The sequence below is a fragment of the Bombus pascuorum genome, chromosome 11 (genome assembly GCF_905332965.1).
Source record: "Bombus pascuorum chromosome 11, iyBomPasc1.1, whole genome shotgun sequence".
Taxonomy (NCBI): Eukaryota; Metazoa; Arthropoda; class Insecta; order Hymenoptera; family Apidae; genus Bombus; species Bombus pascuorum.
In genome coordinates, this window is record NC_083498.1 from 5374707 (window position 1) to 6308490 (window position 933784).

General features: G+C 37.9%; 59 protein-coding genes, 8 long non-coding RNA genes and 2 other non-coding genes across 117 annotated transcripts; 42 read left to right on the forward strand and 27 right to left on the reverse strand.

Annotated features, from left to right (window-relative positions):
* The first annotated feature begins 12567 nt into the window (after positions 1-12567).
* LOC132911583 (uncharacterized) lies at positions 12568-16579 on the forward strand. The gene is made up of 5 exons (XM_060968284.1): positions 12568-14091; positions 14618-14792; positions 14859-14954; positions 15226-15431; positions 15713-16579. The coding sequence occupies exons 1-5, from the start codon at positions 13968-13970 to the stop codon at positions 15859-15861; spliced, it is 750 nt and encodes a 249-aa protein (XP_060824267.1). The 5' UTR covers positions 12568-13967; the 3' UTR covers positions 15862-16579.
* LOC132911582 (RCC1 domain-containing protein 1) lies at positions 15885-18427 on the reverse strand. 2 transcript variants are annotated; one of them, XM_060968282.1, is made up of 7 exons: positions 18321-18427; positions 17521-17775; positions 17263-17453; positions 16844-16973; positions 16644-16770; positions 16196-16370; positions 15885-16115 (listed from the first exon to the last, which is right to left on the reverse strand). In XM_060968282.1, the coding sequence occupies exons 1-7, from the start codon at positions 18410-18412 to the stop codon at positions 15946-15948; spliced, it is 1140 nt and encodes a 379-aa protein (XP_060824265.1). In that variant the 5' UTR covers positions 18413-18427; the 3' UTR covers positions 15885-15945. The 2 variants fall into 2 exon arrangements, with proteins under 2 accessions (XP_060824265.1, XP_060824266.1); XM_060968283.1 differs by lacking the exon at positions 18321-18427 and adding an exon at positions 17919-18052.
* Positions 17965-19985, forward strand: LOC132911584 (ADP-ribosylation factor-like protein 3). The gene is made up of 6 exons (XM_060968285.1): positions 17965-18079; positions 18514-18642; positions 18713-18844; positions 19125-19361; positions 19446-19492; positions 19582-19985. Exons 1-5 carry the CDS (start codon positions 18077-18079, stop codon positions 19485-19487), a joined length of 543 nt encoding a protein of 180 aa, XP_060824268.1. The 5' UTR covers positions 17965-18076; the 3' UTR covers positions 19488-19492; positions 19582-19985.
* On the reverse strand, positions 19521-28381 carry LOC132911576 (uncharacterized). The gene is made up of 6 exons (XM_060968276.1): positions 28095-28381; positions 22548-22770; positions 21477-22207; positions 20921-21122; positions 20625-20843; positions 19521-20279 (listed from the first exon to the last, which is right to left on the reverse strand). The coding sequence occupies exons 2-6, from the start codon at positions 22731-22733 to the stop codon at positions 20199-20201; spliced, it is 1419 nt and encodes a 472-aa protein (XP_060824259.1). The 5' UTR covers positions 22734-22770; positions 28095-28381; the 3' UTR covers positions 19521-20198.
* A 2982-nt stretch (positions 28382-31363) lies between these two features.
* On the reverse strand, positions 31364-33159 carry LOC132911593 (uncharacterized). The gene is made up of 2 exons (XR_009659048.1): positions 32571-33159; positions 31364-32255 (listed from the first exon to the last, which is right to left on the reverse strand). It is a non-coding gene; the product is annotated as an uncharacterized LOC132911593 (long non-coding RNA).
* A 524-nt stretch (positions 33160-33683) lies between these two features.
* LOC132911587 (odorant receptor 13a-like) lies at positions 33684-36530 on the forward strand. The gene is made up of 4 exons (XM_060968288.1): positions 33684-34347; positions 34898-35372; positions 35831-36061; positions 36160-36530. Exons 1-4 carry the CDS (start codon positions 34210-34212, stop codon positions 36498-36500), a joined length of 1185 nt encoding a protein of 394 aa, XP_060824271.1. The 5' UTR covers positions 33684-34209; the 3' UTR covers positions 36501-36530.
* A 4713-nt stretch (positions 36531-41243) lies between these two features.
* Positions 41244-43736, forward strand: LOC132911590 (odorant receptor 13a-like). The gene is made up of 4 exons (XM_060968292.1): positions 41244-41381; positions 41910-42384; positions 42834-43064; positions 43159-43736. Exons 1-4 carry the CDS (start codon positions 41244-41246, stop codon positions 43497-43499), a joined length of 1185 nt encoding a protein of 394 aa, XP_060824275.1. The 3' UTR covers positions 43500-43736.
* Positions 43737-45703: 1967 nt separating this feature from the next.
* Positions 45704-54170, forward strand: LOC132912060 (uncharacterized). The gene is made up of 8 exons (XM_060969169.1): positions 45704-45891; positions 47154-47628; positions 48061-48291; positions 48394-48731; positions 51236-51424; positions 52258-52732; positions 53357-53587; positions 53689-54170. Exons 1-8 carry the CDS (start codon positions 45754-45756, stop codon positions 54027-54029), a joined length of 2418 nt encoding a protein of 805 aa, XP_060825152.1. The 5' UTR covers positions 45704-45753; the 3' UTR covers positions 54030-54170.
* A 3254-nt stretch (positions 54171-57424) lies between these two features.
* On the forward strand, positions 57425-59096 carry LOC132912061 (odorant receptor 47a-like). The gene is made up of 3 exons (XM_060969170.1): positions 57425-57869; positions 58479-58486; positions 58520-59096. The coding sequence occupies exons 1-3, from the start codon at positions 57472-57474 to the stop codon at positions 58858-58860; spliced, it is 747 nt and encodes a 248-aa protein (XP_060825153.1). The 5' UTR covers positions 57425-57471; the 3' UTR covers positions 58861-59096.
* Positions 59097-59655: 559 nt separating this feature from the next.
* On the forward strand, positions 59656-62217 carry LOC132911589 (odorant receptor 47a-like). The gene is made up of 4 exons (XM_060968291.1): positions 59656-59808; positions 60350-60824; positions 61506-61736; positions 61838-62217. The coding sequence occupies exons 1-4, from the start codon at positions 59671-59673 to the stop codon at positions 62176-62178; spliced, it is 1185 nt and encodes a 394-aa protein (XP_060824274.1). The 5' UTR covers positions 59656-59670; the 3' UTR covers positions 62179-62217.
* A 1362-nt stretch (positions 62218-63579) lies between these two features.
* LOC132911586 (odorant receptor 7a-like) lies at positions 63580-66423 on the forward strand. The gene is made up of 4 exons (XM_060968287.1): positions 63580-63780; positions 64663-65137; positions 65678-65908; positions 66011-66423. The coding sequence occupies exons 1-4, from the start codon at positions 63580-63582 to the stop codon at positions 66349-66351; spliced, it is 1248 nt and encodes a 415-aa protein (XP_060824270.1). The 3' UTR covers positions 66352-66423.
* Positions 66424-67579: 1156 nt separating this feature from the next.
* Positions 67580-70448, forward strand: LOC132911577 (odorant receptor 94a-like). Its single transcript, XM_060968277.1, has 4 exons — positions 67580-67973; positions 68885-69359; positions 69659-69889; positions 69991-70448. The coding sequence occupies exons 1-4, from the start codon at positions 67791-67793 to the stop codon at positions 70329-70331; spliced, it is 1230 nt and encodes a 409-aa protein (XP_060824260.1). The 5' UTR covers positions 67580-67790; the 3' UTR covers positions 70332-70448.
* A 986-nt stretch (positions 70449-71434) lies between these two features.
* Positions 71435-74649, forward strand: LOC132911588 (odorant receptor Or2-like). The gene is made up of 4 exons (XM_060968290.1): positions 71435-72281; positions 72459-72933; positions 73248-73478; positions 73575-74649. Exons 1-4 carry the CDS (start codon positions 72144-72146, stop codon positions 73913-73915), a joined length of 1185 nt encoding a protein of 394 aa, XP_060824273.1. The 5' UTR covers positions 71435-72143; the 3' UTR covers positions 73916-74649.
* A 256-nt stretch (positions 74650-74905) lies between these two features.
* Positions 74906-77961, forward strand: LOC132911579 (odorant receptor 65a-like). Its single transcript, XM_060968278.1, has 4 exons — positions 74906-75650; positions 75980-76454; positions 77196-77426; positions 77528-77961. The coding sequence occupies exons 1-4, from the start codon at positions 75513-75515 to the stop codon at positions 77866-77868; spliced, it is 1185 nt and encodes a 394-aa protein (XP_060824261.1). The 5' UTR covers positions 74906-75512; the 3' UTR covers positions 77869-77961.
* A 2757-nt stretch (positions 77962-80718) lies between these two features.
* LOC132911580 (putative odorant receptor 85d) lies at positions 80719-84060 on the forward strand. The gene is made up of 4 exons (XM_060968279.1): positions 80719-81878; positions 82361-82835; positions 83312-83542; positions 83644-84060. Exons 1-4 carry the CDS (start codon positions 81741-81743, stop codon positions 83982-83984), a joined length of 1185 nt encoding a protein of 394 aa, XP_060824262.1. The 5' UTR covers positions 80719-81740; the 3' UTR covers positions 83985-84060.
* Positions 84061-84204: 144 nt separating this feature from the next.
* Positions 84205-85858, forward strand: LOC132911581 (dihydroorotate dehydrogenase (quinone)). Its single transcript, XM_060968280.1, has 2 exons — positions 84205-84793; positions 84863-85858. The coding sequence occupies exons 1-2, from the start codon at positions 84442-84444 to the stop codon at positions 85684-85686; spliced, it is 1176 nt and encodes a 391-aa protein (XP_060824263.1). The 5' UTR covers positions 84205-84441; the 3' UTR covers positions 85687-85858.
* A 26-nt stretch (positions 85859-85884) lies between these two features.
* On the reverse strand, positions 85885-89668 carry LOC132911585 (uncharacterized). The gene is made up of 3 exons (XM_060968286.1): positions 89460-89668; positions 87307-87491; positions 85885-86586 (listed from the first exon to the last, which is right to left on the reverse strand). Exons 1-3 carry the CDS (start codon positions 89587-89589, stop codon positions 86515-86517), a joined length of 387 nt encoding a protein of 128 aa, XP_060824269.1. The 5' UTR covers positions 89590-89668; the 3' UTR covers positions 85885-86514.
* On the forward strand, positions 87443-89287 carry LOC132911591 (uncharacterized). Of its 2 annotated transcripts, XR_009659041.1 has the most exons (4): positions 87443-87545; positions 88353-88646; positions 88847-89085; positions 89165-89287. It is a non-coding gene; the product is annotated as an uncharacterized LOC132911591 (long non-coding RNA). The 2 variants fall into 2 exon arrangements; XR_009659040.1 differs by having other exon boundaries at positions 88847-89281.
* Positions 89669-90126: 458 nt separating the features above from the next.
* On the reverse strand, positions 90127-101435 carry LOC132912062 (cilia- and flagella-associated protein 61-like). Its single transcript, XM_060969172.1, is given in 21 exon segments — positions 90127-91564; positions 91854-91919; positions 91989-92105; positions 92188-92265; positions 92335-92715; positions 92847-92868; positions 92900-93212; positions 93301-93529; positions 93682-93947; positions 94012-94124; positions 94191-94313; positions 94594-94779; positions 94847-95091; positions 95825-96041; positions 96124-96377; positions 96623-97259; positions 97559-97978; positions 98497-98600; positions 98603-98852; positions 98987-99121; positions 99189-101435. Coding segments are annotated over 21 exon segments (4515 nt in total). The 5' UTR covers positions 99359-101435; the 3' UTR covers positions 90127-91375.
* A 998-nt stretch (positions 101436-102433) lies between these two features.
* On the reverse strand, positions 102434-108058 carry LOC132911575 (protein TRC8 homolog). 3 transcript variants are annotated; one of them, XM_060968275.1, is made up of 5 exons: positions 107031-108058; positions 106682-106742; positions 106198-106591; positions 105314-105681; positions 102434-105034 (listed from the first exon to the last, which is right to left on the reverse strand). In XM_060968275.1, the coding sequence occupies exons 3-5, from the start codon at positions 106475-106477 to the stop codon at positions 103700-103702; spliced, it is 1983 nt and encodes a 660-aa protein (XP_060824258.1). In that variant the 5' UTR covers positions 106478-106591; positions 106682-106742; positions 107031-108058; the 3' UTR covers positions 102434-103699. The 3 variants fall into 3 exon arrangements, with proteins under 3 accessions (XP_060824258.1, XP_060824257.1, XP_060824255.1); XM_060968274.1 differs by having other exon boundaries at positions 106682-106908; XM_060968272.1 differs by having other exon boundaries at positions 106682-108058.
* Positions 107415-108139, forward strand: LOC132911595 (uncharacterized). The gene is made up of 2 exons (XR_009659049.1): positions 107415-107511; positions 108051-108139. It is a non-coding gene; the product is annotated as an uncharacterized LOC132911595 (long non-coding RNA).
* A 1272-nt stretch (positions 108140-109411) lies between these two features.
* LOC132911614 (protein phosphatase PP2A 55 kDa regulatory subunit) lies at positions 109412-152914 on the reverse strand. 9 transcript variants are annotated; one of them, XM_060968325.1, is made up of 12 exons: positions 152460-152902; positions 152261-152329; positions 139532-139665; positions 120761-121073; positions 115784-115849; positions 115438-115535; positions 114775-115053; positions 114358-114535; positions 113895-114229; positions 113608-113823; positions 113334-113501; positions 109412-113239 (listed from the first exon to the last, which is right to left on the reverse strand). In XM_060968325.1, exons 4-11 carry the CDS (start codon positions 120843-120845, stop codon positions 113349-113351), a joined length of 1410 nt encoding a protein of 469 aa, XP_060824308.1. In that variant the 5' UTR covers positions 120846-121073; positions 139532-139665; positions 152261-152329; positions 152460-152902; the 3' UTR covers positions 109412-113239; positions 113334-113348. The 9 variants fall into 9 exon arrangements, with proteins under 9 accessions (XP_060824308.1, XP_060824311.1, XP_060824309.1 ...); XM_060968328.1 differs by lacking the exons at positions 139532-139665; positions 152261-152329 and having other exon boundaries at positions 152460-152631; positions 152790-152902; XM_060968326.1 differs by lacking the exon at positions 139532-139665.
* Positions 152915-153724: 810 nt separating this feature from the next.
* On the reverse strand, positions 153725-159071 carry LOC132911600 (TATA box-binding protein-associated factor RNA polymerase I subunit B). Of its 2 annotated transcripts, none has more exons than XM_060968304.1 (10): positions 158843-159071; positions 158671-158761; positions 158377-158581; positions 158141-158306; positions 157929-158071; positions 157647-157862; positions 157386-157525; positions 156963-157155; positions 155102-155542; positions 153725-155022 (listed from the first exon to the last, which is right to left on the reverse strand). In XM_060968304.1, exons 1-10 carry the CDS (start codon positions 158927-158929, stop codon positions 153822-153824), a joined length of 2883 nt encoding a protein of 960 aa, XP_060824287.1. In that variant the 5' UTR covers positions 158930-159071; the 3' UTR covers positions 153725-153821. The 2 variants fall into 2 exon arrangements, with proteins under 2 accessions (XP_060824287.1, XP_060824286.1); XM_060968303.1 differs by having other exon boundaries at positions 157296-157525; positions 158843-159070.
* Positions 159072-159162: 91 nt separating this feature from the next.
* LOC132911597 (uncharacterized) lies at positions 159163-165639 on the forward strand. Its single transcript, XM_060968294.1, has 3 exons — positions 159163-163931; positions 164045-164207; positions 164274-165639. Exons 1-3 carry the CDS (start codon positions 159591-159593, stop codon positions 164507-164509), a joined length of 4740 nt encoding a protein of 1579 aa, XP_060824277.1. The 5' UTR covers positions 159163-159590; the 3' UTR covers positions 164510-165639.
* Positions 165640-166361: 722 nt separating this feature from the next.
* Positions 166362-167915, forward strand: LOC132911621 (luciferin sulfotransferase-like). The gene is made up of 5 exons (XM_060968345.1): positions 166362-166684; positions 166761-166857; positions 166935-167236; positions 167450-167544; positions 167608-167915. The coding sequence occupies exons 1-5, from the start codon at positions 166498-166500 to the stop codon at positions 167899-167901; spliced, it is 975 nt and encodes a 324-aa protein (XP_060824328.1). The 5' UTR covers positions 166362-166497; the 3' UTR covers positions 167902-167915.
* A 51-nt stretch (positions 167916-167966) lies between these two features.
* Positions 167967-169936, reverse strand: LOC132911623 (putative ankyrin repeat protein RF_0381). Its single transcript, XM_060968350.1, has 5 exons — positions 169187-169936; positions 169052-169127; positions 168740-168979; positions 168551-168678; positions 167967-168281 (listed from the first exon to the last, which is right to left on the reverse strand). The coding sequence occupies exons 1-5, from the start codon at positions 169218-169220 to the stop codon at positions 168019-168021; spliced, it is 741 nt and encodes a 246-aa protein (XP_060824333.1). The 5' UTR covers positions 169221-169936; the 3' UTR covers positions 167967-168018.
* A 293-nt stretch (positions 169937-170229) lies between these two features.
* On the forward strand, positions 170230-174888 carry LOC132911605 (protein Skeletor, isoforms B/C). The gene is made up of 13 exons (XM_060968310.1): positions 170230-170363; positions 170877-171096; positions 171177-171285; positions 171365-171603; positions 171713-171881; positions 171959-172070; positions 172237-172373; positions 172673-172808; positions 172876-173065; positions 173131-173231; positions 173517-173771; positions 174254-174361; positions 174441-174888. Exons 1-13 carry the CDS (start codon positions 170288-170290, stop codon positions 174626-174628), a joined length of 2040 nt encoding a protein of 679 aa, XP_060824293.1. The 5' UTR covers positions 170230-170287; the 3' UTR covers positions 174629-174888.
* A 1714-nt stretch (positions 174889-176602) lies between these two features.
* LOC132911620 (luciferin sulfotransferase) lies at positions 176603-179330 on the forward strand. Its single transcript, XM_060968344.1, has 7 exons — positions 176603-176801; positions 176878-177081; positions 177706-177802; positions 177879-178035; positions 178159-178279; positions 178425-178519; positions 178779-179330. Coding segments are annotated over exons 1-7 (987 nt in total). The 5' UTR covers positions 176603-176800; the 3' UTR covers positions 179091-179330.
* A 221-nt stretch (positions 179331-179551) lies between these two features.
* LOC132911606 (DDB1- and CUL4-associated factor 10) lies at positions 179552-185111 on the forward strand. 2 transcript variants are annotated; one of them, XR_009659051.1, is made up of 6 exons: positions 179552-180281; positions 180359-180472; positions 180559-180928; positions 181004-181219; positions 181299-184373; positions 184449-185111. XR_009659051.1 is itself a non-coding variant. In XM_060968311.1 (5 exons), the coding sequence occupies exons 1-5, from the start codon at positions 180082-180084 to the stop codon at positions 182418-182420; spliced, it is 2022 nt and encodes a 673-aa protein (XP_060824294.1). In that variant the 5' UTR covers positions 179552-180081; the 3' UTR covers positions 182421-185111. The 2 variants fall into 2 exon arrangements, 1 of the variants encoding a protein (XP_060824294.1); XM_060968311.1 differs by having other exon boundaries at positions 181299-185111.
* Positions 185112-185275: 164 nt separating this feature from the next.
* On the reverse strand, positions 185276-210321 carry LOC132911598 (protein Skeletor, isoforms B/C). 5 transcript variants are annotated; one of them, XM_060968300.1, is made up of 14 exons: positions 209688-210321; positions 201705-201842; positions 200185-200257; positions 199346-199454; positions 197304-197466; positions 196466-196725; positions 191163-191262; positions 190134-190318; positions 189705-190013; positions 189121-189289; positions 188501-188694; positions 188190-188414; positions 187414-187833; positions 185276-187368 (listed from the first exon to the last, which is right to left on the reverse strand). In XM_060968300.1, exons 1-14 carry the CDS (start codon positions 209953-209955, stop codon positions 185896-185898), a joined length of 4086 nt encoding a protein of 1361 aa, XP_060824283.1. In that variant the 5' UTR covers positions 209956-210321; the 3' UTR covers positions 185276-185895. The 5 variants fall into 5 exon arrangements, with proteins under 5 accessions (XP_060824283.1, XP_060824279.1, XP_060824280.1 ...); XM_060968296.1 differs by having other exon boundaries at positions 185276-186972; positions 187672-187833; positions 209688-210317; XM_060968298.1 differs by having other exon boundaries at positions 187052-187193; positions 187672-187833; positions 209688-210314.
* Positions 210322-236025: 25704 nt separating this feature from the next.
* LOC132911628 (complexin) lies at positions 236026-566781 on the forward strand. Of its 3 annotated transcripts, XM_060968358.1 has the most exons (5): positions 236026-236382; positions 362616-362708; positions 532706-532869; positions 554771-554900; positions 556262-566781. In XM_060968358.1, exons 2-5 carry the CDS (start codon positions 362654-362656, stop codon positions 556336-556338), a joined length of 426 nt encoding a protein of 141 aa, XP_060824341.1. In that variant the 5' UTR covers positions 236026-236382; positions 362616-362653; the 3' UTR covers positions 556339-566781. The 3 variants fall into 3 exon arrangements, with proteins under 3 accessions (XP_060824341.1, XP_060824342.1, XP_060824343.1); XM_060968359.1 differs by lacking the exons at positions 236026-236382; positions 362616-362708 and adding an exon at positions 502841-502943; XM_060968360.1 differs by lacking the exons at positions 236026-236382; positions 362616-362708 and adding an exon at positions 503124-503329.
* LOC132911815 (uncharacterized) lies at positions 291062-292900 on the reverse strand. Its single transcript, XR_009659088.1, has 3 exons — positions 292652-292900; positions 292332-292586; positions 291062-291865 (listed from the first exon to the last, which is right to left on the reverse strand). It is a non-coding gene; the product is annotated as an uncharacterized LOC132911815 (long non-coding RNA).
* LOC132911631 (uncharacterized) lies at positions 295174-566781 on the forward strand. Its single transcript, XR_009659054.1, has 2 exons — positions 295174-296314; positions 557337-566781. It is a non-coding gene; the product is annotated as an uncharacterized LOC132911631 (long non-coding RNA).
* Positions 419855-421415, reverse strand: LOC132911671 (uncharacterized). The gene is made up of 2 exons (XR_009659060.1): positions 421185-421415; positions 419855-421120 (listed from the first exon to the last, which is right to left on the reverse strand). It is a non-coding gene; the product is annotated as an uncharacterized LOC132911671 (long non-coding RNA).
* A 4254-nt stretch (positions 566782-571035) lies between the features above and the next one.
* Positions 571036-583594, forward strand: LOC132911596 (uncharacterized). The gene is made up of 11 exons (XM_060968293.1): positions 571036-571337; positions 572659-572798; positions 574478-574648; positions 574859-575066; positions 575162-575286; positions 575659-575792; positions 575863-576128; positions 576201-576345; positions 576668-580129; positions 580220-582622; positions 583053-583594. The coding sequence occupies exons 1-11, from the start codon at positions 571159-571161 to the stop codon at positions 583506-583508; spliced, it is 7689 nt and encodes a 2562-aa protein (XP_060824276.1). The 5' UTR covers positions 571036-571158; the 3' UTR covers positions 583509-583594.
* A 342-nt stretch (positions 583595-583936) lies between these two features.
* LOC132912063 (uncharacterized) lies at positions 583937-591241 on the forward strand. Its single transcript, XM_060969173.1, has 2 exons — positions 583937-584152; positions 586943-591241. The coding sequence occupies exons 1-2, from the start codon at positions 584043-584045 to the stop codon at positions 591168-591170; spliced, it is 4338 nt and encodes a 1445-aa protein (XP_060825156.1). The 5' UTR covers positions 583937-584042; the 3' UTR covers positions 591171-591241.
* Positions 591242-591493: 252 nt separating this feature from the next.
* Positions 591494-592866, forward strand: LOC132911625 (charged multivesicular body protein 3). The gene is made up of 4 exons (XM_060968355.1): positions 591494-591649; positions 591710-591770; positions 591833-592227; positions 592296-592866. Exons 1-4 carry the CDS (start codon positions 591605-591607, stop codon positions 592458-592460), a joined length of 666 nt encoding a protein of 221 aa, XP_060824338.1. The 5' UTR covers positions 591494-591604; the 3' UTR covers positions 592461-592866.
* A 143-nt stretch (positions 592867-593009) lies between these two features.
* Positions 593010-593491, forward strand: LOC132911629 (uncharacterized). The gene is made up of 2 exons (XM_060968361.1): positions 593010-593227; positions 593301-593491. The coding sequence occupies exons 1-2, from the start codon at positions 593089-593091 to the stop codon at positions 593483-593485; spliced, it is 324 nt and encodes a 107-aa protein (XP_060824344.1). The 5' UTR covers positions 593010-593088; the 3' UTR covers positions 593486-593491.
* Positions 593492-593546: 55 nt separating this feature from the next.
* Positions 593547-596369, reverse strand: LOC132911609 (uncharacterized). The gene has a single exon (XM_060968319.1). The coding sequence runs from the start codon at positions 596057-596059 to the stop codon at positions 594131-594133; it is 1929 nt and encodes a 642-aa protein (XP_060824302.1). The 5' UTR covers positions 596060-596369; the 3' UTR covers positions 593547-594130.
* Positions 596370-596563: 194 nt separating this feature from the next.
* On the forward strand, positions 596564-599830 carry LOC132911603 (vacuolar protein sorting-associated protein 51 homolog). Its single transcript, XM_060968306.1, has 10 exons — positions 596564-596689; positions 596764-596898; positions 596971-597192; positions 597290-597885; positions 597960-598173; positions 598238-598462; positions 598540-598874; positions 598938-599115; positions 599338-599450; positions 599510-599830. The coding sequence occupies exons 1-10, from the start codon at positions 596609-596611 to the stop codon at positions 599616-599618; spliced, it is 2208 nt and encodes a 735-aa protein (XP_060824289.1). The 5' UTR covers positions 596564-596608; the 3' UTR covers positions 599619-599830.
* Positions 599831-601175: 1345 nt separating this feature from the next.
* Positions 601176-603495, forward strand: LOC132911633 (uncharacterized). Of its 2 annotated transcripts, XR_009659057.1 has the most exons (3): positions 601176-601305; positions 601464-601628; positions 601707-603495. It is a non-coding gene; the product is annotated as an uncharacterized LOC132911633 (long non-coding RNA). The 2 variants fall into 2 exon arrangements; XR_009659056.1 differs by having other exon boundaries at positions 601464-603495.
* A 573-nt stretch (positions 603496-604068) lies between these two features.
* On the forward strand, positions 604069-609010 carry LOC132911632 (uncharacterized). The gene is made up of 2 exons (XR_009659055.1): positions 604069-605223; positions 605330-609010. It is a non-coding gene; the product is annotated as an uncharacterized LOC132911632 (long non-coding RNA).
* Positions 609011-609031: 21 nt separating this feature from the next.
* Trnaa-cgc (transfer RNA alanine (anticodon CGC)) lies at positions 609032-609103 on the reverse strand. The gene has a single exon. It is a non-coding gene; the product is annotated as a tRNA-Ala (tRNA).
* A 640-nt stretch (positions 609104-609743) lies between these two features.
* LOC132911608 (mothers against decapentaplegic homolog 4) lies at positions 609744-617362 on the forward strand. 7 transcript variants are annotated; one of them, XM_060968314.1, is made up of 12 exons: positions 609744-609974; positions 610045-610250; positions 610345-610493; positions 610575-610854; positions 611037-611294; positions 611717-611857; positions 612068-612253; positions 612315-612488; positions 612553-612807; positions 612879-613160; positions 613252-613382; positions 613472-617362. In XM_060968314.1, the coding sequence occupies exons 2-12, from the start codon at positions 610184-610186 to the stop codon at positions 613550-613552; spliced, it is 2004 nt and encodes a 667-aa protein (XP_060824297.1). In that variant the 5' UTR covers positions 609744-609974; positions 610045-610183; the 3' UTR covers positions 613553-617362. The 7 variants fall into 7 exon arrangements, with proteins under 7 accessions (XP_060824297.1, XP_060824299.1, XP_060824300.1 ...); XM_060968316.1 differs by having other exon boundaries at positions 612095-612253; XM_060968312.1 differs by having other exon boundaries at positions 609745-609974; positions 612065-612253.
* On the reverse strand, positions 617352-618520 carry LOC132911624 (small ribosomal subunit protein mS26). 2 transcript variants are annotated; one of them, XM_060968354.1, is made up of 3 exons: positions 618362-618520; positions 617981-618259; positions 617352-617850 (listed from the first exon to the last, which is right to left on the reverse strand). In XM_060968354.1, the coding sequence occupies exons 2-3, from the start codon at positions 618223-618225 to the stop codon at positions 617427-617429; spliced, it is 669 nt and encodes a 222-aa protein (XP_060824337.1). In that variant the 5' UTR covers positions 618226-618259; positions 618362-618520; the 3' UTR covers positions 617352-617426. The 2 variants fall into 2 exon arrangements, with proteins under 2 accessions (XP_060824337.1, XP_060824334.1); XM_060968351.1 differs by having other exon boundaries at positions 617981-618262; positions 618362-618519.
* A 492-nt stretch (positions 618521-619012) lies between these two features.
* Positions 619013-632316, forward strand: LOC132911622 (Kv channel-interacting protein 2-like). 4 transcript variants are annotated; one of them, XM_060968349.1, is made up of 6 exons: positions 625452-625815; positions 625883-626026; positions 628926-629153; positions 629554-629624; positions 629708-629926; positions 630064-632316. In XM_060968349.1, the coding sequence occupies exons 2-6, from the start codon at positions 626014-626016 to the stop codon at positions 630172-630174; spliced, it is 642 nt and encodes a 213-aa protein (XP_060824332.1). In that variant the 5' UTR covers positions 625452-625815; positions 625883-626013; the 3' UTR covers positions 630175-632316. The 4 variants fall into 4 exon arrangements, with proteins under 4 accessions (XP_060824329.1, XP_060824330.1, XP_060824332.1 ...); XM_060968346.1 differs by lacking the exons at positions 625452-625815; positions 625883-626026 and adding an exon at positions 619013-619434; XM_060968347.1 differs by lacking the exons at positions 625452-625815; positions 625883-626026 and adding an exon at positions 619013-619434 and having other exon boundaries at positions 628959-629153.
* On the reverse strand, positions 620143-623575 carry LOC132911604 (uncharacterized). Of its 3 annotated transcripts, none has more exons than XM_060968308.1 (4): positions 622773-623575; positions 622434-622646; positions 620866-622132; positions 620143-620577 (listed from the first exon to the last, which is right to left on the reverse strand). In XM_060968308.1, exons 1-4 carry the CDS (start codon positions 622854-622856, stop codon positions 620234-620236), a joined length of 1908 nt encoding a protein of 635 aa, XP_060824291.1. In that variant the 5' UTR covers positions 622857-623575; the 3' UTR covers positions 620143-620233. The 3 variants fall into 3 exon arrangements, with proteins under 3 accessions (XP_060824291.1, XP_060824290.1, XP_060824292.1); XM_060968307.1 differs by having other exon boundaries at positions 620143-620787; XM_060968309.1 differs by lacking the exon at positions 622434-622646 and having other exon boundaries at positions 620143-620787.
* A 338-nt stretch (positions 632317-632654) lies between the features above and the next one.
* On the forward strand, positions 632655-634896 carry LOC132911618 (palmitoyltransferase ZDHHC16A). 2 transcript variants are annotated; one of them, XM_060968338.1, is made up of 6 exons: positions 632655-633076; positions 633152-633299; positions 633426-633735; positions 633809-633999; positions 634079-634389; positions 634463-634896. In XM_060968338.1, the coding sequence occupies exons 1-6, from the start codon at positions 633030-633032 to the stop codon at positions 634551-634553; spliced, it is 1098 nt and encodes a 365-aa protein (XP_060824321.1). In that variant the 5' UTR covers positions 632655-633029; the 3' UTR covers positions 634554-634896. The 2 variants fall into 2 exon arrangements, with proteins under 2 accessions (XP_060824321.1, XP_060824322.1); XM_060968339.1 differs by lacking the exon at positions 632655-633076 and having other exon boundaries at positions 633165-633299; positions 633419-633735.
* Positions 634396-636942, reverse strand: LOC132911616 (trypsin-1-like). 3 transcript variants are annotated; one of them, XM_060968333.1, is made up of 6 exons: positions 636563-636936; positions 636240-636412; positions 636020-636137; positions 635673-635943; positions 635348-635595; positions 634396-635269 (listed from the first exon to the last, which is right to left on the reverse strand). In XM_060968333.1, exons 1-6 carry the CDS (start codon positions 636636-636638, stop codon positions 634929-634931), a joined length of 1227 nt encoding a protein of 408 aa, XP_060824316.1. In that variant the 5' UTR covers positions 636639-636936; the 3' UTR covers positions 634396-634928. The 3 variants fall into 3 exon arrangements, with proteins under 3 accessions (XP_060824316.1, XP_060824318.1, XP_060824315.1); XM_060968335.1 differs by having other exon boundaries at positions 636261-636412; positions 636563-636935; XM_060968332.1 differs by having other exon boundaries at positions 636020-636412; positions 636563-636942.
* Positions 636943-637491: 549 nt separating this feature from the next.
* On the forward strand, positions 637492-640077 carry LOC132911613 (spermine oxidase-like). Its single transcript, XM_060968322.1, has 8 exons — positions 637492-637793; positions 637873-638128; positions 638604-638817; positions 638892-639128; positions 639193-639324; positions 639411-639613; positions 639677-639797; positions 639871-640077. The coding sequence occupies exons 1-8, from the start codon at positions 637592-637594 to the stop codon at positions 639982-639984; spliced, it is 1479 nt and encodes a 492-aa protein (XP_060824305.1). The 5' UTR covers positions 637492-637591; the 3' UTR covers positions 639985-640077.
* A 164-nt stretch (positions 640078-640241) lies between these two features.
* LOC132911602 (spermine oxidase-like) lies at positions 640242-647325 on the reverse strand. The gene is given in 13 exon segments (XM_060968305.1): positions 640242-640370; positions 640451-641191; positions 641263-641723; positions 641789-641955; positions 642943-643049; positions 643122-643245; positions 643310-643509; positions 643597-643728; positions 643824-644057; positions 644134-644347; positions 646193-646454; positions 646580-646827; positions 647278-647325. Coding segments are annotated over 12 exon segments (2919 nt in total). The 5' UTR covers positions 646728-646827; positions 647278-647325.
* On the forward strand, positions 644443-646144 carry LOC132911619 (uncharacterized). Of its 3 annotated transcripts, none has more exons than XM_060968340.1 (7): positions 644443-644651; positions 644716-644959; positions 645009-645219; positions 645299-645423; positions 645498-645680; positions 645753-645922; positions 645984-646144. In XM_060968340.1, exons 1-7 carry the CDS (start codon positions 644638-644640, stop codon positions 646114-646116), a joined length of 1080 nt encoding a protein of 359 aa, XP_060824323.1. In that variant the 5' UTR covers positions 644443-644637; the 3' UTR covers positions 646117-646144. The 3 variants fall into 3 exon arrangements, with proteins under 3 accessions (XP_060824323.1, XP_060824324.1, XP_060824325.1); XM_060968341.1 differs by having other exon boundaries at positions 644449-644651; positions 645024-645219; positions 645984-646143; XM_060968342.1 differs by lacking the exon at positions 644443-644651 and having other exon boundaries at positions 644725-644959; positions 645046-645219; positions 645984-646143.
* A 269-nt stretch (positions 647326-647594) lies between the features above and the next one.
* LOC132911610 (ATP-dependent RNA helicase abstrakt) lies at positions 647595-650779 on the forward strand. The gene is made up of 10 exons (XM_060968320.1): positions 647595-648073; positions 648165-648438; positions 648515-648860; positions 648937-649070; positions 649166-649322; positions 649401-649563; positions 649637-649937; positions 650014-650163; positions 650235-650417; positions 650497-650779. The coding sequence occupies exons 1-10, from the start codon at positions 648041-648043 to the stop codon at positions 650631-650633; spliced, it is 1878 nt and encodes a 625-aa protein (XP_060824303.1). The 5' UTR covers positions 647595-648040; the 3' UTR covers positions 650634-650779.
* A 102-nt stretch (positions 650780-650881) lies between these two features.
* On the forward strand, positions 650882-652907 carry LOC132911626 (uncharacterized). The gene is made up of 3 exons (XM_060968356.1): positions 650882-651966; positions 652030-652227; positions 652349-652907. Exons 1-3 carry the CDS (start codon positions 651748-651750, stop codon positions 652493-652495), a joined length of 564 nt encoding a protein of 187 aa, XP_060824339.1. The 5' UTR covers positions 650882-651747; the 3' UTR covers positions 652496-652907.
* Positions 652908-653153: 246 nt separating this feature from the next.
* On the reverse strand, positions 653154-710436 carry LOC132911599 (disintegrin and metalloproteinase domain-containing protein 10-like). Of its 2 annotated transcripts, XM_060968302.1 has the most exons (18): positions 710074-710436; positions 701515-702079; positions 698239-698386; positions 688103-688221; positions 665278-665521; positions 662863-663000; positions 662441-662628; positions 661629-661769; positions 661379-661503; positions 660720-660848; positions 660323-660491; positions 659273-659442; positions 658926-659093; positions 658721-658848; positions 658516-658630; positions 657990-658124; positions 657809-657848; positions 657182-657521 (listed from the first exon to the last, which is right to left on the reverse strand). In XM_060968302.1, exons 2-18 carry the CDS (start codon positions 701744-701746, stop codon positions 657325-657327), a joined length of 2586 nt encoding a protein of 861 aa, XP_060824285.1. In that variant the 5' UTR covers positions 701747-702079; positions 710074-710436; the 3' UTR covers positions 657182-657324. The 2 variants fall into 2 exon arrangements, with proteins under 2 accessions (XP_060824284.1, XP_060824285.1); XM_060968301.1 differs by lacking the exon at positions 657809-657848 and having other exon boundaries at positions 653154-657521; positions 710074-710435.
* A 1167-nt stretch (positions 710437-711603) lies between these two features.
* On the forward strand, positions 711604-712510 carry LOC132911627 (calmodulin-like protein 4). Its single transcript, XM_060968357.1, has 5 exons — positions 711604-711758; positions 711835-711865; positions 711935-712066; positions 712134-712316; positions 712392-712510. The coding sequence occupies exons 1-5, from the start codon at positions 711756-711758 to the stop codon at positions 712490-712492; spliced, it is 450 nt and encodes a 149-aa protein (XP_060824340.1). The 5' UTR covers positions 711604-711755; the 3' UTR covers positions 712493-712510.
* Positions 712511-712647: 137 nt separating this feature from the next.
* On the reverse strand, positions 712648-729630 carry LOC132911612 (neuronal acetylcholine receptor subunit alpha-10-like). Its single transcript, XM_060968321.1, is given in 10 exon segments — positions 712648-713085; positions 713164-713293; positions 714159-714337; positions 715168-715302; positions 716184-716400; positions 719232-719415; positions 720317-720471; positions 721872-722008; positions 729093-729257; positions 729260-729630. Coding segments are annotated over 10 exon segments (1644 nt in total). The 5' UTR covers positions 729354-729630; the 3' UTR covers positions 712648-712837.
* Positions 729631-730274: 644 nt separating this feature from the next.
* On the forward strand, positions 730275-731699 carry LOC132912064 (uncharacterized). The gene is made up of 3 exons (XM_060969174.1): positions 730275-730515; positions 730780-731016; positions 731487-731699. Exons 1-3 carry the CDS (start codon positions 730291-730293, stop codon positions 731697-731699), a joined length of 675 nt encoding a protein of 224 aa, XP_060825157.1. The 5' UTR covers positions 730275-730290.
* Positions 731700-731827: 128 nt separating this feature from the next.
* LOC132911617 (large ribosomal subunit protein uL4) lies at positions 731828-734603 on the reverse strand. 2 transcript variants are annotated; one of them, XM_060968337.1, is made up of 8 exons: positions 734506-734603; positions 733861-734038; positions 733530-733775; positions 733209-733333; positions 732886-732984; positions 732532-732803; positions 732183-732342; positions 731828-732108 (listed from the first exon to the last, which is right to left on the reverse strand). In XM_060968337.1, exons 1-8 carry the CDS (start codon positions 734506-734508, stop codon positions 731890-731892), a joined length of 1302 nt encoding a protein of 433 aa, XP_060824320.1. In that variant the 5' UTR covers positions 734509-734603; the 3' UTR covers positions 731828-731889. The 2 variants fall into 2 exon arrangements, with proteins under 2 accessions (XP_060824320.1, XP_060824319.1); XM_060968336.1 differs by having other exon boundaries at positions 732183-732338; positions 732528-732803.
* A 307-nt stretch (positions 734604-734910) lies between these two features.
* LOC132912033 (pre-mRNA-splicing factor SPF27) lies at positions 734911-736598 on the forward strand. 3 transcript variants are annotated; one of them, XM_060969130.1, is made up of 4 exons: positions 734911-735060; positions 735185-735450; positions 735575-735980; positions 736379-736598. In XM_060969130.1, exons 1-3 carry the CDS (start codon positions 734986-734988, stop codon positions 735975-735977), a joined length of 744 nt encoding a protein of 247 aa, XP_060825113.1. In that variant the 5' UTR covers positions 734911-734985; the 3' UTR covers positions 735978-735980; positions 736379-736598. The 3 variants fall into 3 exon arrangements, with proteins under 3 accessions (XP_060825113.1, XP_060825111.1, XP_060825112.1); XM_060969128.1 differs by lacking the exon at positions 736379-736598 and adding an exon at positions 736065-736176; XM_060969129.1 differs by lacking the exon at positions 736379-736598 and having other exon boundaries at positions 735575-736056.
* Positions 736599-736749: 151 nt separating this feature from the next.
* Positions 736750-796095, reverse strand: LOC132912030 (colorectal mutant cancer protein). 3 transcript variants are annotated; one of them, XM_060969123.1, is made up of 15 exons: positions 795550-796095; positions 795246-795444; positions 776728-776957; positions 775733-775869; positions 741817-742078; positions 741138-741286; positions 740672-740893; positions 740144-740332; positions 739683-739873; positions 738999-739265; positions 738742-738937; positions 738479-738670; positions 738215-738402; positions 738042-738144; positions 736750-737293 (listed from the first exon to the last, which is right to left on the reverse strand). In XM_060969123.1, exons 2-15 carry the CDS (start codon positions 795353-795355, stop codon positions 737183-737185), a joined length of 2547 nt encoding a protein of 848 aa, XP_060825106.1. In that variant the 5' UTR covers positions 795356-795444; positions 795550-796095; the 3' UTR covers positions 736750-737182. The 3 variants fall into 3 exon arrangements, with proteins under 3 accessions (XP_060825106.1, XP_060825105.1, XP_060825107.1); XM_060969122.1 differs by having other exon boundaries at positions 795246-796095; XM_060969124.1 differs by lacking the exons at positions 795246-795444; positions 795550-796095 and adding an exon at positions 781971-782129.
* LOC132912034 (small integral membrane protein 4) lies at positions 737379-737981 on the forward strand. Its single transcript, XM_060969131.1, has 2 exons — positions 737379-737784; positions 737884-737981. Exon 1 carries the CDS (start codon positions 737394-737396, stop codon positions 737730-737732), a length of 339 nt encoding a protein of 112 aa, XP_060825114.1. The 5' UTR covers positions 737379-737393; the 3' UTR covers positions 737733-737784; positions 737884-737981.
* A 178-nt stretch (positions 796096-796273) lies between the features above and the next one.
* Positions 796274-799520, reverse strand: LOC132912032 (uncharacterized). Its single transcript, XM_060969127.1, has 4 exons — positions 799200-799520; positions 798344-798689; positions 796999-797739; positions 796274-796673 (listed from the first exon to the last, which is right to left on the reverse strand). Exons 2-4 carry the CDS (start codon positions 798685-798687, stop codon positions 796403-796405), a joined length of 1356 nt encoding a protein of 451 aa, XP_060825110.1. The 5' UTR covers positions 798688-798689; positions 799200-799520; the 3' UTR covers positions 796274-796402.
* A 1150-nt stretch (positions 799521-800670) lies between these two features.
* LOC132912031 (uncharacterized) lies at positions 800671-821662 on the reverse strand. Its single transcript, XM_060969126.1, has 9 exons — positions 821458-821662; positions 816980-817091; positions 812962-813015; positions 811713-811772; positions 808013-808157; positions 806890-807026; positions 802345-802847; positions 801694-802027; positions 800671-801205 (listed from the first exon to the last, which is right to left on the reverse strand). The coding sequence occupies exons 1-9, from the start codon at positions 821506-821508 to the stop codon at positions 800793-800795; spliced, it is 1809 nt and encodes a 602-aa protein (XP_060825109.1). The 5' UTR covers positions 821509-821662; the 3' UTR covers positions 800671-800792.
* Positions 812785-812857, reverse strand: Trnak-uuu (transfer RNA lysine (anticodon UUU)). Its single transcript has one exon. It is a non-coding gene; the product is annotated as a tRNA-Lys (tRNA).
* Positions 821663-830633: 8971 nt separating the features above from the next.
* Positions 830634-832904, forward strand: LOC132912048 (solute carrier family 25 member 44). 2 transcript variants are annotated; one of them, XM_060969158.1, is made up of 6 exons: positions 830634-830898; positions 831119-831227; positions 831313-831626; positions 831687-831991; positions 832060-832246; positions 832320-832904. In XM_060969158.1, the coding sequence occupies exons 3-6, from the start codon at positions 831452-831454 to the stop codon at positions 832637-832639; spliced, it is 987 nt and encodes a 328-aa protein (XP_060825141.1). In that variant the 5' UTR covers positions 830634-830898; positions 831119-831227; positions 831313-831451; the 3' UTR covers positions 832640-832904. The 2 variants fall into 2 exon arrangements, with proteins under 2 accessions (XP_060825141.1, XP_060825140.1); XM_060969157.1 differs by lacking the exon at positions 831119-831227.
* A 1869-nt stretch (positions 832905-834773) lies between these two features.
* On the reverse strand, positions 834774-913876 carry LOC132912047 (dopamine receptor 2). 3 transcript variants are annotated; one of them, XM_060969156.1, is made up of 5 exons: positions 913565-913876; positions 890570-890705; positions 882378-883917; positions 846500-846584; positions 834774-836188 (listed from the first exon to the last, which is right to left on the reverse strand). In XM_060969156.1, the coding sequence occupies exons 3-5, from the start codon at positions 883574-883576 to the stop codon at positions 836078-836080; spliced, it is 1395 nt and encodes a 464-aa protein (XP_060825139.1). In that variant the 5' UTR covers positions 883577-883917; positions 890570-890705; positions 913565-913876; the 3' UTR covers positions 834774-836077. The 3 variants fall into 3 exon arrangements, 2 of the variants coding, with proteins under 2 accessions (XP_060825139.1, XP_060825138.1); XR_009659140.1 differs by lacking the exon at positions 890570-890705 and adding an exon at positions 843508-843803 and having other exon boundaries at positions 836047-836188; XM_060969155.1 differs by lacking the exon at positions 890570-890705.
* Positions 846831-850706, forward strand: LOC132912046 (uncharacterized). The gene has a single exon (XM_060969153.1). It carries the CDS (start codon positions 847498-847500, stop codon positions 849355-849357), a length of 1860 nt encoding a protein of 619 aa, XP_060825136.1. The 5' UTR covers positions 846831-847497; the 3' UTR covers positions 849358-850706.
* Positions 913877-921941: 8065 nt separating the features above from the next.
* Positions 921942-924243, reverse strand: LOC132911912 (uncharacterized). 2 transcript variants are annotated; one of them, XM_060968947.1, is made up of 4 exons: positions 924047-924217; positions 923826-923879; positions 923682-923741; positions 921942-922141 (listed from the first exon to the last, which is right to left on the reverse strand). In XM_060968947.1, the coding sequence occupies exons 1-4, from the start codon at positions 924061-924063 to the stop codon at positions 922036-922038; spliced, it is 237 nt and encodes a 78-aa protein (XP_060824930.1). In that variant the 5' UTR covers positions 924064-924217; the 3' UTR covers positions 921942-922035. The 2 variants fall into 2 exon arrangements, with proteins under 2 accessions (XP_060824930.1, XP_060824929.1); XM_060968946.1 differs by lacking the exon at positions 921942-922141 and adding an exon at positions 922245-922671 and having other exon boundaries at positions 924047-924243.
* Positions 924244-933784: the final 9541 nt, after the last annotated feature.

Consider the following 933784-nt stretch of genomic DNA (forward strand, 5'->3'; position numbering starts at 1 on the left):
GCGGAGCCTCCTCGTATTGCGACTGACAGCGATTTCTTTGCAAAGCTCTCTCGCGACAGCTGGGAATGAACGAGCTACGCGAAATCATCCGTTCTCGCTGCCGCAGTAAACGTCTTTTTTCATTCTCGGGCACACATACATACACACATACACAGACACGCACGTTTCTAGCGATAGTTTATCTCGCGCCGCAGTTTGGGAAAACCTCTTAGCGCGGGTTAAGATTTACGCGTGACGCCACGGCCGATGGGTGCTCGTCGATTCGACACCCGCGGAGAGACAGCTGCGATCGGTCGGTGCTCGATAGAGGCAAATGTTTTAGAGGCTATCGGGATTTTTATTCAACCTTTGTCGAATATTTTATAATAAATGGTTGCGCGATTCGCCGACATCGACTGGCTGCTCGGGTAACTAACGTTAATCGGTTTAAATTTCGAGTTTCGCATCGTTAGACTTTGAGAAGTAAGAAGAGAAAATATTTAGAAATGGAAGGAAATTAAAAAAAGAAAAGAAAAAAGGAAAGCGCGCGATCGCTGCTGCGTCCGTAAGAGCGTCAACGGGTGAAAACGAAGTTCGTGAAACAAAGGTATTATTCGTCCATCAAAAGGTGATGTATTCTTTAAAGTACAATTACTTCTTGTTCCATATACGAATCGAAATTACTTTCATGTTCCTATTTCGAGGTTTAAGGAGCGAACTGAGTCGGTCTTGTTTGCGGTTAGAGCGATGCGTCCTCGTCGGTCGCGGATCTCATTTCCGCGAAGGTGGCGGGCCAGATCGGAGGCGGTCGGTCTCGACACTGACTATGCCTAGACTTTTCGACTAGTAGGCGTTAGGAAAAAATGGCGCTGGTACTACGTAGTTAGCACCGGTAGTACTCGTAGTTTGGCGCTTTAGTTGTTTGTATATCGTGTTGTTTCGTTTCTTTCCGTTTTTCTATATTGTCACTGTGTATGCCCGGCCTCGCCGCGCAAAACGTCAAGGTTGGAAACGTCCGACTGGAACTACGAAGGAACGAGTCGATCGATAGAAAAACTCATCAAATCGATGAAAAGAAGTTGCGACGACGAAAGATGTCGCGAGCACGTATGACTATGAAACGACTAACTGAATCGGCTCGCCAACGAATCTCGGAACGTTGGAACAACGGTGGTGACTCGGTGTTTCAATCAAACCTGTTTGTACCAAAATCACTCTGAAATCATACGCACCGGAACTTCAAAGTACGACCAACTAGTTACGGACCAAGTACGCTGAACTGCCGGTGAATTAATCAAAAGACACGTCCGAGCGGCGCGTTACGTATACGAGAGACCTCTTCGAGGAGCCAACCGTTTTCGCGTTTTTTCTTCGTCTTCGAGCTGCAGTTCGTTGTTCTGGCCTTGACGATTACTGCGTCCCGCCGAAACTCTCGGCGAGACCGGGCGCGTTCCGATGCGCTACAAAGTTTTTAAAGTTTAAAGTAACCGATCGAAAGCGAAAGAGGTAATTAAGGACAAGAAGATTAAAAAAAGAAAACTAAAGAATCCAAACCGGATGTAAAATCCCCACGCTCCGATCCCCTCCGCACCGAAATCCCATTGGACAGATCGTCATCCATCCACATGAACAACCCCTCCGGACAACCTTTAGCAATTTGAAAAATTCACCCGCATTTCCGACCACACACGCACACTCAGTGACACGCTAAACGAACACCAGAAGTATAACAATACACGCAGTCTGCTTTCTACATACAGCTACAACAATATTGCAGCCTCCCGATACCAGTCGTCTCCTTACAGTTTAAAGCGGGGTGCGTTCGTGACGGGCGCCATTCGGATTCAACGTGTCGTGCGTCTTTCTTTACCGGAATCACGACGAAAATTCGTTGCGATCGTATCGCTGTCTATACGAGTAGTTTCGTCTACGGGCACGAAATACGACGAATTTTCTCGCGAGTCCTGTGGAACGTATCCATAAAGAGAAAGCAACAGCTCGACCGATCGAAGAGCAGGTTCCGTTCGAACCGATGGCGCCGCGACCGTCCGATCGTTTCCCTGCGCCGTGCCACGGGTTGCATACTCACCCGGGCACCGAGAACAATGCAACCAGCAACACACAAGCAGCAACAATAGACATCTCTCTCTGTCTGAGCAGAGCACGTCGCGATCGCGAGTTCGTCGCTACGTGCGACCACTCGCTACGATCGCCGTGCATCCGAGTTACAAGTACAGCTACTAAAAATCTATACATCTCATATTATCCAACAGTGATCAACGCAAACGCAGATGCCACGAAGAGCAATGCAAAAAATAAAAAAAAAAAAAAATAATAAGCAAGGATCACTTGGCAGCCCGTATCGTCTCGGCGCGATGATTATTCAAATAACGCGGTCGAATCGTTCCGATTCGGTTCGTTTCGTTTTTACGATCGCCGGCTCGGGGAACGATCGACGAGTTATAAATATGGCGTCGGACGATCGGGGCCGGGTGAAAGTCCCCTCAAATCAAAACCCGCAGTCAGCACAGAATATAAACGATAAGTGCAGAGGAAACAAACTACTATAGTAAACAAAAAAGGTACATATTATATATATTATATATATAAATATATATTATTATATTATTATTATTATTAATTAATTAATTATTAAACATACATAAAAGAATATTATTAACAACACAAAGAAGTACTATATTACTACTATTATTAATTATTATGATTCTTATTATAAATTTAATGAAACAATGATAACATTCCAACCGTCAATGTGCCACACGACTTTTTATATGCTCTTAAAACAAAACAAAAAAAAAAAAAGGAAGTATAGAGGGAACGCGAGATTTTGCGATAATCGTCGTTTGGTGATCGTCGGAAAGCAGCGCGGGGGGAGGAAAGAACGTTCTTCGAAATCGTTGACTGAGAACCGCGTTAGCGTGGCTGTGAGAAAGACGCGGGACCCTTCGAGCGAACCTCTCGATACGAAGAGAACACCGGATCAAAGAGAAAATAAGGAAAGGTGCGCACGAGCCGAGCTTCGTCTAGCGATTTTTTTTTCCCTACGATTAATTAAAAAAAACCGAGTGCTCTCTATACGATGAAGCTCCGAAGGCGGCGCGATATGCGCCTTCGTCTCGTTGCTTCGAATTTTCAAAAAATGTCGCGAGGAAAGAAACGTCGATGCGAGAGCGAGCCGTCTTACGCCGTTTTATCTTGTATCACTGGTCGACCATGATCGATCGTAAATAGGGCATACTTAATCGTTCCGGCGAATTTTATTTTCTGATTACGACGACAATCGTCGTAATAACGAAGCGCTTGTTCCGCTTTAGCTCTATACGTGTAACGCTAACGACGAGACTCATTGATTTAATTACGCGTATTAATTGCTGTTACGTTTGTCATTACTACTATTATTATTATTATTATTATTCAGATGATTAGGATTGATATTTTTATTAACATTGATAGTTACATTATTATTTTTATTATCCGCTATTATTAGTAGAATTATTGCCGCTATTTTTATTATTATTATTATTATTAATACTAGTACTACTACTACTACTACTATTGCTACTACTACTACTACTAATACTATTACTATTGTTATTCGAAAAGAGAAAGTCTGTGAATTCGACGGGCATGCGTTCGCGATGAAATACAGACACGCACGCACACAAACGCGTTTAACGTGTGTAATCACCATTATTAGAAACATTATCTCTATTACTAGTGCCGTCTATATATGTTACAAGAATATTAGTTAGTCCGTGAACCATTAAAAAAATTTACATCACTCGTAAATATAGGTATCGGGTAAAGTATATCACGTTGTTAAATACGTATGGTATGTGGGCGTGTCTGCGTTAACGCGAACACAATCGTGCGTTTGTTAATAGGTTAATGTACGTAGTACTTATCATTATCATCCTCATCTTTGGCATTGTCGTTGTCATTGTCATCGCGAGTCGTTAAATCATCGATATCGTTATCATTATCGTCCTCACGCGTCCTCGTCATTCGGGTCATCCTCATTTTTATTATTACTCCATCATCATCATCATCATCATCATCACCGCCACCATCATCATCATCATCATCACCATCGTCATCGTCATCATCATTATCATTACCATCATCGTTACGTATTCGTTAAGATTATCGATTAATTTCAAGTAAAAACGCACGAACTACAAATCAATTTCTTAAATATACGTACGTTTTCTTCTTCTTTTTTTTAATGTAGCTTGTTTTTTATACTTTTTAATTAAAGCGCGGCTCGCGAGCCCGAGACCAACCCAAGTGCAATTCGTAATCTTTTGTTTCTTGTTACTTTTGTCGTAGATTACTTCCCGTTTCTTATCGCGCCTCCGGGCCGTGAACGCCTCCCATTCGTCGTTAGTTTCTTCTACCAATCTACCGCTTTTCTCCTAGCTCTATCGAGCTTCTTCTTTTCCCGTTCTTTTCCTCCAAAGTACTTACAACACTCGGGAACAGAGTGAAACGGTCGAATAATACGCGTGCATAGCTGCAAAGAGGGAAAGCTTCAAACAGCACCGACTATTCCAGGCTTCGTTACCGATCGTTCTTTATTTTCTACGCCTTGGCCGCTTGAATTCTTTCTTTTTTTCTATCGACTTTTCACCTATAAATGCACTGTCGAACATTATTTCCCCTTTAGTGGTAGGTTACTCTTCCACGAATTCTTCGTCGATCGAAATTCAAGGACCGAGAAAAATAAGAAAGCAAACGACGTTCGAACGATCGTTCTTGCCGGTACGTCGATCATTCCAAGATCATTCCGCCGTATTTTCTAAAAAAAAAAAAAAGTTCACTTTGTACGTTGCCTGTCTTTTCGAACGGGCACAAACGATAGCCAGAAGAACGATAGATGTTCGAACGGTCGCTTGATTCGTAAGGGAAGGATATCAGCCGTCGAAGACGGTGGAAACGAGCCTTAAATATCACGCATGCCCGTTTCATCGATGAAACGCGAAATGATTGATTCGCGCGTCGCTTTTTCCCGTGGATCTCGATATATACTTTCCCTTATTTTCTCTTTCGTTACACCGGGAAGAAGTATAAAATTGGCGTTTACCATCGGCGAACAGGGCATTCACACCGTATCGACTTGCCAGTGACGAGGAGTTTAACGAGTGAATCGCTTCTTCACACATTCCGCGAGGATCTTCGTAGCTTTTCACTCTTTTTCTAATAAGATGCGTGGACTTTGCGCGTGAAACAGGCGGCTCGCGATCGTCTCTTCGCGCTGCTTTGCCACGGCGAAGGCGCGAGAATAACGCGTTTAATCAACTGTATATCTAATTTGGGCATAAATCGTGCAAACACCGACGCGGTGTTTGCCGAGCGTCGGATAGAAAATCAACCTTGTACATACCGCGTAGACATTATGCATCACTTTCTGTAAACCGTGACACACACGTACACACATCAGATCACCCACGAATGCTGCGATTACGACACACGATTAACTAACCTTTACCGGAACACACTGTTTTTCCTTCATCGAGTTTTCAACGACGGTATACTCCCACTAAGGAATTCGCGAGGAAGCGCAATTTTTCGCTGATCGCCTTTCGCAACTCAGCGAAAATCTCCCGAAATTAGTCGAATGGCAAAAAGCTCGGAATGGCACCGGTGTCCCCGCTGTATCAATACGAATTTGGAAATCCGCGCGCGAAAATATGAAACGTGGAAAGGTGAAACAAGGGCAAAGATTAAAGACAAGAAAGAAATCGTAGCTAAATAATAGCCTGATCCCAAAACACTCGTTGAACACTCGTCTAATCGCAACAGAGCCAGTCTTAATGTCTTGTAAAGTAAACGGAGCAAAACGTTAGAAAACCGTGGACGCTTTCGCGCAGGCGTGTTTCGAACGGCGCGGCGTATCGTTTAAATCTCGCCTGCCGGAAGCTTATTTCTTAGGTAGCCCTGTGTATAGAGACGCTAAGTTTCCAGTGTATCGATATGTACGGTGTATTTCCGACGCGCAGATCGATCGATTCACGGTCGACCGTCGACACCTCCGCTAAACGTAGCCGATGTTAAGTTTCATTTCCTCTCTCCCATTTTCTCTCTTTCTCTATTTCTATTTCTATTTCTCTTCTATCTCTCATCTCGTCCCTTTCTTGTATTCGCTCGTCAAGTACAATGCAAGTGTAACACTTTTGCACGCGGTAAGAGTTAATGACCTTCGTACCTTTTCAGGGTCAGACGCGATGAGTCTGGCCGCGACTCTCTATATACATTCTACCCTTGTGTCCCTGCCCTTGTCCGCTATCCCTACCTCTCCTTGTTTCAAGCCCTATTTCGTTGAGCGGCATATCTCGTAGAATTAAGAGACGTTTGTACGGGCTGAGACGCGGCCGAAGGTCCATTCCCACGCGCGACTCCTCAAAACGAGCAGACAGCTCATAAGAGATTCTTTCTCTGTTTCTGTCGCGTTAAGGAAGAACGATAGATCTCGAAACGGGCGATCGATGCATTCCCGTGTAGCGAACACGCTACCGGTCAGGTATACGTCGAGATCTGGACCCCAGGTTGTCCTCGCTTCTTAGACGTAACACTTTCGCGTAAGCTCGAGCAGAAAGATCGTACGTAAAGCTGACGGAACACATATACGAATACGTTACAATACAGTATACTATACATGAACATACTCTGTAGATGAACACAGATACACACGCATATACACAAAGACACACACACAGAGACACACGCATTCAGACACACAGCTACGAACGTGAAACACATGGACACGTATACAACGTTACAGTACATACACAGACGCAAACAGGTACACGCGTACACACAGCGCGCGCGCGCATATACGTTTCGTAACGAAGTATACAGTCTTAGCGCAGTGTTTCATATAGTTAGGTAGGAAACGTCAAGAGAATATTTTTTATATTCCACATGGATTTTACAGTTATATATTATCGTTTCGTATCGAAAGGGAGGAGTTTAAAGGCGCGTCCAAAGCGTTACATAGATATATATTATAAATATGAGACCTCTCGATATACGTGTCGCCATTTATTGTTTACACCGCGATGATTATATATCGATTATCGGTCATTCTTATGGCGGTAGGCGCTGTCGTTTATATATATATATACATATAAATATATCTATATATATATAGATAATTATGAGGCGGCGCAGGGGGCACGCGCGCGCTCACGCGCCGTGTGCACGCGTCGCTAATTATCTCGTTGACGATTATTAATAATCGCGAAGCCGCTACGAGCAAATCGAGCAAAACGGCGTGTCGCGTTCGATCGTAACTCGCGGGGAGGGGGAGGCCCTTTGAGTTCGTCCACGGTAAGCCCTACGTCCACGTGCGAGCGAGAATCACCGGCCCTTTTCTCCAACCAGGCAGCCATTCTCTATTTTACTCTCTTTACAACGGCCGGTTGCTTGCATCTTCTTCTTATTTCGTTTCAAAAGCTTTTCCTTTTTCAACCCGTTTCGCGAAATAACGATGCGGGAGAGCTCGTTGGAGGAATACAAGCGGGATCGATCATCAAAACGAAACACCTATATACAAAATCTGTACCTTTTTACATTAAACACATACATACATACATACACACACACAGATATATATATATATATGTATTCAACAAATACGCCTACGGCTTATTCATAAACGACATGAAAAAAGATAGACACACACATACACACGCGGATACACATATTACAATCGTACATCGATAGACCAATTTTTCGTCGAAAGACACAATTACGAATACGCTAGACCAATGTATCGCATACGAGATATATCGATACGCTTCAATGGGGCAGTTGAACAGTTGTAACGCGTGTATCATAGAAATTGGACGCGCGAGAGACGCGGGATACGCGAATTTTGTATAGAGTTGATGTACGTAATCGTAGCGCGACTAGAAATAGGTATCGCTGGAGTTTTAAATCGTGTTTTTAAATCGAGTTTTTAAATCGTGCAATTAGTAACGTTACTTCTGTTGATCACTTGGTTTACGGAATTAACGGGCAAGAAGGATTCTCCACGTCGATGATCTACGATCCTTCCGAGCTAAACGGATTCTCGTAGCTTGCAAAGGTCGTATCTCATGGACGTGAGATCGGTGTTCGCCCGATGGATCGGGAATACGTGACTTGGGAAGGCCGCGTGCACCAACCAAACATCTGCTCGATGATTGTTACTTATAATTGTAGACCGACTACAGATGGATATTTATCGGCGATCGCTCGCCGTTCATTTCGACCGCGATCGATCTTCCGGATTTACGGTAGGATTTCCTCCACTGTCTTTTTTTAATCCTATCTAACGTTTTTCGTATTTTAATCGAACGAAGAATAACGGAGATGATATAAAAGAACGTCTTTTCGAATGTTTCAAAATGATAGATTTCTACCCTTTCGAGATTTATGAACTGATACATGCAAAAGTAACTTTTAGGAAGGTTCTTATATAAATTGAAGATTGCCGTGAATTTGAATATTCATTAATTCCGTGTTACCAGAGCTATAACTAAGTGTGTATTTTACCAAAAGTAATTTTTAAATGCTCTTTTTCTCACATTTTACGATTTCTATCATTAGATTATTGCGGTGACTTTAAAAAAAAAAGATACATCTCTAAATGGTTAACTAAGAAGGGCAATTTCATTTTATATATCAATTTACTCCTAAACAACCTTCGACTGTCATATTCGCATTAACGGATCATCCAAAGAACGAAATGCGCTGTAACGATTCTCATAAAACTGTGTATATGATATCATTTGATTGTTCTAATGTATTCATCAGAATGACAGTTCTTCGGAACTGCCATCCGCTACAACTATAATTTTAGACGTACGAGTCTAACGCTGGATAGGAAATTCCATCTTAAATTTAGATTATCGAGATTTCGATTTTATTAAACGACAACAGTCGTGCACTGCGACCGATCGTCGATAAAACTCGAGATTTTTATAGCATTCGAGTAAACATGGTTGGTACACGCGCTCTTGGCGTAAGCGGAAACGGCTGTAAACGCAGTGAACGGTCGAGATCGAAGCTTGAGCGAGAAAAAAGACATACTTTGGGCATTCTTTTGAGTCGCGTTCGAGCGAATTGCGAGTGAATGAGAGTGGCGAGTGCGGAACAAATCGCAAGTACGTGGTTCGCAGCTTTGAAACATGTGATACGTCAGCCGGCAGGATTGACTTCCGGTTATCGGGAACGTTCGAGAGATGTAGAGCGAAGAACACGGTTACGAAAGAACAAAGCGAGTGACGCGTATCGCTGGTAGTAGATTCGCGGGCTGACGCATTTTTTAAAGATTCTTTGAAGTAGGACGCTCTTTTGTTGAAGGTTGATTGTTATCAAAATGGTTGTGAGGTTATAATGTTTGAAATGTGTTAACGATGCGACGTGAAAGTTCGATCGACCGATTGACACGACTTCCGGAAACGAGCCGATCGTGACTAAACAACGATTCCAAAAATGTAATTCACTCGCGTTCCGTGAAGTTGTGTCAATCGTCTCGCCGAATAGCGGACGAGGAGGCGAATTGGAAGAACGTGCGCTTCCGCGTGAAACCTTCTTTTCCTTAATTTTCTACTTTGTTCTTCCTTTTTCTTTTTTTAACTCGTCAACATTCCTTCTGATCAAAGTTGCACTTTCTCTACATTAGCGATAACTTGTTCCGTTAAGCATAGCGCGAACGAATGGTCAGTCGACTGTATATATAGCATTTATTTTCGTAGCATTTAAACCGAATTCGATTGGTGGAAGCGCACGTGTCCTTCGACGTTGTAAAATTCGTCTCTGAGAAAGCGTGCAACTGGCATTACCCCGCATACAGTCTGGTTCGTGTTGTGAGTCCAGTTTACGTCAAGTCGGCGCGGTCTTCTCGCGTAATCTTTCCAAATTAATCCTCGAAATAGCGATTTAAGATAAGAAAAGGAAGAGAGGAAGCGAGAAAGAAAATCGTAGAACGTGCAAAGAGCGCGAAACGAGCAACAGTTTTCACGGTAAGACTTCGTCGAATTGTTGTAACGGATGGCCAGACTAATAAAAAAAATGTGCGACTGATATAAACCAGTATTCGTGCGAGAAAATGTAAAATAAAATTCGCGTAATCTAGCCTTAATGAGAAAGATTAAATTAGGTATAATAGAGGCGGTACCGCGAAGGATGGTCCCGCGTCGAAATTATCTCGATTGGCTGTAAAATATTGTCGTGGAAAGTGGGCCGTGAAGACGACGTCGAAACAAATGCATCCTTGAGTTCCAAGAAAATAAAAAAAAAAAAAAAAGGCAGGAAATTTCTCTGGAGGACGTCGTCCAACACGTTCCTCTTTACGCGGCGATGTATCTAGTGAGAATAATGTTACTAGGTAACTTAAGCGTATTTTAAAAGAAAAAAGAAAAGAAGCATAACGAAATGCCAGTTGTAAAGAGTTTTTCTTTTCGAAAAGGAAGAAAAAAGGAAAATATATCAGTGGTAGAAGTGCGGGAAGACATGTTCGATAAAATGGGAACATGTCTCGAGCGACGCGTCCATTCATTGCCGGGAAACGAAACTAAATGCGAATTGGCAATACGAGGAAGAAATTGAAAATTGATAGAACAGAAAGATACAAAATTTTCGTTCGGAACGAAACGCAGCTACGATGTCGGGGTAGTAGAAAGTTTCCGAAACGGCAGATCACATTTGGTCGCGACATTGGTACGATCGGTTTTTCGTTTTTCTTTCTTTTGCTTATTTCGGACCGCCCGAAGGGAACGATCACGAGTTCCGCGAAACATGAAAATAGAAAGAACTAAGGTGATAGAGAGTGATAAGGATAACAAAAAAGAAAAAACAGAGAAATATTAAAGTACCGCGAAAGGAAGGATAAAAAGGCAGAAGGCGATTTAAAAAATGGGCAAATGGAACATTGTCATGTGTATACGCGATTATAAATTTTTTGAGAAACGACAGCTTTACCGGTAGTTAACAATAGTTTTTCGCAACTTGGGCACACGTAACGAACACCTTACATGACACACAGAGACACTTACTTACATACACGCATTACATGTAAAGCGATCCATGCGAAACAAAAAAAAAAAAATTGTACGAATATAATGTTTGCAGTTAGGTGGGACCAAAAACGACTTTATATCTGTATGTGCATATCCAAGCAACGTGTAATTTAATTATGAATTAATTAATTATCCATTATTAATGGCTAGGTAAAGAAAAAAAGATCCATTGATAGCGATCAAGGACGATGACGAATCATTAACCAATAATTAGATTATTAAGTTTGTTTATTGATGCATTATTATACGATATAATTATTATTATTATTATTATTATTATTAACTTTATTGTCTTTATGATTATTATTATTTTATCATTATTATTATTATTATTTTATTTTATTTTATTTTATTTTATTACGATAATTATATAATGACGACGATAATATTATTATTATTATTTAAATGACGTTTTAAGACATGATTATTTAGATACCGAATAGAGCAGTACGTATCATTAATTATTATTAATTATTTTTAATTATTATTATTATTATGAGATATTTTGTTGTATTATTTTCAATAAAATCGATTGAAAATATTTAATTTCCACGGTTTTATTTTTCGTTTGCACTTCACCAGACGTTTTTACGTTTCTGCCAGTGATTTCCTCTTTCTTTCAAGTATTGCACACTTTCGAAACTGTATTTACACGCGTGTACACGAAGCTCGATATATGTAAGTACACGTTTTCATTATTTTCCGCGAAGATGAAAGAACAAATTTATTTAAGAGAATATCTAAATTGAAGGAAAAATAAGGAAAGAAAGACTCGAAATCACAGCTCCTCGCTTATTCCTACCGGTTTCTTCTTTCGTACTTCTGTCTGGTCGGTCGTTTCTTTATTTTCTTGTATATTTTTCATTTTTTATTTTCATTCGATAGAAATTTAATTGGCTGCGTCTGTATACGATTTTCACTTCACAAAACCCCTCCGAGAGCACCTCCCTCTTAAGCTCCTTTCTCTTCTCTCTGTATCATCTCTCCTCTCTCCCTCTTACTCTCACGTATCTTCGGATGATTATCGAGACTCGGGAAGAACGGGGGAAGACGGAACGAACGATTGAAGCAGCACTATATCTAGCGTAGAGTTAAACAAAGAGAAACAATTTTGAACGATAACAAGGAGGACGAAAAAAGAAGGGAAACGCTAGAGACGAAGAGGTGAAAGGGATAATTATAATCGATCGATATGAAGTTATATAAGATGCGATCGAAAACGGCGAAAATTCGTGACAAAAAGAAAGATACGCAAGGAAAGAAAATGGAAGCTTTGTTAGGTTAGGAAGTTGCAGGAGGAACGCGTGGAAGCAAACATACAAACGAAAAAAAAAAAAAAAAAGAAAGGAACAAATACGAACGAACATGAATAAAATACGGAAAACGACAACAAGAGTAACAGAAGAACCACAACCAATGTGAACAAAAATAAATGAAGAAGAAGAAAACAGAGAGAGAAACAAAAAGGAAAATAGTTGTAAAAGCCACACACATACGCGTACACACATACACACACAAATGTACTAAGTAAGTTCATACTGCGTATTGCCTTTCTGACTTCGGTGTGAAAATATATAAATAAAAAAAAAAAATGTCAGTCGCGCCGGGACCCGGGGATTTTCGAGCGACCGAAATATAATATAATAAGTATTTAATCGTGTCCCGATGAGGCGCGTTATTGGTCGCGTTTTCCGTTTCCCTGGCTTCTCCGTTTTAGCTTTCCGTTTTCTTTCTCGGGAAAATTGGAGAGGGAGAAGGAACGAACGGGGGAAGAAACGTTCTTCTTTCTTTTTTTTTTCTCTCGCCCATTTCACCTCGGTCTTCCCACCTTTCGATCTCTTTCTCGAGTGTTGGTCGTCGATCAAACCGAGGCTATCCAATCCGAGAACTATCGAGCGAAACGGAAGCCGCGACAGGGCGCGCTCGAAAGAACAAAAGAAATCTTTTTTCACGGATCCGCTGAAAGATGTCCCAGGACGCCCAAGTCCCCGTGTCTCCGCCGGCTGTGTCTGTTTCATGTTTTTCAATATTTGTAATTTATCGATAAAATTATAAAAGGTATCGATAACAGTCTAAAGTGTGCGCTATACTCTACATAATATTATTATATATAAAGTATAAAAGTATACATTATATATATATATTATATATATATACATATATATTATATATGAGAAGTATAATATATATATATTATACACACATTGGGATTGGTGAGAATATACGGTTTTTTCGCTTTGGAGTGTTATTTTCTGAAAATATTGAACAAAATGTGGAAAAAAAAATTAAAAAATAAAATCAATGAATAAAAAACGAACGAACCGTTCTACTCTGACTATTCTTTTATTGCAATCTATCCCAAAATCTTGCCGACAACCGCCTTCTAGATTCGATTCGATCTCAACGAGCATCGATTGCCCTGTGTCATCGAAGATGTTCCGTGTCATCGTTTAAGAAGATTCGTCGGTAAACGAGAATAGAAATGTCGAATTTAAGAACAAATGTAATCAAGGAAAATGCAGGTGCCCGATCAATTAAGGTTTCTAATCGGAACATTTATTTATATCTATACGTCACATTTCGTTCACTGGTTAACGGAAACTTGATTTCAACGACGAATTCATGAAATTCAAATTGCTTGTTAATTACAGCGAACCGAAACGGAGTCGATCGACGAATTCAATGTTTGCGGTGGTTTTGTCAAAAAGTTTCTGCCAACGCTTCCACGTACGTTCAAGAGCTTGTTTGACACGTCGATCGGTATCGAAAACGACAAACCTCAAGAACTCATTAAGTTAGAATTCTATAAATCGAAAGATATCGAGTTGAAGTATACGACATCTTTTCTTTTCCTACAGATTATTAGGAGATCTTCTTGGAATTGACGATTATGCCACGAACATGGCATCCTTTTGGTTCTTGGATACATTGGTTCTTTACATGATACGATACAGAGAGAATCTCGATGAGTATTACATGAGTGTTTTGATCAGTTGGTTGGCTGGGGAAATTAGATTACTCCGAGGTAACAAATTCATCGAATAATTACATTCCCGTTCATAAGCATTGGGACATTTCCTAATTCTCTGCAAAACATGATAATTCACTCAGATATTAGAAGTCCGATTAATCGGTCAGAATTATGTATTAGTGAAAAGCGACAGAATCGAAATGCTTGGTAGGATCATTTATAAAATTCATGAAACCAAAAGATAACAAACGTAATGAAACATTTAACAGTATAAATTATAAAGAGCGAAATTGATCAGTGATGCAGAGAGAAAAACGTAAACGAGAAGCTTAATCGTATTGTTTGTACTTAAAATATAGGAAAAACATTACGAGCTATTATTCCGAACAACCTAATAATGTGCAACATACAGATTCTTTGTGTCTCAAAGTTTAGAACAAAATAACAATATTGTAGATTCTTGAATTTCTTTTTTTTTCCAGAAGGATCCTAATACTTATGAAGAGGCATGTTCATAATGTACGTGTATGATATTTTCTACTATATGCTATTCTACTTACGAATCATTCTACTTACAAAGATAGGAAACATACTCGGGAAGGATTTTTTAGAGAATTGAAAAACATTTTCATCGCAGCAGCTAACAAAATATCTGAACAGAAACAAATGCCATATTGGGACGAAATCGTGGACGAACGCGAAGCAGGTGAAGAAATAGAAGAAAGACTGTCAACAGGAAATCAATCGATAAGAAGGTAGTTTAAACAATCTTGTCAATTTTTATTATATACTTTAATAACAGATCGTACATTCGTGACAAGTTTACGAGAACCTTCTTCTGAAGCTGACATCAAACTTTCGGGTACTATCGATCCAGTTTCCGTATTAGATATCGTGATTGAAGCTACTTACGATATGTAAGTTGTCTGTTTCATCATTTCACTACGGATATTTGTGCAAATTCATATTTTTATAAACATAATTAAGGAAATAGGAAGTGAAATTTATTTCGCTCACTGAACTATATAACAACTATATTTTGAATATTTTATATAATTTTATGCATTATGTGCATTCTATACATTCTTGGAAACACATTCTCATAAATGCACAAATTATCCGCTGTTTATTTACCACCAAACAAAACGATGGTAATACGAGAAAATAAAAACAATTTTTGTTAAATAGGTACGCGAACGAGCTACGATACGCCCTCATTTACGCGGTTTTCGTGGAACCAATTGAAATAGAGACTTACAATTTACCATTTACTTTCCGAACACCACGCCCAGTGAAACCGGCAGATCCTAAGATGATCCCTTTTAATATACAATTGCAAAGAAATTTGAAAAGAATCGAGACAATGAACAAATCTAAAAAGGACAATAAAGCAGGTGAAGCTAATATGAAAGCAATAGAACTCCATTTATTTAAACTCATCGTAGAATAAATAATTCATATAATAGAAATTCATCAATCTTTACGTATTATTATTTTTATTATCTTGTCTATTACGTTTATTTTTATTATCTTGTCTATTACGTTTATTTTTATTATCCTACCTATTATTATATGCAGTTTAGTTAATTAAAACGAATTTTGTTTCAGTAAATGAAGTTGTATTGTAGTTTAGAAAATACGCAGATAGAAATAATTGATCATCTCTGTGTTACAGGCAAAAAACTTAAAACAAATTACGAAATATCCCCAACACCTCCGCCTTCTTTGGACGATGAAGTAATGTTGATGACCAATCGGTTATTTATTCTACCATTAATAGAAGCGAACGAATCATCGGACATATTCGACACGCCTGATGCATAACATTAAATAACCGAACACGAAAATATTTGGAGAACATCCTCTTTATTTTTCTTTTGTAAAACTAGCCATTGGACGGTTACAATATCACTCTGTTACGAGGACTGTACCCCATTCATAACACTTGAAATCTTTAATACTTTCCGAACGTAAAGGGACGTCGAGTTTAACAAATTTCGAAGAACTCGAAAGTTTTTCCGGGGATTGCCCTAATTGTCCGTATTTGTTGCATCCACATCCCCAAAGCGTTCCATCATCTGTTGGAAAAGTAAATTTCTGCAATACATTTTTTTCTAAAATAACAATATCTTTTTCTTTTTTTTTTCTTTAAATATACCCGTTATACAAATGGTGAAAGTATTTCCACATTGAACTTTTTTCACAGAAACTTCTATATTCTCGTCTTGATCGTTTGTGAAATCTACTAACGTGGGTGTAGCAACTACTTTGCTCTCTTGCTTTGTCAGCCCTAATTCTCCATTTGTGTTCCATCCCCACGTATATAAGTCACCCTATGGTTTAAAAATAACTATTGCCAACTATGTCCATCGATTTGGTTTGCTCTAGTAGTACGAAAAATATTTATAAACTGCGAATGTTTATACAACCCTATATTTCTATGAACATAACTAAAGAAATGGAACTTACATAGAAATTTATTTCGTCTATTAAATATTATAATAAGTAATCTTACTTTAAATATATTATGTATTTTTACACATTATATGGATCCTGTTTAATGTTTCAAGATTACATAAATATTCACAGTTTAAATATTTATTTACTTGATCAGTTACTACGGCAGTATGCCAACCCGCGGCCGATATTTGCGTTACTTTAATGCCAGCTAAAGCGTCAACGATTCTTGGATTATCGCAGTCCTCTAAATCATTGTGTCCTAATTGGCCACGCCTATTTCGTACGAATCAGTCCATTTTACTTTGACTGTATTGATTTATGAAATAATACATGATCGAGTACATACGTTCCCATTCCCATTGAATAAATGTCACCATTCTCTGCTAACAAGATGGTGTGGTCAAATCCACCAGCAATGTCTATGAATCGAACCCTCTTTGGTATATCAATCAAAATAGGGACATTAAAAGCTCGACCTAAACCACGTTTTAGATGTATGCATAAACTATACTATTTGAAATATTTAGAATCTAAAATATGGCAAAAATGGGCTAACACCAATACTAAATAAACTGAATAATTTACTTTCTAGCTAATTTCGTTATATTCTTCATTTGGAAAAAATTAATTCTTCCACTTCTGTATAATTAATATATGCTGCATGATAAATAGAATAGCTTATTAGAATAAATTACTGATATAAATTTATATTAAGAAAAAGAATTGGTTTAGTCTACTTTTGCACTCGATGCTGTAAATGTTTACCTAAATTAGTAAGGACTATAGTGCATCCCCCTTGTATTATTTTAATAGGATACTCTTTCTCTGAATTGTCGCTATCACTAATAAAATTGATTATCTTCTTCCAAGTATTCTCATAAATCTTATATAGCCATATTTCATTATCATTAGATAAAATTACTATATTATCTCTACCAGTTGCAGCTTGCTTGCAACTATAAAAATATGAATGTTGAACTAAAACATCTATATGTTTTTAATTATCTAAATCCAAGAATATACCTATCCAGTGACTTTTCTGGTAGTTGTATTAGTTGAATATTTGTATCTGTGTCTGTATCTTTGTTATTTTCCTCAACTTTTTTAGAAATGTATAGCTCATTCCCTTTCCAAATGAGGAAGTAACTCCAACCTATTTGAAAGTCGGTAATTCCAGGAAACGATACTTTAGTAAATGAATCTGTTATAAAGCTAATATCTCCATCGTTAGAGAACAATGTACTGGTATTAAAACCAGCATAATAAAATGGCATGTTTCTACAAAGCAAAATAAAGATTTCATATATAAATATATGAAAATTCTATTTATTAAATCCTTATTCAAGTATAAGATAGGTTGACATGAAAATAGAGTTAAATATTATGTATCTGTTGATTTATGCCTTCACATATGTAAATACCGTGAAAGACTATTGGTCAAGTGACGCAGATACCACCAGTTTCCTTAGATACGATAGAAACAACACAATAAATTCGAGGGACGATAACCAAACGCTTGACGTGTCGTGATCGACTATTGCCACGTTTTTTGTTCCAGTTTAATAAACTACAGTAAAATATGGTAATAAACCAAAGACAATTGATTTTTAACGCACTTAACCTTACTATGCACCTTTACGTACTATTTAAACGATATTTGTTTTCCACACAAGATAGACAAGATATACGAAACATAACCTAAAAATTGTAATCTTGAATTTAAACGTCACAGCTTTTATCACAATACGTTTCACTGAATGAAAATTCGCTATTTAACTCTATTTATTGCTTATTTTATACTCCGCTCATATAAACAAACATACATTTGTAGAAATTTCTGAAATTTTTGACGACAGATTGACACAATTCCTTCGACTACACCAATGCCATCGCGAAGTGATTTCGTCTGCTGCATTAATAGGCGCGCGTTATAAATTCAAAAATTTAAATACCATATAGATTTTTGCTTGAATAAGGTTAAAAAATGTTCTCATATTTTTGTGTATTTAATAACAGGGACTTTTATCAATCTTGAGAAAATTGCGTTCCAATCCAGACAAAGAATTACGATTGCTTCTTCTGGGATTGGATAATGCTGGAAAAACAACGATTTTAAAATCCTTGGCCAGTGAAGATATTACGCAGGTATTTCTTCTTGCAATTAATTTATATCATAGTTTGATTGTTTGCAATAGTAAGTTTCTGTTTCTTAAAGGTAACACCGACACAAGGCTTCAATATAAAGAGCGTCCAAAGCGAAGGATTCAAATTGAACGTTTGGGATATTGGAGGTGCTCGAAAAATTCGTCCCTATTGGCGAAATTACTTTGAAAACACGGATGTTTTAGTAAGTTATTTCAATTATCCAAACGCTGTCACAAAATATTTTAAAAACGATACGTATGTTACCCCATTTAGCTAGATATTATATCGAAATTATTGTGCGGTAATTTATTCGAATATGTAACTGATTTTTCTTCGTTTTATTTCATTATTTAGCCATCAAAGGAAATGATTTTTTATTTTATTCGATGTTTTACGTTTGAACGAATGTTTTGTGAAATAGTATCTCGAATAATTTCTGATTGAACATAAAGTTTTTTGCATTCTCTTTTTCTTCCGCAAAGATATATGTCGTGGACAGTGCGGACGTTAAGAGACTAGAAGAAACAGGTCAAGAGTTGTCAGAACTTTTATTAGAAGAGAAATTAAAAGCTGTTCCTTTATTGGTTTATGCAAATAAACAAGATCTTGGACAAGCTGTCACAGCAGCCGAAATCGCCGAAGGTCTTGGATTGCACAATATCAAGGATCGCGACTGGCAGATACAATCATGCATCGCGACCGAAGGAAAAGGAGTCAAGGTGCAAAAACTTTTTAACGTAGCAGGCTTAAATATTGTAGACCGCGTTTTATTAAAGTCGTAACGTGATTTCGTCATTTTCTAGGAGGGTCTTGAATGGGCATGCAAGAACATCAAAAGGAAGTAATGCTGGTAAAAGAATAGCAACAAACCACAACGATTTACGATATACCTCGTACATCCAACATACGTTTTATTTGGCTTTTACCTAATATTTACAGAAGCTGTTGCAAACAACGCAAACGCATGAACACGATCGAATAGATCTAGTCATTCAACTTCCGGCCTTCATGGAAGGAGCTTTCGTAAGCTCAGAATTACGACATCCCAAAGAATATATCTATATTATAATACGTACCTTCTCACACGTGCTCTTCTTATGAAATAGAATTCTTAGAGATTCCATTAAAAAAAGAAAGAAATATAATAACGAATCAAAAAGAAGATGCATACAAATAATTATAAACTGGTGCTCTTATAATTGACCACTGTTGATTTCACGACACTTGACCGACAAATATTTAGCACCATGGAAATAAAAGGATCACACAATGTACATTAAAAAAGTGAATATTCTTCACGTAAGATTCGAGATAAATAAAAGATTCGTAACATTAAAAATCTACTTATTCGACGACTCCGTTCTCAGTTGTGTTTCTATGTACACTAAAACGTTTTTGAACTTTTCCAGTGATTTAGCTTCCTCTTCCTTTATTCCCTAACGCTTAATAATCTTATATACTACGCATGGAATAACAGCCATACTGTGTGGCTGTATATTCGTGAAATTGACTTTAAAAATCGCGAATGTCTCTCACAAGGTACACTTAATTAGATATTAAAGTTCACTGTGAATGTTCTCGGTTTTAATTCGTATCTCCTCTTCATGGAAATCTGTGCAGTCAGCTGGGTATTTTTGCTGAAAATTGAAGAAAATATATTAACACAATTCTTAAGATGCAGAGAGAGAGAGAGAGAGAAATTGAGATATCAATTTTATTTTTTAACCTATGAAGTTCTAGAGTAGCTGCGAATCAAAATATCTGACAATAATAATTTCAACAAATGACAGTGACTTGTCCTATAATAATAATAAATGATTAAATATTTGTTAGTTATCGATCATCATTATCTTGGATTGAAAATAATCAAACAAATTTTTCACAGTCACTAATTTTTGATAATAGCACTGATAGTAGATATTCTACCCTATCTCATATCTCTATTCTCTTCTGTATTGACTTTGTCAAGACATTTCACTTACAGTACACTTATCATGTTCCATGATGGCTCCATACAGGACCCAGAAATTAGTCCCTAATTTATAACTGACAGCCCAAGCAGCAGGAAAACTCGTCGCTTTCAATAAGGTACTTCTTAAACGAGGCTGCTCCGTATCTTGTTCGTTCCTTTCATTGATAGTGCACAGAATTTGACTGGAGCATTGCGGCATTTTAATTGCCCACTTGTACGCTCGATAAGACTGCAAGTTAATTCTTAATTTAACACACGATTCTATAATAGAACAGATTCAATTATATATTCTGTTTCATTTGTTACCTGTAACATTGGATTAATAATGTCATTGTTGATCATATCACTGAGCTTGTTGCTGATTCCTCTGGCGTTTACTCGAGACATGATGAATCCTTTTTCGGAAGCCAGGGCGACCAACTCCTTAATGTACGACACAGCTGGTTTGATATACTGCGAACTGTCGATTTTCATCCCTAAGTACCTCTTTCCCACTGCGTTCACTAATCTGTCGAAACATAATTACGCTATGAAATAGAAATCGCAAAATAAGCACCATTTTATTCATTTCTAACTGATTAACCATTCAGAAAACTGCCAATTACAATGTTTTATATACTGTTCGTTCGTAACTGTTGCGACGATACATGGTCAAATATGTATTTCTTGTTTTAAAATCTACTACACGAGAAGCATATGTACATGTATTCTACTATCAATGGATAAATATCGATACATTAAGTTCACATAAGGAAACTATATCCAGAATTTGATTGCATTGCTATCGCAATACATCGTCATTTTAGAAACAGCGAAGAGATTAAATTTTAACTATAGCATGGTAGAACAGTGGTGGTAGTACCTAGAAAGACTTTCCGCCGGTCTCATCGAATCGAACATGGCCGATTTTGGAAATCCCTGAGACTTCAAGAAACTATTTCCCACGAACTGAACAGTATTCAAGTAGCGCTGTTGAATTTGCGGATCAGAGATATGGGAAATCCACTCTCCGATATAATTCGTCAGCGATCGTATCCATCTGCGACGCAGACCTGGGTTCTCGAAACTTTCCAGCAATTTTTCGTACTGAATACGTCCCTTGGAGTCTGACATTTGGCCGACAAATTGCGCCAGGCCACTTTTCTTCCACAATGTTTGACCCAATTCCGAGTTGCTGAAGTGGTCCCACATTACGTGCAAATTTTCAAGGATCGGTGGCATGTACCAAGAATGTCCAGAGTGATCGTGTATCTTATTAGGTTCACTGTCAACTTCGTTGCTTCCGCCACCAAGATTCGACAGCAGCATCGGTATCAATCCCATCAATAAGTCGGAATTGCCACGTTGACCCATCAACATGCTTCCCACGTTCACGATGTTTTCCAGATCGATTCCATGCTCTTGATTTGTTTCCACGCTCCTAGCTGTTCTTTTGGTACTTTTATCAGAGTTCATTACACCATCGAGAACCGAGCCAATCATGGAGAAATCGATTCCCTGGCTGTTTCCATTGCCGGAGAATAAACTTCCTATGCCAGATACGATTTGACCGATACCGTCTAGGTTGGACTTTCCGTCAAACGTGTTGCTGACCTGTTCGATAGAATTGTGTACAATTACTACAATTTTTAACATATAAACATTTGCAAAAGTAAAGATCTTTATAATTAATTGTTCGTATTTTAGAAATTGTGCTATATGCAACCAATAAGCTAATTTTTTTACACATTCTACGTATCTCATAGATTTTTAAATTAATTTCTTACAATTTCGTGGCACATAAATTAGCAAATGTCAAAGTGTTTGTAGTATATTGAAACGTATTTCTATGCATACTATATTATTTGTGGTATCTTTATCGGATACGAACGATAGAAACGAATGTTAAAATACTCCTCGAGTGCAAATAACTATACTCCAAGTGCCATCTTACCTCTTTTCTGCCATCCGGTTGCAAGAACGCTCTTGCCAATCCTTGTAGACCGTTAATATTGTCCTTATTCGAGAAAAAGGATTTGGCAGCCTCGAGAAACACTGTTGAAGCATCTTCCTCTTCGTGTTTTTCGCATTTCGCCGAAGCCAGTAGAACCAACAGGATGCACGTCCTCGGCAACCACATGTTTCCTTATTGTTTCTCTTCTGTCAGTCTTTTGTTTCTGCAAGAACATAGATTTGTTAACGAAGCGACAGATTAACATAACATGTCCCTCTTTCACATTTCTGGAATCTGATTCTCGGTCCTACAGCACGACGAAGATGGAAAAGTCGTTCACCTTCAACCGGATCTTGATCGTGGTCGAGTTATTTTAGGATGCCGCGCCTGTATCCAGGTCGTCGGCAGGATTTTAAGCGTGAGTAATACACCGGAAACGTTTCGGCTCGTGGACACTTGAATACCGTTGAACGTGGAATGCTATCCGACCAACGATCAGTTGAACGTTGTCCCTTATTCGATTGCCATGTTATAAGTCTTCCTAGAATCTCCCAAAGTAGCGTTTCTCCTACTTCTACGTATGTATGTATATGTCATGTTTTTAAGTATATCAGGAAATTTACGAAAACTTAAGTTACTCTAAAAAGTCAGTAGAAAATTATCAGGTTCTTCAATAATAATCATGTGATTTGAAATAGTAATATAATGTTGTAATAACAATCTTAACAATCTTTGTGATGTAAGAAAATTAATCTTTTCCTAGTCTACATCGGTTGCGTTTCTCGATTGCTTGCGAATAGGAGAGTCGCTATATGAGGCGCACAAATATAATCCAACGATAGAAGTTGTTCTCTCAGAAGTTGAACAGTAATCATGGATCAGTATCGAATAACGATATGCACTTGGTTAATGAAATTGAGTGTTTAGAAAACGGAGTTGATCAATCTACTGACAGAATCATATCTCGTTCGTCATCGAGTTTCGTAAGATACTTAGTCCTTTAAGGCACGACTTAACTCTATTGCTCCCTTCACTTCATCGCGTTTGTATCTCTCCAGATATATTCCTTTCTCGAGTACTTTATTTATAAAATGCACGAAATACGCAGAAGGTAGAAAAATTATATTAAATATTTGGATCAAATATTTAAAAATTATCTACAGTCTGATAATATCTATTGAATTAAATCATCTATCTCGGATCATACAGACCCGAAGAGAACAGTAGATCAATATCTGTCAGAAGTAAATATCCGAAGGACGATCGTGATTGAAAAGGAACTGGCCAACAATCGAAGCGTTGTATTCTAACGCGCAATTTGAGTACCGTAAACCGCATGAAATTGACATTCTCCAGTTGGAGAAACGATTCGGGCTAACGGTACAGACTGTTACTCATCGTTCCTCCAACGCGCCGAACTCAACGCGTCAATCGAACGACCGTCAACTGATCCACATTTCTCACATTCGGCACCGAAATTGAAAACAGACTTCTTTGCTTCTTTAAACAAGTTTCTTCTCTGATTCACCGTGAAAAATCAGGCTTCGAACCTTAAAGAGAAAGACAATGGAGCATCAAGATGATCGAAAAACATTCTGAATCAGAGTGTAACGTGGTGAGATCGTGCAGGAAAGTGTTTCTTACAATTAGCCAGCGTGTTTCGCGTGAGGCAAGCTTATTTATCGATTTCGATCGTGAACACAGAAAGTGCAGAATGCAGATCGTTCTCGCGCGGACGAGAGGGAAAGCGAGGAGAACTCTCGGTTCGTGGTTAGTTGCCAAGGTCATCCGGACATCGACACCATTTCCAGGTTCGGGGAACCACGATCTCGCGATGTTCCAGCACATCGTGTTACGTGTCCTTTCTATTCCCTTCTTGTATTTTTCTTCTTCTCTGTTCAATCTTCTCTGCTCGAATAAGCGTACCGAACAAAGAGTCAACCGGATAACGGTACAATTCGTGTATTATTAATGATTTTGTTCAACAACGCGTACCGTTCTCGGATAGGTGATGCAGCTCTGTCAAGATGCAAACCAGCAGAAGGCAAGAGGATAAGAATAAGCACTTACTAGGCATTCAAGCATCCATACATATAGATACGTATAGACGTAACCGGCATTTTACTGCGTAATTAAAAGAGCTTGTTAGACACGGTCAGAGTATTTTTCTGTACCCGTTCAGTACAATTTGCCATCCCGTGCGATCCATTTAAACCACGTATCGTTTTCCGTGCCTCTGGCTTTCCAGGCGTGCAAATTTTCCGGCCCCGTTGTTATAAGCGTGACGCAGGTTTCATTTAAAGAAAAACATTTACGAGTTCAATCCTTTTGAAAATAAAGAATAATACGTTAAAACGTAATTTGAAAAAAGTTACTGAAATTATACCATTATATCCATTATCCCAAGGCCATTCCATAGTTCACATTTCTATTCCATATTCTATCCTTTATATTCTTTATCTCACATACCTCATAACTAGTATTCCTAACCGATATCTTTCATCTTACTTCCAAAACTTCATCTCTCCATTCCATATCAAATATTTCATATTCCCTATTCCCCTTCTATCCTACTTTCCACAGCACATAACTCTATTCCCTACCTTATACCGAATATTCCCACGTCTTTCATTTCATCGTACATTTTCCACATGTTGTCTTTCACATACTATATCCAATGTTTTTTAAACTATATCCCATATCTCATATCTCCTCCTCTATGTTGCATAGCTTAAACTTTATTTCCTTCGCCCTACATTTCAAATCATACTACCAATTATCTCAAACTCATTTCCTATTTCTTATTCCCTATAACATCGAAAATCCTCCCCTCCAAAAATTGAAAAATGCAATTTAAGTGAAAAATATATATTTCCCACAAAGCGTGAATTATAACCAACTGGACCTATAGAACATTTCAATTCCAACAAATCAAAACTGTTATCCCACAAAACAAAATTTGTTGCCCACAAATTTCCCACAAAACAAAATTTGTTGCCCACAAATTTCCCACAAAACAAAATTTGTTGCCCACAAATTTCCCACAAAACAAAATTCGTTGCCCACAAATTTCCCACAAAACGAAAGTGACTTCCCACAAATTTCCCACAGAACGGAGTCGATTCCCCACAAAACCTACAGGAAATTGATTCCATAAACGCAAACCAATATCTCACAAAATGAAATTGCTTTCCCACAAATTTCCCACGAGACCCACAAGAAATTGAAACTTCCGTAAACGAAAATCGCTATCCCACGAAATGAAATTCGCCACCCACAAACTGTCCATCAGAAATCGAATAAATTTAATTTGTGAAGAATGAATTCCTTTTTGTGAGTAATTTGTAGACAACAAATTTTGTTTTGTAAGATAGCAATATTGAGAAGTGTCGACTTTTGTGGAATTTATGGGATTTTTGTGGACGACGAATTTCATTTTGTGGGATAGTGTATTTCGTTTGTGGGAAGAATCGATTTCTTGTGCTGTTTTGTGTGTTTTGTGGACAGTTTATGATATATCTCGTGCGTGTAGTTTGAAAGGATGTTTAATGAACTAACGTATGAGGGGTAACGTGATGAGAGACATAGAACAAAGAATATCGGCTGTAAGGAATGGTGTAGCGGTGTAGGATGGGAAACATTGGATGTAGCATATTGGTATTGGATGGTGTGTATGTGGGATTTAATGAACTGTAATTTTGGATAGGGTAATTTGTGTCTTCTGTATGGAATGGAGTAATGGTATGAAATAGGGATTATTGGATTGTATATATTAAATATGCGACGGAGAATTTAATAATTAGGAAATGAAATAAAGAGTAAGAAATTTAGATATAGATATGGGACATGTGCTTGGGAATGTGCAAGATATATGGGACATGTGCTCGGGAAAATTAGTAGTTTGTCTTGAAATGTAGGGAAAGAAAATAGAATGTCTACATAGAATGTAGAACAGGGCATGCAGGAAATGTGTTATAAAATGATGATGGAAATATGAATTATGAAATGTAGAATGGTGATACGTGCTGTGTATATTAAGGTGAAAAATATTGGCTGCAAGTACTGGATATGGAACAAGAGAGAAAATGGAAAACATGAAATGTTAGATATAGGATGAATATATGTGCTAAATGTAATATGAATATATGTGAAACTAAGAATAGCAGACATTTTTTTGGTATATTGTACATGAGATATAGAATCTGAGAATGGGATTATGAGACATGGGATATAGAATGGAAAGACGTAGATTAGTAATACTAATAGGATATAGGATGTGATATAAGGTATATGAAAAATGGAATGTGGGATGGTATTATGAACTGTACAAGAGGCTTGGGATAATGGATATGGTATAGTGGATATTAGATGTTGGATGTAGGATATAGAATATGTAAATAGCGGTGGAAGTGGAATAGAAATCCTTGAGTCTAATATACAATTTTTTAATGTACTTACCTTATTAGGTATGGAAAATGGAGTATCGGTTGTAGGATACATGATAAGGATACATAATGTAAGACTTGAGGTACAGGATATAGAAGATGGAATAAGATTGGATTAGGCAAATTTTTGCTTTACGAATTAAAAAAGCGCGACCTGATCATGTAATGTATTAATTCGCTATTATACTTTTATTATCTAAAAATAAACTTTATCTTAAGAGGCTTCACAAACACTGAAACGAAAAAATAATTGGTTTATGCGCAATGTATTTCTATTTGCCATTTATGTAAATTCTAGTTGCTCAAAATTATGTCACTGTTATGAATAGCTTATCGTAGATAACGATAATTTGCTTGTTTTAGAATATTTACAATAGCGTTACGAAATTCTGTAAAATTTATGTCGAACGATTATTCGTTTCCTCGTACATGTTTCCTTGAAATAAATTTTTATTTTAAAAATAAATCGGTCACAATGTATATTTGCCATCAATATTGTTTCGTCAAAGTGCAACATGTTTCTGTTTTAATTAATCGACGAATTATGCAACTTTTCATTGTGTTTACGAGTCAACCGATAAACTATCGTTTCGTATAATCAAAAACCTTGAATTTTCGGTGGAAATAACGTACACAAGAAACTCAAAGCGATAAGAATCGCGCAACAAGTTTCACGAGGAAACGAAGCAAAGAAAACAGTATTACAATCGAGTTACTTAATAGGTTATGAAAATTCGGAAAAGCGCAACAACGGTAGTTACGATCAACTAGAGCGTGTTCAATTATGTTTTCGATGGTTATGATCATTGAAGCTTGACACACCGCCATTCGTTACGCGTCGTAAATCTAAGCACGTCGGATTAAAATGAAAACGCTTCGAATTCCATCAAAATTAATCTATGCATCTTCTCCTACGAATCTTCCAACTTCAGACTCACTTGAAATTCAGGCTTTGTTTCCTCATTTTTTGCTCTTGCATTCCAACGAAGAAACAAGTTTTGCACATTTAGATACATTTTAAACTCTTTCCACGAACAAAAATTGCTGAAAAACACACGAAAGTCGATGAACTTTCGAGTCGATTCCAAATATGTGGATTTACCTGGACACCAGCGATGCAGAGAAGAATTGCGTTGACGCCGGCAATGAGAGACTTCGCGAATAACCGAAGATAGTCCCGTTGATCTCCGTGCGCACCTGACACGACGAAGGTTGTGGCGTGACTGCCGTCGAAGGTAGCTCGACGAACGGTACTTACCTACCCGAGCAGGTAGGTACATTCAGCAGCGAGCGAGAAGTCGATAACACCGTGCATCGTTTGTAGTTCCTTGCCACCTTCTGTATCCTTTATGTATTCTCAAATATTCTCCGAAGATTCTGTATATGCAGCTGTAAATACGAATTTGCATGAAAGAACCTTGAATTATTGTTTGTTGGAACGTTCGAGTATTGCACTTTTTTTAAAATTCTTTATTTGAATAAGCGAGAACTACTTATAAACGGAGAAAGGTAGGAAATCAATTTTTATTGGTTTTTTTTATTTTGATCTCGTGTTTTACCGCTATAATCTGCATATGTATTGTTGATTCTTAAAATTGCTTACTGCGGTTCTTGCACATATTTTCAATCACAAACCAGCAAGTTTGAATATCAAAATATCAAACTACATGTATTAAAACAGAAACAGAAAAGATACGAACCTTTTGTGGAATTTCGAAGAATTACCAGAATTATAAAAATGTTTCCTGTATATAGGTTGATGGTCGATAAAACCGGCTTGCACCGCGCGTAGGATCGCCACTTTCGGTGGCCCTTGCTGGCAACCAGTCATTGACCCCGAAACGATTTTAGAGAACACGCGTCAACAAGGCGCAATCCGTTGAATTCGAGGTGCCAAGGTCGAGTCTCATCTACTCACGACAAAGATTCACCTAACCGGTTCGAAATTCTATGGCAAGTAGCCAAGATTTCGATAACCACTGTTTCTTGGCATTCGACCACATTAAACCTTAACATCCGTGACACATAGTGATTCATGAAACTATGAATATATTGTATGTGTTATACTTTCACATTTTGGAATTTCATTAATACTGTAATGAAATCCGATCATCATGATTGTATTGGTAAAGTTTGAAACAAATCTCGGAATGTAAAATAGATGAACAAATTATGTTACCATATGCTCAACACAAAATTACGAAATATATTTATTATATGCTTAAGACGATTATTCGTGCTGCACATTATTTTTTTAGTAAATATATATTTTTAATAAATATATCGTAATTTACATAGTAATGCGTTGTGTAATATTTTCTCTGATAAGTGTTCGGATACTTTGTTTCGAAATACACCAATGTGATCATGGTACTGAACAACTTAATGTAAATTGTTTTGCTAGCACTATTGTTTCTTGTATATTCCCCGTGAACTCGAAAAAAAACCTGGACATCAAATGGTTAAGTAACCCATAAATCGCTCGAACAGCTGTCGAAGTAACTTCTTTCCGGCACTGATTGCGTTAAAAAAATACCGTGGCGTTTAGTTACGCACGCGTGCTGCTAGGCTCGAGAAACACCGTTACGAGATCAGAATTCTTGTTTTCATCTACGTTTTGCTCGATGAACTCCGATGCTCGATGCGGAACACAGGAATTTCGCTATGATGCAATTTGATGCTATGATGCACTAAACTCTACGCTCTATAATGTGAAAATACCTTTACTGTTACTCTTTTGTCTTGTTTGTTCTCTCATAAGCGATGCACCATGTTTATTATGCAACCTGAACATTCAGCACTACGATGTCAGAAAATGCTTTGCCATATCATCTTTATTCTTCAATTCTGTTTTATTTCTAAAAGACAACGTGTCGTGTCTATAATTTTATTCGCAGCTTCGTCCATTTTGAATAGTATTCAAGTTTGAAAAGGCCTTATAGTTACAATCATCATCAGCAAGGCTCCACTCTCTCTTTTACAAATTTCGTATTATGTCTGTATAATTTTATTCGCACGAAAATATTGATTTATAACGGACTTTCTTCAATATTGTATGCGTGAATAATAGATGAAAGAAGAGAACATATGCAAGCAAGCGAGCGTGACTGCCTTCATGTGCGCGCCACGATAAATCGTACGTTGCATCGAAGCCAACGAAAGTAGAGGAGTGCCATTCAGTAGCAAACTTTATAGTAGAGTCTGATTTCGGAAAGATGTAGGAAACGGTGCTAAAGTTAGTTGATATTTGGTCTACGAGAGATGGATCTTCCTTTGTTCGATGGATTTTCGTAATGACGACGCGAGTAGGTTCGAAAGCGTGGTAAAATGCTGACTTGGGTATTACTTAAATATAGTGAAACTTTATTTATATAAACTTGTCGGGTAAAAATAGTTTATAGATTAGGAGTTCACTGATTCTCTCCACTACCTACGTTGTTCCGTTCATATAATAAGAATTCAAATTAATGGATTCAATTAGCAAAAGTATTTTTAATCAACCATTGATTAACATTTAGTTCAAATAAATAAAAATTAAATAAACGGAGTTTTACTGTACAGCAGAAACTCGTTTGTCCGAACACGTCGGGGCCAATGCCATATGGCAAAAAAGTAACTGAAATTAAATTAATTCTGAGAACAAATGCCGTTACTTTGTATAGTAAATCGTCCGCCTTGCCTACGACTCGAATACAGTCAAAACATAATATTTCAAATCCACATTCGCATTAAAGACCATGTCATGTTGTTTAAGAAAATTAACCAAGATAGAAAATTATTTGAGAACGATGTCTTTGAACTTAGTGTAGAACGAAATAATAATTCACTATTTCAAACTGTTTTTTTTTATCTTTATTTCAAATAAAATTTGTACAAACCTGAGAAAAGAATCGTCGAGTATTAAAGGTCTGCGAAAACTTCCTACATCAGAATATTTTTCAATTCGGAATCTTTGGACCAGTGGTATTTGTAGCTTGTCTCTGGAAATTTGTCATTGCTGTCTCAATATAGACGGCAGGATAGATGCGTTCCTCATGTAACTTTCCTGCATTGTCAGTTTCGCTGACTGTTTATCACCGGTTACACGCCAGAATTCGAAATACCATCATGTTAACATAAATTCAATTCTAAACAGCTGGTCAGTTCTTAATAATTCTTATCATAACGATGTTATGATCGAATATTTTTAAAAAGAACGAATAGTTACATTAATGATGCCGTATCTCGGCTATGCCTCCGAATTGTCTTTCATGGTCCAAGTCTGATCCTAGCCGTTCCAAAGTACTTCAAGATTCGACTAATGCAAATTCACATATAGACTTCAAATCGGAATTTGTTTTATTCCCTAAACGTTATGAGAAATACATTCGATGTTTTTATATTTTTATTTGTTCATATTATGTGCAGTCTATATAAATACAATAATATTAGGACACCAAATCGTTACATCTATTAACAAATAACCAATAAACAACAGTATATAACAAATTAATATATAACAAATTTTCATCAACTTCGTGTCTCACACCCTGTACTGTTTTATGTAAGATATTTATAATAGAATTGAGTTGACTGACAAAGTATTTAGAAAACAAATGCAATGAAAAGGATACAATTTATATTAAATATCAGCTAGCGCATTCATATTTACGGCAGTATATATAATTTTGATATACATATTTCGAACGTAAAAGTACATTGTATAAAATAAATATGACAATTCAAGATAAAGATTACTTTTACACGTAAAACAATCGGTTTCCAACATTTTTACTATGACGTGCCTTACCTATCTTCGCATGTTCCAAAACTCGGTGAACTCATCAATAAATCTAAATAGTCCCGAGAAATTGAAGTATTTCCTAGCAACGTACTGCGAGTTTGCGTCCACTGTCTTTGCTCCATCACCTCTGCGTATTGGCATTGCAAGCGATATACATTCTCGACAATGCAATCGTTCATTGCATCAACGACGGATTACTCTTTGGCTTAATGATGCATCTCTGTGATCAATTCGAGATTATCAAGACGAATTTTATTAAGTCCATCAAGTTCGAGAAGTTTGGCTGTTAGAAAGAACTCCGACTTTTCGTGGAACGACACTATCAGCCTTCATACTGGCCAACAATCTCGAACAAATCCTCAGTATAATCATATTGGTACAACTATTGATGACCGCCTTGCTGATTTGCGTCGCAGGTAAAAATATCCCATTTCTACATCCTTTCCTCTGTTTTCGTTTTCATTAGCTGATGTAAAATACCTGCGATAACGATAGGAAATTTAGAGTACTATACATGATCATTCCATTTATTATTAACATTTGAAATACGAACGATTAAAATATAAATCGAAGATGTACGAAATAATACCTAATTAAAAAAATATGTTTTTATCCATATACTTTACAAACGATACATTCAAAATCCCAAAATCTACAAAATTATGAAAAATCGTAAATTGATCACAATGAACAACATTTAGTTTCTACTGTAAAATGTTTAAATGATTTCTTCCTTCTAAATTGTGTCAACTCAAAATCATGTAAAAACAAAGACAGGTCTAATTAGTATATTACCTTGAATGTTTCGCCCTGATGTTGACGTTGCTCATAGTATGGTGCCTTTACGTCTATGCAGCCGATGCTGTCGAGTCTCATCCTCTGGATCTCGAACCAAGCATAGCGTAAGCCATCTACACTTCTAGTATCACGTCCTAGTATCAACCTCGAGCACGTGGCAAGCGATCTGACACTAACAATTAACCGTGGAGACTTGACGATCCACGTGACAGCTGGGAAGTTCCTCCTGATGAACACATTCACTTTCAAAGAAATATCGAAGACGTGAGCTTCTTATTTGTCCATTTTGAAAGTAATGATGGATACGTAGAAACCATCGGTCGCAAGTGCTGCGTATATATGCAGTGAATTCCCGTACGACACCAAGCACACGACAAGACTCCCAGACTCCCTCGTTCTGCACTCGGTTGTCATCCCCACCACGGCACTGGAGGGAGTTTTCCGCTTGGGGATCAAATGTTCCCTTTAAACACATCGTGAAGTTCGACGGCTGAATACTGTTACCTGATCCATAAAACATTATTAGTTTAAAAATGAAACTTTTGTATTTGTGTTCTTTTTTGAAACTGAACTTTAACTAATGTATTTGCGAATACGATATAGTTTAAGTCACGTTCACACACATGTGACAAATGAAAGAACATAAGTTAACTTCACTAAATAAACAAGTATGGAGCAAGTTATACCGTGTTTGTTTTTATTTCAACCAGAAAAAAACCCGTAATTACTTTGGCAACAATTTTATTCAACAAAAATTATTTTCATTCAACGTTAGTATTTCTTCATGGGTTTTCTGATTTAGCCGATTTTCAGGCCTTTTTTTCTTCCACTCGCACTGTTCTTTTCTACGTCCAATAAAATGATAAGCAATATCTATTCCACGGAGCGTTCCTCTTTTAAATGTTTGCTTGGCTTGAATCCCGATTTCCGAGTGCTATACGAAATTTTTCTGTTTTCCTTTTGGAAGTTACCCTTTGTAATCCCTAGCGTAACAAAGATGATATTACAGCAGCGAAATATTCCCTTACGCAAGACTTTCACGAACATATCTACGTATGAAGCATACTATAATCTCTTAAACATGAGTACACAATGTCTTCGATCAATGTATGCGAATAAATAAGTCAGTTTGGAGCAATTTCGAGATCACGCAATTGCGATCACAGTCTTTCCTTGCGTTGAAAATAATCTATTACATTGATCATAAGTTAGACATTTACTTAGAAAAAAGGGTATTTGCTTGCTATAAGAAAATAGATATTCCTTTCTTGCGTTCACTTACATACCGTTGCAACCCTAGTCTGATAATTTGCAATAAAAGTTGAATATTCTTTGAAAACACAGACCAATTTTCGAAATGGATGATGTCGAAAAAAAGAAAACACGGTATTACTCGCACAAAAGCGTAGCAATAAAGTATTTATCTGTAAAGTAACCGTCACCACTTGAATTTTCTTGGAAATGTACAGTTGAAGTAGAAATGGTAATCGATTGGACAGCAGACATAATTGAGCGATTATAATAGAATAAAAGATAAACCAGAGAATAGAGATACAATTCGTTAGTATGTGGGAAGAAGGAAAGAGAACGTATTCAAGATTGCGTGGAGTTATTTGTCGATCTTCATTTTGTAAGGATGAAAGTTTCGTCGGATAAAGATTTCACTTATGCGATGACTCCGTTGAAAATGCTGTCGTGGCCTGTGGGTACCTGGCCTCTTCAAGAGTACGATATCTTCTCCGCTATACGTGCCACAATCGCGATTTTATTTCTGGTACGAAATTTTTACGATTCTGTTCCGAAGTTAACACGTTAGCTACGAACTACATAGAATCGAGGACAAAACTAAGTGGGCAAACAAGTGGAACTAGTTTTAATGTTGTGCGCTAATTGTTTTTATTACGTATCTTTATACTACATAGATTATTCAGAAAATAACTGGAATGGATATTTACATTTTTGCACAAACAAATCGTATTTCACGAAGCCACAGTGACAACTATTTCCTCTACTTATCCATTTACTTTTGTGTAAACGTGTTAAATGAACGTTTTAGAAGACAAATTGATCCGCTCCACGTTCTGTTACTTCAATAATTTTGTGATTACTACACATTATTTGTATTCTCCTTGTAAGACACCTGACGTATTTCTATAAATTTTCTGGTAGCATACAAATCGTGTAAATAATAGTAAATTCAAGCATAAATTAAAAAAGTAAATATCAATAATTTCATCGCTCCTTTTACTTTTCAATTTGTGAACCTAATCAATGTGGTTTCTGAGTAGCTGAATTTGACGTGTTTGAAAATTGTTGTTTTATAGCTACTCATGCTGATGGTCATGCAAATGGAGTTGTATTTAGACATTAGCGACGCCAAGAAGAACCTAGACGCACTAATATTAATTAACTGCGGCATTTTGTCCTTATCAAAAATCATACGTTTTCGTACTCAGCCTGATAGCCTTGTTTCGAATTTTGTCTCGGCGGTTAAAGATTACAAGGAATTGGAGGATCACGAGAAACGAGTGATAATGCGAAGACACGCTTATATGGGAAGATTGGTGTCTGCTAGTATGATATTTTCTTCGTACATCGGCTCGACTCTTTACATGACTATTCCTATGCTGGCTGGAGATGAAGAAAAAGATATAGTTAACGTAACGAAAGAAAGTACAACGGATTACCCTATACCTTCCGAATGTGTAATAGCCCTTATGCAATTGCCGGATAATTTGTACTTTATGGTTTTTATCATAGAGTATTTGATGCTGTTATTCACCAGCACTGGTAATCTAGGTAATGAATCACCGTGTCCAATGAATCATACATTGTCAGAAGCCATGCTAATTAATCCATAGATTTTAATGAAGAAGAAAGATTAACATCATTTTCTTAAATGCAATCAACTGCTCTTTTTATTTGCGTTGGCTTCTTACAATCAGTCCTTAAGACTTGACGTACGATTTTCTTCGCAATTTTACTTACATAAATATGGCACTCTCTATTGAAAATAAACCCTAGGCTCGGTATAACACAAAGTATAATGAAGAATTTGAAGAGTTGGACGTGTATCTTGTGTGTATACAACGTGCTTATATCTCCAGATATTGAAATTAATTATTCGTTTTGGTCAATTAAATTAAGAACGCGATAAAGAATGGAATTGATCAGTTTGGCTTCTGAAAGGTACATATACAGATACTTACCCAGAGTAGCGCAAGAATCTTGCTCATTCGGTGTGAAATATGAATCAGGAAGCGATACGTTGTTCCTCGGAATTATTTTTCACCTGTGCGGTCAGGTAGAAATTTTGAAGCTAGAATTCAATAAACTGGGCAACGAGAATGAAAGAACCATGGAACGTTTCATCGTATTAATCAAGAGGCATGTTTACTTACTAAACCTAGCCAAGATGCTGAACGATACGATCAGCTCTATCTTGGCTGTGCAACTATTCTCTAGTTGCATACTTATTTGTATAACCGGTGAGCGCTCTTACCTCGCTTAATAAAATAACACGAAGCGTGGCATGAGAATATTTGAATACGATTGACATATAGGTACAATATGCCTCTGTTTTTAGGATTTCAACTTATTCTCGATCTGAGCATTGGAAATATCGTCATGACGATAAAAGAATTTATAATTCTGAACGCTATGTTGGTGCAACTGTTTGCATACAGCTACGTGGGCGAATATTTAAACCGTCAAATGGAAGACATCGGTGACTCGGTGTATTTCTGCCGTTGGTACAATATACCGACAAGTATGACGAAATATATTATTTATGTAATTATGAGAGCTCAAGATCCAGTTTCCTTGAAGGCTGGCAAATTCTTCACCGTCAACATGGAAACGTACATGAGTATTCTGAAAACTTCTATGTCGTATCTTTCAGTCCTTCGAGTGATGATAAATGCTTGAAATGATATGAATCTGATCATTACGTCCCTTGACACTCTACATAAACCAGACTCTATCTCTCGGGCAAGATGGCCACCGGATATCTAAACACCCTTATTGCGGACCCATCATACATTTTAATATTTTTTATAGTTATGGTCCTTATAATCTAAGCTAAATACACAAGTATCTTTTAAGTTGATGCAGTCCTTAGATTTATTGTCCATTTCCAGAAAACACGGGAAGGCGGGTTTTCCCATGTACAATGCAACCCACAGGTGACATTTGATTGGGGACGGCCAGCAGCCATTCTTTCCCACCAGCCTTTTTTTTATGCAATTAGCAGCAATGACCGTTGCCTTTACTTCCTAACCAAAATTGCTATCAACGAATCCGCTTGTTCCGTGCTTTAGATACACCCATCACTATTCTCCTTCGCGATAGCACCATTGGTGAACATCATTGGCTTCATGTCCTTTGATCAATCAACATCTTGACTGGTTTTTCGTCCTTTGATCAGTCGACATCCTAACTAGTTTTTTAATCTTCTGTCAGTTAATATCTTAACTTGCTATTTACACTTCGCTGAGAACACATCTACACGCACTACGCGTAAATAATTAAATCTCCAAAGTTGTTGGAATAAAGTATATATCTTAACCTGTTTACTCAGTGTTATCAACATTTCAACTACCTTTATTATCTTAACCGAAATTGGGGTTCGACTGATTTGTAACGTCGATTATCGTATCGTAACGAGAATTTACGACTCTTGTTGACGCGCTCTACCGCGACCGCATCTCCCCGCAGCATAAAGTACAATAAAATATAAAATATTTTCTTTCTGGTGATGTAATATTCATTTCAAATACTCGAAATTAAATTGTTTTGGAATCGAATGTGCGCAGTAGATCGTCTCAGTAGACTGTTATGGTCAATGATCCACGCAATTTTCGATAGATGTTATTACAGCATCGTTTGTTTATAGCCACTGACCAAGAACAGGATAGACGTTACATTACATGGTTGTTTGCGTCCCTAATAACTCCAAAAAAAAAAAAAAAACTAAAGTGCATTTGTATTACACTGTGGTCAAGGAATAGGAATATAAAAGAGGCGACTCTCCACATGGCAATCCACATGGAAAGCAAGAAGAGCCTCTTCTTCGCAAGCACGGCACACGTATATGGATATATATAAACAATATGAATGCCTCAGCAGAGGCATTCAAAAATAAAATTTCATTTTGTGCCCCTATATTTTTATTCGTATGAAAACAGATCAAAGAAGGGTATATATGCACGTAAGTGGGCGTAAATGTTTTCGTGTGCGTGCTAGGATGAATCGTACGTCAAATCGAAGTAAGTAAACGAAAGCAGAGGTGTGTCACGGAAAGGCTAATCGTATAAATAGTATCTGGTTTCGAAAATACTTCTTTAAGTTTATTCAAACATTATCACAAATCTTACTCCATTCAGTAACTTACATCATAAGACATGTATAATACGAATGAAATGACAGATATATAATAAAATACTTAGCAGATCAGAGCAACGAAAAACATACTATTTGTACTGAATATAAGATGGTATCCAAATGCTTATAACCGTATACATATTTTTATATAATATTTCAAATGTAGACATACATTGCACAAAAGAAATATAATAATATAGTGCAATCGATCGCTCTTCTGCTGCTAAGATAGAGAAACACCGTTACGAGATCAGAATTCTTGTTTTCATCTACATTTTGATCGATGAACTCCGATGCTCGATGCGGAACACAAGAATTTCGCTATGATGAAATTTAATGCTATGATGTACTAAAGTCTACGCTCTATAATGTGAAAATACCTTTACTGTTACTCTTTTGTCTCGTTTGTCCTCTCATAAGCGATGCACCATGTTTATTATGCAACCTCAACATTTAGCAAAACGAAGTCAGAAAACGCTTTGCCGTATCATCTTTATCCTTTAATTCTGTTTTATTTCTAGAAGACAACGTGTCGTGTCTATAATTCTATTCGCTTCGTCCATTGTTAATAGTATTCAAGTTTGAAAAGGCCTTAAAGTTATAATCATCATCAGCAACACTTCACTCTCTCCTACAAAATTTCGTATTATGTCTGTATAATTTTATTCGCACGAAAATATTGATTTATAACGGACTTTCTTCAATATTGTATGCGTGAATAATAGATGAAAGAAGAGAACATATGCAAGCAAGCGAGCGTGACTGCCTTCATGTGCGCGCCACGATAAATCGTACGTTGCATCGAAGCCAACGAAAGTAGAGGAGTGCCATTCAGTAGCAAACTTTATAGTAGAGTCTGATTTCGGAAAGATGTAGGAAACGGTGCTGAAGGTAGTTGATATTTGGTCTACGAGAGATGGATCTTCCTTTGTTCGATGGATTTTCGTAATGACGACGCGAGTACGTTTGAAAGCGTGGTAAAATGCTGACTTGGGTATTACTTAAATATAGTGAAACTTTATTTATATAAACTTGTCGGGTAAAAATAGTTTATAGATTAGAAGTTCACTGATTCTTCCCACTACCTACGTTGTTTCGTTCATATAATAAGAATTCAAATTAATAGATTCAATTAGCGAAAGTTTTTCAAATAACCATTGACTAACATTTAGTTCAAATAAATAAAAATTATATAAACGCAGTTCTACTGTATAGCAGAAACCCGTTACATCTATTAACAAATAACCAATAAACAACAGTACATAACAAATTAATATATAACAAATTTTCATCAACTTAGTGTCTCACACCATGTACGTATTTTATGTAAGATATTTATAATAGAATTGAGTTGACTGACAAAGTATTTAGAAAACAAATGCAATGAAAAGGATACAATTTATACTAAATATCAGCTACTCCCTTCATATTTACGGCAGTATATATAATTTTGATAAACATATTTCGAATGTAAAAGTACATTGTATAAAATAAATATGACAATTCAAGATATGTTTTTATCCATATACTTTATAAACGATACATTCAAAATCCCAAAATCTACAAAATTATGAAAAATCGTAAATTGATCACATTGAACAACATTCAGTTTCTACTGTAAAATGTTTAAACGATTTCTTCCTTCTAAATTGTGTCAACTCAAAATCATGTAAAAACAAAGACAGGTCTAATCAGTATATTACCTTGAAAGTTTCGCCCTGATGCTGACGTTGCTCATAGTATGGTGCCTTTACGTCTATGCAGCCGATGCTGTCGAGTCTCATCCTCTTAATCTCGAACCAAGCATAGCGTAAGCCATCTATACTTCTAGTATCACGTCCTAGTATCAACCTCGAGCACGTGGCAAGCGATCTGACACTAACAATTAACCGTGGAGACTTGACGATCCACGTGACAGCTGGGAAGTTCCTCCTGATGAATACATTCACTTTCAAAGAAATACCGAAGACGTGAGCTTCTTATTTGTCCATTTTGAAAGTAATGATGGATACGTAGAAACCATCGGTCGCAAGTGCTACGTATATATGCAGTGAATTCCCGTACGACACCAAGCACACGACAAGACTCCCAGACTCCCTTGTTCTGCAGTCGGTTGTCATCCCCACCACGGTACTGGAGGGTGTTTTCCGCTTGGGGATCTAATGTTCCCTTTAAACACATCGTGAAGTTCGACGGCTGAGTACTGTTACCTGATCCATGAAACATTATTAGTTTAAAGATGAAACTTTTTTATTTGTGTTCTTTTTTCAAATTGAACTTTTCTAATGTATTTGCGCCATTACCCTATTTAAAATAAGATCGAATACGATATAGTTTATCATTAATCGCGTTCACACACATGTAACAGATGAAAGAACATATGTTATGTTCACTAAATAAGCACATATGCCGCAAATTATATCGTGTTTGATTTTATTTCAGCCAGAAGAACACCGTTATTTCTTTGGTAACAGTTTTATTCAACAAAAATTATTTTCATTCAACGTTAGTTTTGTTTCACCGATTTTCTGATCTAGCCGACTTTCAGGCCATTTTTTCTACCATTCGCACTGTTCTTTCCTACGTCTAGTGGGAGCTATTCTTGGTAAACCCTTGCGTAACAAAGACGATATTACAGCTGCTCTGCAGAAACAGCAGCAACATATTCTCTTACGCAAGACTTTCACAAACCTATCTACGTATGAAACATATCTACGTATTATAATCTGTTAAACACTAGTTATGTATGCGAATAAATAAGTCAATTTAGAGCAATTTCGAGATCACGAAATTACGATCACAGTCTTTGCTTACGTTGAATATAATCTATTGTATCGATCATAAGTTAAACGTTTCAAGTTTCCCACATTACTTAAAAGAAAGGGTATTTGCTTGCTATAAGAAAATAGATCCTCCTTCTTTGCGTTTACTTACATACCGTTGCAACCTTACACTGATAATTTGTAATAAAAATTGAATATCCCTTGAGGACGCAGACCAATTTTCGAAACGGATGACACCGAACAGAAGAAAACGCGGTATTACTCGCGCAGAAGTATGGCAATAAAGTATTTATCTATGAAGTAACCATCGCCACTTGAATTTTCTTGGAAATGTGCGGTTGAAGTAGAAATGGTAATTGACTGGGTAGCAGATATAATTGAATGATTACAGCAGAATAAAAGATAAACCGAAAAATAGAGATACAATTTGTTAGTATGTTGGAAGAAAGAAAGGAAAGATATTCACGATTACATGGAATTACTTGTCAATCCTCATTCTGTAAGGATGAAAGAGTCGTCGGATGAAGATTTCGCTTACGCGATGACTCCGTTGAAGATCATGTCGTGGCCTGTAGGAACCTGGCCTCTTCAAGTGTACGATATCTTCTCTGCTATACGTGCCATAATCGCGATTTTACTTCTGGTATGAAATTTTTGTGATTCTGTTTCGAAGTTGTCACGTTGGCTACCAGCTATATAGAATCGGGGACAAATTAAGTGGGCAAGCAAGTGGAACCAGTTAATGTTGTGCACTTACATCCTTTTTGTTGCTTATTATTACAGTACATAGATTATTCAGGAAATAACAGGAAATAACAAGTCGTATTTAACGTAACTACAGTGACAGTTACTCCTCCTACTTATCCACTTACTTTTGTGCAAACATGTTAAAATTGATTGATCCGCTCCACGTACTGTTACTTCAATAATTTTGCGATTACTACACATTATTTGTATTCTCCTGGGAAGACACCTGACGTATTTTTATAAATTTTCTTACAGCATAGAATAATTTTCTCATTGCATGTAAATAATAGTGAATTCGGCATAAATTAAAAAAGCAAATATCAATAATTTCATCGCACTTTTTATTTTTCAATTTGTGAACCTAATCAATGTGAACTCTGAGTGACTGAATTCGACGTGTTTGAAAATTGTCGTTGTTTTATAGCTACTCATGCTGATCATCGTGCAAATGGAGTTGTATTTAGACAGTAGCGACGCCAAGAAGAATCTAGACGCTCTACTATTAAGTACCTGCGGCATTTTGGCGTTATCAAAGATCATACGTTTTCGTATTCAGCCTGATGGCCTTGTTTCGAATTTTATCTCGGCGATTAAAGATTATAACGAACTGAAAGATCAAGAGAAACGAGTGATAATGCGAAGGCACGCTTATATGGGTAGACTGGTGTCTGCTAGTGTGATATTTTCTTCGTGCATCGGCTCGACTCTTTACTTGACTATCCCTATGCTGTCTGGAGATGAAGAAATACATATAGTTAACGTAACGAAAAAAAGTATGACGGATTACCCTATCCCTTCCGAATGTGTAATAGCCGTTATACAATTGCCGGATAATTTGTTCTTTATGATTTTTATCATACAGTACTTGATGATGTTATTCACGAGCACTGGAAATCTAGGTAATGAATCACGTGTCCAATGAATCACCCATTGTCAGAAACCATGCTAATTAATCCATAGATTTTAATGAAGAAGAAAGATTAACGTCATTTTTTAAATGCAATCAACTGTTTTTTTTTTTTATTTGCGTTGGCTTCTTACAATCAGTCCTTAAGACTTGACGTACGATTTTCTTCACAATTTAATTTAAATAAATATGGTACTCTATATTGAAAATAAACCCTAGGCTCAGTATAACGCAAAATATAATGAGAAATTTGAAGAGTTGGACGTGTATCTTTTGTGCTTATACCTCCAGATGTGGAAATTAATTATTCGTTTTGGACAATGAAATTAAGAACGCGATAAAAAATGGAATTGATCAGTTTGGCTTCTGAAAGGTATATATACAGATACTTACCCACAGTAGCGCAAGAATCTTGCTTATTCGGTGTGAAATATGAATTAGGTAGCGATACGTTGTTCTTCGGTATTATTTTTCACCTGTGCGGACAGGTAGAAATTCTGAAATTGGAGTTCAATAGACTAGGTAACAAGAACGAAAGAACAATGGAACGTTTCATCGTGTTAATCAAGAGGCACATTTACTTATTGAATCTAACCCAGATGTTGAACGATACAATTAGCTCTATCTTGGTTATGCAACTACTTTCCAGTTGTGTACTTATTTGTACAACCGGTAGGCGTTCTTATCTCGCTTAATAAAATAACACGAAGCCTGGTATAAGAATAATTGAATACAATTAATATATATTCTGTTCATTTATTTTTAGGATTTCAACTTATTCTCGATCTGAGCACCGGAAACATAGTGATGACGGTGAAAGGATTTATAGTTCTGAACGCTATGTTAGTGCAACTATTTGCATACAGTTATGTGGGCGATTATTTAACGCGCCAAATGAAAGATATCAGTGACTCTATGTATTTCTGCAACTGGTATGATGTATCGAAAAGTATGGCAAAAGATATTATTTATGTTATTATGAGAGCTCAATATCCAGTGTTCTTGAAGGCTGGCAATTTCTTTATCGTCAATATGGAAACGTATATGAGTATTCTGAAAACTTCTATGTCGTATCTTTCAGTTCTTCGAGTAATGGTAAATGCTTGAAGTGGTATGAACCTAATAAAGTACAATGAAATATAAAATATTTTCCTTCTGGTGTTTTAATAGTCATTTCGTATACTCGAAATCAAATCATTTTGGAATCGAATGTGCGCAGTAGATCGTCTCAGTAGACTGTTAGGGTCAATGATCCACGCAATTTTCGATAGATGTTATTGCAGCATCGTTTGTTTATAGCCACTGACCAGGAACAGGATAGACGTTACATTACATGGTTGTTTGCGTCCCTAATAACTCCGAAAAAAAAAAAAAAAACTAAAGTTCATTTGTATTACACTGTGATCAAGGAATAGGAATACAACAAAAGCCGACTCTCCACATGAAAATCCACATGGGAAACAAAAAGGGTCTCTTTTGTACAAGCACGGCACACGTATATGGTTACATATAAACATACCTCAGACAGAGGCATTCAAGAAGAAAATTTCATTTTGTGAAACAGATCAAAGAAGGGGATGTATGCACGTAAGTGGGCGTAAATGTTTTCGTGTGCGCACTAGGATAAATCGTACGTCAAATCGAAGTAAGTAAACGAAAGTAGAGGTGTGTCACTGAAAGGCTAATCCTATAATAGTGTCTGGTTTCGTAAATACTCGTTAAGTTGATTGTAACATTATCACGAATCTTACTCCATTCAGTATCTTACATCATAAGACAAATTTATATAATGTTTCAAATGTAGAAATACATTGCATAAAAGAATTATAATAATTTGGTGCAATCGATTGGTTTCTAATCATCTAACTGATGTGCCTTACTTCTTTTCAGATCTTTTAACACTCGGTGGACCCATAGATAGTTCTTAACAATCCCTTGAAATTGAACTACTTGATGACAATATACTGCCTATTTTGCTAACTTTGCCTCATCATATTTGCGTATTGGCATTGCAGACAATGTGTAATGTCGCCAATGTAATCGCTGATTGGGCCAATGGCGGATTATTCTTCAGCTTAAGGATGAATTCTCCCAAGTACTCATTGCCAGGAGTCAGTATTAAGTCAGTATTAAGACTCGCTTAAAATCTCAAAATCTATATAATTATTACTGATAAATTATAAATTTGTCACTTTCATCACCCTGCTACTTCTACTGTAAGAGAGTTAAATGTCTAGTATTTTCTAAACTCTATCAAATCAAATTCGTGTAAAAACAAGTATAATTAGTATATTACCTTCATCACCGCACCCTGTGTATTGTATTCCAAACCAGATTTCGTGTTCCTGGTTTGCTTGAGCACGAGAGAGCACAAGCGTCGGTGTATAAAAAAGTTTCACCTTGATGATGAGGTTACTCCAACAGCTGTGTAAAATATGACTTTTTGATAAATCCGATTTTCAGACCACTTTCTTACTCGTCCTCTCTTTTTAAATCCGACAAAATGCTACACCATATTCATCCCTTGCACCGATTCTTTCCTCGATGGATAATTTGGTTTGAATCCAATTTTGGAGTGCTGTGTTGAAATTTACTGCATTCCTCCCAGGAATTGCCCTTTGTAATCCCTGAAGCAACAAAGGCGATATTACTCTCATTCAGCGAAGAAGAGCAACGATATTTTCTCTCACGTAAGACGCAAACTTTCACGCAAATAAATATGCACGGAGCACACTTCATCTGTTGAACACTGAGTATACAACTGTTTGGATCGATGCATGTGAGTAAATAAGTAATTTTGATGCAATTTTGAGAAATTCCGAACACGATCTTACCCTTCGCTTGCGTTCAAACATAATCGATTGCAATTTAGACGTTTCACTTCTACTACTTTCCCTGTAGCATAGGGTATCTTCTTACTATAAGAAAATAGATTTTCGTTTTTTACATTTACTTACATACCGTTGCAACTCGCATCTAATAGTTTGCATGAAAGTTAAATATTCTTTGCAAACACAGACCAATTTTCGAAACGAATGATCTATTTAACAATTTACCATAGAAGTTGAATAGTCTTCAGAGACCAATTTTCGAAACGGAAGGTGCTGAACGACGGAAAATGTAGTATTAATCGTACTGCAGATCGGCAATAACGTATTTACCTGCGAAGTAACTACCACTGGAATTTCCTTGCAAATGTGCACGTGACATAGAATTGGTAACTTATTGGACGACAGATAATTGAGCGATTACAGTAAAATAAAAGATAAGAAAATACACACAATTTGTTAATATATGGGAAGAAAGAAAGGGACGGCACTCGCGTCGACGTAGAATTATTTCTCGAACTTCCTTTTTGAGGATGAAGGAGTCGTCGAGGAAAGACTTCGCTTACGCGATGACACCGATGAAGATCGTATCGTGGCCTGTTGGTACCTGGCCTCTTCAAAATTACGGTATCTTCTCCGCTATGCGTGGCATCATTGTGATCTCTCTTGTGGTATGAAATTTTTGTGAAACTGTTTCGATGTGAATATGTTTACATTTCGTTATACAGAATCAAGAACAAAAATAAGTGGACAAACGAATGGAACTAATTGTAGTGTTATATATGTAGCATTTTATTGTATACCATATAGTACATAGATTATTTAGCAAATAATTAAAAGCGATATTTATATTTCTGTATAAACAAGCCATATCTGACGAAACAAAATTGATGTTTGCTTTTTCTTTCATAAGGTTTGCTGAATATTTAACTAAACTTTAAATGTCAATTAAATACTCGGTGGAAGATTGTCTTTTTCAGAAAACACATTGACATTTCGGGAGAATATTTCGAGTTACCACAATACTTGTTTCTACTACTTGTCCATTTGCTTTTGTTCGAATGTGTTAAATAAACTTTCTGGAAGTCAAGTTAATGTGCTACATTTTTGTTAATCCCACAATTTTGCTATTACTCTACACCATTTACGTTCTTCTTGAAAGACAAATGACTTGTTCCTATAAATCTATTTGTATGAAGGAAATTATGTGAATAATAGTAAATTAAAAAGTAAATTTTAAAAAATTCATTTTTATGTCTTCATTGCACTCTTTACTTTCCAATATGTAGATTTAACCAGCCCAAATGCAGACGAGCAACTTTTCTTCCGCGCAACATCGCTACTATCGTATGCCTCTCTTCATTTTCCCAGTTAAGAAATATGAAGGTAGAGATCTGATCTTAGCGAAATCACGCGAACGAAAGTCGTTTCTCTGCATGCAGCGTCAATATGACTTTTGACTAGCTGAAATTAACATATTTGCTAGCAACCATATAGAATTCGGGATAAAAATAAATGGACAAACAAGTGGAACCAGTTCTAGTGTTACATTCTTAAATTTTATTCAAAAATTATTTAGTAAACAATCGAAATTTACATTTTCGTATAAACAAGACATATTTGACGAATCTTCATTGATTTATATTTCCACTTATCTTAACGCGAACGTGTTAAATGAACTTTCTACAATCCGAATTCATCCACGTTTTGTTAATTCCACAATTTCATTATTACTGTATATTATTTGCGTTCTTCATAAAAATTTATTTCTATCGATTTATTTGTAACAAGCGGATTGTGTAAATAATAGTGAATTCAAAGGTAAATTAAAGAAGCAAATTTCATTAATTTCATCGCTCTTTTTACTTTATTAATTTGCGAGCCTAATGGATAGCTGAAATTGGCGCTTTTAAGAATTTTCGTTCTTTTACAGTTGCTAATGCTAGCCATCTTGCAAATGGAAATATACTTAGACAGCGGCGACGCTGGAAAAACCGTGGACGCTTTGATATTAATTACAAGCGGCGTTGTAGCTTTGTCAAAAATTATATGGTTTCGTATTCGACCTGGTGGCCTTATTTCGAATTTTACCTCTGCGGTTAAGGATTATGAAGAATTGGAGGGTCAGGACAAACGATTGATAGTACGAAGACACGCTTATATAGGCAGAGTAGCATCTGCTAGTGTGATATTTTCTTCGTACATCGGCTCCACTCTTTACATGACCATTCCTATGCTGGCTGGAGATGAAGAAAAGGATATAGTTAACGTAACAGAAGAAAGTACAACGGATTACCCTATACCTTCCGAATGTGTAATGGCCGTTATACAATTGCCGGATAATTTGTACTTTATGGTTTTTATCATAGAGTACTTGATGCTGATATTCACCAGCACTGGAAATTTAGGTAATGAATCGCTGTGTCCAATGCATCACCCATTGTCAGAAGCCATGCTAATTAATCCATAGATTTCAATGAAGAAGAAAGATTAACATTATTTTTCAAATGCAATCAACTGTTTTTTTTTATTTGCGTTGGCTTCTTACAATCAGTCCTTAAGACTTGACGTACGATTTTCTTCGCAATTTTACTTACATAAATATGGTACTCTATATTGAAAATAAACCCTAGGCTCGGTATAACACAAAGTATAATGAAGAATTTGAAGAGTTGGAGTTATATCTCCAGATATTGAAATTAATTATTCGTTTTGGTCAATTAAATTAAGAACGCGATAAAGAATGGAATTGATCAGTTTAGCTTCTGAAAGATACATATACACATATTTGCTCAGAGTAGCGCAAGAATCTTGTTCATTCAATTTGAAATATGGATTAGGAAGCGATTCGTTGCTCTTCGGTATCATTTTTCACCTGTGCGGCCAGGTAGAAATTTTGAAGCTGGAATTCAATAAACTGAGCAACGAGAATGAAAGAACGATGGAACATTTCATCGTATTAATCAAGAGGCATATTTACTTACTGAACTTAGCCAAGATGCTGAACGAGACGATCAGCTTTGTCTTGGTTGTGCAACTATTCACGAGTTGTATACTTATTTGTACAACGGGTGAACACTTCTACCTCATTTAATGAAATCATATGAAAACTCAATGGTATAAATTTATTTAAAAACGATTAATGTGTTTGAACGATTTGTATCTGTTTTTAGGATTTCAATTTATTCTCGAACTGAGCATTGGAAACATAGTCATGGCGATGAAAACATTTATAGTAATGAGCTGTCTGTTGGTTCAATTGTTTGCATACAGTTACGTGGGTGAATATTTAAAGCGTCAAATGGAAAGCGTCGGTGACTCTGTGTACTTCTGCAGCTGGTATCATGTACCGAAAAATATAGCAAAAGGTATTGTTTTTGTCATTATGAGAAGCCAAGATCCAGTTTCCTTGAAAGCTGGGAAATTCTTTATCGTCAATATGGAAACGTATATGAATATTCTGAAAACATCGATGTCGTATCTTTCAGTCCTTCGAGTAATGGTAAATCCTTGAAATGTTATTAATATAATAAAGCAGAATAAAATATTAAATATTATACTTTCTGTGATTCAATAATCGTTTCAAATTCATTTAGAGTTGAATGTACGTAGTAGATAGTCTCAGTAAGCTGTTACGATCAAGTGTCTTTTGTGTGTAGCCATTGACTAAAGACAGGATTGACGTGACGACTTGACATTGAATGGAACTTTATGGCTCAGGCTGTGAAATTACTAGAAAAGATCTGAGTGTTTCTTGTAGCCTCTCCGAATTGTTATTGCGAACGTAGGAAAATTATATTCGTCCCGATCGTCGACAATGATGAAGTCAATAGCTACGAAAGAATCTTCCTTTGTTGAACTCTCGAAAGAAAATTTGTCCCATCGCATAACTGACAGCAATGAAATGCTACGTGCATAAGTCGAATTGTCAGCATGCGGTAATTGGGATAACATGCACCTTTATACAGTATATTCGGTTTTAACGTGTACACTACTATGTACTTCGGTTTTACTAATCTTTGCATCCTTTCATCGTAAAAACGCTTTAGCAGATGGAGGATTTTCGACGATTAAGATATAAAATTTATACCAAAGACACCAGAATGGAAGATATACGAAAAAATACATAATTCAAAACACTTTTACCCATATATTTTATAAAGAATCATTCAAGGTCCTAAAATCTATAAAATGATTATGAAAAGTACATATTTACCATTTTGACCACTTTGTTACTTCTTTTGTTGAAGGGTCAAATACTAGCTTCCTCTAAACTGTCAAATTAAGTTCACGTATAATTGGCATATTACTTTGATCACCGTATCCTGTGTATTCTATGAAAAATCTGCTTTACTGATCGTGGTGTATCTGAGCACAAGGGAAAACATCGGTGAATTGCAAAGGTTTGTTCTGATGGTAACGTTGCTTATACAATTCTACCTTTACGCCCACACAGGCGATACCCGCGAGCCTCGATTCAAAGAGTTTGTAATTTATCCTGTTATCAACCTTGAGAACATAGCAACGGATTTAACACTAATAGTATCAACCGTGTGAACTTGTCCATCCACGTAACAGCTGAGAAATTCTTCTCGATGAACACATCCACTTTCAAAGAAATACACGTGAAAATCATTGATCGCAAGTGCTACATATATATAGTAGACTTCCATACAGCAAGCCAAACACCCGCTAAGGCTCCCTCGTTGAGCACTCCATCGTCATCTCCCCCATTGCACTGGGGTGAGTTTCCCGCTTGGGGTTCTAGTGTTCCCCCGACACATCGCGAAGTACGAGGGATTAATAATGTAACCTGTTCCATCGGATATTACTAATTCAATAATGGAATTTTTATATTCTTGACATCTTTCATATTATATATTTGCTAACGTAGTTGTGAGATTTTTCTGACTGAAATAACACCGAACACAATATAATTTAAATTACGTTTACAAGTATGTAATAGACGAAAGAAATAAAGTTAAATTTACTAAATGAGCAAATGTGCTCCGATATACGACGTGACTTATTTTGCTCTAATTAAGAAATCCTCACAATTACATGGATAAAAGTTTTATTCGAGAAAAAAGAATTTAATAAAACTTTGTCTCACCGATTTCTTGATAATGTCGAATTTTTGGATCACTCGCTCTGTCTTTTTCTACGTCCGGCGAAATGGCAGGCCGTATCTATCCGTAGCACTGATTGCTCCCTCGATGAACATTTGGTTTGCCCAATATTGTCGATTTTAGGATGTTATGCAAAAGTTTACTACATTCCTTTTGAGAATTACGCTTGGTAACCTGTCGCACAAATAAAAGCAATGTTACTGTTACTCGACGAAGAAGAGTAACGAAATTTTCTCTTACGTAAAATTCAAACATTCACAAAAATAACTACGCGCGAAGCATGATTTAGTCTGTTGACACTGAGTATACAATCGTTTGCATCGATGTATGCGAATAAATAAGTAATTTTAGTGCAATTTTGAGAAACACCGATCACGATCGTACCCTTTGCCTGCGTTGAGAATAATCGATTGCAATTTAGACGTTTTCAGTTCTAGCACTTTCCTTAGAAGAAAGGCTATCTTCTTACTATAAGAAAATAGATCATCGTTCTATGCGTTTACTTACATATCGCTACAACCCTATTCTAATAGTTTACTATGAAAGTTGAATATTCTGTGAAAATACAGACCAATTTTCGAAACACAACAAGTAATTCAACAACTTGCTATGAAAATTTAGCATTCTTTGAAAAGTCGAACTAATTTACAAACCGAATGGCCCTGTACGACAGGAAACGCGGTATTACTCGTACGGAAACTTGGCAATAAAATATTTACGTACGAAGTAATCGCCCACCCCTCCCCCACTGAATTTTCCATGAAATATGCAAGTAACGTAGAAATGGTAACTTACTGAACAATGGATAATCGAGCAATTACAATAGAATAAAAGATAAACCGACAAATAGGGATATAATTTGCTAGTATGCGGGAAGAAAGAATAGGATGGTATTCACGATAGCGTGGAACTGTTCGTTGATCTTCATCTTGCGAGGATGAAGGCCTCATCGCGTAAAGACTTCGCTTACGCGATGACTCCGTTGAAGATTGTGTCGTGGCCTGTAGGTACCTGGCCTCTTCAAGACTACGACATCTTCTCAGCTATGCGTGGCACCATAGTGATCTTTCTTATGGTATGTAACTTTTTTGATACTGTTTCAATGTGAATATGTTTACATTTCGTTATACAGAATCAAGAACAAAAATAAGTGGACAAACGAATGGAACTAATTGTAGTGTTATATATGTAGCATTTTATTGTATACCATATAGTACATAGATTATTTGGCAAATAGTTAAAAGCGATATTTATATTTTTGTATAAACAAGCCATATCTGACGAAACAAAATTGATGTTTGCTTTTTCTTTCATAAGGTTTACTGAATATTTAACTAAACTTTAAATGTCAATTAAATACTCGGTGGAAGATTGTCTTTTTCAGAAAACACATTGACATTTCGGGAGAATATTTCGAGTTACCACAATACTTGTTTCTATTACTTGTCCATTTGCTTTTGTTCGAATGTGTTAAATAAACTTTTTGGAAGTCAAGTTAATCCGTTACATCTTTTGTTAATTCCACAATTTTACTATTGCTCTACACCATTTACGTTCTTCTTGAAAGACAAATGACTTGTTCCTATAAATCTATTTGTATGAAGGAAATTATGTGAATAATAGTAAATTAAAAAGTAAATTTTAAAAAATTAATTTTTATGTCTTCATTGCACTCTTTACTTTCCAATATGTAGATTTAACCAGCCCAAATGCAGACGAGCAACTTTTCTTCCGCGCAACATCGCTACTATCGTATGCCTCTCTTCGTTTTCCCAGTTAAGAAATATGAAGGTAGAGATCTGATCTTAGCGAAATCACGCGAACGAAAGTCGTTTCTCTGCATGCGGCGTCAATATGACTTTTGAGTAGCAAAAATTGACACGTTTTAAATTTGTTGTTCTTTTGTAGCTACTAATGCTAATGATCGTGCAAACGGAGATGTACTTCGACAGAAGCGATGCCGAAAAAAACCTTGACGCCCTACTATTAATTGCCTGCGGTATTTTGGCGGTGTCAAAGATTATGTGGTTTCGTATTCGACCAGCTGGTCTTATTTCGAATTTTACCTCGGCCGTCAAGGATTATAACGATTTGGAAGACCAAGAGAAACGGGCGATAATGAGGATGCACGCTTATATGGGCAGAGTGGTGTCTGGCAGTGTGATCATTTTCGCGTATGTTGCCACGGTTCTTTTCATGATTGTGCCTGTGCTAGCTGATGTGGAAGAGGAAGATATATTTAACGTAACGGAGGAAAGTGTACCGGATTATCCTATGCCTTCCGAATATGTAATGGAACTTATAAAAATGCCGGATAATTTATACTTTATAGTTTTTATCATAGAGTGTCTGATGCGGCTATTAGTAAGCACTGGAAATCTAGGTAATGAATTTTCATATGAAATGAATCCAGCACTGTCAGAAGCCACACTAACCGTTTCCATGAATTGAAATGTCAACGAGAGTGATAAGAATGAGCATGGTTTGCCAAAACTTGCATCGCAATTAACGATTATAACTCATTTGCTCTTAGAGATTAGAAAAGAGGTATTAGACGAATTTGCTTGATTTCATGTATTATAGTAGAATACATAATTCCGTATTAATCCATTTGTATGTGAATGTGTGGAGAAAATATAAAGGTCAATGTTTTTAAGTCGAATGAAATGTTTCTTTTGTTCACATTGCCCCTTTATGGCAAATCATTGAAACTCCACACGCCAAGATCTTTCGCCACTTTATTTACATAGACATTGCATTTGGTGTCAAATATGGACCGCCAATATTAGAATAACTGAATGCACATTATCAGGGAATTACACAGTGGACTTGTACTTCTTGCGTATGCAGTGTGTTTACAACCTCAGATGTTGAATACTAATCGTTCAGTTTGAAAAATAAAATGAAGAACTTGGTTCAAAAGGTTTGGCTTCTGATAGGCTCAAGTACCCATATTCGCACTGAATAGCTCAAGAACCATGCTTATTTACTTTAAATCATGTACTAGGTAGCGATTCGTTGTTCTTCGGCATCACTTTTCATCTGTGCGGTCAAGTGGAAATTCTAAAGCTAGATTTCAATAGACTAGGCAACGAGAACGAAAGAACCATGGAACATTTCATCGTATTAATCAAGAGGCATATTTACTTACTAAATCTAGCCAAGATGCTGAACGAGACGATCAGTTCTATCTTAGTCGTGCAACTATTCGCGAGTTGTATACTTATTTGTACAACCGGTGAACATTCTTACCTCTTTTAGTGAAATGACACGAAGCCCGATGGCATACGTTTATTTAAGTACGACCAATGTGTTGGATTAATTTACATCTGTTTTTAGGATTTCAATTTATTCTCGATCTGAGCGTTGGAAACATCGTCATGGCGATAAAAACATTTATAGTATTGAGCACTCTGTTGGTGCAATTGTTTGCATACAGCTACGTGGGCGAATATTTAAAGCTTCAAATGGAAGGCGTTGGTGACTCGGTGTATTTCTGCAGTTGGTACGATATACCGACAAGCATGGCAAAAGATATTATTTATATCATTATGAAAAGTCAAGATCCAGTTTCCTTGAAGGCTGGCAAATTTTTCATCGTCAACATGGAAACATACATGAGTATTCTGAAAACTTCGATGTCGTACCTTTCAGTGCTTCGAGTAATGGTAAATGCTTGAAGTGGTATTAGTCCAATAAAGCACAATACAATAATAAATATTATACTTTTGATGATTCAATATTCATTTCAAATATTCGAAATCAAATTGATTTGGAGCCGAATGTGCGCAGTAGATCGTCTCAGTAGACTGTTATAATCGATAATTCGTCCAATGGCCAATAGATGGTATTGCAGCGTCGTTTGTATGTAGCGTTTTGGATTAGCTACTATTGCATACCTACTTTATCGACATAGGAGAAAGATTTGAGTAGTCTTCGCACTTCGATTTTTAGTAACAAATATCTATAGACTGTTCAACGAAACGAGAGAGTAGACATGAATAAAATATGATCGATATGGCTGCAACTATTGGCTATATAACACAATGTATTATTTACATTTATATTACTTACTTACAGACTGACGATATCATCGAATAATGACAATTTCAATTAACGATTATCTCCACTGCATGCCGCACTGTGTAACCAGTTCGAAATTGTATGGTCAGGTGCAAAGATTTCAATAATTTTAATTTTATTATCAACGCCTTAACACTCGTACCCGTGACACATAGAGTGTCATGAAACTGTATTTTAACGCTTATACAAACATTTTATGAATACTATGTGCTATACTTCCACAAATTTCATTAATGCTGAAACGAGATTTGATTTTCATGATTATATTGGCAAAGTTTGAAACAGATCTTGGTATATATAGATGCACAAAATATATTTATTTTATGCTTAAGATGGCTATCTAAGCTGTATCTTAGTAAATACATGTTTTCAATAAATGTAATTTCTACAATCATGCGTTATACCTGCTACGGTGCTAACGAAATTCCAAAATATTTTATACAATGTTTTCCAAAATGTTTATAACAATTATAAAACACACAAATGTTTTCTATGATAAGCATTCATAAGCATTCACTTTTACTTTGTTTCGAACTTTACCAATGTCATCATGATAACGAATGACCTAATGCAAATTGTCTAGCTAGCACAATACTTTCTTGTATATTCCCCGCAATTTCGATAAAACCCTGACAGTTAAGAGGATTAATAACTCACCCCTTAAATCACTCGTACAGCTGTTGAAGTAACTTCTCTCCAATTTCGATTGCGTTAAAAAATACGGTAACATTTAGTTACACAAGCGTGCTGTTAAACTTGAAAAACTACTAACTATTTTGCATCATGAACTCCGATACTCGATGCGGAATACAGGAGTTTCGCTACGATGCACTAAGCTCTACAATGTCAAAATGTTCTTCTCTATTATCTTCACTGTTGTTCTTTTATCTCGCTTGATTTCTCATAAACAATGCACGATGTCTATTACGCAATTTGAATACTCGGCTCTACAATGTCACATAATGTTATTTCTATATTAACTACATTCTTTTATCTCTTTTGATTTCTTCGAAACAACATGTCATGTCTTCATTCGTCGCTTCGTTAATAATTAATAGTACTCATGTTTGAGAAAACCATAAAGCTTCTGGAAACAGTTGCAACCACAGTCTTCTACCATCTGTTCCACCATATTATTTCGGTTTGTTTCTCTACATTTTTTATTATATGAAAATACAGGTTTATTCAAACTCTCCTGAGTGCTGTATGCATGAATAATAGATCAAAGAAGAGAACGTATGCACGTAAGTGGGCGTGACTGTCTTCGTGTATGCGCCACGATAAATCATACGTCGAATCGAAATAAACGAAAGTAGTAGAAAGGAGTGTCATTGAGAGGCATACCTCACAGTAAAGTCTGTTTTCAAAAAATGCGCGAGAAGGTAACAATCGAGGAGTACGTACGGAATTTTCTAGTACAGAAGACGGTGTTGAAAGTAATTGGTATTTGGCCCACGAGAAACGGATCCCCCTTTGGTCGATGGATTTTCGCGATGATGATACAAGTAAGTTTGAAAACGTTGTAAAGAGCAGGCTTGGGCATTATTTAAATACAGTGGAGCTTCATTTATATGAACTTGTCGGGTATAAATAGTTTATATAATAGGAGTTCGCTGATTCTTTCTACTATCTGTGATTTTTTGTTCACACAGTCGGAGTTCATATTCAAATTAGTAGATTCAAATAGCGAAAGTTAGTCTAATCAGTTAGTGATTAAAATTCAGTTGGAATAAGTGGGGTTTATCTAAACGAAACTATACCGAACAATAGAACGTCGTTTATCGGAACAGGTCGGAGGACAATGTCATATGACTCAAATGTAATTGAAATTAAAACAATTGCACGAGCAAATGCCATTCCATTATAAAACGAATCGTCTGTATTATTTATAACTTGAATACATTTGAAACACAAAGTTTGAAATTTAAATTAACATTAAAACAAAGCTCGCGTTACTTAAAAGAGCCCAATTAGGATAGAAAATTATTTGAAGATGATTACCTTAACCTTCATATGTGAAATGAAACTACTTTCCTTATGTTATTTCTACAATAAAAATAATTCATTATTTTTGTATCTTTGCCCAAGCCTGGTAAATAATCGTCGAATATCAGAGATCGGCTAGATCTTCCTAGGAATCCTTTCCGTAATTAGATCAGTACTATCTACAGCCTGTCTCTGGAAGTTTATCGTCACTGTCTCGACATCGACGACACGATCGATGCATTCATCATGGATCTTTCCTCCATCGTCGGCTTCGCGAAACTGTTGATCATGCACCGGAATTCGAAGCACGCTTATGTTCTTATAAATTCAGTTCTGAAGGACTGGTCAGCTGTTAATGATTCTCGTCATGAAGATATTATGACAGAATACTATAAAAAAGGACGGATCGCTTCATTGACAATACTGTATCTCGGTTATGCTTCTGGATTGTGTTTCATCATCAAATCATTACCCTTTGGAGAGATTCTGCCGTTCAAGGTTCGATTAAATTCCACGTTAGACTGCAGATGTTTATGCTAACTCAGATAGTGAATTTAAATAGGGTTTTGTATTATTCACTATTTATTATAATAAACACTTTGGATGTTTTTATGTTTTTAGACATCATGTACACTCTGTATAAAAACACAGCCATAAATATTAGGACACCTTCTCGTTACACGTATTAAGAAACTACAATAAAATTTATTCTATTTCGTATTTTACACTATAAGATATATTATATATAAAACATAAATAAACGACATAACGAATCTATAATAAAATACCTGAAAAATAAAAACCACCAAATACATGAAATTTGTACTAAATATTACCTGATGTCCTGATACTAATGGCCGCATGTGTGTATATTTGGATATATTTGTAATATAGAAGTACATCGTATAAGAGAAATATAAAACTTCAAAGTGAAGATTACTTTTTCGCGTAAAACGATCGATTCCTAATTTTTTAACTGTGACGTGCTTTACCTCTCTTTAGATGTTCCAAAACTCGGCGAATTCATCGGCAAATCTAAAAGGTTCCTTGGAAATGAATTATTTCATAGCAACCTATTGTGTGTTTGGCTCACTACCATTGCTCCAGCAGATCTGCGTATTGATATTGCAGGCAACACACATTTTCGTCAACGCGGTTGCTCATTGCGCCAACGATGGATTATTCTTCAGCTTAACGATGCATCTCTGTGGTCAGTTCGAGATTCTCAAGATGAATTTTACCAAGTTCGAGCTGCAGGAATTTGGCTACCACAAAAAGCTTCAATTTCTCGTGAAACGACACTGTCAGCTCCTGATGCTGGCCAATGATCTCGAGCAAACCTTCAATATGATCATTCTTGTGCAGCTATTGATGAGCGCTTTATTAATTTGCATCGAAGGTAAAAATATGAAATTGTTACTTCCTCTTTACCTATTTTCTTCATTTTCTCTGTAATATGAAATTGATAGTATCATATATGACAATCCAATGCACTGTCCACAACAGCAATACCGACGATTAGAATATAAGACCTGTACCAACAAAATCGAATCAGAAGATATACGAAACGATACAAAATTTAAAACGCAAACTCTAATCCACGTATTTTATAAGAAATTAAAAATCCCAACAATGCACCGGCGCAGATCTATAAAATTAATATGAAAAATCGCGTCATTTTGACCACGCCGCCACTTTTTCTGTTAAAAGATTAAATTTTTTTTTTTTATATTTTATTTTGGTTTTTTACAATTTGTCCTTATGGACATTTGGTAAAGTGTTATATCTTATTGGTGAAAAAAAAAAATAAAATAAAAATAAATATAGCATGTGGGTGGCTACCCCCAGCGGGGTGCCAGCTTCGTTTTTTCTAAGTTATATCTTTTATGAGGTCTATTGGGTGTTTCCTTTTTAGTCTTCTTGCGATGTTTGTTGTGTTGCACGTTTCAGCTGCCAGCTGGTTCGGGTGTGTTTCTATTCTTACTCTGTATCTTGTCGCGAAAAAAGATTAAATGACTGAATTTTCCTAAACCGTGTTAAATCAAATTCATGTAAAGCAGAACTAAGAGTAATTAATACATTACTTTTATTATCATATTAGGTTTTGTGTTCCTGGTCAGTCTGGCCACGAAAGACAACATCGGTGCAATGAAAAGCGTCATTCTGATGGTGACGTTACTCATACAGCTGTACCTTTACGCCTATGCAGGCGACGTTCTCGAGTCTCGATCCAACGAGATCGCACATGGTGTCTACGATTCGCCTTGGTATCAATCTCGAGGACACGTAGCAAGGGATTTGATGATGATAATCAACTGCGGCCAAAGATCGTACCACGTGACAGCTGGGAAATTCCTCTCGATGAACATATTCACATTCAAAGAAATTCTGAGGACATCAGCTTCCTATTTGTCCGTTCTGAAAGTAATGATGAACACGTGAAAACCGTTTGATCGCGAGTGCTATGTATTTCTTTCGCGACCCTCGATACATCTCTCGCGTAACAAAAGCAATATTACTGTTATACGACGAGGAAGAGCAACGAAATATTCTTTTACGTAAGACTCAAACCTTCACAAACATACCTATGCACGAAGCATGCTATAATCTATTAATCATGAGTATACAATGGTTTGGATTAGTGTATGTGAATAAATAAGAATTTTTCCAGAGTGCAATTTTAAGACAAACTGATTACGAGCGTCCCATCGTTTGAGTTGAAAATAATCGATTGCAATTTACTCGTTTCAGTTTTTCTACTTTCCTTAGAAGAAAGGGTATCTTCTTACTATAAGAAAATAGATCTTCGTTCTTTCCGTTCCTTTACATATCGCTGGAACCCTATTCTGATATTTAGCTGTGGAAGTTGAATAGTCTTTGACAATACAGTCCAATTTTCGAAACGCATGATCTTCTTAAGAATTTATCATATAAGTCGGATATTATCTATAAATACAGATCAATTTTTAAAACGGGTGGTGCTGCTCGACGGAAACCGCAGTGTTACCTGTACAGAAGCATAACAATAAAGTATTCACCTATGAAGTAACTCCCCTCTTGCATTACAATTTTCTTGGAAATGTACAGTTGACGTAGAAGTGGTAACTTACTGAACGGTGGATAATAAAGCAATTACAGTAGAATAAAAGATGAACCGAGAAATAGAAACATAATTCGTAGACATGTGGGAAGAAGGAAAGGGAAAGTGTTCACGATTACGTGGAGTTATTTGTCGAACTTCGTCCTGTCAGGATGAAAGCGTCGACGAGTAAGGATTTCGCTTACGCGATGACTCCGTTGAAGATTTTGTCGTGGCCTGTAGGTACCTGGCCTCTTCAAGATTACGATGTCTTCTCCGCTATACGTGCCATAATTGCGACTGTTTTTTTGGTATGAACCTTATACTATTACTCTGTTGCGAAGTTAACATGTCTGTTATCTACGCGAGAACAAGAATGAGTGGTGAAATAGGTGGAATTAGTTTTAGGGTTATATGTACTTAAATTTTATATATCATCATAGTATACACATGGATTATTTAAAAAATAGTTGAAATGACATTTTCATTTTTACATAATCGAACTGTGTTTTATGAAAATACACACATACATATTTCTACCATCTGTCAACTGACTTTTCTCTGAACATGTTAAATGCACTTTCTAGAAGATCCGCATTGTTTCGCACCACTATTTGTGCTCATTATTGTTCTTTTTCCTGAGACATAAATATTTCCATAAATCAAGATTAGAACATTTTAGAAAAATTTAGGGCACGGAAATTGTGTAAACAACAGGGAATTTAAAGATAGAAAGAAATAGCCAATGTTTCCAACTTCATAGGCCTTTTTACTTTCCAATTTGTACACTTAATTAATATGGTTTCCGAACAGCTGAAATTGGCGCGTTTAAATATTGCCGTTCTTTTGTAGCTGCTAATGGTAACTATTGTGCAATTGGAGATGTACTTAGATAACAGTGATGCCGAGAAAAATCTGGATGGTCTAGTATTCATTACCTGCGGCAGTTTGGCAGCGTCAAAGGTTATGCAGTTTCGTATTCGGCCTGCTGCCCTTATCTCAAATTTTACGTCCGCGGTTAAGGATTATAACGAATTGAGGGACGAAGAGAAACGAGTGATAGTGCGAAAACACGCTTATATGGCCAGGGTGGCCAGTGCCAGTATGATATTTTTCGCGTATTTCAGCTCGATTCTTTTCATAACTGTGCCAATGCTGGCTGAAGAGGAAGAGAAAGATATAGTTAACGTAACGGAGGAAAGTACATCGGAGTATCCTATACCTTCCGAAAATGTCATGGCACTTGTAAAAATACCGAAAAATTTATACTTCATTGTTTTTATCATGGAATACTTGATGCTGATATTCACGAGCACTGGAAATCTAGGTAATGCATCGTCGTGTCTTACGAATTACTCATTGTCAGAAGCCATGCTAGTTAACTACATAAATTGAAATGTAGCGATGAATGATAAGCAGAACATCATTTGTTAAAATATACTTTACCATTACAATTGTTTTGCTTTTGGCGATATAAAGAGAAAGCATTAGACGAAACTCGAATGATTTATAGGGGAACGTAATCTGGAATTAATACTATCTTTCTAGGCAAATGTTATAGCAAAAAATACGTAATGTGTGGTCAACTTCATTTCCTTAAATGGAATGAAATGCCTTGTTTTATTTACATTACACTAAACTGTTAAAACGTGACGCTCGATTTTTATTCGTCATTTCACTTATCATACTTTGTACAAAAAATGAGCTGTCGACATTAGAATAACTGAAGGTATAATCTGGTGTATGTAACATACGCGTAATATATCCTGCGTTGAATGAGTGTTTCGTCTCATGCATGTCAAATACGTGATTAATCAGCATTGAATGTATTCAGTATTCCAAGAATTTGCGCTTTTGAAATGTTGAATAGAAATTATTCATTTTGGACCATTAAATTACGAACTATATACCAAATGCGATTGATTGGCTTGGCTTCTGAAAGGATGAAATACCGATACTTGCTTGGTAGTTTAAGATTTTTACTCATTTATTTTGAAATATAAATTAGGAAGCGATTCGTTATTTTTCGGTATCACTTTTCACCTGTGCGGTCAGGTAGAAGTTCTGAAACTAGATTTCCAGAGACTGAAAAACAAGAGCGAAAGAACGAGGGAACATTTCAACGTATTAACCAAAAGGCATATTTCTTTAATTAACCTGGCCAATCTGCTCAACGAGACGATCAGCTCTATCTTGGTTGTGCAACTATTCACGAGTTGCATACTTATTTGTACAAGCGGTGAACATTCTTACCTCACTCCATAAAATGATACGAAGCCCGATGGCATAAATTTATTTAAATACGATCAATGTATCAGAATGATATGCATCTATTTTTAGGACTACAATTCATTCTCGCTCTGAACATTGGAAACATCGTCATGGTTGTAAAAACATTCATAGTACTCAGCACTCTCATGGTACAATTGTTTGCATACAGTTACGTGGGCGAATATTTAAGGCGTCAAATGGAAGGCATCGCTGACTCGATGTATTTCTGCAACTGGTACGATATACCGAAAAGTGTGGCAAAAGATATTATTTATGTCATTATGAGAGCTCAAGAGCCAGTTTTCCTGAAGGCAGGACAATTCCTTGTCGTTAATATGGAAACGTATACGAGTATCATAAAAACTTCGATGTCATATCTTTCAGTGCTTCGAGTTATGGTAAACGCTTGAGGCTGTATATAATATAAAAACCCAGAGAGTTATATTTATCTAATAAAGCTAAATAAAATATTTAATGTATTACTTTTGATGATTCAATATTCATTTCAAGTATTCAAAGTTAAGTTAGTCGAATGTGCGCAATAGAGTCTCACTAGGCTGTTATAGTCAATATTTCGTGCAATGGCAAATAATGAATTATGTATATGTACATGTACGTACATATTGAAATACATAATACGGTTAATTTATGGTAGGAGACGTAGACGATTTGATAGCGTATCGAAAACAATAATGGTGCTGCTTGTCAAAGATGAAATATATAACTTATACTCCTTTCTATTAAATTGAGTAGTCTAGAAATAATTAGCCATAAAGACAAATATAATTAGTATATTACCTTAATCGTCACATCGAGCTTCTTATTACTGGTCTGCCCGAACACGGATGACATCATCGGTCGTGCACTGATAGCTGTCAACTTGATGCTGAAGTTGACTATAGAGCTGCAGCTTTACGTTTACGCAGGTGACACAGTCGAGTTTCGATTTGAAAAATCATGCAAGCCGTTTACAATTCGCACTAGTATGAACTTTGACAACAGTTGGCAAAGAACCACGTACTGACAACGAATCACGAAAACACCTGCCAGCCGGAAAATTCCATCAGATGAATACATTCGCGTTCAAAGTAGTACCGAGGATATCAGCTTTCTATATGAGTGTTCTCAAAGTAATGATGAACTCGTGAAAAACATTTGACCATGAAAGGTACGTATTCCCTTCACCACCCACGGCACATCCCGCGTACAGGAAAAGTGATGCGGCGAAGAAGAGCAACGAAATATTCTCTTACGTAAGACTCAAAATTTCATAAACGTACCTGCACACGAAGCATGCTGTAACATAATACACATAAGTATACAATAAATTGGATCAGTGTATACACATAAATAAGAAATTTTCCAGAGTGTAATTTCTGGTCACGATCGCACCATTTGCTTGCGTTGAAAGTAATCGATTGCAATTTAGACGATTCAGTTCTTCCACTTTTCTTATAAGAAACGGTACTCACTTACTATAAGAAAATAGATCTTTGTTCTTTACATTTGCTTACACGTCGTTGAAACCCTAGCCTGACAGTTTCCGATGAAAGATGAATATCTAACGAAAACACAGATCAATTTTCGAAGCAAATGTATAGAATGTATATTACCAACCTGCTATGAAAGGCTCTGGAAGACAGAAGCAACGTATTAGTTATTAATCGTACAGGAACGTGGCAATAAAGTATTTACCTACAAAGTAATCCCACTAGAATTTTCTTGCGGATGTGCCTACTGAACGATAGATAATTGGGCGATTACAGTAGAATAAAAGATAAACCGAAACATAAAAATACAATTTGTGAGGAATGAAGGAAAGGGTGCATATGCACGATTACGCGAAATTACTTGTCGATCTTCGTGTTGTGAGCATGAAGGCGACGTTGAATAAAGATTTCGCTTACGCGATGACTCCGATGAAGATCCTGTCGTGGCCTGTTGGAACCTGGCCTCTTCAAGACTACAATATTTTTTCCGCCATGCGTGTCATAATCTCGAGTTCTTTTTTGGTATGAAATTATTGCAATTCTGTTTCGATGTTAACATGTGTGTATACTCGAAGACAAGAATTAAGTGAACAAATACGTGGAACTTGTCTTAGTGATATATATTTAAATTTTATTTATTATACACCGATATGCAAAATTAAAGGAATACTCAATTTTCAGCAAAAAATTTCTGATATTGAAAGTATTATAAAATCGTAACAAGAAAGCATACAGCAATCATTGTATGCTCATTTTTAATCAATAAACCACAATTTTCAGTAGCTTTCGGAATTTTTCCCACAGAGATTCCTGCATCATGTGGTAGAGTGAGAAAGCGAAGCTGCTTTCTCGTTCCGAACGTATTTCCAATTCAACAGATTCTACTGACGTTAAAAAATTTTGTTTAGAGCTAAAGTGTCGCGTGATAATTTGTGCGATTATTTATTGAACTTTGAGTATGCAGCAGGCATTACAATAATAACGCAAGCTACTCTTCCTGGGGATTACACAGTCAGAAATTAAGTGTTACTTTAATTTTGCATGTCAGTGGATATCATTATAGTACAAAAATTGTTTAATGGATAATTGAAATAATTGAACATTTTTGTATAAACAAGACGTACGTATAGAAACTATATTGATACCAATTTCAACTACCTGCCTATATACTTTAGTCCGAACGTGATAAGTAATCTTCCTAGAAAATTCGCAATCATCCGCAACACTCTTTGTAAATTTTATTATTACTGCACATTACCTGTGTTTTTCTTCAGAAACAAATGACTTATTTCAATAAATTTGATTATGGCAAGGAAAATGTGAAAACAATAGTGAATTAAAAAGGAAATTAAAATGTGGTGGTAGGTGAAATTGGCGCGGCTAAAATTTGTCATTCTTTTATAGCTACTAATGCTAACGATCGTGCAGTCGGAGATGTATTTAGACAGCAACGACGCCGAGAAAAATCTCGACGCATTAGTAATACTAACCTGCGGCATTCTGGCGGTGTCAAAGATCATTCGTTTTCGTATTCGGCCTGCTGCCCTTATCTCGAATTTTACGTCCGCGGTTGAGGATTATAACGAATTGAGGGACGAAGAGAAACGAGTGATAGTGCGAAAACACGCATATATGGGCAGAGCGGCTAGTGTCAGTATGATATTTTTCGCGTATTTCAGCTCGATTGTTTTCATAACTGTGCCAATGCTGGCTGAAGAGGAAGAGAAAGATATATTTAACGTAACGGAAGAAAGTACATCGGAGTATCCCATACCTTCCGAAAATGTAATGGCACTAGTAAAAATACCGGATAATTTATACTTCATTGTTTTTATCATGGAATACTTGATGCTGCTATTTACGAGCACTGGAAATCTAGGTAATGTATCGTCTTGTCTTACGAATTACTCATTGTCAGAAGCCATGCTAGTTAACTACATAAATTGAAATGTAGCGATGAATGATAAGTACGAACATCATTTGTTAAAATATACTTTGCCATTACAATTGCTTTGCTTTTGGCGATATAAAGAGAAAGCATTAGATGAAACTCGAATGATTTATAGGGGAACGTAATCTGGAATTAATACTATCTTTCTAGGCAAATGTTATAGCAAAAAATACGTAATGTGTGGTCAACTTCATTTCCTTAAATGGAATGAAACGCCTTGTTTTATTTACATTACACTAAACCGTTAAAACGTGACGCTCGATTTTTATTCGTCATTTCACTTATCATACTTTGTACGAAGTATTTTCGCCTATGAAATATTGAATAGAAATTATTCAGTTTGGACAATTAAATTAAGAACTGTATACCAAATGCAGTTAATTGGCTTGGCTTCTGAGAAGCTGCAATATCGATACTTGTACAAGGTAGTTTAAGAATCTTACTCATTTATTTTGAAATATAAATTAGGAAGCGATTCGTTGTTTTTCGGTATCACTTTTCACCTGTGTGGTCAGGTAGAAATTCTGAAACTAGACTTCCAGAGACTGAAGAACGAGAACGAAAAAACGAGGGAGCATTTCAATGTATTAACCAAGAGGCATATTTACTTAATTAACCTGGCCAATATGCTGACCGAGACCATCAGCACTATCTTGGTTATGCAACTATTCACGAGTTGTATACTTATTTGTACAAGCGGTGAACATTCTTACCTCATTCAAAAAAATGACACGAAGCCCGATGGCACAAGTTTATTTAAATGCGATCAATGTGTTGAGATAATTTGCATTCTGTTTTTAGGACTTCAACTCATTCTCGCTCTGAGTATTGGAAACATCGTCATGATTGTAAAAACATTTATGGTACTCATCGCTCTCATGGTACAATTGTTTGCATACAGTTACGTGGGCGAATATTTAAGGCGTCAAATGGAAGGCATCGCTGACTCGATGTATTTCTGCAACTGGTACGATATACCGAAAAGTGTGGCAAAAGATATTATTTATGTCATTATGAGAGCTCAAGAGCCAGTTTTCCTGAAGGCAGGACAATTCCTTGTTGTTAATATGGAAACGTACACGAGTATCATGAAAACTTCGATGTCATATCTTTCAGTGCTTCGAGTTATGGTAAACGCTTGAGGCTGTGTATAATATAGAAACCGAGAGAGTTATATTTATTTAATAAAGCTAAATAAAATATTTAATGTATTACTTTTGATGATTCAATATTCATTTCAAGTATTCAAAGTTAAGTTAGTCGAATGTGCGCAATAGAGTCTCACTAGGCTGTTATAGTCAATATTTCGTGCAATGACAAATAATGAATTATGTATATGTATATGTACATACATATTTAAATACATAATACGGTTAAATTATATGGTATGTGACGTAGGATGATTTGGTTACGTCCTGACAACAATAGTGGTGCTCCTTGTAAAAGATGAAATATATCTTATACAACTTTCTATTACATTCAGTAGTCCGGAAATAATTAGCCATAAAGCCGAATATAATTAGTGTATTATCTTGATCACCACATCAAGCTTCTTATTATTGGTCTCCCTGAACACGGATGACACCATCGGTCGTGCACTGAAAGCTATCAACTTGATGTTGCCTGTAAAGGTGCAGCTTTACGTTTACGCAGGTGAAACAGTTGAGTTTCGATTTGAAAAATCGTGCAAGCCGCTTACAATTCGCACTAGTATGAACTTTGACAACAGTTGGCAAAGAACCACGTACTGACAACGAATCACGAAAACACCTGCCAGCCGGAAAATTCCACCACATGAACACATTCGCGTTCAAAGAAATACTGAGGATATCAGCTTTCTATATGAGTGTTCTCAAAGTAATGATGATCACGTGAAGACCATTTGAGCGTGAGAGGTACGTATTCCTTTCACCACCCTCGGCACATCCCTCGTATAGAAAAAGTCACATTACTGTTATTCGACGACGAAGAGCAACGAAATATTCTCTTACGTAAGACTCAAACTTTCATAAACGTACCTGCACACGAAGCATGCTGTAACATATTACACATAAGTATACAATAAATTGGAGCAGTGTATTCATATAAGTAAGAAATTTTCCAAAGTGCAATTTCTGGTCACAGTCGCACCATTTGCTTGTGTTGAAAATAATCGATTGCAATTTAGTCGATTCAGTTCTTCCACTTTTCTTATAAGAAACGCTACCCTCTTACTATAAGAAAATAGATCTTTGTTCTTTACATTTGCTTACGCATCGTTGAAGCCCTTGCCTAGTGGTTTCCGATAAAAGATGAATATCCTACGAAAACACAGATCAATTTTCGAAGCGAATGTACAGAACGTATAGTAACAACCTGCTATGAAAGTTGAATGGCACTGGACAACAGAAGCAACGTATTAGATATTAATCATTCAGAAACATGACAATAAAGTATTTACCTAAAAAGTAATCCCCACTAGAATTTTCTTGGGAATGCGCCTACTGAACGATAGATAATTGGGCGATTATAATAGAATAAAAGATAAACCAAAACATGGAAACATATTTCGTAAGCATGAGGGAAGAAAGAAAGGGTGCATATGTACGATTACGCGAAATTACTTGTCGATCTTCGTGTTGTGAGCATGAAGGCGACGTTGAATAAAGATTTCGCTTACGCGATGAATCCGATGAAGATCCTGTCGTGGCCTGTTGGAACCTGGCCTCTTCAAGACTACAATATTTTTTCCGCCATGCGTGTCATAATCACGAGTTTTCTTTTGGTATGAAATTTTTGCCATTCTGTTTCGATGTTAACATGTATGTATACTCGGAGACAAGAATTAAGTGAACAAATAAGTGGAACTTGTCTTAGTGATATGTATTTAAATTTTATTTGTTATACACTGGTGTAAAAAATTAAAGCAAATACTCAATTTTCACCGCTACGTTGCTGACATTAAAAGTGTTATAAAGTCGTAACAAGGAAGTATACAGCAATCATTCTATGCTTGTTTTAAATAAAAAGACCACTATTTTCAGAATCTTCCGGAAGTTTTCCCACAGAGTTTCCTGTATCATTTGGTAGAGTGAACAGCGCAGCTGCTATCTTGTTTCGAATGTATTTCAAATTCAACAGATTCTACTGACGTTCAAAAATTTTGTTTAGAGCTAAAGTGTCGCGTGATAATTTGTGCGATTATTTATTGAACTTTGAGTATTACAATATTAACGCAAGGCATTACAATATTAACGCAAGCTACTCCCCCTGGGGATTGCACAGTCAGAAATTAAGTGTTACTTTAATTTTGCATACCAGTAGATATCATTATAGTACAAAAATTATTGAATGGATAATTGAAATAATTGAACATTTTTGTATAAACAATACCTATTTAAAGAAACTTTATTGATACCAATTTCAATCATCTGTTCATATACTTTTGTCCGAACGTGATAAGTAAACTTCTTCGAAAATTCGCAATCATCCGCACCACTCTTTGTAATTTCCACTTTGTAAATTTTATTATTACTTCACGTTACTTGTGTTCTTCTTCAGAAACAAATGTCTTATTTCAATAAATTTGATTATGGAAAGGAAATTGTGTAAACAATTGTGAATTAAAAAGGAAATTAAAATGTGGTTTCTGAGTATGTGAAATTGGCGCGGTTAAAATTTGTCATTCTTTTATAGCTACTAATGCTAACGATCGTGCAGTCGGAGATGTATTTAGACAGCAACGACGCCGAGAAAAATCTCGACGCATTAGTAATACTATCCTGCGGCATTCTGGCGGTGTCAAAGGTCATTCGTTTTCGTATTCGGCCGGCTGGTCTTATCTCGAACTTCACCTCGGCGGTTGAGGATTATAACAAATCGTATGACCAAGAGAAAAGCGTGATCCTGCGAAGACACGCTTACATGGGCAGAGTGGCAGGTATTGGTGTGGTACTTTTCGCATATTTCAGCGCAACTCTCTTCATGTCTGTGCCAATGCTCGCTGCGGAGGACGTGAAAGATGTAGTTAACTTAACGGAAGATAATACTCCGGAATATCCTATACCTTCCGAAAAAGTAATGGCACTTATAAAAATGCCGGATAATTTATACTTCATTGTTTTTATCGTGGAGTACTTGATGTTGTTATTAACGAGCAATGGAAATCTAGGTATTGTATCATCGTGATTTACGAATTACTCATTGTCAGTAGCCGTGCGAATCAATTCCACAATTTGACAAGTGAAAGAGAACGATAAGTAGGAGCAACATGTGTTGCATATACTTTGAAATTACAATCCTCAGCTTTGTATTACCTGCTGTTAATTTTCAATTATTCATTTTGAACAAAGAAAGTAAATACTTGAAAGAAAGTGGAATTGATGAGTTTCGGTTCAAAGAGACACGAATACTAATACATGTCGAAAATAGCAATATTATCTTGCCTATTTATTTTTCAATATGAATTAGGTAGCGATTCGTTATTCTTTGGTATTATTTTTCACCTGTGTGGTCAAGTGGAAATTCTGAGGCTAGAGTTCAGGAGACTGAGCAACGACAACGAAAGAACAATGGAACATTTCATCGTACTATCCAAGAGGCATGTTTACTTATTGAATCTAGCCAAGATGCTGAACGAGACGATCAGCTCTATCTTGGCTGTGCAACTATTCACGAGTTGTATAGTTATTTGTACAAGCGGTGAACATTCTTACATCACTTAATAAAATGACGCGAAGCACAATGGCATAAGTTTATTTAAATTTAATTAATTTATCATGATGATTTGCATCTGTTTTTAGGACTTCAATTTATTATCGCTCTGAGCATTGGAAACATCGTCATGACGATAAAAACGTTTATAGTACTAAGCACTCTGTTAGTGCAATTATTTGCATACAGCTACGTGGGCGAATATTTAAAGCGTCAAATGGAAGGCATCGGTGATTCGGTGTATTTCAGCAGCTGGTACGACATACCGAAAAGTGTGGCAAAAGATATTATTTATGTTATTATGAGAACTCAGGATCCAGTCTTCCTGAAGGCTGGAAAATTTTTTATTGTTAATATGGAAACTTACATGAGTATTGTAAAAACTTCTATGTCGTATCTCTCAGTTCTACGGGTAATGATAACTGCTTAAGAACTTGTATAGTGTAGAAATCTAGGATGTTATGTTAATCTAATGAAGCACAATAAAATATTTAGTATTATTAAAATATTTGGTGATTCAATATTCATTTCAAATGCTCAAAATCAAATTGATCGGGTGTGCGCATCAGATCAATAAGTTCAATAAGCTGTAGTTAATAATTCGTGCGACGGCCAACAGATTATGCACTCAGGAAACATTTAAATATACAGGTGTTCGGCTACGCGTGTCAGCAATTTTAAGGGTAATTCCTGAAGCCCAAATGAAACGAAATTCAAGAATAAAAATTTTCGTTTTCAGCTTAGTCTTTTACTTATTGACATTTAAAAAATGGTCAAAAATCCCTGCACGCGAGCAAACCTCCTTACAAAAGCAAAAGTAGGTTGCCTAAACAACGGGGTACACAGGGATCCTTCAAAATCGAACGATATATGGGCAGCAGTTTACCTCGTACAAGTCATGGAGAGTAAGATTATGACATTTGAAGACGTAAACCATTCTGCACGACGTTTTGTAAGAGAAATCGTAGATTAAACATTACTGTCTACTCATTAACATTCACAACAGCATATCGAAAACAGCCTCATGAAATTTTCGAATAAAGAGGATTAATGTTTCCTCTAAACTTTTGCCTCCATAAATAATCAATAAATAATAGCACATATAATTGACATTTACACAAACTTCACGCACGCACCACGATCATCACCGTCGAGTGTCCACAGAAAAATCAATCGTACATTGAATGGCGTCGTCCTGATGATAACGTTGCTCATACAACTGTACCTTTACATCTTTACCTTTACGACTCTGTTGAACCTCGATCCGGAGAAATCGTGTAAGCTGTCTGAATCTACTCTGGTATTAGCCTTGAGGACACTTAGCAAGATACTCACAATGAATCGTGGCAACTTGTCATACCACGTGACAGAAGGGAAATCCTTCTCGATGAATATGTTCACTTTCAAAGAAATACGATATACACTGGACCTCTTATTTGTCCGTTTTGAAAGTAACACGAGGCACATAGAGACCATTTGTTCGCGAGTGCTATGTACTCCTTTCGCTATCCGCAGCGCATTGCTAATGTAGCAAAGGCAATATTACTGTAATTTGATGAGGAAGAGCGAAATTTCCTCTAATGTACAACTTAAACTTCCATAAACATACCTACGTACGAAGCATGCTATAATCTATTAAACATAAGTGCGCAATGGTTTGGACCATTGTATGCGAATAAATAAGAAATTTTCCAAAGTGCAGTTTCGAGAACGCCCATCACGACCGCACCATTTGCTGCGAAAATAATCGATTGCAATTTAGACGATTCGGTTCTTCCACTTTTCTTATAAGAAAGGGTAGCTTGTTACTATAAGAAAATGATCTTTGTTCTTTACATTTGCTTACATAACGTTGAAACTCTAGTTTCCGATGAAAGATGAATATCCTACGGAAACACAGATCAATTTTCGAAGCGAATGTATAGTGTAACAACTTACTATGGAAGTTGAATATTCTTTGAAAACACGGACTAATTTGCAACACGAATGGCGCTGGACTGCAGAAACCGCGTATTAGTTATTAATCGTGTAGAAGCATGATAATAATGTATTTATCGACGATGTAAGCTCCCACAGGAATTTTCTTGAAAATGTGCTTACTGTACGGTAGATAATTGAGCGATTATGGTGGAATAAAAGAAAAGCCGAAAAATAGAAATACAATTCGTAAGCATAAAGAAGAAAGGAAAGGGTATGTATTCACGATTGCGTGGAATTATTTGTCGATCTTCATCTTGTGAGGATGAAGGCGACGTCGAGTAAAGATTTCGCTTACGCGATGACTCCGTTCAAGATCCTATCGTGGCCTGTTGGTACCTGGCCTCTTCAACACTATGATATCTTTTCCGCCATACGTGCCATAATCACGATTTTTCTTTTGGTATGAAACTCATATCATTTTGTTTGGAAGTTAACGTGTATGTATACTGAGAAATAAAAATTGAGTGGACAAATAAGTGAAACTAGTACTAGTGATATATATTTAAATTTTATTTATTATACACCGGCATGCAAAATGCTGAAATTGACGTGTTTAAAAATTCTTATTCTTTTATAGCTAGTAATGATAATGATCGTGCAATCAGAGATGTATTTAGACAGTAGCGACCCTGAGAAGAATCTAGACGCTGTGGTAATACTAACTTGCGGCTATTTGGCAGTGTCAAAGGTCCTGCAGTTTCGTATTCACCCTGCTGGACTTATAGCAAATTTTACCTCGGCGGTTAAGGATTATAACAAATTGAATGACCAAGAAAAACGAGTGATAGTACGAAGACACGCTTACATGGGCAGAGTGGCAGGTATCAGTGGGGTACTTTTCGCATATTTCAGCGCAACTCTCTTCACGACTCTGCCGATGCTGGCTGCAGAAGAAATGAATGATATAGTTAACGTAACGGAAGAAAATATTCCGGAATATCCTATACCTTCCGACAAAGTAGTGGCACTTGTAAAAATACCGGAAAATTTATACTTCATTGTTTTTATCGTAGAGTACTTGATGTTGCTATTAACGAGCAATGGAAATCTAGGTAATGAATCATCGTGTCATACAAATTACTCGTTGTCAAAAGCCATGCTAATCAATTTCACAATTTAAAAAGTGAAATTGAATGATAAATAGGAACATCATTTGTTGCATATATTTTGAAATTACAATGCACAGCCTTATTCTCTGTTAGTAAAATATTGAATAATATATTGAATTATATTGAATAATTATTCATTTTGAACTATGAAGGCATGCAACTTCATACCCTCTGGAATTCATCAGTTTGGCTTCTGAGACGCTAAAATACTATTAATGCTCAAAAATCTAATTTATTTATTTTTAAATATGAATTAGGAAACGATTCCTTGTTTTTCGGTATCACTTTTCACCTGTGCGGTCAAGTAGAAATTTTGAAACTTGATTTCAAAAGACTAAGAAACGAAAACGAAAGAACAAAGGAACATTTCAGTGTATTAACCAAGCGGCATGTTTACTTACTGAACCTAGCCAAAATGCTGGACGAGACGATCAGCTCTATCTTGGCTGTGCAATTATTCACGAGTTGTGTACTTATTTGTACAAGCGGTGAACATTCTCATATCACTTAATAAAATGACATTAAATGACATAAATTTATCTAAATACAATGAACGTGTTGGAATGATTTATACCTGTTTTCAGGACTACAGTTCATTATCGCTCTGAGTGTTGGAAACATTGTCATGACGATAAAAACGTTTTTAGTACTGAGCACTCTATTAGTGCAATTATTTGCATACAGCTACGTGGGCGATTATTTAAAGCGTCAAATGGAAGGCATCGGCGACTCGATATATACCTGTAGTTGGTACGATATACCAAATAGTGTGGCAAAAGATATTATTTATGTTATTATGAGAACTCAAGAACCAGTTTACCTGAAGGCTGGAAAATTTTTTATTGTTAATATGGAAACGTACATGAGTATTATGAAAACTTCTATGTCGTACCTATCAGTTCTACGGGTAATGATAAGTACTTGAGGCCTTGTATAATATAGAAATGGAGGAGGTATATTTATCTAATAAAGCTCAACAAGATATGTAATATTGTACTTTTGATGACTAAATATTTATTACAAATACTCAGAATCAAATTGATCGAATGTGCCTAATCGATGGTCTCAGTAGTCTGTTGTAGTCAATAATTCGTGAAATGACCGAAAACATTTGAAATACATGTATATGTATATCATTATTACATTGGCACTTGTAGCTTCAAAACTCAATCGCTTTGGCAAATGAAGGGCTTCGTAACCGATAAGTGTAAGTCAGCCTTTCGTTTCTACTTACGCGTTATTGAATCTTTCAGTCGACGGAAGACTTTAATTCATTTAAGACTTTAAAAAATGAAAACTCTCAAAAACACACTGGTATAGATCAATAAAATTAATATGAAAAATCGAAAATTTGTTGCTTGTTCTATTAAAGGATAAAATGAAAACTTTCTCTGAATTGTATGAAATAAAATTCATATAAAAGCGGGCTCAGATGCAATTGATCTATTAGCTTGATCACCAAACCAAGTTTCGTGTTCCTGAGCTGCCTGGGTACCAGAGACAACATCGGTGCAGTGAAAAACGCAGTTCTGATGGTGAAGTGACTCACAGAGCTGTACCTCTGGGTCTACTCAGATAAATCGCACTGCTATCAATCTCGATGACATGTAGCAGACGACCTGAAACTAATAACGAACAGCAAAAGTTGATCGTACCACGCAACAGCATTTGAAAAACATATTCGCTTCCAAAGAAACACTGACGATACCAACCTTTTACTTGTCCGGTTTGAAAGTAACGCGGGACACGTGAAAACCATTTGATCGCGAGTGCTATATATTCCTTTCGCGACCCTCGATATATCCCGCGTGTAACAAAAGCGGCATTACTGTTACTCGACGAGGTACAACGAAACTCTCTTACGTACGACTCACACTCATAAACATACGTATGCACAAAGTATGCTATAATTTATTACACATGAGCATATAGTAGTTTGCATTAATGTGTACGAATATACATGGCATTTTGTAGAATACAATTTCGAAAGACACCGATCACGATCGCAACATTTGCTTGCGTTGGAAATAATCGATAGCAATTTAGACGTTTCAGTTCTTCCACTTTCAGTATAGGATAGAGTATTTTCCTGCTATAAGAAAATAGATCTTAGGTCTTTGCGCTTACTTAGATATCGTTGCAACTGATAGTTTCGATGAATATCTTCCGTATCAGATCAATTTTCAAAGCGAGCGTACAGTTTAATAACTGATTATGAAAATCGAATATTCTTTGAAAACACAATCTAATTTTTAGAGTAAATGGCGCGCGATGACAGAAACCATCATATAGAAGTATGGTAATAAAATATTTATCTAAAAAGTAACCGCTCCACTGGAATTTTCTTGGAAATGTGTAGTAGATGTAGAAACGATAACCTAGTGGACGATAGATAATTGAGCGATTACAGTTGAATAAGACATAAAACGAGAAATAAAAATACACAATTTGTTACTATGTAGGAAGAAAGAAGCGGAACGTATTCATGATTACGTGAAATTGTTTGTCTACATTTTGTGAGGATGAAGGCATCGCGCAGTGAAGATTTTGCTTACGCGATGACTCCGTTGAAGATCCTGTCGTGGCCTGTTGGTACCTGGCCTCTTCAAGATTACAATATCTTCTCTGCTACGCGAGCGATAATCGCAATTTCACTTTTGGTATAAAACTTTTCTCGTTCTGTTTCAAAGTTAACATGTATGATATATACTCGGGAACAAAAATAAGTTGTCAAATAAGTGAAACTAGCTCTATTGTTATATATTTAAATTTTACGTGTTATATATCATTATTTAATAAAATATTGAAATTGTGATTTACATTTTTGCATAAACGAGCCATAATTGGCAAAAATACGTTGATACTTATATCCACCATTTATCTACATACTTTTATCCAAACGTCTAAAAACGATGCTCTTAGAAGTCACTTTTAGTTAATTTCACAATTTTGTTATTGCAGCACATAAAAAAATCTCGTCCTTTTTTAGCTATTAATGTTAACTATCCTGCATATTGAAATGTATTTGGATAGCAGCGATGCCGAGAAAAATCTAGACGGTCTAGCATTAATTACTTGCGGTATTTTGACGCTATCAAAGGTCATCAGTTTTCATATTTGGCCGGGTGGCCTTATCTCGAATTTTACTTCGGCGGTTAAGGATTATGACGAACTGAAAGATCAAGATAAACGAGTGATAGTGCGAAGACACGCTTACATGGCCAGAGTGGCGTGTGCCAGTGTGATATCTTTCGCGTATTTCACCTCGACCATTATGATGACTCTGCCTATGCTGGTTAGGGAAGAAGAGGAAGATATTGTTAACGTGACAGAAGAAAGTACACCAGGCTACCCTATACCTTCCGAGTATGTAATGGCAATTATACAATTGCCCGACAGTTTGTATTTCATTGTTTTTATCATCGAGTACTTGATGCTGATATTCCTGAGTACTGGAAATCTAGGTAATGAACCATCTTGTCATACGAATCAGTCGCTATCAGAAGCCATGCTAATCAACTCCATAAATTGAGATGTAGAAATGAATGATAAGTACGAGCATAATTTGTCGAAAGGTAATTTACAATTACAATTCCTTTGCATATGGCCATAGAAAAAGAAAGTATTGGACGATAATTTCGACGGACACATGATCTGAAATAAGTAATTTTTCCATAAGTGATTGTGTGATAAAAATAGAATGATCAACCTCATTTTCTGATGAAAATGTTGATGGTATACGATGTCTTTTTTTATTTATATCGATCCGTTATAATAACCTCTTAAAACTTGATGTATGAACTTTATGCCACTTCACTCATACATATAGACATGGCACATTAGAGCAAATCAAGGTATACTGTGAACAAATTTTACTATTGGACTTGTACCTCGTGTGCACGTAGTTTGTGTTTGGCATGTGATTAATATTCATTTAATGTACGTTCAAAATAGTGTTTAAAACGATCAACTACGAAAGTAGTAATATTAAAACGATAAATGAGTAACTTTAAAAATGATTGTTACACTATCCGCCCTGTAATTTTTGTAATTAAAATGTAGAACACCAACTATTCGTTTTGAGCGATGATGAAAAATGTGGAGCGGAATGGAATTGATTAGTCTGGGATCTGAATGGCCCAAATACCAATACGTGCTCATAGTAAGTCAAAACATTCATTTATTTATATTGAAATATGAATTAGGGAGCGATTCGTTGTTCTTTGGTATCGTTTTTCACCTGTGCGGTCAGGTAGAAATTCTGAAGCTTGAGTTCAATAGATTGAACAACGAGAACGAAAAAGCAATGGAACATTTCACCTCATTAACCAAGAGGCATATTTATTTGCTGAAGTTAGCCAAAATGTTGAGCGAAACGATAAGTTCTATCTTGGCTATGCAACTATTTTCGAGTTGTATACTTATTTGTACAAGCGGTGAATATTGTTACATCACTTAAGCAAATAACGCGAAGCATAATGGCATAAGTTTATTTAAATACGATTAATGTATTATGATGATTTACATCTATTTTTAGGACTTCAATTTATTATCGCTCTGAAAGTTGGAAACATCGTCATGACAATAAAGACATTTATAGTATCGAGCACGCTACTACTGCAATTATTTGCATACAGCTACGTGGGCGAATATTTAAGGCGTCAAATGGAAGCCGTCGGTAACTCGGTGTATTTCTGTAGCTGGTACAACATACCGAAATGTGTGGCAAAAGATATTATTTATATCATTATGAGAGGTCAAGATCCAGTTTTCCTAAGGGCTGGAAAATTCTTTGTTGTTAATATGGAAACATACATGAGTGTTATAAAAACTTCTATGTCGTATCTCTCAGTTCTACGGGTAATGGTAAATGCTTGAGACCTTGTATAATACAGAAATCTAGGAAGTTATGTTAATCTAATAAAGCACAATAAAATATTTAGTATTATTAAAATATTTGGTGATTCAGTATTCAATTCAAATACTCAAAATCAAATTTATGGAATGTGAGCAGTAAATCGGCCCAATAAGCTGTAGTTAATAATTCGTACAATGACCGACAGATGATACAACAGTGTCGTTTATGTATTGTATCGCCATGCGTCGAAAATGTATGAAATATATGTATACGTAAATGGACATTTAAATAGATGGTATATAAATACAGATTTAATTATGGTAATTAATGTAAGTTTGTTTGGTGACGTATTGAAATTAAATTCTGTTTGCCTGTAAAAACTGGTATGTATTATTTGTTCGCGTTCTATCTCCATATTTTTCATATGAATATAGAATTGGTTATTGAACATATTCTCAATCACAAAACACTATGTTTGGAATCTCTTGGAGTGTTAATAGATTAGAAAGGTATCACTGGTCTTGGAACGAATAATTTAGAAAAAAATTGAAATTGCTTAACTAGCCAGGATTAAGCAGAACGAGAATTTAAAAATCTTATCGCGTCTAATGATGGGACATGTTACTTATTCCATGAATTGATAGTATCTGTACAAACGGTCCGTGTTTCCAGGCGCTGCACAGCGGAAACCGTTTAATCAGCGGGTGCAGAAAGTTGAGAGACGAAATTTATATAAAGAAAAAAATGCACAGTATATTCTAATTTCGTTATGGTACAATGGCATACGGAGAGAACAACGTCCTCTGTGCGTTAAAGGCAGATATTGCAATAAATATACGTGTACATACCTACAAGCTTGAAAATACGCCGACATTTCGAATACTGCTACGCCTTGATATCTGTCGGGTCAAGTAAGCATCGATGCCACACTAACGAGAAACAATCAGATGCAGACACGCACAACACCTTTGTCCACAACAACACCCAGCAGCTTCTTCTGTTCAACTGAACGTAAACTCAAAATTTGCTGCAGCGTAGCGTCGGGAATTTGACCTCAACAGTAAACATTCCATGATGTGTTCATACCATTTGCTACAAATTTTAAATTGCAAGTTCTGAACACAGAACACCGGCGTTCCATTCACACTGGCTGATACGTGGAAAGGAAGTCCGAAAGGCCAACTGCTCGTGTCTGTCTCACGAAATCGTTACAGCTGTACACGGCGGTTATTTGTACGGTGGTTTGCTGTGCGGTTTATATTCGTAATTCTTTGGTTTGAGGCGCGTATGTAGCATGGATACGAAAGGCGGTTTGATTTCCGTACCAAGTCGGTTACAAATTCCCTTCTATGCACCGTGTTTCGCTTGACAGATGCTTGATTTACGTATAACTACGTATACACAGTGCTGCTATCGGGATCGCTTCCAGACATACAATGACGGCATCGTGGATCGCATTCAATTCTCTCGATTAGTATCCAGTGGGGATCGATGAGCACGCATCCTTACGTAGTGGGGCCCCGCTCATCACCCACTCCGTCGCCGATTCTTCAGGAGGATCACGCGAATCGGAAAGCTAACATGGTAAAAAAGCTGTTACGATTACACCATACTACCACTATTCGATGAATCTGCATATATAACTGATATTATTTTAAGCTGATGTTCCAATGCTTATGACTAGACTACGGATTTTTATCCAATTTCATGTTTCTGAGAATGTAATGAAAAGAGTAACATCTCGATTGAAAATAATTTTCCTACCAAATATTGTGAAAAACGCTACGCTATGAGCATATTGTGCATTTTTTGAAATTGCAAGTATCCTGTGCAATTTTTCACTTTCAAAAAAATCCGCAGTCTGCTTATGACTCTATACATACATAAATACATATGTATTTCAGGATAGAAATTTCGAATGTATGTATATTTTGGTATATTTGTTATGTAGAAGTACATCGTATAAGAGAAATATAAAAATTTGAAGGAAAGATTATTTTTTCGCGTAAAACGATTCCTAATTTTTTAACTGTGGTGTGCCTTACTCTGTTTAGATGTTCAAAAACTCGACAAATTCATCGGTGAACTTAAACGGTCCTTAGAATGTGAACGATTATTTTCTGACAAACTACTGCGTATTGGTAATGCAGACGATGCACACATTCGTTTACACGATAGCTCGTTGTGCTAACGATGAATTATTCTTCAGCTCAACGATGGAACTCTGTCGCAAAGTCGAGGTTCTTAATATAAATTTTACCAAGTTGGAGTTCATGGAATTCGGTCGTAAAGAAAAGCTTCGATTTGTCGAGAAATGACATTACCAGCCCGCGGTACTGGCCAATGATCTTATGCAGACCTTCAATAAGACGGCCCTGAAACAGTTGTTACTAATGAGTGCCTTGCCGATTTGCATCAAAGGTAAAAATACGTTTTTAAGTAATTTATATGCTCTTCTTACTTATATTTCTCATTTTTATTGCAATGTGAAATTTATAGGGTTATGTATGATAATTCAGTTCACTATTAACACTAGAACTGTTGACGATTAAGATACAACACTTGTACCAAGCAAATAAAATGTTAGATACACGAAAACGAACATAATTCAAAAGGCAAACTTTTATTCATATATCGTATAGGAAATTGCGAAGTTGCAAAGAGTTAAGTGAGTGTGTATTTATAGTGAGTATGAAGTGAAATTCATATAAAAATATGTTCACGTATAAACGATGTGTTACCTTGATTACCAAAGCAGATTTTGTGCTGCTTGTCTGTCTGAGCACGAGAGACAACGTCAGCAGTACATTGAAAGGCCTCATCCTGATGGTGACGTTGCTCATACGGCTGTATCTTCACCCTTACACAGGCGACACAGCCGAGACTCGATCAGGAGAGATCGCACAAACGGTCTGCAATTCGCCGTGGTATGAACCTCGAGAGGACATTTAACAAGATACTCACAACGAATCGTGGGAACTTGCCATACCACGTGACAGAAGGGAAATTCTTTTCGATGAATATGTTCTCTTACAAAGAAATACGACAGACACCAGACTTCTTATTTATCCATTTTGAAAGTAGCGCGAGACACATGAAGACCATTTGATCGGAAGTACTATGCATTCCTTTCGACATTCTCGGTGCTAGTATAGCACAGGCACTATTACTGTAATTCGATGAGGAAGAACGAAGTTTTCTTTAACCTATGACTTAAACTTTCATAAACATACTTGTGCACGAAGCTTGCTATAATTTACTACACATGAGTGTACAACGGCTCGGATCAGTATGTGTGAATAAATAAGAAATTTTCCAGAGCGCACTTTTAAGACAAACTGATTACAATCGTCCCATCGTTTGAGTTGAAAATAATCGATTGCAATTTACTCGTTTCAGTTTTTCTACTTTCCTTAGAAGAAAGGGTATCTTCTTACTATAAGAAAATAGATCTTTGTTCTTTCCGTTCCTTTACATATCGCTGGAACCCTATTCTGATATTTAGCTGTGAAAGTTGAATATTCTTTGATAATACAGTCCAATTTTCGAAACACATGATCTTCTTAAGAATTTATCATATAAGCTGGATATTATCTATAAATACAGATCAATTTTTAAAACGAATGGTGCTGTTCGACGGAAACCGTGGTGTTACCCGTACAGAAGAACAACAATAAAGTATTCATCTACGAAGTAACTCCACTTTCTGACTACAATTTTCATGGAAATGTAACAGAAGTGGTAACTTACTGGACGGTGGATAATAGAGCAATTACAATAGAATAAAAGATAAACCGAGAAATAAAAACACAATTCGTAAACATATGGAAAGAAGGAAAGGGAAGGTACTCACGATTACGTGGAGTTACTTGTCGATCTTCGTCCAGTCAGGATGAAAACGTCGACGAGTAAAGACTTCGCTTACGCGATGACTCCGTTGAAGATTGTGTCGTGGCCTGTAGGTACCTGGCCTCTTCAAGACTACAATATTTTTTCCGCTATACGTGCCACAATAGCGACTTTTTTTTTGGTATGAAACTCATACTATTATTCACAGTTAACATGTGTGTTATCCACACGAGAACAAGCATGAGTGGACAAATAGGTGAAACCAGTTCTAGGGTTATATGAACTTAAATTTTATATATCATAGTATACACATAGATTATTTAAAAAATAATTGAAATATTTTTATTTTTCCGTCTGTCGACTGACATTTCTCCAAACGTGTTAAATGAACTTTCTAAAAGATCCGCATTGATTCGCACCACTCTTTGTGCTCATTATTGTTCTTTTTCCTGATAAATAAATATTTCTATAAATTAGGATTAGATCATTTTAGAGAAATTTAGGGCAACGAAATTGTGTAAACGATAGAGAATTCAAGGATAGATTGAAATAGCCAATGCTTTCAACTTCATTGACCTTTTTATCTTACAATTTGTGCACTTAATCAATATGGTTTCCGAACAGCTGGATTTGGCGCGTTTAAAGATTGTTGTTCTTTTGTAGCTGCTAATGGTAACGGTCGTGCAATCGGAGATGTACTTAGACAACAGCGATGCCGAAAAAAATCTGGACGGTCTAGTACTTATTACCTGCGGCAGTTTGGCAGCGTCAAAGATTATACAGTTTCGTATTCGGCCTGCTGCCCTTATCTCAAATTTTACGTCCGCGGTTGAGGATTATAACGAATTGCGAGACGAAGAAAAACGAGTGATAATGCGAAAGCACGCTTATATGGCGAGAGTGGCCAGTGCCAGTGTGATATCTTTCGCGTATTTCAGCTCGATTCTTTTCATAACTGTGCCTATGCTGGCTGAAGAGGAAGAGAAAGATATAGTTAACATAACGGAAGACAGTACAACGGAGTATCCTCTACCTTCCGAAAATGTAATAGCAGTTATAAAAATGCCGGATAATTTGTATTTCATTGTTTTTATCGTCGAGTACTTGATGCTGATATTCCTGAGTACTGGAAATCTAGGTAATGAATCATCCTATTATACGAATCAGTCACTATCAGAAGCCACGCTAGTTAAATCCATAAATTGAAATGTAGCGATGAATGATAAGTAGAACATCATTTGTTAAAATGTATTTTGCCATTACAATTGTTTTGCTTTTGGCGATCAAAATCAAAAGAGAAAGCATTAGACGAAACTCGAATGATTTATAGGGGCACGTAATCTGAAATTAATACTTTCTTTCTAGGCTACTACTACGAAAGTAGTGTTTAAAACGATTAAAATGATAAACTAATAACTCTAAAAACATCTGTTACTTTCCGCCCTGTAATTTTTGTAGTTAAAATGTAGAACATCGACTATTCGTTTTGAGCGATGATATTAAAAATTTGAAGCAGAATGGAATTGATTAGTGTGGGATCTGAATGGCCCAAATACCAATAGATGCTCATAGTAGACAAAAAAATTCATTTATTTATATTGAAATATAAATTAGGGAGCGATTCGTTGTTCTTTGGTATCATTTTTCACCTGTGCGGTCAGGTAGAAATTCTGAGGCTTGAGTTCAATAGGTTGAACAACGAGAACGAAAAAGCAATGGAACATTTCATCTCATTAACCAAGAGGCACATTTACTTGCTGAAGTTAGCTAAAATGCTGAGCGAGACCATCAGCTCTATCTTGGTTGTGCAACTATTCACGAGTTGTATACTTATTTGTACAAGCGGTGAATATTGTTACATCACTTAAGCAAATAACGCGAAGCACAATGGCATAAGTTTATTTAAATTTAATTAATTTATCATGATGATTTGCATCTGTTTTTAGGACTTCAATTTATTATCGCTCTTAGCGTTGGAAACATCGTCATGACGATAAAGTCATTTATAGTGTCGAGCACGCTACTGCTGCAATTATTTGCATACAGCTACGTGGGCGAATATTTAAGGCGTCAAATGGAAGCCGTCGGTAACTCGGTGTATTTCTGTAGCTGGTACGATATACCGAAAGGTGTGGCAAAAGATATTATTTATGTCATTATGAGAGCTCAAGATCCTGTTTTCTTGAAGGCTGGAAAATTCTTCGTAGTCAATATGGAAACATATATGAGTATTATAAAAACTTCTATGTCGTATCTTTCAGTTCTTCGAGTGATGGTAACTACTTGAGATCTTGTGTAATATATATGTAATTCTACGAAGCTATATTATTATAACAAAGCACAATAAAGTGTTTAATATTATATTTTTGGTGATCCAATATTCATTTTAAATTCTTGAAATCAAATTGATCGAGTATGCGCAGTAAATCGTTTCAGTGACTTTTTATAATCAATAATTCGTGCAGTCGCCGACAGATGGTTCTGCATAGTTTATATGTCATTCTGTGATCATGTGTTGAAAACATTTGAAATATGCTTATATTTAAATATAGAATGTGGTTTAATTATTAGATGGTTTTAAATGATTATATGATTCAACGTGAGATAGCGTTACGATATCGTTTTATAATGGATTAACCGTATGTTGATTAAATGGTCAGATAGTATTAACCTCAAAAGAAGGGTTAAATGTTTTTATACAACAGGAAGGTGTATTTATGTAAAAGAATTACTTCTATTGTAAAATGTCACACCGCCTAAGTAACAAACAAAAATTAAAATCACTTTTACAAGTGACTGCTACTGCCACTATGTTTTATGGTGGCTTTTGCATTTACCAGGGCGATGAGAAGTTTTATAACAGATTTATCATGCCGCTTGCAAGGTTTGTGAATCCTGAAGTAGCACACAATACAGCAGTGAAGATCTTGAAATGGGGTCTTTTATCTGCAAAAAATACAAATGATCCAGCTTCCTTAACTGTTGATGTTTGGGGCATGAAATTTAAGAATCCGTTAGGAATGGCAGCTGGTTTTGACAAACAAGGAGAAGCAATAGAGGGTTTGCACAAAATAGGATTTAGCTTTGTAGAAATAGGTAAATACTATTCATATGTCATTAACGAATCATAATTAATCTATATTATACTGAAATTTTTATTATAAGGATCAGTTACACCAAAACCTCAGGCTGGCAACTTAAGACCAAGAGTATTCAGGTTGTCAGAAGACAATGCAGTTGTTAACCGATATGGTTTTAATAGCGAAGGTCATGAAGTGGTTTGGGAACGCTTGGAAAGACTGAAGAAGAATCAGAACTTTAATGGTATTGTTGGAGTTAATTTAGGTAAAAATAAAACATCAGACAACGCTGCACAAGATTATATAGATGGAATAAAGAAATTCGCAGACGTGGCAGATTACTTTGTAATTAACATATCTAGTCCTAATACTCCTGGATTAAGAACATTGCAGAATAAAAAAGATTTGGAAGACTTGTTAATAAAAATAAACAATGTCAGACAATCCATACAATGCAAACAACCATTGCTATTGAAGCTGGCTCCAGATTTATCTGATTCTGAGAAACAGGATATCGCGGATGTAATACTTCAACAAACATCGAGTGTGGATGGCCTAATATTGTGCAATACTACAGTTACACGAAATAATTTAGTGAGTCCTCTTAAAGAGGAAACTGGAGGGCTTAGTGGAGCTCCTTTGGCTGACATGTCCACAGCAATGATTTCGGATATGTACAAACGAACAAAAGGTACCATTCCTATTATTGGAGTTGGTGGAATATTTACTGGAGAGGATGCTTATAACAAAATCAAAGCTGGCGCTTCTTTGGTACAAGTCTATACGTCGTTTACATACCGAGGGCCACCAATTATTGGAAAAATTAAACGAGAATTGTATGACATGCTCAAAAAAGACGGCCTACAGTCTATTAAAGATGCAATTGGAAAAGATACGAATGTTAGATGAATAATTTAACTTTGTAACTTGTTACTTTTGTAATGTTAAATTAGTATATTAAAAATATGTATATTTTATGCAAACAATATTATTTTTTTAATGTTTAATTGTTACAGTTCCTATTTTGAAAATCATGTATATCCTGATACATGATATTGACAATAAAACAATGTCTATGATACACGGCATGCAATCTTTTCTCATCAATTCTTTGTGTAACATTTATTTAAGTAACTGAGTTATACAAACATTTTCATTTTAATTTATGTTTTTTGTACAATTATTTAGTACATCTATTTAAAAGCATTAAAATACGTCTGTTGTACCTGATACGTTACAACTAATATATTTTGTTTTGCGACCTGTGTTCAGGTCTTACGTATGCTATGATTAATACTCACTGGTAATGTCTTCTTTGCATGACATATTTATGATTAAAAAATGTCGAGCCACTTGGAAATAGTTTTTCATTCGAACATTTTAATATTCGTGTACTTTAAAATCGGAATAAATAATGATAAAATGATTAAATTATTATAGTAACTACGAATATTGTTCTAATATACATCTTTTTACTCACAGTTACTCCTTAAAATCAATATTTAGTACCATTGTTTCTAACGATTCGATCTAGCTTTGCCACACGATCACAATTAATATAAACATAAGTCGTGTAGCTCTAAATTAATGAAATCTATGCGAGCATAACCACTAAGCTAGAAGCAACAGAAGATCGATAAAGAATAGATCGTTGTCATGTTGATCGGTAATCCTTATACGTATTACATTTTCAGGTACACAGTTAAGATAACATACGAGATATCTCGATATTAAACGTTAATGTAGACCAAGATTTCCTCCCAGGCCCTGTTCTTTCCTCCACTGGGCTAATCGGATAGCATACCAAGCCTAGAAGAAATATTAAATCGTTAGCTATGATTTTTCTTGTCTAACAACATTATCAGAACACTATAGAGCTTCTTATATCTGAATTAATAGAGAGAAAGATGTCCAAATGATAGAACATTTTTATATTGAATTTTATTTATTAATTAATTAGAGACAAAGAAAATTATTTATCCACTTCAATATTTAAGAATTATCGTAAAAAAGCCCTGTTAGTAACAAATATTTTACATAGTTAGTTTCAAAAATAGAAAGTTTCAATATGTATCAAAATACTCGTATAAGGAGTTCTACTCTATTTTCTCTTTTCTTTTCTTTTTCTGTTTGATTTTAATGTTGCTTCAATATCAAAGATTATTAAACCTATTACTAGGAGATCACGGATTTTTATATAAATATATGCATGTATGAACACAATTAAATAAATAAAAATTAAATAGAAATTCTTTTTACTTATTAAAGATTATAGTAAGTTTCCTCCTATAGGTATATCTTATATTTTTGCATATTATATGCATTTTGCACATTTTGGCATCTTCAAATTTTCCATAAATACGTAAAAATCCGCAGTCTAGTCATTAGCAACGTCGTATAATTGTTCGTTTATATATCACAATTTTTGGTACAGTTTGCATATGAATAGAAATTATGTGAGATTTATCAAGTTTTCCTCTGAATATCTATTGTATTTCTTTTTTAGAAAGAATAAAGAACTATAAGAACCTCAACGTCGGATTCTGAGAGTCCAGTTTCGGCTGCCAAAAGGACGATATCCGCCGCATGAGGTGCCCTGGGCCATCTATTGAATTGTTCTTGGAGGACAGCTTCTTGATCCGCTGTCAGACGGATCACTCGAGCATCGGATGCTCTGCTGGGATATTGTGGCGAAGCTGATCTTAACATCTTGCCTGTAAAGAAAAAATGTCGTCCATTCGCAAACGTTTAAACACAAGGCTGTCGAGGTAAGGCTGCTAAGAGAAAAATTGTAACAATTATCACGATAAAAGACGCGTGAATCAGCGCGACGCATCGTGAATATATTGTAGGTCTTGAATATTCCCTTTTATGGTGAAGAGAACACACGCACTGATACGCCTTAAACTGTTAATCAAATAAAATAATTTCATCCGTGTTTTAATGAATCTGTATAAATATTCTCAGTTCTTTCGTTAACTGACCTTTCAATTAATAATATGCTACATAAATTTGTTCCTTAGTTTAAAAGAGAACCGACCATTGGGTAAATCGATTTTCGTTACATAACTGCGTCTCGCATTATCACTAATTCGCAAGTTATATTACGAAGGCGTGGTAATCGTAACAGTTGTATAATAACACTGGTATTACATAAACGTGCGTCTGTTGTTTTGTATCTGTCACGCTATTATGGTGCAAGAACACGCGAATCGCTTAACGCGCATTAATTCCATATTAGACTGTTTCAACAAGGCGACCTTTAAGCAGAAACTACTATAATAAACGCTAGAACCAGAGTGGTGAAAATGACCAATTTCTGGCATTTCCTATATTATTTCTAATTATTACATCTACGAAATTTGGTAATACATTTTTATATCTCTAAGATTTGAAATTGATTCGCCAGAAATTTAAACGCTTCTGCTTAAAGAATAGCACGATTTACGGGTTAAAAAAAAGTAACGACGCTTAAAAAGATAGAAAATTCACAAATAAAAGAACTACATACATATGTATTATGTCCAAGAACTTGACCAACTGGTGTGACAAGTTAATTCTTTTTTGGTTAACAGACTAAAAGGCTTAAAAAGTCGATGGAACAACATAGTCTCTGGCTAAATTCAGAGAAATCTTGTTACCACGAGATTTAACAGCTGCGAAGTCCACGTGTTGGGGAGCAAAACGAGCAACGAGAATAGCGTGACATTGACCCAACGTCAGGGACTCCCTGCTTTTGGATACATTTCAAAACCAGATTACATAGGAACGAGAATAACTACTGTTTCTTCTTTAACGATGTTTTAATCGCTTTTGTTATATCTTTCCTGGTAATATTCCTTCTGGGAGACCTCGCAAATTCTTTGATGGTAATGTTCAATGCAAGCGAGCTATTTTTTACGCGCGTATCGTAGTATTAGCGAATAGAGGGTAACGCAAATGTAGCGAACAAAATAACGCTCGTCGGTAAATATGTGACAATCGTGTAGATATACGTAAATAAATATATCTATATGTAATATACAAAAACATTATTCAACCGCAATTTTAATCATCTGCTGTTTAATAGGTCGCACAAACTTTACCCACGTCCATCTAAGTACGAAAGACGCTTCGAAGAAATGTGATATTTGACTGCACAAGAATCGCTGTGAAACTAATCAATATTAATTGATTGTCGAAAATCCCAAACAATTTTACGTCGACGATAAATAAGAAGGAAGTAATAAAGGAAACATCTCTTAAGATTCTTAAATGACATAAATTATCTTCAACCAATCCATACGCAGCGAGGCAACAGTCTACGCGGTAATTGACATCTGTTACATATAATATACCCATTATAGCAATGTAAATATTATACGTATCTATGATTACCCAATTGCAGGCTACTCTAATATAGTATTTGACAAGCGTATGTAATACAACTGTATACTGTGACAGTCGCTGATAAGTATGTAATTCATCTATTTTGGAAATATACTTAAAAAAGGCAGAACCTCGGTATTACAGAAATTACAATGTGCATTCTTTGTAATTTTGCACTTTCCAGTTTCCTACGATTGCATAAAAATTCGCAATCTACTAGTAACTCTCAGAAGTGGCTGCGATTATAAATAAATAAGATAAAATGAAAAAAAGAAGAACTCGTTTACATTGGACCAAAATGTTTGACCACTTACTGGGCTCACTGAATCTCACTCTGTGCGTCGATTTCTTAGCATCGTCGTGGTCCGGATAAACCGTGTGTTTTTCGCACAAATAGCACTTCCTTTCGTAAAAGTAAGATTGAAGCGACTTAGGTACGCTCATTTCCGCGAATGGATGTCGTCCTAACCGATAGAAGATCAAACGTTCCTGCGCACGGTTCACGCGCGACTGATTTCTACCTCCTTTTGTCGCAACTGATTTTGCTCGCCTAGCAATATAAAAATGTTAATCAATGCGTACACGTAGGAAAGGAATAGCCTTGATAGGATGCACGAACCTAACGGAAGCCTCAACAAAGTTCCTTGCCAAAATATTTAATTATACGATTATACGATGCTTCCGGTTTTGGTTCTGAATCACTGGTCCATTAAGCTGTAAAGCATTTGGCCGCTTGTCCGCGCCATGTAATTGATAAAACATCTCGTTATTCTATATTTAAATCGCCACTTTGCTACGGTAGCACAACAACAGCTCAAAATAGATAGAGAATCATTTTCCATGTCACACTTTGATTTTTATATGCGTTTCTTGAATGTGTATATTTTTCTAATGACTATTTCAGGTTTCTATTTTCCAACTATGAAGAACATAAACCCGCCAAGGAAAGAAATTCCTCGTAAATCGACAAAAGCTTTTGCAGCTTCGGTATAAAGACAGTAAATATACTACTAATTTATCAACTTCTTCTACAACATTTACTGTACAAAAGTTAAAATTTAATTTTTATATTAGCAATGCAAAAAATCTGAAGAATAAAGATATAATTATTTTCTAAATCATTTGTTCGTAACTTATTCAGTGAAGTTTCGTGCTCGTTCAATTTAAAATGCGAGTCATTATTTCGTAATACTCTACATAATACAATTTTATTTGACGGATTCCAAATATTTCAACGTACCTATCTTGAAAAATGAAGAACTTCTTGGCAGAACATCTTAATTAAAGATGACAGTATTGGATTCCTGAGTAATTCTGTTTGTTCGATTGACGCAATAAAACTGTTCATACTAGCAACTCACTAATTGTTTCGAACAGTGTACCTAGATACACAGAATGTCTCATTATCGTTTTTCACGTGTAAGTGTTACAGGTCGAACGCTGCTAAAGTCAGGCCTCAAACGTACTTTCTCTTTTAGATTAGGCGATCCTGTTCTCCAAAGAGAGTAAGTGGAGGATCCGCGATTCGCACAGGCTGATAAGCAACCGGAGAGACAATTTCGCGTTTAAAAGGCGTGCCGTGATATTTCTCTAACGCGTATTTGTCGTTTCATGGTGCGTAGGTGGCGAGTAAATGCCTTGAGCTGTATGTTTATGGAGCAGCTCTTTGGAATGTTAAACTTGACCCACAGATTGGATAGCATGCCAAGTAAACAGGCACGGACGAAGCAATCGAGGACAGTTTCCGATTAAAAAGGCGATCTTAAAATCAGAAGCGTCTATTCATCGATCTGTAACGTGTTTGTGGTTTTGGCGGGCGTCACGCGTGATTCGAAAACGCGTTTTACATGTCGAAGAAAAAGGCTGCGAATTATTTTGTCATCGTTTATCTCGTGCCTGTTCGTTCGAGAAAGCGTGAAATGGAAATTAGCTGTGACAGGATCACCCATTTACGGTAATACATAAAAGTATCTGAATGTTTGCCGTAGAATATTTTTATAAACGTGGTAAAACTTTGTTTATAATGAATTTTTTTCTGTCGAACGAAATTTTAATCAACGAATCGAATCCACTTATAGCTGTCCATCTTATTTCAAACTTTACAAATACGATCACGACAGTCGTGTCATTACATAGTATTAATAAAATGTTTGAATGTTTTCTGCAATGCAGATAATATATTTATAGAAAGTTTCTATATCTGTTTAAATATCTTTACGAGTCTCTTTAGTTACAAATCAGTGTACAGTGGACTGTTTTCAATGTCCGCGTATAATTCACGGAACTTTCCAGGAGTGCAGTAAACAGGCAAGTCTTCTTCGGAGAACTGTAGCAGATCTAGCAAATTTTCCTCTATTTCCTGTTGATACACCGAGCCAGCGAATCTCGATTGGATGGTCTGACGATCGTCGTCTTGTATCTAAGAAGGTTACCCGATATTTGATACGATCCGAAACGAAAAATCAAACTTTTTATCTCATAAATAGACTGCGAATACTCCTATCATTATGCGAAAAAAAAGTATTGAAGGGGCGTGGTGAAAAAAAATGATTAGTCTAAATGATACTTTCACTTTAACTTTCAATTTGCTAGAACTTATATAGTATGAAAGATAAGGAAAGACGTGACCTTCTACGTCGTTATACAAATTATACAAAAATACTGATTTGCATAAAAATCTGCAGGCTGCTTATAAATTCTTGACTCACCGCATTCCAGTTGGATTGTACTAGTGCACGCACGCAATCGTCAACTAATGATTGTCCAGGAATTGCCTATCGCGAGAAAAATTTATTCGTCGTTCGTTTCTCGAGTGGATTATTTTCAATGTTCGTTTCTCTTACCGTTTTCGACAAGAGCGTAGCACGGTTTTCCACTCGAAGACACTCGAATCTATCGTAGAAGATCGCCATGGCCCATGGTTCCCGGAAATACGCGTAAAAGTCCGAGATCAACGACTTCTATATCACGGTGAAAGATATAATTATTTTCTAGATCTTTCATTCTCGGTTCTACGTCATAGAAAAGCGAAAAACGATTTACTTCGAAACGTATTTTAAGCTCGTTCAGTAAGCTCTCGTGCTTTCCGTATAACGCGACCATATGACGCACTTCAAAATCCTAAAATATTGGCAGATTATTATGCATACTCTGAAATCATTGAAAAAGTAAAATGATATGTCTCTCTACCTTCTTGTTGAAACACGTTATTGCTTCTATCATGTCAAACCGATTCAGTTGTATGCGGAAGTAGCCAATTTCTGATGTACACGAGCCTGTTATCAGCACTTGGCCCTAAATACGATCGCTTAAACGAATTTCCTCGCGAAACGTAGCGAAACTACAATGAAAACTCACGTAAACATTGTAATGAATCGTAGGTTTGCGTAACATGGATTTTCCAGACTTGCCGATGTGAAGATAGCGATAACCACCGGGTAAAGTACAGGCCACGATTTTCGGTGATCGAAACACGACTATCGGTTGATCTTCCTTGCTTTTCAATTGTGCGACCGATGTCTCGCTGCCTTGATGTTCATTTTCGATAACCGATCGAAGAATCTTCGCCAGCTATCAGATATTAATGAGCTTCGTGAAATTAAAAGACTCGCAGATTTGAAAATTTCAGTCATCTTGTGGAACTGAATTAATATTGTGAGCAAAATTGTACAAATCACAAGTTACCAGTGTTAAACGTTTACACCCGAAAATATTTTAACGTTTCTATCCATCAATTTAATTACTAAGAAATTACGAAGAAAAAGTTACAGTTACCTGTATATTTGTCTGTTTTGAAATATTAATTTTCATTAAAACTCGTAAGATCATAAAAGAAAAGTTTATAGCCAATAAACCGCAATATTTATGAATCGTGCAAGGACGCTTTGGTCTACTAACTTTCTCGCCGATCTCTATACTATTAAAGTATATATGTTGCCAGGCTTCGAAGTAGAATCTTCTACAATACTTAGTTATGCTACCAGCAGCAAAGATCGATGGATCGTTTGTCCTTAATTCCGTGTCTATGACCAGCTGGCCGTCGAACATAAGTCCAGACCTACAGATCGCTGAAAAGGATCGAACGCGTTGGTGAATCATAGTCGGCGGTCGTGTACAGAATTATGAACTTCGTTGACGTCGAAATTTGGCAATCACCCAAAAATATCTTCATGTTAATGGTCTTCTCGTGAAAATTTAGAAAGGCGTCGCAGTCCAACGTTCTGGTTTTATCTCTCAGGCGAATTACGATCGCTTCTATCATTTTTCCTCGTGGCAAGCTTTTTACGTGCCAATCGATCAATTCCCAACCCACGAACACCTCGATATTATTCTTCGAAATCGACTTCATCACTTCTGCGTACACCTTCGACAGCCACATATTTCTTTATATATTAAGCAATATGTTTTTCAAATTTCTATATAAAAGAACTAAGGTACAACGAGATTCTAAAAATGCTCGGTTTAAAAGATATTCCAATATTAATTGAAGATGAACATTCTTTTCGTAATAGAATAAGGCTGTTGGTATCAGTAAACGTATAAATATTGTATATCAATAATAGAATAGTTGCTCAGTGTTGTACAGTGCAGTCGAAGAGTGTCGTTGGAACGATTAAAGATAAACAAATCTAATTCGCGTGCTTTTTGTACTTCGCAATCGTTGAAGAAGATATTTTCGTAGGATGTACACTTTTGCAATGGCGGTTGGATCAGTGTGATCCAAGAACCCTTAACTCCAAATTCGAGCAATCCTTGAAGGGCGCAATAACAATCGATGTTATGTCCATAAAAAATAATCTTCCCTAGAAAAATGTCGTGTATTAATGTTTGAGTTCTTCTTTCGTAAAATCTGATCGGACGACTAACTTTCGCGTTTCAATTTATTCGTCAACTCTTCGATCTTCTCTAAACAGATAGCTGCTTCTGTATCGTCATTAAGCGTCAAGCAGTTCCAAGGTGCTTCGTGCTGCAAAAATTCTCTGGGCGAGGGAAAAATAATTGTTGATATTCGTTCTAATTTCTAGAACTTTATCTTCTTGATTTACCCTTTTTTCTGTTTGTCCAATTCATCCTGAAATTGAGGACGCTGATACTGCATTCCACAGGTTAAGATGAGATAATCGTATGTAATGTTTCCTTGATGCATCACAGTTACGTATTTCTCTTTCCTGTTTGTGTCATTGTAGAAAACATTTGAAGAAATTTCATTAACACTGTAATGTGGATCGCGAATGTTTATGAAAATTCATATTTTCATGAAGATAATTAGAAAAATGAAATCTAGGTAGAAAACGTTTTTTACTTATTACATACTATAACGAGTGTTATACTCGACATTTTATATATGTTTGCGTATTATAATACGTGCTTTCTGTACATATTTGCACCTTCCAATTTCCCATAAACGCATCTCTGCGATGTTTTTATTTCTTCTCTGTTTTTCCATACCTTTGAATCGACGTCACTGTTCCATATACAATACTAATTCGAAAACGTGCCCCAATCAGCCGGCGATACCTCGGACAATATCGGCCTTTGAAGGGTAGCAAACGCGCGCACATTTCGTCTTCGTCCTCGAAAGGTAAGCCGTGTGGTGATATCAGAGTGATATTCGCGAATCGTATAAAGCTTCGTCTAAATTTAAGAAAACAGAGTTTGTCGTTCACCTTTAGAGTTCCTTCAGTTTTTAATTCAATTTTACCCAAAAATAAGATGTTCTAAGAATGCAACAGCACAATCCGAGGCGCCCACCACAACCACCCTCGATTCGATGATCGGTTTTGGTATCAATGCGATCCTTGGTGACGTCATGAAAAGCGAAAAATGTTCAGTTCGTTGCATAGACTCGTCAGTTTCCACGAAACCATGATACTTGTATTCGATTCTTCGACGAGGCCTCACAGGAACCATAGTGTTCAAGCATATTGTCAGAGGATGCGTACGAGTCTAAAATAGCAGTACGTCTCAGGATGAACTACAGGGTAAGTCAGAAAGGTGGTTACACGTTTTATCTCATGGTGTGCTAACACTTTTTGATTTACAGGGTACATGTGAATTAGAAGGAGGTGAAACAGAATGGCCTGCAAGATCTCCAGATTGTGTATCAATCTGTGGTCTTTTTAAGTATTTAAAGAACAAGGTCTAAGGAACAGGAAAGCCAGAAATTGCTAAGAAATATAATTCAGCAAGAATTTTATACTATTTGTATAACTATGTTCCATAGTACAATGATGAATTTTTCAGGCTGATGTCAGTTATGTAAAGACCAACACCGAGAGCAGTTTCAACCAATAAAATAAATGTGGCAAATACCTTCGTATATTTGCAATACTTAGGAAAGCAAATGATACTATTCTATTCCTGGTAAGCCAAATAATATCAACAAGCCACGAAACTAAACGCGTATCCTCTTTCTGACTCTGTATTTGTTGCCCACCCGAAAGTCTTAGAAAAGTTACTATATTTGTTCTAAAATTGGACGAGATCATGGCTGAATAATGTTGTAATAATTTATTTAACTTAACACTCTGTCGATGCTGTTAAAATATGAAATTAATATTAATAAATATATGCAATTTAAAATTCATGATCTATAATAAAAGTTTGACCAAAGTTTTATTAAAAGTAGGATGTGCCCTAAGACTTTCGAGCGGAATGTAATTTTATCGTCGAATTTTACCAATGCACTCAACGCTGTTTCTGTAAGTCGATAATAAAGAACGATCATGCCACTAAAACGAGCGATCTCGCAGAAGAAGAAGGGCAGATGAATGGAGAAAACTGGCATCAGTATGAAATGTAGAATACGTCCATAAGCATCGCCAGGTATATTTTTCTCTGCGATGTAATCTTCTATGTGATAACGTCGTCTAATATACGTGACTTCTTTCTCGACACTAATGGAATTTATATCATCGTTGATGTTCATCGAGATGTACAAAATTTTCTAAAAAGCAGTCAACATCCTTCTAAGCTCACCAAAGAATTGCTATACCGATTATCCTGTCCTTCCATTGACAGACATAACACTGCATCTCTGATGGTTTTTTGTCCATTGCGATGTCAAAGTCTATTAAAACTTGCTCTGCTTTTGGAATATTCTGTAAAAGTTCTTGTATGTCGTTTCTATCGGAAGGCTTAGCTTCTCGAAGCTTTATGTGACCCAAAAGAGCAGTACGATGCATTACGTATAGCGTCATCGGATAATCCTTGTTGCACTTGAGTGGCACACGCTGGATCGTTTAAAAAAGCGTCAAAATATTGCTAATTTTTGTTAAGTTAATTCATTCGAGAACTGGCGTTGAGTCGCGAGATAAAATTATTCTATATGTTCTATTACATTTATTCATTGCTCCTATTAAATATAAATCCCATGACTTCTTTATATTTCTTTTGCCCTGATAACGTTAGGATAACTTCAAGAATAATATCTTGAAATATGTTAGTCTCGAATGTGTCAATAAGAAGTGTAATATACCACGAAATGTTGGAGGAGAGGAAAGTAAGGATGAGAGAAAGGCAGAAGGATCACGCAATAATCCAAGTCGGGAAAACACTCGAACGCAGCCTCCATGAAGTTCCTACTCCAGCGACGTTTTATTTGATCTTTCATCGCGAAGATTTCCAAAACGAATGCGTTAACATCGCCGTGATAAACAGGCTGTGAAGGGACATCGATCTTGTCAAATACTGGGTCTCCGAAAGAGTCACTGAAGATAACGATAGATCTTCCTTTGTTGCAAAAAAATGTCGCAATTGGTTTTGTTCCTCTTAAATAAAAATCGAACAGTAAGTCGAAATTCGTTGGGAACTCACGTGGTATAGTAAATAATGAGTCTGTGAACGCGTTGGTCATCAATTTTGATTGATAGTACGTGTCGAAGTAACCGGCTATCGATTGCAGATCACTGTCGGAGGACATTATCGATGGACCGATCAGTTTTCTCGTAGGTGGTATCAGTTTCGTCGATTCATCGTTGGAAGCTGCAGAAACTCTAGAGTCTGTGTCCTCGAAGCTTTCCATGCTCTCTTCCGGTGAAAGTTTCTCGGAGGATCTAATGCAGTGTGAATATGTCTGACATAAATGCATCTGGCAGATAAATCTACTCAAGACGAATAGATTTCAAGTTCTCATTTGGAGATGTTGGAAAGTTGTATTTCTTTTCTGTTGTGTTTCTAAATTTCAAAATAACGATTGCTATATGTACACGCTATTACGTTTACAAGCATACACGAGTCAAGTGAAAGTAATTGCACTGAACTAAAGTACAAATTGATAAATTAATCGTTAGAATTAAAATCAGTATTTACTGTCTTGGTATGCAATTAAACTATAAATTTTAATTAAGTGGCAATAACATATTTCCTAATTCAGACGAAGCAATATCAGTGAGAAGAAATTCTCAAAAATTATTATTCTCCAGAATTAGTCTTCAAAAAGAATAAGTCACAAATTCGATGTGTCTCAAAACGAAGTACAATAAAAAATACTAACTGTTCCGTTGATTCCTTAAGAGACTTTCTCCAAAATATAGAGAAGAACGTCTTGCTGGCAGGCTGCATGCTTTGTCGGAGAAATTTGTCCTTTTCATGGATCTTCCTAAGACCATTGTACGGTCGCAGTTCGAAATTCTGATTGAGCGTATCTACATCTACGTTGCTATTGAGAAACATTACGCCAGTAGCAAAACCATCGTCATCCTCGGAAACGATCAATCGTCGATAGTTGTCAGGATTGCGAATCATCTCGCTGACGTAAAATTCTCCATAAAATTCTTTTACGAGGCTCGACTCCGCGTCGATGATCGCTACTATGTCGTCGTTATCCTCTTCTCTATTACGTGGGAAACAAAATGTTTCTATTTAGTATTTTATTACGATGAGTCAGAGGTTACAGTGCTCCTTGAACTCGTTCGTTTCTAATTGTTTGTCTACATGCCGTCGCGGAAATTTTATGTAAACAAACTGACCAATATACAGGATGATCCTAAACTTGTGGTCCATTCAAGAAAGGAAGCGATTTGTTAGGCGAAAGTAAGTCAAAAATATAAAATAAAATTTGTTCACGTGGTACTCCAATCTAAAAATTTGTTAATATTTCGTTGATGGAATTAATATTTCGTTTACTTAAAACAATGTTTTTGTTCTGAATATTAGATTACGCGAATTCATTTATATTTTTCATTTTAATTATATTATTCCAGCTCCAATTGCAACATAAATTTAAGACCGTGTATTTTCGACCTACTTTTTTTACGAGAGATCAGCTCCTTCCTAATTATAGTACAATATCGGAATCACCATGTATAAATAGAAGAAACGATTCAGAAAGTCGCTTGAAACGCAACTCACACAGCACGTCGAATCTTGAGCCTGGGATTTTTTAGATGACGTTCGGTTATGTAGATTGACTGCACGGACGGCTTGTCGGCACAGTATTGCGGGATCCTGATCATCTGCTGTTCGAACACGTCAGCGGCAGCTGGAAAATTAAAACCACCGGTGGTTTTGAGCCGCGTCTACCGAAAGATCCATCTTTGGTCTCACGTATAATAATCTGAGGAGGAATCACGAGAATCACGTGCTGCAAATACGACGTGATATCGAAGAGTCCTGTCAGTAGGTCTGCGAAGAAGTTGCCAGTATATCGTATGTCCCAGACGAGGATATGTATAAACATCGCGTTTCCTTCTGTCACATCTTCGATCCTTTATCAAACGAATTGTAGATAAGAGGAGCATTTCACCTTTCTCTTTTTAATATTCGCGTTAAACGAACAATAATCAGTGCTGCACTTAACGGGTTAATGAAATTTGTGTTCGACAGAAATAGTTTCCATTACTTGTACAATCTGTACAACCAAGTCAGCCAATCATCTGGAGTCACCGACGGCACATTCGGATAATTGCAAAGGCATATGCCTGAAACGATTTCACACTTTTCGTTACACTGCACCATTGATAGACAACTCGCTTCGCTGCAAACAAACGTTTCCTGTTATCATGTTGCAAAATTGTCAAACGATTGTCTAGTTAATTGAATACAAGATGCGTTCGAGGTCCACGTCTCCAAAAATTTCATACGTCTCCGGACGTATGAGTTGCTCGAGATTAAGCAGATCGGCGTGCTCCATTAGTCTAACACCGAAAATCTTTGTCGCTGCATCCAGACTTTTCCTTCCGCGGAAATATACCTCTGGATCGCCCAGCCACATACTCAACATTTTTCTTCTTTCATAACCGTGCTAGTCTCAGCGAAACGAAATTTATCGCTGAACATTCGATTCCCGATCGAACTACAGAATACTATAGTAAATGTTGCGTGACTGATTTCAGGGTTGAAACGATCACTTGCACTTATATGAGTATGTACTAATCGCCGCTGGTGCAATTGCCAATAATTGAGAAAAAACCCGATCGATTGAAATCATTGGATGACAGATAATCGTGGGAAAAGTGAAACTCTCTCTCTATATGCGCCCATCGAGGCGACCGACTTTAATGTTCGCAAAAAAGGTAATAACGAAACTCCTCGAACGATTTAAACGGTGGGGCAAAGTAATTGCTTCGCGTTCTCTTCGCTGTTCCCTTCTTACTCCGCTTTCTTCTCGAGTATTAAGCTCCGTCCACAACAGCGTCAGTCTGTTTCAAAGCGGAAATAACAAAGCGGAAGCGTTGCAAACTGCACCTTCAAAAGTATCGAAGAAACTTAGGAAAAAGTATCGAAAGATTTGCGCACTGTTAGTTGACAATTTCAATGACAGAATTTCTTTCTTCTTGCGGTCTGCCGCAAGACACATCGCGGAAGCTATTTACGTTGCACTTGGTGCTGGCACGTGCGCGCTCCACGATGCAATCGACAATAACAGACACGATCGTTACGGTAAGTTGCATCGGTGCACTTTTTTTCGTTGGCCTTCGCCGCCGTTCCGCCATATCAAAGTCTCTTTGCGTCTCTCGCTTTTTAGGCTTCAAAGTAATCGTATCGAATCGATTTATTTTGCTACCGGCTATTTTTTTTTCTTATCGCTTCGACGGAAAACAATTGATTCAAGACTTTGCCAAGGACTTGCTGCATTTACGAATACCTGGCTAACGACGTAGCGTCATGCAACTTCGTGTCACGATACGCAGCGCGAAAACGCGCACCTGGCTCTAATGTTTTGGCAGTAAAGCTGTTCCTCTTTTAAAGAACCTACTTTCGGTTCCGATGTCTATAACTCGTTCAGAAATACTATGTATTCGAATTACGAGAATTCATCAAATATATCCTATATTCGACTGTTCTACCTCTACTGACTGCGAACGCTCGTTCGAAGCAGTTAAGAGTAATTGCACCTAACTCGAACGGATGAAATTGTAGACGAAAAGCACGAGCGTATGTGCGCATAACGATCTGTTATCGTTACCAGAGGAAAAGGCTTCTTCCGCTGGCTTGAGGAACGTTGCTGACAGAAACCTCTTCTCCATAAGTTTCTAATTAGCTCTTGGGAGATCCGCCGACTGATTACAGGCCGTGAGATCGTCCCGTTGCCGAAGAAGAGGCGGCTCGCAGTCGCCCCATCGTGTACAGAGAACGAGCTTTTATTAATAACTGCAAGAAACGCGGAAGCACTAGCTAAGGATCGTGACTTTTTGTTCAACCACGCTGATATTATGTCTTTCACGTTCCTATCAGTCTTCACGTCCTCTGATATCTAACGAAGAAACTCTTAGAAAGATATTTCGATGCATAGCTAAATCATCGGAGACGATGTTTATTCTGTTTGAGAAGTAACGCGCAATATGGACCATTGAACGCGCAACGGTTCGTAACGGGTTACGTCAGACCAACCACCGTACGAATTTCCGACTTGCGAAACGCGACTCGTAGCTGCTTTACTTTTACTTCGCCAATGTTCCCACAATTCTTCGCGGTTAGCCAGCAAACTCTCGAAGCGAAGCAAATGTTGCGTTTCTGCTGAGATAAAAATGGGAGCGAAGTTGTTTCGCTGGTGTGACAGGTACGAGGATGCTTCGTGTCATTGTCGTTAGAATATCTCGCAAAATTTCATTCGGAAGATTTTGGGAATGACGTGACTAGTCGTTCTCTAACGATACCTTGTACAAACGCAGCACATGTTGCGTCATTAGTCGGCTTATCTATACTCAGGTATCATAAGTTAATTAACGCGTTCGATAGAGTATACTAGAAGGTATTGGGTCGATGCGAATTTCATTTGCGAAGTACGTTGAAAACTACGCTGTACTCTGATTCTCTTTTTAACAAGTTTTATAACGATGTGGAATAAACTTTTCACTTTACAAGCTAGAAACGATACCTAAAATAATTTTAGCTAATATTAGATGTGAAAGCAAAATAGGACAGCAGATAGACAGTTATTTAAACACTGCTATACGATTATATATTAGTTAAAACCCTTCAACATATCTTACTAAAGATTCCTTAAATAAATTTTCGAATAACGGATGGTTTAGTGACAATTAGTAACACAATGTTTCTCGCCACAACATGTTGCAAAAAAGATATCACCAACGCTAAAGAAACGAATAAAGTAGAACACGCTACATGATTTCGACATAAAGTTTGAACAATTATATACATGCACCGGTATGAATTTGTAAGCTTAAAGAGAAATTATTTTAACTTACCTGTTGCTCGTCTACTGTTGATTCGTTGTATCACTTCAGAACGTGCCAGGGAATGATCAACACCCTCACTCAGCGACGGTGCGCACCAGACTGAGATCAAGTAGCGGACTTTCGGAGATCAAGCAACGGTCTGCAACTGCAACGTGAAAAAGTTGAGGAGAAGAGTGGGGAACATAGGTTGGGAAAGTAAGTAAATACTTGCCACTAACTCCAGTCGTAATCGAAAACAGGAAGTAAAGGAAAATTCTCTTCGATTTAACATCTTGCTTTTCTCTCCTGCCTTTATCTTACTTGTTTCATTTTTATCGTTCGTTTCTTCAAAATGTTTTCACATCAGATCGTCGATGTCATCGATATCATCGCCATAAATTACAAAAATTAGATATTCTGTATGCGAAATCTTTTGATGCTTGTTCCATCTGCGATCAAGTTAGGAGATCCAGCACAATCATAGGAAATCTGAAATTGGCAGGATCGGTAGCTACATATGATAACGCGACCTTCGCCTAGTTACATCACTCGCATTAGAATCGCTCTAATTTTACGAACGCACGGAGAATAATTTACAAGGTGAACCGTCGCAAAGCGACGATATAAACGATATACACATCAACGGGGCATTGAAGGGACGATGGCGCTTTAAAAATATAACATTTATTAGACATATTCTGATCTTACAAACAAAACTTCATATGATCATTGTTAAATCGTATAATAAGTAAATAATGCTTTGTTGTAATAAATTAAAAAATTTATAATTTTTTTAGCCGTTATCTAACTATCACAGAGCTTTATAAATTTCAATCGAAACGACAGAGAAAATAATCGAAACGGAAAGAAAAAAAGATTCCCTGCTTCCTTCACCAAAGTTATTGTTCTTTTTCGGAAGAAGTAAAATGCGCGCGTTTGAAATAGAAAATCACATATTATATATAACTGTTACATGTAAATTTCATACCGAAACTAATTTCTGTGACTAATACGGTTCTACAAAGAATAGAGTTGTATTGTTTTCCTCTATCGACTTCGAAAAATGTTAAGAATCGTTAATCTAGTAATCCCATCATCGTGAAACCATAAGAAATGGGCTGAGTAGCGATTCTTGTACGCTTAACTTATATCTGGAATCTCGCGTACTTATATAAGTATACATATATATATACATATATATACACACACACACACACATTGTAGATATATATATATATATATTTATTCCATGCACATATGTACATACGTGCGTGTGTATATATATATATATATATATATATATATATATATATATGTATGTATATTTACAAGGATTTTCAATGATCGTGTTATCATCTCTCATTCGACAACAGAGCCTTGAAGTAAAGTATTTTGCATACTGAATAAAATACATGGTAATTCGGTTGGATCGTATCTAGGAACGTTTATTCTAATGGACAAGCGATACGAGCTTTTTAATTTGAATCAACGGAATCTGTCGATGGTCGTGTAAAGTAGTAGAATCTTATAAAATGGAAGAGTAAATAGAAGAAGTGTACGGAAGCTTGAACATAGCTTATGCTAAAAAAGTATAAAAGCAAGTTGCCTACGCGCGAATATTCGTCATTCTAAATCAGCAGGGTTTGGTATTTTAAGAAGTATCTTTATAAGCTAAACGTAAATGTCAACGAATCAGAGCTCGCAAAATAATATAGTTTGGAGCTTTTTTCGCGGTAAAATTTTTTATTATCTCCAGCAAATTGTATCTTTGTCGAGAAACGTTTAAAATATCTCGTATAAGAGTTTTGTAATTTGAGCGACTTTCAGGAAATGAAATTTTTTTAGGCAAGATTTTTCAGAGATCGATATCTTACGATTTTAAATTTGAGGTTCATAACAATTTATCAGCATACGTTAGAGCTATGCGCGTCTTTTCACCTGTCTTCGTTTACTTCGAGGACGTCTTCAGCGTTCGCTTGCGCCCCTTGATCACCAATGACTACCTCGTTATCTTTATCGTTCTGCGAGTTCTCGGTTTTGTACAATACATCGTGGCAAAGTGGACAGCGGTCCTGGACGTACAGCCACTTCCGTAAACAAACACTGTGGAAGTAGTGATTGCAGCGCGTGATCTTGGCACTCTGCATTTCCTGATAGCAAATAGCACACACATCATTTAACACTCGAAGCTGTTCCGCCTTCGCTTCCGGAAGGGAATTAATCTTATTAACAGCTGATCGACGCTTCATGAACACGCTCCATCCGGCTTTCGCCTCACACCATATATTAAAGTAGGCATGAATGCATATCATGACGGCACGAATTGCTCCCCCAGATTCAAACACTAAAATCCAAAAGCCGTTGAAGAATAGGATAATACCGAATGCGAATTCAATGGTGTTGCCGAAAGATCGTATTATATATACGCAGTCGTCGAGTTGCTCCCAGAACACGCTACGGTAAGCATCGATCAGGAAGAGGGAATAGATCGCAAGTGAAACCAACACTTTTACTATTACTTCGACACCAAACACCGATACTGCCAGTAACCAAGTGCTTACGGTATAGTGCGACCAAAGGTATACCAGCAACGATACTGGGAACAGTATTAAAAATGCACAAACTGCCAGAGCGCGGATGTGTCGATGAAGCGCTGGGTTATGCGAGGCGCTGAGCGACATCAACAACGGATTGACGATGTTGTGCACGAAATGTAGAACCGCCGTAAACAATAAACAAAAATTACGGCACAGTCTGACCAAACGTTTCTCTCTGTCCAAAGCCGTCAGTCCAGTTTGCAGGGCCAGCACGTAAAATAAAATCGCGGATACGGTACCGATACTCTTCTCCTCTTCGTCTTCCGTAAGTAGCACCCATTGAAAGAAACAACCGATGTAATTACAAATAAGCGAAATTATGCTAGTCATTCCTAAGAGTGCCGTCACAGTCTCGCAGCCATTGACTAATAAACTTTTAAGCATTATGTAGTAGGTGAACGTCTCTTCGCCATAATGATTTTCAAGGATTTGAAACACGTGTGCTCCCACGCGTAACATCCAAAACGTGCGTAGCACATACGGAATGTTCAATCGAATCCATTCGGTTTCAGCAAGCGCGGACAGACCATAGTTGCTTATGAAATTACGCGTATATTGATAACTCATATAAATTAAGTTTATCATGGTGACGCCGTTATACCAAATGGCAAATTTACATACAGCTAACGGAAGAAGTGTTGCGAACACTGGTAGATTATGGAGCACTTGCTTCTGAAAAAACATGTACGTATATTCGATAACGAGCGAATGAATGTAAAAATGGAATATTTATGTTTTATGATATCTGAATATAAACTATGAAAAATATAATGTAACATCATATCATTACATAAATTGTAAGAAATTTATTGTTAATCAAAGTACTCTGTACATACGCATATGCAAAAAATCTATTTTCAAAATGTTAAAACATGCGATTGTTTTAAATCCAAGTACATTAAAATACATTAACGATTTAAATTAAATCGAAATACATTAAATTCAACTTACCGGAAGTGGACAAATGCCCAAAATCGACGGTGCCATAAAACTCAGTACAAGAAGTTTTTGCACAACCGGGCGTCTTGGTGCAAGATGAATATAACAAAAAATACTAGCTAATAAGCATTGTATTACATAATTCTGGATTATCAGGAAGCCTGGTCCGTCATTTAAAACGTATTTCAAGTTAAGATACAAAATATCATCAAGTATGCTAGTTGTTGATTCATGTGTGCTCACATATGTAATGATAGCTTTCATTGTATTAAAATTTGACCAATAGGATATAAATATTGCTCCTACTGACATTGAGTATACATATACAACGATAAGATGTTTTGTCCATAACATAAATATACATATTGCAATAATATATCCTGAAAAGTAAATATTTGACAGTCAACCATTGATTTTTATTTTATTTTGATTCTAGTAAAGATGTAAATAATCATTAATTCTGTTTGTATTGATTCATGAATACTTTATCAATTGCATAATGTTTGCTCTTTTTTACAAATGCAATGACCCACAAGAATTAACCATGTTACTTTGAATATCGATATGTCATTTTAACACTTCTAATAATCTACATCGCTTTAAGTTTATCTATCAAAAACACTACTTTTCAACTATATTCTGACTAATAGACAATTGCAATCAATTTCTGACTAATAAGCAACTATAAAATCAGGAAATGTTACACAAATGAAACGCATAACATCAAAGACAATCTATAATCTATATAACATAGTAAGTCTGGTTTAACTAATTTTACAAATACTTTGCTTTTATTTTAAATACTTTACTTTGTTTTAACAAATACACATACAGAAAAATATATTAAAATTACTAATAATTAAATATAGAAATCATATGTGATATAAATATCTTACCTAAACAGCAGCATAGAAATTTTAATACAATCATGAAATACATTTTGAAAGTAAAGTATTCAACACCAAATAAATCTAGAAACGAAGCAGATATTATCAAATTCACAATGCTGTCTGGTAATTTTGATATTTTAAAATCACGTTCACTACTATGTAGCACAACATTGTCGTTAGATAATCCAAGTCCAATTCTAAGTAATTCATCTATGATAAATAAAGGTGGAACTCTAATTATAACATTCATAAAGGTGTGCAACTTCTCTCGCATAGATGTATCCATTGTTTCTCAGGTTTTTGCTTTTGTAATACAGATTTCAAAGATGATATTTTGTTCTTAGGAAGTGCAAGAACAATTTCCCCAATGCAATTTTATTTAATTTAGTTGGTTCAATACCTAAATTCAAAATGTCAAAATGTTAAAAATAAATTAATATGTTTTGGTGTGTTCAATAAGCAATTAACGCTAAATTACACATAAGCTTACCTCCGGAATTATAAAGTTTGTGGTTATCATATTCTCGAAACACACTTGTCTTAGCGAATAACTGGAATAATTTTTGTCATCAAAAATCGACGAAGCCGAGATGGTTCAAGTATTGTGAATTATAATTTGCCAGTAATCAACGAAGGAAAATAACGAAGGAATGATTTAGATACCGAAGATGTAGCAGAAATTCAAACTTTTATAGAATCAATGTATCGAACTCGATCCTGTTTTAATATCATATAACGGAGGTTAAATAATAAAAAACTTGTCAGCTATTCTTTTTCCAAAATTGTTGGTTATAAAATGAAACTAAATCGTTTTGCAGATATTACAAATAGGATTTTACCATCATGCGAGAATATCGTAACAGCAGGCAAACATACGCAAATTTTCGGTTTTCGAATTTCTGTCAAAGATGTTTTTCTTCCTACTCACTTCTACCCGTAATTCTTAATTTATGTTGTTCACCCGCGACGACAACAACCAAAACACGTAAATTTAACAGCGACGGTATTTAGGCTAAACTACGTTTTTAAAATACGCGTAATTTTCCTCAACATAAAACGCTGTCGCATATACTTTAAAGGTTACAGAGAAACATGCACAAAGAATTTGAACGATTTGATCAGATGGCGCTATATTGCTTTTTCTATATACGTATGTACATACTGTGTGTATGTTTACGTTTAATGTGGTCTGAAAATACGTTATAAATTTATTATTATCATGTGTTATTAAATATACGTATCGCGAATATTTGGCTTCAGTAATTGAAGACTCATCATACAGATATACGTTATACTGTCAACACCTTAAAATAATAAAAAGTATGATCATTTAAGGATTTACAAAATGAAGTCATAACATTTCTTAGAAAATTATAATCATTTCAAGTTCATTATTACGCGTAATATTATATTATTCCCGAGATAGGCTATGAAGTAAAGTAAACGATACGTGCAAGACTATAACATTCATTTAAAAGTTAATCTACCAAATCACGTGCTATATCTCATCTCATAAATTGCGTCACTCTTTGGCACTTAAATGTCTATGCACAGCGCTATGTTATTGCTACTGCTTAGTCTTTCTGCTATTTCTTCAACTGTTAAACAAAATTTTGTTCCAAGTAGAGCTTTTAATCCTTCGATATCAAACGTTAGTACTCAATCGAATCTTGATTTATCGGAAAGATCAAAAACTTCATTTTAAAATTTGGAAACTTAGATTAAAACATGTTCTCCATATACGACAAAAATATTGTTAACGGCATCTTTAACTGTATTGCCTTTTTTAAATTCATACAGCATGCAATGCAAAAATAAATTTCGTTAAAATTCATTATCTTTGATTTCTTTAAAAATAGAAACAAGATACGGACGTTATAAAGTTCAATAAAAAACGACATGATTTAGGGAACTTGATGGAAACAATAGCGACTTAATATACAACGTACATGCATTAGAGAAAAAAGTATGTATATATATATATATATATATATATATATATATATATATATATATATATATATACTTTTTTATGATCTTTATATATGTATATACTTTTTTATGGGGTTAGGTTGGTTATATATATATATATATATATTTATATATTTTACATTATATATATATATATATAAATATATATATATTTATAATTGTAGATTCAATATTGATAATTTTATTATGCAAATTCATAATTTTATTGTTAATAGTATCATGTACTCTTTATCATTCGCACGCAAGAATAGAAGATACTAACTTTAATGATGCTTCACTGATAATGAAAGAAGGGGAGGAGCAGGAATGGAGAGATTAAAATCAAATTTCAATTGATTCTGGAAGCATACTGATCTCAGATGAAAATAATGGCAATACATTTCTAGCAACATCGAATATATTTCTCTCAGGTTTCACGTGTAAAACTCATCTTCCTGAAAAAGAAAAAAGAAGAAAGAATGCAATAAAAACATGGCGAGAAAATACTAGACTTTGAAGAAAGTCTAAAAATTTGTACCATAACATTTTTAGCTTTGTATTTTTTCATGTACACACCTGATATATTCGATGTTTAAATGCATATATCATTTCTTCCCGAAATAAGATAAATAAATGATTATATCTTTGATCTCCCTCTGTCTCTATACAGGCATGCAACGACACATACGTGCAGAGTACAGAATATTCATACTGTCATCCGTTCAAAACTAGCTACCATGTAACTTATCTATATCTCGGCGCACTGTTCATTCGTTTCTTTGAATTAGTCGAATCTTAATGCGCTTGCATATACTACCGTAATGCTACATTCTAAAACAAAATGTCTTTTTTTCATTTGTGATCTCTTCTTATAAATCCGCGTCTTCTTCGTCTCTTCTTTACTACGACGCCGTTCTAATCACTTACGATAAATCTCATTGACAATGTTTGCGCTCGCAGCATTTAATTCAATTCTACTTCTTTTTACTGTTCCTTTCTCTTTCTTTTTCTGCAAACAAATCAATCGCTATCTCGAATTTGAACTGCCACTCGCTTTTAGTAACGTTGGGCATTTTTTGAGGCACATTATACAGTATAAAATAAACTCGACGATCTCAAAGATATTTGAATATTGGTGATGGGTAATCAAACATTTTTGAGATTTGTCCGAGTATTTTTTTCAGAAGCAATTACGATCAGGTTGAATGGTATAGAGTCAAAATCAGGAGTGAAAATTATTGTTACTCGATTTCGACGTAGTTTTGCTCATTATTCTCATTTATGCTTTACATCATTCTTCTCAAGACTACCTAATATATATGCCTTACGCTTTCTTTCAATTACATCTTCATTCCATGATCTTTTACATTTTTTTCATAGCGTAAATTTCTCGTAAAAATCTGTACCGTGCAAACAGACGTTAAGTAATTTGGAATCCCGAAAAGAATTCGACTGTATTATCCGCAATTTCGTCCGCTGAAAAGATGATGAAGTGTACAATGTAAGATAAACAGTAAAAATGACAGTATTCTTTACGCATAACATTCTATGGCACGATTCTTCTTAACTCGACAATGGATACCATAATCGTTCTTTTTACCTAATTGCGTGCATTAGCGAGAAGAAATAAATTATGGAATTAATAACCGTGGAAAGTATATTTTACGCGACAAGTTACATATAGTTGATCGATATTACGAAAAATTGTATAGAAACCAACATTGAAACATTGCGAGTCCCGCTATTGTAGTTTCGCTTCATCGTATCTCACGCAAGACAGGTAAAAAGACTTTTACGTATTCGCTATAAAAACGCTAAGTATGGACTAATAATACATGGTACTTTAATAAAAATAGAGCTTCAACATTCGGCTAGTAATACAATGACGTTTATTATATCACAACGAGACAGGTCCTGCGTGCCAAAATTCTACTCTGCTCGGCGTACTTCTTTTTAACTTCCTTTACGTCAATTCAGATTGTCCGATGCACGGATGCAGCGATGATACGACCAGTTGTAAGGCATGTTTTTAAATATTCAAAATGTCTTTCTCGAAGGGATCCATTATACGAGACCTCAATCTCATCTCCTCGCATCAAGCAAGCGGATACAAATTGCATTTCCTTTTAAATTAATTTTATACCTAAGTTAGTTTCAATCAATGGGATCCATTGTTGTTTCTTCATAGTTTATTGTATTTCGTTAGTCTCATATTCATTGATCCCGTTAGCAATTGGATTTTACGAAGATTAAAAGATCTAACGGGAGCCCCGGGCTCTTCGTTGCATACTTCGAGTGTTTCGGAATATAACGGTTCTTCCGTAAAATTGTTTACTGCGTGAACAAGTATGGTTCTATTCCGGTACCTCAACACGATCATTTAATTCGCAATCAATTACATCATCATGCTATCTAGCTAACCGAACAGATCAAGTCGTCATCACCGTGACTAAACCTGCATAACAGTTAACAAAACAAACAAGTTACGCAGAGTCCCTATAATAATATCAATAATAATAATAATAATAATAATAATAATAATAATAATAATAATAATAACTATAATTATAATAATAATAGCAGTAATAATATTAATATTACTTAATTGTAAAAATACGTCTACGTTTTGTTCGAGTATAGAACGAATTTCACGGTTCCATCGCGTATTACTTTTGAAAACAAATTATGATTACAACTTATCGATTATGATTTTGCATTTTTTTTATTCGTGCGTCTTTTCACCTCCTATCTCTGTGAGTACACAATTGCCTAAATATCGCGTTACAAAGATACTGAGTAATAATCCTGGATTGGTGCACAGTTATTACGTTTCATGCATTGTATCTGCACGTGATTATTTGAAGATGGTTTTTCTTTTTTTTTTTCTTGTTAACATGGGAGTAACGCAACTAAATTTCTTAAGCTATACCATATCAAATGCATTTTTTACCATCTTTTTATTTTTTAATAAGATAAGTTGTATGAAAGCTATATTGCAAGAAACGTAATAATATGTAATATTTCCTTTTTTAATTAAGTTGAACTTTGAAGTCTAACTCAGAGAATAGCTAATCAAGAATTTCCAGTACCTAAAACTTAATGCTTAAATATTACATCATTTGAATAAGAATGTGATTAGTTGAAACCATTCAAAGCGCTTAATTTAAAATAGTTTTTTTTATATCACGCGTGTCTATTTTTGGCCATATAGCAGATCTTTCGGAGAATTAAATAAAAATTAAGGATGATTCACGTGTCAAAGCGAATCTCCTGTAATCATTTCCGCACAGCGATCATATATTTGTTTTTTTTATAAAACTATATGATTGCTTATATGGTTAGGAAACCTCGAAAGTCGTTTACTTGCTTATGACTCAAGAATTGTTATTTATACACGTGAAAATTATTAGTTCTAATTCTCAATCATGTACAATTTAAGTCACCAATGTAAGGTATGTATCATTAAAGACAATTTTCGCTATTGAATTTTTCCATTGATAAAAAAGTTTCAATTTTATTCACCTTGATCGCAATCGATAATCCGCGCGTATGTTTCAATCACGCGTGGTTTCGTTCGAATTTCGTCTCTATAAATTCCACAATGTTGACGTTATATTCCGCTAATATATTTTACTCAGCACATATTTAATTTATACATATAAACTCTGCAAGCGCAGCTTACCATCGTCAAATGCACTTTTTAGTTTTATTTTAATTCGTGTACGAAATCGCTGCTTATATGTGTAAGAGTATAAGTGTTAATAAGTTGTCAATAAGAAATATTAGAAAATCTGTATTCCCACTTACAGTTATCGTAAGTTCCTTATATTTCTTGACTGAGTACTTCTTTTTCTTATTATTAGAAAGCGGCAACTGACGAATGGTGCTTTACACTCATACTCTTTATTGTTTAAAGTATGCAATGCATTGATTTTCATTTTTCTTCGAAGTTTCACTGAAAGGTGAATTTGTCTTGTCTTCTCATATTTTGACTCGTATCGGCGAATATTTGTTTTTTAACATGCCATGATAAGGGTATTTGATAATATATTTTATTTAGGAAATAAAGACACGAGGATATAGGCCTATTATTTAATATTATTTTTTACTAAATTATGTATGACAACAAACGACTAATTGAAATAATTGAAAGCTTGGCTTTGTTCTTAATGGTAACTGCTGGTATATTTTAAATGCAATTGTTAATAGTTATGAAAATATTTTTACTGTAAAATCAGCAACGAATTTGGTACATAAAGGATATAATTTTCGACACAAAAAAATTTAATTTTGAAAATGAACTATCTACTGAAAACAAAATTGTACTATGCGAGAAGTTATGAAAAAGAATACTGGATTGAGAATAAAATAGTAACGAGCTACATATTAATCTCACATCTCTTGGCACATATAATCATCTCTACTTTTAATTTTGCATGTCTAGGCATTTTAGTTGACAAATAATTTATTAAGCAAAGGTATTATATGCTACACACATGTACCGGGGACACAATTATCGCATCTAGTGACCTTTAATTCTATGCAGTTGATCCTACTAATGCAGTTTCTTTTACAGATACCATTCCATACGTAGAAAAATCACCTATATTAAAAAGCACTTTAAATTGTACGGTATCAAAATTTCTATGATACAAGCGAACTGAATATATTAATCGTCTATTAAAATATTTAAATAATAACCGCCAACACGAGTCTCTTGATTGATTGAACTGTACACTTTTCTTTGTCAATGGGCAATGATTCCACGTGCATTTTATTTGAACTAGCGGAATTCAATAAATTGGAGAACTATGCATATGTCTTTGCTTGCATGCATTTATATACATATATACGCGCGACAAGGTGTTACGTGCAATTCTGTATGTCTTTGTGTGTATACATAGTGTGTATGAATATGTGAGCTGTGTGGACGGCGCTACGTACACCACTTTTCGGTCAGTCAACCATTGACATATTAATAGTTGACTTTCGTCAGTATAATTCAGACATCCCTTGTTCCACTGCGATTTTTCAGTTGAACGTGCCTTGCTCACGTCAATATGTACCGTTGAATGATCTGAAAAAATGGAAAGCAATTTTTCTTATTATTGTAAATAAAATGTATATTCTTGTTTGTATTTATAATTTGGTACAACATTGAATAGACATACCTGCATACAGATGTGCTAGAGTTTGTCTTGAAATAGGAAGAGATTATTCGTAGCAGCGACAGCTACTACATTTTCAGATGGATGCCAAGCAGTATGTAGTATCTTTTTATTGAAATCAAGGCAGTCCACGCTAATTTCATCCTTTTTACGTTTACCACCAGTACAGACCTTTAAGTAAATAATATATATTATGGACAATACAATAGTATACAATACAATACAATAGTAATAGTTTATTAAATATTTTATATAGTTTTCGAAAATTTATACTTACTTTACGTGGTTTTAAAAGTGTTTTTGGTTTGGCAATGTCACGAGCTGCTTCCAATGTGAGATCACGTTTAGTTGTACGATCGAATACTCTGAAGAAATTATTGTATGAACCCGTCATAATAGCAGAATCATTACCACTCCAACAACACTCGAATTTGTCAAAGATACAATCATTCTCATATAATGAACATAACTTTGATCTTAGGTATTCATGTACCTATAATAATATAATCGATTAATATTTTGACCCAGATGTATGAAAATTGTATTATGACTTTTGTTACATACAGGGTAACATTCAATGGGTTTTGTTTCCATTTGCAAATCCCACACTTTCACACTGAGGTAGTCTCTACTGATCATATATCTTCCCGAATTACTAAGTTTCACATCACTTATACTCGAAATTATTTCGGAGAAGAAACTTCTGTTTGTTGGATCTTCTGGTTCTTCAAAGAGTTTACTATGTTGGTCACAAAGCGCAGCAGATCTCATGTCACAGAGTCTAATTGTTCCTTTGCTACTACTATATACCAAGACGTTACATTCTGCCGGGTGAAATTCCGCGGCAGTTATTACTTCTGTTAATTCCTCCATATTAGTTGGCTTAATGTCTACTATATCTGTATATCATTGTTAAGAAAACGATATACTTCGTTATAATAAATTTATATCCAAGATGTATAAATATAATTCAGAATTTATAAACCAAAAATAAAATAAATATTAAATGACATAGAAAAAAGGATACTAAAACTCTGGTCTGTGATTTCAAGGTGCCAAAGGTTAATTCTAAGATCATCAGCACTGAGGTATGTTTCCTGATCACTGTTAACACTTATACTGTTTATATGATAGGTGTGCGCATTGGCAAATATTCTTCTTGGGGATGCTTCTACCATTAACTCCATTGGTTTTATAGTTGGTACCTAAGTCAAAATACATAAGTATTCAATATATGATAATCAAAATGCACTAGCTTCATAATGTTATGTGCATATTTGAACTCTTTGACCTTCTTGAAAATATTTTTGTTAGGAACACAATAGTATAGGGAAAATTATATTTATATAGTTAGAAGTTAGAAAGAAAAACTAAAGAGTTTTAGAATTTACCACATTATATGTATAATATCACAATAATCTTAATAAAACTCATCAATACTTACCCTCAAGGAAGTGATACAAGCAGGGTCACGAATTGTACCATTTTCTTCTTTTGTATTATAGCCTTCTACTCTTTTATCTCGTTCACTGACTTTCCACAATTTAATTGTTTTATCATTTGTGGAAAGTAGAAAATGTGCTGGATTTTTTCTTTTTAACCACCTAATTTTATTAATTTTTTCTTCTATCTCTAATGATTTCAGGTAATCGAATTCAGGTTCATGACTTTGAAAGGTGCTGTATACATTATATTCACCTCTTCGGGGTATACTGTTTTTACTCTAAATAAAGATACAATGTTCTAATTATCTTATGGCCTTAAAAAATATCCTAAATATTTTTTATTTTTTTCTATCAATTTTTTAAATCTTTTGCCCTTTCTACAGAAAATGAAACTATTTAAAAAATGTCATAAAACATAAATAAAGTATTTGAGATATTTATTCCTCTTAGTATGTTCAATGATTATCTTTAGAAATTTTCTAAAGATAGAAAAATGTAACATATTGTACAGAACAATCTGGCAATAATCCAATACTAACACATAAATATAATTTTTATTTAAAGGACAAATCTTTCTTTATTGAAAGCTTAAAGATTTTATAGCACATAAGAATTCTATAAATATAAAAAATTCATATTATTACAAATATACTTCAACTTACAACGGGATCCCTCTGAAAAATAACCACCCGACCACCTTTATCTCCTGTTGCAAGAAGATCGCCATCATGGTTAAATTCAACACATGAGATTATATCAGCTAGAACAGAACACAATACAAATAACTACAATAAAGTGTTCTGGAATAGGAAATTAAAATAATTATTATTATTAGAAAATAGTTATTTAGAAGTAATTTTAAAAAGAAAAGAAGAGATGGATGAAAGAAGAAAAAGAATAAATCATAATACTTTATTACTAAATTAACATACTTGTGCAATCACTGAATGAAAATTGATGAGATAATATACACACATAATATATGTGCAACTTCTATTTAGAACTTACCTTCAGTAACATCGTCTTCTAATGTTCCTTTCACCTGTGAAAAACACCACTGTATGTCACCATTACCTAAAACAACATTAAAGAAGCTAAGTCATTACACAAAAATTTACTTGACAACAGAAGTATAACAATAAAATTATCAAATATACAATACAAAATTCCGATTTTCAATACACCATAACGTATTCATTGTTGAACACGTAATACACATATAAAAAAATGTATTACAAAATAGATAAAAATCCCATAATGCTTATCGTTTGAATTACATCATGCGTTTCGAGCGTAGAACAGGTAGATGCACAGTGGTAAAAAGACGCGTAGAGATATATATTCTACAAACGTCCGCGGCTTTTTCTTTCACTTACGATACGCACGAGATTTGATCGAATTATCGGGTAAAAGCAAGAAAAGTGGAGCAAATCGATAAGGATACCGGGGATAAGGAAAGAGAAAGGAATCTAAGGCAAAATAACATCGAGAAAGTTGTGACTGTGAAACGTGATAAAATAAACGTGGAGGGACATGACTGAAGCGATAGCGTGTGTATGTAAGGTGAAAAAGATAAGTAATAATGAAAAGAGACGACAAACGAGAAAATATGCGTAAGTAAAGTGAATAAAGGAGAAGCAAGAAAAAAATGAAAGAAGAGTCGAGGGGAAAAAGGTAAAAGTAATCCTACTTGAAGTTTCGGCGCAATCCATCGTGCTTCTAGGCAGTCGCCACCGCCGCCGCCGCTGCCGTCGCCGGCGACGGGCGCATTTGGCCCCGCGCACAGCAAGTATCCAGAGAGTGGGTACGGGTGATTATATTTGAGGATGCGGAATTGACGAAGAAGAACGTTGCGTGCACTGCGAGCGCTGCGGATATACCCGTGAACCCGTGATAGTATCTGGGTCAAGGTTCAGGTTGCCGCGGCGCGGCGAGGCGGCCAGCAGGAGCGACGCACTGTTCGGTTCACGACGTGTCGTAGAAATACAGAGCGACCACGCATAGTAAACCGGTGCTCACGACGCCTTACTTACCGGCCATCTCGCAATTAGAGACACTACGCGACCAGAGAGAGGTTCGCACGCGAGCTCACTCCCGGTGCGAGGTCCAATACCGCCTACTCGACCAGAGATACGCGCGCGCGGCGCGCCACGCCGGCGATCAGGAAACAGGAAACCTTCACAATTGTTTACCACACTCTGCCCAACCTTTTTACCCTGTCACATATTCGTCCTTACTAGTCCGTCACTAATATGAATCCGATCACTAGCTTTCAATGGCGGAATTCACGAACGCATAACCGCACAACACTACTATGGCGTGACGTCACACCACAGTCAGGTTTCGCTATTCCGACAATAATCGCCATCTTGATTGCGAAAACCGACTGTATACGAACCACTACGAAAACCACCGAACGCCGCCGATCTAACAGCGCCATCTGCGTCGCGCAAAATTTAAATTAAGTTTTGTAAATTCCCTTAAAGATTCACTTTTCCAATAATAATCGAAGTTCACTTGGGAGTTACATGATAAGTTACAGTTTGTTGATCTTAATACCAATTTGTAGCTAAAATATTAAATAATACTTTAATATTACATATTTGAAAAGGGAACAAATCATAAATTTCTTAAAAATAAAAGATAAAACCTTAGGAAGCCTAACTAGCTTAACTAACTTTATGATAATCGATATTCTTTAAATAATCCAGGAGATGGTAAAAATTTGTGTTTAATCCCAAGATTAAAATGGGATTAATTGACAATGTATTTTAAATTTGAAAATTGCTGTCCTACAAAAGACAAAAGATATAACTTATCATGTTTTTCCTCTATGTTCTTTAATTTTAAGGGGCTCATAACAAAAATGGTCCTTATCCATGTTTGTCTTTCTCTAGAAAATAAAGGAATGTTCTAATATCTTTGGATCAATATATTCAATTCTTGTTAACAAAATATTCATCGTATTATATAATTACTGTAGGTTTATCTGTAATTATATCGTAGAACTGCATTTAATTAAGGCATAAAATTGTGAAATTTTGATACAGATTGTTTTTATAAAATCTTAAAATTTTTATTCGATCATGTCAGGACATAGATCATTTCACATAATGCAATAGAAAATAGAGTAACTTTGATAAAAAGATTATACATAAAAGTATATTCGTAGATAATTAATTAAGATTGTCTAATTTAAGAGAAACTACTAATCGATGTCGACGATGACGTTAAGAAAAAATTACCTAGAAGTTTTGATAGTTTCTCATGCACTTTTTCCAAAGAGAAAAACATAGATACAGCCCTGGATAAATGTGCAAAATTCCTGGCTGAGCGAATATCTGACATCGACCAGTCCATTTTTAGCAAAGCCAGAATAAGCTTCTACATAGAAAGATTTCCTTGCTACTTCTCGATTTCACTAATAAAAACTCGAAGAACTTGAAACACTCGGATCATATGCTTTCAAAGTCGAGGTGCGTCATACATTTTCAATGCGTTCCAAAGCACAGAATCGATTACAATTTACTTTAGTAGATCTCTTCGATACATTCTCGATATGGGTCTAACATCCGTCCTGGTTTGAATATTAATACTCTTCTTCTCAGCAGTAGATTGTTTGTCAACCATTTCAAGTTTAATATTTCATATTGGAAGCACGATAACTGTTTTCTTTCCTCTTGCTCGTTAATTTCAAATTAATCATTTCACTAAAAAAATATAAATAGTGTTTGGTAAATATTAATCGCAGGGACAATGACGTTAGTTTTCCCGCCATATTCTAAATTTACAAACTAAACTCGTATAAAGTACTATGTTTTTCACTTTACTCGCAGAAATTTGTAATTCAAAGTGAAGATTGTGGCAGCGCAGACGAGCAAGAGGAAACTTTGGGCGTAGTTTCGAACCGGTACTTCAAAGTAAAGAATTGAAATTCAAATCACAACGTATTTGCCACAAGAGGAGCTGTACGATGAATTTTTATTTAAAAAATTCAACTATACGATCAATAATCGAACATGTAAAAACTAAGAGCATACGAATTATTTTCTCATTCACTGTGTCAATAAACAACCGGATTTTTATATTATCCGTTGGTTCGAACAATTAACCGAGGCTCGAATAGATTAAACAAATATGCGTTTCGTACGGCGCAAACGTTTGCAAGTGAAACGACTGTCTCGAACTGGTACGAAAGTGCATAAGCTCGTACGACACACGAAACTCTCGTTGTCGAACGTGTTAGGGGGAGGATGTTAATGAATCTGTAATGAACTCTAACAAGCATGTAGAGCCGGTGCAACGTTTACCTGGACGCGATATTTGCTATGAATCAAGCGTAAGTGTGTTTTCGAAAAAGTAGACATCACGTGTTCTCGTGAAACGAAACTTTTTTAATATCTCATAAAAGTATCGCTTTAATTAACGACTGAAACCGATTTGTAATAATAACAGTTGTATAATAATTCGACTCCAAACTATTCCATTTGAAAAAATTAACTGAAATTATCCAAAAATGATTAAATTTTAACACAAAATAATATTTTTTCTAAGGTAAAACAATATAGCGGTCGAAGTGACTCATTATTTCTAATCGTTATTTGTTATCCTTGTTTGAAATAAAATTTGTTCAAGCCTGGCAGACACTCATTGTTCTTACGAAATTTATAAGCTTCGATTGTGCGATAAGTTTACGCTCGAATGCTTTGAAGATCCGCACGTATTCAGTATAGATCGTCGGACCTTTTATAGGGCGTATTATATATACGAATTTTTTCCACATTTATGGAAAATCGATCGAATCGTGTGTGTGGCCAACATCGTTCAAAATTCATCTACACTTCTAATTTTCCCCAAAACAGAGTGTTGCGCCAACAACCAGTTCAACGTGCTGTTTTCAAAAACCGTAACTGTAGATATTAGTTACAAATATTTGTTCTACTTACTATTACAATTGGAATCGTCACACCTTAAGACGTTCTCGAATTTTCGCGTCGCTTCTTCGATCAAGTTTTTTTCGAAATCGATACTTTTCTGTCCAGCGGTGATGCGATTTCGCAAATTCATTCTCGATGTAAACGTGATATTCATCACGATCAAGACAACATACTGTTATTATCACGTGACATCGAGTTTACTAACTGACCGCTAAATGTAAACTGTGCTCGAATCAGTTCACATCGATACACTTGTATACGGAAAACAATTATCGACGATTGAACACCCATAACAATCGTATTACCAAAGGCATTCGACGAGCTTTCTTGAAGAAGTTCGTAAGACAAACTTGCTGAATTTAATAAACTGCGTGTTGGAAGATCCTTAGTTCTAATTTTTTCGATGTTAATTACCTGCTTGAATTTATAATTGAGACATTGAGAGTAACTGTGGACTCAGCAAAGTAACTGATTTAACTGAATAACTGATTATCAAAAATAGGCATGAGCACAAGATATTCAGCGCAGCAACTGATTTCCACATGCTATCTGAATTTGATCTGGAAAATATGAATTTCACCATTTTCGTTTGATTAATAGAGCTTGTTGGAATACATTAATCCAATAAGCCCATGCGTAGAAAAAATGTAGCTTACTCCACTTTTACTCTCAATGTTTCGATTATAACGAACCATATAGAATTTTGTTCTTATCCATTCTACTTATCTCTATGAAAATTAACGAGCTCTAAATACTAAGCAATTCAATTATGATCGCAACTTATATGTAGCGCGTTTAGGAAACGCATTTATTTATTTCTAAATATTTCAATAAATTTTAAAATCCTATTTAAACGTCGTGACGGGAAAATTTGTTTCTTCACTCTGCTCTATTCCTATCTCTGCTCGAACAGAAATTACTATTCCCAGCCATCACACAAACATTTTAAGGCTCGGAGAGTTAATAATGCGTGGTATTGAAGAGAAGAAAAGGAAGAAGGGCGGATGAAGCAGGAGGAAAATAAAGAACGAAAAAAGATAAAACTCACCGACTCTCTTGTTCACAGCGGTATTGATCATGGAGCCAAGCTTGGTGAGGCTAGACTGCCTCATGATGTTGGAGGGGCTCTTCATCCGTTTTGACGGTGGTACCGGAAGCGGAGCGGTCTTGGACCTTGCCAGGATAGCACCGTTCCGGCAGTTTCCGTTTGGACTGGAGCCGGGGGGCCGCTGGGGCGGTGCCCCCCATAGACCCACCACCCCTGCGTGACGCGTGGTGGTATTTCGCGAACGTCAACTCTTTTCCACCTGTTAACCACGCTATTATTTCTAATCTCAACCTCCACTTTGCCTCAGACGTCACTGGAACAATACAATGATCACGCAAACGATTACTTTTTCATGTAAATTTATGTAACGTTATTTATTAGATTAATTAGATTAGCGAATTTCAATCGCCAAGTTTCTATTCACGCTATTGGAGATTGTAGGATTTATTTTTATTGAATCTTCGTTATTTATAAATTAGCAACACAATAGGAAAGGAATGAGCTCTGGTGGATGGGAAATAATGTGACGTATAATCCTAAAATGTGATGTGCGCAGGCATTAAAAATTACTTCGTTTGCTTTACTTAGGGCAAATTGTTTTGCTTCATCCTTAACATTACAAATCGCAGTTTGTTATTACAAATCAGAAAAAAATATAGAAAATGTATACAAATAGTAGATACAATACAGAAGCTCATTATACAAATAGAAAGTACAAAAATGATCTCTATGATCCGAGAATAGTAATGTAAAATAGTTAACTTTCTTCGGATTTCATAAAATTGTACAACTTGGATGGAAGAAGAAATAGTAAAGAAAAAGTATATCGATCCAATTCTCAACATTCGTTTACGCAAGTGCAATGTAGAACCAATAAATTTCAATAAAGTAAATCCATTAAGAAAAAAGTAGTGAAATGTAGCGTTAACTTCGTTCTCTAATGGGATTAATGAACTAACGAGCTGCACTTCGATTCTCTCGATGTATCTATTAGCGTGTTTCAACAATATTTACTATTACTGATGAAAATTTTCATTACAGTGTCGTGTAATACCAAGCACCCGTAGTATCTGCAGAACCCGGAAGAAATTTATGTGAGCGTTCACATGGAGGCCGGTCTTTGTACGCGTCGGCTTTTAATCTCGATTTAAGTGGGATATCACGTTAACGCGAGGGGCGCAAAACGAGAATGGCAGCGGGGCCAATTGAAAGACGCGTGCGTGAATGCGTCCTTCTTCCGTGTAGGTATACCCTTGAGAGAGTGCCGTCTGACGCGCAAATGCGTAAATATTATCAGAGGACCGGTGAAAAGAAAGAAAAGAAGGCAACAGGTAGCCGAACGTGGGTAAACTCATTTGAGCAGTGGCACGAGGGAGGCGCGAACACGACTGCGCAAGGGTTGAAACGGTTCTTTGGTATATCTCGTGGTTCGTGTCTCCGATTAGATTGAATTCTCCTTCTTCTTCTTCTTACATATCACGTTTAAGCACTTGCAATTTCATTTAATAATGATGTCATTTGCGACATTGACATCGACGCCAGATGTAGGCGCCAATAGAAGATGCAAAGAATGCGAATAAACAGGCACGTAATTTATGCGAAGATCTGAAACGCAAATGTGACCTTAACCGAAAGAACACGAGCGTAGGTACACCCTTGTTCGTAAGTATTAAAACACATATAAAAACTTGTGCAAATTTAAATTATTAAGAAATTCCTGACACGTGCTAAAATGATCTCATTTGAAACGTTGGACTATGAAGAATCTATGGTTTGAAATAGCAGAATAAAAAATAATTTTAAACAGTTGAACATCCAAACACGTATTAGCACGTTTATGAAAATTTACGTAGACAGATTTGCCAAATCATTAAGAAGTAAGTTATGATCATCGGACTATGAAACACCGATATTTTGAGATAGTAGAGTCAGAAATAATTTCAAATATAAAATATCAAATGATTTTACTCGGAGACGAATAATTTGCTTATATAAATAAACCAATGCATAGATATTTCGTAGTAACATCCTCTAACCTTCGTGTTGCGCCGGTTGAATTACTGCTACACCGGTATCCTCCTCTATCAGCTTTCTACGTCACGCAGCCTATTAATTCGACGAAATCGACGAACGAGCCCCTCGCGCCGACCTGATGGTGGATAGAAATTGAAATTTGATTAACACCAGTGTCGCTTAACCTCACGTCAAACTTGTACCGACCTCCGGACACTTTGATGACCGAGGATGCTACTGATCACTCGCTAATGTCAATAAGAAAGATGTAAGACAAAGCCGAATGTGACGAACAATACAAGTGTCTTTCATATAAACTACATCATAATCCGATTATGTTCTACGAAGTTGCTATACTTAACTATTGGTATCTGTTATACTTGCGTACATATTTACCGTGTCTTAAGTTTGTACCACGAGTTTATTCATGTGGTTGTAGTATTTGCCGTACGATAAAACTTTTAATTTGGAACGATGACGCGCGCGCACGCGTTTGTGTGTGTGTTTAAGCATATTCGAAGGTAATACCTTTGTTTTTCACGAACGAATTCTTCGGTAATGAGGCAACCAATTGCACGATACAACTAAACACTCGAAATACCATTCCACCTTGAGCTATTGAATTTTTTAGTTCTGACACAGAACTAAATTTTACACACGACGAGGATGACGTGTAAAAGTAGAGTGAAGACACCTTTAATCCAGAAGTACTGTCTGTGTACTGGAACGAACGCGACAGAATTAATGTACCTACCTTCAGGAATGGAGCAAGGTTAAATCTTTACCGCTAATCGCTACTGCCGGTTAATCTTGCAATTTAAACGCGTTTAAGGTCATCGAGCTAATCTACCAGTGGATCAGATTTTCAAACTAAATGATCTGCCCCTCAGTTTTCTACAATACTCCCCGTGATAACGTTCGTTTGAATGAGAAACACAGAAAACTACCCCTAGCTTCATTGGGAACAGGCTGTCTAGCAGAGTACCGAATGAAAATTTAATAACTCGAAAGCGAAAAGAGATAAATTTAACCCTCCAATTTTCCAAGCCCAGGCTATAAATACCGTGCAGAAAATTTAGTTAATTTCTACCTTTATTGAGACGAAACAGGAGGGTTGGAAACACATGTGAAAGTTAAGGATTCAGCAAGGAGGTTGTCTTAAAGCATATATACGATATCTTCTTTAGAATTTTTACTAAACATTTTTCACCATATTTCAATGCTTTACCAAGAGAGTTCAAAACAATTGAATAATAAATAACCAAAGATCGTATCGGCACTATGATGATTTGACACGCTGAATAAAATGATCTATGCCATATGTATATTTAAAGTTGGTTTGTACCTTTCAATTAAAAAGAAAAAAGAAAGCAAACGACGTTGAAAGCTACAAATGGTCCCAATTCGATGGCCAAGGACTATATTTGATCTCGGTCCGACATTTTAAACAATTAAAACCAATTAGTGCTCGTCACTCCGTACACATTTAAAATGCAGAGAACAAAGAATAGAAGTCGTTGAATCCGCTTAACCCGACGCGATTTTTTTTCGAACGCGCGACAACTTTTTAACATGGCTGAAAAAATCGTTTTACGACTATGGATTGGGAAGAGGATGAGCAAGAGGGGTGATCGCAGACGGGTGGTAGTTTGTTAAACCGGCGAAGTGTGCATGCCAGTGACAGAAGATCCCTGGCGTCTAGCCAGAGAATTTTCCGACTGCTTCTTAAGCTTAAAATTCATTCTTTTTGCGTAGGAAGTTCGTACTATGAGCACGCAATATTTCCCGAGTTCGAAATACTCGTTTATTGCGGTGATTTCTTGTAGACCCAACCCTGACATCGTTATAACAACTTCTCAACAATATCCCGACGTTCAAATTTTTAATTGAGTTTTCTCAAAGACGTTGAACTTATCCTTTATGGGCGAACTTTATCCCAAGGGGATATTATGTTTATACGCTGACAATTCGAGGAAGAAATATTGTTGGAATTTTGTAAGTAGCTTCACCGGAAGAGCAACGTGATTTTATTGCGACGTGAAACACGAAATGAACGAATTTCTTGATAAATTTATTTAACGTTAAAGTAACAATGCTTATTCGTAATTCATTCAGGATCGAATTTTTGTTATCCACAAGAAATATTTTTTGTTGGACATTAATAAGAGAAACACATTTCTGGGTAGTTTTAGGTATACTTTTTATCTGACAATTTACGTGCATTTTCTGAATCATTCTTTGATGTTGATGAAAATCCTAGCTAAACATTTTTCTGATTTTCAGTCACGCATCGTTCATCACGCAACTTTATCGCTCGGGTCACTCATTCCAGATAATGCAAACATTTCATAAAATTGCAATGGCGATTTAGGTAGATATAAAATTAAAACTCACGATTGCTTTCGTGGCAACGCTGTAGAAAAGAGAAAATAGCTTTGTCTATACCACGCTTATGATATAAGAGCTGTTCTCTGATTTCATATTTTCCTGTTTTATTCAGCACTTTGTATTTACAAGTTAAGCACAAGCTCGAAGGAAAGTTAAAAAGGATAGGTCAAGTTCTTTAAATAAGAGCACTAGATCAGCGACGATCTATTTTAGTATCCGAATTAAATGAATTGTTCAAAGAACACGCGAGGAAAGTCACTTTAATTAGACTCATTTACTCGCGCTGTGAAAATTGAAGGAACGATTGCCTCTTTATATTTGCTGTATTTGATGGGACTTAGTGTTCTCATACTATTCTATCGGAATATAAAAAGTCAGTCTGTGTAAAATTTTATCCCGAATGATACGACGATATTGCACGTGTGTTTAAAAAATGTTACGACTCAAAATAATCTAGTCCTTTGTTTAAAAAGGAAACACGAAAGGGAGATTTCGAGTGTTAAGTGTGGAAAATTACGAAAAGAATATTTGCCCAGTTTCCTGATGCAATGCAAATTAAACGTATACATAACATTTTTGTAAGTTTCTAAATCTTTTAATATTTCTGCAAGCTAACTTTTCGTCCTTCTTGAAAAACTTGTCTGAGCCGTGGCACTTTTGAAATACTCGTGCGATAGGATATCGCTGAAATAATGAAACTCTAAGGATATCGCATTTAACCTGTAAGTATTATACCATCTTTAGTTTCTTGTCCCTTGAACTCTTGATTAAAAACCCTCGGCAAAGAGAACGATGACAATAATGACGGCGGTGCGACGGATGAAAAGGTGGAGACGGCCGACTATAAAGGTTTCCCTACTTTACTTCTCGATTCATGTCGGTTTGAGACGGGCAGAGATCATTTTCGGGGCTTTTTCCCCTTTCAATTTTCCATTTTCTGATTGTCATTCCTATCGACTTGCTGATACCAGCTAATATTCCATAGATATTTATTAATGTCTCTGTTAATGGAACGACAAATCCAATTACCATTCGTCATTTTTCGAAATCAAAGCAACGAGCACAAAAGATATTCGAAGAGCCTGCGCGGATCACTCGAGCATGACAAAACGAATTCCTCTTTTTCACTGCTGGAAAGCAGACACGATCGATAATCGTGCATGTGGAGAGTTTAACCTTTCACTTGGCACCTTTAATTATTACACTGCGACGAGAGGTAATCCAGCTATCGTTAAACGTCTACTCGAGCTGATCGACACGTTGCATCGTGCTACTCAACTTCACAAACATCATCATACGAGCATTGTTATTGCGTGTAATGGACACAGGAAGTGGATTACTACACCTGCTCCTCATAGCTATAAAAAATTCCAAAAAAAGCTGCAAGTTTTATACATTGTAGTTAATATGACAATGAACATGTTTGATGATGATAATTTGATATTATTCATCACGAGATTTCAGAGATAATGCGGTCTCTTTCAGACGCCACGTTAACGTTGGTTTATATCCTGGTTACTATGTAACAATATAAAAAAAAATAATTTGATATCAAAATTGATCGACGATTAATAATGGACGAGTATCGAAAAACAACTTACTCCTGTCTGTAGCAAAAAGGAACTAGGCTTGGGTTAGGTTTAAAAAATATCAACTTTTCGAGCAACAGGACCTTCCTGTACAATGCTTGGGTAATAATACAGTTCGTGAATCGACGAATAAAATGGTAAGTTGTAAGTTGTCGATTTTTGCTACGTAAGTTTACTATTTCACTTTCACTGACAATATTAGTCCAGGTGTTCAAATGCTTACTATATATGTATGGTAATGTACGAGACAATGGTAATACCTTTACTATCGTATAGTCTTTGTTTCCGAGAAAATCGCCATGCCTGTATCGACGAGGTTACCACATCGACATTATTATTCTTATCAGGCTGTTCATATACGTTCTCGCAACCTTCAAAAGGGGCAAACTGAGAAAGCAAAGGTTACTAGTGGTATAATCTTTTCTCACGACCTACTGACTATCACGATAACTCATACTTATGTACCCGTGGCTCGCCTACAATTTTCACTTAGAAACCACATAGGAAGACCGCGACGAGTCACATTCCTTATTTTTTACAGACAAGTAATTGCAAATTTCAACGCGTCGTCAATTTTTATCAAAATTTTCAAAATATTACTCGTCAGAATTTTAGTATGTCGAAGGTACAAAAGTATTGCTTGCCTTGATAACTATAACGTTAATTTATTGAAACCAAAAAGAAATACGCTGGTCAACTAAACGTAACAGTTTTGGAATAAATAACGGATAGAAATTATGCCGATGGTCCAGGTACGTTACAGTATATTAGGCTCATGTTTCACAGACGAATGAATATCCACGATATTTACCAAGATAATCGATATTCGGATAATCGATGTTCTACTGTACTTAGTAGTCCTCCGAGTTAATTTTCGTTCTTCTTCTTAAGTAGAACGATCCAACGGATGAATCGTTCATGTTTCGTTTCATTTTCTATGACATTTAATACCAGGATCCATTCTATGGAGAATGCATTGGTTACGTTGCATCGGGGTGGAACATGCACATATTAAAAAATAACGAGAATAAAGTAGGAACCCCGAGGCCAACAGACACGAACGTTCTTCTGGAATAGTGGGTCAACGCTCAATGTTAAAGGGATCATAAAAGTGTACCAGTAGGCCATCCTAGTGAATCCTTACTACGGATCGTGTGAGTTTTTGTAGGTTTTCAACAGGCACATACGATTTTATGCGTATCGCGGAAGTCGGTTGTTGCAGCTTCGATCGAATTGCAAATTCGAATAACGACGAAACAACTAAAGAATACGTTTCCTTTTTCAAAGTGTAACTTGAAGAACATTGGAGCTACCAACGACTGAAGTATAGAAGTTGAAATCAAAGTGCAAAGTATATAGAAAAATATATTACACAAGAAGAAAAATAAAGTGTTATGCATATATTGTATAAAAAATTGCATATATTGTTTAAACCGAAAAATACTATCAGTGTATAAAATAATATACAATTAATATACTATACGTTATTGTATTACTATACTCGTTATTATTAAAATATCATAGTGAGGTGCGATGTATATCAAATTTAATCTTTTATAGCAAAACAGAATTATTTTCTAAAGTTTAATAGAACTTTGATATTTATAAAGTTATACCATAGGATTTGCCAGAAGCAACATTTTAACAAAGTTAAAGTTTATAAAGACATTGGACGTGCGAGAAAGTATTATCACGGATCGTGAAAGCGTGATATACAACGGAGTGTATAATCGCAGTTTCTTCGAGTATCGGAACGGTATCAAACGTGTTTTCGCGCCGTTTCGGCTTGAAGTTTCACTGTTTCTCACTCGTTAGTTCGCCGGTTGTCGTAACAGTTCGTAACAACCTCTTGTTACGCGACCAAGTTAAATTGAGAACGGATAAGAGTATGCGAACGACTGGGATGGAGCGGGTTATTCAATTGATGGAAATCCACAGCAGGATGCGAGTATACGCTTTGCGATCGAGATCATTTAAAATGTGCGAGGGAAAGTCGTGCGGTACCTTCGAAGCTACTTTCATAAATAAATGCCACGATTGTATTAAATTGTATTGGATCGTTCAATAAATTTTAATAATTCAAAGTGCTCTGTTAAATCAATACTTGAAAAAGATTTATCTTCGTATACTCCAAATCACTTTCATAAAATTCCACATAATTCCATCCGCTCCAGTCTAAATTACAAGAACATTACAACAGAAAAATTCAGGATGGTTCGGCACAATTTTCCGCTATGACAATGTTCCAAATACGCATTCATGTTTACCCATTAATAATCGCTTAAGCTAAGAAACAACCAAAAATCTGCCCATCATCTTTGTACGGTTACGTTGCGATAAGCAAATTACCGTTTCTGCCGTCATCTATTGGTGTCAATTTACGACGGTTTGTAAATTCGACGAACGAGTTTACCGATTAATAAGCACCCATCGAAAACCCAGCCCATCTTTGTGTAACCCGATTTCAGCTGCGTCGAAGGAAAGGAAAAATGCCAGCAAAGAAAACTCGCGAGTTCGAGTTAGTCGCGAAATGACCGAGACGTTTGTGTGGGTGGCTTTTATTTTTCGGCTGACGCTTGTAAATGGTTATAGCAAGCTTTTATACGTATAATGTATACACACGGGGATGAGCTTCAGCGCTGTCAGCGAAGTAAGAGGCTCGACTCTGCTGCCAGTTGCTCTACAAGCAGGTGGCCTAGATAATTCGAGTGGTAGGTCTTGTACTACTGTACTTGAGTACTGTCTGCTACCGTTTCTGTAACCGTGGTATAAATATTCTGTAACCGGCTCCAAAACTTGCATTGCAACGCCTTATTAATTCACGACTCTTCTCTGTTTAAATTCGCTAAATTCACTATCTGCCAATTCATCGTTCGCTAAGAGAACGCAAGCTGTCAGGCACGACGAATCTCTACCCCTATGGTTTCATGAAGTTCAAAGAAACGTTTACAGGACTATGACAAGATTGTACTCTTTTGAATTGTGCAAAGTTTTGTAAAATATTGCGTTTGATTTGTATAGCGCACTACCGAAAAATTCAAATATTATTTCAGTATACCTTTTGTACCTTCACAAACAGTTACTTTATCTGTTATTAGCTTCTTATTGTTGAAGTTAATTTACTTGTGTTATTCAATAGTGTCGCGTTTACGTAACTTCGATGCATTTACTTCGCTGTCTCATCCATAACTAGTTTAGATACAAATTCTTCCTCAAATACCGATGTAAATGATTCAATTTATGTATAATAGAAACAACTAATACTGAAAATGGGTAAATGAATGCATGATACATTCTTGATAACGATAATAGGAAAGCACTCTACACGCATATGTGCACTCTACACGTGCGTCAAGCAATTAAAAGAGTTAAATACAAGTATTTCAATACAAGATTGGAATTCCTTCTTGTGCAAACCACTGTGAAAATGCTGTGTATTTTGGAAACAGTAATAAAATAGTTACTACTATTCATATTCGCGATATTAAATATGCATAGGAATCACAAGTGAACTAGATGCTATTTCAGTTGATTAAAAACTTGTCCGATTTATGTCTAAGAACAAGTTGATATTTTAAGCACCGATGGAGAGTACAGAACTGTGTACAGATTCGACAAAGCTCCAGAAGATTATATAGTGGAAAATTATGCGTAACAGAGCTAGTATTTAACTGAATACGCAATAATTATTTAACCAAATTCAATTCTATTGTACTTTAGGTACTAAAATAGGATATAGAATAGAATACGTTTCTCGCGTAGCTTTGTAGATACTGTGCTGGATAATCCGCACGGTTTATACAGCGTGATATTTTATGTATAGAATGTGTGTGGTAATGGTCTTAAGTTGCTTGTAATTTGATACAATGGAAGTGGAAAAGTTGACGAAACTTTTAACGTAACAACGAAGTTGAACATACAGGTATCATTGTATGCCAGGCACTCTTTCACGCCGTCAACGAACTAATTGTAAGGAAATTAGTCTGCTGCCAATTACCGTACACGCTGCTGACCCAGTTACTTCAAGTGGTGTACGCAGGTACACAACTCACGTCGCACGACATGCATTAAATTAGCAAACAAAAAAAGACGACAAAAGAGGATAAAGAGAGAAAGCTTTTATCTTTCCACTAAAGTAAGACTACTTGGTAATTTTGAAAAATTACGAGACTTCTTATTTGGAACCATAAAACTCAGTTATATCTTCCATTTTTCTTTCTTCTTTCCTCCTTTCCCTTACCCTGCTATTCTTTTCCTTTTGCTTCTTTTTCTCTTTGTCTATTCATACTATGAAATAAAACAACGAAGTAAATAATTATCAATTAAATAAAACAATCTTCACGAGGCGATAGAATAATCTATATGAGAATCATCAGCTCCCTTTTCTTCCTTTCATTTTTACTCCTTCGTTTCCTCGTACGCTCTCCTATCTCTTCTCCTTTTTCCTCTTCTTTCACAGAAAGATATTCCGATAGATATAAAAGATATAAGAAGATACAAAAATGAATGATAATATAATAAAACAATTGCTTGAACAATGGTCGGAGAAAATAAGATAATGAAATAATCTATCACAGATAATAATATGTAACATATCATTGTTCCACGACATAATAAAAAAGATATTCCCAGGCGCAACATTTCCCGCGTTAATCATGCGCATCGTATCGGGGATAATATTACAGAAAAGCGGAGAGTAGAAGAGCTAGGTTTGTGGTTGCCTCGGTGAATGCAGATCACCCAGGCATTTTCGTACATACGGTGATCATCGGCCCGTTAATGGACTCGGAAAGGACAGAAATTTGTTACGGTTAGACGATTTCGGCGATAACTGTGCTCATACGAGTTTCCCGACAATCGTGATAAATCGTAAATAGCACATTAACAGTGATAAATATCGATAATGTTCAACCGATACCTCCAACTACTGAATCGCCACGATCAAACATATATAATATATATACTTGTTCTATAGAATAGACATTTTTTCAAAATAAAGTTTCTAGACCAACGATGTACAAATTTTTCTCTCCCTAATGTTCTTACGCAATGACTACATTATGTGCGCCGCGTTATGCATAAGGCGTGTTTGTCTTTCATTGATGACCATAAGTGAAGGAAATTTTTGCTTACAAATGACCGAAACACCCAAGTATGCATCGATCTAAAACTTTAATCTGCGCTTGCCCTTTAAACTTTCCCACAGTGTCTTCGACGCTGTACAAATTAGTCCGCCAGAAGTCAGTGTATCTTTCAAATAGTTTAATCGTTGCTGAATTAGAAGAGCAGGATCCCTTCTAAAGGGAAATCTCTTCGAACCGAGAAACTCGAGGAAACGTTTCGCGTCTCACGGACACCTTCGCAAACCTGTTCACGATTTTCCTTAAGTCTCGGCAATTTCCGGTTCTCCGACCCGAAGGCTAGAGATTTCCGTTTTAAATCCAAAGCCAACGTTACGGCTGTTGTGCTATCATTCATACTCGGTATCCTCCTGAGAGATCAGTTAATGACATCGTTTCTTCGGAGGAACAATAACAGGTAATACAGTATGTACACGTGAGACGAGAAAAGTTGGAGAAAATCCTAACGACGCGAAAGCAGGAAGATATATGTAAGAATAATTACTGTATTACAAGCGATTTCATTATAGGCGATTAGCGGCTGGAATTTTTGCCCGTTCAAAGAATTTTGTATAATTTTGATAAAGTAGAGTTTAAGATTGATACATTATGAATTTCAGTAACTTTTGTATTAATAACTTTATAACATATTGATAATAGTTAACTATTCTGTGGTATATATTACATTTATTCGTTGCTCTTATCAGATAAAAATTCATCTTGTAAAATTATGATGTTTTTATACTGTTCACTTTGTAAAGTTTCTTTTCTCCATCACCGTACACCACTGTAACCTTCCCATTTTAGAAAAAATTGTATTATGTAGTATTTTATCTACGCTTGCTGACTGTTGTTTTTGAACTCCTCAATTCTGCAAGATAAAATAAACACAGCTACGACACAGAGCTGTGGAATTATTTGGAATTTCCGAGAAGCTTACAACTTACGACCAGCGTCGGTGATTATTTATGATTCAACCCTAATAAATATTAATAAGTGTATTACGTAGCATGACATTTAAGATATCATAGTTATGATTCTCCGTACATTATTTGAAATGTAAAAAAAGAACCACAAGTATTTGTTATGATGACTGAATGTTATGATAACTAAAAGATACATATATATATTTGTATGAAATGGTAAGTTTCCTTACAAAAGGCAAAGGTAACCTTGTCAACGTTAAAAAAAGAACTGACAAAAAAGGACTGACAAAAAGTGTATGATCATCTAGAAATTCTCTTTAGAGTGCGTTGTATACTCGTAGACGCAAAAAATGTATGATCGACCCACTAATGACAGAATAATCTAAGCTGATCACGTTGCGTGCCTAAGTCCAAACGAAAGCTAAGTGTTTTATGAACACAACAACATTTCGCTAAAATCATTTTATCGTAAACAGTTACGTGTGAACCATTTGAAACAGTTTATCTAAAAAAGCGACTATTATTTTACCATCAACTCAAAAGTTAATAAATTACTACTTACAACATAGGTATATGTATTCTCAATGTGTATCTATAATACTTTTTGCAGCTACTATACGCACATCACTAATTTGCATATTGCATTCAAATTCAAGTTCTATCGTTATTAGATCGCTGATGTTTATACGAATTCACATTTTTCACAACTAAATTCACAACTAGAGAGATAGAGGCTAAATAGAGATCCGTATCGTTCACTGAGCATTACAAGGACTGCTGTGCTTCTAGCTAATATCGTATAATGTACATATCTTTATGTACGACGTACGTTCCGTGCAGTTTTAAATTTCCCACAAATGCATAGATATTCGCGATCTGGTTACTAGAAATTAGCTGAAACGTCCAAACACTTATCAACCTCTTAGATACGGCTGAATTTTGTGCGAAGCTGTTTCTTTGTACGACAGAGTTCGACGCGAATTACGTGTAAACGATGTAGCTCTGCAATGTGTGACGGATAATGCTGTCTGTCCCCTACGCAAGCACATTGGAACGAAGTTTCTGATAGCTAAATTATAATTTTTCTTTACTTTAGCTTTAATAATTTACTTTAATAATTAATAATACAATTGAGTGTGATATATTTTAAAGCACAGTACGACACAATTTTCACACTCATAGGGCGATATCGAATTTCAAATTGCTCTTCGTTTTCTATTTTGAAGCGACATTTTGAGGTTGAAGATTCTATCAATATGTTAAAAAGAACATTTAATAATGGTTTATTTATATTAGCGAAAAGCAACAATTGATACCTGACACTGGCGTATCAAAAACAGAGACTATATATTGTCTGTATGTTGTTAACACTGTTATAAAACGTTGTGAGGGCAAAAGAAGTGTGAAGCAAGACAAATGAAGAAGATTTAGTTCAAACGATGAGCGAGTGAGTCAAAAGAGTGAGCCACTACAGTGGCGCATCGTAATATAACATCGGCGAAAGCCACTATAGTGGCGCGTCGTAATATAAGATGACATTCGCGAAAGCCACTATAGTGGCGCATCGTAATATAAGATGACATTCGCGAAAGCCACTATAGTGGCGCGTCGTACCTAAGAGGTTAAACAGTAAACACAACGTAACAAAGGATCAACGATTCGAATTTCGTTTCGTTGAGGAACCATCGCGCCGTTGAAGGACCCTTCGCAATCGTAACGCGAGAGTTGGAGAAGAAAGAGAGATGAGACGGACGAAATAACAGGTGGGTCGTAAGTAGAATTAAGGTGGTTAAAACATCTGGCCAGTGGGTAACGAAGTGATTAGCGTGCAGCACGACGACCGCGGCAAAAGGACCGTTATCAGCAGCTGACGTTACAGCGCAGGCAAGCAAGAGCGAGGAGTATCGAGATCGAGGGTTGATAGAACTGCGAGCTTTCCATGGATTTCTAGTGGCCACCCGTCTGAAGGTGTGTCTATCTTCGGCCTACCGTACTACGCGCCAACTCGGCTTCGACATCGAGATAGAACCAGCTTAGACAGAGAAGGAGAGAAAGAGAGAGAGAGAGAGAGAGAGAGAGGACCTTTCGGATCAATAGGTCGTGGCTTTATTGACTCGCGAAACCGCGTGCCAAAGAAACGCAACGTCGCGCCGCTTGCACCGTTAATGCACGCTGCCTGCAATTATCTTGCACTTCGCACGAGCACCCTTGTCGCCGTTTATTTCCTTTTATTAACTCGTAACGAAGTTGCGAGACCAAACATCAGAACATCTCTTTGCATTCTTTTTCTGGCGCTTGTGATGAAATTATTTGAACAATTACCGTCGATTGATATATTATGCGTGTCATATGGAACTTTTTGAAATATCGTTAGTACCGTAATGAGTCTGTCAGGATTATGATCATTATGTGTAATTTGAAAGCAAATTAGAGATGTATGTAAGAATTACAAAATTTTTATGAAAGTTTATTGCAAACATGCGCTTGATAAAAAATTAGTATATGGTAGATCGCCTTAAGCGCACGATCAGTGCGAAAGACGATCTCATTAAAAATATTGAAATTTTGTTAACATTGAAACAACCGTAGATGGAATACGGAAAGATAAATCTGTGTCAAAATGGAAAATGTATTAGAAAAATAATGCGAAAGGAGAGCAACCTTTCGTCCAAATATATTGTCAAAAATCATTCGAGTTCTCGATGCTTTCTATATAAAATAAGATTTCTGGATTGAAAACTGACGAGTTGCTTATTTTAACCACTCTGATGGTCTTAGTACTAATACAGCGAATAATTGAATATTTTGTCAATTTTCTGATACGTGTGTTTGTCAAAAATGAATCTTATCACTTCTATACACATTTTTATATTTCCTGCAAACTACGAATATGACCGTAATATGTAGTCGTATCATGTTGTATGTCATAGGAAATCTTTTACGTATACAGAAATGTTTCTATGAGTGTTCAAATATTTTCATGGACCACTCTATATGCTCTTGTCACGCTATAAAACAAGTATGACAGAAGCGTGCAAAATTTTCCACTTCGAATTTTTCATACGTAACCGAAATACGTAAGTCACGGGTTGGGCAGCGTGCGTTCATCAAGCGCGTTCATCAAGCTGAACCCATAACTGGACTGTTAAGGGGTTAAGGTTAAGCCGATTGCTAGGCAATTTATGCAAGAGTATACAACAGGCGACAATAGAGAATTTTACGCAGATAATTTTCATATTTTAAAGCTCACATTACGCATTAGCGAGGGTCTGTTTGATAAATCCTGTTTTGTTAAAAATCTATGGTTTAATTAAAATTTCGTATAAGTTTTTTTCTTTTCGTTTCGTCGACCGTTCCATCCGCTTGCCAATAGAAGAAAACAATGGTTGGCTATTCGCGAAAAGAAGTACGACGGCAACAATGGCAATGTGTTAAATGGAAGAAAGATATTCCAATTTTTTCTCGCATATTGAACTTGCCCAGCTGCAATAAACTCGCAGACTGCCGTTTCGTCCGTTTGTTTTTATTTCCACGAACCGTGACGTGCTCTCGCTATCCACCGTCACGCGAGATTTTTAACAGAAAGCACTTTCACGCTTCGAGATCGGTATAAATATGTATAAATATGTATACTCGTATTAGCCAATTTACGGCAACAGTAGATATGGATATCGGTAAAATACAGGAGAATCGAAAAGGTTGCTAGCTAAAAACAATAACAGAATAACGGACTTTGTTTATTTGTTTAAAAATTTAAAAACAGATAGACTCACGGATGTACTTAACTAACGATCATTGATATTTGCTCAAATGTATTATACATAATTGATTATAATAGGAGCAATACGACAAAAATGAATTGGCATAGGTAACCGCATTTTTTAACATTACCAACAACACTTATATGTTTTTGATAATTGCAAACACTCGATTGCTTTTCAATTTTACCAGTGTAATGGTGCCAATCGTGTCACGTTATAATGCTAACGAAATTTCAAAAAGTTTCGTATATATTTATAAAAAAATCTCCTGATAAGTACTCGAATACTTCCGTAAACGATGATATATACATGTTATATATATAATACTTATGACTGGCTGTTGACGAAGTGGTTAAAGATGTTACAACTACTCATCCAACATGCTTGTTACTCTGTAAAGTGATTTAGTTGGAAATAAACGTAGAAGCATCGCGCTCACAAAGAACGTTCGCCGTCTTCCGTTGATTTATCCCAGTCCTGTTCATCTTTGATAAGCGGTTGGAACTGGCTTTCAATGATTCCACTAAAAGGCTGCGTAAATTGTGCAATTGCTCTATTACGAGGCACTCGAACGCTATGTGGAACCTAACGCGTACATGCTAAATATTAACAGACATTAACCGAACGGACACTGACAAATGTGCCACCGACTATATGGACGAAATAATGAAGTTTACCGGCAGGGAACGTTTTTACGATTGTGAATTCGTAGGCGAAAGCAGACTGAAGTGGTCATATAGCCACAGTGATCATATTATAGCTGAATCCGCGTGTTGCTAAATTTTGTAGAGTGGTTAAAGTAAGATAAAGAAGATTTCGTGGACCAACGAATTTTCGATGATATGAACAACTTAGATAACGTTGTCGAGAAAAAGGGTGCAAGTAGGTGCGATAAAATATTTTACAAAAATGAAATGTTATGTCGTAGCATATTTCAATGCATTGCAACTCTAGGGGACAAACGATACGAATTCTTAACAAATTCGTATTAATTGAACCTTCTTTTAGAGATGTACTTTGACCGGAGCATCCCTTTATCTTTCACAGGAGCGCGAATTATCAAAAGATAATGAATCTAACCTATTTAGAGAGGAAGAAACTTCAGAAGTTCCAGAGACTAATGCCTAGATGCAAGAAGCTCTACGAATTGTTCGTCGTAGCGTGCGATATAGAGCAACGAAGTTCGAGAAGCATTATAACTGTGAGAATTATATTCAGCAGCTAATAAACGCAAACAAACAACAGCGAGCGCTTGATAAGTTTTTTAAATAAGTTTTATATTGTTTTCGAGAAGAAAGAACGCTAAGAAATGTAGCATAAATGTGTATTAATTGTACAGTTCGTGATAAATATAAGTCGTAAGAACGTTATAATCGTTTGTAATAAGTTGAGTTCAATAACAAAAATTTGTTATCCTCTGTTTAATGTTGACAGCCGGTTATTCTTATCAAAAATTGCAAGTTCCAAAGTGATCATAATGGGCGGGTTATAACTACATCTTGTACATAACGCGCGGTGGTCAACGTGTAATCACCCAGAGGAGGTTCACGCTATCGATTTATGCTTTTGTGCGAGCAATTAGACGCAGCAGCGTAAAAGCGAACGACAGATTTTCAATATTCTTTTTTCGTCATATAACGAATTATATTATGTAAATGGGGTGAAACAGGCATAGTATCACGAACGCTATCGTATTCATCGACATCATGTCGTTTCCATAGTAATATCACCGGGATCGTTGGCTCCTCCGTGTCGCAGCTTTTGCAACCAGGTCGCCTTTGAGGCAAAGTATCACCTTCCCCATGGAAAGTCCGTTCGATGAGGGTAAACTATCTGAAAGCCTGCACTTATATCGAAATCAACCGTTGACTTGATCAGTGGGTCAAGGAGAGGATCATGGGTAAGTACATTTGGAATTCGATTTGGATTTACGAGCTAGCTGTCCATTGACGAGTAGAAACGCGTGAGTATCATGAAGAAAATAATTTTTACCGTCTCGTAACAGAAACGAGCCTTATCAAATTATTTAGGTAACTGAAACAATTCAGTTAGCCTTTAAAAAACAAATTAAATGAAATTTGACTGCTAAAGATGTTATATATAATCATAGTCTCATGGTCAACCGATTCTAAGTTATAAGTACATTCTCCATCGAGATATATTTTCATAATCTTAAAGAGATAGGCATATTGAACTCTTTATAATAACAAACACGAAATGTTATTTTACGAAGAATACCAATAAACCGACTTACACTATTATAATCCTCAACTCGTCAACGTAATTTTCATTAATAGAACAGCACGATACTGTTAGTGCTTTATAGGCTTCCTACGTTTTCTAATTACAGTCAACTTTTGATTTGCCACGAGGAGCTTCCGAAATCGATGAGAGTTTTTACGTTTCGTTGGACAAGCGCGTGTTCGTAACCCAATTTGTAGTGGGAAAATGAGCCGAAGAAATAACGGCACTGATAATATTTTCATTCGAAAAGAGTAGCTCGTAGAATACCGCGCGCGTGCTGCTGCATAAATTTTACGCCGATGATCACGTTCCTGCGTAGCGACGACCATTTCGACAATTCACTTTTCCATTGTCGAGAAATTGTTTTTCAGCGCGAGTAAAAAGACTCGCCATTAGTGATAGGCACAAGTGATAGGTCGCAATAAGTTTATATCGTTTATCTTCCTGTTATTTCGACGAATCTTTCTGTTATTTAGATTATTTAGAAGCTGTTAGCTTCGGTTCCATTTCCATCTTCTTTTTTTTTTTTTTTTTTTTTTTGTTGAACATTAATAGAAAACTGATTTTGGAATATTCAAGGTTTTAGATACCTGTTGGAACAATAAACATTCTGTTTCATCTAACTGATCACGAACGTTGTCCATGAGAGTTCGATTGAGTTTGATTGGCTCGAAATTGTTCTACGGAACGTAGCTGATCTTGAGGATTAAGACTTTTTCTCGAAACTTACCAATTTCGTACGATGATGGAACCTGGCTCTCGCGATCCGATTAGTAAAGGGCTCGATTAGTTCAAATATCGGACTCGATATAAGTAGATCTTCAGAACAAGTTCATCATTCTGGCTTCTTGTTTCGAAAAGCAGCTTATGAAAATCGAGTATTTCGCAAGTACAATAAATAAACTACTATATGTTATGAAACGAAGCATGGATATCGGATTTGATTCAGGATTACGAGAACTTACTCAACTCGATTCCATCGCTACTCGACGTATTTATCGAAACGAAAGGACACGGGCTAAAAATTACACAAATAGCCTGTGTGTATCGTACGTAGAGCTTATTACGAAACACTGTGTACAGTTTATCGGATAACAAGGACTCTGCGCCCGTATTTATCACGAATAGAACGGTTCATTTGCACCCTCGTTGCACAATCAACGGCAGGCATGTGCATGCAATGAAAACGGTAGATCGTGTTTGGATTATCAAAGCTCGAAATTAAAAACACGTGGCCTTAAACGTAAGGTAAACGCGTACGATGTTTAGCGAGGACAAGAGACTATAAGACTTTGTCCTACCGATTCCTGCGATCGCAATTGCCAATAGCCAGCACGTGCTATGATTCTAGGGTTACGATTAACGAAGACATCGAAGAATGATCGCAAGGCCGCCTACTATACGTAGATTTAGAAGTGACACAATCGGAATTCGTACGAAGCAATTGGAACCAAGGCCCTCTGCTTGCCCACCGAGACAGACTCAAATTATTTAGAAGCGTTCGTCGGTCACCGGATAGAATTGAAAAGTTTGTATTCCGTGGCACGAGCCACGATAATGTTCCGCGAATGCACGATATTTGCATGTAGCTCGCAAAACGCATGCGAAATACGATCGAAAGGAGCAACATGCAGGAATAACAAGCAGATATACGGCACATCGCGGAGCTTTAAAAACTGACTTCTCTTCTCGCAGTTTCTCCACTATGGAAATATTAAATTGTCCCTATTTACTCGCAGGACTTAGTCTTTCATTCTACACGCAATATCGCACGGAAATACGTGACAGTACTGAAACGTTTGCGTTCATTTTTCACCGACCCGACGTTTCCAAGCTATGTAATATGTGCTTCGCTGACCGCTTGTTTGCGCTATTCGTCATTGCTTGGAATACATCAATTTAACGCAGTGCCTTTTCAAAATATTCAGACTTTACTCTTTACCAAGATAAACCTTCCGATTATTCGGAATTTCGGCAACGGTTGATATCTTTATTAGGCGTTTCTGTAGGTACATCGAATATCGAGAAATCAAAGGGCTATTTGACTATGACTTACGATTTATTATTTGTGCCCTATCGAAGAACATTCTATGCCCCTTTCAAATTGTTTAATGGTTACTTGTAAAAATAAATTTTCTAAATAATACAACAATTAATATTCCAATATTAATACTAGTACTTGTATGGATTAATTCAAACGTAATGTACATACAGTACATACTCTTATTTTCTACCTTTCATCATCATAGTACCGAATTTTTGTAATCTTACGAAAGTATTATTGAACGATAATCTATTTAATTAGTATGTAATTACTATAACGAATACAATAGCGTGTCAACATCTTTTTATAGTCACTGTATGTCTATGCTATTCCCCTTGCGATATACCTTTTCCTGGCTCAGATTAGCTTAGAGAAGCTCATGCACGAAATATGAATATCTTTTTATTCATCGGTTCTCTTCTCTCGCGGCTTAAGGATCATCGATCTATTTCGAAGCGAACGAACGAAACACGAGAGAGAGAGAGAGAGAGAGAGAGAGAGAGAGAGAGAAATCGTGCAAATGCAAGATGTATTGTCACGATTTCTGGGAGAAAAGGAACGGAAAGTAGAATGCAGAAAGGAAACAGAGTGTGAGAGAAAAGAAGAAAGAGAAACGAGGTATCAGGCGTAAAAGCCTTCATTTGTAGACTGCAACGAGAATGTGGGCAACGACGTTCTTTTCCCCTTTTTCGCGATACCTTAGTACAACAGCTGCACCTAAACGCAACGCGCATCTGTATCGGTGCAAGCTCGGGTTTTCATCGGGTTCCTACGGAACATTGCTTTGTCTTTGGCTTTTGTATGATTTCGATGTTCAACATGTCTTGTTTATGATCCCAGCATTTCGTTGGACGAAGAAGCATCACGAATAGCACCGTCGTGTATTCTGCATCGAATATATTATGCACGAATCTCTCGGTTTCTCCTCCAATTTTCTAAGTAACTTCGTTTGTCTTTCGTAAAATGCAGCCTGCGCCATTATGTTGTCTTTTGTGCTCGTCCCAAACCGACTGAATGTTAATCTTCTTGAGAAGGGAAAAGGAAAATATTTTCTGGTCGAACGTTCTTTTCTGATGGACAGTTATAATATGTTTCTTCCGCAAAATATTTTTAAATGTTACTTGTATTACTCACCAAGGTATTTGAGTAGTTTCATGAATATATTATGTGCGTTATATGAAACTTAAAAATTTCATTAACATCGTAATGAGATACTATTAACATGATTGGATTGGTAAAATTTGAAAACAATGGGAACATTTACGGGCTGCAGACATATTTAGTAGAATATTAATATTATCAATTGTTATTTTAAATATATGGTCAGTGAAAATGATCTCATCTAGATATTATGCGCGCTTTATGCATTTTTGCATCGTTAAATTTTCCATAAATACATAAAAGTTCGCAGCGGGAAACTGCAGGCGTCAGGCAATATGGATAAATACACCTTAGGTATAATTCATTTAATGACACTAATAGAGGGAAAACGAACGTTATGAGCGTTCAGTAAAATAATTATCTGTTAGTATTACACATTAGATTAAAAATTTCTTTTATAACACAGCAGAAATTATGTTTTGTTTCGCTTAGATTTTATATAGTTATATAGTTACATGTATACTACTCAGGCTTTACTTGGCTGTCAAATAAATTCCATTTATTTCTCTGTTATTTAGAAACTTGTAGTTTTGTAACGAACTGTTTCGTAAGATAAAATTCCAATTATCTGCACTTTCTTACGTATACATTTTGGCTAAAGCTAATAATTTAGCCTCAACTCACCTTATATTTTCGTGTTGGCAATAAAACAACGTTAAAAGAACTACAATGTGGCAATGGAAAGAAATACAAAATTTAAAGGAAAAACAAAGCTCATTGCTATTCATGACCACGTGTCTCGTAAATTCGACTGCTCTTGTAAATTTCGGTAAACCGACGAAACGACTTTGACCGTACCAGAAGCTAACCACGTTCATTGTCCTAATCAATCCTTTTTCCTTCGTTAAATTTATTCTCTTGATGCTATTTTCCGAGTGGACACTGAGACTTGGTCATTGCAGAGGAAAGAAGCTCGCTGATGATTCTTGCGTGGCACGAATCGTAACAAGATTCGAGGTTCAGTTACGTTCTCCGATAGAGAGATTCTGTCCTGAAACCTGTTTTCGGTCATTTTCGAGCCAATTCTATTTTTCTAACTTTAAAAACATCTCAAATTTGAACAAAATATGAAAATACTCTCACCGGCATGCGCATGACTTCTCGTTCTGGTTTTATGTTAAACGTCTTCTGAAAACAGCATAGATTTTTTTTGTTTGCTAAAATGAGAGCAACGTTGGAATATAAAAGTTCGAGGATCGCAACAGGATCGAAGGATGACCAGAAAAATAGAAAAAAGACGCATCAGCGTATCCCTTACAGGGACTTCTACCTTGGTATATAGTATCCGATGAAACCACGACAAATTCTATTATCGAAAGATTTTCGCATTAGCGATAGTATCTCCGATATTCCTTTTGCGAAAGACAACCCAGAATTTATTTCCTCTTTCTCGTTCCGTCTCTGGTGGAAATGGATCGAAGGGTTCCTGGCGCCGTCGACCGGTGCCTCGTCACAGAGAAAAATATCGTGAAAATTTCGCGCGCCTCCGCGTTCCAACGATCCGTAAATTCGTTTCATTGTAATGGTCGTTATCGTGGAAATTATGCCGGTGGCGCACGCATTGTTCAGCCTCTCGGTCTCTGCTTTATATTCTTCGTTTTCGCCGTGATAATTACTATCCTGCTATGGCGATCTAGAAACTTTGCGACGCGATGAAATTTCAGTTGTCCATTTTCTTCATTGTATCGAAAATAATTATTCGGACTCGAGAAACGAACAATACTTCACGTATTGAATTCGAATAGCTTGACCAATCCGAACGAAGCCTTACGGAGTGAGATAACCACGCGAAAGAGTAAAGACGTACAAAACAACCAAGATAGAGTACACTCTATAACAAACACTAAAAACGATTTCCTATCTAGATTCTATATCTTCAATTGCATTACTGAGAATCACCGAACATGCGATACACGTTTTCGTAAAGGAACGATAGCTGAGCTGAATAAAAAGCGTGGCTGACAATAACTCGATGAATCCTTAGAACGAACAACAGAGAATCGCCGTTCCAAAGCCCAATTCCTAAAGTCGTATCTATCGCATTTTGCAAATGACGTCCTCGAGCTTTTCCTTCGAATCTTAGTAAAACGACGAATTTGCATAAATATCCGCACTCTAATCGCAATATTTATTCTTTGTAGTATCTCTCGTGTCAGCATAGCTCTCTTGTATCATGGAAAGAAAGTTCAGCTTGTACGTATCAAGAAGGCGAGTTTACATAAATGAAAAGAAGTTTTCCTGAAGTACACTCTCCCTCCATATTAGGTAGTACGTCAGGTTTCTCTAGCTTCTGGCGATGAAACGAGGGACGCGAAATTTTTCATACAAACGTTCGTGAAAAATTCGTTCGAACGTGTAAATGTCACAAATGATAACATCGGCTGCGAGAGCAGATAAGCCGGGTAGCAGACTCGCGAACGTGTCCCGTACCGTTTTGCATCGGAACGTGAGTAAGGACAGAACGATTTGCGTGGCGCTTATCGGTAAACGGGGGTTATTTATCGCGACTTGGTATCTATGCGTATACGCAGACGTCACGTAACTATGTGCATGTCAGCTAAGAGATGTTTTAGAGTGAAGCGTACTCGAGGGCCAGCCGAGATGCCCGAAAATAGAGAACGCCCGGTTATTTCGGGCTGTGTTGTTTCAAGGTGAAAGGCTTCGTGAGTATTTCTTGTGCTCTCTTTCCTGGAGCACATACACTCCAGTTCGCCTTGCCCTCGCCCTCAACTCTCTCAGTCATTTGTCAACGAAAGAATAAACGAGAAGAGATACGTGTCTGGAGGAAGGGCGCTTATAGAAAATTCGATTAAATGTCACGATGGTTTCTGTATCGACAAACGCTCTACTTTCGCTCGAAACTTGCCTCGCGTCTTTCGAGATATTTTCCAGACTTTCAATCGCGTTACTAAATCCTCCGATATCATTAAAATCAGATAAATTTCATCGATTATCAACGTAAGAATGATTTACTTAATGGCTGCCAAGAGCATTTCTACATAATCTTATTGTCCAACGAGGCGTATTTTTAATCAGATTCTACATCTCATTTCCATGGTTGTATTAGGATGTCCGAAAAGTTTCTTTCGTTTTATAAGGAAATAATGGACGCATAATGTTTTTTGTTTTATATTAGTTTATTGAATTATGTACGAATATAATAATAGAAATAGAACAAAATGGATCATAGCTAATTCAATAAAATAATATAAAACAGAAATTGTTGCTCATCTGTTATCACCTTATGAAACGGAAGAAACATTTCGGACAACCTAATATATCTCATTTTCAACTATCTGAATCTACATATATTTGTATATACTTGAACTTAATTAATCAAATGCTACGATAAATGCAACAAGTATTTTTCGTAGCCAATGTAGATAATATTGTCAGACGAAGGTGCGCAAATGTGACCATAATATTTTGTACAAATTAAATGTTGCTATGCAATATATTTGAATCTACCGCGGCAGCCAAAGCAAGATATATCAAATTCGCGTGGCAGATAACGCGTTAAGGATCAACGTTGCATCGATGCAACGTTTCATTTAGCATTTCTCCTCGATTACTTTACATTACCCATACGAGCAGATTGCAAAGCCAATTAGCGTAATTGCAATTTTTACCATCGCGTTACTGTTTGAACCGATGCGTTCATTGTTTCGTTCAACTTTTTTCCCCCGTGTTTGCGATCGCGACTCCACTGTATTGTCCTGTAACGAGAGCTAATTTCGTTGAGAGAGATCGATAGGCCGATTAGAACGATCGCTGATTGGAATAAACCGGTATTTCCCATCCCACAGGGAGGCGAAAGTCAACGTCGTGTAGATACGATAAATTGCCACTACATGTAAATTAACGTCGTTGTTGATAATAGAGAAACGACGTGGAATAAGAAAGAACGACGGAGAATAAAAAAAGGATTACGAACAAAGGTTCTCGGCGACGAAGGACGCGATACTTTACCCGAGGGAAGGGACGCCGTCGTCCGTAATCCGTTAACGTGGCGTCGTCGCGTCGTCGCGTCGTCCAGTAACATTCTATGAATTTATGAAAGTTCGAATGCGCAGAGTTCACAGAAATTCGATTATATCCGCGTAAACTCTACAGCGGTGAACTTTCATCGAGTATATCGACATTATCTCGAGTAGCTTGATCATCACGTTACCTGAGACCTTTTGCACAGCTGAATTAATCTTATTAACGAAACTTTACGAATCCGTGCCTGTCCACCAGATTACACCTTCAGACTGAAGAAAATAGAAATTTTCATTGGCATCTTTTTTTCGTCCCACCTTTGTTTCCCTTCGTTCGATTTAAAATATGTATCGAGTCATTATAACAGCTTGTAGAAGATAACTTAGAAGGTACAAAATATAGGAAACTTCAAATAGATCAATACACGTATCTATATGTATCGCAATGCACAGAATGCATGTAACCTGCAAAAATATGTATAACATCCAAAGTAGAATCCTCGTTACGTCTACTATTTAACAAATGAAACAGACTTCAGTGTAAGTATCATTTCTTTAATACTAGAACTACCGATAGTTAACACAAAGCTATTTCTACCAAAACCAGTCAAAATGATTGGTCTTTAAAAAATACCTAATAACAGAATATTTTTATATTTATTGATTTATTACTTTCCTACAGAAGGAATTCCATGTTATGTAATATATTTTTGGTATTATTAATCCATCTGGGATCATGATCGATCTAACCAAGAGTTGACACGTTTATAAAATTGTAGAAACAGTCACTTTGATTGGTGTGATATTTTTAGTGTTAGCATATAGCGATCTAGCGATCGATCCGGAATTTCCTGATAACTGATATGGTCATATTAAATGATACGCAGTAAACATTTTAAAAACGTGTTACAAATTGTAGAAAACGAGGAAACTGGTTAATTGGGGTTCGATAAACAGATTGCAGGACCCTTTTACACTGACAAGTATCAGTCATTTTGACTGGTATTGGTATTGGTAAAAAGTTATTTTCAGTTTGAATATATAAAAAAAAACAAAATAAAATTCGTTATATTATTCTTTTACTTATCGTTGCGAAAGTCATCAAAAATATAACATGAAGTAGGAATTTTAAAGTAAAATTGTAAAACCGTTCAATTTAACTGGTGCGGTAGTTCTAGTGTTAATTGTATACAAGGGAGCGTCAGAAATGTATGGCTCTAACAGTCAATCAGTTTCCTGCCAGCAATAAGTCTTAAGAACAAAGGAATAAGTAACTTAACGGGATTAAAAGACACAATGGGAGTAAAGTACACGTGGAAGCACACTTCCGTGCGGAACATTTGTACGAGAAACTGGCGCCTGTGTCGCGAGCGGACGTTGAAGAGGCTCGTGTTAACGTTTACAGAAAGCGTCTTCCGTTTCCCAACTCTCCACGTATCGATCCGTTTATCGTCGACCGAATGGAGAATCGTTGGAAGGAATTCTGAATCGCAGGAAGGTGGACAACGAGCCGTGAAACCGCGGTACAATTAGCGAACTATTCGATTACCGAGAACTGTAGGCGTTCTATCGAGAAACGATACGCGTTCCAAGGGACTTTCGTCGGTTCAACCAAAATCCCGACGTCGATATTTTCTCACTGTGTCACAGGGACAACGAACCGCAGGATGAGACGATTGTTCTCTCTGGTAGCCCGCGAAACAATCGGTGCAATTCCTCTAAAGAAAGGTTCCTCCGGATAAAATCTTTCGAGTTGGACAACGTTCCGTCGCGACTGTTCCATAGTGCCAGACGGAGCTCGTTGGGTTTATGCATAAAATTTGGAGCACATCGTGGTATATTGGAAGAAGCACAGCTCGAAGAAAAAGTTTCTGCCGGTAAGTTGGCCGACAGCCATTCCCATTTTGCTATAACGAGGCAATGTGTTAAGAAAGTGCAGAAGCGTAAATTGGTGATGTAAAATTCAAATGGATATCGTGTTGAAGTAGCGACGTGTTAATGAAAGACGTGTTTAGGGGGGCAGGGCCGTATCTCTGAGCTCGTGAAAGAATGGAATTTTTTCAGCAATTTATTACGAAGCAACTATCGGATGATTACGGATTGATCTCATTCCTTTTTTATCGCAACAGGAATATGTCGTATATTATCTAAAAAAAAGTGGAGAACTTATACGTAAGCGGATGAAAGAAGGGACTTTTTCGAGGAATTTATTCCGGAGGAATTACTCCGTGAATTGATATCGTTCTTTTTTTATCGTAAAAGGGATACATCCTATGTCATTTTTCAAAGTTTGCAAGCTGGTACGTAAACGGATATTGCTAGGAAATTCTGAAATTAAAAGGATGATAGGTGCTTTTAAACGTTGAAATACGTGACTAAATCCAAATTCTCAAAATCTTGATTTACACCATTACGATCTACTCCATCATGGAATCCTTTTATACTTTTCTCGAACTTAAAACATCTGTCAACAGACCGCGGATTTTTATGAATTTATGGCAATGCGCGTAATATGCAAATTATATAAAATATTCGAAATGAATATTCAAAATCTTTCACGATATTTAATAGGTAAAACAATTTTCCTCTGAAGTTCCATTTTCGTAAAATATATTTGAAAAAATACGAATTTGCATAGATACCCATAGTCTATTTATTGAATGTAACAAGCGCGATCGAGTCTGAAATGATTAAAAAGGAACGCAGCAGAGTTAAACACTGAAGACCATCTTTGAGATTCTCACGGTTGAGGATCGATCGAAACGCGATTCTCGATATCGTTTTATCGAACACCGGAGAAATTGAAAAGCCCCCGAGCACCTGTCCTTGCCACAGCGAAAGCTTGGTTTTCGCGCAATTTCTAAATATTTCCGAGACACCTGTTTCCATCAGCCGTGCTTGCAAAGAGAGACGAGTTCGATCGACCGGTTGGAAACGCAGAGGCAAAGAACCGGCTATCTCTACGGAGAAGAACCTTACGGAGTAGGTCAACTACGAGGAAATACACCGGATGGATAACGCGGGAAGATTTAACTAGACATCAGATCGGAATATTTTGTCTCGCTTTTCGCGAATTTTTCGTCTCAAGGAAACACACAGATAGCGAAAAGTAAAACATGACCTCGTAGTTTCATATCTCGATAACGATCGCAACGACGGTGCGTCTACTTTCGTAACGTTCGATTGGAACGTTGAGCGATCGGCAATCATCGTCGCAGCTGGAGCCCTGACAAAATAACGAACGACGTGGTTTCACTTATGAGCTCGATCCAGGATCGTGTACACCTTAATTGTAAGAATTGGCACATTGGTCGATTTGTAGCGATCAAAGTGTTACAAATTAATGTTGATTCACAACGGCGTAAAAAAGTTATCAGATAGATACTTTATAAATTATATTCTAAAAGCTATAAATGAAATTGAACTGTTATTGGGTGGAAGACCATGGCGACTAAAAGAAAACAATGTAACAAACAATCGCTACTATGTCGTCGTACGATATTGTTTAAAATTGTTTAAAGTATCGCTTTCAAGATAAGAAATCTATCTGGACGACATTCGCATACCACTGTATATGGCTATCACGTTATGCGTCTTTTATAAAAATTCTTGAATGTATCATTTGAAAGAAGGAACTTATAATTACTCAAACTTATTTAGATCAATGATATCGGTGCTAATAGTTGAACGTTGTGATGTATTCGCAATGCCTTGAACAGTTAAGCGGTTGACCGGCATGTGCCACCGATAACTTGTTCCGATTAACCTCCACCCCTGCTGCAACAGGATGTGTGCAACAGGATGCAAAAGGTGTTGAAACGGCCGAAAGAGATACCGTAGAGAAGCCTGGTTGTTGCAATTTATAGCGACCTACCGCCGGATTGTTTGTTTCCCAAACGTTGCAGAAAGTTTCAAAGTGGCTAGGGAGGGGACTAAATATAAAACGCGTGCACGCAACAGTGCAAGTGCAACCTCGATGGCCTGCGAGCGGCATCATAATGTAGATCGCCTTAACAATGTGTAATCGATGATACGCGTTCGCCGGGACGCGAGATCGCTCGGCGAACACTCGGAGAAAGGAACGGTTCAATGAACCATTCGATGCTTTGTTACACGAAGAATTTTTTTTCTCTCCCTTGGCAAAATCGATACAAATTATAGGTTGCGTAATGTCATTGAAATTAAAAATAACGTTTCCTTTGTGCGTAGCTCTGCGAATCGACCGTATGTCACGCCCAGGAAATGATGAAAAAGAAAAGATGGAAGGAAGAACAAAACCGTAGAGGAAATAATTGTGTACGACATTCGCACGCCCTCAATCTGTCGTATTCGTATTCAACGATAAATTGCACGACATAAATTGATACGTAAAAACATGACGAAAATCGTCAAATATTAGTAGCGGATTCAGGTATATCGCAAATAAAGTTACATCGCAGTTTATTTTTAAAAATTAACGTGCAACGAACAGATTGGCGCCTGTAAGTATTATTCAGTATCGTAACAGCTTTCTGTTTTCTTAATTAAATATAAACAAGATAAGGAAGGTTCCTCCAGACCGGATAGACCATCGTGATCAATTCCAGAAATAATATTAAAAAACCAATTAATACCGACCAATCGTGTATTTAATCTTAATATACCATTGATAAGGTTTTAATTAGAATTTCATATGAAAAATCTAAAAGAAAACAAGCATAACACTATGAAACACTAGTTTACATTAGTTCAATAATTTACATACTTTGATAACATTCATACGTGATTAATATTAATACATAAAGCGTTCGATGATTCGTTATCATTACTTCGATAAGCGTTCGTTCAAAACAGTTGCGAATAATTAATCAAACCCTATGAAGAGAACTTTAGATACTGAATTTGATCTGTATCTATGAAAGCTTATTCGATTTGATTCTATTACCGACAAATACTATCCATGGGGACTTTGAATTAACGAGTCAGCAGGTTTGATATTCAATGAAAATACTACCTCAACGACTTAAATTCCGTTTAGTCGATTAAAGAAATTGTATCGTTCTATGTGACCGTATATTTGCACGTATGCACGAGGTATTACGATCGCGTGTTTCGGTTCGTTCTTATATCTATGTATCATAACCATGCGATATTCTCGAACAAAGATATATCTTTTCTGCACTAGTCAGCGGAAGAAATGCATGGCTGCACTCTTAGAAAACATCGATGTATGGCATCAAATACAGTTTTCGCAATCTCGACCGATGTAGTAATCCTTCGTAGAAGAACATCCTCTTTAAGCCAAAATGTAATATCATGAAACGTAGGAAAGAGGGTAGAACACTTCAAGCGGCAGGATTAAAATTATTACCACCATGGACCAAGGAACACTCTCGAACACTCTCTTTGGTTTTAGACGAAAGCACCACCCTTTTACACGATTTATCGTTTACGACCGTGGAGATGCGTTCACGTTCGCCAAATGTGAATGTCTCCTTATCTCGATAAATCCCGCTGACTAAGAAGCAAATCACATGTTGATCTTATTTTAATAGAATGGAATAATTGGACAGCTCATTTGCCAAATCGATGAACTCCACGAAGCGAACAATAGGGAAAATTGATGAAACTATATACGATAAACTGATGAAATCATATACGCTAAGCAGCAATCAAGCGCTTTGCTATTACAATTTGAAAAATTTCAAAAAGTAGGGTTAACCAATTTGGTCTGTGAGCACCTCGTTTGGTGGTTATAATAATTGAAATCGAAGATGATTTCTGGCCATGGATTAGGTCTATCCGCGTGTCAGATAACTAAGATATAAGATGCGCAAGCGCATCTTCAACATTCGTGAATTTTTGTGCGTTAGCCTCGAAGTAATATTAAGAAATTACGTGAAATCTATACAGTGAAATGAACTCTTGATATCGATAGACTCGAAGAAAGGAAGTTTGCCAATCGATCGAGCAAGAACATATAGCGATGCCGAAATTAGTGTAAGTGCGACTGAAATCGAAAGAACTATATTGGCACGATTCATCGATTTCATCATCGGAAAAAAAGGGACAATAATTATGCAACGAAAATAACGATGCACTGTAAGCGGCGAACGCAATTAGAAATTCGTTTCAAGCGATCGATGATCCGAGAAATTGAGATCGATTCATAGATGTCTTCTACCGATTGTTCATTAAAACCCAACTGCATGCAGCAGGTGTAGGAAGGATACTTTCAATCGCAAATAATTCTCTTTCGATGCAATGCCAATTCGAATCCTTATTTGGCACTTACCAAAACAGTTGTATGCCATCGGGAAGATCGATGTATTTCAGACGTACAAGTAGATTTGATTAAAAAGCTCTGAACCAACATCCCACATGCGTATGATAATATCATAAAACAAAATTGACAGTCCAAAATATAAATCACGAAATTTTGTTCAGTCGTTTGGATTTTCAATTGGTTACTAGGAAATTGAATGCTCACTTACGATAGACAGGAAGTGAGGACGGTGGGGCGACCAGACGCCTCGGTGAACGACACCAGGACCAAAGAAAACAGGTGCAACGTCGAGTTGAATGTGCAAACGTAACAACGGTGTGCACTTTCGATGAACGTAGTGGGCAATGCCACGATTGTAACAACGCGTTGTCACGACCACTCTAAAACACGAGGGCGAATAGGTTTCTGTACGTACGCACGCACGCAAGCACGTTCGAATGCACGAACACTCGTGCGAATTGTTCCTTAAGGAACGAGCGTAGATACACACGCGGACAGCGTACACACATCACCGCCTGATCGTACACACACTACGTACCGTGGTAGCGACCGCTGACCGATGACAGCCATCCGACACTGTCTTACGCCAACTGATGTTTACTACTGAAACGCTCCGTCGTCCCTCGAGCCGTCGCGACGGCTCGGGACGAGGAACACACCGGGAACCAACGAGCCTCTCGACGAGTGCAACAGTTGCTTGACCGGGGCGCCCCGCAATGTCGACTCCGATTATTAACGCGGCTCTACGTTCCTCGACACGGTCGATAAACAGAAAATCCAGATATTTTTAGTAACTGGAAAAAAGGTTCATAGTTAGTGATGGAATTTGGCGATGACTCACAGAAATATTCGAACACTTACAACAAAATTTTTCTTTGAATATACATGTTATAAAATTTTTTAATTTCGTTAACACTGTAATAATAATAAACACAAAAGCAAAATTATAAAAGCAAAATTTGAAACCAATCCGAAAATGTATATAGAAGCCACATGACATTCATTGCAAACGCAAATTTGGTGAAAGATTAGTAAAGAGCATAAATAGTAGTCTTAGACTATACAGTAAGTGCTAACAATGGGTCCATTAAACATCCTGGCTAACTAATATAGTAAAAAATTGACTATTCAAATATTTGGATGATAAGTGTATGTTTCCACTGAATATCTTGTAACTCTTATATACATTCTCAGATTCGTTTTAAAAGTTAACAATATAACAGCGATAGTCGTATCTCTTTACGATGCTAAAAAGATTTCAAAATATTTTGTATCATACATATATATAAAGTTTCTAAGAGTGTTCAAATACTTCCGTGAGCTATTGTAAACAATTCGAACCACCTCGAACATAATTTGAAGCTTATAGTTCTCTCATCACTATTCATAGTGCCATAAAGATAAATAGGAAACAGCACAAAAATATTTTGCCGCGTAGATTTATTATAAAAAAATTTCATGGAGCTTAATCCGTAGATCGAAGTATTAATGTATTGTTTCGACATGAATAAATTACATTGTTAGTACAAAATTATAATTAATATATTACAATATAGTACACGACAGTTCTTTACCATTTATTTAAAATAAAGTTCAATTGACTTTTAGATATTGGATCTATGTTAGTACGTTCATTACTGTCAAGGGTACTAGAATTCAAAATGTGTGAATGATAATTTTCTATTAAACAGACTTCTTCGTATAAATCTTCTGTAGACATTTCCACAATCAGTGCACATTCGTTTAGTAGCCAACGAAAAGTTCGTGGTAATGATTTTTCAAATATAGCGAAGTTTTTTGATTTCACGCGGCTAAAAATACAGTCATACATCCAATACTCTGTAAAGGGTCTAAAAAATATATCTTTCTCCTTGATTACAGTTTTTTCCTTACTTGATACAGGTGAAAGAATGTCCTTTTGACTAAAAAATGAAATGTCGCTGAAATTAAGATAATCATTTATATCAAAATGATCAATATTTATGTCGTCAATATTAATGTCACTGATATTGATATCTTCAGGGAATAATAAATGATTTTGTTCGGTACTTTCAACCTCTATATGTCTATCATTTATGACACTTGTGTCGATATTATCGTAAATATTTTCATTCTCTGTTGCAGCAAAAGACTCGGCGTCACTTTTTTCAATTTTTATAGGCGCAGCAAAAGACTCGGCGTCACTCTTTTCAATTTTTATAGGCGCAGCACTTCCCTTAATAAACTGGCCCTTAGCATTTCGCTTAAGTTGAATTTTAGATTTTTTGGAATGTATTTTTTCCATTCCATTCGACTTATGAATGGCTTCTTTTTCTGCTAGTGATAAATGTATGTTGTATTTATCACGTAGTTTATTTTCTAAAAGCGTCCGTTGATCCAAACCATTGATCCCTAAATCTTCTTTGTTCTCACTATCGCCATTAACAGGTATTGCCAATTTCCCGTTTGGCAGAGTTTCGGTAAATGTAAAATCATTTCTTGCAAAGACATTTACAGAATCTTTCATTATACTTGCAGTAGTATCGTAATATTGATTTTTAGTAGTGTCAAATTTAATGCTACATGGTGTTTTAGCGTGTAAATAGTCATTCACACTTTCGCTTCTAGCTTCTTCGTCCTGTAAGTCATCTTGCACGTCAATAAGCTGTTTTAGTTCATTTATACTTGGCATTCTAGGTTGTTCAAATGGAGGTACATTTTTTTCGAGAAAATGTACGTTCGAATCGACTACCTCTAACTCTATGCCACATTTCGCTGCTAATTCTACTAAACTAAAAAACAGACCAATATATTTCAATTAAATGTGGTTAAAAGGAGCATATTTCGAATTAATAATCTCAAATTACTTACGCATCAGATTTTGTCATGTACCCAATTTTTGTAAGAAAGAAATCACTTCGTGCTATATTAGGAATATCGTAGAACGGATGATCTAATAAATGTTGCAAGTACGAATGAAGAGGTGTTAGAGATGGTGGAAATATATCAATTGCCTTTGGCGATGAATCATTGATATTTAAGTTACTTGTGTGTTTTCCCATAGCACTAATAATCTCTTCTGGCAAATAATGTTTAGAATTTTTTATTTCTCGTTCATTCTTATTCGATTTAGAAGATATAAATTCTAAGAATTTTAAATATAAATCGTCGATTCCATCTGCATCGGGACAATATTTCATTTTGGTTGGATAATGTGCGTGCATTAAAATCGTCTTTCTGCATTCAATATATCTTTGCCATTCTTGAAAACTAAAAAGTTTATTATTGAGTAAGCCGCGTTCAATAGCTGTGCTGAAATACAAAAGAGAAAAGAATATATTAACAATAAAAAAATTTAATGTATTTAATGTATTAATTCTCATTAAAAGTACGATTATAAAAGGACATTTGCATTCGCAATTTTTTTCATCTTTGTCATACATTTCTCTTCTTTCTTCATATAATCTAGCCCCGTATGTAATTAAATCATTTTCGATTACAGCATATGGCATTTTTTCAGAAGTAAAATATGTTGCCCAACGACCATCTGACTGAAGTACAATTCCACCACCGACTTGTTCAAATTTTTTTAACATATAAGAAAAGTGCTTATGCAGAGCTTCCTTGCCCGAAATATGACATTTAACGTCTTCTACAATTGCACGCGCTAGTCCCAGTTTCATTATAGATTCTCCATGTCCTGTTAAGGAGCATCCTACGTTTCTAATAGCATATGTACCACAACCCAATATTGGAGTATCTCCTACTCTCCCTACCAATTTTTTATTTAAACCTCCTGTTGTAGTTCCAGCAGCTACACTATATCCGTCATATGCTACACAACCAACAGTACCGAGACTATCTATGAATAATAATTTCACGAATAAATAAAAATCTACTTCTTAACCGTGATCTTATATGTAATCAATTTACTCGTTAATATATCGATATCCAATAAACTTTGATCATGAACATCAGCATTAAATTCTCCTGTTTTCCCTGAATGTAAAGCTATACGTGCTGCTGGTGAGACCATGTTTCCTTCTGATATCCAATTTAAATCTGCATGTTTTGCTAGATTTTTAGCTCCTTCACCCACGAAAATAGAATTTGGAAAATTGTTCATAACGTATTTTGCGAGTGTTATAGGATGTTCTATGTCTGAAACTGCCGCTACTGATCCACATTTAAATGTGAAACCATCCATTATGCTAGCATCCATTTGAACTTTTCCTAATAAGGAATACGAGTAATTTTCACTTACGTAATCAAACTTTGCAAATATTTAAAAAACATATATATATTTGAAATGCACCTATTTCATTCAACACAGATCCGTAACTACAGTTAAAAAATTCATCACATTCAAGCCACCATAATGCAGCTTCTACAGCATCTACTGCAGTTTCACCATTTATTAATTTTTTATAACCATTGATAGCGGCTTTTTTACAAGCTGTCATTTTTTCTATAACTATAGAATCACTGAAATTCCCCGCACCGCCATGTACAATTATGCATGGAGTATTACTTTCGTCACATTTACATTCTCTGCCCCCAATTTGTTTTTGTGATTTATTTAATGCACTATCAGATAATGTAATATTTCCGTGTTGTATTTTTGTTCCAAATACACTGACCATTTTTACTATTTATATTACAGATTTACAGACTTTGAGGTTCAAAACATAAAATAATATATATAATAGACATTCATTTTTTTCAAACATACCTGTTGATCTTCTCTGCAATTCTACTGATGCGATATTCAGTTACACCATCTAGAGCAAGTAAAGTTTTCAGCACTACTATAATAAATGCCATTGCACGACCTTCATAGTTAGGAATGCATGACTTTTTTGCATCAAATATCATTTTAGGAGGTGATAAAGCTATTAATCTTTCTGTATATAATTGAATGCCCCCTAAAATCATATATATTACATATATAAGATTCAGTCAATAGTAGCAATGTAAGCAAACATATAAATAAATAAGCTGAAAATATAAATAAATAAGCTGAAAATATAAATAAATAAACTGAAAATGTAAAATATAATCATACTTGGTAATCCTAGTTCTTGACAATATCTGTTAACTAAAGATAGAAAATCAGGACAAACTATATTCCATACACCAAGTAATTTTGCCATACTTGCAATAATTTGTCTCATGCCCTTATGTGTAATTTCAACATTCTGTGTTAAGAAGTTTCTTTCATTTGCTGTTAAATCCAGTTCTGGTGGTAATAAATGATCCAATTTGTAGTAAGACAAGTGTCCTTCTCTTCCATATCTAAGAAAAGATTCTTTAATAAATAAAATTTCAGTTTATATATTAATTATATATATTATATATATCATTATATATTAATAATTATATATCATGATAATAAGAAACAACATCTCTCACATGCCTTAACATATCTCCTAATTGTATAGGTTGATTATGGATCCTTAAAGCTAAATACACAATTGCCCATAATCGCATAGGTGTAATTATATTAGGTCCCATTTTGTACTGAGTACTTATGTGTTTCGCCTTGTATTTAGCTCTTTTAAATCTGGGTATATTTTTTGATAATCTTTTAATTTTTCTTGCTTCTTCTTTGGCGTGGGAACTAAATTGTACTCTAAATAAATCAAAAAGTATAAGAAATATTTCAATACACGTATATCAAATTTTTTAAAGAACTTACTTTCCCTCATTTTCTGATGATTTCACAGAACTAGATTGACCACTATATATACTTTGACTTTGACTAAACATACTAAGACCATCACCTTCAGAACTATTTTGAGACTGAAGATATCTATCATAATCTGCCGCTATTAGAAGCCTCTGAAAAAATGTGGTTTGTGTGAAATATGAAATAAATTTGTTTTTATTAATAGATATTATAAAAATTACTTTGTTTTTGTTCAATTCTCTCATAGAACTACCCTCACTAAGTCCAGTTCCACTAATGTCCATGCTAGTTTCACTAATAACAGAAGTATTTGTATTACTTCTAGATCTTTTGCGCTTCCTGGATGTTTTCTCCGACTGCACCTTGCCATAAATAATATCTGCATCCCTATTATAATAAACATTAATTTGTCTGAATATAAACATAAACGTAATTCAAATTGTTTACTCAAACATACCTCTTCTTATATCTTCTAGCTAATTTGGGCAAAGATTTCTTTCTAGTTGAGATAAATGCTACTTCAAGTTTGCCTAAATATGTTGCCCATAATTGTAATACTGTCAATTTTATATCAGATGGAACTCCAAGTTCTATTAGCTCATTTGTTAAACCAATTAAAACAAAATTGTATAATTCCCACGAAGTCCATCCAACCTCATTACCTAATAAATGTAAGCAAAGATTGCATACATAACATTTAAGGATATTAAGAAATTCTTAGAATAATATTTAAAATAATATTGATACAAACCTGATATATTAGATTTTAATTGCCTAATTCTTGTTTTTCGCAATCTAGTCGTACTATCTATACGTAATTCAAGAACTTCATCTCTGATATCCTACAGAAATAATGAAATTAATTACTTTTAATTATGAATTATATTTAAAAAGATAAGAATAAAATTACAATATATTATTACCTCATTTTGAGTTTGACACGTTTGACAAAAGAAATATCCAGCTTCTTTGTAAAAATCTTTACTGCCACAAATTCTGCACTTTTGCATTTTCTTCGTGAACTCCTAACAGGAGTTCTGCATTCTTCTGTTTATTGCATTTAGGTGTACTATGAGGTTATACGGCACGAACACATTTTACATCTCACCTCGTGGTTTTTCATTAATAGAGGAATTTAACTTTACAGCGAGTACTCACGTGATCGGTCATAATCTTTCGTTCTGAATTGCGATTGGTGTAGTTTGAACGAATGATACATTGATGATACATGTGAATTGTACCCTGTAGCGGGAATACAACGCAGAATATTACCGCTAATTTACGGTTAAGTTTTCAGAGAAATGTAAACAATAATCGAAGTGTTTGTTATAAAACTTTGTTATCATTGAAACATTACACACGGTAAATATAGCGTGACGATTATTAAAATAATCTTTTCTGACATGTCATAATTCTTGAATTGTGCTAGAAAGTTTTTCTACAATCAAGAGAACTAGATTTTGTCTCACAATTGAATTCGTTTACAATAGCGTCCTAACCTCTATCTTGCATCGTACTCCTGAAGGAGGTTGTGCTGCCGTCATTGAAGAAGGATGGCTAATTTTCCGAATGTTTATAGACAACTTTCTTTAAGGGATCAGTTTATTATTAAAATGTGACACTGTGTTAAACTCTGAATAAAAGATGACAAGGCACGTATAGTTCGTGATTATGGAGTATGACTCTGCATCGAACTGTGAAGGTCATCTGCAAGATTTCGAAGCTTCAGAAGATCTCCCGCGTTTAAGAGAAATACAAAAACTTGAATGTTCAACCTATACTACAAGTTCTAGACCATGGCATTCTCTGCAGGTTGTGGCACCGCAGTCAAAGATCAAACTGGGTCCAACAAGCAAAAGTCTTTCATCTCAGGTAATGGAATATTACCACAAGTATTCTCAAAATACAAATTTGGATCAATATTTTTCATTGCCTACGTCTAGTACATCACCAGAAGCAATTAAATGTTACTATAATATATATGAAGTAAATCCTAAAGTAGAGGCTAACAGACAAGATTGTATAGGAGAGGAGTATAATTTAAAAACTTCTGTGCCCAGAGAGAGAAGAAGATGGGTGAGACCACCCCTTATTGGCCAATCCTCGAACGCAGAGTCATCATCTAGATATGCTCAACCATTGTCAAACCCAGAATCTCCATCCCCTGATTTAAAACATGTTACATCAGAGACAATTCTAGAAGAGAAAAATGAAAATCAGGAGATTTTAACCGAAAGCATAGAAAGGAAAATATCTTCTCCAACTTCTAGTATTGCTTCTCATAAGCCACTCGAGTGGGATAGTGGAGCAGATGTTGGTTATTTTAATCTAGTACCCAGTAAACAAAATGATAAGAAATTAAGTACAATAGAACGCATGGCTTTAGCTAGAGGTTGTTCTGCCGCTTTAAGATTGGATCCAGAAGGTACTACGGAGTCGGGAATTTCTGGGAAGCTCGTGGGAGTTCAAAAAAATTCAACCACTTCTATGGTTCCTAATGCTAATTCCACACCATTAAATCTGGGAAATGCTTCGGGATCAGAAAGTGAGATTGAAATTACTCCGATTGTTAAGAATCACTTGCCAGGTATAATAACGGGAAACGATATAAAGTCCAATGAAAAATCTCTTCCTAAGGATCTCAAGCAGCAAGATGCTTTTGTGCATTATTCAAAAAAGGAGCACAACTATGATACTCCAAAATCAACGTTTATATCCAAGGTCCCTCTTGTAAAACCCACAGGCGAGATAAAAAAACTAACAAACAAACAAAATACGAACAAAGAAAATATATGCCCTCTCACGTCGCCTTTAAAAAAGAGCACATCCATGAATACGTTAATTATACCAGCCTCTAAATTACCGTTGAAACGAAGTCAAAGCGAGCTAAATTTGTACGCTAGGGATAAGAGCAGAGCCGCGTTGCCACTAATTTTTAACTCTTCATCCTCTATCGCCACTATTGTAAATAAACCTTCCACTTGTGATAAACTTATACAGACGAGTCTATGCACTTATACTCAAGAATCCGTTGGCGTGCAAGTCTCGGTTCTCGATGAAGAGAAGCCGCCGTTACCAAAGAGAGGAACTAGTTTGCAGAAGGGTTCGACATTAATGTTAAAGACTCCAAAGGGAACGTACAAAGTTCAGAATTCGAAGAGAAATGAAGCCAATGAAACACGAGGTGTTGAAGTAAACGAGCGTAATAAGAAAGCAAAACCGCGACACAGTAATTCGGAACCATCTCAGAATGGTTCTACGAGGCATACGCCTCAGCCTGACGATGTAGGGAATATAACTGGCAGAGCAAATAGTTTCGAGTATTTCCCTGGTCATGTATACGAGAACGTTCCTAATGGAAGCGGTAGCCATATCTCATCTTCGGAGACCGGAAGGTCTCATTCTACTCTACCTAATACCAGCTCCAGTATTAACGAGAAGCTATGGGGAGAGTCGGATAGCTTGGTGAAGGATCTACAACGGAGCGTAAATATATTAAAAAGTCTCGTCGATGCAAATAAATGCGACAAGGAAGTTAAGAAAAGACTGATACATCATGTAGTCAAGAGATTGATCACCGCCAAATATACAGACGACAAAATCGAACATAATCTAGAAGACAATGTTCCATGGAATCCTGACGATGCTAGGAGCAGAGTGTACGGTAGGGAAATACTCCAAGCTTTAACGAAAAAGCATAATACCAGCGATTCTTCAGGTAACTGGAATTTGCAGAAGGAAATAACGCAAGGAAAATCCATGAGGAATGGAAGAGGCATTACGAAAGATATTACGTTAGAAAGTAGCAGTGATAAAATAGATAAGAATACGGACAAAACAGAAACTGATGGACGAAAAGCGAGGATGGGTCTTAGATCTGACGATTGTCATCAAAGCAACAATACTATTACCGACCCAGACAAGAGCGAAAGCTCTGAATGCTTTTTCCCTCAAAGAAATCGCAAAGGCAACAAAATGCAAGATATATTTTGTACAAAAGAAAGATGTAAAATTTCTCAGAGAAATTCGACGATGACGACAACGGCGACGACGACGACTACGGCTACTCCTCCTGATCATAACCGAATGTTGTTGGACGCTGTTGTGAACAACAGACGACCCATCGTTCGTTCAAGCAATGCAGGGGAACGTGACGATTGGAGATTGCTCACTACATTTTCAGAAAGACAATTCGAACTTAAAAAGTGCGGCAGTTCTGACTCTGGAGACTCGAAATTGGTTAGTTACGCCGAGATGGAGAAAAGAAATCAATTGATTTGGATCACGAATGAAATCAGTCATTTATGTAATTTGAAGAAATTGTTAGAAGAGTCGCGAAGGCCAGAAAGATCACGAACGTCTCCAAAGAAATCGAGGTCAGGAAACTGCAAAAGGAAACCGATGGAGTCGCTGGCACATGTACATGATTTATCTAATGGTAAGGTCGATTATTTGCAAAGGAACGGATCAGATACACGAGCCAATTCAGTGGAAGAGCCATGGTCATCTCATTGCAATTTAGTAACGTGTCAACTTTCCAGTAGATCAAATAGTATTATCCAACGTATTAAAAAGCGAAACAGTTGCGCACAAACTGCAACTAACATTACCAGTGCCCTCTCAAAGACTGGCGGTGAGATCGTGTCTGCTTCTAACTTACACAATTCCAGAATTAAGTTAGTCAGTACTGGGATGCAAACTGTCCCTCAAGAAATATCTACAGCTTCTGCTATGGTGCAGTCAGAAATTGTACATTATGTCCAGTGTTCGGCGCATAGTGCGCTGCACTTCCAAAACAATCACAAATGCAGCGAACAAGCGAATCAATGCTTAAAGTATCACGCCATTCAAAATGTAGTTACCACTTGCATGCAATGTTTACAGGAGCAGAAGGATCGATCGAGCAGCGTCCAAAAAGTACATACGAATGTAGAAAACTTTCGAGAGGAGAGTCCAGTTGGTTCACAGGCATTGTCTGATCAGATGAATAGTAACTCCTCGTCTGAGGTAATGCATCATTGTGCGAACAAGGAAGTCCAGACGAGTTCACTTAAGCAAAAAGAAACGAAGAATCAAATAAACGCCTCGAGGTCAAAGTCGTGTGATTGCAAATGTGACACTAAAAAGGTAGTGTCCAAAGGATGTCAGTCGTGTGCATCGCCAATAATTGCGTTGGAAAGTAACAATGCTCCTAAGTGCGACGAATGTCAGAAGAAGATATTCCATGCACGTGACAGAGACGAGGGGAATTTGAAAGAATGTAGCTGCACAACGGTGTGCGAATGCGATAACGACCATTCGAAGAAAGGTCGGGCACCAATGAGATATAGTTCAAAGTATTATCAGAATAATAATGGATACGTATCGAGTTTGAATCAAAATAACCGCATCAAGTTATGCGGATGTTCGAGCGACTGTGTCTGCGAGAACAGTCGCGAACCGGAAATGCAAAACGCGAAAGGATTCTGCAGTTGCCATTCAAATGGGAGAACTCAATACAATGGGTTTCGCTATTCCCGCGCGGAAGTGGAAGACTGTTCGACTCAACCGTGGCCTTATTGCGTTACTAATGGACAAGTTAACGAAACTGCACAGTACAAAGTACAAAGTAATGTAAAATGCAACTGCGAGAAAGATTGTTTTTGTAATAATCGAGCAAAAAATAGCGAAGAGTTGTTGCGTGGCAGAGCCTGCAACAACGGAAAACCAAATTACGTGGACGAGGCGAATCAAACTAGTGATTCCGATATAAATTGTAAATATTGTCGTTGCTGTGGCACGGCATATCAAAGCGTCAAAAACTGTAGTTGTTATCAAACGTATCCAAAAGCCATTGCGTACGAATTGTCGTTCGTAAAAGAAAATGGCCAGAAAAATGATAATCTGGGTGCGTTCTTAAAAGTGCCATTATCGAATTATACTGTTAACGAAGTGAAAACGGATGGCTGTGTTTGCAACATGATTAAAAAAGTTAGCACGAAGAAAAATTCTCAGCAAAATTGTACTTTACAAGTAAGTGAGCGTTATATACAGGGTGTCCTGCAACATGTGGACAATATTTCAGTCAATGTAATGCAAATAATAAAATCGCATAATTGTATATAACAATATTTTATCGATTTTAGGATTATTTGTGTAAGAATAAAGCGGATTTTGTAAATAATGCAGAAACGCGTCGGCAATACATGTCGGAAATATCTCATCTGCGACAATTAAGAAAGGAAAAACGAATACAGTTGTTGGCAATGGCGACTACGTCGAATGTTTTAAAATCACCGAGAGCTTCTTCTAAACCAGGTAAGGATTTTCATTTTTTCATTTCTTTGTCGTTTACATTTTTATTGCCTTTATAACCTTTATATTCAGTTTACGCACAGAAAAAGATGAGCAACGAGGAAATGAGGGAGAGGTTGCGCAAACGGTATCTTCGTTTGAACGAGGTGCGACAGAAGCGACGGCAACAGGAGAAGCAAGAAGAAGCGCGACGTAACAAACTTATGGCCAAAATCTTTTGTAAGAAATTACAGCAAAAAGTACTGAGGGGCCAAGTAGATCTGTCTCAAAGCGTTAGCGTTATATCCAACATGTAATGTTAAAGAAATGTTTACGCGTGCGTAGTTTAAATGTCAATTAGCAGTCTGACGATCAAACAGACGATAGAAAAACGTACAAACTATCTTTCATTTCAGGCTGAGAGGATCATTAAAGATATTTGTTTCTAGAATTCTCCATGGATCTTACTTTTATTTGCAATAATTTATACTATTTGCATAATATATATTAGCATTGTGTTAATGTTTACTTTATAGGATACACATGAACGTCTAAGTTTATGGCATAAAGTTTATTTAGGCATTTGTGTGTAACGAGGATTAGAGCGATAACTTAGTGACTTAGATAATCCAGGAGTTCTTGATATAGATCTAAGAATTAAGATATCATAATGCATTGTTCTGCAAATTTGTGCCTACAATTTATATTTAACATTGAATTTAAGAAACTTTGTCTTGCCAATATATTTTCATATCAAAAATACGTAGTACTGCTTGTGTCAATGCAGTCGTTCCATGAATATTCAGCTTTCTGTTACTCAATATTTTGAGCTCAACGTTATCTAAATCTGTTGATAAATTGATACAGTGATCGCAAACAAGTGGTACTTTGTCATTCTTGACTGCTTTTGCTAAATTTATTATTGTTACCTTGTCAAAGTATTTGGAATATTTTTGAATTGAAATAGCTACCTGATTATCGAGAATTATAATGGAAATTTCCAAATTTACTGCGCCTTAAGCGAGCGTCACTATATATCTATATATATCTATATATATATATAGATAGATAGATAGGAAACGTTGCACGTATGTTAAATCTCGTATGTTAAATATAATATAATAACGATAATTTTCATTTTCGTGGAATAATAGTAAATTCACAGCGTTAGAATCTCACAGTTTACTGATAAGATGTTTTGAAAATGAAAACTTGCTGCGTCGAGAAAGCGCACGATTGAAAATGGATCGCTTGATCGTGGCAAACTGAAATGCTTTAAGATGATGAAAGTAGTTATTAGTACCTGAATTACAGTACACAACTTTTTACCATTCGTAAGACTTAGATAATATAGTCTCTTAAATTTTTATCTTCAATATTTTACCTTTTTGTATGATGATTATACTCATTTGGTTAATAAAAATAAAGAATCCATATAGGGACAGTTCTCCCGTTATTTTATCCTCGTATCTCACACATACTATGCTAAATTTAAGAAAAAAGATCAGCAACTTCTTATGCGAAACCTACGTGTGCAACGCGGCTGATTTCTCTTTCAACATTCTATTTTGTATCATTCATTCAATGTCCTTGGTCGCTAACTCGAAAGCGTGTAAAAGAACAAAACGTCGCTGGAAAATTGTCTTGTTTCCCTCTATTCACAACGGTTTATATTCATATAATTTGTCTAATGAAACACGTTTTTTTTGTGATCTGCAAAATTATCGACATTCCACGTCGGAGAACAAATGAACGCTCGAGAAGAGCTATCCTTGCAGAGCAAGGTAGAAAGAAAAAAGCTGTGCAAGATCGACAATAACCTTGTTCTAGTAAAGTAATGCCGAAAGAAAAACCTCTCAACGATATTAACTCGTTTGTCCCAATTGCTACTTAGTCGCTCTATATAAGAATATGCACGGATTTCGAAGTAGTCGATTTCCTCTTCAAACTGGGAACGTATCTTGTTCGATATTATTCGCGATAAGATAAGATATTTTGGAATATTTATGTAATGCAATATTTTTCGAGTTGATTCAAATTTTGGCTCGAATGCCAGGGCATTCGATAATCGTTGCAAAATCGGTCCTTGCGTCTTTGATCAACGATCATTACAAATAAAACATTCGAGTGAATTTTTATGTTCAATCTTTGCAAAATCGGTCCTTGCGCCTTTGATCAACGATCGTTACAAATAAAACATTCAAGTGAATTTTTATATTCAATCCTTTTTAAAGAAAGCGCGTAAAACGGAAAGCAGCCGTGTTTATCGAATAAAATACAACTTTATAGGATATAGTGTTTTAAAATGACAACTCTTCAAACCGATGACTTGGACCAAATTTTACAAGACCAATTTACGAGTGAATTTCGTAATGGGTACATCAAAGTGCGCGGTTTTTGTTTACCAGCGAGATACGAAGTTTTCGCAGACGTGATTGAAAACTTCGAAGTCAAGGATGACGATATTTGGGTTTGCAGTTTTCCAAAGACTGGTACATCTTAGTCAATCTTATTAAGTCATAAGAGGGAATCAAAGGTTACATTTTAATTTGAACGACATAACTATAGGGACAACATGGACTCAGGAAATGATCTGGAACATTGCAAATAATTTAGACTTTGAAGGAGCCAAAGTTCATTTATCCGAAAGGTTCCCCTTTTTCGAGTAAGTTAAGCGAAGAAGCGAAGTGATCGATGTCTTTTATAAATATTAAAAATAATACAAATTATGTGTTCTATCAGGTACTCCATACTTTTTGATTATTTACCTTACGCAAAACTTCATCCGGAAGTGCAGTTACCTCTATCAACTTTGGATAGCGTGGAGTATACGAAAAATAAAGCTTCTCCAAGATTCATCAAAACTCATTTACCTTTTGATTTGCTCCCACGCCAGATTCGGACAGGGGAGAAAAAGCCGAAGATTATTTACGTGGCGAGAAATCCAAAAGATACCTGCATCTCTTATTTCCATCATTGTCAAATAATAGAAGGTTATCGTGGCAATTTTTCCGACTTCTGTCGCCTTTTCCTAGCAGATAAACGTACGTGCATGTTATTACAATTGAAGATAAAAGCTGACACGTAGATAAAAGAGATACGATTAGCGATTTTAAAATTCGATATCCATCAATTCCATACTGATCGATTCTGTGCTACCAAAATTGACATTTTATTCTATCGTGAAATTAGATATGTATTTTTGCTTCTTGTATGAATTATATAATAACTTCATCATAGAATTATTATTTTTGTAGTGAGTTATACTTCATATTGGAACCACGTTCTCGATTTCTGGAAGAAGCAAACCACTCTCAATATGTTATTATTGAAATACGAATATATGATAGCTGTAAGTAAACTTAAACAGTTGCAGTTGCTTCGAAGGTACGAATATCCTTTTTGTAAAATTTAGGATTTGCCTGGTGCGATAAGGAAGTCAGCTGCGTTCCTTAATAGGACTCTGACTGACGCTCAAGTAAGAGTATTAGAGGAACATTTGAAGTTTGCCAGTATGAAGAAAAATCCAGCTGTGAATCACGAGGATGTGGTCCAAAGGAACAAGGAGCGGAAAAAAATCACCGTTGAAGGTTCGTTTATCCGAAATGGTAAAGTCGGCGAGTGGAAGGAGAGATTGCCCGACAACGTGATACAAGAATTTGACAGATTAACAAAAGAAAGATTTTCTCCGTACCATCTCAATTTCTGAACGACGCTGTACATATATTTTTGTGTATAAATTTAAAAAAATTGAAAAACAAAATGTGTTATATCAAGAATTGAAAAAGCTTTGTAATACGGGGAAAACTATGTTATAATAAAAATATCAATCAATGCTATAATATCGTTTTGGTTCGAGGCATCGAAGAATATTCGGCATACTGGTTCTACAAAGTTGTCCAATTGTGGCCTTGGTTGAAGGTGTAACAACGCTCATATCGCTTCCTCTCTCGATTAATATAATCGCTGCGTCCCTTTTTCTCCATAAAATTGCTATTTGAAGAGCGATGAAACCCATATTGTCCCGTATATTGACGTCAGCCCCGTGATCCAATAAAATCGAGAGAATGTCCACGTTCGAACTGTATACTGGACAAATGATTCTTAATAAATATTTAGTAGACTGCGATTTTTGTACTTGTGTGAAATTTAAGGGTACGGAAAATCACAAAATGCATAACATGCAAATATATATAAAATATCGAAAGTAAGATAATTTTTGCAATTTCACTATAATTTTTAATAGAATAAAACGTTTATTTATTTGAATCCTATTTGAATCCTATTTCGTTAGTTGTGTTCATAAAAATTGACAGTCTAAATTAATCTTAATCAATCTTCACTTTGATTTCTTTCACCTGAGATCATAAGCGGTGTTCTTCCCTGTACGTCTTTTTGATTTATTGAAACGCCGTAATCTAAAAGAAATGTTACATTCTTCGATCGTTCTGCTACAATCGCATACTGAAGACAAGTCCAACCTCTTCTAAAAGTGTACATTTATTAGAAATAAAAGCACAGATATTTATATTAATTGTACGACCTACATATCCACTTTTCCAGGATCTGCCCCCTTCTTCAAAAGAATCTGTAATATTTCTGGGTTTCTGGAAACGTAAGAGGCGTACATAAGAGCAGTCCTAGCCCAAGGTTGAGTAGTAGTATTGTCCAGATCAGTTGAATTTTTCTCTAACAAAAAGGATAAGATCTGCAGATCACCGCGATCGATAGCTGACGTAATAGGCGTCTTTAAATTTGGTGTAGGATAATGTAGATCTATCGATAGACTACAATTATACCAACAGTCATTAACGACAGATATAATGGATTAAGAGATATACATACATTCATTTACTCACATTTTTGTTAAAAAATCTTTGATCTTTCTTACTGTAGCGAATCTGAGAAGCCATATGAATTGCTCCTCGACCGAATCTATGAATCATAAGATGTTATTTCGAGGAATTAAGAATTATATTAATATAATATCTTACCATTTATCTGGCGATTCAATTCTGTGTTCAACATTATCGAGATAATGAAATGCTTGAGTTTTGTAAACGTACTGCTAAGAGTTATTTACTTTGTATTGCACCGGCTCTAAATCGATCAAACATCATGTATGTATATATGTATGTACATGCTAACGTTGAATTTAAACGCGAAGTACACGCCTTACAAATATTTGTCTCTCGAATCCATTAATAAGATAACGTTAATGAGCTGATATTTCATTCGCAATTCTTTTTTACAAAATTTACATTAACAAATTCCGAGTGAGAAGGAATTTTAAGGATTTGTATAATATCTTTTCTTAAATTATTTAATTTTATTATAGAATCTTATGAACGAATTTTGTAGAATCTGAAGTACAATACATACTTCTCAATAAACGTAACATTGTAATAGCATTGCAATAATCTTTCTTTAATTATACAGAAATGTTGTATGACTTGGAATACGTAAATGGCATCACCGTCTCAGTAAAAATCAACATTAATTGTGTTAAACAAATCTGAACTTTGATAGTTGCGATGTTAATAACAATAATAAAGAAAGAAAGAATAATATTATAATTCAGAGCTCGCAAAAGTGCATTTAGAAATAAATAAGTAACCTCGGCATAGCGCGCTACAGCGGATGCTGTTTAGCCATTCAACTGGCAACTTTATTTTTCCTCTCCGACTTGCATTCCATTTTAAAGTACCGGAAAGACAGGAGTCCAATGACACTGTCCCTCCAATTCGACAGGTTAAGAGAACCCGTGAGTCGTAGACATCGGAACGCGTTCCAGGCACTTCCAGTACACGCACACTTTCTCTTCGAGACAGGAACACGTGCCAAGGTGGCTGGAGAGCGGTATAGTAAGCCGTTCGAACACTCAAAGTCTACTTTCTAAAGACGGCGGCCAGAACAAGTTGGAACCGCGTCCATTGCAGTGACTGCGTGCCCTGTCGTTCTCTTCTCACGGCTTCGTCGCCTGGCTTGCGATCAAGCTTTCGTTTTTCCATGAATCTTAGTGGCGACAGAACTAAAATCGAATCGTTCAGGAACAAGACCTGAGGCATTTCCAGCAACCCAAGGAAGATGAAGTGATGGCAGATGTTACGAGGAGGTGGATAGCGCCTGTTCTTGCCATAGTTTTAACATGTGTACTGTTTCCTGTCTGTGGTATGTTTCTCAAAATGTTCGATTATACGAGGGAACCGTACGTTCCGACAGTGAATCGATGGATAATAATTCGAGTAGTAAACGCCGCGTCGAATGACATTCCTTGACCGGGCGTTGAAATCTCCGCCTGTCAAACATAGTTTGTGATGGTTTAAGAAATTTTCGAGATATTCCAGTCAAATATGACAAGTATATCGGCTTCGATCAGTTGTTAATACTAATCGTTCAATCAGTCAAATAGCAATACGTCAAATGTAACAGCAGTATTTTTATGTTTTCTAGATATTTAATATACAGCTAAATATTTAATGTATCGGTGTAAGGAATATTTAACAAGTTAATGCCATCAAGCGTCCGTATTGCGTAAACATGATCATAATGAAAACAGTGATCTATATTGTAAAGTTTAATTTTCCTTACTTTCTCTCGTGACCGTGATTCGGAACAAAGAACTCCTAAGTGAGTAATCATTTTCTAACCATAGTGTGATTCACGATGAAATGAAATCAATAGGTCTCGACGAGTCAGATCACGAAGAATACAGAGGGAAATACCTTGGGAAGTTGAACGCGTATCATCATCAAGTAGCTGGTGACGTTTACGTCGTCGACGAGTACACGTTGTTGCTAACTTCCTTTAGCTACGATGGCAATGGAGCTGACACCTTTTTCTGGGCTGGTGCGTCGAATCGACCTGGTCCACAAGGTTTCATCGTACCGGATGAATGGGGCAAGTCAGTTTGTTTCGGTGTAACAGAAAGAAGAAGAGACTTGAGAAGAAAGTACGTGATTTAAAGATATCTTCTTGTTCCAGAACGAATGTCCTCGATCGGTACTTGAATAAGGATTTCACTCTTACTTTACCCGATAATAAAAGAATAACGGATATAAAATGGTTCGCTGTGTACGATTTAGGCAGCCAGGTATATCGTATAAAAATAATAAAAATTATTTCAACGTTAGTATATCATTGAAATAACCGTAAAAAAATATTTTTCTCAGAATACGTTTGGCGACGTGTACATTCCCGACGAATTCGATCCACCAGTACCGCAAAAGATTTCTCAATTAACAAAACGATCACACGGAGTATCTTCAGGGTCCATCGTAATTCTGGATTCGAAAACCATAAAAATACCAGAATTTACATACGATGGCCAGGGAACAGACACATATTTTTGGGTTGGACTTGGTCCACAGCCTAACAGCAAAGGGACGAAAGTACCCGACGAGTATGGCTAGTAAGTAATCACTAGAAATTTTTAAACGAACAGATTTTTCAATTTTGGCTAATTCTATTCTCAACAAGTAGATTTTCTCAGCTAATCTTGTTTTCTTGCGTTTCATCAGCCTGGAATCAATTCGCGCCTACAAGGAAGAAGATATAACGATCCAATTACCTGGAGACATGACAGTTTTCAATATCGATTGGTTAAGTATCTTCGACGTGAAAACTAAAACCAGCTACGGCTCTGTCATAGTTCCGGATGGATTAAACGTACCTCCTTCGTTAGTAAAAGTAATCAATTTTTTCAGTCTTCGATAGTTTATTGAAATGAAACTTTGCGTACTAGTAATCGATCTATCAAAGTATAGGTGATCAAGCACACGCAGACTCTACCGAATTGCATTCAACTCCACAAACGATTTCAAATCGGTTGGGAAATTTTTGGTCCACAGATCACTATCCAATTAGCAGGACAAGTTAGTAAGTACAGTTAAAAACATGTTCAGTTATCTGGTAGCAAACTTAATATTCAAACAAAAGCATTTGAAAAATAATTATTCGAATGACGTATCATCTTGTTTGACCAGATGTTGCATTAATTATGTTTTACCAGATGTTGGTATAATACGACGTTAATTAACCTTAGGTGAAGATGAATACATGGCGTTCGGTCTCTCTGGTTCCGAAACTTCTAGCCAAATGGAAGGCGCGGATGCTGTGATTGCTTATGTGGACGGTACTCGAGGCTACGCTGTGGATTATAACATCACAGCGAAAGCACCAGTACGTAAAAACCAAAAACATTATCTACACTTATGATACATTACGAGACACTTGTTAATTTTAAATGCAAACTTTAACAAAGTTGGTCTGTAATAAAATCTTCAAAACATAGTATAACCTACAGTTAGTTTTCCTTATACTATACACAGTTAATAGAAAATTATGTAAGTTCAGTTTGTAATTATTACACCTACTTATGTCTAATTCCTATATTCTATACTATTCATGAGCAAGTGTCTCGAGTGACTTGTAGAATGTAGTATAAATAAAGAATAATCGTTTTCCTATTTCACCAACAGTGTGGAAAAGTTCTCGGCCAATACAGGGGAGTTTGCAGAGATGAACTATTCGGAGGTTTAGATAATAACCAGATGTATACTGCTGTTAGAGAAGATGGAATTAGTATCGTTACATATAGACGTACTCTCAACTCATGTAAGTTAGTACATAAAATGGAAGAGAAGTGCCGAAGTGGAATTATATGGGACACTTTATATCGCAGCTGATCCAGGAGATAAAGAGTATCCAACGAATAGACCAGTTTACGTGATATGGGCTTTGGGAAGATTGGATGAAAATAAAGAGCCGACTTTCCACGATGTATATCCTAAGAGCGATCTGAAGTTAGAACTAGTTCCTGAAGAACCGGAGAACACATGCATGGATTTTACGGAAACCAATGAGAAACTAATGTAAGTAACACACTGATAATTTATATTTATACAGATTCTACTAATTGGAAATTTTATTTTGCCAGAGAACCTTGGGAGAAGACAGAAATATTTGATAGGAGTATTCGGTCCTTTAGAGCTACTATTGGCCCGTCTGGGGGTAAAAAAGGCTATCAAGGAATTACAGGTTTGATTTAGAGTTCGGATATTTCAAATATTTTGATTACATTTATTAATGGAGAATATAAATGTTTCTTCATTTATGGGATACTTAAAGATGTACTAAATTTATAGATTTATATTTAGGTAGCATAATACTTGTTATGATATTTAACAAATGAAACAGATATTTACATAGGTTCTTCATTTTTAACTGTGTTCATATAGAAAAAGAAAAGAATTTACATAAATATCCATAGTTCGTTTATTAATGTTTAATATCAAGCAATATATTAGTTTGTTCAATTTGTAGGACAAACGTCTACAGGTTTAGCATGGTACATCGAGGGTCAGTTGGTACCCAAACTATATCTGCGTCGGGGATTGACGTACAATTTCCGTGTTCACGGCGGAAATAATCCTCACAGTCCCAATTTGTACCACCCATTGATTATAACTAATGAACCACACGGTGGATATGATAAACTGAGTGATGCAGCGCAAAGTAAAATCAGAGTTTTGGCGGGTGTTGAGTTCACCAGAAGAGGACAACCGAGACCAACCGCAGGTTCGTAATAAGACATTTGTACACCTGGTCCTGTTTTTACACGATTAATTGACTCTCGAAAAAAAAAAAAGAAACACGCGATAAAAAGGATAGAAGAGATTGCAAGAGTGAGAACTTGGAACAAATTTTTATTTAATTTTATTCTTAATTAATTTTATTTAATACATTATTTTCGAGCAAATCCTGTAAAAATCTTCGATTGAATTTTTATTTAATTCTTAGTCATATTTGAACGTATTTCTTATTTTATAAACTTACAAAGACAATAATTTACGAAAGGAAGCTTCGAGTGTAAAGTGCCAAATGAATATTTTCTAAGGACGCGCCGTTCGAATCGCGTCAAATGAAATTATATCCTGTAAAAAGAGGATCGTATGTTTTCAATTCGTGTTAAATCAAAATCCGTGTAAACACAGAACCGGCTGTAATCGAAATTATTTCGAAAAGAGATACGTAATGCCGGAACAACTTATTTCTCTTAGTTGGACCACTTTGCTTAAGTAAACACGGTGCCCGAGACAGAAGACTAGATGATGATTTTATGACGTTTAAACAATTTAATAGAACATTAGTGAGTACGTGTGAACCAGGTAAGAAAATATAAAGTTTCTAGTTCTTTTTTTTTCTTTTATAAATAAATGTTTCTTCATTCACTGTCATTTCTTGTAGGTGAAGGTGGAGTGCTAGAAATTACACCGAACTCTACCTGGCCAGATATCGTTTATTACAATTCATTTACCCATGCAAATATGGGTTGGAAGATATACATACTGGATGCTTATTCGAAAAGCATCGCTGTTACTCAACGATTATCGTTACTTGCAGGAATAACGGCTGTGTTTTTTCGTTTGTTATAAATATAGATATAGGTTACTAAGATTAGTCGTACCTTTTTATTATACAAGCGTAAATTGACTGATTTTAGTAAATAGAACGAAGAATTTCATCTTTCATTACATGTGCAGACAGAATGTTTCGTTCCTAAGCTAGAAATGAATCAAAATCGCAGAGAGGTCAATGCATTCCAATGTGCGAATTTATTATAATTTTGTTATTAATAAATACCATCTTAGTCATACGATGAATTTCCAATTGTAATATTTAATGATAATAAATATATTATATATGAATTAATTTCTACTTATTAAGAAACAAATTCTTAAAAAACATAATCTATTTTTAATATTTTTAGAATATATATACAGAGTAAAATACATATTTAAAATATAATCTTCACCTTCAGTTGCCTTTTAATTTTGCGGTGACCTCCAGTTCACATTGTACAAACATGCACATGAACAACAGTAGTAATCCAACATTAAGAACTATGCTTAAAATCGAACAAGGAAACTATGGTGACTAAGTAACTACATACCTAAATCTACCCTTGAAATCTAAATATGTACTTTGCATTGCCTTTTGTTTTCTTTGATTGTACGTTTTTCCCTTACTTAGACGTAACAGCTCTTGTTATTAGCTCATTTCTATTTCTTTTGTCTGCTTCTTCTTTCTTTTCTTTAATTGTTTTGCCTATTCCTCATCTTCCAGCGACTCCTCCATACTTTCTGTCCAACTTGCCATCCCTTCAGAGTCTCCGGCTCTTTTCCACATAGCTCGCGTCACTTCTCATTTTTTTCTTTGCAATATCTATTCTTTTTCTCCTTGTTTTCGGATCTCAATCTATTTTCCTCTTTTCCTCATTCCTCTTCATGTAACTTGGTCAATCTGGCACTATTATTTTTCCATGTCTCTGAACGTATTTAAATTCTCAGATCTTATTCGCTCTCTCTTGTTCTTTCACTTGCATCTATCTGTTACTTCCCAAATTTTCCACATCTCTTTCCCTTCACTTTCAAACCTCTCTATCTCTTTCTCCGAGTACCCACACCTTCTAAAATATTCTTCCTTTCCTTTTCGCCATCTCGTCCATCGGCATCTATCTTTCTCTTCTTTTCCTTCCTGCCAACATTCCTTTACTAACATACTGTATTCTCCCTCATTTCCTTCCTCGTATTCTGCAGGCCTTTTTCCTAAACCTATCTTCGTCCTGTCTCTTTATTTTCTCTCTTATTGTACATATTGATGTATTTTTATTCACCCCCATAATCAGTCTCAAGTATTCGTTGTAGATAATGGAATAAATAAAATCAGAAAAGTTTTATGAAGGTTCGTTAGCCAGTAGAAAAAGCCATAGAATAACAACAGCAGTTCGCACCTGAACATTGGCGAGTGATAATCGATTAAAGCCAAAAGCTGCAGTCGCAGCAATCGATCACGTGCATGTTTTCCTTATATCTACATAAATCCTATATAGGAGTTCAGGAAACAGAATTCGTAAGATCGTTTATTGTTTGTCCACAATTGCGTCGAATATAGGGAGACATAGCGAATAAGGAAGATAGAGGGATTGAGAGTCATAATAGTTGCAAAAGATCAAAAGCGATGAGACAACACTAATGCGACAAGAAAGAATTCCTATATTCTTTGAGTACATGTTAAGTACATCACTTAAGATATACGAGTATTGGTACGATTAGTTGGAAAGCGTAAACTTTCTCCAGAGAGAAATCTGTTACGAGAAAGTTAATAAATCTAAATAATCTTCGAATTACATCTTTTTAGCGTTCTATACTTTTATGAAAATAAAATGGTTTTAAATAAAACAAAATTTGTATCAGTTTGTAATATACAAACTTAACACAGCAAGAGACGCAGTTTCTTTCTAAGATTATTGTACAATATTGTCCAACGACTGAACAATCAACCGAGCAACATAAATAATTATTATAAATAAATCAATAAAAATTAAGTATTATTGCACTATATTATAGTCATCATTACCATATTATTCAGAGGAAATGCCTAAGAATCGAAAGTTGTTTACGTTGAAAAAAGAGGAAACCGGTCTGTCAGTGGGCCGAGAAGGTACCAATAAGTCCGTGAACCTCATTTCATTTCAGACTGCAGGACGATTAACATCCTTGTTCGTGTGCCAGTGTTCGAATTCTTTCTAACAAAATTGTATACCAAGTAAGTTGTTCAATTTACATAGATTTGGGCGAAGGATTGCATGATTCTGTCGTTACATCGAGTATAATCTTTGCAGTGGACAAAAAATTTCTTAATTTCACCACGATCGAAGGAGATGTAGGACGAAGATTGGATAAGATGTTTGGCGTGAAACCTAGTTTCCTAAGAGTAGAACCAGGTCATTGTTTATTACCACCCCAATTCGTTTTTCATGGGGTGAATATCAGAGATATGGAGATCTATGACGATGATGTGTGGATGATTTCATATCCGAGAACTGGTAAAATTCGTTCAAATCTATATCTTATGTTTTATATTTATACAGTGTGTCCTAGGTTTTAACGATGAAACTTTGTCAGTATATTATAACTAGGGGGAATAAATGTTACATAAACATAGGTCGTTTAAAACTTTATTAAAAACTTATGGCAGAAGTACGAATTACAAAGGGAACAGTAACAAACTTGCGAATAGATGAGCAATATTCATCTTTGGCCTATTTATACGAGCTGTGTTTACTATCTCAGATTGTTAAAAGGAACGCAATATTCTTATAGCGCTCCCAGAATTAACAAACACTCCATCTCAAAATATCCATCATTCTTGATAACACGAGATTGACAGCGGTCGAAAGTGGAATTTCTTACTCTGTGAAGTTCATCTTTATTTTGCCTCAATTCTGTAAACGCATCATTAATTTTTTTTTATCGATTGATCATGTAAACTCGTATTTAATATCTTTGTCATAATTTTTTAATAAAGCTCTAAACGACATATGCTTATATATAATATCTTTTTCTGTTTTTAATCAATAAAATATGTATAATGGTAAAACTAAGTCGCTAAAATCGGTAGCATCCTGTATAATGATATGAATTTCTATCAATTTTTGAATTCATTGCAGGTAGTCATTGGGCACAGGAAATGGTATGGTGTATCGCAAATAACTTCGATTACAAAAGTGCTGAAACTCTGTTTCTTTTACGTAACCCATTGCTCGAGTACGTTTTATTAAAAAAAAGGAAACAATTTTCATGAAAGATTTTCGTGGATCATGCAAATGAATTTTATCTGTAGAGCTTCGTCATTGATGGTCACAGGGGACTCTGTGGAATGGTTTTCGAAGATGGGTGATTCGGTAAAATACGTTATGACGATGCAACGACCCAGATACGTTAAATCTCACCTCCCTTTCGATTTATTGCCACAGCAAATCCATCAAAAGAAACCGAAAGTATTCAAACATTTTACAATATATTATACTATAATCAACGATCGTGATATATTATATATAGGAGCGAAAATATATGATAAATATATAAGAAATAAATTACGTTGATATTGTGAATTGTTTCAGGTCATCTACGTTGCTAGAAATCCAAAAGATACCTGCGTAAGCTTTTATCATTATTGTAAGAAATTTCATAATATAGTGGGGAGCTTTGAAGAATTTGCTGACTTGTTTTTAGATGACAATAGTATGTACCGAATATGCATATGTATATATATATATTTTTATATATTTATTACTATAAAAATCTGTCTGTAATTATTACTTATTATTATTAGTATTATAATATCTATATGGCATATATGTTCATTAACAACTACTTTCAATTTAAGTACCATTGACTCCGTTTTGGAATCACGTTTTGAAATTCTGGGCTATAAGAGATCAAGAGAATGTATTATTTTTAACGTATGAAGGAATGAAGAAGGTAATATAGTAATATATTTAAAATCAGACGACTGGTATTCATTCGAATTCATACTTTTGTAAATACAAGTAAAAAAGTAAAATCTAGACATAAATTTGTTTCATCTATTAAATGTAATATCAAGTTTGGATATTTTTCATATATATGGACATTATGTATATCCCATGTATTTGTGTGCCTTTAGATTTTTTATAAGCGCATAAAAATTCGCGATCTATTTATAAAGTTAAAAGTAATGTCTCAAACAATGATGTTTCAGGATCAAAAGGAAACGATTAGGAGGACAGCAGAATTTCTGGGGAAAACTGCGACAGAGGAACAAATCGCTGTTCTTTGTGAGCACTTAAAGTTCACAAAGATGGCAGTTAACCCGGCCATAAATATGGAACTAATTGTTCCACAGAAGGACGTGCCAGAGAATGACAAATTTATAAGAAAGGGCAGAGTCGGTGATTGGAGAAACTATATGTCCGAAGGACTGTCACAAAGATTCGATGAATGGACCGAAAAGCACTTGGGCGGAAGTGGCCTTGACTTCGACAAACAAATGGTTCTTTATGATGAGGACTGAAAACTATGTACTGAATTGTGTATTTTCTAAGTTTAGGTTGTACAAGAACCGATATTTGTGTAAAATAATTACATTCGTTTTAACTGTTATACTGTTATTTTTTATGTTAATGTACATATGCTTATATAGTTGCATAAATTTGTACGTATCGTTGTCGATAAAATATATTAGAAAAGTAGCAAAATGTATGTGTGTGTGTAAACTGAAGTTCAGTATAAATTAATGTTATTTACTCATTAATTACGCGAAGTTCGATATCATATATACACTTGTTACACGACCGGTTTTCTAATAATGGACAGCAACTACAGTTTTTCATACTAAAATGGCTTTCTAATTTCGTGAGAAGAACGGATTTTCAAGGAATTCAAGTACTTGTATGTTTAATTTACCTGAACCTGGAATGTAACGCACTATGGGAATCCTGTTCGAGACTCGCGCTCGAGTTGTCGTTTCGTCGATTCTCAGCGCACGACATTGTATGTCAAAGCAAAGATGGCGTTGATTCATGTTGTGTCAGGTGTTTAAAATTTCTTAAAATTATATCGAAGTATGACATTGGATTGTGGTCGTGACACTTCAGTTAGTTATTTAAATCGTTTTTAGTTTTGTGAAAGATCGTCAATTGAAGAAAAAGTAAAGGCATCTGTCAAGAGTCACGTGTAATACTGTCCGATAGTGGTATTTTGCACTTAACCTTAGCCTTTACTTGGTATTGTACGATCGTCTTCAAATTTCGTAAAAATTATTTGGAAAAAACGTCGATGGTGTATTTTTTCTTAGAGAAGAAATCAAAATTTTTTATCAATCGTTTTCCTGGCAATACTAATGGTATTCTTTTATATCGTATGATAAAAGAAAGGTTTAAAACGAATCCGTAAAGTTAAAGTTCGAATTATGCGCTTTTAAAGTGTGTTTACGAAATATTAGATCTTTTCTGAGTTGCCAAAAATATTTATTTGGATGCTGGTAAAATTTACACCTGGCTGAAATGCCCAGGATAAAAACCAAACAAGCAAGTAGCCTTTGGTTAAGGCAACGCGAATTGGGTGTACAGTTCTCTTTGGGACATGCTGATCACTTTCATAAAACTCTTTATTCCTCTATACAACCGGTAACTTCTTGGGATCATGCGTTGTCTGCAGCCGCTGCCCATGGTGGAGTTTTTAATCTTGAATATTCCCCAGATGGGTAAGTACATACATGCTTTTAGTTCTATGAAAAATATTATATATAATAATAACATAATACTTTTTCTTGTATGACAGCTCTCTTTTGTTGGCGGCATGCGAGAAGAAAAGTATTTTAATGTTTGATCCTCTGAGGAGAAGCTTGATCCATGCGATTGATAATGCTCATAACGATTGTGTTAATTGTGTTAGGTATGTGTAGATCTTGTTTTCTTAATTAATGTAAGTTAATTATTGTAACACTAAATATCTGATAAGAATAACTTTTTTTACAATAGGTTTTTGGATCAACGTATGTTTGCAACATGTTCAGATGATAGTACGGTAGCTCTTTGGGATGCTAGAAACTTAAAGAATAGAATAAGAACTCTTCAAGGTCATTCGAATTGGGTGAAGAATATAGAGTATAGTCCCAAAGATAATTTATTACTAACCAGTGGTTTTGATGGTAGTATATATACTTGGGATATTAATAGTTTCACAGAAAATAGTATTCTTTATACGCGTGTGTTCCATACAAATGGACTGATGCGAACTAGACTTAGTCCAGATGCCAATAAAATGTTAATAAGTACTACTTCTGGATACCTCATCATTATACACAACCTTAAGTTAAGCACTTTAACTCAGGACTTGGCAGGATTTAGAGTGTGTTTCATTTCTGGTATTACATCTTCATATCTTGCTTAACACATTTTGTATACAAATTAATTTTTATTTTAGCCAAATATGTATCGGTTAATGCAATCATCTCAAACTACGATACCAAATGTGGCAAGTTTCACGCATCTCTTTTCCCATTCTCGTACACATAACCGAGTAGAATTTTTAACCGATTTCCCTGTTGGCGATGATGCTGAGATAATATCAAGTTTGCAAGTGCACCCTCATGGATGGTGTGCTTTGTCTAGGAATGTCAGTAACGGAGAAAAATCTGAGGTTCATATTAACAAGCTTACACAATCGACTTCGGTTACATATATTTTTCTTATATTTCATTGATGATTGTATATTCCAGTGGACTTGTATTCATGATATACAAGAGCGTGATGTATCCAGCACAGCGGATCAGGCGAAAGAAGGAGAGGAGACAGCACCGCAGTTTAACGAAGTGCCCGTAGAAGAGTTCGAGGATTTTCAACAACCTCAACCTTCTCGCTCGGGTATAACATCTTCCTTTTTAATAGAAAGTCCAAACAACCGCGTTAGAGTAGTTCATACTACGTCCGATACGAGATCAAACGCGGCTGGATTTTCAGATAACGCGCAATCAGCTAGATCCCCGAGAAATAATTGGCAGTCAGTGTCTCGTAGAGCGTCACGGTCGCAATCGAGGAATTCGCGTTTGGACAGAAATGCGACAAGAGCGAATTTCGGCTCGATTGAAGTTAGTTCTAGTTCAAGCTCGTCTGATTCTCGTGTAAACACGGATAGAGACAATAGACAGGGGGATAGGTACATATACGCCGCTGACATTTATGCGGCTGATGAGAGCATACTGGAAGAAGGTTCTGGTGATCAAGAAAGAGAGTCAGGACAGGAATACAGGCCGAGACCAAATGTTCACCTTAACTACTTAAGACCACGCAATATAATCGAAAATTTTCCTAGCGGTAATATAGAGTTACATGTAAGTACGACTGACGTATGGGAAGCACACGTAGCAATTAGGGAAGCTCGGCTTAGAAGGGAGAGGGATTGGCTTTCTAGATCGAGTAACAATACTGTCGTTATTATCGGTGATAGAATTAGGGTTCAGAATCGAAATAGGCAAGGCCAGCAAACAATGTACGCTATTCCGCGAAATCGCATGATCCATCAAAATACACCTAGATTAACGCATTACATAGAGGAACCTAACGTTGGTTCCGGTTATATAAAAGAATTATGTTTCTCTGCCGATGGCCGACTAATATGTTCACCGTTTGGTTACGGAGTTCGTTTGCTAGGATTTTCTGAAAATTGTTCGGAATTATCTAACTGTGTTCCTCCCTACAACGAGTCTATACAGTTGAACGAAATAGCGATAAACTCTAGTCACTCTGGCATCGTAGTCTGTACAAAATTTTCTCCAAGGCATTGTTTGCTCGTGTCAGGCTGTCTTAGTGGAAGAATCGTTTGGCATCAACCAGTAGTTTAGTAAAATTAATGTCAACTCTTCACTATAGTCTGCCTAGAGAACGTCTTGATGAGATATATTACTTGCCTATATTTTCTTCTTTTTATTTTTCACTTTTTGTTTTCTTTCTTTTTAATGAGGTGAATATCGGGAAATACGAAGATTTTTTTAAATATACAGTTTTTGATACATTTTATTTTTTAGCGTGTTTTGTTATAGATATGAGGTTAGGAGGTTAGGAAACCCTTTGTGGCCGAGGAGTATTGGCGCGCGCAGTTGAGAAAATATACACGTTGAACATTTGCGTTGTTCATTGTTGAGGCTTGTATTTTCTTTAATATTTAGTTCATCATCACTGTTACTATCGCTAGAAATATTGAAACGTTTGAGTCGTTGAACGAAGTTCGTTTCCGTTGTCTAAAGCTCTGTCGTCGTCTTCTATCTTATCAGATTTAAAATAATATTCATCATTACTACTATTACTATCGAACATGTCCTTTCCTATACATGCCTTTTAGGCATCGTATATAAGATACTATAAACAATATATAAAATATAAAAAAAGCTAGCTGATTCGCCTGGTAATGCCATTGAAATCTGAAATTCGTTGTAACTCGACCATCATCCTACATCGTGAGTTTACGTTAAACGGAAAATAGGATTTCTAAAGATCTATAATTTTCTTTCATTAAAAACATAGTACTGTTTTTGTACTGCAATACGCATGCGTAAATACGCATAAGATTATGCGTATAAAAAAAAATAGACGTACGCCAGAAATCTCAAAATAAGTGTCTGGAACTGTGAACAAATTCGGGTAACTATATGCCGATATGCGCCCACAACGGTAAAAAGACTTGGGTAGCTATTTGCCGACACTCGTCCGCAAAGGGTTTCAAGCTAATTATTTGCACGTAGCGCTTTTTACTCAAAACGCGATAAACGTGGTCAAATATGAGTTATTTTATATTGGAATTATCTCTCGCTAGTGATTTAAAAAGAAAACAGTCATGACGTTATTTTAAGTACCGTTCAATAAAATCAATTAATTCATCTTGTATATTTAGAAAACTGATTACTGAAACATAGTATTTTTACTAACAGACGTATATTTCTATTGAAAAATTTTAATATCTTAATAAGTCTACGGCAGAGTACTTTTCGTATTATATCGCCAGAGAAAACGTAGGAGCAAGAATGCAGAAAACATTCCATCAACTGATCTGTATATTACACACTTTCGTAGAATATTGGCGATTGCATTGCCATTTGCAACTGAATATACATTTTGCATTTGTACGTCTTGTTTGGCAATAATCGAAGGAATGATTGCGGTTTGCGATCAATTTCTGAATCATTGGCAATAGTGATCTAGGATCTAAGGACAGGAAAAGAGGTAATATGTACCATAGAATGAAATTATTGTGCAAGAAAATCAACCTCGCTAAAATACGTAAATACAACGCTGAATATGTAACGTTGGCGTTACCGTTAGTATTAAATTATTTAGCTGCGTATTGCGTGACTATTAATAAGTACCCGAAATTTCAACTAATCATGAGATAATTATTAAAATTGGTGTTGCTGTTTACCGAGAGAAACGATGCCTTCTCTCGACTGTCGTCGAAACGAAAACCACGCTGTTAATCAACACGACTTCAATTCTGAATAAACAACTCGATCAATTTTCAAGTTGAATAATGTAGAAAAACAAAGAAAAGAAATGGCGTTGCTCGTAACTTCAAAGCGAACGCGAATATACGGATTGTACTAATGAACAAATATTTGTAATTTATTTGAGCCATGTCTTTGACTATATATTCATATACGAAGTTTAAGCGTATTTAGATCGATTGTAGAATCGAAATGGATATCGCTTTTATCGTAAACTCTGTGTTCCATGGAACATCTTATGCTCGTACTGTTAAGTAGAAAACAAATCGTGTACCATATGTAAATACATTGTCAATTTAGGTAAATAATAACAATATAAATGTAATAACCAAATACGATATGGTTTATGTTCGTAAGCGTCGTATTACTTTTAAGGTTAGAGTGAATGAAACTAATGTTTGGAAGAAGCAGTCTGTAAATGCTCGAAATCGTGAAGTTCGTCAATTTTGGTAAGTTAGATATATCTGTAGTCATATTCATGTTTCTACGAGAAAATTTCAATTCGTTGAACAAAAAGTGGAACATATAATATAAATTATAATATAAGTATAAATTGAAATATAATTCGACATAGAATCAAATGGATATGTACATGAAATTAAGGGTTATATTAATTTCAACAAAACAATGTTAGAAATTATTCACTCGTTAGTTTCTTTCGAATTTTATGGAAATTATTCACTAGTTTCTTTCGAGTTTTGCCCGCGAATTGTACGATAAACGGGGCAAATTATTTCGCGTGCCATTGATGGTTACTTAAATTGGATGTGGATTTTTGATGATATGCAGACTGTGAGTGCAAATGCAGGTTTCTCAACAATCTTCCCTTTCATCGGAAAAACGTGCAAATTGTATTTTTGCTTATCGCGTATCCACTTGACGATTATTTTCGAATAATCCGACTGATCGTGGCCTGCACGCTCTTTATACATATTATAACTATACGATCGTGTATAATTGTTAATGTGCTCATTGTTTTTGTAAGATTTGTTTGTTTTCTTTTTCTATATAATAAAATGTTGCTTAATGTCTTTCGTCGGTCCAGGTCGAGTCTCCCATCGTTAACGAAAAATCCCTGTGAACGATAATGGTATTTCGTTCAGAATGTGTTTGCTAGTTAGCAAAGGTCTTTTATGTCAATTCCTCATTGTCCTTGAATCGAAAGGACTTCGATGATTAAAATCGAGACAGAGGAAGGAAAATTTAATCCATTACACAATCTCTTTATTAACAATTAATTTAACTTATGTACAAATATATAATATACCTTAAGATACAACAAACCGCTGTCATAGCACGCAGAATAATAAAATCTATTTATTATTCCTTCTTGCACCTTAACAGTTGAAAGTGTTAACTTCTGTCCCTTCAAATAATCAAGGTATTAAGTTCTTGCTATGAAATTGGAGATCTGGCGAACAGTATTAACTAATAGCTAATTTATTTGATAACTGGTACAGATGGTTTGGTACTGTAATAATGGTTAGACATTCTATCTCGTACGATAAGGGACAATAATTCGTTAATAAATAACTGAATAAATAAAAAATCATTATCTCGTGGTTAGTTATATTCCTCTCCCGTGTTATCATGTCGATTACATCGTCAATATCAGCGAAGTCATGTACATTACGCGCATTCAGTATATTAGTCTTCCTGAATCATAAGAATGCGACAAAAGTAATGATGTGTCAGCCATGATTCAGTCAACTAACCATTTCAAGTAATTTACAAACATAATTAGCGCCTTCTATTCTATTTCCAATGTATTTCAAACGATTGAGTACCTGCAGAAGTATTATTCATTTGGAAAGCAACTTTATCAAATAACGTGATAAGCTATCACGCCCAAAAATATGTATCCTAAATTAGCAATGATCATTTGACCGGCGTTGACAAATTTAGACATCGAATTTCCATGACTATGATCGTGATGTTCACGGTGACTCGTTTCAGAGTTATTCGTTTGAAAATCTGTAACGTGTACATGTCCTTCGTGCGGAGATCTTTTTGATCTTCCGACGAGTGTTAGTTTCGTGTTCTTCGTTGTTCTCACCTCGGGCAAATCTGCTGGAAGACGACGCTTTTCGAGTTGAGATTGATCCGATCGAACTTCTCCGGGAATTGGCGGTGGCAATTCCCCTTTAAATCTTCCAAATTGTGGCGTTCTGCTCAGAACGTCCGAGGATAGCTTACTTTTAGAGTGTTCCCCGATTCCAGAAATGGATCTGACCAAACTGGAATCCTTCAACATTTTACCATCAAACGTAATTAGCACTTCGGACGAAGGCGAGGGCGAAGGTGGCGGATTGTTCGGAAACTGTCCGGGAAGTGGCGGCAGATAATAAGCGTTCATTCTGTCAGCAGCCATTTCCATGTCATTCGCGTCACTAGGACGCGGTTTCGCGTTCGTAGACTTTTTCTTCGATTTTTTAACAGTTGCAACTGTTGGAACTGGTGGCGAAGGTATAAAAACTGGCTCGAAGTTATCGACTGCTTTATGGTTCGAAGTTTCCCGAAGACGGACGTCTTCTTGCTCCACTTTTTCGGAGACTCTCTTTTGAGCCACGTCTGTAGCTTTTTCGGTATTTCTTATGATCGGTTTGAAGCCACTTTCGATTACTATCGAGTCTGGATTGAACCCCGTGTTTCTCGCAGGCTTTATCGGAGTGACGAATATATTGGGTATGTCCAAGCTGGATACTTTGGTCTCTAGTTTCGTTCGATGTTGCTTCGAATCGATTTTCTTGAGCTTCGCGATCTGTGTATTATCGTTTCCTTGAGAGTGTCTTTCCGCTGTTCGTTTTCCGTAAGTGGACGAGGACGGTCTGTAAACGGCCTTCTTTCGTTCCATAAAGACCGATCTCGAGGGTAGAGGAAGGGTGGGCTGGGGCATCGTCTGCAACATCGGTCGACGTGTCAACATCGGTCTCTTGACGTACATCAGTTGAGTCCTCTGGTCCGGTTGGTGATGATGATAATGATCGGGGAGGGGCGGGTGATAAAGATGGTGGTAATTGGACGCGTAATGGTGAGACACCGGCCTGGAATATGGGATCTGTGGGCTGGCGGTAGCCGGATATGTGTATTTCATCCCATGGCTCAGTGGTCGTGGATTATCTGCAACGAGGTTAGACAATTGCTGGTTAGAGGGTTGCCGAAGGAGTTCCGGTTGGATCTCCATGATTTGCTGTCGGCCAGGGTAGGAGGAGGTCAGTCTGGTGACTCCCATCGATTGTTCGCGATAGATCGGTGCGAGCTGGTGGTGATGATTATAATGATGATTGTGATGCTGCTGCATGAGATCCCCGTCGAGGTGCACGTGATGCGTTTCCTTCACGCGTACCTCGTGACGATGCGGCACAGCATCGTGGCCCGGTGTGTTGTACGAAGGTCTCAAGGTGTATGGCTCCTCGTACGACGGCGATGATTTCAAGCGCACGTAATTGTTGTTGTTAGCGGTCGTTAGTAACTGCGTGTATGATGTGCTTAGCTTGTCAGGGTTAGTCGCTGGATGATAAGAATAACGAAGCCCGTGTTCGCTATGAGGGTGATGAGAATGTTGAGGCTGCCGGAGGAACTCCGCCGTTGGTGTTACCTTGCTCAACACGCGGATGCTGGGGCTGTTCTCGAGATCCCCGCTCGGTCGCTGATTCTTCGGGTCCACGTAGACCTCGTGGTTCTCGCTACCAGCGGCTTCTCCGGCGTCACAACTGTCATGAACGTTTATCTTCCATCCCAGATAGCGATGTGTGAAACACTGAATATTTGTTGATAATCGAGTGAGTGCATGATCTAATTTGTCCTTCGAATAAACTTACTTGGGCTCTCTTGCGCAATTGAATTAATATTATCAATGAAATTTTACGAATTAATAGTTACAAATTATTGGTACCAATAGATTGTTCTGCATAATCATACCAAGCATGATAATAGAACAAAGGAAAGAAGTAAATTTTAGAAATTGTCCTATTCGTTGTAAAATTGTAAAACTATAAAGGAGAAATCTATAACCTGCTGTATTTATCACTTGTCGATTTCCTGATACCATTACAATATTATTGTGCAAGAGGTGAATTCGTCTAACTGTCTATGCGACAGTTTGCGTTCACTTACCTGATAGTATACAGTATCAGGCGTGTTCTCATCCGGCACCCATTCTACAAAACCTGGTTCACCATGATCGCATTCCAAAGTCAGCGTACGCTGATAAGCGCCGAACGACGAGAATTCGTCCGCTAGGGGTTGATTCTGATCTGGCACCCAGTTGCATAGACGTCCGACACCCGTTGGTCGATATACTCCACGTTGACGTTGAGCACCGGCAAATATTTTCACTTTCTGTTTGCCAAGAAACAGCACTTTCATATTCAATTCGTCAATCGAGTTATCAATTTCATGAAAGAGAAAATAGAAAGTTAGCTTACGGCTTTCTCCTCGGGTGTTTTGTGTTGGTATCCACCAACGGGGTCATCGGTAATGTAAAAGGGATGATAACGAGCCGGAGTATCGGCATTTTCCCCACCTTCCACTACGAAAGTGTATTTTTTTCCACGAACCACGTTGATCTCCGGAATTAAGAGGCCATTTATATACCATGAAATTCCCCAACCAACGTGACCTGAGACAAATGAGTAACATATACAAGTCTGTCAATTTGCGATTTCTATCATTAACCTACTAACTCCGCAATGTTTTCTTCAGTCAATTTACATTATCGAATTCTGTTTTCTTAACGTTATGAAGAAAAGTTTCAAGGATTTGTTTAATACTTCCTTCGTCACGCTATCAAATTCTTATAAAATTTGAAGGAATTAAAATATTATTTATAATACTAAGATGGAGTATTTCCTTTTAAATTTGTTATATTGGGCTTATGTATTTATGGGAAATTTGAGGATGCAAAGTGCACAGAGTACAGATAGTACAGTTACGTTATATCGATTTCATCGGATCTGCTTATTACAAAATAATCTTTATCTTTTTGCCTTGATAAAACTTTTACTAATGTTTTCGTTTTTCAATAACAATAAGTTCTGTTTCATACCAGTAATAGCAGGATAGCCGTGTTTTCCTCCAGTAGGTCCCATCTGGGCATACAATACTCCGTCTTCGGGTTCGTAACATTGAATGGCTGGAATTTCCCAAGCATCGTCTTTAGCCGCCGGTGCAGGGGTTGCTACACGTTGAGGTCTTCTCGTAGTTACAACTAGTTGCTATTTCGCAAAATCACATTCATCAGCCATTCGAATATTAGTAATCTTACGATATCTCATCTTCAATCAGACAAGTTTGAGTTATTAGAGTCTCGTTAATTATTTCATGCGAAGTTTAACGTTGAATTTCAACTCTGTTATATAATTTTCGTCTTTTTTACGTTGCAATATTTTACTTTTTTATAATAATCACAAATATATTTAACGTGTCAAGAAACGCTTTATCGTATACTTAAGATCACAAATTATGCATATCAGCAACGTTTCTCTTACATTTTTCCTCACACTTAAGAACTGCTGACGGATAGAAAAAAAACACAAGTGGATTTAAAATGATTCAGAGAACGTAACAGGGCCGATATGTCGAAGTTTGGCTGACTCAAATAATCTTGGCTTGCCATAAATGAAAAAATACCTGATTGTCACTGTCCCTGGCATCGTTGCTGTCCGCGAATACCTGAGAATGCTCGTGATCTGGAACGGGACAATTCCAAACCGGTGGTCTACCGAAATCGATGAAACGATCGGTTTTCAGATAGTCGGAGTGAAAGCTGACCTCTTGCCTCTCGTTTAGTGGGCCGATGGCCCAGATGATCGCCTGCGATCCGTTTGTCAGGATTTGATGGTCCAGTTCATCGTTCGTCTTCAGTGGTCTCTGATACGTGACAATGCTATATCCGTCCACCAGTGCCGCGTTCAACAATCGAATAGAATTCGTGTTCTCCTGCAAAGCGCCGATTCGGCCGGGTAAATTCAATGTAAACCACACGACATTCGACCGTTTTAACTGCACGATGGCAACAGGATAGATGACTAGATGGGCGTAAAGTTAGAAGTAGTTAACCTGTATGCGTGTGTCTGGACAGCTGCCTCGTCCTCCGGAACATTGAGATTTTGCATCCAAAAAGTAATCGACAGCGTAGCCTTGAAGGGTTTGCTTATCGACCCAGGCGACCACGACATCTCCGCCGACCATTAAGCTTCTTTCCGGATTCGCTGATAATCCGAACGCCATGTATTGTCCATCGTCTGAGAATAACATACACCTTTACAATTGCAATAGAATCAAGTACGTTTATTTGCTCGTACGAGCAAGTGAATGCCGAGCAGCTATTATCCAAACTGCGATAATTTCAGTTATTACGAATTCCTATAACGAGTATATCTATTGGAATTGGACTGTTAATTTTTATGCGTTTATCGGGAGAAATGTTCAGAAATGCGCAGGACGTATACGTACAGTAGAATTCCGTTTCTTTGAATTTGTTGGCAGATAAATAATTCATGTAATTGAAGTTGCGATAATAAGGACGCCCAAGACCGTGGAACCGAACAGGAAAATTTCATCGTTCGTAATATCGTAAAATCTATTTCTCGTAAAAATTAGGAGATCTAGTTCGGTAGGGTGGTTCCTAATTTACCGAACGGCCCGTTTAAACCGCGACCAGGCGTTAATTAGAGTGTGAAACGCAATTTTTCGTGGTCTCTTTTTCCGCAAGAGCGGTTAGATTTGATGAAGGGCGCAAATAGGGCGCACAGTCGGTGTCACAGACAAAGAGGAAAATTATATTTTAACGACCTCGTTCGTTCGACATATGTACATACATATATCCGCTGACTGTGAATACATATGTACTGTGTTTTATCAACGACACGAACGCGTCGCAAAATTGAAATAGTATATTATCTGTTGAACGGAACCAGTGACGAGCTATGGCCGAGTGAGACGAGATAGGTGTGTGAAGTATTGTTAATTAAAAGTTGGGCCGGATCTTCGGCTGGTATGTAAATTCACGCTGCTTTCAATAAATGCGATAGAAGTTTTGTTCTTTTGTGAGACCTACGCGCGGACAGCTCGGGAATATATACTCACCAAGTTTTCCAACGAGTTGGGCGACTATGCTGTCTCCGGCCACGGCCCATCGCACCTCAAAAGCCAGCCTGTCCTCCAGCACTTCGCAGTTCAGTTTCGACTGAAATCAAACGACAAACCGTTTACCATCGTTTTACAACATCGATTCCCTTGCATCTCTCGCGATTCACCGTAACCGGTCGATCGTGAATCTCGTTGTCGCAAACCCTTGAAGCTCGAAGCCACTTTTTCCCTCGGCAAGACGTTAGAACTCGACAGACGACGTCGTCCAGTGATAAATGCGAAAGCGAAAGAAGAAATTTATCGATGTCAGACGAAGAGAGAAATTAAAAGTTCAAGTTAAAGACAACTCTTGAGGAGTAAGGCAAGGAACTGATTCGATTGTCAAGAAAGTAATACGTTTATTCGCATTAATCTCAAGTAAAAACGTACAAAAAAAGGTTGATAGAAAAGTAATATCATTCGGTGCGTGTAAATATAATCTATATCTGGTAAATAGGCATATGCGCGATATAAGCTTCTGTACTTATAAAGAAGAACTGGCCTAGGTAGGAAGGGGATTTCCTCAGCTTTATTTCCGAGCGATATGTCCTCCGTCTCTTGGAATAACGCGCGCCTCCTCTCGGACCGCGAAGATAAAAATAATTAACCCTTGTATCACAGTCGAATAACCATCGTTCTCTGTCCTTACACGCTCGGCTTTTACAAAAATAATATCTCTTCTTCTTAATACTTATACTCTAAATCGATGGTCTTTAACCACGACGAACAAACTTATTGTACAATCCAAACATGCCATTCATTCGCAAACTTATATCTTATCGCTAATATTTTTTATTAGAGATGGGCCGAAACCTGATTTCTAGATCCGCGTGATTCGGATCTGAAACTCTGCGAGGTCTCGAAACTCTCGAAACGCGAAACTCTTGTAACCCGGAATATTTATCTTTTTTCATTTTTTCCTAAGAAATATCTATCTTGCCTATCTTACTTGCAGGAAATAAAAGTCTTGAAAAGTCTTCCCGAGAAATGCAAATTATCTTTTCCCGATATGAGTCCATGTATTTAAACACAAACTCAATCGAATTCAAATAATGCTTTCACAAGTTATTTAGGCGAATTATCGTTTACCTGGGTTTTGAGAGTTTCGAATCACGGAAAATGGCACATGGTTTCGAATTTCGAGGGGTTTTCAGGTTTCTAGCGACCCATCTCTGTTTCTTATTCTTTCATCGTTCTTACGGTGTTACACAAAACGCACGAAAGGGTTAAGGCTGTCGATAAGAATTCGTAGCCTTGAAGGTTTATTCCAAGTCTCGAATATAGTGAATCTTCTTCCGATGGTTTCCACGCTTCTACGCGATGTGTTCGTGTAGCGCACGCAGATGAGCCGAGAGACAAACCGATATCCAAATGTCACTAATATCGACACATGTTTCATACGGACTCGGAAGGGAGACAGCAAAGCGTGAATTATGGCGACTCGTATTGTTCGAGGAGAACGCGACGCATCCACTTCTACGGGAGCGAGATCGTACGTCTCTTAGAATAGAATTCTAAAGCGGATTCGAGAGATTAAAGCCGTGTCTCGTAGGTATGTGTCCGTGGGACATGGTCTGCGCCTACATAGATGCTTCATCACGTTACTCCCACACAAGGTAAATTTATTTTTCATCAACGAGCGAGAAATTTAGAAAAGTTTTCTCTTTGTTCGTCTTATGAAACGATGTGTAACTTTGCAAAATCTTATATTTTTCTCTTGGAACGTAGTCTTTATGTAAAAATAATACTAAATTAATCCCTTAACAGTTTAGCCTGTGACAATCGAGCCGTTGATTAATTTAGCCGCTTTGTACAAGATGAGCATCGATCAAGTGCCTTGACACGGATATTTAACAAATTTTAGAAAATGGTTCAATTATGGATAAGTCTGATGGATGCTAGCCATTCAGACCATAGGTGTTACGAACTTATGTCTTTGTATACAGGTATATGACATGGAAAAGTTTGCACGCTTTTGTCATATTTGATTACGAGATACGAACACGTGTCAGACTATCAGCTATTTTTCGGAAAGTACATCTCTGCATCTAACAAACCTTTTTTGTTAAATACTTTTTCTTAATTATATAGTGACGTTAAAATTTAAAAAATCAACGAGAGATGTATTTATCAGGTATTTTCTTTGTGATCTTTGATCATAGATTTCCACCTGACTTTTATTGTTTTATCTTAAAATGACACGTCCAAGCAGCTGATGAAACCAAAAACAAATAGGTACTTTGGGCAGATTTCGTTGAATTTGCCGAACTGTTAAGGTATTATAAGGTATTATAAGCAAAAGTACGCTAATAAAAATATGTCTAATTGCGCTTCGATACGATTCACTCTGTTTAAGCGTTTCGCTCGTATGCAAGATGTTTCTGTCGGTGCAAGTGTCTGCAAATGTGTACGATTTACAAGCGCGTGTATACGTTACTACAAGCGGCTGTACAAAGTGTAAACCGATGTTCAGAGATTCCTCGTCTAATACATTGCCGGCGCGTGTTGTTAAATAAATAAAGAAGCTAGAGTCATCGTCCCGTGCCCCTCTTCTCCTGCTCTCTCGTGTGAAACTTCGCCAAAGTGGTTGTACGCGACTGTGAAACTTTACGAATGAGCCTCCGGCTAATATTATCCCAGCTGTGCCACCTGAGGTTTCCACGGTGAAACGAAACGAATGATCGTCGGTAAACGCTTGGTGGCCAGCTTACAGAACTTTCGCTAATTTGTCGAAACGCGAGTTTGACCGAGTTCTGTTAGGCAGTCTGATTTACGATTGGTTTACCGTTACCGCGATAAATCATTCGCTATGCTCTTGTCTTAGCTCTTAGGAAGGTACGAGTTTACGATGCAAGCTGGACCAAGTGTATCTTGGATCGAATGCTGTTGATCGGAGCTTTTTCGAGTTGAACGACTAATCTACTAAGGAATCGAAGACAATTCGAGGATTTCTATTGCGAAGAAACTGATCTCCCTTCGATGGGAAACAAACATCCCCGCACAAGGAATCTTCGAGCTGTCCGAGAGCAGCGGACGTCGCCAAACGAGCTAAACTGCGTCCTCGTTGAAGCAACAACAATCGTTGCCCCCTGTTGTTGTTTGTTCCAAACAGTACTCAACACGTATCAACATTTTGTCTACATTGAAGCAACATAATCAGCGGAATATCTGCATTTTGTCTCGATTGTGAAGCGATATTTGTTCCATACTACAAGTTATTCACGAGCGTTTCTCTTATTTTTTTCCATCCTTAAACCTCGTTTACACGAAGCAACTTTTGGTCGAACGATTGAATCGATGTAAACGCAATGTCGATCGAGTCGAAACGACCTGGTCATTTCAATGGTCGTCTGATGTAAACGCGGCTTTAGTGTACGGACACAGATAAGACACAAACAGCAGCAGTATTCGTTAATGGCAACGAAAATGTGAAGAGTCACCGAGAGACAATAAACTTCAACTTCTTCAAGAAACATGGATCATCAATAACAAGTTCCTCGTTGTATCTTCAAGGAGAACGCAGTTTTATAATATCTTTAAATATCCATCAATAACGAACGAAAGAGTCTACCCTTCTGTCACCTTGGAACCGTAAAAATCTCGCGTGAGAATTTGGTTGGGGCTCGCTAGGTGGTTGGCTATGCGATCTCGAACGTATTACAGGCTGAGTTGCGACCGTTTCGACAGAAGGCTGACCGGATCTATACTGTTCCTGATACGTGGCATCGTCTAGATTCGTGACGTCGTCGCCGTACTGAACAATCGCGGTCGATCTTCCGACCGGTGTCGGATAAGAGGCGGATTGATGCCGGTGAAGCTGCTGCGCGAGTGGTTCTTGGGTCTGCAAGCTCTTTGGTATTCGATAGTCGATCGCCTGGACCACTTGGACCTGATCTTCTCGGCGGAGGATCGGCCGGTAGGTTGTCGGTTGTTGGTATTGCTGCTGAGTAAGCAACGCGTTCGCGAGGGAAGGAGAAAGAGACGGAGAAGCCGGTGACGACGACGACGCCGAAGTAGACAGCTCGTACAGATTTGTCAGACCGAGCGTCTGTCCCTGCCCTCCGCGATGCACGTTCTGCAACACAAGGACAGAGACAGGATGTTATGCATAGGTCTTGCGAGAGAACATATTTTCTTTCTAGGTCTATCGGCGTCTCAATGATTCTTTTCATATCGTTTCGTTTTGGATAAGATGCGGCGGTGCTGAAACGTTTAACGCGTCTTTCGTACGATAAAAATTCTACGCCAGTGAAAACCGAAATCATTGAAACACCAACTAAACGCTAGAAATTCTCTACGTTGGCGAAGACCACGGTTCCTTCTCTGCTTCTTCCGGAATAAAACAGCGTGGAAGCAGAGAACGAAGCGTAAGTCGTTGACGCAGGACTCGGATGTTTGGTCGGAAAATCCGTAAATCGGTGAACGCATTGTCGTCCGGGCGACGTCCGCTGACAGCCAGATATCCAGTCAAATATTGACAGAGACAAATTCACCATGGAACAATACCGAGTCTGTATTGATTGCTACCGTGAAAGGCACATTTGTTTCTGTACGTTCGACTGCGTTTACGCGACCGGCTATACGGAAACGCGGAACATTTGTTGTTTCCACGACGGACTACATCCATTGCTGAGCGAAAGAAAATATACAGAGGGAGAAAGACGTGGGCAATTTTTACATTCGACTGCCGATCAATTTTTCTTAAGCTATAGTCCGTTGAAAATTCAATTACAAACACAATCGGATCGCCCTTGAGGAAAGGCGGGCGCGAGATGACAGCAAAATGTTTTCGGTTACGAAACATTTGGACGTAATCTGGTTGCGAAATGTCTACGGAATATGAAAGTACCTGGAAGTTTGGTTCAACCGAGGGAAACTTACAGGACGTGACGTAAAAGCATCGAATCGGCTAAAGACGATGTAGATCGATCGAGGACCGGTAAACGTCAGCTCGAATCCCTTTCCTCCTGCCAGTTCGAACGTGATTGGCATTTGCAGCTTGTACAATGAAGCCTCGTTCAAGAATTACCCTCCGGAATGACAGGTCGCGCGATGAAGGCCGAGTTACGAGCCAATGAAAAAGTCGACCTCGCCGCCTTTAAAGTTCCTGTACGTACGTTTTAATTAGCTCGTAACTCGATCCCGAAAAATTGGTCGCAAGATTGGTCGGATTAGCAAAGGGGCGTCGCGTTTAAAAGATCCAAGCCGGCGTCTCTTCTTGCAGCGAGCCCCGCTGACTACAAGAAGCCTTTCCAGCTTACCTGCGGCGAAACTCCGAGCATCTTTAGGGACGGTGGCACGTTAAGACCTTGCGGAATTTGTACATGGCCGAAGTCCACGGTAAACGCCTCACACCAGACGCCGAAGTGGCCGATCTGGTGGATCGTTAGATCCCCGGGCAACGTCAGCACGATGGCTTTGCGATCGTATCGACGTAGTGGCTGCTCCTTTCCGTTCTCGTCTGGTACGCGAATACCTTGCGGCGACGGCGATGGTCCAGCTCCCACCCAAAATTTCGCATCTGCGAAAAGATTTCATCGTATGGCAAGTTGATTATCACGAACATAAGCTGAAGAAATCTGTGCAAGATCGTATATTATGATTATTTTTGTTGGTAATTCAAGAAAACCGATGCTCATTTGGCAATTACTTTTCACCAGATTAAAGGGTCTGTCGATAGAAATTTTTCGAAAATACGTATACTGCAGTGAATTATAATTCTCTTGTGTTTGCAAGCGTTCCGAACAGTTGAAAGATAAAACTTGACGAGCAAAACGGTCAAAGCAAACGAATGTAAGAAAAATAACGATGACAGTGTCTTTTTTGCGTGTATCGTCACTTGAACGAAGAATTTACACGGTGTGTAAATATGGTGACTAGACATATGTTTCATGATAATATCAATATCATCATGGTTACTTTAGATCAGGTATGCGAATCGTTTATATTCAAATATAATTTTAGTTACGTGATTTATTTCGCGAGTTGAAAAGTTAGAAACCTAGAACATTAAGTATGGGTTTCCTGTATCGTGTTTCTTCGTAAGCTTTGGTTACAGTATAGCCATAACCTTAGTCATTCGAATAGCGTGAAACTTACCAGGCGCCTCGCCATCATAGCTGAAGCTTGGTATCAAGAGGGTTTGCGCATCGACGACGACGATTGGTTCGGAGCTTACTCCGTGTACTCCGTTCAGAGCTGCCAATTTTTGAGGTTTTGGGTAATCGAATCCTCGTGGTATTCTGACGTCACCAAAGTTAACCTGTCAATTATACGTTTTAAAGAAATTTTAATCAACTGTCACGTTCAATCGAATAGAAAGATAATTTAACCGATGGTAGATAGTTTAATGAAGCGAAGAATTCTATCTGACTAGACACTTTTGTACACCATTGTATGATGGCATTACGTTTTCAATAAGTTTCAATTGCATTGAAAACATTTTTATGATCTAACAATTTTTCCAAATATTCAGACAATATTTCTACATGTTGGCCAAGGACATACATGTATATTCATTACGTCAAAGTGTTAGTCTCGAAAGGATTATAACACGTTTAATATATACTACAACTGCAATGACTACTCCATGCAATAGGTGATTTGTGGGGAATGTAGAATTCATAAGCTTCAGAAATAATGCCGCAAACAGATTCCATTTTATCGTTTTCCAAGCCCGTCCGCGTAATGGAAATTCGACCATTTCGCTGCCGTTCCGTCGTGATCGAGCTTTATCATTCTGGGGTTACATACACGGTATCTGCTGCCGCGTGTCGGACGCTGCGGCTCGGAATAAATTTTCGTTGCGCTGGCAATATCAAGGACGTAAATCGACGATCTGTGCGGACTGTCGGGGATAACCGGCCACATGGAACGAGCGCTTTTGGTTAAACTTCTCGTTCGACTTGAAATTCTGCTGGGAAAAAGTAAATCGAAACTTCGATGACGTCTCGCAGACTTGTTCGATAAAGTCTGCGCGATAATTTAGTCAAGTTAGTAAGTCGATCTTCGTTACGAGTCAGGAATTACGTTCTCGTCTACATGTAACAGTACACTTCCTAGAATTAATTGTCGAAAGCTATTATCGAAGGAACTGCTTGCGAAATATAATTTGATAATATCGAATCATATTGAAAGATCTATACAATTTTGTTAAACCATTGAGGATCAGGCAGTGAAATAATTGGTAAAAATTGCATAAACGCGGCACTATAAAAAGAATCGACTGTTAAAGCTAACTATTGATTATTAAACCACTATTAAAGACTTAAATAAAGTACTTTATTGTTTTATCAAGATGATAAAAATATATTAAACCGACAGATAGTTCATTCCATAAATCAGAATCATAAAGAAAAGATTGCATAATTTAGGGAAAATTGCTATAAACATTTCAATTTCTCCAAACTTTATTAAATTGTAGGAAATAGATGCAAATATATATATATATATATAATATATATATATATATATATATATATATATATTTAATATATATATATATATATATATATTTAATATATATATATCGACGATCTGTGCGGACTGTCGGGGATAACCGGCCACATGGAACGAGGCTTTTGGTTAAACTTCTCGTTCGACTTGAAATTCTGCTGGGAATTATATATTTAATAAATATATATAATATATATAATATATATATATATAAATTGAAAGAGATATTAGGTATATCCTTGGTACTAGCTTTTATAACCACAACGTTAAAATACCAAATTCGATAATGTAGATTAACTGAGAAGAATTGCAAATGAAATATTGCGTTAATGCAACATTGATTTATAACGGGTCAAATAATATTCCTCGTGTCTCGTGATTTATAGACGATAATGTATAGCTTTTAATGCGTGATTCTTAAGATCGTAATCGGATTTCCAATTGCTCGTTTGCATTCGAAAACATTCTCGTGGAACGATCGAGTGTAATTTGCTGAGAAGTTCGATGTTGTTCGTATGGCTCGGAGCCAACCGTAGGCAATTGCTTTCTATCCTATAGAGGTACGCGTGCCAACAAACTACGAGCGTGAAAGTTGCACGGCAAAGAAACGATACCGGTTTCTTGTGCTGTGCAAGTGGAATCGAAGCGACACCGAAGGTCACGAGCATGATACGTTTCTTACTCACGGAGAATTCGTCGCACCACACGGCGAACCACTTCACGTTGCTCAGCGTCTTGCCATCGGGTAATGTGAGCGTGATGTCCTTCCTACGATACCGCTTCAGCGTGTTCGATCTATGGCAAACGAATGGATTACGGTTCTACAGAGATCAACCTTCATAATCTTTATTCGATTGCTCCACCAAGGCAACCGCGTTGGATGCATTGCGCATAGATTGTGATAAAACTTTCTGGATAAAGAATAGCGAGATGGAACGTAAACAACTCGACTATAGACAATAATTAAGAGCAAACAATTGGAAAACGAACAAACAAACCTAAATATCAAAGATGCATCTTATGTGTATGTTGATCCTGCTACAATTATATTTTTCCAGGATTATGTTCTATTATAACGTAGTGTGATAATCATCTAGTATCTAGCTAGTTAAAAGTTACAAGTTATAGTTTTCTCTTTTACGATAATATTTCGTTAAACACTCGGACGTCAACTTGGATAACTTGGAATTTTAGATTACTTTTGATACGATTAGATTTTCTACCTAGATTAAAAGATTTCTTAAGTTTAAGAACAGTTCTTTTCTTTGTTAAAATGAAAGTGAGATTGAGATATTAAAATCCAAGGGTTGCAGTAAGATTAGAATATTCCGATTAGATTGTAAAATATAAGCTACACAGATATAAGAACAAGTTTTTAAAACATCGTGCGTCGTCCGAAAGCAAATTAAAAATATAAATCAAGGGATCTAAAACAAGAAGAAACTGACTATATTCGTCAGAAAGAGGATTTTCCAGCTGCAATTTGACAGAATTGGTACAATTAAAAATTATAAAGAGCACTCACGATCCACGCTCGTCCCGGAGCCTGATTCCGTTTCCATTAGGACTCTTCGATGTACCGACGTAAAAGTAAGCGGCTGAAAAGAAGATAATTATAATTGCAGCTTTCGCTGATTGCAACAAGTTATTGCTAATTACTTAATTTCAGGCACTTGGCCGATCATCCGGCAGCAGTGAATTTGCTGCAACGAAACGGTCACGAATTGCAACTCCGATAACGACCATGTTATTTCCTTCATTTTCTGGATCGTTGGCAACTTTACTTACTAGCGAATACACGTCGCATAGCGGAGTGACCTTCGCCAGCGAACGCTTTCGATTTTATTGAGCCGTAGCATGTAGAAAAGTGAGAGTAGCGTACGAGTCGAAAGGGAGAAGTAGAAGTACCTTTTACAGCGGCGATTAACTTAACTTTAAGGCTTGTCTTACGTCGTTTCGCGTTTACCGATGCACTTTGCCACACGCGATTCAGAAAATTCATCGAATCACTATAAATCTTTTTATCAATTTCCATTGTGACTCACGCTATCGACTGCACGTATTGTGTCACTTATTCGTTACATTTATAGGAAAATTATGGCAGGTTTGAAATTGATTAATAGTTTGAAAGATCGAAGAAGAAAATAACGTATATATAATTCGTCATTCTTCGATGCATTTCAATTTACAAAGTTGATCAGCATAGCTTCTGAGCGATACGTTTGTCCGTCCAGCAAGGTCCTTATCTACTTTGAATTGTTTAACTCGACCAAGCGTGCATTGTCTCTCTGATAGATATGATCGTACAAGAAAAGATGCTATGGCGCGATACTACCTGTTTATAGAAGCAGCAACTATAAATGCAAATTAATTAAAAGACGTAACAATGATATATTTTATTATTCGCTGTATTCATGTTGTGCTTGTTGGAAAAGAATTCCAAATATTAGCGCAATATCTTTTTCCTTTTCTCTTCCATCCTAGATCCTGCAAGCTTGTGAAATTTTCAGAAATCAAAGTAATTCGTTCATAATTTTGCGATTAAAGTACATGTAAAAAACAATCGAGAGTCCTAATAGCGATGGTAGCTGTCGAATCGATGGAGATTCGATGGGAATTCAATGGAACACGAACAGAGACAAAGTCGTAGAGCGATTGAAAGTAACAGAAACGTTCGTAAAAAGAACGAATGAATTGATAGAGCGATCACGTTTCGTCGCGTGGAAAGAAAACGAAGAACGATGGAATAGAACATAAAAGGGATCCGCGGAACATCGACTGTTCTTCTCGGCTGTCGAATCGTCGATGTAAAACCAGCGTCCTGTTCGAAACGTATCCACCGTCGACGGTCAGAAACGGAGATGTTTCTCTTTCTCGATAACAGTATGTGGCTTTACGTAGGAATCGTGAAATGTCAGGAGTCGTTTCCTCCGACGCGTACGCTCACTCTTTTTCCCGTGGAAACCCCGGCGAGCCGGCATGATCGACGGTTGCACTGAAATGAGAAAGTTTTGCGCGAGCCATAGCCTCTCCTCGGTTACGAACTTGGTGCTTCGCCGTCGTACGTGAAGTCCTTGATGAACAGAGTTCGCCCGTCCACCGCGTAAACTTCACCGCTGACGCCGTGATGAAGTTCCGACAGCTTGCCAATAAGCTTTCCGTAATAAGCTGCGCTGCATATCTCTGTAAACAAAATCGAATTTAATTAATTAGCGCGGATTAATGGCCACGATAGCCCACTGAAGCGGCCAGCGCAGGTAGCCGCTTAATAGCAACGCGAATATTTAAAACGGAAGCGCAGACATTTAAAAAATTCAAGACACTGGCTCACGGGGAATAGCATGGATTTATCTCACGAATAACGAATAGACTACCGATTTTTATGCACTTGTAAGAAACAATAAACTTAGAAATATAATAGAGAAGTTGATACATAGGAAAGTTAACAAATATCCACCACGGTTCAAGAATTATTAGCAGAAACGAAGAACAATTAGAAACTGACAAAATTGATCCAGTGGAATTTTACTCGTTAAATAATGCTCGTACAGAATGAAATATCATAAAGTGATATCCGAATGGTCGGAACAGTTCTCCACCGAGTGTATATTTCTTTAATCATATTCTCAAAAATGTGAATTTGTGTAAAAATCAGCAGACTAATGACGACGCAACCTGTTTATCGAAAAAAAGATTCAGTACCAGTCGCATGCATAAATAATCGTAGCTCGAACTGCTTAGTCCGATCTAAGAAATTCCGTTTATTCCTGGATCACTGATTCTTGGGATCGATGGACGTTTAACGGTAGTCGATGCTTCGCTCGAAGATCGATTCTACTGTATATATTGTGGGTTTAGCAGGGTAGATCGTTACGAATCGCGAGGGTATGCAAAAGCGAGTTCCTCGGATGCTTGTTGAGCCTTGGCAGCAGCGCGGCATGTGGAGCAACATCGTGTCGCACGAGATCACGGAATGTTAGTCATCTGTTCGGATCTCGTGGTTCTAACTTGCTCCCGACAATTTGCTGGTTCAGGAGATTCTCTAAAATACCTCAACGCCGAAAGATCGATCATTTTCACGGCGAACGTGTTCTTGGTAAAAGGTCTTATATCTACGAGGACTTGTAATCATTCAATTATTCTCACATCACTTCTGTCAGCATCCAATCAGTCCTGCAATCATCCAATCATTCTTCATCATTCGTTGTTGCATTGTTTCAAGATCATTCCTCGTTACATACGGAACATCAACGCACTATTTGCCGATATTTCAACTGTGTAAATCGAATGGCTGTTCACATTGATCCTGTCCAAAAATCTGGTTATTTTTTAGCATCTTTAAGGTAGAGCTGTGTACTTTAGTCATTTGTTCTTAGCTTACGTTTAAACTCCTATGTATGTCTTAAGTTTTAAACGATCAAACTTCGTCAGTGGTCTATGAGCGGAAATAGGAAACAAATGTTATATGAACATAGGTCTGCTTTATGAAAAAGTTACACAAGAAATATGAAAAGTAATCAATTCGGGTTAGGTCTTTAAGTTTCCATCTGAAAATGCCATGCCCGATTTGAATTCTGAATATTTTTGGAAGGTTGAGTTCGTCACTCTGTGAGTTTGATGTTTATTTTTAGATCATTGAATCCATCACGAATCCTGTGTATCAATTCTTGTCCTGAATCAATCCGATACACTATCGCTTCTATCGTTCCCCATAAATAAAAATCTAACTGTGTAAAATCCGCGATCGGTCCATTCTTCACGATAATATTCGTCTATTGCCTCTAGCTTTCATATTTTTGTTGTGACTTTTCTATAAAACGTTTACAAACCTACGTTTCTATAACGTTCTTTTCTTGTTCCTAGCATTTTCTGTTGAATTGTTCTTATTCACAGAACAAATTGGCGGAGTTTGACCATTTAAAACCGAGACTGCATATTGCATTTTCTTTTTTTGTATCGTATTCTACGTTATATCTTTTCTGTACTAAAGGGTTTATCCCTTTTTCTGTTTAAATAAACGGAATAAATAAATGGAAGACGTTGATGGATAGGAACCTCGCAACTCTATTTCGAATTCTATCGCTTCTAATTCGTTTGCCTATCTCGATTAACTGCGAATAGAGGAGCAAGACTGGTAAACTAGCGCGAAAACTTGGTCCGGCAGTTCTCCAGGAGAATGGTCCGAGAGAAAATCAGGGTTAACATTCGCATAAATATGCTATCGCGGCGTATCGAACGTCAAGGCCAATCCCAGTGGCGTGGACCGTTCGTTAGATGCTAACGAATCATGGAACCGGTCGACGATCGATCTCGCATCTAACCCTTTGATCGAGCGCGTACCGTTACCGCTCTCTCGGTCGAACAGGATATCGTCCATCCGATGAGATTGACGCATGCCTGGGTATAAATCCTGGATCGTTCACGGTCGCGTTCTAAACCGTGCGTACCACCGTTCCGACGTTCCACGACGAGTCGAAAACATTGGAAAAAATCGACGCGATCCCAGGAAAATTAGATACGTCTCGGGGAATGATCCGTGTACGACGTTCCGTTGTGCCGTTAACTGTCGCTGGTAATCGGTGATGTAACGTATGGCATGGAGAAACGATCGTACCATTTTGTTCCACCACCTGATGGTATTTAATAATTGAACAAAAATGCGTTGTTAACGCTAAGCCTTCACCGAAGCAACAGGAAGGAACTTCTTGTTGCCTGCTGTTGCAGAAGCAACAGTACTCAACCTCCAATGCTCTAATAGCACTCGAGTAGTACTCGGATAGTACTCTAAATAATATTCAACAAATATCAACTCGCGGAAACACTTTGCAGCCTCAGTGAAGCAACTCGATCAGACGAATATTTGAATTTCGTGTCGATTTCAAAGCGACACTTCTTCTTAGCAATAATTAAGCTGCTCTTTACCGAAACAATAACGAGGAACTTGCTGCTTTTCCTCTGCTCTTGCTGTACGTTCTAAATCGATTTTAAATATATACAGAATATAAACATTTGTTTCTGCTGCCACGTGTTGTTTCATTTTCTACTTTCATCGTTACCGCTTTCAACGAGAACAGGCAACAAGCAGCACCCTTTGCTACTGATAGAAATACGAGAGAACATGCAGTGAGATGCTGTACAACAAGCAGCAACATGTTTGAGCACCATGGAGCACCAGTAGAAAGTTCCTCATTGTTGCTTCAATGAAGACGCTTGTTTACGCTCATCGATCGCAATGATTGGTTTACGCATCCAGTTAAGGCATCGGCCACTGGTCTCTAAAGAATTTCCTATCGCCACTAAACAGCTATCCAATGAATCAGAACGTAGCCAATGGATGGAACGTAACGACGATGATTTTGTTAGTACGTGAATGTCACATGAAGTAGCGGACGATGAAAATTCGCTTTCCATCGACGGACGAATGTAGTCGACCATTAAGCTGCGTAACGTGTAATCTTGAAGCGAAGTCTTGTCATTGATCGAGCTGCTCGATCTGACATAAACTCGCGTAACGAGAGATGCACGCAGACCCTGCTGATTCTCTCTGGAGAACGCGGCTATTGCCGCTCCTCTAATCAAGCTGCCGGTCGATCAAGAGCACTGCGCTTTGCCCTTATTATTTGCATTCACGCACTCCAATGGATCAATCGATGCGCGTTTCCTCTGAAACTTAGAATTAATTCAATGCGTTCGTTCCGCCAGTTGGGATTTTAAACTGTTACACCGAAAGATTCCTAACGGGACGTCATACCATTTCAAAGTTTTGCACGTTCGCTTTACTTTACTCTCCAGAGTGCTATCAAATTGCGTATCCATTTGAGAGTAGCTACGAGAATTTTTGGTTTTTTTGTCGAGTAGACAATAGAAAATTTGCCTGCTATCAGATAGAAACCTCAGAACTGCGTTCACTTGAAATTCGTCTATGTAAACTCTCGATAAATTTGCGTTTGGAACTCGCGTTGTTTATTATTCACGATGGCCATGTACGACGTTTTAATATTTTTATTATAAATCCCCCGAACCTGTTGGTTGATACGTGACATGTTGTAAATTTCTTTCTCTTTAATGCGTAACTGATGATTAATCGCAGGACAAAGTTTAATGTATAATATTAGCTCCTCAATGTTGAAACTTTAGAGGAACGAAATTTAATATAAAAGGATCTAATATTGTACATGGAGATGCTAATTACGAAGAAAATCATCCTAAAATTATAACGTCAAAATGAGACGATCTCTCGCTCACTTTTCGTCCCACGATTTTGAAACTGAATTCTCTGGCGAACGGTACTTCATGGTCAGATATCGATCACAAAGCTTTCAGCAAGATCAGGCTTGAGCGAACTTTATCTTGCAATAAAAACAACATTCTCGAAAATGTAACGTGTCCTTGGCAGTCCGCCTTTCTACCAGACTATATAAATATTTCACGTACTTTTATGCGCATATTTCGTGGTCTGAATCGCGAGTGTATTTCTACCGTCGCAATTTGTCCATTACGCACAGGCATCTTCTACCTGGCAACTTTGCTTTTCCCATCGTAAGATCGTTTTAGAAAAGATCAGATCGTATCGGATTCGAGGGTATCACGTGGAAACTAGTCGATGAATATAGGGCGTAGTCGCAGAGACTTTGGTATCAATCGCTAATGAGAAGCCGAAGCGTCAAAGCAGTGTCGCTTTCGAGCTTTGAGAGGATGCATTACGTCGTTGCAGCCGCGAGCCATTAGTGCGTAATTATTGTCGCGGTAACGACAGGGTGGAGCGTGATTAAATTATTATGAACGTGGTCCGTAATTCGCTGGAGCTCACGGGGAGCGATAAAAAGCGGGCTACGCGGCCAGATGAAACGGGACAGAAAAGAACACTGAAAGAGAAAGATTACTTTAGACCGATCAAAGCGGGAAACACACATGACGTGTGTCTAATAGACGCGAGGACTGGAAATTTGGGTCAACGAGGTTGGTTTAAGATGAGAGAAAAAAGGGAAAAAGAGAGGGAACAGAACGGCAGATACATATCGGACCTTTGACATTTTCATACGAAAGAGAAAGCAGCAGGCGGACAAGCGTAATTGCCTGCCTCTGCATAATACGACTCTCGAGTTAATGTCGCAACACCAGTAGATGCCGGTAGATTCGCGGCAATAGAGAGAAAACAAGGTGTTTCGGAAACGCAGCGAAACCCTCCTACCAGCTAAATTTCATCCGGATCGACTCGCGATTCACGCGGTATTTCCCTTCTTTCACTCGGCGTCGCGCCTTTCAATTGCAATATTGAATTTTCCATTTTCTTCCCATGTAATCTTATTTTAAGCCGGTACATCGGGATACGCCTGTTTCCGATAAATCCCATTTATCCGACTCCGTCGGCCTTCCATTCGCTCTCTATAGATGAAATTATGCAGCCAATTTCCCTTCGTGTGTTCCTCGAGCACGGTAAACTCCGTGGATTTCTTCTACTTTCGTCGAATTTCAAGTATCAACCACACTGGTACAATGTGAAACGTCACGAGTCACGTCGTCACGATCAGTTCGCCGATTCGAATCAAAGTTGGAAACCGTTTCCGTCTGACTCTACGAACAAGTCTGACTGTTCGAGTGATTCCGCCATCTGGAACTTGCAATCGAGAATCGTAAACGTCGAACGCTCTATACCGGTGGATTCATAGACGTAGCCGCGATGACAGAAAGAAATTTCATTTGACACGTGTTCGAGAGGATCCGTTGAACAGCTTTCCTTTTACGGGAAGTTAGGTCGGTTATCGAAGCGTTCTTCGTAAACAGCGTGTTCCCTATTTACATAGCATCTCAATTAAGGTTCGCGAGTTGTACAATTCCGCGGCGTCTCGCACGCGTAGCCACTGGACCGAAACGCGAACCAAAGGAGAAAGATTATTCCAGTGGCGGATTAACGCCACGTCCAGGCAGTGGCCGATTAAACACGTATAAAGGATATTTGCGGAGAATCTGGAAAGGTATGCAACCGTGAAACATAGGTATGTTAGGTATCGTTTCGGTGTTTGCGCTCTATGAACGAAAATAAGGTCCCTGGGCATCGAATTAGGAGCTTTTAAGAGTTTCAATATTTGACATCTCTTTTGGTACAATCGACAGATATGAGCGAGTTATATAATAGGAAAGATTATATTATTTACTAAGTCGATGTATAGGTATAGTGGCTCGTAAAAGTATTTGAACTTTTTATGAACGTATTACGTGTGTAATAAAAAGAACATTGGGGAATGTCATTAGCACTGTAACGAGGCACCGTGATTTATATTGGCGCAATCTGTAAATGTATATAGGAGTTACAAGATATTCATCGCAAATATATACCTTGCAAAGATCAGCAAAGTATTTGAACGGACAATGAGTCATTGTAAATGTTAATAAGCATCGATGTTCAATAGGATCATTTTTAAGATTTGTTTTATGTTTAAAGTGGTTACTCACGTTGTATAATAATTTTATATTAAATATTCGTTTGCTTCATACTCTTGTAATCCCGAAGTTTCTTGAGAATTGAATATTAATCATATCTCTCTAACGAAATAAAGAGATCAATGATCCGTTAATCAATTTATCCGATGTGCTATCTACGTGTGTGTAAGACACGTTGTAGTTACAAATAGTAATCCAATGACCAGAGACTGTAGAATCATTGATAGATCCGACAAATCGATCGAGTTTGTCGAATCGAGCGTGCCTCGCCTGACAAGCAGAGAAATAAGATGGAAACAGGCTGAACTAAATTACCATATCCACAGACTAGCGTCTTTCCGCGTGTTCGTAGCACTTTCGTAAGCCGAGTGTCGCGAGATCTCGAGCGGAAAACGGCCGGCAGTTTCTTCGCGAAATCGTAACGACCGCGATACCGTACGAGTGTTTCTCTTCCTCTTTTTCCGAATCGCGAATCTCTTTCTCTCTTTCGGCCGGAGGAAAAGCGTGGAACGCGAAAGTCACGCAGACGCCGCGAAACAGACCGGCAAATCGAGACGCTAACTTCGAAACAAGCTCTGAACAGAGTAACGCCGTCGTTAATTAGCTTCGATCATTGCCACGCCAGGTATCGTTCGATAGTTTCTTCGACTTCAAATCTTTTCACGCATCGACGTTGTTTCTTTCCTTTCGAACGATCTCTATCTACATTCCTGTTCAGGAGTCTCCCAATTCTTAATAAAACTGCTCACATTAGCATCAATTAGGTTTCTTCGTTATACGAAATATCAATCTAAACGATACTCTATCATATCGGTCTACTATCATCTACATCTGTCCAATTTTGAAATGAATATAATAACTGTCGCAAGACTTTTGAGCGGTAGTGTATATGTCCTGATTCGATTTGAATTTGGTTTACGATTATTCGGTCGGACATTTGATTTGGACTTCAACCGAAACCAAATGTCATCGGTTTTGTCGCGTGACCTGTAACTGTGTATTGTCGAGACTCGATTCGCTGTTAAATATCGCGAGAAGCGAAACTCTGTCGCGATACCATTGACGCGCGTGAACGGTGCAGGTTCGCTTGTCGCGCGCACACAATCACCGGCGACACTTGGCGAGTGATGTTTCGGTCGAATGGGTCTCGCCAACACCTTTACACCTTTACCCGGTTCATGTCGACGTAGAAACAGGGTAGCACTAATGATTTCGTGACGCGTTGTGGATTTTGATGACGCGATTTTCAGTAGGTTTGAACTAGGCGTTCGCTACTACGTTGTAAGCCACCACCCCCTTCGTAAATAAGCCTCCTGTCGAACAATTCGAGCAGCGAACTTTGCTAATAATGGTATCATGCTGCAAGCGTGTTCGGAATACCGTGCAAAGTAGCGAAGCGAAAGGCTCCGCGCTCGTTGAGTTTCCGACTATGCTACCGGTGTATTTAGGGGCAACAATTCTCTGTTAAAATATAGAATTCTGTTGGCACTCGATGAGAATCACTTTGAGTGAAATAGGAGGAGCTTGAGAAAGCGTTGGATACCGTAGCTTGGAAATTTTGTGTCGATTATAACCGAATAAACTCACGTGTCGCCAGAAGAAGATAAATCGCTGCGACTAGACCAATAGAGGAGATCCGAGTCGTGGACGATGTGGGTGATTGTGTCGTCATGGCGTCTTCGTGGTTACTGCCGTCGAAAGTGGCCGTCGTGGAACCAGGTAGCTTTGTCGATCCCACTACGATCACCGGCTCGCCTTGCCTCACCTCGCTCTCTCTCTTTCTCTTTCTCCATCTTGTTCTTGCTCTCTTCACCTCCTCTCCCTTCTGCTCTGCTTGCTCCTTTGAATCCGTCATTTCACCTCGCTTTTCCCTCTTTCGTCCATCCCTCGGTGTTTTCGTTCCCTCCTTTCTTAGATTACTCGTCGCTCCTCTGATCCTCTCTGGACCGCACGTGGAAGGGGGCACACGAAGAGACGACGAAGTTTGTTATTCCTAGACTCTGCTCCTCTTTGTCTTCCTTGTCGTATATTTTTCATTCTATCAACGATATCTGTGGCCACTCTAATATCGTAGTTGTCTTGTAATTGATAGTTGGTCTTCTCAAGGCGAAGTTCTGTTTTGTTATTGTTCTTAATTATTCGTAGTAGAAGCACGCTTCTACAGATGACTGTGTAGATGTGACGTAATTTATTAACGAATTTGATAGATTACTCTCAGTTAATTATTATAACAATTGATCAAATTTCAGATCAACTTTACTAAGAAAAGAATACATGGTAGCTTTATGGATGAGGGTTCACCTTACCGATTTCATACAACATCCGATTTCAACATCCTGAGCTCGGTTTTAGTTTTCACGGTGTGTACATATATTCACAAAAATACTTCTTTCGCTATGGATAAACGCGCATGGCTGTAGCTCGTAACGAATTAATTGATACAAGTTAATTACTAAATGTATATTTAAAAACCACTGATTATTAAAGTAAAAATATCGTGTATGAACAACATCGAGCTTCGAGTGTATTTAAAGCAGGCGCTGAAGAAAAATGAGAAACATAATTTCTCGTTAACGAAATAGCAGTACAACGTTTTTATCTATGTTCTGTTCCCTTGGCTCTGGCTGTCCTCGGTCGAGATTGTGTTTTTCGGTGCTTTCGTGGCGCACCTCACGACGAATAGGAATAAGGCAGGTCAGGGTGGTAGTGGAGAAACACAGTTGAGCTGTACACCGCAAGATCTCGACAGGCCTGAATGCTGGTTGGATAAACCGGGAACAGAATAATAGTTGACACTCAGGTGGTCTGTCTTTTTATGACAACCAGCCGAGGACTATTTAATCCTTTCGATACCAAAGGAACTATAGTTAGTCATCTATGGTCGTACGACTGCTGTGCGCTCTTACGGATGTGAATATCAGCAAAAGAATAGAACAGATACTTTAAAAAATATTGTCCGCATCGTTTTTCATTTCATCTTCTTCTTCCGCTTTCTTCGTATTCTTCACGCTTCAGTTATAAAGAAAAGAGAAAAAGACAAGCATTGCAGTGAACACGGAAATTCAAGGATGAACAGCAATTCATCGTCGTCGGAAGATAGTATTAATTTGATAGATGAGAATAATTTGTATTAGGAGGAAGGCAATGCGCAAAAGAACGGCAAAGGTGTTCAGTATCTCCGAATTTGAAAGCAGAATCGATTATTCGACAAACCTTAATCATGGAAATTTTCATTGGCCTTGAAAGAATGTTCAATCGTAGATACTTCAAACTTCGGAATTAAAACACAAAACATAAATTCATCACTGGAAATGTTAGATCATTTCCACCTATTTTTTCCAATAGAATTTGTTAACTTTATTATGGAAAGGACTAATAATTATTGGATACAGGAAGTAAATAATAATACCTTTCGTAGTAAAATTAGAACAAGAATCACGCTCGCGTCTCAATCGCCCGTACGGTGGCAGAGTGTCCAAGCGAGTGTCACGGATCGAATTTCTGTTTGGCACGTGTTGCCAGATGCGATGGTCCTTGCGAGGTTCCTCATGGTCTAGGCGCCAAGACCTACACATTGTTACACTGACCCGTCACAAGTCTAGGAGATACCATAAACTGAATCTGTTCAGTTTCATTTCTCTTCACATAAACATTTTCGGTTTACGGAGAAAGCGGGTGTCTGGCGAGATAACAGGCTTTTCTCATGAACAAGGATGCCCACGAACCACATCGGCTCTTCTTTGTCTTCATAGTTTCATTTATTAACCAATGGGCATCACGGATCATTACCCTCACTTTTCTACCGAAAAGTGTGGACGACGAATCCGCGTTCTAAGTTCAAAAGGGCACACCCACACCGAGCTTTCATCCTTGATGGTACGAGACGGGTCCGGATAGTTCTTCTCGTGATCTCTTGTAATAAAAAATATAACTGTGACCAATAAACCCAATTTTTTACTGAATCTTTGATTATCACTTAAAATTACGTGACACGAGCGAGGTTGCCATATCGAAAGGGTTAAACAATGATACCATCGTGTTCTGCTTGATTTTCCTTCGTCCCTATTGGTCATTGGAAACACGCGGTTATTCGCTTCCTAAGTTCTTCCCTCTATCGTTTTAGCTCGGATGCTAAAAATATGTGGAGTTATCGAAACGAGCGACAGGGTCGACGGGTTTCCTAAAATAAGCGTGACAAATCCAAAAGTATCGAACTTCGTCCCAACGCGTATGTCATTCTTCTCGCCATTCTTTTACATATTTTAGATCGCTATACTCGCCATGCAAGACCTACATTCTGGTTTACGAGTGTTACGACACCTGCTGGTTTAGTATGAAACGTGATAACCTGATTATTAGATCGTGAATGCTATGCAAATTTTTATTTTTACGAACATAGGATCGAAGGAACGGTGTCCGTATAAAAATTACATTACGAAGTAATCTTACCAATATAATACATTGACACGTTCTTTGTAATAAGAATCGACTTCAAGACAATCGTGTAAAAAAATTCGTATAAAAATGAAAATGATGGCGAGGAAGATCCTTCAATCGTTACGAACACCGTAGATGAAAAAGAAATTTAATTTAATTTTACTTAATTAACAAGATTATCGTAACGTTGAATATACCAACTGTTTGTAGCGTGACACTTCGAATCGCATGATTTTTTTCTTCAACGATTTCCAAATGATTATTCCGGTTAACCCAATTTCTCGTATGAATGTCCTAATACTTCTGGACGTAAGTGTACACGTCAAAGAGTAATTGGATATTCCCGACATCGCGTTTTAGCTTAAGTTAACAGGACAGGATGGGGACTAGGAGTGGGAAATAAAGTTGGCCGAGTAAAATGCTCGTCGCAGCATGCAGGATTCATGTCGGCGAGTGGATGTTTAAGACGGAGTGGTTGTTTAAGATGAGTGGCAAAATCATCATTACGGTAAGATACAAGCTATCGAGGTGAGTCGTGTACATGCATCGAGGTGAGCTTGCCAGGTAAAACGAAGTGGCCTTTCTTCCCTGTTTACTGTCTCGTGTAAACAAGGAAAAGCGTTCAAAGAAGCGCGTCAGGAACTCCGATCTCCGCATGATCCACGAATAATTTTGTTTCCCTCTCGTAACATAAGTTTGCGTGAAAACTTTCACGGGTCGCGTCTCCAAGTCCAAGTCGCGCTTTCACGCGCCAGGAATTTTAATTTCCGTTGATACTGTTCACGCGTCCATTCGAATTAAAATTCTTTCAAAATGCACAAAACGCAATTGAAATGTTTTTTTCTCAAGCCGCCGTACACGACAGTATCCATGGAACTACAGAGACGCAAGCTTCCGTGAATGTCCCGAGAGCCAGGAAATGGCTCGTACGCGTGTCTTTCGTCGCGTGCTCTTGGCAAAGTAGAGATATCCTGTAAGCGTCAGACACGAGTCTCTGGTCATACATGTACAGTCGATCGAGAAAGTTGTTCGAATAGATAGAAAACTTTCATAGGCGTTATATAAAACATTTTGAAAGCGTGATTATGATAGAAATTGGTCGGTATAGCATCCTGATCAACTTTAACAGGCTACGTTTCTATAGGAATATTCTTTCTCTATAGGAATAAGTTTCCTAAGGAGTATGAAACGTATAATTATTTATCTGGATTATTTAATGGGACAGTAGAAAAATCATGTGTAGATTTTGAAATACTATCATCCATAATACTTGTCCAATTAATTAATTGATCGTCGAAGATTATTTCTACATTTGACTCCTTAGACGCGGTAATCTATGAGCAAACTAATCATTTCAAATAGCAATAGGCATGATAAAACAGGTTTCTTTATAGACGGTGTTAAGTTCATTAGAAAAATTGTAAAATTCTTGTTATGAATTTAGTATTATTAACGTTTATACTTCAACGTTTGCGAGGAAAGGAAAATTGGTTGCTGTTTGAACTTGTAGATATAGTGGAATGGCGATGGACGTAGACGTCGGAATGCCACGTTAACGCGAGGTAGGAGGCGCGAACAAAAACGCGCAGGCCGATTGTCGACCCTTGCCGCGATTCGAAGATATGCAGAAACGATTACACGCGTCACTTGGTCATTGTCTTTTGTAACAATGGCTGGTTACATTGGTTTAGAGTGTCTTGAGAGAGTGCGACGCGGCGAGATAATAGGTTGCACGTGCCGTCCGCTGGAAGGATCTTTCTTCCTCGTCATAAGCACTCTCTCGTAGCCTGTGATTAAATTTAATCTCGTCTACATTGCGAGTAATAATTACAGAATAATTACGAGAAGGATCCACGGAACCGCGGTGTCGGCGTCTTTCCAGTTTAGAAAAGAACGTTATTACGGAACCAAAGCCAATTACGATGGCAACGCGTTTAATGTTATATCAGCATATTTGTATTCGCAAGGTAACGTCGATTCGGCGAACAAAGACACGGTACGAGTGACTCGAAACTACGAGTCAAGTTCATTTCGCCTTCACCGGTTTATGCTGACCAATTAATGGAACTTAGTATAGTAAGATCGATAGTTGTAAATCAAAATTTAGAATTTCGACAGATAACGGTTCGTTATTTCGCAAGTTTCTTACAAATATTCTCCAAGGAATTTTGATAATTTATAAAATTTACCATTTAAAATTGGACGTTCCAAAGTTTAGTTCTATTTTTAGCGCCTAATATTTCTAGAATATTATTGCTTTTCTCATCAGGTATTAAAATTTATTCTAGGAAATTTCGATTAAAATTATCTTCCACTTATCAAGGTTCATTAATAGAAAGTCGTCAATTATTGTAGCTGTTATTAAAATATTATATAAATGCACAAATTACTAAATTTAGATTCTGGCCCAATTTTCTATGCAACTCCAATTGCACGCTTATTTTAAACGTTTTCCTTTTTGCATCGGGACTCCAACGAGAAATCGACTCCAACGACTCCAGTCCACAATATCGAATGTTTGAAACGTAGCGCAGACCTAATCCCTTGTTCCGTATAACCGAAGAAACTCGTCTATAACAGAACGTTTGTTGAATCGCAGGATTTCGTGGCATCGACTGCTCTCCATTCTTTCATGGCTGGACTGGCATGCGGGCCGGTTGTATTCCTACAGAAACTAAGAGGTTTCTGCTCAACCTAGAAACCGCCTTTTGCGACCCCTGGACGAGCAGAGAAAAGACTGGCTAGTAATTAAAAATGATTATTACTCACGCGAAGATCTTCATCATCGTCTTCTTTCTAGTTTGTTTGCATTTATCTTCAACGATCAAGATTTATCGATATGACCGTATAATGGCTTGATTCTAGCAACTAAATATTTTCTGAATATCTTACGCGTTTAACCTGTCTAAAATTCATTTTCTTTTTTTTCTTTTTTTTTCAAAACTTCTTTTCACACACGCACACACACGCGATTTTACGACTTTCCTGAAATACACGGCAGAAACAGAACTGTTGTCTGCGAGTCGATTGTATTCCCGTTGAACGAGCAACGAAACAGGAGAATCAGCGGCGTGTACGTCGAAAGTGAAATCAGCATTGCGGAATGTTGCGCATAACGCGTAATTGAAGACGCCAAGTGAGGATATGCTACTCTTTTCACGGTTGCACGGCAGACACGGTAAAACAGGTCTCTCGAACGTTCTAATACCATTTTCTCGCAATGATTCGAGCCGCGTACCTTACCAGATTGGTCGATGTTTTCTGAGTTTCGTTTCTGTGCGCTTTCCGTCGAATCGACGCAACAGCGATTACCACGCGCGTCTGTGTTTCACTTGCACTTGGCCATGCTTATTAGCGAGAGTTAACGAGTCTAGCCGATGAGTTAACGAGAGAAAATTGTTTTGACGAGTACTCCGCGCTTCCCACAGCCTCCTCGCCTCTCTTTTTCTCAGATGAAATTGATTTTCTAATTTAGTCACTGCATTGCGACCGAGAAAACGGAAAGAAAACAAGAACTGGTTGCGCGGCACACTTCTTCGTTGAATCGGAGCGCGGTGTTCAACGACGACCGAAACACCGATCGAATATCACTCGGTTGTGGTTCGCTTTCTTTCAACCAAATCCTCGATCAATTGGCCCGGATTAATCGTAAAATGACGAAAGTTTTCGCAACGTTGGCTTGCGTAATCATTTTTGGATAAGCGGAATCTCTGTTCGAAGAGAAAAGACGAGATTGAGAGAATTCGGGGCTGTAACGGTGTTACGAAACGAAGAAGAAACTACTCGCCGTTCCATTCATTCTCCTCTAAAAAGGGACTTGCCGGGCCTCTTCTGATTGCATAACGTCCGTCGCGCTTCAGTCCTGTGGTTAATCGCGGCCCGCTAACGTTATTACGCATTCCGCGTTCACAAGCTCCGAGACACATAATGGGAAAGTGGTCGGAGATAATGGGACGAGCCCGTAAATGGAAGACTTTCTCTGACGGAAGCACCGCGGCCGCGGCAGGGTCAAAGTCTACTTTGAATATACTATCTGCATAAGAGCTTTGACGCTCTAGAACATCTTTATTTCTTCGCCAAGTATCGTAGAACGTTATCCAGGTCGAGGGATCGATGCAAAGTAAATTTTGATTAGCTGAATGTCTGTAGAAGTGCGTCGTCGTTGAAGCAACAACGAGCAACTTTCTTGTTGTGTGTCGTTACTGCGTACTTCAAACAATATCCAACAAATACCAATTTGTAGAGACGTTGCATCCAACGTAATGAGAGGAGTGTTTGGGTCTTGTTTCGATTTCAAAACAACGTATGTTCCTGACAATTATACAGCAACATTTATTTTTGCCGCTGCGTGTATTCTATTTTTGGTCTTTACGGCAGAAATATTGGACGACAACCAGCGACATTTACAGCGGAACAATTAACAGAAAGTTCGTCGTTGTTGTTGAGCGAGGACGCAGCTATATGGATTCACCGATGCATCAGCTGGTATCGTGCAGCCGATCGATAGCGCGTTAAAGTTGCTGAAATCAATGCTTTAATAACGTCGTTGTTCAGGGACATTGTCTCGTATTCCTTTTGTAATACTATCAGTGGATAAGAGAACGGCTGCCATTCACTTCGATGCGTAGTCTATTAGCGAAGACTTTCAAACAGCTCCGTAGGGATTCGAGTGTATCGATCGAACGCGGCTAAGTTTCTTTTGCTTCGCGAGATTGACAAAAGTTAAACGTATACGCGTGCCATAAATGGTCGTTCAACCAATGGATTATCTCGCTTTACGCGAGCCAGGCGTGCCTGTCCTGTTGCATAAAACACTCTTAAGTATGCATAGAATCAGCCATACGGAACGATAAGACGACGAAGCCGTGAAGTAATGGGAAAGATTATTTATGGATTACGATATCTCTATATCTCCAGCTGAATTACGACGATCTTGGAAAGTTCCCGTGGACGTGCCTTCCTGACACAGATTTCGCCTGGAAAATTCATGAATTTTAATTGTTCATAAATTGCGAAAAACGCCGAGTCCCCTAAAACGGTGACGATCGCTTTCCAGTATTTCACCCGGCGGAATCTTCTCAGCTGCAATCTGCTCGTAGTGTGGCGCTACGCGTTTTTTCGTGCTAGGCGTGCCGTCGCGGTACCGTTTTATCTGCATGACAAATAGCTACGATAGATTAACCTGCTCATAAAGAACCGCAATTAAAAAGCTGCCAGCGATTTTGAATAGAATTTAAACGCAAATCTGCCTTGTCTCTCTTTTATTGTTATACCGAGCGTCCTGTTAATCATAATACGACGATTGGCAAAGCAAGTGATATGGTTGTACGTGAAAAAGAAAGTTCATCGAGAATGCATGTGACTCTTGACTAGACACGATCGATTTCCAATTTCTCATTTTCTTTTTTAATACGAACGAACTTTCGTTTACATTCTCGATATTATTTCGACACGTGAAATAAAACGGGCCATAGATTGATTCGTTAGTATCCAGTTAGGAATTAGCCAGGTTCATGTATTTCTAACAAATTTTCAAACTCGAGAATGAACTCTCGACGTGGACAAACTTGATTCTACATTTTTTACTTGTTTTTCATGGCTTTATTTATTACATTGATTGCACCATGACTATTAGACCTTATAGATACACCTAGTATAGACCTACACCTTGTATATACAGAAACTTGGAAATGAGAAGGTTCGTGGCGAAGCTGCACGACGAATGTTGATTGTAATCGTAATGAATGGTAATCGAGTATCGATCGTGGGATTGTTATTTAAACAGGAAGGAGATTTAAGACCACCCACGAAGGCAAACAAAGGATGTGAGTATGGTTTTAAAGATGCTCCACGTCGCGCCGAGTTTCATTTAGACGAAACAGAGTGGAAAATGTTGAGCAGGTTGTGTAGCCGCCTTTGTGTAACCGTTGCAAAAACAGCTCGTTCTTACGTAACAGATCCTCTTCCCTTGCCGAGATGAGAATGGACGGACGTGAGAACAAGGTACTGCAGGAAACACGATAGCCGAAATTTGTAAAATTTTCAGAGGAAATGACCGAACCATCGACTAATTGAATGGTTCATAACGCAAAAGTTCCTCGCGCATGTTCGTTATCCTCCGAGAAGCTAAAAGAATAATCAAGCATCTTTATGTGTTGTTCGATACATTTCTACCCTTTCCGACAAAATATTCATCACGTTATGTAATTTCTATGAACGCTTGTTGCAATTGTGTCTCAGAGGAATTATATCTAGTTAAATCATCAAGTTGATCGAAATAAAAGTTCTTACAGAACCGGTTGATTTTCATTGGACGATAAATCAAGACGTATAATACGCTTTCAAGGTATTGGAACATTTACTCGTCTTCGACAGGATGTAATTTTATCATATGAAAAATATCGCTTGTCATGATATTAAAATATTAAGGATAATATTTATTCTATCTTAGTTTCTACAAAACTTCGCCAGCTGTATCTTCCCGCCTGACAATTTATTTTCACTTCTCGCTGATTTCACATTGAAATATCGTTTCTTACATTCGTCAAGCGAATAAAAAGATCGATAAAATGTACCTGCGCTATGCTTTCCCTGTGTGGTCTTTGGTTATGGAAATAAACGAGCAAATAGGAAAAGAGAAATAATTAAAGGAAACAGATTGACCAGGCAACATGTTATCGAAAAACGGAGAAATCAAAACACTAATAATATGCTAACGAGATTCGACACGCGTTACCGTGGAACGACGTAACGCGACGCAGTACGCGCGAGAAAGAAACGCCCGCCGTGTGGAACATCTACTCGGTGGCCGCCGCTGATATTTAATACTTTCACTCGAACTCCTTGACCTGTGTACAATTGCACGTGGACTCGCGTGCAACGAAGCAACCGACGTACGCACCGTCACGACTGCATGCACGAGTTGGGTACAGGAAACACGACTACCAATTAATACCAGCCACTTTCAGGTGTGCCGGCGCTTTAAGGCTGATCCAGATCGATGTTAGCTTCTTCTTATACGGGGCTTTCTCGTCTCCGGCGAAATTTCACTCGATTTACGTGGAATGGATTTGATCACGCGTCGAATAAATCATTCCTGGAAGTAGAACGATCACGCTTGTCATTAGGATAATTAAACACTTGTTTGCTCGGCAAACGAGGAACGATTACTCTCGAGCGCAAGCCAGGGAAGAATGCACGGGCACACGCGTGCATGTCGCAAGTTGATGCACTCGGAGATGATTGATACGGCGTTCGCTCACATTAGTTTACGCAACGAACTGTGAAATGAAGAAACGGATCTGGAGAAACGCGATGATCATCGTCGATATCGTAGCCACCATCGATCAATATATTCCAGCAACGAATAAGCGAAGAATAGCATCTACACACTACCGTTCGTAGATGGTAGATTTTCACGCATTTATGAAATGGAAATTTAACGCTGTGAAGATACACATAAAATGCAAGGATATATAAAATATTCAAAGTAGGGTATACTCCGTGTAATATTTAATAGACGAAACAAATTTCTGCTTGGCTATCGTTTCTTTAATACCGTTTATGGAAATATTAATTTAATTGGTTCGAGAAATATGGTAAGGGAACTGTTTAAATATTATAGAGGTTACAGAATCTTAAGATAAATAAAAAGAATTCATACATTCGACGTAATGAAAATCTCATCTTTATGTTTCGTTGGTTTAACCAATTTTTCTACCGTGTTTGTTCTTAATCAACTTCAAATCGATTCAGGTTTTACGTAAAGTTCTCTGAGATTTGCATCTGTTTTGTTTAAGGCTTGTTGAATGAAATTTAGGTTAGTGGATTGTGGGAATCGATACGATGCTTGCAACTGGTAGAAACATTTCTTAGAAATCTTTATCGTGTCAACAGGACCAATCATTTTCCTCGTAATTTAAATCAATTGTCATATTTTATGCGAAGCAAGATGTTCTAATATCTACGAGCAGCAGCGTAAAAGTATTCGATGCATCGTAAAGTATTTGAAGTGGCGCACGGAATGTTTTCTGTTTCGCGTTTTATTGTCCGATCTATTGTACGATACTGGGCGACCGTGCCCCAAAAACGTTGCTTGCAATATAATGCACAGCTAATGCACGGTTGGACTGTTCCGAGCATTACGTTATTAAAACGTTTTATTGCGCTCCGGAGTAATTCATTTTACGATTTGCCGCGCTTCTGCCGGCCTTCTTAATTACGCGCAAACGCGATTCTTCGCGAACGGAACGCTCGTAACCGAAGGCAACCATAGTCCAGATACTTTGAATCAAGGTTATTCTTACGGCCGAGCCACCGTACCGTGCAATTTCGCGGCTATAATAGTAAAATTACGACTGTCTGATAGAATTTGCCGTTCCTCCTTCTCTTTTTTACCAATCGTCCGTCCCTCTTGTTTCATTCGTTTCGTGGAAGAAAAGAAACGACCACTACGTGGGAAAAACACAATAAGTTTCCTATCTTTTATAGCAAGACAATTTTTAAATTCCAAAATTCTCTTCTTATCCGCTTTCGAGATGAAATACGCGTATCTTTTCTCGCTCTCTTTATAATTTTACAGTATTCAACATCGAAGATACTAGCAATTGCTTCTTCATAATTATATATACCTTTGTTATTTTTCGTTTTATAAAACTTCGTCAAGTAATTTCTAAATTTAAATTATCGAACCATACAGATTCTTTCAATTTTCAACTACATTAAAATACTCCTTTTTATTAGAAGTAGAATAAAGGCATTAATACAAATTGTACGTATCGTTCCAAAACATAATTGGATTCTAATTCAAAGATATATTCAAATTCTTCTACCCATTCGTGAAACGATGTTCGAATCATAAAATCGCCAACGTGATACCAGATTTCTTTCTCGTCCTTTTGCTTGTTTTTTTTTTTTTTTTTTTTTCATTATACGATATCGTTGTTTCGCATCTTCGCATCTTGGTCTTTCTCCGCGATAAGAATCTCAAAGTTTCGACTCCTCTAGCGTTCGAATGTAAAAGAAGAAAGTATTTTTTTGCCTTTCTTCCGACAACGCGACACGGACATGGCCGAACGTTCCTTTAATTAACTGCTATTCGGATCAACGAGACACGGAAATTTCACCGGTTATATCAAATTACCGGTGGCTCAAAGAGATTGAAATAACAGGAAATCACGGTAAATGGGGGCCACGTTACAGTTTTGTTTACGAATGCTTTACCAGGCAGGAAACGAGCGGCAATTCCGTGGAAAATATTAGTAATACTGTACGCGCGCCGCTTCCGTGAATAGCTAAAGTCCTTTCCTTTTGATTGCCTGGTCGCGACCAAGCGTTCCCAACTTTTCAATACGAGGTTACCGACTTTTCGCCGAACGGAGCATTATTGTCCGTTGAAAGTGGAGCGTTGGTTAGTTTACAGGACCGTCGGATCGCCTCGTCTATTCAAAACAACTGGTCAACGCGTTACGTTTAATTCATAAATAAATGTACACGTTGCTTCGATGTGTGGACTGAAACCTCTCGTACTTACGCATCGAAACGAGCAACAAGGTCTTAACCCTCCGTCTGCAACCTTGTTTTTTTATTGATATTGTTTACTGTATACTGGGTCGCTTAAGTCCACGCAGTTCTCCTTTCAGGTTTCTGCGTCTTAAAGTATCTCAAGAAATTCTTGAATACTCCTCCAAGTTTCTGGAATATCATTTTTATTGCTACGCGTTACTCTAATCGTTTTAAGCAAAGCAAAATTTAAACAAAAGTACGGAGAAACAAAAAAATTGTTTAAAGTTACTGGTGGTAGATGACGCAGTATGCGGCTGGAGGGTTAATAAACACGAGTCCAAATATCATTCGTTTCGGAGTCGCAAGTTGATGGTAGCAATGTGAATTTTATCGAAACGTACAAATTAATGGCAAATTAATAATTACGGGTAGCATTTACTGCATTTCTTATGGAGTCACAAATCCATACATCCAAAGTATTACATCGTACTGTTTATTGTACGAACAGTTCAGAAGCTACGTCGTTCAATTTAACATATTAAAAAGTATAAAAAAGAATGAGGACGTTAGAAACATTGTGTCTTTTTCGCTTAAGTTAATTCTCTTCAGAATTTATTACTACTTACGTCATCTTCTTGCGAAACTGATGGATTAATAATCTTATGGAAGCGAGTCAATTGTTTCTTGAAAGTATAATAATCCTGTACTATGGAAATTCATATTTTCGTGAGTATGATTGAACAACAGGAACTTGGAAATAACAAATTCTTACGTGTATCTTACACAAATTATCACGCAAATTACGTGCATAAAAATCCACAATCTACCTATTATAAAATTTATTATTCAAATATTGCTGTACCTTTACCAACAGAGTTTTTACTTGTTTCGAGTGCTACATGTTTCCGAAGTTCTTCCTAAACATTTTAAACACACCGTATATAGAGAAGAAGCTGAGTATGGTCGTGTGTGGTTAGCTCGAATCGAGAAACGTATCCTTGAATCGTCCCAGCAGTGGTTCTATCCTGAGGCGATCGAGAGACCAGCTCGCCTTCGGTTTGACTTCATCGCGAGCCCGTTCGTATACGTTGTGGGAATTGAAAAAGGCCGACCAAGATGAATCTACACGGTTCGTTTTGTCCGTGCTCTACTAAGTACACGGAATCCTCGCTACAACCAGCGGAATCGCACGCTACGAGGGACCACACAGTCACGGCAACACAAAGAAAGTTGACACGAAAGCACCCTCGTTAAAGTTTCCGATTAACCGAAGAAACTACGCGCGCCACGATGAAACTGTCTCGAGTAGAATTATCAGCCCTTAGACGCCGCAAAGCTCATGATTCTAGGATTTTCGTTGATCGACGTAAAAGCATTGGTAGAACGACGATAGTCGATGTCGAGGTACGCAGTTGCTTCCTAGTTGGAGGAATGCTCGAGCTAAAAAGCCTGTGACAGTCGCATTTAGAGGAGAGTATCATCCGCGATTGTGTTTCGCAGACGGGAGAATAGGGTTTGACGGCAATTTGAGTAATTACGTCGACCCAGTTAACAGCGAATTCTCCTAACCCAGTTCCTGTAAAACGCGGATTACAAAAGTGGCGAACCGTGGGCGCATATTCTCCGACCAACCCAATCTCTCAAGGGTTCGTGGCGTGAGAGAATAGCTACATTAGCGTGATAAATTGTAGGGATGAAAGTGACCTTTGTATAATTCAAAAAACTCGATCAAGTTCGTCGTTTTTCTTATCTAATTTCATTTATTTATTTCGTATACGGGGAAAGATTCCCATTAGAGTACAAATAGCGTAGGATACGTAAAGGACACGAGCAAAGTAATATGATAAAGGAAACGAAAAATGAGAAAAATAAATATAAAGCTCCCAAGAAGTGAGATGATAGAAGAGGGAAAAAGAAGAAAAAGGAAAAACACGTTCTTATAGGTTTTACAAGATCTCGTAAGTTTGCGATCTGAATGTACGAGTAGTTCGTGGATATTTTTGTAAATTCGTATTTCTCTATAAAACCATATGAAAGAATAGAATCTCGGCAGAAATTCGTTTCACCCGCTACACATTATAATAGATGCTAAATTTTGCAGTTTATGCACTTTTGCATATTGCTCGCGCTCTTTTTATTTTGCACTTTAAAATTTTCCATAAATACACAAATATCAGTTTAACGAAGTGTTCGTTAATTAGCCTTATATACATATATTCGAGTTTTAGACGTGATTAGCAGAGGCGAAAAAATATGAGCGTCATGTGATACGCGAGTAGCCCTATAAAAGTATCGAAAAATGGGAAACGCGGTATCGCGGATCGCGTTTGATCGGGAAAGAGACATCGCGACGACGATCATGATGTCGAGCTCGCTTATACATTGATTAAGCACCGCCGTAGCGATATTACGGCGCAATATTGCACGATGCAATCTACTGAACGATGCGCTGATAAGCCTGTGACGTCGAACGCACCAATTTATGAAAGGTTATAGCGATGGAGTTATTCGACCAGCCCCACAACTGGAAATTTTTCGACCACGCAAAAGCCATGAATCGTTGTGAATCGAGATTCGAACAAAGGAGAAAGTCACGGTTGACCTTCTATTTTCTGGCCACGCGGTGTGTGAATTATTGCGTTTTAAGATCTAAAATAATTCATAAATTGGATAATTATGCAGGAAAGGCGACCTCGACTTCAATATCGTCGAATTTCGTATATATCGTAGAGAGCTGGGTCCTGAGTAGCATGTGCTTTGTTCGAAGTGTGGGACAATGGTGGTTCAAAAGTTAGGTTAGGTTAGATTTTTGGGAATTCGAACCTAACCTAACCTAACCATACCCTACTACTATTATGAGGTCGCTATTCTGTGCAAATGCATATGCTATTTCATTTTCAACCATTTGTATCGGAGTAAATGTAACGTGCCAAGTATCATTTTCTTTCTGTCGTAACATTCGAACCACGATCGTCCTACGCCTCGGACAAAATGCATGTTACTCAGCACCTTCCCCTCTACAGTCTATTCGCAATTCAATAAAATTGGAGTTGAGGCCCTCCTTTTTTGCATAATTATCATAAATTATGCGTGTTAAAGGAAACCGTTCCGTCTGACGTCTCGTGGGACGTGTAACACACATGAATTAAGATTGGAAGTCGTGATCTTTGGAGAACCGAAGGTCTTCCGTATTCTTCTAAAGGGAATGATGGAATATTTTTTTCTGTTCACCCGGTTGACATACATAGCATAGACAGATGCACGGCGACGTGCGTTCAATAACGATTCTAATGAGTGTCTCTGGCAGAATTGTAATTTAGCGTAGGGAGGCAGGGCGGTGTGCAATGTTCTGCGTAATCTGCAACATCCTTCGGAAGAACTGTTTTCTAGATACTTTTCAGAAAGCAAGTGGGTTAAATGAAACTCGACAGAGACGAGTACACTGATTAACAAAGTTTTTGTCACAGTGGCTGTACGTGGTTTTCATGCGATTGCATCTTTCATTACGTAACCATTAAATTTGCGATATTTAATCAAACGATTTGAAATCGTCAATTTATGTACAGAACATATAAGCAAATTAAATATTGTAGAGATACGTAACAGTACGGTAAAACACAATGTTTAAGATATTTTAGTCATATGTATTTGGTAAATATGAAAGGAGAATAATTACGAATACTCTTCAAATATTTCAGTTGTAAAGTAACAATAGGTACTAGTTTAATTTGTAATCTGTGTACATTACGTCAATACTTTGCACAGAGTGTTTAATAAAATAATGAGACCACATAATATATGACACGGTAATGCATAAGGAGCAAATTGGAAAGGATGTTAGCAGCGAAGAAGGCAACGAGAAGAAACAAATTATTAACATGTATGGTGGTATACGAATGTAAACACCTTCTATGAATATATTTGAAAGTTTGAACTTTCATTAGCACTAAAATGAGATTTAACTAGCACATATCTATTAGTGGAGTTCTGAAACAAATCTGAAAATATACCTCTATACGAATTATAAAATATTCAATACAAGTATAAAATGTACCAAACGATATGTTGAAAAAATACTAAACGAAATTTTGCTGACCAGTATTTACGGTTCCGGTTCTCTTCGAGAAAAAAAAAAAAAAAAAAAAAAAAAAAAGAAACGGAGGCTAAAGAAATTTCGTGCGGTGGCGAAAGTTTCGTATTCGGTCATCAGATCAAAATCAAAATCAGTGGTAGGGAAAGCGACAGGGGTCGACTTTCTCTCGAAGCGTGCTGGTCGGTTTCTCACTCGCAGACTCTCGATTTTCGATTGATAATGACATCTGCCGATTCGAATTAATTAATACGCGCGATGACATGGCGAGATGTCGCGATTGACAATAATGACATTCGCATCGTGAGATCAGCAATTTACCTCGTCGTCGCCGTGGAGATTCCATTCTCAGACGTTCTGGCATCGTCCCGAGAGAAGAGAGTACCGCGATGAAATAGCATGTCGTAATGCTCGAAGCGTTCGCGCTAGTCTCCCTGGCGAATCGCGATAATGCCGTGGTTACGGTATTACCTATGTAACACGATGCATGATGATGATTATTTAACATATTTGGTATATTCGATAACACTCGCCACTCGTGCAGCACGATATACTCTACACTACCGATCCTGACCATGGCTCATTGCTTTTGACTTTACATAAATCTACTTATCGAATATGCTTGTTGAATTTTATATATCTGACTTATCAAAGAAGCTAAAAATGCACTTTGTGACAATATTATCCTACTTGTATTGAAATAGTACTTTTAATTCTATTACTAGTATTTTTACTTAGTAATTAGTATTTTTAATTACGCAGAAAATGTTAGACAGATAAAATGACATGAGAAACGACTGGAACTATTTTATTTTCTGTGATCTTTCATATAATAGAATATTGTGACTTGGTTAATTTTTAAAAGATACCTTCTCATCTGAAAGTATAAAAAATATTTAAAAAATTTAATTAATTACAAATTTATTTTAAAAAATATATAAAATGTATTTAGTATAATTAGATTTGGCAAAGGTATTTTAACCCAAAAATTGTAGATAACTACAATGATTTTATTTCTTATAATTATCAATACTAAGAATGAACGAAACTTTAGATTTTATCAAGTATGTTGATAGTTAATGCAAATTGAATGTTTTTAACGGTCTTTGTTTTCTAGTCATATTATTATAGATTTTTATATGTGTATATCTTAAAACATAGAATATTAAAGAGAATAAGATTTTTTTAGTAAATGTAACAAGTAGATATCTTAATACTTATGTCTAGTATATATATGTACTTTGGCAGTTCGTATGTAATGAAAATCTTATCTTAGTTTGGAAATTGCTCGTTGAAACCGCTATTTCCAGTTGTCGAAACTTCGCTTCATAATTAGAATTAAGTCGAAGAAACGAACCCCGCTGTTTGCGGATCATTGAACAGTGAACGCGAATTTCTCATTCATTCGCGCCATTTCACAATCGATTCGTCAATTGCGCGGCCGTTTGCCGTGGCTTTTCCGTCCTCGTCGTCGTAAAAATCGGGCACAAGGAATGAGGTGATTTACTACAAAGATGCGAAGATGATCGACCTTGGTGGATTCGAGAGTTTCCTCTCACTCGACGCAAATCGACGAGTCGAGGAAGTAACCAGTCAGCGATTATACTTGTGTCTCCTTAAAGCTGCGTCTTCGCTGAATCAACAACGAAGCACTTCTCCTTGCCTGTCGTTGCGGCATGTTCCAAATAGTATCCAACAAATATCAACTCGCGGAAACATTTTGTCCACCTCGAAGTGACCAAAGCAAAGAAATATTTTAGTTTTGTTCCGACTTCAAAACGACATTTGTTCCTAGCAACAAGCATATATCGAAAACACGTTCGTTTCTCTCAGTATGTGTTGCTGCCATCTGTTCATATTTGTTTTTTGATCCAATGAAAACTAGCAATAAGCAGCAAGTTACCAGCAACAGGAACCCGAAGGAACATGGAGGAACATTGGAAAACACAACCAGCAACATTTTAAAGAAAAATGTGGAACACCAACAGAAAGTTGCTTGTTGTTGCTTCGATGAGGTAGCAGCTTTACATTTGCGTGTATACAGCAACAGCAACAATGTATGTATTTCTTCAAGTTGGCGGAAATGGTCGGGATTGTAAAAAATAACACTGACCTTCCTGTCAACGTTGCGGATCGGTCGTTCTAACGTGATTCCGATAGGCATCGCAACTTTGTAATTTTTCCACTTTTTAATTCGACCTGTATGTTAATAGCTGTACGCATAACAGATCGCTCGAAGCGATACCGATCAACGCACAGGCTACGTCGCACGTTGAAACGTGAATTTTTTCGGCTACTTTCTCTAATTTATTTTGATGTCGATTCAAATCGTCGATTTTCGCTTGGGAGCATTAACCTTTTCTGCCAGTCACCGTTTCGTTTCGTCACGATCTTACGTCACCTTGTACATACGCGAGATATCGTATCTATCCACGATTTTGCGCTCCTAGTTTTATTTTGCGTTTACATTCTACCTGACAACCTTGTAAAGTAAATGTCCACTTTATAACACGTCTCTTTTCGTTCGCTTCGTAGCCAATTTATTCGCTTTTCGGTAGGAGAAGTTCTACGGAGAAGTGTAAATCAGGAGAAAATGACATACTGACGAACGAGCATCGTCTCGCAAGTGAGCATCGTATCCTTTGGAACAAATGATATCAGATGCTTGCTCGTATAATAGATAGGTTCGCCTGCACTTTTATTGCAATACGAAAAGCAATTACCACCATACTTTATCTCTCATCTATTCTCCGCTTCGCATCCTTGATGCGACCATCGAGACAGCAATATCGTTTCTGTCGCGTTTGTTAATGGAAATTGAAACGGCGGGTATTTTGTAAAAGCGCAAATGAGTGCTGTAAATGAGCAACATTCTGCTCTTTCGCTTTTTATCTTCCATTTATGGCAATAATAACCTTGTGCCTCGAGACTGGAGTAAAGCGCATGTAACAAGTGAAATGAAGATCGTGAAGCATGAGAACAAGATATTCTTGAATTCAAAGAGAATGTGTGATATTTACCACGGAATTATTATTCGCATAAATAAACGGTATTTTTAATGGCATAGAAGCTTGCAAAGGCGAGTAACGCGTGTAATAAAAATCCTAAAATGCAAGACTAAGATATTTGTGAAATGAAGGCAAAGAGAATATGATATTTGCCATAAGATTAATTAAAAATATTAAATTATTTGAAACGATGCGCAAGCTTCAATGATCGAATTGTGGTGGAAAAACGAAAACCTACGGCAGACTTACAGATTTCTCACTTATCAACTCCATTCTCTTCAGTTATCCATTCATCTGACGGAGGTCGCCGTGACCACACTCGCCGTGCTCTCGAATTATTATATTATAGCAATTAGACCTCGCAAATGGTTTGAATTGAAACTTTGAGCATTGGGAATTTTTCAAATTACCTTTGCAAAGCTTTTTCGTCGACGATGCGCTTATGAAAATACTAATTAAAAAGGCGCGAAGTTGAACGATAAAAAGAAGCGGGGGACGAGCGCGAGACTGAAACGTATTCCAAACACGTTTTGTGCTCTGTTTAAAATGAATATTTTCATAAGCTAAATAGGATTGGCCCGGGGGAATTTCTGATACTTTGCAACGAGGCTTACCCTCGTCGCAATTAAACTGCCGTCCGTCGCTCTAACCGGAGCACTTTATGACGAACGACGGCGGTCCGAATTGTTTGGAAAGTCGTTGCGATCAACAAGTTTATTTCATAGCGATACGTCACAGTTCGCAGTTGAGAAATGCGATCGCAGATGCATTGAAGCAATTAAAGTTTAATTAAGCCACTCGCGCACACACTCGACCGCCACGACTGCCATTAATGTCCTTACCGTACCTGCGTAAATGCGAACACTGAAATCTAATATTCGCGGTCGATGCCTTTCGGTATAGTCTAACGTGCCTTTTATTAAACCACCACGCGGCAAGGAATGTGGTTATTGCTTTCATTCGAAGCAATTTTTCATCGAGGAAGTGTATTAGATCGGACCACGTACCCGTCCGCATTTTTGACGAAACTTTGAAATTTCATCCTTCCGTCCTCATTGCTCGTCTATCTTTTAATTCCCACCAGTGCTATTTAAGTAATATACTGTCAGATATTAACGCGATTAACGTTGCAACTATACGTCGAATTTTGTTGCTTTGGTAACTACCGAAAGCGAGCCGACGCTTCTGATAAAGTTAACGATGATATCATTTCACATCTTTATTTAGATATTCAATTTTTCTATTAGATATATAAATTTATTTCCGATCATATATGTATAACACGAAGAAAATAAGAGGATATTTTTGTTGGTCTTCTGATTTTGATATTACTCGGTAACAAGTAACTTTCTATTTTAATCCATTCAGCTCTTATTCCCCTCAATAGGAAAGGAGAATATTTTTACATTGATTCTTTTAACGTTTAATAAAAAGACACAAAAGAGATTATACTACTAAATCACGCAACGAAAGGAATTCATAGAGACAATGTCTCGTCGTGCTAAATATTCTATTGCCAATTAAATTGCAAGAGAAACAGGATATTATTATACCAGTATAATGCTCGTACGTATGCTTAGGTACACATTATTTACGTGTCGGTAGTTGCAGTGTTAAGTTAAAAGCTGTCCTCCATTCAAAGAACTGCTTCTTTCTTTTTTCTAACTTGATCTTCGTTTGCTCGGCAATATTTAAAGGACAAACACACTTGGACGCGGCACTTGTAGCACTTGCAGAGTGGAAGAAAATTCGGTGTGCTCGTTAGTTGAATGTGAAACAACGTAGCGGGCAAATCGTTAATGAATTAAATGCGAGCGAAAGCCATGTAATTTTCCAGGTTGACGGGCATGCTTGCCCGACGCGTTGCGCTCACCTTACAAGCTCTTGCACAGTTAGATTCGACGAGGAGTTGAATTTCGTTCCTTACACTTGATAGTCAAAGGGTGTTTACAATTTACTTACGTCCGTTTGCACACCGTCGTCGATGCTCGTAAGAACGTCGAAACTGCTTGACGTGTGTGCTCGCAAGCGTTGTAGCTCGACAGCTACCCTGTCACCAGGTGCGAAATTCCTAGCGCGCCGATTGTGTGTCCCTCTTGGCTGTCGATTTCTCAACCTTTCGCAACCTTCCAGCTAAAGAATAACAATGTTCCTGAATACGGGAAACGTCGGCTACGGGATAACTGGAAAATAGGAAATTCAACATAAAGAGAACGCCGTTAACCTCTTTGTTACATGAACCTTTGCTTAATCTCTGAAAGCGGATTGAACACGACGCGTGGATCAATAAATTACCGCTCACTTTGAACTATGTTTAAAGGGGATATCTTTAGCACACACATGTACATCGAATTGCGTTCTGAAAATGTATAATTTCGCTTGATCGCGGTTTTATTGCCGTCAATCTTCGAGTACTAATCAATTTGCTACGTTTAGACCTGCTCTTCAGTTTTATTTCCGTATGAAATTCTAGCGAGACAGTTTAAACGCTAGATGTATATAATTCGATGGAGTAATAAAAGTATTATTTATTGAATCTATTTCGTCGATTTGCGTCATAAATATTAGGAAACGCGATAATTAACCCAGATTTCCCGGGAAGTGATTAATCGATTAGAAATACGTATCCATGCAAGGTAACGATTCAAACTTGAAAGCTATTTGCAGGAGTTGCGGAAAGTAATAGATTAACAATTATATATTGACGCCAATAATCCTGCTATTTAAACGTTATCGCGGAAACTTTAGACAGGAAATTTCGAAATTTGCTTTATGGAATCATTAACGAAACGAGTACACAAATAGAATAAATACGATGTATGATCTAATGATACGAATATCAAAATACGCCGGAAATGGAGGGAAAATATAGATGAAAGAAAAATTTCATTTTATCTTGTGACCCGCGATATATGGATTGTTTAAATCATTCTTGATATCCGTAACATCAATTGCAAATAAAAACTAAAACTACCAAACAGAACGTCGGGTTCCAAATATTTTGTTTTCACAATTTATTAGAAACTGGCAGAGGTTTTTGACAAAATCAGTGTTGATTTTTATTCAAATTGAAATACGTTTATACGTTATAATCTACGATTAAATATGGTTATCATTAATTTATCGTTACCACGTCTATTCAATTCTAATCATCTATGGGCAATATATAAGACACGTAGTTACAATGTTAATAACAAATTAGAAGAGTATTTACTGCGCAGGGATTCTAAATTTTTTACCTAGCTTGTGTTTGTCACGCTTTATACCAAGTGCCAGTTGACAATACCGACTCTTATCTCCCGTTCTCTTATCTCCAGTGACAGTTCAATTCGGGTTTATTAGCAATAGTCGACATGAAAAGTATAAACACAATGACATAATCCAACGTTGAATGCCCGAAAGATAATCGTGTTTTCCCGCTTTTCGGCATGCTTATCACGGTTCACATAATTCCGAGACTTATAGTGGAGCATTATACCACTAACATGGATTTGCACTTCGCCAGTCTCAGGACGTGATTCCACAGTAGCATCTCCTGGAACCAAAGTCTGGCGGGCATCCGAGGAACACCGAGAATCCATACGCACATACCAACGTGATATTCACTTTGCTCCTTTTTCATTCTCCTAGCTAGACGATGGACGATTCGTAGATCACATTTTTTAATTCACTTTGATATTACAAGGAAATACAAAGGAAGAATGTGTAACACGGTTGCAAGTGATTAAAGGGAAAAATTCAAAGGAAACGTTGTTGCTTCAAAAGATAAGACTAAGAACGTCCGTTATATAAAAATATCGTATATAGTCAGCTTGTCGCGATATCATTCCATTTCTCATAGCTAACGGTTTCCTTTTTCCTTACAAAGGACAAAGCTTCGAAATGGAAAAGAGAGGAAAACGTTGTACGACGACGGCGTTCAGGGAAGAAGCGTTTTCAGTGCTTTCCTCTACGCGATATTTCGTAATTATTGATTCGATTAGAAATTCGATATTCCAAAGCGTCGACGGCGCGTCTCGTATAAAGCGTTCAACTCCTGGCAGAATGTAAGGAAATTACGTAATTTCCGGCTTCCCTGTCACGAAGCGGTCCTCGTTTCATGGTCTCGCGTAAGGATTTCTGTCGCTTCCAAGATGCATCCGACGTTTGCCTATCCAGTTGTTTATGCTGTTACTGACACGTTCAATTTTACTGCGGTCACTTCAGCTTCGAGCGACTATTTGCCTCGGTGGACTAGCTCGCAGACCAATTTGTCCTGTCGCGATTATAATTAATACGGTGGAACGTATCACGCGAAGTACCTAGCCCGTAATAATTTCAACCTGTCTGATACTTTTGACTTGTTGCACTCGCCATCTCGCGCGAATATCTTTTCCGTGCTTGTACTCGCTGATGAATTTCCGTTTCCAAGTACCGTGTTTGGCTCACCTTTGAAAGCCATCGATTTATCGTCGGATCACCCGTCGGATTCGTCCGACAACGAAGCGAGATAAAGCTGCACTATGTATGTCACGCCATTACCTCGATATATCCAATGCTTTCCATACTAAGCAGCTATTCTGCAATGTCGTAAAATTTTAACGATAATGTCGCGACGGTTTCCACTCGTCGATATATACGTACACAATACGCATCTGTTCGTTTTTATTAAGTCGGCGACTCATGTTATTCGTATTAAAAATTATTCGATGATAATTATTCGCATGGTTTTTAAAGGGAGGTGAAAGGCGTTTGATGTTTTACGTATTTCATTTCGTACATCGATATTGTATATGCGTTTTCGTACGATAAAAACAATAACCAGACGCGAAAGTTAGTCTCGGAAAGATACCGTGTTCTATAAAGTTGACGGGCCAGGGTATTCGTATTAAAAATTGTGCAACGATAATTATTCGCATACTTTTTAAAAGAAGACGGTGAAAGGTGCGGATGTGTGCGTATTTCATTTTGTACGTCGATATGATTCGCGTGTTTCTGTACGATGCAAACAACGAGCAAACTCGAAAGCTTACCTTAAAAAGATATTGCGCTAACTTCTATATATGTTTTCGTTTCTCTGTCAGTCTCCTATTCAGAATAACGTTGACCTGGATTTACATTTTTCCACAGAGCGCACTCAGCTAAAAATGTTTGCATGTATACGACAGCTCATAGAGAAGTTGCGTTTACTTAATGGATCCCAAGGCGATATATGTGAATATCTTTTATTGTCGCTGCGTACCAGAAACTTCGATCGTGCGAACTGCAAACGAAGCATGTCTCCGCATTAGGTATCGAGCCAGATGAACGAAATAACCAGAGCCGGCTTGCTTCTTTTATCGATTTATAAGATACATGCGTATATAACTGCGATATTCGGATGAACTTATAGCGGAAATGGCCATCGCTATATTTTCGTCGAACGATTTATGTGCCGCTTTAAGAATGACACGTATACGATAACAGTGACAGAACAATTTCTCATGTTGACCATGGCAAGGCAAGATGCAAAGAGCTGTCTAAATTCTCATCATTCCTCGACCTATATTTCTCCATTTTTGCAGTTTCGTACGAGTAAAGTTCTCTCTAGCGATAGTTTCGACGCTGTGGTGCACTTGTTTGCGAAGAAATCGAAGAAGCTCCAAATAACGATGAAGCGATCGTATCAAGATACGACGATCGAAAAGAGAGAAAAACGAATCTAACGGAAAATGGAGCAGAAACTAAGTGACAGAGGGTAAGACGCGATAACTTAAGAATAATTAAAGAATTCGACGACTAGAAAGGGAAATCTTACCATTTTGACATATCGCAAAAGCGTAGAAAAGAGTAAGAGATTAATCGATCAAGATCGATTAGAATCGATAAGAAAAAGATCCAAAATATAGAAAATTAATCGTCCCATTCCCATGCATAGCGCTGCTAGGTATTTTTTAATTGCCATTATTTTTTAATAAATCCATAGTACAATCATAAATTTTCATAAATAGTACAATCTTAAACGAGAACTGCAGACTTAAAGAACTTATCTCAATTTTGAATCATCTGAATCAAAGTTTCAATGAAATTCTACTATCAGACACACAGTGAAAGATAGAAGAAAGTTCAAAACTGATACACTACATATAAATTGAACTTTTGTATTAGCAATATTTTACCACACTGGTAATAGTCGTCTATTCTGTGAAATTGTACGTATATTACATGTATTCATTGCCCTCATTAAATATGAATCCATTTCGTAAAATTGCCATGTTTTTCTAATTCATAAACTTTCTTTCATTCGCCACTGTATATACACAGTGTATATAACGAAATCAGTATGCCAATGGGTTAGAGAATTCGATGAGAAGCAAAAAAAGGCATCTCACCGTAAGAAAGAGTAGGAAATTAATCGAACAGGCACGCGAGAGATCCAAGGAGTACAGGAAGCAGATATTAAGGTGAAGGAGAATGTAGAAGTGCAGGAATACCGGGTGACACTCGCGTATAAAGCAAAAGAAGGGGTGGTAAATAAGGGATAAGGAAAGAGTGAGGCGCGCAAGGGGTGAAAGGAGAAAGAAGGAAAACAAGGAGGAGGAAAGAAGGGAAAGGCAATAGGTATAGAACATAGGAGATAGAAACGTGTGGAACGCGTACGCCCCGCCCTCTTCTCGACAAGACTCGTCGCCCTCCTTCTCCCTTTTCCTCTCGAACCCCTGGCGATAGGGTTCCGTTGGTCGTGCACCCTCTTCGACCCTCTGTCGGTGTAGCTTTCTCTGTCTCTCGAATTTTCTCTCCTCTTCGCGCTCGTTCGCTAGCTTACCTCATACCATTTTCGATGGATCGATGGTAATTCGGGTAACCCTCCGCGGCGTGGCGCCACCGTCGCCGCCACAGCAACTCAGCCGCTCAGTCGGAACTCGGGTTCACTCAGTCTACGACCGTTTGCCACGAGACTTCGATCACATCGGTCTTTCCTCGTCTCTCTCTTCCTCTCCTCCCTTCTTTTTCCCGCTTGGAGGACAGAAAGCAACTACCACCACCACCGCCACTCGACGCCGTCGACGCCGACGCCGCCGCCGCCACTATCGCCACCACCACCGCCACTGTCACCGCCACCGACGACCAGAGAGACGCACGTAGTCTAAACGTGAGACTCGTACGGACGTTGTCGTCGTCCTCGCCGGTTGCCTCTTCGTACACTCTGTTTTTCGAGCCAGCCCTCCGGTTGAACATCGACTTCCTCCACCGTCAATCATCGTCTCCGATCAACAACAAAAAGGTCAGTCACATTAATATTCCATTTTATTCGATGTAATTCACGCATCGTTGTATACACCGGTGATCGCCGTAACTCTCACTTTTCCGTTATTTAATACGCGGTATCTATATGCTACGTATTCTCTCGCTCCTCCCTCGTAGTCGTCGTTTTTCTACGCGTTCCGTAGAAAGACGTGTTATTTATTCGGTCTCCTTGTCCTTGTTGATACAACAGTACACGCGACGTTGTTTGGCCTTATCGGAAATATGGCCATGTTTGTTCTTTATCGTGTTAGACGATCGAGCTGCGATATCTGTAAGAATTTCGACGAACGAAACCTCGTGGAAAGAAATCCGCGGGAGGTATCGAAATATTTTGAACACGAAGCCGCGTCGAATCGAGTTGCAGCTAAGTTCACGATGAATCGCGCGTACCCAAGTACGTTGTCTCTCTGTTTTTGTCTATCTACCTCTCTTTTTCGTGGCCGCGAGAGGCACCAGTTCCGGTGCCACAGCTCGATAAAACGCAAGGGTTAGGCCGCTGCAGGTCTCCTCCATCGATCTTGAACGCTAAGTCGCCGACGTTCGTGGCTTTCCACCTTCTCTGGTGGCCGTGTGCACGGTGCACCCGTCGTCAAAGTCTCCGCGCGATTTCCCCGCGGAAACCTCCGCCACGTCGTTATCGCTCCCTTTGTCGCACGTACCCCGCACCGTACTGCCTTTAACCTGCTGCCGTGTATTTCGCTTCGTCGAATTTCGCGTTGCTAACGAACCATGGGAAATTCCGCACGCGCATCTCCGATCCGTAAACAAACTCCTAAATGAAATTGAACGTAAACAATTCGAGCAGTAACATTTTTTTCTCCTCTGCTCTCTCCGGCCGATATGCGGAAAGATACGCTCCGTTGGAATATTTGCGTACGAATTTTACCGTGATGTTTTCGCAAGCGAAACGGTGGAAATTGCATTCCGGGCAACCGGAATGTTATGTTAACGTAGCGTTATCATTCTCCGTATTGGGTAAACCGGGGTTCCATTAGGGAAATGTAGCTTCGGAGGGTCTTAAATTGAGTGGCAGTTAAAAGGGAACCATTTCTATGATGTATGCGGCTTGATGGTACGTTGAAGGTGTATCGAGAGCGCATCGTTCGTTGCTCCGAAACGAGCGTATTCTCGAGGATAATCCATTTGGATCGATGTCTAATTCAGCAACCATCTGCCTTCGATATTTACGTCCCTTTCAGTAGCGCGAATGAACTTTCGCTATTCTTGCTAGCTTTGAGAAATAGAAACGCAAATGAATGGGCGAAAAGATGCCAAGAGTTCGTTTTGGAACGTTAGAGGGATCCAACGGTAAAGGAATGAAAGTTGCAAGGATAAGCGGTACAGAAAAGTACTTGAACCTTTGAAAACAAATTTATTTAACAAGAACGATTAAATTCTTCGGAATTAACGTAGTAAAAAGCGTTCAGTATGAAGTTACTATTAATGTAATGTATTTGTACTCGTGCACAAGTATGAATTTTAAACTTTCATGCTGCCCGACACCGCAAGGAAACGACGAAGGAAGATCGGAGATCTTTTGTTTCTTTTTCTACACTTATGCAAATGGGAGCATAAATGGACGCATAAGTGGAATGGTACAAGCAAAAGGTCTTCAAAACTAATTATTCGAGTTCCTTCGTTTATTCGTTTCGTCGTAGGATCTTAAGCGGCATTGCGATTATCTGGTACCGCGTGAAATTCCTAAGAAAATATAATCTTCCGAAGGTACAGCAATCGAGAGAGGTTTCCAGCGTCTCCACCAAAGTTTTCAATATGTAGATTCGAATTTACCAAGTTCAAGTGATATTTAAGGCTCGAAACTTGCCGTGCGAATTATTCGCAAATCCATTTGTTGGTTGGCGATCGTCGAACCCCCTCCTTCGTAACGTAACGTGAATTCGAAATTTCTTTAGCAGACATTTCTCAACTTCAAGAAGTTAGCTTACCTCGAAAATTAATTTCCTTTTGTCAAGCGGTGTTATTACCAACTTTACTTTATACTTGTTAGTCGGTCGGAAGGTTCGATTCGTCGTTGTCACAACCATTTGCCAACTCTGTGTCTGCCTACCCAATCTCTGCAGGTTCTCCAACCATTTAACTTGATAAATGTACGTTGCACGGCCTCGTAATTAATGACAGAGGTGATACGCTGCTGTCTGATTATGCGAATAGGCTTAACTCCGGTGCAATGAATCACAGACGTCTGTCGGTGGTGTGTCTGTTACCCCTGACGATCGTCGAACATATTCCAAAGCGTCAATGGTTGACTTGTTCTTAGCCGGCTGACCGTGGATTCATGAATCACGAGACGTCAGCTCCCGGACGAAGTGGTATATACTATCCCCGTGGTAGAAAATTCTCTAAAAAATCTCTCGCCAGTTGCTCAAAGATTCCGGATTTATACAGATTCACGCGAGAAAATAATTTCTTATCTCCGGACGTTATTTATCCCGACTCACGCGAAAAAATAATTTCTCACAATTTAAAGAGTAAGAATAATTCGATATTGGAAAAAGGTCGAACGTATAATGAAACGTTCGCCTCTCGTCAATTTCTCAGTTTCATTACACAAGTACACGATTAATATTCAATTCTCAGAGAACAAACGACGTATTTCTATGAAAATTCATTCTTTCTGAGAGGATGAAACAAATAATGATAACTCGCGAGATAAAAAGGAACAGTTTTTGTAATGTCATCATGTTCTTATGTCCTTTTCTTTTTTATTCTTATTTATTTATAGACGCGAGAAACTCTAAACGAATAAAAAGAAAGAGGACATACAGAGTAACCTATAAATAGGACAGTGAGATAGGTCGGATAAAAATCTAAAACAAGGTAGGAGCTTGTATGTGTCGAAATAAATGAGGCAATTGATGAAAAAAGATCAGTGGCTGCAGTGAGCATCGATCAGTGTGGCTTCTGAACCACTCGTCCTTCAGATAAATTGCAAATTATTCTCCGATTATTACCAGATGCTTAAAGCGCGTAATTATTTTATTTATTTCATTTATTACGACAGGATAGCTTGTTTAGATCGCGTAAATATAGTTTGTCGAGGAAGAAAATACCCGAGAACGAGGAGTTAGATTTTCCCTCTATCAGGCGGGATTTTCCCGTTCTTTTGACTGTGAAATTTAAGTTCACACGCGTCGGAGCTCTTTCTCACGGCCCTAAGAAAATTCTGTCTGTTCGCATAGAGTGGCCTCTTTCCGCATTCCTACGGCACGTAGCATCGAAATTGAGACGTCCTTCCTGGGGAGTAACGTCTCCTCGGCGTTCTGCCCGACCGCATTACCATTTTTCGGCAATCGAACCAAATCGATAGCTCGCTACTCTGGCGCCGTTGCTCCGCCGTCGAGGCGTCGTTAAATCGACCCCGATTCGACCCTATAAATCGCGTGTAAACTGACTTTCTTTCTATTTCACCGTTTCGTTCGAATGCTATCTTACCGGTCGTAATTTACATTTTGCGTCAAGGAGATGCTGATTTCAGATAGTCCAGTCTGAGACTTATTACGTTCTCCGGAGTGCTTTGGGATTTCAACGAATATCCGACTGGAATCTTGGCGTTGATCAGAAATAATGTCACGATTAGCTCTCTCGATAGTGACTTGAACGTTTACGATTTATGTGTATCTTATCTGTATCGTCGAGAATATTGCTCGAGTTCTTTCAATATCCGAGGATTTTACTCTTTTAGCGTGGATTAAAATCTCGGGGTGCTGCAATAAGTATATTTGAAAAGTAAAAAAGGAAGTCGATTCATGTGGATTTTGCATATAATTATTTATCTATTGGTTAATACGTACTCTTCATGTGGTAGATATTAAAATAGGAAATAATGATTTATTTATGTATCCTCGATAAAATTATCAATTTTAACAATTCATAAATTTGCGAATAGTTTCAGCGAAAGAGTTAAAGAACGTTGGAAATTTTTCCCATTTACTTTTGAAATACTTGCATCCAGTTTTATACGCACGTATGTATAGAAGCTCTTGTTCTTTTCGTCTTTATCGATCCAATTGTATCTTTCTAACGTTAACGAATATTTCAAGCTTAAGGGAAATATGAAAAAATGGTTATTGGTATGCTGGACATTTTCTTCAAATATTTCAAACCTGTTTCGTTTGTTAAAATAGGAGCAAGATTGAATTCCAGAAACTCGAGAATCGCAGTAGGGTTTGCGTGAAATACGGTGACCCAATAATAGACACGGACAGTCGATCGCTTTAGTATTCGGAAGATCGTTCGAAATAGGAAGGCACTGTCATATTTTCTACAACGAATGATTATTCGATAGTCAAATTGCTTTGTCGATGGGATGATTCTTTAAACGACGCGATGTCCTCTTAACCCGGTCACAGGGCAGCGTAATGGACGACCCACCCACTTTCTTGGCTGACCAAACACCGACCGATACTACTAATCCCTGCGCCGAAAAATCCAACCTGATCGACCGATAATCGAATATCGGATTGTATTGAATCATGTTCGACGAAATGCTGAAATGTGGAAAATGTACGAAGGGAATAACGTAAAATAAATCAACGAACGTTCGAACAATGAAGTACGGGAAGCTCGTTAAGCGGAACAATTCGTTTCTATTCGAGGCATAAAAACGATTATAATAACGTAGCGAGGGTTGAAGAGGCGATAGCGCATACAAAGATAAATTACAGGCCATTGGCTCGAATTATACTGTTTATCCACTCGCTAAAAGTGAACCCTTGAAACGGTGTCTTTCTGCTGAAAGAAGTACTAACCTCGTTACCATTAAGCAAATTTAGCAGTGATATTTTTTTCTAAGTGAGGGCGATTTAGAGGGTGCAGAGGGATGGAGACAGACCGATGAATGAGAGAAAGTGGCGGTCTGAAGGACGAGTTGTCGAGTAAGGCTAAAGAGGGGCGACAGTTCCCTCTTAACGAATTGGAAAGCGTACATACCTAATGGCAGAGAGCTTTCGTGGAAACTAATTTCGAGCAGTCTGGACTTACGGGCCCATGAGTTCGTAAGTAATTTTGGAAAGGCTTTGAGAGGTCGCGATGATAATTCGACCGGCGTCGGACTTAGGCGAACTAAGGGTAGGTCATGGAGCGCCGGCCTGGAGTGTTAGATGAAAGAAAAAGGGCGGAACCGAGCTGGAAACAAACGGAAGCTCCAAACGTATATTACAAGATTCGTAACTTACCTCGACATCGATCGAATCCGATTGCAGTGGCGAATGTTTTGAACTTGAACGAATTGAAATCCTTTAATGATCAAACGAAAAGAACGAGACGTATAAGTAAGCTCATTTAACACAACATGCAGAATGATACAAGCACATTGTGCTTTTCTCTGTGTTAATACATTTTTATTATTAACTCACTATTTATTAGAATTACGACGATTATTGCAGTAACTGTCTAGAAAAAATTGGAAGAAAATCGTTTGATTAATTATTTAATCCTTTAGTGGATTTTATTTATAGTTATTTCATATTTGTTTGTCGATGTATAAAAATCTTGGTGTAGTAGATTTTAGAATAGATTTTCGAAAAAAAAAAAATACAAAGTATAGAGGTATGTAAAATTGCTAAAACAAACTACTCGTTATGATATTTGGAGCGTGTAACAAATATCTGTATTTACACATATCTTTAGACGTGTTCATAAAAATTTGAATTCGCAGAAAAATCAATTGTTTTAACAATTTCTATTTTCTGACGTGCTCATGCGCTATATCGCTTTATTTGTTCATCAAATACTATTGCGTAAATCTCTGCTCATACCATTCTTTTGGCCTTTTGATCTCAAAATACAATAAACAAATAGCTTAATCTATTTAATCAAACCACTTCGATTATGTTGTAACGTGTTTGCGTATTTTAAGTCGATCTTTATCCTCCGAGCTTCAATTCCTATTTTAAGCCACCTTTTGTTCGTTACTCTGTGTACATGGTGTTATAATCACCTTGTTTTTCAACGGTTCAGTATCAATTACGTCACTTTGCTGTTAAACGCTTGATTGTATTGTTTACTCTGTAGCTTTTCGAAGACCTTTAAAGTGTAGGATCTTGTTAGGAAACTATTACCTTTTACCTTATACATAGAACTTTGTAGTTAGAATTAGGATCTCGATAGGTACATCTATTTAATCGAATGAACAGGATAAGAAAGAAGACCGAGAACGTTTAACCGAATTCTCGTTAGCTCGTCCATTGTGGGAAACTCTAGAGCTGCTGTCAGATGTTGAGATATGGGCGTGAGGTCCTACAATCAGGGCAGTCTTTCAGACGATTCGAAATAAGTCTCGAGAAATAGGCAGGTATAAAGAAAAAGACAAGAATTTTATTGCTATCGAATTGTTGAATAAATATTAGCTGTTGTAGTTTCAAGTTGTTCGTTTTGGAAGAATACAGAATTTCATGGTCGAGCTGATAGATTGATCGAAAGATTCCAGCCAAATAGATTGCTCGCTTTCTATTCCAAAAATAATCAAAAATATCCGAAAGGATTTTAACTAAACAATATTACAAAATAAACAGTTGTTACCTAATTATATAACATTACTTCAATTTTTTTTCAATATTATAATATAAAGCGAAAAACCTATCACATGTATTTTATGTGAATCGCAATCTACTAATTTTCACGAAAAGTAAGAAGAAAACCGCGGTGTCGCAGAAACCCGTAACCAGCGTATCCCTTCTGCACGAAATGTATTTTGGCAAGGAATAGAATTAAATTTTTACTCGGCGTTCGTACACTTGGGATTGCCTGGAGCACAATAGTTCCGGCGGAACGCAAACAGAGGAACCAGTGCATCCGGTCGTCGATTTTAAGGTACAGACTCTACACACTGTTTTTCTCATGCAGTTTCAGCATTCGTTGCCGGCTGTTATCCTTGGCATCGTGCTCCTTTTGTTCCTCGCGTATGTCTCTTTCGGCCTTTCCTCGCGTTTGTTCTATATCTCGCCTCCCTTTTGAAATGACAACGCACCGAGAGAGGGCATCCGTCGTCCTAATTCCTGCTTTTTCTTCTTTTTTTCTTTTTTCTTTCGCGAAATTGTGTGCTTCTGCATCACGGAGACGACACGTTACGCGCGTTCCGTCATTCTATAGATAATTTCGCAGACGATGCATAACGCGTGTCCCGTCATTCTAGATAATTTCGCGATTGCACAGACACGATGAATCGTTTTCGAGCCAAGCCCCTTGATTATCGATCGGCCACGGCATATCGTCAACGATTATCAGTTTCGAATATAGCCTGTGCTATCCGTTGCCTCGTATATCGGCTATCGCCTCGTGTATACCGCCGTCAGCTCGATTATGCTTATATCTCGATAACGCGATTGGTCCCACGCGAAAGATTAAACCCCTTGTCGCCGTGCAATTCACGGAAAGTTTCGCGTACAATTTCACCGAATTCGGCTGTGTATCACCACCTCGTAATCGTCCCCGATCGGAACGATAAAATTTCTCTTCCCCAAAATGATAAGGTACGCTCCAATAAATATGAGAACACTCGTTGGCCTCGTATTGAGCGCGATAATCGATGCAGATTATTAGAGAAATTATTGTAATTTTGTGCTGGCGCAAGATTACGACTTGAGACGTAGAACGGGGAATTGCGAAAATTATTTGCAAGAATTTTGGAGAAAATTGACAAACTATATGTCGCAACAGTACTGTGGTGTAAAGTGTAAATTTCACTGGTAGAATTTGAAATGAATTACGTAGGTCAGAGTTGAAATCTGTGTTAAAAGTGTAGCTAAATCTGTTTTTCATATGACGTGGTGCAATCGGAAAATTTCGAATAGAATAATAGGATAGCAATAGAATTATCGTTTAAAGGGACAAGCTCTTTATCTGTAAATATTTTCACTGCTAAATTGCGGATAGGAGATTAATAGAAAGGTTCTCGAAATTAATAGAATTTGTTAATGCAAGCACTGATATTTAAGTATTTAAAGTTGGTGTGAAAATGATGGTTTCGTGGATGTAGAAATGAATTAATGGAATATTCAGATTATTGACAAGCCTCTTTAAGAACGACACAGTACACGTTTGATATCGTACCTATCGTAAAATATCTAGTTTATCCTTTGATTTACTTTCTCGATCTCTTTTTCTTTTTATATCAATCTAGATGATATGGCCAGAGTATGTTTTATGAAGGGCTTCGAGCTTAAAAATAAAAGGCAGATTCGGGATGGCTGGAAGAGGCAGCCGGCGATCGATCTGTCCATATTTGTCTATTTGCTTTTAATCTCGTAAAGGAGCAAAGGTCGAACTCCGTCCGTAAGCCTATTAATCTTTAGAAATTAGGTCATCGTTGTTGTCCGATATTAACCGGCCAATCTTTTTGCTTCGTAGATGGAATATCTTGATGTTATTCCAATGGAAGGTATATCGATTTTGTGTCATATTCTCATATTTTAGTTACCAGTAGGTAAGTTTTATCGTGAAAAAAAGCGATATTCCACGTGAGTTCTTAAGCACGTATTGTATTTGCCTTTAAACAATTCCCTCTGGGACATACGTGTGAAGGTGCAGGACGTTGTTTAATAATAAACACGTGACAAGCGACACGCTAATCGTCAGTCGTGTAATTTCTTGTAGACACAAGCATTGCGAAAATCTTCAGGAATGTGAAAACGTTTCGTTTCCGTTGTAAGTATTAAACTGGTTGAAGAACTTCTGAAAAATATTTTCCTCCCTTTTTCTCTGTGTCTACGTATCGTCCATTTAATTCTACGATTTTTCCCTGTCTATTTCTCAATTGATTAATATCTCTTACAAAAGATTATTGGCTGCGTAGAGTGTACGAAGTCAAAATTAAATTTGCAAAATAGTTTTTCGTTTTTCTTTAAACTGTACTACCTTTGAAATATATGTGCGATTTATCAAAGAAAAAGATAATATCACATTGACAGATAGTGTACGGAATATTTTCACCAACATACTATCTCGTGCAGCAAGGAAAGGTTTTCTTCTCTGGAAAGTCGCTCAATTATTTATCCTCTTTTGCCGATATGGTTTGTCGGTCAGATATCCAGGAGAAAATACAATTCTAAAATTCGAACGAGCGTATCCGATAAGGCGTGCGAAATCTCGGGAGGAAACAACGGAGAAGTTCGGGCAGGATTCCAAGATGCATTTCGACTGGTCGAAACTCGGGTATATTCACGTGTCTACGCGGCAAACCCCGTGGTCGATACAATTCTCGGGAGCAACGCCAGTGGAAAGCTACAAATGCCTTCATAATGTACTTTGGTTGTCCTACAGACCACCGAGATACCACTTCGAGTCCATCGGTGACGGTGCAAGGACGCCATTTGTCAAGAAAAGCCGTGACCTTTCGCGATATCGCTCGCCGATTGACCGTGTTCTTTCGCCCTTTTCTTCTTTCCCCAGTTCTACGAACCGTGTCTCCCTTTGTCATCCATTTTTAACAATCCCGCCTCGTTTAATCGTCGCCCGAAAGTATTCAGAAACCTGCTCACTTCTAACGCGATGTAATTTAAGTAGAAAAATACGATCGAATCACACTGGGACGATTTTATTCTTCGTAATTAATACAGCTATTTATAATACATTTATGGCAATTAATTATGTGGTATGGTGGTGGTAGACTGATGCGTATTAAACGTCTATAATATCATTCATTAAATTCTGTCCTATGTTAATTATCAGTCGCATCAAAGAAGAAGAAATTTGCTATAAATTACGTATATTCAAAGTTAGGAAGATTTATGATACAAAATATTAAAACATTATAGTGTCATCATAAATAATCGGAATATTCTTATGTGATGTATTTGTATGAGCTTAGATTGGGGTTAGGTCGCAAATGGAAGTTATGTCTCTCTTGTAATTCGTAAAAATAGTTTCTAGAATTTCTTGTATCGTTATTTTCCACGAACGCAAAATCACGGCCGTGTAATTGTTCCTTTCATTACTTAAACCATTCGTCGTATTTTATATTACACCAGAAGATACTCTAATCCTCATGGACAGGAATGTAACAGCAGAATAATACACGAACAGTAAATAATAAAACATTTCACTGTTACGTCTGTTAACAATTAATTTAAATTTGAAGTCTGCTGATTCCATAAACATAAATTAGTAATTAATAGCTAATTTGTAGCCGTTCGTAGAATTCGCGTAATGTTACCACAATTTCAAAGTATCCAGACGCTTATGAGCGATATAATCGCCGGAAGGTTTGCGCATGGTACGGTAAAATAAAATAAAAATTCGTAATGGTAACAGTTTCGAAGATTAGTTCCATTCCTTGACCCGGTTAAATTTAGTCCGGTGTCTGTTTTTAACGGCTGTAAAAGGGATGCTGCCAGCACGACTGGAAAGATAGACTTTCGACAGAAATAACTGCTTAAACGAACGGATATAATTCACTCGACCTATATCGCTAATTCGGTAAATGTAATCTAGGTCGATCGAAAACGGCAACAAGATACCCGCAGAGGAGACGAAAACGTTAAGGCAATAGCTCCGCTGGAAATATCGCTGAATAGCGATATTCAGTCGTTGGGAAGTGGTTTCGCGTCTCTACATTGGCGAAACAATGTAACCGTATGAATTATGATTTAACATTCGCTGTTTCAATAACGGAAACAGCTAGCAAAATATTTCGGTTGACCTAGATCGAGACGTGATGTCCGTTATATGCGATGAACGTTATTAACGTGCGTCTGTTATAATTGATAACGTTCGAAATCGTGTTAATTTATTTTTCGCGAGAACCTCTTGCTAAGCTAAAAAATACGCCGTGTCTCGTTTAACGTTGGCGCATAAATGTTGGGGAAAGAGATGAAATTCAGAATGTTCCAATTACGAGAAGCAACGAATCGAACGGTTTAATAAATACACCTCCCCCACCCTAAAAAAATAGGAGGGATCAACGAGCATAATAATAATAATTTATCGCACGATACACATTGGAGGATACTGTCAGCTAGTTATCATCAATGTCATGCTAAATCTTCGGCTGCCGACCTACATTATAAATCAAGGATTAACATCGACCGCGATTCAAAATCCTATTACACGAGTAATTTATGTCTCATTCAGAGGGCGCGCGGGAATGAGAAAAAGAAAAACTTTTGTGCCGCATGGCGGTGAGCCATTTGACTTCGTGATTTCTGCGGCCGGAAGCTACAGCCCTGCTAGATGGAACATTTTGGTAATAAGTCGACGAGGGGAGGTTTTATCCTTTTTGCAATAGTCCGGCGTGCGTTGAATTTCCCGTGAAACCGTGAACTAAAATTTTACAATGGTGCGTGGCCGTCATGCTAAAGTAATTAAATTACCCGTACTTTCTATATCCATTATGGCGGCGTAATGAGAGTAACAAAATTATATTACATTACCAACTTTAATATAATATATTGCACCGGGCATTTACATGCATTAACCGTATTGATACGTTACGTATCATTAAATTACCGTGGTTATTGTTTCCGAATATTCAACAGCCCTTGTCCTCTTCAAAATGCAAATGTTCTTAGAATGGAAGATCCGCGGTGTTAACCACGAGAATCGTTCCTTCTTAAGTTTTATCCTCCCGTGTAGTTCCTGACCGATATATTACGCGAATGTTGAGCCACTTTAAAACTTTCCTTACCGCGACTCGAATAAATCATGATGCCGTACCTCGTATGGGTAACGGTGCGTGATGTACGGCTAGAAGATCCGTCCGAGACATCTTTGAGGTTGCAAATGGTGTTATTTTTCACCAGACCTTCTGCTTTTCCTTTTTTTTTTTTTTTTTGTCGTTGCAGGCATTGTAGCTAGATCTGACCATACATATTCTAGTTGGCGGCTATTTTTCTTGGAACCCGAGCCCACCAGTATGTTTAAGTTCAGACGTTTATTTTACGATAAATTATTATACCGCGTCGTTGTAAAGCCTGCGCGTACCAGGCAACTGATACGGTTAATATCGCAAGCTCTCCAGTTTAATGTTGTTATTCTGTACTATCCAACTATAGTCACTGTACAAACGAAAAAATTCTATCCGAAGAAACTTATTTTCGCACGTAGAATAACCCGCTACCTATCGTCCATTGTTGTCAAGTCGAGAATTAATTAAATACACGTATATTCGATGAATTTACAAGCTGGATTTTCCTCGAAAATGAAGTCTCTAACGCGTTCCCGTTATTCTCGATTTTCGACTTATTTCGAGTCATGGAATCTGCCTGACTTCACATGTACCAGAATTTAGAATGAACGGTGCATGTTGTACAGCGAAATGCTCGTCTTGCAACGCCCGTCCTGTTCTCTGTTGAATCGTAAATAGGGAGACGAACTTGTGTCTCGAAGTAGGAAATATACGCAGGTGTCTGTGCAGATGTAGCGTGTGCATCCGCGTGAGTTTCGGAGTCGAAGCTCATTCGCAGAACGACAAATTACCAGTTGGATTAATCCGCCGGATGCCTAGTTGCACATACTTAAGATGCATACTACCGGTGCATATAGATAGCTGCATATGTAGGAGGATGGATTGTCTTCGTTGCACAATGAATCTGCGCGCTGTCTGATGAAATCCTTATCTGTTTTCCTTCCTACGACGCACAAACGTCTCCGTTTCCTTCCAATTAGAAAAATAGACGATACATATTTAGTAGTTTGTTTGTTTCTACTGTACTCTCATTGTTGGTTCTATTCTCGTACTACAGTCATTTCGCGCGTGTTAAATTTTTGCAGTGTATATTTCGATATTAATCATCGTCGAGCGAAGACTGGATTATTGTTGTTACGAAAGTTGAATATTTTATATTGCGTAACGATAAAGCGAAGAGTCGAATAAGGTTGACATTTATCTGAATGCGATAAATTTGCATTTTGCGGAAAATAAAATCCTTTATACGTTAGCTTGTTGAATAATGAAACGAATAATTCTACGTATATGTAAAATTATTCAGGATTTATTAACGGCTAGAGGTGCTGTTGAATAGCGTTTATTAAACATACAGCTAGCTAAACAGGTTCGATGTTTTGCCAATTGATTCGTCACAAAAGGATAGATTATGCGTCGAAGCCAACTACGAACCAACATCGAAATCAAGTATATCTCACGTACGACCTGTAGGATCGTAGCTGTATTTTTTACACTTTGCAGGAAATTCACGTTGAAAAATCACGTGTGCGGTTAAAAGACACGGGAAAGTGGTTGCAAGAAATATGGCCACGTCCGTGCAAGGATTAAATTGTAGCTTTAGCGGGATACAGAGTCATTACAGCATCTCACGAGCATAGGAAACTAAATCTAGACGTCACGAGTCGTTGGTAGCAAAGCAGAAAGCAGCTGACTGTGTTACACCTTGTCCCGCTGTGCCTGACCCAGAACAAAATACATCTTTCCACCGACTTGGACTAGGTTGTCGTTGCATAATATGCTCGAACTCGCGGTCACCCTTTGAGAACCTCTTGGACGTGAAGCTGGCTACTTCCGAAGCGCTCATGCTCACATCCTTTACCATTACATTTTTCTTCATCCTTTCTCACATTCATCCTCTCTTTCAATTTTCCTTATCTTCTTTTCTAGTTTAGTTTCCTCGATCCTCCTCTATCTCTGTCATCTCTGCGCGCTTCGTTTCTAGTCTCTCGTAACACCATCTCTATTCAACCATCCAAAATATTTCCTCTGCTCTCTCGTCCTTTTCGACGGCAGCTCACGCTCGCGTTTTCTGACTGTCTGTATCTTCGTCCCACACCCGCTCCAGCTTTGTCTTGATAGTTTGAGTGGCGGTAACGTGCCGCCTCCTCGTATCAAAATATGGCATCGAACGATGCGGTATCTTCCTCGATGAATCACTAGCGTCGCGCGACCATATACCGCATAGCGATTTACTACGCTCCCCGGAATTATTCTGTTCGTGTAGGATGGTATGTAAATATAGCGATCCATGAAATTGATCAAACGTCTTCCCAATATTGTCGTTGCGCATAAATCGAATGGTAAATCGTAGTCGAAAATAATCGTATCTTCGGTTGTGTTTTATTTTTTCATAGAGTTCTCTTAAATTGCGGTGCTATATTCACAGAACATTGTACCTTTATCGCAATGTCGCGAAGAAGATTTCAGTAATCTCTTTCTACTTCCACGTGCTTACTTTTTAACGCGTCGATCTCGTAATTACAAATAATTGCGCGTCTTTAGTCTTCCCTCGGAACGTTCCAAATTTATTTCAATATGCTTCGAATACGAGCTAACAAATACGAGAATATATGATGTAACGAGACGAAAAAGTTATTAATTTGAATATTGGAAATATTTGACCAATTGCACCAACTGCGCTGTGTGCAGGGTAAAACGTACAGTTTAGAAAATTAAGCGCAGAGATTGAATTTTACGGTCTGATTACACGTTGGCCTCCCTTCGTGCGACGATTATTCACGACTGTTCAACTTGTTTGTTACTTCCTCGTGTTTGTTACCACCGCAATATTTCTCTTTCAGCCCGATTTGATATATTATATAGCATCGGACATTTCTGAAATTACTAACCAGACCTTGCTCGGCGATCCTCGAAGAAGCACGAACGTTTTATTCTTTCTCCTCTTTTACGTGTTGAAAAATTTGGTTAATTAAATTTAGAATATAAATAAAGCAATGGTTTTTACAGCGGTTCTTTTAGACAAAATAGCTCCGGGGCTATACAACTGCGGTGAGATATTTTTAATTACACGCGGAACCTACAGAATCGAGTAGAGTAAGAATTCGTTGCGGATCTCCCTCGGGTTGGGAGGATGAAATCCGATCTTTTCTCTTAAAAGGCAAATTATTCTTGGTGAAAATATTATTCGCTTTCCGTTGGGAATTTCCACATTTTCGATTGAAAGCTGCTATCATTGCCTATTATTTCAGAAGAATAAAAAAGTATGAGAAAGTGGGCCAATTATTTCGCGTCAAGTAGCCGGTAGCGAGCGAGCTGGTTTCTTTCTCTTAGACTTCGATTAAGAGTCTTCCTCAGGGAGTTTGAACGAAAACGGCCATGGACTCTATCTATATTGTTCTTATTCCCAACTAATAAACTTTGCTTCTGATGAGCTCATCAACCGTCGAATATTGTTACTACACGGAGCCTATTTTTTGCCAATATCTTGCGCGATAGTCGCTTCGATCGTTGTAGATTGCCGCGGAATTGCTCTTCCTGTATTAGAGTCTTTATCGATCGCAACATCTCCTCTTTAGCGGAGAACTCTCGTTTTTCCTTTCAGATTTTTCTTTCTACAAGTTTCGAGAAACAAATTTTTCATCTTTCATTTCTGTACTTTTCATATGAATGGTATTTTTTTTTTTTTTTTTTTTTTTTTAGAAATTTACAATATTTGATTTAAAAGCACAGACAACTTACACAGATTTACAACTTTGGACAATTGCTTCGTAAATAATTACAGAATAAAAAGTACAGATTTTTTCGAATGGTATTTATGCGACAGTTAGCTTTACTTTCCAATTTTTTCTTTTAAGAAAAGATCTTGCAAAGTAGAAGAGCTATTCATTGTATATGAAACTTCTATTCTTGGAACATCAGTTGGTGGCTGTCAGTCTCGGCAGAGGCTGGCATGTTTAAAATAAAATATTCTTTTGAAGCTTCAGTTTATTATCTGAAACGTAGCGCAGGATTTCTGGAAATCTTTAATGATCGTACAGATGTCAGCAATGTGAAAAAGAGAAAGATTTTTTAAAAGAAATGTCTTTAGAAACCTCTAACAAGCTTCTAAAAAGTGATAAAATTACGATACAAAGGGTATTCTTTAAAAATATGAAGAAGATTGAATGTGTAGTCCTGAAAATTTCATGACAGCCAAGTTAGAAAACAGTTCCAAGAAATACGCAAGGGAATTTTTAAGATAACATTTTCTCTCTGCGAGCTTCATCACTGTAACTTCGTCAACAGTTTGAATTTTGATAAGCCGCGTTAACATCATTCTACGCATCTAACATTTTAAGAAAATTAAAAAAGAAAACTCGATTTTTCAACCCAATTTTTGCAAGAGAAGGAAAGAAGTTTCTCATTGAGATTTAATTGAAGAGATATTCCAAAGGTATCATGGGACCTTCGACTTTTGATTTTGTCCGACCCAATACTTGCAATTATCCGTGTACCATTCGCCTAGCATTCCAAAGAGGCAGAGAGAAAAAGAGAGAGAGATAGAGAGAATTCAAAGCGGATCACGTGTCGTTATGATCGGTCGATACGAAGCGAATTCCTGAATTTCGAAGCACGATTTATGGAACAAATGGGAAATCTTTCACAGCGACAGGATCGAATCAAAGAAAATGTAAATTTCTTCGATCACGCGTGTCGGATCCGTTGCTCGATATTTACCTACCAATTTTCTACTCTTTGAAACGGTTACAATCCACAGAGGAAGCTTTACACATTCAAAGTATTTCCTCTGCGTCGTATTTGTCGTATCCTTTCAAGCGTAGAGAGCGTCGATCATAGGAAAAGATTGCCTTAAAAAATACGTATTTAGTACAGTAATCTGGCGAAAAGCTAGGGAAAATCCGACATACTCGTATGTTTATTATTCTCGACCTGTGCTGTTCTACCATTGTTTTTATGCTAAGCACGGTTTTTTATTGGATTGCCGGGGGTTACGTGTTTCCTAAATATATCCAAATTGAAACGAGCGGCACGCCAACGTTCAAGGCACACCGGCTCGCCATTTCCAGAATTGTATTCTCCACGGGATTTCATCACGTTTCCCTTTTATACGCACCGATTTACCGACGAAATTGGCCCGACAACGATTCCTAACTCTCTTTTATTACGTTAAAATTGTGAAACTGTTAAATCTCTCGAAATCTTGCCCTAAACCAAAATATCTGTCGTGGTCGGGACAATTCAAATGACAGGGGTTACTTTCACGAACATTGTCGAATCTCTAAAGCGATTAATAATAATCAGATCGTGGACGTTTATGTATTTATCGGGAATTTAAAGACACAGAAACATAACGAACACACCACAAATGCAAAGAAATATAAAATATGTAAAGTATGATACTCGTTGTAACATTTGATGGATGAACCAATCTTCTGTTTGCTTTCTTTCTATTTCTTTAATTGTATTCGTACAAGTATGAGTTCGTATAACATTTATGACGATAAATGTTTCTGAAATGTTCACGAAAGTGTTGAAAATATCTATACATATACGCTACTAAATTCAAATAGAAAAGAGATTGGCAATATAAAATTGATTGACAGCACATTGAACTTAAATTTTGTAAAACTGTTCCACCATGAAACACGAAAAATGAAACTTGCGAGGGTTTACGATCTCCATGTGAGGTTGCCTGATATAAAATCAAAAAAAGGCTTTACTTTAATCGTACGTTGCATACCTGCAATAATAGAAAATGTCTGAACACTTATGGTGTGTAGTTCAGAGGGCATTTTCACGAATATTGACGAGTCCTCAATCACGTTGAAAATTCGAGACGATGAATAATAGGTTCGTCGAGTAACGTTAAAGATGGGATGAATATCTATCCGGCAGGTTAACGATTGATCGCTTCCCTCTCGGATGAGACGATAAATTTTTGATTAAAACGCGAAACGCGCGGCCAAATAGCGTCCGCATGTACCATCTCGCAAGTTATTAGCCTCGCAACGATAAATGAGTACCCTTTAGATGATGCTCTCCTATTTTAATGGAATCTCGCAGCATTGATGAAGACTCTCTTCCGGCTAGAATCTGCCCGGGCGAAGGATCACGTAACTATTAGTTAAATGCATTTAGTGTCTATTAGTGGCGCGTTTCCGCGTCGTGCTATGGATGACTAACAATCTTTGACGGTGTTCACGCAAAAAGGGGCGATAGCCTGCGTCAAAAGGCGTGAAGCATCTCGTAAAAGCATGGAAAATTGCGTTATGAATGCACAGAGGGTTTTAATGGACATTTTGATGTCCAATTACCACGACCATTTCGCTTATAAATTAATTTCTCACGAAACGCGCCAGCCTCTCGCGACTTCCTCTTCGCAGATGAATAGACACCTTTCGACTTCCATTTGGTCCGGCCAGTTGGACTGGATTGAATTATTTAAGAACGGCTCTTGTAAGGAGATACTTCGCTACCAGATGCTCTTAAATGGACTGCCAGTGAGCCGGCGTTTTTATCGTGAAATTGAAATTGCACCGCGATCCGAAGATAACTGAATATTCGGAAAACGCCACTTTGCTTCATTTTCTTGCATTATTCCGACCACTTTCCACTCAATCGTTCTTCTCTCGCGTTTAACAGTTTTTTAAGTTTGAATATAATACGCTAGAATATCGTTGCAAGAATCGGCAGAATAAATAGCAAGCGGACTAAGTTGCTGTGTAAATTCTGTCTGCCTCTTCGTTCACATAAACCGGCTATTAATCTTATAATAAATTGTGCTTTTAAAGCGTAGCGGGAAGAGAGGAATAACATGTTTTCGTTAGTTGCTACAGTAAAATAAAATATTGTAGGCGGATTTTCAGCTATGCGACTGTCTCGAACTGGCACATTATTTAAGGATTCACTGTACTTTCTTCTGCACATTCTAAGATATTCATTTCTATAAAACCTTTTGCTCCATTCTGCAACGTCGTTTCGACTTTTTCCATGAAGAAAGTTGTGGTCAGATCGTACATAAGCAGAAGAGATGAGAACACTTTGAGAATAGATCTTCCCACGTGACAACTTCGATACGACAAATAGAAGGTCGGAAAATCGTGTAAGGCAGAATTCTAGTAAGTGAAAAATTGGCCGGAGATTCGGCAGTCTCGGTACTCTTCCCGCGAGACCATCCACCCTTTCTTCGTTTTTTTATGTTTGCTATTCCACTTCGTTCTTTCTTGTTAGCGTACACCCTCGAGCTTTCTAGAAGCTGAAAGAGGCGAAAAACGTAAAAAAGGATTAGAAGAATCAGCTGTTCTCTCTCCGTCTGACCAGTCTCCGAGTCGTACTACTTGTTCTGCCGAGCTAGTTATGCTACTTGTGCTCGTGACAAGTATATAAATATTTGCGGTAACAGTATCATGAAATTTATTCGAATTTTCAAATTGATGGCAAATTAATATTAATTAATTAAGTTACAATACGTTATTAATTTACAATTAAAATAATAAATAATAATAATAATAATAAATAATAATAATAAAAATGTATCAACGGACCCGTACGTTTGTACCTGTTTCGAATAACATGGAGGAATCTTCTTTATCTGACTGATAGTCTAAAATATTAAAAAATTGTACAGCTTTTAAAATAACAAAATAATTTTGCAACTTGTGGTAATTACTACTGTCAATTTTGACTCGTAATATTCTATTTTATATAATTGTAACGATAATGATGAATTGCAAAACTTTCTCTTCTAAGCTTGTTCTTTAATTTGCTTGAATGATCGTGTCAAAGAAAAACAAGTGTTCGGATATTTTCTAGCAACATTATATTTTTCCTTAGTCCATTGGAGATTATCATAAAAAACGCAAAGCTATTATTTCTTTTTCTGTATTGTAGTACATATGTTAGGTCCATAGAGGATTTATATTTCTGTTTGTTCGCCTTTTGGATAACTTGGTAAATGAATATGCAAGACAAGAATATAGTAAAATTGCACGAGCTAAAAGGTACGTTTAATTAAATTGTTTTGCTTGACCCTGCGCGATAACCCTTTGTACGTATGAAATTTAACATCTCCTCTCATCATACGATATCATGGCTCGCGATAATTTAGTTTTTATCCAGCAAGTTTTACTCTGGTAAAAATTTCTACGCGTTCAGCGAATAATCGTGTTCAGCGATTTGCATCGCATTGAGCTTATGCCAATTTATTAAATGTACGATGGATTTAGCGATTTCATCCTTCTTACTCCTTAACACGTTCTCAGCCACGCGAGATGATGTAATTTTATATGTTTCGTTTTGGGTGCCACAATATGTTGAAATATGCTGCACCGTAACGTCTAATTTTTGCAAAATATTGTATTATATTTTGGTATTTTTCTGAAAATATCGTATAAATCGTATTTATTTAAATCACTTGGAAATCACAATTTAATCACAATTTAAATCAAAATTTGGAAATCTGTTATGAGGAATGAAATTTATCTTATTTTAATTGCTCTGAAAAATTTGGTGACATGGGTCACTGACGATCGCCGTAATACTCGACGTGTTAACGATTTTCTCGTTGTTTCGCGAGCTTTTATCTCGTTTTCTGGTAATTTCACGGCTGCTTCTTCATATTCCACGCTACCTGTCTTATATTTCGGGGTTATACGCACGCTGCTCGCCCCCGGAGAAACTTTTAATTAACAAAAATGGGAACGCTTAACGTCACTGGCTCGCTGATATTTGCTAAATATTTTATGTGGCGGAAGAACACACGGAAACTTGTGAAATGGATGAAATTGCACGTCATTGGAACTCGTTGCCACCGAATTCTGGTCGTGTCATTTTTACGGCGAAGAGTGCGACTGCCTATTCGATTTTCGCGTTTCTGACTCGCAACACCGACGTCGGTATGAGTGATTCGAAGCTTGGTCTCTACGTTTCATCGAATTTCTACGACTTTGTCGTACATATGCATTTTATCGCGTTCCTTTTGTACATCGGAGCCCGATGGTTAAACGGCAACGACATATTTTCGATGGAAATAAAATGGTCCGAACATCCAGCCACACCTTTCCTATGGAAACTGATATGCCAGGAATGCAGCTTCTGTTCTGTCTTTATTCGCGATATTGTTGACGTTTGACAATCGAATAAAGAGAAAATTGCATTAAATATTTTAGTTCATGCTTTGTTTCACGTTAACCACGTTTGAATTGATTAAATTGAAGTGATAATGAATTATGTTCTTTTTATATATTTGCAAAATAAATAAACATTTTCTAGAGAGAAAATACACTTGGCGCCTATGTATCTAACATATATTTGTATAATAATATTGTATAATTTATTATTATAATAGGACTTTTTGTCAAGAGATTTCTCGATTTATAATTTTTCCTAGAAATATTATAAATTTATAACAGTGCATTTTTAAGCATCTCAATAATTTTCTGTGAAATACGTTGATAAAAGTTCACTTGGTATATATGTACCACTCGTAACATATGTATTTTCATATGTCTCTCATTTTGCTTTTATTCGGTATAATTTTTATACTTTGGTTATTGATAGTTTTAGAATAAACTTCCATTTCTTCAGTGATATTCATAAATAATTAAGTTTAAGTATGAATATTCACATTAGTCTTCGTTTGAATTACGCGGAAGCGTTAGATGCTGCTACGCATGCGCGCGGCGATGACGCGGGCCGCGTGTTTTGATTTGAGAAATGTTGTGTCAGACGTCGAGTGATTCGCAATTCGCAAACGACAGTAATAAATACAATTATTACTTAATAACAACTAGATTCGTATCTTTTGATCTGTAACAAGTGTATAGATGAGTATAGTAATATGGTGTAATGTATTCGAAAGGTACTATTCAATTTCTTTCGTGATATTTCGTGTTTAGATTTCTATAACTTTTATATTTCTATAACAGTGAACTTTCTGGAGTACGATTGATAATATCGAGAGAGGATCTCGAAAACGAAAAGAAATGCGATGGTAACAAAATCTTGGTTTAAAAGTTACTATTATTCATTAGTGTAACGAGCTGCTTTATGTTTCTCCAAATCGTTGAGAATATTTGATATTACGGTATGATATATTCAAAACCTTGATATTAGAGTCTTTTATGCATTTGGCGGTACTCAAGTGGTCATAAATTCGTAACCTATTTTGACCACTCTAAAGGTTTGCAAGCACACGTATACTTACGGTAATATACCGCAATTCACGAGTGTTCACGTATAAAATTATGCTGAAAATAATTAAAATCGTTGAATTTCCTCGTGTATCGTCGGATTTAATTATTTAGTAGCGAACAATAGTGTTTCGAAAGAACAAAAGCATGTTAGTAAGAACAAAAGGTACATAATAGTAAAACGCGGATTGCGAAAGACGGGGAATTAAGACATGCACTTGAATTCATTCGGAAATGGATATGCGCTATTAGCAAAAATTAATGAATCGTTCTCCGTATCATTTTAACTTTTATATCCGTTCCTTATGCGTATACATTCGTTCCGTATTTTTCCTTATTAACATAATCTTTATTACAGTAGCGTACAAATACCATGTCAATTTCCATTCAAACTGTAGGATTTCACTTTGCCGCGTTTGATCGATACACTATAACCGTTGATAATTGCGATCTCCGAATAGTTTTGAACAACGTGGTACAAATAATTAACCGTAACGCAAAGCGCGATTAAATACGATGTGATTAGATTGATTGACTAATTGTTCTGTATTAATCAGTTTCTGTATATAGACCATTCGTTGTTTGAAAATTGTACATTAATCGCGTATAGGGAAATTGCGAAATTGAAGAAAAGTGGAATTCTGATAGCTCACAACAACGGTAGTCGGGAAGATTTTACTTATCAACGCAAGGTTGATTAAAAAGGTCTTCTTGATGTCAACGATGTCATCAGGACATTCATGACGTCTTCAAGATTAAAAGGGTATTCAGAATGTTCTTCGTAAGCCACATTCCAACACCTTTTCTCAATGATATATGTTCACATATTCCAACTATGTTTCTGGATCGTTATTCCTTCGAAGAGATCGAAAAATCGTGCACTCTGTTCCTCGCTTTTTATCGCAACGCTCTTTTGTCTGGTGCACCCATTATCCTTCTTTCGTGTTCTGCTGCCCCCTCCGTTGACATCACCCCGTCGTCGTCCTCTCACCCCGATGTCACTCGAACGTAGCAACTTCGTTATCTCTGGCTACGTCCGTCAACCCCGTCAAACGTTTCCGACGCTTTGTGCCGCGAGTTTCGCTCGCGTCAAGTTCGGCGTGATCGGCGACGCCGGCGTGGCGAGTCGACGTCGACGTCGACGATGTCGTCCTCGTAGTCTCGACGGCTTATCCGTTTAATTAACGAGACAATGCCGAGGTTGGTGGAGATTGCACGCGGCAGGTCCGCAGGGATTCAAAGCGGACAATATCGTTATTGTTTACCCCGCTGGTATCCACGTCAGTCCTTCGCTCGACGCAGCCATCGCGAGTCGAGCTGAGCACACCTGAAAAGTGCGGTAATCGAACTGCGAAATGCTTCGAATTTTTCGCAGCGCTCGGCGTAGTTGATCGTCGCGCGTTGCGCTACAAAATTTGAAATATTAAAAAATTTCCAGCACGTTACTGAATAGGGAACGGTGCGCATGTAGCGGCAAAATAATCCTCGGGATTGCCGAATATGCGATAATAATTAGACTGCCGATTTTTACTTGTTTCTGGTAAATTTAAAGACGCGAAAATAATATGTAAAAATAATAATATTCAAGGTGGAATGTGCTCGTAATCATTTTTAATAGGATAAACAAATTACTATGTAGGTTTTACTCGTTTTGTTCTCTTCGTAGAAATGAAATTACGTGAAAAACGTAGAGTCCAACGATAGTCATGTAGGTAATAGTCGTAGCTCTTTTCTCAGTAAAATTGGTTGAAAGTAGTTACAAGAGTACTAAATGTACTTGTGGGACTAAATGATAGAAGACTTTGGACGATTCTGTAAATTCATGTACATTCCACGGAACGAAATTGCACTTTGTCATGTTCTATGGACTCTTGAAATACGCGTAGAATATTTTCAAATGACGAAGCTGATACGTCTTCTTCGCACGAATCCACTTCGATTTATTGGCGTAACTGCAAATTCCCGATCAGACTATTTTCTGACGTCGATTTGATGAGAAAGAATTAAAGGATTCCCTATACGCGTCGAGAAATAAATATTTCGGTAGCATGGCCCGTTACATGTTCGAGAACCACGAATATCCTATTCTTCAAAACGTGAGAATAATACGAAACACGAAATCAGGAGGTTTGATCCTCCATCTGAAATACGTATCCAGCGATCTCTGAACTTATGTAACGGATAGCAGATGGCTGAAGACATTTCGCGAAACCCTGGCCCTCTTCGCCTTGAATAAACGAGACCCTTATTTCGTTGAATGCTTGTACGCGCATGTATTACAAATTTTGGGACTGTTCCGGATGCTGTTTCGGAAAATCTATTTCAGAATTCGAGAAACGATTGGTAGAGACGTAACTCAATTTATCTGATGCTATCTGATGGAACAGATGTAGCGATGTAGAACAGTGTTTCTCAATATTCTTCAGTCGCAACTCTTTCTTATGACAGCCAAATAACCAGTGAACGCCTTTTCACGTCACATGTATGATATATTGTTCCGTAATATATTCTATTTAATATTCTTGTTGTTGCGATTAAAAATCAGTTTCATTAATCATCCTCTTGGAAAGATAGTGGACATACCTAGTTTCAGATGAAAAAATCTTGGACTAAAAGTGACTGCCTGTAAAACACATCGCAATCTCTTCAGCATGTTAACTAGCATCGTGATCATCGGAGACTCACGATACTAAATTTTGTAGGACGACTGAGATAAGATAGATTCATGGATCAGAAAATCTTGAACAATTGAATGATTTAGGTAGGTAACATTGTTAGAGAAATGTATGCAAACACAATCCAGTACAATACTTAATAAAATACAATAATAATAATTTGCAAAATATTCTGGTAGCATAATGTTTCGTACAAATTGAACGCTACAGTGCAGTATATTTACAGTAAAGTGTCGCATATTATCTTATTGTATAGTGGGAGTCAATGTTCAAGGATCAGAATTCATAAATTGGGTATCCAAGCTGCAAAGTCCAGACGAATCGCAATCGATGATGACTGAATTTTTAACGATACTACACCATCGATTTAACGATTTTATCGTATAATAGCGTGGCAAGCTCGTGGTCGCTTTTTTGCGCTTAAGCGGGAGTATGTAGCTTCGAGACCGCATCCACTCCGTAATTTGCATTTTCACCGGCAAAAAGGGCTGGCTGGGGAGGGAAACACGGTTACGGTTTTGCGTAGATGCTTTTACGATGGCCGCACGCGCGCACCACGTTAATGTATGCCTCTGCATAGCGGGCATCTTTTTCACAAGCGCATTCACTATCATCGTTAATGTCGTGTAACAACATCGAGGCAGACGCGGACGCGGCGTCAACGCTTGTAAATATGTGGCGGGGCAGGCTAACAGTCGGAACGGCATCTCGTGGCCAGGAAATTGGGATTAATTACCGGGAGAACCTGACCGTAAATACGCACGGCTCGTTGAGCTTTTGTACTAACGCCAACATGGCCAACTTCTTAACAGAATTACGCGTGGTATCAACTGAAACTTCTGAAAGGTGAAATGAATCGGATTAGCCTGAATGGCGAAGCAGCTGCGAGCAACTTGATGAAATTCTCGTACCGTTTTTCACCCCCGCGGGCTTGTTTCGTCTGTTGTGTCGGAATGTAGCTTCACTTCTTTCTCAATCGCATCACGCGCGTTTCGTTCCTAGTGTTTACCCTTAATCTTCTGTCACAAGCGAATTTTATTTACACGTCCGAGCTTTATTTAGACGTGGACGAGAAATCTGTTTTTAACATTCTCTTAATAATTGAGACGCGTCTTTCTTGATATTCCTGAAAGGGAGACTGACCGCATTAAAGTTGGAAGCCAAATACGTTCATCGTTAAATGAATAGATGAGATAGTTTGACAAGATCGACGAAGGTAACGAAAATTTTAACGTAATCAAGTAACTTGCTGTTCGTTCATAGATGCAAAACATGTTCGTTTGGAGTGTGGTCTAAGAACTTTACACGGTCACTGAAGACCAACCACGAGCTGTAACACGTAGTTCAATGCCAAATGTATTATAATTATCGCTGTGTTAAATAAAGTGAACGCTTTGCAAGTGAATAATGGTTAAATATATTAAATTGTAACGTAGGTTCATAGATATTTATATACATATATTCTAACAAATATAACAACAGGCCATATCATATGTACGATATATATTACATATTTTTGCATTATATTACATTATGTTATGTAATATAGGAAAATTAATATAATACATTATATTGTATACGAAATATAGAATTGGAACCAAGATTAAGTTACAATATCCGACGTTCGAAAATACTATTCCATTTGCATTAATCAATTACTATCATACCTGATAGCTGGTAACGCAAATTTCCCAAATCATTTGCCTCATTATCGTATACGATCGCGAATATAGTCCTTTCCATCCACGAGAGCGATTCACAATTCGCAAAATCGGTAAGATCCTCTTGTGGAACGTAATCGGGAGCCAGAAAGAATTTCAATTAACGGTAGTCCGATTACATTCTGTAGCGAAATCTACGTTATTACGTAATTGGCGTTCGATGAAGCAACATTCTGAACCAATTTATACGCGAATCCTGCTCGTTAAAAAATGTTCATACCGTTGTACCTATCTTGCAGAAATGCGGGATACCCTTCTCATTGAAATTTCTTTCGACGAATCGGTGAACAGAATAGTTTTTACGGATGTTGAAACAGTCCGTCCAATCTCCTATGGGCGAATTCGCTCGTTTGCATGGCAAACCTTGGAGATGGTATGATTTTTTAAAAATTTCCGCCCGAGCGAGATCTGGGATGTAATCTGTGAGATGGGTAACCGCAACTCCGTTTCCCGGATGGTCCACCGGTGGAAACTGTTTTTGTGGATTTTCCCAATATATCCGGTTGGTCTTCTCTGGTTGCTATCCTCGGAAGAATCAACGATCTGTTCGCCTATGTTCGTGCAGTGCATAGGGATAGATAGAACTGTAGGAATAAAAAATCCTGAAATTTACAAAGTTATTATCATCGCGTTCGATCGATACAGGCAACGTGCTTTAAATCCATTTCCACTCGATACGCAGTCGTTTAATATCAAATATAATTTCCCTTTTAACGAACAGCTTCTCCTTTTTCAGGATATAGTCAGAGATTGAAATTTTTCTTCTTTGAACCCAGCATGCTGCTGATACATTTTTGCGGAAAATACTCCGTCAAAGGACTGTCGCTACACTATCTCTGATTTCAATTTAATTAACGATTCGTGGATTGATACACGGCGAATGGTTTTTCAGTTACTTTTATCCCGATGCTGGAAGATGCATTTTCAAATTATCGTGAAAACTACGTATTGCGTATCTGTGAACATCGATAAACCACAACATCTAGAAATCGTACCATGTCATCGGGAAGACGTGTTTGTAGAGGTGTCTGAACTATTTCGTTCACGTCAGCTGACGTTACGTATTTTATCTCACACAGCGAGTCTTTAGAACAGACCTGGATTGTTTGTTTTCTTTTTTTCTTTTCTTTTTCTCCATTCGCAACCGAAGCTTGCGATGCAAGGATCAATATGCCAATAATTCAACGAATCCTCGGACATTTTTCTATTTGTTTCTAAAGGACATTCTTACAGGGCCACTCACGAGATGCTTGCTCATCCTCTTCAGACGCTTGTCGGCATTGTCGGTACTGTTCCGAGTCGAGGAGCCTTGTTACGAGTCGTCTCAACGCGCGTCCTCTCGCTTCGTCTCCTCGCCTCTTCGGTTTCTCTTGGATGACAAGCTTTTCGGTTTACAAGCCAACGGGTTTTAATTAATTTTTACGGCGCTCAAAGAATCCCTTTGCCGCGGTGTCACCTGCCAGCATATTTTCATCCTTCTCACGGACATATCGTTTAATATCACAGAGTATTTTTATGCCGCAGCGTGATTCTCTTGTTCGTTTTTCCAACAATCGATGCATGACTTTGGTATAGTTTCATCGTAGCCTCTGAATAATATTTAATATAGTTCGATGTAATTTTTCATGTAAAACGTGAACAGTAATTTACAGTTAGAACACGAAGGTATTACTCAACGTCTTCGCATTTATCGTATTCGTTTGTGATCTCAATTTTTGAATACATCATGCATGTCACGCAGAAAATTCTGTGTGACGTACGACGTGATACGGCTGTCACGGTCGTAATGCTAAAGTCTGAAACGAATACATTTACAGATATACATTTCATAAAAGTTACAAAATTATTTAAATAGTTAATCATACATCTTATCAATATCTATATTATATGCTAATTTTTTAACAGGTATATATTGATGGTAAATGTCTCCTTATTTTTTTATAGGTTTTCAGTGTAGTTTCAAATTCTATAAGTATAATCACGATAGTTGTCTCTCATTCTATTCGATTTTATCAATACTAACGAAATTCTAGGAAATGTCGCATAATCCATGTAACATATCTATAAAAATCTTCTGCAACAAGTGATCAAATACTTCTTCGAGTTACTGTACGCGTAAATTCTTGCAGATTCGACAGATCATCGATTAGTCTTCTTTAATTCTCCGTCTGTTCGCTCTCTTGTCTTTCGTTTAGTGAATAACTACGATTTGATAGCGAGTTACCCGTGAGTCGACCAGCTTCCGTAGCTTCGCTGGTTTCAGCAACTTTCGTAACTTACAGTATCCTCTCTGCTGCTTCTGATTCGCTTATAATGCCAAAAGCAAGTTTCCAAGCGAGTTTTTATCGATAGCACTTTAGCCCAACTTGGTGCTTTGTCATCGTTCAGTCTTCCCTACGAATTTGTTAATACTCTTACGTTTCTCCCGCCAGCGGAAAATAAATCCTAACTTTTCCTGAATCGATGGAAATTTAAACAGTTCGCTAAGCACAGTGATATTTTCCATGCTTCCAAATACGCAACTTGGTTCACTAGATCCACAGCGCTTTAATACTGTACACGATCGCTCGTAAGTATTTAGAACATACCGTAGGTAATAATAATACATAATAATATGTCTGTGTATATAGGTGCATGCAAAAGTTTTAATCTTCTTTTTTTCCAAGCGATATAATTTTCGTGCAATTGTTTGGCATTGGTCTATCTGGAACGCCAACTTCTTCATGATCGATTGATGGATGATAATTTTGCAAAATTTACGAGCACGATTCTCAACAGATTATGTTCCCTCTGTAATTCGTACAAACAATTCTACAAAATTCTTGCATCGTTATCTTGCACGAATGCAAGATAATGCTGGATTAATCCTTTGCTGGGCAATTGAAACCGATTATTGTCTGTTGCTTTATACGAACCAAGGAGTGGAACGCGTTTATATGAACTGAATTCTTACGAACGAGGTACATTTCCGTACCAATAATCAAGAAAAATCGACTTACGACGATCATACACGCGAGGAATTTACTGAAATTCGCGAATGGCAATACCCGAGTAAGGTATGACGATACATAGTCATAACGTGGATCGAGCGGCGCGCGTCCACTGGAAACGAATTTGCGCTTTTATCGCCGGCGCCTTTGTTCAGATTTCGCGCGAACGGAGACGAAATCGAAAACAGTATGCGCGCACTTTACTCGACTGCACATAACGAAAACCGGTCTCATCCCTGCCAGCCCACGAATTTCTCTCGCTGGTTTCCTGGCGCGGCTTTAATTACGTCGATTCGTGAATCGTATCGTGTGTCATTGGCAAAACGGCCAGCATGCAAAGCACAGCCATTATCGGGTGGGCCAACGTTGTAGCGCATTGAGCCTTGCTATATCTCGTGTGTATACCTCGCACAATGCGATAGGCCGCGTAGGGTGAAACGTGGCGGTTTGCAACTAACGGGGAATCGCCGCTTTGTGAGAGGCCAAGCATCCAACATCGCGTCATTGCGAGCACGGAATTCCGTCGAAAACAAGGCGCTGGAATTCGTTTGTTGCCGTCGAAGAATGTAGGCGCGGCACTGAAGCCTGGATTTCCAGCCAACTAAAGTTGCTATGCGAAGTTTAATTTGTTCCTTCATTGGTGTATCGTACTGTGCCGTTTTCACGGATCTCCGGAACGTTTGAAAGATCGGGGCAGTGTCTTGCGTTTCTTTCGCCAGCCCATCCATTTCGTTCGTTGATGTCTCGTTACGCGGCTTTCCAACTGCGCTGCTTAAATTCTGTTTCCTCCTCTTCAAGGCATATTCTATTACTTACACGGGTAAACACTTTACGTTATCTTGCCGGGGAAATGAATTTTTTACGACGTAAATTTGCTTCTCGCTCGTTGCCGTTTTCGTTCTTACGTTCCAGCGGATGTTCAGCTTGGATATATATCGGAGATACTCATGATCATGAGCGTTAGGATGGATGCTAGTTTCGTGTAGGATGTGATAATCGGTGATTTTGTATTTATATAGCACGACGTTCGTGAAAGTTATCTGTGAAAGTTACAAGAGAAATTGTACGTGTCGGCTGCCATGGTAATTTAAAATTCATTTTGCAAAGTGCTTTATGAATCAGACGTGAAATTTAAAGAAGCTCAGTTAATACGATAAAAACATAATAACGTAATAACTTCAGGGTTTAAATAAACTCCAAGGTTGAATTAAAGTTTCAGATGAAATAATATAACAAGTCCTAAAGGTTTTCACGATTTTCTAATGATTATTCGGGCTCCTAATTTTCGGGTGAGGAACATCAATGTCCGTTTAGAATTCAAATTAACACGGGGCTAGCAGGACGTGGCTTTACGCATTGGATTGAATACGAAGCGGAAACTGAACAATCTACCCTTCCCTGCAGCCCTATTTTATCGCGAATTTTCATTGAAATTTGCGCACAGTGGAACCAATTTTTAAAGAAATCCGATTTCACCGAATTAATCTTTCAGGCTTGGCCGCAAAAGCTTTACATGAAAAATCATTCGACTCTTGGCGATATTTTATATTTTTATTATACTCCCGACGGTCACCCATGTTTGTACTTTCTCGTGGGAATAAATACGCTTGGTCTGGAATCTGTGCTCGCCGCCGGCACGTTTTCATTGCGCTTCTTTCTGATTTTCTTTGAGTCGCGTATTTATTCTCGCATTTTAAATCGACTCATCCTCCCACTCGCCTTCTTTTTATTTATCTTTTCCTTTCTCCGTGTTCAAGTAGATGAGGAAAACGCCGTAGGGCAATGATAAATAATTTCCACGGTTTCCCAGAGCAATTTCCTTTTTCTCCGTCTCGTAAACTACACGCCGCGAAAAAAACTTTGTAGAAAGGATATCTCTCCTCGCGTCCACTGACCCTTCCTTTAACCGGCCATTTATTACAGAATCAGCTTTTTTCCCCTCTTCATTTTTAATTATTTCTTTATGCATCTGTTTATGGGATAAAGTTTCTCAGATTACCCGCAAGGTAGTATTCAGGTGAAAGAAACACATTGTTATGTTTGGTTGCGTTGTAAGTTCAAAGCGGATTTTAAGAAATGTTTTAAAAACAATGTTGAATATTCACCATTTCACTTGATTATTTTTATGACGCATAATAACATAACGGCATAAGATACTTCCACAAGATCTCTTTCGCGAGACTTTTCGTTTTTTCCAGTAATTTATTTCTTGATCTTATATCTCTTCAGGATATTCAATTTTCTACCGCTGAAAGAGTTTCATAAAAATAAAAATAAATGATAAAGAGTCAATGTTATACGCGGCTTACTAAAAATTCACTGCGCAAACAGCCTGTGAAATATATACCTGCACGAATGTCTCGTAGCTTCTACGTAGATCTTTGAATTTTCAAAATTTTCACGATATAATCACGATCATCGAGTTTCATTCCAATGCCAATGGAATTTCAAGATATCTCGCATAACATATAACATTTCTGCAATTATTACTTGTACCTTAGTGAGCTATTCTGCGTAGAAATTTTTGTTCAACGCTTTGAATATCATTACTGCAAGATTCATAATACCGACACTATCTATCTACTGTATTATTTCTTTTTTCCTGTCGCGTTTATGCATCCGATATCGTTGCAGTGTTTTACAGGTGCTTTTATTTTTCGCAGTTTCTTCGACGATATCGCAGCACGTATCGTGACTACCGTTGCAGCAAAACGTCGACAAACAGTCTTAGTTGATCCCGCGCGTTAGCGAAGAACGATCGAATGCAGCTGCTCCCTTTTCTACCTTATCTTCTTTTCTTCCCTATCTTCCGCGAGGTAGAGAGGCGCGACACGAAGTTGTAAACCGGTCACGTCCTGACTGGAAATTATGTTCGAAAGCGAACGGATTGGTAACCAGGATGTCGGGTGAAATAAAAGCTGAACCTTCTTCGCGCCAACCAGCGTCGAGCTCATTTTGACCCGTGTTTCTTCCAGTCGTTTCTTCCCTCGTTTAACGAACACAGTCACAAGCTTACTCGATTTTGTGAACTCACGATTCGACAATTCGTTCTGTCGAAATTATTTTGTTGACAGCCTAGAATTTATAGAACAGAATACGCATTCAAAGAATCGAAGAGGAGAAATTATGAGAGTTGCAAACTGAAAGTTCGTAAGAGAAGGCTCTTCACTTCAAGGTTCCCGGACCTGTCATACGCTTCTTTTCGTAAATATCACGAAGCTCGTGTTAACACAAGTAAAGTTAGCGCAAAAATTAGTTAAAATTATGCAGACGTTAAACTAGAAAGGAGTCATGTATTCGATATCACAGTCAATTAATCAGTTCACAATAATCTCATCAATCTGATATAACGCAATTAATTGCCTTCTTCTCTTCGTACTACAATATATATGTATCGTGTCTTTCTATCACTATTTTCATCAATTTCGACATTCATATTATTACCGTGTATCTTGTTATCTGGTTCCATGCATGCCATAGGTGATTTAATAATACACACTCAGATTTTGAGTAGATTCACCTTCGATCTTTTCAATAGGATTTAAATTAAAAACCTGTCAAGGCTCAACACGCAACCATTATAATTTACGTACATTGGATCGTAATCTTGCGTGAACATAGAACTCTGATTAATTAATTAATCGTTTTCTTGATACTTAAAATTGATTGGTCGTGTCTCGTATGAAACCAGCAGATGTCCTGCCATGAACGGAAGTGTAGATAACGACATGTGGTCGCCATCCTCGTTCCGATTCTGTTGAAAGCGAGAATAAAGGATCATAGACACGTTCACTGCGAACGATGAAATAGAAGCTGAAGTCTTGGCGGGACACCTTTTGTGAGGAGTTGAACTAACAAGCTCGTGTTAGTGGAAAATTCTAGAGGCTTTGCCTCGTAACGTTTGATGAAAAGCTTGTTTGTATCCCTGGAGCACCACCCGTGACGGTCGAAACATATTTCATAATGGCTGAGGGAAATTCCGTTGCTCTTCGCGGCTGTCCAACTTCAATAACTAAGGCTGGCCCTCCGTCAGGCTATTTATTTATTTATTTATTCATTTATTCATTCTTTGACGAACAGAGTCAACTCGACTATCCCGCTAATACTAAAATATCGACTGCTTTTTGCCACTTTGGATACTTCACGTGTTCCATTATACATCTTTTTATTTTTTCTTTTTTTTTTTTTTATTTGAAACGAGCTTTCGATTCTTCCATCGGCGCTTCAATTTATCAACTTTATCAACTTTTTATCTGCAAAAAACAAACTGGCTGCCGACGTTAGTTAGATCGGCGGTTCACAACGGCTGCTACGGATGTTCAAGTTGTTTAATTTGTTTCGCTAATAATTGGCATGCATATGAACGAGTTTATCTGTTCCGACGTTACACCCGTGACTTTCTCGTTGATATTTTACCGCGGCGTAAAATGCAGCGCGTTAATAAACTGCATGTTACCGATTTAAACGGAGAATTTGTTTAACAGAGGAAAATAAATACGGTAAACACGACGCTATCGTGAACAACGTGTGCCACATACGTGAAAGTCGTTATCCATTTGCCTGATTTTTGAGAATAAGAGAGGATTGTCTACTAACTATTTTATCATAGTACGGCATTCGCGTATGTTTGTTTTCTACGATTACAATATTACCGTGGAGCTCTGTAAATTTGTTCCGGAGGTAGACGCTGATGGAAATTACACCTGGTAGTATTTCGTCGAGCGACAGTACACAGCAAACACTATCAATGTGTTTAGGGTAGAATACCGAACCCGTACTCTATTATCGATGACAATCGAACAAAGTAGGTTACAACAATCCATGACGCTTATTGACTTCTCTAAACGTGATCTGCTTTCGAGATAGTCTGTTCGAATCGAATCCTTCCCTCTCGGCACGATCTTTGTTCTGTTTTGCTTTATTTCTGTAATTTTCTATGCTGTACAAAAGATTTCCATTATTATACTACCGAATAGAAACTAGGACATAAATTAAAGCATACAACCGCTGATATATCTTTATCCTGGATCATATGCACTTAGTAAAATGAATTAAAATATTCCTTTCAATAAACCTAAGTGCTTCTCATATTAAATTCCTGATAATGTTTCTTAGATGGTTATCGAGGAACGCACGAGAAAAACATGAGAAATTAGTTTTTGTTTCTTCTTTTATGTTGACGTCACTTGATGGCATATGATAAATAGCAAATAAATGGAACAATTTGTTAGATTTAAGGATATTACACATAGCTTCTAGTCTTACTTTTATAGCAGAATGAGATATCCAACTAATTTATCAACAGAAACAGGTAGGAATTTTTTGAACGACTTTTGTCAAATTTGCTGAGCTGTTAAGGGATTAATGCTCAAGTCCTGTAAACTCCGGGTTTCTTGTGAGTTTCTACCCGTAGTAATCTTTCTCCTTTCTCCAACACAAAACTTGCTCCTACTTCGCCAAAATGTATAACGCAAAAGTTGGTAACGGGTTCTCGAGGACGGCACTTTTAAATTAACTCGCATTTGGGTCACTGAATGGCGCAATACACAGCAACAAAGAAAGTGGACGAAGTATCGTGTATGCAGATATCAGATATGCAGCCTAGACAGGTTAGAAGCACGAAATCTGCCTTCGCTAATTAGAGAACGATCGGCCCAGTTCCATAGCGAATTTCAAGGGAAAAGGAGAACGCTTCGGCTGCTGCTCTGTCCGACGAATCGACTTTGATACAGCCAACAAACGAAGGCCATCATGCATTAAACATCCGATCTGATCGAAGGGATTTAATAATGCAGAATCGCCGAGAAAATCGATTATATGAATCTTTGCGATCGTAACCAGTGACCGAATCGACGTTTTGAATGTTTAATGGACACGATGCCTGAGCATGTGATAATATATTTATATTTAATGCTTGATCTGTTCTTTGGGATATTCTCCACAGAATCGTATTCCTCTATTGTTCGACAATCCCTGAAATTTCCTAGAAATTGTAGGAAAATACGGAGAATTCTTGTATATATCCTTCTCTTCTCGTTTAAATTGTACGCTAAAGATTGCCTTGAACCATTAATGCTGCTATGTTCGTTCCTTAAGTTTTAGCTTATACTGTACTTTCTTTAATATTGAAAAGTACCTCAAGTTGAAAGAGTAAGAGAAAGTATCTCAAATTGCGTAAAATATGAAAGAATCGCTATTGATACGCGTAATTCATTTTACATTGGATCTTCCGCTGATACGTTAAAATTCTTCTCGCCTGCATAAATAAGAGCAAGATCGCAATATAAAAGTTGAAGGGTCGCAGCGGGGTGGAAAACCTTTTTCCCGGCTGAGTCTAAAACAAGATTGAAACATAAAGAATTAAAAAAACACCGCGGTAGGGTAAACCCGTTAACCAGTGAAGGTGAATCAACTCGTCGGTCAGTTCGTAATTTTTTAAACGGAATTGTCTCCCTGTGTAATACGCGCGCATTTCCTCGTAGTTCCCAGTAGTCTGCGGACAATATGGAGACACGAGACACGAGGTAGGGAGAACGAGAAGCGATAAAGGCGAAAAAAAATAGGGTCAGAAGAAAAGAAAAGAGTGGATGGACTTAAGCCTTCGTGTTACTGTTTCTCGTGTGACAAGGGGCGAAATAAGAGGATACGGCTAGCCGTTACCAGGGGCGAACAGAGAAAGATAGAGCCTAAATCTGCGCGTCTGACACTGGAAGTCTTTCAGAAAAGGCCGTCAATATTTCAGAAAGTTTTTCAGCCGGCAGTCTGTGTTCCGGGTTCGCGCGTCGACAAACGCTTAGACTCGCTTATACTTGCCCAACGTTTTATCGACGACCATGAAGACACAGGCTGTCCCTTTCGTGTTTTTCTCCTGCTTGAGAAATGGCGCCATTAGAATGTCCACGACACTTGCGTCCCCACGGTATTATCCCGTTATTATGCGATTCCCGCGTTGTTGCGCAATAACTCAGATGTAGGGTGCAGAATGTAGGGTGTTTCTCGAGTTTCTAGGGTGGCGAGAATGGGTCAACGATCGATACGTTGATTATGATACGTTGATTTAGCAAAAAGTTTGCAGATATAGTTACAGTTAATAGCAAAGCACCATTTATTGGAACGAAATTGTAGTTAGCGCTCTATTAAATGAAATTCTGTAAATCCAATCTATCTGAATGTGAAATCCTGTTTATTTCCCAATAGGTTCAGATAAATGGAGTTGCGCTGTATTTAGTTCACAATCCTTTGGCTTTTACGAAATGCTTTAATTCATTTTGGCATACTTTGTGCCCGATTTTGGTAATAATTAAATCAATACAAAAGTCAATATTGGCTGGGCTTTATACGAATTTTGTACATTCCGTTTTAAAACGCTCCGTTCCGTTTTGTACTTCGAAACAAATTGGAAACTCGATGGAATTAAAATCGGCAATAAAATCTCCAGTAAAGAAACATTCAGTAGTTTGAAAAATTGTGCACATTTGCTTCAACTCTACAGAATGTGTCTATTGTTACGTATTTCCTACTTCTAAACGTTGCGAATATTGGTCAGTTACGCTCTTCACTGCGATTGAAGAAATTTATAATTCACAATGTATACACTATTTTATCCGTAGAAGAAGGGGTAGAAAAATCGTTTCCAAATCAATTTCCAATTCATTTGGAAAAAATGTTTCAGATTTGTTAAAGAGGGGAAGCTAGAAGAATAAGTTTGTAAATCATAAGTTCGTCGACAAAACTGACGCGTTTAAGCGTTAAATCGATTCCCTTCATCCTAAATATCGGTTAGGTTCGACACCTATTTCTATAATACGATATCTCGGTAATACTATAATAACTTGTACTTACTAAAATGAAGTGAATATCGCTACTCGTCTGATTTATTGGTACTCTACGCGATATTTCACGAAATCACGTACCCTCGAAACAATAATACCAAAATTATCATATATTTTCATTGACACGTATTCCCAGCAGACTAACTGGTTCTATTCGTAGTTAATATAATTTCAAGGCAGACCCTAAAAAGTTTAATTAAAGCGACCGGGTTGAACAGGTTGGATCTGCATCCCGTTCGTAAAATATACTGGCTATCACTTCTATCTGCACATGTTCACCACGAAGGCGGCGCGTTCTTTATTCGTCTGAGTTCCACTTGGGATTCCTTGGGTGAAACGTTGGAACTTTCCTCTGGAATCTTATCCTCTGTTTGCTGGTAGGCCGAACGAAGATGTTCATGTCCCCTGTGCACAGAGAATTCTCATTACGAGGCGACTTTGCATTTAAATGAAAAAGTAGTTTTCGAGTGGGTGCATCCCCTTCTGCCGATAGAACGTATCTTGATCTCCGGTGCTCGAAGCACTTTAATTAAAATTAGGAATTCTGTCGGTGAGTTTTCACGCTGTTTCTTCTAGATATTCTGCGCGTTCGACTCGGTTTATCGTTTCATTGAGTTCTTCCCGTCTAGAGCCCATTTTTCTCGGGCAAATTGAAAGAGAAGAAACTCCGCCGCGAGACTTCTTGTTCTAGAGAGGAATATCGTAAGGTAGCTTTACTGCAAATTGCACTGTAGACTTGTATAGGAAAACCTATAATTCTTTCTAGGTCGGAATGTACATGCCCGTTCATAAGTACGAGGATACTTGGACAAATGTAGGTAAACCTGACAAATCATTATGAAGTTATTGAAACGTCGAAGAATTATTATCGCTTTGGAAATGTATATTGCGAAGGACATGGAAAGCTATCGTGAACTTATAGCAAAGCTGACAAATCATTGGAAACTTATTAAAACGTTTAATGTTATATATATATTATAGTAACCTCATTAATTTGATATAATGAAATTCTTTTTTTTTTTTGTCTATATCTATCAAGTTTCTCGATTACTATTTTAATCAATTTTGACATTTGTATTACTGTTGCATTTGCTGTTATTCGGTTCAGCGTATACGATTTTGAACAGACTTCTTGAAGTTTCCTATCTGATTCACCTGACATTTTCTTACCAGACTTTAGCTTAGAAAACTGTGCCAGCCAACGCGTAATTATTGTTGTTACCTCTGCAAATATTATGTATGTTATACGAAATGTATCGAATACTTTTGTCAGCTTACGCATATTAAGCGATAGTCTTGTACGAATACGAAATTTAGATCAGTTAGTCTTAACATTTTTCAGTTAGTCTAACAGTTTTCTTAACATTTTAAATTGAATGTCACGTTTGATATGAAACGAGCAGGTGTTTTAGTACTTATCACCCGAGGTATATACTTGATGCGTGCAGCACAGTAAAACCGTAACAACGGCAACGTAAAATATTTTAGAGATCCTTAGAGAGGCGAATCTCGTTGACCAAAAACGTCGTTAAAGGGAACGGCCATGATTCTTATCCGGTAGCCGACATATAGGTCACGGTACTTAATTTACATAGTTTGGTATTCTGGCGAGTTCCGTGCGAACTTTGTTCGGATTTATGACGGTAATGAGATTTACATATTAAATTATCTGCGCGAGATAGTCATACCCAGCAGTTCTCATACGTACAATAAGTTTCCACGCACCTAATTAAAAGCCAGTTCCATCTCTCTTCATATTTGTTAAGCATACGTGTCACGTTGTTAAGCATCGAAGCGGGACGATAACCTACTGTCTATATATTATCACTATACATAATATGTTTATAAGTATATATATACAGCTATATGCATATGTATGCAATGGCTAATGAAAGTATTTGGATATTTCTAGAAATGTTCTATTTATATATCGTAGAAAACATTTTGAAATTTCATTAACATTAACGAGACTCGACTATCGTAATTATATTGATAAAATTTGGAACGTATCTGAAGATGTACGTAAAAGTTGCAAGATATTTATTGTGAGCGGAAACTTCGCAGAGATCACCAAAGTATTTGAACAGTCTACTCCTTACTATATTAATTAGCCAGGATATTTAATGAGACCATTGTTAGCACTAATGAGCATATCTATGACTACTACGTTGTATATCTGCTTTTTATTAATTGCATGTCTGTGATAAATGTTATGTAATTTCTATATACATTTCCGGATTGGTTCCAAATTTTACCATTGTGCTCACACGATACTCGTAGCTCGTTAACATTGACAAAATTTCAACTCCAAGCTTCGTATAATGTACATAATATAATCATAAAAAAATTTCGTGGTAAGTGTCCGAATAATTAGCATTGTGAATTTGTAGCAACAGCATGTTGCTTTTGCCAAAGTATAGAAATTAACGATGAACTAGTAATTAGAAGCAACGCTCGCCAGATGATTATACAGAATAAAAATCATTGCATAAACTCATTCACCTGTAACTTTATAATTAAGATAGATTTTACCAGAAATAAACAAACATCCGGATACTTTCCGAGCACCAGCGAAAACCTCACTAATATGCTTCACGATGATGAAAAAAATGCCTACAATTAATCGAATTTCCATCGCTACGTTTATTAATTCAGGGAAGATTCTGACACGCGATCAACTAATGGCCATACCTTTGACAGTGTTCGAGTTTAAAGCCTCGCAAACTTCGCTACACAGATCGCCCCTATTCTCTTCAGCCTCGGGTTCACTGAGCCTGACATTCTATCAGTTTCTATAGAAATCGAAGTAGCAGTTCGGGCACCGCTAAGTCCTTGCGTACATTCTCAATAAGACTGACAGGACTTACGTCTATCCTGTCCGTCTTTTGTGGAGATCAGCTTTTGATTTATATGTCCTGATATTTTGCCAAGTTCCATCTACGTCGAAAGAAGTTGCCAGATCTGTGAGAGTATAGCATTCGCTACATCCAAATTCTTGAGATACATAGTCATGCAGAAAAAGTGGTTATGTGTGGTATGTAAATTTGGTTTATTGAATATTACATATAACTGACAAATAGCAGCAAATATAGCGATTATACAATTTTTCGATCGCTGCTTTAGAAACTCGAACAACTTATATTGACAATTTGCACTGACCATTTGATTCTCGCTATTCGACGATTCAATCAAAATCTGCTGCGTTTCTCTGATCGTATTTCTTTAACGTTAAAAAATATCTCAAGTGCGAACTTTGGTATATTTACATGATTTCTCGTTGCAATTTCACGTTTGACATTTTCCTAAAACAATACTACCAAGTCCTTTTTCTTTGCTGAAATGAGAGCAAGATTGGAACATAAAAATTGGAGAACTGCAGTAAACTTGGCGTGCACAATATATTCTTGTCACGCGCAGCCAAGTTTCCACGTACATTCTCCGTGTCGATAAATTACTCAGTTCGCTGTATCACCTCACACGAATCTTTACGCAAATTCAGGGTCATTCGTGCGACGAAGTATGCTAATTTACGCGATTATCAATACAAGACCTTCGGTTTTCTCCATCTCGAGACATTATGCAAATTGCCGTATCATCAAAGAGTACGGAGTTCAAAACGTGTTTGCGAGTTGCATCGTAGATGACTCAAAGGGCTCGAGCCTAATCTCTGTGTTCGTTACGTGGCTTCGATTATTGTTGAATCCTTCGTCGCTGGCGATTTTCACATCGGTCATGCGTATCAATAGATGGTAATTCGTCGAGTAAAAATAAATAGAATTCTACTTCGACGTGTTCTTGAAGTCTAATTTCGTTCGCTCGATAAATTATATCGAAACACGTGATAAAACTGCTGAATAATATATTAAGTAAATATTAAATTTTAATCTAAGATAAGATAAGTCCACTATAGAACGTACTTTAAGGCTTGTTTTATTGCTTAGATAAGAGGGTGCATGTGAAGTTGTCGGATATTTTCCCAAGATCCTTTTTGCTCACAGTTCTATATTCCAACAAATTTGCTGAAAAGATCTTTCTCTCTCGTTTATACCGCTATGAAACTGTGGGCTTTTATGCAGTTTCGTATCTTCATTGGCAAAACTAAAAAAACTAAAAAAATCAACCTACGTAAAGATTTGTTTCACCCATTAGAGAAAATAACAGCTATAACCAGGGCATGCACTCTTATTTTCTCATGAAACTTATTTCTTATCAGGTCTACATTTCATTTTTATAGTATCAGGTTTTTGTAGTCACGTGGAAGCACTACTAAACGATAGGAGAAACGTACTTGGGTCTAATTAATTCGTATGCAAATGCTATAATAAATACAACAGTGTTACACTTTTTGTAGTCACTGTACTTCACTTTCAATATTTTTCCTCTTTTCACGCATTCTACATATTTTGTATACTTCTGCACGTTTAAATTTCCCATTAATGCATAAAAAAAATACATAAGTCTAGTACATTGTACACTTCGACAATTCAGTTGTAGTTTGGGGGATGCTTAGTACGTAGACATTGGATACCGTAGGCAGAGGTATTCTTGGAGAATCCAGGATGCCATAAAGAGGCACGACCTACATGTTACAGCACATTTCCAACGACATCAAGGCGTGGTGAAGGCGCGTTTGTCGACACTGGATATCTTCTCCTGTAACCGGCAATTAAGTCTAATTTCCGTGAGACCGACCCAGAGGGCCCTTCTACGGCTAGCTCACGACACCGTGACTGGATTGCACCGTTTCGGACTCCTTCTCCTCGTCCTTTCTTCCTGCTCGCCTCTTATCTCTCTGTCTTTCGCCTTTCTCTCTCTCTCTCTCTAGTCTCCTGGGGCGTGGAACTGGAGAGTGTAACTTCTCACAATTACCATGATACACCCAGAGCTCGGTAATTCGATCAGAACTACGGGACAAGTTGCGCGCCACCATGGACCAGAAACTAGAGACTGCACCTGTGCAGTCGGCCCGGTCGAACTACTGATCTTTCCTTCTTGGCAAGACGTAAAGAGATTTCTTGCTGTTTGCCAGTCGTCTCAGTGAAATTGTAGAGGGTAGCAGTTGCTGATGGTCCTGGAGTCTCGAGATTGCTTGTAGAATCGTAGCGTAACGAACAGGAAACAGGCGCTGGCGAGAAGTCGTGGATAGAAAACAACGACATAAAGTACATAGATCGAGTTACTGCTCCCAACTTTTAATGCAATTTCGTATTGTCAATTTTTGTATACCGTGTACCGAGATACAGCGAGATTGTGAAATTGGTTAGAAGTTAAAGTAATTGTATCGTGAGTGTCAGAACGTTGGGACTACCAGTAGAATCGTAGCGTAATGAGCACGGAACAGGCCCTGATGAAGTGTCGTGAATAGAGAACAACGACGATTACTTAGACCTAATTGCTATTTTTCGATTTTTACTGTAATTTCCACGCTACCAAAATTTTCTGACAGTGATCGTACGAGCATAAACCCGTGAAACATAATAATCGAACATTACAAGGGAACAGAAGGAAGAAAACACGACTAGATGACGACGAATATCAAAGTGACGATTTCGAAGAGAGTAATTGAGTTTCTTCGAATTGGAAAAGTTAATAACATTAGTCGCGGCTAGAATTTGATCTTTAAATAAATATTGGACTAACGCAACGTTAGAAACTAAAGAGTTAACCATCATTGACGCACAATTGGCGTGGAATCGTCATGAAGATGGCACGCTTACTACTCCTCTCGTCGTGATTTATAAATGAACGCCCACTGTGCTTATAACGTATTAAAAGATACGTCGGGAGTTTCATCCCTGTCGATCAATTTCTGTGGTCCATACTCCCTGTGGTTAACGGAACCACCGCACCAGGGTAGATTATGAGCTGTCGCGTGCCATTAGACCAACCCTAGTGGGGATATGACACGAACATTTTCGAACACCCTCCATTGGTGACATTTGTCAGTTACAGCGCTCTCGGGGCACCGATCGTTCAGGCTTCTTATCGACTTTAGTAACACGTACTTGGTTTCTCTCGTTGCAGACAGCTTGATCCGATTTGCCTATCGATTTTCCAATTACGCCAGCTCTTCCCCATCAACACAGTCTGTGCTCTCTTCCTTCGTCTTTTCAACAGTCTTCGTGTGCAATATTGTAAATTGGAAAACTCATGGACCAAACACCACCCTCGTGTTTGGCTTCGTGCAACACGCTTTTGTGTTTGTGCCGGTTATGAGATTGGCCCGAATTGCCTTCGATTTTCTATTTCTTCATCTTCGACGGTACGATCGCTCGGAGCGACCAATTTTCGAGATTCGATTCGTCGAGAGAGGGTGGAACCAAGCGGCTCAAGGTAAGGAATGAACAACAAAGGTTAAGACCTCGGTGGCTGGACCACGGGTCAGAAAGACAACAGGATGGATCCGTTATCTGCTTTTCTTTTGGAAACTCGCTTTACCAGAGAAATGCATTGACGAAAAGAAGTGGTGGAGAAGGATCAATCTCGGGTCGTAAATAAGCTGGGGAAGGGTCGACGCGGATGAAAATGAAATTTTCCAAAACTCTAGGATCTGTGAATCTCGTTACTTAAGCTGATCTTAACGAAAGCCTGATATCCTTGGCTAGTCGTGTAAATATAACGACTTGATATACTGTCTAACATGGAATACTAGCTGAATATTACTGGAGAATATACGGGGTGGTCCACGAACTGCTCGTCAAAAGACTTTAAGTTCGTTTTCATAGATCAACTTGTTAACCAGGCAAGTCGTGTTAAGATGTTGTTTGCATTCCTAACTTTATGGCTACGACAATCTTTTTGGTTATAGGTCTTCTACCTTTTGGATCGGAATTCATCTTTAGTTCTACGATTATTAGAAAATTAGAAATTGTTAGGAAATGACCCAGCCAAGTTAAAAAGCAACGTTTCAGACAGGAGTTCGTTGATCTCGAATAAGTGGACTACAAATGTTTATACGTAGGAATTTCAAACACGCAAACATCTCCAAAATATTTGAAATATCACGATGACCAATTTGTAGTCTACCCGGTATACGAGCCGTAAATATCGCGGGTGGAAAGTAGATATTAAAGTAGGGTTGCTTCTAGGGCCGCAACGTTTCAGGCTAATGGTTTTAGTTTGGCGTGATTTGTGGATCATTTCCGGCAAATCGAGAACTTTCGCTTCTGGCTAGTCATCGATGAAACTGCCAGTTGATAGACGATCGCGTCAATGTTTTCTCCCCTCGTATGTTTAAACATTTCCTTTAAAGAAAGTTTTAGGTTATTAAATCGATCTCGGGCTGCTCGGTTCGAGGATAAGGAAGTTGCCCGAAACTCCTTGCAGGCGGCAGACGGTGCTCGTTCGATGAAAGGTATAAGAAGCTTTAGCCGAAGAGAAATTTCCGGCTTCGAACAACCGGAAACTTGGACGGACTTGATAAATTTGAAGGGGTCGCGGGCACGCAGCCCTCGTTACCGAAATTCCTCTTCGTCCAGGGTTAATGAGGAAGGTCAAAGATGGCTTTCATTTCCTCCGTGAAGCGAGATGTCGCTCGTTAATGCGCCAAGGCGAAACTTGTAAGCATATCTTCTCAGCACGACGTTATTGTCTCCTAAAAGGAACGATCAGTCAGCCTCCGGGCTATTCCTCGTTCGGAACTTTCTTTTCTCTTCTTTTTCTTTATTCACGGCCGCTCTCTCGCATTTGCTTACATTTTTCGTCCCCGAGATACGGCTGGCTTCTCAGCGTTGAACAAAAGTTTCGTCGACACCCTCGAGACGACTGCACGACTTTTCGGCTCTCGGGCAAAGAATGGGACTCGGAGTTGGAGTCAACTTCGATTCCATTACTGTGACAAGTTTTGTGTCGCGTGTACAGAGCCCTTTGTACCGAGAATGTAAATATACGGAGCAAAAGTGTAAACAAATAGGCGGGGGGTGTAAACAAGCGAATAACAAACAAATGAGGAATGCAAACAATGACGGCGAACTTGTACAGTATCGTAGATAAATAATAGCACGTATGTTAAGTTCATACGAAATATAGTGATAATTAATTTGGATGATTGGTCGAGCAGAATTTTGTATTCCTGTAAAAATATAATAAATATATTTATAAAGAAGATTTTTATAGTTTCTTGAGCAAAATGCCACTCGAAAATTAACTTGTATGAAGCGAAAGATTCTGAAAACTTGAATCATAAAATCGCTGGAACAAAGACAAATGTAAACAAGCAAAGGAAGAATGTGAACAGAAATGTTGCACATGTATTTGCAATGAGGATAATCAGGCGCGTTATCGTTCGTCTTAAGATAACCAGCACAAGGCAGCCCGTTTCGCAAATGAAAACGTTCCAGTCTACGACTCGAATTGCAAGCTCTAGGACGGTGATTATTCCCGCTTCATCTGATAAATGTTACTGCCATACTTGTTCCCCCAATGTGTTGTGTATAATCCAGTTTAATCTGGGATTAGACGCATAAGCTATGGCTTAATCCAATGCACCGAGAACGTGTTGGTCATTTGCATACGCAGCCTCGTATTTGGCTTAACAATTCGCGAAGATGTTCGCCGGACTCTCAATTAACCATCCAATTCTCCTACGTGCCTCTTTAAGTGACGTCGTCAAGTTAATTATCAACTCGAAATATGAAAAACGTACGATCTAAATGATCGATGTAGCTGCTAAATACGTAGCAGCACGAACAGGACACGAGGATCACTTTATGGTCGATGTAAGATCCATTTAACTTGCCTGAAAGCGTTATCATAGTAACTCTGCAGGAACATTGTAACGATTAACGAGGGAGACCAAAGCTTATGAACTGCATGATATAATTCGTAGTAGATTTACTCGTAAAACAGGAATATACATATTTGTTCGTTTTTCATAGATTTGTCAGATTATATTATAATTTAGGAAATTTCGTTACTTCGATAAATATTTTTGCGTCTGCAAATGCGTTGTTGCGTATCGCGTTAAATCTGAGAATTTACTCTTTTACGTATAGTTTCAGTTCTTTTAATTTTCTTCAGTCGGAATTCTAGTTTGATACTGGTACAATTTTTAGGGTATAAATCGTCCTTTAAACGTATTTATTATGCAAAATTATTAAGCTCGAATTTTATGCTCAAAAAAATATCTTCTTTATATATATTACACTTATAGAGGAACCAGGAAATTCATTGATTATACTACGGAGAAATAATAACCGTTTCAGGCAATTGTTTCAGAAGATAGCACAATTTAAAAGGTTATAAAATTAGTAAATTGTTAAATACACTTTGATGATTCCATGTATGGTTAATAAAGGAAAATGTTTCTTAATTCTAACGAGTAAATGATCGTACATTTTTTCACTGCAGTTAGGTTTTCAATTTTTGCAGAAGGTAGTGTTATAATATTCTCTTTACAGTACGAAAATAAACAAATGAATTTTTTCATATTCAATAAAGTATGAACACTTGAAAATTGAACCTTCCATATGTTACAACATGATACTTTTATAAATTAATTTTGTACAACTCCGAAACACGCGTGCCGTAAAAATTGAAGTTCCATCGAACGATCTTGGCGAGAAACGCGTTAATTTAACGTGGAATGTGAAACATTCAGAGCATTTCAGGCGGTAGATGATGAAAAAATACAAAATAGATGAAGAGTAATGGTTGCGCGTTACAGACGGAAGCGTAACGAAGATAAAATCCTTATAAAGCATTGCTCCTTCGTACATTCCGAGCAAATATAAAATGATAGCAATAGCCACCGCGCGTCCTTGATAATTCCTCCAGTAACGTGCTTTGCTCCAGGGACAATTTTATATTTCGATAGCTATTAAAACGTGACGCAAGATAATGAGCACGTGGGTGATAAAGTCGGCGGTGACTACGAACGATGAATCGTCTCCAGAGACTCGGAAGAAGGATATCAAGAATTAAGGGACAGAAGCTTTCCAAAGACCAAGAATAACAACTAGATTGCTTGGGGACCAACTATGACAGTTAACGCTTCAAACGAAACACTGAAATTATCTTTAATGTGCGGAGGAAGCTAAAAGTGTCTGTCCGGTCGAAAAATGTCTTATTCTCCTTAACACATCCGTTGCGTAGGATTCAGATCCACATCCTTGTTCACAAGTAACAGGGATGTTTCTAACGAAGTAAGATAAACTTGATAAAGCGTTACGAAATTATAAGATTAAATTTTTAAGAATTTCATTAGGACTGGTTTGGTATCTTGGATTGTAAAGTAGAATGTTGTAATAAAAATTATACAATACAAATTATACAGGAGACAATTAATTAATTAATGCGCTTAATATGAAAATTTAGATGGTAGTTATTTGTGTTATTCTATGTTCACTATGAAGGCATCCAATGAATACAATTTTGATGATACAATTTGTTTCATAAATGAAAATGTTATAGATGCAGAACCTTAAGTACTCGCTTTTGTACGGGTTTCCCATAATTGTTTCATTAACAATGAAATATTACGTATTTAATAATTACGTATGTAACAATCAGATATTTCATAGTAGACTTGTAACTGTTTTAATATTTATGAACACTGGTGTACTTTTGGATTATGCTTGCGGTACCGATTTGAATCTAGGACATGGACCAGAAAGCTCGAAATTGCGATAAAATATTTCACAGTAATTCGTATGAATTACATTTTAAGTTTTACGATGTAAAAGCATCTAGCGTATGAGAATTATTCGTTAACGTTCAACTAATGAAAATTAGAATCACGGTGAACGTGTTAAGAAACAAGACGAATCGTTCAGAAACTCAACTCAACGCGTTTTCTTCCAGCATAGCGGATTTTCAATCGAACGTCGATATTTGTGACGTCCATTCAACGTTCGCCAAAAGTTCTTTCATGAATCTCGAATTTTATTCTGTGTACTTTGTAACGATAGAGTGTTCCAAGATATCCATTCGATGGGAATCGCAATTTGCCATTAAACTGGATATATTCCATGAAGATATCGTTCCTACGTCAGCTGTTGAGTGTCTGAATGTTTCAATACTCTCAGTTGAGAGATAGAAGGAGCGTGATGTCTTTCTGGGTCAGCTGGATGGGATGGTTTAAAAATCAGCGGAACTATTTCACGGCTGGCGGGGCCATTAGGTTGATAAACGTTTAATGAAGTTTTAGAGGTGATAGCCCAAGATTCGCGATGGAATTTTTAGTGGAAGCACTCGGTCCGTGGGAAGAACGTGACTTTCGCCCGTAGCGATTTATCTCGACGGTGAATTGTTATGAATACGCGCATGGAAACACCAGTCGTTCCCATCTTTTAAATTTACATCGTATTTCATTGCCACATCTCTATGCATAATTTAACTGTTTCAACCGTGATTCGAGTTTCGCAGACCGATTGTGTAAATTGTTGTACGCAATTGTGCTGAATATCGACTTTATTCTTCCTTCTTTTATCAATGTTCGTATTTGCGAATGCTTCAACACACGCATTTGGATCTGTCTGACAGAAATGGAAAAATGAGGAACTTTTTGTACAATGACACTAAGATGAGATAAGAGATATCGAACTGAGTCTTGGTTTCGATTTCTTAATATTAGTAATAACAATTTTTAAACAATCTTTTCTCTTATTATTCATTAACGAAGTAAGTGAACATTTGGTTCACTGGAAATCTCGCTGCACCATATGTGTTTTACATCCGTGTAATCACACATAATTGATAACGATCTTTAAAGAATCCTTCTTCTCTTATACATCGACGAAATGGATAAAAATTGAATTCTTTGGGAAACCCACTTTATACGTGTTTTATATCCACCTGATCACGCGTACAATTACCAATGATTCTCTATATATTCTCGCCATTCGTCAGGATTCTGGAATACCCTGGGGAAACATCTTCGTATTCATTCTCGTATTTAAGCTTGCCTCACATATTATTACGAGAGAAAATCCACAAAACCAGGTTTAGCCTTACCCAGAAGAATACGAAACTCGTCGTTACATTTCCAATAGCAACAAATTTTTCGTATTACGCTTGCCAGTTTATATAGTCCTTTACGATATCTATTCGCCTGAACCTTCTTTACGTTTGGTCACACATTTTCAGAGAAGTCTCGTTGAACGTGTGAAAGTGCGGCACTTTCGGGATCGGTCTTCAGACGATGTTTCCCGATAAAGTTGCTTCGCAAATTTTACCGCTTCCCAAGTTTCCGCGAAGATAGCCCCGCTTATATAGAGACAATATAGAGGCGGTAAAATTGAAGACCTCTCTATACGTGGTAGCATCCACGTCGATAAGCTGAAGTAGCCGCGGGCTGAGTTCCGTAAGCCGATCAAACTGGAGTGAGTTTATATCGACGGCGAAGTGTTCGGGTTACTCGGGCTATCTTCCTTCAATCTCACTCTGATAACTTGTTAGCGGTGTTAACTGCTTCGTAAAATTGCTATGGGAAAGTACTTGCAGGCTACCGAAGCCCCGAAGATGTTAATGTCTACCGGTGTGTTGTCTCTTCTAACACGATCTAATCGATACTGGCCATCGATCTGTTTGCCTTCGAAATCTAGTTGTTATTCGCGATTCGTTTGGTCTTGCTAAACGTGCATCCCCTTTGCATATATGTAGTTTTTCTTTAGATAAGAATATAAAATCTGTATAGGACCGTATATACATATGTACTTAACGCGTTCGTGAAATATACTTTGTGCTCATATGTTTGGAAGAGCGATACCTTATCAAGTGAAACTATTCGAAGCTCGTGGGAAAAGCGAAAAGGAAAGGAGACAATTTTCATGTTGTTCGTGTAAATACGAATAAAAATTAAAATCAAGATAGCGGAAATAATTTCGTAATTATTTGATGGGTTTAAGTAACTTTTACAATTAATTAAAAGTACTTGTTATAAAAGTGATAAATAATTATACAGTATATGTGTGTTTGTGTGTGTGGGAGAGGGAGTACGCATGAAAATTGGCAGAAACTCATCGAGTGACTCAATAGAATTCAAAAGTTGCCGCTATTATCGATGATTAGTCTGGATTTATTAAACGTGGCTCTTTGTACATAACTTTTTTCATTATATTGTAGTAAAATATAAATTTCTGTCTGTTACAGGTACAGTACAGTTATCACGATATTTTACAACGGTGAGTCACCAAATAATACAAAGTATGTTGTATAACTTTCCAAGCAACTAATTTCTAATTTCAAAGGCTTGCAAGGAAAATCACTAAATATAAAAGTCAATCCGATGATTTAACCGCTATATGTTGGACGTATTTTTACGAAATCAAATGAAAAAAGAAAGCAACGTTTACAAAGTATTACTCGATCTCTTGCAACAGTAAAATGTGTTTCGCCAGTTCTGGAGCTTTTTAGAGAAATTTTATTATTTCAGTAGAAAGGACGGTACTATTTTTTTTATTTTCGTTCGAAGAGTTTTGTTGGAACAATGCACGACCATTGTCCGGGCGTTATCGTTAATTTACGAGCTCTGGAATCGAATTCTGTCGTTCGCATGGTTTTCGATGTTGTTACATGCCCGATCCTATGGAATATTTACGATACTCGTAGATGTTGTGCGAAACGAGTTTTGAAATTTTTGTGGCCTGCACCAGACAAAATCGAAACCTTCCACGGCTTGGAAAATCCGGAAAATTCTCACTAAAACACGGTCAATTTGGCGCGAGGCAAGCTGTGTGGCCAAAAACTCAGCTGCTACTTGAAAAAGTAATGAGTTCGTTCCCTAACGAGCTCGTATGATACACGTTGGAATGGAATATCAGTTGGCCACATCGCATCGTCGCGACAGCACACGGTAGTTTTCCTTCGTTAACTCTTTCTAAAAACAACTTTCACTGTGTAGCAGGACCTTGAACAAATTTTCTTAAAAGTATTGTTTTACGTGTTCTCATTTATCTATGTTTACAGTGTCGATTTCATAGTAGATCGTATAATCGATCTTAAAACAGCCAATACATAATTGTTCGACATAGCAATTATAAGTTTCAATAGTTTATGTTTGTCGATCGTACGATGTACGGATTTAACATTGAAAGGGTTAATGCATTCATCGTCACTGAGCTTTCTGTTTACGCCACGCCTTTCACTGGTCACCAACACGCGATAAATGTTCTAAAATATACCACGTAATTATTTACACATTGCCGAGATCGTTATTATTTTTAAATGATACTGAGAAAGCGTAATAAACAAGTTGCATCGATAGACAATGTAACATTTTCATTTGAGAAAATTAAGAAAATATTATCAACATAGACGTATCGCGATAAACCGTATTAAATTATGGTAAGTAATGGTAAAGTACGCAATATCCACGGAACGTTATCTCTTTTGCAGGAGTTTTGCAAATTCTCAACCAAATTCTTGCACATACTTTTCGTAACGTCTTTTGCATAATCGTCTGGTTTATCGTACGTTCCTATTTTTTGCTTCGTATTTCGTGACGCTTGTAAAAAGTGGTGACATAAGAGGCGCGAGTGCAAGCTCTATGAAAATACGCTCACCGATGAATGTGTTAACGCGCGCGCGATTTTATACGACCGTGATACGCGACTGATAATGAATGAAAAAATTATGTAACGCGCTCGCGAGGCAATATGGTGTTGTGGGAGGGAAGAAACGATGTGTAGATTACCGAAGAATGTCTTTTTGCCTAGCTAAGATAAATGAACTGTCTCCTTTCTACGGGGCGAAGTCACGAATCTATGAAAAATGATGCCTCTTGCCTGCTGCCTTAAATGAATTAGGTTCGTACGTGGAGAATCCACGCGTGTACGCGGACGATGAATTGCGAAAATCGCGATCAAACATCCTCACGTAATTTGTAACGTTACGAACTCTACGATGCGACGTCCAATGGTAATTAATTGATCGAATTTGTGTCGTCAATAATCAGCCGGTTGAACCTATCGGGATTAAAAAAATGTTAATTCGACATAACAAACTCGTTAATCATTGCCCGGTTGAAGGCTATCGTATAAAGTGGGTCGAATTAAGATTTACTTCGTTTTGCTTGTTTTCCGCGGTATGATTCTCTTTAATCTACATTAATTGATGTTTATAGAAGTTTGATGAGAAAATCGATGGTTTGGTCCTTCTTGCATTATTGGATTAATGGCGTAACAATTTTATAAGCCAATCATTAAACGGACAAAGTTTTATAAACAAGTTTCAGAAAATACTTGTCGTCTGATTATTGTGTTTGACTTTAGAGTATATAAGAAGCTTATAAAAGTCTATAATCTATAATACGTAACTTAAAAATTCATTAATATCATTACTTGGTAAACTAGTATGCAAAAAAGATTTAATCGCGTTTAATCAGCTGTGTTCCTTCATAAGTTTGAATAAAATTTTATTGACGCGATTGTATTCTATATTCAATATTATTCAAATATATTCTAAGCACTTTTTTGTTGATAAAATAAAATAGCCAGATTGGAAAAGAAAAATTCGACGATCACGATAGGGTTAATTGTTTTCAAGGAGAAGCTAATTTCTTTCACACGCGATCGTACTATAATTGTCGCTCTTCTTCCACATATTTTGTGACCATTAGCTTATATTTAGAGAGCACGTTGACAGCCACGAGACGTCAAAATTACGCGCGAATGAAAATCACGAAATTCCCTTCTGCGGAAAATGTATATTGTCATACTACCATCGGTTGTCGAATGTATTTGATTAAGTTTGAGGATCGTTGTCACTCAGATTAACCTACAGTGAGTGTTAAAGAGGAGTCTTCGATGGTTTTCTATTTATTAAAAATACATACTTAAAATTCTGTAACAACAAAATCCTAAAAGAAATCTGAATACTATCAAATTATTGTTACGTTCTACAAGAGTTTCCATTTTAGTAAGATGAATATTTAATAGGATATCCTTTCTATCAGATAACTCCGATATCCTGCATCGTTTAGAAAGGTAAAATCGTATAAATAATTGGGTCTATCGTGATTGTTTTATCAAAATTAAATCGACCAACGCCAGACGAGAAACAACACTTATAAATAGCAATTTGGGGCAATCTCAGTTACTGAATTCTTAACCTGTACTGTTTATAATTAATTCGAAGAGACTTGGAGAAAACTGGGGAAGCTGGGATGTCGATATTCATTAATCGGTGCTCAGGTCCAATCGATATCGATGGCTCCTTGCACCCATCGAGTCACGGTTTAACTTTTTAACTTCTCCGAAGAAACGTGGACGTGCGCGAGACGTCACCGACACAACCAGAAACTTTCTTCCCGGTTAAAGTCATCTCCCATTCTCTTCTTTCTTTTCTCTTCATCTTTCCTCTCCCCCTTCCCTTTTTTTATTAATTCGGGGCTCGAGCCCGAAACGATTAAAAAGTAATCCCGTATTCTACGAGTTCATCTTAGTTTTTCTTATCGTCGAACTTTCTCGGACGACGTTTGTCAAAGCAAAGGAGCGCCGCGATTCGGTCGATAAGAGGCTCGCAAACTCAACTAGATAGGGAAGGGGAGGAGGGAAAAATTTTGAGCTCATTACAGAAACTTTAAGTTTCTTCGTTTTCTGGGGCCGAACTTCTTAAGATACTGCTCTCCTCTCTTCCTCTTTGTGAACGGCAGCCACTTAAGCATTTATGTAAATTCTTTCCCCTATAGTTGGCTCTTTGATCCATTTCGTTCTCTCTCATCTGTCTGAAAAGGTGACCCAGATATTCTTCAAATCCCGCGACACTTTTGCCGATTAATTTTTTCCATGGTGCAAGTGGTCTCTCCTCCTCTACGGAGCAAAATGGAGCTGAAAGGAATTTTTCGAGTAACCGATGCGTGCAATCGTATCCTCATCGGCAAAGTGCATTCGTCGGAAACGTTCAACGAAATTCGAAAGGCAGAGGCCAACTGGCTTTTCGTTCTTCGTCGAGTTTTTAAGGTGGAACCATGTCCGGCTAGTTATTTCGTCTTCCATTTTCTCTAATGGCCCGAAACTCGTTACTCATTGTCAGCGCCTGAAGTGGGTAAAGGGACCGCGGAAACTTTTCAAGAGCTGACCATCGGCGTTCCTTTAATTACACCGAGTTTCGAGCACGCTCCTCGTGCTCCATCGTTCCCAACGATCCGAAATTTTGATCACCTTTCAAACGTACGCCACACCTATCCACCACTAATTTTCCGATCTGCCCATCGACGATTCTTCTCCGTGAATTCCATCATCTCCGCCAACTTGCAGCCTCGGTTAAAGATCAACCAAGTTTCGCAACCATCGAGCCTGGCAATTATTTCCCGGAAAATTCCTGGCGTGTTTGCCCAGCAATCGCGTTCTCCTCAACATCGCCGTGGAGCATTTCGCGTACATTGGCTGGCTTATTAAGTTTTTGCCGGATACATCGGATTCAGCATGTTCGACCAAACTTCTTTTCACAACAAAATCTACACATCTTTTTTACGTATCAGTTGAGTGATAGCTGTGGCTACTAGCCTTAGCCGCTTAACGATCTGTCATGGAATAGTAGCGCAATTAACAGTTGTTTGTAGTAATAATAATAGCAGAATAAAGCATAATAGTAATAATGTAATAAACTAGTATTAGCACAGTAAAAGGGAAGAGAGAGATTGCAAAATCCTCCTGGTTTATGATGAAATCTACAGATTTAATCCAATGGTACGACCAAGCGAATACTCGTTTTTCCCTGACGTTGGTAAAATTTAGCAAATCGAAACTGCAGACGTGCATTCTATCGCCGAATTTTTGCTAAGGCGAAGCAAGACTTGGTCTGAACGCACCGTAAAGATTTATCGAAACGTTTTTGAAGTACATATTACGGAGAATCCAAGAACTTGGCTTATCAATATGGATGCGTTCAACTTCTTGCATAATGGAGAAACCATCCAACGTCTCTCTCAATGTGAACGATCATTAGAGTAGCAGACGTCCGAGAAGAGAGTCGATTAACTGGAATCTCAAGAGTCGACAAACTAATTGAAAGAATCCTTTCCGTTAGCCCTCTTCTGTCCTCTTCTTACAATTTTCCTTTTTCCTCTCTGTCGCTCGAAGTCATTCTTCTTTATCGTTTTCGTTTTCTACTGGAAAGTATTATTGATTTTTCCTCGTTTCTCGATCGAAACCAAATAATCCCTGTGAATTATCTTCACTGTTTCGAATGTTAAAGATGGGAAGAGTTCCTCTGCCAATGTTGCTTTCAAGTAATTGTTTTACAAGATTTTCGACAGCCACTCTGATAGATCAATGATCTCCCTTGCGAAGTGCTGCTCTTTCGCGCCGAATGCACTGCAGAACTAAGCTGATTGTTCTCGTCGTTGTGTCAGACACGTGTCAAGCGGCTGAAACTGAACGATTTGTACGGTTTTTCATTCGGGGCGTTTAACGGGGTGTGGAGGTCGCGTTTCGTTTAACAGACACACCCACGACCATAAGTATTAAAAGACTGAAAACAAAGTGTGAAATATTATTAGGAAATTATTACAAGTTTTAAGAATCGTTATTTCGTTTCGATTAGATGCAACGTTGATTAATACACACCAAGTACATGCTAGACAATTTTTTACATCTTTTTGCTGTACAATTATTCAAAAACAGCGTTATTTTAACGAGCAGTAACGAAAGAACCGAGATATTTCCGATCGTAATTAGCTGAGTCAACTGCATCTAAGTTCGTAGTTAGCACAAACAGCATGATGCAGAAAATTCAGGCGAAGAAACTAAATCCCGTTATAACCTCCGCAACAGCACAAGCTCATGAAAGACCGAGTGGAATTAACCTAATCATTATTGGCCGGCAAATATTTGGCAAACAGTCCATCTCGCTTCTATCCAGCATCTCTAATTTGCCTTCTACTCGAGTTTCTGTAATTGGGGTATAGTCTGACTAATTAGTAGCCAAGAGATGCTACCTGTGATCGCTATTCTGGTGATCTTTCTCTCTCTCTCTCTCTCTCTCTCCCTTTCTCTCTCTCTCTCTCTCTCTCTCTCTCTCTTCGAACGAATCGCAAATATTATTTTAGAAACATCTTTTTCCATTGTTTGTCTGCCTTGAAGATGGATGTTGCCGTTTCTCAGGAATCGTTTTCGTGTACGAAGCCACGAATCGTAGTTACATTGTGTGCAAACGTGTGCGTTTCGAGAAAACACAAAGCCACTTCTGAAAACTGTTCAAACATCGCACTTTACTCGGTCTGGGAAAACTCGGTTTTATTCTGATTTCTTTACATACGTGTAGCTGGATCCCGATCACAGTCGCAACTTTATATTCTGCATAAATTCTTCGTCATCGTTTTCTCTTCCTTTTTTCCAAACTGTTTTGCTTTGTAACCTGTTTTCGTATCGGTGGGTAGAAAACAAACGCTCGGAGCAGGCGCGAACTTCTGTGCGATTTCAAAGAGCGGATTTCCAAATTGTGCGAGACCAAAGAACGTTGTTATATGTTTCTGAATTTCATAATAGTAGATTACTTACTTATAAGTATAAAACGCAAATATATATCGTTTAACAATTTGAACTAGAGATGGAAATATACAAAGCTAAACAGATAGAATGAAAAATAGAGGCAGACTACATATGTTTTTTCAGCGAGCACTCAAAGATTTAACTTTGCTGTCTTCTCCATATCATTTTCACTGAATCGTATTTTTTAATATTCAAAAATATCTCAAGTTTGAGGAAAATACGAAGGAATTGCTATCAATATGTGTGACTCTCCGTTTCAATTTTATATATTATAATACTATTACTATATTAGCATATTATTTGAAACGTTAAAAGCCCTTTTATGAGTTGAGCAAAATAGCAGTAATATCTCCTTTCATGAATATAAATATTCAGAAAGTGCAGCGTGGTACTACTTGTCTATATATTCGTGAAACATCAAAAGTCTTTTCGCTAGTCGCTCGAAATAGTAATATCTCTTCTTAAGAATATAAAAATTCAAAAACTATAAAAAGGTTAATGATTCCAGGGAGCTCGATGAACCCCCTCTGCGTTGTTTTAAATAAATATTTATTCCTATCTCTATACTGTCAATAACAACCAAAAAGAATAATCCTATACATTTTCTTTGCCTCTATGTTCATTTCGGTCTCCATTAAAGAACCAGAGGGATACTTTGGAACGAGTCGTTGAGAACGTCAGGTGTTCCCACCATAAAGCGGCTTATCAGCCTGTTATTTATGCACAACCGTCCTTCTCGTTGAAATCATTCATTTATTGTAACTGTGTATACGCGCGCAGGAATATCGCTTCGTTACTCATCCTGTTCGAAACGTCGCATTCTGCTTACATCCCATGCAACAAAAGAAACGAGGAGGATCGCTTCCCGCGTCGTCAGCCTGCTAAAACCGACGTAAACATCCATCGACGTTTTTCCTCGTTTCCGCGTCGCATCCGTTTCCCGTTGCTTTTCTATCTTTGCTGCCGTACCCTGGTCACCCATTCCCTTTCTCTGGTATTTTTGTTGCCGTAAATTGCGAGTGTCTGGCGCGATGCTTGCTCCAGCATAAAGTGATATTTATGTATATATCCGTTCTATCCGTCGTCGCTTCCGGTTTCTGTTGTAGACGCGATTATGGCGAGGTGTTAAGACGACCAATGGTCGGCTAAAGAAATTAAAAGCAGCTGGACGCTGCAGCATTTAGACTGTATTGTTCTGGGTCGTAAACGAGCATGTGAGTGTATTGCGCTCTGGCGGACCCTTCGCATTGTCGTATTCAGCTTTGTTCGAGAACGTCGTGCTCACGGACAGTGTCGTTTCTGCACATGGTTAAAACTTGCGTTAACGTGCTGGTGGAAACTCAAGGCCCAGGACAAACCTGTCGTGATGAACGACGTGGAGGTTCGTGAAACTTATTGAGATATGTGTAATTTTGTGTGCTACACTGGATTAGCCGCGTAGTAGCGACACACATATATGAGTACGTGCGTGCGCAACGTCTCGTAAAACATAAGAATGCAACTGTTCCGTACGCATAGTAGAAAAGAAGATGGTGAGACAAAAAGAGAACTGAGAGCGTGCAATCTACGTATCTACGAATATCTTGTTAATCACATGTTAGATAAATATGAAACTATTTTAATATGATTTCTACATGTAATATGAGTGTTTCCATACATTTATTTCGGCGAGTAAAATCCAGAATTCTCAATAAAACTAAAAGTTTCTTTCGTTTTATTAGGATATAATAGACGCACAACGTTTCTGCTTTATATTATTTTGTCGAATTACGTATCATCCATTTTGTTCTGTTGAGACAGACACCGTGACATTTCACAGACTTGGTTTCACGTTTGTATGAAGGTGAATTGATGTAAAAAACGTTTGCGAAAGAAAGACACTTTCCGGACAACCTGATACTACTCGTTCTGTTTATGAGTAGGAGGTACCTGATGATGTGTATGGGGAACGCGATAATTGGTTTAGATTGGCAGTGAAAGAGAAATTTGGATTAGAAAGAAATGAAAGGATTGGACAGTGAAAATTACTGATTCAGGATAGTAAAAATTTCCAGGAGGGATGAATAAACAATTATTCGTTGGCTGTGATGATATCTTGACAAATTCATTGATGAAATTTGTATACATATCAAGGTATATTAGGGTAAAATAGTAGGTATAATAGGGTATATTGAGTAGAAAACTGGGTGGAGAAACTAGCAATACGAATGCCAAGATTGATTAAAGGATAAACGATAAGTGTCTTTATTTTTGGTGTCAAATTTTAATGTACATATAGTGTCTTCTTTATAAAATCAGCCGAACAAATATCTACTGTTAACTGCTATTCTTAACAAATTAATAAAAGGACGGTTCTTCTTGTAAAATAAAAAGAAATTTGATCTTAAAGGGACTAAACTTTTTAGTAATTTTTCAGGTTTATTTCAATTCCTGTACGTTCGTAATGCTTAAAAGGATAACTGCCCTAACCAATCGTCGTTTTCCGGACTCGAAATTTTAGAACTCGGTCTGTTTGCTTTTCGAATAATTTATCAGTTGCTCCGAGGCAAAGGGATAGTGTCAATGTAATAAATTTTATACAACTACGGTGCACTTTGTTGCAAGCGAAAGAGTTCCTGCGTTCGATTGGAATGAAACATTTTTCGACCTGACTTCTCTTGTGACGACCCGGCCCGAAATAAATTCGAAAGAGGAAATCGATGGTCGAAACGGAGAGCGCGCTGTGGCCGCAGTAAATGTTGACCCTATGCCTCAACTTTTCTAATAATACTGCGTTTCATCAAGTTTTCCCACCTATTTTCTCTCTCTCTCTCTCTCTCTCTCTTTACCTCTTTTCAGAGCCAAATAACTTTCAATATTATTTTCGTTGAACTAATTTCGATGAGCTTCGTGATAGTTTGAAATGAGTCAGAATTCTCATTACACAGTGAGCTAATGCACAGAGTAATGGTAGCGATTAACAACTAACTACGGTTTTAAATCCTTATTTTATTAGATTACTAACTTTCCTTGGGCATAGGAACACATAAATTTTGATATTTAACCATTTTATTAAACTGTTAGGTGCGTCATCTTATTAATATATAATTTTAATGTGTCTGTTATATTTCTAAGGAAAGGAAAATTTTATTCTGTTTTGTGAGTTTTTCAACATTGTCCAATATTTGTTTAAATGGATGGTCAGTTTTTGAAAACCAGTTAATAGAAAAATTGAATTCTCCTTTTAATTCAAACTGCCCAGATGAGGGAAAAATTAAATTATTTCGGAAAACATCACAGGAAAATGTTAGCGTATCTGGGTTATCATTTAACTGCAAAATTAAAATTTAATAAATGCTCCACAATTCCAACTATGCTGATTTTAATCATTGCAAACATAGATATCATATAATTAATTTTTAACAGAAATAAAATGGAACGTAAAACGATCGTTAAATTCTAAATAAAAGAATTGTTATATTGAAGAAATTCCAGCGCCAAGTATACTTATTTTTCCCAGTTAATACATTAATTATTTGTGACCCAGTAATAAAGAAGCGTAGCGTCAGGAATCTCGACAAGCGATCTCAGCATCTAAGTAAATTAATGCGAGCTTAACAAAAATATGGAACAAGTCAAAAAGAGCACTCTAATGATAAACAAAGAGCAAAATTTTATTATAACACCGGAAGAGCTACCAGCAATGGAAACAAGAGACAGTATCATAAAAAGTATACGAAATCTGTGAAAACGTAACTTTAGACGAGATGGAGTTGAACTACAAAGTTGACAATGTGAAACGCGATACATACGAACTGTGCGCGACTAACTGGATGCTTTTTAGGAGGTCACTATGTCATGGAAGCAACCATACTCGCAAGTTTCCTCGTCATTGTCAATTTTTATCTTTCGTTGAAATAACTTTTGATCTTTATGACGCTTGCTCGTCGCCGCAACGCTCTATCATCGCCGCAACGTTTGCCTCGGTTGATTTGTCTCTATCAACCGCGCAAATAATTGCGATGCTACGCGTTAATTCTGCACGAGTGTTATTCGAGTGTTCGACTGAAAATAAAGGATGCATTACGATCCGTATCGTATACCCGATAAACTTTAGCGTGTCGAGATACTGGCAACAGTAGCTGGACGTTTATCAGAGTGACGGGGTCTGGAACAATAGTCTTGTGTACATATAAATTAGCTCCATGTAAATTCGCCCGAGCGGCTTTTCATCGAGGGCGACAGTTATTTATCGGAGGCACCTATGCTACACTCTCTGACTACCGAATTAGAACTACACGTAAAAATATCTTGTCTAATGTAAGAAGAAGAACGAGTATGCGCATCGATTACGTTAGACGAATAGCAAACTGTTCTTGGTTGTTCGCGTTATTACTAAGTACCTTGACGATTATGTGTCTGTAGCAATTATTTATTCAATTTATTACTAATACATCGTATCAAAGAGAATCCAAGTTAATTCGCCTGTTAACTCACCATCGACTATACTATTCGATTCGGATACAAAAACCCGGAATGTTTAGTAAAATGATGAGAACACAGAATACATGACGCGGTAGTACGTATGAAGCAAATTGGAAAGAATGCGAGCTGTAATAAGAGAAAATAGAAGGTAAAGTATTTAAACGCTTATCCTGTGAAATTTTTATGAATATGTTGCATGTTGTTTTATTATTACTTAATTTGTACTTTACAATTTGTCCAGCTGGACATTTGGTAAATTTTTCTAGCTTAATTGCTAAATAACATATGGATGGCTACCCCAGAGGAATACCGTCTTCGAGTTTGACTATTTTATTTCCTTAGTGAGGTCAGTGGCGTGTGCTGCATGTGTAACACGAAACTTTTTAAAATTCCATTACTACTGTAACTGTAAAGGATCACCGTCGTTATCATATTGCTGACATTCGCAACCAACTTGAAATCCTAATTCAATGATCAGGGCGGCCGAAGCATCCAACACACGTACTGCCATTCGTGCGTTTCAATTTCATAGATGCATCGGTGTCCTTTATGCCAGGCGAATTACAGGCCTTGCAAGTACGTATCCGCTTTTACGATACGCTGCGACTGCGTGGAAATGCAATTTTCCTGAAACTTCCTCCACCTCGATTGGTGTAGACGCGTGAAACCCAGAGTTGTTTGTTTTCGGTCAGAATATGGCAGAGGAGAGCATGAGCTGGCGGTTTCTATGTGTTTATACGCTTGGAACACGAGCGGTGGAGCGGGTTATCCTCGAAGAAGGTCCTCGGGTTGCAGTCTCTTGTCTCTCCCGACGCTTCTCGGTTTTAGATTACAGTCTTGAGCAAGCGTCTCGTCTCTCGCTCGCAGCAGGAACAACTGGCGTATCTCGTGTTGCCTCCCCGAACGGAACCGCCATTTGCCGAATTATAAACAATACGTTGCAGGCTGCGTTTGACGGCCGACAGACAAATAGCTGTGCCGCAGCATGTGGGCCCTGGAATTAGAAATGAAAGGCAGAATGAGCGAAACGTGCAGGCGCCTGCACCGCGTTCACGACGGACTCGACCATGGAGATGAAGTTTCTAATTACGGAATTACAGACTATATGACCACAGACCTTCCGAGGAGACTTATTACCTTGGAAAATTATCATGAAACGAATATATTTCGAGTTGCACCTATAAAAGGGACGGCGTAGATCAAAAGGTATGCTGTGTTGAAAATTATTCGAAACGCAAATAGGAATCGGTGGTTCATTTAATGTGCTTGTGCCAACTGTTTGCTGGAAATTTGGCAATGCTCGTTGCTAGAATTTGACTGTGGCTATCCTTCCGACGAGCTAAATATTTCAAATTGCTGTTCTACACTGACACAATCCTTAAAATCCTTCAAATTTAATGGTCAATTACGAAAATCATATGACTTCGTATAAAATCATCTTTCTTTCTATTTCGTTCCACGCGTGTTATAGACGATTTTATAAATCGTCTAATTCAATTTTTTCAACAGGATTTACTTCAAAAATTTATCCAAGCGTTAATATACGATTATTATAATTTACTATATTACTGTCATTCTTTTAAATAGATCTAACAATATTTCTTTTTACACGTATCGAATTGCTGATTGATCGATCGTTTTTTCGATACCTCGGATTACTTTTCGCGTTCATATGAAACCAGCCGGTGTCCTAATATTTACAAACGGAGATGTATATCGAGTTGTTGCAGTTTCGTTATTTTATGTAGGTTAACAGGGAGTTTGGAGAAGGAATGGCCGGAAATGGCCAGTTTTTCAGCGAGTCAGGCCAGCACTGTTTACGTCGGGAAACTCGAAAAGCTCTGGCGAGCGGGGAGGGTCGATAGGGGAAGAGGATTTAAAGGATCGCGGCTGGGAGGGTCGTGCAAAGGATTCGCGCGCTCGATTGAACTCACAGTAGTCTGTTCATCTTTTCGTACGCCTGTCTATTTATCTACTTCTTGGCCTCCTTCTTTGCATTCGAAGACCTTGTTATTTCTTTGAAATGGCTTGATATATGGGACGACTTAATATCGCGCGTCAGTTCATTCAGAAACGAATGCCTCTTGTCTGACTAATGCTCGAGCTTTTCCCTTCGCACGATGCGCGCACTTGCCATTGTTCAAAATATTTCCGTGTTGCCGTAACTTCATACCTTTCGAGCTCGAGAGATACGCTGCAGAGAAATTCGGGTATTCGTATTAACGTTTGCGCTGTTCTATCTCTTTCGTTTATCTCTTACGTCGCTTTTTCCTCGGGAAATTGTGTTCTCGTTGCCTCCGTAAGTTTCAAAGTTTCGTGAGGTTTGTTTATATTTCCCTTTCAGTATTTTAACAGAATATTGTAATTAATACGAAGTGTTAGCTCAGTGCTATATCTAACGAGTGAATATTTGTTCTTGTTTCGCAGCTTTGTTAAAATTTTTCATTCGCTACCATGAAGTGCCTGTTCCTTTCTTTTCCTCTTTTTTTTTTTTTTTTTTAACAAAGAAGTTGATTTTAACGCAACGCTACTATATGTCCAATAAATAAGCGCTCTTGTCTCGTGCTTTCATAGAATTTTCAATTTGCTACCTCGAAATGTCTGTCCTCTTTTTTAACTAATAAAATTGCAGTGTCTTCGTGAGGGATACATATGCTACTTGTTAGACGTTTATTATTTTACGACCGAGAAAACGTCAAACACTTGATCATTGATATGCAAACACGATAGGCATATCTTCATTTTAATTCCTGGAACTAAGAATCAGACAAGACTAGCGTTATGATGTATCTATAACAGTTCCGATAATAGTAGATGTCAAAAGATACGAAAAAGTGGAGCGAATAAAATTTGTACATTTTCTAAAGAGCTAAACGAGAAAATTTTGTTAATTATTTATTTGATTTACAAAGCGTATCAGTCTCTGAAGTTTCCCTATAAGGTCTACGTGCAAGTAGACATACATTAAACTTCCAATTTCTTATACACCATGAGATTATCGTCATTAATAAAGATCGTTAATGTATCTCTTTCCTCTTTATAATTAACTTTTCAAACTTTCTACAAGAGATAACCAGCAACCGTGATTTTTTCTTTGCGTTTTCCCTATCTCCTCGACTTCTTCGTTGATTTCTTCTTGTAATACGGGGCAATGGAGTTCCGGCAAGCGACAGAACGTGTCCGCTGGAAAAGTAAGTTCGCCAGCATCCGTTTGCCACTGTTCAGATAGCGGGAAATTGAATTTTCGTCCTTGACGCGCTAGCGCACGCGACAGAAGGTGACTGTGCAGGTCCTCGAACGTTTCCGACCCTTATCGCAGAGATGGCTCTCGGTGTTCGTTTCGAATCCGACCGCGATCTCCATCGATGATCGAGATGAACGGATCCTTGATCTAAGATTTCCGTTTCCCGTTTGATTTCCGGCCGAGGACGCTCTGGATATTTGATTAGCGAATGCCGCGTATTTTACACTTGAACGTCAAGCCACCGAGATCGATTCTCATTTTCCAAGCGTGTCGAAGCCGAGGCTTTCTACGTTTTCGATATTCAAATGAGACCGCAATGGAGTTTTCTTAATGCAGTGGAGGAAGATTGTCGACATCTTTCACGAGTTTAAAATACGAACATCCCGCGTATAATACGATACTTTCGCAACACGATTTCAACACAGCTACAGGATTGTGAAAAGAGCTTCTTTTATAAATATATAAACATCTTTTAATATGTAAATATGTTTACATATTATGTTTACAAAATAAAATAGTTTTAACAAATGTTACGCTGTTTGGAAAATTCGTAGCGAAAGTTAAGAAAGACTTAACTAGAAGTAAACCGCTTGTCATTTACAACTGCACAAGTCATCTTTTGGAAAAACTTTCATCCTTTTCGGTGGTGAACTTTTAGGTAGCTTTTTCAGTCTTCTAGAGTGTTTCATTTCTTGGCTATGTCTTTCAAGTGAGTTCCGTAAAGTCCATAATGTATAAAAACGAAGCTAAATTAGATAGAGATGAACAGCATTTCTTGGATGTATAAGGCTGTCTAACCATAAAAAAGAAACTTCTCTTATTAACAAATTTTTCACGCTTCTCCTTAATGTGTCTTATTATATGCATTTAAAAACAGTATTAGTTGAAACATTTCATAATAAGGACACTGCGATCTTTCCGAACAAATTAGCAAATAAAATTGAATTGAAGGTTCAATGTTAGGATACTAACCCTTTCACTGTGAATTAAAACGATACGCTGTAGTGAGTGACTATGTTTGAAAATATAAAAAAAAAAAAAGAATTTCATATGGATTTTGGATGTAGTTATTCATCTATTGGTTAATACTCCCTACATGATGGATCGCAAAATAGGAAATGCATTATGATTCATCCATCGTCGTGACAGTTACAAATCTTAACAATATGTGGTTTTCGACGTGGTCATGTGACGTACGAGCTTCGTAAAAGAGTTAATGATAGAAGAGGTTTTCTCTCAAGTTCCAATCTTTCAATCTTCTCTTACGTTCTATCACGAAGAGTCATAGGTTTTTTTTTATTATTTAATTTATACTTTACAATTTATTCAGCTGGACATTTGGTAGATTTTTCTAGCTTAATTGCTAAATAACATGCTACCCCCAGCGGGATACCACTTTCCAGTTTGACTATTTTATTTCTTTAGTGAGGTCAGTGGGGTGTTTTCTTTTTGGTCTTCTTTCTATGAGAGTCTTGCTCGTTTCAGCAGCCAGCTGGTTTGGATGTGTTGCCATTCTTCGCTTATATTTTTCCGCGTACCTGACGATTTCTTCTTTGACCGTTGATATTTTTAAGCCTTTGCGTATATCCTCGTTTCTGATATACCATGAGGCGTTGACTATTGTTCTCAGTATCTTCGATTGTAGCGACTCTAGTTTATTTATGTGTCTCATTATTATTGTTCCCCATAGTGGTATTCCTTACATCCAAATTGGTTCTATTATCCTTTTGTAGATTTTTAGTTTATTTTCTATGCTGAGTTTAGAGTTTCGACTAGTTAGCCAGTACATCAGTCTTCTTTTTATCCGTATTTTATCTATAATTGATTTAGTGAAGAGTCAAAGGTGAGCGCGCAATCGCGAAGCGAAGACGATCGCTTTTGCTGAGATAAAATATTTAGACGGCCTGGATTCATTTACGACAATTACATTTCTTCGGAGCGACGCGTAACATGGCCATGCTACCGCAAATATGTCGATCTTCAGTAGCGGCAAAACTCGTGGCACGTCCCGTTAAATTCTCGGTCAAATTTCCGCGAACCTTCTATCCGTGTCGGTTAGCCGAGGTACGCGTCCCTCGACGTGGCAACCGCACTTTACTTAATGCAATTAATGACTCACTTAAACGTCTTGCTACGTCGCAAGTCCGCCGTTTCCCTTTAAATTGTACATTCCGCCCTTCTCCGCCCTCGACCTCCGAATTTCCGTCTGAATCGATAAGTCCCGGCGGTCCTTTAGTTTCGTTGTTAACGAGAGCCTGCGGAGTAATTAGTGATTCATGAATTGCAAAACCGAGTGCTTGCCGCCTCGCACCTCTTCTTTCGTCCGTTCTGTTCCCCGCAGACGATTCGGCAATCGTGGAAATTGCGCAACGATGAAAAATAATGCGAACGATTATTCGATTCGATTAAAGCAAGCGCAGTTAAACCATGTAGCGTTCCCTTGCATTTTCAAGGGAACTAGCATTTTCGAATCGAATCTGGTTAGGATGCAACGGTGGATTTGTATTAGGAATTCCGTTTTGGCGTGAAATTAATAGACACATACATTGAACGTACATACAGACGAGAATCACAAGTATATGTATACTGTACGTGAAATGAGGTTTTCATAGTATTGGCTTATATACGGACTTACCTATACATTTATTATTAATTTGTATTCATACGTACTTTGTATCTTAATCAATCTTCGATTTATGCAACACACGCGTAAGAGTTTCTGAATAAATTTCGTTTAGGTGAGATGCGAATAAAACGCTTTTGATTGTCAGTGTAGATAGCGCGAGGTAGAGATACGTAAAATTTATGTCTTCATTAAAAGACTTAGAGAAAATTGGATAAACTTGAAGAACCATTAGTAGAGAGGCAGATGTTCATGGAAACTCAAATTCTTATGAATATATTCAGAGGAATAAAATCTGGGCAGTGGTTCGTTTCGTCCATTAAATATTATAATAATTACTATAGTTTGAACATTTTATATATTTTTCCATGTTATATGCAGTGTGTATTTTCTTACACCTTTAAATTTTCCATAAATGTATAGTCTAGTGATAACGCAGGCTAAAATTCGCGGTCAGAGTGCAACGTAACACAGACTTGCTTTAATACAGTCGCTTCAGGACAAATTCTCTTAGTCTGTAGGTTGTCGGAGTCAGTTTCGTGAATCACGAACGCTGCTTGTTCGCTCGCGATGAATTTTCTTGCATCACTCCAAGAAAGGCGTCTTCGCGATATTGTCGTGACAAGAAGCTGCTTGTCAAGAACTTTGGCGAACTTCAAACAGTGGCAGAACTCCCTGGTGCTTACGCGTAATCCCTAATCCCGTTTTCTCGATGCTCCTCAATGTCATAAGCGCGATACTCTGTCGGTGAATCGTTTGACTCCTTAACTTGATTCCTGCAACACTTACGTTGAACGTCTAATGATGAAGCTTGCGTATGTTTCAGCATTCTGTATAACAGTTACATTGTCCCTTATGTCAATGATCAGAACGAAAACCTGTTCAAAGATATTTGGTCCTTTGATGTGGAATTTTCGTTATCTAAAATTACGCAAAAATATACGTAGTACGTACAAATGGTATTTGTCGAAGATGAAACTTTGATGGAGTATGGTTAAACAGTTTATTAAGATAGATGCGTCACTGGAATTGTTAATTTTTCTCGTGGAATAATCCTCTAACCTTTTTCACGTCCACTCATTTCTGTCACAGTTATATTTGCAATTCGACGAAAGATAAGTATAGTATGTAGGTAATTTGATGATTCGATAACAGTGCAAGGAAACATACATGATCCAAAAAGATCTTGTCGAACATCACGATTCGTCTGTTTTGTTATTTCTCGTCCACGAGTACTTTACGATTCGTAATGATAGGATATACGACCTTAATGGCTAGCAATCGAACAATTGTTCAAGGTGCTGGCATCCAATCGGTCGGAATATGGATTCGTCGACGCTATTAATCAAGTAGCCGTTCACTATCAATCATTCAACAAAATCAATCTGAATCACGCAAACGCAAAATTATTGCCGCGCTTGCAGCAATGTCTTCATCTATATTGCTTGATTAAGACTCATCGATTAGTTCAGTATAGTCTGACACTTGGGTCCTCGATGTACATGACGTAGTGCGTTCTGGCTGATCGTCACAGTTATATTAAATATAATAGAATATTCGACTATTAAGTTCGAATATATTCTGAAATATCCATTTCTAATGTGTCTTCTTTCATTCATTAACACGTTCGTCGCAGAGACAATTTCGGCTAACTTTCTATTCACGCGGATCGTATTATTAGGTCGTCAGAAAAGTTTCTTTCCTTTTATAAGGAAATAATAGATGCACAACATTTTCCCTTTTACCAGGTATGTAAATATGAAACCGGAATTTTTATAGAAAATATACGTTTATTGTATAAAAATGATTAAAAATATTTTATTCGAAGTATTGCCTATCGCTAGCTATACATTTTTCCCACCTGTCTGGCAATTGGTGGATGCCACGCTAAAAAAACTGTCTCTCTTTTGAGGCAAACCAGTCATCGAGCCATTTTCGCCATTTTCCATTTTGTTCTATCAAGATAAAGATCACAACGTTCGACAGATTAGGTTTCATGTTTTTATAAAGATGCGTTGTTGTAAAAGACGTGTCTGTAAAAGAAAGACACTTTCCGGATAAACTAATATTGTACATTAAAATGAACAAGAAAATATATAATTGATTTTCTACTATTGCATTCCGCAAAATACGATATCGCAGCCTTGCGTGAAAAGTGACACAAGTCGAAGAATTACCAATTAAGTTTACCTATGAAACATTAAAATCTAGTTTATGAAGAAAAAGTTGACAAAACAGGTTCGAGCGATCTTTTTCTTCCATTTTTCTTAAAGCCTGGAAAATCACCCTTCTCGTCAAAGCGCGACTAATAACAAGGCGCAGTTCTAATACACTGCACAGTGGTAGAGAAGCCAGTAAAAGCGACATAACTGCCATGTAATAGCCAAATTACGAAGATGGACGAGTGAGATTTTCATAATTAATCGAGGGATGTCTCTGCAACATCTTTATAGTGATCATTGGAAAACTTCGTTTCTCGAGTTGTGACACCCTTCACGTTAACCGCAAGGGTGCGATATGTATTAGGTCGTCCGAAAAGTGTCTTTCTTTCGTAAATGTGTTTTTTTGCAACAGTGCACCTTCATGTAAACGTGAAATGTCGCGGTGTTTATCTCAAGAGAACAAAATGGATCGTACGTAAATGGATCGTAAATAATATAAAACAAAAAACGTTGAACGTCTATTATTTCCTCATAAAACGAAAGAAACTGAACAACCTAATATTATGCGTTGTGCATATTTTTACAAATTTGCCATACAAATGGTTTAAAAATATTTTCCCTGTGTATAAAGGTGACGATAGTGAAAGGCCATTTGGTTGTTATGAAAAGGGTCTGCGATGTAAAAAAGATTCGGAGACGCTAGTTTATCAGGACAGAGAATGAAGATTGTTCTTAAAGGACAGAGATGGGACGGTTATAATGGCTGCCACAAGGTTACCACATCAGACAGCAGTTGGACCCACCTTTCTTCCCATTTCCATAGCTATTCCATTACCGAGCAGTTCTGAGCCGACCTTGTAATCTAATAACTAATCTTGCCAGGGCGCGCAGCCTCGGCTGTGCCACGTATTTCGGGACAAGTTGTGCAACGCCAGCTGAGCAAAAATGAGAGGATGAGGCTTGGGCACACGAGACCGACGGTGTCAAATAAGCAGACAGGATATAATTGACTGCATCTGCATAAACGAAATTCTCACCGTTCGTTTTCGTTTCCCGGCCGTCGCGTTTCTCTCGACCCACAGAGCCGCACCCTTTCCCCTTCCTAAGAACAACGATATGTTCAGAAGCGTATAAAAAGACAAGAAGGAACATTTCTCTCGCGGTTCTTTCGTAACCTCGCTAAGCAATTTTCATAACTCACTGTCAGCGGCATTCTTGAAAACGTGTACGCAGTAGCATTCGTCTCACGTGCTACGTCACAACGTGTGTGTCCGGTATTTCTCGTGGTCCTGTAGAAATTCTTTTCATTGCGTGAGATTAACTCGATGCAAATTAGTTGCAGAGATTACCTGTATAATTTTTGAAATACGCGTCAGACGTTGTGGTTATTTGCTAGTTAATTTTCGTTCTACACATTGCACGTGTAAGTACGAGCTCTTTTTCTACTTCTGCTTCGTTCGCGTTCATCGGGCCATTCTAGACCCCACTGTATCCATCTAACGTTAAAAGATTCCTTCAGTTTGGACGAAATATAAAGAAAGGCCTATTGGTGTGCATGATATCAGGTTGCCCGAAAAGGATCTTTCTTTACAGACACGTCTTTTACAACGATGCATCTTTATACAAACATGAAACCTAATCTGTCAAACGTTGTGATATTTATCTTGATAGAACAAAATGGATCATACTTATTTCGATAAAATAATATAAAAGAAAAAAGGTTGTGCACCCATTATTTCCTTATAAAGCGAAAGAAACTTTTCGGAACCTAATATTTCGTTCCAATTTTGTGTATCGATTTAAATGCGTTACATAATTATTTGATGGTAATACGATCGTATTATATTACAATATTCAATTTGCCTTTTTCAAAAACAAGCGGTAGATAATATTTTTACGATAAATTGGGAATTTTGCTGCGGATGAATCGCGTCGTTATGAACTTATGGCTTATGACATAAAATATTTGGAAGATATTTTCTACAGAAAATATACATTGCCTCAACTTTTTAACCAACTGTACACGTACCACAACTTTTTAAAATATTGCTCCATCTCCTGCAACTTATCGTACACAGGCTACGTAATAATTTGATTTTACCCAGTTTGGAATGAAAAGTGGAAAGAAGAACTAAGTTGAAAGATGCATACTGTAGCAAAGGTGCATATTCATGGTCCTCATAGGCGAACAAGGTCTGGTCATAGAAAGTCGTAAGAAATGCGAGGATGTACAAGTTGTCGAAGTGGAACGCGGATGTTTGAGGTAACGACGAGAAGATTCGCGGAAGTAGGACCGCTACGCGTGGCGGTGACGGAACCGCAGGCAAAATAGTTAAAATTTATAGCGAGGCCGGAGCCGCAACCTCGACAATCCGAGCAATAAATTGTCGAAACAACGATTTATAACAATAGAAAGCAGGTAACCGAGTTTCTCGTTACAAAGCGAGCGTAAGAAATGGATATCGCTTTCGAAGATTTATCTCATTTTATCGTTCGATATAAATTACCATATCGCCGATTTTTCGCGTATCAGAAACCAATTTATGATATAAGAAAGTCATCGATATTGTTTCTAGTGTCCATCCAGGAAGAGGAAATGGAAAACAGGAAACACGTTTCGAAATATATTGGACGTGAAACAAACGCGGAAGATCGTGCAAAAGTTTAACTAACTTTTTAGATTCCCATGATAGTGCAATGCTTTCGTCGTACTCCCAGAAGCTTTTATAAAACTGCTCGTCATTTCCTGCGACCGTCAACGGAGAGAGCTTTCGCTAGCTCGATCGCTCCATTCGCGGAAATTTATATAACTACGATCGAAACACGAATACGCTAGCAAATTGCGCGTATCTCTGAGATAGTAAATTGTGTAATATTTCGTCCTGCTGTTTCTTTGATTCTCGAAGTAGCACGTTCGCGAAAAAGAACAAACACCATGGAATATCGCTACAGCAAGTGAGAGATAACGCAAATTCAAGTAGTACGACTGGAGGATAAGTCAGCCGACCGTTCCATATTAACGTAATTCGTAAATAAAATAAGAAATCGACAAGAAACGCGGTCGGATACATTGAAATTAATCCATCAGAGGATCTAAACAGCGATGCAACGCCCGCGCACTCCAGTTGAGAGAGCTGAACTTTCACATTTGCTGGATATCGTGGACTGGATACGTCTTCCCTAAATAATTGCGAGCAGTTTCGTGGTCTGAATATCACGGTCGTTCTCCACGTTCCATATTCGTTCTGTTATTTCACCGGGTTTGTTTCGTACTCATAGAGGACAGAAAGGTAAAAAATAAAGGGAGAGACTTTGGTGGAGCGTCGAGAACGACGGAGGAGCAGGAAGAAGGAAGCGGGTTGTCATAGACCTGGATACCGTCTATGTATTTTCCTGTGGCACGGATACTCAAAAAACTGGGTCGAATATCCGCGGCGTAGGTTTTCTAAAGCCGGTGTTCCGAGGCGTTTCGACCCAGGCCACTCGGCAGAAAAGAGCTTCGAGCACTAATTAAAGGGGCTGTCTTGCTACGAGGGTGAACATATCTCGCGTAATCTTTCGCTGTGACACGTCGTACGCCTTTGACCATCGTTTCGTCTCTTCGATACTATCGCGTTGATTGTAATTCCCCCAGTACATATGTATACGAACGATATACAAATGTATACAAGGTGTGTTAAAGAATCGCGGTCAAATCTTGAGAACATGTAATTGTTATCGAAACAAACGAAAAGCTCTTAATAAATATCGATCTAAATAACATTAGTAAACTGTGAACTTTTATGCATTTATGGGGAACTTTAATATGCAAAAATTCACAGAATATATATATATGTATGTATAGTGTTTAATGTCTGTAACATTAAACGACTGTTTAAGTTTCATTACTTTTATTAGTTTCAGTTGCGTTTATATAAATATGAATTTACATAAGATCTTGCTATCGATAAAGTATCGATAAAGATCTATCCACAGGTTGCAGTGTCTCGTCTACTAGGTTTCTCATTAAAGTATATATACGTTGAAGGATATCCTACCTCTCTTTTATCGACAATAGTCTTCGATTCGCTGTTTTAATTTACTCGATGAAGTAATAGGTTCGCTATATGCTATATACTCTTTAAGTGTCCTCACAGACAAAAGCTTGTTAGATTTGTTTTTGACGAACGAGCTGATCGTGCCATCCGCAATCCATTTTTCATTTTACCGCAGGCATTCAAATATACCACATTTCTGCAAAAGTGAGAACGCTCTACAACTTGGAAACCAACGATATTTGGATCCACGTTTTCTTCAGATCTCTCATCTTTATTTCGTCACTGCTACATGCTCTTTAAGTTTGATACCAAGCTTTCGAGACACTGCGTATACACGAACCATTTGCTTCGTTTCCAGCGAAACTGATCTCATTTAGCCATTAAACGCGTTCGTGGGATTCGATTGTATGAAAAATGAAGAACAGCTAGAGACAGCCAAAGCAGCTGTTCTTACACCTCCGCGTGCTTTCGTTCCGCCTCGTCTATTTCTTCTCTTCGAACCGATCGTCGATTCCCTGCTGCGTTACTCGACTCTCTGATGGCCTTGGCTCGAATCGTGGGTCAAGTTCTCACGAAATGCGTCACGTACGATGAGGAAAAAGTAGCATGGCGTCAAACGTGCTTGTTCTTTTGAAACCTTTTCTCGTATATTCGCCCTATTCTATATCTCATTGGCGACCAACGACATCTTAGTCTTTGGAAAATGTGTTTTCTCTCGCTACAACTCGCGTTTACTTAGACGTAATGGCATTGCATCGAGACGCGCAAAAATCCTGTTTCTTGGAGACGCGAGAGGGATGTCGACGCAAACGGGATTCTCCCTTTTACCCTGTGCGCTCGTTCAGCCCTATTAAACCGACTTGCAGCCATCTGAAAGCCACCCTTGGAGACAAGGGTGAAATGTCGGTAATTGTAAAGGAAGGGCCACACCTCGCCGATTTCATTGCTCTTGATGTGTATTATCAAGGCCGACGTTCTGAATAATTTCGATTGTAACGTTGAAACGACTCACGAAGGTATTTGAACACTTACTATAGAAAATTCTCGCCAATGTATATTTCATTTTTATTACGATATTTAAATTCTTATCCTCATACAACGAGAGTCAAAAGCTAGTGTACACCTTAAAGGAACGAGGATCGTATAATATTAACCTATAAGCTAAGGGTAAGCCTATACAGCTTACCTATGTTTGATAGTGATAATTTGTATTCCTACAGTAATGTGTGCAAAAGCTTCTGAATAAATTTCGTGCCCTCAGGGCGTATGCACACTTTTGACTCTCGCTATATTATATAGTGGCTATAAAAAGTATTTACGCATGCCTTTATTTTGTAAAGCATTTTGCTTTCATGAGATCGTACGTGAGTTTTATTTTTGTAACATCAAATTTTTACCGTCGCATGAAAATACTACTAAATGGTATAAAAAGTACACTTGGTCCTAATTAAGTAATATAGAAATAAATGGAGTACCGTAAAAATGCTTTTTATGGCCACTCTATATTGCACGAAACTTTTCGAAATTTAATTGGAATGTATAGAATCTACATATACATCTGTAGAAGTCACAAATTACCTACTGTCGGCATATATTTAATAAACAAATTAATACACATCGAACGATGATCTTAGCCGAATATGATGGTGAATATTGAGTTCACGAATATCACTGAAATATCAAAATATTTTACATAACACAGCTAATATATCCGCAAAAAGTTTCTACATATATAAGTGAAATTACTCGGAGCTTTGGTCCTGACAATACATATCAGGAACAATTAAATCACTAAAATATTCTTTTCTCTATACAATCATCTGGAATATCTTTTTCTACTCAAGAGTATAGTCTTTCTACCAGAATTTGTCCACGGCTATTAATTACTCTGTTGGACGAGTCTGGCCGTATCATCCGCGGATCAGCGTGTTTGTTTCTGGAGACACAAAAGCGCGCTGCAAAGGCTGGTACAAAGAAGGGGGAATCAGGTGGAACAGAGAGTGGCAAAGATAAATAGGCAGATACAGTGGCAAACGGTCGAGCGAACAGATAAATATATAGGCAGTGTGTAAAGGGGCGAAGGAAGTCGAGGGTAGGAAGGAGGCGAAGGAGAAAATGGGCTGGGAAATAGGTCCGGTCGATTCCAGCTGTAATTGGAAGAATCGATTTGTTGCGATGTCGAGTGTTGTTCTAGATTCTCGCGTGTCTTCTAATGAATTTTCAACTGAAACACTGGCCTGGCCCAGATCGCGGCGTTCGTATTTCATATAGCAGAAACCTCGATGGCTATTCCTGGTCTTTGATCGGAAATAGAAAAATTCCTGCGATTTTTCCACGTGGATTCAACGACACAGCTATTCGATCTTCAATCGTTTCTCTCAATCAGGCACTTCTCATTATCATTGCCACGGCAATTATTCTTCTCGATCTAATTAACTCCGTTACGTTCTTTGAGTCATTTTCGAATCGTATTTCTCTATTGTTAGACAATCTCTGAAATTTTAGCCAACTATGAAAGAGTGGTTATTGGCACGCGACATTTTTCGTTTGAATTTTATATGGAAGATCCTTCTTTTATATTTGAAATCTTTTTTTTTTGGTGGGCTGAAACTAAAACGAGATAAAAAGATGAAAGATTCGATCATTTTATGCGAGTTTAACAGTTTTTAAAACTCGACCCCTCTTTTTCTATGGACACTCGATAAAAAGACTCGTTCGCGAACAGAGAATAGTGGCGCAATTTTCGTTTCAGCACGATATCGCATGAAATTGGGGAAATAAAAGTTGGAAACGTTGAAAGAGGCAAATATGTGGCAGTTGCGGCGTTCATTCGCCGAGGGTAATCGCGTTTTCTGTTTTGCTCGTACGTTCCATCCTCGCAGACCATTCGAGGTCGTCGTTCGAGGAGACGAAATCGGAATGCGACTGGGACAATGAACCCATCCCTTGGAAAAGTCGAATAAAACGACGGTTCGTAATCTTCCTGCCGCCGAGGATAAATCCAACCCCATCGTAAACGAGACTGTCCACTTACCCTATCAATGAACCGACGCGTGCACAGGTAATTCGTAATAAAACCTCTTCCTCGTGTCGCGTTTAATTAAACCCTGTCCCTGCTCGTACCCAAGTCGTGCGACTCTATCTAAACCTCCCACAGCGTTTCTTTTCGAAAATTTTCTTTTTGATCTATACCAGGAAATGGATATTTCACAATTTCTACGATGAGGCCGAAAAGACCTTTTCCAAGTTCAAATCGGTTTTTGGCAGGAATGGTCTGTCCTTTTGAGAAAATAAATTTGAAAAATATGCTAGTCTATTATTCATTCGTTGCTTCTTCTTCTTCTTTGTTCATGTTTAAGTCTTCGAATCGTGAAATTCCTGTCGTTCCATGTTACTGAACTTTGCTCCGTAACCGCTTGGTCTGTTTCGCGACATGTCCAACTTTTATGGCGAGCCTGTGAAGACTTTTACTATGTCCGAACATGTTCCTGGTGGGAACAGTGTCTTTTCCACAAAATAAATTTGGAACTTGTTGGTGGAAAACCCAGTTTACGCAACTGTAGTTCGTGTAATTGCAGTTTTTCTGTCTTAGTATTTTTTAAACTAGCGGAATCGTTCAGCAGGATTCAGTTAATCAGGCATTAACTAAAATTTCGTTCCAATAAGGATGAATTCTACTGTAGCGTACCATTCGTTGGTTTTCGTCCACGTTAAAGTCTTCCAGCTAGACTGAATACGATATTTTTGACTTATACGTGCTCGTATTTTATCATAAAATTGCTGCTATATCACGTTGACTGAATTCTGCTCTGTAACAGTGTTTCGTGACAAGACGAAACGATAGGCCGACTATCGACGTGTCAGCGTTCGTGCCATTTGCGACAAAGTGATACCAGCTAAAGAGCTAAGGCAGCACAACGGGCTGTCAGCCACAGTGGTTTCCGATCGGCTCGATAACCGGTGAATAGATCGTCGCTACGTTTAAGTGCGTCGAATCGAGTCGCGTAGTTGGGAACTCGATTAGCGACGCCAGGCCACGGCCCCGGAATAATTGCTAATTAACTGCGTGCCGCGACGAGCCGCGACGAACCTCGAACTTGAACATGGTCAATCTCACTCTCTCTCTCTCTCTCTCTTTGCGTTAGAACGGCTAGCCAGTTAGAGAATAGCCATTTGCAAGAGGAAACTTGGAGCACTTTGATCTCTCGAACAAATTCGAAGCGAATGAAACTTCTGTTGTCCACGAGAATAATTCGAAAATAAACGGAACTCTGGTCTTCGAGTCTGATCATTGCGAGTCACAGTTAGTTACAGTTAGATCCGAGTATATGCTTTCGCCTCTCTCATTCGCAACTCCCATAGCTCTTAAATTCGCCGGCAAACATCGAAACTTTGGACAGATTTCAATGAAAAATTTGATGTCTAGTCATACAGTCAGGCGCACAATGAAACAAGGAAGAATCTTCAAGCAACAACCATAAAAGAAAAAGAAATTATTGGTTGCACTGGTCAGTACATCATAGATTAGCTCATCATCCTCAGGAAAAATATTCCTTGAGGAACTCCCCCAACATTTACCTACGAGCTTATTGAATGGATTCTAATACGCTAAAACGAATGAAACGTGTTATGGGCCTAAGGACGAAATAAAATACACGCTTATTGTTAGTTCTAATATATGACAACGAACGAAGATAATTTAAGAAGAAGATCTTACATTTCGCAATTTAAAATTCATCGATCGTTCGCTATAAAACCTACCTCTGTCTGTCTGTCTGTGATCCTTCGGTAGAATGTTGGCAAGTTTTAGAATCTGGCGCAGTTAAGCAAACAGTTGGGTACCGAATCGAGTACAAGCGGCAGCAGGATTATTAAGCCGCTTTCCAAATATACGATTTAAAGGGAAGATGCCCTGGCTAACTTGGAACAACTACGGTCCAACTGGAACCGGTGCAATAAATACAGGATATAATCCTAACTATCTGAAATGGAGCGGGCAGCTCGGGAACCAGAGCGTGGCCGATGTTGTCCACAAGCTCTTTAACGGGACCTGGTCTCTGGCTGCGAAACAACGCAGCACCTGCCATGTACCGAATATTTGTTCTGGCAACCGTAGTACACTTGTACCCGAAACTTCGTTACATGCGCTGGATGTTGGCCGTGCAACTTTCCAACAATAAGGATGGCAGATGGGCAACCATACGCGAAGCCTGATACTTCAAAATTTGTCTTTCACAAGTTGTCGAGACCAGAAGCTTGGTCGTTTCAAATGATTTCAGCTGATTGCTTCGAACAAATCGCATAATCGATTCTACGACGAAATTAGGGCCGTGAATAATTACTCCGCTGCAGATATTTATGCGAATTTATACTTTTATCGAAGTGATTAGAAACACAGGATTTAAATAGAGCAGCTAATCTGTCGAATTGGACTTCATAGATTTTATAGATCCATATTGGTTTCAGGATGCATTTGTATAATTTCAATTTATTTTTCTAAGATTGTTTTAACTCGCTGTAAGTTATTCAAACTTCAAACAGACAAGTTTTGTTCTACGTCCTTCAATTATTTTCGAGTACAGAACAAGCTTCCGCTGATTATTCATTTCAGCCTAATCGAGAATCAACCAAGTTCTCGTGTACTTGACAAATATTTAATATCATTCTCCCTCAGTTTCGTAGAAACATAGAATGAATCTTTGGTGAATCTCTGGATCATAAAACGTACCTGACGTCACTTGTCGCTTATTATTCACGAAGATTCCCCATTCGAATGCTGGCAATCGATACACTTAACATGATTGAGTTCCAAGCTGTTTTCCATCTGCCAAATGTGATTTCATCTGCGAGTGTCCGAAATGTTTGACCGTGTCTACTTGCGGTACAACGAAATTGTTTAGTATTATCGGAGGACGTGTGCTTTCCCTTTAGCGCGACGTGAAACTTTCCGATTGGAATACGAAACTCTTCCCGAAGGGACGAATCTTTTCTTGGAAACTCTCGTGTTATTGCACGCCTTCGAATGTAAAGACCATAAAAAAAAAGAAAAAAAAGCAGATGGTTGGATGTTGTGGGCGGTTATTGCAGATTTCCCTGTGGGAGAGGAGGAAAATCGTTTCGAGGGATGATCGAGTGACCCGTTACGATTCAGCGGTGTTTCCTGTTTGTTTGATGTAGTTTGGCGCGCGCTAGGTCCAATACGATTTCCGTATAGGTCGGACCTCGGGAGAGAGGAAGCGGACGGTCCTTATCTTTTGACGCAGCCACCACCGGCCTTAAATCCAATTAGAGTAAACGAATCGCCGCGTGCAGTCTGCAGAGACAAGGAATTTTCGTCCCTCCCACTGCGAAAGGAATTCAAAGCGCGCCTAATTTTACCCAGTGCCCCCGTATCGCTTGAAGGACCGATTTTTCATTCTTATTATACAAAATGTTCCTAGGTAATCGAACGAAAAATGTCATACAAACGTAGAACGTCATTTAGAGTCTCGTTAAAAAGTTAGAATGAACGCACGAAATATTTTAGTAACATTAGCTGTTAATATGGAAATTCAATAAAAATGTTGATAAAGTATTGAATTTGAATACTGTAGGAAACTTATTTTGATTTTGCTTCGTCTCATTATTACTAATATTAGGTTGTCCGAAAAGTGTCTTTCTTTCGCAAACGTGTTTCTTACAACAATACACCTTCATACAAACGTGAAACCAAGTCTATGAAATGTCGCGATGTTTATCTCAACAGAACAAAATGGATCGTACGTAATTCGACAAAATAATATAAAACAAAAAACGTTGTGCGTCTATTATCTCCTCATAAAACGAAAGAAACTTTTCGGACAACCTAATACTCGTTATTTTGTAATATTTGACTTTCTTTTTTAAAGCTATTCGCATATTCACAGTCACTGATAAATTGCGAAAGATATCGAAGATAAAAAGACATTGGTCTTTATAGCTATTTTTATCTTATATCTACATCCTTTCGAAACGTGCTTTTTCACGCACCTAGGTACTTAACTAATCGCTACACCCACTACTCTGGTGTATCCCGTTATTTACGCCAAGTCACGGAATCATTGAAACAATTATCCTCGTCCTTGATCGCTAACGGCGATATGAAACGCTGGTGAAAACGACCAAACTATAGAAACGCGTTATCAAGAGGAGGAACGGACGTATCACGTGGGCGTAAAAGGTTAATGGGCAATCTAGATTGATGTTTCGGCACACGTGTGTTAGCGTCATTGAAAAACAGCTAACCTTTGAACTCGAAACACGCAAAAGTGAAAAATTCCGTCCGTAAACGTCTATCATAAAAGCGATTTTTATTCGACTGATTAATCCTTCTGTCTAGCAGGAGGATCGCTATATATGTGATAATTCAGTTGTAATATTTACGAAAGTGAGTGTACATTGTACATCTGCAAATTGGTTTCAACTTTTATTAACGCGATTATGGTATTCATGTCTATTTATCTTGTTAATGAAAGTCCGAAATGTTTTGTGTAATAGATATATCATATCAATTATTAATTATTATATATCATTATGTATGTATATTATCTATATGTATAATTACACGCGTGTTTCTTTCTTTGTGCTGTTAATGAAAATTCAAAATGTTTTATGTAATATTCATATGTAGAAGTTGCATCTGCTATATAATGTTATTGAAATGTTAGTGGGAAATGTTAATGAAACTTCAAAACGTTTTACATAATATACGTATACGTTGTATCTGTTATATAAAACATTTTGAACTTCCACTAGCAACGTAATGAGATACGAATATCAGCATTATATTAATAAAATTCGAAACCGATCGGAAATGTAGATACATCTTAGTATATTTTCAATAGCAAGTGTTCAAATACTTTTGCGAGCTACTGTATATCTGGCTTCTTTGAGCAGAACTGAATCGTCTGGACGATTTTAAACACGCTTTTGGCATGTAATTTCCTCAAGGACCATCGACCAACTTGATGGATGATTTTATCGTGTTTTTTTTTTTCGTCAACGCCCCTCGAGTCGTTTGGCAAATCAACGCGGTGCTTCCCTTTCCGTTTCGACTTCAACTCCCTTACCCTTGTCGTTTACTCGAAACACCAACGTAACACCCGTACTTCGAGTAATGGGGTGGAAAAGAATAATTTTAGGCAAATACAAACCCGCCGCGTATTTCCAAGGAAACACATGCCGTCGGCTTTAATGGCGATCCGAAGCAGGTTCGCCGTTTTGCAAGGGTTGCGAGAACGTTCTACCTTTACACGAAAATTCCGGGGAAGAAACGCGAGGAAATTGAATTTATTATCATAGAGAACGCGTTCAGAATCTTCTTTCCTCACCTTACGCGTGCGATCTTTTCCGTGTTACGTACTTTCGAGACACGGAACGTATGGTTGTAATAATTCACGGTTGAAAGAGAATATCGTAGGGATGTCGAGCTATATATACTCATTAGATATAAATAAATGCTGTAAGTTGTATTCGATAAAGGATGGAAATAATATAACAACATGCTCGGTTTTTTTTTTTCAATTTCTGCCTCTCTGCGTTTAACTCTTCCATGATTCTTACAGAATTATCTCGATTTTGAATGCTACCGTATCTCTCTTAGCTCTCTCAGTAGTATTAGCCATACGTGGTCGGACATGTCAGGGTAAATACAGAACGAATACACGCAAATGGCTATTTTCATTTTACATTTTCTCGCGTATCGGTCTGGGGAAGAAAACGCTATTTAGCAGAAATATTTCTTTCGAAACGTATCCATATAGCATTACGTTCAAACTAGGAAGATCAAAAAGCCACGTGCATCATTTCCGCATGACGAAATCGACTCGTTATTACAAACATTGGCCTATTTCCCTATTACTTGTCCACACGAATTCTTCTCGAGTCTTGCGAAATACAGACAGAAAAAAAATACGCGAGATGAAACTTGCCCAATTTCAAGGCAGACGTCATTTGACGTTAATAGCTTTCTCCACAGGTGGAAGCGTGGGAGAGATAATTTCGGGCTCAATTTAATTTTTAAAATAGAACGATACCTTCCTTCTTCGTCTTTGCCTTCCGATAAGGTTTCCTAAGACGAACACAGCCACCTATGGTTGCAGATCATTCGAGATCATTGAAGATCAATTAGGATGGAAAATACGAAGACAGATGGTCCCTCACCAGGTTAGTAGCGTGTTTGAGGAATTAACTCGGCAGAGACAAACGCCGCCGCACAAGTCGATCCTGTTCCTCCTGTCCGACCGACTAGCTTATCGTCGCTGTTCCTTGACCTCCATAATGGCATACATCAGCTGGTTGGGAATCCGCAATCTCGGCCGCGTAGCCCGGGACACACGAGCTTTGAGTGTGAATTCCCACCGCAGAGGCAGACCCTGGTAGATTAGAAATCGATAAGCCGCACGAGGACGCGTCGAGTCCGGCTGCGAGTCGGTAACTTCGCCTCGTAAAAACCGTGGATTTTACTGGTGCTCCTTTATCGTTTCCTTTCTCTTCCTCACGACGCGACGGGAATATCAACGGAATTGTCGACGAAACAACGTTCCACGTTACTCTCGGGTCTGAGGCTCCCTTTTATGCGCTGTAAACAGTTACTAGCACGGTTTTAAATCGTTTTTCCTATCAGACCCTACGAGCAATCGAGGCTGCAGGTCGTAGCAGTCCGGCGAAAGGCCACGAATCGACGCTCGTATTTGCCTTGTAACGTTTATTGCAAGTCCTAACCAATCCATATTATCCATCCTTTTTCATTGACGATAATTCGTTCACGATCGTTCCACTCTTTCGTCTGTAAGTTGATACGACGATTTATACGACGAGAAGAAAATAATTCAATGATAGAGAAAACGGTAAAATCGCTCAACGCTTTTAATGGTATTAAAAGATATATCGCGTCAGTGGATTTATTTAAGCGCCGTTAAGCTTACATTTCTATCTTCCGCGCGTTTTATTATAACGGTTTCGATAGTTAAGAAGGAATGGACAGTATGTTTGGGATAATCTTTACTACGTAAAATAGAAATATTTTCGAAGGAGATTTATGGTTCTTTTTAATACACTCGCTGCTATTGACGCATACGATGTCTCGATCAAGCCATTTAATTATTTTGCTTGTATAAGTATTTATTATAAGATACTTAATAATGTATATGAAATTTAGAAGAAATCGGTTGATTCAATATCGAGAAATCATAAGAGAACACAGTCCAGAAAAATGCGTTCAACCTTTCACGTACGGTTTCAACCTCCTATGTAGCAATCTCTACGATCTTTAATCATTTTGCGGAATTCAGGTGCACAGATTTTAAGAAAATGTAACAGGAGCAATGGACTTTTCGATCGTTCTAAAGAGAAATTCCCATTTACTCGTTGATACTCGAGTTCCGATCGAAACGCAGCGCGTTTGACGTAGGGTAGGTTGGTTTTTTTTATGAAACGTACTTTTATCTTCGATCTTTAGGCGAGCAAAGCTCTATCGCTGAAAGGGGCCACGAATCAAAGAGTCTCCTCTCGTATCGATCGCTGAGAAAGAATACACCGTGACCGTCTTTCGACGATCCAGTCTGCATTTGACTTGGATGCTTCGCCCAATTCTACTGTCAATTCCCGGCAACTATCTGTTTTTCGGATGGACCGAAGTTAGCCAACTTTCAGAACCCACAGCGGCTAACGAAAGTATTCCAAGTCTCGTAAAAACTTTTTACGTATACACAAAAATCTTGAAATCTCACTTCTACTTGCAACGAGACACTATTATCGTGATTTGATTTTTGTAAATTTTGTATGACTTTTGTAAAATTGTAAATTTGAAACGGATGTAGAAATGTACGTAAAAGTTACAAGATATCTATTGGAATCGTACAGTTGGCAAAGATAATCAAAGTATTATCTGAACAATGAGTTATTCACTATATTAATTAATCAGGATATGTAATGAAACCATCTTTAGCACTAATTGTACGTCTAAGATTACTATTAATGCTGCATACTAATTTTCTACTAAATATATGTTCGCAATGAGTGTCTCGTTACTTCTATATACATTTTCAGATTGGCTACTCTATTTATTTTCAGACTCGCTTTTATGCGAATTCATACTTTTATGAATACCATTGAAAGACTAGAGCCTGAAGAAAGACTTGTTTCATATATTAAATGTTATAACGAGTACTGTACCTTGGAAATTTTGCCTGTGTTTGCATATCACATTTCTTATTTATGTCCCATGCATCTTTGCATAATTTAAATTCCCCACAACCGCATGGAAATCCGTAGTCTACTCGATTATATATACGCGATAGTCGTCTCGTTACAATGCTACGGAAATTTCAAAAAGTTTCGTGTACACGATGCACGCGATACGTTCGTAAAGAGATAGTAAACGTGCGAATATTTTCATAAGCCACCATAATCCAAACTCGAAACTCTACGTCTCAATCCGATCGAAGATCGATCCAATCTCTATCAATAACGCTAGAAAATTTCCATTCAAACGAGAACCGTGATTGAATTCGTTCTTTATGGTTTCGACTTTGGCTAGAACGAAGAGCGAATTCTTCAGAGTTTGAAAACGAACTTCGCTTTGCACTGCCTCACAGACGAAACTACCTGTAAAAGGTGAATATAGGTGGAAGATTCTGGGTTCTGTGGGAATTTAGCGCAGAAGTCATCGGTTTTTATCGGTCATCGAGAATATCCAGCAAACTGTGCGCAGAGGATATTAAAGGAAAACAAAGGGGTTTGCGGAGCTTTTCGCTCCGTTTCCACGTCGTTGAGGGCTGGCCCCCAGGGTGGAACTATTCCAATTATTAAGAGCTATCCAGGCGCGCAAATGTCCCGGCAACTGTGATTGCCAATCTTGGCTCTCTCGGTTACCAAGCACGTGAAAAGTGCCACTCGAAACGTAGACGAAAATAGAAGGTTTGGTTTGGTCTGACAATGAGAGAAACTTTCGACCACGTCCATTCGCGGCTGGACCTGGTAGTTTTGAATCTGCACAGATATGGTGCAGTCATGTGATTCACGAAAATATTCGAATATTTGCAGAAAGCTTTCGTGAATATATTATGTGCGTTGTACGAAACATTTTGCAATTTCATTGACGCTATAATCAAATACCACTATCATAATGATATTGATAAATTTTGAAACGAATCGGAAAATGTATATAGAACCTACGATATATTTAATGCGATATTTCGCAGAGATTATAGGAATATTTAAACAGTCAGTTATATATTGCCTGCGTTAATATGCTCCAGTATTCAATCCAACTATCTGGTAACGTTTATCACATGTTTAAGATGGCTATTTATTATTCAAATTAATCATAATTAATTTATTAGCAAATGTATGTTACAAATTCCACATATCACCAGACTGGTTCCAAAACCCAATAGAATCATGATAATCGTATCTCGTTACAGTATTAACGAAATTTCGAAATCTTGTATATAAAACACATAGCATATTCATGAAAAATTTCCATAAAAATTACTTAGATTAGCATCAGCTATGCAAATGTTCATGTTACGTGTATCTCTTGTATATCTTTGCATCGGTTATAATAAAAAATGATTTATACAGAAGCAGCCGTTATACGTTCACTTATATTTTTCATTGTAGCACAGATTCAAGGCTTTTCCGAATTTATCGAAAATCTATTTCGCGGAATATCTCCCTTCTTATCGATACCAGTGGCGGGGAATTTAATCAGCGTTCAGAATCTCATCGTAATTCACCGCGCTCCCACAATTCGCTGTTTCAATAGTCGTCCTTCCGCGCTATAAATTTGTGAAGGCTTGCATCCTCCGTAAGAGGAACAGCCAGTCAAATATTTACCCATAGGCCGTGTGCTGTTCGTGTACTTTCACTGGCAAAAGTTACCGTTGCTAAAAAGAGGTCTAAGAGAAAGAGCCGCCCTCCGGGAACGTCTTATTTATCTCTACGCTCCTGTTGGCTGCAAGTCGGATACTGTTACTCTTGGCTACCTGTGCTCCAGTTTCCGGTTCACATACCGGTGTACCTTATGTCAGGACAGGTAAATTTCGTTAGCTCGAAATCTACGATTTTCCATACCGACTTACGAACGAACAGGCATTTCGTGTTACTAGACCTTTTACGTGTTTATGCAAATTCATATTTTCACGAATACAATTGACACTGGCGATGATTGAAATATAAAATTTGCATTGAAGAAATTCAAATGAAATTGATACACTATCGAACGATAATTCCTATCTACATATTTTACAAACAGTCATTTATGTCTTCAAAACCGTACGCCAGTATGTAAAATTTCCAAGAAGAATTAAGAATCATTACTGACTTAAGTAGAAATTTGTCTGCTAAAATCTACACCGACGGGCGATTGTTCGCAGACGCGCGTCCCAGCCAATGGGTATCTGCTTTTCTGCGAATTTTCCACGAAAAACGGATGGTGATTGTCTGCGATACGCGTCTATAACTATGTTACCTGTCAATGTAAACGTAGCTTTAACAATTACAACGAGTATCATATACATACAGTGATCTATAACTCACTTTATCTATTTAAATATTGCACAGCTTCTTTCTTCCCTCGAAATTTTTGTTTCAGACTTGTGAAGTTTGTTTTTTGGAAATTTTAATCGTGGTTCCGTTGTAAATTTTTTATTATTAGTTTCTATTATGTGTAGGATACACGTGTGTAATACATGTTCCGTTAAAACGAACTTTAACAAAATTAAAAAATATTTAGTAACAAAAAAGTTATACTACTTTTAAATGAAAATGTAACTTTCGAGCTACCTTGTATTTTTAAACTTTTACGTGTTTTTAAATATTCCACGCATTCTCTGCATTATACCACTTTCTCGTAATCGCGTAAATATCCATAGTCCGCATATTGCCTTACATTTCTGTTTTTACAACTCGACCGGAATTAGAACGCGTGGCTGTGAAATTTTCGTGCGTATAAATTTCTGAAAGAGAAACAACGCGGAGAATGCGGAGGAAATATCGGCCAAGGGTCGAATCGTGGAACACGATGATCGATTTCCACGAAGACGACTTTCTCTTGGAGGGAAAGAATCGCGAAATTTCCTTCGTCGTTGTCGAGAAGCACTCAGCCCAATGAAACTTCGACGGTCGTCATTACCAACGAGCCCGTCGCTTCCTCACTTCCGAGACGTCACTTTCCGGTCTCGTAGATTTTCCAAGGATGGGAAACGTTCCTCTTATCGTCCTTCCACCGCGATAAAACGTGACGTTGAATTACACCGACGCATACGGTTTAGATACAGATGCTCGCTGGACAAAACTATTGTTTTGTGTGTGTTAAAGGAAACGGAGAATGTGAAACATACACACGGCAGTGAAAAGTTTATAAAATAAGAAATATAAACAGACGTCATAATTTTACAAAATGAATTTATTTGATAAAAGCGATGGATAACTATAACATATAGCATAAAATAAAGGACCAATATGGTAAACAATTTTTAGTAGTCTAGATGTTGCTAAAATTCACAGTGTATCGATTCCAAACTTTCTTTAATCTGCCACTCTACCTACACGGTAAATATTTTATCAAATTATAGATACAGACAAAATTGTGTTTTTCGTAGAAGAACCTTTTTTATTTTTTTAAGATTTACTAACTAACGTTGTTTCGCAAGAAAGACAAAATTCCATTAACTAATTTTCACCGGTTAGTTTATTGGTTATCGCTGTTGGTACTAAGATATCGAAGAAGATCGTGTCGTTTAATTGTTTGTTATTTTTAAAAGGTACCTGTATTGGTGAAACTATAACACTAGTTCTGTACAAGTACAGAACGATAAAACAGTTTCTCTGTTATACAACTTGTTATTTATAAAATACACAGAGGAGGAAATGAACACGTATCTCACTCATAATTTTTCAATACGTGCTTGAAAATAATTAATTTACTATCCACTAATTACTTTTATAAATAATATTACACATTCTCGTCGCAAATTTCCATTATACGTTTTAAATTGAAAGTAAAACGCGCTGAATTTGAAAGTTCATTTAATAACATTTGTTTGCTGTGGCGGATTAAAAATTTACCTGAGGGACATTTAAATTAAAAACTATATTTCAAAGTTCCGTTTTATTTTTATGACGTACCATTTCATTAGTTAGATTTCCCTGTATTTGATATTTCTCCGTTAATAACTGGGTACATATTTTAAAGAAAATATACTTTTCAATTTATTTCCAATTTTACGATTGAGAAAAATAATTATAATTATATTCCAAGAGAAAATTCACCCATTTGTGTAACGCTCTAATCCTATCAAAGGATCCTATCGGTTAAAGGTCAGACAAATGCTTCTGAAGCGAATATTCCATCTAACCTTTTCAAAAATTCCATTCTTCTGTAAAACCTTGGTTAGGTGTGTGAACTGATCACGACACGTGCTGCTCCAACAATCGAATAATTTCATTTTCACACGAGAGAAGATAATTTATTTCAAGTTACTTTATAAATATTGATATTAAACGGGAACAAAATCTTCTTATCAAAATTTGGATAACTCGTCTCAGTCTCTATGCTTTTTTCTTTCTTTTATACATTTAGGTATCATCCTAAATTTTCCATTTGAAATTCTACTGTACTTTGTAATTATCTGTGAAACAAAAATTTTTAGTAGTAATATTCGTTGTAAATGCTAATTACTAATTGTAATAACTTTTTTATTAATCAAACAAATATTAAACAATACATCACACATTTTTCTTTTATAAAATCGGGATATGGGTCTATACAATATTGCAACAATCATCTCGTTTCCTCCACGTAAAATATGCTCATTTGTACTATTCACAAAATTACTGAAATTTAGAATTATATATATAGTTGGGATTGGAGAGTTACGATAATTTACTGTGCAAAATTCATTGGGTGTCTGTCGAGTGCTCGCGTAATACTTTATTCTCCATAATTCAATCAGCGAGCGGGCGTCAACCTGGAGAGCGTCACCAGGCGTTGCATCACTCAATTTGAATTTTATGCAGAGTCGCCTGATAAAATTGGGAAATAATGCCGATCGGTCGTTCGACGCGCGTAATTTATGTGCCGAGAATGTCGGGCGGCAATTAACCAGTCGTTAGCTGCCCCCTCCTGTTTTATTCGCCATCGTTCGATAATACGCTCGACCAAATATTTTCACGACTGTTCCGTTCTAATTCGTAGAGAATAATCGCGAATACACTAAGCAACCTAAGCAAGCATCATCGATTGACGGTTTGTATAATACTGTAGTTAATTACGTAGGATACAATTTGATACGCATGGAAAACAGAATACTTGATCGATAGATCGTATTTGTTCGTGAGTTTCTCTTTTTGTGATAGTGAAGTCGTTAACGATCGAAGAATGGTCACATGTTTATTTAGAACATCATAGCGATGAAACTTAAGTATTATTCTAGGGTTAATTAGCAGCGTTGAAAAGATTAATTATTTTTGGTGTAACAGGACACAGTAGTTTATTTGTTTTACATTTTACTATTGAATGGGAAATAATATTCTAATATTATTTCTTTGAGCATCCTTATTAAAAGATATAAAAATAAAAATGTTATACATTTCTTCTTAAATCGCAAAAAGTATGTCGGTATTGCAACAGTGTTTGAAGCACAAGCTGCATAGGAGATAGTGGAAAAGTAAGAGGATAATCCTTAAATTTAAAAAAATAAGAGATAATCCATCCAATAAAAAACAGAGCATAATCTCCAAACTGAAAAATAATATTTCAATAAAAAACGTAACGTTTTGAGGAAATATCAAAAAAGTTTATCTTGAGATTTCCACAGAAATTCATCCAATAGAAAGCGAAACATAATCTTCGAACGAGATACCAATCTCCAAAAAAAAGAAGGCAATCTCTCAAACAGAAACCAACATGTTTCATAAGAAAATTAGGAAATACGAAGAAAGTTTACCTCGAGGATTCCTACGTGAATTGAATGGAAATTAAGTACGAAATTACAGCGGCTCGAAATTATGCAACTTGCATTATGCATTAACAAAGTTACAAATCAGATATACTTCGCAAAGAACCGTTTACTTTTCGCATAATTGCAACGTCCCGTTCAATAAATGCCTCCTCCATTCCGTTTCTTTAAGCCACATTAACCCATTGGAATTACAATCTGGATCTTCCTCGATCGAACTTAATCTCCGACGGAGGAAAAACGTCTGACGGTAAGAATACCTTAAATAGGTTAACAGGAAGCTCGTCGGTCTTGGCGTTAGCCGATTCCGAGCGATCGTGCTAGGAGGATTAGAAAGTTTCGTGTAGCCAAGCCTGTTACATTCGCGAGCGAATTCGGACCCGTTGATCCTATTACTGGACTGCGCAACCTTGCAAATATAATACATCATCGGTCTGATCCTTTCGCCAGATCCTTCACAAACTTTCTACGTATACGCACGCGCCATGGTACAGTTGTAGACTCTGGTCGAGCAATTTGCATCCGGTGCTATCGCAGTTCCATCAAGCTAAAAGCGTAAAGAGATCGTCGTCGGATGGCCCACATAACCGTATCGGTGAAATAATCACCGTTTTGAGTACTACGCGCTGCATTTATTTGTCGAATAAAGCGCGTTCGATTCGCTCGCCAACCGGCTACTATTGACGCGTTCGCAAACACTCGCGCTTTTATTCCGGTTAGATAGTGGTTGCGAGGATCGCGAGGTAATTAAAACGCACGCCCGATAAAGGCCATTAATTTCCTCGGTTCGAAATTTTCGACCATTTCAGCCACTCTGAACGAAATGCTTTTGTACGGTTGTAAACGCGAGAGAAGTATTGAGTGAAAAGGAAGGGACGAGTGATTCGTTCGGATCGTGCTGATCAGTAAAATCATTAACGGTTAAATGTAGCAGGCCCGTGTTTTAAAGACAGGGGCGAGATAGATGTGTGTTTTCTGTGGGCGAGCTGCCTGTAACAGATCTGAGATTGTAGTTTTCTATCGTCCTAGCTGCGAAAGACTCTGAAACGAATAAAACGAGCATGTTTAGGGTAGATATAGGGTGGGGATGATCAGATGGCATAATTCTGGAAAATCTGAGAATTCCGTCACTTGGATCGTCACTGTTCACACTGTTACATTTAGCACTGATTCGTTCAATAGCATTTGAGGTTTCCTGGAGAGAGCCGCACACAGAAGGGAAATAAAAATAAATCCGACGTTTCGCCAGTATTGCAGTTAGCTTCATTAAGGAGTCACGTTTATACTGCTGTATCTTTGAAGAGATACTCTTTTTCTCACTTTTGGACGAAGCAGTGTTTAACGTATCAGTGTTTTAAGTATAACAGTGTGAGTAGCTTTAAAAATACGGTATAGGGGGAGCATAAAGATACAAGAGGTCGTGCCAAAAGTCGTATTTATCAGGACTGATTAATTATGATTATCGTGACGACCGCCTGCGGAAAAGCGTCGACATCGGTGGACCTTTAGCGATAAGCATGAGGAATGTTCGTACGCTTTCATCGCCGATACGCACAGACTTGTGGATATCTTGCTAGAAATTTCCGGCTAGTCTTAATGACTTGGTAACGAGGGGATCGCAGTATGTCGCCTTACGATTCGGGTCAATTCGTGCCCAGGGCAATATTAAACTGTGGTCGCTTAATTGAAAGGGGTCGTTCTTCGGCTGATATTAATACCACCGGCTTGGCAAAACTTTATACCGTAATCGTAAGTGATGATAACGCCGCTTTTAACGAGCCTCGTTACCACGGAAAATTCGACCAAGACTCGTGCCAAAACGTATAACACGATGAAACTGTACACCATGCTCATTTCCATAATTAATTCAAAAGAACCACCAGCCATTCGCCAATTAATTTCTCCACTTTATCGAAGTGTTTACTATGAAACTGAAATTCGAAGTAACTGTCGAATCTCACGCGCTTGCCAGTGTTGCCTTCGTCCTATTTTCCATCGTCTTCAAAATTGTATTATGGCGTTTCGCTTAATCAGTGGCCGAATTGTGAAACAATATTAACCACATCTAAATTTCGAAAATCGTTTTACGATGGAATTCCATTTATCTAGCGTTGGAGAACTTGTCAATTTTCCTCACTAGCTATTCTTTTTCCCTCAGATAATAGAAACACAAATTCGGACAAGCGAGTTGAACCAACAAACGTTCAGTTAATTGGGCATCAACCAAAATTTCGTTCCGATAAATGAAATTTCACGATTTGTATTAACAGTCATAATTGAAAATGCTGGTGAGATTTTGAATTTGTAGTCATAGTTTGTCAAGGAATTGAATCTACTCTACAGAAAAGATTGCTATGATAGACATTATCCAGCTGGACGAAATACCACAAAATACCGTAAACGCTCAATCCTACAGCGATTTCCGAGATTTGCTTTGGCCACTGTGGCGATTCAACGACAAACCGCCGGAGTTACGTAAGTCCGGTGACTGTTTCGCGATCCAACAGCCGTTAAAGCGTCGCCCAACCTCGACTCGTTTCTCTTGTATCAAACAGCCAGTCTCGCCTTTCCGAGATGACTGCGTCATCGAGAGACGAGGATCCCTTTGGGACAGGATGAAAGACGAGAGAGAAAGACGAGCTCCTGCTTGTTAAAGTTCAATTAGCCTGCGTCGAACGTAGCGAGAGAAGACTCGTGTCGTAGCTGATAACGAAGAGGATCCAAGGAATCAGAGATTCTTCTCTTGCAGCGAAGGAGAGAAGACGCCCGCGGAGGATTAATCGTTCTCCCGTGGGAATGTAACGAGCGGAAGAAGAGTCGAAAAAAATTGCCGACGAGGATGATGAGGACTTTAGAGAATTAAAGTTCCGTTCGCAGCGGGAATCCCCGTGTTCCCTCGAATAGTGGCGATTAAAAACGCGGGGCTGCGCGCAGGAGGGGCGAGAGGAAAACTAGAGGAGGTGAGGGCCGGGGGATAATGCCGGCGGATGAGACTGTGCTCGTGATTCTATCCCCTGCAAAGATGTCGAAAACGTAGAGAACCGGTAAAATGAATTGCGCCAGCGTACTTGGGGCCAGGTTAGTTTCTCGTAAAAAACTGGAGCAGAGAGGGAAATTCTCGCTGGTAAGAAGCGAGTGCAACGCTGCCTGTCCACGGCGATCGAATAATAAATTTTAGAAAAGAGAGAAGAGTGGTACGAAGTGAAAACGTTTGTACGTCGTCGAGCTCTATCCAGACATAATTCGTGCCTTGAAAGAGAAAGGTTTCGCGCTAACAATGAACCGTGAGCTCCAGCCGGACGTAACTAGCCGTTTTCCTTCTCTTCCCATAGAGAATTTCCAAGTCCACTGGACTCTGGTTGGAGGCAGAGAATTATCATTCTCAACGGAGCTTTAATCTGCCGCGACGAGTCAGCTAACCCCTGTTTATGAATTACCTGCGGGATTTCTTTCGCGAACCGACGAAACTCTTTGCCGCAGCGTGGCACTGGGGGAAGGGGGTGGCTCACGTGCCGCGAATTCAGAGTAACTCGGTGCAGAAACCTTGCTGAATAAATACACCATCGATCATGAGTGTTCGGTTATCTTGGTCGATTTGTATCTTCCTTGACGATTTTTGAAATATTATTAACGACTTGCCGATCTTTATACAACTTGATAATTTTAGTAGACGTGAATGAAGAAACGAAGCCTAAGTAGAAATTTGTTTCGTCTACTAAAAACATTGTAATTCGTTACAATATCTCTTTGCTCTGGATAGTTTGTATGTTTTTGCATATTACGTGCATTTTTCTAAATTTTTGGCATCTTATTCTTCTCCAACATACACAAATATCTAGTCTAATAAATCAGTTCATCCACTCTGTGACAAAAATGACACTAAAGACAAAATAAGGCTCTTTTATATTTATAGAAAAATTCAACAGTTTCAAATATTTTTATTCAAAAGGTAACGGAAGGTCGAAGTAACAATATTCTCAAGAAGAATGCATAGATAGATAAATGACTGTTCGATCAACAGTTCGAATCTTCCCTTCGAGATGATCTTCGCGTCCGACAACCTTCGCGGGTTTTCTCCGACGTTTCATTAAACCTTCGGTTAATTAGCGAACCGAGGCGATTTGCGAGTAAGTCGAACCGCGAAAATAATTTATCGTTACCTCGGTAGTTATCCCTATTAAGCGGCAGAGATTTAGTTGTCAGACAGCGCAGCAAGAGAAAAAGGGAGGAAGGAAGAGAGAGAGCAACGTGCACGTAGCTTCTTGGCCTGTTCCACGGTGAATAACGACGCCTCTGTTATATCTTCCATCTACCCCCTCCACTTTTACGGTCCAATTTCAAGCTCCACCTTTAATGAAGACTAAGACTCTTCGGTTTTCTTCTACGCTTCGGAACCTCGCCAATCGACTTCCAGCCTTTCTCCACCGACTTTTGAAAGCTTTGGAGAACAGAGAATGCGAGACAGAGAGAGGCGGTAAAAAGACCACCGGAACTTTCTAAATGGCCGCTCTGGTAACGAGGCCAATTATCCATTAGAAGTTGATGCTGATTTCAGTAATTCCTTCGTTACGCTAAATCTCTGTTTGCCGCGACCACGTTAAATAATTCTCGGACAGCTCTCGTGAAGCTGTTGATTGAATAACTTTTGCATCGTGCCCGTCTGATTGATTTTTTATACATTTTACTAACGTTCATGCGCTACAGTAGAACCTCGTTTATCCGAATAGGTCGGGAGACAAGACAGTTTGAGTAACCGAGCGAAAGAGATTCACTAGATAACGAACTCCGCTTTTCATATCTTATTAGCTCCAATATTAAGCCGCGTCTCCGTCGAAGCAACAACGAGGAACTTTTTATTGCCTGTTATTGCTGCACCTTCCAAACAATACCCAACAAATATTAGCTTGCAGATACATTTTGTGTGCACTGAAGTATCGTGATCAGAGGAATATTTGGGTTTCCTCTCGATTTTCAAACGAACAGGCAACAATCAGCGACAAAAAGCTCGTTTTTAGGATTTAGGTGTGATGATTTCAACTCTCCCTTCTTTCACACGCAACATTTTTCCGAACAAAAGCAAACGATCCAATGTATCAATATACCTGATTATAATAGTAAGTGTTTATAATAATACGTATTACGATAAATATTACGTTCGATCGTAGCTTGCACTGTACAAATCTGTCCAAGTGTCTGGATACTTCTTCCTAGCATTGGTAATACGATTGTAGTTTTCACTTTATTAGCAAGAGCCACGGTAGATCCGAAAGGTCCTGGATCTTCCCAACAATTCGGAGCCTGAACACAGTCTCCTCGTTTCCTACTCGACGAGATACGGAGTCGAAGAAGTATCTTCGTGGTTTCCTCGACATAGGGCGCTTGAACGCGCGATAAAATTCTAGGAGATCGTGCCGGAACGCGCCCGTTCCCGGCTACGATACGACGACCCACTCTGTTTACTCACTGCAGGAGCGCGGAAACGCTTCGTTTCCCCGCGCGTCGTCTTGTCTCTTCCAACTGCGGAGCCGTTCCGTCGCGTTCCCTTTCACCGCGGCAAGTGGAATTCCGTCGCGGAATCGCTCCTTAGACAACTTTCCCTTCTCCTATCAGCACATCCCTTCACTCCCTCCATCTCTGACGAATTCATTTCGCGTAATGCGTTCGCTCGCACTCAGCTCAATGAGCCGTTACGATTCGTCACGCGCGTTACGCGAATCCCTTCGCTAAGGGGTGAACTCTCCGAGCAGAATTCCAGTAATTCTTTCAACAGACTCGGCCATCTACCAATATTTGTCCCTTCGGAAGCCGATAGCTATGGGCAAGGGTGGTATTTACGAGAGGAATTGAAAGAAGACGCGAATGTTCGTCTGACAAATGCGAAGATGAAATGTAACGTATGAAATTTTTATTCGTGTAGGGTCCAGCCGGTTGGAATATTAACCTGCGACGAAAGGCTTTAGAATATTAAGTCGGGACACTCTATGAAGGCTGGTTCGATTCTTTCCCTTTTCATTTACGGGGCAGTATTTCCGCTACTTGTCTCACCTTCGTCATCGGAAATCCTCGGTTCGTAGGGCTCGAATATAACCATCGATCCTTTTAAACGGATTGCCTTGCCTGACACCAAATGTTTTCAGTGTCAAAGGGGGCGTTCGATTTTCGGGCGTCGTTTTTAGGCGACTTACGGAATGAAAAATTGCCAGCTGGTTATTAGATTGCGAATATTTATGCAAATTTATTCTTTTGCCGATGTAACTGAAAGATACGAACCTGAAGCAGAGATTTATTTCGCCTGTTACATTTTAACGAATGGTTCACTTTGGATGTTTTCTATACTTTTGCATATTATCTGTAGTCGCTTAAGAATACGGTCTGGTACTTATTAAAGTACGTGCTTCTAAGTTAAATGTATATACCGACTTAAACGCAGAACTGAGACTAAAAGTCATGAAGTTACGAAAAACTATTTCAGAATAATTTATATCGATATGTAGAAAACATTTTACAATACGGCAACGAGTTTTGTACATAAAAATCATCTACGAACATGATGTAACGTTACAGGAGAAATAAAATAAAATGCACAGTGAATGTGTTGAGGGACAAACGAATTTTCCTATTTACGAATAAAATGCGTGAGGATACAACGTTACTGTATTTTTTTTTTTTTTTTTAGCTTAGTTTGGTTTTTACAATTTGTCCTGAAGGACATTTGGTAAAGTATTATATCTTATTGGTAAAAAAAATAAAAATAAAATATAACATGTGGGTGGCTACCCCCAGCGGAGTGCCATCTTCGTGTTTGCTAGGTTATATCTTTTATGCGTTACTGTATGAACATACAACTCTGTAAGAACTGTATTCTATTGGACAAGTACTTCAAGTATACAAGTAAAATCTACTGGAAACGAAAATCACATCCATAAGGAACTTCATAAACGACAAACGAATCTTCCTATCTACCGTGTTATCAGCACGAATAAAACGAACGAAGATTTCTTCTTATCGCATTTACATATATAAAGGCAGTACTTAAAAATCACTACTGTGTACTTAAAACTCAGCAGCACATTCTCTGCCCGGGATTGAAACGACTTTGTTGTACTCGTCGTTTTACGATTATGATACAGGGATTTGCATACATGGGACACGATCTACGGGTATGCGATGCAACTATTATGCTAATGTTTCATCGGAGGAAAACCGCGACCGAGTTTCAATTTCCTCGGTACATTAGCGAAACGACGTTCTCGATGACTTCTGCAATTTGCGGATCGCTGGAAGGTAACTCGGCTGTCTGGGAAATTTCGCTGGCAAAGTAAATATCCCGTCGTTATGAGAGGCTAAGGATTAGAGAGAATCAGGCAACCGCGAAAACAGGACGGTTCTAAAGTGAAAGCCGAAACGAAGGAAATATATAACTCGTTTAACTGTATCGCCTAAGCGTGTCATGCGTGGGAAATTCGCTAATGCGAACCGGGTATTAATAGTCCATTTGTTTAACTGGACGCGCACGCCGTAGGTTAATTGTAATTCCGTGGCGTAATTGTAATTTCCTATCCGCCAGTAGCATAAGCCCTGATTACATAATTACACCGTTCTCTCTGATAATAGACCGTGGGTGCTGAAACACGTGCGAGTTTCTTGCCCGAACGATCTTCATGAAATGCTAATTATAATAAATTCTCTCGGTAATTAAAGAAATCGACTCAACCCTCGTTAAGTTTATCCTTCTGTCGAGCCCTTAATCCTTCGGGTGTTCGCAAAACTCCCTATCATTCTTTTTCTGATCTTAAACTTTCACGATGATCAGCTGACATATACGTATATTTATGGTTCTTGGAAACTCGATGGTTCCCAAAGCAAGCCATATTGCTAACCCATTAAGGGGCAAGTAAGAGTTTATCGCGACGTTATAAATACTTTGATACTTTAAAGTAATGACGGAGAAGATATTAAGGAAATCTTCGGAATTCCCTTTTATAACCACGATCTTAAGAAACAGAGATTCATAACGTAAATTGGATGGAAAAGATTGCAGATGTAACGTTGCAATGTTTTCTAATGTGATGCAACATTGACTTTTAATGAGTTAATTGGACAAAGACTTTTAATAAATTGGTTGAAACGCAATTAAACTCGCTCGTCATTCGTGTGGAGGCCTTCGTCGTGAGTTTCGGCTTATTCCAAATGGCGCGATCGCGTCGTGCAAACAAGTCGACCTCAGTTTCAGGATTTTATGATCGGAAGGCCGATCGAATTTATCAGCATAACCGAAGGCCACCTTATATGGACGCCATCTGCTTCGGCTGTAAAGCTTCCGCCACTATGCACTCTCGTTGCAACGTGTAGGTTACGAAAGCTGCGAGGAAAATTAATATAGCGGCCACCCCTTTGCGCCTGGATCGCTAATTGCTCGTTCGATAAATACGAGCCTCTTACGCGTAAGGGGGAAAACACTTTTCCAGGTGGATCGTTAATAACGCGCGATTAAATTCCCGGAAAATCGTATCTTAAATGCGTTTATCCTTTGGACGGCCTTTTTTCGAATAATTTACTAGTTTCATTACTCGAGATTTATAACAAACGGTTTTAGAAGCCCGAAATTTATAGAATGACAATGCTATTTGTGTTTTTATTTATTGTTTCACTTAAAACGATTTCCGCATTAAAATAACAGCTCTATCATTCGTATCTTTTCTCTCAAATGTATACATATAAAACCTATAGATATAAAATTAAGTATCAAATATCATACGAATATTTTGATTGTTCACGATGGCTAGTAATGAGATTTTAATTTTCATTACTATAGTTCTCAACATTCAATATACATTCTCGATTGAGAAGCTTGGTGTATCCTTTGCTTTTGAACGAAACAAATTTTTCACACATTTTTCTGACAGATAATAATATTGTAATTATAAATGTCATTTTTAAATATAACTACTCGCAGTCTCAAAATACTATAAAATTTTTATTTAAAGTTAAGGAAGTCAGTATTTCTTGTCAGTTTAATTTATAGCAAATTTCTTCTTCTTCAACGTGATTGGTAATTAACAAAGTGACACAATTTCATGCACGATATTGGTGAAATTTAACAAATTCCAACCTCAGAAGAAACAATATTTCATTCATATTTGCCCATCTAATATTAATCCTTAGGTTGTAAACGTTTTTACGATAGCCTCAAACTGTAAACGTGGTTCTTTCATGTCCGATGCATTTTTCAGTAGGTAATACTTGTTAAAAAAGTCCGCCAACGTTCATATGAAATCTTCGAACGTTCTAAATCAAGGTTATCATAAAACTTTTGCCAAAAAATAACTTTTTATTTATTTTTCTGTTTTTATAGCCCGGGCATGAAATATCTACCTTTACATTCGACGCTTTAAATTGCCAGGCACCTGGTGAATCGTCAATCGCGATCATACGTGACCTATTAAATTTCCAGCAGAATCGCGAGACGCTCCTAGGACATTTTTTCATCTGTCGAGGATTAAAACTTTTTATTGCTCAGCTAGGATGCTTTTGTCACAATCGCACCAGAATTGGTCGCCTCAGCGAGATTAATCGAAGATACGAGCCATAAAGTCGAACGAGCGACTAGGCAAGAAAACCGCTCGCGGAATTCTAACCGTTCTTCAGTTTCCCACCCGAAGAACCAAATTCCTCTATTTGCGTTCCCCCCTTCCACCCCTGTGAAAAGTATTCGCGAAGTCGCGTCATTTAGCCTCACGACTCGGCTCATTTATTACGATCGTCGGTGGCCTGAAATAGGTCGCTGTTGGAAACTTTCGAATTTACGCCCACTTTCGAAAATATTATTTACGTCGGTTCCCGACACCCAGGTTATCGTGTTTCCTGTGTTTTACGGCGCGTCGACTGGAAATTCCGGCTCGCGCCACCAGAAACAAAAATTCCGCAGTTCTAACGACGTTAAGAAGTTTGCGATGTTCCCATAAGACGTAAAGGCACTTACTGTCTCGCTCTACGTTCGACAACGTGATGCTGTTATTCAATGGTTAGCGCCGAGTACTATTAAACAACTATAATGTATATAATGTAATATATATATATATATTATTACATTATATATATAATGTAATGTATATATATATATAATATATAAACAATATAACTGTAATCATTGCAATTGTTTTCTTTCAGTTGGCCTTCTGTTTAGTTGTAAATGATCGTTTTAAAAGAAAAGGAAATTGTATCTCTCGATGGAAACTCGCGTTGTTTAAAATTATAAAACACGGTGTGTTGGTATGTTTTTGGTTTTACCTTAAGGAATTAAATATATTTGTGTAATGAATTGTGATGTATATAATGAAGTTTATTTTCATTAAATGCAATTATATTCCAGGACTACTGTATACGTTACATTTTTTATCCGTATTTTTATCTGTATATTATTATTATTATACGTAACGTAATTCAAGTACCCACATACTGCGGTAAAATCATTCACGTCATGAATAGTACACTCTTTCATATAATTACAATCTACATATTTCTCGTAGGAAATAAAATTGTGGAAAGGATATTGAAACGTAATTTTCACAATTTTTTACTTCTTCAAACTTCGACGAATAAAGCATTCCTTTTTATAAAATTAGAGTACGAGTTTCGTTTAGCTTACTTTATCAAACTTATGAGATTAACGACGACGCGCGTATAATTTGTTGTATATTATCAAACTAAAAAAGATGCTTATATTAATTAAAAAAAATCGTGATTGGTGTAATAGTAGTTGACATAAGTTAAACATTCTACTTGCGTTGCTCTTGTTTATTCTGCCACAAGGATTAGTCTTTCCACGAACGTAGTCAAAGTGAAATTCTACAGCGTAGACGTAGACGAGCCTTCGATTGCCAATAATCGATCGTTGGCGTGGCGAAGATTTTCGATCGGCTTTGACCGATAGAAAGGTCGGTCTGTTAACTAGAATGATAAAGGAAGAGAAGACGAAGCTTTGCGGTTGGCTCGCGTTGAATATTTTAACGTCTCGTTCGCTTATTCGCGGAGCCTGCTAAAGGCCTGTTTCCATCTGCTTGTCAGAAGTTGGTCGCAGCAGTGACTGTCAACTTTTCTGACAGCTTTATGCACAAATTGACGTTGTCCGTGACACGCGAGTGCTCAAAAACGCGAATAAAAATCTACATTTTCGATCGGTCCGATCGATCGATAGTTAAACGACGAATGAATCAAAAATTTATTTCGCAAGTAGTAGAACTCGATGATATGTCAGGCTCTCGGTGGTGTCTGTGCAATCAATAAAAAACCGATTTCCAGTATTAGAACGTGCTAATAAGTTCGTGACTATTTTCAGGCGGCCTACAACATTGTATTTTGGAAAGTAAAGTTATTTTCAACAGAATATTGTCAGTTTGACGTCCAATTACTTATTCTATCGTTTCTATTCCAAACCGATCTCAAATACTAGCACGTTCCGTAAGTTCATATCTATTTTACGATATTTTACGACGAATGTAAGTTTCTTTTTCCAATAGAATATTGTCAGTTTAAAAACTACTCTAATCCTTTCGTTAACAGTAAGCAATGTAACATATAAGGAATATTTCTTATACTAGAGATCTTCAAAATTCGAGAACTGTTACCTGAACCGTAAAAGCAGGCATCTCTTGCGTTGCTTGTCACTAGTGATTTTCTACTTTGAAATTTCTGTTTCAAACTGATTTCAAGTACTAAGACCTGCACGCCTATCTTCAGATGTTTCGTAACAACTGCAAGTTCATTTTCAATAAAATATTGCTGGTCTAAGAACTCTTTCAATCCTTTCATTGATATTTCATTGATATTGATATTAGTATTCTTTAAATAGAATATATTTGTTACTGGAGACTATTCTATCCAACGTTCAAAGACTATTACTTGAACCGTGAAAACAAGCAAATTTTGTCTTGCTTGTTATTATTAATTTCCTACTTTGATATTTTTATTTCGAACCAATTCTCAACAAATATAGACGTTATAAGAATAACGTAGTACGATTTAGCACTTCGAATTTATCGAAGAGTAGCCAATAATAGTCGATGCCGCATGGATTATTCAGAGTAGATCGACGACTCGATCGAATCGGTTGGGGATCCCTGACTCGGAGCAAAACTACAGTCGTGCCAGTTAAACAGAGGCGTGCAGCCAAGCGTAGAGGGATGAAAGGGGATGCCGTGACTTGGACTAGCACTGAGTATCGATCTCCTCTATTATTAGTTCGTCGTCGACCCCCGTTAGAATCGTCAGAAACACCGTTCATAACTCTTTTCAGACTTCGTTATCGGTCGTTTCATAGCGGATAACGCGTTTGACGTGACTGTTGGCAATAGCCTGTCACCTATAGCTTCTGGGTTTCTTGTCTTCCGCGATTTCGCGATCGCCGCCTGCTTAGAAAGACGAAGACGACGCGATCACAAGGGGTTCGCGTGCTCAGGGCCACTGACTGCCTCTTGGATTACGTAAACAAACGCGACAACTCGATGTATCTAAGCTCGTTTGCAATCTTTTTTAGAGGCTATTCTGTAGAAATTGATAAAGTAGCCACCACTTTACAGATATCACTGTTTTTGGGCTAATTCGTAGAGAAACGGCAATCGTTTGTGTTAATAGAATCTTTATCAGATTAGGTCTGTGACAGAGTGGCTATAAAATGTATTTATTATAGCATTCGCATACCAATTAATTACACCCAAGTATATTAAATCCCACGCATTTTAATTTCACTAAATTTAGCGTATGAAAGACAAGGAAAACAAAGATATCCTGCTTTCCGTTTTTCCTTCCTTCTCGTAAGTTTTGCAAAATTACGATTGAAGTATTTTTTAAACCAAGCATTTTTCGATCCAACCACCTTTAGTATCTTTTCGTAGAGAGTGGAAAAATGCATCGGTAGGTTAATAAAAAATTCTCAAGTTCCATTTAGAAAAGGAGTGCAATGCATGCAAGAGTCGAAAAATGCATCGAATGGTTAATAAAAAATTCTGAAGTCCAATTTAAAAAAGGAGCGCAATAGCAGTTTCCCAGTGTATCGTTGCACACTAAAAAAAAAAAAAAAAAAAGAAGTGAGTACCCGGAATCTTATCATGCCATTCAATTTCTCTATCTCTTCAGCGAAATCGGAGCTACGGCGTGGCCCAGTTGCCTGGTTCGCTCTGTATATTTTGTAAATTGTATTTTTAAGAAGTTGTGCAATTTTTGCACCCCTCTATTGCGCTCCTCCAACAACTTTTCCCCTAAAACTTTCCTGAAATAACAATAGAAATGGTTTCCAGCGATACGAAGCTAGTTCGTTTATTTTAAGCAGACGTGCAGAGTATTTCTCTGATCGTACTTCCCTCTCGTCAGCGAGCTATGTTTCCCCAAAAATATCGCCAATAATTGGATTCCGCGACGCATTCTTTATTCGGTACGGCGACGTGGCGTCGCGAAGAAAAATATTTGGCGCGGTTACGTCCAAGCGGAAAAGAGAACGCGTAACTCCGCGAGACAGAGGCCGGCTATTTAGCTGTAAATATAAGCTTGCCAGGGACTGGTGCACTACTGGAAGCTTCATATAACCCTCTTGGAAACCGCAAGCGGTTCTGTCGAAAGGAACAAAGGGGAGGTGGGCGAACAATGCGGCTCTATAATACAGAGCAGTTCGAAGCGGTATTGATCGAGTCATAGCTACGTGTTTTCTTCTTTCTAAAGAATCATTCTTCGATGCATTTCGTGGTTAACGTGCTCCTGCTGCCGTTATCACGTCGATGGACCTCATTAATTCCAACATCGTACTTGTACCCTATTACATGAATGTCGAGCTTTATCAGAGTAGCCGGCGAATTTCATAGTTCACCAAGCAATCCGACGTGTACTGTGGTAGTTGTGTATACGGAATATTAAGAACTACTGCTAATAATTGGATTCGTAGTCGTGACGCAAGTGCAAGTATTCTTCACGATAATTTCAATTCTCTGTTTCAGTCTGATGTAGACTCTTGCACTTTAAAACGAGACAGATCTATTACCGCCGCGTTGTTAAACGCTAATCTGAATTGCATCTATGGAACATGGATTTTTCAACGTTATAATAAACAAACTGAGGTTTTCTATGAGTTATACGAGAGATTTAAGGATGTAAGTAATTTAACGCGCGAAAATACGCAAAATGCAGAAACATTTGAAGCATAGTATTTGTTATAATATTTAGTAGCTGAAACAGATTTCAGCTCAGCTTCCATTTCTCTAACTAAGTAATGTCCGTAAAAATATGAATTTTTACAAGGAAACAAATTTTTCATCGTCACCGCGTTCTCATGCGGGAACGAAAAACGTGTCTTATGGATTTGTGAACTCTTACGTCTGAAACTTGACATTCTACTTACAATTCGATCAATACCGGTCTTCGTAACAACGTTAAAGAAACTAAAGCGGTATCGACCGAATCGCACGTGCTTCCGTGTTCGGCTTAGCCTCGTCGGAACGCTGAATCAGTGCATTCTGGTGCATCGTAGGCGATACAAGTGCATCACAGCCTCGTGGGAACCAGCAAAGTATACGACGAATCGATAATACCGCTTTTATATACTAACTCTTGTGGTCGCCTTCTTCAGAAGATAATATCGCTGGCTTCAAATATTCGTTGCTATACATTGCTCTCTCAGCCGTTCGAATACATTGAAATGGACGAAAGAATCGGCAAGTAAACTTCTCGTAGCTTGCGATAACGTGTATTCCTGTGAAGCGTGCTGAAATTTCGAAGGCCAGGCATTTTTTTCATAACGAAGGCAAATATTTTCGCGGAATATTTTCTATCGAGCCGGTGGAACGCGACGGTGGATGGCTCGCTTTGATGCAAATTTCACGTCGCTTCGTTGGCTTCGCCGGTTAATGGAGAAGCTTTGTAAAAAATCAGGGCCGAGAACGCAATCAGGGACGCTTTTGAATTCAGCGATCCGGTGCAGCCGGCGCCGCGGCGTAGATGTGTCGCGCGAGACGTTTCAGAGACGAGACGTCGCGACGCCGACACAGACATTACGGGAAATGCGACCCGCGATGGATGCGTCGAACGACCTCGAACTTTAAATAACGAGCAGCGTGAAAAAAACCCAAGAATTGTTTCATTTTTGGGGAGGACGTCAAGATGCTTGGAAACGAGACGATGCACTGTGTTTGAGAACGAGCCTGATTAAGGAAATATGGTGATTTTCATAAGTTTCGATCACCTAATTTCTATTTCTATATCCTCAAGATTCTTAATTAGAATCTTATTTATCTAAAAAATGTAGTCATTTCCCCACGAACGTATAATACGCTAAATAATAGATAATTTTCTACATGCATTGTTTATAAAGTAGAAATAATTTTCATTCTATATCGTAGGTGTTATAGTGTAATTAATTTTAATTAATTATACTTAGGTGTGTAAAGTAATTAGATGTTCATATCTAGTATTTTTTGATGTCTTTAGTTCCTTCTAAAATATTCCAACGAGGCTGATTGAAACAGGTTCCCTGTACACATTGTCCTATTAACATAATATTTATTGCTAAATAACATTCTAATTAAGGATCTTCAAAGATTTGTAAATTCAAGCAAGAGCAGAAAATGGATTATGCGACTATGAGAATTCTCATGACTTTCTCCCAGTCCGTATTTTTCAAACACTGCGACGCTATTTTATTTTCGCGGAAGTGACGGTACTCCGCAGCGACCCGTAATTCGCCGAGTTGCTCGTCGCGATTTTCATCGCGTAGCGCGCGCCTATGTGGACTTGGTTGCTCTTAGCCACGGAACCGGAAGTGCATTCTCCAGCTGTTGAGAGCAAGTTTTACCCACCGCGGGAATTTTTGTTTATGCACGCGGAGTCACGACACACGCCACGTCGAACAGGCGAGTGTCGAGTGAAAATCGCGGTGGGCTCGAAATTATACTCGCAGGACGTGGAAATCAACTTAGGAAAATTTTTCATTAAGCGAGCCATAGTCTTTGAACGTTCGCTGGTGCTAACGACTCTACGAAGAATGTTCATCTTTATGTCACGTTAAACAATTAATCTATCAAATTCAGATTTTAATAGTTTAGGCATTAGGTTGTCCGAAAAGTTTCTTTCGTTTTATAAGGAAATAATAGACGCACAATGTTTTTTATTTTATATTAGTTTATTGAATTATGCACGAACGTAATAATAGAAATAGAACGAAATAGATCATACCTAGTTCAATAAAATAATATAAAACAAATTGTTGTTCATCTATTATCACCTTATGAAACGAAAGAAACTTTTCGGACAACCTAATGCCTCCACAGGAGTTAACTCTAGTTCACTGTAATAAATAGACTAAAAATATTTATACGAATTTATATTTTTCTGCGGGTAATTTAGAAAACATGATGTAGACAGAAATTTGTGTTACGTGCTGAATATTACAACACGTACTCCATTTAGAATATCTAACAGGAACGTTTATTGCAAATTTATCGTTCGATCAAATAAGCAATGAACAAAAGTAGAACGTAGTATATAAAAAGCAAACTAATAACAACCAGACATTTTACATTAAAGTTTCTACATCGGCCGTGTATCTCTATTCCGTTACGATGATTCAATCAATACTGGTTCGACTTAACACGATCGATGTCCATCTGATGACTTTCAGGATTGCCGACCTCATTTCGTTGCTCATTAACGACAATCAATCATTCGTAGCACAAAAAACTCTGCTTCTATATTTCGTTCCACTCTATTGTACACAGCCTTGACACGTATTATCGTCGTGAGTGTTACATAAAAATTCTGGCAAACGCAGGACGCTGAAGAAAAAGCCTGTCAAGGAAAATAGATGTAACGATCTCGTCCTACAATCATAATACAGATATTGTATTTCCATTCGTGTCGTAGAAATTAAGACAGCAACGCGTTCCGTAGCTCTGCACAGTAACGCAGCAATTTCTCGATGATTCTCCGGTTGCAATTAAAAACTTTGTTCCATAATACTTTCGTACCGCGTGTTCGATGTTGGATAGAACGCATGAAAAGCAAAATTACGGCCGCTAGGCGGTAGTTAAAAGGTGCAATACAGCGCGATACATGGAGTGGGAGAAGAAAAAAGCACGATACATCTTGCAACGCAAAAGTTTATTCCCATAACAAGGGTGGTGGATTTTCAACGGATTCGACCCCTCTCTTCTTCTTTCTCCTTTAGTTCCTTCGAGATGGCTGAGAGTTTTCGTTATCGAGCCACTTATTACGACATTGTCCCGTGATACAACAACCGCTTGGCTTCTCGTAAAATACACGCCGAACTGGCCCTTATAAAGCAACTCCTTTGTACGTACTCCTGTTACGAAGATACATAGTGGCAAAGTTAACTCTCGTGCTGGCAACCAAAATTTTCATGCTTCTGTGATAACCAAAGTATCTGACTACCGTCGGCGTCTTCTTTCTACCCGTCAAATATAAAGAATATTCCAAGGAAACCTTATTTAGTAAGGAATTTCTAAGGTTCCTCGTCAATTTTCTCTACCATCCAGCAATTAGTTTAAATAATAAGTTCATCTCCGTTTCCTTGTAACAGTACCACAGACTTGTTATATACAAAATCTATCAAGTACCTTTTTATTCTATTTCTTTATAAATATATATGTGGCATCAAAAAGTCCAAATAATTAGCTTCAAACGATTTTTAAAACATTTAAAAATGGTACTTAAGGCGAACGAACTTACTGCTAGTTCGCAATGAACGTACTACGAATTTACCGAACGAAAAATACTTGGAATCTTCTTCTCGTTTCAAAATATCTGGAAGATTTTGTTTCGAAAATCCACGTAAAAATATTCGGAAAGCAGGGATTCGAAGCGACGATACGATGACGATATCGGCATAAAAATTGTTGAAGGAATATGAGAACCAGGTAATCGAGCGCCAACGTAAGGATTAATTCTCGGCGCTACGTGCTCTCTGACGCCATGGTTTTCGTTTTGGGTAACTGTTATACAACGAGGCAGTTCAATATCGTTGCAACAGATTAGGTTGCGTGCAGTAACGAGCTACGCCTCGAAGATTCTCCTGCACGAACGAGAATGTATTTCGTTCCGCTCGATTCTACCGCGAAATCGAGATCCATCCTAATGGTGCTTCTTTTCCTCTGCTCCTCCTTCTCTTCATTCGTCTATTTCGTTCCCTCTTACCTTTCTTTTTTCTCCGCGTCAAGAATTCGGAAAAGTGGTTCTCGCCCCGGAAAAGAGCGAGCGTACGATGGGCAAAGAGCCTTAGAATCGGAAGGAAAGGAAGGAAATCCCATGCGACAAGAGAAACGACCTGGTCGTTACAGGAAAATAGGGATACCGTTGGAGCTATTGGAAGAAGCGTTTGTCGGTACGTCTCATTGGAACAAATCGTTGCCGATCTCTCGCAGGATCTCTAATATCGGGAGTGCAACCCTTAATATTTCTCCGTTTCGCGTGAAACGCGGGTCTCGACTCGCTTTGTTCCGCTTTGCTTCTGCCCCTTCGTCGTTCGATTCTCTCGCCTCCTCCTCGCGCCTTTTATATCCACTGCTGGAGAAACCGTCTGCGAGACGATGACCAAGATACGTCTTTGTTGCCTGCTTTCTTCCTCCTCGTCTTTGTTTTTCCGTTCAGCTTTTGTTTCTCCCCGATTTTTTCTTCGAATAATATGGAACATTTTCTTCGATTTCTCGACCTGATTCTGACGGGTCACGTACTTCATTTCTCATTTAACGCCGCGCGCAGATATCGTGGCTTTTGACAACGTGCGGTTTCTTACGTTGGTTGCATTGTTTCGGGCATAGCATTACGGTAAATAGAAAGCGGTAATCGCGTTTACTGGAGCCGTGCGATCGTAATAAAATGAAAATAGGAGGCGAAATGTTTATTGAAAATTAATTTTTACTCACGTAGCTTTGATTTGGTTCTAATGTAGTTTTACTTGCAGAGAAATGGTCCCGTTTATATTACCAGGTTTCTATCAGTTTAAGTCATTAAATTTTGGATGCAACGCGAAAGTAGTTGCAGCTTCGTATTAGTTTGCTTGATGTAACATATAACACGAACGACATTGCGTTGTCACGTAAAATATAACACGAACGCCATCAAAATGCAGAAGATGCTCGTTTTTGTTGGTTGCGTGGCAACGATTAGATGAAGATCATTCGAAAATGCAGCGAATGGGACGAAAACAAAAAATGGCATAACAGAGGCACGAATAGTCTCGGTAGAACAATGGTCACGTGTATCTACGCCTACCTATTGACTGCCACGCCGAAATCACACGTTTCGCTCAGAACGCCACGGGAGTATTTTTATTATTCAAAGCATATAATGGCAAAATAATAATAAATTGATGATGTAAGACAACATTCTTCTCCAATGGACCGTTTATCTTATTGGTAGTCACGGGTGGCCACTGCGGCGCCTTGGTAACAGTTGATAGCGACATATTGTAACAAGGCTTCGTTTATTTCAACAAACCAATCGCATTCGTTATTTCGTCGTAAGCAAAACGTGCAGAATATATTGTTGAATTGTATAGAAGATATTAGTAAACGGTATTTGCTCATTCTATATATAATAGTAAGGTATGTGCTCATTTCTAACTTCAATTATATGATTATAAAGCAGCATTTACGATTATTTTCTAAGCTGTGTTTATAATAATATTTGTAGATTGTCCCTCAAAGATATGGATACAAACACAGTGCACCGTTAGATGCAAGATTTGTTTTCATTTTTTTTTTTTATTGATGTTCTAATAAAAATGTTTAATTGTTCAATGAGGCACTTTTTATTTCAAAGCATCTTCTATTTATCGGTTACATTCAAAATACCCTAACTGTCAATTTTCATTCAATTTTTACAATTGTAAGAAGATCACGCGCTTTCTTCACAATTTACCACCGTGGCAGTCAAAGTGTTAAAAACAACTGGCAAAAACGCACGACTAAATCGAAGTAGTTAACCAGCGAGTTTACAAAGAAAATAAAATATCGTTTCTAAAAATACCCAAGCACCGAACTTCTGCCTCTCGTGACAAATATTAGAAGGGATCGCTTCGATTCGTGGAGGATCGTGTAACGGGGTTAGCAGGAGGAAATGGACGCTTTTAAAATCGAAAAGAATGGCTGGAAACGTGTGTCGATCGTTGCCTCTCGCATTCTTCCAAGAGAATTTATCGCGGGCCGAACGATTCTTCGTAGTGGGCGAACCCGACGAAGATATTACATTAGGAGGAGCGCGCAACCAGCGATAAACAACAGCGGATCGACGGTCGTGAGTAACGAGAACAGCAAGTTCTCCCCGGTCGCCGGGAATCTGTATCCGCCAGTGTGTCTTGCCTCTCGCCTCCGTCTCCGTCTGCGCCGCCTCCCGTGGGCTTTGAGTTATTACATTTTCCAGCGAGGCCGTAGCCCCGGCTACAACGAACAAAAGGATGTGCAAGAGCAATACCAGGGAATATGGTGTACCGGCTGTGTATCGAGAAAATCGTAGCACGTGTCGCGACACGAATTTAACACGCTTTAAATAGAAATTCGATCGATACAGGAAGAAAATGATTCCACCGAGAATCCGCGAATTCTTCCAGATTCTTCCAAGGAGGATCGTAAAAATATGGCCATTTTTGGCATCGCCTAGAGTTGAAGAATTCAGGACGTTGAAGCGTGTCTTGCAAGGAACAGAAAATGTTCTTGCAGCTTGTCCGAGAAATGATCGTTAAGAAAGAATCGAAGGGTGAGAATATAGCAGTCGACTTAAACGTTATATTTCATTTTCAAAATAATTAATGAGAAAGTCAATCATATTCAATCATAGATCGACTGAAGTTTGAAGTCAAGGAAAAACGAAGTGCTATGAAATCATTTGAGGTAATTATCGATATGTAATTAGAGGAAGAAATTGAAGAAAGAAGGTATTGTTATTGTAATTTTACGATAGTCAAAACAATTGCAATTCTTTTCCATCACAGCTGTGAACTATGATGTTTGTCATCGTAAGATTACATCTTCTTACAATCGAAGGAATGCTTATGGTAAGGATGATGTTATGTTACGTCTGGTATCGAATCATGATAAGAGATTCTTCCTATTGCATTGATCATCAAAGATATCAGATTGATGCAGAATAGAATAACAGCATTTTACAGAAAACATTTCATTCTCGTTATTTTGAATACATATTGATACATAAATATTCTCAAAATATTTTGTGTACGTATTGATCGACAACAGAAAAATCGGATTGGAAGTTATTCTGACACACACATATGGATGTAAAGTCGGTGTTTGCGTTGTTATTTCCTGCCACTAAAAATAACCATTTTTTAACATCCTCCTTTTAGAATGATCTGGATCGCTTGCGATCTACGGTCGAGATGTATAAGTAGTCTAATAGCTAGAAAAATTTACCAAATGTCCAGCTGGACAAATTGTAAAGTACAAATTAAATAATAAAAAAAAAGTAGTGTAATATCGTTTCGAATAAAAGTATACTGCCCTGCTTACTTCTACCTCGTTCTCTGGATCACTTCTGACCAAATCTTAATTTTCTATTATCAGAAAATTTCTGAAGTTCGAGGAAAATAGAAAAGAATCGTTATGAATGGTTTTTCGTCTTAATTTTATACCAAGGATTTCCTTGAAACATTGAAAATCTTTTTTGGTAGAAACAAAAACGAAAATCGCTTTCCACCGAGATTTCGGAATAATATGGACCATCTCTGATTTACAATGGAGATATTACGAGTAGCTTAACGTCGTTTCGAACAAGTATGCTGTTATGCCTTAACTACAATGTCCTACCCAATATTTTGAGACATTTGAAACACTGAAGGTTTATTATCTTTTCCTACAACCTTTGAGTTCCTTCTTTCGATTAAAAATATTTAGTAATTATTTCGTTACAGTCAGTAGAACGTATCTGGACTTAAAAAATTAAAAACACCGAGGGAGTTTAAATATTTCAACATATTTTAAAGAATGATGTAATACTAGCCATTTTAATACTTTAACTAAGGCAATATAGTAAGTGGATCAAGTTAATTGGATGATCGATTTATGGAGCAGGAAATTAAGTAGAGTGGTGTATAATTATTATGTTTTTTTTCTACAAATATATCAGAAGAATTGTACTCTTCATGATCAATAATTGATAAGAAACAAATTCTTCAACAGTTTGAAATAACTTGTGCCCTGGGAACCTTAAAGGCTGTACACGCACAACATCCCTGCATTCTCTGAATCGCTTTTCGCCCGCACCCATACACTCTACCATAAAGGTTCTCCGGCTCTTCTCTCACGTGTATCATTCGTAATTCTGTTACTCAGATCACTGGTCGCAGTGTGCGCACACAGAGATTCGTATCAGCCCGCGTAATTTAGCTTCGTTTTACGTTAATCTGTCTTCATCTTCTCGTGGCTGTGTGTTCATCAATGTTTTAACGCTGTGAATTGAAAAGGATTCGAGACTGGTGTGCGCCGGGAACGCGCCAGGCAAAACGTAATCTCGAAAATAGAGCCGCTTTGACATCAACGTGTGTGTTCCGGGAGAACAGTGGGAAAAAAAGGCCGGTCGAGCGATAAAACCGAAAAAAGTTCGCTCTGAAACGCCTTTGTGTGTTTCATCTATCCGCGATGACTTTGAAAACTCCGCGTGTGCTTGAATTTCATGCGCGAAATTTTTTTCTAAATTTCGAAATCCAGCTCCGTTGTGTACATTTTAGTTTATCGCTCAGCCTTTATCTTCTTCCCTTTCATATACTTTTTTTTCACTTTTTTAAATCTTTTTTCTTTTTACTTTTTAATGGAACATCAAAATGGAAAATATTTCGCGATGCTCGCCGTCTCCGACGAGAGTCCTTTGACTTCGAAATAGCGACGTCTCTTCGTGTCGATTTTCGATTGAAATTTGGCGGAAAATTTCCGGAGATCTGGAAGCTCTAGGCGTTGAGTTCCATTAAAACGCTTGAAATCAACGAAGGAACGCCGTGAATTCGGAAGAACAATTCGTGCTGGAAACGTGGCGACGGAGAGGCGGCCGTAACCGGGTTGCGTTTAGTGGCCTGGGCACGACAGAACTCGGTTAATTGGCCGTTTCCTAATTAACTTCGATACCGAATCGCAGTTCCCTGGAAAAGTGCAGTTTATTTCTCAGTCGAGGAATAAATTATTTTACGAGTAACAGAGAAAAAGTTAGAACTGTTAATTCTAGAAAATTACGACCTCTTAATTACCACTGAGAACCAGATAAAACTTCGTATTCTCTTACTACTACTTCTACGAAGTTTCGAACTCTCCTACCAATAAATCATAATAGATGAAATAACGAAGAACTCATATTGAATTAACGGCTTAAAGTATAGCAGAAGAATTACGTTCGTAAAACCCGACGTAACTTAATTACTCTCAGCAAATTATTTTACACAGATACCTGAAAATAGCTAACCATAATTTCCACAACGTGACACACAAGTTATACAAGAGTTGTACGTAGTTTGTGATGCGTGATGCTCCACGAAGGTCAGTGCATATTATCACTCACACGATGAAACCGCGGATAGGTTGACAGTTGAGCCATTAACCAACGCAACATAAAGTTTTATAATATATATATATATATATATATATATTCGTTATGTTTCGCAATATATATATATATATATTGCTAGTGCTAGTTTCGAAGAAACTGCTCTTAGGTTTGAGAGATTTTTCCGAAACTCTTCAATTCTCGTAACTATAAACTACAGGCTGGCAATTTTGGGTCAGCGCTAAGCTGCTCGAAACAACGAGAATGAAATGATTAATGAAACCAGTGGCTCGTATCGGGAAGCCTGATGTTCCTAGACAGCGGAGGACAATCCTGGATCGTTTTTGATGGATCGACTGATCGTGTTGATGGATCGCGGCATTACACGACTTGTTACTTACCTTTGCCGGTACAGATCGTAGTAACGATCCTTGAGTACCCTGCATCGCGAATTTATTCCATCCAATTTACTATTCTATTGGTAATTTTGTCCTAGAAATTTCATCAAGCAAACAATACGACAATAACGAGAGATTTGAAGCCTTCTCAGCGCAGTACCTTAGAATCTCTAGAATTGAGCTTCCCGCGTATACGTTTCATCAGCGTTGCAGCAAAGATCAAACATTTTCGAAAATTACACCGTTGAATTTCTTCTTTAAAACACTTTGACTGTGACCGAAGCGCTTCAACTTCTTGTAATTGTAAAAATTGAATGAAAATTGACACTTAGGGCATTTTGAATATAACCGATAAATAGAAGATACTTTGAAATGAAAAGTGCCCCATTGAGCAATTAAACATTTTTATTAGAACATCAATAAAAAAAAGAGAACAAATCTTGCATCTAACGGTGCACTGTGTTAAAACACTGTGGCGTTCTGGGTGAAACATGTGATTTCGACGTGGCAGTCAAAGTGTTAACATTTTACATTTGAATGATTTTTTTAAACCCCATAGTTTCTGAGATATTCTGTGAAATATATTATCAGTCCTAATATCGAGGAATATTCTCATCCCTTTAACATGGATCGAGACACGTAAAAGGTACGTGTTAAATATTTTTCTCGCGGTTATATCGAACCGAATTAGAAAAAAGATTTTCTTCTATGAGAATGGTCAGATGTACACATCGATGGTATAAAGTGAGAGATACGAAGTATACCGCTAAATTATGTAAAGACTCGATAGGAATTAACTTCACAACTTTTACCTAACGTTTATGAAACATTGAAACGCGTCTTCCTCTCGCTCGAAAATCTTCAAGTGGTCGATTCAATCGTAAAAGTTCTCCAATCAGATGATCGTTGACAATTTTCCACGACTGAGAACGCGACACGTATTCCTATTTCTATCTGAATATTGTTATATTTTGAAGAGTTTCGGTAAAGTGAAACGGTTGGAAATTGGAAACGTCATTGGATATTCATGATCTGGCTAACGATACCAGGAACAGAGCGTATCAAATGATGAATGTTCGGTAGTTAGTCCATATCTAGAATGGAGACTTCCGATGGTGGTTGAATCAAGTAACGCGCTAATAAAATCAATTCATCAGAGAATATGTATTAGATACGTCACACGTGAAAGCGCCCGAGCATGGTGCATGTTGATGTTTACAACCACGATCCATGATTTGGTGGAAACTGATGACGTTTCAACGCCTACGTAACGCCCACGTGCATACTTTTTAAATTTGATCAAAATAATTACGATAGTTATATCGTGTCAAATGCTAATGAGATTTCAAAACGTTTTGCGTATACATGAAAAGTTTCTACGGGTGTTCTAATACTTTTTGAGTGGGTGTGAATCTACATACGTAAGTTTTATAGAAGAATTAGTAATGGCAGATAGCTACAAGCCTGGATTCAAACTTTATCATTTAATTTTCATTCGAGAGAAGGTTTCTTCAGAATGCATTAACTGCGTGAAACGCGAGGAATTCTCGCATAATTTCCCAAGGAAGAATCTCTCTTCATTTGTATTCCACGACATTTCAACGAAAACAGGGAATTTCGCGAATCGTTCGTTTCGTCGCTGTTTTCCGATAGCTCGAAATAAACAGGCAATCGTCTGGAATTTTCAGCGAGAAAAATTCTCGTCTTCGGGACACAGCGCGGAAATTGCCTCGATATAACCTGGTAATTCAATTAAAACAAATGGCATGTTGCAATTGAAATAGTACGAAGCAACGTCGATTATTTGTTGTTATCATTACATAGATGCGGTTTTATAGAAAAGAAAATACATATTTTTGTGAAAAGCACATACTGAAGTGACAAATTAAAATATTAAATAGACGCAATAATTGGAACGAAGTGAAAACTATTCCAAGTCACAGGCATCTTCATCTTCAATAGACTTTAGAATTGATGATACATCTTGAACTTCACATTGGAAAAATCATTTACGAATTGATATTTAAAATTCTGTTCTCAACATTCCACTGAAATTACGCTATATTATTCATAACTGTCACTATGAGTATAAATTTATAATACCACGTTTTACTCCATACTCGTTATTAAATATATTGCTAAAAATGAATCTGTACAACTCACGAACACAAAATACTGACATTCGTGGACGACACGGCTATACTAGTCGGGCACACTAACCCAGAGACAGCAGCCACATTATTACAAGAGCACATCAGTAAAATGCAAAATAAAACCTCAGTAAATGCAACCATATTACATTTACACTAAGAAAACGGAAACCACCAAATATCCAATTGAATGGCACGCACATAACACAAACAAGGCAAGTTAAATAAGGACTACACTTTTACTAAATAAATCAGGACTACACTTAGACACACAACTTACATGGAAGCAACATACTAAATCAATTATAGACAAAATACGGATAAAAAGAAGACAAATGTACTGGTTAACTAGTCGAAGTTATAAACTCAGCATAGAAAATAAATTAAAAATCTACAAAACGATAATAAAACCAATTTGGACGTACGGAATACCATTATAGGGGATAGCAGCAATGAGCCACATAAATAAACTAGAGTCGCTACAATCGAAGATACTGAGAACAATAGTCAACGCCCCATGTATATCAGAAACGAGGATATACGCAAAGACTTAAAAATACCAATGATCAAAGAAGAAATCGGCAGGTACGCAGAAAAATAGAAGGGAAAAACGGCAACACATCCACACCAGCTGGCTGCTGAAACGAGCAAAACTCTCATAGAAGGAAGACTAAAAAGAAAACACCCCACTGACCTCACTAAAGAATTAAAATAGTCAGACTCGAACATGGTATCCCGCTAGGGGTAGCCATCCACATGTTATTTAGCGACTAAATTAGAACAATTTACCAAATGTCCAGCTGAACAAATTGCAAAGTACAAATTAAGTAATAATAAAAAAATTCACGAACAAGAGTTCTGAGTTCTGATTTCTTGTTCTGAGTCGTTGTCTTGCCTATCATATCGTCAGATCTCTTCGAATCAAAAGCGGTAGTTTTTGAACCAATATTACGATCTCATTATATTCCTCTCGCCGCGAATAATAACAAGACTCTGACACTGACCGTAGCATTCAACGAGTTAAATAACTATTACAGAATCATAAGGAAAGATGTGAAGCTGTAGCTTGAAAGGCAATTGAGTTCGATATAACACGATTAACTTGGATTCAGCGAAACACAAGAATGATCGAAGTGGGAGGAAATCTACGCTGTAGTTCCTCTCGAGGCGTCGAACTTCTCCATTAGCGGTGTCTTTGTTTCCCAACAAATCTCGCGTTTCCGTCTACAAGCTAGTAAAGGAAACCTTGGTAATCTCAAGTGGCGAAGGGGAAAGAAAATACAGGCAAGGGCGATCGTATCAGGAAACGTTACTCAGACGCTGTGCTCGCCGCGAGAAATCGCAAGCAACACACGGAAGCACTCGCCCAGTTGAATTTATGTCGAAGAAAGTGGAGCTCAGACGAGAACAACCCACGACGCACAGTGATTTAAGATGATTGTTTCATTGCGAGAAAGTCATAATTTTTCTCATTTCCTATTATTTGATGCTTTATTTCTGTACGTTTTAGGAATTATTGAGTCGTTTGAAGAATTCATAGGGGAATTTACAGAAGATTTGAAGAGCCTGTGTCTTTATGGGATTGGTATATCGTTGAACGATATACGAGCTGTTCGTACAATGTTATCCGCTCGAAGACGCTTCGTTGCTTCAAATACGAAGTCATAATTTTACTTATAAAATGCGTAGGATTGGAAAAAATACGATGGTATCGGTTTTTGCCATGGATGAAAGTGTTACACTCTTGTTGAATTGAGATCAATTTTGTTGAAAGTGGCAACGTGAGTTCGTGCTCGCCATTCATGTGCAGACGCGCTAGTTACAATAAATTAATAGATTTAATCAATAGGTTTAAGATGTTCTTTTGTTTTTATGCCTAGTCCATGTAAGAAAGTGCAATAAAGGTTTTGCGGTTCAGAACGGTGCGATAGATTTATCCAAAGAATAAAATAATAGCTATTGTGATTCTACCTCTGAATACAGAAATAACAACAAATTTTGGATCTTCAAAATAGAATATCTAATTTTGTTATGTTAAAATTCGACAGAATCGAGAATCCTAAATTAACACAGCTGCGTTTGTACCAATATATAAATACGATATATTATTATGATATAGTACATTTATAAAAAATAAAGGCCGAACCTCAGTTAGAATGTTATTGGTTTTAGAAGGCATCTTAGTTTTAAAGTAAATAACGAAGAGTTCTCAAGCGAACAATCTATCCTTCAACGATATACATACTAATTCTATGAAGAAACAATATCATGAAACTTCTCTTGGATTTATGAATTTTTCAAACAACTTAACAATTTTTAAAACTTGACGATTAAATTTCTAAGAACACTCGATTATGGAAGAGCTAACCGACAGACGATACCACTCAGCTACATGTTTGATGACTTTTTCGCGATCACGCAGTCGTTGTAAAAAAAACACTGTATAACATTCGACAATTTTTTTTCGAACAACCAACCAGACGAAACGTAGGAACGACACGGACCATCTTAATTTCGCGAGCACCTCATCCGAGGAACGTCACGTTCGACCTCATTCCACAAGTCACCGCGATCACGTAGCAGAGGTTGCTATGAAGGTCTGCATTTCGCGGGGCTCCAAGAGGACAGGAAGCGAGGCGACGAGACGCGGCGGAAGCGTGCCGAGAATGCTCGCGATAATCGCGATTATTGCGTGCTTCGTGAATTTGTAGTTTCGTTAATTGAGTCGCGTTTCGATGCCTCATCCACTAATGGAATTCTTTCCGCGGTTCTCTGCTAATTCTTTTCTCAAGGAAGGAACGTTTTTGCCGTTCACAGACTCTCCTTTCTTATATATTTCTCTCGAGTAATGAATTCCCTTTCTTATATTTCTTCCAGAGGAGAAGTAAATTGGTACAAAGGAATTTTAGAATAAAAGCTGAGAGTTAATTCTTGCTTTCTACGGAACAGTTTTTGGAGACGTAGGTAGTTGAGAAGTAAGGATTCTTCAATGAGATAAAATGTTTAAAGTAAGTTCTTATTTTGCATGATAACCGTAATAACAACAGAAAGTTGCAAGTTTCGTTTTCATCGGTAAATAAATGGCTATTATACAGCATAAAAAAGATCATTATATCGCTCAATACACACTTGTTCTAAATGTATTCAAATTCAAATCGACTAATTTAAAAATAATTATTAGATTGTCCGAAAAGTTCCTATCGTTTTAACAGGAAATAATAGACGTACAACGTTTTCTGTTTTACATTATTTTGTCGAATTACGTACGTTCCATTTTCTTCTGTTGAGACAAACACCGTGACATTTCACAGACTTGCTTCACGTTTGTGTGAAGGTGCACTGTTGTAAAAAACACGTTTGCGAAAGAAAGACACTTTCTGGACAACCTAACATATAAAATATATGAATGAAGAAACGATAACAACACCAAGTAATTATTCATTATAGCTACCATGCGTGTCGAATTCTGCTTCATTTCCATCGATATACTTCAGCTTGAAAACCATCGAATAAAACCTTCGAAATGCTTTAAATCGCAAACGAAGCTACCTTTGACGAACCCAGAAACTTTGATAGGAAAGAATCTCGATTGAAGACCGAGCCCTGAAAGAACAACGAAAATCAATTTAAGCGAAAAAGAAAGAAACAGCTCGTTAGCCGATGCATCAGGAGGATAACTAAAGCGAGAGCAAATCAAGGGTAAGAGAAAACAGGGATAATTAACTCTTCTTAAACGAAGTGTCAGAAGTCGTCGTTCCAATCCCTCCTTTCTGGGCGCAGTTCGAGGATCCGTAGGCGAGATTTTCGCTGCAGTCGAACGCCGAATCCGCGTCTCGGCAGTATTTAATTAGTGCAGAGGAATCGAGGAGCCAAGGATGCCCGGAGGTGGTCGGTGCTCTAACGAGGCGGTCGTTCTTTCTTCCGAAGTGTCCTTCAGCTTCTCCCTTGCTCTTTCTCTCTCGTCCCATACTCGACTGGCAGCTTTTCTTCGTCGCGTTGGAATTGCGCGACGTCGACGTTCTTGTCCGACTCTGCTCCGGAAACGAATGGCTTTTCCTCCGTCGTCGCTGACTCTCTTCTCGTATCGTTGTGTCACGGTGCTGGAATAATTTCTGGAATTCGTTAATTGTAGTGTCCCGAAAGTACTGGTTGCCAAGTGGAATCCACCATTGTCTCCAGTCTTTTTTTTTTCGATGGTGGAAATGCTAGAGGAGGAAATGCTCTCGCGGTCTACTGCCCGGAAACGTTCTTCTCTCGATTGTCAATTAGTCGGCAGGCGATCTGTCTTCCGAGTTAAAAGGCGAATCGCGGTTAAACCTCCTCGCCAGGCTGTTGACCCTCCAGGCAGTGCTTTAAACGGTCTCGACAGCGAATCCTTCCAGCAACTTCCTCTTATCCAACGCCGGCCAAATTGCCGGCTGGGTGGACTTTTAAGAACGGCAAATATTTCCCGTGACTCGCGACCGCTTGTTTACCGAACGATAAAGGGCGATCGCGGCATCACTGCGAAGCGTTCTCAGTTTGTTTCGCCCCAATTTTTCGCCGTATTGTGCCGCGAGCTTCCTCTTCTCACGGATCGAGTTTCCACAATGTGAGTCCGCAACTCGAATTGACTGCAATTCGATAGCTTTCCTAGTTGTTTTGTCTCGGGTTCGTCTTGCACGATAACTAATAACATCGGCGAACCGACCAATCACAAGTTACGTTAGAGGTTTGTTTAGAATCGTCTCTTTTATAATTTTGCAATTTTACATTTCGACGAAGTTGATTTCCCGATTCTTTGCTGGACCTTAGAAATTAGAACCAGCAGTTTTGAGTCTCTAGCAATCAACAAAAATAAAATACCTATAGATGTAAGAATGTTTTGAAAAAAAAATTGGATCGCAAGATCAGGCATATTTTGTTAAATAAATTCAACCTATCTATCTATCCGACGTGACAAAATTGATCTAATCGGGGGATAGTTTGTTTCTCTATAAACAGGAAAGTATTTTCTATCAAAAGATTGAGAGCGTAAGAATTCGTATTTTTACGCTCCTCAAATAATTTTTATAACGCATCTCGAAATCCATACGCTAGTAAAAGACGAACAATTTTATTACTCGACGCAATAAAAACGATATATAAAACGCTACATAAACTCTACGTGAAGATAGTTATTCTCAATGCGTTAAACATTCTTGAAAAATATCGTGCGATCTGTGCGAAACTAAAAGCTTGAAAAACTCCGAATGGATCTTCCACGAGTGCGATCCGATTTTCGATGCGCGAATGAAAAAACGTTCGAAAAGTTGGTCGATCGTCTACTAGGAAGCGGAGATAGTCGGGAACCATTTAATCGTCGGCTGAGCAAACAAAAACATGGCCGCGCGATTCCGTATGGATGAGCGGCGGAGCGTTTAAGCCGTGTCGGATTAGGGGTGGCGATCGAAAAAGTGGAGGAACTTCCGGTGGTGCGGTGGATTCCACCGGTTGTGGGAAAAACACGTAATATCTCAGCGAAGCGAACCTCATCTTGTCCATTGTCGCCGGGATAAAGTTGTCGCGCGTTGTTGGAAAATCACGGGGAAAGGGACACGGAAAGAGGGAGAGGCGCCGAGACGTCTCGACGCCGGTTTACCGCTGCTTTATCGGCGTCGTCTTCTCGCAACCGACCCGCTTCTCGTTACCAACCATTCTCGTCTTTCTCTCTTCTGCCATCGTGATCGTTTTCTCTCGATTTCCATAGGGTGTTTCAGAAATACGGTTAAAGTATTTGTACCTTCACTGTATATACAGCAGCATCGACAGTTGCTGTAAAAAGTATTTTTAAGATTCTTTATAAGATTTTTCGTTCCACTTTCGTAATATCAAATTTTCATACTGACAGTATTCTTATGTAAATAATACGTAATTTAATATACTTCTATCTAATTAATTAGTATGTAGTACATAGATACTGCAACAAATATAATGATGTATAAATATTTTCTGCAGCCCCTGTGCATACTAATTAATTACATTGACTCACGAAAGTAGCTGAACTTCTACCACGGGAAAATATTATGTTCGTGTCGTATATGTGTTATTTTTTTTAGCACTGAGTGAATATCATGAATATATTCGTCGAATTTGAAAATATATATGCAAGTTACGAAATATCTATTAGAAATACATATTTAATAAAAAAATTAGTATACGAGATGAACATGTATCTACTGAATATTATCGCCCATTCACATAATCTCTAGAAAATATGTACTACCACCGAATATTTCATAACTCTTGTCCTCGATATATTTTCACCCTTGTAGAAACACACTGAAACACAGTATCAAATTTCGGTAGCCTGCTTTTTAAATACCCTGTGTATTCCCCTTCCATTCCACGATATTTCTCTTCTAAAGACTTCTTCTCTCTCATATTTCTCTCTATCGATCTTTTCTATTCCGTGTCTTCGGCTGACCAGCCACTTTGCTTCAACCATTTCTGTGCTAGACGCCAGATAAGCGACGCCGATGGATCCGGCGTCGGAACACAAACGACCGAGCCGAGTTTCCCTCGTAGAAATACAGTAGAGGAATTTCTTTAATGTCGTATGAGAAATGGAGTTTCTTTCGGAGAGGGTTTGCTTACGAGATGTTTGTTCGTGTCGTAGCAATTCGCATGAACGAGTCGGCGAATATTTCGTGAATGTTGTAAATAGAAAGCTTGCCGTACGATTTGTAGCGAAACGCGACAGCCGTGATTCGTCTAACAATTCTATTTCCTTGGCGCCACACCGGAGACATTAACGCATTTCCCTCGCTAAGGGAATAGAATTCCTGTTGCACTCGTGACGTCTGTATGCGATAATCGCGCAACGATGTAACGCGGACAACCTATGAAGTGCCTGATTTAATTACAACTCGCTCGTTATCACTTGCTGTGATTTCTGTTAACGTTAATTCAATAGACTTGGCGCTAATATCCTCCTCTTGTTATCTCGGCCGACTACATGATCGTTATAGTTCTTCGTACAGAATGTCCCTGCGAACTGTGGTCCATTCGGCGACAGGTTGCTTCTGCGTGAGAGAACGAATCGAAGATATAGAATAGAATTTTGTCATGCGATACTTCATTTTTGAAAAGATGGAAAATTTGGAAAATTCGTCAGGTATACTTAAAGGTAGCTAATTACAGACTAGGCTAATTATAAATGAGTAAACAACCAACAGGAGATTATTCCACATGTGAAAATAAGTCAAAAGCGTAAAGTATGATTTTTTCACTTCAAGCCTCGTTTCCAAGAATATAGTTCGAACACGTTTAGTTACGTCTATAAGGAAATCGAATTTTGAACGCAGATCCACACACGATCGTTGTTCCTTCACGCTAGAGGTTTCGTCTCTGCGCTGCGTGCAAGGTCAACCAAAAGTGCACAAGATACCGGCCCGGTGACCTAAAGCTTTCCGTTAAGTTATTCAACACGCTGACATGGCAGTTTTCGCGCCGATAAGCAACATCTCGTTACTGTTATGCGCTTAGATACGATGCACACAAGTCTTGTCGCGCGCGTTTCAATAATATACGTTGCACTGTACGGCGAAATACATACGCATCATAGTGATTCTTCAAGTATTCAGAGTACCATGAAAATTGACTCACACGCGCGTTTAGATGCATAATTCGTGTATTAGTCATGTTCTCTTCCGCGGTTATGTTCCTTTTAAAAAGAAAACACCCCACTCACCTCGCCAAAGAAATAAAATAGTCAAACTCGAAGATGGTATCCCGTTAGACGTAGCCATCCACATGTTAATTAGCAATTAAGTTAGAAAAATTTACCAAATATCCAGCAAACGGACAAATTGTGAAATATAAATTAAATAATAAAAAAAAATTCCTTAATTTACGATATTTTTGCGCGGGCGGTGAACAATCTTTCTTTGCAATTATTATTTATTTAGAATAATCACGATCTGTCGTGATAGCTCGTTGTATCGAGTGTTGCTCTTCATCTTCACATTTCTTGGGTGATATTCGCGAATTCGTACCGCTTTCTTGCCAAATTGCGGCGACGCGAGATTAAAATACTTTTTATCGTGACCGGACCGAGGACGTCGACGTCTCGACATTGATATCGACATCGACATCGACATCGACGTCGACGTCGACATTCGACATCGACATTCGACATCGACGTGGCCGTCCCACGAGATGCGTATTTCATTTTCGTACCGAAAGAGACTAGAGAAGGTCGGAGGACGATGGAGGAGAGAAAATGAAAGGAAGTCCGAAGGGAGAGAAAACGACCGAACACGGGGTGATATTTCAAGCAAAGGTTGCCCCTCGACGACTATTAGTCGAATGATCGTCTCGCTTTGCGTAAAAACGCTTGCATTACCAATCGAACTCTTATTTCAGTTGAACGATAACGCTTCGACGAAGAGTAGAAATTACAACCTGCGACTCAATACGAAGATGAAAATATTCGAACTTTCGAAATGTACTTCAAATAGTTGCTGTTAGTATATTTCCTCGTGTAACTTGCCTATTTATCGTCAAAACGCTATGGTACATGACGGAAAACTATCGAAGATAAAATCGAAACGCTCGAAAACACACGAACATCTACAAGTCATTGAAGAGCGTACGTGTCTTGTAGTAAATTCGTGTTTAAACAGATGATTTAATGAATGTAATTGACAAATGGCTGCAAGGTTCCTCAATTAATCGTAAAAATAAATAACGCCACGTACTTGTAGCTTTGTCTTGCTATTTACGCGAGTTTTTACAAATTTTTCCTACATGGCGGACAAACAAAAAATGACAAAAAGATAGCGTTCTTCTGTCCAACGCGAAGAGGAGATCCGTACTTGTTCCGCGACATTTATTTCCATACTTGTATCGAACGCCCGAAGGAACGAGAGAAATCCCATTGCTTTCTTATTTCCAAGCTACCGCTTGGAAATTATTCGCGGATCGCGGTGTCGTTTCTTTCTTGGTTTCAGACGATAAAAGCAGCTTCCTATGGGCAAGTGGGCGGCATCTCTCGCTCTCGTTCGACTCAGGATATTTTTCGACGTTTTATTCGAATGTGTGGTAGAATCGTTTTATCGAAAAGCCGATTCCTTGACTATCGGCTCGTTCTCTTTAACAAACCGTGGCAAATTCTCGCGGACGCACGCGGCGGGTATGCCATTCCTTCGAAAAAATCGTCTTTCCGCCGTTATATTACGCGACCACTTGCCAGAACTTCAAATCGAATCGAACGCCGGTATTACTTCCCATGACGTCATAAAAAGGATTTACGAGCTGAAACCATATAATGTTATTACCCGAAATGGTTATCCCTTTGGCCAAAGAGATTTCACCATATATATATATATATAAACGCCACCCCGGGCTATTATCTCTGCTGTATTTTAAAAGAGACGTTAGTGCAACAAATTTTTGTCCTCACGTTTCTCCGATATTTTTCTCTTCGACGGAAAATATTAGGTTGAGCAATATAAATCGTCTGCTTGAAGTTGTAAGTAATAACTTGAAACTAATAAGTTGGTGTCTTCTTAAAAGATCACATACAGTGTTATTCTCATTTTCGCTATTCTTTTTACTTTCACGTAATATCTTTCTGTGTAATTACACTGCAGATTTTTAAGCGAATTTCATACTTTTTGCAATATAAATAAAGAAATGGAACTTGAATACATACAAATTTATTTCGCCTGTTAAATCTTATAACAAGTATCTCACTTTGAATATTTTTTATATTTTTGCGTGTTTCATACATTCCGCACGTTATTGTTAGACCTTCGTTGCTTGCCTGGCGAAATTGCAATTCCTTGTTCTCACTCCTTTTAATTTCTCTTAAACGCGTAATGATCTACAGTTTATATACATACGTGTAATCAACTGCTAACTAATTTATCTCGCTTCTTCATAAATTTGTATTTTTCATTAAAAAATTGAAAGGCGTGTATTTTTAAATTCTTTAAAATATTAGCGTACAAACTTATGATTCGATGCAAAGTGTTTTAAAACTCTCTGAGGGATTCTCTCCTCAAAAAAAAAAAAAAAAAAATAAAGATAGAAATACGAAAAACAATGAAAATTTCAATCAATCCTATATATCCAAATTCCAATACTAAAAAAAACTTTTGTTGCAGATCTGGTTTTTGCCGAGTGTTGAACAACAAGAAGCAAAATGGCAGCCTTCGTGGCGAAGCAGATGGTCGGCAACAAGCTGAACGCAGTTAAAGGTGAGTTTTTATACATCGGAAAATTCTTTTTCTTCTACAATTGCCTCGTTTTCTTCTGGCCTTCTAGAATTTCCTTGATATATAATTTTCTGGGGCAAGTAATTAACTACCAATCGCGTAACTTTTACAACACGAAACTCTTCAATCATCGCAACGCTTTTTACGGAATAAAAGAAACGGGGAAGCAGATCGGGGAATTGAGACGAGCAATTGCTACGTTAGACGACTGAATGCAATTACAATGGCCTGACTGACAGGCAATTTAGTAATTCACGCGCGGAAATCGTTGATCTCCGTTTCACGCGACCAAGAAACCGAATTAACGAAGAACGCTTGATTCGGAAGCGATCGACCGCGAAACGAGAAGACATCTTGTTTCATTGAATCAAGTCTGGAAATATCTCGGGCAGAGGTCTTTTAAAATATAACGCGACTCGTGAAAGATAGATAACATTTTACTAATTGGTAATTATTATTAATTATTTACCAGGCAAAATATTTTATTTAAATACTTTAATAAACTATATGGAATAAATAGGCAACAAAATTTGCATTCATGAATACATTCCAAACTGGAATGGATAATAAATGCATTAAAGTTAGCTAGTATCATTCTGAGAATTATTAACTATTATCAATTATTTATGAAACAAACTGTTTTACGTAATACACATAATACTACGTAATTCGAAAACGTTCGTGAGGTTTCCATTACAAATTCCTATTAAATATCGAAATATTTGAACAAATACCTACAGCTTTTGGCTGAACATCGAAGAGAAATAAAGGGAAACCGTGTCCTTCTTTTTCAGCGAGGAACATCGAATGTACATGAAAGAAATTTTGAAAGAAATCGTAGCTGACATATGTTCTGCTCCATCTGTCTCATTCACCAAATATGTCGTAATCTCATATTATTTATCCTGATCCTTACAAAACTTATGTCAAAGGCATGGAAGACAAGAAATGAAATGATTTCATTGAAGCAACGAAAAAAGACGAAATAATTTTCAAAGAAAAAAGACTCGTGAAATTATAAATGACAGAAAGTCTGATTCTACTTAAATCTTTCTTAAAATTCCTTTCGAATTTTCCGAACAACCTGACATATTCATAGAAGGTTGAAATACTTTCATAACCCACTTACGGGAAAAATTGGGAACGGAATTTGCAATTATGAGAACATTCCAAAGAGGGGTGGATGATAAATGCGATAAAGATGAACACGTACGAGGGTTCTATCGTATGTTCCTTCTACTGATGATCATCGTACTCGTATTACCGATCGACAGACCGTTCCTTTTCCAAACGATATAAAACAGCAATAATAAGCGATGGTTGGCTTGGTTTCGCGATCGTGACGAATTAATGGTGCAAACGTGAGATCGGAAAGTGCCGTTTCATCGCTCGGCCACGCGAAAAGCACCGTTTCACCGCGTCTTAATATATTTCTTCGGTAAGGGAACATCAGTCTTTCGGTCGGTAATTTAGCACGCGAATTAAGATTGATCGCTCGCACGAAGCAGGAAGGAAGAAAGCATTAGAGCAAATGACGAAGCACCGTACGCCCCCTGTGGATCGGCGACTATGGGGAAAAAAAAATGATTTGCTTACGCCTTCGTTTCCCTGATGTATATGTAGTACGGTAAGGTTATTTGATTCACCTAAATTCCCACACCTTAAAATTCAATCTTTAACTCTACACAGAATAACGAAACTCGTTACATGTCATGAAACGTCATTGATCTTTTTTGTAATAACGGCAGAACGAGGAAATATCGCCTGCTTTAGGCCCAGCAACAGAAAATATCAAAAAATATAGTAAGCTTCTGTTTAAGCCAACCGAAAGGTGCTATATAATTATTATATAGCTTTTACATACGTTACGGAATATACGTACGTTACATTGAATGATATATACTCTAAGGGAAATACTCTAAAGAAGAAAGTAATCTGCGAAGATAAATTAATATACACAGGCAATTGAATTCTGATAATTACAAACGAGAATATTAACATTAGCTCAACAAACTTTCCTTTTGACGAGTAGAGGTGATATCTTCTTAGAAAACTGTGTTTACCGAGTCGTCAATGTAAGTACGCGATATATTCTGTTATCAAACGTAGATGGCATAGAAATTGTTCGCAATCGGATTCGACGATTACTTAGCTCGATTCAAATGTTCTTCCGACACAAATAACCATACTTTACAGCGCGCACCATCAATCACGATGTAGTTAACAAAGAAACGATTCGATTCGATTTCTTCGAAAACGAAGGACCACACGAAAAGATTGTATTCCATATTTCCGATTCATATTTTCACTTAGAATCACCTGCTTGCCGATTACGCTGCGATTAACAGGACACCTTGTATATAAATATTTTTAACTTTATCGATCCGAGTTAAAAGAATCGTTTCTTAACGCGTACTCAAGCGACTGATAATACTCGAAATAGAATCTTTACCCGGTTGCTTCGCTGGTTTAATGCTGTTCACGTAACTGTGTCAGCGACGTGTATAAAAAGCTTGGCCGCGAAGCAAAGCGAGCCAGCGACGTTAATAAGCTCGACAAACGTGGCCGGACTCCCGACGTTTCCGATTATACGGAATAATGTACTGCATTAAAGTCGAGTTGGTCATAGTTGACGACTCTAACACGATGCTTTTCCATCGGTGCTTTATCTCGAAAGACAGAAGCAGATGTGGCTAAATATCACGCTATTAATCGTGCAATAGCGAGATTAAAGCGAATGACCAGAGCAGACATGCATTTGATTAAAACATCTGTAAGTGCCATCGAGTTCTCGAAAATTCCTATGCAGCGTTCCAACGTCGATCGATTATATCATTCGCGACTAATTTTGTTATCCAGCTTGATGATAATCGGTAGCGGCAAATCAAATTTCAAAGCTAATAATTTCATCGGTTTGCGATTAATCGCCCGCATAGTTCCAATCTCTTCTCCTTCAATCCCTCTTACCTTCTAGGTCATACGAGCTCCTTTCACAAATTAAATTGAACGGCACATTTTCCGATGAAATTTTTCAAGAAGTTGCTGATCATATTGAATGAAGAAATTTGGAGAAAAATGTCCGTGTATGCAGAAAGTATTAGGAAGATTTAGGCACGCTTCAACAGAAGATAAATATATAAAAATATAAAAATTGTAACAATAATTGTACAATTTCAATTATACATATGTTTCTTAATGTTAGTAATTTCGTTCGCGTATATATACTCTTTACAATCGGATGAATTAAACGTAGATACTAATTAAACGTTAACTTTAGCTGAAACTGAAAAGAAATACGTTACTTGAACCAAACTTTACGCTTCTGGAGAAAATAAAAAGCAGAGATTATAAGGACGATCCGGGAACGTTGCAATATTCAAGCTTGTGTCTCACAGACGAACGAATATCCACGATATTTACCGGGCTAACCGATGTTTCGAATAACCAAGCTTCTACTATGCTAAATTTATACAGGCATTAATGAATGAATGCAAATCACCTCTGACTCCTACAATTATGATAGTTGCTCGAGGCAGTTACCATAAACGTTCAGACGCTTTTGATTATGGCTATTGCTGGACGTTGGCGAGGTGTCCAGTGGGATTGCATGCCGTTCCAATTTCTTCTAGAAACGCTGCCAGTCATAACATTCATTAAAATGTGTATGTTATGTATGTTGTATTATGAGTAATTAACGAGTAATTAATATGTGCGTTACTTATCACCATCATCATTATATGTAATAAATTGTAATAAATTTTAGACACTTACTCGTATGTCTATATAACAGTCTCTTTTTAAATGTATTTATCGAATCAGCACGCACGTGACCGAGCTTTAAATCCTGGCAGCAGACGATAAAAGTTCCTTCCTCATAAAGATGATCCTGGCACAGAGAATACTCATCTCGATCTTTTTCGCCGAAAGAACGCTGAATCCGTATTTCAGTGGGCCAGTTTAATTTTCCGCGGATTCTACCATGCGCATTTCGCGTGGCCAGAGGAAACGTCGCTCTGCGAACGGGACACTCGATCGTTGTTATTCCAGTTACAATTACAAGTTGGCTAGTTAGAGCGGGAATTGAAGAGGAGCAGAGCGTAGGCCGGGAGCCGACGCGTCGCCAGCTGGCTTGTCGGCTTGCTGGCAGGTTGAACGATGGCCCGCAATAAAACTTGTGTCATTAAGGGAAAGTTTTAGCCTCCGCGAACGCCACGGGAACGAACCGTATCACGGGGAATCCGTAATGGGAAAATGGGGACCTTCGTCAAACGAACCAGCCCCGACCTCGAATCTTTCTTCGGGTAAAGCTTAACTCACTTGGACGCGATCAATCCATCCTTCTTCCCATCTCGTGGCTTTTCCAACCTCCTACCATCTCGATACCGCGACTTCTTCCACTTATTTTTACTCACCCGCTCTTCCAATGTCCACCATTATACATAGAAGTAGATATATCGAATTCCTAGTCGGGTGATTCAACGTTTTCGTACGATCCTTCTACGTGGTCGGTTAAAACGCATCAGCAAATGTTTCTTGTAATAGTGGTCTCTTGTAGAAGTGTATAGAAAACAAACCCAATTTCAAGAGTTGAGACTGGTAATCGCGTAGATTGCTCCTCTTGCAATCCCAGATTACAGATCGAAATCCCAATGGATTCTTTTCGATTCTTCTCGACTAAATTCTGGAAATTAATGTTGCTGGCTTTCGCGTACTTTTTTTGATCTTTTATCTCCAATAAATTCCCCAAACTAATATTCTCGATTTTCATCGTTTCCTTCTCTTTTATTTTTCGTTTGAAATAAATTCTACAAATTAACATTCTCTTATCCTTTATCTCGAATGAATCCGCCAAATGAATATTCTTAATTTTTATTATCATTCCCTTTTTTATTTTCCATCTCAAATAAATTGTCCAAATTAATATTCTTTTATCTTCTATCTCAAATAAACCTGGCAATTTAATTTCCTTCGTTTTCACTACCTTTTCTTTTTTCATTTCTCAACACAAATATATTCTCCAAACGAATATTTTTTATTTTCACCTCTTTTACTCTCGACTCGGTTAGTTTATACTTTGAGATATAAAATCCGATAACAAGAACCGTCGATGCCTTTCGACATTAAAAACTCTCTCGAGGTAAAGCGATATTTAGAATACTTTTCAATTTCGATAAATAGCAATAATTCTTCAAAAATATATAAATAGTTCATCTCGATACCATTGACAGGTTCACTCTGAATGAATCACGGTTCTTAACCGTTTCCCTAGCAATTATCACAGTTTGTCCGTCACGGTGTAAAGCAAAGCGGAGTGAAGAGGAACAGAGACGGAAGTTCCAAGTGCCGGAAACCCCCAGTGGTTTGTTCGGGGGTGCGACGGGGTTTAACGGGAAATGCGGTGGGAAACTTTCGCCAAGCTTCAAAGAGTGGATGAATCGAATGGCAATTAGTTTGGAGATGACCTGAATGCAAGATAGGACACTGGGGTGAGAACATATATAGGGTGAGCTAAGAGCGAAGAGGAGGAGAAATGATAGAAGAGTCAAAAGGGGGAAAAAGTGTTAGAAGAAACGTTAGAATAAAGGATCTTTTCGAGGAAGAAGATCATCGAGTGGATAAGGAGGGAAAAAATTGATAGAAGGGCGTTGAATAAAAACCTGTTATACGATGTGTAAGAAAAAGGGGTGATAGGGGAAAAGAGATTAAGCAAGGAGGGTGACAGAAAGAGCAGAGATGTATGAATTAAACTGAGTATCAGGGAAAGCGTGAACAATAACGACGAACAGCAGTGCATCGCAATTAGGTTCGAATATTAACTTTCTATAAGGTTTCAGATTTCATCAATATAATCCTGACAGTCGTGTCCTATTACAGTGCTAATGAAATTTCAAAATGTTTTATGGAACACGTACGATATGCACATAAAAGTCTTCAAACTGATTTTTCAATTTCGTTAAATACAATTGATATTCAATTTTCCAGAAACAAATACTTACTTCCAAAATTTCACTCAACGCACAAAGAAGACATAAAAGTGGTGAATTCTAAAGTAAATTGTGATACACAACGTAAAATTCTAGGTTAAATTATGGTAAAATGTCGTATGATAAATAATGGTAAACCGCGAGATAAAATTAAAAACCAGTGTTCGTAACATCATCACTTTCCTGTACTTTCCAATTTGTGGAATTGATTAATGTGGCTTTTAACCGGCTCATATATAAATTCCTCTGCTGGCCTCCTTTCCCAGCACCCCTCCCCCTATGCTCCGGAGCATCCAAACTGCTGCAGGTTTTTCCTCGGTCAGCCGGTTAATTGAAATCCCGTGGATCGATCGACCGCGACCTACGCTGCTGTGCGGTTGCTTGTTGGAAGTCGACCGAATGGCTTTGGTCTTCGACGTTCAGAGGTGATGTAGCTTCCCCTCAAATTCTCTATGCATTCCTCGAGATGCATTTTCTGTCTTGGAACACACAGGGCTGGGGTCAAAATGGCTTCGCATGATAAACAGATGTCACAGGGTGAAATGGGGCGAAACGATGAGTTTACTGGAAATATGGTGGATCGTGTTACTTTCTAGGATGCGCAAGATATCTGTCACCAGAAAATTCGGCGTTTCCTCGGGAAATCTCCCTATTTCACGGTACTCGTTGTCTTTATAGATTCGACCGGATTCGCGGTTCGAAGGAGCGCAATAATCCCATTCGCGGCGGATTTATCTGCGTGGAACGATTCCACTTGAAATCGTTGATATTCCCAACTGCGAACACCTATCGGCTTTTAACCTCGATTTATGTCGAATTGCTATGAAGAGAATAGATTGGCACGAAGAGCATCAAGATTTCCCTCTTGCACGATTCAATTAATAGCTACTCTTAACACTGCACGCGAATTTCGTATATTTTGTCCTGAGAGCTGCAACAGATTGAAATATACTCGCGCTATATCGTAACGTTTCATTTTTGCGAAATATTATTATTGTCATATTTGTGCATTTTTTTCTAATTCTCCAGTGGTTGTAAAAAATATTTATACATCTCCGTATTTATTATTACACTGATACATTAGTTAATTAGATTCGACTATAATAAATCTCGTAGCATGTATGGTATCTTCTTGCGATTAGAAAAATTTGGTGCTATGGAAGTGAAATATAGAACATGTCTTTTTTTAATTAAGTTTCATTGGATAATAAAGATATACACGAACACCTTTTTTGTAGCCACCGTAAATCGTTCATATTGTTGAAAATTTATCTTTCTTTACTGGTTCTGAAAAATTTTGTGATATATGACTCACCTATGACCACCGTATGCCAGGCAACGTATTCATTTTAATTTTTGTTTGTATGGCAAGCGACACGAATGCATGGAAAGCAGAAAATTGTTGGTTTGATATTGTAATGCTAAGTGGACAACGGTTGTGAATATCTCAAATCTAGTTTAATGGTGTTTATACATTATGCTGTTAGATAAGTAACAACCTTTACGCCGCTCTTTCGAGAAAACTTTCGAAATAGCCGAGCGCTCTAATTTTCGAATTTCCAGCGCGAATAGAGAGACTCATCGAAAGAAGTTTGTTATGTTTGGGATTGAAGAAACTTCGCCACGATGTTCACCGTAATCCTCTCGCAAATCCTTTGAGCGCTATTAGCGACTTCGTTGCCGGACCTAACTTCCGCCGGGTTTTCTCCTATATACGAACGCAAATATTATTTAATCCTTTACGCTCGTCCTGTTCTTGAACCATGCTTTCCGTATATTCCATGCTTGAGAAACCTCGCGACTTCTGCCTACGAAGGCGCACATATTATCGACCTAAACTACTGCTCAAACGTGTCTGGATACTTTGTTTGTTTTTGGCAAGCAGAATTTTAATTTCTAAATTACAGACGAATCAAACTGTAACGATTTTATGGTACATTATCGATTACCATCATAGTTACGTATAATGGTATATTATAACTCGATTAAATTGATTTTTGAATGTATGCAATGGTGAAATTGCCATTCGTAATTGACTAAATCTTATTGTGGAATTCTGTACCTTTAGGTTCTTTAATCTTTGAGTCATAAATATAACGTATTTTTATTAATAGGAATAAGAAAGTGGGACTTACATAAAGATTTATTTCTCTTATTGAAGAAAGTAAGAATTACTTCGCTTTGAGTATTTTTTATATTTTCGTATATTCTGCAAGTTCTTAAATCTTGCGTATGAGAATAAGAATCCGCAATCTGATTATAAAACAAATTAAAAACAGCCTTCTAAATTGATAAAAATACTTTTGATGTTAATACGATCAGTTGATGATTAAATAGCAAATGTATTAATATTATAGTCTAATGATTTCATAAAAACATAGTAAGTGTTGAATCCCATTACTAATTGTTACGTCTGGCGACACTCTACCTAGACCTTACCGCGTACCCTCAATAGTCTTAAGGACCTACCATAAATCTCAGGAATTTTCTAGCTAAAGATCTAGAACAAAGATCTTTTTACCAAATCGTTTTCTAAAGTTTATTGTTTACTACGAGAAGACACGGGAAAGTTAGTTTTTCTCATGTACGATGCTAGTCCACCAACTTCTTCTTATTATCCAATCAGAAGCAATGTCTACTGCCCTCACTTTCCTAACCAAAATTGTCATCAACAAATCCGATGGTCCCGTGCGCTAGACACATCAACCACTAACTTTCCTCCGAAACAGCATCGTCACTAAACATCACTTATTCTTCATCGGTAGAATAGTCAATATATCTTCACCGGGTTTCTACCCTTAGATCAATCACTTACTTAACTTGTACATACGCAACAGCGTAACTATCTTCTTTACAAAGTTGTTGGAATAAACATTAATTTATACGTGTTAATTCAGAGTATACTCAATTAAACCATCCCTGTTATCGTAATAGAAATAAGGGGATCGATCAGTTCGTGGCGTCAATTATCTAATAGTAACGGGAATTAAACACTAATCTATCCTTAATTCGTATATGTAGTTTAATAAAATTTGCATACCGTTATTATAGAACGACTAGAGTGTCCGTTTATAAGCTATTTCGCTTTTCAGTTATTTGGAAGTTGTTGACAAAGCCACAAAGAAAACAGAGAGAATGAAATAAGCCTAGAAAACGTAGGCAGCCCATAAGCAGGAATAGAATATTAACGCAACCAATAAACCATCGATAATGATGACCGTTGCGCACATTCGTTTTGAATCGAAACAATTCACTGGCATTTGCATACCATTTGCGTGATTTATAATACTAGAGATAATTATCTTCGTATCCAGCCACCATAAATACCGCTCATGCGCATATTGCCACTCCTCTTCTCTATGACCTCTTATGCCAATCGTTCTGCTGTTTGTTCACAGTATCTCTTCGTTGGTTGTATTAATTTTCGCTTTTCTATGTTTCATTACCTTGCAACTTTACTTTTTGAACATAACTTTTCCTCATGCCTTTGAATATTTCAAGAACATCTATCGCCGTGACATTATCGTTGTAATATTTATAATGTTAGTTTATGTTCAAGACGTTCCCTCAACATAAAATTAAAGATTTGGCGTACTTGACAAATACAAGGAACGTCCACTATACGCTGCAATAAAACACAGATCAAAATAATTAATATTTTGTTAATCATTATACAGTTAAATTCATGGAATATCGTTCATTGTCTAGTGGAATAAAATATCAATACTGAATTTTCTTAATAAAGGTATCTTGTGACATTCCTTGTTCTCTTTCCATATTCTTCATATGAAACTGTATGTATAAAATATACAAATTAGCGTATTTCTTCAGTTCACCCCATGAAGATATAATTTTGCACAAAAGTTAGCAATTTAATTATAATGTAATATATTTCAATTTATTGTGGTCCCAAAGGCAAAGTAAATAAAATTCACGTGTCAGCCGATATGTTAAGGGAAGATGAGCGACGATCTTAAGTCACCAATGATTCGATAGCAAGAAGAAAACTAATTAACGAGCCGATTGTCGCGCGTTCCACTTGGCCAGGCTGCACGTCGTTGCATCAATTATCTCGCCGTATCCCGGATCGCATCTGGGCCGATGGGCAGGGGTTGAACTATGGCGGCTCCAGGCTGCGGTTGAAACTAGCCAGAGCGTAGCTGCGATGCTGGTCGACCAATGTGTTCCGCGCGTTTCGTGGGAAACGCGGTAGAATGATCGTCGTGCGATTTAAACCAACTCCCACGTGAACTCTATTTACGATGCGACCAGTCCACATCTTTTTCCAGAGTTTTCCTACGACCGAACAAAGGCCAGAAAACAAAAGACTACGAGCCGACCAACAAACTTTTCCGCGACTTATTCCGCCCCCATTCTAAACTATTTTCCAACGTTGTCTTTCTCTTCTTTGCCCCTCGGTTCTTCTTCGGCGATCGATAAAGAACAAGAGAATAGAAATGACCCGCAGTGAATTGAATTTTAATTGTTCGAGCGATTGTACGAAGATTGAGAATCGATGCGAACCTTGTAGGATGTACATTAATTAATGAAAGCTTTATATTTCATGCAATAAGTTCCATACATGGTTGTAGACTAGGATCGTGTCTGTGTTTCTATACTCTTCGAAAATATTTTACGAACGCAGAACGATAAGCTCGCGAAATGACTCATTTTATATGATTTAGTTTAGTTTAGAGAGGACAGGATGAAATTTAAAATCAACGAATGGCGAACATTTTAATTTCCACATAAAGTGAACCAACGCAACCGTTCCAAGTCATAGCATATTTTTAGTGCAGTTAAAAAATGATACGAAAAAAAAAAAACAGATAAAAGATTTGGCGTAAAAAAATTTGACAAAGAATTGTCGCATCTCTATCTTGTTTTTCTTGTAAGTCCAATGATACACGTGCAATGTACATTGTTTCCTTAAATGGAAATGCATTTCTTTCTCCACAGATCGAATCCAACCTCGAAATATCCCGTATATAAAAAAGTATTGGGACAAAATGGTAGAAACTGAATAGCACATCGGATATCGTACATAAAATTCATCTTTGGGTATTTCGTTTTACATACAATTCTTCTATAAAAGAAATACGTTTGTCCTTCATAGAAATTATTTCCTGCTATCCTCACGCGAACCATAAAATCCTATCTTATATAAAGAACCGCAGCCTAATAATAATACTTGACGTGTTAAGAAACCGTGAATGAGTTTATTGGATAAACTGAAGCAAATGAAGGATGATGCACGCGTTTAGTATGTGCTGTACGTTCAGTATGACTCGCCGCTTCCACTTTTTGGTCACGGAATCGGCTGAACGGGACACGCGAGTGGACACGCGGGCTGTGGGTATCGTACATCGTTTTCGAAAGTGCATTCGTGTCAGCGCCAGGGAGACAGCTGCGCCGTGATGGCTCGTTGAAATGACTAGACCGGCCCTCGAATAAATCACGAGGCGCATAATTAATTGGGACGATTGTTTGTCGCGCGGTGATATCGATGAACAGGCTGAATCGTCGGCACGCGCTTAGTCTCGCGTCGATATCCCATTCTCGATATACGACCTTCGTTCTCACGCTCCAAAGCATTTCCAATTTCTCGATTCACCGATAGAGGAACATACCTTCCCCTGTCTTCCTTGTAAACATTTTCTGGCCGAATCAAGCCTTCTTTTTACAGTAAAATCTCGTTTATCCGCGTTTCTTTACGAAGAGGCAAATTGGTCCTAAAGTAACTTGTCGGTGCAATTGAACTACGAATCTTCGCGCAATTTCATATTTCTATTAATAACTGAGACAATAAAACACACACAAGGATTTATTTCACCCATTAAATATCGAAACGCGTAACTCACTTTGAATATCTTTCGTAGTTTTGCGTTTTATAGTTACAATGTGCATTTTGTGTATTTCTAAATCTTAACATGTCCAACTGATCTTACTTTCAAATCTAAACGAGTTATAGTCTGTATATTGTTACGTACTTTAGAATTGGAATTGTCTGAAGGTTTAAATCATTTGACGAAGAAGCGTCGCGTGTCCTTCTGCGAAAAAATTCGTCGAATCTCTTCGTCAAGAGTTTAAACGACAGAAATCACCGACGAAGCATGAGAGGGATTATGTTCATAAATATCGCTGTATGTATATACGTAGGGTAGATCGACAGTTGCATCGCGGTTAAACAGTGGTCGCTTCGCGTACGCGTAACCAGCACTTCGGTTCCGTTTGTTTTATATTTGCTCGATGATTTACCGATGCCAGTGAGTGACGTTTAATTATTCCGGCTCGTTTTGCGCACCCGTCACAGGTTAATTTAATAACTTGCCCGCGGATCGTTCGCGCTCAGCGTCACGCGCCGCATCGAAACGCATCGACCAACCTCTCGAAACTAATTTTCGAATTGGCCTCGGTGCTCGGAACGATATGGTTTTTATTCGAGTAATTAAACGAGGCGCGGTTTCCATAAAAAGTAAACACAGTCACGGGAACCAGTCTTATTCGTGTGGAAACTAGGTATGATAGAAACTTGTTTGTACGAATAGGGCGGAGTATAAGACAGGTACTCCACCTCTTCTTATTAATCTAATTCTTATTAGTCTCGTTTGCTCAATTATTTGCCAGCTAATGGATATTAGTAAATGAACAAGTTGTAGATTACAAGTTATAAACTTGTCTTTTACAAATTCACAATTTTAAGTGCAACAGAATGATTAACGTTCTTGTGATTGATTTCTTTTGAAAGATAATAACAAGGCAGATAAGATCTGTACTCTATAAATTTTACTTTTATCATTAACTCTTGCACTAAAATTTTGTCATCATATTCATAAGAGTCATCTACTATGTAACGTATAATTGCATCATAGATATTTATTCATTGCTTTGAGCAAATATAAATCTACTTTGTAAAATTGTGTCCTCTTTTCACGCTTCTTATTTTGCAAACATTCTTTTGTCATTTATCGTTAGTCATATAAGAAAATACCGAAAGATGCTTCTAATTTCTAGTTCGCCGTTAATTTGTATATTTTAACATTCGCGTATGTCTAATACAAAATGACTAAACATGTACATGAACGACAATGTACGTTCTTTCCAACAGGTACGTTCGTTGTTCCTCGAGCTTAGACTCCAACATGACTATTCGTGGCGAGGAGTTATTTTTCTCGCGCGAGAACCTTGCTACTACGAGAGCGTGCAAGAGACGACGAGAAGTTGGAGGCAGAGTGAAATAATTCTTGGGGTCGCGCATTGTGCACCCGTGACCCTTATCTCGAGATTGTGCCGCGTTAAATAAGAACAAAAGCTGTGCTTTTGTGTCTGGGCCGCTTTATGCCAGCACGCCGTTCTCCGAGAGTTCTGAATTAATCACGCGGATACTCCATTTACGTGGTTCTTCGTCGCCAAGAATTCCCGACGATGCTTCGATAGGACAGCGCCCCGATCCTTGTTTCTTTCTCTTACTCTCGTTTCTCTTTGGGTAATTAGACGAGTTTGCGTTCAATTACGACTGTCGCGACAAAACGAACGCTGCCTTTGCCCGCCCGATCGTTTGCTTGGCAATTAGACGCCGCTTGTTATCGCTCGCAACTTCTTAATTCGTTCCTCCGTTTGTTCAATGCGAGCTTCTCCTTTTCAATTTGTTGTGATCTATCAGATGGAACGTCATTGCATAGTAATTTGTGAACACTAATTACGTTTACTTAGTACGTATTACATTTATTTATGCAATTTTACTTCTCAAATCAAATACATCAAACGGAACATATGAAGATACGTCAACTCAAATATTTCGAAGATTCTTTCTGATATGTTGCGTGTCGCGGCATCCAACATGCATTCTAAAGAAACGAACCGACAAAATTTCGCCAGCAAAAGAGGAGCGAAACGCGTTTTTATCTGTCTACTTTAAATAGGAGCGCATATACTTAAAGGTACACTAATATATCGGTAGAGCACGATATGGGATCTAAGTTGGGACGTATTTTCATGTTAGGACTTGAATGAAGTTGAAGCAAAGCACGGAAGTTCGTGTGTAAAGTTTCATGCTATGAACTTCCAAATAACTTCACCGAAGGAGGACCATTTTATTTGATCAATTATCGATAGAGACGCGTTTTCTCTGATGTTTTTATAAAAAACACATGATGCACTGAAATTTGAGAAAAGTTGCACCGACAATAAATGTAATACACCCATCATTTAGTTAGCTAATGAAAAGCTTTGTCGAAAGATCAAGCGACTGATTCGCCTGTTGGTCGATAGGATCAAGCCTTGGACAGCTGAGGTCAGATTTTGGATAACACGACGAATTTACAGGACGTCTTCTTCAAACAGCGAATCATCCATCTTTGCAGGACAAAGTTGTGCACGGAGACTGGCGGCCTTTTAGGCCGGCCTGATATTTCGAGGCCGAGTTTTCGCGGCTGGACGCGCACGAACATATCGATCGTGCTTTAGACGTGGCACGGATAAAATGTAGGGTCGTTGTAAGGTGGTGCACGGTCTAAAAATAAGTAACCAACCGTTGCCACCGTGAAGGCGGCGAACGAAAAACCGCGGCCGTTTTGCGTATTTCGCGCGAACAATTACGTGCCGCTGAATAAAAGCGCAGCTTTCTCGTAAAAATCCTCTTGTATAATTCTCCGGCACACGCTTACCGCGCGTTTCTCGAATTCTTGCTTTTCACGCGGCGGAGTTACGTCTCTTTTCCTTTCTTTTACAGCTTTGTGCAGGATCCTCTCGTCCTCCCCTAGCCACGTTAAAAGTTACGCAACGCGACGACTCTATTCGGTTCGTACGATAACTCACAGATTATCGTGAAAATTATGCTTGTCGCTGAAAAATATATTATCGCTCATAGGTATATATATGTCGGAGATGAAAGAACATCGGGGCCTTCCCTTTGGAATTTTTGGGAAAATCCCCAATACTTTGGTCTGGACTTTTTATTATAGCTAATTAATTAAATAATAAAACTTAGTAGTAGTTATTTATAATTTAATCCGATTATGTTTGCCCGAGATTTATGACAGTAGGTTTGAACTCGAAGTGACACATCTGGTCGTTTTTACCTAACAGTCGTATGTCATAGTTGTATGGCTCTCCTTAAAAATATAGTTGATCCAAGAGGTACAGGGAGGTACATAGAAAAGTACATGAGTTCAGTTGCACTTAGACTTTTGACAAGTAAGCGCATTTGCTATCCTGTTGACCGTGTATTCGTTATTGAACCTAAGATTATTGTCATTAGCATTTCGACTATCTATCGTCACGATTAATTGTCAAATTCTGTATTAGTCATATAATCACCTTGTGAATTTATTATTATCTTCATTTAGGGACTAAGTTATCATTGTTATTACAATATAAGTCTTTAGTGAGAACTTATTATTGTGTAGTGAAATTGTTTATTACTAGTGAACTTTATTCTGCAATAATCATATTTGTATCATTAACCATCATTTATATTGTATAATGAAAAGATGACTAATCCAACTCGACATATATAAATATGCATCTCCTCATAAGTTCTATAGCGCGTGCAGAATTCTATAAGTATCAGGACACGGAGGAAATCAAAGGATTCTTGATGAATCGTCAGATTTATTAAACTTGTTAAGAATTGTTATTTCATCTGGAACCTTAAACTGTAAAGAACTCATATCGTAATAGGAAGCTCGCTAATTGTATGTATGTGTATGTATGTAGTAAAATTAAATATGTTCTTTGAATGTACACGTATCTCTCGATCATCGATTTAGTCAATTTCTATTTCATAGCTCTGTTTTCGATTATATCTACATGAGGTATTCTATTGTATCTTCTGTATCGTATAATCTAGTACATTTCATACGTCATTATTTTATCAACCGCAGAGTTATGAGTCATTTAATGCATCTTAAATTGTTCCAAAGGGAGATTTAGATCAGATAAAATTGTACACGAGCCAGCATATAATTGTTCATTCGCTACATTCGATTAACACTCTTCCAAACAGTTTACACAATCTTTTACTACGTATTTCGATTCGTTGTAGCTGTGACTATTATAAAGAAGGAAATAATTGTAAATTATTTGACTGTAAATTGGGCGAGTTGGTTAAACGAACAAATTTAGTTGGTTTCCGTCAAAAATCGATAAATTAGAATCGGCGCTGAATTGGACGCGCCGCTAAAATTGACGGCGGATTAGCGTAATTTGAAATCGACACTGGCGGAAATTATTAATTAATAATATATATACCGACAGTGATCTGTCTTCGTAGCCGGTAATCTATCTGAAATTAATTGAACACCGATAATTAACGGGACTACCGGTTCAAAGCTCGAAAATAATATCCGCATTGCAACTCGTCAACTCGATAATAACACGTCGCGTTCGATTTCCTTTCTTTCGTTTCGATTTGTCCATTTAATCGATAAGCATATCTTCATTTTCGTCACTTTCTACTAAAAACACACGAATGTTACTAAAATATATGAACTAGTAGGTAAACTAGTGATGTACATCACTTTCTACAATTTTTTTGTACGATCAGCGAATATACGTCACATGAAGTATAAATGATTTATTTGAAATCTTGTCAGTGATATAATATGAAAGTAAATACGCGATTAGCTAAAGCGCCAAAATTATTTCGAAATATTATTGGTGGAATCGATCATGATAATCTCTTTGTCAATTTGGAAGAACCCGATGCTGAACAACCAAACAATCCGAGGATAATAAACTCACTAAATGATACCACTTGTATCAACTACCAACTTGTACTACTACTTGCAGCACTAAATTTCATCATGTCATAATATTTTATGACAGCCTTGCTAATGGACAAAATTATCCTGAATCTTCCTATTTAAATTTTTTCTCACTAAATTACATTTTGTCAGAGATAAACAAGTTTTAACAACACGTACTTCTAAGCGTCACAGTGTACGTCACGTTTCGAGGGTGAAATTCCAATTGTCTCGAATTTGTTCCACTCGCGACTTGATCAAACGCCATCGACGAAAGCTGCGGAGAGCCTCTTGAGTTTTCGGTCCTTCGTGGAATTCCTTCGAAAGGGAATTTCATCCGGGAATGGAGCTTAGAAATTGTCCTGTTTAAATCTACCTACCAACGAGAGAGTCTCGAAAAGCGTATCCCTTTACGTTCGCGGGGAATTTTTTCGCCGTTTCGTAAATGCGGCTCGTTTATCTTGCGACTTTAATTTCGGCGAAATGCGACACAACCACCGCGGATATTGCTGCCGCCAAGACGAAAGGGGAGAATAAAACGGAACGGTTTCCATTTATAAAATCCGCGTGACGTTTTCGAGCGATCGGTCTCGCCGGGACCTGCACAAACTGAATTTCTCCTGATTCAGGAAACTTCAGCTCCCAGGAATTCGTTTTACCAACGACGATACAAACAATGACTGAAAATCGCAGTAGTATAGATCAAGATTTTTCCAACTTGAACTTAGTATTCATATCGAATGTATTTCTATTATTTATGATAGGAGTATCAAATGATATTAAACATGTTGAGATATGTATAATTTTCTGTGCTGGGCTGGGTTAAATGCGTATTAGAGATACTTGTATATGAATATCAGTGTGTGGATGAATGTGTGTGTAAGCGTCAGAGGGCGTCCAGGCCTTAGTTAGGACAAAAGACGATTGGCAGTAGTTTAGAAGCATCGGGAAGAATCGGTTAACAGTCGAGTATAGAAGAAAGTGCTGAGACGCGTGCAAATATGTATCGATGAATATATGAGAAATCGTCCATGAAATAAATATATTATTATTTTAATATTAATCCTCAGTGTATATTCAGTGTTCCTATAACATTATTTCGGCTCTAAAGATCCACAATTTTTAACAAAACAACATTTCTTTTAATTTTTATCCTTATCGATTGTATCATATTCGACGAGATAAATCGTTTCTCAGTTGGCAAATTGACAAGATTAAGAAAATTTCGGAAAACCTGAATTGAATGTAGTCACGTCTTTCAATTTTTGACAATAATAACAATCATAAACCTAAAATTTTCTTCGTAGGAATTTCTTCATTCTTAAGAGTTGTATTATATTCCATAAAATAATTTTTTCAGTTGATAAATTAACAAAAAATTGTTATTAAAATAAATGATAGATAATATTGAAGAAAATGGATACAAACATCTGGTACAATTTTTAATCTTCTTTTTCTATATTAAATTAAGATATCGATCAAGTTTTGAATTCCTAAAGTGAATGAAGTGTAGAGTCATACAACTTCATGATAGAAAGACGAGGTAACTAGGTCGAGACGCTACAACTTTAAATGTTTTGCAAAATTATCTTTTAACATAACGCGTTACGACGCTTCGAGTATTTTCACCGGCGCTTTTATCGTCGCAGAACGGAATTGTTGGTTTCTAAACAATTAAAATTCGATCGCTACCGAGCAGATAAATCGAGAAGCTTTCGTAGAACAACTAAAATTTATTTCTACCTTAGAAAACAGCATCGTACACGATTTAACAAATAGATCGGTAGAGAGGCTTTGCGTTGCTTTTCTCTTAAACGAGTCGATCGAAAGGCACAATGGTGAGAGAAACGGCTGGATATTTCCGTACAACAGACGAGGTCGGGCCTTGCGTTATAGGGAAGCCGTGTTTCGCGATATTTAATTAAATCCCCGGATCGTGGGTAGAAAGTTCTGTCGATAGTTGGAAACAGTTAGCAACCGCGTTTACTGTTCGACCATCGGACATTTCGCGGACACGGACAATCCACGTGGCTGTTTCCCAGTGTCGGAAGGCCGCAATGTTCCGCGAACCAATTCCATTGGCCGATACTATTAACCGATTGATTTTCCTGGCCGCGTTCGTGCCAATGGAAAATTGATGTTTCCTCGAGACCGCGACCTCTCGTCGCGACGTCTTCACGAGAACGCGATCCAAAGAAAAGAGGAAACACGCTTCAGGCACGTTGCACAACAGTGGCACGTGGCATTTTTCCAAGCATTGCAATTTGATCCTACTTTGTAAAGCTTTTTATTAAAAATTCTACCTGTTATCGATAGACTACGAATGTTCGTTCCAATTCAGATTTTTTAGGTGCAAATAAATCAATGGAATATTAATAGAGATTTGCTTCGTCTTCTAGATATTATATTATGACAAATACTGTACTGGAGATATTTTATATATTTTTGTTTAGGCACATTTTATTCATTTTTGTGTATTTAAGTTTCTCATTAATTTTAATTTTATAAGTCACACGCTACAAGTTGCTAATTTCAATGAATTATAGTCACGTATTATAATTATTTTTGGTATTAGAATTAAAACAAAGATAAAACAGATGAATTTTAGAAATTACAAGCTGGTTGATGGTTCTATTCGACATGAGATTGTGAAATATATACGGTCGTTAACAAAAGTATTGGCACACTCTTTGAAACTTTGAAAATTAGGCCAAACGAATTGAACGTTTTTGAGAAGTTAGGAGGATTGGTTAACTAGATAATGTGTGAGACGATTTTTGGAAGAATTTCAGTTGGTAGAAAAGGCGAATAAATTGTGAATTTATCTACTGAAACTTCACTCGGAAGCGTATAATCCCAAATTCGAGATCGAAAGCAGAAGCACGCCGACGTGTCCAGTTCGCGTTTGCAAACGATCGCAAAACCGGGTAAAGCCCGGAGGAATGCAGGTTGGTCGACTCCGTTATCCCAGCGTGGATATCTCCGGTTATATTTCAAGTCAGTTCCACGCTGACACTCTGTCGTGTCCTCGATTTCTCTTCCTCCCTCCATCTCTACAAATCCTTTTCCTCGGCATTGTCCGCAAAACCAACGAAATCGGGAAGCCCGGATCGCCCCAAAAACGTATTCGTCGTGGTCGTTGCAGTTTCGCCTGAGTCGTTTTGCTACCAGTCGGAATCCGGTGGGTTTTCTTCTGCGTTCTCAGCATTTGGTGACGGGTCTTAAAAGAATTTTAATCATCGGGACAAGCGAAACGAAGGATCGTCAGTTTAGACGTTTCCGACGTTCCTTGGGTAAATATTCGTTTAGTTTCCACTCAGCATTTGTTTCCAAAACGGAAACGGAAACTGCGTTGCATAGTGAGACACTTGAACGAGGATTCGAGACAAGGATAAAAAAATGTATATAACGCGCAGTTTTCCTAGAATACTTGATATCAGGCGACCAGACGCGAGTAAAAGTCTGTTTATCAAATTTTTGTTAATATTTTCCTTACGTCCTGACTCGGTTGAAATATTTATTCCTTGAATATTTATTTCTTTGTTTAACCAAACACGATCACGTTTAAGTAAATGAGGCTCGAAACAATGTTTCCATTTCTTTCTTTATTATTTCGTTGGATATTGTACTGACATTTAGCGAAGAACAGAATTTTGTGTGCAACTTTCAAAATTTTCAGGAAATTTCGATCAGGAAAATTCGCGATTACGAATGAATTTCACTAAAAAAATGAAGAACACGCGGTGTAGTAGTTTGTAACAGAAAAAGATTATATGACAATGTTACATATCTTCTTGACACAGAAGAATCAAAATTACAAGATTGTTTGAATCGTTCTTTTTTAAATTGTTCTTTAAGGAAACAATGAATCTTTTTAATCGCTCTTTAAAGAAAGAACGAAACGTTTTAATTGGAAATTAAAATTGTACTTATGTTTGTTCAAATTTACCATATTGGCAAATAAGAACGTATAACGAAGGAGCGAGCTAATTAATTAAGCGGGAATTATTGTTTATATTTATATCATTTAGTTATAGACTGACGGTATCATCGAACGATGGTTGTTTCGATTTTTGTCCACTGCATTGCCGCAATGTGCGTCGGGTCGAATCGTTTTAAATCGAAGGAAGAATTAGAGCGGAGCATTGGTTCGATAGCTATATAAAGTTTAACGAAACGCGGACTGCGAATCGAGTTAGTAGTAACAAACGACGAGTTTTATCGAGGAATAGTTGTCTGTGAACGCGTCGCGTGATTCGTTTGCGAAATAAGTTGCACGTCGTCGACGGTGCGTGAAACTGGACGAGTTGGTCCACTTTTCATCCCTTTCCTCCTCGTTCGACGATGCTTTCCTTTGGAAAAAGAAATTTCACGACGTTTTACTGCGCGACATGTTAAACATGGATCTTACAAACTCAAACGCATGTGACTGACGACCGATCAAAAATATTCGGAGAAATGAACAAATGATTTTAATCTTTATATTAGGTCGTCCGAAAAGTTTCTTTCGTTTTATAAGGAAATAATGGATGCATAACATTTTTCGTTTTATATTATTTTATCGAATTATCCATTTTGTTCTATCAAGATAAAGATCACGACGTTTGACAGATTAGGTTTCATGTTTGTATAATGATGCATCGTTGTAAAAGACGTGCCTGCAAAAGAAAGACATTTTTCGGACAACCTAAAATTCGTATTTACGAATACGTTTAATGGTAAATTATAACTCGAAAACTAATTTTCGAAAGTCATTATGCAATAATAAAGCAGCGAATGTACGTAATGGTACATATAGTAAATAGTAAGGCACGTTATTCCTGTGTTTTTCATTAGGTAATCCAACAGGATAATTTATTGAATCTATTGAGATATGTGTAATTTTGTATGCTACATTATTCGACACTATATGAGTGAGTATGAGTGTGTGGAAGTATGTGCGTGCACAGCGTCTCGTAAAACAGATGAATATAACTGTTCCGTGAGTAATGTGGTATAGAAGATGATGAGACAAAAGGAGCGCTGAGACGCGTGCAAATGTGTATCGATGAAGATCTTGTAAATCACATATTAAATAGATCTGGAACTATTTTGATATCAATTCTAAATGTAATCTAAGTGTTCCTGTACATTTATTTCGGCGACAAAGATCCACAATTCTCAACAGAATCGATAAAAGAGAAGTAAATGTTGCTTCCAATTACTAATTCCTCAATAATCTGTGTATTTTAGTAAATTTTATATACTGTTACTCCAAATAGACCAAAGTGCGGTTTATGAAACTGTCCGCATACAAATACGTCGTATGCTTTTTAAAAGCACATGTGCCAATGAACCACCGTAAATAAAGTAACAATAACGAGAATAACAGTAACAAATGAATTTAACGGGAACGTCGTCTAGGAAATCCACTCTTAGTTCGTTAACTCTGGCAGCAGAGACGGACACGCCCAGCTAGACAACTTTCCTGTCGGAGTCAAAGTTGGAACGAAAGCCACAGAACCTCGAAGAGCAAGTCGAAGATGAGAGACTCGAAGTCGAAACCTCGTAGGCAACTAGAGTTTCTTCGTCTGCTCGGTTCCTATGAGAATCGAGACTTCCGTACATCACACCGATCTTCTCTATTTTTCTAGACACTAGATTTTGTAGACTAGAAGATTTCAATTTTCCGGAAAGCGGCCGATTAAACTGCTTGCACATGCCGTTAAGTGAAACTTTCCGCGCGTATTATCGCTATATCGAATCGACTGCGAATCGAATTACAAGTTTGCAAATCGTCGCGACAATGTATTCCGTGGAAATTGCACTGGAAATCCTCGTTAACTAATGGCTAGATCGTTAAAATTCCTCATCGACGTTGGACAGTCGAACAGGTATCGGTGTAGCGCGATTTCGATCGAGCGGAAGTCGTAGAATCTGGATTAGCGTGGTGCATCGCCACGCTAATCCCATTAACGATCAACCGCGGACTCGACGTTGAATCCTGCTCGCATGCTCGGTTAATTATTATTCCTCGACGTTTTTCAATTGCCACCAGGATCAACGTATCGCGTTCGCGAATTCATTGATACGCGTTTGCTCGACGATCGTTAACATTGCAACCATAAACGCACGCTGTCTGCTCGGTAATTATAGTAACTATTGTTACTGCAGTTATTCAGTGTGTACACGCGGTGTCGGTGGCTGTGCGTAGTCGATACTCGGCTGCATCGAGAAGTTTGATCCGGTTGCCAGCATAGTTCTGGCAAGTTTCCCTCCAGTCAATAGAGGAAACGCGAGCAAGCTCGTTATGGTATTTAACGAACGAGATTCTCGATGGGCAAGTTACATTGTCGATGAGGAAAAGTTTCGCGATTGAATCCACGAGGTATTCGAGCGATTTAATTAACAAGGAGGTCGCAATCAGATGAATAAAGGCAGAAACGTTTGATCGTATGAGACACGTAATTAAAAAATGGTTAAGCTCCACTTGGCGCGAATTACACGACCAGCGCGGTGGCTGGTTTGTATAAAATTTATAAAACTTCATGTACAGTATTTCGTGAAAGTACACTTATCCACAGCTTTTCATGAATATACTACGTACGTTCTATAAAAAATTGTGAAATTCCGTCAGTTATGTAAAGTTATCCAACCATCATGGTTATATTGGTAAAATTTTAAACGATTCTGGAAACGTATACAGGGATTACAAGATATTTGATACAAATATGAATTTTTCAGGGATCGCAGATGTATTTAAACAAACAATCATCCGCAATATTAATAAGTCTCAGTATTCAGTGGAACCATCTTTAATCCTTTTTATTTGCTTATGGCGATTATTTGTAATGTATAGTAATTTTTTACTAAATATAAGTTTGCAGTAAATATTTTGTAGCTTCTTCAAATTTTGCCAATATAATTTTGGCAATCGTGTCTCCTTATGGTGCCAATAATAAAAGTATCAAAATATATTATATAAGAGGCACAATATGCGCATAAATATTTTCTACGTATCTACGTACGTCAACGTGTTTCATTCAATCATAAAAGAGGATTAAAATTCCGTTAAGATATGTATGAAAGTTGTTTTCTCATCGGGACCGCTATAATCGTGGCCTGGGTAATTAAATTTGTGCGACGCGCCTGTGTACCAGGTGTTAAATATAGGAAGAAAAGGAAACGATGCTGGTGGCGGTTTAATGGGAAAATGGATAGTGCGGTCGCATGCCACCAAATTGACCCGGGTTCTGTTTACGGCGAAAAAGGCGACCACTTCTCTCCGAATTTTTCATGGTGGAACATCACACAGAAAATTACACCGAATTCATAAAAATAATAGGATATATCCTAACTTCGTGTGGGATGTTCATAATTAGACTGTCGATTTTTATACAGGTACAAAAATGCACACAATACACGTGGTATAGAGAATTACAGGGAGTCTAGAAATATCTTACGCAGTATTAGAGCACATGAGTCTGAATGACTTTCTTCTTCCTCGGATGTAACTGATTTGAAGCACCTAATGTCAGGAACAAGACTGAGCTTTGTACGAAAGAAATTTATCCTTAAGCGTTACTGGAGTGGTGGTTAAGCGTAAGTGGAAGCGCAAAGATAGTTTGAGTTTAAACGACAATTTCAGATGCATCCACCGACGCGAATCACCAGCCATTCTGGTAATGTGAAAATTCTATTGCGTTTTTGTAGTGGAAATATAATTTTTAAAAATTTATAATCCTTTTCTTAAAAAAGAACTTTCTTTAAAAAATGTTATTACAAAAATATGCTGAGATTCGTGATAGATAGTATCATACAAATTTTCACTGTACAATGACAATTAAGTATTTATTGTTTAAAGAATACTCATAATTAGAAATGCAAGTCTGAAGCCATCAGATTTTTAAAACGATTTTTATCTAAGTCCTAAACCCTTTTCAATTACCTTCATGAAAATGTGAATTTGCATGAACATTCGCAGTCTAACAATAATTAATTCAAATTACAAATGAAACGATCGATCGATCAGAATTTCCTATTCATGCGGCGTGACGATCTAAGAGTTTGTAATACCTACATTACAAGGTATTTGTAAAATTAACGGGTATCAAACACCTGAATACTTGTCACCGTAAAACCTGTCACCGTAATCTTGACGAAATCAATTCATGGAAGTTACCAATCGATTAGATTACGTATCAACGATAGGTGACAGATCGATAGTAGCAGCTGATCGTGGCTCTTCCCTCTTCAATTTATTCCGGCATTGACTTCTTTGTCTCGACACTGTGACGCGTTCCATTGTCGATCTCTGATCGATGATCTCTTGCGGCTTCGAGGTTAACGAGGATGCGGCTTTACGCAAACGAAAATGTCGATCATCCAACGTGTGTTCTCTCTTCTCTCTCGTTATATCCGTCGTACTTGCATTTCTCTCTCGCTCTCTCTGTCCCTTCGGCATGCACACGAGCTCTCCGTCACGATTATGCTAATTGCTGCAGCTGCAATCACTCTGCGTGACAGCACTCGGTTTCTCTCTCCTTCTCTCTCTCTCTCTCTCTTTCTCTCGGTGTGTCTACCGATCGATCGACAAGGATCTGCAGATGCGACGCACGTTACCGGCAACGCTAATTAATCGGTCGCTGCTAATTCGGCCGGATCATTTGCATGGAGATATAATTGCAGACACGAGACCACGGGACCGCGAGGCCGCGGGACCATCCTAATAAAATATATCGCTGTTCCGAGCAAAATGTGTCCCGTACGTGCGGTATTCGCTATCGTTCGTCGATACTCCGGCGATTTTTCCTCGATATATTGTCGCGCGCTGCATCGACGATTCCTGATGGTGCGATAACGAGATTCGCGCGCGCGATTTCATCGAATGCGCGAGAACGTACCGTAACCATAGCAAAACGGCCAACTCGGGGGAACGTTGCATAGCGTTCAGCGCGAGTGTTCGAAACGAATTAAGGAAAGGCGAAAGCAATTTTCCGGCGAACAGAACGACGCGTAATCGCGCACGATTTCTCCTCCTTAAATGATTCTCTGTGGAAATCACGTCGGCGTAGAAAGTGGATCGTTATTTCGTGCATTAATGCAATTGCCGCGATCGATGTAACTTTGCATTGTCCTGTCTAGCGATTATCACGATCGAGTCGAGGTATTAGAGGGGGAAGGTGGTTGATTATTTCTAGAACGCGAGACATCAACACGTTTTATCGATCGAGTCGTTTACACATTACGCAGTAAATTAAAATTCATAGAAGAATGATAATTACAGGCAGTGTTTTAAAGAAGTTCCCTTGGAATTTATAATTACTTGCGCTATCTCGTTATGATAAATAAATTTATGGGAATGAGATTTCTTTCTTCAGACGCTAAATGCTGAGACGTAATAAGATAATGTAGAATTGAAAACCGAAGCAATTAAAATTAATTCATAATACCGAAAACGACCCACTTCGTAAAAAGTAAGTAAAAGAAACGAGAATGTTCGCAAAAGAGCATGATTCACCGTTCCACCGGTCTACAATATAATTTCAACTAATTTTTCCCCGCGAACTGTTTAAAATACCACCTGTGGATTTGCAAACAGACTAAGGATATTCATACGTTTATGAACCTTTCAAAATGTACGGCGTGCACTTAACGCGCGGAATCATATAAAATATCTAAATATATAGTACTCGTTATAATATGTAATAGGTTGGAGTCGAATTATCCGTTCAAGAATACGTTAAACATATTAAGGCGCCCCGTAAATATGCTTAATTAAGAACTGGTTTAGTGCACGTGCATGGTAAATTTTCAAACTAGATTTTCTCCTATTCTACATACATTTCCTTATCAAAGGAACCGTCTCGTTCCATGACTTGTATCAGGTACTGTATAATTTATAAAAAGGACGAGGTACTCAAGGTACCAAATAGCCAAATCAGCAATGTCTGAATATTTCACGTGCCACCGTGAGGGTTAACCAGGGATTTGCTAAACGAGAACCCATTCATAATCGATGCAGCCCATCCTGCTACCTTCCATAGCATTTCCTAGCCCTTATTGCGGCCAGAAGTGTGTGCATTTGCTCGGTAAAGAAGTAGGAACCCACCTCTCCGACGATGTTCCATTCCCGATGCCTATTTACCCGGTCGAGGTATATCGCGCTCGGAACGTAATTTTCACGGTGGCGAGATATCATCCCCTTTCGCGTGCCATTCTCACCCTTCCTAGTCCCCGTCCAGCTTTCCCCTTTCGACGGACTATATTAAGGATTCCAGGAGGATATGCCGTATCCAGGACGACCCTCCAACCACCCTTCGTTCACCGCCGCTCATCTCAACCAACCACCACCATCGTTCTCTCGTTGTCGGATGGCTGCGGTTTACTGGAGAACCGGAGGTACAGCGCGTCGCGATGCTAAACGACCATTCAGCGTATTCAATTCCTTCTTCGTCTTCGGCGGCAGTCGGAGAAAAATGCCAGCCGGTTGTGCATGACGCTTTATTAAGTTTGAAGCGGACAGACGTGAAATAGAATTGCGCGCGGACTGTGTGGCAAGGTCGTGGTTTCACGATGGAATTAAAAGGCCGTGAAACGATCCGAGGAATCCAAGGAGGCCATCACGTTTAAAGAAATGGAAGACGAGTTTCGAGGACCGACTCGATTCCATTCTACTGCCGCGTTTCCGTAAATTGCCTCGCACCTGAAAATTCCCGTAGCCATCTGGCGAATACGAGAACAATCTTCGCTTCTCGATCGAAAATAATTCCAATTGTTCGTGGCTGTACTTTCGTATTTTATCTCTTATTCGTTCTATTGCCTCGTCAGTCTTCTATATTGCTTTTAAGGTGCTGTATAAAAAGCAATTCGCTAACCATATATTTCATGTTTTCAAGGGAAATGTCAAAAAACGTCGAAAATAGCTGCTTCAACGGGGCAGTTAATTTATTCGAAAAATAGTGTTTTCATTGGTAATAGTTGCCAGTAGATAGTCGATGCTTATGTATTCACGAGAAATCTTAATATGCGAGAATTACGAGGAATTTGCATTTCTACATATTTTGTCCCGACAATACTTGCGCTAAAGTTGCGTTTAAGTAAAGTTGCGTGTAGTCCTAAGTAGTTAATCGTTTCCTTGATACTTTAGATTAATTGCCATGTTTTATATCAAATTAGTAGATATTTCAATGCTTATAAATCAATATAAGAGTTCAACTCGACGATAAATTCTACATAATAAAATAAAAAGGGAACCTAAATCTGAACCTATTAGAATTACAGATGGCTATAGTAATTTATGTTGGATTAATTTTATTTCGTATTTTACATTATTATAATGATTTATGTCAGCTTACTAGAATTTAGGACGTTCAATTTTATTTTGTATTCTACGTTCTTAATGCTACAGATTAATAATTAAATTAAATTAGGTAATTTAGCCCTAAACTATCATGGTAGTCCAATAATATCAAATAAGAATTTCCATATTTAATGAAAAATTACACGGACTCAAACTCAGGATTCCTCATTGAAGGATCTTCGCAAGCTGCACAAAAGAACGATGCAACAGAGTGAAAACGTTCATCGACGACGACTGTCTCCGTCGGTTTTTGTTCTTCACGCGATGTTTGCGCTCTCATAGGGCCGCATTAAAATAAACGGCAAACTCTCGCCCTGGAAGCTTCGCGCGTTTTAATTTTCCGGCTACGGTGACGAAAAGGAAAAGAAGGAAAGGGCAGGAAAGGATTCGCGGATTAGTCGCCGGTAGTTCTAATTAGAGTCGGCGGTAATGAGTTAAAAACGGACGCGAGAATCTCGAGAAAGCGGAAGAGTCGCAAGGGCCGTTGGACAAACGACAGTCTATTACGCTCGGCCGCCGGAAAGAATTACCATGTTGACGAATGGATTTCCATTTTCGAGGGCCACCCTGTGCACTTCTCCAGGGCGGCGCTTTCCAGCCTTCTACGTGCTTGCGATCCTCACTGTCCGAATTGCTTTGATAATCGGTCAAAGAAAGACGTTTATCATCCCTAGGGCTGCGATTTTCAAGTTTTCTCAACTCGTGGCGCGTATAATTGCTAAAATTCTGCGGCAAAAGATACATTGCGTTTGATTCAAGACGCAGCATTACACGGGGCAACCATACGTCTCCCTGGTAGTTGCTAACTGTTTCAACTTCGTTCTTTAAAAAAAGATCGTAAAGTAATCGAGTCCTCGAAAGTAGTCTGAGTAATCGAATACCGTCTATGATCATAAAAAATCCAACGACGCGGAATTTTTTCCAAGTAGCATACCTTTTTTTCTTTTCTTTAAACTCTACCCGCTTTATCATTTTATTGTCTGCGAACTCTGAATGCACGCGAGCGACATTTTACCGCGCGATCCCGCTGCGATCATAGTGTCTTTCTTTGTTTTTTTATTAACAATAACAAAGACATACGTATGATCGCAGAGGGATTATGCGGTAGAATGTACAATAGCTCGTTTGCATTCAGAAATAGTCGGACACTCGAACGTGGCGCGCGGTTTTCCATTGCTTCTTTCTTCGAAACACGCATTCATCAGTTACTTATTCTCTCTCCTCCACTTGCATCTCATCGGAAATACCAGGTCAGGAAATTCGAATGTCCAGCTCGAACAACTTCCACAACTTTAGCCATATTTTTCCACGTATGTCTCGTTGGTACAAAGGATAGAAATTCGTGATAATACGATGAAAATTCTACTTAGAGAGAAGCGAACATTTGGTTCTTTAAAGTCTGAACTGCATCCAATAAGATTAAACTTCGTGAATTTCAAACTCAGTTCACAAACTAGCGGAGGTAGGATAGTTAAGAACTGGAACAGCGTACTGTTGTTTTTATCTGACAATTTGAAGAAAAAAGAGAGCATTGACTAAATAATCAGGTACACCGGTTGAAAATCGTGGCTCTAAGGGACCTTAGCAGTTTACAAAAGTACTTGGAAAATACACGATTCCCCGTACAATAAAACAAAAAAGACAATTCCGTGCACATGAGATTGTATAATATGGAATAAAATATGATTAAATGAATATCGAATGAAATGGATTGAACATTAAAAATGACTGTAAATGAAAAATGTTACCTCGTCGTTCTTCTTCTCTAATCTCCAATTCTCAGGAGATTAGATAATTTCTTAATAGCTTTCCTTAACTTTCCTTAAGCTCCCGTAAGCGTCCTAATATTTATGAACTGATGCACCTCAAAACTCTGGCAGTTTAATAACCTTCTTCTTGCATCCTCTGCTTACAAGCGTCGTCCCATAAATTAATCTGAAAGTAAAAAGAATTTATGAATTATGATTTGGCCGTGAAGTACCATTCTCTGTTCCATTTGCAAGCGCGACGCGCAACATGGTGACTGCTTTCTGTTTCGCGGCGTCATCGGAAGAAAACGCGAAGTTTTAAGCGGCCTGGCCGCGAGAGGAAAGAATAGCATTGTTTCTGGCCGCGGATTATGCGCCGACATTAGCATAAGACGAGACAGAATGGCGCGAACACTTAACGAGATTTTAACGACCATCCAACGCGTCGTTAATGCCTAGCTGAATCGCAATCATCGCGGTCTCTAGCCTCGAATGTGCGGCGAAAAAATTCTTCCGGCTCTCAGTTTGCCGCGTTAACGATATTAATTATGCGTTGGGCATTGTCGAACGGTCCAAAGAACGCATTAACGAAGAACTTTTCTACCGACTACCGGCGTGCTATGAAAATTAATTGACATTTTTACTCTGACTATTCTTTTCGATTTGCGTTCCGAATGCAGGAAACTTTCTGGTCACATCTTACAGTAGAGGAAAAGTAGACGGAGATTTTTTATTTTTCAATTTCCTGCAGATTCCAGAAACGATAATTGGAGGGCTTAGAAGGCAATCGGTGTAAGCCAATCGTCTTCCCATGAAAAATAATTTACGTGGTGTAAATACGTCTTCGTCGTTGGAATTTTCAATCAACGAAACGGTTTAACAGTTATATTATAATAACTTAATTAGAGAACGTATTACAACGATTAAATTGCTTCGTCGGCTGGAAGTTTTGATAACGAAAGAGTGTGAATGAATTGACTGATTCGCACTGATTGACTTCTGAGCCCTCCAATTAAAAATTAATTTCAAGCGACGGCTACAAGAAAGTTTAAACAGTGAAATGAAAAAAACGTGATAACTTTGCAAAATCCAATTATAATGGGTGAGAGAAATGAATTTATAATAAAATTATATGTTCTATAACGGACGAATGTTTAGAAGAGGAAAAATGTTTATAGAAAACTCGTCCGGTATTTTTCTTTCCGCTACTGCACAAGGTGTTTCAGCATTAATAACGAGAAGATTCTATCCTACATTTTTTACTTATTTTTCACGTAGAATCTGTTCTTTGTCCACTATACTATAAGTACTCGAACTGCCTGTAATCTATCGGTAATCTATGAAACTCGAAACTAAGATGAATTGCTGAAACCTTGTATTTTTCCTGTTGTTACTGTTGTTATTTTTCAACCTCTAAACTATCACGTAATTCCGACTTTCTAACATTATCCTCTCCTTTTTTTTATCTCGTTTTATTTTTCTTGAGAGAAGAGTGATACGCTACTTTTCGGTAGTTACAACTAACAAAGTTTCACCCGCGAATTCGTAAGATCGTGGTTCAGCTCTGTTCTCGAGCGAAGAAAAAAGTTTTTGTAAGTCTGTGTTATAAACGAGCGAGCAGCAAGTTCTCCTTCGTCTTTTTAATGTGCACGAAAGCGTATTCCGATTGTTGGCTGTCGACGTGGTAGTTCGCGAGACGCGGAAACGTGATAAACCTCTTGCCTGGAATGTTTCGGTAAGAGAATCTATCGCGAGTCGCGAGAAACGAACCTGATTATTTTATTCTGACAAACGAATTTCCCAAAGTAGCCATAGGAAAAGAAAAATTTGTCCAACCACCTCGAACTCGACCTTTGGCCCATCGTTGCGTTATTAATGTATTCGACTTCACACCGGCGAGATAATTGTCAGCCATTCCTTGAATGTTTCAACGTTTTGTAAAACTTTCTTGCCAGGGAACAATGGCTACCGCACCATCCCTATTATCTTGTATTATAAATCGTGTCCCGAGCTTTCGATCTCCCGCAACTTTTCCAAGCTTTCCACTTTTAGCCGACTCTCGTGATTTAATTTACGTCTACTTGAAACTATCGAATATCGAAATATCATACTTTTTTAATCCTCAAATATGTGATTCTTGTAGATATAATAAATATAATATAATAAAATATCTTGAGACTGCCAATTTATGTATCATTAAGTCCTGGGAAGATAATTAAATAAAAAATGCAACTATTCCGAGCATAATGTAATAGAAGAATGATTTAAAGGATTCATTAATTTCATTTCATTTTTGTACTCTTTTACTTGGAAAAATAATTTCTTCTTGTCAGCAAAAGTAAGTTACCTGTTAACTATACAATGCATACAAAACACATTGCGGTAAAAACGATTTAAATATAAAAGAACGTGGTAGGCAATGAATAACATTAACAGTAACGAGATAATGAAAGGCGAAATCATTTGTAACAAACTGGCGATTTATACTTTCATAGTATAGAGTCGAACTTAATTTATCAATTCTGGGTAACATTGTTTCTCAATATAATTTTAAACATAGCCTACTTCGTTCTTATCATATTAATCACAACACATAAGAATAGAAATTTTAGGGCAGCTTTATAATTATGAATTATAATTTATCTATTAATAATTTATAATTATGAATTAATATTTATCTATTCTGAGAAACATTGTTCTCCAATATAATTTCAAACAGGTCAAACTTCGTTCCTCGTCGTAATAAGCACAATACATAAGCATGTCGGTGATCATGTAAATGATATAAGTCAGGAAACCAAAGATTTCATTTCGTCGAGACTTTCAGTCGTTTTATATTGCGTCGATTTGTATTTCTATTCTATGGAATATGTATTCTAATGTATTCTAATGTAATGTAATGTATTCTATTGTATGGAAAAATGTTTGCCAAATATCTGTGAAATGAGCAGCGTTATGAGGATTTTACTTTGACATTTATCCGTGTTGGTGTCTCGTTTATTTCGACAGTGGTGTAAGTTATGTGTTTTATTTGCGTAAGTTGTGAAACTTATGAGGAAGAAAATACTTACATATTTTTGCATTATGCCGTTAAATAAAGTCTGAGATATGGTGTATGGTAAAGCCCCACATAAAATGTTTTATAAAACACCACAATGAATCCCGAAGCAGAATATCGTGTTTTAGACGTTTCATCGAAAAGGGGCAGGCCAAAGTTGTATTATAATTTATAGTTATGTCTATTATATACAAGTGAGAGATCAGTGATAAAGGAAAAATATAAAGATATAGTCGATCTGCTACTCTACTTTCCATTGATTCATCATGAACACTTTAAAGTCCTTAAATTATTCGAAACAAAAAATTTTGTTATTGAAGTAGACAATGATTAATAATTAACTATGCACAGTCACGATATATATAACATAAATAAATAAATCTGTTTGCTTTTAACTCGTTTTCTTAATAAAATTCATTATTTTTTGCAATCATAAGTTACACCAACTAGAACGTATTATTAATTTAAAAAATGTTTAAGTTGTTTAAACAATCAAAAGACACTTTCTCGATCAGGTTACTCATAAAACTGTACGATGATTTATCACGTAAAAAGATTATATATTTTACGAAACATTTTATTCCACAATGGAGAAATATCTTGTTAACACGGTCGAATGTAAAAGTCTAAATATCGAACAACGAAATATTTATATAACTCACAACGCTTTCACAATCACTGACACGGGCATTAAAAATGTTATCTTGATTTTACAATTATGAGACACAGCAACCTTGTTTATCAGAAAACTAAAATTTGCGATTTAAACCGAAGAGAAACGATTTAAACAAACGAGTGTTTCGATCCGTACCGGTTTTCGAAGTAGACGTTCCTCCGTAGCTTCCATCCCGGATAATTATTTCGCTCGTTAGCGGGATCGGTTAATATTTCTCGATAAATGAAAGCGGAGGCTTGGCCGTCGAAGCGGCTAGACGATTGTATTCGCGGCCGGTGGTGTTATCGGAAAAATCGAGGGTGCAGCCTCTGCTTTATCGGACGAACTTCTCGGGAAAGCGATTTTCATGAAATTCCAGGCGTAACGTTCCGCGCGTGCATTTTTCGAATGCCGACGTTATTAAATGTCCGATATCGGGCTGCCACACCGGTGACATAGCGTCGAAGTGAAACGCGCGCGTGCGCTCCACGATCTCCGTTAAAAGTTCATGCGAGGAATTTTTTGGTGAATGTATTGGGCTCGCGTGTATGGGCTCGGTTAATGCCGAAGATACACGCGGCTGCACGCCGCGAATTCCCCTACGGTCGAATTCGTTTAATCCCCGCCAGCGAAACCGGTGGAAATCACGCGCGGAAAACTGACACACCAGCCAGATTTATGCATTTACGCGGCAAATATGTCCACGTGCAACTTGATTCCCGTTAAATCCTTTGCCAATTTAATGCCTGAAAATCACCGGCGTTTATTTCGTTTTCTTCGTTTAACTGGTCTTTACTTTGTCGTTGCCTTGTCCCGTGTTTGGGTCACTGGGTATCCAGGGTTTGGCAAATCTTATTTCGTTCGCTTATTAAAGCAACAAAGCTTGAAGATTTATTCGTGAATAAGAAATACCGATATTATTTGGCGAACTGTTATTCCTTAGTCGCGAATAAATCTATATTTTCATTCTTTATTCGACAGTAAATCTTTCCTCTTTATTCGAAATAATCCCGCGACGAATGTATTCAAGGATGCTCTATATCTTTCTCGAACATAGTCAACAGAAATAAACGCGTCTCGCTGTTCGAAATTCTCATTCTTTGCACATTCGCGTCTTCGGAATAGCAATTAACGAATACTCACGACGCACATGGAGTAACAAATTTCAAATAAAATAATTAGACACTGAAAGCAGCGAAAAGAAATCTATTTACAATCACATAGCACCAATGGAGATTTCAATCTCATAATTCGCTAAAATGGAACTAATTGTGCCGCTTAATAAGTAAAACAAGCAGAATATTCCTCCGCCCCTGTACCACGCAACTAGTCTGTTCCCTAGCTATGTTCGGTAGCTAGTGGGTCGCTTCCGCGCGAGAATCTCGACAATAAGGAGTGAAACAAAGACAGGTTTCAAGGACCGAGGAAGTCAGAACGCAGATACGGGCTTCCGAGAGTCAAAGGCGAGGAACACCAACTGGAGGACAGATTCCGTAGCTGCCGGTAACGCGGAATGGTTGGCCTCTTGGCTAGCGTTTCTCAAACTTTGCTACACTGCAGACGCTTGATACGTGACTTTCCTCCGGTTGGGTTTCGCTATCGTGCACTTTCAAATAAGCTCTTTCGAGCATTATCGCGCGAAACACGTGCACGCAAGGCAAAGCCTAACACACAGAGTCAGGGAAAGAAACGCCAAAGGAAGCGCACACGTGTGTACGAGCAAGTTACATACACGTTGGCAAACATGGTGAAACTGTATGAGCGGAAATCAACGTATGCTGGGAGGAGCAGGTTCTGAAGTATACACACAGGCAATTGAATTAACCAGGATGGGAATTACAGTTTGCACGCCGGTGTTATAACATTAGCTCGGTAGAGCTCACGAGATTCTCTGAACGCATCGATGAACACTCTTCGTGTGTTCGAGGATGGAAGGTTGGCGAGGGTTAGTTCGAGAAATGCTGTTCTAGCCAGGATGACCAGATCCAGAGGGTTGGTCCGCGTTATAATCTTCTCGACAAAAGCCACCAGCTCTGGCCGCAATCCGAAATCAATAGCCTGTGGTCTGTTGCCGCTATCTATTTCACTGACTCTACATTCAGTATAAATAGATATATACTTAACCGAGTATAAGTTCCATTTTGACCGGTGTCGAAAGGATTCGCTGTTCGCCATAAGGACAACGTGTTTGTTTGTCGAGCAATGTCCAGATCGATTGTACTGTTTAAATATGACAATCGGTTTCAAACGTTTCGAATATACAACCACTTACAGACCTACAGCTATACTGCCTTTGTTAATTGAAACGTATATATCCAGTAGTTTTCAGTGTACCTAGTACGTTTCCATCTTGCAGCGAGTGTTGAAATATACTTGAAGTTCGCCGTGTTTCTTCTTTCTATCTTTTAAGTAAAGTTAGAAACAGCTACGTGCTTTGTGGAGATATAGAAACGATATAATTGCAGTTATTATTTCTCAGATGGTTTTACTAGTTTATAATATTTTATGTACCATCTAATAAGTTCGTCGTTAGTTTAAACGCTGATAGGATATTTCATTTTAGTACATACGTTACTGTGACGGCTATGTCGTTGTCACTATATCTTTGCCACTGTTTTATCCCATGTATTTAATTGATTGCCACGTTAATAACGCCAGTTATCTGCCTGTATACTTCTATCTATATATTTCTGTCCATTTCTTTGAACAGTTCGACTCAAACAACACGCTGACCTGTCGTCCCTATACATCACTTATGATCGATCTATGTTTTTATCATTGTTCCAGCTATACCGACAGTCGTGTAACTTATCACGCTCGTTATTTCGCGTTTATAGAACCGTGGCACCAAATTAGAACGAAAATTTCGATACAAAACACGTCTTGAAAGAATCATTGATTTCGTTCGAATTGAAAAAGTTTCTCCTGTACAATCGAAATAAAACCTTACTCGAAGGTTCCATTACGGAGATTGCAAGATAAAAGAAGAGGGAATGTTATCAATGGAAAGTCCTTTAGATTAGATTATCAAGAGGAAACGTGTGATTCGATGGGAAACTAGGGCCAGCTGACACAGAATTTTCCGGCGATGGTTCCGTCTTCTTGAATTACCTTTTACGTAATTCCGTAGCCAAACGATCAGATTTTCGGGGTATTACATGGATTTCCTGGTACCGTTACAAGGTACAAGGACTTCGCTCCGCGAAATTTATGCCCCGAGACCGTTCCACTTCTATCCATTGTTCCTGCCGATTTTCCTACGGCGCGAGATAAAATCAACGCGATTACACGGTCGATTTTAATTTACATTTCAGTCTCACGGAAACTGAAATGATCAAATGTACTTTTTATCAGTTCCACGATTTCATTTGCCCGAGTACGTGATTAATGTTTAATTGTCCGAAAACAAATGATTTTCTTTCATAAATTCGTTTATCGTGGGAGGATGGCATAAATGCTGATAGATTTCTATTTGCATTACCAATGAATTATTATTCTCCAACAAACGAAAGATATATCCATCGAAAGTTTAATTATTACGCTACACACAATGAGTCAATAAAAAGCACTGTTTAAAATAACTCGTTACCTATTGGTTTTATCGTCTTAAATGAATTACGTTGCGTATTAAGAGATTCATCCCATAGGTGACATTTTATTTTTTAGTATCCTATATTTCGTGAAATATTAAAGTGACTCTCAGTTGTTTAACTTTTAACAACATTAATCGATTTAATTGGACATTCGTTGCAGAAATGTATTTCCTTGTCTTTCATACGTTAAACGCGACAAATTAAAGTAAAATACCTGTTGAGCTAATGGTTTTTCGATATAAATACGTTAATATTTTTCAGAGAACAGTAGAGAATAACCAACTGAAAACTAATGTTGTAAAAGGTATATGCTGACTATTAAAAAACTCAACTTAATAGCTCAAGAGATACGAGATTTAAAAAATCAAAACATACTGCTCTAACCAAGCCCCATAAAATATAATAAATTTCATTTGAAACATCTTTTTATAAAATCAATGGTTATTTCAGATGATAATTTTATACCTGTATATTCTCACTGATACGTGAGCAGTTTAGAATATATGATGTTCACAAATATAAAACATATAAATTCAAGTAATTAAACAATTGCAAGTATACGAATATATACCTTACTTCACCTAAATATGATTAACAATCCTTTCGCCTTTGCTTCCTATTCCTGATCGGCGAGAATTCCCTTCGATCTGTTGCGGGCAGACGCGATTCTCTTGAAATTCCAGAAACTCTAACCTCGTTTCCTTATTCCCCATTCACCCTTGTATCTCCAATTACCGCGTAGCCCGTACAGTTAAACTTATTCCATAGGATCCGTTTTCAATACAGCACAACGGTGCAGAACGCGGCCCATTGTTCCTGCTTTCTCCATTGTGTCGCTCGCGAGAGCGTTACGTTCCTAACCTTGTACAAGCGCAACCCTCATTCATAGGTCGCGTTCTGTCCCACTCGGCAGTCTAGCTTCCTGGTCATTACGGATTTCTTTCCTCCGTTTTTCGATCCGCCAGTCTCTTACCAACGATAAAACGACTCAAGATTTCGCGGCTTTCCGATGTTTGCCTGCAACGTTGAAGAAAATGTCGACGAATGTTCGAATACTTTCGCGAGGATGTATATATTCAGGTGGTACCCTTCTTCAAATATTTCGTATCAATAGGATTTCTTTCGAGCCATCGAGTGACACAGAAATCAGCAAACCAATAAAAATGCATTTATCAAGTGTTTGAGACTACTATTCATGCTGTATATTAATTGTTTATTAGGTACGTGTTTGCAACAAATGTCTTGTATTTTGCATTTTGAAATTTCATGATTATCGTAATGACACTCCACTATCTCGATTATATTGATAATGTTTTATTATATTAATAAGCCTCGGTAGTTATAGCCTCTTCTGACAGTCTCAAAGCGAGACCACCTTTAACGTTTATTAATTTAAAATGTCTATTACATGCTGTATACTAATCTTTTTTGCTAACTATGTCTTGGCAGTAAATATTTTCTAACTTCTATATACGTTTCTAGATTGCTCTCAGATTTTATTATTATAATCACGATAATCTGGTCTCGTAACAGCGCTAAGGGAATTTCAAAAGTTTCGAGGAATGTTCGAATAAATTTGTATCCGATTAGATCGACGTATTGAATTCGACAGAACTTCGATTCGTCTGAATAACGTAACCATAGCCTTAGGCGCAGCAGCGTTAAGTATAACAGTGCAAAGTCTGACAACGTTAAGTATGTTCGTCTTAAGATTTCGCTGAAACTCCGCTGTAATTTTCGCCGGAAGCCGAAAGCTTCCCCAAAGTATCACTTTGGGAGCTTCGACATTCTCTTCAACCCTGTCGAGGAATTTCGGGCTTCCCCATGAAAATTGATGCGTCATTAACATCGCAGCACCGCTTCGAGACGCGTGACACGACATAAACGAAGGAATCACGCGCGTCCCGTGCCAGAGAACTCGACGTTCTCTTTTACGGTTGATCCTAAGGCGGTTTAACGATGCCACGTTACCGCGTTGCCCTGTTTTTCCGCTCGTACGTTGCGTCATAGAGAAACGGAACACGTTGGGCATTTTATTCCACGGCTCTTTGCCACTAGCGGAATGTGACTGACTCTCTTAAGAGGGCAGAGTATATTTGGCTAACCATTAGCGGATCTCCAACCAGGAACGAAAAAACGAGCACCTTTCTCCCTGTAGAGGTTGTGCTCCACTCCGCTAAGAGACAAAGGATATTACACGCAGCAACGAGCGCGGATCTCGAAAATACGGCTGCACGATCGGGGCCACGAACGAATTTTTAACGCCAGCTCGAAAACGTTTGACCACTCGTCAAACGCGTTTGCACACGACCATAGTCCTTTCAACGTGTGTGAGCCAAGAGTAAAATACACACCCGCAGCTGGTAGCAAGAATTACCGCGACGTAATTGAACTATCGAAAATGTGGTTTGGTGATAGAGCCGAGTTTACAAGTATCGTATTAGGATAGCTACTGATATCATCTGAAATGTGATATATTCGATCTAGATTATATAAATTGAAGATCGTCGATGGGAAACACGATAAGTGGAATTTCCTGTTCTTTTATAGGTTTTTAAATTCAATATCATTGTTGTTAGTAAAATTCAATATATTCAGTATACAACCGATTCCACATTGAATCGTCGTTTGATTTTCCAATTAGATAAAAATATATAGATGTTTGGAAAAATTGATTACGCGGACTAATATCGATTAAATTAAGCTATTTAACATAACAGCTACATAAAACATAAAGTCAGAGAATTATCAAAAATACCATTTAGTCTGAATTATCGGTCAAAATTTTGTATTCTTGCAAGACAACGATCCATACTCTCTGCTAATTAATATATAATAAATACTTCCTTATAATACTTACTTATAATAATACTTTCTTTATCGTCTTCTTCTATGAACATTCTTATTTTTATCTTAAAATGAAACATCCAATTTACAATGAAAAGAATGGAACCAGTAGATACTTTCTGGGCTTTCTTTATCGGCCTTTATTGGACTGTTAAGGAGTTAAGGAAGTTTGTTGCGGTTCATGTAGAAATAGAAGAACACGAAATAATCTCAATAATTCAAGGAGAAGCAAGCAATTCATATCTCGGACAGTTGGTGGCCGATAAACCAGAAGCACCAGAGCGGCCGCGAGTGAATCATCGGCCCAATGCATTTTACAGCGCGAATTCGATTTCTATCCATCAGACGTCGCGACGACTTTCGTTTCGATTCCTAGTGGAAAAGAGTGAGGAACAGAGTAGACGGGTGATTAATCGACGTGGTTTGTTCCAAAAGTAATGAGATTGCTTACTTTCTATCTCGAATTGGCAAGTTGGATAAAAAGTAAATAAATTACTGTGATCTGTTAAACTTTTTATAGTATCCCATTGTAGGTAGCATGTTTTTCTGAAAATCCATTTCACGTCTTTTATTTATACACTTCAGATTTATTCCTATCTATAATGCTATGTATTCTTCCAATATCAACTATATTTATTTCATGTCGTGTTACATCGATCCATCCTCACCTTATCGATTTCTGTCATCTCTCGCGTTAAGCTTCTAGCTTCATGCAAACGATAACGTGGTAAAAGATATCTGAAAAAATCGCTTTGATTTTTAGAAATATAATCTATGAGAAGCCCTCGTGTAAGCCTTATTACTTGCGAAACGAATCGCATACATCGTTCCAGGAAGATATTAAATAATATTGGCAACTCGTCTTGTTTGCACGTACAACCATAAGCAATATTGCTTCATTATCGACAGAGCTCACGATGTGAAAATATCGAAAGCGATTCCGCGAGGATGAAAGAATTTGGTAGACTGCCAGGAGAGGCCGAGACATCGCCTCGTCAGCTATCCGCGTTCGATAGTTTACCGATTTCCCATTAAACCTTTTAAAGCGAGGAATCGTCTCGGGGTCGTTCTTTGTTTCGAAGATTAATTAACGATGGGGAAACGACGCTGTCGTCGATGTAACGCGCGGACAACGAAAAGTCAACTGCGGGGAACAGGAATTGGAGCGTGATTCGCCCCGATGCCGAAGCCGATAGGATTCCAGATTGTTCCCTTTTTTTTTTTTTCTTTTTTTGTTCCTGGCCAATCGTCCGAGATTCTCCATCGGAAGCCGAAAATCCAATTACTAGCGCGGCGGAAGTGGAATTTCATTTCCGTGGTCGCCGCGTATATCTTGTCGGAACGCGTGTATCGTAAATCGGCCGGCGACCAAGAATTTCCACTGGAAAAAATGCACTGGCCGAAGTGAAAGCGACTGCAAACGTTTGCTGATCAATCTACTCGCGGCTCGTGTTATACAGTGGCGGCAAAAAGTATCGGCACGCTATTGTATTTATTATAGCGTTTACATACTAGTTTATCGACTTCCGTATCATTTAGTAGTATCTTGATGTGACGTTTATATTAGAACAGCTGTTGGTTTCGCACGAAATGCGACAATTAATCTAAGGTATCACAAAAATGAATCGATCAGAAGATTGCATTCGTGTAATATGTGTACAAAGAAAACATCTTTTAACATTTGAAAGAATCGCAGTGGTGAAGCAATATATATTTATATAGTTTCCATAATTCCTAAATTCTCTTTGGAAGAATTTAAGGAATAAGAAGAATCATTTGTGTCGTGCATGCAATCAAATAACAACACATAAAGTGACAACGTAAATGTTTCCATTGATCGAACACAGATATAAACAAGAAGAGAATAAATTTTGTAATATGAAATTACTATTCTGATACCGAATTCTTTAATCTAGCATTACAAGTGAAATAATAATTTTTAAAGGTATTGATAATTCCTTAGTAACTTTTTGAGTTTACTTATATCTCGGTAATCTACAGTAATTTATACAGTAGCGAAGAAATACTATAATTTTACAGAATAGAATTATATTTGGCACGAGTAACGAATAAATGTTACCATATACCGCAAGTTGTTCGTGTTAGAAAATGTTTAGTACAAAAGTTATCGTAGCAATTTTAAACTCTCTTTTGTCCGTGTAGATTTCTGAAATTTCGCCAAAATTTTCTGACACAAAATTCTTCTGCCATACGAAGCACGTAAGTGTAAAACACGAAACGAAAACGTCGCGTCGCTTCTCCACGTCCAAAGTAAACGCGTGCTGACGATTACTCTCTGACAGAGGATAACACACCGAGGAATTCTCTTTATCATCCCCGACGAATTTATCTCCTGGCAAGTTTTAATCGTGCACGTGTTTCTCCACCTTTGTTCTATCCGTTGTCGGGCTTTTTGTAATCGGATTTCATACTCGTGAAAGGACAAACGAAATCCCTGCGTCGATAAGCGGTCGTGAAACCTCATGGTGGACCTGCATGCGCTCTGAAACCAAATTAACCGTGTCTTATCTGGGCTATACACGCGATATAGGCTCAAACATCTCGAACCTGTGTATATGTATGTCGCCTCCATTCACGCAACCCCTATACATCTATAACCGACGTCCATTTGATACTGGAATTAGCACATTATGCCGACCAGTTTCGACAAACACGGCACCAACTATTTGCGTACACAGAAGACGCTTGTAATTATACGGATTCTGGGTCATTTGTCCTTATATCCTGGGGAAACGACAATTCCAATTCTGATAGTTGGCGTTGAATCCGAAAATTCTTCTAACGAGATTACTTGCATATTATATAATCCTTTTGAAAGGAATACGTCATATATTATTATTGATATTATCGATGTGGATTATATTTTCAAAAAGGATACATCACGGAATATCGAAAAAATTTTCCATTTATTATTCATAAGTATTAGGACAAGTAATAATCTCGATTGTTGACCATGAATGAGAAAATTCTCTTTAAAAGAATACGTATCACGTTATTATTGATTCGTTTAAAAAGAACATATTTCTTACTTTATTAAGAATATATCCCATTTATTACTCATTAGGACATGTAAAGAGTTATTAGGAAATTGCGAGAAACTTGAAAAATTATTAGAATGTGCGGTCTGTGCAAGACAGTAAATTCCACTGTATATGAAAGCTGGTCCCAAGCGATTGAAACTTCGCGTTCTCTCACGATATGTTCGATCGCTTAATCAAACTTTCATCGATAGTATTCGGTAGACAAATAAAATTGTAATGCTTTTCTCATCACTAATTGTCACGTTTTTCTGCACAGAATTCTAATTTGATACCTAACGACCGTACTTTCTTGTGTGGCCTCGAGTTGTATTTTCGAAATTTTAACATTCTCAATCGTGCTTTTATTCCGGTTTCGAAATTTCTCCACTCTTGGAGATTAGTAGAAAACAAAATTCCTACAGTACAATGATAAATTCCTGCGATAATTAGAAGTTAGAAATTCCTACAACACGTATCGAGCAAAGGCGTGCATTTGAATAACGGGAAAGCAATTTCTGCCAGTGCTCTATTCTCTACTCGTAGATACTACGTATAGTAGGATGACCCCGTTGAAGGAAAGCCGCTCTGCTCGCAACGAATGGACCCAGAAGGGAGGATTATCCGGATGCAATCGCGAGCTGACCATTTTTTGAACACTTGGCGCAACGGGGTCCGAAAATTGCATCAACCTTTCTTATCGACAGGTTGCACCCGGACAATTTCAACGAGGCGAATAAATAGAAGGGGGCCAGGTAGAGCGATCTGTGTGTGGTCAATGACCGAATTTCCCTCGAAATCTGGTTCTCTGCACCCTATTAACCCTATTAACCAACGCGCTACCTTCCATCTACCGGCATTAACATTTACGTGGTCTCTCTAATCTGACCGTAGATAGAATCAGAGTAATTAAAAGTGTGACATTTTGAAACGATAAAATAGTGGAAGGCAAGTGACGAAAGATAAATAATTGTAATCTTTTATCTGCCTTAATAACGTTTAAGTTATTTTAAATGGACGACACGTGCATTGCAATATTACGTTCACTGTTAGTTACTGATATTCTGTACAAATCGAATGCTTTCCCGAACGTATTTTATTACGAATTTGTTATTCCATTCATGTTAAATCTACCTTAAGTAAAGTGCTAAAAATGTAAAACACTTGCGTATATTGCGTAGCTCGAATATTCGTAAAATTCCTCAATATCGAATCACTTAGTCGATTTTGCTAAAAGTTCTTCGAACGAGATATCAGACGTGTGGAAATAATCGAAGAATTTCCTGCGATAATCTTAAAGTTCTTCAAACAATATACGTCTAGAAGCTCTGTCTTTTCGCTTGTGCTATGAAACGAAAATTTCCTTATCCTTTCTCTTTTTAATATCTCTTGTTTAATAGCCCAAGAGATAATCCTTCAATCTCGTTCGTTTTTCAATGTGTGTTTCATGCAAGAGATGGAATAACACTCAGTTATTCTATTAGGTGAGAATGATTAAAATACAACATATTTCATGAACTAAACGATTTTCAACAAAATGAATGACAGATAAATATTGCCAGAAAAAAGATACGCGAATACGATGTAACGTTTCGCAGAAATGAAATGTAACAGTGTGGTATATACCAATTCGTTGCGGTTCCTAGGGCAAAATATACAGGCTGAATCAGAATATGTGGAAAGCACAGCAGAAGCTAATTCAACATACTAAAATAAGAAAAAAAATCCATATTCAAATTCATATTCCCCATATGGTATCGTTTCCTATTGTAATATTCGCTTATCTACCTTCAGAGAAATTGCTCGAAATAACTAGAATCAGTTTCAATAGAAGCGTGAACGATCATGGATCGTCGAATTTATTCGAACAGCTTTTTACATGGATTTGTCGATGACGTTTGGTCGTCACGTTGGCGAACACTTTCGTTTCAGATGCCCCATAATTAATAATTAAGTGGATTCAGGCCTGGGAAGTTGATCAGCAAATAAGGTCACCACGAATTAGTCATTCGCCAGAAAATCGATTCAAGCAATGTCTAGCATCATATTTATCCCCAGTCTAGTAGCAATGAGTTATTAGGTCGTCCGAAAAGTTTCTTTCGTTTTATAAGGAAATAATAGATGCACAACAGTTTCCCTTTATATTATTGTATCGAATTACGTATGATCCATTTTGTTCTATCAAAATAAAGATCATAAAGGTTTCGTGTTTATATAAAGATGCATCGTTGTAAAAGGCGTGTTTGTAAAAGAAAGACACTTTCCGGATAATCTAATACAACTCGGAAACAAGGTTGCATTACGCATATCTTTATACGAACCCTTCTGCCTATCTTCGTGTGCTAAACCATCCTATGCCGTATCTCGCTTCTGTTCTCATCTTATATATGTTTGCGGCGCGTGGCAAGAAACTTGTTAAAGAGTGCAAACGAAAGTCGTGTCGCAAGGAGCCGAACATGTTAATCAAACGTCTATTAACGTGTACCGGGACGCAGGCTGTGCACAGACATCCGGTGGTGGCGCAAAGAGAAAAATCTTTATGGCTGTCCCGGTCGGAAGCCGAGATTTATCGTTGGCCCTTGTATCTAGCCGTGGCTGCATGTGACAGGAACTCGATAAAATACTCGTGTAATAAACAGGGTAAACGCAAATTTATATGGAACAGGCTGGCCCCGGACGCCGGCTCTGCACGCCGCATTAACCTCTGTCCGCTCGATCACTTATCGTTAGGGAAGGCAGATTCTCATCGAGTCGGCCAATCGGACTGAATCTCGATATTGTACCGGCACTAAACTATACTTCTGACATTTTATTTGAACCATTGTATAGAAACAGTAATACCAATTGATTCTTTTTATCGCCGTTTTTTCGCTATTGTTTCCCATCTCGATTTCAATTAACGAAACGAACTAGAGATATTCGAACTTTTCGAAACGAGTTCGTCCCAATTTCATGAACGATAATAATAGCATAACTATGGTACCGTGTACCAGTGTTATATGAAACTTTCTAATTATTGCAGATATGTAAAATATGCTACAGTAGTTACAGCTCTTTAAATTAATTTTCGCTCCCCGATCTTATCTCGGGCAATTATATACAGTTAGTGGTAACTGATACAAACAGTTGATATTAATTGGTACAAATAAGAGAGAATAATTAAAAGTGAAAGTTACTTCTACTGAAACACCTAAGTTAAGTTTCCAACTACATTGTAGAAGTTTCTATAGATTCTATGAAGTATCAGCTGTTTATTGGAGATAAATATGGAACTCGATGGATATAGGTATATTACTTGTTTCAATTTAGCAGAATATTTGGTGCCATTTGTGACGAAAAGCGAAAAATTAACAGCGGAGAAACATTGTTCTATCATGATATTGAAAATATAATGATATTGATTAATGATTGGATCGCGTCAAGTGTTCGAATGCGTATAAACGGCAATGTAATTATGCAGGTTGTCTCTGAGAATATTTATGCAAATTCGTACTTTTACGAATACAATCGAATGCGTAGAAATGCAAAGATTGATCGTAACAAAAGAAACTTAAGTGGAACGTAACGCTGGCTGCAAGAAGTATTGTCACATGCTTCTATTTTCCAATGAATCGTTTTTATGTACAATACTAAATTTCATTCTTATAATATAACAAATTCATATAACGATATAAAACTACTATTAAATGGTACGAAATGTAACAAATACAATGTGACAAATACAATAGCGTGCCAATATTTTTCGTAGCCACTGTAAATAAACTGCGCTTTAAACAGAAAGTAGTATCATCGCTTTCAGATCAGACGACGTATGTTCGTAATTCCCGTGGCGTTAATTTCCCACGACGAACGTTCTAGACGCGGCCTGTCTCGACGAATGCTTTTTCAAACGCGTCTTTTCTGCGACGTTAGGGGATTTGCCAGTATATGGCGAGCCATGCGGGCTTCCGGCGAGAAATCGGCTTAACGCCTTCCGCGATAAAGCCGCGCACGCCGTCACGTGGCGCGAAAAAAAAAGAAAGAAGGAAAGAACGACTCGCAATTGCACTTATTGCGACGAAACGCGAACGTCTCTGACACGAGAATACGCTCGCGAATCACGTTCCTTCGCGACAGCTTTGCCTTCGATCGCGTTATTTTTATGCGTAACTGCGATCTCGCGCTCGAAATACCTGCAAATATTGGCTTCGTCCTGTGAAACATACGTCTCGAAAGCGTCTACGAGAATGTAGCGTTCTCGGAAAATTCTACGATTCAAACAAGTCCGAGATAAAGCAGGGATCGTTGGCAAATGAAGAATAGTGGCAGGACACGGCGTTCGGCACGAATCTTCCTTTAAGATAATGCTGGTCGTTCGAAGGAAATCGCGACGTGCGTAAATTCGAAACAGGGGAATTGAACAACCTTCTCTTTGCAATTTTGTCGGCAGCATCGGCGATTTATTGCTCGGTAGAGACGTAGGTACATCGTTAAAGCGTCTTTATAAGGAATGCGAAGACAACGGGTCAGGCAGGAACTTTTAACGAGCTTTCGCTCGTGTTACGATTTCTCTCGCATAATTTAAGAGATTCATCTCCTTCGAGCGATTTCGTTCAATCATGATAATAGATGCAGACTGTTCGTTGTTCCAAATAAACGTTTCAAGCGAAATCGCTTCGCTAGGAATATTTAGAAATTCGTTTAATTAATACAGTGTATTACTTGAAGTAAATTATCATACAGTTCTTGTAACGTATTCTTTGCAATTTTCTTTTTAATTCTTCGAGAACACAATGTAAATATATTTAATGTACGATACATTTACGTCTTAGGTATAATGCGTCAAAGTATTATTTCGTTTGAAGTAATTTTCCAAACGATTAGCCGAAATGGTAATTATAAGGAGGAATTCATTCTTCGATTCTTACTACGGACTCTAATTAAAAAATTGATTAATTACTGTCGAGATTGAAATAATCCATGAATTTCTTATTAAGGAAGACTTCTGATTATCAAAATCCTTCTTGCCATCCTTTCGTTCAGTATATTTGATTTGTCCCTAAAGCTTAAAAAATGTACACGAATCGATCACGAAAAGATATCTTTGAGAAACGAGAAAATATTCTTGGTATTTACCTGCTGTCTAATAATTTTCTAAATATACGTCGTTCATAGGCCTTATACCATAGTACTTATCACATTGAAGGAAAACTTGCCAGCGCAATTAGAAGTATCGAAGATCGTTATCTTCGCAAAATTCGTCGTATCAAAAAACCAAGGAAGCTCAGTCTGATATTTCGAAATTTAACATGGAGAAATCTGTATCTACATTTCCATTATTTTCACCTCACGTCACGTATATTAAATTCCTTATATTATTCCGTGATCTCGAAGTGGAAACGTTTCGCAGAAACTTTCCCTGTAAGTAGAAAACGATCTCTTACTTTTTGGTTAACGCGGATGGAGTTTCACGGAAATTCGAATTTCCCGTGGAATCGCTGCCAGAGAAGCTCCAGGCAGCCTATTCCGTCTGAGAAGTTTCTTAGCCGCGAGTTTTGATAACCGGCGGCCACTCGCCTCGCCACTCCTTTCGGCAACTTTTCGTCATACTACAGCGTCGATCGTACACGTTTCTCTTTTAATCTACTCTCTGTCTTCCGAGTCTCTCGAGTCTCGCTTACCTTCCTCGTACATCCTCGTGGTCTCGCGATACCGTTCGAACATGTGTCAGGTGAAAGCTTTTATGAATACATTATGTGCATTATACAAAGCGTTTTGAAATTTCATTTATATTATAATGAGAATCGACTATCACGATCATGTTGATAAAGTTTTAAACAAATTCAAAAATGTATATAGATTCTACAAGGTATTTAATATGAATATGTATCTGTAGCGACACCCGACAGTAAACTTCCCAACGATTTCTGTCCCGTGGCTCGCTACACAGAAATCCTATTCTTCGAATAAGATGATTGCCAGATGTCGATATATCTTCACAGTATATTTTCAGCTAGCCTAAGGATCCGCTATAAATCTTAGGATTTATTTAACTAAGGTTCTTCAAACGAACAAATGGTCTTTGTCTTAATAGTCCCTAAATCTATCACTTACTACGGGAAGATACGGGAAATCTGCTTTTCTCACGTACGATGCTTCCCGCTAGCAACTTTCTCTCAAGGGCGGTTAGCATCCTTCTTCAACCACCGACATAGAAATTAACCAATTAACAGCAACGTCCATTTCCCTCACCTTCTGAACGAAGGCTTTCCTCGATGAATCCGATGATCTCGTATCCTTAGATACACCCTATCATAGTTTTCCTGCAGCATCATCGTGACTGAAAGTCAGTCGTTAGACATCAGTCCGAGTCCGATAGTTGGTAGTTAACAGTAATAGTTGACCCGAGTTCCTCGGCACCTTAAGCAATCATCATTCGAACTTGTATCGTACATCGTAACACATCGACTAGAAGTCGACTAGAACTCGTAATCGCGAATCGCGAACCGCTAATAGTAATCGTGAGTTCTATGCAAAGTGAACATATAGAGTATCTGTTAATAAATATATATTGTTAACTGTTGAAGTGGTCACCACTTCTAAGAAAACACTATATCTGATCTTTTAATTTTCTCAAGCACTGAAGCCATCGACAAAATATAGACGAAAGACTGGGTCGAAGGCAAGCCATAAACTGTAGACAGGCGACGATGGCTTCAGGGTTTTCAGTCATAGGGTAACACTGCTAGCGTGCGGATCTGAATCAGCTTATGAGCTGATATATATATGTTATATATGATGTATTTACGCTTCAGTATTCAAAAAATATTTTTTCTACCTTACAATTTATCTAGTTCCTTTGTATTCACATACATCTAATAACCTCAACATTAACTATACTCGAGTGTTTCTTTAGCAGCTATCACGACTTATCCACCTCATATCACAGAATATCACCTCATATCGCAGAAATCACAGAGATACTTAAGCAGTTAATCATCTATGATATCAATAAACCTTAATAGTAGTAATAACATTAATAGCAGTACATTTATCGATACCCCAGTGGGGTTACAAGTCTTCCGATTATGGTAACTTAGAACTAACCTACACCTACGCTATTCGCCTAAACACGGTTATATACAAACTATACCCAAACCGCTTCTTACGTACAACTACGCCAAATTTCGATCTATCTTCGCGTGCGTGTATTTTCATAATGAACGTTAATATTCTTCCAGAGGCACCACATTTAGCTTATTATATGTTAAAGACGGCTATTCATGCTGTATACTAATCTTTTAGTCGATATACGTTTCCAATAAATACCCTGTAATTTCTATATATATTTTTAAATTGCTCTCAAGATTCATCAATATAATTGCGACGGTCGTGTATCAGTTAGAGTTATAATGTCTACGGAAATTTCGAAATGTTTCGTATAACACACGTCATACAGACATAAAGTTTGTATACTAAGCGTTCAAATATACTTTCGCGAGCCAGTGTATAACGCAAAGGGAGATGTTTGAAGCGTTACGTGGTAAATTTCTGTTACTTCCCCGGAGCTACATTGCGTAATAGCCGGAAAGGAAAAGACCAACCCTTGAAAATCGTTCGACTTTCTCGAAATATTTCGGGTTGAGAGGGAGGAAAGGGTGAGCTTCGTCCTGGATTTTGAGAGCGTTCCCAACGGCATTGGCTAGACGCCAATCGTCTGTATACGCGATCAAACGGATCCATTGAATTCGGTCTTCCTGTGTAGAGCTCGTAAAGCGCGGATATTAAATTTACTAGCTATTTCGTTTAATCGCTCGTAGTCTCGTAGGTCTGTTCCAATTGCAGAATGTTGTCTCGAAGAGCCCTCGTTGTTCGATCTTGTCCGCGAAACCAGGCTACCATGCTACGCCCTCAAATTTTGACATTACTTTCTTATTGTTATTTATTTTCACTCTGCTGGTACTCGTCAACTTTTATATCGTGATCTTGTTTTTGTTTCTGCAGGTAAGGAAACTATTTAAAAGGTTGAGAAAAATGTATAGCGAATGAAATTATATTAAAACATCACGTAACAATAAGTAAAATATCGATGAAAGTTCCCTTCTTTATATCTCACACAAGCTCAAGATATGACTTAATGTTCGAAATGCACGATTGGTTCGAAAATGGTCTAAGAACGTAGATTAAATTATGTCGTTTCGTGATTATATATTATTGGACCATTTTCTTTTTTTTTTTTTGCCATAAGGTTCCTCGAAGAAATGTTAACGAGAGGGAAAGGCCTCGTAAACGTCGTTGAGACTCTGTTATCGACGTTTCGAGCACGTAAAAGGGTTATTACCTCGTAGAGGAGTCTTCTGGTTAGAAAATAAGAATAGGTGTAAAAATCTCGCTCTGCAGGCTGGCGCTTTACACGAGTTCCGCGTACCATTACGCGTGACATGGAAGTAGAGCAACTTGCACGCGAAATATACGACTCTCTGAATTCGTAGTTCCGATAAAATGTTTTAATAAAAATGTCGTAGTGACATGCAGCCGGATAAGACAGGCGATAGGCCCGAAGTTGTAAACGTAACATATAGATAAGCCAAGTAAGTATTAGGACTCCTACAAAAAATGAGGGAAACTCGTAAAATTATTAGGGATAATAAAACGTTTATTGTCTAATTTGGAAACGTGGACTCAGTAATAATTCGTATATTTTTTATTATAAAAAGAATCCCTTTTATCTACGAATCATTGATCTTTGGTTTCATGTGATTCCACAGAAATTTTCATCGACTTCGAGCCTGATTCGTCGAGAAATTTCCTTAACCTGCAATATAGAAATCTACCTAAACGTTTACGATATTGAGAATTTTATTGTCCAATCAAGATCATGATCTTTCTTAAACACATGATTCTAGTCGATTAATCGTTCGTTTGTATGAGACCGCCAAATATCCTAATATTCATAAACGTGGAATCGTCATAACGGGAAGATGAAGGATAGACACGCGAAGAATAATTCTGCTGTATGACCAATAAATGAAAAGAATTGTGAGATCAAATCACGTTCCATAACATTTTTACTACTCCCAAGTCGTATTAAGATCATAACGAACCTGCAATGAACCATTTTACGCCGAAAATCAACTCGCTGGTTAAAATTCTCACGTTCGATTCCGCGTCAATCCTCGACTCAGCTATATCGTTTGTTTTATAACACGATGCTACTAATTAACAATCGATAGAGCTCTTTCGGCACGCGAAAAAAAATCCAAAGCTGTTGCGAAATGATAGTTTTGTCGCGAGCCTGGATGTTCCAATTACTAGAGCAGAGCGTAAAATTTTAACGACTGGACGCTATTGCGACTGCATGACAGCTGGTTATAAACGAAGCATCGACGCGACGCCACGTCGTAGGGCGGACCCTGTATACTCGTCTCGATGAATTCTGCCATAATCAAGTTGATTTTTCTTATAACACGAGCATTTTTGCCTCTGCATATATTTCATCGTCCAATCGAAATTTACAAACATTTCTCTTTCTCCTTACATTCTTCGATGAACTATACGCGCCATCAAAATCTACTATCTCTTACCTTTGCTGCAATTTTTCTTTGCGTTACTCGCCTTATCTCTGCTTTATGTCCCTTTTTTTATGAGGATGTGCAATTTTGGCGAATTTCTTCGCCACTTTCGCTAACCCTTCACGATTGTGGTATAAATGTTCTGAGTTATGAAAGCATTTTTACTGTTACGTCACCGATTCCAAAGTCTTCGAATATCACCCGGTTTTAATACAATTTAAGCAAAAATTTGCTCTTTTCATTTGCTCTTGGGACATCTCACACCTTCTGAATATTTTTAAGATATCGATTGTCCTAACATTAGTTAGACCCTTGATTTTTTACAAAATACATTCAGTACCTATCTTTAATAGACGTATAATTTTAATCCTAGTAATAATCGTAGTATTAATCGTAATGTCAAAATGCTTCTTGGTGACCATGAAATACCAGCGAAATTACAAAATCAACGAACCATAAAATCATCACTTGACTGCGTATTTTTATAAGTGATCAAACAGAAATGTAAACAACGATTTGTTTCATTTATTAAATACCACAATAAGTATTCTTCTTTGATCGCATATTTGCGCCTTCGAATTTTCCGCAAGCCCATCAAAATGCGCGCTTTATTTATCGTATTATCCGTATGTGATCTGTAAATATTATTTTCGTTCGTATCATACATTTTTTAACGACTAGCCCTCGTTCAATGAAAATTCTTACCAGGAATTATCCGTATCTGAACTTAGCGCAATTGCAACAGGGATTAAAAGATGAAAACGCTCGTAAAAGATTCTCTTTGGCGTTTCGTTGTATTTAATGGAGATGGAAACTGGTACGGCATTAGACTCTCCTAGGAGGATGCACGTCGTTGGCCCAATTACTGCGGTATCGAGTATTGCTTCTCCGTAATCGGCGACGTCGAATACACTAGCAACCTCTGAATACGTCGATTCCCTTGTGGCCTAATAGAATTGACTATCGCACTTGTTACGACACCCCAGAATAGTCCACCTACCGAAAGCTCGCTCGATTCGGGTTAACTACTCTTGCAGAGGTTTGCGAGAATTCATCTTACTGACTAGCCCACACGAGCGGAATCATCTCAAAGCCAAGCTTTTCATTTCGATTGTTTCGAAAAATACCATCCAGTATGGGATTTTTCTCTTTTTCGTTCGAAGCATTAGAATCCGTTGATATTGCTTTTTCAATGGACCAGCCGACCCTTCCTTTTCTAACGGATAACGTTTAAACCAATCGTTATTGGTTGTTTCGTTACGTTAAATCGTTGTTTACCGATACGGTAGAGACGTACATCGAAGACAATGAGAACTTTCTATCGCAGGCTTTCGTACGCTACGTTTTTGGTGTATTCGATCGGTTTAACTTCGATTGATTTAATAACGACCTTTTGCTTTTATTTATTGCGCCAGACATCTTTGTTAACAAGGATTGCAGTTTGTAAGGGAATTTCTGAAAAAAATATGGCAATCTTCTAGGAGAATCGAACTGAGAAGGATCGTGGTGGTAAACGAGCACGCTACTTATCGAGGCAACGCGACCTGACTGTTCCTTTTTCCTTATGTCTTGTTGTTCCAACCTACATCATTTTTGTAAGAAATACTCTTGTTATGATACAGTACGAGTATACGATTTACTATCATTATGACATACTGATGGAAGACTTACCGCGAAGACATCGAAGGTAAAAATCAGAGAAACTTTTACAGCCATCTGTAAGCTACAAATAACGAACCAAATAACCGAATATAATTGGATAGATGCAGAAATTCTGTCAATTTTAATAACCTTGCTTTTTCGCTTAAATGAAAACTATATACTTTATAATAAGTATACAGAATCTGCATTGTAAATATTTTATTCTAACAAAACATTTGCATCCACTTAAGCGTCATAATTCCCATAGAATCTTTTTAAACCGATTTGTCTGTCAATTTGCTCAACTATTTACTAGAAATTAAGAAACAGACAAGAGTAGACAAGACTGAAGAAAGAGACAAGAAAGAGCAGACAAAAAGGTACTTGTTATATTTTTATTACATAAAAAAGAAGACTACAGCAGCAACTTTCGTCCCATACTTTACTCAACAATTTACTGTTTGCTTCCATCCTATCTCTAATAGACTATGCTTAATCCTGCAACTTGGAGCGTACAGTTCCACGCGAGTTTCGCGACCATCTTACCTCCGTCTAAAGAGGAATTTCCAGAACAATAACCGAGCAACCGATCGTGCGACGGTTCCCTAATGAAACGTTGCAGCACAAACGAAAAGTTTCCACGGCAATATAGCTCCGCCAACGTCCGAAACACAAGGCTCGCGGTGAACGAGAAACATATATCTGACCGCACACGATATACAGAAGCCACCGACGCGAATTTTGCCGTTCTATCGCCTTTCTGGGATGAAGCTGTTGCGAGAAGGAAGTTTGGTGCCAGGTGCTGTCTACGAGCAGCGATAAATCCAATACGAAGCTATTATTTTTCTTAACGTCGAACGACTCGTACGAATCGAGAAAGGTGAACGTCGCAAGACGAGAAGCGACCCGTTTATCTCGAAGGGAACGTTACACTCGCAGTTTATTCCGTACACGAAACAATTTCCCTTCGACATCGATAATTTAATACTCTCGTTGTGTCTCTGGGTTTCCAGGCGATCGTTATACGGCCTGGTTCCAGGCATGTTTAATATATTCGCCACCAAGTGTATTTTCACAGATTTTCTGCTCACGCCTTTTAAAGCTGAAAAGAAGATTTTAGAAGTGAAAAATGCTGCAAATTTTAGCTTTAAATACGAACAGAAATGAATATTACATATTACAGCGAATTAATTATGAATTATAATCGTACAAATTATAAATTAAAATTATATAATTGTACGGACCGTAAATAAATAATTGAGAAGCGAAATAAATATATGATACAATTATATGCCCTATCATAGGAAAGTATTTAACACAGACGAAATATTTAACACAAATTTCACTCACAGTCGTATACGAAAGTATCAATTTCACACATTCTCCTGCCCACCACTGTATGTGCTGTACGTGCTTAGTAACGTCACGAAATACAAAGCAAAGATGAAATTGCACCCTGAATTGGACGACGTTTGATGACAAGATACTATGAAGAAAATGTGAAGAGATTTGTTCGAGAATTTAAAAAAAAAAAATTCTACAGGAAAAATACAATTCTGTGAAGATTATGCCAGCAACTCTTCCTATTGATATGCTTTCATACGGTTCATCGCAATATACCAAGTAATCGTTTTCTAAATTTTCTTAAATAAAAATGTTACATTGTTCATCGATGTGCTTTGCTTTTTTCTCGATATTATTAAAAATTAATAATAATCTTGGAAATGCTTAATTAATAATTGTATCGGTGACCGCCACGACGTTGAATAAATTACGGAAATTTCATGGACATTGCAGCTAGAGTTTTGGCGCGAAATAGAACACACCGATTCAGGAAACGCACGTACGCCGGATCGGGAAAGAGACACGGACCAATCTCATGAATAATGAATGGGACACGAGATCGCGACTCTCAACAGACCTCCAACGTTTTCCTTGATTTCCGTAACACCGGAGTTTGTTTTCGTCTTCTTTCGTTATAAAAAATCTAGTGCTATCTGGCAACCGAAGCGAATCGTACAAGATGCAATCGATTGGTAGAAACAGTAACAAGGATTGTGAAACGATGTTAGGTTAATACATATTTTTTCATATAAATGTTATCTTATTATCCAAACATTTTACATCTCCGCTGCTTTAAAAGATTGTCTAGATCGAATAGAGGATCAGTCTTTAATCTATCTCAAATATGAAATTTATATTTTCCATCACCTTCGTGACAGTTTCTCCGATCTTCCTTATTCACGACGGCTAATATGAAGTTCCAATATTTTTATTACAAATCCTCTTGAAATTCTATGCATGTGAGTTACATATTTCTTCTTCTTTAACGTAATTGATAAGATAAAATCTATCAGACGATATTTCCTCGCTTAGTTCAAACTTCAGAAAGTTCATACGCTCTTGTGTATATACTAATTTTCCAGCAAATATATATTCGCGTTGTAATACGAAGAGTAATGCAAATAAATATCTTGCAATTTCCATATACATTTTCAGATTTCTTGCAAATTTTACCAATACGTTTAATCGTCACAGTCACGTCTCAACACAGTTCCAACGTTTCAAAGTGTTGTATATAACGCGCACAATATATACAATACGATATATATCGGTAAAAGTTTGCTGTAGTAAGCGTTCAAGCTACTTCCGTGAGCCACTCTAATCGGAGCTTTCCTTTTGTCGAGTGTAAAGGTTAATAGAAGGAATTAAAAACAGCGACGAAATAAGAGAGAGGAAGAAAGGTTGGAAGACAGGAGAGCGGTTAGTCGGGTTTAACTTCGGTTGCACGAGGAAAAAGAAACCAATTAGTCGTTCGTTTCCGAACACGGACCTCCTTGTGGCCTCGGTGTCCCTCTTCCGTGCTATCGGAAAACACTCGACTCCTTTCTTTTCATTTCGCGCGCGTCAAGCAATCGGGAAGCGCGCCGGTGTTTGCGTTACGCTCTTCGACGTCGGCTGCTCCTTCGCTAAACCGAGAACCGATTCGAAAACATTGTTCGAACTGCCACTACACACGCGCACGTTCACGCGACGCCGTGAAGAGATTGCGATTTTTGTTGGTCGGTGATTAAATTTACCAAAGCACTTTCCATCGTGAAAGGATCTTTGTACCTCGACTCGATGATGAGATTCTTTTACCGTGGCTGGTGTTCCATCCTCGCTCTCCAATTTACTTCACAAAAAAAATCTCAGAACATCGGCATCATATTAAAAAAAAAAAAAAAAAAGAAAAATGGAAGAAAAAAGAAAGAATTCGCGATCAGCCAACTCGGGTGCAATTTGCGAGAGCAAGCCAAGCGTAAGAGAGCGCATCAAAAACAGAAATACAGAAATCAGAGTCGGTGCTGTGACGCGTGTTCGATAATCGTTGACCTCGATCACTGAAACGACCAGGACGAAACGGGTCACGAGGGACGCGTGTAGGAGATGCTCGTTAGGTCGATTTGGTCGTCGATTAATTCTGTCGGTCGGACGGCGTGTGATGGAGCACCCTGGATTGAAATTTTCGCCGGCCCAAGCGTTCCTGTCGACGACAGCAGGTCGAAACGAACGGACGTCATATAAGCAGGAAAGAGAGATGGAGAACGCGAGAGGTATGCGTAGGCGATCTTCGGTTTTACGAGAGCCATAGATATTATAGGGAAGAGCGTTCCGCATCTGCGCGACGTGCCGTCGTCCTCGAGAGACGTCGAGGGGCAGTGGTGAGCGCGTAACCAGCGTTCTCGTAAATTTATCGAGTGTCATATCGAGTACTGTCACCCATCGTAGACCGATCGTGTCCATCTCCTGGTTGTCCGTAAAGTGGGCCAAGATAATCGTTTAGATAAACCACTAGCGTCCCTGACACGCGTGCTAACTCATCTCTCTCTATACTTTCCTCTCTCTTACGCTTGTCAGTTTGAAAATCTGTCCCATTCTGGCCATTCATTCTTTCCTTTCATTCCCTTTTCCAATTCTCTCCTTTCTTCCATCTTTCTCTCGGTTGATATGTTTCCAACAACGGCGATCTGCCGCATCTTCGTAAATTCTCAAAGGGAGCACGTTTATTGCCAGCGACGAAATCGCTGGATGTGTGCCGCTGGATGAACGATATCGTTGGAGCGGCTCGCGTTAAATCTGTCCCCCATTTCTTCTACAATTTCGTCCACCGCCTCCTTGCTCGTCGTTCAACCGCCGAGGAGATCGATTTCCTGCCTGGAAACGTACAGATTATTTGTAAAGAGAAGAGCACCCCGTTGAATCTCTGTCGGCCACTCAGGAGAACTACCGTTTAATTCAACGCTGCGCGTACGAAATGTCAACTATAGGATTCCGCTGGACTCATAAAACGTCGCAGCTCGCCGATTCCTCCATTTCTTCTCCGCGGTTTTACGTTTCCATCTTGACTTCAGCTAATCGAATCCCACGCCGAGTTTGATACTTTTATCCTTCGCGGTTTTTGGACGCGATAAAGAAGAATATTGTCCCAGCGTTGACTGGCTGTGTTAGAACGAAAAATCGAGAGACGATTTTTTTTTATTAGTGTTTATTTATGCCAAGATATGTCTTTTTTAATACATTGTAGTAATTCACATAAACTATGAATTAGAATAAGGTGTGTTAGGCAAAGGTATTGAGTGTTGTGGTTTTTACAATTTTTTGTGTTTTCGTTCTTGTGTTGGTTTTGTTTTATTTAAGCCGCTGTGGAGCGGAGCTTTTGTGTGTTTTTGTTTATGTTGTTATTTTTGTCCTGAAACTTGGCCGCAAAACAGGACGCTTCGGTAGTCATCGAGAGACGATTATTTTCGTTTCATTGATCTGTTTAATACGTCGATAAGATTTAAATCAAAGAATTGTATACGAGCCAGTATACAATCATTGTTCGTTCGTTATGTTTCCTTACAATTCTTACGAAATAAATCCTACATTTTTGAAGATTCCCTTGATCAAGTTTAAACGAAATAATTGTTAAATCATTATGCTTCTCTAGAATTCCTGCAAACATTTTTCACAATTTTCTATCATATATTTTGGATTATATTCCAAGAATACAGTACTCTAGCCAATCAACTGCCTGCTCAACGATCCTCATTAAATGATGAATTCTATACGAGCCCAACGAGTATCCTAATATTTAAGAAGAGTACTTGCAACCAGAGGAACAGAAAATGAAAGATGTTGGCAAGTTACAAGACTCATAGTTCCTTTTCGTTTCATTGCTCTTTACGTTAGATAGAAGGGAAGAGATTTCATTCTCTATCTCGCTACTTTCCACCAGTCGACCCTATAAATCTCTTAGCAAGTTTAACGAGCATATTGCGGGCCGAGCTAGCAGTTCGAGTTCTCGTGTAATTGTCAACCCATTACGTGGAGAACTGTGCGAAATCGTTCCTTAAGGAACTTCTGGTATTCACCTTATTCAACTCTCTGTAGCCCTCGCTCTTATCTTGCGATAGCTCCTATCTGCAATAACTATACGGTCGGGGAAAACAGCGTTCACCAGATTCTCAACGAAAGAAAAATCCCTTATCGAGCGTTATTTTTCTCGTCAGTCTTGATATCTCGTTTCATTACGAACGAAATACGGAATTAATGGATACACTCGAGCGAAGGCTGGGATCACGAGAAATGGACGCTGACAAGGGACGACGGAGCGACAAGAAGATCCGCAATAAGAGCCCTGGTATTATTTATCGTTGGCGCAGCCGCTCGTAATATTAATTATCTCATTTTATTTTTCATGACTATGTAATTAACATCGGCGGCTATTTACTCGAGAAGCTGATATCAAACGTTATTTCCTGGCGGAAGAAAAGATAGTTTGCGACAGGTAGTCGTTTATCTTGAACTTTATCCGTCTCCTTCTTTAATCGCATTTCTCTCCTTAAAAACATTTCAGAAAGAAACGAGAAAAAATGATATTAATATTAGAACCAGCAAGTTTGTCGAAACACGATGCAACTTCTCTTTTGTTCGCAACTTGAGATCACAAGAAGGAACATGATAGGTACAAGTGAAAGGAACTTGTTAGGTCCAGCCAAAGTGACATTGTAACAGGCAATGTTTCAGTACTTTTAATATTTCAATATCGTAATAAAGAATATTTCAATATTATCGCCGATGTCTTTAAAATCGTAAAGAAGATGGAAAAATATCCTAAAATGAAACGAAAGGACAATTTTGGTAACGCAAAGGAAATCGACTTTTATTAAATTCTAAAATTGCTGACCTGTAAATGAATGTAAATGAAAATATGCTATAACTATTATGCTTATTAAAACCACGTATGTATAAATTCATGATAGGACTAGGTATAATTATCAATACGCGAAAACTACACAGGAAAAAGACCATTTGGTTGATTTCCTGAAATCTGTTAGCCATGGTACGAGGAACGAACGGTTAATTCGTAAAACGAGCGAGGGAGAGAAAATCGCGTACGTTTCACTAGTACCAAATAGCACGAATGCGTTTAGTGCAGCTAGTTTCCATTTCAGGGATATAATAGCGATGCTATTCGCCACAATAGATATCCGATGTGCCGTGTAACGGGGTAGTTCGTCGTGAAATTACATAAAATTTACGGCGTTTGCAGAACTACGGCTCTCTGGCGCTTTTACAAACATGGACGGCTGCGTTTTCAGTCGCGTTTTCAGCCGGATTTCAGCGCAAACCGGACGAGAGAACGGCGAGATCTAATCTCGGAAATAATAACGGCAGATGCGGTAGTCGGATTGCAGCTGGCCGAAACGAAAAGTCGGAGAAAATTCACTGGGCGTCCTAAACATTTCGTTTCCCTTCCTCTTTCCTTCCATCGTTTTCTCTTTTCGGCCGTGTAACGAGGTAACCTAAAGCAAAGTTTATCACGTTCCGGCCGCTATCGCGCCTGGCCGACTTAAAATTTCGAAGCCAGATAGGAAATTACCGAGTCACGAGATAGCCAAGTGAAAACAGCCGAAACTCCAACCCCTAATTAACGTTGCTACGTCAGAATTTGGTTACTTCTTTTCTGCTTTTCAAACTTGATTAATGCTTCCCGGTTGTTGGCTATTGTACTAATGAACAAAAACGGTTCTTCAAGAGATTCGAACGCTAAATTAACTCTGTAGCCATAGGCGATGCCGAAATCGCGCTCAACATACGCTGCTATCTCAGTGGGCCATGCAGTTTGCAAAGTTCTTACAGTTTTGGGTAAAAGAAAGTTTAACATTGATACACTATGGATTTCAGTAACTTTTGTACTAAAAACTACTTATCATACTGGCAATCATCTATTCTGTGTGATACATGTTATATTTATTCATTGCTCTTACTAAATATAAATCCATCTTGCAAAATTATGGTGTCTTTTTATACATCTTATTTTACTAAACTTTCTTTTACACACCGTTTTAATAAAGCAAAATGTTTTCCTTTCTCCCATTTATTACGTTCTTTAAATAATAATAAATCTGAACAAGATATAAATTTCGACCGCAGTTTTCTGGAGAAAAATATGCAAGTCGCCCGCGGCTGAAGGATTAATCAATTGTTCTGTGTAAAGGTATAACGGTTTTACTTGTTGCCAAGTAGCTTTGTATTCGAGGTTCGACACAGTTCTGTGTACTCGCATTTGAATCGACGTCACGCGGGGCAAACATCTGCCAATACGTGTCACGCGTGCATATAGTAAAGGATAGAAGCTTCGCGTTTCCTGATGCACAGCTCACGCTTTCTCTAGAATCAGTTCGTATAGTTTCAAGCGTTAACCTTAGTTCAAACTGTATGCAGTTGGCCGATTTCCAACTAACGACCAACATGGCGTCTCGGTTTAATGTTCTTCCTGATCGAAGCGACGATATCAGGGATAAGGTTGGTCGTAACGTCACGAACTATCCTGACTTGCGAAATCCTAGCTGAATTTTACGGTTTCGTCGTATTTTGTTCGTCATCCGAAAGGAAAAGCTCTTCGCGAGTGGGAAAACTCGTGCAATCTTTATATGACGCGTTCGGTACTTGCGTCGCGAATCCAGTTTTCCTAAAAACAATCAACTGTAATTCGATTGCAGAGCATCGTCTACTTGCTACATTTTTACCTTCGGGTAGTACGACATCGAATTTTATGTTATTTTAACGTTTAAGTAATACGAGTCGACGATAGCAAGATATTTTCAGGTTTAAGTAGTACGAATCAACGATACCGAGTTGTCTCTTCGTTGCATTTTTACGTCCAAGTAGTACGAGTCAATGATATCAAGGTACCTTTACGTTTGTTTAAGCAATACGAATCGACGATACCGAGTTATCTCTATGTTGCACTTTTATGCCTAAATAGCACTAAAGTCGACGACAGCAAGAAATTTTTACGCTTAAGTAGTACCAGTCAACGACACCGATCGTTTCTTCGTTGCACTCCTAAGCCTAAGTAGTACGAATCAACGATATGAAGACATTTTTACGTTTAAACGATACTAGAAAAAGACAGCGAAGCATTCTCGTGTTTAGGCAGTACGAATCAGGACGAGTAAGAAAATATGTATGTCGATGCTTCCTAGATGAGATTCACACAAAATTGTATGCAGTAAAACCGCACACCATGCGCATTTTTATATTTAATTCAAAGAAATTGGACGTTATAGCATCTTGTAAAATACGATATTGTAAAATCTTTCGTAACAAAAATTATCTTTCGAATTTTATTTTTGTTATTTTATCTTCATTACGAATGCTTTTAGTTAATCCTTGCTTATTACACTACTTGTTCCAAACCAAGGACAAGATAAAAAGTTGCGATATAGAACCTTAAATATGCAATTTTTCTCATGTTTCCTTGCTGTAGAAAACAGGAAACCTAAGAAGTCTGTTTCAGATAACGTTAACATTTCTAAGACACTGACACGGAAGTCGTGCCCGAGTTTTGACAACGCACACTTTCCAAATGCAATATCGCGTCTGCTGCACATTGCGAGCATTTTTCCCGACAGCGGGTGTATCGCCGCAGCTTGATCTGAAAATGTATCGGAGAGTTCGTAACGGCTGAAATATCGTACAAAAATCGCTCGGATCGCCTCGCCGTGGTGAATTTTTTGCGACAAATGTTATTTCTCGAGCATTCCCTTTCTCCCTGTGTATCGAATCTCCCTCTCGGCAGATCGATTTTCTTATCCGTGAATTATGCACAACTTATTTCCTCGACGTTGATATCGTTACGCAAATCCGCGACGACAGAAGCGGTTGACTGTCAGGGAAATAGAATAACGAGTAAGAGAACGTTCCAGATCTGCCATAGTGTCAAGATTTCATCGGAACATCGTGTAAGAAAAGAGAGAGAAATTCGCGCGTCGCGTGTAATCGGTTGTTGCGAAAGTATTTCTTTGTAGAGTCGCAAACATTGCATTTCTGCGTGAATTTCATGAAATTGTAGTCTATGACTATTGATTTAAAACCATTGAAAATTTGCAATATTTTTTATATAAACAATATTCATTAACTTATAACAATCTCATACGTACCGTAATAATTTTTATTCTACATATACGTCTTCTCTTTCTGCACATTATAAATCATATTTTTTCCACCATATGTTTCATGTCTAACATGTAATATGTTCCGTGTCATACGTTTTATATTTTCATTATTTTACCACATATCTTGGATTTTTGACAAGGCTTCAAATTCAAATAAACGACACACGTTTCCGAATATATTTACTGTCACCAGTAATAACGTTTTCGATGGTCATAACTTGCATCAATTCCTCGGCTATGGCCATACGATGTTTTTCGACGAAAGGAGGTCTCACGTGAATTCCATGTTATTGTACAATATTATTAATAGTAATAAATTAATTGTATATTCACAAGCGTCTATGTATCGAATAATATTTTAAGCAGCCAAGGGCAATTTGCTATTTATAATATGATTTTCGGTGGTGATCAAATGGTCGTACATTATTCTGCCCACTAAATAAAACTAAAAACTCGCAAGTGTTTGTGATTATTTGCTGCATTCAATTCGCCGCACTGAATCTTCTCTCTGCCGGATAAAAGGATTCTGCATGAAATTCCGCGATAGAACGAGCACTCGAGATCTCCGTAGCCGATACCATCGCAGTGAATCGTCGAACATTTTCATAAAATTGTGAAAAACCAGCGGTACAATGGAGAATCTTTAATGAAAAATGTGCAAGTCTCTCGAATAGAGAATGAAGACAAACACGCAGCTTTATTTTACTTTAAACGCGAGAAACGATGGAACATTAAAGACAGTATTGCGTTTAACAATAAATAGCAACTTCGGATTGAAGACTGTGATATACTTGGAATGTAAATACAATTTTAGTGACTGTTTGCGACGAAGCGAATGAAATTCTTGATTACCATTACCCGATGATGTTGGTTCGAGACTTTTATAAATACCTCTGAAATATTTTCTATGATTTTAATCGAGTAATATAGAGAAAAACGTAACTGAACGAAATTTTCACTGCTGAGCCGGTCATTTGAATTAATTAAATTGAGGACGGAATGAAATTCAGAAGAACGTAGGGAAAACCATGACCAGTCTACATTTATTGCCTTTTCTCGTGCTTTTAATGAAAAACGATCTGCTGTGTGGAGAGAAAATAGACGATAAATACAAGAAGTTTGGATAATCACAATGTTACAACTCATTGAAATTATTTTCTTAAATATTCGAAAATAAGTAGATATCAAAAGCGTGTATTCAATTCCTAAAATACATAAAACTAGCTTAGATACCTAATATAGAATTATTTAGTTAACAACATACTGAATTTTAAAATTCACCTTCCAAATTCCTATACATGCAAACTGTTAAAATTTACAATTGTTACGAACGTCACACATAGACAGTGTAATCCTGTTTTAAAATAGAATTTTAAATGTTTTAAAACTTACCATCGGAGTACATATTAACCAATATGTAGCTAAATTTATTACGCATAAAATCCACCTAAAACAACTCTCTTTCAAATTTCGCAACACTATCCCACCGATATATCATCATTTTAATCTACTGTGTTGCATCGGTAAAAATACAAAAAATATATCGCAAAGATAAAAAAAAGCTACATGATACGATGTATCTATTCCACTTTATCCGGTATATCGAACGAAAAATGAAAATCATGTCAGCGTATGCGACAAGATGTGTTTCCAGGTTGTATTTCCAGGATCCGTGCTTCTCGCAGTGGAAAAATCTACAATTTAGGTGACCAATGTTACCAGTCGGTGGATTAAGTCTTGGTCCGTTATCGAGCGGATGGAACAGACAGTAAACCACAATGGACAGATTACGATAAGCTGGTTCGCTGGTACGTGGCAAAGTTTAGCCAATAAATGATATTTCAACGCAGCGGGCCGCATAGTTCAGGACTGTAGTTGGAACGCGTAACGAATTACGCTTTCGTCCAGCCGTGAAAAACGATTCGACGATGGCTTTTCATCCGCGGATCGAAACGCCTGCCCTCGACAGCGTGCTCCGTGGTAGAAGAAAAATGATTCGTCCCGTTCGAAGCAGTTTCGCAAAGGCAATGACGAAAACGTTAATTGAGCCCTTCAGAGGCTAAATTAACCGATCTCGATTTTTCTAAGTTTCACAGTTCTGTTATCTGCATATGTGATTAATATCCAACTTCTTGAAGCGACAATTTATTTAATATAACTTCAATTAATTTATCACAATGTAATAAAATATTTATTTTTGTAGATATTTGTACGACTGATATATATATAATATAATATATATAAAATATATATATAAAAAGGAAAAGATGGAAAAATACAAAGTAATCGGACAATGATAAAGAGAACAGAAAAAATAGAAAATGAAATGGTAGAAGTTAAAGTTTGACAATTAAATTATTTAGTGTGAATGAATTCCAAGCAAATACTTTGAAAATGATAACACTCGATACACTTCTCTTTACCTTTCAATTTACGCATTTAATTAGTATGCCTTTTGAGCAGCTCAACTGACGAGTGATTTAATCGACGAGGAAAATTTTTAATTATCATCGAGAGACGATAATTTCGAGGGAAACGGCGTTCGCCGTTTTCACGGCAGTAAGAAAAGAAAGAAAAGTAGGCTTTCTCTCGATCATTGTCGACGCGACAATTGTGCCCGCGGGAAGGATTCGAAGCTTCATTAAATTCGAAAGCGCCTAAATATTCTAGAGTATATCGACGCGTCAACGAGATGGAGCTCTGCCAAGAGATTAACCCAGAATGGCGAGGTCGTAGTAGCCAGATCTGGAGCATCGATAGGCCGTCGACATTCCATTCTATCCGCTGTTTTTTGTTCTGCGACAGCACTCCAACGCGCGATTCCTAGTATCCGATGCATACGCGTCGATTTTCCATCTCCATCGTGCGCTATATATACCGCTGCGCTAGGATTTCTGATTAGTCTGAATACCTAATTTTCGCTGGAGGAGATAACTTTGTCCCATTTTTCTTATTGATTAAACCGAGAAACTGATTAGTATTAAATGACTGATCGGTATAAAATTGTTCAAAGAAACAGATCGTTTATTTCCATAAGTTGATTTGTTGCAAGAAAATTACACAGATAAAAGTTCCAAGGAAATAGAAGATTCTAACATTCGACGTATTTTTCTTTCCTTTTTAATTTGTACAATAGAATTGGATATGATGTGGATATAACGATGATAATTACTCTAAACACCACCGTAAAAATAATGCAATTCATCGAAGGATAACAAAGGATCTACGACGAAATACCGTCCCAAGCCACGAGCTGCCATTCCAACCGTAAATATTCCAAATTTATGAGAACGAACACGAGTATAGAGCAGACAGACGAGTGCAGCAATCGGCAACGATTCACGGAACTATACAAAGCGGAAATAAGTCTAATAGCGGCGCATTATAGGTCAGCACGGCCGGAGGAAAAATTTCGGAACAAACAACGCTAATAACTCGCAGTTTCCCATCTCGACGATACGCAGCCCGGTAGAAACACAATAAAACCGACCTATTCCGTCCCATTGTTCTCTGGCGGGGAAAAAATGGCTCGGTAAAAGCCGAGTGAAATCCTGGCGCGGCTCTGCGTCCCGCTGTTACGCGAACCGCGGGCGTAAATCAGACTGGAAAGCGTGCAGGAGCCCGTGTATACCGCGTAGACCCAGTTAACTGAGAGCAGGTAAGGGATGTCTGAGGGTGGAAACGGATGTCGACGAGCATGCGAACAAAGAGGGAGGCACCTCGTTCTTCCAGACGCAGATATTTCTCCTTCTTCCACGTGGATCTCATTTACATATCAGTTGGTTTGTAGTAAAATGTCGTCCCGCCTTGGGCGCTCCTTCCCCACCTCTTTCTCTCTCTCACTCTCTTTCTTCCTCTCTCTTTTCGTGACACCACAGGGTGCTGTCGCTTTAAAGACGTCGGGAAAATTTCGTTCTGACATTTTACAAGCTGCGTACCGTCGCCAGGAAAGCGATATTTCGTCGTCGGAATACAATTTTGTAATTTTGATATTTAAAAACGTGTACGGGATGTATCTCTGGTAAATGGATATGTTACCTCTGGTAAAAAAAAAAAAAAAAAGAAGGAGGCAACGTGCGAAAACGAGATTTCGTACTAAACGCGTTTAAAGTTATTCACTTCGTAGCGGAGTCTATTTCGTTTTCACCCGTGTTACAGGTTTCATTGAATGTTACGCGTACTTCACAATATAGTTTGGAAGCTTCTGTCAACGATTCTTCAACCGTGTTTTATAATCTTCACGGATATGCAAAATGTGCATATAATTGTCTTCTTTCGTTAATATAAAATTTGAATCGTGAATTGCGAATCAATAATTATCCTCGAAGATTGGGATAGGTCATGTTAAATAGCTTAGAAACAGTTCGCAATTTTGAAATCTACTCGTATTTCTCCTTTCGGATGATTCAATAAGACGAACTATTATTATGAAGACGAAATGGTAAAATTTTTAACAAAGCTAATCGTTTTACGTTTCTCATTCTTTCTCAGAATAACTTCGCTTTCTGTAAGTGTTCTAACGCTCGTGAACGAGGATATATTGCGCGTTCCATCGTTCAACGTATTCCACATTCGATTCGTTCCTTCTTATTCGGATATCTGAAGGAGGGAGCTCCATTCGTTGTCTGTTTATACAGCATTCAGTCGTATAAAAAGAACGTAAAACGAGTGTAGAGGCGAGGAACGAAGGAGAGCATAATTTAACAAGCAAGGCAAGGAGATGGTTCTCGTCGACCGGTAATAAAACACCCCATCGCTCCCCTTGTTTCGTAGCTGCCGACAGCGTTTCCATCTCGCGAAACGTTCTCGATTTATCCGCATCACGACCCGACATGGTTTAAGAGAAAGAGAATGGTTTAAGGAAATCACAGGATGGGACAGGAAAATGGTTGCATTCGGAGATTCATGTTGCACTGGCGCTTCGACCAGAGAGACGAATGGGTTTAAAGCGTCGAAGGACTGGCTAATATCGAGTAGCTGGTTTATGTGCTACCTTGGTGGAAGGTCAGTGTGATTCGAGGTTATTCGATTGGTGCACAGTCGATGGAAATACCTAGAGCAAAGTGGAAATACGTTTCAGACAGTGGAACATCGAAACGATAAATCCTAAGCTTGCAGCGTCTGTGTTTTGCGCATTCGGTTGGCTAACGGCCATAAATTTCACTGCTATCCTATACTATGGCGCAGCCCCCGGGGAACACCAACGTTTTCCCGATCCTCCCTTTAGAAGAAAGCGTTACGGAAATAATTTTCGTAAAAAATTTCAGCGAGATCGTGGCGTGTTGTGTCCGACAAATATCTCTCGGCTGAAAAACTGTTAATCGTCTAGCGCAGTATCGTAGAGTCGAGACACGCGATGTTTCAACAGTTTATTTCAGCCAGTTTATTTTGTCAGAATGTCTTTATAAACGGATGAAACGATTTCGTTTTACGCCAAAATCATACATGCGTAAATTTTCATTTTTTCATTAAAGAAATCGGCTCAATATCTTCTTCTTCTTAGCTATATATACAATAGAATATTAAAAAATGACAAACATAGTATAATAGCTTAATGATGGTACTCTGAGCTTGATCCATTATCTTTAGAATCGTCTCACAATTTTTTACTCAATCGTGAATTTCTATAATCTATCGAATCACATATTCGTAATATGAGAAGTGCCTAATCGTCAGGGAGGTTTAAAATCTAAAACCTGTACACGCTTTAGAGTTTTAGTTTTCTTCGCACTAACCAAAGACGTGTTATAAACTCATATTGCATTGTTTGCGACAATGCCATAAGTTCTTTGCATATTTAACGCACATAAGCTTTCTCACTCTACCCACATATATCGTGACTGAATAATACATGATTATTTAGACACAACGAGCCGTGAAAAAGTTGAAGAATTAACGGAGGCAAGATCGTAGTCGTCGTTGCCTGCGTCGCGTTGTTAATTTCTTTCCATAGATTCACAATTTTGTTTTTCTTTTTAGATTAACAATACGACGCGTCGAACACGGCCGAGCAGAAAGGCTGACGAGACGTTGCGATAACGAGGTGACGGACACAATCGTCGCGTGTTTTTAAGAAACGTATTACGGGTGTGTCGACGCGCGATCTCCGCCAGCGTTTTTCTTTTTCGCGCGAGTACAAATCCGCGAACACGATTTAGAATGAGACAAAGGAGAGCGACAACGGTAGAATTAAGGCGACGTTTTTACGTCCCTTTACAAGCGAGCGGAGCGAGAGGAACTCGGTAAACAGCGACAAATTATTAATCCGCCTCACAGGCAAAGTCGCGCTTCCCCCTGCGACCACGCGTTCTCGTTACTCGTGCGGAACGAACCTTAATGCTCCCCTTTCCTTGGGAAATGACGAATCTCGGGCAAATATATTTCTTGCCACGATTCGTGGTTGAGTTTTTAGAACGAACGCGAAAAAATTATACAAAAAATTTACACGTCTTGCTCCTCACGTTTGGATATAATATACAATATTACACTTTTTAACAAGTTGTTAACTAACCGAAGGATAAGAGAATTTATTTTGCATAAAGACTGGATATAATCACAAATAATGTATTTGTGATTCTTCTAGCTTCAATCTTTTTTCTTGAACCTCTTTAGACCTGTCCTGAAGAAGTGAACTGGGATGTTCGCGGAACGTTGGAGCAAAGCTGGACGCGCCAATAAGATGATTGAAGCCGAAACAATCAACAAAATGTCACTACTCTCTGTTCATGACCTGTCTAACACTTTAAAAGTTTAACTGAAAGACAGCCTTTCTTTGCAGTTGCGCTAATTTACGATACTTGGCCGATAGACGCACGCTTTCTTTCGCGTTCCGGACAAAACAACGATAAAAACTTGCGATCCATGAAACGAGTAAAATCGCGCCGAAAAATATACATTTGTTTCTTGTAACGAGTGGAAGCGACGCTATTGTTCCAGAGACGCGACGGAGATTGCAATGGTTTATTGTTTTTACTCGTTTCCCTTCGTTCTCTCGATTTCTTGGCCGTTTTGTCGCAATTACGCAAAATTTCCGTTTCGAGCTCTGGCTCCAGCTTTATCAGATAAACCGTAACAAGAGATAGAGACAGAGAAACCGATAGAGATAGAGAAGGAGGAGGACCGAGAATTGTGAGAAGAAAACGATGAAAGAAAGGGGTCTAATAACGAAATGGAATTCGAAGGTGCAGCGGACTCGCGTTAATTGTTTTCATCCAATTAAGGAACGCCGGCGGCCGCGAACGTTTCATTATTTTAAGAGCGACGTCGTTCTTCTCCCCGCGACTTATCGAACACTCGCTTCTCCATCGAATCGTTTATATCGGTGCCATTTTCCAAGCCGTTTAATCCCGGTAATGCGAAACAGTAAGGTCGCAGGAAAGAGAAAGCACCGAACTGTTACTCGTATTCGCGTTGTCGTTTTACGGTGTCGCCGTTTCGAGTTCGATAGGTCGAGTGGCCCGTCGAGGCCAGACGCCCAGCCCAACGAATTGCATTTGAAATTGTAATACTCGCTCCTTTGTCTCTCTCTTTTTCTCCCCCTCGTTCCTTTGCCCTTGTCCTTCTCCCCATGTCTTTTTATGCATCCCCCGGGATACAAGATTTTTCCTTTCGTATCTGGCTTCCCACGTTTCTCACTGAATTTTCTCCGGTTACGCGTTTCGCTTGCCGCGGTTTTCTTTCCGCATCCGTCTCGAGTAACAACCAGCCACGCGATCCTCCTTTTCAGAGTTGCTTAACGCGAATAACTTCCCTGCGTGCCAGATCTAATACGTTTCACACTGAGCCAGAGAACGTAACATTTCCAACCTTTGTATATACTCCAGTAATATACAATAGAATTAGATTGCTGATTTTTCTTTTATATTAAGCGCGGAAGATTTAGAGATACAAAAAGAGAAAATTCATAAGATATCCATGGTACAGTACTATTAATATTCTCGTAAAGTACGATGAACGAGATAGATAGAGATGACAACTCCAGCTAAGATTCATTCAACACAGCTTCAGCTCATATGTGTGTTTCTAAATTATACTTTTATACGTACACTTGTCTGAGCTCATACAACAGTATTCGTCTTAATGTTATTTCGTATTGTGCATTACTTTGCGTTAAACAGATCAGATTCGTAAATAAACTAAAACTGAATTGAATGAAATGAAATTCAGTGAATTTCTACATGAATTTCAACATCGTCTCAATGAGAAAGAAAAAACCATTAGGTTGTCTGGAAAGTGTCTTTCTTTTACAGACACGTCTTTTATAACATAAAAGATATAACTTATAATATATAATAAGCACCCCGCTGGGGGTAGCCACCCACATGCTATATTTATTTTTATTTTATTTCTTTTTTCTTCGCCAATAAGATATAACACTTTACCAAATGTCCATAAGGACAAATTGTAAAAAACCAAAATAAAATAAAAAAAAAACGTCTTTTATAACAACGCATCTTAATACAAACATGAAACCTAATCTGTCAAACATTGTGATCTTTATTTTAATAGAACAACATGGATCATACGTAATTCGATAAAATAATATAAAACAGAAAATTCTGTGCATCCATTATTTCCTTACAAAACGAAAGAAACTTTTCGGACGACCTAATATAAGTTTTTCGATTTCGGAACTCGATTCTATAAAGATTCACTCTGTATCCTCCGTGCCTCCTTCTATCCGCCTCCTAATTTCTCCCTCTATTTCTCAATTTTCACGGTCGTTCTATCGATCATCGAGAATCTTTTAACTTTCGATGGTAATCCAAGCTGAACGAGAGAATTAGATTCGTTAGCCTTTCGTTGCCTCTTCTCCCGTGATTTCGTGTCTGGAAGACGCAAGAGCATCGACGAAGGCAATCGCCTTGTGGGAATATTCCAAGTCAAGTCAGAGTTCGAGTGGAGAGGTCTCGGATTTTAATGGCGTCGGAATATTGCGTCGCGTGAAAAACGACCGTAGACGTTGAGTTAGACAGGCAAGGATCCACGGGAGCCTTCTAAATGCCTGGCTCGACTCTCCGAGAACCGTGGTCGATGTTATTTACGTGGAATAGGGATGGCCGGCTTGTCGCGTGGTCGTTGCTTAATCACCCTTCTAATCCATCGTGATCGTGGCTGCTGATCGGCGGCCGCCTTCTGGATTAAGCCGGAGAGATTAATCGATCGGTAGCACGCGACGGAACGCCATGCACTGTGACGAGATCATTTGCAACCTTAAGGAAATTTTCTCATCCGGTATTTTGAAATCCTAAACCTACTGACCTCCGCGCTTTTATTATATCTCTTCGTATATCTTCCTTTTCTGAACTATTTTATTCATGAAAAATCACGAAACGTACAAAAAATTACACTGAATAGGAAAACCAAGTATCTACGAGCTACGTATGTTTGAATAATATTTATTGAATTATAATACACATTTCGTGGTCTTTTTTTACGAAACTCATTGGAAAGAAGCAGGCACGAAATTAAATACTTTAGAGGCCTGTAAAAAATATTGGAAGGAATTCATTGTAGAAAAAGATGACAAGTTTCTCGAGAACAAACTCATTATAGGTAACAGAAAGTCTAATTTCATTTAAATCTTCCTTAACTTTCGCCAAGAATTTTCCAAACAATCTAGCATCGTTATTATGTTAAAGTTTCGTCATTGTTTTAATATATTCACTAATGAATGGACGAATGAAAGATGGAAAAAGAATATCCGTGCAACCTAGATTCATCGTTAGTCGATTATTCCTTTTTAACGAGCAACTTTATCAGGCCGACTTTTCCTCCGCGCGACTTCGCCGGGCTATTAATATTCATTCCTTTAATCCGACTTAAAGGGCAGTTCTTTCTAAGTTCCGGTGCCAGGCCTGACTCATCGTCACGGTACAAACGTGGTCTCTATTCGTCTCATTGTCCCACTGCGAAACGAGAACGCGGCTAAGTGATCGATCTCTCTGGTCAAGAAAAATGTCGACGAACCGGAGGGCAGGATTTTCATTTTTCAAAAATATGTATTCGACAGCTTTCTGTAGTGAGTGTGGTGCAAAATGAAAAATTCGAGGAAATAGCAGCAAATAGACTCGTATCTTTGTTCTGTCGAATGTAGTCACGTGATTTGTTAAGAGAGACGAGATAAAAAATCATGTTGCTTTGGTAATACAGCTAGTGATAAAATTGAATTACATTGCGTCCAATTAAAAACGCGTCGATCAATTTTGTAACACGATTTTGTAGCAAAGAAAGGAAATTTCTGAATTAGAATCTCGGAATACTGATGACAAAAAGGAGTGATAAACACGATGCTCTTTAGAATTATAATTTCTTACGTGCTCCATGAATGCTATTTAATCATTTAAAAACACATATACACGTTTCTGATCCGAGACTTACGATGATCTTATACTGGCAACAAATATCTTGTAATTTCTACAATATTATCTATATACATGTTTCAGATACCACGTACATTTTTAGATTGTTGTCAAATCTTGTCAATAAAATCAGGATGATTGTGTCTCATTAAGGTGCCAATGGAATTTCAAAATTTATTTGATACACCCTTGGACAAAAAGATAGCACATGTGTGCTATCATTAATTTCTCATAGATAGAGTCCGAATTTCCCAAGTTTGACGAATGGCATATAAACAGTACCTTGTAGTAATAAGGTATATGAGCTTGAAACTGTATCTTCGCTATTCCTCTTGTATTTATCAACAATGATTGTGAAATCCGGTCGGCGAAATGATAGCACACTTTCAAAAGTTGTAGTGTTTATTATCTACTAAATTGTACAAAAATAAAAAACCTTTTAAAATTTAATAATGTGTGGATCCTCCCTTATTCTCCACCACCTCCAGCATTCGTTTCGGCAAAGAACGATATAGTTTTCTAATATAATCCAGCGATATATTTCTCCATTCCTCTTCAAGGCACTTTTTTAACTGATTAATACTTTCAAATTGCCTATTTTCTCTATAAACGGCATTGCTTAATTTACTCCAACAGTTTTCGATTATGTTTAAATCGGGGGAGCATGCAGGCCAGTCCAAAACTGCAATATTTTCTGTTGAAAAATATTCTTTCACAACCTTAGCGGTGTGAACTGCAGCATTATCTTGCTGAAAAATAAAATCTTGTCTCGCAATATGTGTTGCGTACTTTGCAATTTGATTTTGTATCAAATTACGATAGGTTATAGCATTCATCTTGCTGCGAATTGATATTAAATCAGTCTTTCCGTTATACCCAATACCTGCCCAAAGCATAATGCTACCTCCACCCATTTGACGCCGTATTTGTGACAATTTTTTTTTTCTTACATCATGATAGTAAAAATTGAATCCATCTGGGCCATCTAAATTAAATCTTTTTTTATCTGTAAATATAACTTTCCTCCACTTCTTGTTCCACCGTATATGTTCTTTTGCAAAATATAATCGATGCTCCTTGTGAATCTGCTTTAGAGCTGGTCTTCGTTTTAATTTCATCCGCTTTATGTGCGCGGATTGTTGTAGTACACGTCTGACATTCCGAGGATTAGTTTTTACGCCAACTTTTTCTGCAATTTCACGTGACGTGAGAAGCGAATTTGACGCGGCACGTAAAATTGCACGTTTTTCACGAGTACTAATCGCGGAAGGTCTCCCACTGCTTTTTTTTGTTCCATAATTATTTACATCTTTCAGTAAATTATAAATGACTTTCCGACTTCTACTGAGAACTTTTGCAATTTTAGAAATAGTAAAGTTTTCTTTCTTTAATTTCAAAACTGTTTGAATCTCTTCACTATTTAGCTGTTTTCCACGTCCCATTGTTTGAATCGAAATTTGTAAGGTTTCTAATGAAATTCTTCTACTTTTCACTACGTCTACACCACTCAGAATACACAGAAATACTAAGGAATGGAAACAAAATGCTTGGTGTGCTATCATTTCGCCGACCGGATTTCACAATCATTGTTGATAAATACAAGAGGAATAGCGAAGATACAGTTTCAAGCTCATATACCTTATTACTACAAGGTACTGTTTATATGCCATTCGTCAAACTTGGGAAATTCGGACTCTATCTATGAGAAATTAATGATAGCACACATGTGCTATCTTTTTGTCCAAGGGTGTATAACAGCGCACGTAACATAAACGTGAAAGTTTGCCGCTGCAAGTGTTCAAACACTAGCCACAGCCGTTGTAGCTTGAAAACAAGTGGAACACGGTTTCGAATGTTGACGCTTCGTTCTGAAAACACCTGGTGTGTACAAAGTCTATCGGTGGAAGGCTTGCGACCAAAGAATCCTTACCCTTACGAATCGTTTGCCATGTCCGCTTCTTCTCACGAAATCTCGTCCCCGAGATATGTTCGCGGCCCGAAAACTAAATTACCGCAATGCGGAGGATACGGTCCCTTTGTCCTCTTTACGATTCAAACGTGCTCCACATAATCTTCGTATTTGCCACCATGTCGCCATGGTATCTCACAATTAGGTGTGACTCACTGTGCCGGGTTATCTGGACGTTTTGTTCGAACGGAGATTTAAACGTCCCTGTTGGCTCTTCCTTTGTCGAAGCGGGCCAGAAACGAGCCTGCTGGCTATTCTCTTTCGTGGGAAGAGTTAACAGCCGAAAGAAGATCACGTGCGACGTAAAAGAGAAACAAAGCTTGCTGAACTCTTTTCTAATGAAACGAGGCGAGCGTGAGAACGCTCGCAGTTGCACAACAAATTTGCTGATTGGCTGAATATTTCAACTTGCATGGAATTGAATTGGAATGTTAATGAAGTGCAAAATCTGGCAACTATTATTATGTTTGAATAATCAATCATATTTACGGTCAAACATATTTATTATGACCGAACAATACATTACAGATATATTTAACAGATATTACATGATATATTTAACGAGTAGGAACGTTGAATAATTCGAGTGCCCTAGTTTTGACAAGAACCGAATCGCTTTTGCGTTTGTACTATCAGTTCCATGTAAGTGAAGCAATCTTTCTTCTGCCAGCCACTTACGTTCCTTTTTCCCCTCCTTTCCCTTACAACTTCTTCGCTTGCTCATCCAAGTTGCAAAGCACGCGACGCGGTTCCTTGATTTTACAGCAAGAAACGAAAGCTTATCGCCGCCACGAGTTTGGTTTCCAGAATTCTGGTAATTCAGAGTAAACAACGAACCATTTGTCTTCTTCCTTTTCCTTTCTCTTCGATAATGAAAAAGTGTCCGCAAAAACTATTTCAACATCATTGTATTCGTTATGACATTTATGTACTAATTAATTAAGTTCAACTATGTTAACTTTCCTATCGTTTTATACGGCTATGGAACTTCAATGCTATGAAAATGAAAAATGCGTGGAACTGGATGAAAAGACATTTCTCGTTGGGAACTAAGGGTACACAAATACTTTTTATAGTCATCCATGTAGATCCCCTATTTCTTCCACCGAATATTTTATGTTTCCCAATATCGACACGACTTTGATATCGTCGCGTATACTTTTATCATACAGTTGTTCGTTATTCGTTATTCTACTCGATGTAACATGATTCTTCCCCATCTATGCCAATATATGCTTACTATATGTCTCAAGAATACACGTTCTCTGTTGTAAGTCGCCGATCGAGCAGAATATTCTTCAAGCTGATTTCTGGCCATTCGTATGCGCGATTTAGGTGTCGTTAGCATATCGAAACACAGGAACGACATTACAGCAAAGTGTGGTTCGCTCGTGCGCGTAAACTACGCAAGACCACGATGAAACAAAATCGACAGAAACCAGTTTTTTCAACGCAATTCTCGTCTGTGACCGGAACACGACTGGCTTGTGATCGTTGCCAGAATATTTCGGCTAATTTGAATATTCATTCACGGAGATGGCTCGATCGCGACCTCGATTACCTCGATCCGTGGAGAATTTCGTGGAGCCAGCTCGTAAAAAGCGTTCAGAGTAATAGCCACGACAGAAGGGACTGGAAATTCTAGATTAAAGTCGCCTGATCCTGAAAAATCCGGAAATGAAAAGAGACTCGTTAATTTTAAAGCGTTCGACGCTGTTTTACGAATAATCCGATACTTTGCCATAGTGGGATTCTCCACTGTGAATGCGAAATTGGAAACGTTTGCGTACGAAATGTACGAACGTAAATCCGACAAATTAGAATTTATACGATAATTCAACTACTACTGTTATCATTCAACTACATAAAATTAACTACAATCTATCATCAAAAAGTAAGTAATATAAAAGTTCTACCACCCAAAAGATAGTCCAATCGTACGATATTTTAACGACTTCGAACATTCCGATTTTATTCCGACTAAGCTGATACTGAAATTTTTCATTTTGATTTTACTGCTACGTATTTATTAAAAGATTGACTTCCTCGAGAAACGTATAATTTATCTCGAGATGTTCATATAACATTACCTTATAGATACATTATAGGTGCTTCTTTTTCAGAAAATTATACGATTGTCGTATATATTTAATATATTCTACGGAATCGTTTTACCTGAAATTCACATTTCTCCAAAAAATCCGCCGTAGTCCTGCCACGCTTCGATATCTCGTCCACGAGCAATCCAATTATTATTTCAAATAAGATGATTGATCTATTGATCCATCCGCTAGATTGAATGGAATGTCGCGCGATTAAATTCGAATGAGCGGAACATTCTATACGAATGACAGAAGGTGTCCATTCGAGAGCTCGACAGTGAGATGTACATCTATATAATCGATTCGCCGGGTAATCCAGGTAAATCCCTTTGCTCGATATCTCGCGAGAAGGAAGGTTATCATTATTCGTGGAATAAAAAAAGGGCTTGCATGGGCGTTAGCGCGACCAATTCAACGTGAAATAATCTATTTCCTCGAGTTAAGTGGGTTTAGCCCGTCGCTGAGCAAGCACGTATTCTCGACCGCGGAAACAAACTTGCACAGACATAATACAGTTGTAGGGTTTTTCCCGAATTTACGATAACTGGCATTCAGATAACCCAGAAACGTGCTTATCCTTCGGAAACAGCTGCTGTATGCCGCTTTGTAGCCAGCCAGGACGCGCGCAATCCAATCGGTTTAACTCATCTTTACGGCTGTAAAAGAATTCAAACGCGATCCCCTAAGTGGATGCGTGCTTCCGGTTTAACGTGAAAACTGTCGACTTTCCCCTATTTTACACAATTTAGGAATATCAAGTAACGATGCTTCGTTATTTTCCATATATTTCACACCGATATAAGGATATTACCGAAATATCTTATATTACTGGAAGTATATTATTATGGACAAATTTTGTGAGCTTAAAATTTCTTGGAAAATGACAATACAGCAAGAAATTGGCTATAAGTTGGGTGATGTGGCACACTTTCATCGTACAAGAGGTTAATTAGGTATCTTCAGCTCGTTTTCTTTCCATGCTATAAATAGAACAAAGAAGGTTCTTGCAAGTTAATAAAGGGAGCTTTGATTAATCAATAATATACATATATGAAATAGCAATAATATTTTAACTAGCAGTCGACATACTGTTTCATTCGATTCTTCTCAATTTTAATTTTATAGATTACAAAAATACGAAAATTCTTGGAAATTGCCAACGGCTTATTGAGTATGAACCAATTAGAACGAAGTATTAAATTCTGCTTTATAAGGAATATAACTTTTAAGAGATAAATCATTGATAACAATTGATAACAATGATTTATCTCTTAAAAGTTATATTCCTTATAAAGCAGAATTTAATTTTGAAATCTTATGATTTGAAATCTTATGATTTCAAATATGCATTTTATGTTTTATATAAAATACGTATATCTGCTGTTTCCACAAGAAGATAGCGAGCGTTGCTTTTCGTCGTCGATTCATAAAATACTTTACTTAGTAATATTCTTATATAGAACGCAAGATTGATTCGACAGAAATCGACCATAGTATTTGCACACTTATCAGCCGCAGTGAACGTTAAATCTATCGAGTGCTTTACGCTCGATTTGCGTTCAACGCTCAATCGTAGAATAATTATGAGTGAACGATGAATTAACCGATCAAATAAACGCTGCGGTGTAATCAGGAAAAGTTTCGCCGTGCAAATCATGAGTAATTTTCCCAGTGGCTTCCGCAGAGAGGATGCATGCACGTGGCTACATATCGAATTACTATAATTTACACCCGCCCTGGAAAATTCTGCTCTTTTAATCGGCCCTCTCGAATTAGTCGTAAATTTATATTTCGAATCGATGGCCAACTAAATAACACTATACGTGCACATCGTAACGCAATGAAATCGTCGCGTTAACTAGCGATATACTTTTCCAAAATTCACTCGTATTTTCCCGTTTTACCTTTTCAGTCAGCTTATCATCACACACTATGTATCAGAAATATTTCGATACTCCTAAATCAATGTAAATATCGTATAAAGTGTACTGCGAATAAAACTCTTTCATCTAATTTCGTGTAATACAGTTTTGACATAGGTGTATAATACAAAACCATTTTGAAATTCAATTAGTACTGTAATAAGACACGACTATGATGATTACATTTGAATTAAAATTTGAAATCAATCTAGAAATGTATATAGGAGTTAAAAAATATACATTGCAAGCATACGATCGAACAGTTAGCTACAATAATTACTTAGTGATTCCTTCTTCGACATTAATTCTATCATTAAAAGTATTATTCTCGTATAGTAATTTTTGACGCACTTTTTGCAATAAATTATTGCAGTCTGTATATTGGAATAAATGGAAAATTTCAGGAAATAACGCGCCTTGTTCGTTCGACTCACAAAGGCTATTATTTTGCCTAATCCAGTATTTCTCTCTGTGAACATCCGGAACAGAGTACGATGACAGAATAATAAATGCAACGATATCGACGGGAGAATTTGAGGCGGGCCGAGCCATACGTGCCATTATGAATATATTTAACGCTCGTTAATATGGCTAGCCCCATCAATGTTTATTATTCATAGATCATAACGCAACTAAAAAGCAAATGTTCTAAAATAATTTAAAAATATATATCAACTTGTTACCATCGTTCCCTTCTACTTAATCTTTATCTTTCCGCTCAGAAATTTAAAAACAATTCATGAAACCCACGAAGACTCGGCGCGTCCTCGACGATCCTATACTAAAGCAATTTTACCCATTGCCATCGATTCTTCGTTTCCTCCGCGACGAAGCGAATTTTTCACCGCGAAAACTTCGTCTTTTAGAGACGAATGCGAAAATTTCGGGAACTTTCGCGAAGAACAGCAACCTGGTACCGAGTGTGAGCTAAAAAATGACACTCAGTGACCCGAATACTTGGCACGACGGCGAATCGATGGAGGAAAGGCGTTGCTTCCTTCGTCAAGCTCCCCTCGCGATCCATCGCTCTTTCCTTTATCACTGGGCCGTAACAATGCTGGCAGTCGAGCGAGCAAGATTTCAACGGGATCTCCGAAAAAGCGAATTAATCACCCCTTTAGCTCTTCAGGCTCGACCTTCTTTTTTTTCAAGGCTCTCTCATATGCAGGAAGCGGGTGGCGGCGTTTCGCTAGCTTTTCGACGAACGCGATCGCGCATTTATACGTCGTGGCTCGATGACAAATTACGAGCCCAGGTCCGGTGAAATTACGAGCTCACGGTAACGAAGAGAATTTCTGCCTCGTAACTTTTTCCCCGGCAGGAAAGCCACCCTCCGCCCTAATCGCTTCAATTTCCATCGGTCTAACCGACAGTAGCTCACGAAAATATTCCAACGCATTCCACACAATTTTTTGACGAATATATTATTCATATACATTATACGAAACATCCTGGAATTTTGTTAACATTACGAGACACGATTGCCATAATTATAATAGTGAAATTTGAAGCATTTTTGTCGGCTTCTACGTTTCATCTTTATGATACCAAATTTTTGTATCCATATAAAAATACTACGAAACGAGGCGCGTAATTTAACATACCTGGACTCGATTAATTACAACGTATAATAACATATACGATGATGTGTCGATATTCTTTCCAGCCACTGCATATACAGTAGATCTCTATTTATCTGAATTCTATTTATTGGAACGAAATTTCCGTCTAGTCGATTTAATCTGTTTACCTGATCTTTGGCTGCTATTATGCGAAAGAAAAATTATAAGTAGCGAGGAAGGTAAGCAAACTCCAATCGTAGGATCTGTTTGCCCTCTGACAAGTTCAGATAAATGGAGTTCGACCGTATACAAAAAGTCTCCAGCAGCGTTCCAATACTTTTTTGAACCACTGTGCTTCTTCATTTTCTTGTCGATGTATCCCTCTCGATCGAGCGGCAATTTTTCAACGCTCTGTTTTTCAAAGCCCGTTCAGCGATCAGTTGGAATAGCTGCGGACGAGAAGACATAAATTCCTGGCGAATTCATTTTCATAGATGAATTTTCGCTGTCTAGAGCTCTTGAAATTAATAGAGCGTTTACGGGATCTCGATATCGTTCGATTAAATTGCCATGGTGATCGACGAGCGTCATGGGGCAATTTTCCATAGAAATCAGCATCGAGCACGGCACCGGTCATCGATTCAAAAGGAAACCGCGATCGCGCTGTCGATCTTGACAGCTAATCCGTATATTCGCTAGGCGACAGGAACACGGCCGCGCACGGCCGATGTGGATCGTGTTCACGATTATGGAACACGGCGACGCAGGTGAAACGTGCGAAACTTCCGGTACGTGCGGTCGGAAATGGCCATCGAGCGTTCCGCGTCGATGTTTCGGCGGCCGAGCCGACGCTACATTACGAGATCGCGAGCTTCATAGTTCGCTCGTTGCATCTCACGGCTGATAAACTACGTGTCCATTGCCGTTAATTAGAAATCACTGGCGGTGTGCATGCGTGCTACATTTTAATTACACGAAACAGCCACGTAGGCTTGATCGTTGACGATTATTCGCTGGTTAATCCTACTATGACTACAAACAATCGATTATCTTATCCGCGCTGTCGATGATTTATAACGTTTCAACACGCTACGAGCTCGTCTTTGAATTTGATCAACGTGGAGATTCCTATCGATAAGGAGAAACAGCATGACCAAACCATGTTTTACAATTCTACACTGCACTTTCTTGTAAACGTTTCGTGAAAATTTCCATTTATTTTTTCAGAGCACAGGAAGAGATTTAGTTTAGATATTCACGAAATGCTAATTGATATATTTATGATAAATTTGTAATAACAACATGACGCAGCTTTTCTCAAGCAATGGTACGAGACAGATAATTAGGCACATAGCTATTTTGTGTAATATACAATATATAAATGATCTTCAAAAATTGACATGTTATAAGTCAATTAATTATTGTTAATTAAATGAAACCAAGTAGGTGAATTTAGAGAAACAAATCACTTTAAAATCTCGGAAACACTTCCATCATCCAACTAAGATCTGTGACAATCGTGAGATGTGCAGCTCGAAACGAAGCTTCGAATCGTTGCGGATCAACGTACATTTAAATTTCTTATAAAGAATTCTACGCGTGTATATTTAAATGAAGTTTTGAAAAACGAGGTGAATTTTATCTTTATTAAATAACTGATAAAAGACGTGATACGATAACTACCAATAATCATTTTAACGCAATCTTTAAATTCACATGGAAGAGAACTTGATACCGTAATGGAAATGTTTCGTAATGCACGATTTGATTTGGCAAATTGTAAAACCACGGTACTTTATTCTCTATCGATTTTCCTAATTACGTAACGTGCAGTGTTAAAGCTGCAAGGTATCGTTGCACAGAACGACTTGAAAATATATTATCAAGTTTCGTTCTACCTTTTGCCATTTCAATGAAATTGAGCTATTTAACTACCGAATGTCGATAGTTAAAGCTCCGCTCGGCGCAAGCACGGAACAGGCGCGCGACCACATACTCGCGTATTTTCATCGAGACTTTAATATTACGTGCGGTAGCGTTGTTAAACAAAATTCTTGCTGCGAGCAATTTCATCGGGTCCGGAAAGCCAACGATTTTCCACGGTTTTTCATACGTCGGCTTTTTATCAGGCAAATTTAGCAAAGACACGCCTGTAAACCGTTTCATTTTGAAACGCGACAGCCCACAGAGAATCGGCCAATTTTCCCTGGATATGTAATTTCGTCCACGTACTGCCCGACAATTGCAACTCTCCACCGTGAAATAAGGGTAGGGGATAAATTCAAGAAACAAAAGTTCTAATTTCTCGGCGTATTCTACAACCTTGATCGTTGATAAATATCAGTACAGTGTATTCGATGTTATAACAAAAATTTCACATGTGATAGTTTTGCATATAATAAAGCTAGATATTTTTTCCCTTTGTATCCATCATTATATATTTTTAAAAATTATAGCTGATGGTCAGAGTTCGTTTGAAACATCACAACACAAAATTCTAAAATATATCAGTTTATATATAAAATTGTAGTATTGTCATCAATAATTAATCTATGCAACGACGATGCGAATGATCGAACTTTCGTCAGTTTCAAACAGAAGAGTGAGAAAAGCAACCTCCAGCAAAAACTAGCTAAATCAAGATATTCTAGAAACGAAGCAACTCTAAAATCCTGCAAATTACTTTTCTAGAAAATCGACTTTTTCGTTGTCCTCTCAGCAAATCACCCAAGTTATAGACCACATAATACCTGTCCATACGTGTTCTCGCTAAAATATTTGCCACTTCCTATAAATCTACCTTCGAAGCTACGTGATCAATAGCGATCGTTGCAGCGAATTCCCGACTCGGAAAGAACGGCCAGAGGGAGAACGAAGTCTTCCTGACCAGTTGATAGCGGCAACTTGATGGAGAAATGAGGCAGAAAAAGTCCCGATCCCGCAGACCTGTTCCGCGTTCCCGGCGATTGGGCAGTGGCCTGATTTTCATGGTCGACTAGCTGCAAGATAGATTAAGTATAACCCTTCGTACACCTTGCCATCGGTGCCCGTGGCGCGATGCGCCATATACGAGTTGCCTGTGACGCTGCGATACGTCCGGTGAATTTCACGTTCGCGTGATTTTACACTGCGATACGAGACTCGAAGGCTTGGCTGCTCGAACGGAAGAAATACTCGAAAAAAGAATACGGAGAATTAACCGCGTGTACTTCGCGAAGCACGTTCGTTTACTGGTCGATCGTGAGTCGACTTTCGTCCCCTACGAAATTCCTATTTTCTTTCTATTTGTATTTTCTTTATTTTCTAGGAAAAAGTTACCATCTTTCCAGCGAAATACGTGAAAGAGAAAATATAAGAAAACTCTAACCGTGCGTTTTTTGTAAAACTCTAGAGTCGGCATTTTTCTGTTATCTGCATTTCCTTTCTTTTAAATGTTACAATTTCTTGACGAAATATTGGAAAAGGGGATTAACAGAGACAGATTTACTAGTTAGATTTTACGAAATAACGATATCCGTCTGTCGGAAAGGAAAGAAACGCTTGAGACTTGATCTTTATATTTTATCACAGACAGTTTCACTCAAAGTCCTTTTGATCTGCTATTTGTTGTACATAACTGTATTTAGGATGATCTAAACAGGCGCAGTTATATCAGCAGTTATAATCCGGTATTCTCTTGATGGAGAATTATCTCTTCAAAGGCAGAGTTCTTTTAGTATTAAAAGAAAACTACTTTTTTAAATTAGTTACTAATAGTATAAACACATCAATCAGTAATATTAGTCAGTGATAACTAATATAAAATAATATATAATTAGTTATATATAATATATAACTAATATAACAATTATGTAATCAATAATGTATTAACAATGATATATCGTTATAACAGTTATTACTTTTACCATTATAATAGTTATCACATGTGTTGTTAAAGATTTCGACAATCTCCTAATCATTTCTAAATTTAATCTCGCTTCTTACAACTTAATACTTACAAACTAGGATCTATATCTCTTCTAAAGTCTTTTACGGTTCTCGTTCGTGTAATCGTATCATCAATATCGTTTCTTCTACCAGTTTCCAATACAAAACTACCAAACTGCACAACGAAGGAGTAAAATCGAAACTCGCGAACATTTGGTCAGTAATTGCGCTCAATTGCGAACTATTCTGAGAGAGGATTGGCCAAAAGGGGAATTTAATCAGAGGACATGGTCAGTGTCGCAACAGGAAAAGTTGTCGGGACGAAAATTAATTTTCCATCCGTCGCGACGATCGTATCCCGGTCGACTCTGTTCGCCAGGTCACGGACTTAATAATATCATAATGGCGACCATAGCTCGCGTTGTGTCATTAAAAGTACCGTCACGCCACACGAATGACCTATACACTATACGCTATCGGCGCCCGCTTTTCGCCAGATACTTCACCGTACATGACTTACCGGCTCACCGAGCAATTTCCCGGAAATTAACGTGACGTAGAATTCGTAGACCGTCGGTCGTTCATCTTATCATCGATAAAGCCCTAGTAACATTTTGATCTCTCGGGATCGAGGCAGCCAACCTAGCAGATTCCCCTTTTTAATAGGAAATCATCCTCTTTGACGTCGTTGAACAAGGTTCCTCGAGAATTTATGTAATCATCGATGTGATTTAGGGGAAATTACTAGCGCAATTTCACGTTTCTTTTACTAGACTATTACTAGACTACGAATTTTTATAGGAATTGCCATGTTTCTAAATCGAATTAGGGAAATCCAAGTAGAAGTTCATATCATCCAACGACTATTATAACAAATACCACACTTTGTATACTTTACACATTTTTTCAATCAATTTTATCTAATATTTTATAACAATTTGAAATAAACATCTACCTAAACGTTTACTTACTACGATAGACTTCTGGTTATTCGATTCTCCTTCGTTACCAAAACCAACCAACAAAGCTGAAATCGTTGCAAACATATTTGATGTATCTTTTTTTAAGTAAAAAATCTGCTGACGTAGCTAGAATGCTAGTTTGCAATTTTCCATCGAAATTACGCTCGTTGGACCAGTGAGATTGCGTTCCTTTGAATTCGGCCGGCTGAAACAGCTGCCGCTTTTCCCGGAATTTTCCATCGTAATTCCCGCGCCTTTCCGAGGTTTTCGTTAATTTTCACCGCGTTTCACGAATTTTCAATGGCGTTTCACTGCCAAACAGAGAGTCCCGTGCTCGTTTCTACGCTGTTCTCGTATCGTAGTTAAATCGCGATCGCGTTTCTCCCTGATACCGGATTCTATTAAATTCCGATTTGCAAGTAGATTCCGCAGCGTTTCATCAAACGCGTAACAGGATACTCGAGCACAGCAGCTGACTGGCGTGTACTGTTCGTTCGAGCAACCGTCTGTCTATCTGGCCGTTCATCTGTCTGATTGAATCTTCCTTGAAAGGGCCAATGACCAAACGAACAGAACCAATCTGCCTGATACTGATCTCTCTTCCTCTCTGTACGAGACGTAACGTAAATTGACCAGTTTTCCCGGTACTTTCCATTATCGCGGGGATCCACGTGACTCGAGTGTACCGCAGCGAGATTATACCAGCTGTGTCTCGGACAGGTCACTCGAGCCACCAGGTTCTCCTTTCGACGATCTACCGTCTTTTCTTCCACGTCACTTTTTCTCCTATCTTCTCACCAGCGACGAATTGCGAGAAATCGACGGATTCGATTCCACGGAAAAGATGAGCCTTTCTCCTCTCCATTTATTCTCCATCTCGTTTCAAGGCTGAAGAGAACGAAGCGGTATCGAGATGCAGCTTCGTTAGTCGACCATGAGCGGAATAAACGCGTTCGCTACCATGATTTTCATCGTTTTAAGAAATTTATTAAATTATCACGTACTAAGTTTACTTGTTCTTTTAGAATGGTTAAATTATTTCAAATTATTTGTATGACCGCGAAGTATTTAATATAAATTTCGCGAGCTACGAAGTTTTCAACAAACACCAATGACAGATAACACTGTCAAGGGAAAAGTAGGTAAATATTAAATTTTCCAAAAATTAAACGCTTATGGTATCGCTGCTTTGCCTTGATAGTAGCACAATGCAATTATTATATCGTGTTTCTACTTTTATCGTATAAAACGATATATTTATAGTTCCATGAGTTTTGCGTCAGAGAGAAAAATATTACTTCTACCGCTCATCCTCAGTTGTTTCGTGACGCTGATGAGTGCAAATGGAATGTTGCACTGCTTACGCGAATAGCGGCGTATCTTGTGTTAAGTTAGTCGTTGCAATGTCGTTGAAATGGCTCAGGATGTCTACAGCATTTCTTTGTCAATGTTAAATCGCCTCTCCTCTAAAGTTTGCGTTTTCTGAGTCGTGCCACGATCAAAGGAAAGCACCGATATATAAAATTCACGCGACAGTCAACGCATTAAGGAAATGAAATCCTAACCATATCTCTCCGATGATGCTACCAACTAAACGAAAAGCTAACAAATTTTGAATGCCGTCACAGTGGCGATCTATGACCGTAAAAGGTTAAAGAAGACACGCACGTGCTTTCGTGGCGAAGATATGGAACATTTTTAGAGTATTGAGATGTTCGTTGTCCGACTCGATGAGCAATTGCCAAACGGCGAACGAACGAAGCAATTTCCTTTACATTTTCATTTCACGAAATTCTGCTGAATAACGTGCAACCAAGTCCGGATGATCGAACGTTTAAACAACGTACGATCGAGCTTTAGTTGGAGAAATGGCTGTACACTTTCGTTGCCACAGACACGAGCTCGAAATAATTCAAAGATACAAATTGCTCGCGACACGGGTTCCGCGCTGGTGAGATCGATACTCGTTGGCTGCGGCTTCCTGGTCCGATACATTGCGAATATATTTCCAGGTCTATGTACGTACCATTACGTGCATTTATTTTAGTCCATTTTAACCGATCGAATGGATGACTGAAAAATGTATATACTTGATCAATACGTGGGCGTTTTCGTTGATATTATAAGATGCTGGAATGCTGATATGTACGTTTCTACTTCAGATCTTTGGATTCCATCGCTCTTCTTCTTTTTCTTCTTCTTCTTCTTCTTCTTCTTCTTTTGAAACGAATCATAATAAAACACGTTGTTCAGTGAGTTTGAGAGTTACATGAGTTATGTTGCTTTTATGATTCTCAATGGAAGTTGCTACTTTGCGCTTCTTTCGTGTTTTCTTTCGGTAGAGACAGAGTTATCTCGAGGACTTTAGCTCGTGTTCTCGTAGTCGTAGGTTTAGTTTCTTTTAACTGTGGTAAACGCGCAATCGAGAGAATTGCTGTAGAATTCTGCGAGGTTTCAACGAGAATCTCTCGAGGATTTGGAATTCTTGCGTTCCACGCTCATGATACAAAGTTTTCACAGCCTCAAACATACATTCTGTTCGAGCGAGGGATTAAAAGTATCAAAAGACACGACTGTACACGAACGAAATGCAATGACTGGAGAAACTACGCTTGAACTTGTACACAAATTCTCAGATTATTTCCAACTCTTACGCGTGAAATTTGACAATGTTAACGTTCAATGTTATTAACACAGAGACGCGAGTTTTTATATATTCGATTATTTATGTATTACAAATAAAAAGATTATTATAAATTATGATCTTCTACGTGAAATATATTTAAGTACAAGTTACAAGTAGCTTTAGTGGTAAATTATTGAAACCTCGATGGTCTAAAGAACAGAAACACCAAGTTTTCCAGACACAGGCTGAAACAACGAACGCCCTACGAAGCTTATAAAGTCTACGTATAATTCAGACCCAGTGGCCACGCCACTGGGAAGAGAATAAGAATATAGGTTCCTCGGTTGCGTCGTTCCTGGCGTAATAAAAATCAATTGAGCTCGACGAACAACATGTTACCCGTGGACTTATGAGCCTGCCAAAGTTTCTCGAGTTCTCGTGCATTCTTTCACCCCGAAAACCACCACCAACTTTCAAGATAAAGACAGATAGACTGGGTAGGTCTTCCTGTCAGAGATTATAGCCAGGTTACATCGTAAGACAATTACGCGGGGCTTCGCACGCTTTTGCTTACGTTTTTACCGCACGCGCTTGGAAAAACACCAGCCGTGAAATGTCGAATTATCGAGAATCATAGCTTGGGATTTTGAACGGTTTCAAAGCGGGGCAAGCGACGAGCTAATCAAATTCTATCGATTCGAATGGCCACGAGCCATCGTTCGAGGTTGGCTTTCTTCGTCGAATTTGCAGGTTGCAAAACCACGTTGGGCTTACAGCGACAAAAAGCTGGACGAATGGGTCGGAAAAGCCACCGAGGTCGTTCGAAATCCAATAGCCGGTACACTTGTAATGCCTGTCCAATAGCCTCGTTGCCAACGATCGGTACTTCCGTGACTTCGATATTGCCGAAAATTTCCAAGGCTCGTGATAGACAGAATCGCGTAGACGAAATACGGTGGCTCATGAACACGTTTCAACAGTTACACGACCTTCTATAGATATATTGCGTGTGTTTTGTTATATTAATTTGAAATTTCATCAATACTGAAACGAGCCACGACCATTGTGATTATTGTGTTGCGAATTTTAATTTTATGTTTGGTATTTTTATAAACAGAAATAAAGAAATGGAAGCTACGTAGAAATTCGCTGCGTATATAATTGTAAGTATTCCACTTTGGATATTTCATCTATTTATGTGTATTATATACACCAACATTCAGAAGTCTTCAGACACTCGTTATATTTGCTTCAAAACTAGAAGAAGTTAAGTGGTTATTAAAAAACGCGAAAGAATACGATTTAACTTGATGTTTTATGTGACAATGAAAGTATCTAACGCGGTAGATATCAATGTGCAAGTGGCTGGCACTAAAATTTATACTAAAAGATGTATATAATTTAAAATTCATAATATACATTAAACATCGAAACTTTATTCAAATTAGGACATATCCTAAAACTTTTAGACAGCAACGTACATTCTGTGTATTTTCGCACCCTTGAAATCACAAGAACATAAAAATCCTCCCGTGGGCCATCGTGTATCACTACGTGTATGAGTGCATAGGTATATATTCCTATTCTGTCGGCCAGTTGCATGACATTAGTAGATCCGAGGTGTTGGTTTATTAATTCTCGTGATCTCATCCTTTGTTTCACGTCCAATTAATTCTCGCTGTTTGTCCGGGTGTCAGAGAGAAAATTGCGAACGAGGAGCGAAGCAACCGCGGCCTTTACGCGCCTCCCCGCGTCTTCCCCAATTAATCGATCGGTCTGCCGTTTAATTAGGCGGCTTGTTAACGAAAGTGTCTTCGTTAAAATATATTTACCGAAGAACGATAACGTCTGTTCGATCGTGGTCGGCCGCCAATACGCCGCAAAATTAAAATATGTCAACACCGTTCTTTCTGCCTGGATACTCATCGAACAAAATACACGTTGTAGAAAACGTAACCATGTAGTTCACGCTGTATAGTTTGTCTTTTATGGACATAATCATTATCAGCTACGATATAGAAGAAGTCTTCCTCGCTCCTTTTCGATAGAAGATACGATCAGAGTCGTAAAACGTTGAATCGTCGAACGAATGCTCGTTGAGGAAAATGTTGGAACGAGACTGGTTCTTACGTGCAGCATGTGGCTTCTTGGTTAATCCAAAAGAATCGGTCTAACATATAAAAGTTTGCACGTACGTGTCGACTAAAGCTATTCCGGAAAAACGAATGAAGACGATAGACGTTGAAACTGTATGAATAACGAAAGAATACTGTAGAAGAGAAACACCTAGAATCACATTTCCTATTTTGTAATAAAACGATTTTACAATTTGACAGAAAAACTGTCATTGAATTATCGCCGATTCGGTATCAGAATTATCACTGTATTTGATACTCTGAACTATGAAGCTATATGAAGCTATTTGTGGACAGATTTGCAGTTGTATATGTCGTGAAATGCATAACGAAGCTATGTTTGCGTTCTGGCCGGAAACAGTTTGAGACTGTGACGAATATTATATTTGTGTTTTGGAATGGAGCCTGGAAAAAGTACGAAAAATATAATTTTTAAATTGGAGAAATACATACTACGTAAATGCATGATCCGAGTGCTGGAAATCAAAAATAGTAATTTAATTTCGATTGATTTCTCGATTATAGTAATTATGCGAATACGGTCGCAAAAAATACAGTCGTATTAATAATAAAAATCCTGGGGACGAATCAGCACTGTAAATTTGTAGAAAGAGGGGAGAAGGAAAGAGGATAAGTTGACTTCGGTTAGAAAAGTTCGGCTACGGGACGGTATCAAAAACGTCGCACGTCAAACTCGACGGCGATTAATCTTAGTCTCGCGCAAACATCGATCCGACTTTGTAGAGGAATACGTAATGTCGAGTTGCCTGAGTGGTTGATGTCCTCGAAACTTTACGTCGAAAGCTCGCCAACTCTTTTAACGACCTGCTGACTCCACCTGCCTCATATTTTTCTAGCTTTTTCGTTTATCTACGTATATCGCTCATAACTATCTGAACACTTTAATCAATTTGTGATAACGATAGAATTAGTAATTAGAAGCAACGCTCTTTTTACCTTTTTATGCAATTAGCCGACTATACATTCAAATTACTTGTTAAAAGACGTAACAATGACATATTTTATTTACAACATACGTATGCAAATATTATTTTGAACAGTCCTTCTGAGTCCTTGTTATAATTCAGAAATTTGAATATAATCAACAAAATGTAATAGACAAAAATACAAAAAAATATCAAAAGGTTCATACTTTCTATGCTTAATCACTTAAATAAATAGATCAAACGTTTCTTAAACCAAGATTCCATCTTTTTAATTAGATTGGTAAAGATATGAATTTGCATAAATATCCACAGCCTGATTACAACCTGCTAGTGATTCTTCCCTATTTATACCCATAGAACGTATCATGCAAATTTTTTTCTATGGAAACCTACCTCGAGAACATCCTCCACGAGCGACAATTTCATATTCTGTTTGCTTAATATTCAGAAAGACGTTGACTTAACGTTCACTTCGTGGAATTCGAATCGAATTCAGAGAGCCACGAGCGAACCCTCGGCTAAAGAAACGGCGAGTCCGTAAATCCAAGAGGAAAGCTCTTAATATGACTCGTGAAGCTTTATATACATAAGCAGTTGCGTTGGTGCGTGCGCGCGAGTCGCATCGGTAAAAATGGCACAGAGTACACACGTGCTACTGGAAAAGTGCTTACACGCGCGCCAGTTCTTCCGCCGTTGCATTTCCCTTCCATACTCCAGAGAATAAATTTCATTCGAAATTGCACGAGCAGATAGAACGCGAGTTCACGGCCATCAAAGGGATCTCGTTGCGCGTCCGAATACGTTTAGTATTCTCTTTGCATAAGTGACGCTTATCGCTCTTTTTCCTCGTCTCTGCCCGCTCCCTGTTCCCCCTCATTTTCCCACCGCTATATTTCTAATTTCCCATTCTCTCGCGTTACCAACAGCTCTATCCATTCGCGTACCGATGTTTGCTCCCTTTTCCGCCTCTATCTCTGTTCCGATACGGTTTACCGTGTACATTATTAGCCAGCCCTTGTTGACCCTTGCCAACTACGCGTTTCATTTCTCTAATCTCAAGACACTTTTTACTAACACGCGAAAGGGTATCAAACGATTTCGTACACGCGAACAAAACGTTTAGTTGCTTGCAGTTGGAAATCTGTACATGAAATTTGTTTGTTATGGCTGAAGTAGACGATTATGTGAGATCAAAGGTTACTAATATTAGGTGAATTTATGTAAATGAAGTATTTTTGAAATTTTCGAACATGTTCCACTTCATTGGAATTTCTCCTCGCTACATGTTTCTTAGTTTAACGTGATAATAATATTAGTGGGTTTTTATGGATATTAAACAAATAATATTAGTGGACTGGCGAGTTTCAAGTTTAAGGTCAGAGGCGTTCCTTTTACAATTTCTCCAATAATAAATTATTGCACCTCTTATTTATTATAAATAATAAATGTTTTACAAACGCACATTTATCTTATTGGCAAGGTCGTCACAAGACTGTTTCGCATGAATTTATTAATATTGATAACTTGTAACGGAATCTAAGGTCGCAAAGGTGTGCGAGAGAATGCAAATGTTCGCGGATATTAATTAATAACAGTATAAATGCGTTTTATGGTGATAGCTTTTAAGAGTTAGTACTCTGTTTTATACTCGCAACTGAAATGCTGGTTCAGCCGATTACCTGCAACTGCTTTTGTTCACCACGCCAGCTGCACGTACTGATTTAATATTCAGCAGTTTCTGTGTCTCTGAAATCCAAATAGAGTTACTCCGCGCGAAATTTTACGACCCTTTTACTGCCACGTCCCTATTCTACTCGTCGGCTATGACACGCTTCGAACATAAAGAGGTTTCGCGATACGCACCAACGTTTCTTTCCCTGAGAATCTCTTCCAGACGAAAAATAGGCACTTTTATTTTCTATCGCGCTTTAAATCAAGTTTTCCGCCTTATCTTCGTTTAACAAACTTTCTGCTCGTGAATGAAGAAAACATTACGCGGCAACGATTACATTCAGCGAAAAGCTTTCTTTTTATGGTGGCCACCGCAACGGGACGCATTTCGTTTGAGATAAGAGGGTTGGGGGAAAAAAGGAGAAAGTTTTGGAAAACGTATGACAGCCGCGCACGAGTAGACTGCTCGAAATTAATCCGCCTTGCAAAGAGATGAAGCTTACGGTCGTGAGGACATGGCAAAGCGGATGAAACGGGCGGGAACCGCTTCATCTCCGGTGTAAAAGCAATTCACCTCGGTGCATGGAACGTATGTACACGATCGTGAGGAAGGAAAATGTTACCGTGCCAGTCAACTTTTCAAAGGCGTTTCGCTCTCGTTTTATGCGATGAAATCACGCAATGGAATGATACGATGCACTGGCTTTCGAACAATCGTCCTGTTCGAGAGATTTTTAATCAGCTGCGTTGGCTGATAATCGAGAAGTGCGTATAACGAACCTGCTGTAAGCAAAGCATTACATATGCAAATTATTTTTTAAAATAAAGAATGCGATCTTTTTAGTTGTATATGCAATCGTTGCATTTTTCCGAATGAACATTTCTTTATTTATCTATTTATCTATTTATTATCTATATTTTTAAAAATTGTCGACTCCAATATTTTCACTGTAATATGTTAAAGGCATTCAATTTTGGTAATTCCGTTAGCTCTTCACTCGTTAAACTCGAGTAATGATTCGGTAATTATCGAGTATAATTATCTTTGCACAATATTTAAACAGGAACACGTATCACTATGCGTTCAGTTAAAAGCCAATTTCGAACAGCAAAAAGTGGTTGATCAAAAACACCACGGTTCTCGATACAAACCGCGGTCTCGTTTCATAATCGCAGAATAAAAGATAAAACGAGTAAATAGTATCGACACGGTATAACAACTGGCAGCGACCGAATATTTTCGTAGGATTTTTCACCGGCTGGGGAAAGTAAAACGAATAATGATTTCGAGAAATAGGTCAACCGAAAAAACGTCATCCACCCTGAAATCCGCAATATACGAGACGATGCACAATTTATTCCGCCTACCTGAAATACGAAGCAACGACCTCGCCGCCCCCGGCGAATTTATAATCGCGCTATCTATCTTCGTATATTCTTATGCCTCTTAATGAAATTGCACGTGGCACACGTTGTGCACCAACATTTAGGGTTATATTCAAAATATCGTGTCGCAAGGTGTATCCTCACAAACATCTGTCCATTCGTATAAACGCCGATTTTACGTAAGATCTAAGACCAAAGCCTAGAAATTTGTCCTGTGCTATTTGTTCTTGCCTACTATCCGAACGTGGACATCGTACATCCAGAAATTCGTTAGTCACCGGCGATCGCTGTGTCTAAAATAGTTTCTGCCACTGGTTGACTACGATGGATGTTTCCGATGTTCCCCTCCCGAATCCAACTACTTCCGTGAACAGCATCCATCTCGGATCGGTGACGGGGGAAATAATCTATCATCCGACGGGCTTCCACTTGCTACACCTTCCTGTACACATAGACACGCCATTCGCCGACGTAATGAAATTGGAACTTGCGACGGTTTTTTGGCTGGGGAATTCTAACGAAACGACAGAATTCACTTTTCTCGATGAATGAGAAATTTTACCGATAAAAAAGCCATCGTAGGAGGAAATAAAGAAAAGAGAAGAAGTTAGTAGAGCGATAAAGAAAAGTAGCTTCTTAAACTATAAAAATAGAATTCCAGTAGGAAGAAGTATGATAAAAGCGGACCCTACTAAAAAAAGAATGTGCTTCAATAAAAGAACAAGAATACTCGAAAGAAATAGCAACTGTAGGAATAATAAAAATGTGAATCGAGATTGAATAGCTGAGGTGTAGTTACGCAGTCTGTAAGTTTACAGTCTTCGAATGTCAAGATTCTTGTCTTCCCGTGTTCTAGCAATTTACTTATTCAAACAGGCAAAATGTGCAAACTTTTGTCTCTTGACGTCAAACCGCTATATCGTAGAAGCTGGTACACGTGCACGGCCGTATCGGTGACACTGAACGCCATTATGCGGCTCGATCCCCTTTTAAACTTTGATGATTGCGTTATGTGTACAGCGCGGTGAAAAAGTTTAGAACCTATTAGGATTCCGAAAGAAATATCTCCCTTTATTATAAATAAATCTTTTGTAAATGATATTAACATTTTATAATATAGCATTTTATATTTATAATATGTTCTAATTTTACTTTGCAACCGTAGTTAATTATACGAGTATTTGGAAATTACGCTTCTGGTTATAATGTTCTTATTTCTGAGAAAAAATTTGTTACATCTAAAAATGGAAGTGCTGCAAACTTCTGAACGAAAGTTTGTTCGTGAGTTGGCTGCGATAAAAAAGGAACGAGCCACGAATTTTTCGTGGAATCGCGTGAAAGGGGAATTGCAAACCGTTATTTTAACATAAAGATGATCGAAGCACAAAGCAGAACGCGATCGTGAAATGAAAAAGAAATTAATAATCTCGGAAAAGCCGGAAGAGAAATCGAGGGGAACCGCGGAACGGGGCTAAAACTGAGGACGAGAAAGAGGGTGCAGAAGCGGATATTGCGCGAGATAAAGATCAAATTAACCTCGTGTTCCTGGCCACCAACGAGCCCTTCAGAATTCCGCAAGCTTTCTAACGGACAGCGTAACATTCTGTTAAAGGAAACCAATGATTTTACATCGAACTTCTGACCTGAACTCCTTCTATAAATCTCCTAACGGGCGTCAAAATCGCTGTTATCGATCGTCCTTTACATTTCTACAGTGGATTGCATAATTAATGTAATTACGTTAGGTTTAGAAGAACAAATTAATCTCGTCACATAGAGGAGACAATGACAGAGAAACAACCAACGAATGCGTATCAGTAAGAAAAATATTAAGTGACTCGAGTGACAGATAGCTAATTAATTAGATTAATTACATTATAATTAATTAGATTAAGAAACGGTGGGAAATGTTAACTATAATACATATAAGTGACCTAAATAAACATACGCTTTCATACTGTGAATGTAAGTCAAGTTCAGTTTCAGTCAGTCGACTAAACGTAATATAATACAACCATTACTAAAAGTATTTACGTATATTCCTATTTCCCAATGAAGCGATTTTTTAACAATTTCTACATTTCATTCTCGTTTTATTCATAGTATCAAATTTCTCTTCTTTTCATACGAAACTACTACCAAATGATACAAAATTTGATATTCTTCTAATCAATTAACACGTAAATGCTATCGCGAATACAATGTATCGCAAGTATTTTTCGTAGCCGCTGTAAAATAACAATAATACGTCAGTCGTACGGCTAACCTGACGATGAAGCGAAACTCGTTTATCCAAATATCACAGCAAACATTTGCAACCCTTCGCCATTCGTCACCGACCTCTTACCTCGTTTCTACACACGAGGCTGCCGAATATTCTACGAAATCTCACGAACCCGTTATCTTTGGTCTGTTTCAGGTGAGAGATTTCGACAGGTGCATTATCATGGCCTGATGGCAGGCGAAGTAGCGTAAGTAGAAAACAGACTGTTCCACGGGGGTCAGAGAAAGGAAATAAATCCACGGTTTAGCGGTAGGGAGGAAAGTAGGCTAAGCCCTGGAATTTCAAATCGACGCTTAGAAAGAGCACTTTGCGGCCAGCCGTGGAATAATGCCGGCGTTAGCCTCCCGACACTGCGCGTTCGGGGATCGATGGAGCCTCCGAATGCAGATTAAGCAATCTACTAATGAAATCTCGGGTGCGACGCGCGCCCCAGTCACCCCTATGTTTATACGCCGCTCGCTTTCCGCCCTCCAGATTCTTTAATCATACGCGATTAATGGCTCCTATCGGACACCTCTCGCGAAGTTAAACAGATTTTCGACAACCCATGTTCCACGAGTGACTAACCGCCTCTTTTTGTCCATCGACAGTTTTGTCTATGTCAATTGAGAAAGAAGCTTAATGTTTCGAACGTCGATTCTGATAATTTTCTCTTTACGTAACAGCGTGAGATAAAGCGATGGTTGTCCATGAATACACTGACTGTAAACAGTCTGTTGGAAATTTCTAATGATAGATCGTGTAATTCATTACTTGTTCTTGTTTGTCAACGGTTTGGTCCGTGGCAATTAGGAAAAAGAGTTAACGTCGATTTTCATGATTCTTTTCTTTACACCACGTAGTGTGATACAGTGATAGTTGTTCATAAAACTTGGAGCGATAGTTTGCGAGTAACTAAGCGTCTCCTTTTATCGATGGACGACTTTGTCCCCGGTGGTTAAGAAAGAGCCTGAGGAGATTGAAGCTGTAAAATCTCCATGTGAATTATTCGAAGAATGAATTCGACGAATGAATTTACATTTGCGCAAATGTTATTAGAAAAAAGTCCAAGCCTGGTCACTGGAACAGCAAATTTATTTTCACGAATGATCGTCAGAACGTTCAACGGGTTAATGAAAAACGTTGCGAGGTTCTTCCATTTACGATAATATCAGAAATGTCGCGTGATATCGCTTCGTTTCGCAAGTTTCACGAGGGATTCGGGGAAAATCGAAATAGGATGCGTGGGTGGTAGCTGAGTTTTCTTGGTTGGTATAAAAAATGAAGAAGATCCGCGTTCCCAGGAGCGACACGACGCTACAGGGGTTAGAGATCGCTTAGGTTAGACGAAACTCGTAAATGTCGCTTCGAGAATTTAGAATAGGCAGATATCGGGACAATTTAGAAGGACGGTATATATATAAGATAAAGAAGATAAGACGGAACGTTTCGTAAATATTCCGCTTTCGTTCTTAAGAGGGGAACGAAGAGAAATCGGGTTAAGCTTTGCTTACCGTCTCGCCAAATAAAGTGGCCCCTTCTCGATCGTCCACCGTAACAAACAAGGGGAATGTTAGCCATCTTCTGCTAGTGTAAACTTCGCGAGATACGCGTTCCACTGTGAAAAATCGAACTACCATTCTTTGGCGAGATAAACAGTAACGCAAGCGTACAGTTACAAATCAGTCGAGACTGTTACAAATTTAATGCTGCTAATGTAGATAACGCTGTTATTAATATCACTAGATAGTACTATTATTCTAATGTAAAATACCGAGTGAAGCAATATTTGTCAAAGCTTTTTACCGAATGTAACTGATGAATATCCTAATATTCGGTTGGCAACTAAGCGATTGCGGATTTTATCAATATATCCTAATGACAAAATCCGCAATCACTTAGTTGCCAAGCCAATACTTGCGACTGACAGCGTATTTCCGCAGCGCCTAAACAGTCGGATCTGGTAGAGTAACGGGAATAATCGCAATCCCAAACTAACCAAGCACGTGATAAATCACGCCAATACCGCTGTAATTAATGGCGACTTATGGCGTATATCTCGCGAGCCTCTGCCCTCTACCCTCTATGTAGCTACGTGTTACGCGAAGTAATTCTCGGCGACCGTGTGCCAATGTAATCATTCGATTGGTATTTGTTACAGGCATACGTAATACAGACTTAATTATCGGCAAAGTAACCAGCGCTATTTCCATTGCCGATCGATCGCTACATTTTTCACGCAACACCGATTTGTTGGTCTTGAATATACAGGGTGTTTCCTATTGTCCTGGTCAAATTGTAAGAGGGTAGTTTACGATGAAAATAAGAAAATAGCTTTATATAAAGTTCGGCTCTAGACGTTCTAAAATAATAGACAAATATCGAACGCGGCCTGAATATGCGCACAATAGCAGATTCTGGATCGGATAGTGCAAAGGATGAATCGTGTTTACTTTATCTCCATTGCAAACAACCACGATTGCTTAAATGCTCAAATCCTCATTACCAGGCTGCGGATGCTTATGCAAATTCGTGTTTTTACAACAGGGGCGAATAGAGGACCTAAACACTTTTATCTACTAAATATTATAATGAGTGCTAAACTTAGCATAGTTCGTACACTTTTGCATATTATACACATTCCCTTGAGAATGATTAAGATCTACAGTCTATCCATTATGAAATGTCGTCATCGTAAAATCTCAACATCGATGTACCATGGAAGTTATTAAACGTTGCAAACATGAAAATTTTACTAAACATCAGGGACTACGTTATTAATCCACTGCGTTAACTCGCACTAAGTAATTAATTCTGCACTATATTACGATCTTTCGTACTTCGTTATGACAAATTTCTTCCCATGTATATTATTTCACTCTACGCTGGTTTGTGACAAATCGATCGAGGCAAAACGTTAAACAACATATTTTTTTGTTTTGTTTTGTTTTTACTTATACATTATGCTTATACAGTTCAGCCGGAAAAATAAGAAACACACTGTGTATGCACAGTTTCACGAGAGAATGAAGGACGCAGAGGGTATCGCACGAATTTAATTCCTGGAATGCCTGACCAACAACAGGCTATTCTACTGCGCGCATGTTACCAACACAAATCAGATCGTACAGCTGATTTATTTAACAGGGCGTTACTAGTCAACGGATCGTGTATTTTCAAACTGTTTTATCGTTCCAAATGGTCACCATATAGGAACTACACGTTGCCATTATTGCACGCTATATCATAAAGCGTGCAATAAAAGACAAAATGATACGAATACTACAAAAGAGAGTCATGATAATTTTCTGATTTTAATGTCACTTTAAATAGAAGAATTTCACTATTACGGAACTGAAAATGGAAATAACATATTGAGTCCAACGATATAGAACTTTTAAAAATATTCTATAAATTTATAAATTTTTACGAAAGGAACAAATGTACGATTATGTTGAGAGAAGCAATATTTCGATATTTTTCAATATTGAAATACCAAGAACGATTGTTTTTCGTAACTTTTGAAGGGAATGAAAAAACACACGTTTCATTCTAATATATTACAACATACCCAATCAAATATAAAGACAATTTTTCTAATACGAGATCGATTAACAACGTAGCGAGTCTTAAAAATGTTTCCCTGTAGAAAATAGCAAATCTAACTCATCTCTTTCTCTGCAATATTCATATAAGTTTTGATTTCAAAAGTGGACGAGTAAATAAAGCATGTGCTTTGTCATCTGGAGGATCAATTTACATTGACATCTACATCGTGCTGGGAAAGAAATGGGACTCGGTAGACGATAGCAAGCTGTGCACACCGACCGCAAGAGCGTCACGAAACACGCGATAAATCACTCGCAGAGTAACGTCGTAATTAACGATGACTTATGGACTGCCTCTCACGTCGGCCATATATATAATACGCGGGCAATTATCGCTAGGTACACCGTACTTTTCATTCCCTACGTGCAGCGCTTTGGTCTAGAGAGAGGAGAGAGAGAGCCATTTAAGTCAACGCCGCGTCGTTTCGCGTTGTTCTCCACGACTGACAAAGTTTTCCGGTTTCGCTTAGCGGAAACCGGAAAACTTTGTGCGATGTGTATCGTCGCGATTAGACGTATGGAACAAATTGAAGGGGGAGCCGTCTCTGATTTAATTTAAATATTAAAAGCTTCGTCTCACGCAAATGCAGCGTGAGTTACATCGATACGTTCGATTGCAACCATAAGCTGTCTTACTTTCACATCACCTTAATAATCGATCGTTTTTTTACGTGTCGTAATCTAGCAATTCTTGGAAACGAATACGAACTGCGAGATAGATTTATTTTGTGTAATTGACGCCAGAAGAAATTACACCAATATCTTTATAATACGTCAAGAAACTTGACGTGTCACGCAACGGAAACATTACCAGTTTTCATGAAAGGCTTGTAATTTATCATGGAGATAAGGGCGAAAATTATCATGAAATTGCGCAATTGTTGGAATTAATTGCAGCAGATATCGCCTACAAGAGATAAAAAAAGAAGACCGCGTCGAACTTAAGAAACGAAGAGGACAACGCTTTTTTCGTTAAACATCTATCGTGCAATTAAACTTTATTCTCAGAAATAATTTATTTACGTATTTTCGAGCCACAGTAAATGCTTCATATTTCTGTACAATAAGAAATACGAGTATTTAAATCGACCCCTCTTACACAAGGCAACATATTCACAAGTAGTTGCTGCGTCCGAATATTAATGCGAGTACACCAGGCATAAGGGAGAATTTTCATTTGCCTGGCAGACAGAGAATATCGTATGCGCGAAGAAGTTGCATATATCATTCGCCCGAGTTTGTTTTCTTTCTCGTTTAGCTTTGTACACAATTCTTCCTTCGATGCATAAAAAGAAGAAATGGAGGAAAAGGAAGAGAAATTTATTTGGTTTCAATTATCGGTTCATTTCTGTTATTCCGGTTGTTTCCACGTTTCCTTTTTTCTCTTTCTCTCTCTCTCTCTTTTTTTATCTTCCTGGCGAGTCCATCAACGCGGCAATCCCATCGTCTCCCTTAACTCGACACCAAATTAATTATTAGCGGCAGTATGGCCGGTATTACGGTAATGGCTCTCGATAAAGCATCAAACACGGAAACGGGAAACGTAAAATGAATAATGAAAAACAACCCTCCATTCCTCACTCCGACGGGCTCCCTTCGATTACCCGTTGAATTATTCAAACGCAGCCGAAGCCAGCAAGAAACGCTCACACGGAGGCGTCCCCAAGTCCTTGTTTCTTTTAACTTCCATCCGTTCGATTCGCGGTTTTCGCGATGCGACCTGGTACGTAATCAAATGTATTTTTATCATCCGAGTCTTCTTGCGCTAAAAGCTGCCGATTAATAATTAAACCGTGGACAGTTTGTGCAATTTTATATTCTTACGAAGATGACTAAAGAAATACATTATAAGTAATTTTTCTATTCAAAAGTCGTATAACTTTATGTTTATATTTCTATTATTATCTTGTGCGAGTATGAATATTTCTAAAATTCCTTTTTCACGTTTTCTACGTTTATCCGTTGGAAATTCGTAATGGAAAACTTCGCTGCGGAGTATCAAATTTGTTAATATAACGCCACGGTGTTTATTAACAGTAACTCAAGATGACTTGTAAAATACATATGACGAATAATATTACTTCAACTATTCGCAAGATGAGATATTGTTTCTATCTATACGTTGGTCGTAAATCGTGATTTGCACGCGATTATGGTGCAAATTCGGAGTTAATTTCGTATAATGGGCTGTAGCCAGGATTAACTCGTTAAAATTACATCGCATTGTTGTTTAATCGAATTTAAAAAGAAATCTGTCGCGAAATTATAGTGCGTGCAATAACTGCCACGTTGTATTTATAATATTAAGCAGAGATTGTTATTTTCAGAGGTATTTTTCACAGCACTTTAGCTTCCATTTTTAAAGGATTTACGTCCACCTAACAGATTATTTTCACTTTTAATTATGCCATATTGAAATCCTCCTATTTAATCACAGAGTGACGTAAAAATAAAAAAAATCAATGAAGATATATTTGACGTGTTTTTCTCTCGTGATCTTCACATAGAACACTCATCTTTTTCAAAAGTTTCATCGAGGCCACGCTTCTCCACGCTGAAGTAAACTGGGCCAAATCGGAACTTTTCGTCTTCCTTTGCTTTCCGCGGTAGTTTTCCGACGTGAAAACGAAGAAAGCAACTTGGGTCGGCGTATTTAAAGAGGAGATCTATAACTAGAAACGAGAGGGTTGTGCCGCTATCTGGCTCCGATCCAAAGATCCTTCACTCCTTGGAAACTATATGTATACGATACCGCATCGTTGTTTTTCTCAAATATTTTACATTCGATCGAAGGAACAGAACGAATGGAAAAATGGTTGTATCGTAAAGTAAATGTCAAAAGATGCTCTGGAAATATTAAACTGAGAAATAAATTCATACTCACAGCGCTCTTGAAGGTTATCGCTTTCATATAAAATTTATCTCATTAACTTAATAATCGCATTTCTTTAGAAATATACATTCTTCGGCGAAGAATTTAAATACGTGTATTTTTATATTCATTCGACGATTTTTATTAACATTCTAATTAATAAAACTGTACTAATAAAACAACACACTGTAGTATAGAATGGTGGAAAGCGAACGAACTTATTACTCGATGCAATGTGAAGGAAAGCGCACCGATGATTTTAATAGCAGCGTACGTGCAACCAGAGTGAGAAAAAATATACGTACAAGTCGTGAGGAGAAGCGAAATCGAGGCCAGGAATTTCGCGAAAACGAAATGACAGAGTGTGCAGCAGCGTGAAGCTGTGGCAAAAAGTGGGAAGCGTTTGGCCCGCGTCCAGCAGCCGTTCGCAATAGGAAAATTACCCGGGATTACGTTGAAATTCATTTCTCGCAAGAAAAATCGCCGTGCGTTAAAAGCCTCGGACGATTATTAATTCGAGAGAAGTGTCGTGCTCGCGTGCCGACCCGAAAGATAAAAGAGGAAAAACGACGATATAGTACACGGTCTTTCGTCGTTTGAAAACATTGAGAAATGTCTAGGCGATAGATTTTTTTCATTTTTTCATATATATAACGACTCTTGAAATATATTAGCACGAAAATAGTTGAACGTTTATCACGGAAAATTATTTAGGAATATATTATCTGCGGTATAAATTAGTATAATTTCATTAACGACGTAACGATATACGATCATCGTGATTATATCGGGAAAATTTGCGACTAATCTGAAATAATATTTCAACACCACCGATAGATATGGAAATCAACAATAAAGCATCTATAGTATCGCTATTAAATATCATCACCATAGAAAATCATGTCAAATTTGAGGAATTTTTAATCTCTGAAATCGTCACACAATACGATATGCTGTCGTTTCGTTGGACAGTGTATAATATAATAACTATTAAATACGATCGTATTAATTAAAGTGATTTATTAAATACAACGAATTGTACGCTTGCCATAAATATCTTGCAAACTTCTACATATATACATTTTCATAGCCCAATGTTTCTTTTAACCAATATAATTATGACACTCATGGCTCATTAGAATGCTAATGTAATCATAAAATGAATATTCATGGCTAGTTTTTATAAACGTTGAAACACCTTCGAACCGATGTACGTGTTAAAGGGAATGTCGCGTCGCTACAACGACACAGTAAAACTTTTACGATAAACGCGAGCGTACGATTATTTACAACATCGTAAAACGCTATCTAGGTCAATAGCGGATAATCCATCGGCATTGACGCGTGAGTGGATAGAATACAATTCTTTGACCGTATTGGCGACATTATTTTCGAATATTCGCCCAGTCTCACCTTCCATGACCAGACACTATACACCTCACGCCCGTTTCAGCCGTTCGTTCTTCCCACGATATAGAGAATTATTAGTCGCGATAGCATCGTGTTTACTGGATGAAACGAGCTTCCGAAAATTCGTAGCTATAAAGTAGCACTGGACGGCGCGAACGATGATGAAATAACGCGTCGCAACGATAGCAATTAAGCGTATGACGTGTTTACCGTGCGATGAAATTTATAGCAATTCGACGATCCGTGTACAATAATCTACATACACGAGCCACGAGAACGATAAACGCGTTTATCAAGCCGACGACTCAAGAGATGTTCCCTGATCGTGCTTAAACATGCCAGCCTGTTATTAATTCGGATTACGCATTAGCGAGCTTGTACCGTTATTGGATCGTGTGCGCACGATCTCACGACCTAGACCTTAATCTGGTTTAAAGAGCGCGTCCCGTGCCGCGATCGACAACGTTTCTGTCCCCCTTGCTCGACATCGTGTTCAAACTTCTAGCTCGATATCGATTTTATTACGCCTCTTTCTCGTTGTTACGAGTCGTCGTTCAATCTCGAAGAATTCGTCTAACGTGTCAAATTCTGCGCGTGTCTATCGATTCTTCGTGCTATTCTCGAAAAAGTATGGAACACGAGCGACTTAAAGCCTGTACATATATTAGATCGTTCGAAATGTTTTTTTCGTTTTATAAGAAAGTAATAGATGCACAACATCTTCCGTCCAAAAAGACATTACCCTTTAGATTTAAGCACTAGATTCAAGTAGAATCAAACACACGATAAACATTTGTTAAACACGACATTGTACCACGCCAGAAAAATTTACTTATAATTCTCAATGAGAATTGATTGTAAAATTCATCCAAATAAAAAAAAACATTTTCCGTTGTATATTATTTTATCGAATTGCGTAGGATCCATTTTGTTCTATCAAACTAAAGATCACAACGTTCGACAGATTAGGTTTCATGTTTGTATAAAGATGCGTTGTTATAAAAGACGTGTCTATAAAAGAAAGACACTTTCCGGACAACCTAATACATGGATAATAAATGAAAACTACTTACCAAAAACATGACAAATTACACACACTTCCTGTCATTTGTAGGAAAGCTTCCTAAAATGTAATATTTGTTTCATTGAAGTTTTGCTAATGTACGAATATTCATTTCGTTGAAGTTTTATTAGTATTCGTTAATTTTGTATTAATTCATCGATTAGGGAAGATTAATCATTCCATTGATTTTATACAGAACTCCTTCAACTTGTATTTTCCCTCATAGCACGTTTTTCTTCGCAACTAGTTCACGGTAGAACAATTTTTTCAGCTTAAATATGTCGAACTACACTGTCGAGATCGTGACGTAAAACACGCAGTCGAGTTTCTTAACTGTGGACGAAATATAGTAAACTTTGAACTTGAAGCCTCGGAACACGTGTTCACGGGGATGGAAATCGCAAAACCGTGAGACATTCAGAGCGCAAGAACAGGGTCATTCCGGGTTACTCGAGCGGCGAATCTTCCGGGCAAAGCGGCAAAACGTAATGAGTTCGGCTTAATCCGTAGGACGGCCGCGTTTGAATAAAGCACACACCCTCCCGGCGAGAAGCGAGAATTAATTTCCCGAATAATAATCGGATGAACTTGGCCCGTCTACGTCGTAGCTCCGCGGAACGTCGAAGAGAAGTTCCGGTGTCTAAAGGGAGAGAAGTTTCACGACGCCCGTCTCCTCCGAGGGAACCAATACCGGCGACGCCTAACTGCAACGCTTCTCTGCCTAAACCTACCGCAACTTCGCTAATCCACGCGGATGCAATTTGAGGAGGTTCGTCTGCAACTTGCCACGCGCGACCACCGACTTGACCGATTCTCAGGTTAAAGACGATTTCGCTGTGTACTTTTCTCGGACTATCTATCTTTAATCGGAAATAATACAAATTTTGGACCTTTCAATCGTCGAAATTATTCCTATTTGTCATCGAAATACAAAAGATATTTATGTCTTCATTTTAGTCTTGAGGATATTTTGATGGTTTTTGTAAACGGACCTAATATCGAAGGTAAAATTCAGATTGGAAACCTATCAGGTATATACCAATGTATGAAATCCCAGATAGACAGGACGATCGACAGAAAATGTTGAATAAAAGATTCTTCTTTTAAAGCTTTCGAGACAATGGAATTCGAAAATTTCACGAGTACACGCGTTCAAACTTTTATTCTCTTCGAAACGGAACCATAAACCGAGAAACTTTATCCTACATTTTCTAGGAAACATATTCCACGTATTGAAGAGATCAAGATACACAGAGTTGTATTAAATAATATTTTAAACGCCTGCAGAAAGAAAATGTGTAGATGAAATGACGTTATTCTCCCATTCTTCGCAATTTCTCAGCTGTCAGCTGGGCAATAGTCTGCAGAAGACGTTCGAGAGGCAGAGGACAAAGTGTAGGTCGGTATGGAACAGACAGCTGGTATTTTTTTTTCGTGAACGAACGAGCGGAGATTACTTGGCGAATCAGCGTCGTTCGATGAACCAAGATTTAATTCCTCGACTAGCGAACCCGTAATCGGTGCGGTCCGGTTCGTCGGCCAAACTTTCCGACGCCGAAACGAACCGAAGTTGACCAAAAGGTTAGTGGGTTGCCGATATCCTGAGCGCGAGACAAACTGCAGTTTGGCTTTATCGCTTCGCCTAACTCGCGTTATAGCACCTCATTCGTCTTCCGTTCTCGGCTTCTTTATTCGTCGACTTTTGGCGAACGATCGATAAGCTCCTCGTGCGCTATCCCATCAACATACCTAACTGATGCTTTCCACTTTCCGCTAGTCTTTGAAAAAAGTATCGCGTTTCCATCGAAAAGCGTTTATTAACGAAATCCATCAGGTGAGATGTCCATTTTTATGTTTCGCTGGCTCACGAAACTATTCCCACGTTTATCGTTAGCACAGAATTTTTTTACGAATATGTTACGTACGTTATATGAAATTCTAGAGATTTTGGCAAATTTAACGAAACAGGATTCTCAGAGTTACGATAGTAGAATTGGAAATATACGTAGAAATTATGAGATGTTTATCGCAAGCATACAGTTAGTTGGAAAATTATTATACGGCAGGAATAGTGGTATTAAACACGCAATTCGCGTTGAAGATGGTCTCACTACATATCGTGTTTTGTCGATGTAGCGAACAATTGACTGTTGAAGCACTGTGGCGATCTTCGCGAAGCGTGTGCTTCCCATAAATATCTTGTTACTTTTATACGTATTTTCTCTTCTATATACATCTCGAGCCACTGTCTATTTTTAACGATACTCTTCCACCTAATTAGTGCTTCTAATCTTATATCAGGAAACTTTGTAAATTGAAAAGAATCTTCTCGTCCGATCCGTATCTTAAAGACTAGACAGATAACCGAGGATAACGAACTTTTCTAGAACGTTTCTTTCATAAATTTCACGGAAAACTCGTGGCCATAACTTACCTCATTCTTGCAGATGCCGATATTTCACTGCACATCGATCAGTCTCTTAAAATCAATTTACGATATGATGACGATAGAAGAAGTGACCCAAGAGTATGCGTACGTCTGTTCTATCGTCCTTTTACTCCTTGTTGTTTCGAAACACGCTCGGACAATTATAAAAGATTCGCCTGAAACGTCTCTATAAATATACAGATTTCCGAGTAAACGTATCGTAAATGGCAGTCTCCCGTTTCGCGTTTGGAAACCAGTTAAATTGAATGATAAGCGAGTATTGTGCGAGGGAATTGTGTATAAGCAAAAGAGATTTATGAGATCCGCTCTCGAATAAACGCAGCTATATCTTACAGCCATGGTGCGAAGCTACGCTCCAAGTGCATGCATCATGCGCTATCGATGGTTTCGCGACGCGTATAAATTGCGAATAGCTCGAAACGGTTGCGGGATCGCGGATCCGGATAATGAATTTATGTATTCTATCGGTGATAGTACGTGTAACGGGAAACGAAGATTGCCTGGGGAATCAGCTAGTAGAAAAAGACGATATCTCGACGGCACGACGCAGTGTATTTTGAAACAGTTGCCTGATCGGGGAAAAGATCATAGTCAATCAGTTGGTATCTTTTTTTTATTCATTTTTTCTTTGAATTTCTTCCAGTTTCTAGATAGTAGGATATTCTTTCAAGTCTTAAGAATCAGAGAAATATCGTTTACCTATGAAAAGTATTTGAATGAGGTGGATTTCTTCTTCTTGGATAACACTTCTTGTATTCATAAAAGATGATTTTTAGTCATAGACTCTATAGGAGGAGATGCTTAAATTTCGCGATTGAAACACTACAAGAACATAATGAAAATTACAAAATCCATAGAGCATGAGCAACTCGCTATATTATTTTTTGTGAGGAGAAACATTCGTCTCTATCGTTCAAGACTCCTGTGTATATATTATTTCAGTTTAAAAAAATGTACGTAAATAAATAACAGGTTGACGAAGAACCCGTAATTATTCAGAAAGGAAAAATTACGTAATATAAATAATTGATCAGAGCTATGATTTACCCGCGTCAGGCGACTGTTCTAAAACGCTGCACGACGCCGACGTTGCTCTTGTCTCGTTCGAAACGGAATACCCCGTTTCCAGCAGTGAAAAATAACGGGAAAAGCGATAACCGTTTCTCGCGTGAAAAAATTGCGAGCATTCTGCCATCGAATTTGCATCGTTCTGTCTGATTTCTCTCTAGAAAATTTCAACCTTCCAACTTTTCCGAACCGCTTCTGTTGATCGCAGCAGCATCTGGGCAAAGTTGACCGCGTTCTCGCATCCAGACGATTCGGGAAAATTTCCAGCTCGCGCATTAAGCGAACTGTATTGTTTCTGCGAGTCGAAGCTCGTTCAAATTTTATTAATTATGAGGCTAGGGTTCGGTTACTGTTCAACGAGGCATGTCATGGATTTGACGGAAAACGTCGGCCCATAAGATATCGTTAGGAAAGCTGGTAAATCCGTGTTCCCGGTGCTCCAAACTGCGAGCCGCTAATTCATTGTAAATTTATACAATTAACTCGGCCAGCCTGGTTTCCTGATGTACGATACTACGCGGCAGTGCCTCTATGTTTTCACGGGCCTGTCAGCCCCGATTTACTCGCTCCTACTAGCTCTTTTCTCCGAGAGAGGAGGAGAGAACGACTCTCGCGAGCCAGCCCTGTCCCAAGTTTAATCCAACTCCTTGGATCGCTGATGAACAGACCGGAGATTTCGCTGCAGCATTTAGCTCTGGCGAGCAGTATGTCTCGCGAATTGAATTTACCATGGGCAATAAGTTAAATGACGCGTATACACAAGCTTGCCGAAGTACTCCAACACTTGTAAACAACTCTTACGTAGGTATTATTATGTCTTGTCTGAAACGTTTTGAAATTTCGTTTGATACCCGACTACTCTGATTATATTGCTAACGTTTGAAATAAATCTGCAAATATGTATACGGATATCTAATAGGTAGGATAATCTAACGATACGAATATGTAAATAACTAAAGGTGTAATTAAAAATACGATAGACATAAACAAAGATAGCGTTCAAACTTATTAATATAATTGGTGAGATTTTTATTCTGGATTCTCAGGTTTTTCTGGATTCTCAGGTTTATCTTCTTTTTCTTGAATTGCTCTAAGTATACATTTTCGGATTTGTTTCCAATTTGATCGATTTAATCGTGACAATAACACGTCTCGTTACGTCGCCAATGCGATTTTAAAACGTTTGATGTAATACGCGCAATACGAATGTAAGAGTTTCTATGATAAATGTTCAAATATGTGTTTTCGCGAGTTAGCGTATATAGCGTGAGGGAAGATCCAGGGAAATTGTTATTGGCCGAGATTACGTACGTAAACTAGCAAGGCGATATGAAAATCGGTGAAAGCAATAAAATTTTGTATGCGCTATTACGAGTGAAACGGTAGAAATTATTATTTCGTTATTAAATCGTACTAAACGGACTCGGGATAGTGTTTGACACCTGGCGAGAAACAGCCAACGCAAATAATAATTCGCTGAATTCCGGGCGAGACATTTAAAGCTCGTATTGAGCGTGTACTGCGACAACTTGAAATTCAATTAGAAACTTACTTCGATGGTGAAACAGTATAGCTAGGTGTGTTATCCCCGGTTTCTGAACTTTGGTCAATTGTAATTGAGAAATCTGAAATAGAAAATTATTATTAAAAAATATATTCTTTGAAATTTGAAGAAAATCGGATGTAAAATTTCATAAGATATTTCGTTTCAAGACAACATTTTCCCCTAGTGAATTTTCCAGATTGTATTTTAAAAGTATGCCTGTTAGGATACCAAATTATTAAGACTATTAATGTATTTTTCACAGTTGCTCGTTTTTACAGTTGTAGCTCTGATTTTTATAAAATTTCGTCAACTTCAAAATTATGTTTGAGACGCTTACATTTTCGTATACAAATTATCTCCATCTTCGATCGTGTCGCATTAACACGTTCGTCGCTCAGCGTGATTCGACTGTTTCCTGCGGGGCCCAAATCCGACCACCGCTACGCAGAACGTAAATAAAGCGACAAGCAGGAATTCATCGTTTATCACCTTCGATTAATTGTTTATCGCCTTCGATTCATTGTAAAGGAAAGATCATTTATTTCTGAAACGGAGAAAGCGATAAGCTTTCTAGCTAGAGTATTCCGAGGGATCTCATGGCAAATATCTCAGATCTTTCATTTAGTCGAAAAGCATACTTGTGAGACGTACATCAGTGATTTTTTCCTCTTCAAAATATTCAGTAAACAGCGTGAGAATATATTTGAAAGTGATGAGAGTAGTGATGACGAAGTCTATAACTATTTTTCGAAGTGCCCAAAATCACCCCAAATGTGTTTGGAATGTTTCAACGAATACCATACGATATAGGATAATGTAATATATTATCCAGAATACAAATTAATAAAAAGTATGGTATAATGTGTTTTTAATATTTTTATGTTGTATATCCTATATATAATATCGTATATTTAATTAACTCGAACAAGAAGAGCGTTTGGTGACGGGGCCCCCACGGAAGTATACCCATCGCATAGATATGTGCGACGTGACGACAACGTGTTAAAATACGATCCCTCGATCAAAAAATGACAAAATCAGAAAATTGGTAAAAATACACCTTAGAGTATTACATGAAAATTATTCCCTAACACAGAGCACTCTAAATAATTCCGGTAAATAGGATCCACTGTAAAGGCAATAATTAATACACAACGAAGAACAGATCTGTTGATAAGACAGTAGATAGGGAGAACGGAATAGGAAGGCAAGTAGAACGAGACGCGAATAGTCAGCCTCGGCTGCGTCGGCTGCAACTTTCGCCGATTCAGCGTGGATCGAGCAACAACGTTTCGCGAGAAGACAGAGGAGGTCGGTTGTAATTGGTAGCTGATGTCGCGGCATCGAACGAAAACCGGAGACGTTTTGTCCGTGATTGAGCGAGTCGGGCCTTCGTGCTCGTTCATTGTGCATAATTTCTCGCGTATTGTCGCCCATCAGCTGCCATTGTCTCGTGGCCGACAACTAGAGCCGCCGATTGCTTTGTAGTCGAGGTGACAATCGAGAATACAGCCTGTTCTCCGTTTCTATCGTTCGGGTAAAGTGGCGCGATTGTTGCTTTATGCGTCTCTGTTGATAATTGTTTCTCGTTTCATTTCCAGTTGATCCGCTCGAAGGATCTGTGACGCGGCGCAGCCAAATCTCGTGTAGGCAGAGTAAAGAGTTAGTTCGACTGCAGAAGCGGCGACTCGAGTTTCCTTTCTCGCGCTTCTTCGCGTTATTAAATTAAAATCCGTTCTCTAGGAAGGTATCTGAGAAGATTCTCCATGGTTGCGAAAGCCAGTGGATTTGGCAAATGATGTCACGTGTGATCTCGTATCAGGGAGCTGCCGTCGAAATGCAATTGAGAGGCGCGGGTAGAAGCAGGTCGATCGTTGATATCACGCTAGCTGGGAATTTCCTGAGAAAGATCGCGCTCTTCCACGGCGGAATTCGAACGAACGGGCCGGTCGGTTGCGTGGATCTAACTACGTTTCCGGTTACCATTGAATTTCCTAGCCGTTGAATAGCTGCCACTGAATTTCCAAGCTCGTGGGCCGCAGCTAACAATGGGAATGCGAACACGGAGTTGCTTATCCGCCCCAGTGGGAGATCCATTTACTTGGACCTGACGGTCAGCTTCCATTCCTCGCTCAACTATTCAACACGGATTTCTCTACTAAGAAAACGGCCAGCGCGTTCGTTTTCGGCTCTTAAACGAGAAATCACCGCCGTTCTCGCGCATACGGCCACGTGTAAGTTAAAGGATTACGAGATTTTATCCGCTTTGCGGCGAGCTGGCCCGCGAGCTCGTAGCAGTTTGCATTGAAAACGGGACGAGCGGAAGGGAATAGCTGCAATCCTCGATTTTTTATTTCTATTCGCCTTTGTTTCGACACAACGCGGTATATTTCGACAGCGATTAATCTACTCTTCGCTTGTTTCAATGTATATAACTCTTGTTAATCTTGTTTAACGATCACTCTGTATATCTACTCTAATTTGTTTTCGTTGGCGGTACAAAATGTCACACTCATTACGTTAATATGCCAGTTTGTTAGCCATCGCAGCGAAACAAATAGATCACTGCGCTTCGTATAATTCATCTTTCTAATGTCCTTAATGTTCTCAAACAATTAGCGATCGCGCAATTTCTCTACGCGGGTCTCTAGACTCGGTACGACCACGTATTTTCAGTTTACACATCCAGCCACCAAATAATCCGTCCCCAACGTCTCAAGATCAGGTCTTGCAATTTCCATCAGAACCTAAAGCCAACGACATCAAAGCTGATGTTTCGAACCCCAGATACAATGCGTTCGTCAGTCCATCTGGTCTCATGGACAAAAACAATCTCCATCGAAGAATTCCTCGAGTGTTGGTTCGTTTCCATCGATCGACTAAGACACGAATGGAAAAAAGGGAGCACCTGGCCTCTCCGTCGTTACACGTTCCTCGGTCTATCGAAGAATTCGTTCCGCGATTCAATTTCTCTCCTCTGTTCGAGAGATCTTGGAAAAAGAAGTTCCCCCTGTTCGACTCCAATTTCTTCTCATCGATCGACGCCTCGCATTCACAGAATTATAGTCTAAAGAGACAACTTCACACAGAGCAGGGACGCCTGGACGCCGCGATTATCCAGCCGGAGGTAGAAACGAGCCGTGATTTCAAGGAAAACGAGATGGTTGAAGTAACGGGCGGAAACGTCAGGGCTGATGTGGCAACGATTCACTCTACTTAGAGCAGAGAGACTCGCGATCCACGTTGTTCTCGCCACGTTGTCCCGGTTCGATCGAGCTTAAGAGCACTTGGCGACTTTCGATTCTCCGAGTCGACCGACCGCAACCCACGAAACACGTACGCAACTGCAGCTAATCCTGCCAATTTCTACTGAGTGCTTCTTAATCGACTTTGCTATTTACTTTTCTCATTTTATCGACCTCTTCGAGTTTAATCATCCTCGACGATAGGAAAGGGAGAAAATAATTGGATCTTGACGCTATTCTAAATCAGTTTACTATGTATGTGTCATTATTCTAGTTGATTGGTTTCTCTACTTGTTCCACTTACGAGTACCTTTCACGATTTCTCGATGGGGTACAATAACTCTAACTCGCACAGCATCGAAGCAACAATTTTTCATCAAACACAACGTCACGGTGCTCCCTCATCCTCGTCTACCTAAGCTTTTCTCGTTCCATCGTACGAATACATTCTGCGAGGGAAGTTTTACTGACATAGACAAGATGAGACAAAAACAGCTTTAAACAGACTTTAAACAAAATCCAGTCCAACGATCTCTGAAGAATTCCTCATTGTTTCCAGCAGCGTCAAAGACGCGGAGTCAGGTACATGGACGAATTAACCCCACCGCGTTCCTCGGATTTTAAGCGAATCTTTAACATAAGACAAATTCATCGTGTGCTTAAGAAAACGTCTACCATAATAAAATTAAAATTGTATATATGAACAATTTCCCCACATTTTCTATCAACTTGGCATGCTTCTTAACATTAGAGAAATACGTTCGAAAATGACGGAAAGAACGCAGCTGAGTCAACAACCGGCTATTTCGAAGACTAAAGCTCAAGATGCAGGAGATGGTAAATCGAACCTTTTGCCGGACAAACTTCGGTTCCTTCTGGTACTTCATCGTATTATGCTCGTTCCGTTTGCTCTCCGAGCTACAGGCCGAGGCTTTAACAAGCCGCAACTCGTAAGAAGCAAAGTGGATGACAAAAAAGGAGTCTAGCGAGTTGCAAGCAGATAATATTTCACGGCCAGTCTGACTCTGACGGACGAGAGGGAAGATATGGAATTTTCGTTGAGCAGCCAGTGATGCGTGCGAATGCTCTCCGTGCGGTTAGGTCTATGGCCTATCGCGTTTCCGCAGGAATGAACGAAACCGCCTTAACGCGACCGTAACGAAATGTCGCACGCGCGAACACGCCGCCAGATACGCCACGCCGGAGACATATTTACCCTAGCTACGGGGTAATACGTTAAGCGGCCTTCCACGCTAGTAAATGTAGCGACGTCGAGAGCGTCGCGACGATCCGTCCACGTTAAACGCTCCACCAGCGGATTGTATCGGTTCGAGTGTGAAGGATTCGTTATTGTGCTTGCGAGTCTGGCATCGAGAAGATAAGCGACGCGCCCCGCAACGGACGCACTCTTCGGATAGTTGCTCGAAAGACGCACGCTTTTTCTCTTCTCCTCTTCCGTCGCAAGTGACGCGAAAGATTGGCGTCGAAAGCGTGCAGCATCTTTGAGTCTCGTCGAACGATAGACGAACATACGGGAGGAAGCTTGGAGATGGACAAATGGAAACGTGGTCGTTTGTACGCGAGTTAATCTCGGCTTCATGTCGTCATTAGACTGCGGAATTTTATGCAATTTCCTATTTTTCGTAACACAACCGAAGATAATGGAATTTACATAGAGATTTGTTTCAGCCAGTAAATATTACTGCAAGCTCTTCGCCTGCTCGTTTTGCGTGTCACGCGCACTTTCTGCTTTTTTGCGTCTTTAAATATGCCATACGTACGTATCTACTAAAAATCTCATCATGTGGCTCGTTTCCTGTAGTATTAGGTTGTCCGAAATTTCGTTTTATAAGGAAATAATAGAAGCACAATGTTTTTTGTTTTATATTAGTTTATCGAATTATGCACGAACGTAATAATAGAAATTGATCGAAATGGGTCACACCGAATTCAATAAAATAATATAAAACAGAAATTGTTGTTCGTCTATTATCACCTTATGAAACGAAAGAAACTTTTCGAACAAGCTAATAGATAGAACAGTAGAAGATAGAAGTATTTGTATTATTCCAATCTACGTGCAATTTTTTAATTTTGTTGATGGAGTTCAACTGTCATACTTCATTTATATGAAACAAGGAAGTGTTTAATGCTTAATACTTATGAAGGGGAGTATATGTACGAGTATACAGTGGCTGCAAAAAGTATTTGCACGTGGCCTTATTTTCCAGTGAAGCGCTTTTTAGACGACCCTATATTTCATTTTCACAGTATCAATATTTTGTAATCATATGAAAGTACTAGCTTGACATAAAATTTAATCTAACTTAATTAATTGAAGCTAATTAATTAATATATAGATGCTGCCACAACTACAATGGTGTATAAATACTTTTGTAGCCACTGTATCTTAACCATAGAATTAAATCCTATTTTTATACGTAACGTTATCATGTGTGAAAATAAGATTTTTGTTATAAATAGACTTAGACGAACAGGCCGTTGGTTCACGATCTAATCGGATCGAAAGCTTGTATCCAGTTACTGTCGTCTATGCTGGCAGCTAGACCAAACATCGCAATCATCCCTTGCGCTTAATCAACGCTGTCGTGCTCGAGTAACAGGCACAGTGTTATATAGACGCAAGTGGCTTGTAATTCTAGACGCATCCTGGTGATAGAGAAATGGTGGTGGTACACGTTCTTCGAAAAAATAGGTCGAATAGATAAGGAATATGTTTCCATGGAATTTCCATTGGCCGACTCGAACGCACCTTTGCCTTCGTCAAATTTCCATCGCATAGTTTTTGCACAGATTCTACGAGTAAAAGTGATAGAACGCGGTAACAGGTCAGCCAGTTTGTCTACGTTTCGAAAAAGGTCGAAAGCCAATCGCGAAGCGGCTCGATTACGGCGGTTCACTTTGTAGCACGACGAAACATGCAAATCAGCCCTTGTTATGGAAATTCTCGCGTTGCACAAGGCTCGCCCCTCTTCTACTCCCACGAAATCATTATTCCAGCCTTGGACTAGACAGTTTTTCACGAGAATCGCAGCGATCGATCAAACTCGTGAAACCGTCTCGCTGCCAAGATGGAATAGCGTTCGAAAGGCATATTAATTCGTGAGTGGGACGCTTTCCCCGCTGATGGCTCGTGGATCATTCTCCTGGTACATCGTTACCATGTTTCCTCCGCTTTTTACTCGATGGGATCCACTCGACCATTTTTCACCGGATTCCGAATAGAGCTGATGCGGGACAACTATGCTGACAGAACCAGCAACCAGGAGTAGGTCGGCTGAACGAGAAGAGGGGACCTGCCACGGTGAATCTTCCCCGAAGAAAACTATGGAAAGGGGGAACGCACATGTACGTTACGCTACAGAAAGAAAACCTATACGCTTACTTATCTTTCTACGAAATTTATTCGAATTCCTGAATTATGGAATGTAATTGCTAATAGAGATATGCATTCCCGAAGTTGGATACGTGTGTATAGAAATCGAACTGCAATGATTTTATTCGCCATAGTCGTTATAGCTGCGTAGAATAGAGCATGAAGACTACACAGTGGAAGAACACGATAAATCATATTTTCCAGTTTTTCCAAGACTACAGTTTCAATTATTTGCTATGAAGAAGATAATTATCATGTACTTCTTTCTGTAATCTTCACATTGTAAGATATTCACGATGATTTTTATAAGAAAATGTGCGATAATAATCTTTTATAATCCTCCTATAAGGATTGTTTTGTCAATCGACAAGCTCTTTGTCTGCAAACCTTTCATTTATGAATTACAAGTTTCATCAAGAAAATTCACTAAGATCTATAGGAAAATTCGCAACGTTAATGCAAACAATGATATTCACATAGCAAATATACATAGTAGTATATGTAGTAAATGGTATAGCAAATAATTGTTACGTCTTTTGAAAATTTTCAATTGCATAAAAAGGTAGCAAAAGAGCCATTTCCCATTGTTAATTCATCACTAATTTCCACGCTCCTTTTCAAATTCAAACACTGTTGCTACATATCGTCCAACATGTCTGGATACTTTAATTAACGGAAGTGTACACGGTGGAACGAACATTTCCGAATGAAGTTTTACGTTTCGTTCGTAATTCATCGGACAATGGAACTATTCGTTTTCGAATCTGGTTGTCGCGCGTCGTTTTGAAATTCTAATTACACGGAGAACGCGCATTGGCCCGTATCTAACTACCTCGTGGAATTAAGCGTATCTTGTCGTGCGCTTACATTTGAGTAATTAGCGAGATTGCGGCGCAACTGCGCTACACGTAAGTATTCTTGGTCTGCGTACCTTTGGACGATGCAATCACGGCGTATCGTTTGTTAAGGGGAACTGCGGCTATGTTTGTGCACTGCTAGACTCTACATATATTCTCGTGCGTAAGCATTACAGCACATTTACTCACTCTATACAGAACGTGATAATTGGTTCAAATTAGAATTTTACTTTTACACGTAACAATCTAAAATTGTCTAAAGGCTAAAAACAATTCGTTGCCACGCTGCTTCTCGAATTTCTTCGATCGAATTTCTCTTTTGTTTCGATGAATATAGAGACTTTTGATGTTTCAAGAAAATCTACTAAACTTGAGAAAAGTACGACGATAGAATAGTACGATTTCTTCTTCGTAAGTTTCCCAATATGTTACAATTTATGCAGACAAAATATGCAGATTTATGCGTTACACGTCAGATCATCGATGTCCATTTTCAAAGTTGATTCTAATCCTATCATATAGAAACCTTTCTCGACAAATCTGCTGGATGGGAAAATTTTCGAAATCGAAAATGAGCGAGAAAAGCGGTGTCAAGCTGGCAAACTATGGGATAGAAATTGTGATATCGCTGGAGCCAACTGGTGGCCCAGTGTTTCCAATGCATATGCAAAAGAACCGGCTGTTTCCTTTTTTTCCCCTCTTTCAATGCGCCGCCCGTGCATATTCATGAGCCGCATCCGTAAAAATCCTGTGTAATATCAAGCTTGCATCCGGGCATCACGCGACGAAATTTTGCGAATTTAATGACCGATGTAAATCCCTGAGAACTCCAGAAAATCTATGGGATCGTTATATTAGAAAATATGAAGGTTCAGAACGTGGCGTGGGTCTGAAACTCGCAATTTCCCTGTTTTCTAATATATTAACTCTTGTAATGGATTCAGGATGTTTAACCCTTGAAAGCTATCGCAGCTGAAATTTCATCCGGTGCGATGTTTTATTAGAACGATACCATCGCTTTATCACCATTATTTTTAATCCCTGCAGACAATAATTTCTCCGTTCTTCATCTGATACTGAATAATTACAAAACATCAAACTCCGCTTGTTTATAACTTCGTTAATTCTTTTACATAAATAGGATATACCGCGAATTACCTCCACCCCTTTCACGATTTTTAAACCTTCATCTTCTTTCCATTGGATTTATGTATAGCTCTTTAACCAATTAAAATGCTTCGGTCTGCAATATTACAATGTGTGCCACTTCTTTCATTTATATTTCTTGCGTATCATATTATTTCTTCGACTGTGATTTTCGCAATATTCCCGGCTCGATCTAACCAGCCATAACGTATCTGATAAATAGAGAAATAGGACCAACATACTCTAAATGGAGAAGGTAATCGAGAGAGGGAGAGTGCAATTACAGCAAGATAACGCGTGTACGAGACTTCACGTGGCATGTTAGCACGCTCCTGGAACCTTGCTCGCAATCACACACACACACACACATAGACACACAAACACATCCTTAGTCAGAATACCTACATGGCAATTCGATTTAATACAGGAAACGCCTGCGCCAACCGAAAAGTAAATATTAGCATCGCGTACAATTTAATAAAGTATATCCACCGCAAACGCGATTTGATTTGGAATATGAAATTCTGTTCAAATCTAGTGTTTGCATTGTTTCTAGGCCAATGAAACGATACCGCTGACGTAACTATAATTGTATGACCATAAACGCCTCCAGGAAGAGCGCATCGATTACTCTCGCCAACTCGAGCAAATATTTTGCATAATCGCAATTAACATAATTCTGCTAGCCGGAAGATCGTGTTTCAAGACGAATCGCGAACCACTCGGCTACTTAATCCTCCCACAGATAAAAGCTCCAGTGTTTTATCCAGTATTCGTTCCGAAAATCGTCTCTCGTAACCGGTAGCCGACTGTTTCATTGTATTCGTTAATTCCACTGGTTGGACTTTTGAACGAATCTCTCGCTTTTTTATATATCTTTATTTCTTTTTTTTATTTCTATATTTTTTGGATAGTTTTTATGTTACATTTCATTGGAAAAGTGGAGTAAAATATGAAAGATAGCTGTAGCTAAATGTACGTGTTGCGTTAGAACGTTAATAAGAAGCGTTAAAACTGTTTTGACGAGCAATATTTTTCGAGGTGGATAAATGTCGAAAGGCATTCATGAGTGACTATAATAACTTCTTTTCTAGAAGCACATTTCTGCGATGTTTTTATAGTAGAAGCGAAATCAAGTGTACGAAGCGTATCGTTCGATCGAAATCCGGGATCTGTGTCTCTTGGATTTTTTCTCCCAAGCCTTCGTATTACTTTCTTCGCTTAACTATACACGAATACCGTACATTTCTATAAGATTGTTAGACCGTGGACTTTTACGCGATTACGAGAAATTGAAAAGTGGAAAAACATAGGAAATCAGCATAGCGCGGAAATGTATATAAAGTAATCCAAAGATTACCACCTACTGTAACATTTAATAAATAAAATGAGTTTCTACTTAGATTCTATTCTATTCCATTGCTTGATTCGCCTCTGAAAAGATACCAGTTTTCACAGATATCCGCGGTGTAAGGATTACCAAGAAGCAAACTCACATTAGCCAATTCGCATTAGCCTCGCGCAACGGGAATTGAATAGATGCAGCAAACAGAGAATCCTTTAGGAAGCTGCGAAGCGTGTCCAGGTCCCCCAATTCCGGGGGTGCCGTGAAATGTCTCTGCAAGGAGGGTGAAAAGTTCAGTGGGTCAGAGAATGGGGAAACACGGTGGCCCCTCAACGAGCCGTGTAACGAAGCCAGAATCCACGAGCCCCCTTGGTTTGCAGAATGCGTGATAAACACGAGGATTTTGGCGCACGAAAGCTGTGCGAGGCAACGTAACGGTAATTAACGATCGCGTAGACTCGGTTGGACGCGTTTCTTGCTGGCCGTCGATCGAATTAAGAGCAAAGCATAGCTCCAAGTCTCGCTCAGAGAGCACCGATTCCAGAGAGAGAGCCATGAAAATGCGATAAAAAATACAACGGTCCCTGGACGCCGTGTATTTCCCGTGGCAAGTCGTTTTTAGGCTGAGACACGCAGTCGCAGCGCGAACGATGACGTCGAATATGCAGAAAAGTTCGGTTACACAGTGGATTCTAGCGGTAATTTTGTGGACACGAAATTGAAAAAAGTGGTGTAAAGGTAGGCAAACCGCTGCGCTCTGTATACGCAGCGAGAATTTAGGTCGCTGGGTAATTGTCTCGAGTCTATAAAAAAAGAAACATTGCTTTCACAGAAAGATCAAAATTACCGATAACGTTATCAGCCTGGATAAACTTTAGGGACGTTTCGTAATTCATCGAATACGATGAAAGCTAAATATCGTGATCTGGTTCGTTACACGTTTAACAAGTATATATTGCCACGCCACAATGGCAAGTAATAGATGATCGAACAAACGTTAACGCGGTTATGAAAAATGATTTAAACAATTGTTGAAACGTGCGACAGCCACGCCCAGAAATGGGTGGTTCTGCATGTAGAGCGCAACAATTCGCGAGATTTCGCAGCGAACATCAGAGTCCAGTTTCCGGGCGACGCGACGATCTTCCCGCAATTGACGATCGATTTGGCGGCTGCTCGATGCTTGCTGCTCGATTTGCCGCATCTCAAATAAAATATAATCTTTGGCTAGGGCGGAGGGATGCGAGTGGAAAACGCGTGTTAAAGCATCGTCTCGATGAGTTTCGCGCGAGCTGCTGGCTCGTTCGAGAGAACGAAGCCCCACCAAAGCCAGCCCGTGTCACCATCGACATCCGCAGTGCCGTAGCTGGCGTCCAGCCAAAATCCTGCACATGCAACCCCTCCGCGGCCTGGTCTGCTGCTTAGTAAATCGGGGTTACCCGGGATTCTAGCCGCGCGTCTTTATCGCGGGGATTTTCGACCGCTCGTCCATTGAGAAGCACGAAGCTCGATGATTATTAGACGGGGATTTCTCTTAAACCGGCAGTGATATCCAGGAAATTTTCCCAACGGCGGCTCGTAAAGACACGGAGAGGAGCGAGCAAGATATTTTTCCAGGCGAAATACCGACCTGTTTCACGCCTTTACGGTTGTTTCGCGCAATCATCTGACAATTTATGGCTTAAAGATCTACGATTCCTCGGTAGGTTATTGCCGTAATTGAAATAAACGACGTCGAACGGAGATTCAGGAGTCGTTACATGGAATCAATGGTCATGAAAAGAAGCGGCAGATGAAAGAGAATGATCGAGATTATACAGTCGCTCGTGAAAGTGTTTCAAGACTTGCTATATATATATATATATAACGTAATAGTATTTGAAAAGTATCGAATGTATTATACTATATGAAACGTTTCAAAGTTTCGTTAGTACTGTGACGAGACACGAATATCGTGGTTATATTAGTAAAATTCGAAACTTAACTGAAAATTTATACGGCATTACATATAGAATTAAGATTTAACTGTACATGTAAGCGTGCATGTACATATTCGCTCATAACTATTAGAAAGCGAGATTAATTTCAGAAATGCTTAGGAAATTATTAAAACCTTCAACGATGCTCGTCTCGTTTGAAATTTTATATAAAAGGGATCGTAGAATCTTAAAGCGAATAAATAATTCGTACATTCGATATTACAATAGAAATCTAATTTTTGCCAACAACATTAAACGTCCAGCTTATATCCATTAACGTTTTTCAGTCATTATTTCAACTGTTTAACAGTACAATAAAATAAAGAGTTTGTAATGAACAATTTAGAGAATAATTACTCGGTGTACGTGTGTGTAACAGGCGTGCTTACAATTAAATTAAATTTCACATAAAATCACACGTGTCGAAGCTATCAAATTGCGATCGATACAGAAGCCAGAGCACGCGTGGATGTCTCGATCGCTGAAATTAGATTTTGAAAACGTTATCATTTTCATCTCAAACGAGATCAGTCTTACATAGCTTGCGAATCTATTTCGTGCGCTCGCTAAAGTTTCTTCTACCGAGTTTTTGTGCCTAATTCCAAGGGATTCGATAGAATTAGGGATCCGATGGTTGCACCACAAACTCTCCTTCTTCGGGCGAAAGGATTTCCCCCAAGATTTACGATGCAGTCCGATGAAAACTATTTATCTTGTAATGGCCGACCACGATAACGTCCCGAAGAGCGGCGTTTATGTCCAGATGCCGGCCGTCTCCTGTCAATTTTTATCTTTATCTTCGACACTTTTTTCTCATCCTTCTGCCGTGTCAATGGCGAAGAAAGATTACATTGTTTACCGTACGGAAAAATGGACACGCATCCACGCGCTGTCGATTTATCACTCGTCCCTTATCGATTTTAACTAGATTCCGTGTAACAGTAACTACTAGAGAACACGTGTGTAAATAGGAAACTACCGTCGCACCCAGTTTCCGGCGAATTCCATGTCTTCCATTTTGCGCATCAAAGTTTCACGTCGTTTAACCGGCGTCTCTCCTTTCAAACGCTTTCCAATTTCATTTCGTGGATAGAACCACGTGAATCAAGTTTGCGAATATTTAACAAATCAACGTGGTTGCATGGCCCGAAAAACGCGTAAGATCGTGATACTCGTTTAAAGTAAACTCGACGCGATCTGAGTTTATAAATTCGATGAATTTTAACCATTTTCGAACTTTGATTTATAAAAATTCTTGCAAGGTCGACGTGCATTTTTTAGAATTTTTATGCAAGTTCAGATTTTTCAGAAGAGAACTGAAGAAATGGGATCCACGTGGCGTGTAATTTGTTTCGTCTATAAAAATTTAGGATCGATATATTCCAATTTATATAACTATTTTTTGTACAATTTTGCACGTGTTATTGCATTCTGTGGAATTTTTGTCATCTTTAGGTTTGTAAACATACATAGATATTTACAAGATTCACATCTTCGTTGTTAACTGTATAAAGTGCGTTTGTAATAGGTAATGTAATAGGTCGTAATGTATTAGGTCGTCCGAAAAGTTTCTTCCGTTTTGTAAGAAAATAATGTATGCACAATATTCCGTTTTATATTATTTTATCGAAGTATGATTAATTTTGTTCTATCAAGATAAAGATTATGTTGAAGTGGTCACCACTTCTAAGAAAACTCTACATCTGGTCTTTTTAATTTTCTCAAGCACTGAAGCCATCGACAGCGTATAGACAATAGACTGGAACGAAGGTAGACCATAGACAGTAGACAGGCGACAATGGCTTTCAGTCATAGGGTAACACTGCTAGCGTGCGGATCTGGACCAGCTCAAATTATATTCTTACTTGTACTTACACTTCTGTATTAAAATATATTTCTACTTTACAATTTATTCACGCGTTCCTCTGTTCATACATCTAATAACCTCAACAGATTACAACGTTCGACAGATTAGGTTTCATGTTTATATAAAGATGCTTCGTTGTAAAAGACGTATCTGTAAAAGAAAGACACTTTCCAGACTACCTAATATCTTGGAAGGGCCTAAATTATGGCATCTCGAAATGCGTCGTTACATAAGTTTCAGAGAACAGGTCGATCGAACGAGGAGGCAGATTGCGAAACTGGACAAGGAAAGTGCGCAAAAGGAAAACACGTTCGCCGACATTCCCGTTTCCTGGCTCTATAATTACTCCAGTAATTCGTGCCACGTGCACGCCGCTAGGCGAACGCAAAGCATTCGAGCAACGACAACGATTATACGAAAAAGAGGAAAAAGAGCACAGGGTAAATTGAATATTTCTTGCAGCTTTGGCGAAACGACCTCGACTACCAACATTTTCCTAACGTAATTAGCGTACTGTGTTTTCTCATTCACTCTTAGTTTCTATTTGCCAGCGAATTCAAAATCTATCGCAACCTGCTGACACAAATAATGCACTGGTTCGTGAAATTTGAATATTTAATGTAAAAACCATTTATGAATATATTACGCGTGTTATCCTGCGAATAATTCAAATTTTACCAATATCATTATGATACTCGTGTCTCATTACAATATTAATAAAACCCTAAAACGCTTGTATAACATAATAATAGTAATCGCATAATGTATCGATCACGTAATATATTATTTTCGCGAGTCACGATAGTAATAATAATCTCTTCTTGAAAAATATATTTCTACGGTATATACGTAAGAAAGAAGCGTGATATTTTTCGCTGAAATTCGAATACTACGAACGAGAACACGTATCCTTTCTCACACTTCCTGTTGTTACTTCTTGTTGTAGAGGACCAACAAGGCTGCAGGGCTTGGCACTGTTATCACGTCTGCCTAACGACTTTTTCTTGCGCATTTTCTTGCATCGCTCGCCTTCCTCCCCTATGCTATTTCCATATCTTCCGGTGGCATCTCTGGCATTCGCCTTGTCTTTTCTCGTCTATCCTCACATGGACAATCACAATCTGTTCGATTGTCGCGATATCTATCCCGCGTGTCTATTACGTACATATTTCTACGTGACCTAAGTCTCAGAAAAATATGCGTTTGCATAAACTTCCGCAGTCTACCTTATCATTTATTAATCAGTAAAGCTGAACTGACTGATGCTAGCTGTGTCAGTGTTACTACTGCAAAGTCATTCTTTCAATCTCGAGTCATCGATGGAACTTTTGTTTCCTTAATGTAGTTTACAGTGGAAGGAAAATTGGACGTTGACTTCGAAAGTCCGTTTCATCGAGTTCTCGAAATAGCTGCAATTTTCGACGAGAGCCAATTAGACCTTCCTAATCTAGATCATCGCACCCTTTGCCGTATTCTGTCTAAGCTTGTACAGTCCTCGGAACGGTCCCTTCTGATCCCAGTTATCGTGTTAGAACGTTGAATCCTTCTGCGAGGAAGTCATATGGAAATTCACGATAACCTCGGGAAATTAATCTTGTTAAACTTGCATAACGATCATCCTCCAAATTTATTTGGCAATTGTAGCCGGATTCGATGACCCACGTGTCGTCTTACGAACCTTTAAAATGTTCCATCTTCGCTTTTTCATAGCTATAAAACCATTCAAAAGAAGCCATGTTGGTCAAATGAACTTTATCAATTGAAAGATAGAGAGACAAATACTTTTTATAATTTACGATTATACAATATGTCATGGAACCAAGCTAATTTTTTTAAGAGAATTTTATGCATTTAGGAAATTGAAAATTGCACGTAATGCACATAATACGAGAAAATAAATAAAATATCCAAAGCACTGTCTATAACACTTTGTAGGTAAAACAATCTTCCACCGAACTTCTACTTTTTAAATTACACTCTTTGAAATATGAATTTGCAGAAAAATCCGCAACCTACGAACGATGCATGTAACAAATAAAATGAAAAATTTCGAAAAAGATAGAGTCGATCAGTTCGACCAGAATTGATAATTATTGGATGGTTTTAAAAATAATTCAAAAGTTAGCAATGAAAGAAAAGTAAGTTGCTTTGCCTTGCGTTCTTTCGAAACATATACGAGACATCCTGTGACTCGATTTCCGCGCGTTTCAAAAACGCAACCGCAAAAGTCGTGAACACCAGATTTCGGCTCCGCAAACGTAATTAGAAATTTGTGCCGTGGCTAATTCATTCCGGGATAATTACTCGCTGCCGGACGTGACGTGTCGTAATTTCTGCCACACAACGACGGTACACTTTTCCTCTGACATCGATCACCCGGGTCGCCAACGTCGCCACCGTAGCCACCGTTTCCTGAATATCACGGCCGACGTTCCACAGTAACATTTTTTATTCCTTCACCAGCCACTTACGGCTTATCGGAAAATCTAACGTTTTAACGTCGTTGGCAAGGCAGTATGCAACAAATTGTAGCTAGAATATCTAGATCCAAACACGTATATTACTATTCATACTACTGTGTAGTTGAACAGCTTGCAAATTATTGCAAATATATGAAATATACTTCAAACGAGGCTCTTTAATAGAATAAATAACAAGGCTACGCTCTATAGTTGGCGAATGAGACAGATGAAAATGAGACAGCTAAGAATCAAAATTTCTACTTGAAATTCTACGGTCTCGCTCAACAAGAATGTATTCTATCAATGAATTCTGAATGTTTCTCTTGAACTCTTTTCAGTATCCAACTAAGACACGATCTACGTTTAATAAATAAGGCAGATAGAAATAAACATTTCAGCTAAGATTCAACATTTCTTGCATGTACGAGATTCAACACTGTCCCACTTAAAAATGATCTCTTTTACTAACGAATTTTTAATGTTTCGCTTTAACACTTTTTAATATTCAACTAGGAGATGACACTATATTTTATAGCCTTATCACAATCCTAGCCCAATAAGCGAGACAAATAGAAAGTTGCAACTAAAACTCTAAGTTTCCTAGAAATATGAGGTTCGACATTCTATCGCTGAGAGAAATTTATTTTACTAACGAATTTTGGATGCTCCTCCTGAACTGTCTTTAGTGTCCAACTAAGAGAAATACTTGCTCCAACGTTTCATTGCTTGACAGAGATTCATAATAAAAAGCGCTACAGAGTTTTCGAACAACGCGGTATATCGATAAAACGATGAAAAGCGTCGAAATTTTCCCTCTGCACTTGAATCATCGTGTCGAGGTCCGCGATGATCTAAAACGCGATAACTTGGCGTTGAAAGTCGAAGAAGAGATATTATCGTAAGTCGAATATTACACCGTGTGCTAGCTTGTCAGACTTCTCGACTATCCTTCATTTCTCTACAACGACCAGCAGCTTTCTTGGCTTCTTAACGACGTCGCTATTCATCGTAAATCATCATCGGCGATTTTACAGTCTCTTCGTTGCAACGATTTCGACGAGTTACACGAGGCAGTTTACGCTGAGCGTAAATCAGCCACGCGTTTCGGCCGAATAAAAGCTGCTAACGGTCGATTATTCGCTGGCTTGCAGCCATAAACTTTCGCCGCTAATTTACGTATCCTAACGGGCATTTATTGACCATTCGCCTCTTTCCCTCTACCTGTTCAGGTACCTGCAGCTCGATTATACAGCGCGAATTATGATCGTATCTCGAGCATCAGACGGACTTGCGGCGAGTGGCTGGAAACGATAAAACCGAGCCGCCAGGTCTACCTCCACGCTATAAACTTTATCTCGCGCGTAATGCGAGAAAAACGTAAACGCGAATAAAATCGGGGATCTGTGAAGGGATGAGCGAAAGAGTCAGACGTAAGACATAAATTTGTCCTGATTTTATATATACATACGTCGCTTGTATTGCAGGAAATTTGAAAACAAGTCGAATTTTATATATTAGGTCGTCCGAAAAGTTTCTTTCGCTTCATAAGGAAATAATGGATGCACAACATTTTTCGTTTTATATTATTTTATCGAATTACGTATGATCCATTTTATTCTATCAAGATAAAGATATCACCGTTCGATAGATTAAGTTTCATGTTTGTATAAAGATGCATCGTTGTGAAAGACGTGTCTGTAAAAGAAAGACATTTTTCGGACAGCCTAATATATACTATATATGTCGGGACAAATATAAAAGTAAGTCGAAGTTACGTTGCAACCTAATCTATTCCATGAAAAGCAGTTTAGGGGAAAGAGCATGTTGATCGCTTATCACATACCAACGACGATTCTTCCATATTTTTCTTGAACTTGAGAAACTTGTTAGCAATAAAAAAAATACCATTGGGTTTTAAATGATCCAAAGAACGCAGCGAATTTAATCGTTTGATATGTCCGTGATAATATGCAAATACTGGATAATTTGTCTATTTTAGCCAAAGTGATCTTCACGCGTTCTAACTACGATATCTTATAATAAAATATATATTTTAGGGGAGGTATTTGGTCCATTTTATTTATCGTTGCTTGCATCAAACAAAAATTTCGTTTCAAGTCCCTTTTTAGTCGATTTTAGCAAAAAGGTGTATTTCAAGAACTAACTTCTGCTTGCAGTTAATTTACAAGCAATCGGGAAACGATACTTCTACTTCGACGGCTCGGTCAGCCAACAATCGGAGAAAATCATCGTGATTCTTCTCGGTCGTGGAGCAGGAACGCGCTCCTTACTCGTTTCATTGAAATAGTCCGCCATGATCCAGCAGACCAGCAACTTAAAATCGAGCACGAAGGGCGTTTTAGCGAGTTGTAACGTATAACGTCGATTTAAGGCCATTTTCATTGACTTGCCAGCGAACACCTTTTCGGCGACATATTGCAAAGAAAAGAGGTTCAGCAGGAAGTAGTAAAGTGATTGCGAAAGGAACGGGTAGAAAAACGCCGGAGGTGGACGCGCCTGGTTTATGATCACGGATATATTCCATTTTCGTCTTCTGGCCACTTTATCCGTCTCGTGGAAGGCCGGCTAAAGTACGTTTGATTGTAAGCTGCCCGCTGTGGTTTAAGACTGATTTACAGTAAAATGGTGGTGGCGTGGTTCGCGCGCACGTGAGTGGACTTCAAGGATTCCGTTGCCGAGCGTTAAGCTGCTGTTAGTTCCACGACGGGCTTCCCTCGTTCCTCGTTCCAGCTCCTACAGTTTTGCTCTTGGTTTATCCATCTGCTTTCGGTATGGGAAGGCGGACACGGCGTCTTTCCAGCTTCTCTAAATATCCGTGAGCTTTATCTCTTCCACTCTCGTTGCTCGCTGCAGTCCGGCGATTCTTCTCTTTCGCCCATTCAGAGGCCGTTGCTTTGCTTACTTGTTCGCTTCGCTCCTTGTGCTCGTCTGCCTCAAAATTTCCCTCCTTCCATTCGCCGACCGTACGTACAATTTCTCCGCCAGCCGCCGACTTCCCCTTATTTACCGTTCCACCTTGATTCCTCCGTCTGTTGCTTTTCTCCTTTTGCCCACGCCTTTTAAACACTCCCTTTGTCCGTTGTTCCTTGCCGTCCGTGGCTCCTCCTTCGATTCCCCGATAAAAGAGTTCCCATCGGGTGTATGTAAGCGCCAGGAAACCAGCTTCTTTCTCCGCCGCTTTCACCCGTTCTTTTTTCTCCCCGCAGCTCCTCGCGCTCTGCTAGCTTGCTGCTTTCTCGTTTTTCTTCGCGTCCTCGATTCAACCGCACACCGCCACTAAATCGATCCGGCGGCAGCGAGAGAAATGACAAGCCGCGAGATGGAAAAACGCGAGAGCGGAGAAGTTAAAAGGAGGAAAGCACGTGCAAGAAGGAAAGCGGGATGGAAGTAGAAAGGGAGCATCCGTAGCGCGACTCCGACGAGAAAAAGAAAGACCATGGCAATTAGGCGGACGATTCAGCCCTCCTTAAGAGGATCATCCCGGCACAATGTAGTCGGAGAACCGGTCGATCGGTGCCTCGGCGTGAAATTAAATGACCGCTGCTATTTAGACCCGGATAGAACAAATTGCTTCTACGGACACCCACGGACACATAGTCGACAGTCAATCGTATATCGGTGATTGGATTATTACAAGGCGTTCGGTTCGCACTTGTGTATCCTGTAAGCGACTTACACAGCATTGTCTAGGGTCTTTTACAATATAACTTGTATTTTTTCTTTTTATTTATTAAGGTTTTCGTGTTCCTACAAATATTTGCCATTTCTACATTCAGTACACTAATAACTAGTTTCCTGTTATTAAAACTATATTTTTACACAATTCAGGAACGAAATATGTGGTGTTGGTATTTGTGTATTCTTGAGCATTTCACAAAATTTTATACTGGTTTTAAAAATTTATACAAAACTTGTCACTCACTTTTCCCATATAATACACCGTTTTTCGTTTCAACTAACGATAAGCTATATTCAAATATCCTGATTTAAAGGCACAAGCGATATGAAAGTCAGAAATTCAACGAATACAAACCTAGCATATCTTTTTCGCGTGATTTCCATTTTATAGATACGTATTTCACCCTGTTTTTCTCGTAACTACGTAAATATCTGCGATCCAGTTTTAAACATTGAAGCAATAAGAGACTTTAGCAACCGCCTTTTATAACACAACCTCGGAAACTAGTTTGTACGGTTTCGATTCTGAAAATAATCGTAGTAAAAGTCCAACGACAGTAGAAGTTAGATCGAATTCTTTTGACGGAAGTCGCAAGGGACGTGAGGCGATCACAGGGAAACAGTGAGCGGCATCAGGACTCGATTTAACGGAAATGCAAACTAATGGTATTCTTTCGGCAAGACGCGTGTGTCTTTATAGGAGCGTTTCGTATCCGAGTAACTGAATTGCCACGTATACGTTCTCATAGTAGTTGCAGAGCTTCGCTGCACAATAGTAAGCGCTAGACGCCTTATCTACTACCATGCGTTCCAGTTAAACTCTTCTCGTTCTAGTGTCGCGTAGATCGTCGTTTCCAGTTAATTCGCCGATATTAATGCCGCTGAATGCGCAACCTTACGTTTCATAAAAGAGTACAAAGACTATCGGAATACTTAAAAAGAGACAAGAAGAATCGGAATACTTAGAACGAGAGAAAGATTATTTGTACAGACTACTTGATTTCGTCTTTGTCGCCTAAGCTTTATTACCATGATATTTTTTGTATGCTCCGTTGCCAGAGAATTCGAGCAGTAAATACAACCGCAAGGTTTCACCTGTACTTAGAAGGTTTAACGCGAATGGGGTTAGGTCTATTAACTTGACGTCCGTTTCTGCTTCAATTTAATTGCATCAAAGAGACGAGACAATCCCTTATTCGAGATTCAATGGCATTCAAAGTGATTCTACGCGTGTTACGTCGCGCGAGCAACGTGATCCTTCGCTACTTTTAGTCGACTGTATAAGTTGTTATATACATACGCTACTAATCGCAGATATCCGGATACTTTCGTCGATCCGTAGCTACAGTATGTGAATCTTACCAGGTAGACAAATTAATGATAAATCGGTAGTAAGAAACTACATTTACTACCATCTTACGCAATCACCAAACTATAACTCGAAGATACTTACATACTGATAATCGTAGCGATAGTATATTTTAATATGTACTTACGTATACTACATATTTTTACTATTCAAATATCACTACTTGTATTAACATTTGGGGTCTTTCTATTAGTTCGGAAGAATCTTCTTAACTTGTATAACAAGTTGCTCTTAATTTCATTTTAAAATATATCTTGTTAACTACCGATTGACACAAGAATCAGAAAATCAAGAGAAACGGATGCGTCGTATCATCCCCTTGTTTTTAGTCGCGTCAAAGAGACACGAACGAACTAGTCTCCGTTTCAAGCTTAATACAACTTTCAATACGATTCTATTCTGCTTAACATAATAAGCATTATCAAAAATACTGATTACTACAAGATCAGTCGCATCACTGATACTTTTACCAAACTCCTCTACGATCTTCAGCTTCGTATTAAGGCACCTGGCAGCAATTAACATAGAAATCAGGAAACCACTCATTTACATCGCGTTTTCCTCTGTAAATTCCCTTCAATTGCACGAAAGTGATGCTCTCTTCCTTTCGAACTTAATACGACAGCTTTCAGACTGATTCTACTTGACGAATCAATTTCATGTTTCGTAAATCTATCTCTGTTAAACCCACCGGCCTCATCTGTCACCGAATGCTCTGTATATTGGTGTGGAGAATCAAGAATTCGTAAAATCAGCTCGTAGGCGAAAGGTTGGAAGGTTTTCCCGATCGGAAGGCAAAGTGAGAGGAGAAGAAACGATAGAGCCGGAAGCATGAGAAAAGAAAGGGGCATCCCGATCGTCTCAATTCAGTCGTGTCGGCGGCTATAAAGTTGTTCTTGAAGTATTCCCATATCACCGGCCGTTGGTATGCCAATATACCGGTGCCTGGGCTTTGTCGCCCCTTCTCATTCCCGGAGCCACGCAGTCCCTTCGCCAACGTATTCCCTCATCGACCCGCTCTCGTCGTATACCGTCTCCCAGGAAGCCATCGCATACCCGGTTTCGCACGTGGTGGTATGTCTGCATACCATCGAGATAATGATTGGCAGCAGGACTGCCTGGAGTCCGACCAGGACGACGACAATCCTCGACAATTCGTGCCGGCCTAGCCAACCCTCTAGCCTCCAGACGATATTAAACCGAATTACTGAGGAGTCTTCGGATCCCCGTGATTCTCCGTGATCAGGCTGGTACTGCGAGAAGCGAAGCAAAAATGCGATCCGAAACGTGATCGAGTGTAGCATCGTTTTTAGGTCAGGCGAGTAACACCGTAGGTTATAGCGCCAAGCGTCAAATATACTCGTATTCTGTAAATTTCGTGTCTTAATGCTGATTTGAAAGGTTTGTGTCGATCTTGTTATCGATTAGCCACATAGAAAAGGAACCTCTAACGTCGTAAGGACGTTCTTGAATATGGAGAACTTTCCGAGGACGAAAACGTACGATTAGCTTGGACACTATGGGAAGGGTACAACAGGCTGAAATTTCATTGTACGTAACGTAATTGTTGACATTTATCTGCTGTAGAAAAACTGGAAATACGTAGCCTTTGTGTCAGATAGCAGAAAGGCGAAGAATCTTAACGATGAAGAAGCGATTACTTTAATTTTGTGTTAGATACTTCTCGCGGTATTGCTGACAGTTACCTGTTCCGGTGTCTGCATTATACCAATTCGCTGGTCTTGTCAAATACAATCTTTGGTTTTGTACAAGTATGGTATTTTTCTTAGCACATGTGTTCCAACTTTCCCTCGCGCGTTTCTTTCTTCGTACGATTTTGCGATTCGCGTCGCGGACTCGAGCGCAATGTCGTCACGTTAATGAGATAATTTCACGTGGCCGGATATATTAAACCGTTTCGGTAATTGCGGACGTTAATAACGATAGACGTGTTGATGGAACACACGGGCAATCCGTGTTTCGGCATACTAAGCGGCGCAGACGTGATGAACTCGTCCACCACTGTAAATACTCGGACCTAATCAACGCAAGATGGGCGGATGGGAATTACAGACGAATTTCGTGGTAAATATTTGTCACAACCGACAAAAGTCCCGAAGGGCGCTTGTTTCGAGATTTCAATCAGCCTGCATGCTATCATCCAAGAGTCTCTATTACCGGACTAATTATCACTAATTAGCGTTGGTTTAACCGGTAAGACCCCCGTGACCGTACAAACACAAGCTCGTTATCGTCTCCTTGTCCACGATCAAACTTTGCGCGTATAACGCTCGTCGAAACATCTTCGAAGCTGCATAATTTTATTCGTAAAATTTCAAGGAAAATATCTTGATTGGTAGGTTTGCAATTATTCGACACCTTAAAGGAATGCAGTACGCTATCGCTCAGGATAAATACTAAATACCCCGAGAACGTTACGCGAGTTGTAGTATGAACCAGATTTGGAACGGGTCTATGCCAGCCACGTACAAGAAACTAACGCAAATGCTGTTAATGGCGAATACTCGAACATTGATACGACGATTAACTCTCACGTTGGAAATATTATTCCTCGTTTTTCTATCTTCCCTTTAGAGAATTATCGTATGAAAAATTATTATAAATTTAACAGACTCAAGGAACTTAAAAAAACACAAACCGTAGCCACGACGTGGCATCTTTACGAACCATATATTGCAGCGTGTTCTCGCGTACTCGGTTTGCGTAACAGATGCAATTTCCAAATTCCACCTTTCTGCGAATCGCGTTCAAAATCCGACGTACATCAGAAACTAGTAAATTTATAATCTCAAAACTTTACGTACGAGTTGATGTATCTTTTCAGAAGGAGCTTTTCGAGGGCTTAAAAAAAAAGAACAGGTAAATTAGCAAAGTTTAAACCTTCTTCCTTTAATGCGCCTCGGCCTGGCAATTTACAAAGCGATTTTTTTCGAATGAAAGGAACGTAGTAAATGACACAGAACACGACCGATAATTCGACAGACAGATTCGAAGTCAAATCGCTCGATTTCGAGGATCCTTTGACAGCGTGGCCCAATCAGTCGAGGAAAATTGATCGCTTGAGCGCGGGGATGCGCTACCTGTGTAGTTTCAATTCACGAAGCGCAATGGAAACCGATATGTTTCGAACTTGCAGTCGTAGCTGTGAGCTCGGCTAACGAGCTGCCTCGCAACGAGCGGCTTGCGTGATCCCTGTCGTGGATTTGCGTGCAGATATGTGCGTAGGGAATTCTTCGAGCCAACAAAATTCCAAGACGCCAGCCAGTGAGGTCGTTTTACCTGCTTCATTTAGTCGCTTATACTTGCATATTTCCGCTATCGGAAATACCAGGTGTTTTTGCGGGATATCAATCTCGTTGTCAGCGTTGCCTCGGAAGAGCAGGATGAAGGCCAAAGACGATATCGATACCGTTGATCACAGTATCCGCAACCCTTTTCTCTGCACGGTTTCGATATCCAAATACTATTCGGTATCACGAGGAACAAATGGATTTATAGAATTTCTAACAAATATTTGAAAGACTGTATGTACGCTCATTTTTTCTTTTTTTTTCTCCTATTTTATCGAACCAAGGAAATTGGATCTTGCGATTGCTATCATTCCGAAAAGCTGCGCTTCATATTCGATTCAACGACGGGTCCGATGGCATTAATATTCATGACGAGCGTATATTTTTTTTAATCACTTTCGATATTCATTGCGCGCCCGCAGCTATCGCGTTTTTCAACGAAATTACCTTTTCTCCTTCCTTTCAATCGATAAATTTATTTTTGCTCTACCCTCGCCCCTTCTTTTTTTTTTCTTCCCCTCAAACCAGTCCATTTTGCCGAGATTCGACACACATAGACAGATAGATAGATAGATAGATAAAGAGAGAAAATGGGGGGAGAAGCAGTAGATTTTTTTTCAAATGTTCGATCCACTGGAAGCGGCAAGGATCGACCAGGCGCCATAGTGCAATTACGCGGTCGGTCAATCGAAAAATTCGTCGCGTTAAACGCACCTGGGCGAAAGGATGTCTCTAGAGAGGGTGTATCGATTTCGCGTCCGCCTTTAGCCAGCCAAGAATTTAACGTCGTTTTATTCATTAAATCAGTACCACGCCGCTGGCGAAACAACTACCGGTTCTTTTTCCAAACCAATGAGCAACGAATCTAAAGAGATTCGCTTCGCTTATATCGTGCTGAATTTACGAGGCAAAACGGTGTCCAACCTTGGGTATCGTGCCAATGAAATGTGCACAGGGGTCGCGAAAGTTGAGCGGCGACAAGTCAAGTCGAACGGACAGTGGCAGAGGATTTAGGCGAATCAGTATCCTGACGGTGCCGGACCCCGGTGTTAGGTTACTTGTTTACTCCCGAGTGCCGGAACGGCCGATGCATTATTCAACGACTGCTTGTATTTATCAAGCCGATAGCCAACTCGAGACCCCGTGCACACACGAGGCGGAACACGCGCGAGCACGTCAGTACCAGGCGGTCGCGTAAACAGGTGAGAGATCGCCTTGAATTCTCTCTCTTTCTCTTTCTCTCTCTGTCTCTCTTTCTCTTCCTTTTGAGATTCTCGTAGCCTCGTACAAGTGGATTGCCGATGTTTATGGATTCGGCCGCCTTCACGGTTTACCCTAGCCTTTCTAGTCGCTCGGCTTACGCGCCATAAGTTAGCAACGCTTCGCTGCTTTATCGCGAATAACCGGGACCGAGATTTTCTTTTCGTTAAGTGGTCAGGCTTGTTGAAGCGGCAATAGTCGACTTCCATCGAGTCGTATCTTGCTTCTAGTCGTTGCATTGCGTTGCGTTGAGCGCGTGAAGAGAAGACCCGTGGAGATTTTAGGGGTTGCTTCATGGGGTATGTCGCTGGCGATTTATTTAGCAACATATTGGATACAACATTGGATGGAGAGGTAGAATCTGCGTAGCGATTTATTTCAGCTTCTATATCCTAATTTGTTTCACATTCTATATTATAACAAATGGTTTACCTTGGACATTTTGCAGAGTTTTATTTATTATGCATATTTTGTAGGTTTTTGGATATCTCAAGTTTACGTATGTGTACTTTGTGTTTTTGTGTTCCGTGACTTTGTATTTTAATTAATAAATGTTTAATTAATTTAAATGCTTTAATAACAGAAGAACTGTGATTTTATTACGGATTTAATTACGGATTTAATTACGGATTCTTTTGTCCTAGTTGCACATGCATTTCAAACGTATTTTGTAACATACTGGATGCAGCGATTGAAGAAGTGGAATTTGAATACCAATTCGTTTCGTCTTCTGTGCATTATAAGTAGCTTATCTTAGTTTGCATATGTTTAAGTATTACAAATATTCTTTACATTTTGTAATATTTTGAGTTTTCAGAAATCTATGAATATCCGCAGTTGATTTATCAAGGATTTACCAACTTTCTGTTCTAATTAATATTTCTTTCGTGACATAATTACAGATACGTTTACAACAATTCTGCCCTTCATGCTGATTGTTAGTAACATGTCCCATTCAGCGTTTCGAAGCTGGAGAAAGCTCAAGTTTTATTGTTTCCTTCGTAAAAGCTCATCCTCGTTTTCGACGCGTCGCTAATACGACTGATCTCGCGAATCTTTGTTAGAAAATAAACAAAACCACTGATCTTACCAGAAAATAATAGCATCGAGCAATTTTGAGGGATGAAAGGAAGGGTGAAGTTTCTGATATGTGCGTGAAAAGCCCGATAAATCTTCGAGAACCGAGTGTCTGGAAGATGAAGGGTGCGTGTTCCTCTCGGTGTCTATCAAGTTCCTATTCTGCGCAGCGTGGTAGATGGACGAAGAGGATGGAGACGTAGGAAACGAAGGAGAATTCGAATAGGCAGAGAGAAGAGATATACGAGTGGTACAAGCAGCGATAGAGGCGGACAATGAACGAGAAGCCAGACAATGAGCGAGTGAATCGGGACGGAGGGACTCAAATGGGTTGGTAAAGGGTAGTAGCAAAGGGCAAGTTCGATGGTAGCGATCGCTAGCTTCGATAAAGCTAGTCGAAATAGGAGGAGAACCGGAGAATCTGGTCCTCGAACGTCCTCTTGGCCGAAGGTGGCGTCTTACCTTCCTACGTACTCGCGCCGTTAATGACACGAAGATCGTAGGTCCTATTAACTACAAACCGCAACTAGACCAGGTTCTAAGTAGTGGCAATAAATTATATCGCTCATTAAGCGAGGCTTGTACGCGGGAATATTCCTTAATGGGTTTCCGGTGGCGCGCGGAATGCGTATGTTCCGAGAACCTTTCGCGTTTAGTAATTGCAATTTCACTTGAGTGCAAGAATCGCGTCCTCTGTTGTACGTTGCCGTCTGTGTCCCTGCCGCTTGCAGGCTTCCCGCTTCTTCCACCAAAGCTTTCACGCGTGATTTTACGCTGGCGAAATTTCACCGAGACTTACGTTTCTATTTCACTTGCATGAGGGAAACAATAGCCGGAATTGAACTGGATAAAACTCTGCTCGAATTGTTATCATTGACCGGTCGGTTCTTCCGCCGCCTGGCTTTTTCAAACATTCGACCCGGCTAAATTGGATGGATTTTCCATAAAAGCGATCGGCGATAGGGGAACTTGCCAACGCTGCTTATCATTAACGTTCGTAACGTGAAGAAAAATCGGTGAAACCTGATCGGTATTCGACGCCCTAATGGAATTAAATCATTGAAAACAAAGGAAAAAGGAGAACGGCGGAAGGCGGTGTTAGCCCAAATTACAAAGCCGTTCTTTCCTGACCCAGTGTCGTCGATTTATCTCGAGGGTGAGCTGCGACGCACTTCCCCTAACATCACCCGCGACCTCGTCGATTGGAGCTCGCGCGCGCACAGAATCCTCGCCATCCACCCAGGATCGTACGGATGCGTGGACTCTGGTTTTCTCGGAAGGAGAACCGATCGGCGTCGGCTCCACAGAGTCCCGTAGAAATATTAGGCGCAGGGTTACAGGCTGGCTCTCCACACAGAGGCAAGGCTAGGACGCGGCAAAGGGGTTAGAAGAGCGTTCCAGAGGGGGAGACCAACATTTTTCTACCCCTCTCTGTCCACCGTGTACCCCTTCCGACTATCGTGGAAGCACGCCCACTGGAGAATGTTGGTGGGGAACTCGGTTCTTGATAGGGGACGCCGACGATGCTAGCGGCGGTGGTGGTGGTGGTGGAAGTGGTGGTGGTCGTCGTCGGTACTGGCAACTGAAGTCTGACCGAAACGACGCCAGTACTACTGTCGCCAGCATCACGAGCGCAGCCACGAGGCCGAGTCATGGACATACTGGGTATGTCCGCTAGAAAGCCAAGCATGCACTACTTAGCCTCTTCACTTGCTCTTGTTGATTCCTCGCGGCCGCTACGTACGCTATCAACGCCACGTATCGTTGCAACAGTTACGAACGAGACGAAACGCGCGAGTTATACGAGTTCGTCATTCCTCCCGTTGCCGATATCGATTCATCGATCATAGTAACGCGAGCAAAACAGAGCTGGAGCCTGTCCCTTCGCGTTCGTTTTCTACCACGCTATAAGTTCCATGGTTTAGTTTTGCCTCTTTTTTCGCTTCACCAGTCATTACGTGTCATCGCGGCCGCAACCAAGGGGACTGGCTCCAGAGTGGCGCGCCACCAAGCACCACGTTTTACCTGCCTGTAGCAGCGAACGGACTCAGGTATTGTTCACACCAAACATAATCTCTGTCTTTCTGTCTCTCCTATCTTCTGGCACGTTAAAAAAAAATATCCACCTCGAGTTAACTGCGCGAAACTTCCAGATCGTTTCCATCTATCTACATACTTTTCTTTCTAAGTTTTTATTACTTCGGGATTGAATTGACAATTTTTCGGGAGAACCGTGTATTTTCTGGATGTGCTTGCATCGCTTCAGTGTTCGCTATGTTCCGAGCTTCGTTCCAGCATCTCGTAATGTGTCTACGATTATCGTTCTCGTTTAATCTGTATGTATATTTGTTACTACCCACAGGTACGCTAAACGTGTGTAGATATACGTGCGTTGCTCTACTTAAACGAGAAAACTTGACCCGACCTACGCAATGCAGCTTCGTGCGTGACGATCCTCCTTAAACGCCATGATCTACTTATATCATACTCTGTATATTTAAATTTTTAACGTGTCGTATTCTCGGATCGTAACGAATAGACTGCGAAATTCTGATTAGACAAAACTTAATTGCTCGAGGAATAAAAATTTATCTTTCATCTTTCGCTCGCAAGATTTTAAATCGATGTAATATCGAGACCCGCCTCACTCGCTAGACCTTTCACTCTTCCTTCGTGAAACCAAATTTGAAACGATTCCAATGCTCGTTTAAGACGAGGAAAAACAAAAGAACAGAGTACGTTTCGATGGAAAACAACCGCCTGGTGCAACACCCCAGTTACGAAACTTTGCTCGTTACCGCTTTTAGAATCGTCTCGAAATGCATTCAAATTCTATCGACTATATTCGAGGCTTGCGCACGGTGAAAAAAGTTAACGAAACGGTTCAGGAGGGTTCGGGAGAGTTTGCCTGCTATAAATTCCAGCTACGCCAGGCGTTCTTTATCTCCACAGAATTAAAAAAGACCGGTACACCTCGATGTATACTCTCGAGCGCGGTTTCTAGAGAAAAAAGGAGCTTTTAAGGTCAGCTTTTCCAACGAAAACCAAAGAAACGAATTCGTAAGAGCCGATGTTCTTGTACACGGACAAGACTCATGACCCAAAAATTCTTTCTAGCAATTCTTTTCAGAACATTTTGCAAGTTCCAGCAAGTTTCGATTACGCGATGAATTGTGTGTCATGATATATTGGGTTGGCAACTAAGTGATTGCGGGTTTTGTCATTAGGTGGTATTGACAAAACCCGCAATCACATAGTTACCAACCCAATATATCCAAAGTCAATAAAATAATCTATGTTCTCGCGGCCAATTGTCCGTAAAAATTCGACATCGAAGCTGTGTTTTCATGCTCGGCGTTTCCTTTGCTTGAAAACTGTCTCGGGCCACTCCCATTTCCATGCTCCCGTTGTATTTCGTAAACACAAGTGCTCTCCAACGTGTCTGCCTGCATACGACGTTCCGATTCTACTCCGGTGCGCTTTCTCGTGTTTTTCTTTCGCGGATCGAAACTTCCGTTTGAATGGTTTCAACCTCGATAAGGTAGCTCTCTCGTAGTTAGGCTATAGTGTGCGTGAAAATCCTTCGCGGAAAGATAAACGTCACAGATTATAATATATTGTATATTACGTATTACACGCTGGTAGTTTTGTACGATTCGATAATTCTGTCATAGTTGAAATCATTTACGCGACGTACTGTACTAGTATAGTTTTGTAATAAATAACTTGTTTTGTAAAAAATAACAATGGTAATATAAACGGTCGTACACTGTACAGTTTTCCAATCGCAAAAACGTGCCTACATTCAGAACTGCAGTTGCCCGTTAAAACGTTTCATCCGGCATTTCTTTATTTATCAGAATACGTTGAAATATCCAAAGAGATCGTTTCTGTATGATTCATTCTAATTATACAGTTTGAAAGACAGAGATAACGAAATTAAGAAATTCGTAAGAAGTGAAGTGAATTGGGCTTCTGTGGGTCTCGAACAATGACCGAATATTTGAAATAAAAAGAACCGAATTTTGGGATAACTAATGGTGTAGGTTTTGTCAGAGAAGGGTAGAACGATGCCAGGAAATCCACCATTTATTTGGCTTTCCAGAGACACGAATAACGACTAAAAATCTTCGATACAGAGAAAAACGAAGACACGAGAAAGTACTAAAAGTTCAGATTTCTGGAATGTTTAATGGCAGATTTGATCTAAGAAGGGCGATCAATTTGCCTCTTTCTGAGGGACTCGAACAATGAGCAAATATTTTCAATCGTAGCAAGGAAAACAAAGACACGAGAAAGTAATAAAACTTCTGGCACGTTTCGTCGTAGATTTTAAAGTAAGGAGGACAGAAGGATCGCAGGAAATCCGTCATCTGTCTACGTCGTTCAACCACGCGTATTTCACTTGGCAAGCCCGAAACACGGCTGGTTTCGTCGGTATCCTGACCCGCGCAAAATCAATACATTACAACGAGTCGTAAATAACGCGTTGACAAGCCGGCCCAATATCTATCCGTTTGTTCCTGGCCGCGTTGAATCTGCTAACACGGCAGCCCGTTGACGCTCTAACTCCTTGTAAATTATTACGGGTTCGCGCTCGCTTTTCCAGCGGAATCGCGCTTTCGGGCGCGTTCGCGCGATAAATATGCCAACGCGGGAAACAAGGGGTAGAATCAGGGGTATGTCGCGAGAGTGTGCAAAGAGACAGAGAAAGAGAAAGGAAGAGAGAGGGGGGAAGAAAGAGGAAAGAGGATATTTACAGTCGAAGCGAGAGGAAAATCATCGATCGTCCGTACGACGAAAAATTGAACATTGCAAGAAGCGTGTTGGAACGAGAGAGTTTGAGAGTGGCAAAATTTTCGCTTATTCGACGAAGCTGGTCACGTAACGAGTGCGAATATATGCAGAGCGGAACGCGCGAAATCGATTGTCTGCGTGAAAGAGTCTGCGAAAAACGTGACCGCCGTAAACAAAGTCCGTTTGCCGGAGGGAAATTAATTTTAGAGGCAACGTGGCGCGAGTTGGAGGGTCGGAACGCCCTTCGAAAATCAGCTTCTCATTAGCCACAGTGCAGTAGTTTAGGTTTAGGTAACGATTTTCACCAGGCACGTGTGGTTCGCTGGTAGCGAGCAAACGCGAGGGATAGCGTGCGGGTTAATTAGGGGAAAGTTTTTTCGTCACGCTGTCGACTGTGCTTCGAAAAAATGGCGACCTGTTTTCGGTAGCTGGGTGTTGGTGTAGAATGTGAACGCGACTGCTGCGAATGTGTACGTGCTCGTGGAAAATATGGACGAGTAAAAATTTACAGGATACATATACAGTAGAATTTTAATTATTACACCACCAATTAAGAGAACAATCGATTAATGGACAATTTTGAGGATGGTATATGAGAAACAAGGGTAAAAATTGAAAAAGGTTGTTACATTTTCATCTGAAAATTTTCCAATTTAATATCTATTTTTATAGAATAATTCGAAGATGATTAAACCAACGATTCTGCACGATGATGCGATTATTCAAACGGCGTTATGTTGCGCTCAGTTCAGATATACATAAACGAACTTTTACTTGTAATGTGCAAAAATATACATTACAGATAACCACAATAAAATGCTAAAATTATACCATTTAGAAAATGAAAGAAACTGTTGACGTTCTACTCGTTTAGTGATTTGTTCATAAAAATCTAAAATTGCATAAACATTCGCAATCTAACAATCACATAGACTTCGTCAGGACTGATAAGCAAAACGCTTAAAATATGTTGTTAAAGACTGCAGCAATTGAAAAATTGGAATTTGAAAATTCAAAAGTTTGCGCGAATAGAAACAAATCAATATCGGACACGTTTAATTGCCGGTGAACGCCAATTCTCGTTCCAACTATAACCACGTTTGGAGATCGAAATTCAAATTCGGTTCCCGGGACAGATTGCCCGATGGCTGCTACTCGTAGTTAGCACTGAGTTGGATACTCTTACCCGTTTCTATCCCATTCGTCGAACAATGTTATCCATTGTGGATTTAATTGGGATAACACTGAAGACGAACAAATATAGCTACATTCTAGTTGTTACTACTTTAAACCGCTCTACACTCGCCGGTGTATTTCACCGGAATAACCACGGACACATTTGCTTTCGAGATCGCTCCATCCTACCAACAATAGCGTTTCTTTTTACGACTGTAATGAAACTTCCCTCGAACACAATAACCAGCGAATTTACACGCACTTTTCCCTTAGTAGCTCGCTAATCCATCGCCGTGCAAGTCGACCATCCACGTTAGCGATATGAGAATAATTAACCTCGTCCATCATTTTGGCGAGAAAGAAAAAGAAATAAAAAGGTGTTGGAAGGACGATCGTTATCGTTTACCGTGTCTCTACGTTAATAAACGAAAATATTCACACGCACGCTGTAATAAAGAGTACTGAAACGCGTTCGATATTTTATTGTCGAATCTATCGAGAATTTGCAGCTGGGATTTTGCAGCCGGCGTATCGGTAAACGACAGATGCAAAAATGTTCGTCCGACCGATCCGATCGTTTCGAGCGTCAATAATTTAATTGATTTAACGAATACCAATGCAATGGGACACGAAATATACAATTCAGTTTATTCGTTTCCCGATTCAATTACGAACAGCTCCGCGAATTACTGTTTCAAATTCCTTGGTGTCTCGCGGCTGTTCTAGCCCATCGTTCCTACGATTCTTTAAAATTTCACTATCAACGGTGTTCAGTCTCGTTTCGAAGCTGTTAGTTAAGATTTTCGCTTATCTGAACGCCTTGCTACCGTTTCACGCGCGCATATAAAGAAAAATACAACTGTGGACAACTAGCGTTTTGTAAACTGTAACCATAAACGACGAAAAAGCTTCGAATTTGAATTTTATAAGTCTAACAAATATGTAGTGTTTTGCAAAAGATTATAGTACATATCATTAAGAATAACAGAATGTAGTTACTTACTCGTGCAGTGATATTCTGTTAGATAGTTGAGGTATCTCACAAAACGTTCCATCTAGAATTAGAGACAATTATCATTTTCTATTGTTTTCAGTCGTGTGTTTTTTATGAGACAGAAACAATTGTTAAACGATAGATTTTTTATTCGGCTTTCTTTAACGCCAAATATAGTGGGTCTTTAATTCTAAACTGTAGATAAACGATTGTAATTAACGCCGTATATTGAAAATAAAATTGGAAGATATATTTGCACTTGGATCTTAATTGGATCTTAATCTATTGGATCTTAAAAAGCGATATAAATTTTGCCTAAAGTACCTACACGGTTCTGGTAATTGCAAGAAAAGGGAAACTGTGGCCGCGTCGCTCTAACGAATTTACTGGTTCTAACGTTAAAAGTAGAGCAAATTATACAATTCTGTTCTAACGAAAAAATCGATACTATTTTGTTACTATCTCGTTTTAGCCACATATATATATATATATATATATATATATATATATATATATAATTAAATATTATTCTATCGTTTAATTATACATTTTATAATTAAATTTCCCATGAAATATGTTATTTCACCGTATAATACTATGGTTACGTTTACGGTTGTAATCACTCTGATTCTCTAGTTCTCGATCGCCAAACATTTTCCAATCGAAGAATTCTATCGTTCGACGCATAGGACACGACGTCTGTGTTCTCGAAAAAATAATCCAGGCGCAATAGGTGGATTGCTAATTAGCAGGTTTCAAGGGGACGTTGTCACGAGACAGGCGATCGTTGAATTTCGAGATAATTAATAACCGGCCGGTGTGACGCGCAAAAAGACGACCGTTATCGACGACCGGTGGGTGCTACGCCGACTCTGAATCGCAATTAATTTGATTTCACCGACAATAAGAACTAATTACACGGGAAGAAGTCGACGTTCACCGTAATAGACCGCGATGGATCGTTGTAACCGCATAGTTCCAAGACACGAAACTAAAGATTCACGCTAACAACAAATCACAGAACCGAAAACACTTACCTAATTCCAAGCTATTGTATTTCTCACGCGTATCAAGTAGTCGTAACGATCGAGTTATTTAATTGGCGATTTGCATCAGAATCGGAAGAAACAAACCTTAATTCGCAAAACGGGACGAGGAAATTTCGCAAAGCGGATTTGGCATTTCGAATATCGCTACGGTTCGTCGGGTTTGCCCGATTCGCAGAGGAATTCCGTTCGGTCACGTGCGTGCTAGAACGTGCAATTAGAATCGGTTAATCGTTAGATCGAAGCGACCCGATAGCGTTCACGCGAGAGAACTCGGAACTATACAATTAATCCTCGAACGTGAGGATTATCCTTATCCCGGCGTAGCAATAATTCCTGCTGTATTTTGCTTGAAGCTAGTCGAGCTTATCGCGCTTCGAGCGTTCAACTAGTCGAGAATAATTTAAAAACATTATCAGGTCGGCAACTGTTAGCTTCTTGCCTGAAATTTCGTTCGGTGGTAAGGCGGAGGAACAAGAAATGTCGCGGAACAACTTTATCGAGAAAATTCAGTTTCAGTGTTTCAGTCCACTGGAAACGCCACAACCTTCGTCCGATGAATGTAAACTGTGTTGTTCATAAAATGAAATTTATAACTTTACTTAGACACCATAAAAAGGATATTAGATTAGCCATTGTTTTACGGTAATCGTAGCGATTCTTGTCCAACTCAGTGTTTTATTCAAATTTGTTTCTAACCGATATGCTAAATCTTTTACGCTATCCTACACAGATATTTCGAACATTGCAATCATCGCGATTGGATAATTCCACGATCACGGTTCTCGCGATCAAAATATGCTGTAAAAGTGAAAATCGCGAGAAATGGATATTCCTCGTGTGTTTTTTCTCTCTCTTTATCCTTCATTTATTCTTCAAACAAAAACACTCCCTCGTGGTCTCTGAATCTCTCCACGGATAATTCTGTCGACTTCGAACGCGATTCCTGGTTGGTTCGTGACTGAAAAAAGGCCAGAAGGGAGCTGGTTAATTCGTATTCAAGGATCGACGACCGATCGGTTGGCATGCGATCCCAGCGTCACGTGTCACATCTCGCTGAATTGCTGAGGTTTCCCTTTGACCGACCTCGACGGTTATGCGTCACAAAAAATAGAGTCTTTACGTGCACAAGCTGGCCTACTTCTCCCTCGAAACGGTCGGTGCTTCGAGCATTCTCCGTTGCTCGCAAAAGAGACCCTCCACGTCAGCGGTTCCCAAGTCGCGGTTCGGGCCACTGACAAAAAAACAGGCGAATTGCTTTTCCACGTTGGGAGTCGAGCTGAGCGTGGCGCGCAGAAAGAAAAAAAGTTTCCTTCTCAGAATTCAGGTACTCGCCTTGGAATCTGAGGAGACGATTAGATGGAAGGATACTGCGAGTTTCCCACTTCTCTTGTTGATTTAACGAAATATTTTTTTCTGCGATAACGATGAATAATGGGAGTTGCGATAGGCTGAGTTGGAGCAAAGTTTCTTCTATATAGGCCGCTTCGACAAGCATAATTCAGAAGAATCGAGAATAAGAGAAGAATTGTAGTGTCAAGTTTCGTTGTAGATGCTTCCTTACGAAGTTATTAGCAGAAGGTTGTGCGTTTTTGGGAAACTTAAGAATGCGAAAGGTAATGCATGGAAAGCATGAAACATGCAGCAAGCAAGATTGCAAGGAGCGTAGAAAGATTGATTAAAACAATGCTTCTACAAATGAACTCGTACGTTATACAAATACTTTTTACAGTATACTTTTTTAGATATTTATGGAAAATTGTAAGATGCAAAAATACATATGGAAGTATCTCTTATGATATTTATTATATGAAGCGAATTTTTGTCTAACTCCCATTTGTTTAGTTATGTCCATAGAAATGTAAATTGTATAAACATTCATAAACGTTCTAATTAGAAGAAAATACGAGTGCTATAATGGTCTTTGCACTACACAATATCAAATATGGATCGTATTTGCTTTCTTTGTACTTACACAGTGTTTGTTGAAATGATCTAATATGACTGACAGTAACTATCGTTATTAGCGATTGTTGAAACGCTTAAACTCTCATTTAAAAATGCAAACTCCGTTATTAAATTCGTATATCAAGCTGCGTTCAATATTTGCCTATAACTAGACTGCGGATATTTATGCAAATTCATATTTCCTCGATGAGGATAATTAAAAAAGTGGAACGTAGATAAAAAATTGTTTTACCTACTAAGGTGTTAGGTGTAACGAGTACTATGCTTTGAATATTTTATATATTTTTGCATATTACGTGCATTCTGTGCAGTTTTAGACTTTCAAATTTCCCAAAAAATGCATAAACATGCACGGTATACTTATCATTTCGTAATAAAGTGTTTACAGCACAACTACATCCAACATTTTTTCCTTACTTCTCATAGATTATGTTTTCGCAGTTTGTATGTTAAAAATTGTAGTTCCACAAATTACAACCTAAGTAATTAATCAACCGGTGACATCAGAAACTGACAAATTTTATGTTATACTTCTTCTCTTTTACGATTTGTTCCCTGCCAAATGTTGGTTTATTACTTATTTTATTACTAACACAGTTAGCGTTATTCTTCGGAATTTATCAATATTAATAACTTGTAAAGTTTTTATTAATTAATTAACAACAGTGAAACTACGCAAGAGAGCTCAGCGAAGATTAAAGTTCCCGAAAAAGCGGGCTGGTAACCACTGGCCTGCCGTGTGACCCGTATTTTTTTAACGACGCTTGTGAACAAGCCCTTGGTATCGCGATAAGCGGCAGCTGCTTGAATACAGCTTGATCCCGGGTAGAAAAGCTCAGTGAAAATGAATCAATCCCCTTCCGCCACCACGCGACACGTATATCGCGAGAAGCTGAAAGCGACTTCGGCCAATCTCCCATAAATATACTGCGTTACGTCTTTTTCTCTGGTCGAACGTTTCTCTCCTATACTTGCTATTTATATCTTGAAGCAAGGCTAGGCCAAATCAATCTGAAAGATTCAACATGGACTTAATAGACTGGTAATAGGTGGTAAGGAACGAAATTTTTCATCGAAGATTCCCCATTTGAAGTTTGAGTTCGCTTCAAGTTAACTTGGTAGCAAGCTGCTTAACTTTATTAATTAATTGCTGGTAAAACATTCAACTGTTGGTTCGTGTTCGTGTATCTTACTGAATAAAAGAGCACAAGTTATATCGTAATTACAGTTTGAACGGTTCATCGGTTGCTCGTTAATCGGAAGTGCAATAAATAAATTGAAGTAACAGCTGCAACCTCGACCTAAGACAAACGTCGCTATTAAGTCGAACGCTGTCGAAGCTTTTCCAACTGCAGTCAGGGCAACGAGAACAAGATGTATCTTTGGCGAGGGCAACCTCTAAAGTTATATCTCTCGTAATATTTGTAATTTAAATGTAGAACGTGGGTAAATTTGCAAAGGTTCCTTCTGAAAATCGCTTGGAAAATTTCGTTTCGCTTCGATGACACGGGAAATATTTCACGAATTCTTCTTTAATATTCGCTGTCACGCTATTGAGATATAGCTATCTCGTTTTCCAAACTTACGCCCCTTTTTCATCAGAAAGGTCTTTATTTTAGGTAACGATGTTTGTTCAAACCGTACAAAACTGCGAGGAAAATTATTCAAATACAGATAAAGCGACGCAACGTACGCGTCGATAAGACTAAAAGTACTACAAACTTTTTCCTAAACTAAAATACAAACCTACAAAATACGATTTTTCCTTTTAATTACAAATCCGAGCGTCGTTCTCTTGTACCTTTATTTCGAATCGACCTAAAGAAAAGAATACTTTGCTCGACAAATTATGTGATATTTTGCAGCTTCTTTCTTTTTTCTTTTCTCTTTCTTCAAAGTTCTCTTTCAAAGTAAAATATCTTCTTCTTTAATAGCACTACTCTTATTGTAATTCTTTAATCTAAACTGACCTAGTGAATCGATCCGAACATTTCGAAATCGTTTAATCAAAGTCTGATTGAGGAGACAAGGACAAACGGTCGAAGAATACCTTCGGCTGGTGACCGTCGAGTGTAGGTTTCTTTGCACAGCACATCCTCCACGTTGGTCAGCGAGATGCTTGACCTACTCGTGACACACTCGAGTTTTATTGCTGACAAGGTCGTGTCAACTGTCGACGTCTCTTTCGCGATAGGTAGCTCGCTTGAAGCATTCCACGGTTCTCGTGTTTTAACTTTCCTTTGGCCATTCGCCGTGGCCTTACCGCGTATCGCGTGCAGCTCTTTCTTGTAGCCTTATCTCGCAGGTCCTATGAAAATGACGCGAAAGCCACACGAAAATGGTAACTAACGGTTCCCAGAGCGATATTTAAAACGCTGGATGCATAAGAGGCAAAAGTTCCTTTTTCTTATGTATCTGGGTTATTGCTCAACCTAGTTTCGTTAGCATTTGACAAAAGTAATCTTTCTTACAAAGAGAGAAGAGAGAGTTCTATTTCGAGGAAGCACGGCACTCGATCGACGATTGTTACGTCTTTAGGCAACGTTCGGTTGAGTGAGAGTACTTAGAGAGTTGTGTAATAAATCCTGTCGCTACAACCGAGTAAATTCTTTTCCAATATTTCGTACGAAGCACAGGCATCCTATCTGTTTGTTATACCAGGTTTTTTTCTTATAATTTCGTAATATACAGTGAGAATATTCGAAAAGAGAAGAAATATCATGAATATACATATTGTATGTATTATACGAAATGTTTTGAATTTTCATTGGATCTGTTACGAGAGCCTTGTAATTTTCATCGTGTTCGATTAACACAGAGTCATTCGAATTGTTTCCTCGTTCTCCTATCTTCTGTTTGCTGAACCTAAAGTACGCTGTATTTTCTCGTCCCTTCGTTATTGTATCAAAGACGAATGGTATTTCACGATATACGAGAAATTTGATTATTCTGGTCGGAATTGAATTTTACGATATTAAAGCATCAGTGACGTAACTGCAGTTTAATAATTAAATTGCCAAGGTAACATTTCTGGAAACGCGTACTTCTCCAGCAGCAACTCTCCGCGCAACAGCGACAGAAGAATCGGAAACACAGCGTTGGTTGGCCGATATTTACAGAACTCTCGAGACGGATCGTCCAATCGATGAAAGTGGCGTTGATTGGGATACGCTGCTGTTAATTAGCTCAAAACGGTCCTCTGTGTTGAACAAGATCGGCTGAAAAGCGGAGGCCACACCGACTGCGACTTGGCAATTTCGCGAAAGTACAACCAACTCGAAACAAGTTAGTCGACGACGACGACGCGCCCTCGCAACAGAGAAGCGACGCGAAGAGGGAATCAGAAACGGAGGAAGAGAAATTACCCCTCTATTGTGGCAGGCAAAGCAAGGCTACACAACCGGCCCAGTCTCCAGACGAAGATCATCTCGTATTTCCGTCTGAACGAAGTTATCGCCTCGCTGTCGGTCAGAGAGACAGTCGAAGAGAAAGAGACAGAATGACAGAGGAGAGCAGCAATCAATAGGACTAATTCTACGACGTGTTCTGAATACGGCCGGGACCAACTTCGCTACACTTCTATTTTCTACTCCGTTTCTACGGCTAATTACGAGGCGCCCACGGGATTTTCGCCACATCGGGACCTGGTAGACTTGTAATTGGACGAAGATGCGTCGCGCAGTAAACTTTCCAGATGCTCATCGCCACGATAGAGTTGCCGCGATCGAAATACGACGACTCGCGCGTCTTGTTCTTAATGAGAATGGAAATGGCACGTGGAAGGGAATTTTACGTGAAAGTTCGCGACACCGAGAAACAGTTACTGCGCTTCTACGTATATTCGCAGCGTCACACGTTTCATCGACGCGCCCCGCTGCATTTACATCCTTGTGCAGCCGCTTTGACAAGCGGCGAAAGCCATAGTAAATTCGAGGATGGAAGGAGAAGGCTGTGTTCCGGAACAGAGTAGCTTTGAGCGAGGATTGATTTCTAGCTTCTCAACGGGACATTTCTAGCTAACGAATGCTTTTAGTGGAGAAAGGAAATGTTATAGTGAAAATATGGGCTTGATGGGGGCGAAGTAGCGAGGGGCGACAGTAACGAGCGATAAGCTTCAAATGTGTTATAACCATTGACACAAGTATCGGTTATGCGATGAACAATTACAGTCGGGGTTTCGTGGCAAAAGCTACCCTTGTCTATCTTACTTTCTTTCTCCAGAAGAACGAAATAGTTTAAGATCCTTGATTGTCGAACAAATTCCAATCGTTTTTAACAAAATATTCGTCACATTGTACAATTGTTGCGAATGTTATTTATCGTGTCATAGAGTTTAATTCTGTCGTAGGAAAATTGCATCTGATTGTACAATTAATTAAACTCGGCCATGCTTTCTTCAACTTATCTAGCTCTGTGTGATATGATGATCGTATAAGAAAATCATGATATTTTTTATCACAATATGGTTTCAATAATACGAATTTACGATATGAATAGTTTAGTGGTGGATACAGCAGTTTTTGACAAATCATGTTTCAAAATCAAATTATTATTTTGGATTCGTTCCATCTTACGATTGAATTCCTACTCGAATCGTTGGATTTATTCCAACTGCATATCAGGTTTCCATGCAACCGGAACTTGCGACGTTCTATGTAACCAGTGACATAGCTATGAATGAAAATTATGTCTTCGCCGGTTGGGAAAACTCGCGCGATCGCGCAGAACCTTGACCATAAATAACGACGCTCTCTGTGGGAATACTTCAATCCGTGAACTCGCAAAATCTCGAATCGCAACAAACGAGAACGATCGTTTTGCGTCGGAGTATCTATACGGCGAAGGAGGAGGAAAAAGATGAAGAAGAAAAAGAAGAAGCAGAGGTTACCATGCGATGCTCGTGTTGCACGATTCGTGCTTCCTTGATATTTGTAGGAAATTCGTCTCTGAATCGACAATAAAGGCAACTCTGTAGAAACTTTGCTCGGTTTCTTTGAAATTTCTCACGTCGTTCGTGCTCCTCCTCTTCGCCCTCGTGAATCGATCATTTTTGTGGATTCCGACTGATCATATTTCGCTTTCCCATTTGTTAAAAAAAATATACGCTTCGTTGCTCGTAGATATGCTTGATCAATTTGCATAAACGATGTACGAACGAGATATGTTTCAGGTTTCGATCATGTTATTAGTACACTTTGTGCATCTTGTTTCCATGCTCGTGAATATTTGAGCTCGTTTCTTCGGGAATCATAGTGACTCTCCGAACGTATACCAACGATTGCCATAGAAAATTGCTCTCAATACGAATACGTCGTTCATCGTGAAAATTGAAAATCTAAAATATACGAATCGATGTTTACCTATGGAATTCGTGATTCCTAATCGAATCTGCGGATACGTTTATCAGCGGAAACAGGCTCGAATGGTTGTATTATTCAAAGCCAAGTATTTGCAAAGCTGTGTTTGCGGACACATTAATGGCGAGAATATCACGCGATTAAAAGTAACGATAACCAGAGAGCAAATTTTTGTTTAATCTTGATGGAATCTGATATTGGAAGATTCTTAACTGATGCGACGTCAATCGTGAGGTTCTGCTTTAACGGAAGGAAATGATCGGTGATACGATAATCAGTCAAGGATTATCATTATCCTATTGTCTTAAATGACTGGATCGTAATCAGTAATCGATAACTGGCCGAAGCGAATAATTTGACATTCACGTGACACGTTTGCACCGTTACGTCCTTGCAGCAAGCGTATGGCAGCCATAAGCTCGAGTCAAGTAGTCTTGATTAAGCCACTTTGACATAATTAACCGCATCTCTAGAATTTGCTCTCGAGCCGATCGATGTCGACCGCGTCCGATCCTACTGTCGGTTCTCTACGGATGGAGAACAGATGGTTCGTTAATGTTCGCTTAATGGAATTCACGTTTATGTTTGCACGTTACGTGATCAGTATATTCGCCTTGATCATTGACGTCCTCGCAAACATATAAATACAATGGACATTTCCACAGGGTGCCATCTATCTCTATGTCAGACTTACCTGAAAATCGTTTCTTAAATTTAAAAAGGAACTTGCTTAGCCGGGGAGTTCAGAATTATCAGGAACAAATCGATTTCAGCTCGTTCGGTTTTGATGTTTGCGAGTGCAAATATTACGATACGATACGACTCATTTGTGACACGAAGAAGACGACACGCGACGAGATAGGTCGACACGAGTGTACTTTCTTTAACATTAAAACATATTTCAAATTTGTATCTGTTGAAGTGGTCACCACTTCTAAGAAAACTCTACATCTAGTCTTTTATTTTTCTCAAGCACTGAAGCCATCGACAGCGTATAAACAAAAGACTGGGTCGAAGGCATAACAGAAACCATAAACAGTACACAGACAACGTTGCCTGTACAGGTAACAGGTAACACTGCTAGCATGCGGATCTGGATCAGCTCAATTATATTCTCGATTTATATTTACACTTCAGTATTTAAAATATGTATTTTCTACCTTACAATTTATCCACGCGTTCCTTTGTATTCACATACATCTAATAACCTCAACAGTGTCAAATATATTTTCAAGTCATTGCGTATCCTAAGTTTGGAGCTAAATACATAGAAATATAAAAATTCTAAGATCGCAAAATTAATTATATTGTATCATAGTATCGTGGACGAAAGGGCTAAGAAATATCGGGCGAACTATAAACAGTGTCGCGAGAAAGCCGAAGTGCCGACAGGACGAACAATGTATTGTCGATCCTTTAATCGAATAGTTTCGCGGAAAAGGCCTGCATGGCCACCAGCGGTTGCGAAACACGTACGTGGTGAGGCCAAGACAAAAGACAAAGGGATGCTAAAGGAGAAAAACGAATTAACAGTCAGTGTGTGAGTTGATAAGGCAGAAAGTGCGAATTGCATTATCGAGATAGTGTTGCTAGTGTCACGTAAAATAAAAAAAAAGAAATCGAAGATGAAAATAAAAGACAAAAATAAAAAAATAAAAAAGAGAATTTATTTCTTAACACTTGTTTTACACTAACTACTTCTAATTTACTTCTGAACTCTAGTCGCGACTTTTTAAGACTCAAGCTCTTACAACTTGACTCTCGATGGGATCCGATTCTTTGTCACCTTTCAATATTCCACGCGTTTGGTAGGCGTCCGCGACCTTTGCCACGCACACCTTCTTCTCGAAGATTCGGCGAAAGGACCGTTGGGATATTGAAGGTTAATTAGGCACCTCGCTTCGGCAACATAAATTGTCGCCGAGTGCCGCCACATCTTTATTTCCATCAGCCCATCGGTTCCGAAACGTGGCCTGATCTCTGATGTGGTTGGCGTTACACTAGCGTTGTCGAAAGAGCGTTGAATCCGTGGTGACGAGAGTTGCAAATTAACTATCTATTTGTCTTAATTATAATACGTTCTTGTAATTAGTTCACGTTAAACAATCATCGTTTTCTGTTTAACCAACATCTGTTTAATCCGTTTATTGTAAATAAACTAATTGTAGTAAAGACCCTACAATATAATCAGGTTGATAAAAGTGAAAAGAAGGAACGAAATTGTTTTCCTTATTTATGCTTCGACTTTTTATCGCCTATCCATCGAATAAGCAAAGTTAAAATAACGATCTCGCCGAATCCCTCGAGGCGGTACCCGGTTATTCATTTCCTGCAGAAAGATCGGGAGGATCCTGTCGGATCTTCTACTCGCGGAAGTGTTAGGAAGGCTATCGGGAACTGGTACTGGCGGGGCACGTTGATTGTTCCGGTCGCGCGATGTGTAAATTTCACTGATGTCGAACGAAAGTTGTCTAATCTTCAAACTTGCAAACTCCATAGCTAATATCGAAGTTCTCTCGTAGGCGATCGGAAAGTCGGGACGTATTTTTACATGGAAGGGATTCGATTTCCGAATTAAACCATGAAATTATCCAGTGCGATATTTGACGGTTTACCTTTCTCTCTTGCTAAAACGCTATAGTCAATTCGTGTTAACGATACACGGATGTCAGTGAAATTTATAAATTAACGAGAAGCTGGTAGGTAAAAACAATATTCATCGAATAACGAAGCTCGATTGTTTATGTAGAGACTGGACGAAAATGTATCAAAATTCAATATACGTATCCATTTCACTTAAACTTTTCACCGATAGACGTATGCACGTACATATTTAATATGTTCACGTTAGATGCACGTATATTTAAATGAAGTCGAAAATTGCATTTTCAGATAGGAAATTCTTTATCAGACATCTGCTTGCATTAGTGACAGACAACGTTCTACCATGTTTTATTCATAAGCACAAAAATGTCTGGACAATATGTTGCTGCATCGTAGCAATAAAGGGAAGAGCTTGGTCCTCTCGAGGCTTATTTTATCCCTTTGACGTTTCACTTTTAAGACCACTTCTTATCTAAAATCGTCGAAGAAAATGAAAATAGAAGGGCATCGATGTCTCGCGACGCGTCAAGACGGAGAACGAAAGTAATTCGGCGGCAAACGAAAATTCACGGGGTGGAAGTCCGATTTGGTTCGCCGCGAAATCCGATTTCGATGCAAATCTGCCACTTGCAGGCGCAGTTTTCGACGATCCTTCTCAGGATTATGCGAGAGCTCGCCACAAAGGATAAAAACCTGGCTGCACCTTCCACTGATCGAAAATCGATCGCCACCGGGAAAAACATAATATCTGCATTTTGATCGCGTCATCGTGGCGAAAAACAAGAACTAACGTTGGTAAAAACCGAATGCGATGAAACCGATGAAAAGGTTCTCGGGGTATTCCGATGCAGCTTTAAAATTGAAGGCAACTGCTGTAACAGAGTGTTAGGAATTTATCTGCGAATAAAAGGGTCATTTAATGGAAGGAATCGGTGGCTGTAGATATCCGGAACACGAGAAAGCCTCGTTAGGAACATCTGCACAGCTTCACGACGAACATTGGCTTTTACTGGAACGAGCGGTTTCGTCGTCGTCGTCGTCGTCGTCGCAGGCTAATTGAATCTACGCTTAACGAAAGTTTACAGCAAGCTGGTAGCGCGATCGGCGTTGAATTAAAACGCTAATCCACAATGGACAAGGGAAACAACAAGTGGAAAATGTAGTAGAGTTGTTCGATACTCTACAGGAGATTGTATTCTATTCGACTGTACTCGCTTTGAATTAATCGCCTGGCCGATTTTTTCGCTTTCTTCCCGAGATAAAACCCCTATATCCTCTATGAGAACCGAGTGACCCGAATGAGCGGTAAACCTAGGCCAGTTCATCGTTTGAACGCGTGTTAGTTTCGAGCGGAACCGGGCCGGTTCTCGATTGGAACACGCGAAAACGAGACGCGCATAAATCTGGTTGGGGTAGAAAAGCTCGTTTCGATTTCGACCGAGTGCACATCGTTACCGAATTCATTGATCGGATCTGCATTTTAACTGGATTTTACAAGACTTAACCGCGTCATTCCAATACAGGATTGGCTAACGAGTATAAAAAGAGACGCGAACACGTGAGCAGAGCGAGAAGGAACGAGCGGACACGAGTCTTCGTTTTCAACGGCGGACAATATGCTATCCAATCATCGGCCTGGAGATATTGCACCTGATGGCGAAACAAGTTTACGCTGATTTCAAAGGAGTCGCAGGCACCGGTGCAAGATAGCAATTGGTCCTTCTCCCCTCTCTCTCTCTTTCTCTCTCACCCCCTTTTCCCGCGTTCCTGTTTCGTCTGGATTAAGGGTTAGTCTAGAAAACCGGTCGGACCGAGAAAACGAGAGGATTATTCGCTGGCAAGTGAATTTTCCAGCGAGTTCGGGCAGCCAGTGAAGAGAAGAGACGAGAGGCGGAGAACGAACGGATAGAGGACGACTTAGAGCCCGGAATCGATGCGAAACTACGATCGCAAATTTGATTCTCGCCTGCATAGATCTGTCTTCTTTGCAATTCCAAGCGAGCTCGATAAATTGTCATCGAAGACGGAAACAAGTTTCTATTCCGTCGAGCAGACTACGCTTTCGAGCGTATTCCGCGCGCAAGAAGATTCAATCAATTTTGTTGCGTTAATTGAACTAGAATACGCCGTCGGCTGGCGACTCTGCAACACAAATGCGATTCTCATTTATTCGTGGGGAAAAAGGTCTTGCATTCGCTCAATTTCCAATAAGGGCGCGTCGCTGTCAATATAACTAAAGAGAAGAGAAAGAGAGATGAATTTGATTCGTGGATTTCATCATATTAGTCCATCCCGATGGAGTGATATATTCCGCTAGACTTAGTTGAGATCAATCGAAATTCACAGACGACGAAGGGACGTTTAATATCATTTAAAAGAATAAGTTCTCTTATAAATGTCGGGAGGAACTGCGCTCAACTTTTCATCAAGGATCGATCTTTATTCTCTTACTGACACAGTAGAATTCTCTGTTACGTTTCAGCCAACGTTATCCGAATACGCTGATATCCCAACTTCTATTATAAGTGACATAATGGCCACTTGTAACAGAGAAAGGCATTTGTTACGAACCTATTATTATGTACAAGACATGTTCTTCATAATGGTAATAACAGTAAATATTGTTTCCTTGACAAGTAACGAAGCTTCACGTTCTTCTAATATCAAATCAACCTAATACAATATCGTATGAGCGTTACTTACTCCATATTATAGAAGATTATAAAAGCTTATTAATTGTAGGATATCGCACATAGAACTGTAATTATACTACAAATTCGTCTCTATTCGAACAAGTAAAACTTCGTATCGGAAAAGTGACTGTTCCATTGTTCGGATATCTTTGTCTCTCTATTAATTCAGATGTAGAATGTTTTTTACGTTTATTATATTTATTACATCGGCTAAATTTCAACCATAGTAAACATCTTTTCCCGGTTCTTATTTCGAGACACGGCTAGAAATGGGGCAACGCGGCGCGTGGATTATTCCAGTGTGGAAACAAAGGCGAGATATGGGTTAATGCTGGAGAGAATACTCGCATATATCCATTAAAGCAGTGATACCTGTTCGTAACTTACGTAATGTAATTTAGCACGTACTGCTCCGAAGCTACCCAATATTCCTAGCCTCATTAGCATCTAGCTCTTATGTATTTACTAAAATGATTGGTAGCCAACGAAATTGGCTGCTAGTCGAAACCCAAACCTCCAACCTCATCCTATGTTTCCACTATACCTTTCTCACTATCGCAAGTTTCGTGACTGGCGACGATGAATTGTTCCGTAAGCCAGTAATTTACCCTTACTGCTTTCCACCTGCGAGTTCTCTTCTTTCGCTCTGCGTCCAGATCGATAATTTTCCGCCCGTGTGTGTATCTTGACCCATATCGATACGTTCCTGCCCATTCCACGATCATGGTACAGTCGCTAATGAAGAATTATTAAAAGAAAGAACGCTGGAAATTTGATTTCAATTGCAATTTGATACATTTACGGATGCAATCAAACGAATGAAACCTTAATACGTAGCGATTTTTTCCACCTATTAAATACGTACAACAATTACCAATAAAGATAAGAGCAAGAGCCGGGATTAGGAAATTTTTCGTTCAACTATCCCATCAATTTCAATGTACAAGTGCGTACGTTATCGGTCCCATCGAATAAACAAAATCCAATTTCATTCTGCATATCTAACGATAATATTATTCAGCGTTGATTAGTTGGGCCCCGAAATTGACTGCACTGAAATCTGCAAAATTATGGCGAATATGATATTTAAAAGACAAACACGTGGAAACGAATGAACGGGATTTATTAATTATACGAGAGTACATTAATTGGACGAACGGAATTCCAGTGCAGCAAATTTTATATCCTTATTAACAAAATACACACGCGTTCCTTCTTTCCCAGCCGATGGCCGATATCGCGATTCACGTGGAATTAAAATTACTCTTGCCAAATAATTGGCCGTGTATTCTAGCGTTATTTTCTTTCTGGGGCATTCCGCGCGTTCGCAACAGTATTCGTTTCCCATTCGAACACCGGGATACCTTTTTCTCGCTCGTGCATGCTGCATGATCTTAGTGAAACGGCGCACATGCACCAAATATCTTACGCCCGACATTTTCGCCGATCCTACGATGCCCTTCCTTTTCCGTGGAGAACGATGAAATTCTCAGACGATTGCCGGAGAATTTCATTTTATCAGACAAAAGTGTTCAAACCCGCATACCTGACCCGTCTCTACCATTTCTGCCGTCTCGTTGGACAGAAAGAATTCGCCTTTCCCGTGAGAAAAAGAGAAATTCAAAAACTCACGCCCACTTTTTCTTACGTCAGAATTCCCGTGAAAATATTTAATCGCGTCCTCGCATCTCACTCTTAGGATGCCATCGGTCTTCGACGAACAATGCTCGTTAGCTTCTTTGTCCAGAAATGTGAGGATATAATCGTCTAGAAGCGGCTTTAACGCGTTAAAGTTGGAGTTAACTCGTCCTTTGGATTCACGATCTTTTAGACGTGATCGTTCCCCCATCTATGCAACCCTTGTAGCTCTTACGTTGGTTTAAGTTAGGTTAACTTTAATTTCACACAGTTTCTTCAAACTATCGTATGTTCGATCGAAGTTGTTCTCGTATCATTCGATAAGAAGACCAGAAAAGAAAGACAGGTGAAAATAACCATTACAAAGTTTTGTAGTCACTGTGTAATGGTGTGATATGTATTGGCCTGACTAATAGGTTGTAATGTTTCGAGAAATAGTATAAATATTATTTTAAAAAAGTGGAGAAGACACGTGAATTTAATTTTTTAACGAGATTTGTGGAATAAATGGAGTAAATAAATTATCCTCTGATCGCGCGTGTATAAATACATCTTATATGAAGGTAATAACACTTGCTCTATTAAGAAAACCCAAATGAATTTGTTTACCTAATTACTAACTTAATATCTAAGTTCGGAGGAATTAAGAACCTATTTGAAACCGATGCGTTTCTATTAAATTTGAATTTTATGATTACAGAAATTTTTAAAAGACAACTAACAGATTAACGTTTTCGCGTCAACGAAAAGGAAACTCGATGGTTAAAAATAAAAAAAAGAAGAGGCAAGAGAAGCTCGCATTAATTTTCGCAAAACGAGTTTTTGGTCGCCAATAGCCGGCGCCGCAAACGACGCCTGGTTCGGAATAACTTTTTCAACCCGGCCAGAGTTTCGCAGTGCAACTGAATTTTTCACACTCGGCCAGCTTCACGTCCGAGTTGCCAAAAAAAAGTGACGTTTGAAAACGAAACGATTTGATCGCCTGCAGCGTTTGTTCCACTGACAAATACGCAGATAAGGGAATAGTCGTTCTCAACAGAACAATTCTACGATATTAGAAAGAAATATTATACGCGTAGAAATCGAAACGTTGCTGTAAAGTTTCAACGAATCCGCCGAAACGACAACGTGGCCTTAAATTAGAAATGTCGACGGTACGAATATTCAAACGAGTGTACGGCCAGTGTTCAGAATAATGCAGCAACGTCTTTCAAAAAAACCGACCCAGTTTTATCTAAGAAGACGTCGGTGTTCCAACCCTTGGTATCTAAACAAAAGACGAGAAGAGGATTTCGAGAAGGAAGAACTTCAACGTGGAAAATAGAAAATACCGGCTACCGATTTTCTCCCTTCGGAGCCGTCATTGTTTTTTGTCTGCCATCCAAACGACAATATGGAAAGTCGGGACAAATTCACCGGTGTTTCCTCTGGTAACGGGTGAAACATGGAGAAAGGGTGGAGTATAAAGGGTGCAACGCAAAGGAAACAACGACGGCCTCGATAGTCATCGGTAATCACCCGCGTGCCGCGGTGGAATGGAAACCAACGAAAAGCAATCTCCAGCCGATTTTTTCTCCTGTTCCTTTTTTTTATCCGACGTTTTATACTCGATAGAAATTCCGTTTATCATCGATCCACGCGAGTCGCTGGGGTTATTAATCAGTGATTCGTTTTACGAGCCAGCTCCAACTTGTCGAATTTACGTTTCTCGACTTTTCATCGAAATGGTTGTTTCCACACCGTTTTCCAACGAACTACGAACGATAGGAAGTTACGTTTTTATTAGGTCGTTTAATAACGAACACAGCCACGAATGATTAAGATGATTAATCCTGCGCAATTTTACAAAGTTTTGACGAGATCGACGTATCTATTAGCATTACAATAAATTACTTTTTTTTGGAACAAAAAGGTCTTTTTTACCTGTTTCTGATTTGTATAGTGGACTTTTCTCAAGTATCTATTGTACTAATACAATTTTTGTACCCCGATAAAACGATATGTAAATTACTTTGCTGCATTTCTCAATAATATTGCTTTCACGCGATATATTTCATATAATGTTGCTCAGTTTAGTCCTTAACGCGTTGACTGCTACGCGTATTTTATATACACAAATAAAACAATTCAATGTTTATATGGTACACAGAACATACCATACTGGACAAAGGACTTTGGTAAACATAGGTCGAAAACAATACCGTTTCCGAAATATAAACACCTTTTTATTTCAGCATCATGATGAGTGACAGAAGAATTACATAACTGAAACCAGCAAATAATACGATAGAAATCTGGAATTTTCGAGGGAGTTTGCAGCTTTGTAAGAAGAAGATGCTAAACGTGTATGCAGATAGAAGCACATATGGGACACTTTCTATAAGTATCGAGTAGTATGGTCAATCATGGTGCTAACATATAAAAATATTTATATCTGAAAAACGCTTGAGCTTTCGACATATGTTGACTAAGATTGTTTTACACGATATAGTGTATCCTATGTACTATATACATATTGAGTGGATTTTCTTAACACCCTGTATATTGTGGCTTGGGAATCGCAATACATCGAGATATATGTATTACACCATAAAATTTAATTCTTGCAAAATATTATATTTCAGTACTTTTTCTCAACAACATTACCTAGATCATTCTCATTGTTGTAAATTTGTTAGTGCACAAAATTTATGTTGTTCTAATCATTCTAAAAAAAAATGTAGTAACGCGTATATCACAGACGATTACCATGACGATCAACGCGTTAATGGGTTAAGCTCTTGCCTCTATTAGGGAAAATGTTTTCTCCGGCATGAGAACGTATCATTTTTAAACTAATTTAAAATGACAAATTTTATATCTCGACTCCTATTACCTCGACCTCAAAAACGCGGCCAGGTAATTCCGTAATAAATAAATAAGTGTTAATTGGAAGACACGCGAAGCGCGGGAATACTTTAATTATCGCGTGGTGCGCGTGCAGAGCAACGTTGCCGACGACTTTAAAAAAGGCGCATAATCATTAAGAAGAGCTTGGGGGAGGAAAAAAATTTCTCGAAAGCCGGATTTAGCGACTGCATCATTTCGCGTAATGATCCGCGCGGTGAATTCGCGGAAACAAAAAGCTAGCTGCTAGCTGCTAGCTGCTAGCTGCAACGGACTCTTGGCCTACATGCGAAGATATAGGAAAAATACGGTCGCTAGGGGTTGACTCGTTTCTTTCTCGTTAAAATATCGACCAGAAACCGTGGATGACTCCATCGTGCCGCTTTTGAATCATCGTCCCGGTATTGAAGCGCCGACGGAAACGTTAAAAAGAAAAACAAAATATTTCGTTGTCCGTTCCATCTGCTAATTCGCGTGGCGGAAATTGAATTTTTTCAGCGAATGCACACGGTGAAAAATTGTAGAAATTAGTAGCAGAATCTTGATGGGCTTTGGTCAAATTTGTCTGATACTAATAGCATAAAAGTCGAAATTTGCCGGTTTTCTTTTAAATTAATTTCGGGATTGATCAGCCTCGTCTTATTCATCTTGCGTGGTGCTCGAAAATTCATCTTACAGTGGTTCATAAAATAACAAGCATAAAAATAATCCAGCATTTGAAGAAGTGGGTTTATATTTAATAAGAACACACGAATGTTTAATAAGAAGATATGGTAGAGAAATTTTTATTACAAAAGTACGCCAATCTGTATGTCAAATTCATCTTATGTGTCTGAAATCGTAACACTCATAGCTGGCAATGTATATTTTATAATGTAGTATTATCCTTTGAATTTTGGCTGAATTTTGAGATTTTCAAACGCGATCAAGTCTTTAATAACTTTTGGAAAGTTGGCAGGATTCGAATGATTCTTCCGCGAAGGAGCGAGTTTCACGATCGATGAGACGAGAGAAATAGTGGATCGTTCTACACGTTGAACCGGCGGTGATCTCTGTGCTGTAGCGCGAGACGAGAAACGACACGGATTCGTGAAAATGTCGGTGCAAATGACAATGTTCCTCCTTCGTCGCTCCATTTGCACCGGGGACAATTGTCCTCGTTCGCTATTATGGCCGTTCTTGTTGTACGATTGCACCCAGGAGATGACGTTCCGACGCGTAGATGAGCGGCATCGTTCGTAAATCGAGCCAACAAAATGACGGCGCCAAAGAGCTTTCATTTTCATTCTATGGACGGGACATTTGTTGGAATAATTTATGCGAAAGGATATCTCGCGAAGGAATAAATATTAGGTCGTTCGAGAATAATAGATAAAAAGGATCGACGACAGAAAAGACATTATTTGCGAGGCACAGGGAGAAAGAAAATTGATCGATAACCTTGATCCAAGTTACGCGCTAGAATAGGAGCTCAATTACGAGGCTCGCCGAATTTTTCTCATCTTCGTTTGATCCCCGACCCGTCGAACCGTGTGTTTGACAGGACGAACTAGGCCAGGTCGAATTCGAGATGGAAGAATCACAGAGAGGATAGGATAGGATAGACAGAGATCAGTGTCAGGTGAAATAAGTAAATTTAATTAAAGCCCGGTATGATGGATGGCTGGGCGAACGGTACGACCGAGTGGACAAAGAGATAAGTGGATTTTATTTTCACCCCGTGAAAACGAATTTTTGAAAAGACCGTGTCGGTCTCATCGGCCAACACCAGCAAGGGACGAGTCAAACAAACGATAAGACGGAGGCATACGAGGCCGTGTAATAATGTAAATGCACCTTGCACGCTGTATAAACGATAAGATAAAGAATCTTAACATGCAGCGACTAAGCGGAGAGGAACGATTAAGTGGCGTAGCGTTAAAAACCAGCCAGCATAATTAATTAATCGAGCAAAGTACCGAGTACAGGACTTACATAAAAAAGGCAAAAGCGAAACGACCGAGCTTTTCCAACGACTGGATGATATGCGAGTTATTACCAGCCGTGCTCCGGCCAATTATGCAGCTACTCTTCGCTAACGAAATTTCCCTCTCAACGCGGCGGAATTTTCTCCAATGAATAATCCGTGAAATAAGCTGATTTTTCATCGGTGGAGTAATTAACGAGGTAAACGACATTACGATAATAATGATAATTTTCGAATTTGACTATTTGGCTCTCCGGCCTATCCGCAGAGAGGGGAGAATCAGGAAAGCACGGAGGTGTCAGGCGAGAGAAGAGATAGAAGAATAAAAACAGAAGGAGAGAAGGAAAAAGGAACGTGGAGAATGAACGTCGTCTCTGGCTCGGACTTCAAAGTACCTTTCCACCTCGCGGAAACCAGTGCTGCGGGAAACAGTGCAAATAGAAGGGACGAGGTAGCACGCAAAGAAAAGGGAAAATGGTAGACGGCGCCGGGACAGAAGTAGTATTAATTTCCTCGAGCCCGGAGGTCCTGGCACATCATTCTCCGGCAGACAGCAGGAAAGACGAATCCCTTTCGCTTCCCTTCAACCGAGTCCGTCTGCGTTCCCGATATTACCAACATTATACACGCTGCAATTCTCGTTTCGTTCAATCCAAAAGCGTATCGTTTCTACGTACAAACGATTCGTTGCGTGATATTTCGTGAAAATGTCCCCCCGATTGAGCAATTCCAGCTATTTTTTCGCCATCATCGGCTCCCAAAAGAAAGAAAACAAATCGATTCGACTGTCGTTCGTGAAAATCCTGTCACGCGAATCTCACCCTCGATGGAGACCTGTCAAGCCTCGTCTATAACGGCTCGATGCTAAGCATGACAGACGTGTGAACGAATAATAACATCGGGGTGGCGAGGTGCGGGAGGAATTTCTCTTGAAATCCGACTGGATTTTTCGAGATACGCTACCAGCCATAAGTATTTGGGTACTTGGACATTACAGTAGAATTCCATTTATTTGATCTCATTCGACCAACAGTTTATATAATTGGAGTTCGTTCAATTTTTTCCACTATATACCATTTCTCGTTTACACGATAGGAGCCCGCTTCCGATTAGCAGATTCAGACGGCAAGGGTTTGGTCTAATCGGATATTACGTAAAATTTCGTTCCAATAAACGGAGTTCGGATACAGTGGCACACAAAGTATTTGTACACCGTTGTATTTATTATAACATTTATGTACTAACTAATTAAGCACAAGCATATTAAATTTCGTACTATTTAATAGTATTTCTAAGGGACTGCAAAAATTCGAAACGTGGAACTACGAAAACGAAATATAGAACCCTATGAAAAGATCTTTCGTTGAAAAATAACGACACGTTCAAATACCTTTTGCAACTATTGTGAATGCAGTTCTGTCGTACTGCAAATATGCAAAGTGCACAGTGGCTCACGAAAGTGTTCGAATACTTACGCAAACTTTTTACGGATATACCAAATGTGTAATACGAAGATTTGCTACTACTGGCAATTTGTATTGCTTGTTGTCGTTGCTTGTGATCTATAAACTTTCATTAATAATACTCGTTCAATTTCCAGCTAGAAGGATATCCAAATACTTACGAACTTATATAGCGCACGGTCGAATAAAGACGCGAATTTATTAAGAACTCACGTGCCTTCCGACGAATCGCGAGAAACTCGTTCGTCTTGCCGGTAGGGCGCTAATAAACGATTCGCGTTAACGATTGCATCGTGACAACCGGGCATTTTTTACGCTCGTAAACACTCGGCCGTTATTTGTGTAAGAAAAGAGCATTACGGAAGACAAATTTCCCTTTGTTTGCCATTAATTTCTCCAGGGATCGGGACGAGGATGAACGAGGGAAAAGTTAAGAGTAGCCGACTAACAGATTCGCAAACAGCTTTCATATTTTTACGTACGCCGTTGCCGCCGGACAGGCCAAGAGTATCGCGTTCCGTTGGAAAAACGAATGGCCGGATGTGTTTCCGCTGTAAACACGATTTTTCCCCGAGAATGCCTCTCGTAGAAGGATTCCCCTTTCGTTGGTACTCGTCGGACGGAGTAATAGGCAAGGAACTCTCTGCGAATCCGCTTAATCTTTCGGTAAACTAATAAAACTTCGTTAAGGCCGTCGAAGCTTCACTGGTATTTCCATCACAGGCTTCGAATGAACGCGACCGATTTGTTCGTTCCTCTTCCTCCACTTCGGCTATGAAGTCGAAGGTGAATTCGATCATAAGTACTCTCTGGAATGAAGTTCGTTTTCGTTCCACGAGGGAGCAGACAGAAATCGGATTAATGGACGAGAATTCCGAAATTTAAGAACGCTCCCTAAAGAGGCATCTTTAACTCGATATTGCTTCGATACAACGAAGAATCTTTGTATTAGGTTGACGTTGACGAAATCATATTTTTACGATGGAACAAATCTCAATTATTATAGAACAACGATTGATGGAATAACCGATTATTATCGGAACTCTCATTGATGGAATATTTGGATAAGTGGAAATTGAAAGAAACTTTTACATTTTTATTCGACAGTTTTCATTCCCGTTCGATATTAATATTTGAGTCGCCCAGGGGCCACGTTAAAAAACATTCGGAATAACGATTGATGGAACGATCGATTAATGGAAATTTTGGAGATGAACGCTTTTGATTAAGAGAAAAATTGAAAGATAAGAATAAAATTTGGAAGAAATTTGTACATTTTTATTCGGAAGTTTTTGTCCCTGTTTAATATTAATATTTGAATCGTCCGCAAGCCACGTCAAAGAACATTCAGAATAACGATTAATGGAACGATCGATTATTGGAACATCGATTAATGGAAATTTTGGAGATGAAGCCTTTTTATTACGAGGAACATTGAAAAACAAAAATAGAAATTCGCAGAAATCTTTACATTTTTGTTCCAAAGTTTTTTGTTTCTGTTTGATATTAATAATCGAGTCGCATAAAGAAGCTCGATTGGTGGAATAAAGATTAATGAAACGATCGATTATCGGAATTTGGATTAACGAAAAGTTTTACCATTTCTAAAAAAATAAAATAAATTTGTACAACAATAAACGCACAACGCTATTTTGTGAAAAGTAACAATACTTATTGATATTTAAAGTAACTTGCTCTTACGCCATTATGATTCTCAGTCAATTTCGAAGAAACTTTCCTATCAGTTATGGCGATCGATTGGACGCGTTTCTATAGCGAAATAATTTTCGCTGGGAGCCTGAGGTACCGCCGCAATGGTTTATAAACTCGAAGGGAATAGCGTCACAGCTATCAGGCTGATTTACAATGTTTGCTCCCAAGGGTAAACCGTTAGTTTCTCGTCCTCTATTATCCTGGTGGTTTGTACACCGAACATAATCTAAATGGAAGGAAGAAAACTAAACGCGAACAAAACACCGACAGCTTTTTAACGCGAAGATGGGTTTAATCATCCCGGAACTATCAATTATCGTTTAAGCAAATCAAACAGAGAAGGAAGGACGCTAAATATGGAATATTACATTACGTAATTAACGATAATGTTATACTATATTAGGTTGTCCGAAAAGTTTCTTTCGTTTTATAAGGAAATAATAGACGCACAATGTTTCTTGTTTTATATTAGTTTATTGAATTATGCACGAACGTAATAATAGAAATAGAACGAAATGGATCATACCTAATGCAATAAAATAATATAAAACAGAAATTGTCGTTCATCTATTATCATCTTATAAAACGAAAGAAACTTTTCAGACAACCTAATATATACGTTTTAATGTCATTATATATCCACAGTTGCACACGAAAATTTGGACAATGGTAGAAATCTTTTACGAATATACGTAGTATATGTTGTACAAAACACTTTGAAATTTTATGAACATTACAATGAAATCCCGCTATCTTGATCATATTGCTAATATATTAATTAATAGGACTCGATATTCGACTCACGATTAATTAATAGGACTCGTGTATTTAAGATGGCTATTCATGCTGTTGCGCTAATTTTTTAGCAAATATATATTTGCTATGAATATCTCGTAACTTCTACATGCGAATATACATTTTCAGATTGGTTTCAAAAAATCAATACGATTGTGATAGTCGTGTTTCAATACGAGACTAATGAAATTTCTTAAACGTTTTCTATAATACATTTAACACGCACGTAGAATATTTCTATGACAAATATTCAAATACTTTCGTGAGCTACTGCACGACGAAGAAAAAACCAAGGACTGTTGTTGAACGTATTGTTTCTTTCGATTTGCAGGAGCCGTTGGTGGCGAAGGCGGAGACGAAGATGACAAGGAGAAGGAAGAAGAGGCCGAAAGAGAAAGGCAAGAAGCCATCAGGGAGGCTGAGGAACGAAGGAAGGAGAAGCATCGCAAAATGGAAGAAGAACGAGAGAAGATGCGACAGGAAATCAGGGACAAGGTAAGGAATAACAGCGTTTCCTCTTTCTGTCTTTTGCTCTTTCTCCTCGCCAAGAGCGGAAGGTTGCCGCAATATAAAGCGCGTAAACGGAAAATCAGCTTTCGAAGAATTATACATCGAGTCAGCGTTAACTCTATTTCGCTTTACGAATTCAAAGGCTCTCGTTAAATGGACCAGTCTTAGAGGAGAACTACGGCTCTTGGTTTTGCCGCGCGATATAACAAACAAGAGTTTCGTAAATGTTAGTTCGTTCTTCTGCGAAACTGCCGACTGTTCGGGCAACTTTGTTCTAACGACTTTTGAAAATGTGCTCGTTCGAACTTTCGCTTCGTTTCGATTATAGACCTAATCTTATTTGTTAGAGGAAATGAAATTTCTCTTTCAAAGTTCAACTTCGAATACCAGTATCATGTAAATTGATTAGAAGTAAATTGCGAATGAAGTGGCAGTTAACACAGCTTTGCTTCCTAACGGGTTTCTTTCCATGTTACCTATGAAGTGGATATTAAACGTGTTGGTTTGTTTATTAAAGGGATGAGTGATAAAATTGTAGTAGTCAATTATATTAAAATTACTTTAAGTACAAGTACGGAGATAGTGTATGCCGGTCGTAGTCGTCGCACAATGCTGCTATTCAACTCTCTAACTGTTCAACTATTCGACTATATGACTGTCCTAGACTGTTCGTCTATTTGTATCGACAGGTGTTATTATAAAAAGCTCATAACTCCGGTTGATGATTACAAATAACGGCGATAATATTTTGTTCGGAGTTCGTTTACCTTTGAACGTAGCAAGCGAAAACAACGTTGGTGTTCCAAGGCACAATAATATGAGTTTCTCCCGATTCAAATTTTCCATTGACTCATATGCCGCTCGTCTATATTTTATATATTCGCGACGATTTGAAGAAATTGCTAAAAATGCACGCATTTCTTAACAAAATTGTAAAAATACATTAGCAGCGTACGTATCCTTTGTCGTACAAGGTAGCAAGCTATAAATGGACTGTTACAACGTAATTCACCCATAATTTTTGTCGATCTTAGAGAAGACATAACGAACTAAGATCTTTGAGCGAAGATGCGCTTACACGACGCATTTGTCTGCTTGAGAATTGCAGTCGAAGAGCAACAAAAGCTGCTACTCGTATCAAAGGCAATTCATGTTTCTCTGTCCTTAACAGCCTCAGAGAGAAAGAGAGAGAGAGAGAGAGAAAGCTCGTTCGTAATACGCGTACTGAATGGGGGAGTACGTAACTGAAAAGCTGCATGAAAGATAAAATACTCTGGATCGAAAGTCTCGTGCTTATTTACAAATGTACACGGGTGTGTCCCGCATTGGAGCGTGGAAAGCCTCGAGGAACGTAAAATACACGTGTGTATACTGTATACATACAGTATACACACTCGTAGTGTGTATCGAGTGCCTTGTAGGGGCCGGTGAAACGGTCGAAAATTTCAAAGGTTCTCTCGGCGCGGCGCTGTCTAAAAAGATCACGTTAAAGAGCGAATATTTTTCTAGATTATCCCTACGATACGCATCGTGGAAATACCTCGGCAAAAGATTTCGGTTTACGAGCCTTCCATTAACCTCGAGCCAGTTATTTCAAGGAGAGAAACCATTTCAGAGAAAGTTTGAGAAAATGACACTGCGTTTCCCGTCATATATTACCTCTCGCCTCGCAAACTGCAAATTTTCAATTACGAGTTTCATTTTCCTTCGATTTTCGCGGTGCTCTGCTCGCTGCTCACGAATCCCGCCTACCAAGGAACCGCGTGCATTCTTCGAGGACAAAGGATTCTCGCTTTTCGCCACGAGTTGCATGGAATATCTTTAGGGCGTCTTTTCATACTTGCCGGAATAGGAACACCTGGTTTCGTTTGCCGATGGATTCGCGCCAGTTGTCTGCATGATTCCGACGTCGCTGTTCAAACCTACCGCAACTTTCATTTATCGGGATGAATCCCTCTTTCTCCTTCCACGAGTATTAGTTCCTTGCATACTTCGATTATCATTACGAGTATCGTTCATCGGTCGATGAATGCCTATAGATTTCTCGGCTATATCACGGACTTGGATAATATCATAGTCGAGCAGACATCGACAGAATTAATTCCACCTGCGGTTCTTTATGCTCGTTCACCAGGAAATCTAATATTTTATTATCACCTCCGATCTCCTTCGTCGAAAGTTCTCGCGTTACATCGACGCTACCAATCGAACCTCGAAAGATTATCGCGTAACCGTAATGTCCTCCGTCAGCTGCGGCAAATCTCACCACCCTTGCTTTCCTCCCATCTCCGTTTTAACACGTTCCTCTCCAACAGGGTGAAAAATGAGCTCTCCGTCTAGCGTTGCTCGCGCCGAGTTTATTATTGCCGACAAGGATCGATTTTTTCCCCTCGAGTTTTAAGCAACCTCGTAAAGATACGTTTGAAGACCATTTGTTAACGGCGCGTATCTCGTTCCATGCAGCGGCCCTGCATTTTAACACTACCATTTGCCCAGTCAAACGACTGGTTCCAAAATTTCATTTAATATTGTACATTCGTTGTTATTTCCTTTGCTCATCTAACTTTATGCAAATTCTTATATCAACAAAGACTGAGAAATTGATTGATCAGATAATGTAAGGATTTACATGAAGTTAGATGAACAAACAACAACGAATGTACAATATCAAATTAAATGTTGAAATTAATTTCGCTCGTGATCTTCAACGTGCTATCATTGCTAAAGTTTCGAGCTAGATAATTTTCCGTCATTTTTTAAAGAACATGCGAGGAATCAAATTTTCTCACGCGATATTGCCAGCGTTTTCTGGATGATTTTAAAATTTATCGTGGAGCTATTAATTAAGAAAATCCAGCATCGCAAAAGTCCGAACAACGCCGGCCGCACGCAACTATTTTCTCATTAAATGCATAAAAGTTGGCACTGTAGTTGCGTGTTGTTATCGCGTTATACGCGAACTATACACGAAACCACACTGTCGCGTTGATCGACGAATTTAATGACCGTTCAGGAACGCGTATGCTAATAAGCGGACGCAGTCAGCAACGAAATTGAAACCGCAGTTTGATAAGGGAAAGGCTTCCAAGAATCGCGGCCAATTTATACCGCTGCTCGCTCGATTAGTCATAATGCGCGAGCTAACGCTTCTAAATTGAACGCTGGACAAAGCTCGGCTACTTGGCATACCTTGCTAATTTCCCGTGTCAATACGAAATAGAGCAATTATCTAACGAAGCTGATTTCATAATTCGAGCAGATCAGAACGGTCGCGCTCGTATTTTGTCGGCTGCAATCACGCTAATTAGTCGTGACTGTTCGATGATACGTAACCGTTTGATCAACGAGAACCATTGTTCCTGGCTGTCCGTGGTTTCGTAATCGTCCGCCGATAATGACACTAACGAATAATCCTCGACACACGATTATTTTCACGCCACGGTTCTGCAAACTTTTCCAAGTGCCCGGGACAATTTCGATCGGCGAACAATGCGCGATAATGGCAACCCATTCCGCGCACCAGTGTCGCCAGCGCGAAAAACAGCGTTCATTTAACCGTTCGACCACGGCGTCACCCCGTTATCTCCAAAGCCGTTTCGCGATTAATGCGTTTATTTTACTAAATGCCACGCGAAGCGTTTTTCGCTCCCGTAAAAAATACAGATATTTGCAATCGACTGAAAATACTATGAAAGTCCGGATGAACGTTGTCGAGGGTTTCATAGTGTTCGTACAGCGAAATATTTAGCGAGTAAATTAAAAATTTACCCCGGCACCGCTCGTAAATATTCCGACAATTTGTTCGATTTGTAGCAACAATACGTGAATTTCACCAGAGTAATTACAAATTAGAAATTAACGACCAAATGGTAATTAGAAACAACTTTTACTGCTTTCTCGTAAAATTAAGGGACATAAGAATACACTCTCTATTTAGAAACATATATATATATTACCATTTATATTACTACGTACTATGGCTTACGAAGATGTTCCAACGTTTATCACAAAATTTCTTTATTAATATACTACGTCCATTATACAAAACTTCTTAAAATTTCGTTAGCACTGTGATGGTACACGACTATCCTGATTATGATAGCCAAATTTGAAACCAATCTGAAAATATATGTAGAAATTACACGATATTTATGGCAGACGCACGCAGGAAAAGAAATCGTTATACAGCGTTAATTATCGTGGCTTATTAACATAATGAATAACCGACTGTTCAAATACTCTAGTAATCTTTGCCAAGTATAATCCCCCAACAAACATCTTGTAACTTTTGCATACATATTCAAATCGTTTACCAACATGACCAATATAATCACGATGATCATAGCATCCCGTAAAAGTTTCTACCCAGTATTTAAATATCACTGATTTTCTTAACACTTCGTATCTCAAGTTCGTGGTAAGGCGAGCAAATAACACGGCAGAAAGTGGTGGATAATTTATTAATTTCCAGGGAGAGAAAATTCGAGCAAGCATTTCGCGATTACTATGTAAATAAGGTAAAATAGGCGGGACTGAAAAGAGAGGTATAATTATTCGTCCGACAAGAAGACGTTAATCCAGCAAACGTCACCGAAAAGATAAATCGTCCGAGATGGCTGAGTTTCATGGCGGACGCTTACCCGTTTGCACGTATGCAAGCCGTCTAACAAGAACGGTCCCCGACTTAAAATGCAAATTTGATTACGAAGCGGCACTGCGAATACGGCGAACGGTCCGTCACGTTCGCAGCCTGTTCTTCCACACCTAAATATGGCCACGCGTAAGTGCACGTACGCGTACATCTCGAACACGCCGGGTTTCTCCAACACGAAAGTCGCGCCGAGTTTCTCCAACGCGAAAGTCACGCCGGTTGTTTATCACGAACCCGTATAAATCGAGCCAAGTGCAAGATAATTTCCGCTCGTGTTGCACGGAATTTCAGAGAATTGCGGAAACCAAAACGCGAATTCTCCGGCAGAAAGAGAAATAACATTAATCAGAGATATGCTAATTTTTAATAATAATTACGTGGAAAAAGGCACAATTCATCCTTAACATTCTGATCCAACGTTCCGAGTAATTTCATTTAACGTAGAATGGCTACAAATTGGCGTATCATTGTATTTATCGTAGCATTTATATGTAATAACAATTAACCAGATCTCGCATTATTTAGTAGTCTTCTTTTATGACTATAAGAGTTTAATATTATCAGAATGAAACATGCAACTTGATAAAAACTGCTTTTTTTAGCCGCATATAACCGCCGAGCAACTTTACTTCCCGAGATATACACGAAATTATGTTTGCCACTGTATGCTGTACTTCTTACAAATAGATTTCAATTAGACCTTAGGACTGATGTAGTTTGTACGTCAAAAAATTGTTCAGGTAGAACAGAGGACGCTTTTAACCTTTCCAAAGAACGATGAATTTATATTTTCCATAGCTTTCCTCATACTTTTCTTCGTGTAAGAAAATTAAACGAATATTCTGGTTATCCAGGATGGTCAGTAGATAGTGAGATTTGAATATCCTTATTGCGAACGCTTCAAGTCGTAGGAGGATTTTAATTTCGAGAAGTTTCGTGGTCTCGAGGTTTGGCGAGTCCCGTTCCTAGAAATGATTTGCCTAAAACGTTCGTTAGAAATTCCTTTAACTGTGAAGGAGGAACTGCCTTAAAGAAAGACATCGGTATTTTTAGTGGATATTTTAGTTACCGCGGAAAAAACTCTCTTTGAAGTGTCCATAAACTCTTGGCGTATTCAGTGACGAATGTTCCGACAACTTTTCGTGGTCGGGGCTCCGGTTGGCCAGACTTTGTGAAACATTCACAAGCGCGCGCCGTTGAAACGGAATTGTTTATCGTGGAACGTGTAGCAAAGCTGGCCGGTCATTGTTTGCGAGTTCCGTTCCATCAAAGCAAACTCAATCCTTTCTTGTTTTTTGCGGGATGAAAAGTGAGCAAAGCTTTATGCAAAGAAGGAATAAATTTCGAGATTCTCATAAAACTTCATTGAGAGTTGTTTCTATACGGAGCGTGCAGAATAAGAGGAACAAAATTTCTGACGTTACTGAAAGATTGTGAAAGAGTGCGCAAAGAGAGAGAGAGAAAGAGAGGAAAACGAGAGAACTATCGAAGAGAAAGATAATTTCTCAGCGTTTTTGACATTCGCCGGAAACCATCAGCACAATGCACCCAGTGTTCGGAAAGTTTTCCAACACGGCCGATTTACCGCGAAACAAACGACGAAATGAAAAAAAAAAAAAAAGAAGAATTGAACAAAGAACGAAGAGATAGAAAGGACAAACAGATGTCACGCGAAATCGTACTATTGTCAATCCTGATGTATTGTCCTGTCAGGATGTAGTCAGCGGCGCTGACATGACCCAGATGGAATCGAGGGCTCTCACAGAATAATCGAGAAAAATACGTCCCGGTATGCATTGTACGCATTAAATGAATAACTCTCGAATCATCAGCGTGACGTCGCGCAATTAAATCTTGTCGCGTTTGTTCGTCGAGTGCTTGTAAAATTATTGTCGATAAACGCGTGTACGAAGATAGGACCACTTTGAAAATGACCGTTCGATCCGATACCCGATTGTCCCTAAACAATTGAAAGTTAATAGGGCATTGCTTTTGACGTAAAAAATTTCCAACCAATCTGTATGGAAGACAACGAGTTCGAAATATTGGCCACTCTGACGAAATGCTGCAATTTCTATGAAAACAAAGATTTCAATACCCTCTCGACGATTTGGAAAATTAACGAGGGCTACTTATTATCGAATATCAGAACAATAGAAGATTAAAGAGACACTTAAAGGGACACACGGTAGAAGAGCGATATATTTGCATTATTACGTGAAAAAATGATTAGACATTTAAACAAGCGTTTATAACGAGATATCTGGTACCGGAACATCTTCATTTTTCTCGGACAAAACAATTTATTGGCGACAAATCGAGTAACCTTGAAACCCTAAAAAACGTAACAAATTCTCTTTCTAATAATGTGCATAGATTGATGCCAAATTCTTATAGAAATTCATATTTTTACAAGTCTAAGTAAAAAAGCTACAACCTTGATAAAGGTTTGTTCCATTTTCTTGATACTATTTACAACGTGCAGGTACTTTGCTTCGAATATTCCACACATTTCTGTCTGATTTCGTACATTTTGCACATTTAAATTTTGCATAAATATCTAAAGTAGCCTAGTCTAGATATAATAATATGACATGATCGCTATTAAGGTGCCTTGTCCTCCTTCGAACGCGTGCGTTCATAGAATATACTACGAACGCACGCGTTCGAACCAGGACCAAATGCACGAAATCGTTGATTTCGATGTTCGTGGAAATTCAGCGGAAAAATACGAGTTAGGAAAATTGAGACCGTTTTGCATCGGCATGTAGGAAGCATCGTGTCATTCCTGAAATATCAGTCCCTCGTTAAACGGAACCGAACCTCATCCGGCTATCTCGTTACCAGGGTTCAGTTCTCCCACTGCTTTCCAACGCACTTTCATACGCTCTTCAGCCTAGCTGTTTAGCCGGTATAAATTTAAATTTCGCCAGGACTTTGCAATCTCCACGACAAATAATCCGGATCGCGTTTTATCAAAGCTTCTGTGACGAGAAATAAAAAGTTGGGAACGTTATCCCCGGTCTTAGCTTGGCTGCGAGCGGCTCTGTATCGGCGTCGAGGATCGTTCAGTCAGAATTAATAAAGATTGATACTTCATTAGCCGAGACATCGAAATCCTCCGTGAAAGTCTTTTCGCGATATTTTCCCGGAGGATCCCTTATCCACCTTTTCCAGCAACAATGAACGGAAAACTCGAGATATAATAACACTGGTGATCCCCTTGAGAATAAAGATGTATTCTTAAGCGGACGCTATTCCGCAAGAAGATTTCCTTCGGTAATCGCGCTGGCACGACGGGGTCAAAGAAAATCCGATTACGGGCCTCGGCTAATGATCATCAAGAAGAGATTTCGTTATATGGTCCTTAAGAAATTCCGCTTAGGAATCGGCTCCTCCAGCTTCTGGAATATCCTACACAGTATAATTAAAAATACCACAACGTCTTTCCGTTTCAACTGTTGGACACTTAATGACTCGAATGCGATTCAGGTTTAATAGCGAGTGAAAGAAGATAGTGAGCAGAAAGAAACAGTGAAATAACAAGTCAAACTTACGTTAAAGAAGATAATGTATTTTCTATTTACTCGCGTGCACTGGAAGAAATAAAGTCGTAAAGAAAAGCCATAAATCTAAGGAAATGTACGAGATACGAGTAGGTCGCGAGCGCAACGGCCAGGAAATCGAATATTAGAATCTACGATAATGATTTAAAAATGCATAAATCGAGACACGGTCTAGTTTCTATCGCAAAAGTCTATATACATTTATTGAATCTTGTGTATTCGATATATTAAAAGAAATTAGTAAATATGCGCTTTCTTTTAGAGTCGTTTAAATTTCTAGATCGACAAAGTAACTTTTAATTCACTCGGAACATTTTTCTTACAAGTATCAACAAATGATAAATATTTAGTTGGAAAAGAACGAAGAAGGGACAAAGTTACACGTGTGATTACGATGTTTTTGATTTTTATCGCTACCAAGGAAATTACATTAGCTATATCGATAGAGAATATACGAGATATCGATATAACATCAAGTCTAGTTTGTTTTATAATATCATATAAATACAAAAGGTATATGCAAATTTCTGTAACATTGTATTTCGTATTTTATTTTTTCGCTTTTCCTGCTAATAAAAGCGTAGGTAATAAATTACGTTGGTTGTTCAAATACGCGTTCGAATTTGATCGATAAAAATATTTAACGTCAGGAAATTGCTGAACCTATAAGGTCTTTGCTTTAATATCTCGAATTTAAGAAGCATACGAAAACGCGTAATGAGAGTAAAAAGAAAAAAAAAACAAGAAAATATCTCACGATCATATAACAGGGAGAAAAAAGAGATTTGAAATCTGAAGACGCAGTGGAGCATGGAATTTAAAAGTGGAATTTAAAACTTTATTTAAGTCTGTCGTTGCGGAAATTCCAAGTTATGAAAAGAACATTTCCTTTTCTTCCTTTTTAAAACTTTCTTCTCAATTAGGGACGGGCTTTTTAAAACATGGAAATAAATATTGAACAACCTTTTTTTCTATACCTCGAAACGTTCTTTGCTAATACGTAGAATGTAAAGCTCATTTATGCAAGTTTGCAAAACGAACTGTTTTTCCGCGATTCGAAAAAGGTCGTCTCGTTTTACGTCTCTCTTCTGTGTCTCTCAATTAACTCGAACAATTAATTAAAAATCCTCGAGACAGTGGCGACAGACCAACATCCGTTCGTCTCGATGGCTCGATGAAACAATGGAAGCGACTTACGCAACTGAAGTAATGACATTCGATATGGTGAACTCTGATGGACTTTTTCTAATTAAAAATTTCTCTCGTGTCTTTGCTGATGTTTATTATTGAACGAGTAATATATAACAGATATTGAATTAACCATTCTTGTATAATTTATATTTCCTTCGTTTCAATCGTTTTTTCTCACTCGTATTGAATAACGTTGCAGTAATCAATTATTATCGTACGTTTAAATATATTTGAGAAACTTCTCAACCATCATATAAATTCAATAAAATCATTATATAAATTTGAGAAACTTTTAGGAAAGAGGACTGATAAATAATATTGGAAGTTTTATTTCTAGCTTTGGAAAAATTATATTAAACCATCAATGATCATTCAGAACCGAGTATAATTATATTTGCATATTAGTATGGAAAATTCAGAAAAGAATGCTGTTTAATTTGTAGGAAAGGTAATTTGCTGGATTTTATAACAATGACGCAAGCAAAATTATAAAATAATTTCAGTATTCAAAGGTAGTTGCTGATGCCCATAAATTGCATCGCTATTATACAAACAATGTAGATATCCAGTCCAATTTGCTGCATTTGCATGTCAATGATGAAATAATACTATGCAACATACGTGTGTGCGCTTGTATAAATTCTCATTGACATTCAATATTTCATAGCTAATGTTTATTCTCGCTATTCCGTATAACTAATTTATTTTTACATCTCTATTACTAAGTTCAAGCATTAGGAAAACAAGATAAATCGAAACAAATCAGCTTATTAAAAAATGGAATTATTATATCTTTTGAAACTTTGAAATAATACAATCTATATATTTCATGCAATAATAAAAATTTCGCCAGTTACAAATAATACAATTAAGTTGTTTCTTACCTATACTTTTCTCTCTTTGTCACTGATAAATCTGTGCTATGAAATTTGTCTCTTGATTTCGTGCATTCCATAAATAATTTCGACAGCCAGATTCGAATTTCATCAACAGGATACACTCTATTAAATTTTCTGAATCATTCATTTAAACCACGTTCATTTTCATTTCACCGGGGTTTAAATCAAAAGATGATAAGAATCGATATATAATTCTCAATTATTTTCTCGAAACTCTTGCAGACAATTATTGCAAATTTGTCTACCTATTCCGAATCATCGTTTTACATGAATATATAATTTTGACTCTCAATTATCACGTTTTTCACAAGATCGGCAGATGTCCTAATATCTATGAACGAAGATGTACGCGTCGTTTTATGCGATACAAATCGATAAAAAGTAGACAACCTTTTGGTCGAAATCATTTTTAAACGTCGTGGGTATATAGGAGGAGATGGCGCGCAAGGGATGTTACGGAAATGAAGCATCTCAACTTTGTCGAGGGTCTGACCGGACGAACATAAATTCAGCAAAAAAACGGACAGCGTGAAATAGGAATATCCATATGGAACGAGTATTCTAATATGATACGTTAGGATTTATCGTCGTGGCGACCTGCCACTATATCACCATTTTTGGCAGTATTATCGTGGAAAAATGCTACTGTCGTTCCTCTGTTAAGCGATCGATAGGTTTTGATAGCGGAATATGGTCGGCGAATGGAAATCGAGGTTTCGACCAACCATCCATCTTTGATTCTCGTTAACGCACCTTGCGATTTTCTAAACTTCTATTAGAACGAACCAATCGAAAAAAAAGTTCGCATTTTTCCCTTTCTTTTTTTTATTATTTTTTTTTTTTTTTCTTTTTTTCTCGATAACGCTCTAACGTCGTTCGCTTTTCGACTCGAAGAGAAAATGTTGCCGCGCCATCTCCGGCACTTTGTTCCATCGGCGGCGGGTTTCCTGCTCTTTCCGAGAAATTGTCGAAGGAACGACATTATTGCACGTTGTCGTGACCAATCCCCATCGACGTCGTCGTTCCACCGCCGCTGTATTTTATTATGTACTTTATCGAATCTCTCGTAGCAGATGTATCTTCGAGGGACCGATGTTCCACCCAACGGCTCACTTCGTCCACACGACACGTTCAATTGCCTGTTTAACGTATGTTCTTCTTATTCTATTACCGTTTCCCTTCGTAGCTTGCGTCAGTAACAATTAGCGAAGGAAAAGGGTAAATGTAATTTAATCGATCGTCTTTAGCTAACTGTATTATTTTCTTTTATATTTGTACGTCTATCGATCTTGGCTGATGGCTCATTAACATCGTATAATGGAATAACTAGAAGCAGGAGATCGATTGATCTTCATTCAAATTTAATAACTCGTAAACGAAAGGGATCTTTGGTCTGGTGATTTGCAATTTATCTGTTTCGTATACGAAATTTTAAAAAGTTGATCTAAATCTTTTATATACGTTGAAATTTTGTAAACTAATCTCAGCTGTTGCTCGCTTAAGATTTATAATAACTTCAGCGTGCGTTCATCATTTCCTCTTTCTAATAAATTTCAATATGAAATTGCAAAAATCGTAACTATCTCTTTTCTCGTTTCTAAAGAAACCACTGTTTATGTTTGCTCGATTTTTTAAAAGAGAAATATACAATCGAAACTATGCCATATTCAGACGTAACTCACCGATGTAAATGACTTCGCTATTAAAAAATGAAATTTATCTTTCTATTCTGCGAGCCGTGCGTTAACGTCGTACAAGTTTATTAGGATTTAGATTAGAGAAATTAGGCTACGTACAAGACCAACCGAATATAGTAACAGATTTCGTAATTCGTGTCACGAACGATGTTGTTACGTTGGTTAAAGTCTGACCAAGAATAGAACGATTCTGAATCGCGAGCCAAGGAGATACGAGCCTTTTTTACGTTTCGATAGGACCGTAATCGGTGAAACTACTTTAATGTTCATAACACGCAAGCACGCGATTCCCGTGCAGTCACGAGCAAAGCGCACTATTGTATTTGAAATTGTTCGTCGCAATTGCAGAAATCGCGAAACTCGCTTTTACGTTATTTTATTTTCTTTTATTTTATTCCATTTTACTTCCTTGTGAACTTTAAATATTGAACAAATTTCATCACCATGTATTACCATTTAAAGTCACAAATAATACTAATGACGAATACCGACATACTCAGAAATCTTGCCCCTATCCTTTAAAATTTATTAAATTTATAAAGTATCCAATGTTGATAAGCACGTAACACTTTTAGTTTCCACGTGATACCGATTGGTAGACACCAATTAATCAATTGATAAATATTTTTCAAAAATGTAACCAGTGTATTATCGACAAAGTCGAACGAATAATCTCCGATTATCTGAATCTTTGTCGTCGTATCATTTTTATATTTGATGTTCCATTTCAGTATTTACATAAATTGATTACGCGAAAATATTTCTGAATACAAAAATTCCTGCCTAATCGTGCAGATCAGCTACGTTCGTGACATTCGTGCTCGCGTTCCGATAATCGTGCTTCTACTGTATTTCGATTCGTGCTTTCCATGAATATTCAAAAATTCAACTAGCGATAGCGAAGCTACTTTGAGAATATAAATCGATGATTAATCGTAAGACTTGCAACGAAAAACAAACACGTCCGATAATGCGGGTCGCGTGCCAGGCAAGTATAAAAAATGGATTACAAGCTCGGGCAGCTGAAGCCGAAGCTGCGATGAAATAAACGAGCTGAATTATGGATGCATAAATATATCCAACAGGTGCAGAGGAACAATGTTATCTATGTCGATTCGCGACAGGTAGCTCGCGCCTTTTGCCTTCTAAATTTCGCTGAATTTCATAACAGCGAAAGTATTGCTATATATATACAGCAGATCATGATCGTGATGTATTGCCAACAAATTTACGATATCGTAACTGCCGGTTAATAGCAAGCGCAATACGATCGGGGTGAAATGTAGTCGCAAAGACCTTGGGCAGAGAATACTTGGCTAATCCTGTTGTGTTAAAGAAATGTAGACACATTAACAGATCAAAGACAAAGATAGAGGAAGATGCTAACGAACTTAATGAATACCAATGAGGATCTTGGTTAACGCGTTTCCTGTCCTATTTACTTTTCCTTCTATGTTGTTTCTCTGGTAATATTGGATTTATGCAAAACATTCCATTCGTCTCTTTTTCCTTCTACGAGAATGCAATTTATTTCTTTATTGAAATATTTTCCCTTACGTTCAAGTATATTTCGCTGTTTCTTTGATAATTCGCTGATTTAATCGCCAAAAACTGAAAACTTAGTTTTCAAATAATTACTCGCGTAATTCCTGTTGCGTCCGTTATTTAACTAAATAATTATAATTGCATTTTCAATACCTCGAACCTATCGTCTTCTATCTGCAGAGGAGAATTTTCTTTCTTATTAAAGTTTATAGTATATATTTTAGTAAAATTTCTTAGTAAAGTTATTATCAAACTTTATCGAATTTGTATTGGAACACACGTACAAGAAACTGACAATAGCAAAGATACATTAATACCTAAACGCAAAATAAAACATACATACATTCCAATGCGTATAGTTTTAATCTCTGTGAATTTAATGTAGAAAAATATCCAATTTCATTAAAAAATTACACGAAACATTTCTCGGCTATTTCCAGCGACGAGAAACGACAGCGTGCGTGTGTTAGCAATCAAACGTACCGTGTAACAAAAATTATACGTAGCTCTGAAATTGTTCATATTCGCATGCAATAAATCGAAATTGCAAGACGACGGGCATTATTCGAAATTTTTTACCGGTGTCTCGACAATGGTCTCTATGAAATTCAAACAGGCTGCCCGGACGCGAAAGAAATAATACGCTGGGATATCGTCACGTAGCCCGTCAACGTTCTCGATATCCAAAAGCCGGTTGTCTTTCTCAGCGGTGATCCACGAATCAGGGAATATGAGTACAAGTCTAAAACGGAACGAGGATAGAAAGAACGGACGAGGAAAGTGTAAAATGGGGAGAAGAGAAACAGACAGCTTTCCAATTTCGCAAATTCATGACCCACGGAAACTTCGCCGGTGTCTCTTCGCCAGACTGACTGGTGTCAATAAAATCACATGGAAATACTGAGAAACGGGTGCAGAAGGGGCAGGGGGGTGAAAAGAGGTGGCTACGTATCAAATTGACGGAAAGTCAAAGTTTTAAATCAGCCACCAGACGCGCTCTCTCTCTCCTACATTCTCGTTATTCGCTCTTTCCCACTTACTCTCCTCCGATAGTTACACGCGCTCCTCAACATTTCAATTTTCATTGATTACAAAATTTAAGGAGTAAAACCGTTCGACAGATTTAAATTGATCGTACGACTGTTTATAACATTTACGTTAGGAAAACAAGCTTATATTCGATGTGTAAGTTAGTACCGTAAGCTTGGATGGTTTACAACATCGTAGTTTGGAAAACAAGTTTGTATCGAATATGTAAGCTAGTATCGCAAAGTTAGGATAGATGTAAAACCAAAGACAAATTTCTTGGTTGACATAAAGAATGTTCAATCAGCCAAGAAAATCAACGGACGGGAATGGAGACAGATATTAACGAAGTTTCGTTACATACGGCATTGCCTATACAGAAATATAAATATCAATTTCAATCATTCACTAAATAATCCATTACAAGTGTGTGTAAACAGCATCGCTCAAAAATCTTAAGTTTTATTCGTTTCAAAATTGGACAGGTGTAAGTGGCAGTAAAACGATATGATAAAGTTTCATTTAACTTGGTATTTTATATAACCAAAAAAAGTAACTGACGTATAAAATGTTAAGGCGAGTAATGCAAGGTAATATAAAGTTCATAATGTACGTCAAATATCGAAGTTTTATTAAAGATAGAAAGATTCTAAAACCTTCGAACGTGAGTATATATGTATAACACTATCACCAGTTTAATTAAACTTCATCGATACCTACTTCTACTACTTATGCGCTTATTTTTGTCACTGACTGCATTCACTTATATATCTATCTATCTGTATGCAACGTGTATGCAACATCTTGCTCTCGAGATGTTCCAAATGAGATCCGTTCGCCTAACATACGTATTCCACTACGTGTTCTTTGTAATAGATGTGACACGACGCATCGATCACCACTGTCGTTAGATTCTAAGCTGAGTTACGTTTAAATATCGTTCTGAACAGGAGCTCGATCAGGCGAGACACGAACTACGTGTCAAGCTAATTAGCTTTCGACGCGATAATTAAAATCCGGCGTCTGATCGATATCGTGTTTATAGCACGAATACCCTGGCGGGCGTCAAAGGTGACGCTGACGAAGAAGAACGAGAGGAACGGGTAGAAAAAAGAAGAAGAGGGGAGAAAAAGAGCCGCGAAAGTAGAGAACCGAAGAACAAGACGGCTGACAACGTAAGAACAACGAGCGCAACCCGGACGAGGTCGACGTGGGAGAAAGGAAGAAGAACGGCAGACAACGACGACAGGAGAAGCGAAGAGAGAAGATTAAACTTAACTGGGGTCAAATTGACTCTAGTAGGGAGTCCCTGCATTCAATATGGCGACTTCCTAATAGAGTCAGGCTGACTCCTTTTAAGACGTTCAACGGACCATCGTGAAAGTACTTAAGGATGCGCACGTCGAAACAAGTTAAGGCTACTTGTACTACAAAGTGTCGGTTATAATGCGATAAAAGCATTGACGACAGAATCGGTATCGGTACGTTATTCCTAGAGAGTGTGTCAGCGTTACGTGAATGGAAAATGTAAGTATTAGGACACTCGCTGGTTTCATGCGAAATGTGACAATTAATCTAAATTTTCGAGGAGACGATTAATCGACGAAGATTGTGATTCGATGTAACGAAATTTGTACAAACTGTGTATTTGCAGAAATTACAGAAATATGGTAAATTACTGTAATAATACTATTTAGTCTTTCAGCCTAAATTGTGTCGAAAAACTAGCAGATGCACCAGATGAAAACTTGAAGAATTCTGTAGAAAATCTGAATCTTCTGCAGCATATATTATATGAAATATCAATAAATACAAGACAGATACTCTAATCTTATTGTATGGCATTGATGCGATTACTATTGTAATATTGAATATGGTTTCTTCATAGTCTAACGTCCTATAAAGTGTGCTAATATTTATGAAAGGGGAAGTAAACGATACGCAGCTTTTAAATATACACGAGAGTTATTTGTACATTTGTACATTTATCGTACTGTTAGCTATTTAACAAAGATATATCATACTATGACGTTACGTACTGATAATTTCGCGAACAAAGTGAAACGAGCATTCATAACATCTTTTCCCGATTTTGCATGCTATGAACGTATCAGGCAATAAATTCTCGCTTTGTAGAAAGAGCACCGTGAAATTACAGATTTTAATGTAGCCACAGTTGCAGTCACGTACGCCCAATTAGAAAATTAATTTACGTAATTGGTACATCAAATTTAATTAAACTCCTGTAATTACAACGTACTGATTAATAAAATATCATAAACGATGCGTATCGGTGGCACTTTCGAAATTGTTTATCGGCCGCAACAGATAAAAATTAAACAGTAAAATTCCCTTTCTCTCGAAATGAAACGAATGGTGACACAACAATAATGGCATGATATATCGGTAAACTGCGAATGCTTATGCATTTATGGAAAACCTCAAAGCAAAAAAAAAATGCACAGAATGCGACAAACATGTAAAAATTGTATAGAATATAAAATCTCTTTCTAAACCGCAGAAAACAAAATTCTTTTTTTTTTGAAAACCAAACAAAATGCTAGATAGAAGATTTTATGCGATAAGAGCACAATACTCGTTATAGTATTCGACGAGTGAAACAAATCTCTGCTTAGATCCCATTGCTTTAGACGTGTTCGTAAGAATATCAATTTGCATAAACATTCGCGGTCTACTTATTGGTCACCCTATTTTCCCCTTCTTTTTATTTTTTCAATTTTCACGGGAACGGCGACAGGAACAACGCGACAGAAATATTCGCTGATCGTGAAAAATAGTCATGATTCGGCAGAAATTGAAAATTGAACACGCACCGGCGATTCGCCAGTTACAAAAGTTGATGAGAATATCGCGATGTCATTGCGCGCCAAATTCCTTTACAAATGAAATCACGGCGCGAGTAACACGCTCGTATAAAGAAATCGTAATTTCCAGCGATGTAATTAATGGAAACAGTTCTCGTTCAACGATAAATCGATCTTTCGCCTCTGTCGTATTCGAAACACACATGGAAACGTGGGTCGACTGTTACCCTCCCCCCGGGATTCAACAACGAACAATTTACAAATAGTTGCGTTTGCTTCGTAACCAGCGGTGCTTGTACCGCGCTCGCACCGTCACGTGACAATTAGGCTGATTGTGAGAGACAGAAACTGCGCGAATACTAATGCTGTAACAAGATAGCTAGACAACATTGCGAACTAGGGATTTGATAACGTTCGCAAAGTTTCCGCTGTTACGAACACGTGTTACCATCGAACGATGTTGAGATACCATAAATATAACTGGTTTCGTGATTATCGATTATATACTTTACGTAAAACCAAGCTTTCTCGCGTTTTTCATAGTCATCGTCTTATTAAAAAATACTGATTCGTCACTGGTAGATATCGACGTTTATACCATTAGATGCTTCGTTATATTTATTATCCGTAAATTTTCAGCAAATTGCTATGAATCTTCTATTTAAATCGTTTAATTAATTACCAGATTAATTACCACGTTCTGCATTAGCAGATGTCGTAATACTTATAAACGAGTGTGTATGTCGTTATATTGATGGATATTCAATCGTTTTCCTAATAATCTCGGATAATTATCACATCTTCTGTGTGCACCTTTATACGTACACATACATACACATAACAACGGATCTAGCAATATGCTGAACTTAGCATTTGTGCGCACTTCAAACTTCTAACTCCGTATCGTTGAACTAGTACGTCATATTATAACCAAAACATACCATTAGACATACGGCGTAACGCTTCTTGAACTAGTTTTTAACAAGGAAACTGGTTACTAAAAATGTGCCGGGTAAAAATGTCGCAATGCGACGTGGCTTGCAGATGCGTCTAGGGCACACATACAGATGCAGCCATCCAACACGAGCGTACAAATCACAGAACGTAGCACCCGTGGCGAAAGAACGTTTGAAGACTTCCGGCCGTGATACGCGCGAGTGCGTCGCAATTATGCAAAGTGTTACGAGTCCCTGGGATTGCTCAACTTTTAGGATTAAAAAAAACCAGAGGGTCGAGAGGGAGGGCCGATAATTAAAAGGCGTTCCTTGACGCAAACGCAACATCACGAATTTGAAATTCCACGTGAGACGTGCTCGTAAACGTTGTATCGCAGAAGCGCGCGGTGCGTGTCGAGAAGCATTAATTAACGTCAGGATCGGCGCATCACATTTGACATCGTTGGGAGACTGGACCGCCGTTTATACACGCGCTATCTGTCTCCTTCGTGCGGCTTCACGGTGCTTGGGACGCGCCACTGTACACCCATTACAAACGGCCGTGCTGCTAATGGAACGGAACAGCGGAAAAACAAAGAGAGACAGATTTATCAGCAATACCCGTTAGCCCAGAGCAAACCGAATTTCTACTACGCTAATTAAATAAACCCAATCAACTTTTCCTATTTCTAAATATACTCGTCTCTCTGCCCTCGTGGTACAGTCAAATCACTGTCACACTACTACAACTTTTGTTCAAAAATATCGCGAAAATCTTTCTGTAAATCAACCTATAAACTTTCGTTGCTCGTGTTTAGGTGCGTTATTTTAGTTCTGTGACTCGAGTTCGAAGAAAACTGCGTAAGTCGATACATATTTATATGTACACTGTGTTCACCACTGTGAAACCACCTTACGAGATTTCCACACGTACGAGACGCGAGATACAAAGCGACAAGATATGATTAGAAGTATGGAGAGTGGAATTGTCGAACCGATTGAAAATAAGGGAGAAAGCCGTGCATTGTTCGTGGTTACAATTTCATTTTATTGTACTTTCGATAAAATAGAATGAACTATTCCGTTATATTGGATCTGCGGATATGAGGCAAGAAATAAACTAGCTTTTCCCAGCTAATATAATTCAATGTTACCTGGAGACGTTGTTGGTTGATATGATTTCAAACACTTCCTTTCTTATCACATTTTCACATTTCCCTAACCAATCGCGTATTCACATCGACGTACTTCTATCGAGTCACGCTATGATACAAAAGAAAAGGTTTTGTATGTTGAAATCGAAGAAACCCGAGTGAAACAGAATATCCAAATAAGGCGAAACCTTTACAGCCCTCGAATTTCATCTCTTCCCGTAAGATTCCAATGATAAATGTTACACCAAACTAAATTCCAATTTGTTATTATTTCGTAGCAGAATATCCAGAGAAATATGCGTTTGAATTTTGATCGGGCAAAGTTTTTCGCAGAAAATCTCTCGTGACAACGATATCGAATCGGACAGCGCGTCCAGTGAAAGACGCGTGTAGTCGCATGGCGCGGTAACAAAAGAGCGATGCGAGACTTGGGACAAAACGCGAAAAGCCTTTGCAAAAAGGGAGATGAGAGGGCCGAACAGCGGAGAACAACAACGAAACAGACGGAGAATTTATAGTGTTTGTAGATATAGCCGCAATACGCGTATTCCACGGTCGGTTACAATGCCACGATAGAGGCAACCGGCACCCGTACAGCCGATCACGTGTCTGGCTTGTACCGCAATCGGGCTCATTGTCTGCCGACAAGAGTGGCGTGGATACAAAGCGTCAGAGCTGAGTTACTCGCTGCATGTAGCTAGGTAGCGAGCGCATGCAGCCGTCATTGCGGTTCGATGCAACTAGACAATCTAGTGTAAATAGGGGTACGGCGGCGCGGGTATGTTGTTACGTGCCGATCTCCTGTTGCAGATCCTCGAAATCATGAGGCAGATTCGATGATACGAAGCCGAGATTGAAATTGTCCAGCTAATACGATTACGGAACACTGCGTGAGGGCTGGCTAATAGCCGCGCGTCGATGCTCCGTGTGATGGACGCGATTGACTGTTTGAGTTTTAAGCCGATTGTCCGAAAACGATTCTTCCGTAATCTGACCATTCCGATTTCATGCTACCGTAACTGTGGAAATGGTAAAAGCAAAGATCGTGAACAGCAACAAATGACAGTAGAAAATGTCAGCAGAGAATGTTTTAGATTTATGATACTAGCGTCGCGATTCGAAATATCGCTGACAATACGACATGTGATATTCGCTAGACAGAAGTCACGACTAGACGGATATTTATGCTCTTGTGGCAAGTTTAAAGTTATAGGAAAAGTTCCGTCTAAATAGAAGCTATCCAGGACCATTCGCGGTGTTTCCTTGTAAATTAATGGGAACAGCCAAAGGCTTCTCGATAGAATCGCACATAGATCGATATTTGGTCGTGAGATAACTTTTTACGTCGCGGATGTTTTTGTGGCTATCGTTGTTCATTAAATTCGAGGCACGAAGGGATGACACCTCCTTTAAAACGCTTTCGATGTTAAAGTCTGAAAGAAAGGTTGTCGCTCTCGACTACTTCGTCGCGTTACAACTTTCTTGTTAGCGAAGTTTGGAAATATACTGTCGTCGAGTGTCTTCAACGTGGCCACGTAGCGGTACACCAACTTCGATCGAGAAAACTTCGCGATTGAGCTTCTCGCACTTTGGTCAAAGGTATCTGTCTATCGCTTCAAAGAAAATCTGACCGGAATACTCGTTAACGGGTCCCGCGCGTTTCCTCTTCGCTTGCTTCACAGAAAGTCAATCGCGAAACAAAACACAGTCCGAACGTTCGTTTCGTTTGAAGATCATCCATCGTAAACGCTCGTGTAAGTAAGTTTCGTTTAACTACGCAGACGGACGTGAAACAGGATTAACGTAGAATAGGATTTAAACGACGATCCAACAGATATCAAGCGAAAAGCATTTGTTACGTGACTCGTAAAACTTGTCGAATTCGTGCTCAGACTTGGTAAAACGTATATTCCTATCTCTATTGTCTATTTTTTAATTAATTAGGAGGCTACACCTTCAGACGTTTAAGCATAAATAAAATTTGGGAATTTTTCTTATAAATAGTTAATAATAATATCGAACTGGACTTGACATTCTATTTTACTCGATTTTTCCAATTTCTTGGTTCGCGAGTAGAATCCCTTTTGAAAGCTTCGAGAAACTTAAAACGATACATAAAAGTACAAGACTTATGTATCTTATTAATGAGAAAGTCTTCGTGAAATAATAAGATATATGAAAAAGACTTTCGTACGATATTCCATACCTCTGGAATATTAAAGAGACTGTTTAAAAGATTTCGATTTTTCGGTGCCTCCTTAATTGAAAAGTCTTTGTCAGACGAAAAGATAAAAGGAAAGCTTACGTATGTCGCGAGTTTTTCGCTAAGTACAAACGCGTTCTTTTGTAACCGGTAATTCTCCTTTTGTTCACTCGCTTTTCGTTTTTCCGTTTCAGTATAACATAAAGAAGCGAGAAGAAGTACAAGAAATGACCCAAGAAGAGCCGAATCCTTTGATGCGCAAGAAGAAGACGCCAGAGGAATTGGCTGCGGAAGCCGAGGCGGAAGACGAGGACGAGATTACAAGTATGTACACGAGTCAATTGCATTCGCTCATCACACTCGGTACACACGACCCTTCGCGAAGAGGTTGGCCAGGGAAACCATGGCCATGGAACGGGGTTAAGAACGAGAAGCTACAAATTCACGGAACACGTTCACCGAGTGGAGCTGCCTGACGAATTAATGCAGTGGCGCTCAGACACGGCAAGGGATGATCGATGAAGGGTTAACGAGCCTTGGCTAGAAATCAAACAACTGCAATCCTCCACTCGGTTTCTGAGTAAATTCAACAGAAGCCGGTTGCATGCCACGATCCTCGTTCAGTTTCACGGCGAAATCGATGTTTCGTAATTGAGAGAGCTTGAAAAACTGCCAGCCAACTTTCAGCCGTGTAGTCATTCATTTGCGTTTTTCCATTCTTTTGTAACTAAACTGGGACACTATAGCGCACGCATACTCATTTATACACGATATACAGGCTGAATAAAATACAGGAAATATCGGGAATCGTAGTACAATGCCACGAGGATATCTCGTGAAACTGTACATCCTCGCACTATCAAAAATCTTACGATAATTATTATATCTCTTTCGAGATTGGACAAATGTAAATGACAATAAAACGATGCGATGGAGTATCGTTTAACTTGGTATTTCGTATAACGAAAGTAAGAAGTAACTGACGTACAGTTGCGAATGAAAGAAAGTTTAAAAACGATACACCGTGAATTATAGAAACTTTTGTATTAAAGATTTTTTATCGTATTGGTAAGAGTAATATATATATATTTTATTATATATATATATATATATATAATATATATATATAATATATATATATATATATATATATATAATAATATTACGAACAAGTACAATATATATATATATATATATATTGCAACAAATGTAATAATAAGTATTAATAAGTAACTTAATAAGTAACTCGTAATATACGTTGTTCCTTTACAGTGTCGTTCCATATTTCTTATTTTATAAACTTTCTTCTATTCTCCGCTGTATGAAACGCAAAACTGCAAACTAACGTAAAGTCTATAATTCATATGCAATACTCAAATTTTATTAAACATAAAAAGTGTATCCAAGATTTATAAATGGAAACGTAAAGCGGCAGACTTTGAAGTTCTACGCACGAAGTATGAATAAGATAGGGAGATTCGTCATCTGATTCAACGATATGAGTATACTTCTAGCGTAAAGTGAAATCGTTTACAACTTGAAAGACAAGCCTCGAACGACATCTTTGTACATGAACTCTTTTCATCGCTTTCATTGATATCTAGAATGAATCCTACAAATATCCGCCGCGTATTTTGCGACACGTTATATATACAATATAATACATGAACGTTCGTTTGTTCCAGAAATCAAGAACGCGTTAGATACGCATATACAAGAGATCAAAGCGCAAGTACTGGAAGGTAAATGCGACCTCCAATAAGCCTACCTACACCCTTAAAGCGGTCGGTAAGGAGGGTGGTGCATCATGTGCTACCAGAGCCGCATCCGCCTCTCAGCCCCTACGACATCACGAGGAAGAGAACGAGCGAGATCTGACGTGTTATTGGAGAAGCGAAAGGAAAGAGCGATACGGGAACTTACTACCAGCGTCGTCGTCGTTGCCGTCGTAATCGTCGTCGTCGTGTTGTTCGAGCGTAGATCAATTCGGGATTCGAATTGGCTAGTCGTCCCTTAGAGAGCGTCGAGAGAAGCGACAATCGCTCGAGACACCACAACCAACGCCCATCGCCCGTCCTCGGTCCTCCAACGACCATCGAATTAGATTTTCTACGAGGGTACGCGCGGAACGATCTTCAGAACGAGCGCATCGACCAAACAAGAGAAGAGTTACGAGCTTCGATCAACATTGCCATCGTGTGAGAAGGTCGTGTCATCGTTGAGAACGAGTGGATGGAACGAGACGAATTCGATGGATTAAATTCGAGAGATCATCGTCGATAGCATTGTTAATTGACTCAAGTGATCTTGGAAATTGAAGGCAGGGGAAGAAGGAAATCGAGAAGATCTAGAAATTCGAAGCTCGGTGAGGATCTAGGATGTCGATGGTAGAGCGACGAATTCAGAGCAATTTCAGAATCGATACAACCGGAGAAGATCTACTAGAGACATTACACGTAAAAATTCATAGAGAAAAGAAACGAGGAAGACGGGGACGATGTTAAACGAGGACGATGACGGGATAAAGAAAACTGCGGCAGACGTGAGAACGTAGGAAGTACGAGATCGGCGAGAGTTCGTTTACGCCTTACGATTCGAAGAAGGAAGAAGGACAGAGACGATCGAAGTTAAGGAAAGGAGAAAATGCAAAGTATAAGATCCGTGAGAATTCGTATATGCGTTACGACTGGAAGAAAGCAAATGAAATATCGGAAAGAAATCTTGGCAAGAAATAAGATAGGACGTAAAAAACAAAGAGAGAGAGGAGGGGGAGAGAAAGGAAAATGATTGGATCGATCAAAGTCTCTTCGGATATCGCACGAATATCATGGCGTAAATGAGACGTGAGCAGTCGAAGGGCGCGTGCATATAAATATACCTATATATATATAAATATAAATAAAGAAATATATTATATATATATAAATAAGAAAAATGAAAGAAGTAAAAAAAAGACGTAAAAACTTAGTACCTAAGTTTCTAGTGAATTTTTCGAATAGTGGTAAAAAAAAAAAAGAGGAAACTACCGGTAGCAGAGTTACGTAGTCACTAGTTCGTTCGACGGCTGTTCAATAACAAGGAGATCAGAAAGGAGGGAGTCATTATTATTATTCGAGTTATTAATTATTCTCATAGTTTATTACCGCGGTCATTGTTCTTATTATTGTTGCCATTAAATGTTTATATTAAGAAACAGGTTAAGACAAGGATCGAGGGCCACGAGAAACTAGAGTCAAGAGACCAAGAGCTAAACGTAAGACGGAGATGGATTGCTGAGAAAGAGAAACGAAAAGAAAAAAAAGAATTAACACAGGAAACGAGTAATGAGAAAAAACAAGAGTAACCGGCGGCCCTTGCTCTCCCTTCCGTCCAAATTCGAATTTTTTCCGATTACCTCTCGGCGATATAGCTCGATCGCGATTGATCCGTAGTGAAACGCGTAACACCTGAGCGATTCTTAGGGACACTTAGTTAGGAGACACATTGCCGACAAAAGTGACGAAAAAATATAAAGTGGTTATTAGACCAAAAAAAAGAAAAAAAAAAAAGAAAAACGGAAAAAATCGACAAAACGAGAAAATATTTTAAATGCGCGCTTCGTTAAGAATAGCTCGACGAATCGAGCAGCACTGACTCTCGCGTTTAAATGCAAACAAATAAGAAAAAAAGAAAAAAAAAGTACTAAAGAAATGCCTTTCTTTCACGTTTATACGGTGCGTTTCTATCGAATGTAATTATATAGTAAGTTAATTGTTAGAGAAAGGAAGAGAAAACTGATTTATATGTTCGCTCGTGAACGATCTTAGAACAGGATAGAGAAGTGTCGCGATTCGACGATCGAGACTGTTCTTAGCAAGGAGTTTTCAGGTGTTACCGCCGGAAACGTTCGAGCAAAGTAGCCATTGTTTCATCCTTTCTCGAAGCAGTTCACCGGTCTTTCATCGTGCTTGTTCGTCTGCGACAAACACGTTGTGCATGATGGACGACGCGTAAACGATGATGGACGGGATGGACAGAGCATCGACTGCCGGCAAGTAACGCGAGCCTTATACATATACAGAATTAACAAGAAACTAAAAAATGCTCACGCACGATACCATTGCGATATACTTAGAGACTAATTGGAAACAGGGGGAGGAAAGGTATAAAAGAAGCATTTCATTGAGCAAGCAAACGTTTCTTGTTCCTTCGATCGGAAGATCTACGTTTAATGAAGAGACTGAGAGGATAACTCTGTTTAAATTAAAATGTATCTTGTAACATAGATTCTTGCGTATATGTCGTAAAACGTTCTGAGTTGGTATATGTATAGGGCGGATAATGCCAGATGAAGTTGTAACGGAGAATGAAAGCACGAAGAGGAAGAACGTGCCATTTAACGCGTGACGTCGTTTTTTGTATGAGTGACGAGATGATACGAAAGTGTACTTTTTTTATGTTCGATATCGTTCCTCGTTCTGGTACCGATCTATATATTCTTATACATCTTCTTCTTATCTATCTTCTCAAAATTTCTCAATTGATTCTGACTCTGAAGCAACAGCTATCCTCTGATTTCTTTGCGAATTCGCGATATATTCTCCTAACACGCGCTCTATCATACTTGATCACTCGGATTAGGAAAACATTTCTCGACGATATGCCGCAATATACGCGAGGAAAGATCCATCGAATGTCGGAAAAAAAAAAGAATTCCAATTGCTGGAACGAAGAGAAATTAGAAAGAAGCAGATGAAGCAGGATCCGACGGGAGATGAGAAAAGATTGGAAAAAGCTTTCCTCGTCTCATCGAGATAAGTGTGTTACATTTAGGACCGCGTCCCAGTTGAAAAAGAAAAGGCAACTTAAACGTCAGTCGAAAATGAGAAGTCGGAAGGCCTTCTGTCCAAACGTTTTGCTATAGAGACGAACGCATGTCAGCTTTCTATGTGCACTCTGCTGTTTCTCGATGTATAAACGTAACGCGGCTCTTCTAGTCGAGAGTGTCGACGATTATCAGTCGTTCCGCAAGCACGTTCACGGATCTTTCCCGTTTGCCAAACTCCGCAACGCAAATTCGACCATCGAAAAGGCCAGGACGCCAGCCTTAACTTTGCCAGAAACTTTCCTCGAAATTCGATAATATCGTCGATACTTTTTCGAACTTCGAATCTTGGCTGAATAGGAGCAAAAAATAATTTACGATATTAAAAATTCCCAAACTTTTAATGACTTGCTACTTTATCGGGCGACATACTGCCTCGGCAACTATATAATTATTTACGAATAACGACGCAAATCGGTAGAGTCGTTATCGAACAAATCGTCAAACGATTTCTCGATCGCTAAATTCTCCAAACGAGCACGAAAGAACTAAAGAAGAAATTCAACGAACAGCTTCCTTGCTCACTGTCCGAACTTTTGGAAAACCACCACGCGCTCCGCTACTTTCTCCTGTCTCAATGTCGTAAAATACCTCTTGGCAGCTGTTCGTCCATGAAAAACAAACCGACAACTTTTCCAATGTTTCCAGTGTTCGACTGTATATCCATTCGACCAGAATTGCGGGAGAAGTTTCAGCGGAGACTTAAGGCTGGCGCGATCGAGCACACAGATTCGATTTTATGCCTTCCTTTGTTTTTATTTTTTTTTCTTCTCTCTTTCCCTTTAGCTTAATCGTTTCCGATAAAAAGAATGACCGAGGAGACGTTATATCGATCGCGCCTTTTTGCGAAGCCATGGCGAATTTTAATCGTCGAACGCGGCGGAACGAGACAACTGAGAAAAGAACGCGAAGCGGACGGGACGTGCTTCGAATCTGAATCTACTTGACGTATAGTCTCTCTCGTGTCTCAACGTGCATGCTACCTGCCTCTCTCTTGTCTGTCGATGTCAATGTCGATGTCGTTGGTTGGATCTTCTCTTATCACGCGTGAGATCTTCGAAGATCACTCGATTAAAGATAGAGTTCAAACTAGAACGTGTATTTTGCTACCTGCGCCGAACGCTGACGAAGAAAGTACAGAATATTATAGTGCGACATATCGTGATGATTTTCGAAGATCCGCAGACTCGTATTCTTTCTCTCTGTAACCGATCGATTCACTAGATGGAAACGCTTTAAAAGTACCTATAACGATTTTACCCTAATTCTCCTTGTTCCTTCAAATTGCGCCCATCCTGCGCGTCCAGGCATCCTGAGCCGACCGAATTCAACAGAAATAATAACCTGTCTCGCATATTCTAATCCTTCTGCGCGATCTACTTGATATACACTTGAAGTCAATTACTCAATTATTAACCCAAAGATGTATACATTATATTATCTATATTGATTCTAGAGAATATATGCTCGTACGTTCTTTTCTTTCTTTTCTTTTTCTTTTGACGAATTTTCGATACGAACGTGAAAACACTAAGTTAAATAACCAGTTGATGGAAAGCACGATTTCGGTGTAGAAGAAGACGAGTTTCAGCGTAGCTCGAAGCGAAATGCTTTTAGAGACAGACCGTTCTTATGATTACGATTAACAGGAGAAAAAATAATTAATTGGACATCAAGTTAGCCAGACAACTTCGAACGACAGCAGTGTATAGCTCATAGACTGTTTTCCTATTCCCCACGCTATCTTTAACTATTTCTGTATCTCCCTCCCTCTCTCTTTCTCTCTTGCTCTTACTATTTTGCTCTCATCTTTTGATCGTAACAAGTTTTCTCTCCGCCTGTCGTCTCATAGTCCCTTTGCTCCATGTATCTCCTACGCTACGCTCGATTGTTCTCTTTGAAGTCACGACTACTTAATGCATGTGTCACGTAAAAACGAACGAATAAAACGAATACAAAAAAAACATAATATCTTACTGTCGTAACCGTTACTGTTGATTAATGTCGTGTGTCGTTGTTGTTTCTCGATGTGATCAACATAAAATGTTGTTCGATGTACTGTCTAGTCAATGTTGACGCTCTAGTCTCAGTAGTTCGTCTTTTTTCTTTTCTTCTCCCTTATCACTCTCTTATACATACATATTGCGTTACATGTTGTTCAAGCTTTCTGTGTAAGACTGAACGAACGATTAAAAGCTTTCTGTGCCATTTAATTCGATGTAGTTTAATTTAAGCGTAAGCAATGCTTAGCACGGTGTGTCAAATATAATTTTTTGTTCGGTTGCCGTGCGTGAAATGGCTGATTTTACTGGTAGCGACTAAAAGTGTCGTTAAGTAATTTTGACGTTTATATATGATTCATATGATACGTTATATTTATATGATATATCATACGTGACATTTGTTATTCAATTTTAAATTTCAAGTTAATTAAACGCAACATGATACTTTGTCAAAGACAGATCATGTGTCAAATCGAATCACGAAGTAACATCGAATTCGAGTGCATTCTTTGTAAACTTCTTAATTTTTGCGAAAAACTTAGATCGTTAAATAAAAATATAAAAAATGAACCGAAATATTCTCAACGATGATCGGTTAATGATTTTAATTGCCATGATCATAGCTTCCTTTTACATTGAATACGTTTAATCGTAATACGATTAATATTATTTTCAAAGTTAAGAAATCAGCCATTTTACTTGAAACGACCTATTGTAAGTTCCTATAAAACTTTCAATTTATATTTCAAACTTTTGTTTGCGAGAGATCTTCGCGTATTCTTGTATTCGATAATCCGTGAAATTTGGTTCAGGCCATTTACCGACGATTTTTCACCAGCGTAAACGTTCATTCACCAGTTGTCGCGTGTATGCGTGCAAAACACGAACACAAGTTGTTGAAACGCGATAGACGAAAAAGTACAGTTCCCCTCGAAAGGCAAAATTCAACGGTGTTGAAAACCTACGAGACAAGAGTAATCCGGAGATATACTAAAACATTATCTACGCGTGACAATCTTCTGTGATTCTCGCTATATCGAAGGAAAAATAACGCGGTCCGAGAAATAAAAGGAAGTAAGAACAGAGAATGGATTTTCAGAGAAATAGAAAATGTATCAGTCGCGTGAATACTCTCCAGACTTTCTCTTGTTCTTTGATTCTTTTGATCTTTTCCATTGGTACGGAACTGTTCATCTTCGATCTCCTTAATTCCCTTTAACGAGTGTTTTTCCACTTCCACTTTGCACCTAACATCGCACGATTCTAGGCGATTGATCGCTCTATCCTTCGCATCCTTTACCTGAAGCCACCCTAAGCCTGTGAACGGCACGTGGCAAGTGATATAAACGAATACTTAAATCTACTTAATTCGTGTTTCATAGACGATCGTAATCGTGAAGATAAAAAAAATGAACAAAGGATTGAATAAAAAAAGAAAAAAAAGAGAATCTAGCAACTCGTGTCTGTTTTCGACGTGACACCCTCGAACGCAGCGTTCTATCAAAGAGAGGGATGAGCCAACGAAAGTTGCTGGTAATTGACGATCTCGGTAAATCTGACTGTAATTAGAAAGTATAATATCGTAGTACTCGCTAGCAAAGTACAATTGATCCGTCGAAACGAGACACGCGTGCAATTATTATGTAAAAGATAGTTGACGAACCTTTCTTAGGTACTTAATTATCGGGCGAGTGTTTCAAGGAAGACAAACCAAAGAAATCGGAAAGAATGTAACGCGTTAGGTACGATATGCGCCGAAACGTTTAAGATTATACGACAAATGTAACGTTCTTTTCTTCATGTACATAGTCTCGCGTATAACCTAGACCTGCGTTTAGTATAACCGAGAAAGTTTTCGTGATGGTTTCGTTCTACGTAACCGCGTCAAGCGAAAAGGATGAACGGAAGACGAGATGTTCACCGTGTCTCCTGGAAGCTCGGGACACCGTTCGTGTCCCAATTTTCCAATTCGAGCGTCCGATTTTTGATCGAGCCAGGGAAATCCGTAAGGAACCAAAAGATGAGGACGGAAGGTGTCCCGAAGTTCGAGGACGGAGGAGATTAATACCGGCGTAACTCGCGAGGAAGAACCGACTTGACTTATTCAGAGACAACGACACAACGCATTATAAAGTAATAATGATAACTTATCGTTAAATCAACGTACTATTGTTATGATCTCTTACATTATGATGATGGTCTCGACGACGAGACGATTGCATAATGTAAAACACGTTCGCACGTGTGTTTTTTCAATGCGTTCACAAAAAACAAAGTACGAACTAACGCTGTAAAACGGTAAATGTTAGACGATAAGCGAGAGAAAATACCGTTCGAACACACGTAACGTCTACACACGGAGAAACGTTCGAAAAGAAAAAAGAGGTAAATAAATAAAGATAGAAGGTAAAACAGGAGAAAATCACGATGTTAAGTAAGTAGTCGTTAGCTTTGTATACAAGGGAGTGCAGAACAAAGACGAAGACGACGTTAAAGGGAAAGAGAAAGGGAGAGCTTCGATAATTGGAGAGTCCCGAGGCGAAAAGATACACACGAAAAACGGTACTTTTCAGCAGCTGCCATTCGACGAGAGGTTCGTGTACCACCATCTTCGAGCGGACTTGTGCGATTTTTTGGATAGGGATTCCGTGAACACGGTACTGGCTGTCGCTCGATCCTGGAAAACTCGATTATGTTTCACGCTAATCGTAAAAGGATGGTTTCGTCGCACAGAAAGCAACATTCTTTCCGACGCTAAATCCAATTTACTTTACACAGATGCTATAAATTCTTGTTGGCAAAAAATTTCAAACCGTTTCCATGTTACCGGCGACGAGCGTGTGAATAATTTAGACAAAGCGACTCCCGACTCAAATTGAATGTTGGTGTCGCTCGAGCCCTAAGGTCGTTTGGAATTTCCTTTAGAAATAAAAATAAAAATGCGAATCGGCTAACTCGCTCCAGGAACGAGCGCACGACGCAAAAAAAGAGGCTGCAATAAGCGTGTATTCTATTTTTCGATCGTTATTCCCGGCGATTCGAGTAACAGCTTGTTTGGCCGTGTTGCGACATCGCGACGTGTACGTAGATCACACCTGTACCGTGCCCGGTATCTTCGTAAATTCGTTGAATCGAGAAGCAATACTATAGATGCCTATAATTACTAATGTTATACGTTTCTTATACAACAACAAAATAAAAAAAAAAGAGGAAGTTGAAAAAGGATTAGAGAAAAACTCGCGTACACACGCACATCAGACACTGTATATGTATTTAAGAATCAGAGTTACACAAGCACACCGCGCGATAACGAAACGAAAAGGAAGGAAACATCGATGTCCATCTCGTCGATGTTTCTTCTTACGATCGGCGCGCAAAAATAGAAAAAAATGAAAAAATACAAAAAAAAAAGTATGAAAATATGTTATTCTCAACCTCGAACTCGAAACTCTGTAATTGCGACGCGTATGTTCAGACATCGATCTCTGTGTAATTTTATATTTCGACGTTCGAAGATGCGAAGCACTTTTAGCTGCATGCAACGACCAATAATTATCGTAATCGTTAATCGTGTAGAGTTGCACCGAAAGTAGAGGAACGATGTAAAAGGAACGGTTAAACGCGGAGGAAAGAAGAGAATAAAATAAAGAGAAAATTGAGAGGAAGGAGAAGGGCATATGGAGTCGTTCGAATGCCCAAAAATCGCACGAAGCTTGCTCGGCAGATAAGAAAAGCGGGTTTGCGGAGAACGTACAATGAAGAATAGCATCGAAGAGGGGAATAGTAAAAGATCTCTTGTATGAGTTATAGAACGCTTAGTGGCTGAATCGCTGGAACACGAATGGGTTGATTGTTAAGAATGAAATATTAATGTAACATGCGAAGAGAATAAGTAACGCCGGATGGTGGATGATGATGATAATATTATATATTGTTGTTAGATCATGTATAATATATATACACATAAACATTGATATAAAAATAAAGTAACCTAGATATTAAGCGACCACTTATTCACACGTTACATAAACACATACGTACACGTACCCTGTGCACATGAAAGTTAACCGTTTATTTAGCGAATTAAACGACTACGCAAAAAAACGCAAGAAGATTCCTTTTAAATCGTTTCTTTTGCCATTTCGAAAAACCGTCTCGGCATTTTATTCTCTGTGTGATAATCGAAATTTTTCTTTCACCATGGAGATTTCTTCGAAGGTAATAATGATTATTCGAACGTACATCCTTTGTGTTTCGTTTAATTTCAATTACGAGCGCTAAATATAATGAGCGTTTCTTGCTACGATTATTTATTGAAATATTGAACGCTATTCTATTTTATTATTGACTAAAAATTGTGTGTTAAATTTAAGTTGTTCAAGAAACTTTAAACTCAAAAATGATTTAAATTGTTAAATTTCGATTTGAAATTGGAAACTTCAAAAGTAAATTAAAAGATTTTTATTCGGATTCTTAAATTAAAGAAAAATTAAAATTATTCCGCTAACTTATAATTCGAATAATTATGACGGATAACGTACATACACGGAAAATCGATCTCGGAGATTGATGCGTAGGCGTGTGAAATTTTCAAATAGGTAAAACGTTTGCCCGTGCCAAATAAAAGGTTAATAGAGGTGTGAATACAGATCACAGGCACCGTTCACACACATGCAGGAACACGACACGATACGACACGACAGGACACACGATTTCGTAGCTGTACCCGTGAGCATCCCCCGTCAAACCAATCCCTGGGCATGGTCTCGGCTCTTGGTTACGCGTAAAAAATGCATAGAGTCCTATACTCTCTATTCGTCCCTCCTCTTGACCCTTGAAACGACGGCAGAAGAAAAGGAAACGAGTCGAGGCTTCTTTAGGTCGCGTCACTCGTCGATTTTTCTTCTCGATAGAAAGGAAAGAAAATTTCAAGTATCAAATAGGAGGCGACAGCCACGAATCAGAGTCGAAAGCTTATACGAAACGAGAAACGAAGCGGGGATAGAATCAAAAAGGAGAAAAGAGATGGATAATCGAGCTTTCCTCTTCCTACGTTGTACGAGAGATTCACGGCGTTTCTTTTGGCTTTCACGGCGGAAGAGATGAAACACAAATTGCGAGAAAAACAAACGAGGATTAACAAAAAGAAAAAAAAGTAAAAAAAGAAAAAGATAAAGCATGAAGACGATTTTTAGGGGCGCGCCTCGTCGTTATAGCTCTTAATACGATAGTAATATTACGAATAATAAACAAAAGTGAATTAATCAGAATATGCGTTTATGTTATTTAGTTCTAAAAAAAATGAAAAAAATGTAATAAAAGTCAATCGTGTTACCAACCCGATCGTCTATTTATTTATTAATCTACCTTTATCAACATCTTTCCTTACAAAGCATCCCAACACTTGCAGAAATTTTTTAGAAACATATTGTGTCTCACGTGAAACATTTATTTTGAAATTTTATCGTCGTTATGTCCATCGTTAAGCATTGTTGAAGAGTATCACGAATTACTTGCACAGAAATTACGATTCCTAATCATCGAATTAAAATTAATCCCATATTATTAACGTTTTTCGATTTTTAATTAAATTAAGAGTATTTATGTTCATAAATATTTATATGGAGATCCATTGATGTACAGTGACAAAAACATTTCAATACTTAATACAGAATATTGTATAGAAACTGCCTTATCAATTAACAAAACGGTAATTAACAGGCCGGTTACGAATGATACCTGGATTCCGCGGTGCTAGTTTTCCTACTATAGTATTCTACTACTCTGTTTTTACCGTCAACCTTATGCATTAAAATAGCTCCATATTCATCCGAGCTAGCGTCAGTATATAATTCTATCGGATAATTAGGGTCAAATATCATTAACACCGGCGCATCAGTCAGAACGGAAATTACCTTTTGCCTTATACTTTCGTGTTTATTTGTCCAAGTTATGTATTTGTTACCGGAAGTAAGTATATAAGTGTGTGAGGTTCCATTACTTATGAAAATTTAGGAACGAATTTTCGGAAATAAGAAGCTAAACCTATGAACTGTTTAAGCTATGTAACGGCCGTTGGTGCAGGTAAAGAACTGAAGACTCGTATTTTACCAGGGTTGGGACGAACTTCTCCGTTGTGAATAAAATATACAAGATAAAGTATCGGTGTCTTTAGAAAAGAACATTTAGAAAAATTGAAAGAAAATCCGGCGTTTACAAGGGTATTTGATACAATATACAATCTTTCTAGTGTTTGGTCTATCAAGTCAACAATAATTAGAACATCGTCCAAGTAAACAACAACGTACGAATAAGCGAGGTCGCCTAAGGCCTTAAGAATAGCCCTCTGCAAAACGGACGGCGCATTTTTTCAATCCAAACGGCATCGTTATACACTCGTATTGTCCATCGAGGGTAACAAGCGCTGTATACTCCGTAGAATTAGGATGAATATGGATTTGGTGATAGCCGCTGGCCATGTCCAGACTAATAAAGTATCTCGCTTTTACAGTCTCGCGATTTGATCCGCAATAAGAATCAGAGGATACCGATCCACGACCGTATTTTTATTTAGTTCTCGAAAATCTACACATAATCTATCTGAGCCATTTTTCTTCTTGACGAATAACATAGGGTTCGCGAACGGTGAATTGCTAGGCCTTATGATATTTTTTGTTCTAATTAATTCGCTTACTCTCTCACGTACCATTCTGCGCTCTTCCTCACTAAATCTATAAGGACTTCTTTGTACGGTGATGTTTGGGTCAATTAATCGTATTTCTAACTGGCCTGTATTTACGCGAGTACGTAGGAAACCCGTAACGAATGAATCTTTGAATTTTTCGAGAAGAGGAATTAATCGGCTTTTATCATTACCATGTACATCAGTGTTAACTTCATTAATATCGATCTCGTTTTCAGCGGTTTTATTACAAGCATTAATTATTTTTATTTTACACATAGCGAGGATATTTTGTGCAACATTACGTCAAAACCTTGACTCAAAATTTCACAACCAGTCACGATATCATATATTAAATAACCATCAGCAAGGACATGGAAAATTATCTCCAATGTAAAAAATATTAATACATACAATGGACAAGATTTGAGAAGTACGTTTAATACAAATATTTCCTATTCCTCGCATTACTACTATACCAGTCGTTCTTTCACCAGAAAATCTCACTCGGCTCCAGAATCGGAGTAAAATGGAAACGACTCACTCAGATGACTTGATCTACCGGTTGACGCTTCCACTATGTAGAGGTCGACACGACGCTCGTTATTGAAATTATAGTTTCCTTCCAGGGCGCTGCTTTGTAAAGAATTTTCCTCCATAACCAGATTGACAGCTGCGCACCATGCAGCGGGGTCGGAGTACGCGGTTCCAGGGTTAAAATGCGGTAGCGAGAAATGTTTAGGTTCCGGACTCCATTTTTGCACTAGCGACTGAATTAGTAACACGCGCACGATGGTCGTGAGCTTTCGTACTGTTATAACCGGCACTTATCGCACTTCTGATGTCGGGTTAACGTTATGATTAACACCTTAACCTACAACTACGAGCATAACCCGTAGTACAATGATCGGGCCAAATATAAATATTAGCGGTGACGCGCTCCTAAAGTATATATTTGAGGAATATTTGATAAGTATATAAGTAGTATATAACGTTATACGTTATAAGGTAATAGAATATAACGTTATACATTATAACATAATACTACATAATGTTATACATTATACCGTGATAGAATATAACGCTATACGTTATAACGTAATGCTACATAACGATATACGTTATAACGTAATAGTATATGACGTTATACGTTATAACGTAATAGTATATGACGTTATACGTTACAACGTAATAGTATATAACGTTATACATTATAACGTAATGCTACATAATGTTATACGTCATATCGTAATGCTACATAACGATATACGTTAAAACGTATTAGTATGTAACGTTATACATTAGAAGGCAATAGTATATAGCGTTATACATTATAACTTAATAGAATATAACGTTATACGTTATAACGTAATACTACATAATGTTATGCGTTATACCGTAACAGTATATATGGTTAAACGTTATAACGTAATACTACATAATGTTATACGTCATATCGTAATGCTACAAAACGATATACGCTATAACGTATTAGTATGTAACGTTATATGTTATAAGCTAATAGTATACGACGTTGTACGTTATAACGTAATGCTACATAACGATATACGTTATAACGTAATAGCATATGACGTTATACGTTATAAAGTAATAGTATATAACCATATACGTTATAACGTAATACTACATAATGTTACAGATTATAACGTAATAGTAGATAACGTTATACGTTATAAGGTAATAGTATATAACGTTATACGTTATAACGCAATAGTATATGACGCTATACATTATATCGTAATAGAATATAACATTATTCGTTATAACGTAGCAGTATATAACGTTATATGTTACAACGTAATGCTACATAACTATATACGTTATAACGTAATAGTACATGACATTATACATTATAAGCTAATAGTATATAACGTTATACGTTATAACGTAACGCTACATAACGATATACGACGCTATAACGTAATACTACATAATGTTATACGTTATAACGTAATGCTACATAACGTTATACGTTATAACGTAATACTACATAATGTTATACGTTATAACGTTATAGTATATAATGTTATACGTTATAACGTAATGCTACATAACGTTATACGTTATAACGTAATAGCATATGACGTGATACGTTATAACTTAATGCCACATGACGATATACGTTATAACGTAATAGTATGTAACGTTATACGTTATACTTAGCTAAAACACCTCGTTATATTTATCGTATTTTCGCTTAATTTGCAACGAACCATGGATTGAACGCTGCACTCATGAGACGAATTCGCTTAGACGCGTGGTAATTGAGAATAGTGGAAAGAGTGAAAATTAATTAACTTACGAACGAATGTGGAATATAAATCGTGGCAATTACTAACTATCCTTTAAAAGGTAATAATAAATAAATTTTGACTACATAATTATGTAAAACTAATCGCGATCGCAGCCAATCAGCTCATATTATCATTTACTATATAATTCATAATTTATCACGGCTACTAATTACGTATTGATGCAATTAGAAATTGTATATTAAATATTAATATGATTATCCGGGTCTCACTGCATACATCTTGTAACTTCTACGTACATTTTCGAATCGATTTCTTTCAATAGTATAATCGCGACAATCCTATTACGTATCTCACCACAGCAACAGTGAAGTTTCAAAATATGTTATACAATACACGTAAAAGTTTCCTACGGAGAGTGTTCAAACACTTTCATGAGCGTATATTACACTTTAAAACGCTAAGTTCCATTTATCACGATGACGTAGGAATTTCAACAATCAACCGGTGCATTCCGCTGTGCGTGCAGTTCGCGCTACTCCCAATTTCTTTTTACACAATTCGTAGCGATTTCGAAAGCGTTCAAACGTGCTACTTGTCAATCGATGCCATTTATTATTTTCCAAACAATCGTTCTTCAGTACGAATAAAAACCTTCCTGCGAAACGTTCCAAACGAACCAAAACCTTGAACAGTTTTCCAAGTACGAAATGGAAAGTTTCCTGAATTGATTCGAGTGGCGACTAAATCGATCGACAAAATGAAATATTTCAAGCAGAGCTTCTTCTTCTTATTCGTTCTGTATGATCTCGTGGCTGGTTCACTAACCGAGGAGATAACGTTGAACGTCAACTTGAAAGAACCCATCGCTGTAACCGATGAGAAGTTCCTCAGTCTTACCATTGATCCAGTAACCCTATTAGCCGGGAATGCGCTAAGGTACGTACGTTGAATTTATAACGCTCTCATTTCGGCTTTTTACGGTAGCTAACCTTGTTCCATGATAAATGCGGTTATCCTGCTTCGTGACTAAATTTAGAAAATTTTGAAAGTGGCGTCGAATATAAATTCAAACTTAATGATGAATATTTCGCGCGCGATAACGACACAATCTCGCGAAGAAAAAAAAAAGAAACGACCATGAAACAATTCGAGATCAATTTAAAACCAATCAATAGAATGCCAGGCACCGATAGCTCGTACAAAAACCTTTCGGAATAACTGTACACGTATAACCTTTGAACGAAACGCAAATCCAATCTAGCTTCGGCGAAATGAAGCGTGTACGTGTTTTAATTTAAATTTCAACCACCGCCGTCTCTTGCCAGTACTGCTGTTATCGATCTTCGAAGAAATCGAAGTAGCGCAGAAACTACGTGAAAATCTTATAAAATCTCCGATAAAATCTTGTATGATTGAGAGAAGATATGCTTGTGCGTGCTGAGTTATTCACAAGTACGTCCGAGGACTACAGAGGAAGAAGGTGATGAATCACATTTTTCATTTCTTACTGGGCAGAAGCTTTAACATCCAATGCATTCAATCAAACTAATTTTGTATTACCGAAATTGTCTTTCCATTTGATCTTGGAGGTAGACGTGTATTTTTCTACTCTCTTGGTAATTTAAAAAATATTCCTTGTCATAATATGAAAATATTGAAAAATATTCAAATATTGTTTGTTTTAAGAATTATGTCTTTGGTTGCACCTTCCTTCAATGGAAACTGGTTCTCTCTATTTCTAGCTATTTTATATAAAAATATTCCTTTCACGTATCGTGCTGTTTTCTCTGTGATCCTCGTGTGGACACTTTCCTTGATTTATATCAATAATATACGAATATTAATGGAATATACAGTTTAATGGGGTAAAATAATGATCAAAAGGAATAATTTCTATCTCTTTGTATAGAACTCACTGATACATATCATGCAAAATTTAAATTGTTCATTTAAAACCTTGTCGATACAGTACTCAAATTAAATACACGATTCTTCCAAGTTTCAACCCTTTGTGACAGTGTAATTAATTTATCAATAAAATGGCGTAATATTCAGAATGTATCATTTAAAAAACAGGTTTAATAAAAGACAAATAGTCCTGTGTTTGCCTATATATTTCTAATTTTACAACTAGATTAAATTCTGTCAAAGATAACCAAGCGTTCATATTCTCAAATACGTAGTGTGTGTATCTAGGACCAGATTGCCTAACATTATCGTATCTTTAACATGCGAATCGTGGTCGTTGCAATTTCAGCACGGATTTCGAAAGAAGCATAAACATGGCTAGAGCCTTAGGTCCTGCATATTTACGATTTGCCGGACCAAATTCTCTTCCCTACTTCGGCGATAAGAATTCTCAAGACAAAGAGGATAACAGAAAAACAATACTATCTGGTGAGCTCAATTGTCGTCTCTTTAATCCTTTCAGCTTATTTAAATAAATAATATACTAACTAATTAAACTATAAATGTATCTATTTTCGGTAACACCAATTTCAAGTCTTCTTTACACAAACATCAGAGAAAGCTCTATTTCTATTATTAATAATTAAGATATCAAAGAGACATTTTCCTGACAATTCGAAAGAAACTCGGTTAGCAAAGGAAATATTTATATCCTATATTATAAAATCAAGTCAAAGTAGACAAACGTTGGCTGACTTACGGATGGAAATGTACATAATCCACTCAGTTCGCCAGTTAGTAGATTCTCCTTCTATATACATTCTGCTAACTTGACTACGATACAGCCGATATACGGACCATTATCATGGTTAATTTAGGCAATAATGTAACGGACGGCGGCCTACAAAGGATCCACATGCATCCGTTCGCTTCAAAGTTACATTAACAACGAAACGCCCGGCACACATCTTCCTCGGCCAATTTCGCCGCCGATACAACACCGTGGTCAGCCAGTTGCAGAAACTGCCTGAATTAACCTAAACAATGCTTCGTGCACCAGTGCACATCCATACACGATACAGGCGCGACGTGTTTTACGAAGAGAAACGAGAACGTTTACGTACCATACTTAGACACACATGCATACTATCAACATTCCATCTCGAACTGTAGACACCTGTTTCGTTCGCGGTTACCTCGCGTTACCTCAGCCACTCTCGCTGATTACGTGTAAACCTTACACCCCTGTACCAAGGTGCAAACGTTAGCCACCTAACGAGCTTAGTAATTTAACATTCGCTGCGTGACTCTACGACGTAATCCGATCCGACGCGGTACCAAACTCCGTGTCTTCCGCCTGATCCAAATTTCAACCTTTGTGTAGCCTATTTATCATACCTAGCGTACATTCGATGGTGTAAATGAATAGGTCGATTGAAAGAGAGGTTTTAATTGGAAAAACGCAGAATTCCAAGAAACTTTGAACCTTCTTTAGTTAGGTTATCTATTGGTACAGCGGCTTATACCAGGATCAATTAATTGTACTGTGTAATGTAAGTATCACTTAGTTCTATGGTATATCAAATATCGTGTATTAAAATATTTCGAGATAATTTGTTCCATAAATCTACGCAAAATAAAAACTACAAGTGTAAAGATATAATATATAGAATTAATTTATTTAATTTTTACGCATTATATTAATCAGTTTTTTCAATATATTTTGCTAGCTTGTGATTACATAAAAGATATAACCTATTTTATTTTTTTTTATTTTTTTTTACCAATGAGATATAACACTTTACCAAATGTCCTTCAGGACAAATTGTAAAAAAACAAAAATAAACTAAAACAAAAAAACTTGTGATTACGATAGTAAAGTAATTTTAAAGAATACTTTTGCTCTTAGAAATAATTATAGGAACTGAACTTACAACGAATAAGTAATTAATCGTACTGGACTAGAAATCAATCTTGCAAACGATAAGAAACACGATGTGGTGATACATGATGTGATCTCATTTGTTATAACATTCTGATTTTATTCCTAAGGGCTGTTTGTTATAGTGTTCGTTCCTCGTAGAATCGTTCGCTGTGACATACTATACCATATTCTACGTAAAACCATCACCGTATTCTGTTCTATCAATGACGTTTCGTGATCGTAGAGTCAGATTGGGTTGTAGTCCATCAGTGGGCAGGAAAGGCAGGATTGGATGTGATCGACTGCATTTCGCCAGACAATCGACAAAAGGAATCGGAGGAATCCGAAAATGCGGAAGAAATAATTTCTTTTAGCGACCATATGCATTTTAACGCGAGCTGGCAACTAGGATATGGTAAATTAATTCAGCCAATTGAAACGTTCGAACCAGAATCAGAAGTTACATTCATCAATTCCAAAAGTTTCTTCGTTAAAAATTAAACAAATCGCTCGCGCAACGAATTTAAGAAATTTACGAACGATGGAGTTGATCAGTTTAGCTTTTGACAGGCTAATTCATTTAACCATGGAAAGGAGGAGATTTACTTTAAGCTCGATTTTCTAGAATGTCAAATTAGATGCGATCTATCAGCTGATGATTTAGGGAGACAGACGATGGCTTTGCGAAAAGTACTCAACAAATTTCCTAGATATTCCAACAGTATCGTTGCTGGCCCCGATGTCGTGGCTTATAATACCGATAAACAACGAAAATATCTTCGAGATTACTTCAGCGTCGCCGCGCCTGCACTTTCGGTGATCACCTGGCATCCGTAAATTTCTTATCGTTATAGACTTGATAACATTTCTTGCGCATCGTTCCACGTGGAAATATTAAATCTACGATACTATTTTAAATTGATTACAGCGTGTTTGCCTGCATCATTTTGGGAAATGGAGGAGCTTTCATAAATCAGGATAATTTAGAGCAGGATAAAGAAGAGATGTTCAGAGTTATAGGTCATTTCATACAGAATAAACCATTATGGATTGGTAAGAAATTTCCGATAGATAGTTGCGTGTCAGAAATTTCTTGTGGACGTATTAATTAAAAGGTTCATAATAAAATGAACGCTTGTCCGTATTTGCCTTTCGCCAGCAGAGCAAAGGAATACCCTGATATCTTTCATTCTCAAATGAATGAGTTTTCAAACAAGTTATTTATCGCGTCACATAATCTTTCCAATGTATCTGTAATTATACGATAGAAGACTTGTATCTAATTAAATCATAGGGTTGCGGACCTCATGACAGAGGTTTCCATAGAAGCAGTTCATTTATTTTCCAGAATATCGATTTTTGACACCGATTAAAAATACATCGTCGATAACATACAATCGTTAATTGTTATTATTTCGTTGAAAGCTGAGTCCAATCCAGAAGAATGCAAAAATTTATTCATCGGAGCGCTCGTTCTGACAAGAAGGCTAGGAAACGCGGCAAAGATAAATATAAAGGTGATGATGAGGAAACCAACAAACCTGACACGACCGACGCCAGTAAGTGTCTCAAAACATGAACGAATCCTCTTGTCAGAAATTGATGATGAACACGTCGATCTATACACAGGATTACTGGGTGTCATTGCTTCACAAAACTCTCGTTGGACGAGAAGTATTCGATGCAAAGATTCAAACCAGCAACGAGAATCACATCTACCTGTATTGCCAATGCGCGAAAGCTTCGAATAAATACGAGAAAGGATCTATCGTGATCTTTGGTGTGAATTTAAGTCCTGAAGATGCCACGATTAATTTCCAAACAGCCAAACTTACCATTGTTCACGAATACGTTCTTTCGCCGGGTTTCGATGCTGCTAACAGAATGTTTGCCAAGTGAGTATTGCAATCGTGCGAAGATATGAAATATTTTATTTTGCCATACACATATGCTCTGTCGCTGTTTAGAACTATTTTCTTAAACAATAAATTGCTGACTTTAACCAACGATACTGTTCCTGAGATATATCCAAAGGTTTTGAACGATACAAAAGGTGTGCATCTTCAGCTGCAGTCGGGCGGTATTGGTTTTTGGGTTGTTCCTGATCTAAAGGTAATAATAAAACGCATTTCTCTATCGTTTTATTTATGTATAGTATCTCGGGAGGATATTTGAACGTTTGTATAAATTAATTTTGAATAGAATTTTATAAGTAATTTTGTATAAATATGTCACATGCGTTATAATGTTAGAACGTTTTAAATTTACGATACGAAAGTAATTTTTAAGATAATGTTATAAATTTCTACATACGTTTGCAGATTAGTTTCGAATTTAAAACAATTGTGTTATATCACAGGGCTAACGAAATTGTGAAAATTGCTATAGCGAGCCACTATATATTCGAGTCAAATGAATTGCCTGATTCTTCCAGGTAAAATCTTGCATGGAGAGCGATGTAGCACAAAAGAAGGAAACTCTTATAGAAACAGAAATTCTACAAAACCTGGGAAGTGCGGAGGATGTAAGAATACATGTGACCAGATCTGTGAAAGATCAAGCAACCAAAAAAAACGAAAAACGGAGACAGAGAAGTAACATCGCTATATGTAAGTCGAATATAAGAAGGGAACTCAAAAGACTAAGGAGATTCGTGAAAAAGAAATTAGACGATTACGAGAGTAGATCGCTACTGAATATCAGAGGATTATCTAACGAGGAAACTAGCGAAATCTCGAAGCAACCTGAAGAAAGCGTACAAGATGGATTACAAGAATTCAAGGAACGTCTGTTGCGTTTCAAAAACCTAATGGATTCGAGCGATACGAGGATTGAACTGAAAAAACCGATAAGCGATCTTATCACAGACTCGATTTCTCTGATGTTGAAAATACAGGATACTCTAAAAACTATGAAGAGTAAAACCGAAAGTAATGAAAACCGAGTAAAATCATCTCGCAGCGTAAAAGAGTCTCTGAATACTTTGTACGATCGTTTGACTCGCACTAACTTGGACGAGTCGATCTATCCTCAAGAGAACAAGATAGATCAAAGATCTAAAAGGACTAAGAGGGATCTACTCGCCGAGATTAGGGAATCTGTGGACAGTTTTTTACGAAAAGGACCCAGAGACGACGACGTCAAAGAACGTAAATGTGATTCAAAGATTGGATGGTTGAAGAATATTGAAAAAAAAACGCGACCGAGTCTCGTGCAATTTGAAAGCGACGACAGTGGAGAGAGCACTTCACGCAGGATTTTTGATACAAATCCGGTGGAAGATTTTTCAAACGACGATGTATTTTTTGAAGATTCCTCTCTAAACAGAGACTATGATTACGTCCTTGCTGGAAACTCTCCTTTGAATAAAGATTGCTCGAGGAACGATGAACAGAGAAATCGAAAGATCGAAGGAAATTCTCGGAAGAAAACGGAAGATTACCTGAACGATCATCTATGGACTGAAGTTGATGACACTGATGATTATCCTTTTTACGATCCCATAGATTTCATCGACGACTCAAGGCCCTGGAAAGATCCAATGGAAGTAGCTTTGGGAGACTCTATCAAACTGTCGGAAGAGCAAATATATGAATCTTTGAAAAATAATGAGTTTGACGATGAGAACGAATCTAGAATCATAGGAATTGAATCAAACAAAAATCACGAAGCTCAGGATGACTATTACGAATCCAATAATTTTCCAAGGAACCATAGACTCGTATATGGCCCTTTGATCGATCCTGATGCATTTATTATGAAAACCTATGGGTTTAGAAAAAATGACAGAGCTGGTAATGAGAAGGAATTTAGGGTCGTAGGAAGCCAATCAAACAGAGTTCAGAGAGTACAAGGCGATAAAAGTAGATTAAAAGGAATGGATGATTACTATGAATATACTGATTTTCCTAAAAACCATAGACCCACATATGGCCCTTTAATCGTACCAGACGCAACCATTCTTCGATATACCTTGACTAGACAGCCATCCAATAAAAGGAACAATTACGCAAATGAAAAAGCTTCTTCTAATTACTACTTAAGGTCTATTCTGAAAGGATTCGATTTCCCGATCGAAGCTGATTATCCTAGAAATAAAAAACTTAAAAGAGAAAGCAAAGATTTGGATGCTGTACTTGATCAAGAAATGATTAACGAAGACGACGCAAACTCGAAAAATTGCAACTGCAGAGTCATCAGACACTCAAAAGGTCGATCGAAGAGAGAAGCTATCGAGTCAATGGAATCTGAAATAGAACAAATCCCAAAGGAGGCGAACATGGGTTTTACAAAAGACATAGTTAAATCAGGTATACGCAAGGATGCAGACGTAGAGGTGTTCTCAGAACTCAGAGAGGAGCTTTTAGAGAAAATAAATTCGCAAGCTGAATCTTCGAACCCGAAGATTGGTCGAGATACAAAGACACTGTTACAAATTGAAGCTAGCACAGAGGATTTGAATGCAAATACAGCTTCATCGATCCTACACGATGATTCGGACAAAGAAGAATTTTTAGAATTCAAAGCCTCGCCTATAGAAAATGCAGAACCGTCAAATGAATCTGGGAGTAAGAAAATCATACGAGATAGAGAAGAGGCGTCATCGGAAATTGAGAAAGAGGAAAATATTGGGGCGAAGTTTGAGCCAAATATTCCCTCTCTGCAAAACAAATCTGATCTTAAATTTTATTCTCAAATCCTACCTACTGATCAATCGACGATTTTAGACTCAAAAGAAGAGACGAGCTCAGCTGGATCTTTGGAAACATTGAAACACGACGAGAAAGTGTTTTTTCATGGGCAATTCGATAAGAAGAATAAAGAGGACACATCGACTTATACTGCAAGGTATACTGCGGTTGATCAAAGATATTCTACGCCCGATCAAGGATATTCTACGCCCTTCGTCGTTGAAGAGTTTGCAAAGGAAAAGGGAGAAACTGAGGAGGCTGAAGAAGCTGAAACTCGGAAGGTAGGGAGTTTAAGCACGACAGTCAAGACGGCCACTTTATCAGAGGAAACTATCGAGGAAGAATCTGAAAACAATTACGATAACGGTAACGCTGTCGGAGCAAGCTCGAAACGAGAGGTTAAACTGGAGCAAGTTCCCCATGAAAAAGTGAGGCTCGCAAACCGGCCTCGCTCACCTAAACAAAGTAAGAAGCAGACGAAATTAAATGTTTCTAAGCCTCAAGAATCTAAACTATGGAAGAGAATAAGAACACTGAAGGCGATAAGGGATCTATTTCGTAAATTGAAAGAGTCGGGCACTATGTCTGCCCCAAGGGTGAGATCGCCCAAGTATGAGGAACAACGAAAAAATCGAACGGAACGGCTTAAACAATTACGGAAGAAATTAAGTAACAAAGGACAAGTGACGTTAAATAAATACGAAAAAAGTGACAACGATATGGTAGAGAAGGAAAAGGGCGAGCAGAAGAGAAGTCTGAAAAGAAGAGAGATTTGGGAGACGGTCAGAACCAGCGAAGATTTTGCAGATATGATCGACCGCGAGAGATTAGCGTATATATTAATGTATCCACCAATGAAGCACGATTTGAAGAGAGAAGCCAGTACGAGCGACGAGGTAGAAACGATAGAAGTACCAGTAACTGAGATCATCAGAGCGAAAAATGTCAGACAAAGAGTTTTTACTCCTGATAATCGAAGAAACTTTCGTGACACTACAATTATAGAACATCCTAATCCTGATAAATTAAAAGAGAAGATTATACAATTGACTAATTTATATCAGAGTAAAATATCAAGAGGAGGAAGATCTGATGAAAATAAGGGGAATGATAAGGTTTATTTTGCTCTAGTGGAAGACGTAGAAAGACCACGAATATTTTATTACGAGGAAGATCCAGAAAATGAAGGGAAGAGGAATATGCGGGTAATTCATTTGTTTCTTATTGTCTTTCATCAGGATCCTCCTTTATTTAATTAATTGTACACTTTTTCATTTAATTAACTTGCTCAACAGGCACTGTCGTCGCGTCCCTTCTACAATAGCAAGTACAGGCACAATCGACTGCTACAGAAGCCTTACCGGGAAAGTCTTAAAGCCGCTCAATATACTAAGGAAGAATCAGATGAGTTCCCCGGGGGCAAAGAAATATACATAATCGATCCCTCCGAGTACAAAGGAGGGCATCCTTCGTTGCAATTGTACAGTCCATCGACATCGAGAACCAATTCACGGGGAAAGATCGCTCCGAAAAATAAGTACGAAGTCAATTGGGATTCTATCTCGAGCTCCGAGCCTTACAGAATTCTTCAAACAACTGACAAACGTGAAAGAAGAATGCCAAGTGAAAATTCTCAAGAACCGTCGAGGAGCGCTGAAAAACTTTTACAAATTTTAATCGAAAACCTCGACTCTGAAACTACTGATAAACTTTTTAAGAAATTAACAGGACGCAGTGTAGCGGACAATAAAGGCGAACATTTCACCAATTCGATTTCAAAATCGAAAAAGAAAACCGGAAGGAGACAATCGGAGGAAGATAAGGAGCTCGAGATCATTTTTGGAAGTAAGGAGAATTCTAAGGAAAGTGAGTCTTTGGATGATGATACGCAAGGCATCAAGAGACAAAGGAAAAACTATCGAAATGTTTCGCAAGAAAGTGTAGAAGAGGATGAGGAGTCCGAAAAAATTTCTGAAAGTAGAGAGAATTCTAAGGAAAATGTGTCTTTGGATTATGATACACAAGGAAGCAGGAGACAGAGGGAAAACTATCGAGATGCTTCGGAAGAAAATGTGGAAGAAGATGAGAAGTTCGACAACATTTCTGAAAGTAGAGAGAATTCTAAGGAAAATGTGTCTTTGGATGATGATATACAAAACAGCAGGAGACAGAGGGAAAACTATCGAGATGCTTCGGAAGAAAATGTGGAAGAAGATGAGAAGTTTGACAACATTTCTGAAAGTAGAGAGAATTCTAAGGAAAATGTGTCTTTGGATGATGATACACAAAACAGCAGGAGACAGAGGGAAAACTATCGAGATGCTTCGGAAGAAAATGTGGAAGAAGATGAGAAGTTCGACAACATTTCTGAAAGTAGAGAGAATTCTAAGAAAAATGTGTCTTTGAATGATGATATACAAGGAAGCAGGAGACAGAGGGAAAACTATCGAGATGCTTCGGAAGAAAATGTGGAAGAAGATGAGAAGTTCGACAACATTTCTGAAAGTAGAGAGAATTCTAAGAAAAATGTGTCTTTGGATGATGATATACAAGGAAGCAGGAGACAGAGGGAAAACTATCGAGATGTTTCGGAAGAAAATGTCGATGAGGATAAAGTAGATAAAGAATTCGAAAAAGTTTCCGAAAGTAGAGAGAATTCTAACCAAAGTATATCTTTGGATGATGATACACAAGGCAACAGGAGACAGAGGGGAAATTATCGAGATGTTTCGAAGGAAAAACTGTCGGAAGAAAATTTGGATGAAGATAAAGAAGATGAGGAATTCGAGAACATTTCTGTAACCAGAGAGAATTCTAAGGGAAATGTATCTTTGGATGATGATACACAGAGCAGCAGGGGACAGAGGGAAAACTATCGAGATGTTTCGGAGGAAGAAATACAAACTGAAAGAGCGGATGTTTCCGAAACGCTGATTCCTGGAGAAAATGCCACAAATGCTAATATTTCTAAAAGAGATTCAGAAGAAGAAGCAACGCACATGCGAATGCGGAGAAATGCGAATACTAGATCAAAAGAAGAATATTTGAAGTCTGTGCCTTCGATTTTAATGCGTAAAATATCGAAAGTAAGCCAGAAGACTGAATTGGATAACTATTTACATGTAAAACAGAGTTCAGGAAAGATCTCTGGTGAAAATCCATCTAAACTGAGAATTGAAAAAGCAAAAGAACGTTTCAACGTAGTTCCTGATAAAGAATTCTACGGTAAATCGGTAGCAAATATAAAAAAACAGATTTATTTAACGAAAACAAGAAATAACGATGAATTTAAAAAATATCAATATTTTCCTAAAAATCTGAAAATTACAAATACTTTACCATCGAGGTCACGTAATACCTTTACTAAGAAAAACTCCGTCGATCCATATAGAAAACTATTTGAAGACTACCAAAATGAATCAGATTTCATAGAAAAAGGATCAGAAATGAGAAAAAGCAAAAAACGTTCAGACGGTGCTTCGTATAAGGAGGAAAATGTATCCAAGGTGCAAGAACTTGGTAATGAAAAGAAAAATGAAAGGAATAAGAAAGGTAACAAGGAGATGGATTTAAAAGAGGAATCACTTTCTAATAAACGTGAAGTATTAATGGTGCTGCCGTGGGTAAAAAGATCCAGCAGACCGCGAAGAGAAACGATAGATCAAGAGAAGATCGGCAAGAATAATAAAGCGGATAAGGTAAGGCTTGACCCTTTATCTTTGTAATAAAAAAACAAAGAACTCGGAATAAACGATTTTGAAACTAATTATCTCTAAATTTAAAAGTGCGAAAATCCATAAAATATCCGTAAGAATACGAATATAAAAAAATAAAAATATATAAAATATCGAAAGTAATAAAATAGTCGTAATAATATTTAGCGAATGAAGCGAATCTCTGCTTAGATTCTATTTCCTTAATTATACTCATAAAGATATGAATTTTCACGTTCATTCTCCGCTTTATAATTACCTACCTATATAATAATATTCATGATACTATTATATTCATCGATTCGTCCGAATCTCTCTCGAGCTATACTGTTAATGGTTTAAAAACGAATAATAGCGATTTTCTTTTATCTTCTGTATTAAAATTTGCATAAAATTCAAATGGTTTTCTTTCAAGGTACAACCATTTGTATTGCAACATCTAGACGGATCTTACAACCCAAAGAACCCGATATCCAGTCAGATCGATGACGTCGAAAAATCGTTGATTCAGAAAATACCACTTGAAAAATTTACAGCGAAAGGGAATATTAACAGGAGGAAAAATATAAAGAGAAATAAAAAAGACGATGATGGATTGTCATCGCTTCTACAGAAAAGCATACCAAAGTTAGGGAACGTTGTGGTCAATGGGTTAAATAAAGCAGAGAATTTTACTGGATCGGTGGAACAGTTAATTATGAATCTGGATGAGAAGTATAACAAGACTCTGAAAGAGGAACCACAAGGCAATTCTACAATGTCAGTTGACCCTGGTCAGAGTATTTTTCACAATGCGATAGTGAACGTGAAGAAGTTTTTTATATTACTTAATGGTATCACTAATATTCTTCGAGATATCCATAATCCATAATAATATATTTTCCATTATTAAACGCTACATAATTTATAAGATATATATTCTGATTTTCTATCTATACTATTTTTGTAACTGAATTTTCTAATATTTTAATATCTTTGATCAAATAAAGATTACTGTAAATTATATTTGATTTTGATGAATGAAATTAATTCTGCTCCCAGATACAAATAAAACACACATTGATGCAATGTATAATCTATTCTTTTTAAAAACATTACTAAATACAATCTACATAAAACGTATGTGTAACATCGTTTACATTAGCGTCATTTATTGATGTTCCACATGTAGTAAGATACATAACAAGTTTACTCCTTTACATTGCAAAATGCAATTACCTGACACCATAAATTTTGCAATACAAACATATCAAAACACGTATGCAACTTTGAGGGATATATGCATCGGATGCCAAGTTCTACAGTTGTCCATCGATTTCAGTACACATCACTTCGAGCTAAGAAGCAGCTTAATATTAAACGCGCAACGACTCTCCAATGATCAAGAGTGACTTCCACGATCATCATGCATCCTCCTATCTTTACGTGGTTCTTGTTTCTTGCGCTCATTGCAACATCATACTCGAAAAGCATCAACATTAACAGCGAAGACATCGAAACTCTTACCACTGACAGGTAATTTTAATTTTGCTTTTTCTATTCAACAAATCACGTACATTTACCGATCATAAGTATTTGATTACGTTGAGCAATTTGGTCAAAAGGCTCATTTTTCTGTTATATTTGAATAAATAAATGAAATAAAAGAATTTCTTTATATCGTCAATATTCTTTACTTCATAAAACAACTGGGATCAAATTGCCACAACCGTTAAATGAAATACTAAGTTTATTGTGCAACAGGTGCTTAGAAGATCTTGAATATTCCAAAATCAACTGTTCATTGATAGTTGAAAAAATAAAGTCGAAGCTGAACGTGAACAACCTAGTACTAGCTATAGTACATGGTTATCAAAGTTAAATTAGATAAGAAGGTTTTATTTGAGAGAATTGTATTCTATGTATGTGCAGTAATGCGTTCAAATATTTATAGACGATAGTGTATGCAAAATGAGTCCTCGCGGAAACATATTTCAAATCTTATTCTTTAAGAATGCGGCAGTCTGTTGTAGTAGTACCACATATATTCCCCGGTGAATGCGACTATCATATTTACGAAAGATAATTCAACAAATTTTCTCTAGAATATATTTCAGCACCCCATACTGTAGGATTTGCTACTCCCTCATAAATTCTCTTTATCCTGTACCATTTATCTAGCTTCCCACCGAGTACATCGGAACATTCTTTCGATTTTTCAAATGACCTTCCTTCTTGGACGAATTCCGGATTAGGAACCAGTCTGCTAGGTTGCAAGCGCAAAAGTATGTTAGTCGCCCAAGAGCAACGCTGGCGCAACTCTTAGCGTCAGCGTCGCTTAAATTACACACCGTCGACTTGCTTACCAAGATGATAAAATTTCGAATTCGAAAGAAAGCACCGAATCAACATAATTTATACCCATACACGCGCGCGTGTGTGTGTGTGTAAATCGCGGAATAAATCGGAAAATCTCGTAGAATTTTCAATGAGTCTTGCAAGTATATTTATTCACCGACCCTTTTAGCTACGATGAATTTTCTTATGGGATCCTGAAGTGTTTTAATGAAAATTCGAATCAACTTATGATTTATAACTAACAAGCTCAACGTAATCAAAGATTAGCAAAACCTCGCGATATATGCTATTTTAAAATGAAATTATGACAATATTTATATACATCTGAGATTCTCCAGGATCCCACGACAACAATTAGGGGTAAAATATTGAATTGTTCGAAAAGTTCGTAGTATTTTCAAGTCGTAGAAACATTCGATAAGACACTGTTACATCTTGTGTATCGTGGAAGAATAAATTAAAAGTATCGGATCTTATTGTCATCATTTATGTATACTGTTATTGTTTGTTATTTAGCATTTAATGACAAGAAACAGAATACTTTAAAAAGCCACAAAAGCTGTTTGAAACAAGTAAAACTAGCCAGTTAAAAGAAACAGTGCATAGATTAATTAATAAAATTCTAATTTTATAAGAAAACTTTTCAAACAATCCAATATTCTTATAGGATATATTTCTGGTCACTCACCAAAAGGTAACTCGAACGATCCCTGTCACGGCCTTGACTTCTCATATTCCACCGGAAGTACCGAACATCGCAGGAGATCGCGTTTGATTAAATAATACTCACTATTTCACTTTATAAAATTATACGCGTATAAAATCGTACCGATTTTACGCATGCTATCGCGATCACGGTCAAAGTTAGACTAATTCAAGGGCGCTCGAAACCCTCGTTCTATTCTCAAGACGATTTTGTGTTTACGACCTTCTAATAACATCGTCTCGCTGCACGTATTTTCCAAACGTCGTTTCTCTTTCCGGGAGGTATCGAGGCTTCACGACGAAAACAAAAGTTCCTGAAATTATAATACAATATGATCAGCTCGTCGAAATTTAAACATTTCAAGTAAATGTTGTAGAAAGAAATTTATGATTATTTTACTTATGATGTTTGTTATGGTTAAGAAATATTATTAATTTATAGCAGCTATACATTAATGTATTAATGTGTACCTACATTTTATAATATTTTAATTAAATGATTGCTCGGAAGTGCAATTACGAAAAGATTCATCCTTCTTGTATTATAGTATAGTATATATAATCATATATAAGATCATTTTCAGATCATGTATTAATGTGTACCTACATTTTATAATATTTTAATTAAATGATTGCTCGGAAGTGCAATTACGAAAAAATTCATCCTTCTTGTATTATAATATAGTATATATAATTATATATAAGATCATTTTCAGATCATGTATTAATGTGTACCTACATTTTACAATATTTTAATTAAATGATTGCTCGAAAGAGCAATTACGAAAAGATTCATCCTTCTTGTATTGTAGTATAGTATATACAATCATATTATTAAACTGTATAATAAGATCATTTTCAGATCATGTATTAATGTGTACCTACATTTTACAATATTTTAATTAAATGATTGCTCGAAAGAGCAATTACGAAAAGATTCATCCTTCTTGTATTATAGTATAGTATATATAATCATATATAAGATCATTTTCAGATCATATTATTTTATATAAGATCTTTTTGTATCATTTTGTTCTATTATCTTCTGCAAGTGAAATATCAAACTATAACTATTATATCAAAGATTTTCGCCATTTTATTGAAACATTCCGATACGTGTATTATTCATAAGTGTTTTATAAATTATTTAAAAATTTAATTTTATCTCAATTATTGAGACAATTAACATTTCGATATTAATAGTGCCATAGATATACATATACACACATGTGTTTAATATAAACGATCAAACTTTTTTTCCAGAACTAGTACTACAATCTCAGGTCCTTCACCAATACAAGATGAACCTGACTCCAAAGATAGTAATAAAAGAAGTTTGCTAATTCTGGTGCCAACAACCAAGGAAAAAGAGAATACAAAGTGCCAAAACGAAAATACGAAACGATGTAAGACACCGTTCCGCAGGGAAAAGGTTTCCGCGCGAGTACCCAAGGAATACGCGTTGAAATCGAAGAATACAGAAAACTCTCCAAACAATGAAGGAGATCGTGAATATTTTGTTGGTCTAAAGCCAAACTTGCAACTGCTTTCTTCAAAGAGACCTCTGACAAGACCTAGACTACGCCCAATCACAATAAAAGAAGCAAAGAATTTAACTTTTCGTGACGAAAGTTTAATAGACTCGCTTCGAAAAGAATTCGCACTCAGAGCTCCTACTGTGGGTGCTGCTCAAGAAAACATGACGTCAAAGACGACTATATACGACGATGGTAAATTCATTTGCTACTGCAAAGAAAAAGATAATTCTTCTTCTGAAAAAGACACGTCAGATGTTGCTCCAAAGCCACGAAGAACGAAGAAACCTACAATAACGAGGAAACCTAACAATGAAAATCCACTTATAGGTAGCGTGCAACGCTTAAAACCAGCTCACGCAAATGTTCCACATCGATCACCTTTATCCAAAAAATTGCCTCCGGCGTACCCTATCGTTTCTCGATATTCGCCTATTGGCTATATACCCAACAATGTGAACCCAATTTCTCCCCAGAAGGGACACGGAACAATACCGTACATTCCATACGTTTATCACCCAAATCCTCGACCTTCCATGACCGGGATCCCAAGTCAAGAAAGAACGCCAAATATTAATATTCCATTGAAAGCATTTGGTAGTAGACCCAATTCGATCGTTGAGCAACGAACAACGATTGATCAACACGATTCAAATAAATATCAACCAACTGTTGGGCAAACTCAGCGTCCTCCAAATATGGTTGGCAATAGTCTGTCTCAAAATACGATTCCTGCAACATCTTCAAAAACATTTGCAGAAGAGAATACTTCGGGTAGTAACGAAGAAGATTGCAATGATCCTGATTACAATTCGCAATCCGTGCAACCAGAATCGAAAAATCACTTAACATCAATGGGAACGATTGAATCTTCCAAAAAAGATCCTAATCTACAGGCTGCTAATCCTAAAACGATTTATGCAATATCTACGGGCTTTGGAGACGAATTCGAGGATGAATACGAAACGACGGACAGCGGAGCCCTAGATTACTCCAATATTAAGGAAGTTACAGCGGCGTACTTCACGTCGAAAGCCTATGACAACGAAACTGGGGACGACGGATCCAGCGACTACGGTGATCTTATAAGCAACACGGAAACTGCTGTGAATCCAAGTTCCGAAGAGAATCGTTATTATGATGTCAATTTACAGAGTAAGCATAATGATCTGACAGAAAATTGCAAAAAACCTGCAAGTGCTGGGATGAACTTGCATACAAAAGATCTAAATAACGCGGAGGATCCTGATCAAGGAAATGCTGAAGGAAATGTGGGAAAAGATAATCCTCTTTGGAATCAAGATGAATCTGCAAAAGCTGAATCTGAAGAACCCCGTATCAATAGCAAGGAGGCTGTGAGTTCAAATTCGCAAGAAGATTATGATTCTAATGTCAATTTGCAGAGTAAACATAATGATCCTATGAAGAATTCGGAAGAATCTGAAGAAGATGGACCGAAATTGGACACAAAATATTTAAATGATGCGAACGACCCTGATCAGGGAAATATTGAAGAGAACGTTGAGTTGGAGGGAAATAATCCAGATCAGAATTTAGAACCTACTTTGAAGAGTACAGAAGAAAATGAAGAGGATTCTGAGCCCAAAGAATCTTCTCTTACAGAGGAAACAAGGACGTTGAATTTTGGAGATTCGAAAAACTCAAATGAGGCCGATACGTCAGCAAGGATCAATGATAAAGATGATCCATCGAACCAGAAATTTTCCGCGGAAGATTCTGTGAGTGAATTGCCGGAAACGAACAATAATGCTAGCTCGTTAAGTAGCGATTACGAAATGGAAAATATCGAACCTAATAAGTCTGAAGAAAGAGGCGAAGGAAGAAGTCCAACCGAAGGTTTTATAAATCTGGGCAATGAGAAGGTGGGAACAGAACGAGTGACGATCCAGAACAACAAAAATGAGGACGATCCTTCCCTGCAGTCGACTTTGGAATCAAGCAGAAACAACGATGATACTATAGGAATAAATGATCCATCGAAACAGCTGCCTTTCTGTGACAACGCGTTGCTCCAGAAATCGATAAAAACGGTAATTAATAGCTTTGTCACCGGTGACTCGTCTGAAATGGATGGCAACGAGAATGAAGAAACGGTGGGTTCAGCGAAGGGCGAAGATCTACTGCCGGAAATTGTACAAGTTCCGAACTTGAAAAGCATTTTGTCCATGCCGTCGATAGAGAACACTGTTCTGGATAAAGTAAAGAATCTTCTGTCGAAAGTAACTGGAATGGATAGAAAGACCTTTGACAGTGACTGGGCCACCAACGTGATCAAAGATAATTTACGACACACGTTATCTGCTGCGCCTAGTTCCAAAGCAGTAGTTCCACCGATGACTGTCGAGGAGCATCAATTCAAAAATGGCAAGTGGGTGACGAATTTGGTTACATTGGAACCTTCGAACGAAGAAGATCATGCTCAGACAAATTTACAAAAACTGCAAGCTCACGTTAAAAACCTTTTGCGTGATCCAGCTGTTGGTTTACAGGCAGCTAAGAATCCTGCTGTTCAGAACATGATCGTACAAAGCATTCGACATACATTCAAGCCGAAAAACGTAACAGACGATGAAAATTTCGATTCGATTATTCAAAGCACATTAAACAACGAAGTAAGCATAATGGAAATGGAAAATGAAGACATGTCCACGACAGAGGCTATACCTGAATCTACCACTTTTGATATTTCGAATATCGATATGAATAAGCTTCTAGATATTGCCAAAAGTGAAGTAGATGTAGATGATAAGAAAGAAAGTGAATCCACTTTACAATCGTCTATATATGAAAAAGGTATAGAAAATCAGGAAACACTTTCTTCGATGGAATCTTCGGATAAAGAAATAATAGGAGAAGCAATGAATTTTGGAACAGAAGATACTACCAGTTATCCAATCACTGAGATAGATCAGGATACAGAAGAATCTTCTCAACAAAATGAAACACCGAATAATACAGAAGAAACTGAGATCGAAGAATTTGAGACGACAACGTTGGAAGAAATTCCTGAAGTTGCAACATATAATTCGATTTCCACCGAAAATTGGAACGTTGCTGCTACCTTAGATACTCAAGACAAATCTCTATCTACGGAAACAGAAGATTACACGCCTGTAGAATATGATTCTCCATCAATGAATCCAGCAGAAAATGCTGATGTTATGCATACAGAAGCGGCTGAAAGTACAGAAAGATCGATGGAATTGGAAAATAAGAGTTCGACAACGGTGCTTTATGATGATGATGCTACTTCCGCAAACGATTTTACTTATTATTTGGGGAAAATCACGAAGAAAAATGAGAATAACGCGGACGACGTGCAAAGTCTTCAAAATTCCGAGTTGTTTTACATCGGTGACGGTGTCAAACTACCCTTGGAGATAAGAAAACTGCACGATGGTTCTTACGCTTTATCGATTTCTAGGAAGATCTGCGAACAACTATTAAACAAGGAGTGCCCTTGTTGCGTACCAAAGAAAGGTAATGTTCTTCGAACTGTGAAGCGAAATTTAGAAACGGAAAATGCTGATAAGACAGATGGAAGAATTTTCAAACGCGAATCGATGAAATCAGTTTCACTGAACGAACGAGGAAGATATGATTCAGCTGACGACAGCTTACAGATTTTCTCGATGCCCGTGGAAACTTTCGCGAGAAGATACAATCTATCTCTGAATTCGGAGAAAATGCAAACTGCGTGGAATTTTGGCGCGGAAAAAAAGATTGATGAACGATCAAAAAATTACAAAACTAATGCTGATGCCAAAGAAAGCAGAATAAAAAATAATCCACGCGATGATGCGACAAGCTTAGATTTTGAGAAATATCGATATCAACGTAACATCAATGAAGACGCGGACAAACGAGTAGAAATAGTGACAAAAGTATTAAGTTGGTTAAAAGACATAGTATTAAATACAAATAATGGAATATAAACATATTTTTATTATTTTAAAATGCATAATGTATGTCGTTATTCTATAAGTTAGTTGATTACATTTTAATACCTTTTTATACTTCAGTATGTTATATTTGTTTTCTAATTTTCCTATATAGTGTACAGAAGAAATAAATAAAATATATGTTTCAAAGAATTTAAGGAAGATTAAACCCTTCTCAATTTTTTTTAAATAAATAATTTGCAAAATTTTATTGGAGAATAGTAATATCAACGTATATTTATCGCGTTAAATACTTCTCTTTTTATCTTTTATATCTTTTAGTCTCTGTTTTTTATTACCGTGTAAAGATTGGTGATTCATACAGCAATGACGTAATCGTAATAGTTACCTAGAATAATTTGTGATTCGACTGGAAGGTAGCTTGGTTATGTTTGGCAGACACGAACTTCTGTCAACATAGCAAAAAAATGGGCTTGTTTGGCAAATCTCAGGAAAAGAATCCGAAAGAAATGGTTAGAAATAAAATGAAAATCTAATATCTATTCAATTATTTACAAGAAATCGTATTTCAGGTTCAAGAATGGACACATAAATTAAGGAAAGAAGGCTATCAAATGGATAGACAGGTTAGAGGTAAGCCGTTACTAGTAGTATTTTATAGAATATATTCTAACACAAATAACATTCATGTACAGCAATTCAGCGAGAAGAAGAAAAGGTAAAACGTTCTTTAAAAGAAGCAGCAAAAAAGGGTGACAAGGATGTCTGTAAAATTCTAGCAAAGGAAATAATACGTGCACGTAAAGCTTGCAACAAGCTTCACACGTCAAAGGCACAAATGAATTCTGTTTCGTTGCAAATGAAGAATCAATTAGCAACGATTAGAGTTGCTGGTTCAGTCCAAAAATCCACAGAAGTGATGCAAGCAATGCAATCGTTAGTAAGAGTACCAGAAGTAGCAGCGACAATGAGAGAATTATCAAAGGAAATGATGAAAGCTGGTATTATTGAAGAAATGTTAGATGAAACTATGGAATCTGTGGAAGATTCTGAAGAAGTAGAAGATGAAGCAGATGAGGAAATTGATAAAGTAGGTCATCTGGATATGTTTAAAGAACATAAACGACATACTAATAAAATATATAATATATGTTACAGATTTTATGGGAAGTAACTGCAGGTCAGTTAGGTACAGCTCCTGCAGTTGTTACAGAAGCACCAGGATCTGTTGCAGCATCTACTTCTGCAGAAGAAGAAACTGAAAAAGTAGATGATAAGGAACTTGAAGAAATGAAAATGAGACTACAAAGTCTCCGTAGTTAGGTGTAATATATAAATAATTCATTTGCATTGACTTTAAAATCAGCTTGTACTTATTGGACATATATATACATAATGTACAAATACAGTGAAATGAATGCCTACTATATTTTAATAACATTTCTTAACAATATCTAATCAATGCTTTTATATTAAATAGCCAAAAGAAAATAATTATTATAAGAATGAAAACAAAAATTTTTATTTCATCTGCACAACTTTTATATCCAGCTTTTATAATCTGTGCGTGATTCGTAGGCTGCCATTATATTTCAACTCCATGTGAAAGTCATAAATACAGAGAAGCTGGCTTCTCGATTGTATTATGTTGAAAGATATTCTTAATTTAATTACAATCACCAAAATCTTGTATTAATTTGTGTTATATATACAATGATTTTTACTGTTATTGATTTGTGCACTTTCTAATTACACCTCTCACATATACTAATACAATAAAAATAATGCAAAAGCATTATAATAGATCACTAGTAGATACATGTACACAAAAGGTCATTAAATTATTTACACATGCATAATTTTAAAGTTGCTGAGTTCAGACATTTACAACTTCAGTATTTTGATATTAACTTATACTAAATCACAGAATTGTAGTATTTTATAGCAAACTATGTACCCCAAATTTGATATTTGTGTAGAGCATCCTCTTGGCATATTGTGTAAATGTACAGACTATCAAGAAATAGTAAATAAATTCGTATCTTATGGCATTGGTACAGAACACTATTTACTACCTAAGGTGAATGTAGGTAAGTAAAAGTGCAAATTCACTCAATATACAATAAAATTAAATGATATCCTGATTTCAATCATTTATGCTAGAATCAATTGCTTCGGCAAAAGTTCTGTGGATAAAAAACTCTATCAGATTAAGTGGAGATTTCTCTAAACCATTACTTCTTTACCCTCAAGAACAACCAAATATTAATACTTCTAATATAGATAAAATGTGGATACCTATCATGCCAGACTTAATACCTTTGAAATTTACATTGCATAAATTTTAACCTTCTGAAACTACATTGTATATGTGAAGAAAATATCCAAATTGATTTAAAAAATACATCCTTAAATTGTTTTCATCTCATATTTCAATATCTTGTCAAAAAATTTTATTGCACCATAAATCTTTTTACATATTTTTTTTGCAACATAATATCACTATATATATACATGTACATATGTACAAACATACAAATACAGACACATTCGCATAAATTACAAACTGAAATTACACCTTGTTCCTATTATAAGAATTTAAGATACAACATCAATTACTTTTAATCGTAAAAAAATTTGTAAGTTCTTAAAAATCTTTATAACAGTACTATATCTTTGTTATTTAAAAATGTACGTTTCAACAATAATAAAATCAAATGACATAAAAATGATTGAATAATTTGCTACACATATCATTTGTACTCTACAAAACTTTTTGTTACTTTAGATGTATTATTATCATACCTATCACCGTCATGTTATAAATATATAATAAAAATAATGTATCTTAATTACCACTGTTTAAATGGCATATGTCTAATTTCTCTTAACATATACTTATATATTAGCTGTAATGTGTATAAGAGTTTACAGTACTTATATTTAATTATATGCTCTTAAAAATATTATGATTTATTTATATCTTAGAAAATTTACAAATGATCAATTACCATATTAACAATTGCAAGTTTCATCTGTGCTCTAGCTCGCCTAGGTAATCTATGCATATGAGGTGCCAATTTGCGCAGAAAATATTTGACTTCACTTCTAATAGGAAAAATTGTTCTTCTCGTTGTTCCTGAACTTTTTCTACGTCTCACAGGTTTTTGCTCCTTTGATGATAAGCATTCTACTTCTTCAAAATCTTCATAAAATTGCTCTTCTTTCACATTAGCTGCTTCATCATCTAACACTTCCAATGTATGTGGTAATACAACTTCTTCGTGTACTTCTAATTCTTCAGTAATTACTTTACCTTCTGTTTGCTCTAGAGAGGTTGAGAGAAATTCAACTAAATTTTTATCTGTCTCCTGTTTGCTCTGTTTTATAACTGGCAATGTGACTGAAGCTTCACCATTTTTCACCCACACTTGCTGTCTTGTATCAATTTCATTAGAAGCAATAGGAGTATGTGTTATTTTTGGTCTAGTTTGCTTTTTCATTGCTTTTAGCTTTTGTTGCTCCTGTTCAGGAAGATCTATTTTAATTAATAAACCAGGGGGAATACTAGATAAACTATGCACTGGAATAGGAGCACCTAAGTTTGATATATCACCAGTAAATGGTAGGATTACTTTCTTTATGTTACCTTGTATATTATTTGAAATATTTGACGTAATATGATTTGCTATTGTTATGGGTTGAAATTGATCTGTGAATTGAATTTTCCAATTGGAAGTAGGAGGAAGTGGTAATTTTCTTATCACACGATTTTCAATATTATTAGGATCAGGCCTTGGAATGTTAATAAGTGTTGGCCTTTTAGATTTCCCACGTTTCTTTGCAAGAGGTGTCGGCTTATTATCTACCTTTGGTTTTTTACTAGATACTAAAGGTCTTGAAAAACCTTGCCTTTTAATTCCTTTAGTTGTATTAGTACAATTAGATTCTTCTAACATATCTTGGTCATCTTCTATCTTTTCTGTTGAATTGTCACAATCTAATTGTGATATATCCTTTATAGTTGGAACTGCATCACATGGTCCAACTTTATGAAAACTTTGTCCTGTTTGAAAGTGTTTTGAACAAAGTACCAACTTCCTTATTTGATTTGGTGACATTTTTAATAAATCCTCTCTACCCAAAAATTGACACCATCTTAAGCACCTGCCAATTTCATAAGCAGGAAAAGGATGGAACTTGTATCTTTCTACTTTATTTCTTGGATCAGATCTTGATCTACCACAAGCAGCACATGCTTGACTTTCTAAGACAGCAGGTGGTAAAGGCTCTAATTTCTTAGATTTGTCTGAGGAACTATATTTTGATTCGAACACAAATTCCATAATATATTGTTCAGATCCATCCATCTGATCAGGGTTTCTGATATTGGGAACGGCATTGTCTATCAATCTGCTTTTATAACCAGGCATAAATTGAGAACGATCAAAATGTTTTGAACAAATGTAACAAAACAAAATTTCTTTTCTCGTCAATCTATAATATGAATCTACACCAACAAAATCAAGCCATTTTAAGCATCGAAATTCCTCGCCAGGAAAATGATGAAACGTTACGCCGTCATAATCTAAATCTGATGGATCTCGACGAGATCGACCACATAATACGCAGGTTATGTTGTACAAACTTTGTTTAGGATCATAAATTGAAGGTACTGCCGTACAATTTAATCTATCAAGATACTCATTTAAAAAATCTTTCTGTTCGAAGTGCTTGGAACATACCATTCGTTGAAGTAATTGTTTCTTTGTAAGTTTATATAAATCTTCGCGACAGCAAAATTCCAACCACTTTCTGCATCGAGCTTCATCGTTAACGGGAAATCCAAAAAACATATATTCTTCTTCTTTATTGTTTGGATTCATACGCGAACGACCGCATACGACACACGGATGTGGCATCTTTTTAAATTATTCTCCGCCTCTATACATTCGTCAAATAGACAATTCCATTTTGTCACAGTTTCATGAAAAATATTAACTCTTAATAAAACGTTTTCTCAAACGTCGCAGTTAATACATTTTTCAAGAGATTTAAAATTAAATTATTTTTTTACAATCTTTTTGTATATGATGTACTTTTATGATATTTAAAGAATAAAATCCAGCAATAAAATGTAATAACACCTTCATTATTTTTCAATCCTAAACGTACCTTAAATTTCTAATATTTATATGAAATGCAGCAATATTCAAAAAGTTCGGAATATTACAATTTTTCGTAAGACACGTCTTCTTTAAAAAAGATTGTTAATAAATCGCTTTCTTTTCATGTTATTATACTTGTTGCGCTTTTCTTGAGTTTGCGAGAGGTTATTCTGCTTGTTAAAGCGTCTTCCACCTAACCTTCCGTAGAATTTAAATAATACAGCTGTAACTTGCCAATACAATAGCTAACCTGTCAAAGTTCTACTGTCAAAACTTTACTTTACGAATAAAAAATTAGTCAAAATGGCAGAAAATTCGAACAATCCATATGATATTAATGGACAACACTTTAACCCTGATATGTATTTCCAAAAATTATTAAAAGTAAGTACATTTCCTAATATTTATTATTTCCTATATTTGTTTAACAACACAAAATAATTTTTCTTCTCATGCAGGAGTGTACATTAAAACAAATTATGGATCACGAAGCAGAAATCATAAAAAATACTCAAATTTTACATTCTGATATGCAAACTCTAGTATATGAAAATTATAATAAATTTATATCTGCTACAGATACTATCAGAAAGGTAAATCTGCTCAGATTTTGTATAAATATTATTTATTCAATTTTTAATATTTATTCAATATTCATTATTTAGATGAAAACAGATTTTAAGAAAATGGAAGATAGTATGAATTTACTGGCAAAAAACATGGACAGTATCACTTCTTTTTCAGAACAGATTTCATCAACATTACAGGGTACTAGACAACAGATTGCCAAATTATCTTCGGTTCATGCACTGTTAAAAAAGTTGCAATTTCTCTTTAAATTGCCTGGCAATTTAAAAGATAAAATAAATGAAGAGAATTATGCACAGGTCTATGTCACGTTGTATATCATTATATTATATATACTTCCTTTCATTTTATATATATCTAATTGCATCCACATAAAAATATATTTGTAACTTTCAGGCAGTACAAGATTATATTCATGCACAACGTGTATTGAATCAGTATGGTAATATGCCTTCCTTTCAAGGAATACAAAAAGATTGTGAGGATATTGTAGAGGAACTCAAGTCAAGACTGAGAATGCAATTTCATAAAAGAGATGTATCAACTGTATCTTTAGCTGAAAATGTAGATCTTTTACTACAGCTAAAAGAACCAGCTGATTCTTTGTGTGCCGAATTTTTAACACATGCAGATGGAAGATTAGTTGAACAACTAGATGCTCTAAAAGATATGTATGAAAACGATATCATAGAATTTATAGATATGACTAGTTCAGGATTTCTAAGTGACTTATGTTTGATCGTTGCATCCTACAATGACATGTTTATAAATCAACCACCATCAGAAGATAATGAATTTACTGATGATTTTGATGCAAAAGCCATCACACGTTCGAATAGCTTTATCATGAAAAATATGAAAAAATATTTTGATTTAATTGGTAAGAGAGTAGAAAGTGTAGCTGATACAGCTATTTTAGTAAAAGCATTAGATAAATTCCATAGAAGACTGCAAGCAATGAATATGTTGTGTAAAGATACAGACTTTGCAAGGTAATAAAACAATAGTCTTTATAAAAGAAATGTAAAGTAAAATCCAGATTAAAACGTGTACTTTTTATTTACAGAACAGGTACCAATATTGTTATTAACGTGGGTAGAAAACAATGTCGCAATCATTTAGACAATTTAAAGTCTCATTTAAGTGAAACACTTGTTAAAGTGAGACAGATATTGACAACCAAAGCTTCTCAGGATGGAGATAATAGTTTAGCAGAACTTCAGGCATTACTAATAATGCCTACTATAGAAAAAATTAAAGGAGTTTTGCATGATTTATTGGTTTGTCTTTTATCCTTAGCAATTTTTAATTTATTTTGATTAACTAAAAATTATGTAATTTTAGGTATTTTTGCAACCAGATCTGTCCTTTAGTTTAAAAACGCAATTCCTGCAAAATTTCTGTGTGGATGAAGTTAGGGAAGGCCTAGTAGTTGGATTTTTACATCATTTAGTGGTCACTGCAAGTGAATTTTTTACTGGCTCTGATATTCCAAAATTCCCACCCACTCTGTTACTTTTATTGAGCAAAATGTGTATCGAGTACAAAGAAAATAATGTCAAGTATTTGGTAGAGTGAATAATTTTAAAGTAATTTTAAAAAACAAATCTATAAGAAATCGTTCTGACATTTTTCAACAATTACAGCTTACTACTACTGATAATTTATTCAACATCGAACAGTACACATCATCTGGAAACGTTATTACAACTAAAGCAGAGATTTGCGACAAATTCCAAGAAGCAGCACAAAATTTATTAAACCATTACGTTCGCATTCAAGGCTTAGCAGTATCGCAAATGTTAAGAAAATCCGTCGAAACGAGAGATTGGTTGCATACGATCGAGCCAAGAACCGTTAGAGCTGTAATGAAGAGGGTCGTAGAAGATGTGACGTTAATCGACACTCAAGTAGCTGCATTATACGACGATTCTGATGGTCAAGTCGACAGAAGTAGCGACAGCAGTAGAAAAACCCATAGGTACAATATAATCGTTTCTAAACGATTAATGACGTGTCATTAAATAACTTGCTTTGTTTCTAGCGTGAGTGTGTCGAGACATCACTATAGATCAAGCTGGTCGTCGTACACACCCAATCATATGGATTCGTCATTGGTGACGAATATTCATAAGTTATTTTCGGAACGTATAGAAATATTTTCCTCGGTCCAATTTAATAAAGCCTCGATACTTACGGGGATTATCAAAATAAGTTTAAAGGTAAAATACTTTTGGCAGACACAGTACTGTAATAGAAACAGGTGCTGTCAGCCACTTACAATGATAAAATAGCACAGCCATTATCCACTTTGCATCACGAAGATACCTTATTCTCTCGCGTTGCGTATACTGTATACTACGCAACATATTTTGTACATTCGATACTATCAAGACTCAATATTCTATCCTAAACGAACGATAAGAATTATTCTTTATTTACAGACTTTCCTGGAATGCGTAAGATTACGAACGTTCAGTAAATATGGTTTGCAACAAATCCAAGTTGACACGCATTATCTACAACTGTATCTATGGAGATTTGTTTCAGATGAAAAGTAAGTCTAAGATATTATTGTTTTGTACAAGAATAATCTTATACGAAATATTTTTCCAGTGTTGTCCATTTCCTATTAGACGAGATACTTGGAAGTGCTGTACACAGATGTCTAGAACCAGTCTTAATGGAACCAAGCGTTGTAGATATTATTTGTGAAAGAGGATGAATAAATTATAGATAGAAGAGGAACTCTGATATCGTTATTTCGACTGGCATACTGTACAGTCTTTTCTAGTATTATGTATATCTTGTATTATTGTTTGTAAAAATGAGTAAATATTATGATATAAATGATTCATAATATCGTGTATATTCTTATACATTTTATCATTAACACTGTACATTCCACGAATAAATTTGACGACGAACCGCAAAAAATGACCTATCTCTTTTATCTAATTATCTCTCTATCCTTTTATTCGTTTCATATGACCGCCCACGCAGATCGAATACTACAGGGTCTGATCGTGTCAAAGTACTACAATTCAAGTAGTGCGATGTACGACATACTTTTATGTCTTTCCTTCTCTATCGATTCAGCGATACGATCTCTCGTCTCCTTTCCTTTATGTTCCCCCACCTATCCGGCATAAAATAAACTCATTAAAGTCTTAATACTCTGTAAGAAGCAGGGTCAAATGATTCTAATAAGTCTTAATTCTCTGTTACATTCTACACTTTTGAACTTTAAATTTCATCGATCGTTTAATTTTTGTTTATACGAATTTGCCACCAATCAGATACAAAGAATAAATAGGACAAAAGTTAATAGTATGTGGTTCTATCGTATACCAGCAAAGTTTTAATTCTCTATTATATTTTCCACTTTTAAACTTTATAAATACTATACCGTGGATGCACATAATATATACAAATACATAAAATATCGAAAATATAATATTTAGTTGATGAAAAGAATTCATATTTAACTTCCCTTCTTCTAGTTAGGTTAAAAATATGAATTTCCATAAACATCCGTAATCTACTGTAAATTTTATCGACCACTTCATCATTTTTATAATATACCAATTTAACATCAATTTAGAATACTTGAAATTTGTTGTTATTGGAACATTTTTCCATCAACGACTGTCGTGTATGACGCATAAATGTGCAAAGAATAAATGGGACAAGAGCTTATAGTATATGGGGTTCTGTCGTACCCCCTTGGCAGTGGCTCGAGTTAATTCGAACTTCCTCTCGTTGGATGAGATTCATTCTCCGAGTATCCGGCGTAGGCCTACGCACAGCATTCTACCCAATTTAATAAACTCTTCTAAATTACTCGGCCGGGGCCATTCCCTCGTTCAATCATGAATTTCCATGGAAATTCAGGGAAAATTCACTAAATTTCACTCAGACGGTTACCAAATCCAATCTCAAGTCGAAAGTCCCATATAATATCTCAAATTCAAAACTACTCTGTATGTTTGTTATTATTAAATATTATGTTCCAAATGTTTAACATTGTAATGTATTTAATTTAGAATTCTGTTAATAAACTGAGAGATTCGGTTCTAAATGTTTACGTTGTAATGCCTTTAATTTAGAATTCTGTTAATAAACTGAGAGATTCGGAAGTTCTATTTTGCTCTAGGTTGAATAAAATATATTTTCTCTTGCGAGAAGTTGTACGGTATCATTTTAGAGTCATATGTGGCACACGTGATTTCAGGAAACACCTGTGCACGTGTGTCTTCTGTACGCTACGAAATGTATGTTGGATGGCACGCTCATTCCACCTTAAATCGTTATACAGGCATTGATGAGCAACGAAATTGTGTATAATTGTGCTTCTGTATTAAAGAAACATTTTGGAAGAATAAACTAAAACGAAGTGCCATAAACAAAAAGTAAGTGTAACAATATTTACAGACATTATTTATATATTTTCAAAAGGAAAATGTATAAACATATGTGATGACTTGAAACTGAATAAGGTGCCGTTTTTCCTCAAATTATCGAATAATAAAGTAACCGAACATATTAATCACATGTGGTTTCATTATAGTAGAGATCTCTGATCGTGAATTTAAAGACGAACGAAGAATAGCTATTAAACCGATTCATGTTTTATTTAAATCTCACGGGACACGAGGCTGGTCTAATCGATGAACAATGGATCGGCATCGACGAAAGAAAAGACTACGTAACAGGGATTGTATACTAATAAAAGGTGCGTTACACGCTGCGTAAGTTGCTTTAAATCAGTAAAATGGACCCGCATGAGAAAATTGTGCGTGAATCTATCCAGGCAGAGACGACGATTATCACGAAATGACCAAACTATTCCCAAGTGCAAGCTGACGGTTGTGCAGGAGCACATTCTGCGGCATAGGGGCACACCGCGTGCACACATTAATCAACAAGCTGTCCTTTTCCTCCATTAAACTCTATACGACCATCGTCATTCTTCGTCAATTTGCACGGCTGGACTCACGGTCCTTCGATCAATTAGTAATTGCTCTACTAACGATACGATTTCCAAACCTTGATAGGTGTATAGATATAGATAGCATCAACAATGAAAATAATCGAAAATGTTAGTTACCGATGATTCACATTATGACCAACTATTTGAACTGATAAATCTATTTGAAGTTGTCTTCATACATACTTTGCATAAGCGATAATATTTAAAGTAATGTCGTGAGAACGACATGTATATGTATGTATATACAATTTACACAACGTTGTCGTATATATGTATTTTAACCTTGCTGCATTTTTGAACCAACGAATCGTATTTTTCTATTACTAGAATATTTCTTTAAAAAGGAGCTATATATAAAAATAATTGCTTCCAATGTGACCGCTTAAAAATAAACTCATATAAAAGAAAACTGTTACTGTCACGCATGATTTCTCGTTTCAATTGTATACTAATAGCTTTCTTAAAGCATTAAAAATCCCTTTCTATAAAATGCAATTGGAAAATCAAAGTTAAAGGTATAAGCAAAGATCAAAATTAAGTGAGGTTAAAAAGTAAAAAGCTCAAGAATCGCAGCAGGGTTGAGTTAAACACTTTGAAATAAAAAATATGATGATTCTTTCAGCTAAGAATGGTTAAGAGCGAAGATATTTCGACTTGTGACCGTAACAACGGGCGGGAAAAGAACACACTCGTTGTCATGTTCGCAAATTAAGCTATCTTCCCGACAGATGCTTCGAAACGCGCGAAGTTGCATCTATATATGTATCGAATAGATGATGGTCTATTATATGTATGATTCTCTTTATAAAAAGCAGACGAGTTCCTTCAATTTGAAGATAAACTCAAAAGAAAATTTACACGTAATAAGATAAGACTAATCGTTTGACTAATGACCATGGAAAATTCGAACTTTAATCCCATTTAGACCTATATATTTGGGTCTGCATTTCGTCTAACGCAGTCAGCAGGCAATTGTCGAGGACACAAGAGCTAAAGAGAGGCTACCACGTTACCTTAATGTGCTGATCTGTCTGTTAAGTAGTAGTGCCGTAGATGATGATTTAAAAATTCACCTCGGCACGATTACTTTTCACACAGAAATGCCATAATTGCGATGGGTACATACATCGTATAATCGTGATTAAGTTCAATTTATTCGATATTTCAAAAATAATAGCAGTAAATTAATGTTGAATCTACTTACGAATTGTTTAAAAATGTTCTACCATCTTGAATATTTCGTCATGGTAGTCTTGGAAATTTCAAATATATTTCACTCTGCTTGTAATTCACGGTAAGTTTCTAAACGCGTCACAATCGTTAAATGAATTGTTATTACGATATTAAACGACTTATTCTATATATAAAACCACTTATTTCATTTATAAAATTAAAATATATCCGGAAAACGACTAATCGTAGCGCGGGAAATTTTACCACCAAAAATATACTTACTAAACCGGAAGGGAGCCTCTCGACCAATCAACGTCGCGGACGCTTCATCACTCGTGCCCGCGATTCTCAACTGCCACCACGAAAGTCATACCAAAATTTATAAAAAAATGTATATTCGTTTTACTTTATAAATGAATAAACAATTATAAATTAATTATATTGCAAATTAATTTATGCGTTCTTTAATGTATTTCTTAAATCCTTAGATTACTTTTATTATATTATTAAACAGGCTTCCCATCGCGTCTCATGACTTACGTAGTTATTCAAAATATAATCATCAAAAAATAAACTTATTCCATAAAAGAATAAAAGTTTTTAACATTATTTAATATTATTTTATATCTTAAATAATTCCCCACCCTCGCGGCGACTCTCGCTTTAAAATTGTATATATATATTCTTTTTGTCAAATTTATCGTTGAACGTATTTTTTATTCTATATGAAGAGTCTCATTTTACGTTACTACATTTCCGCGGTAGATTTCAATTTCCGTTTATCGACAATTCCGTATCAAATGGTTCATATCTCGGACATGTGTGTAATTCGATCAGTAAGTAAAGGTTGAAAAGCACTGTTACAGAGAGGTTGTGTCATCAGCCGCGCGATTCAAATCGTGCGCCAAGGCAAGGCAATAAGGATTTGGTGAGCCGGTGAATGGTTTGATAAAACAAGCGGTGGAAGGCAGGCACAGGGGAGAACGCACATTGCCCGTCGGTTGGCGGACCATTCAGTGACGCGATTCTTCACTGTCCGGCACTGATTTCAATTGGTAAATTGATTTGGAACGATGGCGAGAGAGAAAAAAAAGAGAAAACGACGGGGTTAGACGGGGAGACACTTCGGATGAGGCTATAACATATAGAAGATGATAAAGAAAGAACCATACACCACCACCGTGACTAGGTGTATCGTCACACAGTGTAGAAAACCATGGCGGTAGCAGTGGCAGTGCCTCTCTTGCGAACCGTTAATAGGTACTGAACGCTGGTTGAATGCTTAATGCACCGTGCTTCTAGGATTAAATTGACCAATCATTTCCCGCGCGGCAAGGAGCGGCCAATTACAGCGCTCGTCCGACTATATTAAGCCAATCAAGAACAGTTTATCGCTCAGTCGTCAGTCTGCAGTTGTGATGCATGTGTCGTGCGCGTGTTTTTTTTCGCCTCTTCCCAAACAACTCTTAATTCGTGAAACAAACGAATCGCGTGAGAAAAAAATGAACGTTTGTCTTGAATTACTAGTTCGCCATTCTTTAACAATCGTTCAGTGATTTAGATCGCGATATTCCATTTTTCCTTTTTGGCGCGGCGGATCTTTGCAAATGTTTGAAATCGCCAAACCAAACAAGGTCAAAGTCTCATTGTCAGTTTGTTCAATCGAATTTGGAATTTTTCATTATTTATAGTTATTCGACGAGCGTGCGGGAAGAAAACTGTGTACAAAACGCAAGAGAAGCACGTGACAAAGCTTGAAACGATATGAATCTTATTGTACACGTTCCATTTATGATAAAGCTTATTTATTTCTGGTGACGGTTGGTATTTCAATTCTTTGAGATCGTTTCTTGTGATTATCGTGCATTTCTCTCCTCGTCGACTTTTCATTAATTGATTGAATTTGAGATAGTTCAGTACCCTTCTCGGAATCCGTTTGAAACGGCAGTGTAGTGTTACCGAAAGATTTCGACAATATGAGATTAGAAGATTCTAACGAACATCGGATCATTTCGAAGAATTAACCACGCCAGGTTGTTGCATTAATAAGTGCAAAAGAACGCATCAATGAACACTAGTGTCAAATAGAAGTTAAGAGGTCATGAGATTTCCTCCAATTGTTCAGTCAAGTTAAACATAATTTCTTTGAACATCGCGTAGTCAAGTAATACATATGTATATATACTTTTTATATAAAAATTAAAATGCGTTTTACCATTAAATAGAATTAGGCATCACTGATTTGCAATATAATATATTATATTTTACAGCTTTACATGGAATATCATTGTATCTCGTAAAATCTTTCGAGTAACACCTATCACGTGCTTCACGCCGTAGGAAATTGATTGTCCAACGTAATGAGGTTCCGATTGTTTTAGATATATATGTACATAAGAGAAACACTATTCTTATTTTCCTCACAAATACATTCACGATCTCACGCAAACAAGATTAATTCCTAACCGCTAAAACCACATCCGATAAGTATCCCTCTATTAATATATGATTTTACGAGAAACGCTTTCTAATCTAATAAAAATTCATCTACATAGTTGACCGATCGGCTTATCTTCTTTCGATTGTCCAATAAAACCTGGAAATCCTAACAGATGCGCGCTCCCCTTAGGTCTTCTCTCTCTCTCTCTCTCTCTCTCTCTCTCTCTCTCTCTCTCTCTCTCTCTTCGCGAATTGGATAAACTTCTTCGGAATATATTTTTCGCACTCGGCTTACAACATCCGAGAAACGAGATCACATGTGACCACACGCATAATAACGTCACAAAGTATCGTTTCAACCTGACACCCGGTGAAACCTCGAGAATAGAAGTCTCGAGAAGAAGTGAGGAGAAAAAGAAGGCTGATGCGATATGCCCCGCGTAACAATCGCGGAAAGAGACGAAATGTTCTGCAAAAACAAGCGATTCTCTCGTATTGCCGAGTGTGTGTTAGAGGCACGACGACTTTGGTGTCTAACAGATTGAGAAGGAACGTAATTGGAGACATTTTGTTATTCTGAAAATGTAATGGCACGCAGCGTGCGTGGTTAGGCTTTATCGTCGCGACTTCTTGACCCCTCTCGAACGATAGTATAGAACACGAGAACCGGGAGCCTCGAAGAAAATTATCGAATGCCTAGAATCCAAATATCAAGACTAAACTTTAAAATATAAGAGGTAAAATATAGGGGTTTAGTAAAATATTTCTTCGCTTCTTTTACATTGTCATAGTTTCTTTGTCTCGTTTAAAAGTGACGTAACTTCTATGCATCGAAAGTTGTAGCAGCACAAGCTACGGAAAAATCGTAAAGTATCTCGATCTTAATTCGAAACGCGCCGCTCTTAAAATAGAACATTTTTAGTCGCAGGGCTGAGACAGAAGTTACGCTTTCCGAGACTCCGCGAATTTTTATAAAGAATCGTCTGCGTTTCTTGAGTAATAGTGCATTTTTTTTTTTAAGTATCGTTTCTAAGACGAAGAAGGTATCGAGTTTTTGCCACTTGAACAGCATTTCCCCTGTTCGTTTCTTAGAATTTCTTCTCCGTTCATCCACCCACAATTTGTGCATCGTAGCCTAATAAGTTGACGAGTTATTTCACGAATACCCAGAGGGAGCCGACATTAACAGAAATTAGCGTTAATTGGTGATATTCTCCTTTCCTCCTCGCTCCTCCCGTTTTTCTGTTATCCCCTCCATTCCCAGTCGATCTCGCGATCTCTTTCCCTTTTCTATGAATCTCACACAATTTCTGCATAGTTTTATTTATGTTTTATAAGTTTTTGTTCGTCTGTCTTTTCTCTTGTTCTAACCATCTTCTTTTCTTGTAGCATACTTTCTCATTTGGCGCGTCTGAGCTGACGAATATCGAAAAAACAATCCACTGAAACTACGCATGTTGCACACGCAACATGCGTTCGCGTCCAGCTGAATCTGCAACGGCCGCAACATCGAAATAATCCTCTTTGGCTTGTGGCCACTTTACATTTTTAACAGTCTGGGGCAAACGTCCTGCATGTTCTTTTCGTTCTGCTTTTTCAAGTACTAAACTACTCGAAGAAAGACCGATCATTGTTCGAATCGTTTTTCTAAGCTTCGATAGTATGTGAATATCTGCTCGAAGTTCCACAGAAGTTCCATGGAAAAAATCGTTCACCAACCTCGAATCATACCATGGAAGCGAACGATGAATACGGTGTTTGATGAAACGAGAAGCGTTAAGCAGGGTCGCGGGGCAGAGAAATCAAAGATTCGATTGTAGACTCCCTCTCTCTATCGTGCGTACACACATTTCCGTGCGCGATATTACTTCCAATCCTCAAGTTCTTTGCTTCGTTTTGTTCCCGATCTCATTCTCGATTTTTTACGTAGAAACAAAATTTTATTATACCTTGCGTATTTATTGCAATTTCCAAGGTCTACAATGGTCTTACCTTTCTGTTTTGCAAAATAGGTTCACGATAATCGATCTACTTTCCTATTTTGTACTCTTATATCTTATACATTTTGAAAAAAGATATATCTTACATAAAAATGTCCAGTGTCCAGAGTGATTCGTTTATCTTTCTATTTCGTAGTATAATTTATCTGAAAAAATGAATAAAATCTAATTTACTCTACGATGTTTCAATCGTAACAAGGAAACGTTAATTAAAACTGTCGATAGTGCGCTTGTGCAGTTCTAGGATATTCTTGGAAGCGTTTTTGATAATAAAATAAAGATAGAGTAGAATAAATTGTATATGGGAAGGATAAAAATTTTCCAGATAGAAACAACAGATCTTAGTGTAGAATCGACGTTACGACGCGAAACTCGAAATTTTTTCGGAGACGAACAGAAGAAGAAAGAACAAAGAGGCTGAGATAGTGGGCGACTTTAATGACTACTCGAGGTCGCTTCAATGAGTACCACTGTGTGTCATCGCATCATTATAGTATATACGATATATAGTGTACGGTACCACGTCCGGACTAATAATTATAACGTATATCTTATTACTATCCATACTGCTTTATAATGATTTTATCACTATCGGTTTCATTCGTATAGCTATACATTATATGCTTTGAGATTTTTTCTTCCCTTTTTTTAAATTAAATTTTTCGGAATAAATGTAATATTAAGTAGATATAATAATAAAATAGATATTTATAACTGAAGCAAGAAAAAAAACTTAATAACTAGATTGAATAAGTAGATATAGAAAATGTTGCAAACAAGGATGTATTTGTTTGTAAGATGTATTTCATAAATAGGCTAATTCAATTGACTTAAGATTTCTATCCGTTTCGTGAAATGATTGCAGTGTGCACGTAGCGAATGTGTCATGCAATATCTATGAGCTACCGTATTCTTCTGCCGATTATCTAATCTTGCGTTAAATTATAAGGAAACGTGGGCACGTTATATTAAGACCTGCTTCGGCCTGCTTAATTGTCTGTTAATCGACGAATTCAATTTTCTTTTAATCGCCTAATTATACATTTAAATTAAGGTTTCCTTTAAAACAACTTGAAATTAAATAAATTAAATGATTAATTTTATATGATAATTTATAGGGATCATCATTACTCCATCAAGAGGATCGTATAACTATCGTAACAATGGAAGGACTACGATACATCGGAAGTTAATCCTGTCTTGTTCATAAGTACTAGTGCCGCAGGAGTGACTAGGTTGGGTTAGAAATTACCATATCTCCTGCTGCTCAAGTGCTTATCAATGGGTCCGGACTCACATCTATCTTTCGAATCATGCATTGAATGACTTATTCAAAGTGAAATTTCGCAGGCGATATCTAAATGTATATAAAGCAGTTATTTGCGTATACAAGTGTAATAATACCACAGTTTCTATTTTATATTTGTAATAATTTTATGTAAATATATTTAAAAATTCTAAAATACTACATAAAAATGTATTCAACAAATGACAAAATTTCGATATTGAAAACGAAGGAAAAAAAAATTCATTTGGAGGAGCTGGGATTTGAACCCAGGACTTTCAGCATGCGAAGCAGACACTCTACCACTGAGTTACACCCCCGGTTATATACTAAGTATTTTACATAAGCTAAATGGTATGATATTATTATTTAAATGAAAAAAATTCTATTGCTTCTAATATTTATTACAAAGTAATTTGCACATTCTGTATTTCTGTAATTCTTAATATTTTATCCTCTTATTATAAAGATTTGAAATGTGGAATACTATTTAATAAAAAGTTATTCACTTTTATACTCTTTCAGTATTAAAAATATAGCAAATAAAACGCATTGTTTATTAATTTTCATTATGTAATCAAGATAAAGTTAAAAATAAACGTTCCAATGTGTGTATTTATTTAACTAAGCATCAATAAATAAATATTTTATCAATATTTGTATCAATTATTGAAACCTTTATTTATAATTTATTAATGAAATCAGTTTATAGTTCCGTTAAGTCATAACAGAGAAAGAATGGAAATAAATTCGATCTCATACACTCCTTAATTTTTGATCCGTATGAAACATATACTGTTATACAACCCTACAATTATTGTACGCTGTACGTCGTGTATTGTTTGAGGTAGTGAGTAGAAATCATAGATCAAACTTGAACGATAGTATATATAGGAATATTTAGTATATCTTACATAGAAAAAGAGAGATATGTGAGACTGGATGCGAACGTTGAAAACTTGCGCGTTAGTCTGGCGCTTTAGTCGCTTCGCCAATTGTGGATTTAGATACTAGAGATAAGTGCGGTTCTGCCAGGTTCTACTGATGTCGCAACAATTCAATCTAACCTCCGAAAAAAACTAGCAGCGTCCTACTCGAAGTAACTGTCAGTACACGGTACGTCATCGTAAAGCGATCCCATTAAGGTTATTTCGTGTATTCCTTACTTCTATTAACTCACCAACCGATAAGGTTTGTTTTCTAGCTCTTAATATTTTGTAACTGATCGCTTTCAACTTGTTTATCTATTTCCCACTTTCAGCGAATCCACATCTATGACACATGGCTAGTAGATCATTGCTAGATGGTCAATCATAAAAATTTGAACACGTCGAAACTAAGATTAAGAGTAGTGTCTCAATCGAAGAATTGGAACGGTATTCGCCACGGCTTTCACAGACATGGTTGGATTGGCGGGCGGGGGAGGTCATCTGTATCCCTCGCCCCCAATGCAACCTAATCCAGAATGTAAGTTCTAACAATATAAATATTTTAGATTTCCATATTTCTTCGATATAGCGAATATTCATCTTTATTATTTAATATAAATGTTTTTATATAGTGAGAGAAATGACTGGAATTGCTCCTAGTGCACCGACAAGTGCGGATGCTTGTTTAAGTATTGTACATTCTCTCATGTGTCATCGTCAAGGAGGTGAAAGTGAAGGATTTAGTAAGAGAGCTATTGAATCATTGGTTAAAAAGCTTAAAGTATGTGGTACTCCCTAACTAAATTTGTTATACATCCCAAAGAATTTGGTTAGTATTCATGATATAATTTCCTATTTTTAGGAGAAACGAGATGAATTAGATAGCTTAATAACTGCTATTACTACAAATGGAGCTCATCCCAGTAAATGTGTTACGATACAAAGAACTCTGGATGGTAGGCTACAAGTTGCTGGTCGTAAGGGTTTCCCACATGTTATTTATGCTCGAATCTGGAGATGGCCGGATTTACACAAGAATGAATTGAAACATGTCAAGTACTGCCAGTTTGCTTTTGACTTAAAATGTGATTCTGTATGTGTAAATCCATATCACTATGAGAGAGTTGTATCTCCTGGCATAGGTATGTCATGAAATATATTTTTTACTTGTTTTCATAGACAGATCACGTGCTTCAATCAATATTTTTTTCATTGCGTTGTTTCTTTGCAAAGCTTCTGTGAATTCATTTGTAGCACCATAAGTGTAAATGATTTATTGTTGTGGCCTTGGTGTATGATGGAATGGGTTGGTTTCCCCGCACAGACCCGTTCTTTACAGACCTATCTGGACTAACTCTGCAATCAGGAGTAGGCGTAGGACCAGGTGGTAGATTAGTCAAAGATGAATATTCAGTTGGTGGTGGAGGAACTGCAGCAGCTGGAGCAGTAGGATCCGCAATGGATGTTGATGGAGAAATGAACCAAACTATTCAACATCATCCACCTGCTCAACCCACTTCATCTAATAGCACTCAGCCATCTCAACAGACTTTTATACCAGGTCTAGCACCGCCTAATCCAAGTAAGTAAAAATACTTCATTTATTTTTTGAGAAATATAATTGTTCCATATAAAAATGTTATCTTTTAATGATTATGTACTAAAAATGTATGTGTTTTGTAGTATTTATTAGTAAAATAATCAGATTTCTAAGCATATTAAAATATTTTTATAATTTAGTTTATAAATGTGTTTTCAAACATTGAGTGTGTTGATTTATTTAAAGAAAAAGCATGATCAAAACCTGTATAAGGCAGTTAATATAAATGCACTAAAATATATGAATAAGGAGCTTTATTATTGCAGTATTATATTGTTAGGAGGTTTTATTTTATTTCCCTGCAAGTCTTTTATTAATATTGCTTTATTCAGAATTACTTTGCGTTGCTAGTTTGATTTCATTTTAGCTTTATTCTTTCTTTTTCCTTTTATTGTTTGGCACAGCTAGTGGTGAGGGTGTGTTTGGCAGTAATGGGGGAGGGAATAATGGTGGTAATCCACACAATAAATTGGATGACAATAATTGCCCCAGACAAACCTGGATTCCTACACCTCATCATCCTACAACACGTAACATTCATCATCGTACGTATATAATAGAATGCTTTCTTATATTCTACAATATTTTCTGTCTATTTGCCAGTTAATTTTTGTTGCTTTGTGCTAATTTTATAAAAATTCGTAGTAATCTTACACAGTAATTAATTTCAGAAATTCTGGCCAAAGTTTGAATTAATTGATATTTTATGTTATGTTGCCTGTATTGTGTACGAGTTACATTTAATTTTGCAGCAGTAGTACATCCAATGAGTCACACCGTAGGTAGCCAACAGCAGTCATTGAGTACATCTAGTGGAAGCAGTGGGGCACAGATACTGAGTCCTTCACAAGGACAATCTACTGAAACATTTTATGGAACAAATACACCTCCTCAAGATCTTAATCAACCACCTACTGTTGATGCATTAGCAGCATCTTTAGGTATGCAATTTCAATCAATCATCCTTTAATGTTTGTTAAATATAATTCGCTTTTTTAACAGGTGAAGGTCAAAATTCTCCTGTATCACCTGTACATCTTCATCATCCAAATGGATTTCCAGTAGGTACAGCTGCTTATAATTCAGGAGCACCGCAATGGACTGGACCTAATACTCTTACATATACTCAAAGTATGCAGCCTCCAGATCATAGACATCTCCATCCTACCTCCTATTGTGAGTTAATGATAAACATTATGTTACAGTATTCTAACAATATCATAACTGACACTTTTATTAGGGGGTGGTCACGGAGGTGAAGTAGGTGGAAATATCGGTGGTTTATTATCTACACAGCCAGCACCAGAATACTGGTGTTCAGTTGGTTACTTTGAATTAGATACTCAAGTAGGCGAAACGTTTAAAGTAAGCAGCGGTTGCCCTACCGTAACAGTCGATGGTTATGTCGATCCAAGCGGCGGTAATAGATTTTGCTTAGGAGCTTTGAGTAATGTACACAGAACAGAACAAAGCGAAAAAGCTCGTCTTCATATAGGTATAATAAATTACTTCTTCCTTAATGTTTAGTCTTCATAATTAATAACTGTATTGTTATTAACTTTTCAGGAAAAGGAGTTGTGTTAGATTTAAGGGGCGAAGGAGACGTTTGGTTAAGATGCCAAAGTGAACATAGTGTTTTTGTACAGTCTTATTATTTAGACAGGGAAGCAGGTCGTGCACCCGGTGATGCTGTGCATAAAATTTATCCTTCTGCATATATTAAAGTCTTTGATTTACGGCAATGTCACAAGCAAATGAGAGGACAAGCCGCTACTGCACAAGCCGCAGCTGCGGCACAAGCAGCAGCTGTAGCGGGACACTTAACGCACGGTGCACCAATTACAAAAAGTTAGTATACTAAAATAATATTAATGATGTTTTATATATTTATATATTTAATTCTTTTAGTTAATATAATAAACTCTATAACATAATACAGGTCTTAGTGCAGCAGCAGGAATAGGTGTAGATGATCTTCGACGACTTTGCATTTTGCGTTTAAGTTTCGTAAAGGGTTGGGGTCCTGATTATCCTCGACAAAGTATAAAAGAAACTCCGTGCTGGATAGAGGTATACACAAATTTTAGATTTGGTTGATCCACATTAATCGTAAATTATTCTAAGAATTAAAAAGGAATAAAGTTGTGTATCTGATATAGGTGCACTTACATCGAGCCCTTCAATTGCTGGATGAAGTCTTGCATACTATGCCAATAGATGGTCCACGGGGAATTGAATAATTTTATTTAATTTTGGATAATACATTTATTTCAAAAAAGACATCACATTACTACAAACTCTGCATCAGGTGTGCAAAATATATAAAATGCATACACATACAATATTGTGGTGTCATTAAAGATTTTGAAAAAGGTCAACAAGATATAATGTTGGTTCAAATGAAATAGTGTGAATTGTAAATCCAGATGAAAACATTACTCGAGATTTTTATTGACATTTTTTATATATTTTACACACATGATTTACGCGTAGAATAAAATGTGTGCCACGGCCTTGCATTACCGTCAACGTACAAACGTTTTGCAAAGGAGATATTATTTTTCATTGTGAAAAATTATTTTTTAAGAAAAAAGGAGTGCATCTACATGAAGTGTGGGTAGAATGAAAGACTTCTATTTTAATAGGTAGTCGTTATCTGATTTAAGGGGATAAATACATTTTCTATGGCATGGCCTGGTGAGCTCAGCAAAATGCGTAGGTAAAACGTGATACTTTTGGAAACATTAATAGTCATAATCTCGTTTTTTGAGATTAGCTTTGTAAGATAGCATAAGCATATTAAGTACATCCTAATTAAAGAATGGTGGTAAATTTTAAATTCACTGTTAACATCAAATATAACAACAGTAAAAAAAATGGATTATATACATACATATATATGAACAGTAGGAAGGTTTTCTCAGAATGCAATACGTTTCAAAGTACTGTCGGATAACAGCTTTAGTATATAGAAATACTGCGATAAATATTATATAAGCCATTCTATAAATCTATGTCTATCTAGTGTCAAAGAAGCTGTAGGATGTAATCAGAAAGAAATTTAATGAAAGGAGTTTGCATAGTGAAATGTTAATGGGAGCAATTAAATATTGAAAACATTGCATTAGAAAAGCATATTTTTATTATATCAGTATCGGTTGTACTGACAGTAGTTTGATACTATGTTGTTAGAGCAACCTTCTATATTGTTATCTGTTTTATACTTTATAGCCAAAAAGTATCACTACGTAAATACCTGCAGTGTTTGATTTGTAATGATGTTTCGTGTCTGCCCTTTTTTATTATTATTTTTCCTGTAAGGACATGAATTAATCTGATAGTTAGTATTATTATAATTATTAGTATAGTTGTTGGTGGTGAGACAAGATGAAAATATTTAAAACGTGGTACGATATAATTCTTCTAATCAACCACCAATGTTACTACTATTACCATGTAGTACTTGTTGAATAATTATACTTACTGTTTATCAATCATTTTATTATTCTATATTCGTACAAAATATTCTTATATATATGCTATATTTGATAATATTATCATACAGAGAAAACGTTGACCAAATTTTATACCTATCCGTATATGTATATACATATTATATATGTGTGTGTATATATATACATATGTACATATATATAATATGTGTGTGTATATATATACACACACATATAAGCGCATATGTACGCATATCGACATTTTATCTTTTCTTCACTTATTCTAGGTAAAGAGAAAAGTTTACTGCTTATTTTTATTAATTGGTGCACATTATAGTATTCTGAATTTTTGCTTCTTTGTTGTAATTGAGTAGAGATTATTTAGCTGTTTGTGTTCACGTTGTCCTCATATTTTTATGTTATACTTAATCAAGATCATTCTCATTAATAAAAGAACGAGTAGAATTTTGTACATATAGGCATATGTATGTGCATCGTGTTGCAAGTAAAGAATGGGTTATTCTTGATTAAGCAAGTATTGAGTTATTGTGAGATGTTTTATTCTTATTATGTGAAGTTACATGTTACCTTTTATAATGAAAACAAGATTGAAAAGAGATAGTCTCTAACATCATTAAAAAACACATCTTAAAGAAATAAAAGAAGGAGATTAAAAAATGAAAATGTTGTATAGTAGGAGTAACAAAAGGATGTGCATTTGTTAATGACGATCGAAGTGAAGAATAATATTATTGACTAAATTTTTACAAAGGCTATATTTTAGCGATAAAATGCACGAAACATAAATTATATCGTCCTTTTTTTTCTCTAAATCAAAGGTATGAAGCTCAAATAAAACGGAAAAATCATGTTTAAACATATTTAACGCCAAGTTCGCTTTAGAAACACATGTGCCATCATTTTCATATATTACCATACACAGAATAACAAACAGGATTAAAAGTTTTTATAAATCCTATATTTTTACCAAACTCGTAAAATGCGAATGCAGCACATCTTTAAATTGTGGTGCTTCAGTACGTCCTATAACCATAGATTTTACAAGATCCAGAATAAAAATTTGTACATCTAAATTAAGCTAAATTAAATCTATATAAGAACGTAAAAAGTGGATTGTAAAAATTGATGCGTTTGAAACTAATTATAGTATTCTGAAGTAGAATATGAGATAAGAAAAGAATTGATGTACAGAATACAGTCTAAAACTTACAAACTTTACTATGGGAAATATTCTACAAACGTGTTCATATGATGTTTTAACGATGCCTCTGAACAATAGTTTCTTACATATATTGAAAGTGGTATCAAAGTGCAATAGCCCAGTCTCATGTCAAAGATACCATAACTAATAGTTGTAAAAGTAAATAAAATGCCTATGTAATTTATGTTTGCGATTGAAAAATGATAATGGTAATTTAATAACAGATACTATAATTATTATTGCTTTTTCTTTCATTTTTATCAGGGTAGTATATACAGTATATCTTGCTATTTAAGAATCTTAACAATTTGCTTCATATTGCAATCAATGTCGAAGCCTATACTTATATCGTTTTCTTTATATCTAATTTTGCCATTCAATGTCTTATAAATAACGTTTTAGTTAAGTGAGGAGATTTGTTACGTTTGTTTGATTGTTATTGATCATTTCCTGTGGTTATTTATTAATATTGATTTTACTTCCATTTTAATAGAAGGCTTCATTATTAATTACAGATTTTGAAACTCAAAGACTTGTTCTCTTAAACTTTAGAAGCATATACATAAGCACGTACAGTAAATATAGAATTACACGTTTATAACTGCTATTCATGATTTTAAAAAATTGTAAAATAATAGATTTATACACTTTTTTTACTAGGTTTTACAGTTGAATTTAGACGCGAATCGTTTTCATAATATACATATTCTTATATTTTCAATAATTCTTGGAATTTGGTTGCAAAGCGGCGATTTAACCGTCATTGTTTGTTTTTCAAACAAATTGTGTATATTTAAACCAAAGATATTTCGACGACACGATTACATCATGATATGTTACGAATATATATATACGAAATGTAAAAGTAATTATTCTTAACAAGTACGTCGCAATACATAATGCAAGTAGAAACGCATATAAACATTTTAAACCGTATGTTGAAACACAGTCTCATTCAGGTATAGAATTTTCTGGTGTCGGAGTTACGATATTTCAGAGAATATTAAAAATCTAAGCATCATGTGAAAAATTGTATAATGATTTTGAGCCATAAAACATTTTTGTGTAAAACTGTATGACGATAATACGTTATTAGATTGTTAAAAAAATTTGTGCACGTATGTGCTAAGTATAAGTTGCAACAGTATGGATAAACAGGAAATAAGCGATAGTTAATGCAATGCCTGTATACCATATTGTAAAGCACATATGCTTACAGAACTTGAATGGATGTGTTTACAAGCTTTTTGTTATTGTATATTATAAATACATTACATTATACATGATCATTTTCAATAAACATATTCTGTGAATTAGACAAAAATGTACTGAATTGAATATAGGAGAAAAGTAAATATACAAATGTAGCTACCAAACATTTCTGTTTATTAAGAGAAATTATTTATTACAGTACAAGTAATTGACAATATAACACCTTTTTTAACTGAATGAACTCGATACAGTAGATGATTCACTTTCTTTAGGTTTGTCTTTATAAAAATTACCCTTGCGATCAATTGCCATATTATGGTCTATAACATCTTCTAGTGCATTGAGGATAGCTTCATCAATATTTTTAGATGTAATAAATGTTTGAGCTTCTTCTTTCACTTTTTTGATTTCTTCGTCTATTTTCATTTGTAATTTCAAATCTCTTTCATCCTTTGCTTGTAGTCTACTGGCAATTTCTTCTTGGCGAGCTTTCCTTTCTCGAGCTAATCTTTCCTCTCGTATCATAGCTACTTCTTTATTCCATTTATCATTTATAGAAGAACATATTTCAAAATCTTGCTGTATATTTTTTTGTACAACATTTGTATCCAAAGAAAATTGTGCTTCCTTTTGTTTCTCAATAAAGAAAGACCTAAAATAAAAGTATATTTCCTTATTTTATATATTGTAGTTGTTATATTATTATAAATAATATTACATATTACATATTACTTATAATAACTCATCAACTATAATATATAAAATAAGGAAATTTTACATACATTATAGATTTCATTAATGTTTTGTAATTATTATGCAAACGTTTCAGTTCATTATAATCTTCTATAGGTATAACTGGTCTTTGTGGTACTCTAAACAACTTTGATTTTGCTGGTGGTAACCAAATTGGTTTTCTCTTCCACCTTACACATTGAATATGGGGTCCATTGGATATTATATGATCGTAAGCAGTTAAGTTTCTTACTGTCAGTGTATTGATGCTAAGTACCACTGACGGTCGTATCATTATGTTAAATTAATTTTCTATTATAATGTAATTTCTTCTAAAAGAAACATATGATTGTAATATGTTATAAAACATATACTTAAACTTTAGTATTCATAATACTTAGTATTTATTATAGTATTTATAATTGTCTTACATTTTACTGTAACTAATAATGTATATCTTTATGCTTATGGCATTAAGAAAATTTATGTTTTTTTAAAACATTCGTATCTACATAACATTATAGTCGAACTAGGTTAGAAACATGTTATTGCGAGAAAATTTATCTTCAACCTCTTCATTATCTAGATGTCGTTTCTGTACCAAGCGACATCCAACCCATGAAACATCACGTATATGTACTAATTTCAATTTAATTGAAAAAAAAAAAGAATTATATTGTGTGCATGTGCGCGCGCGTGTGTGTAAATTTAAAATATGTATATATACACATAATTTGTTGAATATAGCTAGAAAATTTATTATATGATATTAAATGATTTATTAAATCCAAATCGAATATATTATAATAGGGCATGATAGAAATGATATTTTAATTTTTCGATTAAAATTTAAAGTGATCATTTTTCTCGAATGGGGGAAAATATTTTTATATTACTACATAAAATTGATGTTTAAGGGTATTATTAAACTTTTCTTGTTTACATATATGCAAAAAATGAAAGATGCGGTGAAGCAATTAGTCTTGCTTTTTGAGGACCTCATTAGACACATACAGAGCGAATGCGCCGCAGCACTTACCTACATAACTGTATTGCATTTTTTTAAAAGCAGTAGTGCCAGAGTTCTTGGTCTAGCGAGTACATACTGTCTTTATTTCTTATTTTGAACTCATTCGAATCATATACATTTTCCTTTACACTTCCAGATAAATCTGTAATAGAATATTACTCGCTTAAATCATAAAAACGACAAAGAAAATATAATGTTACTTTACCGAGCAAGTGCAAAATAACTGTTCTTCACAATTATTTAAAAGGCAAATTAAATGGCATTAAATCGTTCATTGGAATTAAATTGATAACGTGGAATTTAGAAAAAATATGTATAGTGTTCATATGACACCGGGTAGATCTTCCGATAAACAAGGATCTTCGAAAAATGTGGATACTGAAGTGAGAGTATTTAAAAATCGAAGAAAAGAATCGATCCCAGTTAAGGTTTTCAATTATTTGAAAACACAAATGCAAACGGAAGGGATTTCAAGTAAGTGGAAATTTATTGATTATAACAACTTTGTTAAATAGAATAACTCATAGTAACGATCACACATCAAACACGATTTGTTGCTATTTAATAAACGCGATATTATAAAATTTAGGAAATTTATAATGAATTATTTTCTTTTCCTTGTTATATGTTACTGTGGATGTAAGGCTTTAAACAAATATTTTATTAGACGTTTAAATTTGTGATGCTTGCTGTTTATTTTTTATTAAAATATATAACGATATACATATTAATCGAGGATAAAGAAAATAAACGAAAGAAAAATTTTTTATTTCACTCCTGCTTAATTTCCAAATAATCTTCTGAAGCTTCTTTAATGATTAACATCTTCCGCATTCGTTTCTTTGTCCTCGTTTTATAAAAAAAATTGTGTTTTCTTATGTATATTAGGTATATCTATTAATTCCTTTTTTTTTTGCCAAATTTGTATTTTTACAAACACTAACTTAAGAAAATCAGAATCCTACTTTTTTTCGAGCTTTTAACAGTGGTATATTTTTTTATAATTAACATTGCACTTTCGTTAAAGTGAAAAAATAGTTTTACATGATCGTTATAACATAATGAATTACTCTTTTTGAATTAGATTAAACAAGACAATCTCCTACTAATCATGTTTGATTTAAATATATAAATAATGTATAATTACTTTTCTCTAAATTACTTAATATCATTATTTCTTAAATCCTTTTTCTTTTTCGATGATACATACAATTTTATGTACTACTAAGAGTGTACATTTTTTTTTATTGAGTTTAATTTTTAGAAAGATCATCTACTTATCTAATGGCTCAGTATTCATCACTGAAAATAAACAATCTGAGACTTCAATCTTTAGATCTTCGCATATATTTACATCTTTTTCGGTTGTCGTTTCATAATTCGAATAATTGTTCGGCCATACTTCTGAAATTGAATCTTCACTTCCCGCAATTTCACTTTTCGCACCATCCGCAACTGACTCTCTTAAATCAGAATTGCTATTTGACATTGATGTATATAATATCCGGGATTCGTCCGTAGTTTCCCTAACTTTAGTTTGTAAACTAGCCATTCGCATTCCGGACGAAGTATCATTGTAGAGTAGCCAACATGGAGAAAAGGAATGTTGTCTGTATTCTGCAACAAATCTTTCTTTTTGGGAGCAAGTTACACTTGATGAGACTTGCGTATGTGTAACAATAGGGGCTATGTAACAATATACACAAGATGTCTGATCTAATTTCGATAAATCTATACGCTTGGTACTAATGATATTCAAAATATTTTCTAAAATAGAATGTGAAGACATCTTAGTGATTCTTTTCGGATAAAATGGATCTAATATTTCTAAAAATAGTAAAAATATAAAAATGTATTACTTTCTTTACATTTTTAAATATATTATTTAAAAGCAATAGTACATACCATTTGTTTGTAACTTTTCTGTCATATTAGATATATCCCTATGAACATCAGATTCTGTTTGTATTATAGAGTTACAATTTTGTTCAGGTTGTCCTACATTTTCATATAATGGGATAGTTCCTTCATTATTGCGCGAACAAGAGTATTCATATGGTAGATTAGAGTTATAGTGATTATTGTTAGAAAATGTCTGTGACGTAGTAGATGCATATGCTTCTTGATCTATATTTGCATTTGAAAAGGAATGTGTATACTGCAAATATTCTCCAGTAGTTTCTGTACTGCATTTAATCAAATTTTGTAAATAATATGTATTATTGCAGTCAGATTGCACATGAGGAATGATGTTTGTGTCACAATACTGATTTTCTTCCAGTGTATTCAAATTCAATAAATTTTGATTGGAATTGTATGGATGTACAGTTTCTGTCATTCGATATTGACACGTTAAACTTTCATCACTTATGGGCTTGTTTAAGGCATCAGATCCTATATTATCACAATACATAGTCTGAAATATTTTTGATGATTGGACATCTGATGTTGGACAGTTGTTATCTACTGTATCCATATCATTAGTAATAGTCCAGTTTTCATAATCTTGATGCATGACAATATTTGTACTGGGATATTTATATTGATTAATATTTTCATTTGTTAAGACATTTGAAATTTGTTGACCAATTTCTTCAACACTTTTTACAAAAGTTGGTTCATTTAAAAAATATTCTCCCTTTATACCACTTAGAAGACCATAACATTCTGTATTGTTTTCCAAAATTTCTTCATTATCCTGATTATCTGATTCAGCAGTTAAAGTGTCAGAATTATCTAACAAGTTATTAGACTGGTATTGTTCCACTGATAAAAATCTGCCAAGTACAGGACTAGCTATTTCTCCCAAATTTGCACCAACTGGTGCTTGTAACATTTTTTTAAGAAGTATAGATCCTTGTACATTACTATTTGTGTCTTCTAATGTTTGATATTCTACATTATCATTTGGTTGATATATTGAATTTACATTGTTAACAGGAACTATATTAGATTTATTATAGTTACTAACATCTAAAGGAACCTTTTGCACATCAGTTGAAACTGTTGCTGTTCTTAGATCTACTATAGTTGAATCCTGTATTTGATTATTATTTGTATCATATGTTTGAAATTCTCTTTGTATTCTTTTTATTAAGAACTGTTTGAACTCTTCATAATGAGGGATTCTGTTGTTATCATCTCTATTTGTGATCTCTTCTTCTGCCCCCACCTAATAACATAATATATATTTTATTTTAAAAAGCTTTCAAATATTCTGCATCTTTCTTTATTAAGAGCTTCTTTAAAAATTTACGAGAATATTAACATTACAAAAATACTGTAAATATAAAATTTCCAATAAGATTGATTAATGATCGATCTATAGAATTATTCATGTTCGATATAATTTTCTGTCTCAAGCGTTATTGATCAATGTTTGATACGAACGTGTGATTTAGCGATATAATATTTGAATTTGTTCAAGTTCGCATACACATTATAGCGATAAAACTAAATGAAGATCAACTCACCCACTGATAAGGTGGTTGCTGTTGCGGACAATAGTAATCATCGGCCATACCGTAATCAGGACTATGTAATGGTGTGGAGGTTAACCCGAGTTTCCCGACTTTGACTTTTCTCATTTTCCTCTTACGATTCTGCTTAAGATCTTGCAAGAGCCTGCCAACTTCATTTTCATTTCCGCCTTTCGCGGCTTGTAACACTTTAATCAGTAATTTCTTCTACGGTCAAAAATCGTAATCGATCGTTCAAAAATCAATTTACTTGTCGTTTTAGGAAAAAGAACGGAGAAGTGGGAATAACTTTATTAACTTTTTCGTTAAAGTTTCTAATGGTAGATCAATTACCTTTATGTTACCTGGTACCCGATATCGGAGAGCTAAGGCTTGTAATTCTTTGTACGATAAACTTGAAATGTCGTTTCCGTTCATTTTTAAATATCAAGCCATCCGGCCGAAATCCTTCCCTTAGTACTCACACATTTCTGATATGGCCGATAGAAAAATTCGTCTGCTAACCGAATTACCCTGAAATCTATTTAATTTAAAAAATTGATTTAACCGAAAATTAGTTCTGTATAAAAATTGTCCTTTGTTATTAAACTTTGAAAACAACCATTTTTGTCTTAATCGTGAAACTGTAGAAAATGATTTATATTTTAACATATTTCTATTTAGTATTAAATTAGTTTTTCAGAATCTATCTCAAACTTGTATTTTAGCATAAAAAGATTATTAAGAAGAAAGAAATAAAACTAGTGACTGTGTATATTATGTTTCCTTTATTTATCTATGCATATACAATTACTTATATACTCCTTGACTCCTTTATCAGTAAAACGGTCCCTTTATCGATAACAAGTGCTATTATCCTGCCATCTGTAAATCACGAATTTGCAATTTTGTTTTATCGATCGATAACGTCGTCGGTTTCGTTATTCGCGTGAATAATTCCATTAGTTGAGATAATTCTCACGAATCTATAGCATATTTTAACTTGCATGTTGACTGATAATGTTTGATATAGTTTTTCGCCATGTTTATCGACGATCGACATAAACCAAGTAATTGGTCTGCATCTGCAATGATGTTTTTGGCTCGGTTTCAATCCGAACTGGATCTTCCCCTATTCTGTAGCATATTTATAGTACTAAAGCTCATGATGCGTTAAATATTTTCTCCTTTACTCGTAATAACATATGATCTTGTTATATTTGTCATGAATAGACTGTGGATATTTATTTTAAATTTATATTTTTATGAACAGAGCTAAAAAGGAGTAATTCAAGCAGAAATTTGTTTTATCTATTAAATATTATAATAAGTATTGTGCTTTGGATATTTTATATGTTTTGATATCTTATGTGCATTTTTAAATCTTTAAATTTGCCATAGATACATAAAAATTTGCAGTCTAGTCATGGGAAGAGTACATTCTTATGATAGGGTGGAGAAGTAAGCAAGTAGCATACTCGACGCATACAGCTGCGTTCAGTAGAAAGTTTGTTCATAGTCAGACGCGTCTGGTACACTGTTTTTTGTGAAGGTAAAAACTGAGTGCATCAGGCGCGTCTGATTATGGACAAGTTTTCTACTGAACGCAGATATACAAATTCAGTTTCCATCTCTGTAAAGGACAATTCAAATTAAATACATTTTGTATCGTATATAAATCGTAAAAAATTATACTTTTATAGTTACAAATCTTTTTTAGAATTTTTATATATGCTATATACTATAGTGGGACGAAGAAGTGCTACTAGGTACGCGTTCTTTTGCCTCCTTTTATCTCATTAATTATCGATAAAGTGGAGTGCTTTCGCTCATCTCTTGTTCCGAGTGAAATGGTAGCTGCTTGAAGTCCTCTTATAAGGTACGTTAAGGTAACTTGATATTTTAACGCTTATCATTGAGACAAGTTGTTTATTTAGCAAATTAATGAAGTAATTAAGTTTGCTAGAACAACATTAATTAATGAGTTTCGTCTCAAATTGGAATGTATGAAAATAACTGGGAAAAGGATGCACAGAATTGTATGTATTATTCTAGTTTGCAAGTAAAATCAATTCATTTGCGAATATGTAGGTATAACGATTCAATGATGGAGAAAGCCGGATATAGAAATGATTGCGATAAAATAAGTAATAATAACGAGCCGAATATAGTCGTTTATTAAAATAATACCCATCAACTAAATAATATTAAACTGTATTAAGAATATGAAAATTGAGAGGCTTCTGGCAAAAACGAGCCTTGTCAAATTTTTCGCTCTTGTAAATAATAATACTTAGACTTTTATCAAAGTTGTGCTTCATCAGAATAATCATTGTCAAGTTAATAAGATAATTATTTTAGGGTATCATAATTATTGCTTTCTTAAAATAATGCCTCACATACTAACATGATTTAGTCTGATAATAATAACGCAGAAAAATATTGATATTTTCAAATATTCCATTGTTTGTTGCTTTTATTTTATAAAGATTATTCAGTTCAGACGAGGATACATTGTTCGCTATATTTTAACTTAATTTAGAAATGCTTCGCTTTTAATTAAGGCATCCACAATCTAAGTGAATACAGTTCTCGAATACATAATTCAACCGACTACGGTTTTTCCGCTATAGAATTACAGATAACATCCGCAGTAATTGCGCAACATTTCGTTAAGACAAAATGAAGCCCACTGAACAAAAACTAAAGATTCTGAAATATGTTTGCACCCTCTTGAAGAAAGATGAAATTTAACACAAATCCTTGATAATTTTTACCATGGACGCTTCAATTATTGTCGGCTTTTATGTATGTGTAAACGAACGCAATGTTTTACCGTATACAATAAAAAATAAAATCTTCTAAAAGATTTTTACCAAAAGATCCTTAGATCTGGCACTCAGGTACAGACTTTACGTGAATATGGTTGGAAAAAGAGCGTGGACTTGCGCGAAGGAGCGTATACCCCGTGCTTTTGCGTGGCAGCTGTTTCAGTGCATCATCGCGAGGGCCGCGCACATCGTTACCGAGTCCCGCCGTGTGAGTTACGTTAGTCGGTCGTGAAGCATCGATCGTTGAATTAGAAGTGCACGCGTCGATCGGATTCGAACGGCCGACCACAGAAACGAAGAAGAAGCATCGTGGATAGGAGGCAAAGGAAGAAAAAAGAAGAAAAAGAGAGAAGGGAGAAAAGAAGGAAGAAAATCTCTTTCCGGTGGTTCAGTTTCGGTAACCAAGTTAGGAGGAAATAAAGGAAGAGATCGTTAGATCGATCATTTACTAGGCGACGAGGAAATCACAGTCGCGAAGCCGGATCGCTGAGCGCGATTGTTCGCTTGTGAATCGGCAACGAATCGGTGTTTGCGGTCAATGAAGGCACGTAAGAGCCGCGAGAAAAGTAAGTCCATCAATCATACAGGCCGACTGTAGTGCCGCTCGAGTTTCCTCTCCAATAATCGGTGCAGGCCAGTCGATACGCCGTGGAAAGAGATCCTCCTTGAGACGAAGGGATTGACACAGCCCAGGCCCGAACGAATCTTCCCCCTTTATCGCGAAACCGTTCATTGCGGTGTGTCAGTGCTAACAGCTGCCAAAGATGCAACGGCAAGGTGCGACACTCGCTCAGACAGAGAAAAAAAGAATAACAATTCTTCTCCTTGTTTTTCCCCGTTGACGACTCCTTCTTTGAGAGATAGCACCTTGGAATATACTACTTATCGTAGTTGGTCCGCTTAGGGAACCGACCGATGCGACCACGCTCTCTATTGCCTCTCTAGACCGTCGCGTCTCTTGCTCTCTTTTTCTACTATCTCTTTCTCGCCTTCTCTCTTTCTCTCTTTTTAATTGTGTACACGCACACGCAGATCTCCAGATCTCGCGCGTTTTTAATCGACAAATGCTCCGAAAGCGGAATCGCAAAGTGGGGTGGATACAGGGTAGGAGCTCTCCCGTTGCTATGGTGACCCCGGATGCCCGGGACCAGAGCTGCTAGTGGAATTACACAGTGTACAGGCATACGTCTATAATGTGTACACTATAAAAGCCAAGTTCGAAAGCGCACGGCTGTGTTTTAGACAAGTCTCGACCGACAACGGTGCGCCTGAGATGTTTTTCTTCCCCCTCTGAATTTCCCTTCCTCTTTTAACCCGTTTACTAACTACCCTGTTTTAGCAGCGTAGATGCAAGACGTAGAACGCAAACATTCCTTTTCTGTATTGATTCTTCGGCCTAGCTTTACAGCTTCTTCGGTTATTCGAGCATCTCTCTTTGACAGAATTAATATTCATTCGTACCTTACACAATTCCGTGATCGTAATTTTAGCAGCGATCAATGGGAAGCTTCTACCTTAGTCGCAAACAAGCCCGATGGTATTCAGCTTCTGAACATACGAATCGAGAACAAACGTTCTCTCTCTCTTTTAGCGACACATTAGTTTTAGAGACACGTAAAAACGACACGGAGAACAGCATGATAACACGAGATAAAAATTCCAAATCTTTAACGACATCTTTTAACGATCCATTACGGTTTATTTGAAACTTTCCCCCCACGGAGCTTTATGTTCCCGCGATCGCGTGTGATCTCGAAAGAAACGTCGTTTAAAACGGTTCGCTTGGTCGTTTTCAATCAGTGATCAGAAGCATGTGTAAAGGATAATTGCAGTAATTGCATGATAGGTGGACACGCGTGAATTCATCTATCGTTCACAAATATCCAATTTGTGTTGGACAAGGATTTGATTGATTTTAATATGTGTCTTTCAATTATGCGACCATCGATAAACTCTTTATCTTCAGATCCTTTCCGAATTATATGTTACATTAAGAAAATTTGTCCAAACTAATACATAGAACAATTCTTTACGTAGCAATATGTAGTAAACAGTAAAATAGATTATCGCCGTGTCATTCAATAAGTAATTTCATAAAAAGCCAATGCAAGCGATGCTTATTAATTCGTCACTTATTTATATACACATTGCATCATATAACTATAAAATTATCTCAAAGTTTTCAATTCTTATACAAGCACCAGATATAAGATACAACGTGACAAAATTTCACTAGAAGTATACCAACTCGGACAGCGAAACTTGTAAAACCGGTGCAGTGTGTTTGGCTTAAAAAAATATTATTTCAACAAACAGATGAAAGTGTCCTGATACTCTCGAACGTGAACGTTTTAATAACGAGATCGTTCAATGTTTTCCAACGCGTTGCAACGCTCCGAAAGAACGGAGCGGCGTGTTTGCAAACTTGCTGATCGATACAGAGATTGAAAGGCAACTTGTGGAATTCGTGTCCAACGATAGGTGAACGCGTGCCAACGTCGAGATCATCACCCTAGTTACGACATTTCCGTAAATCAAGTAGTAATGCGTATATTTATTATTGGTAGCAATGTACAGTCTCTCGTAGAGTATGTTGGTAGAATGTCGATTGTTAGGTACTTCTTTTTGATTAGGTGCATTTGTATAGAGATTGCAACTACTCTTTAGAGCTCGATCTCCCTCTCTGTAGATTGTAGCGTTGGGTTACGCTTTCGTTTGATCTTGAATCTTATTTTCGACGGCGGTAATTATATTTATAGCGCTTCGCGTTAATGAATATCGATTTTAACGCCGCTTCGATGTGAAACGCGTCTAGACAGCCGTGTCGCGTGAAAATTGTCGCCCACGAAACAGCGTACGCTTAAATCGTGGCTTGATTCTTTTATCCCTTTAACGAAAGCGATTACTCGATGCTGCGTCAGTCGATCGACTTGAGAAATCTAAATCACTTTAGTTACTCGAATCTGAAGTATCGCAGATGTCTCGAATTACCTGGAATTTGTTGACTTTTAGCGATCTCTTTTCTATCTCTCTATTCACCCCGCGCATCTTTCCATCGTCTATAAAACGACGAAATAGATGGAATCGTGCGAATAACTCTATTTACAACTGTCCCCAAGTAAAACACCATCTTCGACGAGACCTAGATGGCAAGGAATACGCCAACTTGCAAACGTAGTTTCGATGAAATCTTTGTTTGAATAAACGGGGCGAGAGCCGATAACAATTGGAAAAATTCGGACCAAAATGTTTTACCTGGGCAATTAATTCTTCCCATTATCTTTCGCTCACGAGTTCTCCGCCTGCAAGTCTATGCACCTGTACATCTCCAGGTATTTGCTCCGTCTTGGCAATGCGCGCACTGTCTCCCGTAGAAACCCCGTATTTCTCGATGGGAGTGTAGGCAGGTTGCCTGGTGAAGTCAGTCGCGCTATCTTCTCGGGCACCCGGCGTATCTTCTCCCGTAAAGTAATTGACGTTCTTGAGCTCGTTGCACCCTGTACCGTAAGTAGATACCGCGCCATCTCCTCTCCTGCCTGCTAGTGAGAGAGGAGAAACGGCGTTCCTCCCTTAGCCTGGTGTAGAGGAAGAACGCACTTTGATCAAAGGTGAAAGGGGAGTATCTCGAACGCGTGGTACAGTCTTAGAAGTGAAGCGCCTATTGGCAAACTTACAGAGGGCGAACTTGAAGAACTCGGGGGCGTTTTAGGGGGTTCCACCGCCGGTGCCCTTGCCCTTGGCGGCAGGTACAAGCCGGAGGAGCTTTCCACATTGGCGGCCAACACCAGGTTCTCCAAGAAGGAGATACAGCTTATCTATCGCGGATTTAAGCAGGAATGTCCTACAGGTCTCGTCGACGAGGAAGCGTTCAAGCAGATCTTCTCACAGTTCTTCCCACAGGGAGGTGAGTTGATCCTTTCGTGATTGAATATTTCTCGAGCTGTGTAACGAAAGATCCCCCTTTGTCAATTATTAGAAATGAAAATGTTAGTTAATTTCATAAGTAACGTTGTTATTATCTGTATAATTTTCAAGCGTACAAATTTGATTATACTTACCGATGAATACCGTATTATTATACTATCTGTTATTCTGTAACCTTTGTAATTCTCCCTTGAAAGATTATTATGATCTTGACGCACAATATTTGGCTACTGCTTTGAGCTTTTTCATCAATCTTGTCCGTTACTTTCGCTTCGGAATATACAAATTTATCTATCCGAATTAGTTAATAATGTTATGAAGCGTGAAAGATTTAAGAGCTTCCGTTTCAACAGAAAAACGATCAATGTCGAATTTTTCAGATGCCAGCCAGTACGCTCATTACGTCTTCAACACCATGAAGAGAAAACCGTCTGGGAAGATAAGCTTCGAAGTGAGAGACTTTTACAGATATATGTACGCTTCGCTTGCGAAACAATTGTTTATAGTTTCATAATTGCGTTTCATCGTATTCAGGAATTCCTGACCATCTTGTCGAAAGTTTCAAGAGGATCAGTGGAGGAAAAGCTTCAGTGGATATTTGGACTTTACGACCTGGACGGGGATGGATTGATCAGTAAAGAGGAGATGTTGGATGTGGTTGGTTCAATCTACGAGATGTTGGGTCGTTACACCCAGCCGCAAATAGTTGAGCCGCATTTGGCTGCCCGAGAACACGTCGATCGTATTTTCCACGTGAGTAAACGCGATCGATCTCGCTTCTGTCCCTTACATGTAAAAATATTTGCTGATTTATTCAAACCGTGATTGATCGATCGGAAGTTCTCTTCTAATTAGGGATTTAATACAGCTGAGCAATTTTTTATCCTCAGTTAATGGACGCAAACAAAGACGGCGTGGTGACAATCGAGGAATTGGTACAATGGTGTTCCAAGGATGAACAACTCTTGCGGAGTCTCGACACTCTCGACACTGTCTTATGAGATCTTTACGATTATTTTGTAACCTTCACTCAGCCCCCAAATGTCACAAATCCCCTTAAGATTATAACGCAACATTCGTACGAGTTCCGCGGGTTGTTTCTAAAATTTCGATTCCCACGTTTAACATCTGACAATTCACGTGAGGAATTAAGTATCGAAAGGAATTAAGTATCGGAAATACTAATTCGAACTCGCCGAACGTTGTCTGTAAATATGTACTTACCCTTCCTACCCAGTCTTTCAAGAGTGCTATCGAATCCACGATGAAATTAACAGTATTACTAGACCTCTATTATATATTTCCTTTTCGCATCGTATACATAATCCTCACGCGGTCAACAGATCATTGATTGTTGTCGCGTGATTGTATAAAACTAAAAAGAACAAAATATTTCAGCTACGGGAATGAAGAAGATCTAAACCATTTCATCGTCGAAGAATATCGACACTCTCTCGAAGAAGATCTAAAGTATCTTTTATTGGCGTTAAAATTCTAATGGCACGGACTTAATAATTCAGAGCGAGCTATCGGATCGTAGGTATCGCAGAACTGTTAACTAAGATCGATGTGAAACGGGAACAAGTCAATCTCCAGATTTGCTAAAACGGAGACTGAATTCTACATAATATCCGAACATAATATCTGTACTTTGGTGAAGAATTTTAACGATTTTACCAAACTGTGCTATTACATTTTTCCGTAAAATTCGCAGAGTCAAGTAATACGATCTAATATTTCTTAAACTTCCGTGTTCCTTCCAAATTCTACTTTCCCTGCATTCTACGAATTAAGAAAGAAAATTCGATGCTCGTTCCGTTAGGTGATTTTCGTACGATGCAGGTACGAAATAGTTTCACTTTTCGCGACTGTTGAATTATCTCTAATTAAAAGAATAAACTGTAAGTACTTCGATACTGACCATCGTTGTGGCAATCAGCTACAATTTAATGGTATTTTTCAAGGAGCTTCGACTATTGTCCATCGTTCGGGTCGTCTTCGTGTCTTGTTGTTGTTGGTCAAGTAAAAATTTATCCGAGACTTTTGCATTCCAAAGATTCAACGTTACGTTTGTAGCTTACAGATAATAAGGGGTTCAAGACAAGGAATTGGGATAGGGAAGAGATTATTCAGAGTTTATTCAAAGTTTCATTGTTAGATTCAGACATATGCGAATAACGTTTGACAATCGTTTTAATCTTAATTAAAATATAATCTCTGGTACAAACAAGTATAGAAGTTTTCTTCGATCTCATTGTACGTTCTTGGATATTTCCAGATTGTATACTTCACACGCTTACAAAGCGTTGCAAGAAACTGAAGTGTAAGTGTAAGAAGTGTAAGTCGATACCTAAGTTATACAAACTTATAAAATATTCGCATATGTCTACTCTCTTCATAGATGATAGATTTACCAATACCTCCAAAGGCCCATGTACGATGGAAGATAATTACTAATGTAGTTAGTAACCCAGTAATAATGTAGTATCCTCGACCAATTAAGAGAAACGTGGTCCTCTAAGATCAACGCCTCGTGTGATTCTCTCGTACCTTATTATATTTATTATTACTATCGCATAAAAAAGGTATTGTTATTAATACAATTACTATCACTCTCATTACTTGTCTTCTATCAAATTGAAGCAAGGTATGTATTGCGTTCACACATGTGAGAAATCGCTGAGCGCACATTCGAGATATTCTAAATAATACGCGTACAAATATAATCGAATTTGTTGAATTTCTCAAGTTTATTAAAATACCTATATTATATTTGAGAAGACGTGATCCGAGAATGTTATCACGTGAATAAAAAGAAATTGATTCGACGTTTATACCTTGGATCGTTTTAGTGGTGTGCGATTTAAATCAGCGCGTCCTATTCCGAATGTTTGTTATATCAGTTTCAAATTAAGAATCAATTTTTTTACTAATTAGTAGATCGTGTATGCATAACTTATGTACTTACGTTTATACGTGTATGTGTATGGCTGTTCGACCTGAAATACCTTCGTATTATTTCCTTAACGATTATGTTATCGAAATAATAATGATGCTGTTTAAAGATTCAATGTACCTCGAAACCTACCTTCTTCAGTTGGAGGTATTAAACAATTTGTATTTAATAAAATTATATTTTAATTTATTTTCATTGTACATATTGAAGGTATGATAATTGTGCGTTAAAATAAGATTGGTACTAATCATTTCTCTTTTAATTAATGTTATAAAATTGTACAAAATAAAGATAATTATAATTACAAAATACAATGTGCAATGCAAATCTTTTTCGCGAAAACGAATTTTCGATATCTCCAAATATTGTTTTTTACATTCTCGCATTTTTAATTGTTTGCTTGGAATATAATCCTATTATCCTGGAATAATATAATGTAATATAAATAAATTACGAAATTTGTATAATTTTGTCCTGGGTGGCATGATATATGATTCTTGACTTCTCCGATTACAAGCACTCAATTTTTTATAGCATAGTAATCTATCAGTGGCGCTGCAGTGTTATAACTTGTGTATAGGACATGTAATTCCGTTAATCATTAGTATAGTTTGTTTCTTGTATTTAAAGTTGAATTAGAATAATCGTTATCGATGCTTCAATTTGATAAGCGAAGAAGAATGTTCTGAGCTGTGTGTTTTGCGAGAAATACACTTTCAACACTGTACAACGCACTCTAAAAAGATTTCCAATGCAACATTGAACATGTATAGTATACTATGTAACAATTATTCATTTTTCAATTGCAATGTTAGTAGTTGCCGTTATCTCGATTTCTAAAAATATATCTTCAATGAAATTTTAAATAATTCGATATACTGAAATTTATATAAGAAAAAGATGGTACGAATAAAATGGTCTTTAACCAAAGCACCTAATATTCTTAAGTGAGTAATAGAAAATCATAAAGAGCAAACATTTTAGTTGCTTGAACATATTATAACATATTTTGTTGCTTTTAGACTTAACTTAAAACAAAAATGGTGGCGTTTTCAAATTATTATAAAATCTTTATTCTATAATGAATTTTTAAATTGGAGTTATGTTTGTGACATACTTCTAGAACCAATGTTCTGGTTTGTAGAAAATTTTACTGCTTGTCTAGGACCGGTGAGTACTTTTGTAAACTTCCCTAATTTCATGTATATTACTTTTTCTTATTTATATCTTTATGTGATTCTTATAAAAAAAATTGCTGTTGTTCACAATGTATTTACTAAGTTTGACAGTTTACAGGTATTTGTAGTAATGGTAAGCCTTTTAACTGCAAGTATCGTGTACATTGCATATTACATTGGTCTACCATATTGGTGGGAAAAGAGTCCATTGATAACAATAATCCTCTTAGTTATTGGAAATTGGTTATTAGTAAATGTATGTTTTCATTATTATATGGGAGTAAACGTCCCAGCTGGTTATCCACCGGAAGGTGGTCTTATACCAGAGGCTGTGAGTATTTGTAAGAAATGTATTAAACCAAAACCACCCAGAACACATCATTGCTCTGTATGCAACAAATGTATTCTTAAGATGGATCATCACTGCCGTATCCTTTTGAATATGATATATTATTTCAGTGTTGCTTAAAAACCCTATATATTTTCTAAACAAAGAAACAGCATGGTTAAACAATTGTGTCGGTCATCATAATCATAGATACTTTTTTCAATATATGGTTTTTACAGTACTTGGTATTTTATTCATAATGTTATTTGGTGTAGAAATAGCATATCAAGAATTCTTTCCAGCACAAGAACCAGAATTAGATGGTCATCCAGTACGCATTAATAATTCTGAGATAATTCCTGTGGTAATTATTGTAGTTCTATTTGCAAAATATAAATTTAATAATTAGATCGAATTTATTTAATTATTTGTTTGTATCTTAGTCTGAATCACTAGATCACCTAAGTGAAGAGGAATTAGCTGAAATAGCTAAACAAGCTGCAGATACAAGCATTAAAGAATGGAACCGTCGACTCATAGTTTTTGCAGCGCTAATTTGCGTGGCTACTTTTGCAGCATTAGGAGCTTTAACATGGTGGCACGCAAATCTCATTACTAGAGGAGAAACAAGTATAGAAGCACGTATAAATAGCACAGAAACACAAAAATATAAAGCACTTGGTAAAATATATCAAAATCCATATAATTTTGGACCAAGACAAAATTGGAAGCTGTTTCTAGGTCTAATTGGGAGGTAATCTAAAACATTAAATATTTATTAATAAGTATTTTACAATATAATAATAACTTCATATTCCATACCACAGAAGTTGGTGGCATATACTTTTTCCATCTAATCATGGACCATATGGAGATGGTCTCACATGGAAGACCATTCACGATACAAAGATATCTTGAGTATAATTTTCATGCCTAATACCGGCAGAAGTTACACTTATTATTTACAGTCACCCTGAAGTCATTCTTACAGATTAAAAGATTTTCTAGTCAATCTATATTACAACTATATAGTACTATGTGCACATGTTTCAAACAATATTAGTATAATCTGAAAATATTAATGTCATCATAAAAATAACACTCACTTTGTACATTAATAAGATTATTTGATATGTACATACATTGATAGATAACACTTTACTACACTTTTAAACATTATTATCAAATGTATTTTTAACTTTTAATCTTTAAATCAGTCGAAATGTTGCTGGGAAAATAAACAATTTTTTATCTTTGCAAACTAAGGTGTACATTAATGATACAAAACAAAATTTATGGCCAAACAATATCTTCAATCCAGTTAAGATAGTGTGAAACTCTAGTATATACTCCAGGTGTATTGACAATTGCACAGCCTTGTCCAAAACTGGTAATACCTAATACTTGAAATAAGCATTCATTTCTTGGATGGGGTATTTGTAAGGGGCCTCCTGAATCTCCTTGACAAGTATCTTTATTCCAACCACTGAGAGTATCTCCTGCACAAATCATACTTGGCATAATTCCATATGGTATTGTTATTGACATGGACTGATTGTATTTTATCGCACAATCTATGTTATCAACAATATTAAGAAGAGCCTTTTGCAGTTGATCACTCTCTTCTTCTGCATCTAAAGGTATTAATAATAACAGGTATATTTTTTTAAAGTAATTTTAGTCTCATTTGTTCATGAATACTTTGATCTTACCAAATTCTGTAATTCCCCAACCACTGATCCATGCTTGCATAGGCACAGTATCATATTGTTGGTATAAACAAGCGGGTCTTATTTCATTGTTAAAGACAACAGCTGTACTTAGCTTTACAAGAGCTATGTCAGCATACATAGCAGGAGGTTTATAACTTGGGTGTCGTACTATCCTGTTGATCGTAGTTGTGATACCTTGTTGATTATTTCTCAAGTTAGACATACCAATACGAGCATTTGTAGGGCTTCTATTTTGCAGAAGATGGTAGTATTTAAGTAATTTTTACATTAAAAGCTTAACATGATAAATAAGATGAAATAATACCTTGGTCCATAAGTACAATGTGCAGCAGTAAGTATCCATTCTGGAGCAATAAGAGTGCCACCGCATGAAAAAATAAATGACCCATCTAAAGCTTTAATGCCTAAAGCAATCATGTGAGGAAATTCTCCAGGAGAAGCATCGATACCTCCAACAACAAGATGGTTTGTGGTCTTACATTTTTGATTAGTTATTGTAATCACCTCTGGATTTGTACCCACTAAAGACAATGCATTTGCTGTGCCTAGGATTTGTCTTTCATATTCCTCACATTCTAATACATAGAAATTATTAACAATTAACATTATAAACAACAAAGAAGGTTGTTTCACTTAGACATAATTACTTACTAAGTTCTGACTTTGATTTTGAATCTGTGTATGGACTTGTTATACTTGGAATTTTCTCCATTGATACCTTCTTATTTTGCATACTTAAGTTAAGATATGAATTACTTATGGGAAATGCCTGGAATATTGGAATATATGGAATATTAGTTGTACTAAAATCATGTGGTACGAAAGGATTATTATTAAAAGTAGATATATTAAGAATAAAGCTTTCTGATACCTTGAGTGGTTTGTTATTTACAGGTGTTTTGTTCAATTCAGTACTATTTATAATATTTGATAAGAAAGGATTCTTTTTATACATTTCACTGTTGCCTGAATTATTAAGAAATGGATTATTGTGGATGTTATTATTTAATCTCCATGGCTCAAATTCTTTTTTATTTAAGTTTCCTAAAAATATATTTAACTATACTTATTTATTATTTAAGGAAAAGAAAATAATTTATAGTCAGGAATAAAAGAAATTATAAGCAATCTTTCACGTGATCATGTAAAATATTTGAAGCAGAAAAATAGTATAAAGTATAAAATATAGTTAACCTGCTGTTTTCGAGGACATAATTAACGCTATGCTAAATATTAAACATATAGTAAAAATATTAAATTGGAGTGTCATTTCTGTAATGAGCTTTCCTGGTTCTTGAATTAAAATGGTATTATGGAAGGAAAAAGATCATTTGCATCGCTAACAAAATATTCGATAGATAAGCACGTGATTTTTCTACTGTTAACCTTAAGCTTTCATTTATCATTAAATTTCTATAATGGATCAGCAGTGATTACAAAATGAGGCATTTATTAAGAATAATATACAGATCCAACCACCAATGTACGGACGTATCATCAGTGTGTATAATTCAAAATAGCGTGCTATTGGTTAATTTGTGGACCTCCGTAATGCGTTCTCGATATCACGTGACTCTGTTTTAAGTCACAAATGTTAATGCTTTCTTATCGTAGAGGAATTTTCCTAATAGTTACATTATTAATTTTTGTATTGTAAATACAATAATCATGTTTGCTTCAATTTACATAATTCGAAAATTCAACAACTGGATAGAAATGAAATCGAAATAACTTAGGCATTTTTAAAAAAAATGTTTATCTTTTTCGTCTTTTAAAAATTCTTTATTTTAAAATCTCTTTAAGTTATATTTATTTAATATGCTTTATAATATTATTGTTACAGCTGATTTAAATAAAATGTTGAAAGTTTCTAGCTCTAAAATATCAAACCGAAGAGAATTACTCTCCAAGCAAAAGATCCATAGTCATTACATAATTTCTAAACGATAAAATGTATTTAAAAAAACTATTAAAAGTTATAGGTTAAATTATGTAGTAATTTATGGAAAGAATAATTTCATTATCTCTCATTATTAGCCGTTATCTAACCGATGTTATTATTGCTAATTATATACTCCAGATACTATCACTATTGCTTAACTAAAGCAAATTATTATATGAACAAGAGCATACAGTATATATAAGGGTTATCACGTAAAACTAGATGTCCAATCTGTCAATTGATAAAAGTTTGTGCATGCAGAGTTCATTTTACCGTCGGAGATGCTCTATTACTTGATCTTTCTGTTTTGCCTGATCTCAAGTACGATTTCTGAAAATACTAAATTGCCGCGTATAGTGATCGTTGGTGCTGGAGCGTCTGGTATCGCAGCTGCGTCGAAATTGATCGAGAATGGTTTTGAAAATCTTATTATTTTGGAAGCCGAGAATCGAATCGGTGGACGGGTAAATACAGTAAAATTTGGTGAGTCTAGTTTTTACTAATGTAGCAATAAGGTATTCGCAATTACAAAATAAGATTGATAGACTGTTTACGTTTGTAGACGAGTACGTGATCGATTTAGGCGCGCAATGGGTTCACGGAGAGAAGGGAAATGTTGCGTACGAATTGGTAGCTCCTTTGAACATTACAGATCACTCGAAACCAATTAACGATGAAATATACACATCTACTGGTGAATTACTCGATCCTAGAATCACAAAGAACATTACGGATACTTACCTATCTTTTGGACGCACTAGTCCGGAGATGTCGGATGATGAGTGTCAGCATTCCGTCGGCGAATGTCTCATATACAAGTACGAATTTTATACGTTTATGAACCAGGTTATATATATATATATTCAAAAGGAAAGTAACATTATATTGGTGCGTGTAAAAATTGTTGTTATAGTATTATTTATATTATATATATAATATATAATATGTAATATATAATATATAATATATAATATATGATATATAATATATAATATATAATATATATATAATATTATATATATATAATTTATAGTTTTATAATGTAATTGAATAATGTATAATATCATAATAAGTATTTTTATATTAGTATGCAATATTAGGGATGTGATCTCGAATATTATTATTTCCGTATAATTGAATTCGTCTGTTCTTGAACATCATAATTTAATATGATGAATCTGTTCGAGAATTTTAAATAGACGTTATTATGTACCTGTCCTAAATCCATATCTGAAGTGACGCGCATACCTTACCATATACTTTATACATTGATCTAAAATGACTTTACATTAGGTTCAAAGACAATTTTGAGATGTTTCCGGAATTAAATGAAACGCTACAGGATCAATTACTGTGGCTGTTGAATTTAATGGAGACCAGCTTTGATCCTGCCGATGACTGGTTAGATATCGCAGCGAAAACGTATACCGATTATAGTGTGTGTGAGGGTGATCTGTCGATCAATTGGAGGAAACGAGGATATGGTACTATTCTCGATATATTAATGGTTGGTGTTTATTATCTTACGACAATATGTTTTATTCGTTGAACATGCTTATTTACCGTAAATTTCTTAAATAGAAAAGATTTCCAAATCCAGAGGATGAGTTACCTGTGCTAAACAAAACGATACTTAATGCTGAAGTAACGAAAGTTGATTACTCCAGTGACGATAATACCGTGAAAATAACAACGCTCGATGGAAAAGAATATATAGCCGATCATGTCATCATGACACCTTCTTTAGGAGTGCTTAAAGCACAGCACGAAACTCTCTTTAATCCTTCATTGCCGGAATCAAAAATTAAGAGTATTAAGGTATATTTCCTTTTTTCCCAGAAAAAATTAAAGTTTAATTAACAATATTTAACTTTCGTTTTAGGGACTGGGATTTGGAAATGCTTGTAAAATATTTTTAGCCTTCGATGATGTTTGGTTTACTCCCACGGAAACGAACAACGCAGGATATAGAATTTTGTGGAGTAAAGAAGAAAGGGAAAAGCTTGAGAGTGATGTAAGATTTTAAAGTTGCGCTAGAAACGAATATGTTAATTTAGTTGTATATAATATAAACATAAATTATATTTTTATTTTGTTTAGCCAAAAACGAGGTGGATACCTTATACAGCAGCCTTTAACTTTGTCGACCACAAACCTCGTTTATTGCAAGCATGGGTATCTGGAAGAGGTGCACGGTTAATGGATGACCTCACCGATGATGAAGTTTTTGATCAAACAGTACAAATATTAAATAATATGTTGTTGAAACATCATAATGTCACTAGGCCAATAGCGATGATAAGGTACCATGTTTTCAGCTTCTATCTATTCTTATCTCTATCTGACGGCATTCATTTTGTTTATAGGAGTAAATGGCATCAAAATAAACATTTCCGGGGTACATATAGTTATCAGAGCGTAAATTCTATAAGGACGAACTCTACCGCGAAGGAATTATCAGAGCCAATTATGAAAATGGGGAAACCCGTAAGTTTTATTTGAACGATTTAAAAAAAAAATGAATACCAAATTACATATTGTTTCATCTGTTTTTTTTTAGATAATTCTATTCGGAGGTGAAGCTACCAACAAAAATCACTACTCTACAGTACATGGAGCAATTGCCTCTGGGTGGAGAGAAGCAGAAAGATTAATAAATCTTTACGACAATTAATTGTATAATTGAAAATGCAATGACAAAATACATTTTATTTAGATAAAACTGTTCATAATTAACATGATAATAAATATGATACGATAAAAATTATATACGTAACTGTACATATATAAAACATAAGAAATTTTTATTAAGTTTGAAATGTGTGCGCGCGTGTTTTCATATTGCATATGTACAGCGAATCTGTGCGACTGTACCCACATATTTCAAAGTACTTTCATTCATATTTCTTAGAAATTTAAAATTATGTATAATTAATTCTTAACGACGTGATGTCGTAAAAAAGTTTGTGCTTGTTTTACTCCAGTATCGTAAGCACCATGAGTCGTAGAGTAAAAATTTTCGTGCGTTGCTTCACCAGCAAACATAATGATAGGCACATCCTAAAATAAATTAATTTTAATTACATTTTAATTTTCATTACATCGAGTATTTCATAATCAAGTGTGTTGATTTTTCTTACCTTATTATCATATTCTTTTGCCTTGCCCCATATCGCCTCTGCTAAACTGTGTGGCGTAATGCCATTCGCGTCACATCTTGTTGTAATATGACTATAACTACCACGAACATACTTATTTGCATTCCACTGAGTCCTCAAACATTTTTTTATTGGTGATATTTTATCAGATTTTAAATAATGTTTAAGTAAATTTTCACAGTCTGTTGCGACCTGTTGTTCGCTTAAAGTTTCAATAATATAAGCTCCGCGTCCACCAACCCAACCAAGGAGTACACCTTCGTGATTTGGCAGAACATCGAAACCCGTCAGATCTCTAGTCCATATAGCCAGATTTTTATTGCAAAATACTCCTTCTTTCCAAAGTAATTGAAACCCTTTGGTTCCAGGTTTCCACCAAGGAACACCGAAATCGAGGAAAACCTTATTTATTAAACCGAAACCTAAACATTCGATTGCCTGGCTGAAGAGATTCGGTAAGGGGGGAATGAACATCTTCTTATAATTCTCTTTTAAATAACCAAGAGAGCAGGTAATTATTACACAATCCGCAAGAATACGAGTATTGTTAGAGATATTTATAATAAGTGGGGAATTGAAATCATTATCTATTACTTGTTGCCACTCGATTGAATCAACAGGGGTATTTAGGAATAAATTTTCTTTACCCAAACTATCAGCGATAAGTTTGGGTAAAGCCGTATATCAGGATTTAAACGACACGTGTTCTGAGCCGCCGACAAACTATAAATGAAATAGTTAGCGTTATTAAATTTTCCCATACAAGTTCAACATTACAACTGACCCGTATTTACCTTAAATTTCCCCCAATATTTGGTGGACAGTTCATCAAGTGTGGAACAAGCATTATCTATTACAAGAAATCTAACATTCCAATCAAAAATTTCCTTCTTTATGGTTCTTATTGCTAATGGGTCATTCTTTTTATGTAAATGTTTATTGAGACAATTTCTTAAAATCGCATCGATATTTTCAAAGCCTACTTCGATATCTTTGTTTTCACAATCTTCGCAATCTTCTAATGTAGTACGAACAAGGTCATCTATCTCCTCTATCAAAGCTTCATCTACTTTACAACCATTATTGCGAATGAAAATTCCTTGACCATCTTGACATTGTATATCTGAGAGTAAATCATGTTCATAACATAATTGGGCTAATTGACTTTGATCACCGTGCACAAACTGCGCCCCACATTCTATCCAAGCTTTATTCCACGGAATAGATTTAATTCGACCACCGATTTCATTTTGCGCTGTGAGAAAATAAATAGTAAATACCAAACTTACTGAATGCAATTCCGATACGACGTTTAATTACCTTCGATTAATAGATAATCTTTGAAATCTGCTTCATCTAATGTCTTCGCAGCCGCTAATCCCGCAATGCCTGCACCTACTATTACAAGCTTCGTTCTTGTTACTTTTTGGCTTGACGCATTCACTGTCCTTTCCAGTTTATCGAAGTTGTTTATGCAACCACGTGTTCTACGTGATTAGAATTGTAATTTTTCTTTTTTTATTCAATTTTGACTGTTTGTTTACAATTGTAATCAATTTTTAACGTGTATGTACGAATTATTACTATATACAAATTTAAATAATTAACAAATATAACAATATCGTAATCTTCTATCAAGAAAGAAGTTACCTAATTAATAGAAAAATATATTACTTACTGCTTGTAAATCGATAGTAGCAAAATCAACAATGCAGCAAGAATAGACATGCATGCATTTTATTTATTTATTGCTAAGTGTGGAATTTATATGTTAAGTTTCTTTTTGTTGGAAGAATAAAATAATAAAAATAAATATTGATTAAATCAATACACTGGAAATATACATTTAATGTTTATATAAAGAATGTTTTTTAAAATGTAAATCATCAAGTAAATCTATAATTTACCGTGGTCCCTTATGAAGAAATGTGGCTCTGGTTAGAGCTGAGGCTTTAACCGCCTAAGAAGCATGCTAATCAATAGAAATAGAATATATGATTCAATATAAACACTTTTAATATAAATTAGCTTTTTCATTCATACTACTTTCTCAGATTGAAGAACAAGTAAAAGAAATTAATAAAAAAAAAGGACAAATATAATTGTTATAGATTATATGTAGATTATCTTTGTATGTGTGAGCGCCTAGATATTATTTTTAAGATTAAAAAATAAAATAGATATGATTGCATAAGACACGAATTATAATTACAAATTTAAAGATATAAATTATATTGGAAAATAAGAATAAAATCACACAGAATCTTTTAAGCCATGCGATGATCACAAAAGTAAGCTTATTTTAGAATCAATTACTATTTAATCATCCATAGAATCATCATGTATAAGTAATAACCTTTTATCTCAACTATAATGAGTAATCAGAAAGACTGTACTATATTACACCGTAGTTACCCAAATATCCCAAATAAAATTGAAATACTAATTATATATGAAAAAGTTATAAAATTTACCTATAAAAATCTATTATTCTATCAGCTTCTCTGAAACCCGTTTCAACTGCACCATGCACAGTAGAATAATAATGTTCGTGCGTCGCCTCTCCAGCGAAGAGGATTATCTATCGAATAAAAATTATTAAAAAATCTAATACCAATTTTTCCTTAATTATTCAGTTAATAGAAATACATACAGGTTTCCCATCAGCTAATACAATAGGTTCAGCTAAATCTTTCGTTTTCGCGTTTAGCTTTTCAGTTGTTATACTTTTAAAGGTGTACGATCCACGGAAACATTCATCAGTATACCATGATGATCTACAAATAATATAATACATATTAATATTAGAATACCAAAAAAGGGAATATCATAAATTATTACCTAATCATTTGATCAAATTTTGGAATATTATACGTTTTACTCAAAAACATTTCTAGTAATAAATATAGTCCATCAGATACATCATTATCAGACAGTAGCTCCATTTGTTTTGCAAATTTACCAGAGATCCATGCACATAGTACTCTTGGTTGATAATCCACAGAAATAAATGCAAACACATCACATAGCCACTCATAATCCTACATCATATATGGTGAATATATTTAAGAACCAATACCGATAATGTTTATTAGTATTAAAGAATATAACTGTATACTTGTCCATACTTGTCCATAAGATTTAATAAATTCTTCTTTATCTTCCTTAGACCATATTAAACTAAAACCTGCACACTCTTCTTGCCACCATCTATGTGGGAATTCCAAGAACACTTTATTTACAGTTCCAATATTTAAACCCTAAATAACATATTACAATTGTGTTTTAAATTAAGTGCATACCAAAAAGTAGAAAAATTTCCATATTAACCATCAATATTAAACTTTTACCGTGCCTTTATTGCATGTTGCTTTGTTCCAGGTAAAAGTGGAGTGAACATTGTGTTGTGTTTCTCTTTCAGAACACCAAGAGATGCAGTAAATATAACATGAGATGCTTTATATATTGAACCATCTTTTGTTTTTACAATTATATTGTTATCTGAAGTATAGTCAATATTATAAACATCTTTGTTAAATTCTACTTTTTCCATTATAGGTAATTTATTTTTTGCATTTGGTATTTTTTGCTGAAATAAAAGAAAAGTGAACTATTGCTACATATACATATATAATGTAATTATTACTGATATAAAATATACATACAGATAATAAAGCAAATAATGTTCTATAGCCATGACTCTTCCAATTAAGTACAAGATCTCCATCACAAGTCCAATAATTTACAATTTCTTTTGCAGAAACATCAAACCATGAATCACTACATTGAATGGAATTATCAAATTTATGTATCCAATCTAGTAATTGCTCGGCTTTAGTACGACTAGTAAACGGATTTTTGTCAAATGTTTTATAAAATCTGAAATATTTAATTTAATTTAATTCAATTCAGTTCTTATTATAGCGATCGCAAAAGATTTCGAATTTTAGCGGTAAAATCAGGCCGGACGTGAGTCACTAACCTTGAAATGAGAAAGGAAAAGAAAACCATAGTGCATTTATTAAAATTTGTACATTATTAAGTATAATTTCTCGTATTGCGCGATTGTGCTTTATAAAATTATTGTATTACGTCACAAATTATGAATGATTTATATCTCTCTACAAAAAATGTGATACAGGAATATAAATTATATATACTTTATAAACATGTTTGCAAAAGGGTACTGAACTAGTTTTATAGAAAAAAATATGTTTTCATTAATTATAAAACATTTTGTATTTCAGCAATGTTGATCCTGAATTGGAAAAGTTGAGAAGAGAGGTTGATGGTCCTCCAAATTTAGATACTGTAGCATTAAATATTCAAAGAGCTACAGCGCAAATTCATGCTTCTTATCTATTCGAAGAGATTGGGAAAACCACATTGCAAAAAATATGTTTATTACTAAGTTCTACTGCAACAGGGAAAACTTACAATGGGTGGCAAGAATTTGCTGCACATATGGGCCTAACAATGGAACAAATACGTGTATGCATATAATATTTAGTGATGGTTTTATTTAAAATTGTTTTGTTAGCTCTTTTTCTTACAGTGTATAGATTATGATTTTAAAGGCCTGCAAGATCCAACTTATTATGTATTACTAACGTATGTGCAACATGCTGAGGCAACTATAGATAAGATTTTGAGTATTTTACAAAGAATGCATCGTTTTGATATAATTAATCAAGTAAAAGATGATGTTTCTGATCTAATTAACAGAATTTCACAAAGTACTACGACAAATGGTATTTTAATATTTATCATAGAAGCAGTAGGAACCTTCTCTTTCAATTTAGCTTACATGAATGGTTTTTATTTGTATAGAATCAATCATGAGACCAAATAATGTACCAAGAGCTCCATTAGTATTAACTCCAATTAATTTTGTATATAATATACAAAGACATAAATCAGTTTCTGGGCATATTATACAAGATAATTTAAAAAAGGTATTATAGAATATTTGTGATGAATGCCTTTACATCAATACAAATTTACGTTTTTTTGTTTATCTTCTTGATAGACTAAAAAACCATATGGCTGTAAAGTTATGTTAACATTTGCTGATGATGGTTCAGAAACTGCACAGCATATAGCAAAAATATTCAGGTCTAAGGAGCCCAAAATTGGAGTTCTCATACTTCAAGAACAGGAAAATTATGTATATAGTAGAGCAGAAGAGTTTATAGATGATTGTTTTAAACAGGTAAAACAATTTAAATGTCTCTAGATTGAAAAATTTAATTCAATTTAATTATTACTAATTACTAACATTTAGGTGAACTTTATTATACCTATAATAACACAAGGATATATGGAAAGAATAAATAATTCTAAGAAAATCTATACTGAAGACCAAAATAGGTTAGATGCAAAGTATATAAAATATATATATTCTCTTTTAAGATATGAATATGTGAGAAGTCAATGCATTAATTCCCGTGTAAGGTAAGTTTGTCAAAGATTACTGTTTATATTGATGTATTTATGTAAGTATTTCTCTTTTTAGGTGTATAGTTCCTGATAAAGAAGTTTTTACAGTTGCAACAACAAATTTGCATCCAACTTTGCAAGCATGGTTTAGAGAGAGTGACATTGATGCATTTGTTAAGAACATTCTTTTAAAGAAATGTTCAAAATAAACTTGTATAATTTATATAAATAATTTTAATTTTGTATATAATAAATAATATATTTTAAACCTATTTATATACTCACTGATTTATAAAATATTCCCCATATGACTCTGAATTATGTATATCATCCGATATATTTTCAGAAATATCATAGTATATTTTTAATGTTTCTATACTTTCTTCTTTTGAGAGAATTTCACCCTTTGCAGTAACAAATAAATGTCTATCGAATTCATTAAAACATTTTGACGAATCTAATAGTTTGTGTGGATAAGCAAGATCAAAAACAACATTCCCCTGTTCACCATGAACCCATTGTGCACCTAATTCCACTACATTGTCCGCTGAAAATATAAAATTACAATTGCTTTAAAAATAAGTGCGTTTCTTTATCCTATGTAACAGAAATAGAACTTTTGTATATGAATGTTTAATGAATGTACAATAGAAACAGAAATAATTTACTTACAAAATTCTACTGTATGTATTCTACCGCCGATCCGATCTTTTCCTTCGAGAATTGTAATATTTGTTAATCCCTTTTCTATTAATCTAGCTGCTGCAGCAATACCCGCTGCTCCAGCACCAATGATTATTATTTTTGGATCTTTAAACATTGTATTGGTTTAACAACGTTTTGAAGTAGTAAATTGTAATTAGTATACTATGATATCGTTATCATATGTACATAATTTATTCAGTATTTAATCCTTTTATCTACAATAACAGTAAATACGATTAATTTTCAAATAACCATATTAAAAACGTATCTGACGTAACTATCAATTCGTATTATCTGGTATTGTCAGCATCATGCTCTGATCAGCTGATTTGATGTATTCCGGAAGTGCATGGCGCCACAAATAATGTAATACAAAATTTTCATTCTTATACAAAATGCTAATGAATTCGTAGGTCAGTTTTGGAAAAGTGATTCTAAACACCGAAATGAATATTAAACTTGATATGCAAAAAAATCGATTGAGATTTAATGTTCAAGTTATAAATAATTGAATTTTGCACTAGAATTTCATTATTTCTCATTGGTAAACTGTAGATTTTTGTGCATTTATAGGAAACTAGTACATACAAAATTACACATAATGTAAGTAGTATAAAAAAATATGTAAAATATCCAAAGTATACCTAGTGCTTAGTGTACTTCACCCGCACGGTACGATGTCTGATGATAAACTGTCCTAGTATGTTGCTGATTCTCTCCCTACCAGCCGTTGGGTTTCGCTGTTCATCGTGACTTTCCGGATGGGTTTTACCCGAGGATTTTACCTGACCTCGGGTTATTAGATTTACAGCTTGGGGAGGACATGTAATTCGAAATTTCCTAAAGAAGGGAATGGGCCTGACCGTGTCATAAACGGACGGCCACTCAAAATTCCGAACAGTTATAATTAGTAGATTTACAATCTACTGATTAAAAGTATAGTATTTATTTTTTAGCTATACCTTATTTCCCGGTTACAAAAATTCATTTTGTATCGGATCGAATTTGGTATATATTAAGTATAAATTAGATGTCGATAATATGAACATTTTAAATATTGATAAATCGATTCATTTTTCGATGTGAAGCAATCGAGTATTGAGTATCGAGTATCGAATCTGAATGTAATGTAAACAACTTCCAAAGTGTTTCTTTTTATTAATATTAATTTTTAATAGAATCCTCAAGAATAAAATAATTTATATTATCGAAAAGTACTTTTGAAATATTGATAATGGCATTACGAAATATTCACTGAATATATTACTTCGTACTTTTAAAGTTTGGGAATACAATTATATGGAATATAGGTTATATGTGGATTCCTTAATAATACTAGAGAATAGAGATATGTCTGTGATCACATAAATTATTTGTTTGAATCGTCTTTGAATCTTAAAGTATTTAAAGTATTTAATTGTGTAAAAAATGGCACAAGAAAAAGGAGATCTTCCACGAAAGGTTATTTTACTATCTGATATTTTATCTTTTATTAATTATATATCTCTAAAATTTTTGTAACTAATAAATTAATAAATGTTTCTTAATATAGAGATACAGAAGAGAAGGAGACAAGGAAAGCAGTCCCCTAGAAACAGATGATGATTATGTTCCTTATGTGCCAGTTAAAGAACGTAAAAAATATCAATTAATTAAGCTTGGTAAGCTTGGACAACTTAAAGATGAAGCAGCTGCTGGTATTATCGGGAAAAGTAGCAGTGAGAATGAAAAGGATGATGCAGATGATGATGATGGACAAGTATGGGGAAGAAAGTCGAACATTTCTTTGTTAGATCAACATACTGAATTAAAAAAATTAGCAGAAGGTAACTGTATATGGCATACTTTACGAAATAAAAAATTTTCAATAACTTAAATTAACTGATTCATAAAATATTTTAGCTAAGAAGGAAAGTGCTATGGAAAAACAGTTGAAGGAAGAAGAAAAGATCCTAGAGAGTGTAGCAGAAAATAAAGCTTTAATGGGTGTAGCAGAATTAGCAAAGGGTATTCAATATGAGGACCCAATAAAGACCAGTTGGAGACCTCCAAGAGCAGTTCTTGCTGCAGGAGAAGCAAGACATGAAAGGATTAGGAGAAAGCTTAGAATTTTAGTAGAGGGAGATGATGTACCACCACCATTGAAAAGCTTTAAAGAGATGAAATTTCATAGAGGTATACTGAATGGTTTGGAACAGAAAGGTATCGTTAAACCCACGCCAATTCAAGTTCAAGGAATACCAACAGTGTTAGTATACATTTATTGCATATTTTTAGTTATGTTTCTGTAAAATATAAAGTAATTATTTTTTTCCTTTTTGTAGATTATCAGGTCGCGATATGATTGGTATTGCTTTCACTGGAAGTGGTAAAACATTGGTATTTGTATTACCTATTATAATGTTTTGTCTAGAACAAGAAGTGGCTATGCCATTTGTAAGAAACGAGGGACCATATGGTAACACTATATTGTGATAATATAAAAAATAAAATATTTAGAAAATTATATTAAACAATATAATGATATTAAATATGACGTTTATCCCCTTTCAGGTTTAATCATTTGTCCGTCTCGAGAATTAGCGAAACAAACTTACGATATTATTCGACATTATACGAATACTTTACGACAAGCAGGTTGTCCCGAAATACGCAGCTGTTTAGCAATTGGAGGTGTACCTGTATCAGAATCTTTAGAAGTTATTAACAAGCAAGTATTCTGCCAACACTTTGATTTTTCTTATTTCGATATTTCTATCGCATTATATAATTTTTGCCTTCATTATAGAGGTGTCCACATTATGGTGGCAACCCCTGGAAGACTAATGGATATGTTAGATAAAAAGATGGTAAAACTTAGCGTGTGTCGTTATCTGTGTATGGACGAAGCTGATCGTATGATCGACATGGGTTTTGAAGAAGATGTGCGAACAATTTTTTCGTTCTTCAGGGTAAACATACTTTGTTATATTTTTATTATATTAAAAATTGTTTGTACTACATTTGAGCATATATTTCATATAGGGTCAGAGACAAACGTTGCTGTTTTCCGCAACTATGCCAAAGAAGATTCAAAATTTTGCGCGTTCCGCTTTAGTAAAACCTGTGACGATTAATGTTGGTCGCGCAGGTGCAGCGTCTATGAATGTAATACAAGAAGTTGAATACGTCAAGCAAGAAGCTAAAATCGTGTATCTCCTGGAATGTTTACAAAAAACTCCCCCACCTGTACTTATATTTGCTGAGAAAAAGCAAGACGTTGATGCTATTCACGAATACCTATTGCTAAAGGGCGTTGAAGCGGTAGCAATACATGGTGGAAAAGGTATATTCAATTTTAATACAATAAATATCATCAAGTATATTTCTAGTGTTTAAATTGTGTAATTACTTTTTTATAGATCAGGAAGAAAGATCGCGTTCTGTAGAAGCTTTTCGTGAAGGCCGGAAGGATGTATTGGTTGCAACGGATGTTGCATCCAAAGGTCTCGATTTTGCTGATGTGCAACACGTTATAAATTACGATATGCCGGACGATGTTGAAAACTATGGTAATTTAGCATGTTCCTATCAAATTATTAACCAATGATTAATTGCTTAAATAATCAATTTTTATGTATAGTGCATAGGATCGGAAGAACTGGGCGTTCTGGACGAACTGGAATAGCAACAACATTTATTAACAAAGCAAATGACGAGTCTGTGTTATTGGATCTTAAACACTTGCTTATGGAAGCAAAACAAAAGGTTCCACCATTCTTGTTGGAACTTTGTTCAGAGAATGAAAAATACCTCAATTTGGGAGGTAAAACGATTGCAGATAACATTTACATTTTCTGTTTTATTAAGGAGGAAATAAACCGTGTTTTTTTATTACATTTCAGATGAGCGTGGATGCAGTTACTGTGGTGGTCTTGGTCACAGAATCACAGAGTGTCCCAAACTGGAAGCTATCCAAAACAAACAAGCTTCGAATATCGGACGCCGTGATTACTTGGCCAGCAATGCAGCTGACTATTAAATGCGCATCTTCAAACTTGAATATTTTGTACATATCTTTTAAAAAATAGTGATTTCTTTGTGTAATGTCGTATTTTGTATAAGACATCGATTTTGTAAATAGTCTTAGAAAATTTGTATTTATAATTAAATATTAATATTATCTCACTCTTTTCTCGATACTGCATACTTCCTGCTAGCTTTAAACGCGATGCTTTTATGTTTTCTCTATTCATCAATTTGGCACACGATACGCACAAAGATAGAAATTTTTCAACAGAAACTCCGTCTGAATTGACCTGAATAATGATTAGAGGGCAAAATGGGAAGGGGGATGACGACTTCACGAGGATCAAAAATCAGAAAGCCGATGAAATAGAGGCACGGCGAAGGATAATAGAGAAAAGTGCCGAAAGGAAGCGAAGATTACGTCAACAGCACATTGAACGCAAAGAAGCATTAGAAGCGGAAAAACTACAATATGCCAAGGCGGCTGGTGATGTAAAAATTCGGCAACTTAAACGCACGCAGCGACTAGTCGAGGAGCTTGCACGTCGTAAACGTAAAAGCGCAATTTTCCTTTAATTCGTTGTTAGACTGCTGGTGTATATGCATTCATGGAAAGTTAGAAGCTGCAAAGATGAACACAATGCATATAATATACAAACATATACAAAACATGCAAAGTATAATACTCTCTATAATGTTTTATGTTTATATGTTTAATGATTATTATAACTATAATGTCTATATGTTTGTAATTATATCCACAAAAATATGAATTTGCATAAATAGCCGCAGTCCATTAATTATAAATTTACTTACTGTGCACCTATTATTATAATACAGATATCGAACTGCAAGAGTCATTAAAGAGTAGAAAGATAAAATCTGCTGTTCCATCTGTATGTAACGAAGCATTAGAGAAGAAACACGCAGAATTGATAGAAAAAAAGACTCAGGATGAAGAGATACAAACTTCTAACCTGTCCAGCCCATGGGATGTCGCAGAAGATTTTGAGATAAAGCAGTGGCAGAAGAAATTAAGTTACAAAAGAGATCTCCAGAACCAACTCCTAGATAATCGACGGAGACTGCGTGAGAAAGAAGAGGAGAAGCATCGTGAGCGAAAAATAATGGAAGAAGTTGGTGAGACGATGCACCAAGAAAATTTGGAAGCGGAGAAGAGAAAGAAAGAAATAGCTGCTTTGATGGAGGCTGAGAAGGATGCTTTTTTAAAAGCTCGACGATTTTGGAAAGAGAAGAGGAGGGAGGTTCTGAAGCAGGAACACGATGAGATTTTGCGAATTATCGCTAAAAGGGAGGCTTTGCAAAAGAGGGAAGCTGAAGGAAAGGTTCTACGAAGACATCCATTTATTGGCACTGAATTTTATCTTAACAACGCACCTCTTTTTTAGGCTGATACACAGGCAGCTAAGGGCGCTATGTTAGAAAAGATGATGAGTAAATTGATGGAAGAAGAGCATAAACGAATAGAACGGGAAGAAATTTCCAGGGAATTGTATTTGGTAGAGAAAGAACGCAAACTAGCGAGCGAAGCGATTAAATTGGCGATGAAAAAGAAACGTACTGCGAGACAACAACTAGAAGAGATGGTGAGATTATGGTTGCATTGCGGAATTTTTTTCTTCTTCATTACACATTATCTTTTTATACAATACGCGTAAGAGATGTAACATCGTGTATAAGGATTGTTAGAGGCTGTAAAATGAATAGGCAAAAACTCAGAGAGCTGTGGCTGAAAGGAAAGCGAAAGAAAATGCGATCGACGCTGCTTTTACTAAGTATTTGGCAGATGAACGAAAGAAACAGGAAGAAAAGGAAGGTCAAAAGGAGCAAGCACGACGTGAAAAAGGCATGTAAATCACCGTTGATATCAAAGATATAACATTTGACACGAAACTAACCAACATGGGTAAGCTTTGCCATATTTTATTTGTAGTTGTCCAATATGGAAATGAATTGCGTGAGGCTATAGAGCAAAATAAAATGCAACGTTCGAAGGATGCAGGAAAGATAGAACGTGAAACTAATATTAACGAAACTAAATGTCATTCGAAATCTAACTTGGAAGCAGTGAAATTTCAGGAGACAAAGAACAATATACTTTAAATAGAAACACTGAAGATGAAATTAAATTTTTAATTCTACAGCTATTTATTGGTATACAGATATATACAATGATGCGCGAAAACCATCGCTCTCGCGGTTCTTGCGGCTCTCGTCATTTATACAAAGTCCGTGTAAAAATACAGCAGCCCCATCTTATATTGGATATTAAGTACGTGATAAATTAACAGTCTCGCCTCGGGCGTGTCCAGTATCGAAAAATCGGACGGGAACAGCTAACTAACGAGTTTCGTTCTGCCGATCGGATTTTTCTTGGCAATCGAGGCAATTCTCGAGCGATTTTTTCTACCATTTTTACCCCTTCCATTTGCAATTTTTCATTTTCGATTTATAACAATTGTCATGTAATATCAAAACGATCGTTTCAATTTCTTTTTTCCTTCTTTCTCTGTTTCTCTCTCTCTCCCTCTCACACTCTGTGTTAAAACATCTTCGGCGTAAGAAGGGGTTGAAGTAGCGAAACAAGTAGCACTCGAGCATTAAGAATAACTATAAGTACGAACGTTAGTTTTCTCGGTGACTGGCTAGTCGCCATAGTCGCTTACAAACTAATTTGATCGGTCGATCCTTCTCATCTCTTCTTTAAATGACGAGTAAATCAATATATCTATCGTTAAAACATTATACACTTGGAAACGATACAGTAATATTCGGAAATGAACTCGTGAAACGCATTCCTGAGATCGTAGAGAAATTATTTTCTCGGAAGATCGTCGTTTAATGAATGATCGTAATGTTCGTAAACTTTAGAAACTGAATACTATTATAAGTTGTCTATTTGTATTCCCTATACGCTACGTGAAATTCGTATCTCCACGTATCGAAATTGCATCTCGACGAATGGTCCTGACCTACGGCTCTTTCTTCCAGCGAATTAAAGAACCTCCATGGAGAATTTTTTAAGTACGAAGCGATAACGAGGGAGGGAATTAGGCGACATGGCCACTGGCTCAGAACCGGTCAAGTTCACGAATTTAACACAGATTGGTCTTAAAAGTAAAATCACATTTCCTTTGATAACCCATTTGCCTACATCGACTCGCTACTCTTATTTTCTCTTTCGACTGACGCGGTTTTTTACGCGTCGTTTCTTCTAACTTTTCTCTAAGAGAAACGAAGAAGGGAAAATGGATTCAACAATTTCTTAGCCAGTCGGAAACTGCAGTCGCACTAGTTGATGCTTCTCTGTTTCGTTTAATAAATAGTACCGACTATTCGAGTAAACGTTTCTGACTAAATAATAATCGCTTACGATTTACGTAATATTAGGCCAATGGGTTAATTAAATATTAGTCGCGTAACATATATTGAACGATCGACTCTCAGAGATTGCAGAGACTCGATCGCAATCCGCTTACGCCTGTTAAACGTGTATATAAATTCACGTAAAAGTAAAATCACATATTCTTACGATTTAAGTACACGTACGCACGTATGTATACACACAAGCAGATTTTTGTTCATTTATTCGCAGCAATCGGCAAAATACTCTACTGGTTTTAATCAGAGGTGGGCAAACGAAGCGTGTCTCGATGGTTCTTTCGCGTTATAACGATATACACGTATCATTTTACGCGTAATTCCCTCTTGTACGATACGTTATGGCAGTATTTATCGCAGCGTGTTTTACATTAATGAACAACGAAAAATAGATTTGCCCACCTCTGTTCCTTAACGCTAATAATATCTCATCAACGGTGAACAAATCTGGTCAGAAATTTCCTGTTGCTCTTCGTCAACGAGACCAATCACGACGCTTTCTCTCGGCGTCTTAACGATGATACAAGCGTTTTTTTTTTTTTTTTTTTTTTAACACATAACTCTCGCAAGTCTCTAGTACGTTTTGCGGAAGCTATTCTTCTTGTTTCACGAAACCATAAATGTTACCGGATATTTCAATAACGCTTGCGATCGATAAGATCTTTATATGGTGGGTCAAAGTAATAGAAGCATCGGGTAAATGCTAGAGTATTCTGAGAAAAACACCGTTTCTGTGGAGTGGAATGGATCGAAGCGAATAACAAATAACATTAACAAACGTTAGAATAAGAACAAGTAGTTTCAACGAGGGAAATAAGAGGAACATAGATCCGATTGGATGGAAAGAGATTTGGAGGAATCGTTGGAATGTTCGACGGGCACAGAATCGTTTCGTTAAGCGATATTGACTAATAGCACCGCAGAATAGTAATGGTAAATCATTTCAATACGATTAAGCTACGACAGTTTTCCCAGTAGGGTAGACAATCTCTGAATACACACTGGGAGGAATGAAACTCATGGAAATATAGCGGAGAACGCGTGTCGTTAATTCTCGTATCTTTTATACAGTCTCAAAAATATAAATAGTTCAACGAGAGTCTTGCCGTCACTTATCCACTGGAAATGCAAATAATCCGGCAAGTTTTACACCGCGGTTAGGAATTGCCGGCGAATAGGAACCATGAGAATAGTACGTTAGATTAACAACAGCAAGTGCAGGCAAAAAGTATCAAGTTGACGATAGACGATCTTTAAAGAAACTCAAAAAGGATAGACTAGCTTCAACTATCAACCGCGATTTACGTTTTCAAAGATTCTTCTCTTTTTTTTTTTTCCAAGAGAAACTTCGATTCGTCGCTAGATCACGAATTCCTTAGCAAATCGTGTGTCTGCTGACTTCCTGTTTGTCTCACGAAAAACCATCACCAAGGGAAAGCAAGAAGTTTTCTCTTCGATCGCGAGATTCTTTTCGCAAGTTTCGAACAGCGGTGTACGATAGGCACGATATAGTAATAGTTTTAAGTATTTTTCTTTCTCCCACTCTTTCTCTCCGTTATTTGTCTCCAAATAAGACGATACATCACTCTAGAAGTCGCATCTCACATCGATCGAACGCTGATCCCTGAACTGTTATTAAAGCTGCGATCGCAAACGAATCGTAATCTCGTGTTTCCGGAGAAAGAACAAATTTTTCTGCGCGCTTTTCGACAGGCGAAAATAGGTCTGTGACTTTGTTCCTTGTGCCATCGATACGTCGATGCGCACGGCTGCGGTTAGTCTTCTCTTTTTTTTTCTTTTTTTTTTTTAAAGTGAAATTTGGCCCCTTTTCTTTGGAAGAAGAAAACTTGGCTTGGATCGTTCAACTAGCACTTCCATAGAACGCGGATCGTTTCGGTGATCGATCGTTACATCGTAATACGAATTCGACGATTTACGAGGTGAATTATTCTGAACATACGACAGATATGTCGTCTTATTACTAGGAAGACGTGAAAAAGAGCGAAAGCGTACGCCATATGTGTATGCGTGCTCCTCGTTATTAGATACCGATAAAAAAATAAATTCCAGCACAGTAGAACGGAAGAAGCTCATTTGGGGTTGCGTCAACGTTTATGAAAACACGCCCAGCAGCCATTAGACTAATACGATAAAACGGTTTGGTTCTTCGAAGTTCGATTTCACTAATAATAAATACCTTCTTCTTTTGATTCTTTATTCTGTCGAGCGTTTTCTAACGATCGACCAGAGCGGTTAATTATATTTATCATTAGCGAAACTGAGGCTGAACCACGGGATAGCATGTAAAAGGTTTTCACATGTACCTATCCTTCGCGACTTCGGCGGACGGGATTCTTCGACGTATCGATTTCTTCGATACAGATTTTTTTTCTAAAAAGATTCCTCTAAATAATGAACAGATCTAAGCGTCTCTGATTCACCGTGGTCACGTGTCCGAGAAGAGGAACTCGCTCTCGGACAGTAACACTTCGAGATCGGAAGGAACGGTATGGAGATCAGAATTGGCTGGCTCAGGTAAATCACCCGCACTGTTTCCGATTCCTGTAGGCGCTATTTGTCTGGCCCTGCCGATTCTGACCCTGTCCTTCTTTTTCGCTGTCCTTAGAAGAACACCGGTTCGTGGAAGCTTCGGCCTGCCATTGACGTGTGTCGTGTTTGGCGCCAGGGCAGGAACCTGTGCTACCTTGTCCGATTTTCTCAGTTTCACGCTGAACCTGAAGGGGGGTTTATAAACTACTTGCAGCTTTGCCCTTTCTTTTCTTGCTCCTGAACTTGCTGGTGTTTTCGTTTCTTTAGATTCGGTTGGTCTCCTCGAAACTGCTTGTCTGGTCGCAGGCAGTCTGGTTCCTGCACCAGTCAGACCCACAGGAGTAGACTTGCTTTTCGGTAAACCAGTCGCGTTGCTTCTGCCAGTTTCCGGTCGACATTGAGAGGATGCCAATAACCAGGAACGTACTTTGCTTTTAGGATCGGCGTTTGGCTCGGTTTCTTTCTCAGCCTGGATAGCCGAATAATCGATCACTTCTTTCTTGTGTTGCTTCTTACGCTTTCTTTTCTCGTTGTCCGCGCTGCTTACGTTGCCACTCGAATTCTGCTTATCTCGACTTGGGAAGGTCTTCTTCCGTTTGTTCTCTTGTATCATCGCAGGCGTCACATCTGCCGATCTCTTTCTGGCAAAGTCCTCGGTCGCGTTCGCCGATATCCTCTTCGTCTGCGATTGCGGTTGTTTCTTCTTCTTCGACGCATCCTTGCCGGATTTGTCCACGTTTCCATGAGAATCCTTATGCTTCCGATGTCTCCTCTTCTCCCTGACTTTTCTGCTGAGTGGAAGCTTTGCACGCACAGCCGGAGGATGCACTGTCACTCCCTCCGTTCCCTCCGGCGGAAGACGCACTGTTTCCGTCGTTGAGCTGTGTATTATTGTAACTGACTTGAGTTTCAGGTCCGGCCGTTTGCCCAGTAATCGCATGCTCGCCACCTAAATTCAAAGAACGAGTCGTAAAGTATTAACGATGATATCAAGTGGTTGCGTGTTCTACCGTTACAGGTATTGATTTAGGCAGATGTTAGCGGTGAAATTTATGAGGAAAATCAACTACGATACTGCTGATAGTTGTACGATCGCGTGTTCGTTACACGAATAGTTATACGAATGCTGGAGGATTTATAATGAATTAGATACAAAGGTACAACGATGTTTTCAACTAGCGTATGTTACGGATGCTGCAGATACAAGACTCTACTTTCGTCTGTTCCTAGACTTACTCTCGACACGTTTTTTATCTGCGCGTTTCCTCGATAGTCTCTGGCGTAAAAATGATTGGTATCGTATTATATAGTAAACTGTATTTTTCTAAAGAACAATTCGAATGTGTATGGAAGAAATAACAAGAATAGAATGAAAATTAAAGTTGAAGATTGAAGGAAGAATTAAAGTAACGCTTACCAATAGCGATACAGCAGCCACAATGATAAAAGCGGCTGCGTACCAGTGATCAATTATCCAACGACGGAACGTGGCTAGACTTTCGTCGGATAAGAGAAGCTTCCTTAAGGTTGCTAAAGGACCACTTGGATCGACCTGTAGAACAGTTCGTAAATAAAAAGTATCCTATCATTTATAGATAAAGTCTGTATTTACAGCGATGAAGCATCTAAATAGAGAAAGTCTAAACTCGATTTAATCTACTTTGGAATTATCGCTCAAAATAAAAATCTGGAATCCCTATAAATATAAGAAAGTATTGATACAATGAGAACAGGAAATCTTCCGAAGATAGAACTTTACAAATTTTCTATTTTCAGTTTGGTACCACAGCGTAGTAAACGTATTTCCTTATCCTGTACCATAGAAAAAAGAGACAAGATTTGCCATAATATAAAGAGCGAGTATATACGAGTAAGCGTTTGCCTATTTATAGCTCGGCTACTATGATAAACTCGCCATATGATAAAATGTCATATGGTCGCACCTCTCGACATTTTTGGAAGACGTCACAGTATCCGTTATAATCATTGCATGGTGTTCCAGGCTTCGAGAACATGTCCGGAATGTCGTAGGGTGGAGAGTTCCAATCAAAAGACGACCTACACGCGCAACATCGATCATCGATATATATTTATTTTTAACATTATAAAAAAATATAAGCGCAGAGAAAAATGCGGTTCATAACGTACAAGCAAGGTTGATTTTCTCCGGGTAGACGACAACATAGTTCGCAGGCTTTCGTCGGCGGATCATTTGGCCCGGGAATGCACTGGCAAGATTCCAATCCGTATGCAAGGCATATACTACCGGTGCACTCCTACGAAACAAGGAAAAAGGTAAACGATGCATATGCGGAAAAATATTTCTCCGTCATTGTCTGGATTTCACGCTCACCCCCATAAAACACACAAATTCGCGATTGCAGATCGTCTTGTTGGGCTTGTTGATGGAAGGAGGACAATACGGTGATCGACCGTCGCAGAAGCTCGCGTCGCGACATCCGTTGTCGTCTCTGCACTTGTCTCCGAATCTTAAATTGCACTCTGCAGTGCAACATGGACCCTGAAAAATGATAATACGCTTCTAATTGCTGCAATCCTGCAGTTCCTTTGCTTTTAATTAATTATTAATTAATTAATGTGCTTTTAACGAGTGGGAAGATCCTCGAGGTCGTATGGAAAGAATATAACAAGTCTGTTTGAAACGTCTGTTGTAATATATCGTATCCTGCGTTTACGTACTTGACTAGGACTACAAATGGAACCCGGTGTGAGTGTACAGGGTGTCTCGCCTGGTGGCGGATAACGACGTTGGGGAAAACAACACGAATCCCTGCAATCTTCTTCCCATCCACAGTCGCACTCTTCACCCTCTTCGATGACACCATTGCCGCATAATGACACTTGCGGCTCTGGAAATACATACACAGTTTCCTTAGTTTCTCTCTAAACGTGTACATAAATGCGCATATTAGGTTCGGCAATAGGTTCATTCGCTTTTGTTTGAAAGACTACGAAGCGTCATATTTACTTTGACGATTATTTCCATATAAAATTCTTCTAATTTGTTTATCTCGTTTCTCCGTGAATTTATATTATCCATTAAAAAATTCGAGGACTCTCATCTCTACATTTTCTAAAAATATATATCTACATCGCTGAAAGGCGAACGAATTTATTGCTCAACCCAATATGTACACTGCCATAAGTATTAGGACTTATTCGTCGCATTTGTCAAAAAAAAATCGAACAAATTTTATTCTGTTTAATATCTTACGTTGTAAGACACATAGGGCGTATTTAAAATCACAGCGATGCAAAAATATTGAGTAGTCGCAGCTATTAAAAGCATCGAAGTCCGAGTAATTAATTAAGTTATAAATTTATTTTATAGGAAATTTTTAGCACGATAAACGCAGAATAACAGTTTTTTTTCGATCGTCGATACGATACGAATGAAATGACAGACGTATAATAAAATGATAACAGTGAAAGGTATTCAATTTATATTAAATATCGTGTGTCCTAATATCTATGGCCGACCGTTTATGCTCTAAGTTTCCAGTCCTTACGAAGGATATAGTGAAAGCGGGGATCCGCGGAACGACTTTATCGCTGGAGAAAACTGTACTTAAAAGTTTCGACTATTATTCAGGATAGATATATTCGGTGGAAATATTACTACGTTAAATAACTTTCGATTGGAGGAGCGCGCAACTATAATGGACGGGTACATTCCGCGAATATTCGATATTCGACAGGGGACATAAAAGTAACGAGCCAGAGACTGACCAGTAAAGCAACCCTTCGGAGAACGAGCTTTGCTATTCAAAACTGGGTTTATGGCACTCAAGCTACATGGGCTGAAACGATTATTGTTTCGCTTGTCGCCGCTGGTAGCACGAGCGAACATAATGAAGTTTCCATCCTCTCCGCCGGGCGTGCATTGTTCCGGATCGTGCTGAAACAAAGTAAAGTGGCGCCTCGTGTTACGCGCGTATCGACATCGACAGTCCTAGAAAAACGAGCAGAACCGTCAAACTCGTCTCTCCTCTTTCTCTTTCTATGCGCCTTGCTTGGCACGAAAAACGTATTAACATTACGAAGCGGTCGTGATATCTTATCTAGAAGCAAGAACGAGACCGTGTATGCGTACGTATATGGAGTAAGTAAATTCAAAGCAGCCTACCGGTGAGCCGAAGTTGTGACCGATCTCGTGGGCCAAAGTGACGTGAGAAACGGCGGGTGGTACGTGCTTGCCGTAATTCAGCAAAGTCACTATTCCGGTGTTCAGCGACTTCATACTGCCACGATAGTGCTGCAAAGTTTATAGTATATTTTGTAGATTTCAAGGTGCTCGATGTTCGTTTCGAAAGGAGGCGCGAGTGAGTTTCGGATTTCCGAGTTTCGAGGCTTCCTCGATGAAAGAAACGAAAGGACGGAGAGTTGACCGATAGTCGATTTCTATATTTCACTCTTCGTGTTTCGAATTGTATGATTTCTATTCTTTATTGTCATTTTTGCTTCGGATATTTTCGAAGAAAGCTTAAAATTCGTACGAATTTTGGTCATTTTTACGAAATAGTTTACCGTATCGGTAACGATCTATGAACTCAACAACGTCCTCGCAATAGCCTCTGGGCCTAAAGTACAAATAAAACGATAATAAAAATTCTAATAACCTGGTAATATAGTGTTTCTTCCTTACTGCCTATTTTATACATTTTCCGGTGTATACAACGAGTATAATATTTTTTGGAATAATTTGTAGTTACGTTATATTACGATATATCATTACAATTATATATATCATAATATTTTTTTAATTCACTGTAGCAACAAGCTTACCCCGTTCTTTTCGCAGACTCCACCAGCGTTTTTCAGATCACCGGTCCAAGCTAGTCCAAGCGTTCCCATCTCGAAATCCCGATACGTGAACATGTAAGCTAAGCAGAACGCGTCGTAATCCTCCTCTGCAATGAACAAGACGAACAAGGGGATTTGCAATCGTTCGGGTGATCGATCGGATGTTTCTTTCGCCGCAAACAACAATCGGCTGGCGTTATGCGAAGTATCGTTAGAAGGAAGATTTATTTACCGGAGAAGAGCTCCAGATACTTTTCCACACCGTAGTTGCCTGGGAATCGATAATTGGGATCTCTCAACGCGTCCTCGCTGTGAACTTTCACACGTTTTATCATGAAGCTGATGTTGTCAGGTCTGCCGTCCTGGTTGAAATCTAGCAACAGCAACGTATTCTCCTTGGATGTCTGAAGTCGGGACGAGGTACATACGTATATTGTTCGCGGACAGTGTATACACAACGTTGGCGAATATTTTATGATCGTAGTTTCTTGTGAAACTGGCTCGCAACAAACTTACGCTCCGTACTTAATTGCGAAATTGAGCTACTATTGTTAACGAAATTTTACAAGTCACGCGCCTTAATAAATTCCATTGCGTAACGCTAACAAGTTTGATATTGAAACAGAGAACTACGGGTTAGGGTTACAAGAGTTACAGTTGATAGTTCTGTCCAACATAAAATCATAAATTACGCTTGTCACCTGTTAATCGACCGATATTACCGGTTAGTAAACAACTATCGTGCAAGAGAGACCAGTTTGGAAAATGCGCCTAACCAATTATGTATAATAGGCGAGATTTTTATCACGATAACGAACATTCGAGTTCTCCAAAAGATCCGAGGTTTCCACCAATAATTCTTCAATAATTCTTCTTAATCATTTTCTAATTGTAATAGAAGTTTGTCAGGCTCTCCATATTCTTTCGTAAGTGTGCTAATTATTATAAACGTTGTAAGAGTATCGGTTCCAGATACTGATACTAAGAAAATCGTCGAATTTCCATCGCGCTATAAAGAGCGCGAGAAACGAGTAAGAAATTTACCAGTGTGCTTATAAATGGAGTTGACCCTTTGCACGTGTCTCGTCATCACCTCGATGCAAGCTTCCTCCGTGCCGTATCTCGCGAAAAACTGATGATCCGCTTGCAGGTACAGCATGCAGGTAGTTTTTCGTGGATCCACGGTGGCACGTTTGTGCAAATGCCTAGCGATACGATCACCGTCGCTGCTTCTAAAAAGGAGAAAAGCGGCGAGTCGCGAATTTCTTACGGGACTCGGATAAGCGCGGCTTATCCTTTTTTCGTAGCGGTTCGCTCGAGACCGACTTCCGTTTCGTGATTTTTATGATTTTACTCAAAACGAAACGTTACGCGATACGAAACGAAATGGACCGTGTTACGAGAAGGGACGAGCCGTGCTCAAACAATTTTCTCCGACCATTTTCTCTCTCGCATCCGACACTCACGTTTCCATACGTGCTACGTTCTTATCTCTGTCCAAGGTCAAAACTCGTGCACCGTTTTCCTTCGAGTAGAGAGCTTGCCTCTCGCCGAGCAGAGGTTCGTAAAGCGTCCGAGAGTCGTTCCCATAATCATGTTCGCCCCTGAAAAAGTAAAGATACGGTATAACGATATGTGCATGGCGTGCGGACGTGATCATTGCTTTCGTTGCACGCGGAAGCTGCTGGTACAAGGAGCAAGAAAATTATGGTAATTATTCGGAACAGCGTACACCTCACTGATTTCGGTGAAGTATGTTGTCAAGCTTGATACTCCCAGTAAACTTCTTTCTATGTAGAGAAACCCGTACGAAATCGTACACTTAAGTTTCCAGAGTTCTATAACTTCTTAATTTATGAAACACAAGTTGTGTAACCAATATCGTGTTTATTAAATGCCTTCATAATAAATATAAAATAACTGGAATGATACAAGATGTAAGGAAATTATGGTAATTATTCAAGATAGCGCGCACCTTATTGATTTTGATGAAATACGTTGTCACTATTGCGAGTAACTTTCTCCTATGTAAAAAGAAAACCTGTACGAAATCGTATACTCGAGGTTCTAGATTTCTATAAATCTTCTGAATTTACGAAGCAAATTGTGCAATCAAAAGTGTATTTATTAAATACCTTTGCGATGAATAACAGATAATTGAAATGGAGTTCTAGAGTTGAAATATAATATTCAAATTAACGACAGAAAAAAATCTTCTCGTTTTTGGTCTATGGAATTTTTTTAACTATCGTAATTTTATTGTATGATATCATTGAAAATCATTTACACCCAGTACAGTTGTCATATGTCCATCAATCGCGTCTTTACTCAAGTGACTTTTATTATTATCATTTCATCTAGACGCTTTATCCGTTTTATTTTCATTGTATGTTAATTTTTAATTGCTTCTAAGTTTACGAACAGTGGCGCTTAGTAGAAAATGTTCTATACTTGCGACTCGCCTTTTTCACGTAGAATCGTCGTCTTGCCGATTTCGCTATGTTTGCTGGCCCTGTAATTTCCTTACACGTTTGTACACAAGATAGTTGGCAAGGACCGCGATTTAGCTCGCGCTTAATTACCAACGATTCGTCCGGGAATGTTTGAAGATCCGCGGTTTAAAGCTCGTTACATCTACGTGGTGAGGCCCTGCACGTATGCCGGCGAATAATGCGTCGGAGAAATTGGTAACGAAATTAACGCGAGGAAGGTGCAGCCCGTGTTCCGAGTTGATAAACCTCAGACGGCGCAGACGTTCGAGCAACGGAGCTGTCTCTCGTTAGATCCATTTTCATCCTCGGTTAACGTAACGCGATTTGCCCGGGCTGTTTTAGAGGCGTTATCCTGTTACATTAACGAGCGAACGCCTATGTAGCGACGAGGCCTGGCAATCTGTTCGTCCTTCCATCGCTACGCGTTACTACGATTCCTTCAAAGTCTAAGATTACAGTTACAGGTTTCAATTCTTCGAAGCAATTCGTAAATTTGTTTCTCGTTATGCTAGAAACGCTTACAGATGCTGAATATAATAAATGTAAATTTAAAAAAAGGAAGAAGAAAGAAAGAAGGAAATGTGTCTTCTCTTCTTTCTTATTTTTCTTTTTTTTCAGTTAAGGAGAATAGTTTATTTGTTAAGTATGTAAATTACGTTCTTCTTTTGGTCGTTATGGATACAATCGTGATTTCTCAATCGTTAAAACGTGTCTCGAGTTTGTCATTGGTATACGTATCTTCTCGTTCCATTTCTACGTTAAACATTAATTTCTACGTAAAATATTAAAAGTTTTCGCACTCATATAGAAGACTCCGTTACATTTGCTTACTTCTGTTACACTTTATTATGTTGCTTAAGCTTTTGCATGAACTGCGAATATTTTACGTTGCAAAGTCAAGTTTATACAAAGCGTACGTTCTTCTTGCTCTCTGTGTAAGCTGTAAAGATATATGTTTGTAAGGCGTAATTCTTTTACACGGAGTTGCGTTTTAAAACGTGATTAAGACTGAAACGGTAAAGAGGAAGTCTTGTAACCCTATAGGGGTGGCAATAAACTATCACTACTACGTTCGAAGTTTTCTCTGCTTATTAAAATAAGTGTAAGATTGGAGTATAAAAATTCAAGGATCGTAACAGGGTTAATTGATCTACAACGTCTACAAAAAGTATCTTCGCGCTACTACATACTAATTAATTAGTTCCAGGTACATTGAATTTCGTATCATTTAATAGTACTCTCGTATGACTGCCAACACTCGATACCGTGAAAATGAAATGTATAGAAGTTGATAGAAAGAACGCTTCTGATATCACCTAAGATCGTACATGGATGATTCGTTTTCTAACACACAGTGGAAATCATCAGAATGCGTTGGAAGACACTCACCTTTCCGTGGAATCGTGAGTAGCAGATTGATGCAACTGATGACTGGCGCAGGGTAACGATCTACGTGGCGTTAATACATCCGAGGCGCGATAAGCTATGCTGTGATACGTCGGAGATGTGTCTTCTTCCTTGTTCAAGTATCTATTTGTTGGCTCGATGTAGTATTCCTCGAATCCAGTAACGACCGTGCCATCGAAAAGGCCATCCTCTGTCACGATGCCTTGCACCATAGCATTGTCGTCCTCTGCAAATTATCATTTTCAAATGAGAAACTGCGTTGTAACGCAAATACGTATACAGTCGAGTACACCAAAGGGAATATTGGTACAGACAGGATTTTTCTAAGTATCTATAATATATATGTATTTCCTATAAAACGTAAAATCAATCGATAAATTGTCAAAAAGTGGACACGATCTCTTTGTCTCTTATGAAGCTCGTATTACGGGATACCCTGTATATTCGTAAAAGAATCTCTCTGTATATTTCTGGAGAGGATTTTTAAAAGTAGAACTTGAAAAATATCGATAATTAAAATGGCTCGACGATCGCCAGCTGAAATATTCGTATTCATCGACTTGATTATCCGTGAAACTGAGGTACATGGTCTTTTTTTTTTTTTTTTTTTTTTAAATAGTTTATTTAGCCAATATTTGATTTTTTGTACATTTTTGAGATTCACAATAAACAATGAATTGAGTATAGTGTGTTTAGGCAAAAGTACCGATACGCGTCGGTACGACGTAGCCATGGTCTAATATGTGTCGTGGATTTTCGGTTTTTGCGTTTATTTTTTTGTTTTTTTGGGTTTAAGTCGCATTGGTGCGTGATTTTTGTGTATTCTTGTGTGTGTTGTATTTTGTCCTGAAACTTGGCCGCAAAACAGGACTCCTCGGTGTATTATGAGGTACATGGTCTAATAATGTTCTAGTGATCATTTAGGTATATGGTACATGTAGACATATGGTTGCAATGAATATCTTGTAATTTTTACATATTCATATATATTTTTATATATACTGTAACTTTTCATCTACACATTTCTCCCAAATGTGATCAATATAGTCGCGACAGTCGTGTCTCATCAGCGGCAATGAAATTTTAAAATGTTTCATATAATGCATAGAATATGAACATAAAATTTGTCCATGACGAGTGTCGGAATGGTCTCGCGAGCCAGTGCACGTTCATAAAGATACGAATTTGCATAAATATCCGCATATAGCGCATCCCATTAATATTATGATTTACAAGTGGCAATTCTCTTGCAGTTTCGAAACGGTCTGTACCAGGTGAACGATCTGCCTCTGGAGGTGGCGATCGAGAGAATTTATAGAGAGATAGATCGACGTTTTTACCGTTCCACTGCAACGAACTAGCTGCGGTGGCTCGCGTTATTGACGTAATATCGTTTCTTTCCCGACAAAATATCGCGACGTTTTGGCGAAAATAAGCAGCACACCGGGGAATTCGTTGCCCATGAGAGCAAAAATATTTTTTACCGCGTCATTTCCCGACTCCCCACGCACGCGCAGACAAAACACTTCTGAGCTACCCTCGTAAATCGGATCGTACGAGAATAGAAAAAACAAAAATTTATTACGACTCCATAGCCAGGGAAATTCGCAACGAATTAATTGAATACCGGTACTCCCGTAGCAGGATGAGAGATCGTTTTATTCCCTTAATTCGATTCGAGATTGCAATAATATTTACGATGTAATAACCCTTGGTAGAACCGTGAAAGAAGCGATTGCTTGAGAACGAGTCAAAATTGTAGAAAGCTTTTCCTTTGTACAAAGCTTTCGTTTTGTGAAAATCGACTTTGAAGCTGTGAGCGGTATGCGCGCACTCGTCACGGCTTGCTTTATCAATGAAGCGTACACTCGACGATTTTCAGAGTAATCTTCTCGAGAACACGCTGTATTTTTCTCCGAATATTTCTGTGTATTTCTTTTATTACTTTCGTTCAAAGTGGCTGACTGATATCGTTTTTTCTTTGCCAAACCCTTTCTACGATTCTCTACTAACCCTTGAACAAGGCTGATCTGTTCTGATTTACGTAGATACATCATATTTTTCATTATTATTAATATCGTTCGCAAGTTTTAATATTTATTGTCAGTGTTACTATCATTGCTCTTAAATCATTATCGATTTATCATCACATAGATTTCATACTATTATCGTTCTATCAAATTATTATTAGTCTATTCACTTTTTCGTAAAGAGCACATAAAATGTTATTATAGTAAAAGTCCATTTATATAATCAACTAATGACTTCTTTATCTGATTCCTCTATAAATGTATCCCGTCCATAAGTAAATTTGGATACACAAATCTTTATGCTCTTTATACAAACTTTATAGTGTTTTTCCTTTATAATATCTTCATAACATTCGTAGACTAGCGAAACTGCGAACATTCACAAGTCTGTTACTCAACCTAATAAATTGAAAAGTTTATTTTTATAGTTCCAATAGTCACACAAAGGTAAAAAGTCTCTTTAGTTGACTAAGAGACTTTGTTTTATCGTTATAAAATATAGTATTCGGCTCTCGTGACAATAATAATCCAACCACATTTAGGTGAGGGTTGATAGTTTTGCCTGTGACAGTTAGGGATTGGCCTAATGCACGCACATTGACCAGCCCGAGACTATTACGGGTTTACGTGTTTCATTAATAAATGCATCCTAAAAAAAAAAAAAAAATATATATATGTAAGGAAGAAATTGTAACACGTTTTAAAATATATCAAATAATTTTTGGCCATATTGCGACAGAGGACATCAGAGGACTCTCGTCGAATTTTCCAACCTTTTAGATAATAATGCATTCTAATACTAGTCAGCAACCGGATTCACGACATGATGGAATCGGTAACATAAAAAATGATTTATTTATATCTGGACTTATTACCAAGCAAAGAAACCTTTTTACGAGAACTTTCGTCATGTGGTTCACAACTTCACGATTTAATTAGATATACGTAGATCTTCCGCGATATAATTACACACACACTTATAAGAATTAAATAAAATAAATATTTTGTTTGAGAAAAACGAAATAAATGGGACAGAAATAGAAAACGATCTTATTTTTACTTTTTTTTTTTTTACCTTATAACAATATATATAGAGAATAAATTTACGAGAAAGAAACAAGTAGGCATTTCTGGAAGGATTTCGTCAAGTTTGTTGAACTGTTAGGTTAATATGGAAAGACAACGTACTCGAACAACTATACGTTTGCACGCGTAATCGCACGTAATCAGCTCGCACGGAAATCGAGCGAATCGCCTTCTATTTAGATTCAGGCAACTCGGGATAACTTCGTTTCGTGTCTCGAGTCTCGAGGTTCGTCGACGGCCCTGCAGCTTCCGGGTGGAACGATAGATTTCCGCGGCAAACTCTCGAATCGAAAATTGTCTCGCTGCGAGCGGAGACGGCGAGACAAAGCGAGCGAGAGCGACCGACGAGGAAGGAAGAAAGTAGGGTAGAGCTATCTATTTCCGTCATAGCCGTCGTCTTCGTCGAGAATTACACCGTTTCGACGATTTCATAATTTCCGGACGCGCGCGCTTCCAACCCTCCCCGGTTTCTGTAAGAAGGAAAAACTGGGTCGACGAACTTTTACCGCCGCCGACAGAAACGCTGCCGATCTTGTTGGCCGGGATTTCCAATCGCCTGGTAATCTTTAATCGCGTAAAGGAAGGATGAAAAATGAAAGTCGAAGGAGAAAGAGGGGCGAGATTTTGAAAAAAAAAAAAAAACAAAAAAAGAAAGAAAAAACAGAAGTCGAAATAGAAGCGGCAAGCAGCTCGCGGTGCACCGTACACTTGACATAATTCACCGTAATTGGTTGCCGCTCGTTTCTTCTTCTTCTCTTTTTTACCACCAACCTTCTCTCCGCGTTTTCTCGCTGCGAAGCAATTACGCGGGCGTTCTTCATAATTAATCGAATGATACACGGCCGCGGTACCGTTTAATTTAGCATTTTTCACCGGACGGGCAACCCCTGTGAAACTACGAAAAGAGAACGAAAGCAAAAGAGTTCTATCGCCGGAAGTTGAGTTGGTTAATTGTCGATTACACAAAAGCTCCGAATTTCATAGCCCTTCCTTTTTCCACCCTCTTTCCTCGTTCAACTTCCTCTGCGGGATCGAGGGAACGATGGAAAGAACGAACGAATCATTCAAAGGTTTTTCCTTGCAATTAAGTGTTTTAAATCCCTCGACGGGAATCCGGGATAGGTAAATTCACCCCTCATGCTAATCGATACCCCTCGAACAAAGGAAACGATTGAACAAAGGGTTCTCCGGCTCAAACGATCTAGCTCCTGATGCGGAACTACGACCGGATGAAATTACCATTTAAGCGAGAATCGAAAATTCCCCCTTGAATGTCGGCAATTGAGCGAGAAAAGAGGTAAAAGGGGAGGAAAGGGGATGCTCATTAGCTCCCGATACATCCGGAAAAATTCCCCTCCGAGCCTCGAGTGCAGTCACGCGCTCTCTAACGCAGTTCCACTTTATTTTTGTTTTCCGACTAATACAGCTTCACCTGTTATTTAATATTTAATTCTAATTAATCAATCATTGTAGAGTTTGCTTTCACTATAGAATTTGGTCGACAATGTTATCGTGATATCAATCTCTGCTGCGCGTCCGGTCTTTTGCAGGATGCCGATTTGTTTGTATATCCAATACATGGACAATACGTGGCTTAATAATGTTAATTAAACCTAAATCAAACCAATTCATTCGGTTAATCGAACTCCTGACAATCTACACGACTGATAAAACGCGTAATTTATCGTCCGCAAGTATCAGCGATTTTAATCATTTTTTTGACGATCATTCGAAAGGGTCAGCCTAACTTTTTGAAAGTGTTAATCGCAGTATATGTCCAAGTAAATACGATATATATAAACTTTAATTAACCTTATTATTGCACACCTGGTTTGAATGATCCTCGCACAGCGTCTTATCCTTTATCTCTTACACAAGATAATCAATCAGCTGATTGCTTCTCTGTATATTCTCCAGATGCTCAATTTTCATATTCCTGCGCGTTTCCTTAGAAGTCATCATTTTTTCAGATTGGAAACACACCGAACTTTCGTGAGGTGAAAATGAGTTTCAATCGGACTTATCAATTTGCAAACCATTTTCACGATGTACTCGGCTTCTTTAATAACTCCCTTTCATCGTTCAGACGATCTTTTACCTCTGCGTTATTTAACTCGTAACATAAGCTTGATATATGCTCAACTTTACTTTACGTTATATATTTATACGATGCTTAACGTTGAGTTACAGTTAAATCGTATTATAAGCTTAACCTTACTCCCTATTTTATCGTAATCGTTAACGCTTTTCTCTCTAATTGCCAATTGTCATTTCCTACTCTGTAACGACCATATCGATCCGCTGATATTATAATAAACGTTTTATTATTTTTATTATTATTATTATATGCATAAGTGGAAAAATAATAATCGCCGCGGCTTAAAGCTAGCATTTTCCGATTTCATTCGAAACTACCGTACGTTATGAGAGAAGTCACAAATTCGGCGTGTCTCGAAACGAAGCTCAGCGTAAAAAGCGACACGGCGATGGAATCTGTGTGCCTGGCCCGTTTTTCCCTGCTTTATATCGAACTTTGGCCAACGCGCGCGCGATTCCATCGGCGAAATCCATTTAAAACGAACGTGCCGCGCACGAAATGGTTTATGAAACGATACCGTTAAGTCTTGCAAGTTTTCCAGTCCCCTGTAGTTGGACTGATCGTCGGTTTACGCACAGTCGATACCAGTGTTCCCACGGAAAATAACAGACCGTGGCCGTGGACACGCGATCTAAAAGCGTGGCGCCAGGGGAAAAGATAACGAGAGATAGAGACAGAGGGAAGGGTGCGTAAAAGGGAGGACGATATCGAGCTTAACAAAGAATACGGTTCGCCGTTTAATTTGCTTTGTATCGCGGTACCTGGTCGATATGCGTGTGGACACTGCGGACTGGTAACGATGTCGCTGATAGGATGTCCTGTTCTTTGTTACGTACAGCGAGTCACGAAAGTATTTGAACACTTGCTATCCGTAGGAAACTTTCGAAATTGTAGAAATGTCGCAATGTGACACGCGACTGTCATGCTTATCCTGTTAAATTTTAGATTTTGAACTTTCACGACGATTAGATGGCACATCTGCGATTCTTCGAATTTCAGTCGCGTTCGTGGTAGCAGTAGTTTCACATTGTTCGTGAACATCCGAGGTGGCTTCTTCGGAAGCTCGCCAAAAATTTCTGCCCTGACGACGTCACGCACACGTTAAAAAATTGAAACGCTACACGAAAGAGAAGATTCTTTAAAATTTCGTGCAATGTATTTACGAAATCGAAGATATTTATTGGGAAAAGAAAAGATTTATTCAACGTTTCATATGCTCTATAATCTAAGAAAAAAGGGAATATGTATATCTACTATTAATAAGCTTTATTAGTAATTAATTCGAATTTATAATGCGTTTATGACTCTGCAATCACGTAAGAGTTGCTTATTAACGATATTTATCATCAGTTATTCATTTATCATTAATATGTAAATTCTAATAAAATTATGACAAATCTATCGGTATAGATATAAAAGTATTTAATAGAACATAAATAATCAACACGAGACAGCATAAATAATCTTCTCTGAATACATTAATATCATTAATAAAGTGAATCGTCGGCTATCCCAATAAATACTTTTATAATGGTCAGTAGAGATGTATGTTTGCAAACAAAAATCCTGTAATTCCTATGTAAATTTCTCGAATCGTCTGAAAGTTGGCTACTAAAACCGCAATGCCGGTGTCTCATTACGGTTCTAATAAAACCTCGAAACGTATTTACCAAAGTTTTTACAATAAGCGTCCAAACATAGTCCCGTTTCGCAGTGAGCTAAAAACTTGTCGAGAAAGGTCTCGAATAAAAAAGCACGAGTTACCAAGTGTCAGCGAGTATGAAAGTCAAATAAATTCACCTTCGACGGACTTGGACGACGCGTGAGAAGTCTTAAAATCCCGGGCGTAAGTCTTCGCAATTCAATTACATCGGCTTACGTTACGCAAAAACTTCTTCAAGACTCGCGGCTTACAATAGCGAGCTAAACGAAGGAATCAACAGAGGTACTGTGTAAGCTTTTCATCCTTGATCTTACGTCGGTGGGTCACGATCAGAGGACACGTTCGTGCATTTACTCCTGGGAAGAACGACACATGAGCGCGCTCGAATCGACGGTGGATCCTATCTAGGACCTTCTTTTTACCGCAGCTTCGAGAATGACGGAAGGAGGGTGGCGAATGGTCTCCGGAGACAAGAAGGAAATCAAGGAGTCCCACGTCGTCCAATTCCCTTCCTTCGTTCGATTTTTGTTTCAAACGAGCGGACGAAGGCTGGCTAATTCGATCCAATTTCGCGCGGCTGCTTAACCGTCAACGTGGATTCCCTTCGGACGAGTTTCAACGTAATCGACGCGCGATTCGATGACGTTGCCGATGCAAGATGTACCTTCGGTGCTCCCGTGCTCGAGGAAATGGGAAAACGGTGGTTGGTTAGACTGGACGATTCGAGGGAAAGAAGTAAACGACGAAACAAACGAGTTCTTACGGGCGTAGTTATGCGCACAGTGGGTGTAGGAAGCATTCGTACGCTCGTTTAAAGCGGAATAATAAAAACGGATAAAGAAGCTGTAGAAAATTGTCTTCGCGTTCTTTCCTTAGCGGTTCCGACCGATTACGTTTTATTCCTTCTTTTTTTTTTTTTTTTGAAATTTTTTCCGTGCATCATTCGGTAAACTGATCCTTCTGATTTCTCGAGGAAGTCGTTTGGTTCAATTTTAAAAAAAGTTATTTTGTTCTAAAAGAACGTACGATAATACCTTCTACACTCGCTGTACTATGGTTCGTGCAAAGTATCTGATAGATATTATCCGCGTACAGGGCAGACAGAAAAATTAATATACTACGCTCTAATAAATGTTATCGTAATTTACATTAATGCGTGTTAATATGTACTAGGAGAAGGAGGATGAGGAAAGTAGAGGAAGGAAGATGAGAAATGATAAGACCAAAGAGAGCACTGCGGATAATACAGATCAGAGGGCGGCATGAGTGGGGTGCGAAGGGATGAGTGTTTATAAGGAATATTGCAAACCAAGTCCATTCTATGGTTCTCTGGAATTACAATAAGTATCTATCTACATCCATTTAACACTTTGACTGCCACGCAAGGACGCCACGGGAGTATTTTTATTATTCAAAGCATATAATGAGAAAATAATAATAAATTGATGATGTAAGACAACATTCTTCCCCAATGGACCGTTTATCTTATATGTGGTCACGGGTGACCACCGTGGCGCCTTGGTAACAGTTGATAGCGACGTATTATAACAAGGCTTCGTTTATTTTAACAAACCATTCGCATTCGTTATTTCGTCGTAAGCAAAACGTGCAGAATGTATTGTTGAAACGTGTAGAAGATATTGGTAAACGGTATTTGCTTATTCTATATATAACAGTAAGGTATGTGCACACTTCTAACTTCAATTATATGATTATAAAGCAGCATTTACGATTATTTTCTAAGCTGTGTTTATAATAATATTCGTAGATTACCCCTCGAAGATATGGATGCGAACACAGTGCACCGTTAGATGCAAGATTTGTTCTCATTTTTTTTTATTGATGTTCTAATAAAAATGTTTAATCGTTCAATAGGGCACTTTTTATTTCAAAGTATCTTCTATTTATCGGTTATATTCAAAATGCCCTAACTGTCAATTTTCATTCAATTTTTATAATTGTAAGAAGTTCAGGCGCTCCGGTCAGCAATGACCACCGTGGCAGTCAAAGTGAATATATCTTATCCATGGAGTTTTTCGACGTTGAATCGATATACACATTTTTCTTTTGTCGAAACTCGTATATCATTCTCTTGGCTCTTCTCTATATAATTTTGACATCGAATTGATTGACGCATCTATCGAATTGATACCGAATGTGATACAACGCAGAAATGATCATGGATGCGTCTATCGAATTTAAAAATCGGTCACAAAATTCTATAAGGAACGAGAAATACAGTAAGAAATACGTTGTCTATCTGTGGTGTTATCAGAAATCTGCTTTTCATTTGTGCGACGCAACGTATTGAATTTGAAAATTGCTGTTCCATGAAAGACGAAATATATGACTTATCAGAAGCGTGTTTTCCATCTGTGATCTTCGAATGTCCGATTTTCCTTGCGTATACGCGCTTCCATTGAAATTGAAACGATAGCTTCTTTTCCAAGAAGCAGGCTGTTTCTATTCACGAGAATTCTCGTCCGTTGTAACCTAAGAAGCACAGGGGCGAAAGAAAACGAGAAATCAACGTTGAAAGCGTAGAATATTAGATTAAAATCGCGCCAGTCCCTAGCGTTCTCTCCTTCGAATTCTCTAAAAGAATTCAGTCTCTCGTGGGACGCGTTAAGAGTTCTGTCTCGCGTGAAATTATTTTCAAGCGTAGCCAGAGAGTGAGTGCAGGGCAAATGATCCGGAAAAATGCCTAGCTAAATATTAAGCTTGCATCGAGTTAAAAAGGAATCGATAAGAGTAACAAGAGGCGGATAACGACGGAGTCTCTATCCTCGAGTTTAAAAGAAACCAGCAGAATTTGCTCGCAAATCTAATACGTAATACAAACAATAAGGTATCTGCTTGTCTCCGGCGCGAGAAGCGAATTCGAGAGCGCTTGGCTGGCGTTGTTTCACCGCTGAAAGTGCAAGATAAACGATAATATTGTGCAACGGCGCATAATCAGCGAGAGAACAGGGACGAAAAGAATAGAGAGAGAGAGAGAGAGTCTTGCAGGATGCAGCGGGTGAACAACGAGGGAACAAACCGAGGGAACTGTTTCAAGGATGACTAGTCGAATCGGACATCCTTAGAAAAGTTTTATCATAGTCTACGTCGACGTTGGTCGTCGACGATACGAACGTGATACGTCGTTGTTTCGTGTACACAGAAACGAATGTCCTTTCTCTTTTTCTCACTCTGTGCACGGTGTCTGTGAAATCATGGGTATTTGTAGTCTCTGGTCATCGGATTGAGATTATAGTTTCACTTTCTCAACACGATGTGTCACATGCATGTGCAATGTCAGATCGATACAAAAATTGTCTTTGCCCGTTGTACACAGTGACTCGAGAAAGTATTCGAACGTTTACCGCAGAAAATTGTTCTCAATATATTGTGTATCGTACCAAGCTTTCTGAAATTTCGTTCATACACAGTAACGACTATCGTGATTGTACTAATAAAATTTGAAACCAATTCGAAAATTTATACAAGAAATTTATCGGAAGCATACACTCAGTGAAAAATAAATACACAGCATGAACGCTAGTCTTAAACGTGCAATTAGCGTTAAAGACGCGTTCCATTAAATATCGTGGCTTATCGATTTAACGATCCATTGATTATTAAAATACTTCAGTGATCCTTAGCTTGTACAACAAATATCTTGCAACTGTCACATACATTTCCAGATCTGTTTCCAATTTTACCAATATGATCGCGATAACCGTATCTCGTTATAGTAGCATTGAAATTTCAAAATTTTCCGTACGATTATACGATACGTAAAAATTTTGCGAGAGCATAAAATTTGAGTTGTACAAAAAGTCGTGTTTTATTTTACATTTTCCACCTATCTTTTCACCAAGAGTCAGCCCTTGCTCGCTTACGCGACTGCAGAGACACCCTGTATATCTTCCTTTTCCTCTCTTCCCTCGGTCGAGTGTCTGCAATTCCACACCATATCGCCTGGCTACGTTTGCTCGCGTTAAAATCAGCTGCAAACTCTTCCCGTCTCATAATTGACCTATTTCTCGCGGACGAGGCCTCGGTGCAATATTCCACTTCGTGGCGGCCAAGTAACTCCGACGTCGACGCGAATGTAATTCGCTCCGATTCGAAGATAGAGAAGGTGGCGGAAAGAATCAGCGAGGATCCTTTTTCTTCCTTGCTGGTCGCTGTTCTGTGTCGCGGATCCACTAAATCCCAATGAGGATCCATCTAGTTTAGATTAATTCGAATAGAGTGGAGGAACGTTAATACGAAAAATGGAAGGATTTTGCGTTCGATCGGAGAAGTAACGCGAGGGTTCTGTATATTTGCTGGAAAATAAATAATTAGAGCCACAAATTCGTCGTCGTCGGATTAATTTACATACATTTAATTAAATAGCAGATGTTCACGCACATATGAGAAACTTGAATGTTTAGGAATGTGTAGAACACTCATGGGAACACAGTGATTGAGTTTAACAAACAATTTTTTTCGTTAAATATATATCGTCGCTTGGACAAACTGATTAAAAATGTCAGGATTAAATAAAAATTACTCGATGATTTGCAAAACACCACAGGTTCACGATTTTACAAAAAAGAAAGCTACTTCTTACAAGAAAAGTGATTATCTAGTAATTAAAAAAAAACACGTTTACAAGAAAAATCAACAACATCGATAACGAATTGAAAAAGATAAGAAATCTTATTTTCTCGAAATATTGGTGGCCGAGTTTGTGCGATTACAGAATTCACGGCTTCGATTATTTAATATGACGAACGTTTTGTTACGAAAAATTAAAATGTTGTTATCGAGATTATTATTGAACGGCTATTGAAAATTCTAGTGTATCTCTCTCATTTTCAAGGACAAACACGAGAAAGGATCGTTTTCGTTATAAACCCTTCAATCGTTCGCCATTTTTAAACGAATTCTCTGTTTCATATTTATCATATTTGTAACTACTAATTAAATTTTTCAAAATAATTTAATTTATCATATTTTCATTTTTATATCATATTGTATTTTACAACGAGTCTCGCTGTTTTAAATTCAACTTTCAAAGAACCGTATTACCTGACGGATAATTCGACATTTTATTTATAAGCAGATAATTTATGTAATTGCCTTGATTGGCGTATAACGAGACGCAAATTTCATAGACATTTCGATAACCCTGATCGACAGTGAATTCCAATTCCGGCACGACTTTATATTTAATTCGTAATTGCTCGCCAAACGGAAATCGAAGACTTTGGAAAGACACGGATTTATCCTAAATAAGGGTTTGGTGTTCATTCGGAAAGCTTGCCTCGGAACAGCTGTAAGGAATTCAAGCGTTGAAGGAATAATCGATCCTCCCCTTTGATTAAATTCGACAGAAATTCGTTATTACAGTTCCGGTTCGAGCGCGAGCCCCGAAGAACAGCAGGCCTTTAATTAAATCGTCCTAGACGTCGGTGTTCGCTGCCAGCAGGTCGTCCGTAAACTCCGCGGAAAAAGAATAATCATCCTCCTTTCTTCTTCAATTAAGAGCTCTTGGAGGAAATATTCTACTTCTAGGGGCTAAATACGAATTATTGGAATCCGGTGTAATTTCATTTCATTCAGCCTCGAAGAAGACGCGACTCGGTCAAACCTTCGCAGCCTGGTCGAGGAACAGGACGAAGCGAGGTACAGAGCAAAGAAAAAGTAAAAAAAGAGAAGCAGAAAAAAAGATCAAAAAATAGGAAGATAAAGATAGAAAGAAAAAGAGGCTAAATAGTATAATAGGCGTGGAATGGAGAGAGTAGAAATTCTGATTATGGCAATGGAGAAGCGAAAGGAGTGAGCAACGCGCGACGAAAAGGAAACCGAAGAACGAAAGAGGATGAGCGAGGGAGGGGCGCGTAACCGGAGAAGCTTTCACGGGGGCAACTGGCCGCTTTCACGGAGAAAAGCTCTGGCGCTCGTTAGTGGGAAAATCCAATTTAGTCGGGGAACGGTTAGCGGGAGCGATTCGCACGCGGAATCGCGAAAACTCGAACAATACGCATCGCGCGACCTCCTGCACCCCCGCGTGTGACAAATACCTGACGTCCGCCTGTTGCCAGACACACAGCGAGAATATGCTCAACGAACTTGTTTTATTGATTAACAATCGAATTACGCCCAATCGTCCGGTGCATTGATTTGATTCATCGTCCTATACCGTTTTCACGCGCCCCTCGTCTATCTTTTGAAATCGTCCATCTCCCGTTTCGCTCTTTTCATCTATGTCCTATCCTTTCCTGTGTTTCGCGCTCACGATTCTTTTTAATTAGTCATAACCCACGGGATGGGCTTTAATTAATTTGATCGTGCCGCGTATCGCCGATACGGGCCACGCTCCTATCCTTTGTTCCGTGTAATTAACGAGCCTGGAAAAAAGTAATCGTCGCGCGAGTTCCGCTTCCGTGCGTCTTAGCAACCATACGGATAATTTTATTTCTCAGGCAATCTGAGAAGAGACACGTTCTCGTGTTCGACATCGTAAGAATTTTCGTAAGAACGGATGTGAAGTCCGCGTGCACAGCGGATTATTCAATTTGAACGTGAATCGCGTTAACGGCGTAACGCCAATTATTTATCACCGCCGTGATAATTAATGCATAGCCGTTAATGAAAGCTCATGGCCGGCGTGCAAGGCACAGACCTCTGACAACGTTTCCAACCTCGACCGCTCGCAACAAATCGAAAATTCGTAATCGAGAGTCAGTCCCTACAATGTTGTTCTCGTTTGTTGATTAACTATTCGATTGCGTTGAGCGTTACATTGCTTTAAATTACAATATATCGTGGTCGCTTCTGATACTCTGTTCTATGGATCGTTGATCATTTTGTTAGAATTGCGTCCGCATATTATGTGCTCGCGGAGTTAAACAAATTTGTTCTCCCTGCACGAAGATTTTTCACTTCACTCGGTCTTTTCACTTTTAGATATTATCATAGTATCTACATGTACGGAGTGTTTTGCTACTGAGCTTAAAAAATAAAAATAAGGAAAATGTCGCTCATACAGACGTTGGTTCGTTAATGGGTTATTAAATAAAAAGATTATCGTAATAATCAGCCAAATTGGTGATGTAAGTTGGTTCGTTAATGGGTTATTAAATAAAAAGATTACTGTAATAATCAGCCAAATTGGTGATGTAAGTTGAAAACTACAGGAATGTGGTGATGTTACGACCACTGTTTTCTAAATTTACTTTGGAATTTACTATTATTTGTGTCACTTGCTTGCCACAAGCGAACTTATGGAGATAAAACATTCGTCCTTTGAGAATTGAAATAATTCCTGTCACTGATATGATAGAATTAAAAAATTAAGAAAAATGGGCCTGTTCAGATTGGTTTCCAAGAGGTTCGTATCTCAGATGTATACATATAAATTAATAAAGATTTTCTATAAAGTCATTTCTCAATTAATGGTCGCTTCCCTTCTCTGGAGACTAGTCAGGGATCGAACGAACGAGATAACGAACAAAAAATCAATGCGAATGGAAACGAGCAGTCGTAACGACATGTTTCAGAACGACGGATGCCATCCTTAAATCCTGGCTTAATTAGCTAAAGTACCGACGCGTTAAGTACACATTTTATCTCTGCCATTTTGTTCCTGTAATTTGTAATCCTCGAGTGTGAAAATCTACGAAGCGAGAAGCATCGCGTCGGTTATGAATACGTCGAGCAGTATACTGGCTAGCAGCCAGGAGACCTCGCCCGCAAACTCCATCGAACTCATCCTTCGTCGATGAAGATGATGGCTGATTTAGGCGTTTCGGGATTAATCGACTAATCGAAAATAAAAAGTAAATTGCTCGTGCAAGAAATCTTATTATCGTCGTTTAAAAAACAAGAATATCAGCGATGTTTTAGAAGAGGATAATTATCCTTAGATTATAGTAAACAATATTAATAATAAAAATAAATCACATAAACTTGTGTAAACTGTAAATGGTAATAGCTTGTTAATTGTAACTATTCAAATATGATTATATTTTAATTTGAATTTAGATCTTTTAGGAAGAGTATATTTCGCTAGGAAATCAATTTGAAATAGAAAATTATTAATAATTTGACGACTTGGGGAATGTGGCTAACAGTTTCTGACTTTTGAAGATTTCTAATGAAATATTTTTATACGGAGGATACAGAAACTGATTAATGTGAATCAGTATTTTACTGACTCGGTTGCGATCCTCTTTAGTTTTTAGTTTTGCTCATTTTAACGAACAAAACAGATTTGTAATAAATATAAAATTATATCACGAGTAATCACGCACTTTTTCATATTTTCTTTATAGATGAGATATTATTTAACACGAAAGAAATGGAATTAAGTGGGAAGTGACTCCGTGCAGCAGAGTTAATGGACTTGCAGATTTTTACGTGAATTCATACGTTTCTAAATACACCTAAAGAAATGGAACCTAAGTAGAGATTTATTTCAATCTCTAAATATCAGAACGATTTTGTTACTTTTTCAGCAGATTGACGGTATACGAAGAACATGACAAATCCATTTCTATTGATTTTCTTACTTTGGTACCATTTGATGACTAAAATAATATAATACAATAATTTAATTTCTTAGCTACAATAATATAATAAAGAAGAACTTATTTGTTTCGAGGCTAGGAGATAGGAACTTGTGCAAATAATCAAGAATATATTCGATATTATAACATATATTCTTGAGATCAGGAGTTTCATAGCGAGCAATAGTTACGTACTCGCCAAATGCCACGAATAAAGCGACAGTTTTAGTAGCGCGGTTCTGATTATTAAGTTTTCTAATTACTCGTATCCTATTCTCTTTCTCTGCGGTTTTCACAGTTAACCAGTTAACTGCGTTTGACGTGTATACTCGTCGTCGCTTGTATTTATTTACGCACTCCATGAGCTAATCCCATGAGATATTTCTGGAGCTAAGTTCCACGGTTAACTGGTTAGGCAGACAAAATCGATATTTCTAAATGATAATCCATTTGAGTCAGCCCATTCACGACACTCGAAAATAGACTGGTTGCAGGTTGATGATCGAAGTGAGACGAGTGGTTGATTAAAACGTCGTCGCTCGACGAATCTAAGGACACAGAGGCGAACATTTCCGGTAGGAAAGAGCGCGTTGCTCTGGAAGATTGGCTCGGCTGGAATTTTCTAAGTGACTTGCCACGCATCATCCGACGTTCTCCATTATCGTAGCACGCCAATCGGCCGTTTCCGGCCGGCGCAATTACACGCGGGTACACCGTCAATTAGGCAAGTTTAATCGGTAATCGGATTATCAGTGATACGGGTTATCCTGCGCCGTTGCACCAGTCGGTGTGTCCCGTGCCCCATTCTAACACACGACCACCCAAACACACCCATGTACACGTACATAGCCGAATCGAAAAGTCAAGTTAATTTAATCATTGTATCGTTGGAACAATTACCGCGCATCCTGATCGTTTTCGCAGCGTGACAAACGCGCATTGTAACGGTTATTATGCTTGCAATCGTTTCATCTCTTCCGTAGCTTCCAATTACGAAGATATCGATACGATTATCTGCATCGTTCTATGGGTCGGGGTCGATTATAATTTCGTACACGCGACCTCTCCTCTCGGCTTTTACGGTCTGCCATTATTTATTTGTCATTGTACGCCTCCTTATTACATCGATCGTTGGACGAGCAGTGAATGAAACGCACGGCCAGTGTTAATTCACTTGGATCACGAAAGTAAATCGAACGATTACCGTAGAAAGTTTCTGCGAATATATTAGGTGCGTTAGAAGAAAGGAGATTTGAGTGATATTCTAACGAGTAAATTGCAATGAATTCTTATGAATTTTTACAGTCATAGTATGAATGTAATTAAAGAAGTTAAAGCTAGATAATAATTTAGTTCGTTCATTAAATAATATAATGAATATTATAAGTACTCTATTGTGCATATTTCGTACAATTTTTCATATTACACGCATTCTGTGGACTTTTTCAATTTGATATTTCGCGTGTACGAAAACTGCATACATTCGCAGTCTGAATTAAACAGATATCGTTGCATATCAACTCGTTCCGCGCCCGATCGTGTCACGATCGTAGGGATACTGTACTTCTTCGATAATAGATTGTTAAGTAAGAACAAGGAAGAGAGTCTGTAGCCAATCACGGAGCAATTCTTCCACGTAAGCGATACGTAAAATCGATGCGTTCAAGCTGTTTAACGAGCACCATTAGCATCGAGCCAGCGCGACCGGAGGAACAATGCCAGGTGAATTATTTCGCCGGAGCAACTCGCAAGTTCCGTAGTCGAAAGAGTATGCGTCTCATAATTCCGCTTGCTACACGGATACGCAAAGTTTTCATCGTAATCACGTCGCGAGTGTTCCCCGCGCGCAATTGTTAGTTGAAGTATGCCGGCACATCGAGGTAGAGCCTTAAGCTTGGCCCGGACCCCAGTCACGGAAATTTATTCCATTGTCGTATAACGCTGCGGAAGAACCCGGAGGAAGCTAGTAGAACCCGGAGGAAGGAACTCTTTTTCGAGTTCGCGTACGCGAGTTTGTACCGCGCGACTGATAAGGAATGAAAGTAATTGGAAACCGTCGAGTTTGCGAAATACAGTCGACGACAAAAATAAGTTGTGCAACAATGGGCTTACGAATTACAAAGTTTCGTTAAATACAGCTTGTTTACACAACGATGCAAATTTGTTTCAACAAAGTTTCAATTACTCATTTATTGCATGATCTACGATACGTGCTACAATGACGCATGGTGGCGGACCAGAGATTTTAAGATTCCTTTTGTTGAAGTGATCGCCACTTCTAAGAAAACTCTACATCTGGTCTTCGGTTTTCTCAAGCGCTGAGGCCATCGATAGTGTCACACACTCAACAAGACCACCCGCTCAGTAACCAAATAGACCGAACACCCTGCATGCCGCATCTATTGAAACAATAACTAAAAAGGCCCCTCCAAAGGGACTAGACCCTCGGTAGAAGGACCTTCCTAAACCAGCGCTCGAACAGTCCGTTGTAGCACCCCAAGGTAGTCTGTTCTAACATTCCGAACCACGCTGTTGTAACGCTTGAACCGTCACTCTGTTGGATTTCTGCAATAAAATTGTTTCATACGAAGTTCTATTTTCTTTACCCTATTCGTGAAAGAATCGTTTCGTTCGAACCGCGACGCGAGGATATCACCGGCGGTCCGTTAATTTCGCGATCTCTTGTGTCTCTGACGTGACAATAGCGCATAGACAAAAGAATGCGTCGATGACAGACCATAGGCGATACATGTGCGACGTTGGCTGCGGGGTTCTTTTAGTCTCAGGGTAACATTGCTAGTGTGCGGATCTGGTGTGGAGCTTACATTGTATTCCACACTTTGTACTTTAATATTCACAATATATATATACTTACAATACCTTACAATTTACCCACGCGTTTCTTTGATTCCACATACATCAAATGACCTTAACACCTTTAACATTCGCACTTTTGTATAACGACTACGTTACGTTAGCATTAACATACTTATCTGTTTTACATCTATTCGTAATTAAATTGATCATATCGATTCTTTAAACTTTCTTTCGTCTTTCATTGTACTCGTATGAAACAGGTATTCGTACACTTATCGCAGAAAGCTTTTACGTTTGTTATCGTGCACATTACATAAAACATTCAGAAATTATTCATCAGCGCTGTTACGAGATCCGACTGTCACGGTTGTATCGGTAAAATTTGAAAGCAATTTGAAAATGTATATAGAAATTCGTAAAATATGTTCTTAGAAAGTGTCGATAAGGATACGAATACTTTCGTGTATATGACATTAGTATACTAGTTCGAGTAAACTTTATCGATACATACTTCCGCTATCTGTTCGCTTCTTTTTGTTCCCGACTGTAAAACGGAATAAGGTGGATTTTGTAGAAACTTGTGTGTACGAAGGAGACTAACGGTATAGAAGTTGGAAATTTGGTTAACTTGGCTAGTGGACGAGCACGGTGCGCGATGAAGTCTCGCATACACAAGAATATGGGAATATCGGAGAGCTATCTGATCCCAGCGAGCGTTCCAGTAGCGAGAGGAACTCGAGTAAGTAGATACGTGTACCGACGAAAAGCGTACGAAGCCCGCAATATAATTTCGTGCAACGAATGAGTTCGAACTGGTCTAACCACAACCTCGCCACCGCTCGAAACTTGATCGCGTACAACGACGTTGACGTCGATGCAGCCATGTCGCGATCAACGTTTCTCTTCGAGCTGCTCCAACTTCAACCTACAGCCGTCGTTATTCCTTCAATAATGGCTTCGTTGAGTGATCGTGCGAGCTGCGGAAAATTTTCCACGCGTAACTTGTTGAATCTATACGGCCGTTCGTCGACCTACGAAAACGCAAAACATACCGCGCGAACTTTTCGCGTTTCAAGCTTTTAATCGACTGCAGAGCTTTTAAATCATAATACAGAGTGTTTTACAACGTGTGGGGCTCATTTCAGCGGTGAACAGGGGACACAAAAGCGGTGGGAAATGTTCGCGTAAACACGTGTCCTATTTGATCTTGTTTCAAAGCTATAGACACTTTTGTGTTTCAGTAGCCCGCAACTGTTTACCTACGTATGTAAAAGGTACGCTGCCTTTTGCAGCCGCCTTGTCAAAGAACTTCGCAATCTTTTAAAAATTCCACGCGTATGTCGAATAATACAGAGGGTAGCCATTTCGAGCACCTTCTACGAAGGTAAGCTGTTACGGATTACTGGAACACAGAGGTGGCTCCAACTTTGAAACAAGATCAAATGGGACACATGTTTATACGAACTTCTTTCATTGTTTTCGCGTTCCCTGTTCATTGCTGAAGTGAGTATCGCGTGTGATGAAACAGCCTGTACAATGTGCTAAATATGTCGCGAATATTCATGCAAAGTCACATTTTTACGAATATAATTTAAAAAATTATAATTAAGTCATAATTAAAATTATGATTAAGAAATGAGAATTGATAAAAGGAACACATTATCCGCATTGTCTGTACTTTTGCAGATCCAAATTTTCCATGAATGTATGAAAATTCGTAGTCTAATGGTTACGTCTTTTTCTTTTTTTGCTTTGTTTGTTAACCAACGCGGATTCCTTTGTGCGAGTATGTAACGCAGGATTCGTAATAAAGCTCTGCTGGATTTAAAAGGCAACAGTTACGCCTCCCGATGCTCGAGCGTAAAAATGCAGGCCCTAGCATGGCGTTTTCCGTTTCCAGGAGTAAGGCAACTCAATTACGGCGATTCTTCGCGCGGTCTTATCCAACGCGTACGCAACAACTATAATTATACGATAGCCAGATCCGCGTCGAGTTAGCGAATAATATCGCGGAGGAAACGCGCGCGTTGCGCCGTTCCGCTTCGAACGATCGCAATCGCAACGTTCGAGATAAATGACGAGAACGTGCCGTAGATGAGAAGAGAAGACTGTTGAAACATACGTAAATGATTCGCGGAAAATTGACACGACATCAATCAGTGAACAATTAGGAACGGTGTCTCAAACTTTATCGATGTAATCACCATAGTCATATCTTATCACTAAACTGCAGATGTTTACGTATTTTAGGGACGTTCAAGAATGCAAACATTCACAATTTGCATATAATATCCGATGTATCCAAAATAGAGTACAGTGAAGTCCCAGTTATCGAAATTTGGTTCGAGGTGCTTCGAACTTTACTATAACTTCATTTTTTATCGAAATTTTAGCACGAAAAGTACGAAAGTGCGAATAGTCAGATATTCTGAAAGCGGTTAATCAAATCGATTAAACGATGAATTAAATCTAAATACATGTACAATATTACATTATGAAAAATTACGTATAATTTTATTATAGAATTTATGAACACGAATAAATCTTTCCGTATTATCCGAGGTAGACTTCCGGTCCACATCATCTCAGATAATAAAAAAGAGGTTCTATCGTGATTATTATAATATTCAGTGGATGAACTAAATAGTCATCCACGCTGAATTTTTTTAGTTATATCCATAAAAATATAAAACATGCGCAGTCTATTTATTACTAGACCGAGGAGTTTTACGCATTTATGAAGAATCTGAAGATGCAAGCGTGCACAGAATGCGCACAGCATTGCAGAAATATATAAAATATCGAAAATATAGTACAATTTAAAATATTATCCTTTTTATACGAAAGGATGGTTTACCTCTTGAATAAAGAAATAAGTAAATTTTTTCACGAGAGATCATCTCGTGTTCAGTCGCATCACGATTGCAAAAACACCCTATATAAATGGAAAAGCAAGGACTTGGAAAGGCAGCTGCATTTGAAATTCGACGTCGGAACGAAGAAGATCGTGCGATATCGAATTCGCGATTTCGTTTCTAAAAGTTGAAAGTGAAGGAAGGGCCCGGTGGACTGGAATTCGACGAACTCACGATACGTATGTATATCGATGGTGAACATCGTTCGTTCATGGGAGACTTCTTGCTCGTACACCTTCAATAGGGTGGCTGGCTTGGTTCCAAACGACCGCTACTGCGAGGATGACGATCAAAATGAGATTCTCGGTTCAATGCCGAGAATCGAGCAAGGATTATGTGTCTTCTGTCGGAGGACGTCAACCGGCGAATAAACTGGCGTCGCGTTGCTGGCCAGCCAAGAAACTTTCCCGTTAGTGGTTTCGTTCAAATTCCACGTACATATTTCCCAGTTCTTTGACGAATCACGCGATGCGACAAGAAAGCAGTGAAATTAATAAAAATTAAAATACAGGCGTACAAGAGGAAAGTCTTTTTACTTATTAACGAGTTTCATATTGCCACTTTTATGTCTAACAAGCTCTCTGTTATTTGGAATGGATTTCATCAAGTACATTCTATAGTTATCACGACTTAGCGCTTTAATCATTTTAAATTAATTTGAATGGAAAAATGTTCTTTTCGCGAAGATTCTGATAAAGAATTAAATAAATCGAAATGTCTTTTTTTATTATATATGAAAACTTTTCAATATTTCAATATTAAAGCTCCAATATTACGAAGCTCTTATATTTGTTTCTCGTAAAATAATCTTTAAACGAGTCGATAAAGATTTATGGCATTCGCGTAATCCTTCAAAAGACTTGCAAAATTCATTAAACTTAATTATGTTCTTACGACAGATTCTTACCAACGAATAAATCAAAATCTCATCTCAAAAGCTAAGACCTCCCCGTTAAGAGAATATAAAATATAGCTGATGATAATTAAGTATACAAACAGAAAATCGCGGTTTTATCTCCTATTTGCAAAAATCAGTCGAAAACTAAATCTAAATTATCTCTCGCAGCCAACACGATTTATAGCGCTTTTGAGCGTGAATTTGGCCTTTTTTTTTGTTTAGAAAATGTTTTGTCCCCATCAGTTTCGACAGGGGCGAAATCCCAGAGAGCAAAAGGTAGCGAAACGAGAGAGGTATATTCGCGCTGATCCGATCGGGTTGTCGAAAACGCGGCATCGTTTGAAGCTAGATACACTGAAAGAAATATCACCCTGTGTGCACTCGTGTACACTAGAGAGTTTGCAATGGACAGCTTTCGCGCCCTTGCGCAGTTATTGCATATTAAAATTAAAAGGTCAGTTTTTAAAATCAATCTACAATTTTTGCGTGGTCTGTAAAACCCTATGGCGATGTTTTAGCCATTTTGGTTATACGCGCGAATCTTCCTTTTCTCCTAGTTCGCTCTTTACCCCGTATCGATGCATTGGGGTTGGGCTTTATGCCTGCTGCGAGCAACAGAAAGCGTGAATGGCGTTGGAAAACTTCAAAGGTAGGGGAGAAACCTCGCTTCACGGTGGCATGCAATTTCACCAGAATCCAAATCGCTTTCGTATATCATCGAAGGGTCGAAGCAAAGTGGTCTGACAAAACTCACCCAACACGGTGCCCACGTATGAGTGCGACGTGTCGAAGTCAATGGGGCCATTCGTGCTCTCGAATGTCGCATCCTTGCTGAATAGAGCCTTGTCTTGTATCAAGCGTAACGTCCACTGTCTGGAACAGTAACGAAACTTGTTATTAATATCAGACAATTAAAAGTTTTACGTATCATAAACACGTACATGTAGCTGTTACTATCGTATGAAATATGTAGCGTACGAAATATCTGTATCGTTGTACCTACGAGGCTCAAGACAATTCGACGGATATCATTTTTCGTGTCAGTTTGATCCTTTACATTCATTAGTTGTGTCTGTTAGTATTTTTTCAATGATCGTCTCGAAGTCAATCGAATCGATTAATCTTTCGAGTATGTAATAAAATAACGAAACACGACCGGAAAAGATATCCATCTTTCGTCTACGAGTCGAGTGTACGTATCTTACGTATTACTTAATTCCTCTTGTTACTTCCTTATTAATTATTAACATTTTTTACAATTTTTAATTTAAGTTCCTTTTATAATATATCCTGCAATTACATACATGGCACAACAAATGAATCATCGTCTTTATTCGTCATTAATTTTAAGCGTCTTCCCATTAAACGCACAATCCAACCAAGGACTCATTATTTCTCGAATATTTAATGCATTGTCCTTACTGTGTACTTGATATTCGAATGGTTAAAAAACCGGAAGCAGTGTGTTTCAAATTAGCAACAGCTCTACGAACATGAAAGAGAACAGGATCAAGACGAGATAGACGAAGTATCGGTGATTTACACATTGTTCCTAAGAAAACGACATTGCCCCTAAGAACTCGTCGACTAATCCTTTCGCCGATCAACGTAATCAGGTTTTTACGCTCGAACGGTTCTCGCCTCCACCAGGTCCATCATAGAAAAACATCGTACAAGAATGAATCATAATCGAAGAAATCTTGAAAATACCAGTAGTCGCCGGTTAACCTTGTGACTGTCCGTTGCGTTTGACTGCCCAGGACTGTTGGATCGAACGTTTGTCACTACGTAGGGTCAATGGTAACGAGTAGTCTCACGGTCGACGACTGGACATCGGGAAACGTGCAAGAAGCGCGATGTCGTTGCACGAGTGTCGAGGAACGTTAGATCCAAAACCCGTTGCGCTCTCGTGATTCAGCGATTCTTGGACGATGACGCGATCAGGCCTTCCCCGGTACTCGACTCTTCCGAGTGGAAAACCTGTAGTCGAAGGACGAAGCGAAGCATACTACGAGAGCGGTTAACAACTAACAATAAGGCTACGATAACATGGAATTGGTCGACAACATAGTAGCGCTTTAAGGCATGTTTCATTTGTGTCAAGCAATCAGATAACACTAATTAATTGATAACTAATTCCATGTCTAATTTTATTCTCGTGGTATACTACACTTGTAACCTTTCTTCGGCTACGTGGTCTCTACGCTGTTACCTACGCATACTTATGCACACCTGCTTGTCATTTAGTCACGTACCATTTGTTAGCTAGGTAAAGCCCTGATTGGCTTTCGCTGCCCACTTCTAGCTTCTAAAGATAGTACGAAGGAGGCCAGGCATAGTAACCACATCAATTCTCTTATATCGAGTTTTTGAATAGTTTTCGTAGCATGACTTCTGGTCTACAAGATATCCTATGACCCTATACCGATAGTATGCTTAGCAGTACCATTCGTTTTAGATAATCCGTCACGGGTACCTTTCCTTGACAAAAAGGAAGAATCATCTTGATCCAAAAATGTATATGATAAACGTACTGCAGTAGAAAATAAATCGCGGATAGAAAAAGCACACGGAGTACTATGCCGTGTTTAGCGAAAGGAAATGTATAAAGGCATATTAAACTCTGCATCCTGAAAAATCTCGAATCGATTAAATATATTAAAAGCAAGTCTCAACGCGTGACGACTGCGTTGATACCACCGTGAATTCGACACTAATCAAAGAATAGCACGGAACTGTGGCTTCTAAGAACAAGGGATCGACGTTGCTGTAAGATGGACGAGCGAAGCGCGACGACTTTCAGACTTGGAATATTAAATTTAGAAACGCGAAAGGATCAAAGACTGACGCGTGGCATTGAAACGCGGATTGACCAGGGATTGCGTATGGAATGCAGCGAGTGCACGCTGCTATAATACCGGATTCGAGGGTAAATGGATTAGGTTTAATTAAATTCGCAACGAGCCTGGATTATTCGCGAACACGCGTAGACCGACAAAATATTCGATTATCTCGTCAGTGTTAGAGGGAAAAATAGAAAAACAGAGGGAAACGAAAGGTAACGCTGATGTTAAGAGACAAGGAGAATTTCAAGGCTGATCATCGAAACCGTATCGAACAGAATATGTTCGGATGGTTAAAAGAATGGTCCTATTAAATGCACAGACGTGGTCGTAAATCTGAGCTTGTATTTCCTTCTTCAAATACGAAGATCGTAGGATAAAAATATCGCAAGTATAATTTTGTAGAGTTTCCAATCCTGATGTTCTTTTATAATTATTTAGTGATCGATAGTGTATTTCAGTATAGCATAGTTAAAAAAAGAAACAAGGATATAGTTCTTTTAACAGTGTATGGCTAATATCTACGATAAGAGAATCAATGCTTTCGAAGTCAGTATTTTTCCAAAGAGTCGGGAGAAATTAATATTTTTCGTGTAAATATTTTTCGAAAGAATCTCATAATAAAATTTAATAGAAAGACGGTTTTGATAGCGTATGCTTGAAAAAGGATGAAAGGTTTCTCGACAGAGATCCACTGAAAGAAACAATACATGTAATATTTAATAGAACGTTCAACTTTTATTGAATTTCACTACGTACCTCCCGAACAACCTAGTGCTTTAATTAAGTACGCGATATTTTGAAGAAACCAGCCACGGTTGAGGTTTCATTTGTATGTAAAGAATATACTGAATCGAGGCCGTTTAGAATAAATAATAAATGGGAAATAAACCGCGAATAACGGAGAGAAACGCGAGAATTCTAAAATATTCGCGAACAGCCGTAGCAGTTTCAGATCCCGGTAATTTCTATCATCGCGAAACAGATTTCGTTTGAAATTCACGCTGGTGTTTTACAAGATGCCGCGAGGAAAAGGAGACACAGAGGGCTCCTCCTCTCTGCTCCTTTGCCTCGCGGAAAGAATTTAATACGGAGCATTACCATAAAGAAACGAGGCACAAGACGAGCTGGCATTACGTAAGGTATCAACGGAAGAGCAACAATTAGTCGCGGATCCTCGTACCTTTCTCGCCGCATCTGCTGCAATTATTTTCCTAACTCGATAGCAAGCTGTTGGCGATAACGGTGAACCTTGTTTCCTTCCTTATTCCACGAAATCGTTCTATTGTTTCCATGAAATTGGTCCCGTTAAGAAATTCATAAAGCTGTCCGTAAAGTGCGTGACTCGCGAAAAAAAGGCGACAAAGTCGCTCGAACGATTTATCTCGTAATCCTTCGGATTTTCACCGCTGCATTCAAGATTGTTGGACTCTTTCTATTTATTCATACACTGGTTCACTTGCTCGAGATACTTGTACGCTTTTACCATGGAAAATTTGTATGCACGCCTTGTGTGTGTTACGTATAAAACGCGTCGAAATTTCATTAGAACAACGATGAGAAACGATTGTGACGACTGTGTTGTACAATTTGAAACCAATCTGACGGTGTTATCGTTTGGATGACATATCTGAAATCCTACATCTATATACCACGTCCATATGAAAGCTGCATACGAACAAATTTTATTGTATATTTTCGATTTACCTTTATATGGGGAATTACGTTGGTAAAATTTGTAACCAATCTGAAAATGTATACGTACGTGTTGATTTACATCATACACCTCAAACCTTGTATCCCATTCCGTCTTCTATATCCTGTATCCTACATCCATACGAACAGATTGTATTCTATATTTTCAATTTACTTTTACACAATTACCTGCTTCTCGATTGTACTCCGATTTGGAAAACATGCTATGATTGTATGAGAAATTATAGGATTTTTACTGCGAATATATACTTAATAAAAAGTAAGTAGACAGCATGAGTGATCATCTTAGAAATATAATAAATGTTAAAGTTATTAACTCATTGGTCCAGCTAATAACGAGAAGTAAATTGTAAATGTATAGATAAAAATATTAAAGATGTTCCTATGGAATATCAAGACTTCATGAATATGTAATTAATATTTATTCGCGCATTGTTGAAGGTATATCGTGGAATAAATTTTACTCCACTTTCCGCAGATTTTTGCGAAATATGTCAAGTCAAATAAAATATGAAACGTCCGTTCACGTCTGCTATCCTTAACGTTTAAACAATTGAAAACGTTGATTTATGCTTCGCGTCAACAATGTGTTAATATCAATATCATTGACCGTTCAAATATTTTTGCAACCTTTGAGAAGTATCCGTACGTACCGAATACGTTGTCATTTCAATGTATATTTGCAGGTTTGTTTCAAAATTTTCCAATATGATTATGGCAGTCGAGTCTCGTGAATGCTAATGAAATTTCCAAATGTTTCCTATGATGCATAATATATTCAACAAAAAGTATTCGCAAGTATTCCAATATTTTCGTGAGCCTGTGCACATCGAACATATATGAAAGAGGGACAAAAGCCGATATCGCCGATTTATAACATCAACTTATCCACATTCTGGCTTCAACATCTCTCTCGCTTATCTACGCTCGGACACTTTCTGAAAAGTGACTTTTCGCGGGACCATCGCCTCTGGTAATCCCGGAAAAGCAACACGCTGGATTTCTCATAAACTTTTTAGAACGTTGCTCGACGCTCTCCTGAATCCCGTGTAACGAATCCAATAACACGGTCGTCCACGAATCCGATTTTCTCCTGACGAAACGAGGAATCTAATAACGCCGCTTTATTTATCCATTCTATACTAATAAGCACTGAATGCTGAAAGATGAATTTCCTCTTGACCCCTTTGCTGTCTATTGCGCGTATATTCGTTGTATTTTCATGGACGTTTTACAAGAGAATCGACAAAAGCCCAAGAAAGGAAAAATCAAGTTATTTAAATCAAATTATTTCGCGGGATATTTACTGTGGCTACAAAAGCTACTTGTACAGCATTGTATTTGTTATAGCATCTACGCATTAATTAATTGGCAGACTGCAAATTTTTATGTAATTTCATATTTTTACGAAGAAGATTAAGGATATGAAACTCGCATAGAAAATTGTTTCGTCCGTTAAAAATGATAAAGAGCACTCCATTTTGAATATTTTATATATTTTTGTATATTTAAATTTATTATAAATGCGTGAGAAATCGGCGGTCTATTAATTAGATTCAAGTATATTAAATTTCGTATGCTTTCTAGTATGTCCACATGATTATAAAAATTTGTTACTATGCAAACGAAATGTAGAACGTCGTGAAAAGACGCTTATTATTGTGCACTGTTGTAGCGTTACTAGAAACTTCAATATTTAGATTAGTTTGCTTTTTCTTTACCATAACGTGCCTAATCTCTATAAAAGCAACGGATCATAGCAGAAATGAGGGGGTGGAGCAAGACACGTTGAAGGTAATCCATCTTGTAAAGTTGAAAGCACGGCAAATAATAATTTCTAGTTTTACAAGAAGAGGAAGATACCAAAGAACAAGAGAAATAGATAACAATCTGAAGATTCGATTAACAACAAACATATGTTTGGTAAATATAATACCAAAGAGGATTTAAGACATACATAAAAATTATCCAGAGTACTAAATTTTTTGTTTGTTAATAATAAGTATAAGTATATTGGACCAAGATGGACAGAAAGAATTTCAAGACTCAGTTACCTCAAATATTTTACTTTATATTTTATCTATAATTCCAAGGATATTCCAAGGATGCCTCTTGACTTTCTACATTGCAAAAATGGAAGATTAATTAAGATATATCAATGGAAGCTTAAAATAGAGAAACTACGTAAATATGTACACTGCATTCGATTCTATTTGCCATCGTGAAGTATAGCTATTGGAGCATGAGAGACAAAAGGACATCGAAATTTAATTGATTCGACTATTTTCATTTTACCCTATTTTCTGCTTATGATTCAAGAACATTCGAAGAATGCCTTTTGACTTGCATGACTATCTGTGTTGAAAATGGAGAATTGATTAAAATATATCAGAAAGAGCTACCTTTGTTCTGTTTGGGATTATGAATTATAGGTTGGGCCAAAAAAGACGCGAAGGACATCGAAACTTAATTGATACGAATAACTTCATTTTGCCCTACTTTCTATTTATAATTTCAGAATATTCTAGAAGAATACCTTTTGAATTCTGCATTGCAAAGAGAAACAGCGACGAAGCTGCAACATCTACGCGGCGTTGCTTTTTAAAGGTTGCGCACCTTCCTTTCTTTCGTTCCCTTTCGCATCCGTCGGTCATTAGACGCCTCCGTGTGCGCGACACGCGTTGCGTTCGTTGAATTCAACCTGTGCCCACGTGCGGGAAAACTGGATCTCAGCTCAGCCATCCAGTCTGTTCGTAGCGACTATATTCGGAAGGCTCGTGCGTAAGGAATGCGATTATACAGGGTGATTCTTGGAGAATTGTGCGCGGATGTCGTGAAAATTTTCTACTGTAAAAAGAATTTCCTGGGTCTATCAAAAACACGTATCAAATGAAAAATTTCGTGAATTCTCAACGCGTTTCCAAGAACGCGAACAAATATCCGCGATAAAATACAGTTTCTCGTAAAATATTTCACTAGCACGCGTAATCAATGCACTGGCATACTATCGATGATGCACACGTGATCTATCGAATGAAAAATTGCTCGAATTTTTTAAACGCCTAGATTCTCCAGGAAATTTCTACATTGCCGTTTATAAATGTTAGGATAGGCTACTATCATGTTTCAAGTCGCTATGCCAGACGAATGATTAATAGGTAAGGACTTTAATCGATGATAATGATCCGAAATATATATCGTTGTATACACAAGAATTTTCGTACAAAAAGAAAGATTTTCTTTCAAACGATTAGACACGTGTCGTTCCATTCTCATCGAACTGATATTGTTATTTTATGTAATTCGTTACGTGACAAGAGGATTGTTATTTGAAAATATCGTGGATAGCATGTGGGTGGTTTGACTTTTTGCAATTTATGTAACAAACGATTTAAAAAGCTTGCAACTGGACGACAATTTTAATAAAAATGTGGATAATCGAAACGCTCGTCGAAGTTGTTCCTAAATCCTCGCATCGTGGCCGCGTTTCCCGGTAAACCAGCTTAACCAGTTTTCGTTGAATAATTTCTTACCCCGCGGCCGAAAAGAGCAATTACCGGCTCGTCGATCGCTTAATAGCAATTACTGGAATCTATTTACGTCGGTGGAGACGGTCGGTTGAAAAAGAGAGAGCCAACCTCGAGAGCTTTGATCTTCGCTCGATTCCAGCTAAAATCGCCCGGTTGTCCGAAGGTTAATTAAATTTCAGTCGCGAAGGACGCCAGAAACGAAATTGCCTTTCGTCATGAATTCGATCTGTTTTCAGGCCCCACCCACGCCTCTCCCATTCTATCGGCCGTGACGTTCAAGTTTCGCATAGTCCGCGTGCCGGAGATTCGTCGCTTTGTCCATGATACCAGACAAACTGCCTCTGCTCTGCTAGCTTCGCTGGCGGGCGAAAATTCGCGCGACCTACGGAGAGGTTCGGCGAGTCGTTCGAGTTGAAAGGCACCCGAGGTCCTCTCTGTGTGTCTGGTCTCGCGACTCTGCTGGCAGCGAGTGAATAACCGAGCGACCGACGGGGCGTTCGTCTCTTTATGTAAATCGGTCGAATTCACGGCAAGCAATAAAATGTAAAGCAGAGTGTAGGTGGGTTCCGGGCGTCCTAAATGTCGTACCAAGCGTACCTCCTCTTTTTCTTTCGCCAACTCCTCGCGTCCCTTAGTATTTCCACCCTGCTGCACCTGGTACAAACTGGCAAGATAATGCGGTGGAGGGTGGCAAAGGGAACGTGTGCGCAAGAGTGTAGCTCGTGTTTCTCAGGCGCCACACGTCTTTTATACATATCGACGATTTAAAACTTACCGCGATACACAACGATCTGCCAATTTAGTGCCGCCTTCTCTCCCTTTGTCATGACAATGATCGGGTTCCCGTTTTGCGTGTATACGTGTTTTCCGGAGTTTTTGTAAATTTGCAGTGAAATTTTGTAACACAATGGTAGACAGGGAAAATCGAAAATAGAAGCAATTCTTTTAAGCGTAACTTTATAAAGCGAAACTAATTGGACAAGAGCAACGTATAGACAAAGTATAGACGTAGCAAAATACAGTAGAATGTAGGATAGATGACAATCGGCAATATATTAAGAAACATGATGTCTAATAGAAAAAGGAATACGTACTTGTATATACAAATATGTACAGATGCTGGGCTTTCTTTTATCCGCCACTGTATATATTCGTTTTAATTGACAAGAAATTCCATGGTTGGAAAAATTCAATTTGAGTTTTAATTTGTAGAGCAATGAACCACAAAAATATGTAAATGTAATAGCGCGTCGGGGTTTTAACGTAATCGGAAGCATTGATAATATGATTACTTGTTAACGACTTTTTAATTGTCAGCTGGAAAATTTGCGAACCATTCTCCGACGTTGGACAAAAGAAGCGATTATAAATTGTTCCGAAGCACCTGTCCTCGCAACGCTTACGCGGCCGAAATTTATATTGTTGTCCGGTCGCGTAATTAATTTCATTTAAGGGAAATTCAGGAAAGCAAATATAACGTAATTTTGTGGAAACAAAGGGGATTCTATTACATCCGCGGTGTATCGCTTCCAAATGTCAGGAAAGCTTTGTTTGCCGGTTTGATATAGTACCAAGTATCCTGTAACTCTGTTAATCTATCCCTTCGCGCTTACGACATTCGCACGTGCACGCACTAATTCATGTAACACGTATAGCTTCTACATGATCTTGACCTTAATTAACTTCATCTCTATCGACCTAATCGTATGATAATCTTAGAACACCGATGCCATTAGATATACTTTGATACGTGATTGGAATTTCGTTTCTGTGACAAACATATACTACCACACCTAAATATTTGAACACCCGGTATAGCACGACTAAAATATTACTATTCTTGTTGTATTTTTAATGTTATAATTTATAAGTATAACGAACGTTTTCCTGCTGTAAATTAAGTGCTTTATTAAAATTGATGCCATCAGACGTGCTATCATATGCGACTGGAATTTCGCTTTTCCCAACACCGTACGCTATGACACCTGAGTATTTGGATACGTTCGATTACGATATTAACATTATTGTTATCCTCAATGTTATAATGGAAAAATGTTTCTCCACCGTTGACTGTTATAATTTTCAGTGGGCGAAACAAATTACTGCGCAGATTGCACGACCAAAACCATTATTAACTACTATACATTGTTAGATTTGTAAACGAAGTTCAGAATATTTAACAAAATAACGGAGCCATGAAATATACGACACGGCAGTGGATGCAGAGCACGCTAAAATGAATATGAGCTGTAATGAAGTCAAATTAATAACATGTACATATACGTGACATCTTTTTACGAAATAAACTTCGCTATCAAAATTTGCTCGTCTCTCTCGATTATACTAAAAAGAAAAGGAATAAAAAAAAACATTGAAACTCCTGAGCGATCCTAGTTCAAAGTCCACGGACTGTACCTTGCAACCGTTAGTTTCCAGGCAAGTTATCTCGCGAAGAAGCAAGAAACATCACGTGGTTGTAACGAAGTAATCTCGCTTTAAGTGGCAAAAAATTCGTAACGAGATGAAATTCATGTTGGCAAACCGGGATGTTTAAACGTAGGCAGCGTAAGCAAAAATCGCGGAACAGCAGAGCTCGGTTCTCTTTTGATACGTCGGTGAAAGAAAGGAGAGTGGTCGCGGCTGGCACGGTAATTCGTTAAAGAATCCTTTAATGTCGTGTTCATTTCGCGTTTGTAATTTCCTCGGGAAAAATGTGTCGTGACCCAGCGCGCTAGTTAGCGAAGGAACGTACTTACTTTTACTTCGAGAAGTAAAGAGAGAGAGAGAGAAAAAAGACTCACTTGTCGAGCGCTTTCAGTTGCAGCAGCAAAGGTTGATTGTCGACCGCGTCGGAGACATCGCGACGCATCCGGTTACTATGTTGTCTCAAGGCCGCGGTATCATAGGAGGCCACCTCGTAATAGCCGATGTAAGAACTGAGCGTGATACCTGAAACAGATGGGAACCGAACATCCTTCCATTAACTGCTTTATAACTGTGAAAAAAAAGAAAAAAAAACGAGTATGAGAAAAGCTTCAGAAGGTTGAAGCTTAACTATAATAAAAGACTTTTGACATATAATAAGAATTTGGTATTTTGATTTATTTGATTCTTTGTTAAAATCGACGCTGAAAAACAAAACACTTTGTTTTATTCTAGCGGTTCGAAACGATATTTGAAGTATATTAAGCTGACTGAAGAGTGTATCTGATGAAGGCTATCACGAACTATATCAAAGATAATAGAGAACAGTATAAAAACACGAAACAGGGAAGACAATAGCTCATAATTTGCTAATGAAAAGAAAAGGAGAGACAAGAAGCGGTGAAGTTTTGCATCGCGCAAAAATTGCTAGAACGAACATAAACGCGGCGATTAGTCATGAACTCCTTTATAATTAGATTGTACATCTTTCCCGAGCTCTGGGAAATTTTTTTATATCAAAGTATAGTACATACTCTCTAGAATACACTGATACACGATATATTTTTGAACTTGGTGGGACAATAAAATTATATCATCGAGGTGCCACTTTCTCGGTCATATTCCACAAAATATGAATATTCATAAATATTCGCAATCTATTTACAAGTGTCGAAAAAGAGAAAAAAAAAAAAAATGAAAAATGAAGGGGAAAGAAGAGACGAGGGACGGTGAAATTTTATATTGTAAAAAAATTACCGGAATTACAAGATAGTAATTAGTTTCTGAAATTAACTATCGTGTTCTATAATTGCATTGTAAAATATTGGATTGCGTGGAATGTCCCATTAACCGATCTCTTGCTTCCCGGACTTTTAACACAACCGACAAAGAGAAACCACTTAGGATCTTGCAAAATCCGAAACTTCGGGACCTGGACTTTCGCTATCGCGGGGGTGGGAGTACGGTGAGAATTGCGCCAGAGTCGTTTGCACGAACGAGACACTTTGGTCCGTGGAAGGAACAGAGTTCGCGTTTCTTTCTTGTCCAAGTTAATCTCGAAAATTAGCTCGTAGTCTAATAAAAGGTAAATCATTCGGTTAGATTATCCCTTTCTTTGATTCTAGAAAATGAGAGAATCTTGCTATCGAGGGTGCGAGAAACAGCAGAAGAAAATAAGTCACGTCCTTCGTCTTCTCACACGTGAATAGTTTTATACTTTGATCTCTTGTTTCTTGAATATTTGAACAAACATTTTTGTTAATAAAATATAATGAATAATTAAGATATCGCAGTCGAAGATAGTTGAAAATGGAACAGCCTGTTACATTCACGAATATAAGTTTCTTGAAAATACGTGGTAAATCTAGCAAATTTCACAAGCGATTAAACAGTCGTTTTTAGTATATTCAATAATAAAAATAGATATTTAATCCCACAAGAAAATTTTATATGGAATCGATTATTGAATTTCAAATATTCACGTTATTCCCCCGTCATCTTCAATACAGTTGGATAAATCTAATTCTTCATATTTTCATATTCAAACATGTAAATATTAAATACATGCTACAATCCAATTTCCATTAACATGTTTCTTGTAATATTAAATATACTTTATAATTTATTGCACATTAAAACGTTCGCCGTCTTAGTCGTAGAAATATTGAAATGGGAAAACCACCGAAAGTACACTAGTCATATTTTCCCTTGAGATCTTCATTTCAGAGAAGGCATCTCTGGAAAACTCGACAGAAAATCCTCTTAAAGGATTTTACAGACCCGCTAACTCGGATTCTTAACAACAAGTACAACAAACGAAAAAACGTTTCTTTTTCACATTTTATCCGAAACCTACATCAGGATCGCGTCATCGGGACGAGATAGAATCGAGAAAGAAATAGGGGAGTGCACTCGCGATCAGAGTGGCATTCGTCTTGGTGTTTCCATTGTTTGGTCGGTAAGTACCGGTCAAGAACAAAGGCAACAACACGATGGTAAAGTGTTTGTCTCGTTACCTATTAAAACGTTGCTCGCGCGGAGTCGCGCAACGAGCGTAGTTTAACAGCACCTCGTGGCGTTGTCCAGGCCGCATCGTACGGCTTACAGCTTACGCAACACCCGCCAATAATCTAATTACCGTGGCTCGCTATCGATGCGTTGGCCAACGGCGAGTTACAATGCGACCACCCTACACCGGACAGTTTGTATCGGATTTTCCATCGACAATAGGTATCTCCGTAGCCCGCAGCCAAACCTCCGCTATGCCTCTATCCTTGTTACGTTATCCGGCAAGATAGCGATTTCAGATAGAAGAAACCGAACGTGACTCTGCCTCTTTGCTACCTATTATCTCTATCGGTGGCGGTTCTGTGTAGTTACACGAGTTGCGGACACTAGTTACGCAAAGTGTGCGGAATCCTTGCTAATAGCCTAACAGTTTGGTCCTTAGAGTGATAGCGTTAATTACGATCCAGCTGTTTAGAGGTTAATTATGCGCGTTACTTATACCCGATAAACAGCCGTGAAAACAGGCAAAGGGACGTGGCTGGTCATTCGATTGTATGCCGTACACGATACTAGCGATGGGCTTAAGTACGGCGCAAGTAGGTTCAAAAATTCACCAACTAAATTCGAACTCTTCATACAGTGGCAAATGAAAGAAATAATTTTACGAAACATTTTTCCTTTCTATAGAAACGGCTGAGTTAAGTAGCTTGAAGTATATTTGTCCGATGGTCTTAGGATGATTGGAATTATGCGTTTCCAACCAGATGCGAAAAGTTTCTATAAACCGTCGATTATGTGTTAGAGATAAATATAGAATTTGATTGACGCAGGTATATTCCAAGTTTCAGTTTTTATTTACCAGAATGTTCGACCGCAGTTATGGCAAGTAGCAAAGAGTTAACGACAGAGGAACGCTCTTTCGTCGTAATGTTGAAGAAATTATAAAAACATCGATGTTTGATTTGCATTGCATCAGGTGTACAAATATTTGTGCAGGGTAGTGTACACATTGAACTTGATCCCATCGCTACACGCTATCCGCTGTTCGTCACACAGCGTTAATGAACTGGGAAATTAACAGATAGACCCTATGAATAAACGGAGAGTTCGATGGAAGGCACTAGCTGGAATCGAACGTGACTCACCTCTGTGTGGCACAGGATGAAGAGGCGAGGCAACGGCGATGATTAGAAGGCAACCGAACACCAAGAAGAAAATCAAGGGCGTCCCGATTCCAGGATGACGACGACGTTCCTTCGACCCGAAGGGATACATCGTGGCCCTCTGGGCCCCGTTGTGCCCTCCTCTAACCTCGTCCTCCTCTTCTTCCTCCTCCTCTTCCCCTTCTTCGTCAACGGCCAGGGCCGTAGCGCGCATCGGCTCGACGTTCTCCGGCCCAGCAATAACTAATGGCGCTATCTGCCTTTCGTCGAACAACCGACCACCGCACTTTGCGAGTCACCCACCAGACTCATCTCTCTTCCTCTCTCGACCTCTGTCTCCCTCCTACTTTCGATTTTCCTTCTCCTCCTCCTCTTCCTCCTCTTCCACCGAACGTGCTTCCGCCACGTCCTCTTTCTCTTCTTTCTCCTCCGCGGGTCGCTCAACCTTTCGACCCTCCTCCCACGCTTTCAGCCTTTTTCCCCCGACTCCTGCTACCTTCGTCGATCGGCAGCTCTTCTTCGTCCTCACGGCCGATCGATCCTACTCCTGAAAAAGAAAGAAAAAAGAAAATGATTCAGCCAGGGAACGGGATTAATTTTTCGAACAGGCTTCGCCAGTCAACGTTTGATCCTTCGTGGATCTCGCGTTGTTCAGATTTTTCTGTCACGATTACGTCATTGGTTCAAAGGACAGAGAATAGGATCGTCTTCCATACCTTTGTTCGGAATCTTTATACGATGGAGCATAGACATGTGGATCGAAAGACCGTGACGCGTGGGTCTTCGTCGGATACACCGATTTCCAACCTTTTTCATCTAGTTACTAAAATTCTACGACGTGCCAGAAGATATATTGCATTTGGTACAACACAAGTCATTCACACTGCACGGTTATTACTCATTTTGCTTGACAATCTAAGGGGAACAACGTCGGTATCTCCGACTAAATAATCAGGTTATTGCATGCTTTAATCCTTTGCGGTCGACATATTTTTCCAATGGGAATAGCAATTGATCGAAGCAAGTTTCAGTTACATTTCAGATAAATTAAATATTCAGAAATATTTATAGTACCATTCGATTTTGAAACGAAATTTTAGATCCAGTCACCGTGGTGATATTCGACTGCAAAGGTTGAGGAATGAAGATTTTTGCGGCACACCAACGCGCCGCGTAACACAGTCGAAAATCGTCGATCTGATAAAATTGAACTGCAAGTTGCCGAGTTGAAGTCAATTTCAGTGACGCTTTGGATTGAAATAGATTAAGCGATGAAATGTCATAGACGAGTGATTTTACAAGCTACCGCTAATCGAGGGAACGTCGAGGGGACCATAGAAATCGACCATGTTTTACGCAAGACGTGACCGAACGCGAAAACACCGGTGAAAAGCGGATAAGGAAGGCGATTCTTTAAACGTCTCCTTAAGAAGTTGTTGCTGAAAAATTTCCTCGAGGAGAGCGCGTGTGTAGTGGAAGTCGGAAGACGCGATGGCCAACTCGCGCGATAAATCATCGTCAATGTTCGCCAGGCTCGTTCGCTACAGCGTTCTTAGATCTTGTATCTCCATCAGTTTCGTGAAAAACTCAGTCAATGAATACGAATACTTCACTTGCCGATCATCAAGCCTTTTTCACCGTTACTTTTCAAAAAGAAATCCCCTTTAGAAACATACAACGTCCTGCAATATCAGCAATTTAAAAATGAATCACATCGATCCAGTCGAGTTCCTGACAGATTAACAGTTTTATAACATAAGCGATTCTCAAGAAACAAATTATTTCTATAAAACCTATTTATTGGTAGAATACGAGGAGCTGATGAAGATCAATTTAAAAAATAGCGTCAGTGACATCACCAGAGCACTCTACTTTCCAATTTATCGAGTTGAATGTAGCTTCACACAGCGGATGAAAAACGTACTTGCACATATCCTCATCTTCTAATGAAGCGTTTTCTTATCAGGTTCTGAATTTCATCTTCATACCACCACACTTTCGTAATCACGTGAAAATACTTGGACTTAAATAACTGGTATTGGTGATACTATATCGAGTACAGAAATATGCAAATACTTGCTGTAGCCACTATACGTGAGACCCACTTTACAAATTGATCGTAAGTGTATATATAAATCATAAAGATTTGATCTATTTTTACGAAACAAGGAAACATCTTAAAAGTTGACGCTTCCTTAATAAAATAACGGAAAGTAGACTAGTTTCTCGGGCCCTTCCGATTGATTTTTTATTGTAACGCTAAAACGGAAATGTTTGTAATCGAATATTCGGAATTAGGGATGTCGCTAAATCGCGTAATTACCGTTTGCAAAATATGTACTTTCTTTATTTTCATGTTTTTCATTGTTATAATCGAAATTCATAACTTGGGAGTACGATCGATCCCAAAAGCGAGTCCAACATATTACAGCACGCTTTATATATTCCGTGAGTAATTGCATTTTTCTAGTTTCATGACGCATTGTACTAGAGCCTTTTCTGCAAAGCAAACGAGTCATAGCAATAAGAACATAGGGTAGTTATTTACTCAAAGAAGCTCTCTATCCTTCTGCCATGGACACAGACGGTCCGGTCAAAAAGTGAGATGTTTTCGACGATTGAGAAAGGTACACGATATTTGCGAAAGCTCTCTGTGCGAGGTATTAACGTTACGCGAGACGTTTGCAGTCGTCCAACAACCAGCAGAACCGATTCTGTCCACCGGTTATCACGGTAAACTTCCACGCGAGCTATGGGAAAACGATATCCAACCGAGTACAGACACAGTCATGGTTCACCCGTTCACGTACGACGTGTTGATTTTTGCATTTTTTTCTACGTTTCCAGTGTCGTGACGGCTATTGAATGACATACAATCGTGTAACCCAAACGAACAATTTGCAACCGTTCCCTTATACATACTTTTGCCAAAGCTTTTTCTTTTCGTTCTATTAACATTGGAACAATTAATACGTACCTTATCATAGTGTGTTATAAATGATTATTTTATTAAAGTATGACGAAAATATAATAGAAACGTATAATTATCAAGACGATGGCAGTTCATATCAAAATGATAGACGCCAGAACCACAGACGACTGATAAAATTTGTATCGAATAAATAAAAATGAAAGAATATAGAATGCAATAAAAATAAACTTCTATCCATTTAATACTTGTTATTTCATAAAACAAAATTATTCAGATGAAAAGGACACAAAATATATGAAAATTACGAAATGATCATCTTAATTATCCTAGTACTTGTAGCGTTAAGAATGCGAAACATAAGTACAGATTTCTTCGTCTATATACATAATGCATGCTTCGCTTTGGATATTTCATACTCTTCTTCATGCCACATGCACTCTGCGAATTTTTGCATCCTTAAATTTTGTATAAATTCATAAGCATTCGCTGTCAGCTAATCATGTTATCGGAGTCTTCATATACGGTAACATTAGTTTTTCCAAAATTCTGTCCCTAGTAACCGCTTAAAAAAAAGAATTAAAGAAAGACCGTTTGATTTGAATTTGTACAGTTTCACCTAACGCCCACGAGCCTTTCTCTCTATATCGTATCTTCCTCTCAGGCAAAAGTTGTTACTTTACTACTCTGTGAATCTTTAAGGCGCAACTAGGCTGAGACGCGTGGAAAGATAGAACGGAGAAACTAGATAACCGTATAACTCTCTCGAATCGGCTTTCCGTTTCGACGTGCGCGAATCAACGATCGTAGGTAACCAAGCAGACCAGTCTACCGTGCAATCTATCTCTCGTAATATTTGCAAACATCCGCATTTTTTTCGCGCTATGTAGGTATGCTGCACGTTGAAAGAACACGCTTTATCGGCGTTCTCCAGCGGCCGCTGGATGAAACAAATTCTCGCGTGGGAGGAAAAACGAGGAAAAAGTGGAGATACGCGCAGCGAGAGGTGCAGAGAGAAAATGGCGAAGAGGAGCATGGTGGGGAATACGACTGGAGAACATGGTCGCGAGAGAGAATTCGACCCGCGTCTCCCTGGCGACAATTTGCAAAATTGTCTCGCGCGTACCGCTCGGTTCCGCGCTACGAACGCGTCGTTCTCGGCCGACGATCCGCGAATGATAATCGTCCCACGTAGATACGTACTACGGCTTTGTCCTCTTTCCATGACGCGAAACCGCGATACACCGACTTTGCCAGAAGGAACAATGAAACGACGAGAGTCACGCGGATTTCTCGACAACGCTCCACCTATCATCGCACCAAATATTTAATACCAGCCTCTACATTCGTATGCAACCGGTCGTGATAACGTATCAATTGGCCATTATTAGCGGGAACATGCGACCAACGTGCTCCAATTGGGCGGAACGAGTATGTGTGTCGGGTGTAGCGGTAAACCGGCTACGGTTTCACCGTACAGAGCCGCATCTAGCAATGGGCATTCCGATTTTGGAGCGGTTCAGAGATCTTCGAGACTGTGGAGATTCGAATCGCTTCAAACGCGAATCGAAGCTTGGAATTTTTGGCAGTTTTCATATACCTTCGCGCAGAGGTCTTAGAACGATTAGATACTACGTTGGTTTCAAAATTGGAAAAAATCAAGATGAAGAAGGTACATGTGCAAAAATTTCTCCTATAAATTGTACATAATTTAACGTTCGCAATCTGCCGGGATAGAGGAGGTTTATTAAAAACGAAACGTCTTCCAAGGTCTTTGAGTGTAAATTTGGAATTTTCGGTTTTGAGCGTAAAATTGCGACATACGTATATCTTGAAAGTTCTGCAATCCTGAACTGAATGCCATAATCGTTTAATTCTGACGCACTGGTCTTAGTCTTTCTTTCGAAACACGTGTAACATCGATGCGTAATCGAAGAAAAATACAAAAACTATCAAAGACTATACAAAGACTTGAAGACACGCGAGAGTTACAAGACTTTTAACAGTTTCGTAGCTTTAAATTATATTCGAGGAAATTCAAATGTATACAAATTCAAAGTGATTTTAAGTACTTCAAATGCAGTTGATTGTAAATGCGATTTTCTTCTGGATACTTCGCGTTCTTTCCATTTTTTTGTCCACTTCTCTTTTATTTTCTTTTTTCTTTCTTTGCCCTTCGTCCCACTCTTCTCCGTGTTTCCGGAGAGCGCAGTTAATTTTCTTGGAGCAGAATTAAACCGACCAAGGGAACGTTTCTCATTATTCGAAACACTCGTCCAGCGTCCAGATGAAATTTCTACCGGGAGAACTTTTAAATTAACGCGTCGGATTTATCCGCGGAAAAACCAGGTCGGAACGTAAGCCTATTCGCTATTTCTGCGTTTGGGCCGAATCCGACTAACGGGACCGATGATGTCACCGGATTTGGGAAGATTAACTCGTCGATGCATCCGCGCACGAAATTCTTCTTATCGTGACTCATATGGTTTTAAATTCGTTCAAAATTTCGTGATATATTATTTCCGTGCCACTCTGTGTATTACCGACTATGCACATTAGAGCACAACATGTCGTCTTATACAATTAAACTGACATTACCAATAAAATTATACCGCAAGTTAGAGATTAAGCGGTGTTCATAAATATTGCAATACAGCGGAATTTTATGTCAATCTATGTTTTTCTGCACACAATTACACAAATAAAAGTCAAATAGAGATTCGTTTTACCCATCGTATATCACATTACTTCTGTTTATTTTTGCATCTTCAAACTTCACATTAAAGTCACAGTCTAATAACAGATGAAATCAAATGTAAAATTGATCTCTTATGTAACGATTGGAAATATCTCTTATCTATTTCTATCTCTGCTATGATCTTCGTTTGGTAGATGATCCAAGATTTACACATACATAGATCGACAAACATTAAAGGAAAAATTAAATTATCCTCGAAAGGTCTGCCTAAAATGGAACGCGCCAACCGTGACTAAAATCAACGAGAGATTAACCGAAATTCCTGTCCATTTCCGGTATTCCAGACCCGATGAAGATATCAAACAATGGTATATGGTGTGTATGGTAGTTCCGGGCGAGCGTAAACCAACGTAAAACAGTGTGAAGCGGCTAAAAACGCGTAAAAAGCTTGGTGCGGGCGTCGAAAATCGCGAGTGCTGATCGTAAAACCCGACGGTGGCCAGCATCGGACAATTTTCCATCGAGCACGCCTCGCTGAACCGTTACCTCGTAACGCACACCAACAAAACACCTTTTGCGTAATGTCCTAAGCGTTCGTCGGCGGAACTCAGCGGACATCGACACGGAGAGGAGGCGTAACTCCTTTAAAGCAATTACCAAGAGACGGTTCGCGATCGCTCCGAGGTCACCAGAGTCCAAAACTTTCGCGATACCTGGTCGAAACTCAGAAAATTTCGGATGTGACGGCCTGCTAAAATCGAGGAGGCGAGTCGCGAACGTGCGAGGATTATTAATACCCGGCTTAAGGCGATTAGCGTAGTCCATGGTTACGTTCATCTGCGAAATTGCGTCGATGGGAGACAAGCCGGAGGAGTTTCGGGATTATTAATTTCAAGTTTCTATTGTTAGTTAGCGTCGGGCACCGTTGGAACGACGGAGGAACTGCGAGCGAGCAAGGGATGATTTTAAAATACAAAGATTCGTAGTTCGTAATTAACTCATTAAGGATTATACAATGAGGTAATGAGTAACAATAACGTAAACGTAATATTCTTCGGAGTTATAACTAAAGTAATAACTTTGTCAACGTACCAGAAGTGCATTACGAATAATAAGCATTTTACATTTTATACATGCTACACGATGCGAAGATAGAAGAAAATGTTTTACAATTTAGAATATGATATAGTTTATCATAGAAATGGTGTATTGTTACTATTTCTAGGAGTGATAGGAATATCATGTTTTCTTTGAGGATTTGTTAGTTTCATAAATTTGTGAAATATAGATGGAGATGAAACCAAATAAAAAAGGATTTCAAAGTATGAAGATTTATGCTTTACGATTACTCATTGCGTCATTAATGTTACACGTTTTATTTGTAGCCTCTTCCGTCTACGTTTACATTACCGAATTCTGATTTTTAATTGTCGTTGTGAAAGGAAGCTTCAGAAGTTTAATGCTTTTTTGTTACTATCTCTTCCACCTGGATTAAACAATTTTATGAAATTTAAAGAAATTGAAATATCATAGCATTTTGTAAAATTGCGTGTATAGGATACGGATGAAAAATACGTACTAGCGAAAAGGGTATTGAATAAATACTTCGAATACTCTTTTGCAACAGCGATATTAAAAAATAAAAATAACGTAGATTGATTGAAAGAAGAAATTACAAACGAAAGGTCACGCTGACCAACGTTGGCCTTTAGTGGCTTAACAAGGATCGACGCGTGGATGTTGATGGATTAACCGTTATGTTTAATATAGTGTGTTGTTTAAACGGCGTGTCGAATTAACTGAATCGAAACGAGGCAAGTTGTTGTGTAATATCGATGAGACGATATTGGCTCTACATAGTCTGCAATTACACGGAGTTAGGCGATTTCGCGGGAAGCTTCGTTGGCTGATAACATTAATTAGTCTTAACGCATGCTTTTGTATTCCCCGAGCAAGTTTCTTAAGAGCATCGTACGGTGAACAATGGATCTGACTTCCTAACGGACTCTCCGAGTTATTTTTTAATATAACTTTCACGTAGATAAGCGCCCTTATGCAACGCTCGTTACATGCTCCAACTCGATATCCGGTACCGTCGGTACTTGCGTTTAACGCTCGCTTTTCCCATTAAACGACAATTAAAGTCTGGCTATAACTTTTGTAATTTCTCGCAAAGATAGCCACGATTCCTTCGACTATCTTTCTCTTAGCCTTTTTCTCCTCCACTCGTATCTCGTTCGTTTCATAAGTTCATAACCCTTTCGCGATTGCATCGGAAAAAAATGGAGCGCATTGTGTCTATGATAAAAACGTATATAGCTATATAACCTATAAGCCAAGCGCGTTCGTTGATTCGCGTGTGTTCCCTCGAAAAGTCAGCATCCGGCGAAGCCACTTCCGTCAGACGACCTGGTGGCGCTGGGGACGCGTTTTACGTGACATTTAAATCTCCCATCGTGCGCGTGCAATCCGACGTAAACACACTAGTGTACAAAACAACGAGGGAGAAAATGAACGTGCAACGTATTCTCGACGGTTATTAAGAACGCGAGTTTCGTTGGATTATATGATAAAACGAGACGTCGCGTAACTACTTGACTCCGGTGATCGCGAGGGAAATGTGGCATCGTTCACCGAACCAACGACTCGCGTTCCCTTCGACAGGTTACGATATGTGTATGTATATATGCATATATGTACAAACGTACACACCGATGAGCGACGCAGGAGTAGACAGACGTGCACGACGAAAAAAAAGCTACGGTGCTTAACCGCGCGAACCGAGGTACGGAGAGATAGATCGAGAGATGGGGGGAGAAAAAGAAAGGAAGATGCCGAAAGGGATGGAAAAGGAGAGACTCGCACGTAGAATATTGCGCGTGCTCGCTGCTCTTGCATACTATCTGACACCTACCTATGCACAGAGGTTGGAGTCCTGCCACGGGCGTCCTTTCCGCCGTGATCCTCGTCCTTCCAACCGGTTCTCGCAGGGACGTCGATTACTCATTTACGGTCATTGTACCGCATCCTGTCGCACCACACCAACTACCCACAATATCACACGTGTGTCACACGGCAGCGTGCAGTCGCGTTGTTCTCTTTCTCTGCTTGGTCGACGATAATGAACAAAGAAATGCGTAGTCTGATAGAGAAAGAGGGAGAGAAGCTGAAGAACTGGCACGCGCGACACCGACTCCACACAACGAGACAAACAGGAACGCGTTCCGCGCCGTACTGACGGACGGCAACGCTCGTGACTCGTGTGAACGAGGACTCCGAGGACACCGACTTCCCCTACCATGATCGCGTTCGACCCAGCTGTGCTGCGCCCTCTCTCCTTCTGCCTTACGAACTCTCCTCTACCCTTTCTTATTCCTCTAATGTTGCGATCTCTTTCTTTTTCAGAGATCCCTTCCATGGCTGGACGCGGACCAACGCTTTCCAATAGTGGTACGCTGTACCATCAACCCCTCTATCGGTACCCCACTCTGGCTACCATGGTTCGACTCCCACCTCCGTGTAACTTGACCTTAGTCGTCGGTCAAAGGAAAGGAGTGTTTCTGAAATAGAAGGGCGATTGAAGGGCTTACGATCATCATCCTATATCGTTATTATTGATGGAAAACAAGTGATACATGGATATAATATTTTTACCAATTTTTGTTACATTTATTTTTATCACTACTAACCTTATTCTCATTTTAAACTATTCCTTTGGTAGTTGTTAAACATGGCTATAAACGTCTGTTTTAATTTGTTTTATCAGGAAATAGTAATTTATTTGTAAAAAGATGTTTGTCATCTTCTCATATAAAAATATGAATGAAAACTATTTACTGTATCATGGAATTCTTGTTCACGTACCTACGATGTTTAGCGCTAACCATACGTGTCAGTAAATGGAAGAAGACGAGAGCGTGATACCGCTGAAGTGGGGTTATTCAGCACGTAAGGGGAAAACCCCTGCAGCTGGCTTACTTAACCCCTATTCGCCCGACCAAGCCACCCCCGCTATAACCAAGCGACGTTTGCCTCGCAGACCACTATATCTTGTTCATTTTCCCTTCCTGCTAGTGGCCACGCCGCTCTGGATGACCCCTATTGATAGACCGAGCTACTTTCGTCCTTTTCATCCTCCCGAATTTCCATCGTTCTCTGTTTCGAATGTAACTCAAAATCCTAGCTACGAGACGCGCGTACATTTGTTCAATTTGAAATTAAAATTCTGATTTATGATTATAAATTGTTTTAGAAATACTTTGGCAAATTTATTAAACTAGTAAAAGGATTACGTGAATAAAATTTTTTACTTCAATTATTATCAATATTTAGTGAGTACTTATATCAAAAACAGATGAAATTTCTATCTCTAAAAGATGAAATTTAAATGAAGATCGATCGATCGCAAGTGGTGACTGATTGTGATTAGTGCACGTTGCACACGACGGTGTCGCCTCTGTACAATGAAAGACTAAGGTTATGTGATTATTTGTCAAATAACCTAGTCTTACCTTAGATAACGTTATTTGACACGTAAACGAAGAATAAAGTGAAGTTACACTATTTTGTCAAGTGTCCTGTATAATAGTTTACACTATGGTAATGTTATTTACTATAGAGTTGTCTAAATGTTAACTTTATAATCATGTTTTTAATTGGATGTTTTGGTTTCTAGGCTCGTTATTTTCGAGAAGAAGATATAGATGGTACAGTGGTAAATTCTTTAAATTGGTTAAGATTGCTGTTTACATAGTTATAAATTCTTTTTTTTACAGAATTTAGGGAATGCTTTTATCTATTTGCAAGGAATGGTCAAATACGTACTCTGGATGAACTTACAATCATCATGAGATCATTAGGATTAAGTCCCACTATCGCAGAAATAAATAAGTATTTAAAGGATAAAGGTACAAATAAGGTGAAATAATTTATAATATTATATATGGTTTCAAACTCACAAATTTTTAATCACAGGAGGGAGGATGTCTTTTGCTGATTTTTTGGAGGTCATGCATTTACAAACAAGAGCTGAGGATCTGCCGAAGGAGGTGATAGATGCTTTTCAAGCTGCAGACAAATTTAGGACTGGTACTATACCTGCTAGACAATTAGCACACATGTTGGTTCATTGGGGTGAGCAATTAAGTAACAAAGAAGGTTGGTTTTCTTACTTACTCTAGATATTGATTCCAACAAGTGTTCTTAATTACTTCATTTATCTCTAACTTTCAGTGGAGCAAATTTTTAGGGAAGCAAACGTATCTCCAAATGGACAAGTCAAATACGAAGACTTTGTAAAAATAGCCTGTGCACCTGTACCTGATTATTATTAATATCTTTTTATTAATGTCTTTAATATTATTATTATGATTATCACTAATATCTTTTACATTCTTGAAAGGTCTCTTTTGATATTTGAACATATTCTAATATTTGATATTTATGTAATTTTGTTATACAGTACATTTTTTAAATTAATAAAAGAATATTCTCATAAAACAAAAAGAATTTATTTTCACAGCAGTTTATCTCCGATAGACGAACATTATACATCATATCCTTAAGATTGCTTATAGTTACCAGTGCTTAATACTTAATCCATCGATCTTATTCGAAACAAAGTTAGTCGAATCCGCTGCCCGGTTAATACAATTTTCCTATCAGCGTTCTTCTCGAATCTATCCCTCTTTAGCGATATTCGTGTTTGGTGGAGAGCCACAGAGGATAACGGTGGTGCTGACGACCGTCGTCAAGAAGAAAACGCAAAGTAATGCTCGATCACTGACTAATGCGACTTGTTTCCAATCTAATTCCATTCGTTCGCGGCGGTCTTGTTCCGCCAGACGCTTCTCATTCTTGTCGATCGTCGCGTGCACTCTTCCCAGTACACGCAACCATTGCGCTTCAAGGCTCTCTTTACCAAGATCTGCATCAGATTTCTTTTTAAGTTATAGAGATTAACCTGATAGAATTTGATATATCTTTACAAATGAAAAAGACTCACCTAAACTAGGACTGCTACTGTTACTTTCCTCTCTTCTGGTTACGAACTTGGGCGACGATTGCGACTGGGCCAGTTCCGGTTTGCAGTGCAATGGACAATTGTTTTTTCTTCTGGGAGGCTCGACAGGGTCCTGATGCAAATTGTGTACAGGAGAATTTTATCTGAATCCATCGAAGGATGAAGATCAACTACATAAAGTTCATATAGTAGGGGTTTTTTGATTCTTTCTACTAGTTGTGATTTTTCCTGTACATATACACTGTATCCTTTGAGCCATTTCTAATCGAATCGTATTCTTCTATCGTCAGAAGATTTATGAAATTTAAAGAAAATATGAAAAAATCAGTATTACATAATATGCGTGATTTCTCAGCCAAATATGATAACAATTTTCTTCTCTCTGTTATCCTGTACATTGTATTGTATTAATAGAATATTTGGCGAGAAATAGAATTATTTAGAAATAATTTATTCCTCAAATACTATTTTAGAATTTTCTTAAAATTGTTTAGGAAATAATATTACCTCCGTATAAATTTATTTATTATTTTATTTAGCGTGCTCAATCCTGACTCAGATAAACCAAATTCTGCTATATTAATAAAATATTTGGCGAGTAAATTATTTAGAAATAATTTATTCCTCAAATACTATTTTAGAATTTTCTTAAAATTGTTTAGGAAATAATATTACCTCCGTATAAATTTATTTATTATTTTATTTAGCGTGCTCAATCCTGACTCAGATAAACCAAATTCTGCTATATTAATAAAATATTTGGCGAGTAAATTATTTAAAAATAATTTATTCCTCAAATACTATTTTAGAATTTTCTTAAAATTGTTTAGTAAATAATATTACCTCCGTATAAATTTATTTATTATTTTATTTAGCGTGCTCAATCCTGACTCAGATAAACCAAATTCTGCTATATCGTTCACAAAAACGTCGAAGAAAAACAATATCTAAGTATTTTCACTACGAGTACATCTTACCGATCTCTTTTCCTCCTGGAAATTAAGGAACACTATCCTGGCGAGCTTGTCCAAGACCAACGATCGAACGATACCAGGCACTCTGGTACCTTGAACGCCACGATGATGAAGATTCAAGGTAACTACCGCTAATCCCGAAGCGAAGGATACCAGGCATATGCTGACTCCGTAATAAAGACCTGAACATGATAATATAATTAATGACTGAGCGGATATAATAAATTAACCATTAAACCAAACTAGTTGTCGCTCCATGGAGCGTCACGTGTTTCTGTATAAATTAATTGTCTAACAAGCTTCCAATTACGGAGTTACGCGTTGTACGTAGCCGAGTCTTTCATACTATGCTTTTGCAACGGGGTAAACGTGATTCTATTGCGTTTCGCATTGGCATCGCAGGACTTTCAAAGAGGACGCTTGGGAGTTTTCAATCAAACTCGGTTACACTGACAATGTTGATACCATTAGCGATCATTGTTCAATGTTTACGCAAATCCTATAGAGACAGGCTGAATATGAGGCAGGGCGAAAATATGAAAATTGAAAATTACTTTTTCTACGGCATTTAGAAAAATAATGTTCTGTAACGAAATCAAACCACAAAAATGTCAGCCTCTGGTATCGTCGTTATTAAATACATACGTGTATCCGTTATTTCAAATAGTAATTTTTATTTCCATTTCAAATACATTTGCTCAAGACAAATTTAACCCTGCTTCGATCCTCGAATTTTTATATTCCAATTTTCTTTCATTATCGCCTTTTATATTAGCAAACAAAAAATATTTGTAATATTTCAAGAAGATGTACGAAATAAAATTAAACGCATACCAATGGGATTTTTTCATATTTTGTTTAAGCTGAAGATATTTTATGTTATATTTTAATGATAGAAAAATACAATTGACTCGAAAATGACCGAAAGGATGCAGCAGGGTTAAACGATCTATGCTCAACAGCTTCGTTTCCATTTACCCCAAGATAATTATCGTTCATTAAAGGCACTCACTTATCAACGGTGTTTTCTCCGTGGGCGGCAGTGTCTCGCGAATGGTCATTAGGAAGACTGTCATGGAGAGAAGCGCCGAAATCCCGAGGGTGACCTTTTCCCCCGATTCAGACGGCACGTAGAATACCAACAGAGCTGGACAAGCGGAAAACGGAATTAAAAAAGAAGTTAGAGCTCCGCCAGTGGTATTTTTCGTCATAGAATATCGAACAGAGGCCATTCTTAAGATCACTACGAGCGCCAAACTTTTTCCACCATTGTCAAGGGAGGAAATAAAAAAAAAGAGGGTCGAGGAAAAGTCCCGCATAAATTTCTCCCATCGAGTAGTGGACGACTCGAGATCCATTGTTAACCGGCTGTAATCGTGTTCGTTTCCTTACAAAGATTCAAATACCTTTGCCATGGGGAAGAATAATTTTTCCATAGATTAAAAAAATTGTGACTTGGAGCGTCAACCTATCGTACGGTGGCTTTACGATTCGAGCGTTTTAATGAAATTTCCTCTCCAGATTCGATAAGGACGCTTGACCCTCTTACGGATAGGTGCTGCATTCTGCCTGAATAATATGTATCGTCGTGATATTGCAAATTACTCTCATCCCCTCAAAGAGATTGTCACTAGAACAATCAGTTTTTATTACATACCTGTAAACAATTAAAACACAGTCGCGTCTCGTTACAGTGCTAATAAATTTTCAAAATCCTCTATATCATATAATACAATATATTATTAATTATATTATACAATATATTAAGTAGATGTTCAAGTTTCCAATTAGCCAATCAAAATGAACTTCTCAATAAACTCATTCGATCTTATGAATGATACTCCACATAGCTGCAGATGGGGGTGCCAATTTTTTCCCTTTAAACATCCAATAGTAAATTTTACATACGTTCTTACCATGTAGTTGCAAGAAAAAGAGGATTGTACTGATTTCGACAGTTCCAGTGTTAATTAATCTTAATAATTGTAGGATGAAACGTGAAACATAAAGCAGATGAAGGATGCTCACCGACACTGTTGATGAGTATGCACGGAAGGATCAAGTTGAAGACGTAAAATGTCGGTCGTCGTCGCAGTCGTATCTCGTAAGTAATATCTGGATACGGTTCCAGGCAGCAGGAGTAGTATTCGGTGTTTTTTCTCGCAGAGAACTCAAGCAGGTCGAATTCACCGTTTGCTTGGTAATTGCTCACGTCTCCCTCTTCGCTTTGCCTCTCCAGCTCCAGCTGCATAAACAACATTCTACGTTTTAGTTCTCCAACAACAACAACACGATCCAAGTGCACACACCATGCACAAGAGCAAGAAACTGTATTTTACTCTTGGCATCTTGGCAACGAACAATTATCTCCCTCGAGGGTGGGAATAGATCCTAGAAGCTAGATTAGAAGCGTTAAAGCGTCAACTCGAATTAAATCCAACGGAACAGAACGGAGCTTCTGCGATTACGTGTCAGTATATTTCGAGCGGACAATCGGTAGACAGGTGCAGGATACGACAAAAACGAACCGACGCGACGCAACGCAGTGAAATTATATTCGACGCAATGGGGATATTGCGAAGTGGAACTATATATTTGCAAAAGAGAAATTTCAAAGCGAAAGGAGCAAATTTTTTGTACCTTTCCCTTTGTTCCTGTTCACTGTGCTTCTGCGGATAAAAAGAGAAATTGTACGAGATGTTTGAGGGTTAAACGACCGAACAATGTCAGTATATTCTATTGGCTTGGTCAAGCAACAAACGTTATATAAACACGAGTCATTAATGCTTTAACAAAATGTTAAAAGCAAGTATTAAACCGACTTAACAAAAACCGATTTGTCTTCGTCAACTTTTAACCCTTTAAAGACTGTCACAGGTGAAAATTCACAACAGTATTTTCGATATTATCATTGACATTATCGCATAATAATATAGCGAGTGTGTCGTTACAGGATAATAGTTTTCTATTAGGAGACGTTTCAGTTAACAGGTTGATGATCAATTTAAATGGTTTTCTCCGGATAATGGGGAAAAGGCCTAAGAAGGAACGTATTTCCAGCGTTTTAGATTGCAAAAACGTAGCGACACGCAAAATGTATTCAATGACGGGGGTGAGGGGGCGGATAGGAAATGGGAAAACTCTGTGAAAGGATGAGTTCGGGCGTCGAGGTTCGCCGATACGGAGAAACGGCTCGCATTGAATTCTTCTCGCATTTGGGATTAAGCTGTTCGATTTGCCCGAGCCATTTTTGCGACATCCCGAACCGGCATTTTCGATTTGTCGCTGTTAAGCGCCTCTGGACTTTTGAAAAGATCGAACCTATTCTGATCTTGTTGGAAAATCTGCCAAATTTCCCAACGTTGCCTTTGTTCCACCATTTTCCTACAAATAAACCAGAAAAATGTTTGAAGAATATAGGTCTATCCATTCTCATTTATTTTCTTCTCTTCGCCATTTTATTCTTTTCTCTTCCCGTCTCTTCCTTGCTTTCTTCTTCTTCTATCCACCTTCTTGCCCTTTTGTCCTCGTCCTCTTCCTTCTATTCTTTTCTTTCCACCCTCTTTCGTTCTTCCCTTTTCCTGCTTTTTCTTTCAATTTCTTTCTCTTTTAATCCCATCTTACCCTTATCTCTCATTCGTTCCCTACTCTTCTCTTCGTCCTCCCCTTTTACTTCCTCCCTTACCTTCTTTTTCAATCCCTTCCTTCCTTCCTCCTACCTTTCAGCAGTAGCTCGTCTATATGCAAGCTCGATTAACGCCTTTGCAGTTACGTTGAGCTTTTAATCCGGTAGGAAGCCACAAAATATTCAGATCTTTAGGGCGAGACGCGTATAAAGGGAAAAGGGATCAGATGACACGACAAATTAAATCTGATACTCTTTTTTAAAGAGGAAAACCTGAAACGCGGCTCCCTCAAATTGATAATCACGAAAGATTTTTAGAACAGAGATGTTGGACATCAATGTCAAGTGTCAAGGTTTCGGTCAAACTGATCGCCACCTCTCTAACACAGCGTGGATATTTTTATCGTCCAACGGATGGTCCTCCGGACGATATATCACTTTCTCATCTGCATACCGTCCCAAGAGAGGAACTGCGTGAAATTGAGGGCAATACAGTCGAGAATCTGGCCGATGCAGATCGCACACGTTGTCGGATTAAATCCCTGACCGGTATTTCTTAAATGCTCCACCAGGTATACACATTTTACGCGTGAATTTACATATAAAAGTGTTTTAAGGAAGAAGAGTTTTCAATTGTAAAAAAGTGCGATGGAAGAAGCGATGAAAAATTTACTAGCACACCAGTAACAAGTGTTTCATCCTCATTAAAACAGGGAAATGATCTCGAAGATATACAATAGAGTAATTTTAGAATCGACAAAGATTCGAGTGCAATGTACCAGGATAAATGTGTTCAAAGAAACAAGAATCTCGATCATAGAGTGATTGAATAATTAGCGTGGCCGTGACACGTGTTTCACTCCCGTTTAAAAGGAAGAATTCATACAGAGTAAGAGAAAAGCGCTGAGATCACAGTAGAGGAATTTTACAAGACTTGAATACAATGTACATGAATAAACGCGTACAAAAAGAAAGAATCTCGATCACAGAACATTCGAAAATGATCAAAAAATGTACAAGCCTGCCCGTGACACGTGTTTCGTTCTCGTTAAAAGAAAAAAGAGGAATCTACACAAAGTAAGAAAAAAGTGTGGAGAATACAGTAGGGTAATTTTAAAATCGATGAAGATTTGAATAAAATATACGAGGACGAACGTGTTGGTTGCTCGTGGGTGTCAGCACGCGTTCATAACCCCGCGCAGCTTTGCTCGAGTTAATTGCGTGGAAAACTGCATTCCGCCTTCTATCGGCTGAATTCACGGCCTCGAGACTGCCCAATGCCTTCAATATCGCCGTCTCTAATTTTTGGCCAGCCACCGCCTGAAATTCCTTCGTTTCTTTCAAGTTTCCGTGAAAGGCAAAAATTTAATATTATAAAGTAATACAGAAGCAGAGGGATTTCCAGGTGGATGAAGAAATAAACAAAAGGAGCTATAGAGATTTGATCTTACTTGGTATCCATCGTACGTCCAAGAGGCCCATTTCAGGACGCATCGTTGCTCGTCGAAAGGGAAGAACTCTACGTTGATGTCGCAGCTGCTGCGAAATATTCCATGGCTTAACCACACCACTTGTCCTGTGTGGCTGACTATCACGTTCGTATTGATGACTGCCGAGCTGTATTGTGGATCGGCGCTATAAACAAAACCAAAGGATATAGGCTAGTGACGGATGGAAGAAATCAGCGCGCCCCTGCTGCTGCCAATCAATACCAAAACTTCTATTTTGTAATATAACGCTTGACTGGCCAGAGAAAATTGTACCGGTAGGAGCCCATTTATTCAAACTTATTGGGAGATAAATAATATTGATGTAACTAGAGCTCATATAATAGCAAGTCATTGATTCTGCCTACTATTTCTGATTCTTTGTTCCTATATATGACAACGGTTAGATAAATGCAGTCAATGGAAAAGTTCATTTAATTTTAATCTAATAAATCAAATAATTTAATTTAACAGGTCTTTTGACCTTTTAAGGATACTCATCTCTAGTACGAAATTTAAAGGATTTAGAGGAAAACGGAAGAAACAAACGCAAGAGAACCAAGCAATGATATCAGATATAAAAATTACGTTAATGCAACATTATTGAGAAACGTACATAAAACAACATATACATCAATTGTGATGTTTCCATGTCTTGTTAAGATATGAAGCATATATTAAAATGATGGATACTTTCTAGAAACTCGTTATATCAATCAAAGACTCAAAAAGATATTTTCATGATACAAAAGAAGATTAGACTTTATCATAGAGTTGTAGATGCTTAGAATTTCTTCGAACTTCGATTCTACGATGCAACTCAAAATACGTGAAGGAATAAATAGCGAGAAGGAGAATATTCAACAAATTCTTAACAGCAATGGCCTCTTTGTAAGATGTACAAATATTTTTGTAGCTAACTGTGTATGGTACATGTTCGTCTGTCACCGAGATTCCAACATTCATAATTTTCTTAAATCTAGTACCATCGTAACTATTGCAAAAATGAACTGTATCTTACATGACATTCTGCGAGAGAAATCGCTTACTTGTTGTACAGAATCGTGTCCGGTCTCCAGACACGGTTGTAAGGAACGCGGATCACTTGAATTCCAGCGAATTCCGAGGCGTTCCATTTCAGGTGATGGTCCGTCCAGGTTTGCGTCAACCAACAGTTGGTCGTCAGTATCTGGTTCTTCTCGTCCTGTGACAAAAATCACCGAAAGAAGAAGAAGTGATAACCACGATGTAAAAGTAAAATTGGTCGTCATATGCGAAAAGAAAGAATCTGTTGCTAACTAGCCAAAAAGATACGGCGGGTAAAAGATGTCTCTCGCTAGATGTAAGAGAGACAAATCTTTGAAAGTTTCCATCCAGCTCTGGCGCGTTCTTCGAGTAATTTGTCTTGGGTATTTCCGACTGCCCAGCCTTGACTATCTCCCACGAGATTTCCAAGCTTCTTCCTCGAATTCGAAGTCTGCAGCATCGTCATTACGAATACGGAAAGAAATATATGCATGATAATGATTATAAATTCGTACAAAGACTCATAATCAAACGTCGTTTCGACATATGAATATTTTTGCAATAATAACAAAGAAGTTGAAATTAGTCTCATCTAAAATTAACGATGAAGTAAAATCTCTTTTGTGCCGTTTCTGACCCGTGACGAATAAATTTCTATCGAGAAACGCTTCGATCTGCTGAAAGGTAACTGACAAATGGCCATCAATTCTTTCTTTTTTATTTTTTTTTTATTTTAATTAATCATGGAAACAAATACGATATATGTTTTTTGTACGATTTTTCATGAATTTCTGCTATCTGGTGCAGTTAAAAGGAAATGGTCGCTGCGCCTCGTTATTGATTTGAATATTCGAAATATTTGATCAATTTGTGCGAGTCACTGTATTTCCCGGTCTAAATGGCCGCGCACCGCCGGAATGCCGATACTCCTGCCGAAGTCGAAGTTAATACGGGTTTCAGCCCGACCTGAATTTCCCATTTTTCAACATGTCGAAGGAACAAGCAACGTCCATGCACGAATCGCTTGGCAATTGCCCGCTTTGTACACGTTTTTACGATTTCCAGATTATCTCGATTTTCACGCGACTGCATAATATTTCCGCCGCCATCAAAAGCAGAGTACGAATTTTCTTCGCGTTTAGCATGCTGGAGAAGTGGCAGCCAAAAATTCTCGTTAAGCGCGAGAACATTGAATTTCTTGAGAAATTGGAAAAATTGACTACCTCGAAGAGAAAGCTGGTGGAACGGCGTATCGTTTGAAAAATCACTTCTATATCGAGTTCTGGAAATTTATCATCGAGAATAAATATGGTACTGTGCAAAAGTCACATCAATGACGACAATTAATCACGCTTCTAACCCTGCTGCGATTCTCAATTTTTCAATCTGGCAATCTTTCGATCGAAAACAGTTTTATTCAGGCGCTCAGTGCGGATGACTCCAGACGATGATCTGGTCGCTCAACGTATCAACAAAAAAAAAAATTTTTTTTAACAGCCCTCGACTTGGGATCTGTGTCAACGTGTTAATGTTTCAAGAAAATCTCTTCAGCGTGTTAGATTGGTGTTCGGTACTCACCACGTCGATTATGTGATGAAGAGAAAGGCCAAAGACAACCGACAGGGGTTGGGAGAAATTTTTAGCTGGTCGTACACCGGCGTCGTACCCATCGAGCAAATACTTTGTCAGTCTGTATTCGTGTTCATCCCCAAAACCTGTAAAACCAAGCATGCACGGAATTCGTCCAATATTCATGGAAATTAAATTTCGTATATCGTAATATACATCACACCGTCCTCCCAGTAATGGATTTTCTTTATCGGCATAGATTTTCTATGAATTCGTTTTCGTTACCCTTATTTCTTTCTGGTTTAATGCATGCTACTGCCATTCCTAAGTATTTGGAACCAATCGTTATTGCAAATATATAAAATATACTTTAAATAAAATTCTTTAATCCCAGTTTCACTCTTGATCTTATTTCAGAAAAATATAGTAAACAGATTATCGATGAAAGAACAAATTGTAATTTCACTGTAAATCATAAATTTAATTATTAAATTTATTGTAAATTATATCTTGTCGAACAATCGAAAGATAGGGAAACATTTAACGGATTTTGTCTTCGGATGAACAGTTTATATTATAATTGGAGTTCATGGCGAGTATCATTTCACAAACTCTATCTCTTCTCTAATCACGAATCGAATTCCTTTCTTTACATCAAGGATGTCCATTATAGCGTTTCCCATCCGTAGGTGGAAGCGTTCGTTTCATCAAGGTGGCCATTGTGTCTTGAAACGCGGGAAGCCTTCTCGTAGATCAGCTAAGGTAGCTAATCTACCGTTCATTTCATCTTTTCTCAATGCTCAGCAGGCGTTGCCTTCAAAACTCAATTAGATAAGAGATGTCTCGCTGAAGACAATAGTATACTAACCAAACAGAATCCACTAATAGTCGTCAGTTTAATTAACGAGAAATATAATCCTCCAAATCTTCTACGATCTTCCAAAGATTTGCTAAATCTGAGAAAAACGAGTTAATTCGTCACTCGAGTTCCTAATCTCATGGATATAACTAATCCTTTTATTTACAGATCTGCTATTCTTCAATGAGTCGCACTATTAATTTTGCTACAAATAAATTATATCGTATTTATATTTGAAGAACATAGAGGAGAAAAAGGTAAGGAGTCGTGTTTCGTGTCTCTTACAGAAAATAAAAAAATTTCAAATACAGCGTCGTCCCACAGACAAAATTCTCTTTCTTTTTATCTTCAAGTTAAATATTAGATTCTCCCATTTTTTGAATAATTAAAACTCGATTGTCATAACGTTAGTCAGGACTTAAAAAGATTTCGTAGCTTTATCACCCATTATGAAAGAAGTCGATCTTTTAATGAACTTCTCTACTGTAATGAAAGAAGAGCAAATTTTTAACAAATGAGTTGGTTAACTGGTTAAAACTACAGCATCCTCTTCCTCCCGCGTAACATTAAAAAGTTTGCGCTTTAACGTTTCGTTCTCTCCGCAAATTTTCGATTCCAATCGAGAACTCTTGGACAAGAGTAGCTGTCCGAGTCTTTGAGAGGTGTAAGGTCACGCGAGTAACATACGGTTCAGGGAATTTCCTCCCCAACCCTCTTATTTCCGATCGTTAAATGGACGTCACATATCGCGGTATAGCCTCCCCGCGATGTGGAGGCGTTTCTCTGTCCAGAATCATTTAACGGTCCACCTTACGATCCTTTTCAACAGACTATTGTATTTGCCAAAAAACCTATTCATTAGAAAAATCTCTCTTCGATAGTTTTTCCTATGGATTTCTTTGCCTCTTAACTCGTACATCTTATTAGCTCATTAAAAGACACAAGTTCATTACAGAGCTGATCGAGTGAAAAGTAAAGGGACCTAATTTTAACGTGGCCAAGTTTTGCCTGCGCTATAATTGAAGCGCGCGTAACGAAAATGACCTTTGTTCATTTTACGAACTCTTTGGTTCTTTTTAACTCCTGCCGTGAATCTTGCACAACTAATTTACCAACTAATAGTATCATTAAACTGATAAGTTACAAGTTATAAATTACACAGATTTTTTACGATGTTATATCATAGTTTCTATAGTAATTGGATAATCATATAATTTAGAATTTGCTTGGTAACAGAAATCTTCTTGTAATATTTCGCTTGTTCCATTGTCAAACTTGTTAGTATTACAAATAGACTGCGGATTTTTATGAAGATTTCTATTTTCATGACCGCGATCGAAGAAATGAAACCTAAAAAGCAGAGACTTTGTTTATTCCATAAAATATTATAACTTTGGATACTTCACATTATTATATTCTTGCGTATTATATGTATTCTATATATATTGTATATTTAATAATAATACAGTAATTGCAATTATAAATATAATTATAATTAAAATATAGTAATATTTCTGCACTTTGTAAATTTCCCACGTATAGAAATACATGAAAATCCGCAATCTAATTATAAGGTTTCCCGATACGGGTAACTCTCATTAGTAATATTTAATTGGGTTGTGCAAGATAGACAGCCTTCGATTTTTTACACATTTTGCGAATATCCGTAATTTCCAAGAGAAATTGAGCGTATCGAAGCGTCGTGTCGCAAAAGAACATCGAGTGCTCTCGAACACGCTTTTCAACATTTAAAGACGACATTTAGGAAGAAGAGGGAAAAAGGATCGCGAGAATCCGCTTTTTCCTTCACAACGAAAATTCTATTCAGCATCACGTTGGTCTCCGACGGTGCGGTGGTAAATCCGCGCATTCGGAACAATCAGCGCGCGAATTTTTCCAAGCCCGGAAAATTCGACTTGCTGTGCGAACCGAGCACTCTTTTTTCCTTCTACATACCCTACAATATATTTCGTTTTCTATGTTGTAATTCACTAAAAAATTTCTGTTTCATACACTTTGATGATTTTTGCTTCATTCTACTCGATTCGTTTGTGCGCCTTTAATTTAAAAATTTCTTTTTCCTTTTTATATATATCAGCTCAAGTGCGTTTGAACACAATACAGCGATCTGCGTTAATATTTGAGCACTATGGCATTGGAGAGATAACAGGAAACACAAAGTTTATTTATTTAACACTATCCTTACAAGGCCCAGTTTCAAAATTTAATTTGAAGCTGTACATTCATTGTTATTTCTTCTCTTCATCTAACTTTATGTAAATTCTTACGTTATCTGATTAATCAAGTTCTCACTTTTTGGTTGATATAAAAATTTACATAAAGTTAGACGAACAAAAGAAATAACAATAAATGCAGGCTTTTAAATTAAATTTTGAAACCGGTCATTTAACCGGGCCTGCTAAGGTTAGTGTTAATGAATATAGGGTTTTAGCGAAATTGAACATCGCTATTTGCGTAATGAGTAAGTTACATTATATATATGCAATATATATGAAATATATTTCATATATAAATATACATATTTATTTATTATACATTCTATTTAAATGTATCATACATTTTACACAAAATTAATATAATTTACTCATTGTCCAAATAATTTTGCATGTCAGACTTCGCCATTACTTCATCTATTAACTTGTCAAGCACAAAACTACGTTGATTAAATAAATAAAGTTTATGTTTCTATTAACCATAAAATACGTATTTTAATATATTAAAATATAGTTCACTCGGTAACACTATATACTTAAACACCAAGATGTCTAAATATTAGCTAACATTAGGTAAGTCACTTTGCTTAGTAAATTGATCAAAACGTGTTGTGCAAGTATAATGAGAAGGAAGTACAAAGTATATGATAATCTAGCATAGTTTCAGAATATATACGTTGTAATTGATGCCTTACATATATTTTGGATAGATTTCGTCATGTTTGCTGAACGTTTCAGAGGTTGATCGAATCCTAATGCTAATGATACTTGTGCCAATAATAAAAGTTTATATAAGAAATAAAGGGACTGGAGTACGCTTGTATTCATATTTAAAGCAGTGATACGAAAGGAGGGAAGGGAGGAGGAGAAGAAGAGCAAAGGGAATATTGAAAGAAGGTTTCCCGATAAAGCCGGACGCTCGAGGATTCAATTTGATACCGTCGAGTGTCCGCGAATTACCGTGCAATCCAGGATACGCCGGTGGAAAAACTCGGAATCGAGCATCGATACACGATCGATGCCGGAAAATGCGCGACACGCTCTTCATTCTCGCGTAGCATGCGAGCAGCGATTCTTTCATACGAACGAGACGAGAGTCCTCGAAAGACTCCACGACTACAAAATGAGAAAAATCCTTCGCACTTTTAACAAAATACCCGAGCAACGACGTCGAAGATCCTTCGATATTCCCCAACGAATATAATTTCTATCGGCGTTCCCTCTTCCTTGCTTTTACCGTAGGGAAATTTCGATGGAAAAATATTTTATTTTCTTGTACCGTAAGTGGAAACGATATTGCGCGATTGTATCAGCGAAGAGTTAAAATTTATGATCGTTTCGAATATTGAAACTTAGACAATGCAATTTGAAATATTTTTAGGAAAGTAAAGAGCAAATGCATGTAATAAATATTCTAATATTGAATACATACACAAATTCTTTATAATCTATGTAACGTATAAGTAAAATCATTCTTGAAGTAATTCGAGAATTCGCTAAAAACTTTTCAATTTTGTCTCCTTCTTCCATAAGCACCTTAATACAGGGATTGGACAAAGTAATGGATACACCTCCTATATGTTATGTATATATATATATATATATATATCATATGAGAGGTGTTTCCATTATTTTTTCCACTCCCAGTACTTACATAATATATCTCTATCTGTCCCTAATTACCTCACCTTCCATATACATATATTTGTATACAGCATCGTCTTCGCTATTATATCGTTCTTGTCTCCTTTTTCCATAAGCACCTTAATACAGGGATTGGACAAAGTAATGGATACACCTCCTATATGTTATGTATATATATATATATATATCATATGAGAGGTGTTTCCATTATTTTTTCCACTCCCAGTACTTACATAATATATCTCTATCTGTCCCTAATTACCTCACCTTCCATATACATATATTTGTATACAGCATCGTCTTCGCTATTATATCGTTCTATATTGGAGGACTTTTTATACCGAAGGATTTATCCTGTAAAGAAGTGAACAAATCAGTAAGTATGCTGCGTACAAAATCCTAAGGTACGTACGGAAACTCGAAACAGCCTCACCGTAGAGACCATCTTATTTCCCTTTCCGTAAGACAAAACTTTCTCAGCTCTCGCGTTATCGAAAATTCCAACTTCCCCTAAGGAAGTAAAATCGGAAAGTGCAAACTTACGCGGAGCCGTTAGCGAGCAATTACCTTGATCCTTGATACGTACTTCTCGTCGTTTCGGTTCCACTTCCGGTCGCAACTAATAGAGATAACGTGGTAAACAAACAGATCGATCTGCTTGGTGGGAACGTTACGAAGGAGTCGGATTTCCGGGGGGTGGCGATATGCAAATCTCGATGTTCCGATTAGGAATTAGCAACGGCGGAGACGGAACGATTACAAGTGTTTACACGAATGGCTAACGCAAACTTTTGATAACGAAGTTCAGCTTAGCATTACCGAATGCTTAAAGATTGTCTGGCAACTTAGCTAAGCTTGCTGTGGAACGTCCAAAGGCAAACTCGGCCGCGGTTTCAATAAGTACTCCCCGTTCTTACACTTCTTTATGCGTTTAATGGGTCGTCTTCACCCCGTGGCGCAAGCTACACGTATGCAAATCGTAGATTTATTCCGACCGTGGTTTCACACATAAAAGTTATGTTAGCCCGCCAACACATTTGCATCGTACACAGAGTTTTGCATTCGCCCTTTCGACGATGTGCCTTAATCCGATGCTTTGGTTTACCGCCATAATATCAAGAATACCTCGAGTATATTGTTCGCTATCAGACAACAACGAACAACTCGTGACACCTACATAAACTATATCTATACCAGAGGCACTTGTGGTACTAAACGACACCATTGGCCTTAGAATTCTTCGGTGGTTGAACGTAGGGCAGCTCCAGATCGTTTATTTTTATGAAAAGAAGTCAAAGCGTTCCTCCAGATATCTGCAACTCGCAGGAAGTTACGAGACCATTTGTTATTTGCATCCTAACGAGAAAACGCTTCGCTCGTCCCACGCGATAACAAAACAAACATCTCGAATTGAATAGCGACATCGCGTTTTCCCTAAGTTTCCCTACGTCACGAAAGAAAAATCTACGTAGTGAATAGAATACTTTTCGAGGGAGTGCTTCGGTATCCAAAGTTTGGCGCAGCTGTCTCGAGCATCCAATGAAATATTCACGAACTCGAGTCTATTTTCCGTAGATAGAATACCGTGTATTCGCAACAAGATGAGATAGAACAAATTTCAGAGTGATCGAACGAGTCCGAACGACGAAGCAAGACACGGCCGAGAAGATGGAAATTGGCCGGTGAAATCGAATTCGAGCGACGATAAACATTTTGGCGAGCTCCGTTTAGAGGCGAGCGGGAAAATTTTCGAAAGCAGGAACTCGTTTATAAATCAATCGACGCTTGGAAAATTTGTACTCGGAAAATCTTATAGGCGCAGGCAATTCGGTTATCGGTACGGATAGAAGGAATTGGCCTTAATCACAAGGCCGGTGTCCTTAATCGGTGTTTTCCTTTCGACGTTAACTACGCATCGAGATTGAATCTCGTATGCAAACGAGATTATGGACTTTCCATTCGGATCTATTTGTTCTCTCTAAGATAATCTTGTCTGGTAATCTATTTTCATATTTGATTGAGAAAAAAATTGAGAAGTATAAAAAAGTAATAAAAACAATCGCTTTTTTATCGTATGCAACATAGGTGTTTGAAACTTAAGAAGAGAAAGTTCAACTTTGAAGAAAGTTCTACAAAAACGATATTTACACAAAGTAGATCGTGCCATTCGAAAAGGCTACATCAACGTTTTATTAGCAATAACTCAATTCCTTTGTGTCTCCTTTAAAACTTTTAGAAACACTCGACGAAAATAAGAGACATCTACATTAAACACTCAAAGACACACCAACATTTAATTCATAATAATGCAATTCCTTTTTCTTTTTTTTTTTTTTTTTTTTTTAGAACTCGATTAAGTCAACAAACGAATAAGATGTAGGTGAAATTCTAGTTAGATATTTGTAAAATTTTGATTGAATTCTGGTGAAATTTCAAAAGAAAACAAGCGTGAAAACTGAATGTAGAGAAAGAAAGAAAAGAGGAACGACTTACCGTTCCCGAAAATGATGGCCAGAACTCCGTAATGAAAGAACAGGACCAAAGGCGACATGGAATTGATAGACCACTTAAACGCGAGACCGCCTGTCCTCGACTGATGTCCGATGCTTTTCAACCACCGTGCAATTTCGACCCTGAATCCCGCGCTACCCCTACCACCGCCACGTCCATTCCCAAGGAAATTCGCGCAGGCGTTTCAAACAATGCAGACACGAATGTTAAACAAACTGACTGCTTGTACAAGGTTGGAACCATTCTGGTGTTTCATGCGTTCGCGGTCGATCCTCCAAAGAGCAGCTCCACTTCCGTCGATTACAAATTTCGTTCGATTAGTAGACCGCAATTAACCGCTATGATGAAATTAAGCGCAGCTTTCGTCGCTCCAAATTGCACAGACATTCTCTTCCTCGTTATCTATGACCAATTCAAGCTCGAGATTAGTTCTGTGGTATTGTTGCAAGAATTAGAATTAAATGAAAATTTTCCTCAAGTTTATATCAATCCTACTGCGTTCTTTGGAATTTTTAAGATAATCGTGTATTTTTATAGTTAAACTTTTTAACTGTTACAAGATATTATTACAAGACAATCACATTTATGCTATTATGGGTGAAACTTCATCCCTAATACATCTTTTTTGATTTAGTTTAGATATTAACAAAATCGAAGGAAGCAATAAAACGTTTTATTATTATTCAATATCAGATGAATAGAATAAACAAATTATTGCTCACCTTTGTTCAGTACTGTATGTTCTTAAAACGTTAACAATCCTGTTACTTATTAGGACAAAAATGAATAACATTTGAAGCAAAAATGGATACATTGGGGTATAAAAATTCGAGGACCGCAGTAGGATTAAAGTATTGAAAATTAAAATACCTTTCTTTTCTACTTCGATATTCTATGGATGATAGTTTGAGGAAAGAATATTGTTGGAATCTAGCAATTTAAAACGAGATGTCCACGTTCTTTTGTTATCCACTGATTCTCACATGTTACTTTGGCACGCTTTCCAAATTGACAAGTAAACCTATCGTTTCAGGACATATCGCATTTTAATCTGTGAATTCGATCGTTGCAACGATATCGTAAAAAATTTCTTGTTGCATTCTTTCGACGCGTCGTTCCAACTGTCTTTCGTAAGCGAGAGTTTGATACGATGACAAGGTGTCCTCTTAGTGTCTGAAAGATGGATATAAAGAGAAGTCAATGTTCGAAGAGTGACGAAGATGTAATAGTTGATACTGGACGCTATCCCAAGTGTTCCTCAAAAGGTCCCAAAATCCTCAAAATGTTGAATACTCCCGGAAGCAAAACTAAGCAAGAACCGAGCGAGGTTTCCGTGAAATCAGTGGAAACAAACTATGTAACGCAAATCGTGTCCAGTGGTATTCGACCAGACAGCGTTTACGAGGTTTAAATAATTAAGATTAAAATTAAATTAAACCAATAATACATTTTTAATACAACTGCTATCAATTCATCAAGGACTAATGTTACATTAACATATTTTATTTATATTTTTTTAATTGGTGAATAGTAAAAATATTTACACATATTAATAAAATAATATGTGAATCATTTACGTTTTACAATGATGTAACTTTATGCATCATTCTAATGAAATTAAATCAATGATGCGTTTATTTATCATTATCCTTATATATATATGATATAGACGAAAATACTATTGGGACCAGAGGTAGATCTGGCTTCTATTAAAATAACCGTAAAAGGGAACAATCTCCGCATAAACATGATCAAGTCTTTGGAAGAGCAATTAACAAAACAGTTACCAGATATCAGCGAAAGATCAATTTTTGGCAACTTAATCAAGAGAATGATGAAGCATTGCGAGAATTTACTAATACCGGAAGGTATCGACAACGCGAAAGTTCGAGCCGTTGTGGACAACGTAAACGGGATGCTTATTCTTACGGCTCCTCCTGCGATAAAACCGAGCAAATAGAGGAGCAGATTTAAATATTTTAGCTTTCCCTTATGAAGCTATTTGCAATCAAAGTGACAAGTTCGATAAGATAAAAGACGAGCGTACGATGTCAAGACTCTTATCAACTTCATCCAATTGAGCCGTGAAAATGATTTGGATCAAATCACAAATTTCGTAAATTTTTTTTGTTATATAAGTTTGGATGATTATTATGGATAAACTAACGCACCATTATCAAGAAAACGCAGTCACCTTAAAGCAAAATGATTATATGAATTTTGAAATGATGATGAATGGACGTAAAATGAGCTTTACCTTTGAGAAAATTCCGAATTTTTATGTCATTGATCATAAAGAATATTATGCTGTACATCAATTTTAAATTAAATAATTCATTTGAAGAAATTGGTTAATATGGCGTTGCGTATTTACAGGCAGAAATGAAGACGGAAGGATTAAAAATAGGAACAGCTACTTTAGCGACTGAGAATATGTTAAACATAAAATTGCATAGTTCAGAAGAACTATCGAACGTTAGGAATATAAACTTCTTAATACCGCCTGAAGCAAATGCGAGGGAAGTGTCGATCGAAATATGCAACAACACGATTTTTATGCGAGCTCCTGTTAAAAAGAAACATATATAATAATATCATGTGTACTTATATGTTTTATAATATTATATTACTTGTATGCTTTTACTTGAACAAATAAAACTGCGTCAAAGGTAGGAAATATAGTTACATTAATTACAAAGCTGATCTTCCTGTAGTTGTTTCCCATATTTTATTCAAAGCAAATGAAGTTCATGGATCAACAACAAACGTTGATAAAAATTTATTTCGTTTTAAAAAGATCTTTCTTTTCGGGGTGAGTTTTTGCAATGGCTCTTTGAATTCGTTTTGAAATCTTCCTCAACCTCGGCTGGAAAACAGGTCCTCTCTTGTTCAAGGGCACGTTTTTATCCACGTCCTCCTTCCGTTTCAGAAGTTGTTTCGCACGTCTTTCCCGGAGTAATTTACTCTTTACTGCAGGCGCACTCTTTGGGAGCTTGATCTGTAAATGTGAAATATTTTCGTTACGATCTGTATGCATTAAACAAATATTATTCAATTTAACATTAAACTTACTCCACGCTTCTCTGCTAGAGCAAGATCTCTCTCATCCTGACGTTTTCTTGCTGTCAAAATTGCTGCACGTTTCAGAACAGCTGCATATGGATTGAGACGTAACATAGCACGCGTGTTGGTCAATGGGTTCAATTTCTTGACGCTACGAACCACCTTCTTCCTACAAGTTCAAGATTTACCTTGAGCAAATACATCGTAAGTGACATAATTATAAAATATTTATAAGCACTAAACATCAGAGGTGGTTAAAAATTATAATCACTGTCACTCAGTAACACGGACCATAAAATTCATCATGAATAAGATATGTATTCGTTGAAAATGTAGAATAAAACGTAAATCTACATGCCTTGGTGCCCTCAGAACTTTACGAATTTCTTGAGATTTCAAGAGTCTCGACAAATCCGTGTTCGCCATTTTCGGGTAGGGGAGGTTATAATCGGCCTTAAGTTGGGATTCTTTGCGCCAAGTTCCGTAAAGAGCATCTAACTTCTCAAAGGCACATTTTGTCCAGATTACAAAACGTCCAACATGGCCACCAGGTGCCAATTTAAGCAAGTTCATTTTGTTAATATTCATAAGATCAACACCAGGAATGTTACGGAATGCCTTACGAATACCCTAAAAATATATGATGAAGACGAATATTAGCATTTTAATTTTGAAAAAATAATTAACTATCATTTTTTAGTTATTTGTATACCTGATCTTGACCATATACAATCAGAGGTCCACGTCGTTGAATGCGTCTGCGGTTACGCATTTTACCTTTGCCAGCACGGAAACGTTGAGACTTGTAAACCTATTAATAAAGCGAAAGTATATTAGTTTCATCTAAATTAATATATTTTAATTGAATCTGTTCGATTAAAAATACCCCATCCTAGCAATTAATTCAGCTAGTCTAGAACGCCTATAATAACCGTATTTATTTAGCACCTGATAGGAGCACCTAAATTAAAATGGTTTTAATGAAGATGCGGACATTCTACGGTGCAAGAATACAATTTTTGGAAGTATACTTACTTTTTGAATATCATTCCATGCCTTGATACGTCTCAGGAAAATAACAGCTTGTTTAGTCTTGTTATACTCCTGAATTTTGTCGGATACTACTAATGGAAATTCTGGAACTTCCTGAATCATATGACCTAAACATAAAAAAGAAATGGTATATATATTATCCTTTTCAAAGCAAACTACATATATTAGAACATTTACATAAATCAGCATAAAGCTATTAAAATAATCAATATCATTTCAGCAACACAGACCAAGGCTTATTCATCATAAAAATATTGCATATACAGTAGGATTTATTACTATATCTCAGAGAATGCTATTTACCCTTAGATTGTACAAGAGCTGGGACACCAGATGCAGCAATAGCAGAAACAAGAGCGTATCTTTTCTGGTTAACATTAATTCGACGATGCCAGCGTCTCCATGGCTTTGTTGGAGCAAACATGCGTCCACCTCTACACATGTTACCAAAAGCACCCTGGCCAGAGCGGTGAGTACCACCACCGCGTACACGAGGTATACGTGCTACAGCACGTCCAGTACCCCATGACTCAGCAGAGGTTTGATGACCTAACAAAACAAACCTACATTTAATAATTGCAAATTAGTTCTTGAAAAGGTAAAAAAAAGCGAGCATAAAACAGTGTATACTCACCAGCTTCCTTGGATACACAATATGGTTGTCTACTATTCTTAGAGACTTGCTGGTGAACAAAATTCACGATATCGGGCCGAATAGGTGCTTTGAACACAGCCGGCAGGGCAATCGTATCGCCTGACGATTCATTTTTATCGGTGTACACCGTAACAAGCGGTCGCGCCGTTGATAACGACTAGAAAATAAAAACAAAAATCTGAATGAAATACAAATCTACGTACAGCTATCGATAAACTTAAGATTAATTTTGAAAAAAAAAAAAAAGAGGGAAGTAAAGTAAAAAATTTCATGTTCTGATAGAATTATAAACGATTTCTATTGACGGCACATGGCGGACTAAAAGATGGGAATCACGCATATTCAATGTAAACATATCTATATGTCGTAAAACTGCTTTATTCTACTGAATAGAATATTGCAAAAGAAAATATATGAAGACAGTAAAGTTACATTTAAACATATATCAAAACCAAGCTATGCAAATTTGTACGTTACAAATCATTACACGTGGTCAACTATAGACTGTGTACAAGCTTTAATTCAAGATCAAATTCTTGGGAATTATTGCAAAATATAACAATAAAATTATACCTTCAAATATTAACCTTTAATGAATTCCAAATAAAATGCAGAATTTCTTACCATTTCACGTTCTTTTTATAACTTTCCACGCATCAGATAAACTAACCACGCAGCTCGTACGCCTTACCTGGTCGTAAAGGAAGAAGGACGCGAGTGGAAATTACGTACCAAAAGTCGCGCATGCTCAGAATTCAACAATTCTTAAGTCATGTTTACAATTGTCTACATTATTTCATCTAAATATCTATATATAACAAATTTAACATACTTGAATAACAAAGAATTTATTGTTTTATTTGTAATATTTCCATTTAATCGAATTTTTTTTATAGTAGAAATTATATTTTATTATTTGTGTATCCATAGTCATCTATCAATAGTATTACAGTATGACGGGAAACGTTGAACTGTGATTGGTACAGATACGTTCTTAAGTGAAGTTTGTTTAGTCGGAAGTACGTCATACAAAATTTAAACTTTGTCAGATAGTTACAATTGTACATTGACATTCAAAAGTATTTATTTGTTCAATTTCTTTAAATGGCGGGAGAAGTTATAGTTGATGCATTGCCATATATTGACCAAGGATACGATGAACCTGGAGTTAGAGAAGCAGTAAGTAATAATTTTCTGTTATTTATAATAATTCTTTTGTTATAAATAATTATTAAATTGATTTTGAGGTTATATTGCTTATTAAATAAATTGCGAATTCATACGTGATTATTAAATATTTTAGGCTTTGGCCATGGTTGAAGAAGAAACTCGTCGTTATAGACCGACAAAAAACTATTTAGAACATTTGCCATCATTAAATATTACTGCTTTTGAGACAGAGGTGATGAAACATGAATTTGAGCGAATGCAAAACCGTTTACCTATGGAAGTACTCAGTATGAAGCGCTATGAGTTACCTCCACCTCCACCAGGTAAAATGAATGATCTTGCAGCATGGAATGAAAGCGTAAAAAATAGCAGTGCACAATTGGAACATCAGGCTACCAGGTAAATACTATGATTACTATTATATCTTTTTTATATTTTTGTTTAATATTTATGTAATTACAAGATTGTGATTAGGATATAATGTTAAATTGATATATTATTGTAATGTTTAATAATAATGCAGAATCTGTAATCTTGAGTTAATGATGGAATATGGATGCGAAGCATGGAAATCTTATTTGGAAGTATTAGTACAACTAGTGAGTCAAGCCCAAAAACAGCTACAAGCATTAAGGAAAAGAATTCAAGAGGTTAATTGGCAAAGAAAATCTATGCAAACTCAAGGTGGAGAAAAGTTAAGGGCATTAGAAGCACAATGGGTAGGACTAGTGTCAAAAAATTATGAGATTGAACAAGCGTGTGTTCACTTAGAAGAAGAAATACAGAAATCTATGATGAATAAGGGTGAGGGTGTAGAAATCAATGATGTGCCGGGCGAGGAAGAACCTGACATTCCAGAGAAAAGTGCAACTGAGGTTATGGCAACAAAAATGGATCAACAAGAACAACAAAATCAAGAACCTTAAAATGTATATAAAATTGTGACTAATTATGTTTTGTATTTTATTATGTCGATATTATTTAAATACATTGGTTATATTTAAAGTTGACAGCGAACTATCGATCCTATTCGTCATTTCTGAAATAGGTTATATTATATAAAGCTATATACGATATCGCGAGGAACACAAGGTATTATTTTATAAATTATTGCTGGCTAAATACATTAACCTATGCTAGTAAGTTAACGTAAACAATGAATAAGTGCTGCGGAAGCTAATTTATTAGAAATATTATTAATCTTTCGTTATTGGTATTCAAAAATCGTCGAAGTGGTGTGAAAGAGGTTAATATTGTGGTATAATATACGAAAAAGATAAAATACTGTAAATATTTAAGAGATTTTAATTATATTTGCTCTTTACAGGTAATTCTTACAATGCCGTATGGTATGTCATGGTTTCGATTTATTTCCTTTATTTCATTAACATTTCTTATGACTGCGTCTGGCTCGCAAGCTGTGCATCTTATATACAGGCCTCTTGACGATTTAGATGATTTGATAGAAGAGGCATTTCAGAAAAGACTATTAGAACTAGAAGATCATAAATAATATGTAATTAAATAAATTGATTTGTTTACTGCTATTAATTTTTCAATTGTTTTAATAATCTATTAAACAATAAGATCTTTTGTAAGGAGAAATGAGGTTAAATTGATAGGAAAGGAATAATAACGAAAACTAAAAAATGAATCAGCAACTTGAAGTTACACTCAAATTTTAATCACAATACGAGATTTAATAAAGCACAATTTATTTCATCATAGTTTACACATATCACGCTTTTCTTTAATGCTTGAAATATACATATTTACAAGATGAATATCATCGTCTATAAATGACATATAGTATCATGTAACAATTATTTATAATTCACAGTATACCTGGAGGACTTTCTTAAATAGTTTGCTTGCATTGATGTGTCAGCAGCGCATTTTTGTGTAAGCCTAGCTTGTAATTTCATTTGTTAGGATAGCTACTAACTCGTACTTATTTTCTTTTATATATAATTACAAAAGCGAATAATCAAGCATTATTCTTGGGCAACTATTCGTGTAGAAAAATACGTAAATTTTTATCTCCGTTTCGATCGTTTTATAACGAAGGGAAGGATAGTTTAAAAACACTCGTAGAGCCCGTATTGATCGATTTCGATTAATCACTAAATTGTCATAATGATGTCTCGCTGGCGCCAGAACTCTGTGATTGGAGTGGTAAATTTGTTTTATATCCTGTAGATTCCTCCTCTAGCAATGCTATCCGTTGTTTTAGAGATTTTACCTATAAATTAATCATACGTGTAAAAAAAAGAAAAAATTGAAAGTTGTAACTAAGTAGTTTAGTTACATGTTACATCACTAATTTTGATTAGGGTGATAAAATGCAACTGCGCAGAATCAGACAGCTCGATACTGAAAGTACAAGATGGCGACAGTCATATGGCAGAAGCGGCAGCGTGCGGCGTACTGTAAAAATGCCGATCTTACCAAAATTCAACATAAAGAGAACGATAAGGAGAACTTTAAATAAAGTGCCTGGAAAGTCTTTAGGGGAATTTCGATTTTTACCCATAATGTTTTTAATGGGTGGTTTGTTAGAGTTCGTTATGATACACTGGCATGTCGGAGAGGTTAACTTCTATACAACATATAAAAAAAGAAGAATAGAAGAAGCAGTTGAACGAAGATTAGCAGAAATGAATGCACAAATGAATAGATAAATGTGTATCATAGCAAATAGTAGTAACAAAGTAATGAATGAAGATGGAGCATGTGCGCATTTGCAATAGCAAATTTTTGAATATAACATTTAACGTCAATATTTCACTTTCACAGCGATGAAGCTTTTAATAATGCATTATACTTTTATAGGTCTTTTAAAGACTAATATTACGAAGATGCAAAGAATGTAATTTATGCAAAAACATGTACAAAGTGTAATAAATTGTTTTACAGATGTATAAACACGATATCTAGCAGTTCTTCTTAACTTCCTTCATATCACACACCACATTTATGCTTGTTCATACCTGAGCAGCATGTCTCTCCACCATGCCCAACATTTGTTGCTCCAGCTTTTTTAATCTGGATTGATATTTTTTCTTAGACTTCTCTAAAGTTTGTACCAGAGCTCTAAAAACGAAGTTAAAAAGTACGATTTTTCGATCGATTGTAAATCTACCATTATACGTAATTCAATTACCCATTAGCTCTTTTCAAATCGTTAATAAGCTCAGCAGACTGTTGATGCCTCAGTTCAGAGTTTTTATTAACTTTGTCTAAAGTGGATACTAATTCCTGTAGACGTTCCTTTAGCCTAGCTTCTCGACCTAGTGCCTCTATCAACTCAGATTCTATGCCTTCGCTCTCGTTATCGCTTAAACCTCGATCCTATACGTAATTTATATCGTATACGTCATTAACTCAATAAAGAGATTTTTGTTTTAAATAGCCATTATGTATTTACTTTATTCGTAGCCATAGCCAGCATGGCCTCTGTATCGCTGAGCTGACCCTGAAGATGTTCGATAGCAGCATGCTGAGCTGCGATTTGCGTATCACGTGCGTTTAATTTCAATTCTATGGTAGCTCGTTCCTTTTCCAGTAGGAAGACTCGTGCCCGTAGTTCCGCCTTGTCCTCTCTCATAGCCATCAATTCCTGTACGAAATTGACTACATTTATTTTTGGAACCTCTAAGAATTCGAAGCTAATCGTCGTCTCGGACGGACCTGCATAAGTACAGCTGTTTCTAAATCTAATTTCCGGGCTTCGGCGAGGGAAATTGTATTCTTTGAATTCAATGGTTCAGCGTGAACACTTTCTAACTCCACTACAGTCGATCTGACCATGGCTCGTTCTCCTTTGAGTCTACTAATGTGCCTCCTGAGTCTTTGCTCGTCTTCCACGGACCAAGTCACCTCAGACCTGAAGATATCAGATTATTAAGAAAAATTACAAGCTCATCGAGATTTGGCAATGTACTCACTCATCTGATAAAACTATACTATCTTCCCACGGCGCGTTTAGAGTATTCATACATTCGTTCTCCAATTTATTCAACACATGATAGGCTACGTGTTCAGCCGCTCTTCTGTTATCGATCGTGATGCTATTCCTTTCTGTCGATAGAGCGATCTCGCTTTCTAGTAACGCTACCAGGACGTCGTAAGCCTCTATCGCGCGATCACTATAGGAGAGTGCTAATCGCAACGCGGTTGCATTCGACTCGTACTTTCCAACTAGGAGACTCAATCTGGAATAGAGAAACACATATACATATTTTTATACATATATATTTATACATATTTTTTACATACTTGTATAGTAAATGGCACATGGTGAAGTTGTAAAATCAATTAGTATTCAAAATATCTACAGTGCAAAAATGTGCAGAATGCATATAATGTGCAAAAATGTATTAAATATACAAAGTAAGATACATATTATAATATTTATTAAGTAAAATTTTTATCCAGGTTTCATTTTTTCTTATCATTATGATAAAAATACAAATATGATTATAATTTTAAACGACAACTGACACATAGATATCTGGCGTTTAGCCTTAGCTACAGCTAAATTAATAGCTGATCCTACTTAATGTTTCAGTTTACGGCTTCACCACGTTACTAACGATACTTTGTATTTCACAATTGGAACACAAAAATACCTGTCACATTGCGCTTTACTCTCGTGCAAAGTCAACGCAAGGACAGCGTTATTTGCTCGCGCGTGTTCCAACCTGCTATTTAACCTTTCTGTCTCCACTTCGAACTGTTTCTCGGATCCATTCAATTCCTGAAGATTCGAGTGCTCCAAAAGGTCCGAGACCAGATGTTCAGCCACCATCGTGGAACATACCTATTTAAATTACCAAAAAGTTATTAAATGGAAACAGACACAAATTCGTTATTTTTCTATAACTCTTGCAAACAGTTTCTTTTTTTTTCTTCAATTTTTATCGTGTATTTTAGATCACGAATTTTGACGGGTCAATCCATTTCCTACTAATTCCTGATATTTATAAACGGGGCTGCATCTGATCGTCCTGGCTGTATTTGTCAAAGAACGAGACCATTGTAACTACAAGCTAAGAGCGAAAAGCACGAACAACCAGAGACGATAACGTACCCCCAGGTTGGTAATATCAGGTCCTGTGATGTGCCTCTCGTCGGTCCTCCTGAGTCTTACCCTCTCGGCTATTTTAAGAACCGGAGCTTCCTCCCTCGTTACGCTCTTTGTCGGCGGTGTCTGCAGGGGTGGCAAGAGTGGCGAGCAAGGTGCACTCAAAGGTTCCGGCGAACTGGTGTTGCCTCTTGTCTGCGGAAATCAAAGGAGCACGAGGAGAACATTACAGTCGGAAGGGTTGATAAATATTTTTGTGAAAGTGTTGGGCTGATCAAAGGCTGGCCAAAGCACGGGGGTAACTGTGCAAAAAATTCGTTCGGCATTCAACGGTTCGTTCCAAACGGGGGGAGAAGGAAAATGCATTTCGGGTGCATCGAGATGAAAAGAACGATCTTCTTTTCATCGCGGACGAAAACTCAGTTCAGCTCGTTGCAAAACTGTAACATCATATAACGTCTCTATACGTCGAGACCATGCGGAGGGTGCGCGTATTTAGCAGCACGTTACAATAGGTCGGATTGTGCTACCCACTCGTATTTCTCTGCGGGGCGACTCGCTGCCAGCCTGTTGCCTCTGATTGCTAGCCTGATTCTTGAAATTAGCCAGCTGAGCCTGTAAGCTCGCGATCTCCGCTCGAAGGGCTGTGACCTCTTCTTGTAACGCTGCCACGGCCACGCTTTGGCACGAGGCCGCCTGTTGTGTTGGCTCCGGAGTTGGTAACGCCGCCGGACTGTCTAGCTGTTCTCTTCCATTCTGTCGATGTAAATGATCGTTTAATCGCAACTATATTACAAGCAAGATCTAGCAACTCGTCCGAGTTAAGGAACTTCTTCGGATTCGATTTCGAGTCTATTTTGCATAGTTTGAAAGTTCTACGTCTGTTACGAACATTTTACACTTTGCAAAATCTTAAACGCGTTTCCCAGACTTTCCAGGCAATTACGCTACTATCTTCTAAGTTTCACCGAACAAGTTTGTAATCCTTTGATAGACATACCTCGGCGGTGCGTGGCTCGATGTCCTCGCAGCAGCTGGAATCGGCATCTCCCAATGTACGATCTCCATCACCCTGAATGTCACCTCCACCTTCGCTCTCTTCCACCGGGTTAGTGATTGACCCCTCCGCGTCTCTGCTTGTCTCTATTTCTAAATTGATAGAAAAGGGTCAAACGAAACATAACAAAGTCTTCGAACGAAGTGTTTAAGAACTGCTATAATCATCAATGGGAACGGCGAATTAAAACTACAATCTATTCAATTGGTCGTTTTACGAAGAAATCTGCTCGAATTATTTTGCTAATTTATCTCTCTGCGACTCATCATAAAACACACACCATGCAAGGCGTATAAATGCCATCGTGTTTTCCAACATACTCAACAACCTAATAATTCACAAGAAAAAAATATTCAATTGGCTAAAGTTACTCAATAAGTTACTGTAAAATACAATATAAAACGGACACACCATGATCGGGAGAAATATAAATTTCTGCACGAAGAATCTCGAATTTTGGCGACGTCGTTGGACACCGTGAAACGAACGGCGAAGCGGTTTCCCAGCGGGGAACGCGTTAAAACATCAAACGGCCTCGGTCCATAAATCTCTGTCGGAGGGAGGCAGAGACCGAGCACGGTGCACAGATTTACGGAATCGGTCGTTTCGTTCTCTCCCTTACCGGACTCATCCTCCTCGGCAATTACGGTAGCGCGATGCCTCTCGAGCTGCCTGCCGAGCTCAGCGATCACGGAATGCAACTCGGTCAGCCTCTCCTCGTGCCTCGCCGCTTGCTGCTCTGCCCTCTGTTCCGCTCGCGCGGCTTGCACCTCCGCGCGGACCAGAGCCGCCTCGGTCGCCTCCCTGGCTCGTGTCGCCGCCACCAGCCTTGAATTCAGCTCGGCTACCTCGGACCGCAGCGATGATAACGCGGCCGCATGCAGCTGCAACAGAACCGACCACCCTCGGATCAATCATCCACCATATTTCATCGCTGATGAAATTTCTTCGCTGTTTTGGTTTTGTTCGACAGAAAGCTTCCAGGGTGTTAGAGGGATGTTGGAACTTTGTATTCGGAATTGGACTTTTGTATCCGAAAAGAGGCTTACTCTTCGAGACGAAATTTGATGTAATTTCGTGGAACGAGACGGGAGATTTGAAATATGAAATCTTTTAGCTTGAGGAAATCATGCGGTTGGAAGATACAGATCCTGGTACATAGGAGATCTTCGCTGCAAATAGACGTGATGTTCGGCGATTAGTATAACAATGTGAGTGTGAATTAGCTATATGGTCGAGGAATAAATGTATATTGAACTGAAAAAAACCTCAATGACCGAAAGAAACGAACAGCTTCTTTCGAAGAGGAGTGTCAGCTCACTTTCCTAGAAGATTCTTCGCTTAAAAGGCTCGATGACAGTCAGTTGATAAAAGCTTCAAGATTCGATCAGGATCGATAATTAAGAAGATGCTGTGATATTATAATTCGAAGATTTCCATGAGTTTGCCTCGTCTCGTGACGCAACCTGTCTTGGCCGAGATAGATCGTTCTGTTCGCAAGACAAACGCGTAAGGATCTTCCTGATTGCAAACTACGTTTTGGAAGATACCGTACGGCAGTCATTTTGATCAATTTTCTGCCTCGATCAGCCTTGACTGTCGGATAAATTCCTACTTACGATGAATTGCAATATATTATGCAGAAATCTTAGTCAAGGAAAAAATAATTGACTAATTTTACGTCTTGTCGAGGTCAACCTTGAACACGGTCGTCCACTCACTTTGCCATTAGCTGATCAATTTTAAATAAACATTGTCTCGTTTCGAAGCGAGAAATGCATCTTTGCTAGTTTTAGAAAATTTCTAGAAATATTAGGAATTGGTTATTTCGACTACCGTTCTCTTTCCAAGTATCAAATATCGTTAATTATCGATCATCATTATTACGGCTCATTGAAGCTAAAAATTACGAATTTGTGATTTTAATAAGAAGTCCGATACCATCGACGTTAATTCCAAATATAATTCCTCAGATTTACGAAGAAACGTCTATTTTGTCAGGGAATTTGTTAAAGAGCAGAAGCAGCTGGTAGCAGCGGATCGTCGCGCTGTTTCCGCAAATAGATGTCCCAGACGCGATTCTTCTTATTACCGGTGGTCCTCATTAATTTCGCCGTATTCGCGGTATTCCGAACACGAACACAGAAAACAGGGAAAAAGAAGAAAAGTGGAAAAATGCGTAGAAACTGGCGGATACCTGTTTGCGAGGCATCGTTCCTCGCGGAGTGCCCTTCGCGAGGGCAACCGTGCATGACGAACATTACAAGACGACGAGCCGCTAATGATTCCTAGCCATGTGATAACATACACCGATCAAGAGGGGAAGAGAAAAATACCGAGAGATCCGTATAAGAATCACGACCCGTAATTACGAAGTATCATTCAAGAGTCGTCCTCTTATCGAGAAAGAGGAAAAGGATCGTGTGCGTATCTCACGTGTACTCTCGACGACAGGTAAACTAGTTTTGTCACCAGGCTTGCTCACGACACGTACCAGGCATTTATTTTTTTTTTTTTTTTTTTGTCTACTTAACTTCTTTTTCTCTTGTATTTCGAGATCTCAACGCGTTACTTTTTCCGTTATGGTAGATGAGATCAACGATTTACGTTTTACTCGGAAAATCGATTTGATTGCTCTCAATTTCATATTACGTCGAAAGCATAGACTTGCTGGCTTTTGTTCGAACATCCTCTAATACCTTATTCTTCGATGAGATATCGTTAAATGCGCGTGAAGTCGTTTTAGAATTTGTTGTAGAAGCCACAGCTTTTATCTGGAACTTTATTCTTAATAATAAGTATCACTTTTCAGTAAATTTGTGGTAACGGTATGAGAATTTTTTTTTTATTTTATTTTTTTTGGTTTTCTACAATTTGTCCTTATGGACATTTGGTAAAGTGTTATATCTTATTGGCGAAAAAAATAAAAAATAAAAATAAATACAGCATGGGGTGCCAGCTTCGTTTTTTTTCTAAGTTATATCTTTTATGAGGTATGAGAATATTACTGAATTTTCGAACTAATAGTGAACTATCGATTAGAGGCAATGCTTAATACGCTCTAGCTCGATTTATATTTACTTGTAATTAATATTCAGTATACTTGACGTGGATTACGAATTTCAAACTGCGTGTATTTTAATTATTTTAATACCTTCAACGTTCGTTGCTTAACATTTTCACCTTTGAAGCAAATATAAAAATTGTCCTAAGACTTTTGACCGCAGATGTACGTAACTTCTTACGCAAGTAATTAATTATAAATCCAACTTCTGTTTAAAAAATTAACTATAATATACCCGTTCTTTTATATTACATTGGAATTAAATTTTCTGATTTATAGTTCAATCGAAATTGAGCAATTTGAAGATTCAGAACTTTTCAAACAAAACAGATTCACAAGCTTTCACAATTACGAATATGCCAATTCTGTTATTGCATATTATTGTTATCGTCACATATTTAGCTTAGAACATTTTAGTGAAAATACCTTGATCTCTCGAGGTACCACGAGAATATAAAGAATTAATACACTTTCAGGACATTCTACAGGACGTAATAGAGGAAGATGAGGTTTCCCATGATCTTGACGTTCATCCTGGCAATATTCTGTGCAATAGTCATGGCGCAAAATGACGATCAAATCGTCCGATTGCCAGGCAAAAGCTGCAAAGATGCTCCACCTTGTCCGAATGGCCGATCCTGCATGATGGTTGTTCCTCCTTGTACTTCGGACAACTGCGACAAGAATCCAGTGCCTTCGTGTGGCCGGAAGTTGTGAATGTCCCAGTACCGCAAAAGATACAAGTGGTCTTCGACTAAGCCATTGGTCATCTTGCTCGTTCATCGATTCACGCGTATGTTAATGGAAGTTGCAATAAACGTATGACGTAACCGTGGTACCGTTGCAAAATGAAGTAATTTCACGCTCTATTCCTGTTTACTTTCTTTCGCCAATTAGACGCGACGCGATTCGGCTCGAAATTCCGTACTCGAGCGGAAAGAAAACTTATGGATAGCTGACAATTCACATACTCGCGACTCTTTGCATTTTGATCTGATTTTTAAAGTGAAAGTTTAAAATGATAGCTGACACAGAGCTAATCCATTCGTGTAGAACGACGAGTCAGACTTGCCGCGAACAATTTTCAATTTCCCATACAAAATCCATCCGATTATCCTATTTGACGCATAATGATGAAATTCTAAAAACGAAGCCTATAACCCGCAACTCGTCGCTCGTTAACTATCTAATGTTAGCAAATTATTGTGCAAGAGAGTGCACAGGTGTGAGGCGTGCATTTCTGCAGTTCTATTTAGCGCTATTTGCTCGGTTAAAGCGCATACGCGCGAGAAGCCAATGATTGCGTCAGAGCAAAATGTTTAAATAACTGTATATAAGTAATAAACTGAATGTTCGAATAAGAGGACGCAACACGTGCGTCGATAGGAGTAAATGGTCGCGTCGATGTTCACGTAATCACGTAAACGCCAGGTTATTCGTTTAGTCTGACAAGAATCGAGTGGAGTTCGTTGCACAACGAGTCGCCGGTCGTGTCATGTCGACAAAACGAGCCTGGTCACCAAGTGAATTCTTCGCAATGACTCACCAGGCATTTACCAAAGAAGACAGCTTGCACGGGCTTCTACCTTCTCGTGTTCTTCTTGCCATGCGTGTTTCAAGCTGGCTAGGCAGGTGTCTTCATCACCGATTCCATCGAATTTCTCTCTTGCGAGACGTACCACGTAAAATGATACCGGAAATTGCGGTAAAGTGGTGCAAAGCCAGCGACAAGGGTGACCGAGAGGGGCATCGACTTTCTCGACAGTCGAATACCCGATATCCTACCCTGGATAGATGGAAGTCCGAGGTCGTTCTCGTCTTTGATACACGAAATTACTTGGAAACTGGAGGTTGGGTAAATCCGCTGGCGACGAGCTTCGTCGACGTGTTATAGAGGACTTACTAAAGGCAAACTTCGTCTTCTCGATGCCGTAGAAAGTTGTCGACCTGTTCACGACGATTATAGACGGTACGGACAATATACGAGCGATCAGAGAGCACGTGGTTATACGTATGAAATCAGGGAAAACTTATGAAAGTGATAAAGATAATTTATGAATGTTGTGCCACCGCAACAAATTTATTGATCAAATTTGGATTTTATAGCTGCCATGATCGACTGCCACGCGAATATCGATACAGTAACGTTTAATTTTTGCAAAATATTATATTATGTTGATTGTTATATATTGTATTACGTTATATCGTATTTGTGCAATACTATGCAAATCATTGACATCGTTGAAAATTTGTTAGACCGTGAAATTTCTCTCATTCCTAATCGATTAAAAAAATTTAGCGAAATCAGGTTGTTCATCGATAACCATCGTGGCAGTCGACGTGCTGTGCGTCGGTGGCAAAATTACTGCGATTTTGAATCGCAGACCGTGGTATGTTCTTTTTTACAGTCAACCCGCGTCGCGCAGCTTTGTACGCAGAAAATTCGATTATTCGCCTCTGCAGTACGCAACAACGTTGAACGCGCTGAAATACTATCGATCGTATTGGCGAAGAAACGCGAGTTTTTCTATGAAAAGACTGGTTTTTTGCCAGGAAAATGCAGCGGCTATCCGGTTTCGCGCGATTGACTTTCATGCTGCGCTTTTCAATGAAATTTTTCCTTCGGGACCTGTTCAATCGGTAAAAATAGAAAAGAACAGTTTCTTTTGCAACTTGGACCATCCATCGTACGTTTGACATTTTACTAATCATTCGTATTATATATTATCTTAGTTCGATTGGATATTGCTCTTTAGAAAAAAAGTTTGTATTGGAGAAAGAACAGTGCTCGTTTCTGTTTGGATTTGGTTGTATAACGATGTATCGTGGGGTGCTCGTGGAAAGAAAAATGGGGCGACTGCGTGGCCAACAGGTGCTTCCCTTCAGGAGGATTTGGCTTTTGAAAGCAAACAAACGATAAATTTCAAGGCAAACACGCTGAGAGAAAGGCGAACGTTTCGAGTGAAACTCCGAAGATTTCCAGAGGAAAAGGCGAGCCAGGGTCCTGTCGATCGCGTAGGATGAGCCACGACTTTATCGAGTCGAATAGGTCTATCGACGTCTCGTTTGCATAAACGTGTGTTCAAAACGCTTAATGACTTGTATATATTCTTAGTCTATTACCTCGCAAGAATTGAAAATCGTTTCGTTCCTAATTTCAGTCGATCATCTGTATAAAAATCAGGAACATTTTGTATACAACCAGGATTACGTAATACGTAGAATACTTATAAACGAGGGAGTACATTAGGACAGGAGGAGCACATTAGTGGAGCGAAATAGAATTTTAAATACTTGGTAGATTCAGTTGCAATTTGCAGTGAAACTCCATTTATCGGAATAAAATTGTACTTAGTGCTCTATTAAATGGAATTCCGCGTATTAAATCTATTTATCTGAATGTAAAATTTTGTTATACGAATGAAAAGTTATAGTAGCAGAGAGAAGCATTAAATTCCTATTATATGAACTGTTTATTCCTCGATATGTTCAGATAAACGGAGATCTACTGTATTAATATTTAGTTCGCAAGCATTTGGTTTTTACAAATACTTTAATCCCTTTTCGCACATTCTGTATCGGATTTTCGCAATAATCAAGTCAATTTAAAACATTATTTTATTCACAATAATGGTATATAATGTACATATAAAGTCACAAATAGCATAACAAAATTTTACCATATGTTATGCATAAGATATTCGTTGCTTCTAATACCAAACAAAAGTTTGTTCCTCTACGCTGATACTTGACACGTTGCATCGTGCATAGACAGCTTTGGAAACAATGTTTGTCATTTTGTGCATTGAAGCTCGATTCAGCGAGCTCGTAACGAGATCACCGAGCACCGATTGCTCGTAACAAGATTTTTCCAATGAATCCAGTCGTTAATCCGCTAAAGGGGTCAAGTAGGTGTCCCCTTTCGAAATGGCAAATTCCTTGACCAAGCCCCCGTGACCCTTTTTCTTCTCTTTGTCTGGTCGTCAAAAGGGACGAGCAACGTTATTCGTTTTTGATCCACCGGGGGAGTTCGTCGGACGAAGACGTACCGGCTTTAAGGGGTGAGCACACCGTTTCAAACGGTCCTTTTGTGACCGCTGGGACAAAAGAGGTAACCCACAGACACGTCTATTCTACCTCGATGCAAGGACGTTGCCTGGAAAATGACATCTCCGTCTTCTTTCCACGCGTGGAGTGGACTGCTTTCAACGATGTGCTTCCGTATAGCGTAACTAATCCGCTCGTCACGATACAATTTTTGAGAACATGTTGCGTAGAAGGGTAACAGGAAACGTATTCTCGAGTTTATTAATGGATTAGATTAGTTTCACTGTCATGGTTCGGTTTAATAACGTTGAAAGCGAGATCGATATGACGCGATCAAAATCGTTCTGTGTATTTTAGATATTGCATTTAATACGAATACCTATCGTATCTATAGATAACACCTGTGAAGCACACGTATACGGATTATAGATAACTTTGCAACAGAGAGTCTTCTTTGGATAGACAGATGAGGAGCTGTCGAATGTTTACAAAACTTTTCTAGACAGTGAGATACAATAACGAATCATATCATATTAAAAGATCGTATCGTATTAAAGACTAGTCGCATAGAGATTTTGGTTAAAGCAACTGGCTCTTTTTCTTTACAAAGAGCACGAACGACAGAATCTTCCTATTGATACGATACGTATAATACGCGCCGTTATTTACGACACGTAATATGCGCGTGTTTAATGCATTTATAGGAAATTGAAAATCGTAAAAACGCAGATAGTATGCAAAAACGTATGAAATATCAAATGTGTATCCATTTACATACCCGTTTCTTTAATTACGTTTATAAAATCATGAATTTGCATAAGCACCAGCAACTTAGTAACATATTATCATACAAATTATATCTTTCTCTGCGATTAAATGTCTCCTATGCGGTCTTATCTCTCGTATTAGATGTAAATTTCCAGCGTAACGATGAATTACGCAAATACGAGAGAAAATTTTTGATTTACGAAGCCCGAAACCTTTTACGAAGCTCCGATAGGACGTACGTTTTCAAGCAAACGAGTCGAGCACGAAAGCGCTGAGGTTACACGCGAAGAAAGTGAGAAAGCACTGGCGCAGAAGAACCGATCGACCCGTTCTACCAAGTAAGCGTTCGCCCAAACATGGCGAACGAGGAAGAGGGAAATCAGCAACGACAGACAGACGGCGTAGTCTGGACCGGTGATTTGACGGAAAATATGGTATCGGACAGAGCGTCGGGGGCCTGGGCGAAGGTGTCAGAGCGGGGCAAACGAAATTACGGGAGCGAAAGTTTATTTGAAATTCCTCTGTGAAATCGATCGTCCGGTTGGTTAGCTGTGGCTCGTCGTCCGCCGCTCTATTCCTGCCGGATTAAAGTTTAAAGGGTAGTACTCGATTCTGCATAAGCTTACGGAGAGACAGACGGAGGGATGAGACGGGCAAAGACAACGCCAGACGAACGGATTCAGATAAATAGATGGGGTTGACTGTTCGGATAAAGAGAAGGAAGACGAGAGGAAGAGACAATCTAAACGTGACGCGTGGAGAACGAGAGAAGACGAGAGAGGGATAAAAAATGAACGAGTCGTTTCGCGGTGAATATAGAGAGAAAAAGGGGGCAGAAGAGGGGAAAAGTGGTAGGAAGGGAACCGGAAGGACAGAAACATCGTCCTGTTCCTGAGAGGCGGATTCGATCCCATTCCCGGCGTGTACTAGGCTTTTGAATCGAATACGACACCGGCAAAAATTACGGAACTCCATTATCGGATGTCGGAATGCTCTTCGCCTCTGGCGGTAAGCTTGTTCCGCGTTTCGTTAGCGGCCTCGATGACGCGCCATCGAGTTTCGCCACCTCTTCTTCACGCTTTCCTGCCACTCATTTATTCCAGTTCTTTAATCGATACCGGGATAAACTTGAGCATTTATTCCATGATCGGTTAATCTCGAATTCCAATGTACAGCGTGTCCTAGAAGTTGGGAACCATGATCAATTCTCTCAATTCGTATATTTTCCACGTAGGTGAAGATGACTCTGGTTAAGAAGGAACGTATCGAGATCATTCCCAGGGTTATGGTTGGGACTCGATCGATTTAAAAGGAACGACAATGGTTGGACGACGGAGAAGAATCGTGTCTGGTGGACTTTAACACGAGAGAAGATCGAGTAGGTCATGAATTATTGTTCGAACAGCTGTCATCGTGAACTGGCGCGAATTTGCTACGTGTTTTATTGCTTGTTCATTGAGTTTGATTGAAGATTCGAGCGAACGCGAATAACGCTTCTCATATGTACACAAGTTACGCTTAATGATAACACTTCTATATAGATTGAACCTTAACCCTTTCACGCTTTTGAAGCAACGTATACATATAAACTTTCGCAAGTCTTTGACATAACACAAACGATACATACATAATCCTGCCCGACAAGACTCGACCTAATTTCATTGTACTATGTTTCTCTTTATAAAAACTTTGTTTATAAGAAGCAAGTTTCTGTTCGTAAAGTTTTATTAAAAGTCTATAGAGTTTGAAAAAGTTAAAGCGTTAAAAAGTTAGACATTCGTTCGCTATTCCAACTTACTGACTCCTGCTGTTTCTCCCTGTGACTAGCTTCGACCTGTATCGGGACGGTTCTATCGTTGCTACGATCACCAGGGCAGCAGAGCCACGACCTAGACCTGGTTAATCCTTTCGGTTCCTCTTCCTCCTCCTCGGCATCCTCGTCCTCGGTGGTAGCGCAATGAACGTAAACCAGATCCCTTCGCGGTGTTTCGAGGATTTCTTTGCCCGGGGCAGAGACGTGACTCGGCTGTACGTTATACCTTGTCGTCTGTTGATAATGTTGCTGTTGTACTTGCACTCTCTGTTGGTGTAATCGGTCCACGTAGTAAGCCGGCTCCGCGGAGCCATTGTTCACGGCCACGGCGAAACCCGCCACGATGTCTCTCGATGCTTTCACTTAATTTTTCCTCACTGTAGCATCTTCCATTCGGTCCACGAACAAATCACCTGAACCTTTTTCACGTTTCTCGCTGCTAGTGAAACCAGTACAGCGATTATTGCCAATGATATCGTTCGTCGGTGATATTTCTTCTCTGCACTTCCGCTTCAGTCGTTCACGTTCACGCTGAAAGCACTGCACGGGTTATTCACGCGACAGTCTCTTCGTCACGCTCGATTACGCGAAGCAATGCGACGATGGAGTGACCAGCGGCGCGATATTGCGACATCGTAGCGATCGGTAATGGAATCGGGCTGGATTTTTCCGCGTTGTAATTAGATTACCAGACATGGAGTCCTTAGCAAGCAGCAACTATGTATTTCATTCCTGTCTATGATTAATTCTCCTTGTCCGAAGACAAAGCAATCGAGGAGCGAAAGTATTGCTTCCATCCGAGCGAAAGAAGCTGGGCAGGGCGGATAAGAGCAACGATACAAAGGAACGATCGATCATGTTGGATTGTTGCATAAAAATAAGAATCTGTTAAGCGTCGCTTCTAATTTATTTCAGTCATCTCATCGGCAATTTATATAATTCTGCCAAATTCAAACAACATTATTATAAATAAACCAAAGTGATCGAACTTGTACGAACGATAACGTAAACGAATTTCGCGTCACAATCCGATGATTCGACGACAAATGACGCGAACGACGCCTCTCTGTAATAGTTACAGGTATTTCTACCGAATTTCTACTTGTACTTTCGTCGTTCAAGGTTCAACAATGAACCACCAACTGTTTCACTCGGCTGCTCGCAACAGCCACTCGATCGAGGCTTTCGGAACAAAAATAGATTAACCCAACGAACTAATGCTCAACAGATTGTTGATTAATTGCTGTCCAGAATACTATTCCTCCTACTAGGATATTTATCCTATTTAGCATTCTTTCGATTTCTCAAGATATCAGAATTTGTTCGATAGTGGCACCATTGGATTCGTACAAAGAAACCTTTGTTCACAAAAAACAGAAAGATCTTTCTGCCGATGTGAATATACTATCTTGCGGAGAAAACTAGTTTTCAGACGTTTCGCGGCTCGACATGGTCGACGAAACACGTCAGAGGCCAGAGCAGCGGTGCATTTGAGAAAAAGGGGAAAGCATAGTCTGAACGCGATTCCAATTTAGAGCGTGAAACGCAAAAATCCTAGTCACTAATTATAATTCGTTCTGAGATTTTTCCGCTTTGGCACGTGCCGCGCTCATTGCTGCGGCCCGTGTGCAGAGTGTTCACCCGACACATGCTGATTTAGCCATCGAAATCGCGGAAATGCTTGAGCACCGCCGCTGAACGTTTAATGGCGTGAGATTTACCGGCTCAAGTTTTTACATTTTCAACGTGTTTAACGAGCATGCCATTCCGGCTGCTCGTTAACTTATCATTAGTGGCCTGGTCAACGTTGGCCTTCGATGCACTCTACCACAGGCAGTTCGTTACGTTTTCAACGATGCGTTTCGACATTTGCCCGCAGTACTCGCTGCTGGTTCGTCAGTAAAACGACGCCTCTGTAATAATCGCTGCTATTATTACCGAATTACTATTTCTGCATTTGTCGCTGCAGGTTTGAACTATTTTGAACTGTTTGACTCGGTTGCTCGCTCAGTTACTTACAGAATTGAGGCTTTGAGAACAAAAGTTGATTAACCCAAATGCTTAACGAAGTAATTGTTGTTTAAAATGCCCTACATAGCATTTCTTCTTTCCTCGAGATAACACGATCGACTAACAGTGAATTTGCTGCTATCATACCGTTGGCCATCGCAAATAATTAAATACCTAATAATAGCATATTGACAATGTTGACGATATCTTTGACACATTCACTGTGTACGAGTCACGCATTCGAGCCAACACATACCTTTAAGTTATACATAACTTACGTAGCATACATGCTGTTGACTAGAATGTTGCAACATGAATGGAAAACCCCGAAATTATGAAAAAGTACCCTTTAACAATCCATATTAAAAACGTATACGTGAAGTTTTACGATATAGAGATCGGTATCGTATGAAAATTGTTCATTAGCGTAGATTATCACAGAGAATGAAAGTGGGATCCGCAGCGAACGTGTTAAATTGCTACGTTCGTATCTAAATTACCAAATTAATATATATTTAAGTCTCATTATGTCTGTGTATAATTTAATCCTATGTTTATTTATGTATTTATTTACGATCAATATGAATTTAAACAGGCTACGTAATTCATAATAGCCGGCCTGATTGAATATGTATTTCGAATTGAATAAGAATCTCATCATTAACCTAGTTAAAACGGTTCTGTTTGTTCAACACCGAATGTACGTATCACTGCATTTTTATCGCCACTTTAACGAAAAAGAGAAAGCTAACTGGTCTACTTGCATACGAACAATACAAATTGAACAGCGTCGAAAAAACGAGTAGTGAAACGAAAGCCTATTATATTCAGAGGAATTTTCTGCATTTGTAATTTACCTAGATTTTTATCATATCGATCGCTCTCATTTTACATAACTGGCAAGGTTGACTATTCAATGGCCAGTTTGCAAAGGTCCGCGTATATCGCTGGTTAGCGTACACCCATCGATTTAGAAAGTTTAATTGCTCCGCTAGTGTCTATCGATTCTGGACGAGATCGTGGCGGGACGAGGACGCGTCGCGAAACGGCCGCAGCAGCGAAATAAATTAATTGCTCGACTGGCAATTATGAGACGCGAGAAAGGGGGCGGGGATTTCTGTCTCGGGCCTAACGAGACCCTTATTGCCGCCAGCAATTAGTTTTTACGCCGAGCCAATGCGATCAACGCGGCTGCGATTACGGAATTCTACTCTGACCCTCGATTAATCCTTATCAGCGTTGTTATCTTGTATGATCCTCATCGATGTTGTCTCATAGCCGAATTCAGAAAGATTCCAATGGCTCGAAATAAGATGGAAACGAAGAACAATGAAATTACGATGGAGTCTTTGCTTTTGGGAATAAATTTAAAAATTTGTCGCGATACGTACGTACTGGATTAATTTTTTACTGAATGTGTCGTGCCGCCTCGCGGAAAAACTGATCAGGTCCATTCTTTGTTAATTTCTTAACTTCCTTGCGCAAGTATGTGATTGATGTTTGATTTTTCAAGAAACGAACGATTTACTACGATAACTTCACTTGTCAGGAGAAAATGATATAAATGAGAGTAATTTAAAAAGACGCTCGCTGTATGTTCGAAGTAAATTTAAAAGACAGTAAATGTAGTAAATATATTTAATTATTCTGTATTTAATACCGTCTGAGACCTAACATTCTTAAAACATCTTTTTTCATTTACGTACGTCTAAAATCCATGCTTCATCCAATTAACTTTCTCGTAATCCTATAGTAGGATTATTTCTCATATTTCCATTTCTCTTACTATTTCTTCTTGAACTTAAAGTACACAATGTGTCCTCGTTCTTTTCTTATTAAATCAAAGGCTCTACAAGACACCAATGTAACGTTATTGCATCAGGTACTATGAAACGTAATAACGTAAATTAAAGATCGATGTCCTATCCAATGTCCAAGATTGATCTTTAAACGACTGAAGCCTAGCTAGCTCGAAAAATCCTACTTTAACTTGCAATTGTTATACATTTGTAACTCTGATGTATATTCTAATAATCGATAATTTATCGATAGGAAGCTACGATGACAAGTATAATTCACAGGATTCATGAAAAACGTCGAAATTCCGCGTTGCTGGTCGGAGTATGGGGCAGGCAGGAGCGTTAATTAAACGAGTTAATTAGTCAAGGCGACGCGACCGCGCGGTATGCCGAGAAAACCGCGTTGCGAATTTAGTAGAGATGGTCAGGAGGAGCAGCGTCGGCGGATACCAATTATGGAAGCGCTCGCTTGTTGGTCGAGACTTTTTACGGAAAAAGACCGATCTCGTGTGATTCTGCACTGTTGCGGTCAGTATCCGCGATCCAGTTGAAAATTAATGATACGCGAAATCGGCGGTAGATCGTGTTTATAATTTAGATTCAATTACACAGCCGCTCTACAAACTTCTGGCTGATACGGTACAGGTAGAAAAAGTCTATTACGAAATCTGTTAAATACCAAGCGTTATAGTTTTCTATCGAGTATCGGCCGTAATGAGATCCGTGCACACGCTAAACGAATCTGAATCACTAACCTTTTTGCTTCGCTTATTTTCATTTTGCTATGCTTCAACGATTCTTATTAACCCGTTGCGCTCAGGAAGCAGTTTAACGCTCCTCTTTATTAATTAATGATTGAAAAAACTAAATTCACGAGTGAAGAGTTAAAATAATTTTATTTTTGTCTGATACGATTAAGAAAATATTTTAAAATATCTTCGAAACAGTTGCCTGTTGATCACTTATGGGAACGTTCCGTTGTAGAATCGTTAATATAGATAAACTTTTTTTCAAAATTAAATGTTCATATGTATATACATTTAGCGTTTCACTTTTTTCTTGAGAATCCAAATCGAAAGTTGCGATTCGAAGGAATAATCTATGTTGGTTTATAACGTCATAAACAGAATACCGAACTAGACGATTATATTTCTTACAAAGTATATCAAATGATAAGTTGTAATTGTGCGATCCCCTGATCCATTAACGCGCAATGTAACAGTTCAAATAACGTGAAAAAAGGCGGATGACGAGTGAAAAAAGCGAAAGTAGTGGAGGGAAAGGCGAGAGGCAGCGAGTTTTAACAGCTGCGCGTTACCTTGAATGGATTAGCTTATCGTCTATCGTCGCAGCGTATCCAGGGGACATTTACATTATGCTGACGCCAAACGAAGACCCTTCCCTTTTTAACGTCACCACCCTTTCCCCCTTTCTCTCGCTCTTTCTTTACCAAATATGCCGCGCATGTTTATCACAAATTTGTCTCGTTGACTCACTCGTTCTCTTATAAGTCGCAATGAGATCCCTATCTTGATTATTAATTAACATCGAGTTCTTAAAAGGGAAGAATTGTCTTTCCAGTGGGGACTGTTATTTAGTTGTATCTGGCTACTTCTATACGAAAACATATTATCAGCCATCGGTGGCACGACATCGACTCGTTTTGATTTTAGTTGTTGAGAAGCTTCAACAAACTTTACTTGAAGACCACAGAACAAAAACACGACAAAGTATGGATATTCGATAGAGTGGCTGATTGGCAATTATTTATTCGTTAGGCAGAGAAAGAGAGACCGAGAGACAATCGAACATTGACGACAGACATAATCGAGTAGATGGAACGATGCATATTACGTTCTATTTGTAAATGGAAGGATTTGTCACTATAAGTAGAGATACGTTTCTAGTAAAATTAGTTTTTATCTCGCTTGTCGCTTTAATAACTCACTTTAGAACGGACAATAATTCGAAAATATAGCCGATTACGAAGAGATATGGATTTAACTGTGGTCCCAGCTGTGGATAAAAATAATCGTGGCATGATTCACGCGAAAGGCTCCCGTAGGTCAGTATCACCCTGATGTTAGCGTGCCAAGGGTGAAGTAAGGTCTACGTGGGTATATATTGTATGAGTAATTAGCACGTGCAGACTGTCTCACGTAGGCAATCTGAATTCATTGGCACCAGTCTTACACGATGATGCACGAGAATTATTCTCGCTAATTCAGAACTGCGTGAACGTCACGTACTTTCAATGCTACGTGCTTATTGGCCTTTTTAGCAATCAGAGTTAAGCTTTGCATCTGCTAAGGATAATGAAATTTTGTCAGAAAGAAATCACAGTCAGAGATATTCTTTGCGATAACTTGAATCAAAGTAAACTTCAAACGACTTTAAAACATACATTCTTGGAAAATATTAATATAGCTTCGAATGATCCTAAGATACGCTTCAAATGACCTTGAACAAACTTCAAATACTCTGAAGATGACATTGAGTGACTCTCGATCGTGCCTCGAGTGACTTAGGATGGCTTTAACTTCAAACGTCTTGTACACAACCTTGTGATGAGTTTCGAACGGCCTTAACACGACCTTCGAATGTCCTCGGCACAAGTTCCAACGACCATGAAAGAATTTTTGACTGAGAAACTTGTTCAAGGAATGACGTGATTCGCACGGGGATAAACATAGCGAAGTACAGCTCGAAGTTTGACATTCCAGATATGTTATCTCCGCGCTAACGTGTCCGTTAAGAGCGACATTTTTCCAGAGAATAGCGCATTTGCGAAACTATCGAAGATAACGTTGGCGTAGCGCGAAAGTATTCCCGTCGCCGGTGTCTGTTGACTTTGTCGCGGTCGAGCAATTCAGGTTACGATCCCGTGCAATAAAGTTCGGACAGAGTACAGAAACGCGTTGCTCGCGCCCCGTGTCGATACGATCCTCTTATCCTCGATGGTTTACCACCGCTTTTACGGCCACGTTTTTCCACCGCGAAGCGTATAAACGCCGCGGTTACATACCGCTTGACGCTTTGTAATACCATTAAACGTCTGTTCACGATCATTACTAAGGCGCGCGCGTTCGCGCTAGCTGAACGTGGCCAATTGCGACCGTTAATTTACGAGTTAATCGCCGGGCAGATTTACGAAATGTCGTTAAAACGTAAATGTCACTCGACATTACTGCTCTCTGTACTCGCGTCGAGCCGCGTTTCAAGAAACGTTTCCAGCTATCGAGCACGACAGCCTACGCCAGCTACGCGCCGAGACAGCTTTTTAAACGCGTGATTAACTATCGTGAATTACGTTCTGGTAATCGGGTACGGCGTACCTGAGATCCTGAGTTTTTCGCATTCATTGGACGATAACACGAAGAAGATCATATCGGAAAGCGCATCGTTAGCAGAGTAATGGCAATTACATGTATCCGTGCTTCTAATGATGATATTGGAAAATTTCAAACAGGATTGCATTAGGCTGTAACATATATCAGTCAGGTTTTCTTTTTCCATTTTATGCTTTTAGCACTGTACCCTACGAATTAGCTCGAATATCTTAGAAAATCTATTTAAATTTTCGCATTGGGTGTAGATTACAAATTTTTTAATCCACGCATGTTTCAATCATAAATTCGTTAATATGTCAGTAGTATATATCTTGTTCGTCATACAGATGCTATTTCTTGGTGTTTTTAAAATACACGTAATTTTCTCCAATTTCTAAGCCGGTATAATAATTGTTCTAGACACACGAGCGACGAGCATTAGGACCCAATACTTCATTTTAAATTATAAATACAGTGCAAGATAGGAAATGGCATGCACCGTTATATTCTTCAAATCGAAAAAAAAAAAAAGAAGAAAGAAAATAAGAAATATCGTTCACGAAAGGTCGAGGTATAAAGCTCGCTCGTCAGCGACATAAAAAGGTGTCGTTACAGCGGATCGCTTAATTCCGTGGGCATGATGAGCGTCTCAGTAGGACTTGGCCGGTGTTTTTCTTGACGAACCAAGCGGTAAGGGTAGCGTGTGTACGACGGGAGAGAATCGCCGGTCGGTGGAACAGCAGGAACGCGGAAGGGATGCCTCGCGAGGAAGCCAGTTCGTTAAACTCGTTACCGATCCCTGAAATCGTTGCCCCGGAATGCAGCGAGCAATGTTTCTTTTTCTTTCCTTTCGTCTGTTTTCTTTGCTAGGACGGAGAGAAACAAAAGCGCGAAACTCGCAGCGGCGCGACGCAAGAAAAGAAATGAAAACGCGCGCGCGGCGACGCGATGTAAAAATTGAAAGGTGGAGGCGGGAATGATGAATGAAAGAGCTCGGTGATTACGCTAATATTGTGAACGAAGCCGCAGGGGAACGAAGAATGGAGCAAGGAAGATAACGTCTCGCGACGCTCTGAATATTCAAACTTCGCTAAACACCTGCGAGGAAACATGGATGTACGTGTACCACTGTAACGATATCGTGAAGGTATGTTACACTCGTGGCAATGGCTGAGAGATCGTCCACGTACCCCATAATCGCGAGCTATGTCCTACGGCTAAGCGACGGTTAAATTAGAATAAGTACTATTAAACTTACTTAATGGTACTACACTAAAGTAGAATAAATGGATATCCGGAAAGAATTGGTCCGAATAGAGTCAACTTGTATAGTTCTTTGCCGTCGAATTAGGCCACGTGCAGAAACTTTACTCTTCCAACTACAATGTGTCTTATGTACATACAGTGGCTTGCGAAAATATTTGAACACTTAACGCGGAAAACTTTTATGTGTATTTGTAATACGTTTCATTAGAAACATAATTGTAAAACAAAAATTGTAAGAATGTACAAATAACATCATAGCGATTAATAAATAAAGTTTGCTGTCATATTGGATTGAGTAATAAATTAGCTCATCTTTTACGCCTGTCCGAATGTTTTCATATGTTGCGAGATGACATTATGAAATGTATCTACGAGACACATTTTGTCACATTCACTTAACAAAATGAGCAAATGTGAACGAATAATTCCCAATACATTTTAAACTACTTGTCACCAAAAGTTATAAATTTTAATCACTAACAAATTTTACGACCTCGCAGTATCACTTCCACCTATTCCACACGGAGAATAAAAAGCACCGAAGCGAGGAAAAAGTTGTCTGAAAGAGAAACCAAATGTTCGTGCCTCGTCGCGTGAAGTGACCCAATTTTCGATGATGCTTGCTCTGTGTCGAAAAAATCCAGTCAATGAATTATTGAAAATACAAACTCGGTAAAATCACGGTCTTGATGAGCATACGCGCAATACGAACGACAAAGAAAAGCGCGAGTGTCTGATTTATGAGAGTCAACGATGCATTGACACGCAAACGTTTAGATAAATATGTGCATCGTTCGTTCAGGCTTCATGCAAATGTTCATGCATCGCTCGGCAACACGTGGTAAACATTAAGCGGGCGAGCATCGTCGAATAAACAGCGTCCAGAGAAGAACTTGGGTGATCTGCAAATCAAACAGGACACGAGGATGGCGCCAGTCGTTTTTGCGTGTTACTCAACAAGCCGTTTAACGATTGCGACTCTATCTGCGACCACGTATACGGGTCAGAAGAAAGAAACAATGGTATATTGAAAAGGGGATAAAATAAGGGGAGCACGACAGAAAATTAGAGACATTTGGGACGTAATTGATAGGCCGATTACAGAGAAACACACGGGTATACACATAAACGATGCTATCGCGATACGTTTACACTATCGTTTTAAGTAGATTAATAATCTACTCCAAAACTCAATATACAATATGTCATTATATACTATATAATATACTCAATATACTATATACAAAATAAAAAAATTTCGCATTCTTATAATACAATGATGACGAATAATGATGATATAATATGCGCTGAAACGTGATACGCGAAACATCGACTAGCTGTTTAAAAATAAATGATTTTTCATTTAAAGATTGTTTAACTATTTCGTAAGCGTACGTTCTGAGAACGTCCGGCGATAGAAGCTGCTGACGTTTGTGTAGTTAAATTAAAAAACCGACGACGTATCCGAGTAATATCCCTGACAAAGTTCCAAAGCGGTCTGTTAAAAACTTGCTTCATCCAACTCGATCTGCGGCATCAAAAACGGATAAAGTATCGTACGTGCGGCGATATCAACGAGTCCGAGCTCGTGGTCGTGTTCTTGGATCAAGTGCAATTTGTTAGACGACTGGAGAGCGTGGCTTGACGGCACGAGGAATGACACGTACAAGTTCCATTCAAAAAAATAACGACTCGAGACCGGTGCATCCCACACGCGCGTGTCGTTACGTTCTTTGTCCCACCTGTCTCTTTTCTCGCGTTTCGCCATACGAACTTCGTTGGCAACGCTCCAAAAACCTGGGTGCACCATGGTCTACCGTACTTTGGAAAACAATACGATTCATTTAATTTCTATTAAGTTCGTGTCTCGCATTTTGTCGGCTTCCTGGCGCCAGTCATTCTCTGTCTGGCTAGAGCGGCACCTATACTACTTACTATGACCCGCGTTAGCAACCGAAAGTCAGAAAAATATCGACTCGAATCGGTTCGACAATTCTGTTGCTTCTCCAACGAATTATTAATTTCGCAGCTAGACAATTTTTAAACGAAAAGTCGCCGATCTTCAAACGCAACTACGCGAACACCGTGAGCTTTTATCCCAAGATGTTCGGCTGCTAAATAGCTAGACAATCTCTAAAGGACAAGTTTCCAAGTAAATAAATCCAAAGCAAAGATTCCATTGCGTGGCTTGTCTGTTTTCTGCATTCGAATCCATTGGAATTTTACTTGTACGGACATTTAAAGTTTGTTGTACAAAACGTGTATAGTCAAAGTAATTTGTTATAAAATGGAACAAGGTTTTCAACACCTTTTGGAAACATCAGGCATCATTGAGAGAATGCGCTGTCTATAAAAAGTATTTGCACACTGAGTCGTATCGGAATGCCATTATTCTGAATTACGAGCCGTTCGGTCGATCGACGAGAGGCGAGACAGGGGTAAAGGCCAGTTACCCTTTCCACGATCACACGAGAAGACAGGTTTTTTCGCCGTTCGTGGATCTCGTTAGCGGATGATGTACCGTCCGGACCCACGTTCGTTCCCAACCAATCGATATCAACTACGACACGTCCTCGAAATTTACGCGATTCCCTCCGATTTTGCGATGCGGACTGCGCGTCGATACGTCATGGGGCTGACCGTAAATCGGTCCATTAGCTAATGTAAATTGTCACCCGTTAAGGTAAACCGGTGATCGGTGAATAATGACCCGGTTTTCATTAGCCAAGTACACCGTTAACGGTTCGCTGCCGTATCGTCTTATTAAATCGATCAATTGGCCACGTGACGAATCTACATGGTATGGGAGAGCTCAAAAAAAAGCCAGCTTGGATACCATTGCGGATCGTAAATAATCCTTTGTACTACGGAAGAAAACGTATTTCTGATACTTCGGGTTTCAATCGTATTCTTATTAATACGTTACGCTTTGTTTTGTTCTTTTTTCAGGTTTGCCCTGAAGACACGAACTGGAATATTTACGACACGTTGGAACAGAGCGCAATGTATTATTAAAAATACGATGGAAACCCGAGAGGCCACAAATATGTCGCCTAAGCTATCGCGAAAGTCTAAAATCTAGAATACCGAAGGAAACGTTTGTGCATTAACTACACAGACCTTCCCAGTAATAATCAGCCGTGGGTGATGATCTTTTGCGCGAAAAAATACGAGCAACATAGAATAAGATTTTTAAGAGGAAATTTTATTCCATATTTTCTATTTAATTTGTCACGTAGAACCACCCTCTTGCCGATTATTCATCCTATAATTATACGGAACATCCTGTATAGATTCTCCTTAGAGGCTCGCGAGGGAAACAGCGTTGCTGGAATAAAGAAGACCGCTTGTTACGATAAACTCGAGTCCCTGACGCGACTTGATTACTTTCAATTCCCGTCTTCGTCTTTCGCTCATCCTTCATCCTAATTACAATCCGCTAAGGAAACCTAGAAGAGCGACCAACCCATTTTCTACACTCACTGGCGTGACCATACTAATAGCTTGCGACACGATGTAACAAACCAACGATAAGAAGCATCGATCACTCGTTGTCCTGATAGATAACATCGAACTGCATCGAGTTCGAACCACAGTGGAATATAAACGATACGCGTAAATCGCACGTAACCCAGAAAAAGTAGAAATGAAACCAATTGTGGTTGAATCGATAGGCAGTTCTGTATCGATAAACAGCTTTAGCTTCCTATTATGCGGCGTATTGAAGAAAGAATTTCGTACATGTACATGCATATATTGGTATATCGTTGGGGGAGGTAAACAGGGATGAAGAGGACCACTCCGAGACAGAATATACGGTGCATGGAAGATAACGCGAAGTATACCGCAGTGCAATTCACGTTAGCGGCGTAATTGCTTTTGCATCGATTGTCCTCACGAGGTCGGCCGTCTTCGCTGCGCTCTACATAAACGAAGACTTAGCCTGCGCCAGCCTCAACAATCGCGGCTACGATCGTCATCGACCTTTGCGCAAAATAGCCACAAAATACAGCAGCATATTTGCAACATCTAATTATTAACACCTATTGACCAATTATGACCTATTAAATCTATCTCTAAACGCGGTTAATTTAAGTAATTTAATTGTTGTGACCAGAGCAAAGTAGTATTTAGATGTACGGTAGATACTACAGTATGCAACAATAGTAGCTTAGCCAAAAGGTGCTACAATATTAGGTACATCTGCAGTATTTAGATTTATATTAAAAGCAGATAATTTTGGTAATTTGGAACGATCAGACTGTTACATTGAATCGTTACATCATTATAACTCAGCCGGGTATATTACCTGAACTATATGCCTTTAGTATAAAACTAGATACGATGCAGATCCGATATCTTGCTACTATTTTTCGCATAGATCGGCGTCAACGGCAACGGGCAGTTGCCGCAGACTAAATTATTTACCTTTGCCGATCTACTCGATCCTAACAATTCTACGTTAACGATCGAGCTAAACTCGATCAGATACCCTAACACTATATAGTCGAATATTAACAGGGGCAAACGAGGGGTGATACAAATCCGTATTTGTAAACGAAAAACGTATTTCTACGTTGGCCGGCAACAAAGTGTTAATACCAAACCGTAAATCGTGACTCTATCTCCAAATATTCGTAAACATTTTTCATAAGTTATTCGTATCGTGCAAGTGGGTAAAGAGAATATTCCTCGAGTACAATTCTCATTTACCCGTAAGTACAACCCTACCGATCGCTACTTGTACGGTTCTCCAATGCAGCTGCGAAAGAATCGGAAATAGGTCACTGCACCAGTATCACACGAGAACGAACATGATCGACGAAGACACGCGCGTCGATGAAGAAAACGAAGAGGATCGGTAGCGCACGCAAAATCGGTTGCTCGGAGCGGCGACCGGCCACTACGCTAGGCGGAACGCACGGTGACGGACTGAGCCACCGATTCTCCCACACCCTTGGCGCATTTCACCAAGCCACAGCCGAGGGCGTCCGAGCTACGCCGAGCCTCGCCGATCTTACGGCTCGTTGCACCGAAAGCTCCGATTCTGGTCGTCTCGCTTGCTCCAATTGTCGCGTTACACAGCCCGATACTTCACGCCGCGGTTATTGCAGCCGATAAAAAGTAAGTAGCCTGTACTCGCCACCCCCTTGTCGAGTACAATCGAAGCAGAGCGCACGAGAAGAGCCGGATATCGCCCGCCACGATCTGTTCCATCCCCTTCCGATCTGTCTATAAGTGTGACAGGATGCTTTGTTCAAGGCCGAGGGACCAAGCTTTCTTGCTGTGTCTTATCTCGTGGTGCATGGTTTACGGGCTACATCGATCGAGCATAATCGATGAAACGGTCGTGCAGATATAGGGAGGTGGGAAGGAAATGGAAGGCTAGAGTTTCCTTGAACCAAATACTAAGAAGTATCAGGTCGTACAACAAGTTCGTGACGGGATGTTTGTAGGCTCTCCTTTATGTGTTTCAGCAACGCAGAGGATAAACGACTAAAACGATGAATTTTATACGGTCGAGTTTAGCCATAAATACGCCGACTACGAAGAAACGCTCCTTTTATCTGGCTCTATATTTCATTTTCATAGTAGTACATTTTTATAGTTGTATGAAATCATCAACGAATGATACGAAAATTAATATACTTGAACTTAACTTATTAGCATATAAACGCCATAATAAATACAACGGTGTCAAATACTTTTCGTGACCACTGTAGATCGAATATGTTCATAGGTTCATGGAAAACGTAGATATGGAAAAATGTAATAATCTGCACAGTCGAGTTTCATGCAAAGCGATGATGAAACTCCAAAATGTAGAAGCCATAATACACAGAAATTATTCATAAGGGCTTTCTACAAGTGTTCGAACACGTTCGTGAGCAACTGTATTGTTTGAAGCAAGTCGTCGTGTAAGTTACTCGACCCAGAGGGGACGAACGAGGGATAAATGATTAAAACGTCTAATCTTATGCAGTCGAGTTCAGTCGAGAATAAATTGACGATGATTATCCGTTTATGGGGAACGTAAACGTACAAAAATATAATAACAACGATGGTCGAGTCTCGTTACGCCGCTAATGAAATTCCAAAATGTTTCGCGTAACACAAACGGAATATTCATAAAAGGTTTGCACGAGTGTTCGAATATCTTTGTACTGCGTGTTTGAGGCAAGTCGCCGCGTGGGTTATTACGTCCCACGTGAGAGCGTGCCTTTCCATTCGTCTTATCGGCATTCCGGGTGGCGAAGTCAATTCCCGGCGTATCGAAACGGACGCGATCCATCGTCAACATGAGCAGCAGTTTTAATTGCACGAAACATCGTAACACCATCGGTGGATCGCGTATTCGAAACGCTTTATAATGCGAGTGCCGCGTGATTTATACGCTTTATGGAGCTTTACGATTCATGGGCGGGACAATTTACGACTGTTCGAGGACCTTTACGGACCTTCTTATCGATAGCGAAACCGCCATCGTTTATTGTGCGGCACTCCGCGCCATTGACGCCGGATTATTTATTGCCAGGAAGTGTGAAAATCACCGGCGTGTCTGTCGACTAATGACTCTGCCCGATTAATAGAAACAGGGACGGGATCGGGTCCAAACGATTCCATTAAGAGTGATCCTCTGGTTGCGAACGATCGCCGTTTAAAGGCAAACGATGTGGAACTTGTATCTGACATGATTACGAAGGAACGCGACGTGATATTGCAGCGATTACGGAAGACAGGTAAGATCACGAGAATTTCGCTGGACTCTCTAATTGCGAGAGACGTCGAGATCCACGTGATAAACGATCCCTGCAATTTCAAACTGTGATACAGTAGACGACAAACGGAAGTGTAAATATAGAGTACGCGACAAAAGAAAGTTTATAAAATAAGGAATATAAAAACACTAGAATGTCGGAAAATGGATTTATATTTGATAAGAGCAACGAAGAAATATAATATATACGATAGATAAAATGACTGTTACCAATACGATATGTAATATTAGTATAGTACGAAAGATACTAAAATTCATAGTGCAACAATTTTTAAACTTCCATTTGTCGTGGATACAAAAAGTGATATAAAAATACCAGAATTTTATAAAACGGAATTGTACGTGACAAGAGTAGCGAATAGATATTGCATGTAGGCTGCGAGCTTTTGCACTTATCAGATGCCAAAATGCAAAAATGCATAGTATGACACAGTATGTGGAAAAAGAAATATATATGTACTATCCGAAGTTTACGATATTTAACAGATAAAACAATTGTTTGCTCAGGTTCCATCTTATAAATAATACATATTCACAGAAATATGAATTCGCAGAAATATCCACGGTCTAGTAATATATGTATATTCCAGAATAGATGACTGTCAGCAACATGATGGAAGAAATTTGTACAAAAACTGTCAGTGTCATGTGTCAGAATGTACACGAACAGATGACTTAGTAACTTTAAACTTTACTATACCCGCTATCGCATGACCATTTTGAAGTTGACCTTCTTAGTATTTATCAAAAACTAATATTAACTTTCCCACCAATAATCCAAAATTTCCTAAACTTTTCTCGGTTCTGTAAATATCTTGCCGTGAGTATTTGTGCACGACAACTGTCCTTTAATGGCGTACGCCACACCTGTTTGCCAGTTCGTAATATTTGTCCACCTATCGGGCCTACTAAACAATCCGAGTAACGGTTCATCGTTCCATTGGGAAATGAATCGTCCTTGCTCGTTGGGAAGATTGGGATTTTAGTCGTGAAGTTTCAGCAGACCGATAAAATAGAATGGAAACGAGCAAGAACGAACATCGATTCAGATTTCTAGAACAGAAAACTTCGCAAAGATATGCAAATCGCGGGCGGAGGTTCGCGAGATTGCGGAAATTCTCGGCGGGGAATGGTTCGAATTAAGGAAAAAAGGGGCTAGCTGTCTGGGTTAGGATAGGTATAGTATTAGTGCAATTAGGATAGACCGGGTGTGGCTTCTTAATTAACTTCGCTAATTTCTCAATTAACGCTGTCCTCCGCCAGTTGCAGGGAGACAGAAAAGAAACGTTTACTTTCCGCTTGATCCAAACTGCTCGTGAGGATAATAGATTTAAATTCCATTTTCTATGGCTCGATATTGATATGCGTTTAAAGAAATTTTACGAAATTTTTTTCGTAATTTTCTGAAAATTGTATCGCTGTACGATAAATTCGATTTAATTGGAGATTAGTCATGAGTTATTTTAATGTAAAATTATAACGATATTTACAACGTTAGAGCACGCTAAATTCTAAATAAAACTCCATAGTAATCAAATGAATAAACAGAGCGTTCCAGGAAGAAGCCGGATAACTTTACCGGTATGTTTGATAAGTCATTCTGAAAAAAAGCTCATATACACTATGGGTCTTGTTTGATTCGTTTTCGAGGTAATTGTTGTTTACCTTGCTCAATCGTGGCACAAAACATAAGGCAAGGGGAAGCAGCAGAATGTTTACAATACTTACATCAGTCCGACGTCCGACTCTTGGTTTCAAGCTGTCAATTTCAGTTCAGTGATTCAGTTTCTATTCACGATGCCATATAAATTTTCTACCGTAGAATACGCCGATATGACATTGCAAGCAATAGAAACACAATGCAAGTGACAGTATCAGAAATGAAACTACAAGAACGAACTGGCAACGATCCTGAAAACTTTGAATAGAATAGATTCGTGTTTACAGTAGGAAGGTCGTCGTATTGAACACACCTCCTGTAGCATGTACGAGTAAAAGAAAGATAAGAGATAAATGAAAAAATTATCACTCTACGCTAATTATGACAATTTAGAATCTATCTTGTTGAAATAAATAAAGAAAACAGGTGAACCAAAACCCACAGTATATATGACATTATTTTTCATTCAGAATGACCTATTTCTTTTGGAACTCAACAAGTCGGATCCTGCATAATGTTACCTCGCAACATTGATTCAAGTAATATTTACAAATAATAATCGCGAGTCTAATTCTTGTAAAATATTGTATTGTATTCGCGCGCTTCTTTCTGACGATGTTATCTAAATCATTCACATTGTTGAGCGTCAATTTATTTAGTTTAAAAACAACGTAACGAAACGTGGGTAACAAATCACTATGCCAGTCGACGTAAATCAAAAGATCACTGCGTCAAATTTCTCTGTCCGTTCGCTGAAACCAAGGAACGTCCTTGGGAAAAGTGAATTTACGAGGTAAACCGGCGCGGTATAGGTGTAGAGGCGCGCCTATAAAAGCGGAACGCCAGTAAACAACAGAGTATACGACGCGTTAATAAAGAAATAAGATTCCCGTTAATTGTGAGGACGGCCGGGGTAGTTTCGCGCGTGCGTCGATATATCGTCGTCTGCGTGGCAAGATGCCTTCCAGCGTTTATTGCGTCGCGATGCCGTCCCGAAGAATTCGTCTCGAGCCTTTAACACACACTGGCTGGCTTGCTGGGATGAAATTCTCGAGACAGAAGACAGGCCGGAAGTAAATATCCGGGGAAGAAAACCAGCCTGGGCGATGGAAAGTAACGATCTTTCTGTCTTTCCTGGAAGAACCTAAGCAAGAAAGAATTGGAGAACACCTAAAGCTTCGCTACGCGTGCTCCACCCACGAACCAAACAGGAAAGCTCGTACACGACATTGGATATCTCTAGCTCGATGAAATCAGACGGATTTTTATTGGCGATCGCATACTGCCTGCCGCGATGACGACCTATAGCAGCAGAGGAGGGAAACGGGTTGCCCTTCTGCAATCTGACTGAGCCATTTGACCGATCGATACCGTTTAGGTCGTGTAAATATTGCAAATTGATTTGCGCGTGACGTGGAAGATCGCGTGCAGATGAGTCGGAGAAATTGCTGGCTTCACGTGCAGTTTTGCGTATTCGAACGGCGAGTGCAGTCGAAGTTCGTTTAGTGGAACGAAATTTTAATTAATGTCCGATTAACTGAAATTTAATGGTTGAATTCACTCATGTGAATGTGAGCTCCTATTATGCGAACGAAAAATAGTAGGTAACAGGGAAATTTGCAGAGATCCAATTATGCATATAAAGCGCTTGTCTCCTGATAAGTTCGGGTAAATGGAGTTTCATTGGATTTTCTGATAAATGTGACTGTACCACGAACATATTTGCCAACGGTACGCAAAGAGGTTACGAGCAGACGGCCAACTGTTTGCGAATATCAATAAGGCTGCGCCTTTATGTTAAATTGCATTTTGTACGAATATTTAATTGTTGAAACAAATCTGATTGTCAGTCGAGCTCGAAATGTCTGAGCTTGCCTCGGTTTGTTTAAGATCTACGTTGATTAGTCGCGCTTGAAAATGTTCATTTTCGCAACAACGTTGTTCTAAGCGTCACGATCATCTCTCAAACTGTTCGCGATCCTTAAATCTTTATATTTCAATCTCGCTCTCACTTCAGCGAACGGAATATACTTAACATCGTCAAGAAATATTTGAAATAAAAGATCATGTATACCAATAAGCTTAAGATACTTTCTAAGTTTATTTTAAAGTCGGAAAAAAGCAATTGGGTGGAAAGTGACGCAGGAAGAATACAACACGGTTAAGGGTGAATATCGCCATTGTTTTAGAACTTCGAATTTAGAAGAGTGGTTTAACACAGAAAATGCAAAGTAGCACTTCAAAATTCATGGAGATTTCTGAGAAATCGGTGGACGGATCGGAGGAATTTCAATGGGAAGTTTGGCCATGAGAACAAAACAATTGCTCGCGGTAAGAGGCATGAACGACATCGAGGTTCCTCCCTATGGAAAGACAACAGGGGACACTCCTCGGGAGAGTTATCGATCAATGACCCCAATAGCGTTTCGTGAAAGTTATCAGCTTTGCCGAGACGATACCCGTACGATATAAGATTACACGTTTGATAAGCTATTGTTCCTGGTCAAATCCTTGTCCTGTTCTATGTATCGTGGACCAGCGATAACGGATACAAAGCATACCATAATCGTGCTGCTTAATTCAATCTGTCGTATCTGTAATAAGCCATGTTCGGCTTATCTGGAATCATACGGGTCCGCATAGTTCACATACTGTAACTGCACCGGCGACCATGCTAAACGAGAACATGAAAAATGTTGCAAAGTTCCTTCCTCGAGATCCAGCTACCGTACAGTAGTTTTATCCAGCCTGCTTAATAAGGACGTGTACGGAAGATTTTCTTATCTAGATGAAGGCATAATGAAAAAATTCTGAGAAAAAAATCAGCGTGGTAAACTTCTTTTACGATGTATTAAAAGAAAATTTTATGTGACTGTCTGGTCCTTCCAGCGGGACGATGTTTTTAAGCGCGAGTATTATATGTGTAGAAAACATTTCGAAGCTACATTCTCGTGTAGAGGAAAGGAACGCAGGTACATGGTAACATCGATTGCAATTCTAGCAATGCAATCTTTTTCCCAATGACAGAAAGTTCAGAAAATCTAATCTTTTAGCTGGAGAAATATAACGTGTAATATAACGTACATAATACAAATGGAGCGTAATAAATAATTTTTATCTTTACCACGGAGAAGGTAGAATACAAGATAAAATGAAATACTCTAAATTTTCGTAATCCGACATAAATTACTGCACTCATCTATAATCCAACGCGATATCATTCGAGTATTAACTGCTAAACGGAGCATTCAGCAACAGCGGAAATCTATGTGTTCCAAACGCCTGAATTTTAAGCCGAGATTTCGTACTTTATATTCACTTCTCTCCGCAATGCATCAAGTTTCGCGTTGCTCAGCCACGCAGTGTCATTCGGAAATACAAGTTGAAAATCATAGAGGCGACGAACAAAGAGTTGCAAGTTCTTCTAGAAGAGGAATCGGTAAAACGTAGCAGAAGTAGGTCAGTCCGGATGGTTTCCCATAAGTCAAGGAAAATTCCTGAATAATTAAGCGGAAGGTTCGCGACACGCGCTGCCAAGCGCGACAAAGTGTCCTCGAAGATAAGATTTTGCGGAGTTCTTGAGATCGATTCCGCACGGTGGCTTTCTACTGGTGCGAACTTTGGTGTACGCCGCGGGTAGAATACGTCAGAAGGAAAAGAGCAGCCGGAGATTCAGTCGGGAGTTAAAGCTTGACGGAAACTGCGGACTTCCATGTCGTTTGTTAGCGCCAAGACGGTAAAGTGCATTTCGTAGTTTACCGCAAGTTTCGCTGTGGGCGAGGTTTGTCTGTCTGGCAAACCGAGTCTGTGGAATATTGCTACGTGAATGAAGCCCGTGACGAACATTCGCTGCTACGCAGAACAGAATCCTAAAAGAGAGAAGTCTAGAAATCGTTACATCGTGTCACTTTGCTTTTAGCATTTCGATTTCTCAAGTAATTCTAACGACATCCCATTAAGGGTAGCCGGCAACGTTATATCACTGATTTACGTAAAATCGATACGCGTCCCGTAATGTGCTATCGGCAGGTTCAGGATAAACGTTGGCGAACTCCGGTTGAACGACCTCCTGGCAAATATATCTTCAGCACGCGTTGCAGATTCTTTGGATAGTTCCCGCTACCATGCGTACCCGCGTCTTATAAGCAGTCTACACATGCTATAACGCCTTGCACAATGCAGATTTCAACGTGTAAAGCATCAGTGCCGAATCTTCGCTTCCTTCGGATCGAATGTCATTATCATCGTAAGACCGCGGATGTTTATACATTTATGAACAATTTTAGGGAAAAATGTACAAAATACAAATTACAAATACGTATATATAAAATATTTAAAATATAGTATAATAAATTACACAAATATGCAGATACATATAATATCCAAAGTAAAATAAATCGTCCAATAGATTTAGTGAAACTTCCACTTTCGTCATCATAAAAGGCTCGCTGTATTCACTGAGTAAATATACACACACTTAGCAAGTTATTGACACGATCCATGATCGACGTTGGTCGACGAAGTAAAATTTATTCACCAGTTGAAACGATGCGTATGAAATTCTCTGCAACGCAAACTCCTCACTATGGTTCCCATATCTCGATTCAAATAACTCGAATTAGTATGTTCGCGGCGAAATCGCCCGAAGGACGAGTACGCGAATTAATTTCCGCCAGGACTGCGATCGCGTTGTTACGTGTTTCCACGCGAATCGTACGATCTCCGTCAGATAGGGGACGGAATTAACGACAGCATTACGTTTATCCGACAACGTTGACACCTCTGCGACCAGTGTTCTATTTCCATGGAAATTCTGGCTCGGTAACGGGCTAACAGCTAACGAGATCATCGCCCATAGGCGAGCCACGCGCTCGAACAGTCGACGAAAATTGGAATTCCTTGCGGCAAAAGAAGACAGACTTTTACGACCGGGACGAACTTGACTCTTATTCGCGTAGTCATGCAAATTCTTGGCAAGAGAAGATAATGTTCAGCCGCAGAAATAATCCAAACTAGCCGTACGAACGTCTACTTTCGATGGCCAGACCGTACTTCCGTGGACCTTGCAGGAACAGCGATCCTGCGGATGTTTCAAACCATTCGCCGGCCAGCTGTTCAAGATTTGCTTATCTCCTAATTAAATTGTTCTTACCATCGAAGAAGGTTAATTAGCTCTTGCTGTTCTGGAGATGAGATATCGCAGGACTAATTGTACGAATACGTTTGTCCTTCGCTGTAAATGATATTCAAAAGCCATTCAAACTGCTAGCATGATCATGAGATATCAAAGACAAACGAAGTTGTTGTAGAATTAATTACACGAATACTTTTTATATTTCACTGCGAATAACACTAAAAAAGTATTCGATCTGAATGCTCTTGTTGTGATTACGAAATATCGAGCCTAGTTTCCAACTAACATGCGCGAGTTCAGAAAAATCCATAATTCAGGTACAAACATTCTAAATATTAGATTATTCTAATCGATTCTAATTTATTTATTATTTGTTTAATTCTTGACTCTCGGCTTTGAGTGGCTTCCAGTTTCCGCTTTACTACTGTACATCATCTCTACGATATGAACCAATACCATTTTCCTTCTGCACTTTTACTACATTTACACTATGACACTTATTTCTCTATTTAGTCAGTTGTAAGACGAATACGATACAACAAAGTGTTGTAGAAAGCCAAAATTTCTGATAACGGCCTGGTTGGACTTGGCTTCGAGGTAATTTGAAAGCACGGACGGTCGTTAGAACCACATCTCGTAGCCACTGGCTGGCTGACTGCATTTTAACCTTATTCCATTGGCTCGCCCAGTCGAAAGAGATCCCTTTCTTCGCCCGGCAAAGTACGCACTTCAGGTTGCTTTGCCTCGGGTCTCGCGGTCTCACCTCCGCAAGCGCAGCTGGCTAAACGTTTGCTCTTGCTTTCTCGCATTTTCGGTGTGGTAATGTACTATGTAATAACGGTTATTTATAGGCAGTAAATGCCGTATGCCATTCTCCGCGCTTTCCTTCTCCCCCGTTTATCGTTTCCTTCCTACGGCCGCGACGGTCCACGATAATTCTTCACCGCTTTGGAATTCGACCGATTTTTATTCGCCTTTTATCCTACGACGCGATCCTCTACCCTCTTTGCCGGAATTCTTTTCGAGCCTAGTTTCCAACTAACATGCGCGAGTTCAGAAAAATCCATAATTCAGGTACGAACATTCTAAATATTAGATTGTTCTAATCGATTCTAATTTATTTATTATTTGTTTAATTCTTGACTCTCGGCTTTGAGTGGCTTCCAGTTTCCGCTTTACTACTGTACTATGACACTTATTTCTCTATTTAGTCAGTTGTAAGCAAAGTTAAGAAAAATTTAAGGGCAACGTATCTGCATAAAAGTAGTATCTTGCCGAATATCAAGTTAGTGCGTACGATATGTCGTTTTAAAATTAACATTTTAAGCACACGTGATTTCATAAAAAGGTTGCCCTAAAAGTTTCTTTCTTTTTATAAGGAAACAGTAGATGCACAACATTTTTTGTTTTATATTATTTTATCCAATTACGTATGATTCATTTTACAATAATAGAACAATATAAAATAATATAAAACGAAAAATGTAATGCATCTATTATTTCCTCATAAAACGAAAGAAACCTTTAGGACAACCTAATATCATAGTCCATAATATTACACGTAATTCTATGTATTTTTCCAGCCACTAATTAGTCCCATTATGTATAAGAGTTATAAGAATCATCACTTTTGGAATTAACAAATCCAGCATTGGTTTTTTTATTTACGTATGGGTAAAAAACAATGATGAGGTTAGAATCACGTGACATTAAAAGAACGACTGCGCTATAGCGTCCAAGTTATCGATTCTCTGGAAACTGGAACAATTTTAACGAGTCGAGATATTCGCCAAACTTATCCCAGGGGGATAAGGGGACAGGCGACGAGGATCGTGCAATCTGTCGTTATATAATGGCGGATCACGTTCGAGTGGCATTTGAAACGTCGTTAATTGCACCTGGTGAGGAAATTCCCGTGGTTCGTGGGATCGAGGTAAAGACGTACCAACGTGGCCGGTTAAGAACAAGAGGATCCATAGACGGGCGAGGGAAGAAACTGAAAGCAGCAGCGTTTTTCTGCCGAGAAAACTTATTTGCCGGTCTACGAGGGGTAATTCGCACTTGGCAATTTCGCGCTACGGCTCTATAAAGCTGCAGTTCCTTTGAAATCTTTCCTTTCGTTTTCGCACGTTTCACTCTCCACGGCTGAGTAATGGCGATGGAGAGAAGCAGACATTTCAGACATCAACATTAGGCTATGGTTACACTGGATTTTCGAACGAAATAGAAATAATGCTCCGACGAATACATCACAGTAATCAAATATTGCACGCTGTATTTTTCTGCAAGTGCAAGGTGTTATTTTCATATAAAATCTATCTAATCAAGAGCTATTTCTTTATGAATTCTCATCTTCACGTTTTTCCAACAATTATTCTCGTAACATCTTTGGCAATCTATAGGTACATCAATGAAAAATAAAGAAATTTATTGCTCGATATATGCAATTGCTCAGGAAAGTATTCGGATACTTCTAGAAATGTTTAACGCGCGTAAGCAACCTCTGTAAAACTGTGTATCGTATACCAAGGTAAAATTCTCTATCGTTTCCATCTTCGTAATTAATTCAAGAAAATCGATTACCGTTTAACAACCGACAAACAGCAAATAGAAATTACTTTTCACCATATTATGGTGTTTGTCGTAATTTAATAGAAATTCGTTACAAAATACCTAAGTACACTGCGAGAACACTGAATTATTCAGTACATTATATTTTTCTAGTTTGGTTACCTTTTTGTAATTGTACTTTAAACGTAGATTAAGCCGTAGCGCCGATAAGTGAATTTTGAACTCGATAAAATAATTTCAAACGTTCGCATTTGGTAAGACAAAGTAGATAAGAGCGTGTTTTAATCGTACGAGCTCACCTTGTTTGCCAAGTCTAGCATGTTTCCAGTCCCCCCTGCGGCAGCTTCCACTAGTTTCTGTAGAGTATGGGGTTCCGGCGAGAGATCGCGTGCTCCGCTATCGAATTCCCAGCGTTCATGCCGTCCAGATACGGTACCTGAACATAAGTGAAATAGCGTATCATCTGTGCGTTCAACGTCGTAAAATCAAAATCTCGGCTGAAAATAGGAAATTTAGTAGACCAAAATCGGATGTTCTATTGGAAGAACGTGGATGGAACCGGCTGTCCAAATTGATTCAGATTTGTGTTTATCCGAGATCGACGAGGCGAATGTGCGAAAGATGCTGACAGGTTTTGAAATATTACACATATATAGGGTGTTTTAAAAATTCTGGTATAACCGGCCGAGCGATGTTCCACATGGAAAAATAAGTCGAAGAAGATGAGTCTGAAAACTCGTTAGTTACGCGTGTACTAATACTGGAAGTTTCGAATTATGAAACTTCTGTTTCCGTGGGTGCCTGCACTTTAAAGATTTGCTTCGTGATTAATGAAGTGATTCTTAAAAAGTATTAATTTTATCCTTATTTATAAAACCGACCAAATTAAATACAGAAGAAAGGAAAGTAGAAAGAATCGCGATACTGTCCACGTTTGATTGTCAAACTCACTTTTTTCGAAATCGAAGCTTCAAATGAAAAAATGTTCTTATTCTTCGACTTATTTTTGCACGCAGGATTACCACCTGTCCGGTTGTACCACGATTCTTGGCACACTCCGTATGAAGCAATATTGCACGTAAAACGAGATATAAATTCACATCAAAAAATTGCAGAATCCACGAAAATAAGAAAAGAATTCCATCGTTGCCCGATTAACGCTAAACGCATAAAACGATATAACCGTAATTATCTTTCTTTTATCTTTGAAATACCAACAACGAATATCTCTCAAATTTACTCTCTGCGAAAATGCCTGCCACTTACGAAAAGAACGAAAAAGGAAAGAGCTTACCGAGACTGTTGTCGCTGCTAGTCGGTAAGTATTCCGGCGTGTGCGTATGATGAGGACTAGTTCTGTGCTTGCCAGACCTGAGAGCCTCGATCTCCGGTCGAAGAGCCAAGCGACACCTGAGGAACTCTTGATAGGAAATGCGACCGTGCTCGTCCGCCCCCAATTCTCTCATTAACTCCTCCACCGAATTCTCCAGATTCAGTTCTCTGCATACCGTCAGCAGATCCTGACTGCAATTTCAAACAGAAAAGAATAGCCTTCGTTCGAGCTGTTCCAGACAATCGCAGAATTACATAATCGTCGCGTTTGCCAACCTTTCACGATCCCCCGCAGTTTAAATATAAAATACATTCTACTTCATAAATCACATGCTAATTTGTAACTGATTTTCTGACATTTGCCAATTTTAAAGAAAGAGTTAAATTCTTTGGTCGTGCAGGCATTGTCTCATCGAAGTTTTCAAGTATCGGTGGTTTAACACTAACCTTACCAGCTTTCAAACGACCGCTTTCAAAATTTCATCTAAAATCGTACATTCATTGTTATTTCTTCTGTTCGTCTATCTCTATGAAAATTCTTATAATTAACAAAAATCGAGAAATTGATTAATCAGATAGTATGAGAATTTACATCAAGATAAAGTCCTGCTAAGGTCAATGTTAACAAACGGGAGTGATTTAAAGAGGATCTGTACAAGGTCTAACATTTTTCGGATCGCAGAGCTTCGAGGAAAGACAAATTCAACTTTTACAGATGAATTATTCAATTACAAAAATAAATGATTATTTGTGTTATACGTATAGTTTGTGCGAGAGGGCTAAAAGTATAGCGAGTATACGTAGGTTGACTGTGGTAGGTCAGATGGTAAGTTAAGATACGATTTATCATTTATCATTATTATTTCAAGCTGTAGAGACAACGATGTAGAGATACAGTTCGATCTGCGAAGGTTAGACTTGTTCGAATTTCACTTATGGAGGCGATTTTGTAAAGATTTTCACAGTGGGGAAAATAAAAGAGAAGGAACAAAATTGTAGTATTATTTCAAACGAAGGATTCGTATTATAGTATTGTTACTATATCGATATTAAAATATTATTTCAAATTACAGAGACTCGAATTACCAAGGTTCGACTGTAATAGTATGATTACCAGATATCAACTTCATTCTATAATTACAATATTCATTGATGCCTGCTCTAAGTATACCAAGCGTCCGGAGACTTATGGACGACAGCATAAATCAGAGTAACTGTAAAAAATTCAAACGTCCCTGCGGCAATTCAAATTCCCTTCGATGCTCCCTTCTACTCGAGCAGTTTGTCATCCGCGGTTCTCATTAACGTCAAACCATTGACCCGACGGGGACGTGGTCTGAAGTCACCTGTTTTTCCAGGCGATCACACGTCTGGCGAAACGCGGCCACATAACTACGTTCCTACGTCCATGAATAATTTATTCCCTGAATAATTCATAGATCGAAGATGGTACTCTCCCGTAGTACTCGCTGGACGTTCGCGAGATTAAAGAAGCGTCGAGGCCGACGACGCAGAAACAACGGAGAAGGCATGAGGCTCGCGCCGCTAAGCTACTTAATTAAAATCGCCACGCTCATAAACCGTATTCAACGTCGCGTTCGCGGTGTCCGGATGTCTCTGCAATGGCGGGTCCCTCTTAATTTTCCTCGACAGCAGGATGGAGTATCATCGGTGAGGCTCGATTAAAACGTCACCGCGCTCGGCGAACGCTGGGGAATCACGCGGAAGACGGACATACAGGGGCGATCGATAACGGGGAATTAAAGATTCATCGGCTACACGGAGCAGACACGGACATTCGGAGAAAATCGTTAAAACCGACTCTCTGTCTCCTTTCTCCGTGAATGCTGACGTCTTTTGTTGCGATGCGAGGGAAAAGGCGTGGTCCGGATGCGATTTAACACTAGAGTTACTAACGCCCGAAGTATAAAACTTGTTTCAAAGGAATTAAAGTGCTGGGAATAGGACGAAGCTTAGAACGCAATAAAAAATATAAGCTTTCGTTTGTATATTTTAAAAAGACGAAGAATCATAAAAATCTATAAAATTTCCATGAAAATACGACTTGATCGGATCATCGGCACGCTGGTAGTTCTGGTATTAACGTGGAAGTGTTACACACAGATGAAAACCGAATTATTGGTCGTCGCGAATAAACGAATTATTAATGCGATTCCCTCGTACCTATAAATCTAAATGTGGGAAAATTACAATGAAAGTCACTGGAAATATGCACTTTAAACTATTTAATCATTTGGGGAAGATCAACTACACCCTCTGTTCCATTTAGATTATTTTATAATTTGCACGTTATTTTTGGAGCAACTGTAAATAAAAAAGTTGTTGGTTGCAAATCTTGAATAATAAAATTAATCACGGAATTACGCGATATGTTACGGTTTTCATATTAATAAATGAAAATTCTTCAGCGAAAAAGGTACTTTTACTTCGTTGTTCGCCCTCGCTGCCTAATGTAATAAATTCGAACAGCAATATGGATATCACAATGCAAATGTACTAATTCTCGACAGATCGAAAATAGGATTTCATATGATAGAATGCCACTCTTCATATTCAGCTTATTTTACATGTAGATTCATCCCCTTTCATGTTCTAGTAATAATTCCAAAATCTTTTATATTCTGTCGTTTTGAGGCACAGTATGAGATAACTTCGCCGTTAAAGTATTCACTGAGATATGACTTTCCCCAATAATATCTTGTAAATTATTTCTCTCTTCCAGATCTACCTCAAAAATACCATAGTATTCACGATTCGCAGAAAGAAGGGAACTCGATGGGACGAACAAGGGGTGGCGACGAAAACTTTCTCGCAGAAACTTTTCCCTCGTCCCTCCACGGAACTTTTCGCTATTCTTTTCTTTTTTGGGACGTACGGCGGGTACGAGAAGCGCCGTGAAATAAGATACCGATCGAATAACGCGAGTTCATCTAATTCCACGTGCCTCTATGTTTGCCCAAGCACGTGTAAAACGCGAACACGTGCATCGTGGAAGGAATCGCATCGGTCTGCAAACTGCAGAAGCGTTATTATTTCCGTGACAGCCACACCTTGCACTCTCCTATTCAGCACGTAGCGTATAGCACACAATTTTAATCAACTTTCGTTCAATGGAAAGTCTTGCGGGAAAAGGAAGAAAAGAATCTGCAGAAGGTTTCACACTCGATCGTATTCATGGCAGAATGGACGTTGAAGCCAGAGACGAGCGAAATTGCAATCAAAAGGATGACGAAACAAAAAAGGGAAAGAGCGTCGACACGGAGATCCGGTCGTGATTAACGGGACGCAATCAATGCGTAAGCATTATGTAATTCACGTGAAGCCAGGCGAACGTTTGAGTGCCATTCAGTACCTTGCCGCCTCTTCAAACCATTGAACCGATTTCCTCGAGGTACCCGCGAGACGCTACTCAAGTCGGAGACACCGTGAAAAAGAAGCGAGAGAGCGCGTAGACGCAAGTAGCACACTCGAGATCTTCCGAGCCAACAAGCATCCGCGTGTACAGTAGTGTACACTGTATACATTGTACGATGTACAGTCAGAATGGAGACGGTTCAAGACTCCTCGTTCTTACAACTTCGTAAAAACGGATTTGGGTTAACAGCGAAAACCTGTTATGTGTTTGGCTTAATAGCTTAACTGGCCAAACTCGAATACAATCGTAAAATTGTTCTAAGTGAAAGCAGTGGACTCTGGGATTTTACGTTTCTGAGACATCTATGATCTCTTTACGACCCACCTACTCGTACTAGTTTCTCTGAATATTTTAAGCATCGTCTCCAAGTGTCGATCCACAGCTGGAAACTCTCGTTCGATTCTAGAGCTTAATGGCTCGTCAGCCATTCCATACTATTTGGGTTCGTCCTGTTGCATCCGTAACTTGTAACCGCCGCCTACGACGTAATTTCGTAAAAACGAATTGATCTGTGGCTAATTTCAGGAACAGTAGGCGTTATTGTTTGTAATTGAAATTAGCCAAATGGCAAGCTGATAATCGACATGGTCAGTGTCTTTGGTATTCTTGTTTCGCAAGAGTCAGATGATCTCCAACCTTGCACGGACCGAGTTCAGCTTTTTATCGCGAAAGGGCAGCGACTGTTGATACTTGCGAGGCTATCTTCGCTGCAAGTTTAATTACATGTATAAAATAACTGCAAGTAACGTCGATCGAAGCAGACGTCTCTGAATTCTCTGAAATACATGTAGATCGTGAGATGGGTACGAGATACGCGTTCAGAACTGAAATAGGGCCACATACGCAATATGTTATCCATTTATACAATAAAGTAGTTGGATGTCGATCATTTGTTTCCTAGTTAAGAAATAGAGAAAGAGAGAGGCTGACAGACTAACACAAGAGACTGATAATGAGCGATACTGTATCTTTCGTATGAATGGAACGATTGGTCGCTATGTTTCGTCCGTTGCTTTCACACGCAATACACGTATCTTCGTATACCATTCTCATTTCTACGTATTGTAAAATTATGATTGAGATGCGTATTCATTCGTGGTAGTTCGCGTTGAATGGATTTCGTAAAGCAAATGCTGCAAATACTATTTACAGAGAAGGTATTTTATCCTCTCGAATGTACACAAAATGGGTTACTCTTACTTTCGATTCTAGACGTTTATTATTTCAAGTAGACAAAAATGGCATTCTTCAAGGACTAGCCTAGATGGAGCTAAGTATGTGGAAGTGTTCGTTGACATTAAATGAAAACGAGCATTCGTTATACGAATATTGCGATACGCGTATCGCCATGAGAAATAGCCAAACTATTTTCCCATCTTCTCTCATCCTTTCGTTTTTTAACATTATGATTATAAGAGAGAATTCCAAGGACCTGTTTAATATCTTGTTTGGATGCTACTTCCTCTTATACTCGCTTCTACGTATAATCTTATAAGTTTCAAGAAATTCAAGTATTTATAGCGTTATGATAGAATATCTTTCTCTTTTAACATGAAAACCTTCTTATTTCTAACACACGCATAATCTTCTGTAAAGTACGTAAGTTGCTATATTTACGTTTATACAACTTTTACCCATTATTCTACTGTTTGCCTTTGCTAGGTAAAACAATTTATTCAGATTACTCGTACTACGCGTATGTTTCTTCAACACGAGAACGAAATTTGCACGTAATTCGAGTAATTCGTTCGGCAAAGTGAGATACGTACCACCTCGACATCTTCCTTTTGAGTTTCCTAAGGGATAGCCTCTCCAACGTTCTAGATTCCCAGGTCTTCAACGACTCCATCATCCCCGTGATCGGGCGTGGGCCGCGATCTCGACCGATGACACGCGCAATCGGACACGGTTTGAAGGTCTGGTCGAAGCGATGCAACGAGTGCCACTGCACGCGGGTCGTGCTGCATCGCGGTTCCACCGGCAAAGAGGAGGGAAAAAAAGAGCCGGAGAAAGAGAGACGCGATTGCTCGCGAGCGTGAAACGAACGCGACTTAATCCACCGCGATGCGTGTCACTCGATGTCCCGTGTGCGGTTTTACGGCTGACACGCGGCTTTATTTTAAACACACTCTCGCATACCTCGTTTCACCTGCCCGCCTGGCTCGTAGTCAACTGCTCGACGCTTCATTAGCAAAACTGTGGCTAGTGTCGATCGAGAGATCATCCAGAAACGTATATCGTAACAAATAGCGATCTTACGATGTTGTTAGTTTGTGAAGAGAGTCGTTCAGGAGTCGGAAGCTGTACATCGATGATAAAGAGTGGTAGAAAAGTAGAGTTGCTGGTTTTAACAGGGAACTTTGAGATTTTTCTCTTCAGTCAGATAACAAGGAGAATATTTCATCGAGATATGAGAAGAAAAATAGGTTAAGTATAATTTTTGAAACAGAATATGTTGCTATACTGTGTAATATACCACCATTGTATTTATTAAGATATAGAAGCGTACTTTACTCGAATTAGGTCAAACGTAATATTTGAAATACGATATGTTACAGCGGCTACAAAAGGTATTAATTATAGGATTTATAATATAGAATTTATTGCTAATTAACAGCGAGATCCACGTATAAATAAATACTTTTATAAGTATGAAATGAAATATAAATATGAAATGTAAAAGCTGATGTAAAGAATAATCTCCGCGATATCAGATAAATTATAAAATCCTAGCAGTTTTCCTAAAAGTTACCTTGAGCCGTGTTATTCCACTAGTTCTAAAAGGGTCAAGGAAACAGATGAGATGGCCGTTAGAGAAGACAAAGAGTCAGGTTAGAAAAGCAAACAGTGTTCGATGCATGGCGGAGTGCAACGAACGAGGCTGCACAGTAGAAGCGTCTTGAGTCATTGACACCGCGTGCGTTTTCTCTCCGTGCATTGTCTTCAAAACTGGAAACGAATCTACCAAACAGCCCGCGTAATTTTCAGTTCGCACCATTGTGCATCCGGCGCAGTGACTCTGGACGAAGAAAGTAGTCGTAACTCGTAATCAGGAAACGCGGTTATTGTGAAACAATCGGATGTACGGAGAGAGAGAAAGAGAGAGAGAAGCGCGGATTCACTCTTCATACGCGATGTCGTTTTCGTTGCACAACAACCGGGCATCCAACATGGCAGATGAAAGTTACATGATTGATTTTTATCCTGATAAGGCTTATGTATATCAGCACAGCTTATGTATATCAGGCTATAGCAACCACGAATAATATAGCGAGGTTCTTAATCGAAGCATCGAGTATTCAAAACTATATGCGAGCACTACTTTTTTCGATAAAATACGTAGATTAGACGTCGATGGTTAATTAGGTCTACCGAAAAATTTAGACTAACATCTAAATCAAAGTAAAATTCATCGTAAAGGATCATTCTTATACTGTGGTTGTAAACGTGGTTACAATCCATTGCCACCTTTTTCGTAATTTTATATCGCATCTATAAAATTGTCAGTTCTCTCGTTGCAACAAATTCATGCCGATACAAGGTTCATTGTCCTTTTTTAACAGACATGTAATAGTATTGTATATAATGTATATAACGACGAGCTAATCTCAACTAATCGTACATCAAGAAGATAAGACGGTTTACGATGATTAAATATTGTTTGTTGAAAAACGTAACGCAACTAGACTCTTATTACCTCAATAAAGCAAAGATAAAGGAACAATACTTTATATATATATAGCTGAATTTGAAAAAAGAAACTGTTATCAAGTGAGATCGTCAAATAGACGTGAACTGCGCACGACAGATAGCGTGTAGATATATCATAAGCAGCGGATTAACATCAAGCCGTATTATTTCGAGTCATCGATTTTTGTTTCTCGAGTCGGCTCACTCCGGGACTGGCTTGATAGGGAAAAAATTTCCGTAAGCAAAAGAGACGAGATAGTCAGTTCGGTTATGAAGCTCACCGGATGACCAAAAGAAAAACGAGTCTCTGAACAGGGTACACGGCGTGATTGGCCGAAAATCCAATTTCCAGCTTCGTCCCAGAGCACGTGTGATGTCGTTAAGAGCTCGTCGACCCTGTTACCGTCTCATCCCGTGACTGCCGAATCACTATTTTTATTTCGAAGGTTTAACAGCCATCAGGAGGCTGTTACATCGCAAGGTGGACAAGAAAGATGCTAAATTAAATCTTCCCACCTAGACTGGCTATATGGATTTCCTTATTTTATCAACCGGGAATGGCGAAACACGGAAAGAAGGAAAGAAAAAAAAATGCAAGAAAAAGTGAGAAGAGTACGACGAGGGAAACAACCTGGAGGCTGCGAGTAAAAAGGGATTGAAGAGCGGCGAACGGGAGAATGTTTTGCCTTTGCAGAGCGTTTCCACGGGTGAAATGATTTCCATAATGCGGCGCACTCACGATGAACAACGAACGAACCCCATCTCACCAGGCAAAAGTGGACGTCTCGGAGCCGACGTTACACCGTTCGCCAACGCGACGAGCAACTCGTTACAAGCTCGTAGTTTCGCGTGCACGCGGAGTCCCCTTTGTATCGGAAAGCTCTCCTCCGTCGGGTGAATGTCATCGTGGGCTGGGGCTTACAAAAGCAACGCAGAATGCAGCTACCGGCCCAATAAGTGTCGTCTCATTGTTGAACCGCGTGAAACCGATGCCGAGCCCTTTCCAGAGAATCGTTCTGCCATGAATGCGGGACTGCGAATGATCTCTTTTCCCAGATGTTACGTGATTAAGCGTTTTGCAGTGCTTCTACGACATCCTAATTTTATAAATGTCGGATCAAGAGTTAAATTTAGTTCGATTAATAAATTAAAGTTCGATTTAAATTGGAATTTGTAACAGGGTGATACATATAACGTAAAGTATTAGAATAAAGTTAAGTTATCTTTGGTTATTATCATTGCGGATATTTATGCAAATTCACGCTTCTACGAATATAATTAGAAAGATGCGACGTGGGTAGAAAATTGTGTTACGTGTTACATATTGTACTAGAATTGGGATATTTTATATATTACGCGTACTCTGTACACATTTTCACCTTCAAATTTCTCATAAATGCTGAAAACCCGCAGTTAATTAACCATCTCTGTGATAAAGATAACAATGTGAATATCACAGGGGAAAATCTTCGGGTAGAAGAAGGATGATAATTACGATCTCCAACAAAATCTTGGAAAGTAAATATTCTTTGATAATGATCATCGTGAAAGAAGAAAGATCTTCGATAAAGATATAACCAGAAAGAGAGTAAGAAGAAGAGAAGAAGAATTCTTTCCACTTCAAAAGTTCACTTTCCGTCGATTTTACATATCTCTGTATAAAAACGAGGGACCAATCAGTCGCATGGAGAGAGCCACACGCTCATCCATATTCCAGATAGGAGTTTCAAGAACAGAGTTTATTCTCAACTATCGAACGTGCTTCCCTTGACCTCGCTGAGTCGAGGCCGCACTGGCAGGTCGAGGTTACACGCGCCCAGAGGGGAAGAGGCTAGAATGAGCCGCGGAAATGCCGAAAAACTGAGCAAATAACGAGGAAAGGGTTGCTGCCAGCTGATGAAAAGCGACACGGGTATTCGATGTTAAGCGCGTTCCGCTCTATTTCGTCCGTACACGCCCTTGAAGAGGGCACGCCGTGCATAAAAGGGCTCGCGTCTCCTTCAGGCAATCCCTTTTCAGTTGCTCCGCTGTTCCCGCTGGATACGCTGGAATAGGTCCACCATTAAAAACAAAAAAGGCCCAAGGCAGAAGAGGGAAAAGGTGAGCGAGAGGTGGCGTAGCTTCCGCCACGTGAAAGGGAGGAACGTGGAGAAACGAAACATTACCTAATGCCGTGTTTTCACTGCGAGAACATCGCGCGTTTCGCGCACCCCAACGCCAGCAGCGTACCCGTCCGTCTGTCCTTTGTCGCCCGTTATCCATTGCGTTATCTCCTTCCCTTTCCAGTCTATATTTTTGTTCGCCAAGCTTTCGAGGGGTTTCGATTTCCGTGTAATCAACGACGAATCGAGAGATAGACAGATAGAGAAACAGAGAAAGAGAGGGAGAGAGAGACGGAGTGGTTACGCGTTCGATGAAGAGCTTCAGACATGGGAGCCGGGGTTAATTGTTAGCTCGTCGGCCAATGTTGCGTACGTTCCCGATCGTTAACGGCGTGAAACGCTCCGCTTCGACACTCGACTCTGCTGTAACGACTCGACGATCGTCGACACCCGTTCGATGGACTTTTAACTCAACGATGAATACTTTACCGCGAGCTCAAAAGAGTTCGCTTCGACGCCTACCGCCGTGCAGTGAAACTTCACTGGATCACACGGAGCTTCGATAGGTTCTCTTATCGATTCATTCTCGTCGCGAATAACTTTTCGAATTAAAAATCCAACACTTCGAACTTGAACGACGCGACAAAGAAACCTTTAAACGCGAATGCTTCGTCTAATCAACGACTGTGCCAATTTCCGCAAGGTTCGTTGGTCTCTCTGGCCAACATCGATCATCGTTAAGAGTCTCGCCCGGATGAGAAACAGCGTGCGGACAGCCCGGCCAATTTTCGTTTCATTTTTTTCTCCGGTCGTTCGTCATGGAACAGGCAATCTTTTTCCGCGTGGAAAACTACAATACGTTCATCGTGAAGCCACGAAGCTGTAGACGAAACGCACGTGGCAGCAGTTGGTACGTGAAGTGGTGCACGAGGGAGAAATGTAAATAACGATAACTGGATTGCGTGGGCTTTTGGAATTTATCGCGAGAAAATCGAACCCGGTAACGAAATTACGAGAACCGACCATGAGACAGGGGAAAAATGGAGAATGAACCGAGAGTGCGACACGTAATTAAGCAAACGGGGAAAGGCTGGCCATGCGGGAATTCGATAATTATCAAATGGCCAATTAAAATACGGAATTTTCGAGCTTTTTGATGACCCACCCGGAGGGTAGCGTATAAAGAATTTTAGTGAATGTCATGACCAATTTCAACTCTTTTATGAAATTTCTATGAAACCATAGACAGTATCCAGTTACATTTAATTTATGTTCTTTAATATTTCGGCTGTTCTAGATCTTTGCGATATTTTTTGTCAATATATTTCATGAGTACAAATAAAAGAAAGATGTTATATAAACATAGCTGTGATTTTTTCGCAACACGCATTCCGAAGGAAAAGAAGAGTAAAAATATATTTTTCTTCTAAAATAAACGGATTGATGAAATTGCTTAACATCTGTTTTTGTACGAAATTCATTGTGATTTGTGTTTCCTCTAACAAAAATCAATCCATTTTTCGTATCGATATTTGTTTGATGTACCTTTTTCCGGAATAAAATACGAGTATACATGAGAGTTTAGTAATATGGAATCGAACGATATTGCAGATTGAACTCAATAAATGTAACGGTATCTACTATTATTTGTTAACGCATAATATATATTTTATAACAGTCTGCTGCACAAATAAAAAAGCTATTACGCATATTGTTGATATTTTATTTCATAACTGCAATATCAAAAAATAAAATAACGTAGATTAATTGAAAAAAATATTACAATAAAATGTTACATATTATTCCCTTGATATTTCATATTTTTGTTATAATACTTTAATCAATGTTTGTATAACATACGTTTTGCCCATGAAATATATTAACACGAAGCTTGGTTGATTAAGTCCGGTACATCCTATATAGGAAACAATTTGAATGAAAAATATTTTTGTATGAAAAAATGTTTGTTAAAATTAATAATTCTGCGCCGTTAGCTGATCTACTTCTTGGGGATGGAAATCACTGGCCTTGGTATTGGTATCCAATGCATGGAATTCCTACGGAACGGATTTCTCCATGGATTTACATGGCAGGTTGCGTGCAGAGGTTCGGGCAGGTCAAGAATATCCCTACAGGTGGAGAACGGATGAATAGTCGAAGCCGACCGCAAGGATCCACACGCGCGTACTGCGTGGTTAATCGAGTGTCAAGGGTCGAGAGGATCTTTAAATTATAGTAACGAAAGGGCCAGTCATTTTTGTCCATTCGTCTTGGACGTTTACGAGCGTTGCACGATACGCTAGAAAGCGGAAGAACATGCTTGTGGAAGAGGAATCTGCTAGTGATTTCCAGCTTCGTAAATCAACCACGAAGATACCATCTAGTGCTTAATTATCACCTTGAAAGTGTCGAGCAAAGTTTTCCACTTGGATTAAAATTCCAATGGAACAGGGATAGGGTTCTTGTATTGTTGATTGATGTATGCAGTTTCATTGTATTTTCAAATATTCTAATACGAGAAGTGCACCAAGATGGACCTCTATTTCTCATCGAATACTTAAATCAATTGAAGGGAGAATTCTAATCAAGATGCAAACACTATTCTTCTTGTTACAGTTTCAGTCATTTGAGACATCGTTAAAATAAATAGATTTTATTCTTTTTATACGTTTATTCGAACAATGGAAATAAGAAATAATAAAAAAAATTATGAAAAATATGTTTCCACATCGAGGAACTAATTTTATCTTTAATATCAAGAAAGTGATACGTAAGAAACGATTTTGGCATTCGATTCTGATACCTTTCCTCTGTTCGTTTACCAGGATGCGATAGACAGAAAATGCAAAAGAGACTCAGGTTAGAGCCACCTTCTTCGAGAGTGATATTTTCGAAAGGAGATGTGCAAACGTAGCCGAATTCACGAAGCAAGGGCAAAATAATCGAGACAGTGAAATGAAAGGAGGGTTTGAGACGAAGTGAGTCACTTGCCATAAAACACGATCACCCTTCGCGTAACCCTAGGGTACCGTAGATGTTTCGACAATATCCTAGGGCCTAGGGTAGCGAATACCAACCGCGACCCGTAAACATTTTATCCTGTATCGTTCGAAACTCTTTGAAGGGAGTGGCTTCCTTCGCTGTGCTTTACGACAGTTCGAGGATGGAAAATTATCGAAAGTTTGCATCGCAGTAAACTCGAAGGCGATCGATAGATTCTATATACACTCCACGTACAGTGGCTCACGAGAATACAAAACTCTTTGAAATTGTGTTAGAACTATAAAGTGACCGTAACAATAAATGTTCAAAACCGAATCTAGAAATGTATTTACATAAAAGTCACAAGATATTTATTGCAAACGTATATTTAGCGAAAAATTAGTATTAGTGCCATAGATGGTCTCGCTACGTATTGTAGCTTATTAACATAGCGAGTAGTTGACTCTTGAAATAAATAATAATTAATAATTTGGTGGTCTCTACGAAATGTACGCTTCCAACAAATATCTTACAACTTCTATATACATTTTCAAATCCGTTTCAAATTCTATCGACATAATCGCGATAGTCGTGTCTCTACAATACCAACGAGATTTCAAAATGTTTTGTACGACGTATCCATAAAAAGTTTGCGAGAATGTTTGGATACTTTCGTAAACCACTCTATACGTACACAGAACTTTCTGCAAGGAAGAAATGCACTGCTCGACTTCTGCATGAACTACATGGATACACAGAGCAGTCTGATAAATGTCCACTATCTTTCACTGATCGACAGTGTAAATTCCGAGCTACTTCGAGAAATTGGAACGTCTTGGAATGAGAAACGAACGTTGTAGAATTCGGAAACTTTGATGGAAACGCGGCTCGATAACTGAGCAACAGGGCAAGACTCGAGCGTTTGATGGCAAAGTACGTAATTGGTCCTTCGACAGTGAGAAGGTCTAACACTGAAATCAATAAGATGTTGGTATTTGAACTTTCGCAAAAGCAACCGCGTTCAAACTGTGATAGACTGTGGTAAAGGCGAGCCATGATTATAGCAACGAAACCGAGCAATGCTCGAGTGATTTGAAAAGCAAAAAGAAAAAGAAAAGAGACCAATTCCATCCAATGGTTCTCGTCCGATTACTGCATAAACGACGTCTGACGTGACTCGGTGATTATTCGATTTAAAATCCATTGTAAACAATGGCTGCCATAAACCGACTAGTCACGCGAGCAAATATCGCGATCTCCCGTTGCGTACCACCTTTCATTACTTAATCGCTCGTTTGCCTTTCCATCTCGCAGACTTCGACCAGACTTCGTTTTTCGATAACGAGATTCACCCCCTTCATTCAGACGGTCCTCTTCTTCTAAGCCGATTTCGCCCCGGATCGTTTGATCTTAGACTTGACTATGGCATACTCGTGTACCAAACAAGGCACATTTACGCGAAACTGCTTTCCTACCAGACGTCCAAAGGAACTGCGTAAGGTACAGAATGAAGGTAGGGTTAACCCTAGAAAGACGGAGCTTTCAAGCATTATGTGAACGACGAAGGGAGAGCTGATTTCGGTCAAAAATATCCTTTAAAAGCAAGCGTTTTAACGAACACACGTTAAACCTGCTTCGATTTGTGAACTTTTACGTTTCAATTTTGCTTTCATTTTAGCAAAGAAAACAGATTTCTAACATTCGAAGAGAATGTTTAACGTAAAGGTAAAAGCAGGAAACGTGCATATCAATAACAGTTTTTTCATATCTTGCTCAGAGTCGACACATTTCTTAATATTAGGAAAATGCACTGGCAATACTTCGCGATATCTGTCCAATCAGGACTAGTAATAAAAACGATCCTTTCCTGTGTTTGCCTTTTTCCAGCAAAGAATTCCTTCCTTTTAATCATTTCAGGATTCAAGTTCGATGTAAGAGGAAGAGAAGAGGCGATTGCGAGCTACATAGGAGCGAAGCAGAAAAATAAAGATAAGGGAGGAAAGGGTGGATTTATTGGGCCGAGAGGACGAGCCCTAAGAATATAAAGTAATGACAACTGTAAAAGACAATTATGTCGGAGTAACGATAGACGTTCCAAGTAACAGAGAGGAGGCGGAAACAGAGTGAAGTTAAGGGAGAAGAAAACGAGAGACGAGCTAATAGAGAAGACAGGAGTAGAACGCAGAGAAAAGAAAAAGGAGAAGACAAGGGAAAAGCTGTGGAAAATGGGTGGAAGAAAGGAAAGGAGAAAATGAGAAGAGAGTCGAGTAAGGATAAAGTGCGAGAGAAAGGGGTGAAAAAGGAAGTCGAAGGTGGAAGGGAGAAGGGGCAAGACGCACAGGCAAGTCACGCAAGTATGCACTTGAGCGTTCGGTTTCGTTCGCAATCTCGTGGGCATGCATTCGGCTGGATGCACACCAAGTAGTGCACGAGTTTCGAAAGGGGAGTCCGGTGCTCGGAGATACGGAAGCTTACAAAGCCAACGAGACGTAGCAGGGTGCCTGGGACACACGAATCTCGCCAGGCTAGGGTTAACGAGGCTGTGGAGAACGGACAATAATGAATCTCGAAAAGCAAAGGAAATATTGCTCTCTTGAATTTCGACTAATGGTGGCAGTCGTGTCTCTCCCTCTCTTCAACTTCATTCCTGTTTAAGTAGAGTTTAGTATTGTTGCGGCGCATTAAAGAAACAGTCCTTCGGATCGTGTGCGAGGTACGTACGAAGCAAAGAATGTTTAGTGTGTTCCGTGCCATAGAAACGAATTTAACCTGAAGCACCCTTCAGTCTGGAGAGTCCGCGGGCTTAATTAAGTCACGTGTGCTTGCGTGGGATGAGTGAGAATCAGAGAAAATTGAGCTACAAAGGGCAGCCGAGAGCTTCCTCAATTTAAGGAAAAACCTTTGATGATTCGGTAAATCGACTATGCTCTATAACGTTTCCTTCTGCTCCGCTAGTAACGGCTAACTTTCCAATTTTCCTTGGCTATTTTCGTTCTTTCTTCCAGTCGGACAGACGTCGAGTTCTTGATTATATTTCAAGAGCTATGGCAATACTATATCGTCGATAACAATAAATCGCTTGTGCTGTTTTTGAAAATACAAGAAATTTTACTTTTACGCGACTACATTGTGCTGAATCGAGTTTCATATGAATTTTCATTAATTTCAATTACTACGCCTCGAATTAATTTTGCATGGAAAGTATTCAGTTAGTTCGCTAAGCTGTCAGTCTACCCGCTTATGCTTTTACGCCACAAGTAACACGAAGGTACGGAATACATTAACAGCAGATTACGTTCCACCAAGATACCACGAAGAATTGAAAGTAGTGGAGAATATTGATTCCACCTCTCCGACGTACGCTCATTTTCACTTGCAATCTCGTGGCGCGGAATTTTCTGCAACTCGACGCGCGGAATAATCTCGCGAGTTATCGATCCGTGAAACTGATTCGCCGAAATAAAAAGAAAAGGAAGAAGAGAAAGCGGAGAAGAAAATCGTGAAGGCGGGAAAAGAACGAAGGCTCAGGAAATTCGTATTCCTATTGCCTATTTCTACGATATATCAACGCAGAAAGGGGAAACGGTAATCGCGAGGTAAGACAAGGGGGAAACGTTCCGGGGGAGCATTTAGAAGTAGTACAAGTCGAAGGGTGAGAAGCTCTTCGAGAACGAGAGAGCGATCTCTCCGAGGGTAGAGCACGGGAATGGCGAGTTTTACACACAGAGAAACGCGAAAACGTTCCACTCTTTCCACCTTCCTTCTCCGTCTCTTCTTTTTTCCTTTCCTTTCCTCTTCTTCTATTTCCATCTCGGTTCCACCAGGTCGACTCTCGGTCCCGAGCCCCTCGAATTACAGAAAGCCTTTATTATCGACGCATAGAACGCTCGCTCTGTCTGTGCATACAACGGAAATTGCCTGAGAACGCTCGAATATCATCTTCGCGACGGAGAGTTTAATTGGCTAAAGTCACTTCTGCCCCTCGACAACAGCTGACACGGCAAAGATATGAAAATCGACCGCTCGAAAATAAATGCTTTTTATATTTCATCTTCTCTTTGTTATTTGGTCTTCTTGCACGCTGATTTTTGAGGCTATTATCAAGAGGTGGCGATACACGAAGCGCAGTCGCGATAACGATCGAAAACGTTCCGATGAATTATAGTTGCTTAACGAATTAATTCCGCTGGTAATAATTATTGATAGCAAAGAAACCGATGGAGAGGAGGAGGAGCTTTTTAACTGCAGGAGATACAGGTGTACAATTAAAAACAATCGAGGAACTTGTTGCGAACGCATATCGAGGGTCATATCTACGAGATACCATCGGCCGATCGAGCTCGATAAATCTTTCGCGACGCCAATGCACGCCGCTACAAAGCAACGATGCTAACGAGAAGTTGCAATTCGTTCAAAACGCAACAAATAATTGCCAACTTTATCCATGAGCATTTGTGCTTATACCTATATGGTAAATTCTTTTAATAGTAGCAAATAAAAACTTACATTTTAGTACTTCCCGCCAGAATGCATCATGGCGCGAATCTACCTGCAATTAGTTACGACGACAATGGTCTTTTGTTCGGTTGCACGATGCGTGTTACTTTCTTTCCGTACTTCACACGATTTTTACGAAGATATTTGTGCTTATCTACTTTTTTAGCAACTCTGTTCTGAGGTGTGAATAGTTACACGATCGCTCGATTTATGAGAATAAAAAAAAGACGTGGCAAAAATGGAAACGTGAAAGACGAGAATAAGAGGGCACTTCCGGTGGCGCAAGAAATATCAATAGTCTTGAAACGTGGATGTTTTTGTAAGAGCCTATACAAACGCGTCTGCCACGCCACGCATCGCTTGCGTCGAGATAATAAACTAATCGTTCTATTTATTTTATTTTTAAACTCACGATGGAATTATTGCTACTTGCAACATGAGATTATCTTTAGCATACAATAAGTATTAAACGATGGTTCCACTGAACACTGAAGCTTATTAATAGAATAGTTTTGCGATCTTTGCGAAATGGTACAAGAAACTAAAGTATTCATACAGTACAGAAATATAGAAATATAAATCATTTTCTATATTATTTGACATATTAAAATATACCTATCTAACTATATACTACATATAGTGCTACAGGAATAAATATACACAAGTTAAACAAAAGTTAATTACATCTATAACTGCAGCAATCTGTATATTATACGCTTACATACGTTTCAATATAAAATATTTAATGATACAGAAAATATTCCAACTGTTCGAATACTTTGTGTTTACTGTATACACTTGCACTAAATATCTTACAATTTCTATATACCAAGTCTAATGAAATTTCAAAATGTTTCATGCAACACACATAATATATTAATAAAAAATATCTACAAGTGTTCGAGTACCTTCGTCAATGATTGTACATAACCACGAACGTATACATAGTATCGTACAATTGTAACGTATAGTATCGTGCAATTGTATCGCGAACGAAACGAAACTTCTGGAACGAAGTTTCTAACCAGACCAGGGTTTGGCTTTTGTCGCGAACACGAACGGATCCGTGCTTTGACGGAGAAACTCGCTCGCTTTGGCTGGAAAAGAATGCGAATCGCAGGGGTGGTAGTCGGGATCCGAGCGAGGAATTGACGGCTAATTTTCGCTAAAAAGCGTTGAATAGTGGTAGGTCGCAGCGGGAGCAGGGCTTCGAAGAATGGAGGAACACCGGAATGGGGAGAAACGGAAGGAACAGAGGGAAATAGGGAAACGGTTGAATATCGGGGAAACGGTTATGCGTTTAATGAAAAACCGTGTGGCTGCATCGCGTGCACGTTCCCCTGTACTCGCATTATCTTACAAGTTTATTCATCCGGCGGTAGCGAAGAAAACAGTACGCGTTCCCGGTTTAATTCGCAGTATCGCGGCCGCGTTGCATTCAGATTGGCTAATTAATCAAGCTAATAATTAAAAACGTGTGCGTGCCGCGCGCGCCCGAGTCACCCGCCAACTTTTCTATTCGTGTTTGCCAACGAATTGTTTCACGTGGTCCCATAATTCCTACAGTGATCATTTTGTTCTGAAAACTATTATACTTGAATCCTATTCTCGTTGAACAACTTTATTTTCAAACTGTACTGTATGTAGCTTTAAATATGTCTCCAAAGTATCGGTATGTGATAAAGTTTAGGAATGTTTAGATTATTTCATGTTCCGCGGTCTTATGATTTAAAAGACAGAGTATTATAATTTATGCAAATTGTTTCGGCTCACCTGTCGATAAAACCATCTCCGTCGCCGTCGCATGCTTGGAACAGCTTCCTGACGCGTTCCTCGTCGCAGATGGAGCCTGCTTCACTTTCAGCATCCGCGGTTTGTGACATCTTCACTTTACCTCTTGTTTATCCATTGTAACTAACTATTGGCGCACTATCCAGCTGCTTCGTGTCCATCTTTCTTCAACTGCTCTTCCCTGTCACGTTCAAAAGGTGATGGTCACCTCTATACCGCTGTTCAATTTTCCTTCTAGCTGCCCCGTTACATACTTCAAAACTCGATTCACGCATCGATCACGCACCGATGGTCCGAAGTTCTCGATAACGTTCTCAGGTTCCTCAACTTGCGTCAAATACGTAGGACCAACACGGTGGATCGTTAAGTCACGTGTTGCATCGCGATCTCTCGTTAATCGATCCCGAGATGTAAACTCGAACCGTCGACCGCCTCCGCGATTACGTTCGGAGAAAAGGTCTACGAACCTCGGTGGAAGCAACAGCTATTTTTAGACCGCTTAAAATACGTAGATTCCCTTGTTCCACAAGATTTTGTTGATACATAGTGCATAAACAGATCGACTAGATAAGCCATTCTCTCGCGAATGTATTTTCAGCGCACGAATTTTACGAAGATTTTACAACGCGAAGTCATGTGGGCGTTCGTCTTGTCACTAGATCGTCAAAAAGGGTGAGACAGTTGCGTTTTTTCCGGTGTGGCTGTGCACGCACGAGAACCTGTGTCCGCCGTTTCCAGTGTCACCGAGTCACTAACCCTAACCTCAAAACCGGACCCGAGACTCACCCACCCTCGCGAGCCGTACAGCGGCAATAAAAACTATCGATTGAGCGTTCCGCGGTCAAAAAACTTTGACATCTCGCGCCATCTTGAAATTTTCGAGCACGACGAAAACAAAGATGGCGGTCGCCGAACCGCGAGCCGGCAAGCGGAATATTCGAGTTCCATCGTCAGATGTCGCCACTAGAGGCGCCAAATTTATCGCTTCTAAATACGTAAGTCATATGAAATATTGAAAATAAATTATCTTTATTATCAGTATCGTTGAACAAAAATACAACTAAAATGTTTTGTACATATAATGGTAACTTAAGTATATTAGTTGTGGATATTAATACGTATTGGTACGATAATTTTGTTTAGGATTTTAGCTTCTCAGCCAGGGTAGGCACAAGTTTTTTCAGTTTGCCAGCGTCGTGACTGAAAGCCCACATTATACATCGAGTATGTTCTTCGCTTGGAAAACCACGAAGTTCTTCGTCTGTCTCGAACCATTGAATATTCTTTTCTTTGATTCGATCTACTAGACTTCGTAAATTTTTATTCCTCTCTATGTCCCAAGTAACACTCGAGTCTGGAACTTGAACGTTCCTTAGCTTCTTGTAATCTCCCTCCACTTCCTCATACGCTCTGTAGGATACACCGAAGAATGTTGCAATATATATTTTTACCATAAATAATATTCTATTCCCTAATAATAACGATATAGGATATATTAATAATAATTAGATTACAGATATTTACGCATATTCATATTTTTATGAATATAATGGAATTTGGAATTGTTTTATCTATTAAGTATAATAAAAAGTACTATACCTTTTATACTTTTTATACATTTCTTTATATTACATGCATTCTGTGTATTTTTGCATCCTTTTCCCATAAACGCGTACAAATCCGTAGTCTAACAATAATTATACATGTATGTATACATAATAAGAAATGTACTTACTTAAGAAATCCATTGTCTTCGATTTTGTATCTGTCGGCCAACGGCTTGAAGGCTTGCACCAAGTCAATGGGTAAATAATTGAAGTTCTCCTTAGCTCGGCCATTCACGTTATAATCCGTGATCCAATTCTCGAACACTTCCACGGCTTCCTTCATGTTCTTGATCTTTTGCTCGTCCTTTGTGCACGATATCACCCGCTCAGCCCTTTTCACCAGGCCAGTGATCGCATGATACTGATAACTTACGTCCCTGCCCTCCAACGATTCTATACTCAGCAAAGCTTTCTCCTTATCTTTGAAACTGAGTCCGCTTTCCTCCTTGTCAGTCTTCTCTTCTTCAGATGAATGTTTCGCTACCTTTTTTTTCGGTTCGTTGTCCTCCTCCTCTTCATTGCTGGACGAACTGCTGTATCTTCTTTTCACGCTTTTACCCTTGTCATTTTTATCAACCTCCATGTCTTCGTTATTCTCAGATGGAAACTTTTCTTCCACCTGGGTCATGAGTTTCTTCAACTTGGTCGGTTCTGGACTATAGCCCAGCAGGATGCATTGAACGTGTTCCTTGGTTGGGAGTCCCCGGAAGAGACCCACATCGGTCTCGTACCATTGCATGTGCTTCTGTTTGATTTTATCGATAATCTCCTTCAACCTTCGATTCCTTTCGATGTCCCAAGTGGTCTCTCCGCTTGGAATTTTAACAGCACGCAGACCTTTGTAATCGCCTTTCTCCTTCTTGTACGCGCTGAAAAATCAGAAACGCGTGAAATACTTACAGGAATAGATCTATACTGAATACCTAGGTAATGAATGAATCAGAAAAATATTTAAGTAAACGTAAGTAAATGGTCACGTGTGACATTGACATTAAACTAAAGAAACACACCAATGACCCCTTCCTTGGATCATACTTGGTCACAATAATTTACTTTACGATACTTAATGTTAAAACATACACATATTTTATTTTTGTTAATATTGCATGGTTTACGCGATAAAATTGATCATTAATTATTTTCACTGCGTCAAATGTAAAACGCTAAACAAACTAAAAGATACTTTAAAAATAAGCATTCTATTGCAACGGTGCCAGTAGTAAACAAGAAGGTAGTAAACAACGTAATAAAACTGAAAACTGCTAATATTCGGTACCTTCAACTACACCTAGATTCTGGTGTAATTGAATTGGTGTAAAATCAATTGGAACCACGTTGAAACAAAGCTACACCTGAATCAAATTAATTTTCGAGAACTAATTCGTATTGCGCTAAGTAAAAAAATAATCGGTCATTCAATTTGAAAAGACTCGCTGAAAGAACTATACTTGCGAAGAAAATGTTGATATTTACTTGTAGAATTCCTCCTCCAGAACATCGTACTCTTTGGCAAGATTCCTGAAGCCTTTTATAGTCTCGATTGGCAAATAAGCAAGGTTTTCTTTGCTGCGATTGTTCTCCTTGTAATCAGTCAACCAATCCTCGAACACTTTCAAAGCCTCACGAAGATTGGCCAGCTTCTCCTCGTCTCTGGTGATCTGCAGCGTCCGTTTCGAGCGACTCACGAAACTAGAGATCACGTGGTACTGATAACTGATATCACGACCTTCCAAAGCCTTCAGCGTGTCCAAGGCTTTCTGCTTGTCCTTGAAACCCATCGCAGACTCTTCCGGTTCCGTGGATTTGCTTCGGCCCATTGCTGAAAATCGACACGTTCATCGTCCTCTATATACGTACGTATAATTGAGCGAGATCGCGTGCAACGCGTGGCAGGCACGTGAGACGCGACGCAAATTCACGCGATCGATTGAACGGTATGGCCAATCATTAGGTATGGCAAACAGAGGCGGAGAAACACTCGACGGGAGTCTGACGCCAGCATGTCAGTTTTATCGTTGACGTAATTACTGGTTTATGGAAGGATCAATACAAGCCGGACGATGGTCGAAATTGTATATTTGTGCAAATTGCAATTTGAACGCCGCGGTTTTTTCTCGATCCAAATAGCAGCGTCGAAATAGCACCGCTTAGAAAATAACTGGCATATTGTCGAGAATATTCGATAAAAAATAACGCGATAAGAAAACTTCGCGGTTTTCGTCGATCCAAATAACAGGATGGAAACAGCGACGGTTAGAGAATAGATCACGTATGATCGATAATATCAGATAAAAGATAACGAGATAAGAAAACTTGGACAGACACTTACCAAAACTATGCAGACAATATGAATTTCCTTTGGTGTGCAATTAATCTGATCGGATCACTGACACTGCTCCTAACACGAAGATAGATCGTATCACGTAGTAGTTGCAAGAAACCGAATGGACTTTTAGATTCTAACGTTGAAACTGCGCGACTGACAGTGGCAGACAGATTTACCGGGACCCGGCTTCGGTCGGCGATGTTCACCAACGATACAACTGCTCACGGATAAAGAAGGATAGACGATTTGCGAGTCAGCGGAAAAGAGAGGGGCCGACATAAACATATCTACTATGTGTCACAGCCCGAAATACGCAGCCGACCTCAGTCCGTAGTCTTTGGTTTGCGTCACTAACTGCTAATACGACGGCGAAAAGAAGGATCGACATGGAAAGTCTCTGCGCACGATCACGTACGATTCGTCTGTGTGTAACTCATGCTCGCATAACCGTTTACACTTCTACTAATTCGCATATCGAGCATTCCACCGTATTTACTTTCAGTAAGACGACGGTGATTTCTTGCGCATCTTTCTCGATGACACAAGAAGATAAACTTGTTAATGACGCTGTTTAGGAACTTTGGATACACAGACTGCGTTTTTACGTTTCGATAGATTTATTTGGTATTTACAGAAGTTACAGTATCCTGGTGAACTACTCGGACACGCGCAATGTAACAACGATCACAAGCGATTGGATCTGCCGAGCTAAAGGGTTTTTAGTCGATCTGAACCATCATACATACACCTTCGAATTTCGCTATTTACAAGATTCGTGGTACGCGCGATTCGAGTCTCGATTCTGAAATACGTTTGTCAATGGTCGCGTAATGAGTCGATATTGAGCGTCTATTTTTAGGAGAATCAGTTCTATTTTTCTCCGATATTGCTATTAATTCTTGGTTAATTTAAGACATCGTAGCATATTGTTACCAAGTTTTGTTTGACCATATGACACGTACATCGATAGATCGTTTTAGGCATTGATTTTTATAAATTCAAATTACAGTGTCTTATACCGAAATATGTATATGTAACCTTAAGAAAAATGTATCGTACACTCAACTTCATTTTCACCTTTCCTTTAACAAGAAATTCGGTAAGTTTTTGTTAGTCAACCAATGGAAAATTTGTGCTTTAAGAGGTTGAACTAAAATATAGTATCAACTATTGCGTATATACGTATATACGTATTAGCGTAACTATTGCTACTAATTGTTGTTTAAATTAAGACATTTAGCGATATTGTAAGTAATTCTTGTTTAAATTAAGACATCGTGCGTTATTGCTACCTATCCTTGTTTAAATTAACATCGTACAACATTATTATTTAATCGTTTAAGTCAAGTTACCGTGCGATGTTGCAACTAATTTCTGTATAAATTAAGACACTGCACGACCATGGACGAACGCTGCTTGACATTCAAACCGTGCGTTCCATTAACACCTACACGTTATACTTAAGCCACCTATACAATCGTATAACGTGTAAGCACGTAGTACGGGGTAATCTATGACTAGAGATTTTCTCGAGAGTCAATTCTCGATGCGTATGACTTTCCGTCTTCCGATAAAGTTGTGACTGTTGAGAGAGATTCAGCAGACGCAGCTCCCTACGCCGAGGCAGGCGTACGAAGTTTGCTCGATCTTCGAGCTGGTGGTGGTAGCGTCTAGCAAGGTTGGTTGGGAAAGCGTTGGAGCAGCCGGTAATTGCGTTCTCTGCACGCCATCGTACAAAATCGATGACGCCTCTCGTTCTCTGCTGATACCTTCTGTTTCCTGTGCGTACGGAATTCTCGCGAGCTCTTGGCTCCTCGATTCTGTCGGAGCATCGTGGGACGACAAGCGACCGTAGTTTAGGAAGGTCTCTGTGTAGCTCGAGGGCGGATGGTGGTGACTTCCGTTGTACTCATGCGAGTAATGGGGATGGTATCTGTTCGATGGTGCCTTGAAACCCTCGTTGCCACCGAGGTACTGGTGCAGATGATGCAAACTGGATGGCCCATACACTGTTGATCCCAAATTGAATTTTACAGATTGATCGTTCTTTGCAATTTTTATGACTACAATGGTGTTTGTTTAAATTCTAGTAGAGACCTTTTTCTTTTTCATTAATCGCTAGACGACGTTCTAAAAAATTATCGCGTATAACGTACATTGCTATTTCATATAATGTCTTGTAAAATTAGGAAACTGTGTATAATATGATAGTGCGTCACGTTTCATCCGTAGGTGAATGGACTAAGAATTGTTTAATTTACTACTTAGTGTCTAGAGCTCGGTAATTGAATCAACGTAATATGTGTGTCAGTTCCAACGAATGTGATATGCCTTTTGGTATACTATCTTTTGAATGAACTGTTTTGTGCAAAAGATGACCACATCATTGCCAGATATAATTTAAAGCGTATATTAGATGGTAATCTGCTTGCAAACTGTTTGTAAATGATAGTGTAGACTCGATATTAATTACGATGTATATATATAAACTACTGACCTGCTGCGGTATTCGAGTACATGGCAAGAACTGCATCACCGTAGCCATTGGTGGGATGTTTTGCTAAATCAGAAACGTCGTTCGTAGATGATATCTTGCTAGATATCGATTGGCTTCGAACGCCGTTTTGTACTTCGCTGGGGAGACCAGCCGATCCTGCGGAGCCGTAGGCCATGTTGAAAAGTGCTTCCGGGTCGCACACGAACTTATACACGTATCTCTCTCCAGCCACCTTTTGCATTATCCCTTTCTCGTAATAGTACCTCAATGACCTGCTTAATTTATCGTAATTCATTGCCGGTCGATTCTTTTGAACTCCCCATCTTCGAGCTACCTGAAGAAAATTAAATATATCACTTTACCGTTTGATACTTAAGCGAGACGCCCTTTGTGATTAGACTGTTGATATTATTACCTCAAAAAATTGATAAGAAACTGAACGATGCAAAATTGTGCAGAATTCACACATAGAAAATACTAAAAAAAGAAGAAAGTGAATATCGAATACCGAGGAAAATACTCGAAAGAAAAATACACGTTACGTCTAATAGACAAATAAATCTAAATACACTTAGGTTTCATATTTTTTGGGCAATGATCGTAAAAATATAAATTGAGGAGCATTACATTTATAATAACAATGCAATCTACCTCTTCCGGTTCGATTAGCTTGAATTCCATTCCACGACCAGTCCATGCAATGCAAGGTGCGTTCGCAGGATCGTCTAACAAAGTGACTAAAAACTGCCATAATTGAAGAGAACCTCTTCGTTGCTGTTGATAACCAACAGACATTTCGCTCCAAGGTGACACTCCCGTCGCCGAGGATGGCCTCTTGCTAGTATACTCTGTGTTCCACGAGCTAGGAGATCCTTTCTTTTGATAACAATTACTCTGTCTCTCCCACGATGGATTTCTGCTTTCTAATTGAACTCCCAGCTCGGTCCACGTGGGCGTCACGCTTCTCTTACCGTACACTTCCGAGCTCCAATTCTCCTGTCGTGGAAAGAAAGCTTCGCCAGGAGCTGGAATCGTCGATTGCCATTGAGAAGCTGCGGAGGAAGTGCTGGCTGGTCGACTAGGCGATGGCGAACCTCTGGTGTTTCTCGTTCCGCTTCCGTATTGCTGCTGTTGCTGGTAGACCATGCTGTTGCCTGTGTGAATTTACATCATCGAGTTAAAGAGACTTTTAGGTTTCCGTATTCCAAAATTTATCATTCTCGTTTTGGAAAACAAAAAACAAGGGTTTTGATGTTTTAGGAAATTGTTTAACATTTAACTTGTTAAGTTGAAAGAGAAATATATTGTTATAATTTATATCGATAGATGTTCATACGGAAATATATTAATTTATATGTTAACTGATGCGATTTTAAGGTATTCTAATGAAAATTTGAATTTTAATTTGTAGTTTATAATGATAAGGCTCAACCTAATCGAAGAATGTGAGGTATTCCAATTCATATGGTATCGCAACGAGTAATCGTATATACCAGTGACAATTTTTTCATATTTTCATCTTCAATATATCCTTTAACGTTAGAAAAATACAATTTCGAGGATGGATGAAAAAACGGAACAGTTTCTAATTTCGTTTCGTAAAAATTCGTTTCATACCACAGTCGAGATTTCGTATGCATTTCGATCTTCGGACGTTTCGTTCGTCGGAACGATAGTTCATCGAAGCACGCTGACAATATCCAGCGTAAACATAATCTACGGTGGAAGAAGAATGACTGTTTAAGGACGAAATGGACAAGAGAAGATTCTCGGATGCACGAGAAAGAACGAAACGCAAGCAACGTATTAGCGATTGCACTCACGCGCGGTTGCCGGTGAAGTGCTCGTCACACAAATATCGGCAGGAAATTGGTTGATATTCAAAGCCCACGGGGTTGTCGGGATGGCGGAGCTCGCGGATAGCGGCACCGCCTGAAATACCGCGTAGAGCTCGCGCGATATGTATATTAATCGGGTGCTCTCCTCACAGGGAGCATCCACCACCGCCGGCATCCCGCTGATGCCGTGGTCCCTCGAGCCGAAAAAGCTATTCTCGAACCATAATCCGGTTACGTTCCAAGTCGTGTACCGGGAATATTGAAAAATTGAGAACCCTCTTGCCGATACCGAGCCGGAACGCGACGCTGCCAGCCGTGATGCAGTCCATCTTTTTGCTCGTCGATTAAAAAACCTCTACCTTCGTTCGTTCGTGGAAAAAGAAATGTACTAACTTCGCAGGATGTGCAACGTATGTACATGGAATATTCTATTCGATAGGGCTTGCGGTTGGAAATCAAGGTATACACCGTGTACCCGATATTAATGGGAAATCTCAGTCATCGAGGTGAAATTAAGAGGAGGAAGGGCCGGGAAAGTTAATCGTGTCGGCAAGTTAGCTTTAGCTTCCTAGCTGGCAAACGTCGGTCGGATCCCGATCTCGTGTAGACGAGACAGACAGGAATCGCGGGGAGGAGGGTTGAAAGCTACGGGCCAATCTGGCACTCTCTCTCTCCGAAGGGGGGCGAAAGGGGTTGACCTCAACGTGCAAGCGAGGGCAGAGGCTTTGCGGGTAGTTTTAGATTAAAATTAATCGCGAGCTGATGAAACCGGTGGCGATGTACCAAACAGGAAAAGGGTTGAAGCCGGGACTGGTCAGGGGCGGTGCGCAGAAGGGTTGCACGGAAAAGAGGACGGCCTCCACTCGTCCACTCTCAGACGAGGAGCTTCGGTTCTTTCCTCTCTTTCCCTTCTTCCATCTCTCATTTACTCTCGCCATCTCTTGTTTCCCTTCCACTCTCTCGCTCATTCTCCCTCTTCTCTTCTCATTTTCTTCTCCATCCTTGTCTTTATCCTGCTATCTCTGTCTCCCTGAACCCCGAATTCCGGAGTAGAGGCTGGTTAATAATGCAAGGTCCATTTTCCACCCACCTGACGCGCTGAAATGACCTTCTTCGCTTTCTGCTCATTCACAGGAGGCAGATCCTGCATGGGATCGAATCGTTTCGCAACGACTGTTTATTCATGCATATCGTTTACGTTTAACTCTAAGTTGTTGGATAGAGGAGTATAGAATATAGGAGGACCGACTATAATCCTCGTGAGCCAGGTACTAGTATTAATTAGCGAAATGGTGACCAATCTGCCTCACCCATTAACAGGTTATTACTATTCCACCCGCTATATTGGTCAACGACTGGTCGATTTAGTGGACTAGGGAGACAGAAACGTTTAACATGCTCCCTTGACAGTCTGCATAAACGATCATCGGTCGTTTCGATGAAATTTTCAAAAAATAGTATTTTTTTTAAAGATTAAATTTAATTTAAAGGGACAAGCGACGATTGTGAAACGAGTTTCGTCAATGGCAACTGACCATTTTATTATCAGATTTCCGAGGTACGTAATACTGTTTCAGGAATTAAATTCATTGAAGAAGCGGAGCACGCGTTTGCGTTCGTTTCACGAGTGAGAACGCACTGAAACTATACGTGTCAGGGTGTATCAATATCGATAGGTATGGTCTTATTATTAACCTAAACTGCGTGTAAATAATTGAAACGGCTTAATGGGAGGGAGAATTACGCGAAGAGACGTAGTAGAAGCATAATTCCCGGGTGACTTGGAAGTAAATGGGTATACGCGCACGGTGTCGGCCAACGAATATAGCAGCGGAGTTCCTAAAGGATTCGTTTGGTGTACGTGCGTGAATAAAGGAAGACTAATCGGTCTGATTACAAAGCATGAGCTTGCAAACCCTTCGTCGGCTCTACCTTTTACGTTATACGTAGATTGCATAGCCTCGAAGACTATTAAGCAATGCTCTATAAATCTAACGTGAAACTTTCCTTTGAAAGCTTCGAGAATTTTATCAAGCTGATCACCGAGCCTTGAAAAGTATTTTTCATTGAAAACTCTGCAATATCAACTGTATCCTGAATGCAAGAGAAAGCTTTCGCGACTTGCAATCTCCCTCGGGAGAGAATTCTATGCTCTTTCCTTCGTTTAGCAGCTTTCGCTGGATTCTACGAAGCGCTCCTCCGTAGCTTTCGAGTTGAAAGCATTCTTCAATTATTCACTTACGTATACTTAGTCACGCGTGAGCGAGTCCAGTGTACCAGCGACGAACTTCGTCAGGGATTATTAAGGAATTTCGCATTAAAACGTCGCTGAAAATTTATTAGCCGACTTCCGTACGAATCGTTTGACCCAGAATCAAAATCGTTCCCTCTACACTCTAAACGAAATCAATCCGTTGTGACTCTCAAATTAAATATAAGAACAAAGTATGACGAGATACGATCGACATGATCATGCTAATGCAATTTCAAAATGATTTTGCATAACACAGATAATAGAATTACGAAAGATGTCTACGTACAAGTGATCGAGTACTTTTGCATTACGTCAAATAGATTAAATTATTGTTATACATACACGATCGTTTATATGTATATCGAGTGACAACTGATTTATTACTACACCGTATGGAAGAATACCTTTGTATTCGTGATAAGGCAAAGCGTTTGGAATCTGCTTAAATCACTTGTGCGCTCATCATTTGTAATTTAAGGAAAAAATTCAAGCTGTTTGTCAAAATAACGAAGACGTTAAAGCAGTGCACGCATGCTGGAGAAAATATGAGCTGTAATGAAGACAAAGGCGGTAATCGTAAGTTATTAACACGTTTGTTTGTAAAACGTTAGTAACTCTTGTTCGAACATTTCGCTATTTGATAGAAACTTACGGGCTTTTCGAACCTAATAGAACTTTCTTACGTCTTTCTATTTTTCTAAAAAACCAAGAAATATCGGAAGTTTTGAATGATCCTAATTGGATGAACAGGGATTGTAATGATAATGAAGAGGGAGATAAAATATAAGACGATGAATTTCGGGTCGCCAAGGCGCTCTAAAAACAGAGACCGGAAGAGCAACTCGAGCTAGAGCTCGATTAATGGATGGAACACCGAGTACTTCCCTCGTGCTCCAGTTATTTATGGGATCTATAGGGTAGTAAAGCGCCACGTGGATCTATTGTCAAGAGATTTGTCACGGTGCACGTTCGAAAAGAGGGTATCATCGGTTCGGAAATCTCGTTGTACCAAACAGCTCCTGAGAGCCAGCTAAGAATATTATCTATCGAATTGTACGCGTCTATTGTACGTTCCATTTGTCCAACAAATCATAGATTTCTTACTATTTCGAGTATCCTGAGCTGTTGATGTGGGGATGCTCGTCACGGAAATCGGCTCCCCATATCCTCTGTCCGTTGGTTCTTCCTTCACCGCTACGTTCTTCGTGGCCTCGCTTGTTCTCGAGCTCATCTTAGTATTTCTATACACGAACAAATACAAACGATTCTGAATTTTCAATTCATAAACAATTCACGCATCAATTTCTTAATTTTTGTAAACTGAATTTTCAATTCATAAACAATTTACGCATCAATTTCTTAATTTTTGTAAACTGAATTTTCAATTCATAAACAATTTACGCATCAATTTCTTAATTTTTGTAAACTGAATTTTCAATTCATAAACAATTTACGCATCAATTTCTTAATTTTTGTAAACTGAATTTTCAATTCATAAACAATTTACGCATCAATTTCTTAATTTTTGTAAACTGAATTTTCAATTCATAAACAATTTACGCATCAATTTCTTAATTTTTGTAAACTGAATTTTCAATTCATAAACAATTTACGCATCAATTTCTTAATTTTTGTAAACTGAATTTTCAATTCATAAACAATTTACGCATCAATTTCTTAATTTTTGTAAACTGAATTTTCAATTCATAAACAATTTACGCATCAATTCCTTAATTTTTGTAAATAGAAATATTCCGAATACATATCTATGCGAGTACATATCTTCATAGATGATTAAAAAATAATTATAGATAACTAGAGATAAGAAAAGAAATGTAATGCAAGTAGAAAATTGTTTGACGCATTGAATATCATAGTGTATTTTGGGTATTTTATATAGATACATTCAGCTAGGCCAGGTATTAGAATGTCTACCGTATAAGAATAACATGTGTATTTGGTGCAAGCTTCTTACTTTCGTTACTTTTATTACGCATCTATTCGTTTGCTTCATAAATTGTACATACAACGTAAAGTCTTAAAAATTTCTCAATTTCATGAGAAACGTGCAGCGAATAGATGTTTTAATATTTACGAATGGCAGTGTATCTTTGCATACTGCGTATGCATGCTCCATGCATTTCCGTGCTTCCAGATTGCCCATAGATGTATAAAAAGCAGCAGGTTATTTAAAATTTTCATTGTTGGATATATTTGTTCTCCTTACCCGAAGCAATTACTGCGATTCTCCGGATCGAGATCGAGGAACGTGCTACCTTGCGAATGTGCATGGTTCATTGGCGTTTGATACTGTGAATAATTAGTATCATCGATTCTTCTACAATTCGCTGATTCCTGTTTGACATTGGCGTCTGTAAAAACCAGTATACCGTATACTGTAACATTTTAGCGATCGAACGCTGAACATTAGTCAAAAACGATCGATATCATCATTTCTTAAAATTATCCTTTACATTACTTGTTGCTCTATCTTTAAACAAACAAACAATTAGCGCTATATAACGCGGTATAACGTGTTAAAATTCTAATTATACTTCGAAAGTGAAAGTCGAATTACATGTTGAATTTTTATATACTTCGATCGGTATCAACGTTAAATTTTATCCTACGAAATTGCAAGAATGTAAAACTGTACGTTAACCAGAAGCAGCAAGGGTGAATAGACATTTAGATGCAAAAAATGTCTTTGGGGAGGGATAGAGTCACGGATGTACAGACGAACGGTCAATGATTTTAACGATCGAACGAGGATCGTTTCTTGGGACGAAGATCGGCAGGGCGAGGATATAAAGGCGCGTGTCGTTGCGGAAGCAAAGGCGCATCGTTGCAACGGCACGTGGGGATAGGTTCGCTTCCTAATGGGGCTACCGACGATTTTACGCGGCCGGGGGTGCGCCCTCGATAAATCAAACAGGCTCTGGCCGTGGGAAGCATAAGTCAGAGGCCTCGGGCAATCATTGTATTTGCAAACATCGGAAGTTTACTCGCTGAGAGAACAGCCGCGCCGACCCTACGGTACGAAAAAATCGTACGGTTTCACGTGGAACTTATGAACATCTCGTTTCGCGGCGGAAAACAATGTTTACACGACGAGAAATAATGTTGGATAACAGCCAGTTGCAATCGAAGAATATAAAGATGCAAAACACATGAGAAGATGACTTTTGTCATTTTTCTCACATTTATGTCATTCGATAGCTTAAAGAAATTAGTGGTACTTTAATGTGGAATGTTTGAAAAAGGGAAAATAGCCTGACAGATTCGAAAATGTCTCTTGAAAATACAGAGACTCGTAAAAGTATCGCAATACTTGTTGACACTCTTATGAGCATATTATAGGTGCTGTACAAATTTCTCCATTTCGAAGTCTCATCGTTACTGTCACAAGATGACACAAGAATATATTTAACCACAGGACCAAACGCAAACATAGCTTTTACGTGCAACTGGTTGGCAACATATCGAATTTAAAAACTGCTCTACAGAAGAGTTTTTACAATCGTATTTTTCACCTGTAATCTTCGATCGGATAACTACAAAACAATTCTATTTTTCAGCCTGATCTTTTTTCCATAAAGTAACCAACTCTCCATGTATCCCTGTTTATGACGATTATTCATTCCGTTCCAAATGAAGCTAAATCTATCGTTTAACGATAACAACGTGAACAACCTCATCTCATTCAACGTTGAATATTGACCCAGAGAGAGAGAGAGAGAGAGAGAGAGAGAAAGAAATACGGACAGTCTTTTTTCCAACTTTACACTGATATAACGGGCGTAACAACATCCGGTAAACAAAGCCTGGAATAAAAGTTTATTGGCAAATCGTGCCCGCCCATCAGCCTGTGTACCTCGAACAGGGTTCCCTCTGATTGTTTGCATACGTATTACGTGTGCAAATGAACGAGCTGAATCTCGCGCGAGTCCAGCAACGGATAAAATTAACAGGTGAAGAGCAAATTTGATATACAGCATCGTACGGGAGGCTGCCAGGTTGCAATTGTGCAAATTACGGTGGAAATTGAACGAGTCGAGTTGCCAAGTGTATCGAGCACGATATAGAGAACGATATAGCGATCGTATGCAATACGAAATTTTCTTTATCGAGTTAACACACGCACGATAGGAGAACACGTGTATGCATGCAAGTATATAGACATTATCCGCCATTCCCTCTGGCCGTTTGCTCGCCGATTCGACGCGTCTCGAAATATTTGCCAGATTTTCCAACGCGTACACATACGGATGGAGCCTGGGAATTTTCTTAAGAATTTCACGATAACCGAACGAATCGGATGATTCTGAAAAACTTAATGAAAATTTCGAAGTGATATATTTTTATTAGAAATTTATGAAACTAAAACTATGTGCCTTCGCGGTGGCTGCTCCGAAAAATTTATTTTCCATCACGAATTATTTAAGGTAGTTTTCACAGATGCCTAGGTTATTGAATTTTCTATCATTGGACCGCGGATTTTTATGAAAAAATGCATAGAATATTCAAAATAGGATACTTGTAGTAATTAATAAACGAAACGTGTGCCTATTTCAGTTCCATTCTTTTTTCGTTATGTTCGTAAAAATGTGAAATCGTTTAAAATTCCAAAGTACACTTCGCGAAAAAATTTCATAAAGACCAAAAACGCAACGAACTTCCGAGCAACCCAATAAGATGAAGAGGAAGCTCCTTTTTTTACGTACGATATTAAAACAGCTTTGATAAACGGCGCGGTTGTGTAGAGAGACGCTAATCAGCCAGAGGTTGAAGAAAGGGGAGAAAAGAAGCCTTTAAGACTTAATATAAAGTGCTTCCTCGTGTAATGCGATATCGATAATCGACGGCAGTTTTCTGCCCACTCTATCTTGCTGCTTTAAAAACACTGGCCTCAGGCGATTTATCGGCTTTTTTTAATATCCTCGTCAATATTTCCCCTCTGAAAAAATTTCATTGTCAACGAACGAAGATTGCAAAATCTTCAATATGATTTTCAAGATATTTTGTAATAATTAGACTGCGGATTTTTATGCATTTACCGTAACTAATTAAGCATTTATATATTTGGACATCATCCTATAGAAACTTATATACGTATAGGTAAGAGCGAAACAAATAATGGCACAATTTTTCAACAAAATTTATAATAAAATATTATACGCCATTGGAAAGTTATTTATTTCCAGACTGGCTACATAGTCTCCGAGATACAGGTGAGATAAGGAAAACTCTTCCAAGCTTATATTGTGATTAATTCAAGCAATGATCATTAATTGAAACTACTGGAAACATCGGTTAATCGAGTTTCAAAAATTTTATTTTATAAGAAGATGATAAGTATGACGCGTTACTTTTGACCATTCGTTTCTCATTGATTTATACTATATTTTATTAACGTTCGCGTACCCTCGCTACAAATCGGTAAAAACATTCAGATTCTTAGCGGGGGCAGTATGGAAAATATATAAAATACGCAGATTAGGGTACTCGTTACAATATTCAATAGGTGAAACAAATTTGTTCTTAAATTGCATCTCTTCGGTTACATTCACAAAAATTTGTCTCTGCATAAATATCCGCAGTCTAATAATAATGTTTCGATACTTTATGATTAGAGGTTTGCCATAAACGCGAGTCGCGAAATTGCAAGAGTCGTGAGATCGCAAATTTGTAGTTTCCTATTCGTGTAAATTGTATCGAGCTACTTTCTAAATTGACACTTGAATTGCATATGCGATACATTTCCGTGCAGCTTCCGTTTCGATCGAGATTGACTTCCTTCGTGTTACGCGGTTCGTCAAGCATTTGACACGATTGGAACATAGCACGTAATTAGGTGAATCTCGGGAAATCGCGAGTTGCCTCGGCTGATCGAAGATGTTAGAGGAATAAATTTCTGTCACACTAACTTGTCATCCGATGGAACTCTGGCACGTACTGCTCGCTGTCCTCCGTTTCGCAGCTGCTGCCTGTAACATAATAATTTGCAAATTTATCATTAAGAAACGATCGTTCGAGTGAGAAAATCGCAAAAACTGCAACTGAAATAGCGTTATTCGATACTAAATTGCTGCATAATTTCTGTCAGCCTGTTCGTTCGTACGGAACAGTTCCCCGAGTCAAACACTTCGACTGTACGTCGTTTCTTTGAAAAGTAATTTCCAAATTATCCGAGATACTTTCTCAGCAAATATTTATTATTCCAGATTTATAGGAATTATCAGTTTTAAAATTCAAGAATTCTTAGAATGGAGCCGTTAATAGCTTATTTACAGATTTTACAGATTATTTTATTTACAGATTTTTAAAAATAATTTATGTATTAAAAACTTGACCGAGTCATTGGCAGATAATAAAATATAGCGTGAATGTATCTCTTGGACTGTTTTTCCTCGAATAATATAACGAAATCAATAAGAGAATAATTAATACTCTGGCGGATAAAACTTGAATGCAAGCTAATATTAATAGGAGAGAAAGATCATCGTAAGATGTAAAATAATGGTTCGCTAGGATCGCCTGGTGGGTAACTAGAAGCTCTACTGACAGTGGCAGAAGGTCCCCTCGTTATCGTGATTATTACACTGCACCCATCGTGCATTACATTACAGTTTGTCAAAGTAATCAAAATTAATGTTCCGAATAGTCAGGCCACTGCGTCTAATCATCTTCGTGGAAGATTTACGAACTGTTCGATAAATGGATAGTTTCCCCGTTCATTTTGCAAGGAATAACGTTTATAAGAATTTTACCGTGGGTTTTTAGTTTGCAGAAACTCTAGGCTGTTCTACTGAAAGGAAAGTGGAACGGAAGCCGAGCATTTCAAAGCGGCTGTACTCGTCTTTGCCTTTATAATTCAATCAAGTTAATGGAACCTATTATAACGATTTCACTGTGAATGAAACGATAAAATAATTTTTATATTTTTAGAACATTGCTGGATAATATTGATTGATTTGATGGTAAAATAAAAAATAAATCCGCCCGAACAGGGACTCGAACCCTGGACCCTCAGATTAAAAGTCTGATGCTCTACCGACTGAGCTATCCAGGCAGTTGATACTTCAGCCCTTAATAATTTTAGAAGACTGCATTTATTTATAGTAGAATTTTTCGTCTTTTATATTTCTGATAGAAGTTATTTATAACAAAACTTACCATCTTGAAGCCATGGCTCTTGTCTGTATTCCTGTGTGGGGTATATTTCATTCTCTGAAATCAAGTTTTACATTGATTTTTTAAGTGACTGTTTTTTCAAAACGTAACAGTATTATTGCAAATTCTTTATTTTCTAAGAGCAACAAGATTTTAATTTTATAAATTAATATTTTACTTGAATAAATAGAATATTTAAAATATTCTACTAATTTCTTATCTACAGCGTTACAAAGATAGCCTACGTTTATATAGGTCAATCGATAAGAAATTACGAAAAGTATGCTATATTGTTATTCTATACTGACAGAGATGCGACAAGATCTAAACGTTATCTTTCTTATTTCATACATTTACTTTAGGAGTCAAGCGAGGAATTACTTGGTCGTATAATGATTTATGGTTACTCGGGGATAATCCCAGCCCGAAATTAATGCCTCACATATTCTACCGTATTACTTCGTCAAATCCAATGAACGTCCATTATCGTCAAAAATAATACGAGCATTTTAGATGACAATTATTCGAACAATGTACAATGCTCAAAACATCCGTGTCACTTTGATTTTTATGCTCGGTACTTATATTTGTATTTTTTTTTTTTACAATTATGTAAAAGTACGAACACCATATCCATTAAGCCTATAAAATTTAATTATTTCTATTTATTTTTGACTCACAAGAAAAGGTCAGGGTTAATTCCGCTCCGATTTAAATGGAACTTTATAGGCTTGAAGAACTGCCAAAGATAATAGATACTTTGTTTTTAACTGCAGTGACACAGGTTTAAAGGGTGTGAAATTACCCGTCGAAATCCGGTCCCTGAAGAGCTAACTCAGAAACCGTTACTGATAAAAGAAAATCTATCTTCCGAACCTCGACCGAGACTTTTACCCAAACCTTTGACCAGCCCTTCTTTGTTGGATATATCCAAATTTATTGCTGTGTTCTCTAAGATACATACATTATGCCTTTACTAAAGGTTTAAATTTTTGTATTGCTGCTAATTGATGCCAGAAAGATGGATTGTTCCAGAGGATACTGGATAATATAGGAATTGCAAAATATAAAATTACCTTTCAGTCATCCTTCCGCAAGGATAATCAAACGAGTTAAGCGTATATTCTTTGGGGTGTAAAACGATTTCTGGATAATTACGTCATGATGAAACACGATGTCTGAGCTGTAATAAGATTCGGCGAAAGAGCCATAAGACGGAACAAAGACTGAATGTTGGGGGATGAATCAGTAGTAAAAACAACCCCTTTCAATGCAGGCATGTACATAAGAATGCGGCAGAGATGTATGTTACGTGGGGTCTGTTTAATGGGCCTCTAGGATTCGCCACGGGTAGCCACTTGTCAGTAACCTTGTTTTGTTCATAGTCACAATCCCGTCTGACGAATCGAATTTACTTGGCTTTGTAGCTCGTGGGTAATAACGCGTTTTGTCGCGAGTTGTAATACGTACGATCCAAAATTTGAGAGACCCATCGAGAAATGGTAGACTCGAGCTTGGATACTTATAGACGCAAGATAATATCATTAAGATATATTCTGCCACTTAGAAATTTTAAGACTTCTATCTTTAATAAATCTTTGCTATTTTTATCGTAGATTGTGAATTTTAAATTGCAATATATTATATATAGTATATTTTCTTTGTTATAAAAAATGTCCTTCTCTGTCTCCCTCCTTATTACGTTTGAGATTCACGACAAGGGTGGTTTCGTAGATGACGTAAATTTTTATCCGTATCGATTGCCTTATTTAGATACCGGCAAGTTAATTACGCATTCTCTTTCTTTTATTTCTTGATTTCGTTTGTCGACATCCGTAAGAAGAAATAAAATAAATTTTATAAGTTTGCGTCGTATTTTAAGTCACTCTAATAGCTACGCTATCGTCAGCGGAATATTCCTGTCGCAATTCTGCTTCCATTTCTCGCGAGGAGAAGAACCGTTCGAGTCTCGAAAACGAGAGGAGAAAGCTAGAAGGTTCGTTCTTTCGTGTCGACGTTTCAATATATTTCTTCGCGACGAATCGTCGCCGAAAAGTGGATGGGGAGGCTGGGTAGGGCGTAACGTGATTACGATAGAGAAATTGCAGCATTATAGGCAGTGATTGAGTTAGGTGGAGGCGGACCATCCTGACTGGTGGTTCACACCACGGCATGCCAATGTTAGATATAAAGTGTCAATCACTGTGCCCAGACGCTGCTAGGGTGGTTACGAATCCTATGGGGGTACGACTGGCTTCAACTACCCCATGGGGCTCTTTGCGGCGATAACACGTTGCTTATTGAATTCGTCCTGAGGCTTCCCGTCGTGGTGTCACGTTTCTAGGTCAAGGCTGCAAGTAAAACTACCGACACCGGAGGGATTAATTGACCATTGGTCCAAATTTCACTCGTCCTCTTCATTAGGTCATCGAACAAATTGATACGACTCTGTAGTCATACGTTTCTATTAATTTCAGATCTTAATTTACATTTTCGCGATCACTTAGAAATTTGTAGAAGCGTATACGAAACCGTGTGTAATTATTATGTAACGGTGTAGATAATCATGTTATCGACGACGAAGTAATTTTCTGTATTTGTTAAGAGAACAAGATCAACCTTATGGCCACGGCTTTTTTCTTTCTGCCCCAACGTAGGTATAAAAAAATTAGTGATAACTAGAATGGAGATTTTTTCCATATATTTATACGAAATTTAAAGGTCCACAAAATGCATATCATACAAAAATACTGTATATAAAGCATCCAAAATAGAGTTCCCGCTATAGTTTCTAATACATAAAACAAATCTCTATCTAAATCGCAACTATAAAAATGTAAATTTGTATAAAAATTCGCAGTTCAGTCGTAACTGTATTTTCCTCCAAAGCGTCAAGTCGTATGTAACACAGAACAAAGAACGTCGATTCATTACAATTCCTATGTTAATCGATCTGTATTGCCCTAACAAACAAAGTCTAGAAATCGTCAGCCCCTTGAAATGCTTTCTACCGTTTCGTGCGGCCTTAAAACGTAATTGCACCGTAGAAAATAATATCATCCCTGATCCGACTATATAAAGATATTGACTCGACTGCCTGTCGGTGACAGGCTCTCTTCAGGGGGTGGTTCCCCCTTTGCCCCGTTGTACACAGTTCGCGAACATCCTGCACGTGCTTCGGGCCGCGCTACGCTTTCTTGCTTGCGTGGATCTCCTTCGTGTACAGTGTACGTGTACGTGTTTGCACGAAGACGCAGTCGAGACTCCATGTCAAGACGGAGGCCCCGTGTTCCCGAGCAACATCGTATCAAAGAGCTTCAAAATCGTCGAGCGGGGGATGGTGACCCGTACGGACCGCCCTCGACTTTCTCGTCTCTCGATTTCGTTCAGGAAAAGTCTCATTGAATAATTCGAAACTGATCGAAATATCGAACGACTTCTATTCGCTATAGCGTTTGATGTCTTCTTTATGTTTCATGCGATTTGATATAGTGGGTGGAAACGATATATAGTAAGATAGTAAAATCGATCAGGAGTAAAAATTTACAAGTTTCGATAATCAAAACAAGACAAATAAGACAGATAGGTAGAAGGTAGATTCATTAGAACACATATTCACTACATTGGGTAAGTTTTATTTGGTATTTTACGTTATAAGCAACGTATGATGCCAATGAAATAACAGATTTATAATAAAGTAACTAGGAAATATAAAAGCAGTGAATTCTTATTAAATATCGTACTTGTGACCGGCAAGTATAATGTTAACTCAATTCCTCGTTTGCAGTATATCTAACGAAAGTCTTCCTAAGAGAGGAGGATGGTTTTTTTATCTGATTTATACATAGAATATGAATTGATACCTTCTCGTTTCTAACTTTTAAAAATTCGATGTAGTTTCCTGCAGTCGTAGAAAATACGTACGGCTCTGAGTACGGTTAGATCAATTAGTGACCCTACTTAGTGCTTCACTTTACGACCTTGCTATATCGCTCCCACCTAAAATACATGTTCAACTTACCAGGGTGCAACTTCTCCTCGGTACTTGGTTGTGTCACGGAGTAGTTACTGGGACAGTAACCTGTGGTAACTGTTTGAAGTGGCTCATTCAGCCTGTTGAATTCTTCGTTTGGCTGAAAAGATAGATATCTGTGTTAAAATAGCGCTTTGTAGTAGCGAACGTTCGTTTCTATACGAAGTAGTATTAATCGAGTATTTCTCTTGTGATCCTTAAATATTCTCTTCGTTCAATTTCCAGTAGCTATTATTTCATTCTTTGTTAAACTGTAAAACGAAGACAGCGATCTTTATGTACGTACGTACTTGGTTTCAATCGTAGTTTAATATTTCCACATTTTATCGTAGAAAGCCAGCGTTCTGCATTTTAATTTCATCATTTCAAATATCGTCGGGAGTGAAAAGACTTTCTCGTTTGCGAGCGTTCTATCGGGCGAGGAAAAAAGACGAAGACAATCAACGCAGAACTGATGTAAAATTGCAAGAAGAAAGGAAAGAGAACGAAGCGATTTGGAGCAGAAAGGAATAGCGAGGAACGAGATTTTAAGTAAAGTAGTGTATAGCGGGCACAATGAGAAAGAGGAAGAGAGAGTGAGAACGTGCGAGAGAAGAGGCAAGGAGGACATCCGGTGAACGATTGGATGGTTTCCTCCTTGCGGAGCAATCTAGTGGTAAAGCCGGTTACCGGTTTTGGAAATTCCAATAACGCCGTGTCGCCGTCTGCTTTTCCTTTATAAAGTTTCACTGCGGTCTCTCAGCCGATCGCTTACACTTTAACATCGAAAGACATCGTACTTGGTTTTAAGAAAACTTTAAACATGCTCAGTATCTTCTTCAATCTTTTTATTAACTTTGTTGCAGCCCTCAGATTTTTCTGTCTCAATCTTACTCTTGTTTCAACAAATAAAGGGACTTTCAACGTCTTAAGACATTTTTTAATATAAGATCAAAGTAAGAAATCATGTACATCGATTCTTTCATATTTTAACCAAATTTAGAAGATATAAATTTAAGAATGAAAAACTTGATTGAAAGGGAAATGATTTAAAGAACGTAATAGAGTTAACAGGATACCTTTTTAGGTACCTTCCCGTTAATTTTTGAAATATATCTAATCGCATAGATTCACGATAAAAATATATCGTTGATGATAAACGTAATAATAAAATAATCGCTTTATCGCTAAATTATCCATCATTTTTCTTTTATAGTTAATTCGACAGGATATTATCATTTATAGAGACATAATCAACTTCCTCTTTCACAGTTTCATAGGTTAGTCTTACGTTCATTGCCTCGTCCCTTGGATTTTCCTCTGATTGCAATTAATAGTCATTTATAATTAGTCGCCGTGATGGTTCAGCACTTGTAATCCACAAGCTGTACCCTCTAATATAAATTTTAATTACATTCCCCGATATTACGTTCAATCTTTAATCCCGCCAACCCGATATCAAATGGTATTTAGCGGCACGACAGCGTTAAATAAGGGATAAAGAATGTATCGTGCGGTTTTATGCGTAGCCCATCCATCCTTATCAAATTTGACCAAATTTTCTTGTTCGAAAAGTACGTAACATATTTGACAGTGAATTGTATTCGAAAAGGAATATTTACTAAACATTTTTGCCAAGTACGTGGATATGATGTAATTATTTAGACGCTAGTTGGAATATTACACTATAGCATAATACCATAATTATTTAATTCGTGTTCTTGTAAACTTTTTTCTGATATCGATTTGAAGAAGCCTACTTGATCCATAACATCAAAAGAAACAGGTCATATATTATTCCATAAAATGTTACTTCTACTTTTCTTTGTGTAAAACCTACGTTTATTAATAATAATTAATAAAAAAATTTCTCCACAGTAAAAGACATTCGATCCTTAAAAGATTGAATCCTTTTTATTTTATAATCTTTCCGAACAACCCAATATATTTACATATTCTCGATCTCCGTCTTATTTTGAGTCATGAAATTTCCCTATCTTGACAATATGCGCGTTTTACAGATCCTCCAATGCTACTATAGCCGATCAGGAGTTAATCGAGTGCATTCACGATGCAATGACTCGTAAGGAAAACGTGCAAACACGGTCGCGTGTCGTTTAACTTTTTCCGTAGGTCTACCTTTCTTCACCATTCCTCCCCCTGACCTTTCCCATCGGAAACGCGTCTCCGTGTAAAAGACGCGCTTGTAAGTGGATCGTTTGGGGTACGTGTGTCATGTACGAACAAACGCACTCGTACGTTTGTATCTAGTGAAAACGAGATACCCATGAATCGTGGGGAACGCCCCATCGTTCCTGATGATGCTGCGAGGGGTCGTCACCCCAATTCCCTTCGTACACCACCCTCGTAATTGCGCACTTCGGTTCGGTTTATAATAAAGTCATCGAGCAGACAACACGTTCCAAACGGACTCCCCTTTCTATCAGCGGATCTTGTCGATTTCGTTCATCGATTTGTGTAAAAACCGAAAAGGTTCTTATGAGATTTGATACACCGGTTTGGGCGAGGATCGTTGGATTACGGCGTGAAACTTTGATTTGATGAAGTACAGAGTGTATTCTTTGGACGTAGCAAGGATGAAAGTAAGATTTTCACTTCATTAAAGATCGTCCAATTTCAACAAAGAGTCGTCGTCCAATTTGATCAATTAGGAGAAGCAAAAGGCGTTGCCACTTTGACGAGAAAACCTCGCCCTTTTTTCTTTCCGTCGCTTTCTTCGACGAGGGTGCGAAGACAATGATGGTTTCTAAGGACAGAATACGAACAATACCGCGGATGACAGCGGGACTCGCAATTACAATGTGTCGCCGACGGAGTCTATCTACTAATTGCTCTCTCGATACACGCATTGACTTTCCGTTTTTCCTAAGAAGAAAACAATTCATTCGTGTATCTTTGTACTTCTCAATGCAATCCACGAATATTATCCATAATATTATGCAATCCCGTGGTTTATGGTTGTAATGTTAGACTATGGTTACACTGCGTGTGTATCCTGACGAACTATCGTTCCGGCGAATGAAACATCTGACATTTAGTTGCTTTAACGTAATCATCCTAATAACAGTTCGGCAGAATACGCATCCGCTGTAATCATAGCCTCATGCAATCCCAGAATACTATCTTCGTATTCTTTGACAGAACAAAAGTATCTCGTATCATCGTTAAATCGCGGGTTTATAGGAAATTAGAAAATGCAAAATTACATAGAACACATATAGTACGGAAAAAAATATCCAAAGAGTAGTGCCGTCTATAATATTTGGTAGATAAACCAATTTTCTACCAAGATTCTACTTTTCAACTGATATTCTCAAAAATATGAATTTGCATTAGAATCTGCAATCTAATCATCATCGAAACGTCCCAGGTAAATTCACATGGTGGTAAATGCACCCCGTTGAAGAAGAGGCTTTTAATCATGGGAAACTCGAGTGTCAGCATATGTTACTTATACAGAGGAGTAAATTAACCGGCGGATCCGTGCAGCGGGGCTGGTGTGTGGGAATCGAGTGATTTTTAGAATCAACAAACATAAATCAAGTGTTTCCGCGAGCGAGTCACGTCGTCTCTCCCTTCGTTCTTACGAAGGGTGTCCGACGACCACCCACGGCTCACCGGTGTCATAGTCACGGTGGTAGCCCCGTACACGGGGGTATCCCGCACCGGAGAGACCAGGAGGGATGAATGGTGGCGACAATTACGTGTTTAGGGGGCACAAAGGGGTGGCACCCGTGGGACGATCCATCGGAGCGTGGTGGCGCGTGCCAAGGCAATTCGACACTCGAGGCTCATCGCGCGAGTACGATGCATTATGCGTTCATTGACTTTGACTATGCTCACTGTCCACGCTTATGACTCCATTGTATCACCATGGGGAGAAAACCGGAAATGGGAGTCACGTTGATCAAGTTGTTGTCTATCTGGTCGACTTCTTAACTTTTATGATGGACAAACACTAACTGTATCTCGTAATTATTAGGTTGTTTATGGTGTTGTTTAAATATGTAATGATGGATACAACAGAGCGATGAAACATTGATGGGCTTGAAGTATACTTCGGTAACAGAAGAGTTTCACGTATAAAGTGGATTGCTAATAATTATCATTATTCTTACACTTGGCAAGTAAAGTATTGTTTCTTCATAGACATAGAAGAGCAATTATTGCATTGTTTGATTGAAGTAGCACCTGCTTGTGTATATCTGCCAGTCAGACACGCGGGTCTTAGGATTACCAGTGTAATTATTGTATTGTATGATATAAATAGTATTCGTTCGTGTGGTTTAGATGCGCTCATATCTTAAAGTTATCAATGCGATTATTGCACTGTCTAATCGAAGTTGTATTTGCCTGTGTAGGTTAAATACGCGTATTTATTATTATCTAATGAATGTATCAAAATTCTTATGTACAGTAAAACTACGGAACAATAACGTAGCACCATTCTATATCTTTTATCTTACCAGCCTAGCCAAATCTGTAGTCGTGGCTGGTGTTTCTTGATCCTGATTCATACTTGTTAGCCAACTCCTCTTCTGATTCCTTTTTGTTGAAGAAAAACGTTCGTCACCAGATTCCACGAAAATGACACGGGTAAAAGTATTGATAAACGAACAGATCACACGAACTGTCGCGTAATTTTAAAGCCACGTTGCTGCACCGTCAAGATCAAAGATAGGACTGAGACGAGTGATTTGATCTCGCTGAACAGTGAAAAGACAGGGTGTATGCATCGGGGGTTGTGTCTACGGTACGTCTACGCCCACAACGTGGTATAGAAATCAGCCCTGCGCGAGCTACTCTGACTAGGGATTGCTTCCAACCCCTGCTTGGTAGGCGGGGCCTCGAAATCATTGGTAACCTTCTCTTATACCAGGAAGCTTTGTGCTTCGATAACACCTACAAGAACACCTCTCTTCGTTGGGATTCTTTGCTTTCGTAACTCTGTGATATTGCATGTTCTGAATGGCATTTCTGTGGGTACCGACTTTTACAAAAGGATTCGAATTTCTTTTTAATAAGTGAATTCTTGGTTGAAATTAAATTATCAGGTTTTCAGGTATTTTAAAAAATGTATAATATATTAAAAGTTTCTATGAGAGGGATGATCTTGATGAGTGTTGAATTGAATATGTTAGAATGTTATGTGGGAAAGTAATGACAAATTTAATTTTTTCTGATTTTGCAATACTTTATTGCACTATTGACAGAACTTGTATATGTTGTATGATAATTTAGGAATCCTTCTGAATATTTTCCTTTAGCCGATAAGCCTTCATTGGAAAATTCATTCTTAATTGATTAGTTTTAATCCAGTGATTTTGTGTGAATAATGCACATATTAGAACGTAATATCAATAGATAAGAAAATATAAATAGAAAAGGAAGATAAAGGATTATCACATGATATACATACATACTAAAATTTCTGTATCCTAGATATCCTAGTTTATGTTAAAACCATTATATGGGATTTTGTCTCTCTCGTTCTGAAATACCGACCCTGAAAAGAATCAATGTATTTCTTACGCTCTCTGCGATTTGTTATGGCCTTCTACGACGAATGTAGGAATTACATAATATGCATTTACTAAATACAGAATAGGCCAGACATTATGTATATTTATATATCATTGCAGGACACGAAAAATGATTACGTGTCACGTCGATTCTGTACCTCGTTTGTGCCGTGACACATATTCTGCAATACCGACCATTCAGAGGTTTTATTACGCCCTCTACGATCTATAACGTTGTATCGAATGTAATTAATCCGTTTGGACAAGCACCATTTATTTAAAGAAAATTTTAATTAGTGCTTGATTAAGAAAACTTTTGATGATTGAATTCATTTATCCATGAATTATTATTGTATGAACGAGAACTCGTATATAATAAGAAGAATTAGTGTAATCTTATTATATGAATTATTTGCCCCACGTTCAATATTTCAATTTCTCGAGCCAATTTCGATTGAAAAGAAACTGCGTCGCCTCGGCCAATCAGAAGTTAGTAAGCCGAATATTTGGCGGGATAAAGCATCAAGCATCAGTTTAGTGTCGGAAAGTATAGCGTTTGCTTGTACTATCCCGTTCCAAGTACGATATTCTCCACGTAGTAATTCCTCACTTTTCATAAACTACTATCAGGTTCGTTTAATTAATATACGTTTATTTAATAATTTGTCGTCAGACAGTATTATATAGAAATTAAGTAGTTTGTCAAATTCGTCTTATTCGTGTTTCGTTGGTTTCCTATTTGACTGTCAAGATCACCAATAGCTAGCATTATAACCTTTGGCAGAAATATAATTTGAGTTTAGATATTGCTTCATATTAATATGTGGTTATTTCTTTTGTACAGATCATTCATTAATTGTGAATAATAATTCATGAATTGTCTGTTGAAAATCGCTTTATTTATAGTGGTCTTGCTCTCCTTTCATAATCTTTTCTCTTTACTCTCATCCCTCTTCTCATTTCCCTTTCCCCTTTCTCTTTCCCGTTACTCCTTATTCTTGACATTTCACTTTCCAGACTTTTCCCTGTCATAATAGACTTACAATTTTTCGATAAAAATATTATTCTACTTCGATCTAAAATTTATCATCCTTAGGCTTTCTATATATTAATTCATTTTTACATATTATATTAAATTTCTAAGTGCAGGTATCTCTACATTTTAAATTTATGCATTTAGTTCGTTGAAATTATGTTAGGCCACAGGTGTTTAATAGAATATAAACATGAGCATCTGATCTTTCAGTTTGTTTTTCTTTCTAATATATTATGTTACTGAATTGCTACCGAAAACATATCTCTCCAGAAATTGGACGTGCTCGCTCTCGATTTATCGGCGAGCTCCCCTCCGTCCCCACTCCTCGTCACCGAAATTCGTAAGGCAAACTGCGGTGCGGGGCGTCAGTTTAATGTTGAAAATCGGAGCGGTTAGATGTGTGTACATCACTCCGCGACAGGTGTCAATATCCTTATTACGTAATATTTTCACCGCTTAAATCGACGCTGTTGTTAACTTCGTATAATTAACGTACGTTTTTATTTAATAACTCATTACAATCTGGTATTTAATTATCTTTTTTCTTTGATTGATTGATTCTTTTTCTGCTTGCCCCTTTTGTTGGTAGATCATATAATAAACTTTCGAGATGTAATTTGATTTTGATTATTGTTTTATTTTCATATAATTTATTCGTTTTATACAGTTATTTTAATGTTATCGTCTCCTTTTGTGCAGATTATTACTTGATTGCAAGGAAAACTGAAGTATTAGGGAGACGTTACGAAATTCGAAAGGACAAGATGACATTCAAAAGGACACCATGGTGATTAGTAATGAATCCGATAACTTTTCATCGAAATATGGTAAAATTTGATTTATTTGGTTTGTTAAGAAAACTAAGATGAAAATAGGCTATATTAAAAAAGCTGCTTTTATTTCGAATACGTCAAATTATTTTTCGATTAAAAAAAAATTGAGAATATTATTTAACATTTATTCGACGTAGAGTTTGTAGATTTTATTTCATTTAAATAAAAAATTGAAATAATTTTTATGTTTTACTAAATTTTCGTGGATTCTCTGTGATAAGATTGTCATTTTGTCGTTTTTAAATAATTTGTATACATTCTAGAAAGAACGTTAGCATAGATAGGTTTGAACGCGTTCTGCGCATCGAATATTTTTCGTATTGCGCAGCTTTGTTTAACGTCGTGAAAAGTGCGCCATGTTTTGTTATTACAAAGTCACGTACGAAGCATGTCGAATAAGTGTATATATGTATTTCAAACAGTAATGGCGGACACTCAGTTTGGCGGGCAATTTTTATAAATCAGTCGTGAAATATTTATAAATATGTAAGAGTGTAGTAGGAAATACTTTGTAATGCTCAAAAATATTTGAAATATATTAAATATATATTTTTTGTTATATCCTTAATATAATATGTTTTTATCTGTGGTCAATGAATAATAATAGTAATTAGTTTTTAATTTTTGAAAAGCAGTATTTTCATGAAGACTCGATAGAAGAAAGGAGAGAAATAAGTAAAATAGCCATAAAGTACCACCCCTATCCCTTAATAAAGTTCTTTCCCAGAAAATTTTTGTGATCGCGCGCAATGCGGTCGGTAGAATCAGTGTTTGATGCGTTGTATGTATAATTTTTAATTTTTTTTAGAGCATAATGGCTCTCATTAAAGTTAACGATAATACACAGGCGCGAAAATAGAGTCAGTGTGTTCGTCGATTGTTATTTAAACGAACGCGTTGATAGTCTTTTACTTTTCTTTTTTTCTTTTGTACATTTCTTTTTTTAAATATTCGCTTTCGGTGCTAGAGTCGCAGGTCTCGCAAGAGGATAAAGTCTCTCCTAGAACTCAAGAATGTAAGTACTTTTTTATATTGTATTCTATTTTAATATTCGTATTTTATTTAAACTGTTATTAATTCCTACTGAAATAAAATAACAAACTTTCAATATTGAAATATGCAACATTTAACAGATATTTAACATCGTTCAGAAATCATTAGATTCTCAGTTTCTGAATTTTTAATTTTTATTTTAGATTTCCAATTTTTATAGTAATTACACTTTATTACAGAATTTAAATTCTTGTTACTATTAAAATTTCAACTTTAAATAGACTTTTATTTTTCACTATCCTAAACTTCGTAAACAAAAATTATTTTATTTTCAAGAACAAATTAATATATTACATGTTTTGTTTCAGGTTTTTCAACTTCCATTTTTTTCAGTTTTTTGGGAAGGATGTAGTGGTGCCTCAAAACTCAGCATGTAAGAATTTTTACATATTTTATTATTAAATAATAATTATTTAATTGTAATATTACGTTAACTATTATTAATTAAAAAATAAGATCTGATTTTAAATTTTATATTAGAATTCCTAGCTTTCATAGAGTTTTATATTTTATTATTTGAAATGTTTTGAACAATAAGCATCGTTTAAAAAAAAATTATAATAATCCATATCTTCTTAAAGGTTTTTCACTCCTTCCTCTTCTTTCTGTTGCCTAGAAAGGATGTTGTGGTGCTTTAAAAGCCAAAAATGTAAGTAACCTTGTATTGTATTTTATTTAATTTTATTTCTCTATTATGAATTAAAAAACATGATTTGAAAATTTGACAAGTCTAAAATTTCATTCTTGAATTGAATATTACCATTAAAATTTTATTTAATAGAAATCAATCTTTTATTATTTAAAGCTTTCCAAATAAGAAACACTGTCTTTAAAAATTAATTGTAATATTCTCTGCTTTGTTACAGGTTTCGTTCAACCTTCCCTTTTTCTATGGAATTCCACAATGCCTATCTGATGACGATTTCATGGTGACTTCTCAATTAGGATTGCGGTTACAACAATATCGACGACAACGTTCTTCGCATCTAATCGTGAGTTGCATGCATTTTTGTTCCTCTGGTCACTCAATCATGTCGTAGGATGAAAGGTCCGAATCGACACGGGTGACTGGTTGTATTACGTAGATTTTTTAACGAGCATAGTGACCGCAGGTATTTATTATACTTGCGAGTAGTAACATCTTCTTTTCTGTTTTATTTATTAGCTCAGGATAGGTCTTCTTGCATATCGCGTTTTTGAATATTAGTAATCATTGAACAATTAATAATTGAAACAAGTATAGTATTAATCTTGATAACTCAATTATGTATATATGACTGAAAATGACAACTTGCATTTATTATACATATTTGCTTGTAAAATTAGAGTACACATACACAATGTAAAGATCAAATATGCATACGAGTGTACGTATGTAATGAATAAATAATGTGTTAGTATTGAAATAAATAAGGAATATCAGAATGACTTAAGTATTTTGTAGTGAAGAAGTCTGACACCATCAGACTTTTTATTATGAGAAATTGCAATAATGATAGAAATTATTATTATTAATTACGATACTTGCTATATATTATAAATTTTATTTAATTCCCTCTTCTACGATAGTATGGATCAATTTGTTATTCGTATTCATATAGAGTATAATTTTAGTAAAATTAGAAATGTGCAATATAAATGTATTAAAGAGTAACTTCATTCGTCTAAGGATGTATCAAATTTCATGTGCAAGAAGACACTTCGCGACAGGCAGATTTCGGAATCAAAGCAAGTTTTAAACGCTTTTTTGTTTTCAAAGATACGTTTTGATGAAGGAATCGTCTGAGGTTATTTCTTATTAATATTTCATTGACATTATGTTTATTATTATACATTGAATTTATTAATGTTTGCATTTATTGAATTTTAATCTGGTTTGTTTTTTTTATAAATATATTCTTTATTCTTTTTCCTCTCATTCAAGTGTAGCTTTTTTTAGTAATTTATTAAATTAGTGAATTAAAGTATGCATAAATAGAATCATTAAAATTTGAAATGAAATAAGATGACAGAATGAAAGAATATTAGTCCGCAAGATACAAAATTTAATAGATATGCTAATCATATTTTTAGCATAGGATTTTCAGATTTAACCCCTCCCATGTTCGTTGCCAGGATCTTACTCACGTGCCCAGGTGCTACTTGGATGGGAGAAAGTCAATGGGCATGATGACTAATTTATAAGTTTAATAATTTTTCAGCGACTGACGTTGAGTTAGTGTATCGTGCGCGATGTACTTTCCACATTGTGTATGTGTGGTTAGGCTGTGGAATTGCGTCGTTTTTGCTATTCATTATAATTTTAAAGTAGATACATACTTATAAATTTCAATGTACAATAACGATGCTATTAAATATATATAGGATTTATAAATAGTATTGTATGATATTATTAATATCAACTATTATATTACCTATAATAATATTGAAATACATATCGTATATCCTAATAATTATATTATGACTATACTTTATACAGCATGTTGACGAATTTTTAATTAGATCTAAAATTATGATATACATAATTAAAATCAAAATATAAATATCTTTACCATACTTTACGCAATGGTCGCTAGCCATCGTCAGTCGATTTCAGGAAAATGGTACGTACTTTAGAGTGTGAAAGTTGTATGCTAAACTCGGGTGTCGGCGGCGTCCCGGGACGTCTCTCTAGTGTAGGCCTTTGCGCCCGAGTTATGTGTGAGAACCGTGGAGTGAATGTGTTGGTGTGCTTGTTTTGCCATTTTTTTTAATTTTAAATAAAGGTTTCCGGGTAGGTAATAGGTAGCATATTTTCTGGTATGAGTGTTAACTATAAGTAGGTAGGGCCGGGCAGGTTGGCACAGTCTCTCGTCGGGTAGGCGCGTTTTCGCGTGTCCAACCTGTTTCAGGATATTTAATTTGAAAAATTGACGGCGAAGCTGGCATCACGAATGGAGCATACCATTTGTCTTGAGCCTTGCCTATCGATTTTTCGAATATCGCGGTCGTGGTCGCGAGTACGAGTAGGTTCCGAAACGAACGTTTATTGCTCGAGCACACACATGCGAGCGGACAGCGGTCGCTATGATCTTTGGTCGTCCATGTGCACTGGGAATAGCATCCGCGATTTACCTTTTTATTTCACTTTTATAAGTTATTCTTTATTTTGCGATTAGAAAGACTCGAGCCTAGATTTAAGTTTCAGCGGGCATTGCGCCCGAAGCAAGAAGAGGCTATGAGCCGAAGAGGCCCGGCAAACTGCCGTTCAAGAGGGCAACTACCAATGGCTCTCCATCCTCTGGGTTATCCAGAGCATGGAAAGTCATTCTCGTTACTACTTTGTCACTATGCTCGCTTTTAGTATTTGTAGTAGTAGTAGTACTAGCTCTTTTTTTTGGCCGATGTATATATCGGTCCATCATCACATAGGGCAAATCGCGGTTTTTCTTATTAATGTTGCGAGATATTAATTACGGGTTGAATTAGAGTTACGAAATAATATCGCGGCTTTTTATTAGTGTCGCGAGAGAATGATTACGGTTTGAATTAGATTTGCGATAAAATGATAATCGTGTTTGCTTTAGAATTGCGAATTATGATATCGCGATTTTCTTTTGCAATTTTGATTATGAATTTTCAGAATTTTTAAGAGAGTAACACATTTTAGACTTTTCTTGTTTCCTAAAATTTTTCCTTCATTTAAAATCAGATTTAAAAGTATTAACGTTTCATTAATTTTATAATATTGCAGTTTGTATTAGTATAGTATAATATTTGAACTATCTTTCTCTTCATATATGGATGTTAGTTTTATTTTTGTTTTAAAAATTAGTGTTGCGACTTTCCATCGCGATTGTTTTAATTAGTTTACTAGTTAGAGTTGCGTCGATGAATGATCGCGTTTTTTAAAGTAGTGTTGCGCTTATATTATGCCCAATCTTCTTCCACTGGACTGTGGGAGCACGTTCCTGCTCCTGAATCATCATTTTCACCAGTAGCCACTTATATGGCTACGCTGGACCGTTATTAGTGTTGCGAACATTTAAATCCGAGTGCATAGATTAATAGATATTAGTGTTGCGCAAATAATTCACACGGAAATATTCTTTCCTTTTTTTCCTCTTTTTTTTTTCTTTTACCAATAGTGAATTAATTAATATTGCAAATATGATGAAGCACTCACCGCGATTTGATTTTGAGAATTTTCTATTTTATGACTATATATAATAAATTAAAATTTGCGGAATTGAATGAATATTCCACTCACGGTTTGTTGCCGGTGATTATATTGAGTGGATACTTTGATGGCCCTTCTGGCTTTTAGAGTCATTTCTTTTTCAGCGCCCTTTATTACTGGAGTGTGCGTGATTGAAAATACTTTATTATGTTTAAATATTTGTGTAGTTAGGACTTTGATTTTTATTAGACAAATTAAATTAGATTGTCAATTAAATAAAACATTTTTTGAAATCAATATATAATAGATGGGATGCTTCCAAGTTACTTTCAATGCTTTCAATGTTTCTAGTTTGGTTTAGTTTTCTCAGTGCTATTAATTCTGGGTTAAGTGCACGCATAATTTTACTTTCACATTCAGATTCATCGCAGTAACTTCCACTTCTTTGTAAACATAGAAGTTGTTTGAATGAAATACATATCGTGCTCAAAAATTTAAAAAGAGCGAGTATAAGTTTATTCAAGTATCAAATTGTAGATGTCATTGGTATTGCAATTTTAAGATATTATTGCCTCTATATTCTTCATCGTTTTATGGTAAAATTTAATTTTAATTCCAACTATAGCTAATGTAATTTTCTTCAATGAGTTACTAAAGAATTCATTAGGTATCTCTCTTGAGCTTATACGTTTAATCAATGAAGAGCTTTTCATAGAAGTCTATGTTTGATAGTTACTGGTTTCATTGCGTTTGATGATTGAGTTGAATATAATTTTTATGTTTGTTGTAGCAAATTCGGATACGTATCTCAGAAAGTGAGACACGATGTCCACATAGTATGTAGTACATATATTTGTATAATGTCGAATCTATCTTTTGCTTTAATAAACCTCTACATGTTTTATAGTCAATGTTGCAATTTAAAGATACCACGAGCGGCATCTCACGGTGTTTTTTGGTCTTGGTACGATAATGTTTCACAAGTTCACTCATGGATTCCGCTACTTGCTATCGGAATATTTTTACACATGCGCAAAATCATGGATCATAAGAAAATTTAGATCAGACTATCAGATTTTCATAAACTCTTCTTTATCTCGTGCGTTTAACTTTTTACTTAAACCAGTGATTGTAAGTTACTGATTGGAAGTAAAATGGTTCTACGCATTGCATAATATAAGAATGGATTTGGTTAAGATAAATTCATGATACTGTAGAAGATTGTTATTTCCATTGTAATATAGCTATTAATGATGTTATGATCACTGGAAGAGTTCCATTATTATAACAAGTATTGCATCTCTGTAAGTTATAACAGTGTATGATTTTCTAAACATTCGTCGATTGATAATTTTTATACTTATTTTTGTTGGCAATGACTTTTGACTTGTGACTATGGTAGTGAAGTATTTATTATATGAATTATAAATATATTCATAATGTTATTGTTGCATTGTGATTATAGTTCATTATAAAATTAACTAGAGACTTTATTTAAATGAATTATCTCTGTTCTCTATATAGTATGACAAATTGGATATATAATAAATATATGATAGTATATGAAACAGTTCTGACAAATTTGAAGTGTGTTTGTTCTATTACTACCTCGTGTGACAAAGTTTCTTGAGAGGTTATTTTTTTAAAAGTACTACTAAATAATTTTAAAAGCATAAAGTAGAAAAAATATACTTACATAAACATTTTTCTCTTATCAGTTTTGTAAATGATTTGGGTATTAATTCCCAACAAAATATCAATGAGATATGCAGCATCAAATTAAACAGAGGCACCCACAATCTTTACTGCATAAGTGTTATAATTATAGTGGATTTAATAGTGTCATAAAATTACAAGATGTCTGCAGTAGAAACGCCACATTTCATACGTACCATCGAATGGGATATGATGGATAAGACCAAATTTTTCCCATTGAGCATGCTGTCATCATTTTCTGTGCGCTGCTGTCTATATCCCTTAACAGTAATTAAAACCCGCTTACAAGTTCAGAAACATAACAACATGTACAATGGTAAATTTTTAAATAAAATTTAATTAAAATGCTAAAGTATTAAATATCAACATCTTCCAGGAATGCTAGATGCTTGCAGAAAGATTTACAAGGTGGAAGGTATAGGTGGTCTGTATAGAGGATTTTGGATAAGTTCTGTACAAACTGTATCTGGTGTATTTTATGTATCTACTTACGAAGGAATGCGTCATATACTTGGACAGAATGATGTTATAGGTAATATAGACTCACGAGTAAAAGCATTAATTGCTGGTGGAGCTGCTAGTTTGGTAGGACAGACAATAGTAGTTCCCTTTGATGTTCTAAGTCAGCACTTAATGGTTCTGGGGATCAATTATAATAAACATGGAAGATATATAGATCAGGTAAATGTGAGGATAAAAATATTAATATTCATTTATTTTATTTTTTATCTTTCACATGTCATTTACAGATGGGTATAAATCCATTGGGTTTAATTCTTGAGCCAGGAAAAACCCGGACTCAAATTTCGGCAGATATTATCAGATTAATTTATCGGAGAGATGGCTATAGAGGTTTTTATAGAGGATATGTTGCATCATTGTGCGCTTATGTTCCCAATAGTGCTCTTTGGTGGGGATTATATACATCATACCAGGGTAATTGCTTTAAAATGATAGCATGAAAAATAAATTGCATTTAGATAATAACTTTTTTCATTTTTGTCAATAGATGAGCTTATAAGATTCTTACCAGAGTGGGTCTCTCACTTATTTATTCAAGCTCTTGCTGGTACATTAGGAGGATTTACCACAACAATTATTACAAATCCTTTAGATGTTGTACGGGCAAGGTTACAAGTACAAAGATTAGATAGTATGTTTAATACATTCAAAGTTTTATGGGTAGAAGAAAGATTGCAAATGTTTACAAAGGGACTTTCTGCGCGTCTTGTACAGTCTGCTTGTTTTAGTTTTTCAATAATTCTAGGGTATGAAACTATTAAAAGATTCAGCATAATTGAAGAGTACAAAGGTTACATTAGATGGTGAATTTATTCTCTAAAACTTGTAATAGTTGTTTTCTTTTCATGCATTTTTCGATAAATTCTGTTGTATTTTAAGCAAAAGCAACTGAGATACGCACCAAAGAGAAAAGAAAAACATTATTAATGATCATAGTGATTTATAAATTATATTCATAATAGTATATTTTAATGCAATGTAATTGCAATCATGGTTAATAGATATGATGAAAACATGACGAAATGTTTATTTTAAATAATAAAAGTAATTATAAATTTTAACGATAATATAATTACGTGTTAATCGTATTTGCAATATCTTTCCTAGTGTTTATATATCATCCAGAGCTTCCCAATATCTTTAAAATAATAGGAATGCATTTTATATTATTTTATTTCATGCATCATACAACATATGGAATTTTGTAGTTCAGTAAATGTCAGACATATTGTTGTGATAAAATATAAAGAGAGTATGTTTCTATAACATAAAATTAAATATATGAAATAAATAAATTTGTTAGCTACATTGAATTGTTGTTCATCATTTATTTTATTAATTCATGATAAAGGATAGATAAAAAGAGAATAATATCTTTCTCATTTTCATTTTATTATAAAGGACAGCATATTGATAGACACATGTTTTTCGAAGGTACTTAAGTGGTCTTGATAATGTGACTCTTTTATATGAACTGATACTTTTCGAGTATGCACGTTATCTATCTCTTAAAAATTAAATATGACGTCGATTCATCACATTCTCTATATTACGTGTACAGGCCAGGGAATTCTTAGTCTATACAATATAATGCGTAATGCATACGCATTCACATTCGTTCAATCTCTTCGTTCATGCGTATATGTATGATGATTTAGTAACAGTTTGTGAAATGCAAGTTTTTATAGCGTACTATTAAACGTAGTATCCAGTTTCTGAATAACAAAAGTTGCGTATACATATAGAAATACTTTGTGAAAACAGTATTTTCCAATGAAAGTATTACGGATTAATTAAGAATTTGCTATTATTTCATGCACTTTTAACACAGCAAGAATATGTATATGCTTGAATCAATGACGTGAGTTTTACAAGTAGAAAGTTATGAATAGCGTTTGAATTTGGCGCTCAAATTTCTAATATATACAAAGCGCCCTCTATTCAAGGCTGTGAAAAACACTTTTAGAGCGGGATTTACGATTTTCTTTTCTGATTATTTGTTCCATCTTTTTTTTTTTTTATTACATTTTCGAGCTTCAACGAACTTACAGTACAGTATGTACAATGACTAGACTTGTTAAGACGCCAACCAATTACGCGCTATTTTCTTCGTGCGAACGAATTTTCTAAAATGAAAGGGATTATGTTAGCAGATGTTCTTATACCGTGATTTTGAAAGTTTATAAATGAAAATAAGTATAATATAAAATGTTGCTTCGAAAACGGAACTTAATGGATTTACAAAACAGCATAATCACTATTGGATGGTACAAGACTAGACTAGTTTTCGTTGGTTTGAAATCCGAGGTAAAACATTTGTTTATTTTAACGTTAACACTTTTTAAATCTTTTCTTTTTTCTATTGTATCGTACAATATTCAGATTTTTAGTTTTACATGCAAAGAGTTAATATGTCACAGCTAAAACAAGCAGATGACATAACTTTTCATGAATAGCGAATGTTCGATCTGATTTTCTTCGTAGTTTTTTTTCTTTTCTTTAGTGAGATAGGATTATTGAATTAATATTGAATATATTTTTTACTCGAAGAAACGTTTGTATATATTCCTACCGATACACGCATTGTTACAGTTTCTCATACATTATATACGTTTCACATAAGTTGATTTCACAGTGTTCTAATATTTACAACTGCACGATAATTGTTTTATGTACAACAACGAATGCCTATGTTATATAATCTTTGTAAAATAATTAATCGCTCTGCAAAAATATCCGCCAGTGAAAGTACAGGTATCTGTCTATCGAATAAAGATTGTCCGATACGATGTATTACGTTGAATATGTTTTATGAATGGAGGAAACGACTCCGGAGTATTTAAATTAACAATATGTATACAGAGCTTAATTCGATCAATTAATCTCCAATTGAATCAAATTATTTAACAGATTTATTTTTACTTTTTGAAATTGGCGATCAACGTTTGTGAATTTGAAATCGTGCTTTTTTAAAACATTAACCAGACTATAACTTTGTTATTTTACTCATCGATTAAGTTACATTGGCCTTGGTATCAGTTTAGTTTTGCAGAATCTTGTTCGTCAATTCGAGGAAAATACTTTTCGATTTTGCCAGTCTTGTGTCGGTCGAGGAAACTTTAAATTAACTTTCGTTCAATCTAGACAGTGGTTACTACACCGAATCCATTCGAGTATGTGTATTTAGCGATCAACGTGACTGGAAGAGCGGTACAGTAGGTACGCGCACATTGAATTTTCGCAGGAAAATACAATTTTTTCCGAGGGAACGCTGTTAATTTTTCACAAATATTCTGTTTTTTTTTTCACGTGTTCCCTTTGTTTTCTCTTTGTTTTCTCTTTGTTGATCGACAGGCAGCTTCGAGCGGTAATATTCGTTCCTCGTTATTTTAACTTTGTGCATACTTTTCGTTCATACAGTCGCCTGTCAATGCACCGACACGAGAGATCGCCGATCCCTGGAAATTCAAAGTATATCAATCTCATATTACGTTGAACGTTTCCAAACGTTCAATCGTCAGTCTTCTAAACGCGCAACGCACACAGGAACAAAGTGTATTATCGTGTATTTTCTTTCTCGAAATTCAGCTCACGGTCTCCAGGGAACGGTAATGGATTTAATTGTATCGAAAGGAAACGGTATACGATTTGCTTGGTGCATTGAGATGAAGGAATCGAGGAATCGAAGAAAGATACGCTAAACTCGCCGGGTAACCAATAGCGCATCGCCGCTGCTCGATTTACGATTCCGTGTACGGAGGTTCGTTAAAAGGCTACAAAGTATCGAAGGTATCCGAACGTAAAAACGGTAACGAGCCATCTGACTCGATATACTGTCCTTCCCCGCAATTCAATTTTCACCAGATCTTTCGCCGGAGGTACAAAACGCGAGATTACTGTTGCTTTTTCTATACAGGAAATTGTTGCGGGTTGCGTGTCACGCTTCTTCGTGGTCCACTTTTCGTCACCGATAAAGCTCGACGATAAGGAGGAACGGAAACACGTCGCTTATCCTTATATCCTTATCCACGACGAGATCCGCCGTTTGTCCTATCGGAAGCACACACGGGGGCCGGTGAACGGTCGTCATGGTTTTCCTCGTCTCTTTGCTTGATTCTACTTTTGAAACGAGTACTTCCGAGACAAAATGATGAAAAAATCTATCCATAAGCGAACCTACAATCACGTGTCCCGGAAACGGATGGCGCGTTCTCGTCGAGGCCCAGACCGGGCCCCCGTGTGTCGTCACATCCCGCCGCTGGGTAGTATAGTTCCAGCACCACCATCGCTGCTTTGACTAACGCTACTGTAGCTGACGCGGCTCGCCTCGCCGCTGGTATTCGCTCCGGAAACGTACTGTAATCAGAATAATTATATTTTCAAAAAATATATGTCGTTGCTAAGAGATACGTTCACCGTGTGCTCGGTGCGCGTATGTACAATTGAGAGGTAGAATTGGATCGTGATCGAGTTAGCCTTAATCCGGTGTTAAATTAGAAAAGGTGCCGTATTTTCTCAGCCCTCTAAAGCCTGGGAAATATCCAGTTCCTCTCCCTTTAAATCCGATCTTTACAATACGCTAGCCCGTAAAGTATGTTTGTAGTGGTTGAGAGTACCTACGAGACTTACATAGAAATCATGGAGAATATTGTTTATACCACACAGAGCTTGTAAATTAGCTGGTTTAGAAAAGGAGGATGTAGGTCAATCGGTTTCGGATGCGCGTTTCCGTCGCTCGGATGTTTCAGTTGGAGGAAACAGGGGAAAATGGATTCTAGAAGAGAGTAAAAAATGAAATCGAACAATGGCGCAACGAATGTGCCGGTTAATGCTTCTCGTGCATTAGGACGAATTATCTTGCATCGTTCGTGTAACTCGCGAACGCTATTGATGCATACAAGCCCGCATTGCCTGCTTTCCGTAATCCGTTGTGTTTGTTTTATCGGCGAGTTATACGCTCTATCTCTTCATCGGTTTTTATATATGCTCCGTATCATAGATGGCCTTTCCTTTACGTTGGAATTAGAAAAGTTTTCGTTTCCTATGCTGGAGAAAGGGCAGATCGAATTTTCTTCTTGTTGTTTGCTCAAAAGAGCGCTGAGAACAACTTCATCCGGTATTTTTATGAAACTCGAACTTCCACCTTTCTCAGCGTTTACGCATCGATCGTTTTCCTCTTCACTTTTCCTCTTGGAATGCATCCAATTCTCGTAAGAACGAAACGTTATCTACAGAACGTATTTATCACTGCCAACTTCCTCTTTGATATTCGAAAAGAATCGTTCTCCTTAAAACAGATTATTCTTTTGTCGCTCGATGCTTCAGCACAGAGTTCTGTTTTAATCTCGAAGAGAAACTCGCGATCGTCGTCGAATCGATAGATTTCCATGGAGGATGTAGCAGCCTTCGTTTCTTTTTTAAAGGTCACAACGGATCAACGGAGAAAGGTTTCCGGTTCACGCTCACGCTCAATGTAGTCGCGCCTTTGCGTCGAATCCGGAGTCCGGATGAATCGCGAATAGGCGGTTCGATAGAGCAGCACATGACAATGAAACGATTTTCGATGGCTCTGGTGCCCATAAACCAAATAACTCAATACCCAAGCCGAAGCGGTGGGCCGTGGAAAAATTGTCACCGCAAATACCGTATCGACTAGCAGGCAGATTTCGCGGATGAAACATTGCGCTGAATTTACCGCTGGTTTTGTCCCAATAGGGATGTCTTTAAGTGAATTAATCGCTCAATTTTCCACAAATTCAGTTAGCTTTTACGCCTCGCTTATATACACTATTGTCCATGGGCATTAAATTCTTGGCCAAATTCATGGCTGTGTAATAAATTCGTTCGCCTCTCGATATTTCTTTTTGATGAATATTATAAGAATGTTGCATGCGCTAGTTGCAATGAACAACATAGAACAAATATAATTAATTGTTTGTAATTGCGCCATTTAGTAAGAACAATGAAAGACGAACGTTATGAGTATTTGCTGCTATAAAACAGATTTTATTCATGACACAGCAGAAATATCGGATTTACGAAATGTATTTCAGATTATTGGAACATTTGTTGTATTAATAATATCGGAATATGTTCATTATTCCAATATTTGTAGGACGTTTTTACGACTAGTCATCACATAATGTATAAAATGTAAAAATACATATGTTGGAATTTTTTGATGAAAGAATAAAAGTTTTGGAGTAATTCAACAAGTGTGTTATTTAACCTGCTTGTAATTAAAAAACAATTCCTTGTTTCAGTCTACATTTAACACATTTGATCATCCCAGTTATAGCAGGGACTAAGAATTTGACAGCGAAAAGAGAAACGTTCTTCTCTCGTAGAATTGAAAATATAATAAAAATATCAACCTTCTGATTGAAGTGTACCTGATGTGCAAATACTCATAACGTTCATACTTGTCTTTAATTCCAATTTGTTATTCGCTTGAGTTTATTGTATGAAAACACGGTAAATCACGTTTTCTATTTTCTTTTATTTTTCTACTATTTATAAAGCGAGTTTTAAAATCCATTATGCTCTCAATCGATTATCAAAATTGTCTTTTCTGAGTTTAGAGGTAACCATATATTTTTCTATCCTCTTCAATAATGTCAACCATCAAAATCTTAATCAAAATCAACAAAAATGTACATATTATGTTTTCATCCTGTTATTTTTACATGTAATATCGTGTTCTCTAGTTATCTTGATCTTGAAGATTTTCTTCAAGATAAATCTTGAGAAAAATTTGTATGAATTTGAAGATCTTGAGGAAGATCTGTAGAAATCTGAAGATCGCCATGACTTGTTAATAGCTTCTTTGATACTCTTTTTACGAGGTGCACTGTTGCTTTTAGATCGTGCTTCTTGAGAACAGTCGAGCTGGTAGTTGTCTACCGAAGAGAGGATAATTGGAATCTCAGCGCGACACAAGAAATTCATCTTCGCAATGATGTTTCATTCGTTTGATCTCGAGGGGTGACTAGTGTGTCAACGCAAAAGTTTCCTCGTTTATCTTATCAAACCTTGAAATCTCCGGAGGACTGGCCGGATCGGTTTCCTGTTTCTTCTCAGCTTTTTCTCTGGGTTTTATAGTTCCGTCTTTCATCCCCTGGCGATTTAACGAAACTAAAAGTATCTAGGTCAACTTCCACCCAGATCTGGTTACAATCGGTCGCGGGATCGTTTCTCTGTTTTTTCACGATACTTTCCTCTGCTAAGGTACTTTATCGGTATAACCAGCAGTAAAGCTCGACGTTTTTGTGCTTCTTTTTACGTTGGTCACGATCGATCGCGTTACTGAACTTGAGGAAGGCGTATGGATGGCAATTAGTTTATTAAATCGTTTAGTTAACGAATATCGAATCTCAGGGTTTGTTGTGATTGTTCTTTCATTTTGAAGGGATAGTAACACGGGAAAAAGGAGAAAAATTTACAAATATGAACACGAGCTGGGAATGTATAAAAAAAAGCTATTTCAAATGGAGTGCTAACGGTGTTACATGTTCCTGTCCATTTCCCTTTCGCGCACACGGATAGAAATCGAGATTTCGCGTGATTGAATTTATAGCCGAAAGCGAGAGAGAGACAATCAAAAACCTGGCCTGTAGGTGTTAAATTGTACAAAATGCAACGTCACGAATTTTCACCGCCTCTCGACGGTTCATTTTCGTGATTACAATGCCGCGTCGAATCTCGACCGAGCCAAGTTGTCGTCGTTGACTTCGTGCTTATTTCCGGACAATGCAATTCGATTAAAAGCGCGTTTCGTGCCTACATCAGCTCGCGAGGAGCCTTCCGAGTTCTATCTTGTCAATATACATATCTTGTCTTTATTTCTCTATCGTGTCGGTCTTAGAGAAATTAGTTAATTAACGGCAGACGGATCGATGATTCAAGCACGAGACCGTCGAAGCACGAAACGTTTGACCAAGAGTTTTCGAAAAAGTATGCAAGTCGATATTTAAACCGGTACAATAAAGGAATTTAATTAAAATCAAACGTCCTGGCCTCGGTAATTCTACTCATATTCCGACGCCCGTTACGACACGCGTTACGGGAAAAATTCATCGTGAATAATGGGGAAACGTAATTAAAATGCGGGATAGATGTGTTTTAATTAGCCAATCGAAGCAACATGACCGAAATATGATCTTTATGCGAGATGTTCCGATCTAGACCGTGACTTTTGCGCCAGACTTCCATTCGTCGAGGTTCAATCGATGAGAAAAGGAGAGGGACAAATACATCGATGTCGAAGAATTTCGTGACACGTTAATTAGAGTAGCAGTAGTAGTTGGAGTAGTTACGAGTAGCCAAGCTAGGATCGTCTAATTCTGAATGAGAGAACCTCGAGATTTAAACTTTTCTCGATTTTCTATTTCTATTGAGTTCACGTGAAAAAAAATCGTGGTATCCTAGCCATCGTTGAATTTGTATTATGATAGACATACATACTTTGACTAATATACAGTACAGCTTTGACTAATTTTCAAATTAATTTCAAAGACCAATTTAATCGTGACACTCATGCTACATCACAGTAATAATGTAATTTTTCATTTCCTGCAACACAATATGGATATAAGAGTTTCCTAGGGTAAAGTGTTCGAATAGTAATGTTACTATATACAATATACATATGTATATGTATAACCGTACCGGACATACGCGCGAGCGATTTTCAATCGTGAATTCCGCTAGAAATATGTATATATATTTATATCGTATAACAGCATAGACAGCGTGACTGACCAACATTCAACACGATAAACCTCCTTTTGGCTATTGGAATAAATCATCCCTTTTCTACTTGAAAATCGAGCAAAGCGTTATTCTATTTTTCGTTTCCGTTAAATTGCCATGTTCTGTGTCGTAAGTTCCTTCGAGTGAACTTTGCTGGCCGACGCCGATAATCCCAGTAGCGACGCCTCGTTTCCTTTTTTTCTCTCCGGGATGGCAATAAAAATCGCGAAAGGAAAGATATCGACGCGAAAATACGGCATGCCGTAAAGTCAACGTTGAACAAGATGTCCAGGGCAATCGGGCGTCGAGCGATTGATGAGGATCCGTAGATCGCCTCGGTGATTTATTATTCTTTTTCTAAATTGTTATTTGGAAAATGGCGATCTCGAAGGTTATGGAGTGGGCCGGCAAGGGATGGACAGCTCCGCCCGTTTCCGACATTTATATCTCTTCCGGCGACAGACACTGCTCGTAATTCATGTCCCCTTGCTTTTCGGGACTTTCATGCCGACATTTGCAGTTCGTACCCGTTATACATTCCTTCAACCCTCGTTCATGAGAAACGGCACAGCCGTGTCACGTTTGCCTGACATATTGTAAAGTTTCCCAGGGAATTGGGCTAATTCACTGACCCGAGATGCGCCAATCTCGCGGTTAAACCGAACTAGATGGCTATCGGTTTCGATGTTTTCGGAAACTAGTCAGCAGGATTAACTCGTTCGTTTAGATCGTGTTCCTCTCTGGAAGTAGTTTAACCTCTTCAGCACGTCGCTTGTTCGTCACGTACTATCACTTACTATCGACTGTAATCGTAATACGTATTTAAAGTGATTGGAGTAATGATAATTATTTAAATTAAGATATTGAGCAAGAAGTGATAAACTAATGGAGACAAAGCTGGAAAGATGACTAGGGTACTAACTGGTCTCTATTGCTTATCGTCACGCGTTGCTGTACATATTGTTTTATTCGTACATGTGATATTCTCGGCCAATAATCATAATTATCTTTGCGAGTGTGTCGAATCTATCAGAAATAACCAATCAGATCCGCATTTCTTTGCCTAGTCATCTTTGTAGCTCTCTCTATTATGTTTATAACGAAGTGCTCAGAGCGATTAAAGAGGACGTAAAACAGTTGAGAGATGTTAGAAAGCCGTTGTGTATATGTATGCTTTTGGTGATTATTGATTCTAATACAACAGAAAAAAGTGAAACTCGACTTCCGACTTTTGTTCGCAGCAGCTAATACAGGGTCAACCTGCAGCTGTAAGTTTCCCAACTGGAAAGTTCGACGAGTCGTAGTAACACGCGGTGCCGCGTTTCGTCGACGTTTTATGGAGGTATGTAAAATCTGGAGAGAGAATGGGTGTATGCAAGCTGGTGCTCCGCGTCTAACGAAATAAGATAAGGGCGAATTTCACAAGGGTGGCTTGAAGCTCTGGGAACGTTCGCTCGCAAAATGAAGTAGCGGAGATGAATCGTAAACGCGATCGTGATTGCAGCTAGAAAACAGGATTAATGCGGCGAATAGATGCGTTCGAGTTTCAAAGTGGTTTGCAAGTGTAATGTATTGGCTCAGCTTGAAGGAACTGATCGTTTTCATTATAATAGCTGACGCGAGGTAAAATTCATTAAAAAATATAAAAATGATTTTTTAAAATATTCCGTACGCTTCTTATTCAAATCGAGGATACCATCGATCGTATGCAGGCTGCTGCAGTTTTATCGTTTATTTATACATATTTTCATTTGTTTGCTTTCCTGGCTTATTTTGTTTATATTCTATTACGTTTATTTATTTATTTCCGTTGAATGGAGGTTTCAGCATATATCCGTTGAGTTTTCGTCGGTGAATTACTAAAATCATTGGATTTATTCGAAAATTCTAATTCTTGTTAATGCTATTTATTTCTCGGTGTAGTATGATACGAGAGCGTTTCATTTGATCCGATTACAGGCTGTAACGCAATTGCACGTTAATCGAACATGTGCGCCGCATCGGAATTTTCTTTTCGATCCATCATGGAAAAAACGTTCGATCCTACGGCAAATTCCAAGCCAGGAGGAGACGGTCCTTACTCTATTACTTCGGGCAGATCGATTACATTACATCGTGCGGGTAATTTAATTTAGCTGCATTGATAAATGAACGCCTGCGATCGCGAGACTTGAAGCGAATTAGGTGATTGATTTCGAATTGTTACGCGTTGTCTGCCAGCGAACAGTAATACGCTTGCTGCAAATTGGATGATAAATTAAATGAATCGCGTCATGCGCGAAGGGTACGCCAGTCCTTTCAGACGGTCGCATTAATTATCGGCCATTTGGATCTTCTTTCGTCCGCGGCCAAGCATGTTCGGCGCATAGAAAATTTATGTACGCGTATTTTTGTGGCAGAGAAGTTGCGCAACATTCATTGCATCGATTGGAGGAACGCCACTCCATCATTGTTCACTAGCCAGATGTTATTCCCTTGCGAGCAATGTGATATTTCTTCTATTTTCTCTCCGCATCTTTTTTTTTTTTGCGTTTTTATTTTTTCATCCCATCACAATTTCCGCTCGAAACACAAAAGCTTTAAATAATATCTCTGCATTTTTTATCAATGTCCTCGTGCCAGTTGCGCTTTTCGACTCTCTTGCCAAAAATTTTTCAAATGTATGGCATGAATCTTCCGGGGAAAAGGGTTAAAACTTTGTGATGTCTTTCTATTAGGGATAATCGTAATCGGGGGTGCACAGATGTCTCGAAACGTATATAGGTTGGAGGTGCTACGTGTACCTAAGCATACCAAACACGTGCACTGTCGTCGCATACGGTGCTACTGGTGCAAGTGCTCGTATACGTGTAGCAGATGTGATGTATGTGTGTGTGTGTGTATGTGTGTCAGTGATCGATAAATCCATTCACTAATCAACATACCGAGACTATGTTATATGGGATGGTGACAGAGTCCTTCGTCGATAATCTCTGTACCAAGTGTCTCCGGGCGATTACTGGGTTAGGATTTGTCTCAGGGAGGACGATGCTTCGATGGTAACGAACGGAAGGACAAGGAGGAAGCTAGAAAGGTTTCGAGGAGGTGTCCAACAATTGACGACAATCCACACCGCGGCGATATCCCATCGTTAAATGTAGGTTTGCTCGCACGAACTCTCTCGGCTGCTTCGCACGTGGTGGAGCGAATAAGCGGAGTAGTACCTTCCCGATGCGAATCTCTGAAAAAACATTAATACACTCGACTCGATGTCCATCCGTACCCTTTCATCTTGCAGCCTTCTCCTTGCCTCAGTAGCATACTCGTTCTGCGCTATACATTGAACAGGGTTAATTGATCGAATATCAGAGCCGATGAAGTTATATTCGATCTAAAATCCTAGGCTGTTGTATCTCAATATGCGCAGACCCTTTGCTTCGAATAAACGGTGCATATTTACGTAACAGAAAGGCACGATTGATAGGTTTTCTGTGAATTCGAGATTCATCTAACGCGATATAAAGGTAGGCGATGTAGATAAAGATCCACTATTCAGGAAACGGGTGTACACGAAGTAACTAGCAAAGGAATTATATCAGGAATAGAACATTGTTGCGTATACTTAATCGAAGTGGCTTGGAAGCTTGGAAGTTTTCGACCTGATATCACGACCTGAACTCGCGCAAACTACATATTTGTTCAACCGTACCAGCGGAAGCGCCACACGAAATGCGGCATGATATTATATGGAAATCGAACGCAAACAGTAAATTTAACTGGTGCAAATTACGTTTACGTGTTACGTGAACGAGCATCGGCATTTTTCCTTTCCTTTCTGCGCCGTCTGACTACTTGCAACTTTTTCCACTTAATAAACAAGAAAAGTTTCGCCCGCAGACTGTAAACACGATGCGTCGTGGGAATGGATGAAGTTTCGTGAAGTAAAGAGAAGCAATATGTTTCGACGATAGTATCGAACAACTTCATCTTTTTCATTTTGTATTCGCATTTTTTCCTACGCATCGGACTCGGCCAGCAAGCCTTCGATATTTCCCTTGACAGTTCGAAACGCATTTATATTCGGTGTTGATAGATACGTTTACAGAGATATTCGCTTGAATTCCGTTTCAAAAGCGAGGCCTGTCGTTCATATGGAAAATCCACGAAATAGCTCGCATGATTTTCGAAAAGAAGAGGTGGCTTCAGCTAGTTCATTCAATAAGTTCGTGCTTCGATAAGTTCGTGCTATAATAATTCTTATGAGTACAGAACGATGAACGATCAAGATGACCAATCTAAAAACTAGTGAATTAGCATTTCAAAGATTTAGTGAGCTGTATGAAGATTGCGAGTTAGAAACATGATGAGTCTCATTTTCCATTTTTTATAGAAAACTAATGTTGAAATTCGATAGCGCTGCCAATCAATTCCATGTCAAAATTATTTTCATATTTGATTTTGGAATTAAATACGTGTTACGTCACCTTAATATATTTGGAGTATATTACTAACGTATTATTATGTACGTAGATTTAATACTAATTAAGTCGAACTAACAACAATTAGACGTAATATTGCTTGCTTCTTACAAAACATTGTGAATTTATTATTTATTTCCAAAGGATTTATAACCGTTAATGAACAAATAAATAAATAATATTAAAATGAGAATGCTATCGAATTTAGAAGTTTTTAGGTAATGAAGAAATGAAAAGCGCGTACTTACTGGACGATCTAATACAAAAAGAACCGTTTATTCAAAGTAGAACGTAGACGTTCTTAAAATTGTTCGTAGGTTAAGCCGACGGAGTTATCAAAGAAGACCAGGAATCTTCTCGAGATGAAAACTTTAGCAATCGAAATAATAAATTTCTTCCTCTTGGCGAGCTTTCAAAACCGCGTTATGCGATTATATAACTCGATACAGCCCTTTACCGCATTCCCTTGACCGCTTTATACTTGGCTTGATACCATTCTCTCGCCTTGGGGTTGCTTATTGTTCTAATAAATCCTGCGAATTGGTTTGCAACACAGTCTCGAAGGATTCGACATTTGTCTTCGCCTGTTGCTCCCTCGAGCCTGAACGTGCTGGGAAAATGGCACGAAAGCAAGCCTAATTTCTTCTGGAACTCGAAGCAAACTTATAGAGGTTGTTTCCATCTTTGGAAAAATCACAGTCTCCGTGTCTTTACAAAGATGAATGATTCATCACGATATGCTGTGATATCGTGACATAGTTTAGAAGGTCTGAAATTAAGCATTCATAGAAAATTCATTGATATCGATCAGCGAGAAGGAAGCTCATATTACTCGACGATCTCTATCTTCGAAGTCAGTCCATCTAGCTTAATGGATCGTGCAGATGAGAGAGCTGGATGTTTTTGTCATGGTTCCGGAATAGCAGATGGAATGATAACGAAATTTTGCTCGTGGAAAGGATAAACTATCTTAGTCGAGCGTTATGTATCGACTTTGAGAAGAAATCTAATCGTTCCGACATTCTGTAGCTTCGTACAAATTATAGGTGAAGACAACAAAGCGAATGGCTATCTAGATTGTATGTACAAAATGTTGGCAGGCCCGGTGGAACTTTGAACAATGTTCTTCTTAATAAGTGAGAGAGTAATCGTGGCCATGTAATAGCTGGCTTTGAAATAACTGACTTCCTCTTTTTCTGCTCATGTCAAGGGGGAGGGCGCTTTCGCTGAGTCGAATACGAATACAACTGACCGGTCATTGCATTTTCCGAGATAAAACCGAGGAACGTGACTCGGTCGCAATTTATGGTATCCTCCAACAGGGTTGTTTTCCGTAGATAGGTTTTTCGGGCCGGTAGAAAACGGGAACAACGAACTGGTCGAACGGGCACATATTTTGTACGCGCAAATCGTACACGTGGCGCAATTTGTACGAGAGGTATGAATATTTCATACTCACTTGACTTGGTTTACATCTGAATGCCGGCTGATATCGCCGCCTTACTCGCCCCGGGCAGCAGGCACACAGGATCCTCACGAAGGCTCTGCAAAAGAAAAGAAGTATGTGGATGAGTCAGATAGTCATTATCTTGAACGTTACAGTTTTGTCTTCCTCATTTTTAATCCACCATGATATCCTTTATAAGTATTTAAATGATTCCAAATTACTGGAAAGGAGGATAGTGTACAAGATGTTTTCTTTATCTCGCTGTGCTGGATTATCTCGTGCGGGATTGAATTTATCAAAAAGGTGTTTTCTTGAAAAGTTGTTTGGTGTAAAGAGGGACACCATATGATGCAAATTATTTTTTTACAAGTCGAGTGATGGCGTGGAAATTTCAAAGTCGATCATTTTTCAAATAGAATCATGTGTGTTTGACTTCGATTTCAAACTTCGATATAGAATAATCTCAGAGAAGGTAGACTAGAAAATATTAGATTATCTTGAAATGTAATGGCCGAGAAGTTCAAAGTAGGCATCCTTGTTGATCCAAGGAAATACACGTCCAATAATACGACCTCGAAAGTAGATCACGTCATGGTGCGCGTTTTTAACGTTATGATTGCATGACTGAAATGTTGTTTCGAATATCGCTGGCGCGCTACAAGTATTTGCATAGGCTCTATTGCATCGTGGACGCGACATGCGACTGCTACGCAAACAGAGGAATTTCATTTTCGACTCGGAAAATAGTCTTGCTCCAGGGACCGGTCCTCCGACTCATTACATGTACATCGATGGGAGGTAAATTTTGTTTCGTGGACAAAATGAGTCTTCACCATGTATGTTGATCAAAGTTCGTTATCGTTTCACGGTGTATTGTGTAATAAGTTCACGGTCGCTTTGGCGATTGGTATCTGACAGAGAACATCGAGTCCTTGATTATCTTGCTTGCTCACGAGTGAACCACTCACAAAGAGCAGTACAGCCTTTGTCCTCGTGGAAACATCACAGGAATGTCGCTCTCTCGATCGTGCCTTCGCCGTTTTACCCTGCTTCTCTTCGTTTTTTCTTTCTTACATCTTACGCGGGCCATCGTCGTACCTCAAATGTACGAAAAGAAAAATGAATCGGGTCATCGAGGATTGATCATTGAAAGTCTGTTAGACGAAAAGAATCAACGAGAAGAATTTTTAACGTCGATACCTTGCATCAGCAGTTTCTTGGAAAAGTACATATACAGACCAGATAGGATTTCTTTCGTAGCAATAGATAACGAAGAAAGTATCCAGAACATATTTCACTTGTTCGTGAGAAGTCTTCACAATTTTTTCGCATTCTTCAAACACACCGTAGACCTGGACTTCGAGGCACACGAATCTGCCTTGAGCACGATCGTCCTGATGCAGAACGCTAACAGTCTCGAGGACAATCATTATATACTCGAACCTTGCGACCGCGCTTGTCCTTTTATTACGATATTAATAAGCTCGTTTCAAGACGAAGAAAGCTTCCTCGAGCACGCTGACGTTGTAATGCAATCGATGTGGTCCCGAAGAATCTCTACTGTCGTCATCCTAGCAAAAGTTGGTGATTCTGTTCTCGCTGCTGGTAGCCTCACTTTTCAACCCGGCAAAATATGCACCGTATCTCCTCCAGTTATCTTGGACAAATGTGAAGGAAAGTCTTGGAGTAAATTGGAAAACATCAGTGCGCCGAAGACGAACGGTTGTATTTTGAAAGTAGCCTACTTCGAACAGTCTCCATATGTGATAGTTGGAAATGATTCAACGCGTTTATCGGGGTTCGAGGGATCATTGACAGAGGAAGCGTTAAGAGACCAAGAAATCGAGCGAGAAAAAGTCGTGTGGAACGATAATACTAGCTATGCGGAACAAGTGCAAATGTACATCTATAACGATATTAACGCCGACTTCGTTATTGGTCGTATTCTACAGCAGTCTTACGAGGATATAGATTACTCGAGCTCGTATGACACGTCGAAAGTGGTGTGGCTAGTCCCAAAGGTTCCTAACGTGTCACTGAAAGGACTGGTTCAGCCATTTCAGCAGTACGTCTGGGCAGCAGTAGGAGGATCTATATTATTGGGTTGCGTCGTCAAAATCTTCTTATTTCGTGATCTCTCCTTTTTAGATATATTTGCTCTGATAATTGGAGTCTCCACTGCGCGTCAGCCCACCAAACTTTCAACTAGAATTCACTTCCTTGCGTGGTGCATCTTTGGTTTATTTCTCACGCAACTTTATCTGGATTCTTTGGCCGATCAACTGATCAATATGTCCGACTTGAAGCTCGAAACGATGAAAGAGCTGATCTCATCGTCCTTTCAAATCGGTGGGACAGCGGCATTCGCGAGATTGTTCGAAATGTTTGATCAGGATGAAATTATTGAAAGTGTGCGAAAAAAATTTGTGATATTTGATCAAGATGAGTACCTAAGGCAATATTATGATCTTTTGGACGGCACGAATTCCTCTTTTGCCTTGGTCATAGTGTTAAATTCTTCACGCAGCGATGCTATCGAGACGACACAGGCGTACACCATAACCACAGATGTGATATGCAGTTTTCCTCTGGCTTTGGCTACCTGGAAGGGATCCCCGTACTTGGAACACCTCAACGAAGAGATCAATAAATACATCGATTTTGGAATATTAGATTTTCTGATCCAGATTGCTTTAGAAAAAAACTTGCGCGCTATGTTATCGCAAACTGCACAGGATGAAGAATACAAAACGGAACTTCACTTGCAGCAATTCGTTCCAGCATTTTTATTAGTCGCCATTGGATTCTCCAGTGGTTTCTTGTTCATCATTCTCGAAGTCGTGTTTTATCCTTCTAAGCTTCTTCGGTAACCTTGGAAGATGCGAGAAAAGAAATTTCGACAGCTTGGAATCTCAATATTAAATTATATATTTATCGATAGACGTACACTTGAAATGGGAAATTGTGAAATCGAGAAATCGAGCACTAGTCAAATTGTCATCGATCGCAAAAAGTGTCGACTGGGTGGATATCGTTCTACCGTGGATTATCGGCTTTCGCTTTTTAAATTATAGATGGATATTGGGCTGCGGCTGGATGGGCGCGCAAATTAGATATAATCCTCTTGCTGAATCTATCAAAATAGACAATTTATGTCAAAGATTTATGTCTTAGCTTTAATCGTGTAATACGTAAACGTCATAAGCGATTAGTGTTTTTCAATCCTTTTTGAGTTGCGATATCCTTTCATGATAATTAAATATCCTCTCTCTCCCCTATCTAGAAAAGCATTTTTATAGTTAATTTTACATCTACAGTGTAGCCATATTATACATTTGACAGTGTGGCCTAGTAATTGCAAAAATAGTAATTGCTGAAAAAGATGTGAAACGCATTATTTTGTTAGATTTGATAGTTGTGGTGTTAAAATATACAATTTAATTTCAAACTTTTGTGTGTATGTTTGTATTCTGAAATAATCTTCGATAATAAAGGTTTGAAGTTTCCATTTAATTCATACTTGCACGAAGTTTCAGTTTTCTTGCGATCTTTTCGAAGAATAGCAAAGTAAGTCGGAGATTTCCCGGAAGAATGTGTCAATACTAAACTTCATCCCTTATTCAACTCCGAAAATAATCCTCGTACAGTCATTTGGTTCATTCATGATCGTATCGAATCATTCTTTTCGTAATCAAAGGAGAGTTAATGGTCTTAACAGGAGACGAGCTGTCGCGTATCGTAAGGAGAGTTTCTTCGATCGATTAGCTACAATCTATATGGATGAAGGCGGATCATAAAGATCTCAAATGACGATTGAACGTATTACGTTCTTAGTTGATGGTATTTCAGGCAAAATCCGCGAGGGGGTAACATAATTACCGTATTATTCTCAACGATCCACGCGGAATTTCAAGCTCTTAGTTTTAATTTTACAGGCTATAAAGTTTGGCTATTTCGTTGGATTATACTATCGATTGTATAATATATAGTTAAGATTATATTGCATCATATTTTTATACCATCAACTTTGTGCATCAATTCCATTCCAGCTAATGTCATTCTCGAATTCTTATTACTAGTAGAATGTTGTGACAACCCAGAATTGAAAGCTGTTTTCATTTGAGAAATGTATTGGAATATTGGATCTGTTTTTATATCGCGTTCTATCCTGCGTTGAAAATTTAAATGAACTAAGACGTACAGAATTTATATAATATGTCAGAATATAGGAAATACAAGTTATAATACTTAGAGGATGAAGGGAATTTCATTAGTGATTATTCATAACAATCTAAATTTAAACAAACAAATATTCGCAATAAGATTAATTTATATGTAATTTTCTACTTTGATATTACTTAATAAAATATATTATATTATTAATAGACTACGCATCCCTATGTAATTATGTGGAATTGAAAGATGCAAAAATGACTAAGCTGCGTATAATATACAAAAATACATGAAATATCCAAAGTATAATACTCTTTATAACGTCCAGTGAATAAAATAAATTTCTATTTAGGTTCCATTTCTACAGTCTAATATATATATTTTATGTAGTATAGTAATATATATATATCATATGTGCATGAATATATAAACACACTTTATACAAGAAAGGAAACATGATCGTGATGGACGTTTTGCCCCAATTCGTTATTGTAAAGAACTTGTTAACAAATCTTAATAAATCCGTTAAATATCACAGTAGATATAAATCGTATGAATGCATGGCAGCAAATACTTGCATATCGTTCTTATATCACGATTATCAGCTTTTCGAAGGAATTTGTTCGTCGCGTCTGGCAACGTCAAGCTCATCCTTGCGAAACTAAAAATCCGCTTACGTGACTCGTACGCTTATTCCAAACATGCAGTCGACGTAATATCGCGCCGCCTATCCTTGACGTTTCTTCTCCTGTTTTCACATCGCATTTGGATTTTTGGGATGACCGTGCTATCTCACCGTTCGGTACACGTTTAAATCTTAATTTGTTCTTTCCTTGAAATTGAAAGAAGCTCTCGAAGCTCTGAGACACACAAGTCGGGAAGGCAACTGAATCAGGCGAAAAGTGGATCGTCAGAATGGGAGTCTTAGTTTTTTGCAATTGATGCCTTCATGGATGAATGTTAGTATCGGCTTGTTTCTTGTCGTAGACACTAGAAATTGTTGGCCCTTATTACTTGGAAGCACTAACGAGCTCCTCAATTGCTGCCATTGAACGTCTAGCGCTTTTTTAGGCCTCCGCAATGTCGTTCAGTTGAATAAACCTCGTTAATTTTTTACGCGAAAATCCCTGCAATGGGTACGTTTTCTTTTGGATGAATTTTTCGTTTTGTGAAACACGAATTTATTTTTCATTTATTTTTTATTCGACGATAAGTCAAGATACAAATTATGTCTTATAATGCAGTCCCTCGACATCAAATTAGAACTGGTCAGCTGCGATACTGTGTCATAAATGGCAAACTGTCATGACCTAAAATATTCGATAAAAAAAAAAAGTAAAAAATTTGAAATGCTCCAAGACAAAGTTCGACTTTTCTTTGTTTTGAGTTTTCGTCGCAAATTTCTTTCGAAAGATAATCCGTCGATGTATTTACGATCGAGCCAAGGAACAGAATTTCGTACTCGATCCGGTTTCCTTTTATTCTCTTTTTATTTCTTATCTAGAACGGCGAAGGGATAGATTATGTATTCGCGTGATCCCATTACTCTAGCCGCCTATAACCGAAAGGAAAACTGTTTTCGTGCTCGGAGGGAAATGCAATGAAACTTCATTTCGGTGCTAGATTATCGTGTTATCGTTGTTTGCTGAGAACTTGCTACGTGTTGCGAGAAAAAAGAACGATCCTCGGTTTTGGTTGGATTTTTGCTTCCAAACAACGAGTTTATAATAATCATCGACAACCATGTTTGGTGCGCGATATTGATTCAGGAAATTTCTTCAATCTGTGGCATTGCATTTATACGATTGGTCCGAACAGGATATGATATTTTCCGATTGACGTCGACTCCTATTGTTTGCAACTAGGCGGAACATAATGAAACGATGCTGTCGTAAAAGCGACGCACGACAATTTGTCGGCTACGTATGCGCATAACAAACGCCGAACATAAATGGTACAAGGTATTTGTTTCATTTCTCTATTTATGACGGAAATTGATTGTAAAGCGCGATCGTATAATATTGGATTGGCAACTAAGTGATTGCGGATTTTGTCATTAGGTGGTAATGACAAAATCCGCAATCACTTAGTTACCAACCCAATACATAAAAATTGGAATTCAGAGGCCGTAGTATAGTATATCAATACTTAATATTGTGTGCGAAAATTTTTTTTAACAATATTAATTATAATTTTTTTTAACAAACGTTTTTAACAATATATTTATTCCATTAGTATATTTCGTGTATTGTAGATTTATTATTTGTTACGTACTTTCGCGAACTGCTGTTTGACGAATACCGTTTTCAGTTGGAAATCAATCAAAGGGAGGAATTTCACAGTGGTCAATAGAAGGAATGTCGTTTTTCGATAAAAGGGATAGAAAATTTTTATTCGACGAAATATCTATTGAAGCAAGAATTTATCAAATCGTCTGTGCAAGAAATTTATGTACTTTTTATCTGTGCAAATATCGTGCACTAGTGTGGTTACGTATTCCTTATTTATGCAAATATTTATGCTTTACTCCAGTCATGTGCCCTTTGTGTGTAGAAATATTATCGATGCTTGTGCAGCTAAAATGGAGCTTGCATGAGCTTTCAAGTGCTTAATAAATGAAAAAGTATATGCTGCGAAACAGCAATCATCGAAACGAAGCAAAGAGCATTGGGATTCACCGCCCACGAACAGCAAACGCGCAGAGAGCATTTGTTTATTCCTTAATTAAATTATCGTAAACGAGAGACTCGAAGGAAATGTAATTTGTAGACGCGGCTTCTTTATGCGATCGCTATTACGGGATTGCCAAGCGGCCATGAAAATTCATCTGGTCCGTGAAAATCTTGTTAAGGGCGAGCGACGAATTTGGATCGCGCCAGTCGATAACTTTATATTCTGGCTGCCAGCGTCCCCTCTGAATGCTTATGTCATCTCTCTTCCTATATATATATAGAGAGAGATGACATATATATATACATAAAAATACACATACACGTATTCACACATGTATATGCACATAGACGTGTATATATATGTGACCATATTTCTTTTCTTTTCACGGCATCATATTGAAATGCAGGGCAATACGGTGCATCGATTTTCGCGTCGTTGGTTGCATGTGGCCTACGAGAAACATATCCACTCACGATAGACCGTGTCTCAAAAGGACCCTTTAAATCGGTTCTCGCGGCGTTTCGCCGAGAATCGTTTACCTCTTGACAGGCACGAGGCACAGAGAAGGCAGGAACAAGGGGATAGAAACGTGCCTTGAGTTTCACGAGTATCCACCGTCTTCCCTCGTTTCCCACTTTGGACGGTTCGTTCGTCGTGATCCTGACTTCGTCTGCTAGAATCACCGACTTCAACCCACCATAATATCATTCGTGCAAAATTGAAAACTTTAGACGTGGTTTGAGATTTTGTGCGAACGAGGAAATCGCATCTGCTACTTGTGCCGTTTCTTGCAATGCAGCAAACTGTTCAAGAAATAGTTGCGTAATTGGTGTCGAGGATAGCTACATAGAATCATTTATGAGTGACTTTCTTCTTTTGGGATATACCTACATATATACTTATATTTCCGTTCATATTATAATATTATGATATTGGAACATTTGTCAATCTCATATGAAACGTGATAATCGATATAGATTGTTAGGGAAATAAGTAATTGGTTACAATTTTTCAATTTTCAGAATCGTCAAGGTACCTGAATCTGCGTTATAAAGTCGCTAATGTATAGTATATATGGAATCTAACAACGAGAAATGCAAATAATAATATGAATGTAAAAATTGACAAGAATGGTTATCAAAAGATGCAATAAATGTACGCAGGAAAAAAGATAATTCTTGAAGGTTTCAATAATTTCTCAGATTTACTGAAATTTTTGCAAATATTGCAGTACTTATGAATGGGGGTGAATATATTTTACGAACTACTTGGGTTACGCGGGAAACATGTTAATTCGATAGAAGAAAAAGCGGCTGTAGACACAGGGTATAACGATGGGATTCTTGTACCGCATTATAAACGATAAGTAGAGTGCTCGTTAAATTATATTTGTGTTCTCGACGATACTCGAACCTACGGAGAAATTCTTGCAAAAAACGGAAAGCAGGTGCGACGATGTAAAAACTAAAGCAGAAGAAACATATTGGTTTTATCGAGAAAACATGAGCAGGAAATTTTGTGCGACGACGTGTAAAGCATTCTCTCTTATTCTGCATTTTTGCAAGCGTTTGACATTGGAAAAACATTATTAATTTCTCTTACACAGAGTTACACTTTAGTTCCTCAAGTTTAATCGAACTTTATTCATTATTTATTATTTATTATTTATTCATTCTGGAACAATTTTTCAAAATCGTGAGCGTCATAAATAGACTGCGGTGGTTATTTTTATTCCTATTTTTATGAACGTAACTAAAGAATTAGAAGTCGAATAGAAATTCTTTTTATAATGGACAATATCCACTCTGCGAATGTTTGCACTTTGAAATTTCCCAAAGATGTGAAAATATCCGCGATTTAATCGTAAAACGAAATCTTTTAGAATGTAGAAGTCAGTTTTCGAGGATTTCCGTTCTTCTTCTACAAAATCCGGCAGTTTAATAGAATTCGGCCTGGAAACTTTGCTAATTAACTCTTTAATGCTCGATCTCTTTTCACGATTGCACCGAGTCGTTGTGTTGGAGAGTTCTTTTCGAATCGCAATCGTTTGATTACGAATCGTCAAGAAGTTGCAGCTCCGATTTATGGGCTCAGAACATCAGCTTCTTTCTTCCCTTCGAAGCACGAAACGAGAGAAATCTTTATAAAACAATTCAGTGCTCTCTATATTATTCATTCCGATTTGATTTTAATCGATAAGCTGTTGAGCTGCTACGTATCGGAAACTGATCTTAGCGGGGCAGCTTGCATTATTCAAGTACGGTTTTAATCGTTATTCGAGATGTTGAATTTGAAGGGGAATAGAAGGGAAAATATTTAACATTTACGATGAACGAACATTTGTAAAGCAAATCCAATGAAAACGAACATTGACATTATATTACGGTTTAAGTAAATTATGCGTTGGATAATAGTCTCTTCAAACTGACACGGTATATTAATTCAATCTTTATTCTTCATCGAAGTTGCACATTGTTTCGAATAAACATTAGCCGATGCGTTATTTACTTTTAACATGCTGGTTATCAATGATGCTTCTTATGATTTCTGGGCTTTATATTTTGCAATATTATATCACAGTTTATTTGGACATTTCCACAATTTAAATATACTTTAACCAGCAGAACACAAATCATAAAAATGTGATGTAGTAGTATGAAAAAATTCAAAAGTAATGAAATAAGATTGAATAAAAACAACTGAATCGGTGAGTTGAAATATTCAAAACGTGTTCAAAAACGACACTTTGAAATGTTTGACAAAGTAAGTTTAGCTAAATGCGTTCCTAACTTTCTCTGAAATTAATTTCAATTTTCGCGTATTATCAACACATTGCGATGTAAACCTAGTAATGTCTACCCGTATAAACTTTCAAATATATCCAATTATAATTAAATCCTTTTCATACATTTGCGATAATAGAAATAAAATTACATCGAAAACTTGATTTTACTGTTTACTAATCAATTTCTCCAATTGATTCCTTTCCTTTGAAAGAAGAAAAACGATAAAACTCCCCAGTGAACCTAATAGTTGTTTCAGACACGATCACGAGCTAGAAATTATAGGTTTGTATTTCCACGTAATTACGCAAAAAATCTCTCGTGCATTTTATGAAGTAAAGCTGCTCGGATTATTATTAATAAATTATTATTATTATTAAGCAGAAGCAATTTGTAATCTGTCTCTGTTTTTAACGCGAAACAAACGGGAGATTAATAAAACGAAGCGAGGTCGGAGACTATGGTAAAAGGGGATTTATCAATGCCTGGGTTTACGTGCTGTTGGCCAGGAAGTCGGGCTATATAGAAGACGACGTCTTTAGGGGAAGTTTCTATGTTTCCTCTGCACTCTCTGAACTGTTGATTAATGTTACCCCTTGCACTTTCTCTTCCGATTCCTTTTTGTTTCCCTGTCCATGTATTCATTTGTTTCCACCAGCTCCAACTCATACTAATCCGTAACTACTCTACGAACAATTGTTGAAGTATGCCATTGACCTTCACCCTCCACTAATCAACCAAGAACGCTTTCATCGAATTGCCAATTTAGTCTAGCAAGTCCATATCCCAAATAGAGAACTTATCCCTCCTTCATCATTCTATTTATATCTATGGAGCTCGCTGCACACGAGAATTAAGATCACTGACATTGTGTCATTTTTTTAATACCTTTACTTTATTGCCACGATTATTCTCAATGATGTATAACTTGGGTCAAGACAGCGAGATCGTAAATTAAAGAATCATTCTCAAGGATTGACATGGACTTAATTCTACCGTAATTAAGACTGTCTTTACACTACATTGGTTCTTAGAGCTACGCATAATAAACGAATGATGCCTATAAATGTTGCCGTGAAAGAGAAATAATGCACTAAAATTTCAGACCAGTTCTATCGAAAACAAATACATTTATGGGTTGGTTCCTAAGTACTAAGTTCCTTGGTACTGAGTAAATAAATCTTTTGAGCAGGATTTTCGAAGATAGAAAGAGAATATATAGTAATACATCCCATATATGCTATTGGATTTTTTGTTATTAATTAAATTTGTAAACGTCTAATTATATTCAATTAACGAATTCAATTTTACGTACATTTCTGACCCATTTTACGATCTTGACTCGGTTATATCTTGACTCGGACTATACAAATGGTACATCCGTGAAGAAAGATGGAATCCCGTTCAAGATGCCAGCAAAGTTCCATCAAGGATAAAAGGCCTAGTCCGTTAACGAAACAGGAACCGAACGTGATTTCCGGTCATTGTTGTCGCTAGAGGGGGCGGCTGTAACGAGGGTCGAAACGAACAAGCGGAAGATTCTCCTCTGATTGGGCTGACGCTCGTAAATGAGCTATCGGAGTTTACGTTCTAATGACAGCGAAACGTGCGCCGAATGCATTTCTGTTTGGCAATCGGGTCAGCGTGCGCGACATGCCAAACCGGAAATCGATGGCCGTTCAACAACGGCGCGGCGTCGGGATGAATTTGCACGCGGCGAATCGGCGAAACGCCAATTGCCGAGGCAGATCCACGTTAAAAAGTTTATCGCGGCCTGCTACCGTCCGATACGCGACCGGAAATGTACTCATGACGCTCGTACTCGTTCAAACGAACGGCATTAAACGATCAATCGCGTTACCCACCGGCGCCCCAGATCAAACATGAAAGAAGTCGCGCGCTTTTTCGATATCGTTTCGGAAACTGCATGATTCGAGCTTAGTGGTCGACGATTGATGGCTTTAGTTATAATGAAAGTCAAGATTTTCAGAATTTCTGTCTAGTCACACGTATTTCTACTTAAAGGTATCATTTATTTTGTCGAGTAATTAACTTTCCCATGATTTGGTAAATGGTAATGAATTTTTTATAATAATAAATTTAGAAATTTGATGAAAAGTAGTCGTGAACTGACCTATACGATTATGATAGTGAGTCCTGCAATCGTGAGAAATTATCGGGAAATATTTGATCTGGACGAAGTGGTATACAGAATGATATTTGGAAGCAGGTACGGAGTGATTCTTCGTGAAAAACTAAGAAAGTAACATAAAATAATAGAATAAAATTCTATGAAAATCCACTGCGTGCATGTGCAACATTGTTGTCTATAAGTATTAGGACACTTCTTGTCACATATCTGATGCTTTCAGGCGATGTTGTAGAAAGTGGTGGATCGATAAGTCAATAGAGAAACGAGCGAAAAATCGTGCACCGCAAGCGTGATCAAACAGAATCATCGGCTGGCTTTCTCAGAGCATCGCATTCGCAGGCACATCACGTTAAATTACTAAATGGGGAAAAAGGCTTGGAGCAACTAATACCTCTGATAAACTGTCGGGGCAATCTAGAAAGGGCAAGAAATCTCATTATTGCTGGAATCCTAAAACGTCATCGTAAGACAAGAAGAGCTCCGTTTGACGTCATCGGTGTTCCATAGAATGCCTAGAAAGCTCGTCTTTTTCCATCGGTTTTCCTATCTTTGTAGTCTCCCTTTATGTGTGACGTAAAATGATAGATTTCTTTTTTCCTCCTCTTGATCGGCGACGCTCGATAGCTCATAATTACGTGGTGCATAAACGTACCGCAAGGATTAACGTGACGTCTCTAATCCATCATCGTCGCAGTTGCAGCTACTGCATCGTGGTCGACGACGTCAGTATGTGACGTCAAAGACGGCAACACGTGGTGAACGCGAGGTAGCGTGTACGCGAATGCGGATGAGTCAACGAGACTCAACGACGAAACGACAGAGAAAAGATAGGAAATCGTTGCAAAACAGTTGCGTGGATTGCTCGATTTATATCTGGCTTTGGATACGAGGTGGAGAATCGTCTACGGAGAGCTTTCTCTCTGATGGTCTTTAGAGGTTCGCAGACGTCTCGGCGCCAAACGTCTCGACGTCAGGGCAAGGCCTTGGCGACCGGTGACCGTGTCTTTTCTCGGCGAATTTACGCCACGCTCTAGTTTCCGTACGGTCAATGACGAATGAAAATACCAATGGGGTTGAATGGCTGGGGACAAGATTGCAGCTAACGCGGTCTCCTTCGATTTATCATCCTCTCTGAAACTATACCCGTAATTGTGAAGTCGTTAAATGGAAGACTAGCTGCTGTTGCAGGGATGTACAGTGATGGAAAGAAGAAAATTTCAGTTTTGCACTCTCTGAATGCCGGCAACGATAATCTATTCTAGAGTGTAATTCATTCATTATTCTTGTCGAATGTAATTCCACTTTGTAAAATTATGGTATCCTTTGGTACCATTTATCTCTTAAACTAGTTTGTCCCATCACAAACTTTAACTTTTCCTTTTTTCCCCTATTCATCTTTTATCGTTTTTCTTTCCTTTTTATTGTTACTTGTTTATTCTGTGTCTTCTTACGACTTTGTATGCCATACATTGTATACTAAAATGGGTATTTAACCCGCTTAATAAATTAAAACATGAAATTAAATTGAAAAATGAAATAAAATGAAATTTCCTTTTGTACGCTAATATAAATGCTTCGCGCCAAATTTTATAGCATTTGGTAAGTTTAACTTTCTAGGAATCTCGATAGATAGTCATTTGCAACACTTTACTAACACATGTTGCTCTGTCTGCGTTTCTAGCGAGAATAATTTATTGGTTATCACGCATGGTCGACGATTAATTAAATGTTTAATATGATTACTCGGTGGACCAGAGATAGATTTCATCCTTTTCATGCCGGTCAAAGGTCCGAGGATCATTCACCACAGACAAATTTCTTTAGAATAACCGCGCGAGAAAGGAAGATATTGATAACGTGTCAGAGGCGGTCAGGGCAAAATGCAAATTTGACTTTTCGCGCGATAACAAAGGGATCGTTAACAGAAAGCCGATCTACGCTCGTTCCGTGCCTCTGCTCATCTTTTTTCCCTTCTTTCTTTTGCCTTTCTCGGATCATTTGCGACGCGGTGAATCGTAATTTACTTTAATGCACGGCTTTGAGCCGTAATTCACCCAAGACCAAGAGTTTCTAACCCATTCTTCCACGTTACTCAAGTAAACTATGGTTCGTGGATCGAAATTGCCCTCCATTCCCCATCTGAATTTTGCTTGACGATCGATCAACTTTATACCGAGATAATTTGTTACACCAAAGAATTATTATTCTCTTCCGCTTTCATAAGGCTACGGCTTCTTTGACCAGATATGTAGAAGAGTAGGTTTTGTTGCAATTCACGCCTTCGTATAAATGGATAAGCAGTTACGGTCTCTGGTTTTTTGTTTTCTTTTAAAAAGTTGAAAAACGTGGACGAATTGTAAGAGCAATGTTTATTAACGTTAATTGAATGACGAAGACTGGATCAATTCTCATGTATGCAAATGTATTTTATGTTTATTACTTCCTCAATTCTGTTTGCGTATTGTTACTCTATTGAACTATGGTTAATTGCTAAAACGTTAATAATTTGTGCCTTCCTCTCGTCTTTATTATAGCTCATATTCATTCCAATAAACCACGTATACTTGCGTTAGAATCTTTTATATTGTCATTACTTTGGGGAACATTCTGAGGTTTAACTGTCCGTAATCCGATTCAATGTATATTTCCCAACTTTCCCTCAAGCGATCGTTAAAATGTTCCTTTGACGCCATATGACATTTGCATATCATATGTGCCGGTGATTATGAAAGTGGCCTAAGTCATACATTTTTCGTTTTCAGTTATTTATAGTTTTGTGTATGACGCAATTTGAATTTTATTTAACGACGCAACAAACAGGTCAGCCTAAAGGTTTAGTTTCTGCTACTTTGCAATGATGATTTCAGATTATTGCAATAGATGCAACGAAAAATAGGTGATATACTCATTTTGTTTCGATTCTTGACTTTTAGGCTACTTTCAGAATCATCAGCACACATATAACAATTACGTACATATATTTGAGTAATAAAGAAAATATCTTTCTTTTTACGTCTACAATAAAGTAACTGTACGAATACTTTTGTTTCCCACTGTGTAATAATCATAAAGGACAAAATCATTGCAGTTTGATTTATTCGTAATTTTATATATGTATATGTACATGCATTTTAAAATGCATCTTGTCTTGTCGGATACTTTCGAACGATATAGTTACATATGACAGACCATAATTCAAGAAGTGAAATTTCTGCATGTGATCCTAATGGCCAGGGACTACGAGTTATTCAAGTAAAAAATTAACAGTAATATATAACGTCTTATTATGTTCTCGTAAAATATCGAAAATAAAAGCTTGCTTTCACATAGCGTTCATCGTCATGTGATACTGCTTTGTGACTTCAAAGCGACAATTGCACAAACGCGCGCGTCGTTCTAACAAACAAACGCGCGTACGAGAATTTCGTCGTACTAAAGGTGAAAATTTGCGTAGAATTGGACACGCGTTGGATTTATTTAATTTACAACAACGCAGAAACCACGGAATACGTTGAATTCCCCTGGAAATTGCTGCTCGACCGCTACAACGGAGCAGGGGTCGCGTTAAATGAAACCGCCACTCTACGAAATATCGAATTGGCCGTATAAAAGCGAAACGCCTCGTTGATATCGTTTCTTTCTAGTTGATTCTCCACGGAAGAAGATGTAGTTTTATTTCGAGTTGTTTCGTTATCTTTGAAACATATTACGCGGTACGTGTCCGTTTGACAAGTTATTTGCTATGTTTCTTGGATGCAAGTTATCAAACTTTGCCCCCAAGGCGCAAGCGGTCTGAAACGCACTGTACCATGACCTAGTGCAAGAGATATTACTAGGAAGCAACAAGCATAAAACAACTTATGAAAGACTCTCCGGCTCGTTCTTGGAAGCGTACACTTTACTAAAAGATTTACTCGATGGAGCAACTAATCAAAGTTTCTTCAATTTAAGTTGTTTTTACTTTCGACGCCTGGGCCTGTTTGCAATAATTTATCAACTAATAGAGAGTTATTGAGTTACAAATTATAGGTTATACATATTTTTTATACGATTTTGTAGCAACAGAAACAACCTATAGATGATGGCACGAAACATAAAAGGAAAATAATAATGCTACGGAATTACTAATTTTTAAAAACATTTGTAACTTATTAATTGAGAAAGATTAGAAGGATAGATTAGAAATTAATTATTATTAAATTGATTATTAAAATTTATTATATTATTAAATTATGGTAAATTATGTATCTTTATATATGATACGCAACAATAATTTTAGTCGTTCGATTATCGGAAAACTTGGATTCTCCGGTATGCCCCAAAATTGATTAATATGGTTAATCGAGATCTTATTATATTTGTACAGTAGACATCTCGTGTTCATATAACAGAATATTCAAATACTAGAACGTTCGGATATTGGAACACTCAGATAATTGAGGTTCGGGTACTGCACAGATAACTTGTAAAATGTCAGTAATATCAATTCAATTGCAAGAGGACTTGGCCAGAGGAACAGCCATTATACGTAAAGTTTGATCTGTTACATCATGCAACGATTTAATCTTCGCAAAAATTAAACCTTCTTGAATTCGCCAAATTTTGTAACGACAATATAACACGCTCATAAGGAAGATGTATCACTGATGAATTATTCATCTCGAGAGCTACATCTCCATCCCGCTTTTGAGGAGAGTGGTAAAGCGGAAGACGGATGAAAAATTTTCAGATTTTCGGATGCGACCTCGCTTAGATTTTCGACCGGCTTCCCCAACTCCTGCAGAATTAATCTCTGATCACTCTGTAATGCTCCCTTTGTGCAAGTAACCTTTAACTTTTGCGGTGGTCCTTTCTTACCATTAGATACAGCAACACATACGTGTAGTCACGAAACGTTCACAGAAGTTTACGGTAAATTTTCAGACCCTAGGGAACACGGAGAAATTTAAACTATCCTCGTGTATATTGCAAGGATTATTCACTCTGTTTGGGAGAAACTCGATCAGTGCAAGTATTTTTAACTGTTTCTACACGTGTCGGATCCTGTCATTGATTTGAAACTTTTAAACGTTATAACAGACCAACAGCATCTCGCTACTCCATTCAATATACCGGATCATCCCCACGGTCTAATTTTGATTTCACAGCGTGACCTCTCTCTTAGATTTTACATTAAGGGCGTATTCTAACATAGAGTATCATTTTTCAGATCTACTTTACGATTTCTTTCTAAATAGATGGTAGAAGCTTTTGGTGCCAAATTTTGTACATGTATTTATCTATGGTTGAAGAATATTCACCATTTTCCTTGAATAGAAATAGTTACAGTTAAGCGAATCTTGAGGCGTTTCTGGAGTTGTAGTCGATATCGTGTTTCATTCCATTATTTTTATTTCGGTATATAAAATCGATTACTTTATACCCAGACTTAATTTGATTGAGACGCAACAAAGTAGAATTTAATTTCGTTTAATTTAACCGACGGAGCATGATCCAATTGCGGTAAAATGTCCAATATAAATCGAATTGCAAAGGGTTAAAAGATTTTTGCTTGCCATCCTACTTATCTAAATTGAAAAAACCAAAAGAATTTTTAATTAGTATAAGTATAGTTATGTAATTCTGTTACATAGCTTCAAGTTGTGGACTAGAATATCCCCTTAAGAGGCTGTTTCCTTTAACTTCTATAGCTTCATTAACTTCAGTAATGTGAAGAAATCCTTTTAAAGACATGGTTTCGAGAATTTATGTCTTGAGAAAAGTATAAAAGGAAAAACAACGTTTTGAAAGTTCTACGCCAGAACAGTTCTTTAAAATTCCGCTTCATTCAGACGTTCTCGTCTTTCGTTTATTCGAATGGCCCCTTTTCGTCCTTCTGCATTCTCGTCTAAATACTCGCCATTCTCCAGCGTACCTCAACATTTCTAATATCAGCAAATATGAAGAGTGTATGCGGGTCATTTTCCTTAAATAAACGCTTGGCAAATTCACGGATCGTTGCTATTAAAAAACAAAGAGGTGTCGAGATTCAAGACTCAACGATTAATTCGCGATTGACTGGAATAGTGCGATTAACTCGCATAAGCGGAAGTTGGGAAACGGTAGTTCACCATCTGGTAATAAACCGCTTGGAAGCTACTAGGAAACTCTCGATAGTTCGCGAAACTTCTGAATGATCTTCGATTATCCGTCGTCGCGTTCCTCAGGCGAGTCAGCTGGATGATGGTCGCGATGCCTGATCCCATAAATCAATCTGCAGTACCTCGAGAAAACGATTTCTCGCTCTTTTTCTCCATTACGGTACACTGAGATAGACCGAAGGGTCAAGTGGAAATAAGGTAGAATTAGATTGAGGTTGAGGAATAGAGGAAGAGGTATGCATAAGCAGAAACCGAGTGTAAAGTTTTCCTGAAGAAATAGGAATAGTCTGGGCAAATGGAAAAGGAAAAGAACAGGAAATCGTTGTGAAGAACACCTACTTCTAGAAGCTCTAGCCGAATTGCTGCGAGGTATGTAGTTGTATTTTCTTAGCAAGGCATTCTGCAGTCCCACAGTAGTTAAACTTTTAATTGAACGCCGAAGGAAGCGTGTAATTTGGAAGCAGGCCGCCCTAGAGATCGCTCAGTCGATCAGCGAACGAGCTGCTGTCTGTATAGATACCTGGACTAGTCAAACAAAACGATATCGGTGGAATTGATTTAACTGATGTCCCTGAATATGTATTGGATTTGATCCTGCCATTAAGCGTTTCGAGGACCTTTTCATGGTGGAGAGGGGGCTGTAGGGATCAACGGTACGTCCGACATTCGCGTTAAATCCGACGTGTAATTCCTGCGTGCAGCCGCTAATGGATTCGAAGTAACCGTTTGGCCTAATTATCATTGATCGCAGTCACAGCCAGTCACCGATCTCCGATCCCCGAATTCTTGCACTCGAATGGGAACTAACTATTCATGATTTTCCTATTGATCAGCCTTGGTGACCGTATGCCACCGTTCAGTCGACGATGTTTGCCACGATTATGTAAACTGGTTAACAACGAACAATTCGGGACATGGGTCAAAGAGGGGGAAAATGGTCGCGAATAAGCGTAGACCGAGCCACAAATACGAATCCAAGGGGCACCCGGGGCTTATTTATGGGAACGAATCGACCGTGATTCGAGTATCCTTGGAGCTTTTCAGCTTCTCTATCCCGCGATTAAAAGGCTCGAACAAGTTGCTGTCCCTTTTTAAAATGGCTTGGCTTTTCATCCAGCCCCGCGACTACTTTCGAGCACGATCGATTCGTTATTAATAACCATTTGCCACTGGTGACATCGAGGCTATTCAGTTTTCGACCTCGAGAAGCCGATCCACCTTGCCCTGCACACCATGGAGAAACCTCGGAGACTATCGATTTTGCATTTACCCACCGACAAGCAGCCGTGAAGCGTGATAATCACACGTGCGATTGCTACACGTAGGATTGGCCGACGTTGCTGTTGCCCCTGTAATTGTTATTCTCTTTCTATCCCTCTCTCTCTCTCTCTCTCTCTCTCTCTCTCGTCCTTCGTTTCGTAACATTGCAACGTTTGTTCCGGGGCACACGATTTACGCTTTATCGTGTCACCGACTTTAAACTATGTTAGCGATTATTCCGCATCTGTCGTCTTCGAAGCGATTTCCATCGATTTTAACTGTTTCCAACTTTCTTTCGTTTTTGGGGGCACTGTCTTTTTACATGGCGATATTTTTAAGTGTTTTTGTTGATCAGGTACATCATCGTTTACATGGATCGAAGTATTCAAATTTCAAATCCCTGCTCTCATCCTTATTAATCAAGACACTTGTCTTCGAATAATTTGAAACATTTTATCAACATAAATTCATTGTTTTACTTCATCGGTAAAACAATGTGTTTGCAACTCCCAGGAAAATTTAAGGTGCTTTTAAATATCCTTCGATTTGAAAGAAACAGCGGCTGTTATAGGCCCTGTCACTACGGGGGGCCCGGTGTGTTGCCACAGCGATTCCTGGGCACCCCTCGGTCGCAATAGGGACGGTCATCGTGGAGGTTTTAGTCGGTTGGAGTCCGACACTACCACGCTGCTCTTCCCCTAGAAGCGGCGGGTGTCTGTGCGGATTTCCTCCACGAAAAAAAAGGCCCTGTCACTAAACCAAGTTATCTTTCTCTGAACTTTGTATTTGTATTATAATTAACATTTTTCACATCAACATAAATTAATCGTGTTTTGTATAAATTCCCCTCATAGCTTAACTCTCGTTAAGAGTTACAATACAAATACAAATTGTTATAATGCTTTTATTGTGTTTATAATTATAATTCACATCATAATTCCTAGGATGCCATTTCTCATTAACCGTGTTGTATGACTTTATACAGCTTTATAACTTTATACAGATTTATAGTTTAACCATCATTCATTCTTATATATAAATTGTTGCAATAACAGTATTTCGGTGTCGTTATTCTTGAGGGCTATCCAATTTACGCTAGTTCCGCGACTAGTACGCCGCTCTTTCTGAATGCATACACGTTGGCGGCACGCATAGGAGAATGTATGCGTCCACTTTGTCAGGGAAGGCGTAATAAGTGGACTCCGGAGGACAAGTTACACACCTACGTATATCGCTAATTCTATTTACATAACGTCCCTTACGTAACACGAATTACTCGTGAAACGACGGCACTAATTCTCTACGCGTTTCTCGCGTGAATATGAGTCATGGCAAACTCTATGTGTGTGCCCCGAAATTAAAATTAACCCGAGTTTGCTCGCTTCGAATTCACCGTTGACTGAGGTGACGTGGAAAAATCGTACATCACGAGAACAAGTTAAATATCGCGCCCTGGTTCGGTATAGAATGAGCGTACTTGATTGAAATCTACCTTCGAGCGAGCTTGCTCGCTATCGGATGCATTATGTACGAGAACTCGTAGTGGATTCGTAACGAGAGACGTGCGATCCATCAGCCACGTGTCACCGAGATTTCGCTTAACGTGTTATCGAAAAGTGAATTCTTCGATCGTAGCGTGTCATGAAAATACACTAGGGTTATTCCGTTAATTGAAAGTCCTTGACGCGGAGAAATTGCGAATATTAAGTCGTTCTAGTCTTGCGTTTCTAAAGATAATAGTAATCATACGGTGCAATATTTGTTTTTCGTTTTGTTTGTCATAAAATACCTTGTTCAAAGTAATTAGAGAAACTCTAATATGAGAATGCATCACTTAGACAAATCTATTAACAGTGGAACTACCAACGGCTAAAGTTTGAAAGTTTTATCAAGGAAGTCATAGTGCAAGGAATAAGACAAAGTTTATAATACAGTAACAAGTGTAAGCTTCGATTCACATATTTTACGAAAAACTATCTAAACCCTCAAAAATACACCGTTGTAAATTTCTACAATTTCTACGAAGAATTACGAATTGATCGTTTTGATCACTTTTGTAGTCCCAGGCTCAAGAAAAGAAAAAAGGATTAGGATAGATATTATTCATAGGGTAAAGATTTTCATTAAAAGAACAATTTAAGTAATGTACGGACACTAAAAATTGATATAAAAATAAAAGCGATTTAAAAATAAAATCCCCATTTTTTAAAATGATTATGAATTGTTGATTGTATGCATCTTTGAAATTGATAAATTTCGTGTTCTCTGTAGCAAAGTATTTTCTTCTCATCTGAGGGGGAACAGAACACTTTTCATCATCCACGTCAAATATTTCCCTCCTTGAAAATGACCAAACTATTTTCTACTCGTATGAGATGATTTAAAGTCTTTTCCGTAAACATACGATATTTGCTGTTATTATCGTTGTACTTCTTTTCTGAAGCTCATATAGTATGTATTACCTAGTTGCTCATTTTTCCTCCGTCGCTGTTTTAAACTCACAATTCAGAGATCTCATGCATTGTCAGAACTTGTTTGTAGATAATTCTGAAACATGAAGCCTGACTAATCCCGCTATGTATCTTATTATTTTTTGTTCAAATTTTCGTTAACATGACGTTTTAATCTGTGTATCTCATTATTGCCAGACATACGAATTTTTGCTTTTTTTAAAAGCTCCTTATTCTTTCTCCGGAATTCCGTTGCGTTTCCTTTAAATTTATGCTTTTGGAACATTTTCGCATATCTTTATATTTTTTCAATGTTCCATCTGTTTTACTCCGCAACAATTTCCATACGACGTGTGTCCTGTTATAAACAGAGTCGAAATGACAGCATACGTGATACTCACCGTGATAGTGTTAAAACATAACGCGAAGAATTTCTCGGTTAATCTAATCGGAGCAGAGAAAACTGAAGGAATTTAAAGAACGATCACGGTAAAAAAGAAAATCGAATCCTTAAGTTGATATTTCCAAGTAAATATCTCTGACGATATGCGTACGGCGAACTCGCTCATTGTCAGTCGAGTTAGTTGCTTCTCGTTCATTGTCAGTCAAGTTAAATAGTTCCTTTTCTCTTGGATCGGGAGATTAGGAAAATCAGCTCGTATGAAATTTCGTTCAACTCTGTGTGCCCGAGACTTTGATATGTTTAATCTAATTCTAGCAGAGAGAGAGGGAGAGAGAGAGGGAGAGAACGAAGATTAAATCAGTCCCGACCTCTTCTCCGTTTTCTCCAAAAGAATTTGTTCCTGATAGCGGAGCTTGAAATTGCGAGTAGTCGAGATAAATGGATGTTAATTCGGTCCGGATTATTATTATTTATCCAATCGTGGCTCAATTTATTGGTGTCTGACACGAAAGGAGAAATCGCTCTGGGAAATCCTGGGTTTACAAAGTTGCTATTAAGTCAGCAACGCGTTTAAGACGACGAAATTTTTTATAGGTCTCCGAGAATCTTCATCGAGGGCAAAGCAGCTACCGGAAGAGCTCTCTATACGGCTTCGAAGTCGCCTGGACTCATTTCACGGAAATGAATAAAAGTAATTTGCTAAAGAGCCTCGGTTCTATCCATCTGCAACCTTGGAGCCCATGGTTCTCTCCCCTTCTGTACCTATCCTGTAAAAACACCATTTATGAGTCGTCCTGTATGCGGGGTGTTCCGCAATCATGATATTTACAGTCCGTGACCACTGAATTAAGTACACAATTTCATTTTTCCAGCTACAATGTGTAACATACACACGTACTATGTAAGATAAATGGCAAGAAGTCCTTGGTTGTCGGCTATAAATATTGGAACACATACCGATTACGTTTATTAGAAAACTAAGAAATTTTATTTTTCTTAATATTTGAAATTATAAGACACATACGTTGCTAATGAAATAACTGATTTAAAATAAAATAGATAAAAAACAGCAGCAAATAGCATTTAATTTATTCGTCTATTTATTTATTTGTTTAAATATAAATAAGTGTTCTAATACTTATGGTCGGCAGTGCATGTAGCAATTATTTGATTCGTAAATTACCAAGTGCAAAAATTGGAAAATTTTGAAAGAAATTGGAAAGTAGCAGAATGATGACTTAATTGCCACCTAATTTCACGTGAACTACGCTACGTATTTCGTTAAGATACACTCGTAATTTATTTAACACGTCAGGAATAAAAATTCATAATTGGAAACTTACATCTAGTATACTGGGCAGATGTGCAACATCATTTTCTTTGAAAACGAAACTTCACACGCTAAAACGTTTTATTCTAAATGCTCGACTTATTTTTTCATGAGAAATCGTCCCTTGTTTTACCGCGATTAGGGAAACAGCAGTACGTGTGTACGAGCAGAGAAACACTCGCGTAACATTCAGAAGTGCTTATCTTCGTATCTGTTTTCCAGAGAAAAGAATTCTTGAAGAATTCTGAATTCCCCTTTTTAAAGTCGAACCACAATCCCGATAGGTATCTTTTTCTTTCCCTCTCTCTTTATCTGTTCAAGAAATTATGCCCTCGCCGTGATCTCGTCCTCTACCGCCCACTGATTTCGCATCCGCCAATTGAAATTCTTCCTCGGACGTCCCCATTCACTTTGGATACGAAAAGAACGCGAACCCTTCGCACAAGAGTCGTTCGAGTTGATCGTAAAGTGCGACCTTTGATAAGGTAAATGAGAGAGATCGATAGCAGCGTGAAGCTAAACGTTCTTGTCGAGTTTATTTAATGCTAGCAAAATTAATGGAGTCGAGACAGGGCTTTAAGAAATTTGTGGTTTTGTTTAATTAACGTAGTGGAAGCGTACTTTTATTATGATTATATAATCATTGATAATACGATTTAGTGATACAAAAGCAGTTTGTTCCTTGGGGATTACCTTTGCACTGAGAGACGTACAGTATTCCTTGAAAGTATACAGTAGAACTTCATTTACCTGAACTTATTGTGGAAGCAGTTTATCTAATAGAAATTTATCAAGTTTCTGTATTACGTATTTTATATTTTTCATTTATGCAATAGAAGTTCAAGTGCAAATAATTAAAATAGATTATAAATCAATAATTATAATTGATTAAAAAGCATTAAACACGAATGAAGCTCGGATAAACGGATTTCTTGAAGTCTGCCTAAATTAAAACTAATAATTCAAACTAACAAAAACAGTTTGAAACTAATTTAGCCATCGAATCGTGTGGAAGTTAAATTGACCGAATATATGAGATTTGAAAAAGTTTACGCGCAGTTAAAATTAATTAATTTGATAAAACTAATTTCATAATAATTTTAACATATCAGAGCTAAATTTGTGAATAAATAATCTATATTTCATATGACATATGTTTCTTAATTCCACAAGAAGGTAAAGAAGACAGCAATTATTTCTTTTAATCGAGAATTTTCCATTAATTCATAGCTGTCACTAAAAGCCATGTATTAATACAAATCGAGCGGTGTCGATATATTTATGGTCGATATTACTTTCCCCCCTTGATTAATTCTAACTCGTATGATCTCATTTACTCCATGAGAGGGCAAAGTTACACGCACCCCTACGTTTTTCATTCCTTCGAGCTATTTCGAAGCGCTACAGATAAATGAACTCAATTATTTTTCACTTCTTCTATTCATCAACGAATTTTCATGGAGGTTCATCGACAGTTCTGATAGTTTCGATTAATTGCAAAAGTTACAAAGGAAGATCCTGCCTGATCATGTCGTCCAATCTCGGAGACATCCCATACGTCATATCGGATGAACTCATAACGAATAGACGGATTATCGCTGGTCGATGTGAAAATGTAAACTGTTTGAAAGGTGATGCTCGATGAAGACGCGTCGTTACGCGTAACGACGAGTCCGTTAATTGGGCCTCTGCAAGAGGAACTAAGGAAAAGAGGAGAAGCTGTAGCTGCACCTTCGAGAAAAAGATAATAAGCTGCTACCCTTGTTACAGGATTCTCGGGACTTGCGTATTACGAATGCTGCAATTAAAAAAGTCCGGTATGTAGTTACCAGAGATAAACCGCTTACGACGAAGTTACCTTAATTACCAGGGAATCTCGTAAATTTTCGCCGCTCGAGTTATTTCTGCTGCTCTGATGAATTTCGTTATTCAAAATGGCGCGGTCTAGGGTAACTTTGACGCGCTTCTTACATTTGAATAATCATACAGAGGGAGAGAACGTGGTAGCCTGTTTCAGCCGCTTATTTACCAAATCGACCCAACTCCGCTCAACAAAAGATTCAATCAAGCACTCTGGCGCTAAAATTTGAAGAAGTGGAGTACTCATTTGTATACGGTATATTTATCGAAAAGGGATACGGTAAACTATAATCGGGGCCAAAAGTAAATAGAAGTAGAGGAAGTATGAAGTTTAATCGAACCGGTGCTAGTGTTACTGAATTTCTATTATTATTATTATTATTACTACATACTGAAATTTTATTCATTATATGCCCTTCTAGTAAGTAGATTATTTAATAAATAATAGAAAATAGTATCTACATTTCTGTGTAAATACGACATATATAATGAAACTTCGTCGATGTCTATTTTCACTATCTATCCACGTACGTCCCATCCAGTTATGTATGTATATTTGTCGATTACTGTAAGAGAAGCACAATTGTGAACCGTTTCGTTCATCTAGATATCGAAGGTACGAGATATAGGTTCTACATTATGCTAGTGTATTTGTTTTCGAATGGTCTGTTAAATACGCTGGGGATGTTTATCGCTTTTCAGACATAGGATATCTTGTATGTGTCTAACTTTGGGAATAATTTACCTCGCGAATATATGAGCGTATTGCAACGGGGGTTGGGGCTAACTTGGCGAACTATAGGCAATGTATCAGTTTTCCTGGCACCGATGAAATCAATAACGGCTCGCCTCTTCGATAAAATTTCAAACCGGCACGCGCTTTCTTCTCCATTAAGAAGCTTTTCAAAGGAATGGCGCAAGTTGCAGAGCTCTTCGAACAGCGACGTTCTCTTCGAAACGCGCTTTAATCCCTGTCAGTGAAATATCACTGAATAGATTCCTTTGTTATTAGTTTTATTCTTCTCGCTTCCTTGTTCGTACGCAGGCCGTACAGAGGTACGTTCTTAGTCTGGTTATTCTCGGATCCTCTCATGAAATATCTTTCCGGCAGTGCTTTTGTCCCCGCGAACGCGTTATTAAAAGTTTAAACAAGTTCTTTGCACGTGGCGACGACTCGCTTTCCGTGAAATCACTGACATCCTCCATTATGTCGAGCTCTTTGATCCGATCCTTCAGGGTGGCATCGACTTATAACGTACTGTTGCAGCGAATAAAATTGGGCTAATTGAAGCGTAACATTAGTTGGTCCACATTATTTTTATTTGATTGTATATTAGATTGTCGCAAAAGTTTCTTTCGTTTTTATATGAAAATAACGGATGCACAACGTTTGTTGTTTTATATTATTTTATTGAATTATGTATTATCCATTTTGTTCTACTGCTATAAATTTTGTTCTATTACTAGAAAATGGATCATACGTGATCCAATAAAATGATATAAAACAAAAAATGTTGTGCATCCATTATTTTCTTATGAAACGAAAGAAACTTTTGCGACAATTTAATAGATTTTCCTTTATTTTCATTTTTATTATTTGTTTATTCACATCCTTTTGATTCGTTGATTTACATTTGGTTAGTTGATTTACATTTATTGGTTCGTTGGTTTACATTTATTGGTTCGTTGCTTTACATTGTTTGATTCGTTTATTTATGTGTTACATTTTTTAAATCATTTTCAATTCAATCGTAGCTTTTCATCGCTAAAGAATGTTTTAATTTTGTGACGGTATAAAAAGATCGTTATTGATCTATATGATTTCTCGTTTCAATCTCGCGTATAGAGATTTTGTTAAAATATTAAAGGTCACTTTGTTTGCTGAAATTTAACATAAAAATTCGAGTTTCTTTTAATTGGAAATGTTTTGTTATTGCTTGTTTGTGTATATTCTTCGGTTCATTTATTTATTTGTCACAGCAAACATGGCTAATTTAAATATAAAATTAATTAATCTTTTGTTTATGTATTTTTGTTCCGTTTGATCGCAATTTTCGATTCATTAGCTTCTTTATTCATTGGTTTTATGTTTTTTGCTAGATCGCAGTAAGGAAAATACAGTTAAAATACAATTTAATTGTGATATTTAGACAATACACCCAACTTATTCTCGGCACTATTATTTACATTTTACTATTTGTTTATATATTTTTGATTCGTTTATTTAATGTTTTTTGGTTCATTCGTCTATGTTTTTTGGTTGATCGATTTACGTTCTTTAATTGATCGATTTACATTTTGTCGCTAATTTATTTTACATCTTTCGATTATTTAATATTTTTCAATGTACCTATCAACATTTCATATTTGTTACGGCCCAAAATATAATAGAATATTCAATGCGTATCAAGATGCTTTAACGTGCTCTGTTTAATTAATACGCGATTAATGCGAACTGCGCTTCGCGACTACCGTTTCGTAGAATATCAAATGGTATTCGAGTCTGCGATAACTAGTTATACCGACCGTTTTTGCTATATGAAATTTAACGAGAGTCAGTATTCGTGGGGAACAATGGAAAGTTTCAGGCGAGCTAAAAAAATTTATACGGCTGCTGTCACCCTCCTTTGAACAACTTTCCGATTCGTATCTAACTCGTAAAGACTTGGTTGCTTCCAAGGTATTTTCCTTTTTGCGAAATTGGAATCAGTCACCAGGATATCTATTCGTTTGAAAGCAATGGACGGAAGCAAGGAAACCGACGATCCGTAGTGAAAGTTTTCGCGTTCATTGCGTTTTACGCGAACAACGCACTGGTACAGTTATTTGAACTTTTGTTCTCAGTCCTTTGAAACGTTCACGTGAAAACGTGCTACCCGAGGAAAATCGTCGTCGTCGTTTGTCGTTAAAGGAGAAAAAATATATAGTTACCGTGGACGTTTTGAGTCTCACGTTCTTCGTGAAAACAGAGAGAGTAGATGAAATCGTAAAAGTAATTCGCCGTGGAAAAATGATTCTGTTCCTCGAGAGAAAGAGAAAAAAAGGGAGACGGCGTTACTCCGCACGACAGCTGTATCCTTAAACTATGGTGCGAGAAAAGTAATTTAATTTTCTATTTCGGCTTTTCTTTGGCGCGATGTTCAGGCTCCGTCGTATTTTTCCTAGAACAGTGATTTACACGGTCCAGGCACGATGTATAATATGCGCAGACATGCAAAATAGATGGAAATGCAGGTGTTTTTGCTCGCGAAGGATCCTGCTGTTTCAACCGTTTGTCCCTGCCAAGTTATGAGCCGTGTTTCGTTGAATCGGCTTGTTCATCCTTGAATAACACGCACATATTGTTCATCGATATTTTTCACCGTTGTAAACTACCCACATATCACCGTGGATTCCGTAAAAGATGCAGCGACGAGGAAAATTAGCTATCCTCGGCTCGACGGCCGCTGGATGTCGAAACCTTGACTTAATGCGGACTTGTTCGCGTGACTGAATTTATTACGCTTGCCTACAATTAGAGGCGTTATTCCGCCGGGGTACGAGCAAAGAATTCCGGCCTCTGTTGCGGAAGAGGAGGAAAGTAAGCGGAACGATGTGCCCGTGGAAGATTGTGGGGAAAGAACGAGGCATAAACTCCGTGAAATCGATACTCGCCGCATTGGAAGTTCATATCACCTGATCCGAGGCCAGGCAATATCAATTGCACGGATGGAAATTCTCACGTAGACGCACGTGTTTACGGACGTAATTTAAGGGATGGTTGCATCGTTCGCCGTCTCATCCTAGATAAGTAGTGTTGGCCCGATAGTTTCTGCCTCGACAGTATTGCTTCGCTATCGAGGATTACCGAAACGTGTTAAACGGATGGTCGGTTTCTAAACTATGATCGACTCTTTTGCAATTTCTAATCCACGGTAGATTTCCGTGTTTCCTTCCTGGTATCTGGTAAAGCTTTTTGTTTCCCCGCAACACGGGCTCGAGAGCGTAAAAGGGAGGAAAGGGAGCCTTAAGCATGTCTATTCTTCAACTTGAAGCGTGTGCGGTTCTTTGGGCGATTTTAATAGGAGAGCTTTTTTCAAGCTTGCAAGGACACGAGTACTGGTGCCGTACAAAGGAGCACCCGGGAAAACGTCTCGTTGCTTCGTTTGCAGTTAGTCTTGCTGCCTTTCCACGGTGCAAACTTGTTATTTCTGCGATTGTCTATCCGACGCTTGATTGTCGTTTATTGCATTTGAGTAATTTTAGAAACGAGTACCACGAGGTTCACGCGAGACCAAGACCGGGTTGTCTCTAAAATTCTCTCAGGAAATTGTATTAATCCCGCGGTGACCCACGAAATTTCATTTCGAATTAAATACATCTTTACGGGCTTGCCGGGACCCAGGCGTTACGAGCGACGCTTTACGTCACGTTAAATTTCTCATTGAGAGAGAAACATAATTTTCGAATGGTTAATATCACTATATTTTTAACATCGTTTTATCTTTTGTCGTTCGTTTTACTAGAGAAGAGCGCTAATTCATCTCGAAGCGGCGCGGCGCTCCGAGTGCTCTTAATTGTCTATCAGCTGTACTCATTAATCAACAATAACAGTCAAACGTGTATCGACTCGGTGTAATTCGTTTTTAAACAAATCATCAATTTACGCTAACAAACCTGTTCAACGCTTTCTCTCCTTTTTATTCCCTCGTGTTTTTTTGCACAATAGCCTACGAATTTAAAGGTATGAGAGACACCATGTGCTAGATCAGCTCCATCGATATTGAAAACAACTAAAAACATTTAAAGGTTGAACATATGTTGTCGATCACATATTAATTAATCAATTGATATTTAATATATTTAATTCACTGCTTTTATCTTGTATTTATTTTATTATAAATGAGTTATTTTATTTGCAATGTGTCTTGTAACGTAAAATATTAAATAACATATAATTTGTTGGAGTTCTCCGATGAATGTAACCGGTAGGTGTATTAATATCTATAGATGGCATTGTGTATTTGAAGTTAAAAAGTATAGAGAAACATTGACAAAAGCCTGTACAGCATCACATTTGCTTCTAATTTCCCGTAATTAGCAGATACATTGCAAATAAACTTGGCAAAGGATGAAAAAGAATTCCTAAACGAATCAACTCTTATTACATTCGAACCTTTGGAATTTGGCGCCAAGTTAATAATATTTGTATAGAACTTCTCACGCATTTCCTTTTTTCCGTTTATCTTCCCTCGTAAGGATGTTTTCATGATAGACGCTATCGAGTTTTTGTTTCCCCAGTTAGTGTCTCTCGATGTAACGAAAAGACTTGTGATATGCTTGACGAGCAATTAAACGAGCTTCGTGATGTCGTTTGATACCACCGGCTACGTCATCTCGTTCCACCGCCATGGAATTGATATTTCGCATAAATCACCCCTAAGACTTTACACTGCTGCTTCTGGTGGCTATAACATCTGGGTACACGATCTACGGCCAGCGTACAAGTAGGGAAATATTCCCTCGTAAATTTTACTAATTGTATCATGAAGTGGTTTATGGTAATTTTTCTTTTATTATTTACGATTTGAAAAATACATCTGTTTCATTTTGGAGCATTATGAATATACGTATAATAGAGGACTTCGAAGGTTTTATTTTAAGTAAATTTAATTGATTGTATCATGAAGAGTTTTATCTCAATTTTCTACGACGTTTTTATTTTGAATAATACCAGTTAAATAAAAAATTTTCCATATTTATACCGAGTCTCAAAATACAATGGAAAATGAAAAAAAATTTTTTGAAATAATTTCATTTAGAAATACATAATTATACATACAACATAATACCGAGGCAACAGAATAAAAGAAATTTGAAGAATTATGATTTACAATTAGGAAAAATCCAGAATTTATGATAATTTTTTCCATGTTTTCACAACTAATTATTACCACTTTAGAAGGGGCTACAGAATTATTTAAATAAAAATGGTCTACGTGAACAACATCAAAAGTATTCTAAAAAGACTTCACTACAAAACAGAGGTACTTTCATGAAATTCCGCATTTAAAAATTACTAGAATGAAAGCCAGAGATAATAGAAAATGAGGGAAAAAATATATAAAAGAGTAATGCCATTAATTATGTTCTTGTATTTCATGTTCCAAATATGGAAGGAAATTATGAGATGAGCAGAATGATAGCTTTTATCAAATATACCAATAATTTGGTAACGTACATACAGATAAGCAATTATCGTAATTTGTTTTCTCGTTGCAAGCCAGATATCTATTCTTTTTTAAGATTTCATTACTTTAGAGTTTTAATTATATATTTCTAAGTAAAAAGATGCTAAGAAATCTTTTGTCGTGCTGTTATTTCGTACAGTTTTGTCCCGATGTGCAAGTAATTTTGTTCTGTCATATAAAGCGTTTCACTTTCCTTGGATTCGCGAATATCTTATGGTTATCTATACTTTTGGCGATATAAAAAATTGTATCATGAGTTATGTCAAAGTTAGTTTTCATTCATGAGGCATAAACACAAGAAACACTGTCTTGTATCGTTCCTTAATACATTTTTATGCAGGATAAAAACATGTATCGAGTGGTGTATAAAAAGATACGCAATTTTACTTAAAAGAATGTTGATGAGATTGAAAACTCATGGAAATGGCCTGAAAAAAATCGGGAATAGTACTGCCCGTCACTCTGGATGCTCTGGCACAACTCCTGCATCGATAAAGCTGGCCAATATTAGGAAATTCACAAACCACCCTGTATATTCGCTTCTGTCCCTCGGAAACTTATTCGTGCATCTCATCGAAGATAAATTCTTTGTTTTATATCGGATGACACTTGGATCGTGACTTTGCGTCTCTTCCTATTCGCCACTTCCGTCTTGGCGGTTCTCCTCCGATATAAATCTTTTTTACTACCTTCATTCTGAATAGATATTCACGATGGTTTGTACGGAATAGCAAGCAGTTCGAGTCATACAAGAAAGGGGTTGATTCCGGAAGTTTGTTCAGTGAAACGAAAATTATGTCTCCGTAAGGGAAATGTCAGGATGACAGTGGACGGACTCGTTCGCATGTCGATGAACCGGCTAACAGCGAATACGCGTTATGCACCTGGAATACATTCGCAAGAACGCAGAGACCAAGCAGACCGCGGCGATAACAGTGTGACCCCATTTACATATAATGGCGGACCTCGTAAGTTAGACCGGTAAACACAGTGCTATATTTTCGTTATTACGCGCCACCAGGAGCACGAACCACGGTAAATCGTGATTGATTTGTCAGTGGATACCAGAAGTTTCGCACCAGCCTTCTAAATCGTCGATTGCACCGTCGGCTAATGGTCGACAAAGTATCGTTATCGCTTCGTATTTTATAATAAATCGGCCAAATATGCATTGAGGTTGTTGCCCACCCGCCAATACAACGTATGAACATCATCGGACAAATATTGGCACATTCATAACTACCTATCCATTCAGCAGAAAAGCGAAACAATAATGTTCAGTAGTGCATCAATGTTATTTGCTGACCACTTGAATATTAAAAGGCTAAATTCTGTATATTATATAATGGCGAACAAAAGAAAGTTTATAAAATAAGAAGTATAAGGAGATACCGTCATTTTATGAAACAGAGTTATACTTAACAAGAGTAACGAATAAATGTAATATACATATAAGATAAAATAGGGACGATCAATATTTACGCTACCAATATTGTAAAAAGTTTTTAGTACAAAAGTTACTAAAATTTATAGCGCATCGATGTTAAAGTTTCTTTTATCCATATATATATCCGCAACTATACGTGTAGATAATTAAACTTTTAGCTACAGGCGAATATTTCAATTTCCCGAACAAAGAGGCGATCCGCTTTCATTCGTTATTTTGATTCTATCAACTTCTTCTTTCTTCCATCTACGTCTTAGCACGTGTAATTTATTCATGAATATGATAAAATATGCAAAGATAATGTCTTTTGAGGCTCTAATGCGAAAGAAACTTGACTTGATTAAGAAATATCGGTTTCTAATGCTCAGATATCCCGAAAAATAGACGTGCCATGATTTTAATTCATGACACATAAAAACTCCATTAATATTTTCCACAAATTCTACTAATTTTTCATTGTTTATATTTTATTACTGTCGCGTCACCAACAATAAATCTCGTTGTCAATGTATGGATAGCATGTAAATGGAATGCGACCATAGCTTGATTGCTAAATCATTTATGCCGTTGCCGAGACGGTATATTCTATTAAAATACGTATCATCAGCTTGTTGACGATACAACGAGAAAAGTAAATTTTTCAGAAATTTCGAAATGGTGAATTGTTAACTCGAATTATTTAGCGGCGAACTGGGTTTCAAGGATCTCTAATCAAATATTGTTTTCGTATATTCATTGCTATTCAAAACATGGTTGAAAAAATTTTTGGATTGTAAAATGTATCTTGTTGTATTGTACGTACAATAATTTCATTAAATGAAATAGGTGGTGATATTACTCGTTCATATATAGAGTTAATTTTAGATATTCAGGAATTTCATTGATTAGCTTCATAAACTGAAAAATATAGAAATTTATATTTATTTATTTCGTCAACTTCTTATGATAAACGAACTTTTAGAAGTAAATCATTTGTTTTTAAGAAATCGGATATTAATCATCTATTAATAAATTAGTGAAATTAATAAATTAATAAAAGAGTGGAGTTCGTTAGTTTGGTTTGTGAGAGACTTGTATATGTCGCTCATGCATTTTAGTGTTACATATACGGCGGTCTTTACCTCGATCATCACTCTACAAGCATCGAAAGTAATTCCCTTAACTTTTACACGTGCGAAGTTGAAAATTAGCTAGAAAATTATTCGAAAACTCGGATAGAGAAGAAAATCACGCCATACGCATGAGAATAGCGTTTTTTTCGTGAAAATAGCAAAAAGAAGCAAGAAGAAGCTCGAGATTGAGACAAATACAGACTCGTACACTCCATCGAGTTAATGTTCTTTCCGCGCCACCCTTTGCTACTTTTCTTCTCGCTCCGTTTCCAGTTGCTTTCGTCTCACCTTTTTCACCCCTCTGTTTCACTTATACTCTCCGTTTTTCTCGTCACGCAGGTATCACCGTTATTTATTCTCCGAACGTTGTCATCATTTTTCACCGACCATATTATACCAGTGCGTTACCTACCCTTGCTATTCGTTCGTATTTTCGGGCAGAACGACTTTTTGAAAAATCAGTTGGAGGATGTCTCGTTTCCGCGCTCGAAACCGGAAAGAGATTGATGGGACCGAATTGCGGGGGATAGATCGATCTCACGATACTCTGGTGTATGTTTAGTTTCCCGGGGGTGAGGGGGATGAAAAGCGAACATTCCGCTTTAACGATACGCCGCCTGTAAGTAGGATTTAATTAAAGGGACAACGGCAGCCGTTAGAATGGTGTAGATTCTTTCGTGTTCACGCGATTCATTCCTGTCAGAGTTTCCGCGTTCCATTTTAAACCCCTGCTCCACCTCGCGAACGCGTGCGGCAACGCGTAATTAAATCGCGTTATTTGCATACCTTCCGTTTTCTCCTGAAACTTTGTCGCCAATTATTCAGCGTATTCATTTGCGAACTCAGGAACGACTGATATAGCGGAAGTTACGCTCGGTGATTTGTCACCATGCAGTTTAGATGCATTCAAACAAAATGTACATTTTCCCGTTCGCTAACAACTCTGTTGGTGGGATTGGCCCACGTGCCATTTTCACCCGGTTAGAAAAATAGAAAAGTATTTGCTGTTCGATCGTACAGAAACAACGTTATCGAGAATCGATTTGTCAACGCCAATGGTCGAATTGAATCGACTGTATTATACTTGGAATAATTTTTAAAAGGATTTATACCCTTCGCACGAAAATTTGTATGTTACGGCTGTTTCGGTAAAATTGATTATCGATACGGACTCGTGTTCAACTCATGCCGTTCTAAGGTTGCTGTATTTTACCGAGATGAATTTAACAGGACCCAAGTGGCCTCCGTTCCGACAATTATTAGCCACCGGACGATTCCAACTCCCTCGCGTGCGTCTAGGATATTTTTCCGACTAAACCGTCACTTTCTGAGAAATATTTCATCTTTATTGTATTTTAAATAGGTTTTCCGATTCCCTCGCAGTCTATATTTAAGCAGACTTTTGTTCGTAAAGCCCGAATTTTGGAAATATAGTACACATCGCGTAATTTACTTTAAAGAGATAGGACACGACCATTCTTCCACTCAGTACCGGATTTCAAGTAAACATGCTATCTACGTGTCAACTCGAGTTGAAGAACACGACTTGTTGGCGCGTTGGCCAAACGAAATGCATTTACGTCCTATTTGCGCCTTAGCGGTTCGTTTCTCTTTACTCATTAATTTACCGTCGCGATCCGTAACTGTCTGGCGTAGTTACAAGCCCATTAACGTTGGTTGTGGCATCGAGATGCGTTTACCGATGTCCCGCCAACCAATTAGCAGTGGGATACCACTTTAGTGATAAGTAAACTTACTCTATTTCGAGGTCAGAGCTTCCAAAATCAGAATCGATAATTCGTCATATTTCTGCGGAAATGAGATTTCATGCAAAATCTTCAGCGGATAGAACAAATCTTAGACAACAAGAAGCTTACCTTCGAAAGTCTCTGCTCCAGCAGGCGTATATCACCGGATTCATACCGCTGTTGATCCAACCCAACCATGTGACCGCGGCAAATACGATTTTCTCTTGCCAGATGCACTGCGAGCAAAAGCCTGACCAGAGATTTACGACGAAGAATGGCAGCCAACAGATGATGAAGACACCCATTACGATGCCCAAAGTCTTGGCTGCCTTTTTCTCCTTGGCGAACTTTGCTAGCTTGCGCGACAGGGAGAAATTGTTTCCCCGATGCTGCTTATTGATCCTTGTCGAGGGCACTCTGGTTAAACAGTTGTTGTGCATGGTTGTCAGAGGCTCTTCGAGATCCTGAAGATCTTCGGGCGTGCTCGAAGCGGTGCGAAACAGGTGCTTGGCGTCGGTATTTGTCCCGCCTCCTCGATGTATCCTCAGAGTGAGCTCCAATTCACCTGAGGCCATTATAACTTGTTTGGTACCGAGCTTGAGGCTCTTGGTCTGGAACACGGCAGCCCGGTAGATCTTGTAATAGGTGAACACCATCACGAACAGGGGTAAGTAGAAACTGATGGTCGACGAGAAGATCAGATAACCCAGGTGCTCGGTGAACGGACACTTGTCCTCTGGCACTTCCTCCGTGCGGACAGCCCTCCACCACGCGATGGCTGGAAAGGAGATCGCGCTCGAGCAGATCCACACGATGGCTATCAGGATGGCGGCACGTTTCCTGCTCATTTTGCTCGGATAGGTGAACGGGTCGGTGATCGCCCAGTAACGATCCCAGCTGATAACGCAGAGATTTAAGATCGAAGCGGTCGAGAAGAGGACGTCCAGCGAACGCCAAACGTCGCACCAGTCCGTGGTGAACAGCCAACGGTTCTCCAGCACCTCGTAAATCGCGCTGAACGGCATCACCACTAGTCCGACCAAACAGTCCGCAAACGCCAATGACGTGACGAAATAATTGGTCGCCGTGTGGAGATACCTTTCCCTCACCACCGCCAGAATAACCAGCGTGTTACCGAACACGGTGGCGACCGAGAACAGGAACAAGAGTATCGCTAGACCGGCCCTATCGGTGGCAAGGTTCCAAAGATCTTCGTAGGTACGGTTCTGGGGCGGAAAACTCGCGTTGTAAAAACTTCGATTCAATTGATTACTCGATACGTTTGCCTCTTCTTCCAATCCGAGCAGGTAGACCGCGCTTTCGTTCATTTTTCGTGGCACGCGCAGCCAGCTTCGCGCGCTCTTTCAATCAGAGACCCGGTCCTATCAGGTCGTCGATCCGTCGACGCCGCGTTTCCTCCTCCCGATTTTCGTCTTATCTCTCATTTTTTAAATCTAACAAGAGATCCGTTGATGTATACACGGATTTCTACGATGTCTATCCTCCTTCAACTGTCTTCTTCGCGAGTTTCTTTGCGTTGATTATCTGTGTTTCCTTAGTTCGTTTCAGGAATACGATTGTAGTTGTTGGGATTCGAACGATTGCGACGTGGAAGGTTTCGTCGCTTCGACTAGACGGCTTTAACGAGTCGTCGCATCTTTCAGAGGATCTGAAACAGGCGAAGGAAGATTGGTAAGAAAGCTCGTGGTTGGTTAGTATGTAAGAGACTGAAGATATAAAGCTGCGTTTCTCCGGTATCATCGGAAAGCTGTCGCTTTTTATTACAATTGCGTCGCGAAGCAAATGCTCCAGCATTTCCCTTCGCTTCTACGTATATCTTGCGATTTTCTCGCTAGTTGAATCAAAGAAAATTCTGCAGCATTGATATTGTATATCGTACGAGTATATGCGATTGCTCATTAGAGAAGTTAATATCGAAATCGTGTGTGGAGAAAGCACGGATATGTGTGTGCAGAAAGCAGGTTAAGTATGGTAATTAACCAATGCTTTATTGAATATTATGATGATAATTAATGGCAAATACAGGGATTATACGATTTTACGATTATTGTACAACTTTAACGACTCAAGAGACTTAATGAGGCTCAATGAGAGTGTTTAAGCTATTAATTGATATAAACTGCATCGAGAAAAATAACTGTTGAGATACAAGTTTCAAAACAAGTTCCACAATTCTTATCAAGGAGAATGTATATCGGAGCAACCAAGCTTCCAATTGACATAGATATTCTACATATAAATTATGAAATTCTTATTATAACAAGAATACTGAAGTCAACAGCAACAATATTGAAAATATTTTCGTAACGCGTTGTATATGTAAAACGAAAGCGAAAGTAATTCGTCATACGATTAATTAATAATAATAACTCTCTTTATGTCTACTAGCGAAAGGAAAAATCATCTTATGTTTCGACTTTTATTTTGCCAATTCCTATTTCCTTCAGGCTCGAAATACAAGAAGTGCGGTCTGCGTAATTGTCGATCATTTTGCGGCAATGTTCACAAGAACGTTTCGTTGCTACGAACGATTTAACAATTTTTCGCCGACGTGCAGTATCCCGGCTCTATATTTAGTTAGGGGAAAAGTGTTATAAAGAGGCATGCGAGTGAGAGAGAAAGAGGGAGAGAGCAGGTGGCGAACAGAGAGGTTTGTGATTTCGTGGCCAGACCGGAGGCTGGAAACAGGGCCGAGCTTTCATCCGTGACCTGGGAGAATGTTTACCGCTACTTGATCAAAGGGGTTTCGATCGTCCAACGATCGACGCTGGGATGTAGCGTGGCCTCCGGTCCGGAGCCTCGGATTTTGTCTCGTTCACACCCTTCCTACGTCATCGTAGCCGTCGAATCCGTAGTCGTAACACGTGTCAGGGCCGATAAACCTTGCAACGACGTCGCGTATCGAACACCGGCCGAGCTCTGCCCGTTTACACCGAAAACGAACCGACCTCGTTTATTCTTGACTTTCAACGTTCCCAGGGCTAGCCGAATGCCACTTTGTCAAATTAGTCGCTTAATTTTCGAAACCCTTGAATTTTCACGTACAGGGTGATACAAGAGTAAACGAATGTTAACATTTTGATAACCGAAAAAGATCTTAAAAAAGACCACGAAATCGAACTGACCGGAAAAGTAATTATGCGATACGCCATAAAATACGAACAGTGACTAGTCAATCACGTAAACTCCTACTCAAAAGTTTTAATACACTTTTTATTTTTAATGGAACTTTTGTATGTGGTGTAGAATATGAATTGACACGCATACTCCAATGAAAGTATTGCTCGTATATTACCAGAGTGTAATTTCTTTATCGTATAAATGCCATTTCTTCGTGTCTTTACTATGTACTTCATTTTTTACTGTAATAACTGCTCTTTACACGAAAGCGTAGGTTTTATGTCACATAGTTTGTATAGTTAACCTTAACGTGTTTAAGTTAGATGCAGAAGAAGCCACCGATGACAGCCATTTTTAATCTTTACTACGCGAGTACAAAATATCGTTTCCAACAAATTTTTTGTAGACTTGTTAAAATTTTAGTTTCGTTACTATTGATATCTATAATCATTTTACTTATTTCGTCTGCGGACGAAACCGCGGACCACAGAGCTAAGCCTGGCACTTTGAGTTCATCGTGAGTAGACGTACTAATTTTACACGAAGATTTGTTGGATACAGTTTGAGTTTGAAGGAAATACGATCGAGCTTATGATTTCTGACACGTGTATGCCCCCAATCGGACTACTCGGAGAGTACTTGGCGGAACTTTGCCTACCATTGGCGTCTACGAGATTAGGGTATTAAATCGACCGAGTGTGTGCTTGAATAGATGCCTTGCGGCTTGTTCCGGTACTGCACTATGAATCGATCAGATCTTCCACAGTTACTGTTCTTGTCTGTTCCCAGTTATGTCCGTTTAACTCTTGGCCAACTGTTCAATAATCCCGATAAAATAGCAATATTTAACGTCTTATGTGTTTCGGCTACCTATTCAGAGAACTGTATTCAGGGTAAGATGACGTTGCAAGGAAATAGATCGTTAGGTTTGAAATATAGGTTAATTGAAGAGTGTTTCGATGCTATGTTTAGCAGTACTTTATCTTATTTATCGATGAGATCGTTTTACGATATTCGGTAGTTCTATGATTTTGATTTCAAGGGTTTTGTCTTTATGCACTTTAATAAGAAGATTTATTATAGAAAGACAAATAGGACGACAAGCAATTGGGTTAAAATAAAAGTAATTAGTGACCGTGAATACTTCGGCATTTTAAGCAAATTTTCCTTCGTATGTTTAAAAGTTTCAAAAGCGCATATTTTGAGGGAGAGCGCATAGCAGACGCGGGAGAAACTTCACCCTCCTTTATCCCATTCGCGCCGCACGTATCAAGCAAATTCGCGGAGAATTTAAATCGATCGATGCACGCGTCGCTGCGAAATTCCTATCGTCGGCGGAGCTAACTAATTAAATAGCCATTAAAATGCCAGGGAAATTTGCTCGTCGTTCCATAAGCAATTCCGATCTATCGATCAGCGTTGCAACAATCGCGAAACATTTCTCTCAAAACATACGACGTCGGAGTAATTCTCATGGCGTGACATTACAATCAAAACAGTTCTACTCTGGAAGATAACTTCGGTTTCGAGTTACTGGCGCGTCTAGGTTTGCGAACGATATCCTGTCCAGGGGATGAGAGGTTAGAGACAACGCGGTGTCGTCTCGGAGAACAAAGCGATGGCGCGCGAAAGGAATGCGTTATTTCGTCACAATTGTATGCCAGTCGGCCCGACAGTGTCCCGTGTTAGGGAATTCGGCCTTGTCTTTTGCAAAGGATATTCCCGATGCTTGGCAGAGGCCAGCGATGGCTTTGTTCGAATGTCAAAGATATCCCATTATCCTGGATGCGTGTGGACAGAGTGCATGGTTCGCGACGATATCGCACCCTGTTGTTGTCCACGGAGCCATTAACGTTCGAGTCGTCCGTGGTGTTTGGCCTGACTGATTCGAATTTATCGTTTAGTCGTGATAAATGGTCGCTCGATCAGGCATCAGTCAATTTTTACCAATCGTTGAACGAATGGGAATCGGCTTGACGCGAAAGAAAGGGGGACGACGACAAGAGTATGGAGACAGAGATGTGTTTTGACTGGGACAAATTAGAAACCGTTATCTTCCGGCTCTTTCCATCTGTTTCATCTTCTTTCGATTCGAGATGGAGGAACTTTGTCCGTAGCACGATCGCAATTTATCAACCCAGAAACCTGTTTAACCGGTGAAATTATAGCGAAGGTGCAGGTCTGACGTTCCACGATAAACGCGATCTTTTATCGCCTTTATAGATTTAAAGGATAAGCGTGATCGATTAGCCTTGTAGCTGGAATAGAAGGCGCTTTCGTTAAGGGAGCTCGGCTCTCCTCCACTAGACGTAAACGCTGACGTCGCTTCCGATCCATTAGAACGTTCTTCTCTTCTTTTTTTTTTCCTTTGATTCTGTTTGAACTAACTCGAACGCGTTTTTCCACAAGGAGCTCAAGCAAAATGAATAAGTGCCAGAATTGGAAATGCTAGAGTAACGTGGTAGCGCGAGAACAAGCAGCCAGGCGGGCAACTTTCAATTCCAGCTGCATTAGCGTTGTCGCTGACACGCTAATCGAGCTTTCCTTGCTCGGTTCACAGTTCTAGTAGCAACCATTCTTACGACTTCGCTCGAATCTCGCCACTGATAAATCGCGATCCCAGTAGGATATCATTTCCGAGATATGAAACGTTAACGGCGTTATTAAGGCAGTGCAGATGAAATTGTAGTTAAGCTGTAAAGTTTCAAATGCATACGATTATTACCTACTCGTTGCATTTGTAACCCGTTAAGAGCTAACGTCGTGTTAACGTAACGTTTTATTTGCTATTTTATTTAACCAATTTAGATCGTAATGGAGTCTCATTATATAATTAGATATTATTATTATTATTATTATTATTATTATTATTATTATTATTATTATTATTATTATTATAGAAATAGTACCATTGTTATATACATGTACATACTTCGTAGTATTTTCGTTATTATTTATTCCACCTAGGTTCTACCATTTTACAAAAAGTAAAGGAGTAGAAGCGTTTATAACGTTATGATAAACTATATACGTTTATCGTTTGATCCTTAATAGATTAATAATAAGTACGGATATCAGGTTCCCCATTGTTTTACATTTTCGATTTTTAAGGTAGAATCAAATTCCAACTGAAATAGGAGGTGTTTTCATTAAGAGAAGCTCAGCTTTCCTCCATTAGACGTAAAAGCTGACGTCGCTCTTGCTCTGACTATAATCTGTTCTAGAATCAGATAAGGAAGAAAATTACAGTTAGCAATTACAGAAGAATTACAAATAACGTTAATGCAAATATCAAAGTGTATAGAAGATAACAAGAACGAATTTTGTTATATATACGTTAGAAAAATATAGAAGAAAGGAATTGAATTTTCCTTTGGATTCGATTCATCATATCGAATACAGCGTAAGATACGGTGAGTCAAGATCGGTCCTATTGGCAATAGCCGAGGAGACTTTATCGTAAAGTAAATATTACACCTGTAAATATTACCCGAAGCATATTTTTCACCTGTACGGAGTCAGTCTGTGTTGTACGAAACAGGTAGTGATTTTTGTTGCACCGAATGTAAACATTTTCCTCAGTGTAAATACAATCCGAACTCGCAACTACGTAGCGAAAATCTGTAAACAGGCGTGGTCGCACGGAACTTTAACGTTTACCGCTTGGATTTGCCTCTTGATTTTATCCATCCGGGGTAACGCGTGAAGAATGCAAGCAAATTAACAGGGAAAGTCCCATTGACCGTGCCATTTGCAATTCATTTCGTCTAGCTGTACGAATTCCGATTGGTAATTTAGTTTAACGATTGATAGCGATTCGATTCAATTCGATTTGCAGCTCCGATAACCGAGCCCAAGACGCGGAAAATGAAGTTGGAGTCGCGAAACTTTCGCGACAAGCTGGTATTTTGCGCGAATGAAAAGTCAGAAATGGGAATTTAATTTCGGGACGGTGACTCGGGAATCCTTTTCTCGATATCGAGAGATCGTCTGAGAAAAAGATAGTGGGAAACAGGGGGTAAGATCCGATCGAGCGAAAAAGAACAATCGACGTCTCAACGAGATCTTCGCTCAGTCTTGATATCAAACTGACTATTCCGTCGGATATTGTCGGATACGTAGGTGTCGAACGTGAAATCGAGCGTAACAGGCTCTGATCTCCCCATATAACTATCATTTTGCGTATGTGTCTCGGCGAATGTCTCGAAAGGAGGGAACACGATTTTACGCAAACGTGAAGTAAATGTTAAACTCGCGAGTAATGTCGGAAATTCAATTACATGGGATGTTCCGTTCAGATCGTATTGACTTTTCTTCGGTCACGCAACGACAATGTCGACGACGACGACACGGTTCCGCTTCAGTGAATGATTTAGGAACTCGGAGGATGAATCGACTCCAAGTATTTTTCTCGTGTTCCATCGCGTTCGTTTCGATCGTGCCGATTTCCTTTTCACGAAATTCCAGCATCGTCTGACTAACTGTTTTACTACTCTTGACCACTACACTAAGAAATTTAGTGATTCGCTGCAGTGTATTTTAGAATAAATTTCTATCGATGAACGTTTCAATATCGCTTCAAATGATTTAAAAAAGAAGCGAGATTCCTACTACATATGACCTTAATTCGATGTTCGATTTAAATTCATTTACTGATTGTTATATCAGATACCGATATTGATTATCATATTAGGAAACTTAGTAATTCACTGAAAAATACACATTTTGTTGTCAATTTCTATCCAAAAACACTTTAATACGGTGAAAACTAATTATCAAATAGTCTTCGATTTAAATTTATTTAGCCGCTCCTTGGAACAGTGACTTTCGAATCTGAATAACGCGGTTCTTGCAGCGCCGTGACACTTTTGTCGCATGAAAATATCGATTCGCCCTAAACACAGTCGAAAAGTTGGCAAGAAACCTTTCCGACGAAACGTATTGTACGCGCGTCCGCACGACCGATGACTTTTAATTTGCCGTGTAATTACGTAACCGCTTTTTGTCGAGTTCCCCGAACAATAGCGGAATGTTTTGCGTGGATATAAATCTAATTTCGCGCGAGAGGCTGCTGGTGTAACCCCTTTCCCGAACGTCCATAATTTTCGTGGAAGTTGCGCAGCGGTTCGCGATCACTTTTTTAAAGGAAAAACGATTGCAAGCAGAAGACAATTGGTTACCATTACATGGACATCGTTACAGCGACGGTGGACCTCCCTTGAGGGCAAAGTGGTGTGCGTTCGATTCGATTTTCCACGCGGCACAGGGGTGGCTGTGCTTCTTCGAATGAAAGATAATTTCATTGTTAGCATCCGGCTAAAAAATAAGAAAAAGGAAAAATGAGAGGGAGAGCATGGACCGAGGGAACAATGTCGTTGTTGCAACACAAATGCAATTACGGGTTGCAACGAAACGAATTTATCGAGGACGCGGAGTGATTGGCGTCACGGTCTAATAAACTTCGACAGTGCGGATGATTTTCCAGCGAACTCGTAACGTATTCGTCTTGTTGATTCCTGTTGTTTAATTTCTACTCGGTATTTTTTACTTTGACTGTACTCGAAGGAAACGCTTTACGACGAATCACGAAGGTAATCGAAAACTTAGCAAGGAATCTGCTCATGGATATATTATGTGCATAACACAAAATTTTTTAAAATTTCGTTAGCACTGCAATGAGATGCAGCTACTGTGATTAGAAAAGTCAAATTTGAAACTGTTTATTGGTTAGAAGATATTTATTGGAATCACACGCTTTGCAAAGATCATTGATATTTTAACAGACGATTATTTACTATATCAATAAGACACAATATAGTGAGACCATCTTTAACTGTATGATTAAGACTACTATTCATGCTGTATAGTAATTTTCCATTAAAAGTACATCAAAATTATATAAAAGTCTAAATATCTTGCAACTTCTATATCTATTTCAAATTTTATCAATTTCAGCCGTTCAATTTTGTCATATAATCAGTCATTAACTATATCAAAAAAGAAGAAGTTTATTTTTAAATAACTACGTACTTGCTAAGAGTATCTACAAGGAGGAAAGAAATTCTATGTATTTTATCAAATCATAAATCTGTTATTACAGCAGAGAGAAAAATTATAATGTAATTAATTATGGAAATAGAGGGATGATACAAACATCAAGATTGAAATACGTTCTCAAAATCTTATCCTACGCAACCATGGTTTTCAGTCCGCCAATTGCTGACTCTACTTAACGTTTCACCTTAAAACGTTACTATATCGCTGCCTTCAAGCATACCAGCATCTTAACCTGCTTCTCTCGAAATATTTAACATGTCTTTTAATGTTCGGAACGTAAAAGCCACGATATTTGAAAGATATAAAAAAGAAAAAAAATAGCGGTAGTAAAATAGCGAAATAAAAGAATCAAAGAGAAACTATCCGATTTCTCTTGGCAGAAATTGGTTGTCTCTATGCTCGGTCACGTTTATGCTTTGAATCGTTTCACCTTATTTTTCGTTATTTTTATGTTAAATTACGCGCGAGCCAGAGAATACTGGTCGATAAACGTGACATATCACCATTATTTTAATTGTGTCACACGCCTGAATGAGACACTATCGAGGAACCTTTGCTTGTCACGTTCTAAACGTTCGAAGCTTTTTGCCACGCTGATTTGAGGTCTCGATACATCGAATATCGTTACATGCATGAGCGTAATTCAGGAAAGCAGGAGAAAAGTTCAAGCGACAATTGAAACGTGTGATCTTAATGAAAATCAATGGGATGACATTTTTTTAGAGAAGTGAGCGAAACGAAGATACTTGAAAATTAAGTTATGTATTGAAGCTAGTCCTTTCTCAAGTCTTTGGCTCTTTACTTTCTCAACTTCCTGCAAAATTAATGAACCGAGCTTGGGGTAGACTTCCTTGGGATAGACCTTGCATAAGAAATTACCCGATCATCGATACGCGTATTAACAGCCCTGAAGCTCTAGGACATTCTCAAAGCGCAGTCGTTTTTGTTCACGGAAATAGAACGGGGTTTTAGGAATTCATGAACTACGAAAATTGGTCGATTTCGGATTACGTATTTGGAGTTGCATGTACATTACTATTCATAAGTATTCGCAGGCTTTAGTCGATTTATAACAATAGTACATGGCTATGATAGTAAAATATATGGGTTAATGAGAAAGTTACGATGAAAAATAATATGTAGCATCTTCTTTTGGATCGAAGAAATAATAAATTTCATGACTTTAGAAAAACTTTTCTTACGTATCTAATTTATATTTTAGACATTAAATAGTCTGGAGATGAAAAACAGTTCGTAACTCATTTCATTCTTGCACGTGTTAATATCTTATCGTACGCGTGTTGGTCTTTTAAAAACAAGTTTATCAGCTGGTAATAATAAAATAACAGTGCAGAACGTAATCGATAGATTCCGTATATTTGCGTAAACTAACATTTTCGTTAACATGATTGAAGAGGTAGAATCCAACCAGAGATCTGTTTCACTCATTAAATATTATGACACGTACTTTACTTTCGAAACTTAATGTATTTTTGCGTATCATGTACATTTTCGCGTCTCCAAATTTTTCATAAATGCATCCTTTCGACGATTACCAATCATTAATTATCGACGGTACCTCTTGTCATTTTATAATTAAAGCAGATCATCTTAGAAATAAGCAACCGTCCTTACTTGTAAACGGGGAGTGTACGTGTCGTTGGCGTTATAGTTTAGTCGCAAACGTAGTACGTTCATTGGAATCGAAACACGAAGATCTATCTACTGATGGTGCCCGTACCAATTCTGTGAATCTCGATGTTGCATAGAATTCGCGGTATACGTCCTTCGTGGCGCACTACGTTCATCGATAGCATATGAAACGAGTTATCTGACGCCAACATCGTCGTCTATCTAAACGACAGCCTTTTCGCATAATGCAAGCAAGAGATGTCTGCAGAGACTGTAGCACAAATACGATTAGATAACGAGGATAAAATCTGAAATTCGACTAGGAAAGGCCAAAAATATGGCACATAGAGAATCGTATATAATGACAAAGGAATACGATCGTAAAATTCAGAATCGTGCTGACGAACAGCGTTTCTTGCAGAGTATCGGCAAAATCCGCTAATTAAAATATTCATTACCAATTGGTTCTGGCATCTGCAAAAATTCGAGACGAGATATTTCGAGCGATATTACTGGTGAAGCATCGTAGATGAGCTGTGGAAAATATTCTCGCGAAATGGTACGAATACGATAAACGATAGAACTTATCTTCGTTCAACGACAGGGGCAACTTGTGTTTATTAGAAACTTTTGTTTATTCGTATATACTGGCTCATAAAACTACTCGAATACTTGTAAATACTTTTTATTAATTGCATTATCGGTATTACAGGAAAGAGTACGAAATTTCATTAGCATTGTAGTGACACTTGACTATCATAATTACATTGGCACATTTTACAATAAATCTGAATATATATAGAAATTACAAGATATTTAGTACAAGTGTATATTTCGTGATATATTCTGTGAAAATTCCATTGGGAAATTCTGGAAATTGTCAATTACAGCCCAAATTGCACGATCAGTGTTTCGTTGAAACACATTTGCCTTTCCCATTTTTCTCGAAACTCAATTTTGAAGTCCATTGACCCGATAACTAACAATTTTCAATAATCTTTCAGTGGTATACACGGAGCTCATAAAACTATCTTCGACAAGTTATTTTTTTTTTTTTATCTTTTTATTTTCCGCGTTTTTATTCACTAAAAAAAGGTGGTACTTTGCACGTAAAATGTCACTTTCTCGTTTCAGATTGCTTAATTCTGTCACTTTTTTTAAACATAAAAATACCCTCAACATGCATTGACGTATGCATTATTCTTCATTAATATTCCATTCTTTTTTTTAAATCGGACAGCCAAAATCCGTGAACCAAAATCATGTCGATAGTGCAACTATACCTATAAGCATTGTACCGATCCCTGAAAATCAATTTATTTATTAATTTATGAATTCAACAATTTTTTTGATAATGTAATATATTTTTTAAATAATATATTTAAATAGTATCCTTTTTGTGATAAAGAATGAAATCTACTCACTGAATAGTTGTTCCAAAATAAATTTCTAAAGAATATTCATATTTTCACGCGTTCAAAACACCCCTTTAAAAATACATAATCTTTAACACACTAGTTCCAGTCTCATTCAATTTAATATATTTATCATAAAACGTGATCATATGTGGGTGTAAGTGCTTCAAAGTCAACTACATATGTATATTAAATCGACCTGCCGAAATTACTTAGAGTTGATTAAAACTCGTGTTCGGGACAGCATGAGAAATTGGTGGAAACGTGAATCAATGGCTGTCGACCTTCTCTAATTGAACGACGTTGCTTGAAACAAGGTATTCCTGTCTCTTTCTCAATAGATCAAAGATAGTGGCGTGGTCAAAAGAACGTTTCGTCTCGTCGAGATAAATTGCAACTTGGGAATAAGATCTCTCGTAATTTGTAGCCAGAGAAGTATTGTTTCCCCGCGAGAGACTCATCGAAAGTATAAAAAAAGTTTACACTTCAAACTTATAATCCTATCGACTCTCTTTTATATCTGTTCTTTGTCTTTTCATCGTTGTTTATTCGTCCATCTGTTTTATACGAAACTTTTTCAGCCTGATAAGTTAGGGGACGCTGAGAACCAACATGTGTAATTGTTGATACGTTATGTTCATCTCGTAACTCGTGTGAATAGATGTTACGAATTCTTGCATCATTATCTTGTATGAACGTAAACTCGTTAATTGTTTCCTTGTTAGTTTATATCAATCGTTAGATTTTATATAAAGATGTCCTAATAATTATTGTACGTCTATATAATTGAGATGGGGAGTTTGTAGAAATTCTCGATCGAGAGAGGGTTGTTAAGTTTCAAAGTTCGAAGTTGGATCTTGCCTTAAGTTCTGTTTAAAAGTACGTCGAGGAAAACTCGAGAACGTCCCAAAAGGATTGGCCGCCTGGTGGCTGCTTCCACTGTATACCTATAGCTTGTATTTGTCTTCCACTTTGCTCGAGGATGAAGTTGCACGAAGAAGGAGAAGCATCTATGATGCCTATACCGAAATCATGGAAATAGCGGGAAACGCCGTGCTGGCTATAGAAGCAAAAGGAGAATTGAATTGGAATACGTTCTCGAGAATTTCTCCGGGAAACGAAATCAGTCGGAGTAGGAACGCAATCGTCGCGCTGAGAAAGCGGATTCACGAGAGGGATGAAGTCGAATGCGCGGTCTGCGATGGTCGTTTAATCGATATGGAACCACACCAGTCGAAGAAGCTCGAATAAATTAGGGAAAGAAGCGTTGATCGTCGAAGCGTGAATCGGATAACTGGAATGGTAAAAGGCGCGGTCAAAGGCAGTTCTTCGAAAACGCCATTGCTCTTTCGCAAAAAATGTCACGAATAATTTGTAACAATTACTGCGGCAACTATGAATCCAAACGCGTCGTTCCATTCCAGCTTTCGTGCGCTTTGAGCTGATTTTGGAAGGAAGCCAGCGTGTTCCTCGATGTCTTACTATGAATGTAACTAGCAGGAAGTTGAAATCTACTAGGAAAATCTTCCCTCTTCCTGAGCCAGCGTCTTACTCCCTTTAATGATGACGGAGAATTAAACAGATAGCACGGCGGGAAGTGTTTCGTATTACATTCGTGCGCGTCCAAAATATCGATTCGGAAGATTCTACCGATATTATTTTTGTCCGTCGTGTCGCGCGAAATCGCGGATACGTTGATTCCTAATCCGAAATACGTTTCGATGAGTTAGGAAGACATTTCGAATACGCGAGCAGAAATACTTCTCGCGGAATTTCGTGCAAGCTAAAATTTTATGCTGCCTCGTGATATTGCAACGGTACTTTATATAGAACGTCACTGTCAATCGTATACGATCCCTTCTGAAAGAGATTCAGTCGAAGAAATATCTGAAGAGCGGCACGTTGTAAATGTACCAGAGTCCAGAGTAATAAAATAGGATGAAAGAAATAGGATCAATGAGAGAGTAACCCATAGAACTTGTCGAGATCTGAGACTTTTGTTCCTTTGTCGGATACCAAAGGCGAGTTCTATAAAAGGGATCGTCTTCGCTCAATGCGAAGCAAAGAGGAATCGATTGGCTCGCGAGATTCTAAGCAAACAATTACACGATCAGATCGCTAACGAGTTTCTCAAAATATCACCTGTTGCGTTTCGCGGGCTTTCAAAGACAGCGGCTCGCGAAACGAAGAAAAATTTGCCGAGCTCGAGATTAGATAAGGCGCGCGAGCAAAAAACCACGCGAAAATTTACGCTGGCGAATTTATCGATAATCGATGTCGCCATAGATGCTACGAGAAACGAGAAAATCCGTGTCGTCTATTTTTATTTCCGGGCCTTTAATTGAATTGCCGTGCCGCGCCCCGTGCATCCAAGTTTATTCCGGAATCGTATCTCACGACCGTATCGTGATGCCTTCGTGAAAACACGGATGAACCACTGCTGTGAACTTTTAATAGGTAACATCTTTTTACGACGATGGTGGTATCTTCGAGTACCTGGAACGGGTCTAATCGTTTCGAAAATTGAACCGTATTTCGCTTCGGACAGCGGATAGAGGTGGAAGTTGATTAAAGCTTGAGATATACAGTGCAATTCATAAGTGCACTACCGACCACGAGTATTTGGGCACTTGGAAATTATTGCAAGTAAGAGAGAGCCTCATCAACTCTGTCTGCTACTTTGAAATATCTTCGTAATTTTAAACACATGAACGTATTTCGCAATGAAAGTAAATAATAGGATGAACGAAGACAAATATCTGACGGATAGTAAGTTTTAAGGTAAGCGTATCATACTGTTTAGTTTGAATGAAGCTTCGGTATTTCATGTAAATTAAAAGCTTTACATCAGCTTGTATTATTTCCATTAGTATTTTATGCGTCACCTTTTTTTTCTTTGTCACATAGAGTATCAAGTTAAATGATACTTAATCATATCGTTTTGCTGTCACTTACATTTGTCAAATTTTGAAGCAAACGTAATAGCTGCCTCAAGATTTTTGAGCAAGGATGTGGGTCATTATTTTTATTCTTAGAATTCACAACCTTATCGAGCAATCCCAGCACAAAATATTGGGTACTCCATCTAAAAATACAAAATTGTCTTCTAAATCATATTTATACCGTCACTTGCGAAGAAGTCATTTCTGCTAGCTGAAGTCATTCTAATTTTTTAACTATATTACGTTTTATCAAAAATGAACAAACACCGCATGCTTTCGAACAACAGCGTGGGTCATGTGTCGATAAGGCCGTATTGAAAATTGGCTTTTACCGCTGGAAAAATTAAAAGGTTCGAAAGAGTGGCTCGTAAACGTAGGTCATACGATGCCCACTCGAAAACACTGTTCGTTTAACCTTTTACAGAGTGAAAACCAGTATGATCAGGCGGAACGCTCACGTACGACGATATCTTCCACGATTATAAATCTCAATCGCCATTGCCTTCGAGAGATAATGCGGTCCAACCGCGGGGATTCTGGCGCCACCGCGCCGCTACGAATGTTCATGCCTAACCAAACGTATGATGCAGCTACCCGATCAGATTTCGGGGTAATTTTAATTAAAACGTAATTGTCTATGCGGAAGCTTAAACTTGAATGAGCCCAACACAACAGTTATACACGGGCCAGCAACTATTTCCATTTACGAACATATCCCGCAATCCCTGTGGAATATCGGGGCGAACGTGCAAAATCGTAGCCACGTTGTACCGCAATGTTTCTTCGATGCAAATATTGTACGACGCCGCTCGACGCTATTGCAGCGACGGAAAGAATCGATCGATTGAAACCTGCCGATACGACATTTCCACCTTTGTCATGGCACTGTTGTCCGGATAATCCATATTCATTCGCGCTAACAAGCTGACAGGACGTTGTATATATCTAAAACATTCGCTTCGATAAAGTCTCGGTAGGTAGCAAAGTACGCTCGGTAGAAATAGATAAGTGTAAGAGGTAATATAGATAGCGTAGAAAATGGTAGCTGTCGTTGGAAGAACGTCCCTCATCGATCAACCTCGGCCCTTTCTCCGATCTTGATACCAGTGACAAGTTAAAGAATCGACGGAGAAAAATCTGAACACTTGGGAAAGAAGTTTTCAAAAGCGGGAAGTCGTCTGGATCGTTATCGGTATAGTGACTACAAAAAGCATTTATTTGTATAGCTTTTTATTTATTATAACACGTTACATTGGTATCATAATACACAAATTATTGGGATACATCAGCCTTCCTTTCGGCAACTATAATTGAAATATTCCAAGTAGCACACTAATTAATTAGGTCTAAGTATATTAAATTTCGTATCGTGTAGTAGTGATTTTCCATGATTGAAGATATTCATATCTAGAATAAAAATGAGATGCAAAAGCTGACAAAGAAAAAACGCTTCATTGGAAAATAAGGATATGTGCAGATATTCCTTGTATGTTTGTATATTTAGCCACTGTATATGTAGTGAGTGGTGCATTACGCAGATGTAAATGTAGATACAAAATGACAGCTACATGGTTGCACGAACGTGGTTTTAATTAGGTCGTCCTTTAATCAGAAACTTGTGTAATCAAAAAATTAAAAATTAATAGATACAAATCGATATTAGTTAATTTTAGTCCTTGTAAATATATTTTCATTTATTAGAATATTTACAGAGAAATGAGGCAAACCCCGTAAATCATTATGAAGTAATTAAATCTACCCTTAAACAATTATCATTATTTGGTTTGTAATCTTGGCTTGAAAACTTTACTGTCGTAGTAAAATTTATAATATCCGCTGCTTTAATTAATTTTGATAGTAACATTGGACTTTCAATTATACGTACTATATTTCTTCTGCTATAATCTATCATGTTTCATATGTGGTTATTTTATCGAATCCTGTTAACGATTCCATAATGAATCGTTATCTTATACGAATCTAATTGAATACAATATTCCACCCGATTAATTATTTCACTAACAATATTCACCATCGTTTCTTATTGCCATACTTACTAAACTGTTATCATTTATAATAAATTTCCACAAATCAGTAGTTTCTATCGTCGTATCCATTGCAATCAACCAATTATCCTTCTGTCAAATTAACAAAATCGAATTGCTCCTTTGACACAATTCTATCAATTTTTTGCTTCTTATAATATTCCGCGTCGCACGGGTCGAAATGAAACGAACAAAAAGTGATCCGAGAAGTGACCCGAATCGGCGGCCACATCTGTTTCGTGCCCTGTGGGCGAATGAAATCTCGATGGAGGGGATTGAAAAGAATCGGGTTAACAACCAGACACACAATATTGTAGTTGCTTTTCTTCCCCGACATGTACAAGTTGTTGATGTATGTGTTATTTACGGTCGGTCCTTTAGCGCGCAGCTAGCTGGCTATTTGCAGACGTTCGTCGTTTAGTAGTGATTATCGTTGGCATCTACAGTCCGCTACCCTTGGACGCTCGATATCGTTGCTGCAAGCGACGAAGAAGGCCTTCGTTGAACTTGATCCTTACGGATGAACGAGATTCATCGTGATCGATACGCGGCAAATGGCCAGAAAAACTCGATACCTTAGCACGACTAGCATTTTTCCACGCGTCGAAAAGTTTCTCTTTCGTCCATCGTGCTAGAGGACGCTTCCTAACAGGAAATACGATTTGTTTGTATTGAATGTCTTCGGATAAGAGTCATTAATCTTCTAAGAATATCCAGTATTTGCGATCTCGCAGTATCTTGCTCGCATGATCTTTACCATTTCCTTACTTTTTTTCTGCTTCTCCCCTCGCACTCTATATTTTATACTTGGCACAAGATTGAGAATGTTTTACTTAAAATAGAGATAAAAAAATGATAGAATGTTACTTTAGAAATTTTTTCGTTTTATTTTCATTATAGAAACAACGTAGCGAATGTTATAACTTTACTTGTATTTTAGTTAACTCTCTGGAATAAAAAAACAAATAATTTGGATTTTAATATTCATTTGAATTTTAAATATCCTCTTTTGCATACATTCACGCTGTGAACAATATGGACGCGAATTATTTTACAACATTTACTCCGAATTGCTCTAATTCCAATTAACCTTGAATAATGTGTCTGAGCTTACGTGTATGACACACTACGAAGAAATCGGTATTTCTGGCACGCGCTGCCACGATAGAGTCAGAAATTATTCGAGATATCATTTTGGTAAACATTTATGCAAATACAAAATACCAAACAAAGTAAAAAATTCATTTACCTGATAACTAAACGACATAATAGAATAATTTTTACAAAATTCATTTGCTTGTTCAAGTAAAATAACGCGTAGGCATCACAAGATAATATCTAATCAAATAATATCATACATTATTCAAATAATCATTTCTCAAATATTTTATTCAGATAATATCCAAATATGACATTTAAATATACCTTACGATACCATTTTCTTCTGATATCCAATAAAATTTATTTCAAACAAAGATTTCGCATGTTTTACTTCCTCTCTGCAGAAAGTTTGAGCAGTAAATTTACTCGTAGGTATAAAACTATATATTTCTCGTAATCCACGTCCGAATTTTTACGTCGAGAATCCTATTCGATCCATTCGCAACCATAGTGAAAACTATATTCGCGGAAATCACCTAACTCCACTGATCTCCATGAAAATTACGAGCTTGGAGCTGAGGATAATTGAAAGATCTTGCTGGAATTACTCGCCTCGTAGTCAATCCCGTTTTTGATCTACTGTTTCGGCTTAGTCCTCCACCGTGTAACTCGCGTATTTCCTTTTCTGCTTTTGGCCAAACCCAGCCATAAATCCTTCCTGGGCCAAACAAGAAGCTCTAGTCTGCGATTTTGTCGCGTATGCGAACGATATACGAGCCCCGATAAATCCTTTTAGCCGTGTGCTCCAACCTATTATCGGCACGTCGAAGAAATCCACGTTGGTATCTCGAGGATTCACCTATCACTTTAGCCGACGCCATTGAAGCGTCACACCGTCAGCCAAATTATATAAATCATGGTCTTTTAGATACTGTCATTGTCTGCCAGTCTTTGATACTTCAAACAATTAAGTCGTGTGATAAATAGAATGCGAATTTTTATGCATTTAACGGAGATTTGAGGATACAAAAATTCACAGAATGTATAAAATAGAATGTATAAGGACACGTAACAACAATGATAAACTAGTTCTTAGCTGTCTTGTCATAGAGTACACTAATTTTATAGCGGAACTTTATAAGGTTTTTTATTGGGATAAAAGTGTCTTTTATATGGGGTGTACGAAGACTTTTGAATGTTTCTTAAACTCGTAAATAATTTTCTTTGGCAATTTTTTTATTATAGAAATACATTTTTTCTGGTCGTGTACGCTACGATTCTAAAATGCAATTTTTTACTTGTAGATATCGGATGCTCGGACACCGTTTCGTCTTTGTTTTCAATTAGACTTTAATCTAATATAACTTGGTGGTTATCCTTCGTTCGTTTGCGGTTGACAACGAGCATCCATAGCTCGCCGTATGTCGCGAGTTAAAACTTTGGTTTACGACCGGCTCGCCCTCACCAAGTTACCAACACTCTAGCTATCCCTTTTTGTTTCCTACGAGGAGGTAACGAACGGTCAGCGTTCAGCAATTGAAGCGTTTTCGTTTGTCTTGAAAAATCCATTCCCTTCGATTCCTTAAACTTACACGAAAGGTAAGTTGAACCAATACGGTGGCGATGAAGTCTATCGACTACGAAGAAATATTGCGACTAAGTCTTAAAGCTCGGTTCGCTTCACGACGCAAGCCTCTTACGGGAATCTTTAGAGTCTGCTCGGAGAGAGCAAACTTTGAAACCTGTAGTCTAATATCAATAAAAAGATGGGAAGCTACCCAACTCGAAAGCATATCGGCACGATTTATAGATCATAAAGTCAATGCAGACTCGCTCGGATATTATCCACGAAAAAAAAAAAACCTCTGACAAGAACTCCCCGTAATCGTTGTGGACATCCTCGAGAGATTGATAATCCGCTTATTGTAGCCGATGGGGGGAGACGACTCGTGTCGACGCTTTTTACTAACGGTGGCCTCCCGCTAGGGTGAACAACACATAGGATTACGCGTCGGAAATGGCGTAATCTCAACGGTAAAAACAGGGGTGACACGGGCCATCGTAAAAATATATTAGAACAGCGACTATCCGTATTAATAGGAGAATAACTTAGTTTGGTAAATTGATAATGACGTTGGTGATAGGATGTTAGTGACGGGATCAAGTTCAATATGCACTTGTAAATATGAATCGAATCCTAATGAACAAGCTTCATTTCATAGGGTTGGGTTATTACTCGTAATGTGTAATGGTTCGTTCGTTGCATCTAATTGAAAAATATTCGACAATCTTCGTAAACTGTTTTTGAACCTAAGAATGAGAATCGACGGATTATCAAAGGGCGAACAGTTTGTACGTAATTGGAGTTCATATAATAGAAGTTCAATCTCTGCTACTTCCTATTATTTTTTCCTTCGTCGTAAGAGGTGCTCGCATGCAAATAAGCGAATTCGACTCGTAAAAGCTCAATCAATCGAACATGAACCAAAGTTCCATTCCAATAAGTGAAGTTCGGGTAAATGGAGTTCGACTTACAAGTTTCGGAAATCTACTTACAAGTACTTCGACGTTGGAATGACTCGAAACTCTTACGAGTATGTACGCGTAACCGAGTCATAAGAACGATAAAGGCACCGTGTTTTATTTTATTTTATCGTTTGCATTTACAACTATTTAGAAACAACGTTTGACGTAGAATATTTTATACAAAATTACAATAGCGGTTTTCAATGATATCCAAGAAGAATGACCTTAAGGGAATGAAGAATTCCCGTTAAGATGCTCATAACGTCTCGAATCTATTCGACCAACATATTCGATTCTATTTGAGAGTATTTTTTTCAATTTTCAAAATACTCATAAAAGCTATAGATTCGAAACACTTATATCTTAGTACTGGTTGATTTTTTCGAAATACTCACAGAGTATTCTAATCCTAGTTCTGATCTAGTAGCTACTTGCCACGTACTTGAGCTCGTCGCTAAATGACGTGTCTGATGGATTATTTGCTCGACGGACAAACGAAAGCGGAGCCCTAAGATAAATCGGAACGCTACGTCTGACCAGTGCCGGCCTATTTCTACTGTGAGTACTTGGCGTACCGCTGTTCGGTTCAGTTGAATAACTTATGGGCCATTAGCGGTTAGAGATGAAAAATTGTATCAGAGATGCTCCCGTGGAATTTGTAGTAATGGCAAACACATGGACGAGCTGGTATATACGCGTGTCGCAATGCAGCAACCATCAGTAATTACAGAATGTATTATTTAACAATGTAGACTTATTACGCGATCGATTCACTCTTGATTAAAAGCGTTTTGTTTATACTTTTAGCCATTTATTTTTAACATTTTATGTTTAGTATTTAAAATAGCGTGATATAAAACAGCGTAGAAAATATGTGTACGGAGAAAAACCCGGGACATTGGTTTGTCGACGATCTTGCAGCACGTCGGGGCTGCGAGGCCAAGATCTCGGTGACCGAGGTAAACAGGTCTCCATTAGAGATGTAAGATCGCACGCACACCAATTGCTGGCGTTAACCGTGAAGCGTGTACGCAATTACTTACACGTTAGAAGCCGCGCTTTTTATAAACGACCTTTCTTCCCCTCGCTCGGCGCACAGAGGTCGTGTGGAAGCCGTGGCCGACGTTGGAAAAAATATTCGCCCAGGTAATGAAGTAGGTGTACGCCTGTCACGCAAGTCGCGTACCTTCGCGCCAGCAAACCGTGCCAAAGTATCGGTTTATGAGAAGATTTATCGAGGCTTTTCTCACCACTTGCTGGTAACCTAACGAATTTACACATTTTTTTTTCTCGAATTCGTCAAGCATCCCTAGCTCTTGCTACACTTGTTTACACATTTGTAAGCTGTCGTGCGGATTTCTCCACGCGTAGGATTAAAATAATCAATCTGGATCTTTAACCCTTTAACGCCCTTAAGTCGTTATTTAAAAGTGTTCTATTTTGTTATTTTAGAGTCGACGATGCTGATATTAAACTGACCTATAACTTATTTGCCATTTCAACGTATGTTCTATGTTATTATTGGTTTTTATTAAACGAAAAAGCTAAATGCAGTCAATTTTATAGTTGATTGACAGAAGTAATTAATGTCGCAGTGAACTGACAAGAGCATAAACCTGTAAAACATAATCGGACGTTGCATTTCAGAATAAAAGAAAGAAAAAAGAAAAGACACATGATGACGATATCGAATATTCGTTTTAGAGAAAATACTCGTTTAATTTAAACGTCTACTCGTCAGAATTGAAGCTGAAGAACGCTATTGACAGAAGTTAGTTAAATTACATACTAATCAGATTTTGGTAGAGTTATGAGCGATATTGTAGTATTCTTCCAACTAAGTAAGTCGGTCCAACTATAAATTATACGACACGCGTCAACAATTGTGATTCGCCATTGTAGTAACAGAAATACGTTCGAAATTAAGGAAAATCATCGAAAGAAATGTTTTTCTCAACACACTGACATTAAAGGCACCATGTTTCTATCTAAATTTCTGGACAAATATTTGAAAGGGGATCTCAATCCATGTATCGCCCTTTAGGAACGATAAAACGTACGTATCGGCGACACATAGTCGAAGGGAGAAGAAAAAGGAAAAGGGAAAGTGTTCGGAAAATGTCGGTGTAGAAACCTAATTCCTATTCTGGCTGCGTGTCAACCAGAGAGATCTTATCGGAATTCTCTCATAGGATACGGATAAAGAAAATACAAGCGAGGAGAAAGTGAGATACCGAGTCAGAAATTCGACTGCATTTGCATGCAAAAGTTTCTCGTGAGCTGTCACGCGCTGTCATACGATGATATATATTTCTTCCCCTGTGTGTGTCATTCCGGATAAATTAGAAAAGGGTTGCTTCGTTTCTATCGTGTTACACGTTACGCGTTATTAATATGTTAATCGCGTGTAACACGTTCCAGGAAAAAATAGCAGCAGCCAGATGACCAGAAAATAAAAAGAAAAACAAGGTGTAGGAAGAATCAGTGGGTGGATGTCTACGAGGAGTTCCGAATGTGTTTTATATGGTCTCGAACAATTTCTAGGGTAAAACGTGCGATAAAACTGGACGTATACGTGCTTTTATCTGGATCGCAACGAGAAGGGGTTGAACTCAATGCATTTATTCATCGCGGCGAGATCGATACGCAAAATGGTTAAACGTGTGTTATCGATGCGTATGGGACACTATAAAACAGACGCGGGGTCAGTGCCGCTTGTTTACCCTTAACCGTGCGTATAGGCAAGGAATTTATTGCGACGTTTATGTCTCCCCTCGTACATCAGATTTTAACTGCGTTTTCTTAGAAGCCTCAAGGGTTTCTGTCTGCCCCGTGTTTATCGGCTTATCTAGACATGTTTGCTCCCTCGCCATATTCCATAAAACGTGCTTTTTGTTTTTCTCTTCTCTTTAATATTTCCCCGTACGATCACCTCTTCTCTAGCCGATTCCTCGTTGTAACGTTGAACCATCGATCGCTATCCGTTGAACAAATACGATTAATGGTCGATGCTGTTCTTGGCACGGCCAGATCGTTAATCTCAGATAGAATAGAGAGGCCAAAGCCCGCGATCTCGTGCCGTCGAAAGACTTCCATGGACGATTATGATGGCGTTGGAAACTGGTAAAGTTATTGCTTTCCCTCCACCGTTTCTTGAAAACGACGTTCGTCGACCATTCGTTGATCGTTTCGAAGTCTAGCGTAACCGATATCTCGAAGAGAAATAGCGAGAAAAGACACTGGGATCGTACTGGAAGAAAGATAGTTCTGCTGCAAGCGATAAAGGGTTTCAAAATGGTTTCGTTAAGAGCCACGTGTTTTCCTGTATCCGCGTTGACCTCTCGATGTACGCTCCCATGGAATTTTCATGAGGATCGAGAACGGATTCAATCAACTAAACGTGCTCCCTTGGAGCTTGATTTTATCCATAGAACATCTTTTCTCTGTCCGTTTCCTCTTCCCGTATTGCCATCAGACGGAATAATTTATTTGACGAGTTTTCGGGCATCGAATCGATCCACGGTTCAGACGTAACTTGGAAAAGGCGCCATGCTATTCAATTGGCCAAAAGAATGGCCGAAAGAATGGTGCGGGTAAGCCGAAAGAAATCCCTCAGTTGTGGAGTTTTCCTCGAACGATACATCGAAAGGAATCCCGAGATTAATTTAGCCGAGAAAACTTATAAAACACATGGACTTATGAAACCGTTTTCGCTCAAAGCTTCCAACGTGTGTACTTTGTCCCGTTGTTCCGTGATACGGGCCAGCTTGTGTAAGCCCTGTTTCACCGCTCATGTTAAAAGCTGCCCGTTCTGCGAACACGATCCACGCGAACCCTCTTGCTTTCACATTGTCGAATTATTCGTCATAAACATTTTACGTGGAGCAAACTGGAACCAGAATTTTTCTCCCTGCAGTGCGCTATACAGTTAATACATACAGCGAAACACTTTTCAAAACATGTGAAAGGAGTAGCGATGGGATTAAGTTTCATATGTATTTATAAATCTGAAACAAATCGAAGGTTCATTCCATAGGGTTGGAACAATACTCACGACGTGTACCTAATCGTTCATTCATTCGTTAAAATTGCAAAGTACACATTCGAGATCCACAAGCTGTTTTTGAACCTCGCAATCAGTATAAGTATGTACTTTGATATTAGAATAAAACGAAATTCTTAGAAATACATGTAGATATTAATGGAGTTATGAGAATCAGAAAAGTACTGTACATATATTCTATAAATTGTACAATAGTTTATCCTTTCTACTTACAACTACGTAATAAACAAAATTTTATTATTTTTTTAATGGATCTCATAACCAAGTAAAATGATCTTAACAGAATGGAGAATTTTCGCTAAGATGCTCATCCAGTTTCAAATCTATTCGATTCTACGAAGTGTTCACAGGGAATTCGAATCTCTCGCGTTTAAACGCGAATCTACTTGAAAGTATTGTTCTGTTTTCTCTTTTAATTTTTAAAATATTAATAGAGCATTCTAACGTAGTCGGCTAATGTTAAAATCTATCTGCGACGTACTTGAGTCCATCGCTAGTAACGACGCGGTTCTTTGTGTCTTTTCGTCGAAATGTCCGCGTAAATATTTCATAAAAACGCGCTTAGTAAAATGCGTTTAGTAAAAATGTACGATAATGTAACTCTGAGGAGGAGAATTTTCAAACTCGCAACTAAAGAATACTTAGAACGTCTAACCCATGGAAAATGGTACTTTGAAAAGTTTCAATGCGCTACAGAACTTGGCTTAAGCGTCTTTTCAATGTAAGAGGAGATATTACAACGTTCTCTGCGTAATCCGACCGGCATAAAATTTCATGGTACCGCGATACGCGTTAGAAGAACCGGCGCTAAAACTGCGCGTTCATTACGATGAATCCGTGTTATAGTAACAGAGCTGGCTAAGAATCAACGATTACTGGCTGTTAAGGGAACTGTTGAGGACAACGAGGGATCTACGAGCTGCTCAATTACGGCCGGTGCCAATTGAAAGATTGCCGGCTGATTGGTCAGCCGTTCCATGTAAACCGGAAGTCATCCAGTGTCAGTGGCCAGCCATCGGTTCGTCGTCGAGTGCCTTTTCTCTCGTCGGTGTACTGGTGGCCAGCTTCCGTTTCCGTTTCGATTTAGGCGAACGATTTAAAGTCGATCCTCGCATGCTGCAACTGTTCGGAAACTGGTGAATGAAACACGCTTGGTTTTTCTCTCGACTAATGAAATACGATTCCCGATAAAGGGAATAACAGAATCGATCCAACGCAACGTTTGGTAACGTTGTTGGATACAGGGTGTCTGATAATCGTAGTACATAGGATCGATAAGGTGAAAAAATAAATTGAAAAAATAAATCGAAAATGTAGATAATATAGATGGCGTTGTTTTCACACGACACTTGCTTTCCAAGATAATTAGGTATTGTGAGTTTAGAAATTTATCGAGTACACACGAATTCGGCTAATTGCGGATTGAACAGGACTGAACAATGCGTAGTCGAAAGGTTATCATACGTGTGAAATTTGTAACACGATTTTTTTTTTTATTTTAAACCATGTTCGAGAACGTTGAATTCGAAAATTCGTCGAAAATGCATTCCATTTTCGTGAGAACGTGGCCCTGATGGAAGAAAATATTATTTTATATCTTTTACTTATTTTCACATACCGAATAACATCCTGCCACTTGTTCACTCGTATTCAGTCAGGAATGAAGTTCGTCTCTTTCACTTTTTTAAAACGCGACTTTCTTAAAAACGAACCATCATATGGAAACATTCTATTCTATATTTCCAATTTCTTCCTCTCCTCTTGCCGATCATAACATGGTTATTGGGACACCCTGTAGTCTTCTGTTTATCACGTGTGCATTTTATCGAGTTCCCATACATTCTGCTTGTTTCTTCGATAGCAAAACAACAGTGAAAGGAAGGATAGGAAAAACGAGGGAGTAAAAGCACAAGTGGCTGCCGTTCCCCTCGTGTCAGTGGAGATAGGAATTTCAAGTTCCGCACCGGAGAATCGTTCGTAAATCTGAACACGTTCCTGCGACCCGATTTTAAAGGGCGCTTATTCCAGAGATGATTATTGAAAGAACTCTCGAGGCAAAGTCAGTGAAACCTGGATTTTATTCAACTTTACCCGAGCCTGATTTTGCGATGTTTCACGGAACGGAGGCAGATTGAATGTCGAATTTGTATATCTTTTCGATGCTTTTTATTACTCCAAATAGGAGAGTCTTTGATGAAAGAGCGAGATCGGTGAAAAAGCGTGTATAGTACAGAGATAGGGTGGTACAGGGGCAAGGGAAATACTGCTCTCTATAGCTCACCGTCATTCGTTGCCATATGATCGTATTAGTACTGTAGCTTGCAAAAGTATTCCAACATTTACCATAGAATTCTTGCGTGAATGCACTATGTGCATCGCACAGCACTTTATGAAATTTCTTTATTAAGAAATTAGTAACGATTAACGATTAACGAGTAACGACGTAACGAGACAAGGCTGTTCGCGATTATGATAGTAAAATTTGAAAGCAATCTGAAAATGTACGTACAAGATACAAGACATTTATCGCGAACATGTACATACTTGATGGAAAATTAGTATACAGCATGAATAGTAGTCTTAAACATACACCGAGTTCTAAAGATAGTTTCATTAATATGGTGGATAATTAGCTATTGAAATATTTGATCTCAAAGTATGTGTTTCCAATAGATATCTTGTAACTTCTATATACATTTTCAAATTCGTTTCGAATTTTATCAATACAAATACCATAATCATGACTCGTGATGCAGTACTTATGAGATTTCAAAATGTTGTGTAGAATATACGTGTAAAAAATGTATATGAGCGCACGAATGCCTTCGTTGGCCATAACATGCGCATCATATCTCAATTTTGGATAAGTACAACACTGTGATCGATTAGGCGTTTCCTTGATAACCCAGGTTAATTATCACGTTTCATATCAGACCAGCAAGTATATACATTTTCAGATTTGTTTCAAAATTATCTCGTGTAATACATATTCATGAAAGTATTCTCTACTAGTGTTCGAATATTTTCGTACGACACTGTATATGTAACACTTCCGGCCAAAACGCGTACTTATTTTCATAATTGTATTAACTCTAGTAGAAATAATCAATCAGACCCGCATTCCTTTGCCTAGCCATGCCGTCGTCTCTGCAAATACAGCCGCATAAGGGAAATCGTACCGTTTAGTGTCAGACACGCCGTGCGCTCGATTCGGAACTTTGTTTCTCTGTAATTTTTCACGATGCTCGAAAAATTGTTTGGAACGGAAGTTGCACGGATTAACAGAAGCTCGGGAATTATATGGAAATATAACCGCAGTTTTAACTTCGGGAAGTTTGTAGCTGCAATTTCAGGGAAACGACACAAAGAGAACGAAGAGGGAATACGTGATTTATTTCGTTGGCGCGCGTTTCCAATTTCACGGCGAACGATGTATTCGAGCTTATCGTTTCCAAGGATGGTTCCAAAGTTAATTTAAAATTGTCTCTGCTTTCAATTTCGGTCTTGCGTTTCTCACGCTGCACGCACAAATTATCCCCCGCTGTCTTATGCTAATGCAGCCGAGGAATAAACTCTCGAAACGGGATCCTTAGGAATATTAAACGGAAGATTAGAACGATAAATCAGCCGACTCATTGGGAAGTGAACGTTCTCCCATCTCGCGAGCGCAAACCAGAATGAATCATACGATTTCGTTAATTGACAGTCAGGCCAAACTGGTAACTGATCGGAGAGCTGAAATTATTACGGCGCTACTCGTCGTCGGATTCGCGAGATGATCCTCGTTAATTCACCTGACACGAGATGAATTATTTGGACGAGAAGTCAGGATTTTTATCAGCGCTCCATTCCGCGCCGTCATATTTCATCGTTTCTTGACACCCGTAGGAAGTAGAAGGGTGGTGAACCAAGTAACCCAAGAACACTGGTTACGCAGTCGCACCGGCATGTTTATTAACAGCAATTATCCTCAATTACGCGTAGTTAATTGAAAGTGCCATTACGATCTGGTTGCTCCCAGCGAAATTGCTACGATGTATTAAAAACACTCTCTTAAATATTCCTCTGAGAAAGCAAGGGAAGAGTATAGGGTGAACCATAAATGCATGTCTATATTTCAGGGGGTGAATCTACACGTTAAAATAAGTAAAAAGCGTCTTATGGGCGTACGAATGGAATTGACATATTTGATGAAGAATTTTCGTATCGCGAATATCTCATACAGCTATATGAATCTTCTCCATAGAGGATGAAAAAAAAGAGCGAAACGCGTCAATTTTGATTATTAACAGTTTGAAAAACGGCCGTCTGGATAACATAAATCTACGGTGACTCAAATTTCGGTTCTCCCTCGGTGGCGCGTTTGCTCCCTGCGACGAGCTGCGTGTATGTAGTACGCTTTATCAGGCGTCGAATGAGCCACAGGACCTTGTAAACTCGGGATCTCCGGCACTACGAGGCATTGGGACCGGCTAATCTCGCTCTTTGCCAGCCAGAAAATTTCACCTCCCAGAGACTACCGAAAATTTTGCTATGAATTTGCAGGTTCTACAGACGCATTTGCTCTGTCAGAACTGTTTCAACATTTACATTATATGAGTGCGTATATATAATATACAAGTAGAATCTCGTTTTTAAGCATCAGGACATTAGGCTTCATATGAGATGTGATAATTATGATTTAGCATTAAAAATGTATAAATATACGCTGCACAAAAGAAAGTATCTGTTGCGATCTATCGCATCGGACAAAAAAACCGAACTAAAGGATTCTATAAACTCGGAAAGTTGATATGATATATTCATACGATTTTATAATAAAAATTGGCTTTGAAATTGTCGCTAAAAAATTCAAAATTGTATTAAAGGAATACATTTGCAAGACTTGCGAAAGAAACACGGTAAATTAAGAATTATACGTGTTAGTTGCCACAATCTCCTAATATATAATAATAATATATAATATATCTCCTTGAGAAAATTTTGTACACATCAGATACGACATTCGGAGAAGTTTAATAAACAAGAGTTTAATAAGAAGAGATACGATAGAAAGATTAATAATACGACTGCCAGAGTTAATTAACTGAATGTTTCACGAGAGAGGATCAACGAAAGGCAGCACGCTGAAAATTTCACATATCGAACGTTGTCATTTGTCACGAAATCATTAATATTTATTTCCTATAAAAAGTTGAGAGTATGTATCTTCTTTGCGTGGTACTAGAAATAGTAGAAACCTTGACGACAAAGAAGTGATTAATCTTCAAATTATTAATTCCGAATTCTTCGCCATTTTATTACACTGTCATCGAGATGAAATAATGATCCAGAAAAATAGTGGATATAAATGAGAAGAAATTTTAACGTGCTATAGATAAAGATGAGATTTTTATAATATCGAATATATGAATTCTTTATGCATCTTAAGATTTCGTAATCTTTACCTATGTTTTCATAAGATTTCAAGCAAGATAAGGATTTTAAAAAATTTCAATAATTCCCAACTATTTCTCGGGTTGATCTCACATTTTGCTACGAGTCTAATATTTAGAAACGGTGGTGAATATTTACAGCAAATCCTGTTGAAAAATTATTGTTGAACGAACGTTTGTGCACGAGATTTCCTTAACCCGATTGGCGCTACGCCCACGATATTAGACTGATCCAAGCTAATGGAACTACGAAAACGATTTTCCCTATCGCTTCGTTATCAACGCTATCGTCGCAAAAAATCTGGAACGTCACCCTCAAGAGCACTCGTCGGTATGAAGCGTAAAAGATAGCATTCCTCTCTTTGGAGCGGCGAGCTTCTCCTCTCTCACGTGATTCACAGGCTTCGCGTTTCCTATCGGTTCCCCAATTCCTGGATAAAAGGCTCTGTCTCCTTTGCATAATGCAGTACAGAACCAAGACCACCGATAGAGATAGAATTATGCAAAGAAATAAAGTTGTTTATCCAATATAATCTAGCCCGGAGATAATACATCGCGATTGGACAGAGAACACGTCATGTCGCGTTAAATCGTGTTTCGCTAATCAACACAGTGTGATCTACGTAGTTTAACTCCGTATGATTTTCTACTTTTTCAATGGCGTGGAATAGCGTGCGAATTCTCATTGAAATTCATCGGCAAGGGTTTCGCTTTTCGTTCAAAGCGAAACGAGCCGTCGTTGGTGAAAAATGTCGTCGCGCCGCAAAGGGTTAACGGCACGCGAATAATTCAAAGGCTCCCTTGAACGATTCGCGTGAAGCTCTAATCGAGGATAATCACGCAACGACAACGATCCGCGACGTACGAGAACGTGGAATGAATGTTATCGCAAAGTATCGGAAACTGAAAGTGAGAGAGCGTAAAGGAGAGAATCGGCTGAGAAAAAAAGATATTCTTACCTGACTTGAGAATCCCACGCACGCGTTTACAGCTTCGCTCAGCGTACAGTGCCTTCCGTGTGGTAGCCAGCAGCCGTTACTTCTGCCACACGGATTTATCGTTCCGTAGGGTCCAATTAAGAGACTCACAATTAAACCCGAAAATAATTCAGTTCGGGCTAATCGGTCCTCCCATCCGTGGATACGTTCAATTTGGAACAGTTTACTTAGCACAGAGAAAACGCTAACACTGCAGTCACCGTAAATGGATGATCCTTAATTAACACGTGAAACCGGCTGCATACATCCGTGTTCCGGTTTACTCTTCTCCCATGGTCGATCATTCACCAGAATAACGCGATAAACGAGAAACTGAATCAGCGTCTTGATTCTGCGATTAAATACACCATGTATAAACCCGTATAAGTCCCGTAGGGATCGTTCCTTAGAGAGACAAGCGGAAAGAGCTTCACCACGAAGATAACGAAGCTTCTTTCTCTTCCGTGATATCGATCGTAGCCAATCAATGCCTCCACGTTCGAAACAGTTTCGTGCTTCTCCCTCGATATTTTCCTTGTTCAGCGTCTCGTGCGTTTTCCTATCCTCTTGCCGACCGGATCGTTGAACGATGCGTCGCGAACGTTTGTCCCCCCTTTAACAAACGTCGAATATTATGGAACGTGCGTGTTCGATCGGACGAACAACGAAACGACGAGCAGAGGAAGGAAGGTGAAAAGGACGGTTCTCTTTCATGGAGGGTGGGGGCGGGAATAAGAATGCGTTCTCGATATAAAGGCGCGCCAGGGAGTTGTTTCGAACGGAAACGAACGAGGGACGGAAGGAAATGTCCGGATTATCCGTCGACAAGATTCAGCTGAAAAATTCAGAGTGCGCGCGTTTGTGTCGGATCTCGATCGGTCGCGCGCGCGACTCGCACGAGCAACGGTTCTACGCGTCGTTCCACACCGGCAATCTTTGAAAGATAATTGACGTAAAGCTCGGGGAGAGGCAATTTTAGCCGCGTACCGGGGATTCCTTCGGGTAAATAGGATCCCACGAAAGGATGGCGGCGACGTTTACCCTTTTCAAGCTTAAGAAAGCTGATTCTCCGGGCGGTCGTTCCACAAAGCCCAGGTCCCGGCTTGGGAATCGAGGAAACAGAGTTTCTCGTTAACGAAGTTTAGCTATTTTGACGGCAAGCGGCGATACCGGTCGGTTTCGAATTGATCTGTTTTTTCCTTCTTTTAGTTTCTTTCGAACGCATCGTAGGCGGGTTAATTGGATGGCTAGCAAGAGTTTCCTCCTTCTCCCTCTCTCCCTCCCCCCACTCCTCCCCGAATTTCCGAACGATTCGTTTCATCAACTTATACCAGATCTATGTTCAATTCGATCGGCGTTTACCTCTTCGATAGAAACTCCACCGGAAGAATCTTCGATCCATTTATTGGCTTCGCCTCTGAACAAATCCTCCGACCCTCTTCGCAAACGGAACGCCTCGTATAACGAGAAAACAACGGAATTTCGCGGGCAAGTGGAAAACTTTTAATTAATCGAGGTTCGATCGCCGTTTACCGATAGATCGACCGGAATACAAGATACGTGTCCCTGTGTAAAACGAGTCTCGAGTTCTCGTTAAAATCGCTGGGGACAGCTATCAGACACCGTTGAACACCGACAGAAACTTTAATTCCTTCAAAGACCGAAGTATAAGTAGCTAACGAACAGCCAGCCGCCGGTGACTCGTTAACGATTAATACTTAATGAACAGCCGCGGTCGTGTCCCCGAGTAACGTACCCTCGTCGACTCGAAACTTGCACGCGCGCGGGCTAATTTCCACCAATCTACCAGAAGAGTAAATTTACGTCTCGACAAGCCGACTAACTACGATTCCAATAGATCGTTGTATGCAATTTGCGAGACGATGTTGATAACGGTCTATTTGTTTGCAATTAACGAAGTGACACTAACATTGACTCACAACGGGCTCGTAACGAAAAGGTCGATCCGTTGGATGACTAATTAACCCTGAAGGTTGCTCACTTCGTATCGGAGAAGTTGCAAACCTGATAGCTTCCTTCCAGAAACACTTCTCCGGTAAGTCTTCCTACTTGCAACTTCCTCTGGAACAAAGGTATCTATTGTGCTTCAACAGAAACGAGTGTCACGGTATTCACGATCTTTCGAAAGTTTCTTCTCCTTTTCGAGGGGAACACTGAACCGGCACGTCGAACGAAACACGAAGACATGTGTATAGATATTAGCACTTCGAAGACGCGTTAATTACCGTGTAACTGTGGCACACGGCGGTTCCGGTGACTCAGGGTTGTCTTCCTCCGTACGACATGCACTTACGGTGGCCCTACGCTTCGCTGAATCTCGTCGACGAACGGAACGTCAGGATCGTCGTGCTCGTCGTCGTGATCCTTTCGTTGCCATCGTCTTTGTCGGGGGGGCTCGTACGAGTGATAGAGGATCATGATACCGAGAGACAACTTCCGGAGATACGGATGAACGCGCGATACAGCAACTCCTCTTCACAGGTATACTTTCACGGTTAATTGTAATAAGAAAAAAAAATGTAAAAGAATCAATGGAGAAACATAGAGACAGAGAGGGAGAGGGAAAGAAAGAGAGAGCTGGCCACTCGCGATTCTCGTCCTCGAGGGCGCCGGGACGTGTTTCGCGGTTTGAGAGGAGCGGACTGGTGCCGCCGCGTGGCCCCAAACCTCTGTTCCCGTAGCGCGTGCGCTCCGCATTCAACGGCACCCTCGCCGCGACGCCCTTCCGATGCTCACGCACTTCTACCTACGTCCAGCCACTGTGCACAATCGTTGTGCACCGTTCGCAACTGCACGCATCCGCTTCACACACGCTCTTATCATTCGATCTAGCAACGATATTTAAAATTCCGGATTCGGCGAGTCCAGGATGGTCAATGGATTTTTCTCGATTTCAAGGGAGAATTGTTTCAATATACGGAGGAGCATAGCAGTGATTGCATAAAGCATGAAGCTTCGAGGCAAATTGAAGCTGTCGCGACAGTCTGTGGCGGGAATCAAGAGCGAAAGCTTTAAGTATGTCTGGCAGAGATAGCGGGTATTTCGCCGGGAATGCCGGTCTTGCGGTCTTCCTCGAGCTCCACAACGACCCAACGTGACGCGTGTTTCCCCGACTAGCAAATTAGAAAATCAAATGCGATGATTCCGGATTCCCGACTACGAGGCGAAAGTGGGCGATGCATCGGAATATAGAAGAAGGTTGAAAGATCTGGCGAAAATGCGGCACGTATGACGTCTTGTTTGCAGGAAATACGTCTTGCGAGTTGCTATACGGTCGCCAGTCGGTACTTTGGCCCAGTTTCCACTTATTTTGGAGTCGATAAGAGGGTCTTGTGCTTTGATGAATGGACGGCGGATGAATTGGGGCATAGCTTTGAGTGAATCTCGCCGAATGAGGAAGGTGACATCGCTTGATGATTAATTCTAGCTTCGTTAAAAATGAACACACGTCGACTTGCAAAGCCGAGCAAAAACTTTCAGTTTACTTTAACTTTACTTTATATAGAGGGCAAGGAAGGATGGCTATAAGAAAGGTGAATCATTTGCTTGGTTAACCTACGTTCGCGTTTATTACATTTAATTTCAGCTTCGTTAGGGAAAAACACGCGAAAGATTGTGGCGGAACGAAATTTTTCGTTTTTGGTTTGTCGGTTTTCTTTTTTATTTCATGTATGAACCAAGAAATGAAAGCTGTAAGAAAGGTGAATCGTTTGTTCAGTTAACCCACGTTTGGGTTTATTACGTTTAATTCTAGCTTCGTTAAAGAAAAACACGTGACAAATTCTTTTCAGTCGTTTTATTTTATATAAAGACCAAAGGAAACATAGGACTAAAATACGTGTATCACTTATTTAATTAGCCTGCATATAATTCGCTATAATTGTTACATTATATTTAAGCCTAGCTTTATTAAGTATGCACACACGTCGATGGACGCACACAAATGTTAGTTTCTCTTTGGTTTTATATATGTAGACGAAAGGCCAAGAAAAAAGTATAGGCAAGACGGATCAGTTGCTCAGTTAACCCATGTTCATGTTCGCTATACAATTATGAAGCGCCTACTGCTTTACGACAGCTATTACTATCATTTTACGTCATCGTTATCCTTTACGCAGCTATTTGCCTCGTTAGAAGATCCCAGACGAAAAAATTTATGGAGCGCGTCGAGGGATATCGAAAACGAAACGTTTCCTTGTTAGCGTTTCATCAGATCCTTTGTCACGACCGTTTCGCAGATCCTGCTTAACAATATGGTCAACGTTAATATATTTTTAACTCTCTGCAGCCAGAATGCCAGCTAAAGTGATTTATTTGATCCAAGTAACGTTGGTACAAATAAGCCGCTTATTTGCCAAATCGGTTAACTCGGTGAAACAAAATGTAAAGAAAGTCAGAAAAATTATACAAGATAAGCATCGATGCCTTGGCGTTAAAATATAAAAGATTTCCAAAAGTGGAGTTAGAATCAGTTTGATCTGTGAACAGTTTAGATGTAGTTAATCATGAAAATATATGAATACGTATAGAAAATTTTCATGCAAATGGTGAAATGTCAAATATGCTGGCACGATTTTTTCGGTTCCGAAGATATCCAATTTACGAGATTATTAAGCACGAACGTTGTATTCAAAAATATCTCCAAGATATTGTCGTGTGATCGATTCATGTAACTTTTTTGCGTTATATTCAGCAAGAAATCAAGCATGAAATAGGAAGACGAGGCCAAGGATTCTGATAATCAGCGACCTTTTTGATTCACCCCGCATTTAAAAACTCATAAAACAATTCATTCTAAAAAGAGATTTATCAATATCAACATCTACAGCGAAATTCAGAGGGTGAATTTCTTTTTGTAATTACTCTTTCGAGTAATCATACGGACATAGATTGTTTCCGAAGATACCAGACTTTAAAGTGTTATATTTTAGAATTATGAAATGTAAACTTAACGTGATAACGTTTCTTGATCATAGAAAACAAATGATCGTAAATCTTTTACTCGTGAATTCATTTTTCAATTAGCAAATTGATGAAAAGAAATGTTAAAATACCCCTAAATGGAAGGAGTTGGAACGTTGAACAAACGGAAAACGTTCGAACAAGAGGTCATAGAATAATTCAGCCCGCAGCGAAGTTAACAGCTACTACAAATATAATTATTCATTCCTTCTAATACATCCTTTGTTCTTTAACTTCCACGAAACAATTGCTTTTTACCTTGCAATAATCGTTTAACTTTATGCTCACGAAACAATAGAGAACGGAATCAATTTATTTTATTTTATCCCTAGGGAAATTTTATTTCGCCCCTCAAAGTATACATGCGAAGTAGGGAGCCAAAGAGGAAGTTTCGCGTTTCACAAAGAAATAATAATCGTTGTTGGGAACTTTTTGTTTGAATTTAACGACGTCACTTGTCATTTTGGAGGTTTTGTCTCGTCGATGAACGGGGTCATGCTTGTTTAATCAAGATTCTCAGTCGAGGCTAATTCCTTATCGCTCCGATTGCCTCGGTGTCGACTCGTTTACGTCCGGTTGGCCTGTGCATTCGGAATCTTGGCAGTCGCCTCCGAAACACATAGGTAGCTTCTCCTTACGCGTAGGGCACGGCACTCTGTCTGGCATCATGGCGCCTGATAAGAAAAATTGTTTAGACTATCGTAGGAATGTTGGATTTCAGATTGGCTTTTACTCAATGTATTATAGTATAATATAGCGTATAGAGGATATCTGTCATACATGGGAATAGATTGTTTATTTATATATCGTTGCGCCACAAATCTGGCTATCTACGTGTATATCGAATTCATTAACTTTGATTATTTTAATTGGAACTATCTATCGAGTCTTTTACCATTGACTATTTTAACCGCGGCTATTTTACTTGTTTATTTATTTTGACGGCACATTTTCTATTACGGCGTTGAGCATATAAATTCTCTACAGTCCAACGTCCCAGACAAGGATTGATCATTTTCTAGTGGTGTGTCAGGTTTTATCCCATTCTTCTGTAAGTGCCCTTATGAACAGGTGTCACTCGTTATTCGTACGAATTTCCACTTTCACTCTACATATATACAACTACTACGTATAATTCAAAGAATTCTTTTCTCACTCATCGATCGCCATCGTCACTGATACGATTTGGTTAATACGATGAAAAAGGCGGACCGAGATTAATCGATTAGCGATTCGACGAGGTTCCGGTTAACTCGGCCGGTTCGATACTCTGCGTAAATCGATTCCGGGTCCTTCAAGCTTTTGTCGAATTGGCTCGGACCTCGTGATGATTCGCGTAACTCCATTATCCTGGTGGCTAACTCGCGAACAGCTTGTTCAAAAGCCCGTTTGAATTAACATCTTGGCATCGCCGTCGACGAGCCTATCGGAGTTGCATAGCGCGCGAATTAATTCCTCCCTTTCCGGTGCTCCGATGTTATCGCTACGACGTTCCGTGGGCAACTTAAACAGCCTCGAGCTTTCTTCATAGGAATACAAAAGAAGCTGAGAAAACTTTCGACTCCGGCTGAGAGATTCCACAGTTGATTTTAATTGTAAAAAGGGATGGGAACGAAGATGTATGTTTGAAGTGGCAGACCGGCGACCTAGAAACTTCGTTTCTTCTCCAAGAAACCGAGTCTGAGAATTGCAGACAATTTTTGATACTAAGTCTTTGATCCTTATAAAACCAAATCCTTCGCAAAATGATGGCGTGAACGTAAGGGAAAAACTAATTTCCCCTTGGGTCCACCTGCGAACTATCCCTCTAGAAGGTCGTCTCCGAAAACGACGAAATGCTCAATTAGGAACACGATTTTGGCCGACGATTCCTCCGAATTTCGGCCAGAGAGACGGACATTAACGGTGAATTTGTTGCAAATGTTACGGCACTTACCGGGCGTTCCGACGGGATAACTCGCTATCGCCGGCTGGCCATAATCGTAGCCATAAGTGGGCACAGGTTTTTCAACCGGTCGATACCGAGTTTCCGATTCAGGGACGCAGCAGTTTCCAACGCGGTTGCAACACACTCCATCGCAGCAGGTCCGCCTCCATGAACAGCAACTTCTGCTGGTGACATCGGACGGCCTATCGTAAATAGCGAATGTTTCTATTATCTAGGAACCAGTTTTTCCACGTGGAAATGTCGCCCAGTATGGAAAAATTCTACGTAAAATTCGTTTTACGAGGAAGCTTGGGAAGAATTGGCGCGCTTATGACGAAAACGACCCTTGTCAAAGTCGTGGATTTTTTTATGTAAATTATAATACGTTATAGTAGAAAGAAACGAGAAGAACAACATGCGGAATCCGTGTCATGAAAAATGATCCATGACCCGAGTTATCGTGAGAATGAAAATTCCCGTGCGTTTCTTTGTGTGTTCGAACAATTAAAAGGGTAGGATCTAAATAGCGGTTTGCTTTATAGTTTGAACATTGTGAATACTTCGTTTTGGATATTTTATATATTCTTCCGTATTATGTTCATCCTGTACATCTTTGAATATTTCAATTTTTCACGAACGTATAAGTATCCACATTCTATAATAAAAATTAGATCAAGGATCACTTTTGTTAGGAACCCTCCAATTGTAAGGAGAAGTAATCTCACAATCGAGGTGCCATTCTTGGTGGCATCACGCTATTTCTTGGTGGTGTCACGCTGCTGATAGTTGGTCTGTCCCTTTCATAATATGTCGTGGTATCCGCTCCTTCCAGCAGCGGTTTGAAAGTTCTGAAAGTTTAAAAACGATTTACGATTTTCCAAGAGAATGACACGTCGTACAAATCGTCAATTTCGAAACGTTTATTAAAAATTAATTCTAAGTTTAACGTAACGGATAACTGGAAGTCACCCAAAAGTCCGAGGGCATGAATAATAATGAAATGAATCAAATAAAATGATCGCATCGCTCCTCTACCAAATCGCCCATATAGTTTATAAAAGAAAAAAAGTATACCTGCAGTGGTCACACATTATACTCGAAGAATTTGGAGGTTCCCTAAAATCTCAATGACACGTGCTGCCGGATAATTTCGATATTAGTAGACTGCGTATGTTTGTACAAATTCATATTTTTATTAACTATAGAACTATAACTATAGAATTTATAACTATAGAATATAATATATATATATATATATATATATATATATATATATATATATATATATCTAAATGTGTAAAAGTGGAAGTGATATAGTGGAGATATATACATATATATCACTCCACTTTAGATACTTTTCCAATTTTCCACACATGCATAAAAATCCCCAGTCTACTCATGCGTATAAGGTTAACTTTCGATAGTAACTGAGATACACATAATCGTAAATACATATATCAAAGCATCGTTTATTGTTGAAGAAGTGATATTACATTGATCGGTATAGAGACTCAGAATTTTTTTATTTATCTATAGAGAGATATCATTTACGATCTGCGCAACATTTCGAGGGAGCTTCCGGTTCCTTCTGCTTCGCTTTATCTTTGCAACAGCCGGACATGCAACACCCACCGGCTGCCTCTCTCGCTCTGAAAAACGACATGAATTTGCATCTTATTTCCCTAGGAATGGTAGAATTCTTACAGTCAAAAGATGTCCTAATTCCAATAAATTCGCAATAAACCTCCCCCGTTGTTTTTTTTTTTTTTTTTTTTATTTTTTATCCTACGGTTTCGCTTACCCGACATTTTCGAATTGCGAAAGTATATTTATAGTTTGTTACGTGAAGTACTTTCTGTCGGTTCGTGTATCCGGATGGAAAAAATTTACGATGGTTCGTCGCGTAAATTCAATGATTCCCTTTGGAACTATTACCGTGTACCTATATGGCCGCCGAGCCCGTCGCTTAACGCTTATAATGTTTACCGGTTGGCTCTTCCTCTCTGAAGCCAGCTCTTTCTTAAAGGCTTCCTTAGGAAGAAAACTCGGTTAGTTTTCTTGGCCACAGCATAATTTCTCCTTCGGCGGTGGCGATATACCTCCGGTACAACACCCTCCTTCCTCCTGCGGTCCCGCGCAGCATTTAGCTCCGCAACATCCGCCGATTGTCTTTTTCTCTCTGCACATTCAGTCGGGTAATTCGATTAAACGCACGACTTAAGTGTCCGATTAAACCACCGCTCTGCTGCCCCAAACTTCATTCTGTTTTTTAACCTATTTCATTCTTAAGATTCTAGATCTTATCTTTTTTCTTTTTTTTTTTTTTTTTTTTTGTTCCTTCATCTTTAATTTTCTCATGCTGGCGGCCATACAGGAAGTATTCATATAATATCGAAAGTACGATAAAATGTTGAAAATACTAATGGCTGCAATAACGATTATTAAACGAGACTTTCGATAGCCGAACTAATCAATTTCGTTGTACACGAAGACCTTAGTTTTAGTAATCAGGTACATAATTAATATTCAACGTTTTAACGATTTAATCAAAGGACTTGTTTTCAATAATGTAAGTGATACAAATAATTGGAAATTTCAAGCCATATTTTGCAAGATAATGTTTGTAATTGTCATCTTTCTGTGCGTTTCAATTTATGAAGTTAATCAACGTGGCTCCTGAGCGTATAAAATACTAACAGACTGCGGATGTTTATGCAAATTCTTGTGGAGAATATGGAAATAATAATGGAATAATAATAATTTTAGAAAATGGGACCTGAATAGAGGTTTCTTTCGTTTGATATTTTATACTACAAAAGTGTATATTTCAAAAATGTTACGATTCAACATAATTCAACCCTGTGCTAGAAAAACACCAAAACCATAATATCAGAGGGAAATTTCAAAAACTATGAAAATTATGAAAATAATGTTGGATCATTGTTAAGTAAAAACAATGATCCAACAAAAAGTAATTTTTTATAAGCTTCCAAATAAATTTTCGTTTTTGTTGAAAAGCTCGTTTGAGTTGTGTTACTTTTGAAATATAGTACACGCGAGATATATATTCGTATTATTTATATTCCGTACGTTTCTACATCTCTAAATTTCCCATAAACACTCGCATTCTAGTAATAGCTACATTTTAAAAACTATTAAGGATATTAATAGAAAATATAGACATCGTACTTCTTCGAGCAACATCCACCGAAATCCTTTTCCTTCGCCTCGCCGTTCTTCTTCTCACCGCTGTGAACGTAACATACGAAAGTTTATTGCAACACGGAACTTTTCAATAATCGAAGAATCTTGGAAAGGTATATATATACTAACTGGTCGCATTTGCACGTCACTTGTCCTGCGTACCCCTTCTGGCTCGTAACTTTTCTGTAGGACGAAAAGAGGCAGCTGAACTTTTTAGTTTTTACGCATTAAATGGTTCTAAAGAAATTCTGTCATTCATAGAAATTCAGAATGCAAGATAAGAGCCGACATTACTTATGAAATCACCCTAGTAGGTTTACAATCATTTTTCGATTAATTTCGAAACTTACGCGCAATGATCGCACATGATGGATTCGTTTGGTTTTCAAGACAAACTAAAGACGAATTTGTGGAATAAGCCGTGAATTTTGAAGATTTTGCGGGAAAAGGTCCAACCGGAGATCGTAACACGAACAAACGCACTGCCGATCCAGCCTCTTCATCTTTTTCTGTTGGCAATCTGCTTGCCAATTGGCAGCCGCTCGATTTCGTCCTGGGTCACGTGCTCCACTCGAACGAACCTCCGCAATCAATTCAATTAAAATTGTCACACAGCGAAAAATTTGTATTGCTAAGCAAATACATCGTACGCGTTTCACGAAAATCAGTTACCTCGGGATAAGAGGAAATCACATTTACCATATGTCATATTTTATCTTCGAATACGGGGGAAAATGCATTTTGTCGAATCGATATAAAAATCGATGATCTTTCTCGAGGTCTCTAAATATGTAAATGCTGAAAGAGAAACATTGAATGGCGGTACGTGGAGTTGTCGTTGAACCATGCAACGGCGTATTTGAATCAATTTCCGGTGGATGTCAATGATATTTTCGGTATTATTGAGACGGTTCTGTGTATGCACGAACCCGTTGGTGAAGTATAGTTCTCGAGGATCTTGCGGTGCATACGTATATTCCATGCCCTGTATAGGATGTCCCAATGTTTAACAGTCAAACTTTGTCAGTAGGGTAAATTACGGTTATTTGAGTCAAGCTAACAAGGAAAGCTCAGGATTAAAATTTGGCTGAGAATTTAGATGGAGGTTTTTAGATGAAAGGTTCTAGATGGAGGTGTTGTATACATTTTCGAGAATCGTTTGTTCACTGGTATTTTCTCCTAACACGTTAAAAAAGGAACAAAAAAAAAAAAAAAGAAAAAAGATAAGATCTAGAATCTTAAGAATGAAATAGGTTAAAAAACATTCTTCTATTTTTATTAATAAATATTTTCCCACCGATATCCCAAGGAATCGGATATTGAAGGATGATTTCACTCCTTAAACTTGAAGTATCGCAAGTGAAAAGTATGGCTGTTCTTTAAGTCTACAAAATTTCATCCAAATCGGAACAAAATTGCGCTTCTTGCTTGTAAATAAATAACTTACCTCGTGATTCACCAAATTCGATTATAAACAATCGTTAAGCGCTTTGGAAGCAATTTTCGCTCATTATTACTGACGCGATGAACGATGTTATCGTTATAATTATTTTATTACAGCCATAATTATTTACGAGGATATAATCCCTACCGATCAAAAAGAAAGAAACTTGTTCAATGTTATTATCATCAGTCGTAATTATCAGACTTGAACCTGTATATACATAGCGTGTGTATATTACTTTATTCTTGAAAGGTGAAGAATAGAATAGTACAAAGTTTGGCTGTTAACACCTAGGACACCTTATGTAGCCCGATATGAACATTTTCGAACAGCTGACTGCCGCGACTTCCATCCCTGAGAACCAGGTCACAAGGTTGAACCATTCGGTGTGAACCACTTGAGCGAATCTATTATTAAATTGCTTTTCACGGACCGATGAAATCTTTCGTAGCAAGAAAAGATACGTGTATGTCACTTGAACATCTTCTGGGAAACGTGAATTTCAGAAATCGATGGATATTCGTAATTTACGAATCGTCATTCGAGCGCAATAAAATATTTTAATTACACGCAAATTGAAGATATATGTACGTATACACGTGTGTATATAAACCTTTGTATGTGTGTACATGTATATTATTTTCCAGTTGGAATATGGTTGGATGAGAGGTAGAATGTTACGATATCGGGAAAGTGCAGCGAAACGTTTATACCAGATGGAATGAAACACGCGAAATAGCCGGCATGAGTGGAACCAAGTGGAAATACGAGCTCGACAAAAAGAGGCAATTACATTTTCGATGGTTTGCAGAGGTTGAATGAACGAGAGGGCATGAGTTTATGGGCATCGTTCGACGAACTTGAGAATTTCGTCGTTAAGTTTATGGCCCTATTTTCAGGAGCCGGTATCAGGTAAAATTCGCCTTGAACAATTTATGAACATTCACCCTGTCGTAATCGCGGTTGATTTGACAGATTAAGTATTTTTAGACACATTGTACAGTTTGTCGACGTAGAGTAGCGAATGATGCTGTTAGTATACTAAATCCTTATGTATTCATCGCCTGAGATTGAAAACAGGAAAAAAATTGGAGAGAAGAGGAGTGGCAAGAAGGTGTGAGAAGGGTAGGAAAGAAAAAAGGAGGGAAAGAAAAGGAAGAAAAATGGAAGGGTGAAGAGCAAAAGAAGGAAACAAGAGGAAAAAGGATAGAGAGGGTTAGAGGAAAAAAGGAAAGGATGGAAATGAGGTGTAGCAAGGAATGGAAAAGGAAAGAAACTAACGGTAGGAGGGTCGAAAATAGAAATGAAAGAGAGAAAAACAAAATGGGGCAAGGGAATAAAGGGAAGAGGTGGAAGAAAAAGGAAGGGTGGCAGCGACTAAGAGAAAGGAAAAATAGCAGAGGCTAAGAAAAAGGAAAAAGGAGGAAGCGGCGGAGAGAATCCGCTAAAATAGCAGTATATGTATGTTTGATCCTGCTTCTGTATGACAATGAATCGCTCCCCTTTATACAACACACCGAAACAAAACCAACAAATGCGTTTCAAAAAATCCCTAAACGAAAATATCCATAAAGTTGCTTCTAAATCTTGGTGGATTCTAAAACGCTGGAATCCTGTGAATGGGAACTTTAGATGGCGCAAAATTAATGTTCACGATTTCCGACGTGAAAATGTATATAACACGGATATACAAGCCCGCGCACATAGCAGGGTTCCTTCTTTCCGTTTCTCCTGGTTGTAAATTGCACGAATTATCGTCGCTTCATCGGACAACTCGTGAAACCGAATATCTCAACAATTAGAAAACATTGGGTCGAACTTTGCTTTTACCATTGTCGTTGATCTCGAGTGGCGCACGGTTCGACTGTTTTCTCATAAATAAATTCACCGACCCCCTTTTCGGAGAATTTGTTTTAACAACGTTTTAAGAATACTCGTAAAATTTTCTGTAGAGTTTAGAGGGAAGAATCGTGACTGTTCGACCCCTCGTTTTATCGATACTTGTATATCGTAGCCGGGTCATAACCGAGCGGTATAATAAGCGAAATATTCTGGAAATTTTGGAGCTCTCGTTCGGGAAATGAGGTAAACACGGTAATCGTGCTAGGATTAGATGGTCGTTCGTCATTAAGGGCGGCGGCTTAATGAGGCGTGGTCCCTTCATTAATAAAGTTTAAATTGAGCGTTGTAGTTGAGAAAAATTGTTAGGCAGTTAATTACCGGCGTGATAAAAGGACAGTCGCGTCCAGCGAGATTGAGAAACTTCCCGTACAATGGGGAGAATTTCATTTTCCCCTTCATTTTCCCCGACGATCTTCGACGTGGTCTTCCGCTGAATTACCTTCGAAGACACGTCGAACCTCCTCGAACTAAAATAATCTAGCCGATCGTAATTGAAGACAGAAACTTTACTTTTCTATTTTTTTCCAACGAATGCGCTTCGTTTCCGCAGAATCAAAGTGTCAACTGATTATTTTGCGCTCTGTTAAATATTTGTAGACAAATGTATCGATGGAAAATGTTTACAATTGCACGAATGACGCCTACGGGCGGTTTTGGTTTACGTCAAATGATTCGACTCCGGTTCAAACGTAACCGATAATCGAACGGATTCCCATCCAAGTGTGATTAAACACGTGTCATCGGTGTAGATACATCATGATGTACTTCCACCGCGGGCAATTGACAAATGCATAATATTCGCATGAATGAAAAATCGAAATTCATTACAAGAATCGGGGTCGCACATGCGATACTGCGTTTCGCTCATTAATTAATGAATCGTGTTTTTATCCAATCAGAATTAAATTTTAGTAAGTTACAAAATGAGAAAAAGAGAAAAAATTTTGAACGTATATTTCTCATGGAAATATTTTAACATTTATGAAATCACATTATGAATATTATATGTTATACAGAACATATTAAAATTTCATTAGCGTTGTAATGAGACACGAGTAGCATTACTGTATTTGGTAAAGGTTAAAACAAACCTGAAAATGTGGATATAGATGTACATCGAAGTTAAAAGATAGTTACTACAAACATATTATACGTTTCACAATGTTTGCTAAAGTACTTGAACAGTTAAATATGTATTACATTAATAAACCTCAATGTTTTATAGAACAATCCTTAATAGTAATTGCTCGTTTAAGAGGATTATTTATATCATAAACTATTTTTTTTTTTTTTATTATTTGAGAGACAAATTTGATACATATCAAGGAACGGTAGAGTGACATAGAAATATTTATTCTTTAGATATACGACCCTAACCAGCACCATTGACCAAGTCAAGAAAATCCTTGATTCATTCTTTCGCCACATTTTTACCTGCTGTCAGCTCCACGTCCCTTGCTTTTTTACCATAGTCGATTAGTCAACAGGAACCTTTCTGTAATTAGCCAAGACCAAACAAAAACACGTTGATCCATTCGTATCATTTTTTATTTTCACTTCCCCAAAGATTTATACACACACACATATACACATACACAGTAATCGTTGTGTGAAGTAGAATAAATCTTCAAGATGTTGAGAAAATTACATCAGTATATTTTATATTAGTATATCTTCCGTGACGTACATTTTCAAATTGATTTCAATACCAGCGCCATCATCATATTCGAATCTCATTACGGTGTTATTGAAATTTCAAAAGGTTTCATATAACACAAGCGTAATATATTCATAAAAGCTGTCCATGGCAAGTATTCAAATACTTTCATGAGTCACCGTCTAGTGGCAAAACTAGATAACGATACGAATCTTGCTTGATTTTCCTACTCCATCGTCAACGTACACACATGTACACTTGTAGATACATTTGTACATAGTCTCATTTCAATTCTAGAACAGGTCTAGGGGCAGAGCAGAAGTCCGATATATGATCTCCCCGACCTTTACGGAAAATTTGAAACTCAGAAAATACACAAAATGTGCATAATATGTAGGAGTATATAAATTATGCCAAAAACAGAGTACATACTCTCGTTCTAATTCTAGAACAGTACTAGAAACATACAAAGTCCGATATATGATCTGCTCGACCTTTATAGGCAATTTCAAACTGAGAAAATACACAAAATGTGTATAATATGTAGGGATATATAGATTACGCAAAAAATAGGGTATTTATTATAATATTTAGTAAGCAAAGTAGATCTGTCTCTAGATTTCTTTCTTTTTTTTTTATAATTATAAAAATATAATTTTGTACAAATATCTGCAATGTAGAGGCGTAGAAACAAATTGCAGAAACAAATTAAACCAAGTACGTCGTGAACGGTCTAAAAGTCGATGTAAACTTCAAGTTAAAATAAATACGAAAAGATATTGAGAACGTTGATGCCTCGGCTATTGCGAGTATTTAGCACGCAAACAGAATTTGAATATTTAATAAGAGAAAAACATTTGGATTTATTAAATTCCTTATGAAAATTATCAAAAGAAACACTTTGATTTTATTCTATTGATACAGGATGATACTTAAAGTACTTCGTGATAATTAAAGAATGTAGCTTATAAAAGCCATCTCAAACCATCAGAAATAATAAAGGTCTTTTCAAAGAGCAATATAAAAATGGTAGAAAAGGGCACCGCAATAAGATTAACGGCACAAAAAGGGACAATAAACTCATAATTTGCAAAGGACAGAAAAAGGAAGAAATTAGACGGTGGAAATTAATGACCAAAATTAAATGACCGCGATTAAACGATCAATTAGTCTTAACGAAATACACATGCACACATAGATAAACGGTGGGCCCGGACACCGCTGAGAAAATATCAGGCAATCGACGTAGTCGGGTGCGGCACATGAATTTATCGCGGAGTAAAAAGTGTGAACACATTGTTGGAAAGGCGCCAGGTAACGCCACCATCCCCGAATCGCCGGCGAATCGAATACCATGCTCCATTCTGACCGGCCATAAATTCCTTTTTTTCTAATTCCGTTCTTCGCACAAAGCAGGTTTACGACCAGACGTGTCGCGTTCACCGCGTCACGGAAAGTTTCGCTCGACTTTTTCGCGGCTAATTGCAGGCTAGCGATTTCTTGACCATCTGCGGGACAGGTAGTACGACGTATACGTCTTTCTTATCGATAACCCACCAGCCATAAATCATTATCAGACCGATAATTCTACTTTTTCTTTCGGGTAATCAAGGGGAACTTGGGAAGTAATTCCAGATGACTATTTTTTCGTGTAGCCATTAGCTATCGTACGTTATATCGTTACTTCGTATGTTATATCGCGAGTAGCGATAAACTATTCGAAGAAACAAAGATGATTAGAGAACGCTCCAGCGAACGATAAACTATGGTGGATTGATTCCATTCCTTTCGAATTACAGCGAAAATACGCACACCAATTCGCAACAATCGATCCTTCGCGCAAAATGCTCGCGGTCCGAAACGAACGTTTTCTGACGTTCCCAGAAACGATTATAATTTTCAGTAGCCATCGTAGCTGTAGCAACCACATCTTGGACAGCTGCACAATTTCGCAGTTTGGAGATTCCCTCGGGACTCTCCGATACATGGTCTTTCAAATATTGAGCGTAATTCCCTTAGAATCGAGGATTATTTCTCTCGATTCCGTAAACATTGATCCATCTTAATCGACACGCCTGACCAAATCTTCGTCAACGTTTGCTATCAAGAATCCCTTGGTGATGCACGGGAAGCTCTTTTAGAGAATCATGACGATCGGATTCTGTCCTTTGATCGATCGTGTTTAACGACTGGGCTGATTCTCGCGGGCGTCGAGAAGATGTTTTAAATAGCCGGTTACTGCGAAGTTTCTGCACTCTCACGGCCAACGACAGAGATAAACGGAGCTTTAATGCAACGTCATCGACTACCGACAGAAAACTCGGATATACTTGATGGGAGCGACGTGGCAAGGTTGATACAATTGGTCGATTGTTAAAGATTACAATCTTCGTTTAGTGCAACGAGTAATTAGTTCTTAGATGTAACTAGGGCTTACAAGAAGCAACCATTCTTCCTTTGCATAATTTCCAACTTATATTTTAAAAGTTTTGATTTTATGATTCGTCGGTTGAACTTCACTGCCGACGATTATAGACATTGGTTTCAAAAAAATTAATGCATATTGCAAATGTGCGCATAGGGAATAATAGTTCTAGCTGCAACTACAGTGACTACACAAAGTATTGTTACATACTCTTACTTTCTAACGAAAGGCTTTTTTCTGAGGTTCTACGTTTCATTTTTGAAGCATCAGATATTTTTAAATCATACAATAGTACTATCAAATGATACAAAATTTAAGAAATGTAATTGATGAGGATTTTTCAGTATTTCAGGTTTTATTTTAAAATCTTACTGTATCACTTCCACCAAATATACGTTTCTCTCTCCGGTCGCTCGAATTTTCGAGCAGAGTCGAACAAAATTTTTTTCGGGTTTATGCCACAGACATCTGGATAAAAGGATAACGGAACGGCGGGTATGAAGGGAAATGGCCGAACGCTCCTTTTCTCGACGACCGTGCACCGTCGAGCCGGAAAATTCGGTGAGCTCGGATTAATCCGGCCAACGAGGATTAGCGGCTAGATCCCTTAGATCACAGGGTTAGCTCGCCACCTAACTGTCTTTCTCGTACCGCCGCTTTAATAACGGTATTTTGTAAAGCAGACTCAATGTATCTGAAGCTGTAAACCTATCTGCAATCTTACATTCCGGGCGCAACCCCTACAGGCTCCAGCTTGATTTTTCCGCAGTATTTTACATTCTACCCACGCGAAACTCGCAATTTTCTCAATATGACGCGCGAGGGACAATAAACAGCTCACGTTGGAAAATTCGCTTATTTTTCCGACGTTTATCAACATTGACTGGGAAAGTTATATCGTCGTTTATGAAACGGATGATTAGCATTCCCTTGAACGCTTCTCCTTTTTTATAGTCGTTGTAAGTAGAACTTATCGTATTTATTGTACTATTTTCAAATTTTGATACTTAAACTCTCAATCCATTAAAGACCAAGCACACGCACAAACTAGTTCGCAATGTTATAAATACTTCAATTTTTTTAAATTTGATAAAATCGTAGAATTGAAGTGGAACAAATAGCGACGAAAGAAATATTTCGATAATTAAAATACTATAAAATAGATATCGATAAAAATTTACAAACGAGATTTTGCATTGACGCTTAATCCGTAAAAGAAAATGAGATTGGAGCATAAAGATTCAAAATCCATAGTAGGATTAATTTAAGCACTTACGACAAAATCGATATTCCTACCTTTTATAGCGACCGCTCTTCTATTTTTCCTCCATTAATTGCCGAAAAATAAATTGTTTTGTCAAAGTTTGAGACCTCAACTCGACGAAGAGTTAAAAATCACGACCCCACAACAAAGGAAAAATGATTCCGAGAACTGTTAAAGGGTGTGTCCTGTAACTGTACAAATACGCAGCATCCTCCGGAAAGGAACATTCAAATCGCCCCGTTGAAAAGCCCAATAGAAGAGAAGAAACAGGAGGACGCGTCGACTGGTGCATCATTATCCTCCGTCGTTTGCCTCGGGGTTGTTTAGCCTCTTCGCTTTTCGCAGTACTTTTGCCACTTATAACCCCGTTCAGCAGCACCACCTTCTTTTTTCCTTACTAGAGTCACCCTTGCTCTTTCTCCTACGCGTGTTGTCCGCCTCCCTCGGTGTGTTATTTACCCCTTCCCGTGGCTGACGCCCACCGTTCCACGCCACCCCTTGGCCCCCGCGCCCTTTTCCGGCCGCGCGCACAGCTTAGGGATTGTTTTAATACCCTGATGGGGCAGAACTGTGTGACCTACTTCCACCACGGTGAATATAGACGCGACCTAAGCCACGTTTTCAGAAGTCGGTTAGAGGTACATTCACGTTGCTGGCCCGAACAAACTAGTCGTGTTTCTTTCGTCCGTCGACTACATTACCGAAAATCCTATTAACGATAATTTTCTCTTAGGGAGAAACGAGTTTCGATGGTATTTTTCATCTGCTTGTTGAATGGCTTGCTCTATCGAAACTCGTTCAGATTAGTCGAGTTATCAATTTAGTGAATTATCAATTTAGTTATCTTAGTTATATCACATTACTGTATTTGGTTCACTTTAAATAACCATCGTTTCTTGTTTAATTCACTGTAAATAGATCCATCTATCGATAAATTTATCGTATAGGGTAGAAATCATTGGAAATCCTAATTTCTAATATTTCTGAATAAATAATCCTATAATATATGTATATATATATCCTATAGTATATATCCCTTATCCTATAATAGTATATAAGCCCTTTAAGTATCGAACCTTTCCTTTTTTTAACATCCTGTATGTGTGAAATGCTAATTATGATGTTAACGTCATAATTGATGTAAACGAAGTACACCAACGATACAGAGTCGAGTTTTGCCTTAGAGAACCAATATCAAACAAAGCTGGAAGTAGTATTATCTTAGACATAATTGTTACCTAATTAACTGCTGTTTTGAGATTGTTAAATAACCGCAACATTTTGGTTGCTTACAAAAAGGTTAATACCGACCTGTAACAGACATCGACGCGTGAACGAGGTTGTAGAATTACAGAGACAAAGGTAAGAAAAATAGCATTGTCGAAGGAAGTTAATT

What these genes read in the sequence shown, in the direction of transcription:
- LOC132911583 (XM_060968284.1), top strand. Translation starts at nt 13,968, where the DNA reads ATGGCATCCTTTTGGTTCTTGGATACATTGGTTCTTTACATGATACGA. An exon ending in GGAAATTAGATTACTCCGAG is followed by an intron (nt 14,092 to 14,617) that starts GTAACAAATTCA and finishes CTACTTACAAAG; the next exon opens with ATAGGAAACATACTCGGGAA. An exon ending in TAAAAAGGACAATAAAGCAG is followed by an intron (nt 15,432 to 15,712) that starts GTGAAGCTAATA and finishes TCTGTGTTACAG; the next exon opens with GCAAAAAACTTAAAACAAAT.
- LOC132911584 (XM_060968285.1), top strand. An exon ending in CCAGTGAAGATATTACGCAG is followed by an intron (nt 18,643 to 18,712) that starts GTATTTCTTCTT and finishes TGTTTCTTAAAG; the next exon opens with GTAACACCGACACAAGGCTT. An exon ending in TTGAAAACACGGATGTTTTA is followed by an intron (nt 18,845 to 19,124) that starts GTAAGTTATTTC and finishes TCTTCCGCAAAG; the next exon opens with ATATATGTCGTGGACAGTGC.
- LOC132911582 (XM_060968282.1), bottom strand. Translation starts at nt 18,412, where the DNA reads ATGCAGCAGACGAAATCACTTCGCGATGGCATTGGTGTAGTCGAAGGA. An exon ending in TTTCAGAAATTTCTACAAAT is followed by an intron (nt 17,776 to 18,320) that starts GTATGTTTGTTT and finishes TTTGCTTTGTAG; the next exon opens with AAACATGCCATTTTATTATG. An exon ending in TATTCAATGGGAATGGGAAC is followed by an intron (nt 16,771 to 16,843) that starts GTATGTACTCGA and finishes CGTACGAAATAG; the next exon opens with GCGTGGCCAATTAGGACACA.
- LOC132911576 (XM_060968276.1), bottom strand. Translation starts at nt 22,733, where the DNA reads ATGTGGTTGCCGAGGACGTGCATCCTGTTGGTTCTACTGGCTTCGGCG. An exon ending in AACCGGATGGCAGAAAAGAG is followed by an intron (nt 22,208 to 22,547) that starts GTAAGATGGCAC and finishes TCTATCGAACAG; the next exon opens with GTCAGCAACACGTTTGACGG. An exon ending in TTATTAATCCAATGTTACAG is followed by an intron (nt 20,844 to 20,920) that starts GTAACAAATGAA and finishes ATTAACTTGCAG; the next exon opens with TCTTATCGAGCGTACAAGTG.
- LOC132911587 (XM_060968288.1), top strand. Translation starts at nt 34,210, where the DNA reads ATGAAAGTTTCGTCGGATAAAGATTTCACTTATGCGATGACTCCGTTG. An exon ending in CACCAGCACTGGTAATCTAG is followed by an intron (nt 35,373 to 35,830) that starts GTAATGAATCAC and finishes AATATGAATCAG; the next exon opens with GAAGCGATACGTTGTTCCTC. An exon ending in CATACTTATTTGTATAACCG is followed by an intron (nt 36,062 to 36,159) that starts GTGAGCGCTCTT and finishes CTCTGTTTTTAG; the next exon opens with GATTTCAACTTATTCTCGAT.
- LOC132911590 (XM_060968292.1), top strand. Translation starts at nt 41,244, where the DNA reads ATGAAAGAGTCGTCGGATGAAGATTTCGCTTACGCGATGACTCCGTTG. An exon ending in TAATCGCGATTTTACTTCTG is followed by an intron (nt 41,382 to 41,909) that starts GTATGAAATTTT and finishes GTTGTTTTATAG; the next exon opens with CTACTCATGCTGATCATCGT. An exon ending in CACGAGCACTGGAAATCTAG is followed by an intron (nt 42,385 to 42,833) that starts GTAATGAATCAC and finishes AATATGAATTAG; the next exon opens with GTAGCGATACGTTGTTCTTC.
- LOC132912060 (XM_060969169.1), top strand. Translation starts at nt 45,754, where the DNA reads ATGAAGGAGTCGTCGAGGAAAGACTTCGCTTACGCGATGACACCGATG. An exon ending in TTCGAGTAATGGTAAATCCT is followed by an intron (nt 48,732 to 51,235) that starts TGAAATGTTATT and finishes AAGAAAGAATAG; the next exon opens with GATGGTATTCACGATAGCGT. An exon ending in TATACTTATTTGTACAACCG is followed by an intron (nt 53,588 to 53,688) that starts GTGAACATTCTT and finishes ATCTGTTTTTAG; the next exon opens with GATTTCAATTTATTCTCGAT.
- LOC132912061 (XM_060969170.1), top strand. Translation starts at nt 57,472, where the DNA reads ATGAATTATTTCATAGCAACCTATTGTGTGTTTGGCTCACTACCATTG.
- LOC132911589 (XM_060968291.1), top strand. Translation starts at nt 59,671, where the DNA reads ATGAAAGCGTCGACGAGTAAGGATTTCGCTTACGCGATGACTCCGTTG. An exon ending in TAATTGCGACTGTTTTTTTG is followed by an intron (nt 59,809 to 60,349) that starts GTATGAACCTTA and finishes GTTCTTTTGTAG; the next exon opens with CTGCTAATGGTAACTATTGT. An exon ending in CATACTTATTTGTACAAGCG is followed by an intron (nt 61,737 to 61,837) that starts GTGAACATTCTT and finishes ATCTATTTTTAG; the next exon opens with GACTACAATTCATTCTCGCT.
- LOC132911586 (XM_060968287.1), top strand. Translation starts at nt 63,580, where the DNA reads ATGAAGGAAAGGGTGCATATGCACGATTACGCGAAATTACTTGTCGAT. An exon ending in TAATCTCGAGTTCTTTTTTG is followed by an intron (nt 63,781 to 64,662) that starts GTATGAAATTAT and finishes ATTCTTTTATAG; the next exon opens with CTACTAATGCTAACGATCGT. An exon ending in TACGAGCACTGGAAATCTAG is followed by an intron (nt 65,138 to 65,677) that starts GTAATGTATCGT and finishes AATATAAATTAG; the next exon opens with GAAGCGATTCGTTGTTTTTC.
- LOC132911577 (XM_060968277.1), top strand. Translation starts at nt 67,791, where the DNA reads ATGTACGATTACGCGAAATTACTTGTCGATCTTCGTGTTGTGAGCATG. An exon ending in AACGAGCAATGGAAATCTAG is followed by an intron (nt 69,360 to 69,658) that starts GTATTGTATCAT and finishes AATATGAATTAG; the next exon opens with GTAGCGATTCGTTATTCTTT. An exon ending in TATAGTTATTTGTACAAGCG is followed by an intron (nt 69,890 to 69,990) that starts GTGAACATTCTT and finishes ATCTGTTTTTAG; the next exon opens with GACTTCAATTTATTATCGCT.
- LOC132911588 (XM_060968290.1), top strand. Translation starts at nt 72,144, where the DNA reads ATGAAGGCGACGTCGAGTAAAGATTTCGCTTACGCGATGACTCCGTTC. An exon ending in TAATCACGATTTTTCTTTTG is followed by an intron (nt 72,282 to 72,458) that starts GTATGAAACTCA and finishes ATTCTTTTATAG; the next exon opens with CTAGTAATGATAATGATCGT. An exon ending in AACGAGCAATGGAAATCTAG is followed by an intron (nt 72,934 to 73,247) that starts GTAATGAATCAT and finishes AATATGAATTAG; the next exon opens with GAAACGATTCCTTGTTTTTC.
- LOC132911579 (XM_060968278.1), top strand. Translation starts at nt 75,513, where the DNA reads ATGAAGGCATCGCGCAGTGAAGATTTTGCTTACGCGATGACTCCGTTG. An exon ending in TAATCGCAATTTCACTTTTG is followed by an intron (nt 75,651 to 75,979) that starts GTATAAAACTTT and finishes GTCCTTTTTTAG; the next exon opens with CTATTAATGTTAACTATCCT. An exon ending in TATACTTATTTGTACAAGCG is followed by an intron (nt 77,427 to 77,527) that starts GTGAATATTGTT and finishes ATCTATTTTTAG; the next exon opens with GACTTCAATTTATTATCGCT.
- LOC132911580 (XM_060968279.1), top strand. Translation starts at nt 81,741, where the DNA reads ATGAAAACGTCGACGAGTAAAGACTTCGCTTACGCGATGACTCCGTTG. An exon ending in CCTGAGTACTGGAAATCTAG is followed by an intron (nt 82,836 to 83,311) that starts GTAATGAATCAT and finishes AATATAAATTAG; the next exon opens with GGAGCGATTCGTTGTTCTTT. An exon ending in TATACTTATTTGTACAAGCG is followed by an intron (nt 83,543 to 83,643) that starts GTGAATATTGTT and finishes ATCTGTTTTTAG; the next exon opens with GACTTCAATTTATTATCGCT.
- LOC132911581 (XM_060968280.1), top strand. Translation starts at nt 84,442, where the DNA reads ATGTCACACCGCCTAAGTAACAAACAAAAATTAAAATCACTTTTACAA. An exon ending in ATTTAGCTTTGTAGAAATAG is followed by an intron (nt 84,794 to 84,862) that starts GTAAATACTATT and finishes TTTTATTATAAG; the next exon opens with GATCAGTTACACCAAAACCT.
- LOC132911585 (XM_060968286.1), bottom strand. Translation starts at nt 89,589, where the DNA reads ATGAGCGTACCTAAGTCGCTTCAATCTTACTTTTACGAAAGGAAGTGC. An exon ending in AGTGAGATTCAGTGAGCCCA is followed by an intron (nt 87,492 to 89,459) that starts GTAAGTGGTCAA and finishes TTTTCTTTACAG; the next exon opens with GCAAGATGTTAAGATCAGCT. An exon ending in TCTCAGAATCCGACGTTGAG is followed by an intron (nt 86,587 to 87,306) that starts GTTCTTATAGTT and finishes TATTTCTTCTAG; the next exon opens with GCTTGGTATGCTATCCGATT.
- LOC132911575 (XM_060968275.1), bottom strand. Translation starts at nt 106,477, where the DNA reads ATGGATACATCTATGCGAGAGAAGTTGCACACCTTTATGAATGTTATA. An exon ending in ATTTCTATGCTGCTGTTTAG is followed by an intron (nt 105,682 to 106,197) that starts GTAAGATATTTA and finishes TTTACTTTTCAG; the next exon opens with GATATATTATTGCAATATGT. An exon ending in TGGGCATTTGTCCACTTCCG is followed by an intron (nt 105,035 to 105,313) that starts GTAAGTTGAATT and finishes ATGTTTTTTCAG; the next exon opens with AAGCAAGTGCTCCATAATCT.
- LOC132911614 (XM_060968323.1), bottom strand. Translation starts at nt 118,135, where the DNA reads ATGGACTGGTCGATGTCAGATATTCGCTCAGCCAGGAATTTTGCACAT. An exon ending in AATCACAGACCAGAGTTTTA is followed by an intron (nt 114,230 to 114,357) that starts GTATCCTTTTTT and finishes AATGATATACAG; the next exon opens with ATATAGTAGACATTAAGCCA. An exon ending in AACCCATTGAATGTTACCCT is followed by an intron (nt 113,824 to 113,894) that starts GTATGTAACAAA and finishes ATATTATTATAG; the next exon opens with GTACATGAATACCTAAGATC.
- LOC132911600 (XM_060968303.1), bottom strand. Translation starts at nt 158,929, where the DNA reads ATGCAAAAGTGCAGAATTTGTGGCAGTAAAGATTTTTACAAAGAAGCT. An exon ending in CAATTAGGAGATATGTTAAG is followed by an intron (nt 157,526 to 157,646) that starts GCATGTGAGAGA and finishes ATCTTTTCTTAG; the next exon opens with ATATGGAAGAGAAGGACACT. An exon ending in ATTGCAGAGAAGATCAACAG is followed by an intron (nt 155,543 to 156,962) that starts GTATGTTTGAAA and finishes TTTGTATTTCAG; the next exon opens with CACAGCTATTGAACGCGGCT.
- LOC132911597 (XM_060968294.1), top strand. Translation starts at nt 159,591, where the DNA reads ATGGAGTATGACTCTGCATCGAACTGTGAAGGTCATCTGCAAGATTTC. An exon ending in AGCAAAATTGTACTTTACAA is followed by an intron (nt 163,932 to 164,044) that starts GTAAGTGAGCGT and finishes TATCGATTTTAG; the next exon opens with GATTATTTGTGTAAGAATAA. An exon ending in AAAATCACCGAGAGCTTCTT is followed by an intron (nt 164,208 to 164,273) that starts CTAAACCAGGTA and finishes TGCCTTTATAAC; the next exon opens with CTTTATATTCAGTTTACGCA.
- LOC132911621 (XM_060968345.1), top strand. Translation starts at nt 166,498, where the DNA reads ATGACAACTCTTCAAACCGATGACTTGGACCAAATTTTACAAGACCAA. An exon ending in GAAAGGTTCCCCTTTTTCGA is followed by an intron (nt 166,858 to 166,934) that starts GTAAGTTAAGCG and finishes GTGTTCTATCAG; the next exon opens with GTACTCCATACTTTTTGATT. An exon ending in AATACGAATATATGATAGCT is followed by an intron (nt 167,545 to 167,607) that starts GTAAGTAAACTT and finishes TGTAAAATTTAG; the next exon opens with GATTTGCCTGGTGCGATAAG.
- LOC132911623 (XM_060968350.1), bottom strand. Translation starts at nt 169,220, where the DNA reads ATGTTGAACACAGAATTGAATCGCCAGATAAATG. An exon ending in AAAGATTTTTTAACAAAAAT is followed by an intron (nt 168,980 to 169,051) that starts GTGAGTAAATGA and finishes GTATAATTGTAG; the next exon opens with TCTATCGATAGATCTACATT. An exon ending in AACACCGCTTATGATCTCAG is followed by an intron (nt 168,282 to 168,550) that starts GTGAAAGAAATC and finishes TCATTTGTCCAG; the next exon opens with TATACAGTTCGAACGTGGAC.
- LOC132911605 (XM_060968310.1), top strand. Translation starts at nt 170,288, where the DNA reads ATGGCAGATGTTACGAGGAGGTGGATAGCGCCTGTTCTTGCCATAGTT. An exon ending in AGGCTATCAAGGAATTACAG is followed by an intron (nt 173,232 to 173,516) that starts GTTTGATTTAGA and finishes TTCAATTTGTAG; the next exon opens with GACAAACGTCTACAGGTTTA. An exon ending in ACAACCGAGACCAACCGCAG is followed by an intron (nt 173,772 to 174,253) that starts GTTCGTAATAAG and finishes TATTTCTCTTAG; the next exon opens with TTGGACCACTTTGCTTAAGT.
- LOC132911620 (XM_060968344.1), top strand. An exon ending in TTACGTAACCCATTGCTCGA is followed by an intron (nt 177,803 to 177,878) that starts GTACGTTTTATT and finishes TTTTATCTGTAG; the next exon opens with AGCTTCGTCATTGATGGTCA. An exon ending in CGTATGAAGGAATGAAGAAG is followed by an intron (nt 178,520 to 178,778) that starts GTAATATAGTAA and finishes ATGATGTTTCAG; the next exon opens with GATCAAAAGGAAACGATTAG.
- LOC132911606 (XM_060968311.1), top strand. Translation starts at nt 180,082, where the DNA reads ATGCCCAGGATAAAAACCAAACAAGCAAGTAGCCTTTGGTTAAGGCAA. An exon ending in GATTGTGTTAATTGTGTTAG is followed by an intron (nt 180,473 to 180,558) that starts GTATGTGTAGAT and finishes TTTTTACAATAG; the next exon opens with GTTTTTGGATCAACGTATGT. An exon ending in GTAACGGAGAAAAATCTGAG is followed by an intron (nt 181,220 to 181,298) that starts GTTCATATTAAC and finishes TGTATATTCCAG; the next exon opens with TGGACTTGTATTCATGATAT.
- LOC132911598 (XM_060968300.1), bottom strand. Translation starts at nt 209,955, where the DNA reads ATGACGGATTCAAAGGAGCAAGCAGAGCAGAAGGGAGAGGAGGTGAAG. An exon ending in AAACACCCGAGGAGAAAGCC is followed by an intron (nt 188,415 to 188,500) that starts GTAAGCTAACTT and finishes CTTGGCAAACAG; the next exon opens with AAAGTGAAAATATTTGCCGG. An exon ending in CGCATCGTCACGAGGTACGC is followed by an intron (nt 187,369 to 187,413) that starts GTGAAGGAAACG and finishes GATCTCATGCAG; the next exon opens with CAGCATCACAATCATCATTA.
- LOC132911628 (XM_060968358.1), top strand. Translation starts at nt 362,654, where the DNA reads ATGGCAGCCTTCGTGGCGAAGCAGATGGTCGGCAACAAGCTGAACGCA. An exon ending in GACAGGAAATCAGGGACAAG is followed by an intron (nt 532,870 to 554,770) that starts GTAAGGAATAAC and finishes TTTCCGTTTCAG; the next exon opens with TATAACATAAAGAAGCGAGA. An exon ending in AGACGAGGACGAGATTACAA is followed by an intron (nt 554,901 to 556,261) that starts GTATGTACACGA and finishes CGTTTGTTCCAG; the next exon opens with AAATCAAGAACGCGTTAGAT.
- LOC132911596 (XM_060968293.1), top strand. Translation starts at nt 571,159, where the DNA reads ATGAAATATTTCAAGCAGAGCTTCTTCTTCTTATTCGTTCTGTATGAT. An exon ending in ACCTGACACGACCGACGCCA is followed by an intron (nt 575,793 to 575,862) that starts GTAAGTGTCTCA and finishes ATCTATACACAG; the next exon opens with GATTACTGGGTGTCATTGCT. An exon ending in AAGGGAAGAGGAATATGCGG is followed by an intron (nt 580,130 to 580,219) that starts GTAATTCATTTG and finishes CTTGCTCAACAG; the next exon opens with GCACTGTCGTCGCGTCCCTT.
- LOC132912063 (XM_060969173.1), top strand. Translation starts at nt 584,043, where the DNA reads ATGCATCCTCCTATCTTTACGTGGTTCTTGTTTCTTGCGCTCATTGCA. An exon ending in GAAACTCTTACCACTGACAG is followed by an intron (nt 584,153 to 586,942) that starts GTAATTTTAATT and finishes CTTTTTTTCCAG; the next exon opens with AACTAGTACTACAATCTCAG.
- LOC132911625 (XM_060968355.1), top strand. Translation starts at nt 591,605, where the DNA reads ATGGGCTTGTTTGGCAAATCTCAGGAAAAGAATCCGAAAGAAATG. An exon ending in AAAAGAATCCGAAAGAAATG is followed by an intron (nt 591,650 to 591,709) that starts GTTAGAAATAAA and finishes ATCGTATTTCAG; the next exon opens with GTTCAAGAATGGACACATAA. An exon ending in AATGGATAGACAGGTTAGAG is followed by an intron (nt 591,771 to 591,832) that starts GTAAGCCGTTAC and finishes ATTCATGTACAG; the next exon opens with CAATTCAGCGAGAAGAAGAA.
- LOC132911629 (XM_060968361.1), top strand. Translation starts at nt 593,089, where the DNA reads ATGTACCCCAAATTTGATATTTGTGTAGAGCATCCTCTTGGCATATTG. An exon ending in ACTACCTAAGGTGAATGTAG is followed by an intron (nt 593,228 to 593,300) that starts GTAAGTAAAAGT and finishes CATTTATGCTAG; the next exon opens with AATCAATTGCTTCGGCAAAA.
- LOC132911609 (XM_060968319.1), bottom strand. Translation starts at nt 596,059, where the DNA reads ATGCCACATCCGTGTGTCGTATGCGGTCGTTCGCGTATGAATCCAAAC.
- LOC132911603 (XM_060968306.1), top strand. Translation starts at nt 596,609, where the DNA reads ATGGCAGAAAATTCGAACAATCCATATGATATTAATGGACAACACTTT. An exon ending in ATTTCCAAAAATTATTAAAA is followed by an intron (nt 596,690 to 596,763) that starts GTAAGTACATTT and finishes CTTCTCATGCAG; the next exon opens with GAGTGTACATTAAAACAAAT. An exon ending in AGATTTGTTTCAGATGAAAA is followed by an intron (nt 599,451 to 599,509) that starts GTAAGTCTAAGA and finishes ATATTTTTCCAG; the next exon opens with TGTTGTCCATTTCCTATTAG.
- LOC132911608 (XM_060968312.1), top strand. Translation starts at nt 610,184, where the DNA reads ATGGTTGGATTGGCGGGCGGGGGAGGTCATCTGTATCCCTCGCCCCCA. An exon ending in AATGCAACCTAATCCAGAAT is followed by an intron (nt 610,251 to 610,344) that starts GTAAGTTCTAAC and finishes GTTTTTATATAG; the next exon opens with TGAGAGAAATGACTGGAATT. An exon ending in CATTGGTTAAAAAGCTTAAA is followed by an intron (nt 610,494 to 610,574) that starts GTATGTGGTACT and finishes TCCTATTTTTAG; the next exon opens with GAGAAACGAGATGAATTAGA.
- LOC132911624 (XM_060968354.1), bottom strand. Translation starts at nt 618,225, where the DNA reads ATGATACGACCGTCAGTGGTACTTAGCATCAATACACTGACAGTAAGA. An exon ending in ACATTAATGAAATCTATAAT is followed by an intron (nt 617,851 to 617,980) that starts GTATGTAAAATT and finishes CTTTTATTTTAG; the next exon opens with GTCTTTCTTTATTGAGAAAC.
- LOC132911622 (XM_060968346.1), top strand. Translation starts at nt 619,272, where the DNA reads ATGTATAGTGTTCATATGACACCGGGTAGATCTTCCGATAAACAAGGA. An exon ending in GCAAACGGAAGGGATTTCAA is followed by an intron (nt 619,435 to 628,925) that starts GTAAGTGGAAAT and finishes GCAAACTTACAG; the next exon opens with AGGGCGAACTTGAAGAACTC. An exon ending in ACGTCGATCGTATTTTCCAC is followed by an intron (nt 629,927 to 630,063) that starts GTGAGTAAACGC and finishes TTTTATCCTCAG; the next exon opens with TTAATGGACGCAAACAAAGA.
- LOC132911604 (XM_060968307.1), bottom strand. Translation starts at nt 622,856, where the DNA reads ATGAACGGAAACGACATTTCAAGTTTATCGTACAAAGAATTACAAGCC. An exon ending in AGCAACCACCTTATCAGTGG is followed by an intron (nt 622,133 to 622,433) that starts GTGAGTTGATCT and finishes TTATGTTATTAG; the next exon opens with GTGGGGGCAGAAGAAGAGAT. An exon ending in AGAAAAGTTACAAACAAATG is followed by an intron (nt 620,788 to 620,865) that starts GTATGTACTATT and finishes TACTATTTTTAG; the next exon opens with AAATATTAGATCCATTTTAT.
- LOC132911618 (XM_060968338.1), top strand. Translation starts at nt 633,030, where the DNA reads ATGGTACGAATAAAATGGTCTTTAACCAAAGCACCTAATATTCTTAA. An exon ending in TAAGATGGATCATCACTGCC is followed by an intron (nt 633,736 to 633,808) that starts GTATCCTTTTGA and finishes ACAAAGAAACAG; the next exon opens with CATGGTTAAACAATTGTGTC. An exon ending in ATTCTGAGATAATTCCTGTG is followed by an intron (nt 634,000 to 634,078) that starts GTAATTATTGTA and finishes TTTGTATCTTAG; the next exon opens with TCTGAATCACTAGATCACCT.
- LOC132911616 (XM_060968332.1), bottom strand. Translation starts at nt 636,638, where the DNA reads ATGACACTCCAATTTAATATTTTTACTATATGTTTAATATTTAGCATA. An exon ending in TATGTCCTCGAAAACAGCAG is followed by an intron (nt 636,413 to 636,562) that starts GTTAACTATATT and finishes ATATATTTTTAG; the next exon opens with GAAACTTAAATAAAAAAGAA. An exon ending in AAAATCAAAGTCAGAACTTA is followed by an intron (nt 635,944 to 636,019) that starts GTAAGTAATTAT and finishes TCTATGTATTAG; the next exon opens with AATGTGAGGAATATGAAAGA.
- LOC132911613 (XM_060968322.1), top strand. Translation starts at nt 637,592, where the DNA reads ATGCTCTATTACTTGATCTTTCTGTTTTGCCTGATCTCAAGTACGATT. An exon ending in AGGCCAATAGCGATGATAAG is followed by an intron (nt 639,614 to 639,676) that starts GTACCATGTTTT and finishes TTTTGTTTATAG; the next exon opens with GAGTAAATGGCATCAAAATA. An exon ending in TTATGAAAATGGGGAAACCC is followed by an intron (nt 639,798 to 639,870) that starts GTAAGTTTTATT and finishes GTTTTTTTTTAG; the next exon opens with ATAATTCTATTCGGAGGTGA.
- LOC132911619 (XM_060968340.1), top strand. An exon ending in TAACAATGGAACAAATACGT is followed by an intron (nt 644,960 to 645,008) that starts GTATGCATATAA and finishes TTGTTTTGTTAG; the next exon opens with CTCTTTTTCTTACAGTGTAT. An exon ending in ACAAAGTACTACGACAAATG is followed by an intron (nt 645,220 to 645,298) that starts GTATTTTAATAT and finishes TTATTTGTATAG; the next exon opens with AATCAATCATGAGACCAAAT.
- LOC132911610 (XM_060968320.1), top strand. Translation starts at nt 648,041, where the DNA reads ATGGCACAAGAAAAAGGAGATCTTCCACGAAAG. An exon ending in GTTCAAGGAATACCAACAGT is followed by an intron (nt 648,861 to 648,936) that starts GTTAGTATACAT and finishes TCCTTTTTGTAG; the next exon opens with ATTATCAGGTCGCGATATGA. An exon ending in AAGAAACGAGGGACCATATG is followed by an intron (nt 649,071 to 649,165) that starts GTAACACTATAT and finishes ATCCCCTTTCAG; the next exon opens with GTTTAATCATTTGTCCGTCT.
- LOC132911626 (XM_060968356.1), top strand. Translation starts at nt 651,748, where the DNA reads ATGGAAGAAGTTGGTGAGACGATGCACCAAGAAAATTTGGAAGCGGAG. An exon ending in AGAGGGAAGCTGAAGGAAAG is followed by an intron (nt 651,967 to 652,029) that starts GTTCTACGAAGA and finishes CCTCTTTTTTAG; the next exon opens with GCTGATACACAGGCAGCTAA. An exon ending in GACAACAACTAGAAGAGATG is followed by an intron (nt 652,228 to 652,348) that starts GTGAGATTATGG and finishes TAAAATGAATAG; the next exon opens with GCAAAAACTCAGAGAGCTGT.
- LOC132911599 (XM_060968301.1), bottom strand. Translation starts at nt 701,746, where the DNA reads ATGCGCGCTACGGCCCTGGCCGTTGACGAAGAAGGGGAAGAGGAGGAG. An exon ending in GAGTCTGCGAAAAGAACGGG is followed by an intron (nt 660,849 to 661,378) that starts GTAAGCTTGTTG and finishes TAAACTTTGCAG; the next exon opens with CACTATCGTGGCAGTATGAA. An exon ending in CCATTTGTAGTCCTAGTCAA is followed by an intron (nt 659,094 to 659,272) that starts GTACGTAAACGC and finishes ATCATTTTTCAG; the next exon opens with GGTCCATGTTGCACTGCAGA.
- LOC132911627 (XM_060968357.1), top strand. An exon ending in TCGAGAAGAAGATATAGATG is followed by an intron (nt 711,866 to 711,934) that starts GTACAGTGGTAA and finishes TTTTTTTTACAG; the next exon opens with AATTTAGGGAATGCTTTTAT. An exon ending in GCAATTAAGTAACAAAGAAG is followed by an intron (nt 712,317 to 712,391) that starts GTTGGTTTTCTT and finishes TCTAACTTTCAG; the next exon opens with TGGAGCAAATTTTTAGGGAA.
- LOC132912064 (XM_060969174.1), top strand. Translation starts at nt 730,291, where the DNA reads ATGGATATAAAGAGAAGTCAATGTTCGAAGAGTGACGAAGATGTAATA. An exon ending in GACCAGACAGCGTTTACGAG is followed by an intron (nt 730,516 to 730,779) that starts GTTTAAATAATT and finishes TATATGATATAG; the next exon opens with ACGAAAATACTATTGGGACC. An exon ending in TTCGAGCCGTTGTGGACAAC is followed by an intron (nt 731,017 to 731,486) that starts GTAAACGGGATG and finishes GCGTATTTACAG; the next exon opens with GCAGAAATGAAGACGGAAGG.
- LOC132911617 (XM_060968337.1), bottom strand. An exon ending in TTGTGTATCCAAGGAAGCTG is followed by an intron (nt 733,776 to 733,860) that starts GTGAGTATACAC and finishes TTGTTTTGTTAG; the next exon opens with GTCATCAAACCTCTGCTGAG. An exon ending in AAAGTTCTGAGGGCACCAAG is followed by an intron (nt 732,343 to 732,531) that starts GCATGTAGATTT and finishes TTGAACTTGTAG; the next exon opens with GAAGAAGGTGGTTCGTAGCG.
- LOC132912033 (XM_060969130.1), top strand. Translation starts at nt 734,986, where the DNA reads ATGGCGGGAGAAGTTATAGTTGATGCATTGCCATATATTGACCAAGGA. An exon ending in AACCTGGAGTTAGAGAAGCA is followed by an intron (nt 735,061 to 735,184) that starts GTAAGTAATAAT and finishes TAAATATTTTAG; the next exon opens with GCTTTGGCCATGGTTGAAGA. An exon ending in TTGGAACATCAGGCTACCAG is followed by an intron (nt 735,451 to 735,574) that starts GTAAATACTATG and finishes ATAATAATGCAG; the next exon opens with AATCTGTAATCTTGAGTTAA.
- LOC132912034 (XM_060969131.1), top strand. Translation starts at nt 737,394, where the DNA reads ATGCAACTGCGCAGAATCAGACAGCTCGATACTGAAAGTACAAGATGG.
- LOC132912030 (XM_060969123.1), bottom strand. Translation starts at nt 795,355, where the DNA reads ATGTCACAAACCGCGGATGCTGAAAGTGAAGCAGGCTCCATCTGCGAC. An exon ending in TAGCAGCGACAACAGTCTCG is followed by an intron (nt 775,870 to 776,727) that starts GTAAGCTCTTTC and finishes ACTTATGTTCAG; the next exon opens with GTACCGTATCTGGACGGCAT. An exon ending in AGTAAAGCGCAATGTGACAG is followed by an intron (nt 739,266 to 739,682) that starts GTATTTTTGTGT and finishes TCTCTATTCCAG; the next exon opens with ATTGAGTCTCCTAGTTGGAA.
- LOC132912032 (XM_060969127.1), bottom strand. Translation starts at nt 798,687, where the DNA reads ATGGGCCGAAGCAAATCCACGGAACCGGAAGAGTCTGCGATGGGTTTC. An exon ending in CTGGAGGAGGAATTCTACAA is followed by an intron (nt 797,740 to 798,343) that starts GTAAATATCAAC and finishes CTGATTTTTCAG; the next exon opens with CGCGTACAAGAAGGAGAAAG. An exon ending in GAAGACAATGGATTTCTTAA is followed by an intron (nt 796,674 to 796,998) that starts GTAAGTACATTT and finishes TGTATCCTACAG; the next exon opens with AGCGTATGAGGAAGTGGAGG.
- LOC132912031 (XM_060969126.1), bottom strand. Translation starts at nt 821,508, where the DNA reads ATGAATCAGGATCAAGAAACACCAGCCACGACTACAGATTTGGCTAGG. An exon ending in AATCGCAGTAATTGCTTCGG is followed by an intron (nt 807,027 to 808,012) that starts GTAAGGAGAACA and finishes GTTCGTGTATAG; the next exon opens with AAATACTAAGATGAGCTCGA. An exon ending in AGCTCAGGATACTCGAAATA is followed by an intron (nt 802,848 to 806,889) that starts GTAAGAAATCTA and finishes AAATTCACACAG; the next exon opens with GCAACAGCATGGTCTACCAG.
- LOC132912048 (XM_060969158.1), top strand. Translation starts at nt 831,452, where the DNA reads ATGTCTGCAGTAGAAACGCCACATTTCATACGTACCATCGAATGGGAT. An exon ending in ATGGAAGATATATAGATCAG is followed by an intron (nt 831,992 to 832,059) that starts GTAAATGTGAGG and finishes TGTCATTTACAG; the next exon opens with ATGGGTATAAATCCATTGGG. An exon ending in ATTATATACATCATACCAGG is followed by an intron (nt 832,247 to 832,319) that starts GTAATTGCTTTA and finishes TTTTGTCAATAG; the next exon opens with ATGAGCTTATAAGATTCTTA.
- LOC132912046 (XM_060969153.1), top strand. Translation starts at nt 847,498, where the DNA reads ATGTCGCTCTCTCGATCGTGCCTTCGCCGTTTTACCCTGCTTCTCTTC.
- LOC132912047 (XM_060969155.1), bottom strand. Translation starts at nt 883,576, where the DNA reads ATGAACGAAAGCGCGGTCTACCTGCTCGGATTGGAAGAAGAGGCAAAC. An exon ending in TGGAGCAGAGACTTTCGAAG is followed by an intron (nt 846,585 to 882,377) that starts GTAAGCTTCTTG and finishes TTTCTTTTGCAG; the next exon opens with AGCCTTCGTGAGGATCCTGT. An exon ending in TCAGATGTAAACCAAGTCAA is followed by an intron (nt 836,189 to 846,499) that starts GTGAGTATGAAA and finishes TTCTGATTACAG; the next exon opens with TACGTTTCCGGAGCGAATAC.
- LOC132911912 (XM_060968946.1), bottom strand. An exon ending in GTGACGTGCAAATGCGACCA is followed by an intron (nt 923,742 to 923,825) that starts GTTAGTATATAT and finishes TTACGTTCACAG; the next exon opens with CGGTGAGAAGAAGAACGGCG. An exon ending in GGTGGATGTTGCTCGAAGAA is followed by an intron (nt 922,672 to 923,681) that starts GTACGATGTCTA and finishes CTGAATGTGCAG; the next exon opens with AGAGAAAAAGACAATCGGCG.